Source organism: Schistocerca piceifrons, chromosome 4, assembly GCF_021461385.2.
Source record: "Schistocerca piceifrons isolate TAMUIC-IGC-003096 chromosome 4, iqSchPice1.1, whole genome shotgun sequence".
Taxonomy (NCBI): Eukaryota; Metazoa; Arthropoda; class Insecta; order Orthoptera; family Acrididae; genus Schistocerca; species Schistocerca piceifrons.
Window position 1 is genome coordinate 48776014 of NC_060141.1, and position 1153433 is coordinate 49929446.

A 1153433-nucleotide genomic window follows, 5' to 3' on the forward strand; every position below is an offset into this window, starting at 1 on the left:
TACAAAGTTCCAATTTTTAAACAGTCAAATTTATTTCACAGTCCAATCTAGCTACTGTCACAAATGATGATGATGAAGATGATGATGACGATGCAATGATGAGTACAACACAAACACCCAGTCCCCAGGCAGAGAAAAATCCCCACACCGGCCGGGAATCAAACCCGGAACCCTGTGATCCAGAGGCAGCAACGCTAGCCACTAGACTACGAGCTGAGGACAGTATGTGCTGTAGGAGAAAACGAGTTAGAGTTGGGTTTTGATGACGTCTATCAGGGAGTCAGTGATCACGACACCTGACTGAATATAGCTATGTTACCTGTGAACGAAGGGTTGAGTGAAGGATCCGAGTGTTACCATGTTAGGAATGTAAATATATCACCTTCTGATGATGATTTTGCAATAATAGAGGAGAATATGTCAGGAATTACTTCCGACCAAAAGGAGGAGGTGTATGATATCTGATTAATAACAAGAAGATATTTTCAGATAAACCTGGTTGTCTACGTTCAGAATGGTTCAAATGGCTCTGTGCACTATGCGACTTAACTTCTGAGGTCATCAGTCGCCTAGAACTTAGAACTAATTAAACCTAACTAACCTAAGGACATCACACACATCCATGCCTGAGGCAGGATTCGAACCTGCGACCGTAGCGGTCGCTCGGTTCCAGACTGTAGCGCCTAGAACCGCACGGCCACTCCGGGCGGCATCGTCTACGTGATTTTCAGTATAAAATTGAGAAGATTCCACATGAACCATTTTTTGGACCAGTGTATGAAGCACCAATAGCTAGGAGGGAAGCGGTACGAACAGAAATATGCCACATGGAGGTGTCAGGCATCATAGAATATTCTAAAAGCTAATATAACCACCTACTTGTTTTGGTGATTAAAAAAGATAACAGTGTTAGGATCGTGACAGATGTGCGCAACCTTAACAAGGTTGTGAAGTGTGAGACGGATTGTCCTGCGTGTTCAGACGATGTTTTGCAGAAGTTACACATCGTGCAATATGTGACTGGCCTCGATCTGACCGCTGGCTGTTGGCAAATAGCCCTCGAAGAAGAATCGCCTAAACTGACAGCATTCCTGTTTGCTGCGAAATGCTATCAGTATAAAGTTATCCCTTTCGTACTGAACACGACAGTATCAGTGTTCATCGGAGCACTTGATAGTGTATTGGGAAAAGAACATGGTGCCAGAATTAGGATCTATATTGACGATTTGTTAATAGCAATGTCACCATGGGAAGAGCAGTGAAACTATTAACAGAAGTTTTTCAAGCCCTGAAAGGTGGGGGAATGACACTGGAGTTAAAGAAATGTGAATTTCTCAAAAAACAAGGGGAATTTCTGGGCAATATCATAAAACATCAGAAATAACTAAAGACTCACGAAAATTAAAGGCGATAAGGAATTGTCCACCGCCAAGCACTAAAAACCAATTGCAGGCTTTTCTTGGCCTCTGTAATTTTTATCGTAAATATGCAGAAGGGCAAGCTTTTACTAACCCAGATTTGTGTGGTTTGTTAAAGAAAAACAGTGCCTTTTTCCGGGCAGGGAAATGTCAAATAGCTTTCGATAAACTAAAGGATGAACTTATAAAAGACGTAGCATTACATAACGCAGATTTGACATTGCCATTTCACCTGGGAAACGACTCTTGCGATTATGGTATTGCATGTAAACATTTCAAGAAATACAACAAGGGTTCAAATGGCTCTGAGCACTATGGGACTCAACTGCTGTGGTCATCAGTCCCCTAGAACTTAGAACTTCTTAAACCTAACTAACCTAAGGACATCACACACATCCATGCCCGAGGCAGGATTCGAACCTGCGACCGTAGCAGTCGCACGGTTCCGGAATGCGCGCCTAGAACCGCGAGACCACCGTGGCCGGCAAATACAGCAAGGGAAATCAAAGAGTGTCGGTCCATTACTTTTGACAGCAGAACTCTGACAAAATGCGAGAGAAATTATACAGTCTCGGAAAAAGAAGGTATAGCTATAGTATGGGGATTTAAACATTATGAAGGTGTCTTATGGGAGCACAAAGTCATGGTGCACACTGACCACAAGGCCTTGACTGTGTTGAGGAATTGTCGGTTATTGCGTGGTAGGTTGAAAAGATGAGCACTCTATGCACAATAATTTGATTTAGAGATCTGTCATGTGAAGGGTCCAGACTGCCTTATGATCCTGGTGGAGTAATTAACAAGAAGGGTGTACAGTGTATGTCTAAAACAACTTACTTCAAGGATGTCGGCGGGAAAAGGAAAAATAGAAGATGTGTGTAGAAAAGTGCGTCGTTACCAGAACGAGGACGAATGTTTGAGGTTGGTTAAAACCGAGTTTGATGCAAAAAATGATAGTTGCAGGCGGACAGTTACAGAGAATCCTCCGACCTGTCGGCTCGGTGACAATCTCTGGATGACTGACTAATGAAGTAAACAGCATGCTGGGTGAGCGGCGACAGAAGCGTATGTGTGTGTGTGTGTGTGTGTGAAGGTTCAATGTGACAATTGTTTGCGCTATACAATTATTCCCATATGAGTTGATCGATTGACTGCGTGGTGAAGTCTCTACCACCTCTGAGCATTCGACAGAGCCGGCGTGTCGGATACCATGGGATGGGCTTGGATCTCGCAGTGGGGCCGATGCGTGTGCATCCCTCTCCCAACCGGGGCCCGTGCGACAGTGTGATGTCCCAGCCATAGCAGCGGCACCCAGCAGTCGGCAGATGGTGCATTCTTCACAATCACGAGTGTGTGTTAGCAGAACTATTTTTTCAGCAGATACGTTTAGTGGAAACGTTGTGGTGGAGGAGGGTGCTTGTGTTGTCAAACATCAGTGCTTACAAGACTTCGTATATATATACAGGGTGTCCACAAATTCCCTTTACAACTTCAAAATTTTATTACAATGGCAGTTGTTGAAATATTTTAACAACATTTCTTGTATTGTAATCAGTGTTTATAAAAGTGTTTTTGACAGTGTTTAATAGACCTCTATATGGACGCCTTATGTTGCACGAAGCGCATCAAGACGTTACTCGATTTCTTGCCATGTTCTCTGTAGCATAGCGTTATCAATGGTGGCAATGGCGTTATGAATCCTTTGCTGGAAGTCAGCAATGTCCCGTACCTGTGTTTGGTACATGATATCTTTTTACATACTTCCATAAAAAAAAGTTCAAGGGAGTGATATCTGGCGAACGCGATGGCCAAGGAATTGGGCCATCCCTCCCAATCCATCTGCCTGGAAATGTTTGATTGAGGAACCGACGAACATGCAGTCCCCAATGTGGTGGTGCACCATCTTGCTGGAAAATGATAGTTGGTTATAAGTCAATCTGTTGTGGTGCTACTTATTCGGTCAGATGGTCGAAGTAAACATCTGCAGTGATTGTTGACTCGTTGAAGAAAAATGGACCAATTATTCGGTTGCACATAATTTCACACCACACATTGACTTTTGGAATATCCCGGTGAAGCTCCCTAGTCACATGGGGGTGTTCAGATCCCCAGAGTCTCACATTGTGTCTATTTAATGTCCCAGAAACATGAAAAGTTGCCTCGTCACTGAAACAAACTCGCTTGAGGAATGCTTCATCCTCCAAAAGGCGTTCCAGCATGTTGGGTGCAAACTCTATCCGTTTTGGCTTGTCATTTGGTTCAGGTGACTGAAACAGTTGCACTTTGTCAGCGTACAACTGTAAGTTCTTGTGGAGGACCTTATGGTTCAAATGGCTCTGAGCACTATGGGACTTAACATCCGTGGTCATCAGTCCCCTAGAACTTAGAACTACTTAAACCTAACTAACCTAAGGACATCACACACATCCATGCCCGAGGCAGGATTCGAACCTGCGACCGTATCAGTCGAGGACCTTATGCACAGTTGAACGTGGTAGTTGAAACCGTCTGGCAGCAGTGCGGATGAACTTTGTAGGTGAACGAGAGAAGACGTTTAAAACGCGATCGAGGTTTTCCTCGGATGTTGTTGTTCGCCCGCTCCTCCCTTTGTCCAACACTGTCCCCGCCCCCATAATTTTTTTGTGTCATCTACGGATTAAAGGGCGCAATGATGGATCTCTTCCACACTTGGTTGAGTCTGAACATCCGATTTTGTCTCAGTAAACCAGGACACACAATGTGCCTTCCCTTGAGGAGTTGCCATTTTATAGAGGTCAGTTCCTTCCCTCAACAGGTATCTGGAACATAAAATTTTAGTATATATAAAAATTTTCATAAACAGTGATTACAATAAAAGAAATTTTTTTTAATATTTCAACAACTGCGGTTGTAATAACATTTTGAAGTTGTAATATATAGCATTACGACTTATTCATGGCCGAAATGCAATTACCTGATTTGCAAAATGTTTGCATGTGATCCTCAGACGTACAAAGAAGAATCATCGTAAGGTGATGGTTAGTGTTTTAGCGATCTACTAGGGTACTAGAAATGGACTATTTACTGTCATTTTTGATATCGCTGTTGCGCGAGCTCTCCTTTTGTCCCCTGCATTATCCAATAGGAACATTGTATTCTGAGGACAGACAAAAACCTCCGTCTGCGTTTTGGAGAGGTTGGTTCACAAAGAATCAGGAAGTGGCCACTTGAGAGAAAGCGGAGGTGGTTTCCCACATATCAAATATCGAAGGGTTGCTGCCACCTGATGCTTTGTTCGGGGTCGCGAAATCAAAGGAGGCCAAAATCCAGTCCGTGGTCGATGGGATTTCGTAACGTGATCTGTAATCAGGACATTGGGTGGTTTTTGACTTCCGTAGTGGGGCCCAGACTACAGAAATACGCACGTGTGTCCCAAAACGGCAGCTGCTGTACCGCACTTCATTCAGTTCCTCAATGCTTACAATTATGTCATCTGAAGTGAGTGAAAGGGGGAGGGGATGTGGGTGGGTGCAGACGTGAGGTGTACCCAAGTCACCCGAAAACTGATCAAATAAGGAATATGCATCAACATATTATTCATTTTGATTTGAATTTCGTGTCGAGATCCTTCCCCTCCGGCATGGACTGTGCATTTTGCCCAGCAGTTTTTTTTCTGGAGAGGCGGGGCGGGAGCGGGTGAAGGGTAAGTAGTGGGACGCCCTCTAGTGGTGGCACTGTGCACTAGCTCAGTCGACCCCTGTGCATCAAGATGAGAAAACACAAGAACATTTTCAAACGAGGCAACACATCCCATCTGCAGCAATGTAGTTATGTAATTACGACATGTATTTGCTGGATGTGACGTTTTCCCGCCAAATAAAGATGTCTGACCACTGCAAACTGAATTTTATAAATAAGCAGTGTCTACCCTGCTATGTAACTGACACTGACTTTAATTTTGCTCCGTGAGATCCATTTTCTCCAGCAGAGACTGAGTCTTACCCTGACTAATTTCTTGATGATGAGGGGGTGGTGAATGGGGGGAGGGATGTGGGATTTTCCAGTGAGGGAGGGGTTAACTAATTGTCTTAATTAATTAGTCAATTAATTTGTTGCTGGCCAGAGTGGCCGATCAGTTCTAGGCGCTACAGTCTGGAGCCACGCGACTGCTACGGTTGCAGGTTCGAATTCTGCATCGGGCATGGATGTGTGTGACGTCCTTAGGTTAGTTAGGTTTAAGTTGTTCCAAGTTCTAGGGGACTGATGACCTCAGATGTTAAGTCCCATAGTGCTCAGAGCCAATTAATTTGTTATCAGAAGTATGCTTATATCACTGAGGGGAAGGGGAGAGGCGTTGGGGATTTCCCAGTGTGGTGAGGGATGAGGAGGGGGAGAGGATGGGATGAGGGTTTCTCAGAAAAATGCATTATCCCCATAGTATCGTAAATCACTTAGCAAACAACTACTATTATTAATATTATTGTTTTATTAAAATATTTTATATTTTATTATCCCCATTATTAAATCCCAGGCAACTGTGGTATGTTAGAAGTGGGAGTGACAGCAACTTATATTTGAGAAGGTCTAGGAGGGAAAGTAACAAACTGAGTGGTATTTGTGTACAAGTCAGAAATTGGCAAAAGACATAATAAGATGAACAACAGCGTTATACCAACGGGAAGACCGACGACTCAAGGGAAAAGTATTCCACTGTCTCATGGTGCTAAAAAGAGCACTCTGTATTTCTTTTGTTTCTTTCCTTTTTCTTCACCATATCTTTTCTAATGCACACACAAACACAGATAGACACACACACATCCTGATAGATACATGTTGGGTGGTGGTGAAAAGAAGATGCGATTAAGGGAGGACGTTCTACGTTAGTCGCTGTGAAGAGAAAGGTTGTAAGAGATTAGCTCTGCATAATACTGAATGTGCATTTTGTTACTGAAACGTCCCCATTGAACAATTCTACATGACTGTTCTTAAACTGACACACAATATTTCGTTAGCGCAACGCAATCTGACTTTCAAAATTCCCTACAAAAGAATGGCCCTGACTAACATTAAACTATACCTTTCACAAATCACTTACCTCACAAAAATCTTCGCTGCTCAAGCTACTGCAATACAGCGAGCGCCACTACTGCCAGCTAAAAACTATGGAAGGCACTAACTACTGATAGGGATAGTTAGCAAATGAAAGATATTAATAGAGAACAAACAATGTATTTACCTTGATATCATCATATATAAATATAGCAGTTCATGACAAATTTCAAAACTCCGCCATCTCTCTCCCCACATCCACCACTGCTGGCGGCTCACCTCCAACTGCGCAACGCTACGCGTTGTTCACAGCCAGCTGCCTAACACTACAATGGCGAGTATTACAACAATGCAAAGCAGCCACAGACTGCACACAGCACAGCCAGTGATTTTCATACAGAGGTGGCGTTACCAATAAAAAAACCGAAACAGCCTACTTACATAGCCCCTTGCTCCCCACAAAAAAATTTTACAAATTTTTTTGGGCATTGGCCAATACATTTTTGTTAAAATTTTTTTCACAATTACAATAACAAAGATATCAAATGCACACACTTATTGATACAATGTTGGTCAAAAGCTAAAATTTTCTCACAGTCTATAAAGATAGTCCTGATTCATCACAGTAAAATAGCAGTGTTTTTCTCAAAGTCTGAGCAGTAAAAGAAAATGCACATGGAAGTAGTGGATTTCCATGCAGTCTTGAAGAAGTAGTGTTGTCCTTCCAACGGAAAGACAGTGCTGACTCTTGACATGCTGACAGATAATGGGCCACAACAGAGCAAACCCACTGCAGAGTCAGTCGAAATTTTGAAGAGTATTGGTAGGTAGGTCATCACAGAGCAGACCCACCATAGTCCTGGTAGAGATTACGAATTGGTGGGCCACCAGAGGTGCAGACCCACTGCAGTCCTTGTAGAAATAATGGTATTGATGGATTATCAAAGATGTAGACCCACTGTAGTCCTTGTAGAGATAATGGTATTGGTGGGCCACCAGAGATGCAGATCCACTGTAGTCCTTGTAGAGATAGCCAGCAGCCATCTGTTGTGACTGTGCAGGTGCACAATCACCATTGAAGAGTCTTGCAGATAATATAGCAAGTCCATAAACCACCACTTGTGCACTCACAAAGTTTTTGAAATTGTCCTTAGAACCAGCAATGCTGTTATCCAGTCCCTTGCTGAGTTATTAACACACGTGCAAACACTAACAGTCCCTACTTCTCACATATTGTCCATATACTATGACCAACAGAAACGTGTGCAGTGAAATGTAACTTACAAGTTAATAATAAGATGAACTGGTGTCAATTACAATTTTATAAATTTACAACATGAAAATACAATTACAAAGGTACAAAATACATAATTAAAGAACATAATAATACAGATAACATTTGTAGTACAGGCTTTACAAAAGAATAGAAATAGATATATACATCAGTGTTACAGGAATTATGACATAAGTAAATACATAAAGATCACAAGAACCTTTGAAACATCACCTTCACATGTGAGCAACAAACCAGAATAAATAATGTCTAAGCATATTTACAAGGTAAATAACATATTGTTAATGCAAATTATATTTGAGGATAACAGTATTCCTCATCATAGTGAATGTAGCTTAATATTAAAAGAAGAAAAAATTCTATGAAACTACACAGAGACAGGAAGAATACAAATACACAAGGGTACACAAACATATAGTGAGATAACACCAATAGGAAAGGACAGGGTTCGTATTCAGTGTAACATGTGGTACTGCAGTCCAACCCAAAACTTCATATATCTTTCCTCTTATTTCACCCTTTGTTTCCACCAAAAAAATTCTATCTAAGCATGCTTTCTGTATTTATATGTTCACACATTTCTTACCTCAACATTTATTTCCAAGAAAATCCTACCTAAACCTGTTTTCTGTACTTTTTTTCGTATAACTTCTGAATGCATTTCTTCCAATTCATCGCAACTCATTCTCTTAGAGGCTACCCCCTCTTAAGCTAACTTAAATCTACTGAGCTCAGATGCTAAACTAAGGGACGAGGCAATGCAGCGGCACATAAAACAATTAATATAAACAGCAATAAAAAAAATGGAAAATCGCAAAGCAAGCTACAGTAAATCTAAATTACCAAGCAATTCAACATTACAACTAATATGAGGCAATGCGCAGCAAACAAAAATATAAATCTGGCTTAGCAGAGTAACACAAATTAAAGTTCAGTAGCACTATGCCTGGCAAACAGCAGCTTATATCTAAACATGACATAGCTCAAGCAGAAAAAATATTACAGTTAAGATAACAATGCAGATAAGGGAAATGTATAATCACATCTTAATGTCTAAGTAATTAAAGTGGTGCACCACAACAACTGATTGTAAAAAGAAATATTACCATGTACTTGAAAAGAAAATTATGTGTTACTGTTACTGTTACTAGTCCCTTCTTATTGTTCTTTCCTTTCCAAGTGCTCCTTTTTTTTTAAAGAATGTGGATCACATAATTATTATTTAATGGATCTGTTGACAGAAAGTGTTCACATTAGCAAATGCATTTAATTTTATTTTATGAAACCAATGCTGCAACACAGCTGGAAAACAGATGTCAAATGAAATAAGCAATTACGCAAACCAAAGCATAAAAATATCATTCAATAGTCATGTGGCATTTCGTAAGTCAGTAGCTCTCAACTCTCGTAGAAAGACACTTGTCATAATCAGGTTTGCAGATGTAAGAATATTTCCCATCAGTTTATAAGCATTTCAGTAAGTAGGCGCTCCACAATATAATCATATGTTTCCAAGTAATGAGCGTGTCTTATTTGCGATGCTTTCCACAAAGGAATGTCAATAGCGAGGTTAATGGTCTCTCCTTTTTTTTTTCTCCACCTGCGCCTCTGAAAGGCTAATGGCTTTTTTTTTTTTTCGGGCGGCTGTCGCCCAGGTGGGTGCCCGCGACGCATTACGCATTACGTGCAGGTGGTCACTTAACTTTCTTACGGAAATATTTACGACAGCAGTTTCCGCTACAGTGACAGTCTCACATAAAAATATTTCACAGGTCAAGAATTAGCGTTGCAAATCTGTAGAAAGAAAATCCTATAAATATAAGTGTCCAAATAAAATATTCGTCAGCATTGTGATACAGTCACGAATTTACGCACATTTCATAACTCTTAAAGTACGATTCTTGGTTTCCAACATCCTGTTTCACAAGTCAAGAGTCCCTACCCACTATTCATTACTCCTTACCTTATTACACATATACGTATCCATCGACACTCGTCAATATTTCGTCATTATAAATATGAAGCATAATCAAATAACTCATATAGCCTCAGCCTATTAATCATAAACATACCTCAGTAGCATAATACACATCGTCGTCGTAAAAATAACATCATAACACCTCAGTCAAATCTCAAAATCGTCGTAGCTTCCTCCAATAATTAAAAAAATTCTCTGCTCATGTCAAAAGTGTCATCTGCCTCAAACGTACTTTAAAATCATGCTCCCTTACCAAATACATCATTCAAAGCTCTCATAGTATCACAATGATTCAGAAAAAATATGAACAGTTTACAAAGTACAGACAAAATACAGTTTCATAAGTGTGAAGTTACCCAACTGTGTATTGCGTAAACATGTGTCACTGATGTAGTAAAAAAATGTTTATCTCTCAGTTAAATGATCAGATAGCTGTGTAATTTGTGTGTTAGAGAAATATGGTACCGATGTGTAAAGTTGTATAAGCAAATACCATATTAGCTAGTGTTCCTTGTGGTTGCCACACACATGGTACACAAAGTAAGCGTGTACCCCCCTGAGGATTAATGTAATTATACCCTCAGGTGTTACAGATTACAGCAATGAAATGAAATGTATCTCTGAAAACCTTTGTATCATTGTACTTCAAATATCTTTAAAAATAAATGATTTAAGTGCAAAATTAATCACTAAAATACGTGTCCTGTAGTGCTAATGTGCGTCTTGCTGTAAGATAATCTCTGTGGAAGTGTCGTAGTTATTGTCCTCTGAAAGCTAAAGTTCTGCAGAAGCCAATGTACTTACCACATGATAAACAAAAGTGAAATGCTTTGCGTATAGATATCGTAGTTATTATGCTTATTGGCGTGATGAAGAATGTACTGTACAGTAACGTATTGTTGTGCCACGAAAAAGGCTGTTTCATTGTTGCTATACCACAAAAGTTACTACTAAAACATGTTTTACTTTCCAGAATAAAACAGAAAAACTGTGCAGATATAAAACAGAAACACCGCAAAAGCAACATTGTATATTGTCACTCATTAGTAGTGTCGTGATAAAATCGTGTAGCTGTCACATAAACTAACCACTGTGTCATCTGGCATCTCACAGAAAGTACTTTAAATCCAGAATATATTTTCAAGTAAACCAAAATGTTGCATTAAAATCTCATTAGCAGTACTGGTAAATGTTCTAAGTATGTGAGCCTTATAGTCGTTACGTAATCGTGCAACTAACAAGCAAGAATGTACAAATACAACACTGTGTCGTCTGTTCACTATAACAATGCATTCGTAATTTCTGTTTAAAAATGTTCCCTAGGTTCTAGACTGGATATTTAACTTCAAACATTGTTGCATGTTAACAGTTTCTTAAGTCTGACAAAGCACACTAGAAATGTGAAGTGAAAAGTTTTATGGCAAAGACAAAGTTAAAAAGCAGATTATCTTTCAATAAATGGTTTTACATGTGAAATGTGGTGTAAACCTTTACTCTTCCTAGTACGCAGAGTTTCAACTTCAACGCAATTATCATGTGGTATACGTCGGATTCTGTATGGTCCATTGTAAACTAGAAAGAATTTGTGAATCAAGTGTTTCTTCTTATGTGACAATGAATGAGCTTTAATGAGAACTTTCTGACCAATACACCATTTCTTTGCATTTGCTTTACCGTGTAGTTTTCTCCTTTTGTCTGCTGCAGATTTTATATTTTTAAGAGCCAAATCAATTATGTCTTTGTGTCGAAGTTTACGTGTATTCGGGAAAGGTACAAGCTCTCTGATTCTGTTCGATGGTTCTTCATTCTTCAGTACAAGAGTAGGTGGTAAAGCAGTGGAATCATGAGGCATTTCATTCAGCACGTTTTGAAATAAGTGTAAATATCTGTCCCAATGCTGATGCTTTCTGTGACAATAAAGCCTGCAAAGCTTATTGATTTCTTTCATAATCCGTTCAGAGGGGTTACAATGTGGTGAGTACAATGAAATAAAAACAGGTTTGATTTTATGGTTGCGAAGCATGCGTGACCAGACAGCAGATCTAAATTGCGGTCCGTTATCTGAAATGACTTTAGCAACGTGGCCAACTTCACGTAAGAAATTTTTAACAAAGGCGTTGGATACAGACCGTCCAGTGGCTTTACGTAACGGAGTGAAAGAAACAAATTTTGAAGTAAGTTCAACAGCGACTAGAACGTACGAAAATCCATTAGATGTTCTGACAAGCGGTCCCAAGAGATCAACAGCAGCAAATTCTTTTAATTTAGAAGGAATGATAGGAAACAACGGAGCACGATGTGAGACAGTAGATGGTTTCGCCTTTTGACAAAGTTTACAAATAGACAAGACTCTTCGAATTCTCTTTTCCATATTGTTAAAATAACAAGTCGTTCGAAGAATATGATAACATTTTCGTGGACCAAAATGTGCGTAGCTGAAATGAATGTACCAAATGAGCTTATTAACAAAATCGTCAGGAATGCAAAGTACCCATAGCTTGTGATCAACAGTGCAGCGTTTGAACAGTATGTTGTTTCTAACCAGATAATAATGCCGAATCTGTGTGTGTGTCTTTTCATGCCATTTGCTCTTGATGTCTTTCCAAATCGGATCTTTATCTTGTTCATGAGCAATGTCCTTTAAAGATGTGGTGATGAAGTTTTCAAAGGCGACTTTCTGAATGTAAAGAATACTGAAATTTTTCTCGAGGTTGCCTTCTGTGGTACTTTTCTCAAGCCCAGCCGGTGCGCGTGACAGTGCGTCCGCAACAATGTTCTCCTTGCCGGGAATGTAGACTATTGTGAAGCGGAATTCTTGCAGAAACAATGCCCAACGTTTTAACCTGTCATGATTTAATTTTGAAGACATAAGAAATTGTAATGCACGATGATCACTGTATACTTTTACGTGCTTACCAGAAAGAAAGAAACAGAATTTGTTAAATGCCCAAACGATAGCTAAAGCTTCTAATTCAGTAACGGAATAATTTTTTTCAGATTTTGTTAGCACTCGGCTAGCAAAAGCAATGGTTTTCTGAATGGTAGTGCCATTTTCTATGGCTTCTTGAAATAAATGGGCACCAAGACCGACTTTAGAAGAATCCGTGCTAAGGCAGAAATCTTGTGACAGATCTGGATGAGCTAAGATTGGCGCGTGAAGTAACGCTTCTTTCAAAGAATTGAATTCCAGCTGTGCTTGTTCGTCCCAGTTCCAAATAGTATTTTTTCCAGTGAGAGAACAAAGTTTTGGTGTAACAAGAATTTGCATATTCAGAAAACGACGGTAAAAATTTACGAGACCTAGAAAACTGCGGACTTGTCTTTTTGTGGATGGAACTGGAATGGCTCTGATTGCTTCTAACTTTTCAGGATCCGGCTGAATCCCTTCAGAAGAAATAATATGTCCCAAAAACTTCACCTTTGTCCTACCGAATTCAGACTTTTCCAAGTTAACTGTAATTCCAGATTCTGCAAAAATACGTAACAAACTGTTGAGGATGCGATTATGTTGTTCCCATGAAGCTTCTGCTATCAGAATATCGTCCACATATAAGGTGATGTGACGTTTTAAGAACTCAGGTAATATGGAATTTAACCCACGAATGAATGCTGCCGAAGAAATGTTCAAACCAAAAGGAAGTTTCCGAAACTGATAACAAACGCCGAAACAAAGGAAAGCTGTGTATTTTCTACATTCTGGATGAAGTTCGATCTGATAAAAGCTGGATCTGAGATCAATGGAAGACAACACTTTTACACCATTAAAATTTTGAAGAAGCTCTTCTAACGTTTGCGGCCTGTCTGTTTCAGGAATAATGATCGTATTGATTTGTCTCGAATCTAAGACAAGCCTGATCGATCCATTTTTCTTCTCAACAACATGTAATGGATTGTTGTACGAGCTTACTGCAGGCTCAATAATGCCCTCATTAAGCACAGATTGTATTTCTGTTCTAACACGGTCCCTATAATGCGCCGGAATTACGTATGGTCTAACACAAAATTTAGTATGCTCACGAACACGAAATTGGTATTGAAATCCCTTGATTGTTCCTGTTTTATAAGTAAAAACTGTGGAATGTGCTTGTAAAATCTCAAAAAGGTCCTGCCTATCAGTGTCATTACAATTCTCAATTGTTTGAATTTTATTCTGAATTAACTTATTAGTGTCAAATGCGCCGTCGATATCATCCCTGTCAGTACTTACAGAGTGATTGTTAGTGTCTAGTTCCGTAGAAAAGTCCGAACTGTTGTCTAACAGAAGGTAAAGCCGATTAATTTCCTCGTCATGGTTTGAGAGCCAATCTTCAAATTTCAAAGCTATTGACTTACCTTCTTTCTCTAAACTTATTTCAGCATCGTGAAAGTTTAAGATTGCTTTGTATTCATTCAAAAAGTCTACTCCCAATATAATTTCCGTCGACAATAATGGAACAATGAGAAAGTTCATAGAGAAGCTGTGGCTTTGACAAAAGAATTCTAAATTGGTTTGTTGGCGTACATCTACGCCCGCTCCATTTCCCTATGCGCAATTACCAAATTACTACTTTGAACATTAGTTAATTCATTACTCTGCGGCGCTAACACACTGCTTTCGTCTTCACTGCCATTTCTCAGTTTACTTTGGAGCCTAGTATTACGTTTTTCACACGCCATTATTGTCACAGTATTTCACACGATAACACAGAAAAGCGCAATTTGAAGAGCAAAATAAAATAACATAGCAATGGAAATAATGTCCACTTAATTGCCAGCGCAGCTGCGAAATACTTGGTGCAAATCTACATGCATGCCACAACTGTTTTACTGTACAACAATGAAAAACTACAACTACAAAGGAAATTCTCTCTATAATTATGCGCTAGCAATAAACAATAGCTACACTAATTACACAAACTACAAGAAAAAAATCAGAAGATTCCAGTAAGGTATCCTGGCAGGGTCGCCATATGAAACGTCCCCATTGAACAATTCTACATGACTGTGCTTAAACTGACACACAATATTTTGTTAGCGCAACGCAATCTGACTTTCAAAATTCCCTACAAAAGAATGGCCCTGACTAACATTAAACTATACCTTTCACAAATCACTTACCTCACAAAAATCTTCGCTGCTCAAGCTACTGCAATACAGCGAGCGCCACTACTGCCAGCTAAATAAAAGATTCAAACTATGGAAGGCACTAACTACTGATAGGGATAGTTAGCAAATGAAAGATATTAATAGAGAACAAACAATGTATTTACCTTGATATCATCATATATAAATATAGCAGTTCATGACAAATTTCAAAACTCCGCCATCTCTCTCCCCACATCCACCACTGCTGGCGGCTCACCTCCAACTGCGCAACGCTACGCGTTGTTCACAGCCAGCTGCCTAACACTACAATGGCGAGTATTACAACAATGCAAAGCAGCCACAGACTGCACACAGCACAGCCAGTGATTTTCATACAGAGGTGGCGTTACCAATAAAAAAACCGAAACAGCCTACCTACATATCTGCATAATACTGAATGTGCATTTTGTTACCTCAAAAGAAGTTGTTTTACTTTCAATGTTACCGTAAGTGAGCATGTCAGAGTTTGGTAACGAACTCCGAAAGAATATGTAGTAAAATCAAGTACCGAAAATAACTTGGTAAATGATAATGAGACAGGCTGTAATTTTACTCAGTTATAAGTGGATAGCCAACCTCGCACTGGGTTATGAATATGCGGTAAAGTGACTTTCAAATGAATGTAAATACAGACCACGTAGTTGTGCAGCTATCATATCTCGTTCCCACCGACAGCTTGCCTTGCGCGAATAGCGAACGAGCAACTTCGCTATCATTCGCCGGCGCTCGGAATCTAATGGCAGACGCCACATATCACAACAAAATACGAAAATGCGTGTGATAAAAACCCTGCACACACATACAAAAGCACAACCTTCCAAAACACACGTTAGAATACATGCAACAATAGTTACAGTAATACAAAAGAGAAAAAGAAAGGTGGCAAATAGTACTGACTAGTGTTAATCGTGTCTCACAACAAGAAAGGAAACTGAAATTCTGTTTAAATTCTTTTAGTCTTTACTCAGTGAATGAAAGATAGAGAGTTTCATTTTGCAGCCTATCTTTTCGTAATCGGTGTGTAGTGACATCGATGGCCGATCGTTGATGCTGGTATCCTAATTATTGTGTCTCCGTCAGTTCTGTAATAGCAGCAAATGTCTCCTCTTGCTCAGTATATGGTTCTCCAGGAGATAATATTATTCTCTGTGGCATTCTTTTTGTCACAGACTGGTCGAAAATAGTAGAAACTGCACAGATCCAAGCTCTTACTTATGGACCGTCTGACAGCAACTGAATAAAACACAATTTTAAACACACTCAACAAACACACACAATGACAACACCACACAGAAAAGAACCAGATGGTACACCATGACCTACACACATAAACTAACACACAGAGTGTTGCAAGCATCCTAAAGAGACAGGGCTTCAAAATAGCATATAAGCCTGGGCAAACCCTTCAATCACACCTAAGCCAGCCAGCTACCAAGAGGGACAAATTCCAACAATCAGGAATATATAAACTTGAATGTCAAAGTTGTGATGCAGATACATAGGCATGACATGCAGGAATTTTGAAACAAGATACAAAGAACTATCAGATGTTGGAAGTATGAAACAAACCATTCCACATTTGCAGAGCATTTAAAACACTACAACCATCATCCTACAAACATGGAACAAGAAATGAAAATAATGAGAATAAGCAACCATGACAAACATCTTATACAAACACAAGAAAACTTCCACATCCAGAAACCCATAGCAGAAAACAAACATGTGACAAATGAACAAACACACATCAGCACAGGCTCCCTACTACACTTAATAAAGGAAATGATAACATAAAACAAGAAAACTCTTCCCCACACCATCTGGACACACACACACACACACACACACACACACACACACACACAAACACACACACACAAACAAACACACACACACACACACACACACACACACACACACAAAAAAATTGTACTACACCAAAATACAGACACACACACACAGCATAAAAATGTATATATATCACACCAAAACACATACACACACACAGCACATATATATATAAATTAATATCACACCAAAACACACACACACACAAACACATACACAAACGCACACACAAATGCATACACGAACAGACCATAGATACTTCAATAATTACACTCATAAGTTTCGATCTTTGGCAAAAACATTTGACAGTCGGCAACAGAAACCAAAACATTGGATTAAACAAGCGTTCAGTGCATAGTGTTGTGGTATGTGGAAAAAACCGCAAAATGGCGTTCATACGAAGAAGAACAACACCAAAAATGCAACAGGAGCGTAATATGTAAGAAATTGTCCACGCAACCTGTAAGTACAGTTCAAAACATTACTACTTAATAGGAAATAGCAACCACCAGAACTGTTTATAACCTATAGGCACAGTGACAAAAATGTAAATAAAATAGCTAACATATGTACATATTCCAGGCCACTGATGATGCCTTGCAGAAAATAAAGGCGAAACGCGTATGGCACTAAAACTGTGTTTTATTCAGTTGCTGTCAGACGGTCCATAAGTAAAAATTATCAATATACCGTAACATTACACGCAACTGAGGAAGACAGGACTACAAAAGTTGAAGATGTCAGATCCAAGTTCGTTTGTGTGTATTTACGATTTTCTTTACATATACAATTCTGTTATCGACGTCCCGTGTATAGTTTTAAGACAATGTCATTTTCACTTTAACACACTGACCGTGAAACTACAGTCTATTTGCTGTTAGCATGAGTATTGCGATCGCGAATTAACAGTTCCGACGAAGACAGCGCAACTCGTAACAAATAATTTATATCTTTCCATGGCAATGGCTAAAGTTTTAACGCGCGCAACATTTCATTAAGTCGCGAATTTTAAAGTACATTAGTTTACGCAACTCACTTAAATGCAAACAGTTCGATTCTCAACACGAAAATCACTGTCCATTCGCATGTACATTGTCAGTGCTGTGTGTGGTACTCCACGAGCTCGTCAATTCAGTCTACCATTTCCTTTCATAACGTTCACGTCGAAATTTTGTTCAAGCCGTGACCGAAACATAAAAACGCGGCCATAGGTTTTCTTGTATTCCTTTCTGGCATGATTACACAACACACACTTGTACACGCCACCACTGGTTTTTCGCTGACTGTCACTGTTCGATTGCAGCCATCGATGCTCCTCTCACACTTCATACAAGATCAAACGTAGGTTGAAATATTGCATACTAAATTAAGAAGAGATTTGCTTGAAAATATAAATAAAAGAAAACGCTGTAGAATAAACGGTATATATTCTAGCCATCAAATATAGCAGCCATCAAATATATGTGTACACAGTAAAAGGAAACAAAACGAAAGAAAGGAAGAAAAATTATCTGTCGCAATTAGCGGTATCTTCACAATGATACACATTGTCTGGCTAGCGCACGATAGCTGCATATGATGAATGGAATAAGACACACTGCTTACACACACACACACACACACACACACGCACTGCGACGTTTGGTGTGATTGTTAGTGTGTTGTGTTGTACAAGTTCAGCAAGATTACAATACAATTACTTATTATTAATGTAACATGAGGTTTTATTTAATCACTGCTTTTCCCGGCTATTGAACGTTATTTTGTTAAAGAAATCTGCATCCGGGAACGTGTAGGAATGCTGTCTGTCAAGCAGTGTGAATGTCACTAAGTTCATTGACAAAAGAAATCATTTATAACCAACAAAAAAGCTAGATGAATGATAAGTAATCTGAACTAAACCAGATTAATGATTTTTGGTAACTCGAGAGCTGTTATTTAAAAGACTCTTTGCTAGTTGCAGATCGTTTATCAAAATTAACGCTACTGTTATCTCGAGGTGACTACACTTTTCTTTAAGCAAAACGAACAGTTTCGTCACGCAATATCACACGTACACAAGACTAATGTATTTTCCTGTCAAAATATTTCATAAAAGTTGTTACCAAATTACAAGGCTTCATACAGCAGCAGATAAGAATTTATATCACCTAAGATGCTGTTTGCATTCATAAAGGTTCGATTTATTCACAGTCTCACTGGTATTTATTACCTCAGAGTGGGTCCTCGGCCACTAGTACACAATTATTATTACAATTGTAACCAACAACATTTAAGTCTGTATAGAAAATGAATTTAAAACTACCACTTGCAACATTTCACTAAGATGACGCCTAACATAAGACAATCACTTATCGAGTCTGCTTCAGGCTGTGTTTTACTGGTACATTAAATCTTTTCTCACCTGCACTACATGCATTAACATTGAAAAATATTTCTCAAACCTACAAGACACATTAGTATTCACGATTTACCAATAAACTGCGCTACAAACCAATAGCGCTAATGGTTCCGCTCTTTGGTAGCTGAGCAGTAAACTTAACATACATATAGGACGAGAATTACACTACTGGCCATTAAAATTGCAACACCAAGAAGAAATTCAGATGATAAACAGGTATTCATTGGACAAATATATTATACTATATTGACATATGATTACATTTTCACGCAATTTGGGTGCATAGATCGTGAGAAATCAGTACCCAGAACAACCATCTCATGCCGTAATAACGGCCTTGATACGCCTGCGCATTGAGTCAAACAGAGCTTGGATGGCGTGTACAGGTACAGCTGCCCATGCAGCTTCAACACGATACCACAGTTCATCAAGAGTAGTGACTGGCGTATTGTGACGAGCCAGTTGCTCGGCCACCATTGACCAGACGTTTTCAATTGGTGAGAGATGTGGAGAATGTGCTGGCCAGGGCAGCAGTCGAACATTTTCTGTATCCAGAAAGGCCCGTACAGGACCTGCAACATGCGGTCGTGCATTATCCTGCTGAAATGTAGGGTTTCGCAGGGATCGAATGAAGGGTAGAGCCACGGGTCGTAACACATCTGAAATGTAATGTTCACTGTTCAGAGTGCCGTCAATGCGAACAAGTGGTGAACGAGACGTGTAACCAATGGCACCCCAAACCAACACGCCGAGTGATACGCCAGTATGGCGATGACGAATAAACGCTTCCAATGTGCGTTCACCGCGATGTCGCAAAACACGGATGGGACCATCATGATGCTGTAAACAGAACCTGGATTCATACGAAAAAATGACGTTTTGCCATTCGTGCACCCAGGTTCGTCGTTGAGTACACCATCGCAGGCACTCCTGTCTGTGATACAGCGTCAAGGGTAACTGCAGCAATGGTCTCCGAGTTGATAGTCCATGCTGTTGCAAACGTCGTCGAACTGTTCGTGCAGATGGTTGTTGTCTGGCAACCGTCCCCATCTGTTGACACAGGGATCGAGACGCGGCTGAACGATCCATTACAGCCATGCGGATAAGAGGCCTGTCATCTCAACTGCTAGCGATACGAGGCCGTTGGGATCCAGCACGGCGTTCCGTATTACCCTCCTGAACCCACCGATTCCATATACTGCTAACAGTCATTGGATCTCGAGCAACGCGAGCAGCAATGTCGCGATACGATAAACCGCAATCGCAATTCGCTACAATCCGACCTTTATCAAAGTCGGAAACGTGATGGTACGCATTTCTCCTCCTTACACGAGGCATCACAACAACGTTTCAGCAGGCAACGCCGGTCAACTGCTGTTTGAGAAATCGTTTGGAAACTTTCCTGATGTCAGCACGTTGTAGGTGTCGGCACTGGCGCCAACCTTGTGTGAATGCTCTGAAAAGCTAATCATTCGCATATCACAGCATCTTCTTCCTGTTGGTTAAATTTCGCGTCTGTAGCACGTAATCTTCGCGCTGTAGCAATTTTAATGGCCAGTAGTGTACAATGTAATAATATTCCAGACAAAGAACATTCGTTTCAATAACACATAAACTCTATTTTCAAATATCGGTTAGGAACATAATATTTTAGCACAGTTTTTTTTACAGACCTTTATGTTACGAGACATCAATCACATCCTATGAGCTCGAACAAGAAAAAGGAGCATTTTTCTGCAAAATCATAAGTAGCAAAAGATTAAGATTTTCATTATACAGGGTGATTCAAAAAGAATACCACAACTTTAAAAATGTGTATTTAATTAAAGAAACATAATACAACCTTCTGTTACACATCATTACAAAGAGTATTTAAAAAGGTTTTTTTTTCACTCAAAAACAAGTTCAGAGATGTTCAATATGGCCCCCTCCAGACACTCGAGCAATATCAACCCGATACTCCAACTCGTTCCACACTCTCTGTAGCATATCAGGCGTAACAGTTTGGATAGCTGCTGTTATTTCTCGTTTCAAATCATCAATGGTGGCTGGGAGAGGTGGCCGAAACACCACATCCTTAACATACCCCCATAAGAAAAAATCGCAGGGGGTAAGATCAGGGCTTCTTGGAGGCCAGTGATGAAGTGCTCTGTCACGGGCTGCCTGGCGGCCGATCCATCGCCTCGGGTAGTTGACGTTCAGGTAGTTACGGACAGATAAGTGCCAATGTGGTGGCGCTCCATCCTGCTGAAATATGAATTGTTGTGCTTCTTGTTCGAGCTGAGGGAACAGCCAATTCTCTAACATCTCCAGATACTGTAGTCCAGTTACAGTAGCACCTTCGAAGAAAAAGGGACCAAAAACTTTATTGGCTGAAATGGCACAGAAAACGTTCACCTTAGGCGAGTCACGTTCATACTAAATGAAACTTCATAGCTCCCTTAATTCGCCGACACATAGTGCTTAGTTCTGCCTTTTGTCGTTGCAGAGTTTTAAATTCCTAAAGTTGTGGTATTCTTTTTGAATCACCCTGTATTTCTGCATGGGTATTGTCTGAGATACAAATTTTTACAAATATTAAAATATGTCGTTGACAATAAGTATTTATTATTTTATTAACTATGAAGTCCTTTTTATTAGTATTACGATAATAGGGTCAAAGTTCAGTCACATTCTTGGCACTTTTATGCCAAAAATAAAATGATTGCGGGCTCATTTACAGACTTCATGTCTTCAATTGATCAGTCACATTCCACATAAAGTGCTATCGCGAATACTATTTTGAATAAAATATAGTCGTAGATATTACTAAACACACACAAACACACACACACAAGTGAGTGAGCTGCACAGAGGTCTGGACTGCAGTTTTATTGCTGAGGAAGTAACTGCTCGATGCACTCTGCGCAGGTTGGGACTCTCGAACACTTTGCGCAATCGGGAGTGTGCTGTCTGTCTCTCTGACACGCCAGGCTCTCCAACCGTTGCCTGTGCTGGTAACTGGCAGCACTACGGTAAGCCACAATGGGACGTTGTTTCTACTTCTGACTCTTCCTACAACGATTTACAAGCTCGAGAATCCATTGCTGCCGCTCCTTAGTACAATGCTCGTGTTTGCTCCAGCACACACCGGCTTTCTGACGCGCTTACCGCTACAGCAGAGTGAGTGGTGGCGTCGGGTGTGCGGACATTTGCCACGCCGAACATTTCCCACGGCGGACATTTGCCGAAGGGTTGGGTCCCTTCTCCCCCCCTCCTCCTCCTCCTCCTGTATTATGTTTGCAGCTGCTCTCATTTCTAATTCTTGAATATTTACTTCGTCTTCTTTGGTGAAGGAATTTCGGAAAACTGCATTTAGTAACTCCACTTTAGTGGCACTGTCATCAGTAACATTACCGTCGCTGTCGCGCAGTAAACGTACTTACTGAGCCTTTCCGCTGGTTTACTTAACATAGGACGAGAATCTCTTTGGATTTTCCGCCACATTTCTAGAGAGAGTTTCGTTGTGGAAACTATTAAATGCGTCTCGCATTGAAATCCGCACCAAATTTCGAGCCTCAGTAAAACTTCTCCAATCTTGGAGATTTTGCGTTCGTCTAAATTATACGTGCCTTTTTCGGCGCTCCAGCAGCAGGTTTCTGTCGTGTTTTGTGTACCATGTGGGATCAGTTCCGTCTCTTATTAATTTATTTGGTATGAATCTCTCGAGTGCTGTTGATAATATTTCTTTGAACTTAAGCCACATATAGTCTTCACTTACATAGTTTGGAAGTACTGGAGACTGTCTCTTAGAAAGACGTCAAGAATTTTTAGCTGATTCCATAAACACATATATTTCGCTTTTAGTTTTGGTGAATTTCTTTGTTACGGAATTGAGCCTCGCTCGACTGTGTGTTCACTGATCCCTCAATCCGCCGTGATGCTTGGGATTATTTGTGGCTAAGAGGTGAAATGTGTTTTCTTAACCATTTACAATTTGAATGGCCTCTTGAACTAATTGCTCAAAATAATTTAAAAAAGAAGCATTTAGAACAATTAAGGAAGTTGTTTCCTATGTAGAATAGATTCTGAAAATGTATTTTTGTCAACATACGGAAGGTAGATTGAAGTCACTGCCAACTATAATTGTATGAGTAGGGTACCTATTTGTGATGAGACTCAAGTTTCCTTTGAACTGCTCAGCAACTGTTTTATCTGAGACCGGGGGACTGTAAAAGGAGCCAGTTATTAATTTATTCCGTTTGTCGAATATAACCTCTGCCCATAGTAAATAACAGGAACTATCTGCTTCAATGTCGCTTGTGAGCTGGATCACACATTACATTATTTTTCCTTAAGTTGTGCTTCTTGTTTCTGTTGTACTTCAGATCATTACAATCACGGCTTTTCCCTGCTAAACCTAGGATGCTTTCTATGTGACTCTGTAAATACCAGAGCTAAATAATGTAGAACAACAACGTACGCTACAAGCATAGGATTATGTATTACTTCATTTCCTTATTTCTAACATTTTAAAATTCTACGTCGACTTAAGATGACATGTCAATCATAGATGTTCTTATCTCTATTTAGTGAACATATTTTCAGTCATGTTTTAAACATTGTCCCGCTGCACTCTATTAACTAATGTTTCGCCGCAAGGGATATCGTATTTTAGAGAGTAAATTAATATGGAGTATGTCGTTCTTCTTTTCAAACATTGACATACCCATTTCTTCGTTCCTTATTGTCTTTTGGGCATGCAGTTCTAGTAATTAGGAACAAATGCAGTGATCAAAAAGAAATGATTAGCGTACATTCGCATTCTCTTTACATCGTTCTTTTCTTGTTGCTCCCATGGCGATGGACTGTTTCTATCGCTATCAGTAAGCGTGAAAGGAACCTACCGTACAGACAGAGGGATCTATCTTTATACTTGGCACACCTAATTACGTACTGACATAATCGTCGGTATTGCTTTCGTTTCCCAAAAGTTATAAATATTTCGATTTCGGAAAAGAAGTTCTGTATTTTGTCAGGATGTCGAAGAAGGTGTAACTAGGCTGTTTAGGTTTTCTTATTGGTAACGCCACGTAGCGCTCTGTATGAAAATCACTGGCTGTGGTGTGTGCAGTCTGTCGCTAGTTTGCATTGTTGTCTGACTTTTGAAGCTTTTGCTGTGTTTGTCTCTGATTTTGTTCCATTTGTTGCATTAGCTGTAATAACAATGCATTAGTGTCTGGAATCTGTTCCTCTACGCTTTTCGGCAGTGCATTTGCACCGGCAACATTTACATTTTGACAAGCAGAAAATGTGTCTTGACTTATTTGAGAAAACGGTGAGGACAAAAAACCTGAATCTACAGTATTTGCAAATTTGTGTCCTGTCATTTCGGATTCCTGAGGCGAGCTGTTGCCGAGCGATCGATCGATAATGCTTCCCTGTTCACTAATTGTTTCACTGCCTACGCCATTGTTTGCCGCCCGCTCCATTTCCCTATGCACAATTACCAAATTACTATGTTGAACATTAGTTAATTCATTACACGGTGGCGCTAACACACTGCATTCGTCTTCACTGTCATTTCTCAGTTTACTTTGGAGCCTAGTATTACGTTTTTCACACGCTATTATTGTCACAATATTTCACACGACAACACAGAAAAACACAATTTGAAGAGCAAAAATAAGAGAACACATTAACATAGCACTGAAAATAATATCTAGTTAATTGCAAGCGCAGCTGCGAAATACTTGCTGCAAATCTACATGCATGCCACAACTGTTTTACTGTACAACAATGAAAAACTACAACTACAAAGGAAATTCTCTCTACAATTACGCGCTAGCAATAAACAAAAGCTACACTAATTACACAAACTACAAGAAAAAATCAGTAGATTCGAGTGAGGTATCCTCGGCTAAGGGTCGACATATGAAACGTCCCCTTTTGAAAAATTATACACGTGACTGTGTTTAAACTGACACACAATATTTTTAGCGCAACGCAATCTGACTTTCAGAAATCGCTACAAAAGAATGGCCCTGACTAACATTAACCTATACCTTTCACAAATCACTTAGCTCACAAAAATCTTCGTTACTCGAACTACTGCAATATAGCGAGCGCCACTACTGCCAGCTAAATAAAAGATTCTAACTACTGAAGGCACTAACTACTGATAGGCATAGTTAGCAAATGAAAGATTTTGATAGAGAACAAATGATGTATTTACCTTAATAGTCATAATATATATATAGCAGTTCATGACATCCAGTCTTACAAATTTCAAAACTCCGCCATCTCTCTCCCCACATCCATCACTGCTGGCGGCTCACCTCCAACTGCGCAACGCTACGCGCTGTTCACATCCAGCTGCCCAACACTACAATGGCAGACAACAATGCAAACTAGCCACAGACTGCACACAGCACAGCCAGTGATTTTCATACAGAGCGCTACGTCGCGTTACCAATAAGAAAACCCAAACAGCCTACTTACAAAGATACTGGTTGTATCGAGTAAGATGTGGAGACGGCGGTTTGAAAGCGGACAGTAGAAGTTCGATGAAGGGCGTCCCTTACCTCAGGGATCGCTACTCAAGTTACCTGGCGAAGGGGCAAGTGCGGCAAATGTCCGGGGTGGCAAATGTGCGGCGTGGCAAATGTCCGGCATTGGTAGCGTCGTTCGCCCTCTGGCAACAAAAGCCGATCGCCAGGTAGACGCGAGTGTGAGCGCCGTTTGGAAGCGGAGCGCTCCTCGTTTGGCGCAGCCGTGGCGAGCCGGCCCGTCCTTCACCTTTGCCCTGGGGGCCACAAACACCGGGCGGCGGCGGCGGCGGCTGTCCTGGCCGGGGTGATTACACGCCGCGCCGCGATTAATTAGCGACGCCGCTCTCTTCCCCGTCTCCTCTCGTCTCCTCTCCTCTCATCTCGTGTCCCGCTGGCCTTGCCTGCCTGTTCCATGACACAGCGCTGCCTCTGCCGCTACCGCACAGTGTCTAAACTCCACTGCCGCTGTCCACGAGCCTTCACCTGCTGCTCCCCGCACGATGCGCCACCGACGTGCCCAGTCGCTTGACTGGTGAAGATACAAGCCCAATAGTAGCTGTGTGCTAGTTACTCAATAGAGGAGCATACATACAACTCGTCAGCGATTTGAACTTGAAGAAAGTAAATAACGAGACCATTTTCTTTTTTTTTTTTTCCCTAATGACTACTGCAAAACTGCTCAAGTCACACCTATACCCAAAAAGGGAAGTAGGAGTAATCCGCTGAATTATAGGCCTATATCTCTAACGTCGATTTGCAGTAAGGTTTTAGAATATATACTGTCTTCGAACATTATGAAGCACCTCGAAGAGAACGATGTATTTACTTATAGTCAGGACGGATTCAGAAAATATCGTTCTTGTGAAACATAACTAGCTCTTTATACTCATGAAGTAATAAGTGCTATCGACAGGGGATGTCAGATTGATTCTATATTTTTAGATTTCCAGAAGGCTTTCGACACCGTTCCTCGCAAGCGTCTTCTAATCAAACTGCGTGCCTACGGAGTATCGCCTCAGTTGTGCGACTGTATTCGTGATTTCCTGTCAGAAAGGTTCAAATGGCTCTGAGCACTATGGGACTCAACTGCTGTGGTCATCAGTCCCCTGGAACTTAGAACTACTTAAACCTAACTAACCTAAGGACATCACACACACCCATGCCCGAGGCAGGATTCGAACCTGCGACCGTAGCAGCAGCGCGGCTCCGGACTGGAGTGCCTAGAACCGCACGGCCAGCGCGGCCGGCCTGTCAGAAAGGTCACAGTTCGTAGTAATAGACGGAAAGTCATCTAGTGAAACAGAAGTCATATCCGGCGTTCCCCAAGGAAGTGTTATAGGCCCTCTATTGTTCCTGATCTATATTAACGACATAGGAGACAATCTGAGTAGCCGTGTTTGCAGACGATGCTCTCATTTACCGTCTTGTAAAGTCATTAGATGATCAAAACCACTTGCAAAATGATTTAGATAAGATATCTGTATGATGTGAAGAGTGACAATTGACCCTGAATAAGGAAAAGTGCGAAGTTATTCACATGAGTACTAAAAGAAATCAGCTAAATTTCGATTACGCCATAAGTCACTCAAATCTGAGGGCTGTAAATTCAACTAAATACTTAGGGATTACAATTACAAATAACCTAAATTTGAACGATCACATAGATAATATTCTGGTTAGAGCAAACCAAAAAATGCGATTCATTGGCATAACACTTAGAAGGTTCAACAGGTCCACCAAAGAGACTGCTTACACTACGCGTGTCCAACCTATTCTGGAGTATTGCTGTGCGGTGTGGGATCCGCATCAGGTGGGACTGACGGATGACGTCGAAAAAGAACAGAGAGGGGCATCTCTTTTTGTATTATCGTGAAGCAGGGGAGATAGTGTCACAGACATGATACGTGAATTGGAGTGGCAATCATTAAAACAAAGCCGGTTTTCGTTGCGACGGGCTCTTCTCTTGAAATTTCCATCACCAGTTTTCTCCTCCGATTGCGAAAACGTTCTGTTGGCACCCACCTACATAGGGAGAAATTATCAACACGATAAAATATGGTTGTGCAAAAGGACTATTTTTCATATCTCTGTTGCACGAGCTCTCTCTTTGCCCCTGAATTAGCCAACGGGAACACAGAATTCTTTGAACAGTGGAAACCTCTGTGTGCATTTTTGAAGATATTGGTTCACACACAAACAGGAAGTAGCCACTTGAAAGAGAGTGAATGTGGTTTGCCAGGTATCAAATGTCAAAGGACATCGATTTCTGCTCTGCGCTCTCTGGACTGTTCCTGTCTCTCTGTATCTCCTCCATGTCCGAACAACATCTCTTTTGTTCACTCCGAGACGCCTGGACACTTCCCTTGTTGAGAGCCCTTCCTGGCACAAAGTAACAATGCTGTCACATGATGTTCTGTTTGGGGATTAGTGCGTCTTCAAAAATTGTTCAAATGGCTCTAAGCAGTATGAGACTTAATATCTGAGGTCATCAGTCCCCTAGACTTACAACTACTTAAACCTAACTTACCTAAGGACATCACACACATCCATGCCCGAGGCAGGATTCGAACCTGCGACCGTATCAGCAGCGCGGTCTGGAACTGAAGCGCCTAGAACCGCTCGCCCACAACGGCCGGCAAACATCACAGTCGATAGTGCGACAAAGGACATGTGAGGCTTAGGGGAGCCGATGAGGGGACGTCCTGCGTATCCATGATGTTACAGCCATATTGCCTGCCCCGCTTGTACGCTACGTCAGATCCAGACCCTTGCATTGCTATGTCGTGCAGCTGTTTAAGAAACGAATCTATTACCCTTTAGATCCGGATATACTGGTCAATGCGTTGAAATCACAATTCCCCACTTCAAATCTGTACCCTACCCCCTCACAAACGTCAGATTACAGCAATAGTAGACCGATCACTTCCCACAAACGTCTGGCGATATTTCGAACATTAATATTAATTTTCAACAGCATGACATTCCTGACTAGTAGCCTGATTATCACTTATTTGTGTATAGTCTCCAAACATTTGTGGTACTTTGACAGCACACCAGCTGGGTAACATTTCTCACGGCCTACCATGGATTCCCAGTAGCAAAACCCTCCCGCCACATCGTCGTTATCACATAATCGTCGAGGTATAAAGGGCGTAATTACAACTAAAAAGCCTTCCCATCTTTAATTTATGTGACGTACGTTCTTGCACAATAATCGTCGTTTGCCAGACCAGGAAGAACTGGCACCTCCAGTTAAGTCACAGACCCCTGCTAATTCTTTCGAAATCCCGTCACATTTCTATAGCACTGTTCCAGGGTCATCCACGCGCCACTGACTACGTAGAGAACTATCCCATGGAGAAAAATAGCATACTAACCTACAGGGGGAAATACGCATACGTGGATTTCAGAAAGAAATTCAGAAGCGTAGCACCTACAACTCATCGATACCGAATAACAGTCTAAAAATATCCCGTTCTACATGTCCTAATATCCTTTATCGTATTAGTGCGATTCCCGCGCTAGAAATATGACAGTGTAATAGTGTCAGAGTCTTTGTTGACAGCACAGTATCTCTCTCTCTCTCTCTCTCTCTCTCTCTCTCTCTCTCTGTGTGTGTCTTTCTCTCCTTATTTTTGTAACATCCAACGTAATAAAACTGTGAACTATAAAAACTTCGCTAGCTCTAACTGTTAGAGAACCCAATAAGATTTTACCGCGTCTCTCTCATCAGGTGTATCAGAAACAAATATCGTCTGCATGTTGACATCGACCATATGTAGTGACCCCATTAAATATGCTCAAAGTTAGCCCATGGGTCTGACTATATCTAATATGATTCAGAATGAAGCAAAATTTAGTTTACTAACAACGTTTACTTTCCCAAAACAAAGACAGAAGTAAATTATGCTAAACAAGTTATGATTGAATACCGTAAAGAACAGGTGGTTTAAGACCACAATGGACAAGGATCCTAGGTGGCAGAACTGAGTCAAGTACTTTGGCTCTAAAAATGTGGATAACGCAATCTGAATTGATGAGACGCTGAGATTATATAGGTGCAGCTGAGGGCAAGTGGCGATTGAAATCTGTACGCCCTGACAAGGGCCAGAGTGGCAGTATGTTACCCTGTTTGCTTCGTGCGGCGGTGTAACTTGCAGCTGTCGTGATGTATGCGGCGGAAGTGAGACATGAGGCAGCACCTGTGAATCGATCATGGCCACGAAGGAAATGCAAAAATCTCACAGTCTAGCGATCAGGCAGACAGATCGCAATTTTCTCTCTACCAGAGCCCTGAAATCATTGTAGATTTCAGTGTGTGACACACCTTTCCACTGGTCGTACCCAGGACCAATTTGGCTCATTTATATGCAGATCGCACAAGGATATCAAACGTCAAGACTGGTAAACCAAAAACGAATAAGTGTGGCCTCGGTAAACGAGTAGTCCGCGATGTTTGGAGTCACACTGTCGGTGCAGTAAAGAACTTCACCACAGGCTCCCCAGTCTAAACTACTCGCAAGCGTAGTCAGTGTCAGGACAGGTCCCAAGCACCAACCGCACACACCAGAGCATCAACCAGAAGACTTCTCACCAGACCGAAGTCCAGCACCCGAGTACCTCGCACCTCTTCAGAAAAAAAAAATCCGTTTTCCTGCAAGTGCACGAACGACACCGCCTTCATGCCGTCTTGAGCCAATCATAGGGCTCTAGAGGCGCTAAGTCTCCCCTCCCGCACGGTAGCACAAACTCATCTCGAACCAGGGCAAGAGTTACGAAACCTGCATCTCTGGAAAAAAAAAAAAAAGGAAACCGCCAATTACTGGCTTTTTTAAGTTTTCGCGGAGGGGGAACATGTTTTTCCTCAAAGTTGCATCGCTTTCCACAGCAAGAAGAGAACAGATACAATCTTATAGATCTTTATCTAAATCGCCTGTGTCTTGGGGCTTGTTAGTCCTAGCTATGAGGTGTAATAAAGATTCTTCTGTCTCTAAACGTTTCTCAGACGCCGGAGTTTCTTGCACAACCAAGGCGGCCGATGGAAGTGGATCACAGGCCTATTTGCAGTATCGGCGAATGCGAAAACTTGTGAATTTCTATTATGTGTGGCTCTGCACACAATGCCCAGTTTACAACTCCACTGTGTAGAAGCGTCCCTTCAGTCCGTCACCCACAGCCCAGCCTTCAGCTGACGCCAATGCAGGTATTGCGGCATTGTTCTGCTGGAGACTTGATAACGGGCTGCTTTGTCTGCCCTGTACAGCTGTGGACCAGTCGCAAGATTTACTGAGGGACGGGCTCGCCGCCAATTGCTTTCAACTCCAAGCATGCTGTTTCTACGAGCTAAGAACCATAAAAATACCTCATACTTTTAGTGCTTTACGAGGCTCCATCAATGTCTGCTCAAGCTGTTAACTTTCTAGAGTCTCGCTCATGGTGTGTCAGGTCGTAATAAGATCTCTAATGATTTTCTGTGTACTGGTCAACTGGAGCACACCACCAGTTACTGAAGTCGCCTCCACAGTCCTGTGTACAGTTTTTTACAGCTGTTCTAGAGGAAAACTATATCCCACAGACTATCAATAACAATAAAGGATTCTTGTGTTGATATATCATAAGTAGTTTGATACATTATTTTCTGCTGTAACACATCGAAGCAGTATATTGCTACAGTTGTGTACAAAACCATAAATTTAGTTTTTCTACCATGGTTTTGAGGTCTGTTTCGGGTGCTAAATGGACATTATCATATTTTGATCCACTGGCTCTCATGGTAAATTGGACAGCACATGGTATAAGTTAAGCTGCTTCCACAACATAAAGGATGGTTGAAATAAAAGATGGAGGGGGTGTTTCTTACTGACAGAAGTGTGGAAGACATTGTAACACATGAAAACTTGTAGAGTTTGTGACATAATGGAACATTTCCAAACAGATGTCTGAAGGTGCTGACCTCTACTTTTAATTTCATCTTCGACAGTGTTCCATTTTCGTAGACACCAAGAGTATAGATCCCTCATATTGGTGTGCATAACACATCCAGGTTTATTATCGCTATTTCGGTGTTCTAGGTGGTGGTCAGGCTGACCGCCAAATCTTTGGACGCTGCGTCTTTCATTTTTATGACTTACAATGAGTACCTGCATGTGGAACAAGGGGATATTCAACAGGGCTTAGATCCATAGAGCACGTATAGTATGCACCATCAGTTGTCAGTTCCACTGGTGCAGAAATGGAATGATTTTCATACACCTAGGCGAGCTTGTAAGTACACTCATGTATCCACATTACTGTCATATTTTCATAAATTTTACGTATTTTCCATCAATTTTTGTAATTTTACCAGGTTTCTCATAATTGAGACACATTTTACCCAAGTACTTGAGGTCGAAACCGCCACTCTGGGCAAGTTGCCTCGTCAACAAAACGTCTCATCTCGTCGATCTCGTGATGATATCAGCCGTGCTTCTCAGTTTCTGTATCACTGCTATACCACGCCCTCCACTGCTTTGTGAGAGTCATATGCATGTGGACATATCGCAAACCCTGTTACACTGCCTACATCACATGACACGAATACTGTTTCTTAGTGTAGGAAATCGCTGCCAGCAGAGAAGAGGTGCAATAACTACGTTCCTTAGCCAAAACACCTTATAAACTCGATAAGATTTCTTTGCGATTTGCCGTCTCCCCCTTTTCTGGATGGCAGTCACAAAGTATTCTCGTATTCGTAAGGTAAAGTCGGAAATTGAAAGATCTCACCAACAGCTTTGATGATTATCACCTCAACAAACGAATCACATCCATAGCAGCACTCTGTCCTCTATTTGCAAAGGAGCTACCGCTTCGGACCCATACTTCGTCTTGAGTGCTGCGCCATACAGAATCTCTCTAGATGCATGTGTGCTAAAGGTGTTCGCACTCGTTGTTGGTGTATAGTAGATACGAGCCTCATACATTTGAGAATTTTGTGGTGATAGAACAGATGATTAAGAAGCAGAACAAACGTATGGTTTACGCATAATATAGCTCCAGGCGGAAGGAGGTTGAAACATTTTACATAAATCACTTGTGCTATCAATTCTACAGCACTGTCGTAGAGTTCAACTCCCAGCTGTGGCAAAAACTTTAATTGATTTCTTTGAATACTGAAGAAATCTACTCTTGTAGATACAGATGAGACACAAATACCTCGAAGAAAATTTAATTATAAGGTCCATTGTTGTGTTTGGATTCCATGCCAAGAAGGTACTGTTAAGAGAGAAATTATCGTAGAACATAAACACACACTCTTACGGCTACACAGTTCTGCACTTAAGCATGCAGTAATGTTAAAGCAGTGTTGTCTGCAATATAGTAAAGTGGAATGAAATGCTCTTAATACTTCAATGCAGGAAATATATTTTCAACACAAGGCATACATTCACCCTGTAAGTTTGCTATGATGAGAAACCTTAAGATGGTAAAACTACTGACTTCTACACCAGACGAAAAAAAGTCGTAGATTCTTTGTGATACAAGTATTATACAGCTTTCCAGAAGTGTATAACGCCCATTTTCACATCTGATTACGATTCGGAAATTATGCTATGACCTCGTCAGTCCCATAAAATGATCGTCACCAACGGAAAATGCATGTAACAAAGACATCTTATGAGGAAACAGACAAACGCATAGCACTGATGTTTGACATGTGAAATTAATTACACATCATGCAACACTAACTCAGTGAACAAAATATAGTCTTTTCCACACACAACACCTGTCGTGCAAATGTATACACAGGGTTTGCAGTTCATCACAAACCCACGTCACTAACTCAGAATCATTGCAGTTACGAAACTGAAGACTCCATTTATGTCCAAGATGAAGTCCTTTGTGTACCTCTTTGTTGGTCTAGAGTAGGGTGCCAAAATAGATTTTCCATCGTTTTGGTGGATAAGATTCATCACACATACAGCGTAATTCCTCTGCTCACTGTGTTACAATGTTAATGATTGCAGGTCGCTAGTGCTCCAAATCACACACAGAACACACAATGATATACGAGTCGAACACAGGTTATACCACACAACTAATGCACCTTGAAATAACAATGGAAAAAGAATGGTTAAATGTGTATTAAATGACCTGACACAACATCCCTCTCTCTAGAATGCATCATCAGTCTAATATTAAATCATACCTCTTTACAACCTCTCTCAACCGATTACTCCATCTGCTTTCTATCACCATTTAATGCAGATCCATGTCAATTTAGAGGCAGATGGTTCCCTTTTCTAGGAAAGCATTCAAGACAGCAGTTAACCTGTATTCATCCCTATTACCTGAGTAGACACACAGCATAATTTTATTAAAAACCATGCAGCAACTGTTCTGGAAGCTATTTGTTTGCTGACACCGCAAGGTTGTGATTGCTAGGGAGTACAAAACGGCTCTGAGCACTATGGGATTCAACGGCTGTGGTCATAAGTCCCCTAGAACTTAGAACTACTTAAACCTAACTAACCTAAGGACATCACACACATCCATGCCCGAGGCAGGATTCGAACCTGCTACCGTAGCGGTCGTGCGGTTCCAGACTGTAGCGCCTTTAACCGCTCGGCCACTCCGGCCGGCCTATGGAGTACAGAGAACGACATTGTAAATACTGTTTTTTGGAGGTGAAAACATGTAAACAGTCTTTCACAGGGCCAAACACATGATCACTTCTTTAGCTGTATATAGCAGTCCCCCAAGCTGGTAATACAATGCTCATTATCTCAAGTCACTTTATAAAAATCTATAAGATGGTTGCTGATAACTGTAGGTCAGCTTCTTCTGATATTCCTTTTGCTGTTACACACTCGTTTCCGCGTACAAGAATTTCAGACATGTAAGTACTCTCTCACACCCCCTCAATTTCCCCACATTTTGGCGTATTTTCCACAACTTACATATATTTTCCGTCAATTTTAGTAATTTTACCGATTTTATGTCTCTTCTGCTCATGTAATCATGACATCGCTTCTGGCCATGTTTTCTAAAATTGCCAACACGTAGAGCAACTGCACTATTTTCTGTATGTGTGTGTGCACGTAGCAGTTTTACACTTGCGGCCCCCCAGACCATACTGCAAATCTACTGCCAGTGAATCCAGCGTCAGACAAAGCCCCAGACATATCACGAGTGGATTCATCTTCAAACCCTGTCGTGGCCATAACACATTTTGGATCCACTCTTGAACGCTATCCTAGCTGTAGCGTGTGGTAGATCTACCTCCAAGCCCTGTCCTGGCAATTACACATGGTTGATCCACCTTCAAACCCTGTCCGACTGTAACACGTGGTAGCTCCACCTTCCAATCCTGTCCCTGACGTAAGGCTTGGTGGATACATCTATGAGCTCTGTCCCAATTCCATCTCGAACCTACCCTGAGCCATGTGGGCCCGTCACATGAAACCGACACACACACACACACACACACATACACACACACACACACACGCACACGCACACACACACACACACACACACACAAATAGCTTAGTGGCGCTGGGTGTTGAAAACTGTTGTACATTTACAAGAAATTTTAGAATATGTAGCCAGAAATGTCATGATCACATGAGCAGAAATGACATGAAATCGGCAAAATTACAAAAATTGACGAAAAATACTTATGAATTATATTTAATTATGTGATCAGTATAACGTTTGTGTGTGGCTCTCAGACACTGAAAACGTGTTATTCCAAAGAAGGACCATCATAAGGTGGTGGTGAGTGTTTTAAGCGGTATATTTGACTCCCATAAACTGTTAAGCAATTAATGTAATAAGGTAGTGCAAATGAATTATTTCCGGCCATTTTTATATCTCAGTTGCGTGAGCCAAATGGGAAGTGGCTACTTGAGAGAGAGTCTATGTGGTTTCTCAGGTATCAAATGTCAAAGGACGCCAACTCCTGCTCCGTGCTGTCTGGACTGTCCAGGTGTCAATGTTCGACGCGTTCTTGGGGTGGGTGAACAGTGAACACCTGCTCAGTATGCAGTCGGCTGCCTTTGTTATCGCTTGAGTTGTGGTAACGCATGGGGGAGGGTGTTTATGTTCTCAGACAGCTCCGCATACAAGCCCCCCGATATGTGGCAAGTGTTTTTGAAACTTTATTACTTGATTTGCTTTCATCTGTCTGTACACGTGGGGATGGACCACATCACTGTTTGTGATGTGATCACCAGTCAGTAGTAGCCACCGATGTTACTTGGGGTACTGTGATAATTTTGCTAGCTGTCCGGAGGCCTAGGTAAAAGGCTTCCGGACGCTGTGGGAGGCATGGATGTCTTCACAATGGTCCCAGCAAAGTGCAGTAAGGGAGTTATTTTTTTAGCACTGTGCATCTGCTCAGAGCTGTTAGCAAGTCCATGTTTTATGGCGTCTGTTTGTGATATATATGTCAGATGAGGTTTTTCCACGATCTTTGTGGAATGTTTAGATTTGTAGTGGTGATGTTTCTGCGTGATGTGTTATTCCCACTGTCAATCTGTAGCACTCTGATCAGAGTAGGACATCATGTCTGATGTTTGTGGTAATGGAAAGCTAGTGCTTAAGAGTGTAGTCACCTGAAACTTTGTTTGGCGATTAATGTGACTTCTGGGCGGAGATTCCAGCTACCCCTGGTAGCTCAGTAGTTTTTTGTGTATGTTTTGTGTGTGACTGGAATTTGCCTACGTTTTTGCTATATGTTATTGAAAGCGATTATAATTATTTAAATATACGAAAATTCCTCCAGAAAAATCAATACTTAGCGGCATGAAAGAAATAAATAAACTAAGTGAAATCCATCCCTGCAAATGGCGTAGGCAATATTCCACTGCCTTAAATTATTTAATGCAAAGTGATTGATGATATATTACCCTACTTTCACGAGATTCTCCCAGTCTGGTCAGCAATTTTTTCCACCATTTTTATCTGGTGGAAGGCGGAGAGAGAAGGGGAAGGGTGGGGTGTGGACCTCCCAGAGGAGTGGTGGGGGAAGGAGAGACATACTGGCTCGAGAAACCCCATTACTTCATCAGTGAAGGGGATAATTAACTGACCAATCAATTAATTTGCATAATTAATGTCATATCAATTTGATATCAAAAGTATGCCAGAAATGACTTTATCCCACTACTGTAGCATAAAAGTAATAGATTAAAATGTTATGCATAATGAGGCAGTTTTTCACACATCTCAGTATCTGACATCATATTTACTGAGTTATGTGTTGGCACATTGCTATACTTTTTCTAGTACATTCAGCAGTATATGTTAATACTGTCTGCACAGTTTGTCACAAATGCAGTCAGTAGTAAAGAAGTAATAAATTAAAATGTCTATTTATTGCATAAATAGTGAAAATCTAGTAATCTAGTAAGAGATAGACATTTTTTCTTTTCTTCATTTGGGGGAGGGGGTCGTCAGTGAGATAAAGGTTTGAAATTATGTGTAACATTTTTTGTAGGTCTTTAAGTGCTCTCATGCTCAGTTACTGATGACTACACTATTGGAAACTGCAGTATTGGAAACTGACTGCTTTTTCACTCACACCCGTTGGACTGGTATGAGTAGATGGTTCTTACCCTCACAGCGATTATCTGCAGACAATAAGGTATATGTATACCGAGTTTGGTCGAAATCGGTCCAGTGGTTTAGGAAGAGATGTGGTACATACATACAATTTTATAACATGTATGGATTGCACCTGGGTGAGCGTGAATGGTTGTTTCATAGACGACATCGTGCTAGTGCCATCAGGATGTCAGCTTCCATGACAGACCAGGGTCAGCTAAGGCGCGCAAAACTGCACACGTGCACATTGTGCTCCACGTGTGCAGCCTGCGGCCTGGCCTGTCTTGGTGCTTCTCGGGACGTTTCGGCTTTGCTCCGTTCTTCTCGGAACTGCTCACCACAGCGCCAACGCGTCATTAGCAGTCTGACGAGACGTTACTTCTGCCTGCATCTGGTATGCCATTTTTAGGTGGGCACGACAGTTTAGCAGAATCGTGATATCAGTGTTGTTTATCCGTCGCCATTTGTTCGTGATGTAAAATAAGCTCACAGATCAGTGGCTGTTTGCATAAAACGAGCGCCGGCCGCGGTGGTATCGCGGTTCTAGGCGCGCAGTCCGGAACCGCACGACTGCTACGGTCGCAGGTTCGAATCCTGCCTCGAGCATGGGTGTGTGTGATGTCCATAGGTTAGTTAGGTTTAAGTAGTTCTAAGTTCTAGCGGACTTATGACCTAAGATATTGAGTCCCATAGTGCTCAGAGCCATTTTAGCCATAAAACGAGCAGTCTATCGATCAGTTGTCAGAAGCTTTTAAAAGTTAATGGGCATCACAGGAGAGATGGACCAGAAACCAGAAAATCTATCATGCATTCGCATAATCGATGATTACCATAAATTTGGTATGTAATGGCATTAAAACACCATGCAGAAATAAATTAAAGACGCTGTTGATGAGGAAAAGACCGAAATTTACAATGATCGGAGGACGACCTGAACGGGATATATTGTTTTGTACATCAAGAAGCACTTAGTGCTAAATCGGCAGGCATAGAGCAAGTGATGAAAATTAATGGTACAGATAGTAAATTTTTTGAAGTCACGTGCATTATTATACCGTCAGTTGCAACAGTTTCTCAGGAAATTGAATGTAAAGTACGGAAGGTTATAAACTGCCATGTCATGTTAATGCGGCCACCTGTTAAACTCCCGAATAACCAACTTTTGCAGCACGGATCGCAGCGTAACGTGGAGGAAGAGAGTGGATGAGGTTCTGGAAAGTATTGACACAGGTATGGACCCACTGCTGAGTTCAGTCCCGTGGTCAGCTGCACTAGGTTTCTCGGTTCAGTATCCATGACGCGAACAGCCCAGTCGAGGTGGTCTCAACAGATTGTCGGGGAGTTTGGCGGCCAGGGGGTACAGTTCTCTGAACCACGCGCGGACACTGCAAACTATGTAGATACGCTATTTCATGAAACGTATCCGGACACCCCCTAAAATATACGTTTCTCATATTAGCTGCATTGTGCTGCCACCTGCTGCCAGGTACTCCAAATCAGCGACCTCAGTAGTCATTAGACATCATGATAGAGCAGAACGGGGCGCTCCGCGGAACTCACGGACATCGAACGTGGTCAGGTGATTGGGTGTCACACGTCTGTACGCGAGATTTCCACACTCCTAAACATCCCTAGGTCCACTGTTTCCGATGTGATAGTGAAGTGGAAACGTGAAGGGACACGTACAGCACAAAAGCGTACAGGCCGACCTCGTCTGTTTACTGACAGAGACCGCCGACAATTGAATAGGGTCGTAATGTGTAATAGGCAGACGTCTATCCAGACCATCACACAGGAATTCCAAACTGCATGAGGATCCACTGCAAGTACTACGACAATTAGACGGGAGGTGAGAAAACTTGCATTTCATGGTCGAGCGGCTAGTGATCAGCCGGTAAACGCCAAACGACGCCTCGCTTGGTGTAAGGAGCGTAAAAATGTTGTGTGGAGTGTCGAATGACGGTATACAATGTAGCGATCCGATGTCAGGGTTTGGGTATGGCGAATGCTCGGTGAACGTCATCTGCCAGCGTGTGTAGTGCCAAGAGTTAAATTGGGATGCGGTGGTGTTATGGTGTGGTCGTGTTTTTCATGGAGGGCGTTTGCACCCCTTGTTGCTTTGCGTGGAACTATCACAGCACAGGCCTACATTGACCTTTTAAGCACCTTCTTGTTTACCACTGTTGAAGAGCAATTCGGGGATGGCGATTGCATCTTTCAACACGATCGAGCACTTGTTCATAATGCACGACCTGTGGCTGAGTGGTTACACGACAATAACATCCCTGTAATGGACTGGTCTATACAGAGTCCTGGCCTGAATCCTATACAACACCTTGGGATGTTTTGGATCGCCGACTTCGTGCCAGGCCTCGCCGACCGACATCGATACCTCTCCTCAGTGCAGCACTCCGTGAAGAATGGACTGCCATTCCCCAAGAAGTCCTCGAGCACCTGATTGAACGTATGCCTGCGAGAGTGGAAGCTGTCATCAAGGTTAAGGGTGGACAAAAACCATATTGAATTCCACACAAACTTGTAAGTCATTTTCAGCCACGTGTCCGGATACTTTTGATCACATAGTTGCCGTAGTTCCGAGGAAAAACAAGCTGTAGGTAGGAGTGGGCATGGTCCCAAAGCACAGATGCGTACTTGTTTTGATCCATTGTGCCATACAGAATGACGTATGACGAGATCACCCTGTAAATCCCTCTCGCCTAGACCTTTCCGAGCATAGTTACTGGTTGTTCACTTCAGTAGTTTCACACCATACACGGCCTTCGGCCATCTGTGCGATGGAACATAAAACATGATTCACCTGAGAAGGCCACCTGCCGAAACTCAGTGGGCTTTCAGTTGCGATACTGGCGTGCAAATTCCAGCCTCCGTCGTCGAAAAACATCATTCTGAATGGCTGCATGAACAAGCCACCTGCTGCAGACGCCCATACGCAGCAGCGTTCACTGAACGGTCATTACGGTCATTGGTTCATCTGAGTGGTCAGTTTCTCAACAGCTGCACGCTCATTCACCCGTACACATCTATGGCCAACGGTGCGCCACAGTTGCCCTGGCACTGGTTCTAGCTAGTGCCACGTGAACAGTATACTTTACTCGGCGGCACGTGAACAGTTTACAGACTTAGCCGTTTCGGAAACGTTTGACCCGAAGGCCAATGATTATGCTCTTTTGGATGTCACATAAAGCACTGCTTTTCTGCATTATGACAACGGCTGCTGTGTTTTTCGTGTCTTCCCAACACGCTTTAAGATGCCCTACACTGTTACTGGTGATACCTGCCGTCTGCGAGTGTTTATTTCACGATGGCGTCGAACACAAGCAGTGATCGCATTAGTGTGACTGGACCGTGTATATTACTGCGAAGTAGGTTGGTTAAGTCAAGGGCCTAAGCCCGACAGGATTTTCCGAATTAAGATCCGTTATTGCTGAAATTATGAACGAAAAGAAATGTAGGAATAGAATTAAAACTTGTGAAATGGATTACAGACCTTCCATTTAAAGTGTACTTTACTTAACACTACCCATAGTAACACTTTGCAAGATGAGAAGCAACTTGTTACTTTACGAAGAAATTCGAGCTGTGAAACTGACTACTTGTTATAAAAAATTAAAAAAAGTTCGACGACTTACCTAAGGGCACTGCTGTTAAAGAAAACGTGAACTTCGGAGACTAATGGTGGCGCTGGAACATTTATATGAATTTTTTTTCTAAAAGATTCAACGACGCTGCCAGTCTTACACCCGCTTTTGAGCTGTTTTCCAGACCATTTCCGTTTCTGCTAAGAACGCCCCTGCGCAAGTGCAAATCAAACTAATCTATCCAGCCGACCGGTGTGGCGGACCGGTTCTACGCGCAACAGTCTGGAGCCGCGGGACGGCTACGGTCGCAGGTTCGAATCCTGCCTCGGGCATGGATGTGTGTGATGTCCTTAGGTTAGTTAGGTTTAAGTAGTTCTAGGCGACTGATGACCTCAGAAGTTAAGTCCCATAGCGCTCAGAGCCATTTGAACCATTTTTAACTACTCTGTCTGCATTGTATTTCCCGTTGAAAAAACAAACTCGTTTGTTTAAAACTGTCCAAGACAACTAAGTTAACGTCCTCAGAAAGAGTTTCCACTTTTTCGATCAGGAAACTAAGTGTTATGATTATGTGACAACACGAGTGACGACAACCTGGCTAACTGTTTGTGTCTGTTCCTTATGCTAAAAGTTTGTACCAGATATAAGTTTTTATTATGTCTTCAGCGCAGCAAAAATAATTAAATAATGATGAATGTACGCTTAGTTTGTGATATGCGTTGTTGAGGAATATTAAATATGAAACCAAGCCGCAATCAAGCCCGTCAAGTTCCTTCAAACAATAGAAAGTCCAGGGTGGAATAACGACAGTATTATGAAAGGAATAAGTATCTACTAACCATGTAGAGGAGACATTTGAGTGGCAAACAGGCACAATGCAAAAACTACTATAGATTTAAGCTTTCAGCCAAAACGCATTCTTCTGAATGAGAGAACACACACAGATTCAGACGAGCACAACTCACAGACACATGACCACTGTCCCTGGATGAAGAGGTAGGCTACACGCTTCACACCAATACATAGGTATAGGTACTAGTGTTAGTGCTGTTGAGAAACAGTTATATTTGCTAAAATTTAACAATGTTCTAGGGTCTACTGGAATCAGAATTATACTGTATGAGTATGTACAACTTGTAATTGAGCTATTTGATAGTAAATCATGATGTACTATCTTCTTTCTGTCTACAATTTTTATTATTTGCTTCTAGTCCAAAAGTATCGGTGAGCTATTCTTCTTTCTGTATCTAATTTTTATTATTAACATCTAGTTCGGAAGTATCAGAGAGTTTGCACCCGCTAACATTATTTATACCACGTTAAATACCTGAATCTGTGTTGGTTGCTAGTGGGATGTGAAGTCATGCCCTTTAGAATGTTAATCTGCCTGACTCCAGCCCTTGTCCATTAATTTATTCCTAGGGCCTCTGATAACCGTTTCAATGTCTGGTTGTTTAGATTGGTGCTGTTACAATGTGTTATGGTAGTTTACTCATTTCATCATTGTCTAAAAGCTTCGCATTGTTGTATAGTATATCTGGAGCCACGGTTTAGATTTCCCTTGAAATGGTGCGTGATGGCTCTTCATGTTTGTTGTTGTTGATGTTATTGACGTTGAAGAGTACCTCTTACACTTAACGGTGGGAATATACAAAGTTTCTGCTTAGTGAGTGGCTTTTCAGTACCCTTGCATCGTAGCCGGCCGCTGTGACCGAGCCTTCTAGGCGCTTCAGTCCGGAACCGCGCTGCTGCTACGGTCGCAGGTTCGAATCCTGCCTCAGGCCTGGATGTGTGTGATGTCCTTAGGTTAGTTAGGTTTAAGTAGTTCTAAGTCTATGTGACTGATGACCTCAGATGTTAAGTCCCATAGCGCTTAGAGCCATTTGAACCATTTGAACCTTCCATCGTATCAAGATGAAACATCGTATAGCCCTGATACAGAGACCATCAACGGCTGAAGCAGGTGTCACTTACAAGCTGCTGAAGTCTTCACTGATCTCGATTATGTTATACATATATTGTCGAATGACGAAGATGTATACAGGCAGTCAACGCAGTTTTCTCTTTATAACTGTTGGGTGTACCCATGAATTGAGTAGTTATTCATTCATTATCTCTACAATTGTGGGCAACATATTAAATGATGGAGTAGTTATTGATATGTCGACCAATGACAATTATAATAACTTTCAGTCACACACTGTGAGTATATATTTCTTTTTTGTAAGTGCTGTGTATCCATTTGATGTCTGCGATGTTAATGCTTATTTGCCTGTGAATTTGCAGATGACGTGATCTTGATTTTAAAGGAAACATAATACTTGGGAGGCTAAGTGTATCAAACAGACTAATTCTGACAGCCTAAATGCAAACTCACTTGCATCATTCGCAACACACTAGTTCAGTTAATGAGGGTGAATTTGAAGTCATAACAGATAATGTCTTACACAATATCCTCATATATTCAAAGGATTGTTCTAAAACAGTTCATTTTTACCACGGCCGATCTATATTCACTGAATAGACATTATTTTCAAGATACACATAGTTGGTAAATCAGTTAAGTTTAAAACGGGATTTGGTATGGGAACGTGAAAATAGTACGTGCAAATTGCATATGGGCTTTATTACGCAATAATAAAACGGACAACGCCAACTGCAAAGCACAGGTACTAGCGTAAGTTAAATTTATTCCCACGTGGAATAATCAATTGTTCATTAACTCCTGTTGCTTACATTTCTTAATCGTACATACTTGTTGAGAGTATCACGTTGTATCAGGGACTTCATGATAAGCACTTAGTAAAGTTTAACAGTGGCACACAGGAAGGAAAAAATTCATATGTGTGTTCTACAAACAAGACTAAAATGAGTTCCTCTTCAACATATCTGGAGAATGGTACATAATTCTTGGGAGAGAAGCTGGAATGCGTTTGCAGACAGGTGCGAAGATAAATTCGAAAATCATGACTGGAATAGAAATGACCATAGATAAGGTATCTGATATATTCAGAAAATGAGGTTCTATTCATTTACTGCTGCTATTGGACTCCTGATGCACTCTAACAGACCCGTGGATTGACATGGCCAAACTGAGAAAATCAATTTTAATTTTGTATGTCAGAACTAATTAAAAACAGACAATAGTTTCAGGTATTATATAGACTCAGAGAGTTGAGATCTATTCATTTATCAAAACTACTGGAGCATACACACACTTCGGTGGACATATCTGAGGACATAAGCGAAGTGAAGAACACAACATTAATTTTATATCTCAGCACTTAATTAAAACTTACCAGGGGTACAGGTATTAGGCTCATTTAACAACATCGGGGTCTAAATGCTCTTTGGTGGAGATGTGGGAGAACATCTGTGAACTGTCGAATGGAGACACTACTTACGTGACAACAAAATTACATTAAAAATGGACATGCACACACTCAACAGACAGACGCGAAAAATATGACAACTTGTCGCTGATTTCAGAAAGCCTAATATGAACTCTAACACTGTTTAAGTGAACATGAGATGGAAACATAGGTATACCAGGAGGCAAAAATATTATAAATTTCAATCCCCTATTTAACGCTTTAGCTTTCCTTAAAATTTTTCAGTATAATGGTAGGAAGTTGCCTTCACAATCACCCTGTACTTCAGAGAAACAAGGTTAAAACATGGCCTACACACAAAGCATCTGCCTCTGATATTCCGATGATTCGGATACAAGTGCAAGTATACTCAGATTGACTAGTGTTGTCGTTAAAGCCATCCTGACTTTGACAAAGAAGTAGTTAAGCAGAATATTAATTCACTTAACTACCATTCCTTTACCTTCACCACACTACTGCAAACTCAGCTGCATTACCTTGCACCAGAGGCAGCGCAGTGGTTACCACACTGGACTGGCATTCAACAGGACGACAACTCAAACCCTCGGTCGGCCATCCACATGTAGGTTTTCCGTGGTTTCCCTAAATCGCTCCAGACAAATGCCGGGATGTTTTCTTTAAAAGGGCATGGCCGATTTCCTTCCCAGTCCTTGATACAATCTAAGCTTGTGCTCTGTCTCTGATTACCTCGACGTTGACGGGACGTTAAACACAATCTTCCTTCCTACCTCGCACCAGGAACAACAGTGCAGTCCAACGGTCCACCACTAACCGCATACCAGAAGAAGTGGTGGGGGGGGGGGGAGGGAACAATCAGAAAGTATCTCTGTACCTTCGCCAAATTCAGGGGAAAGCTTCCATAAATCAACATCCTGCCTATTCGTTTCATCCCAAACGTTGGTGAACATTGTCTAGCAAACAACTAACACCCGTCTGCCGCGAGATATGCCGTCCACTCAAATCCTTTCACTTTCACTTAGCGTATAGGAATAATGATAGTTGTATAACAAGACTCCTTCCCTGAGGCTAGCTGTCATCTCAAACAGGCAGCGACAGGCAGTGAAACATACGATAGTGAGACAGGTTATATGAAAGATATCTAACAGTTCGTCTAATTATTTTGGCATGGTACTGAAAGGTGGCTACACTGTGCCACTGCGCCAGAGATTGCGCCAAAGAGTACTATTAAGCCGCCTCCAGAGTGCTTGTTGAAAGTTCGTAGTAGTCGGTGATTGTAGAGAGCTCGTGGAGGTCAGTGCTTGTTATGAGATCGTAGAGTCAGTGCTTGTTTAGAGCTCGTCGTAGTCAGTGCTAGTAGAGAGCTCGTAGAGGACAGTGCGTGTTAAGAGTCGTACCGAGATGTGCTAGTGGGCACTGCTTGTCGTGAAGTCGGAGTGAGATGTGGTAGTAAAGAGTGTTTGTTCCATGTTTTATGCAGTTATTTGGATGGGAGAGATAGCAGATGTTATTGTAATGATCAGAGTGCATTTCGTCAATACATATGAAGGTAAAAACCACAATGTTCTTTTATTATTTGTGTATCTGAAATAATGCTTCACTACAGGTTCAGTCAACAAAGCATCTGGCTTGTGTTCTTGTATTAGAGTGAATTCTGGTTTTCTTGCGTAATTATAGTTTTTCTAAATTTCTTTTGTCACGTCAGTATAGTTGGTATTTAAAAATTCTTGTCTTGTTGGAGAAGAATCGTGCCAGATGTGGACGTTGAGTCACACTCCCACATACAGAACAGTTACTTTTGAGCTTATTAGTTTCGTAGATTTTATAGTTGCTGGGGACTTAATTAATTAACTGTGTTTACGAAAATTTTCTTACATTGTTCTTTGCAGTCAGATTGCGTAATAATTCTAGTCAGGGCCAACCGTTTACGAGACACAGCGTAATCGGACATACAGCTACTAACAAAAAAAAAACATTTTCAATAAATGATTAATAAAGCCCCCATGCACGTGGCGACCGCTGCTTCGGATCGTCCCTTGGATTCTTCCGATTGTGAAAATTGTACACTGTAGTATTGTTGTAGTAATCTGTAGTTTAGTAATTGTAGGTTATATTGCATGTGTAGATTTGGTAATTGGCATTCTTCTAATGATATTTTTTTCTCAGAATTTAAATTGTTGTCTTGTCTACGGGTTTGACGATTTAGTGCAATTATTTCAATTGTTCGATTGATCGCGTTTGAGGAAAATTTTTCATGTAAATGGTATTGTTAGAGATAAAGAGTAACCGTGTGTAATTTTCGTACAGTGACGAATCTTTCGTATATTTTGTAAATGATTACGCGATCAATGAAAAAGGCAAAAATGATGAATAGTGAGGACGAAATTGTTGACATGGCGAACTCGCCAACAGAGGAAAACAGTATGATGGATAATGAAGTGGAAAACAATGTAATAAGTCGGGAAGACAGTCCGGAACCATTTCAAAATTTTTCTCAATCGGAAAATTCACAGAATCTGAGATTAACGACAGAAGATTCTGAAATAGTATCGAACACAGATAGCCTTACAGCTGTGACGAAGGAAGTTAGTTTTGCGGGAGATGTTAGGGGCGAAAAGAATTCTGAACAATTTAATATGGAGCAGTTGATGAGTGTAATATTAAATTTTCAATCTGAATTAAAAACTGAGATGGGAACAATTAAAACTGAGATGGGAACAATTAAAACTGAGATGGGAACAATTAAAACACAGATGGGAACTTTACGGGCTGAATTAAAAACTGATATGGGAACAATGGAAACTCGGTTAGGATCTGAATTTAAAACAGAGATGGGAACTTTGGAAACACGGATAGATTCACGAATAGGGACATGTTTCAAAAATATGAAAGATGAATTAAAGAAAGAAATCAGGGAAGAAGTACAACCGATTCTGAATTCTCACAATAATAGATTAATTGCAGTAGAAATCAGACAAAGGGAACAGGATAGAGAACAGGAAGAAAGAGATCGCGTGATAGTACAAAAATTTTCAGAGTTAAATTTACAACGTGCAAACGATAAGAAAGAAATATTTGAAAGAATCGAGGAATCCGTACCAAATGACAGAATAAATAATCTAACACGACAATATGAACAGTTAACTACCAAATGTGTCAATACTGAAACCCGAGTCGCGACACTTACGGAAGACGTAAACAAACAGAAAGAAAAAATAGGTGACTTATCGGAAAGAGTTGAGGAAATTTCAGATAAATTGACAAATCTTAGTTTACATGGGGACAGAGATTCAGATGATACAGCCCCATTGCCATTTGCAGAAACCGAAGAATACCAGAACATAAATAAGCATGTTGAAAATCAGGGAAAATTTAATGAATGCGTGAAAAAGGAATTTGAGGCATTACGGAAGCAAGTCAAACAAATTGAAGGCGAAATAGTAGGAAAGGACAGTAGAAGGAATTTAGAATCACAGGTAGCAGAGGGGTTTGAAGAAAATAATTTGTTTCATTTACGGGATGCAACAAGAGAGCGCCAGGCGCGCGAACTTTACAATAATCGACATTCGGACTGGGACAGACGCGGTAGGTCTTTGTCGCCACGAGGCGAAAACTTTGACTATAAACACTTTTTGACTGTCCGGAAATTTAAGATCTTCCGCAATTCTAAGAATGACATACATCCCTGTTCATGGTTAGATCAATTTACGTACGCACTTCCGCCAGATGTGCCACAAAGTCACGAACTGGAAATTATGTGCAGCTATTAATGTCCTCAGGGGATTCACTACTCTAAGTGAATATGTGCCGTAGCGAGCATAGGGCCCCGAGCTGTAGTGGTGCTATTTCTCTTTTAGTTTTCTGTACCGCTACCTACTCTTTTACTATTCTTTGCATCTGTCAAACGAACTCTTCGACTATCAATCTATCTAGTGAGTAAGTAAACAATAACCGGATTTGACTAATTACCTAAATGAGATTTCGAAAATTACTGTTCTAACCTATTAATGTCCTCAGGGGATTCACTACTCTAAGTGAATATGTGCCGTAGCGAGCATAGGGCCCCGAGCTGTAGTGGTGCTATTTCTCTTTTAGTTTTCTGGACCGCTACCTACTCTTTTACTATTCTTTGCATCTGTCAAACCAGCTCTTCGACTATCAATCTATCTAGAGAGTAAGTAAACAATAACCAGATTTGACTATTTACCTAAATGAGATTTCGGAAATTACCGTTTGGACTTACTATATTTTCTGCAGCATTCATTCGTAGCTTAAATGAAATTTTACCTGTTTATCTTCGTGACAATATTACTTCATATGTTGACGATATTCTTGTTGCTAAACATTCTTGGAGTGAGCACAACAAAATTTTGGATTCATTATTACGTATCTTTGCAAGAGTTGGCATTACAGTGAACTTAGAAAAATCTGAATTTGGTCGTTCTCAGGTGAAATTTCTCGGTCACATTATTTCTACAGAAGGTATTCTTCCTGATCCAGAGAAACTAGACGCTATTCGTAATTATGCTGTTCCTACCACAAAACGTGATGTTCGTAGTTTCCTTGGTGTCTGTAATTTTCCTAGACGCTTTGTTAGTTTGGACGATTTGGCCACACCTCGTTTTTGCGATCTATCTGGAAAGTTCTTTTTAAACGAAAATCGCTCGACAACTGTGTTTGGGTAGTTTGTATTCCTGATGAGTGGGTCAATAAATTGATTTGGTATACGCATTTCAGTTATGCACACTTTGGTCCCAGAAAATGCTTTCACAAATTACGAGAAAATTGTTACTTCAGTAATATGGAAAAACGTATTCGATCTGTTCTTGCCAAATGCAAATTATGTCAAATGGCTAAGCCTCCAACGATTTCTCACAGAGCACCGTTGTTTCCCATCATTCCAGCGAAATTAAAGGAGATGGCTGCAGTCGATTTGTTTGGTCCAGTGGTTCGTTCTACTAATGGTTTTGCGTACATTTTCGTAGCAGTGGAACTGACATCAAAATATGTGTGTTTTACACCTTTACGCAAAGCAACAGCTCGTTCAGTATCTAACGCTTTCATCAAACATTTTCTTAAAGAAGTTGGTCATGTTGACAAGGTTATATCAGATAATGGATCACAGTTTCGTTCTAAAATTTGGCTTCGTACACTACACCGTCGTAAAATTAAACCAATCTTCATTTCACTTTTTCACCCTCAATCCAACGCTTCAGAGAGATGGATGAAGGAAATCAATAAATTGTGTCGTCTTTATTGTCAACAGAATCACAGAACTTGGGATCAGTATCTTCACATTTTTCAAAATATTCTGAATGAACTCCCTAATGACTCAACTTCTTTACCGCCTCTATTGATATTAAAAAATAAAGTACCAACAAATCGCATTTCTGAAATCGTTCCTTTTCCGCCTTCACGGAAACTGCGACATTCTGAAGTTGTCAACCTGGCTCTACAAAATATTGCATCTGCGGCTGCTAGAAGAGAGAAATCAGCGAAACGTCCTGGTCGTTTAAAAACTTTTTCAGTTGGTCAAAAGGTATTAATTAAGTCCCACCGTTTGTCTCACAAAGGAAAAGGCTTGTGTCGCAAATTTTTTCTGCTTTATAACGGTCCATATAGAATTCGCAAAATTATACATGATAACACTGTTGAAGTAGAAACTCTTAAATCACGACGCTCTAAAGGAATACATCATATATCAAACGTTAAAATTTTTGTGGAATAACATACTTTGGAGAACTAACAGCTAGATGTAAACATGCGGAGAGTACAAGGATACCGCGCTGTGTTTTGGCGGCGGCACATACTCAAAGCAACAGTCAAGTCTGCGCGCCGCATAAGGCAGTCGTTGACCGCGAACAATAGCTTCCTACGTCACGCGCCCACAGCTGATCGAGCGCTCAGTGCGAATGCACTGACAGCCGTAAACAAACACACAGTCTAATTTCTCCGATTAAATTCAGTATAAAGCTATAAGGACTTGTTGAATTGTGTTATTAACATTCAGTATTTTGCAGGATACGGTGTATAAAGTATTTAAGACCTTCAGGTAAATTCTGTGCGTGTCCGACGTTAAGACGACCTGCTATCGAGAAATTTTCAGGAAGAATGTAATTTCGAAGAAGAAACTAATAAACTAAAAAAGGTAACTGTTAATTGAGTTCATTTTTCAGGTAACATATTTCCACTTAGGTACGTACTTTAGACGTAATTTGCTGCTCGCGATTACGTGATTCATACTTTGTGCTAAATTTCATGTTCTATGAATTTACGTGTGAAGCGACGTGCTTGCGTACGTTAACTGATTTTGACAATGATTATTAATGAACTGGGTTGTGACTTGTATATATTATGCATCGCTAGGCTGCACTGCTTTTTCACTGATGTCATATTTTTTTTTTAATTATGTGCCTGCTGTGCTTATTTATTTAAATTATAATTGTAACCTGATTAATTGTGCTGACTGTGATTATGTATGTAACTTATACTTCGTGATTTATCTGCTTGCGCCTCCATGTTTACTTGCTAAGATGACATATGAACATTTATTTGCTTAGGCTGATATGATGCTAATGACTTGTTTATTACGTAAGATATATGTTTGCTGCTTTTTGTATGGATTACATATTTACACATTTCTGTTTTGTTGCCATAACTGCTCTTTAATTTGGTATATAGAAATGCTGATATAAGGTGTACAAACATAGAGTTTAGGTCACACTATGGTATTAATTATAGATTGTTCGCTTGGCAGAGCCTCGTTGTAAGAATTGTGCTGCATCCACTTGTTGACATTCTGTTCTCTACTGGTATATTTACTCGCTATTGCTTGTTTTGCTTACGCTCAGTGCCTTATATTTTTAAGATAAGAAAATGAACTGCTATAATTCGACGAACGACATTAGTACAAGAAAGTCATAGAAGTCACATGAGCTGGAGGTTTTATGAAAGCTGTATAAATTTATGCTAATAAGAAGGAGGCTGTCGACATGACATACCAATACTAGGTTTAGACCATTAACAGTTATTACACTGCATTTTTCGTGAGCAATTGAAATAGGAAGTGACACTTGACACAAAAAATACTCCACATGTTTGCTTCTGCTATGATTCTTGAAGTGGTGTACACACTGTGAAATATTATGATCATTCACACTCCGTAATCGTACTTAATTACTGAGAGTTATTCGAACTAAGTCTGTTAGAGGTCAGGTATGCATTTCTTTTATTTAATGATGGACAAGGAACCAAAATGTATCTTATAATTTATAATGAGTAGAAAATTTGGGTCAGATGGATTACACAGAGGTTGTGTGTGGACACTGTGTCTTCGGATTGTATGGGATGCTGAATTGAAGTTGCATTAGGATTTTATCTGTACTTGTTCGAGGAGATTGACTAGAGGAAAGAGTTGTTATGGAAGTGAAATGATATTGGTGCTGAGGTTTATATGTATTGACGTATTATTGAGGTATAGAGATTATATGAAGTAGATGATTATTGGAGTTTTTGTGGACAAGAGGTAAGGTAAATGATATTGATGATAAGACGTATTGAAGAGGTATTATTGAGGAATTATTGAGATTGTGTGAAGCTGATGATTATTGGAGTTTTGGTGTATAAGAGGTAAAGTAAGTGAGGAGCATATTTTGTTTTTGTTGGTCTTATGGAACAAGGAGGATGAAGATAGCAGACTAGAACACTAAAATAGAAGGAAGATAGTCTATACACACACTTTGTTAAATCACTAAGCAGTATATACTTTTTTTTTTGAAGAGAGGAAGTAATTGCATATCTTGGCTCACTGACAGTTGTTCAACAACAGTACATTTTGATCTGGCTTGGCAAACATTGGTCTTGACATGATGACTATGACGTTGACTAACTATTATTGACTGTTATACATTGCTGCCAGTACTACTTGATACACATGATGAACATTAAATTTTGACAGAATTGCATTTACACAGTTAACACTATTCAATTACACAGTAGCACTAATGTGGATGAGAGATGAGTGAGTGTGTTCTGTGTGTTTTCCTTTACTAATCCTACCCACCTATCTCCTAAATATTATTTTATTTGTTTGGTAGTGGCTTGCACTGACACTTATAAATATTATAGGTTTTCTGATATTTGAGTATTTGTAATAGTTAATATGAAAATTATCTGATATCATTTGTGTGTTTGTTATGATTTGTATGTTACTGTAAAAGCATTTGTATGTGCATTCAAACTATTGTTCATGCCTGAACTGTCTGATTAGTGAAGATAAATATTCTGAACTGTTACCTGCACTTTTCAACATGATGTGTGACATTTAGTCATGTTTAATTTCTGCTGATGAACTGTGTGATCAGTGGACTGTTACTTGTACCTTTTCTACATGATTGGTGCCACTAGGACATGTTTAATTTCTGCTCATAAACTCTGATGAACAGTGTGATCAGTGCTAGTGAGTTTTATGGAACTGCTTCTGCTGAGAGATGTGACTTTTTGCTGTCTGCACCTACTCAATATTGCTGGGTGCCACTGATGGACTGCTTCTACTGAAAAGATGTCCCCTGTTGCTGTGTGCACCTGATCAACATTGCTGATGCCACAGATGGAACTGCTTCTACTGAAATGATGTCACTTGTTGGTGTTTGCACCTGCTCTCAACATTACTGGGTGCAACTGATGGACTGCTGCTACTGAAATGATGTCACTTGTTGGTGTCTGCACCTGCTCAACATTGCTGGGTGCAACTGATGAACTGTTTCTACTGAAATGAAGTCACTTGTTGCTGTCTGCACCTGCTCAACATTGCTGGGTGCAACTGATGAACTGTTTCTACTGAAATGAAGTCACTTGTTGCTGTCTGCACCTGCTAAACTTTACTGGGTGCCACTGATGAACTGCTTCTACTGAACTAATGTGACTTGTTGCTGGGTGTACCTGCTAAACTTGACTGGGTGCAACCGATGAACTGTTTCTACTGAAATGAAGTCACTTGTTGCTGTCTGCACCTACTCAACATTGCTGGGTACCTCTGATGGACTGGTTCTACTGAACTAATGTGACTTGTTGCTGGGTGTACCTGCTAAACTTTACTGGGTGCAACTGATGAACTGCTTCTACTGAAAAGATGTCACCTGTTAGTGTTTTTTTTTTGTATAAACTAATCATTGAAAGCATTTTATGTGAACATTTGTATAAACTGATTTTTTGTATTGTGTAAACTATTATGTAAAGTCACATGTATGAAAAGAAGTTGTATTGCTTACTGTATTTCATATATTAGGTTAGTGAAAGGTCAGTGCAAAGCCAAAATTTTTAACTAATTATGTGATATTTAGGTATTAATATTATCTTTTATTTTTGTCTGTATTTTTGTGGACGAATTTGGTGGTATTTTCACCACCAATGCTGGCAAAAATACCATCAAATTCTGGCCTGTGGAGGAGGGGCATATGAAAGGTGGCTACACTGTGCCACTGCGCCAGAGATTGCGCCAAAGAGTACTATTAAGCCGCCTCCAGAGTGCTTGTTGAAAGTTCGTAGTAGTCGGTGATTGTAGAGAGCTCGTGGAGGTCAGTGCTTGTTATGAGATCGTAGAGTCAGTGCTTGTTTAGAGCTCGTCGTAGTCAGTGCTAGTAGAGAGCTCGTAGAGGACAGTGCGTGTTAAGAGTCGTACCGAGATGTGCTAGTGGGCACTGCTTGTCGTGAAGTCGGAGTGAGATGTGGTAGTAAAGAGTGTTTGTTCCATGTTTTATGCAGTTATTTGGATGGGAGAGATAGCAGATGTTATTGTAATGATCAGAGTGCATTTCGTCAATACATATGAAGGTAAAAACCACAATGTTCTTTTATTATTTGTGTATCTGAAATAATGCTCACTACAGGTTCAGTCAACAAAGCATCTGGCTTGTGTTCTTGTATTAGAGTGAATTCTGGTTTTCTTGCGTAATTATAGTTTTTCTAAATTTCTTTTGTCACGTCAGTATAGTTGGTATTTAAAAATTCTTGTCTTGTTGGAGAAGAATCGTGCCAGATGTGGACGTTGAGTCACACTCCCACATACAGAACAGTTACTTTTGTGCTTATTAGTTTCGTAGATTTTATAGTTGCTGGGGACTTAATTAATTAACTGTGTTTACGAAAATTTTCTTACATTGTTCTTTGCAGTCAGATTGCGTAATAATTCTAGTCAGGGCCAACCGTTTACGAGACACAGCGTAATCGGACATACAGCTACTAACAAAAAAAAAACATTTTCAATAAATAATTAATAAAGCCCCCATGCAGTACATATTCTAATGATCATGACGAGGAAGATGACTGGTTTTGCTGGTAGACGATTTCAGACTTGAACAAACAGAACATGTCAGCATGACATGGAACGCTAGCCATAGGAATGTCATTGTTAAGCTCACAGCTGCTACACCTTGTATCAGATGATGATAATGATGTACTGTTATAAATAAATTGCAAATAATATTAAATATTTATATGGTACTTGTAATTATTTTCTATATTCACTCACAATATTGATCTTATATTTGCATCGTTTAGTATCCCAACGAGTGGAAATACATAAGGACCCAGATGAGTTGGTATCGATGTTGTGGCAGAGTAGTGTGGAAAGCTATCACAGGACGCATGTATGGAACATCATATGGTTCGACCCGCTCAGCGGGATGTTTAATTGCCAATGGTAATAGGCCAGGACAGTCCGTTCTTACATTGAGATCGACTAACATGGACCCAGCTTTCACATCACACCATGCTCTTGGTTTCGTATGATAATTCTTTTGGACATGCATGCTGGTCTCATTTGTGGTTTCTCCTTACCAGTCTCTACATGGTGTTCAGCGTTTGACCTGTAATCGAGTTTACCTTTTTCCAAGACACATCTGTCTGGTTTTCTGGTCGAGTGCACACCATCAGCTAGAGTAGTGACATTTACAGCTACAAGACATTTTCACGGCATTTCACGCCTGTGCAGAACATAAATTTTTTTCAGCTGTCTTTTAAGTTGTCATTGATTGTTATTACGCCATATGTGAGAGTTGTTAGTGGGCTGGTTGTGAGCACTATGGGACTTAACTTCTGACGTCATCAGTCGCCTAGAACTTAGAACTACTTAAACATAACTAACCTAAGGACATCACACACATCCATGCCCAAGGCAGGATTCGAACCGTCGACCGTAGCAGTCGCGCGGTTCCGGACTGAAGCGCCTAGAACCGCACGGTCACCGCAGCCGGAAATTGTTAGTGGGATTTTCATTGTACGTGTAATTTAATTGATAGTCTTTGATATATCAAAGCTCATAGCATCATGTGAACCTTTGCTAATGTATATAAATGTCACATTTCTCGACGACCTTTATTGTTGACTTTTGTGATACATTGCTGCTAATTTTAACATATGAACAATTAGACTTGTTGGGTATGTTAAGGTGAATTTTATCTTATAAGCTGCTGTGTAGTCTTGTTTCGACATTATACCATCCTTCTTCTCCATGAGCGTAAAAAAATCTAGATGTTTGAATGATGGTCCTACAACACTTAATTTAAACACATTGCTGTTTGCTTGTTCATTGTAGATTTTCAGTGTTATAGGGAGTCTATCATTCTTTATGTCTTCACTGGAGAGTTCACAAAAAATACATAGCTGACATGACACTATACTGATTTGTACTCATAGAGTAATTTCAGTTCTGACCTGTTAGTTTATAATGATAGGTTTTGGACTAGAGAGTAGCGTATTGTCACCAATGAAATACAAGGGGCTATATCTGCGGGAAGTTATGACTATATCGATATTCAACAAAAATATTCTTGACTCAGTTGACTCATACTCACTCTAGGAATGAGCTTGCTCGAAAATTACTGTATGCATTGGTGAACAATGTCACCTGGATTGCATTAAATCGATGCGGTGTCTATATTTTGAGTTATGATATGTGTTTAGGATTTGAATCCTTCATAATGCCGTGACTGTGAGCTGTGAGTGAGTGGATGGGTTGTGAAAGCTGTCAAGCTGCAGCTACGAGTTGCCATACACCTGCATGATCAGAATGCGAGTGACAAATAATTTATAGAGGCTGTCTACAGCTCTCATATAAGTTGACATCCTGCTGGCACTCGACATTCTGAAGTCTGTATACCAGCCATCCCTAGCCTACTACAAATGCACCTGGGTGTAGCTGTTTACATTAGAAACATAGTAGATCAGTTGTTAAAAACAATGGCTATGCCATTTTTTTAACGAGTGGTCGTCTTTGATTTCTGAACACACTGCTGTACCTGTAGGATGTCACAGAATTCACCATCTGTCAGCTGGGTACATAAAGCAGGTGTGGGATCAGTGAAGTCACGAGGGTGTGACACACAATATGCTGTCACTCGTCAACATAGTGCCTTGGTGCTAGGGTGTCAGGATATACACTGCCTTGGGCTGATGATCCTCTAAAGTGTGGCGTGGGAACTGTTGGCTGGTCGGCTAGTGGTGGAGTGAGTCATGGCTATTGGCACAGCTTGGCACTCAGCAGCAGCGAACTGAGCAATGTGTGGTCAGCGCACAGCTGGGCGCACAGACTCCTCATGGTCACAGTTCTTTAAATAAATTATATGCTGACACGTTTGTTGAAGTTATTAAATGGTTATATGTTATATTGTCCTACATGTGCTGTAAATGTTTAATGTGACACCATTTCTTAACTGGGAATCACCACCAATTTAAATTTTGCACATTTTGGCTCTAAGCATAGCAAAAGTGACATGACCTCGTATCAGCGAGGTCAGACCTGTTCAGACATGCCTCAATGTGAGTGGAGGCACTGGGACTACGCAGCGATGGTGCAAGCCTGTGCTTACTGGCTCAGTGCACCAGTACAGTTCGAAACATATGTGCAGGTTGTTCCAAATTTAGGGCAAGTAGCCTAGCTCCACTGTGATGTCATATGTATAGACTGTACCGGTACGGTAATTTTTGAATTTTACTCCACTTTAAACAGGGCAACCGGGCTTAAGGAAGCCCAGTGAGGTTTCTGAATTTCCCGCCATTTTAAATTTAGCACTAGTGAGTTCTTGGGTTCTAATCTTTGGACTTGGTGTCCGTGGTCTGCAAGAGAGGACTGGAGAACCCCAGTAGGACACGTGATCTAGTTCCAGTATCCTGGATTCTATGCTTCCTTCATCTTGGATTTTAGCCATGACCAAGTGGACTAGGTCTGCCATCTTGGATTCTGCATGTAGGACAAGTGCCCACTGTGTTTTGCGAAGTGAAAAAGTGTAACGTGCGAGTCGAGTTCCACAAATACATGTACTGTGTTGTGTGTACATTTTCACCACAGATGAGAGTGTAAATTAAAACGATATTCCGGAAGTAACTGTAAGTACTCACAGAATTCAGTCACGAAAATATTTTCACGCAGAACAATTACTTTTTAGAGAAAATGATGTGTCAGCTAGTCAACCAACTCACAGTAACATCATTTAGTTGTAGATGACATGTTACCATTAATAGTAATGTAATGAGTTCTACAGAACCCTACCAATGCAGAAAAAGTTGAGATAATAACAGTTACAAAGGAAAACCATTTCAGGCCTAATTTCGTTAGAAAAATTATTAATTAAAATATGTTTACATTATACAGAAATGAATTAAAGTATCCAGTCAGGATGCGACAAAGTTTCCGAAACATGTTTGGGTTTTTACACACACAAAAAAAACAGTTGTCTGCAAAGTGGGAGGACCTAAAATTCAATGATTTTTGTCTGTAAACACAGCTGCTACAGCTACGAAATCAAATGATTAACATTTTGGTTGGCCTGCACCATCTAGCGAGCCTGACATTCTTGAAACTTCGGTTAAGGTAAGCGTCTTTTTTTTTTTTTTTTCTTTTTTTTTTTTTGGCGACGGGAGCATTGTCGAGTAGCACCGTCATTGTGCCAGAATTGTTCGCCACACCGTAAAGATGGGGGGATCAGTTGCAGTAAAAGTTAAAAGACGGTACTGAGAGGAATAATTGTGTCCAGAAGTCTAATGGTTATTCATGAATAATTACATATAACGCAATTAAACAGAAGGAGCGAGTTGTAGACCTCTAGTGTGACTCGTACCGACTAGAATGGACCTGACTGAACGACCTGTAGAATACTGCAGTAAGAGTAGAAACTGGTGTCGATGAAATAATTAACATCAATTAAATAGTGGCTTCCGCAGAGTGACAATTTGTCAATGTGGATTGCAGAGCGATGGGTATGGGAAGCACAGTTAGGAAAAATATCGTAAAGGATTGAAATTAGTTGTGAAGTTTGGCGCCGTCGGTTACCTAGCTCAAGAGAAACAGTTCTCTTACTGAAATTTGAACGTAACATAATATGTCTTAATGATAACATCATGAGAGCATTTTAAATTCGGTAACTAATTAAGCAAAAATCAAATTTCTCTTGTTCCTGGAAGCCGTTAGAAAAAAATGGTTGAAATGGCTATGAACACTATGGGATTTAAGATCTGAGGTCATCAGTCCCCTAGAACTTAGAACGAATTAAACCTAACTAACCTAAGGACATCACACACATCCATACCAGAGGCAGGATTCGAACCTGCGACCGTAGTGGTCGCGCGGTTCCAGACTGAAGTCCCTAGAACCGCTCGGTCACACCGGCCGGCTGAAGCCGTTAGAAAGGTAACCTTCAACCATCTAGCGGTTTAATAATTTGGAGTGAAGTGTAGGATCTTTCATTAGATTGATACTTTTTAAATTGTTATTTCCAGTTTCTAATATATTTTTTGTATGGTCGGATCTGAGCAGGATTCCACTCCACACGACCAGAAGCCACCAAGAAGACAACGTAAAGTGAGGACAACGTTGCAGCTGTAGCGGTCAGTATTGAGGTAGAGCCGAATGCGTGTTTTAAAACGGTGTAAACAGTTGCGGCTATCTGAGACATCAACTTGGCGAATCTTGCGCAAATGATTTGGGCCAGCATCCATACAAAATTGATTGACTCAAGATCTGAAATCACTAACGTTGAGGGAGTGATTAACTATTGGAGCCATCGTGCACGTGAGTGCGTCCAAAGCCGTAGTCGAGATTTGAACGATATTTTGTTCAGAACATAACTGCAAAGCCTAAGTTTCAAAATTAAGCACAACTTACTTTGATGCGTTAAGTATCTTTTTTTTTTTTTATTTTAAAACGTAAAAGCAGTAATCACACCAATCTTTAAACATGGTAACACAAAAGATTGTAACAACTACAGAGGTATCTCTTTAATCAGCGTTGTGGGTAAAATCTTCTCAGGTATTGTTGAAAGGAAAGTGCGAGTATTAGTTGAGGACCAATTGGATGAAAATCAGTGTGGGTTTAGGCCTCTTAGAGGTTGTCAGGACCAGATCTTTAGCTTACGGCAAATAATGGAGAAGTGTTATGAGTGGAACAGGGAATTGTATCTATGCTTTATAGATCTAGAAAAGGCATATGACCGGGTTCCTAGGAGGAAGTTATTGTCTGTTCTACAAGATTATGGAATAGGAGGCAAACTTTTGCAAGCAATTAAAGGTCTTTACATGGATAGTCAGGCAGCAGTTAGAGTTGACGGTAAATTGAGTTCATGGTTCAGAGTAGTTTCAGGGGTAAGACAAGGCTGCAACCTGTCTCCACTGTTGTTCATATTATTTATGGATCATATGTTGAAAACAATAGACTGGCAGGGTGAAATTAAGATATGTGAACACAAAATAAGCAGTCTTGCATATGCGGATGACTTAGTTGTGATGGCAGATTCGATTGAAAGTTTGCAAAGTAATATTTCAGAGCTAGATTAGAAATGTAAGGACTATGGTATGAAGATTAGCATCTCCAAAACGAAAGTAATGTCAGTGGGAAAGAAATATAAACGGATTGAGTGCCAAATAGGAGGAACAAAGTTAGAGCAGGTGGACGGTTTCAAGTACTTAGGATGCATATTCTCACAGGATGGCAACATAGTGAAAGAACTGGAAGCGAGGTGTAGCAAAGCTAATGCAGTGAGCGCTCAGCTACGATCTACTCTCTTCTGCAAGAAGGAAGTCAGTACCAAGACTAAGTTATCTGTGCACCGTTCAATCTTTCGACCAACTTTGTTGTATGGGAGCGAAAGCCGGGTGGATTCAGGTTACCTTATCAATAAGGCTGAGGTTACGGATATGAAAGTAGCTAGGATGATTGCAGGTACTAGTAGATGGGAACAATGGCAGGAGGGTGTCCACAATGAGGAAATCAAAGAAAAACTGGGAATGAACTCTATAGATGCAGCAGTCAGGGCTTAGATGATGGGGTCATGTTACACGCATGGGAGAAGCAAGTTTACCCAAGAGACTCATGGGTTCAGCAGTAGAGGGTAGGAGGAGTCGAGGCAGACCAAGGAGAAGGTACCTGAATTCGGTTAAGAATGATTTTGAAGTAATCGGTTTAACATCAGAAGAGGCACCAATGTTAGCACTGAATAGGGGATCGTGGAGGAACTGTATAAGGGGGGCTATGCTCCAGACTGAACGCTGAAAGGCATAATCAGTCTTAAATGATGATGATGATGATGATGATGATAAAACGTTTCACTCTTAACCCCGAAAGTACACGCAGATGTCTGTGAGACCACGAAGAACATTTTCACATTAGTGCAATGTCAAACAATTACTTCCAAGAAGCTGTGTCCTCTGTACCATAATAGGAGTCATTTGGTATGGTGTACCTGGTGTTTCAACAACAACTAGTTCTAAGGTATCACGCACCAGCCTTGTGCACTGGTGTCAGTTTATTGTTGGCTCCACTGGGGTTATTCCCGCGCGCGCATGTATGCAGTATTAGATTTGTTTATTGTTACAACACGTGTTTTCTTGCTTGATACTTTATTTTAATATCCTGTAAGTACTGTAATACGTCATGGTATATTCTTACGAGACAGAAGAGGAGAAAATGAGATGTCACTATAATCTCAACATAAATAAGAAAAAAGAACTGAGGAGAAGAGAATTCTTGAGGCAGCCTTCTTTTGAGCTTCAGTATAGGGCAGCGTCCAAAACTTGGTCAAAAAAGCTAACTGAGAGAATTGAAGAGTATTGGGCTGCGAAAAGATCTGAAGTGAAATCAACTGCGAGCTCACGAGAACAGTGTGTGGACTACAAAAGCAAAGAGAGATAGGTTTATAAAAACTGCAATACATATATTTGTACTGAACATTCTGCTACTGTGTGACAAGGATTGTATCGACAAAATATCCCACAAAATATGTGTATTACTTTGATAGCAGCTCATTTCTACGTAAATGCTTTTGACCAAAATACAAAATTCGTCTTTTAAATAGCTAAATTAAAGTGAATGATAATGATACTGCTTCATTACCTACCACGTCCTCCTATAATATATATAATGATGCAAATTAGAAACGATGAAAACTGAAAGGGTCTGTGAGACCAGATGCGTGTACTGACGTCGAGAATCCAGGCACGTGCACCGCCAGCTAAATGAAAGATCATTTATAACACGATAGTCACCAATGACTACCTCAGTTACCTCACACTGCAGTGTATCTGTCTCGGTGAAATATTAGTTATATTACCGTGCACCTATTCTTTAGCGACAGGATTTTTAATGGAGACTACTTACTATTATCACGACCGACAAAGAAAATAAGCTGTGGACAAAGTTGTTCTTGACTTGTCTGTAATTAATGGTCACCGACTTGATAGTTACGCATGATCAAGATTTGTTACAGAAGACATATACAAACTAAATTTTTTGGTTCCCAACAATGTAGAGTGAAATCCCGCTCAGATCTGACCACATAAAAAATATATCAGAAACTGGAAATAACAATTTAAAAAGTATCAATCTTAATGAAAGATCCTATACTTCACTCCAAATTATTAAACCGCTAGATAGTTGCAGGCTACCTTTCCAACGGCTTCATGGAATAAGAAAAATTTGATTTTCGCTTAATTATTTACCGAATTTAAAACGGTGTCATAATAATAATGAGCGTATGGCATTGGTGGCCGGGAGAACCCTAGCGGGGCAGTTCCGCCACCGCTCCACAATTTCTTTAACGCCACTACGGCGACTTGCGAGTGAATGAGGACGAAAAGATGATGAATGACACACAACACGCCGTCATCTCAAGGCAGCGAAAGTCCCTGATCCCGCCGAGAATCGAATCCGGGACACCGTGCGCGGGAAGCGAGAACGCTACCGCAAGACCACGGGCGTCATCATCTGATCATTAAGACGTATAATGTTACGTTCCAAGTTTAATAAGAGAGCTGTTTCTGTTGAGATAGGTAACCCACGGCCCGCAAATACACGGGCTGTGTCCATCCAGTTTTGAGATTGAGAGCACTCTGCGACTTACAATAAACTTTGCACTAATTTCAATCCTTTCGAAACTTTCACTCCCTGTTACTTTCCACAAATTATGAAAGTGAAGAAGCTTAGCAGTAAATACATTTTCGCACTACTCTACATGCAGTCTAACTGTTGCATCCGGCATGAGTTTTACCTTTCTACTTCTTTACTAATAACCCTATTCTCAATAAACTTAGCAGACAATATCTGCATACATCACTGAACGTACCTACAAAATTATATCATTGTACGATACATAATTCAGGAGATATGACGTAAACATGGAGACGCGTGGAAAACGTTTGCTTGAAACAGAGCGCAAATTATCGAGTCTGTGTTTTCCGGACTTTCATAGTAAGAGCACTTTGCGACTTCCAATGAATGTTCCTAAACTTTTTCCTCGTTCACGTGCTTAAATTCAAATGTTTAACACATTACTTCAGATGTAATCAGACGTTTGAAGTTATTTTATAGATGGCAGTTCGATTCTTTAGAGAATCGCGGCTTTACTAGTTTCATACGGTTTCCTTTCTTGGTGATGAGTGTACGGAATTGTTGCAGTTAACACCTTTAGAAAACGTGTCAATAATTGATTTCACGTTTAATTACGAACAACATTTCACCTAACGCTACTTCCCTGCGTGCCTCCCGCTTTTGCGGCAGCGTGAACTACAGATTTACGTACCTACGCTGCCAGAGGCGGGCGTGGTCCGTTTGTCTCTCGTCACACCCCACACCATCTCACCCCAAACCTCCCCACACGCGCACACCCCGTGGGGCCAACTTCCTCCGCTCACCACAACCCCTCTAGAAATAAGCCATCTGCCACTTAACATACCGTACGCCATGCTTGGGTTTAAAACTACCTCTTTGGACATGGTAACATGGTTTTTCCTAAATTAATCTACGGAATCCATAAACTGCTACTTGCGTACTAGCCGTTCACATATTACTTACGTATGTCCCACTACTTAGTAAGTTTTAAATTGTTATTGTTAACTATTACCTTTCACATGAAGCTCTCGAAGTCCTTCGTACAGCAGTCTCACATCGGCCCTAGTAGTTATAATACAAAAAAATAAACGTTCAACGCCTATTAAATGATAATTCTTAATTCCTAGTTTCTAACTGGGAACTGGTTGCTGCTACACACACCTAAAAACTGACTTGTAACAATTTTATTATATCATTTGAAAAACGACAGTGCTAGTTATCGCCCTGTTAGAAATACTGCGAATTAGAGAGAACTCAGTCGTCAGCCTCCGTGGCGCAATCGGCTAGCGCGTTCGGCTGTTAACCGAAAGGTTGGTGGTTCGAGCCCACCCGGGGGCGGAAATTTTATTTCCCGTAAAACGGTCCCTGGGCTCGTTCCACACTCCGATAGCAACTATCCGTACGCCAAATGCATAACTGAATGTCAAATCAGTACGTTACGCAGCTTACAAGTAGCTAGCACAGCGCCTGCCGCTTCGCTCGCGTAGATTGTATGGTCTGCACACGTTTTTTCTGTTTTTCTTTAATCGAATTTTCATATTCTTGGCAAATTGCACGCTAATTATGGTCATACAAGAATGGTATTTTCCGAAAGTAGTTCTGATCACAAAGTAATTCTGGTTGTTAGAATCTTTATTGATCCTCTCTTTTGAGTTCTTGTGGTGATATTTCCACAGAAACTTTCATCCCCTAACCCATATTTCATTATAAGTCAAATATAAACTTTCACAGGTTTAGCTCTGAAAAGTTCTATAAAACGCAATATTATCATAAAGATTTTAGTCCCTTATTTCACCCCCTTAGGCTTTCAATTTCCAAAAAGAGCGTAATTTTTTTATTTATAACTGAGAAGCCACATACAAATTTTCATATATTTAGCTTTAAAACGCTTTCGTAATGAAATATTTCACAGAAATTTTCATCCCCCATTTCACCCACTTAGCGGCTGAATTTTCAAAAACATTAATTTCTTTTATTTCTAACCAACATGTGAAATACCAATTTTCACAGATGTAGCATTACTAATCATTTATTTTCGAAGAATCATTAATCCCCTACTTAACTCCCTTAGGGGTGGAATTTCGAACAGTCCCTTACTGTAGCCTGCAGTATAAGATCAACGCCCTCTCCAAATTTCAAGTTTCTATCCTTAAAGGTAGAATTTCCAAGAACACTGAAAGACTTAATTTTGTATTTCTAACTGAGAAGTCAAATTAAAATTTTCTTTGAGCAAACTTCAAAATTGCTTTCTGGAAGAAATATTTCCACGAAACCTTTCATCCCCTATTTCAGCCCCTTAGTGCTATAATTTTTCCAAAACAATGGAAGACGAATTTTTCCATTTCTAACCGAGAAGTCAAATACCAGTTTTCATTTATGTAGCTTTAAAAATGCCTTAGTGGTTCTTTAACAATGACTTGTTTTCAAAAAAACTTTCACCCACTGTTTCGCCCCCATATGGGTTAAATTAACAAAAATGCTGGAACACGTATTTCTTTATTTCTCTCTGAGAAACCAAGTACCAATTTTCTTAGCTTCAAAATTACATTAACAGCGACATATTTTCAAAAAACTTTAATCTACAATTTCACCCCCTTTTCGGAGTTAAATTGCGAGAAATCCCTTCTTAAACGATGCCTACGGTACAAAGATGAACACTCTCTCCAAATTTAAAGTTCTTGTCCTTAGCGGTTTTGGGCTGGGTTACATAAGGTGTCCTGAAGAAAAAAGAGAGAGAGAGAGAGAGAGAGATTAGCAGGTGGTGTCCGTCATTTCACAGAGTGAACTGGAAACAGTACACGGTCTGTTAACTTACAGAGTTGCTTCTGATGAAGCGAGGTATCTATTTTTGCCTTCTCCTGCTGTCTACCATTGTTCTGTGTATTCCCATTTGTGCCTGCTGGAGGGTGCTCACAAAAAACTTTAATCGTTCGCCAGTACAGTATCCCGTAGGTATTAAGATGAGCTTCCAGTTTCTACTTCCTTAATTTTAATTGGTTGATTTAATTTAAAGAGACGTTCAGGTAGTTTCTCTTATCTTCATTGCGTTTTCACATGAAAACGCTGCCACCACGCAGAAGACTCTTTTATTGTCTTCAGAAGATAACAAGTAATCGCTAAGTGGGAATCGGCATCTCAGAAGGAGATGACAATGCTGTAAGAGTATTTGCATTAAGCGATTTAAGAAACGGGTTTGCATTGGGGAGGGCGACGGCTCAGAAAGGCGTCTGGCCATCCTGATTTAGATTTTCCTTGATTTCCCTAAATCGCTCCAGCCAAATACTGGGATGCCTCCTTTGAAAGGACACGGCCGATATCCTTCCCCACCCTTAACAAAAAATTCGTGCTTGTGCTCTGTCTCTAATGACCTGACCTAATCTTTCATTCTTCCGTCCTTCCTTCCTTTCACTTACGAAAACCAAAATCAAGGTAGTCTACAGTGTGTTTCAACATTGATCCTCACGAAGGTGGATGTCTTCCGAACCGTATGAAGGTTACGCAAAAAGTTGCTAACTATCATAAAAGAGGTGGTGAGTTTCAAAATCTGCCACGTGACAGTTTCTGCCATACTGACTTGCGAATGCCAACCGGTTATCAGTATCCAACTCTGCCACGTGCTGAAAAGTAATGTTGTTAAGTCAACCACTTGCTGTAAAATATGGCTTTATATATTGGGGTCAGTGTCAAATCCTGCGAGGTGAATAAAATCATTCCATTTTTAGGGTTCCGTATCTTAATCGGTAAAAACGGAACCTTTAGGACCACCTTGTTGTTTGTCTGTTCTCCTGTCCTACTGTTAAAAACCCTTTCTCCCAAGAACGGGTAGATTTATCAAGGTGAAATTAACGTCACACGCTGTGGTCTAAGGTTTCTTGGTGGGGTAAATATTAAAGCTTCTATGTCAATGCTATCAAAAGATACGTTCTTTCATGTCACATATTTTAATACTCGCAAACTCACCCGCCGAAACCTACCAGGTGTAGAATTATGAAACTGGAATTTCCCTATAGACGGTGCTAGCCGTCAGAGTAGAGCCCGTGAGACCGCGTCTGCAGCGCCATCTGCTTCCTGTAATGGCTGACGACAAATGTCAACACACAGTAACCCAAGTTCCATACATCGGCATCCATTTCAAACCGTAAACGTGTCGAGTTTTGTGCCTACGATTTGCGGACAACATTGGTTTACTGTTGTCATTTGAAGAAAACTGCTGTAGAATCGTATCGAATGCTTGTCGAAGCTTTCAGCGAACATGTTCCTTGGAAAAAACAGTGTTTCGAGTGGATCAAAAATTTCAAAAATGGTGATTTTGACGCGAGAAACGACGAGGGCGGGAGACCACCGAAAAAGTTGAAGGCAACGAATTGCAGGCCTTATTGGCTGAAGACGATACTCAAACTCAACAGAAACTCGCGGAACAATTGAATGTGACGCAGAAAGCCGTTTCTCTTCGGTTAAAAGCTACGGGGAAGGTGCAGAATGTGGGAAAATGGGTTCCGCATGGACTAAATGAAAGACAGAAAGCAACTCGAAAGACCACTTGTGGAATGCTGTTGGCCAATAGAAAAGAAACTCGTTTCTCCATCGAATGGTGACAGGTGATGGGAAATGGATCCTAAGTGTCGTAAATCATGGGTGAGTCCAGGCAATCCACCGACGTCCAGATTGCTGTACACACCAGTACCTCTAATACCAGTAGCACATGCTCTTGCATTGATGCATTCGTCATGACATACTGCCAACAAGCCCATCAAGACACTGTTGGTCCAGATTGTCCCACTCCTCAACGGCCTTTCAGCGTAGATCCCTCAGAGTGGTTGGTGGGACACGTCGTCCATAAACAGCCCTTTTCAATCTATCCCAGGCATGATCGATAGGGTTCATGTCTAGAGAACATGCTGGCCACTCTAGTCGAGTGATGTCGTTGCCCTGAAGAAAGTCATTCACAAGATGTGCACGATGAGGGCTCGACCTGTTGTCCATGAAGACGAATGCATCGCTAATATTCTGCCGATATAGTTGCACTATCGATCGGAGGACGGCATTCACGTATTGTACAGCCGTTACGGGGCCTTCCGTGACCACCAGCGGCGTACGTCTGCCCCACATAATGCAAATCCAAAACAACAGGAACCTCTACCCTGATGCACTCGCTGGACAGTGTGTCTAAGGTGTTCAGGCTGACCTGGTTGCCTCCAAACACGTCTCTGACGATTGTCTGGTTGAAGGCATATGCGACACTCATCGGCGAAGAGAACGTGATGCCAATCCTGAGCGGTCCATTCAGCATGTTGTTGGGCCCATATGTACCGCACTGCATGGTGTCGTGGTTGCAAAAACGGACCTAGTAGTAGAAGTCGGGAGCGAAGTTACGCATCATGCAGCCTATTGCGCACAATCTGAGTCGTAGCACAACGTCCTGTGGCTGCACGAAACGCATTATTCAACAAGGTGGCTTTGCTGTCAGGGTTCTCCGAGCCATAATCCGTAGGTGGTGGTCGTCCACCGCGGTAGTAGCCCTTGGGCGGCCTGGGCGAGGCATATCACCGACAGTTCCTGTCTCTCTGTATCTCCCCCATATCCGAACAACATCGCTTTGGTTCACTCCAAGTCGCTTGGACACTTCCCTTGTTGAGAGCCCTTCCTGCACAAAGTAACAATGTGGACGCGATCGAACCGCGGTATTGACCGTCTAGGCCTGGTTGAACTGCAGACAACACGAGCCGTGTGCCTCCTCCTTGGTGGAATGACTGGAACTGATCGGCTGCCGGACCCCCTTCGTCTAATAGACTCTGCTCATGCGTGGTTGTTCAAATCTTTGGGCGGGTTTAGTGACATCTCTGAACAGTCAAAGGGACTGTGTCTGTGATACAATTTGCACAGTCAACGTCTTTCTTCAGGAGTTCTCGGAACCGGGGTGGTGCAAAACCTTTTTTGATGTGTATAGTATCAGAGGGCGCGCTGTCCGAGCGTAGAAAAGGGAAGGCGTGCCATGTACCAGAGTTTGACCGAGGGCAGATAGTGATGATCCGGATTTCGTAAACTGCAAAACTTTTCGGGTGTTCGAGGAGTGCTCTGGTGAGTGTCTTCAACATGTGGCGAAACCAGGATGAAAGCAATTCCAGTCGTTGTGGGGATGAGCGGCCATCCCTCATTACACATGTCGGACGTCGTAGGCTGCACAGATTGGTAAAACAGAACAGACGGCTAACCGTGACGGAACTAACATTACACGTTAATGCTGGGCAGAGTTCAAGTATGTCTGAACACACAGTGCACCGAATACTCCTAAGGATGGGCCTCCAAAGCCGACGACCCATGCATGCGCCAATGCTAACACAACAACATGGACAAGTAGAAATGAAATGAGCACGTGACCATCGGCGCCGGACGTTGACACCGTGGCAGAGCGTTGCATGGTCTGACGAATCACGATACCTTCTTCATCATGCCGATAGGAGGAGCGAATCCGCTGTCTTCCAGGGGAAGAGACAGGCTGGCGGCAGCTCCATTATGCTCTGGGCAACATTCCCGTGGGCATCCATGGGTCCACTGGGGCTCGTGAAAGGCACCAAGACGGCCAAGGAGTATCGTACACTCGTTTCAGACCACTTACATCCCTTCATGACAACTATATTATCCGACACCAGTGGCATTTTTCAGCAAGGTAATGCGCCATGTCACAATCCATGAATGTGATGCAGTGATTCGAGGAACACAGTGGCGAGTTCCTACTGACGCGCTGGTCCCCCAGTTCGCTAGATTTGAACACGATCTAACACATTTGGGATGTGACTGAACGTGGTGTCAAAGCTATTCTCCCTCTCCCCGTAATTTACGGGAATTAGGTGACTTGTGTGCGCAGATGTGGTGCTGACACCCTCCAACGACCTACCAAGGCCTCATTGCTTCCATGCCACGACGCATCGCCACTGTTATCCCTGCCAAAGATGAAAATACAGGCCATTACGTAGAAAAAAATGGTTCCAATGGTTCAAATGCCTCTAAGCTCTATGGCACTTAACATCTGAGGTCATCAGTCCCCTAGACGTAGAACTTCTTAAACCTAACTAACCCAAGGATATCACACACATCCATGCCCGAGGCAGGATTCGAACCTGCGGGCTGAAGCACCTAGAACCGCTCGTCCACAGCGGCCGACCCATTAATTAGATTGTCATTCTGTTCTGTATATAATTTTAAACGGAAATTATATGCACAACAACGTGGTGTTTCGTTTTCTTCCTCCCCGTCGATTTTACAGAAAACAGGAAAGCTCTATTTACAGCTTATCGATTTGCGATTAAAATATTCCTATCAATCTGAATCGTCCAAAACATTTTAATCCTACCCTTTCGCAGGTTAAAACTACATGAGTACTGTTATTGAAGCCACTATCCTCACAGATCTAGCAGCTGGAGAGCTCCCTGTCATACACTTTATAACAATGCTACGAACCGATTTACCCATTTATTTTAAGGCTTCGTTTGCAATAACAATAAACAAAGCTTAACGTCAGAGAGGGGGGAGAAGAGGAAATGGACAGAGAGGGGTAAGGAAATGAACACAGAAAAGGAGAAGCAGGAGATGGACAGAAAGAAGGCGGAAGAAGAGATGGACAAAGAGAGTGCGAGATGGACATTGACAGGGGAGAGGAGGTGATGTAAAAATGGAAAGGGGATGAGGAGGAGGAGCAAGAGATGAACAAAAAGAGGAGGAGGAGATGGATAAAGAGAGGGGGATGAGGTTAGGATGTAATCAAATTTCCATACATATTTAGCAGTTGCGAAGCGTTATCGGCTTCACTAGTAATGGTTATAGACGTATGGCCATACCTCAATCTGTGTCACCCCTCCTGCCAAGCGCTAACCACCACTCTTGAACCTCCCATATTCCATTCACCACATCTTTGCTGAAAATCCAACACATCTTCTCTAATTTACACATTCTCTCTCTCTCTCTCCCTCTCTCTCTCTCTCTCTCTCTCTCTCTCTCTCTCACACATACACACACACACACACAAAACACACACACGCAAGCACACAAGTGCGCGCTCGCGTCAGACACGCACACACACGGCAACAAAATAAAGGGATAAAAAGTGCGTTCACACCTTGGCGATACTCACAAACTACATATAAAACGGTTGTAGAAACATATACATTGTGACGAGTTTGCAGAACACGTGAAATTACAGTACTGTTTCTCTTGCAAACTCTACAAAAGTAAAATGAAAATACCGAAGGAGTACAAGAAAAACCAGTTTCAAACACTACAAAAATAGAACGTACAAATAAGTGTTCTCCACTTTCAAACTGTACTAACAACGAAGGAAAAGGCAGTGGCCATCAGAATATGTATACCTGTACAGGAGGTAAAAACATCGTAAATGAAATGTAGCCATAAAGAAATACTTTTTTATCTATGGATTCCAAAATGTGGAAACATATTATGTATATATTGTTTTCAGAATAGCCACAGGAGAAGCTTTATGAATAAAAGAGAAACATGTCTGATGAAAAATACTTTTTATCTTCAGAAAGTAATGGACTAACCAATAATAACTGAAATTACACTGACGTGCAAAATACTCGGTGAACTGAGAAAATTTTGGACGAGCAGAAAACTGCACTGATACAGCCACTGCATTAAAAGAGAGATGGAACTGTTGTTAATAATTATAGGTGTTCTTCTCTTCTTCGTCTCCCATTCGAAATTATGTGTCATTGTCTCCTGGGCCGAACAAACGGCAAACAGAATAAAAAAATTGGAGAATATCTTGCAGGTTTCAGACAAAATAAATCTTGACCAGACAAAAATTTTTGTTCTAAAACTAGTTCTTGGACATAAAAAAATTTCTAGTAAGAAAGTAATTAGTAGTTTTGTCGACTTTAAATAGGCTTATGACTCAGTGAACCGTAAGTCTCGCTCCCAGATTCCGAAGGAATAAGCTCTGGACCTCAAAATCACTGTAATTATTGGTGAAAAGCTAAATTATACAAAGAATAAGGTAAAACTCAAGAGAGAAATTTCGGAATATTTCGAAATTAAAACAAGAGTAAGATAAGACAATAAACTCTCTCTATTACTTTCCAACTGTGCTTAAAAAAAGTAATCGAAAAGTGCCGAAAGCAGAAAATAGGCGTTAAAATTGACGAACTATTCAAATTAGGAAGAAGCGATATTAAGATAAGCAGCTTACCTTTCGAAGACTATGTGATACCTCCGAATTTTTTATGCGAAAACTCTTAAACCTTTTTAAACGAAACAAACATTAACATTCTGCTTCTTTATTCTTCAGTTCTACATATTTATTTCCCAACATAGTCACCTTGGCTAGGAACACCGTTCCCCCAACGAGAGACCAGTTTGTTGATACCGTCACTAGAATGTTTGACTTCCACGATGGAGCCTCAACCTCACCTCTGCTTGCACCATTTTATTACTACCAAAGTGAAGTCCTCGAAGGTGTCCTTTAAGTTTTGGAAACAGCCTGAAATCGGGTGAGGCCAAGTCGGGGCTGACTGGAGAATGATCTGTGACAATGAATCCAAGGGGTCGGATTGTTGCAAATGTCGCATCCCTCGTTTGTGATCTAGCATTATCATCTTGAAGAAGAGTGTGCTCCTTGTGTGGACGAACTCTTCGATTTCGAAACCCGATCACAGCTCGCTGTTTATCACGCACCGACATAGTTACGTTAGACACTGCAAAGTTACATGGTGCAATCCGGAGCCCTCTAGCGACAGAAGGTTGCAAATATGTAGAGATGAAGAATACAGATGTAAAATGTTAATAATGTTTGCTTTATTTGAAAAGCTTTAAAAGTTTTCTAGTGAAAAATTCGTAGCCATAACTACTCAGAGCGCCCTCGCAAATACAGGGAAATCGAAAGAGTTTGTCATTTCAAACACTTAGGGGAAACCATTCAAGAGATTGGCCTGGAAAAGATCAGTTACGAAACTCGTTGTCACGGAATGTATACAGACTTCAGACTTACAAAAGATATCCCTAACAAAAAATGCATCTCTAAATACTCGAAACTGAGGCAGTCTTATACAGTTATCAAACCAGAGTGTCTTTACGGTACTGAAAAGCTGAATGTGGGAAGAAAGACACACAAAGAAGAAAACCAAAAGATAGAACGAAAAGTAATCAGAAAAGTTTTCGATCATACTTTTACTGTAGAAGGAAAGTCCAGATTAAAAGCAAATGAAGAAACTGAAAAGTATGCCAACATTTGTTTGGATGTGAAAAAACGCCGGCTAAAATTTTATTGGTGAATTTAAAAAATGGAACCAACCAGATTGACTAGGCATGTTGGGGAATGATGCGAAAATCTCAGTAAAGCTAAAATTGCAACAATAAAATGGTTTGGTGCTTTAGAAGAAAACGTGAGGAAGCTGCAATAACATCTTTTGAGGTACCAAACAGAAAGTTCATGACTGCATGAAAAATCCACGAAGAACAGAAAAGCTTGCTCTGACGACCGAAAATGGATTTAATATAAGCACAAAGAAGAACTAAAAACTCCGAAAATCCCATTTTTGTACATCAAGCGATCCAATACGGCCCAAACGTGAATAATATATTATTGTTGTTGTAGGGGTAAGACAGATACCCCCTACAGGAAAATTAAAGAGACCTTTGGAGAAAAGAGAACCACTTGCATGAATATCAAAGCAAAGAAGGGAAACCAAAAAGGTGGAAGAACACAAGGGCGATGAAAGCAGAAAGGTGGAAGAACACAAGTGCGATGTTTTTGAAGAAAATATTATGGAAATGGAAGAGGATGTAGATGAAGATGAAATGGGAGATACGATACTGCGTGAAGAGTTTGACAGAACACTGAGAGACCTAAGTCGATACAAGGCCCCGGGAATAGAGAACATTCCATTAGAACCACTGATAGCCTTGAGAGAGCCAGCCCAGACAAAACTCTACCATCTGGTGAGCAAGATGTATGAGACAGGCGAAATACCCTCAGACTTCAAGAGGAATATAATAATTCCAATCCCAAAGAAAGCAGGTGTTGACAGATGTGAAAACTACCGAGCTATTAGTTTAATAAGCCACGGCTGCAAAATACTAACACGAATTCTTTGCAGACGAATGGAAAAACTGGTAGAAGCTGATCTCGGGGAAGATCAGTTTGGATTCTGTAGAAATGTTGGAGCACGTGAGGCAATACTGTCCCTACGATTTATCTTAGAAAATAGACTAAGGAAAGGCAAACCTACGTTTCAAGCATTTGTAGACTGGGAGAAAGTTTTGACAATGTTGACTGGAATATTCTCTTTTAAATTCTGAAGGTGGGAGCAGTAAAACACAGGGAGCGAAAGGCTATTTACAATTTGTAAAGAAACCAGATGGCAGTTATAAGAGTTGAGGGGCATGAAAGGGAAGCAGTGGTTGGGAACTGAGTGAGGCAGGGTTGTAGTCTATCCCCGATGTTATTCAATCTGTATACTGAGCAAGCAGTAAAGGAAACTTTGAGGTTCGCCGATGACGTTGTAATTCTGTCAGAGACAGCAAAGGACCTGGAAGAACAGCTGAACGGAATGGACAGTGTCTAGAAAGGAGGATATAAGATGAACATCAACAAAAGCAAAACGAGAATAATCGAATGTAGTCGAATTAAATCGGGTGATGCTGAGGGTATTAGATTAGGAAATGAGACGCTTAAAGTAGTAAATGAGTATTGCTATTTGGGGAGCAAAATAACTGATGATGGTCGAAGTAGAGAATGGCAAGGAAAGCGTTCCCGAAGAAGAGAAATTTGTTAACATCGAGCATATATTTAAGTGTCAGGAAGTCGCTTTTGAAAGTATTTAAGTATTTGTATGGAGTGTAGCCATGTATGGAAGTGAAACGTGGACGATAAATGGTTTAGACAAGAAGAGAATAGAAGCTTTCGAAATGTGGTGCTACAGAAGAATGATGAAGATTAGATGGGTAGATCAGATGACTAATGAGGAGGTAATGAATAGAATTGGGGAGAAGAGAAATTTGTGGCACAACTTGACTAGAAGAAGGGATCGGTTGGTGGGACATATTCTAAGGCATCAAGGGATCACCAATTTAGTATTGGTGGACAGTGTGGAGGGTAAAAATCGCAGAGGGAGACCAAGAGATGAATACATTAAACAGATTCAGAAGGATGTAGGTTGCAGTAGGTACTGGGAGATGAAGACGCTTGCACAGGGAAGAGTAGCATGGAGAGCTGCATCAAACCAGTCTCTGGACAGAAGACCACAACAACAACATTGTTGTCATTATTCAGCTTATGAATATAAATATTGAAGCTAAACGCAAAAATTTGACTTCTTGGCCACTTAGCAACAACGTGTCTTATTACAACACCAGGCAGACTTTCAAAATTTTAATCGAAGAATATTTTAAAAAATGCACTAGCCACCCAAAAGAAGGAAACTTGGACCCTGTGTAGCATTGGAACTGGTGACCTCTGCAGTGGAATGTGTGTTCAAAAGTATCCAGACACCTCTACGTAATACGGTATTGATCATTAGTATAAAAGAAGAAGTGGAGTTTTGTGTTGTTAGTAGAGAAGCAGTAATAGTAGAATGGGACGGTAAGGAGAGCTCATTAATATCGAACGTGGACTAGTCGTCGGGTTTCACTTTAGTAAACAGTCCCTCAGGGACGCATCAAACCTTTTAAAGCCACACGAGTCGAATGTTTTTGATGAGACGGTGAGGTAGAAACTCAAAGGTACAACGCTACCTAAACCAAGAACAGGCAGACGTTACCAGACAGAAAGTAACCGTCGAACACCGCAGAGGATAACTTTAAAAATCGCATAAAATCAGTGGAAGGGGTCACTAGTGAGTTTCGAAGCGTTGTCAGCACCCCGGATAGTACAAAGACTATTTGTAAACAGTCAAAAAGAACAGGGTTCAATGTTGGAGCAGCTCCCTACAACCACACATTTCTGTAGTCAATGATAAAACGATGGTGAGGTGGTGTGAACAGTGGCGCCACTGGTCAGTGCATGACTGGAAACGAATTATTTGACCCCAAAGGCTGTCAGGCGCAGCTTGTAGCAGTCTAATTCGAGGTCGCCGTATGCCATACTAATATGGACGGTGTCCAAAATCTAACATCTAGCACAGCCAAAGTAGAAGGCTTGCACCCATGCCAGGTGGTGATCAGTGGCGACTGAACCCTCCACGAACCAGTGAACAGTGGCAGAGAGGTTGGGCTGCCCCCAGCCCAGGTTCAAACATTCATCCGACAAAAGAAGTAGCTGCAAGCAGGAGGTAGTGACCCAGAGCGGGATGCAGTGATGCTAAGGTGCCTCGTGATATGCATATGGCCCCTAGCTCAGTTGCCTGCTGCTACAGGAGACTAAGTCCCTGGTAGATGACTGGATACTTCATCAGGCACAGCAGTAATACCCACATCAAAGTCAGCAGTTGACGGAGACAGAGGTGGTTGGCACCATGTACACACCACAGTAGGATCGTGTACAGAGAATGTCAGCTCTGAGAACATCTGAGCATATCTGACAGTGAGGGGGGTGCCATTTATGAGAGCCTGCAGGCCAGTAGTTCTCCAACAGAAGCAGCTCCCACTTCATGTGTTCAGCTTTTCTTGTTTAGTCAGCTCCTGAAAGAGCCTAGCCACTGTATAATCGCCCTGCTTCACTCTCCAGAATCAGTGGCTATGTTCATGCACTTCGACAACTGCCTGAATAAGCGCTCTTACGTTCTGAATACGCCTTCTTGTGAAACGGTGTCAGGGCTTCAGGCTAACAATCTACATCTACATTTATACTCTGCAAGCCACCCAACAGTGTGTGGCGGGGGGCACTTTACGTGCCACTGTCATTACCTCCCTTTCCTGTTCCAGTCGCGTATGGTGCGCGGGATGAACGACTGACTGAAATCCTCCGTGCGCGCTCGAATCTCTCTACTTTTACATTCGTAATCTCCTCGGGAGGTATAAGTAGGGGGAAGCAATACATTCGATACTTCATCGAGACACGCACCCTGTCGAAACCTGGACAGCAAGCTACACCGCGATGCAGAGCACCTCTCTTGCAGAGTCTGCCACTTGAGTTTGCTAAACATCTCCGTAACACTATCACGCTTACCAAATAACCCTGTGAGGAAACGCGCCGCTCTTCTTTGGATCTTCTCTATCTCCTCCGTCAACCCGATCTGGTACGGATCCCACACTGATGAGGAATACTCAAGTATAGGTCGAACGAGTGTTTTGTAAGCCACCTCCTTTGTTGATGGACTACATTTTCTAAGGACTCTCCCAATGAATCTCAACCTGGCACCCACCTTACCAACAACTAATTTTATATGATCATTCCACTTCAAATCGTTCCGCACGCATACTCCCAGATATTTTACAGAAGTAACTGCTACCAGTGTTTGTTCCGCTATCATACAATCACACAATAAAAGATCCTTCTTTCTATGTACTCGCAATACATTACTTTTGTCTATGTTAAGGGTCAGTTGCCACTCCCTGCACCAAGTGCCTATCCGCTGCAGATCTTCCTGCATTTCGCTACAATTTTCTAATGCTGCAACTTCTCTGTATACTACAGCATCATCCGCGAAAAGCCGCATGGAACTTCCGACACTATCTACTAGGTCATTTATATATATTGTAGTGAGGACACGCTAAGGTATTCAGAGTAGTTTCACTTTACATTTTTGACATACACACAATAAAATCATTCCCCTCCGTATAACATCATTTTGCTGAGCATTGCAAGAGCAGTTCATTGGACACTGACGCAGTGATAGTGCAACAGTGCATAAACTTGGGATCACTACTGCCAGAAAATGATGATAATTGTAAATCTAATTGCGAATCATGTAAAAACGTGATGATGACTGATTTTATTGTGTGTATGTCAAAAATGTAAAATGAAACTACTCTGAATACCTTAGCGTGTCCTCACTACCACTTGAAAAAGTTGCAAATGCACTAAATATAATTTTATTGTATGTGTGAAAATTTAAAAACAATGTAGTCTTTAATCTCTGAATATTCTTTGTCATAGGTAGAGTGTATGTAATGCTCCATATGCTGAATAGTTTACGTAAATTTACTTGATCTGGGTTGGTTTAAAGGTGCACAACCTAGCAAGTGTACATCTAATTTTTCTTTGGAATGTAATGCTGTCTGTAATAAATTTTATATTTAAAATATTTTTATTTAATTTTTTTTCATTCCCCTTCTACAATACAAAGAGAGAAGAAAAGAGATAACATTTGCTAACAAGGCAATACAATAGTTGACATAAACAATATTGGAGTATATAGCAGAGAGACATGATGCTGTGGAATCAGTATGAAAACACATGAAATTTGCAGATGACGTGACATATGTGGAAATAAGTTTTTGCTGCTGTGTGCACATATGTGTGGTGAAATTTAATGGCGAGACAGTACTATATTTGACACATACCTTCTTTAGAGAAGAGAGAAAGGTGGGGAAGAAGGGAGAGATGAAGTATAGAGGTCGAATGTCACGAGTGTGTGCTTGTGTGCGTGTGTGTGTGTGTGTGTGTGTGTGTGTGTGTGTGTGTGTGTGTGTCTAGAGGTGGGAATTCTGTTATGTCATATATTTCTTAATGTGACATGATAAAAGTCAAATACTTTTGAACATGGCAGTACAATGTGACAGGCTGTTTCATTTAAGAGGCCTCTAAAATACTAGACTATTCTTCTGTATTGTTCCATATTTTTGTATATGGTGTAGAAAAATAAAGTGTTTTTGAGCATGGAAGCTACATTGTGGTTGGCTGTTTCATTTTAATAGGCGATTTTGAATTGTGTCATTTATAGGAAGCCAACGCACATTGATTTGTATCGTCAGACTGACAGCTGACACCATCCGGCTCAATAAGAAAGGGAATTTCCTATCTTTGTTCTTAGAGGCCAAGTCATATCGAACTCTGAAAGTTTGTCAGCCGATTAAGCCCACTTCGAAGTTACCATTCATCAATGGTTATAGTGAAAGACAGATCAGATGTGCACTGTGCTTCAACCAACTTTGAATCAGTTAAGTGCTGAAATTAATGGCAGGGCACCAATGCTTACATCTATTTTGCCTTACTCTGCGAGATTTTCCAACAGAACTCGTTGTTTCTTGCAGAAACGTGTTCAACAACCTTTCCAGATTGTGGAATGCGCCTTCCGTATTCTGTATAAATGTATGCATCAATACGCTTGTGGACAAGCATTCACGAATGCACACACACACACACACACACACACACACACACACACACACAAACACACAGTACACTCGCATGCAAAGCACAGAAAATTTAGCAATACTATAGCAGAAAATAAACGATTTTTTGGTTTTACCTACAAGAACGAATCAAGTCTCTTCTACTTCACATGTTCTAAAAATTCTGCTACTGAAAAGAAGCAGTGGTCTAATAAGCATACTAAAAAATGAGACTGATGAAATAATTTTTATTTTACATTGAAGAGTATTGTATATTTGTTTTGCACAATTTCTAATGGAAGTTTTAAATGTTGGTGTTGTTACAGACTGGCTATGGAACTTTTCTCTCTGTTTTGTATCATGTTCATGTATATAGAAATTTTTATTTATGTGCATTGGGAGGTGGCAGAAGCCCCCTCTCATATTTCTATCTTACTCTGAGTAATTCGATTTTCCTCTCTAATTGGATGCGGTGAAAAGTTGCTATTGCTTCCCACGCGGACTTCCCACGCAGCGTCTCTAGTCAACCGGGTGGTCCGGTGACAGGCAGGAACTGCTGATCTTGAAAGGGTTAAGCCGACGGGTCTGAGGGAGTCGAGTGAATGCTTTCCAGACGCCGACATTGTCATAATAGCGGCGGAGACACGCCCGCAGGGGCATGAAGGAGCGGCTGGGCTAGACATTCCGTTACTTCGCAGAAACTTAGCGAAAATACTTTCTGGCGGGCTTCTGGCGAGGCGTGGGAATGACCTGTGATCCCAGGCAGTCTGGGCGGGCAAATTCCCGCGTTTTCTGCAAAATCGTAACTGTGATTGGCTTGCTCAGGGCATAGCTCCGTGACGTAGCAAAATCGGCGCAGAAATTGGCGCCAAGAATCTCCATTGGTGGAATGATAGTGCTTCGGAAATAGAGTGGAATTCTCCGCCAGTTTTCGAGTTGCTGATTGGAACGTTTAACCATGGACACTGTCGTGGGGGCGGGAATGTTCTGTGTTCGGCTTGTACGGGTGCTCTAGAGAGAGTCGGCTCTCATCTTTCAGTCGGAATAGGTTACAAGGCTGAGCTCTCGCTGCTCTGGACAGCCTGCCTTCCGTTGGCTCTCTAATACACCTTTATCTAATTGTAACTGTTTGACCAAGTTGCTGAAGTTTCGACTTCAACGTAACTTTCTGAGTACAGTTGGCAATTGAGTGTTCTGCGTGCAAGCGGCCTATGTTGTTTGTCTTGAGCATTTTTGGCTAAAGTTGACTGTATCGGAGTAACTGTATGACTTCGCTTGTTAAAATCAATCACTGTACCGTCAGTGATTGTGTGGCGAGCCTTTTTGTCTCCCTCAAAGGCGCATTTGTATTGATAGGAAGTCTTTAGTCTGGAACAACCAGACCAGGATAATTTGTTTCGGGCTATACTAGCGACATTATCATCACCACGACGGGACGTTGAAGCAACCAGCCATCGCTTCTGGTATGCCAGATCGTGTTCTTGCAGTTAAGAAGACAGCTTGGTAATGTATGTCCGCAGCACCGACAGCTTAGGGAATTTTGCTAGGTGATAATCAGAGCTCAGCAGAGCGCGCCTGTTCGTCTTTTCTAACTTTATTCTGTCTTGGGTGTTCATTGTCTGAGTTCTCACTACTGTAGCAGCAATTAATGTTGGGTTGGCTGTGTGTTTCTCTTAAGATTTGAGTTGCAAGGAATTGGCTCCACATACCACTTCGTCATAAATGTCACAATCTAGTTTATGGACAACTTCACCTTCACAGCATTTATTTGAGTATCCAATTTGATGTATTGTAAATGTTTCATGTGTTTTGTTCATGATTTTGAGTTTAATCATAATAAATGAAATTGTTATTTTGGACAGAACTTTCATTCTGTTAATCGGTAGAGCAACCCTTCCATTTCTCACTATGTTACTGAAACTTTCCTTTATTTAATTAATGTCTATCAAATTAAATTATTGCAGGTGCCAAACTCTTTTCTACTCCACTTGCAGGGTCGATTACAGTCAGTTCGCGTTTCTTCTTAATCCATGTGCAACAGCAAAAGTAGGAATTAGAAATGGGGGTGGGGGCTTAGAGCATCATTTCCACATGAAGATTCGAGAAAAATTTAGTGTTACACTGATAGCCCCGGCACCTCGCATAAAATGGCGACCCTTAGCCTCGGATCTTTCCTGTGAATCACTGATAAGCTAACAGTATTCTCAGTAGGAACATTCAGTTTTTTTCTCTATTTTTTTAATGATTAATACCCAAGTTCTTTTTCTTGTAGTTCCATGATTAGTTTTAATTAGTGGCGCATTATTACAGTTTTTGTTTTCAGTGTATATATTTTTTGTTTGTTCATCGCTTTTTGTGTTTCTTTGATGTGGTGTCCGTACCACATCACACTTTGTCGGGTTTGTGTACAGTTTCTGTACCACAACAAATTGTGCATGTAATTACAGCGTTGGAACGGCGTTGTTGAAATTTATGTCTATGTGTAAAAATGTCGATATTAGATTATTTTATCGTGCATTTTATATAAATTTGTTTTTCATGAATGATCACGAGAAGTAAGGCACGACTATTAGCGAGGGAAGCTAAAACGAAAGAGGACATCATAATGGATAGGGGGCAGGTTACTGATGGGGATAGGTTCAGAGATGAGATGGGCACATTTTTAGCAGGACTGGACGACAGAATCATTGAAGAGGCAGGTGATTTGGACGTGATCTTAGAGCAACGTCGTGGCCGTGATTATGATAGTGAGTTTAAGGAACCATTTGCACTCCAGCACAGAGAATATTTAATTTAGTTAACTTAGATTATATGTATCGATTTTTTAAGACAAGAGAATGCAAAATAAAGGAATGAAGACCGCTCTTTTGTCACATCCAGTAGGCAGCTACACTCTTGTGTCATTCGTTGTCCTAGAAGGACGTAATATTTTGTGTGGCTCCACAGTTTGCCATATTGATATTTATTTGCAGAAAAGAGGCGCAGAATTAATAAGTCGCTCTCATTTGTGAATTATCTGCAATTATTTAGATAGAATTTTACGTAAGTGTCATTTATATCGTAATGTATATGTTAAAATGAATATATATTTTATTTAATCTTATGCTTTTCTTTGTTTTAGTAGTTTTAGTCACTCCATTTTCATGACTGAAGCTGAGGTCAGATATCAGACTTTGTGTACAAAAAATATATAGTGTGCCCAGGCTACGTTCCGTACATCTTCGGACGTGCGAAGCTCGATAAATTCACGGCGTAAAATTATAATCTCTCAATTACTCATCCAACCAAACAACAATTTTTATTATTATTATTACATATTATTAGTATAAATTATTATATATTATTATTATATTGCTATTATTTTATTTTTTATTTGTTAAACTGGCGACTATGTGCCAGGACTCATTATTTTATCTGTACTACAACTAATTGTTCTTTTTCATGTACATCCTGACCAGCAACAACCTATGTGGCGAGAATATTGAAGAAAACGAATAAAAGCTGGAGACAATTTGGACTGTAAATCCAATCTTCGCATCAAGTCGACATGTACGGTAAGATGCAGCACTCGCGCATCCACATTTGATTCCAAGCACATTTTTCATTCAAAATTATTTTGCTCAGCATTAAATTCAATATTCAGTTTCCATTCAGTATTTTTTTCCAAATTCCGTGAAATCTCATTATTCAGACGATTACATTCCGATCCAACAATACGCAAGTTACATTGCACAATATGGCCGATATTGTACAAGATTCAAGCAACATGGCTAGTCACCATTAACACGTATGCTACTTCCGATCTTTAAAGTCATCTCTCAATCATTCTCAGTCATTTAAGCACACACATAGGCAGTACATTTTCACACAGCGCGTTTAAAAAAATTTTTTCTTGCACACAATTTATTGACGATATGGTAAAAATTCGACACCAGTACACAATGGAACAACAATCAAGTAATGCAAACTTGTATATACAGACACATTCAGACACAGAAGTTAATAAAGACACGCAAACACATCAAAATAATCCGCTACAGACACACATAAACGCCGAAAGGAACAATTCAGAACCAAACCTGAGAGACCACGTCATGTCTTAATGAGGCGGCGGGGGAAAGCTCATTTTGCAGTCAAAATTTTGCCGCTATACTGAATTCAATTTTGGAAGGCATATCCAATATTAAGCAAGATAATGACGAAAAATTCACACAATTAATCACAGACAATGCAGCTTTCAGAAATGACATAAAATCAGACTTCGCTACACTGACTCAAAAGGTAGATGAAATTAATACACATCTTTCCAAACAGGTCGACGATCTTACGGAAAAATTTGAAAATTTATAGTTACGACAAAACGACAATGCCAATCACATGCATGAACTGACAAAAACCTGTGGAACTATTAATTGCAAATTAGAATCAAACACGCACGCATGTGACGAAATTAATTTAAAGGTGAATAAAATAGAAACAAACGTAGCTGACATTCACAAACAGATTCACACAACAATACAGAAAGAGGCTGAACCCCATTTTTCTCGCATTAATTCACAATTTAAAGAATGGACAGCACACAAAGACAAAATTTTTGAAGAAAGTATACAAAGCAAATTGCCACATATTGTGCACGATTCTGTAGTGGAATACATGAACAACAATAGACAAGTAATCGATGACGATATGCAAACGAACACAACTCAATGCCAAGCACAACAGAATAGTACACCCACTACACATTTTAACACACACAGAAGAAAAACTCGATTCGGAAATGAACACATGTACAAACACGAATTTCAACACTCAAATACACAATACACTGACACGCTTAGCAACAAATACCCATCGCCTGAAATACAATACAATTATCATTTTGACGAAGAACCATGTACGCACAGGGAAGAATTCAATGATTACACGGAAAGAAACAGACGAACACGTAACAAAGAAGAAGAAAGTCTATTCAAGCACCGTAAGTTCCAACCTTTTATACCAGGTAAAAACACTGTACACCCTGTCATCTTCTTAAAAGCTTTTAGGAACGCATTCCCACGTTCGTGGAGCGACCACAAACGCATTGCACACGTTGTGGATTACATTCAAGGAGACGCTGCTGTCTGGGCTTACCATGAAAGCGACAGATGTGTAACATACGAGCAGTTTGAACGCGCCTTCTTGAATAAGTTTTGGTCATCCACTGTGCAGGAACGTATCCGCCAACACTTCAATGCTAAACACGGCAATCTGCGCCGATATTTCGAGAAGTACCTAAACATGATACACTTCCTTAATGAACCAGTGAAACCAAAAGATGTAATCCGATCACTGAAAGCAAGACTTCCTTTTAATATTAAAGAGAAATTACTGTACTTACTGGACGACGATCCTGAATATTTTTTGGAAAATTTAGATGCTGTTGATTTACTGTATGAAGAACAAGAACCAACACACAACTCACGCAGTGCGAATCAACATGTCTACATTGCCACATTACCAAACACGCAGCAAAATTCACAACAAAACACAGTAAACATGCAAAAAAATCACCAAAACTCACAGCTAAACACAAACAACAACTGTAACTATACACAGGGAGGTAACCCGTACAAAAAACGAAGAAACGACAATTTTAATTCAAGAAGGAATAACGGAAACAGCAACGGACACAAAGCCAAACAGAAACACTGGCAAAGAAACAGTAACACAGATTACACAAGAAATGGAAAACCTACACCGCACTTTAACCAGAACAACAACCAGTATTATGTGTGACAGTGGCAAACACAGCAACCGCCACCACAAAATCATATTCAGATGCCACAAGGGAATTTTGCACAAACAAGCAATACAAGTCCACAAGTGGCTTCAGCCAACCGAAAACAGACAGGCGATTGGCAAAGACAATATCCTAATGTAAATATTATTGAGGTAGCTAATGAAACTACAACTACACTTGTCAATGACCAGACAAACCAGGTAAACTAGAACCAGTCATTACTGAGCCCCAGGTCGTGACTGAGGAACATTTGGGGGCAACGTCAATTTAGAAACTATGTTTGAATATACACTTGCTAGTGAAACTGTGAAACAAGAAAAATTAACATTTAAACAACAAGAGTTGCCTACACTATTCTTAAGATATAATGAAAGTGGAAACTTAGCTGAAGATCTGATACATGACAACACACAATGTCACAATATAAAGAAAAGATTTGCACTGTCTTCCACCTCAGGCATTGTAGGGGGTATAACTACTAACATAATTATTGATACAGGAGCTGCTGTCAGTGTGATTTCTCACAATTTTCATACTATGATGAAGAAAGCTTCTAAGATACCAGAGTTCCCAGTTCAAAATTGTTTAATATTAACTGCATTAGGTCATAAGTCAAGTAGGGTTAATAAGCAGGTATTTGTGACTGTTAATATGGGAAATGGAATCGTACAATAGCCTTTCCTAGTTGTCCAAAACCTTGCTGCCAATTGGGTATTGATTTTCTTTGCGAGAAGGACTGCACAATAGACTTCTCCAAACGCATAAATTATTTTAAGTATGAAGGCAGAGACATAGTTTTGAACTTGGACACTCGACTAGTAGACCATAACAAGCACTGTTCTGGCTACAAGATACAGATTATACTTGAGACTGACGTAGATTCCACACAACAACCTGTATCACACAGCGAGGTAGTGAATGGTGTACTTACACAAATTAATTCTAAGTTATCACAATGTGATGCTCTTAATGAAGAGGAGAAATCCCAGCTTAAACATATTTTACTTAAGAATAAGGATGTTTTCACTAGTAAGCCAGGTAGGATCAACACGTGTATGTATACGATTGAAGTCAAGCCTCACCAAATCTATTACCACAAGTCATACAATGTACCTCTAGCTCTGCGACCTGCGGTTTGGGAAGAACTGAAGAAAATGATTACATGGAATATTATAGAACCATCAACATCTCCGTATTGTAGCCCTTTGCCTGTAGTGAAAAGACACAATGCAAGTATCAGGTTAGCATTAGATGCAAGAGCTATCAACCAAATTATCTTACCTGTGAGGACACAACCAGAGAATCTTGATGAACAACTTCAGAAATTCCTGGATGCAAAATATTTCTCTACAATAGACCTTAACAACTCGTTTTGGCAAGTGCCAATAAGCAAAGAATCTAGAAAATATACAGCCTTTATGTTTCGTGGCAGAAATTATCAATTTTGTGTATTACCATTTGGCCTAAATGTAAGCTCAGGAGTATTCGTTACTGCACTAAAGTCTGTACTCGGTGATGATTTACTAGAAACTGTTACACACTATGTAGATGACATACTGATTGCCTCAAAAACCTGGAAGGAACACACTGATACCCTGAACACTTTACTATGCAGATTCACAAAAGCTGGTATCACTGCCAATCTTCGTTAATCTAGATTTGCTTGTTCTGAGATCAAATACCTAGGACACATCATCAACACACGAGGCATTAAACCTGACCCTTCAAAATTAGATGCTATCAGACATTTTCCCAGTCCCACTACAAAGAAACAGTTAAAATCATTTCTCAGTCTATGCTCATTTTTCAGACGGTTCATACCTAAACAGTTACTCAATAGCAGGAACTTTTTAAACTTATTACAGAAGAACCAGATATGGATTAGGAACCAAGACTGTGAAAATGACTTACTAAAATCAAAGAAGCCTTAGTAAATTCTAACATGCTGGAACATCCAGACTTCAATTTGAACTTTTGTATTGCTTGTGGTGCATCAAACATTGGTTTGGGATGTTGTTTATTTCAACTTGTTAAAACAGAAACTTCAGAACATATTAAGATCATTGATTTTGCCAGTAGGACTTTAACGGAATGTGAAAGATCTTACTCTGCCACAGAATTGGAAATATTATATATTATATGGGAATTTAAAAGGTTTAATTGTTATCTGTATGGAAGACACACCATTATATACACTGACCATCAAGAACTTACCTTCCTTTTGTCATGTAAACTCATTCTTCCTAGACTTACACGATGGGCACTTGCATTACAGAATTACTCTTGAAATCCAGCACATCAAGGGAAGTACTCATTCCAAAGGGAAGTACTCATTCCAATTACTGAACAAGCCGACATTAGAAATAAGAACTATGGTGCTAATCTTAAAAGAAGGCAAAACTTTACAATAGGCATGCAAGTTCTACTTAAGACCCACTACAAATCGTCATCACCTCTAAAACGTAATGTTAAGTGGCATCCATTATATGAAGGTCCTTACACAATCATTGATATACCACACCCTGGAGCATATCTTCTACAAAACCCCAAGAATAAGAGAATTTTAGGTTTGTACCCTCACAAAGATTTGAAAACTTTTAGCCCTTAGCAGAGTATGCTGATACAACAACAAGGTAAGTCACATCTGGTACTTCAAACTGGAAGAAGAAGAAGATATAAGCTATAATCTTGAGTATCTACATTTTACAGCACCAGCAATAACAGCAGCAGCAAGAAGATAAGACACAGGAAGAACTAACAATTTTCATGCAAACACAGCTACTGATTATATTTATTAGTACCCTGCAGAGAAGCTGACAGACTAAATGACCGGAGACAATTTCTGCCCTGAACCTGATATATTAATTGGCATGATAGACACTTGATTTGCTATTCACACTCACACCACAATCCACATAAACACAACATGCACAAAAAACACTCTACAGGAAATGACAAATGAGATTAAATGAGCAAGGCTATATACTTTATTTTACTTGTAAATGATACTTTGTGCATGTGCTAATTTGGAATTGATTGTGGATGTGACGTTTCGTGTCTTATTGTACTCATGACTTTTCAGGACAGATCATCTCCAAGATGTTTTCTAACCAACTATGAGAGTTTGTGTTGCAGGAAACATTTAATGAGGAAGAACACTTCTTGTGTAGTACTGATGTAAAGGAAAATATACTTAAAATGAAAACTTTATTAAAAAATAAAAAACAAACAAAAAACACTGAACCTATAAGATAATTTTTCTATATCTGACCCAAATGTATTTGTAAATATCTAGTTTAATGCAACTGAAAACGTAAAATATGTATAGCCTATGTATTACCAAACAATGCAATATAAATGTATAGGTACATGTTTCACAGAAAATTTTTTTATATCTATGTAAACATGTAACAGAAAACTGTACTCAAAGTGAAGTGATATTTGTTTTGTTTTGTGCTCTCTGTTGTGAACGAACATTTTGTTTTGCAACAAAAAATGTATGAACAAGTTGTGTGCAAATTTAAAAAAAAAAACGGTTCACTTCGCTCATGATGGGACACTATAGGTGACGTGAACCGCAAAACCACGGCACACTTTTCGACGAAACGGCGACACAATATCCAGGAGACGACATACGCCTTTTGGAAGACGAAATATGGAGGTTATTGAGTAGATGTAACACGGACTGGTCAGTATGGAACCACTGACACCATGTATTCCCACCAAGACGAAACCACATTTTAACTACGTCTTCCAAAGCACGCTTCACTGCGGTATTGGTGATCTCCAACTTATTTATTCAAGAACTTTCGCCTCAACGTAAACAAACCGTGTACACGTGACATTTATTTTAAAGTGCAAAGACTTTAGCACAGTAAAAACCATTTCTAACAAGTGACATTCTAAAGAGAATAAGTTCACATATCTCTGAATATGCACAAAAACATTAATTAATTTCATTTACTGAATGAACATGTGTAATAACATTTTGAAGCGAAAGAGAACAATGGACTATATACCCAACAATTTTTTACAAAGTGACTAAGCACAAGTGAATATGAACTGTGAAATGATTCTTACAGTCTACGTATACATGTTATGGAGAGACTTCGGTCAGTGAGCATCAATAGCCACGTGGTAATGCAGTAGGCTATCCAACCTAAGTGCGCGCATTTGAATCCGCATGGAATCGACAATTTAAATTTTTTCTTTTCAATTTCCTTTAACTTGTATGTAAATATTATTTATGTATTTGTTTAGATTTAAGACATTTTATATGTTTAATCTGTGAAATAAGATACGTAATAACTCATGACTCATGACATGACAAATAAAGAAAATACGTCAACAAATTGCTCAGCTGAAGGTGGTACACCTTTGGCTTCGCAATTTGGGGGGCATTTTAAGGACCCATTTGCAGTCGAGCACAGACAATATTTAATTTAGTTAACTTAGATTATATGTATCGATTTTTTAAGACAAGAGAATGCAAAATAAAGGAATGAAGACCGCTCTTTTGTCACATCCAGTAGGCAGCTACACTCTTGTGTCATTCGTTGTCCTAGAAGGACGTAATATTTTGTGTGGCTCCACAGTTTGCCATATTGATATTTATTTGCAGAAAAGAGGCGCAGAATTAATAAGTCGCTCTCATTTGTGAATTATCTGCAATTATTTAGATAGAATTTTACGTAAGTGTCATTTATATCGTAATGTATATGTTAAAATGAATATATATTTTATTTAATCTTATGCTTTTCTTTGTTTTAGTGGTTTTAGTCACTCCATTTTAATGATTGAAGCTGAGGTCAGATATCAGACTTTGTCTACAAAAAAAATATATTGAGCCCAGGCTACGTTCCGTACATCTTCGGACGTGCGAAGCTCGATAAATTCACGGCGTAAATTTTAATCTCTCAATTACTTATCCAACGAAACAATTATTATTATTATTATAAAATTATTAGTATTATTATTATTTTATATATATTTTTATTTGTTAAATGAGGTAGAGGATGAAACAGAGACAGGCACACAGGTCGAGAAGGTAGCAGAAGTTTACAGTAAAACGAACGAGAGCAGACAGAGGCCAGCTCGGTCACGTCAGAGCTCTAGCGCCCAGGTGTCCATAGTTACGTCGCCCATATGTGACGAGGATCAAAAAATGACATAAACCCAATACTGAGCTGCCTACGATCAATGAAAGAAGACGGTGACGAACGACGCAGGAAGGAGAAGGAAGAAGATGAGAAACAGCGTAAGAAGGAGAAGGAAGAAGATGAGAAACAGCGTAAGAAGGAGAAGGGAGAAGCTGAGAAACAACGTAAGAAGGAGAAGGAAGAAGCTGACGAACAGCGTAAGAAGGACACTGAGGCAATAATTTCGTATATAGGGGAAATTCGTGGGGAAATACTAAGAATAAAGAAAGAATGTGGAGAAGCACAACAAATGTCAATGGCAGCACAAAAAGTAGCAGGCCTAGCCAAAACGGCAGCAACAGGGGCAATGAAAATCGCAAAAGTAACTTCTCAACTCGCAGGGCGCTTGCGACGTGTGACACAAGCCCACTCAAAATCCGTAGCGGTCTTAAAGACTCAAGGTAATGTTGCGGTTATGAACATCACGATACGAATGAAAGAAGTAGAGAGTCGGATAGCAAAACTAGAGCGAAACGGGCACACGAGCACTGCGCGTTCGGATACCAATGATGGAGTACACAGAATTGTGTCTCCGAGGAAAAGCCCGCCGTGCCCTAGCCCAGTGACAGAGTGCGGAACTAACAATGCACACGCAGAAACAGCGGGTAATAGCTCCAATAATTGCAGCCCACTTAGAAGAGTGAATGCTGAATCCCACCTCCACTGTGATACAGAGGTAGCACATCACAGCAAGATAGATCAGCAAGATATATCAGGACACTCAGCAGACGTGGAAGTATCGGAAACGAGTGACAACACCAGTGCGCGGATCGGACAGGATTTTGATCAGAATCACTTCCTGTCGATACTAAAATTCCAGAAATTCAAAGATAATGGAGGGTCAATTGCATCCGAAGAGCTGGGTGATGCAGTTTACAAATTCATTACCGTCGTCATGGCCAACCCAGGCAAAATTAGAATTCATGTGTGGACACATCGAAGGCCAAGCCGCGGAAAAGATGCGGGGTGTGGCAGCGACGCGTCGGACGTATCAGGAATTTGTTGGTGCATTCCCGCGGACCTACTGGTCAAAGGAAACGCAAGACAGGATTAAAGAGGAAATAATATTTTGTCCTGAGTGGAAGTGTCCGGGCATATGAGCGCAACGAAATTTTTTGATGATTTACTCAAGAAGATAAGCGCGTGACTGTGTGTGAGATCGCTCTCTAAGTTTTCATCTATTTTTATGTTTCTGATATATATTTTAACTGTTTTGTGATAATATTTACTATATAAGTGACTTATTAGTGGTTTCTTCATTCACCTCTGCATTTCTTGTGTTGTGGCCTGATATTTGTGAGTGTTTCGTATCGAGCAACTTAACCTCTTACCCGTGTTTACATTCCGCGCTGACCAGTTGCAGCTGTAGCGGCGCATCGAAAGCTAAGTACTAATTAATTGTTTGTGTATAGTAGTTTATTTAGGAACTTTAGTAGTCTTCAACCGGTGTTCTTGGGTTTTCCGGTGAAATAACTTCAGAAGAAATTTTTGCGAACTGCTTTCAGTTTCGTTACTGTCATTAGACGTTTGATTTTCTTTCTGTGTTAGTATTTTGTTATATTCTCATTTGTTGTTGATTAATACTGTCAATAATAGTAGTTACTTCCCTTGTAGAGCAAGTTTGTGATAATTGTAGTCAGTTTTTAACATCTTCTTATTGTAGTAGCGGAACTTAGATAAAGTTGTTTTCTTGTTTCAATAATTGTAAAATTTTACCATGAGTGAGAAGTGTGGGCTTTGCCGTAGGTTCGTGAGTAGTGGATTTCGGTGTGAGACTTGTTCGAAGTATTTTCACTGGGGGGAATGCAGTGGGGAAGCCAGTGGGCATTCTGGTGAGATCTTCTCCTGGAACTGCAGGTTATGTAGCAAGAGTAAGTTGATAGAGGAGCAGGAGCGTAAGATCTGTGCCCTTCAGGGGCAGTTGAAAAACGCACAGGAGGAGCTAGATAGGATGAGGAGGGAGAAGGGGGTTGGGGAATGGGAGCTGGCTGTTGGCAAGAAATCTGCTAGGAGAAGGAGATTTTCAGATAGTTTTACTATTGGTGTTTGTAATAGATATGACCAACTGTCAGAGTCTAGTGGAGAGGAATCTCTAGTAGCTGTAGATGTAGAAAGTATGCAGCAGACCTCAGCAGTTACGGTGGCTAGGACAGTTGCAAAGTCTAAGAGAAAGAAGAAGGTTCTGCTGTTAGGTAGTTCTCATGGTAGAGGTGTAGGCCAGCAGTTGCAGGAAGTTTTGGGGAGTGAATACCAGGTCACCAGCATTGTGAAGCCTAATGCAGGATTGGCTCAGGTGACTTTTAACATAGGGGGGTTATGTAGGGATTTTACTGAAGAGGATCAGGTAGTGATTGTGGGTGGGGCTGGTAATAGTATTGATAGGAATGGGGAGTATGACATAGATGGTGACCTGGAAAAGATAGCCACTCAGACTGGCAACACGAATGTGCATTTCGTGGAACTGTTTCAGCGTCACGATCGGCCTCATCTTAATACAGCCGTCAGGCGTAATAACATGAGACTTGGGGGTGCGCTGATGACAGAAGGCATGAGTCACATTTCAGTGGTGTCGGTGGAGTCTATCAGTAGGACGGGTTTCACTAGACATGGCCTGCACCTCAACAGGTATGGGAAGGGGAGGTTGGCAAAACTTATAGGTGACAGCATAGGTGGGGGTGGTGGGATCACTCATGGGAAAATTCCGGTAGTTGTGGATGTTAGAGCTGTACCTTTTTTAGATTGAAGTCAGCTGATAGGTATTCCTGCTTAAGGGAAGTCTCTCTAACAAAGAAACCACTTTCTACAAAGCTTGGGTATCCGATTAATGAGGGAATTAGTATATTTCATCAAAATATACAAGGTATTAGAGATAAAGTTAGTGAACTGCTTAGAGATGTTGACTCTGAAATTATTGGTATATCTGAACACTTCTTAAATAAGGAGATAATTCAGAGGCTTCCTTTACCAGGATACAGGTTGGCTGCCAGCTTTTCTAGGAGCTCTTTGCGGTGTGGGGGAGTAGCCATGTATGTGAAAAACGGTATCCCATTTGAGTCAATTGATGTTTCAAAGTACTGCACTGAAAAGGTGTTTGAATGTTGTGCAGGTGTGGTTAAATTTAGTGGAGCTAAACTTCTTACTGTTGTTATTTATAGATCCCCAGACTCCGATTTCACAACATTTTTGCTAAAGCTAGAGGAGGTTCTTGGTTCACTTTATACGAAATACAAAAAGTTAGTTATATGCGGTGACTTCAATATTAATTGTATAAGTGATTGTGCAAGGAAAAGGATGCTGGTAGACCTCCTTAATTCATATAATCTTATGCAAATCGTATTCTTTCCAACGAGAGTGCAAGGGAACAGTAGAACAACCATAGACAATATTTTTGTTCATTCATCATTATTAGAAGGGCATCCTGTTAGCAAAAAGGTGAATGGCCTTTCAGATCATGATGCACAAATTTTAAGTCTAAAAGATTTTTGTGCTGCAACACATGTTAAATATAGTTACCAACTTTTTAGGAAAGCTGATCCAGTTGCTGTACAGACTTTTGTAAACCTTATCAAGGAACAAGAGTGGCAAGATGTTTATAGTGCTGATACAGTAGACGATAAATATAATGCTTTCCTCAAGACTTTTCTCGTGCTCTTTGAAAGTTGCTTTGCGTTAGAACGTTCAAAACAGGGTACTAGCAAAAACAGGCAGCCTGGGTGGCTGACTAAAGGGATAAGAATATCTTGTAGAACAAAGTGGCAATTATATCAAAACGTTAGAAACAGTCAAAATCTAAATGCAGCAGCCCATTACAAACAGTATTGTAAGGTGCTTAAAAAAGTTATTAGGAAGGCAAAAAGTATGTGGTATGCAGATAGAATAGCTAAGTCTCAGGATAAAATTAAAACCATATGGTCAGTCGTAAAGGAAGTGGCTGGTCTACAGAGACAGGTCGAGAATATAGAATCAGTGCGTAGTGGGGATGTCCGTGTTACTGATAAGTCGCATATATGTACAGTACTTAATAATCACTTTCTGAATATAGCAGGTGAACTAAATAGAAACCTAGTCCCAACAGGGAATCATATAGCGCTCTTAGAGAAAAGTGTTCCGAGACTGCTACCTGAAATGCTCCTCCATGATACTGACAAGAGGGAGATTGAGTTAATAATTAAATCACTAAAGACCAAGAACTCTCATGGATATGATGGGGTATCTAGCAGAATACTGAAGTATTGTTCCACGTATGTTAGCTCAGTACTTAGCCATATCTGTAACTTTTCCTTTAGGAGTGGTCGGTTTCCTGACCGATTAAAGTACTCGGGAGTGAAGCCACTTTATAAAAAGGGAGACAGGGATAATGTTGACAATTATAGACCTATTTCTATGCCATCGGTGTTTGCTAAAGTTATCGAGAGGGTTGTATATACAAGGTTACTGCAGCATTTAAATTCACATAATTTGCTGTCAAATGTACAGTTTGGTTTTAGAAATGGCTTAACAACTGAAAATGCTATAGTCTCTTTTCTCTGTGAGGTTTTGGATGGATTAAATAAAAGGTTGCGAACGTTAGGTGTTTTCTTTGATTTAACGAAGGCTTTTGACTGTGTTGACCACAAAATATTACTGCAGAAGTTGGAACATTATGGAGTAAGGGGAGTAGCTTACAATTGGTTCGCCTCCTACTTTAAGAACAGAAAGCAAAAGGTAATCCTCCGCAATATTGAGAGTGGTAATGATGTTCAGTCCCAATGGGGCACTGTTAAATGGGGGGTTCCCCAAGGGTCGGTGCTGGGGCCACTGCTGTTTCTTATTTATGTAAATGATATGCCTTCTAGTATTACAGGTGATTCAAAAATATTTCTGTTTGCTGATGACACCACCTTGGTAGTGAAGGATATTGTGTGTAATATTGAAACATTATCAAATAATGTAGTTCATGATATAAGTTCGTGGCTTGTGGAAAATAATTTGATGCTAAATCACAGTAAGACTCAGTTTTTACAGTTTCTAACCCACAATTCAACAAGAACTGGCATTTTAATCAGACAGAATGGGCATGTTATAGGCGAGACGGAACAGTTCAAGTTCCTAGGCGTACGGATAGATAGTAAACTGTTGTGGAAAGCCCATGTTCAGGATCTTGTTCAGAAACTAAATGCCGCTTTATTTACCATTAGAACAGTATCTGAAATAAGTGACATTTCAACATGAAAAGTAGTATACTTCGCATATTTTCATACGCTTATGTCATATGGTATTATTTTTTGGGGTAATTCTTCTGATTCAAAAAGGGTATTTTTGGCTCAAAAACGGGCTGTTCGAGCTAAGTGTAAGTTAGGTGTAAGCTAGTTAAGTTAGTTAAGTAAGCTAGTTAAGTAGTTAAGTAGTAAGCTAGTTAGTAGCTAGTTAAGTAGTAAGCTAGTTAAGTAGTAAGCTAGTAAGTAGTTAAGTAGTAAGCTAGTTAAGCTAGTTAAGTAAGTTAAGTGTAAGCTAAGGTGTAAGTTCGAAAACCTCTTGTCGACCCCTATTCAATAGTCTGGGAATTTTGACATTGCCCTCACAGTATGTATTTTCTTTAATGTCGTTTGTTGTTAGCAATATTAGCTTATTCCCAAGAGTTAGCAGCTTTCACTCAGTTAATACTAGGCAGAAATCAAATCTGCATGTGGAATGCACTTCCTTGACTCTTGTGCAGAAAGGAGTGCAGTATTCTGCTGCAACCATTTTCAATAAGCTACCACAAGAACTCAAAAATCTTAGCAGTAGCCCAAACACTTTTAAGTCTAAACTGAAGAGTTTCCTCATGGCTCACTCCTTCTATTCTGTCGAGGAGCTCCTGGAAGAGCTAAAAAATTAAGCAAATTCCAGTGTTACATTCTTGATTTTCTTTATTTAAACTAACGACTTGTCGCCTGAATATGTTTCTTATATTTTATTTTATCTGTTTCTACAATCGTGTTATAATTTCATGTATTGACTCGTTCCATGACCATGGAGACTTCTCCTAAATGTGGTCCCACGGAACAATAAATAAATAAATAATCAGTTTTTAGATAGTCCATATAGCAACGGAGAAATCATTAAATTTTGCTTTTCCAAATTGCCAGTTAGGTATCAAAAGACACTTGTCGGGAAGTGTGGATCTGACATAGAAGCATTGAAGAGTCTATTGCGCGAACTTGAACTAGTCTTCGATAAACAAGACGCAAAGGACAGGAAGAAGGCGCAAAATAACAAATACCACGGGCCAGCAAGGGAAGACGACAACAGATCGCATCATCGCACTGGTCAGTTAGGAAACCAGGGTTACAGAAATCAAGGTTACGCTATTCAAGGTTATGGAAACCAGAGACACGGAAACCAGAACGTCAGGGAACAGGCCCAATCTAGACAAGGAATCTAGGACAGGAGGAATAACGAACGGCAAAGCGACCGTAATTGCAGAGAGCGAAATCAAGGACAACAGGAGAACCAGGAGATTGAAATTAGACCTGCAAATCCTAATGCACGTCAGAGGAGGGGGAATCTAACAAGGGATTGGCGCTAGTCCATAGGACTCGACCACATCTCTCACACAAAGAAGTTCGTGGAATAATAGTAGTTTAAGTGGTGTACATAGTAGAATAGGCAAATATATGAACCTTTCTTCGGGGAACAATAATCGTTGCATTAATAGATCAAGATTGTTAAACTATTAACACGCTGCGTTGTCTCACATAAGAATTTACTGCTGCTTTCCATTTTGGTTTATGCTCGCGACTTACTATGTTGATGGAGCAGGAGGCACTACCATTCCATGAGCAATGTTTTTGTCCTTTCCTGTCTGGTGTCCATGTTGAGGGATAATGATGAGTGAGGAGATGTCGCACAAACGGGCGCATACAAGAACGTGCTCCGCGAAGCGTTCTGGGAAGTCGTGATACGCTCCATAGCGGCCACAACCAGTTCGCGAGACGTTCATAACAATGCTTGCAACCACGCGTCAGTGCACTGCAAGGTTGTGGCATATTGCGTGATTTCTAGGATGAATATGGGCAGTATTGTTTTTCAGTGGTGCGCCAGCATCGTTGTCTTGCAAGTCGGGGTGAACCAGTGAGCGTTTTACCCCAATGGTGCCCTAGACGGTAGAAATGCGGGCATAAAGCCTACCATGCCAATGTGCTGGTTGAGGATTTAGCGTACTGCTCGTGACTGTCACAGATGAATAACCAAGGAATTATACTTGGAGATTCGTGACACTGTGTAGCTGGCGTGCGGTGGGCGACTGAATCTTGAACAGGAACCAGTCCTGGCTTGGCCATATTACATTGCCTCTGGAAAGGTGTGCTTTGATCGCGAAAACCGCATCACATAGAAAAGGAAGTTGCCACTATAAATTTATTGTCTTGTATAGCCATGGCTAACCCAGCCTCTGGAGTTTCAGTGAGGCGTAGTGAGAACTCGGAGGCCATGTCGTACGGCGCGCACACCACTGTCGTCAATAGCGGCGAGCAGCGAGATATCTCAGCGCAACAGGAATTATGTAAGAGTATTGTATAAGTTAAAAAAAAAAAGAGAGAGACGGAGAGAGTACCATATACTAGGATAAGTTAAACTTTAGGATTTAATAATAACTAGATCCTTAATATTGTGCGGGTTTTCTACCACAAGTGTTTGGCGCGCGCCTGTCGGGATGCTATTTTTCAGGTCACCAAATCACAGACCGGAGATGGAGGGACGACGGGCGAGCGAAAGTAGAATAGTTGCATGTTCTTTATAGCACAGTAAAACTTCGACCTACGTAATAACATAATTTATTCAAAAGACAGAATGTAGATTGTTGGCAAATTGTAGTTAATTCTTGAGCACGTCTACTGTCGGTCTATATAATTAATAATAATATTAGTGCGGGCCTGCACATTTAGTTGTTCATCCAATATAGCATCACACACCATGTAAAGTAGTGAGATCGGTCTCTACACAAATATCAAGATAGATTATTTCCATGTCTAGATTAGATATACCAAGATTTTGTTATAATGATAGCCATAGATTGATAACTATAAAATTAAAATAAGAGAGTCTGAAATGACAGACGATCAACGTACCATTATGTACATTTATTACAACATAGAAGGTCATAGGAAAAAGTTAGGCATAAGATTTTTGTCAGAACTGTGCAGATGACGGGAATCGTGGCAATGCAGAGGCCGGCCGGAGCAAAAAACAAGAGGTCATCGGCTACCTGCAAGAAGGGGAGCGTCAGCGCGCCACCTGACGAGAAGGGTGCGGCAGCGTCCAGTCCTACAAGCTGACAGTCACCGGGCCGTATACCTGAGGGATTAGGCGGCAGACAGCCCTCGCTGGGCCACAAGCGAAAGTGTGGCTGGCCGTTGACACTGACACACGACCAGCACGCAACAGCCAGCTAGCTCTCCGGACGCGGCAGCCATTTGGAGGGATTCCCTGCGGCAGACCACGTTGTCGTGAGTACACTAAGATCACATAAGGTGTCAGAACCTGCGCCTCATGTGCCTCAGTACAGAAAGCGACGCTATCTAATTATTGGTTTGAGTTTTTACAACTCACTAGCATTGGCCGATCTGCATACACAAAGCAGTATCGTGCCACAAACTCTAACAAATGAATTGTCTCATTTCTAACTTCTCCTCTCACTTAGAGAGCAGTTGTAGCAATCGTCGCTCCTAGTTCGATCCTGTCTGGATGACCTCACACACTTGTGGAGTCACTCCACATGCCATCATCCCTCGTCGAACTGCAATATTGGGAAACGTAAAGCACTGTCCTGGGAGAGAAGAGACCTAGACTAGTGATGTATCCCAACTAGTAGACCTCAGAGACAATTAATCGACGTGAGGAGAGCCTATCACTATGTCTTCCTATCGTACTGCTGTGATCATATGCGTGGGTCTTGCTGCAATCTCAACAGAGTACTGCAGATGCTCCAGCACACCCTATTGCTGTTGCAACACCATAGCAACAACACCCGACGTTTAGCCCTATGTGATGTCAGTACTGTGGCCCCATCCCAAAAGCCCCCCTCCGATGCTCAAGACATGGAACCACGTGCATCGATGCGTATGACTCAACATACCAACCCCCTCAGAGAAACTAACGAATTTGTGAAGTGCTTCGAATATTTCTAACAATGTGATTTAGTACCGCATTCTCAGCACAGTCGTGAACATTGTGCAATGTGCAAGGACAACTTGACACCCCATGAACCTTGTTTTTTTTTTTAAATTTCTTTGTGCATTGTTCTTTTTGTAATGTATGTTATACCTTGTATGTGTTTGTGAATATGCACTGTAATTCTTATGTAAGTGATAGAGTAGGGTGCACAAATTACAAATTACTGTATTGTTCTCTACACCATGTTTTTTTTTTTTTGTAATCTGTATTTTTGTTCTGTGTATGCAAACAGTGGGCCTGAAGTCCCCATAAACTGAAGCAGACACCACAACTGTCATTGTGAATGGACCATCAGTTCAGGGAACATTTTGTAAAGGTTATTCTTGCTGCAGGGAGACAGAATGAATCGGAGGTTATAATTAGATTTTGAAAGCTCACAAAGAGATTGTTAACTTAAATATGATCATGTGTGATTGAGTTCAGGTTAGTTTAATGATTGAAATAGTTGTAACGTCTTGGGCATTTAATTGCAGAGCACTCCAACTCTGATTGTAAAGAATAAACTGCTCCATATTTGGCTCACGTGCCCAGGCCATATTTAGAGTGTGAACGTCTGTGTGAATCGGTGTTTGGAAGGCGCTCCCTGGGTATGGATGTGTGATGTGAGTGTTAGAGTTCCATATTAAGAAGGTGAAGTTGGCTACATCATAAATAATCCTCCCTCTATGAGCTGCATTTTTCAGTTGCAGTGATTTTTATTATAGAGTGCGGCATGTGGAATCAGTTTGCAAGATTGTTCTTGGGTGATTGACTCACTACCTTGCTCCTAAGTGAGCCAACTGCTCACCAATTACAATCTAAAATGGCGTCGGGGCTATGAGAGGTGGCAGAAGCCCCCTCTCATATTTCTGTCTTACTCTGAGTAATTCGATTTTCCTCTCTAATTGCATGCGGTGAAAAGTTGCTATTCCTTCACAAGCGGACTTCCCACACAGCGTCTCTCGTCACCCGGGTGGTCCGGTGACAGGTGGGAACTCCTGATCTTGAAAGGGTTAAGCTGAAGGGTGTGAGGGAGTCGAGTGAATGCTTTCCAGACGCCGACATTGTCATAATAGCGGCGGAGACACGCCCGCAGGGTCATGAACGAGCGGCTGGGCTAGACATTCCGTTACTTCGCAGAAACTTAGCGAAAACACTTTCTGGCCGGCTGCCAGCGAGGCGTGGGAATGACTTGTGTTCCTAGGCAGTCAGGGCGGGCAAATTCCCGCGTTTTCTGCAAAATCGTAACTGTGATTGGCTTGCTCAAGGCATAGCTCCGTGAGTAGCAAAATCGGCGCAGAAATTGGCGCCAAGAATCTCCATTGGTGGAATGGTAATGCTTCGACAATAGAGTGGAATACTCCGCCGGTTTTTGAGTTGCTGATTGGAACGTTTAACCACGGCGACTGTCGTGGGGGCGGGAATGTTCTGTGTTCGGCTTGTACGGGTGCTCTTGAGAGAGTCGGCTCTCGCCTTTCGGTCGGAGTAGGTTACAAGACTGAGCTCTCGCTTCTCTGGACAGCCTGCCTTCCATTGGCACTCTAATGCACCTTTATTTAATTGTAACTGTTTGACGAAGTTGCTGAAGTTTCGACTTCAATGTAACTTTCTGAGTACAGTTGGAAATTGAATGTTCTGTGTACAAGCGGCCTATGTTGTTTGTCTTGAGCAGTTTTGGCTAAAGTTGACTGTATCGGAGTAACTGTATGATTTCACTTGTTAAAATCAATCACTGTACCGTCAGTGATTGTGTGGCGAGCCTTTTCGTCTCCCTCAGAGGCGCATTTGAATTGATAGGAAGTCTTTAGTCTGGAACAACCAGACCAGGATAATTTGTTTCAGGCTATACTAGCGACATTATCATCACCACGACGGGACGTCGAAGCAACCAGCCATCGTTTCTGGTACGCCAGATCGTGTTCTTGGAGTTAAGAAGACAGCTTGGTAATGTATGTCCGCAGCACTGGCAGCTTAGGGAATTTTGCTAGGTGATAATCAGAGCTCAGCAGAGCGCGCCTGTTCGTCTTTTCTAACTTTGTTCTGTCTTGGGTGTTCATTGTCTGAGTTCTCACTACTGTAGCAGCAATTAATGTTGGGTTGGCTGTGTGTTTCTCTTAAGATATGAGTTGCAAGGAATTGGCTCCACATACCACTTCGTCATAAATGTCACAATCTAGTTTATGGACAACTTCACCTTCACAGCATTTATTTGAGTATCCAATTTGATGTATTGTAAATGTTTCATGTGTTTTGTTTATGATTTTGAGTTTAGTCATAATAAATCAAATTGTTATTTTCGACAGAACTTTCATTCTGTTAATCGGTAGAAGAACCCTTTCATGTCTCATTACGTTACTGAAACTTTTCTATATTTAATTAATGTCTATCAAATTAAATTATTGCAGGTGCCAAACTCTTTTCTACTCCACTTGCAGGGTCGATTACAGTCAGTTCACATTTCTTCTTAATCCATGTGCAACAGCAAAAGTAGGAGTTAGAAAGGGGGGGCCTAGAGCATCAGTTCCATATGAAGATTCGAGAAGAATTTAGTGTTAAATACACTGCTAGCCCCGGCACCTCGCAGCATTACAAATGGAACAACGAGGATAGCATACGGACAAGGGAGCAAATGAGCGTTTCAACAGCGCCAATATAGGATTTTTACGCACATTTATTTTCATAAACAAACTACGCAGAGTACACGCCACATACACTGAAGAGCCAAAGAAAGTACTACACCTGCCTAATACCATGCAGGAACTCCGCAAGCACCCAGAAGTGTCGCAAGGTGACGTGGCAATGGAGTCGATTGATGTCTGAAGTAGTACTGGGCTGACACCATGAATCCTGCAGTGCTGTCCATAAATCTGTAAGAGTACGAGGGGTAGAGATTTCTTCTAAACAACACGTTGCAAGGCATCCTAGATAGCTCAATAATGTTCATGCCTGGGAGTTTGGTGGCCAGAGGAAGTGTTTAAACTCAGAAGAGTGTTCCTGGAGCGACTCTGCAGTAATTCTGGACGTGTGGGGTGTCGCATTGTCCTGCTGGAATTATTGCCCAAGTCCGTCGGAATGCACGATGGACATGAATGGATGCAGGTGATCAGACAGGATGCTTACGTACGTATCACCTGTCAGGGTCGTATCTTGACGTGTCAGGGGTCCCATACCACTCCAATTACACACGCCCCACACCAGACAACATGTTTCCAGTCGTCAACAGTTCAATGTCGGTGTTGACGGGTCGAGGCAATGCGTAAAGCTTTGTGTTGTATAGTCATCAAAGGTGCATGAGTGGGCTTTCGGAGTTTTGTTGAGTGATTCACACGCTGACACTTGTTGATGGACCAGCATTGAAATGTTTGCGGAAGAATTGCACTTCTGTCAAGTTGAACTACTCTTTTTAGTCGTCGTTGGTCCCGTTCTTGCAGGAACTTTATCCGGCTGCAGCGATGTCGGAGATTTGATGTTTTACCGGATTCCTGATATTCACGGTACATTCGTGATTGGTCGTACGGGAAAATCACCACTTCATCGCTACCTCGGAGACACTGTGTCCCGTCGCTCGTACCCAGACTGTAAAACCACGTTCAAACTCACTTAAATCTTGGTAACCTGCCATTGTAGCAGCAGTAGCCGATCTAACAACTGCGCCAAACACTTGTTGTCTTACATAGGAATTGCCGACCGTAGCGCCGTATTCTGACTGTTTACATATCTCTGTATATGACTATGCATGCAGTTTCTTTGGCTCTTCAGTGTACATGTATAGCCGACAACTGCTGCTGGATAGCGCTATGGTAGCAAATCACGATGAGGAACACATTCCGTGTGATGTACCAGCCCTTATATGAGCGTACAGTAACCTCGGTGGAAACCACGTCCGTCGTGATTCGCGATGAGGAATACGTCCCATGTATTTTATTTTATATTCTACATGTCATGTTCCTTAGGACCAAACTGAGGAGCAGTTTCCATGGTTATGGAACTAGTCAACACATGAAATTATAAAAAAAGAGCAATAACAGATAAAATGAAACGTATCCTATGCAAATGACAAGCCGTAGGTTTAAATAAACGCAATCGCAGATTGCCCTACTTCTTTAATTTTTCCACGAGTTCCTCGGCAGAATACAAGGAATGAGCCAGGAGGAAACGCTTCAGTTTCGACTTGAAAGTGCGTGGATTACTGCCAAGATTTTTTAATTCTTGCAGCAGTTTGCTGAAAATGGATGCAGCAGAATATTGCACGCCTTTCTGCACAAGATTCAAGAAGGGGCGTTGTAAATGCGGACTGGATTTCTGCCTGGTATCGACTGAATGAAAGCTGCCAAGTCTTTGGAATACGCTGATATTGTTAACAACAAACGAAAACACGTATTGAGGGGCCAATGTCAGAATTCCCAGACTACTGAACAGGGGTCGAAAAGAGGTTCGCTAACTTACACCATATATTGCTCGATCTACCCATGTCTGAGCCAAAAATGCCCTTTCTGACTCCGAAGAGTTACCCCAAAAAATAATAAATGCGTCATAAGTGAATGAAAATAAGCAGACTCCTCGTGTCGAACCAGCATCTAGTTTTTGAACAAGATCCTGAACATGGGCTTTCCACGACAGCTTTCCAACTATCTGAATGCCTAGGAACTTGAGCTGTCCAGTCTCACTAATTGTATGCCCATTCTGTGTAATCAAAATATCAGTTTTTGCTGAATTGCGCCTTAGAAACTGTAGAAACTGAGTCTTTCGGTGATTTAGCATCAATTTCGTTTCTAGAAGCCATGAACTGATGTCTCGAACTGCATTAGTTGACCGTGTGTCAGTATTGCACAGAACATCATTCACTACCAAGCTGGTGTCATCAGCAGACAGTAATATTTTAGGATCATCTCTAATATTAGAACACATATTACTCATATAAATAAGAAATAGTAGCGGCCCCAGCACCGACCCTTGGGGCATTCCCCAGTTAACGGAGTCCCGCTGGCACTGCACGTCGTAGCTGTTCTCAGTACTGCGGAGTACCACCTTCTTTTGTCTCTTCATAAAGTAAGATGTGAATCAGCTGTGAGCTTCTCCCCTTAATCCACAATGGTCCAACTCCTGCCGTAATATTTAGTGTTTCCTCATCAACCAAATGGAAGTTCTCTCTTAATTCCCTTTACAGTATGCATGCAGACTGGAGTGGTACGAGAAGCTGACGAAAGCACGTGACAGCCGTCCATTCTCGGTGCCCCTCTGGTGGTAACTCTTGCCTCCCTCTTCCCCTTACCCCCTCCCTACCCCACCCACGCCAAACGCCGCCCACAGGTAGGCAGCAGACGACACAGGTGCTGGCGCCGCGCTCCAGCCTGCTAATGGAATTCTTTATGCTGCCTCTCCTCGGCCCGTCTTACGTATTCATCGAGGTGAGCCACCGTACCAGTCGCCCCATCCACTATTCACCGCGTAGCAATCACCGGAACGATCAGCCAAGTTCATTCACAGTGTCAGCTGTGAATTATTGCACAGGGAAGAATCACACCTGTCCTTAAATACTGCAGCAATTCAGTGAAGAAAGAACGTGTAAGAAAATTTATAACAGAAAAGGAATTCTCTCTTCTCCTTTACTTTGACGGCAACAAGTGAATGATAAGTATTTATTGTTACTATTAGCACAACTGTAGGATTTTCAAGCAAGTAAGCAGGTGCCAACCAAAAGTGGGGGAGTCATGAGCCAAAACACATACTTAGCTCTGCTATTAGACCGATCAGAATTTTCTACTCCTCCTCAAACCACGCCCCTTTGTTGGAAACAAGCTAATCAGAGAAATTGTAAACACACACATTTAGATCTCACAACAACAGCTCAGTATTTTAGTGTCATATCAGCACATCTAATCACAAAATTTTCAAAAACACAGCCCTCAGTCGCGAACACAATTAATTTGTGACCTAGGTTTCGGTGTCACAAGGGACACCTTCTTCGGACAAAATTAAAACTAAATGTTACAGCATAACGTACCAAAAAATACGACAGCTGCGGTCATACCTGACAGCGTCAGATAGTCAGAATTAAAATAAAATGTAACAGAGGTGCAAGCCACTAGGGGCTGCCATGTGTCCTCTGCTACAGTCAACACAAACATTCTAACATTCTGCATGGTGTCTGTTTGTTCTATAGCATGTCTCCCTACCACTTTCGCGCAACGACGCTCTGAGCGTGCTTTTTAGGGAATTGACTAGTTTCAACCTGGGACCTGTTGCTGGTAAGGAGACGCCAGACCACACATGACATGTAGAATTCAGAAGAGTTCAGTGAGACTAGCGATGATATAACCAAATACTTAATGATTTCAGCGTCAGCTCCACTGCACTCCCTGTAAAAGAATCTTAATACTAACTAAATTTAGTGGAAGGGGTTCAAGGCTTTCCTATTTTTAGTTAGCTGGTAAAATAACATCGAAAAGCAGTTAAGTTTACCATTGGAAATTTTATTCTACTCACAAAACATCGTTTATAAATTGCACTATTGATAAAAGGAAATGTTTTAATACAGGATGGTAAAAATCAACTGCGTTCAACAAAAATGTGAACGAATATTCCCTGAATGGGTTTCCAAGTTCTACAATGGATCAAAGGATGACCGATGCCATATCACATCTATAAACTAGGTTTAAAGTAAGTTTCACAAAAAAGCAAACTATCAAAATGGTCTACAGTGACCCTCAATTATCTTTAATTACTTATCTAACTTGTCGTAAATTACAGTGGCTGATGTGGCTTCTCAATAACCATATAACAGAAAAATCATCGCGTTTCAGATTTTTACTTCAAGTGGCAAATGTGAACACCATGAGCTTTAATTGACGATCGACACTAGTATTACGTAAAGGGGATGTAACAGATGAGACTTCTGCAGTTCTGAGCGAAGCCTGATGCGCTCAAAAATGCGGCATCGCGTGCGTTCATTACCTTGTCGGTGTTCGTCAGGGGGCGGCGACCGGCGCATCTCCGTCCAGCTCGTCCTCTCGGAAGCAACTCTCTGCCCTAACTTCTCCTTACTACAATTTACCGAAGTTGGTTTAAAAAAAACTATCTGGCTGTGTTTTCATCTGACCAATCAGGGTCACAATGTTAACCTTAAGCTCCACCTACAAATATTCTGTCTATCCAATGAGAAACGTTATACTTTTCGTGGTGGGGCAATGTTTTAAAGCTTGCAACGTAACAGAGAAGCGAAAAAGTCTCACGCTAAAACTTGCAGGTGGTGTAGCCCTTTTTGTGTTATCGTAAGATCTATACTGTTCTTCTGGAGGGCTCTAGCTTTTAACATGGGCTGGGGGGTGGTCCTATCCTAACAGAGACGCGACAAAGTGTCACGCTAAAAAAATGCGGGTGGTGTGGTCGTAGCGGTTAGCTGGCGACGTGGGTGTCCGTCCCTTATCGTAGGGCCTTCTCGCTTAACACGGTTCTGCTCTCGGCTTCTGTTCTCGTTTCTCCCCTCGGAACTGCGTCTGTCTCACGGTGGGAAGGTATGACATGCATTTAGGTATTCTTGTGTTAGTCTGTGGTATTCCATTTGCTCACTCATTACTTGTATTACTTTGGTTAATTTAATGTCACGATTTATTCGGAGCTATGTGATATACTACTGGATTTGCTTATTATGTCAGGGTTTTCATGGAAGGTGTTGGATTTTCCTGACACCTTACAACATGCAGAGTTTGTTGTAGTACGCCGTGGAATATTCTCTTTCAGCCTCTATAGCTTCATTAAGTTCTTGCAGGTGGCGGCGCTATAAGAAGTCTTCAAGATGGCGTCTGTAACGGAGATGAGTTCCAAGCAGACAAAGATACTTTTGGAGGAAAATGAGAGCATCGCAGTTACTGACGGGTTCATGTAGAATGTCTACGGAGAGCTGGCAGTGAACAAAAGCATGGTGAGTCGTTGGGAGAGAGACCTGTCGTCATCGCAACAAGGTCACGCAAAACCTGTCCGATCTCCCGTGTACCTTCCAGCCTCACACAGGTGTGACTCCTGCATTGTTGGAGCGTGTGGACACTCTAATTCGAGGTGGTCCACGGGTCACAAACACTTCGCTGCACAACAGGACGTCTCTGCTGGTAGTGCTGACACAGTCGTCCGCCAGGTGGTGTACTCAAACGTGTGTGCTCGCTGGTTTTCTTGCCGCCTAACAGAAGACGATAATGAGCAACGAAGGACCATATGTGCGGTATTGCTTGCGCGTTGCGAGGCAGATCGTGGAATATGGGTTCAGCATTTAGAACCGGAAACAAAATACACTGCTGGACATTAAAATTGCTACACCAAGAAGAAATACAGATGATAAACGGGACAGTGGACAAACATATTACACTAGAACTGACATGTGATTACATTTGCACGCAATTTGGGTGCGTAGATCCTGAAAAACCAGTACCCAGAACAACCACCTGTGGCCGTAATAACGGCCTTGATACGCCTGGGCATTGAGTCAAACAGAGCTTGGATGGCGTGTACAGGTACAGCTGTCCATGCAGCTTCAACACGATATCACAGTTCATCAAGAGTAGTGACTGGCGTATTGTGACGCGCCAGTTGCTTGGTCACCATTGACCAAACGTTTTCAATTGGTGAGAGATCTGGGGAATGCGCTGGCCAGGGCAGCAGTCGAACATTTTTTGTATCCAGAAAGGCACGTACAGGACCTGCAACATGCGGTCGTGCGTTATCCTGCTGAAATGTAGGGTTTCGCAGGGATCGAATGAAGGCTAGAGCCACGGGTCGTAACACATCTGAAACGCAACATCCACTGTTCAAAGTGCCGTCAATGCGAACAAGAGGTGACCGAGACGTGTAACCAATGGCACCCCACACCATCACGCCAGGTGATACGCCAGTATGGCGATGACGAATACACGCTTCCAATGTGCGTTCATCGCTATGTCACCAATCACGGATGCGACAATCATGATGCTGTAAACAGAACGTGGATTCATCCGAAAAAAAATGAGGTTTTACCATTCGTGCACCCAGGTTCGTCATTGAGTGCACCATTGCAGGCGCTCCTGTCTGTGATGCAGCGTCAAGGGTAACCGCAGCCATGGTCTCCGAGCTGATAGTACATGCTGCTGCAAAAGTCGTCGAACTGTTCGTACAGATGGCCGTTGTCTTGCAAACGTCCCCATCTGTTGACTCAGGGATCGAGACGTGGCTGCACGATCCGTTACAGCCGTGCCGATAAGATGCCTGGTATCTCGACTGCTAGTGATACGAGGCTGTTGGGATACAGCACGGCGTTCTGTATTACCCTCCTGAACCCACCGATTCCATATTCTGTTAACAGTCATTGGATCTCGACCAACGCGAGCAGCAGTGTCGCGATACGATAAACCGCAATCGCTATAGGCTACAATCCGACCCTTATCAAAGTCGGAAACGTGATGGTACGCGTTTCTCTTCCTTACACGAGGTATCACAACAACATTTCACCAGGCAACGCCTGGCAACTGCTGTTTGTGTATGAGAAATCGGCTGGAAACTTTCTTCATGTCAGCACTTTTCAGGTGTCGCCACCGGCGCCAACCTTGTGTGAATGTTCTGAAACGCTAATCATTTGCATATCACAACATCTTCTTCCTGTCGGTTAAATTTCGCGTCTGTAGCACGTCATCTTCGTGCTGTAGCAATTTTAATGGCCAGTAGTGTAGCAATCCATGGAGTGGCGCCATACTACCTCTCCTCGGGAGAAAAAGTTAAAAGCCGCAGTCTCAGTCAGTAAAGAAATGTAACAACAAAAAATCGCACTCTTGTAAATACAATTTAAAACTGAATGGTGTTCCAACTCCAGTATGTAGAAATGATTTCTTGCAAGTGTTTGTGCATTTCAGACAACAGAGTTAAGAGAACTAATAAAGTTTCTGTCCTTAATAGAAGGCCAGTGGACAGGAGGGGGAAGTCAAGAAGTGGGTACGTGTTATAGGTGAAATTTGGTACGCATTCATAAACAAATTGAGAAGTTTGATGTGAAAATAACCCATTATGGAGGCAAACCAAAAAAAATACCTTGATGCACGATGTGTTCATTCTAGATAACCCTGACCTACAAGACAGAGTTAAGTATAGTTTCTACTACAAATAAGTCAAAGAGAACTTCTCATATTCGTTTGGTCGGCCACAAGTTGACGTTTGTTCAACGTGTGAAAGTTTATCTGTAAAACTGAAAGACAAAGCTCTGCGTGAAAACGCTAAGCGGAATGTAGCAGCTGAAATGGTTTTGCATAACAGAAGATCCAAAAAAAAAAATATTCAGCTATGAAAGGAACGTCTCAGAACAAATACGATGACACTGTGGCATTGGCATTTGACTTCATGCAAAACCTGCCTTTGTCTCGTATACCCGTACAGGAGGTTTTTTATTTGAGTCAGCTCTGGTTAAATGATTTTTCAGTACATAACTTAACAACTAATGAAACTGTATGCGTACCATGAGGGAGAACCGCAGAAAGGTCCAGATGAAGTCTGTTCTATGCTGCTTCATTACTTTGACACTGAAATTCCATCTAATGTCAAGCACCTCATATTGTTTTGCGATGGGACAACGGGCCAAAATAAGAATCACACAGTTGTGCGATTCTTATTGAATCTCTGTGACAGAGGTAGGTTTGAGACAGAGGTCGGTTTGAGACGATTACGCATAACTTTCCAGTCCATGGACACACTTTTTCGCCATGCGGCAGCGATTTTGGAAGTTTTAAACGGCTCTTGAGGAAAGTGGACAGAATTTATATTCCCCATCAGTATTCTGAGCTCATGTTTAAGGCAAGTGCATCCGGACGTTTTTTCCGTTTATCATCTTACCTCGGACGATGATTAAGTTTCAAACGTTGGTGGCAAAAAAATGGTTCAAATGGCTCTGAGCACTATGGGACTTAACATCTGAGGTCATTAGTCCCCTAGACTTAGAACTACTTAAACCTAACTAACGTAAGGACATTACACACATCCATGCCTGAGGCAGGATTCGAACCTGCGACCGTAGCAGCAACCCGGTTCCGGACTGAAGCGCCTAGAACCGCTCGGCCACATCGGCCGGCAACGGTGGTGGCCTACGTCGTACAAGAAAACTACAAACTCTGATCAAACATCAGGCAGGGATGTACCAAGAGAACGTAAGGAGTCATTCAAGGTATCTAGATAGAAAGAGTTCCTGTACTCTAAAGATACTCATGGAAAAGTTGTGGCACAGGTGTTTATTGGAGGATTTTCATCTACTGTCACTCTATTGAAAAGTGACAGCGCACCTGAACTGCCTTCTGAGAACGGTTATCCTTTGGGAAAAGTACGTTGATTACAGTAATGTTATTAGTCGGATATCAAATAAGTGAGCAAGTAAAAACAATTTTTTTAGCATTACAAACACTTACTGGGTTTTGCACAACCTAATTTTTGGTTTTAGGTTCCAATCACCGAAAAGAAACTTGATGACCTATGTTCCTTTGTACCCTGGGTTTTGCACAACCAAATTTTTGCTTTTAGGTTCCAGTCACCAAAAAGAAACTTGATGACCTGATGAAATTAGTGGACTGTACTGTTGCTTATGGTGAACTTTATCACAGCATCATTCAATGGACAACGACCGAGAAAGAAACTGTCGAGGACATGCCAGAGGCTGAATAAAGCCAGAAAGGCGATTGCTGTACGAATTTGTATTTTTTGGTTCACTAATGTACGCCTCTTACATTTTTATAAGTAGAACTCTGATATTTACTTAATTTTCCATCTTAAAACATGCAAAGATTAATCAATTTACCTGTCTGTTTCTGTATTATTGCTACAGAAATTAATAGGAAAAGTTGTTTATTTCAGAAACAACCTAAGTGCAGTATTTTAAAAAATTGTTTATAGCACAGTAAATTCCTTTAAAATTATTTCGTGTTTCGTACGCATTTCTAGCACCTTAAAGTTTCGTTCAAAAATATTAGAAAGAGATCAGACTTCAGCTTACAATGCGACACAGTTTTTTTCAGTTTCCCAACATCCTAGAAAAGCGTACGGATGTGGTTTCTGCAATAAGCGATTCAATTGTTGCGCAGTTTTATTTGACTCATCACCAGCGTGCAACGGTTTCCGTGGTGCGTGGATATCAAGGTGTGCCAAGACTAAAAGCCTGTACTAACTTAATAAAGGTTTCATTACGTTACTTTATTTTTTTGATGTGATAATTAACAATTTTTCACTACCTGTCGTCTCTTAGCAGTTTCGCATGTCTACAGGGTGTCTCAAACCCTTTGGGTCAAATTGAAACGGGTGACAGTGGGTCCACAAAAGATTATATTGAGATGGCGAACGAATGGTGGGAAATTTATTGTGTTATAGACGTACACAGCGTACACCGCGGAAAAATAACAAAGCTCATAGTAACTGTACGAAGTGACGGCCACCAGTCTCAATGTAAGCACTTCTACCGCACTCTCGCGAAGATCCTAGGGTATCTTTTGTACGCTGGAACAGACAGTGGATGATGGAAAGAGCATTAACCTCACCACTAAAGAGCCATACTGTACACAACTTAGATCATAGCACGTGTGTCATGTGACGACCGCATGCTTCGCACCGGCGCATTAATGTGTGCCGAAGGAACACCACAGTCCCGGGTGTCAGTTGCCCTCAGCATCAGACAACTTGTGATGTGTCCATGGTGAGGTGTGTTACTGTGTACAGTGAGTGCACGACGCGTAATCAAAGATGGAACGTTACTCGTCAAGGGAGGCGGCAGACGTGCATTGAAATGTACGGTGCAGCAGGACGTCGAGCCCCGAAAGCAACACGAATGTACAGGGAAGGCTTCCGCAACAGATGTCATCTGAAACGGAAGAAGGTTACCTCCATGAATACCAACTTACGAGAGACGGGGTCGTTCATACCATGGAGAGCCGGTCAAGGATCCCACCAAAGACATTTCTGACAATCTAGCAATAAGCATCCACAACTTACCCGTGAAATGCACACTTTGAAGGCTACAGTGCGGAGAGTACTTTTGGAGCTGCGCTGTTATCACAATGTGCAAGCACTGGGAACAACCGATTTTGATTCCTGTGTTCACTTCTGACACTGGATTACCCACTGCAATGCTGTAGTTCCGAACATCGTACAGTTTTATTGTTCACAGATGAGGCCTTGTTCGTCCGTGATGGTGTTTTCGGCACCCGCAACAGCCATATCGGGAGTGAGTACATTTCCCACGCCATCTACATCGGTGGCAACCAGCAACGATTCTCTGGGTGGGTATTGGCTAAGGTCACCTAATGGGACCCTGTTTGCTGTCTCCCCGTTTGACTGATCCACATTACCTGGTGTTTTTGAAAAATACGCTGCCGCAGTTCCTGGAGAGTGTACCCATTGTTATCCGCCAAAGCATGTGGTTTCAACACGACGGTGCACCAGCCCACTTCAGTGTTAATGTCCTAATGTCCACGAGCACCGGAACAACACGCACCCCCATCGCTCGTTTGGAAGGAGTGATTCTGTCCCATGGCCAGGGCGGTCGCCAGATGCCACGTCTCTGGACTTTTTCCTCTAGGGTTACGTCAAGACGATGGTGTATGAAACCCCCGTAGAAACGGCTAGAGATCTGCTTCCTAGGACCCAAACTGCCTGTCTCCTGACAGAACAGATATCAGGAATCTTCACGTGCGAATGGCAGAACTTCATGCGCCCTTGCCACTGAGACTGAAGGTCATCACTTTCAATAATTATTATGAGTACGTTATTGTTGTGCGGTGTGCACCCTGTCTGTCCATAACACAACAAATACCCATTTGACCATTAGTTCCCTGTATATAGCCGGTTGCGGGCCCACATGACCTATTTCAGTTTCGCTTGAGACACCCTTTATAGTTATGCTTGATCCATTGTCTAGTCTAAGACGTCACTGAATGGTACTATAAACAAGACACGTGTTTAATACGCCACTGCGCCTGTCGTTAATGTTGTCTTTAGAAAATGGCTCCTCTACTTTTCCTCCACACAGACCCACCGCTGTTTTCATGAGGCTGAATAGACACTCTTCCCACCTTTTATACTAAAAAAATTTCTTGGAAGTACACGACAGCGGAACCAGATTCAGTGAGTGTCAGATGTGTAAAGTATCAACAGTGGAGTCAGGCACATAAGAAGGGAGCGTCCGTAAAACTGTCTGAAAGATTGTTCATAGTACTTGACATTGTTTGACATAGTTCGCCAAAACTGGTAATCTGAATAAAAGCGGTCGTGGTGTTTAAAAGTTTTTACTTCTGTTTTCAGTCAGAACGGTCTCTTTCTACAACGGAAGAGTATACAAATATTTTCTGAAAAAAAAAATTAGAACGACTGTTGATCCGATACTTGAGCTTTGTTTGTTTATTCTCCCACGATCTTTCAGTTTAAAGCTGTTTCGCTAAAACACGAAGGGAACGTTACGGGATACATCTACAACGATTCCCTCATCCTGTTTCTTACTGCATGAAGTTGCGAAATCACGTTTGTGTCGGAGGGACGGATGTTCGCTCCCCGTCTCCCGGGATAAAACTGTAATGAGATCTGATACAAACGAAAAAATTTTGGTTGTATTAAATACTTTTATTAACGAACAAGAGAACACGAAGGGCACGAATTAAATCATACATTAATAGAGATACAGATGCAATTCTTTTAAAAAAATTGGAGGCCCAGTCCTAACATCAAAATTAACTTAACCAATTAATCTTCTTAACGAAGGCAAAATATTTAATGTTAATAAACAAATAATGCATTTTAATAAAATCAAATCTAATTTTAAAACACCACGATTTTCGTTGTGTAAGCATTCCATTACTGGAAAAATTAATGACGTCCGAAACTAGAGTTAACGCCTTGGGTGAATTTAATTCCTAAGAACTGATAGTAAAAGCTTTCCTTTGTGTAAATGATTCAAATTGTTATAAACAAATTAAATTGTACCTCCGCAATAGCAAAGAAGTAGTTAAAAGAAAGGTTGTTTCGTATTATAAAATTTTAAGACATTCGTCTAAAAATTTGGAAAAATGAAATGTTGAGGTACTTTCTGTAACAAAGAACGCTAACGTTATGAACAAAAACTGTAACCTAAAACTTAATTTTACGATTTCCTTTCTGCAAAAATGTTAATAACATCTTAGACGCTAACAAATGTTCAGTGCTGATAATACTCTAAGTTTATGTGCTGTCCTGTCTCTTAAGTATGTTTTTATTAGTTTCAGCTTACTAAAACTCCCTTCATTTGATGAAAATGAAACAGGCATTGTTACAAAAATCCTAAGTGCCGTTGTCACATTCAGATGTGGATTGTGTAGTCCATTTTGGCAATTTCTGGTCAAAGTTTTTACAGGTGTTTTCATGGTTTGTATTAAATTAAAAGCATGATATTTGAAACTCTGCAGTTCTTTTCTTAATTCACCCCTACTAAGGTCATTTTTAGGCATATGAGTTAGCTGCATTGCCGAGTGTCATCCTCCTTTAACGCCTTCAGCTAAGCCCCGTGCAAAAACCCAAAAGAATTGTTTATACTTCGTCACGCATGAAACCTGTTCCCACGTTCATTAACGATATGGTCTACTATTTCTAAGATCGTATTGTGAAACCTTTTTTCAGCTGTCTCATTCCATCTGTCATCTCCACAATCTTCGTAGATCAGCCTCCTCATTTTCCGTTTCTGAACCTCTTTGAGCTCAGGATCCAGTCTGAAATTTCCAGTTATGGCCTTAGTTGCCGGGATTACGTCAGTTACAGTTGCAGTTTTCGTTAGAGTTTCCTGAAACTCGTCGATAAGTTGGTTGATATGGTTAATAAATCGGTCAGTGATGATATCTTCTTTTGGAAAATTTTGTTTGCATTGTCAGTTCATATTAGCTACTTGAACCAAAACCAAGTAGCTGTAATAAATTCAAAAATACTGACATTTTTCAAAAGCTCTGTAGCTTCTTTCTGTAGTCTCAGGGATGGATGTCGTTTTAAAGCGTTGATTATCTCTTCGAGATGTTTGTACAGAACTGTTACAGCTTCTGTCTTGTTGACCATCTGGTAAAGCTCTGTAGCTTCAGAGATAACGGCACATGCTTCAGCATAATCTACCATCTGTTAGTACAGGATCATCGAATAAACAGAGGCTGTTTACTATTCCAAAATAAGTTGCTGCCTTGCTCGACGCACTTCCAGCGTTTACTCCAACTAAATTTAATGAATGTGCAGCGCACGTCGCGAAGTAAGCTAACTTATATTCTTCTTGTAGATGAGTTTGAACCAACTTTGCATTTTCCATCCAAGTTATCAGCATTGTCGTAAGACTGGCTTCGGCAGTTTACAAGCTCCAACTCATCACTTCCGATTTTCTGCAATATTACTTCAGAAAGCGCCTACCGTGTCCTGTCACTAATCGTTAAAAAGTCAGTGAAACTTTCCCAAGTCTGTGAACCACTTTCATTGAAATTTACATATCTGATAACTTGCGGCACGACTTTACATTAGGTGTGAAATCAAACATGGTACTAATGTATTTTCCATCTTTAATGCAACCCTTACTTTAATCCAATTATTTCCAAAAATTCATCTTCGATACGTTGAGAAGCAGCTGACTAGACTTTTGGTGTGTCAACTTGTGTCCTCTCAGTGCGAGGTGGTGGCAAGGCATTAAGCCAATCGTGTTTAAGGACTTCCCACCCTTGGATCGGCAAAGTCAAGCCTTTCGTCTGTGCCTCTAAAAGGGCTGCTCTATTTTGCAAAATGCAGAATCATATCAACAATGTTAACTATAAACGACTGACAATGCTTCTTCTCCTCTGATGTTCGTTGTTGCAACTCTTTGTCAATGTAACCTTTATTTAAAGATGTCTCTAAAATTTTCCTACAGCAAAGCCGTTTTTTGTGGCTCAGTGAGTTTTCGTGCTCTGAAAGCTTATCATTTTACCTTTTCCAAAAAGAGTGAGACCATCCTTAGCCATGTGAGAAAGATTTTTCGCAGATAAGTTATCATGATGCAATTTTACATGGTATGCAAAACAAAGCATATAATTTGGGTGCACAATTCTAAGTAGTTAGCAACAAGTACTGTATGTCTGTCAACTTCCACTCCTGAAAGGTTTGCCGTTTCGGCAGAGCGTGCTAAACAAGAGTTGCAATTGATTGAAAAAAGAAAAACATATCAATGGAGTGAATGGAAAAGAAAGAATCACTATTTCATTGGAAACAGATAATTTTGGGACTTAAAATGCTAATAGGGGCAATATGTATAAGTACAGTAGTTTATGCACGCAGATGATTTTTAATGTCTACACTGACCCTTGATGGTTGCTGTGACTGTGTCGTGAACAAGTGTTGTCTTTAAGTTAAATTTACGAGAAAACTATTGTGCCTCTAGCTTTATGGTAAACTGATTTTTGCAAAGATACTTTAACTATAACATATTTCGATAAGCACTTCCATAACATAATACAACTGCTGCATTTAAAATACATTCGCGAAAAGAGTGACCACTTCACGTCAACGAAAAACGCTTAGAATATGAAGATTATCATCAGGGGTAAGCAAACAACGAGTCAAAATCATGATGATTTCAACTTATCTTCACCTACATCAGTTATCTAACTAGCAATTTACTCACCTTCTATATTTCTTCTGAACCAAGTTGATATTAACAAAGATATTTTCTCTGTTTCCTCTTCCTTTTCTATGGTAAACTTCTTGAATGCTGTTCCAGATAGTTTTATTTTCACATCTTCCCACACTCCATACGCAAAGAAATGCGCTAATATTTCATATTGATTAATTATGGTTACTAGAACAAACAATCATAGTTGACCCAATTAGAACTATTTTAGTTTACAATACCAGCAATTCATCCATCAGCAGCAATAAAAGGAACAAAAACAAAACACTGCCACATCGCTTACGATAACAAGAATCGAGAGTACACGCAAAATAAATTCACAGTTCCTGCTCCTGCCACTGCGGCGTGGGTGTCGCAATACTACTGTACAAACACATTTAATGTGCGTGGTCTGTGGATGACCGAACACTCAGCCAGTGAAACTTCCTGGCACATTAAAACTGTGTGCCCGACCGAGACTCGAACTCGGGACCTTTGCCTTTCGCGTGCAAGTGCTCTACCATCTGAGCTACAGAAGCACGACTCACGCCCGGTACTCACAGCTTTACTTCTGCCAGTACCTCGTCTCCTACCTTCCCAAGTTTTCAGAAGTAAAGCTGTGAGTACCGGGCGTGAGTCGTGCTTCGGTAGCTCAGATGGTAGAGCACTTGCCCACGAAAGGCAAAGGTCCCGAGTTCGAGTCTCGGTCGGGCACACAGTTTTAATCTGCCAGGAAGTTTCATATCAACGCACACTCCGCTGCAGAGTGAAAATCTCATTCTGGACTCAGCCAGTGCTTGTAATTTATGTAGCACGGGCACATCTGTGGCATTATGTATTTAAAAGTTGTGAAATTGCCAGGAATACGAGAAAAAGTATTTATAATTGGTTATTACTAATATAATGTAATTTATGCTGCAGCTTACGCTAAGGTTTGTTTAATCAATTTGTTTACCTCCCCAAAACCCATTATAACTGTTGTAACGGTTCTGCCCATTTTGGCGCCCCCCTTCTTAACTCGGCGCCCGAGGCAGCTTCCCCTCCCCCCCCCCCCCCCCAAAGATCCCACACTGCCGTGTCGTTGTGTCTACGAGCCCCATATCTGAACGACTTCGCTCCGTGATGCAATTACAGAGCTACTGGTGACAAAACCTTGATAAACTCTCTGCCCTGCCGTGTTTGTAAACATGACTATGATAACGGTCGCCAGCCTTGTGCTGACCTGCGAGAAGAGGTTAAAGAGCCACAAAACTCTGACACTATTAATTAGCTGCCCACGCAAGAGCGGATTTTGACAGCGGGCTACGGACGTTCCCGGCGAACTCTGGAACATCTGCAATCACCGACTGCGCGTTAGTGGAGACACCACCTTCAGACCGTCAGCTGATGTTCCCGGAACAGGCGGTCTGGCCTTTATAGCTGGGCGCACTCGTGCGGATTTCGGTGATGAACCACGTTCAGAAAGTCCGTGGGATTTCCTTATGTTTCCACGGGACTGCAAGTTCCAGTTGCTTCCAGTATGTCGATGGAGTGGACCACCGACCACATGGAAAAACTTACCCAACTGTTTCACAAAAGACTGTTTGTGCATAATGAGCCATGAAACATGACCACTACACGAACAATAATACTAAAAACGGGGCATACGAGATGGTTGAAACATTTCCAGACGATATTGCGACTCTAGATGAAATTATAATGAAAGCTAAGCTACAAAATTTGAGATAAACTTCAGAAAACTCAGAAGGGGGAAAAGGAAAGGGTGAACTGTTTAAACCAGTTCAAAGTTGCCTGTATTATGTTCATTATTATGGTACATATTACTTTGTTAAATCCACTAATTTCCAAGTTTACGACCTTTCTTTACAAAAGATCAAGAACGCTCTGTTCCTATCAAACTAAACCTTGACGATTCTGAAAGTAGTGCCGACGATTCAGAAACCAAATTTTGGTCCTGGAAAATGCCTTCACGCGTTACTGTCTCTTGTTTCTGTTGCACGATGCGGCCGGCCGGGACGTCCGAGCGGCTCTAGGCGCTACAGTCTGGAACCGCGCGACCGCTACGGTGGCAGGATCGAACCCTGCCTCGGGCATGGATGTGTGTGCTGTCTTTATGTCAAGTTTAAGTAGTTCTAAGTTCTAGGGGACTGATGACCTCACAAGTTAAGTCCCATAGTGCTCAGAGCCATTTTTTTTGTTGCACGATGCCAACCAGGCAGGGAGCACATATAGCATCAAAACCTAAGAAGACGACTGGGTCTGTCGACCATGTTGCGCAGAAAATGGAACAACTCGGTAGAATACACTGAAACTCAGCACTAATCATTAAAACACAATTTGCTGCTGCAGACGCTTTACGCCAATTACACACATCAAAAAACGTTTTGCATCACCCCGGTTCCCAGAACTCCTGAAGACAGGCGTTGACTGTGGATATTGTATCACAGACACAGTCCGGTTAACTGTTCAGAGATGTCACTAAACCCGCTAAGAGACGTAAACGACCCTGCACGAGCAGCGCCTATTAGACGGAGGGGGTCCGACAGCCGATCATTTCCAGTCGTTCCACCATGAAGGAGCTACACGGCTCGTGTTGTCTGTAGTTGAACCATGCCTAGGCGGTTGGTACCTTGGTTCGATCGCTTTCACATTTTTACTATCTGCTAGGAAGGGCTCTCAACGAAGGAAGTGTCCAGATTTCTCGGAATGAACCAAAGCGATGTTGTTCGGACGTCGAGGATACAGAGAGACAAGATCTATCGCTGACATGCCTCACTCAGGCCGCCCAAGGGCTACTACTGTAGTGGATGAGCGCTACTTACGGATTATGACTCGGAGGAACCCTGACAGCAACGCCACCATGTTGAATAACGCTTTTCGTGCAGCCACAGGACGTCGTGTTACGAGTCAAAATGTGCACAATAGGCTGTATGATGCAACTTCACTCCTGATGTCCATGGCGAGATCCATCTTTGCAACCACGAGACCGTGGAGAGTGGTACAGATGGACCCAACAACATGCCGAATGGACCGCTCAGCATTGGAATCACGTTCTCTTCACCGATGAATGTCACATATGCCTTCAACCAGAGAATAGTCGAAGACGTGTTTGGAGGCACCCGGTCAGGCTGATCGCCTTAGGCAAACTGTCCAGCGAGTGCAACAAGCCGACCGGTGTGGCCGAGCGGTTCTAGGCGCTTCAATGTGGAACTACGCGACCGCTACTGTCGCAGGTTCGAATCCTGCCTCGGGAATGGATGTGTGTGATGTCCTTAGGTTAAATTCAAATGGTTCTGAGCACTATGGGACTTAACATCTGAGGTCATCAGTCCCCTAGAACTACTTAAACCTAACTAACATAAGGACATCACACACATCCATGCTCGAGGCAGGATTCGAACCTGCGACCGTAGCGGTCACGCGGTTCCAGACTGAAGCCCCTAGAACCGCTGGACCAGAAACATAGAATGCTACAAGTATACACTTAACATCCAGCTTGTCCCTTGTAATGTCCTCGTCAATCCCAGTAAAGATAAAAAAGTGTCGCGGTACCAGTTACAATGTATTGAAGGTCAAAAAGTCGTATAAAATAAAACACTTCCGATTCCACGAACACAGCACAAATAAATAAACTTAGAAGATGTCTTTCATTTGTCCAGGATTTCTCCTTACTACATCAACGCACCAGGTAAAATATTAGCCAGCCCCGTAAAAGGACACAGTGATCGCTTTGGGCTCTGTAAGCGGTTTAGAACAGGTACCAAGAGAAAGTGACCCTCTTCCACCCATGTAAGAAATAGCACTGAACTGGGGTGTTCGTGGCAGTCCATTGTACGGAATCAGTGCATGAAGACAGACCGACGTGGAGACGAGAAAAAGTGGCAGACGAGAGCCATCTTATGTGGAAGGTCTCGTTATCACACGGTGAATGAAGATTCCCTGTATGTCAGAGTATCAACGAGCAGTGTCCAACGCGTGTCCAGTTAGCAACCATGTAACACGATGTAGGAACAATAGCCATAAAAGTGGCCTGGAGATCCATTTCAACCACCTATCAAGTCAATACTGCGAAGAAATGTGCATAAAATGGATATCTTGAGTTGGGTATTCCACTAAAGGTTATTATTCACAGCGTCACGTATTCCATTCGCCAAACACAGAAACTGGACACAAGTTGGGTGGAGATGTGTACTATGGTCCTACGTGTCGTGATTTTATCTGTTTTTCCTTTGATGTAAAGGTCGACTCCATGGACGTCCCAAGGATGCCTTTAACCTGCAATTTGTACTTCAGTCCGGAGTTTTTTGTGTGATGTTTCGGTGCTGTTTTTCATACCATGAGTGGGAACCGATCAGTCACGTCACTGCGAACATGAACCATGATGGCTACCGTAACATACTAGCTGACCAGGTCTTTCCCTTATGAAACGTCCCCTTTGAACAATTATACACGACTGTCCTTAAACTGACACACAATATTTTGTTAGCGCAACGCAATCTGTCTTTCAAAATTCCCTACAAAAGAATGGCCCTGACTAACATTAAACTATACCTTTCACAAATCACTTACCTCACAAAAATCTTCGCTGCTCAAGCTACTGCAATACAGCGAGCGCCACTACTGCCAGCTAAATAAAAGATTCAAACTATGGAAGGCACTAACTACTGATAGGGATAATTAGCAAATGAAAGAGATTAATAGAGAACAAACAATGTATTTACCTTGATATCATCATATATAAATATAGTAGTTCATGACAAATTTCAAAACTCCGCCATCTCTCTCCCCACATCCACCACTGCTGGCGGCTCACCTCCAACTGCGCAACGCTACGCGCTGTTCACATCCAGCTGCCTAACACTACAATGGCGAGAATTACAACAATGCAAAGCAGCCACAGACTGCACACAGCACAGCCAGTGATTTTCATATTGAGCGCTACATAACGTTGCCAATAAGAAAACATAAACAGCCTACTTACATAGAGAAAACATAAACAGCCTACTTACACCCTTTCTTCTACTTCTCCCTGATGAATATCTCGTGAACACTGTCAAGATGACAAGGCCGCAACAACTCGTTCATCAGTTTGTACACCAACGTTCCTCGTTTGACGATCACTCAGGCACCCGATTGCCATCTCGACTGTCCCACTAAATCAGCCGGTGTTAATCCGATAGAAAATGTCTAGGACTGCTTGGAACAGTAGCAATGAACGTCCCCTCAATTCGGTAGTTCTACGAGATCTAATGGCCAATGAGTGGCTTCATACGCATGCAGTGTACCTGAAGAAACCGTGGACTGTCTTCCTAGCTGAACCGAGGTCATTACCAAAGCTACAAGCGGTGTTACAGATTGTCAACGCGATGTCTCCCGAGATGAACGCTCTTTACTATTACCTCCGCAAACCAACTCATCCTGCCGCCGAATAACCCCCACTGGATCTAAGCGAGGACACACTCGACTTTCAGAGTCCCCAATTTCTTTAGCGTTTATAACACTGCAACAGCATTTACGTAGCTTGTGTAATCAAATACCAAATTTTGTTTATTACGTACTATGCCCCAACAGAACAACTAGTCTTGTCACGGAAAAGCCACGTATAACTCTCCCGTCTGCTACTGCTGTACCATAACCTTAAAGCTGGAAGCAGGTTGTGTAATAAAACTATTTTATTAAAGCAATTATGGTACAACGCAACAGAGCCGTGTTACCCTCTGAGAGGAATTTCGTTATGTTGACCGTGTTGCACCTAATGGAGGTGGCTTATCGGAAAATGAAAGTCAGAATTACGTAAAAATTTGAACAGTACAAACAATATTTAGCCTATCCACACTGTTTAAAGGAAAAGAAAAGCGGTCGCCAGCCTAATTAGGCAAGAGAATGATTAACATTCTTGTTGAAGAAAATAGTTATTAGTAACTTTAACGGATAAACACAGCCTATACTTTGTCACACGCGAATGCAATAAACTCTGACACATACATATGTTTACGGTAAGATTGAAGCTAACAGCTAGAGCAGCACAAACTTTTTGCAAAAAATATAACAGATACCGAAACACACTATTACTTTCAGGGCTTGTTCGAACTGAATGGTCTTTATAACATTACTATTAACATTAACTGCAGGATCATTTATTGGACATAGGTTCAGTATTATTGTTCAAGTATTTTCCTAGCTGACATAAAATTATAAATGTAGTTCACTGCATTTTTCTGAACTGGTCACAGGTTAAATATCTCTCAACTGAATACTATTCTATTTAGGATGAAAGTTAATTGGAATCCACTAACAGGCTGCTTCTCACTATCTTTTGAATAAAGAAATTATGGTTTTCATAATTAGTGGTCTTTCCGTTACTTGTTACTGAGCATTAACACAACAGACAATCTGTGGATCCTATTATACTATTAATATGCACTTCTAACACACAAGAGAGACAAACACTTAGCAAACATGAGTTTATAACGTATCACAACTGTAGTTTTCCACTTTTACTACAGTGAGACACTAAATTAATATATATGTAAAATACTGACTCACCTTCTGCGATTTACAACAGGCAGTCATGTGATCATTTACTAAGCAAAACTTTATATGCCTCAGTCTTAAGAACTTTTAACTTGAAGTTAGCAACAACACATTAATAAGCAGTTTTACTAGGAAAATTATTTTCAGCAAGCATCATTAACTTTAACTCACTCTCTTGCCACATTAACTTTAACTTTCTTTTCACTATGTTCAAGAGCCATCAATTAGCAAAAGACTGGGCTTGAACGTTCTTTCAGTAAGGACACTCGGAAATCACTTCAGTTCAAAAGGAGAGGAACCTGAGAGGTGTTATGATAAGGAGAAAAATCAAGGTAGGTACATAAATTCAGTTATAAATTACCTTATATTTGTGCACACTAAAACATCCAGTAAGCTGATCCTCCACTGTACATCATTATAGTATTCCGTTACAGTGATTGCGCAACGTGGTGGCAACTGCTTGTTGGTAGGCGGATTTGCAGACAGAATTGCTGGACTCTGGCCCTTCTTGGTGACGAGGATGAATACCAATTCCAGAATCGTTCCAGCTATTTATCCATCCATCCGAGGCATTGGAAAGTGGCAGAAAAAGCCTCTCTCGGGACCAAAACAACATGCTTCTTTTACATGACAGTGCACAGTTTGGGAGCTCGTCCCCGACTCGTAGCTCGTCCCCGACTGACTCTTGTTCCACCTTTTCTACCTAGGCCAACCACAATTTGCGCGCACTACACAGTTCCGTTCTCGAGGGGAACCACAACAACTTTTACATACAGAATAACTAAGAACCCTAAGCGAGGATCAGCAGTTTACATAACAGTAACCAAATACATTAAATAAAAGAGAACATTTGCACATATTGACACTTCTACAAAAAATAATTGACACAGAAATTGCAATTATATACAGTAAGTGTTGTTCCCTCCAAATGGGACAAAGAATTTAAATGACAGATACACTACATTGCATAGAATTAAATCATGACATCAAAGTTCTTACAAAGAAAGGAGTATACAATTTTATGTTATCGATTCATAAGTAAAATAAATCAGTAGAGTGTTAGGACTATGGTGTTACACGTTCTATGCAGAAAGCTGCAGACCACCCTCGCGTTATGACAAGACAACGCTCGTCGTCTAAGCTCGTTACTGCCAGTAACACCACACGTAGTTGCCCACGATGTTCCCGCGTCTTGGAAATTACTGCGCTACTAATTCACTCTACAATAACCTTGAAGACTATTACGGAGGTCGAAAAGTTGAATGGTTTGCTAGAGGGCTAAGGTAATCAAATGGTTCAAATTACTCTCAGCACTATGGGACTTAACATCTGAGGTCATCAGTCCCCTAGACTTAGAACTACTTAAACCTAACTAACCTAAGGACATCACACACATCCATGCCCGAGGCAGAATTAGAGCCTGCGACCGCAGCAGCAACGCGGTTCCGGACTCCAGCGCCTAGAACAGCTCGGCCACAGCAGCCGGTGCTAAGGTAATCGTGCAAATCGTCTGGGGCTCTCTTCAGACTATGTGGAATTGTGTTCTGGGATCTAACGATAGCATCCCTCTTGGGATTATCAGATATGTCAAATACAATGTTCCGAACAGTTGATTACCCTACTGTCATCTTCACTGTTATCTCAACTGACTCCAGAACGAAGTTAGAAGAGAGAGCGAATGAGACACTAGTACAGATGCAGCAAATATATGAGGACAACAAATTAAAAGTACGGGTGGTATCTGAAAACTACAAAAATTTGAGTTTTGTACTCAAATGGTTACGAGTACATTGAAACAAGGCTAGATGGCTTCCCCATACATCTTCCATGAATCAGTATGGTAAGTGGATTTGAGCTAAGTGACTTAGTTACTTGTCAGTGAACTAATTTCCGCGAGTTTGTGATGGGGGGCCTGAAATAACATTTCATTATTTATTTATCCTATCCCATTGTAGCCTGTTTTCTATTATTTAAATACAGGATGCACTGATTCTTACACTACCTCCTATTACTATAGCTATTTCACTATAATAACAATAATAATAATAATAAAGAACAGAGTGTGTGTGCGAAGTTTTTCTTTCAGTTTAGAAAAATCGCTGCAGAAACTCGCTCCACTTCGCACCAAACCTTTGCAGACAAAGCTATAGCACAGTCTAAGTGGTGTGGGTGCAAGCGGGCGAACATCGACTGACGATTACGACGGTCCTGGTCGGTGTCGGTTATCAACTGACATCCCACCAGAAAATGTTCAGAATGTGAGGGATCTGATTTCGCAAGTTCATAGACAGACCACCCTAGACCTCTGCAGCATATGGGAGTAAGCTATAGCAAGTGTTACATTTTCTGTCAGAAGAACTGATGAGAAGAACTGCGGCGAAGTTTATGACACGGCGGCCGCAACGCGATTGGAACCAAACGAAACCTTATGGAGTCTGCGAGAAACTATTGCAACTGCTTCAAGATGATCCAAAATTTCTTTTTCAGTGTCTCATTAGTGACTCTGAGATTTAGCAGCAACCGTTGCAATGGACAAGTCGTTCCTTATCTCGACTGCAGACGGGATTGTTGATAAAGAGTTCGTCCCTCCTGATTAGACAGTCAGTAAAGAGAGCTATTTTAAATTTCTAAGCTATTTGAGGAAGGAGATGAGGAGAAAACTTCCATAGAAGAGGCGTACGAGTGACACGGTATTGTAACAAAATATTGCGCGAACGCAGCCAACATTATTCAGATGGTTGTGACTGAAAACAAGATGGCAGGTCTGTCTAGCCGTCGTACTCACCACACTTAGTGAAACTTCTTAACTATATTTTTACTTAAACTGCTGAGTGAAACTGAATTCAAGTGAACCTGCTTAAACTGCTGAGTAACTCTGAACGTCCCGTCACTTTGCTTGTCTTTATCATTTCAAATCTGACCCACAGAATTTGCCCAGAAAACAACTCTCAAACTTCTCCCATTCATTAATTACCCACAATATACAACGATAACGCGATCTGACTGCTTTAAAATCGACTCAAAAGAAAGGCCCCGAATAAGAAGAAATCCTAACAATAACCTATACGTTTCATAAGTCACTTACCTCACAGAAAATATTCGTTACAGCAACTACAGCAATGCAGCAAACACCAGTAAAGCCTGCTAAATGAAAGATTCTAACTACTGAAGGCTCTAATTACTAACAGGCATATGGTTAGCAAAGGAAAGATTTTGTTACAGAGCAAACAAGGTATTTACCAGATTTTTCCTCAATCATGTAACAACCAGTTCAAAAAAATCGTATAATCATCAGCAATAAACCTCCATGACGCATACACATTCACACCGTACGCTCGTGCTAATACTGCAAACCTCCAACACTGCTAATTATTAACCTCTAACCTCTATCACTGCTGACTGCTCACATCCAACTTACATCAGTGCTGGCTGTTCACCTTCAACTGCGAGTCCGACCAGCCACAGAGTCTCCTACAAAGTGCGCACGGCGTTGTCAGAGTTACACTACTGGCCATTAAAATTGCTACAACAAGAAGATATGCAGATGATAAACGGGTATTCATTGGACAAATATATTATACTAGAACTGACTTGTGATTACATTTTCACGCAATTTGGGTGCATTGATCCTGAGAAATCAGTACTCAGAACAACCACCTCTGGCCGTAATAACGGCCTTGATACGCCTGGGCATTAAGTCAAACAGAGCTTGGATGGCGTGTACAGGTACAGCTGCCCATGCAGCTTCAACACGATACCACAGTTCATCAAGAGTAGTGACGAGCCAGTTGCTCGGCCACTATTGACCAGACGTTTTCAATTGGTGAGAGATCTGGAGAATGTGGTGGCCAGGGCAGCAGTCGAACATTTTCTGTATCCAAAAAGGCCCGTACAGGACCTGCAACATGCGGCCGTGCATTATCCTGCTGAAATGTAGGATTTCGCAGCCATCGAATGAAGACTAGAGCCACGGGTCGTAACACATCTGAAATGTAACGTCCACTGTTCGAAGCGCCGTCAATGCGAACAAGAGGTGACCGAGATGTGTAACCGATGGCACCCCATACCATCACGCTGGGTGATACGCCAGTATGGCGATGACGAATACACGCTTCCAATGTGCGTTCACCGCGATGTCGCCAAATACGGATGCGACCATCATGATGCTGTAAACAGAACCCGGAATCATGCGAAAAAAAGACGTTTTGCCATTCGTGCACCCAGGTTCGTCGTTGAGCACACCATCGCAGGCGCTCCTGTCTGTGATGCAGCATCAAGGGTAGCCGCAGCCATGGTCTCCGAGCTGTAGTCCATGCTGCTGCAAACGTCGTCGAACTGTTCGTGTAGATGGTTGTTGTCTGGCAAACGTCCCCATCTGTTGACTCAGGGATCGAGACGAGGCTGCACGATCCGTTACAGCCATGAGGATTAGATGCCTGTCATCTCGACTGCTAGTGATACGAGGCCGTTGGGATCCAGCACGGCGTTCCGTATTACCCTCCTGAACCCACCGATTCCATATTCTGCTAACAGTCATTGGATCTCGACCAACGGGAGCAGCAGTGTCGCGATACGATAAACCGCAATCGCGGTAGGCTACGCATTTCTGCTCCTTACACGAGGCATCACAACAACGTTTCACCAAACAACGCCGGTCAACTGCTGTTTGTGTATGGAAATCGGTTGGAAACGTTCCTCATGTCAGCACGTTGTAGGTGTCGCCACCGGCGCCAACCTTGTGTGAGTGCTCTGAAAAGCTTATCATTTGCATATCACAGCATCTTCTTCTTGTCGGTTAAATTTCGCGTCTGTAACACGTCATCTTCGTGGTGTAGCAATTTTAATGGCCAGTAGTGTACTAAGGCAGAGCGCTACATAGCGCTGCCAACAAACAAACACATAACAGCCTACTTACATTAGCACGAGATGACTTACTCCTCTTCCCCAGGATGAAAATCAGGTTGAACGGATGAGTATCTGATACAGTGGAGAAGTTTCAAGCGAAATCGCTGAGGGTACTAAACACCGTGACAAAGAACTGCGGGGCATTTCGAAAATGGGGGAGCGGTGGAACTGATTTATTTACCCCCAAGGTGACTCGTCCGAAAGTAACGATGCAGAATAACGTCTGCTCAGGATGTAATAATGTTAACTTATATATTTTAGGAACTTTTCGGATACCTCCTTGTAGCTGCTCTATGAACCACGCACCTGCTGCTTGAGTCTGATGCGGTGGAATTAGCCCCACCATAGGCTGCGGAGTGGTAGTGACTGGGGATTGGGAGAGCGCATAGTTTTCTTTTCAAAATACACAGTTTATTGATAACACAAATACCACAAGTCATACTAAAGAGGCTAATGTATAAAATAGACGTAGTAAATATAGAAACTTGCAGACAACTTACTAAATAATTTCACCATAAACAGAGCAACTGTAACAAAATTACGTGTATAACTGAAAGAACGACAAAAGCTTCCCTAATAGACAAGGTAGTGGTGGAGGACGCTGGAATTGAGAGCGAAGTCTACATTCTAACTCATCCCGAAGGTGTTCCAGTTGGTTCATGTCGGAATTCTGGGCAGGCCAGTCCACTTCAGTATTGTTAATGCCCACAAACCATTCCCTGCAGGTTTTGCGTAATAACAGGGTACTCTGTCATGCTAGTACAACAGTCATCGCCTGTGGACTGATCCTCTGCTACAAGCAGTATACAATGCCGTAAAGTGTGTTTCTAAAACGCTATAACGGGACCGGACCTTAACCACGAAAGCACCACCAAACCGCTACACCACCTACTCTGTACTTCAGTGTTAACTTTACGCTTGATGTCAGGCAACATTTCGCAGGCCTTCGCCAAATCCAAACCGTCCATTGGATTCCTGCAGTGTATGGCTTGATTCATCATTCTAAATCATTCTTTTTCCAGACATCCAGTGTCTCTCTTTACACCACCTCAAGAGTTGCTTAGCATTGACGCAGCAAATGTGTGCCTTACAAGGAGCCCATTCTCTTTAACTGCCTACTCACAGTCATTGCGACACCTGGATTGCTGGTGACACTTTGGAACTCACAGGTGATTCCTTCTGCTGATTTAATGCGATTTTTTACAACCACCTCCTGCAATACTCAACGGTCCCAGCCTGTCAGCATAGTGTGCGCAGAATACCGTGGTCAGTGGATGCGCAGGTGGCAGGGCACGCATGGGGAATGTGGTAGTGGTGGGGGTTATGGGCAGGAGCTGTAGGGGAAATGCTGAGTGCTAGAGGGGAAGTGACGTTCTAAACTGAAGTCTAAGCTCATATTGTCTGTAAATATTAAGTGGAACACCACAACGCCCACACTTGCGCAGTGCCTGTTCAAAAACATCTACTGTCACCTCTGCTTTGATTACTATCTAAAAAAAATTTCGCCGAAAATGCAGCGAATTATTTTCACCTGGCTTGTTAACCATTTGTAACTTTCAGAGAAGCGTCGTGAGTTGCGCATTTTCAGTAAAACCTGCACATTTTCCCGGTTGCCACGTTAAAATTTGCTTATTTTGCCGAAACACAGTGGAGTTTACACAGTCGCACCTCCCTAAGATGTGCAGACGCAGTTGCAAAAGAATTCTTAGAAGTGGTTATTAAGCGTTCCGGCGTAAAGGCAAGCGCCGGCACGCCAGTCGGCAACGATATAGCAGAGACAGAGCTGTGAAGAAGACGTCAGCCGCTGGCACGCTGATCGACCCCTCTCCAGGACGACAACGCGACGGCAGCGCCCTCTACGCGAAGAGAACACAAGTACTGCACCCGACTGGCCACCGCCGAGTTCCACTAGTTCTATGGAAGTATCAAGATCAGCGACCCGAATAGAAGCCACATCTGTATTATTGCACTTGTATTAGGAGTTGTATATACTGAAGAGAGTGTTCATTTTACATGTCGCCCTTTGCTTGCGACACAACTGTCTTTGACAAACTGCCTATTTGCTTCTGTCTCGGGTTCTTCGGCCGACGTTCGTCTGACGATTTTACTGACGTTTCGCTTAGCACTAGTGGCTGGCATTGAAGCTTCACCCTCCATTGCCGGTGGTGAAGCTTTGACAACGCCAGCCAATCGTGCTGGCGTAACGTCAGTAAAATCGTCAGACGAACGTCGGCCGAAGAACCCGAGACAGAAGCCAACAGGCAGTTTGTCAACAAGTGGCCACGAAAGCCGTAACAACTGTCTTTCTCAAAGTTTAGTATTGTCATTTATTTTCTGTAATAAAATTCATCAATACGATTTACTTGAATTGTTATCTAGCGATACGAGAAAGCAGGTTTCCTAGGCACCGCATATTTGACGTGTAGGCAGGATACAACATTAAGTTTATTAAGTGAGGAACTGAGGGAAAGTAAGGTCAGAATCTTATAAAAAAGCACATCCTCGGTATAAAATAAACGTGTAATGTCTTCACTTATATTGCTAAAGACCCTTAGCATTTCCCATTTCACCAGCTATCGATGACCCTAAAAAATTGCATTCTTTCATCAGAAAAGGCTGTAGTTAGTGTAATAACACGGTAGATAATGCAGTTTTGCGTAATAACCATACGACAAAATACTTTCCTATTTGCGTGCTGTCATTTGCCAAAATCTCATTTCGATATCTGAAACCGTTTATGAAATATGAGGAATGTTATGGATATTTCACTCTGACTTTATAGCTGGCGCGTCGCGATAGCAAATGAGTGAGGTACGTCAGATCAGTTTTCTCGAGATTGATGACAGATAGAGATCTCCGCCCAAGTCTAAAGAAAAAAATCAGTATGTCAGCTAAATTTCATACGCTGAAACGTACTACCTAATATGCACCGAACGCTAAATCAAAGCGACCTCTATATTTCATTGCAAACTTTTTCGAATTTCGAGCAGTGTCTTTCTTCCACGTAAATATCACAATAACTATGACCTTTAACCTAGTGATGGGGACGTCATCATGAACCTGACATATAAAGCTATAAGTAAAGCAAAAAGAATTATTTTTTTACCAAATTATTTCTATAACATCGTTTGAGATTGACTGCAGGGCGTGAGCCTCGATTCTGTCAACGCCGATGGGCTGGAAGGTGGCGAAGACCATCGGCCTCCCCTTCCAATCAAACGAACGAACTCACCCAGCGCTTTGGACGAAAACTGGTCAGTGCCCATCGGCCACTGTATCCTGCGCGGGCCATACATGAGGTCTGCTTTCTGTTTACCTGTGATAATTACTTCGCGTTTCGTCTTCACAATCACCTCACCAGCTGCCGACTTGGGCAGCCTTAGACGCGTTGAAATGTCCCTGGTGGTTTTGTTACGTGGGTGAAATTCAATTACTAAACCACGTACGAAGTCACTGGGTTTTTCTTATCGGCCGTTTTTGCTGTTACTGCTTCTCTACGGGAAACACAATACCCTCCGCTTCCTTTTACACTGGGGGATCCGACATCTAGCGGTCAGTTCCGTATTACATAGGAGTATCCGGATTCATTAAAAAAAAAGTTTCACAAGACACGTTAAACATGCTATCACCCTAAACTCAAATTATAACTTTTTTCTAATCTTACTCTGTTAGGAAAATACAACATGATTCACGAGCATAATAACCAAAGTAGCAATGCATGTTGCCACAAGCTGTTGGTAGCCTAACAGAACACAAAAGCACGAACTGTCAATATTTTAATACGCCGATGACACTGCCTTCCTTGCCGTGGCCCCGCCCTGCAACGCTCCCAGCACCTTCTTCAATGGAATGTTGACCGGTTCACCACTTGGTGTAACCAGTGGCTGCTCAAGGTCAATCATTCCAACGACCAGGAAATCATTGTAGGCAAAAACACCCCTTCCTTCCGCCTGCTTGATTTTTATATCACCATCTATGGCCATCCCATTCACCTCACCCCAACCCTCAAGTACCTTGGTGTCACCCTTGACCGTCACCTTTTCTGGAACCCCCATCCCCGGACGATCCAAGCCAAGGCATGTTCCCGACTCTGCCTCCTCAAACTCCTTTCTGGCCGCACATGGGTTCTGGACCCCTCCACCATCCTCCACACTTATGAATCCCTCATCTGCCCCGTCCTCTGCTATGCCCATCCCACCTGGATCTCTGCTCCTCCTACCTACTGTAAGTCCCTCTGAATCCTTGAACGCCACAAGCTCCGCCTTGCCTATCGCATCTGTCTCCCATCCCCCATGCAGATCCTATGCGACTTGATTCCCTTCCCGCACCTTCTCCTTTTCCTCGAACAGGTACAGATCCTTTACACCTCCGCAATCTCGATCCCCCGCACCCGCTTGTCTCTCCCATCCTCACCCATCCCCGCCTGCTGCTGCGCCTATATTCTTGAATTCCACCTGCTCTCCCCATCTTCACACCCTCCATACCCTTTCCCAAGGTAGCTTCCCCCTCCCTGATGGTGTCCTTGTCCTGTCCATCTACCCCTCCTGTCAGCTCTGACTCTTCCCTCCCATTCCCCTCTTTTTTCCCCCAGGGCTCCCTCTCTCCCTCCTCACCTTCCTTTCCCCCCTCCTCTCTCCCACATCTCCCACTTGCATCCCTCTCCCCGGGCTTCCAACCCCACCCCTCTCCCCCCCCCCCCCCGCTGTCCCTTCCTTCTCTCAATACTCAATGGCTCTCCCACCCTCATACCTCTCCCTTTGACCTGGAGGCAGCCCCCCCCCCCCACCACTTCGTCAGTGTGAGTGCTTCGCCGATGATCGTCGCCAGTGTTTCCTGTGAATCAGTGTCTTTCCTCTCTCCGTTTGTGTACAGTGTCTTCATCAGTGTTTGCTCCTACGTTTGTGTCTCCACCTGGACGTCTTCATCTGTTTTCAACTGGTGCCACCCTTCATTACAGTGTCTTCTGTCGAACGACTTCTGATCTCTTGTGGAGTGTACATCTTGTGTTTACCATGTTTTTTTATGTTTTCTATGCCTTCCGTGTATTTATGTTATGTGTTTTGGCCGAAGAGCGGTGTATGTAGGCCGCTGCCGGCCCGCCTCAGCTGAGGCATGAAATTACAATAAAGGAAAAATAAAATTTTTTTTTTGACAACATTGCTGAGGTACAAATCAATGAAACATGTCTGATAGTAAAAATAACCGATATGCGGTTTTCCTTAACCCCGTCATTGTCACAGGAAGCTTGTGCAACTTAGGAGGCAACATTATTAACTTTATTGGTTAGACTAAACAATAGCACTTTCGCTGCACATGTAATAATGATCAGTTGTGGTGACAAGTTGCAAAGAAGACGTACTTACGGCAAGGTCATCGTATTCTGAACAAGGCCAGTTCTTTCTAACTACGAGTAAATATAAAGATACGAAGAATTTCAGCGTAAACGCGGGGTTATACGGGTATAGAACCGCTTTGCTATACATTTAGTTGTTGACGTACGGCGTTTTCGTAGCTACAAAGTTTCCAGATGTTCTGAGAATGCAGTCAGAGTGATAACATGTCTAATCTATCTCTAACACGACTGATGAACGACTAAACAGCGAGTAACAGTTAATGCATAGATTCAAATGACTTCAGACTAAAAGTTCACTGGATTCCAAAGTTGTTTTTTTTCTGGAATTAACAAGCGCTCGCAAATTCGCCGCTGGGCTGGACCAAGAAACATCCGTGACAGACGGTTTGACACTTCCTTCATTATCAGCGTGTCCACACGTGACGTGCGACTGACTGCAGAGATTTAACCGTGACACGCACGCGAAGTTCCATGCACACGCGGCGGAACGTCACATCAAATTTTGAGAAGCAGTTTCAAATATTGGACGACGTACTGCTTCACTGGACTTCCGAGCCAGATCTCATAAAACCGCTGTAACACAAAAAGATAATGACGAACAACTGTGGTACATTTCATACACAGCGTTTATTATCGAACTGTTAATTCTGGTTCAACTGATGCTTGCTAAAAATAAAACACAAACAGTTCTCTCCTGCTTCCGGGCTCACTTCGAGAAGACTGCAATTTGAAGGGCGTATTTAGTGCCACACTAAAGGAGATGAAGATTTAAATGAAACTGTGTGGCCAGAGTTCAAGGACACGAAGCTAAGAAGGAAAAGAAGGTATAAAATTGCTATCCATGGGCGTCCGCGGGAATTTATCCAAGAGGGAGCAAAATTCTAAAATTGTCATTTTTTATTTATATGGTTTGATGGGCTCCAATCACTAAATTTGACAGAAAATATTCAAAAGTAATCTATCTCAGACGAGCATTTTACCCGCTTAATATTTTTAAGGTAGATTGTTTTAATACATGATTGATCTCGGGGTGTTATAAGACCTGGAAGCATTAACGATTCGTTGTTTTACTTCTAGCTGGACACTTTTCCTCCGGTTGAAATATGATCCCAAAGTTCGAAACTATATTCATCCTTATCTCTTCCATTTGTTAATCGCAATGGAAGTTGTGGTTCATCCCACTTAATTCCATCACTTCTGTCTTCTCTGCGTTGTTTTCCAAACTCACCTTCGCTACACTACTGCTCAGATCCTTCGCTGTTTTTATCATTATTTCTCTTGACTCTCATACTCATAGCAGTTGCATATGTTAGCATTTGCAGATTTCCATTCAGTCTGATGTCCGTTCCTACTTTCGTCTAAACGAAAGTTTAAAATGAAGGCATATAATAGACTCTTTGCTGTTAAATGGCGTAGACACATCGTGTATCTCCAATGGCGATACGAAAAACTGATAGTATTAGAGATAAAGACCAGGAGCAAGATTTTTGAGCCAGCGAAGGAAGAAAAAGTATGGGGGAGACTGTAAGATGAAGAAATATACAGTATTATGAATCTGCCCAATACTGTGGTAAAAGCAAAGATTAAGCGTCTACAATGGGCTGGAGCTGTTGCGAGGACGACAGAGGATGTATGCTATTACAAAACTGCTATTTGTAAGAAGGCTAGAGTGAGAGCGCACCAGGGAGGACCAAGCACAACCTTGAAAGCGCGGACTAAGGAAAGATCTGTAACAACTAGGATGCACAGAGAGTTTGAATGGAAACAGCCCAGGTCAGGATCTGGAAAAGGTAGTTTGTAAGGTTGGCGCAATATCTGCATGGCCCCTGATCGCTGGTTCAAACATGAAATTTCAGAACGTAAACGGTATGCATATTTCAATAATGTATGTAATCTTTTGATATCTGAAAATACATCATCATACGATTACATCCGTGGTAATCAATCAGTAATGAGATACAGATAGCAAATATTAAGAAAAAAACTGTTACATTCCAAAAATGTTCTAAAAATCTAAAATTCAAAAATTCAGAACGGCTGAAAACATCCTGTTGGGTATTACCGAAAGTAACCAACAAAAAATGCCACTGTAGTATTCCAGGAAGTGGAGAAACAGGGATTCAGTTTCGGTTTAACCCTGGATCAGCCGTCGATTAATGTGGGAAATTTCCCAAAATTACTCTCAGATTTGCCTGTGGAGCAACAAACTAGGACTGAACCAAGGCAGGCCTCATGCTGTATGACTGCATTTGGCGCTGTAATCCACACCACTGAGTTTGAGAAAGTCTTAGAGACAACCTATTTTTTCGAGTGTTGTGTTAAGCTCCAAAGATTACGTGTAAATGTACGCAGTTACAGTACAGCATCGGCATGTTGTTCAGAAAGCACTACAGTGGCTCTGCCGTGTCAAACTGAATGTATATTCAGCAAGCAATCACGGGCCTTCTCCGTCCACAGAAGGCGGTAAGCTACTATTGCGACTGCGTTATGCAGCTAAGGGAGAGGGCGTCCTTATGGGAATTGGGACGCGGGTGGCGGGCACTTATTGCTCCAAAGTTTGTGTTGTTGTGCGAATTGGCGTCGGAATCCGCGCTCCAGGTAGCCTGCAGTTCGTTAAGGGCTGCACGAGGGAGTGAAAAAAAAAAGATTGAGGACATTGTTTCGGCACGGTTCTGTAAAGTTACGCGTCCATCTTGACTACAGAACAGGACCGAAATCGTCGCCACATTTCTGAATGAGAAAATAACAGCGCGATTATAAAACAAGACCAAGACACCGCTATTTTGTCGAAAACCGACATGTTGAGAACCGTGGCTCTAATACTAAGTCGGCCAGTGTGTCCGAGCGGTTCTAGGCGCTTCATTCTGGAGCCGCGCGGCCGCCACGGTCGCAGGTTCGAATCCCGCCTCGGGCATGAATGTGTGTGATGTCCTTAGTTTAGGTTAGGTTTAAGTACATCTAAGTTCTAGGGGACTGATGACCTCAGATGTTAAGTCACATAGTGCTCAGAGCCATTTGAACCATTCTAATACTAAAAGGTTGATAACCAGCCACAGTTACAGTTTAACTAGTTCTATTTGGATCAAATCCTGACCCGTTTCGGATTTTTTACAAACCCATCTTCAGATATAATGATTATAAGGAATCCGCCTCGATTGCAAATACAGGGTTATTACAAATGATTGAAGCAATTTCACTGCTCTACAATAGCTTTATTATTTGAGATATTTTCACAATGCTTTGCACACACATACAAAAACTCAAAAAGTTTTTTTAGGCATTCACAAATGTTCGATATGTGCCCCTTTAGTGATTCGGCAGACATCAAGCCGATAATCAAGTTCCTCCCACACTCGGCGCAGCATGTCCCCATCAATGAGTTCGAAAGCATCGTTGATGCGAGCTCGCAGTTCTGGCACGTTTCTTGGTAGAGGAGGTTTAAACACTGAATCTTTCACATAACCCCACAGAAAGAAATCGCATGGGGTTAAGTCGGGAGAGCGTGGAGGCCATGACATGAATTGCTGATTATGATCTCCACCACGACCGATCCATCGGTTTTCCAATCTCCTGTTTAAGAAATGCCGAACATCATGATGGAAGTGTGGTGGAGCACCATCCTGTTGAAAGATGAAGTCGGCGCTGTCGGTCTCCAGTTGTGGCATGAGCCAATTTTCCAGCATGTCCAGATACACGTGTCCTGTAACGTTTTTTTTGCAGAAGAAAAAGGGGCCGTAAACTTTAAACCGTGAGATTGCACAAAACATGTTAACTTTTGGTGAATTGCCAATTTGCTGCACGAATGCGTGAGGATTCTCTACCGCCCAGATTCGCACATTGTGTCTGTTCACTTCACAATTAAGAAAAAATGTTGCTTCATCACTGAAAACAAGTTTCGCACTGAACGCATCTTCTTCCACGAGCTGTTGCAACCGCGTCGAAAATTCAAAGCGTTTGACTTTCTCATCAGGTGTCAGGGCTTGTAACAATTGTAAATGGTAAGGCTTCTGCTTTAGCCTTTTCTGTAAGATTTTCCAAACCGTCGGCTGTGATACGTTTAGCTCCCAGCTTGCTTTATTCGTCGACTTCCGCGGGCTACGCGTGAAACTTGCCAGCACGCGTTCAACCGTTTCTTCGCTCACTGCAGGCCGACCCGTTGATTTCCCCTTACAGAGGCATCCAGGAGCTTTAAACTGCGCGTACCGTCGCCGAATGGAGTTAGAAGTTGGTGGATCTTTGTTGAACTTCGTCCTGAAGTGTCGTTGCACTGTTATGCCTGACTGATGTGAGTGCATTTCAAGCACGACATACGCTTTCTCGGCTCCTGTCGCCATTTTGTCTCACTGCGCTCTCGAGCGCTCTGGCGGCAGAAACCTGAAGTGCGGCTTCAGCCGAACAAAACTTTATGAGTTTTTCTACGTATCTGTAGTGTGTCGTGACCATATGTCAATGAATGGAGCTACAGTGAATTTATGAAATCGCTTCAATCATTTGTAATAGCGCCATAGAAAGCGGATGTTGACCTAGGTTTTGGCGCAGAGAACCACGCCTTCTTCGGAACACACTAAAACTACGAACTGCCTAAAGAGGCATGGTCCGCCATTAATACAGAACGCCCAAAAGGGCAAAAGACTCGCATAAAATGTAAAATAAACGGTACGTGTACCATGTCAATAGCTGTACTTAGCTCAAACGTCAGAAGCGTGCTTTCTCACCCCAGCCAACGTTCGGTGGGCCGCGGGCTCTCAGATCGTTATTTAGCGTTTCGCCTTTTTTTCTTACTGTGACCTAGGTTTGTATCCGTTATTGGTTTGCTGCACTAGAATAAACAGAAATCATTTTGTTCACTGTCCGGTAAAGTTTACGGTAGAGTTATTTCTTATGACATTAATAGCGTTTATGAAAGGGTTTAAAGTTATCACAAATGTTTGACAGAGGTCATACGGAATATATCTGTTGTAAATTTTACCAAATAGTGAACAAAATTCGTTCCATCTGTCCTAGTGCAGCAAACGAATAAAGGATACAAAACGAGGCCCCAGCAAGAAAACGAAACTTGTAACAACAATCTAAAGATAGATTTGCAAAAAATCGGGAAACGGTCTTGGGTTTATCCAAATTATCCTTGTTAAACCATAACTGTGACTGGTTGCTGTTTCAGTTACAAATCTTAAGTGCAAGATACATACCGGGTGGTTATAATCAAACTTTCCCTGTTTAACACATTGTAACACAGATACTAATTATCGTGCGACTACTAGACTTGGTAGAATTGATGTCCAGAGTATGGGGTGCATGGTTTCCATGCGTCAGAACGCCGCTGTCCATTCCCAGCTACGGACACCAGCTGCCGTTATCACCCATCGTGATTCATGGTCTCAACACCTCACCAGTCGCAGTACACTTGTTGACATGTCAACACGAGCTTGGACAAAAGGAGCAAGGCATTAGTGGTGAAACTCTATTATCAAAACAACAGTAATGCTGCAGCTGCACTTCGAGAATATCACCCGCTGAAAGGATTACGAAAGGATCCTCTTTCTCCACCTGCTGTGTGGAGCATGATGAAGAAGTTCGAATCAACTGGAGAACTGGAAGTGGCCGACGACCCATTGCACCACAGGTGGTTGATTAAATCGCTGTTGCTATGGCAGACAACGCTGCGCGAAATTCCCGATTGTCAGGCAGTGCGCGTGCTGTGTCACGGCAGTTGAACATCCCGGAAGGTGCTTCAAACCATTCTCAAATGGTATCCGCACAAGATCCATATCGTACAGCAGCTTGCACCACAGGACGCACGACGACCTGTTGACTTCGCTCCCTACTTTCTCTCAAGGACTGAAGTTGACGAGGGCTAGTCCTGTGCCATCCTACGGACAGACGAAGCCCATTTTTCTCGGAAGGTTGAGGTGAAGACACAGAACTGCCGAGTGTGGGGATCATCACCTCCAGTCACTGTGCATTAAGTTCCTACGTACGGTGAACGTGTCACCGTATGGTGTGGCTTGACGGCTATGTTCATCATTGGGCCATTCTTTTTTGATCAGGTTGGAGCTCAAGGACCAAAGATGTGCGGTGTGACTGGCCAGCGTTACTGCGATATACAGGGCTATTACAAATGATTGAAGCGATTTCATAAATTCACTGTAGCTCCATTCATTGACATATGGTCACGAAGCCGCACTTCAGGTTTCTGCCGCCAGAGCGCTCGAGAGCGCAGTGAGACAAAATGGCGACAGGAGCCGAGAAAGTGTATGTCGTGCTTGAAATGCACTCACATCAGTCAGTCCTAACAGTGCAACGACACTTCAGGACGAAGTTCAACAAAGATCTACCAACTGCTAACTCCATTCGGCGATGGTATGTGCAGTTTAAAGCTTCTGGATGCCTCTGTAAGGGGAAATCAACGGGTCGGCCTGCAGTGAGCGAAGAAACGGTTGAACGCGTGCGGGCAAGTTTCACGCGTAGCCCGCGGAAGTCGACGAATAAAGCAAGCAGGGAGCTAAACGTACCACAGCCGACGGTTTGGAAAATCTTACGGAAAAGGCTAAAGCAGAAGCCTTACCGTTTACAATTGCTACAAGCCCCGACACTCGATGACAAAGTCAAACGCTTTGAATTTTCGGCGCGGTTGCAACAGCTCATGGAAGAGGATGCGTTCAGTGCGAAACTTGTTTTCAGTGATGAAGCAACATTTTTTTCTTAATGGTGAAGTGAACAGACACAATGTGCGAATCTGGGCGGTAGAGAATACTCATGCATTCGTGCAGGAAATTCGCAATTCACCAAAAGTTAACGTGTTTTGTGCAATCTCACGGTTTAAAGTTTACGGCCCCTTTTTCTTCTGCGAAAAAAACGTTACAGGACACGTGTATCTGGACATGCTGGAAAATTGTGAAACGTCCCCTTAGAACTATTTATACATATGAAACGTCCACTTAGAACAATTGTACAAGACTGTGCGTAACCTGACACACAATATTTTTAGCGCAACGCAATCTGACTTTCAATAATTCGTACAAAAGAATGGGCCCTGACTAACATTAACCTATACCTCTCGCAAATCACTTACCTCACAAAAATCTTCGCTGCTCAAGCTACTGCAATACAGCGAGCGCCACTACTGCCAGCTAAATAAAAGATTCAAACTACTGAAGGCACTAACTACTGATAGGGGTAGTTAGCAAATGAAAGATATTAATAGAGAGCAAACAATGTATTTACCTTAATATCATCACAAATCATAATATATATATATCAGTTCATGACAAACTGCAAACCTCCGCCATCTCTCTCCCCACATCCACCACTGCTGGCGGCTCACCTCCAACTGCGCAATGCTACGTGCTGTTCACAGCCAGCTGCCTAACACTACAATGGCAGACAACAATGCAAACTAGCCACAGACTGCACACAGCACAGCCAGTGATTTTCATATTGAGCGCTACGTAACGTTGCCAATAAGAAAACATAAACAGCCTACTTACATAGAGAAAACATAAACAGCCTACTTACATAGCCCCCATGCTCCCCACAAAAAATTTTACAAAATTTTTTTGGGCAGTGGCCAATAATGATTTGATAAAATTTTTCATAATTACAATAACAAAGAAATCAAATGCACACACTTATTGATACAATGTTGGTCAAAAGCTAAAATTGTCTCACAGTCCATAAAGACAGTCCTAATCGTACATAACAGGAGAATAGCAGTGTTTTTCTCAAAGTCTGAGCAGTAAAAGAAAATGCACACGGAAGTAGTGGATTTCCATGGAGTCTTGAAGAAGCAGTGTTGTCCTCCCAACGGAAAGACAGTGCTGACTCTTGACATGCATACAGGTAATGGGCCACAACAGAGCAAACCCACAGCAGAGTCAGTCGTAGTTTGGAAGAATATTGGTGGGTAGGTCATCACAGAGCAGACCCACTGTAGTCCTGGTAGAGATTACGGTATTGATGGGCCACCAGAGGTGCAGACCCACTGCAGTCCTTGTAGAAATAATGGCATTGGTGGGTCATCAAAGATGCAGACCCACTGTAGTCCTTGTAGAGATAATGGTATTGGTGGGCCACCAGAGGTGCAGACCCACTGTAGTCCTGGTAGAGACGGCCAGCAGCCATCCGTTGCGACTGTGCAGGTGCACAATCACCATCGAAGATTCTTGCAGAGAATATAGCAAGTCCATAAACCACCACTTGTGCACTCAGAAAGTTTTTCCTTTAATTGTCCTTAGAACCAGCAATGCTGTTATCCAGTCCCTTGCTGAATTATTAACACACGTGCAAACACTATCAGTCCCTACTTCTCACATATTGTCCATGTACTATGACCAACAGAAACGTGTGCAGTGAAATGTTACTTAATTTGAAGAACTGGTAACAATTACAATTTGGTAACATAAAAATACAATAACAAAGGTACAAAATAAATCATTAAAAACATAATAATACAGATAACATTTGTAGTACAGGCTTTACAAAAGAATAGAAATAAACATATACATGAGTGTTACAAAAATAGTGACATAAGTACATACATAAAATAATGAGAATAGTTTTCGAAACATTAATTTCACACATGAACATTGAAACAGAACAGAATTGTAAACAACTTTACAAAGAAAATAACATATTATTAATGCAACTTATATTTGAGGATAACAGTATTCCTCCTCATAGTGAATGTAGCTTAATATTAAAAGAAAAAAAATTCTATGAAACTACACAGAGACAGGAAGAAAACAAATACACAAGGGTACACAAACACATAGTGGGATAACACAAAAGGGAAAGGACAGGGTTCGTTTTCAGTGTAACATGTGGTACTGCAGTCCAACCCAAAACTTCATATATCTTTCCTCTTATTTCATCCTTTGTTTCCACCCAAAAAAATTCTATCTAAGCATGCTTTCTGTATTTATATGTTCACACATTTCTTACCTCAACATTTATCTCCAAGAAAATCCTACCTAAACCTGTTTTCTCAATGCATTTCTTCCAATTCATCGCAACTCATTCTCTTAGAGGCTACCCCCTCTTAAGCTAACTTAAATCTACTGAGCTCAGATGCTAAACTAAGGGACGAGGCAATGCAGCATCACATAACAAATCAACACAAACAGCAATGCAAAAAAAATGCAAATTGGCAAAGCTAGCAGCATAAATGAGCAAAAGTCAAATTCAATAACACTATGCCTGGCAAACAGCAGCAACTTATACCTAAACATGACATAGCGCAAGCAGAAAAAATATTACACTAAAATGGCCATGTCTAATACCTATGTCACATCTTAACATTAGAGTGATGCATCACAATTTATTCTACAAAAGAAATTACCAAGTACTTGAAAAGAAAATTATAGATGCAGTTACTGGTATTAGTCCCTTCTTATTGTTCTCTCCATTCCAAGTGCTCCTTTTTTAAAGAATGTGGATCATAAAATAATTATTTAATAGATCTGTTGACAGAAAGTGTTCACATTAGCAAATGCATTTCATTTTATAAAAGCAATGCTGCAACACAGCTGAAAAAAAGGTATCAAATGAAATAAGCAATTACGCAAACCAAAGCATAAAAATATCATTCAATAGTCATGTGACATTTCATAAGTTAGTAGAAATTCTCTCAACTCTCGTAGAAAGACGCTTGTCGTAATCAGGTGTGCAGATGTACGAATATTTCTCGTCATTTCATTAGGCATTTCAGTAAATATCATAAATTACGAGCTCCACATTATACTTTCAACAAGGAAATGTCAATACCGAGGATAATGGCCTTCCCTTTTTTTTTTCTACCTGTGCTTCCGGAAAGGCTAATGGCTTTTTTTTTTTTCGGGCGGCTGTCGCCCAGGTGGGTGCCCGCGACGCATTATGTGCAGGTGGTCACTTAACTTTCTTACGGAAATATTTACGACACCAGCTTCCGCTACGGTGGCAGTCTATTATAAAAATATTTCACAGGTCAAGAATTAGCGTTGCAAATCTTTAGAAACAAAATCCTATAAATATAAGTGTCCAAAAAAATGTTCAGTGGCATTGTGATACATTCACACATGATTCACACATGTCATAACTCTTAAAGTACGATTCTTGGTTTCCAACATCCTTTTTCACAAGTCAAGAGTCCCTACCCACTATTCATTACTCCTTACCTTATTACACATATACGTATCCATCGACACTCGTCAATATTTCGTCATTATAAATATGAAGCATATTCAAATAACTCATATAGCCTCAGCCTATTAATCATAAACATACCTCAGCAGCATAATACACATCGTCGTCGTAAAAATAACATCATAACACCTCAGTCAAATCTCAAAATCGTCGTAGCTTCCTCCAATAATTAAAAAAAATTCTCTGCTCATGTCAAAAGTGTCATCTGCCTCAAAAGTACTTTAAAAATCATGAATCCATACCAAATACATCATTCAAAGCTCTCATAGTATCACAATGGTTCCGAAAAAATATGAAGAGTTCACACAGTACAGACAAAATACAATTACGTAAGTGTGAAGTAATCCAACTCTGTAATTGCGTAAACATATGTCACTGATGTAATAAAATAAATGTTTGTCTCTCTCAGTTAAATAATCAGATAGCTGTGTAATTTGTGTGTTAGAGAAATATGGTACCGATGTGTAAAGTTGTATAAGCAAATACCATATTAGCTAGGGTTCCTTGTGGTTGCCACACACATGGTACACAAAGTAGGCGTGTACCCCCCTGAGGATTAATGTATTATGCCCTCAGGTGTTACAGATTACAGCAATGGAATGAAATGTATCACGGAAAACTTTCTTTGTAATTCAAAAACTTTAAAAATAAATGTTTTAAGTACAACATTAATCACTGAAATGCGTGTCCTGCAGCGCTAAATGTGCATATTGTTGTAAGATAATCTCTGTGAAAGTGTCGTAGTTATTTTCCTCCAAAAGCTAAGTTCTGCAGAAGCCAATGTACTTACCTCATGATAAACAAAAGTGAAATGCTTTGCGTAGAGATATCTTAGTTATTACGCTTATTGTTGTGATGATGAAAGTACTGTGCTGTAACGTATTGTTGTGCTATGGAAAAGGCTGTCTCCTTGTAGCTATACCACAAAAGTTACTACTAAAACATGTTTTTCTTCCTAGAAGAATTCAGAAAACTGTGCAGATATAAAACAGATACACCGCAAAAGCGACATTGTAAATTGTCACTCATTAGTAGCGTCGTGATAAAAATCGTGTAGCTGTCACATAAACTAACCTCTGTGTCATCTGGTATCTCTCAGAAAGCACTTTAAATTCAGAATGTATTTTCAAATAAACCAAAATGTTGCATTAAAATCTCATTAGCAGTACTGGTAAATGTTCTAAGTATGTGAGCCTTATAGTCGTTACGTAATCGTGCAACAAACAAGCAAGAATGTACACACACAATAACACTGTGACGTCTGTTCACTATAACAATGCATTCGTCATTTCTGTTTAAATAAGTTCTCTTGGTTCTTCATTGGATATTTAACTTCAAACATTGTTGCACGTTAACAGATTCTAAGTCTGACAAGCATACTAGTAATGTAAAGTGAAAAGTTTTATGGCAATGACAAAGATAAAAAGCTGATTATCTTTCAATAAACGGTTTTACATGTGAAATGTGGTGTAAATCTTTACTCTTCCTAGTACGCAGACGTTCAACTTCAACGCAATTATCATGTGGTATACGTCGGTAAAGAATACTGGAATTTTGCTCAAGGTTAGCGTCAATGTTATTTTTCTCTGAGCCACCTGGCGCACGCGGCTGCCTGCGGTGTGAGTCATTGTCTGTTTCTTTGTTGGCGCGCGTCGTTATTGGGATTAGGAGACTTAACTTCTACAAATTCGCCTTGCCGAGAGGGCCCTGCTCTGTTTGAATCCCGCCAGTTCTGATGCAATTGACGTCTGTCGTTATGATCATATCGTCTGTCGTCATTTCGGTAGAATCCGTAGTTTCTTCCTTGTCGGTCACGTGGTGGAGAATTTCTCCCTGAATCGTAACTCCGCGCTGAACTGTTGCGTCTGAAGTTATTCTGTCTCCCCTGGTAATAATAGTTCTGGTTACCATATTGTCTATTTCTATGGTTATCTCTGTCATATTCATTTCTACGGAAATGCGATCTTTCTCTGTAACTATTATTCTGCCAGCGGTTGTCATAAGGATGGTGTCTGTTTTGGTCACGATATGTGTTGTGAGAATAGCCTTGTCGTGTCCAGTTATTATTTCTTTCATCGTGGAATTGTGACTGATGTGATCTGTAATTGTTGTGTTCCTGCGTTCTACGATTGTCAGTGTCACTTTCCAGTTCTTGTAACAGTCCCTGAAAAGCTTCAATGTCGTCTTTGCAACGTCCTGCTAAAATAATGTGTCGTAAATGTTCAGGTAATTTGATTAAGCAAATGCGGATGAGTTCTGAGGGGCTGTATGGGTTTGACAGGTACTGATTCTTGTGCAACATGTCTTCAAAATATTTCACAAGACTGGAAAATTCAGATTGTTCGAAATGTTTCATCATTATGATGCCATGTTTTACGCGGTCTTGTGTGGCTTGAGACCAATATGCTGAGAGGAAGGCATGGTAAAATTCTCCTTCACTGTGGCAATCGTGAATGACCGATCGCATTCTTACAGCTGGTTCATTCTCTAAGTAGCCACACATAAATTCTAATCTGTGCTCCAATGACCAGTTGGGAGGAAAACAATGAGCGAATTGATGGAGCCATGCTTGTGGATGGATGTCGTTGCCAGAATTCTTAAATGTTTTGAATTTACGTGTAGTAATGAACAGCTTATAGTCAAAATCATCATGTCGGCGAGTCGCATATCGGTCATTGTTAGGTCGTGTCGGCCGTTCCATCTCGAAATTCGGTGCACATTGCCAGTTTCTTTCATAACTTCCGAAATGCCCTGTGTTATTATTTTGCGGATTTTCCGTGTTTCTAAGTCCCTCTTCCCGTGTTGGGGCACGAGTATCCTCTGAAATACGTAATTCTTGTATTACCTGTGTCAGCTGATCTTGTACTTCCCGGATTTCTCTTTGGTGTTGTGTATTAATTTGACTCTGATTTTGTTTGAATTTTCTTATTTGTTCATACTCTTCTGTGTCAGTGAAGGCTACGGGTCTTGTGTCATTCAGATCATCATCTACCTTTGTAGATAAGTTAGTGAATTGATCCGAAAGTTCGGCTACTTTCTCCGATAGTGTACTTATTTCCTCAGCGTGTTTTTCTGAACCAAGTTTCAGAGTATCTACTTTGTCCTTTAAGTTTTCCTGAGCTTTTGCAAGTTGCGTAACCGAATCGGTAGATGCAACTGAGTCAAATTTAGCCCACAAGGTCTCATGATTTTCATGAACAATGGTTTGCAGCTCTTTTATGGCTGCTTCGTGATTCTGTAATGCATTTTCATGCCGCGAAAAAATAGGTTGAAAATGCTCACAAATTTGTGTTTTTACGTCATTACAGACTTTTTGACATTTCGATTCAATGTTATGTAACTCAGTAGTTAAATCTTCACGCGTTTGTTCAAGAGTTTGTTCCAATGAGTCTAACTTTTGAAGCTGTTGCTGTGTTTGTCTCTGGTGTTGTTCCATTGTGTCTAACTTTTTAAGATTTTGTTCCATTGTGTCTAACTTCTGAAGATTTTGTCCCATCTGTCTCTGATTTTGTTCCATTTGTTGCATTAATTGCAATAGTAATGTATTAGTGTCTGGAATCTGTTTCTCTATGCTTTTTGGCAGTGCATTTTCACCGGCAACATTCACATTTTGACAAGCAGAAAATGTGTCTTGACTCATTTGAGAAAAAGGTGGGGACCCAAAACCTGAATCTACAGTATTTGCGAAATTGTGTCCTGTCATTTCGGATTCCTGAGGCGAGCTGTTGCCGACCGATCGATCGATAATGCTTCCCTCTTCACTAATTGTTTCACTGTCCACGCCATTGTTTGGCGCCCGCTCCATTTCCCTATGCACAATTACCAAATTACTACTTTGAACATCAGTTAATTCATTACTCGGTGGCGCTAACACACTGCTTTCATTTTCACTGCCATTTCTCAATTTACTTTGGAGCCTAGTATTACGTTTTTCACACGCCATTATTGTCACAATATTTCACACGATAACACAGAAAATCACAATTTGAATAGCAAAAATAAGAGAACACATTAATATAGCACTGAAAATAATATCTAGTTAATTGCAGCTGCGAAATACTTGGTGCAAATCTACATGCATGCCACAACTGTTTTACAGTACAACAATGAAAGACTGCAACTACAAAGGAGATTCTCTCTACAATTACGCGCTAGCAATAAACAAAAGCTACACTAAATACACAAACTACAAGAAAAAATCAGAAGATTCCAGTGAGGTATCCTAGGCTAAGGGTCGACATATGAAACGTCCCCTTAGAACTATTTATACATATGAAACGTCCACTTAGAACAATCGTACAAGACTGTGCGTAACCTGACACACAATATTTTTAGCGCAACGCAATCTGACTTTCAATAATTCGTACAAAAGAATGGGCCCTGACTAACATTAACCTATACCTCTCGCAAATCACTTACCTCACAAAAATCTTCGCTGCTCAAGCTACTGCAATACAGCGAGCGCCACTACTGCCAGCTAAATAAAAGATTCAAACTACTGAAGGCACTAACTACTGATAGGGGTAGTTAGCAAATGAAAGATATTAATAGAGAGCAAACAATGTATTTACCTTAATATCATCACAAATCATAATATATATATATCAGTTCATGACAAACTGCAAACCTCCGCCATCTCTCTCCCCACATCCACCACTGCTGGCGGCTCACCTCCAACTGCGCAACGCTACGTGCTGTTCACAGCCAGCTGCCTAACACTACAATGGCAGACAACAATGCAAACTAGCCACAGACTGCACACAGCACAGCCAGTGATTTTCATATTGAGCGCTACGTAACGTTGCCAATAAGAAAACATAAACAGCCTACTTACATAGAGAAAACATAAACAACCTACTTACAATTGGCTCACGCCACAACTGGAGACCGACAGCGCCGACTTCATCTTTCAACAGGATGGTGCTCCACCGCACTTCCATCATGATGTTCGGCATTTCTTAAACAGGAGATTGGAAAACCGATGGATCGGTCGTGGTGGAGATCATGATCAGCAATTCATGTCATGGCCTCCACGCTCTCCCGACTTAACCCCATGCGATTTCTTTCTGTGGGGTTATGTGAAAGATTCAGTGTTTAAACCTCCTCTACCAAGAAACGTGCCAGAGCTGCGAGCTCGCATGAATGATGCTTTCGAACTCATTGATGGGGACATGCTGCGCCGAGTGTGGGAGGAACTTGATTATCGGCTTGCTGTCTGCTGAATCACTAAAGGGGCACATATCGAATATTTGTGAATGCCTAAAAAAACTTTTTGTGTTTTTGTATGTGTGTGCAAAGCATTGTGAAAATATCTCAAATAATAAGGTTATTGTAGAGCTGTGAAATCGCTTCAATCATTTGTAATAACCCTGTACTTCGCCAGCATGTTCATACCTGCCCTACAGGGGAGAGACGCTGAAACGTCCCCTTGGAAAAATTTATGAATGACTGTGCTAGTTAACCCCTTACGTTATTTGATTTTCAAACAGCTGAGCAAAACTGAACGTACTCAGACGTTTCTCTCTTTACTTTTCTGATCATCACTAAACTGACACACAATATTTTTAGCCCAACGCAATCTGACTTTCAAAAATCCCTTCAAAAGAATGGCCCTGGCTAACAATAACCTATACCTTTCATGAATCACTTACAAAAATCTTTTTTACTCGAACTACTGCAATACAGCGAGCGCCAATACTGCCAGCTAAATAAAAGATTGTAACTACTGAAGGCACTAACTACTGATAGGCATAGTTAGCAAATGAAAGATTTTGATAGAGAACAAACAATGTATTTACCTTAATACTGTCCAAAAGCCACAAAAAAATGTATACATATACGAGTTCATGACATCCAGTCTCACATATTTACTGTCTCTGATGGACACACGTCCAGATCATCCGCTCTCAAAACTCCGCCATCTCTCTCCCCACATCCACCACTGCTGGCGCTTCACCTCCAACTGCGCAACACTATGCGCTGTTCACATCCAACTGCCCACTACAATAGAGAATATTCCAACAATGCCAACCAGCCACAGACTGCACACAGCACAGTCAGTGATTTTCACACAGAGCGCTACGTGGCGTTACCAATATAAAAACCTAAACAGCCTACTTACAACGCATTGAACTCAGTTTTCATGCAAGATGGGGGCCCACCGAACATCGCTCGTGAAGTTCACCTGCCTCTCCGAAACACATTTGGAAACGATCGAATTATCAGCCAATCATTTCCAAATTCTTGGCCGGCACGATCACCTGATCTTACTCCCTGTGATTCCTGATTGTGGGGATACCTAAAGGACAGGGTTTACCAGGGGAACGTTCACGCACGTGTGCTGATATAAAGCGCAGCATGTCAAGAGAGGTAGCCTGCATAGGACATGCTTCGTTCTGCTGTGCAGAATGCAATCCTGCGCTTTCAAACTCTTCTGGACACTGTAGCAGTAACGGTACCGGTACGTAGTGGTATGATGTATCGTTGCAGCATATTAAAAGTGTTTCAGTTGAATTGATTCTGCATTATTTCTCTTCCCCATCTCCTTGACATTAATGCTACTAAGTTTGGTCCTCGTTAGTTTCCGCCTTATAACGTGTTAAATAGGTAAAGTTTAATCATACCTACCCGGTATAATGCTTGCTAAAGTCATAATCTTTCCCGATGGATTCAGTAGTGTTAAATTTATAGTACAGTAGAGTCGCTGAAATGTGTGAGAGTTTTGTACGGAGTAAAAAGCCTGTAAGAGATTCCAGGAGGATGTAACGCCTTGCGGACACCTACGTTCCTATCTGCCCAACGACTCACTGGAAAATTAAAGGCTGGTACGGTTCTCGGTAGCGATTTCGAAGTGAGTGGGTGATGAATTCGCTTACAGTAAACGGATTCCACTTTTGATAGCGGCAGAGGCGAAAGCTGGCGAGCGGGGAGCAGGAAGTGGCGGCTTACTCGCTACCGCCTACCACGAAATACGCTGACGCCGCCAGCGCCGCTTCTGCGAATGAATGGTGCTTTGCTGCTGACTGGCAGCACAGTATGTGGTATGCTGTGTGGCGGGTCCAGACTTCCGTGAAGCTTCCACAAGCCCAACGGCTGCGCTTTGGGCCTGGCACTGCCTAGCTGTCTCATCTGGTAGCGATATCCCGGTCACCACGAGCGAAGGTTATCTTCAGATACATCGCGCGTGGCATACGGAAACAAGAAATAGTCTAGAAGTCAAGCCGAAACACAGATGCATTCAAGGGAAAACTTCAGTAATAAATTACAGTAAACGTTACCGGAGCTCTATTGCTGTATTGTTAACGTCTATTACAAAGTTTGGACCATTTCCCATTGATTAACTGATATCAAGACATGGCAATGAAGAGGGAATCTGAATTTACCTCGCCTCCCTAACGCTGGTTATGCAAGTAATCTGAGGACACGTTTGTAATACCATCATCGATAGGGAGTAGTTGTTCAGTGTGATTAAGGAAAAGCAAACCTACGTTTCTAGCATTTGTGGACTTACAGAAAGCTTTTGACAATGTTGACTGGAATTCTCTCTTTCAAATTCTGAAGGTGACAGGGGTAAAATACAGGGAGCGAAAGGCTATTTACAATTTGTATAGAAACCAGATGGCAGTTATAAGAGTCGAGGGACATGAAAGGGAAGCAGTGGTTGGGAAGGGAGTGAGACAGGGTTGTAGCCTCTCCCCGATGTTATTCTATCTGTATAATGAGCAAGCAGTAAAGCAAACAAAAGAAAAATTCGGAGTAGGTCTTAAAATCCATGGAGAAGAAATAAAAACTTTGAGGTTCGCCGATGACATTGTAATTCTTTCAGAGACAGCACAGGACTTGGAAGAGTAGTTGAACGGAATGGACAGTGTCTTGAAAGGAGGATATAAGATGAACATCAACAAAAGCAAAACGACGATAATGGAATGTAGTCGATTTAAGTCGGCTGATGCTGAGGGAATTAGATTAGTAAATGAGACACTTAAAGTAGTAAAGGAGTTTTGCTATTTGGGGAGCAAAATAACTCACCACGGACGAAATAGAGAGGATGTAAAATGTAGACTGGCAATGGCAAGGAAAGCGTTTCTGAAGAAGAGAAATTTGTTAACATCGAGTATAGATTTAAGTGTCAGGAAGTTGTTTCTGAAAGTATTTGTATGGAGTGTAGCCATGTATGGAAGTGAAACATGGACGATTAATAGTTTGGACAAGAAGAGAATAGAAGCTTTCGAAATGTGGTGCTACAAAAGAATGCTGAAGATTAGATGGGTAGAACACATAACTAATGAGGAGGTATTTAATAGAACTGGGGAGAAGAGGAGTTCGTGGCACAACTTGACAAGAAGAAGGGACCGGTTGATAGGACATGTTATGAGGCACCAAGGGATCACAAATTTAGCATTGGGGGGGGGGGGGGGGGCAGCGTGGAGGGTAAAAATCGTAGAGGGAGAGCAAGAGATGAATACACTAAGCAGATTCGGAAGGATATAGGTTGCAGTAAGTACTGGGAAATGAAGAAGCTTGCACAGGATAGAGTAGCATGGAGAGCTGCATCAAACCAGTCTCAGGACTGAAGACCACAACAACAACAATTAATAATGTGAATTGTAAAGTGTTTTCTCTTTAATGCTCAATGACATTGATTACTGTAAGGAAATAGGGTTTTGCGAAATATGTTTTGTAGAATTGTAACTATGTACTTAAACAATGAGACTTTCTAAACTAGGTTTGTTTATGTGAAGGAAATAATAATGTAAAAAACTGGCTCATACTTAGGAACTTCCATCGTATAACGAAAAAGACATAGTACTTCCCCTCCGCAATGGAAGTGAGATGGCGCGCGCCAAAAGGTGGAATTGGCGCTCAGTCTGAGGGCAAGCGAGAGAGCACAGTGAAGAGTCAGCAGCCAGCAGCCGATGATTGAACATCACAGGTCCAGAGAGAGGTATCCAGTACCAAATTTGATATGGTATGGCCTCGGGTGTAGCTGCGGTTGTAAAATGGTGCTCTCGCATTGGAAATGGCACTAAAAATGGTATTCACGTCGCCAAGAAGAATTTAATAGAGTGTATTACTGCCAAAGGAGAGACCAGGTAGTCGCCACGTGCTCGCCATCACTATTGCACCACCACTTCATGAGGTCCAAGAGGTTAGAACTGCATAACAGTACGAACCAGAGTATTTGTGTGAATTAATTTGCAGTAATAATGCAAATAATACCAAACTTTGTGTTAGAGCCATGAACTGTTTCCTTTCATGGTACCTATCAGGGTCCTCTCCTTATAATGACCAATATCCGAGTATCCTGTGTGTGAAAAAACTGATAATCATCTGTGTTATTTAACAATACGTAGTTCTCAATGCAAAAATATATAGGAGTGAGTAGTTAGATTATTAATTTCAGTGATATAAAGGGAGGCATTAATTACTGAATCTATGAAAATCTCTAATGTGTTCTGGTTTCTTTATATTTTACAAGTGTCAGTGTTTTAAAATTCAGCAACATAAAAAGTTGTCAGTGAAAATCACTATGTTCTGATGCTATTCAAAGTGTAATTTTTATTTGAAGTCATACTTGAAGTCTGCAGAGAATATTACCAGTGCGAATTGTTTCAATACTCTGCAAGGTAAATGATCTTAAGTGGGGAAGTAACTAAGCTGGTATCATAATGAAAACTATTTTCTGAAAAGTGTGTACAGTTTACTTTTATAAAGAGGGGATAGTTCGTGGGCCTCCATTCCAATCTTCTATATTAGAAAGAAAACGAAATGAATTGTTATTTTCTAGTTAAAGGAACCTGAAGTGGTTATCTAAAAGAGTAAATATAAAAGGTATGTGAATAGTGCTATCTTGTTGCTTTTGTGATGTGTTTTTACGTGTTCATCAAACTTGAACTTTTGTCAGGTGTTAGTCTTGCATTGTCTTTGAGGACAATTTATGTATTAGATTATTGAAAGCTAGGAGTGGAGATTGTGGTTAACAGGGATAAAGTTTCTGTTCATTTCTGTGATTGCTTATACACGCTACTCGTAAATACAGCTATTCACTGTGTAATTCGTCTGGTTACTGTAGAGGTTCACTGCACTTCATTGAGAAGGAAGTAATGAAAGTTTCTTTTGCACAGGTAAAGATAGATTCATTTAAAATAATGTTTCCACATTACTATGCCTAATTAGGCTGGTGACCGTTTTATTATTTTATTTACAAGAATTCTGTTACTGTAACTTTTAACAAAATTGGTTTTTTCTGTTGTCTACCAATTGCTAACAATACGATATTCATGTCCGATACCCTCATTCTGTTAGGTAACGCACGGTCAAATTCAAAATTCCTCCCAGAGGGTAACACTATACTATAGGTGTTATACGTGGCTCCTTTATAACAGGTTGGAAGGTACTCTTACAAAATCTAATTATAGCACGCTGCGTCTTTTCATCTACACCACCTAATAAAGGACATAGAGTATTGATCTTAAAATGGTGAAGATCGTTGTGTCATTGTGCCTATCAAAATATGTTGAATGGGCTAGGCTCGTTCCTTCGGGGTTTCTTAGGGTCAGTCGTTTGTGGCATTTCATGATATCTAGGTTCCATTGTTTGCCAGCTTCTCCGTTTGTTTTTTTTTTTTTTTTCAAGATGGACGTATCCTTTCACTCTGTGATGCACCAAAATGAAATGCGTTTTAGGGGTTCAATTTGAGATAATGCATAGTGCATTTTGGAGGCAGTTATGAAGTAATCGACCAACTCATTTTCTTCCTCCGGATTAAATACATGTTTGACTAGACAGTTTTTGTAAGGAGCATAATTATGTTTTTTTTTCTAAATATCGCTGTAGGGGGGGCTCTTGACAGAACGAAATCTTTCGTCGCTGCTCTTACTGATAGTCGAGCCTTAACAACTACTAAAAGCCTGGCAGAGCTCTGGAAGAATCTGATGGTCTTGTTTTACATCTCTTGCTCCTTGACAACTATCACAATTAACAGGGGAGTTACTGAAACAAACTTTGTTATGTACCTAATAATTAGTTTAATCTTTGGCCATGATCTTGGTACAAAACCAGCAGCTGGCTCAAGACACAATTTTGCTCCCACTTTAATAAATGGTTCATACAACCTAAAACAATAAAATAGTGGGAAAATTTACAGCATACTTGTTATAATGAATACCATCAATTTTATTTGTTCTTGCATAACTAGAATAGCACTGAATTATGGACAGAAAAACTTTACTTTTAAGTGAGAAAGACAATTATATGTGCAGGAAACCGAAATAGCCGCTCCTTGCTCCTATAACAACAGCTGGCTATCCTCATATCATGAAAGGTTATCTTCAGTGTGAGAAAGACTGAAGTTAAGAGAGTGAAGACCAGAGATATAAGACTGGCTCCAGGTACAGACCTCTACCATACATGTGCAGTGATTCCTCAAATATCCTGTAAATCCGCAAATATTGTAAAATAAATACTTTTACAAGCAATTATATTGAAACAATCGTACTGAACTGAAGGACACCTAATACACATGTTGTTTCCAACTCGAGCATGCTGTACGATATATGGTCATACTGTTGCTCATACATCCATGAAAGAACAATCGTCGTTAATGAAGTAAGAGAACCACGCAGTGGACACCAAGTGAAAGCGCTACTCTTTATGTTTCAGACCTAGACTGCCTTACTAAAATGGGAAGGAACTGTTAATTAGAACTCAGGGAGAAGTTGTAGTCTAATTGACAATCAATTTATTGATCTTAAACATGACAAGACAACAAAGTTATTAAAGAAACATCACACAAACATTTGTATTTAACAAACGCCTTACTAACATGGGATCTATGGTGGGCAAAGTGATCTGCTGCGGATTGACACACAACACCAACCAGCAGACTACTAGCTCTATCTGACTTCTTACAAGTGAATCCTGGTTATGGCATCAAACTACGCCACCACCAAGCATCTATAGTCTACCATACTAAAAAAGAAAAATATGGTTCGAAAGAACAGGGTGCTGAGAAATATATATTAGAGCCCTACGTCGCAGCGGCAAATACTTTGCCATCCTGCTGGTCAAGGCGGCGCACCACGATGCATTCAGTGACTGAAGTCATGGCCGGCGGCAATCTGTTATTAAATGTGCATTCCCGAAAAATGCAAGTAAGCGATCTCACGTTCGGTTAATTCAGAACACAGGTACTTCCCTATGAGCCTCTGAAAACCTGATGGATTCCAGTGTGCAGGTGGACCCGTTTGCTGGTCTGCTAAATCAATTTGACTATGCGTCACGACTGTGCATGTCAGAATACATCAAATGTTTAGAAAGTCGACTGAAGACAAATAAGTTCACGCATGCGTCACTTGTTGTGACCGTGATGATATAAGTAGTATCTCTGACGGTTCAGAAGGTGACTGGCACAGGCTCTAAGTCACACACAGCAAATGACACAAGTCTCACCTTTTAGGTAGAGACCTGCAGATCTTTACTAGCGAAGCGCCAGTACAAGAGACTTGTACTAGAGTGCTCCTTCTTCCTTTCTCACCACTTTCTCCTCAGCTCGGTTCCAAAAGCAGATTTCTCTTTTTTGACTCCCCCAGTTTCACACAAGTCAGTCATGAGCTGGAGCCCGGCCCGGCATTCTAAGTTAGGAGTATGGTCTTTGTACTGCAAACCGATTTGACCAATCAGAGACTTTAAAGTTAATTGGCAGAAAACGGAAAAAAGATTCAGCTTTGCAGCCTCTTTCCCACGCGTTTGCCATGTCTTTTGCTAACAAAACACAGGGTGGAAGAACAGCCCTCCATAAACAGCTTGTTATCTCCCCTATTGTGTCCATTTCAAAGTTTCCAAAGAACAGCCAAAAACTCGCCAAAAGCTTCATGCTATCAGAAACATCTTTTGAAACAGAATCTGGACGTCTGGACGCCAGTTTCCCTGTCCCACAGACATTTGCAGAACGTTTACATTTCTGTTGGCCGCTTGCTCCCTAACAAGGGTCCATCCTCAGCTTTATTCCCAGCCTATAAAACGCTGTCAGCGACTTTTCGGCGCTAGCCCCTTATACCTGGACGTCTGCTTCCTGTCCGGCGCCAGGCTAATGTGTTTTGCTCAATGCGACCGCTGCATGTGGCCGTCTGGAAATGTCTCCTCGTCAATCCCCAGAGAAACGCGCTTTGTCGGCCCACCAACGCCATGCTTTTAATGCAGTCGTTTAAGTCGGCACTCTGTTCCTTTGAACGCAGGGAAAGCTAACCGTATTTCCTTCCCTAGAGCACGCAAACAAGACCATAAACTACTGCCCACCATTTCATCATAATGTATGAAGTCAAATCGCAGTAGATCGTATTCCCTACACTGAATCAGGAGTGAGTGTGCCCTGCAATCTCCCAAACAAGCGCCTTCCCGATTTTCACGTACCATACACAAGACTTTCCCGGAGTTGAAAACCTCTCTGCATACTAGGAGTAGTCTAGAAATCAGTTAATGACTAAATCTCAAATTTTTATTCTTAAATATTCATTCAATTAGATTAGTTCACGTAAATTTATCTATGATAATGCTGGTTGTGTATTAAAATACTTGAAAAAACAAAGCAACCAGCGACTTTTTGTAAATAACTTTATTTAGGCCAAGACGTTTCCTTTTTCACGTTGTTCACTTGTCTTAATTGTAAATAAGTTGTATATTCATCATTATTATGCTTCCATAGACTGTATTTTCGAATACTGCAGTTGTCCTCTATTCAGTAGACCGTATGCTTTTATTCCGATATTATGTACAAATCACACATGCTTTTATATGCAGTGGTACGTTGTAAATCGGTGATATAGTAAATGCTGCTTTACAGTAAATGATTGGTGGTGTATTTTTTCAAGCAAATTCATTAGCGGATGTATTCAAAACTCTGTTACATATTGTAACCTCCCCACCGAAATTTTAAAAACAATATTTAATAGAAATGGAGCCAAGAAGCATAACCTCCCTAGCAATTAAATTTAATGACAATAAAAGTGAGAATCGCAATCTGACCCAAGTATAAGTTCCTCACAAAAAAATGAAAGTCGATTCAGTGATAAGAAAATCTCAGTGATAATGATAATTCAATTAAACCGAAATATCGGTCTTTGGCCCTGTGCAAAACAATCAGAATTAAATTCTTACCTCATTGAAACTGTTTGTCAAATTTCTGCTCTTATTGTTGCGCACGGCTTGGAGGAACTGCATTGCAAATAATTTTTTTTTTTATTTTTAAATTTAGCTGAAACTTTTCTTTAAGGGAAATGAAGGAAATCGTAATTAAATGATTTTTTTTTTGTAAAAATTGCTTTGAAATCAAAATTATTATTGGGGCACTTGTTGAAAATTAATTACAATAAATAAACTTTACATTATCTGATGATTACCTTAATTAACAATATACCTCATTCAACATCTTGACCGGAATGCCATGTCGACGCTCGCCGACTCCTCACACACAACTGCACTCGGCTGCTACTAGCGACATACTGCACTGCTCACAGACTGCCCACTGACAGACTGCTCGCAACTGTACTGCACGACTACTACTAGCGTACTGCTCGCAACACTCGCGCGGTCAAGTGCAGACTAACTACGATAAATGGCTCTCTGGTCAAAGATTTTAACGTGCCTCACCATCGCTGCTACGTTACATACGTTGCATAACCCTCCACTGGGGGGGCAAAAATTTGGCAGCGATGGTGAGTCATTTGGACTTGCCATCGCAAGAAATTTTTACAATTTACAGAATATTCAAATTTAGTACATAAATTAAATGTGGTGCACACGCACCGAGTACAAAATATATAAGACAAAGACAAAATGTGAGTACAAAACATAGTAGCAAATCAGAAAACTGTATATACAAATTATTTGACAGATAACAAAGTGCACATGCACTGAAAAAATTCTTTAGCATTTTCAGAACAAATAAACAGAATGGCAGAAAAGTATGTTGATAAGTGACATGAGTGTACTCGCACTGGAGTTGAGAACATATCAGCAAATGACGAAATGTATATACAATGAGTAACAAATGACATAAGTGCATACGCACTGAAGTATTGAATATACAGAATGAGTACAAATCATATTGAAAAATGAGAAAAGTGCACAGGCACTGAAGTTCAGTAGAAAACATATTAACACCTAACAGAAGTGCACATGCACTGTATTTCAGAACCTATCATTAAAATAAAAAATGTATATACAATATAAAAGACAAGAGTGCACATATACTGTACTTCAGAACAAATCGAAAAATGTCTTTAGCATTTTCACAACAAATAAACATCATTGCAAAAAAAAATCATATCGACAAGTGACATAAGTGTACTCGCACTGGAGTTCAGAAACTCTAAATGTATAACCCATGAACATAAATGATGTTAACCAAAAAATGATCTTCACTATGTGACAAGAATTAGGATAGGAAAGGGAAGGATTGCATCATGGTTGTAGCACTTTAGATTGCACACAGTTGTTCTGAAAGTCCATATCTTTCCACAGAAGTACAACACCAAGTGACACAATTTGAAGTTCTTTTCCCATCAGAATTTATCAGCGTAGCCAAGACACTGAACTGTCGTAGTAATGTTCCATGTTTTCATTTTGGCAGTACATTAGGTACACCAAACAGTGGGATCATAATAACGTCTTCATTGCTCACGGTGGTGGACAGCATGTCGTGTCAACACCACGCTCTTACAAGGCACACCAACGTAGAATTAGTGCAAAACCAAAGATAGTGCTCCATGATCACTAGGATAGACAGGACAAATGGGTCCTTGCAGTAATTCAGGGTAGTTAGCTCATAAGGTGAAGCACATTAAGTCACATACCATTCTTCATTAGTAGTTTGCGGCATTCATAGCCCAGTTGTTGAACATTTCTGTACCATGTATGTAGTATTACAGAAAAATGTTCATTAATTGTTTTACATAGAATCAGTAACCTTCTTTTCCTAGTTACAAAGCATTATGAAATAATCGCCTTCTTTTCCAGTTACAAAGTATAGCATAGTTAATTAATTATGTGTCATTCCAATATAGTAATAATCATTAGCCTTCTCCTAATTACAAAGCATTATGAAACAATTGCATTCTTTTCCAGTTACAAAGTATAGCATAGTTAATTAATTATGTGTCATTCCAATATAGTAATAATCATTAGCCTTCTCCTAATTACAAAGCATTATGAAACAATCGCATTCTTTTCCAGTTACATAGTATGGCATAGTTAATTAATTATTTGTCATTCCAATATAGTATCAATTATTAGCCTTTTCCTAATTACAAATCATTATGAAACAATTGCATTCTTTTCCAGTTACAAAGTATGGCATAGTTAATTAATCATTTGTCATTTCAATATAGTAAGAATCATTAGCTTTTTCCTAATTACAAAGCATTATTAAACAATCACATTCCTTTCCAGTTACAAAGTCTGGCATAGTTAATTAATCATTTGTCATTTCAATATAGTAAGAATCATTAGCTTTTTCCTAATTACAAAGCATTATTAAACAATCACATTCCTTTCCAGTTACAAAGTATCAACATTGAAAACAAGAGCTAATTAATGGCATAATTAATAACAATTCATTGAGTGACATTAATTATTGGCACTCAGTGGCCAGCAAGTATTGAATAGAATAAAACATAGTTCACCATTCAGTATTACTCAGATCATTCCGAAGTCAATATTAAAAATCAGTTAATTACAGTCATAGCATTAATAATCATGGCCATTATAAGTAGTCTCATTACAATAAACAGTGGCAGTCCTTGGCCAGTTACAAAGCATTATTTTATATATTTTTTTTATGTATCATTAAGAAGTCATTACTGAAGTGACATACTATTCAGAGTTGATCAGTATTATTCAGAATTATCATAAACTAGTGACATTATGTGGGACTGGTAGTACCTCTTTTAGCAATGCATTGCGTTGGGATCGACAATTAATTGCTGAGGCATAACACTATTTGCTTTTGACCTGTTGCTGCAAATGAGGATAGGTAATGTCATTCGTCATGAGTCAGCTGTAGCAAGGTTATGTAACAAGGCAGTATATGTGATCACATTTATAAATGATAAACACAAATGGGTAAAAAATAAAAATGCAAGTACTAGAACAGGTATAATAAGTAACAGGTTTAGTAAGTATCATGAAAAGCTTCTCCTGGAAAAAATACAAAATGGATTATTGACCTGAAAGAAGAAACGCACACTATGCTGAAAAGTAGTGAACTTCGAATTAACAGGTAGTGAAATGTGTGTAAAAATGTGTTCCATAGCTGTCCTTTCCAAAACTTTCCGTCATCGTACTATGCAATATAACACCTGCTGTCAAAACAAACTGCAACAAATACTTAAATAACTACATAGCCTAAATATAACTTCAACATTATCCTCATCTGTAAAGAAAAAAAAACTTCATTGTCCACCACTTCATTATCCATATTATCATAACTTCATTATTATCATCACCTGTAAAGAAAAACTTCATTATTCATAATAGCATATTCTTCATCATTATTCATCAGCATTCATTATCATCCGCAAAATATCACTTCATTACTCATTACATAAATATTCCTTATATCTAGCATATTTCATCACTAAAACTAAGATGTGTAGTTCTGTCTGACAGCCTGCATCAATCACCTTGTATTCTGAAAGAAAAAATTAGTTAAGACTGCTATTCTACGATGAGTATAGTATATTCTTGTTAATGCCTGCCAATCCTGATCCATTTACTCTTCCTCATAAAGTTATTGCATCTTCTATCGTTTATTCCATAGGTGAAATTCCCTTTTCTGTTGAATTTATTTCTTACACGCATCATTTTTTTCTGAAATTGATGAACAAAGATTAATGTCTTGCATTTAAATCATATACCCACTAAATAATGACTGGTTTATGGTGACATAATTAACCATACAGCATAACATGACAGAAAACGTAATATGTCAAAAACATAGACAGTGTTCAAAGGCAAAATGTACAGAGAATATCACAATGCAGCAGCAAAAAGAAAAATGTAAAACAGTCACGATGTTGAGATATCATAGGGCAAAAAAAAATGTCAAAGTCAACTGGTGTGTGTTATATCTTAACTATTTCACAGTGCATATAAACAAAACTGGAATACAATCATACACACGAAAAAAAAAATGGAAAATGTGCACGGTCTGATGTGTAACGACAAGAAAAGCGACCTGCTAACCTTACCTTGTCGGGCACTTGCCAATAAAAAATACGATAATCATCAGTAATTAGTCATGTGAATATAATTGCATTAGTAAATGGCATCATAGTGTGTTGAATCATAAAGTGGTTTCATTCAATAAACGGTTTAATGTTTGAGATATGGTGATTGCCTTTCGATTTTCTGGTTCTCAAAGTTTCGACGTGTACAACATTGGGGTGAGGGATGCTGCGAATCCGATATGGACCTGTGTATAGAAGTTCAAATTTACTGCACTTACCTTTTAATTTACTGGATAAATAGTGTGTATGTACTAATATTTTCTGTCCAACGTGAAAGTCGCGGCGTGTACAAACCTGTTTTTGCTGTCTTCTCCGGCGCTCTGCGGCACGTTTGATGTTGTTCAGCGCAATGTCAATTATTTCATGGTGTCGTAGTCGACGACATTTAGGGAAGTTTACTAATTCTTTAATTTTGTTTGGTGGTTCAACGTTTTTCAATATAACAGACGGAGATAGCATAGTGGATTCATTTGGAATGGAATTAATTACATCTTGGAATGAGAGTATGTGTGTATCCCAATCAATATGTCTTTTGTGGCAGTATATTCGGCACAGCTTACTAATTTCTTTCATTAATCTTTCACAGGGGTTCGAAGAAGCATGGTACTTGGATATATAAATCGGAGAAATGTTTCTAGCTCGTAACATACGTGTCCATATACCAGAACGAAATTGAGATCCATTGTCAGAAATTACTTTCATCACATGCCCTACATGAAATAGAAAATGTTTTACAAATGCTTTCGAAACAGTTTTAGCAGTAGCTTTGCGTAACGGAGTGTAAGTAACAAATTTTGAAGTGAGCTCAACAGCGACAAAGATGTAGCAAAAACCTTTGTTAGTTCTCGGAATCGGACCAAAAATGTCTACAGCGGCCATGTGTCTTAATTTAACGGGTACAATGGGATATAAAGGAGGAATATGTGAAGTGGTGTCTGATTTAGCTTTCTGGCAGATTTTACAAGACGCTAAAACTCGTCGTATACGTTTCTCCATGTTAGTAAAATAACAGTTCTGTCTCAGTATAAGAAAACATTTTCGTGCTCCGTAATGTGCGTAACTTAAATGAGTGTACCAGATTAATTTGTTAACCAGTTCGTCAGGAATGCATAATAACCAATTGTTGCTGTCAGGATGAGAGCGGCGAAACAGAATGTCATTGCGTACAGTGTAATGGTTTCTAATCGTAACATTATTCCTATCTTGCCAAAGGTGTTTAATTTCTTTCCACAGGTTGTCTTTATTTTGTTCTTGTGCTATGTCCTGTAATGACGATGAAATAAAGTTTTCAAATGCAACTTGCTGAATGTACATGACACTGAAATTTGTTTTGCAGAAGTTGGTTGCTACGTCTTGCTGATTGTTGCTCAGAGAACGGGATAGTGCGTCTGCTATAACATTTTGTGTGCCGGGAATGTGAACTATTGTAAAATTAAATTCCTGTAAATAAAGTTTCCATCTGCTTAATCTGTCGTGAGTGAATTTAGCCGAAAGTAAAAATTGTATCGCTCTGTGGTCTGTGTAAACGGTGGTATGTCTGCCATAAAGAAAGTGCCGAAATCTCGTAAAAGCCCATACAACACATAATGTTTCCAATTCTGTAACGGAGTAATTTCGTTCAGCAGGTGACAAAATGCGGCTTGCAAATGCGATGTTTTTAATTACTGTAGACCCATCTTCTTCAATTTCCTGGAAAATGTGTACGCCTAAAGCGGTGTTGGAACTGTCGGTGGCAATGGAGAAATTTCTGGTAAGATCTGGGTGCGATAAAAGTGGAGCATTCAACAAAGCATGTTTCAGGTTCACGAATTCAGAATGTGCTTGCTTATCCCATGACCAAATACTGTTTTTACCTGTTAATTGGCATAATCTTGGTGTGTCTAAAGCAGAGTGATGAATAAATTTACGAAAAAAATTAATTAAACCCAAAAAACTGCGTAATTGCTTTTTTGTTGTAGAAACAGTAATATCACGTAGAGCTTGAAGTTTTTCCGGATCAGGTGCAATGCCTTCTGCTGAAATTACGTGTCCAAGAAATTTTATGGAAGTTTTGCCAAAGTGCGATTTACTAAGATTAACTGTAAGTCCTTGTGCACGAAAATTTTGTTACAGTTGTTCAAGAATCAGATTGTGTTCCGACCAGTTAGCTTCTGCGATAAGAATGTCGTCTACATACGTCGTAATTCTGTCCTTAAGTTCTGTCGGAAGTATTGTGTTCAAACCGCGAATAAAAGCTGCAGAAGAAATAGTTAAGCCGAATGGTAATTTACAAAATTGATAACAGTCGCCAAAACAGAGAAAAGCTGTGTATTTTCTACAGTTCGGATGAAGCTGAATTTGCCAAAATCCCGATTTCAAATCTAATGTGGAATAAATAGCTGTACCGTGAAATTTCTGTAAAAGTTCCTCTAATGTCTGTGGTCGATCTGTTTCATTAATAATAATGTCATTAATGTGACGTGAATCAAGTACAAGGCGAAGTGAGCCATCTTTTTTCTTAACAATATGTAGCGGGTTTATGTACGGACTAACTGCTGGTTCTATAATTCCTTGATCAAGCATATCCTGCAATTCTTTTTTAACTTGTTCTCTGTGAATATATGGAATGGGATAATGCTTTGCTTTAAATGTATCGTGCTGTTTGACTTGAAATTCATACATAAATCCGGACATAGTACCAGGAATGTTGTCGAAAACTGGAGCTTGCTGTAAAAGAATTTTGTGTAACTGCGTGCGTTCGTCGTCTGTATTTGCACTGCTCTCTTTAACTTTATCAGAAATCAATTGCATTACGTCGTAGTCAGCTTCGTCTGGAGTATTATAGTTGTGTACGTACGTATCGGTGAACAATGTGGGATTACAGTCTATGTTACGTGTTGCGGAAATGACCTCTGTGAGGTTAATTGTTTGTTCTTCCGCAGATAAAGAGTGCTGAAATTCTAAAGCCAATTGTACATTTTCATCCTTTAACATTAAATAAGAATTCTGAAAATCAACTACTGCGTCGTGTTGTACCAGAAAATTAGTACCTAAAATTACGTCTGTTGTCAATAAAGGAACAATCCAAAAATTTGAGTGGAAAGTATGACCTCCAATACAAAATGATAAATGCGTCTGTAATTTAACGTCTACTCCTTTACTCGGTACTGCTCCTTTCACTTTTGTTTTGCCTAATGGTAATGTCGGATACGTATTCTCTTTGTTACACTCGTTAAAAGTTTCTTCATTTATTACTGATATAGGTGATCCGGAATCAATTACTGCTGAGAATTTCGATGAACCAATTTTAATTTCGATAACAGGATGTGAAATAGATTTCTGAACAAATGGTCTTTCCTGCAAGAGTGTGTCTCCGATATCGTCAAAAGTAATTACATTTTCGTGAACAACATTTTGCGTGTCTAAAGTAGTGATTGTATTATTGGAAGATGCGATCTGTACATTATCTAGTCAGATTCTATCTGATGTGTTACTATTTTCAGCTGGATGTTGTGGCATTTCTACTATTTGAACTGTTCTATTACTTCTTCCAGACGTGTTACACTCTGGATGATACCTACTGTCGGGTTCATTCATGAGAATATGTTCTTGTTGATTACTTTGATGCTGGTAAGACCGACTGTTATTGAACGTATGTTGGTAATTATGCTCATTGTTTTTACGTCTGTCGTGAAAGTCATTCCTATACGGTGCATTGCGATAGGAATTGAAATACTGTCTTCTCTGTACGTAGTTGTTTCCTTGCTGCCGTGCGTTACTACACTCCTGGAAATGGAAAAAAGAACACATTGACACCGGTGTGTCAGACCCACCATACTTGCTCCGGACACTGCGAGAGGGGTGATCGTCGAGGGGACACTGAATAGTGCACGGTACATCCAAACCGTCATCGAACCCATCGTTCTACCATTCCTAGACCGGCAAGGGAACTTGCTGTTCCAACAGGACAATGCACGTCCGGATGTATCCCGTGCCACCCAACGTGCTCTAGAAGGTGTAAGTCAACTACCCTGGCCAGCAAGATCTCCGGATCTGTCCCCCATTGAGCATGTTTGGGACTGGATGAAGCGTCGTCTCACGCGGTCTGCACGTCCAGCACGAACGCTGGTCCAACTGAGGCGCCAGGTGGAAATGGCATGGCAAGCCGTTCCACAGGACTACATCCAGCATCTCTACGATCGTCTCCATGGGAGAACAGCAGCCTGCATTGCTGCGAAAGGTGGATATACACTGTACTAGTGCCGACATTGTGCATGCTCTGTTGCCTGTGTCTATGTGCCTGTGGTTCTGTCAGTGTGATCATGTGATGTATCTGACCCCAGGAATGTGTCAATAAAGTTTCCCCTTCCTGGGACAATGAATTCACGGTGTTCTTATTTCAATTTCCAGGAGTGTATTTGTTGGATCTTGGACTATACGTGCACGCGGCGGAGCATTAAAGCCTGGTTGACCTGTGCATTACATTGTTGGTTACGTATTCCAACCGGCTGACTTTCATGCTGTTGCGGTGGAAAACTTCTATTATTACCAAAATGTGGTTCCTGTTGCTGATGATTTTGACTATATTGATAAACAGAATTCTGTCTGTGATTTAAGTCCTGATGGTTGTCGTTCCTAAAGCGTCTGTTACTTTTCCTATTGAAATTACGTCCCTGATCATAATTACTGTAAGTTTGTTGACCTTGGTTATTGTACGAAAAGTTTTTGTTTACAAAAGAATAATCAGATTGTTGTACTTCCAAGAGCTGTAACAAATCTCTGAATGCTGAAATATTTTCTTTTTGTTGACCTGTTAAAAGCGACACTCTTAATGACCGTGGTAATTTAGAGATACATAATTGTATAAGTGCGGATTCACTGTACGGTTCACTTAGGTACTGGTTCTGTTGCACCATGTGCTCAAAAAATTGCGTCACACTGGGAAAATTTGTGTTCTCATAATTTGGTAAGCTAATTAACTGGTCTTTAATTCCGCGCTGTGTCGTCTTCGACCAGTACGCTGATAGAAAAGCATTCTGAAATTCCTCTACTGAGTAGCATTGTCTCGCGATCGGTCTCATACGAGTTGCCGGTTCGCCCTCCAAAAAACTGCAAATAAATTCAAGTTTGTGTGTTACAGGCCAAGTCGGTGGAAGAGCAAGGCTAAATTGTTGAATCCAATCCAGTAGGTGAATCTGCGTTCTATCATTTTTAAAAACTTTAAACTTTCTCACTGACAGAAAATGTTTGTAATCGAAATTATCATCTCTGTGTGATGGAACAGGTTCAGGATCGTAAGAGAATCTATTGAACTGTGGTTGATCGGAATCTAAGTCCCGTACTCTCTGTAGATTACCCAAATTATACGTGCTGCGTGAGTCTGACAAATGTTCATAAAGTGGCGTCTGTTGTGGTATGTTATTATTAACTGAAATGTTTTTCATCTCTGTTACTTCTTGTTGTAAACTCGACAAGTTTCTACGCAACGTGTTATTAGACGAATCGATCTCATTAATTGTCTGCTGTAAATTTTGAAATTCAGGTGTTTGGTCAAATGAAACCGGTGCAGTATCGTCTGATTTATGATCATTATTACTTTCAATAGCATCAATACGACCGGCTAATTCATCATATTTTTCAGTTAGTATTTTTGCCTGATCATCGGTTTTAGAATCGGACGCATTAATCTGTTTTTGCAACTTACGTGTAGTTTCGCTCAGTTTTTTAACATCAGCTTTGATGACATCGCAATCCTGTGTTAGTTCTAATTGTTCGAATCTGTCTGTCACTGTTTGAATATTTACTGTGTGTGTATCTGTTTTTGATTTAAGATCAGAAATTTCATCACGTAATTCCGCGTTCAACTGTTCTATGGTATTAATTTTGTCTGACACTGTAGCAATATTATTGTCTACATACGTTTTTGCCTTCGCAAACATTTTACGTTTGTCTTCTTGTCTTTGTGCAGTGATTATTTCCATGACTTGACGTTTTACTTTATTTTGATCCTGAATAAATTTGCGGAAACGTGTATCACTGTTTTGTATGTGGAGATTAAAGCGTTCGTCAATCTGAGTGTTTTGTTGGTCGAATTTCGCGTCGATCTTTTCATCCATTGTGCGCGAAAGTTCTGTTGTCATTGCTTTAAACTCGTCGCGTAGTTGTGTAGCTTTTTCAGAGCATTGTTTAGCGACTGTACCAATTTCCACTCTAAGTGTTTCTGTTGCGACTGTTTTCATTTCCCTTAATTCTTGCGCAACAGACCTAATTTCTTCGCTACTTTTCTTTGAGCTAGCCTCAATTTCCTCGCGCAGCTGTTCCTTAGTGTCATGACACTGCGCGGCAACGGCTCTAATTTGTTCACTAAGTTGTCTGAAATTGTTGTCTGTTTTCTCACTCTGTTGTTTGATATCTACACCAAGTTCGTTCTTAAACTGTAGCATTATTGTCATAAATTGATCCAAACTTAAAGTAGCTGTTGCATTCTCAGTACTCTGTGATGGAGTACATGCAATTGTCACGTTTTGTGTGACCATTTGGTCATTCTTTGGTTCACAAAAAGCTGTCCCTGTCAAATGTACACTCTCATTCACTATTTCGGAATTAAATAACTCCGGCGTACTTTGTGTATCCTGTTCATTTTCATTAGACAAATTTGTCTGAACGTTATTTGAATTTTCCAAATCGGGTGTGTTAAGCTCGGCAGCGCTCATTACAATAGAGCGTCCCGCGTCATCAATTGTCGTCAAATTAACAGACGAGACAATTGAGTTCGTTTGTTCATCATTAAGATAAAAGTCATCATTAGTGGTTGTAATGCACTGATTGTTAGTGAACGCAGGATTGTCATCATTACACTGCGTGTCACATGTCCTATCGGTAAAGTCGTTTGAGCCGGTAATTTCGTTCGTAATACCTCGCGATACACTATTCACAGTCTTTCGCGGCATTTTTACAATAGTCACATATATTCACAAAACAAATAAGCACAATGCAAAAACAACACACAAATACAACAGAGCAAACGAATTGTCGTTGATCTGTGGAAAGAAAGTCACAAAATTAGTAAAAGCGTAGCGCCAAATCCTAATTATACTTAAGCAAATAAGAGCAGATATCTGACTGTTGTTCAAAAGATTCTCAACGAAATTCGATCCTGGACTGGGTGTCGCCAAGTGTAACCTCCCCACCGAAATTTTAAAAACAATATTTAATAGAAATGGAGCCAAGAAGCATAACCTCCCTAGCAATTAAATTTAATGACAACAAAAGTGAGAATCGCAATCTGACCCAAGTATAAGTTCCTCACAAAAAAATGAAAGTCAATTCAGTGATAAGAAAATCTCAGTGATAATGATAATTCAATTAAACCGAAATATCGGTCTTTGGCCCTGTGCAAAACAATCAGAATTAAATTCTTACCTCATTGAAACTGCTTGTCAAATTTCTGCTCTTATTGTTGCGCACGGCTTGGAGGAACTGCATTGCAAATAATATTTTTTTTTTATTTTTAAATTTAGCTGAAACTTTTCTTTAAGGGAAATGAAGGAAATCGTAATTAAATGATTTTTTTTTTTTGTAAAAATTGCTTTGAAATCAAAATTATTATTGGGGCACTTGTTGAAAATTAATTACAATAAATAAACTTTACATTATCTGATGATTACCTTAATTAACAATATACCTCATTCAACATCTTGACCGGAATGCCATGTCGACGCTCGCCGACTCCTCACACACAACTGCACTGGGCTGCTACTACCGACATACTGCACTGCTCACAGACTGCCCACTGACAGACTGCTCGCAACTGTACTGCACGACTACTACTAGCGTACTGCTCGCAACACTCGCGCGGTCAAGCGCAGACTAACTACGATAAATGGCTCTCTGGTCAAAGATTTTAACGTGCCTCACCATCGCTGCTACGTTACATACGTGTTTCAATATTTAAAAATAATTTCTCTCGCGTGATGTAGTAAAAAGATACGACAAACGTAAAAAATTCTATTGTAATTGCTTTGCAATTTTCAAGAGATAGTTGAAAGTCAAAATTTGACATTTCCAAATAATTGTTTTTGACTGTCAGCGTATCTGTACTTGATAGAAGGAACTATATGAATCACTGAAAAATTATATGCTTGAATATGGTAAATGCAACTTGCAAAACCCACAAAATTTAATATCAGATTGTAGCTGCAAGTGATTTTTCGTATCTTCCAAGGCAATAATTATAAGGGTGATCAAAAAGTTTCCCTTTTAGTGTAGCGTATGTGCAACCCAGCGCGATTCCGATACGGGTGTATAAGCACTGACATGTGGGCAAGGGGCTACTGCGGCCTTCGAACGGAAACTGTTCGATCGCCCCTTATACTAAACGATACTCGTATACATCAACATCTATATCTACGTGATTACTCTGCTACTCACAATTAAGTGCCTGGCAGAGGGGTTAATGAACCACCTTCAAGTTGTCTCTCTACCGTTCCACTCTCGAACGCCGTGAGGGAGAAACGACCACTTCAATTTTTCTGTGCGAGCCCTCATATATCTTATTTTATAGTGATGATCACTTCTCCCTATGTAGGAGGGTACCAACAGATGGTTTTCGCAATCGGAGGAGAAAACTGGTGATTGAAATTTCGTGAGAAGATTCCGTCGCAACGAAAAACGCCTTTGTTTTAATGATTGCCACTCCAATTCACGTATCATGTCTGTGGCACTATCTCCCCTGTTTCGTGACAATACAAAACGAACTGCCCTTCTTTGAACTTTTTCAGTATCATCCGTCAATCCCATCTGATACGGATCCCACACCGCACAGCAATATTCCAGAATAGAGCGGACAAGTGTTGTGTAAGCAGTCTCTTTAGTAGACCTGTTGCACGTTCTAAGCGTCCTGCCGATGAATAGCAGTCTTTGGTTTGCTCTACCCACAATATTATCTATGTCATCGTACCAATTTAGGTAATTTGTAATTGTAATCCCTAAGTATCACGTTCAATTTACAGCCTTCAGATCAGTGTGACTCATCGCGTAACCGAAATTTAACGGATTTTTTTTTTTAGTACTCATGTGAATAACTTCACACTTTTCTTTATTCAGGGTCAATTGCCACTTTTCGCACCACACAGATATCTTATCTAAATCATTTTGCAATTCGTTTTGGTCATCTGATGACATTACAAGACGGTAAATGACAGCATCATCTGCAAATATTCTAAGACGGCTACTCAAGTTGTCTCCTATGTCGTTAATATAGACCAGAAACAATAGAGGGCCTATAACACTTCCTTGGGGAACACCGGATATTACTTCTGTTTTACTCGATGACTTTCCATCTATTACTACGAACTGTGACCTCTCTCACAGGAAATCACAAATCCAGTCGCACGACTGAGGCGATACTTCATAGCCACACAGTTTGGTTAGAAGACGCTTGTGAAGAACGGTGTTGAAAGCATTCTGGAATTCTAAAAATATGTAGTCAATTTAACATCCGCTGTCGATTGCACTCATTACTTCAAGAGTATAAAGAGCTAGTTGTGTTCAGTAAGAACGATATTTTCTGAATCCGTACTATGTGTTAGTAAATCGTTTTCTTCGAGGTACTTCATAATGTTCGAATACAGTATATGTTCCAAAACGCTACTGCAAATCGACGTCAGTGATATATGCCTCTAATTCAATGGATTACTGCTACTTCCCTTTTTGGGTATTGGTGTGAGTTGAGCAATTTTCCAGTCTTTAGGTCCGGAACTTTCTGTGAGCGAGCGGTTGTATTTAATTCCTAAAAATGGAGCTATTGAATCTGCGTACTCTGAGAGGAACCTGACTGATATACCATATGGACCGGAAGCCTTGCCTTTTTTAAGAGATTTAAGCTACACCTAGGATATCTACTTCTATATTCCTCATCTTCGTGGTTGCTCTTGATAGGAATTCGGAAATATTTACTTCGTCTTATTTGGTGAAGGCAAAGAGCAGTAGCCAATAGAGCCAAGGTAATCATACAAATCCAGACAATGTTTTTGCAGTTATGTCGACTGCGACGTTTGAAACTGTTATCATGAACTTGTTTTCTAAACTTAAAAGTGTAGTATGGATACTGAACAATCACTACACCCCTTCGTAGGTAACTCGAAAAACTACTAATGCGAAGGCTGTATATGTCAACTATGCATATCTGGAACAAAATCTCCATGGAAATCACCACGGCTTCCGAAAATATCGATAATGCCAATCTCAACTTCCTGAGGGCAATGGACAGAGGAAACTAGTACTCAGTGTTTCAAGTCTTTCGAAAAGCTTTTCATTCAGTATACCATCGATTCGTTTTAAGGAAAATAAGTTCCTATCGTAGATCCATGACTTAGTGCGTGGCATCAGCTGCAGTGTGTGGCTTTTCGCCGATGTACTTATCTACGAGGAAATTCTAGCTGATAAAAAAATGCAGTAATGTCTAGTGCAAAGGTTAGCAACTAGCTCTTACACAGAGAAATAGGCATCACGACGTGTTTGAGTGTGATACTCTTGGCTACAGGAGTAATGAGTCACGACTACAATCAGTGTCTAGTGCAAAGGTTAGCAACTAGCTCTTACACAGAGAAATACGCGTCACGATGCGTTTGAGTGTGCTACTCTTGGCTACAGGAGTAATGAGTCACGACTACAGTCAGTCATGTCACGCAACAGTATGTAGTAACAACATATTAAGGTACAAAGTAGAACAATTATATTGGTCCAGTTGTCGGTAAAGCAGTTGATACACTGTCTGATAAAAAGTATCTGGACACCCCCAAAAACATCCGTTTTTCATATCAGGCGCATTGTGCTGCCACCTACTGCCAGGTACTCCATATCAGCGACCTCAATAGTCATTAGACATCGTGAGAGAGAAGCAGGGGGCGCTCCGCGAAACTCACGGACTTTGAACGTGGTCAGGTGATAGGGTGTCACATGTGTCATACATCTACACGCGAGACTTCCACACTGCTAAACATCCCTAGGCCCACTCTCTTTGATGTGATAGTGAAGTGGAAACGTGAAGGGGCACGTACAGCACAAAAGCGTACTGGGACACCTCGTCTTTTGACTGACAGAGATCGCCGACAGTTGAAGAGGGTCGTAATGTGTAACAGGCAGACATCTATCCAGACCATCACACAGGAATTCCAAATTGCATCAGGATCCACTGCAAGTACTATGACAGTTAGGCGGGACGGGAGAAAACTTGAATTTCATGCTCGGGCGGCTGCTCATAAGCCACTCATCACGCCAGTAAATGGTGAATGACGCTCACTTGTTGTAAGGAGCGCAAACACTGGACGATTGAGCAGTGTAAAAATGTTACGTGGAGTGGCGAATGACGGTATACAATGTGGCGATCCGATGGCAGGATTTGGGTATGGCGAATGCTCGGTGTACTACGTCATCTGCCAGCGCGTGTAGTGCCAACAGTAAAATTCAGAGGCGGTGGTGTTGTTGTGTGGTCGTGTTTTTCATGGAGGGGGCTTGCACCCCTTGCTGTTTCACGTGGCACTATCACAGCACAGGCCTATATTGATGTTTTAAGCACCTTCTTGTTTTCCACGGTTGAAGAACAATTCGGGGATGGTGACTACATCTTTCAACACGATCGACCACCTGTTCATAACGCATGGCCTGTGGCGGAGAGGTTACACGACAATAACATCCCTGTAATTGACTGACCTGCACAGAGTCTTGACGTGCATCCTATAGACCACCTTTGGGATGTTTTGGAACGCTGACTTCGTGCCAGGCCTCACCGACCGACATCCATACCTCTCCACAGTGCAGCACTCCCTGAAGAATGGGCTGCCATTCCCCAAGAAACCTTCCAGCGCCTGACTGAACGTAGCCTGCCAGAGTGGAAGCTGTCATCAAGGTTAAGGGTGGGCCAACAGCGTATTGAATTCCAGCATAACCGATGGATGGCGCCACGAACTTGTAAGTCATTTTCAGCAAAGTGTCCCGATACTTTTGACCACGTAGTGTAGTCTACGATTCATTGTTAGGATACTGGGAATACTGCAATATCGCAAGCTGTCTACGAAAGAGATTGTCTTCAAGTACTTGTACGGGTAAGAACTGAATACTTTGTAAGTGTAGGAGACCCAGTCACGACGGACTAACTGGGGAATCGATTGTAGACAAAGAGCTGAATGGTATGTGCTCGAATAAAAACGCCGTACGACTCGCAAGAAACTTCTTAGAATATATCGAGAACCGTATTTAAGGTAAGGAACGACGAATATTCTTCACCGTAGAACGTATCTGTACATATGGTGCGAATACAATTCGGCGAACAACACTCGCTCAGAGGTCTACAAGCATTCTTTGCGTTCTCCTTACGTGCGTGGAAAGGGATCCTTCGTATTTGGTACAATAAGTGACCTACAGGGTATCGTGTTGACGAACGAGGGCTCTTAGAAAAGTAAGTTACGCATTAATATGACCGGCCAAGTAACTTGTACTCGGTGCTGCAGTATACTTCAAAGTGACACAGACACATGACACTATATTTCCAACATTGTCTCCGAGTATTTATAAACAACTACCGGAGCTTTCTGCCAATCGTTCAGTTCCTCGACGACAGAAATTCGCTCCTTGGCCACGCAGCGATTCCAGAACAGCTGTGTGATCGTCCTCATCGTTGAGAAACGTCTTTGCATCCGTATGTTCTTCCAGCTTGCCGAAAGGAATGGTGCAAGATGGGACTTGCTGGTCGGCATCACGCACGTCTTTGCGACGTAGGTCAAATTCCTGGCACCATTTCACTATGGCTGCAAGCGACACTGAATTCCGTCCATACTCAGCCAGAATTTCACGGTGAATGTGTGTGGAACTTAGTTGTTTTCCCCACAAGTATCGTACTGCTCCACACACTTCAGCTTTGGAGTACGCTTCCAGTTGCCCTACGATTTCAGTTGCACACTGTGACTCACCTGGTATCCACACCGCAGCAGAACCGTGTGTAGGAAACCTGTACCGTACACTATTTTGTGACAATGTGTCAGTCTTCTCGCACAACGGTCTTAGCGTGGGACGGCGTGTGTAGCTTACTTTCTGAAGTCCCTGTGAACGATACATCCCCTCAAATCAGAAACATGATACTTCACACATGTTCATAACTAACATTACCTCGGTCTTTAATACACAGACTGAGAATTGTTTTAGAGGTGAAAAGAATATCCAAGAAATGCACGTTCAGCTGTAGGGGTTGCATGTCACGAAGTTTCTCCACGGGGTACTTTTAAAATGTTAGTGGTATGAGAACCTTAGCAACTCTTAAATCACATATCTCGAGAGATTTTAACTACCGATCCCGCAAATAACTTGGTAGAAACATTTATCGTACTGTCGTACAGATTTTGGAGGACTACTTGATGAAACTAAGAAGTTAAAAAAAATTTCTTTTCAAAATTCAGTCTTGATCGCACCAGACTGAATCTAGCATAGGTGTATACTTGCAGTCGAGTCACAACTGACATATCGATATGATGCCGCAATGCCAAAGACCTTCACAACATCGTTGACTTTGAAACAATTGTGGTAGTACCACCTTAGCCCATAGAGGGCACGCTGAGTATACATCGTCTGTACAGTTATTTTAAAGCTTTTAATTGATATTTTATACAATATTTAAGTAGTTCCATGGTTGTAAAGAGATATTTTATACATAACTACTGTTATGTTATTATTGTACTTTGTCTTTTTACGTTTTGACGATTATGTGAACCCGTTTTACACTGATTGGTTGACGTGAGGTAGACGAAGAAGAGGTAGGCGGAGCATCTTCGTATTTAAGCTTACGCCCGTCACTTGCTGGCACCAGTTAACATGACAGCAGCTGAGAATAGTGCTCCACCTGCCATCTTCGAAGGATGCCATGGGTATAACAAGTCTTATTGTATTTTATCCTTATAACCATTTTGTCATATTTTATTGTCAACCTAGTAAGGTTTCTATTACGTTCTAAATTAAATTACAGGTCTGATGATGGTCATGTGATATGACCGAAACCGGTCGCCTATGTTCTTGTAGCATACGTGGTGCCATCAAGACTGAATTTTAAAAAGAAAAATTTTTTCTAAGTTTTTGATCGCTGTTCCAAAAATGTTTATTAAAATTGTTCAAACTAAGAAGTATCTACCCATCAAACAATTAGACGTTTCCTGTAAAAAAAAAAAAAAAAAAAAAAAAAAAAAAAAAAAAAAAAAAAAAAAAAAACGTATGTCAATATAGTTGGGTGAATGTGCCTACTGCCGTTGTTAAAAATCTGCAAATGATACGATAAAAGAAACGAAATGAAACTTCGCAGACTGAGAGGACATGTGATGTTATTTCAGAGACTTAGAAACAATTTGACAGTACTGGCTCACGTATGGGTTTGACATTCCACCCTCTCTGGCCCGAATGAATCAACTAATGCGGTTTGTAAGGATGCGCTACGGCAGTTGTATCGCCTCCTGAGGCGAGTTGTCCCACACCTGTTGTGACTGGCCCTTGATATCCTGGATTCTGGCATTGGGAACGAGATTATGTCCGAGCTGTGCTCCCTCACACATTCTATCCGGGACAGATCTGGGTGTCTCGCTGGCCACGGAAGTATGTCAAAATCATGCAGATAATTCATAGAGACAGGCGCTGTTTGTGAACGAGTACTGTCCTGTTCAAAAATCGCACCACGATAGTATCGCATGGGAGGTAACACATGTCCGTTGTGCCGTAGGACTTCACTCAGTCACGACCAGCCGTGACCTGAAGTTATACACAATGGCTTCCCACATCACGACGCCAGGAGAAACACCGGCATGACTCTGCAAAACACTGGAAGACTGGAACCTCTCCCCATATCGCCACAGTACAGGGCTATTACAAATGATTGAAGCGATTTCATAAATTCACTGTAGCTCCATTCATTGACATATGGTCATGACACACTACAGATACGTAGAAAAACTCCTAAAGTTTTGTTCGGCTGAAGCCGCACTTCAGGTTTCTGCCGCCAGAGCGCTCGAGAGCGCAGTGAGACAAAATGGCGACAGGAGCCGAGAAAGCGTATGTCGTGCTTGAAATGCACTCACATCAGTCAATCATAACAGTGCAACGACACTTCAGGACGAAGTTCAACAAAGATCCACCAACTGCTACCTCCATTCGGCGATGGTATGCGCAGTTTAAAGCTTCTGGATGGCTCTGTAAGGGGAAATCAACGGGTCGGCCTGCAGTGAGCGAAGAAACGATTGAACGCGTGCGGGCAAGTTTCATGCGTAGCCCGCAGAAGTCGACGAATAAAGCAAGCAGGGAGCTAAACGTACCACAGCCGACGGTTTGGAAAATTTTACGGAAAAGGCTAAAGCAGAAGCCTTACCGTTTACAATTGCTACAAGCCCTGACACCCGATGACAAAGTCAAACGGTTTGAATTTTCGGCGCGGTTGCAACAGCTCATGGAAGAGGATGCGTTCAGTGCGAAACTTGTTTTCAGTGATGAAGCAACATTTTTTCTTAATGGCGAAGTGTTTAAACCTCCTCTACCAAGAATCGTGCCAGAACTGCGAGCTCGCATCAACGATGCTTTCGAACTCATTGATGGGGACATGCTGCGCCGAGTGTGGGAGGAACTTGATTATCGGCTTGATGTCTGCCGAATCACTAAAGGGACACATATCGAACATTTGTGACTGCCTAAAAAAACTTTTTGAGTTTTTGTGTGTGTGTGCAAAGCATTGTGAAAATATTTCAAATAATAAAGTTACTGTAGAGCTGTGAAATCGCTTCAGTCATTTGTAATAACCCTGTACTTGCCGACGGTGGTCATCCAGCGTAGTGTAGAGCTGTATGTCATCGCTGAACAGCAGTCCAGGCTTCTCAGTCACGCCGCAACTCCAAAAGCAGTCGTTTGTGCTGTGGTGTTAAGGCTGACTGGGCATGGAACAATAATTTCCTAACCTGGCTGCTCATGCTCTCTGACCAACGACGCATAATGTGTAATGACGCGGGATCTTGCCACTGGGTTCACCGCTTATACTCAGACAGCTGGCACAGATGTGAAGGTGCTACGATGTGCCTGTAGCACGGTACCTCAATCCTCCTTTTCGGTGATGAGACCTGATCGACCAGAACCTCAACGACGAATAAGCTTATGCCCAAGTTCCAGCAAAGACTAACACCGGGCCGCTGTCACGTCCGAATGCCGCTCAAATCTGAATATTGCGCGATTCAAGCAGCCGGCGAAATAGAGACCCACCATGAGTTACCTTTCAGACTTTGCGATGTACTGATAACGCGATCTCACACTAGTACGCACCATGTCCGTGTCCTTCTCAGAGATCATTCGACATCTCTGACGTTATACAAGCTCCTTTTTATACACTACCTGATCTGATAACAACACTAGACACGAACAACAACAATGGACTCTGGCAGCCATTCTACCTCTCACAGGCAGCTGCAGCTCTAACTATTTACATGCCTGCCTACAGATTCTACATGTACGAAGTTACATTGACAGTCAAATGCATTTTCTGGGTGCTTCACATTCTTTGTCAGGCAGTGGAGTGCCAGAAGTATTCTAAATATATTACATGAATATATGATGAACACCGACGACTACGAGAACTTGTTAAGGGACTAGAAGGAATCTTCCGCTCTGCAGACGAGTGTATTGTGTAGTTGTGCTGAGCAGCAGAAACTAAGTACGACTTCGGAGATCGAACCTTGAGCTTCAGCTTTCGGGACCCCACTCTTAGTGACGGAACTGGAATTGTAGCCACACGAGACGGCACAACAAAAATCTTTTGCACTGACAGTAGGCCTTGCCTACTCTTCAATGCGGACAGGCCCTCCCTTGCGTGTGAAGCTATACTAGCTTCCTGTGATGGAACCGGACGAGGTGGCGCAGTGGCTACCAAACTGGACTCGCATTCGGGAGGACGATGGTTCCATCCCGGCCATCCTGATTTGGTTTCCCGTGATTTCCCAAAATCGCTCCAGGCAAGTGCCAGGGTGGTTCCTTTGAAACGGCAAGTCTGACTTCCTTCGCTAATCCAGTGAGAGCGATGGCTTCACTGTTTCGTCTCCTCCCCCAAACAACCCAACCCAACCCTGTGATGGAAAAAGGCCAATCCGCAGACAGAGGGATGTTTCCAAAATGAAAAATTTATTCTGTTTGGAGTGAAACTTTAATTATTTTTTATTATTATTTTGAAGGCATTGTAGTAGAACCTGTTTTATTAAAGACAACATTTTGATGACTTTTGACTGTGACTGTACAAGAAATGAGAGAAACATTAAAAATTACTGATATTTAATTTGCGGCACTTCATACTTGAAAAGCAGAATCAACATATGGTCGCTACAGCTAGGAAACAATGTCATCGTCCCCCGTATCACCGATCTGCGTAAGTTTGTGAGATAACGGGCGAGTTGCGGCGCCCCCAAAATATTCTAAGTTCGTGGTTGGCGTGGCTGCACGGCCGCTTGGCGGGTGCGGGCCGCTTGGTAGGCCGACCACGTGGTGCCGGACGTTGGCCGAAGCAAGAGGGTCCAGCCCGAGCGCGTGCCTGGGAATTCCATGGTGACGCTGTGTTGATGAAAGAGACTTGTATGCCGAGAAGGCCAAAGATGGCGGTCTTTGTGAAACTATCATGGCAGACATTTCACAGTTCATATAGAAATTAATAGTAGCCAGATGAATCATGATACCTTAAAAATAAACATGTACATTACTATTATTTGCACTGCGATTCTGATGGTGTAATAAGATTTTCAGTATCTTTATTAGTTTAAAGTTTAGTGTCTAATGGTAAATTATACAAGTAACACCCAGCAACGATTTCCTATATCTAAACGGTCCATCCGATTTTGTCGATCGACGAGTCTTTACAAAGCTATTACCAAGCAATCGGTATTGTAATTGTAAACTGTCGAAGCTGCGTTGGTAAAGTACCGGAACTTCACGCGCTGATAGGAAGCACCGAAGCCGAAATCGTTATAGGTACAGAAAGCTGGTTGAAGCCAGAGATCAGTTCTGCCGAAATTTTTACAAAGGCACAGACGGTGTTTAGAAAGGACAGATTGCATGCAACCGGTGGTGGAGTGTTCGTCGCTGTTAGTAGTACTTTATCCTGTAGTGAAATAGAAGTGGATAGTTCCTGTGAATTATTATGGGTGGAGGTTATACTCAACAGCCGAACTAGGTTAATAATTGGCTCCTTTTACCGACCTGCCGACTCAGCAGCATTAGTGGCAGAACAACTGAGAGAAAATTTGGAATACATTTCACATAAATTTTCTCAGCATGTTATAGTCTTAGGTAGAGATTTCAATTTACCAGATATAGACTGGGACACTCAGATGTTTAGGACGGGTGGTAGGGACAGAGCATCGAGTGACATTATACTGAGTGCACTATCCGAAAATTACCTCGAGCAATTAAACAGACAACCGACTCGTGGAGATAACATATTGGACCTACTGATAACAAACAGACCCGAACTTTTCGACTCTGTATGTACAGAACAGGGAATCAGTGATCATAAGGCCGTTGCAGCATCCCTGAATATGGAAGTTAATAGGAATATAAAAAAAGGGAGGAAGGTTTATCTGTTTAGCAAGAGTAATAGAAGGCAGATTTCAGACTACCTAACAGATCAAAGCGAAAATTTCTGTTCCGACACTGACAATGTTGAGTGTTTATGGGAAAAGTTCAAGGCAATCGTAAAATGCGTTTTAGACAGGTACGTGCCGAGTAAAACTGTGAGGGACGGGAAAAACCCACCGTGGTACAACACCAAAGTTAGGAAACTACTGCGAAAGCAAAGAGAGCTTCACTCCAAGTTTAAACGCAGCCAAAACCTCTCAGACAAACAGAAGCTAAACGATGTCCAAGTTAGCGTAAGGAGGGCTATGCGTGAAGCGTTCAGTGAATTCGAAAGTAAAATTCTATGTACCGACTTGACAGAAAATCCTAGCAAGTTCTGGTCTTACGTTAAATCAGTAAGTGGCTCGAAACAGCATATCCAGACACTCCGGGATGATGATGGCATTGAAACAGAGGATGACACGCGTAAAGCTGAAATACTAAACACCTTTTTCCAAAGCTGTTTCACAGAGGAAGACCGCACTGCAGTTCCTTCTCTAAATCCTCGCACAAACGAAAAAATGGCTGACATCGAAATAAGTGTACAAGGAATAGAAAAGCAACTGGAATCACTCAACAGAGGAAAGTCCACTGGACCTGACGGGATACCAATTCGATTCTACACAGAGTACGCGAAAGAACTTGCCCCCCTGGGAACAGCCGTGTACCGCAAGTCTCTAGAGGAACGGAAGGTTCAAAATGAGTGGAAAAGAGCACAGGTAGTCCCAGTCTTCAAGAAGGGTCGTCGAGCAGATGCGCAAAACTATAGACCTATATCTCTGACGTCGATCTGTTATAGAATTTTAGAACATGTTTTTTGCTCGAGTATCATGTCGTTTTTGGAAACCCAGAATCTACTACGTAGGAATCAACATGGATTCCGGAAACAGCGATCGTGTGAGACCCAACTCACTTTATTTGTTCATGAGACCCAGAAAATATTAGATACAGTCTCCCAGATAGATGCTATTTTTCTTGACTTCCGGAAGGCGTTCGATACAATTCCGCACTGTCGCCTGATAAACAAAGTAAGAGCCTACGGAATATCAGACCAGCTGTGTGGCTGGATTGAAGAGTTTTTAGCAAACAGAACACAGCGTGTTGTTATCAATGGAGAGACGTCTACAGACGTTAAAGTAACCTCTGGCGTGCCACAGGGGAGTGTTATGGGACCATTGCTTTTCACAATATATATAAATGACCTAGTAGATAGTGTCGGAAGTCCCACGCGGCTTTTCGCGGATGATGCTGTAGTATACACAGAAGTTGCAGCATTAGAAAATTGTAGCGAAATGCAGGAAGATCTGCAGCGGATAGGCACTTGGTGCAGGGAGTGGCAACTGACCCTTAACATAGACAAATGTAATGTATTGCGAATACATAGAAAGAAGGATCCTTTATTGTATGATTATATGATAGCGGAACAAACACTGGTAGCAGTTACCTCTGTAAAATATCTGGGAGTATGCGTGCGGAACGATTTGAAGTGGAATGATCATATAAAATTAATTGTTTGTAAGGCGGGTGCCAGGTTGAGACTTAATTGGAGAGTCCTTCAACAAAGGAGGTGGCTTACAAAACACTCGTTCGACCTACACTTGAGTATTGCTCATCAGTGTGGGATCCGTACCAGATCGGGTTGACGGAGGAGATAGAGAAGATCCAAAGAAGAGCGGCGCGTTTCGTCACAGGGTTATTTGGTAACCGTGATAGCGTTACGGAGATGTTTAACAAACTCAAGTGGCAGACTCTGCAAGAGAGGCGCTCTGCATCGCGGTGTAGCTTGCTGTCCAGGTTTCGAGAGGGTGCGTTTCTGGATGAGGTATCGAATATATTGCTTCCCCCTACTTATACCTCCCGAGGAGATCACGAATGTAAAATTAGAGAGATTAGAGCGCGCACGGAGGCTTTCAGACAGTCGTTCTTCCCGCGAACCATACGCGACTGGAACAGGAAAGGGAGGTAATGACAGTGGCACGCAAAGTGCCCTCCGTCACACACCGTTGGGTGGCTTGCGGAGTATAAATGTAGCTGTAGATGTAGTGTAAATCTAAATTGGTTTGAATTACAGGCATGTAACTTGAATAGTACATGAGTTATTTGAGGCCAAAGTGGCTGATTACTATCGATCACATCAGGCCGTAAGTACTCCACAGTTACACGAAAAAACGGTAGCAGCATGCTTATAAATAAATTTATTCATCTATGTCTTTGTTTATATCCAGTATATGCTATTCATGAAGCAATTGGTCAATTATTTACTGTGTTTTAGAAAGCAAAATAAATGATTCAAATGGCTCTAAGCACTATGGGACTTAACATCTGAGTTCATCAGTCCCCTAGATTTAGAACTACTTAAACCTAACTAACCAAAGGACATCACACACATCCATGCCCGAGGCAGGATTCGAACCTGCGACCATAGCAGCAGCACTGTTCCAGACTGAAGCGCTTAGAACCGTTCAGCTACAGCGGCTGGCTTTAGAAAGCACAGAGACATTATGCTACTGGCCTACTTTTGCTTGCTATTCCTTTGATATATGTCTATTTAATTTGTTTATGTATTTAATAATCTATGTTATAGCGTGTTTATGGTCCAGCCATTGAAATATTTATTTAATTTCAAGTTATTTAAATGTAAATCCAGTATTTCGAATGTGTTTCATTATGTTCGTTAATGTGCGTTGTCTTGAAGACGTGGTGGAGCGCTCTAGCCAATCACAGTGCTCGTGAATGGGGAGACTGGATGGAATATGACGGCACAGGACGGGGGACGCTGGACGCGACGCACGCTCGATCGCGAGAGAGACTTGGAGTGTGGAGTGGTCTGCGCGTGGTCGCGACAGATACAAATATTTCGGAGTGCCGATTTGTGCACTTGTGAGATTTGTGTGGCTTCTACAGTGAAGACGTAGTGTACGTTTAGAAGCGAATATCTCGCGAGCTGTGTTGTTGTTCATAACTAGCTACGTGCTGTAGGGGAATCTATTGTTTCCCTGTTATTCAACATATATTTTATTTAGCTACTGGACCATCGACACCAATAAGTGTTTTGCAGAAATATACTACATCCTCAAAAATACTTCTACTATCGTACTCATCATTTAAAGTCGTTAAGATAGTACCCGCAGATTTTATTTAATTTCAATCTATCATTTATAAACTACTATGTTGTGTTAAAAATTCGCAATTGCCGAGTGATAGAAACCTTCGACCATTCGATTTACGTCTTTATTCATATTGTATACTGTAGACTCAGCAGCATTTGGCTTGTAATGCGGCAACTACGTAAGCCAGCCCCTAGGCAACGAAACCAGCTAAAACTTTCAATATTTCAATCGTGAGTCGGAGGGTACGTGGTTGAGGGCCACCACATACAATCCATTTTATTTTTGAAAGCCCGCAAGTTGCCTCAGTAGACCAATAATTTGTTCCCACCCACAATACCAAAGAGTTACTTCTTGTACGCTGGAGTCGGTCCCTTAACAGATTCCTTGCTACACTAACGTTTGTGAAAACATTACCTCTAAGAAAGATACATATGCGTGCGTAAAATGAACTTTATACCAGCGTAGGACGTGTGACGAATACTGTCATATACAGGGTGTCCAGCGAAGGAGTTCCGGAGTTCAAAATTAAATACCTCTAAAACTAACATCTACAGAGTAGTGCAGCAAAAGGAATGTTCATTGCGAAAGTTGTAAAAAACTTTTTACAGAAATTATATAGAAGTGTTGAAATATTTCGAAGAGCTGCAAATAGACGGCGCTGTACGCTGTACAGCTCGTGCAATAATCAGCGTGAGTAAATAAACCCGCCGTCTGCAAGCAGTCTTTTCAAGCACATCACAATCTTTTCAAAATATCGACCACTCGCATTACGGAAGTGGCGCAAACGCACAGTGAAATTTGCCACCACATCCTGTAGTGTCTCAACGGAAATTATTTCAGATGACACACAGATCGCCTATTCAAGCTCGTTTGGCATGGTGGGATGGTTCCAGTAGATAGTGTCTTCAATGGTCGCCACAAAAAAATAATCAGGGGTCAGACCGAGTGAATATGGAGACCAATCCATCCCTACAGAAATAAAATTCGAATAATACAACGGAATGATTCTGTTCCCGAAATATTCGTCAAGAAAGTGTGAAAGGTGGCTACGCTGAGCCACAGCGCCAGAGATTGCGCCAAAGAGTATTATTCAGCCGCCTCCACAGTGCTTGGGGAGAGCTCGTAGTAGTCAGTGCCTGCCGAGAACTCGTAGTAGTCAGTGCTTGTTAAGAACTCGTAGTAGTCAGTGCTTTGGGAGAACTCGTGGTAGTCTGTGCTCAGATGTCGTAGTGAAGAGTGTTTGTTGAGATGTGCTAGTAGGCAGTGCTTGCTGAGATGTGATATTGGAGAGTTCTTGTTGAGATTTGGTAGTAGCAAGTCGGTGTGGAGATGTTGTAATGATCAGAGTGCTTTTCATCAATATAAATTAAGGTAACAAACTAAAAAAAAAAAGTGCATGGGGGCTTAATTAAATAAAATGAAAATGCAAATATTTTTAGTTAGCTGTAAGTCCGATTACGCAAGTCTCATAAACGGTTGGCCCTGACTATTATTATTACGCTATCTGACTGCATAGAGTAACAACAAAGAATGAAATGAAAATTTTCGTTAACACAATTCATTAATTAAGTCCCCAGCAACTATGAAACCTACGAAACCAAAGCACAAGTGTAATTGTTCTGTGTGTGGAAGTGTGACTCAACGTACACATCTGGCACGGTTCTTCTTCAACAAGACAAGAAATTTTAAATATCATTTATACTGAAATAATTTAAAAAAATAGAAATACTATAATTGCGCAAGAAACCCAGAATTACACTCTAATACAAGAACACAAGCCAGATGCTTTGTTGACTGAACCTGTAATGACGCATTATTCAGGACATTGAAATAATGAGAAAAAAAAGAAAAGTAGTTTGTTACCTTAATTTATATTGATGAAAAGCACTCTAATCATTACAACATCTCCACACCGACTTGCTACTACCACATCTCAACAAGAACTCTCCAATATCACATCTCAGCAAGCACTGCCTACTAGCACATTTCAACAAACACTCTTCACTACGACATCTGAGCACAGACTACCACGAGTTCTCCCAAAGCACTGACTACTACGAGTTCTTAACAAGCACTGACTACTACGAGTTCTCGGCAGGCACTGACTACTACGAGCTCTCCCCAAGCACTGTGGAGGCGGCTGAATAATACTCTTTGGCGCAATCTCTGGCGCTGTGGCTCAGTGTAGCCACCTTTCATATGCCCCTCCTCCACGGGCCAGAATTTGATGGTATTTTTGCCAGCATTGGTGGTGAAAATACCATCAAATTCGTCCACAAAAATACAAGATAATATTAATACCTAAATATCACATAATTAGTTAAAATTTTGGCTTTGCACTGACCTTTCAATAACCTAATAAATGAAATACAGTAAGCAATACAAATTCTTTCATACATGTGACTTTACATAATAGTTTACACAATACACAAAAAATCAGTTTATACAAATGTTCACATAACATGCTTTCCATAGTTCAAGAAACAAGTAGTTGAGAGTTCCAGTAGTAGCACTCAGCAATGGTCAACAGGTGCAACCAGCAACAAGTGACATCATTCAGCAGAAGCAGTTCCATTAGTGGCACTCAGCAATGTTGAGCACGTACAGACACCAACAGGTGACATATTTTCAGTAGAAGCAGACCATCAGTGGCACCCAGCATTGTTGAACAGGTGCAGACACCAACAACTGACATTATCTCAGTAGAAGCAGTCCGTCAGTGGCACCCAGCAATGTTGAGCAGGTGCAAACAGCAACAAGTGATATTATTTCAGTAGAAGCAGTCCATCAGTGGCACCCAGTAATGTTGAGCAGGTGCAGACACCAACAAGTGACTTCATTTCAGTTGAAGCAGTCCATCAGTTGCACCTAGCAATGATGAGCAGGTCCAGAGCAGTCCATGATATTCACTATCACTGATCACACTGTTCATCAGAGTTTATAAGCAGAAATTAAACATGTCCTAGTGGCACCAATCATGTTGAAAAAGTGCAGGTAACAGTCCATAATATTCAACATCACTAATCACACAGTTCATCAGCAGAAATTAAACATTTCTAAGTGTCACACATCAAAGTTGAACAAGTGCAGGTAACAGTTCATAATATTCACCATCACTAATCAGACAGTTCAGGCATGAACAATAGTTTGAATACACATACAAATGCTTTTACACACTAAACATATAAATTCTAATAAACACACAAATGATATCAGATAATTGTCATATTAACTATTACAAATACTCAAATATCAGTAAACCTATAATACACTCCTGGAAATTGAAATAAGAACACCGTGAATTCATTGTCCCAGGAAGGGGAAACTTTATTGACACATTCCTGGGGTCAGATACATCACATGATCACACTGACAGAACCACAGGCACATAGACACAGGCAACAGAGCATGCACAATGTCGGCACTAGCACAGTATATATCCACCTTTCGCAGCAATGCAGGCTGCTATACTCCCATGGAGACGATCGTAGAGATGCTGGATGTAGTCCTGTGGAACGGCTTGCCATGCCATTTCCACCTGGCGCCTCAGTTGGACCAGCGTTCGTGCTGGACGTGCAGACCGCGTGAGACGACGCTTCATCCAGTCCCAAACATGCTCAATGGGGGACAGATCCGGAGATCTTGCTGGCCAGGGTAGTTGACTTACACCTTCTAGAGCACTTTGGGTGGCACGGGATACATGCGGACGTGCATTGTCCTGTTGGAACAGCAAGTTCCCTTGCCGGTCTAGGAATGGTAGAACGATGGGTTCGATGATGGTTTGGATGTACCGTGCACTATTCAGTGTCCCCTCGACGATCACCGGTGGTGTATGGCCAGTGTAGGAGATCGCTCCCCACACCATGATGCCGGGTGTTGGCCCTGTGTGCCTCGGTCGTATGCAGTCCTGATTGTGGCGCTCACCTGCACGGCGCCAAACACGCATACGACCATCATTGGCACCAAGGCAGAAGCGACTCTCATCGCTGAAGACGACACGTCTCCATTCGTCCCTCCATTCACGCCTGTCGCGACACCACTGGAGGCGGGCTGCACGATGTTTGGGCGTGAGCGGAAGACGGCCTAACGGTGTGCGGGACCGTAGCCCAGCTTCATGGAGACGGTTGTGAATGGTCCTCGCCGATACCCCAGGAGCAACAGTGTCCCTAATTTGCTGGGAAGTGGCGGTGCGGTCCCCTACGGCTCTGCGTAGGATCCTACGGTCTTGGCGTGCATCTGTGCGTCGCTGCGGTCCGGTCCCAGGTCGACGGGCACGTGCACCTTCCGCCGACCACTGGCGACAACATCGATGTACTGTGGAGACCTCACGCCCCACGTGTTGAGCAATTCGGCGGTACGTCCACCCAGCCTCCCGCATGCCCACTATACGCCTTCGCTCGAAGTCCGTCAACTGCACATACGGTTCACGTCCACGCTGTCGCGGCATGCTACCAGTGTTAAAGACTGCGATGAAGCTCCGTACGCCACGGCAAACTGGCTGACACTGACGGCGGCAGTGCACAAATGCTGCGCAGCTAGCGCCATTCGACGGCCAACACCGCGGGTCCTGGTGTGTCCGCTGTGCTGTGCGTGTGATCATTGCTTGTACAGCCCTCTCGCAGTGTCCGGAGCAAGTATGGTGGGTCTGACACACCGGTGTCAATGTGTTCTTTTTTCCATTTCCAGGAGTGTATTTATGGGTGTCAGTGCAAACCACTACAAACAAATAAAATAATATTTAGGAGATAGGTGGGTAGGATTAGGAAAGGAAAACACACAAAACACAATCACTCATTTTTCATCCACATTAAGTACTACTGTGTAATTGAATGTTGTTAACTGTGTAAATGCAATTCTGTCAAAATTTGATGTTCATCATGTGTATCAAGTAGTAGTGGCAGCAATGTATAACAGTCAATAATAGTTAAGTCAACGTCATAGTCATCATGTCAAGACCAATGTATGCCAAGCCAGATCAAAATGTACGGTTGCTGAGCAACTGTCAGTGAGCCAAGATATGCAATTACTTCCTCTCTCAAAAAAAAAAAAAAAAAAAAAAATATACTGCTTAGTGATTTAACAAAGTGTGTGTATAGACTATCTTCCTTCTACTTTAGTGTTCTAGTCTGCTATCTTCATCCTCCTTGTTCCATATAGACCAAAAAAAAAAAAAATGCTCCTCACACCAAAACTCCAATAATCATCAGCATCACATAATCTCAATACTTCAATAATACTTCTTACGTCGATACATATAAACCTTATGATTAATATCATTTACCTTCCTCTTGTCCACCAAAACTCCAATAATCATCAACTTCACATAATCTCAATACCTCAATAATACCTCTTCAATACGTCGACACATATAAACCTTATCGCCAATATCATTTCACTTCCATAACAACTCTTTCCTCTAGGCAGTCTCCTCGAACAAGTACAGATAAAATCCTAATGCAAACTTCAGTTCATCATCCCATACAATCCGAAGACACAATGTCCACACACAACCTCTGTGTAATCCATCTGAGCCAAATCTTCTACTCATTATGAATTATAAACAAAGAAATGCATACATGACCTCTAACAGACTTAGTTCGAATAACTCTCAGTAATTAAGTACGATTACGGAGTGTGAATGATCATAATATTTCACAGTGTGTACACCACTTCAAGAATTATGGCAAACAGAAGCAAACATGTGGAGTATTTCTTGTGTCAAGTGTCACTTCCTATTTCAATTGCTCACGAAAAATGCAGTGTAATAACTGTCAATGGTCTAAACCTAGTTTTGGTATGTCATGTCGTTAGCTTCCTTCCTATTAGCATAAATTTATACAGCTTCCATAAAACCTCAGCTCATGTGACTTCTATGAAGTTTCTTGTACTAATGTCGTTCGTCGGATTATAGCAGTTCATTTTCCTATCTTAAAAATATAAGGCACTGAGCGTAAGTAAAACATACAATAGCGAGTAAATATACCAGTAGAGAACAGAATGTCAACAAGTGGATGCAGCACAATTCTTACAACGAGGCTCTGCCAAGCGAATAATCTATAATTAATACAATAATGTGACCTAAACTCTATGTTCGTACACAGTACATCAGCATTTCTATATACCAAATTAAAGAGTAGTTGTGACGACAAACAGAAATGTATAAATATGCAATCCATACGCATAGCAGTAAATATGTTCTCTAACATAATAAACAGGTCATTAGCATCATATCAGCATAAGCAAATAAATGTTCATATGTAATCTTAATAAGTAAACATGAAGGCGCAAGCAGATAAATCACAAAGTATAACTTACATACATAACCACAGTCAGCACAATTAATCAGGTTACAATTATAATTTAAATAAATAAGCACAGCAGACACATAATAGAAAAATATGACATGAGTGAAAAAGCAGTGCAGCCAAGCGATGCATAATATATACAAATAACAACCCTATTCAATCATCAATCATTGTCAAAATTAGTTAACGTACGCAAGCACGTCGCTTCACAAGTAATTTCATAGAACATGAAATTAGCACAAAGTATGAATCACGTAATCGCGAGCAGCAAATTACGTCTAAAGTACGTACCCAAGTGGAAATAGGTTACCTGAAAAATAAACTCAATTAATAGTTACCTTTTTAGTTTATTAGTTTCTTCTTGGAAATTACATTCTTTCTGAAATTTTCTCAATAGCAAGTCGTCTTAACGTCGGACACGCACAGAATTTACCTGAAGTTCTTAAATATTTTATACAACCGTATCCTGAAAAATACTGAACGTTAATAACATAATTCATCAAGTCACTATAGCTTTATACTGAATTTAGTCGGAGAAATTAAACTGTGTATTTGTTTACGGCTGTCAGTGCATTCGCACTGAGCGCTCGATCAGCTGTAGGCACGTGACGTAGGAAGCAATTGTTTGCGGTCAACGACTGCCTTGTGCGGCGCGCAGACTTGACTGTTGCTTTGAGTATATGCCGCCGCCAAAACACAGCGCGGTATCCTTGTACTCTCTGCGTGTTTACATGTAGCTGTTAGTTTCTCTAAAGTATGTCATTCCACAAAAATTTTTCGAAAGTATATCATTCCACAAACATTTTGGAAACTACGAACCTCACGTTTTGTGGTAGGAACAGCATAGTTACGAATAGCGTCTAATTTCTCTGGATCAGGAAGAATACCTTCTGTAGAAATAATGTGACCGAGAAATTTCTCCTGAGAACGACCAAATTCAGATTTTTCTAAGTTCACTGTAATGCCAACTCTTGCAAAGATACGTAATAATGAATCCAAAATTTTGTTGTGCTCACTCCAAGAACGCTCAGCAACAAGAATATCGTCAACATATGAAGCAACATTGTCACGAAGATAAACAGGTAAAATTTCGTTTAAACTAGGAATGAATGCTGCTGAAGGTACAGTAAGTCCAAACGGTAATTTCCTAAGTCACTTTTGGGTAAAACAGTCAAATCCGGTTATTCTTTACCTACTGTCTAGATAGATTGATAGTCGAAGAGTTGTTTTGACAGATGCAAAGAATAGTAAAAGAGTAGGCAGCGGTGCAGAAAACTAAAAGGGAAATAGCACCACTACAGCTCGGGGCCCTATGCTCGCTACGGCACATATTCATTTAGAGTAGTGAATCCCCTGAGGACTTTAATAGCCGCACATAATTTCCAGTTTGTGACCTTGTGGCACATCTGGCGGAAGTGCGTACATAAATTCATCTAACCATGAACATGGATGTATGTCATTCTTAGAGTTGCGGAAGATCTTAAATTTCCGAACAGTCAAAAAATGTTTATAGTCAAAGTTTTCGCCTCGTGGCGACAAAGACCTACCGCGTCTGTCCCAGTCACAATGACGATTATTGTTAAATTCGCGCGCCTGGCGCTCTCTTGTTGCATCCCGTAAATGAAACAAATTACTTTCTTCACACCCTTCTGCTAAACTAACACTTGTCAATTTATCTGAGATCTCCTCAACTCTTTCCGATGAGTCACTTAATTGTTCTTTCTGTTTGTTTACGTCTTCTGTAAATGTCGCGACTCGGGTTTCGGTGTTGTCACATTTAGTAGTTAACTGTTCACGCTGTTGCGTTAAGTTATTTATTCTGTCATTTGGTACGGATTCCTCGGTTCTTTCAATTATTTCTTCCTTATCGTGTGCACGTTGTAAATTTAACTCCGAAAATTTCTGTACTATCACGCGATCTTTTTCTTCCTGTTCCCTGCCCTATTCCTCTTGTCTAATTTCTGTTGAAATTAAGCTATTATTGTGAGCCTTCAAAATCGGTTGTACTTCTTCTCTAATTTATTTATTTGATTCGTCTTTCATGTATTTGAAACATGTCCCTGTCCGTGAGCCTAACTGTGTTTCCATTGTTCCCGTATCAGTTTCTAATTCAGATCGTAACTGTGATCCCACTGCTTTCATCTCGGTTTTAATTGTTCCTATTTCTGTTTTAAATTCAGATCCTAGCCGAGTTTCCATTGTTCCTATTTTTGAGCATAACCGTGCTGTCATTGCTTCCATCCTGGTTTCTAACCGTGATCCCAAATTTAATATTGCACTCATCAACTGCTCCGTTTCTTCTGCCGTTAACCACGTAATCTGTGAATTTTCTGATTGAGAAAAATTTTGAACTGTTTCCGGACTATTTTCCTTACTTATTAAATTGTTTTCAACACCATTATTCATGATACTGTTGTCCTGTGTTGGCGAGTTCACCATGTCAACAATTTCGTCATTCTGACTATCCATCATTTTCGCCTTTTTCATTGACCGCGTAATCATTTACAAAACATACAAAACTCGTCACTGTACGAAAATTACACACAATGACTCCGTATCTCCAACAATACCATTCACACGAGATGTTTCCCTCAAACACGATTAACGAACAATTGAAATAATTGCACTAAATTGTCAAACCCGTATACAAGACAATAAATCAAATTCTGAGAAAAAATACCATTAGAAGAATGACAATTACCAAATCTACACATGCAAAATAGACTACAATTACTAAACTACAAATTACTACAACAATACTCATCATCATCATCTTGGACAGTTTCCAGCCACTGGCTGGGTCTGTCGGGAACACAAGCCTCTCCATCGTGTTCTGTCTTTCCACCATTCCCCCTCTTCCACCTTCGTCCAGTTCTCTCCTCTTCTCATCACACATTCCTTCACTCCCTTCACCCATCTATCTCTTGGTCTTCCTCCGGGCCTCTTCCCCTCCAGTTGCAGATCAAACATCCTCTTTGGAATTCTTCCCTCATCCATTCTCTTCATGTGTCCATACCACTGCAGTCTTGATATTTCTATCCTGTCCTGTACTGGTTCCTCCTTTAGTCTTTCCCTCACATACACATTTCGCAATCTGTCTCGTCTTGTTACACCAAACCTGCTCCTCTGGAACTTCATTTCACTAGCCTGTATTCTACTTTTGTCGCTTTTGTGCATTACCCATGTCTCACTTCCGTATGTCAATATGGGGACAAAGTAGGTTCGGTATATAATTCCCTTGGATTTCTGTGGCACCTCCTTGCTCCAAATAAGCCCCCTAATGCATTTGTAGAGCTGCCCTGCTTTTCTGCGCCTTTCATTTATTTCCATTGCGTTTCCCCCCTTACTTTCAATCACGCTTCCCAGGTACTTGAAGTTCTCTACCACTTGTAGTTTTTCCCCTCCACAAGTTATATCCACATTTGGCCTATTCTTCTTCCTTGTTGTGACGATTATTTCACTTTTCTTTGCAGAGAAATGCATTCCATATTGTGCTGCCGTTGCCTCCCATGCATCTAACTGCTCTTGCACCTCCATCACGCAATTTCCCCATAACATCAGGTCATCGGCAAAAAGCACTGCTTTCATTTTATGATCTCCAATTGCATCTGATACTTTCTGTAGGATTTCATCCATAACAATAATAAACAATAAAGGCGAAAGTGCACTTCCCTGTCGCAGCCCATTTTCCAGCTTGAACCATGCAGTACGTTCCCTCCCCACTTTCACACAACTCTCATTTCCCTCATACATTTTTCTGACTTTTCGTGTAATCTCTTCATCTATCCCTTTTGCGTTCAGCACATCCCAGAGCTTGTCCCTACAGATACTGTCATACGCCTTCTCAATATCCAAAAAGGCCATGATTAAGTCCTTCCCGTACTCATAGTGCCTTTCCTGCAGTTGCCTTACCGCAAATATGAGGTCCGTTGTTGATCTTCCCGGTCTGAAACCGTACTGCTCCTCTTGCAGTCTACTTTCAATACTGCTTCTTATTCTCTTCTTCAGGATCTTTTCATAGATTTTTCCACAGTGGCATAGCAGGGTGATTCCCCTGTAGTTCTCACATCTCCTTTTATCCCCTTTCTTGAAGATCGGGACTATAATTCCTTTCTTCCAATCCTCAGGAATTCTGTTCTCCTTCCACACCACCCTCAGCACTCTGTAGAGCCACTGGGTTCCTACTTCTCCTGCTGCTCGTATCATATCCACTGTTACTTCGTCCCAACCTGGTGCCTTGCCCCCTTTCATCCTCTTTATGGCTTCTTCCACTTGATTCCAAGTTAGATCATCAATTTCCCCACTATTATAACCATCTGCTGCCTTAGGCTCTCCATCGCTGTTAGTTACCCGCTTGGCGGCATTCAACAGATCTTCAAAGTACTCCTTCCAAATCTTTTTGAGCTCATGCATTTCCTCCACAACTCTTCCATTATTATCCATGATCCTCAGGCACTCGCTTCTGTCGTTCCTCTTATTTCTTACCATGGTGTAAAGTACTTTTTTGTTCCCTTCACTGTCCTCTTCTAACATTCTTGTCCATTTTTCCATCCACTTCTTCTTCTCCGCCCTTACTATGGTCTGTGCCGCTTTCTTGCTTTCCTTATATTTTACCCTAGCTTCCTCTGTTCGGGTCTGGAACCATTCTCTGAAGGATTTGTTCTTTCGAAGTACTGCCTCTTTACATATGTTGTTCCACCATGGGGTTTCCCTACTTCTCCTCTTTGTGCTAGTTCTTCCGCACACAGTCTCAGCTGCCTCAACTAGAGCCCTCTTAAAATCTCCCCATTCTTCTTCCACTGTTCTCTGATCTTCCTTTGGCAGCTTCTTCCTGATCAGTGTCTGGTACTGGGTCCTCTATTCATCCTCTTTCAGCATCCGTGTCTTCAACCTTTTCTCCTGTATATCTGTTGCCCTCCTATCTTTTTTCTCTCTCAGGGTGGCTACCAACAGCCGATGGTCACTGTCTAAGGCCTCAGATGGTATGACCTTAACATCTGTGAGGCTGCTCATCATCTGCCTATCCACTAGTACATAGTCTACTACTGAAGTTTGGGACCAGTCCCCACTGTACCAAGTTATTTTGTGACTACTCCTCTTCTTGTACCAGGAATTTGCGATCGCCAGCCCATTCCTCTTGCAGAATTCCAGCAACAATTTTCCTTCTCTATTTCGGTTCCCCCAGCCCTCTGGTCCCATTATCTCCTCGAATCCTTTCCTGTCTGTGCCAACATGTGCATTGAGGTCCCCTATTATAATCTGATTTCCTCCATTTAGCTGCTTTTGCATGTCATCTTCAAAATCCTTCTCATTTTTTGTACATCCCACCTGTGGGGCATATGCTTGGATGATTTCAATGCTTTTTCCTTTCACCCGTACTCTGGCTTTTATCATTCAATCATTGATACCTTCCACCTCCTCCTGCAGACCCTCTCTGACCACTATTGCCACTCCATTTCTTCCCCTCTCATTCCCTATCCAATACAGTTTACATCCTTTACTTAGTGGTTTTTCACCAACTCCTCTCCACCTAGTCTCAGCAAGTCCCAAGATGTCCAATTTCCTCCTTTCCATTATTTCTACAATTTCTTCTAACTTCCCAGTTAGAGTCCTTACGTTTGAGGTGCCCAGTCGTAAACCATCTCGTAATCCTTTTCCATTGCTTGGTCGGTTTCCTTTAAATCCGTTCCGTGATCCGAGGCATGTTCCCTTTTTAAATCAACTGCTTTTAAAAAGGGAACATGCCTCGGATCAACTACTACAACATTACTACTGTCTACTATTTTTACAGTCAGAAGATTCCAAGGGCCGATCCGAAGCAGCGGTCGCCACGTGCATGGGGGCTTAATTAAATAAAATGCAAATATTTTTTAAGTTTTTGGTAGCTGTATGTCCGATTACGCTGTGTCTCGTAAACGGTTGGCCCTGACTAGTATTATTACGCAATCTGACTGCGTAGAACAACAACAAAGAATGAAAGAAAATTTTCGTTAACACAATTAATTAATTAAGTCCCCAGCAACTATAAAACCTACAAAACCAAGGCACAAGTGTAGCTGTTCTGTGTGTGGGAGTGTGACTCAACGTACACATCTGGCACGGTTCTTCTTCAATAAGACAAGAAATTTTAAATATCATTTATACTGAAGTAATTAAAAAAAATAGAAATACTATAACTGCGCAAGAAACCCAGAATTACACTCTAATACAAGAACACAAGCCAGATGCTTTGTTGACTGAACCTGTAATGACGCATTATTCAGGACATTGAAATAATGAGAAAAAAAAGAAAAGTAGTTTGTTACCTTAATTTATATTGATGAAAATCACTCTAATCATTACAACATCTGCACACCGACTTGCTACTACCACATCTCAACAAGAACTCTCCAATATCACATCTCAGCAAGCACTGCCTACTAGCACATCTCAACAAACACTCTTCACTACGACATCTCAGCACAGACTACCACGAGTTCTCCCAAAGCACTGACTACTACGAGTTCTTAACAAGCACTGACTACTACGAGTTCTCGGCAGGCACTGACTACTACGAGCTCTCCCCAAGCACTGTGGAGGCGACTGAATAATACTCTTTGGCGCAATCTCTGGCGCTGTGGCTCAGTGTAGCCACCTTTCAAGTGGAACACTTGTTCGGTGCGATGTGTTTTGACCCCATCTTGCGTGAATCACTCAGTGCCTACTCGATACTCCAACGCTAGCTGTGTGGTGACAAACGGTTCCAAAACTGCAGCGTAACAGTTACTAGTGATCTTCTCTCGCATGAAAAAAGGGATAATAACTTATCTGCTGTATATTGCGGCCCAAAACTAAATTTGGGAGGATACAGTGATTTCGCTTCATACAAATTTGGATTTTCGAAACCCCAAGATTGCCAGTTTTGTTTATTCACGACTACATCCAGGTGGAAGCGTGCTTCACCTGTAAACCAGATGCAGCCAACATAAAATCCGTCATTATTAATCACTGCGAGGACCTGGTTCGCAAAATCAGCCCTCTGCCACACAGTTTGTACAGGCATAACCTGATGCCTTTCTGTTCTTTGTGGAAACATGTGTAGCCTCTTTCCCAGCATTTTTTGCGTACTGGAACGCTTTAAACCAATCTATGCTGCAATTCTTAGGACGGATTTTCTTGCGTCTTGCTAAATAATTCCAAAAAACGAGGCGACATTTTTAGGGGTAGCTACAGTTGACCTAGGGCCGATATTCCCCGCTAGATTATCAGCCATGCTACCTGTCCGTTAGAATACGGTGATGAGCTTGCGAATTGTCTTCGCATCGGGTGCTTTAGGAACATCACATTTTATTTGTAAACTGTGCTTATTGCCGTAGGATTGTGTGTTCCATCCTGCGGTATTCCAGTACCAGGAAAACACGTTGTCTAATGGAATACATTATTTCACTATCTTCTTTCGGTGTGCTAACCTCCTTTCACGTTTCAGCAGTGGCACTGACCGCTGTCGACGCGACTTCTTCGAGTAACGAACTCGGTGTCTTATAGGTTTAGCAGCTCGACTGCTTATCTTATTTCCTCTCGCTTTGCTTGCTGTTGCATCTCTTTACGGTTTTTCGTCTCTGTTCATCTATTGACTGATCCGTCTGAGCTGCGACACATCATTTATAGCCACTACGTATTCCGCTTCCATCGCCATCTGTTATCAGCTTTTCGAACTATTTCTAAACGATTGTTAAACTTCACTATTAAATTCCTACAGCTCTCACAATAAACATACCATTTGTTGCACACGTCTCTCGATTTTATTTTTGGACATATTTCATTTTGAAATCAGGACTGCTTCGCTGGACACCCTGTACATACGTGGCTTGGGTGAGAAAAGCCTAACTACATCTACTTAGATATATATTTCCCCCTGTAGGCAACGGTCGACTCACAACGATAGGAAGTTTACTTCAAATATGACAATTACAAAAACTTTTGTTATGACCGGAGTGTGAGCACTCGAAAAAACATATAATTGCGTAGTCTGATGCATGTAAATTAGTTACATAAAACTGCAACCAGTCGCTTTTTTGAATAATTACGTTTTATACTGTGAACCGGTTTTCGAACCTTTTCAGGTTCATCTTCAGATGGTTTCTGGAAGTTACATCATTATTTCTAGCATAATGATGGGTGCTGGCTCTATGACAAAAAGATGGAACACGCTTTATTGTATCGCCATGACTATTGCTTATCTGTCGCCATGGATGTAAATATAGTTTTTTACTTACTGTGACAGTATGGGCGGCTTTTTTCGTTAGTGTCCATCTTCCTGCCTCCATTTTGATGTCCAGTTGTTATATCACTACACACACGTTCACACAAACTATATTAATTTGCACTCTGACAGCGAGACTTTGCCAGCATCCAGCATGCGCTTTACAACTATTGCTTATAACAAAGATCTTGACAAAACGATATGGCATAGACCCAATTTGCACAGACACGTAATTTGTTCTTTTTTACATGTATTAAAGTCGATATAAGGGCTAATATTTTAATCAAACTGGCGATAACATGAGAGCACAAAAAAAAAAAATTAAAAAATAGTTACGAGCACAAAGTTCAGGCGATCTGATGTCTTATTTGTATTTGTATATTAACGTAAAATACAGGCAGTTTGTAGCAAATATTTTAATCATGATTGGCAGTAACATGAATGCCCAGGAATCAATAATACAGAGTTATTGTATTTGCAATGAGATACAGCTTTTTGTATGACTAGGATCTTCATATTTAAATTTAAATTTTTAAATTAATAACAGACCTTCAAATGAACTGTTGATTTATTTTTGTTTGCGTTAATATGATCCAGAATATTAGTAAGGGTAGACTCTGTTTAATTTAGCTGAAGGTATATTTATAAAAGTTATAGTGTTTGTATTTTCCCGCGCCCGGGTTCCCGGGTTAGATTCCCAGCGGGGTCAGGGATTTTCTCTGCCTCGTGATGGCTGGGTGTTGTGTGTTGTCCTTAGGTTAGTTAGGTTTAGGTAGTTCTAAGTTCTCGGGGACTGATGACGATAGATGTTAAGTCCCATAGTGCTCAGAGCCATTTTGAACCATAGTGTTTGTATTGGACTAAAGCTGTTTGTATGACCGTATACTTTATATTTAAAAACCAAGAACGAAAGTTAAAGTGAACTGTTGACTTATTTTTGCTCTTACATTAACGTGATCTGGAATATTGGTAAAGACAGCGTCTGTTTGTTCCAGCTAGAAGTAATATTTATAAAAGTACCGATTTATTTTAGAAGTAGAGGGCTTTACCATTTAGAAATTTAATACAGGTTTTATTCTGTGGTAGGATATTACATTGACACCAGTGTAGTTAGGATATAAGGAGAGGGATTGGGGGGGGGGGTCGTTAGGGAGTGGGGGGGGGTGGATGCGGAGGCAGTGTACGGTTGGTTCAGTGGTCACTTGTTTTGAACTAGAAGATCTTCAAAGTTCTGAAGGAAGAATTTGTTTCTCAGTTCAATTTGGTCATTGAGTAGGTAGTGAGGCGCTGAATTTGTGTACATAAATATTTGAATTTCTTCAAGAAGGTCAAGTATTGTGCCCTTGTCGGCAAAATGGAGTATTTGGAGATTTTGTTCTATGTTGTCTGTAGAATTATTGTGTTGGCCAAGATGTCAGGGAAAGCTGTATTTATTCACATTGTTAAAATAGAGTTTACCAGTTCGTCCAATGTAGAAGCTTGGACATGAGTTGCGAATGGGCTTGTATACACCTGAGTTTTGATTCTGATGTGTAGTAGTTTTGGTGCTGTGTGTGAGTTAATTTTGTATTTTGTTGTTGGTGAAGAAGCTTATTTTTATGTTGTATGTCTTGAAGAGGTTGGCAATTTGGTGAGAAACCTTCCCTAGGAAAGGCAGGGTTATAAATGTGGTCTTCTAGTTTGTGGGTGGTTATTCAGCAGTTGGCTGATTTAATTTGGCTGTATGGATTTCAAGATAAAATTAGAAACTTGCTTAAAAACTTCAACTTCTTGTTGACACCAACAGAATCAAAGCACTGTCTACTGATGAACCAATCAGCACCAAAATTGAGATCACAGCCTAAGATCCACAACCAGAATGTCCAAAACGTCCCACTGTGGACTCCATCAATAGTCCGAGCTATTAAATCACCAAGAAACTTAATTATATTATCCGCAAGGCATATGTTTTTGAAAATAACTTCTCCATCAAAACAATTATGAGCTCATCAATGTTGTTGTTATGGTCTTCAGTCCTGAGACTGATTTGATGCAGCTCTCCATGCTACTCTATCCTGTGCAAGATGCTTCATTTCCCAGTACGTACTGCAGCCTACATCCTTCTGAATCTGCATAGTGTATTCATCTCTTGGTCTCCCTCTACGATTTTTACCCTCCACGCTCCCCTCCAATACTAAATTGGTGATCCCTTGATGCCTCAGAACATGTCCTAACAATCGATCCCTTCTTCTAGTCAAGTTGTGCCACAAACGTTTCCTCTCCCCAATCCTATTCAATACCTCCTAATTAGTTACGTGATCTACCCATCTAATCTTCAGCATTCTTCTGTAGCACCACATTTCGAAAGCTTCTGTTCTCTTCTTGTCTAAATTATTTATCGTCCATGTTTCACTTCCATACATGGCTATACGCCATACAAATGCTTTCAGAAATGACTTCCTGATGCTTAAATCTCTGCTCGATGTTAACAAATTTCTCTTCTTCAGAAAGGCTTTCCTTGCCCTTGCCAGTCTACATTTTATATCCTCTCTACTTCACCATCATCAGTTTTTTGCTCCCCAAATAGCAAAACTCCTTTACTACTTTGTCTCATTTCCTAATCTAATTCCCTCAGCATCATCCGACTTAATTCGACTACATTCCATTATCCTCGTTTTGCTTTTGTTGATGTTCATCTTATATCCTCCTTTCAAGACACTGTGCATTCCGTTCAACTGCTCTTCCAAGTCCTTCGCTGTCTCTGACAGAATTACAATGTCATCGGCGAACCTTAAAGTTTCTGTTTCTTCTCCATGGATTTTAATACCTACTCCGAATTTTTCTTTTGTTTCCTTTAGTGCTTGCTCATTATACAGATAGAATAACATCGGGGAGAGGCTACAACCCTGTCTCACTCCCTTCCCAACCACTGCTTCCCTTTCATGTCCCTCGACTCTTATAACTGCCATCTGGTTTCTATACAAATTGTAAATAGCCTTTCGCTCCCTGTATTTTACCCCTGCCACCTTCAAAATTTGAAAGAGAGTATTCCAGTCAACATTGCCAAAAGCTTTCTCTAAGTCAACAAATGCTAGAAACGTAGGTTTGCCGTTCCTTAATCTAGCTTCTAAGATAAGCCGTAGGGTCAGTATTGCCTCACGGGTTCCAACATTTCTACAGAATCCAAACTGATCTTCCCCGCGGTCGGCTTCTACCAGTTTTTCCATTCGTCTGTAAAGAATTCGCGTTAGTATTGTGCAGCCGTGACTTATTAAACTGTTGTTGTTGTTGTTGTTGTTGTGGTCTTCAGTCCTGAGACTGGTTTGATGCAGCTCTCCATGCTACTCTATCCTGTGCAAGCTTTTTCATCTCCCAGCACCTACTGCAACCTACATCCTTCTGAATCTGCTTACTGTATTCATCTCTTGGTCTCCCTCTACGATTTTTACCCTCCACGCTGCCCTCCAATACTAAATTGGTGATCCCTTGATGCCTCAGAACATGTCCTACCAACCGATCCCTTCTTCTGGTCAAGTTGTGCCACAAACTTCTCTTCTCCCCAATCCTATTTAATACTTCCTCATTAGTTATGTGATCTACCCATCTAATCTTCAGCATCCTTCTGCAGCACCACATTTTGAAAGCTTCTATTCTCTTCTTGTCCAAACTATTTATCGTCCATGTTTCACTTCCATACATGGCTACACTCCATACGAATACTTTCAGAAATGACTTCCTGACACTCAAATCAATACTGGATGTTAACAGATTTCTCTTCTTCAGAAACGCTTTCCTTGCCATTGCCAGCCTACATTTTATATCCTCTCTACTTCGACCATCATCAGTTATTTTGCTTCCCAAATAGAAAAACTCCTTTACTACTTTAAGTCTCTCATTTCCTAATCTAATTCCCTCAGCATCACCCGACTTAATTAGACTACATTCCATTATCCTTGTTTTGCTTTTGTTGATGTTCATCTTATATCCTCCTTTTAAGACACTGTCCATTCCATTCAACTGCTCTTCCAAGTCCTTTGCTGTCTCTGACAGAATTACAATGTCATCGGCGAACCTCAAAGTTTTTATTTCTTCTCCATGAATTTTAATACCTACTCCGAATTTTTCTTTTGTTTCCTTTACTGCTTGCTCAATATACAGATTGAACAACATCGGGGAGAGGCTACAACCCTGTCTTACTCCCTTCCCAACCACTGCTTCCCTTTCATGTCCCTCGACTCTTATAACTGCCATCTGGTTTCTGTACAAATTGTAAATAGCCTTTCGCTCCCTGTATTTTACCCCTGCCACCTTTAGAATTTGAAAGGGAGTATTCCAGTCAACATTGTCAAAAGCTTTCTCTAAGTCTACAAATGCTAGAAACGTAGGTTTGCCTTTCCTTAATCTTTCTTCTAAGATAAGTCGTAAGGTCAGTATTGCCTCACGTCTTCCAGTGTTTCTACGGAATCCAAACTGATCTTCCCCGAGGTTGGCTTCTACTAGTTTTTCCATTCGTCTGTAAAGAATTCGTGTTAGTATTTTGCAGCTGTGACTTATTAAACTGATAGTTCGGTAATTTTCACATCTGTCAACACCTGCTTTCTTTGGGATTGGAATTATTATATTCTTCTTGAAGTCTGAGAGTATTTCGCCTGTTTCATACATCTTGCTCACCAGATGGTAGAGTTTTGTCAGGACTGGCTCTCCCAAGGCCGTCAGTAGTTCCAATGGAATGTTGTCTACTCCGGGGATCTTGTTTCGACTCAGGTCTTTCAGTGCTCTGTCAAACTCTTCACGCAGTATCATATCTCCCATTTCATCTTCATCTACATCCTCTTCCATTTCCATAATATTGTCCTCAAGTACATCGCCCTTGTATAGACCCTCTATATACTCCTTCCACCTTTCTGCTTTCCCTTCTTTGCTTAGAACTGGGTTTCCATCTGAGCTCTTGATATTCATACAAGTCGTTCTCTTATCTCCAAAGGTGTCTTTAATTTTCCTGTAGGCAGTATCTATCTTACCCCTAGTGAGATAGGCCTCTAAATCCTTACATTTGTCCTCTAGCCATCCCTTCTTAGCCATTTTGCACTTCCTGTCGATCTCATTTTTGAGACGTTTGTATTCCTTTTTGCCTGCTTCATTTACTGCATTTTTATATTTTCTCCTTTCATCAATTAAATTCAATATTTCTTCTGTTACCCAAGGATTTCTACTAGCCCTCGTCTTTTTACCTACTTGATCCTCTGCTGCCGTCGCTACTTCGTCCCTCAAAGCTACCCATTCTTATTCTACTGTATTTCTTTCCCCCATTCCTGTCAATTGTTCCCTTATGCTCTCCCCGGAACTCTGTACAACCTCTGGTTCTTTCAGTTTATCCAGGTCCCATCTCCTTAAATTCCCACCTTCTTGCAGTTTCTTCGGTTTTAATCTACAGGTCATAACCAATACATTGTGGTCAGAGTCCACATCTGCCCCTGGAAATGTCTTACAATTTAAAACCTGGTTCCTAAATCTCTGTCTTACCATTATATAATCTATCTGATACCTTCTAGTATCGCCAGGGTTCTTCCATGTATACAACCTTCTTTCATGATTCTTAAACCAAGTGTTAGTTATGATTATGTTGTGCTCTGTGCAAAATTCTACCAGGCGGCTTCCTCTTTCATTTCTATTACTACGAACTGCGACCTTCCTGACAGGAAATCACGAATCCAGTCTCACAACTGAGACGATACCCCATAGGCCCGCAGCTTGATTAGAAGTCGCTTGTGAGGAACGGTGTCAAAAGCTTTCCGGAAATTTAGAAATACGGAATCAACTTGAGATCCCCTGTCGATAGCGGCCATTACTTCTTGCGAATAAAGAGCTAGCTGCGTTGCACAAGAACGATGTTTTCTGAAACCATGCTGATTACGTATCAATAGATCGTTCCCTTCCAGATAATTCATAATGTTTGAATACAATATATGCTCCAAAACCCTACTGCAAACCGACGTCAATGATATTGGTCTGTAGTTCGATGGATTACTCTTACTACCCTTCTTAAACACTGGTGCGATCTGCGCAATTTTCCAGTCTGTAGGTACAAATCTATCGGTTAGTGAGCGGATGTATATGATTGCTAAGAAGGGAGCTATTGTATCAGCGTAATCTGAAAGGAACCTAATCGGTATACAATCTGGACCTGAAGACTTGCCCCTTACATCCCGGCTACACTGGTGTCAATGTAATATCCTGCCACAGAATAAAACCTGTACTATATTTCTAAATGTTGACATAAATCAGTACTTTTATACATATTACGTCTAGCTGTAACAAACAGAAGCTGTCTTCACCAATATTCCAGATCACTTTAATGTAAGAACGAAAATAAGTCAACAGTTCACTTGAACTTTTGTTCTTGGTTTTTAAATAAAAAGTATACCGTCAGTCCATTACAAATACTATAACTTTTATACATATACCTTCAGCTAAAATAAACAGAGTCTACTCTTACTAATATCCCAGATCATGTTAACGTAAACAGAAATTGAAGGTTTGATATTAATTTAAAAATTTAAATTTAAATATGAAGGTCCTAGTCATACAAAAAGCTGTATCTCATTGCAAATACAAGAACTCTGTATTATTGATTCCTGGGCACTCATGTTAATGCCAATCATGATTAAAATATTTGCTATAAACTGCCTGTATTATACGTTAATATACAACAGAAATAAGACATCCGATCACCTGAAGTTTGTACTTGTAGTAACTTATTTATTTATTTTACTTTGTCCTCTCATGTTATCGCCATTTTTTCATAGTTCTTCTTTAATCTGGTGAAACACATTCCGCTGGCCACGTCGATGAAGCCTTGAAAAGTTGGTACTGGTATTGTCTCCACAAAATGTGATTAATTCATCTAACGGAATCTGCACTTGTCTTAAAATATCTAGACAAAGTTTTGCAGTTGTCTTCGATGTTTCGTCATTCAGCGAATCAAACTTCAGCAGCTTCTGCTGGATTCTGTCAGTTACAGAAAAGTATTGAATAATTAAAGGAAACATCCTTTCAGCCTTGTGGTTCGAAGCGTCGGTGTCTGTGCAGTAAAATGAAACTTTTTGCAATTGTTTTACGCATTCGGACACGGAGTGTTGTGCGAGAATATTTTTAACAATTGCTATAGCTCTGGTCCTGGTTGGAGACTGGTTTGTGGCGACTTTGGAGTCAGACACATTGCGGCATTCAGTTTTACGCTACTGTCAAGAGAACTGAAGGATTTATGATGCTTGAAGACTTCATAAGCTGCTGTTAGTTTTGCAGCAGCAACGAGCAGTTCTTCCTGAGTATCTTCTTTCATCGTGAATGTAGAAAAATGCTTTGATTTCGATGCTACTGTGAATCTGTTTTCTATGACTCTCAGTAGGAATGTGATGCATCACATCTGCCTTCTCTCCGCGAGTTACTGAGATGAAACAGCTACAAATCTCACACAATGCTTCTTGATCCGTACGTCCTTTATTAACAAACGACAGCTCTTTTGTGTAACCATCCGAAAAGTGACACTTTCTCTTCCCCTCGTTAAGCATTTTCGTAAGCTATGATAAGTTTATTAGACGGTAAACAGTCGACAATGACACTTAAGTCATCGAAGTACACATCATTATACACTTCACGCCCTATATATGCGCAATATACACTTCAAACATTGCTAACTTCCGTTCGTTGTTCGCATTACGTTTAGAAACAGTTGTCTTATCAGATCGCTATTTCATATTGGAACTGCCCGATTCTTCCGCGTGGCGCTGCTTAAATACACTCCTGGAAATGGAAAAAAGAACACATTGACACCGGTGTGTCAGACCCACCATACTTGCTCCGGACACTGCGAGAGGGCTGTACAAGCAATGATCACACGCACGGCACAGCGGACACACCAGGACCCGCGGTGTTGGCCGTCGAATGGCGCTAGCTGCGCAGCATTTGTGCACCGCCGCCGTCAGTGTCAGCCAGTTTGCCGTGGCATACGGAGCTCCATCGCAGTCTTTAACACTGGTAGCATGCCGCGACAGCGTGGACGTGAACCGTATGTGCAGTTGACGGACTTTGAGCGAGGGCGTATAGTGGGCATGCGGGAGGCCGGGTGGACGTACCGCCGAATTGCTCAACACGTGGGGCGTGAGGTCTCCACAGTACATCGATGTTGTCGCCAGTGGTCGGCGGAAGGTGCACGTGCCCGTCGACCTGGGACCGGACCGCAGCGACGCACGGATGCACGCCAAGACCGTAGGATCCTACGCAGTGCCGTAGGGGACCGCACCGCCACTTCCCAGCAAATTAGGGACACTGTTGCTCCTGGGGTATCGGCGAGGACCATTCACAACCGTCTCCATGAAGCTGGGCTACGGTCCCGCACACCGTTAGGCCGTCTTCCGCTCACGCCCCAACATCGTGCAGCCCGCCTCCAGTGGTGTCGCGACAGGCGTGAATGGAGGGACGAATGGAGACGTGTCGTCTTCAGCGATGAGAGTCGCTTCTGCCTTGGCGCCAATGATGGTCGTATGCGTGTTTAGCGCCGTGCAGGTGAGCTCCACAATCAGGACTGCATACGACCGAGGCACACAGGGCCAACACCCGGCATCATGGTGTGGGGAGCGATCTCCTACACTGGCCGTACACCACTGGTGATCGTCGAGGGGACACTGAATAGTGCACGGTACATCCAAACCGTCATCGAACCCATCGTTCTACCATTCCTAGACTGGCAAGGGAACTTGCTGTTCCAACAGGACAATGCACGTCCGCATGTATCCCGTGCCACCCAACGTGCTCTAGAAGGTGTAAGTCAACCACCCTGGCCAGCAAGATCTCCGGATCTGTCCCCCATTGAGCATGTTTGGGACTGGATGAAGCGTCGTCTCACGCGGTCTGCACGTCCAGCACGAACGCTGGTCCAACTGAGGCGCCAGGTGGAAATGGCATGGCAAGCCGTTCCACAGGACTACATCCAGCATCTCTACGATCGTCTCCATGGGAGAATAGCAGCCTGCATTGCTGCGAAAGGTGGATATATACTGTGCTAGTGCCGACATTGTGCATGCTCTGTTGCCTGTGTCTATGTGCCTGTGGTTCTGTCAGTGTGATCATGTGATGTATCTGACCCCAGGAATGTGTCAATAAAGTTTCCCCTTCCTGGGACAATGAATTCACGGTGTTCTTATTTCAATTTCCAGGAGTGTAGTTCCAGCCCCGTACTACTGGAGTAGACTGTTTTTTTCTCGAATGATAACGCTGTATCCAGATGGTGCTTGCATCGTCGGCACAGGGTATGCAACATGCAACGCCATCTGTGAGACGACCTAGTCGACATAAACTTGTTGACATAAATAAAACTAACTGAGGCTGCATTCACATGTTGTCCTAACAAATGGCGTTACTTCAGCACTTGAGCCAACCTCGTGACAGTATTTTGCAAAATCGGGACAAAATTGGGTCTTGTCCGGATGTCGGGACAGCAAGGCTCCATAACTGCGACGGTCGCGATATATCGGGTCGGATATCAGTCCTACTATTACCATATCACTACGACGTTTTAATCGTTGATACTAGTCAATTACAAGAACATAGCGCAAATCTCACATTTTTTATTGTTGCTTTGTTTGTTCGTGGAACACCTCACAACAAAGATGGCGAATCTTAGGCAGCAATAACAGCTAGCGTGTTCTTATTGGCAATATCACGAGAAAATGGAGCCAGCCCATCAATGGAGCCAGCCGATCGATAGCAACCTTCCCCTACAACGATTCACTGACTTTCGGTTCGCATCTGAGGGAGACATTTTAGGATATAAACCGGTAGCCGCCTCAACAAACCAGTAACTTTAACAACACAGTTGACAAAAAATTGACAACATACCAGTAGGTACCTTTGTGACTAAAACATTGATCGAAAATGTCTGAAGAAACAGTCAGCAATCTGGAATTTAATAAGGTCCCTTACGAAGTAATAATCGTTTCATTTTGTCAGGCCTTTCCTATCAGAATCAGAAGTTAGCTTTCGTTGAGGATATCAAAAGCCACTGAAGCTTTCAGTTTACATATTATTCCAAATATGTGGGGGAATGCTTCGACCAATAAATCCAAGTTTTCCAAAACTATTACTGGAAGGCAATTCTAACAACAAAGGTTGTCACTATGAAGTGTTTCTACTTCGTCTATGAAATATTTTCGCTTTTACGCCTCTCAGAATTCGAAACGCAATACTCGAAACAGACGTTCAGACATTTACAGCAGTCGGCATTAATTACTAATTGCAACTCATAAATTAACTGTATGTTTTACATTAAGTAGAATTTCCTACCATAATCATCTGCGAGAGAATCGAGTTTGGCAAGAGAAGAATGCTCAGTTGTGAAATGGTCGCACCACCTCTGTCTGAGTGTAAAGAGAGAAATGTTGGTGGCTCTCTGACACGTACTGGCGATGCCAGAGCAACGGAAAACTTGCTCTGAATTTCAACAGACGCCGGTTACTCGCTCTTCAGAACATCAAAGCCCTTTCAGCTGCTTCCAGGAAACCCGTGTGGCAGCAGTCAAGACATGATAATTTGCAACTGTCTTACCGAACTGTGACATGACATTCTCCGTGCTATACTGGATATGGTTTCCAGGAAACAAATTGTAGGGAAATTGCATTCAGCAAACTTTTTCAGTTAAAATTATCTGCCACTGTACGGATACATATTTAATAATCCTTAAGCTTTTATTATTAAAGGGAAATTCAAAATAAACTATAGTGAATCCTTGCTTGCTACTGCAGTTTTTCTTGAGAGCAACATGAACATATAATCAGCCCACTATAGTGGGACAACATAATGCAGAAGACAAGGAAAAAATCACTGTAAAGCACGACGGTGGAACTACAGTATAAACAAAAAAATTCTGTAAGACCATTACTTGCCTGTGAAGTAATGGAAAATTTACAGTACTGCATTACTGAAGTCAGTTGGGAGTTTCTATTAAATATTATAGTACTAAGTACCAGTTCTCCTGTGTTCAGAGAGAATCATTTCACATGCTGGAAATTTTTCTATAAAAAGTGTTGGCATTTTGGAGCTAAGAACCACTGACAGTCTCATAGTTCACTATAACTGGTCTTTTCCTAGGCTTAATGTAATGGACATTACTCACTGAAACACATTTACCGTATGTGAGGTAATGTGGAAGATAAGTATATATGCATTTCTTGCCGTAAAAAGCACACCAATTTCAGCGGCAATAGAGCGAATACATTTGTGCTGCGGCCGCAACACTTCGCCCTTGAAGGAACACAGGGAGAGTAGCCAAGCGCAAGGTGATTTAATAAGTTAGGAGGAATGAGTGCCAAAAGATACCCAACTGAAAGACTCTGTTTTAAGAATCCTTAACATGACTTCGACATATTTCTTGTAACTACATTTAATCTTACAGCGCAGACTTCGGCCGTGTAGAGTACGGTGGCTATTCATTTTTATCAGTGAAGTAATATGGGTTCATTGGCATACACGCAGCAACGAATACGTTTCTAGGCATCGAAAAGATGTACTTGGCTCGACAACTTTAATTTATGTCTCTTATTTCAACTTTTTTAAGTATATCCAACAGAAATATTAGTAGGTAGCTTAGTAAAGAAAGAGGAGGAACACAAAGATATTTAATTTATAATTTCTGTTTTATCGTCATTATATATATATATATATATATATATATATATATATATATATATATATATATATATATGCGTACTAGGGATCATAAGAAGCAGAGATTAATTTCTTCATTTTAATTTTTTTTTTTTTTTAGGGCAGGCGATTTCTACCAGGAAAACACTGACATGGGAAAAGTATGTTCTTGGACATAAACTGCCTATCACAAGCCCAAAGCTGAACCAGATGGCTTGGAGGCGACATCGTGGAGGACTGCGATGAAATAGTTGACTGTAAACACAGAGACTTACAAGAAAAAAACATTTGACATGGCACTTGGCTGATAACGAAAAATGACTAAAATATTTCCTCGTATCGCTTTAATCAATACTGTGATTACAACTGCTTTGGTTCTTCATTTAAAGTAACACTACAATATGAGATTTTAAAAGGCCTGTCTTTTATGGGCCTTTTTATAAAATCGTCCAGGAAAGAAGGATTGATTTTTTTCTGGTCAAAACTGTTCTCACTTCCTGAGCACCATTCCATACTGTATAAACAAATAAAAGCGATGGTTTATAAATATGTATGTAGGCCTATATAGATGCAAGGCTTGCGACACATTTTGCGAGTCATGCTCTGTCATTCGGCGAAAATTTCTCCTCGCCAACTGTTTTATACGACACTGAATATTCTGCTGCTGGCTCGAATATAGACAAGACGAAAATGTAATTGATATGCTGCAATTGGAGATGCTACAAGGAGGCCGCTTTCCTCTCTAGTTCCCAAGAGGCTATGATCCATTACGAGTCTGCGATCCATTACGCCTCACGTAACATCCGTGAGAGCAAAATTAGTGAAATTCGGTCACATACAGAACGATATCAACACTCATTATTCATGTACAACATCGGCGAATGCATGATTAAGACGCCGATCGCTGTGGCCGAGCGGTTCTAGGCGCTTTAGTCCGGAACCGCGCTGCTGCTGCGATCGCAGGTTCGAACCCTGCCTCAGGCATGGATGTGTGTGATGTCCCTATGTTAGGTTTAAGTAGTTCTAAGTCCAGGGTACTGATCACCTCAGATGTTAAGTCCCATAGTGCTTAGTGCCATTTGAATTTGCATGATTAAGAAGGAAGAGGGGGTGGGGACGGTATTTATACTATCTGGCCAATAGTATCCAGACACATATTAATGGAAGTTAATATGGGGTATGTTCACCTTTCTCCTTTATGACCCCTTGAACTCTGCTGGGGATACTGTCAATGAGGTGTCCGAAGACTGGCAGACCATTCGTCCTCAAGAGCCGAAACCAGAGAAGGTTTGGACGCTTGGGTTTGGAGCGAAGTCGACGCTCTAACTCATCCCAAAGGTGTTCCACTGGACGCAGATTGGAACTTTGGGCAGGCATTTCAGGAACCTTGTTATGCTCAAACCATTGCATCGCAGATGTTGTTTTACGAGAGGGTGCACTGTCAGGCTAATATAGACAATCATCTCCCAACTGTTCCTCTATAATTCACTGTACACAATGCTGTTAAATGTGTTGATACCCTTCAGCATTTAGCCCGTCACTGTGGCCGAGCGGTTCTAGGTGCTTCAATCCGGAACCAAGTGACTGATATGGTCGCAGGTTCAAATTCAGCCTCGGGCATAGATGTGTGTGATGTCCTTAGGTTAGTTAGGTTTAAGTAGTTCTAGGTCTAGGGGCTGGTGACCTCAGATGTTAAGTGCCTTAGTGCTCAGAGCCATTTGAATCATCTGAACCTTCAACATTTAGAATTTTCTTAAGCACTACAGGGAGACCGCACCCAAACCACAAAAATCGCCCCATACCGTAACACCTCCTCCTCCATACTAGCTGTTGGAAGCTGTTAGCACTTTGGAACTGGTGAGTTATTCCTTCTGCCGATTTCATGCGATTTTTTACAACCACCTTCTGCAATGCTCGACGGTTCCTATCCATCAGCATCGGGTCTGCCTGGTCTTGGTTTTGCTGTAGTTGTGCCTTCGTGTCACACGAACAGTCTACTCGCGCACCTTTAGAACAATTGAAATGTCGTTGATCGATTTGTTAATCATGTGACATCCAATGACCAGTTGACGTCTGAAGTCAATGAGCTCTCATCACCGACCCACTCTGCTGCTACTGCCTTCACATTGACAACACAGTACAGTGGGCGCAAAATGCCATGGCCAATAGATGCACAGATGGATTTGGGAGCGTTGGGAGAGTAGTAGTGGTGGTGGGGAGGGGGGGGGGGGGGCGTCAGAGCCTTGTAGGGGAAATACCGAGCGCTGAAGGGAAGTGTCTTTCTAAACTGGAGCCTACACTCATATTTTTTGTAAATATTAAGTGGGGCCCCTCCACACCCACAATTGCATGGTGACCATACAAAAAGATCTTCTGTCACCTCTGCTTCAGTTAGTATCTAAAAAGAATTCCGCCAAAATTCAGCGATTTATTTTCGCCTGGCTTATTAACCACTTGTAACTTTCAGAGAAGTAGCATGAGTGGCGAATTTTCAGTGAAACCTACAATTTCTCTGGTTTACATGTCAAAATTTCCTTCTTTTGTCAATACACAGAGGAGCTTACTCTGTCTCACCTTCGTAACATTTTGTGCAGACACAATTTCAAGAGAATTCTGACACAGCGGTTTATTAAGTTTATTGAGGGAGGAACTGAGGAAAAGTAAAGTCAGCAGCTTATGAAAGGTCACATCATCGGTACAAAAAAAAGGGTTATGTCATCACATACATTGTTCCAAATCCGATAGTATTTCTCGTATTACCAGCTATCTATGTCCCTTAAAAAATACATTCTTTCGCTGAAAATTTCTGTAGTTGTTGGAAATACACTTCTGATAATGGCTGGCCGGAGTGGCCGAGCGGTTGTAGACGCTACATTTCGGAACCGCGTGATCGCCACGCAGGTTCGAATCCTGCCTCGGGCATGGATTTGTGTGATGTCCTTAGGTTAGTTAGGTTTAAGTAGTTCTAAGTTCTAGGGGACTGATGACCTCAGATGTTAAGTCCCTTAGTGCTCAGAGCCATATGAACCATTTTTGACAATGAAGTTTTACATAACACCGATGTGGTAAAATACTCTCCTCTTTGCGTGCTATCATTTGACAAAATCTCATTCCATATCTGAAACTGTTTAAGAAATATGAGGAATGTTGTGAATATTTCACTCTGGCTTTATCGCTGGCGCGGCGCGATCGCAAATGAGTGTGCTACAGCAGACCAATTTTTCTCGAGATTGGTGACAGATGTATACCTCTACCCAAGTCGAAGAAAACTTCAGTATGTTAGCTAAATTTCACATACAACATATTATTATGTAATGTCCCCCTAACGCAAAATCATACCGTCCTCTATTTTTCTTTGCACACTTTTCCGAACTTCGCGCAGTGTTTTACTTTCACGTAAATATCGCAATACCTATGACCATTAATGAAATGATGGGCAAATCATCATGAACCTGACATACAAAGTTATAAGTAAAGAAAAAATGATTTTTTTACTGAATAGTTTCTGTAAAAATCGTTTGAGAAAGACGGCAGGTTCCGCGCTTCGATTCTGTCATCAATGATTGGCCGAAATCTGGAAAATACTTGTTGGCCTCCACTTCCGAACAAATGAATGACTCGCCCAGCACTTTGGGCGAAAACTAGTCACTGCACATGCGCCACCATATCCTGCTCGAGCTGTGCTCCCCTACTTATTTCATATCGGTGGTTCCGCCTCTTGTTACATCTGTTGGTCAGCTCCGCATAACACAGCAGTGTCCGGAAACTTTTGATCAGTTGGTGTACTGGTAGAGGATCAGCAAACACTGCTCGTCGGACGCTGAGACTCACACGCATATCTGTACTCAGCTGTCATCCAGAACCAGTTACCTTCCTTAGTTCACTAACACCAACACTTGCACATAACAGAGACCTCACATTCAAGGTACTGAGAAATTATTCGGAAAGACCATGCAGCCTACTGCTGATCCACAGAATGAAATCTCTCACAATCGCCGGCCGTTGTGACCGAGCGGTTCTAGGCATTTCAGTCTGGAACCGCGCGACCGCTACGGTCGAAGGTTCGAATCCTGCCTCGGGCATGGATGTGTGTGATGTCCTTAGGTTAGTTAGGCTTAAGTAGTTCTAAGTCTAGGGGACTGATGACCTCAGATATTAAGTCCCATAGTGCTCAGAGCCATTTGAACCATCTCTCACAATCAATGCACATCATAGCGCGAGACGTATGTGGGAGGTAGTGATATATTGCCCCGCTCTTCTTACAACGTACGCTCTCAGAACTAAAACTTTCACAGAGATACAGAACGCCTCTCTTGTAGTGTATAGCACTGGGATTTGACGAGCGTCTTCCTGACGCTCTCGAACTTGCTAAACGTCGTTTGATCGACTGTATCTCTTCTATTAATACTGTCTGGTGAGAGACCCAGACTCTCGAACATACTCAACAATCGATCGAACAACTGTTTTGTAAACCACTTACTTAGCAGACAAATTACATTTCCTTACAATTTTCTCAACGAATCTCTACGTGGCCTCTGATTTTCCTACAGTTTGTTTTATGTGGTCATTCCACTTTGGGTCACTCTGGAATGTTACTGCTAGATATTTGATGGTTATTGCTGTTTCCAGTGATTATCATGGATAGGGTAATCAAGCAGTAATGAATATTTCAATCCATTTACTCACAATACGTTACATTTATTTACACTGAGGTTGGAACACGATATGTTTCATCAATACACATGACGCTACTCTGTCTTCTCCAAAGAGGTATGGAGTTCAGACACGCTGCTGTCAATGGTAAACTGTTCACATCTTTGTATGCCGCATGCATGATACAGGGTGTTTCAAAAATGACCGGTATATTTGAAACGGCAATACAAACTAAACGAGCAGCGATAGAAATACACCGTTTGTTGCAATATGCTTGGCACAACAGTACATTTTCAGGCAGACAAACTTTCGAAATTACAGTAGTTACAAATGTCAACAACAGATGGCGCTGCGGTCTGGGAAACTCTATAGTGCGATATTTTCCACATATCCACCATGCGTAGCAATAATATGGCGTAGTCTCTGAATGAAATTACCCGAAACCTTTGACAACGTGTCTGGAGGAATGGCTTCACATGCAGATGAGATGTACTGCTTCAGCTGTTCAATTGTTTCTGGATTCTGGCGGTACACCTGGTCTTTCAAGTGTCCCCACAGAAAGAAGTCACAGGGGTTCATGTCTGGCGAATAGGGAGGCCAATCCACGCCGCCTCCTGTATGTTTCGGATAGCCCAAAGCAATCAGACGATCATCGAAATATTCATTCAGGAAATTAAAGACGTCGGCCGTGCGATGTGGCCGGGCACCATCTTGCATAAACCACGAGGTGTTCGCAGTGTCGTCTAAGGCAGTTTGTACAGCCACAAATTCACGAAGAATGTCGAGATAGCGTGATGCAGTAATCGTTTCGGATCTGAAAAATGGGCCAATGATTCCTTTGGAAGAAATGGCGGCCCAGACCAGTACTTTTTGAGGATGCAGGGACGATGGGACTGCAACATGGGGCTTTTCGGTTCCCCATATGCGCCAGTTCTGTTTATTGACGAAGCCGTCCAGGTAAAAATAAGCTTCGTCAGTAAACCAAATGCTGCCCACATGCATATCGCCGTCATCAATCCTGTGCACTATATCGTTAGCGAATGTCTCTCGTGCAGCAATGGTAGCGGCACTGAGGGGTTGCCGCGTTTGAATTTTGTATGTATAGAGGTGTAAACTCCGGCGCATGAGACGATACGTGGACGTTGGCGTCATTTGGACCGCAGCTGCAACACGGCGAACGGAAACCCGAGGCCGCTGTCAGATCACCTGCTGCACTAGCTGCGCGTTGCCCTCTGTGGTTGCCCTATGCGGTCGCCCTACCTTTCCAGCACGTTCATCCGTCACGTTCCCAGTCCGTTGAAATTTTTCAAACAGATCCTTTATTGTATCGCTTTTCGGTCCTTTGGGTACATTAAACCTCCGTTGAAAACTTCGTCTTGTTGCAACAACACTGTGTTCTAGGCGGTGGAATTCCAACACCAGAAAAATCCTCTGTTCTAAGGAATAAACCATGTTGTCCACAGCACACTTGCACGTTGTGAACAGCACACGCTTACAGCAGAAAGACGACGTACAGAATGGCACACCCACAGACTGCGTTGTCTTCTATATCTTTCACATCACTTGCAGCGCCATCTGTTGTTGAAAATTGTAACTACTGTAATTTCGAAAGTTTGTCCGCCTGAAAATGTACTGTTGTCCCAAGCATATTGCAACAAACGGTGTATTTCTATCGCTGCTCGTTTAGTTTTTATTGCCGTTTCAAATATACCGGTCATTTTTGAAACACCCTGTATATCTTGCATGGATTAGGCTCTTTGACTACAACCAGCCAATCAGGCGAGTTGCAGTAAGTTTTCATTGGTATGTAGCACGTACAAGGTGCAAGAGGAAAGCTATAACACTGACAGCACTGGGAGCGATTTGGTAATGCTGTGTTGTTCTGCTTGTGTGGAGGCTGTGTTCGTAGTTCCAGATGCTCAGTCCGACTTTCAGCTCCATACAGTCCTCACGTGATTCTTGAGGCACTATCAGTGAAGTTGTGTTTTAGTCGTGTGTTGCGAAAATGGAATTTCGGATGCTAGAACAACGTTATGCCATCAAGTTTTGTGTTAAACTTGGCGAATCTGCGAGTGTGACCTCTGAAAAGTTGCAAGAAGCGTATGGTGAACATTTCTTACCTAGAGCACAAGTTTTCCACTTGCACAAATCATTTTAGGAAGGCCGAGAGCACGTTAAAGATGAACCTCGCTCAGGCAAACCTTCAACTACAAAAACCGACGAGAGCATCGAACATGTGCACGCTCTTTTGAGAACAGAACGACGCTTGACAGTAAGGATGATGGGTGACTTGTTAAACACTTTCAACGTTTATCAAATTTTGACAGACGTTTTGCGCATGTGAAAGGTTTGTGCCACAATTGTGTCGCAAAACTTCACAACTGAGCAGAAGGACAGTCGAAGAAACGTGTGCACTGATCTTCGTGAGAGGGTTACCAATGACCACGACTGGTTCAGTCGTGCGATCGCAGGTCGTGAAGACGGGATTTTGTAGTACGATCGTGAGACAAAGTGTCAAAGTGAGGAGTGACACATGGGGACATCTCCTCGTCACACTGACACGTCCATGACGCAATATTTGACCGCAAAAAGCATTCCTGTAGTTCCACTTATCTGATCTGAGTCACTGTGATTTTCTTTTCCCGAAACTGAAAAATGTCTTAAACGACGTCATTTTGGGACTCTGGACTACATTCAAAAGATTGTGACCAATATGTTGGAGGCCCTGCCAATTGAAGTCTCTGAGCGCTGCTACCAAGTCTGGGAGCAACGATTCCGCCGCTGTATAACTGCCGAAGGGAACTAGTTTCAAGGGGACGATATTGATTAATCCTTCTCGGGTTATCAGCCGACTGGTGTCGTATCTTCTCGCAACGTTTCAATGAGTTTCGTAGCCACCATCTTTTCGAAACTCATCGAAACGTTGCGACAAGACGACGCCACCACTCAGCTGATAACCCGAAAAGAATTCAACAGTGGAATACGCCGGGAAGGACTGCAATCGGGGACGATATTGATGTTTGAAAAAAAAAAAAACTTCGATAGATAAAGACTCAATCTCATTACTTTCCTTACACATCTCGTACTAAAACTGAAGAATACACTGTTTCTCTGTCCTCTTCTGTTCGGACCTAAGGTCGCTGGCGGCCGTTTCACAGCACGCTGCCTCAAATCTTCTAGGTGAGACAGATACATGCTCTTGTATTAAGCAACGCTTTAAAAGCCTTCTTTGCTACAGTTCCGTAGGGCGTTTTTATTGTTCACTCATTATTATGTCGGGTTAATACTTTGTGCTTAATGCGTGTTTCAGTTGAAATGGAACTTACAAGGGGAGGCCGCCAATTGTGAAATTCAGATTCGATTCATACTGCGCATAATAAAAGCTCATGGCCAGAGGTGTAATGTGGCAAACCACCAAGATGCACTTCTCAGCCGTTGTCGAGAAAATCGACAGTTAAAAGAAACCGTTGCCGTGAAATACTCTCGACGATTAGTACTTTTCTACAGTGTCGTGGCGCAGCGCTAAGCGCTCGGGTTAGTAATCCGAAGGTCGCCGGATCGAATCTGGCGCCATGCAATTTTTTTTTTATTATTAGTTTTTTGTAATTCAAATATATATATATATATATATATATATATATATATATATATATAAGTATTAATGAATTGCTTATGCACGTTGGTGAAGGCGGAAAGCTCTCCAATTGTACCGCCTCCATTGTTCCGTTTTTTTTTAACAGGGTGTACCAAAGCTCTCCCGTCCGCACTGATTTTCGACAATGTTATAAGTTACGCTAGGGACCGCATCTACCTTCTTTCGAAGTTAGCAGGCAACTACGCTGTTATGCGGCGGCTCGTTTCGGCCCATTCAACATCTGTCATTCAAGTGTAACGAGCGGGTAATGGAGTTTATATTTCATACCTGCCACAGTAAATTTGTGTTCGTGGGGTCTCTATTCTGATTCGAACGTTTGACTTACGCTATACGTATTCGTTTCGGAATATCGTTTCTACGTCTTCCGTTAACTATGCGTGCTTAACATTATGAAGACAAATAATAACATATGTGAAATACAACTTTGTTTGCGGAAAACATAATGATGTTCGAAGTCGCCAGTTTTTCCACGACAAACGACATTCAACAACTTATTATTTGCAAAATTGTTGCAACTGATTGCCGGGAATTTTATATATATATATATATATATATATATATATATATATATATATATTTTAATTATAAAAAACAAATACTAAAAAAAAGTTGCATAGCGCGAGATTCGATCCGGCGACCATCGGATTACCAACCAGAGCGCTTACCGCTGCACCATGACGCTGTACGGAATTATTGGTCGTTGAGAGTATTTCACTGGAATGGTTCCTTTTAACTGTCGATTTTCTCGACAACGGCTGAGAAGTGCATCTTGGTGCTTTGCCACATTACACCTCTGGCCATGAGCTTTTATTATGCGCAGTATGAATCGAATCTGAATTTCGCAATTGGCGGTCTCCCCTTGTTAGTTTTCCTTCTCATCGGCTTCGAATGGCGTGTCCACTACGACAGGAATATCCGTTTCTACTTAATTTATCAATACCAATACGTCGTTTTCAGTTTCGCTCTCATTCAGTAACAAGTGCGCACATTTTTTGATAATATACACTGAAGCGCCAAAGAAACTGGTATAGGCATGGGTATTCAAATACACAGATGTGTAAACAGGCAGAATACGGCGCTGCGGTCGACAACACCTATATAACGGAAAAAGTGTCTGGCGCTGTTGTTAGATCGCTTACTGCTGCTACAGTGACAGGTTATCGAGATTTAAGTGAGCCTGGATGTGGTGTTACAGTCGGCGCACGAGCGATGGGACACAGCATCTCCGAGGCAGCAATGAAGTGGGGATATCCCCGTACGACCATTTCACGAGTGTACCGTGGATATCTGGAATCTGGTAAAACATCAAATCTCCGACATCGCTGCGGCCTGAAAAAGATCCTGCAAGAACGGGACCTACGACGACTGAACAGAATCGTTCAACGTGACAGAACTGCAATCCTTCCGCAAATTACTGCAGATTTCAATGCTGGGCTATCAACCAGTGTTAGCGTACGAACCATTCAACGAAACATCATCGATCTGGTGTAATGTCTCTTGCAGCGGTCTCTCCGCGATATTTTCAGAAATTTTATAAATTATATAACTTAGTACATATCTCGAAATATCTCTTCTTATCTTACAGATTCCTAAACTTTAATATACGATGACTATCAATGCAAAGTAGTTTCAAGCCCTATTATTTCTTGGAGCGTCCATTTATTCCATAGAATAGCTTCTCTGCTATCTGTTTTCTCTTATGAAAAGAATGAAGGAGTGCTTGTCGATTAGCCGTGAAACAACGAAGATGTATATGTATGTATTGTTGAGCTAGTCGCCATCTTGATGAGATTCTGTATGAGAGGGAATTTAATACATGAACTAAAGTAAGTGTGTTCGCGTATTATTTAACTGATTATTGTCGACAGTGTCTACTTACTACGCTGTGTTGCACGGGATCAGTGGGGAACGTCTGATTTACACTGGACGAACCTGCCGTTTTGTATGCTCAAGATATCCAGTTTATTACTTCCAATAAATAGGCTAACACGGTCTTACCAGCAGATCTCCGGTCTTCCCCATGTGATCACCGAAAGTTAATAATTATTACAAATGTTTTTAGGAGATCGACTGACAATTTTCGTCGCACCGAGACTTCGAAATTGCTTCACTGCCTTATGGAATTTAAGTTAAGCTCAATTTAATCAGGATAGAACAGTATCGAACTGTGTGAATGTGATAAGCCTGCTTTGTGAATGAAAATTCCCTTAATATACGCATGTTTTTTACTATCCTGATCAGTGAAGCTAAATCAGGCCGGCGTGAGAGAGGTTTTTAAATTTTAGATCCCACAAAAATATTAAACTGGGATTTCGGAGCCGAAGGTCGACTCTTGTGCCCTTGACGACTGCACGACACGAAGCTTTAGCCTCGCCTGGTCCCGTCAACACCAAAATTGGCCCATTGATGACTGGAAACATGTTGTCTGGTCGGGCAAGTCTCGCTTCAAATTGTATCGAGCGGATGGACGTGTACGAGTATGGAGACAACCTCATGAATGCATGGATCCTGCATGTCAGCAAAGGGCTGTTCAAGCTGGTGGAGGCTATGTAATGGTGTGGGGCGTGTGCAGTTGGAGTGATGTGGGACCCCTGACACATGTAGATACGTGACAGGTGACACGTTCGTAAGCATCCTGCCTGATCACCTGCATCCATTCATGTCCATTGTGCATTCCGGCGGACATGGGCAATTCCAGAAGGTCAATGCGACACCCCACACGTCCAGAGTGGCTCCAGGAACACTCCTCTAACACTTCCGCTGACCACCAAACTCACCAGACATGAACATTATTTGAGCATATCTGGGATGCCTTGCAATGCGCTGTTCAGAAGAGATCTCCACCCCTTCGTACTCTTACGGAGTTATGGACAGCCCTGCAGGATTCGTGGTGTCAGTTCCCTCCACCACCGCTTCAGACATTAGTCGAGTGTATGCCACGTCGTGTTGCGGCACTCCTGCGTGTTCGCGGGGGCTCTACACGATATTATGTAGGTTTTCCAGTTTGTTTGGCTCTTCAGTGTAGTTTTCTGAATACTATAAAAATGTTTAATATCTCGGTTCTTTGTGTAAAGTGTAATATTGTTTATAATTTTCTATAAACGATTGCTAATTCTACATCTGAAGCAGTTTAGCCGTTTCAATTAGACGACAAACGCAACCAGAATCAGTACTCGTCTGCTTACTTTGTCGAATCTTCCTTTATTTGCTACTTGAACATTGTTGTTACCTATGTTCACGACCTGCAACTTGTCGCCCCACAATTCCTTTCCCTGTTTAATGGCTCTTCTAAACTAACAGTGCACACCACTCGTGCTATCACATGTTACTGTCATTGTTTATGTAATCTTGCAGGAGTTTCAGTAAGTACTTGCGCCGCTGTTTGGTGATGTAGCCAGTTCCACCAGCAGCTCCCCTCGTATTTTCAGATGAGTTCTCATAGAATGTCTCAGTGAAACCCTCTTTAGTATTCAGAGATTAGCTATTTCGGCATGCAAGTCAGATTCACAGCTTTTTCAGTTGCCACAGACAGCAGAAACAAACGTATTGCACAAATGTTTGTCTGCTAGGCGAAGCTCTCTACATTAAAACTCCTTAAGCTTTGAAAATCTCCTCTAGTAATGTTAACTATCGGATTCCTCACACAAACACTAATACTATTTACGTTGCGCATCCGAAAGTTAATCGTTGCCACCGAGTGGCTTTGCGTCACAGGTATTGTCATTAGGGCTTCCCTGTAAAACGGCTATAAACCAGTTACAAGGGGTTTCATAATTTTGGTGTCATTATTTAAGATTTAATTTGAAGACAACGGTTATCTTCCAAGGTTTGACTACCATTTGCTGCACGTATTGCCGATCCTCTGAAGGACTACCAGCGATTTGCTACTGTTTTTAGCCGTTGAGAACTCAAGGACGTTCCATCGTTATTCACGTGGTAATTTAGATTACCACTTCTCAGGGGTACTGAAGAGTATACTTTCACATTTGGTAATTTCGTCCCTACAAGAAAAACGCGCTGAGTTTTGTTTACTAGGATATCATGAATCCAGACACAAAATCTGTTCCAACTACACTCCTGGAAATGGAAAAAAGAACACATTGACACCGGTGTGTCAGACCCACCATACTTGCTCCGGACACTGCGAGAGGGCTGTACAAGCAATGATCACACGCACGGCACAGCGGACACACCAGGAACCGCGGTGTTGGCCGTCGAATGGCGCTAGCTGCGCAGCATTTGTGCACCGCCGCCGTCAGTGTCAGCCAGTTTGCCGTGCCATACGGAGCTCCATCGCAGTCTTTAACACTGGTAGCATGCCGCGACAGCGTGGACGTGAACCGTATGTGCAGTTGACGGACTTTGAGCGAGGGCGTATAGTGGGCATGCGGGAGGCCGGGTGGACGTACCGCCGAATTGCTCAACACGTGGGGCGTGAGGTCTCCACAGTACATCGATGTTGTCGCCAGTGGTCGGCGGAAGGTGCACGTGCCCGTCGACCTGGGACCGGACCGCAGCGACGCACTGATGCACGCCAAGACCGTAGGATCCTACGCAGTGCCGTAGGGGACCGCACCGCCACTTCCCAGCAAATTAGGGACACTGTTGCTCCTGGGGTATCGGCGAGGACCATTCGCAACCGTCTCCATGAAGCTGGGCTACGGTCCCGCACACCGTTAGGCCGTCTTCCGCTCACGCCCCAACATCGTGCAGCCCGCCTCCAGTGGTGTCGCGACAGGTGTGAATGGAGGGACGAATGGAGACCTGTCGTCTTCAGCGATGAGAGTCGCTTCTGCTTTGGTGCCAATGATGGTCGTATGCGTGTTTGGCGCCGTGCAGGTGAGCGCCACAATCAGGACTGCATACGACCGAGGCACACAGGGCCAACACCCGGCATCATGGTGTGGGGAGCGATCTCCTACACTGGCCGTACACCACTGGTGATCGTCGAGGGGACACTGAATAGTGCACGGTACATCCAAACTGTCATCGAACCCATCGTTCTACCATTCCTAGACCGGCAAGGGAGCTTGCTGTTCCAACAGGACAATGCACGTCCGCATGTATCCCGTGCCACCCAACGTGCTCTAGAAGGTGTAAGTCAACTACCCTGGCCAGCAAGATCTCCGGATCTGTCCCCCATTGAGCATGTTTGGGACTGGATGAAGCGTCGTCTCACGCGGTCTGCACGTCCAGCACGAACGCTGGTCCAACTGAGGCGCCAGGTGGAAATGGCATGGCAAGCCGTTCCACAGGACTACATCCAGCATCTCTACGATCGTCTCCATGGGAGAATAGCAGCCTGCATTGCTGCGAAAGGTGGATATACACTGCACTAGTGCCGACATTGTGCATGCTCTGTTGCCTGTGTCTATGTGCCTGTGGTTCTGTCAGTGTGATCATGTGATGTATCTGACCCCAGGAATGTGTCAATAAAGTTTCCCCTTCCTGGGACAATGAATTCACGGTGTTCTTATTTCAATTTCCAGGAGTGTAATTCGTGAACTTGTATTTTCTCCACTTTGCGACAGGAAGGAACCGTATCAGATGTCTATAGTCACATCTACATACATTTTCCGCAAACAGCCGTACCGGGCATGGCGGAGGGTATCTTATACCACTACTAGTGACTTCATTTCTTGTTTCACTAGCAAATGGAGCGAAAGAAATACGACTATCTACACGCCTCCGCATGGGCCCTAATTTATCTTGTCTTGTCTTCTTGGTCCCTATGCTAAATGTACGTTGGCGGCGTTAGGATCGTTCTGGAGTCAGCTGTAAATGCCGGTTCTATGAATTTTCCCAGTAGCTTCTCGCGAGAAGTACAGGGTTATTACAAATGATTGAAGCGATTTCACAGCTCTACAATAACTGTATTATTTGAGATATTTTCACAATGCTTTGCACACACATACAAAAACTCAAAGTTTTTTCAGGCATTCACAAATGTTCGATATGTGCTCCTTTAGTGATTCGGCAGACATCAAGCTGATAATCAAGTTCCTCCCACACTCGGCGCAGCATGTCCCCATCAATGAGTTCGAAAGCATCGTTGATTCGAGCTCGCAGTTCTGGCACGTTTCTTGGTAGAGGAGGTTTAAACACTGAATCTTTCACATAACCCCACAGAAAGAAATCGCATGGGGTTAAGTCGGGTGAGCGTGGAGGCCATGACATGAATTGTTGATCATGATCTCCACCACGACCGATCCATCGGTTTTCCAATCTCCTGTTTAAGAAATGCTTCTGCTTTAGCCTTTTCCGTAAGATTTTCCAAACCTTCGGCTGTGGTACGTTTAGCTCCCTGCTTGCTTTATTCGTCGACTTCTGCGGGCTACGCATGAAACTTGCCCGCACGCGTTCAATCGTTTCTTCGCTCACTGCAGGCCGACCCGTTGATTTCCCCTTACAGAGCCATCCAGAAGCTTTAAACTGCGCATACCATCGCCGAATGGAGGTAGCAGTTGGTGGATCTTTGTTGAACTTCGTCCTGAAGTGTCGTTGCACTGTTATGATTGACTGATGTGAGTGCATTTCAAGCACGACATACGCTTTCTCGGCTCCTGTCGCCATTTTGTCTCACTGCGCTCTCGAGCGCTCTGGCGGCAGAAACCTGAATTGCGGCTTCTACGTATCTGTAGTGTGTCGTGACCATATGTCAATGAATGGAGCTACAGTGAATTTATGAAATCGCTTCAATCATTTGTAATAGCCCTGTACGTCGTCTTCGCTCTAGATCCCCATTTGAGCTCACGAAGCACTTTCCGTGCTAGTGGCATTGATCGAACCTATCATTAACAAATCTAGCAGCACGCCTCGGAATTGCTTCCATGGGTTACAATGCCTTCCTTTAATCCCACCTGGCGGGTATCCCAAACCCTCGAGCAGTATTCAAGAATTGGTCGCATTAGTATTTTATACGTGGTCTCCTTTATAGAATTCTCCCAAAAAACCAAAGTCGACCATTCGCGTTTTCTACCTCCAACCTTACATGCTCGTTCCATTGCATACCGCCTAGATATTTAACTAGAGTCACTATGTTAAGCAGCATGCCACTAATCTCATATTCTAACAACAGAGGAATCTCTTTCCTACTCATCTGCATTAACTCATATTTTTCTACATCTAGACTATTATATTGTATTGCATTGTATTAAGCCAGGGAGCCAGGAACGACAGAGAGGCTTCGTCCCGCCGTAGCCCTCAGTGGTTCACAACTGCACAACAAGCCACAGCAGTCCACCCACCCCACCGCCGCCTCACACCGAACGCAGGGTTATTGTGCGATTCGGCCCCCAGTGGACCCGCCCGGGAACGTCTCATACCAGACGAGTGTAACACCAAATGTTTGTGTGGTGGAGTAATTATGATGTACACATACGTGGAGACAGTGCTTGCACAGCAAGCACACCGACATAGTGTAAATGAGGCGGAATAAGGGGAACCAGGCCGCCTTCGGCGAGATGGATGGAAAACCGCCTTAAAAACCATCCACAGGCTAGTCGGCATACAGGACCTCGATACTAATCCGCTGTGCAAATTCGTGCCAGCGACCGGCACGCCTTCCCGCTCGGGAAGCAGCGCGTTAGACCGGGCGGCTAGCCAGCCGTGCACATTTAGACCATGCTGTCATTCATTACAACAATTTTGTCTAAGTCATCCGGTATCCTCCTGTTGTCAGATAACGACGACACTATACGGCACTGTACAGCGTCATCAGGAAACTCTCGTAGATTGCTGTGAGATAGCTTATGTATATAGAGAAAAAGAACGGTCCTTCCACACTTCCCTGAGCCAACCCTGACAATTCCTTTGTCTCCAATGAGCACTCACCGTGGAGAATACTGGACTGTGTCATGTGGGAAGTCTCCGAGCAACTCACATTACTGGGAATCTATGCAGTATGCACAGACCTTACTTAACAGTCTGCAGTGGGACACTGTGTCGAACGCATTCTGGAAATCTCTGAATATGGAATCTGCCTGTTGTCCTTCATCCGCAGGATAACATGCGAGAGAATAGGGCACACATCTGCATATGCACTGGGGCGCTTTCAACTGAAATTGCAACCGCGCGACTGCTACGGTCGCAGGTTCGAATCCTGCCTCGGGCTTGGATGTTTGTGATGTCCTTAGGTTAGTTAGGTTTAAGTAGTTCTAGGGGACTGATGACCACAGATGTTAAGTCCCATAGTGCTCAGAGCCATTTGAACTGAAATGGCAAATGAGCTCGAAAACAGGTGTAAGATTGGCACTGTTCTCAAAACGTTTAGAAAACTATTCTTGCAGCTCTTTCAAGGCCAGACCTCGCATTTCCTTTAACGCCAGTACGTTTAGGAAGCTGGACTGTATTAGTCAGAATTTGTCGCTTCTACGTCGCGCTTTTCTATTGAAAGGCATCCCCCATCAAATCAGAAATAAGTTGTTTCTCACCTTGCAATGTCAGTCACATTGTGGGCAGTGCGGAGTCAAGTCCACCTAAAATGCAGTGCCTGCAAACTGCTCTGGACATTACAATTTTCGTTTCTGCACTCTTTTTTCCTTTATAAATTCAACAACAGAGAGTTTTAAATCGAAAAATCGGACCGGGCATGCCGCTGACTTCACCAACGTGTTCTGCAGTAATACCTAAAGTCTCCGTACTCTTTTTTTCAATTCCATCGAAAACTTTTGCAACTGACAGTGCAATTGTACGTGCGATATCATAAATTTTAGTATTCTTACCACTAATTTCTTTATGTGCTCCGTGCCAGGAAATTTAGCACTAAATTCTTCTTAGTGTTAGGAACAAGTATTTCCCTCTGTCGGTCTTTGTAATTTGTTGCTCTTTGACTGTCAGCTAAATCCTTGAATCGTTTCTGCGTGATTTGTAATGTCGTTTCATAGCTAATCTGCAGTACCCGCTGATTCTGTGACGCCATAATAAATACTGGGAATTATCATTCCTTTGTTCTGTCATTCCCATTCGTTTCTAAGTTTTGTGACGACAGATCGCTAGACTGCCTCTCTTTATGCAAGCTGCCACTGGACCTATGAATGTCCTGCACAGTGGAGAATAAACAGTGCTGAAACCATGATTCTGCCAAACTGAGCAGAGCTGCGCCGACCGAAAAACTGCCACACCGCCACACTGAATGAGATGTCGCGCTTTAGCGAGAACTTTCGAGACATTCCTAGCAAAGCCTATCATTAGTGTGTAACATGCAGTGTCTTTTAGTTACATATTATTCATATGTACAGTCAATTCTTAGCTATGGCATTCTTTTTTTGGGGAACAAAAGGCACGAAATATGAACACAATTTTCAATCTCCAGAACAGAGCCATAAGAATAATAACCAAAAATACTAGTCGAGCTCATTGTAAAGATCTGTTCAAAACACTGGAGATTTTAACTGCTCCATGTGAATACATTTACCAGTCAGTAGTACACATCAAAATAACATTGGTAATTACTGCACAAACACCTCTGTCCATGACCATGCAACAAGAGATAGACTCACATTTACCAAGAAAACATAAACATAAAACTCAAAACAGCATTTTCTACCGTGGAATAATCCTTTACTACTTTAAGTGTCTCATTTTCTAATCTAATTCCCTCAGCATCACCCGACTTAATTCGACTACATTACATTATCCTCGTTTTGCTTTTGTTGATGTTCAGCTTATATCCTCCTTTCAAGACACTGTCCATTCCGTTCAACTGCTCTTCCAAGTCCTTTGCTGTCTCTGACAGAATTACAATGTCATCGGCGAACGTCAAATTTTTTATTTCTTCTCCATGGATTTTAATACCTACTCCACAACGGCCGATCCGTTACTGGTTAATTTGCTGCCTCCTTATTTCCTGTCTATCCTGGTGCTAAGTTTCTCATTGCTCTCATTTCTGCTTCTTCTCATTACTTTCGCCTTTCTTCAATTTACTCTCAGTCCATATTTTGTATTCATTCGACTGTTCATTCCACTCAGCAGATCATGTAATTCTTCTTCACTTTCACTCAGGATAGCAATGTCATCAGCGAATCGTGTCATTGATATCCTTTCACCTTGAATTTTAATTCCACTCCTGAACCTTTCTATTATATCCATCATTGTATCTTCGATGAACAGTTTTACACCCTTTTTAATCCGAGCGCTTCGTTCTTGGTCGTCCACTCTTATTATTCCTTTTTGGCTCTTGTACACATTGTATATTACCCGCCTCTACCTATAGTTTACCCCAATTTTTCTCAGAATTTCGAACACTTTGCACCATTTTCCCAGGTCGACAGATCCTATGAACGTGTCTTGATTTTTCTTTAGTCTTGTTTACATTATCAACCGCAACATCAGAATTGCCTCTCTGGTGGCTTTACCTTTCCTAAATCCAAACTGATCGTCATCTAACACATCCTCAATTTTCTTTACCATTCCTCTGTATATTATTCCTGTCAGCAACGTGGATGCATGAGCTGTTAAGCTGATTGTGCGATAGTTATCGCACCTGTCAGCTCTTGCACTCTTCGGAATTGTGCGGATGATATTTTTTCCAAAAGTCAGATGGTATGTCACCAGACTCATACATTCTACACACCAACGTGAATAGTCGTTTTGTTGCCACTTCCCCCAATGATACCATTTATGCCCGGATCAGAATAACGAAATGATTGACGTCTACCTGTGCACAGGGCTGCTACCACAGCAACAGCCAATCTGAGAACGCGCTCGGCCGCGTCTTCTTTTCCGTTCACCGTTGTCAAACCTCTCTGCTACTGCACGTAGCTGCTACTGTATGCGGTTGTAGTCGACGCTCGCAGCCGGTAGGGTAAAGAGTTGTCTGTTTCGTTGTGTGCTTTCTTTCTGTATGTGGCGAGTTTATCTCAAGTTACAGAATGTCTGAAGCTTGTAGAAGTACGCAAAAAAGTGTGACCGCTATACGGAAAGTTCAGCGATCTACACATTTTTTGCTTGGTCATACGCTTGAGATTGTGTGCTCTGGGCGAGAACATTTCGAGAAAGAGAGAGAGAGACAATGGCGGAGCTCTATTGTCTCTAAGGAAGTAGTTGAAAGAACTGCAGATGCCTTTAAGATAAACAAAAATATTGTAGTCAAAATTTGTAAGGAGAAATACTGTGTAGAAGGCGAAGTGCCTGGTTCTTCAAAAACTGCGGACACCCGGAGAGAAAAGAACAGAACCACGCGTAACAAACTTGGACTCTTTTCAACAAAACGCTGTTCGTCGCCACATATATGCGTGTTACGAAAGAAAAAAACATCCAACTACTAAAAAACTGTGTGTTGCTCATCGCGAGGCAGAGTTATTCAGCGGCAGCAAAACTTCTTTGTTAACTATAGTCAGAGCCCTCTATTTTCAGTATAAAAAAATTAATGGAAGGAATCTTATAATGGAGAGAGGCGACGTCGTAGCGAGGCGTTGTCGCAAAAGGGGGGGGCGGGCGAGGAGGGGGGGAGGAACAAGAACTTTACAAGCTCAGTATCCAGACGAGGAGGATGGAGAGCAAGTTGATAGATTAATTGCAGTGCAGACAATTTGGAGAGAGAATCAGAATGAAAAGCTGGTCGTTAAAAGGCAGAAGCAGAGCGAGGACGAGATAAGGGAGAAAGTGAATGATGTGAACATGGTATCGGACATCCAGAAAGAAAGAATGAAGGAGACATTGCGAAGGACTAGTGTTCTGTTTTCCGATTCGCCTGGGGTGTTGAAAGAATTTCGATGTCACACTTACAGGTAAAGCCTCATAAAAAGTTTGTGGCCAAGGTACACCTGATGCACTGTGTGCAAAGAGAATCCATGAAGACTGAAATAAGTAAGACGTTATCATAGGGAGTTAATGAGTGAGCCAGTAGTGATTACATTTATCCCTTATCTGCGGTCCCAAAAAAAAGACGGGAGCATTCGTTCTTATTTTAAATGGTCAGTAATTAAATGATATCATGGAAAGAGGAACTGATAGGCAAGGATCAATTGATGAATTGCTACGGAGGCGAAACTATTGCCGTCTGTGGACGTGATGTGTGGGTACCGGATTCTTAGGTTAGTACAGGAGTCCAAAAAGTACCCTGTATTCATTCATGGGGGCTAATGTTACAGTTTTGTGTGGTGCCATCCGCTCAGAATATTTCGATTTGTGCGGGCAATTTATAAAGCTCTGAGGCCAGAGTCGCAGGAAAATTCGTAATCAGAGTGGTGGAGCGCAACGTATTGGCAATTGTATTGCAGATTAGATCAGATGAGTTAATAGGTTGATGATGTTCTGCTGGACCTCGAAGATGCATAACCGATAGGTAGGTCTGCTTTTCACTGGAGCCAAGCACACATGTTAAACTCCGATTCCTGATACAAGCAATGAGTTTATGGTACGTTCTTGGTTAGATTTCGGAAGTCAGATTTTTTTCTCGTTGTTAACCGATGTGCTCTGTTTATCGCTAGAAATTTCAAGTCAAAATAATATAAAATACAAGAGAAAGTAGTGGAGAATATTTCAACAGCTTAGACGAAATCTTTCCCTGAAGATAAACCGTTATAAATTAGCGAAACAAGATTCGACAGGCTATTAGTTATGCTCATGACATTTCTAGGACGTGTGTCTGAAGGTCTTTTGTCACTGCTGTAAGATACGTACCACTTATTTTTGGTCAGTTTTTGATCATGCCAACTTAGGTGTTTATTACAGTTGTACTGGAGAGACGGGGATCAGACGCCTGTTTTGAGGCTTGGCAATATTAACGCCCACGTGTACTAACAAGGAGACATCGTTACGACAGTGCCACGCGCACAACATACCGGTAATGCCAAAGCGAAAAGCGACGTCGAAGGCTTGCCTGAGACTAAAGGCTTCGGTGCAGGCCCCTGGACCTTTATCTCGTTAGCTTAAAGCCGCGCCGTTTGTGCGGCTAATGAGACGTGGTATATTCCGCTAACGACCAGCTATGATGTTCCGCTAATGCAGATTACGCGCCACTCTTTATAAAGCTTAAACGAATTCTTCTGAAATTACGAACAGGCATTTGTTAATATGTGTCAACACAAATATATGAGCCCTGAGAGGGGAAAGTAATTTGTTCGATGACGCAGGTGTTCTGACGGAAAACAAATAAGTGTAACCATTTAGAAAAAAAGCTATCTAAAATTTCTGATAATTATTATGAAGCAGTTTATTATCCTCCGTCCTGACAGCTTCGGATCGTAACTGAATTTGACGTTAATTAGATAATCCTGAGTGATTGTAGGTGACATCTTCTCGAAATAGTGACAAGTTACAAATAGCAGTAGCCGTGTGAAACTATCAATTGGTATTAATTTGTATCTGGTAGTAAGTATAGAGCCGGCCGCTGTGACCGAGCGGTTCTAGGCGCTTCAGCTCGGAACCACGCTCCTGCTACGGTCGCAGGTTCGAAACCTGCCTCCGGCATGGATGAGTGTAATATTCTTAGGTTAGTTAGGTTTAAGTAGTTCTACGTTCTAGGGGACTGACGACCTCAGATGTTAATCCCATAGTGCTTAGAGCCATTTGACCCATTTGAAGTAAGTATAGAAGAACAAAAATATAATGAAATTTGTTGCTCTAGGCGATAATTCCACGGAAATTAACGGCAGGAAAAGCTTTCTTTTAGTACATGTAATTTTTAAGTAAAAAGAGGTAATTAGTCCAGAATGTTGCTCAACGTCAACATTGATATCACGATAGGTGAAGCATCTAACATTCTGCGTGCTGTCTGTTTGTTCTAAGTCGTTTCTCCCTACCACTTTCGCGCAACGACGCTCTGAGCGTGTTTTTAGGGAATTGACTAGTTTGAACCTGGGACCTGTTGCTGGCAAGGAGACGCCAGACCACACATGACATGTAGAGTTCAGAAGAGTTCAGTGAGACTAGCGATGATATAATCAAATACTTAATGATTTCAGCGTCAGCTCCACTGCACTCCCTGTAAAAGAATCTTGATACTAACTAAATTTAGTGGAAGGGGTTCAAGGCTTTCCTATTTTTAGTTAGCTGGTAAAATAACGTCGAAAAATCAGTTAAGTTTACCATTGGAATTTTTATTCTACTCACAAAACATTGTTTATAAATTGCGCTATTGATGAAAGGAAATATTTTAATACAGGATGATAAAAACCAACTACCTTCAACAAAAATGAGAACGAATATTCCCTGAATGGGTTTACAAGTTCTACAATGACTCGAAGGATGACCTATGCCATATCACATCTATAATCTAGGTTTAAACTAAGTTTCATAAAAGATAAAGCTAATAAAAACGGTCTACAGTGACCTCCGATTATCTTTAATTACTTATTTAACTTGTCGTAAATTACAGTGGCTGATGTAGCTTCTCAATAATTATATAACAGAAAAATTATCGCGTTTCAGATTTTAACTTCAACTAGCAAATGTGAATACCACGAAGTTTAATTGACGATCGGCACTAGTATTATGCAAAAAGGGGATGTAACAGATGAGACTTCTGCAGTTCTGAGTGAAGCTTTATGCGTTCTTATGTGGCATCACGTGCGTTCATTACCTTGTCATTGGTTAGTCATTGTCAGAGGGTGGCGGGCGGTACAGCACCACACACTTTGCCGTCTTGGTAGCAACTCTCTAACTTCTCTTTACTACAATTTACTGAAGTGGGTTTAAGAGAAAGGTATCTGGCTGTGTTTTCAACTGACCAATCAGGGTCTGAATGTTAACCTTAAGATCCGCCTACAAAAATTCTGTCTATCCAATGAGAAACGTTATACTTTTCATGTTGGGGCAATGTTTTTAATGTTTGCTACATAACAGAGACGCGTATAGTCTCACGCTAAAACTTGCAGCTGGTGTGGCCCTTTTAGTGTTATCATAAGATCTTGTAAGTAGGCTGTTTAGGTTTTCTTATTGGTAACGCCACGTAGTGCTCTGTATGAAAATCACTGACTGTGCTGTGTGCAGTCTGCGGCTAGTTTGCATTGTTGTCTGCCATTGTAGTGTTGGACAGTTGGCTGTTAACAGCGCATAGCGTTGCGCAGTTGGAGGTGAGCCGCCAGCAGTGGTGGATGTGGGGAGAGAGATGGCGGAATTTTGAGAGCGAACGATCTGGACGTGTGTCCATCAGAAACAGTACATTTGTAAGACTGGATGTCATGAACTGATATATATAATATGACTTTTGAACAATATTAAGGTAAATACATTGTTTGTTCTCTATCAAAATCTTTCTTTTGCTAACTGTGCCTATCAGTAGTTAGTGCCTTCAGTAGTTTGAATGTTTTATTTAGCTGGCAGTATTGGCGCTCGCTGTATTGCAGTAGTTCGAGTACCGAAGATTTTTGAGAGGTAAGTGATTCGTGAAACGTATAGGTTAATGTTAGTCAGGGCCATTCTTTTGTAGGGATTTTTGAATGTCAGATTGCGTTGCGCTAAAAATATTGTGTGTCAGTTTAAGCACAGTCATGTATAATTGTTCAAACGGGACGTTTCAATCTATACTGTTCTTCTGGAGGGCTCTTATCTTTTAACATGGGCTGTGGGCTGCTCTTGGCGATCGGCCAGCGATGTGGGTGTCCGTCCCTTATCGTAGGGCCTTCTAGGCTACACAGCTCTGCTCTTGGCTTCTGTTCTCGTTTCTCCCCTCGGAAATGCGTCTGTTTCACGGTGGGAAGGTACGACATGCATTTAGGCATTCTTGTGTTGGTCTGTGGTATTCCATTTGCCCACTCGTTGATCGTATTACTTTGGTTAATTTAATGTCGGGATTTATTCGGAGCTATGTGACATATTGCCGGATTTGCTATCATGTCAGGGTTTTCATGGAAGGTGTTGGATTTGCCTGACACCTTACAAGCATACACACAGGAATGAGGCAGGAAATCAGCTGTGACCTCATCAGATGAGGAAGGAACCACTAGGGACCAGTCAAAGCCATTTGACGAGAATCGGAACGTGATCTGAAACAGTAAAAGGTATTTATGCTTTTCCAGCCCTCCTGTTTGGCGCCATCTTGTGCTATGACAATGGGAGCAGCCCCAGATCTGCGATATTATCGAACAGGGCAAAAATTTGATAGTGGCATTCCTCCCTTCCGCCACTCCCCCCCCCCCCCCCTCCCTCCACTCCAGTGTTGACATAGGACGTCGAAAATTTTTAAAAAATTGATTTTTCTAACATATATTCATTTTGCAACACACGTCTTTTGAAAAGTTTGATATATCGAAAAATATATATTCGAGGAAATGTAAGCATGTTATTCGGTCTTATGCATGCCAAGGTGCAGTGCCATATCTCTTCACACAGCATAATTCTATCGCGCGTTTTCGCTCTGTGGAATTCACACGTGTATATTTTGTAATGGAAGCTAGCAAACCTATATTCAGGACAGTGAAAATTAAAATGTCCATGGTGCCTCTCCTTTTCCCAGTCTCCTGGTTTGCGTCCTACCCTCCTTAAAAAAAATTCACAGTTAATACTGGGTGGGATTTTTTGTGACCTGGAGAATAAGCACTCTTACGGAAATTTGCACTCTTTATTGCCTGTTAGCTAATAACTTTCTTTTTTACGTGACTTAAAATTAAATATAGTAAACATAAAACAAGTAAAGACAAAAGACAAGCAAGACAGTGCACACGTCTTCAATCCTTGAGTCCAAACATTTTTTTCTCTCTAATCTTGCTACAGCTTTACACGGCATGCTTTCCTTTCTGCGAAAGAATCTATTACCTCATCAAAGTATGTAAAACGTTTTGCTACAGGAAAAATCAAAATGTCGTTGTCCAATACTAAAAAATGTGTTAGTTCGAATAGAACCCAAGACTGGTGTGGTTTCTCGATCTGATTACTTCAGTTTTGTCACTGTCTGCTAGATAAAACCAAACAGGCCTTTCTAATATTGCAGCATTGTAACACGCACCAAATAAGCGAGACTGTTTTGACATGAATTGTCATTTTTAACTACCTCATTTACATAAATAACACGACAGAACGTTATTCACGAAATACCAATATTAAATGCGTGTAGGCCTACTACAAGCAAAAAGTTATATATTAGAAAAAAGTTTCATATTTCATTTATACGCTTCAGTTTCTCAAGCATGAGATCGAAAAGTAGTAGTACGAATTTTTTGTATAAATTTGCACACTTCATATTCTTCCATATAATTTGTGTGATGTCCACATTTCTTCTCCTTCCTCGATCTAACAAACAATCTCGTCATCACTAATTCTATAACTCTTCCAGCCATTGTCAAAACTTAATCTTCGGTTAACTTCGCTAACCCCGCCAGGACCACTGGTACAGTTATCCCACATTTATTCTCCGGTTTGGCGTTATTACGCGTTCCTACAACTCGTTTTCGCGCCATTCCGAGAACAGAACTAAGGTGGCTGCTAACCGGGGACTATACAACTGCTCCTTAGTAGTGTAGTGTTCTGGCAAAAAATTTCTATCAGAATTTCATTTTCTTGGATACACCGAGAAGATAAGATGGAATCTTTCTTATATGTTATTCTTGGTAGTCTCAATCTATGAATTTCGCTAGTAATTACAACAACGCTGATCATTCGTACACCCAATCAACCACATAAACAAACAGTGATTGGCGTTCACCCCTTCTGGTTTATTCGGCTCACCTCGTACAACCAATTACAGCCCCGTCCGCTTTTGTCTGCGGGAAAGTTTTTTATTTCTAGATACGACGTGTATTCCCCTGGCAGAGACATCACGTGCACTATGCACGCATTCAACAATCATCTTATGATTCACTCAGAAATCAACTTTAGAATATGTTCAATAAGGTCGAAAAACTAACTGGGATGCGTTTCAACATGATGTGAGTAAACGATAGACCAACGTGGACTGGATGCTATGCGCTTTGTGAAACAAGGTTTTTCTTCAAGAATAGTAATTTGGCGCCCCATGAAATTGCCGCCCAGGGCAGACACCCCGACTTGACCTCCCCTAGATCCGGGCGTTAATGGGAGGGGGGGGAAGGGGGATATTGCAATATTGACACGTGCATGAATAGAATGGCAAAGTTCTTTCTAGAACCCTCCTCCCACCGACCCCCAGGGCACCACTAAAGATGCTGTTCTCCGCGAAACAACTGGTTTTCTGTTATCTCGGTCTTTCCGTGCCACTTTAACCAGACTGTCAAAACCGCTCAAAATAACCGGTTTCAGAAATAACCGATTTTGGGTTTTTTTTTATTCCCATTATTTCCCGTATTAAACGCAAAAATCGGACAAAGACTGAAAAAATTGGATCCCTCAAATTCAGGATACATAGAGTCAAAATATTAAATTAAATAGGCAAACAAAAGAAAACAGACGGCACACCGTCCGTTGCTTTCCTCGGTAAGTTACAAGTGGCTGACTACCACAAAAAGCCACCAATATTGTGTTATCGAATCTAATTTTTTGAAACAATGCTCCAAAATCATGTTGTAAACAGGGACCATACCACTGTCTGGACATTACGAGTAGTCGGTGCTGAACGGTGAAAATTGAGGTTGGAGAACCCTTACTTTTTCGTGTTAATTTGTCCGTTTTCAATCGCTACAAGAAAAAAAGGCTTGTTACGCAGACACACGCAGCATATTAGTTGCGTGCTACTTTTATAAGCTGTTAAGTTTTAAATTTTCTCTTTATATTATGCCACAAGTTTTGAAATGTTCCCGTAGAAAAATTTATGAATTACTGCGCTGATAAATCCCTTACGTTATTTGATTTTCAAACAGCTGAGCAGAACTGAACGTACTCAGACATTTCGCCCTTTACTTATTCTGATCAACACTAAACTGACACACAATATTTCTTTAGCGCAACGCAATCTGACTTTCAATAATCCCTATTAAATAATGGCCCTGACTAACAATAACCTATACCTTTCATGAATCACTTACCTCACAAAAATCTTCGTTTCTCGAACTACTGCAATACAGCGAGCGCCAATACTGCCAGCTAAATAAAAGATTCTAACTACTGAAGGCACTAACTACTGATAGGCATAGTTAGCAAATGAAAGATTTTGATAAAGAACAAACAATGTATATACCTTAATAGTGTTCAAAAGTCATAATATATATATCAGTTCATGATATCCAATATTACAAATTTACTCTTTCTGGCGGACCCACGTCCAGATCATCCGCTCTCAAAACTCCGCCATCTCACTCCCCACATCCACCACTGCTGGCGGCTCACCTCCAACTGCGCAGCGCTACGCGCTGTTCACATCCAACTGCCCAACACTACAATGGCAAATATTACAACAATGCAAACCAGCCATAGACTGTACACAGCACAGTCAGTGATTTTCATATAGAGCGCTACATGGCGTTACCAACATAAAAATCTGAACAGCCTACTTACAGTTTTTGTGGCTTCTCCCGTTTCTTAATCTTTGAAGGCAAAGGGAACATTTTACTTCATTGATACCGCACTTCGTAAAATACATCGAGGCTAGAGATGGTGCCGTTCTGTACTACAAATGATGTCCGACAACAACAGTGAGAAACCACCATACAGACCAGAATGGGCATGTCTTGCACTCTACATGTACCCGCGTGTGATTTAACAGGCCACGTCACTTGGTAACAGGTACATTACTCTCTCAGCAGTGCTGTGCCAATCGCTATGCCTTGTATTTGTCTCTCGTCTCTGCCGGCATTGTTCTTAATATAGTTCTCATCCCTTTCCCAATTTTCTACACTGAAGCGCCAAAGAAACGGGTATAGGCACGTGTATTCAAATACAAAGATATGTAAACAGGCAGAATACGGCACTGCGGTCGGCAGCGCCTATATAAGACAGCAAGTGTCTGACGCAGTTGTTAGATCGGTTACTGCTGCTGCGATGGTAGGTTTGTGGGGCGGGGGGTGGATTAGTTGTTTTATATAAAATGTAGAATGTTTTGTAGAAAAGATGCATTTCCCGGCCGATGCACCATATGTGGGGGGGGGGGGGGGGGGGGGGGGGGCGGGTGGAATTTATTGTTATATAAATGTAGAATGTAGAAATTATGCAATTCCCGGCCGATTAGCACTAATTGTGGGGCGGCTGGTGGAAATTATTTGTTTTTATAAATGTTCCTATTATTTATGCTGTTGTTTTGCCGTTCTCAACACTGGCTCTCTAACTACAATTTTGGCAACCCGAAACTGATTAGCAAAACATGAAGCCTGTAATTAGAATTCCTAGTGCCCACTTCATCTGAGAAATACACTTATAGCTACAGCTTAAAGCTCTGAGGAATTAGGAAATTGTCTGGGATTCATAATCAAAAACGATCGTGAAAAAACGTTCTCTATATTCTGAAAGTCACAGATGAAAAAAAAAAATCCACACAATCTGACTAACAGAGCAATTCAGAGACTAATGCGCTGATTCAACTATAACTGTCCAAATTAAATGTTTAAGTGAATGCTCGCCATAATTTGATGATTAGGTTCATCAAACGCCACGCTAAATAATGGTAGAATGTCTGTCCCGCGGCGGCACGTGAAAATACGACATACGCAAACTGAAAATAGATAATTAAAGTCATCCCAGAATTAACACTTCAGTCGAAAACGATTTCATCGTTACGCGTATCCCGAGTAGCTTAATACGGCATCCGAGGCTGTTTATAGCAATGATACCGACGCGACGCAACTCCCGACACAGATGGTGTGCTATTCAGCGTCTGGAGAGAACTGGGGGGCCTACTTCTCTCGCGCAGCGTTCTCATGTATAAAGCCGCGGTGCGGACGGCTAAGGGAACGCCTGATCAAATCGGCTCTCCCGACTAGCCGCTGGGCTAGTAATGAACCACTTCAAGTCATTGAATAAATCATCGCTTCCTTTGCTGATGGCCGATGAAGCTCTCAATTTAAATGCGCAATCAGCACACAGGTAAGTAATCATAATAAAAGTCTAATGTGGCTAAGTCAATTATTTTGGGCGAGAGAATTAATTTAATTACACTACACGCAGTAGACGAGCTCTGAACTTGCTCTTTGGAGATACGCTATCGCTATAGTTTTATAGTTATTCAATTGAAACTTCTCACATCTTTATGATTATAGCGAATCTCCCTTCTACTTAAATTTAAACATCCTAGCCTTATTTATTCGCCTACTTAATCTATCTTGCTTCCTTAATTTCTAAGACAAATACCAGAAAATCATGAATTTCAACTAAAATCTTAATTTGTGAGATCCAGAAGACTGTTTCTATTAAATTATTATGAAAAAGGAATCTAAATATAAATTTTTAAGTCTCTAGCTCTATTCTGTTGCGCCAATGATTTTTACAGAAAAACGTCCAAATTTCGAAAATGGTTAAAGTTATTGAACTGAAATTCAACACATATTGATTTAGTATTACTCCTGACATGCTAGAAACGTTTCAGGTTATTTACTTGATTTTTAAAGTATTGCGCAACATTTATGACGTCAGAGCTAGTTACAGCGGACTAGGCTGGCACACAATGGAAAGACATGAGAATTTTATAAGTCGTGAGTAGGCTGCTTCCCTACAGGTTATCAAAATTCAACTGAGTTTGAACTTGGTGTTCTCGTCAGCGCACGAGCAATGGGACACAGCATCTCCGAGGCAGCGATGAAGTAGCGATTTTCCCGTTATTACCATTTCAGTTCTACCGTGAGTATCAGGAATCCGGCAAAACATCAATTCTCTGACGCCGCTGCGGCCCGAAAAAGATTCTGCAGGAACAGGACCAACGATGACTGAAGAGAAACGTTCGACGTAACGGAAGTGCAACCGTTCCGCAAATTGCTGCAGATTTCAATGCTGGGCCATCAACAAGGGTCAGCGTGCCAGTGCTTCAACGATATAGGCTTTCGGAGCCGAAGGCCCCTCGTGTACCCTTGGTGACTGCATTGCACAAAGCTTTACGGTTCGCTGGGCCCGTCAACACCGACATTGGACTGTTGATGCCTGGGAACATGTTGCCTGGTCGGACGAGTCTCGTTTCAAATTGTATCGAGCGGATGGACGTGTGTAGGTATGGAGAAAACCTCATGAATCCATGGACTCTGCATGTCAGTAGGGGACTGTTCAAGCTGGTGGAGACTCTGTAATGATGTGGGGAGTGTGCAGCTGTACTGATATGGGACCCCTGATACGTCTAGATACTACTATGACGGGTGACACGTACGTAGGCATCCTGTCTGATCACCTGGATGGATTCATGTTCTTCGTGCATTCCGACGGACTTGGGTAATTCCAGCAGGACAATGCGACACCCCACACGTCCTGAATTGCTACAGAGTGGACCCAGGAACAGTCTTATGAGTTTAAACACTTCCGCTGGCCACCAAACACCTCAAACATGAAATTATTGAGCATATCTGGGATGCCTTGCAACGTGCTGTCCGGAAGAGATCTCCAGCCCTCGTACTCTTACTGATTTGTGGACAGCCCTGCAGGATTCGCGGTGTCAGTTCCCTCTAGCACTACTTGAGATATTAGTCGATTCCATGCCACGTCGTGATGCGGCAGTTATGCATGCCCGCGGGGGCCCTAGGCCTGGCTTACGCTATTCAAGGCAGGTGTACTAGTACCCTTGGCTCTTCAGTGTATAGTGCAGCAGTATTTCAAAGGAATGTAAACTTTACGAATAAGAATCACTCGTTCTTCAAAAAAGGTGTATTTAAAAACGAAAAATTTTAGTGCTGCTGCTATGGCTACTTAATATTTCGGTGTTTTTATCCAGTTATTAGTAAAAATTAAAAGCACCTCCTGTAACCGAGACAAAACAAATACCGAAAAATACCGATTATTCAGAACTAAAACGCCTGTATCTGTTTCAACCGCTCCGTTTTTCTCGTCCCTAGGCAACACCCTCGGTACCACCCGACCACCTTTGTTGAGCACTTAAAAAATGTACGTGTGCACGTAACGACTGCCACGGTGGCGATCGCTCGAAAATAAGCGAACGTAAAACTCATTGTTGACCCAACCACGCATTGTCGCATCTCACATAAGTTGTATTTGACCTCGTATTGGTCGAGAATGCGGCAACGCTGACCTCACAAGCTCGGCATTTTTCTCATTAACGAATATTTCCTAACAAAGTTATACAAGGTGTATAGGATCCTAAACCGAGTAAATTTCGGTAAGGAACAGATTGAGAATGGATTTTCCAGGCGGTGCGAGCTCTCAAATGAGCAATGCCACCTGAATGATGCGTTAGTTGACTGTCTGTATTTTATAACATACAGTTGACTATCTCATCGACGATTTGGCGCTACCGTAGATGACAGTGTGATCGGAGAAGTATACCACTGTTTACAGATCTCGCCTGATAATCGAAGACGGAAAAGTAATGGTTGCATCAACTTGCAGAGGTGCAGTTACTGTACGGTGCATTAGGATGTACGGCCTGCACAAACAGATCAAGGTACAGAGAAAAGTTTCGAAAGCGGTGTCAGTCTAAATGGAAGAGATTTATCGCCGTGGATAGAGCATTACGATAAACTAGGTCGTTAAGGCGCAGATTGTTGGTCAAGGTTCTCAACAAAGAATTGTACTCAGAGTAAAATGCAAAATTTTGGAAGGTTGTGTTGGGTCACGTGGGAGAATATTCGCCAATAAGCTCCCGTCAACTTGCTCTGGAGATGCACACTTCAAAGATGTTTGGGGAATGCTGGCGGTGCAGTTGTTACATGCCTGTCAAAGGCACTACAATCATTCAGACTGCCTGTCGACAGACACTCTGAACGGCTACCGTAACCTCAGATGGTGTTGGAAGTTGTAAGACGTTTGTCTCAATAAAAAAATAAATATTCATTTTCGCGATTTAGTTGTTTGTCTGGAAGTTCTCAGCTTAGCATCCTCTGGATAAGGATACAATAAAGATGACTAGAAAGTGTACAGATACGTATTTGTAGATATAATCATTTCATGGCCCCAGATTGTAGGGGCTATGCATCAGATTATCTTGGTGTAGTCTTCGTGTACTAGGGATGCAGCAGCAAGGCTCCCTTGGGTATTGCACTGAAGACCTGTTCCCCTACTTTCCCTCTAGTAAGAAAACCTCTTTTCTGTCGTAGCGATTGTAGTGGAGATTAGGATACGTGCAGAGACGTGTAATAGCAACGAAGCAAATCGAAAATATTGTTCTGACATACACTCCTGGAAATTGAAATAAGAACACCGTGAATTCATTGTCCCAGGAAGGGGAAACTTTATTGACACATTCCTGGGGTCAGATACATCACATGATCACACTGACAGAACCACAGGCACATAGACACAGGCAACAGAGCATGCACAATGTCGGCACTAGTACAGTGTATATCCACCTTTCGCAGCAATGCAGGCTGCTATTCTCCCATGGAGACGATCGTAGAGATGCTGGATGTAGTCCTGTGGAACGGCTTGCCTTGCCATTTCCACCTGCCGCCTCAGTTGGACCAGTGTTCGTGCTGGACGTGCAGACCGCGAGAGACGACGCTTCATCCAGTCCCAAACATGCTCAATGGGGGACAGATCCGGAGATCTTGCTGGCCAGGGTAGTTGACTTACACCTTCTAGAGCACGTTGGGTGGCACGGGATACATGCGAACGTGCATTGTCCTGTTGGAACAGCAAGTTCCCTTGCCGGTCTAGGAATGGTAGAACGATGGGTTCGATGACGGTTTGGATGTACCGTGCACTATTCAGTGTCCCCTCGACGATCACCAGTGGTGTACGGCCAGTGTAGGAGATCGCTCCCCACACCATGATGCCGGGTGTTGGCCCTGTGTGCCTCGGTCGTATGCAGTCCTGATTGTGGCGCTCACCTGCACGGCGCCAAACACGCATACGACCATCATTGGCACCAAGGCAGAAGCGACTCTCATCGCTGAAGACGACACGTCTCCATTCGTCCCTCCATTCACGCCTGTCGCAACACCACTGGAGGCGGGCTGCACGATGTTGGGGCGTGATCGGAAGACGGCCTAACGGTGTGCGGGACCGTAGCCCAGCTTCATGGAGACGGTTGCGAATGGTCCTCGCCGATACCCCAGGAGCAACAGTGTCCCTAATTTGCTGGGAAGTGGCGGTGCGGTCCCCTACGGCACTGCGTAGGATCCTACGGTCTTGGCGTGCATCCGTGCGTCGCTGCGGTCCGGTCCCAGGTCGACGGGCACGTGCACCTTCCGCCGACCACTGGCGACAACATCGATGTTCTGTGGAGACCTCACGCCCCACGTGTTGAGCAATTCGGCGGTACGTCCACCCGGCCTCCCGCATGCCCACTATACGCCCTCGCTCAAAGTCCGTCAGCTGCACATACGGTTCACGTCCACGCTGTCGCGGCATGCTACCAGTGTTAAAGACTGCGATGGAGCTCCGTATGCCACGGCAAACTGGCTGACACTGACGGCGGCGGTGCACAAATGCCGCGCAGCTAGCGCCATTCGACGGCCAACACCGCGGTTCCTGGTGTGTCCGCTGTGCCGTGCGTGTGATCATTGCTTGTACAGCCCTCTCGCAGTGTCCGGAGCAAGTATGGTGGATCTGACACACCGGTGTCAATGTGTTCTTTTTTACATTTCCACGAGTGTAGATCACACCATGCAATGGTTTGTGCAATATGTACACTACTGGCCATTAAAATTGGTACACCATAAAGACGACGTGCTACAGAAGCAAAATTTACCGACAGGAAGAAGATGCTGTGATGTGCAAATGATTGGCTTTTCAGAGCAATCACACAAGGTTGGCGCCGGTGGTGACACCTACAACGTGCTGACATGAGGAAAGTTTCCAACCGATTTCTCATACACGAACAGCAGTTGACCGGCGTTGCCTGGTGAAACGTTGTTGTGATGCCTCGTGTAAGGCGGAGATATGCGTACAATCACGTTACCGACTTTTATAAAGGTTGGATTGTAGCCTATCGCGATTGCGGTTTATCGTATCGCGACACTGCTGCTCGCGTTGGTCGCGATCCAATTACTGTTAGCAGAATATGGAATCGGTGGGTTCTGCATGGTATTACGGAACGCCGTGCTGGATCCCAACGGCCTCGTATCACCAGCAGTCGAGATGACAGGCATCTTATCCGCATGGCTGTAGCGGATCGTGCAGCCACGTCTCGATCCCTGAGTCAACTGATGGGGACGTTTGCAAGACAACAACGATCTGCACGAACAGTTCGACGACGTTTGCAGCACCATGGACTATCAGCTCAGAAACTATGGCTGCAGTTACACTTGACGCTGCCTCACAGACAGGAGCGCCTGCGATGGTGTACTCAACGACCAACCTGGGTGCACGAATGGCAAAACGTCATTTTTTCGGATGAATCCAGGTTCTGTTTATAGCATCATGATGGTCGCATCCGTGTTTAGCGACACCGCGGTGAACGCACATTGGAAACGTGTATTCGTCATCGCCATACTGGCGTATCACCCGGCATGATGGTATGGGGAGCCAATGGTTACACGTCTCGGTCACCTCTTGTTCGCATTGACGGCACTTTGAACAGTGGACGTTACATTTCAGATGTGTTACTATCCGTGGCTCTACCCTTCATTCGATCCCTGTGAAACCCTACATTTCAGCGGGATAATGCACGACCGCATGTTACAGGTCCTGTGCGAGCCTTTCTGGATACAGTAAATGTTCGACTGCTGCCCTGGCCAGCACAATCTCCAGATCTCTCACCAACTGGAAACGTCAATGGTGGCCGAGCAACTGGCTCGTCACAATGCGCCAGTCACTACTCTTGATGAACTGTGGTATCGTGTTGAAGCTGCATGGGCAGCTGTACCTGTACACGCCATCCAAGCTCTGTTTGACTGAATGCCCAGGCGTATCAAGGCCGTTATTACGGCCAGAGATGGTTGGTCTGGGTACTGATTTCTCAGGATCTATGCACCCAAATTGCGTGAAAAAGTAATCACATGTCAGTTCTAGTATAATATATTTGTCCAATGAATACCCGTTTATCATCTGGATTTCTTCTTGGTGTAGCAATTTTATTGGCCAGTAGTGTATTTAGATATGGGATACTATCTATAGGCACCTGTACGCTATAACAATTTGCCTGGCAACCTGATTTGTGTCTTGGCTGATAGTCCAGTAATAAAATTATTGAAGACTCATATGAGTTTGACGACAGGTGGGAGCTGATTGTACATAAATGTAACTACTGAATTTAAAATAGCCTAAGAGATGTTTTACTGTTGCACTATATGTCGGACAACAAATAACTAGAAGCAGAACCAATAATAAAAAAAAAAAATAACTGGGGGTTAGTGTCCGCATCGCGGCGAATTTATTCCTGAACGTTAGTGTGCTATTTTTTCTACTTTTTATACTCTCAACACAGCCAGTGACGGGTAGAAGCCTAAACAGCCATCTGACTAATGGAACAGGGCTGTCACAACGTGACGAGCTTCCAAGAGAGTTAGCAAAGCTCTGTGACTTGGCTGCGGATACCTAGAGCCGGGCTTACCAGTCAAAATCAGGTAGACGCAAGTACCACATATCGGAGACTGAATGCTGAGAATGTTTGGGGGTGAGTGATAACTCTGACAAAAGGGAGGCTGACAGGCGAATCTCTACTGCTTGTTCTAAGTGCTCTGAGGAAACATATTACTTCCTCCCACATACGAAATGATTGCAATGAGAAAATTAGGAGCTAATACGGAGCTTTTTATCAGAGGAAAAGCCGTGACATCCACAGAGGAGCAGCCCTCGTATAGTAAAGGTGGTTGGTAGCCACCTCCTATTAAACTGCACTCTGAATATATCGAATAAAAAAAATTATTTTCATATCATATGAGCGACTGATTTAGCACAACCGAATGTTGATGAGGGGGCCACTCCCTTTTTTCGATCTATTTTCAGGCACCATACTAGCTGTGCTAAACCAGAAACACATCTGCAAGCACTTTAAATTAAGTGCAAATCATGCAGGGAGAGACAACATTCTTCGGTGAGCGTTGTGTGCCTACTAAATCCACGTATCTTTTACGTCGTCACCAGAAACGTCAACTGTCGTAAAAAAAGTGCAGTGACTAGTAGCTGACACTGAATGTACTGTAACTTAATGCTTATAAAGATGGAGGTATCCACTACTCTTCAATTACGATATTGATGTACCGGCAAACCTTATTTGGACATTGCTCTGGGGGAGCTATTAATCTACCTCTCCATATGTTTCTACCATTAACGAAGGATTAATTAAAAACTACTGCCTTCGAGATATTCATTTCGAAACCAGGACGTTGTAAACTAAGAATGTACACGATGTAACCCATATTAATATCCACTAATAGGTGTTCGGGTACTTCTTATAGCATAGTGTGAAACATATTCGTATTTACTTAAACTCATGTTTTTAAGTGTCAGGTCGATATCTGAGAAATGTCTAAAGCTTATTTTGACATCGGGAAACATGTAAATCTCAGTGCAGAGCAACATAACTATGTGAAAATTTAATTTTGAGTGGAAATATGTGGAGCTCATGCTACACGTTGAGGAATCCAGACTGCCGGCCGGTGGCCGAGCGGTTCTATGCGCTTCAGTCCGGAACCGAGCGGCTGCTAGTTAGGTTTAAGTAGTTCTAAGTTCTAGGGGACTGATGACCTCAGATGTTTAAGTCCCATAGTGCCCAGAGCTATTTGAACCATTTTTTTTAAAATCCAAACTACAGTGCGTGTGGCGGGAGATGGGCTCTGACGTGACCTTGGCGCACGTGCTTCGCGCATCCTCAACTGCCAATCAAATCGCGAGCTTTTGTTTATGTTACCGTGGCGGCGCCCCAGTGTTGCCGTAGTGCTGGGCTGGCCCTGAACACAGCTAAACTTTATCTTGGTCTTGCAAACAATCACTGTATCAGAATTGATATTGTAATTACAGAACAAATGAACATACGAGGTGCATTCAGGTTCTAAGGCCTCCGATTTTTTTTATCCGGACTGGAAAGAGATAGAAACATTCACATTGTTTTAAAATGAGGCCACGTTCATTGTCAATACGGCCCAGAGATGGCAGCACCGTACAGCAGATGGAATTTTACCGCCAGTGGCGAGAATGAGAACTGTTTTAAATACTTAAAATGGCGACGTTTTCCTTACTTGAACAGCGTGCAATCATTCGTTTTATGAATTTGCGTGGTGTGAAACCAATTGAAATTCATCGACAGTTGAAGGAGACATGTGGTGATGAAGTTATGGATGTGTCCAAAGTGCATTTGTGGGTGCGATAGTTTAATGAAGGCAGAACGTCGTGTGACAACAAACCGAAACAACCTCGGGCTCGCACAAGCCGGTTTGACGACATGATCGAGAAAGTGGAGAGAACTGTTTTGGGGGATCACCGAATGACTGTTGAACAGATCGCCTCCAGAGTTGGCATTTCTGTGGGTTCTGTGCACACAATCCTGCATGACGACCTGAAAATGCGAAAAGTGTCATCCAGGTGGGTTCCACGAATGCTGACGGATGACCATATGGCTGCCCGTGTGGCATGTTGCTGAGCAATGTTGACGCGCAACGACAGCATGAATGGGACTTTCTTTTTGTCAGTTGTGACAATGGATGAGACGTGGATGCCATTTTTCAATCCAGAAACAAAGCGCCAGTCAGCTCAATGGAAGCACACAGAACAGATTCACCGCCACCAAAAAATTTTGGGTAATCGCCAGTGCTGCAAAAATGATGGTGTCCATGTTCTGGGACAGCGAGGACGTAATCCTTACCCATTGCGTTCCAAAGGGCACTACGGTAACAGGTGCATCCTGCGAAAATGTGTTGAAGAACGAATTCCTTCCTGCACTGCAACAAAAACGTCCGGCAAGGGCTGCGCATGTGCTGTTTCAGCAAGACAACGCACCCACACATCGAGCTAACGTTACGCAACAGTTTCTTCGTGATAACAACTTTGAGGTGATTCCTCATGCTCCCTACTCACCTGACCTGGCTCCTAGTGACTTTTGGCTTTTTCCAACAATGAAAGACACTCTCCGTGGCCGCACATTCACCAGCCGTGCTGCTATTGCCTCAGAGATTTTCCAGTGGTCAAAACAGACTTCTAAAGAAGCCTTCGCCGCTGCCATGGAATCATGGCGTCAGCGTTGTGAAAAATGTGTACGTCTGCAGGGCGATTACGTCGAGAAGTAACGCCAGTTTCATCGATTTCGGGTGAGTAGTTAATTAGAAAAAAAATCGGAGGCCTTAGAACTTGAATGCACCTTGTAAGAACTGATGCACCCGACTTTCTAATAAAAATGCTTGAAAATTCACAAAATAGCACTTTACTGAAATATTTTACTGGTATTAAGCCTCAGACCTGATACTAATATTTTCACAAAAACACTGACAGTCACTGTGCCTTTCAATGGACATGAGGTTCGGTGGTAATTAAATTAATTGGCGTACCTGGGCGTACGGAACGGTCGTCTCTTCTGCAACCTGTTATTATTAGCAATAATTGTGTAACTGTAAAAAATCAGATTTCATTTACGGTACTTTCAAGAAGGTATCTTACTAACTTTCATAAAAATCCTTTTCAACTCGCGATGTGCAATACGAGTGAGCAAACACGATCGTGAAAGTAAATGAAAATGAGAAACTAATCTTAAGCACTGAAAATGAGAGCAAGACTCCAAGTTTAACAATGATTCATTAAGTCATGACAGCAATACACCTTTTGATAAAGTTCTCACACCAAGACAAGTTAGCAAAATATTTCACAATAACTTGCCTGTTGACTTTCCTTGACACTTGTTTCAAGTATTAGACAGAACCCTGCGTTGCAGTAGAATACAGGGTGATTCAAAAAGAATACCACAACTTTAGGAATTTAAAACTCTGCAAGGACAAAAGGCAGAGCTAAGCACTATCTGTCGGCGAATTAAGGGAGCTATAAAGTTTCATTTAGTTGTACATTTGTGCGCTTGAGGCGCTGTTGACTAGGCGTCAGCGTCAGTTGATGCTAAGATGGCGACCGCTCAACAGAAAGCTTTTTGTGTTATTGAGTACGGCAGAAGTGAATCGACGACAGTTGTTCAGAGTGCATTTCGAACGAAGTATGGTGTTAAACCTCCTGATAGGTGGTGTATTAAACGTTGGTATAAACAGTTTACAGAGAATGGGTGTTTGTGCAAAGGGAAAAGTTCTGGATGGCCGAGAACGAGTGATGAAAATGTAGCACGCATCCAGCAAGCATTTGTTCGCAGCCCAGGAAAATCGACTCGCAGAGCTACCAGAGAGCTGCAAATTCCACAATCAACTGTATGGAGAGCTATGCAAACTGTTACGCCTGATATGCTACAGAGAGTGTGGAACGAGTTGGAGTATCGGGTTGATATTGCTCGAGTGTCTGGAGGGGGCCATATTGAACATCTCTGAACTTGTTTTTGAGTGATAAAAAACCTTTTTAAATACTCTTTGTAATGATGTATAACAGAAGGTTATATTATGTTTCTTTCATTAAATACACATTTTTGAATCACCCTGTATTTCTACAGCGAACTTCAACCATAGGCAGTGTTCTAACAATAACAAGCTACACAATCACAAAAATATAAAAGAAACTGGATTACCTTAAAAACTGTCCTTTGAACTTTCTTGCGTTAATATAATCTCATTTTCTTTTCTCAAAACATATTGGAACAAAACCCTTTTTAAATAATGCTGCCTCTACTACTCAGCAGGGCAGCATGCAACCTATTCAAACCAAGTACATTGCCAGACTGTCCAATACACACTTCAAAGGAAGTAACCTCTCCGACCAAAGAATATAATATTACAGAGGTTGAGTACATTTATCGAATTCGCAACGTCATTTACATTTATGGCCAAAACTATCTGAAAATCATCATGGCAAATAGGGCAGTCCCCTTTCAAGTGTTACGGGTGCCAGCGTCGATTTCGTCGGCATACTGGAGTACCCTCTGCTCGAAGGTTCCTGAACCCGTACACAAATATGTCCCGAAGCCCGTATTTTTTATTCGCTGAAACAAATCATTGCAGTCAAGCAAATTACTCGCTAAATGGTGTGGTGGCCTATATAGGGAAAGATTGTCATCCCTGGGACTCTGTCATTCATTTCGCGAAAATGCAAAAATGATTCAACCCTCTTAGCGAAATTGTTTTAGATGTCATCCATCAGTCCTATGTGGTAATGATTCTTTGCCGCGCAGACGTAGTCGAAAGAAGGGCTGAACAAGCATAGTGTATGGCAGCTCTTTGTATGTCTTTGCTGGATCTTCGAAACGTTGACACAATGAAAGAGTCTTCCCCGTACCCTGCCACGAGCTGTACTCACATTATTTCATTTAGAATCCGAAAGACGTTAAGCAGTGTCGAGAAGTTACTGTTGATTTATAGATGGTATTATGGTACGATATCTCGGAAACAAAAACGAAGCACTTACAGCGCATCGCAAATCCCGCCCACACGTCTCAGACTTGTCTGCCATGACTTTTTTTTCTCTTTTAAAATATGGCTGACGATTCTACCAGTAGACTGATCTCGTATTAACGTCCACTATTAAGAGTGTGGATTCTTTCGATCACATAGTCTGTAGAATACAGACTGCATATCGCAAATTCGCGCTATGCCTAAATTAGTTTCGTAACTCCCGCAGTTCGTTTAAAGAAATGTTCCCTCTGGACTTTGCAGCCGGCCTGTAGTGTCCCTTCCCTTCTGTGTGGCGGGGGTGGGGGTGGGGGATGGGGGGTGGTTGTGGAAGCTGCTTAATGAGGTACAGAGGCGCTGACCTTCACTTGTGTCCGGTAGTGGAGGGGAGGCTTTTTTTAGCTCCCTCTTATCACAGAGGTGAGCGTTGCCGGCGCCGAGATGTGTCGTTCAGACATACGGCAGAGGCTATGAGCACATCACCACAGTACCCTTTTGGTGCTCTTCGGAGACATTATATTGTGTGGTGTTTCTTTAAACATAGATGTGGCACTTATTCGGGTACCATCGCGACATTCTGCGTGGCTAAAATGCCAAGCAACGGTGTGAGCGGTAAGTGTCGTCTATCTGCTAGGTGCATGCGAACTTGCACAAGTGTGCTGTTCTGGCCTGGTGCAGGCTTAGTAAGAGCATATGCATTCCTATATAGGAGCATACCAGGCTTTTTCTTTAAGTCCAATATAATCGTATGTGTTAGGTGACCTGACAGTTATGTGATACACGAGAATTGCGGACCATAAGTTCGTTTACGTCAATACGTAGGCCTGGTGTGTATTTTGTTAAATAAAAATGATTTAACGCCGAATATAAGAGTAATTTGTTAGGTTACCTTGATGCTGTGACCAATATTTTTACGTGTCTGTTCCTCAAAAAAAGTAGCTGTTTGTGCACTACTAGGAAAACAAATCTTTAAAGCCATACCCAGCAGCAGGGTGCTTCGAGAAGGTACTTGCCAAAATTTTTTGTACATTCATGGTGAAGTCTTCTCGAAAAATCGGTAAAATTACCCCAAAACGATAAATAGCTTCGTACATTAAGGTGCCTGTTGGAAACGTATGGTGGTGGTATTTACAAACCCATATTTACATGTGTCTTTACCTGGCAGGTTAGCCGAGAGGGCAGTTCGGCGCTAGCGGCCGTGCGAAGCGGAGGTCCGATACTTCCGCCTGTGCGGCGAGTGCGAGTGTTTGTTTACTTGTGGACTTAGTCTGCGCGCGGGCTAATAACAACGATCATGGCGAACAAGTATAGGAAAACTACATTACGGTTCGATTTCTGCAAAGACTACAAACGACCAAAGGCTTTAGCAGTGGAACGATTCATTCGAGAGGACGTCAAGATACCGCCAAACGATATTGTTGGAATTCACCTATCCATCGTTAGTCCCACGGTGTATGTTAAGATGGTAAATGACGCGGCGTGTGAGAGAATTCTACAGGCGACAAAAGCAGGTCTCCGATTTTGCCATAGTGACGGGAATGTCGGCACGGTTACTGTAGAACATGCTGGTCTGGGTGTACGGACAATACGTGTGTTTGAGCTGCCATTTGAGCTCCAGGCTGACGAAGTTATCGAGGCTTTTAAGCCATACGGCACGGTACATGGTCACACAGCAGAACGCTGGACACAATTCGCCACGTACCCTGTTCTTAACGGAGTGCGACAGATCACTATTGATCTTCAGAAACATGTACCGTCCTATCTGACAATTGGTGGTTGTCGGGCGGTGGTGATTTACGATGGTCAACCACGTACATGTTCTGGCTGTGGCCAGGAGGGACACCTCAGGTCGAACTGTATGCAACGGCGGATTACGCAACTGCCTTCAGGTGTGCGGGAGCCGTCGCCAGCGATGACAGTACTACCGATCACCTATGCCAAGGCCCTCACTGCGTCCGCTGATGACCGAAAGGACACAGCCCCGGTGGAAGATCAAGATGGCACTCTCCGAAACCTTGTAGCAGACGTCGGGATGACAGAGGATGCTGCTCCATCGAGCTTACAATCTACGGCGACAACATCAGATGAGACCGAACTCCCACCAAGCACACTGATAGTAAACGAAGCAGTTCCAGCCACTACGGATGCTGTTCCGTCTGGAACGCACTCTGAGACGACAGCATCAGTTTCGACCGAACTCCCGCCGAGTACAACGATGGGACTCGAAACACTTCCTGTTCCTACGGATGCTTTTCTGTCGGGCAGCCGTGATTCCTTACAATCTGAGGACACGAAAGGAAGATCACGCAAACAACGTTCCCCCAAAAAGGAGGAAACGGCGGCGTCGCACGACATCTCCTCGGGATGACTCCCCTTGCCCCGACGACGATGTGCCTGTGGACCAAGACGACACAACAGCCTCTACGAAACAGGATGAGGCAATGGAAGCTGTTCGATCAGACCCGCAGCGGTCTGTCACATTGCCGGTACCGGGACGTGGTGATGCTGAAGAGGAAGCACAACCAGTTGGCGCTCCAGACGCAGATGATGTGGCAATGGACACGAATATATCACTGCCTGCAAAGATGTGGTATGACGAAATTGAGGAGGCGCCGGACGTCATACAGCAGTCGGCACTCACGAAGACGGCCTAATATTTGCTGAAGGTGAAGGGAGAGGTGCGAGAGAACGTCTTCTAACTCAGCCCCCAGCGCCGATGCAGGGAGATGTTTTTGCGCGTCGACGGAGTGGGATTCAACGCCATGCGAACCGTATTGCGACATTAAAAATAAATGACGTGCGTTCACCGGCCAAAATACACCTACTGAAGGAAACGATTTGGGCATCTGATGTGGATATTTCTTTGCTGCAGGAAGTCCACATAGCTGCACTCCCATACATCGCAGGCTACCAATCCTATTCGTCACATGGAGATCACAATGGGAGTGGGGTGGCAGTTTACGTGCGAGATGGCTTCCCAGTGGAAAACGTGTGTTACCTTCCGTCGGCCAGGGGAATGGCTTTCACGACATTTGGGACACGCATCATCAATCTTTATGCACCGTCGGGAAACAATCGGCGGCGGGAAAGGGCACGATTTTATGCAGAAGACATTGCCCCACTTTTCCATGGACGTTATGAGTGTGTAATAATTGGTGGAGATTTCAACTGTGTTCTCAGCCAGGAAGACCAACGGCCGCAAGCAAACATCAGCCAGGAGTTGCGAATCGTTGTCAACGACCTTGTACTTAGTGACACGTGGGAATTACGACATGGAGATGCACCGGGATACACCTATGTGACCAGTCATTCGGCGAGCAGGTTAGATCGCATTTATATCTCGCGGGCTCATGCAAATGATGTCCAGGACGCGGAACGCTGGCCATTGGCATTTTCAGATCACAGCCCTTACATCTGTACGGTGCTTCTTCCCCGTAGAGAGGTGTGGAACAGTAAGGCCCCGTGGAAATTAAACATTCAACATCTACATGATCCTGAATGTTGTCACCGGATCCTTGAGACATGGACGATGTGCGAGCGAAGGGTTGGAAGGTATGCGACGAAGCTTGATTGGTGGCTGACTTGTGCTAAACCGGCGCTTCGCCGTACGTTCATCTCATATAGCAGGGAGATGGCAGAATGGCGCCGCCGTACGACCGACTTTTATTTTGCAGCACTGCGCGACCTGGACGATGGTCCACCGGGACAGGACGTCTGGATCGAACGCAAAAGGATAAAAGCTAAACTAGTGGCTTTAGCTCGGAAACATCTTCAGGGAACCGTGGTGCGCGCCAGATGTCACGATACGATAATGCACGAGATTCCTTCCATGCACCACGTCGTGAATGAACGAAAGCACCGACGACGCGTTTTGGTACGGGAATTAATTAACCGCGAAGACCGGAGAGTGACGCTTCAAGCGGACATTGTCTCTGCATTCGTCGACCATTACCAACACATCTATCGGGAAGAAGCAGCCCCTGTCGATGACCTCGAACGTATAGCCACGTACGTCTCCCGTACACTGACGGTGGAAGCCGCGGGAACCTTACTGGAAGCCATTAGCTGTGAGGAAGTACATGATGCGAACGCAAAGGGTGCGTTGAATCGGTCCCCAGGCATTGATGGACTTCCTGCTGAATTTTATCGCGAATTTCGCAACGAAATGGCACCGCGATGGACGGAAATGTACAACGAGATGTTAAATTCCGATGCGCCTATTCCACCGGCTTTTATGGAAGGCCTCTTGGTGCCAGTACATAAACCGAAGCCAGGAATTACGGTCACACATTATCGCCCCATCACCCTGCTTAATGCCGACTATAAGATCTTTGCACGGTTGCTAGCGTCCCGATGTCGTATGTTAATTCGTAGCGTTCTCTCTCCAGAACAGACGACACCGGGTGGATCGGTGAATGTGCAAACAGCTACTGCCGAATGCCGTGATGTGATAGCGCTAGCGGAGGAGTGCCGGCTTAAAGCGGCGATGGTGGCGGTTGATTTTGACAGTGCTTTTGATAAGGTGCGCCACAACTATCTGTACGCTGTACTGGAACAAATGGGATTTCCAGACCGTTTTACTGGTCTCATTAGAAGGATTTATGGGGGCGCACAATCCTTGGTACAGGTTAATGGGCGTATAGCAGGGCCCATTCAAATTCGACGATCCATTCGCCAGGGCTGCCCTCTTTCGATGCTGCTGTTCGCGATAGCGTTGGAACCATTAATTGGGAGGCTAACAAATTCTCTTTCTGGGATGGAACTGCGGGGCTACACCTTCAAATGTCGTGCCTATGCGGACGACCTCCTGCTGCTCGTTCGTTCTGAGGAAGAGGTGAAGACGGTCCTTGAACTGTTGTTGGACCACAGTGTGACGGCGGGTAGTGCAGTGAACATGAACAAATCGGCAGCAATGCCGGTTGGAAGAGGCCTTACGCCGGAAGAAATCAGTCCGTTTCCTTATGTGCAACGATTCCACTATCTCGGCATAGACTTTACCTCATCTGTAAAACATACTGCGGCAGTTAACTACCGACGTATTTTACAGACAACACGTACCATGGTCCGACAACATCTCCTGCGGCGCCTTGATCCTTTGCAGCGAGTCGAATATCTGAAAACTTACGTGGTTTCTCGAATGGTGCATATTTCGCAGATCCTGCCCCTACCACTCACGCTCGGACGTCGACTTCAATCAGCACTAGGCTATTTTGTGATGATTGGATCGCCCCTCAAGGTGCGATACGCAACGCTCACGCTCCCTACGGACAAGGGGGGACTCGGACTTACGAATGTTCACTGCCGAGCGACGGCGCTCCTTCTAGCCACGATGTACAAGCAATGGCGTAGCGGGCGTGATTCCCTTACATCCCGCCTACTGGATCTCCTAGTTCCAGCGTCCCTCACACCTCCGGTGGCGGTGGGCAACATTACGTCACATTTTGCGCATGTATCAACATTTATCGTGGAACTTAGTTATATCAGAGACGAGCTTCCACGCACGAGACCACCATGCGCGAAGGATTTTTATGTTTGGCTGCTACGACGGATAAGTCGTAATGTCATTGAACTCAAACACCCCAAGTTGCATTGGCCGAAGATTTGGAGACATGTGCACCAAAAATTCCTTCCTACCTTCGTTCGGGCACTGTGGTTCTCTGTCACCTGTGGCAAGTTCAACACCAACCAACGACTCCATGCAATTGGGCTAGTGGAAACTCCACTATGCCCGAAATGTCGCCAAGTGGATGACGACCATCACCGCTTAACTTGTATCGCGGTGGAGGAGGTATGGCTCCTAGGAAGACAGATGGTGGCTTGCTACCTCCGTGTGACCCCGCAACATATTACACCTGCTTCCTTCTTACATCCGGAGAGTGACTACTTTCCGGCGACTAAATCACACTCGATCATCTGGGTCAAAGGTTGGACGATCGCGTACCTCTATGGGGATGCTGCCAATTCGCGACTCGACTTTTGGTATTTCTTGCAGCAAGCCCACAATGAGGTTCATAGATGGTCTCACTATCGGAAAACCTTTACCAATTATCTTCAGGCAGTCTTCCTCGACCCCCCACGCAGTTGGGATGTGCCGGGTGCAGTCGGTGTGCACATTTGACAGCTGATAATGAACCTCACGCTTCTCTCACCGCTCCATATATAATGCACAAATTATACCATGGAATGATCTACATGTTCCTTTTAACAGAGTGATCTTTCTGAAAAATAAATAAATAAATACATAAAAATAACATCCCTGTATCCCTGTTCCTTTACATTTGTGATTTGTTTTACAATGACTTTTTATTTTTTTTTTTTTTTGTTTTTGCAGAGGATGCATTTCATTTAGTGTTTGTAAAAAAAATTAATTTCTTATATATAAAAAAAAGTGGTCAGCGTGACATTAAATAAAAATAATAATAAAAAAAGTGGTTAGCGTTCAAGCCCCGTAATCGCTGGATCAAAAAAAAAACAAAAAACAAAAAAAAAAGAGGGCTAATGCACTGCTTCCTGGACTCTGCTAGGCGCTCCGGCCCCGGATCGAATCCGCCTGGGGGATTACCGACAAGGGTCGGTGCGCCAGCCAGCCTGGATGTGATTTTTAGACGGTTTTCCAAATACCACTAGGTGAATACTGGGCTGGTCCCCACGTTCCGACTCACTTACACGCCTTGCAGGCATCTGAAAAACGTTCGCACTATTTCATGGTTTACACTAGATGCAAACAGCTGGGGTACACAAATTCTGTCCCAGGGGGTATGGGGTACCGACGTGAATGGCATCCAGCCACCCCTTAAAATTAACCACGCCAAATCCGACCTTAACCATGCCGACCCTGAGCTAAATGCGGGACAAAGGCACTAGCCAAAGATTTACGTGTGTCTTCAAAAGAGATGAATGTGAAAAATTTCCTCAAGACCAATGTTTACATGTCTTTCTTCAAAATATCGGCGGAATTAATCTGGAAGTGCATGTATTTACTTGTACCCCCTTAAAAAATCGGTAAAAATAGTCACAAAACCATGTTTAGGTCTATCTTCTTAAAAAGTTGGGGACATCAGTCAAATAGAATCAAACAAATGTGTGTCTTCTTAAAAGAATCGGTAAAAATTAGCCAGGAAACAGTAAATAGCATTGTATGCAGAGAACAGCGCTGGTGTGTGAAATCTAGGCCAATACTGCCGGGTGCTATTCTATGCTGGAAATTTGCAATATCACCTGACTTGGCTGATGCTGATGCTACTCCAGTGAAATACTGGTTAAGAACGTCTGTCTCAGGATACTGGTTGGTTCAAATGGCTCTGAGCACTATGGGACTCAACTGCTGAGGTCATTAGTCCCCTAGACTTAGAACTAGTTAAACCTAACTAACCTAAGGACATCACAAACATCCATGCCCGAGGCAGGATTCGAACCTGCGACCGTAGCGGTCTTGCGGTTCCAGACTGCAGCGCCTTTAAACGCACGGCCACTTCGACCGGCTCAGGATACTGGGTTGACACTAAGGTTCAGTGGGTTGGTGGTGGTGGGGAAATGTCGAACAGCAACACGGGGAGGGCGGGGGGGTGGAGACGGGAAGATGTCATTCTTCTTGGGGTCATAAATTAGCATGATTAAAATAACATTTATCACTTTAAGCGTTTAACACCTGAGCAAACATGAACCAAGGCCGCCGTCTTGCCTGTAAATTATGGTAATTATCATAACAGTAATTGCTCATTAATTACATCCTAAATAAACAGCACGTGCTCCCAAGTGAGCAATTTGCTTACAGAAGAGTCATTAGGCTACCGTAAGTGGCTGGTTGTTTACATAAGGAGAACAATGAGGTCTTTGTTCCAGAACATACATACGCCCATTAATTGTGCAGGCAATTGTGCACACGACGAATTGAATCCTACAAACTGCGGACTAATGATTCATGGAACAATTAACTTGAATACCAAGTGATTATAATTAAAGAGCAGCGATTCACAGAGGTGCAGTGTGGAATGTAATTATTGTATTGCAGCGAAACTTGCTAGATATGTTAATGTGTCAATGCACAATCGATTTATGCTGGAAAAAAATTAATTTCAATTTTGGCCACCAACCTGGCGCTGTATAGCACGTCGTTGTCGTCTCTGGTGCTCATATTCAACAAGTTGTGTAAGTGGCACTTAATAATAGAAATCAACGTTATACCTTTCTCACTTGTTTGAAAATTTGTGCCCACGTCCCTTTTCTAATCCATTACATATGGAATTAAATTCTTTTTTTGAAAACATTATCAGCGATCTTATATTAATATAATAATTAAAAACAGTCTTGATCGCAAATTTCTTTTAATCGGAGTAACCGGTTTCAATCCTGACTGCCGTCAATTCAGCGTCGTGGGTCAGCGCAGCCTGCTCCGTGGAAGTCCACCTGCCGTTCTGGAGTCTGAAGATGATCCTTAAGGATTGAAACCGATTACTCCGATTAAAAGAAATTTGGCACTCTCTGCTGGAGAATGAAAATTCATTTTGGTTTATGTGACATATGTTCCCTTATCGTTATTTACCGGTGTTGCATTTTTCACCAAATCTCTATTATGCGTAAGTAATCCTACAATGTATAGAACGGATTGCTTAAAAGCTACTTTTCCACTACTTTTTTCTAAATAAGTACATTTTAGTAACTTTGATCAATTGCAAATTTCCTACAGAGTTTCATCTACTTTCTCTACAAAAGTTCTCTTGTTTTCTTAGGTACTGATGGGTAGCGAAATTACCATTTTCCACTTTTCCTTTGCCACCATCTGGTGAGAAAGATGTATGAAACAGGCGAAATACCCTCAGACTTCAAGAAGAATATAATAATTCCAATCCCAAAGAAAGCAGGTGTTGACAGATGTGAAAATTACCGAACTATCAGTTTAATAAGTCATAGCTGCAAAATACTGACACGAATTCTTTACAGACGAATGGAAAAACTAGTAGAAGCCAACCTCGGGGAAGATCAGTTTCGATTCCGTAGAAACACTGGAACACGTGAGGCAATACTGACCTTACGACTTATCTTAGAAGAAAGATTAAGGAAAGGCAAACCTACGTTTCTAGCATTTGTAGACTTAGAGAAAGCTTTTGACAATGTTGACTGGAATACTCTCTTTCAAATCCTAAAGGTGGCAGGGGTAAAATACAGGGAGCGAAAGGCTATTTACAATTTGTACAGAAACCAGATGGCAGTTATAAGAGTCGAGGGACATGAAAGGGAAGCAGTGGTTGGGAAGGGAGTAAGACAGGGCTGTAGCCTCTCCCCGATGTTGTTCAATCTGTTTATTGAGCAAGCAGTGAAGGAAACAAAAGAAAAATACGGAGTAGGTATTAAAATCCATGGAGAAGAAATAAAAACTTTGAGGTTTGCCGATGACATTGTAATTCTGTCAGACACAGCAAAGGACTTGGAAGAGTAGTTGAACGGAATGGACAGCGTCATGAAAGGAGGGTATAAAATGAACATCAACCAAAAGCAAAACGAGGATATTGGAATGTAGTCGAATAAAGTCGGGTGATGCTGAGGGAATTAGATTAGGAAATGAGACACTTAAAGTAGTAAAGGAGTTTTGCTATTTGGGGAGCAAAATAACTGATGATGGTCGAAGTAGAGAGGATATAAAATGTAGACTGGCAATGGCAAGAAAAGCGTTTCTGAAGAAGAGAAATTTGTTAAATCGAGTATAGATTTAAGTGTCAGGAAGTCGTTTCTGAAAGTATTTGTATGGAGTGTAGCCATGTATGGAAGTAAAACATGGACGATAAATAGTTTGGACAAGAAGAGAATAGAAGCTTCTGAAATGTGGTGCTACAGAAGAATGCTAAAGATTAGATGGGTAGATCACATAACTAATGAGGAAGTATTGAATAGGATTGGGGAGAAGAGAAGTTTGTGGCACAACTTGACCAGAAGAAGGGATCGGTTGGTAGGACATGTTCTGAGGCATCAAGGGATCACCAATTTTGGTATTGGAGGGCAGCGTGGAGGGTAAAAATCGTAGAGGGAGACCAAGAGGTGAATACACTAAGCAGATTCAGAAGGATGTAGGTTGCAGTAGGTACTGGGAGATGAAGAAGCTTGCACAGAATAGAGTAGCATGGAGAGCTGTATCAAACCAGTCTCAGGACTGAAGACCACAACAACAACAACTTTGCAAAGAAATATCTAGGAGTGTTGTTACAGTTATTCTCGTACCACTGCGAACATGAAGATGTCAGAGCCAGTGGCGTTGGGAAACAGCTGAAATCGTTAAAACTGGAGAAAGCTCAAGGGACTGATAGAATACCTACGGAATTTGCTGCTAACTTAGCCCCTCTTTTAACCACAATATACAGAAGATATCTCCAACAAAAAACTGTGCCCATTGGTTGGAAGAAAGCACAGGTCACACCCATCTACAAGAAGGGCAGGAGAAGTGTTCCACAAAACTACCGTCCAACATCCTTGACGTTCATTTGTTGCAGAACCTTTCAACGTGTTCTGAGCTCGGATGTAGTGAGGAATCTTGAACACAATGACCTCCTGCATGTCAACAAGTATGGATACCGAAAACAACGATCATGTCAAACCAAACTCGCCCTATTCTCACGTAACACACTGAAAGCTTTCGATCAAGACAGTCAGGTAGGTGCAGTATTTCTTGATTTCACTCAACACTACACTTTGTTTTGGTATCAAATGTACTATCATATGGTGACTCAAGCAAAATTTGTGACAAGACTGACGATTTCTTGGTAGCGTGGACGTAGCATGTTATCTTGGAGAGCCAATAGCAGATGTAGAAGTAACTTCGAGAGAGCGTCAGCATAGTGTGTTGAGACCATTTCCGTTCATGCTGTATATTTACAACCTTCCAGACAATATTAATAGGAAACTCAGAGTTTTCGCAGATGATATAGTTATCTATAATGATGTACTATCTGGAAAAAGCTGCGTGGGATTAGCCGAGCGGTCTTGGGCGCTGCAGTCATGGACTGTACGGCTGGTCCCGACGGAGGTTCGAGTCCTCCCTCGTGCATGGGTGTGTGTGCTTGTCCTTAGGATAATTTAGCTCAAGTAGTGTGTAAGCTTAGGGACTGATGACCTTAGCAGTTAAGTCCCATAAGATGTAACACACATTACAACCTTTTTTTTTTTTTTTTTTTTTTTTTTTTTTTTTTTTTTTTTTTGAGAAGCTGCGCAAATATTCGATCGGATAAGACTTCAAAGTTGTGCAAATATTCACATCTTCCTTTAAAACTCCAAAAATATAAAATTTTGCTGTTTACAAAAAGATAAAATGTCGTATCCTATGACGAGGAGTCGGAACTGGAATTGATCAACTCATAAAAATATTTGGTTGCCACAACTTGTAGGGATATGAAATGGAACGACCACCTAAGTTCAGTCATAGGTAAACCAGATGGAAGACTGCAGTTCATTGGACGAATACTAGGGAAACCCATTCAGTTTACAAACTAGATTCCGTACAAAATACCCATGCGCATCCTAGAATGTTGCTCAAGTGCGTGGAATCTATAGCAAATAGGACTAATAGGGGATATGAAACGTATACAAAAAGGAGCAAAATGGATGGTCATAGGTTTGTTTGAGCCATGGAAGAGTGCCAAAGAGATGCTGAAAGAATTGGACTGACAGGGCGCTTGAAGACCAATACAAACTATCACGTGAAAGTTGCAAAACCCCACGTGTGTTTCAAATGGTTACACTGACGCAGAAAATAAGTTAAGAACGAGGCTCACCTTTAAGACACAAGCTGAATTACGGTGCTGAAACGAATTAATTAACACGAAGAATTTGTTGTCCTAAGTGTGGGTCCTAAAGTAAATTGCGTAACATTGAACATGAGTTTAAGTGATGGTGTTAACAGAAACAAGTTTTCAATGAAGACATTAATTTATTCAGCTGAAACACAAACATGAGATGCATTTGACTATGTAACAACCTCGGCTAATGTTACAAAGCTACACTGCATGGATTACACCAAGTGAACCTGTTGGTTCTCAGAGTTACTTGAAAGTCTTGCGAACATGCCCTTTCGACGCAATTGACGCTGTAAATATGACCCGTGTGCTGTAAACTAAACGAACACAATGACTGCTCGCCTGACCGTTGGAGCCGGCAGCAGTGGCCGAGCGGTTCTAGGCGCAACAGTCTGGAACCGCGCGACCGCTACGGTCGCAGATTCGAATCCTGCCTCGGGCATGGATGTGTGTGCTGTCCTTAGGTTAGTTAGGTTTAAGTAGTTCTAAGTCTAGGTGACTAATGACCTGAGATGTTAAAGTCCCATAGTGTTCAGAGCCATTTGAACCATTTTTTGCTCGAGTAGAGACGGCAGCTCACAGTGATCTATTCTACAGCAAGACCCCCGTCCAACTCTTATATCCACAACCGCCTCCGTCACTGGACAAACCTCCAATTTTCTTGCTGAATCTTACAGCCTGCTCCTTCCCTCCAGCCAAACAATACATGACCACCAATCACTTTGTAAGAACACCCTCTCAGTGTCATCCATGTTCCTGACGTCACAAGTATAGGGGTGTTGTCGCAGACTCCTGTAGTCATAAGGAGAGAGCTGGGTGGCATGCGGTGTGAGCGAATAATTACACTCAATGATGATGATTTTTGGTTTGTGGGGCGCTGAACAGCCTGTTTATCAGCGCCCGTACAAATTCCCAATCATTACACAGTCCAGTCTCGCCATCTTAATGGATGATGATGAAATGACGAGGACAACACAAAACACCCAGTCCCCAGGGGAGAAAATTCTCGACCTGGCCAAGAATCGAACCCAGGACCCTGTGGTCCAGATGCAGCAGTGCTAGCCAATAGACCAAGAGCTACGGACTTACGCTCAAGAGCGCCAAGAAAAAAATCATTCACAGTAACACATTTATTAGGCAGTAATACAGGATTGTTTTCAAAGCTCCATGCGTCAGGTCGGCCAGCAGAACGGCGCCTCGTCAGTGCAGTATGTTCGCCTTGCAGTATGGCCTGCACAGCAAAGCATTGGTTGGTGACTGCTGCGTCTTGGGGCATTCGTTGACTTGCGGACTCCGGCAGCCTCCAGCTCTACATATCGAGTTCCAACGTGCACTCGCTGATGTTAAAGGTTTGCACTCAGGAGTTACGCCCCATGTCCACTTGAAGTGCTTGCTGGCCTGCAGGAGTTTGGCTATCAGCCCCCCGTTTAGGTGACAGGAGTCGGCAGCGTCGGTGTCAGCCACAGGATTGGGAGGAACAGCAGCAGTGCCCCCCCCCCCCCCCCCTCTCGAATGCAGATAGCATCCAGGACAAACAGGTCAAGCCTCCAGCATGGCTTCAGGGTGACGGCAGTCTCTGCACCCCATCAGTGTTTCAGTGTTGCCCCTTGGCAGGGTAGCTCGCAGTAGCAGCGTCCTTCCAGCCAGACTCGTGGTTAAAAAAAAAAATGGCTCTGAGCACTATGGGACTCAACATCTGAGGTCATAAGTCCCCTAGAACTTAGAACTACTGAAACCTAACTAACCTAAGGACATCACACACATCCATGTCCGAGGCAGGATTCGAACCTGCGATCGTAGCAGTCACGCGGTTCCGGACTGATGTGCCTAGAACCGCACGGTCACCGCGGCCGGCTAGACTCGTGGTTCCACAGGCAATCAAAGACAGCTAGGTGTGCCGAGGATCAACCTCCATAGCCCCCCCCCCCCCTCACCCTGGATAGCTGCAGCTGACAAATGGTCTGAGACTACGTATCGGGCAGTCGGCAATCGGAACTCAGCAATGAGACATCTGTTAAGAAAGGTGAGTTATTTATGTTGGCGCTTCCCACGTACTCTGCAGCGGTGGTGGTGGCTATGACATCATGTTTACCTTGCTGTCAGCTTTCCTGGTGAATGCAGACTTTTCAAACAGCACCTTTCAGAGGCTCTTTTCTGCTGGTCAGGCACCTGAATACTTATTGTTGCATTGTACCTAGAATTTCTTACAACACTCTATAACGGATGATGATAAACAGATGGCCGAAATTCTAAACCTAGCTTTCAAAAACTCGTTTACGGTACAGCGCTGCAGCGCCACTACCCATTTCAACTATCGAACAAACGCAAGGATGGCTGATAATGTTTAGTGTATCTGGGATTGTGAAACCCTTAAGATCCTTAGACGCCAGGAAGGCATCTGGCCCAGATGGTACCCACGTAAGATTATATGTTGACCATGCTACAAATATAGCACCATTCTTATCCATCATCTATCAGAGGTCACTGGAACGGCGGAAAGTTCCAGGGGACTGGAAGAAGGCCCAGGTCATAGCAATCTGTAAAAATGGTATAAAATCGGATGCACGTAATTACCGGCCAATTTCACTGACATCGATTTGTTGTAGAATCATGGAACATATTTTGTGTTCAGACATAATGACCTTACTAGACTCTGAGCAGCTCATCTGCAGAAACCAGCACGGTTTTAGGAAACAGCTGTCTTGCGAGACACAGCTGGCTCTCTTTGTGCATCATATACAACAGGCTCTAGACACCGGCTCCTAGGTTGATGCCATATTTCTCGACTTTCGAAAGGCGTTCGACTCAGTTCCGCACTGTCGCTTGCTACAAAAAGTGCGCGCTTATGGTCTATCCAATGACATATGCGGTTGGATAGAAAGTTTTCTAACAGACAGGGAGCAGTATTTCGTCCTGAACGGAGTACTTCAACAGAAACAAGAGTAACTTCAGATGTGCCCCAGGGCAGCGTAATAGGCCCTCTGCTTTTTACGATTTACATAAATGATCTGGTTGATCGTATTGACAGCGGCCGTAGACTGTTTAACGATGATGCTGTGGTCTACAGGAAAGTAGTATCACACGAAAGTTGTGAACAAGTCAACGAGGATTTGCAGAAAATAAATGCGTGGTGTAATGATTGGCAGTTATCTCTCAATATTAGTAAGTGTAACCTACTGCGTATAACAAGCCGAAAATCCCCATTAATGTGCGAGTACAAAATAAAAAATCAGTCTTTGGAAGCGGTAACATCAGTCAAGTATCTGAGTGTGACTATTCGAAATGATCTCAAATGGAATGATCAGATTACACAAGTAACGGGTGAGGCGAAATCTAGATTGTGATTTATTGGTAAAATCCTGATGCGATGCAGTGCTTCAACAAAGGAAATAGCTTACAATACTTTAGTTCGTCCAGTCTCTATTGTACTGTTCGTCTGTATGGGACCCTTACCAGTTGGGTTCTAGGCGCATCAGTCCGGAACCGCGCTGCTTCTACGGTCGCAGGTTCGAATCTTGCCTCGGGCATGGATGTGTGTGATGTGTTTAGGTTAGTTAGGTTTAAGTAGTTCTAAATCAAGGGGACTGATGACCACAGATGTTAAGTCCCATAATGCTCAGAGCCATTTGAACCATTTGAAACCCCAGCTGTGGATGTGTTGGAATTATTCTCTGACCCTATCAGATTGCTTGACTAACTAATCAAATCAATACCCTTTGTGTGTGGCCAGTCTTTTTGCATCCTATTGGCGGAAACTATGACTGGTATATTTGGCGTGATTCGATCCCCCATCTGCCCAATTTCCAAACCATTCTCTTCACCCTTCCAAGTTTTTCTCCCTTGCTTCCTATTGGTCGATACTGGCACAGTTAGGTCATTATATTGGGGGTAGCTGAAAATTTCAAATTTCAGCTCAGTTGCATGCTATGACCTGAAACAATCTGTGGGAGGGGCTGGACGGGTGCTCACAGTACTACTATTGGAAACAATAACTTGATCAATCGGAAATTTGACGTTGTGATTAATTTTTTAAAGCACTATATGATTCCTAAGTTGCTTCTCTTCTCTACATTCAGATGTTGGAGGAAGCGCCTAGTGCATGATAGGATAGACATATAGGACAGACAAATACTACTGGAAGTGCGATGTGTTGAGAAGCACTAAACAAGGGAGACTTTAACTGTCATCCAGTGCTTAGTAGTAGTAATTGTTGTTGTTGTCATGGGTAGATGTTGGAGATCGCTGAAACACATACACATCCCGCACGCTCATACTCCACTTGTCTCCACGGAGTAAGCCCGTCAGTCGTACATCGCCAGCGCCAACTCTCAGAGGTCGCAGAATACTGCCGCCGTAATTGCAGTCGCAGTCGTGGACGTGTGTGTCTGGCAGAGTCTAGCACACCAGCCATCGAGGGCAACCAGGGATGATTGGACTGGTAGGAATTCGGATGTTATCAATACGTCAACCACGAACTCTTCGTAGTGATCAATATTGAATCGCTTAATTTTCCATGGAGAACATATACACCACACGCGATTGCCGGTACACCCCAAAGCGTAATGAGTATTACTTCAGTATTCAGCTATCCAGAGAGCATCGCGAGGGCCGCCGCTGGGACTTGTTCCCGCTGCTGCGGGCAGCAACTGACTAGCATGTCAGTTGGAACTCTTCTTTGTATCTGCCACGAACAAACAGCTTTAAGCTGGAAATGTCAGTTCGTTCTGGTCGCCGGCTACCTCCGCCATGCACCCAAACTGCCGGCAGAGCCGTCCTAGGAAACCAGCCACATATTTATCACGGTAATTACAATTACATATTACGATTGCAGCCCCAACCTGGTGACATGTGACAATGAGCAAAGTACTGGAAGTACATACTCCTGACTGCTGTGGCTATGGCTCTGGGCCGAATCTCAGGTTGAAATATTAATATCTATATCCTCCTTATGACTGGACATAATTTACCACATAAAATCTTTTATCCTCTTTATGGATATCGATGCGTTCAAATCGCAACTTTCCACATCAAATCCAGACCTCCCTTACGATGGGACACAGTCATTTTCTTTGCACATGTCGGAACACAGACCGCAGTAAACTTAACATCCCAACGCACGCGTTATAAGACTCCTGATCACGTCGAATCTGTCACACATCCTCTAGTAAGTATAATACTTCGCCAATAATTAAGTGCCAAAAATACTGAGCAAAAATCCGCGATCGATGGACATGCTCCATTTGTTTTTCTCTCAAGTGGTACCAGCGTTTCTTAGAAAGAGAGGCTATTCGTTTTATAAGCCACCAGCAATTAGCACAGTGACTAACGACGATGATATCCATTGTACCTAGGAGCGTTAACACATTCGAAGGAAATTCTTGGTTCATGTGGACAGGATCCTTGATAGGCAGTCTGATTCCCAGTGTATTAGGGCGGCCAGAGTAGATGTGGTTGACATCCTGGTTCTCCCCATAGTCGCGGTATGGTGATGGTACGATAACTGAGGACGTAGGTTGCAAGTGCTACTCTGAGATGAAGAGGTTGGCACAGGAGAGGAATTCGTGGCGGGCCGCATCAAACAAGTCAAATGGTTCAAATGGCTCTGGGACTTAATATCTGAGGTCATCAGTCCCCTAGAACTTAGAACTACTTAAACCTAACTAACCTAACGACATCACACACCCCATGTCCGAGGCAGGATTCGAACCTGCGACCGTAGCAGTCGCGCGGTTCCGGACTGAAGCGCCTAGAACCGCTCGGCCACCGCCGCCGGCTCAAACTAGTCAGAAGACTGACGACTCAAAAAGTGTTGACAGTAGCCGTCGTAGTTTAATTTCAACTGGAGAGTGGTCATTAGGAATTGTTGCTTGTTCCCTGTACCAGTTGCGATACATTTCATATCCCACTTTTCCGTGTAGCAGTGGGCTTCATGTAAATATGGGTGGATTTGTTTGCACCTGATGCCCTTGTGCAGATCTTGGTTTGCCACACTTTCTTCTAGCTGCTTTTTCCCATGTCTCTGACTATAGCAACTGAATCATCCGCTGGAATGCATCGCTCTTGCATTCCGTTCTTTCTTCTGTCCTTTGACAATTGGTCAACTTTCTCGTTCCCCACAATCCCAGTGTGTCCCTCGATCGATATAAATGGCGACTCAGCACAGATTCTTTGTAGCTCTGATTCAGCAGCAGCTATTCGCTTTGGTAAAAAACAATGCCCTATCTCTTTACCAAATCCGTTCACCTGTAGCCATTGCCTGAAGTTGTGTATTCTTTCGTTCAAATTGTTTTTAACGGTCTCCAGATTGTTAACGAAGTTAATAGCATACGGAATACGTTTCCAGATACGTTAGTGACTAAAACACTTCTTAAGTAATAGGACCCAGTACGCTGTCATCGGCGGCGAATGTTCATCAGAGGCAAAGGTATCGTCATTAGTGCCCCAGAGAAGTGTGATAGGACCGATTTTGTTGTACACATACGTAACAGATTCGGAGGACAGGGTGGGCAGCAATCTGGCGCTGTTTCCTAATGATGTTGTGGCGCGCAGGAGGATACAAGAAAAATTTCTGGTTAGTGTGATGGATGGCGGCTTGCTCTAAGGTTAACGTAGATGAGTGGGACAAACAATCCCTAATGTTCGAATACAGCACTACTAGTGTGCTGCTTCACGTGGTCAAGTAGATTAAGCATCTAGGCGTAACGTTGCAAAGAGATTATTGGAACGAGCACGTGACGATTATGGTAGGGAAGGGGAATGTCTGACTTCGGTTTGTTGGGAGATTTTTAGGAGTATTTGGTTCATTTGCAAAGCAGATAGCACATAGGACTCTAATGTGACCTGCTGTTGGATACCGTTCCACTGTTTGGGATCCGCACCAGGTCAGATTAAGGGAAGACATCGAAGTGATTAAGAGGTGGGCTGTTAGATGTTCGAACAACATGTAAGTATTACAGAGATGGGTGGGGAACTCAAATGGGAACCCCTGGAGTAAGGTGGCGCTCTTTTCGAGAAATGCTATCCAGAAAATTTAGAGAACCGGCATTTGAAGTTGACTACAGGACGATCCTACTATCGCCAACGTACGTTTCTCGTAAGTACCACGAACATAAGATAAGAGGAATTAAGAACTGTACGGAGGCATATAGACATTTCTCTCTCGCTCTGTTTGCGAGTGGAGCAGGAAGGGAAATGACTAATAGTGGTTCAACTTACCCGCCGCCACGCACCGTACGGTGGTTTCGGAGTATGTATGTAGAGGTGGATGTAAATCAGTAACATAAACACGCAGATCATCGGCCTATTGAAGTATGCTAACGTCCATCTGACAGGATGGATCAGAGGTCACTTTTATAAATGCTAAATGACGTGGGGGACGGAATTAAGCCTTGTGCACTGGTCATCCTCGGACTGGTAGTTCTTTGATTCAAAAACATTATAAATCTTCTTACTGTGATAGGGACCTGAAGCTCGAGACGAAAATTTTGAGGTAGTTGCAAATTTCTCTGTTGTTTAACGAGGAGAGGTAAAAGTACTTTGTTACAAACAATACTAAAAATATTTATTAGTGGAACAGCTCAACTGGACGTCCGCTATCGAGGGCAACAATACGTCTGTCGTGCTCTATCCAAGTAGTCGCAAACTGGGTACTATAGCTGGAGTCACAAATGATAGAGGTCTAGTTTAGGCTCGTTCTGCACTCCCACACTGAAGAGCCGAAGAAACTGGTACACCTGCCTAATATCGTGTAGGGCCCCCGCGAGCACGCAGAAGTGCCGTAACACGACGTGTCATGGACTCGACTAATGTCTGAAGTGGTGCTGGAGGCAATTGACACCATGAATCCTGCACGACTATCCATAAGTCCATAAGAATACGAGGGGGCGGGGATCTCTTCTGAACAACACGTTGCAAGGTATCCCAGATATGCTCAATAATGTTCGTGTCTGGGGAGTTTGGTGGCCAGCGGAAGTGTTTAAACTCAGAAGAGTGTTACTGGGGCCACTCTCTAGCAGTTCTTGACGTGTGGAGTGTATTGCCCAAGTCCGTCGGAATGCACAATGGACATGAATGGATGCAAGTGATCAGACAGGATGCTTACGCACGTGTGACCTAGGCGTATCAGGGGTCCCACATCACTCCAGCTGCACACGCCCCACACCATTACAAAGCCTCCATCAGCTTGAACAGTCCCCTGCTGCTTTGCAGGCACCATGGATTGATGAGGTTGTTTCCATACCTACACATGTCCATCCGCTCATTACAATTGAAACGAGATTCGTCCGACCAGGCAACATGTTTCCGGTCAACAGTCGGTGTTGATGGGCCTAGTCGAGGCTTAAAACTTTGTGTTGTGTAGTCATGAAGGGCACACGAATGGCTCCGAAAGCCCATATCGATGATGTTTTGTTGAATGGTTCGCACACTGACACTTTTTCAGGGCCCAGCATGGAAATCTGCAGCAATTTGCGGAAGGGTTGCACTTTTGTCACGTTGAACGATTCTCTTCAGTCGCCGTTGGTCCCGTTCTTTTTCTGGCTGCAGCGATGTCGGAGATTTGATGTTTTACCGGATTCCTGATATTCACGGTACACTCGTGAAGTGATCGTACGGGAAAATCCTCACTTCATCGTTACCTCGGAGTTGCTGTGTCCCATCGCTCGTGCGCCGACTATAACACCAAGTTCAATCTCACTTAAATCTTGATAACCTGCCATTGTAGCAGCTGTAACCGGTCTAATAACCGCGGCAGATACTTGTTGTCTTATATAGGCGTTGCCAGTCGCAGCAAATTATTCTGCCTGTTTACATATCTCTGTATTTGAATAGGCACGCCTATACCAGTTTCTTTGGCGCTTCAGTCTACGTCACGCATTCATCGACAGCCAATGAAAGTTCCGCAGTGCTCTGAGCTAGGGATGGCGATTATCGCTGAAGCAGCCGGTTTTCGGTTATGTCGGTATTTCTGGCTGTCAAAAACCGCTAAAAATAACCGGTTTTTGAAAAACCGGTTTTCTGTTTTTATTCCTCTTATTTCCTGTAATTAGCGTAGAAATCGAACAAAGACTAAGAATTTGACTCTGTCAGCTTCACGATACATAGAATCAGAATATTAAAATGAAAGAGGCAAATAAAAGAAAAATTAGTCTGCCCACAATTCGCTGGTTGAAGAACGCAAATAATTACCAGTGTTCTCCTTTTAATTGTTTTTTTATACTCTGCTCAAAACCCATGTTGTAATCGAGGATCATACCATTATTTGGGCATTGCGAACAGTCACTGCCAAAGGATAAAAACTGAGGTTGGAGAAGTGTATTTTTTGTATTAATTTGTCCATTTTCAAGGGCCACAAGCAGATAAAGGCATATTATGTAGTCACAGGCAGCAGATCAGATAATTTCTACATGCAATGTATGAATGAATGAACTGTGAGGTTTTAAGTTTTTCCTTGTATGATGTCGAAAGTTTGTTGCGGCTTCTCCCGTTTTCAAAATTTTATAACAAGTGGAACATTATACTTCACCGACACCTGTAACGGGTCGACCGCCCCTTACGTATTAAGAACAATGTATCTTTGCCTCAAGCAGGTCACAGTAGGTAGTATCGATAGTCGAGCGCCAATTGCGCCAGGGTAGTGGTCAGTGTTGAGACTCCGGGAAAGTAAGCTGTTCAGCGAGCAGGGCGAATTTTGGCAGGACGGCCGACCGCGTTTACAGCTGCTAACGGCCGTGTGTCAGCCAGTGCCGTGGGCCTGATCCACAGCAAATATGTAAATAGCATTAACTGAGTGATTTGTTCGATGTGTTTAAGTGTTCACTGGTGCATCGTGAGTACGCATTACCTGCGCCGGACACTCACGATTTGGATTGTAGTGAGGATTGTGTATTCAGTGTGTAATGGTACTTGAATTACGTAACCATTACGGCACCTCATCTGAACCTCTCGATACCAGCAATATTCTACTGTGTTTCTGTAAAGTAGTTAATATATTTCTGAGAAACATTCAGATTTGATTTCATTAATGTAGAGGTACTTTGATACATCGATATGTTTGTATTGCAATGATATTATTCTTAAGTGTATTCTTTCTTTTGTCACTATGATCTTTGACGTACTTGTAACTCTGATTTTTGGGCGCGTAAGCGGTTATTAGAGAGTCGGACCTTGAGAAAGTCAAGTCTTGGACGTCATGTTGGAAAGACGCATATCGTAGTCAGCTTATAAAATGTGAACTTTAACAGTGACTGTGAGGAAGATGTTTTCAAGTATGTTTTGTATTGTGAAGTGATGTTTTGTGTGTTACATGATACTGCAACAAAAGCAATAAAAAGGAAGTGTAATTTAAATTCGGAGTGCAGATTTTTTTTTTACATCACCATTGTGCTAACCTTGAAAGGTTTAATCTTCAAGAATGGTTTGTGAAGCACATATACAAAACTTTTGAATACAGCAGAATAAAACCTAGGCCTCTTTGCATCCGAGCTTGGAATCATCACCACCTAGATTTTCGACGATTGAGCCATGATTTTACAACGAGACCAGCGTGGGAAACACGAAAAGATGAGTGCCTAGTTTATTCATTATTACATGAAATGACTTTATTAACTGTGCTCTAATGACACCTGCCACATAATAACTTTGTTGTTGCCCGAAAATGCAGTATTTAGCAGCGTGAGCAACACCACAATCATTATTAAATTTTGACCTTTGTTATGGTAGGGTTGTTAGAAGTGCCATAGGAATAATATTCGCGTGTGACGACATTAATAGGCGACCTGTTGATGACTTAACCGTTATTACTTTGTGAGACGAAGGGAGTAACTGCCTCACTCGTACTGTTTAGACAGTAGATGTGGAACATTATCAGCAAAGTATGTACCGACTATTGCTACCTGACATCCTGATTAGCTTTGTTGGATTTAGTACGAAACAACTCCCGTGCAAATATTAACCGATCAGCCTTTTCTGTGGCACACGCTCAAACTATTCTAAATTGTTAGGCTATAAACCACTAGTCAATAACGGTTAGTTTAACAGGGAGTGTTTTATACCTCACATAGTAAAATACAGGGTGTTTATCGATGAATAGCCGGCCGGTGTAGCCGAGCGGTTCTAGGCGCTTCAGTCTGGAACCGCGAGACCGCTACAGTCGCAGGTTCGAATCCTGCCTCGGGCATGGATGTGTGTGATGTCCTCAGGTTAGTTAGGTTTAAGTAGTTCTAAGTTCTAGGGGGCTGATGACCTCAGATGTTAAGTCCCATAGTGCTCAGAGCCATTTGAACCACTATAAATGAATATCGGGGTTTTAGCGCTTTATAATATTTATTACACTAAACATACAGTTATAAATGATATGTCAAGTGAAAGATCAACTCAAACAGTTATGTTTGGCACCAGTGTGGATGTGCAGAGCGCAATGGTTCCGCCGCAATCCGCTAGGCAGTGGTAGTAGCGAAGATGGCGACTAGTGAACAGAAAGCGTTTCGTGTTTTGCAGCTTGCAAAGACCGAATCTGTAGTTACTGTGCAACATGCGTTCCGGCTGAAGTTCGGTTGTGATCCTCCAAGTGACAATAACATTCGTAGGTGTATCATCAATTTCAAGATACCAGCTGCCTTTGTAAAGGGAAGAGCACAGGACGACGAAGAGCTAGTGAACAGACTGTTGAGCGAGTCAGAGAGTCGTTCACTCGTAGCCCGAAGAAATCAGTCCGGAAGGCTAGTCGTGAATTATAAGTTCCCGTGTCGACTGTTTGGAAAGTTTGAAGAAAACGCGTACAACTACATCCTTACCGTTTACAGGTATTGCAGGCTCTAAAGCCGGCAGACCATGGATTACGTGCCAACTTCTTGTTTCGTGACGATGAAGATTTTCTGGATTATGTTGTCTTCATTGATGAATCGACCTTTCACCTTAGTGGACATGTTAACACTCATACTGCGCGCATCTGGGGCTCAGAAAATCCTCACGAGGTGGTACAAATGCAACGAGAGTCCCCTACAGTGACTGTTTTCTGTGCCGTATACCGGCGGAGAGTTTATGGGCCTTTCTTTTTTGGTGAATTTACTGTAACTGGCACTTCTTACCTTGATACACTAGAGCAATGGCTCTTCCCTCCGTTGGAAGAAGATGAGCCAGAGAACTTCATTTTCCAGCAAGATGGTGCGCCACCTCAAATGGTTCAAATGGCTCTGAGCACTATGGGACTTAACATCTATGGTCATCAGTCCCCTAGAACTTAGAACTACTTAAACCTAACTAACCAAAGGACAGCGCACAATACCCAGTCATCACGAGGCAGAGAAAATCCCTGAACCCGACGGGGATCGATGCGCCACCTCACTGCCATAGCGAAGTATGCGATTGGTTGAACTTCACTGTACTCAAGCGCTGGATAGACCTCAAGGGGCCCAATGACAGGGCTTGCTTTGCATGGCCTCCACGTTCACCCGACCTAACGCCATGCGATTTTTTTCCTTTGGGGCTTCATCAAGTGTCGTGTGTATGTGCATCCGCTATCAGCAGACCTCCCTGAATTAGGAAACCGGATTGAAGCAGCTGTTGCTACAATCACTGAAGACACACTTATCAACGTTTGGGAAGAGCTCGGCTATAGACTTGATGTGTACCGTGTGACAAATGGTGCTCACATTGAACATTTATAAGGTTCTTGGTAAAACTGTTTGAGTTGCTCTTTCATTTGACATGTAATTTATAACTGTAAGTTTAATATAATAAATATTATAAAGCGTTAAAACCCCGATATTCATTTATAAACAACCTGTATTTTCACACTAGGGATGGTGCCATTCTGTAATACATTTGGTGTCCGACAGCGACGACGAGATGCTACCATATAGACCCTCTAATAATCCACGCCACATGGTAACAGGTACATTATTGTCTCTGCCATGCTGTACCAATTCTTCTGTCGCGCGTTTGTCGGTATTGTTATTAAACTTTCTCAGACCGCTTTTCTCATTTCGCATAAAAAAGTAAAATTTCGGCGAAATGAAAATTTTACAAATAAAAATTGCTGGTTTATTAAAAATGTTAATTAAAAAACCGAAAATTTTAGCACTGTCGCTATGGCTAACTGATATTCCGGTTTCTTTATCTGGTAATAAGAAAACACCTGCTACAACCGAGACGAAGTAAATACCGAAAAGTACCAGTTATTCAGAATTGAAATAAAGGTATAGATTTTAAGTTGTCGGTTATTCCCATCCCTACTCCGAGCGTTCTGCTGTTAATATCGTACCCAATACATTAAACGTGACAGTACATTTATATCTACATGGATACTCTGCACTTAAGTGCCTGGCACAGAGTTCATCGATTCACCATCACAATAATTTTCAATTATTCCACTCTCGAACAGCGTGTGGAAAAAACGAACACCTACCTCTTTCCGTGCGAGATCTGATTTCCATTACTTTTTTATTTTTATGATCATCGTTTCTTCCTGTGTACGTCGGCGTCAACAAAATATTTTCGTATTCTGAGGAGAAAGTTGGTGATTGAAATTGCGTGAGAAGATTCCGCCACAACGAAAAACGCTTTTGTTTTAATAATATCCATCCTAAATCCTGTATGTTGTTCGTGACGTCCTCTCCCCTATTTCTCGATAAAACTAAACGTTCTGCCCTTCTTTGAACTTTCTCGATGTGCTCCGTTAATGCTATCTGGTAAGGATCCCACACCCCGAAACAGTACTCTAAAAGAGGACGGACAAGCGTCGTGAGGGCAGTTTCTTTAAAGCATCAGTAGCATATGCTAAGTGTTCTGCCAACTTAGCGAGATATTTAGTGAATTTTTATTCTGATTGTTGCGAGTTGTCATGGCTGATGGTGGTAGTTAGCGAAACAATTCTAAACAAGCAAGTGAGAAAAAATATTTGTAGGTTACATACTCCGCTATCGCCGCGCGGGGTAGCCACGTAGGGCGTGGGTGTGTGTGCTGTCCTTAGCGTTAAGATAGTTTAAGTTAGATTAAGTAGTGTGTAAGCCTTGGGACCGATGACCTGAGCACTTCGGTCCGACAGGAACTTACCACAAAAATACTCTTCTATCAATTGGCTTCATTCAACAGATGTTGAACTCTTATGAAATGTATCCGGCTTAATTAACAGTCCCGATTTTATAGTCTAAATGTCCTCCTTTTAATATTCTTGAATTATTAACTATAAGAATTTGAACATATTAGCTCTGTGCCTAAATCCTTAAATGTATAATTGTAAACTGTATGTATTTCTCAATATTTGCTGTTCTACCCATACGATACATAAATAAGTAGGATCCATACTTAACACAGAGCACAAAGCATGTGTATCAGTGTACCGCACCTCTCACCTGGAACCGGCAACAAAAAAAAAAAAAAAAAAAAAACGTTCAAATGTGTGTGAAATCTTACGGGACTTAACTGCCAAGGTCATCAGTCCCTAAGCTTACACACTACTTAACCTAAATTATCCTAGCACAAACACACACACCCATGCCCGAGGGAGGACTCGAACCTCCGCCGACAACAAAAAGAATAATAATTTTATACTGAAACTCTTCCATTGATCCATGTTTGCATACAAAAACAACAATATGAGCAAAACGCTTTCGTTATTTATTTATTCCCCCAAACTAATTTCAGCGACAAATATTGATTCTTATTTACTATACGTCACAGCATAATTTTACAACTGTTGCCGCTGTTTCCGCCATATTTTCTGCGCTTTTTTTCTTTTTTTTTTTTTTGTTGCAGTTTTTCTCAGCATACGCCATGCCATCTGCAAGCCATCCAACGAACTTGCAGACGACATGATGTATGCCGAGAAAAACGGCAACAACAAAAAAGGAAAACGCAGAAAATGTGCCGGAAGCAGCGGCAACAATTGTAAAATCATGCTGTGGCGTGTGGTAAATAAGAGCCATAGAACCCATTGATGATGGCGATATTTGTCGCTGAAACTAATTTGGCGGAATAGATAAACAACAAAAGTGTTTTGCTAAAAGGTGGACCCACAATCCGTTGACCTGTGCTTACTGCTATCGTTGGTGGATCGGACTGTAGCTCACGACCTTCTACATACCATTCCAAACACGTTTTACCCACATTCTATGCACACGCTGACTCGTGATAGACGCAGAAGTCTGCATTCTTCCCTTCGGGCTACCACATTCTTTCCCATCTGCAGCAGAGTAGCGCCAGACGCTGATTCTGGGATGAAGTTGGAGCCGTCTTGGGGCCAGTTTGCGTTGGGAGACCGCGCTGCTACAGCAAGAGGTGCAAGACGGCAGCATCCCGTCCCGAACCACGGGCAATGTGTCACACGGAGGGGAATCTGCCGCCAGCAGCAGCGGCGGCAGGTCGACATGGCAACGGCGGCGGCGGCAGCAGCGCTGCCTCCCTGCTGCCGCCTCCCACCCCTCGCCCCCCTCCCACCATCGCGTCGACGCTGTGCCTCACGCGCGGCAGATCGCGCTATCTTCGTCGCTCCTTCTCGCTGCGGTGTCCCTCCTCTCTCTCTCTCTCTCTCTCTCTCTCTCTCCTTCTGCCTCTCTCCCTCGCACCCCTCCCCCCACCACACCGCCCTAGGCCTGTTCTGCCCGGAGCTGGCGGCGCGGCGGGATACTGGCGGCAGTCTTGTGTTTGCTGGCGTGCGGAGCGCAGGGCTGCCGTGATCAATAGAGCCAGGATCCCGGGTCGCATCTTCTCGCTGTCAGGTCAGTCCGCGCACTCTCCCTGCTGCACACAACCCAGCCTGCGCTGCTCTGCTACGCACCACTCCTCTCTTCTACCGACGCGCCAACAAAACACGAGGCCAGCCAACACTCTCCACAGCCTTCCGTAATTCGTTATTCAAAGTGCAACTAGACTTGTTTTAACATAATACTGCATTGGATTACACCGCAGCAGTTAGTTCGTCGTTGCTGTGCCTGAGGAATATGTGGAATAATTAAATACAATGCGTGTAGCCTCAGCTAATAACTCACCGACATCTGAAATTCAACAAATACGTTTGTGCATGTTTATTATACACATCTAGTAGACGTTACATTACTACGTTTCTGCTGCACTTTATGTTCACTGTAGTACGGTGATGAGGGATGAAAGTGTTCACACGCGTCAAGTGTCAAAACCTCTCGTTGTAGTCGCTTAACTACGGCATAAACCATGCAGTTTTTATTTTTATCTTCAGTTTGCAAGAAACTAGTTTGTACACATACACACGACAAATGTACTACAAGCAGCAAGTGTTTCGTTCTTGCATTTGTTTTTGTGACGCAGGCACGTAGCGTCCGGGCTCACATTTTAAATATTTCAGGCGCAGACTAGAAACAAACACCCAGTGAAAAGTGTAGCTGCATCGTACTTACAAATATGACAAACACGAAATAATTTCTTCCGTGTGACTTGGTCGCAAGGGATGTGCGTCAACTTTCAGGTCAACATTGCACGAGAGAATATTTCGTGCTAGTGCAGAAGAAAAAGTTGTCCTGCTGCAGTAGCGGAACGAATAATTCAGAGAAAACGTGGGTGCGGGGGGGAGATCAGTGAAGCCAAGACGCCAAGACATTTTTACTTCCGCGAAAGACTTCTGAGGGTAGTCAGGTGTTTTTGTTAGTAGTGAAATCCGAGGGACTCAAAAAGATGAGTAGCAAAGTATGTAAAGTTCTCAATATCTAACTTCCAGAGATATAACCGTCAGATGAAAAAAAGATAAGAGACGCAGAAGCATCATCTGTGAGTGCTCGCATAAATTACAAGCATTCTTGGTTCCATGTCGAATTTTATTTTAGCAACACGTATGTTGTTCGCCCTGTTGATCGTCATTCATAACGTCATTTATACGTAAATAATATGTAGTAACGCATAATCAGCAATATACTTAACACTTGGTTCTGTTTTTCTAACCGTTGGCCATATTTAAAAACTTACCTGAGCGTAACTTGCACACTTCCTTCTAGCATTCCTTCCCGGAAATGGAGTGCTGACTTCTCAACTGAGAACTCGTTCATGATCACGTTGTGAAGGCTACAGTTTTGCGTTGTTAATTATAGACGTAACTTTGATAAATGTTGCACAAATGCGTGACAAAAGCAGCAGCATATTTCATTGAACATTTTCAATTCAAAGGAGGGTCAGCATTTTTTTGTGGATAAAGGTTATTAATAGTGTTAATACATCGTTAGAACTAATCATTTACGCTTTAAGAATGGCATAATTAAGGTACATAAACCAGCGTTTATACTTAATTGATGACGCCATTCAGTGGCAAGTTCGCAGCCATGTGTTTCCGGTGTCGAAAAAAAAACTGCTGCTGATAATCATACATAAGCCGAATCCAAATGCCATTGAAACGCTTGTTATCTTTCATAATTCACATTTGCCGAATGAACTGAGTGTTGGATCGTTTCAGTCCCAAATGTTTATTGATAGACGCCGATGTCAGGTAGAACTTTTTTGCAGTAGCCTTCATGTGATTTGCCACCAGTTCTCTTCACATTTTAACGGTTCGGAAGTGCCACTAATCAGATAACTGATAACCGTAACTCATCAGCACTGTACCAAGTGGATGTGTCCTTCTAGTTCCTGTCATCCATCTAATGAAGATGACATACTCATTGACTATGTAAATACCCGTTATGTACTTGAAATGGAAAAGTGATACGAAGGTAATCTTAGCCCACTCTTTGACACTTGTCTGTCGGCAGCCTGAAAGAAACAATTCCTATTGCAGAATAAGTTACTTTGGCATCACAGATGCAATGAACAGTTATGTAACAGCCGGTGACGCGTTGCGTTGAGGAACAGTTAGCAGACAGTGTCTATTAAGAGCAGGTTCGGCAGTAAGTGACAGCAAAATATTAATTTTACGTGGTTCATCACATTCACCAAGAATCGTTCATGATGATGTCTGCTCTATTATCTGCTTTGCCCTGCAACCCCGGTACTTAAATTTGTCCATCGGCGAATACACCATTAATTACTCATTCCTTGACTCTTCATAGTGCTCAGGCAGTGACACCGTAACGTATATGGACACTGTGGTTTTGGCTCACCGTCAGAACACAATCATTTAAAATTTTAAGTCCTATTACAAATGCACCTCTGTTGGCAGTGGGGAAAAAATTCGAAAAACTATTTTGAAGTACCACATCGTTGCCATAAAATAATTCTGCAAGTGTGCACAGCAGCAGGTCACCTTTTAACCAAAGTATACTTAAAACTGACTTGAGCGCTGATATACGTGCGCCAGGTGGTTTAGTGGTAATCGTTGGTTTCGTATTGGGCTGGATAATGCCTTAAATCTCCGTCGGGTTTTTAGCTTTTTCATGCTTCTTCTTTTCAGGTGAATACCCTAACGATCACTTACAGAAGGGAACGGCGGATTTGGTCGCACAATCTCAATCCAAAAATAGTAATATTGCGTGGATGTTGAAACATTAGACTGTAGCCTCGCATCAAATGTGAGTTCATAAATGTAGTGTGCTCGGTTCTCCACAATGTCTTATTTCTTCGAATAAACTTTAGGAAAATTATATAACGAAGATGGTGAAATGTGTTGCGTGGAAAAAATATCTATCTGTAATGACGTGGACGCAGGAGAATTCGCACACAATTAACGCTTAAATGACAAAGGCACTCCATATTCCTTTCGTGTGTATTCGCTCGTCGGTGAAACCTCCTTGGGTGGCAAAATGATTTCAGATTTGAATCGTAATAACGAAGACTAATAACGCGTCAACAATGAGGCAACAACGGATGGACCGCATCTGTACATGTTTGTTGCGCGGTATTTGTTTTGCCTGTTACGTCTTCGTTACCAGTGTAGGCGCATACGCATGATCGTTAGAAATTAGCTCTGTGTTATAAAGCTAGAAACTGGTGGGTTGTAAATCACAAAATAATGAAATCAAACCAAATAAAAATGAACAATAAATAAACAAAATAAAAAACAGAAGATAATGGAAGGTGTTTCATATGACTCATATATAAGCTCCAAATTATAGACGACTTGAGTCAGAGGACAGCTCGCTCCGAAATGGATCCAAAAAGCCTAAAAAGTCCAGTAGCGAGTGAACAAGAAAGACAAGGGCGAAAATGTGAAATGAAAAGAAAAAGAACGCCCGTCTGGCATATCAATATTATATTGAGTCCACCGCAGCACATAGCGTGTGATCTGCTTTGGTCGGTTGCCTATTATATGAAAGATGACACTGCTGATCACGCTGACCTCACTCATAAGGATGCTACGTACACCGTTACGCAACCCTCAATACATTTGATAAACTTAATGAGCCCGAGATTTATAATTAAATCACATATTCTTCTTCTTCTTCTGCTTCGTTAGGACCCTCCAGGATCACGTGTGGCTTGTTTTGCACGTCTTCGTTCTTCCCAATACCTCTTCATTCTCTCGCTTCTTCTGTTTCTTTCTTCTTCTGTTAAGACAACTCTGATTTTGGTGTCCGACCACCTGTGACCATCCACCAACTCTTTATACTTCTCCCTGTCCTCCATTACTGCCTGCAGATTCCTTTCTTTTATTCCTACAGCCTTCCAGTCATCTCTGGCTTCCTTCACCCAGTTGTTTCCCCGTATCACATGTTGCATTCCATATCTTCTTAGCCAACCTCTCCTCCTCCATCCTCATGATGTGCCCAACAAATCGTAACCTCCTCTTCCGTATCTCGCTCGATATGGGTTCAATATTTTCCTGCCGTGTTCTGTGTATCCAGATATCCCCATGTTTTTTGGTGCCCCATATGCCTCTCAAAATTTTCCGTTCCTCCTCCTTCAACTGTATACAAGCTCTCTAGCCGAGTGTGATCATTTCTGATGCATACAGAGCAGCATTTCTTACAGTTGCTGTGTAACGTCGCAATTTGACATTCCATGGCAGTTTTTCTTGCCATATGTTGTTTTCACCGCATACCGAAGCGTCTGCAAAAGCTGTGCCCTGTCTACTGCGCTACTGTTGCCTGTATGTCACCAGTTATCTTCTCCCACAAATAAAGAAAACTGTTGACTCTCTCAACCACTCGGCCATCCATCTTCCAGTCAGACTCTGTGTTCAATGTCTTGGTCTTCTTATAGGCAACCTCATGTCCGACCTTTTCTACTGTCTCGGCTAGATTTTTTAGTGCTGTCTTTGCCTCTTCTTCTGTCTCATTTAAGAGTGCCATGTCATCTGCGAGTGCCAGGCAGACCACTGTTGCGTTATGTTTGACCTTGTACCCTATTTGCACATCTTTGATTACCATTTAGTTGTCTCCACTGTCTCACTACTTCGTCCAAAACCAGGTTAAAGAAATTTGGTGATAGTCCGTCCCCTTGCCGGATACCTGTTTTTATTTTGAAGCTGTCTGACAGCGTACTGCGATGCCTGATCCTGGCAATAGTGTCGCTTAACGTTTCCTTTATTATTGCATGTGGTGTAGCATCCAGTCCTCTATCTTCCAACACATCAAGCAGAGTACTTCTGTCAACTGAATCGCAGGCCTTTTGGAAGTCCACAAATGTCACTATTGTCTTTTTTCCTTTCCTGTGTCTGTGTTCTATTATCCTTTTTATTCCAAATATCTGCTCTGTACAGTTCCTCCCTTTTCTTATAACCACACGGGTACTCTCCTATTGTCGGCCCCAGTTGTTCTTCAACTCTGTTCAGCAAGTTTGTCGACAAAATCTTGTACCCTATTTTTAATAGAGAGATGCCCCTGTAATTATCCAGTACTTTCATGTCCCCTTTCTTGTGTAGTTGTATTATAATGGCTTCTTTCCAGTCTATGGGTATTTTCTTATTTCTCCAGATATCCCTTATTATATTGTCCATACTTTTTTCTATTTCAGGCCCGCCTCACTTGACCTCTTCAGCACAGATACCATCACTGCCTGATGCCTTGTTGTTTTTGAGGTTTTTAATTGCCTCTCTGCTACTTCTGCCGTGGTGGGGACATTGTCTAGATTATCCTAACTTTCGTCCCTAGAGCGTAAGTGTGTCCACTTTACTGTCTGCATTCATTAAACCCCTAAAATAAACTACGTGATCAAAAGTATCCGGACATCCCCCCCCCCCCCCCCGAAAAAAATGTTTTTCGTAATAGGTGCATTGTGCTGTCACCTACTGCCAGGTGCTCCATATCAGCGACCTCAGAAGTCATTAGACATCGTGAGAGACCAGAATGAGGAGCTCCGCGGAACTTGTGGTGTCACCGCCAGACACCACACTTGCTAGGTGGTAGCCTTTAAATCGGCCGCGGTCCATTGGTATACGCCGGACCCGCGTGTCGCCACTGTCAGTGATTGCAGACCGAGCACCACCACACGGCAGGTCTAAAGAGACTTCCTAGCACTCGCCCAGTTGTACAGCCGACTTTGCTAGCGACGCTACACTGACAAATACGCTCTCATTTGCCGAGACGATAGTTAGCATAGCCTTCAGCTACGTCATTTGCTACGACCTAGCAAGGCGCCATTACCAGTTTATATTGAGCATATTAATGTACCGTCAAGAGCGATGTACACCAATTATGGATTAAAGTTAAGTATTCCAGCAACAGCGTACCTTATTGGCTATATTAATTACAGTTAACTGTTCCAGACCTCACGCCAGTCTGCGTGTAATTAAACGCGTGCATTTCGGCCTCCTTTAGCAACACGGTATTGGCACTTCTGCCAACACTTCAGAACTCACGGACGTCGAACATTGTCAGGTGATTGGGTGTCACTTTTGTCATACGTCTGTGCGCGAGATTTCCACACTCCTAAACATCCCCAGGTCCACTGTTACCGATGTATTAGTGAAGTGGTAACGTGAAGCGACACGTACAGCACAAAAGCGTACAGGTCGACCTCGTCTGTTGACTGACAGAGACCGCCGACAGTTGAAGAGGGTCGCAATGTGTAATAGGAAGACATCTATCTATTCTATACCATCACACAGGAATTCCAAATTGCGTCAGGGTCCACTGCAAGTACTATGACAGATAGGTAGGAGTTGAGAAAACTTGGATTTCATGGTCGAGCGGCTGCTCATAAGCCACACATCACTCCGGCAAATGCCAAACGACGCCTCGCTTGGTGTAAGGAGCGTAAATATTGGACGATTGAACACTGGGAAAAATGTTGTATGGATTGACGAATCACGGTACACAATGTGGCGATCCGATGGCAGGGTGTTGGTATGGCGAATGCCTGGTGAACGTTATCTGCCAGGATGGAGGTTATGGAGTGTCGGTTTGGTAGTGTTTTCCATGGGGGGGGGGGGGGGGGGCTTGCACTCCTTGTTTCGCGTGGCACTATCACAGCACAGGCCTACTCTGATGTTTTAAGCACCTTCTTGCTTTCCACGGTTGAAGAGCAATTCGGTGGTGGCAATTGCGTCTTTCAACACGATCGAGCTCCTGTTCATAATGCACGGCCTGTGGCGGAGTGGTTTCACGACAATAGCATCCCTGTAATGGACTGAGCTGCACAGTCCTGACCTGAATCCTACGGAACACCTTTGGGATGTTTTGGAACGCCGACTTCGTGCCAGGCCTCACCGACCGACATCGATACCTCTCCTAAGCGTAGCACTCCGTGAAGAATGGCCTGCCATTCCCCACGAAACCGCCGGCCGATGTGGCCGAGCGGTTCTAGGCGCTTCAGTCTGAAACCGCGCGACCTATACGGTCGCAGGTTCTAATCCTGCGTCGGGCATGGGTGTGTGTGATGTCCTTAGGTTAGTTAGGTTTAAGTAGTTCTAAGTTCTAGGGGACTGATGACCTCAGATGCTAAGTCCCATAGTGCTTTGAGCCATTTGAACCCACGAAACCTTCCAGCACCTGTTTGAACGTATGCCTGCGAGAGTGGAAGGTGTCATCAAGGCTAAAGGTGGGCCAACACCATATTGAATTCCAGCATTACCGATGGAGGGCGCCACGAACGTGTACGCCATTTTCAGCCAGGTGTCCAGATTCTTTTGATCACTTAGTGTACCTAGCCACTTCCTCGCACACCTCTTTCTCGCCAATTTTTATTGTGCCATCTTGTCCTATTACGTAGGGTTCTTTTTCCTAGAAGCCTTTAATTCTACTCTTCATTTCTCTGAAAAAGACTCGTGATTTGTGTTTCTTGTGAAAGGGTTCTTCAAGTTTCTCATTCCATCTACTTCTCTTGGCACACATATTAATACGAAATACTTGTTAATATTTTGTCCCTATGTTTTCACAAAAAAGCTACATGCCAATTCTAACATCAGCTAATAAAAATGTCAAAAAATATCGTCGTGCTTTAATATGTAATTTCTTTTTGCTGTTCCGACCTGCATAGCGAACTTCAGTGGATAAAGAACACACGCTCAGAATGATTCTAGAATACCACGTACAAACAAAACTGACTATAAAAATTATAAATAGTGGAACAACCTAATGGCGTAACTAAAACGACTATTCTGCCATATTTTAACACACGAAATCTCATCATTCTAATCCGGAAATAGAAGCTGCCAATCGGATCTACGGAAGCATTGACAGGATGCCTTTAAAATACGATCCAGGTACGGAAGAAGAAATCAGCGTCTTAATGTTTAATGATGTGTGACTAATACGGAGACTCGTGTAGATATAACTCGCATTTTAATATACATTCACTTACCATTCTTTCGACCCTTAATTGTTTAAAAGTATTATAGAGATAATATGAAAAGTTCCAGTTACGTGTCATGCCGTTCCACATTGACTTAACAATAGAATATCGTGCAATTCGTGCCCTGCTGCCATTTGCTATTCTTTTCCGTTTCCGTAAAAGGCTATTACGGTAGCCAGCGCTTCTCTGCATTGTTAGAGACTTGGTATTCATCGTGGTTCTGCGATCAATGTAAATGAAAGGAACTTTTGCGTCAGTTGATTAAAAATTCTTTGCTGCATTTGTCACGCCTACCAACCGACAGACTAACTGTAAGATTGCCATCGATCGTTCCAGCTCACCCAGGGGAAAAAAAAAAACTGTCGCATCAGCATCTACGGAACTTACTGATGACATATTATTATGCGTCATGTGTTAGGCGCATCAGTGGTTGCATTTCGCTGATTTCGTATATAGAAGTGAATAACATAAACTCACTCTTATTCCTGTGCGTTATATTTTAATCAGAAAAGGACTATGTTAAACGAGGGTTGGAACTTAAATAGTGGCAACTATTTATTCACAACCGATACAAAAGAGTTACATGTTTGCACCTGTTACTGTCCTTCAAAGTAGTCACCAGCATTGCGTACAACCCGTTGCCAGCGATGTGGAAGGCGTAGTATACCGTTAGCAGAGCCTGTTCTGTTGATGGTGCGAATGGAGCGGTCTACTGGCTGACGAATCTCTGGAACAGTTCTCAAGCGAATGCCACGAAGTGGTTCCTTCATCTTCGAAATCAAATCAAAGTCACGAGGACTTAAGTCCGGGGAGTATGGTGGATGGTACAGTGCTTCCTAGTCCCATCGACAGAGAAGGGCAGCCACAGCTTGCGCTGTATGCGACCGCGCATTGTCGTGCAAAATGATGGGTGGGTTGCGCAGAAAGTATCGCCGCTTCTTTCGCAAAGCTGGTCGCAGGTGATATTCCATAAATGAACAGAAATACTGTGCATTGACGGTCTGCCATGGAGGAACGCAATGCGTTAGGATAACACCATCACATTCATACACGAGAATCACCATAACTTTAGACCGCTCCATTCACACCAATAACAGAACGGGCTCTGCTAACGGTATACTACACCTTCCACATCGCTGACAACGGGTTCTACATAACGCTGGTGACTACTTTGAAGGACAGTAACAGGTGCAAACCTGTAACTCTTTCGTATCGGTTGTGAATAAATAGTTGCCACAGTTCCAACCCTCGTAGAATGTACTATTCTTTTTGGAGCATAATTCAAGTTCTACGTAACTATCATCAGAAAAACTATGCAACTTTTTCCGTTTCGCACTCAGTTGCAACAACTTTGCGACTTACAGTCGGTGCAGGCAAATCAAGTCTTATCTTAACCAAAAATGGTTATTAAATTAGTTTTCCACGTCACCACGTACGGTGGCATGTGACATACCCAACTCAAACTTTTCTCACACGACATAATGAAAGCTTTGGATCAAGGAAGTTAGGCAGATGCAGTATTTCTTGATTTTCGAAAAGTATTGACTCAGTACCAGATCAACGGTTCTTGTCGTAAGTGTATCAAGCGAAACGTGTGTTGTAACTGGACTGAGTATTGTTGGTAGGGAGCAGCAGCCGGTTGTCTTGCATGAAGAGTCATCATTAGATGTAGAATTAACTTTGGACGTTCCATAGCTAAGAGCGTTGGGACCCTTCCTGTTCATGTTGTATATTAATGACCTTGCGGACAATATTAATAGTAACCTAGGAGTTTTGCAGATGTTGCAGTTATCTATAATGTAGTACTGAGTGAAAAAAGCTGTATAAATATTCACTCAGATCATGACAAGATTTCTAAGTGGTGCAGAGATTACAAACTTGCTTTAAATGTTCGAAAATATAAAGTTTTATAATTTATAAAACTAAAAAATGTAGTATCGTATCACTGTACAGTATCAAAAAAATGGTTCAAATGGCTCTGAGCACTATGGGACTCAACTGCTGAGGTCATTAGTCCCCTAGAACTTAGAACTAGTTAAACCTAACTAACCTAAGGACATCACAAACATCCATGCCCGAGGCAGGATTCGAACCTGCGACCGTAGCGGTCCTGCGGTTCCAGACTGCAGCGCCTTTAACGGCACGGCCACTTCGGCCGGCTGTACAGTATCAAAAAGTTTGTATAAAATACAGTTGGAATCGATCATCACATACAAATGCCTGAGTGTAATACTACGTGGGATATGAAATATAATGATCACGTAGGGTAGTAGTCGATAAAGCAGTGGTGGTGGTTAGTGTTTAACGTCCCGTCGACAACGAGGTCATTAAAGACGGAGCGCAAGCTCGGGTTAGGGAAGGATTGGGAAGGAAGTCGTCCGTGCCCTTTCAAAGGAACCATCCCGGCATTTGCCTGAAACGATTTAGGGAAATCACGGAAAACCTAAATCAGGATGGCCGGAGACGGGATTGAACCGTCGTCCTCCCGAATGCGAGTCCAGTGTGCTAACCACTGCGCCACCTCTCGATAAAGCAGGTGGTAGGCTTTGGGTAAAGTACTGGGTAAATAGAGCGACCCATTGTAGAGTATTGCTCAAATGTGTGGGACCGGTACCAAATAGGACTGACAGGGTATATTGAAGATATTGAGCGTATACGGAGAAGGTTCAGCACGAATGGTCAGATGTTTGTAGGACCCACGTGAGAGCGTCTCAGAGATAACAATATGGGATTGTGGGTCCGCCTTGATGCAAAACGCTTCTGCTATTTATTTACTTATTTCCCCAAAACTAGTTTTATCGACAGTATCGCCATCATCAGTGGCTTCTTTAATTCTAAACCATGCAGAAATAGCATACCTGTAAAACACTGTAAAACATTATTATATGTGTGCTATTTTGTTCCAGATATTGTTTCTGTGAATGTTTCCATAATACCTTATTTACTATACGTCACTGCATGATTTTACAATTGTTGCCACTGTTTCCGGAATACTTACTGGGTTTTTTATTGCCGTTTTTCTCATGTTGTCTGCAACTGTATGAGTTGCTGTTAGTAAACGTTTTTGTATTTGTTTAAAAACCACTCACACAGTTGCAGATGACATGAGAAAAACGGCAAAAACAAAAAAAAAAAAAACAGGAATCGGCAACAACTGTAAAATAATGCTGTATAGTAAAGAAGATATTATCAAACTATTCACGGAAACAATATTTCGAACAACATAGCACACATGTAGTAATGTTTTAGAGTGTTTTATAAGTATACTATTTCTACATGTTTTAGAATGAAGCCACTGATGATGGCGATATTTGTCGCTGAAAGTAGTTTGGGGGAATAAATAAATAACAACAGTTTTTTTGCATCAAGGCGGACCCACAACCCCATATTGTTGTTTTTGTGGCCAGTGGAAGAGTTCAGAGACAAAATTGCGTCTCAGAGGTGCTGAACAAAGTGCACTGGCAGATTCTTGACGATCGACGTAGAGAACCCGCTGTAACTGATGACTCTAGGAGTATACAACAACTCCCTATATGTCGCTCAGATAAGATTAGATTAATTACAATACGCGTAAGGGCATTTAAACATCCTTTTACTTTTACATCTACATCTACATATATACTCCGCTAGCCACCAAGCGGTGTGTGACGGAGGTCACAATTCGCACCAAAGTCATATTCCCCTCCCCCCTCTGATCCACTCGCGGAGCCGGCCGCGGTGGCCGTGCGGTTCTGGCGCTGCAGTCCGGAACCGCGGGACTGCTACGGTCGCAGGTTCGAATCCTGCCTCGGGCATGGATGTGTGTGATGTCCTTAGGTTAGTGAGGTTTAGGTAGTTCTAAGTTCTAGGGGACTTATGACCTAAGATGTTGAGTCCCATAGTGCTCAGAGCCATTTGAACCATTCCACTCGCGGATCGCGCGAGAGAAAAACGCCTGTCTGAAAGCCTCAGTATGAGCTCTAATTTCCCTTATCTTCGAATGGTGATCATTGCGCGATTTTAAAGTTGTTGGTAATAATATATGCTCTACATCCTCGGCGAAGATCGGATTTCGTAATTTAGTGAGCAGCCCCTTCCGTTTAGCGCGTCGTCTGTCTGCGAGTGTGTCCTACCTCAAACTTTCAATGAGATTTGCAACGTTCGCGATGGCTAAATGTACCAGTCACGAATCTTGCCACTCTTCTTTGGATCTTCTCAATCTCTTCAATCAGACCCAACTACTAAGGGTCCCATGCAGACGCCATACGTGAATGTAAAGGGAAGAAACACTAACAACTGGTGCTGTTGGACGTATCCTCTGCCATGCACTACAGTGGTTTGCAGGATATGTAGATAAGGCCATGAATAGTACGATATGGTACATATTTATTATTTTTATGAACACAAGTGGAGCGGAATTTGCACGGAACCTTAAGACTTCGTAAATGTCTGATGCACTCAATTCAGAAATTGCAGTGTCAGATGAAAATGAGTTCCTGAACAAGTTACAGGCAAATGATAAATTGAAAGGCGTAGACACTTTCCAAAAGTAAATTGATATTTATATCATACATGGTAGAAAAACTCTCAGGGGACGGAAGGTAATCCAGTACACGAATACATTAGCCCTGAGAAGGTGAACAATACGCCCTTTCAAAAGTGTGTCGTTCTGCACAAGCACCTCAGATTGGTACATCGGTAGCACACCTAGAAAACGACTACGAAGTCGCAACTGAATGACTGATGTAGTACAAGCGCTAACTGTTCTTTTAACGTTTCTCTGAAGGCCGGCATTATGTCTACACAAAGGCCACACTTCACCTCTATTGCTGGTCTTTAAGACGTTGTTCACGCTGTAATCGAGTCGCTTAGCTTCTACTAAAAGAGGGGGAAAAAGGTAACGTTCTTGGCTCACCGCTGCTAAACAATGGTCAGCGAATCTGTATAGTTTGATGCATGTTTCTTTTCAAGCTAAAGAGTTTCGTAACCTCGCTGAGTTCCATGCAGCCGTGGTCTCAATGTACCGAACTAAAGTTGCGCCTTTTATCGCTCCACTCTCTATAATTTTTACTGTTTGCTGTCTCGTCTTCTCTCAAATTTTGTGAGCCAAACCATTAACCAGTGACACCTGCGATACTAAATGCCGCCTTTTGGCGTAGCAGAGAGACAGTGTAAGCGGCGCAGACACGAATGGGGAATCATTCCTGCAACAACATGGTTCGCAAATGGACAATTCAGACGTAATCGACATTTTCAGAGGACAGATTGTTGTGCCCTGTAGCCTGAGAACGAGTATCGGAAACTGAGAAGTTTATAGCTACGTTGAGGGCGTCTGTGGAATGTGGTTGAACGATGGTGAAACAACGCGTTGGTGCCGAGGTGAACGACGTGCACGGATCACCGAACGTTCAGGCCGGAGGCTCGCCTGCAACTGTAATGCAGGCTGGACTGTGTGACCTGATGGCAGAGTACAACGCTGGTGGAGACACAAGTGTGAAGTTCTTCTGCAAAGACCTTTGCGTATTCCCGTATTGACCGACATTATCAATTGAGATTGCAGTGTGTGGACTGTGGATAAACGAGAACATGTCGCCAGGTTGCTGGAAACAAATTTCATTTTACGCCAGTTTAATGGTCGTGCCTGGATACTCCGTGTGGGCATTGGAACATTAGTGGGGTGGGGGGCACTGACTTGGACGCCTGAGACCTGTGGTAGTAATCCAAGGGAACCATGACAGATGTGGACTACGTGAACATTCTTACGACGTATTGCATCCCTCCATGCTTGCTGTGTTCCCAAATGGCGACTGCATCTTCCCAGTGGTTTAACAAGGCCATAATCGTGCTACAGTGGCTTCAGGAGCCTGTTAGTGAACTCAGGTTAATGTCCCGTGTCGTACCGCCATATCCCAGTTGAAACGCCCCCTTAGAAAAATTTTTGAATTACTGTGCTGATAAACCTCTTACATTATTTGATTTTCAAACAGCTGAGCAGAACTGAACGTACTCAGACATTTCGCTCTTTACCTATTCTGATCAACACTTAACTGACAGCCAGTATTTTGAGCGCAACGCAATCTGACTTTCAATAATCCCTACAAAAGAATGGCCCTGACTAACATTAACCTATACGTTTCACAAATCACTTACCTCACAAAAATCTTCGTTACTCAAACTACTGCAAAACAGCGAGCGCCACTACTGCCAGCTAAATAAAAGATTCAAACTACTGAAGGCACTAACTACTGATAGGCATAGTTAGCAAATGAAAGATTTTGATAGGGAACAAACAATGTATTTACCTGAATAGTGTTCAATCCAATATTACAAATTTCCTCTTTCTGATGGACACACGTCCAGATCGTCCGCTCTCAAAATTCCGCCATCTCTCTCCCCACATCCACCACTGCTGGCAGCTCACCTCCAACTGCCCAAGGCTACGCGCTGTGAACAAAATGGCTCTGAGCTCTATGGGACTCAACTGCTGTGGTCATTAGTCCCCTAGAACTTAGAACTAGTTAAACCTAACTAACCTAAAGACATCACAAACATCCATGCCCGAGGCAGGATTCGAACCTGCGACCGTAGCGGTCTTGCGGTTCTAGACTGCAGCGCCTTTAACCGCACGGCCACTCCGGCCGGCCGCTGTTAACAGCCAACTGCCCAACACTACAATAGCATATACTCCAACAATGCAAACCAACCACAGCCTTCACACAGCACAGTCAGTGATTTTCATATAGAGCGCCACGTGGCGTTACCAACATAAAAACCTAAACAGCCTAGTTACACAGTAAACTTTACTTTCTATGCAGCTAGGATATGACAAAATTAAGGAAACAGAAGGTATGACTTTCCTAAGAACCTTTCATTTTCTTCATGTTTTATGTAGCTATATTACTCAACAGAACCCTTCTAGAGATGTTATAACAATGACTTGAGAAAGTTAACTTGGCGTTCTGTGGACACTGAATACGATTACTCTCTGACTAGTAACTGAGCTCAAAGTACGATACGCATTAGAAATTTCTGTATTAAAGTGATCGATATTAATTCTGCATTGTGTTGTAGAAAGCCATTGTACAAGAAATTGTAACGTAATGAAATACGTGCAATGTGGCCGAGTATACTGGTTACTAAGAGCATTATTTGGAGTTGTGAACTGCTAAATAGAAGTAATTTACAATACGTCAGGTATGTCTAACAAATCTATATTATATTTGCTTGATTCCTCCATATTTTGTGTAAAACGAATCTTGCTAGCGTAAGTTGCAGGGATGTCCGGAGGATGGTGGGTTAGTCAAATACTGCTCCACAGTCTTTGCAGTTCTACGTGACTTTATAATTAACATAACTGCGTGGCACGGTGCAACATAATTAAAACCCGTTCACCCACCATCGCTTCACTAACAAGCAGTCTTACCGCATTTTCAGCCTTTAAGCAGTTACACAGTACTGGTGAATGCAAGGTTACAATATTCGATAAATCTGGAATTTACAGAAAGAGATCTGGTTAGTCTTCTTGATACATAACATTAAATTATTACAGTTTTACACGTTTGTTATTGCAATTGCTACCTTTCATGTAGCTATAACATACCTGGCCAGCCAACTCCCCAAATCTGACCTCGATGGAAGATATTTGGGAAGTTGTCAGACGCCAGCTCCGCGACACCAAACGATCGGCCCGTAATTTACAGAAACTGCGTGCCTTCACGTAAGCATCTGGTTACGTTCCTCTGAAAACCTACCTAGGACTTGTCCAATCCATGCCACACAGAATAGCTGTTGTATTGGAGTTCCAAATGTTGGAGCCACATACACGTGGCCAGGTAGTCATAGCGCTTTGGATCATCCGTGTAAGTTATCCAGCAGGGGTGAACAATGTCGACACAGTTTGCCCCCTCTGGTAAAGGGATTTTACAAGGAACCTGCTCTATAATACCTCTCGATTTCGTTTTTCATCTATCCATCTAATTTCTACGATAATAGTCGAACATCAGTGAAGACTAGAACACTAATGAGAGTATAAGTGAATGAAATGGACATTACAGGTTAAGTCCACGGAGTCAATCTTGGTTGCTAGAGGAGCGTGACGAATATGGCGCGTGACACGTCAGACGAACGAGCGGCTTAGGAAAGTGGCACCAGTCAGTCTCCGATTGTGGCTTGCCTTTCATCATCAACTGTGGTTTGGTCAAGCCAACACTGCTGACGATGTTCGGCTCACACAAACTCGACAATATTAACCTGCTGAAAACTCGAAGTCCGTAACTTGATGACTGCTCTTACCGCCGTTACGCGAACTCTGCATCTACTGGTAGATCTGTGATAACCTCTCGAGCACTATCCGCAACACACTGGTACGTCATATTGTAGAAGGATTGTGAAGCTAAAGAGCACTGTTGCATTGAGAGTTATCTTTAAATAATAAAAATATAAGTGACGTACACTGTCTTGGATATTGGTAGATGTGCAGAAGTAATTATGAGTAATAGAAAACTGAATTGTCACAATGAGAAGGCAAGCCTTTAATACTGGTAAAGTGAATAATCTGACTGCAAGAATTTTGAACGGTATAAACTGCCTGAATTATGAACGTTGACACAAAACCTACTACAATTAGTTTTGGAAAACTGAACGCAGATCCCAGAACTAAAACTAATATACAATACAGAAAAATCTAACTGTCTTTGAATGAAATAAGCTGGCCCTGATATAATAAAAAAAACATCAAAATATTTGGTCTGTACCTCTATTCTGCGCAAATTTGGATAAGGCGTTGCAGTACTGCTCTGTCTTGCGCGCCGCTGTGCTAAAGTTGCAAATTACTTATTCGATATCTCCACAGAGACAGTGTTATGAGGTGCAATGAGTTCTCTGTTAGTTGCAAATCAAAGTAGTTTCGGAACACACTTCGTTCTTTTCCTACTTTTGAAAAGACGATGATCAATTAAAAATTTTAAAAGAAAGGTAGGTGAAAAATGCCGGTGCAAAATAAAAGAGTGACTTCAAAAAAATTACCTTACAATTCCTGTTCACGTAAATAAAAGATTACATTACACTTCCTCCTTCTCAGATCAGTTACCATTACATAATCATCTTGATAAAACACATCGATAAATTGAGACTTTACATTTGAAATCTAGCAACTGCTTCCTCACTTACCACGGCTAACAATTATCCGCTACTGAGCCTTTGCGCGCACCAGAGATAATAACCTAATTTCTGCGATATAGCTTCACAACATCGCTGCTCGCTCACAATCGATTCAGATACCAAAGTTATACGTGACACCTAACAACATTTTATTAAAAAATTACGAAAAAGTAAATTATCTTAAATGACTTAACTGACAGAATATGACGAAAAAGAAAGTACACTGGCTGACAGAAGTGAAGCTCCCACAAGGGAAGGAGCAAACGAAATGAAAACTCACGGGTTGAGATGATACGAGGGTCACTCCAAAAGAAGTGCACACTATTTTTGTAGAAATACAGTTTTCATTCTGCATGTGTGAAAGTTTTACAGTGTGTAGATACATTCTTCCCTCTTGTTTTCAAACTTAGTTCAACATGTTCCCGTGAGTGGCGCCGTCACAGCATGTCTTCAAGATGGCTGCTACACTTCACGTTCGTCAGAAGCAACGCTCTGTCATAGAATTCCTGTTCTGTGAAAACGAGACAGTGGGGAACATCCACAAGAGGTTGTAAAAGGTGTATGGAGATGCTGCTGTCTACCGCAGTACAGTTAGTCGGTGGGCAAGCAGGTTACGTGATGAAAGCGGGCACGGCAATATTGAGGATTGTCCTCGCAGCACAGGCCTCGTACTGCACACACTCCAGACAACGTGCAGAGAGTTAACGAATTGGTGACTGATGACAGACCCATCACAGTGAACGAATTGTCACGCTACGTTGGGATAGGGGAAGGAAGTGTTTGCAGAATACTGAAAGTGTTGGCGTTAAAAAAGGTGTGTGTCTGGTGGCTCACAAAGAAACAAGAAAAACGGCATGCAGCGAACTTTTGGAACAGAATGAGAATGGTGGAAATGAATTTCTTAGAAGAATTGTGACAGGTGATGAAACATGGCTCCATCAGAGACGATGAGGCAATCAATGGAGTGGCATCATGCAAATTCACCCAAGAAAAAAAATTCAAAACCACACCTTCTGCTGGAAAAGTTGTGGCTATGGTGTTTTTCGATCCCATAGGACTCTTGCTTGTGGACATTATGCCAAGTGGAACCACCATAAATTCTAATGCATATGTGACGACACTGAAGAAACTTCAAGCTCGACTGAGTCGTATTCGACCACATCGGCAAAAGCAGGATGTTTTGCTGTCGCACGACAATGCACGGCCACATGCCAGTCAAAAAACCATGGCAGCGATCACAAAACTCGGATGGACAACACTGAAATACCAGCCTTACAGTCCTGACCTGGCTCCATGTGACTATCATCTCTTTGGGAAACTGAAAGACTCTCTTCATGGAAAAAGGTTTGATAATGATGACTCCCTTGTGCACGCTGCCAAACAGTGGCTCCAACAGGTTGGTCCAGAATTTTACCGTGCGGGTGTAAAGGCGCTGGTTGCAAGATGGCTTAAGAGGGGTGGAAATTATGTGGAGATATGAAAATATTGTTCCTAAAGGATGTATCTACACACTGAAAAAGTTTCAAACATGTAGAATAAAAGATGGATTTAAAAAAAAATAGTGTGCATTTCTTTTGGAGTGACCGTCGTATGTGATGTTACTTCAGTGATTAAAATACCGAGTGAAATTTACGAAGACCTTGGTAGTACGACCCCGCTTCTAGGTATGAAGTTGAGTCACCTCTGGCAAGGATGCACGCACAGATGCGACTGGGTACGGCGTTGTATCCTCTCCTGAGGCAAATCTTGCTGACCACCGGAGTATCTCAACATCAGGGGCAGGCGGTCCAGAGGGAGACGTGCTATGTGCAGGCGAACATTGTCCTGTTGAAAAATGGCACCAAGATAACTGGGAGTTAACACATGAGGACGCAGGGTGTCCGTGACGAACCACTGTGTCGTAAGAATTCCTTCAGTCCCAGTCGTGACCTGAAGTCGTACGCCGTGGATCTCCACACCATAACTCCATGGCCAACACCGGAGTGTCTCAACATCAGGGGCAGGCGGTTCAGAGGGAGACGTGCTATGTGCAGGCGAACATTGTCCTGTTGAAAAATGGCACCAAGATAACTGGGAGTTAACACATGAGGACGCAGGGTGTCCGTGACGAACCACTGTGTCGTAAGAATTCCTTCAGTCCCAGTCGTGACCTGAAGTCGTACGCCGTGGATCTCCACACCATAACTCCATGGCCAACACCGGCGTGTGTCTCCTAAACGTTGAAAGGATGAGACCACTCAACACCTTCACTCCCTAGGTCGCTGCAGATGGTCATCCGAGGCAGTGCAGAGCCTCGATTCATCGCTGAACACAGTGCGATGCCGTCTGTCAGTAGTCAGTGCTTTCCGGTCGCAGCACCACCCCAAACGCAGCCGTCTGTGCTGTATCGTAATACCGCCAGCCTACACAGGTGGACAGTAAATCACTCAAGTTCAGCTGCAGGTGCTGTAGTCTCCGACCAATGATTCGGAGAGTTATCACCTGTTCTGGAACGGCAGGTACGGATGGGAAGGGATTAAGATGTGCTTGGTGCACTGTACGGCAGTCCTCCCATGTAGAGGTCAGACGTTATAGACCGACGACGAGTGAGACGGCTGTCACGTGTCCTTGCAGTCCAGCATCGGGCCACTGTCATACCCGAATGCCCCACAAACGTTACGTTACATGATTCGACCAGACGGCCAAATCGAGACCCCCAATGAAGCCCTTTCAAACTTTCAGGTGCTGATAATGCTGGCTTGCTTATCAGTTTTTGGTAAGGAACCAGAGCCGACACTATTTGACTAGATGTAAAACTTGGTTTGTCTCGCATGTATGTGCCATTCTGCATAGTGTAGAGGACTCGTCTTCCCAAATAACAAGATGGAAAAGATGCATTTTCTTCACTAATGCAATTATGGATCTTCTGACATGATGCTCATTAGATTGCAAAACACGTTGTTTCCTTTTTTCATTGCATGTTATGCCAATTTACTGCGTATCTCTTGTACTGAAAGTGGATCATGAGCGTTATTTCCAACATGCCTAGAAAAACATGAACACTTTGTATTGTAAACATTTGGCGTTACAAAATGGTTCAAATGGCTCTGAGCACTATGGGACTAACTTCTGAGGTCATCAGTCCCCTAGAACTTAGAACTACTTAAAACTAACTCTAAGGACATCACACACACCCATGCCCGAGGCAGGATTCGAACCTGCGACCATAGGGGTCGCGCGGTTCCAAACTGTAGCGCCTAGAACCGCATGGCCACTCCGGCCGGCATTTGGCGTTACAATTTTTCTTGTTACACCGTCTCCGGTCCTGATTACGAGTAGTGTTGTAACCGCGACCGGAACGAACGAGCGAGCACAACCTTACGAACAACACGCAAGAAGCAACGGGGTCACAAGCGACAACCTAATGAATCCACATCGTCCACTCGTAGACGGAAACAAAGTAAAGTAAACACGCTTTTTTTTTTACTTTATTGTTATTCTAAAACCTGTACAACAGGCAGGCTGTCAGCAGCATTCTACGCTGCTCTTCACCCATAGAATACACATTGAGAAAAAAACAGGAAGAATACACATAAGTTCCAGAACGGTGGGCAATAAAACAGTAGACACATAAAGACAAACATGGAGCCGTTCACACTCGACGATAATCCACATGGCAAACTTTTGAAACGACACACAAACACTGAAGATGGCGATGGCACAGGTGAACGATGGAGTGCGACGGTGAACACTGAACACTAAACACGACGGCACACACGAGACACTGAGGGCGATGATATCTGACGCGCCAAAGTCCACGTAGCGTGTGCGAGTCCAGGGACCTGCCAAGAAAGGAGGAGGGGGGGTGGGAGAGGGAGAGGGGAGAGCAGAGATGCCATGGGGAGAGGAGATAGGAGGAAAGGAGGAAGGGGGAGGGGAAGCCCGGGGAAGAGGGATGGAGGAAGAGGGATGGGGGGGAAGGGAGAGAGAAGGGAGGGAGGGTGCCTAAAGGAAAGGACACCAGAAGTGGGGGGGGACAGGATCAAAGTTGATAGGAGGGGTAGATGGAGGGGAGGAGGACATCATCAGGTAGGGGGAGCTGGCGGGAGGGTGGAGAGATGGAGGCCGGGTGGGACGTGGGAATACAGGTGCGGCAGCGGGCGGGGGTGGGAGAGGATGGGCGAGACAAGCAGGTGAGGAGGATCGAGTTTGTGGGAGGTGTACAGGATCCGTATCCTTTCAAGGAAAAGGAGGATATGGGGGAACGGAATGAGATCGTACAGGATCCGCGTGGGGGAGTGGAGACGGATGCGATAGGCGAGGCGGAGAGCATGGCGTTCAAGGATTTGAAGGGATTTATAAAAGGTAGGGGGGGGGGGGCGGAGACCCAGGCCGGATGGGCGTAACAAAGGATAGGGCGGATGAGGGATTTATAGGTGTGGCGGATGGTGGAGGGGTCCAGACCCCACGTACGGTCGGAAAGGAGCTTGAGGAGACAGAGTCGGGAGCGTGCCTTGGCTTGGATTGTCCAGAGATGGGGAGTGCAGGAGAGGCGACGGTCGAGGGTGACGCCAAGGTACTGAAGGTTGGGAGTGAGGGCGATAGGACGGCCATAGATGGTGAGATAGAAATCAAGGAGATGGAAGGAAGGGGTGGTTTTGCCTACAATGATCGCCTGCCTCGCTGAGCGAGAGACAGGCGCTTAAATACAGGATAGGGTATGTCGCTATTGGCTGCTGGGACCACGTGCTCCACCGTGGCGACTTCACATTACACGTGGGCCAGAAACGCGCAGCCACGGCTTACGGTGCGACGGCTGCAGAGACCTCTAGTGGTCATCGAGGTCCATGCCTGCCGTCTGGCGTGGATTGGAAACCCGCGGCGCTCGTTACCAGAAGTAGAATTCACTTTTGTATAATGTTCAAATGTAAAGTTTTTTTTTATGAAGTATGAGTTTTCGACCCTCTTTCACTATCCATTACTTTCACACAGTTTTCCACAATCACTGTCACTGTCCTACAAGTCTAGCATAACTTCTCACTAACTTACTTTCTCAGCACCAGATTGACGATTATGATATTACCTACCGGATCCTGAAGCACATTTTCGTGAGCGACATTTTCTCTCAGGCAACTGCCATTGGTAAGTAAGTTTATAGCAGCGCTCCTGGCGTTTTATTCCTCTACTAAGTCTCATCTCCCTCGAGTGGCTTTTTCGTTTACACGGCAGCGCCAAAAATGCACGCATTGTCAGAGTTGTCTGCTGTGCGGTTTGAACATGATCTCTTTTTACAAAACAATCGAAATACAGCAACGATGCTGAAACAAGAATAAGAATTAACCAATAATAAAAGCAAAATTCATAGTGGTTGGTCTTGACATATGTTGTTGAGGAAATTCTCCACAATCCTGAGAACTGAAAGAATTGTAGATGTTTTGTCCATACACTTATGTAAAAACTTCTAAATGTATTTGCTCTGGAAAATACATACTGACAAACACAGCAAACAACATTTAGGATGCAGAAAATAGCGCCTTTGCCATTTTGTATCTTGTTAGGTGTCCACCCCTGGTAGCTGTGTGGTCAGCGCGACGGAATGTCATACGTAACGGCCCGGGTTCGATTCCCGGCTGGGTCGGAGATTTTCTCCGCTCAGGGATTGGGTGCTGTGTTGTCCTTATCATCACTTCCTCCCAATCGACACGCAAGTTGCCGAAGTGGCGTCAACTCGAAAGATTTGTACCACGCGAGCGGTCTACCCGAGGGGACGCCCTAGCCACAAGGCATTTAATGACCTTTTCACAATCAAAACAAAATTCATTAAAATGCTTATTCGATTAGATTACGCATAGTGTGGGTGTTTTCTTTGTCCAAGTATTGTAAAAACTAAATGCCATTTTGCTTTCTGGTATTTCGTCTCCCTTGTGAAACAACCGTAGTAGGAAAAATGCCAGGCCATCGATAAATCTTCGCTTTGTGTCACAAAAACAAAATAATCAACAAAATAAATATTAAGAAGCAACAAAATCCGTTAGTGTGACAAGAGGGAGTTCGGGAGAACAGGTAAACTTCGTGTATTACCAGACGAAGTCACCGTGCCCGTTATGCACGTTCGCGACCTGCTGCGTACTCAACATTTTCGAGCTCCACACTCACGCACGGCATCACTGACGTCACTGATCCACTCGTGACGTGATTGGCTGCTGATTTACACGTAACCACGCTACGCGCACAAACAGCGAGCGGTATTTTTTGGCCAGAAAGTCGCTCGTTAAAACGGGCCTTAAGGCGAAGTTGCCGGTTGCACCTGTTTGACTGAAGGACAAGTTTCTGAATCCGGATAGTGGGATTTGTGGACTCTTCATCGACCTTTTCCAAATTGGCTGGTTTAGTGTCCGCTCACGATGTTGTACGACCCTTTACGACCATGAGTAAAAGATGGCGATCGAATTGGACTCTCCATCGCCTTAGGACGGCTGTTAATTGCGTATCCGCTGCTGTTGTGCGTGGTCGTCCGGAACGCCTTTTGTTGTGAAAACTGCCTGTACATCTGAACCGGTCCAATAAACAAACAGTCATTCCGCGGTTAGGCTTACGTTGGTTTGTATGTCGCCTGTTGTATTCTGCTGCTGCTTCCCGTTGACTCACGCTTGCCGCAGGGATAAGAACGACTTCCGCCTTCTCCTGATGTGTGTACATTGCTGCGGTACGAGTGACTACACTGAAAAACAGCACCACACTACGCAGTCGTGATGTTATTGCATATAACTTACACCTTTTGTGCAAAACATTGTATTTCTTGTTACCCAAAGATGTTTCGGCATCTGCGTGCAATCGGCAGTGGGCCTTGTTTGTTGGAAAACTGTAAAAACTGAACACACTTTAGGATGTAACTGATCCAACAAAATTAGCCCTAAAGATACTTTTTGTTCGTTTTTGTTCTTACCTTGATTTTACATTACATGGTTTTGCAGGACCACCTGTATGGTGTCCTGCACTGATAGCTTGTCATTTGCAAACCAAACGATGAAAATGTGATTTTTTTCGGCGAGTTAGCACCTCTCTTGATTTTTAAAAATATTATTGTGGTGTGACAAAATGTTTTGCGTGTCTATTTGATACTACTCACGCTCTGTTGCAATCGATCTTTCTCCTTCCGCCTTCTGAGGGCACTGCACACACATATTAAATGTACTTTGCGTAATTTGGGCTTTAAAAGCGCCCTTTTACTTACCAAAACGCGCTGCACGCGATGTCATTGTGAGTCCTAACCCCTTCGGCGTTCATTTGTTCCCGAGTGAGTTTGGCGCCGAATTTGAATTTTGTTTACTCTCTCTCTCTGTCTCTCTCTCTCTCTCTCTCTCTCTCTCTCTCTCTCTCTGTGCATGTGTGTGTGTGTGTGTGTGTGTGTGTGTGTGTGTGTGTGTGTGTGTGAGAGAGAGAGAGAGAGAGAGAGAGAGAGAGAGAGAGCTCCTATAGTTGTTTGTTTACGAACTGTAGCGTATTCATTTAAAACTTGTTTGCCTTCTGTACGGGGAAATTCTCTTCTGTAGTTAGTTTGTGGCATAGGCCATGGCTGGGTTTCAGATTAGATTAGATTTACTCTCATTCTAATTGATCCGTAGTGAGGAGGTCCTCCAGGATGTGGAACAGGTCAGAAAAACAACAATACATGACAAATATTTACAACTAAAACAAATACGATAATATACCATTCCACAGGTCCCAAGTGGAATGATCGTCATTTTTTAATGAACACTAAGAGTCATTTTACAAATACTAACGCACTGAATTTAAAATAAAAAAGTTTTTTATTTATTTATAAGGTAATAAACATGTAATACAACTACTGTAATACTTATTTACAATGAACACATTACTGCACTGAAATTGTGCAAAAGTTAGATTATACTTACACACACACACACACACACACACACACACACACACAAATTTTCAATGAACACATTACTGCACTGAAATTGTGCAGAAGTTATGTTGTACTTATATGCAAATCAGTTGGTTTTACTAAGAAATTCATCAATGGAGTAGATGAAGTTGGCCACCAATAAATCATTTAGGCTTCTCTTAAACTGAATTTCATTGGTTGTTAAGCTTTTTATGGCTGCTGGCAAGTTATTGAAAATGTGTGTTCCTGAATAATGCACACCTTTTTGTACAAAACCAAGTGACTTTAAATCCTTGTGAAGATTATTCTTATTTCTAGTATTGATTCCATGAATTACGCTGTTGGTTTGAAAAAGTGATATATTTTTAATGACAAATTTCATTAAGGAATAAATATATTGGGAAGCAGTAGTTAGTATCCCTAGTTCCCTAAACAGGCTTCTGCGGGATGTTCTTGGGTTCACACCACATATAACTCTTACTACACGTTTTTGTGCCCGGAAAACTTTAGCTTGGCAGTGTTTTTAAATCTGATGCTGTTGTAGTTGGATGGTGATTATGGGCCATTAGGCGGTCAGAAAATGTGCTATCGGTGCTGATACTTTCTACGGCTTCGAGTATGATTGGCAAGTGTTGCATGTGAGTTCATACATTCCTGATCTGTTGAATTTATCTGTGGTTGTCTCCCGTGTTCTGAGTTTTTCCTATGTTGTCTTGTCTGTCCTGTCTCCTACTCGAAATCGATCCTTTAATAGCCTTCCGTTCGCACTACGTTAATAGATTGCATCACAGACAACCGGCCATGTAGTACTACGCACTGTACAGAGACTAATCATTTCGGCTCTGTGGTGGTGGTAGGTCCTTCGCCTCGTTGTAGTTTTCTCTGTCTCCACTATTTCAGAACTTGGTCTATGGGACATAACTTTATAATAACATTTAAAATAAATACCTGTTTGAGTGCATTAGTGCCAGTCACGAAGGAGGTAACAGCAGGTGGTTCCACCTGTTAGTTTGTAACTTGCATCGTCCCACGTTAGTGACAGCCCTCCTTTAAGGGGCAAGTTACGGAACTCTGTGTGTGGAATGGATGTATGTATGACCCCATCACTGGCCTTGATGCATCAAAATAACGGAAAATTTGAGATATTTTTACTGAAAAGTTTTATTCCAGTACTGGCACGTAAGTCCGTCGTCCAGTGTTGTAATTTCCCAGCACAAACTTTCGACAGCCAAGTAACTCAAATTTTCCGTTAACCAAAAGCAGGGGCGACTCAAGACACTGTGCCAGGGATCAGAGATTAAAGTAACCCGGAGAGACTGGGTACACCTACGCCTCGCAGCGGTCTCTCTCGTTTGGCTGGAACTGTCGGTGCCACGCCAAGGCCAGCCAGCAAACGGCCGTCAAGCCGGGTACCGGGGGGGCCCTGTCCACGAACACGACCGGGAGTGCTGCATCACCGTGCAGCAAGTTTTGAGCGGGGCCACATGTTACTTCTCCACTCAGATGATACTCATGTCGCCAGCCGCTGTGGCAGAGCGGTTCTAGGCGCTTCAGCCCGGAACCGCGCTGCTGCTACGGTTGCAGGTTCGAATCCTGCCTCGGGCATCGATGTGTGTGATGTCCTTAGGTTAGTTAGGTTTAAGTAGTTCCAAGTCTAGGGGACTGATGACGTCAGATGTTCAGTCACATAGTGCTCAGAGCCATTTGAACAAATTTGACAAAAAAATTTTTGCTACTTTTGTGGAAGAGAAAATCGTACTAACAGCATGAAAAGTGCTTCTTTATGTAACACTGTAAAAAACGTTACAGAGGTAGTCTTTAGTCAATAATCAAAACAGAAGACGATTGTAACCAAGAACTGGTGCGGTACAATATAAACACAAAACCGGTATAAATAAAAGGTTAAATATAAGTGGGAAGGAATAAGTTCACTACCATCACAAAATAAATGTACGAAAGTATCACAAAATGTAGTCAAATTACAATAGACGATGAGTATGTGATAATGACGTAACAGAATCATTTAGGTGACCCAAGATTGGTGGTAACAACTTGAAATTAAAAAATTATTATACGATAAAAGGGGCCTTTCTTTTAAAACTTTGTGTTAGATCGTGGGACCGCCCAGCTCTTATCAGATTATAACCTTCACACAAATAAATGATACATAAGTATCACTAGTTGTAATCATTACATTAGTCGAACAAACAAAGGATGACGCACAGTACAATAATTTAGGTAAGCATAGATGAAAAATAAATTTCTCCCGAACAGGCCATGAAGGCCCAACGGTACCTACCGGCCGCCAGGTCATCCTCAGCCCACAGGCGTCACTGGATACGGATATGGAGGGGCATGTGGTCAGCACACCGCTCTCCCGGCCGTATTTCAGTTTCCGAGACCGGAAGCATAGATGAGTGTCAACATTTTGAAATAAAATCTTACAGTTTTCCTTTATTTTATATTAAAATGTAAAGCTATAATATCGGATATGTTTTACAATTCTCTTTAAGTAGATGTGTGAGGGCATTCAAAACGTCTTAGCACATTGTGGTCAAATATGTAAAATTATGGCCGTTGCTTGACAAAAAACTGATGCCTAGGCAATCGTAATAGTGGCCACACTGATTTCGGAGTTAATTGATTTCGTTGGGACTTATACGGAATGTATTGCAAAGGTGCATACTTCATTCCACAGCTTCAGCCTGTCGATGAAATTTTTAAACGCGTAACGCTTGATAAAGAATTGTGCGATTAAGACCTTTCTATACTTCAAAGTTGCACCAACCTTCAAGCTGAGCACATACATGCTTTAAAAGTTTATCTGGTATACGTCGAGTACATTACATACCGAACAGTAACTTATTTGGAGAAAAATAGGACTGGCCCTGCTCGAGGACATCAGTTTTTGTGTTAAAAGTGATTACCTGGAAACACTGAGTGATTATGACATGAACCCTGGTTCTCAAGAAAACAAAGTGCAGTCACGTGAGAAGCAGTTAGACACAGGAAAGCTTAGGAGAAAAAAAAGTAGGAGTGGGCAATATAAATACTCCTTAGGATCTCAATAACTCTAAGGAAATGTCGTCTAATCGAGAGTTTTTGCTTCTACTTCGGTTTTTCAGTGTACTGTGAAATTCTTCCCGCAATATCATCTCCAATCTCATCGTCACCTACTTCCACCTTCATTTTTATAATACTGTGTTAAAATTCGTTTCCCTATACATTGCTTTCAGCTTTCCCATCTTTGTTTATAATTGGCTTGCCGTCTGAGCTCTTGATATTTATACAGCTGCTTTTCTTCCAAAGGTTTCTTTAATATTTTTATACACGGCGTCTATTTTTCCAGTCATGCCTCATTCGACAGCTTAGCACATCTTCGGAACCCATTCCTGCTTTGCCATTTTTGCACTTCTTGTCACTGAATTTTTTAGACGTGTGTTCCCCTCTGCTGCTACATTTATTACACACTACTGTTCCAAAGTATTTCGCGTCCCTATAGAATTATGAGAATTCTGGTATAGAATTTCTACAAGCCCATTCATCTTTCAAATTTTTATTGAAGAAGGATAGTTTACAAGTGAGAAGGAACCTTATAATGAAAGACAAGATTGTCTCTAATATTTTAGTTCTAGGAAATACGTCAACAGTACGTACATATCTGTACAACTACATGCCATGTCACTGATGATGTGTAAGTTAAATATTAAATATTTTGATGAAATTTTCATTTATTTTGGTAATGGTTTCAGATATTATCAGAAGTGCATTATTCAGTAGTTATACTTAAAATGACCTTAGTATTACATTCGACCCCCCCTCCCCTTGGCACTTACAACTGCCAACTTGTCAGGCATGGAGTCGATCAATTTTGTAACGGTTCTGATGTCAGTTTCGTAGTGCTACACTTTCACAATCACCTTCAACAGCTCCTGTTTGTTGCAGGCTTCTTCTTCTGAACTCCTTTCCCAAACAGTCGCCACACATTCTCAGTTGGATTAAGGTCTGGCGAATTTCCCAGCCACGGTAGATCTCTGTTAACATAACTCGGTCGTGACAGAACGAATGTGAAGTGATAGATTTGGACAACATGTTACTGTAGCAATCTCTGAAATTACATGGACAACATGGAACTGCAGTAATCTATGAAATTACATTACAAAGCTAGAATAATCAAACCTTTTTCATGTGTGGCATGGAGCCAGATCCTGCTGTCAAATCCACTGCACATCTGGGAAACACATATGGTGAACAACAGACGGCGCCGAATCACAACTTCGCGTTGATCACGTTTCATTGTTCCCTGGACAAAGTACAACCTTCAACACCTTGGTATGTTATTGCTCCCCACCACTGGAGCATGTTTCATGGTTCGAGCGAGGGACCCAGGATACAGTCTTTCATTAGGTTCACACCTGACGAGCTGTGATCTATCACTCATCACGGAAAAGCGGTTTTCATGTGAAAGTACTGCAATTCTCCACTGCTCTGGCACATTTTAAGTGTAGTCAGCCCCATGCCAGCATCTTTTTCTTCATTGCAGCAATTAAAATGGCTTCTTCTTGGCAACTCTAGCCTTCGTTCCCATAGCACTGAGTCTTTTCCTAACAACTGATGACCTAGAATCAACTCCTGCTGTCTCTTATCATGGTTTTGCCAGTTCGACTGAAGTAGCAGTCCCATTTTTCCGGCTTAGTCGACGAAGTAGCCTGCCCTCCCGGGGCGAAGAAAGGCGGGAGCGCCCGCTTCTTGGTAAATTTGCCATATTTCCTTTGGCCGTCATATTCTGCAGATTTCGATTCACAGATGACCTGATACAGTTTAATCTTTGGAGTTTCAGCGTTTTTAGGCCTTATTTCTTGGGGTTAATTTATGAGTTTGTACCATGACGGTAACTGCACGCACGGACAGTAGGAAGAATATTTTTAAAAAGTTCAACGGTCTTTTCAGAACAGAGCTGGCGAACGCTAAATCCCAGTTAACACAAGACACTTTCTGAGGGAACAATCGGCAGTATGAGGTCACATTGTTGCTGAACATTGTCGCAAGGTACCTCCCCGCGCTGCCCACCCTCTTCCAAAAAAAAATTAATACATTTACGAGGGCTATCCACAAGGTACATTACGTTTTGGAATTTAAAAAAAAGTATTGGAAATTTTTTTATTATATACAGATGAAAGCCACACTTAAATACTACTTTTCTACATAGTTGCCATTTAAATTAAGGCACTTATCGTAGCGATGGACGAGCTTGGAAATTCCTTCGTCGTAAAATTCGGCCGCCTGCGCCTTCAACCACGTGGTTACCTCTTCTTGAAGCTGTGCGTAGTCATCAAAACGCTGCATAGCCAACCACCTCTTCATTGCTGAGAATAAGTGGAAGTCGCTCGGTGCCAGGTCGGGACAGTACGGCGGATGAGGAAACAACTCCCACTTAAAAGATTCGAGAACTCCACGAGTGGCATTTGCCGTGTGGGCCCGGGCGTTGTCGTGAATCAGCAAGATCTTTGAGCCCAACTTTCCCCTGCGCTTGTTTTGTATTGCTCTTCTGAGGTTGTGCAGAGTTTGGCAATACCTTTGAGAGTTTATTGTAGTGCCTCTTTCCAGGAAATCCACAGAAAACACACCTTTTCTGTCCCAAAAGACAGTCACCATCACCTTCCTTGCCGACATTGGCTGCATGCTTTCTTGGGTTTTTGGGGGGAATTTGTGTGCCCCCACTGCATTGACTGCAATTTTGTCTCGCAGTTCACATGCTTAACCCATGTTTCGTCACCAGTAACGATGCGATTGAGTAATGAGTCGCCATCTTTCTCGTAAGCGTCCAAAAACGTTAACGCTGCAGCCATTCACTGATTTTTGTGAATCTCTGTCAAGATTTTTGGTATCCATCTTGCACAAAACTTGTGGTAACCAAGCTTTTCGGTAATGATTTGGTGCAACAAACTTCGTGAAATTTGTGGAAAACTCATAGAGAGTTCCGTTATTGTGGAATTACGATTTTCACGGACCGCGGCATCGACTTTTTCGACAAGTTCGGCAGTCACTATGCTGGGTCTTCCCCTTAGCTCTTCGTCCTGAACGTTAGTTCGGCCATTTTTAAATTTTATGATCCATTGTCGCACTCCACCTTCAGTGATTATGTTGCCCCCATACACTTCACAAAGCTGCCGATAGATTTCTATCGGTGTACAGTTTTTTGCAATCAGAAACCTTATTACAGCACGCACTTCACACTTCGCGGCATTTTCAATTAACGCTGACATTTCAAACTGTCACAGTAACTCAACGGAGTACAGCACGAACCTCTCACTAGCACGGCAGGATACCGACTGAGCGGCGCAATGACATGACACCAAGATGGCCGCGCTAGCCCCGCCCCTAACGGACATAAACGAAAACGTAATGTACTTTGTGGATAGCCCTCCTACCTTTCTGCTTGAAGATTTGTAGCAAACAAAAGAACATCCCTGCAGTCAAGCTCGTGCAGTACTTTAGAACAATAATGTATTGCATTTTTACAAGAGTATATTCTCCTTTCGTCGACAGTACTCAATATCTCGTTTGTGAACCTAGAATCTCTGCTACTTTCACTAGCTACAGCTCGTCGTCTGTTATTTCTTTCCCCAGTTTCAATCAGTTGTTGCTTAATGTTCTTACCGAATAAACCACCTGAGGCGTTTTCAGTTTATCTAGGTCCTACCTCCGTAATTTCTTACCTGTCAACATTTTTTCAGTTTTAATCTGCAGTTCACAAGCACTTTGGGTTTCAAGACGAGAAATTTAGCCGAAGATGGAGGAGATACGTCGTTGTTGTTGTTGTGGTCTTCAGTGCTGAGACTGGTTTGATGCAGCTCTCCATGCTAATCTATCCTGTGCAAGCTTCTTCATCTCCCAGTACCTACTGCAACCTACATCCTTCTGAATCTGCTTAGTGTATTCATCTCTTGGTCTCCCTCTACGATTTTTACCCTCCACGCTGGCCTCCAATACTAAATTGGTGATCCCTTGATGCCTCAGAACATGTCCTACCAACCGATCCCCTCTTCTAGTCAAGTTGTGCCACAAACTCCTCTTCTCCCCAGTTCTATTCATTACCTCCTGATTAGTTATGTGATCTACCCACCTAATCTTCAGCATTCTTCTGTACCACCACATTTCGAAAGCTTCTATTCTCTTTTTCTCCAAACTATTTATCGTCCATGTTTCACTTCCATACATTGCTACACTCCATACAAATACTTTCAGAAATGACTTCCTGACACTTAAATCTATACTCGATGTTAACAAATTTCTCTTCTTCAGAAACGCTTTCCTTGCCATTGCCAGTCTACATTTTATATCCTCTCTACTTCGACCATCATCAGTTATTTTGCTCCCCAAATAGCAAAACTCCTTTACTACATTAAGTGTCTCATTTCCTAATCCAGTTCCCTCAGCATCACCCGACTTAATTCGACTACATTCCATTATCCTCGTTTTGCTTTCGTTGTGTTCATCTTATACCCTCCTTTCAAGACACTGTCCATCCCGTTCAACTGCTCTTGCAAGTCCTTTGCTGTCTCTGACAGAATTACAATGTTATCGGCGAACCTCAAAGTTTTTATTTCTTCTCCATAGATTTTAATGCCTACTCCAAACTTTTCTTTTGTTTCCATTACCGCTTGCTCAATGTACAGATTGAATAGCATCAGGGAGAGGCTACAACCCTGTCTCACTCCCTTCCCAACCACTGCTTCCCTTTCATGTCCCTCGACTCTTATAACTGCCATCTGTTTTCTGTACAAATTGTAAATAGCCTTTCGCTCCCTGTATTTTACCCCTGCCACCTTCAGAATTTGAAAGAGGGTATTCCAGTCAACATTGTCAAAAGCTTTCTCCAAGTCTACAAATGCTAGAAACGTAGGTTTGCCTTTCCTTAATCTATTTTCTAAGATAAGTCGTAGTGTCAGTATTGCCTCACGTGTTTCAACATTTCTACGGAATCCAAACTGATCTTCCCCGAGGTCGGCTTCTACTAGTTTTTCCATTCGTCTGTAAAGAATTCGCGTTAGTATTTTGCAGCTGTGACTTATTATACTGATAGTTAGGAAATTTTCACATCTGTCAACACCTGCTTTCTTTGGGATTGGAAGATACGTCAAACCAATCAAAATGCTAACGGCGTGGAACGCTAGTTGATTCCGCTACAGTGGGGTATCGCATTCCATAAGATGTATGTTTTGCGTTTTTCTTGTCTTTAAGTGAGGAGTATTTACCTGTACTATTTACCGCTATCGAGATGCCATTGGTAGCCGCCTCTTCGTTCTAAAAGAACAATAGGAGAGGCTTTCCGATAGGAGAGGCTTTCCGAGAAGCGTGGATGCTCGGCTCTGCCACAGAGACCGGTCGGCCCGCTAAAGCCGGCTTTTACGGCGCCCGAAATCTCCCCTGGTGTGTCGGCGAACGGCATTCGCCTGATAGTGGCTCAGCCGGCGCTTTGGATCCGACGGCAGGGTATTTATTACTTACCGACTTGGATGTTTTTGCTTTGTTCAGTTTTTGGTAGCTAGTCGCACAGCACATTCGGATTGCGCTCAGGTGTGCGAGATTGCGTGTTCTCTGCAGTATTTGGGGGGGGGGGGGGATATATGACTAGAGGATATATGACTAGACTAGTCGACAGACGCACTTTAAATATAGGGGCGGAAAAGCAGTGCGTTCGTCAGCACGCAGACTGCGCCAGGAGAGTATTTTCTTGTCACCAGTCAAATCGGTACTGCGATCTATAATCCGTTCATCATAAGAATAAACCTGATGTAAACAAACACAAACGCGATGATTGGTCAGAAGCCGTACACTGGTGTTGTTACGCTCTTGGAAGTAGGTCTTACTTAAATGTATTAGATATCTTATTACTAAGTTACGTTGAATGAAACTTTAATATATTCAAATGTATTAACAGCCATCAACGTTTTTCTTAATCAAGCTTTAGCTACGTAGTTTTTGTTCCAAAAACCGCGCGCAGTCACAGCCTCCAGCGTTGTGCTCTGATTGTCGCGTTGTTAATGCGCAGTATGAAAATGGCGGGGGCTGCCTTCTGTTCCGTAGTGTGGAACACTGTTAAAAAAGTGCCGAGAAATAGGCTGTTTTTAATGTTTTTCATAAAATTATGGAGATAATCGGCTTTGACGTTTTCCCAGGGTTGTATATACTGCAGCTGATAACTCAGCAACCGTTAAATGGAAATGCCGTGTGGCTAGGGCCTCCTGTCGGGTATACCGTTCGCCTGGTGCAAGTCTTTCGAGATGACACCACTTCGGCGACTTGCGTGTCGATGGGGATGAAATGATGATGAAAGGCACATAACACCCAGTCATCACGAGGCAGAGAAAATCCCTGGCCCCGCCGGGAATCGAACCCGGAACCCCTTGCGCGAGAAGCGAGAACGCTACCGCAAGACCACGAGCTGCGGACAGCAACCGTTGAACGGCAGTCTGCTTTCGGCCGGTGAGCGGCGAGGACGTCTTGTTTACGTCCCGTCCGCAGAGTCGCGGTCCCGTCGGCAGAGTCGCGAGCGCGCGTAGTTTGTTTACTTCCTCGCCGCAGCTAATACTCGCGTCCGTTAACACTGAGTCGCCATGGCTCATTCGTACAGAAAAGCTACCATCAAGATCAGCTTCCAGCCCGACTACGCACGACCACGAGCCTTTGAAGTCGAACGATTTATCCGTGACGAAGTTCAAATACCAACACAGCACATCATCGGTATCCACCTATCCATCACAAGCAGCGTCGTTTACGTCAAGATGGTCGATGATGAGTTATGTCACGCAGTTGTGAACAGATGCGCGAACACTCTCAAGTTCAAACACTCCGATGGTCACATCGGAGAGGTTACTGTTGACCATGCTGGACTAGGATTACGCACACTAAGAGTCTTCGAACTCCCTTTCGAAGTACCACCGGACGTCGTTACCTCAGCTTTGCGCCCTTATGGGACGGTAATTAGCCACGTGGCCGAAAAATGGAACACCTTCGAGACGTACCAAGTCCTCAACGGCGTCCGACAAGTGAAAATTGAATTAAAGAAACATGTGCCGTCCTACTTAGTCATAGGTGGCTGTCGAGCAATAATAATGTACGACGGCCAACCTCGTACTTGTTCTGGTTGCGGCCAGGAGGGTCATGTCCGCTCGGCGTGTATTCAACGTCGGATTACACAACTTCCATTGCATGACACGACACCACCTCCTACGCTCACGGCCCTCCCCCTCAATTACGCAGAGGTGACACGATCGACCGTCATGACAGACGACAACCCCCCGGGAAGACAGGAAGCGTTAGAATGCGCACCTGTCGCCGGTCCTGGATTGACCAACACCATTACTGTGTCTGCAGGGGTTGAAGAACGCCGCCCATCGACTCCACAAGAAGATTCGGACGAGAGAATGGAACTCGACGCTAGGGTTGTACCGACCTCTGCCTTTCTCCCTGAGGGGGATGCTATGCGGGAACCACAAACTCTTTCGGACTCAGAAACCCACGTCCGCAAACAAAGGTCACCGAGAAAACATAAAAAGCGACGTCGCACACCCTCAGACGATTGCCTCCAGCGGACGTCTTCTCCAGTTGACGACCGGACGGCCGACGAAACGACGAGGAGAATGGATGACACGAGATCGCCCTCACCTGTCACTTTGTCTGATTTTGACAAATCCGTTTCCGCTCCCTCGGACAAACGGATGGCCAGCACAGCGCCCGCCGTTGGTACACAACCGGAAACAACTGCGGATTCACCCTTAGTCACTCAGCCCACAAGTGTTCTACCGCAGCCACCGTTAACTTGCGGACCTTGGGCGGATGACATTGAAGACGATTCTACGGCCGCTGTGGTGGATGAGGAGAGGGATCTCTCCTCCCACACCTCGGCCCCTCCCGAGTAGCAACAGATGACGGCGCGGACGCGGCCAGCAGATCACAGGCCCCACCTTTTACGGCGACACTGACGACAGCCCCCACCGCAGGAGACGATCTACAAACCTATCGCTTAACGACCATCAACATTAACACCATTCGGACACGTACGAAGTTGTCGCTGCTCCAAGACATGCTCAATGCAGCAGACGTTGACATTGTCTTTCTCCAAGAAGTCTTCGTCGAAGATTTCCCGGGTATGTATGGTTATACGGCTCATGTGTCCCACGCCTCGCCAACTAACAGTGGAGTCGCCATTCTCCTCAGAGAGGGCCTCGAGGCGGACGCAGTCCGATATCTCCCCGACGCTAGAGGAATGGCCGTAACGGTGCAAGGCGTCCGGTTTATCAATGTGTACGCCCCTTCCGGAACGAATCGCCGTCGTGACCGATCGCTCTTCTTCGCAGAAGGAATAGCACCGCTTTTTCAGGGCAGCCACGATGACTTGATATTAGGGGGCGATTTCAATTGCACCCAAGCACCTAAAGATCAGCTGCCACGCCATTCACCGTGCCCCGAACTTGGGACACTCATCGGCGATCTCCAGCTAGTAGATACATGGGAACATGTCCGAGGAAATAGACCGGGATACACCCATTTCACGAGTCACTCGTCTAGTCGCATCGATAGGATTTACGTCTCCCGTTCTCTCGCGGCAACGGTGAGTGACGCGGAGGTGTGGCCAGTAGCCTTCTCTGATCACGAGGCATATATATGTGCCGTCACCCTTCGTCGCCAACGGGTGTGGCGCAGCCGACATCCCTGGAAATTAAACCTTGCTCATCTCGCTTCTCCGGATTGTCGACGCGCCATCGAAGACACGTGGAGTTTGTGCGTCCGCCGCCTCCCAACGTATCCTACGTCGATTAGTTGGTGGTTAACGTGCGCCAAGCCGGCCCTACGGCGAACCTTTATTACGTATGGTCGTGAGACTGCTGCTTGGAGGCGGCAGACCCTTGATTTTTATTTCACCGTCCTTCGCGAATGCGCCTCCTTGCCACCCACACCGGAACGACAGCTGACAGTTCAGCGTGCGAAAGCACAGATCGTAGCCCATATGCGCCGACACCTCGAAGGGACGATCGTCCGAGCGCGGACACAAGACAGACTCGCAACGGAACGACCCACCATGTACCACGTCATCCGGGAACGTACACTGCGAAGACGGGCGCTGATACATGCCATCACCACTGAGGACGGCCTTCATCACACCACACAACGCGATATTGCTGCAGCCTTCTTCGACCATTACGCACGACTTTATTCTGCTCAATGTTCCGACCCGGTGACGGTGACAGCAGTCTCACAACTGGTTTACGGCATTGTCCCACAGGATTTACAAACTGAATTATTGAACGACATTACGGAAGACGAAGTTATCGACGCCATCGGTAAAGGAGCGGCGAATAAGTCTCCTGGCCCCGACGGGCTCCCTGTGGAGTTTTATAGAACTTTTCAGTATTTACTGGCTCCTAAGTTAACAGACATCTGTCGGGAGCTTATGTCCCCCGCGGTGCCGCTCCCTGCGACCTTCGTAGAAGGAATAATTATACCGGTTCACAAGCCTAAAGGTGGGGCTCGAATACAAGATTACCGCCCGCTAACACTCGTCAACTGCGACATGAAGATATTCACCAGACTATTAGCAAACCGTCTACGACCGACCCTACCTTACGTCATCTCGCCAGATCAGACTTCCCTAGGGGGTATCAACAACATCCACACAGCACTGTGTCGATACCGTGACTTAATAGCCCTAGCCAGGGCACGCGGCGTCCCGGGAGCGCTGGCATCACTAGATTTTAGCCAAGCGTTTGATCGAGTGGATCACGCATACCTAACGTCCGTTCTCCAGCACATGCAGTACCCACAGCAATTCACAGCCGTCGTGATGCGCCTACTCCGAGGAGCGACTTCCAAAGTGCTCGTTAACGGGCGTCTCTCGCAGTCCCTCCCGATTTTCCGCTCCGTCCGTCAAGGCTGCCCCTTGTCGACGTTACTATATGCTCTGGCACTGGAACCGCTCCTCTGTGGTCTCCGTCAACGCCTCACCGGTCTTACCCTACGTGACGTCACATTTCGCTGTACAGCATATGCAGACGACCTGGTTCTCGTGTTCCGCAATCGCGATGATGTCAACAGAGCACTAGAATGGATTACCACGTACGGTGTGGCTTCCGGCAGCTGTCTCAACGTCGCCAAATCGGTCGCCATGGCCATAGGAGACGGGTTGACCCCAGCGTGTGTCGAACCCCTACAGCTTCGTGGCACTATCAAATGTCTCGGAATAGAGTTTCACGACGACATACGGCGCACCGCGGCTCTTAACTACCGCCGCTTATTACAACAAATTCGGGTCCAGATCTTCAACCTTCGTCTGCGGACCCTCGACATTCTCCAAAGGACACACTTCGTTAATCTTTACCTCGCATCGCGCCTTCCACACACAGCGCGTGTTCTCCCAATACCGTTACTGATGGCTCGACGTCTATTAGCGGCATTCGGATCCTATGTCAGTACAGGCATGCTCTTCAAAGTCAGTTATGAGTCACTGACCCTTCCCCCAGACAGGGGAGGTCTTGGCCTAGTCCATGTCCACGACAGAGCTGTGTCCCTGTATGTCAGCTCACACATCAAGCTGTGGCGCCACCACCCGGAAACTTTGACAGGATTGTTGTTGGAGTCCTTAGCTCCGCCGTCCATTATGCCCCCACTGACGACGCAAGACATACCCCCACCCTTCTACTACTTCGGGAACTTTTACATTGAACACAGCTATGTCCGTATCGCAGTACCACCGACGAAACAGGCGTCGGCGCGGGATATATATCATGTCCTACAGCAGAGGCGCCCACCAAACATCGTGGAGACGAAAAGCCCTCAGGTTAATTGGAAGGTGGTGTGGAAGACGATTCGCGCGATTCCACTGGACACAGCCGTCCGATCCACATGGTACATCACAGTCAATGGTAAACAGATCACCCGATCACGCCTCCACAAGATAAACATGGCGGAATCGCCTCTCTGCGTAGACTGCGGGATACCAGACACGGACGAACACCGTCTCACATGTGGCGCGGCAGAAGACGTATGGCGCTTGGTGCGACAAATTTTGTCGTATTTTCTACGAGTGACTCCGGAACACATTACACCTCGGTTTCTACTATTTCCGGATCAACAGTATTTCCCGCGCGCCAAGACCAACGCTGTCACGTGGATCCGTGCGCATGCGGTACACTACTTATTTCACGATGGACCTAAAGATGTATTAGACTTTTGGAACTGCCTACAAGAACGTCATTGCAAGATCGTACGGAACCCAAAATACAGACAGTATTTTTCTAATTACTTAGAGAGTGCCCTACGCGACCCTCCGCGCAGCTGGATCATCAACAGGTAGGAGAAGATACCCATAGAGTGAGCAGACATGACTAAGTTCGATTCTCGGTGGAATAACATGATATACGTGAAGACGTACCTGGATGATGAAGCGTAAGGAGAGTAGCGACACACCCTTCTGTATCCTGTATGAAGCACTTTTTTTCGTTTTCCCCATATACATTACCTCGGTGTAGGAACGTGCCGAGATATTGTTTTCTTTTTCTCAGAGCACGATGCGGTGCTAGATACATTTATTTTTGTTGTGGTATAAAGGAAAACCACATTAAGAATGTATTAAAACAGTAAATACAAATAAATAAATAAAAAAAAAAAAAAAAAAAAACGTGTAGCACAGTGGGTAGCGTAATGGAGCGTAAACCGAATGCAGGTGTTCGTGCGTTGGTTCAAATTTCCTCCGTACCAATTTTTTTTCTCGTTCTGTTTCCAATATCTACATCTCGTAATTATAAAACTCATCACAATTTTTTATGAATAATGCATGTCTTCTTGTTTCTAATTACATATTGGACGCGAAATTCATGTTTCCATTTCAAATACAAATTCTTAATTATCGATGTTTTATGAAAGACTGTTCATAAAAGTTGTTTAAATTATGAAAAAATAACAGTTTAATCTTTAAGGCAAAAATGAAAAACCAAATACTCTTTTATTTGGACCATGTCCATCGCTTTGTACCACAGAGGTAGATAAGTATCGTAGAAACATGAAAAGCAATCATTCTCACAGCATCGAGCACATCATACAAATGCTGCATTTTTATGTTTGCTACTGTACCATTACACTATGAACCTAACAGAACTGATATGGAGCCAAGCTACGGGATTTTGCCCGAGAACTAGCAAGACTGTTAAGCTACCAGACGTAGTGGAACTAACGCACGCAGCTTTTTCACACATTACTACCGAACGCTGGCTGGATATAGAACGGCTCGTCATAAAAGAAGAGAAAATACTGCGCCTGGTTTGCTTCGTGGAGTCTGTTGTTGATAGTCTCGTTATCAACGTAGCAGGTGACACTTCAGAACAGAAATGCATTTCTCGAATTTGGACAAGGAAGGAGCTAAGAGATTGCCAGATTGTAGGTAGCACCTTCAGTGGCTTCAATATTTAACGATACGGTGAACCCCATCAATACTCTTTTACGTAACACACGGATTATGCAGAAAAATTAACCTGTGGTTAAGTCAGGAATTTTCATCATTCTTGTTTTTAATTACAATAGTACGTTAGCTAAAAATGATAACGTGTTGCAGTTTTCGTCTAGTCGTCTAAGCAGCGTACTCTGCTTAAAACTTAAATGACCTGTATTGCTCGTTGCTTTTTACGTATGAATTGCAGCTGGACACGTCACTGCAGGCTATCTGTGCCAGCAGACCGGCCAGTGCTGTTCAAGTTAAATCCTCGGGTAAAGCTGTTGTCCCGTATTATCGCTAAGACGATGTGCGCGTAACACATAGCACAAAATGTGCCCTTATTATCGTACTTGAGAGTGCTCGAAACAGCTTGACTGCAGTCCTACGTGAAATGGAAATCCATTGAGGTTCCAGCAAACGCGGAAGAGTACATAGTGTAATGTTTACATCAGGTTCATTCTTATGATGAACGGACTACAGTCATCTCCGAAACCAGTTTTCACACACTGTAACCTCACCGCCTTGACCGAGGTAGCTGAACTACCGTAGTGCACCGTTGAGCTGAATATCGCTGGCGAACCAGTAGCGATGGCAGCAACCAGATGAGGACAATCAGCTCAATCGATTGTAGTTTTACGTATCGCTTAAATTATTCATTGTTTTGAGTGAAACCAGCCAGTGGGTGCAAGCGAATGAAAACAGTCTACAAAGTGCAGCGCATTCAGTTCTGTGGGGAAACATTCGATCGTATTGTGATTAGAATGAAATTTTCACTCTACAGCGGAGTGTGCGCTGATATGAAACTTCCTGGCAGATTAAAACTGTGTGCCGGACCGAGACTCGAACTCGGGACCTTTGCCTTTCGCGGGCAAGCGCTCTGCCAACTGAGCTACCCAAGCACGACTCACGCCCCGTCCTCACAGCTCTACTTCTGCCAGTACCTCGTCTCCTACCTTCCAAACTTTACAGAAGCTCTCCTGCGCACCTGGCAGAAGTAAAGCTGTGAGGAAGGGGCGTGAGTCGTGCTTGGGTAGCTCGGGTGGTAGAGCACTTGCCCGCGAAAGGCAAAGGTCCCTAGTTCGAGTCTCGGTCCGGCACACAGTTTTAATCTGCGAGGAAATTTCGTATTGTCATTGTTAAATCATTATTGTTGATTGTAATCCTTTATTGCCTGTCGTAATTGTTACTGCCGTTCTCGTACTTACTTTTTATTCACTCCCTATAAATAGCCTTTAGTTCAGTGTGGATACACTTAGATTTCGTCGAGACTGAAATAGCCATTTATATTTTAAAAGTTTAAATACAGCAGTTACTCGTTGTAGACTAATTTGTTGTGTAGTGTTTCAGCCATTATCATAAAACATTTCAAAATATTTTTGATTTTTTTGGGAAGTGTTCGTATATGCACCCAATTTTTTTTTAGTTCTGATCTGTGTATCTTCTTAGTGTTTGAATAGACATAATTAATATTAATCATCGTTTTGCTAATCATACTTAGTAAGTTTTTTAGTTAATTAAGAAAAAATCTAGGTTTCCCAAACGAAAAATACCTTGAAGTAAAAAAGACGGGGGTGACCATATTTACACTTTTCCTTTAAGAGCGTCCTGGGGAAGTAACTTCACCACAAAAAAATTCGCCCCCTCAGAAGGGAACATAGGTCGCTATGAAGTTCTGTGGTTCCGGATAATTTTGATCAGACAAATGTTTTGTTAAATTTTGGATAACTTATTGGACTTGAGATAGGGAAACAGATGGCTAACAACACGATTTCTCCATTGTCACACAGAAATTAAATAAATTTAAAGTTCAATATCGTTACTAATACAGAGGAATGCGAGTATTGTGTACCAAATAAGTGCAAACTTTCGCTACGTTTATAACAATTGTTATTCAAATGTCAGTGAGTAGTCAAAGGCCTTATTTCACTGAGAAATCTGTGGTTAGCAATTTTGAATAATGAAACTTCTTGGCAGATTAAAACAATGTGCCAAACCGGAACTCGGACCTTGGATACACTTTGTATTCTGGCAGGAAGTTCCATATCAGCGCTCACTCCGTGGCATAGTGAAATTTCAGTCTGGAATTTTAAATAGTCATGTCAATACGTCCACATGAAAACATGTATTGTTTTGATGGATCAGTAGTTCAGTGATAGGACTTCGTACCATTACTCAAAATATGAAAGAACAGAAGCTCAGTAACAATAATGATGCAAAGCGTAACAAAATCATGCAGAAATAATACATAAAGTGGCACATACAGCTACGAAATACGGATACAGAATAAGTCATTAAAGGTTTTACCATAAATTTCAAAATTTTCCTACTGATTTAAAATGTGTTTTTAACTTGGAAGTATTATAAATGTCAGTTACCATAGTGTCGAACTTTGTTACGAGTTATTCTGAAAATTCTCACTTCCACTTCGCAAAATTTTGTTTAGAGCTCGGTCATTTTCAGCACTGTTTTTTTTTTTTTGTTTAATCCTCCGTATGGATATGGATAAAAAATTAGGTTATGGAGCCGGTCAGAGTGGCCGAGCGATTCTAGGCGCTACGGTCTGGAACAGCACGACCGCTACGGTCGCAGCTTCGAATCCTGCCTCGGGCATGGATGTGTGTGATGTCCTTAGGGTAGTTAGGTTTAAGTAGTTCTAAGTTCTAGGGGACTGATGACCACAGCAGTTAAGTCCCATAGTGCTCAGAGCCATTGTTTTTAGGTTATGGAGGAGAAACTCTCTCAGGCCATATGAAGCAGTTTATGAACATGTTCGAAAGAAGAGACACCACCCATTCACCTAACTGATTCGCCTTCATGGGCAATGAACTTTATGCACAACTACGTTCGACTGCCTGCGGGAATCTCAAAGTAGCGAGCATGTTGTTACCTCCGGGTCACACCTGATGTGATTGACCCTCAGACCCTACTCTGTCCAGATGAATCTTACTTTCCCGCCGCAAAATATCATGCGCTTACATTGTTCAAACGAATTCCCGTCGCCTATATCTCTAGCGATGGAGAGAAAGAGCAGCTTGATTACTGGTGGTTCCTGCAAAATGCTCACAATGCCCTCTAACGCACAACAAAATACCGTACCTCTTCGCAAATTATTTACTCAGCGTTTTTGTTAACCCCCCACTCAGTTGGGGAATGCCAAGCTGCGATTAATGTTCTGTGCCGCATCACACTAACGGCCGAACGTCCTGCCTTGTTAGCCATGAGAGAAGGAAGAGACAGGCAACTGCAAGGATGCTGTTTTCCTTGAGACACTAGCGAAGCAGAATGCCTCCGTTGCAGACACCCTTGAAAGGCGCTGTTGGAGATATCAGATAACGATGGCGAAGCACCAAGTGGAACCAGTTACATTTATTGAAGAACCTTTTAGCTGGAATTGCACCAGTGATTTACATTTTTATTTTTTGTTTACTCTTGGAATGCCACCTTTGTTGTTGTAACACTTAGTTACCAGAATTCTCATTTGTTCACGTTTCACACGTAATGAGGTAAAAAAAATACATAAAAAATAAAAATAAAAAAATAAAAAAGTGAGGGAATAGTTAGGGGCAACGCCTGAACAGAATTAGTTAATTTCTTTTTGCAAAAAAATTAAGAGGGTTTAGCTACCTTCTGTAATAAAAAACTGAGTGAACGGATGAGCGAACAACCTGAACGAGTGTCATCGGACGTTCGCCACGAACAAAACTCAACAAACAAATAGAACAGAAAAAAAAGAGATCAACAAAAATAAGTGCCGCGGTGGTTAACACAAGTGCCCAGTAAGCAGGAGATCCCGGGGGCGAATCCAGACCTGATTCACATTTTAACTCCTTGCCGCTGATTCTGCATGAAGTCTCGAAGCAGCTGGTACCATTAGTTCCTTCCCGTTCCTTTCTCCCCACTCCACCTTCAATTTACAAAATATGATGCAGGTTAATCACTGTCCACACACATATCTGAAGTAACAGATAATAGTGTATGCGGCCTCTTACCACACTCATTTACAGTGGTAATTCTCTGTGTAGAGATGTTGGGTCGGATATAATCTTTCAGGCTGTAAGGTATCTTCCTGCATAATGCGTAAACGACTATATCCGAAAGAAAGGAGGAGACTTACAAAAGCCGGCTGCGGTGGTCTCGCGGTTCTAGGCGCGCAGTCCGGAACCGGGCGACTGCTACGGTCGCAGGTTCGAATCCTGCCTCGGGCATGGATGTGTGTGATGTCCTTAGGTTAGTTAGGTTTAAGTAGTTCTAAGTTCTAGGGGACTGATGACCACAGCTGTTAAGTCCCATAGTGCTCAGAGCCATTTGAACCATTTTTAGACTTAGTGGTAGAGGAGCATCTGGAAGGGATGAGAAGCCTAGGTAGAAAGAGATTTCAGATCTTGGATGATATGCTGGGCGGTAGTTAGTACGGCAACGTTAAGAAGGTAGCGGTGGATACGCAGAGGACGGGCTGTAGTGGAAAGTATGACGATGATGATGATGATGAATGCGTCTTTCCGTTTATATGCGACACAGTGGTTTTCAAATTTGAGCCAATGTGGTGGCTGCACTGCGACATGTCCTGGCCAGTCGTGTACGTAACGAGTGTTGCGACCAACTTCTGGCCTGTTGTGAACAGTTCCGTCTTGTTATCTAGAGTGCACGCGCTTGCATAACTTGCAGCTCTTCTGTGTGCTTTCCCCTCAGTGTCAAGGTGCCTGCAGTCTGCAGTGTTACGGCACTGTGCTGCAATGGCCGTCAGGGCCTCCGTGTGGTTTGTTCCGCCACACGATGTACTCACAGGGTAGCGCCACATAATGTTGTCTGGAATGATATTCCACCCTCGCCAAGCCTTATATTTTCGCAAATGTTGTTGATGCTTATCTCAGAGCGCAAAAGCAGTATATGAGCGGCGTTCAGTAAGTAATGCAATACATTTTTTTCTAGGCCAATTTCGGCTGGAAAAAATGCGAAATTTGCTGTGGGACATCGCCTAATATTCCCGCTTCAGCCCTAGAGTTTCATGAAGTGGCGACCCTGTTTGTAGCCTTCTGAATGGCGTCAATAACGGAGCTGCGTTACAAGCAGAGACCTGGCAGTGAACAAAATCACGGTGAGTCGATGGGCAAGGTGTCATCGCAATAAGGTTGCTCAGACCTATTCGATTTCTTGCGTGCCGGCAGGCCGCACACACACTCAGGAAACAGAAGAAACGACTTCAACGAACTTCTCCTTGACAACGCAAGGTCTCATACAAGTCTGCACTCCTGCAAGGAGCTCACAAAACTTTATTAGACTGTTCTTCATCCACTCTACAGCCTGGATCTCGCACTTTCCGACTACCATCTGTTTGCCCCAATGAAGGATGCACTCCGCGGGAAGCAGTACGTGGCTGAGTGGGAGACTATTGGTACAGCAAGGCGTTGGCTCCGACGTCAACCAGTAGAATGGAACCTTGAGGGCAAACAAACCCTCCTAGAAAGGTGGTGTATTGTGGTGTATGGCGATCGCAGTGAATGGAGATTATATTGAATAATAGAGCTTTGTGACCGACAGAGTGGGTAATAGTATGGTGTGTTGGAATCCTGAATACATCTAACCGAGTGAGAATCCATCTAACCTCTTTCAGAAAAAAAATGTGTTGCGTTCCTTATTGAGCCCTCCTCGTAAAACGCTGTGGGGCGAAAGTTCACGTTCTTATGAAGGTAAGGTAAAGATCCGCGTTCTTCCCCTGACGACCAGTAGGGCTTGCCCGACCGCCGTGTCGTCCTCTGCCAGTGACGTCATTGGATGTGCTGTGGCCTGGCATGTGGTCAGCACATCCCCCTCCCGGTCGTTATCTGGTTCTTGACCTTACTAATCGGTCGAGTAGTTCCCCATTTGGCCTTACTAGGCTGAGTGAACCCTGCACCAGTCTCCTCACCTAGGAAAAATCCCTGGTAGTACATGGAATCGAACCTGGGTCCCCTGAATGGCACTCAACCGCGCTGATCACTCAGCTTCGGAAGCGGTTATGTCGTTCTAAATACACTGGACTCGCATTCGGGAGGCCGACGGTTCAATCCCGCGTCTGGCCATCCTGATTTAGGTTTTCCGTGATTTCCCTAAACCGCTCCAGGCAAATGCCGGGATGGTTCCTTTGAAAGGGCACGGCCGACTTCCTTCCCCGTTCTTCTCTAATCGGAAGAGATCGATGACCTCGCTGTTTGGTCTCTTCCCCCAAACAATCCAATCGTTCTAAATCAGGACCTTATTTATTGTCTTGAAACAGACTATGGGACATTAACAACGAAACATTCTTCAGATTCATTGTAGTTAACTTTAAATGCGTACATTTTAGGTTAGGCTTTACTGTGACATTAAATGAAACATCAATTTCACTGTTACTAGTCAATGTTTATTTATCTCCTCGACGCGTTTCAGAGGTTTACACCTCATAAGGTGGATTTACATTTGTTAATATGACATTTGTGTGTGTGTGTTGTGTAACGATTTTTTGGAGGAACTTGTGGCCCTGCCTCCAGTGGTCACAGGTTACTTTCATTGTCGTAAAACATCACACGTATACTGTCATATTTTGTAAACAAGTATTTGTTTACAAAATTGGGAATAACACAGGCATTGCAATATCGTATACACACATTTATTACATAATAAATATATGAAACGTATTGTTAAATCTAGTTGTAACTTTACAATTACTATAACGTCCTTGTATCGCCTAATTTGATAAGAAACAGTCGTGTAGGAATCCTCTACGGAAGTGGGTAGGCAACTGTAATAAAATACAACAGAAACTATAATTGGGTTTTACAGGGGGCGCGAAACCTTTAAGCCTCAATAGTACCTAACAGTGCGACAGCTTCAGTTCAATTTTCAGTCTTCTGAAACGTGTGTGAATTACGCCGGAAACTTTGACTGTCGTTTCCTCAGAAACGGTCGAGTATTTACGGACAAGCCGAAACACGTGTTCGCTTATTTCGACCCCCCTTCCGCTGAGCGAAGTTTCTGGGAAATTGATAGATGGCACTTGCTGTGTTCTCCTCGTGTACGAGAGCTTAGTTTCAGCGTCCGAAAAATCCCCGTTTGCCAGCTGACAGAGACAATGATTTGTGGTTCTCTCAACGTAACCTAATCTAAAAAGGGTTACAGTTCTGAATCGGTTACTTTGTACTGGCTTAGAGATATAGTGCATGAAGTTAGAGAACTAACTAATCATCTCGATATATGCTTAAGAGTTTAAAAAGACAACAGTTCGCAAGGCTTTTGATGCCTTAAGAAACATTGTCTGTAGTGTCGGAACGTAACGGGTACGTTTAGCTGACAAAAGTACGAAATATTCCTTATTTCTTAGTTTGAAATTCTTGACACTGATCGTTGATCCATACAACTCTATTGAAACATCCCCTTAGAAAAATTAAGAATGACAGTGTTGGTAAACCTCTTACATTATTTGATTTTCAAACAGCTGAGCCAAACTGAACATACTCAAGACATCTCTCTCTTTACTTATTCTGATCAACACTAAACTGACACACAATATTTTTTAGCGCAACGCAATCTAACTTTCAATAATCCCTACAAAAGAATGGCCCTGACTAACAATAACCTATACCTTTCATGAATCACTTACCTCACAAAAATCCTCGTTATGATCAAAAGTCATAAAGTATATATCAGTTCATGCCATCCAGTCTTACAAATTTCCTTTTTCCGACGGACACACTTCCAGAACGTCCGCTCTCAAAATTCTGCCATCTCTCTCCCCACATTCACCACTGCTGGCGGCTCACTTCAAACTGCGCAACGCTACGCTCTGTTCACATCCAACTGCCCAACACAACAATAGCGAATATTCCAACAATGCAAACCAGCCACAGACTGCACACAGCACAGTCAGTGATTTTCATACAGGGCGCTAAGTGGCGTTACCAACATAAAATCCTAAACAGCCTACTCACACTATTTGTATGTCGATTAGTCGGGTCTCATTGTACGAGGTGCATTCAAGTTCTAAGGCCTCCGATTTTTTTTTCTCCGGACTGGAAAGAGATAGAAACATGCGCATTGTTTTAAAATGAGGCCGCGTTCATTGTCAATACGTCCCAGTGATGGCAGCACCGTACGGCAGAAGGAATTTTACCGCCAGTGGCGAGAATGAGAACTGTTTTAAATACTTAAAATGGCGACGTTTTCCTGACACTTGGACAGCGTGCAATCATTCGTTTTCTGAATTTGTGTGGTGTGAAACCAATTGAAATTCATCGACAGTTGAAGGAGACATGTGGTGATGGAGTTATGCATGTGTCGAAAGTGCGTTCGTGGGTGCGACAGTTTAATGAAGGTAGAACATCGTGTGACAACAAACCGAAACAACCTCGGGCTCGCACAAGCCGGTCTGAAGACACGATCGAGAAAGTGGAGAGAATTGTTTTATTGTTTTGGGGGATCGCCAAATGACTGTTGAACAGATCGCCTCCAGAGTTAGCATTTCTGTGGGTTCTATGCATACAATCCTGCAAGACGACCTGAAAATGGGAAAAGTGTCATCCAGGTGGTTGCCACGAATGCTGACGGACGACCACATGGCTGCCCGTGTGGCATGTTGCCAAGCAATGTTGACGCGCAACGACAGCATGAATGGTAGGTTGTGACAATGGACGAGACGTGGATGCCATTTTTCAATCCAGAAACAAAGCGACAGTCAGCTCAATGGAAGCACACAGATTCACCGCCACCAAAAAAATTTCGGGTAACCGCCAGTGCTGAAAAAATGATGGTGTCCATGTTCTGGGACAGCGAGGGCGTAATCCTTACCCATTGCGTTCCAAAGGGCACTACGGTAACAGGTGCATCCTACGAAAATGTTTTGAAGAACAAATTCCTTTCTACACTGCAACAAAAACGTCCGGGAAGGGCTGCGCGTGTGCTGTTTCATCAAGACAACGCACATCGAGCTAACGTTACGCAACAGTTTCTTCGTGATAACAACTTTGAAGTGATTCCTCATGCTCCCTACTCACCTGACCTGGCTCCTAGTGACTTTTGGCTTTTTCCTACAATGAAAGACACTCTCCGTGGCCGCACATTCACCAGCCGTGCTGCTATTGCCTCAGCGATTTTCCAGTAGTCAAAACAGTCTCCTAAAGAAGCCTTCGCCGCTGCCATGGAATCATGGCTTCAGCGTTGTGAAAAATGTGTACGTCTGCAGGGCGATTACGTCGAGAAGTAACGCCAGTTTCATCGATTTCGGGTGAGTAGTTAATTAGAAAAAAAATCGGAGGCCTTAGAACTTGAATGCACCTCATACACTATTCTCTGTCCTTCAAGTTAGACACCACTCTGCAGCCGCAGATTTTCCCGGCTGTAGTACTCGTGTGTGGCGACGGTGCTCAACACATCTGTTGCGAGTGGTCCGAAACGACCAGTGAATATTCGTTTCCCCACGATGCTTAAGCCGTCCTCCCGCGGGACGGGGCAGCTAACGTTGACGTAGACGCGGACGGGAGGCATCCGACCTCACGAGAACCAGGGCGCCGTCGGTACGCAAGCCGAGTTTGGTTCACGTGATCTGGACCGTTCTCAGATTTATTTGGCTCGCAAACCACGCAGTTTCTTTAGGAAAATTAAGGCGAATAAAATAGCTGCGTCAACTCTATTGGCGATCTTCTACATCTACATCTACGTCATTACTCTGCTATTCACAATAAAGTGCCTGGCAGAGGGTTCAGTGAACCACCTTGAAGCTGTCTCTCTACCGTTCCACTCTCCAACGGTACGCGGGAAAAACGAGCACTTAAATTTCTCTATGCAAGCCCTGATTTTTCTTATTTTATCGTGATGATCATTTCTCCCTATGTAGGTGGGTGCCAACGAAATGTTTTTGCAATCGGAGGAGAAAACTGGTGATTGAAATTTCATGAGAAGATTCCGTCGCATCGAAAAACACCTTTGTTTTAATGATTGTCACTCCAATTCACGTATCAAGTCTGTAACATTATCTCCCCTATTTCGCGATAATACAAAACGATCAGCCCTTCTTTGTACTTTTTCGATGTCATCCGTCAGTCCCACCTGAGCCGGATCCCACACCGCACAGCAATACCCCAGAATAGGGTGGATAAGCGTGGTTGGTGTAAGCAGTCTCTTTTAGTAGACCTGTTACACCTTCTAAGTGTTCCGCCAATGAATCGCAGTCTCTGGTTTGCTCTACCCACAATATTATCTATGTGATCGTTCCAATTTAGATAATTTGTAATTGTAATCCCTAAGTATTTAGTTGAATTTACAGCTTGCTGATTTGTGTGACTTATCGCGTAATCGAAATTTAGCTGATCTCTTTTAGTACTCATGTGAATAACTTCACACTTTTCCTTATTCAGGGTCAACTGCCATTTTTCGCACCATACAGATATCTTACCTACATCATTTTGCAAGTCGTTTTGATCATCTGATGACTTTACAAGACGGTAAATGACAGCATCATCTGCAAACAATCTAAGACGGCTAATCAGATTGTCTCCTATGTTGTTAATATAGATCAGGAACAATAGAGGGCCTATAACACTTCCTTGGGGAACGCCGGAAATGACTTCTGTTTCACTAGATGACTTTCCATCTATTACTACGAACTGTGGCTTTCTGACAGGAAATCACGAATCCAGTCCAACAACTGAGGCGATACTCCGTAGGCACGCAGTTTGGTTAGAAGACGCTTGTCTGAAACGGTGTCGAAAGCCTTCTGAAAATCTAAAAATATGGAGTCAATTTGACATCCCCTGTCGATAGCACTTATTAATTCATCAGTATAAAGAGCTAGTTGTGTTTCACAAGAACGATATTTTCTGAATCCGTGCTATGTGTCAGTAAATCGTTATCTTCGAAGTACTTCATAATGTTCGAATACAGTATATGTTCCTAAACCCTACTGCAAATCGACGTTCGTGATATAGGCCTGTAATTCAGCGGATTACTCCTACTTCCCTTTTTGGGTATTGGTGTGACCTGAGCAATTTTCAAGTCTTTAGATACGGATCTTTCTGTGAGCGAGCGGTTGTATATAATTGCTAAATATGGATCTATTTTATCAGCATACTCTGAGAGGAACCTGACTGGTCTACAATCTGGACCGGAGTGATTTAAGCTGTTTAGTTACTCCGAGGATATCTACTATATTTCTCATCTTGGCAGTTATTCTTGATAGGAATTTAGGAATATTTACTTCGCCTTCTTTGGTGAAGGAGTTTCGGAAAACCGTGTTTAATAACTCTGCTTTAGTGGCACTGTCATCACTGACTTTACCTTTCTTATCGCGCAGTGAAGGTATTGACCGCGTCTTGCCGTTGGTGTGCTTCATGTATGACCAGAATCTCTTTGGGTTTTCTGCCAGCTTTCGAGAAAGAGTTCCGTTGTGTAAATTATTAAAAGCATCTCGCATTGAAGTACGCGCTATATTTCGAACTTGTGCAAAACTGTGCAAGCCTTGGGGCGTTTTGCGATCTTTTAAATTTGCCATGCTTTTATTGCCGCTTCTGCAACAACGATCTGACCCGTTTTGTATAGCATGGGAAATCAGCACCATCGTCGAAGAAGAGCGGAGAAAATCCCGAAGAAGGTTGGAGACTCGTCGGTGGCTTCAACGGTGCAGGTACTACGTAATGCTGTACAGCGATTTGAGATAATACCAGCAGAAGTTATTCGTTAACTCAGTTGAATTTTCATCCCGCTTTCGGTTTTAAGTATCAAATCAAATGGCTCTGAGTACTATGGGACTTAACATCTGTGGTCACCAGTCCCCTAGAACTTAGAACTACTTAAACCTAACTAACCTAAGGACATCACACACATCTATTCCCGAGGCAGGATTCGAACCTGCGACCGTAGCGGTCGCGCGGTTCGACTGTAGCGCCTAGAACCGCTCGGCCATCCAGGCCGGCTAAAAGTGTGTAATTTGTGCTTATTTGACATAAGACTGGCAGTCACGTTAAGATTAACGGCCAAGAAAACATTCCAGTTCTTGAATTTTGCAACAAGAATTTTAGCAAATACATTATCTATATGTAAAAGGCGGTGTCGCGACTGACACACATCGTCGCCTGGCCCAAACCACTGCGAGGTGGCGCAGTGGCTAGCACACTGGACTCGCATTGTAAAGGACGACGGTTCAATCCCGCGTCCGGCCATCCTGATTTAGGTTTTCCGTGATTTCCCTAAATCGGTTCAGGCAAATGCCGGGATGGTTCCTTTGAAAGGGCACGGCTGACTTCCTTCCCCATCCTTCCATAATCCAATGAGACCGATGGCCTCGCTGTTTGGTCTCTTCCACCAAATCATCCCATCCGCGTCCCAAACAACTAAATATAGAAACTGTTATGGTGTAAAGTCAAGCGCCAGTGGGAAACGAGAGAGCAGGGAGGTCTCTGAAGGAGACGTCAGCCAATTGGAGCCGGCCGCGGTGGTCTAGCGGTTCTAGGCGCGCAGTCCGGAACCGCGCAACTGCTACGGTCGCAGGTTCGAATCCTGCCTCGGGCATGGATGTGTGTGATCTCCTTAGGTTAGTTAGGTTTAAGTAGTTCTAAGTTCTAGGGGACTGATGACCATGGATGTTAAGTCCCATAGTGCTCAGAGCCAACCAGCCAATTGCACGCTGACCGACACCTCTCCAGGATGACAACGCGACGGCAGCTACCTTTATGCGAAGAGGACGTAAGCGCCACGCTGACTGGTTACGGCCCACTTCTACAGCAGCATCAAGATTAGGCAGTTCAAGACCAGCGACTTAGGAACTGTATATACTTAAGAGATTTCTTATTTGCATGTCGCCCTTTTCATGCGACACTTCTTTGTTATAGCCAAAGTTAAGTATTGTCATTGTTCATTTCGTAATAAAACTCATTAATACGATTTGTTTGAATGTTGTCCAGCAGTCCGAGAAGACAGACTTCCTAGACCCCACATATCTGATGTCAAGACAGGATTCAACAGAAAGTTGAAATTTTCAGAGGATGTTGGTCTTACACAGTACTCATTGCTTAAGAAGTTCTTGAAATTCCACTCTTAAGGGGATGAAATAAGGGATGAGAGTTTGTACGAAAATAATTCATTACGCCTGCATTTTTTAGGCTAAATCTATGAAAATTTGTATTTGATTTCTCCGCTAGAAATAAAAAAAGTACGAATGTCACTGTTTTTTGATAATTTAATCCCAAAGGGGCGAAATGTTTTTATGAAAATGTCCATTGTGAAAGCAATTTTTAGAGCTAAATCTTTGAAAAGTGGTACTTCGCTTCTCTCTTTGAAATGGAAAAAAATACGTATTTCACTATTCTTGCAAATTGAATTTCTAAAGGGGTTAAATATGATATGCTAATTTGTAAGAAAATGTTTCGTCGTACCAAAAAAAAAAAAAAAAAAAGAAAAGAAAAATCAAAATTTATAACATTGGGTATTCCACTTGTCGGTAAGATATAAAGAAATATGTCTTAGGAGATGAAAGTTTCTATGGAAGTGTCGCTACAAGACCGCAAGAGGCAAGATTAACAAAAACCTTGTACTCCAGCTACCAGAATCGCGTTTTGGTCAGAAGTACATTTGGAAAAAACGAAAAAAATATTTTAATGCCTTGGATGCGAACGTGCTACCTTTCTCTCCGCAACTTAGAAGCCTACGACGCTAGCGAACTGCGGTGCAGTTTCGACATTGCTACCGAGACTTGGTCTGTGCCGCACACACTGTCTGAAGACTGCACCTACAAATGTCATTATTTGATATTTAATGCACAAGTTGTGCCACAAACACGCGCTTTTGAGCGATCGTTGTGCCGTAGCACTGAAACGGTATACTTTCGTAGCACCCAAGTTATAACAGTAAGCCGCGCGGAGTGGCCGCGCGGTTAGAGGCGTCATGTCACGGATTGCGCGGCCGCTCCCGCAGGATGTTCGAGTCCTCCCTCGGACAGGGGTGTGCGTGTTGTTCTTAGCATAAGTTGTTTAACTAGTTTGTGAGCCTAGGGACCGATGACCTTAGCAGTTTGGTCCCTTAGGAATTCTCTCACACTTGAACATAACAGTTACGAACGTCAAATAAAAAAAAGCCTTTTTCTACCGATATCAAGTTTCCTGTCATTCTATTACAACAAATCGTAGCTAAAACGACGCGTTTTGGAGAGACCCTCAATTTGCTGATGCTCTGAAATAGCTTATATTCATACCACGTACGCTATGAAAAAGAAAGCGCACAAAATACGACGTTTAACGCGGTGCAATATGGCGGCTTCAAAATGGTGCTTGTGACGTAAAACGATGTTTCATCTCATTGGCCACGTTGATACTCAACGAGGCAAAAATCTGAGGTGCCATATTCTGTATTTCACGCTCCGCAGTGTAGTGGCTCGTGGAATTTGTGACGTCAACAACTCCTCGTCCACGTGCGTTTTCGCGTCGCATGAGAGAGCGGCTGGAAGAATTTCCTAAACTTATGCTCTAGACTCCTGTAGGATCAAGACCCGCAACTTGCTAGTCCCTTTCCTGGAATCGGGGTTGAGCATTTGAGTCACTGTTGCAAGCGTTTGAAGGCGGCAGCAGCGAATATTTATGGCGCACGTGCTGTTGGTTTTCCGCGGCGTATATAAGGAATCCCTGATAGAACTTTTGAATGACGTTTTCACGGATGCGCAGACACAACAGCCATTCGCAAGTGGAAAATTTTAATCAGATCGATTATGGAGTACGACTCTTCACCTCTAGTAGGGCTCTCAGAAACGACTATCACCAAACTATACACAACAGAACGACAGGTACTCTCAAGCATCCTTAAACTGGACTTTAGAACGTCATACGACTTCATTTGTGAAACAGCAGGGATGATTCTTAACCAGACCCGCGTTGAGTGACTCAGAGCCATAATCGAAAACACGGTAGACTTGTACGCAGACCTGATGACGGGTGAAACCCAAAGACTACTCCACTTTATCTACTACAAAATGGATAACCTAGGGATAATTACCCCCTGATGGGTAAAATGAAACTTTCTGAGGGGTAAAGCCGAAATGGTTTCAGTGATGGTTTCAAAAAAAATAAAATGTTCAAATGTGTGTGAAATCTTATGGGACTTAACTGCGAAGGTCATCAGTCCCTAAACTTACACACCACTTAACCTAAATTATCCTAAAGACAAACACAAACACACCCATGCCCGAGAGGGAGGACTCGAACCTCCGCCGGGACCAGCTGCACAGTCCATGACTGCAGCGCCGAAGACCGCTCGGTCGGCCGCGGTGGTCTAGCGGTTCTAGGCGCGCAGTCCGGAACCGCGCGACTGCTACGGTCGCAGGTTCGAATCCTGCCTCGGGCATGGATGTGTGTGATGTCCTTAGGTTAGTTAGGCTTAAGTAGTTCTCAGTTCTAGGGGACTGATGACCACAGATGTTAAGTCCCATAGTGCTCAGAGCCATTTGAACCATTTTTGAAGACCGCTCGGCTAATCCCGCGCGACTCAGTGATGGTTTAATGATCATCCAAAATGTAGTATTACGAACCTTGCTAACGAAAGTAAACTGCTAATCATCTACCAAAGATTTTAACGTATTTATCAGAGCCACCAAAGACACTACTTTCTAAATTAAGATATTTTAAAGTTAATGTGTTTTATTAGAGAGAATCTTTCAAAAAGTCTTACACCTAGGTTACACTGTTTGCATCTACGTGTATAGAACTGAGAGATCGTAATACTCGCATCTTCCCATATGCGCAACTCTTGGCAATGATCGAATGTTATGGTTATCATTGATCCACATTCCAGAAGGTGTTCACTACGTACGCTATAAATTACAAACAGGAAATGTTAAAAGTTGTTGACTTCTAAGTAGTTTAGCTTGGTGGCTGCTTTTCACAAAAACATGGGTACAGTGGCCCAGAAATACGCATTGGACACTTCTGTCATCCCATTCAACAAGTTCATGTTTGTTAGTCTGTGCGGTAATACGAAGCAATAATTTCTGTTTAACTTGATAATGGACTTACGTTGTCCCTAAACATGCTGTGTAAAGTAAGTCACCATTTTTGACAACTGGTGCCTAATAATCTCTGTACTAGAGTTGTACTGTGGCTTCACAGTGGGTAACAGATAATATCACGCTGCTGGCCGTCTTATGGCAGAAACGTGCTGCAAAATCGTGCTAGAAAAATTGGTGCTGAAATTTGTCCACGTGCAGTTTACAACTAAACAATCTTTGTAAATCTGAAGCTATAAAGTAAAAGATTAGGTGTATCACGTTCCTTTTAAGGGTTCCGTATCTCCATAGACAAAAACGGAACCCTTACAATATCACTTTGTTCTCCCTCTCCGTCTGATAGGATCTTTCTTTTTCTCTCTGGAAAGGGAACTGGTATACAATTGAAATTCCGGTGCCATTTATGTCACATGTTTTGGTATTCGCAGATTTCAAAAATGGCTCTGAGCGCTATGGGACTTAACATCTGTGGTCATCAGTCCCCTAGAACTTATAACTACTTAAACCTAACTAACCTAAGGGCATCACACATATCCATGCCCGAGGCAGGATTCGAACCTGCGGCCGTAGCGGTCACGCGGTTCCAAACTGAAGTGCCTAGAACCGCACGCCGGCTATTCGCAGATTTAATTGCCCATACTACTAAAACATCGTGAACCTTTCTTTTCACAATGACGAAATACTAAAGATAATCCATGGCCAACCAATAAAAATGCTATTTGTAAGGAGTGGTGTCGTTCTGACCCAAGTTTCCAGTGGACACTCTTGATTAAACATTACGGTGGCTCCACCAACAAGACGATTGCCGATACTGTGGGCGGAATGACGAGACACATGGCCGCTTGCTGACGCATGGAGACGTGTGTTACCTGTGTGTGACGGCTTATGTGCCCAGGAGAGGACGTGCAAACAGCTGCCGTGGAGCTGCAGCACGTAGCTTAATAGGTACTCGGAGAGAGCGCGTATTGACGTTCCATTGCAGTGATCAACATGCGCCCGTAACTGTGTAAACAGATCAGTTCACAGCGCCAATGCTGAGGAGAACACTGTAGTGTGGGGCAGGGAGTGTTACTAGCAGAGATATTGCCTTCTCCTGCAGACAATATACTGCTTACCTCGTTTCTCTATTTCTTCTTACTTTAACTAGTCTTAGTCCGATGTTGTCTTAAACTCTTTGTTCCTGCAGTAGGGATGTAACGACGGTAGTTTTATCGGAACCGACGTCGGAGGCTGCGACGTTGTTAACGTTAAAGGTCGTATACACGTAATTACTGCTTCTGGATAACAGTACTCTAAAAATTGCCAAGTGACTTATACAGGGTGTTACAAAAAGGTACGGCCAAACTTTCAGGAAACGTTCCTCACACACAAATAAAGAAAAGATGTTATGTGGACATGTGTCCGGAAACGCTTAATTCACATGTTAGAGGTGATTTTAGTTTCGTCAGTATGTACTGTACTTCCTCGATTCACCGCCAATTGGCCCAATTGAAAGAAGGTAATGTTGACTTCGGTGCTTGTGTTGACATGCGACTCATTGCTCTTCAGTACTAGCATCAAGCACATCCGTACGTAGCATCAACAGGTTAGTGTTCATCACGAACGTGGTTGCAGTCAGTACAATGTTTACAAATGCGGAGTTGGCAGATGCCCATTTCATGTATGGATTAGCACGGGGCAACAGCCGTGGCGCGGTACGTTTGTATCGAGGCAGATTTCCAGAACGAAGGTGTCCCGACAGGAAGACGTTCGAAGCAATTTATCGGCGTCTTAGGGAGCACGGAACATTCCAGCCTATGACTCGCGACTGGGGAAGACCTAGAACGAAGAGGACACCTGCAATGGACGAGGCAGTTCTTCGTGCATTTGACGATAACCCTAATGTCAGCGTCAGAGACGCAGATTTTCTGTGAGCGTTGGGGCAGGCATTGATGGTGATGTCTTGATTGGGCCCCATGTTCTTCCACCTACGCTCAATGGAGCACGTTATCATGATTTCATACGGGATACTCTACCTGTGCTGCTAGAACATGTGCCTTTACAAGTACGACACAACATGTGGTTCATGCACGATGGAGCTCCTGCACATTTCAGTCGAAGTGTTCGTACACTTCTCAACAACAGATTAGGTGACCGATGGATTGGTAGAGGCGGACCAATTCCATGGCCTCCACGCTCTGCTGACCTCAACCCTCTCGACTTTCATTTATGGGGGCATTTGAAAGCTCTTGTCTACGCAACCCCGGTACCAAATGTAGAGACTCTTCCTGCTCGTATTGTGGACGGCTGTGACACAATACGCCATTCTCCAGGGCTGCACCAGCGCATCAGGAATTCCATGCGACGGAGGGTGGATGCATGTATCCTCGCTAACGGAGGACATTTTGAACATTTCAGCTAACAAAGTGTTTGAAGTCACGCTGGTACATTCTGTTGCTGTGTGTTTCCATTCCATGATTAATGTGATTTGAAGAGAAGTAATAAAATGAGCTCTAACATGGAAAGTAAGCGTTTCCGGACACATGTCCACATGACATATTTTCTTTCTTTGTGTGTGAGGAATGTTTCCTGAAAGTTTGGCCGTACCTTTTTGTAACACCCTGTATGTGTAATAAAATTCATTTGTTACAATTTACCTCCCCTACGAAATTAATAATATAATGGCAATGAGATTACTGAAAATAAAAATAAATGGCATCCCTTTAACTGATGAGTTTGGCACAGAACCGATTGTTAAAAGTAATAAAAATCATTTTGCCTTAGCACTGACTGAAATTTGCGGGTGGTTTCATTGGAACAACAAGCCAGTTTCGTCAGACACTGTGCGGAAAGTGATTGATTTTTAAAATACTTATTTTTGGATGTAGGTTGATTAGCTACTGGGCTTTAAGACAGAAATAACCTGACAACTTTTTGCATTTGATCGATTTTGTTCCGTCTTCCTTGCACGATGTGAGGTTCTTCAGTGGATACAGCAGCGAGGAACAGTTGCTGTCAATGAACAGACAATTCAGATATTAATTTATTCCACGCCTAATATCAAATAGTAAAAATAATAGATTGTATTGTATTGTATGTTAACCGAGAACCTAGAAACGACGGAGAGGCTCCGTCCCCGCCGCAGCCGCAGTGGTCCGCAACCCCACGACGGCTACCGCAGTCCACTTCACCCCTCCACCGCCCCAAACCGAACCCAGAGTTATTGTGCGGTTCGGCCCGCGGTGGACCCCCCAGGGAACGTCTCACACCAGACGAGTGTAACCCCTATGTTTGTGTGGTAGAGTAATGGTGGTGTACACGTACGTGGAGAGCTTGTTTGAGCTGCAATCGTCGACATACTATAACTGAGGCGGAATAAGGGGAAACAGCCCGCGTTCGCCGAGGCAGATGGAAAACCGCCTAAAAACCATCCACAGATTGGCCGGCTCACCGGACCTCGACACAAGTCCGCCGGGCGGATTCGTGCCGGGGACCAGGCGCTCCTTCCCGCCCGGAAAGCCGTGCGTCAAGACCGCACGGCCAACCGGGCGGGCTAAAAATAATTCATAACTTTGTTGCGGTAATTTCCAGCGGCAGTTGCTAACACATCTGAATGTGGAAATATTTACAGACACAAAAGATTTATAAATCTGGCACTCTTCAATAAAATTTCTGTCCAGATGATGTCGACCCGTGGCTACTATGAAAGTCTGCAAATATTATTCAAGTGGCAAACTTACAAAATGGAGTCATCGCAAGAATATTCGAACATCCGTGCACTGGCCGTTGGAGCTCCGGAGAGGGGATGCTTGCATCTCATTGGCAGCGGCGTAGTCGTTCGTGGCAAGCAGCGCCGCCGTGTCGCGGTGGCGGCTGTAGGAAACGCGGCGGCATCGCTGGCGGCGCGCGCAATCGGAAATGCGGCGGATTACACATCTTTATTGTTTCCATATGCATCACTTACAAATACAGTTCTGAATAAACTTCATTTCTGCTCCCAAACGCATGGTAGAAATTGTCACACAGGATTCAATTTTGGGTCCACTCCCACTCCTTACATATTTGAATGACCTTGCACTTAACATTGCTTCATCAAACAAAATAGGTACCTTTTGCAGACGAGAATTGTGTTATAATAAATCCCATTACAGAGACAGCAACAGAAGAGGTAGTAAATGATATTTTTCAAAAAATTATTAAGTAAAGGAAAGAAGTAGAACTGACTTACAGTACTGTGGCGGATGCATCCGCCGATGTTTATATGATGTTGTAACAATGCTGTTTCACAGATCCATAACTTTTTAAATTAACAAACATACAATGAAAAGTTGCGAGTTTACATACACTCCTGGAAATTGAAATAAGAACACCGTGAATTCATTGTCCCAGGAAGGGGAAACTTTATTGACACATTTCTGGGGTCAGATACATCACATGATCACACTGACAGAACCACAGGCACATAGACACAGGCAACAGAGCATGCACAATGTCGGCACTAGTACAGTGTATATCCACCTTTCGCAGCAATGCAGGCTGCTATTCTCCCATGGAGACGATCGTAGAGATGCTGGATGTAGTCCTGTGGAACGGCTTGCCATGCCATTTCCACCTGGCGCCTCAGTTGGACCAGCGTTCGTGCTGGACGTGCAGACCGCGTGAGACGACGCTTCATCTAGTCCCAAACAAGCTCAATGGGGGACAGATCCGGAGATCTTGCTGGCCAGGGTAGTTGACTTACACCTTCTAGAGCACGTTGGGTGGCACAGAATACATGCGGACGTGCATTGTCCTATTGGAACAGCAAGTTCCCTTGCCGGTCTAGGAATGGTAGAACGATGGGTTCGATGACGTTTTGGATGTACCGTGCACTATTCAGCGTCCCCTCGACGATCACCAGTGGTGTACGGACAGTGTAGGAGATCGCTCCCCACACCACGATGCCGGGTGTTGGCCCTGTGTGCCTCGGTCGTATGCAGTCCTGATTGTGGCGCTCACCTGCACGGCGCCAAACACGCATACGACCATCATTGGCACCAAGGCAGAAGCGACTCTCATCGCTGAAGACGACACGTCTCCATTCGTCCCTCCATTCACGCCTGTCGCGATACCACTGGAGGCGGGCTGCACGATGTTGGGGCGTGAGCGGAAGACGGCCTAACGGTGTGCGGGACCGTAGCCCAGCTTCATGGAGACGGTTGCGAATGGTCCTCGCCCATACCCCAGGAGCAACAGTGTCCCTAATTTGCTGGGAAGTGGCGGTGCGGTCCCCTACGGCACTGCGTAGGATCCTACGGTCTTGGCGTGCATCCGTACGTCGCTGCGGTCCGGTCCCAGGTCGACGGGCACGTGCACCTTCCGCCGACCACTGGCGACAACATCGATGTACTGTGGAGACCTCACGCCCCACGTGTTGAGCAATTCGGCGGTACGTCCACCCGGCCTCCCGCATGCCCACTATACGCCCTCGCTCAAAGTCCGTCAACTGCACATACGGTTCACGTCCACGCTGTCGCGGCATGCTACCAGTGTTAAAGACTGCGATGGAGCTCGGTATGCCACGGCAAACTGGCTGACACTGACGGCGGCGGTGCACAAATGCTGCGCAGCTAGCGCCATTCGACGGCCAACACCGCGGTTTCTGGTGTGTCCGCTGTGCCGTGCGTGTGATCATTGCTTGTACAGCCCTCTCGCAGTGTCCGCAGCAAGTATGGTGGGTCTGACACACCGGTGTCAATGTGTTCTTTTTTCCATTTCCAGGAGTGTATATCCAAGTACAACATTAGGCTTTCGAACAAAAGAAAAGTTGACATAAATTGAATTTAGACAAAAGTTGATATTTCGGAAAATGCTATCTGTAAACAGTTACTTCGGAAAACTTTAAATTTATTACTAATTACATGATTATTTCAACTGCAAACTTGTTCAGAACATATCGTTTAGGAGCTGTATCTTTTACTTTACGTCATTTCTTATTAGTATAGGATATGTACTATTAAACTGAACTAACACTGTTGTTCTTTCCTATGGTTATTCAAACATTAATTTTAAATAAAATTGGGGCTTAGAAATAACACACTTTTAGTTTGACAGCATTTGTAGGCTCATATAACATTAGATGAGCCACGCGGTCTTAGGCTCCTTCCCACGGTTCGGGCGGCTGCCCCGTCTGAGGTTCGAGTCCTCCCCGTGCCATGGGTGTGAATGCTGTCCGTAGCGTAAGTTAGTTTAAGTTAGATTAAGTAGTGTGTAAGTCTAGGGACCGATGACGTCAGTAGTTTGGTCCCATAGGAACTTACCACCACCACCATTAGACGACAAAAGACAAAATATCAACAAAAGTCATATGTCATTACAATACTCACGACTTTGTATCGAGTACTACTCTAGCCTTTTATATTACAAACCCTCCACGAAATTAAAACTATAGGTTTTACAGACTAGACATACTGCCTCAGGAAGGCATAGGATTAGGTCCTACAAGGTCACTAAATCGCTTCATGTGAATACAGGGATGGTTCCTGTAAAATGGCACGGCTGACTTCTTCCCTAATCCGATGGGACAGATGACCTCGCTGGTCCCCTTCCCGAATCAACTAAGGAACTAACTTAGCAACTTGGTAATAAGTCTGAAATGGTAATAGCACCATTTGTGCCCCAAGCCTGAAAATTAAAGATAAAAGGTAGAAGAAAATTATATTGTAGGCCGTGAGGGTCAATCGTTCCTCAGACCAACTTGTCAAATCTTTTCATTTAGGGTTAGAGGTTTCTCATTGGTTTCTCGTCAAAGTTTCTTTCGAAGATGGCCAATTTTCAGTTTCTTGCTTGAGTAACCCTTTTTTCATGTTAGTTTCCTTAATAGTCCGGTAACGACAGAAAATAAAAAAAAGAAGGAATTCCAACCAGTGAGGTGTGAGCTTGGGGTTGTGGGAGGCAGTGTTTACATGTTACCGGTACTTTATTATGTTTTTCTTGAATAACTCGAAAACAGCGAGTTCTATGGAAACTGTTTCTCAGAAAAAAATCAAACTCTATTAAATTTCCAAAAAAAAAGGATATAGTACATTTTTATCGACGACTAATAGTTACCGCTAAGCCGGGGATGAAGAAATTGCAAATTACTAAAAATGTTTTAATGGTATAAAATTGTTTATTGTTAAATGAACTGGGCCAAGGGCAAATATTAAATGTGCATACTACGTCTAACAAGAAAACATCCGAAGTATGAATTAACGATCCTGGTGTAACTTGGCGAATGTGTAAGTGTGTGAGTGGCCAAAGTAATGCAAAAAGATGTGTACTATCGTTAGATTCTTGGGCTGGTCAATGTGAAAGAACTGTTTAGAGCATCGTACCCGACAACATCAGACTTGTTCATCTGGTGATCTCAAAAAGTTTGGTGGCATGGGTATAGCTAAGGGGCACATATCGCTCTCTATGTTGAAAGGACTTTGTGGGAAGGTTTTGAGAGCAGAGCGACAAACGAAAGTTTCGACAGGTAACTAATCTCGTAGTTCGTAGCACATACGAGAGTTGTTTGATAAGTCTAGTAAAAAAGTGAGTTGTTTCGTAAACAACTCACTTTACTTCTCAAATGTAGTCTTCTCTGAGGGTTACACACTTGATCCAGTGATCCTACCGCTTTTTCATCCCATCGGAAAAATATGTTCTGTCAAACTTTGCAAAATACTCGTTGACTGCAGATATCGCTACCTCATTTGAAGAAAATTTCTTCCTAACAAGCCAAAGATTCAAGTTAAGGTACAGAAAGAAATTATTTGGGGCTAAGTCTGGTGCATTATCCTAGTGGAAGAGCTCTTTTTTGCGTGCCAAACTCGATCGTTTCTCAGTCAACGCAAGTTTCAGACTATCCAACAATAAAGCATAATAGGGTCCAATTATGGTTCTGTCTTTTTCCAAATAATCTGAGGATTATTCCTTGGGAATCGCAAAAACCAGTGGCCACCACCTTACCAACTGACAAAAATGGTCTTTGCTTCTTCGGTGACCTTCCACCAGACTTCGTCCATTGTTTTGATTGCCGTCTCGACTAGGGTGTGCCGGCCGTGGTGACCGAGCGGTTCTAGGCGCTTCAGTCCGGAACCGCGCGACTGCAACGTTCGCAGGTTCGAATCCTGCCTCGGGCATGGATGTATGTGATGTGCTTGGGTTAGTTAAGTTTAAGTAGTTCCAAGTCCTAAGGGGCTTATGATCTCAGCTGTTCAGTCCCATAAGGCTCAGAGCCATTTGAACAATTTGACTAGAGTGTGTAATGATGGATCCTGCCGGCCGGGGTGGCCGAGCGGTTCTAGGCGCTACAGTCTGGAACCGCACGACCGCTACGGTCGCAGGTTCGAATCCTGCCTCGGGCATGGATGTATGTGATGTCCTTAGGTTAGTTAGGTTTAAGTACTTCTACGTTCTAGGGGACTGATGACCTCAGAAGTTAAGTCCCATAGTGCTCTGATCCATTTGAACCATTTTGATGGATTCAGGTTTCAACAGCAGTCACAAATCGACGGATTGCAGTTAAACAGCGCTAGACATTGCGTTGAAATGTGCCGGATGCACTTGTGGTCGGCTGTGAGCAATCGCTACACCCACGAGGCACACAGCTTCTTCAAGGCCAGTTCTTCGTGCAGGATATTATTCACCCGTGAAGCTGAGATGCCTACAGCCACATTTGAATTCGTTAATCTAAAAGTAAACGCTCTTCAGTGATGGAGCAGAGTGCACGTGAACTTCATCCAGTTCTGTTTTGAACTGTGCGGCAATCCAACAGTTCAAACGAAAATGTTTAATAACAGCACGAAACTCAGCTTTCTGTATTTTCCATCGAAGCCGCCGCACCGACCAATTCGAATGGCTGTCAGCAATGAAATGTACGCTGTACAATGTTCAAAGTGTATATACGAACCGTGAAATAATCAAGCGTACCATTATCCATCAAGGGCGCAACAAAAATGTTCGATTCTATCACGGAGATTTGCTACACTTACTATAACCACCATCGTAGATCACATCTTCAATAATATTCAATGATCGCAACAGCTCCACTGAAAGTGGAAAAGATCGAGTTAACTCAGACACAGCTATCGGTTCTGGTACTCATTCGAACAATACTATAATACCATCTGCGGTCTTCTAGAACCTTGCTAAAAGTCCGTAATACAATAATACTGAACAGCTTTTACACGCTGCTTCACGACCGCCTGATCATACCAAGCTTATCCATCTAGATCACACTGAGAAAATCCTAGCCGGCCGAAGTGGCCGAGCGGTTCTAGACGCCTCAGTCCGGAACCGCGCGACCGCTACGGTTGCAGGTTCGAATCCTGCCTCGGGCATGGACGTGTTTGATGTCCTTAGGTTAGTTAGGTTTAAGTAGTTCTAAGTTCTTTGTACTGAGGACCTCAGAAGTTAAGTCCCATAGTGCTCAGAGCCATTTTGAACGAAACCATATGATTCCTCGAGACCTTGATCACCACACAACCTCAAGATTGCTACTTTCTCTGGGCCATCTTACCGAAACAATACACTTTACACTGAGTTTGCATTATGCGTATTTAATAAACATATACATAAATCTACGTCTATTTACTTACATTCTGTTCCAGATTTAAATATATTACGTTTTATCCTTTTAATTTATTATTTTTGTATTTGTTTTGATACGAAGTTACAGAACGTTGGTATTCTATCCGGCGTTGCGCGTACGTCAGCCAAAGCACATGTCATAATTAATACAAATTTCATAAATTCTATTTTCGTGACTTATTACATCATAGACCCACTCCAATCTACTCAGTCTGAAACTAACTGATAATGTGCATGTGTTCTGAATTCTATGTTTTATCACAGCTGAATTAAAAATTATAAACAATATATCTATTTAGTTTCGTGCATGCTTAACAGGTGCACTTTAGTACACTACTTAGAACGGCTCCGCGCCCCGACTCCACCTCACCAGTCGAGACGTTACTGGCCTGAAGATGGTCTAGGTTATGACTGATGCCAGTTACCATTCCATAATAATAAACGCCATTTGCGATCTCTAGAGATTGTGTTCTATTGCATCACATTACAATATAAGATGGCTGACGTGCCAGCTGTGACTTCAAAACGTGTTAGAGATGAGATGGCGTAATGAATTTATAATGTGAAGAAGTTTTAGTGTAGCATATTGATGATGTCCCATACTCCGTGACAGAGCGTAGGGGAACGATGTGGGAGATCCGCACCGCCGTAATAGGCAAGGTCCTAGTGGAGGTGGTTTGCCGTTGCCTTCCTCCGTAATGGGGATGAATGATGATGATGAAGACAACACAACAACACCCAGTCATCTCGAGGCAAGGTAAACCCCTTACCCTGCCGGGAATCGAACCCGGGACCCCGTGCTCGGGAAGCGAGAACGCTACCGCGAGACCACGAACAGCGGATAGCATATTGAAATATGTGAAATGTAACTGAATACCCTTAAAGACTAAAAACGCAGTAAAAGTAGACTCGACTATCCATTAAATTATAGGGAAAATCAGTTTATATTCCTGAGCATGTGTGCATATTGCTTTTTATCGTCTTCCTCACGCACCCAATTTGAGTATGACCTTTGAGCGCTTCGGAAATTTTCTGTAAAACATACTTTTTTTCTCCTTTGGTATTTGCGCTGTGGGTCCTAGAAGCACCTATGATATCTATATTCTTCTATAAGCCACATTACAATCTCTCAAGACCAATCTATTCCCACATAAATTCATGTCAACAATAAAAGTAGACAACATAACAGACGAAAGCTTTCGGTATTGCTAGTAGCGTTGTAGCGGAGGGGGTATGTATTTCCTTCGACATTTCGCTTAAAGACCGAGAACCAGCGGAACACTAGAGAAAGTGATCGAGTGCCGTTCGGTAGCGCTCGCTTACCGTTTGCAGCAGCTTGCGTTGGCTGCGTTGTAAACCAGACGTTACGTGCACAACAAGCAAGGCGTCACATTACGGATTGATAACGGCGACACAGATATTCATAGCGGCGCTTGGAAAGCGCTGTTATGGCTGGTGAAATGAGAAATGTGGACCGTGTGTATTGAGTTTGTTCAGCGCGACGATCAATTAGCGCCTTAAACATCCAGTGCAGTGGTAGCTGGCATACAGCACAGAGCAATGACCTAACGACGCCGATAAGGCAGTGATACGCAGCAAGGTTCGTCAGTGTTCCGTAAGTGTGTGGGAATGTTTGGGCTGTCCCGTTAGTAACGCACGACTGCGGGCGGCAGCCAGTTGTTCGGGCGGCTAGGACTCAGCGGAAAGTCTAAAAGCGACGTCATTCGTCACTTCCAAGCACATGGCTACGAGGGAGTCAAATTCTGTCTTGCGATATTGAGCTAAGTAACGTATCAACACATTATCACACAAAAGGTGCTGCGTATTAGTAAGGAATGAGAAGTACTAGTAAGAGGAGAAATTCTTTCCATTGTGAACAGAGGTCGCGAAATTTGAGGTAACCTGCGCAGTGGTCAGAGTGAATTTAGAAAGAGCAGCCCTTTTCGAAATCGCGTCAGGTAAATCTATGTTTTCGTGCTTTCTGCAGTTCATTTAATACTTGTGTCGATATGATTCGCCTCCTGGCACTTGCCGGCCGTGGTGGCCGAGCGGTTCAAGGCGCATCAGTCCGGAACCGCGCGACTTCTACGGTCGCAGGTTCGAATCCTGCCTCGGGCATGGATGTGTGTGATGTCCTTAGGTTAGTTAGGTTTAAGTAGTTCTAAGTTCTAGGGGACTGATGACCTCAGATGTTAAGTCCCATAGCGCTCAGAGCCGTTTGAACCATTTTGAATCTTAGCGCTTATCGTTAGGGACTGCTCAGCCCGAAACTAAGCATTTCCCGGCTGTCGTACCTTGCTTGCTACTTTGGAGAGTCAGTATTGGATTTGCACCCTATTTTCTTGTTTCTCTCTGTTATAACTTCCGTGTTTGACACTATGCCGTTCCAGGGAAATGGCACGTGGAGGATTTATCGTAAACATCACAATCTGTTACGGTAATTGAAGGCACGCGCGGAAAAACTGGCTAAGCCACAAATGTAAAAGCTTCGAGATAAGTGTTGCCATCTATTGCTGGGTACGGAAACTACCAAAATTCACATTGGCCTCACCCATAAATATCACGTTAGGATATTGAGAGGTGAGACCACTGTTGGTTTTGATAGTTTCTGTACCTAGTAACAGATGGCAACACTTATCTCTAAGCTTTTACGTTTGAGGCTTACCCCGTTTTTCCGCGCATGTCTTCAATTAAATATCAGTTAACGACACATGAGCGGTAAAAAGCGCTTAGGAGAACTTAGGCGATACTGATGCAGAGAATTGTACACATGAACAGGCGTGCTCTTGTCATGGTGTCAGAGGAATTACGTTAAGGTCCTGCACGTGCTAACACTTGTTTTTTTCCATATTCGCTTTTGTAAGCGTTTCTGGTGTTTTCTTATTCATGTTACACAAGTATCTTGTGAAATAGTCGATGTTATTTACATATAAGAGCGTGCTGTTTTAGGAGCGAGTTTCTTTGATTTTATGACTTCAGTTTGACTACAAAACAAGAGAAACCCTTGCAAATGAAACGAGTAGCAATGATACTTTTGTTCCAACTTGTTAAGAAATTTTTGCTGTTTGTTTCGAATCACTTTCAGTGACATTTACACACTTGCTTGTAACAAAATTTTAGCGGCAAGTGAATCGTTAACAACACTTTCGTAAATTCGGCGGTCAAGACAAAGGTCGCACCACACTGAGTGATAGTGAACTTCGTGCAAAACAGAGAATGGACATTGAGATTATGGTATGCGACTATGATTAGTACGATAATTCCCATAATTCACGTCACGTTTTACGTCTCGCTAAGTGATAATTCAAGGAGAAAATATACACTTAATTGTAGCACGCAACACTATTCGTCAAGTCAACTAATGCAAACCAAATTACAAAATAAGCTTTCGGTGAATCTCTACAATGCGTGAATGTTCCAGAAGCAGAAACCAGCAACACGTATTGAAAATACGGACCAAGTTTTATTTCCCTCTCCTTTATCACAAAAATTACTGCAGTGACATAACACACTGCTCCAAGAATCACCTTCTGACAAACTGTTCCCGCAGTATTTCATTTATAAACGCTGTGCTTTCGTAATGTCTGCCATAGCGTCAACAGCACACGAAAGATAAAAATGCTGCGCCAGATCGCACACAGGCTCATCCGAAATGAAGCCACCCGATTGGCTCTCGCTTCCCTGAAATGCTATTGGTTATTCCCTTTCCGATCAGAGATGTCGCCAACGATTAGTCTCTTAGCAGCGTGAATGCACGCCAGTGCAAGAGCATCCGGTCTCAGCGCTCTGCAATGGTGCCACTGCACGAAGTAATTGCAACGCTTTGCGGTGTTCAGCGGCTCCGGATCAACGTTCTGCATTACTGTGGCCGAGCGGTTCTAGGCGCTTCAGTCCGAAACCACGCTGCTGCTACAGTCGCAGGTTCGAATCCTGCCTCGGGCATGGATGTGTGTGATGTCCTTAGGTTAGTTAGGTTTAAGAAGTTCGAAGTTCTAGGGAACTGATGACCTCAGACGTTAGGTCCCATAGTGCTCAGAGGCATTTGAACCATTTTTTGAACCCATGGATGCCCATGGGAATCTTTCCAAGAGCATAATGGAGCTTGTCTCCGTCCCTCAGTACAGGTGTCAAGGAACTGTTTCCCTGGAAGACAACAGATTCGCGCTCTCCCATCGGCGTGATGAAGAAGTTATCGGGATTGATCAGACCATGCAACGCTCTGCCACTGCCACTGGCGACGGTCACGTTACCATTTCGGTCGTAGTAGCCGATGTCGTGGTGTTAACATTGGCACTTTCGTGCGTCGTCAGCCGCGGAGGCCCATCATAGGAGTGTTCGGTGCACTGTGTGTTCAGACACACTTGTACTCCGCCCAGCATTGAAGTCTAACGTTAGTTCCGCCACAGTTCGCCGCATGTCCTGTTTCACCAATCTGCCCAGAGTGCGACTTCCGACATCTGTAATGAGGAGTGGGCGTTCCAATCCGGACGTGATTTCTCCTTGGTTTCGCCACGTGTTGAAGACGCTCACCACAGCACTTCTCGAGCACTCGACAAATTGTGGAGTTTCCTAAATACTCGTGCCGAGTCTCCTTCGGGGAGCACTCAGCCTCGTGATGCCAATCGAGGAGCTACTCGACCGAACAGTAGTGGCTCCGGTCAAAGAAAACCATCGTAACGACCGGGAGAGCGGTGTGGTGACCACACGCCCCTCCTATCCGCATCCTCAGTGAGGATGACACCGCGGTCGGATGGTCCCGATGGGCCACTTGTGGCCTGCAGACGGAGTGCCTTAGTGCGTGCCGATCCTCCAGACCATGAGGACCTGCCCTCGTTCAAATTCAGATAGATCGCGCGCCTTCTGCGTTCTGCGCGCGGATAACCCGCTCACTGATACTACGTGCACCATACATGCGTCTAACGAGCAGTCAATCCTCGCTAGGTGACCGTGCTGTTGCCTTGACGGATTTATATCGCTAGTGGTTCAGTGGTCGTAATGTTCTCGCTGACCAGTGTATATCTACGAGGGCAGTCCAATAAGTAATGCAACACTTTTTTTTTCTCGGCCAATTTTGGTTGAAAAACCCGCAAATTTCTTGTGGAATATTTTCAAACATTCCCGCTTCGTCTCGTATAGTTTTATTGACTTCCGACAGGTGGCAGCGCTGTACGGAGCTGTTAAAATGGCGTCTGTAACGTATGTGCGTTGCAAACAACGGGCAGTGATCGAGTTTCTTTTGGTGGAAAACCAGGGCATCTCAGATATCCATAGGCGCTTGCAGAATGTCTACGGTGATCTGGCAGTGGACAAAAGCACGGTGAGTCGTTGGGCAAAGCGTGAGTCATCATCGCCGCAAGGTCAAGCAAGACTGTCTGATCTCCCGCGTGCGGGCCGGCCGTGCACAGCTGTGACTCCTGCAATGGCGGAGCGTGCGAACACACTCGTTCGAGTTGATCGACGGATCACCATCAAACAACTCAGTGCTCAACTTGACATCTCTGTTGGTAGTGCTGTCACAATTTTTCACCAGTTGGGATACTCAAAGGTTTGTTCCCGCTGGGTCCCTTGTTGTCTAACCGAACACCATAAAGAGCAAAGGAGAACCATCTGTGCGGAATTGCTTGCTCGTCATGTGGCTGAGGGTGACAATTTCTTGTCAAAGATTGTTACAGGCGATGAAACATGGGTTCATCACTTCGAACCTGAAACAAAACGGCAATCAATGGAGTGGCGCCACACCCATTCCCCTACCAAGAAAAAGTTTAAAGCCATACCCTCAGCCGGTAAAGTCATGGTTACAGGCTTCTGGGACGCTGAAGGGGTTATTCTGTTCGATGTTCTTCCCCATGGTCAAACGATCAACTCTGAAGTGTATTGTGCTACTCTTCAGAAATTGAAGAAACGACTTCAGCGTGTTCGTAGGCACAAAAATCTGAACGAACTTCTCCTTCTTCATGACAACGCAAGACCTCACACAAGTCTTCGCACCCGAGAGGAGCTCACAAAACTTCAGTGGACTGTTCTTCCTCATGCACCCTACAGCCCCGATCTCGCACCGTCGGATTACCATATGTTTGGCCCAATGAAGGACCCAATCCGTGGGAGGCACTACGCGGATGATGAAGAAGTTATTGATGCAGTACGACGTTGACTCCAACATCGACCAGTGGAATGGTACCGTGCAGGCATACAGGCCCTCATTTCAAGGTGGCGTAAGGCCGTAGGATTGAATGGAGATTACGTTGAAAAATAGTGTTGTGTAGCTAAAAGATTGGGGAATAACCTGGTGTATTTCAATGCTGAATAAAACAACCCCTGTTTCAGAAAAAAAATGTCTTACATTACTTATTGAACTGCCCTCGTATATCAGTAAGCTGCAGCGACGAAAGATCTATTCGTACAGTGCGGATGCACACTAAGCCCGATCTCTTGCGCGAATCAGAAATGGGTTCGTGGATAGGTGTCGCCACGCATGTTAACAGGCTGGGTATTTGAGTCGGGTGGAAAGCGTGCTCAGTTGGTAATGCGACGGTCACGTTGTGAGATGAAAAGTCGCATATGTTCTGTGTGCTGGTGAACGAAAAGAAAATATGAATAAAAATTGTATTTTTATTTGAATCGTGCGTTAATGAAATCCTTTACTCCTTCTGCCAGAACATCTCATACTTCTGATAGCAGGAGGCATAGTAATGAATAAAGCACTCCGTCTTCAGGCCACAAATGGCCCATCGGGACCATCCGACCGCCGTGTCATCCTCAGGTGAGGATGCGGATCGGTGGGGCGTGTGGTCAGCACACCGCTCTCCCGGTCGTTATGATGGTTTTCTTTGACCGGAGCCGCTACTATTCGGTCGAGTAGCTCCTCAATTGGCATCACGAGGCTGAGTGCACCCCGAAAAATGGCAACAGCGCATTGCGGCTGGATAGTCACCCATCCAAGTGCCGGCCACGCCCAACAGCGCTTAACTTCGGTGATCTCACGGGAACCAGTATATCCACTGTGCCAAGGCCGTTGCCATAGTAATGAAAAGTACACTTTAAATTGGTATATCAAGCTTCTCTACGAATAACCAGTGGGTAAAACCCAATGGTTGATCGCCAATCGGCTTTAACTGGTATACGCTTTCTCATAGCGGTTTTAGCATTTCTCGGACCTGTTGCTTGTATGAAATATTCGAAATCCTGTTTCAGCATTCTAATAAAATCCTCGTGAAGGTGTGGATCCAACATCAGTTCAGAAGTTAATTTTTCTGAAGCATTCCGCTTACTAACAAAAGAACGCATCCACAAAGTCTGATTTCTTTTGTACCACGTATACATCATACACCTAAAGATACTTTTGATACCACAAACTCATTCCCCCTCCCCCTTCCCTTGTTCCATTCGCGAGTGGCGCTTGGGAAGAATGACTGTCGGTAAGCCTCTGTATTAGCTCTAATTTCTCCAATTTTCTCGTCGTGGTCATTTCGCGAGATGTATGTAGGAGGAAGTAATTGTTGTCCGACCCTTGCCAGAAAGTGTACTCTCGAAATGTCTGTAGTAAACCTCCCCGTGATGCACAACGCCTCTCTTGTAACGTCTGATCCTGGAGCGAGCTCGCCCCGACTAACAATCCCATGCCAAAACGCTCCGCTCTTCGTAGGATTTTCTCTCGCTCTTCTATCAGTCCTACAAGGTAAGCATCCCAGATTGATGTACAGTACTCAAGGATCGATCGAACAAGCGCCTTGTAACCACTTCTTCCTAAGAATCTGTCTGGCGTCTGATTTTTCTACTATTTGCTTTATGTGGTCATTCCACCGAACGTCGATCTGGATAGTTACTCCTCGATGTTTTACGGTAGATACTGTTTCCAGTATTTTACCAGTCGTGTTGTCGTGCATTGGTGGATTTCTTTCCCTACGTTTGTGCAATATGTTACATTCATTTACGTTCAGGGCCAACTGCGAGAGCCTGTGCCATTCATTTTGCAAATTCATAGTGTATACATTTATATACACTGTAAACAGTAACAGACCTATCACACTTCCGTGGGGTATCTCAGAAATTACTTTTACATCTGTCGGTTTTGTTCCGTTAAGAGCGACATGTTGAGTTCTACCTGCAGGGAAGTCTTGAATTCAGTCACAAATCTGGTCCAATAATCTGTAAGCTCGAATTTTTTCAGTAAACACCAAAGCGGGACGGTGCCAAATGCCTTCCTGAAATCAAGGAATACAGCATCAACCTGAGCGCCGTTGTCTACAGTGCTGTGGATCTCATGGAGGAAGAGAACGATCTGAGTTTCGCAATATCTCTGTTTGCGAAATCCATTTTGAGGAGATTTTCATGCTCCAAAAGGTCAAATTCTTGAGCATAAGACGTGTTCCATAATTCTAGAACAGATTGACGTCAACAATTTAGGCGTATAATTACATGCATCCCTTCTTAAAAACGGGAATGCCCTGCGCTTTATTCCAGCAGGTTTGTACTTTTCGTTGCTCAAGCGATCTATGATAAACTGCTACTAGAACGGGAGCAAGTTCTTTCGCATCATCTTTGTAGAATGTTACAGGTGTCTCATCTGCTTCTCATGTCTTTCCACTGCTAAGCGATTGTAGGTGTTTAACTGTCCTGCGATCGATTATCTCAATATCTGCCCCTTTGGCACTTATACGATGATTGAAAGGAGGGCGATATTGCGGCACTCCGCTGCTCGACTCGCTGCGGCTCGCACCGTCACACCGTCGCTTGCGCACGCCTTTGTTCCAACCACAAGTTATGGCAGGACGCAGAGGCAACAAGCTAGCAGCCGCGCTGGATCACCTCACCACTGCCTTGGGGAGCTCCCGCGGCCGCAGGCGACGACAACAGAAGCCGAAGCACAAGCAGCGATCACTGCAACACGTGCAGTGCTACAAGTGCCAGCAGTTGGGGCATGTGGCGGGTGTCTGCCGGAACGCAGTCGCGTGTTTAAAATGCGCGGCGGCACACGACACCCGTAACTGCCCCACTGCCACCCAGCAGATGCGCGAACTGTGGCGGACCTCACGCCGCCAACTCGCGCAGCTGCAGCTACCGTCGGCAGCGCACCACAGCAAGTTCTGAGGTGAGGTGCCTGCCGCCAAGTCGGCCGCACTGCCTCCGCGCTCCGGCAAGGGGAGTGCCGCGTCGAAGCGGCAACCGACCAAGCGCTGGCCGACCTACAAGCAGCCATCGCGGCCGAAAGGGCCGCAACGAGGGACGAACTAGTGGCTGTCCACCGACAGCTTCAACAGCTGCGGGAGGAGCTGCGGCTTCTCAAGAAGGCGCCGCCTGTGCCAGCTCCCCCCGCCCCTGTGAGGCGGCCATTGGGGGTAGATGCCGCCACGCAGACGTCCACCGACTCGCCTCCTGCAGCAGTGCAGCGTCGGGACGCCTGCACTGTCTTCTCACCTGGAGACAGATGCAGAAGAAGAATTAGCCGTGGAAGACCTGCCGACCGCTTCTTCGCACGATGAAGAAACGGACACCGACGAAGGGCTGCCCCTTCCGCTCCCAGACGACCGGAGTGTGCAGCCCTTCCTGAAGAAGATCGCGGCGTCGCTGAAGGACGGGACGTACCCTCACGGGGACAACCCGTACCCCTTCGCGCCGGCGCACGCGGAACCGCCACTCCCTCACGTACCGTGCGACCTCCGCCACACGCGTGGCATGTTGCGCGAGGCGGTGACGAGGAAGGAGCTCATACTGCTGAATAGCCGCCCCATCTTCACCCCTTCGGACTGGGACCACATCTATGAGGTCACAGAGAAGTGGGTGAAGGAAGAGTGGCGCTCCGGCAGGCGTCAGCCTGCCCCAGAAGACCAAGCAGCAATCGACTACTTCGCTAGACTAAACTCAGCGAGGTAGCCAGAGCCCCATTCCAACGAGAGGCCACACTGATGACAACAGAGCTGACAAAGGAGGAATAGCAGGACTGCTGCTTAAGCCGTCGGCGCACGGACCGTGCATCCGAACGTTGAGCGTTGAGCGTGCCGAGTTTCTGGCGTCACAGCGTGGAATAGCACGCTCGGGAGTCTTTCCGAACGTGCAGAGCAATATCTGGCATGTCAGATATTCTGAGCGTGCGTCTGACCGTTGACCAATGAGATGTCACAACGCCACCTACGTCACACGCACGCCGTCTCCCTTCAGTACGGAGTTGTGAGGCGCCATATTGGCATTCATTTCAAGCCTATATGTATATATGCCGTTTCTGAGCACTAGCAAATTGAGAATCACTGGAAAAACCGTTGTTAACTGTGTGATTCGCTCCAATAAAATAACGAGAAACATCATATTAGTGGCATAAGAATTACTATTACTTGTATATTATGAGAGTAGGCTATTTGAAGGCAGCGACACACGGAAGATCCAACCAAAACGCATTGTTCTTGGTACAATTTGTTATAATTAAATTTCAGTTAGTAACATATCTATGATTAACGTTTTCAGCAACGCGTAACATAATGTGTTTACGTGTCATACGTCTGCTGTTGGTTTAGTGTAATGAGTAGCGTCATTATTCTATAAAGAGTTGTTTAATGGGGCGGTGGTTCGTGTCTTGACATTCCCAAATTTTTTTTCGTAACATTAGCGTTTTTATTAGGTTCTGATAGTTTATTATTAATTTAATATAAGTATATACTATAACATCTGATGTTATGTAAATATAAGTTCACCTTTTTTTGAGGGGTGACTTTGTTCGATTGGCTTAATCTACAGGACAGCTTGCGCTACTTGTATAAAGATATTTTGCTCCTTTTTCTTTTTCGCTATGGTAATTCACATGTTGCAAAGATTCTGCTACTGGGTAGGAACAATGATCAAGTAAGACTGACCTTGCGGTTTTACTAAAATGTGGGAATGATGAAATAATGTTTATCTTATGCGCAGAAGTATTCCAAATTTGTAACGCACTGTGCGTTTTCAACTTCTCGCGGCGTAATGAATAATCGAATAAATTTCGGGCATGCAGCCGCGCAAATAAAATTTCCTCCACTGATATTTCGGCCGCGTATCGTCCGGCCATCCTCAGAGTGAGTCACAAGCTCACTCTGAGGATGGCCGGACGATACGCGGCCGAAATATCAGTGGAGGAAACTTTATTTGCGCGGCTACATGCCCGAAATTTAATCGATTGTAACGCACTGTTTGTAATGGAACTTTTATAAGCCTGTGTCCTTATTGATTGGACATGGTACTTTCCTTTTCGTGGACGATGGACGAAACGCGCGTTTTAATAGACATAGTGTGGGAATTTTACGCGCGCCTGTTGAGTAAACAGTGTGATTTAAGAACTAGAAACATCCCTCAACTGCCGCTGGAGAGCGTCGCGATCGCGTATACCACGTTGGCGCCCACGTACCGTATGCACAAGTCGCATCGTTCCTGAGCGTTCAGCAGTACGTTGAACTTGGCACGCTCAACGTTGACGTTCGACAACACGGTCCGTGTGCCGACGGCCTTAGCCTCCACCATCACCGGACAGATGACGTTCGTGATTTAGACGACTGCGACTGCGACGACTGCGGTGAAACAGTTTCGCAAGATCGAATTCGGTATTTCGGCCTTCTCTCTAGTATCTTCCGTTTCGGCGCCAGTATGATGACTGAGTGAATGAAAAGAGGATTTCGAACCTCATACTTATTTTACGTAAGACCAAAGCTTCTTAGTGTTTTTACTCAGATCAGGTGACAAAATTTTACTTTCAAACTGCACTTGCAATAGCTCGCTTCTGTACTTTTGTGGTAACAGTGTGGTCCCTTGTAAACGCTTCTGGCCCGGAAATGTTTTGCCGGGCTACAGTGGCCGGTAACGTTGTAGTACGTGTGGCTGTGTTATTGTCGGACATCAGTGTCGGCAACGTACGTCTTTTATAGCCCGTATAAACGTACCTTCACATACAGATCGTAGCTACTTTGCGCGGTTGCGCTGAAACGCTAATCATTTGCACATCCAAGTACGAAGTACACTTCACGCCAATACGCATGCCAGCTTCATGGTGTTGTAATTTTAATACGTAACTGTGTGTTACGTGTCCATTCATTTTCCCCGTCACTGTGAAAATCTTTAGATGGCTCACTCGTCGACCCAGTATCGGCCCCAAAATAATGATCTCGTTTACTTACTTTCTCTTAATACAAATGAGAATGGAAGAAAATTAATTGCACTTTTATTCATTCTACCCCCGTGCAGTGTGGTTAGTAGCAGATAGTCTGCCTGCTTCGCTGACTGGTTGCATGCTTGGCTCGCATGCAGAGGTCCCGCGTTCGATTCCCGGCCTAGTTGGAGATTTTCTCCGCTCGTGGATTGGGTGCTGAGTTGTCCTCATCATCATTTCATTCTCATCACCGGCACGCAAGTCACCCAATGTGGCGCCGACTGAAATAAGACTCGCACTCGGCAGCCGAACTTCCCGAAGGGGCCTCCCAGCCAGCAGTGCCATACGCTCACTTCATTTCAGCAGCAGATAGCGGTCGATATTTCGTTGTTGCAAGAGTTGCTTCCCATCTTCACTGCAATGTGTAACATACCGTACAGGTATAGTTCCGTGACTGTACGCTCTGCACGAGACTCAAGACGGAGACTAATCGAAGTGCTAACGGAGGTAATCAGCCAGCCATACACACAGACGTGGCCTAAATATTGCGTAATGCAGTATTTGCGCGTTGCGTCAGTAACTGCACCGAGATGTTGCGACGGACGATCGACTTTGGATGTGGTTGTGAACGTAGATTACAGGCCGAGCGGTTCTAGGCACTTCAGTCCGGAACCGTGCTGCTGCTACGGTCTCATGTTCGAATCCTGCTTCGGGCATGGATGTGTGTGATGTCCTTAGGTTGGTTAGGTTTAAGTAGTTCTACGTGTAGGAGATTGATGACCTCAGATGTTAAGTCCCATGGTGCTTAGAGCCATTTGAACTGTTTTGGTGGTTCGCATTCTTCATTAAATCATGAATACATGCGCAAGTGGCGTTCTGTGGACAGCGTTCAACTATGTGGTACGAGTAAAACTGCAGATAACCGGCCCTTATTTGTCGAGCCACTTGCCATACTCTCAGCTCACAGTTCAAAACGCTTTTCTTTTTGTTGTTGTCACACCGTATCGCCCCTCCCCCGCCTTTTCGCCATCCTCCCCGCCACAATTCCTTAAAGAATCAATCTCTCATGTTTAAAAGTTTCGGAAAGGTTTCAGATTATGAGCAGAATTTGTTGGAAGCCGCAAGGTGCTTTTAATCTCAAATACTGGATGAACGTTTTCTGGACAATTTGCGCTTCGGTACTTCCAGGCATGTACGCAGTTTCCAAGTTTCATACTTGATATACTGTGTTAAACCTGGTAGAGGTCGGAATATTTACAATGTATTATTAAATTGCACTTGAGTGCAGCATTTGCATATTAACTCAATGGAATCACAATATCTTGAACTGAAGACGTGCGCGGAAAAACGGGCTAAAATTCAAATGTAACAATTTGGAAATAAGTGTTGCCATCTGTTGCTGGGTACGGGAACTAACAAAATTGACATTGGTCTCACCCCTCAATTCCCTAATATGATATTTAGGGTTGAGACCAATGTCAGTTTTGATAGTTCCCGTACCGAGCAAAAGATGGCAATACTTATCTCGAAGCTTTTACATTTGAGTGTTAGACCCTTTTTCCGTGCGTGTCTTCAATTGCTCGTAAGCGCAGCATCTGCAAATTACAGGAACGTATTGGGAGCGGCGCCTATATGATCGTAAGAAAATTGGTCACAAACATTTATTTTTATGTACAAAGCGTCTTTGGGCCAAGGTTATTCAAATACAGTGTACAAATGACTTTTACTCAGGAAAAACGAATTAACAATTTGCTCATAATCAATTAAGAGAATCCACTGGTGTTTACAACGTGGTTGCTATGAGGCAAACGAAACTGGCACATTGTCGAGTCCCGTCCTATAGAGGCATCGAACTTTCCCCGACGTCCCTTGACATGATCACGTGACCCATCAACACAAAAGCACATAAAAACAATCTCGAGAACGATAGTGTGAAAGTCTCTGGGGGTGGCGGGATGGTCTTGATCAGTATAAATGTTTCACAGTAGTGAAGATGACCAACTGCTCACAGCTCTTGAGGTTTGCACTTTAGGTCCCATCTTTATTAGAGTTTTTTGCTTCGAATAATCGTTCCTGTCATATCCCTGAATACTGACCTTTCCTACTGGGGCACACTGTGTATATGGGATGGTCAGAAATAGTCCGAACTGCTTCTAAGGATGTGATGGGAAATAACTGTTCAGAAAAAAATTCGATACGCTCCGCCGTTTCTGAGTTAATTAGTATTGAAGTTAACTAACCAGACCATTGCGCGCGCAAACCCAAGCGGCCCACCAGAGACTGTGTTGCCTAATGTGTACTTCGTTTGATTTAATAAAAGAGAGCGATACAAAAATGGGACTGGGACAAGGTAGTAAAGATCGAACGCATTGAATTACAGACCCATATCATTGACCCCAATTTGCAGTAGGACTTTGGAACATATACTGTACTCGAATATTATGAATCACCTTGACGAAAATGACTTATTGGTACATAACCAACACGGATTCAGAAAATATCGTTCTTGTGCAACACAGCTAGCTCTTTATTCCCATGAAGTAATGAGTGCTGTCGACAAGGGATCTCAGATAGATTCCATATTCCTAGATTTCCAGAAAGCTTTTGATACCGTTGCTCACAAGCGACTATTAGGCCTAATCAAATTGCGTGCGTATGGAGTATCGTCTCAGTTGTGTGACTCGATTCGTGATTTCCTCTCAGAGAGGTCACAGTTCGTAGTGATGGACGGTAAATCATCGAGTAGAACAGAAGTGATATCTGGCGTTCCGCATGGTAGTGTCCTAGGCCCTCTGCTGTTCCTGATTTATATAAATGATCTAGGTGATGATCTGAGCAGCCCCCTTAGATTGTTTTTGCAGATGACGCTGTAATTTACCGTCTAGTAAAATCATCAGACGATCAATTCCAATTACAAAATGATCTAGAGAGAATTTCTGTATGGTGCGAAAAGTGGCAATTAGCACTAAACAAAGCAAAGTGCGAGGTCATCCACATGGGTGCTAAAAGAAATCCGATAAATTTTGGGCATACGACAAATTCCACAAATCTAAGGGCTGTCAGTTCGACTAAATACCTAGGAATTACAATTACGAGCAACTTAAATTGGAAAGACCACATAGATAATATTGTGGGGAAGGCGAAACAAGGACTGCGCTTTGTTGGCAGCTTAGAAGATGCGACAAACTCACTAAAGAGACAGCCTACATTACACTTGTCCGTTCTCTGCCGGAATATTGGTGTTTTGGGATCCTTACCAGGTAGGACTGACGGAGGACATCGATAAAGTGCAAAGAAGGGCAGCTCGTTTCTTGTTATCGCGCAATAAGGGTGAGAGTGTCACTGACATGATACGCGAGTTGGGGTGGCAGTCACGGAAACAAAGGCGGTTTTCTTTGCGGGGTGATCTATTTACGAAATTTAAATCACCAACTTTCTTTTCCGAATGCGTAAATATTTTGTTGACTCCCACCTACGTAGGGAGAAATGATCAACATAAGAAAATAAGAGAAATCAGAGCTCGAACGGAAAGATTTAGGTGTTCCTTTTTCCCATGCGCATTTCGAGAGTGGGATGGTAGAGAAATAGTATGAAAATGGTTCGATGAACCCTCTGCCAGGCAGTTAAGTGTGAATTGCAGAGTAACCATGTAGATGTAGATGTAGATGAAGATGTAGAAGCCGAGCCAGAGCAGTCTCTGGTGCCACTATGTGCGCTATGAGAACTGACACGAACTGTGCCTCGAAAGGTCCTTGAACTTGTGCGCACAACGATCTGATTGGCTAATTTCAATGATAACTGATAATCGGCGCGATGTATTCGTTTTTTTCTTAACAAGTACATCTCTGCACAGTCTACCCTGCAGCACCTTTACAAGGTGTTCACATTGTTTCCATCCACATTGTTCACAGGGATGGACAACAATATGGAAACAGCAAAGACACAATACATTACCGCGCGTAATATGACCTAGAAAACCGTTAGCATTCACAATATCTTCCAGTCGTCCCGGAATGTCGTGTACGGTTTTCAAGGGAATATTACACCATTCTGGCTGCAAAATAGTGGAAAGTTCAGGTAACAGTGCTGGAGGTGGGTAGGAATCGCGCACTCTTCTATCCAAAACAGGCCTCAAAGGCTCAATAATATTGAGATCTGGTGAGTGCGGTGGCTAGGGGAGATGCAGTAAGTCAACCTGGTGTTCACAAAATCATTCGTGGATGATGCGAACTGTGCGATCAGCGGTCCTGTCATCTTGGTAGACAGCATCACTAATAGGGAACGAACACTGAACCATGGGATGGGCCTGATCAGTACAAATGGTCACGCTAGACTTGGCCACTGTTTCTATGTTTCGATACAGTGTATCGATACGTGGGACTGTTTCAGTGTTTCGGAACGGCTGTGGTTCACTGTTTCGAAACAGTGGTGTTTCATTCCGCTCCTGTCTCGGATAACCGGACCAGATTCGATCTCGAGCCAGATACAGAAACTGTATCGTTGTTTCAAAATAAGGCTGTTTCAGTCCACCTGTGCTTGGAACGGACTAATTGTATCGAACCAGTGATGTTTCATTTCGCTCTGTGTCGGGCGAGATTCGGGCTCGGCACAGGTACTGAAACACAACATACCACTTCGTGAAACACTTTCAAGAGTGTCGAAATCTTTTTGACAAGCAATAGCATGAAGCTTAAGATATCCGAAAATAAAGCTTCGTTTCTAGCTAACTGTCCTATGCTGAAATGGCGTAACATCTGCTTTATAAATACTAACCAAACAATAAAACAACGCATACTATTCACATTCAAAATAATAAATAGGTGAAAATCATTCAGTTAAATTACACTTTTTTTTATAACATACGCTTCTCTGTTCATGTATAGTAATCATTAAGAAACGCAAGTAAGCCTACAACATTTCGAATAAAAAAAGGCGTAGAGTGACAGTTATTAGACATATACATAAATTTGATGTAGGTATAATTGCATGCAATCTGTTTGACATATCACTGATAGTGTAATGGTGAACGGGAAGGGCTGGCAAGAATGGTGAATTTATAGCAACCGTTCGAAACACCTTGAAAGACAAAATTTTTTCTGTTATATTTTGTTATTTATTCGAATTATTTGGCATTATTTGTGAGCCTATAGTCACTGTGCCTATTATCCACAATGATTCTCTTAGTGTGCATGGAAATTAGCAGGGTGGGTATATTACCCATACTAACGGAAAGTGGGAATCCCAGTAGCTTATCCGTTGTGTCTGCAGTTTGCTCTCACCTCCAGTTCCGTTCGTGGTGGTTCTTCTGGCTTAGGCTATGGCTGTCCTTAGCCAATTGAAAAGTATGAAAGTCACACGACACGAAAGCAGCGCATTTGCTGCAGGAAATACGAAACTGCCAAGACGCCTAAGTGATAGTTTCATACTTTCTGCGATACGATTAGCGCTCTCGCACCTCATTTGTGTTTATATGGACAAATGTATACAGTAGACACTCAAGATGATAAAATGTGTAGGTTTATTAGATAACAAAACACAAACTGTTTCACTGTTTCGAAACAGCATATCGAAACATTACATTGTACTGTTTCATTTGTTTCGAAACAGTTACGTGTCTCAGTTTGCCCATCTCTAGGTCACGCAATTCTTAGCCACATGGCGATCTTGCACAGTAACCACGAGGTCCATGGAATACCACGATATGGTTCCACAAATAATCACCGAACCCCGCCATATTTGTCTTGGGACTTAAATTCGAGCAGTTGCTGGAAAGAGGGTGAAACACGACTCATTCGACCAAATTAATTTTTGACATTGCTCCATGATTCACAGTTTCATGGCTTCGGCATATAGTCAAATGGCTCTGAGCACTATGGGACTTAACTGCTGAGGTCATCAGTCCCCTAGAACTTAGAACTACTTAAACCTAACTAACCTAAGGACATCACACACATCCATGCCCGAGGCAGGATTCGAACCTGCGATCGTAGCTGTAGCGCGGTTCCAGACTGTAGCGCCTAGAACCGCTCGGACACTCCGGCCGGTGGCATATAGTCCATCACTAATGATTGGCCTTCGAATTCCAGTTCCCCCTGCAGTTCCGTGCATACGGAACTCCCCTCGTGTTCTTTTGGTGCTGACAGGATTCGCCAGTGCGACATTCAATTGTGCAGCAAGTTCTGCAGCAGTCGTCTCCATATTTTTCGACACAATTGTCTTCAGTGACCGTCCGTTACGATCACACACTTTCATCCGCGTTGTCACGTAGCGGATGATGTCTTTTCGGATTCCCTGTACGGTGTGCAAAACTTTGATACGGTGCCTCTTCAAACACTAGACACTTCGGCTACCTTACTTACAGAAGCACCGACCATACACTCACAACTACAAAAAACACTGTTCTGACCACGGCTGACTCATGCAATGTATCGAGGGCATTCGACAGGTGCCGTCCGTGGTCAGATACAACTGTACAACCTTCGGGCTTGGCTAGTACTCTCATTTATGTTCAAGTACGCATTTCTATCGGTGTTTCTGTACTTTGTTGTGTGTGTGTGTGTGTGTGTGTGTGTGTGTGTGTGTGTGTGTGTCAATATAATAACCCGTCAGCCCAACAACAGACCTGGCGGACGCACAAGCTAGACCACAACCTCACTAATCCTACCTCGGGTGGTCCGGCTCCCCTCTTAGTTCGACCACTTCTAGTTCCTGTGTTTACGTACACGGGCCGCTGGTACAGGATTTGTCAGTGCCTCATTGTCTGCGATATGGATCTGTAGACACAGCTGCTAGCTACGATAGCTCGATTAGTTTTAGGATGAAATAACTTGTTTCTAACTCTCTCAGTAAGTGCAGCTGTGCAAGTATTTATTTATTAATACATTAGTGACAAGTGTTCTTCTTACATATTAAAGTATGTAAAACCAAATTAAGGTACCATGTAAACTTAAATATGTGACGCTGTCTTTACAACCGAACATTGAGCCCAGAGACGTAAGTGGATCAGTATAGCTGACGTTAAATGCACAACAGAAGCAGAATTAACTGACGGCCGAACCATTGACGCTGTAACTCGAACAGCAGATGAGAACGAGAAAGAAGACGACAATGATTATGAACCTACAGCTCAAGTATCACATACAGATGCTAAAAACGCATTTGAAGTAGCCGTTCAATACATCGAATATAAGTTCCGCGTCTATCCCAATAGTTAGATTAGCAAATTGCTGAACATCGCGGCAAAATCAAGGTTGTAGTCTGCTAAGGAAAAGGATTTAGAAGAGTTAAGTGCAAATCAGTTGTGTGTCAGTGCAGTACGTACAGATGTTAAACTTTCACTCACAGTAACAATGCCTTACTGTGCGATACACAAGTATTTTGTAATACAGACACTACAGAACATTACACTTCCGTTTGAGATTTTTTTTAGTGTGTAAAAGTTTCCGTTTTAGTTTAGCATGGAACAATATTTCATACACTACATACAATTGAAAATTAAAGTTGTACTCCACTGTACTATGATGTCATTTATCAATAAAAGTGTTTCTCTAACAGTTCGACGTTATCTGCGTTTCGACCATGCTCCCGGCGCCGTAGTGGACGGATTAACGAGGTTCTACTGCACAACATTCTTCTATGCACATCACTTCATCACAGGTGACCTTTCTACATTCTTGCCGTTTTCTGCCGCAATAGAGACTGTTGACAGAGGAATCTTGAATACTCTCGTTTAATAAGTGGTTCATGTTACTGTATTTACTGTAAATTTCGAGAAAGGAGAGTAGTTCTCGTTAATAATCGCCTGCATTTCAACCAACGCTGAGATTCGCCGTCGAATCTTCGTAGAAATAAAGTTACGAACGTAGAATAGACGGAAACGTTTTATTATATGTATATTACACACACTTCCGCAAACTTCACGCCGCTCTCATGAATATTCTATAAGACGTTGGATATTTCCACGTTAGATGAAACACACGGGCCATTTTCAGTGGTTCAATACCAAATGTGGTAAACATGGACAACAGATGTCCTATAACGCATTGCTCAGGTGTAGGTTTGGAAATCAATTAAGGCGAATGACAGGGTAGGTAAGGATAGGGTTTTCTTTCGTTGTCAGTGTCTGAGCTTGCGTGCCATCTCTAAATGACCTCGTCGTTGAAGAACCGGTAAATCATTTCCGCTTTCTGTAATCTACCCACGTTGCCAAACTGGGGTAGAGTCTAATAAGAGGCGACGATCAAAGAAACATTCCTTTCGCATGATCGTATAATGGCCTAGGTTGTTATCATACCTAATAGCGCACAGATGTGCAGACTGCGACTTCTCTGAAATAACTGTAGTGCTTACTTACAAAGCACTGCCTGAATTGTGTCGTTACACTAGGGAAAACTGATTGTTTCCAGCATAAAGTGTGGCGCATAGAATTCTCGCCACAGGCTGTATCTTTGTAAGAGGGTACACCTCATTTCCAGAAGCATTTTTTTTTCCTACCGACTGTACGGTAGAAACTAGGTACCCACTGGCACACACTCGTTTTTATCATATGCAGCCTAGCGAAAATATTCTATAGGGTGTCCGTAAGGCAAAAAATTAATGTAACTATGCTTATCATTAACTGTTCTGGATTTACGTTTACTAAAAGAAATGTTGTATCGGAAAGAGAGAGGAAGGGTTACGTCCCAGGAAAGCACTGCGTTTACATTATTCTCTAAATTTCAAATTTTTAGGCCATGGGGGGGGGGGGGGGCGGGAGGGGGGAAGTGGAGAGTGCGGGAGGGGTACAGGAGTGGGGGAGATGTAGTCTTAAAATTTGGTTGTTTGGTTGTTGTGAACATAACTCTCGTGGATGTCAGTTAATTTTAATTAATACGGCAAGACGTATATAGAGAGATGGGGCAACTCTTAGAATATTGTAACTGATCATTTCACTCAGTCTTGCAGTTTAATATACAGTGCTTGACATTTTCTTTCAACTTTTTTTCGGGAACAAGGAGACTGATGCGGTGCCAGAATGAGTTTGGAACGTCCCTAACAGTAGCAATTCGTTACTGTTTCTGTTGAAACAAATTTTTGCGCTTGCAGCCAGTCGTCGTTTAATTCATAGCACGATGTTTCGACTGGGCGCTTGGCGATCCCCTTCAGGCGAGCTATCGAAGACTGACGAAGACATTTTTTCTAGAATGAGATGGAGCCCCTCCACGCCCACACCGGCATGATGGCCAACACGAAGGTCTACTCTCCTGCCTGCATAAGGGTTAGTTTTAACTAAACTGAGGTCTCGCAGGATATGAGTACTGCGAAGTTTGCTTACATCTGGTTAAAGTTAACCATTAACACGCGCTCATTTGGAGACAGATTGGGTCGAAAGTTGAACGAAGGGTAGCGAGATAGATTGGGTCGAAAGTTGAACGAAGGGTAGCGGTTTGAAGGGCAGAGGGGAAAAATTGCCAAGGCAAGAACCAAGGGAAGAAAACCTCTGCAGTTGACCAAGATTCGCTCCATTCTGCCTTATAGAGCGAGCTGCAAGTATTCTTGACAGATGGACTACACTTATCCGCGGCAGCGCACTCGCTGATAGAATCGTGGCACTCTGCTGTCCTCCGTGGTGCCGCTCGCCGCGCCGTTTGCGCACTCTGCCGTCTTCGATTGGAACAAATCGTGGAGGTGATGGAGTTGCACGCACTTTACAACTGGCAGCCGCTATCACGATTCATCAGATTTTCCACCAGGCGTATTTCCACGGATTCCTTAATAATGGGGTCCCAAGAAGATGTAGTAGTGCTCAGAATCACAGATCTATCATGCTCCACTGAATGTCCAGTGGAAATAGTGTTCGGCAGTAGCGGACTTGCTTGGCTGCAAATGGGGAGTGCAACGTTGATGCTCAGTGCAGCGTTATTTCTCAGTTCGTGTGGTCTTCATATGTAAGCGATACTACACTGACAAGGTGTTTTGTGAGTCCCGGCCTTCCGCAATAACAAGTCGTTCTTCACCGATCCCAGAAGGTCTGCAGTCCTAGATGACGGGCGGAATACCACTTACACTTGAAAGTTACAGAGGATTCTTACTACGGTACTTTCAACGAAACGAATTTTACCTATGCGCGGAATACTCGCAGCGCGCTGTATAGGTCGGAACGGAGCACATCTTCGTCAGTCATCGATGGCCCACCTAAAGTTGGCTAGCAGGCGCCCAGTCGGAATGTCGTGCAATGAATGAATGAAACGACGACTGGCTGCAAACCCGAAATTTGTTTGAACATTCGACGGGAAAATTTCAAAATTAACGTGAGAAATTTCTACTCCAGAATTACTACTTCGCACTCAGAATGAGATTTTCACTCTGCAGCGGAGTGTGCGCTGATATGAAACTTCCTGGCAGATTAAAACTGTGTGCTGGACCGAGACTCGAATTCGGGACCTTTGCTTTTCGCGGGAAAGTGCTCTACCAGCTGAGCTACTCAAGCACGACTCAAGCCCCGTCCTCACAGCTTTACTTCTGCCAGTACCTCGTCTCCTACCTTCCAAACTTTACAGAAGCTCTCCTGCAAACCTGCAGAACCAACACTTGCCCGCGAAAGGCAAAGGTCCCGAGTTGGAGAGTCTAGGTCCGGCACACAGTTTTAATCTGCCAGGAAGTTTCGCTACTTCGCACTGATGGTGGGTCAACACTTGTAGCAGCTGTGCAATTGCTATGTATTCTGCGTTCTGTCTCCTTTGTTGTACATACACACGTTATGACGCGTCTTTCCGAGGTAACAGCGCCCTAACTGCAAAGCTGTGATTTTCATGGAAATGCAGCTATATAAATTGGGAAGTTGTGCTCATGTTTAAGCCATTCTGCTGTACCTGCGGAGTGGGTTCCTGGCGTAAAAATTCCCGCGTTTTTTTCCCACCAGTTGGCAGAACAGCCAACTGGAGCGTCGCGCTGAGGGCAACAGCCGCCAGCTGGTGTCAAGGTCGTGAGGCGCTTCAGCAGCCGCACCAGGTACCGGCACTCGCCGCCAGTGTTGCCAACCTCACACGTGCTCATTGATGTGAGTTTCGCAGCAGCTCAGTTTCAGTCCAGCGCCACTGGTGATTAACGCACCAGAATGGGGGCGGCAGTTAAGCTGTAGACCCGTATACTGCTTATAGACGAAATATTCTGAATTCCGGAGCGGAATTGTGCAGAGTGGTACCTCGCATCTCTAGCCTCGGATGAAAGATACCTGTCGCTGTAATATTAGCGAATCAACTGTTTTATGTACAAATTATACTTAATGAATTTAGCTACAAGCTGTGGTACAACTCAATACGGCAACAACAATAATAATGAATTCCTGGAAAATACAAAAATGCAGTGAAATACGAACAAACGCAAATATGTAGATTAAGGCGAGATGGTAAATACAAATTCTCTGGACCAGAAAAAATTTCAATAGATGTAAGGTTTAATGATATAGAAACAGAGCATGATTTGACAAAAAAATCTAAAACAAGAAGTGCTTATGTAGTAAAATACAACTAAAACACTATACCACAGTGGTCACACCAGAATATTTATATGCGTGTGAATGATTAACGTTGAACCATAAGCTTGACGTAATAGAAACAATTGAAAGACAGATTATTAAAAAAAATGGGTGAAATAGAATCTAAAGGTGGTTATAAAATGACAAGTAACGAAGAGATCTACGAAAATACAAACAAAATATCGGGCGTAATTGCAAAGTGAAGATAAATCTTCCTTGGGCACGCCTACCGAGTGAATGGGAACAGGTAAACAAATATTCTTTTATTTCTGTAAGAAGAAGTCGACAATGGCATGAATTTCACAAATAATAAAAAAACTAGTAGTAAACATAAAATAATCGGAAATAATAAATTTTTTTAAAAACATTCGACATGGTGACAGTGTTCCTCGGACGATGCCCTCACAAAACAGAATTACCTTCATCGTTACTGGGAATGGGATAAGTTCCGCCTTACGCGAGACACCTTTCTTCTGATTTGTTTCACCCATACATGTTTCAGCACTTTTATGCTATCATCAGTGGGTTTAATTTTTTATTTTTAACCGTAAAATTATTGTTAAATATTAACATTTGTGTTGTTTATAACATTGTGTCAAAGTTCCATTTATAGCTTAACTGGCGAAATGTGGATGCATGCATTAGTTAACATACCTTACATGATATTATTGTCCATTTATTTTGGTAGCTATTCTGCAGCACAATATACAACTTGTCATTTGCAAACAGCAAAACATAATTTATTTTTCTGTTTGTTATGTATTTACGAACTGAAATGAGTCTATATCACGTCTTTTGTGTGTAACTTACAGTTTTAAAGTTGTGGTGCGTTCACCTGTGTTGTTGTCGAAGTAAATATGCTTACTTTGTTACCTATGGTCGCTTGGCACTGCACTTTTTCAATTTCTCAAAACACAGGCGGAGTTTTCAGTGCTATTGCGTGTCGTTGTGGCTGTGTAGTGTTCATTTGTTTTGTGGCGTGTTTGGCTGGGTGAGGCGCGCGGGTTTGGATTGTACTTGGCGTCAATGATGTATAGTTTGCGTGTGTGTGTGTGTGTGTGTGTGTGTGTGTGTGTGTGTGTGTCGAGTACTGGGGCGGTAGGAGTGGTATATAGAGTGTGAGAGAGAGATAGATAGAGGGAGAGAGAGAGAGAGAGAGAGAGAGAGAGACAGAGAGAGAGACAGAGATAGATAGATAGGTAGAGAGAGAGATAGATAGAGATATGGCGGAACTTCTCATCCCATTTTCGTAGCAAGCCCGGACACAAGAAGAAGAACTGCATCACAAGATGATCATGTGATTATCCATCGTTACTGTTGGAATAACTTGAAAACACTGTCTCCTTACGATTCTATACAGGTCTAATGATGTCATTGTTACCATAATCGTCCTCAGAACCGCAAAACATTCATAGACACAGTTATCCGAAACTTCATTATCACTAGGAACATCTGAATACTGATCGTCAAAAATCTCTGGAAGTATTCCAAATTGGTTCATTTCCTCCATTTTTCAGAATAGGGCCGTCTCTAAAAGCAAAAGGAACTTTATGACTAAAGCAGGAACTATATGAAATATCAAAATACGATAATAATGGCAAATACGCAAATATTTCATGAAGGCAGTCAGATTTGGTGCATTGATTGGTCTTAACACCTAAATAGACAAAGTAGCTGAAATACGGATCTATCACAGCAGTTGGCTTCTACACACAACGTGTAGAAAACACGAGTTATCTCGAGTTACGTCCGTAACAGATGGCGCGCGAAATATGTAAACACGGGATCCGGCCGCAATGCGTTATTCTAAGAATAAAATGCAAAGAAATAAGAAATCGGAAAAGACAACATGGGAAGAAGATGTAGTATTGGAAGAATAGGAAACAACAAAGAAAGAAGAGATATTGGAGTTGTTACGTGGCCCTAGTTGGTTAGTACGAAGATAATAATAATACACTCCTGAAAATGGAAAAAAGAACACATTGACACCGGTGTGTCAGACCCACCATACTTGCTCCGGACACTGCGAGAGGGCTGTACAAGCAATGATCACACGCACGGCACAGCGGACACACCAGGAACCGCGGTGTTGGCCGTCGAATGGCGCTAGCTGCGCAGCATTTGTGCACCGCCGCCGTCAGTGTCAGCCAGTTTGCCGTGGCATACGGAGCTCCATCGCAGTCTTTAACACTGGTAGTATGCCGCGACCGCGTGGACGTGAACCGTATGTGCAGTTGACGGACTTTGAGCGAGGGCGTATAGTGGGCATGCGGGAGGCCGGGTGGACGTACCGCCGAATTGCTCAACACGTGGGGCGTGAGGTCTCCACAGTACATCGATGTTGTCGCCAGTGGTCGGCGGAAGGTGCACGTGCCCGTCGACCTGGGACCGGACCGCAGCGACGCACGGATGCACGCCAAGACCGTAGGATCCTACGCAGTGCCGTAGGGGACCGCACCGCCACTTCCCAGCAAATTAGGGACACTGTTGCTCCTGGGGTATCGGCGAGGACCATTCGCAACCGTCTCCATGAAGCTGGGTTACGGTCCCGCACACCGTTAGGCCGTCTTCCGCTCACGCCCCAACATCGTGCAGCCCGCCTCCAGTGGTGTCGCGACAGGCGTGTATGGAGGGACGAATGGAGACGTGTCGTCTTCAGCGATGAGAGTCGCTTCTGCCTTGGTGCCAATGATGGTCGTATGCGTGTTTGGCGCCGTGCAGGTGAGCGCCACAATCAGGACTGCATACGACCGAGGCACACAGGGCCAACACCCGGCATCATGGTGTGGGGAGCGATCTCCTACACTGGCCGTACACCACTGGTGATCGTCGAGGGGACACTGAATAGTGCACGGTACATCCAAACCGTCATCGAACCCATCGTTCTACCATTCCTAGACCGGCAAGGGAACTTGCTGTTCCAACAGGACAATGCACGTCCGCATGTATCCCGTGCCACTCAACGTGCTCTAGAAGGTGTAAGTCAACTACCCTGGCCAGCAAGATCTCCGGATCTGTCCCCCATTGAGCATGTTTGGGATTGGATGAAGCGTCGTCTCACGCGGTCTGCACGTCCAGCACGAACGCTGGTCCAACTGAGGCGCCAGGTGGAAATGGCATGGCAAGCCGTTCCACAGGACTACATCCAGCATCTCTACGATCGTCTCCATGGGAGAATAGCAGCCTGCATTGCTGCGAAAGGTGGATATACACTGTACTAGTGCCGACATTGTGCATGCTCTGTTGCCTGTGTCTATGTGCCTGTGGTTCTGTCAGTGTGATCATGTGATGTATCTGACCCCAGGAATGTGTCAATAAAGTTTCCCCTTCCTGGGACAATGAATTCACGGTGTTCTTATTTCAATTTCCAGGAGTGTATAATAAGAATATAATAATTAATGTTTTCATATATTAATGATTATTTGCCTACATGAGTGCTTTGAACATCGTTTTAACACAACTCCCGAGAAATTCATAAAACTGCAGCATTTGGAAAAATTGGCCCAAAGATTTGAAAAGTGCGTCAATTAATATTGCTACAAAGTCTCGCAACCTGACATCAAAATTTACTCAATATAAAACCAAAGTGTGAATTCATCATTATTGGCATTTGACTTCGGACTGAGATCGTGAAACAAAGTCTGCAGACTCGCTATGCCAAGGTGTAATTAAGTCATTGCCGTCAGTGCTCAGGAAGTCAATCTTTCTGCTATTTTTTTAGTATTTGTGGGGGGGGGGGGTGTTTCTCTAGGAACGTGTCGGATTTTTCGTCGACTGGGCGCCTTTTCCTTATGAAAACCGAGCGAAGTGGCGCAGTGGCTAGGTTTCCCCTGATTTCCCTAAATCGCTTCAGGCAAAAGTCGGGATGGATTCTTTGAAAGGGCACAGCCTACTTCCTTCCTTAATCTGATGGGACCGATGACCTCGCTGATTGGTCCCCCCCCCCCCCCCCCTCCAAATGAAGCCATCAACCAATCTTCATGAAATTTCACGCAGGCACGAAATTGCGAAGTTTGAACTGGAATACACATCGTACGTACACTTTTCGTGTGCAGTGTCGTTGGGCCACGAGTACGGTGTCGAGGGTTCTCGTCTCACGGAGTACTTTCGTGCTCCCCCCCCCCCCACCTCTCTCTCTCTCTCTCTCTCTCTCTGTGTGTGTGTGTGTGTGTGTGTGTGTGTGTGTGTCTGTCTCACTCCTCCTTTTTTTCATGAGTCGTGGTTGGTATGAACTTAGCGACCTCCACTCATCTGAAGACGTCTGAATGGCTGGTAGATGTCGAGGTCATCCGCCAAGAAACCTAAAAGCCATGGAATACTCTTTACGTTGCGAAAACTTCAAGAATTACAAATTCCTAAACGTTGAACTATCAACTTGGCAATTGGTAATTTATCGTTGTGATTCGACAAATGACGAACAGTTGGCATCCTGTAATTTCATTACAGAAAATGAAGTTGCGTCAGTGCACAGTGAGTGCCCCATTGTCGACTTGCTCCTCTTTGGAGCAGCGATATGGCATAGGCTTTTTGAGTAGTGAAGTTGTGAAAACGCATCGCAGGATAAAATCAGAGTGCGGTGAATTGTGTGTGCCAGTGCAGCAAGTGTACAAGTGGTGCAGAAGGCTTAAAAGAGGCGTAGTTTCCGTGGAAGACCCTCCGCGCGTGGACCAGGAACACCGCGCAGTCAAGAAAACAGGCGTACGACTGTGAAAGAAAAAGCGACTATTTTGTATTTTAGCATCGGTTCAATACACGATATTGCCCATGATATGGTGCGATTCAGTAATGTGTCTGGAACATGAGTGCTATGTCGGTTGACTGCTGAAATGAGAGATGTCGTGTCGACGTCTATGAGGAACATTTAAGTCGTTTCCAGGTCGGGGGTAATCAATTTTTGGCCGGAATTGTTACAAGAGATGAAACCTGGTTGCACTATCACTGACATCAAATGAAAAAAATGGTGCAAGCATTGGCGCCGCCGGCCGGAGTGGCCGTGCGGTTCTAGGCGCTGCAGTCTGGAACCGAGTGACCGCTACGGTCGCAGGTTCGAATCCTGCCTCGGGCATGGATTTGTGTGATGTCCTTAGGTTAGTTAGGTTTAATTAGTTCTAGGTTCTAGGCGACTGATGACCTCAGAAGTTAAGTCGCATAGTGCTCAGAGCCATTTTTGATTGGCGCCAAAGCTCTTCGTCAAATCAAAACTATTCCGTATTTAACCATCAGGAGGAAAAGTCGTTCTCACTCACTTGAAAATTACAACAGAGGTGATTTTGGAGAATAACATGTAAAGGGCACGTTCTCAAATCTGCTATGAAATACCTTCGGCCCGCGATCAGGAATATTGTAAACAACGAGGACTTCGTCTGGAGGTGTTTCGTTGCAGTACGACAATGCTCGTCTCCATCAGCGTTGCCAACTCTTCAAAACTAAATAATCGAAACGTGTCTAAAAAAAAAGAAAAGCCAGAAAAGAGCTGAAATAAATCATGGTGTATTATTTTGCTGTTTTAGTTTTGCAAAAATTATGCTGTGGAAGGTATTTAGGAGGGGAAGGGGTACAAGAAAATGCAGTAAGGTACATATCGTTGGATAACTCCAGCTGTATGAAGAACAGTTTGATCAAACTGACAAGCCAGAATGTAGTCAACGCTGATGTTATTACGATGGATTTTTTTTACATGGGAATCTAGTCCTTAAAAAATAATTTACTCAGATTTACTCAACGCAGGTATATAAATCAGTTAAAAAGAAAACTTCAGGAAGTAATTCTTCCACAGGATTTTGCATCATGTCTTAAACGAGTGACCGACTTTTCATTTCAATGGCTTAAATAAGCTAGTGACATAAAATGTGTAGATATTCAGAAATGTAAAGCTTCCTAAAAGCAAAAGAGAATAAAAATTTAGAGCCGGAGCCTGTGAATCTCATTAGAGAAATGGTTTCTGGACGCACTTCTACTTCAGACGCAGTTATAACAATTTGAGATTTTTGTTCTATGATATATATACAACATGTCGGCCCATTCTTAAAATCTTGATATTTTGACGCTAAAATGTGTTCAAATAAACATCTTCATGGCGTTTTCTTTCGCGTAGCTGTCTTTTTCTCACAATAAAAATATAAAAAATGCTTCTGCTATGTACTTACAGGACAAACTAGACAATATCTGCACTGTAATACTACACGGTTTCTTACATTTAGCGCGGGATTAGCCGAGCGGTTTAAGGCGCTGCAGTCATGGGCTGTGCGGCTGGTCCCGGCGGAGGTTCGAGTCCTCCCTCAAGCATGGGTGTGAGTGTTTGTCCTTAGGATGATTTAGGTTAAGTAGTGTGTTAGCAGTTAAGTCACATAAGATTTCACACACATTTGAATATTTTCTTACATTTAGCAAAGTACCGCACTGAATCGAACTTCGATATTCCTCTCCTCACTTAGCAGTTAAGTCACATAAGATTTCACACACATTTGAACATTTTCTTACATTTAGCAAAGTACCGCACTGAATCGAACTTCGATATTCGTCTCCTCACTTCAGTCGCTGGCCCATCGTGCATAACAACTGCGAAGCGTTTCTCTTCCTGCGTCGTCAATCAGTCTGCTGTGCTTAGAACAGCTCCCATCTCTATTGTGAAGTTGCGAGAGTTTGCCGATGTCAGCTATACGGCAAGAGCGTTTCTTCTAAGGCTCTCAACGGATAATATTTCGAAGTTATGTTTTTGATCTTGTGTGTGTATATGCTGACGTGCCCGGAACACACACAAACACCATACTGAGTGAGTTTCATGTGTTCAGACGGCTCGATAAAGCTCTGCTAGGCAAACATTTCAGAAGCTTGTAATATTTTCGTTTGATTCTGTGCTTTTGTGTAATGTTTTCATCTTTATTTTGTTCGTCGAATATTCCTTATTACTGAATAGGCATTCGACTGAGCAATTTTATCTCTGCCGTTGTCTCATTTTCATTTGTCTTGAAATAAGTGAAAAGAGTGAGTGACAGATGTCATTAGTCGTCTGCGAGTTGAGAAGCTGAACGGACGCAAGTAATGGCGCGTTCAGGTTTTTCGAACGAAGTTTCTAAAATAGACGAAGAGTCTCAAAATAAATGTTGGCATGGATGACAGTAGTCTTTAATATAGTTATCCATTTTATATTCGCGTTCACGAAAGACAATGAAACAGACCATATCCAGTACAGCAAAGATAAGATTTCTTCCGACAGGATGGGTCGCAGTGGAAAAAAACTGTACGTATAAGAAGATATGAAAGTGTGAATACAGCGGTGCACAATTGGCTCGAGTGGTTACATTCAAACAATTCTTCTCGCTTGGTATCCATGCAGTTCCGAATCGGTGGATACCGTGCACACAACTGAGTGTTACATTGCTTGGAATGATACCGTGATTCGTTTTTCAATGCTTCATTTCTGATCAATGCAAAAGCGTAATAAAAAGCAAAACATGCTGCTTATACATTCTTTGCGTTTACATCTAGTAGCCGTGAAACAAAACACAAGCGTATCTATACCAGAGAGATCCAGACGTAATGGAACTTTTTTTAAACACAGTTCATTACGAATTTTCTCATAATTTGTTGTAGGATCATGGAACGTAATTTGTGTTCAGACTTGATGATTCTGAGGAGCTCATCTGCAGAAACCAGCACGGTTTTAGGAAACAGCGGCCATGCGAGACACAGCCTGGCCCTCTTTGTGCATGATATACAACAGGCTCTAGATACCGGCTCCCAGGTTGATCACATATTTCTCGGCTTTCGAAAGGCTAAATGGCTCAAATGGCTCTGAGCACAATGGGACTTAACATCTGTGGTCATCAGTCCCCTAGAACTGAGAACTACTTAAACCTAACTAACCTAAGGACATCACACACATCCATGCCCGAGGCAGGATTCGAACCTGCGACCGGAGCGGTCACACGGTTCCAGACTGAAGCGCCCAGAACCGCACGGCCACGGCCGTTTTTCGAAAAGCGTTCTACTCAGTTCCGCACTGTCGCTTGCTCCAAAAAGTGCGCGCTTACGGTCTATCCGATGACATATGCGGTTGGAGAAACAGACTGGGAGCAGTATGTCGTCCTGAACGGGGTGACTTCAACAGAAACAAGCGTCACTTCAGGTATGCACCAGGGCACCGTAATAGCTCAGCTGCTTTTTACGATTTAGATAAACGATCTGGTTGATGGTATTGACAGCGGCATTAGACTGTTTGCTGATGATACTGTATAGTCTACAGGAAAGTAGTATCACATGAAAGTTGTGAACAAATCAATGAGGATGCGTGGTATAATGACTGGCAGTTATCTCTCAATATTAGTAAGTGTAGCCGACTGCATACAACAAGGCAAAAATCCCCGTTAATGTACGAGTGCAAAATAAATGCCCAGTCTTTGAAAGCGGCAACATTCTTCAAGTATCTGGGTATGACTATTCGAAATGGTCTCAAATGGAATGATCAGATTACACAAGTAACGGATAAGGCAAATTGTGGATTATTGGTAGAATCCTGAAGCGATACAGTCCTTCAACAAAGGAAATAGCTTACAATACGTTAGTTCGTCCAGTCTTCGAGTATTGTTCGTCTGTATGGGACCATTATCAGTTGGGTCTGATTCAAGAGACTGAGAAGGTCCAAAGAAGAGCGGCAAGATTCCTGACTGGTACATTTAGCCATCTCGAGAGCGTTACAAATCTCATAGAAAGTTTGAAGTGGGACACACTTGCAGATAGACGGCGCTCTAAACGGAAGGGGCTGCTCACTAAATTCCGAAATCCGATTTTCACTGAGGATGTAGAGCATATTTTATTACCACCAACTTTCAAATCGCGCAGTGATCACCATTCAAAGATTAGGGAAGTTAGAGCTCGTACTGAGGCGTTCAGACAGTCGTTTTTCCCTCGCGCGATCCGCGAGTGGAACAGATGGGAGGAAATATGACGTTGGGGAGAAATGTGCCCTCCGCCACACACCGCTTGGTGACTAGCGGAGTATATATGTAGATTTATGTAGATATAGATAATTTCTTTTCTTACAGCTTCGCTCTCCTCTCTCTTCATTCATCATTATCATCATCGTCATTATCACCGCCTTTTTCTTCTTCCTCCTCTGCCTTCTTGTGCTCCCTTCTTCGCTCTCCCTCTTTCTGCTTTCCTTTGCCCTTCCACAATTTTTCACTTCGTACAAAAACTTTCCCCAGTGATATGGGGACTCCTGGCTACCTTACTCTAATTACGCCACTGTCCGCGACCCAAATGGATTTTAGTGTCACGTGTGCACACCGTGTGTCCTGGCATTCGGCGGGGACGAGTTGCCGCCGGGTGCGCCTAAGTGGGCATTAGCGGTGCTCTAGCAGGAGGCAGATTCTGCCAACGCCCACGCATTAAGGGCGGCAGTGCTAACGGCGGCAGCTCTCCTCTCTCCACGCCAGCGTCGGCCTTCGTCCGTGCACGGTCCGTGGCTGACGCTCCCACTAAGACGCCGCGATAAATAATGTCGAAGTCGCTATCGGCAGCTGATGTAGCGACAGCAGCGCGTGTGCACGAAATAACAAAATTCGAACGAGATGTCTGCTTAGATACTCCGCAAGCCATCTCACTGTGTGTACCACTACCATTTCCCTCCTTCTTCCTTGTTCCATTCGCATAAGAACGCTGCAACTAAAGCCTAGTTTACACGACGACATTAGGTTGCGCCACTCGTTGCGTGGAATGAGTTGCATGCAAATGGTTTCATGTTTCACTGTCGACACGGCGAAACCAGTCTACACTTAAGTTTCGTCGCTTTGTGGGTTCCTGAGTCGTGTCTGAAATGATAGTTTTGGCAGCTGCACGTCGCACGAGTTGTGATGGAGTTGAAGCTTGTTGTGAGGAATCGCTGCGTAAGAAAAAAATAAGAAACGTGTTTCGATTTTTGACTGGGTGAAAAAATGACGTCAGCACGGTTGCTGACAAGTCTTGCAGAAATAATTTGTAATGGAAGACCCAAGAAGTTCTTTTAATTATCTTAGAATGTCACCAGAACTCTTCACGTTTCTTCTAAATAGAGTTAATTTTGCCATAAGGAATAACGATACTGTAATACATGAAGCACTTCGCCAGAACTGAAATTACATATCACATTGCGTGCATTACAGTCGAGAACACTCGGCATGCTATAATAAGATGCGGATTTAGTTGGTGATGACACTTTTTCGTTAACACCAATAATTATTAACATTAACAGTAATAATTATTAACATTAACAGCAGTAATTATTCGAACAGGCCGCATTAAGAAGAGAATGGTTTGCAAACTACTCTCTTGAAGATCTGTATAGTGGCAATAATTCAAAATTCAAACATGTGTGAATGGGGAGCATTGCTGCGACGTTTTAAATAGATGAATATTAAATAAAGAATACAGCTTCTTGATTTGTGTAGTCTTCCCTCTCTGTCAACAATATCTCTTAAAAAAAAGTCAGCCAACTAGAACAATGGGATTTTAGTCTTGTAGACGAGAGTATTTCCACAGCTAGAATTACATTTGCTTGTATTTATTAAATTCAGTTGTATATCTGCTTCTAATTCAATAAATTTTGCCCTGCCGCTCAGATATTGTCAAACTTTCTGTGTTCTGATCGCACGTGGAGGTCTCAGGAGCAGCAATATATTGCTTATTTTGGTAATCAGCCTCACGGAAACACGGAAATCCCACAAACACCTATGCAAAGCATAGATATCCAAAAAGGGAACATTATTCTCCGTTCCACACTCCATATTTCAGTTTGTTTTCACTCTAGGAACACACATAACATCAAAACTCATGTAACTAGTGTCGCCAAAGTTGGAACACGCCGAAAGTGTTTAGTTTCACCGACGAGTTGATCAAACGCACGGCGCTTATGTCCATTGGCCGGTAGCGCAGTTGCGTGAAGCTAGTGTCGTCGTGTAAACTACGCTTAAGGGCTAGTTTACACGAAGCCCCACTCGTAGCATTACTTTAGACATGGACACATGAGCGTTCGTTTCAGTTCCGTCGTTTTGTGAGTGACGTAACCGTGTCTAAAATATATACTTTGGCAGCTGCACGAGTTGTAACGCAGTTAATGCTTGTTTGCATGAAATCGCTGCTTAAGAAAAGGAATGAGAAACGTGTTTCGGTTCGTGGCTGAATAAAGAAAAAAACGTTAGTTTCGTTGCTCAGCGATCTTGCCGATAGAAGCTATTTTAATTATCCTAGAATGCCACTAGAACAGTCCACGTTTCTTCTAGACAGTTAATACTGCTAAAAACTAAACTGTCCGAACAGGCCATGAAGGCTCAACGGCACCGACCGGCCGCCGTGTCATCCTCAGACGTCACTGGATGCGGATATGAAGGGGCATGTGGTCAGCACACCGCTCTCCCGGCCGTATGTCAGTTGCCGAGACCGGAGCCGCTACTTCTCAATCAAGTAGCTCCTCAGTTTTCCTCACAAGGACTGAGTGCATCCCGCTTGCCAACAGCGCTCGGCAGACTGGATGGTCACCCATCCAAGTGCTAGCCCAGCCCAACAGCGCTTTACTTCGGTGATCTGACGGGAACCGGTGTTGCCACTGCGGCAAGGCCGTTGGCAGTTAATGCTGCAGGAAGAAAGAAAAATATTGTACTGTACGATGCATCGTTGCCAGAACTGAAATTGCAAATCACGTTGCATGCTATCTAGAGTCCAGAACTCTCGTTCTGTTAGAAGGTTCAGTTTTAGTTCTTGATAGCGAATTTACATTAACAACATATGTAATTAAGCCTTTCTCAACAGATGGTCCATTGAGTTTCAAAGAAAGACTGTAGCTCGCTATATTGTGGAAAATGCGTTTGGGGTTTCCAGGTTTCGCTTGTATGAAAAGCCAATACCACCACCCCTAGAAATAGTTGACCAAACTGGCAGGTTACACGTACGAGTACGCCAGAGAAAAACAGCTTCCCAAGAAAATGTAAAACCACAGCTAACAGACCAGGAGCATGTCGATAATGGAGTTTCCCAGTAGGAAACAGGAAGTATAAATGCAAAGCTACAATAATTTTTCGAAGTATGTAGGATTAAGGAGAGAATGGTTTCCTAATTATTTTCTTGAAGATGAATCTGTACCGTGGCAGCATTTCAAAGTTCAGTCGTATCAGTTTTGGAATGGGAAGGACTACTATGACTTTTAAATAAATGAATATTGGATGTAGAAGTAACCTTTTCGCATTTGTGTAACTTTTCCTTCTGTTAACAATTTTCCTCGAACCACGTGTTTTTAGTTTTGTAGAAGTGAGCTGTTCTACAGTCCGATGTTTTGCATGTCTGTATTTTTCTTAATTCATTTGTACGTATATGTACTCCTAATTGAATGAGTTTTGCTAACTGAATGAGTTTAGCTCAGACACTTTTAATCTGTCGGTGTTCAAATCGCGAATGACGGTCTCATGCTGCTTGTTTTTGTAGTCAACATCATTTAAATAAGAGAAACAACCTATGGCTAGCATACATATCCAATAAGCGAACAAGTTCCTCCGTTCCCCACTTCATACTTCAATTTGTTTCCACTCTACCGACAAACCTAATCTCAAGACTCGTGCAACTAGTGTCGGCAGAGTTGGAACAAGTCGAAAGTGTTTAGTTTCACCAACGAGTTGCGCAACCGTACGCCGCCCACGCGCAGTGGCCGGAAGCAAAGTTGCGTGCAACCCATTGTTGACGTCTAAACTAGGCTTAACCCACAAGCCAGAAGGCATCACTTTGTTAAGTTGGGCATGCTGGAAATGGTTTGCTGTCGACTGATAACACCACAAGTCGTCATTCAACTCTTTAATTTAAATTTGCTATATCCATTGTGATGAAAAAGTGGTACAATGAGACACCTTCTGCGATGCATCTCACGGTGGTTTGCGTAGTATAGATGTAGATTAATCATATAGATGTGTTTCTGGGGATAATACTCAAGAATTCCTTCGTCCATGTACCATACTTTCGCTGGGCCTCATGTCCCGCCCACTTCATTTAATTTTCACTACAGCTATAGCTGTGTCAGCTGTGTCTTCCTCAGAAGTCTCTTCCCTGACAGGTTTTTTTGTTTTCCTTTTGTTCTAATAATTCCCAACTTTTATCTTTAGACTGATCACCGAGCAACGCAAACTTTGTGAACTGTTTCTGCCTATACAGTAAATTTCTTACCACCATAGGTCAGATGGTTCAAATGGTTCAAATGGCTCTGAGCACTATGGGACTCAACTGCTGAGGTCATTAGTCCCCTAGAACTTAGAACTAGTTAAACCTAACTAACCTAAGGACATCACAAACATCCATGCCCGAGGCAGGATTCGAACCTGCGACCGTAGCGGTCCTGCGGTTCCAGACTGCAGCGCCTTTAACCGCACGGCCACTTCGGCCGGCACCATAGGTCAGAACTGACTGTATACAGTAATTATAAACTTTGAGCGCCAGACACATACGAATCTTCGCTCCGAAAACCTCACTTCTTTCGTCTAAAGCGCCCCGGGCGATTTTTTACTAATCAGTTTTTTTGCTAAAAATGCTGTTTTTTTTTCAGCTGGCAAACCAATTTAAGGATATTGAAACGGAACGAATTATGGTCCGCTTACAATCGGTAGAGGTACTTTAATTATAATTTTATTTTGGATCTTGCGAATATCGCCCACTTTGCTTCCGGACACTGTCTCTTGCCGACTTCTGCCGCGCCATCAACTGTAAACGTTTTTCTAGGCTTAGTGGAGGCGACTGCTTTGCTGGCACTCTGCCACGTGCAGTTGGGGGCATTTTAGATCCAGTCTCTCCGCCTTTAATTTCTTTTCAGCGCCAGTGGCTCTCCGCTTAATTGCATTCTACGTCGGTCAAGAGCGCTGAATTCCATTAAAGTGACATTTTCTCGGATATCGGTTTCCTCGATTGAAACAATCCGGTCTTTAGATAAGGGGGATAGAAGACGCTTACTTCTCACATCTCCTCTGGAAATGGCGACCTCTACAGGACAAAGGTGAAAACCTTTACTTTTTTTTTTGCAGTTAAAATTAGATGTTTCAACAGAACGCCTTTTAAAAGTTTCTTGAGAGTGCGTCAGCTCGTGGTATTTGGACGTGCCTGTTTCGATGTGGCACATCTAGATTGTCTTTTAAATTTGGAAAAGAGCGAGGTGTTCAGGTAATGACGCGCCACCTCGCTTAAGCAACAGTGAGGTGCGGGTGGAAAATGTGTGTTGCCGGAAATACTGTTACAACTATTTGACAGGGAGCGTTGATATATGGCAGGATGGTTATCTTTTTAAATGATGAATCAGGTGTCCCAACCATTGTTCTAGTGTTTGGACTAATTTTCAACTGACATTGAAGTAAACTTTTGATGCGCATGGTTGTTCACCTAATTCTCTCATAAAATTCAAGCATGTCAAAATGTTTTTACGTGAAAAAGTATATTTTCTCATCGGTGGAACTGACAAAAATTGTGACAGAGTACCACCAAATTTGAATCCCTAATAGCTGCTACGCTAATAATGCTTAAAGCGTAGTTGAGTTCACAGCGAATAGTTCTGTCTTAAGAGTTTGCCGCGCAGAATTTGTTTTGCCTGTGACGTCATATCTCCAGTGTCGGGGCATGCGCCTGATTCTTATGGATTAGCTTTGTGTAAAGTTATAAATTGTTGTACCTTGGAAACGTGTTTTGCTTGGACACTGAGTCTGGTATGAAATCAGAATCAGTGTCCAAGCCAAACGCGTTTGTGAAGAGCTTTCTGAGCATTCTAGGGCCCAGAGTGAGTGAATGAAAACATTCGACGAAATGCAAGTGAAAATAGCTATTCAACTGAAAATTACAAAATAATGAAAGATGCCTCACATTATTCGTAAATATGCGCGGAATTATGAAAACTGTAAGTCAGAGTAAAACTAATGTCAGAAGTAATTCAAAAAGTCTAAAGAGTTCAGTGGCAAGCGAATGCGAGAGCTACAAAAGATATGAAGGTAACGGTGCAAAGCGTTTACGTAGCTGACTCATTAGGCGTACAGCGGGCAGCGACAATCGAAGCTCGTGATTATCTATTCTGTAACCATTATATTACTATGTGCAACCGTCTTAAAGAGATTGATAATTAAATTACATATTAGTAAGAAACACTTTAAGTTCTCATCCCGACGTTTACACAAAAAATCTACAGCGCAAATCCGAATTGTGCAAACAGAAAATTTATTTTTCTTGCTATTGTTTTGTTTCTCTTTATCGGGGAGTATGAACGTAAATTTCACGAGGAGGTGAAATGAAAACCTTAAAAGTGTAGTCTAACTAAAAATCGACATTTGGTAAGTCGGTAGTACTGTCACTAATAACGTAAGGAATCCCGTAAGGAATGACCTACAACAGCATACAACAGACAAACGAAACGCGGCCACCAGTTCAAAATGGTTGCCCCGCTTGCGACATGTACGAAGGAAGAACCGCGTTCTGTAACCCGTGTTCTGAGCACTAAAGGTACGAAACGTACTGAAATCCATCGATGAATAAAGGTCCAGTATGATAATTCATGCCAATCACTGCAGAAAGTGTATGAGTGGATTAGGAAGTTCGGAAATGGCGCGACTTCTGTGACAGACGCTCAGCGCCCGAGCCAGGCACACAGTGCTCTGACACCGGAGTCTGTTGCAACAGTTCAAGCCATTGTGATGGAAAATCGTCGTATGACTGTGGATGAAATAGCGACAAACCTGTACATCAGTCATAGCTCAGCACATCACATCACTCATGACACGCTTAAGTTTCGCAAATTGTCTTTAAGCTCATTGCAGAGGTGGAAGAGAACGCGTTGGCGTCTCTGAAGAATATTTGCGGCGCTTTGAAGCAGAAGGTGGTGGCTTCTTCGTGAGAATCGTTATAAGAGGCAGAACCTGTGTTCCCGTCCACCAACCCGAAAGAAAGAGAGCAAGCAAGGAATGGCGCCATTCTTCATCACCAAAACCCAAGAAGTTCCGAACGCAGTTCTGGTTTTGCGGACTCTGTTTCGGGATGAACAAGGCGTTGTCTTGGAACACTACATCAATTCCAACATGTTAACACTCTGCCGTTTGGTGACACCACAGTGGTGTCGTGCGCGAAATAGCAATCAACGGCCGGCGACACAACAGTGGTTTTGCATTCTGTTGGTGTTTTATTGAGGTAACAATAAGCTACACACGTCAACAAGTTTTTTGTTTTTATACGTTCTTGTGCCCTCTCATCATGGCAAACGAAAGAGACGATACGATTATTTACGATGAATGCGCGGAGCAAAACTTGGAAGTTGCCACTACATCGCGTACGTCTCATCATGATCCGGTTGACAGACTTTCCGTCACGTAATGCAACACCAGCCAATACGCCTACATATTTCCGAAACCAATAAACGAAAACGAAGAAACTACCATGTATGTTACAAAAACAAAGAAAGAACAATAAACTTAATGTTGTGGAGTTGAGTTACATCTTGGAGACTGTTTTGCTGCATATCATATGAAAGAGAAATATTAAGTACCACAGACAAGGCAAATAAACAAATATAAGAAACAAACAAATTTTGTATTTATTTACGTATGCACATCTTCGAAATTTCATGAAACTAGAGGAACAGGGTTGAGAACTTATGAGGACTAACGATGAGATTAGTAAAACGTAACAATTTATAATCTCCCGATAATGTCTAGAACGGCCGGCGACAAGCCATGTTATCCGAATTAACGCTGCCGACGCCAAGCGAATAAATTTGTACGAGACGTGCGGACGGCAAAGTGTTAACAAATCAGCTTCGACTTCTATCAGTTTGCAACTTGACAATGCTCGGTCTCTTACTGCCCGTGCAACAATGGCAACTGTCTATGACCTGCATTTTGATACTCTGGCACATTCGGAATAATCACCATACCTCGCACTGACTGATTACAACATGTCTGACCTCTCAGAGAGGCGGCTGGAGGAAAGAAATTTCGTTCCGATGAAGAGGTGCAGCTGGCGGCGCACCAGTGGCTTCGCCCACGACCGAAAGATTTTTCTTTTTTTCCAGGGGAATGGATCTACTTCCTACGCGCAGGAGGAAGTGTGTTGAAAGACAGAGAGACTATGTCGGAAAATGGTGCATTCGTGTTTCACTTTTGGTTAATAAAAATTTTTTTAAAAATATTTAATGTTTTCATTTGACTTCCCCCCCCCCTCTCCCCCGTACCATTGTCGTATTAGAGATAGAGGTTAGCAGGATGAACGGCCTGTGGAAAATTTGGACAGTTTTTACTCACACGCAATTTTCTTTCTTGCAAAAACAGTGATCTATAAGAAGTCTCACGTCATCTGTCCTATCGTAACACCTATTCCCTTCAAATATGTGACGAAGATGGGTTACACAGGTAACGCAAAAAACTGGCCCCTGGCCGAAACGCGTTCTCGTCGCGGTTGCTGGTCGATTCCGTCCCACTGTTCCGAAACTGCGGCCGCGTCAGTTGCGTGTCGCCTGCCCATCTTCACGTTTTCGTTGCTATCTCTTCACAACAGCCTGGCACCGAAGTCTTCGTCCACCCTGCGTACAAAGGGGGAAATTTTTTCATGTGTGACACGTCTGATCGTCTACAAACAGCTTTAAATTTTTGTTAGAGGAGGCAAACGTCTAAGTAAAAATGTCATTAAAACTCTGCCTCAGAGGGTTGCAGGAACCACTGGCTGTTCCAGTCGCCCAGTAAAGAGGATAAAAAGACGAGTGGGGAAACGTATCTGCAAGTATTTCCCAAGGCTTCGGTACTTCAGAAAGATGCTGATGAAGGAAAGAAAAATTTAGGTAATATTGCCCAACAGATCGTCAGGGGACTGACATACCATTTCCACGTGAGATGTTCTTTATCTTACATGGCCACTATCGTAATATGTGACGTCCGCTATGCTACGAGGGTAAGTCAGTTATTATCCACAAAGTAGTTATAAAATTTTATTGTAATCAAATATAAAACTTACAAGAACATCATCTTTCGACATAGTCTCCGTGCGTTTCAACTCACTTGGTCCATCGTTGTACAAGCTTCCTGATCCCCTCATAAAAGAAGATTCTCGATTGAGCTGCGATCCAGGAATGCACCGCTTCTTTCACTGCTTCATCCGAGGCAAATCGACGGGCCCTTAATGCCTGTTTGTGTGGACCAAACAAGTGATACTCAGAAGGGGCAAGATCGGGACTAAATGGAGGATATTCAGTACTTCAAATTTGAGTTTCTGGAGCGTTTCTGCAGTGTGGGCAGCAGCATGCGGTCGGGCATTGTCGTGCAGCAACACAACACCATTGGACGGCAATCCTCATCGTTTGCTTTGAATTGCAGACTTTAGTCCGGCAGTAAGCATCTCACTGTAGCGTGCACTTTTTGTTGCTGTGCCCCTTTCCTCATAATGTTGCAGTACTGGACCTTGTGCGTCCCAAAATACAGTAAGCATCAATTTGCCTGCGAACGGTTAGGTGTTGAAGTTTTCCTTGCACGGCGAATTTGGATGTTTCCATGCTATACTCTGCCGTTTACTCTCCGGCTCGTAATGATGGATTCATGTTTCGTCACCAGTAATGATCCTGTGCAAGTAGTTGTCTCCGTCGTTAGCATAACGATCCAAATGTTTTTTGCACACGTCCCTGCGCGTTTGTTTATGCAACTGCGTGAGTTGTTTTGGGATCCATCTTACACAAACTTTATGAAACCCAAGTCTGTTGTGGATAATTTGGTAGGCAGTACCGTGACTAATTTGCAAACGATGTGCCACTTCGTCAATAGTTAATTGTCTGTCCAAGAGAATCATTTCACTTGAACGCTCAATGGTTTCGTCATTTGTGGCGGTAAACGGTCGTCCGGCTCATTCATCGTGCGTAACCCTTTTGCGACCATTTCGGAATTTTTCAATCCATTCGTAGACACTCCGTTGTGGCAAAACACTGTTGCCGCACTGTACCAAAAGTCTTCGATGAATTTCGGCCCCTGAATACGCCTTCCGACAACGAAAAACGGATGACTGAACGTTGCTCTTCTTTGGTGCAAACAGACAGAGGAGCAGCCATGATTGACAGTATGGCAACTATAATGAAACTAACCTAGCAGGTTGAAAACTGCAAATATATAACAAGTAAACAAAGCATGTGTCATCAACGTAAAACGACAGTACTACCAAAATAAACAAAAATATAACTAATAATTGACTTACTCTCGACATGTTCCCCCCTTTTTTGTTTTATGAGATTCCCTTCTGGCAGCACGTAGTCGATCATGTTCCGCTTTGATTAATCCTTTATCTATGGGAGTATTTCTTTTTCGTTACTCTGGTGAATAGCTACTGACACTGGGCATATAAATTTTCGAGTGATTGATCGTACTGATATAACCGGCCAATACGATCGTTCGCACACTCGCTAACTGCAGCTGACGAGTTAGGCGACATACACATTTGTTCAAAAGGCTCTGAGCAGTATGGGGCTTAACGTCTGAGGTCATCAGTCCCCTAGAACTTAGAACTACTTAAACCTACCTAACCTAAGGACATCACACACATCCATGCCCGAGGCAGGTTTCGAACCTGCGACCGTAGCGGTCGCGCGCTTCCAGACTGAAGCGCCTAGAACCGCTCGGCCACACCGGCCGGCTCAGATACACATTTGTGGACGCATAGGCTTCAGCGCATGACCTGTCTTTTGGCGGTCGTTCCTGTAATACACGCAGAGCACAGGGTCGTGTCCTCGGCAATGGAGTCGCCCGAGGCTGGCGCGATGCGACAGTTTCCGACTTGGCGCCAAGGGTGACGCTTTGAAGTTCGCCGGCAACCACAAGCGCCCAAGCAGCAGCCTCCGCGCCGCCGCCGATGAGAGGGACTTTCGCGTTGTGATAGCGGCGGCCAAAGGCAGGAACGAGCAGCTCATTTTCAGCGTTGGCGTACGACAGTCTTAGTATGGACTTACAGGGTTACTTAAGTTCGTAATGGAGACCAGCCTGCGAGACTTAGCGTACAAGTGGAGTCGCCTGTTCTCTTCGCGTAAGGACGGGTGTTTACTACAGTGATTGACAGTGTGGCACCCAGGACGGACATAGACTTATAATCAGTAACGCACGCTTTGACGGGCCACTGCTTAGTTGTATGTGTCCTCAAGCACATCCAACCAGTTGCTGTACAACTCAAGTATTGCAGCGCAATAAAGTGTGTATTGGTGTATCACTAATTTGTTAGAACTGTCACAATTTCTCTGTCCACCTCGGAGCACCTAAGTCTAATACGACGTGTGAGAGCCGCTACCCAGACGACCTGCACACATCACACAGTGCTGTAAAATACACTTTCGCACTTAGCGATTCCGGAATCACAATAAGGTAACCGCACACTATCTATGTAAATCAGACCCACACGGCAACACTATTCCGTACTTCGGTTGCCTCTACACATGATGGCAGGAAACGTTCTCAATGCATTCGCCAAGCCCAAACCCTTCCTGCGGATTGCCACCACAGGGTACAGTGTGACTCATCACTCCAAATCATTAGTTTGCAGTCATCCAGTGTCCACTGGCGTCGCTCTTTACGCCATTAAAAACTAACTACAGAGTGTGTGGCTGATGAGGACTTCCTCGACCACTGTATCCCACATATTCAACTCCCAACGCGTCATTGTGGATGGACTGCTGGTAGCTTTTTGGAACTCACGCATGATTCCTTCCACTTATTTCATGCGATTTTTTCCAACTACCCTCGTCAAAACTCGACGGTCCCTGTTCGTCAGTACATGAGATCTGGCTGGTCTTTATTTACCTGTGGTTGTTCCTTTGCGTGTCCGCTTCACAATCACATCACCAGCAGTCGACTTGGGGATTTTTAGAAGGGTTCAGGACACCTTCTCTCCGAGGACATGTGCGCATTTCTCCGTCAGTCCCCTATCCTGAACCTAGACGAATACCGTCTGTCCAGACAATCCTATCCGTGAGCTTACCATCATCTCTTTTCATTTAGGACCTGCACACACAGCACATCAGTGCTTATTCTGCACCCACACGTGCTCTAGGACGGCTCATTAGTAAGTGGCAGTGGCAGGGGCAGTGGCACTTTGAAATAGGGGGAGTGGGGTGATAGTTCGTAACTTGCGTGTGTTGGTTCGTTCGACACTTACAAGGGGAGGCCGCCAATTGTGAAATTTAGATTCGATTCATACTGCGCATAATAAAAGCTCATGGCCAGAGGTGTAATGTGGCAAACCACCAAGACGCACTTCTCAGCCGTTGTCGAGAAAATCGACAGTTAAAAGAAACCGTTGCGGTGAAATACTCTCTACGATTAATGGTTTACTACAGCGTCATAGCGCAGCGGTAAGCGCTGGGGTTCGTAATCCGAAGGTCGCCGGATCGAATCTCGCGCCATGCAATATTTTTTTATTATTAGTTTTTTGCAATTCAAATATATATATATATATATATATATATATAAACTATTAATGAATTGCTTATGCATGTTGGTGAAGGCGGATCGCTCTCCAATTGTACCGCCTCCATTTTTCCGTTTGTTTTATCAGGGTGTACCAAAGCTCTCACGTCCGCACTGATTTTCGACGATGTTATAAGTTGCGCTAGGGACCGCATCTACCTTCTTTCGAAGTTAGCAGGCAACTACGCTGTTATGGGGCGGCTCGTTTAGGCCCATTCAACATCTGTCCTGCAAGTGTAACGAGCGAGTAACGGAGTTTATATTTCATACCTGCCACAGCAAGTTTGTGTTCGTGAGGTCTCTGTTCTAATTCGAACGTTTGACTTACGCTATACGTATTCGTTTCTACGTCTTCCGTTAACTATACGTGGTTAACATTATGAAGACAATTAATAACATTTGTGAAATACAACTTTGTTTGCGGAAAACATAATGGTGTTCGAAGTCGCCAGTTTTTCCACGACGAATGACTTTCAACAACTTATTATATGCATAATTGTTGTAACTGATTGCCGGGAATTTATATATATATATATATATATATATAACAAAAAACAAATACCAAAAAAAAGTTGCATAGAGCGAGATTCGATCCGGCGACCTTCGGATTACGAACCCGAGCGCTTACCGCTGCGCCACCACGCTGTAGAAAATTACTAATCGTAGAGAGTATTTCACCGTAACGGTTTCTTTTAACTGTCGATTTTCTCGATAACGGCTGAGAAGTGCATCTTGGTGCTTTGCCACATTACACCTCTGGCCATGAGCTTTTATTATGCGCAGTATGAATCGAATCTGAATTTCACAATTGGCGGCCTCCCCTTGTTAATGTGGGAGCGGAAGAACATGAGTAATAGGAAGGTAACTACAAATATGAGAAAGGTCAATAGTTTCGTTAAACAGATTTGTAAAGTACCACAGTTGTTACAATGACCACTGAAGATGATTAAAATAATGCAAAACGCTTCTGGTCCGAATAAAACTTTATGCTGTCGAAAAAGATGGAATAATTCCCATACTATTTGTAAGACTGCGACCGTGGAAGGGAGACCTCAAAAACAAGAAGGCAGCATTCCGAGTTGGGAAGGTAACTACAAATATGAGAAAGGTCAATAGTCTCGTTAAACAGATTTGTAAAGTACCACAGTTATTACAATGACCACTGAAGATGATTAAAATAATGCAAAACGCTTCTGGTCCGAATAAAACTTTATGCTGTCGAAAAAGATGGAATAATTCCCATACTATTTGTAAGACTGCGACCGTGGAAGGGAGACCTCAAAAACAAGAAGACAGCATTCCGAGTTGCAGCCCATCATTTGTGTTTATATGTAGGTGCACACTGCTTGGATTCGGCAGCGAGATTTACGCTGCGCCAAACTTGATTAACACTGGGCTATACAGGCGCCAGTAGAGCCCGCTCGCTGCCCGCAACGAAGGCAGCTGCCCGCAACGAAGGCATTGCTCGTGGAGGGGGAAAGGGGCTTTTTCTCCGAATGCTTCCAGTCGGCAGGCCGTTCCGGATATTGCACTGGAACGTCTGCTTCCGGCTCCAGCGCAGTGGAACTCCGTGTCTTCTCAGGAACTGCAGGCGCGCGTCGTGCATTGTGAAATCAGAGAGAAAATACAGCGACATTCATCGTTCACTCTCCAGCGAAGTGCAGGGTGAAAGATTCTCCGCGGTATCTCTTCTTCCAGAAATGCTAGTCCAGGACTGTTTGTAGCTGAGCTTCTTTCAAAGTTGGAATGCTGGTGAAAGATAATGGCAACCTATAAAGAAAAAGAAAAAAAATGGTAATTCAGTACAATTATTATATAGATACGATAAATCACTTTAACGGAGGCCAAATGAACTATTAAAGTCAATATTAATTCCAGTAAACCTGAAAAAGTAAAAATTATTGTAGGGGCCTACATAGGCATCTCGCATATGCTAGATATACGTAATTTTGTTTTGAAGCTGACAGCCAATGAGAAAGTAGGTGCAGTTTTCAAGCAGTAATGGCGGACAGCATCAACTGGTAATATACAGGGTGATTCAAAAAGAATACCACAACTTTAAAAATGTGTATTTAATGAAAGAAACATAATATAACCTTCTGTTATACATCATTACAAAGAGTATTTAAAAAGATTTTTTTTCACTCAAAAACAAGTTCAGAGATGTTCAGTATGGCCCCCTCCAGACACACGAGCAATATCAACCCGATACTCCAACTCGTTCCACACTCTCTGTAGCATATCAGGCGTAACAGTTTGGATAGCTGCTGTTATTTCTCGTTTCAAATCATCAATGGTGGCTGGGAGAGGTGGCCGAAACACCATATCCTTAACATACCCCCATAAGAAAAAATCGCAGGGGGTAATGCCTGGCGGCCGATCCATCGCCTCGGGTAGTTGACGTTCAGGTTTCATAACTAACCTTTTTCGTAGGACTCTCCATACAGTTGATTGTGGAATTTGCAGCTCTCTGCTAGCTCTGCGAGTCGATTTTCCTGGGCTGCGAACAAATGCTTGCTGGATGCGTGCTACATTTTCATCACTCGTTCTCGGCCGTCCAGAACTTTTCCCTTTGCACAAACACCCATTCTCTGTAAACTGTTTATACCAACATTTAGTACACCACCTATCAGGAGGTTTAAGACCATACTTCGTTCGAAATGCACGCTGAACAACTGTCGTCGACTCACTTCTGCCGTACTCAATAACACAAAGAGCTTTCTGTTGAGCGGTCGCCATCTTAGCATCAACTGACGCTGACGCCTAGTCAACAGCGCCTCAAGCGAACAAATGTACAACTAAATGAAACTTTATAGCTCCCTTAATTCGCCGACAGATAGTGCTTAGCTCTGCCTTTTGTCGTTGCAGAGTTTTAAATTCCTAAAGTTGTGGTATTCTTTTTGAATCACCCTGTACGTAATTTTATGGTAGCTAATTTTACTGCACAAAAAAGTAAAATATGTACTCCCTCCAAAAGAAGTTACACACAAACATTAAAATAAAATTATAATGAGCAGCAAAATGTCTGAGAAAAATTTTGAAAGAAAATTATTAATTGAACTTTAATTTGGCGGGTTTTCAACACTGTCAACAGGACGAAATAATGGAAAGAATATTTATTGGAACTAAACAAAATTGAGATATTGTGACAGTATTTTTAAAATAGTTAATTTAACTGCAGTTGTCTTTAATTTTGAAACGAGAGGGAGCATAATAATTTTCTTTCAATGTCTTAACTGTTGCTGCAGGCAGTGCGATGACGTCAGCGGTGGTCCGCGCGGACGATGTGTGAAGTGAATCCTGGTTCGTGGCGTGAAGATAATGAAGGATCCTCCCGTTTCATTAATATTCCAGTTACGACGGTGGTCCACGTCTCCGTTGTAGTCGAATCAGCTGGCAGCACTGGCGCGATAATAATAGTTTCAGTATGTGCGTTGTCGTTACGCGCGCGACGTTTTATTATTAAAAGTTTATTAATTACGCGGTGCGGGTAGGTTGGAATTATGCAATGTCTTTAGTATTTACGATATATATCCGGTTAATGCCAATACTTCGCACAGTTCTTTCACTGTGTTGCCACAGGAAAACAGTCACATGTGTTTATCACTATAACAGTCCGTTAAACATCAGTTCAATTTACGTTGTCGTCTTTGAGACAATTTGGATAATATAATAAATGTTTCTTGATCAAATCACAGCACTGTTCTTTTATTTAACATTTTGGTTTGTTCCACTTTCACGCAATTCTAACAGTTAGTGTCTCCACACGACAATGGTGTCTGATTCATGGCTAATTGTCACAAGTTCACACAGTTTGTAAAACCGTCACCGCAAACACTCGATATACTTTTCAGGTTCTACTGTTCACTTAATAATGCACGATCTCCTATTAACACAGCGGACGCACTGTAATTAATTGTTCCTCCGCGTATCACCGTCTTTCTCGCCGAACTCTGCAACGTATTTACACCTGCGAACCGACCACGATACCACAACAACTCACTCTCTCTATCGATAGTCGTTCGCTCTCTCCCTGACACAATACTTCTCCGAGCCTAACCAAAGATTTACAAAGCATATAGAACCAGAACATTCATATTCGTACAATATAAAATATAAAACAGTAGCAAAATGAATGAAGAAATAATGTGACGTATTATAAAATAAAGAATAGTTGAAATAAATGATACATACTTACTATGAAAAGCTAATGCATAAAAGAAAAAAAATATAATCGACTTTCGGGGAAATCGATGTCTTTACAAACTGTGAGCGCCGATCGTGAATCGTTCAAGACTGTATCAGGGGTACTTCGTCCTGATGTAACGAGGTTCAGCGTAATAGTTTTTCTTTCTTTTTTTCCGTTTTTAGGGTTCCCTAACCCAGTCGTAAAATCTCTTTGTTGTCCGTCTGCCTGTATATCCGACTGTCAAAAGAGCTTTTTCTCAGGAATGGGCGGATCTATCAAGTTGAAATTTATGCCACATACTAAGGTCTACAGTCCCTTACGGAGGTAAAAAATTGAAGCTTCTAACTCAATGCAATCAGAAGATACGGCCATTTATGTCACGTATTTTCATACTCGAAAACTCGATCATTGAAATCTATAGGGTACCTTTCGTTGACCTAGAATCATGAAGTTTGGCAAGAAGCAATGTTCTAAAATAAAAGTGAAGGGAAAAATATTAGAAAATTGTGAATTTGTAATTCTATCTCGCCGGCCGCTGTGGTCTCGCGGTTCTAGGCGCTCAGTCCGGAACCGCGCGACTGCTACGGTCGCAGGTTCGAATCCTGCCTCGGGCATGGATGTGTGTGATGTCCTTAGGTTAGTTAGGTTTAAGTAGTTCTAAGTTCTAGGGGACTGATGACCACAGATGTTAAGTCCCATAGTGCTCAGAGCCATTTGAACCATTTTGAATTCTATCTCACAGACATATTTCTTACATCACTTGTTATCCTGCTTCAAACTTAAAATATTCTCTAAAGTCTTGGAATCCGTGCGAATGGTGTCGATGACAGTGACCTCGATTCCCGGAATGGATGGATCGTCTGTGTAGATAAGTAACTTTGTACGCGACCCTCAGTGTGCGAGTCCTACTGAACTTCTTATTTTCATCGTAATCGCTATAACTCCAAATACATGTATCGCACTGTGAGACCAGACGGTCAGTGCTTTCATTGAAAGATGCTTGCGGCTACCAACGAGACGATGATCGTATACGTGTGGGAAGCTCTTCGTCCGAATCAAGTCCACTGCGGGCCCACATGTTGCCAGTGTTGTTTCAGCTACACTGCCCAAGTTTCTCTGGGTAGGCCATACGAATCCTCCATACAATCCCAATCTCTCCCCATGCGATTTCCATATTGTTGGAGTCCTTAGGAAAGACAGTCGTGTCGTGGCCATCGATTCGCTTCAGACGAAGAGGTGCATACCTGGGTGCGATCATGGTTCTGCAGGCAACAGTAAACATTTTTCGCTGAGGGCGTTGACCGATTTGCCTCACATTGGGATAAAATGTATTTTCAGTTGTGGCGACTGCTTCTTAAATAATAAACAGTTTACTTACTTTTTTCACTACGTGTCGTTTTCTTCACTGTCCCTTGTATAACCATCCTATTTGAGTATGTATTAATTTCGCATGCACGGCAACATCTCCCGGAAAGACTATCCTCCCTCTCCCGCTCCCCAGCTACCCCCCCCCCCCCCCCCACTTACCGCCATATGTCAGTCCAATCAGAATTATTTAGAACTGAACGACCAGTAACACTACGACTGGGTGACCGACAAGATCAGCTTTCTCTCCGAATGCAATATTCTCAATCGCGAACGCGTCCATTATGTGTTTAACAACCAGTAATAAGAATGGATCTATGGTGTAACTCCCGATTTTTTAATCTCTTTTAGACAGACGGCTCCAAAGATAATGAAAGAGTCGGCTGTGCATATGCACACAACCCGAATCGGTTCTCTTTCAAAAGAATGCAGTGTTTGTGCAGCAGGGTTAATAGCGATATATAGATAACTACAAAACATGATGAATTTCCCTCGACAGAATTTAACAATATGCGGCGACTGCTCGAGAGCATGGCGAACAATAGTCAAATGTTACGAAAAACATCAGTTGGTATCTGCTATACATGATCAGCGGTATTCTCTCCGTGGTACAGGGACATCCCCCGTGTTTCTCTGGACGAGCAGGCTGACAGAATACCCAAAACAACAATGGAGATCGAAGCACTCGAACAAGATATTCCAAGTACTCTGACTTCAGGATACTTACTCCACGCCACATCTTACAGAAGTGGGAAGACACGAATAGTACAAAATCCAATAAACTACGGACCAAGGTGTGGATTTCGATTTTTGCTGAAAATTTTGCTTCGCTGTTTCGGATGTTAAAATTACTAACACTTCTCTGTGTGCAGCGTCCTCGAAGAAAATCTGTGTCAGGCGATATTCGCCATGGTTTTCAGTGTGTGACCCTCTTCCATTCTGAGGTTTCTGTCTGGGACTTCACGGCTACCCTATCGGTCAGAGCGTCCTGTAGCCTCCGCCGTCCCCTCCTCAAGACCACAGTCCCCTGGTTTCAAATCAGTCATAATCAGCAAGATCTGTGGATTTTATCCTTTTCCTGCACTGTTAAACACAGTGCTTAGCATGTCACCAAGTATTTCCTTTTGTTTACCGCAATTTATTTTTTAAGTACTCTGGATCCATATATAACTTACAGTGTGTAAAATTGTAATTTGTGGTGATTGTCTGTGGTGTTAAAGAAGTATCCATTTAACCATTTGACTGTATTATTTTTACTGTTTGAAGAAAATTTTGTATCTGGCTATAAAACATCTGATGTTAGAATCTGTGTATGAGATCGTCTAGTTAAAAGCGCAATATTTTTCCAAAACTCTTTCCAACTTGCCATATGGCCACTCCGTGAGTCGCTCTAATAAAGTTAAAAAAGCCACACTAATTAAAACACAAATAATCAACAAAAGAAAACTCGAAAACCAACATAAATAATTCATAAAGTATCAATACTATTTGTAGGCCGGCCAGGGTGGGGTTCTAGGCGCTACAGTCTGGAACCGCGCGACCGCTACGGTTGCAGGTTCGAATCCTGCTTCGAGCATGGATGTGTGTGATGTCCTTAGGTTAGTTAGGTTCAAGTAGTTCTAAGTTCTAGGGGAATGATGACCTCAGAAGTTAAGTTCCATAGTGCTCAGAGCCATTTGAACTATTTGTAGAAAAAATCTACATAAATGAATTCTGCTACACTTCCTACGAAAGAATGTGTATTCAACCAGATGTAAAGAAAACACTTATAAGTCTACTTAGGGTTTAGTACGATTTTCTACCTCATCATTATCCATCATGGTCGGCGAGAGGTTCAGTTCTAATACTCAACCATTCTTTCGTAGAGGAGATTGCGGAAGACAGCACTTTAATCCACACCGTTGTTTTCCCCTGCGAGAAAACGACAAGTATCAGCATTTGCAGTGAAACGGCGAACAGCGTCGATCGCCGATAACTGTTGAGCTTGAATCGAACGTGTGACCTTTCCGATAGCAAATTGCGAATTCAGTCGCGCGATGCCATCGAGGTCCCCAGAGCGTCATTGGCATTCCAGCAATTCCTGCACACACCCAGTCGTGACGAGGAAAGCTCGCAGGGCACATGAAACGCTTTGCTGCCCACGCCGCTCCGCGTCCCGCCCCCCCCCCCCCCACCTCACCCCTCCACTACTCCTTTCCCCCTACCTATCACTCTTTCCCTGTCCCGTTAACCGGTGACCTACACCAACGGCCGTTGCAGCCGGCTCGATGACGCCATCGACTTGCCGCAGCCCCACGAGGTAACTGCGGTCTCACTGGTGGGACTGGTATCATATTTTTCCGAATTTAGTTAATTAATGTGGTCACGCCGCGAGATGCCCTCTGGGGCATTGTAAAGGTTCCCTTCCCCACGATGGACGCAAAAGCTGATGTGGAGGCGGTACAGTTTCGTGACGTCATGTCCCGTTATAGTATTTTATCCATCTTCAGCAACTGTAGTCGTATATAATGAAATAATAAGCAGTCAGCTCATAAAAAAATTTAATTTCAGGCATTAAATGCCCTTCTTCAGAAGGTTTATGCCAATCACATTATTTCCGAGTGTCAATACTAAAGTGCATACGGCAAAATGCCATGGCCATAATTCAGTGTCTGCATATAACAACTTTTGCGCAGGCACAGTAGTTCACAGTTCATGCAGTTCACAGGGCCTGCATAAAACTCTATGACCATGGCATCTTGCCGTATGCACTTTATTATTGACACTCGCAGATAATGCGATAGGCATAATATTCTGAAGAAGGGAACTAAGTGCCCGAAAATTTCTTTTATGCAACTGGTTGCTTACTATTACGTTATGTAGTTTCTGTCACGTCACGTCGAGGAAGCACTCACACGCGTGAAACACGAAGCAAGTTATGTCATACTTCCTTCTGTAGAAATATCAAATATATTTCATGTCTCGCATTGTGTTCGCGAAATGGCTCTGAGCACTATGGGACAACATCTGAGGTCATCAGTCCCCTAGGACTTAGAACTACTTAAACCTAACTAACCTATGGACATGACACACATCCATGTCCGACGCAGGATTCGAACCTGCGACCGTAGCGGTCGCGCGGTTCCAGACTGAAGCGCCCAGAACCGCTCGGCCACACCGGCCGGCTCTCGCATTGTTCTCGGCGCTTTTGTATCTAGAGCATCACGCTTTTCTTCATAGTCAGTACTTGTAACTTCCGAACACACTGATGAAGACTTCTTGGTTGTAGGTATATCTGAGCATCAATCACTTTAGCAAGGAATGGGCTCCAAAAATAAGGAAATCCATTGGAGGATAGTTCATGGTGTAAACAAACAGCCTGAATCTCCTTTGGTTTCCGGGATTTCTTCTGATCCACCCCTCAATACTTCCATAACTTCTCTTATGCTACCGAGCGAGGTGGCGCAGTGGTTAGACACTGGACTCGCATTCGGGAGGACGACGGTTCAATCCCGCGTCCGGCCATCCTGATTTAGGTTTTCCGTGATTTCCCTAAATCACTCCAGGCAAATGCCGGGATGGTTCCTCTGAAAGGGCACGGCCGACTTCCTTTCACATCCTTCCCTAAACCGATGAGACCGATGACCACGCAGTCTGGTCTCCTTGCCCAAACAACCAACCAACCAATCTCTTATGCTTTCAATGTGCTCAGCAAGCACATGGACGATTCACGCTTTGTCACAGAATTGCTTAGCATTCATTGTACGTTATGTTTAATATCGCCCCGGCTGTGTGTAAAGCTCGAGAAAAATGTGTAAACAATTTGAGCAGTGCCAAAAAAGACACCGATTTTGTTTCAACATTAACTCCATGCGCTGTAACAAGACTGAGCGAATGTTACATGGCACATACTCTGCCTTTGAGTTTATATCCAGAATACGTCTCTGAACACCACTAATGTGTCCATCTATGGTCACAGTAGTATCATGATTCATGTCCTTGTCCACAGGAGTGCTCCAGTTTTACACAGTCTCCTTGCAACTTTTCAGAAATTTGTTCTGTAATTTCATTAGTTGATTTACCATGTAATAGAATGAAGTTACTGGATTCCTCAACTGCGACTTGTGAACGTTTAATATGTACATAAGGATTACTTGAGGCATTTGGTCGGTGTATGGTATATTTGATGGAGCCGGCCGAAGTGGCCGTGCGGTTAAAGGCACTGCAGTCTGGAACCGCAAGACCGCTACGGTCGCAGGTTCGAATCCTGCCTCGGGCATGGATGTTTGTGATGTCCTTAGGTTAGTTAGGTTTAACTAGTTCTAAGTTCTAGGGGACTAATGACCTCAGCAGTTGAGTCCCATAGTGCTCAGAGCCATTTGAGCCATATTTGATGGAGAAAAACTTAAGACTCAGAGAATTTCTTAAATGTCTCTGTTCTGACTTGATGGCCAAGTAGTCTGATAAAGTCATTTTGCTTTCGTCGAGAAAGATAAGACACAGCACAGGCGACTGTGTGCTGAATTTACTAAAGATGATGATTCGCAACCGGATAATATTTGGCAAGTAGTTCAGCATAGATCTGAATGACTATGCAAAGCTAAGGACTGTCTGGCTAATAACAATACACAATCAAGAATTCTTAATAATAGAGCCTTCCATTTCACAAATGACTTACATTGTTCTAATTGAACAGCATGATCAGTTGTTCCACATTTTTTTCTGTAGTCGCATTTCAGCCATTTCCTGTTTTCATATGCTTCACCACGATAACTTTTTTCGTGATCTAATACTCTGACATCAAAACGTTTTAAATGCTTTAAAACCATTTTACTGTACAAAATAACTTCTCCCTGTACTTAAAAAAAAGAATGTAAGGAATGCAATATATAGCACATTCCGCAAGAGAATACGATCACCGCCGAGCGGTTCTAGGCGCTACACTCTGGAACCGCGCAACTGCTACGGTCGCAAGTTCGAATCCTGCCTCGGGCATGGCTGTGTGTGATGTCCTTAAGTTTAAGTAGTTCTAAGTTCTAGGGGACTGATGACCTCAGAAGTTAAGTCCCATAGTACTCAGAGCCATTTGAACGAATACGACCACCATGTCTTCAAAACGCTATCGCCATTTTGTAACTTCCTATAAAACCAACCCTTAGACAAAGTCTGGCAATATTTTCTGTTGGAAAAAATGCATGTTTATTCTGCAGTTCACACGTCCCTCTCTTAACAAAGTCATTTTTCGAAGCCCCGCTTACATTTTCTGGCCAACAACTAGTATCAGCGAAAAATTTCAAATAAACCTGCTCGGAGAGAGTGATTTTCTGCGCAGGCGTTAAAGCATTTTCAGTCAAAGTTGATCAGCTGTAGACAGTGAACCGCTTACGTACTCTGAATTGTATGAACACGGAAACTCTTGTGTACCTACAATGCTGGTGATATCAGACGTTTTCGCAGTAAATCACTCAAGACTTCTAGCTATTTTTGCAAGCTGTTCCTCTTTCGTTTCTCGGCTTTCCATGCACTGGCATCTGATTCCTTTCTTAAAGATATTCTTTTGTAGCCTATCTTAATCCACTGCTGTATATAGGCCTCTTCCCTAGGTTTCCATTGTCTTCGATTTTCAGTCATCTGGTACCATCGTGTATCAGCCACCAGCTTCAAGTCATCAAGCCATCTCTTTTGGAGGCTTACGGCAAGTCGAAAGAGAGAGAGACAGGGAGAAAGAGAGTGGTATTTACGTATGTGATAAACGCCTTCTCTCGAAAACTTCTCCATACCTCCTCCGTGTTACCACAGATAACGTGTCACTGATCTCATTTGTACCAAGATTGTAGCACTCGGGAGGTGCCTATTTGCTTCCACCGCCCTGAGCGGAGTGCATAAGCTCTAATAAATGGTCACCAACCTGCAGTCTTCTACAGTTGTTGTCCCCTACGCAGAAAACAGCAAGTAGGTCGTGAATCCGTTATCTTGAAGCTGTAAGAAACTCTGAGCGACGAACAGATATTATGTGAATAATTTCTAGTTAGTTTGTTTATATGGGATGCCACTTGCTTTCTATTAGCAGAACTCGAAAAACTGCACAATTACATTTCACTCTATAGTCACAAATAATGTCTTCAACAAAATAATGAACTGTATATTTCGTAATTACTGTTCTCAACTACAAGTTTAAATGACCATACATTGCTCATAAAATCTTAACCTGATTTGTATGGATCCAGTACAAGTGTTTATCCTATCTCTGCCGTTGCTTTCATTGTACTGTTGAACGGTTGCTACTTCCATATGACGGGATATTGAAGGAAGAAGCTACGTGACTGCACAAAAAATGTTGCTTTAGTGGTGACTGTTATCAAGAGTGATGGGGTGTACGCCCTGTAAAGTATGTAGAACGCCCGTAAAAATTAAACTTACACACACACACGCACGCACGCACACACACACACACACACACACACACACACACACACACACACACACACACACACACGCGCGCGCACACACACGTCACATACACACACGCACGCGCGCGCGCGCGCACACACACACACACACACACACACACACATTTTTGACTAGTGTTTCTAAATGGTCCATGTAATCAGAATTGAAACTGCCTTATGAACTGACGTACCAAAAGTATTAAGCAGTTCTAAAATTAGTTGAAGACAGGTTTACCATCGTGCATTGTGGCTGGTACTACGCTAAAATATTATACGCCATCAGAGATTGGTGACAGTTTAACACATAAGATACGATATGCAGGAGACTTCCGTCATTTACCGAGTGAATCCAAAGAAAGCGAACGGGAAAAAAAAAAAAAAAAAAAAAAAAAAAACACACACAGATACTGTAAAAGTTGAGTTAAACGAGGGGGTCTTGTATCATTATGTTTGTAAGATTTTTCTTCTTTTTCCCCTTTTCCGGATGACTCATGTCTTCTTGCTTTTCATACTGTTTCATTTTGTTGCAGGTAAGAGACCGCAGACTGCACAAGATAATTTGTCAAGAAACAAGCTCGGGGAGCGGTTACGAATCACCCGGAAAACGTAAATACATTTTCATTAAAATGGTTAACAGAGGCACTAAGGTTTGTTACCAGCTACCACTTAGTACTGATTCCAAGACCAAACAGATTTGCAGCTGCTGCTGGCACTCACAATATGTTAACTTTTTAGTGAGTCTAAATTTTACTCTGTATGAATTATTCACAAGTTGAGCATAGTTTAGGTATTAAGTATCCAACTCACTAACCAGAAAAATAAATGTACTGATAGATTTGGAGCTGTGCCTATCTCACAGTCTCCTAGGAGTGTCTTTGTGGAGTGAAAGTGTGTGTTGTATCGACACCGTATCTTCTTAGCGCGGAACACAAGCCGGAGTTGTGAACGAAATGTGTGATGGGCGGAATTCCCACAGATTAATAATTTTAACACGGTTTCTTAATAATTTTAACACGGTTTTTTCGTGACGAAGCGTGGAAACTAATACGTTTCACAGAAGAAAAAAGAAGGAAGATTATGGTTAAACGCCGCCCTTTCTAGTGTGAGGGAACTCTGATAGGGGATATCGTGCCACCACTCTTTAGTTGAACGTAAGTTACTTGGTTAACATATCAGTGAGTTAACGTACATGGCTTGGTCCTTCAGATGAACAGGTCTTAACAAAATCGAGCATTTACGGGGGACAGCCTATACCTGCGAACGTTCGATGAATGCAGCACAGTCTGTCCCACAGGACAGGTGACAGATCTGGTATTCACGTAACTACTGCTGCCTCTGTGAACGCGTGCTGCGTAATGCCTCTGTGAACACATACTTGAATTACTAACGTGATATTTGACCACTTGCCGTTTTAAATTGAACACCGCCGGCGTCACAAACTGCTCGTTATAAGTGAAACTTTGTTAGAATGTTTTGAATTTGGAAAAGGAACAATGGGGCACCCAGCGAACGTTAAATTTTGTTTTAAATTGCGTAAAAGTGCCTTAGTTACTTTCGAAATGATGCAGACTGTTTACGGTTGTGAAGCAATGAGTCGTAAAAATGTTTCTAGATTGTATGCAAGTCCTGGTGCTAATCAAGAGAGCACTGAACATGATCGACGTCTGGGAACATCATCGACAGTTTGAGTCGAAGAAAATGATCAAAAAGTGGTTGAAACTTCTAACTGAAAAGCTGGGTAGAAAGATCATCTCTTGTCGGTTTGTGCTACACGTAACTCAGCGACAATAATTGTAGGGGGGATCACTGCAGAGATATGAAAAGATCGGCCACTAGGGACCCAGACTTCATGTCTTGCATCGTGACAGGTGGTAAAACATCGTGTTTTCATTCTGAGCCACTCACAGAGAGCAGAAGCCCTTAATGGAAGGGTCCAGAACCTTCGAAACCGAAAAAGGCGCACATGCAGAAAAGCCGTGTCAAGACGCTGCTCACAGTTTCAAAAGGAGTTATCCATAAAGAATTCACTCCAAAAGATTAAATGGTGAATCGATGTTACTGCTTGGGTGTTTCAAATAGTTTATGGGCGCAGATTGCCGGGGTACGATCGGAATCGAGGAGCATTAACAGACCTGAGTCGAAACAAGGCCCCGGGAGTAGACAACATTCCATTACAACTACTGATAGCCTTGGCAGAGCCAGCCCTGACAGAACTGTACCATCTGGTGAGCAAGATGAGTGAGACAGGCAAAATACCCTCAGGCTTCAAGAAGAATATAATAATTCCACTCCCAAAGAAAGCAGGTGTTAACAGGTGTGAAAACTACCGAACTATCAGTTTAATAAGTCACAGCTGCAAAATACTAACACGAATTCTTTACAGACGAACAGAAAAACTAGTACAAGCCGACCTTGGGGAAGATCAGTTTGGATTCCGTAGAAATGTTGGAACACGTGAGGCAATACTGACCTTGAGGCCTATCTTAGAAGATCGATTAAGGAAAGCCAAACCTATGTTTCTAGCATTTGTGGACTTAGAGAAGGCTTTTGACAATGTTGGCTGACTGGAATACTCTCTTTCAAATTCTCAAGGTGGTAGGGGTCAAATTCAGGGAGCGAAAGACTATTGACGATTTGTACAGAAACAGATGGCAGTTATAATAGTCGAGGGGCATGAAAGGGAAGCGGTAGTTGGGAAGGGAGTGAGACAGGGTTGTAGCCTATGGTTCAAATGGTTCAAATGGCTCTGAGCACTATGGGGCACAACTGCTGTGGTCATAAGTCCCCTAGAACGTAGAACTACTTAAACCTAACTAACCTAAGGACATCACACACATCTATGCCCGAGGCAGGATTCGAACCTGCGACCGTAGCGGTCGTCGGTTCCAGACTGTAGCGCCTTTAACCGCTGGGCCACTCCGGCCGGCGGTTGTAGCCTATCCCCGATGTTATTCAATCTGTATTTTGAGCAAGCAGTAAAGGAAACAAAAGAAAAATCTGGAGTAGGAATTAAAATCCATGGAGAAGAATGGTTCAAATGGCTCCGAGCACTATGGGACTCAACTGCTGAGGTCATTAGTCCCCTAGAACTTAGAACTAGTTAAACCTAACTAACCTAAGGACATCACACACATCCATGCCCGAGGCAGGATTCGAACCTGCGACCGTAGCGGTCTTGCGGTTCCAGACTGCAGCGCCTTTAACCGCACGGCCACTTCGGCCGGCCATGGAGAAGAAATAAAAACCTTAAGGTTTGCCGATGACATTGTAATTCTGTCAGAGAGAGCAAAGGACGTGGAAGAGCAGTTGAACGGAATGGACAGTGTGTTGAAACGAGGATATAAGATGAACATCAACAAAAGCAAAACAAGGATAATGGAATATAGAAAAATTAAATCAGGTGATGCTGAGGAAGTTAGATTAGGAAATGAGACACTTAAAGTAGCAGATGAGTTTTGCTATCTGGGTAGCAAAATAACTGTTGATGGTCGAAGTAGAGAGGATATGAAATGTAGACTGGCAATCGTAAGGAAAGAGTTTCTGAAGATGAGAAATTTGTTAACATCGAGCATAGATTTACGTGTCAGAAATTCATTTCTGAAAGTATTTATATGGAGTGTAGCCACGTATGGAAGTGAAATAGGGCGATAATTAGTTTAGACAAGAAGAGAATAGAATCTTTCGAAGTGTGGCGCTACTGAAGAATGCTGAAGATTAGATGGATAGCGGAGGTACTGAACAGAATTGGGGAGAAGAGGAATTTGTGGCCCAACTTGACTAGAAGAAGGCATCGGTTGGTTGGACATCTTCGGAGGCATCAAGTGATCACCAGTCTCTCCACTCTACTCTACCCTGTGCAAGCTGCTTCATCTCCCAGTACTTACTGCAACCTACATTCTTGTGAATCTGCTTAGTGTATTCATCTCTTGGTCTCCCTCTACGATTTTTACCTTCCACGCTGCCCTCCAATGCTAAATTTGTGGTCCCTTGATGCCTCAGAACATGTCCTACCAACCGGTCCCTTCTTCTTATCAAGTTGTGCCACAAACTCCTCTTCTCCGCAGTTCTATTCAATACCTCCTCATTAGTTATGTGATCTACCCATCTTATCTTCAGCATTCTTCTGTAGCACCACCTTTCGAAAGCTTCTATTCCCTTCCTGTCCAAACTATTTATGGTCCATGTTTCACTTCCATACAGGGCTACACTCCATACAAATACTTTCAGAAACGACTTCCTGACACTTAAATCTATACTCGATGTTAACAAATTTCTCTTCTTCAGAAACGCTTTCCTTGCCATCGCCAGTCTACATTTTATATCCTCTCTACTTCGACCATCATCAGTTATTTTGCTCCCCAAATAGCAAAACCCCTTTACTACTTTAAGTGTCTCATTTCCTAATCTAATTCCCTCAGCATCATCCGACTTAATTCGACTACATTCCATTATCCTCGTTTTGCTTTTGTTGATGTTCATTTTATATCCTGGTTTCAAGACACTGTCCATTCCGTTCAACTGCTCTTCCAAGTCCTTTGCTGTCTCTGACAGAATAACAATGTCATCGGCAAACCTCGAAGTTTTTGTTTCCTCTCCATGGATTTTAACACCTACTCCGAATTTTTCTTTTGTTTCCTTTGCTGCTTACTCTATATAAAGATTGAATAAGATCGGGGATAGGTTACAACCCTGTCTCACTCCCTTCCCAACCACTGCTTCCCTTTCATACCCCTCGACTCTTATAACTGCCATCTGGTTTCTGTATAAATTGTAAATGGCCTTTCGCTCCCTGTATTTTACCCCTGCCACCTTTAGAATGTGAAAGAGAATATTCCGGTCAGCATTGTCAAATGCTCTGAGTCTACAAATGCTAGAAACGTAGGTTTGCCTTTCCTTCATCTTTCTTCTAAGAAAGTCATGTAAACTAAAAATTGACGTCTTGTATATTACTCCGGATTAGTCAGCATTCCTGTGGTTCAAATGGTTCAAATGGCTCTGAGCACTATGGGACTTAACTTCTGTGGTCATCAGTCCCCTATAACTTAGAACTACTTAAACTTAAGGACATCACACACAGCCATGCCCGAGGCAGGATTCGAACCTGCAACCGTAGCAGTCGCGCGGTTCCAGACTGAGCGCCTATAACCGCTAGACCACCGCGGCCGGCCATTCCTGTGGGACGCACTGTGTGTACACTAGAAGAGTCGTGCATGGCACTGCAAGACGTATAAATTAATCCCTCTCCAGAATAATTCCAGCGTTTCGAACAGTCCATGCTCGCGGAGGAGTCTCCCACTATTAATATCACATCCAGTGCTCCTCCACAAGTTAGGGCCACACAGTGTTGTAATCGCTTCGTACGAGTAACAAACTCGCGACTCCACACTGGCTGCAGCGTGTCAAGTATTTCGCGACTGCCGCTGTCAGTGATTTGGCGCACCGTGTCGATATTAAATTTGTTCCGCGTAGCTGCCGCAGTGCCCGATGTACCTGTGGCACGCGCCGCTGTTATGGAGCCGAGAAATAAATGGCCGGCCCCCGGCGCTGTGAAAGCTGCAACGCCGGCCATATTTGCGAGCTATGTCGGCAATCACGAATGGAATCCGGGACCTGCGGGCACACATAATGTAGCCGCCGTGTATGAAGCACGATAGCAATGCGAAATATTTTAAACATTTCCTCCCAGCATTGTGAGCTTTATCTGCACGTATTCCCTGCAATCCGTTTTACGGTGCATGGTGACAGTTACGTTGTATAGCATCATCGATTCCCATTCCTATTCCATTTGCGTAGTGAGCGAGACGGAAATGTGTACAGTTTTGCGCCGGCCGAAGTGGCCGAGCGGTTCTAGGCGCTTCAGTCTGGAACCGCGCGACCGCTACGGTCGCAGGTTTGAATCCTGCCTCAGGCATGGATGTGTGTGATGTCCTTAGATTAGTTTGGTTTAAGTAGTTCTAAGTTCTGGGGAACTGATGACCTCAGAAGTTCAAGTCCCATAGCGCTCAGAGCCATTTGAACCAGTACCGTTGTGTTTTGGGACGTGCCCCGATCTCTCTCATCTTGTTCTCATCATACCTACGATAAGTGTGCAGGGTGTTTATTACAAGTACAAACTAAAGAGCCATCAGAGGATAATGAGATAAGCAAACAGTCGTAATAAACATACATCCGCAAATCCATGGTTTCCCCGATACTAAGTGTTACGACTGAGTCACCCACGTTCCAGACTACAGATAGGTACAATGAGATTTTGACTCTGCAGCGGAGTGTGTGCTGATATGAACCTTTCTGGCAGATTAAAACTGTGTGCCGGACCGAGACTCAAACTCGGGACCTTCGCCTTTCGCGGGCAAGTGCTCTACCATCTGAGTTTGGAAGGTAGGGGACGAGATACTGGCAGAAGTAAAGCTGTGAGGACGGGGTGTGAGTCGTGCTTGAGTAGCTCAGATGGTAGAGCACTTGGCCGCGAAAGGCAAAGGTCCCGAGTTTGAGTCTCGGTCCGGCACACAGTTTTAACCTGCCAGGAAGTTTTATAGACAGGTACTTCAGGTCAAACACATTACAACTGTTCTTCGTGGCCAGTGCTCATCTACAGTTACATTTATACTCTGCAAGCCACTTTGCGGTGTGGGGCGGCGGGTACTTCATGTAATCTACAGCTTTTATTCCCCCCTCCCCCATTCTTGTTCCAGTCATAAATATATTGCGGGGAGATGGGTTTCCGGTAAGCCTCCGTGCTGGCTCGAATCGCTCTAATTATATTTTCATTGCTTTTTGCGAGATATATATATATAAGCACTCCGTCATCAGGCCACACGTGGCCCATCGGGACCATCCGACCGCCGTGTCATCCTCAGAGGAGGATGCGGATAGGAGGGGCGTGTGGTCAGCACACCGCTCTCCCGGTCGTTACGATGGTTTTCTTTGACCGGAGCCGCTACTATTCGGTCGAGTAGCTCCTCAGTTGGCATCACGAGGCTGAGTGCACCCCGAAAAATGGCAACAGTACATGGCGGCCCGGATGGTCACCCATCCAAGTGCCGGCCACGCCCGACAGCGCTTAACTTCGGTGATCTGACGGGAACCGGTGTATCCACTGCGGCAAGGACGTTGCCAGATATATATAAGAGGAAGCATTTTATTTGTTGACTCTTCTAGGATCGTACGCTCTCAGAACTTCAACAATAACTGTACCGTGATGCAGAAAGCGTCTTTCAGCGACTGCGGTAGGAGTTCATGGATCATCTCTGTGCGCTTCCGTGCTTAATATGTAACACTGTAAAGAAACGCGCTGCTCTTCTTCGGACCTTCTCTAGTTCCTCTATCAGTCCTATGTGGATTGGATTGGATTGGATTGTTTGGGGGAGGAGACAAGACAGCGAGGTCATCGGTCTCATCGGATTAGGGAAGGATGGGGAAGGAAGTCGGTCGTTCCCTTTCAAAGAAAGCAGCCCGGCATTTGCCTGGAGTGATTTAGGGAAATCACAGAAAACTTAAATCAGGAAGACCGGACGCGGGATTGAAACGTCGTCCTCCTCCTTAATGAGAGTCCAGTGTGCTAACCACTGAGCAACCTCGCTCGGCCAGTCCTATCTGGTACAGATCCGATACTGACAGGCAGTATTCAAGTATTGGTCGAAAGAGAGTTTTGTAAGCTACTTTCTTCGTTCCTGCGGATTCTTCCAGTGAATCTAACTGGCACTTGCCTTACCTGCGAGTTGTGTTGTGTTTTGAATTAACTGCCACTTCCTGCACCATGGGTGGATCCTCTGAAGGTCTTCCTGCGTTTCGCTACAATTTTCTAGGGTCGCGACATCTCTGTGTACAACAGCATCATCCGCGAAAAGCCTCATGTAACGTCCAAAGTTATCTACTAGCTCATTTATATACAGGGTGATTCACGAAGATATGCAAATACTTTAATATGTTATTCTACAAGTAAAACTAAAGAATAAAGTTCGTATAAACGTAGGTCCGCAAATGTTTAGTTATGGAGTTACGGCTAAAAAAGATTTTGCATGAAATTTAGCAACTTCGCTGATATGAAGCCATCGCAAAACTGTACGAGGTTAAAGTAAAGCACGATTTTCATTCATTTTTTTGTAATTATTTTGTTGAATGTAATAAAACTTGTCCCAGACGCATATCTGGAGTAGTTTTCCATAATATCCTGAGAAACAAAGATTATTATACAAGCAAATTTGTTTATTTTCCATTAAGAGTGTAGAAACGTTTATGTCATTGTTGACAACCAGGCAACGGCCTTGCCGCTGTGGAAGCGCCGGTTCCCGTCAGATCACAGACGTTAAGCGCTGTCGGGCGTGGCCGGCACTTGGGTGGGTGACCGTCCGGGCCGCCATGGGCTGTTGCCATTTTTCGAGGTGCACTCAGCCTCGTGATGCCAATTGAGTAGCTACTCGACCGAACAGTAGCAGCTCCGGTCACAGAAAATCATCATAACGACCGGGAGAGCGGTGTGCTGATCACACGCCCCTCCTATCCGCATCCTCATCTGAGGATGACACGGCGGTCGGATGGTCCCGATCAGCCACTTGTGACCTGAAGACGGACTGCCATTGTTGGCAACCGTTAGAGAGTTGTTTCAATAGCTTCCTAACCTTGAAACGAGTTAGTTTTCGGAATTGTTTGGTGAAAGAACGTTTCCTTACTACTTCGTTTTGTTTTTTCCGGTTTAACATGAATTCAAGTGTGCTTTGGTATTAATAGAAGCAGATTATCTGACACATTCATACAATTTCAGTTAACGTCATTATCATCATTTTTCAAAAATTACATTCTCTGCAACTTCTGTTGAGAACTTTGCGCAATTGTCTGGAATTCAAAAAACAAATTGGGCCAAGAAGTTGATAAACTAAAAATTTTACAAAATTACGTCTTTGCTTCTCTGGACGTTCTGGAAAACTACTGCAGATAACGTCTGGAACATGTCTTAGTAGATTCACCAGATCAATAACAACAAGATAAATTGAAATCGTCCTTTACTTTAACCTCGTAAAGTTTTGCGATGGCTTCATACGGGCGAAGTTGCTAGATTTTAGGCAAAAATCTCTTATTAGCCGTAACTCCGTAACTAAACGTTTGCGGACCTATGTTTATATGAACTTTTTTCTTTAGTTTTACTCGTAGAATAACATATTGAAATATTTGCATATCTTCGTGAATCACCCTGTATATTGTGAAAAGTAATGATCCTATGACACTCGCCTGGGACCCGCCCGAAGTTACTTTTCTATGTGAACACGTCTCTCCGTCCAGAATGATACGCTGTGTTCTGTTTGCTAGAAACTCTTCAGTCCCGTCACATAGTTGGTCTTGTATTCCGTACGCTCGTATTTTGTTCACAACGTTTTGCGACACTGTGTCGGATGCCTCGTGGACGTCAAGTCAGCGAACGCGGCATCTACGTAGACACTTCTATTTACTGCTTTCTGAGTGTCATGGACGAACAAAGCTAGCTGGGTTTCATACGATCGTTGTTTTCGGAACTCATGTTGGTTCCTATGTAGCAGATTTTGTTCTTCAATCGGTAATTATACAATAATTGGTCTTTCTTGTCTATGTACTCGCAATACGTAACAGTTGTCTGTGTTGTGACTTAACTGCCACTTAATAGTGTCATAATTCCTGAGCGTAAAACATGTTCTAAAATTCTGCAACTGGCCGAAGTAAGATATATACACTCCTGGAAATGGAAAAAAGAACACCGTGAATTCATTGTCCCAGGAAGGGGAAACTTTATTGACACATTCCTGGGGTCAGATACATCACATGATCACACTGACAGAACCACAGGCACATAGACACAGGCAACAGAGCATGCACAATGTCGGCACTAGTACAGTGTATATCCACCTTTCGCAGCAATGCAGGCTGCTTTTCTCCCATGGAGACGATCGTAGAGATGCTGGATGTAGTCCTGTGGAACGGCTTGCAATGCCATTTCCACCTGGCGCCTCAGTTGGGCCAGCGTTCGTGCTGGACCGGCAGACCGCGTGAGACGACGCTTCATCCAGTCCCAAAAATGCTCTGTGAGGGACAGATCCGGAGATCTTGCTGGCCAGGGTAGTTGACTTACACCTTCTAGAGCACGTTGGGTGGCACGGGATACATGCGGACGTGCATTGTCCTGTTGGAACAGCAAGTTCCCTTGCCGGTCTAGGAATGGTAGAACGATGGGTTCTGTGGTGTCACCGCCAGACACCACACTTGCTAGGTGGTAGTTTAAATCGGCCGCGGTCCATGTAGTACATGTCGGACCCGCGTGTCGCCACTGTGATCGCAGACCTAGCGCCACCACCAAGGCAGGTCTCGTGATACGAGAGTGGACTCGACCCCAGTTGTACGAGAACCTAGCTACCGCCCAGTTGTACGAGAACCAAGCTACCGCCCAGTTGTACGAAGCCTTTCTCTCTCATTAGCCGAGAGACAGAATAGCCATCTAAGTTAATGGCTACGAACTAGCAAGGAGCCATTTGTATCAGTGCCTATAGCTTCGAGTATTCAAGAGAGATGTATTCCAAGGAATCAATAAAAGTTAAGTAAAAAGCATCTACATACTTTTCTTCTTATTCATTCATAAGTTCTCATGTTCCAGACTTCACGCCCGTCTGCATTAGTCTAGCGTGCCTTTCTTTTGGCTACTACCGTGTGGCGTAACAGTCTTGTTACGTCACTACAGGTTCGATGACGGTTTGGATGTACCGTGCACTATTCAGTGTCCCCTCGACGATCACCAGTGGTGTACGGCCAGTGTAGGAGATCGCTCCCCACACCATGATGCCGGGTGTTGGCCCTGTGTGCCTCGGTCGTATGCAGTCCTGATTGTGGCGCTCACCTGCACGGCGCCAAACACGCATACGACCATCATTGGCACCAAGGCAGAAGCGACTCTCATCGCTGAAGACGACACGTCTCCATCCGTCCCTCCATTCACGCCTGCCGCCACACCACTGGAGGCGGGCTGCACGATGTTGGGGCGTGAGCGGAAGACGGCCTAACGGTGTGCGGGACCGTAGCCCAGCTTCATGGAGACGGTTGCGAATGGTCCTCGCCGATACCCCAGGAGCAACAGTGTCCCTAATTTGCTGGGAAGTGGCGGTGCGGTCCCCTACGGCACTGCGTAGGATCCTACGGTCTTGGCGTGCATCCGTGCGTCGCTGCGGTCCGGTCCCAGGTCGACGGGCACGTGCACCTTCCGCCGACCACTGGCGACAACATCGATGTATTGTGGGGACCTCACGCCCCACGTGTTGAGCAATTCGGCGGTACGTCCACCCGGCCTCCCGCATGCCCACTATACGCCCTCGCACAAAGTCCGTCAACTGCACATACGGTTCACGTCCACGCTGTCGCGGCATGCTACCAGTGTTAAAGACTGCGATGGAGCTCCGTATGCCACGGCAAACTGGCTGACACTGACGGCGGCGGTGCACAAATGCTGTGCAGCTAGCGCCATTCGACGGCCAACACCGCGGTTCCTGGTGTGTCCGCTGTGCCGTGCGTGTGATCATTGCTTGTACAGCCCTCTCGCAGTGTCCGGAGCAAGTATGGTGGGTCTGACACACCGGTGTCAATGTGTTCTTTTTTCCATTTCCAGGAGTGTAGATAGCCCTATAGTTTTGTGCTTTTTTTGCAATCGTTGGGAACGCTTCGCTCCTCTTGGAGACCTACGGTATACTGCTGCTAAAAGAGGGAGGAGTTATTTCGCATACTCTATGTCGAATCGTACTGATATCGTGTTAGGTCCAGTGGATTTCCCTCTGGTGAGCGATTTCAATTGCTTTTCTGTTCAACGGCCACATATTTCAGTGTCATTGTGTCGTTCGTCCGACAAATTAAAGTAGGCACTAAAGTGCGATCTTCCACTGCGAAACAATTCTGGAAAAAAAAGTTTAGTATTTCAGTCCTTTCTGTGTCGTTTGCTAGAGTGTCTGGACAGATGACTTAGATCCGTTCACTGATGTAATACATGACCGAAAGTTCTTAGGGTTTCCTGCCAAGTCGGTAGGCAGAAGTTTACTTCCGAATTCGTTGAACGCTTCACGCATGGCTCTCCTTACACATTCATGTGGAGGCAGGCCTCACTAGGTATTCTCATCGATAGCCGGTACACGTTAAAAAATTCCACGCGTGTTCCGAATGCATTGACAACCATCCAAAATTCGTTCCCGAAGTTCATCGACGCTATAAACAGGGCTGGAATACACCACAGCTTTTTAACATCCCCACACAAAAAAATTCCGACGTGTTCAAGTCGGGGGACCTGGGAGGCCATAGTGTTGGCGAGCCACGAGCGGTACATCCGCTGTCCAACACTGCCGCTACGTATTCCCGAGAAGTCACATGAAAGTGTTCTGCACCATCGTGCATGTGCCACATACGGATCCTTTCGCCATAACGAAAGGAATTGAAACGGCGATTAGCTTGTGTTGCAGGAAATCAGGTACTCACAACCAGTAGGTCGGTGAGATAGGAAGTATCGTCTTATCAACCGCTCACCAACGCCACTTTCTCAGACATTAACGGAAAATCTCCGCTGACGTGCTGTCTGTCATGTGGGTTCTCATAAGCCCAAATGTGTGTACTTTGCAGATGTTCGTAATACCGTGTCATGTAACACACGCCTCATCTGCAAAAAGCTCGGTTTCGAGGAAATACAGGGTTATTACAAATGATTGAAGCGATTTCACAGCTCTACAATAACTTTATTATTTGAGGTATTTTCACAATGCTTTGCACACACATACAAAAACACAAAAAGTTTTTTCAGGCATTCACAAATGTTCGATATGTGCCCCTTTATTGATTCGGCAGACATCAAGCCGATAATCAAGTTCCTCCCACACTCGGCGCAGCATGTCCCCATCAATGAGTTCGAAAGCATCGTTGATGCGACCTCGCAGTTCTGGCACGTTTCTTGGTAGAGGAGGTTTAAACACTGAATCTTTCACATAACCCCACAGAAAGAAATCGCATGGGGTTAAGTCGGGAGAGCGTGGAGGCCATGACATGAATTGCTGATCATGATCTCCACCGCGCCGAAAATTCAAAGCGTTTGACTTTGCCATCGGGTGTCAGGCAGGGCTTGTAGCAATTGTAAACGGTATGGCTTCTGCTTTAGCCTTTTCCGTAAGATTTTCCAAACCGTCGGCTGTGGTACGTTTAGCTCCCTGCTTGCTTTATTCGTCGACTTCCGCGGGCTACGCGTGAAACTTGCCCACACGCGTTCAACCGTTTCTTCGCTCACTGCAGGCCGACCCGTTGATTTCCCCTTACAGAGGCATCCAGAAGCTATAAACTGCGCATACCATCGCCGAATGGAGTTAGTAGTTGGTGGATCTTTGTTGAACTTCGTCCTGAAGTGTCGTTGCACTGTTATGACTGACTGATGTGAGTGCATTTCAAGCACGACATACGCTTTCTCGGCTCCTGTCGCCATTTTGTCTCACTGCGCTCTCGAGCGCTCTGGCGGCAGAAACCTGAAGTGCGGCTTCAGCCGAACAAAACTTTATGAGTTTTTCTACGTATCTGTAGTGTGTCGTGACCATATGTCAATGAATGGAGCTACAGTGAATTTATGAAATCGCTTCAATCATTTGTAATAGCCCTGTATACATCATCCCCGCATTGTGTAAGCAGCCACTGGGAGACGGCCATCCGGGCAGGAAAGTAAGGTCTGGCCAGAGCGTGCGCACTTTGTACATGATATGGGTACAACTGTCCGCCACAAAGTACAGGGCGAAACGCGATTTGCTGTTGCAAACCTTCTCATATTTGTGCCCACGACTGCGTCCACTTGTTGTAATATATGCTGTTCCATTTGTGATGTCGACACTGTTCAAGTCCTACCTACACGCTGCGTGTTGGATTTAAATGAAGCGGTCTCGAGCAGGCAGTGATGCGACCAGGTGAACACTCTACTGTGTGGCTGCCTGACGCTTTGTGATACAATCGTGCTACCTCCCGTGCATTGTCATTGGTGCGCCCCGTACGTGAACTGAATGTCAGCCTTTCCTTCATTTGAAAATTCGTGTGGAGACGTGGCAACCGCCTCGAATGCTACACGTACACACAGCGTTTTCTGTTCAGTGTGGGAGATGGCACCCCACCAAGTTCTAACACTGGCATGACTGCATTTACTGCATATGTCATAACCTCTTTTTATTAGGAGTGTTGTCCTTACTTGTCGCTTTCGTTTGTACCAGTAAGACTACAATCCAACAGGCGGACGGTGTGTCCGAGCGGTTCTAGGCGCTACAGTCTGGAACTGAGGACCGCTACGGTTGTTGTTGTTGTGGTCTTCAGTCCTGAGACTGGTTTGGTGCAGCTCTCCATGCTAATCTATCCTGTGCAAGCTCCTTCATCTCCCAGTACCTACTGGAACCTACATCCTTCTGAATCTGCTTAGTGTATTCATCTCTTGCTCTCCCTCTACGAATTTTACCCTACGCTACGGTCGCAGGTTCGAATCCTGTCTCGGGCATGGATGTGTGTGATGTCCTTAGGTTAGTTAGGTTTAAGTAGTTCTAAGTTCTAGGGGACTGATGACCTGAGAAGTTAAGTCCCATAGTGCTCAGAGCCATTTTTGAACTACAATCCAACAGCCTGCATGTTGGCGGCACTGCTTCGGATTCAGGCTCTCTAAATACTCTATACCAGACAGGGTTTCGTGAGACATATGGCATCATGCTTCCAAGGATTCCTGTTGAAGTTGCCTGTTAATTTTCACGTTGGCTACATCGACCTCTTACTATCCTGGCAACGCGTTTCGGAATTCGTTCGATTTCTGCTGTCATGCCTACTTCATAAGGACTCCAAACGCTGGAATAATACTCTAGAATTGGTCGCACTGGTGTTGTAACCTCCCCCCTCTCTTATCGACCTTAATGACAGTGAAAAATTAAACCGCGTGTACCTAATGGAAATTTGGGAAAAGCAATCGTCACCGAAGTTAATCTGTCGGTAAAGAGGGAGGAAAGGGTTACATCTAAATGAAAGGAAAAATGCAAATGAAACTGGTGGAAATTAATTTTGAAAAGGGGTAAAGTTAATAAAGAAAGTAAATGTGCGGCCGTTACGTTAACAATTAACTAGCGGTAATTAGATATTTGAGATTTGGGGGAAATCACGGTCGCCAGTCCTAAGGACAATTACTATAGTAACTGAAAATGAAAGGTTGTTACACATATAATTAACACTAGAAGCGTGGCAACTGAAGGTTGACACGTGTAGTATGAAATCTGAAAGTTTGTCAGAAGTAATAAATTTCGCTACACTTAATTTAGCAAAAGAATTAATGAAACCGGAAAATCGAAAGTAAATTTAGTGACTGAAGTTAATAGTGAGCTTTCTTTCTGAAGCACATCGAAATACAGTTAGTCTTGGACTACCTCAACAATCATTTCTAAAGCTACTTGAATCTACGCAATTTAGAAAGAAGTGATTTAACTTTGAACTTGAATTAAACGATTCTGAACAATTAACAATAGTAAAATTTAGTACGTACCAAGCTGAGCTGCAGTCACAGGTAAGCTAAAATACGGTAACAAAGCTCGCACTCTTAATTCGTGCTTGTGTAATCTGAATATTGTAGCCAGCTCTGAGACTTTGACTGAACTTTGAAATTAAAGCAGCGAAATAGAATATTACTTTAATGCTGGCGTTTGAATTTCAATGACACTCGGGTTCATTTCGGAAAAGGAAGGGACTCTGCTTGGTAATGCAATTGGGACAATGAGCAACAAAGGTTCATGCTAAGTTACTGTAATTTTGCGAGGCAAATGGAACAATTTGAAAAGCTGAGGTCTGCCATACAGTTCTGAAACTTTACGTGCTTTTAGTCTTCCTTGTTGGTTGATTGAAGGTTTGAAGCCGTCGATCGAGGAGGTGGCGACAGTCACTCATTGTCGGCCGTCGCTGTTGCAGAAGCTGGATGTTGGCGCGCCTTCTTCTCGACACGGTCACCAGGCGAAACGGGCTCTTGATGTGCGCCACCTAATGCTTCCCGTCCGCGACACCATGTCAGAAACTATCATCGCGAGTCGAGCGCAATTACATGCTGCCAAACCCCGAAAGCGCGGCAACTCGCGGGAGCGTCACACAACACCTGCTCCACTCGCTACTCCAGCCAGACTCTTACTGCTCTGCCCGCGCTCCACGCGGCAGAGTTAACACTACCAAAGATCCTACACACTTTGATTCTTCACACGACCCATCGATGTAATCGTTCGATAGCAGTTTTCCCTAGGCAAGACCCAGCGTAAAAATACAAATAATATTTACGAAACAAACCAATTATACATCGACATGAGTGCATAAATATATATATACAAACAGTAAAACAATTACAATATATAAAGAGACAGTAATGTCATATCTTGAGGTAACAAAACAAGGAAAAAAAATAATAGTACAATAGATGGAAATAGGAGTATATGCATTTCCGGCGTTACACGTGCCCCACATTGTCTGAGGATGTTCGTGTAACGTAAACAGACTCAGAAAATGTCCCAAAAAAGAAACAGCGGAAATGCATATGCTCAAAACATCAACAAAATTTAGCATTCGTCTAATTAATCATAAATCAATTTTTAGACCATAATAATTGAGTGGGGACACTCCTAATCTTATTCCACTCTGTCATCTTGCACAAAATAAAACAGGTTGACAACATATTAAAATTCATAGAAGATATAGAAAATGGTTTAGCTATTCCAAAATCATTAAAATTCGTAACACTATGAGAAATGGAATACTATTTGCAAAATTAATCAGAGTACATGGTCATAAAAACAGGTAGACCAAAATACGCAAACTAATAATTAATTACATAGAATACACATTTTTATGTAACCTTTTCATAATTAATTTTCTCGTCATGTCCAATTAACGCTAAACAAGAAAATAATATACAGCAGATAAAATAAAACATAAATATTGACAGCAGAATCCTTTCACATCAGCTGTCCGGGAAGAAAAGCAACTCCACATTCCGTACTCGCGAGTACAAAGGATGCCGACAGCGGCACAAGAGCCAACAGCGGCACAAGAGCCGACAGCGGCTCGCCTCGCCAGTATTGTTGCGCCCGCGTGTGCGGCACGCTTGATCTCACTCGCCCTTATGACGGCGTTTCCAGAACGTCCGTTTCACTGAATTCTTTAGGAAAAACTCACTCCCGAGTAATCTCAAGGAGTCCCTTAATACTATCACAGTGGATAACTCAACACTGTCCATCATCACACGCATGTACTAGCCTGAAACTTAAAACAGCGTCTAAGTACATCGGCAATGACTAGTAAATCACATATTTATGGAATCTTACAGCTATTTACAAAATCATATTTACATTCCTTAATCTACTGTGACTCAGCTGAAAACTTAAACTAGCAGCTTGGATTTTTAAATTGATTAATATTCAGTAACTCTTAAATCATTTAATCAACATAAATTACTTATTAATTACAACTTCTTTAATGACCTCTAGGTCAGGCAAAAGTATCGCCACATGGCACATCCTTAAATCTTACACTCTATACCTACATACTGTACAAATTACCCTATCTGTGGTACTAATCAATCCTTGGTTGGTACAATTTCAGTTCTACTATGTTTCGTATACCTAATAGCTTTCCAGAGCTTGGATACTCTAAGCAATAAGCATTTGTGTGAGGTATACCAATGACTTTATATGGTCCATTATAAACAAACTTAAATTTAGAGACTTCATTGTCTATCTCGCTCGATTTCTCATGAGCTTTTACAAGTACTAAGTCTCCGATTGCAAACTTAGCAAAACGCACTTTAGCGTCATTACGACGTATGCGAGCATCGGCTTTTAGCTTCATTACTTCTCGCAAACGATCGTTTTTCACACCAATACTAATGTCAATCCGTGGAGGGAATTTGATTATCTCTTCCAATTCACTTTCTACACTTTTGTCAATGCCGAAATTCCTCATGTTACGGCAGTTCAAACTCATTCCTACGTCAATGTCAACCGGCCAGTTAACAATGTGTATAGGCAGGTATTGCCTATGCACACCGTCTCCTGCCTCGTCAAAACTAACTACTATTGTTTTATCTTGTGACGTACATGTCAAAGTTTTGCTTTCGCAATTAATCACTGCACGGTATTTTAATAGCCAATCTAACCCGATAATTACTTCCGTAGTTAAGTCTGGCACGACGACAAACTCTTGTTCAAATCGTGCCCCACATATCTCGAAGTTGACAAAAATCTGTTTTGTGACCGGTTTACTGGCCTTCCCAGTAGCACCGATAATTTTCACTCCTGTTACTGGCATAACTACGATGCCAGGTCTGTCTTTCAGTAACTCAAATATTTTCCCAGATACAGCACTCAATTCTGCACCGGTGTCAATCAACACGTTTAGTTGTAGGTCGTGCATATTAACAGACACTACTATCTGTCTACACTTGTCCTCGACTGTTTCTTTATTTTCCCACAGTAAATCCTCGTCTATATCCAGGTCATTCCAGAAAAAACCATCCGGCTTTGATCCTAAATCCGGTTTATCTGGCGGCTTTTTCAGCCTCTGTTCACATACAGTTTTAATTTCAACACGTTTGTCCTGAGGCTTAGTCTGTAGCTTCGCCTCCAATACCGAAACCTTTTCCTGTAACTCGTCAACTAGTGAGTGCTGCTTTGCTATCACTTCACTAATTGTCACCTTCGTTGATTCCTCTTTGGTCAGATTGATCTCATCTGCCAATCTACCTGGAAGAATGTGCCCAGTAGCATCTGAAATTACTTCCTCTGGATCTGCGCAACCCACACTGCTATCGTCTGACCGTATAACGTCAGCTCTAACCTCATACACGCTGTAATCTACGTGCTTTTCTACCAATCGTTTCCGGCTATCACTAAAATTTTCGTAATCTTTCTCCTTAATACTCTCGCAATGTTTAAACTGGATGTTCGCGTCGGATGGGTCGGCTACTTCTACCATTACAACTTTCGGTAAAGTCTGCCGGTTAGGGCCAGAACTTTCCGTTACTACTTCAACATTCAACTCCTGCGGGACGAAACACGACGAATCTTGCTCGTGCTCCCCATTAACATCAACTATTTCTGGTAAAGTCTGCCGGTTAGGGCCAGAACTTTCCAACACTTTACAAATACTATCTTCCTGTGGGACGAGACGCGGCAAATTCTGCCCGCGCTCTCCATAAATACTTCTCCCGTACAGGCCCCTATAATCTCTTAGTTCGTCGTATAAGCGACCGAACTGCCTTAACCAGACCTCATCCCTCTCTGCATCTCCTCGCTCAATGACGGACTTTTTATCCGACATCTGATCTTCTCTCAACACTTGCGAATTATTCTTAAACTCAATCTCCAGTTCCGCAGTGGGTATTACAGCTGCCACTATATAATCGATTTCCGGAACACTACTTAAATTGTTCTCACTGACAGTGAATGTTTTTTCTACTGCCGTGTATACAGCTGATCTACTACTTGTGGGTGCACTCCTTTCTCCTAACACTGGCACACTCTCCCGCCGTTGATTATTCCATACGGAATTTTCATAACGACGACACCTGGGTTTTCTCCTGTTATTGGGCCGCCAAAATTTCTCCACGCCCGGTGGGCCCCTCACCGGCGCGGCTAATGGTTTCCCTGTCTCGTCCCAGCAGATACGCTCCCCGGATACTGCTGAGGCGGCTGGTCACACCCTCTGGCGTTATTACTATTCTGCGCAGCCCGTATCATGCTAGTATGATACTGGTTTCCGTCATTCCGGTTATTATTTGCATTGTACCGATTGTCATTACGGCCCGAACCATTATTGTTATTGCTGCCATGGTTGCGGTATGCATTATTCCCATGGTTATTGTTGTTGTGGTTGCTGTGGTACCCGTTGTTGTTACCATGGCCTCTACCCCTGTCGCGATTATTGCGCCAATAGTCCTCGTCCTCAACTCTTCCCAGGAAATCATTGATTGTCCTGTGATTGCTTCCTACGTATCGTTTTGTATCATCTGGAAGCTTCTTGTAGAGTTCCCAGACTATTTCGGATTCCGAGCGGCGATCACGCAAATATTCCAACTTGCGGATCCAGCCCTCACAAAACTCCCTCATCGAACCGCGCGAATTCGCATCGAAAGGCCTCGATACGACAAATTCGCGCCAGACACTTTGCTGTTTTTGCTCTGACCAGTATTCAGCCAGAAACAGATTTTTAAACTCGTCAAAAGTCAGGTTCGTAATGTCGAGGTTTAAGCCCCAACGCTTGGCATCACCAGCCAGCACATCAATAACCGCATTAATTTTTCTCTCATTAGTCCATGATCTGGGTAAAACTCTTTCACAATTTTTAATGAAATCCGTCGCGTGTATACCGCCTTTTTTCAAGGGGTCGAACCGCTCCTCTTTCGTCAACAATTCCGAACTATGTGCACAGATTGGCACATAGCTCTGTTTTTCGTCAAGTTTCTTTTCTAATTCCGACACTCTCGTAATTACTTGGCAAGTGGTTGTCGCAAGCGTTTCCACTTCCCTCTTTTTCTCTTCGCAGGTATTAGCCTGCTCCCTCACTTTAGTGTCTACTTCGGACACTAAAGCCCTTAAAGTTTCCACCTTCTGTTGATCCTCTTTCCTCACTAATTGAATTTGTTCCGTCACCTTATTCTCGATGATCGGAGCAACTGATTCTCCTACACTTTTCTGGATTCTGCTAATTTCAGAATTAAAACGAGTATTTATGCTCGCAATTTCCGCCTGAACGCCTATCATTTCCTGTTTAAGATTACCGATTTCGGTATTAATTACAATAATATCTTCTTTGATTTTATCAACTTTTGTGTTAACAACTCCAACATTGTTGATAACAACGTTAATAGCTTTGTTCTGTTTGTCTAGCATTCGTTCAATTTTTTCAGACTGAGCTACTTGCTTGGCAGCCTGAACTTCTTGCTTGGCAGCCTGAGCTTCTAGCTTGACCGATTGACTCTTGATTTCGTTAATCAAAACATTCAATAAATCAGTTAAATTCCCGGAAACTACCGGTTTTACTTCCGTAGCGGCTTCCTCTTTAATTGTCCCCCCGTATTCGTCATCAAGGGATTCAGATTTGATTTTCACTTCTGATTCCGAAACATTTTCTAAAGTTTGGAATTCCATTTCTGCTCTTTGTTGCGTTTCGGCGGTCGCGTCTTTCACGCTAGCCGCCTGCCCCTGAACAATGGGTACCGCGGTGCGCGTTTCCCACTGTTCGACCGATTGTTCCGTATCCAAGTCTACCAAATTTTGGTAATTGTTGCCTTCACTCATTTTAATAATTTTCAATATAAATAACAAATCTCAAATCTAATTAGGATTCCTCCCACTACTTAATCTCGCTGACGTAACTATCTGTTCGTAACCAATACTTTGTTACGACATTTGCACCAAACAAAATTCGTGTCCAGAACAACCTCAAATCTGAAGATTGTCCTGTCACCAGGTCGCCACGTGTAACCTCCCCCCTCTCTTATCGACCTTAATGACAGTGAAAAATTAAACCGCGTGTACCTAATGGAAATTTGGGAAAAGCAATCGTCACCGAAGTTAATCTGTCGGTAAAGAGGGAGGAAAGGGTTACATCTAAATGAAAGGAAAAATGCAAATGAAACTGGTGGAAATTAATTTTGAAAAGGGGTAAAGTTAATAAAGAAAGTAAATGTGCGGCCGTTACGTTAACAATTAACTAGCGGTAATTAGATATTTGAGATTTGGGGGAAATCACGGTCGCCAGTCCTAAGGACAATTACTATAGTAACTGAAAATGAAAGGTTGTTACACATATAATTAACACTAGAAGCGTGGCAACTGAAGGTTGACACGTGTAGTATGAAATCTGAAAGTTTGTCAGAAGTAATAAATTTCGCTACACTTAATTTAGCAAAAGAATTAATGAAACCGGAAAATCGAAAGTAAATTTAGTGACTGAAGTTAATAGTGAGCTTTCTTTCTGAAGCACATCGAAATACAGTTAGTCTTGGACTACCTCAACAATCATTTCTAAAGCTACTTGAATCTACGCAATTTAGAAAGAAGTGATTTAACTTTGAACTTGAATTAAACGATTCTGAACAATTAACAATAGTAAAATTTAGTACGTACCAAGCTGAGCTGCAGTCACAGGTAAGCTAAAATACGGTAACAAAGCTCGCACTCTTAATTCGTGCTTGTGTAATCTGAATATTGTAGCCAGCTCTGAGACTTTGACTGAACTTTGAAATTAAAGCAGCGAAATAGAATATTACTTTAATGCTGGCGTTTGAATTTCAATGACACTCGGGTTCATTTCGGAAAAGGAAGGGACTCTGCTTGGTAATGCAATTGGGACAATGAGCAACAAAGGTTCATGCTAAGTTACTGTAATTTTGCGAGGCAAATGGAACAATTTGAAAAGCTGAGGTCTGCCATACAGTTCTGAAACTTTACGTGCTTTTAGTCTTCCTTGTTGGTTGATTGAAGGTTTGAAGCCGTCGATCGAGGAGGTGGCGACAGTCACTCATTGTCGGCCGTCGCTGTTGCAGAAGCTGGATGTTGGCGCGCCTTCTTCTCGACACGGTCACCAGGCGAAACGGGCTCTTGATGTGCGCCACCTAATGCTTCCCGTCCGCGACACCATGTCAGAAACTATCATCGCGAGTCGAGCGCAATTACATGCTGCCAAACCCCGAAAGCGCGGCAACTCGCGGGAGCGTCACACAACACCTGCTCCACTCGCTACTCCAGCCAGACTCTTACTGCTCTGCCCGCGCTCCACGCGGCAGAGTTAACACTACCAAAGATCCTACACACTTTGATTCTTCACACGACCCATCGATGTAATCGTTCGATAGCAGTTTTCCCTAGGCAAGACCCAGCGTAAAAATACAAATAATATTTACGAAACAAACCAATTATACATCGACATGAGTGCATAAATATATATATACAAACAGTAAAACAATTACAATATATAAAGAGACAGTAATGTCATATCTTGAGGTAACAAAACAAGGAAAAAAAATAATAGTACAATAGATGGAAATAGGAGTATATGCATTTCCGGCGTTACAGTGTCTTGTGTAAGATGTCATTTTCTTAGATCCATTCAATGAATCTGAGTTCTACATTCGTCTTCCCTAATACTGAGTGTACGCGATCGTTCCGTTTCGTATCGCATCTTAGTATTACCTCTTAACACTTAAACCGATGTTTCGTGGTCAGAATACCTCCGATTTTGTAATCGATTACTGTCGAGTTCTTTATTTTTGGTACAGGTATTATTTTAATTGTTTCCACAGGCGAGAGAGCTACCGTTCATGGTACTAAGTAAAACTTTTGTTCGTTTCTCTCCGAAGCTCCATACTATCGTCTAACGACTCTGTGCAGTGAGCAACAGTGTCTGTAGCGAACGGTCTTGAACTGCTGTTGATCTTGTCTGATAAACCGTTTATGTATATTGAGTATATTACAAGTGTGTGTGTATTGTATGTATTGAACCGGGGACCTAAAAACGACGGAGAGGCTTCGTCTCCGCCGTAGCCCTCAGTGGTTCACAACCCCACAACAGGCCACAGCAGTCCACCCACCCCACCGCCGCCAATCACTGAACCCAGGGTTATTGTGCGCTTCGGCCCGCAATGTTAAGACTCAAACTGTGCGCAGTCGGCTGCATTATGCGCAACTTCACTCCCGCCGTCCATGGCGAGGTCCATTTTCCCAACCACGACACTATGCAGCGCGGTACAAATGGGCCCAACAACATGCCGAATGGACTGCTCAGGATTGGCATCACGTTCTCTTCGCCGATGAGTGTTACATATGCCAGACAATCGTTGGAGGCAACCCGGTCAGGCTGAACGCCTTAGTCCAGTGAGTGCAGCAAGTTGGAGTTTCCCTGCTGTTTTGGGGTGGCATTATGTGGGGCCAACGCACGCTGCTGGTGGTCTGTACGACACGTGAATGCCATCCTCCGACCGACAGTGCAACCATATCGGCTACATATTGGCGAGGCATTCGTCCTCATGGACGACAATTCGCGCTCCTATCGTGCACATCTTGTGAATGACTTTCTTCAGCATAACGACATCGCTGGACGAGGGTGGCCAGCATGTTCTCCAGACATGAACCCTATCGCATATGACTGGGATAGATTGAAAAGCGCTGTTTACGGACGACATGACCCATCAACCACTCTGAGGGATCTACGCCGAATCGCCGTTGAGGAGTGAGACAATTTGGTCCAACAGTGCCTTGATGAACTTGTGAATAGTATGCCACGACGAATACAGGCATGTATCAGTGCAAGAGGACGTGCTACTGGGTATTAGAGGTACCGGTGTGTACAGCAATCTGGACCACCACTTCTGAAGGTCTCGCTGTATGGTGGTACAATACGCATTGTGTGGCTTTCATGAACAATAAAAAGGGCGGAAATGATGTTTATGTTGGTCTGTGTTCCAATTTTCTATACAGGTTTCGGAATTCTCTGAACCAAGGTGATGCATAACTTTTTTTGATGTGTGTATTATCTTACTTTATCTATACTGTTGTCAAGTTTTTAGAGCAGCGTATCAGTGAGAATACGGAGTAAGTAAGTACGCAGAGTCGTGTTCGAGAATAGTGGGGAGACGAAATGATATATGAGGGCGTGTTACGACAGATCTTAGTGGTATGGGAGAGTGATCTCTGCACATCGCAAACTGTTAAATGTGATGAGGTACGTATCTACGATACAGAGACTGGCGACGAAACAGTGAAGTGACGAAATGTGGGCACAACCGTGGAGAAGTGTCTGCTGCTTGTGGACGACTGGGTGCGAAGACTGCTGCGCGTCATCAGTTGAAGGGTCTGTTTTCGGTTTTCGTTTTAGGGAGTGAGGGGAGTTGTATGGGGAAGGAGACCAGACAGCGAGGTCATCGGATTAGGGAAGGAAAGGGAAGGATGTCGGCCGCGCCCTTTCAAAGGAACCATCCCGGCATTTGCCTGGAGCGATTTAGGGAAATCACGGAAAACCTAGATCAGGGTGGCCGGACACGGGATTGAACCGTCGTCCTCCCGAATGCGAGTCCAGTGTCTAGCTACTGCGCCACCCCGCTCGGTTTGAAGGGTCGTGGAGCAGCTGAAGATGCGCTGCAACAGGTTTCAACGGAATACGTAACTCTTGACGACCACAATGCGGGAGCAGATACTGGTTTGGCTTGTTGAAGAGAACGTGTCGCAGAGGCTTGATGCGGGTGCACTAGCGTGTATGACTCAGTTTCTGTGACGAGTGTTCGAGGTCGGCGCTTCAGAAAACTGATACCCTGACGAGTAGCGCTTTTTACTCCGGTGCGCATCCAGAGCAATGCACTGAAATTAGTCATCCATCTATCGTGATAGCTCCCGCTGCAGGCTGGTCGCCATGTTGTTGCAATGGGATTGGGCGGAAAGAGTATGGGAGGGACAGGTGTCCAGAGGGAAAACAAGAGTGGTTTCCGGTCTCCTTGTGCAATCGTAACTTTTTCTCAAATACTGGCGACATCTATCCAGACATGTAGCCGTCACCATACTCAGTACAATGTCTCTCTTCAAAGCAGATTTGACGTACAAAGTGCAACATTCTCCGCCTGTTGCTAAATTTGTTTATTCATCACGATCGACATGTTCTGTTTTTAGTGTCATTTTCAAGTGACAGCTCGTCGTGTTGTGCGTCAGTATGATGATGCATTGTCGTATTTCATAGTGAGCTATCACTTAAAAAGGGCCTTATAAGCCGAAATCACGATCGCAGCGAATAAATAAATTTAAAATAACTTGTAAATAACTGAACTTCTGAATGTTATCATTAGAAGATCTCTCCAAAATGAAGTAAGAACAGAAACTTAACTTAAATATCATGAAGTTGAGTCATTACCGAAGTCGCTGTATGGGAATGAACGTTGGGTGAAGAAAAAACATAAAATCAGTTTTCTGGAAATCAAATAAAATTCCTCCAGAACACGACAGGATACATAAAGTTATATTACAAAAGAAATATAGATATTAGGAAGGAAGTGCAAATATTTTATGTAAATGAAAAATGTGAAGAAAAGACGCAAAAATGCATATCCTGTCCGTTGCGAATGGACTAGCCAATATTACCACAACATCTTTGGCAGTTTAATTCGCAAGGTAAACGATGCCGTGAAGACCAGCAGAAATATGGAAGGACCAAATATAGTTGCCGTGTAAGGCCTAACGCATGACACAACTACTACTCTTGGCTCAAAAGAGAACGCGCCAACGACGATAGGTAAAAGATGGCGGAGATTCGTGATTCTGTAAAAATATCGATGCGCGGAGCAAACATCTACTACCACCATCGTATGTTGGCAATAAATCTTGCTAAGAACCCGAGAAATTTTTAGTCCTCCGTAAAATTGCTAAGTGGGTCGAAGGCCCCAATCCAGTCACTCGTTGGCCAGTCTGGGGTGGCAGTAGGACACAGCAAAACGAAAGGTGAAGATCTGAATTTCGCATTTAAGAAATCGTTCACACAGGAGAATTGTACAAGTACACCGCCGTTTGACCATCACACAGACTCCTGTTTGGAGGACTTAGTAATAACCGTGGTTGGCATAGAGAAGCAACTGAAAGAGTTCGAAACAAATAAGTCGCCAGGTCCGGATGGAATCCCGATTCGGTTTTGCAAAGAGTGCTCTACGGTAGCTTGGATTTCCCCTGCGGGAAGTACAAAGCGACTGGAAAAAAGCCCAGGTCACTCCTGCACATAAGAAGGGTGAAGGAACGGACTCGCAAAGTTTTTTTTTTTGGTCATCAGTCTACTGACTGGTTTGATGCGGCCCGCCACGAATTCCTTTCCTGTGCTAACCTCTTCATCTCAGAGTAGCACTTGCAACCTACGTCCTCAGTTATTTGCTTGACGTATTCCAATCTCTGTCTTCCTCTACAGTTTTTGCCCTCTACAGCTCCCTCTAGTACCATGGAAGTCATTCCCTCGTGTCTTAGCAGATGTCCTATCATCCTGTCCCTTCTCCTTATCAGTGTTTTCCACATATTCCTTTCCTCTCCGATTCTGCGTAGAACCTACTCATTCCTTACCTTATCAGTCCACCTAATTTTCAACATTCGTCTATAGCACCACATCTCAAATGCTTCGATTGTCTTCTGTTCCGGTTTTCCCACAGTCCATGTTTCACTACCATACAATGCTGTACTCCAGACGTACATCCTCAGAAATTTCTTCCTCAAAATAAGGCCGGTATTTGATATTAGTAGACTTCTCTTGGCCAGAAATGCTTTTTTTGCCATAGCGAGTCTGCTTTTGATGTCCTCCTTGCTCCGTCCGTCATTGGTTGTTTTACTGCCTAGGTAGCAGAATTCCTTAACTTCATTGACTTCGTGACCATCAATCCTGATGTTAAGTTTCTCGCTGTTCTCATTTCTACTACTTCTCATTACCTTCGTCTTTCTCATATTTACTCTCAAACCATACTGTGTACTCATTAGACTGTTCATTCCGTTCAGCAGGTCATTTAATTCTTCTTCACCTTCACTCAGAATAGCAATGTCATCAGCGAATCGTATCATTGATATCCTTTCACCTTGTAATTTAATTTCACTCCTGAACCTTTCTTTTATTTCCATCATTGCTTCCTCGATGTACAGATTGAAGAGTAGGGGCGAAAGGCTACAGCCTTGTCTTACACGCTTCTTAATACGAGCACTTCGTTCTTGATCTTCCACTCTCATTATTCCCTCTTGGTTGTTGTACATATTGTATATGACCCGTCTCTCCCTATAGCTTACCCCTACTTTTTTCAGAATCTCGAACAGCTTGCACCATTTTATATTGGCGAACGCTTTCTCCAGGTCGACAAATCCTATGAAAGTGTCTTGATTTTTCTTTAGCCTTGCTTCCATTATTAGCCGTAACGTCAGAATTGCCTCTCTCGTCCCTTTACTTTTCCTAAAGCCAAACTGATCGTCACCTAGCGCATTCTCAATTTTCTTTTCCATTCTTCTGTATATTATTCTTGTAAGCAGCTTCGATGCATGAGCTGTTAAGCTGATTGTGCGATAATTCTCGCACTTGTCAGTCCTTGCCGTCTTCGGAATTGTGTGGATGATGCTTTTCCGAAAGTCAGATGGTATACCGCCAGACTCATATATTCTACACACCAACGTAAATAGTCGTTTTGTTGCCACTTACCCTAATGATTTTAGAAATTCTGATGGAATGTTATCTATCCCTTCTGCCTTATTTGACCGTAAGTCCTCCAAAGCTCTTTTAAATTCCGATTCTAATACTGGATCCCCTATCTCTTCTAAATCGACTCCTGTTTCTTCTTCTATCACATCAGACAAATCTTCACCCTCACAGAGGCTTTCAATGTATTCTTTCCACCTATCTGCTCTCTCCTCTGCAATTAACAGTGGAATTCCCGTTGCACTCTTAATGTTACCACCGTTGCTTTTAATGTCACCAAAGGTTGTTTTGACTTTCCTGTATGCTGAGTCTGTCCTTCCGACAATCATATCTTTTTCGATGTCTTCACATTTTTCCTGCAGCCATTTCGTCTTAGCTTCCCTGCACTTCCTATTTATTTCATTCCTCAGCGACTTGTATTTCTGTATTCCTGATTTTCCCGGAACATGTGTGTACTTCCTCCTTTCATCAATCAACTGAAGTATTTCTTCTGTTACCCATGGTTTCTTCGTAGCTACCTTCTTTGTACCTATCTTTTCCTTCCCAACTTCTGTGATGGTTCTTTTTAGAGATGTCCATTCCTGTACTGCCTACTGCGCTATTCCTTATTGCTGTATCTATAGCGTTAGAGAACTTCGTCATTCCTTAGTACTTCCGTATCCCACTTCTTTGCGTATTGATTCTTCCTGACTAATGTCTTGAACTTCAGCCTACTCTTCATCACTACTATATTGTGATCTGAGTCTATATCTGCTCCTGGGTACGCCTTACAATCCAGTATCTGATTTCGGAATCTCCGTCTGACCATGATGTAATCTAATTGAAATCTTCCCGTATCTCCCGGCATTTTCCAAGTATACCTCCTCCTCTTGTGATTCTTGAACAGGGTATTCGCTATTGCTAGCTGAAACTTGTCACAGAACTCAATTAGTCTTTCTCCTCTTTCATCCCTTGTCCCAAGCCCATATTCTCCTGTAACCTTTTCTTCTACTCCTTCCCCTACAACTGCATTCCAGTCGCCCGTGACTATTAGATTTTCGTCCCCCTTTACATACTGCATTACCCTTTCAATATCCTCATACACTTTCTCTATCTGTTCATCTTCAGCTTGCGACGTCGGCATGTATACCTGAACTATCGTTGTCGGCGTTGGTCTGCTGTCGATTCTGATTAGAACAACCCGGTCACTGAACTGTTCACAGTAACACACCCTCTGCCCTACCTTCCTATTCATAACGAATCCTACACCTGTTATACCATTTTCTGCTGCTGTTGATATGTTTAGAAAGGATAGATTGCATGCAACCGGTGGTGGAGTGTTCGTCGCTGTTAGTAGTAGTTTATCCTGTAGTGAAGTAGAAGTGGATAGTTCCTGTGAATTATTATGGGTGGAGGTTACACTCAACAACCGAGCTAGGTTAATAATTGGCTCCTTTTACCGACCTCCCGACTCAGCAGCATTAGTGGCAGAACAACTGAGAGAAAATTTGGAATACATTTCACATAAATTTTCTCAGCATGTTATAGTCTTAGGTGGAGATTTCAATTTACCGGATATAGACTGGGACACTCAGATGTTTAGGACGGGTGGTAGGGACAGAGCATCGAGTGACATTATACTGAGTGCACTATCCGAAAATTGCCTCGAGCAATTAAATAGAGAACCGACTCGTGGAGATAACATCTTGGACCTACTGATAACAAACAGACCCGAACTTTTCGACTCTGTATGTGCAGAACATGGAATCAGTGATCATAAGGCCGTTGCAGCATCCCTGAATATGGAAGTTAATAGAAATATAAAAAAAGGGAGGAAGGTTTATCTGTTTAGCAAGAGTAATAGAAGGCAGATTTCAGACTACCTAACAGATCAAAACGAAAATTTCTGTTCCGACACTGACAATGTTGAGTGTTTATGGAAAAAGTTCAAGGCAATCGTAAAATGCGTTTTAGACAGGTACGTGCTGAGTAAAACTGTGAGGGACGGGAAAAACCCACCGTGGTACAACAACAAAGTTAGGAAACTGCTGCGAAAGCAAAGAGAGCTTCACTCCAAGTTTAAACGCAACCAAAACCTCTCAGACAAACAGAAGCTAAACGATGTCAAAGTTAGCGTAAGGAGGGCCATGCGTGAAGCGTTCAGTGAATTCGGAAGTAAAATTCTATGTACTGACTTGACAGAAAATCCTAGGAAGTTCTGGTCTTACGTTAAATCAGTAAGTGGCTCGAAACAGCATATCCAGACACCCCGGGATGATGATGGAATTGAAACAGAGGATGACACGCGTAAAGCTGAAATACTTAACACCTTTTTCCAAAGCTGTTTCACAGAGGAAGACCGCACTGCAGTTCCTTCTCTAAATCCTCGCACAAACGAAAAAATGGCTGACGTCGAAATAAGTGTCCAAGGAATAGAAAAGCAACTGGAATCACTCAACAGAGGAAAGTCCACTGGACCTGACGGGATACCAATTCGATTCTACACAGAGTACGCGAAAGAACTTGCCCCCCTTCTAACAGCCGTGTACCGCAAGTCTCTAGAGGAACGGAGGGTTCCAAATGATTAGAAAAGAGCACAGGTAGTCCCAGTCTTCAAGAAGGGTCGTCGAGCAGACGCGCAAAACTATAGACCTATATCTCTGACGTCGATCTGTTGTAGAATTTTAGAACATGTTTTTTGCTCGAGTATCATGTCGTTTTTGGAAACCCAGAATCTACTATGTAGGAATCAACATGGATGCCGGAAACAGCGAGCGTGTGAGACCCAACTCGCTTTATTTGTTCATGAGACCCAGAAAATATTAGATACAGGCTCCCAGGTAGATGCTATTTTTCTTGACTTCCGGAAGGCGTTCGATACAGTTCCGCACTGTCGCCTGATAAACAAAGTAAGAGCCTACGGAATATCAGACCAGCTGTGGGGCTGGATTAAAGAGTTTTTAGCAAACAGAACACAGCATGTTGTTATCAATGGAGAGACGTCTACAGACGTTAAACTAACCTCTGGCGTGCCACAGTGGAGTGTTATGGGACCATTGCTTTTGAAAAAATGGTTCAAATGGCTCTGAGCACTATGGGAACTAACCTAAGGACATCACACACATCCATGCCCGAGGCAGGATTCGAACCTGCGACCGTAGCAGTCGCGCGGCTCTGGACTGCGCGCCTAGAAACGCTAGACCACCGTGGATTGCTTTTCACAATATATATAAATGACCTAGTAGATAGTGTCGGAAGTTCCATGCGGCTTTTCGCGGATGATGCTGTAGGATACAGAGAAAGTTGCAGCATTAGAAAATTGTAGCGAAATGCAGGAAGATCTGCAGCGGATAGGCACTTGGCGCAGGGAGTGGCAACTGACCCTTAACATAGACAAATGTAATGTATTGCGAATACATAGAAAGAAGGGTCCTTTATTGTATGATTATATGATAGCGGAACAAACACTGGTAGCAGTTACTTCTGTAATATATTGCGGAACGATTTGAAGTGAAATGATCATATAAAATCAATTGTCGGTAAGGCGGGTACCAGGTTGAGATTCATTGGGAGAGTCCTTAGAAAATGTAGTCCATCAACAAAGGAGGTGGCTTACAAAACACTCGTTCGACCTATACTTGAGTATTGCTTATCAGTGTGGGATCCATACCAGATCGGGTTGACGGAGGAGATAGAGAAGATCCAAAGAAGAGCGGCGCGTTTCGTCACAGGGTTATTTGGTAACCGTGATAGCGTTACGGAGATGTTTAATAAACTCAAGTGGCAGACTCTGCAAGAGAGGCGCTCTGCATCGCGGTGTAGCTTGTTGCCAGGTTTCGAGAGGGTGCGTTTCTGGATGAGGTATCGAATATATTGCTTCCCCCTACTTATACCTCCCGAGGAGATCACGAATGTAAAATCATAGAGATTAGAGCGTGCACGGAGGCCTTTAGACAGTCGTTCTTCCCGCGAACCATACGCGACTGGAACAGGAAAGGGAGGTAATGACAGTGGCACGTAAAGTGCCCTCCGCCACACACCGTTGGGTGGCTTGCGGAGTATAAATGTAGATGTACCCGATACTCATCTGACCAGAAATCCTTGTCTTGCTTCCACTTCACTGACCCCTACTATATCTAGATTGAGCATTTGCATTTCCCTTTTCAGATTTTCTATTTTCCCTACCACGTTCAAGCTTCTGACATTCCACGCCCCGACTCGTAGAACGTTATCCTTTCGTAGATAAAGTTACTGACCAATATCTGAGACCTGGTGGTCAAGGGAAGGCAGGATTCGGTTACAATTGTGGACGGGGCCGTAATCAGTTACTATGGGTTGCCTTTTACAGCTATACACAATTTATTTTAAACCAGTAATTCCAGACTCAGCAATAAATAAAATACCACACGTTACTAACGAAGGAATCAACAACTGTACAAATAAGAGAGTTTTCAGTGAGCTACAATTTAGCAAATCACCATTAAATACAGATACAACAGATAATGTTTTAAAAACAAGCCCCTGTGACATGGGCAGAATGCCTTACTCGTCAGGAATGGCAATAAATTAAGTATTGTTTAAAACTCGCTGCTGCTTACAAATTACAGGTATTGAAATATTAAAGGCAAGTCGCCACAAACACAGCAGAAGACATCAGACGCCAGGAATGGCAGTAAATAAGATTTTAAAGGCTTACTGCGTAAATACAAATACCAAATTAGAATCTTAAGGCAAGTGACCACAATCACAGCTGAAGGCCTTACACGACAGGAACGGCTATAGTATAAAAAACTTAGAAACCTGCTGTAAAACAGCAAATACAATAGCAAAGGTTAATTAAAAAAACAAGCAGCTGATCACCAAACGGGTGAAATAAGATCATGGTAAACTCTGTAACACAAGGGGCCACAGACGGTGCTCCAGGAATCGACCTCCGAGAAGGTCCGGCAACAAACTTTTCCGCGAGCGATGAGATAGGCAGCCAAGGGTTGCATTCACTTCACGAGATGGTAACTCAGACTAGTGGCAGTCTAATCTTGCTTAAGCTACCTGACGTCTGATAAACCAAATGCAATGATGAAACAATACGCATAAAGCCGGAACCGGCGGTCTGCGCTACGTCCCCAGAATACTGTGTTTAGAGCGCCCGGAACGAGAAAGGAACCACTACCACCAGAGTAGAGAGCACTCCACTCGCTGCTGTTCGCCTCGGCGAAACTACGAGCAGCAACACGAACCCAAGTCACTGCAGAATCGCGAGATATCACAATGGTGGAGGTTTCTCTACCTGGGTTGAAATGCACCCGTCTTAAGGCTTGCTGGATCCGGTTTACGACGAGGTCGTGCTCCCTCGTGACCACAGCCCTTCCATCCGGCAGTCCATGAGTGCCGCCAGCGGCCCCGGCGTGTTCTAGCACTGCCAAGACCTGGCTTCTCCTCAGTCCTCAACCGAACTGGGCCCACTCCCGGAAAAACGACGACGTCGACCCAAAGATAGGGCAACAGTTACTACATATCGATAACCGCCGCTGCTGCCACTAGCGGACAGGCAACGCTTGCGAAACCGAGTGGCGCCAGTCAACACGAGAAGAAGACAAACAACCGCAACCATGCTAACTAAACGTCTGGCCTCCAACAGACGGCGGAAACCTACAAACAGCACCAACGCGAGCCGCAGCACGGCTCGATATCCTTAACAGAATTCTTGAACATATTCTCGGTTCGAATATAATTTACTTGAGACGGAAAAGCTTCTGTCGAGAATCGGCACGGCTTTAGAAACCATCGCTAGTGCGAAACTCACTTGGCGTTTGCTCACATAATATCTTGCGAACCTTGGATGAAGGGCAACAGCCACATTCCACATTCATAGATTTCCGGAAAGCGTTCGACACGGCGCCCCACGGCGGAATGTTAACGAAGGTACGGGCTTACGGATTACGTTCCCAGGTACGTGAGTTACTCGAAGATTTCTTAAGTAACATAACCCGGTATGTTGTCTCAGAAAGCGACTGTTCATCAGAGACAAGGGTATCGTCAGGAGTGCCCCAGGGAAGTGTGATATTCTCCATATACGTTGTAACCTCCCCACAAAAATTGTATTAAATAATAATAATAATGAAGATTACCTGGAAACAGGTTAACTAAACGTCTATTGGACTATATGACATCACTTAAGGCAACAATACCCTGGGTAACTGAAGTTAAGAAGGATTTGAAAAAGGCAAAAATTGACATAACAAACACAGCAGACCGGGATACATTCAGAAGAAAAATCGACAAGTGGAAGTTTACTCCAGAGACGGAATCTAAACCTTTCCGACCAAAGTGGACCGAAGAAAGGAAGAAGGCCTTTGGGGAGGCAATGAAGAAATACTGGGGAAATAAGAAGAACATTAAGAAATGTTAATCACCTGCTTATCGTTCTCCCATGGGGACATTCGCTAATAATAATAATAATAATAATAATGAATATGAATATGATTCTAATTTTATTTTTTGTGTAACCTCAGAACAAAATTGGTTCCCATTTATAACCTCCCTACAGAAATTCATTCACATTAAACCTCCACTCAAAATTTGTTTCCCATTTAATGTACCCACAAAATTCTTTTCTCATTTAATGTAAGCTCGAAACAGAAAAATTCCTAAACCTCGTAATAAAAAAAATAAATTCAGTAACCTGGTAAATTTTGGACGACAGCAGTGCTGCGTCATGGCCCTGTAAGATCATTCTGAATAAAAAGCAAAAATTCTTACTTCAATAAAGTCGCCAACTATCTGTTCTTACAATAGCTTTTTCCGGCACAGCTCTGTGCAATGCTGGCCTATAGATTTGTCATTTATGAAAGGAAGCAACTGATTTTTCTTTTGCAACAATCGGAATGATCGTATATTGGAGAAATTAGTAAATTCTTTAAATTGAAATGAATGCTTGTTAGAAATTACTTTATATGACAAAAATTATTATTAGAACATTTTTAAAAGATTTACATGGGAGTTCACATAACATTACTAGATATGCGCGACGCTGCTTTTACCTTATACTATAACGCTCAGGCTCCGCCATCGCTGCACCACGACCGGCCCAGCCAACTCGATACACCAGACTGTTCGCTAGCAACAACCTACTGCTACTGCTACACAGTTCCTACTGCATACAACACTGCTCTCTGGTCTGAGATTCTCTTATACCTTACATATCGCAGGCAGCGCATACCTCTTACAACGTATGTGATCTGACGGACTGTGTGGGCAGTAATCCGCGACTGTTCCCTGATGACTCTGTGATGTACGAGAAACTCGTCGTTGAGTCACTGTAGAATGATACCAGATCACTTAGACAAAATAGTTGGTGCGATAAATGACAGCTTGTTCTAAGTGTAGGAAAATGTCAGTTAATGGACGTGAGTGGGGAAAACAACCCCACAATGTTCGAATAAAGTATTTGTAATGTGCTGCTTGACATAGCCACGTCAGTTAAATGTCTAGAAGTAACGATGGAACGACATGAAAGGAAAGGAGTGAGCACGTAAGGACTGTAGTAGCGAAGGCCAATGGCACGCTTGGGGCTATTGGGAGAGTTTAGGGGAAGTGTGGCTCATCTGTAAAGGAGACTGCAAATAGAACACAGCTGCTCATATGTTTCAAATCTGCATCAGGTCGTATTAAAGGAAGAAGACATCGAAGCAGTTCAGAGGCAGGCTGGTACTTTTGTTACTGGTAGGTTCGATCGACACCAAACTATTACGAAGATGCTTCAGGAACTCAAATGGGAATTCGTCATCAGCTCGTGGTCTCGCGGTCGCGTTCTCGCTTCCCGAGTACGGGGTTCCGGGTTCGATTCCCGGCGGGGTCAGGGATTTTCACCTGCCTCGAGATGACTGGGTGTTTGTGTTGTCCTCATCATTTCATCATCATTCATGAAAGTGGCGAGACTGGGCTGAGAAAAGGTTGGGAATTTGTTCGGGCGCTGATTACCACGCAGTTGAGCGCCCCACAAACCAAACATCATCATCATCAAATGAGAATTCCTGGGGGCAGGGCGACGTTCTTGTCCAGGAACACTGTCGAGGTAGTGTAGAGAAGCTACATTTGAAGCTGACTGCAGAAAGATTCTACTACCGCCAGCGTACAATTCGCGCAAGAACCACAAATATAAGAGTAATTTCGGCTCTTACGGAGGCATATAAACAGTGGTTTTTCCTGAATGAGATTTTCGCTCTGCAGCGGAGTGGACGCTGATATGAAACATCCTGGCAGATTAAAACTGTGTGCCGGACCGAGACTCGAACTCGGTGTGCAGGAGAGCAGATTAAAACTGTGTGCCGGACCGAGACTCGAACTCGGTACGCAGGAGAGCTTCTGTGAAATTTGGGAGGAAGGAGACGAGGTATTGGTGGAATTCAAGCTGTGAGGACGAGTCGTGAGTCGTGCTTGAGTAGCTCAGTTGGTAGAGCACTTGCCCGCGAAAGGCAAAGGTCACGAGTATTAGTCTCGGTCCGGCACACAGTTTTAATCTGCCAGGAAGTTTCAGTCGTTTTTCCCTTGCTATATTTGCGAGTGGAACAATAAAGGAAATGCCTATTAATGGTACAAGGTACCATCCGCCACGCAACACACAGTGCCTTGCGGAGTATGTACGTAGATGTAGAAGAAGAACGACGAAGAAGAAGAAGAAAAAGGAAAGGTGCAGCGTAGGTGGTAAATGTCCTTTCGAAAATATTGCTGGACTGTGGACACAGGTAAACAGAAAGTAATCAAATCTGAATTGTTATACCATGAGCCATCTGCGCTCGGTTTTCAGTATTCAGAACAGTCTTGTGCATGTATATATTTCGATGTACCAACATGTGGACACGTCGCTGGTACATTCTATTCAATTTTTTCATTGTACAATTCATGTAGACTACACCAAAACTATTGGCTTCACGTAGACACTTCGTCTGATCTATACACTACATCCACAATGAACATGACATCTGGCACCCCCCCCCCCCCCACCTATTTTGTAGAAGGAGCTTGGCCGGATAGTTTGTATTGCAACCTGTTACAGTACTGGGTAGTGACATCTACCACAGCGGTGCCTAATTGAGAATCGTTCGACCTCCGTCGTCTCTGAGTACCGTAGCTTCTTCATAATCCGATTCCCCGTTTCGCGGGTAAGAATGCTTGCCACTACTGCATGGGAATCACAAAATACGTTCTTGCGGAGTCCAAAGAATATACTGAAATTGAAGTTGAGTTGTTTAAGGACGACTGAAAGGATCATGCCCGAGCCGGCCGCGGTGGTCTAGCGGTTCTAGGCGCTCAGTCCGGAACCGCGCGACTGCTACGGTCGCAGGTTCGAATCCTGCCTCGGGCATGGATGTGTGTGATGTCCTTAGGTTAGTTAGGTTTAAGTAGTTCTAAGTTCTAGGGGGACTGATGACCACAGATGTTAAGTCCCATAGTGCTCAGAGCCATTTGAACCATTTCATCATGCCCGACCGAAGAAATAGCTGTTTGACGCTCGCGCCAAACTAGCAATAAAAAAGTGAGATAGCGGCTTGAGCGTGGAAACGTACGATCTGCTTGTTACTATGGATTCAAAATTAGGCGACCATTGTTATTTCGTGTGAATGCAAAGTTTTTCTTTTTTCGGTTCCTTCTTAACATTTTCCGGTGCCTCTCTTGTTTTCGTTTTCTCTACTTGCATTCTGCGGTTGTTCCTGTGCTTCTCTACCTCATTCCTGCGCGAGCAGTGCGAAGTACAGATTGGACTTCAGTGTTGCGCCCAGCAATAACGCTGGGGGAATTAATGTCTGGGAAATTCCAGTGCGCAGATTGTGCGCGAAACGGCTGCACTCAAGTGCCTCATCGTAATAATATTGCCATTTGCAACGACTAGCATAGAAACTTCTTGCAGCCGTTATCTGCGAAAAGGCCGTTTCAATTTCGAAGAGGTACTACGTATCCAGTAACTATATGCACTGGAAATTAAACACCCGGCAAAGTTCCGCTCATGTCGCGCAACGAAAAGGCAAATAACTCCCTGAACTTTCTCCACATCTTCAGAGTTAATCAGGACGCTGCAGTTACACGTAACACGAAGGAATTTTGCAAGCTAATGCGTGATGCAAAAGAGAAGGTAATGGTCCTTCATTTCAGGCAATAAATACACAAAATCTGGCTATGCCTTATTCCACAGTAGTGGATATCAGGATAAAGTAACGGATATTTGTAGGAAATTGACACTGTCGCCTGGAGTAGTTGCACACAGTATAATGCAATAGTAGGAAATCCCAGCATACCGACAAATGCAAATGGTATTGTATTTGATGTCTGTGGTGCAGTGTATAGCAAGACATCACCGATTCGGGTGTAAATGGGCGTGCCCTTACTGCAGATAGGAGACAGATAACATTTGTGACGGCGAATGTTGTCAACATAAATCACGATATAAAGCCGCGGAAAACAGTTACTATGTGGTGAAGAAACGAAGATCGGGAAATACAAGGAAGTGGGGCACTCTAATGGTCAAAGTGCGAAAAAGCTGAACACTTAAAGTGCAGTGATTGATAATTTCATTAAATTGGGCGCACGATGTGGACAGAACGTAAAATATGGACAAAGTAGAAATTACATGAGGCTTAGAAAACAATATTTTTACGAGAAGCAAAGGCCACAAACCGTCCTTCTCAACTTGTTACTGATTTACAGTTGTCAGTAACTAACAGACGTGTACGAAAAATGTTGTCACGTGACAAGCATCTTGCAGTCAAGAAACGATTGCAGAAACCTGCTCCAACACCCAAACATAAACAGGCTAGATTGGAATTTGCTGGAAAAGTGATGATAAGCAGTTTAATACAAATGCGCCGGATGGATTTCAATACTACTGGCATGCTCTGAGAACAGAGCAGCTGGTAAAACTGAGCAGAATTTTTGGTGTTCAGTGCTACGATTTGGGCAGCCTTATGCACTAAAAGGTAAATCATGCATTGTTTGGCTGTGTACAACAATGAACTCCTAACATGTACAGTGAGATGCTAAAGACAGAACTGTTCAGAAGACCTAGTGAATAAAAGCAACGTTTCAACAAGATAATACATCTGCGCATGTTTCTGCCACAACCAAAAGTGGTTTGAAGATTAGATGTCAACGTTTTGCCCTGACATTCACATAGCCCGTTTTTGAACCCCGTGGTAGACCTTTGAGGCATACTAGCAATGCGTGTTTATCGCAATGGAAGGTAATTTGAGACTGTATGCGAGCTGAAAAGACCGATGTGAAAAGAGTAGATGACAGTTTTACTGCAAGAACTACAAGTGCTAACAAAATCAAAACCACAGAAATTTTTTGAGGTAATTAAGAAAAACGGAGTTTGCATGAAGTGCTAACAATACAACAGGACAGTGAGTGCATTTATACCAATATATATCCAGGAAATTCAAACCCCTTATTTTGTTCAAATGGCTCTCAGCACTATGGGATTTAACTTCTAAGGTCATCAGTCCCGTAGAACCTAGAACTACTTAAACCTAACTAACTTAAGGACATCACACACATCCATGCCCGAGGCAGGATTCGAACCTGCGACCGTAGCGGTCGCGTGGTTCCAGACTGCAGCGCCTAGAACCGCTCGGCCACCCCGGCCGGATTTATTTTGTTACTTATGATACGAAAGACGCTATGTAATTCCGTCACGAGTGTTTACGTCTTTATAGACATCTACTACTTTGATAATAAATTCGATACAGTGTGCTAGACATGGCTGGGACCTCGTCGGGACACTCTGAGATGAGGGCGTAGAAATTAAGTAAAAAATTTCCTTAATGCAATTACTTTTTATTTAGAACACAATTACATGGAACTTGTTGCGGCAGAAATAGTTGGTAGACCATATTTTTTGGACTTTTTCAGCAAGTGTCCTTTTTTTCCTTTTATGTATTTATAAAATTCGATGCGAATCAGCTTGCAGTTAAACTGGCACTGTAAGACTGATTCCACCGTCCCTGGCAGCACTTTCACCAGTCCATTGGGCCAACATCAGCGAAAATTCTCTTTCCACAGTGGCGTTGCGTGCGGGAACAAGAAACAGATACTCGCATAATTATTTTGCGTTTAGGATTTTCGCTTTCGTTAAGAAATAAATCCACCTTTCTTCCATAGAGTGTTTAGATTTCCATTCTTCCCAGTCACACTTAGTTTCTGTAAAGCTCTTCACATTCATGTATTCCTGAAAGCAATTTTCGCCTGAAATCTTCACACCATTTTTAGTCAGGTATATAATAGTGTTTTCAATCATCACCCAGTCTCTTCGCAGCAGAGCTTCTGTAAAGTTTGGAAGGTAGGAGACCAGGTACTGACAGAAGTAAAGTTGTGAGGACGGGGCGTGAGTCGTGCTTGGGTGGCTCAGATGATAGAGCACTTGCCCGCGAAAGGCAAAGGTCCCGCGTTCGAGTCTCGGTACGGCACACAGTTTTAATCTGCCAGGAAGTTTAATATTGTGTACCATTGGCCACACTCCTCTCCACCAAGTATAAAATCTTACTTGTCTGCCTTTCCCGATCGAAAAAGCTGCGAAAAGTGGAATCCCACCTCATGACGTCACGTAACGCTTGCTCGTCACCGGCGTTTGCTTTTGCGTACCGTGCGAGGACGGGATGACGATGCTCCACCGAAATTCACAATTTCCTAACCGTTGAGTTGGCTGCCTTTATTCTACACGTGGTGGTGTGTAGCGGCATTGTAAATGTGCCTCGAAGGTCTGGGAGCCTAATTAGCAGGCATTGTGTCGGCCGGAGCAGGCCCGCGGGAACGCGCGGCGTACGTAATTAAGAGGTGCGTCACCCTAGGTGGCAGGCGATAGTTATCTGGCCGCCGCTGTGAGGGCCCCGGCAGGCTCAGTTCGGCTTGGCTCACCTTGACTGGGAGTCGGGTGGCGCGCCGGCGCTGCTGTGTTCTCGGGGCCACCAGCTCCTCGGTCCGCTGTTGCCAACACAGCCGCGGACCGCCCACTGACCGCGTGCTCTCTCTCCCTCCCTCCTCCCCTCCCCTCCCCTCCCCCCTCCATCGCACTTTGGTGTCCCTGGCGCGCGGTCCACATTGTGCTCCCACGACGCCGTCAGCTGATGCCCCACGCGGCCGGAACGCTCGTAGCTTGCAGGAGGAGAGATGTGTCGGGGCCGAGTCGAAGTTTACGTGATACGAACACGTCTATTCAACGGTGTCCTGTGAGCTGTGCCCGGGTTTGCTTGAAGTTCCCCTAATTTCCGCGTCAGGATCTCATGCTCGACAGGTAGGCTGCGCGGGATTAGCCGAGCGGTCTTAGGGCGCTGCAGTCATGGACTTTGCGGCTGGTCCCGGCGGAGGTTCGAGTCCTCCCTCGGACATCGGTGTGTGTGTGTGTGTGTGTGTGTGTGTGTGTGTTTGTCCTTTTTTAGGTTAAGTAGTATGTAAGCTTAGGGACTGATGACCTTAGCAGTTAAGTCCCATAAGATTTCACACATATTTCTTGTTGTTCGACAGATAGAAGAGCCGAGGTTTCTTAACAGGTGCTGAGACGGAATCACTGTGACCGCAATAGTGTTCACGGCATCGCTACATCTATAGCTACATGGTTACTCTGCAATTCACACTTGTGCCTGGAAGAGGGTTCATCGAACCATTTTCATACTACTTCTGTGCCGTTCCACTCTCGAATGGCGCGTGGGAAAAAGGAACACCTAAATTTTTCCGTTCTAGCTCTGATTTATTTTATTATGACGATCATTTCTCCCTACGTAGATGGGTGTCAAAAATATATTTTCCCATTCGGAAGGGAAAGTTGGTTATTGTAATTCTCGCCGCAAAGAAAACCTCCTTTGTTTCAGTGACTGCCACCCCAACTCGCGTATTATATCAGTGACACTCTCACCGCTATTGCGCGATAACACGAAACGAGCTGCCCTTCTGTGCACTTTTTCTATGTCCTCCGCCAATCCTACCTGGTAAGGATCCCACACCGCGCAGCAATATTCCAGCAGAGGACGGGCAAGTGTAATGTAGGCTGTCTCTTTAGTGGGTTTGTCGCATCTTCTTAAGTGTTCTGCTAACAAAGCGCAGTCATTGTTTCGCCTTCCCCACAATATTATCTATGTGTTCTTTCCAATCTAAGTTGCTCACAGTCCGTAGATTTGTTCGATTTATAATATACCCAAAATTTATCGGATTTCTTTTAGTACCCATGTGGATGACCTCGCACTTTTCTTTGTTTAGTGCCAGTTTCCACTTTTCGCAACGTACAGAAATTCTCTCTAGATGATTTTGTAATTGGAATTGATCGTCTGATGATTTTACTAGACGGTAAATTACAGTGTCATCTGCAAACAATCTAAGGGGACTGCTCAGATTATCACCTAGGTCATTTATGTAAATCAGGAACAGGGCCTATGACACTACCTTGCGGAACGCCAGATATCACTTCTGTTCTACTCGATGATTTACCGTCTATCACTACGAACTGTGACATCTCTGAGAGGAAATCACGAATGCAGTGACTGTAACTGTAATAGACGCCAATGATGTTGAGTGGCTGACTTACGTAACTATCAGCTGTGTAGGTAGCATCCGACATACTGCCGTCGCGCCCACATACGTGGGGTCTATTTCGTTGGCCTGGTCATGTCTCTCTGTGTATGTTATCAAAGCTCGTTGGTTAAATCTTTGACAGTATACTAGCACAGTCTAATACTAGGACTTTCGACATTTTAAAAGTATCGGAAATCGTATAGCTCTCTAATTTTAAACAAAAATCACTATCGGCTCTCGATACATCAAAAACAGTACCTACATATCGACGGAAAAATTATGACGCCCCTGCCTATAAATATATCGGCTGCATATTGTAAATATACTGCCGGTGTTTCAGCTGTGTATTTACGTATTGATTTATTATGAGATGTACATCAACAAACTAGCAGCCTGCCTATCCTCCTAGAACAAGAACTGAAAAGATAACGATGCACCTTCACGCTTGGCGATAACAACTTTGCTAACAGTGGTAACTGCATGCAAGTGGCACAGTAAAAGGTGTCCGACGGGCCCGCTGTTCGGTTTTGTCACACATCGCGTTTGTAGGGAACACTTCATGTCGACTTTCCTGTTTTTTCATTCCTGCCAACGTCAGCCACCTAGCGTTTGCAGTGTCAAAATTGCGTGGTAAAGCTAAATTTTGCAGTTTCTGTTGGTAGCGCCGATTACGTAACCGTTTCCCCTCACGCGTCTCTGCTTACCGCAAAGACTAACTTGTCATTTACATCTACATCTACATCTACATTGATACTCCGCAAGCCACCCAACGGTGTGTGGCGGAGGGCACTTTACGTGCCACTGTCATTACCTCCCTTTCCTGTTCCAGTCGCGTACGGTTCGCGGGTAGAACGACTGTCTGAAAGCCTCCGTGCGCGCTCTAATCTCTCTAATTTTACATTCGTGATCTCCTCGGGAAGTATAAGTAGGGGGAAGCAATATATTCGATACCTCATCCAGAAACGCACCCTCTCGAAACCTGGCGAGCAAGCTACACCGCGATGCAGAGCGCCTCTCTTGCAGAGTCTGCCACTTGAGTTTATTAAACATCTCCGTAACGCTATCACGGTTACCAAATAACCCAGTGACGAAACGCGCCGCTCTTCTTTGGATCTTCTCTATCTCCTCCGTTAGATTTTTGTTCATCATTTTTAGCGGCTGTTTTTGAAGAAAGCCGACTTGAAGAAACAGCACATTAGTTACCTTAAAAATTGTTTTTTTAACGTAGTTGGTGTGCTATTTATTCATCGGATATCTTATTCCATTCACACCGCGAACACCCTCCCCCCCCCCCCTCCCTTCCTCACAGTGCAATCGGACCACTTCTTTTGTGTGCCACATATATTTGCTTCACACAGTCAAACAGAAAGATTGGACGTGATGAAAGCTCAAAAGGACACCTTCATACAGTGAAAGCAAAATTATGATCTACTACAATTTAAGAAGAATAACTTCAACTATTTACCGAAAATTGTGAAAAAAATAATACAAAATAAAAATATCGGCCGTCGATATTGCCATTTTGATGTCGATATATCGAGAGAAAAATCAACGATTTTTATCGACATTTTTGTAAAAAGTATTGATGAATAGGTATGTTAATATTTTATGAACAGTTAATCGTAATACATACAGTCGCAACTCTCTCTGGTGCGAAAATAGTTACCATTTGGCAGCTGGAGCGACACTAGCGCTCCATGCGGTGAGAAAGCAGACACTCGCATTACTTTCTAATTAACGAAAAGGTTGTTATATCTTTGCGTTCCATGCGTTAGTGAATTACCAAGAGACATGAATTATCGTGAAATAGGGTCAAAACAGCCGAATTACACTGATTCAATGAGTTAAGCTAAGACTTATTCATGAAGAAATACCTTCCATTATGCGTATATCTGCAGTTTATATTGTTGGAAAGCAAGAGAATATAAAGATATAGTTCATGCGTGATAAGCGTATATTTCTGTTGATGTCTGTTTTATTATCATAGGCACTTTCCTTGACACTATAAAAAAATGCTATGGAGTCTACTGATTCGCCCATTCTGATACTTCACTCTACTTTCTAATACACGAGTATTTTTCTAAATGTAATTACTTTTGCTTCGAATACGAATGTGTTGAAGGTTCTTGCCGTTTGTGGCTCAGATTTAGCAACAGGTGTGGAATTGTTTTGTTCTTTGTTGGGAAACAATTTTATTGCTTTTGACGGTCTATTATCACGTCTGTGTGGTCTTCCTTGAGCTGTAGTTGTGTTGACTTATTTGGTTCGTAACGTAATGTAGGTATTACATTCCACACAGGTTTACGGCGTCCCAAATTCACTGATGTGGCAGGAAGTGTAGCAAGCAAAACTCGGCTTCGTGGGGTAGATACACGACCCTTTTATAAAAAAAGGTCGCGTCTTCTATTGTTTACCAGCAATTTTTTCGTTATTAAAGGAAAACGACATTATTCAACAGATGTCTCTACTTTACTAGAGAATCGTTAATAAACTGTTCTATTGTGTACCGTTTCGTACCTCCCAGGATACTTAGGAAACTAAATAATGACAAATGTGTCGTTGTTTAGTTATTATCGATTGGTCCGGCACTACATAAACTCCCTATTGTAAAAACTATGTTACAAATCATTATATTGTGTTCACACTCGTCTGATGTCGCATCCGGAAGTGTCACTTGCTGACCGCTTGGCGTGCCGCAATCATTGTGAGCAATAAAAAAGAAACGGAACGTCGCTACTGTTAAGTCTGTGATACTAGGAAAGCTTTTGTAAGAGACATCATTTAGAACGTGGCCCTAGCTTTGATCAAAGTTAGCCATTGTATACTTGTCGCTTCACTTGCTTTAGAGCCATTAACTTGTAAAATGGCGTCTAAGTATATTTGCTGCGTGGCTAATACAACAGTGACCGTTGCAAAATATGAACAATTTTAAATTTTTCATAACACGAAGCACGCTGGTTACAAAATCCGCAATAGGCGGTTAGCATCTTGTAAACAAGTAGATGCAGCAATTAGCTGTAATCGAAATGGCTGCAGTGCGGGTGAAGCAAGAAAGAAATTAAATGCCCTGAAGAGTGTGTTGCGATGTGGAACATCTACATCCATACTCCGCAAGGCACCTACATCTACATCCACACTCCGCAAGCCACCTGACGGTGTGTGGCGGAAGGCACTTTGAGTACCTCTATCGGTTCTCCCTTCTATTCCAGTCTCGTATTGTTCGTGGAAAGAAAGATTGTCGGTATGCCTCTGTGTGGGCTCTGATCTCTCTGATTTTATCCTCATGGTCTCTTCGCGAGATATACATAGGAGGGAGCAATATACTGCTTGACTCCTCGGTGAAGGTATGTTTTCGAAACTTCAACAAAAGCCCCTACCGAGCTACTGAGCGTCTCTCCTGCACAGTCTTCCACTAGAGTTTATCTATCATCTCTGTAACGCTTTCGCGATTACTAAATGATCCTGAAACGAAGCGCGCTGCTCTCCGTTGGATCTTCTCTATCTCTTCTATCAACCCTATCTGGCACGGATCCCACACTGGTGAGCAATATTCAAGCAATGGGCGAACAAGTGTACTGTAATCTACTTCCTTTGTTTTCGGATTGCATTTCCTTAAGATTCTTCCAGTGAATCTCAGTCTGGCATCTGCTTTACAAACGATGAACTTTATATGATCATTCCATTTTAAATCACTCCTAATGCGTACTCCCAGATAATTTATGGAATTAACTGCTTCCAGTTGCTGACTTGCTATATTGTAACTAAATGATAAAGGATCTTTCTTTCTATGTATTCGTAGCACATTACACTTGTCTACATTGAGATTCAATTGCCACTCTCTACACCATGCGTCAATTCGTTGCAGATCCTCCTGCATTTCCGTACAATTTTCCATTGTTACAACCTCTCGATATACTACAGCATCATCCGCAAAAAGCCTCAGTGAACTTCCGATGTTATCCACAAGATCATTTATGTATGTTGTGAATAGCGACGGTCCTACGACACTCCCCTGCGGCACACCTGAAATCACTCTTACTTCGGAAGACTTTTCTCCATCAAGTGATGTCAGTAAAGTGTAGACTCCATTAGTGAAATAGATGTATTTATTTGTACTCCAAATAACCTAACCTAACCTTCACAAATTCGCCCTTGATTGGTATATATTTTGGTTCACAAGTTTCTAGAATAATACGTGAAATGGTACACCGTGGGATTCGAGTTCTATATTGAAAACTGAAATAGCTTTCGCCTGTTGCTAGAAATCAACCTAACCCAGAGACGATCTTCAGCAAAAATGGTATTCATGATTTAAATAGGGAAACACAGAGCCAGTTGCGTATTTTCTCATTTATAGCACGAATTGTTTCAAGAATTTGTTCTCATTATCAAGTGCAAATATATGCATAGGTATTTTATGCCGTGTTTCGGAAAATTGGTTAAAATAAATATGCACGATTGCAGTAAACCATAAAAAACAACTGGAAGGCTTGAGAGGGAGAAATTTCACCTATAAACCAGACGTAAAATACCTATGTAAATTTTGGTTTATGATAATGAGAATAAATTCTCGAAGTACGTCATGTTAGGCGTAGTGCAATGTTTCATTAATTAAATCATGAATGACATTGTTGCAGGCCTTCCAAAAACATCGATTATGATGAATAAATAAATTTATGACAGCTTTTAAACGAGTATTTCGTTTGCAAATATAAGGGGCTACTTTCACAGGGACAAACTGAAATGTTTGTTCGTCCATTCTCAGATGATTTTCGTAGTTTTATCTTCCCACTATAGCTCGCGGAGCTAATTCTGGGCCGGCCGCGGTGGTCTCGCGGTTCTAGGCGCGCAGTCCGGAACCGCGCGACTGCTACGGTCGCAGGTTCGAATCCTGCCTCGGGCATGGATGTGTGTGATGTCCTTAGGTTAGTTAGGTTTAAGTAGTTCTAAGTTCTAGGGGGCTGATGACCACAGCTGTTAAGTCCCATAGTGCTCAGAGCCATTTGAACCATTTTTGAACCAGCTAATTCTGGTGAACGCTTCGAACTTGTCTTCTCGCCATCCAGGGTTTCACCCATAACTGCTTCAATTTCTCTTTCTTTTAAAGCAATGCGCTCACCGTCAAAATTGAATTAAATACTGTTATACACAAGATTGCTGTTCAGCATCCATTCTCGAACAACTGGGACGAAAAATTTTACAGTGATGTTGTAGCCCCAATAAAGTTGTTTGGCCTATGTAGTTTGACAAAATCGTTGACAGATATCTTTTACAGTGTAATAAGGACCCAAGTCACGCGCTTATTGCTCATGTGTTTGTTCTCTGTAGGAATGTTGGAGCATGCACACGAGACAACCGCGAAGCCCATGAATGTGAAACGTACATCTACAGCCAGAGCTGTGGAACGCCGGCCGCTGTGACTTAGCGGTTCTAGGCGTTTCAGTCTGGAACCGCGCGACTGCTACGGTCGCTGGTTCGAATACTGCTTCGGGCATGGATGTGCGTGATGTCCTTAAGTTAGTTAGGTTTAAGTAGTTCTACGTTCTAGGGGACTGATGACCTCAGATGTTAAGTCCCATAGTGCTCAGAGCCATTTGAGCTGGAACACACAAAATACAGGGTGATTCAAAAAGAATACCACAACTTTAAAAATGTGTATTTAATGAAAGAAACATAATATAACCTTCTGTTATACATCATTACAAAGAGTATTTAAAAAGGTTTTTTTTCACTCAAAAACAAGTTCAGAGATGTTCAATATGGCCCCCTCCAGACACTCGAGCAATATCAACCCGATACTCCAACTCGTTCCACACTCTCTGTAGCATATCAGGCGTAACAGTTTGGATAGCTGCTGTTATTTCTCGTTTCAAATCATCAATGGTGGCTGGGAGAGGTGGCCGAAACACCATATCCTTAACATACCCCCATAAGAAAAAATCGCAGGGGGTAAGATCAGGGCTTCTTGGAGGCCAGTGATGAAGTGCTCTGTCACGGGCTGCCTGGCGGCTGTTCGGTCGCCTCGGGTAGTTGACGTTCAGGTAGTTACGGACAGATAAGTGCCAATATGGTCTCTCCATACAGTTGATTGTGGAATTTGCAGCTCTCTGCTAGCTCTGCGAGTCAATTTTCCTGGGCTGCGAACAAATGCTTGCTGGATGCGTGCTACATATTCATCACTCGTTCTCGGCCGTCCAGAACTTTTCCCTTTGCACAAACACCCATTCTCTGTAAACTGTTTATACCAACGTTTAATACACCACCTATCAGGAGGTTTAACACCATACTTCGTTCGAAATGCACGCTGAACAACTGTCGTCGATTCACTTCTGCCGTACTCAATAACACAGAAAGCTTTCTGTTGAGCGGTCGCCATCTTAGCATCAACTGACGCTGACGCCTAGTCAACAGCGCCTCAAGCGAACAAATGTACAACTAAATGAAACTTTATAGCTACCTTAATTCTCCGACAGATAGTGCTTAGCTCTGCCTTTTGTCGTTACAGAGTCTTAAATTCCTAAAGTTGTGGTATTCTTTTTGAATCACCCTGTATATATACAAATCCCGAAATCTGAAAAAACGACAGTAGCGCTTCTGCCGTCTTACGAGAGGAACGCGCCTCCTTGTCATCACATGTTTCCTTCAGATTTATGGTATATGCACGGCTTGGCTTGAAATGAAAGTAACGGAAGTTGGAGCGCTAAGTGGCCAAGCGTTTAGAGAAAATATTATTCTTGGCAAGGGCCGGGCAGGGAGTGATTCATTTATGTCGGCTTAGGTTCCAGGCACGCCGGCACGGTAGCTCAGCGTGTTCGGTCAGAGGGCTGCTTGCTATCTGTAATGAAAACTTAGTATGGGAACTAACGGTCAAGTTCGAACAGATGTCATCTGACGTCCGCCCAGACCAAACGCAACGAACAGCAACGAACAAAATGAAAAAAAAAAGAAGGCAGAGGCTCGACCCGCGGAACGAGTAAAGAACAGTAATCCGAGAGTCGTCGGGTCGAATCTCTATCCGAATTATTTTTTATTTTCAACTACTATGTTACTTAAAATACAAAGAAAACAAAATAATGTTCAAAATGTTGTATTTATTAATATTTTAATAAAAGGAACGAAAAGAAAGGGCAAAGGAAAATTTGATATCATAAATAAATTTCCAGGAAGCGATGCTATGGAATACTCGAGAACTTCATATACAAAATTAGATACTCTCTTATTTCGTCGTTTATGATTTACGCGTGCTGAGGCGATATTCATCGTAGAACATACAGGGTTATTACAAATGACTGAAGCGATTTCACAGCTCTACAATAACTTTATTATTTGAGATATTTTCACAATGCTTTGCACACACATACAAAAACTCAAAAAGTTTTTTTAGGCATTCACAAATGTTCGATATGTGCCCCTTTAGTGATTCGGCAGACATCAAGCCGATAATCAAGTTCCTCCCACACTCGGCGCAGCATGTCCCCATCAATGAGTTCGAAAGCATTGATGATGCGAGCTCGCGGTTCTGGCACGTTTCTTGGTAGAGGAGGTTTAAACACTGAATCTTTCACATCACTATGCGTGAAACTTGCCCGCACGCGTTCAACCGTTTCTTCGCTCACTGCAGGCCGACCCGTTGATTTCCCCTTACAGAGGCATCCAGAAGCTTTAAACTGCGCGTACCATCGCCGAATGGAGTTAGCAGTTGGTGGATCTTTGTTGAACTTCGTCCTGAAGTGTCGTTGCACTGTTATGACTGACTGATGTGAGTGCATTTCAAGCACGACATACGCTTTCTCGGCTCCTGTCGCCATTTTGTCTCACTGCGCTCTCGAGCGCTCTGGCGGCAGGAACCTGAAGTGCGGCTTCAGCCGAACAAAACTTTATGTTTTTCTACGTATCTGTAGTGTATCGTGTCCATATGTCAATGAATGGAGCTACAGTGAATTTATGAAATCGCTTCAATCATTTGTAATAGCCCTGTAATTACCTCGCCATCTTGCTCACGTTCTAAACGCCTCATTTTTACAGTTACATGGTTGTTGCAAATTTCTGTAGAAAAACTAATATCGTTTGCATTCATAAAGGACTCGACTTAACGCACAGTTAGGCAGCTGACTAAGTGTAACGCACCATTTCGCCAAATACTGGCGTGGATACTTAGTGATGTTCAGTGGAATGTATTTTGAGGCAGTCTTCTCACATATATATACTGTACTGTAAAACTGGTGCCTGAATATATGTAAAACAGCCCCCTACGTATCGCCCACATAGGGTTCGTGATGATACTATTGGAATAATTACTGCACGCACATTCATTCTTCCCGTGCTCCATACGTGAACAGACCACGTAGAAAGCCTCATAAGTGGGGCGTACCCTCTGCCATGCACCTCACGGTAGTTTGCAGAGTACTGATGTAGATGTAGAAATGTTTCCTGACTGCAAAGCCGCCGCAAAGCGGTCTACAGCCAGGACCAAAGCTTCAGCGATCGTTAAAAATATTCTCGCACCACACCACACTCTGTGCCCGAATGCACAAAACAATGGCAACAAGTTTCATTTTACTACTAGACACCGACGCATCGAACCACAAGGCTGAAAACATTTTTCCTTTATTTGATCAACACGTTACTGAAACTGATGGAATCCAACAGAAGCTGTTGAAGTTTGATTTGCTGAATAACGAAACATTGGAGACAGTTGCAATATTTTGTCTAGACAATTTAAGACTATATCAAATTCCATTACAGAAATTAATCGCTTATTGTGGACACAGTACCAATACCAACTTCGTAGGGCTTCGTCTACGCAGCCAGCGGAATGTGTTTCACCAAATTAAAAAAGGACCAGGAAAAAATGTAGAAGGAATTGGATGACCTGCCCATATTCTTCACAATGCTATATAAAGCGTTGCTGAAGTCTTAACTGTCGACATTGAAATAATCGTCATGAAAATATTTAATCATTTTTCAGTATACAAGGTAAGGACAGAGAGGCTGAAAGAGTCCTACTTACATGTTGTTGCCATTCATAATACTCTTCTACCTCACCCAAAAACAAGATGGCTATCGTAATGCCCGCAGTTAGGAGAATTATTAAGTTGTGGAGTCCATTAAAACATATTTCTGAAGCCGAAGAAAGGCTACCTAAAGTAATTTCAGGCCTCGATAAGTGAAATAAATGTATTAATCGACACTCAAATATATCTGAATGAAAGGAAGACTGCGAGTTTTATTGGCGTGCAAACGAAGATAAATTTGAACAAATTGGTTTCGAAATCTGAGTAGGAGACAATGGCTTTCATGCGTTTGGCTACTTAGAGAAATAGGCTACTTCTGTTAATAAATGTCAAGTATTTGATTGGATGACGTTGTCTGGAATCCCAGCTGGGGTGGTGATTGAAAACAATGGTGTGAAGATTTAAGGCCACAATTATTTTCAGGTATATATGTATCTGAAGAGCTTTTTAGAAACTAAGCGTGACTCGGAACAATGGAAGTCTAACGACACGTGGAAACCGAAAATCCTGAACGCAAATGTGTTCAAACGTGTGTGAAATCTTATGGGACTTAACTGCTAAGGTCATCAGTCCCTAAGCTTACACACTACTTAACCTAAATTATCCTAAGGACAAACACACACACCCATGCCCGAGGGAGGACTCGAACCTCCGCCGGGACCATTAACGCTATGCCAACAGCTAAAATTATGAGAGTATTTGTTTTTTGTTCTAGCACACAACGCCTCTGTGGAAAGAGTGTTTTTGCTGATGTCGGTCCAGTGGACTGATAAGAGAAATCGACTGTTGCCAGGGACTGTGGAATCAATCTTACAGTGTCAGTCTAACTACAAGTTGACCTGCATGGAGTTTTGTAAATACTTAAAACTGAAATAAGACTTGCCGTAAAAGGTGAAGGCTTCAAAAAAAATATGGTCTACCAACTACTTCTGTCGCAACTAGTTCCATGAAATTGTGTTCTAAATAAAAGGTAGTTATATTAGTAAACTTTTTACTTCATTACTACACCCCGATCTCAGTGTGTCCCGACGAGGTCCTAGCTAGACATGTCAGCCGTACCTGTGCACCAATGATCTCGACCGATTTAGCCATTCATATTAAGCGACTAGGTCTGAGTATTGCTGATGATTACTGCCACTTCAGTTGCAGTACTTTCGATCCACCTAAATATCCATTTTCTCGAACTTCCATAAAATGTGACTTGTATTCACACACCAGCTTTTGTATTAAGATTTAGGAATATTCCGTTTGAGAAATCCCATTATTACAAAATCCTATGTAATTTTTTCGCTACAGAAAAATAGTTTGACTTGTAAAATAGTAAATACGTTATGGATATTGAATTTCTTAGTTCATACATATTCTACGTATCAATGGGTTGAAGTAGTGCTATAACTTAAATTGTGCGTATCATCCATAAAACTTACATAAAATATCCAGAAATGAAAGGCACACCGCAGTTTACTGACATAACGAAAAAAATATATATGAGTAAGAATTATCCCGTACTGTAAACTTTTCTTGGCCTCTTCTTTCTGAATACACATACGATGATTGGTCCACTATTCGTCTCATGGCTTAAATCGTCACAACCCCGGAGGACGTTTCAAGGACGCGATCATTTGAGAGAATACGCATTTTGTTTCCATTGTTCCAGCCTCGTGTGAAATATTCTTCGACTGCGAAGAGTGTCCTAAAACACAAGGAATGTGTGTAGTACAAAAGATTTTGAATGAGTGATCCTCATTACGGAAAACGACCCAGAGTCGACAACGATAAAGTGTACGTATAGTTCTCGATCCGTGACTAACATGAGACTGCAGCGAGTTTATTTTGAGCCATTAACGTGGTAAATGTTGAATCACTCTCTACCGCTTCACAGCACAACAATTATATTTCCTTCGGTTAGTGACTTCTATCGCTGCTTTTACAAACTTCCTTCTGTTTCCAGACATCAGGCATTCATAATTAATTTAACACAGAATAGCAGCCAAAATTAGTACGTTGTTTGAGAAACGAAAAGAGCGATCATGGTCAGCAAGTGCTAGCGTACCTCAATATAACAGTACAATAGTTATCGAAGAGAATTCAGTTGCAGGGAAACTTTCAGAAAATTTGTGGTTAATAGCGTACACAAGTGAATAGAAACCATCGTCTCATTCTTTACTGACATATCACGTCTGTAGGATGGGACTGACTCACGAATGTTCTGTTATCGTCGGTGAATTGAGCGAATGTTGCAGATGTACTACGAAATGGCAACTACGCTCCGAAACGCGCAACAGAGAACGTAATACCGCCTATGTAATTGGCTGGTAGCTGAGGCGGGGTAAGAATTCGTCATAGAAACAACTTTTTGAATATTTATGAACATGTGATTAGTCTTGTAGACGTTTTTTCGTGCAGCTGTTGGCTGTGTTGGAACTCGTCCGATGCTATCCGCCAGGGAGTTCATTTGCATTTTTATCGCCTGTGGTACGTCGCCTGTTATGAACCCGTAACAACTGCATCTCTATGCAAATCCTAAATATGACGAGTGGGGTATTCGTTTACGCATAACATTCCAGCAAAAGTAAATTCCTTACGTGTTGCAGAAGTTCTCTCTGGTGCATGTGAATTAGTGAAGCAGTCCATGTAACAATTTTTTTCCGCCAAGTTGCGTGTTTCGTAGTAGCTACAGATTGGTTGCAAAGTAATTGCAAATGTGGTGACATTCGGTTTTGCTTTCTCGTGTACCTGTGTTTTATGTACTGCTTATCGGCTTGTGTCTTGCTGTCGGACGTGCTATACAGGGTGTATCATGATTAATGGCGTAAACGCGTACAGTTGAAAGTACTGGATACTAGGAACAAAAAAAGTCTCGGTAATCATAGGTCCTCAAACGAACCGTTTCCAAGATAATTGCCACTTCTGGGTTATCAGCCAGCACTGACTCTTTTTTGTGTAAACGTCGTCCCAGCCAGAAAAGGGCAACAATACTGTACAACGTTAAGCAAAGTTATCAGAGATACTTTGGTAGAAGTGCAGGTGTTTCAAGTGAACACAACAGTAACATGACTGTACTCGTAGTTAACGGAGGTGTTCAGTTACGTCCATGTTCCCGGTTACACTGCTCCTTTTCTTCAACCGTGGCGTATGCTACACCGATATGGTGACCCCAAACACAAATATCCATGGGATTCAGATCAGTTGATCTTGGAGGCCACGTTCAGAGTTACGTCCATGTTCCCGGATACACTGCTCCTTTTCTTCAACCGTGGCGCACACTAGACCTATAGGGTGACCGCAAACACAGAAATCCGTGGGGCTCAGATCAGGTGATCTGGGAGGCCACGTGACAGTTCCCCGTCGTCCATTCATCTTTGGCCATATCGGCGCGTTAGATATCGTCTCAACATAGCAGGAAAATGCGCCGGTGCTCCATCATGATGCACGTACCACAGCCTCTGGCGTTATTCTGAGGGGAACATAGGGGAACATCCTGAAGCAATCCTGCAAGATGATGCAGCAGAAACAAAAGGAATTACACCCACTGTGTTTTTTTTTGTTTTTGTTTTTTTTTTTGCTAACTTGTACGGCCCAATAAGATGATCTCATAGTACCCGTAACCACTTATTCAAATACAGATGTCGCTGATTTTTTAAAAACGCCATCAAGAGTGAACACTGCTTCATCTGTAAATAAAATGTTATTTTGAAGTGTTGGTTGTCTACAGTTTGTCTGTTGCATCCTCTGACAGAACGTTAATCTATGACCAAAATCCACCTCACTAACGCACCTAATCTCGTTCGAGGTGGTGCGGGTACATAGCGCTGCGATGCATTAGTCTCCACGCACTGCTGTGGCTCATTCCTGGAATTTGTGTGGCAAGTCTTCTTGTCGAGATTGCTGGGGAGTGTTAGGCTGTTTCCAGCACTACATCTTAAAGCACAGGCGTAATTCGTGCAGTCCTAACCGCTCTCGCAGCTCGTAGTTTCTCGCAGGCTTTGATGCACCGTAGTAAACGTTCGACTTGAGGGGTGCCTTCCGGAAGAGTATACTTCTTGTTACAAGCTTACAGCCTCCCATGTATTGCCGTTAGCCCTACCATACATAAAATGTTTTCCTGCACAGGTACGAGGGTAATCCCAAAAGTAAGGTCTCCAATTTTTTTATAAGTACATAGACCTGTTTATTTCTACAATGGTTTACAGCTTGAACGTTTAGCTATTTTTCGACATAATCACAATTTCTGTCGAAGCATTTTTGTAGACGCTGTGGCAATTTTTGTCTGCTCATGTCATACCAGCTCGCCCCATGCTGTTCAGAAAGTTATGAACTGGCGTGATTGTTGCTTGGTCTGAGGTGTAAAGTGGTATGCTCAGGTTTCGTCACCCGTTACAATTGAGTCGAGAAGGTTGTCCTGTTCTGCTGCAAGGAGACGAAGTATGGCGCGGGAAGCACTAACTCGTTGCCGCGTGTGGTCCTCAGTCAGCAAGCGTGGCACCCATCTTGCGCACACCTTCCGGCAGTTCAATGTTTCCGTTAAAACTCTGTGGGCGGTGCTTCGGGAAACCTCAGGAGCCAACGTGCAGAGATCATCCAGGGTGATCCGCCGGTCTTCACACGCATGCTATGCTCAACCTTCAACACTGTCTCCTCAGAAATTGACGGTCTCCCGCTCCTTTGTTCGTCGTGAATTTCTGTCCGACCAGCTCCAAACTCTCTACACCACTTACGAACATTTTTGACATCCATGCTCGACTCACCATACACTTCCGTCAATTGGCGATGGATTTCAATCGGCGCAGTGCCCTTTGCTTTCAAAAACTGCGAATAACTGCCCGCAATTCGCACTTGGGGGTAACATCCGACGGGATTTCCATTCTCATCGGCTGCCAAGCCAAGACTGAGCGCTTCAGGGCGGCGTGCGCATGTTTACACACAGCGCGTGAAGCACAGTGTGACCAACTGCCACACAAACAAAGTTCTGTACTTATAAAAAAATAGGAGACCTTACTTTTGGGATTAACCTCGTATTTACTGTAATATTCCATACCATCACCAACACTCGTCAACACAGCTGAAGATCTGCAAACATCTGACATAAGTGGCTCTCCTGACTGTACTGTACTGTCGTCTCCATTCTGTTTACAACTCCGTCTCGAAAATGTAAACAAAGACCACACCACGGACCGGCATGCGGTGTTTACACAGAACCACGTCAGTAGTGGCTGGTAACCACGAAGTCGCAGTTATCTCGCAGACCTATGTTTACTGTTCCTAGTATCGAGTACATTCAACTGGACGCGTTTATGCCATTAACTATGGTTCAAATGGCTCTGAGCACTATGGGACTTAACATCCGAGGTCATCAGTCCCCTAGAACATAGAACTACTTAAACCTAACTAACCTAAGGACATCACACACACCCATGCCCGAGGCAGGATTCGAACCTGCGACCGCAGCGGTCGCGCGGTTCCAGACTGAAGCGCCTAGAACCGCTCAGCCACACCGGCCGGCCATTAATTATGACACACCCTAAATATGACGGTCACACCAAAAGAAATATACCACATATTTTTCAAAAATACGACTTGGTTCTAACTCTTTGCTATTCACGAAGGTCATAGAAACGTTCTTCCCACTTGTAATCAAATTTAATTCAAACTGTTTCCGCAGGTCGCGCTACGAAGACTGTAAAGACTGTGCCGAACGTTTTTTCCAGCTCTTAAACCGTACGTCTGACAGTGGGATTATTTAAGTTGTTGTTGTTGTTGTTGTGGTCTTCAGTCCTGAGACTGGTTTGATGCAGCTCTCCATGCTACTCTATCCTGTGCAAGCTTCTTCATCTCCCAGTACCTACTGCAACCTACATCCTTCTGAATCTGCTTAGTGTATTGATCTCTTGGTCTCCCTCTACGATTTTTACCCTCCACGCTGCCCTCCAATGCTAAATTTGTGCTCCCTTGATGCCTCAAAACATGTCCTACCAACCGATCCCTTCTCCTAGTCAAGTTGTGCCACAAACTTCTCTTCTCCCCAATCCTATTCAATACCTCCTCATTAGTTACGTGATCTACCCACCTTATCTTCAGCATTCTTCTGTAGCACCACATTTCGAAAGCTTCTATTCTCTTCTTGTCCAAACTGGTTATGGTCCATGTTTCACTTCCATACATGGCTACACTCCATACAAATACTTTCAGAAACGACTTCCTGACACTTAAATCTATACTCGATGTTAACAAATTTCTCTTCTTCAGAAACGATTTCCTTGCCATTGCCAGTCTACATTTTATATCCTCTCTACTTCGACCATCATCAGTTATTTTACTCCCTAAATAGCAAAACTCCTTTACTACATTAAGTGTCTCATTTCCTAATCCAATTCCCTTAGCATCACCCGACTTAATTCGACTACATTACATTATCCTCGGTTTGCTTTCGTTGTGTTCATCTTATACCCTCCTTTCAAGACACTGTCCATCCCGTTCAACTGCTCTTGCAAGTCCTTTGCTGTCTCTGACAGAATTACAATGTCATCGGCGAACCTCAAAGTTTTTACTTCTTCTCCATGAATTTTAATACCTACTCCGAATTTTTCTTTTGTTTCCTTTACTGCTCAATATACAGATTGAATAACATCGGGGAGAGGCTGCAACCCTGTCTCACTCCTCTCCCAACCACTGCTTCCCTTTCATGTCTCTCGACTCTTATAACTGCCATCTAGTTTCTGTACAAATTGTAAATAGCCTTTCGCTCCCTGTATTTTACCCCTGCCACCTTCAGAATTTCAAATAGAGTATTCCAGTTAACGTTGTCAAAAGCTTTCTCTAAGTCTACAAATGCTAGAAACGTAGGTTTGCCTTATCTTAATCTTTCTTCTAAGATAAGTCGTAAGGTTAGTATTGCCTCACGTGTTCCAACATTTCTACGGAATCCAAACTGATCTTCCCCGAGGTCCGCTTCTACCAGTTTTTCCATTCGTCTGTAAAGAATTCGCGTTAGTATTTTGCAGCTGTGACTTATTAAACTGATAGTTCGGTAATTTTCACATCTGTCAACACCTGCTTTCTTTGGGATTGGAATTATTATATTCTTCTTGAAGTCTGTGGGTATTTCGCCTGTCTCATACATCTTGCTCACCAGATGGTAGAGTTTTGTCATGACTGGCTCTCCTAAGGCCATCAGTAGTTCTAATGGAATGTTGTCTACTCCCGGGGCCTTGTTTCGACTCAGGTCTTTCAGTGCTCTGTCAAACTCTTCACGCAGTATCTTATCTCCCATTTCTTCTTCATCTACATCCTCTTCCATTTCCATAATATTGTCCTCAAGTACATCGCCCTTGTATAAACCCTCTATATACTCCTTCCACCTTTCTGCCTTCCCTTCTTTGCTTAGAACTGGGTTGCCATCTGAGCTCTTGATATTCATACAAGTGGTTCTCTTCTCTCCAAAGGTCCCTTTAATTTTCCTGTAGGCAGTATCTATCTTACCCCTAGTGAGACATCCTTACATTTGTCCTCTAGCCATCCCTGCTTAGCCATTTTGCACTTCCTGTCGATCTCATTTTTGAGACGTTTGTATTCCTTTTTGCCTGCTTCATTTACTGCATTTTTATATTTTCTCCTTTCGTCAATTAAATTCGATATTTCTTCTGTTACCCAAGGATTTCTATTAGCCCTCGTCTTTTTACCTACTTGATCCTCTGCTGCCTTCATTACTTCATCCCTCAAAGCTACCCATTCTTCTTCTACTGTATTTCTTTCCCCCATTCCTGTCAATTGTTCCCTTATGCTCTCCCTGAAACTCTCTACAACCTCTGGTTCTTTCAGTTTATCCAGGTCCCATCTCCTCAAATTCCCGCCTTTTTGCAGTTTCTTCAGTTTCAATCTGCAGTTCATAACCAATAGATTGTGGTCAGAATCCACATCTGCCCCTGGAAATGTCTTACAATTTAAAACCTGGTTCCTAAATCTCTGTCTTACCATTATGTAATCTATCTGATACCTTTTAGTATCTCCATGATTCTTCCAGGTATACAGCCTTCTTTCATGATTCTTGAACCAAGTGTCAGCTATGATTAAGTTATGCTCTGTGCAAAATTCTACAAGGCGGCTTCCTCTTTCATTTCTTCCCCCCAATCCATATTCACCTACTATGTTTCCTTCTCTCCCTTTTCCTACTGAAGAATTCCAGTCACCCATGACTATTAAATTTTCGTCTCCCTTCACTACCTGAATAATTTCTTTTATCTCGTCATACATTTCATTAATTTCTTCATCATCTGTAGAGCTAGTTGGCATATAAACTTGTACTACTGTAGACTTGTACTACTGTAAGTTGTAACTCGACTTAATAGCGAGCGCACGGCTGTTCCCCCACCACTGGATTTCAACCCAGGCAGCAAAAGGCGAACGAAGCGTGGATGGACGTGTGTCCGTCAGAAAAACGAAATTTTTAAGACTGGATGTCACGAACCGATATGTATATTATGACTTTTTAACAGTATTAAGGTAAATACATTGTTTGTTCTCCATCAAACTCTTTCATTTGCTAGCTATGCGTATCAGTAGTTAGTGCCTTCGGTAGTTGGAATCTTTTATTTAGGTGGCAGTATTGGCGCTCGCTGTATTGCAGTAGTTCGAGTAACGAAGATTTTTGTGAGGTAAGTGATTCATGAAAGGTATAGGCTATTGTTAATCAGGGCCATTCTTTTGTAGGGATTATTGAAAGTCAGATGCGTTGCTCTAAAAATATTGTGTGTCAGTTTAGTTATGATCAAAATAAGTAAAGAAAGAAATGTCTGAGTACGTTCAGTTTTGCTCAGCTCTTTGAAAACCAAATAACGTAAGAGGTTTACCAGCAGAGTAATTCATAAATTTTTCTAAGGGGATGTTTCAGTGTTTTTGGCGAATCTGTCTCTTGTAGGGCCACCATTGGAAATTGGCTTCGTGAATTTTCAAGGGGGCTGGTGTCTTTTGAAGATCAACCTCGTCCCGGTCGCCCTGAAGCGACACTGATTTCAGGAAGCAATGATACTGTAAGGAATATCGTCAAAGATGGTTCTCTTCTCACATTTTGTGAGATTGAAAGTACCGAAAATACTGGATTAACTGCGGCGAAACGTAGGTGTACCATGATGCTTCATAAATGAAGAGGCACTTGTAACGCCGGAAATGCGTATCCTCCTATTTCCATCTATTGCACTGCAAATTTTTTTCCTTATTTTGTTACCTGAAGATATAACATTTCTGTGTCTTTGTATATTGTAATGGTTTTGCTATTTGTATATATATGCATTTATATCGATGTATAATTGGTTTGTTTTGTGAATATTATTTGTATTTATACGCTGGGTCTGGCCTAGGGAAAACTATGCTATCGAACGAATACATCGATAGGTCGTGTGGATATCCAAGATGTTTAGGATCTTTGGTAGTGTTAACTCTGTCGCGTGGAGCGCGGGCAGAGAGAGTCTGGCGGGAGTAGTGCGGTTGAGCAGGTGTGTTGTGTGACGCTCCCGCGAGTTGCCGCGCTTTCGGGGTTTGGCAGCATGTAATTGCGCTCGACTGGCTATAATAGTTTCTAGCACGGTGTCGCGAACGGGAAGCATTAGCTGGCACACATAAAGAGCCCGTTTCGCCTGGTGACCGTGTCGAGAAGAAGGCGCGCCAGCATCCAGCTTCTGCAACAGCGACGGCCGACAATGAGTGACTGTCGCCACCTCCTCGATCGACGACTTCAAACGTTCAATCAACCAACAAGGAAGACTGGAAGCACGTAAAGTTTTAGAACTGTATGGAAGACCTCAGCTTTTAAAATTGTTGCATCACAAAATTACAGCAACTTAGCATGAACCTTTGTTGCCCATTGTCCCAATTGCATTGCCAAGCAGGGTCCCTTCCTTTTCCGAAATGAACCCGAGTGTCGTTGAAATTCAAACGCCAGCATTAAAATAATATAATTCGATTTCACTGCTTTAATTTCAAAGTTCAGTTAAAGTATTCATAGCTGGCTACAATATTTAGATTACACGAGCACAAATTAAGAGTGCGAGTTTTGTTAGCATATTTTAGCTTACCTGTGACTGCAGCTCAGCTTGGTACGTACTAAATTTTACTATTGTTAATTGTTCAGAATCATTTAATTCAAGTTCAAAGTTATATCTCTTATTTCTAAATGGCGTAGATTCAAGTAGCTTTTGAAATGATTGTTGAGGTAGCCCAAGACTAACCGTATTTTACTGAATTTCGATATGCTTCAGAAACAAAGCTCACTATTAATTTCAATCACTAAATTAACTTTCAATTTTCCGGTTTTATTAATTCTTTTGCTTAATTAAGTCAGAGTGTAGCGAAATTTATTACTTCTGACAAACTTTCAGTTTTCACACTACACGTGTCAACCTTCAGTTGCCACGCTTCTAGTGCTAATTATATGTGTAATAACCTTTCTTTTTCAGTTACTATAGTAATTGTCCATAGGACTGGCGACCGGAATTTCCCCGAAATCTCAAACATCTAATTACCGCTAGTTAATTGTTAACGTAACGGCCGCACATTTACCTTCTTTATTAACTTTACCCCTTTTCAAAATTAATTTCCACCAGTTTCATTTGCATTTTTCCTTTCATTAAGATGTAACCCTTTCCTCCCTCTTTACCGACAAATTAACTTCGGTGACGATTGCTTTTCCCAAATTTCCATTAGGTACACGCGGTTTAATTTTTCACTGTCGTTAAGGTCGATAAGTGAGGGGGAGGTTACACACTCTTCAGTATGGTGCATCCCAGGTGAAGAACCACTGACAAAAGTTAGAAATGGGAGCTGAAGAAAGGAGGCGGCGCCGTCTTTCATCACTAAGATTGGTCATCTCACCTCTGTGACCTTGGACACACGTCGCGCAGTCAGTGCTGAGTGGTACACGGCTTAGTGTCTGCCGAAAGTCATCGCCGCTTGAAGGTCACGGTGCCCATAGTCGAAGAGTGAGCACCTTCTGCTTCACGACAAAATCAGTTTCGTGTAACTTCTTCCTGTTCCCAAAGAAGTAGGGAAAAAAGTTTGGGCAGCTTATTTCATACGATAAAGAGCATATCATAGCATACGACAGTGCTCTTACCTAAGGTTGTTTGGACTGAGACATTTTTGAAGCTGATCTTCGTCGATCCATTATGGATCGTGGGACGACGGCTGGCATGAACTTCTTGATGTAATAATTTACCAACAACCGTATGATATGTAGAAGTTTATTTTATTTTATGAACCTCTGTGTGCTACCAGTTTCGGCATTACATTGATGCCATCTTCAGGCCCCACTCGTTATAGTCGTAAAATCGCTATACACGGAAGGAGCCATAAAACTGGATCCGTGATTCAATCGTCCTGCAACAGCTCTTGGTGGCCAGGCGGCACAGACTCTGTGAAGAAGATGTATGGGATGCCACTGTTGATTACAGTACAGTTAGTTGTTTGGTAAGCAGCTTATTTGATGAAAGTGTGAAAGCCTCTTCTCCGAACGGCAGATCGAATACTACACAGGCCCCTGACATTGTGTAGCTTATTCACAATCTGATTTTGATTGACAAATGCATATCAGTGAACGAACTGTTAATCCGAGTGGGAGTAGCGCATGCGAGTGTGCACACAGTATTGAAAAAAAAAAAAAAAAAAAAGTGGTTCAAATGGCTCTGAGCACTATGGGACTTAACATCTGAGGTCATCAGTCCCACAGAATTTAGAACTACTTTAACATAAGGACATCATACACATCCATACCCGAGTCAGGATTCGAACCTGCGACCGTAGTGGTCGCGCGGTTCCAGACTGAAGCGCCTAGAACCGCTCAGAGTATTGAAACAATTGGTGTTAAAAAATGTTAGTAAGTGGGTGGGTTCCGCGAGTGTTGACGTGGTCGCAAAGTCTGGGCGTACAACACTGCAGCACCCACCCTGCACCCCTGCTCCGGCGCTGTTTGATTACACATCATCAGTAAACTGAAGGATTCCCTTTGCGGAAGAAGATTTGAAGATGGTGTCTCCCTTGTGAAGGCGGATAAGCAGTGGCTTAAACGTGCTGGCCCAGATTTCTAGCGTACAGTACACAAGTGTTAGTTTCACGGTGGCGTAAAGCAGATGAAATGGACGGAGGGTATGTGTGTGGTGATGTTGGTTTGTGCGGCGCTCAACATCGTGGTCATCTGCGCCCGTACAAGTTCCCAGTCTTTCCATTTCCAGTCTCGCCACGCCCCGAATGGTGATGAGATGACGTGTAACGACATTCCTCTCAACAGCGAGTGGTTCGCCTTCCGTAATGTTCCCACATGCATGGACAATGCGCTGACACATGTTGTCAGGCGTTGTCGGTGGATCACGGTGGCAAATATCCTTCAACTTTACCCACAGAAAGAAATCCGGGGACGTCAGATCCGGTGAACGTGCGGGTCATGGTATGGTGCTTCGACGACCAATCCACCTGTCGTGAAATACACTATTCAATAGCGCTTCAATCGCACGCGAGCTATGTGCCGGACATCCATCATGTTGGAAGTACATCGCCATTCTGTCATGCAGTGAAACATTTTGTAGTAACATCGGTAGAACATTACGTAGGAAATCAGCATACATTGCACCATTTAGATTGCCATCGATAAAATGGGGGCCAATTATCCTTCCTCACACAATGCCGCACCATACATTAACACGCGAAGGGCGCTGATGTTCCACTTGTCGCAGCCATTGTGGATTTTCCGTTGCCCAATAGTGCATATTATGCCGGTTTACGTTACCGCTGTTGGTGAATGACGCTTCGTCGCTAAATAAAACGCGTGCAAAAAATCTGTCATCGTCCCTTAACTTCTCTTGTGCCGAGTGGCAGAACTGTACACGACGTGCAAAGTCGTCGCCATGCAATTCATGGTGCATAGAAATATGGAACGGGTGCAATCGATATTGATGTAGCATTCTCAACATCGACGTTTTTGAGATTCCCGATTCTCGCGCAATTTGTCTACTACTGATGTGCGAATTAGCCGCGACAGCAACTAAAACACCTATTTGGGCATCATCATTTGTTGCAGGTCGTGGTTGACGTTTCACATGTGGCTGAACACTTCCTGTTTCCTTAAATAACCTAACTATCCGGCGAACGGTCCGGACACTTGGATGATGTCGTCCAGGATACCGAGCAGCATACACAGCACACGCCCTTTGGGCATTTTGATCACAATAGCCATACATCAACACGATATCGACCTTTTCCGCAATTGGTAAACGGTCCATTTTAATACGGGTAATGTATCACGAAGCAAATACCGGCTGCACTGGCGCAATGTTACGTGATACCACGTACTTATACGTTTCTATTACAGCGCCATCTATCACAAAACGAGAAAAGTGGTCCAACTATAACATTCATATTTCTTTACGTACTACATGAGTATGTAATAAAAATGGGGGTTCCTATTTTAAAAAAAATGCAGTTGATATCCGTTTGACCTATGGCAGCGCCATCTAGCGAGCCAACCTTAGCGCCATTTGGTTTCCCTCTTCAAGCTAGACGGATTTCGTTCTTTGTAGTTTTTTCGTTTGATGCTTATTTCATGAGATATTTGGACCGGTCACTATCAGTGGACCACCCTGTATACGTCATAGATGTTGAGACTTGAGAAGGTTTCTGGAACCATGTAGTTTCAATTGTCTAAAAAAAAATACTGTGCACTGCTGTTGACTGAACTACATCCGAATTTTGGCGGAATTGTTTGGGTATTGTTTCCGTTTACTATGAGTCTGATAAAAAATCGCCTGCGAGTAACCGCTGTATGTATGCGTTTCCTACCGCCAGACACTTCACGCTTTGTTGCCCACAAGCCCCAGCAGTCTTCCCTCCCTTTGAGCTCCTCTCTGAGAGATGCGGCGCAGTGGTTATTTTAGTCAGTCAGAATGCAATTTTTTTGTGTTCTACAGCTATACAAAAGAACAATGGACTGGTATTCCACCTCTGCTGTAGAAACACAGCACACAAAGCGGTAAAGCACGAAATTTCTCAACGAATTTCACGTGATTCGCAAACAGCGTACGCGATACTCCTTCCTTTGTATCACGGGTGGGTGGGTGAACGGCTGCCCGCTAGCGGAAGAAGTTCGCGGGACAGAAAGCGAGGCGCCACCATTGTGCTCCGCTCAGGACGCATTTTCGAATAATTCCGTCGACGCTCGGCTTTGCTGTTCATAGCGTAGATGAGTAAAAGCTTTTCCTTGCTCCATTTCGCCGCCGCTGGGTTTGAACAACAGAAGTACACGCTTCCACTTACTGCCTTCAAACGATCAATAATAATGTCAATACGTCAGTTGTCTTATTCTCAGTACTTGAAATATTAACGAACAGTATTGATGCCGACCAAAATATTCACATTGTTATCAGTACGTATTGAGTGTGTAAGGGAGAGTGTTAGCGGTTCGACAATTGGCCATTCTGTTGTTGGCATTTTTCCAGTTCGTATTCTGTATAAAACAGCCGATATACGAGGCGTGTTTTTTAAGTGAGCACAGTCATGAAATTAAAAAAAAAGACGTGCGAAGATATCTCAATAATTTTATTTTTACATGAAAGCCTGTACCTTAATCTACGCACTGACGCCGTTACAATCTGATTCTTCCCTGTTTACGTTGTGTACTGAGTGCTTAAGATGCCTCCGATAATCGTGAGTCCCGACCGACTGTGAAGTACGGGCTGTTATAAGATTTCTTAGTGCTAAACGCCTAAAAGCGATCGATATTCATCGTGAGATCTGTGCAGTTTACGCAGAAAACATTATGAGTGATGGAGTGGTAAGAAAGTGGGTGAGAGCATTTAAACATGGCCGCACAATGTGGATGATGAATAACGGAGTGGGCGTTCTTCGGTTGTTAATGAAAGTTTGGTTCAGCAAGTGAACAATAAGGTGAGAGAAAACAGATGCTTTACGATTTCCTCCTTGCGGGATGACTTTCCTAATGTTTCTCGTAGTGTTTTGTATGGCATTGTGACCGAGCACTTGAATTGCCGAAAATTGTGCGCACGTTGCGTACCGACAATGTTGACGGATGTGCACAAAACCAAACGTTTAGACAGTGCATTGACTTTCCTTGAGCGGTACCACAACGACGCTGATGATGTCTTAAGCCAGACTGTTACGGGCGATGAAACATGGACGGCCTACGTCACACCAGAATCTAAGCAACAGTCTATGGAAGTTGGGCAAGGGCATCGTTTTGCTGCAAGACAATGCCCGTCCGCATGTGGCCAATCAGACCAAAGATCTCATCTGCCGGCCGCGGTGGTCTCGCGGTTCTAGGCGCTCAGTCCGGAACCGCGCGACTGCTACGGTCGCAGGTTCGAATCCTGCCTCGGGCATGGATGTGTGTGATGTCCTTAGGTTAGTTAGGTTTAAGTAGTTCTAAGTTCTAGGGAACTGATGACCATAGATGTTAAGTCCCATAGAAAAAAAAAAATCATCACATCTTTTCGATGGGAAACTCTAGACCATCCTCTGCACAGCCCCGATCTTGCGTCCAGTGACTACCATCTGTTCCTGCACTTGAAGAAACACCTGGGCGGTCAGCGTCTTCAAGACGATGACGAAGTCAATACAGTGGTGATGCAATGGTTAACAAGTCAGGATGCAGACTTCTATGAGGAGGGTATTCAAAAACTGGTACAACATTGACAAGTGCCTCAATATTGACGGAAATTATGTAGAAAAGTATGTTAAGGTACAGGCTTTCATGTAAAAATAAAATCATTGAGATATCTTAGCACGTCTTTTTTTATTTCAAAACGGTACTTACTTAAAAAACACGCCTCGTATACTAAGTTCAAGCGATTTACACTTCCTAAAGTGACCAGAGAAATGATGGCCTAGCGTATTTGGTGTTACAGAAATAGTCCTTATGCACTCAGTCATCAAAAGCCCTTTTAAACGAGTATTTAAAAAAATTTTGCTTATAGTGAGAGTGGTCAGCTGCTATTTGTACAAGCTGGTACACGTAGCCGGACCGCATTTTCACTGCGCATTTCCGCTACGACCTGGGAACTCTGTACGGCAACGTGGAACAGCACTGTTCGCTGAGTGAGGGTGTTTTGGGCTTCCCTTGTTATATAAGTTTAGATAGCTGGAATGTGTAAGGATTTGATCGAGGGTGAGATGCTGATAAACGGTGTCCCAGTCGAAAGAGGGCCCATAAACGAACATTTGCTTAAATTACACTTAAAGGCTTTGCATAAAAATCAGGAAATGAAATGAACATGTCATACGTTGTTCATGAGGGAATAAAGGTGAATCATAAAAACTTGTAAACGCAGTTGAACACGAAGCTGCAGACTCTAGAAAGTTACTGCCGGAACCTCTGGTGTCATTGCCTGGATTTAACGGATGACGCTCTCTCGTAAATCTTCCAGGTTGCTTGGATTGTTCCTGTAGAACGTGTCTTTTAGGCCACCCAAGAGGAAAACTTTAGGTAGTGTTAAATCAGGTGACCTTGGGGGACACAGTCCTTTTGGAATCACTCTGCCAGGGAAAAAATTATTCGATCTCAGCCATGGTCACTTGAGACGTGTGGCGTTTAGGGCCATCCTTTTAGTACCAGCCGAGGGTAAGTTTTTCATCGTCCAACTGGTTCACAAATTTCCGAAACATTTCGATGTGAACTGCACTCGTCACAATAGACTCGAAAAAAATGATGATGCGACGCTGTATGATCGCACGGAACATGCCATTCTTTTGTGAATGCAGGGGTTGCTCCACCAGTGCGTGTGGATTTTCATTTCACCACAAACATGTTTCTGAGTTTTTACATAACCAGAGAGGTGGAAGCACGCAGTATTCCTAGCACTGCAGTACGTGGGACGTTTGAAAAGCCTGTGCAAAAATAAGAATTACTTACGTGTTTGGGGTAAACCTTTTATATTTTTCGACATAGTCTCCTTTTAGACTTATACACTGCGTCCAACGCTGTTCTAATTTGTTGATCCCTTCCGAATAATAGGGATTGTCCAAGTCCGCAAAATAGCTATTAGTTGCTGCAGTCACCTCCTCGTTTGAATAAAATCTTTGTCCTGCCAGCCATTTCTTCAAATTGGGGAACACATAGTAGTGCGAGGGAGCCAAGTCTGGAGAATAGGGGGGATGTGAAACGAGCGGGAATCCTATTTCCATTAAGTTTGCGACCACAACTGCTGAAGTATGGGCGCTGGTGCATTGTCATGATGGAAAAGGACTTCTTTGCGGTCCAATCGCCGGCGTTTTTCTTGCAGCTCGGTTTTCAAACGGTCCAATAACGATGAATAATAGTTTTACCCTTTTCCAGGTAGTCGATGAGGATTATCCCTTGCGAATCCCAAAACACAGTCGCCATAACCTTTCTGGCCGAAGGAAATCAAATCTAATCTAATCTTCGCCTTTTTTGGTGCAGATTCTCCATTGGTAACCCATTGTTTAGATTGTTGTTTGGTCTCAGGAGTATAGTAATGCATCGATATTTCATCCACAGTGACGAAACGACGCTTGAAGTCCTGCGGATTCTTCCTGAACAGCTGCAAACCATCCTTGCAACACTTGACTCGATTCCGTTTTTGGTCAAGCGTGAGCAATCGCTGAACCCATCTTGCGGGTAGCTTTCTCATGTCCAAATTTTTATGCAAAATATTATGCACCCGTTCATTCCATCACCATATCATATGGATTTTATCAATGATTTCTGGACTCATAACCTCCACAGGGCGTCCAGAACGTTCAGCATCACTTGTGCCCATATGGCCAATTCGAAAATTTTGAAACCACGTATAAACTGTTCTAATCGAAGGTGCAGAGTAACCGTAATGTTTATCAAGCATCTCTTTAGCCTCCTGAGGCGTTTTACCTTTCATAAAGTAATGTTTAATCACAACATGAAATTCTTTTTCGTCCATTTTTTGACAGTCACTCGACTTCCTTGATTCACACGAAAGCCAAACACAAATAAATAGACCAATGTGGCTGAAACTTGGTGTGCGTTCTTTCCAAAGATGCTACTAACTAAACATGACATCGATACGCGCCGGTGGTTCCACCTCTCGGACTTTGCAAGGACTTTTGAAACGCCCCTCGTATTCCTAGTTCTGAGCAATAAATTTCTGAAACCAACGGCAAAATGTAATGCGTTTGTCTTTGTCATTGACATTCAGTTCCTGAACAATTGTAAACGCGTATAGATACGTGCCGGCTTTCTTCGCAGCTTTGTGACATGTGTTCGGTGACATTCCACATTCCCGAGATAAATGTCGGACAGGATTTGCGGGAGAGGCCAACAGCTGTTGTTTCGCGTCAGTCACTTTTCTTCGGATAACGGCGGCCGTCCCCCTGCCGTGAAGATCCAACACCTTTCTACTGCTCTCCATCTTCTTTACTGAGTTTTGTATGCAGCATTCAGACGGTATATCCCGGTGACCAGGCCGTTCAACAAACATTCGCTCATTTGTCTAAATTCAACCTGTATTACAATATTTTTTTACAAGAAACACGCGCTCTTCGACAGGATAGCGATATGTTGTCACTAAACACCGAACACTGAGGTCCAGCTGCGGCGGCACGCGGAAACACGCAGTTGCGTCAACGTTGTTGGCAGAGTGCAGTGTTCCCACGTCAAACGTCACAAACTACACGGTGAAATTTCAGCGAAATTGCTGCACGTGTTTGTGGGGCCGCCCTTCGAGAGGGACACTAGCCATGGTAAATCGTACGGGAGTATCTACTTCAGTTTTGGAGTGCGACTACGCTTATCAGTATTTTAGTCACTAAATATGATTCTTTGTCTTGCCGCTACCGGGTCGATAAGTGAGTTCTTTGAGCAACTTAAGTCTCGCTTTACTTTGTGTGTGTCGTGTTAGAATATTTTTCCATATTTCAATTTTAAATTAATTTCAAGAGTTTTGCTTTTTTGTGCTGGTTAAACTAGACCACTTGACTGTCCACCACATACAGAGCCTTCAGAGTAACGTTTCAATCATTGAAGCGTGTTGTCCAACTCGAATTTCATATTTCCGTAGTTTCTCGTACCTCGGAGAAGGAGAATTTCGAGACGAGCTACCGACAATGCGATTGATAAGTAACGCTAACGTTTCTCTGGTCCATATTGTTTTAATCTGATGTATCCATTTTATCCTTATGTGGTTTTCTTTATGCCTGTGTATTATGGGATGAATACGCGTGTAAATGTAGATGAGCGGAATCCTTCCACATGCCAAACCGGGGCTTTTCCCACGTGTTGAAAAGTATTGATTGAAATGGTTACTGTATTATACGAGCAGTATCAAGCATTCCTTTAATGATCATTATTGTTAGTAACTGAAGTACTTGTGATTTTATTCGTAAATAGTTTTTAACTGTATTCTTAACATTACTTGTGCAACCCGTCGAATCTTTAGCGTGACTCCTTCAGAACCATCTGAAATGACTACTTGATTTCATAATATTTTATTTGGTGTCAGTACGAAAGCTTTAGTCTGGATCTGATCAAATGCAAGGCAGAGAGATGATAATGTCTCAGTGATTTAGTGGAATCTAAACTGATTGAATTACTAGTCACTCGTAAACTTCACTGATTGAGATTTGTTCCATTCAAACAAGTAGTAGGCTGGCTTTCAATCTGACCATTCGGACAGGATATGTAATTGGAGCACGAGTAGGTATCATTCAGGTTCAATGTCGATCTCTTTGAACTGTATGCATCACATACTGGTAGTAGCATTTTTAACGGTAATGCCGTCAGCTGCTTCTGCAAAGCTGAACCAGCTGATCACCCGCTTGTGGATATTCAGGAAAATTGTGATTAGTTTCCCGATTACAGTTTTCACATATAGCCACAGTCCAGTTCCGCATTGTTAATGTCTTTAACGAACAAACTTAACAGAACAGAAAAAACGAAGAGCAAGAACACAAAACCTACTTGCTTCAACACGTAAGAGTTCGCGTGGTCCCAGCAGCACTTCTCGACAGAAAGTGACAGAACGGAGAAAAGTATTGGTTCTGCGCACGCACATTGCCCATCTCCCCCTTCCCGGGTGTTACGGGCCCGTTGCACGCTCAGACATTGGCACCGACTTGTCTGTATAGGCAGTGTTTGCACAAACAAATAGATGCATGTGAGTGAATTGCCGACTGAAAAAAATTGTCTGGCGACACTTGATGCAGACCACATGAAGTGCTTTAGTACTTCATATATGACATGACATGGTTCCGCAATGATGTGGCTCAGCGATGAAGGATGTTATCAAAGCAGAAAATTTCACATCAACATAGATTACGCCAGTTGTCATGTACCTCAGTGTTATTAAAAGTCTGTCTCAAGCACTTATCGATTTTCTCATTACAGTATTATTTCTCCCTATTTACGATACAACATACTGCAACAACACGAAGAGCGACTCTACGGCCCAGATAGTTAAACCAGTCCTCTTTCTCAAGTTTTAGCGCCTTCAAAAAGATTAACATGCGGAAACGTTACATGTTTTAGAAGCCCCTTTCTCCAATTTTATTTATATTGACCTATTTTTTACAACTTCCGAAGTAATAGCACTACATAGAATAGTTACCATATAAGCAAATTTACTTAACTTGGCCACAGCGAGTATTAAGTCTGCACTCTCGGACCATTGATTCAGGACTGCGTGAAAGCTGCCTTGTGGGCTGGCAGTTATACAGGGTGTTTAAAAAATGACCGGTATATGTGAAACGGCAATAAAAACTAAACGAGCAGCGATAGAAATACACCGTTTGTTGCAATATGCTTGGGACAACAGTACATTTTCAGGCGGACAAACTTTCGAAATTACAGTAGTTACAATTTTCAACAACAGATGGCGCTGCAAGTGATGTGAAAGATATAGAAGACAACGCAGTCTGTGGGTGCGCCATTCTGTACGTCGTCTTTCTGCTGTAAGCGTGTGCGGTTCACAACGTGCAAGTGTGCTGTGGACAACATGGTTTATTCCTTAGAACAGAAGATTTTTCTGGTGTTGGAATTCCACCACCTAGAACACAGTGTTGTTGCAACAAGACGAAGTTTTCAACGGAGGTTTAATGTAACCAAAGGACCGAAAAGCGATATAATAAAGGATCTGTTTGAAAAATTTCAACGGACTGGGAACGTGACGGATGAACGTGCTGGAAAGGTAGGGCGACCGCGTACGGCAACCACAGAGGGCAACGCGCAGCTAGTGCAGCAGGTGATCCAACAGCGGCCTCGGGTTTCCGTTCGCCGTGTTGCAGCTGCGGTCCAAATGACGCCAACGTCCACGTATCGTCTCATGCGCCAGAGTTTACACCTCTATCCATACAAAATTCAAACGCGGCAACCCCTCAGCGCCGCTACCATTGCTGCACGAGAGACATTCGCTAACGATATAGTGCACAGGATTGATGACGGCGATATGCATGTGGGCAGCATTTGGTTTACTGACGAAGCTTATTTTTACCTGGACGGCTTCGTCAATAAACAGAACTGGCGCATATGGGGAACCGAAAAGCCCCATGTTGCAGTCCCATCGTCCCTGCATCCTCAAAAAGTACTGGTCTGGGCCGCCATTTCTTCCAAAGGAATCATTGGCCCATTTTTCAGATCCGAAACGATTACTGCATCACGCTATCTGGACATTCTTCGTGAATTTGTGGCGGTACAAACTGCCTTAGACGACACTGCGAACACCTCGTGGTTTATGCAAGATGGTGCCCGGCCACATCGCACGGCCGACGTCTTTAATTTCCTGAAAGAATATTTCGATGATCGTGTGATTGCTTTGGGCTATCCGAAACATACAGGAGGCGGCGTGGATTGGCCTCCCTATTCGCCAGACATGAACCCCTGTGACTTCTTTCTGTGGGGACACTTGAAAGACCAGGTGTACCGCCAGAATCCAGAAACAATTGAACAGCTGAAGCAGTACATCTCATCTGCATGTGAAGCCATTCCGCCAGACACGTTGTCAAAGGTTTCGGGTAATTTCATTCAGAGACTACGCCATATTATTGCTACGCATGGTGGATATGTGGAAAATATCGTACTATAGAGTTTCCCAGACCGCAGCGCCATCTGTTGTTGACAATTGTAACTACTGTAATTTCGAAAGTTTGTCTGCCTGAAAATGTACTGTTGTCTCAAGCATATTGCAACAAACGGTGTATTTCTATCGCTGCTCGTTTAGTTTTTATTACCGTTTCAAATATACCGGTCATTTTTGAAACACCCTGTATGAGTAAATGCGAATTCAATACTGCAGACCAGATGTGCAGACTCCGACAAAGCTGAGCTTGTAAAAGGCCCTTTGGTCTCTACTAGGTTGCGCTCGTCGTCTGACTCAAACGACTGGTGAGGTCTCGCGGTAAGCTGCAGAAATCGTGCCTTGTTTTGGGGACGTTTTCCGCTATGTCAAACAAAACGCCGGGCTCTGTTTCGTAGAGGAAACGCCGACCGTCGCCTGCCATGCACAGTAGATCTGTGCGCTGACGTAATCCCAGTACAAAGGTACGCGAGGTTGCAGACTGTTTCAAGGTACCGGCTAAAGAGACGCGAGAGCTTCTGCCTCAGCACAGCTAGCGGCTAACTGTAGCTGGAAATGATCTCTGTGTTAAGAGGACGTGCTGAAACGTAAAGCGTCCCCATTATTAACTCTCACATGAGAGGTACGTTATTAACATTCTACATCTTCATTCTTCAGGTCTACATATTTATTTCCCAACATAGTCACCCTGGCGACGAACTCATTTCTCCCAAAAAGAGAGACCAGCGTGTTGATAGCGTCACTGTAGAGAGTTCGACTTCGTTGATGGACTCACATCATCAGTTCGGTTTGCAGCACTTCATCACGATCAAAGTGACGTCCTCTTTTAAGTTTTGGAAATATATGAAAATCGAATGGTGCCAAGTTGGGACTGGATGGAGGATGGTCGATGACAGTGAACCCGAGGCGTCGGATTGTTGCTTATGTCTCATCGCTCATGTGTGGTCCGGCATTGTCATCCTGTAGAAGAAGATGCTCCATGTGTGGACGAACTCTACGAATTCGTGCTTTCAGTTTTCTGAGGGTCTGTCAGTACCTTGCAGAGTGTATGGTGATGCCTTTAGACATGAAACCCAAATGTACCACACCTTGAACATCCCAAAAGACCGTGAGAATGACTTTGCTGCCTGATGCTATGAGCTTGAACTTTTTTGGCGTGGGTGACCCTTTGTGGGGAACTGCACTGATACTCTCTTGTTTTCCGGGTCAGAATGGTGAACACAAATTTCATCACCTGTGATTGTTGTTAAGGAACCCATCACCCGCACGCTCAATACGTAAAAGAAATTGCTGACAAATGTCCAACCTCCTTGGCTTCATGTCAAGAGTGGGCATTCAACGCACCCACCGATCACACAGTTTTCTGTATCGCAATTTTGCAATGATGGCGTCCACTCCCTTTCGTGATGTGACACACTTACCTCAGAGCTGTCTCTGTGTTATCCGACGATTTTCATCAACCGGTTTCCGATGAGTCTTGTCGGTTGCCGTCCTAGATCGTCCACTCAGATTCGTGTTACACTCGTTGAGGTTACAACCGCCATTTCCCTCATTACGAGCAAGAGCAACCCAACGTACCACATTAGTGATGTCGACGCAGTCATTACCGTACACAGCTTTCATTCTTCTGTGTATTTCAATTGGAGTTACGTTTTCTGTGGTTAGAAATTCGGTTGCAGCACGCTGTTTCTCACACATCCACGTAGTTTCGTTACAGACCGCTTAGATTTTGCACTCTACCAAACTATATATCAGTAGTTTTGGTGCACAACAATAATGAAGTAGTAAATGGTAGGATTACTGGTAGTATTTGTAGTACTGGTAGGGAAAGAAACGTAAATGAATGTGCAATAGAGAAACTGGTTGGTTGTTTTACTCATAATTAGAACTGCACATGATTCAGTGCTAGTCTATTATATATAATTGTTCTCATTTTGTACTGAACAGAACGTTCTTCATAATGATCAGAGGCAAAAGTTTTTTTTTATTGATAAATGCAAAAGTTGTTCATGAATAACAGAAACATGTTGTATGTTAGTTCGACGAATTTTTGAAACAGTGTCTAATGTATTTTTGTTCGGAGTTCTTTTTATTTTACCTTTTCGGTGAAAAATTGTGTTTTCTAGCTCTTTATGATAAATCTGTATTGTTTTCTTTATTTTTACTACAACATCCCTCTGTTTCACATTACAAATCAACAATTTCGAATAGAACCTGAATTTCGATTTTGCTACAAAAAGCTGTTTAATTTTAAGTAGCACACAGAAGGATAACTATGTAGAACAAAAATGTCCCGTAGGTTACCCAGCCCTTTATATACCCTCACTCAGTTTGTAGACGGTTCACCGGTTGGGGTTCTTAGGGGTGTCTAGTAAGACACTGATCGCGTACGTGAAGAAAGCAATAGTTATGAAGTAACGCCCGATAGGTATGCAACACACCTAACATACAGGTAACGTGGGCACAATCTTACGTGACCAAAGCTATTAGGAGAACTAGAGCAGTCTACGCTTACTTGTGATAGTCTACAGTAGTTTTAAAACTCTATACACGCTACAATTCGAGCCCCATAGCGGCACACGGTTGCAACTTCAGTCAGCGAATATGAAAAGTCGGCCGAGTAATTTGCGTGACACGCACTGTAATACCTCAACCAATGTTGAGAACAGAGTAAAAAATTCAGAGGCAATGTCCCACAGAAACTGCCGTCAGTATGGCAGCGCGACAGCTTCTGTGGATGGTGGTGGTCAGTGTTTAACGTCCCGTCGACAACGAGGTCATTAGAGACGGAGCGCAAGCTCGGGTGAGGGAAGGATGGGGAAGGAAATCGGCCGTGCCCTTTCAAAGGAACCATCCCGGCATTTGCCTGAAGCGATTTAGGGAAATCACGGAAAACCTAAATCAGGATGGCTGGAGACGGGATTGAACCGTCGTCCTCCCGAATGCGAGTCCAGTGTGTTAACCACTGCGCCACCCCGCTCGGTGCTTCTGTGGACATTCCGACTGAGCTGAAAACTGTTTCCATTACCGTGATGCTTAACCGTAGCAACTAAGCTTTGCAAATGTCCTGACAACCTGAGTATATGGCGTTACAGAAGTAAGGTAAATGAAAAACAGGTTAATTTTTAGTGTAATGTTCACAGCTAAGTGTGTTAGATCTACGAATTATGATTGAAGAGGTTATAGTATAGTAGATGTATATACGTTTGTTTTCCTCTAAGAAACCTCTAACGTAGGAGTAATCTCTGCGCCAAGTCACGTTGTAAAATGTCAAGAGCAACATTTTCTTTTGTATGAACTGGTTTTATTGTTTCCAATATATTTGAAATTCTACAATTTATACCGTAACAGTGAATCACGGACGATGGGAAAACTGGAACAGAAGAGAATCGAAGCGTTTAAGATGTGGTGGTACATAAGGATGTTGAAAATCAGGTGGACTGGTGAGGAATGAGGCTTTTGTACGCAAGGACTAGGAGACTAGGGGACTAGAACTGTAGAGGGTAAAAACTGTAGGGGAAGACAGAGATTTGAATGTATCCAACAAGCAACTGAGAACGTACGCTGCAAGTGCAACACTGACACAAATAGGTTAGCGCGGGAGAAGAATTCGTGGCGGGCGGCAGCGTTCTAAATTATATACTCTTAAAAGTTAAAAAATGGCTCTGAGCACTATGGGACTTAACATCTATGGTCATCAGTCCCCTAGAACTTAGAACTACTTAAACCTAACTAACCTAAGGACAGCACATAACACCCAGCCATCACGAGGCAGAGAAAATCCCTGACCCCGCCGGGAATCTAACCCGGGAACCCAGGCGTGGGAAGCGAGAACGCTACCGCACGACCACGAGATGCGGGCTACTCTTAAAAGTACTTTACTGTTTATTTCTGATTTCAAGATGGTGCGCGGCAGCGTGCGGTGAGTGTTGCGTTTGGAGGTGGGACACACACACACACACACACACACACACACACACACAACCGCACACGCACACGCGCGCGCGCGCACACACACGGGAGATAGAGAGAGAGAGAGAGAGAGAGAGAGAGTCGGCGCGGGGGAGCAAGGAACACTAATCTGGCGGGTTTGTTGACTCGTAAGATGATTTGTATTAAATGTAGGACATGGCAGTATGTTAGCGGCAAGTGGCCTTTAAAGAAATTCATAACTGTCACTATGGATGTTTTGTGGAAAAGAGAGGAACTGTTGAACTGCGACCTTCACATACTTCATCTGAACTCGGGTGTAAGTTTGTCCGCTCGTTCCCCCGGCCCGCACGTTTTAAGGAAGATCGGAATATTATGCGGCCAATGGATAACAGAGGAGCAGCTTGAAATATCCAGTCGCTGCATCAGGAGATCACACTCCGTAACATGTCAAGCACTCTCTTCTGGTCTTATCGTTGTGGGGGCATGTCGAAAACCCGACCCAGAAACACAACTCAACCCGGACCCTCGTAGCAGCAGGTTATGTCTAAACGCCACGTGGTGTAGCCCGTAGTGTGTACTTTACTACGCCGACGTAATCTCTTCATTTACTGTGGTAGGTGCTAGTGTTGCGTACAGTAGTTAATAGAAGTATCAGAAAAATCGCTTTAAGTTTTTCTCCGTTTAGGCATGTAGAGCGTTGTACAGAAGTAAATAAAAATATCGAATAAGAAACTCTTTCCTGATCTTCAGCAAAATACTATTTATTTGATCACGAACCGCCTTTGACTTCTTAAGCCATCGGAAGTTCTCAACTGAAGAACCTGGAAACGTGTTCGAGATGGAATAAACAATATTTTGCAAAACATATGGAAAGACTTTCATGTTTAATGTTATTACTATGTTCTGTGAAGCACCGAAGGAAAATTCAGTTGAAGAAAACAAAAGGAAAACTATGCAGTTTAAGTGTGACAGGCAATAAAACAAAAGAAATAAGTAAATGAACGCAGAGTGTAGACAGAGTGTCTGGAAATTTCCGTTACAAACTTCTGTACATCTACATTTACATCATACTACGCATGCCACCTAATGGTGTGTAGCGGAGGGTACTTTCGGTACCACTATCTGATTCCTCCAACGCTGATCCACTGGCATATATTTTGAACAGGAAACCACGTCGGCAAACGCGCGGTTTTCGTGCTGCAGCGATTTGAAAACATGTTTCCTAGGTAGGTATGTAACAGAGTAGTTATGGTGAGAGGTAGTTACGTCTCTGAACCAGTTCGAGCCTCATTCGCGTGTATGTGGGTGTTGGAGCAACATGATTGAGTAAACTTTTGCAGAATACACCGATATGGTTCTTCTGAATGACGAAGCTCACGGTGATGGAAGGGTTGCTCGTCGTGTTTGTGAAGATCGGTCTCCACAACGTGCGACTGCGTCGCATATCCACGCCATGATTACGCAACGGCTACCTTCACAGTCAGCGTGGGTGAATGTGGTCCTCCAAGGAGACACCGCACACCGGAAATGGAAGAGGCCGTACTGCATCACGTCGAAGAGAACCCGTCAAAGAGTATCGAACAATTCCTTTGGCTTTTAATGTGTGGAATTGTAAAACAAACGATGTGTACTAAATCACGCCTAATCAGTTCGTTTAAAAGTGGTCGCGTTACCAATATGTTTTCAAATGGTTTCCGAACATCCCGTATAGCAGAATAGGGAGGCACTCAAAGGCATTGTCGCATTGCCGGCATTCTCTGGCACATTGGTTTCCATCTAGACTGCGTGTTCCTACCGTAACCTTTGCTTGAACCCAACTAACATCTACGTACTTACATCCCTCCACAACGCTTTGAATAGCATAAAGAGTTAGGCGTTACTATATTAACGGCTAATAAACTGATATAGAAATCAAACTTCCTTACTCAGAAGTAACCCAGCTGTGTAAACCCATTTTCTTGCCAAAATCGAAACACGACTGGACCACCTCTGTAGTTGCAGCATACATTCGTTCACTCAGCTCATCGAGATTGCCACAGTCAGATGTCCCCGCCTCCACTCCCCAATATAAATGGACAAAATGAGTGCTGCCAATGAAACCCCAGTTTCCTAAACACTAGTCATGTGATTCCCTTCATGGCTTCGCAAGGTGAAGCCGCGCCTTTATGTTTTGTGGACCCGAATTATCTTAGAGCTGCAGTCAGTCGTCGCTTGTTCAAACTGTTGAAATCTGATAACAGAATGGTGTGTGTGTGTGTGTGTGTGTGTGTGTGTGTGTGTGTGTTGGTGTGTGTGTGTTTGTACGTGTGTGTTTGTAAGCGTCCAGTATAAAAGACGGATATACCGTAAAAATCCAATATTTTTAGTTAACCCAATAAATTGTGCACGTCTTAAGATACTTTAGGTCTGTAGGTGAACATATTAGGTTAGACACATATGCTCCTTCGCACCCAAGTGTTTTCCGCGTTGGCGCTTTTTTTTTAAATAAAAGAGGTTTAAGTTTTTAAGCAGGCGTGAGCTCTCGACCCATTCGAATTTTTTGGGTACAAGCGATGAATATGCGAAACATTTCATTTCGGAGCTCGAGTTGGCTCCAATTATCCTGATTCGCTTTTGGCGATACACGCTCACTGTGAGTGGATTTGTCCAGGACATAATTCAATGTTTCAGCTAATGGTATGGAGTGCCTCTGATAAAAATAGAAGGCCTCGGTGTCCGTCCGCTACAAAATATGGCGTCAGCATGTTGTTGTTGTTGTGGTCTTCAGTCCTGAGACTGGTTTGATGCAGCTCTCCACGCTACTCTATCCTGTGCAAGCTTCTTCATCTCCCAGTACCTACTGCAACCTACATCCTTCTGAATCTGCTTAGTGTATTCATCTCTTGGTCTCCCTTGGTAAAATACAGGGAGCGAAAGGCTATTTACAATTTGTACAGAAACCAGATGGCAGTTATAAGAGTCGAGAGGCATCAAAGGGAAGCAGTGGTTGGGAAGGGAGTGAGACAGGGTTGTAGCCTCTCCCCAATGTTATTCAATCTGTATATTGAGCAAGCAGTAAAGGAAACAAAAGAAAAATTCGGAGTAGGTATTAAAATCCATGGAGAAGAAATAAAAACTTTGAGGTTCGCCGATGACATTGCAATTCTGTCAGAGACAGCGAAGGACTTGGAAGAGCAGTTGAACGGAATGGACAGTGTCTTGAAAGGAGGATATAAGATGAACATCAACAAAAGCAAAACGAGGATCATGGAATGTAGTCAAATTAAGTCTGGTGATGCTGAGGGAATTAGATTAGGAAATGAGACACTTAAAGTAGTAAAGGAGTTTTGCTATTTAGGGAGTAAAATAACTGATGATGGTCGAAGTAGAGAGGATATAAAATGTAGACTGGCAATGGCAAGGAAATCGTTTCTGAAGAAGAGGAAGTTGTTAACATCGAGTACAGATTTAAGTGTCAGGAAGTCGTTTCTGAAAGTATTTGTATGGAGTGTAGCCATGTATTGAAGTGAAACATGGACGATAACTAGTTTGGACAAGAAGAGAATAGAAGCTTTCGAAATGTGGTGCTACAGAAGAATGCTGAAGATAAGGTGGGTAGATCACGTAACTAATGAGGAGGTATTGAATAGGATTGGGGAGAAGAGAAGTTTGTGGCACAACTTGACTAGAAGAAGGGATCGGTTGGTAGGACATGTTTTGAGGCATCAAGGGATCACAAATTTAGCATTGGAGGGCAGCGTGGAGGGTAGAAATCGTAGAGGGGCGTCAGCATATTGGCAAACAAAAGAACAGCTTAGAAACCACCAGAAGCTTGACGATGTGGCGTCTGAGCACGGGCTTTCCCGCCGACACAGAACGAGACAAGAATGCCGACGAACGGCTGTTTTCTCTGTAAAGTCGTGCCAGTAACGACACTCCGTTAAGAAGTAAACGTTCGAAGTTAGGACTGTGAGATTACACGGTGTCCGCACTTTTCTATTATCGTAAGAATTCATAAGAGTATGGAAAAAAGTATCGATAGGTTAAGGTATCGATACTAATCTTTGATAAAAGGGTTAAAGAAGATACTCCAAAAGCTACACTCTCTTCATCTCTGTTTTAAATCTGTGTGTGTGAGCTGTGTGTTGTGTGTGTGTGTGTGTGAGAGAGAGAGAGAGAGAGAGATAGAGAGAGAGAGAGAGAGAGAGAGAGAGAGAATCAATTTTCACAAGTTTTAAATAGAATAATACAAGCGTTCAATCAAGCCGCGTTTTTTATTTTCATTACAGGTATTTCGAAGAACAGTCACTTCCTGTCAGTTTTTCCCTTTTTGCAAGCATTTGTAAAATATTAAATACTACTATTATTGGCTGACTATGGGCTTCTGTTGCTGAATATTCACGTATGTTATCTCTGTCTACAATCGTTAATGATGCGAAAACAAATGCCACCTTAAGGGTGATACCAAGAGCGTTTTCGCACTCCGTTGTATCTGCTTGAATTCCGTTGCTGGACACAGTAATCTTAACGTTAAATCTGTACAGATATTTATCAGACGAATGAAAGCATCTGAAGGAATCTCTTTAGTACGACTGTGTTTTCTCCTTTAGAGCTAATTATGCCTGCGACTGGCCGTGTGATGGATCGTGTGCACTGAATCACTCTTACACCCAGCTTTGCAGTCACGTGAACAGCGTCACCTACAAATCAGTCATCCATGGTCTCAGCTTTTCGTTTGGCATTAGCGAGTTGTGGAACCATGTAAGGTCTACATCAGGATCAATGGCGGCGGGATTGCAGTCTTGTTTTACTGGAATGTGAACCCACTGTCTCAGTCATTAAACACCTCGTCACCAGTTTAACTTAGTTTCGAAATCTATTCACTCTCATTCAATACATAAAATTGTTCACACTTAAGAGTGCAGTCTTTTTCAGAAGGGAAATTTGCGTTGAAAGAAAGATATTTCTCGTGTACTATACGGAATTTAGTAATAAATTTTCTGGTCTATGAGATCAGGTTACACGCATTTCGCCATCAGCTTATACTCAAACGTCTACTACTCCTAGAAACCTATACTGCTGAACTGATAATGGGGACAAAGATTTTTACAAGTCTTGTGGATTTTGAGCTGCGTTCTATCATTCAGTGCACTGTCACGAGCGATCCACGTTCGGTACATTGGTATGGTACTATCGTAAGGCGTAGATATACTTTTTAATTACACGATTGAATATTTTGGCTTCCGTAAGTTGTCTTTAGTTTCGACATCAAACACGATCACGAGCTTTGCAACAATTGTTCGAAAGTAACGTGCTCCTAAAATAGCGTAAAACATCTTGGATTTATTTTACGAACATAACGTGGAGTCATAGGGGCAACGACATACATGACATAATTTAATACTAAAACATCATCCATAAAATACTTGAAAATGACCTAAGGCCATTGTACAATGTACAAAAAATAAAGACAATGGCAGCTGAAGGGGCCATGAAATCGTTAAAAAAAAAAAATCACGAAAGAGTGCATGAACGTTTCGAATCCGTTTATTGAATTTAAATGAGAGCAGAATTTAACAACAATTACATGAAACATTTTCATAAGGATCTCTGACTGACAATTTAGAGGCTTTACGCAAAGAAATTTTCACGGGTGCCCATATCCGAAAGGTACTATTAAACAGTGCTGGATTTTTGCCATGCTTCATTATTTTCGATGTTTAGATAAAGTTCGAGTTAAGGGATGCTACAGCTGTAACCAAAGCTCCTCTGCTTTTCTCGGATTCTTTCTGAATGTTATAATTTCGTCTTTTAGGTAGGATGTTAGTCACGACGTATCAGTTTTAACAGACACCAGTAAAATCATAATTTTCTTGATTGAAGGCAAAACTTTGCAACAGCGTCGAAGTTGTTAACCCCTGTCTGACTGGTAGTGTTATTAAAAGGATCGAATTCGTTCCTAGAATGTCGATTTGATATAATTCTTTTACATGCTAGCTGTTGCACTAGTTTTTCGAAATAGTTGTTGATAATATGCTTGGTGTAAGTTCGCACAACCATTTGTCCTTACCACTTTTAACTTACGCATTTTTTTTCCAGTTGGTAGTGCAAGTTAATATTACTTCCCACTACTGCTACTGCTATTACTACCAACAGCACCACCGCCATTGTACGGCCAGGCATTTCTGTGCTATCAAGTTGGAGCCGTCTTCGCGTGACAAGCGATGTATCTGAATCTAATGACCGGTAGAAACATCCGTGTTAAGTTCACCGACGTCGATTACTGTAGTTTATTTTGTACGTCACCATACTTAATGTTCCTGGTAGTAACTGTAAACATACCACCTCCTGGGGAGTCTAATGTAGCTTCCCCTACTTTCTGCTTTGTATTTCAATCGACCAAGTTCCACATGTCGCACGGAGGCTACTGATTTCCAGGAGGGACGCGAGCTCTGCGATTTTACTGGAAACGCTTCGGCAAATAACAACAAACATTTTAACACACTCTCTCTTTGTCTCTTTCTGTCCATGTCTGCATTAGAACGGGTTATCGCCGAACTAAAACATGCGCTAAGTAACAGTCATTTAGAAAGCGTTAGCCCCTAAATAATGGCAAGAAAAGCGGTTCAGAAAATACTTCAGGGTAATAGTGAGGCAAAAATAAATTCCGACTCCCAGTTTGACACAGGGAAGGGTTTATATTATCACTACCTTTTCCCAAAGACGTGATACCCGCTTTCTGTAACTGGCAAAATTCTGAAAAGGAAATGAGTCGTAATTTTAATAAACATGACGCATGGCGCCATGAAGAATATCTCTGGAAGACACTAAAACATTCGCGTTATTCGGCTAAAAATACCAGGAGGGCTGCCAAGTTGCTGACGTGAAGGTTGAGTTTCCCACGGACTGTTACGGCACGGCCATTATAACTCGGAAGCTGCTGACGTCATTCACGTCCGTGGAACGGCACTCTGCGCAGGACGAACGAGCAACAAACTGAAATCGGACGCCGGTGAGTGATTGCTAGAGTTCCGGGTAAGCCGTCCCGCAGTTCAGTGTTAACGCCTGTCATCGTTTGTTAACCCTCTGTTCCACCCATGGCCCTCGCCATCCGCTCCGCCACCGCAGTATAACTCGCCCTCTTTCACACCCGCATCCCGTCATACGGTAAACAATCCTACCCTACACGACGTTTATGGCCAGTTTCTTTAGCATTAGAGAATACTGTCATACGCTGACGAGCCAAAATATTATGACCACCTGCGTAATAGATTGTCTGTCCGTCTTTGGAACGACATACATCACTGACATGCGTATCAGGGCTCCGACAGTTTGTTGTTAGGTTTGTGGTGGTATATGGCGTTAGATGTCTACGTACATATCACGTAATCGCATAAATAATGGACTGCTGATTTGCGTAGGGGGTTATGGCGCCCGATAGCGACTCAGATGGGTTCCGTAGGACTTATATTGAAACATCCCCTTAGAAAAATTTATAAATGACAGTGCTGGAAAACCTCTACGTTATTTGATTTTAAAACAGCTGAGCAAAACTGAACGTATTCAGACATTTCTCTTTTTACTTATTCAGATCAACACTAAACTGACACACAATATAGACACGGGCAGTTATACTGCTGAAAGATGAAATCGCCATCGGGGAAGACATCAGGCATGAAGGTGCGCAGGTGATTCTGTCAGCTTGCCTTGGATTACTGTCAAAGCTCGCTTGTAAGCGAAGGAGAACGTCTCCCATAGCATAGTACTGTTCCCACGATCCTGCTTCCGTGGCGTGCTGCACGTTTCGAGCCGCCGTTGTCCTCGATGACGGCGTTTCTGGAGACGACCATCGATCTATTATAGCGAAGACGTCTCTCGCCCGAAGAGCCGACACGTTTCCGTTGACAGACGGTCGAATCCTGGTGGTCCCGTGCCGACTGCAATCGCAACTGACAATGTCGTTTGTCGACATGTGAACACGTAGGAGTCGTCTGTTGTGCAACTCCATGTTCAACAATGTACGCTGAATGATGTGCACTGATACACTTGTCCAAGCACCAGCATTACGCTCTTTCGGCAGAGATGCGACAGATCACCTTCTGTCCTACTTTACAGAATAGAGAAGCCTCCGAACCCCACATTATGTGTAGTCTTGTGGACGTCCAACCATTTAGCGCCATTCACTGCCCTTGTACCTCTTTCCCAAGACCCTCACGACAACAGCACGTGAATGTTCGACCTGCTTCGCCGTTTTCGAGATACTCGTTCACAGGCTCTACGTAATACTAATCTGCCCTTTGTCAAAGTCGCCTTTATAAATATGTCAATAGATTTCACCTTTTACAACCCACATCTTCGCTTGGGTGGTCCCCCGTACGTGTCTGCTCCGCTTACACTTTCGTTACCGCGTCACGTGCCCGCAACCAGGCGGCATCCAACGCCGCGATGGATCACTGCACTTGCAGCCGTTATTCCTCATTTTTTTTGTCAGTTATGTTTATCATGTAAGTAAGAACTAATCCGTCTTCATTCAGTTACAAAATAAGGATTGGTTCTCACCTGGAAGATAAACATAATTACGAGGGGCATTCAGTTAGTAAGCAAAACATATTGTCTCGGCCATTTTTCTTTCAAAAGATGCGGCATTTGTTTTGGGACGTCGACTGAAATTCCCGCTTCAGCCCCTGTAGTTTCGTGAAGTTCCGATGGGTGGCGACGCTATATGTGGCCTTCAAAATGGCGTCTGTAACTTAGATGGGTTCAAAGCAAGGATTGTCATTGAGTTCCCTTTGGCAGAAAACCAGGATACCGCAATTATTCATACGCGCTTGCAGAAGGTCTGCGAAGACCTGTCATAACAGAGGTCGCGCAAATGTGTAGGTTCTGCCGAGTGCCGGCCAGGCGTACACAGGCGTGACTCTTACGTGTCAGGACGTGCGGACACTCTCATTCGAGGTGATCGACGGATCACAAACACCTCGCTGCTCAACTGGACGTCTCTGTTGGTATTGCTGATACAGTGGTCCACCAGTTGCGGTACTCAAAGGTGTGTGCGTGTGGGGTTCCCCTACGCGTAACAGAAGACCATAAAGAGCAACGAAGCACCATGTGTGCAATGAAGGAAGCAGTACGAGGATGGTGTAGAGGTTACTGGTGCAGCAAGAGGTTGCCTCCGACGTCGACCATTAGAATGGTACTATACAGGCCCACAGATTCTCCTGTAATGTGGCCTCAGTCTGTCGCATTGAGCGGAGATTATATTGAAAAATATGGTTTTGTAGCAAAAAGAGTGAGGAATAATGTGGAGTATTGGAATCATGAATAAAACCAACCCGCTTTCAGAGAAAAGTGTGTTGCATTACTTATTGAACGAGTTGCTTGTTAATTGAACTCAACAGACAGGCGTGAATGTAAGTCAATAATCGAGCAGCCCAGGGGTTGTCAAACTTTTTCCGTCGCCCCCCCCCCCTCTGAAACATAAATTATTTTCCTCCCACCCCTAGTTTTCTTTGCTTCTTCAGGACTTCCTATTCGTGACACGAAAACAACCCACGATATTCGCTCACACTTCAAAAAGACGTAAGATAATTTTTTTTTGTAACGGAGGAGTTTATTTTGTAGATATTCCAAGAAGGAAAAAGATGGCGGTCGGAAGGAAAGGATGCAGGGGACTCGAAAAAAGAAAAAAATAATTGATCAGTGGGTAACTGGCAGACTACAAAATCAAAGATTCAATCCTCGATCGGTAATGGAAAATATTTTACTTATCGTTATTTTAATCTCTGTCAATGATTCGTACTCGTATACGTCAAAAATGCCAAGTTGTATCGTGGTTAGATTTCCATGTTAAGCTGTATTAGGTCTTCCTGAAACTGGCTAAGTAAACCAGTTCGAAGGTCGGACAAAGGCAAGAGCGTTCCACATCGAACAGTATCAGTGTCATGAAACAAACCTTGGCCTTGAGAACACTTTTAACTTTTGCCATGACGGTTTTTTTTTAGGCAGCTTCCGACGCGATGTTGCTGTTCCCACTGTCTTTACTAGGCGCTTGCTATACTTGACAACTCTTTTCGTGCCACCGTCTGTTCGTTGAACAGTAGGTAACAGTTTGCTTTCATATCCTCCTGTTTGGCTTTCGCTTTTCTTCCACTAATGTGTTTAGCAGACCAAGTATTCCCAAGAATTCCGTATGCCGTCACGACGCCCGATAGCTATGCAGCAATACACAATTTTCCCGCTTTGAAAAGTCTGTTAATCTCCGACAAAACTTTAAATTAACACCACCACACTCATTGCACAAGTAGTGGTGCTTAAGAACACTTCCAGAGGTGTTAAAGAACAAGTAGAAAAGTAAAGAGGAAAAAAGAAGGCCCAACACATTCCAAATTACTTCGAAAACAAACACTATGGCAGAAAATAGGCAGATGTAACCTCTGTGTTCAGACAAAATGGTTATAGGGCACTTGAAATAAAGTGAGCTCTCCTTGAAAAAACACAGATTTAAGCCTAATCAAGCAACACAACAAGATCATCACACGATGTCCTTTCCTGTCGCATGACCTAACTGTTAATGATGCTGAGTTGCTCTCCGAAACAGCATCCCATACGAGCCAAACCCGTTGCGTCTTTACCTGTAGTTACTCTCCCTGAGGTATTTGGGCTGTGCGGAACTGTCTAAAAGGAATAGCTTGATGGAGTCACAGGTTCGAACCTTCTTTTTTTTTTGTAACCATATATATTTATTTAAATATATTAACAACGATACATTAAAAAAAGACATTTTATTCTATTAATCTATTATATTCCTAGTGTTGGTTAATATTACTGTCATTTTGTATGTTTTCGTTTTTATATTTTCCTTTTTCGTTTTTCTCTTATTGTTGTTCCTTAAACCCTTTTACATAGCCATTTGTCTTTTTTTTTTTTGAGGGGGTAGACACTGCAGGACAGGCATAACAGTTTATGTTTGCCATCGATGCATTGGTTTTGAGTTTATGTTTCTGTATGTGATGTACTTGTGATGCCACAGGCACATTGTGTACTCTGGTTTGATCTCTTCCTCTACTTTACACTGTTAAGTGGGACAGTATCAGGGAAACGTCACCATGATAGGTGGAGCAGAAGTGGAAGAAACCTTTTTTTTTTTACATATACTACAGAATATACCTAAATTGAAGAAGAGAGAAAATTTTGTCATATTACGTAAGAGAAGCAGAAAGGATAGTGTGAGTAATCAATAGAATTTTATAGACACAAAGATAAGGAAATCATTAAAAAAATATATCTAATAATAGTAATAATGAGAAGTTGGCACTTTCCACTAAGAACCGGGAACGTCTGCTTTCAGCACCGCAGCTGAAATGAAATGAAATGATCGTGTGGTATTGTTGACTGGCTGGCCCCATGCGGGGAAATGCGGCCGCCGTATTGCAAGTCCAGTTTAGTTGACGCCACTTCGGGGACTTGCGAATCAATGATGATGAAAGACACATAACACCCAGTCATCACGACGTAGAGAAAATCCATGGCCCCGCCGGGAATCGAACCCGGGACCCCGTGCGCGGTAAGCGAGAACGCTACCGCAAGACCACGAGCTGCGGACAGCACCGCAGCTAATTTGCTGCAAATAATAATCTGTACCTGTGATCCTGCTGTCAAATAGTCTATGCATTGGCTACAACTGCGAGTTAGTTAAATACACAGAAACATAAAATAAAATAAAAATGAATAACTTATTAAAAAGGGTTCTATTCTAACGTCTGTAATTGATGTAGACGACACAGAAATACGAGAGTTGGAACTTTAATAGTGGCAACTATTTATCTACAGCTCGTACAAAATAGATAAGTGTTTCAATGTTTTACTGACCTTCAAAGTAGTCACCAGCATTGTGTATATAACCCGTTGCCAGCGGTGTGGAAGTCGTAGGATACTCTTAGCAGTGCCAGTTGTGTTGACAGTTCGAGCGGTGCGGTCTACTGCGCGACGAATTTGTAGCAGTTCTGAAGCGAATGCCGTGAAGTGTTTCCTTCAGTTTAGAAATCGAGTTGAGCTCACGAGGGCTTAAGTCAGGCGAGTGCAGTCAAACAAATCAGTAACAGTTTTCACTGTACGTGCTTGATCATTTTCCTGCAAAATGATGGTCAGGTCCTATAGGAAGTGTCATCACTTCTAAGCTGGTCGTAGGTTGTGTTACAAAAATGAACAGCACAGATACAGAAGTGATGACGCTTTCTGTAGCACCTGACCATCATTTTGCAGGACAATGCTCAAGCACGTACAGTGCAAGCTGTTACTGGTTTGTTTGACTGATGGGGCTGTTAAGTGCTATACCACCTACTGCACTCCCCTGACTTAAGCCCTCGTGAGTTCAACTCGATTTCTAAACTGAAGGAAACACTTCACGACATTCGCTTCAGAACTGCTACAAATTCGTCGGGCAATAGACCGCGTCGCTACAACTGTCAACACAACTGGCACTGCTAAGAGTATCCTACGACTTCCACATCACTGGCAACGGGTTATACACAATGCTGGTGACTACTTTGAAGGTCAGCAAAACTTTGAAACACGTATCAATTTTGTACGAGCTGTAAATAAATAGTTGCCACTATTAAAGTTCCAACCCTTGTATATCGTCCTTAAGCTCTACAGAGATGATTTGATTTAAAGTGACCACTTCCTGAGCTAAACGAATATATTGCAACAATATTTAAACAAAGAAATGTCATAAACAAGCGGTTACACTCAGATCAATTACAGTAAACATGAGTAATAGTTGGTTCATAAATAAATAAGCCAGCATTATTGTGCAAATGTGCTCACGATAAATGACGACAGACGGTCCTTATGTGTCGTTTAAACAGTTATTTATGCGTTCTTGACAGAAGCGTCTTTTGATGCTATTTTAAATCATGTGTCCGCTAACACATGCGATTGACCTATTATAAATTAGCACAGTTTTTTAATACCACTTGCAACCAACTTACGAATAAAGTTACTGGCAAAATAGTAAACTGTTCATTAAATAACTACACAACTTTCTGTCGAAGTTCAGAGAGTCTTGACTTAGCCATCTTTAAGAATGTCTGACACTCCGTCGTTTCCTGCAACATCAACTGTTGGACAACGGCCATGCGCGACAGCTGTCCAAATTCCCAGCTTTGACGTATACCTGTTTCCGGTAATGCTGTTTGCCTCTTCACCTGTCTGGCCGAAAAGCAACTAGACAGGCAACCCATGGCGTAGCAACTTCGAGTGAAATTGGACCAATCATCAACAGCTACAGGATTAAAACCGTCTTTCGGCCACCCCATAAAATCAAAGAGATTTTGCGTTCTGTGAAAGAGTCATGACTTCACAGTTCCAGGCATTTGCAATATTCGATATGAATGTAGCTTCGTGGAGCAGTCTACTAGAAAGGATCCGTGATGCTATAAAAGACTTCAGCGACAGATCCAACATAATCTGCTGTTGCCGAGTACAGCCCTATGGAGACGCATGAGTTTTTGTTCGAGGAGAAACGGATTCAGGCACACGCTTCAGACCACTGGAAGTCAGTTAGAGAAGCTGTGTAATTAAAATGTGTGTCAACAACTTCAAAGTAAGCACTCAACACCAAGAAGAAGCTTAAGAATCTGTCCTGTATTATACGTCGTGATAGAAACTATGATGTTGGTAGTGACGCTTCGTCTCCGACGCCAATTTAATCTCTGTTCGCAGTGGTTATTATCTGTGTTATTCTGTTACTTTCCTGTCCAAGACAACGGCGGATATTATGCAAAGATCGGATTTTCGTAGAGATTTAATGCGACAAGCGCAGCAAGAATAACTAATAAAGCGAGATACATAAGGATGTATCCGCCAGCCGTTGTGGCCGAGAGGTTCTAGGCGCTTCAGTCTGGGACCGCACTGCTGCTACGATCGCAGGTTCCAATCCTGCCTCGGGGATGGATGTGTGTGCTGTCCTTAGGTTAGTTAGGCTTAAGTAGGGAAGTCTAGGGGACTGATGACCTCATTTGTTAAGTCCCCATAGTGCTCAGAGCCATTTGAACCATTTTTGAAGGATTTATCAGTACCAGGATATTCTATTGCTCGTGTATTTCCCTCACCTGTGACATTATGACTTTAACGCTGTTGAGAAGGTAGTATTTTTATGAAACTAAATGGACTTACTAACTTTGTCTCACCATCTTTGTCTGTAATTTGTTATTTGAGAGTAGCAAGAACAGTAAAAGAATTCCAGCATTTTTCAATATGGCACTTCGGTACCGGTCGATTTGTTACCACAACCAAATTTTCTCCTTTCACATTCACTCGCTTCGCCTACTCATAACCAGACTGTCATCTTACAGGCTAACGTAGACCTCGCGTTGCGCTACAGATCAATGTGTCACCACAACCAAGATTTCTGGGGGGCCGGGATAGTGGAGGGGGTTTCTAATACGTAACTTTAGACACACTTGCGATACGTCTGACAGATTCCTCACCATTTTCAGACTGCTCAGCTTTAAAAGGTATGTAGGGGTTTAACAGCTCGTCGACGGCGCTGTCATTAGCGACTGAACACAGCCTAGAATTCGACAAGATGGCGAAGAAGATCGGTAGTCATTTTCAAAGGAATCATCCACTTATTTGCCCTTCGTTAATTCAGAGAAACCACGGAAAACCTAAAATTCCATGGCTGGACGGACTCCCATATGCGAGTAGAGCGCTTTAACCGCCGCGTTACATCGTTCTGACAACTCCAACCGGAGGAAAGTAACATTGCCTGCGATCGAGTATTTCAGCCTACATCACATTACCTGTATATCGGTGGAACTTAATAAAATAATGATGCTGTGTGGATTGCTTATTGCTTAGGCAGTTTTCTGACCATGATTCATAACAGACGTTTGTCTTTGTTTCAGGTACGGCCACCTAGTGCTTACTGCAGCGGCTGGTGATCGGTGGGAGGTGAGCTACAGTCCGCGCTGCGCTTCGTCATTGGGTTGATTCACCGTTGCAAGGCGACCGTTGGCAGAGTCAGCGTGAGTGGACGACCAACTTATTCTTTCTAAGAACAATGTTTAACGACACGATGGTGAGAACACTTTGTAATATTGACTCTGTAAGCTTCCGGTCATCATTTTCTCAGTAAGACGGACATTTTAGGCATTATTGGAAGCTATACAAACTTTGTAAGCTTCCACTCTCACCCGATCAATGTATCGCGGACATTATCTGTCGCAGATATATTCAAGGTTATTGAAATTAATTTAGTTATGGGATGTATATCTGACATACATTAAACACGGCAAGATCTGTGAGCGTGTGCGTAGTACCTACCTCTTTCGATATAAATATAGTTTGAGTTATTAAAACCAGTCATTATATGGAAATTTTGTCTTAAGCGTATTTGTTTTATTCGTATCAAAAGCCGGCGAATGCTGGTTTACAAATCACTTGTCAATGTGGACGGCACTCTTGGTGCTTCGACATCTTCTGCGAAGGGTAAAAAGAATGAAGTAAGAGGAGTAGGTAAAACTACTCAATTTGTTCTTATTCATGGACCTACTTTATTTTGTGGTGCGAAGTTAAATTTTTCGTTAATGAAAGTTTCTTCTTCTTCCAGTTTGGGTAACGGATGGATAATTGTAGCTTTCGTTGCTTGTAACAATGCAGGAAGAGCAGGTTTGGAATCCTTTGAAACTAGGGAAATCCTAGCTTACCGTACTATACCTGTTTCTGGCTAATTTAAAATCATAGTTACCATCAGGCGTCTGCTACTGTAAAATTACCGGATGATCCTTTCAATACAAAACATCTTTTGGGATGTCCTGAAGTACAATGTAAATTAACAGTATGTAGCACCAGACGTATTACACGTTTTTTTCGTAAATCGTCATCTGCGTTTTTTTTGTGTTTGGCTACGTGATGTGTGGTATCAACGAAGACGCACGGGTGGTTTACGACGATAGAGGAGAGAGCCATGTGGTTAGATGTTGAACACCATAGGCGACACCATTTTAGAGCTTTTTATATTTTGACGACTATGTGGAGATGCATCTTGGAAGACACGGCTGCAACAAGGGAAGTAGCCACGATGTTTTAATTTTATTATCATTTTTATTGTGCCTGGTACATGTTCCATTTTAGCGAGTTTTAACTGGTTCTTTTACTTTTTATTATTCTGATGATGGAAGCTTGACTTCCGAAACGCGTAAATCTTAGTGTTTTACACTATAAACAAGCGGTTGAGCCGATATATTTTTTAACATTATCATCAGTTGTGGTTCTGTGATACGTAATACGTAATACTTACCGATTAAAAATATTTGTGCTTATGAATATCGCGTACAATATACCCTGTGACGGTTGTTATTTCTTTTCACAGACTTTTACGTTGTTCGTATCAGAGATTGTGGTATAAAATATTTGATGATGCTTTCACCCTAACCATTTTTCAGTTGTTAGGAACTTTCTTCGTCTTCTGCGGCTTTTGTGTTCTTAGCCCTTCAGTTTACTCCTGCAAAATTTCACAAAAGCTGTCTTCATAGAAATCTTACTGTGTTTTGCATTCAGCGCTGTTTTTCATGTTCCTTGTGAGTGGTCAAATAGCAATCGCAGTTTTTTTAAATTATATAGAGTCACTGACTGTTGCCACCAAGTGTAATTCCGAAAGTATGAAAGGAGCTGAAAAGTTTGTGGGACAAAAGTTGCATGGGACAACGGGGGCCATAATATGTCCTTGGTTTTTTGTTGCTAGGTGGCGTCGCTTCAGAAATATGAAGGTTGAAAGGTGGCTACACTGTGCCACTGCGCCAGAGATTGCGCCAAAGAGTACTATTAAGCCGCCTCCACAGTGCTAGTAGAGAGTTCATAGCAGTCAGTGCTAGTAGAGAGCTCGTAGAGGACAGTATGTGTTAAGAGTTCGTACCGAGATGTGCTAGTGGGCACTGTTTGTCGTGAAGTCGGAGTGAGATGTGGTAGTAAAGAGTGTTGTTCCATGTTTTATGCAGTTATTTGATGGGAGAGATAGCAGATGTTATTGTGTGCATTTCGTCAATATATATGAAGGTAAAAACTACAATGTTCTTTTATTAATTGTGTATCTGAAATAATGCATCACTACAGGTTCAGTCAACAAAGCATCTGGTTTGTGTTCTTGCATTAGAGTGTAATTCTGGTTTTCTTGCGTAATTATAGTTTTTCTAATTTTCGTTTGTCACCTCAGTATAGTTGGTATTTAAAAATTTTTGTCTTGTTGGAAAGAACCGTGCCAGATGTGGACGTTGAGTCACACTCCCACATACAGAACAGTTACATTTGTGCTTGGATTTTGGTAGGTTTTATAGTTGCTGGGGACTTAATTAATTAACTGTGTTCACGAAAATTTTCTTACATTGTTTGTTGCAGTCAGATAGCGTAATAATAGTCAGGGCCAACCGATTACGAGACACTGCGTAATCGGACGGACATACAGCTATCAAAATCATTTTCATTATATTAAATAAGCCCCCATGCACGTGGCGACCGCTGCTTCGGATCGTCCCTTGGATTTTTCTGATTGTGAAAAGTAGTAGACTGTAGTATTGTTGAGTAATTTTGAGTTTAGTGATTGTAGTCTATTTTGCATGTGTAGATTTGGTAATTGGCATTCTTCTAATGGTATTTTTCAAAATTTAATTTTTATTGCCTTGTATACGCGTTTGACAAATTAGTGCAATTATTTCAATTGTTCGATTGATCGTGTCTGAGGGAGACATTTCATGTGAATAGTATTGTTGGAGATAAGGAGGCATTGTGTGTAATTTTCGAACAGTGACGAATTTTTTTTTTATGTTTTGTAAATGATTACGCGGTCAATGAAACAGGCAAAAATGATGAATAGTCAGAATAACGAAATTGTTAACATGGCGAACTCGCCAACAGAGGAAAACAGTGTCATGAATAATGCAGTGGAAAACAATTTAATAAGCAAGGAAAATAGTCCGGTAACAGTTCAAAATGTTTCTCAATCAGAAAATTCACAGATTACGAGATTAACGACAGAAGAGATAGAGCAGTTGATGGGTGCTATACTGGATTTGGGATCTGAGTTAAAAGCATATAGGGGAACAATGGAGCAGTTTCGATCTGAATTTAAAACAGAGATAGGAACAATTAAAACTGAGATGGGATCAATTAAAACCGAGATGAAAGCAGTGGGATCACAGTTACGATCTGAATTAGAAACTGATAGGGGAACAATGGAAACTCAGTTAGGCTCACGAACGGGGACATATTTCAAAAACATGAAAGACGAATTAAAGAGGGAAGTTAGAGAAGAAGTACAACCGATTTTGAAGGCTCACAATAATAGCTTAATTTCAACAGAAATCAGACAAAGGGAACAGGATAGAGAACAGGAAGAAAGAGATCGCGTGATAGTACAGAAATTTTCAGAGTTAAATTTACAACGTGCAAAAGATAAGGAAGAAATAATTGAAAGAATCGAGGAATCCGTACCAAATGACAGAATAAATAACTTAACGAAAATGTGTGAACAGTTACCTACTAAATGTGACAACACCGAAACCCGAGTCGCGATATTTACAGAAGACGTAAATAAACAGAAAGAACAATTAAGTGACTCATCGGAAAGAGTTGAGATATCAGATAAATTGACAAGTGTTAGTTTAGCAGAAGGGTTTGAAGAAAATAGTTTGTTTCATTTACGGGATGCAACAAGAGAGCGCCAGGCGCGCGAACTTTACAATAATCGACATTCGGACTGGGACAGACGCGGTAGGTCTTTGTCGCCACGAGGCGAAAACTTTGATTATAAACACTTCTTAACTGTTCGGAAGATTAAGATATTCCGCAATTCTAAGAATGAGATACATCCATGTGCATGGTCAGGTCAATTTGCGTACACACTTCCGCCAGATGTGCCACAAAGTCACAAACTGGAAATTATGTGCGGCTATTAATGTCCTCAGGGGATTCACTACACTAAGTGAATATGTGCCGTAGCGAGCATAGGGCCCCGAGCTGTAGTGGTGCTATTTCCCTTTTAGTTTTCTGTACCGCTGCCTACTCTTTTACTATTCTTTGCATCTGTCAAAAACAACTCTTCGACTATCAATCTATCTAGTGAGTAAGTGAACAATAACCGGATATGACTGTTTTACCCAAAAGTGACTTTGGAATTTACCGTTTGGACTTACTGTATCTTCAGCAGCATTCATTCGTAGTTTAAATGAAATTTTACCTGTTTATCTTCGTGACAACATTACTTCTTATGTTGACGACATTCTTATTGCTAAATGTTCTTGGAGTGAGCATAACAAAATTTTGGACTCATTGTTACGTATCTTTGCAAGAGTTGGCATTACAGAGAACTTGGAAGAATCTGAATTGGGTCGTTCTCAGGTGAAATTTCTCGGTCACATTATTGCTACAGAAGGTATTCTTCCTGATCCAGAGAAACTAGATGCTATTCAGTCCGCAATGACATTCTTTTTAAACGGAAATCGGTCGACAGCTTCGTTTGGTTAGTTTGTATTCCTGATGAGTGGGTCAATAAATTGATTTGGTATACGCATTTCAGTTATGCACACTTTGGTCCCCGAAAATGCTTTCATAAATTACGAGAAAATTGTTACTTCAGTAATTTGGAAAAACGTATTCGATCTGTTCTTGCCAAATGCAAATTATGTCAAATGGCTAAGCCTCCAACGATTTCTCACAGAGCACCGTTGTTTCCCATCATTCCAGCGAAATTAAAGGAGATGGCTGCAGTCGATTTGTTTGGTCCAGTGGTTCGTTCTACTAATGGTTTTGCGTACATTTTCGTAGCCTTGGAATTGACATCAAAATATGTGTGTTTTACACCTTTACGCAAAGCAACAGCTCGTTCAGTATCTAATGCTTTCATCAAACATTTTCTTAAAGAAGTTGGTCATGTTGATAAGGTTATATCAGATAATGGATCACAGTTTCGTTCCAAAATTTGGCTTCGTACTCTACACCGTCGTAAAATTAAACCAATTTTCATTTCACTTTTTCACCCTCAATCTAACGCTTCAGAGAGATGGATGAAGGAAATCAATAAATTGTGTCGACTTTATTGTCATCAGAATCACAGAACTTGGGATCAGTATCTTCATATTTTTCAAAACATTCTGAATAAACTCTCGAATGACTCAACTTCTTTACCGCCTCTATTGATATTAAAAAATAAAGTACCAACAAATCGCATTTCTGAAATCGTTCCTTTTCCGCCTTCACGGAAACTGCGGCATTCTGAAGTGTCAACCTGGCTCTACAAAATATTGCATCTGCGGCTGCTAGAAGAGAGAAATCAGCTAGACGTCCTGGTCGTTCTAAAAATTTGTCGGTTGGTCAGAAGGTATTAATTAAGTCCCACCGTTTGTCTCATAAAGGAAAAGGCTTGTGTCGCAAATTTTTTCTGCTTTATAACGGTCCATATAGAATTCGCAAAATTATACATGATAACACTGTCGAAGTAGAAACTCTTAAATCACGACGCTCTAAAGGAATACATCATATATCAAATGTTAAAATTTTTGTGGAATGACATACTTTTGAGAAACCAACAGCTAGATGTAAACACGCAGAGAGTACAAGGATACCGCGCTGTGTTTTGGCGGCGGCACATACTCAAAGCAACAGTGAAGTCTGCGCGCCGCACAAGGCAGTCGTTGACCGCGAACAATTGCTTCCTACGTCACGCGCCTACAGCTGATCAAGCGCTCAGTGCGAATGCACTGACAGCCGTAAACAAATACACAGTCTAATTTCTCCGATTAAATTCAGTATAAAGCTATAAGGACTTGTTGAATTGTGTTATTAACATTCAGTATTTTGCAGGATACGGTGTATAAAGTATTTAAGACCTTCAGGTAAATTCTGTGCGTGTCCGACGTTAAGACGACTTGCTATCGAGAAATTTTCAGGAAGAATGTAATTTCGAAGAAGAAACTAATTAACTAAAAAAAAAAGGTAACTATTAATTGAGTTCATTTTTCAGGTAACATATTTCCACTTAGGTACGTACTTTAGACGTAATTTGCTGCTCGCGATTACGTGATTCATGTTTTGTGCTAATTTCATGTTCTATGAAATTACTTGTGAAGCGACGTGCTTGCGTACGTTAACTGATTTTGACAATGATTATTAATGAACTGGGTTGTAACTTGTGTATATTATGCATCGCTTGGCTGCACTGCTTTTTCACTGATGTCATATTTTTTTTATTATGTGCCTGCTGTGCTTATTTATTTAAATTATAATTGTAACCTGATTTATTGTGCTGATGTGTTTAGGTATGGAAGTTATACTTTGTGATTTATCTGCTTGCGCCTTCATGTTTACTTATTAAGATGACATATGAACATTTATTTGCTTATGCTGATATGATGCTAATGACCTGTTTATTACGTAAGATATATGTTTGCTGCTTTTTGTATGGATTACATATTTACACATTTCTGTTTTGTTGCCATAACTGCTCTTTAATTTGGTGTATAGAAATGCTGACATACTGTGTATAAACATAGAGTTTAGGTCACACTATTGGATTAATTATAGATTGTTCGCTTGGCAGAGCCTCGTTGTAGGGATTGTGCTGCATCCACTTGTTGACATTCTGTTCTCTACTGGTATATTTACTCGCTATTGCAAGTTTTGCTTACGCTCAGTGCCTTATATTTTAAGATAAGAAAATTAACTGCTATAATTCGACGAACGACATTAGTACAAGAAAGTCATAGAAGTCACATGAGCTGAGGTTTTATGAAAGCTGTATAAATGTATGCTAATAGGAAGGAAGCTAACGACATGACATACCAAAACTAGGTTTAGACCATTGACAGTTATTACACTGTATTTTTCGTGAGCAATTGAAATAGGAAGTGACACTTGATACAAGAAATACTCCACATGTTTGCTTCTGCCATAATTCTTGAACTGGTGTACACACTGTGAAATATTATGATCATTCACACTCCGTAATCGTACTTAATTACTGAGAGTTATTCGAACTAAGTCTGTTAGAGGTCAGGTATGCATTTCTTTTATTTAATGATGGACAAGGAACCAAAATGTATCTTATAATTTATAATGAGTAGAAAATTTGGGTTAGATGGATTACACAGAGGTTGTGTGTGGACACGGTGTCTTCAGATTGTATGGGATGATGAGGTGTGCATTAGGATTTTATCTGTACTTGTTCGAGGAGACTGACTAGAGGAAAGAGTTGTTATGGAACTGAAATGATATTGGTAATAGTTGTTAGAGGTCATGTATGCATTTCTTTGTTAATAATTCATAATGAGTAGAAGATTTGGGTCAGATGGATTACACAGAGGTTGTGTGTGGACACTGTGTCTTCGGATTGTATGGGAAGATGAGGTTTGCATTAGGATTTTATCTGTACTTGTTCGAGGAGACTGACTAGAGGAAAGAGTTGTTATGGAAGTGAAATGATATTGGTGCTGAGGTTTATATTTATCGACGTATTATTATAGGTATTGAGAGTATATGAAGTTGATGATTATTGGAGTTTTTGTGGACAAGAGGTAAGGTAAATGATATTGATGATAAGAGTTATATGTATCGACGTATTGAAGAAGTATTAGTGACGTATTGAGATTAAGTTGGTGATTATTGGAGTTTTGGTGTATAAGAGGTAAAGTAAGTGAGGAGCATATTTTTTTGTTGGTCTTATGGAACAAGGAGGATGAAGATAGCAGACTAGAACATTAAAATAGAAGGAAGATAGTCTATACACACACTTTGTTAAATAACTAAGCAGTATATACTTTTTTTTGAAGAGAGGAAGTAATTGCATATCTTGGCTCACTGACAGTTGTTCAACAACAGTACATTTTGATCTGGCTTGGCAAACATTGGTCTTGACATGATGACTATGACGTTGACTAACTATTATTGACTATTATACATTGCTGCCAGTACTACTTGATATACATGATGAACATCAGATTTAGACAGAATTTCATTTACACAATTAACACTATTCAATTACACAGTAGTATTTAATGTGAATGAAAGATGAGTGAGTGTGTTTTGTGTGTTTTCCTTTCCTAATCCTACCCACCTATCTCGTAAATATTATTTTATTGTTGGTAGTGGCTTGCACTGACACCCATGAATATTATAGGTTTACTGGTATTTGTGTATTGTAATAGTTAATAGGACAATTATCTGACATCATTTGTGTGTTTGTTATGATTTGTATGTTAGTGTAAAAGCACTGTATGTGTATTCAAACTATTGTTCATGCCTGGACTGTCTGATTAGTGAAGATAAATATTCTGAACTGTTACCTGCACTTTTTCAACATGATGTGTGACATTTAGTCATGTTCAATTTCTGCTGATGAACTGTGTGATCAGTGATTGTAAAAAAATTATGGACTGTTACTTGTACCTTTCCTTCATGATTGGTGCCACTAGGACATGTTTAATTTCTGCTCATAAACTCTGATGAACAGTGTGATCAGTGTTAGTGAATTTTGTGGAACTGCTTCTGCTGAGAGATGTGACTTTTTGGTGTCTGCACGTGCTCAACATTGCTGGGTGCAACTGATTGACTGCTTCTACTGCAAAAATGTCCCCTGTTGCTGTGTGTACCTCTTCAACTTTACTGGGTGCCACAGATGGAACTGCTTCTACTGAAATGATGTCACTTGTTGGTGTCTGCATCTACTCAACATTGCTGGGTGCAACTGATGAACTGTTTCTACTGAAATGATGTCACTTGTTGGTATCTGCACCTGCTCTCAACATTGCTGGGTGCAACTGATGAACTGTTTCTACTGAAATGAAGTCACTTGTTGGTGTCTGCATCTACTCAACATTGCTGGGTGCAACTGATGAACTGTTTCTACTGAAATGATATCACTTGTTGGTATCTGCACCTGCTCTCAACATTGCTGGGTGCAACTGATGGACTGTTTCTGCTGAAATGATGTCACTTGTTGGTGTCTGCACCTGCTCTCAACATTGCTGGGTGCAACTGGTGAACTGCTTTTACTGAAATGAAGTCACTTGTTGCTGTTTGCACCTGCTCAACATTGCTGGGTGCAACTGATGAACTGTTTTTACTGAAATGAAGTCACTTGTTGCTGTCTGCACCTACTCAACATTGCTGGGTGCCTCTGATGGACTGCTTCTACTGAACTAATGTGACTTGTTGCTGTGTGTACCTCTTGAACTTTACTGAGTGCCACTGTTAGAACTGTTTCTACTGAAATGATGTTACTTCTTGAGTCTGCACCTGCTCAACATTGCTGGGTGCCTCTGATGGACTGCTTCTACTGAAATAATGTCACTTGTTGGTGTCTGCACCTGCTCTCAACATTAATGGGTGCAACTGATTGACTGCTTCTACTGAAATGATGTCACTTGTTGGTGTCTGCACCTGCTCAACATTGCTGGGTGCCAGTGATGAACTGCTTCTACTGAACTAATGTGACTTGTTGCTGTGTGCACCTGCTCAACATTGCTGGGTGCAACTGATGGACTGCTTCTACTGAAATGATGTCACTTGTTGGTGTCTGCACCTGCTCAACATTGCTGGGTGCAACTGATGGATTGCTTCTACTGAAATGGTGTCACTTGTTGGTGTCTGCACCTGCTCTCAACATTGCTGGGTGCAACTGGTGAACTGCTTTTACTGAAATGAAGTCACTTGTTGGCGTCTGCACCTGCTTAACATTGCTGGGTGCATCTGATGGATTGCTTCTACTGAACTAATGTGACTTGTTGCTGGGTGTACCTGCTAAACTTTACTGGGTGCCACTGATGGACTGCTTTTACTGAAAAGATGTCACCTGTTAGTATCTTTTTTTTTTTTTGTATAAACTAATCATTGAAAGCATTTTATGTGAACATTTGCATAAACTGATTTTTTGTATATTGTGTAAACTATTATGTAAAGTCACATGTATGAAAAGAAGTTGTATTGCTTACTGTATTTCATATATTAGGTTAGTAAAAGGTCAGTGCAAAGCCAAAATTTTTAACTAATTATGTGATATTTAGGTATTAATATTATCTTTTATTTTTGTCTGTATTTTCTGGACGAATTTGGTGGTATTTTCACCACCAAAGCTGGCAAAAATACCATCAAATTCTGGCCTGTGGAGGAGGGGCATATGAAAGGTGGCTACACTGTGCCACTGCGCCAGAGATTGCGCCAAAGAGTACTATTAAGCCGCCTCCACAGTGCTAGTAGAGAGTTCATAGCAGTCAGTGCTAGTAGAGAGCTCGTAGAGGACAGTATGTGTTAAGAGTTCGTACCGAGATGTGCTAGTGGGCACTGTTTGTCGTGAAGTCGGAGTGAGATGTGGTAGTAAAGAGTGTTGTTCCATGTTTTATGCAGTTATTTGATGGGAGAGATAGCAGATGTTATTGTGTGCATTTCGTCAATATATATGAAGGTAAAAACTACAATGTTCTTTTATTAATTGTGTATCTGAAATAATGCATCACTACAGGTTCAGTCAACAAAGCATCTGGTTTGTGTTCTTGCATTAGAGTGTAATTCTGGTTTTCTTGCGTAATTATAGTTTTTCTAATTTTCGTTTGTCACCTCAGTATAGTTGGTATTTAAAAATTTTTGTCTTGTTGGAAAGAACCGTGCCAGATGTGGACGTTGAGTCACACTCCCACATACAGAACAGTTACATTTGTGCTTGGATTTTGGTAGGTTTTATAGTTGCTGGGGACTTAATTAATTAACTGTGTTTACGAAAATTTTCTTACATTGTTTGTTGCAGTCAGATAGCGTAAAAATACTAGTCAGGGCCAACCGTTTACGAGACACAGCGTAATCGGACATACAGCTATCAAAATATTTTCAATCATATATTTAACTAAGCCCCCATGCAAGGTCAACGTTTTTTTTTTTTAAATGGGATGGTACGGTTTGGTATTTATTTTCTGATAGCGGCTATCTAGACGAATCCAATGATGTGTAACAGTAAGGTCTTTGAAGGTCAACGAAGGTCACAAAGGTGGCATGAACGTCCATTTACAGAATGTGTTCGACGTGATGACCATTGGTATCAATGCAGTGCTGCAATCTTCTTATCACGGATTGAGTGGTATTGATTATCACATCGGCACTTATCGAAGCACATGCTATAGCAATTCTCCCTCGCATATCTCCAGGTGTTGTTGGAACGTCTTTATAAACAACATCTTTTACGTAGCCCCACAAGAAAAAATCCAGATGGCACGTCAGATGGATACGCCGTATTCGGCGAATATTTACTATTTGCACGATATACGAGAGAGAATTGTCAGAGCATGTGCTTCGATAACTGCCGAAGTGATAAGAAATACCACTCAGTCCATGATAAGAAGATTGCAGCACTGCATTGATACCAATGGCCATCGCTTCGAACACATTCTGTAAATAGACGTTCGTGCCATCTTTGTAACCTTTGTTGACCTTCAAAGACCTTACTGTTACACATGATTGGATTCGTCTAGATAACCGCTATCAGAAAATAAGTACCAAACTATAGCATCCCATTTAAAAAATCAAAGATGACCCTCATATCTCTGACGCGACCCCACCTAGCAACAAAATACCATCGTCATATTGTGGCCCACGGTGTCCCATGCAACATTTGTCCCACAAACGGTTCAGCTACTATCGTACTTTCGGATTTATTCTAGGTGGCAATACTTAGTGACTCACCCTATACATGGAGTGATTCAGCTGCTCCTACCGTTTTTCTTTTATGCAACCCGCAGTGTTAATCCTAGCTTCAAAAATCACGCCTGAAATTTTCACATTATCTCGGTTGCCACGCGTAAATTATTGGTCCTAGAAAAAACAATGAACAGGGCATTTATTTTAGGAATTTAATGCAGTGAGACTTTATACTGGGATACGTTTTCACTGAACGCCACGATTTTCGAGTCAAGAAATGCGTACGAAAGTGACCTGCAAACGCACCTCCAGGGCACAGTCGATGCCTCACCAATGAGGATTCCTAGCATGTTGTTCATGGCACTCCCTCCTACCACTGTACAAAAATTTCAGACGAACTATCCCCGATATTCAACCTCTTTTGGTCTCCACTGATTGGGCTGTTACGCCACCAGTATAGCCGGCTCTTTCGTTAACATTATTAATTGAAACGTGCCCGTGGTGGTAGTGAAAGAAAAACGACTTCTGTAAATGTTAAGCTAAAACTAATCACGTTGACAGTTAGCCCCAAACCTAACCCTTACAAGCACAGTAGTTACGTAGTCAGAACGCCTGAAGAATGCAACGTTTTAATTCTTATTTTACGCTGTTAAAATTCACAAAACTGGTACATAAAATTTACACGAGCAGCAACTTTACAATTTGTAAGTGCTCGACTAATATTTTGGCGTAACACTGCAAGTCAGTGGAGAGAGAGAGAGAGAGAGTGGGTTGGGTTGTTTGGGTGACGAGACCACACATCGCGGTCATCGGTCTCGTGGGAACAAGCAAGGATGGGGAAGGAAGTCGGCCGTGCCCTTTTCATAGGAACCATCCAGGCATTTCCCTGAAGCGATTTAGGGAAATCACGGAAAATCAGGATGGCTGGACGCGGGATTGAACAGTCTTCCAGTATGCTAACCACTGCGGGAGAGAGAGAATCAAGGGGATGTGGAGGGGAGGACATTTAACATGAGGTAGGATCATATGTCCATGGTTAATATGTGCTGTGTCTTTTATTTTTAAAAAGTGGCAGGTAGCTTAGTGTAATGAGTTGCGAGCTGGTTTTTCTTTTATTGTTTCACGTGTGTAGTAGCGTTTTTTGAAGGGTGAGGTGTCTCTTGTACTTGGTCCTTATGCTTTCCATATGTGTATCTCTTGCGGTAATTTTGTATTGGTGTAAGTGATTAGCAAAAGTTGATTGATTTTATCTGTATTTCCGTACTTGTACATGATTTTTATATGTCTTGTTATATGTTCTCCCAGATTGCTCTATAAATCTTCCATCATATGTATTACATTCTTAATTGATGGAATCCTGCTTTCTGATATAGATCTGGTTTTCCGCTCTTATTGTTTGGGAAATATGTATGATCGGAATTGTTGGTTCGGTTAGCTATCTTCATACTTTTTGCCTCATCCAGTTTTGGACTATTTTAGTAACTAATGCTTTCGTTTAGCTTGTATTCTGTATACAGACATATCTGAAAATCAGTAAGGCGTGCTGGAATATACTGTGACGCGTAGCTACATCAACACAAATATGTGTAATACCTCCACGGTGTTTCATCGTGGACGGTTCATTATTTAAAGTCGGGCAACCATAAAATCCGTTGCAGGGCTTTTTAAGGCCAGAATCAACTGAGACGGCAGGTTTTTATTTGCTCAGAGGACCACTTGTTTGCCAGCCCTGTTCTGTGGCTGGCAGTTTCCATCGGCTGCCGGGCTAACTGCTACACAGCGACGGTTAATTTAGCAACTCGTTCCGAGGCCCTGCAACAGGTAATGAGGAGTTAGTGTCCAGTAAGCCCCGCCAGGTGGCTTGAAAACTCTCTCTCTGCCTGCCTTGCGTGCATTCGTTCCGCCGGCACGTACGACTCTGAAACCGTGCCCGAGGAAGCCCTTTGTAAACCTCCCTTGCTGCTGAGTTGCGGCCCGCGAATACCATTGAAGTAACCCGACATTTTCGCGCTTCTATGTTTATCGTTACTACTTTTTTTACCCTCCATTCGTTTCTTTTTGTGTTGTCCATTGATCTTGATTTCTTAACCTGCCTTTACCACATACGACCCACAGGTTGGTTCAAATTGATTCGGTATACTGCCAGTGATGTATAACAGGTAGTAGGGTAAATGGAACATATCTCTACATTTCTATGGAAACGTTAACTGCTGATTATTGTGACGACCTTGTGGGCAAACGATGAAACAGTACTCGAGAAGAGGTCTGGATTTGAAGGAAGAATGTCATAATTCTTCGAGTCACGACACTTGACGGTAGAAACTGAAAGAATTGGAGAGAGAAACGTATAAAGATATTTTGTAAACGTCGAGGCGTCGTTCTTCAGGAATGGCATCTACGCATTAGGTAAACTAGTTACCGAAAAGAGGACTACGCCGAAAAACGACGGTCGGTGTGGCCGAGCGGTTCTAGGCGCTTCAGTCTGGAACAACGCGACCGACACGGTCGCAGGTTCGAATCCTGCCTCGGGCGTGGATGTGTGTGATGTCCTTAGGTTAGTTAGGTTTAAGTAGTTCTAAGTTCTAGGGAACTGATGACCTCAGATGTTAAGTCCCTGTTACGTTATATACATACATATATATATATATATATATATATATATATATATATATAATTTATGAGCATGATTCTTTCTCTTAAAGATATTATCTTTTCTCATCACATTTACTTACGTGCATAAGTAAATATGAAACGAGTTCTTGAAGGACCGCTGTTATTCATGTACCAACTTTGAACGTGAGGACTAAAATATAGTTGCCGTTAACTGAATTGAATGTAATTTTGTTAATTTCTATTTATTGATTGCAAAGCAAGGCTCGAGAGGATTGCGATTGTTGCCGTGGAGCGGCCAACATAAAATTTACTGAACTCATGGAATCTGTGTCATTTAAAAAATGAACTTTAACGTAAAATTAAATATTTGTTGCAATTAAGAAAGGTTCTTATAATGAAATCTCTCGCATATACAGTTACTGTTAACACTTTGAAAAATAAATTAATACTTCGGCGCGTAATGGCCGACTGGAGGCTGCATCGGAAGATGAGCTTCCCGCAGCTCCAATTACTGAAAAAATGCTTATTAAAAATAATTAGCCGCTGCCACCATTTGAGGTGACAACTATTACAAAGAAATTCATTTTGTGATAACAATAGTTAGTTTATTTTAGCAGAATACAGAATAACTTACATAAAATATGTATAGACGCTCAATGGCTGCCTTCCGTATCGCGAAACAAAACAGTGTGTATTCCTTAAAGTACGTCCCTCCTCCTCGGCCGTACAATCGCGTCTCTTAGCGATCCTTTTTTATTTTCATAGACATGTTTTAATTAAAGATGCTACTTTTAAATTATCGCTGCATATCAGTTTTTTTCAAGAAAATTAACTGTATCTTTTATACTAATTATGTTCATGAAATACGATAAGTGTTTACAAGTAATTTTTAGTTCACCCTTAACACTTCACAATATTGTTCTCTGCTTACAACCGATAAAAATGTCAATATTTATGTGACGTACCGTCACATCCCATAGTGCTCAGAGCCATTTGAGCCGAAAAAGAAAGAATCTATCACTACCATGCCTCGAAATTTCACATTTCTCCACACATCTTCTGTTTTCAGCAGAAGTTGCACGTACCGCCATCACGGCAGTCCGCTGTCAAGTCTTGCTCGTCCTTTACGGAGTTCGGACAGCAATTTTGTATCATCGTAATGCTCGCTCGATAATATGCATTTCGTTCGGCGTGACGCTGTTGTAACTGTGTGATATTATACTCAGATATGTTTAGTGCACTTGGCAGCGGCCTGTAAAGGAGACTTGTTTTGTAATGAATCGGTGTACGAAAGGGGTTGGATGTACGAGCTACAAAGACACTGAGTTTTGCTTGAAATCAGAACTAAAATTCTTTAGAGCGCTACATCTGTTTCACAAGCCATCTTAATCCTACAGCTGGCGAAGGTACTTCGGATATCGCTATCATCTCTCCCCTTCCTACCTCCCCACATTTTTCGCTGTTCCGTCTGAGAAGAGTGTCTGCGAATAAAAAGTGCCGCCAAACTTACGTAAAAAGTAAAATTTTTCTGATTTTTCTCATCGTGGTGACTCCGCGCGACATATGTGGGAGAAAGTACTACGTTTTATCCGATTTTTCTTGGAAACTCGCATCCTTGGAACTTCAACAGTAAACTTACCCGTGTAGGTCTATAACCTATACCTTTCATGAATCACTTACCTCACAAAAATCTTCGTTTCTCGAACTACTGCAATACAGCGAGCGCCAATACTGCAGCTAAATAAAAGATTCTAACTACTGAAGGCGCTAACTACTGACAGGCATAGTTAGCAATGAAAGATTTTGATAGAGAACAAACAATGTATTTACCATAATAATGTTCAAAAGTCATCACATATCTATCAATTCATGACATCCATCTTTACAAATTTCCTTTTTCTGGCGGACACACGTCCAGAACGTCCGTTTATAGTAACCTCTCAAAACTTTGGCATCTCTCTGATGCCCATGCAGCTGCAACACGATACCACAGTTTATCAAGAGTACTGACTGGCGTAATGTGACGAGCCAGTTGCTCGGTCACCATTGACCAGACGTTTTCAGTTGGTGAGAGATCTGGAAAATGTGCTGGCCAGGGCAGCAGTCGAACATTTTCTGTATCCAGAAAGGCCCGTACAGGACCTGCAACATGCGGTCGTGCATTATCCTGCTGAAATGTGTGGTTTCGCAGGCTGGTCCCGGCGGAGGTTCGAGTCCTCCCTCGGGCATGGGTGTATGTGTGTTTGTCCTTAGGATAATTTAGGTTAAGTAGTGTGTAAGCTTAGGGTGTGATGACCTTAGCAGTTAACTCCCATAAGATTTCACACACACAATAAACCTGATGTAAACATTACACCACGTATTCCTCCGCGTTTGCTTGAATCTGGTTGGACTTCGTTTCACGTGGAGCGGAAACTAAGCTGTGTCCAGTACAGTCAAGTACGACCATAAGGATAAGTTTTGCGCTGTGTTACACGCACACAGAGAGAGTGATAATGCAGAAACGACAGCTTTATCGGTGCGTTTAACTTGGGCAGCACTGGCCAGCCAGCTGGTTCAGCTAATGTGCAACCATGTGAGCAGTTGCAGTTCAGACGGCCGGCCGCTGTGGGAGAGCGGTTCTAGGCGCTTCAGTCTGGAACCGCGCGCCCGCTACGGTCGCAGGTTCGAATCCTGCCTCGGAAATGGATGTGTGTGATGTCCTTAGGTTAGTTAGGTTTAAGTAGTTCTAAGTTCTAGGGGACTCATGACCTCAGATGCTAAGTCCCATGGTGCTCAGAGCCATTTGAACAATTTTTTGCAGTTCAGACGTAAAAGGAGACGAACAGGGACACAATATAGCTTCCAATGTCGTTTAATTTTTAAAGAGAATGAAATAATATTCGACAAAACTACCAACTTAAAAACAAAGTAATTTTTCTTATAGAGCTATGTGTGATGAAAGGGCATGCTTCAGGGATTTCAACTTATTGTTGAATATTGAAGCCACTGAAGGAATTAATTACAGTCGGTTGTCTGGTAATCTCTTAGCTCCTTCCTTATCCGAATCCGAGAAATACATTTCAGTTCTGGAACTGCCATCTGCTACCTTGATACAGAGTCGATCAACAACAGAAACCACGAAGCCATCCAGGCACCGCATTTTCTCCTTTTATGCCGTTCTAAATACCGCCAGCGTTCGGCAGTTACATGTGAAAAAGCCGCGTGCGTTAGTTCCAGTTCGTCTAGTCTTGTTATTTCTCAAGACAGATTCCTTAACTTAGCTGCAGATTAGTTCTGTTGGGTTCCTTTTGTAATGGTATATTGCCAAATCTAAAAAGGCAGCGTTTGTATGGTGTGGTCGATTCGGTGAAAATGACTGTTTTTTTTATGTTTCTACGACTTTTATTACTCTGGTTTGTGTGAGAGTACAGCTGTGGTACAAAACAATGGACATAGTCCAAATGAATAACATTTGGTTTATCATTTTTGTCCTAAAAATTAAATTGTTGTGTTTTCTTAATTTAAGCAACCTTTGTTAACATAAGTTCATAAAATATCGATAATTAAGAATTCATATTTGAAATGAAAACAGGAATTTCACGTGCAGTATGCAATAAGAAAAATGAAGGCCAGAATTATTCATAAAAAATGATGATAAATTTTATAATTACGAGACGTAGGTATTTCAAATTGAACGAAAAAAAGGATGACCAAGGCGAGACTTTAAACAGCGACGCACGAATTGCACCAAATTATCAATCTACTACACTACCGAGTCCGCTATACAATCAGTGTGTATTTGTAACTCAACTTTATCAAATATAAAAATGGTTCAAATGGCTCTGACCACTATGGGACTTAACATCTGAGGTCATCAGTCCCCTAGACCTTAGAACTACTTAAACCTAACTAACCTAAGGACATCACACACATCCATGCCCGAGGCAGGATTCGAACCTGCGACCGTAGCAGCCGCTCGGTTCCGGACTGAGCGCCTAGAACCGCTCGGCCACCTCGGCCGGCTATCAAATACAGCTCCTCGAAAAACTTCAAAGCCGGGTTTTTCTGTATATTTATGAAAAACATTAAGGAAAGCCTATTGCTCGGCAGCGTTCAACCGTCTTCCATACGCATGTTTCACTACGGAGCAGGAGAGCGCGACAATCAGGGCACAACACTACAGGTCTGTGACTGTACACGATTTTCTGAATGGAAACTACGTAGCGAAAGAGTGATTAAAAAAACGTTGATGGGTGTTAATACATTACAATACCTTAAAATTTCATTTAACGTAACTTGCTAATAATATATCTAATACATAAGAATGACCTACTTTCAAGAGCGTAGCAACACCAGTGTACTCGTGCTACGGCTTCTGACCAATCATTGTTTACGTCAGGCTTATTCTTAAGATGAACAAAGTGTCGTATTACTTAGGTATTCTACTTCATGTCGGCCCATACGGAATGCTACAAGGTATTTTACGGTCGTCATTGTTTTCAGCTAGTTTTCGCCAGTTGCATAACCCAACACTAATGGGTGTCATCGGCTATTTACGCACAACACGCTACACTTACTTACCTTCAGTGTCAGCTGCCAGCCCGTGCACCAATGGTTTATCCTCCGAAGGTCTTATTGCGTTTTGCTACTGTCTGATGGCGTTACAACCTTTCTACAGACAAATTCAACGTTATTATAAATGACCTGAACTACTTTACAGATTTGATGTACTATATTATTTACATTATGTCACGGGGCTTTGCGCACACCTTGAAAAACTCAAAAAGGTCTTTTTTATTTATTAAAAGTGCCCCATGTCTGTTCCCATACTGATTCTGCAAATATCAAGACGGTAATCAAGTTCTTTCCACGTTCGGTGCAGCATGTCCGTATCAATCTGTTCAAAAGCACTGCTCATGTGAGCTCGCAGTTTTGGTAGAGAAGCCGGAAACACTGAATCTTTCGTGAATAACTCCACACAAAAGAAACTCGTGGGGTTAGGCAGGGAAGCGTGGAGGGCCTGACATGAATTATTGATCGTCAACCCCACTACGACCCATTCATCGGTTTCTCAGTTTCTGCTTAAGAATTCTCGACATTCATAATGGAAGTGGGGTGGAGTACCAACCATCCTGTTGGTAGACGTTATTCTCTAGTTGTGACATAAGTATGTCCGGTTAAACATTTCTTTTCACAGAAAAAAGGGACCGTAAACCTTAAACCGTGAGACTACACAAAACACACTAGCCTATAATGACTCTCGAATGTGCTGCACGATGGTGTGAGGATTCTCTGTCCTCCAGATTCCCACGTTGTGCCTGTTAAGTGTGCCATTCAACAAAATAGTGATTCATCACGGAAGATGACTTTCTCACAAAACCCAGGACTTCCATAAGCTGTTGCAACTGTGTCGAAAATTCAAAGCGTCTGACTTCGTCATCGTGATTCAGGACTTGTAGTAAATACAAGCGCTAAGACTACAGTAGTCTGCTGAAGATCTTCCAAACGGTCGGTTGTGGTATGTCCGACTCTCTGCTTGCTCTCTTCGTTGATTTCTATGGTTTACCTTCGAAAGTCACCTGAACACTTCTTGTACACAGCGAAATCCCTGCACCGCAGAAGTAAAACATGGCGGTAGAGGTGGAACGTTTCGTGAACAACCAAACTGGAGACTTCTACAGTACTGCACTGCAGGCCGACCAGTCGATTTCCCCTTGCCGAGGCATCCCGAAGCTCTAATCGATGCATAGCATCGCCGAATGGAGTTTGCTGTTGGTGGATCTTTACGTTGAACTTGGTTTTCTAAAGTGTCATTGCATTGTTACGGCAGAGTAATGTGGATGCATTTCAAGCACAACATATGCTTTCTCGGCGCCTGTCGCCATCTTGCCTAACTGCTCAGTTCTGCGCTCTCGTGGCATGAACCTGAAGTACGGCTGCAACAGTACAAAACTTCCCGAGTTTTCTATGTTTGTGTTGAGTTTTGTGACAGTGTGTGAGATAATATATCTGCTAGAGTGACGTCACTGCTTCGTGCCGTATCATCTGGTGCCCACTTCCCAGTTGCCCAAATTCCTGAAACGGGCAACGGATTTCCGCTGAAGTATTTCCCTCGCCTAGACGCGCTCAGCGGATTCTTCTGTTAAATTAAGCAACGTACACAGTCGTGTCCGATACTGTTGTGTATTCTGTGGCCGAAGAAGACTTCACGCCTTGTCCACTAAGGATACTGGCGTGGAATGCCCGTCACCCCGACTCCGTTGTGAAAGCAAATAACAATCTCCGCTTTAATGTACCTAACCGACATCGATGCTGCCTCTAACGAAAAGTAGTAATATCAGCTTTGGTGCGGACCTTTTTGGTGGAACGTATGTCTAATTCCACGCTATATTTAAGCCTGTGATTTCTAAAAATACCGTACTGACTAGAAATTACTGACTACTGGCTTTTAGCCCTACAGCCATTAACCCTCAAAGCCACAATTCCGTTGCCGCTTGTACTCATCTTGTTGCGACGGATTTTTTATATCACCATTTGATAAATCATATGTAGGAGACGCACATTATTCCACGTTTAAAAACTACGGCTATGCCCAAAGCGGACTTTCAACCCGCAATCTCAGCTCTGCTAGACTACGGCGCGGTTCCGACAACTTACGACAGCGTTAATTAAGTAACTTGAATTGTTTTTGCGTCCTACGTACATAAATTATAAGAAAAGCGTTTGTCTGGTGTTTTACACATAAATTCTTCTTCAGTAAGTTAAACGACTGTGTTTAATATGGTCCTTGTTTCCACCTCTAGCGAAGATTGCGCCAATAAACATTCTAAAATGAAGCATGATTGTAAATTTCATTCTGAGTGAATTGTTTAGCAGCAGTGTTTACTTACATGAGTGTCGTGCGGAGAAAAAGGGTTGTTTGACTCTGCCTTCTTGCTGCTTCATCTCCCGTTCACTTTGGAAATTTATTAAGATTCATATTTCATATTTTAAGTGACCTACAGTTCTGTGTGCGTTCCGCCAAATTTCACAAAAAAATCTACAACAAAAGATTATACCTTGACGCAGTATTCCTAATTTTCAAACCTATATCAGTGTTGGATCTCTAGTTAAGAGCTTCAGCACTCAGGGGTTGCACTAGAATACCATTTGTAAACTGACAGTTTTATTGTACGTCTGTAAACTTGTGCAGTGGAATGACATTCACCACATTACTTGCGTAAAAAGTCACATTGCTTATCAAAAGGTGCTACCCGCTGTCAGTTTCTATTTCGTTATGTTATACAGCCTTGTCCTGGCAAGGAGGCTCACATTTTTGCGAAGATTATCAGGAAAGGGAAGTTAAGAAACGCAGAAAAATATGTAAGGTGCATGTTTAGCATATTTTCAGTTGCTATTTCACGCCGTCATTCTCGACGAAACTCATTCATTTTGTGAGTCTGGATAAGTTTTTCCCCATGTATTCTCAATCTAAAACGCCATTGTGGAGTTCTGCCACTGGAGAAAAGATCTCTGTTAACAGATATTTCACTCGTAACGTTTCGGCGTGATGTAAGGTTTTAATGCGAAGGATGCAGATCACTAGTTCACTGCTCTGTCTTGTTTCTTTACTCAAATGACAGTCTTACTTCCGCACCTCACGCTGACGACTGGCAGAAACTCTCGGTGGCTAACCGTGGAATTTTGAGTTTTCCAGCTGACACTCATTGCCCACAAGGCACGTGGCCGGTGAGTCACCTGCGCAGTCGTGGCTGTTGGGGGGGGGGGGGGGGGATGGTGGGGGAAAGCAGGAAGTAAATGTTGGTCGCTAGCGTGTCAGCGGGAGCGGACGTTCACTGCTGGGCGTTGATGTACGCAAACCGCTTGTATAGGAAACACATTTGGTGGCTGCACCACCGAAACGTGATTCAGTGTAAAGGCACATGACGATGAAGAAGGCACACTCTTGAAACCCTCGGTCCAATTAACGCTAAAGAGAGAAGTAAAGGACGACCCAGCCACTTAGGAAGGACCCTAGGATCTCTAAAACGCGGTAGGGAAGATGAAAACTGGAGAAAGTTGGGTGAGATGACGAAGAGGCTACAATGGTGAATTTCAAAAGTCACGTTATTTTTGCCGCTAATGGGAGCTCCTGTACCTAAAGCATCAGGGACTTCTGCGGCTAGTTACATGTGTAAAACCCAAACGTTCCATCTTGGAATCCGTATAATTATCAGCAAAGCATAGCGTTTGTGGCGTAAATGTCTGTACTTTTATCGCTGATATTAGAGCAGTAATCCTCAAAATCGCCGACTGATAGATAATTCTTGTTTCCCAATAAGGTAATTTCCTGGAATATTGCTTGAATTAAAAATGTCAATATTTGTTTTGTAAATAACACCGCCTATTCTTGCTACAACTGTGATTTATATTTTACAGACGCGTTTCGGCGTTTTTTACTCTAAGGCATCTCCAGTGAGATAGTTTGTTGGCATCTGCGTTTCCTCTCATTTGGTCCTGGGGGTCGCACTGCCACTCCATTTCCGAAACATAAGCACATTTTTATATTCCTAACCTTTTCCTTCACACTGTTCACCATCTTTATCCTTATTTTCGTGGTGCACTATTACTCTTTTGCCACTAGTTGTAGATATTTGATCGTGCTTTTGAAGACGTAAATATTGTGAGGTTATTATCTTAAAAAAAGGCGAAACGCGTCTCGGAGAAATAAATTACAGTTGCAGTAAGAAAAGGCGGTTTTATTTACAAAACAAATATTTGTTTGCTTGCTGTAAAAAATGGTCATGCAGACAAGCTTGTCAAAAATGACTGTCTCTCCAAGATGACAAATTGGACTGAGTGTAACAGCACAATCATAGACTTATCCTTCAAATTTTTCTCATTTTTGTAATCTTTTCTGTATATTAAACAGACTCATCCTTAATGAAGAAAAAGCAGGAAGATGGAAAAGAAAGGAAATGCAGGCAGCCACAGTTGGAAGAACCTCCGCCCCCCCCCCCCCCTCTCCTTTTCCCCAATTGATTCCTACCGAAAAGAAGCAGTCATAAAAGCGTTAGCTTAATTTTGACTCGTTACATCTAGTCATCTATACCTTCTACATCCTTTCTCCGCGAGCTACCCTAGGTGTGTGACGGAGGGTACTTTATGTACCTCTGTCACTTATCCCCCCCACCTTCCCCCCTTTTTCCTGTTCATCGCGTGTGGTTTGTGGGAAGAATGACTGCTGGGTAAGCCTCTGCGTTGACTCTAAGCTATCTAATATAAGAATGAAATTTTATCGACAAACCGTACATCGGTACGGCTAAGGATCATGATCCGAAAAACCATAACGATGGAGAAAATTGTATTACTTGTAGTGAACATGTGAAAGTCAAATTACAGAGTTCCATTCTACACAGTGTTACTTGTAAATGTTACATGCCTTTACAAATTTCTGTAGTTTCCAAAGTTTTACATGCTGAAATATGATTGGTGCATGATGCCCAGCAGTGGCTTGGCAAAATGTCTACAAAGCAAGGACAGTTTTTGTATCTTGAAATATGTGGCATTTTTTCTGTTATAACAGTGCAATGAGCATTCAGGAGGAGTTTGTGGAAACAAACCGTCACGTAATAGAGCATTGTGCGTTGGTTTTCACAATTTAGGGACACAAGTTCTGTCTCTAAACAGAAAAGTCCTGGTCGACCAAGTGTACCACATGCAGCCGCGGAGACGCTGACGGGAAAGATTCGTATGTAGTCCAAAAAAATCAACAGTTTGCGCAAGCCACGTACAGACTAGTTATAATTAAACTTTCGCTAACTGAGAAGGCTTCCATGAAAAACGAATGATCCTGGACAACGAAACTTTGTGGAAACATTAATAAGGACGTGCGGAAGGGGAATAACGAATAAACCATTGGAAGAGACACGTTATGATTTCCACATGAGAAGGTAACATTTCTTAATTGGTTACCATGTTTACGCACCAGGTTAGAAAAGGTGTTCGGGTAGCATTTCACAGTAATTCGCAGGACTTTCCGAACGGAAGATCATGGAATGTTCAGCAGTCTTGGCACAGTTCGTGCACTGCTTGAAGACTGCGCATTGCATCCACCATTCTCAAGCATGGTAACAATTTCTGTCGCAGTTGGCCGCTGCCAGGAGCGATTCCCAAATCGCCAGTTAATTCTAACTTCCGAATCATGTTCTCCAACCTCGGAGAGGAAGGAGGGTCTCTCCGTATTAAAAAAATGGTTCAAATGGCTCTGAGCACTATGGGACTTAACTTCTAAGGTCATCAGTCCCCTAGAACTTAGAACTACTTAAACCTGACTAACCTAAGGACATCTCACACATCCATGCCCGAGGCAGGATTCGAACCTGCGACCGTAGGGGTCGCGCGATTCCAGACTGTAGCGCCTAGAACCTCTCAGCCACCTCGGCCGGCCTCTCCGTATTCCTTTTAATACGTCGGTACTCACGAAGAGTTTTAATAAAACGGCTTTAAGATTAAAGCCCTGTTCACCTTATCCAGACACATGGCCACTGTCTGTAAATTAAATGCACACTGACGCTAGTGTTTCAAGCCTACATTGCATGTCACGACACTCACACTGCTAACAGCGCAAGTCCTACAGTGGCACGATCGGAAGAGAGTGGAGTGTACCCATACGGTAAACAGTTTTCCATCTACACTGGTTCAAGTAGCGAATGTTTAATTATATCCACCCTTTACTTGGAATACCACCGGGAACCGTGTGGAAGGCCTTGCGACGGTTGTTACATTTCAAACCATAACGCCCGCAGCTCGTGCAACAGTTAAAAACCTGAAGACTGTGGCCGGCGCATCAGAGTACACGAAAGAAGCACGTGACGGTGAACATTTCGCCTGAAAGCTGATATTCAGCGACGAAGCAACCTTCCATTTGTCTGGAAAGATTAATAACCACAATGCGAAAGCGTGGGGCACGTTCTCCTCGTGACGTTGCGTGGCATGAACGAGATTCGCCGGTTTTCTCTGCTATGTCACAGACGAAGCTATATGCGCCGTGTTTCTTGTGTGGAATAACATTAACCGTAACCTCTTAGGCAGGTATTACACTATCACATTTCTTTGACAAAGAAATATGATCAACTATTCGTCAAATTTCTTTGACAAAGATCTTTGACGTGGCTCTTAAAAGGGGAATTGCACTGTCGTCATACTTTTCATAAAATTTCAAGATGGTGGACAACGACTTGTTATTATGCACTGTACCTATAACTATTTGAGCTTCAGTGCTTTCTATTAGGGCTTGGAGCTCAGCTACGACAATTTACAACCGATCGTTTCTACAACTACTTTACCGTGTTTTACCTGCCCACTTCTAGACGGACGCCCTTTCTGTGGTTTCCTGAGACACTATAACCTAAAAAAAACCGCCCAGTCCCTTCCACACACCCCCACTACCCTTGTTGCCGCTTCCTGTGCGCAATGGGCTCCTGACCTATTAAGCGGAATCCGGAAACTCACCACCCGATATCGCTAAGTCAAGGAATCTGCAGCCTACACGGTCACAGGACCGCCTGAGCGTGTGATTCAGACCCTCCTCTCGGTTCTACACCAATGGACCACAGTCGATTCTATCGATGATGCTGCAGATGGTGAGCTCCGCCTTAATCTCGCAATCAAGACTGGCAGTTTTTACCATTTACGCTAGCCGGTAAATAATTCCAGAAACGTCTGATGCGATTTATGAAGCACTAAAGGGGAAATATGTGAACGTAAATGAATTTACATCTACATCTACATCCATACTCCGCAAGCCACCTGACAATGTGTGGCGGAGGGTACTTTGACTACCTCGATGGGTTCTCCCTTCTACTCCAGTCTCGTATTGTTCGTGTAAAGAAAGATTGTCGGTATGCCTCTGTGTGGGCTGAATCTTCCCGATTTTATCCTCATGGTCTCTTCGCGAGATATACGTAAGAGGGAGCAATATACTGCTTGACTCCTCGGTGAATGTATGTTCACGAAACTTCAACAAAAGTCCGTACCGACCTACTGAGCGTCTCTCTTGCAGAGTCTTCCACTGGAGTTTATCTACCATCTCCGTAACGCTTTCACGATTACTATATCACCCTGTAACGAAGCGCTCTGCTCTCCGTTGGATCTTCTCTATCTCTTCTATCAACCCTATCGAGTATGGATCCCACACTGGTGAGCAATATTCAAGCAGTGGGCGAACAAGTGTACTGTAACCTGCTTCCTTTGTTTTCGGATTGCATTTCCTTAGGATTCTTCCAGTGAATCTCAGTCTGGCATCTGCTTTACCGATGACCAACTTTATATGATCATTCCATTTTAAATCACTCCTAATGCCTACTCCCAGATAATTTATGCAATTAACTGCTTCCAGTTGCTGACCTGTTATATTCTAGCTAAATGATAAAGGACTTCCTTTCTATGTATTCGCAGCACATTACACTTGTCTACATTGAGATTCAATTGCCATTCCCTGCACCATGCGTTAATTCGCTGCAGATCTAGATGTTTAGTATACTGTATGGGAATAAGAAATATTTTTATTTTTGAATAATTTAATTAATGGCATCAGTGTTCTAACGACTACAAAATTAATAGAGAGATGAAGTGCTTTTTAAATTGTGACATCCAGAGTCGAAAAGTAGACAAAGTAGAATAGAAAGCAAAGAAATAATTTTCATTTTAGAGTGTGACCACGTCCTCAATTCCGGCTTTCTGAAAAGCTGCCTCAATGCTTCCATATGTAGAGATGGATGTCTGTAGCTGTGATTGTGGACATAAAGTCGCCTGCAGCATATTCCATCTTCCCATCAACACACAATTAATAGCATGCACTGTGCCCCTTGCTCAACGTCCACTATAGTCGAACCAAATATAAAACTCTGAAGCCATATTTACAAACACGCTACAGAGAATTCAAGTAGATGTAGCGACGCCAGCTCTCCAAGCGGTTACATTTCATATTGCAGTGAACAGAAAACGAACCACTTTTAAGATCAAATGTACGGCGAGGCCCTACATTTGATCATATTTATTTGATGACAGGCGAGATTTGACAAAGTAGCCTTTTACACCATCAAATTTCTTTGACATAAATACTTGACATATCAACTTTGACAAAGAAATATGATAGTGAAATACCGGCCTTACGTTAATACTGTGTAATGCAGTTGAGGTTGTTACCACTACAGACTGCTGATTCGAAGAATTTTTTCAACAAGACAGCGCACACCATCATTGAAGCATCGATGTTCGTCGTTCGTAAACCTCCGTGTTTACGTACATCCATTGCCAAGAACACTGGAACAGTTCAGAGAAAGCGTCAATGCTGCTGCGATGGGCACTGACAGGATGTAGCTACGTATGGTATTGAACGAACTAGACTTCCGTTTGCCGGCCGGGGTGGCCGTGCGGTTCTAGGCGCTACAGTCTGGAACCGCGTGACTGCTACGGTCGCAGGTTCGAATTCTGCCTCGGGCATGGATGTGTGTGATGTCCTTAGGTTAGCTAGGTTTAAGTAGTTATAAGTTCTAGGGGACTGATGACCACAGCAGTTAAGTCCCATAGTGCTCAGAGCCATTTGAACCAGACTTCCGTTTGGACGTGTGTCGCTATGACACGAGGAACAGTCATGAACGTGCGAAGAGTGCAAAAGTTGTGAGTTTACGCTTCTAATCATGCATCAGTTATGTTTGTGCATGCAATTACTTGGTTAAATATAGAGCTTTGAAAGCGAATGAATCATTTGTAGTAGCTCTGTGTTTAAACAATGGGTGCATAACATGTGTACAAGAAAAGTAAGAAATTTAAGCTGAACACCATCCAAGGAAATATTATTGCGACTGAGTTTGCGATTGAATTTCAGCTGAAGTTTCAGTTGTTGGTATTTTATAACAGGAGAGTTTAAGTAAGGAACCTGCTCCTAGTGAGGCAGTAATGTTAGTACGATACCAAATATTGACTCGTAAGTAACACTATTTATTGTGTTTAGTTTTCTAACTCCCCGTGATTTCTTGCAAACTATTCCCAGCCACGCTTTGCTGTGACCCAGTTTGGCTAAATGGACAAGGAAGAAAAGAGAAAGCACACGTTTCTAATGACTTACTCCACCTCTGCCCCCCCCCCCTCCCCCCGGCCTTGTCTCTGCCCATACCTCGTCCATCTGTTTTTGTCCATCTCCTCTTCATTCTCTTCCCCTCCCCCCCCCCCTTCACCCTCACCCTCTCTGTCCATCTGCTGCTGCCCGCTTTCCCTGTCCACCTTCTCCTCCACTCTTTCCAATCGTCTTGCCTCCTCTCTCTGTCCGTCTCGTCTTCTCCGCTTTTCTATCTCCATTTTCTTCCACACCTCTGTCCATCTCCTTTTCCCTTCTCAGTCTGACCTTGAGCCCTGTTTATTGTTACTGCATATTCAAATTCTGCAATTGTGTTCTAATCATAACCTATAAACCAAGAATACAACTTTCCTATTTTCTATATTTTCTAACAAGGTTTCACTGTAGCCTATGCTCGTCCGAATGTTCATGCGAGTATTGCGTAAAAATTTAAAGTAAACTTGTCAAGAATTTTTCGAAATTTTTGGAAATGATGTTCCCCATATATAATTCTTTATTTATATAGATTTTCGTTTTCTAACTCGCTAAAACTTAGCGTAGCTGAAAATGAATATAATTCTTTGCTGTAAATAATTGTCGTCGTACCCTTATCCGCCATCTTCTCTGCTCCTGTGTGTTATCTTCCTCACAGGGTTGTAACAGTATGTCAACAGCCTAGACCACAGCACAAATTCGGACCTCAGAAAGCAAACACTCTAAGTTTTCGAAAATTTGGCTCCCAGAAGTACCGTCCGCTGCACGCCGTTAGATGGCTTGCGGAGTATTGTGTAGATGTAGGAACTGATTTTTTTAAAAATATTACTCTAAACTAGACAGTTGTAACAGTATGTCAGCAGCCTAGACCGCAGCACAAATACTGAGCTCAGAAAGCAAATACTCAAAGTTTTTTCCATCTTACCCTGGTTTCACCTGTTGGCATTGTACACAGTGTACTGCGCGTAACCTGTACGTTTTGAAAAGGACACCAAATGTAGCAAAAATGAGATACGCTTGTGCAGTTGTGTATTTGTCGTTTTGAGGCAAACCGTCGGAATACCTATCAGATCCCGCCGTGGTCCAGGTAGTTCGTAGGGGAAAGCGGGGACTGAAGCGATCGGATACGAAACTGGAGAGCGGGAGGGATTTGTGGGCGCTGCTATTGATCGGCGCACCCTCCACGGACAGCCCCTTACATCCACCAAGCCGAGACTGCGATATCGCCCAGCCCGTGCGGGCTCCGCTACTGCGCGAACTCACGTGTTAGTTGCCGCGGGCTTGTGCAGCGCTTTTCAAGGTTAGCAAGGGGAATACCGGAGCTGAGCTGTCAGTCACTCCCATCTGGTTGCCAGTTGCCTAAGAAGAGCGAAGTGCTTCCAACAACATCATAACGTACAAGGCATAAGACACGTAAAAAAGTAAATAAAGACCCGAACGCTATCATCTGTTCGTCAGATCGTTTTCCTTTTACTTCTCGCGTGTTTTTATCCTCTGCCAAGCAGTTTTGTTGAAAGTTCTAACAAGGGAACCTCCCCATCGCACCCCCCTCAGATTTAGTTATAAGTTGCCACAGTGCACAGACCTTGAAAAACTGAACACAGATCAATCGAGAAAACAGGAAGAAGTTGTCTGGAACTATGAAAAAATATGCAAAATATACAAACTGAGTAGTCCATGTGTAAGATAGGCAACATAAATGATCAACAGAACACAGGAGCGCCGTGGTCCAGTGGTTAGCGTGAGCAGCTGCGGAACTAGATGTCCTTGGTTCAAGTATTCCTTCGAGCAAAAAGATTAATTTTTTATTTTCAGACAATTACGAAAGTTCAGGCACTCACACATAATCAAATTCGCTCTCCAAAATTCCAGGACATGTTCAGATTTGCTTGGACATATCCAGAATTTGACGGTCTACACACGGAAAAATTTGAAAACGTAAAAAACATATGTTTTGACAGAGCACAGGGAAAAGTGTGCGAGTGTGAGACTTTTGGATTCATTTGTTGCAGTTTATGTGACAAACTCTTATGTTTTCATCACTTTTTTGGGAGTAATTATCACATCCACAAGAAAACCTAAATCGAGCAACGAAGAAGAATCTTTTTACCCATTCGCCAAGTGTGCAAGTTAGGTGGGTCGCCAACATATTCCTGTCATATGACGCACATGCCGTCACCAGTGTCGTATAGAATATATCAGACGTGTTTTCCTGTGGAGGATTCGGTTGACCTATGACCTTGCGATCAAAAGTTTTCGGTTCCCATTGGAGAGGCATGTCGTTTCGTCTACTAATCGCACGGTTTTGCGGTGCAGCCGCAAAACACAGACACTAAACTTATTACAGTGAACAGAGACGTCAATGAACGAATGGATAGATCATAACTTTGCTAAAATAAAGAAAATTTTTTCGCTTGACGTGAGACTTGAACCAAGGACCTCTCGTTCCTGTCGGAAGTGACGGAAACTTGATGCGCTCTCTCAGGAGACCTCAAATAATACATACGTAACGTTTCGCATTCGTAGCATTGTTTGCGGCTGAGGAAAAAAAATGCGTTCCTTTACTTTCTGGGCAACCCTAGTACATGCTTACGCAAGTTAGGATTTCATCCCGCCCCCTATTCCCAATGACGCTTCCACAACCATAAAAAAAAGACGATCGCACCTCGCTACGTCAAAACGAAGTACACGAGGTGTGAGTGGGTGCGTGTTTTGTCCTAGTGCCAGAGACCTTCACGAGGCGCTAGCACGCTACTGGTGCGTGTGTTGTCAGTGAACAGCTGACACTCGTGAAGGCCAGTGTTATCACAGACGTGTCGCAGTCACAGGCCCTGACTGCAGGACACGCAACGCTGAGGCCGGCCGTTGCGGACCGCCGAGAGACATCCGCTGGGACCAGAGGCGTACGCCTGGCCACAGGATGTCCGCCTGCCGCTGTTATAACGCGGTCTCCCAAAACTATGCTGGTCTGCCGGCAACCACCATCGACCGTCTGCCGCAGAAACGCTACGCTGCGTGCACGTGAATAGAGGGCGGCGACGGGCTGACAAGCGCTGGTTATTCTGAGTTCAAACCTCATCGCGGCTACGCCATTATCGTTGCTCATTAACAGCAGGGTCGTAGCATTGCTCACTGTCGAACTGTGATGACCTGTTCGCCTCCGTTTGCCACAGCACTAGAGCAGCTCAGGCACCACTGCGTCGTTCAAAGTCCGAAATTGCTTCGCATCTCGCTGGCCTACAATTAACTGTCGACAAATTGCAGATGAAATTTCTCACTCACGAAATACGGCGGTCTACACTGCTAGAGTATGCATGTCTCCTTTAACAGTTTTCATTGTGCATGTGTGAAAGTTCTACAGTGTGTAGATACATCCTTCCTGCTTGTTTTCAAACTTAGTTCAACCTGTTCCCGTGAGTGGCGCCGTCACAGCATGTATTCAACATGGTTGCTACACTTGACGTTCGTCAGAAGCAACGTGCTGTCCTAGAATTCGTGTGCTGTGAAAACGAGACTGTGGGAAACATCCACAAGAGGTTAAAAAATGTGTATGGAGATGCTGCTGTCGATCGCAGTACAGTTAGTCGGTGGGCAAGCAGGTTACGTGATGAAAGCGGGCACGGCAGTATTGAGGATTGTCCTCGCAGCGGCAGGCCTCGTACTGCACACACTCCGGACAATGTGCAGAGAGTTAACGAATTGGTGACTGCTGACAGACGCATCACAGTGAACGAGTTGTCACGCTACGTTTGGATAGGGGAAGGAAACGTTTGCAGAATACTGAAAGTGTTGGCGATAAGAAAGGTTTGTGCCAGGTGGGTTCCCAGGATGTTGACAGTGGCTCACAAAGAAACAAGAAAAACGGTATGCAGCGAACTTTTGGAACAGTACGAGAATGGTGGAGATAAATTTCTTAGAAGAATTGTGACAGGTGATGAAACATGGCTCCATCATTTTTCACCAGAGACAAAGAGGCAATCAATGGAGTGGCATCACGCAAATTCACCTAAGGAAAAAAAAAAAAAAAATTCATAACCACACCTACTGCTGGAAAAGTTATGGCTACGGCATTTTTCGATTCCGAAGGACTCTTGCTTGTGATCATGCCAAGTGGCACCACCACAAATTCTGATGCATATGTGACGACACTGCAGAAACTTCAAGCTCGACTCAGTCGTGTTCGAATACATCGGCAAAAGCAGGATGTTTTGCTGTTGCACGACAATGCACGGCCACATGTCAGTCAAAAAAACATGGAAGCGATCATAAAACTCGGATGGACAACACTGAAACACCCATCTTACAGTCCTGACCTGGCTCCATGTGACTATCATCTCTTTGGGAAACTGAAAGACTCTCTTCGTGGAACAAGGTTTGAAGATGATGACTCCCTTGTGCACGCTGCAAAACAGTGGCTCCAACAGGTTGGTCCAGAATGTTACCGTGTGTGTGTACAGGCGCTGGTTCCAAGATGGCGTAAGGCAGTTTAGAGGGATGGAAATCATGTGGAGAAATGAAAATATTGTTCCTAAAGGATGTATCTACACATTGTAAAACTTCCAAACATGTAGAATAAAAGATGGATTTAAAAAACAAATAGTGTGCATTTGTTTTGGAGTGACCCTCGTAGAATGGCTCTGCACCCTGAGGTAGACAAATCATAGCTGCTCCAGAGTAGTGAATAGCGAGTTCGTTTAAAACGGAATCGCAGTTAATTCAGTTTATTACTTTAAAGTAAAATGACAAACACTGACAGTATCAACCAATTACTATGACACATCTGGATAAACGTCCAGGGTCTCATTCTAATAACTGTGTCTCAGTATAAAACGGTGATACTTGCAAAGTGGTACCTGGATTGATGAAATGCTAACGTAGCAGTGTCAACGCATTTTCCATCAGGTGCACCAAGGCGGAGGGGAGGAGATGGTTTTCTTTTTTTTTCCATCTCCAAAAAACCTAAACGAACAAATTTCTTTAAATCTGTTGAACATTCATTCGCCAGACATACGATCTGTACACGAATAAGAACAGCGTTATTTCAATATACACCGGAAAACATTCGCGTAGTAATCTTCTACAAACATAATTGGAATGAGTATATAAATGAAAACATAATAATGATAACCGAATTTCGAACAAAGGGTGCAAAAGTGTGAAACTGCGACGCTAGCCACTGTCACCGCTTTAGGTGGGCTGTTTACTCTGCTAAAAGGCACATACATTACCTCGAAAACTTTGACCGTCACCTTCTCAGAAACGCTCGAATACCTAAGCATAAGCGGAGAAACGTGTTCGCATATTGTGACTGATCTTCCACTGAGCGAAGTTTCTGGGAAATCTGGTTATATCACTTGCCTTGTTCTCCTCATGAGTGCACTCCGATATAGTTCTCCCACAAATGGAAAATCCGTGGTAGTACCAGGGTCGAACCCGGGTCCTCCATATGGCACTCAGCCACACTGAGCACTCAGCTACGGACGCAGACAGCGATATGCAAAAAAGGGGCGGAAAACGGCCGTGGTATCATGGAAGAAACCATTCAAACATTCGCTTGAGAGATTTCGAACAAATGTCAGAAAACGTGGATTCGACAAGAGCTCAGCTCCTGTAGCTCCGGAGAGAAAATGATGGTACTGTAAATACGATTGCTGTCGAAATATCGAACTGGTTTTCCTTTAGGGTGTGCCAACGGCCTTGCCGCAGTGGTAACACTGGTTCCCGTCAGATCACCGAAGTTCAGCGCTGTCGGGCTGGGCTAGCATTTGGATGGGTGACCATCAGGTCTGCCGAGCGCTGTTGGCAAGCAGGGTGCACTCAGCCCTTGTGAGGCAAACTGAGAAGCTACTTGATTGAGAAGCAGCGGCTCCGGCCTCGGTAACTGACATACGGCCGGGAGAGCGGTGTGCTGACCACATGCCCCTCCATATCCGCATCCAGTGACGCCTATGGGCTGAGGATGACACGGCGGCCGGTCGGTAACCGCTGGGCCTTCATGGCCTGTTCGGGAGGTGTCTTTTCTTTAGTTTTTCTTTTAGGGTGCAGTTTTAAACCGCCAACGAACAACAAACCTTTATCTGTCGTACAATTTTGATAGGTGTACGTAGTCTTCAAAATGGCGTCTGTAACGGAGGTGTGTTCCAAGTAGAGAGCTGTCATTGACTTTATTTTGGCGGGAAACCAGGGTATCGCAAATATTCGTAGGCACTTTCAAAATGTGTACAGAGACATGGCAGTGAACAAAACCACGGTGAGTCGTTGGGCGACGCGTCTGCCATCATCGCAACAAAGTCACGTAAAATGTTCGATATCCCGGGTGACGGCCGGCCTCACGCAGCTGTGGTTCAAAAATTCTTCAAATGGCTCAAAGCACTGTGGGACTTAGCATCTGAGGTCATCAGTCCCGTAGACTTGGAACTACTTAAACCTAACTAACCTAAGGACATGACATACATCCATGCCCGAGGCAGGATTCGAGCCTGCGATGTAGCAAGAGCTCGGTCCCGGACTGAAGCGCCTAGAACCGCTTGGTCACAGCGGCCGTCCACACAGCTGTGACCCATGTAATCTCGGAACGTGCGGATACTCTCATTCGAGGTGATCGGTGGATAACAAGCAAACACCTCGTTGCACAACTGGTGTCTTTGTTGGTAGTGATGACACACTTGTCCACCAGTTGGGGTACTCGAAGGGTTCCTAGCAGTTAACAGAAGACCAAACACCTGTGTGGAGTTACTTGCGCGTTACGAGGCGGCTTAGTATGGCGAACATCGTCACAGGCGATGAAACGTTCATCGCTTCGAACTGGAAACAAAACAGCAATCCATGTAGTGGCGCCGTACTGCCCTCTTCGGAAAAAAAATTCAAAGCCGCATTCTCAGCTGGTAAGGTCATAGCGACGGTGTTCTGCGACTCTGAAGGAGTTATTTTTTTGTATGTCCTCCCTCATGGTGCGACGATTAGCTAGGAAGTGTACTGTGCTACCTTCAGGAAACTGAAGAAACGACTTCAGCGTATTTGTCGCCACAACAGTGGAAACGAACATCCTTCTCCATGACAACGCAAGACCTCAACCAAGTCTGCGCACCCGAGAGGAGTTCACAAAACTACACTGGACTGGTCCTCCTCATCCACCCTAGAACCCGCTTCCCGCACCATGCGACTTCCATCTGTTTGGCACAATAAGGGATGGACGCTGCGGGAAATCAGTCGTGGGTGATGGTGAGGGTACTGGTGCTGCAAGACGTTGGTTCCGACGGCTACCAGTAGAGTGGTCCCGTGCGGGCACACAGGCCACCCCAGCAAGGTGGCGTAAGGGCGTCGCCCTGAACGGAGATTGAGTTGAAAAATACAGATTAACAGCCAAAAGAGTGAGGTATAATATGGTGTATTGGAATCCAGAATAGAACCAAGCCGCGCGGGATTAGCCGAGCGGTCTAAAGGCGCTGCAGTCATGGACTGTGCGGCTGGTCCCGGCGTAGGTTCGACTCCTCCCTCGGGCATGGGTGTGTGTGTTTGTCCTTAGGATAATTTAGGTTAAGTAGTGCGTAAGCTTAGGGACTGATGACCTTAGCAGTTAAGTCCCATAAGATGGGTGTGTGTGTTTGTCCTTAGGATAATTTAGGTTAAGTAGTGTGTAAGCTTAGGGACTGATGACCTTAGCAGTTAAGTCCCATAAGATGGGTGTGTGTGTTTGTCCTTAGGATAATTTAGGTTAAGTAGTGTGTAAGCTTAGGGACTGATGACCTTAGCAGTTAAGTCCCATAAGATGGGTGTGTGTGTTTGTCCTTAGGATAATTTAGGTTAAGTAGTGTGTAAGCTTAGGGACTGATGACCTTAGCAGTTAAGTCCCATAAGATTTCACACACATTTGAACATTTGAATAAAACCAACTTGGTTTCAGAAAAACAAATGTGCTACATTGCTTATTGAACGTCTCTCGCACACGGTGCTAACTCCTATGTGTTCCGTTCCTAACGACACGTGTAAATTAACGATGCGAGGTGACGGCAGCGGTCAGCACGCTGGACTCGTATTTGGGAGGACGACGGTTCAAATCCCCATCCGGCCATTCAGATTTAGGTTTTCCGTGATTTTCCTAAATCGCCAAAGGCAAATGCCGGGATGGTGACTTTGTAATCTACACGGTCGATTTCCTTCCCAATCCATGCTAATCCGAGCTTCTCCTCCGCCTCTAATGACCTAGCTGTCGACTCGACCTTGAACACAAGGATTAGATGTTAATGTTAACCTTATTTCTTGCCTTCCTTCCATTCTTCCTTGTACATCTACGTCCGTACTCCGCAAGCCACCTGACGGTGTGTGGCGGAGGGTACTTTCAGTACCTCTATCGGTTCGCCCTTCTATTCCAGTCTCTTATTGTTCGTGGAAAGAAAGATTGTCGGTCTGCCTCTGTGTGGGCTCTAATCTCTCTGATTTAATCCTCATGATCTCTTCGCGAGATACATGTAGCAGGGACCAATATACTGCTTACTCCTCGGTGGAGGTATGTTCTCGAAACTTCAACAAAAGCCCGTACCGAGCTACTGAGCGTCTCTCCTGTAGGGTCTTCCACAGGAGTTTATCTGTCATCTCCGTAACACTTTCGCGATCACTAAATGATCCTGTAACGAAGCGCACTGCTCTCCGTTGGATCTTCTCTCTCTCTTCTATCAACACTATCTGGCACGGATCCCACACTAGTGAGCAGTATTCAAGCAGTGGACGAACAAGTGTACTGTAACCTACTTCCTTTGTTTTCGGACTGCATTTCCTTAGGATTCTTCCAATGAATCTCAGTCTGGCATCTGCTTTACCGACGATCAACTTTATATGATCATTCCATTTTAAGTCACTCCTAATGCCTGTTCCCAGATAATTTATGGAATTAACTGCTTCCAGTTGCTGATCTGCTATATTTTAGCTAAATGATAAAGGATCTTTCTTTCTATGTACTCGCAGCACATTACACTCGACTACATTCAGATTCAATTGCCATTCCCTGCACCATGCGTCACTTCGCTGCAGATCCTCGTGCATTTCAGTACAATTTTCCGTTGTTACAATCTCTCGTTCTGCTACAGCATCATCCGCAAAAAGGCTCAGTGAACTTCCGATGTTATCCACAAGGTCATTTATATATATTGTGAATAGCAACGGTCCTACGACACGCCCCTGCGGCACACCTGAAATCACTCTTACTTCGGAAGACTTCTCTCCATTGAGAATGACATGCTCCGTTCTGTTATCTAGGAACTCTTCAATCCAATCACATAATTGGTCTGGTAGTCCATATACTCTTACTTTGTTCATTAAACGACTGTGGGGAACTGTATCGAACGCCTTGCGGAAGTCAAGAAACACGGCATCTACCTGTGAACCCGTGTCTATGGCCCTCTGAGTCTAGTGGACGAAAAGCGCGAGCTGGGTTTCACACGATCGTCTTTTTCAAAACCCACGGTGGTTCCTACAGAGTAGATTTCTAGTAGTAAAGGAGACCACTTATAAAACACTGATACGACCTATTGTTGAGTACTGCTCGAGCCTTTGGGATCCCTATCAGGTCGGATTGAGGGAGGACATAGAAGCAATTCAGAGGTGGGCTGCTAAATTTGTTACTGGTAGGTTTGATCATCACGCGAGTGTTACGTAAATGCTTCAGGAACTCGGGTGGGAGTCTCTGGAGGAAAGGAGGCGTTCTTTTCGTGAATCGCTACTGAGGAAATGTGGAGAACCAGCATTTGCGGCTGACTGCAGTACAGTTTTACTGCCGCCAACTTATATTTCGCAAGAAATGGAATAAAAGTTTACCGAATAACTCGCTACAGTCGCGTTTAATGCTCACGATGGCAACCACTTTCACAGCAGAGATCTGAGAACAGTACTGAACGCAAATTGGTTGTCGGAGAATGCGTGACGTAGATGCGCAGAACTGGCTTGACCCCAACTATAGTGAAAAAATCTTGCAAGGAAAGGTTCCCTTCCTAGTTCCGCCACACAGTTGCGACCTAAATTCTGTAGAACTGGTCTGGAATCTTGGAAAGAATAAGATCTGTAGTTGTAATGCATAGAGCATCTCGCTCACTAACACGAAAAAACAAAGGCTGATGCTTCTGCTGTTAACAAATGTGTCACCTATTCTGAAGCAAGCATTTCGACGTAAACCGTTACGTTAGCGATTTGCGCGTCGGCTTTGCTCCTTTTATATTCAAGTAGTTTTTCTGTTGGTTTCCCAAGGCAGAAGGAACCTCCTTCCAGATCTTTCCACCAGATAAAAAACTTCAATGACTACTAACTGGGTACTGAACGCAGGACCTTTACATTACTAGCCAAAAAGTGTACTTTTTTTTTTTTTTTGCAAATCTCATCTTGTTCGCCTTTCTTCGTTGCATCTGCTCGGGACGGACGTCGTAAGACATCCGTTTTAGTTCGTTGTTGATCGATTAACTCAGTTTTTTTTATTACAGAGGGCAGCTGACCCTCTGACCGAACACGCTTTTTTATTTATTTTTTAATCTCATTTTGTTCTATATTGTTCGTTGTATTTGTTCGTGGCGGACGTCAGATGACACCCATGCAGGTTGTTCGTTGATCTGTTCACTCAGTTTCTTTTATTACAGAAGGTAGCTAAACCCTTCCTTTTTCGCCGGCACGGTAGCTCAGCGTGCCCTCTGTAATAAAAAAAAACTGAGTTAATCGATCAACAACGAACATAAACGGATGTCTTACGACGTCCGCCCCGAGCAGATGCAACGAACGAAAGCGAACAAAATGAGATTAAAAAAAAAAAAACAAAAAAAACCCTCTGACCGAACATGCTGAGCTACCGTGCCGAAATTTTTTTTTGCTCTACCAACTTTTTTTTTTTATTTTTTTTTATCTTTTTTTTTTTCTGGACCTCTTCCACTTCAGGCGTTGGCCCCTATCATCCATATCACCCCCAAACTCCTATCTAACCTAAAAAAAAAAAAAAAAAAAAAAAAAAGAAATTCTGTTGCCACCGCCACTTTCACCCTAACTTAACCTACTTTTTTATTTATTTTTTCATTATTTTTTTTAAATAATATATAAAGGAACTGAATACATCTTCTTGCCGTGACAATCTGTCCAATACCCGTGAAACAGAAGAACACGAAATCAATCAAGCACTTCGGATGTGTTTTATGTTACGGCTTCTGGCAAAATTAGTTTTCCTGAGGCACTTTCACCTGCTGTACTATAAAAATAAATAAATAAATGCCAACTTAATTATAATGAAGTACAAGTAGTATCAACTCGCTGTAGTGTTGTGCACCAACCCCAAAAAAAAAAAAAAAAAAAAAAAAATACCGCTTCATTATGGCAAAGTGTGAAGTAAGAAATTTTGAAACAAAGCTTTGTATTTCCGACTCGTTTTAAGGTTGTGGTGCTCTTCCATTATATACTGTATGTACTCGTCTATACTCGCATGTGTATTCGTAACTGCAAAATATGCAAACTGGCCGATAATCCAAACATAGCTATTGTGCTTTGTTGCAGGAAAGAAATGCCAGTCTGGTTGAAGTACATCTTTAAGTGTTATAGCAGAGTCTGTGGTTCTAGTAATTATTGCGAGTTTTTTTCTAGTCCAGTTCCATATGTGGTATTGGTTGCGGAAGATGAGAATGTGTGCCAAGGTATCTACAGTATGGCAATGATCGCAGTACGGACTCTGCTTCATTTTGATATTGTGCAACTTTTCACCTGTGGGGACCTTCTCGTTCACAATGTCATACCACGTGGACACTACTTTGGAGTGGAGGATGGGATTGTTAATGTTTTTCCAGACGTTACTCCAGTTGACCGCTGGATAATTCGCTTCAATTGGGTTTTGCCTATGGTGTCTCGTGACGTGGTAATAGGTCCTTCTGGTGTTAAGCAGCTGTGAAGTGTCTTGAATATAGCTCATTTCCAGGTAATAAGTCCGGACGTGATCGAGTTGAGCGCTGATGCGACCAACATCGACTGGGGCCTTTTTGCTCGTTGGGGCTAACCTGTTGAATAACGTTTTCGTAATTGTCGGGTGGGGTGACTGCAGTATTTTGCGGATTCGGTCCATATATACGGCAGTGCATTGGTTCTTGATGTCTTTGACGCCCAAACCACCAGCGGCGCGCCGATAGTCGTTACGCTACGATGCCATTAAGGATATTTGGGCATTGTAATTATAACTTAAGTATTACAATATGGGTCAAGACCGTCACATACACAAAAATGGTGTGTGATAACTATTGGAGAAGAAATACTTTGACAGCCAAGGGAACTAAAAATATAACAAAATCACTCGCAATAGATTCAAGCAAAGAATCGGCATTATCATTCGCGACGAATCAACATTCACAGCTATGAAAAATAACTACGTCACCAGAGGAGATAGGTTAACTGTGGTTTTGACGGATACAGCCAGTGAAGAGTCGTTAGGAGCTAAATTAAGGTATACTGATACGTACTGTTTCTGTTGTCTCAAATGGGCACTTATTTCTGTGGTGCATACAGACACAAGCGCCTAAAGTTAGCGGTAGCTTGACGCTGGAGCCATCTATCGGTAGGTCAGGTAGTTGAGCATCCCTCATTTCGCTAGCTTTAGACGCCTGTAAGCGTGGCGCCACTGGCTGGTTACGTCAGGGGCGGGGCACCATTACGCCGCGACTTGGGCCCTTTTCTGCGATGGCGGTCGCGCCATTTCCGATGACAACACTGGACAAGGGCGCTGATGGAGGGTCGGCACGCACCATTGTGCCTGCGGCGGGCCTTTAATCTCTGGCTGCCTCACGCAGTGAACAGGCAGACACGTGCCGTCTTCCAGGGTCTCCTTGGCAGCCTTCCCGGTCGCCCCTTTTCTTCTGTATGCGGGCGAAACAGCGGCGGCTCTGCGGACTCGTTCGTTTGTGCCTCGGCCGGCTGAGAGCCGCGAAGTTGTCACTCGCCAAACTGCCGACTTACTTCACGCAATTTCTCGTAGTCTTTCGGCAGTTTCCGTGCCGTCTCCGTTTCTTTGTATGTCGTGCCAGTGATTCCGCATCGTCGTCAGTGTTACAAGCCTGACAAAGAAACTGAAGCACCCAGAAAACATGGTCCGATGTCAATGTATCTTCGTACAGGTACACAACGTCGGCGGGTATTTAAATGATTATACGGTATGGCTGTGCCCGTGTAATTCCGATTTTCGATACAAGGTTCCTCTGGACATGCATACAAGTCTGACGGTACCTTGCACCGTAAATCGGAATAACACGAACATTTACCCGCCAACACCGGGCAAGTGATTTTCAAGTAAAATGTCTCATCTGTACGGGAATATGCATAATGGATGTGCAAGTACAGGTTGCAGACGCATGGTTGACGGCATATGGAAGTTTGAGTTGAGCCGTGTGCCGTGCACGGGTAGCCAAATGGTAGCTCAGCGTGTTCCGTCAGAGAGCCGGTAGGCCTCCGTAGTAAAAAACTAAGTGGGTTCAACAAACGTACTTGAACGGAAGTCATGTGACGTACGCAACGACCAAGAAAAAAAAAATTTTAAAAATGGGTAAAGGGACCGCTCGCGATATGCGGATAGGCGAAAAATCCGGGTTCGAGTCCCGGCCCGTCACAAATTTTTATCTTCGTATATCCATAATTGAAATGGACGATTTGGGACGTCAGCTAGTATAATATATGTTAAAAGAAATGACGAAATTCCCCCAGCTGTATTAAGGTGTTGGTTTTATTGGCGACTAGTTTCGATGTTGTTCCATGCATGGAACATGCCTATCTCACCACTGACTACTAGTGTTAGACACATACGATTGCTGTCAACTAGTATGGGGCTGAAGATGATGTTGTAACAACATCGAAACTAGTCTTCAATAAAACCAACACCTTAATACAGCTGGAGGATTTCATCATTTTTTAATAAATTTTTATTGTCGTCACTCCATTATACAGCTGATGGTTGTCCATACTTGCAACTGCGAATACATTTATGCCGGCCGATGTGGCCGAGCGGTTCTAGGCGCTACAGTCTGGAACCGCGCGGCCGCTACGGTCGCATGTTCGAATCCTGTCTCGGCCATGGATGTCTGTTTTGTCCTTAGGTTAGTTATGTCTAACTAGTTCTACGTTCTAGGCGACTGATGACCTCAGAAGTTAAGTCCCATTGTCCTCAGAGCCATTTGAACCATTTTGAATACATTTAATGCAAATGATTATGGTTGCAGATCTCCGTGACAGTTAGAACGTCCGCCATAGTGCTTTAGTCTTCTTCGTGTTTAGCTTTGTTAGCAGGCCTTTAGGGTATCTCAGAAGCGCGAACAGCGTAACATGTTGACTAATTTGAAGGACACTGAGTTTCCACATACTTGTCTGACACGGGCACATCACCAACTCCACTTCATATTTTAAGGAGAAAAAAGCGCACGTGCTCGATACCACCCCCATCAACCGATCCCCCGCGAAAATTTAGGCCGCAGTTCTCATAATAGGCAGTTACGACCTTTTGAAAATAAAGCTTCCTCGCCGCAGTTCATTTGTCACTCGCTCGGCCCCACTGCAGCCACATATTGAGCGAGTGCGAAGTACTGTACGGTGAGGTGAGACTTGGGAAATACCGTTTTGACATTGGTAACATGCTTCCTCAATGACATTGTCATTCTGTCAGGGACAGCGAACGACTTGGAACAGCAGTTGTTGTGGTCACGAGTTTCCGCTCACTGCTTCATTGACTTACTGATATTTTCATACTGATGTCCAACAGTTGGCTGCATTAGCGCACAGTAGAAATGTTGAACATTCAGAAATGTGTACCTCAAGTTTCCATTGGGGAAAAAAATACTTCTATAGCAGCTGCGACAGGGTAAAGGTTAATTTACACAGCTATACCCAGAGGTTCTGAAAGAGTTAAAAAAGGAAAGTCGGCGAGGCGATCTGGGACACCACTGCCCATTATGAGCCATCACATAACCGGAACTGTGTAAAACCGCAGATGTGGACGCTTCACCAGGAAGTCTGTGTAGCCGGAAGTCGCGACGTTCCTGCATGCGTCAGCAGAGCTGTACTGCACAAACACCGTAAATTATGAAAGCAACCCACCGGCCACGCACTCTGCAAATAGATGTACAGCACCTTTCCCGGCTTACCAGTCCAGTTTTTGCGTCTAGCGTTGTTGTGTTGGGGACTGCTCGTGATGCTCAGACAGTACCTAATACATTAAAATTTGTAGTTTGTGCAGACTGCCGTTTTATGAGAGACATAGAAAGTATTTTTGACTGGATACCGTGACGCGTGGGTGCTATTATCGCGCCGCGTGGCTGTTAATTTCATACACAGTTTTGAGCAACCAGAATTGTCGAGTTGGGGAAATTGTTTCCATATATCACCAGAAAGGTTCACTAGTGCTTTCAGATGATTCCTTCGTGGTAATAATGAGCCAGGGCATGGAAGATTAAGGTGAAAGACTCTGTCGACAACAAGGTTATTGGGAGAACGAACACAAGCTCGGGTGGGACAAGTGTAGTGGCAGAAATCGGGAGCGTCCTTTTAGAAAGAAATTATCCTGGAATTAGGCTTAAGCCATTTTGGGAAACGCCCGAATACCGAAATTCCAACTGCCCCTTATGTAGTTCTGGCGTCTACTCCCACCAACACCTACTCAGTGTATGTACGACAGTGTTTACGTGGTGGGGATTGTCCGAGTAATACAGCAGATTCTTGATCATTGTACTAGTGAATCATCTCGAAGGCAAAATGAAGATTTCGGGTACGATTATAGAAGAGAGGAAAACATCAACCCTCAGACACCAACCCTGACAAGTTAGGAAAATGGCTGAAATGGCTGTAAGCACCATGGGACGTAACATCTGAGGTCATCAGTCCCCTAGACTTAGAACTACTTAAACCTAACTAACCTAAGGACATCACACACATCCATGCCCGAGGCAGGATTCGAACCTGCGACCGTAGCAGCTTGGCTGTTCCGGACTGAAGCGCCTAGAACAGCTGGGCCACAGCGGCTGGCACAAGTTAGGAATAGACAACTTAGGGTGTAAGTTTTGACAAGTTGAAGTGCAGGTTCCCTCGATATTTTATATGCAGTCAGAGTAGTTAGTTAAGTGTCTTACAACGCAAAAGTTTTATGAATAGAGTTCTGGTAGAGCCTAGGATTTTTTCTGACGGATAACGTACATGGATTTAATGTTAATCTGTAGTTCGATTTATATCTGGCTAGGCGAACAGATTCTAACTTCAGAGGAACGCAAGTGCGTACCATCTTCACTACTGACCACACCCAGTGAAACGCTCTGGTGTTGATAGGAATCTGAGGGTGATGGTGACCCGTGATTTAGTTCTCTGAAATCAGGCGTGAAATGTCTATGTCTGCATATATACTCCTCAAGCGACCGTACGGTACATGGCGAAGGGTGCCTTGTGCCATTGCTAATCATTCAGGATGACGGCGCTGCTATCACTGTGACATCTGAACGTTATGTGTTAAATCGCGAAAGGCCAGGATCAGGGAAATGACATGGAAGGACTTCGACTAAAATCATTTATCATTTTGACAACATACGTGTATTTATTAACTTTTTATACCTGGGATTCACATCATATTTACGCCAGTGACTGTAGAACTTCCTTTATTTCACGATTGCAATTTCGACCTTAGGCCATTATCAAGTGAAGATGTTATGGCTATTAGGCTACGTCAACCTAAAATATGTCAGCTCATTTGAGGCTGACATCTTCACTTGATAATGGCCTAAGGCCGAAATTGCAATCGTGAAATAAAGAAAGGGTTACAGTCACTGGCGTAAATATGATGTCTTTTATAAACTTGTATTTATGTTTAGTAAGAACAGGTGACGTTTAAGAAAAACAGGTAGGAAAATTTCAAGTTTATTTGCTGTGTTCAATTTGCAGACTTGCAGGCGTTCAAAATGGTGAATAACACAGTCACTGAATCACAATAATAATGACCTTAAACAAGATACAAGAAAATAAGACTGACAATACTGGCCTTTAAAAAATGTAAATAAACCAACAAATAAAAATAATTAAAACTTAGTTCTAGATTAATTTGTTCAATCGAGCTCACATCCAGGGCAGTAGGGAAACCCTCAAAAGCCGGCCGCTGTGACCGAGCGGTTCTAGGCGCTTCAGTCCGGGACCGCGCTCGTGCTACGGTCGCCGGTTCGAATCCTGCCGCGGGCATGGATGTGTGTGATGTCCTTAGGTTAGTTAGGTTTAAGTAGTTCTAAGTCTAGGAGACTGATGACCTCAGATGTTAAGTCCCATAGTGCTTAGAGTCATTTGAACCATTTTTAGACCCCCAAAAGATAAAAATTAACTGGTTAACAAGACAAAATAATTTGCGTTTACGGCTTACCGAAAAGTCTTACACCAAATAATTTACAGCAGAATTTACAACAAGGTTACAATATGTACTGAACAGAAAAATAAAATTAAAGGGAAAATTTCCTGTGCGAAGCCCGTTAATCAGAGGCCTCGTCGCCGGCAGCAAAATTTCATTTACAGTGCAAGTCAGGTAACATAGGGTACTAAACTTGAGCACAGTCAGGACTTGCGGCTGCAAACAATAGCAAGCATCGCTAGGAAATGCTCGAGAGCCGTCCACACGGCCCCAAGCAAGTCCGACCCACGCGGCAAGAAGCCCGTGCTGTTAACAAACACCGAGCATCGTTTCACAGAATTACATTACAAGTGAAGGTCATTGTTTAATCAAGATTGCGCTTATGGAACATTTTCAATGTTACACGCTCTAGGAAATAAACTTCGATAAAATGTCAGGTGTAAAAGAGTACTCAAGGAGAGCTGTAAATTCTGCGAAGAAGGAACATAAATAACAACTCGGTAAGATCTTACCATTAAGGTCATAGCTCAAAAAAGTTAAAGGACGGATATTAGTAATACCAGAGAGCACACAAACTTCTTAAACATAGTGAAAATAAATATTAAAATTCAGAAATAGTTCGTTCTCTCGCGTAAAACAATTTAAAAACAGACACAAAATTTATAAAATTCGTAGGCCCATGATATACACTGAAGAGCCAAAGAAACTGATACACGTGCCTAATATCATTTAGGGTCCCCGCTAGCACGCCGAAGCGCCGCAACACGACGTTGCATGGACTCGACTAACGGCTCAACTAGTGAATTGACACCACGAATCCTGCAGGGCTGTCCATTAATCCGCAGGACAACGACGAGTTCGATATCTCTTCTGAACAGCACGTTGCAAGGAATACCAGATAAGCTCAATCTCTGGGGAGTTCGGGGGTAAGCGGAAGTGTTTAAACTCAGAAGAGTGTTCCTGGAGCCACTCTGCATCAGTTCTGGACGTGTCGGGTGTCGGATTGTCCTGCTCGAATTGCCCAAGTCCGTCTGAATGCGCTACGGACATGAATGGATGCAGATGATCAGACAAGATGTTTGCGTTCATGTCACCTGCCACAGTCGTATCTAGACATATCAGGGATCCCATATCACTCCAACTGCACACGCCCCACACCATTACACAGCCTCCACCAGCTTGAACAATTCCCTGCTGACATGCCGGCTCCATGGATTCATGGGGTTGTCTCCATACCATCCACTCGATACAATTTGAAATGAGACTCGTCCGACCACGCAACATGTTTCCAGTCATCAACAGTCCAATGTCGGTGATGATGGGCCTAGGCGAGGCGTAAAGTATTGTCGTGCAGTCGTCAAGGGTATACGACTGGACCTTCTGTTCCGAAAGCCCATAACCCCATACTGATAATGTTTCATTGAATGGGTCGCACGCTGACACTTGTTGATGGCCCAGCATTGAAATTTGCAGCAATTTGCGAAAGGGGTGCACTTCCGTTACGTTGAACGATTCTCTTCAGTCATCGTTGGTCCCGTTCTTGCAGTATCTTTTTCCGGCCACAGTGATGTCGGAGATTTGATGTTTTACCATATTCCTTGATATTCACGGTACACTCGTGAAATGGTCGTGCGGGAAAATCCGCACTTCGTTGCTACCTCGGGGAGCGGCCTTGCCGCAGTGGATACACCGGTTCCCATTAGATCACCGAAGTTAAGCGCTGTTGGGCGTGGCCGGCGCTTGGATGGGTGACCATACAGCCGCCATGCGCTGTTGCCATTTTTCGGGGTGCACCCAGCCTCGTGATGCCAATTGAGGAGCTACTCGACCGAATAGTAGCGGCTTCGGTCAAGAATACCATCTTACGACCGGGAGAACGGTGTGCAGACCCCACGCCCCTCCGGTCCGCATCCTCCACTGAGGATGACACGGCGGTCGGATGGTCCCGGTAGGCCACTCGTGGCCTGAAGACGGAGTGCTTATTGCTACCTCGGAGATGCTGTGTCCCATCGCTCGTGCGCCGACTATAACACCACGTTCACACTCACTTAAATCTGGGATCTAGCAACTGCGCCAGACACTTGTTGTCTTATATAGACGTTGCCGACCGCAGCACCGTATTCTGCCTGTTTACGTAGATCTGTATTGGAATACTCATGCCCATACCAGTTTCGCCGGCCGAAGTGGCCGTGCGGTTAAAGGCGCTGCAGTCTGGAACCCCAAGACCGCTACGGTCGCAGGTTCGAATCCTGCCTCGGGCATGGATGTTTGTGATGTCCTTAGGTTAGCTAGGTTTAACTAGTTCTAAGTTCTAGGGGACTAATGACCTCAGCAGTTGAGTTCCATAGTGCTCAGAGCCATTTGAACCATTTTTTGAACCATACCAGTTTCTCTGGCGCTTCAGTGTAATTATGTGTGAAAGGAGAGCATATTGTGTAGCCATAACAACATTAACCATGGCAAGGTTTTAGAGATAACGGTGGCCAGCAGATTAACAGAAGACAGAGAGCAGACTAGGCAATAAATAGTTCCAAGAATCGCACAGAGTCAAATAACAAAGGCGTGCGTGACGACGCAATGAATATAAAGACGAACGTCTGCTCAGACAGCTTGCGGAACGCGAAATCGGCCACAGAGTTGAGCAACCAGACACGGAAGGCATTGGCGAACCAAACGTTTGCCTTCTACCCATTCCTGGCGAAGAACAGTGAACGACGATCCGGAGAAGACGTTGTGCCGATCCGCACCGCGTGCCCGTTGCTGCAAGCACTGGCGCTGCCTCCAGCTCCAGCTCCAGCTCCAGCTCTGAAGGCTACACGTAAGCTGCCTGCACTGCGCCGTTGCAAGGCCTCTCTCTCTCTCTCTCTCTCTCTCTCTCTCTCTCTCGGCGCCGCTCGAGAGATCGCTTTTGAAGCCTAGCCGGGGCAGCGATAACCACACAAGGGTCAAACACACGCCGTCTGGTGAGAAAGCAACTAGAAACTATCGATAGTGGGACGGTGGAATTAGCCGCCATGGCTTAGTGTGAAGACGCTGAAGAAGTTTCTGGCAACTGTTTCCAAATCTTTTCAGTAGTGTTGGTTTCACCTCTCACTTAAGACGAATTCTTCAGTCAAGTTAAAATAGTCTTAGACTTCGAGAAGAACATAGTAATTCCAATTGCAAAGAAAGCAGGTGTTGACTAGTGTGAAAATTACCCAACTATCAGTTTAATAAGTCACGACTGCAAAATACTAACAAGAATTCTTTACAGACGAATGGAAAAGCTGGTAGGAGCCGACCTCGCGGGAGATCAGTCTGGATTCGGTAGATATGTTGGAAAACGCGAGGAAATACTGACCCTACAACTTATTTTAGAAGATAGGTTCAGGAAAGCCAAACCCACATTTCTAACATTTGTAGACCTAGAGAAAGCTTTCGACAAGATGGCACGAGTAAAATACTGGGAGCTAAAGGCTATTTACAATTTAGCAGATGGCAGTTATAAGTGTCGACGGGCACGAAAGCGGAGCAGTGGCTGAAAAGCGAATGAGACAGGGCTGCAGCGTATCCCCGTTGTTTTCAATGTGCATATTGAGCAAGCAGTAAAGGAAACAAAAGAAAAATTTGGAGTAGGAATTAACATCCATGGAGAAGAAATAAAAACTGTAGGGTTTGCTTACGACAATGTAATTCTGTCACAGGCAGCAAAGGACCTGGAACAGCAGCTGAACGGAATGGACAGTGCCTTGAAAGTAGGGTATAAAATGAACATCAACAAAAGCAAATCGAGGATAATGGAATGTGGTCGAATTAAATCAGGTGATGCTGAGGGAATTAGGTTAGGAAATGAGACACTTGAAGTAGTAGATGAGTTTTGGTATTTGGCAGTAAAATAACTGATGATGGCCGAAGTAGAGAGGATATAAAATGTAGACTGGCAATGGCAAGGAAAGCGTTCCTGAAGAAGAGAAATTTGTTAACGTCGAGTATAGATTTAACTGTCAGAAGTCTTTTCTGAAAGTATTTTTCTGGAGTGTAGCCATGTATGGAAATGAAACACGGACGATAACTAGTTTGGAGAAGAAGAGAATAGAAGCTTTCGAAATGTGGTGCTACAGAAGAATGCTGAAGATGAGGTGGGTAGATCATGTAACTAGTAAGTAGATGCTGAATGGAATTGGGGAGAAGAAGAATTTGTGGCACAGCGTGACTAGAAGAAGGGTCCGGTTGGTAGGACACATTCTGAAGCACCTAGGCATCACCAGTTTAGTATTGGGGTGGGGGGGGGGGGGAGGGGGAGTGTGGAGGGTAAAAATCGAAGAGGGAAAACAAAATGTTCAAATGGGTGTGAAATCTTATGGGACTTAATTGCTAAGGTCATCAGTCCCTAAGCTTACACACTATTTAACCTAAATTATCCTAAGGACAAAAACACACACCCCTACCCGAGGGAGGACTCGAACCTTCGCCGGGACCAGCCACACAGTCCAGACCAAGAGATGAGAACAGTAAGCAGATGCAGAAGGATGTAGGTTGCAGTAGTTACTCGGTGATGAAGAGGCTTGCACAGGATAGAGTAGCATGGAGAGCTGCATCAAACCAGTTTCGCTTTCGCCATAGTCCCGCAGCGATTGCAGGGTCGGCGTGGTTAGAACGGATGTTGCAAGGTTAGTTTAGGGGTGGTCAGATGCCCTTCCTGCAGCCACCCTGTGCCCCCTGGGAGGAAATCAGTGTACCCCAGCTGTCTGCATCTAGTGCAAATCGTTAAACAGTGCAAACGTGTTTCAAATCTCGGCGACTCGTATAACTGAGGCGGAACTTGGGGACCAGCCCTGTATTCACCTAACGCGATGTGAAAAACCGCCTAAAAACCACATCCAGGCGGGCCGGCACACCGGCCCTCGTCGTTAATCCGCCGGGCGGATTCCATCCGGAGCCAGTGGGCCTATCCGAGTCCAGAAAGCAGCGCGTTAGCGATCTCGGCTACCCTGGCGGGTCAGCTGCATCAAACCAGTCTCTGGACTGAAGACAACAACAACAACAGCAACAACAACAACAACGTCGTCGCAACTTTGGATCTGAAATGTCAGAAGCCAGCTACTTTAAATCGCGGTAAAATGGAAATGTCGTGTGGCTAGGGCCTCCCGTCGGGTGCAGATCTTTCGATTTGACGCCACTTCGGCGACCTGCGCGTCGATGGGGATGAAATGATGATGATTAGGACAACACAACACCTAGTCCCTGAGCGGAGAAAATCTCCGACCCAGCCGGGAATCGAACCCGGGCCCTTAGGATTGACAGTCTGTCACGCTGACCACTTTTTTTTTTTATGCATCCTCTGCCAAAAAGAAAGAAAACAAAAGACTTTAAAACAAATCACAAATTGAAAGGAACAGGGATGTTGTTTTTATTTATTTATTTATTTATTTTCAAGAAAGACCACTCTGTTAAAAGGAACATATAGACTATTTCATCGTATAGTATGTGCATTACATATTGAGTGGTGAGAGAAGCGTGAGGTTCATCATCAGCTGTCAAATGTGCACACCGACTGCACCCGGCACATCCCAACTGCGTGGGGGGTCGAGGAAGACTGCCTGAAGATAGTTGGCAAAGGTTTTCCGATAGTGTGACCATCTATGAACCTCATTGTGGGCTTGCTGCAAGAAATACCAAAAGTCAAGTCGCGACGTGGCAGTATCCCCATTGTGTATCGTCCAACCTTTGATCCAGATGGTCGACTGTGATTTAGTCGCCGGAAAGTAGTCACTCTCCGGATGGAAGAAGGAAGCAGGTGTAATATGTTGCGGGGTCACACGGAGGTAGCAAGCCACCATCTGTCTTCCTAGGAGCCAGACGTCCTCCACCGCGATACAAGTTAAGCGGTGATGGTCGTCATCCACTTGGTGACATTTCGGGCATAGTGGAGTGTCCACTAGTCCAATTGCATGGAGCCGTTGGTGGGTGTTGAACTTGCCACAGGCGACAGAGAACCACAGTGCCCGAACGAAGGTAGGAAAGAATTTTTGGTGCACATGTCTCCAAATCTTCGGCCAATGCAACCTGGAGTGTTTCAGTTCAATTACATTACAACTTATCCGTCGTAGCAGCCAAACATAAAAATCCTTCGCGCATGGCGGTCTCGTGGGCGGAAGCTCGTCCCTGATATAACTAAGTTCCACGATAAATGTTGAGACATGCGCAAAATGTGGCGTAATGTTGCCCACCGCCACCGGAGGTGTGAGGGACGCTGGAACCAGGAGATCCAGTAGGCGGGATGTACGGGAATCACGCCCGCTACGCCATTGGTTGTACATTGTGGCTAGAAGGAGCGCCGTCGCACGGCAGTGAACATTCGTAAGTCCGAGTCCCCCCTTGTCCGTAGGGAGCGTGAGCGTTGCGTATCGCACCTTGAGGGGCGATCCAATCATCACGAAATAGCCTAGTGCTGATTGAAGTCGACGTCCGAGCGTGAGTGGTAGGGGCAGGATCTGCGAAATATGCACCATTCGAGAAACCACATAAGTGTTCAGGTACTCGACTCGCTGCAAAGGATCAAGGCGCCGTAGGAGATGTTGTCGGACCACGGTACGTGTTGTCTGTAAAATACGTCGGTAGTTAACTGCTGCAGTATGTTTTACAGATGAGGTAAAGTCTATGCCGAGATAGCGGAATCGTTGCACATAAGGAAACGGACTGATTTCTTCCGGCGTAAGGCCCCTTCCCACCGGCATTGCCGCCGATTTGTTCATGTTCACTGCACCACCCGCCGTCACACTGTGGTCCAACAACAGTTCAAGGACCGTCTTCACCTCTTCCTCAGAACGAACGAGCCGCATAGGCACGACATTTGAAGGTGTAGCCCCGTAGTTCCATCCCAGAAAGAGAATTGGTGAGCCTCCCAATTAATGGTTCCAACGCTATCGCGAACAGCAGCATCGAAAGAGGGAGCCCTGGGGAATGGATCGTCGAATTTGAATGGGCCCTGCTATACGCCCATTAACCTGTACCAAGGATTGTGCGCCCCCGTAAATCCTTCTAATGAGACCAGTAAAACGGTCTGGAAAACCCATTTGTTCCAGTACAGCGTACAGATAGTTGTGGCGCACCTTATCAAAAGCACTGTCAAAATCAATCGCCACCATCGCCGCTTTAAGCCGGCACTCCTCCGCTAGCGCTATCACATCACGGCATTCGGCAGTAGCTGTTTGCACATTCACCGATCCACCCGGTGTCGTCTGTTCCGGAGAGAGAACGCTACGAATTAACATACGACATCGGGACGCTAGCAACCGTGCAAAGATCTTATAGTCGGCATTAAGCAGGGTGATGGGGCGATAATGTGTGACCGTAATTCCTGGCTTCGGTTTATGTACTGGCACCAGAAGGCCTTCCATAAAAGCCGGTGGAATAGGCGGATCGGAATTTAACATCTCGTTGTACATTTCCGTCCATCGCGGTGCCATTTCGTTGCGAAATTCGCGATAGAATTCAGCAGGTAGCCCATCAATGCCTGGGGACCGATTCAACGCACCTTGTGCGATCGCATCATGTACTTCCTCACAGCTAATGGCTTCCAGTAAGGTTCCCGCGGCTTCCACCGTCAGTGTACGGGAGACGGACGTGGCTATACGGTCGAGGTCATCGATAGAGGCTGCTTCTTCCCGATAGATGTGTTGGTAATGGTCGACGAATGCAGAGACAATGTCCGCTTGACGCGTCACTCTTCGGTCTTCCCGGGTGATTAACTCCCGTACCAAAACGCGTCGTCGGTGCTTTCGTTCATTCGCGACGTGGTGCATGGAAGGAATCTCGTGCCTTATCGTATCGTGACATCTGGCGCGCACCATGGTTCCCTGAAGATGTTTCCGAGCTAAAGCCACCAGTTTAGCTTTTATCCTTTTGCGTTCGATCCAGATGTCCTGTCCCGGCGGGCCATCATCCAGGTCGCGCAATGCTGCAAAATAAAAGTCGGTGGTACGGCGGCGCCATTCTGCCATTTCCCTGCTATATGAGATGAACGTACGGCGAAGCGCCGGTTTAGCACAAGTCAGCCACCAATCAAGCATCGTCGCATACCTTCCAACCCTTCGCTCGCACATTGTCCATGTCTCAAGGATCCGTTGACGGCATTCAGGATCATGTAGATGTTGAATGTTTAGTTTCCACGGGGCCTTCCTTACTGTTCCACACCTCTCTACGGGGAAGAAGCACCGTACAGATGTAAGCGCTGTGATCGGATAATGCCAATGGCCAGCGTTCCGCGTCCTGGACATCATTTGCATGAGCCCGTGAGATATAAATGCGATCTAATCTGCTCGCCGAATGACTTGTCACATAGGTGTATCCCGGTGCAGCTCCATGTCGTAATTCCCACGTGTCACTAAATACAAGGTCGTTGACAACGATTCGCAACTCCTGGCTGATGTTTGCTTGCGGCCATTGGTCTTTCTGGCTGAGAACACAGTTGAAATCTCCACCAATTATTACACATTCAGAACGTCCATGGAATAGTGGAGCAATGTCTTCTGCATAAAATCGCGCCCTTTCCCGCCGCCGATTGTTTCCCGACGGTGCATAAAGATTGATGATGCGTGTCCCAAACGTCGTGAAAGCCATTCCTTCCCCTGGCCGACGGAAGATAACACACGTTTTCCACTGGGAAGCCATATCGCACGTAAACTGCCACCCCACTGCCATTGTGATCTCCATGAGACGAATAGGATTGGTAGCCTGCGATGTATGGGAGTGCAGCTATGTGGACTTCCTGCAGCAAAGCAATATCCACATCAGATGCCCAAACCGTTTCCTTCAATAGGTGTATTTTGGCCGGTGAACGCACGTCATTGATATTTAATGTCGCAATACGGTTCGCATGGCGTTGAATCCCACTCTGTCGAGGCGCAACAACATCTCCCTGCACCGGCGCCGGGGGCTGAGTTAGAAGACGTTCTCTCGCCCCTCTCCCTTCACCTTCAGCAATTATTAGTCTGTCTTCGTGAGTGCCGGCTGCCTCTGTAGGACGTCCGGCGCCTCCTCAATATCCTCATACCACATCTTTTCAGGCTGTGATATATTCGTGTCCATAGCCACAGCATCTGCGTCTGGAGAGCCAACTGGCTGTGATTTCTCTTCAGCATCACCACGTCCCGGTACCGTCAATGTGACAGACCGCTGTGGGTCGGATCGTACAGTTCCCAGTGCCTCATCCTGTTTCGTAGAGGCTGTTGTGTCGTCTTGGTCCACAGGCACATCGTCGTCGGGGCAAGGGGAGTCATCCCGAGGAGATGTCGTGCGAAGCCGCCGTTTCCTCCTTTTCGGGGAACGCTGTTTACGTGATCTTCCGTCCGTGTCCTCAGATTGCAGGGAATCACGGCTGCCCGACAGAAAAGCATCCGTAGGAACTGGAAGTGTTTCGAGTCCCATCGTTGAACTTGGCGGGAGTTCGGTCGAAACTAATGATGTCGTCTCAGAGTGCGTTTCAGACGGAACAGCATCCGTAGTGGCTGGAACTGCTTCTTGTACTATCGGTGTGCTTGGTGGGAGTTCGGTCTCATCTGATGTTGTCGCCGTAGATTGTATGCTCGACGGAGCAGCATGCTCTGTCATCCCGACGTCTGCTACAAGGTTTCTGAGAGTGCCATCTTGATCTTCCACCGGGGCTGTGTCCTTTCGGTCATCAGCGGACGCAGTGAGGGCTTTGGCATAGGTGATCGGTAGTAATGTCATCGCCGGCGACGGCTCCCGCACATCTGAAGGCAGTTGCGTAATCCGCCGTTGCATACAGTTCGACCTGAGGTGTCCCTCCTGGCCACATCCAGAACATGTACGTGGTTGACCATCGTAAATCACCACCGCCCGACAACCACCAATTGTCAGATAGGACGGTACATGCTTCTGAAGATCAATAGTGATCTGCCGCACTCCGTTAAGAACGGGGTATGTGGCGAATTGTGTCCAGCGTTCTGCTGTGTGACCATGTACTGTGCCGTATGGCTTAAAAGCCTCGATAACTTCGTCAGCCGGGAGCTCAAATGGCAGCTCAAAAACACGTATTGTCCGTATACCCAGACCAGCATGTTCTACAGTTACCGTGCCGACATTCCCGTCACTATGGCAAAATCGGAGACCAGCTTTTGTCGCCTGTAGAATTCTCTCACACGCCGCGTCATTTACCATCTTAACATACACCGTGGGACTAACGATGGATAGGTGAATTCCGATAATATCGTTTGGCGGTATCTTGACGTCCTCTCGGATGAATCGTTCCACTGCTAAAGCCTTTGGTCGTTCGTAGTCTTTGCAGAAATTGAATCGTAATGTAGTTTTCCTGTACTTGTTCGCCATGATCGTTGTTACTAGCCCGCGTGCAGACTAAGTCCACAAGTAAACAAACACTCGCACACGCCGCACAGGCGGAAGTATCGGACCTCCGCTTCGCACGGCCGCTAGCGCCGAACTGTCCACTCAGCTACCGGGGCGGACTTAAATCGCGGTAAAGCGGCTGTGGAGCTGTGTATTGAGCCATGGCTCGATAGCTCGGGCCGCGAAAGGCAAGTTTCCGGACTTCGCATCCGGCACGCAGTTTTAAGCTGCCAGAAAGTGCCTCTACTAACATTGCCTATCGTGCCCTGCACTGTGGAGCGCTAGTACTTAGTTATTACCGTACTGAGGGATAGTCCCACTGCTGGGGCAGTTGTGGTACGGTGGTAGTTGCCGGGTAGGTAGGTCCGCACTCGTCGGAGCCGCGCCGTCCTCTGGCGGAAGCTGGCCACCCTGCGCCACGCCAGACCTTCCGCGTGTGTAGGCGCGGCCGGGTTGCGCCGCCGCAGCCGTGGTCCATCAGTGATAGCAGCCGCCTGCCAGGGGTGGCCAGCACGGCACGGCGGGGTATGGCAGTACACGGCCGCTGCCCACCGGCAACCGGGCTGAGTTATTGATTTGACGCGGGGTCGCGCCGCCGCCTGTCGTGTGGCCTGATGAAGCATCCCGACACCCACTGGGCGGCTGCAGCTGCCGCTCACTCCGAAATACAGGGCAGGCCTCTCCCTGTCCTGCAAACACTCCGTCCGTGCTTACCGTAAAAAAAAAGTTTGTCCTTCGGAGCTAATCTTCACGTAGGATGCGATAACGGAGTGAAGGCGACATTTTCCATACGTCCTGACACGTCACATTATTTTTATTATTATTATTTTTTTTACAGTCTTATTTACCAACTAGGGTCACGTTAACAACTTCAGTTCCTCTTCTTCCTTTGTTGTTGTTTTCTATTTTTCCAGTATTCCCTCATTTTCTCCCCATGAAGTCTCTTCCTTAATTCTGTCCATGTTGTTCCCGATTTTTTATTTCTTCTGCTTTGAAAGCCTTCCAAATGTAGTATTTTGTTTTTAAAACGGTTTCTTTCTGCTATTTCTGATTCTTTGATGTTGTTTCTTTCAAGATCTTTTCTTACTTCTGTAACCCATGCTATTGTCTATTTCTTCTTCCAGAAATATAGGAGTATTTGTTTTGTTAGTCTATTTCCATCCATTCGGTAGAGATGTCCAAAAAAGATTAATCTTCGTTTGGACATTACTTCAGATATTTTCTCTATATTTTTGTAGATCTCCTCATTACTTCTTATTTTCCAACCATCTGCAGTTTTTATTGCACCCATTATTTTTCTAATAATCCTTCTTTCCAGTACCTCTACTTTGTCCATCTTATAGTTCATCGCTAGGCTTTCAGATCCATATAAACATTCTGGTCGTACCACTGTGGTGTAGTGTTTTAATTTTGTTTTTCTAGATATACATTTCTGGTTGTAAATATTTTTGGTCAAACCGTATGCTCTTTCCATTTTGTTAATTCCTACTTCTATTGCAGATTTTTCTAGTCCATTCTGTTGTATAGTTTCTCCAATATATTTAAATTTATTTACTCGCTCTATTTTACCTATTTGTGTTTCTATGTATTTTGGTGCATTTTTTATATTTGTCATGAATTTTTTTTCAGCTGAAATTTTGAGACCAGTTCTGTTTGCTAAATTTTCCAGAATGTTTATTTGAGTAACTCCTTCTGTCAGGTTTTCTGAAAGTATCATCCGCAAAAGCCAAGCAGTTTACCTTAATTCCATTTGTTATCCTTCCCAGAGTTATTGGTTCAATTTTGTGATTTTTTGGCTCCGAATTCCAGATCTTTACAATTTTTTCTAGAACACAGTTAAACAGTAAAGGTAATAAACCGTCACCTTGTCAAACACCAGTTTTTATTTCAAAAGGCTGAGATACTTCTCCCACAAATTTGACTTTAGATACTGTACCTGTTATTGTTACAATGAAGCACTCGTATACCTTTGATGACTGCACGACACGAAGCTTTACCCTCGCCTGGGCCCATCAACACCGACATTGGATTGTTGATGAATGGAAACATGTCGCATTGTTTCATTTATTCATTTACCCGTCAAGTTCCGTAGGGCCAAATTGAGGAGCAGATCTCCAAGGTCATGTAACGTGTCAGTACGTGAAATTACAGATGTGATGTTGGTGAAGTCTTATGGGACTTAACTGCTAAGGTCATCAGTCCCTAAGCTTACACACTACTTAACCTGAACTATCCTAAGGACAAACACACACACCCATGCCTGAGGGAGGACTCGAACCTCCGCCGGGACCAGCCGCACAGCCCTTGACTGCAGCGCCTTACTCCGCTCGGCTAATCCCGCGCAGCATGAAATTACAACATAAACGTAATAACAGATAAAAATAAATGTTCATGAACCTTAAGAAAGTAATTCCATTAGTTTAAGTAAACGGTATCAGCAATACATTAAAAATCAGCTTAATTTTTCAAGGAACTCCTCGACAGAATAGACCCATGAGGAAACTCTTCAGTTTCGATTAGAAAGTGCGTGGATTACTGCTAAGATTTTTGAATTCGAGTGGCAGCTTATTGAAAATGGATGCAGCAGTATACTGCACACCTTTTAGCACAAGAGCTAAGGAAGTCCGATCCAAATACAGGTTTGATTTCTACCGAGGATTAACCGAGTGAAAGCTGCTTATTCTTGGGAATAGACTAATATTGGTAACAAGAAACGACAATAAGGAATATACGTATTGAGAGGCCAATCTCAGAATACCCAGACTCGTGAACAAAGGTCGACAAGAGGTTCGTGAACTAACACCACTTATTGCCCGAACCGTCCGTTTCTGAGCCAAAAATATCCTTTTAGCATGGGAAGAATTACCCCAAAATATAATACCGTACGACAATAGCGAATGAAAATGAGCAAGGTAGACTAATTTTCGTGTCGAACGATCACTCACTTCTGATACCGTTCGCATAGTAAAAATGGCAGTACTAAGTCTTTGAACAAGATCCTGAATCCCGAGTGTACGCTGATATGAAACTTTCTGGCACATTAAAACTGTGTGCCCGACCGAGACTCGAACTCGGGACCTTTGCCTTTCGCGGGCAAGTGCTCTACCATCTGAGCTACCGAAGCACGACTCACACCCGGTACTCACAGCTTTACTTCTGCCAGTATCTCGTCTCCTACCTTCCAAACTTTACAGAAGCTCTCCTGCGAAAATCTCTTTCTGGAAACATCCCCCAGGCTGTGGCTAAGCCATGTCTCCGCAGTATCCTTTCTTTCAGGAGTGCTAGTTCTGCAAGGTTCGCAGGAGAGCTTCTGTAAAGTTTGGAAGGTAGGAGACGAGATACTGGTAGAAGTAAAGCTGTGAGTACCGGGCGTGAGTCGTGCTTCGGTAGCTCAGATGGTAGAGCACTTGCCCGCGAAAGGCAAAGGTCCCGAGTTCGAGTCTCGGTCGGGCACACAGTTTTAATCTGCCAGGAAGTTTCATAAGATCCTGAATGTGGGCTTTCCACGACAGCTTACTATCTATCTGAACACCTAGAAATTTGAACTGTTCAGTTTCACTAATCATATGCCCATTCTGTGAAATTGAAAAGTCAGGTTTTGTTGAATTGTGTGTTACAAACTGTAAAAACTGAGTCTTCCTGTGATTTAGCATTAGTTTATTTTCCACAAGCCATGAACTGAGGATATGTACTGCACTATTTGAAACCGAGCCAATTTGTATCGAGTGGATGGATGTGTAAGGGTATGGAGACAATCTCATGAATCCATGGACCCTGCATGTCAGCAGGAGGCTATTCAAGCTGGTGGAGGCTCTGTAATGGTGTGGGGCGCGTGCAGTTGGAGTGATACGGGACCCCTGATATGTCTACATGCGACTGTGACAGGTAACACGTACATACGCATCCTGTCTGATAACCTCCATCCATTCGTGTCCATTGTGTAGTCTGACAGACTTGAGCAATTCCAGCAGGACAATGCGACACCCCATAAGTCCAGAATTGTTAAAGAGTGACTCTAGGAACACTCTCCAGAGTTTAAACACCAAAGTCCCCAGACATGAATATTATTGAGCATATCTCCATGGCCTGGAGGATTCATGGCGTCAGTTCACTCGAACAGTACTTCAGACATTAGCTGAGTCCATCCCACGTCGTGTTGCAGCACTTCTGCGTGCTTGCAACGGTCCTACACGTTATTAGGCAGGTGTATGTTTCTTTGCCCCTTCAGTGTATTACCGGTACACATGTGACAGTACGTGCTATCTAATAGATTCCAAAACGCCAGGCATAATAAAGAGGTTTTTTCAGGCCTCATACCTCTGGTTGTTTCGGCGACAGAAATGTATAGCGCGCGCAAAATGCTGTAGCCGCTAGATGCGCGGTCGGCTGGGGAAGTTTGGGGAGAGCGGCAGTGGTGGGGGGGGTAGCTCAGAGTCCTGTGGGGGAAATGCCGAGTGCTGGAGGGGAAGTACCGTTTTAAACTGAAGCCTACACTCATATTTTTGGTAAATAGTAAGCGGGACCGCTCCATGTCCAAACTTGCATGGTGACAATTCAAAAAGATCTGTTACCTCTTCTTTGGCTGGTATCGAAAAAGAATTCCGCCGAAGTGCAGCGATTTATTTTCGCCTGGCTTATCAGTCGTTTGTAACTTTCAGAGAAGCGTCACGAGTGGGGAATTTTGAGTAAAATCTACACATTTCTCCTGTTGCCATGCTAAAATTTGCCTCTTTTGCCAAAACTCAGCGGAGTTTACACAGTCTCATCTCTCTAACATGTTGTACAGACGCAATTGCAGTTTTCTTTACAAAACAAAAAACTTTACAGAATATTTCTCAGTGCTACGTCATTTTGTAAACTACGTCTTCGCCCCACACGGGATTACGTGTATAAGCAGCCTAAATTTGAACCTCTGTATCCCGGCAATGGATTGTTGTTGTTGCGGTCTTCAGTCCTGAGACTGGTTTGATGCAGCTCTCCATGCTACTCTATCCTGTGCAAGCTTCTTCATCTCCCAGTACCTACTGCAACCTACATCCTTCTGAATCTGCTTAGTGTATTCATCTCTTGGTCTCCCTCTACGATTTTTACCCTCCACGGTGCCCTCCAATGCTAAATTTGTGATCCCTTGATGCCTCAAAACATGTCCTACCAACCGATCCCTCATTCTAGTCAAGTTGTGCCACAAACTTCTCTTGTCCCCAATCCTACTCAATACCTCCTCGTTAGTTACGTGATCTACCCACCTTATCTTCAGCATTCTTCTGTAGCACCACATTTCGAAAGCTTCTATTCTCATCTTGTCCAAACTAGTTATCGTCCATGTTTCACTTCCATACATGGCTACACTCCATACAAATACTTTCAGAAACGACTTCCTGACACTTAAATCTATACTCGATGTTAACAAATTTCTCTTCTTGAGAAACTCTTTCCTTGCCATTGCCAGTCTACATTTTATATCCTCTCTACTTCGACCATCATCAGTTATTTTACTCCCTAAATAGCAAAACTCCTTTACTACTTTAAGTGTCTCATTTCCTAATCTAATTCCCTCAGCATCACCCGACTTAATTTGACTACATTCCATGGATAAAGAGATCAAAAAAATTTCAAGGCTGTTCGAGAAAGGGATCTTTGGAACACATCGTAAAAATTTCAGTCATTTTCTGTGCGTAGCTGTCTTGGAATTTTTCGGACGGCCCATACCATTGACCACACACAGCCGTGGGGAGGAAAGCAGCGAAGGGAAGGACTGTTTCCGCTCCCTGTCTCACGCCTCGCAAATTTTCTTCAGAGCTGCCTACTATAGTCAGAAGAGTTTATGAACAACGCTTTTCCCTACTTACAGTAGATCTGAAGATGACCATCTAACCAGTCGAAACTGGTCAACTTACAAGGAGACGTCCCCAGCGGTGGGTTGGGCTTCATGAAACCCTCTATACAGTAATGTGGGTTATGAGCCCAGGTATCACACCCTGCAGCTATTCACCCTGTTGGGCCCTCGTTTGTGAGTCACTGACGAAAAAAAAAGAAAAAGAAATTTTGTGTGACGTTCAGTGGCATTAAATAAGTAATATCATATTGACTGGTTGTGTGGTGTAGTGGATAGGGTAGGGCCATTGCGTGCAAAACATCGTGGGTTTCAGTCTAGTCAGATGCTTCAAGTTTTCTTTATTTTTAAATCTTTATCGAAATGACTTTGAACATTATTTTTGCTGAGTTAATTCGTTAAAATGTAGTTATTGATTTCTGTGGGTTTCAATGTAGTCAGATGCTTCAAGTTTTCTTTATTTTTAAACCTTTATCGAAATGACTTTGAACATTATTTTTGCTGAGTTAATTGGTTTAAATGTAGTTATTGATTTCTGTTCCTTTGTCACATGATTTTCTTCATCGTATCAGCTTCTTTATTTGTTCTCGTTTCTCTTCCTATCATTCTTTTTTCCACTTGAAATCGTTTTTCATTGATTTTAGTTAATCTTAGGTATTAATTTAGATTTAATTTCTTTGGTTTTCTCATTCTGTGTTTTCGTCCATGTTATTGCATGCATTATGTGTACTTCATTTTACTCGAATTTCGGTTTGGTTCTAATCCCTTGTTTCGTTTAAATTTTCATTTGTGTTATTTTGTCCATAATGCAGTAGGAATTTAGGCGATTACCATCCAAAAAAGCACACCTTGTAACGAAAAACGCATTTTTGACATCGTTGCACAGTCAGTAGAAATATATTATTCCGTCTTTCGTTTTTTGACCGATAAATCGGCATTTTTAAGTATTTAAATATTATAATACGTAAATATAGCTAAATTCACGTTAACAAAAATTCCGAGTGGGAAAAGAATGATGTAAAGAAAAAAATTAGAATGAATGAAAAATTCAGCAGTTAACAATATTATGTGACAAAGGAATAGAAATAAAAAAGTACGTTTAAATTAATTAACTGAATAAAAATAGTTGAAACTTCCGGGCTGGGAGGCCGTGGTCGATGCATAAAATTCCCACCTAACGTTTCGTCTCCATCCGCGGGAGACATCTTCTGAGGTCGTTCGGCTACTACCTCAGAAGATGTCTCCTGCAGATGGAGGCGAAACGTTAGGTGGGAATTTTATACATCGACTACGGCCTCTCAGCCCGGAAGTTTCAACTGAAGATAACACCGCCCGTGAAAGCCTACATTGTATGATTGAATAAAAATAATTATCAACGTCATTTTGATAAGAATTGAGAAATAAAAAATGTAAGACAGCCAACCAGACTAGAACTCCCGATCTTCTGCACGTTAAAGTCTTACCCCTATCCATTACACCACGCGACCGGTCTATAGAGCAATACTTTAAGGGGGGTAGGACGTCAAACGGGCCGACTTGGAACAGGAGATGCACCACAGGACATTTTAATTTCCACTGTCTATACTTTTACAAATAAATTCATAAAACTTTGTCAACACGACCAGGAAGGATTCAGGATTCAAACTCATAGCAATGTAAGTTCAAAAGTATAACGAAATAAATTTTTTTACGTGTGAAATTTCATTTTTTTCACTTACTATTGGCTGCATTTGTTGCTATAGGTACACTTTTCTTCACAAGTAACAGAGATTCTTCGATGAATTTTGCACAGCATACAAACCATACTTACAGGTGTATGAAACTCTAGAATTTATTTAATTAATGAAAAATGGAATGAGCTGTTACATTTTAAACTTCAAGTTTAGAAAAAACTCATATTTTATGGTTAATAATCTCAATTTTCAGCGCAGTTTTTAATAGATTTGGAAAATTCTAGAGTTTCGTACACCCGTAAGTATGGTTTGTATGCTGTGTAAAGGATGAGCCGGACAATAAGGGATTTTACTTTATTATATGAGCCTCCAAACGGTAACTTCATTTTTCCATTGCGGCCAAGCCACGGCCGGCAGTGTTAGCTGCCTGTAAATTCTTTCGTCGCACGGTTTAGCAACAGGAAATCAGCGCCGATGAAGGGCACCTTGTTCACGCGCCTCTCTCATGTGCTTACGAGGTAACCCCGCCCCAGGCGTCGCTTGGCAGGCAACGCTCTGGAAAGTTCCATGCCGCACGCACGGACTTCTCGGTCCCGACCAATCAGGGCGGAGGAAGCCGCGTGGTGCGTCGAATATACCCGGCCGCCCGTCGCCGGGCCCGCTCTCTTGTATTCCTGCTCACCCGCGAGTCGGAAGCGCGCCCTGTAGCAGTGAACATCTCCCGCTTCTCCCGGTGCTGCGGCACTGTGGACTTAGTTTCGGCAGACAACTACTTTCGGTAGCTTCGCGAACAATGTTTCGCCAAACTCTAAGCTCTGGCTCACCCTCACCTCCCTAGGCCTATGTAGCCCCTGTCAACATACTTTAGGCAATAAATGGCCTTTCTCTAAAAATAATCGTAATCATTCCATAACGCCCACGGCCTGCCCATACGCCCGTCCTGTACAGCTGTGCAAAATTCATCGAAGAATCTCCCTTACTTATAAGATAAGTGTACCTATAGCAACGAATGCAGCCAATAGTAAGTGAAAAAATGATATTTCACATGTAAAAAAAAATATATTTTGTTATATTTTTGAACTTCCACTGCTATGAGCTTGAATCCTGAACCCTTCCTGGTCATGCTGACAAAGTTTTATGAATTTATTTGTAAACGTATAGACAGTGGAAAGCCCGCATCTCGTGGTCGTGCGGTAGCGTTCTCGCTTCCTACGCCAGGGTTCCCGGGTTCGATTCCCGGCGGGGTCAGGGATTTTCTCTGCCTCGTGATGGCTGGGTGTTATGTGCTGTCCTTAGGTTAGTTAGGTTTAAGTAGTTCTAAGTTCTAGGGGACTGATGACCATAGATGTTGAGTCCCATAGTGCTCAGAGCCATTTGAACCTTTTGAAGACAGTGGAAATTAAAATGTCCTGTGGTGCCTCTCCTGCTCCAAGTTGGCCAGTTTGACGTCCTACCCCCCTTAACGCCATTAAACGTTACGTAAAATTCCGACTTTTTTCCGACAATTACTCGAAACGAGAGCCCACCACGGTGAACGGCTGTAGGGTGTGATTCCTCGGATATAAAGTACATCATCTATAGATGCTTTCAAAAAGTCGCCCCCAGTACTGGTCACCTCTCCTTCTTACAAGGGAACCTCCCCATCGCACCCTCCTCAGATTTAGTTATAAGTTGGCACAGAGGATAGGCCTTGAAAAACTGAACACAGATCAATCGAGAAAACAGGAAGAAGTTGTGTGGAACTATGAAAAAGTAAGCAAAATATACAAACTGAGTAGTCCATGTGCAAGATAGGCAACATCAAGGATAGTGTGAGCGCAGGAGCGCCGTGGTCCCGTGGTTAGCGTGAGCAGCTGCGGAACGAGAGGACCTTCATTCAACTCTTCCCTCGAGAGAAAAGTTTAATTTTTTATTTTCAGACAGTTATTATCTGACAAACTCTTTTGTTTTCATCACTTTTTTGGGAGTGATTATCACATCCACAAGAAAACCTAAATCGGGCAAAGTAGAAGAATCTTTTTATCCATTCGCCAAGTGTACAAGTTAAGTGGGTCGACAACATATTCCTGTCATGTGACGCACATGCCGTCACCAGTCTCGTAGAGAATATGTCAGACGTGTTTTCCTGTGGAGGAATCGGTTGACCTATGACCTTGCGATGTTTTCAGTTCTCATTGGAGAGGCACGTCCTTCCGTCTACTAATCGCAAGGTTTTGCGGTGCGGTCGCAAAACACATACACTAAACTTATTACAGTGAAGAGAGACGTCAATGAACGAAAGGACAGATCTACATCTACATCTACATCTACATTTATACTCCGCAAGTCACCCAACGGTGTGTGGCGGAGGGCACTTTACGTGCCACTGTCATTACCTCCCTTTTCTGTTCCAGTCGCGTATGGTTCGCGGGAAGAGCGACTGTCTGAAAGCCTCCGTGTGCGCTCGAATCTCTCTAATTTTACATTCGTGATCTCCTCGGGAGGTATATGTAGGGGGAAGCAATATATTCGATACCTCATCGAGAAACGCACCCTCTCGAAACTTGGACAGCAAGTTACACCGCGATGCAGAGCGCCTCTCTTGCAGAGTCTGCACTTGAGTTTGCTAAACATTTCCGTAACGCTATCACGCTTACCAAATAACCCTGTGACGAAACGCGCCGCTCTTCTTTGGATCTTCTCTATCTCCTCCGTCAACCCGATCTTGTACGGATCGCACACTGATGAGCAATACTCAAGTATAGGTCGAACGAGTGTTTTGTAAGCCACCTCCTTTGTTGATGGACTACATTTTCTAAGGACTCTCCCAATGAATCTCAACCTGGTACCCGCCTTACCAACAATTAATTTTATATGATCATTCCACTTCAAGTCGTTCCGCACGCATACTCCCAGATATTTTACAAAAATAACTGCTACCAGTGTTTGTTCCGCTATCATATAATCAAACAATAAAGGATCCTTCTTCCGAAAATAAAATAGTAAACTTTTCACTCGAGGGAAGACTTGAAGCCAGGACCTCTCGTTCAGCAGCTGCTCACGCTAACCACGGGACCACGGCGCTCCTGAACTCACACACTTCTTGATGTTGCATATCTTGCGCATGGACTACTCAGTTTGTATATTTTGCTTATTTTTTTTATAGTTCCACGCAACTTCTTCCTGTTTTCTCGATTGATCTGTGTTCAGTTTTTCAAGGCCTGTGCCAACTTGTAACTAAACCTGAGAGGGGTGCGATGGGGAGGTTCCCTTGTTAGTATAAATTTGCGGTCGAGACGGACAGTAGTGTATTTTAAAGTGTTAGGACCGCGCTGTGACGTCGCCTTCGTTTGCTACCCGCGTATAGGTGACAGCTGCTTGTGTCGCAACTCCTGTGGCACGCGGCAGGTAGCTAGCTCCGTGTGGAGCGTGGCCGGGCCGCGTGGAGAGGTGTGGGGTGTGTCTGCTGGCTGCTGGCTGCTGGCTCGCTTGCCGTTGCAGGAGACGGGGAGGGACGCGGCTGGCAGATGCGGGCGGGGGCCGCATCCGCCGGCTGTGCCCCAGTTCCGACGCCACGCGGGCGCCAGCCATCGACCCGGGCACGGCGCACAGTGCCTGCCTGCCTGGCTGGTTGGCGGCGGCTCCAGTCTGCAGTCTGGAAGGCGGCCGCGTCTGCTTTCCTGCGGCCTAACTCTCAGGGCCGCGGGCGGTAATACGGGCAGCCGGGCGAACCTAAAGTCCACTGACCACTCTGTAAGCACGTTAAACGTCGTATTATGCTCAAATGCTAGATGAGCACCGAGCGTTGCCCAGTCTGTCTGTAAACTCAAGAGCGAGCAGCGCTTTTGGTGGGGGAAGTGGCCTTTCCGGAAGAACCCTGTCACTAGCCTACAGGGCCACCCAAAAGCAATTGCCCCTTACCTGTCTAGCAGTGTAGTTCGCGGTGCAGTGATATACGTCGTTCCTGTTCGTGGGATCTTAGTTGCCAGTGTCAGTCAGTTGACTTTGTGTACTCACTGATATACAGGGCTATTACAAATGATTGAAGCGATTTCATAAATTCACTGTAGCTCCATTCATTGACATATGGTCACGACACACTACAGATACGTAGAAAAACTCACAAAATGGCGACAGGAGCCGAGAAAGCGTATGTCGTGCTTGAAATGCACTCACATAGTCAGTCATAACAGTGCAACGACACTTCAGGACGAAGTTCAACAAAGATCCACCAACTGCTAACTCCGTTGGGCGATGGTATGCGCAGTTTAAAGCTTCTGGATGCCTCTGTAAGGGGAAATCAACGGGTCGGCCTGCAGTGAGCGAAGAAACGGTTGAACGCGTGCGGGCAAGTTTCACGCGTAGCCCGCGGAAATCGACGAATAAAGCAAGCAGGGAGCTAAACGTACCACAGCCGACGGTTTGGAAAACCTTACGGAAAAGGCTAAGGTAGAAGCCTTACCGTTTACAATTGCTACAAGCCCTGACACCCGATGACAAAGTCAAACGCTTTGAATTTTCGGCGCGGTTGCAACAGCTCATGGAAGAGGATGCGTTCAGTGCGAAACTTGTTTTTAGTGATGAAGCAACATTTTTTCTTAATGGTGAAGTGAACAGACACAATGTGCGAATCTGGGCGGTAGAGAATCGTGACGCATTCGTGTAGCAAATTCGCAATTCACCAAAAGTTAACGTGTTTTGTGCAATCTCACGGTTTAAAGTTTACGGCTCCTTTTTTTTCTGCGAAAAAAACGTTACAGGACACGTGTATCTGGACATGCTGGAAAATTGGCTGATGCCACAACTGGAGACCGACAGCGCCGACTTCATCTTTCAACAGGATGGTGCTCCACCGCACTTCCATCATGATGTTCGGCATTTCTTAAACAGGAGATTGGAAAACTGATGGATCGGTCGTGGTGGAGATCATGATCAGCAATTCATGTCATGGCCTCCACGCTCTCCCGACTTGACCCCATGCGATTTCTTTCTGTGGGGCTATGTGAAAGATTCAGTGTTTAAACCTCCTCTACCAAGAAACGTGCCAGAACTGCGAGCTCGCATCAACGATGCTTTCGAACTCATTGATGGGGACATGCAGCGCCGAGTGTGGGAGGAACTTGGTTATCGGCTTGATGTCTACCGAATCACTAAAGGGGCACACTGGACTCGCATTCGGGAGGACGACGGTTCAATCCCGCGTCCGGCCATCCTGATTTAGGTTTTCCGTGATTTCCCTAAATCACTCCAGGCAAATGCCGGGATGGTTCCTCTGAAAGGGCACGGCCGACTTTCTTCCCCATCCTTCCCTAATTCGATGAGACCGATGACCACGCTGTCTGGTCTCCTTCCCCAAAAACAACCAACCATCCAACCAACTAAAGGGGCACACATATCGAACATTTGTGAATGCCTAAAAAAACTTTTTGAGTTTTTGTATGTGTGTGCAAAGCATTGTGAAAATATCTCAAATAATAAAGTTATTGTAGAGCTGTGAAATCGCTTCAATCATTTGTAATAACCCTGTACTTCAGTATCCGGAAGTGATGGATAATCGCCCTGCATTGCAAGAAAATGTACAGAATACGAAGGAGAGGAGGTATTTGCGGAGTAACGAGCTTTCGATCGTCTCTAATGGTATTACAGCGTGTGTTGAGGAGGAGACATAAAACGAACTGTTGTCTAATATTACCAGTCCCAATCAAAGGGCTGCAGTTTATGCAAACGTCAGCCTCGCCACAATAGGACGCATAAGGAAGGAACGCGAAAATGAGCCGCATGGTTTACTGGAATCGTCGCAAAGGAAAACTAATACTTTAGGGTGGAAACCCACCGTTATAGACAGTTTAACAAAATCGGTCATTCGACAAACGACGGAGGACTTTTACATATACAAAAAATAGTACCCCCATTACGGAAATTACTTACTGCCGTGAAACAAAAAATACGTTTTCCTTGGCAGAAAGATGTTTTACACAAGACATTGCGTGAAATGGGATTTACCTGGAATATGACATGTTTACGAAGACAGTGACAAAAAAAGCAGTGCGAATCGAACAACACACGAAATTATAAATTTCTGGTTAAATTTTAAACACTCTTCGTGACGCAATGCAGCCCTTCAAAAAACATTCAACCTTTTGGTAGAAACACAAAATAAGAACAAGCCTTAAATTCTACAGATTGATTGCATTGTATCTGGTTCGTCTTACGAATAGAGGAACATACATTCACATGAGAAGGCATTCGGTTCTATGTTTGTAGCAGAATCCTGACTTCCATTCTTATGTTAATATTAATTACTCTGTAACATTTTGTTTCGAAGAAGCTATCGTATTTTGTTTTCCTTATATTAAAGCATTTGTCTAAAACTAAAAGCAGCCGGGACGTATCTGTACACGGCGTCGCCACAGATTTAAACGCGCGCCGCGGCAGGGCCGGTACTACGTTGTGAAACAGCCTATGGAAGAGCCCTGTGACGTAGCAAGGTAGGCAGAGTGGAGACTCGCTCGCTCCCTCTTTAGTTTACCGACAGACTATATATACACTACTGGCCATTAAAATTGCTACACCACGAAGGTGACGTGCTACAGACGCGAAATTTAACCGACAGGAAGAAGATGCTGTGATATGCAAATCATTAGCTTTTCAGAGCATTCACACAAGGTTGGCGCCGGTGGCGACACCTACAACGTGCTGACAAGTGGAAAGTTTCCAACCGATTTCTCATATGCAAACAGCAGTTGACCGGCGTTGCCTGGTGAAACATTGTTGTGATGCCTCGTGTGCGTGCGATCACGTTTCCGACTTTCATAAAGGTCGGATTGTAGCCTATCGCGATTGCGCTTTATCGTATCGCGACATTGCCGCTCGCGCTGGTCGAGATCCAGTGACAGAATATGGAATCGGTGGGTTCAGGGTAATACGGAACGCCGTGCTGGATCCCAACGGCCTGGTATCACTAGCAGTCGAGATGACAGGCATCTTATCCGCATGGCTGTAACGGATCGTGCAGCCACGTCTCGATCCCTGAGTCAACAGATGGGGACGTTCGCAAGACAACAACCATCTGCACGAACAGTTCGACGACGTTTGCAGCAGCATGGACTATCAGCTCGGAGACCATGGCTGCGGTTACCCTTGACGCTGCATCACAGACAGGAGCGCCTGCGATGGTGTACTCGACGACGAACCTGGGTGCACGAAAGGAAAAATGTCATTTTTTCGGGTGAAGCCAGGTTCTGTTTAAGCATAATGATGGTCGCATCCGTGTTTGGTGACACTGCGGTGAATGCACACTGCAAGCGTGTATTCGACATCGCCATACTGGCGTATCACCCGGCGTGATTGTATGGGGTGCCATTGGTTACACGTCTCGGTCACCTCTTGTTCGCACTGACGGCACTTTGAAGAGTTGACGTTACATTTCAGATGTGTAGCGATCCGTGGCTCTACTCTTCATTCGATCCCTGTGAAACCCTACATTTGAGCAGGATAATGCACGACCGTATGTTGCAGTTCCTGTACGGGCCTTTCTGGATACAGGAAATGCTCGACTGCTGCCATGGCCAGCACATTCTCCAGATCTGTCACCAATTGAAAACGTCTGGTCAATGGTGGCCGAGCAACTGGCTCGTCACAATACGCCAGTCACTACTCTTGATGAACTGTCGTATCGTGTTGAAGCTGCATGGGCAGCTGTACCTGTACACGCCATCCAAGCTCTGTTTGAGACAATGCCCAGGCGTATCAAGGCCGTTATTACGGCCAGAGGTGGTTGTTCTGGGTACTGATTTCTCGGGATCTATGCACCCAAATTGCGTGAAAATGTAATCACATGTAGGTCTAGTATAATATATTTGTTCAATGAATACCCGTTTATCATCTGCATTTCTTCTTGGTGTAGGAATTTTAAAGCCAGTGGTGTATTTATCCGAGTATAATTGGCCCATCTCCACCTTCGTCCTCTCCTTATTCATCTCCTCCGCCCACCTCTCTGTCGTTCTCCTCTCACTGTTTATCTCTTCCTACCCCTTTTTGTGTCATCAGCTCTTATCATCCTCTGTTCATCTCATCCTCTCTGTCCACTTCTCTTTCTCTTTTTCTCCTGCTCCTTTACTGTCCTTGTTCCCTCCTCCCCACCTCTCTGCCCATCTCGTCTTCCGCCCTGTCGGGGTTCATCTGCCTCTCCTCTCTCGTCTCTCTATGCGTCTGCTCCTCTTTCCTTTATCCATCCATTTCCCCACTCCTTCACTGTCCATCTTTCCCTTCTTGCACAGCAGATTTCTTCTACGTAGGGTGGTGATGAGAGGAGGCATGTAGGCACCTGTCAGTACTGGTTGGCTCCCTATATACTCTATGGCCCAGTTTACCATCAGGCTTTCTGTAAACTTCCATTTCGAAGAAAGGCAGCACCCCATTCTTGGATTCTGCTGTGCTGTCCACTTTAACCAAGAGGGCTCACAGGATCAGCGATAAGGAACACCTAATGGGTGAACTACAAAGCCTTAAGTCCATTTTTGGTCCTAATGGTTATGGGATGAAACTAACACATAAAACTATGGTGAGAAAGACTGAAGGCAATAGAGGAGAGCAATTGGAAGCACAAAACATCGCTCTACTTCCATAACTTCAAGGTGTCACCGAACGGGTGGGCAAAATTCTCCGCCTATCAGGTATCAAACCGATTTTCCGAAGCAGCAACACAATAGAAGATGTTCTTTGGACAACGAAAGATACCGTTGACAAACTACGTGCTGCTTCAGTTTAGAAAATCAGGTGCGAATGTGGTTTAAAGTATGTAGGCGAGACGGGACGACGCGTCAGCACACGGATATCTGAACACGAAAGATATATCCGACTAAGACAACACACCAAGTCAGCTGTAGCAGAATAACAGGATGAGTGCGGCAGATTCATTTTGATGAAGCTCGCATGTTGGCGAAACAGTCTCTTACTTTCACGGGGAAGATTAGAGAGGCAATAGAAATAGCCGAGCGACTCGCCAAGATGAACAGAGAAGATGGGTACGGACTTGCGACGCCTTGGCAGCGTTACGCCCGACGACAGCTCACGTGAGGCAATACACTGAGGCGTGCGGGAGACCGCAGCGGCCGCAGGTATATGGAGTGCTGGCGCGCCTCAGCCGGCGCGCTAGAAAGCAGGAAAACAGCGCCACGTCACAACTGCCTCCTGGTTTTTCCATTCGCCGATTACCACCAACGACGAGCAGTAATGCAAACACCAATCAAAACGTCGGGTTTCCACGGATGAAAAGAAATAATGAAAACACCAATAAAGAACTTCTAACATCCGTCTCTTTCATCCTTAATAGCCTGTCAGAATTAGATAACAGCCATGTCTGCAGGTATATAAGAAACAAGGTTTTCTCATTCAGCAGAAAACAAAAAACGCTCTGGAGAAGGTCACTTGCAATAATGACCGGAACATCGGTAGTTTTGCATATTGACAATTGCATGGGGGCTTAATTATATAATGAATGCAAATACTTTTTAATTTTCAGTCGCTGTCTGTCCGATTACGAAGTCTCGTAAACGGTTGGCCCTGACTAGTAATAGTACGCAATCTGACTGCATAGAACAACAACAAAGAATGAAACGAAATTTCCGTTAACACAATTAATTAATTAAGTCCCCAGCAACTATGAAAGCTACGAAACAACAAGGCACAAGTGTCGCTGTTCTGTGTGTGGAAGTGTGATTCAACGTACACATCTGGCACGGTTCTTCCTCAATAACACCAGATATTTTAAACACCATTTATACTGAAGTAATTAAAAAAAATAAACAGAAATACTATAATTCTATAATTGCACATAGAAACCAGAAATACAGTCTAATACAAGAACACGAGCCAGATGCTTTGTTGACTTAACCTGTGACCAAGAGGCATTATTGTTTAAGACATTGAAATAATGAAAAAAAAAGGAATTTTTTACCTCCATATATATTGACGAAAAGCACATTCTGATCATTACAGCATCCCCAATCCAACAACATCTGGTGTCTAGCCCATCAAAACAATATGACAACATCTGAAGAAGCACTGTCCATGGGAACTTCTCAACAACGACTTACCACTGCTACATCTCAACAAGCACAGCCTACTGCTACTTCTCAATAAGCACTGCCTACTACGACTTCTCGACAAGAACTGCCAGTGGAGGCGGCTGAATAATACTCTTTGGCGCAATCTCTGGCGCTGTGGCTCAGTGTAGCCACCTTTCACAATACGGTCACAAACCCAGAAAAATTTTATCGGTTCTTGTCAGATGCTTTAAGAATAAGTCACATCCATACGAATAATAACAACACTGCGGTTTGAAATTAGAATCACAATTTTAAATTAATCTGGTGACTTTTTTCTATGGGGACACAGTAAAGATCTGGTGTATGTACCGCCTCTACCACGTGATGTAGCAGAGCTCTGGGAGGGAATAGGGAAAGCGACTGCCACAGTCGACGATGCCATGCATGGCACCAAATCGATTACCGTAGTGACGTCTGCCGGGTCACTCGTGGTACGCATATCGAATGTTTGTAAAAAAAATTCAGAGTTGCTCTTCAAAATCCAACAAGTATGACATCTTTACATTGTTTAGCTCATGTGCAATAAATAATTGAACGTGTTGCTGGACTACTGCTGGAGTACTGCAGTGCGGGCTGTATACATAGCAGACCCTGAAACAACGTAGGTACGTTCATTAATCGGTGCGCTCGTGGAGTATGCTGAAAAATAATAATTCTGCTTTCTACCAACAGATGAAAATAGAGCACTGTAAGCACTCAGAATGTAAAAGGTTTCCTGTTTTGGCGTCAGTATGCCGTTTGTCGCTTCGTGAAGCATATTGATTTCTTTTGTGTACCAATTGTTGGTATAAAGGGATTGACGTTTTGCATACAAAATGCAGTGGCTATTGAGTAGAGAGGCCGTACGCTGCTGGCAAAGTTGTCTTATCAGAACGGCAGCAATGGCAGCTCTGCGCTACGGGAATGTCGCCCACAGAAACAGCTGCGAAGAGGCACCATGTCACTAAATGGGCTAAAGAATATGATCGAGAAATTTGAAGAAAAGAGAGAGTAAGGTAGTGCAGCATGGACAGAGAGTCGGCCCATTCCGATAGGAGTTGTTGAAGAAGTTGCTTTAGCTACAGCCGACCGTGTAGGTCAAGCCTCGGATTCTTACAGTGCCCGGTCTGTGTCATGAGAATTCTCTCTTCCCTGATCAACAGTTCAAAAGATTTTGCGGCGCATTTTACACTGGTGTCGCCACAAGGTTCAGAATGGGCCTCAAATAAGCCTCAAGCTAGCCTACAACGCGGCGGCTTTGCACTTCGTTTCTTTAGACAGGTATCTAAATGGAGGGTGCCGTCAATGCACAGAGCAGTCGCACATGGGGTTTTAGTCCGCCACTTGCATTGCAGGAACATCCACTGCACTCAGTTTATGTGATTGCGTGGCGTGGTTTCACAACTCCTTCATTCTCGGTTCGTTTCTCTTCGAGGAGATAACACCTTGCGGCCCTGTTAGACGTACAGTGACATCGACACCTTGTCAGGACCTCCATGTGCAACAGTGGTTCTAGCTTTGCAAGAACATAACTGTATAGACACCACTATTTTCATGCAACATGGGGCTACACCACACGTCGCTTGCCAGGTGAAAGGTTTGGTTTAAGAAACCTTTGGTAACGACTATGTTATCCATAGTTCTCTAGACAATTTCAAGATAAGTGGCCTTCCAGATCCCTCGACCTAAACTCACGTGATATCTGACTGTGGAGATTTCTGCAAGATCTTGTCTGTGAGGGATGTATCCAGATTCTTCCTGATCTGAAGGATACCTGTGACCGTATTATTTATAAACGCACCAGAACCACCGTTATCATGTTTTTGATCTTTCCCTATATTTTCCTGCACTGTGACCACATACTGATTATTAACCTGGCAGCAGGAAGTGGAACTATATTTTTTTTCCAGGCTACTCCGTCAGCGCACCGATTAATGAACTTACCTACGATGTATACAACCCACACTGCAGCACTCGGAAAACCGTCAGTTTAATTATAAACATCCGGTAGATGCAGTTGCCTCTGTAGGCGTTGCTAGAGTAGCACAGACACAAAGGTAATTACACGAAGGTGACGAAATCTTGGGATAGCGATATGCATGTATACAGATGGCGGCATTAACACTTACATGAAGTGTAAAAGGGCATTGCATTGGCAGAGCTGTCGTTTGTACTCAGGCGATTCATGTGAAAAGCTTCCCGCCCTGACTAGGGCTGCATGACGTCACTGAACAGACTTCGAACGCGGGATGGTAGTTGGAGCTAGACGCATGGGACATTCGATTTCGGCAATCTTTAGCAAATTTTATCAGTCCCCTAGAACTTAGAAGTACTTAAACCTAACCAACCTAAGGACATCACAAACATCCATGCCTGAGGCAGGATTCGGTCGCGCGGTTCCAGACTGTAGCGCCTAGAACCGCTCGGCCACTCCGATCGGTGGTGTGGTGACATTTGGCGTCAGTAGGTTACGGTAGCAGACGACCTACGGTAGTGCTTCGGATAACAGCACAACACCTGCCGTGCCTCACCTGCACTCGTGAGCGTATAGACTGGACTGTAGACGACCGGAAAACTGCGGCCTGGTCAGATGAATCCCGATTCCAGTTGGTAAGAGCTGGTGATGGGGTTTCAGTGTGGCGCAAACCCTGCGGAGCCGTGGACCCAAGTTGTCAGCAAGACACTGTGCAAACTGGTGTGGGCTGTGTTTATATGGAATGGACTGGGTCCTTTGGTCCAACTGAACCGATCATTGAATGGCAATCGTTATGTTCGGCTACAGGGGCAGCCATTCATGGACTTCATATTGCCAAACACCGATATTATGTCACTGGGCCACAGTTGTTCTCTGTTGGTTTGAAAGAACATTCTGGGCCGGCCGCGGTGGTCTAGCGGTTCTAGGCGCTCAGTCCGGAACAGCACGACTGCTACGGTCGCAGGTTCGAATCCTGCCTCGGGCATGGATGTGTGTGATGTCCTTAGGTTAGTTAGGTTTAAGTAGTTCTAAGTTCTAGGGGACTGATGACCACAGATGTTAAGTCCCATAGTGCTCAGAGCCATTTGAACCATTTGAACATTATGGACAATTCGAGCGAATGATTTGGCAACCAAGATCTCTCAACATGAATCCCATCGATCGTTTATGAGACATAATCGAGAGATGAGTTCGTGCACTAAATTGTGCACTGGCAACACTCTCACAATTACGGACGGCTGCTGAGGCAGCATGGTTTAATATTTCAGTAGGGAAATCCCGATAACTTGTTCCGTCCATGGCAAGCAGAGTTGCTGCACTGTGTCGGGTGGGAAGTGGTCCTACACAATAGTAGGAGGTATGGTCGGGTTGTTTGGGGGAAGAGACCAAACAGCGAGGTCATCGGTCTCATCGGATTAGGGAAGGACAGAGAAGGAAGTCGGCCGTGCCCTTTCAAAGGAACCATCCCAGCATTTCCTGGAGCGATTTAGGGAAATCACGGAAAACCTAAATCAGGATGCCCGGACGCGGGATTACATCGTCGTCCTCCCGAATGCGAGTCCAGTGTGCTAACCACTGCGCCACCTCGCTCGGTGTAGTAGGAGGTATCACCTGACTTTTGGCATCGCATTGTTTGTTAGCAAACCGAACTCATTACTGTGCAACAGGCCACTGGTGACACGCTCTCTGCAGTAGGCACACCACACTGACCGCTGATCAATCTCTGGCAGTTGGTCGCCAGACTGGGGGACTCTGGATACAGCGACATCCGCCCCCTCCCACCACACTGCTGTCCGGGTGCGCCGCGGAGTTCCGCCGGCCGGCAGGGCAGCCACAATCGCCCGAGCACAATTGGCAGCGCAGTGCCACCGGCGTTAATTACCGCCTGTTAATGAAGCGCCGCCGACTGTACCGGGCTCCGTCCTCCGGGGGTGTGCGACGGGGAGGGGAGGCGAGGGGAGGGGAGACAGCCGCAGCGGTACCCCCTCCCCCCCTCCCTTACCTTCTCAACAATGGACGGCCAGCCATTGTCGCCACGCTCTGGAAGCCGCCATTAAAGAACCGCCTTCTTTTCCGAAAGGACGCACGCGGGAGGAATTATACAACCGACGGTTACGAGAACCTCGAGAGCAGGTAAAGAATCTACAATGGAAAATAGCTGCAGCTCAGTCACAAGTATGAGCCGTGCTCATAAAGTTTTAATCATCACTCGAAGAAATTACGTAATTAATTCTTTGTTTCACTGCAGCTACTCTGAAGAGCCAAAAAAATCTGGAACCCATACCTAATACCGTGTAGGGCCCCTGAGAGATGGCATGTACTCGACTAATGTCTGAAGTAGTGGTGGAGGGAACTGACATAATGAAACCAGCAGGGCTGTCCTTAAATCCGTAAGAGTACGAGGGTGTGGAGATGTCTTCTGAACAGCACATTACAAGGCATCCCAGATATGTTCGATAATGTACATATCACGGGAGTTTGGAGGCCAGCGGAAGTGTTTAAGTTCCCGGAGCCACTCTGTAGCAACTCTGGATGTGTCGGGTGTCGCATTGTCCCACTGGAATTGCCCAAGCCCGTCGTAATGCACATTGGACATGAATGGATGCAGGAGATCTGACAGGCTTCTTACGTACGTGTCACCTGTCAGTGTCGTATCAAGACGTATCAGGGGCCCCATAAAACTCCAACATCACGTGCCCCACACCATACAGGGTTTCTACCAGCTCGAACAGTCCCCTGTTGATATGCAGGGTCCATGGATTCATGAGGTTGTCTCCATCTGCTCGATACAATTTGAAAGGAGACTCGTCTGACCAGGAAACATGTTTCCAGTCGTCAACAGTCCAATGTCGGTGCTGACGGGCCCAGGCGAGGCGTAAAGCTTTGTGTCGTGCAGTCATCGAGGGTACACGAGTGGGCCTTTGGTTCCAAAAGCCCATATCAATGACGTTTCGTTGAATGTTCGCACGCTGACACTTGTTGGTGGCTCAGCATTGAAATCTGCAGCAATTTGCGGGATGGTTGCACTTCCGTCACGTTGAACGATGCTTTTCAGTCGTTGTTGGTCCCGTTCCTGCAGGATCTTTCTCCGGCCCCTGCGATGTCGGAGATTTGATGCTTTACCGGATTCCTGATATTGACGGTATACTCGTGAAATTGTCTTACGGGAAAATACCCACTTCACCGCTACCTCGGAGATGCTGTGTCCCATCGCTCGTGCGCTGACTGTAGCACCCCGTTCAAACTCACCTAAATCTTGGTAATCTGCGAATAACCTGCCAATGTAGCCGCAGTAAGCGACCCAACAACTGTGTCAGACACTTGTTCCCTTATATAGGCGTTGCTGACCGCTGCGACGTATTCTGCGGGTTTACATATTGTAACACCACGCTACTGCGCACTATACTTATTAAAGCCTGTACTATAGTAAGTTGACGGGCTTCACCTTATAAGAAAGAATTTTGGAATATATGTTGACCGCGTGTACCTGAATGGAGGCAAAATCAGACTTTCACCCACTCAGTAACAACAATGATACGTCAAGCAAGTCTGAAGTGCAACTACACGTTAGGACGGACAGGAAATAACACAGCAAATGCTACCAAATTGTTAATAATACGGTCGCCAGCCTAATTAGGCATTAACTGAGTTTCTTCCCAGTACAAGTTGGTGTACGTTCATACCAAACAACACGTAACAACACTGCATACTATGGCAAATTTTAGAACCAGGAAAACTACTGAACTAATAATTTCACTTTCTGTACTAATATGGACAAGCCATAAATACGCAACAATACACTATAATGTTTACTACAAACTTCGTACTGTCTATTGATCTGATTAAAATCGGGCATAGGTTACCCTAGAAATAGCACTTTCGAAACACACATACAATGTCAATTTTGAAAAAGGTAAAACACTAATAAATTTTGGTTTTATATTGACTTTAACTTTGCTGGTCAAATCAATTCAGTACACTTCTGAATTTAAATGAATAGAAAAGAAAAAAAATGAGGGGGTGGGACCCTGAAACTGTTATGATCACTGTACTGAACTCGTATATTTCCAATATATGAGTTACTACTCTTTTTGTCTTATTTCTTGCTCATTTAACTATCATTATTTTTGTCTCAAATTAATTAAACTTCATTACTAAACCAATTTCAACATTATATTCCAACTTTGTCGGAACTATATTATTTACCTATATATTCATTAACAACAAAGTTTTTTAAACATCATTCTAACATAGATAGGTCTGCAGGTAATTATTATTAACATAAACTTTAAATCTTCATCTCGGGACACTCGGATTGCACAACATGTGGAAAGGACCCTGTCTAGGTTAGTGATGAGGATAATTAAATGACAGGACAGTTCTGGTAAAAGTGAAGTTGTTACTGAACAGTAAGGAACAAAAGTAACACTGGCCCACACGAATACAGTACTAAAAGATTCAACTTGTTCGTATCGATGCGGCGGTTGTCGGGCGGCGAGATGACGAGGCGCAGAGCACACATACAATCACAGCTATGGCTCTTGATGTATCGGCACTTTACTTCTTCATAGCGTCGCAATATTTTTCCATTTAGTGCCTATGTAATTTTGCCATGCTGTATAGTCGTCGGAAACGGCACATCCGAGGCTCAATGAAACTACGTCTTCCAGGAGAGCCTTCTTGATCCAGAACGTGTTACTTACAAGGGAACCTCCCCATCGCACCCCCCTCAGATTTAGTTATAAGTTGGCACAGTGGATAGGTCTTCATAAACTGAACACAGATCAATTGAGAAAACAGGAAGAAGTTGTGTGGAACTGTGAAAAAATAAGCAAAATATACACTGAGGCGTCCACGGGTCGCATAGGCAACATCACGGACACTGTGAGCTCAGGAGCGTCGTGGTCCCGTGGTAGCGCTAGCAGCTGCTGAACGAGAGGTCCTTGGTTCAAGTCTTCCCTCGAATGAAAATTTTATTTTCTTTATTTTTGCATAGTTATTATATATGATGCTGGCAACAATCAGAGCAAGATGATATTCTATGTCCGTTCGTTCATTGAAGTCTTTGTTCACTGTAATAAGTTTAGTGTCTGTGTTTTGCGACCGCATCGCAAAACCGTGCGATTAGTAGACGAAAGGACGTGTCTCTCCAATGGCAACCGAAAACATTTGATCGCAAGGTCATAGGTCAACCGATTCCTCCACAGGAAAACAGTGTCGTATATTCTATACGACACTGGTGACGGCATGTGCGTCACATGACAGGAATATGTTGTCGACCCACCTAACTTGTACACTTGGCGAATGGGTAAAAAGATTCTTCTACCTTGCCCGATTTAGGTTTTCTTGTGGATGTGATAATCACTCCCAAAAAAGTGATGAAGACATAAGAGTTTGTCACATAAACTGAAAATAAAAAATTAAACTTTTCACTCGATGGAAGATTTGAACCAAGGACCTTTCGTTCCGCAGCTGCTCACGTTACCACGAGACCACGGCGCTCCTGCGTTCCCAGTGTCCTTGACATTGCCTATCTTCCCATTAACTACTCAGTTTGTATATTTTGCTTATTTTTTCACAGTTCCACACAGCTTATTCCTGTTTTCTCAATTGATCTGTTTTCAGTTTTTCAAGGCCTATCCACTGTGCCAACTTATAACTAAATCTGAGGGGGGTGCGATGGGGAGGTTCCCTTGTTAGACCGATGCCCAACTCCGACTATTACTGCTGAGCCCGTTATGCCGTGCCGCGCCCGTGTGCATTTTCCCGCGCTCGCCTGCCATCCACCTTTTACCGCTCCCCTACAGACAGGGTATTCACCCGAGGTTTTGCATTCTACATATCCTAATACATTGCCTACGTATGGACCAGACGCACAAGTACAACTTTAACATCTTACAACAGTTTCAATGTTTCTTACATTTCAATTTTATTATAATATTGCTTGCAATTTGACATAAACATTAATATTCACATCGAAAGTTGTTTATAGTTTCCTCAACACAATGACATGAAAAGAAAAGAAATGAAATCAGAATATCGATTACACTAATTTATCGAAAATCAGAAGAAAAAATTATTATATGTACAATAGTATAGCGTTGGTGTTGTTACCATATGTCTATGTTTGAATACGCATGCTTATACGTTTCTTTTGCGCTTCAGTGTAGTATATGACACATTGGCTAGGTGGCGCGGCTGCTCCCTGTGTTGACAAAAATGTCTGAATGACGAAGAAGGAAGTGGGAGATGCGATATTACAGTATTAAATTTGCAACTCAGTGTCGGAGCGAACACTGATGAACTTTAAATTGCCGTATGCTTGTCTCTGCGTTGTAGGTAGGTTTGCCATCCGCCCCGATGTATTGCGAGCGTCGCGTCGCCGTTATGGAGCTTCGTGTCCCGACATCCTAGCAAGACCCAGTTTTGTCCCGATGTTGCAAAGTACTAAAGTAACGCCATCTACTAGCGCAACATGTAAATACAGCGTCAGTTATTTTATTTATGCCAAGAAGTTTATGTTGACAAGGTCGTTTCACAAGTTTTTGACACCGAAGACAGGCCACATAAAATAATTTACCATTTTTTCAGCAGTGCGATCAATGAAATTTACTACATGTCTCGACAGTCAAACTATGCCCCCGTTTGAAGAAAGGAAGACAAAAACATGGGAAGAATAAAGTCTTTGTAACTGAAATAAGAAATATAGCAGTTGACATTCAAAGGTGTGCGAATGAAAGGAAGACTGCCAATTTTATTGGCAAGCAAACAAAGATGAACATGAACAAATTAAGATAAGAAAAACCAAACCAAGAAATGTTTGAGTTCCAACTTTGACGAACAGACAATGGCTTTCTATACCATAGCATATGACTGCTTGGAAAAATGGGTTATTTCTCTAAGTAAATATCAAGTATTTGATTGGATGACGCTCTCTGAAACCCCAGATAGGGTGATGATTGAAAACACTATTATAGCTGACTAAAACGATGTGAATATTTCAAGCGACAATTGTATTCAGTAATATATGTATCTGTAGAGCTGGTTAGAAATTAAGCTTGATTCGGAAGAGTGGAAGTCTAAACACTCTGAGGAAGGAAGGTGGATATACAAAACCGAAAATCCTGAACACAATGGCAACTGCTAAAATTATGCGACTATTTGTTTTCTATTCCCGCACACAACTCCACCGTGGAAAGAGTATTTTCGCTGATGTCGGCCCAGTGGACTGATGACAGAGATCGACTGCTGCCACGGACTGTGGAAGCAATGTTACAGTGCCAGCTTAATTACAAGCTGACTTTCATGGAGTTTTATAAATATTTAAAAGGGAAAAAAAGACTTGCCGAAAAGGGTGAAAGCCTTCTAAAAATGTGGTGTACCAACTACTTCTGCCGCAACAGGTTCCACGTAATTGAGTTGTAAATAAAAAGTAACTACGTTAAATAAACGTTTTACTTCACTTCTACATCCCTATCTCAGAGTGTACCGACGACAGCTATACATGGCAACCCTGGTTGTAGGATTTGTGGTCGCACTTGTCGCTTTTTCAATAAAGTTCAAATTTTAACTATCACTGATTAACATAACCGTGATAAAATGTGTATTAGGTTGGAGCAACTGCTGTGGGATGTAAAGGAGGTGCGCACGAAGAGATTATATTTCAGAATAAATTACTATTTGTTCAATAATCCCACGTATTAAATAGTGGACTGGTGGACACTTAATTGCTGTCAGTAATTAGGTCTGAATGTTACTGGAGCCCCATACAGTGGTTTGAAAATTGCTATAAATTTAAATTAATCTGAAAAACAAAAAAAAATTATTCGAAGGGTAAATCTCCACAGTGGCGAAAACTCAAAGTCGGCACTGTGCTGTCTGAGTGAAGTCCAGTCTGGCTCTACTCGCGAAAACCCAAGTCCAACAGACGCACGGCGAAATAATTCTGATTGTCTTCAGACGCGAAAGATTCAGAGTCCACAAAGTACTGCCAGGGTTCAAATCCCAAGTCGCAACGAAATTATTCAAAGTCCGCACTGGCTCAACACGTGACAAAACAAAAGTCCAGCCCACCCACAATGAAATTATTCGAACGACTAAATCATCTACCAAAGAGACATTTATCCTGCCACATCAAGCACTTCCGGTTAACTGACCAAAAGCAAAGATGGCGTCCTCCTTTTCTAATGGCTGTTGTCTCTCTGTGACATTCGTGAAACAGATAATAGGAAATTTCATCAGGCCGAAATACAGCGTTTGGTTCTTAGTTGCCGTTTTAAAACTGAAAGTGTCAGAAAATGTGCACTGAAACGCCGATTAAAATGACACATTATAAATTTTTTGATAAACAGTGTGCCCACAATCATAAAGTGCTAGCAAATGAAACGTAGTAGAGACCAGGGCGGAGTGAACTACCGGATCAGAACGGTCTCGGTCGTCTAATTTCGTCTAGGAGCGCTAGGATGCACTCAGACCGACAATTGTTCAGCAAACCAATGTGCTCTATGATTCAGTAAGACTGCTACTGTTGTCGCGCGCGATTTGCGCAGTCTGCTAAAAAAGTGAGCGAATTCGCTGTTCTATTACAATTTTCCGGACCAATTCCAACTAAGGTAAGTCTGTCGTATTTTTTCTTCACAATCAACGTTTAGTCTATGTAAATAAGCATGTTCATAGCTATCTTTGTTTAAAAAGCAGTTGAAAAAAAATTGTTCACAGTAGTTACTGAATATTTTCTCACTAGATACGCGTTCAGGGCGGAACGGTGTACTGATATAGCCCGTTCCTGCCCGGTCGTCTTTCATTCTTCGTTGACGAGTTCTGCCGCATGGATTGCCTTTCTCGTTTTCAGGTAGTATGTCATTATGTACGGAAAACGGACTGACAAACTGGTCCACGAAAAACATTGAACAAGAAGTTGAATCGGTAATTACTAAAACGATGACCCCGAGAAACCATCGAAACAGTTTGTCGTGCCTTTGACTACTTTAAAAAGCTACGTAAAAATGAAAGAAAGGACAATCCCCTTTCAACAACTGACAAAATCCGAGGAAAATGTGTTTATTTTCACCAAGGAGCAAGAGTTAGAGCTTGGCGATTATCTTAAGGATCTGCAAATGCGACATTTTGGTTTGACCATGAAAGAACTGCGCAGATTACCGTATCAAATTGCAGAACGAAACGGGATGACCTTACCCATTCGACAACGAAACGAAAACGTACAGTTTAGTTCGTTTATTGATGTAACAAACGAAATATGTTATTTGATGTTATCTTCATTTGCGAATTTTATTACAAAAATGTTTGAATAAAGGGTTCCTAATTTTTGTAATTTTCTTTTTCATCGTTGAGACCTCCAAAATTTGCTCCAAACGTTAGGCGGGCCGTTCCGTCCCGGTCTCCCCTAATGAGAACGATATCTAGTTTTTGTTAACTGCACCTTGAACATTTAGAATAAACACACAACTGGAACCTCATTCTTGCGGGAAATGAGCTGCCCTTTTCACTGGTGGAATCCAAATTTTCCTAATAGAATTTGAGCAATGGGTGAAACTATGAAAAAATGTAATTTTTTTGTCGAAATCGATAGTTAAACATAGACAACTTTTCCAACACATGTTTGCAATGATATTCGTGTATCTAACTTGTGTAAGTAGATGTGCTGACCTTCATTAGTGATGATGTAGGAACCTCTCATTGGCAAATTAAGTCTGCAAGTAAACATGTGAAAAGCTCATTCGATTCGCCTCGGTGGGCGCTTCATGTGGTTGATCGATTTTTTCTTTGGCTTAATTAGTGCAGATGTTACTGAAAATTGAGGAAAAAGTCATTACTGATACCTTCTTCACTCAATAACTAATTAAAAAGATGACTGCCAGAGTCAATGTTTGTATCAAAAGAATCGACTCACTGAGTTCTCTAACTGTAGTATCGTGCTCTGCTCCACGTGCGCAATTGTGGGCTTGTCTTTGCACGAACTGTAATGACTGTCGTGACGTCACGTGCGGACGCTGGCAGGTTTGGCAGAAGCCGCGCTCGGGCGCCACGCCTACAAAATCGCCCGTCAAACGTGAGCGCGGCGCGCAGTCGAGCAGACGCGCTCAAGCCTATAACAAGCCATGTCACACAGGCTGTCTCTATGCCAAGAAACCACGGTCCACAAGGGGACTGGAGTGCCTGGCGCTCAAAGACCAGCGTATCACTATCGGGAGGTAGTGGGCTAGTGTTAAATTTCTTGCACGATATTTTCAGCGTGATAGGGATCGCCAGCCGCTAGGTTTTACGGCTGCGCAGGCCCGAACTGAGCCAGCGCCGGAGATCACGCAGCTTGTGTCAGGCACAGACAGATGACTTCTTCAGCCAAACAGTCACCGTGGTCGAGTGATGTGTGTGTCGCTATGGAACCTAGACATAGGGACGAACAAACCAGCGGAAAAGTGTGGATCAGCAACACCGAAAAAGACGAAAACCTACCCATCATCTGCTGAGTATTTTTTGGGACGGCGGTCGTTTGTTCCCATCGGATTAAGCTTGTGCGGCGCAAACCGTCATAGGAGCGTACTACAGATACCTCCTGATGAGGTAGCGGGAGGCTGCCAAAACGAAACGTCTGGAAGCTCCCCATGGTGGGCTTCTGTTCGATGACAACGCCCCCGTCTCATTCTGCGCTGGACACACTTGCTGATTCTTTTTGCTTTCAAATTTCGTACCCCCTTCCCTTGCATTCTTCCCGACATGGAACCGAGTGGCTCCTTGTTCTTACCTCAACTTACCCCGATTCAAGAAATTATTAAGTATCAGGAATTGCCAGAATGACGACGGCGAGATTTTCGAGGTGGAGCGATTCCTGAAAATCCTAAATGTAGAGTTCTCCGCGAAGTTACACATCATTGGGGAAAACGTTTTGCACCGAAGGGTGAATATATAAAGAAATAAAACAATTATAAATTTTAAGGTGTGTCCGCCTCTGTAGCTGAGTGAAAGCCAGCATGGTAACTGGGTGTGTTCGTTCAGAAGGCGGGCTATCCCCTGTAACAAATAAAAGAAAAAAAAGAAAGGAAAAAAGTGTGTGAATGTGTAAGGGGTCCGTAGGCCCTTACTATAAGTTTGCACTCGGCACAGGTCGACAGGGCAAACAATCGATAGTGTCGGGTTGCGAGAGCGAGTGGGAGTTGGAGTCAGTTCTCAGGTTGAGGGCCGAGCCGTGTGGAGGCCTGTTGCGGTAATACAAGGCTGACCGACAAAGGGAGTGGCCATCGCCGTGGTTTAACCCCTTTGTGTTAGAATAATACGGGAAGGTGAAGAAGTATAATTACTAGAGTGATCAGTGATATTTCTGTGCCGATACTTTTTGGTTTCGCGTCTACCGCGCCGGCATCATTTGGATTGCAGTGTTGGATTGCAGTGTTGGATTGCAGTGATTGAATTTGCGTGTGACAATAATGAGTAACGAAGAGGCCTGTGCTGAGATTAGCCGTAATTAATTGTGTATGACGAAGGCAGTGGCTGTCTGCTTTTTCTTGTGTTTTTGAGAGCTTGATTAGTGAAGCTGTGTTGGCGTTCTTCTTGTCACCAGACATTTCATTATTACAGCATTTGAGAAGGACAAAATGGAATGTAACAACTCCGTAGCAGTCAAATCCGATTGCCAGCCCCATTAGGTACACGGTCACATTAATTAATTATTATTTGGGCTGCTATCAGATCCGATCGGGTCGGGATAAGTAAAATATCGGAGGTGTTACAAATGGAACAACGATGAACTTGAACGAGCGTCATTCAACGTCCGCCCCGGCCAAATGCAACGAACAGTAACGAACAAAAGGAGGAAGAAGAAGAAGGGGAAAAAGTACTCAGCGTGGCTGTCCCAGGGTCGATCCCGGTGCTGGCAGGGATTTTTTTTTTTTTCTTGGTAGCAAGACTGGAACGGGGAGCACTCGGCTAGTGATGCCAATTCAGCAACTACTGACAAACTACTGGCGGCTCCAGGTCTCGAAATCCGCTCATACCGCATCTTATGACACCATTTGAGGCGGATGACACGACGGTCGGTGGGTACCGACGGTTACCCTCAAGGCCTGTGGAGACTGAGGAGAATTTTCACTGTCGCAGTGTGAGTTTTTCGAGGTGATGATTAAAACTTTAGCACTGCCCCTCGCAATGCCCCCATTGGCAACACGCCTGTGTTGGTGGGAATCAGTTAGTAAATGACATCTTGAGATTTGAATTAAATTCTTCTGGATAAGTCATGTAAAATTAATCAGTGCCCGACGTACAGTGTAAGGGGATTACCACGTCTACCTTGCGATAGGCGCACAGATTTATATATGGAATTAAGTAGTATTAACTGTTTGAATTGCGTATTGTGACCTACCTTGTTTACAGACCCAGGTCATTGACCTCACAAAGATGTCATGAGCCACCCCCCCCCCCTTATCTACGACGGAATCAGAACCTACATCCCCCACCTTCCTCTCCCCTCCTCTTCTGCAGGGAGTCACATTGTATGTGAGGTAGCCCCTAATCATGTAATTTCAACAAACAAACAAAATAAATTTTTAAAAAAATCTTAAAAGGTCCAATTGTCCTTTGTACCTCCCACCCATCCCTTCCCTTCCTCATCGGCTAATCACAGCATATTAAAATGACCTGCATGAATGTTGTCAAGTTCAAAGATACGCAGAAAAAAACATATAGCCTTCACAGACGCTAAGGTCAAAGATCTTTGCCTCTGTATTGTGCTAGCGCAATTCCATACATCAAATTCTGGTCTCCTAGGACATGGAATCCTCCTTCAGTAATAGTGTATGGAAAGCTTTAATTTCCTTTGTTTTCCTCCTTAAATAATTAAAAACCGACGCTTGATTACATAGTGTAATGAACGAATTAGTAATACTTAATACTAAAACATCGCACATTCATCACAACTTACGACTCTTGATCCAGAAAGAGCATTTGGAAGTGGTGCCAATAAAACAGGGCAGGATGCAACCAGACGCACCCGCTCATTCTCAGAAGCTTCGTTCACAAATATCGATCTAAATTCTTTTTTTTAATGTGGTCATCCATTGACCACGGTACTTAGAATTCAGCTTGTATTAAACTTTCTATTTCCACCGCTGGCTTCACTTTGTATTCTTTGGTTAGCTTTCGCATTCGCGCAGCTGTGCTTTTGCTGTAGTCAGTCTCATCAGGGTTGCCTCGTGTTGACCTAAGATCATAGACAGAAGTTCCAGATGCCGAAAGTGATCCTCATTAACCTTACCCGTCTTCTAACTTCTTACAGAATGGACGATGGTTGAGCAACAGCGGCCCGGCGGTTTCCTTTCGCGTTTTCTCACGTCCCACTTCGTGACCTTTCTTTGACACTCACGTCAAAGCGCGGATCTTTTACGAGGCTAGGCCACAACCAAGCGATCTCTAAACTTACCAATTATCTCATGTCATTGTTTGCCTTTTTGTGAACGTTCGTACATTCACACGCACGTCAGTAATTGCTCCTCAAGAGTTTAATCGTGTCCGCTCACATCAGCCATGGCTTCACAACTGGATCATTGTTTTACGTCAACTACAAAGCAGAGATGCCAAAAATACAAATATTCATTTACTCAGGTCTACGAAGTCAACAGGGATACGTAGACTTCTCGCATACCCATTATAGTTCTCTGAACATATTCTGCTTCCCTTAGAACAACCTATCCTTCTTCCAATGACTTGGGCCTTTCCGTCCTTCAGTCGATCTTCGACATGCTGCTGCCCTACGGGCCAGTTCTTCCTCTTTTTCCTGTAATACTACTATCACAATACTACTATATATCGACAAGTCGGTGTGTAAAGTTGTTCCCAAAAATCTCGAAAAATATTTGACCGAATTACTTCAAATTTTTGCGCCATTCTTTAATAAATGTATGGACGGAAATAGGCTACATATTTTAAATATATCTGGTATAATAGGGAAACGTTACTAGTAACAAAAGGTAGTAAAAAAAGTGCGTCACCGATTTATTTCAAATTTTTACACGATATTCTAACAAGCATACAGACGCACTTAGGCTACAGATTTTCCATTAAAACCATCTGCCAGAAAGAAAATGCCGTCCTGTGAAAATGTGTGGTTCAGGTTTTCTTGCACGTAGTCTGCAGGGCATTAGGCAAATTCTTTCTCCCGTATGCATTTTTTCTCCTTAATTTTAAACAAAATTTGTATGCACAATAATCTGCTATTTAGTTGTCCTCGTCGACGTGAGTTTTACAGAAAGCAGAAAAATTGTATTTATGGCTTAACGGCTTGTGATTACAATACTACTACAGAATCTGAATCACCAAAACTCTGTAATTGTACCCGTTTGTAGATTGAGACCATACGGAATACTGTCATTGAAGCTACCATCCTGATGGATCCTGTAGCTGGATAGGTCTCTCTCACACCCCATATGCCAATGATCCGGACCTATGCACCCATTTATTTTAGGCGACTTCAATTCCAAATCACACTTTCGTTTCCAACAACAATGAACAAGGCTCAAGGTCAAAGAGAGGGGAGAAGAGGACAGAGACCAGGCGAAGGAAATCGACATAGAATGAGGGAAGGAGGAGATAGATATTGAGAGGTGCACAGAGAGAGGGGGAGTTGGAGAGTATGGACAGAGAGATAGAAAGCGAGAGAAGGAAATTGTCAGGGAGGGAGGGGAAGGGGAGGAGGGACTCCAGGATGTTTATTCAGTTCCCATACATAAGTAGCAACTGCAAAGCATTACCGGATTCGCTAGGTAGATACAAAATCTGACGGGTACTAACATCAAGTACGCGTCCTTTCCCTTACCAAGCGTCTTCACTGTCGGGTATGGCAGAGGTCCTGTGGATGATTTGAGAAACACGTTTATTAGAGCAGTGGTTCTGAAACTTTTTGAACTTCGAGCGAATTTAAAAAGGTTGCAAATAACTGCGGGTGCACTATATACACATTTCTGAGGAATATTTTTTGCCGGCCGGAGTGGCCGAGCGGTTCTAGGCGCTACAGTCTGGAACCTCGCGATCGCTACGGTCACAGGTTCGAATCCTGCCTCGGGCATGAATGTGTGTGATGTCCTTAGGTTAGTTAGGTTTAAGTAGTTCTAAGTTCTAGGGGACTGATGACCTCAGATGTTAAGTCCCATAGTGCTCAGAGCCATTTGAACCATTTTTTGAGGAATATTTAACAACAGTCAATACAGGAAATAAATACTGTGATAAAATAACAAATAAGTCATTTTCGTCTGAATTTCGCATCCAGACTACAGAAAACACAAGTTACGTTAGTAAAAAACATACATTATCACAATATGAATAAATAATTTTTGTATAAAAAATGTGAGAGATCCGTGAAACACGATCGTCACCCAAATGTGACGGCCCAGCGCCGGGTTGTCTCCTACCCTGCGCCAAGATGAAAGGCAAGAGAAACTATTAAGTGAAACGTATTGAAATGAAATAATACAATAAAACTAACGATCAATTCAAATTACAGAGAAAAGTAATAATGCAATACAAATGAAATGTACCTTACGTCTACTCTTTCTACTGTCTATGAGAAACATGAGCCTGATGTGTTCCCACGATTTCTTCAATGTTTGGAGATACGTTTGAAACACAACCTCTTATTTCCTCGTCAATATATTGAACAGTTCCTCTCTTTTTACTTTTAACTGTGGTGAGGGCAGAAAATCATAATTCACATAAATATGACGTCGAAAACTGAAGTAAAATGTTCAAAGCCTTTTAGATATAAGTCCAAAAGGCTTCAAGAGACAATTCCTTACGCTTAATCATCAGTCCACGATCAGTAGATGTAGCTGCCAGTTCTTCATCTTCTGTTAATGTTAAGCCGAAATCACCTGAAGTTTCCACGAATGAATTTTGAATCCAGTCGTACTCTTCAGTATTGAGGGACGGAAAATATGAACCCTGTTTCTCTTCTAAACTTATATATCTACTACTATTGGAAGTATTTCATTTACGCACGTGCTCCTTACCAACGGGAACATTTACAAGTTACGTTGAACAGCTTTTCTTTTCCATATTTTTAGTTTTCTGTGAAACTCTTTAATTTTGTCAGTGGATATGAGGATATTTTCTTCTTTCCCTTGCGTGCTAGTGTTTAAAATATTGAACTGCTGAAATATATCGGCCAAATACTACAATCTGGTAATTCAAAATTCACTCCGAAGAAGGTAGCAAAAAAAAAAAAAAAAAAGAATGGGACATAACATCGAAGGTCATCAGTCCCCGAGAACTTAGAACTACTTAAACCTAACTAACCTAAGGACATCACACACATCCATGCCCGAGGCAGGATTCGAACCTGCGACAGTAGCAGTCCCGCGGTTCCAGACTGAAGCGCCTAGAACCGCTCAGCCACACCGGCCGGCGAAGAAGGTAGCAAAAATGTAAATATTTCATTTCTTCGAAAAACACGAAAAGTTCTTGTCGTAGCTCATGAACACGGGTAAGTACTTTCCCCCTCGACAACCACCTGACTTCTGTGTGTAAAATCAGCCGTCTGTGTTCTGACTCCATATCGATACAATGTTTTTCGAATAAACGGGTTTTGGCAGGTCTTCTTTTAGTAACATTTGCCATCTGAACAACTTGCTCTAAGACTTCTCTCAGTTTTTCTCCCATTATTAAGTGGATTAACCGTTCTCACCACTGCGTATTATTATGGTTGTAGCAATGTGATAATTATCTGACCATTCTGTTTCCCCAGACTGCAGCATTTTTCCATCCGAATAATTATTTTTCTCTCCCCACTACGAATTACACTTTGTCTAGAATTCCTTACACTTCTCGGTGATGCAAAGGATGACCTAGGTGGGCCAGCAATGGCTTTATCACCACTAATTATTTTGAAATACCTTTGTCCAGTTTCCGAACAGCCGCTACTGTTAGATAGCTAAGACTGGTAGCAGTGGAAGAGAGAAGGCAGTCAACATGAAACGTTAAGAGCACTGTCGACACTGTAAGCAGAATAAGCCACCTTATTTCCTTAACCAAACTGAATTACTCGACAGAACCTAAGGACTCGTTTCCTATTACACCTGTCGTGAAATAGATAAAATTGAGTAGCTGTATGTTCATTTATATCTGGCCTTATGCTTTTCTAAAATATTACAAGGCGCACCGGTAAATGTTTTAGGGCGCACCAGTGCGCCCTGACGCACACTTCGAGAACCACTGCTTTACAGCATTAGGCCTATGCTTAAAATCCCGTAAAGGTTTCATAGAACCTGACAGCTGTAATTTTTAGCTACTGTTTTTCGGGAATGATCGGTTTCATTGCAGTGTGTTTAGTAAGTCTGTTAAATTGTCATAGTAAAAATTGACTAGAAAGATCTGGAAGTGCCATCACCGTAAGTAATTCTGCCTGGAACAGAGGCTTTTTCTTTTTTTTTTTTTGATCTGATTGGGAGTTCTCAGAGGTTGTGCCTTATACGACGGGCAGTCCGCTGAAGGAACGCAGAGACTTATTGGGCAAATTTACTTGCGAGATTTGTTTAAAAATATGTTGAGCAGCAGCATGTATGTTTTCGCAAATTTCTAGCAACTCACTTCGCAGAATTACCACAAGAGCCACTGCAAAAGCAGATTGCAATACGACGAGCTTGGACAAACCATGCACCTGCAGAGGCCGGAGATTAACTGGAGGATTGCAGGCCGCAGCCGCGCGTTGTCTAGAAATACACCAACAACAGTACACCACCCACACAACATAGAGTGCTGCGGCTACTACGCCGTGAATGTGGATATTGCGATTATGTCGTCAGCCGGGCCTATTCAGGTGCAAATTTCATACAACACCCGGAGCACTGAGCAGTTTGTTGGTCAGTCGGTTAAACTCGCTTTCGGCGAGTTTACAGCGGACGCTGGACTACATTCTGCATTCAGAGGCGAGTGACGCATACCGCCGACATCATCTCGTCCGGCATTCATACAGGGAGCTCGGCTGCCGACAGTGGCCAAACGAGGAACTGATAACGAAGGGGAACTGCTCTGTCGCAAGCTGCACTGCCCCTTTGAAAGAGATCCGAGAGCGTTTCCCGAATAATGCATGGCGCAACAGGGGCGAAACGAGAACAATGGTGCGTTACTCGGAGGTATGTAACAATCTTTATCACTAAATGCAACTCACCCAGAGAGAAAAACACTGTACAAGGCCACTTAGCCTTATTCCTGATGAGCGTGCTGTAGAATATACAAACACCGTCCGAACAGACCTTGAACGCTTAACGGCACCGACCGGCCGCCGTGTCATCCTCACCCTTAGGCGTCACCGGATGCGGATACGGAGCGACAAGTGGTCAGCACACCGCTCTCCCGGTCGTTATCAGTTTTCGTGACCGGTGTCGCTACCTCCCAATCAACCAGCTCCTCGGTTGGCCTCATAAAGCTGAGTCCACCCGCTCGCCATCAGCACTCTGGAGAATGGGACTGTGACCCATCCAAGTGCTAGCCAAGCCCGACAGCATTTCTGACACGAACTGGTGTTACCACGGCGGCCAGGCCGTTGCCACCTTACGTATAGAGGCGGGAAACAAGTGTGGTGAGCTATGGATCACGTTCCGAACAATTTCTACGAGTTACACATGTTTATCGAGCAGCAGTAGATACAAGGGTTGGAACTTAAATAGTGGCAACTATTTATTCACAACCAATACAAAAGAGTTACATGTCTGCACCTGTTACTCTTCTTCAAAAATAGTCACCAGCGTTGTGAAGAACCCGTTGCCAGCGACGTGGAAGGCGTAGTATACCGTTAGCACAGCCTGTTCTGTTGATGGTGCGAATGGAGCGGTCTACTGGCTGTCGAATCTCTGGAACAGTTCTGAAGTGAATGCCACGAAGTGGCTCCTTCACCTTCGAAATCAAATCAAAGTCACAGGGACTTAAGTCCGGGGAGTATGGTGGATGGTACAGTACTTCCCAGTCGCATTGACCGAACAGAGCAGCCACAGCTTGCGCTGTATGCGCCCGCGTATTGCGGTGCAAAATGATGGGTGGGTTACACAGAAAGTGTCGCCGCTTCTTTCGCAAAGCTGGTCGCAGGTGACGCTCCAAAAACGAACAGTAATACTGTGCACTGACTGTCTGCCGTGGAGGAACCTAATGCGTTAGGATTGGCCAGCCGATGTGGCCGAACGGTTCTAGGCCCTTCAGTCCGGGACCACACGGATGCTGCGGTCGCAGGTTCGAATCCTGCCTCGGGCATTGATGTGTGTGATGTCCTTAGGTTAGTTAGGTTTACGTAGGTCTAGGGGACTGATGACCTCAGATGTAAGGTCATCCGAAGACCAGTATCAGTTGCAAAGCGATTTAGAAAAGATTGCTGTATGGTGTGGCAGGTGGCAGTTGACGCTAAATAATGAAAAGTGTGAGGTAATCCACATGAGTTCCAAAATAAATCCGTTGGAATTCGATTACTCGATAAATAGTACAATTCTCAAGGCTGTCAATTCAACTAAGTACTTGGGTGTTAAAATGACGAACAACTTCAGTTGGAAAGACCACATAGATAATATTGTGGGGAAGGCGAGCCAAAGGTTGCGCTTGATTGGCAGGGCACTTAGAAGATGCAACAAGTCCACTAAAGAGACAGCTTACACTACACTCGTTCGTCCTCTGTTAGAATACTGCTGCGCGGTGTGGGATCCTTACCAGGTGGGATTGACGGAGGACATCGAAAGGGTGCAAAAAAGGGCAGCTCGTTTAGTATTATCACGTAATAGGGGAGAGAATGTGGCAGATATGACACGCGAGTTGGGGGTGGAAGTCATTAAAGCAGAGACGTTTTTCGTCGCGGCGAGATCTATTTACGAAATTTCAGTCACCAACTTTCTCTTCCGAATGCGAAAATATGTTGTTGAGCCCAACCTACATGGGTAGGAATGATCATCAAAATAAAATAAGAGAAATCAGAGCTCGAACAGAAAGGTTTAGGTGTTCGCTTTTCCCGCGCGCTGTTCGGGAGTGGAATGGTAGCGAGACAGTATGATTGTGGTTCGATGAACCCTCTGCCAAGCACCTAAATGTGAATTGCAGAATAATCATGTAGATGTAGATGTAGATGAAGTCCCATAGCGCTTAGAGCCATTTGTACAATTTGAACGTTAGGATAACACCATCACAATCGTACACAAGAACCATCATAACTTCCATCATACTGGGGCTCTGACGCACTATCGACTTCCGCGGCGACCCATAATGAAGCCATTCGTTGGATTGGCGCTTCAATTTTGGCTCGTACGGTGTGACCCATGTCTCATCCAGCGCTACGACACGGCGTAAGAAAGCCTCTCCTTCGCGCTTGTAGCGCTCCAAGTGCGTCTGAGCAGCGTCGTAACGCATCCATTTCTGCATTTTCGTCAAGTCATGTGGAACCCATCGTGATGCAATTTTTCGCATACCCAGGCGTTCCTTCAGGATGCGAAGCACAGTCGTATGCACTAGTCTGGTTTCGTGGGCGAGCCCACGAATCGTATGGCGTCGATCACTGTCCACTAACGCGGCAACAGCAAGCACTTCTTCAGAGACGCTAGGACGACCTGCCCGGTGCATGTCTGCCGCAGTTTGCCGACCTTCGTTGAATGTTTTTACCCAACGTGCCACTGTTCTGTACGGGAATGCCGATTCCCTGCACGATTCTTGAAGACCTTGATGACACTGTCGTGCTGTACGACCTGTGGCACATTCAATCTTGATTCAACTCCGTTATTCCTGTTTCGAAAACGTAGTGACACCGTTACATTAGACCGCTCGCTCACAAGTGACTGTGTTTCCCTCCAGTGTGCGCACGCCTGAGACTTGGGACGGGCGAGTCCATTGGGTCAGAGGTAAGGTATGTGGGTCAACAACGTGTGCTATCAGTGACAATAGTAAATTTCATTGCATAGTGTCTCCACAGCAGTGTTGCCACTGTTTAAGTTCCAACCTACGTATTAGTTCAAGGTCTCGTGCATCTTGTTGCATCCAACGATTCACCCCACCCTCAGACGTCTACGTATGCGTCCGTAGTTTTCATCCGTCTTTGTTGTGGGTACGACGCATTGTTCTTCCTGACGCATTCTTCGCGTCTTCCGAACTTGTAGTCGTTTTGCAGTGCTGCTCTCATGCAGTGCCACTTAGCTGTCTCACACGCAACTACTATGTTTCAGTATAACTGTCATGTGAACTATAGAGTTTAATTGTCGTGAATCAGAAGCACCGTGTTGGACAGATTATCGCGTGGTCCTTCGTCTTGACAGCTTCTTGTAACCTTGTCAGGATATTTCGGTTGTATAATACTGCTGTGACGGTTTGCCTCTTAGCAAGGGCTCATATACGATAATTTTTATTGAAGAAGGGGGCTGGGGGCGGCTAGACGTAGAGGTATGGAGTACTTTCAATATTTTGGAAGACGAAGGGCGACTTTAAGTAGCCATAAAAAAGTTCCAGTTCCGACCGTGTTACAGACTTGCATAACACCGACATTTAAATCATTTTCTTGAATGAAAAACGCATGATAACAATATATTTTTCCATTTTTCTAAGAGCTGGGGCCATGGATCCCTCGCCCCAGCTGTAGGCATCCCCGATCATTAAGAATGTAATCCCTTAGCACCACACGATGGCAGTTCCAAAAAAACTGGCAACATCTCCTTCCCGCGATGGTTCTTCAAGTTTGTCCACAAAGGAGATGAGCGAGGGCTCCATAATTCTGGATCGATAGAAGTCGGTTAACCTTCGGCAGCTCATGTTTTGTGTCCGGCCGCTGCCAACCTTGTATGTAGACAATACGAAGTGGCTGTTGTGCCTTGTCGCAAATTAATTCGTCTCGTGATGAGCCGATGAGACGGACAATGACGTACGCAGGTGCAAGATTCAGCTCTGTTGGAAGAACACGGAATGTCTGCAAAAATAACCCTGGGAAATCACTATATTCTCCCGGCAAAAATGATTTAAATTTCGATTGAAATTTTTCAGTTCCACAGTGATTGGGAGCTGCCTTTCCCTATGTCTGATTTACTTTAAAACTATAATTATGTTTGTGTGTGTGTGTAGAGTTTTGGTTGGTTGGTTGTTTTTGGGGAAGGAGACCAGACAGCGTGGTCATCGGTCTCATCGGATTAGGGAAGGATGGGAGAGGAAGTCGGCCGTGCCCTTTCAGAGGAACCATCCCGGCATTTGCCTGGAGTGATTTAGGGAAATCACGGAAAATCTAAATCAGGATGGCCGGACGCGGGATTGAACCGTCGTCCTCCCGAATGCGAGTCCAGTGTCTAACCACTGCGCCACCTCGCTTGCTGTGTAGAGTTTTATTTGATTGTGTTAAAAGCACGGTTATTTATTGTAGAAACTCTTCGTACTGTTTCCCATAGAAGGAAAGAGCTTTACGGTGGAGTCGACATTTTGAAACCATTTATTTGTGTGCAGCTGTTATTACGTTCCCTGGTAGGCCCTCGTTTGCGAGTAATTAAGAATTAACAAAAATGAATTTCCTGCCATCCACAAATGACAAAAGCTGTAATAACATCGTCGATTTTTGAACCCCCATTCCCTCGTAACGTAGTGGGTAAGCTATGTGGCTGGTATGCTGAAGGCAGTGAATGCGAACCCTCCTGTCGCATGTCAGTGTCTTTACATCTTCATAGAAATGACTGTGATCACCATTTTATTCAGTTGATTATTCCTGCATTTCGAATGTGGTTCTCGCAAATCTTCTTGCAAAGACAGTCATTGTGACGGACAATGCTCCATACCATGATAGTCAGGTGGACAAACAGGGTATGGTACCAAAGAGGGGATGTTGTAGTGGCTGTAAAAGAGGTGTCTTCCCTGCAATGAGAGCATGAGGAAGCAGGCTCTTTTCTCCATAACTCTAGAACATTGACCAGCTAGAAAGCCGCATGTGTTCGACGAAATGGTTAAAGAGAAAGGCCATATGCTTGTGTAGGGAAAGGTTGCTACCAGTGGGCCACCTAAAGAAAGTGTGTAATAAAATCCTCGGATAGCGTAATAAATATTTTATTTTCAGTGTAACTTGAACATTATCTTTTACTTTTCATTAAAGTATACACAGAAGTCATAAATATTCGCTCTTAATGAAATATTTGTAAAATAAAAACATGTGCCAGTTTCCGTGAATGGGCAATAGTGTAATAGCTCTTAAATACTACACACGTCTAAATAGGTGGCAGTACATTTCATATTTTAGGAGTCTTTTGGCGTCTGGAACCGAATAACATGTGTTCCAAACGAAAGTGGGTGGCTAAAAGTACAAACTGTCGCCTTCCAAGGTAAAAAAGAAAAACACAATTGACTGATTATCAAACCACTAACAAACTATCAGAAAAAGTGTATGAAAACCATTACTTAAATTTTGCTCATAGTGGCCTACTTAAGCCTACGATTGGACATTATTAGAAGTGGCACATTCAAGGAAAATCGCACTGCGTCGCTTAACAGTACATTGTGTATCTGACATAACGATATAAATTGCTCGTACTTCACAGAAACGGGTGCAGAAATTAAATCACTCTTGCCGGATCACTATGACGTTTCAATCATTGATACTAGTCAGTTACAAGGACATAGTGTGATTCGTACCGTTTTTTCACTGCTGCTTTGCATTTTCGTGGAACAACTCGCTACTGAGATGGCGCATCTTTAGCAACACGGGATACACTATAATTTAAATAACTGCTAGAATGCGCTTATTGCGAATATTCACAGAGAAATCGAGCCCACCCGTCGATAGCAACCTTACGCTACTTGCCGCTGTATAATCATGGTTCGCTTGCTCTGCAACTGGCTTGGATGAAAGTGAAAATTTTGTTTGGGGAGCGCAACATTTCACTGGAAATGTTGAATAACAGTGTATAAGACCGCCAGTGAATCGTTTGTGTTAGTAGCTACTGGGAAGGTTACTGCAGGAGGGTCCAACAAATGGAAGAAAATAACTGCCGTTGATCACGGAATAACCGAATTCATTGTTGATTCTATTGAAACAGACAGTATAATTACCATAATGATATTTAATAATAATGAATTAGGCACAGATGAGGCATATATTAAAACTTATTGTAGGTAATTTATGTGTGCTTACCGTTCAGCATTACATTTTTTAATAAATGTTCAAAATTTCAATCATTCTTTTTAGTGCCAGAGTGTAAGTTTTACTATGGCTCTTTTTCATTTCCAGTTGCCTATGAGAACTTATACGAACTAAGTGGCAACAAACACCATATTTTAACCTGACAGTATTAGTTTTGATTCCACGAACCCTGAAGGCATTTGTTACTACTCTGTCCTAGTTTCCGCTTGCGTAGAAGCGCAATACGTAAATAGTTGGCAGTTGGTACGACTGCCTGCAGAAGGGATTGTCAAGGCTCGTGGAGCATGAATTCGGTAGCGTTAGTGCAAGCGTAGTGTAAGCACTGCGTGGCCCATTTACATACATATCCATACTCAGTAAACCACTTTGAAGCGCGTAGCAGAGAATACATCCCCATTGTACCAATTATTAGGGCTTTCTCTCATTCCATTCACGTTTGTAGCGCGGGAGAACTGATCGCTTGAGTGATTCTGCGCGTACTGTGATTCGTCTAATCTTGTTTTGTCTTCCTCCCATTTTTGGCGGTGGTAAACCCCCATGTTTTCACTGTTAGCGTTTCTCCTTCATCTCTGGACATCAGCCTCGTTTCGGTGCACTCTTTGGGTGTGTGGAGGCTCTCGGTACCCGGAGTGCGACAAATTTTCTAACGTCCCGAATGTCGTGACGGATAACCCATCGCCTCGAGTGTCATTCGCTGGTCTTCCAGTACCGGGAGACCACCTTTCGCGATTACTGGGTTCTTCACAGGATGATGGTCTCTTACTTCATCGTTTCTCATTTGGCTGTATTTCATCACTACGGGAGCGTCTCGCCCCACCGAACAAGTGTGTTACATGACGTTGCGTTATTGCCGTATAAGTCTGCCAACTCAGCATGCATTGTTGCAGTGTTGTTCTCCTCCAAATGCGGAAAATGAATTATCTCACAATATTCTACTTTGTCAACGTTCTTCACTATTTAGTTTTGTCTGACCTATCGGTGTACTGCCCGCATCTCGTGGTCGTGCGGTAGCGTTCTCGCTTCCCACGCCCGGGTTCCCGGGTTCGATTCCCGGCGGGGTCAGGGATTTTCTCTGCATCGTGATGGTTGGGTGTTGTGTGCTGTCCTTAGGTTAGTTAGGTTTAAGTAGTTCTAAGTTCTGGGGGACTGATGACCATAGATGTTAAGTCCCATAGTGCTCAGAGCCATTTGAACCATTTTTTTAGCGGTGTATTACGGTATAGTGGCACGGGGATTCCGATATGTACGAGGACTGCAGTCATGTAACTGTAAACAAACAAAACATTAAATACGAGAGTCATTCGGAAAGTAGAAAACTTCTTTTGTACAGAAATTGTTATTTGCTGTAATTAAACGAAACTATGTTTTACATACAGTTTCATAAGCAAGCTACTTTACTACTTAGCAAGGAACTTGTACCGTTTTAACAGCTTCTCTATGCCTTGTGCATAGTCAGTTATCACCAAGGTGTTTAACCACTGATAACGGCTTTTTTAAGTTCATAATCACTTCCGTAGCGTTGTGCACTCACAAAATCTTTCGCTGTGGAGAATTAGTGATAATCACTTTGCACTAGAGTGCATAGTCCGCCCACGGTAGCTGAATGGTCAGCGTGACGGATTGTCAGTCCTCTGGGCCCGGGTTCGATTCGCGGCTGGGTCGGGGAGTTTTTTCCGCCAAGGGACTGGGTGTAATGCTGTTCTCGTCATCATCCTATCATCCTCATCGACTGCAGGTCGCCGAAGTGGCGTCAAATTGAAAGACCAGCACCCGGCGAACGGTCAGCCCGACGGCGGCGCTAGCCATACGATTAAGTAAACTAGGTTGCATCATCGTGAAAGAGAATGACTCCACGGCGCTCATTTTTAATGGCGCGGCGAAATCGCTGAGAAGCGTCTGACAATAGTCTGCTGCGTTTATGGCTTCACCCATAGGTATTTACAGGGCACCCTCATTATCGTAAAACACCGTAGCCATAATGTTTCTGGTACTCAAAATTTGTTTGCTTTTTTAGGTTGCGTGGAGGATTGCGAATGGTGCCATTCCATTGATTGGCGCTTTGTTTCTGGTGTGAAATTTGACATCCAAGTCTCATCACCAGTGATAACGTAATTCAATCATTAATCACCATCCTTTTCATAGCGACTGATAAATGTCAATACAACTGCCATTCGTTTTGTTTTGTGTTCGTCTGACTTTTTTTTATAACTAATATCTACACTAACAATCTCGTACAACAAAGTTCTTGAAATTTCTGGGAAGAATGAGTCCATTCCATTAATCGTGAAATGCCTCTCTTCTTGGGTTTTTGTTTCAATCGTAGCTTTGAGTGTGTCAGTCATCACTGTGGTCCAGCCCGAGCGATCTTTGTCGTGAACATTCTTCCGTCCGCCTTGAAACATGACACACCAATTCCGAACTGACACCTCGTTCATGACATTACCATAAACCTCAGTTAGGCCGATACCACACTATCATATTTCGTTGACAAAGGAATATCATCAAATACTCGTCAAATTTCTTTGACAAAGATCTTTGACGTGGCAAATAAAAGGGGTATTATGCAGTTTTAATCTGCCAGGAAGTTTAATATCAGCGCACACTCCGCTGCAGAGTGAAAATCTCATTCTGGAAACAACCCCCATGCTGTGGCTAAGCTATGTCTCCGCAATATCCTTTCTTCCAGGAGTGCTAGTTCTGCAAGGTTCGCAGGAGAGCTTCTGTGAAGTTTGGAAGGTAGGAGACGAGATACTGGCAGACGTAAAGCTGTGAGGACGGAGGATGAGTCGTGGTTGGGTAGCTCAGATGGTAGAGCCCTTGACCGCGAAAGGCAAAGGTCCGGCACACAGTTTTAATCTGCCAGGAAGTTTCACTGTCGTATTTTTCGCCAAATGTCTAGGTAGTGGACAACAACTTTTATTACGTTCTGCAGTTGCTACTACCACAATTGCATTGTGTGTGTATTTGGAAAAAAAGGAGACATACTTGGATGAATCGTGATAGTAAAAGTATTCAGCAAAATTTGTTACGAGAGCTGCAAGTGGAGGACTGATACAGGAGTTAGCTACTCTAGTTTAAAACACAGCTCTAGAATATCACATTGCACATTAACCGAAATAATTCCAGAAACATGTGAAGCGATTTATGAACCTCTGAGGAGGGAGTATGTGAAGGTAAACAAATCTTTCGTACACTATATGGGCAATAAGAAGGATTTTCATTTTTGAATAATTTAACTAATGGGTTTAGTGTTCTGACAACTACAAAATTAATAAGAATTACGAAACAGATTCAGCCCTTTTTAACTTGTGGCATCCAGAGTTCAAAAATAGACAAAGTAGAATGGAAAACTAAGGAAGATTTTTTTTATTTTGGAGTGTGACCACGTCGTTTATTCCGGCTTGCAGGAAAGCTGCCTGGATGTTAACAGATGTAGAAGTGGATGACTGTAGCGGTAATCATGGACATGAAGTCGCCTGCAGCATATTCCATGTGCCCATCAACACACAATTAATGGCATGCACTCACCCTCCCACCATAGGCGAAGCAACTTTATTAAAAAAAAAAGTCGAAGGAACACACGAACTTTGAAGCCATGTTTACAAACACAGCACAGAGACGTCAAATAGCTGTAGCGACGCCAGCGCTCCAGGCGGTTACATTTCACATTGCAGTGAACAGGAGACGAACGACTTTTATGATCAGATCTACGGCGAGGCTCTAGATTTGATCATATTTATTTGACGACAGGCGAGATTTGACAAAGTTCCTTGTTACACCATCAAATTTCTTTGACATAAATATTTGACATATAAACTTTTACAAAGAAATACGATAGTGCAATACCGGCCTTATGTGTGTATGCATGTCGATGGGCCGGATTTTTTGCGCATTTAAAACGCAGAAAAACTGGACACCTCACACTTGGTAGGATCGTCAATTTTGTAGTACATTTTAAAGCCGCACAGATAAGCAGTAAGCAACTGAAGCGGATGAGTAACCATGTCAGTGGTCTGCCGATAGTAATGGCGGAGGGACGCGGCCACTTGTTACAACAAAATGTTCTATACTTTCCGAATGACGCTCGTATGTAACTCTATTTATTGTAGGTGAAAATTATGAGGACCCCTTGTACTGTTGTTTTCGTCCCTCGAAATTAACTGTTAACGCTTCTCCGCTTGCGCTGTGCATATTCGTGGACGTTGAAGCCCGTTGCTGAATTGTCATACAGCGCCCCCTGGGGGCGGCGCCCGTGTCGGGCATGGCGTGACATGGATGCGTTCTCGCCGACCCCTGGAGGGATGTTCTGACGTCACACCCGCATGTCTGCTGCCGGTCAGCCAAGTTCACACGCCTCCCTCAGGGTTCGGTCCGTTGTATTTCGTACCTGCAGTGAGTCAGCTTTCTCTCCTAGGACTGGAAGCAGAATGAATCCAATTAGCGAGATCCGTGTTCAGAGAGGAATCAAAATTACAGACAGTTGCCATATTAGTGTGACCTAAAATACTAAAGAAGTGCAAACGTTTGTATGGGGAAATAAGTGAAAACGTCTGTACGGAGTAATTAAACTGCCAGTAAACACATATTTTATATACACAAATTTGTACACCTTAAGTTAACGCGTTGTATAAAGTACATCTACATCTACATCTAACATGATTACTCTGCAATTCACATTTAAGTGCTTGGCAGAGGGTTCATCGAACCACAATCATACTATCTATCTACCAATCGAATCCCGAACAGCGCGCGGAAAAAACGAACACCTAAACCTTTCTGTTCGAGCTCTGATTTCTCTTATTTTATTTTGATGATCCTTCCTACCCATGTAGGTTGGGCTCAACAAAATATTTTCGCATTCGGAAGAGAAAGTTGGTGACTGAAATTTCGTAATTAGATCTCGCTGCGACGAAAAACGTCTCTGCTTTAATGACTTCCATCCCAACTCGCGTATCATATCTGCCACACTCTCTCCCCTATTACGTGATAATACAAAACGAGCTGCCCTTTTTTGCACCCTTTCGATGTCCTGCGTCAATCCCACCTGGTAAGGACCGCGCAGCAGTATTCTAACAGAGGACGAACGAGTGTAGTATAAGCTGTCTCTTTCGTGGACTTGTTGCATCTTCTAAGTGTCCTGCCAATGAAACGCAACCTTTGGCTCGCCTTCCCCACAATATTATCTATGTGGTCTTTCCAACTGAAGTTGTTCGTCATTTTAACACCCAGGTACTTAGCTGAATTGACAGCCTTGAGAATTGTACTATTTATCGAGTAATCGAATTCTAACGGACTTCTTTTGGAACTTATGTGGATCACCTCACACTTTTCGTTATTTAGCGTCAATTGCCACCTGCCACATCATACAGCAATCTTTTCTAAATCGCTTTGCAACTGATACTAGTCTTCGGATGACCTTACTAGACGGTAAATTACAGCATCATCTGCGAACAACCTAAGAGAACTACTCAGATTGTCACCCAGTTCATTTATGTAGATCAGGAACATCAGAGGTCCCAGGACGCTTCCCTGGGGAACACCAGATATCACTTAAAGTATCAGATGTGAATTTATTTGTCTGTTGGTCCTGTTACTTCCACATAGCACTCACGTTGAGCGAGGAAAACGATGAACACTTCCATGTTCTTCTTCATTTTGCCGGTCGCTGTGGCTGAGCTGTTGTAGGCGCTTCAGTCCGCAACCGCGCTGCTGCTGCGGTCGCAGGTTCGAATCCTGCCTCGGGCATGGATGTGTGTGATGTCCTTAGGTTAGTTGGGTTTAAGTAGTTCTAAGTTCTAGGGGACTAATGACCACAGATGTTAAGTCCCATTGTGCTTAGAGCCATTTGAACCATTTTTCTTCTTCATTTTATTGAAGCCCAGCTTCGGTTCGCCGCAATGATGGCAGGAGTTATGGGACTAAATTCGACTCCACTGAGGGGAGTAAGTAAAGCTGTCCTCACCGAGCGGTTGGTTTTAGCACTGCAGTCCGTTACTATGCCTGGAGGTGGTATGCTTCTGCCTTCCTCTTGTATTTTGAACAAGCTTAACCAGCCAGGTACAAGGGAATGGGTGGAGGGTAAGGAAGAGGGAGGTGTAGCTCCAAACCATTGTTGAGCTTGTTACTTTTGACATTAACAGTCATAATTACCAGACGTGAAAGGAGCGAGAAGTGACAGAAGAAATCTTAGGAATGTAATAGTCGATCACTTAACTACCGAGCCGACATTTTTCACGTAATCATACTATTCTCTTGTTTCCATTTTCTCCAACTACGTAGTTGCTCAGCTTAGTGGTTATCATGCTCTCTTTCTTTAATCCTTAATACAGTATTGGCCTGAATGTAAGACACATTTTGTGGAAGAAGTTTTGCCACCAAAAATTAGGGTGCGGCTTGTCTGTGCAATTTTACGACCTCCAGTACACGAGGGTGGAACTTTAATAGTGGCAGCTGTTTATTTACAGCTCGTGCAAAATAGATACGTGTCTCAAAGTTTTACTGACCTTCAAAGTAGTCACCAGCATTGTGTATAACCCGTTGCCAGCGATGTGGAAGTCATTGGATTCTCTTAGCAGTACCAGTTGTGTTGACAGTTCGAGCGACGCGGTCTATTGCCTTACGAATTTGTAGCAGTTCTGAAGCGAATGCCGTGAAGTGTTTCCTTCAGTTTAGAAATCGAGTTGAGCTCACGAGGGCTTAAGTCAGGCGAGTGCAGTCAAACAAATCAGTAACAGTTTTCACTGTACGTGCTTGATCATTTTCCTGCAAAATGATGGTCAGGTCCCGCAGCAAGTGTCATCACTTCTGTCTCGAAGCTGGTCGTAGGTTGTGTTCCAAAAATGAACAGCATATAGACAGAAGTGATGACACTTTCTGCAGGACCTGACTATCATTTTGCAGGACAATGCTGAAGCACATACAGTGCAAGCTGTTTTTTGTTTCACTGATGGGGCTGCTAAGTGCTATGACACCTTCTGCACTCCCATGACTTAATCCCTCGTAAGATCAACTCTGTTTCTAAACTGAAGGAAACACTTCACGGCATTCGCTTCAGAATTACTACAAATTAGTTGGGCAATAGACCGCGCCGCTCGAACTGCCAACACAACTGGCACTGCTAAGAGTATGCCACGACTTCCACATTGCTGGCAACGGGTTATACACAATGCTTGTGAAACACGTATCTATTTTGTACGATCTGTAAATATATAGTTGCCACTATTAAAGTTCCAACCCTCGTATTTTCACTTCATAGAAACTTCAAAAAATGGTTCAAATGGCTCTGAGCACTATGGGACTTAACATCTGAGGTCATCAGTCCCCTAGAACTTAGAACTACTTAAACCTAACTAACCTAAGGACATCACACACATCCATGCCCGAGGCACGATTCGAACCTACGACCGTAGCGGTCACGCGGTTCCAGACTGTAGCGCCTAGAACCGCTCGGCCACCCCGACCGGCCGGAAACTTCAACTATAGTGCTCATTCCTCTCGTTGCCGCCTTGAAAGAGACCTAATCGTTAAGCCTGGAGTTGTAACTTCAAAACTGCACGTGTTTGATGCCGTAAATAAGCCATTTCAAGGCCGTCTCCGAAAACACTAACCCAATTGGGTATCATGCACTCACTGCATTTGGCAGGATTAAAAGGCCATCAGGCAGTCTTACGTGGCAGCACAATACCACCAAATATAATCAAAAGATTCAGGAAGTGCTGCATGCCAAACGCCCTGAATGGCAGTGGAGGACAGTGAACTAATTGAAAAACAGCCGGCACTGAAGTTAAGTGACATCAGTGAAGACTCTGATTAGAAGGCGGGTTTTTCTGTGTAATTTATCTACATTACAACATAAAAAATAATATTAACAGATCCGAGATGGCACCCGAGTCTCACTCGGGCAGTGGCCGTGCGACTGTAACAGTAAGACTCGGACGCCGTCTCGAATGTGTAAAGGGAGGCAGTATTATGAACAGTTTCTGTAATTGGGTCGAATGTCGTAAACTTGCCTCCGGAGCAGAGGTCGCTAATGCACGCTTGTGCGGTGTCTCTCGACCCATGAGTACGTCGTTCCGAATCCCGGTGGTGGAAAATTTTCAAGCCGGCCGGTGTGACCGAGCGGTTCTAGGCGCTACAGTCTGGTACCGCGCGACCGCTACGGTCGCAGGTTCGAATCCTGCCTCAGGCATGGATGTGTGTGATGTCTTTAGGTTAGTTAGGTTTAAGTAGTTCTAAGTTCTAGGGGACTGATGCCCTCAGATTTTAAGTCCCATAGTGCTCAGAGCCATTTGAACCATTTTTCTGAAAAGTTTCACTATAAGTATTTGGTCGGCAAGGGGAGGAGAGATGTTTGCGTGAACGTCCTGATAACCAATCTTAGCGCCAGATGTTCTGGATTTAATTCCAAACACCTCCACACTCTCTCATGGTGCGAGGGCATTTGACACTGTTGATGGTGACCTTTTCTTCAAAATGTTTAACAATGCCTAACAGAGGCGAATAGTAAACGGCAGCGCACGTGTAGGTACGTATCGTCGTTCGCGTCTTGAAAACCGTTTACTGGAATCTTGTGTCAGTCAAAAAATTAAAATCGTTGTTGCACTTTTTCAGATACGGACCGCATTTCCTGTGGATAGACATCGTGTTCGATTAATGGCTTCTGCGTCCTCGTGTCCATCGTTCGTGGTACTTTTATATTTTAAGAGCTGTTTCGCATCCAAGTGCTGTAGGGTGCCCCAAACCAATATCTGCTCCTCCTCCTTTTTTGACAAGGTAATTAGTAGAATGAGGATTACTCCTTGTACTGGCAATGTCTGAATGCCGTTGCTGTAGTCCGACTGAAATTACTTGATAGTTGACGTCTGTCACTTAACCGTTACAGTGTTTGCCACATCGGCTGCCAGCTAGATGACACACAAACACGGCGGGTCGCTTCAGAAATGCCGTTAATGTGTAACGCGGAGCAATGTCGGAAGCTGCCGCCGCGAGGTATGGCAGAAATGCGATATGCTCTGTCAGCAGCTGATTTTAAGTGACCAATGACTGAATTACGGCAGACGATGTGTTTTGTAGCCCTGAATTTAAACTCATGTTCTATGCTAACCACAACCTCGTGATGTGCAATGTATCCTATGAAACGGGGGTCTAAATCTGCGGCAGAAGTAAAATCACGATCGCTTTGTTCACCTCTAAGAGCAACTTGAGGCAGAAAAATTTCAGTTTCTCGCTATCGTTGGTTACCTGTAACTGTCCTCACACTGGCTATACGGGATGCCGCGCACTCGGTTGCAGATTATAGTCGACACAGGCAGATTCTAAAAGAAAAAATAATAATTGGAAGAAAAATACGAGCAAAGAAAGTCAATGCGATGATGAAAATGACTCGGCAAAAAATAAAAAACAAAGAAATTACATTTAAACCAATTAATTGAATAAAAATAATAATCAAACTTTTTTGATTGGATTTAGAAATAAAAAGAAACTTCGCCTACATTTAACCAGATTTGAACGTACGGGCATCTACTCGTTAGATTTGTACTGTCGCCATTGCACTACACCATAACGTAGGGTTAAGTACGTATTGTTATGACTGTAGAACTCCAGTCGCAACGATGAATTGCAGCCTTCAAAAATTTGTCGTTACGCAACGTCCTGAAAAGCTTACCTAATATAAGCCAATCTCTGTGATTATGACAACTGCATATGTGACGCTGAATCGTGTCTTGTGCGGAAGTAGTGTTTGGTTAATGCTGCGCATAAAAGGGTGCATTTTATTAGCATCGTTATGTGCGTGCGTGTGTGTGTGTGTGTGTGTGTGTGTGTGTGTGTGTGTGTGTCGTTATTGGTGTGGTTATCATGTGTGATGCAATACGAAATAAAAGTGCCAGACCACCCGTGATTCGCGATCCAAACAGTAACGAAGTATGCCGGGCAATGATTTGGACGTGAACTGACAAATTGTAGTGGCCATTTGGCAACGGCGAAAGATCCTGCCGTGGCGTTGAGCGCTCTGCTTGGAAGAAACCAGCTCCAGCGCGTGAACTGTCAACTGTTAAGCAATTTCAATCGGACTATAGTGTTTTTCAGTTCCAAATGTCAGCAGTAGTTGGCATGAAACCCGGAATCCAGAACGTTTCGATTAGTATTCAGAGGCACTACCCCTAAACTCCAGTAACCTGGACTCTGATTTATTAATTAAAAAAGGCTACTGTCTTCACTGGAAGAGAAGGCAGCCAGTGTCCTCCTTGTAGTCCCCTTCTGTTTTACGTGACGGCGGCAAAGCTAATTCCAGTTAGTGAAAAACTTGGTCGTTCAATTAAATTGCCTTCGTGGATCCTCTAGACAGCATTAAAAACGACTAACCATACACATATCTAATTAGCTGTGGTGAAGTCTTTCTGTGTAGACGCCAATTTTAAAAGAAGATTATATGTGCAATTTCACTAAATATAATAATTTTTTTGTTTTCTAGGTATGGAAAATGACTGCATTGGATCTGTAGGAACTTAATTAACTTCACCACTTTATACTGGTAAGTACTGCTTAAATACACATGAAATTTTCACAAATTGGGATGCAAGCTGAGTGTGGGAGAAACTACTATCCTTGCAGCCAAGGACTATTTTGTTTATAACTGATAGTTATATGCCATTTCATATCGAATAGCAGAAGGCGAATACCAAAGTGAGTCAATGCGCAATCATGTCCCATCGGGACCATCAGACCGCCGTGTCATCCTCAGTGAGGATGCGGATAGGAGGGGCGTGTGGTCAGCACACTGCTCTCCCAGTAGTTCCTCAATTGGCATCACGAGGCTGAGTGGACCCCGAAAAATGGCAGCAGCGCATGGCGGCGTGGATGGTCACCCATCCAAGTGGCGGCCACGCCCGACAGCGCTTAACTTCGGTGATTTCCCGGGAACCGATGTATCCCCTGCGTCGAGGCCGTTGCCAATCGGGTGGAAAGTGTAAGATAATAGTGTGTCGACATAGATCGTACAGTGCTCTCCTGTATTTTGTTTTTTTTTTCGTCGACTGTAACTCGGTATTTTTTTTTTATTTTGTGACAGCTATAAATTTTCATGAAGCTCTAAATAAAAAATTCTTTTTCTCTTGGTTGCCTTGTGTTCGTTGCAGTAATTGCACGGAAGGAAGATTAGAGTTTAAACTTACGTCGACGACGAGGTTGTTTGAATGGAAGCACAAGCTCGTATTGGGAAAGAATGCGAAGGGAAGTGTGCTGTGTCCTTTCAAAGGAACCAAACCCCAAATGCGAGTCCAATATAATAACGAAAATACACCGATGAAAAAAAAAAAAAAACACCAGGAAGGAGTTGTTTGACATAAACGGAAGTTGATAGGCATTTTTCTACATTTGAAAGATGATGTCTGTTCCAATTTCATGCCAATCGCATAAGAATGGTGATAGTAGCACCACTCCCGGCCGAAGTGGCCGTGCGGTTAAAGGCGCTGCAGTCTGGAACCGCAAGACCGCTACGGTCGCACGTTCGAGTCCTGCCTCGGGAATGGATGTGTGTCATGTCCTTAGGTTAGTTAGGTTTAAGTAGTTCTAAGTTCTAGGGGACTGATGACCTCAGAAGTTAAGTCCCATAGTGCTCAGAGCCATTTGAACCTCAAATACACTCTGTAACGTTCGTGAGAGTTAGTTACCTATGAGGTTGGGCGGGCGTACTGAGTCGATGTTACTCAAGTGTGCTTTTAAGGGCACAAAGGCGCCATTATAAACACCTCACTGAGTTTGAACGAGGTCGTGTAATAGTGCTACGAGAAACTGGATGTTCCTTCTGCGGTGGGGAGAAAGACTTGGCAGGAATGTAGCTACTGTACATGACTGCTGGCAGCGGTGGTCACAGGTATGTACAGGGCCATTACAAATGATTGAAGCGATTTCATAAATTCACTGTAGCTCCATTCATTGACATATGGTCACGACACATTACAGATACGTAGAAAAACTCATAAAGTTTTGTTCGGCTGAAGCCGCACTTCAGGTTTCTGCTGCCAGAGCGCTCGAGAGCGCAGTGAGACAAAATGGCGACCGGAGCCGAGAAAGCGTATGTCGTGCTTCAAATGCACTCACATCAGTCAGTCATAACAGTGCAACGACACTTCAGGAGGAAGTTCAACAAAGATCCACCAACTGCTAACTCCATTCGGCGATGGTATGCGCAGTTTAAAGCTTCTGGATGCCTCTGTAAGGGGAAATCAACGGGTCGGCCTGCAGTGAGCGAAGAAACGGTTGAACGCGTGCGGGCAAGTTTCACGCGTAGCCCGCGGAAGTCGACGAAGCTAAACGTACCACAGCCGACGGTTTGGAAAATCTTACGGAAAAGGCTAAAGCAGAAGCCTTACCGTTTACAATTGCTACAAGCCCTGACACCCGATGACAAAGTCAAACGCTTTGAATTTTCGGCGCGGTTGCAACAGCTCATGGAAGAGGATGCGTTCAGTGCGAAAGTTGTTTTCAGTGATGAAGCAACATTTTTTTCTTAATGGTGAAGTGAACAGACACAATGTGCGAATCTGGGCGGTAGAGAATCCTCACGCATTCGTGCAGCAATTTCGCAATTCACCAAAAGTTAACGTGTTTTGTGCAATCTCACGGTTTAAAGTTTACAGCCCCTTTTTCTTCTGCGAAAAAAACGTTACAGGACACGTGTATCTGGACATGTTGGAAAATTGACTCATGCCACAACTGGAGACCGACAGCGCCGACTTCATCTTTCAGCAGGATGGTGGTCCACCGCACTTCCATCATGATGTTCGGCATTTCTTAAACAGGAGATTGGAAAACCGATGGATCGGTCGTGGTGGAGATCATGACCAGCAATTCATGTCATGGCCTCCACGCTCTCCCGACTTAACCCCATGCGATTTCTTTCTGTGGGGTTATGTGAAAGATTCATTGTTTAAACCTCCTCTCCCAAGAAACGTGCCAGAACTGCGAGCTCGCATCAATGATGCTTTCGAACTCATTGATGGGGACATGCTGCGCCGAGTGTGGGAGGAACTTGATTATCGGCTTGATGTCTGCCGAATGACTAAAGGGGCACATATCGAACATTTGTGAATGCCTAAAAAAACTTTTTGGGTTTTTGTATGTGTGTGTATTGTGAAAATATCTCAAATAATAAAGTTATTGTAGAGCTGTGAAATCGCGTCAATCATTTGTAATAACCCCGTACAATCACAAGAAGACAGGGCTCCGGACGGCCATGTGCAGCAGTTGGCAGCACTGTGACACAAAGAACTGTTAGAAATCGGTTGCTTCAAGGAAAGCTCCGAGCCAGACACCCTGTAGCGTGCATTCCACTGACACCAAACCAGCGTCATTTGCGACTGAAATGGCGTGAAGCGAGAGCTCATTGGAGCTCAGGGTCGTGGTCTGTTGTGTGTTGTGGTGAAGCCTGGTTCTGCCTCGGTGCCAGGGATGGCCGGGTGTCGGGTAGGAGGGGGCCAGTTGATGGGCTGAGACCTTCCTGTCCGTGTGCTGCCAGACTGTTGGTACACCTGGAGCTATTTCGTATCACAGCAGGAGCACTCTCCTGGTTATCCCCTGACTGCAAAATTGTAAGTCAAGCTGGTGGTTCGACCTGTTATGCTGCCGTTCATCAAGAGCATTACAGAGGGGGTTTTCCAGCAGGATAACGCTCGCCCACATAACCGCTGTTGTAACCCAACATGCCGTACACAGTGCCGGCATGTTGCCTTGGCCTTCTTGATCATCAGATCTGTCTCAAGCCGAGCACATATGGGACATCCTCTGACGATAACTTATGCGTCGTCCACAAACAGCAATAGCCGCAATCCCTGTAGTGACCGATCACGTGCAACAGGGACGGAACTCCATCCAAAAAAAAGACACCCGGCACCTGTACAGCACAATGAGTGCATGCTTGCATTCAACATTCTGACTATTACACCAGTTACTAATGTAACAGGGTTTCACGTTTGCTGTGGCTTTTCTCGGGCTTTCTTGAACCTGCTATCTTGCAAATATGTTACCTACACAACTGGCTTCCCGAAATTTCATTTGTCTACAGTAATATCTTTTTGGTGTTGATATTTTTTCCCGTCGTTGTCTATTTGTTTATGAAAAGCTACTTTTTTCTATATAAAATCTGCCGTAGAGTATATAATTTTGTAGGTGTCTTTAGTGGTATGTGTGGATACTGCCTGCAACATGTGTTGGGACTAGAGTTATCAATAAACAAGTAATAAATTAAAACGTGATACACTATGCTGAAACTTGCTGCCATGAAAATAATTGCGTGGTATAACGACTGGCAGTTATCTCTCAATATTAGTAAGTGTAAGCTACTGCGTACAACAAGGCGAAAATCCCCATTAATGTACGAGTACAAAATAAATGCCCAGTCTTTGAAAGCGGTAACATGCGTCAAGTATCTGGGTGAGACTATTCGAAATGATCTCAAATGGAATGATCAGATTACGCAAGTAACGGGCAAGGCGAACTCTAGATTGCGGTTTATTAGTAGAATTCTGAAGCGATGCAGTCCTTCAACAAAGGAAATTGCTTACAATACGTTAGTTCGTCCAGTCTTAGAGTATTGTTCGTCTGTATGGGACCCTTACCAGTTGGGTCTTATTCAAGAGATTGAGAAGGTCCAAAGAAGAGCGGCAAGATTCGTGGCTGGTACATTTAGCCATCGCGAAAGCGTTACAAATCTCATAGAAAGTTTGAAGTGGGACACACTTGCAGATAGACGACGCGCTAAACGGAAGGGGCTGCTCACTAATCCGATCTTCGCCGAGGATGTAGAGCATATATTATTACCACCAACTTTCGAATCGCGCAATGATCACCATTCAAATATAAGGGATATTAGAGCTCGTACTGAGGCGTTCGGACAGTCGTTTTTCCCTCGCGCGGTCCGCGAGTCGAACAGAGGGATGGGGGGGGGGGGGGGGGGAATATGACTTTGGCGCGAATTGTGACCTGCGCTTCACACCGCTTGGTGGCTAGCGGAGTATATATGTAGATGTAAATGTAGAACACGGAAATTGCGGTTACCGATAAACTTACTCCCCTTCGTTATTTTTTGGGAGCTGTCAGCGACAAAGTTTTGAAAAGATTTGAAATTACGGGTACAATTTGTTGGATGTCGCTAAGTACTCATATTCTCAAGTACTGCATGAATTTATATTCGGAAATTTGCTCGCCGATGAGTTACACTGTCTCAGTTTATGACTTTAATACTTAGTGGTTAAACCTGTGATGTAATAATATCCTACGTCTTTATGAGCGTTGTATGATAGCATTTTCAATTTGTGAAGAGAGGGTATAATTATATGAACTATTGGAAATTAAATGTTTGTTGCCTCTGGAAGCCACTAGACAATCTGTAGTTGAATCGAAGGCAATGGAAAGAACCATAAGAGCAGAGATAGATGTGAGATACATAATGCAGACAATCGGTGATGTGAAATTCACTGTATTTCCCATTGTACGAAGCGCACGGTTTGTAAGCAACAGGAATGGAGAGATGCACGAAACAGACGTCGGGTTTGACCAACAAAACAAATCTGCCAAGGATGAAAACACAACAGAATGCTTTTACCTCGTCTGTTTCTCACTATTAAAAGCTCGGACGCTGCTCCCTTGAGACAGAAAGCAGTTTGTCTGCGTCAGATAAGGACGCCGTACGAAATGGGTCGTAACTCTTGATGAGGCACGAAATGTGTGTAGTAATAGCTTCGCTTGCCTTGGCAACGTCGGAAAAAACCTCTCAGACTTCAGCGTAGACCGGCTGCGTGCTGAATAAGATAATAATGCCTCGCTTCCACAGAAATAAATCAGATAACGGATTTTTTTCCGTCTTTCATTAATAGCTCCGCTGCTTGGAATTAACAGGACATGTAAATTAATTAGAATGCGCTACAGTTGACTGTAATTATACTATATCAGTTATTGTTCTCCAGTGCCTAGTCTTCCAACGCCCCTGCCTCTCGGCGTATAGTTTAGAGAAGTATTCCATTGCGTTGATGTATTTAAAACCACGAGTCTCGTCGGTGTCGCGAATGTCGATGCATATATCATGTTTGAAATGGTCAGACCCTAATCGTTGCAGCAATTAACTGTCCCAGTTCATTGTAGACTCTATTTTAGAAGCGAATTAGAGCTGCACACATACATGAGTACTGACGGGTAACGTTGAATACGGACGATATGATCGTTTCGCTTATCCCACAGTTCCTTTATAAATATTAATTTACCAATAGTGTTAACTCATTAGCGCCCAGCGTCCTAGCTATAGGAAAGTTCCTTACATTGCTGAATCATGCAAAAATGAATTCCGCGTAATTTTTGTCTGCTTTCATTGTTTCCTCCACACTTTCAGCTGAAACTTTCGTCAGTTTGGAGAGCAAGTTTCTCAGTCTGTTTTTATATGTTTTTATGTCAGCCTTACTGAATTTTTTCCTGTGCACATGATTGGCTTTCTGTTTCACTATAAGTCGTACAAGAAGAGTCAGTAAATTAAATTACTTAGTATTTGAATGTTAAAAGTCTGTATGCCAGCTATGCAGGGTAGTCCATTAATAGTGACCGGGCCAAATATTTCACAAAAAAGCATCAAACGAAAGAAACTACAAAAAACGAAAATCTTCTAGCTTGAAGGGGGAAACTACATGGCGCTATGGTTGGCCCGCTAGATGGCGCTGACGTAGGTCAAACGGATATCAACTGCGTTTTTTTAAAAATAGTAACCACAATTTTTTATTACACATTCGTGTAGTACGTAAAGAAATATGAATGTTTTAGTTGGACCACTGGCGCTGTAATAGCCACAAACGTGTAAGTACGTGGTATCACGTAACATTCCGCCAGTGGGAATGGTATTTGCTTCGTGATACATTACCCGTGTTAAAATGGACCGTTTACCAATTGCGGAAAAGGTCGATATCGTGTTGAGGTATGGCTATTGTGATCAAAATGCCCAACGGGCGTGTGCTATGTATGCTGCTCGGTATCCTGGACGACATCATCCAAGTGTCCGGACCGTTCGCCGGATAGGTACGTAATTTAAGGAAACAGGAAGTGTTCAGCCACATGTGAAACGTCAACCACGACCTGCAACAAATGATGATGCCCAAGTAGGTGTTTTAGCTGCTGTCGCGGCTAATCCGCACATCAGTAGCAAACTGCGTGAGAATCGGGAATCTCAAAAACGTCGGTGATGAGAATGCTACATCAACATCGATTGCACCCTTACCATATTACTATGCACCAGGAATTGCATGGCGACGACTTTGAACGCCGTGTACAGTTCTGCCAGTGGGCACAAGAGAAATTACGGTACGATGACAGATTTTTTGCACGCGTTCTATTTAGCGATGAAGCGTCATTCACCAACAGCGGTAACGTAAACCGCCATAATATGCAGTATTGGGCAACGGAAAATCCACGATGGCTGCGACAAGTGGAACATCAGCGACCTTGGCGGGTTAATGTATGGTGCGGCGTTATGGGAGGAAGGATAATCGGCCCCCATTTTATCGATGGCAATCTAAATGGTGCAATGTATGCTGATTTCCTACGTAATGTTCTACCGATGTTACTACAAGATGTTTCACTGCATGACAGAATGGCGATGTACTTCCAACATGATGGATGTCCGGCACATAGCTCGCGTGCGGTTGAAGCGGTATTGAATAGCATATTTCATGACAGGTGGATTGGTCGTCGAAGCACCATACCATGCCTCGCACGTTCACCGGATCTGACGTCCCCGGATTTCTTTCTGTGAGGAAAATTGAAGGATGTTTGCCATCATGATCCACCGACAACGCCTGACAACATGCGTCAGCGCATTGTCAATGCATGTGCGAACATTACGGAAGGCGAACTACTCGCTGTTGAGAGGAATGTCGTTACACGTATTGCCAAATTCATTGAGGTTGACAGACATCATTTTGACCATTTATTGCATTAATGTGGTATTTACAGGTAATCACGCTGTTACAGCATGCGTTCTCAGAAATGATAAGTGCACAAAGTTACATGTAGCACATTGGAACAACCGAAATAAAATGTTCAAACGTACCTACGTTCTGTATTTTAATTTAAAAAACCTATCTGTTACCAACTGTTCGTCTAAAATTGTGAGCCATATGTTTGTGACTATTACAGCGCCATCTATCACAAAGCGAAAAAAGTGGTGCAACTAAAACATGTATATTTCTGTATGTACTAGACGAATATGTAATAACAATTGGGGTTCCTGTTAAAGAAACGCAGTTGATATCCGTTTGACCTATGGCAGCGCCATCTAGCGGGCCAACCATAGCACCATCTGGTTTCCCCCTTGAAGCTAGACCAGTTTCGTTCTTTGTAGTTTTTCCGTTTGACGCTGATTTCGTGAGATATTTAGCCCAGTCACAGTCAATGGACCACCCTGTATAAAATATCGGATGAAAACTTGCATTTGACAGTGTCTAGTCTTGTACCATGGGAATCAAGGAGAAGATGTTGTTTGGTGACCGGTATTCTCTTCATACAACGCAACTGCACTGTTCTATTAACAGGGTTCTTTATTTACCAGAACAGAAGGCTACTTATCTTTAAATTATTCCATGTGTTGTGGTACAAGCTCTCTCGTAATAGTCCAGTTAGCCTCACTACAGGTGAAGTACAATACCTGCCATAAACACTACACCAGGCTGTTCCAACCGAGCTCCAGGGAGCCGGAGCGCTCCGGAGCGCTCACTGCGGCAGCTCGGAGCCCGCGTGCAGGGGGAAAGCGAACTCACTGCCCCCTGGCCGCATGCAGCCGTAATAATCCGTGCTCAATGACAGCTATGACTAGCCGCGGGAGCTCTGTACCTCTATTGGAGGATACCTTTTTATTCAATGAGAGGGATGGTCGACCGCAGTGTTTAGTATGTCATAAAGTATTTAATTCGGCGAAGAGGTACAATATACAGAATTAAATACAGTCAGGTAGAAGGCGTTGCACGCAGAGAACTGGTAGCCAGGCTTAAGAACGGCATACCAGTAGACGTATGTTTAAAAACGGATTCGTAATACGGAGGGTATCAAAACATGCAACATAGTTCGTGATGCACCAAGAGGCACTGTGTGCCGAAACAGTAGAGCTAGGTGGCGTAATGAAAGATGTCGTGAAGTGTGTGAATTTTGTGCGTCGTCAAAGGATTCCTGAAAGATGTGGAAGCGGAGTATGGGGATATATCTTACCACAGTACAGTTCGTTGGCTGAGTCGGGGAAAAATTCTTGATGTTTTCTTTGCCATTATTGAGGAAATACCCCTTTTCTCGAAATGAAAGGGGAAGAAATGCGTTGTCTGAAAGATATAAAATGAATATCAGACCTGGCGTTCCTAGCTGACATAACTATGCATCTGAATAATTTAAATCTGTCATTGGAGGGCAAAGGGCAGCTAATCGATGACATGCACGACCAGATCAAAGTGTTCATGGAAAAGTTACGTTTATTTGAGAGGCAGATGAGTAATGGACATCTAACGTTCTTCAATCATCTTGCTTCTTTAAAACTACCTGAAGGTACTACTTTCGGCGATTACCAAGAAAACTTAAAGCAGCTCATCACGTGTTGAGGTATGGCTATTGTGATCAAAATGCCCAGCGGGCGTGTGCTATGTATGCTGCTCGGTATCCTGGACGACATCCTCCAAGTGTCTGGACCGTTCGCCGTTTGAAACACGATTCCGAAACGTCACTAGTTTGGAAATGGAACTTAAGGTGTTCAGCACTCCTTTTTCAGTTTCCACCGATGACTTGTCATCGTCACTTCAATTGGAGAATATTGATTTGCAAAATTCAACTTTGTTGAAAGAGAGGTACTACAACACGTTGTATTTGTCACGATGTAGTGTTCATTACAGAAAAAACATTTCCCAAACTTCACAATAATGCCGCTCAGATCATGTGCATGTTTGGGATCTACGTTTTGATATGAGCAGCTTTTCTGAGCAATGAAAACAGTTATAAAGTAAGGAACGATCGCTTCTTCAGGATGCAACAATGAAGGCCATCCTCCGCATTAACGCTGCGAACACTTTAACGCCTGACATTTCCGATCTTGCAATGAAAAGAAAATTTCAAACTACAGAGGCCCAATAAATTTAGAATGCAATTTCTTGTAAAACATCTGTTTCGTATATATTTCCTGAAGATCGTATTTCCTGGTGTTGCACGTCACCACGTCTTAGCAGCTAAGAGTGTGAGGTTGTCGATCTTGTAAGACGCAGCTGGCACATCAAAACGCTTGCCTTGCCGCCTGCCTCAGCCAGCCGTGCCACGTGCCGGCGTGCCGGCCCACTTGACTGGTCGTAGCGAGCGACACTGCTCCCTGGAGCAGGGAGCGCTCCACAGCTCACAACGGAGCCCACGAGCTGGAACAGCCTGCACTACACTCTCGTAGCCGGTGACGTGCGCTGACAGACGTCTACTAGAATAGTGACTGAGACAACGACTGTAACTGCGACTGGGCTGATTGTCTGTGACTGACTCTGACCTAGAGACTGTGACTCTGACTGGGCCCTCCAGTCCACAGCGGCGATCTAAATACTGATTGTCGTGGGGGTTTGCCGGCTCATTGCTTGCGAGTTTGTCTTTGGCCTCTCTCTTGATGGACGTGCTTGATTCAGCGCCTGTTATCGATCTTCTTACAAACTCTTTGCCTCCTGGTGTGCTGGCGACAGCATACCCGAGCACAAAAACTAATAATCTCGTACTAAAAAATTTGATTGGAAAATTGTGTCGTATAAATAGGACGCTGAGAGTAGTGGGAAAAGTTCTGATTGACAGGTACTTAACCTGTCAATCAAAGGGGAACAGTAGGTTTGCCCCTGAGTGCATACCTCCCCCTGATGTAGGCAACCTGCACTAACAAACTGGACTGAAACGATCTTTGCTCCACTACTGCTCGGGTGTTATAATACCCCACTCAGTCACCATTTCTTTGAGAAATTTTAATATGTATCGGTAGGAAACATTCAGATTGGCCAAGGAGGCTGTAGTATGCTAGTTTGCTTTACCACATGATGTCGATGAACTGACAGATGAGGAGAGTTTCGATAATGATGAAACAGGCCGTCCTATGGATAGTTCAGGAACAGTGGAAATCAATATGCTGGAGGACGACGTTCCGAGCTGTTCTACAGCATCTTCATCTAGTGCCAAGGCTCAGTCACAATTGCAGAATCGTTCTTCCAAAATGACAAAAAAGTGAACCAGCAGTAGTATGGTCTGAGACAGATTCTTATTACAGTTCTGGCAACCTAAGTAGTCTGGCACAAATTAACCCTAAAAATGTTGTGAACCCTCTGTAAGGTTATAAGGCACTGGACCTTTTTGAGAAGTTGCTTACTTCTGAGCTGCTAAATAGCAATATGGAAGAAACTGAATAGTATGCAAAACAGTGGGAAAACAGGCCTCAGTCTTGTACCTCAGTAGACGAACTGAAAGTTTAGACAAACTGAAAGTTTTTATCGGTTTCTTCGTTTTATCTGGATAACACACTTTGCCCAAACAGAGAGGTTATTGGTCTGAACATAATCTGATGGTAAAACCTTATAAAAGTGCCATATCACATAAATACCTTGGACTAAAACCAATCTTTCATTTTGTAGATAATAATGAAGCGAGTGCTAACGAAAGTGATAGAGTGTTCAATGTCAGAAATTTGATTGTCACTGTGAATAAAAACTTACAGGAGTGGGGAATTTCGATGAAAATTTCTCGATCGATGAAATGATGCTCAGGTACTATGATATTCATTCTCTGAAGCATTTTCTAAAAGGGAAACCCATTAGATTTGGGTATAAATTTTGGCTATGGAAGTGATAGCTTTTGTTACAAGTTTTATCAGTATTGTTGGAAGGCTGTCTCTGAAGATTCTCAAACTTAGCGAAATCTAGTCTTGAAGGAAATACTAGTGTGTGTCGCTGACCCAAACAGCTGTATATATTCTGATAATTTTTTTAGTTCATATTATCTATTTGTAGAACTAAATTAAACAGGTGGGATTTGGTGCCACAGGTACAATAAGGCAAAACACGACTGTTCATTGCTGTGTCGAAGCAGACAAATGAAAGATTAAGGTAGTTGTGATTCCCATTTCGACACAGCCAACCAAATCACCACAGTAAAAGGGAATGACAACACCTATGTTTCATTGGCAACAAATTATGATCGAGTTGAGTCTCTGGTTTCAGTTTCTAGACGACAATTTATTGATTATTAACAGTAATTTTACTTATCTTTAAATGTATTGTGCAAAATGAGACATGATCAGAAATGTTTTCTAAATGTTTTGAATGTCATTTTTCTTCTACCAATTGCCTTAATTTCATATTCCTTGCTACAAATATGTACTGTATTTGAAGAAGGCCGTTTCTGTAACGCGCATTCACGAATAAAATGTTGCTTCTGTGTCAAAATTTGTTCTGTGGTAGCTGATCGGCACGAGTCACATGCCCCCATAAGATGTCAGTGCTGGTAGACAAACAAAATAACATTTCGCCTCTCACATCCCTATGACTCCGCATTGGCTGCGCTAAATTACCCCTCTGACCCCAAAGGTAAGTGGCCAACTTCACCTAGCACATGGCCGAAATGACCAACATTAGTTGCAATTAATCACGATTTGAAATATTACTGTGTCTGTATCTATGTTTGTTTGCTACTGAGCAAGAAAACTACACTCTTTCGAACCTCTTAACGTCAGTGTGTTTGTATGTGTAAGAACTCATGCCAGGTCCCTGAACCAAACTGGGCCAAATCTGACACACAAACTTTTTGCTGAAGAGGACCAATGTAGTGGGGCTTATAATGCTTTAGCCGTAATATTTACAGAGATACAGCCGTGTGGTTTTTAAGCCCCTGCCATATAAGCTGCTCTGCAAGATGTGTTGTATGGGAATAATATTGACCTCCTTCATAGGACAACCTACATCTAAGGGGCAAGAAACTGTTTTCCAGCCCCTGGCATGTTGGCTGCCCAGCACAACAGGAATGTTGTTTGGAGTAGTATCAGTCTGTTATATTGTCTGCTTTTCATGGTAGCTTACAGATTATGGAAAAAAAGGGTTTCCATACCCCTTGCATATAAGCTGTGCTACGTAAGAGGCATGTTGTGGGCTGCTTCATTAACATCTTTTTGCAGGGGCTACATGTGCAAATGGGTATGACCCAGGGGAAATACGGGATTGATAGAGGACAGGATGGACACAGGGATAGGGTGGGACAGGAAGGATAAGGGAACAGGGGAATGAGGGAAGGACAGATAGATGGAGAGGGCAGGAGGGAATGGACAGTGAGGGGGGGGGGGGGGCGCCGAAGGATGGACATATAGTGGGAAGAAGGAGGGGTGGGATGGAGAGAGAGGGGTTGCAGGAGGATGAACAGAGAGAGGAGGAAGAGGAAATGGATAGGGAGAGGGAGCATTTGATCGATGAAGTGAGCGGGAAGGAGGTGTTGAATATAGTGAATTGAGGAGTGTGCACAGGAGGAGATGGTCAGAGAGAGAGGGAGGGATTCGGGGGGGGAGGAGGAATGGATTGAGAGAGATATGGGAGAGGAGGAGAGGGTAAAGAGAGGAAGGCAGGAGGGAATCGGCAGGGTGGGGGAGGAGCAGAGGGTGATGAACAGAGATGGGGAGGCGAACATGGACAGAGGTGGGGAGGAAGAGAGATAGAGGGAGAGGGGAAGAGTAGATGAGCAGAGTGAGGGAGGAGGAGATGTGTGTAATACTTACGTCGAACACGTACACGAGCGAAACTGCGGGGAAAAGCCTTGTTGTTATAAAATAAGGCCGCACGCATAGTAAAAAATGGTTCAAATGGCTCTGAGCACTATGGGACTTACCTTCTGAGGTCATCAGTCTCCTAGAACCATTTAAACCTAACTAACCTAAGGACATCACTCACATCCATGCCCGAGGCAGGATTCGAACCTGCGACCGCAGCGGTCGCGCGGCTCCAGACTGCAGCGCCTAGAACCGCTCGGCCACTCGGGCCGGCCACGTATAGTCGATTCCGCACACATGTGCTTCGCGGGCCGCTGTTTGACGACCACTGGATCTGTAGTATTAATTTATTTAGTTTGTTTTCGGTCTACCAGGCTGTCACCAAACCGTAACCGACAATAACAATCACAGTGGACACAGTACTAGCCAAGAACACTGAAAGATATGTTCCTCATAGAGAATGCAAACACGTAGAAAATGTCGTCTTTGACAGTGAAATAGTAATGCAATTGAATCTAAACAGGTAGTAAATGTAAAACGTACAAGCCAGAATACATTCAGACTAAACATCGAGAAAACGGCGTTTACGTGAGCAGGGATTAGCGTAAGGTGAGTGAGTGCACCTCGGGGGAAGCCGTGCCGAGTTACCTGTTGAGGCGGAGCCAGCAGGGGAGCTGCCGTGACGGCCGGCATTACAGCCCGACAGCGCGGACACCGCACAGCCGCCAGCCGCCAGCAGCTTGTTGCATCCGCGGGGAATTCCATCCGGTCTGTCGGCTGCGGGCGGCGTCCCACCCACCACTGTGACTGCGCCGTGCTGGGCTGCCTAACGATAGGCGCCAGCGTAGCTCCGATCCCATGTAACCATTGTGTCAACGAGAGACCTGCAGCATTGCTCCAAGAGTGAGACCTGGTTACACAATTTCGGCCCAACTTTTGAAGTTAGTTTATGTTGACTACATTTGTTAGTTAATAAATAATTGAACTTCATCGCAGCTTCTGACGGAGTAGCACGCGATTTCATGTGGTGTGTCCTCTCACACTCTGAAGTACCTGAAGAACATAAATGTGAACTGACGTTAAGAGGTTCAAAAGAGTGCAGTTTTCTTGATCAGTAACAAACAAACATAAATACAGACACAGTAATGTTTCAAAAAGTGAGTAATTGTAACTGATGTAGGTCATTTTGGCCATGAGCTAGGTGAAGTGGGTTCGACTGTTCTACCATAATCCTATCTTCTGCTGCTGGGTGCTGTATTCACCTTTCCAGATACAGTGTCCCGTCCTTCCCCACTAGCGACGAATTTGCCTAATGTAACGATTCCTTAATTTGATAATGATAAGACCGTGTTATCGTCAGCCACAAGTGGTCCTATAACACCGGAATTTGTGCTTTCAGTGCAAAGAGCTAATCCTCCTCCGCTTCACCGAGCGAGGTGACGCAGGGGTTAGCACACTGGACTCGCATTCGGAAGTAGGACGGTTCAAACCCGTGTCCGACCATCTTGATTTAGGTTTTCCGTGATTTCCCTAAATCGCTTCAGGCAAATGTCGGGATGGTTCCTTTGAGAGGGCTCGGCCGATTTCCTTCCCAATCCTTCCCTAAGCCGACCTTGTGCTCCGTCTCTAATGACCTCGTTGTCGACGGTACGTTAAACACTAAACTCTTCCTCTTCCGCTTCGTAATCGTATTTCCTCTCAGATTAGTGGGCTGTAGTTCGTGTTTGCGAACCAAAAGCAGTAAGAGAAAGTACTGGACGTAAAAAGCGCTTTAGAAATCGTAGATTGTAATTGTGTGGGCTTTTTGAAGAACAAAGACCCCTCCTTTATCCGATAATAATATGTTCCAGAGGAATCTTAAAAATCACTTAACTCTCCAAGTAATATTTTCCCTCCATTTCCGAATCATTTTCCTGTAACTGTGAATTTTTTTGAAGAACAAAGTCCCTCCTTTGTCTGATAATATGTTCCAGAGCAATCTTAAAAATCACTTAACTCTTTAAATAATATTTTCCTTAGCATTTCCGAATCCTTTTCCTCAAAAATCCTTACAACATATTCGAAGAATCAAAGTTGGCATCGGGACATTCAGACTTCATCAATATCTTATTTTGTTAAGAATTGGCGAAGAAATTTCCTCAGGGAAGTACGCGGGGACTACCTGGATTTCAATTCTGTAAACCATATGAAATGTCAATTAGGATAGCCAAGTTCTAATTTCATCCGTGCCTTTCCTGTATGGGAAAGTGATAAGATGGTCTTGTACAACGGTGCAAGAGCCTTCAGAGATGAAATTGTGTGTTTCTTTATGTTGGTACCTGCTGCGCTATAACATAGATCTAACTGAACGTGCAGAATAGTTTCGTGTTTGACTTTTTAAAAATTAACGTTCTGACTGAGTTCTATACAAACTGATAAAATGAAATGCTGTGTGTGAAAATGGCACCAGCGTACTTCGAAGGAGTGTATACAGTTTCTTGAGAAACAAATGGAGAATAAGGATCGTGTCAGGAAACTCACTCCTTGAAGCTACAGAGGGTCAAAGTTAAGTCTGACCAACGCCTGCCACAAGCAGTAGTACTGTGGCAGCCACGGACGCTTTCAACGCTCTTAAACACCCTGAACGGTGTCAGAATAACTGCGAGAAGTTCCACTTACGAGCTCATCAACATAAAATCTCACACTTGGCTGCCGAATAGGTATTCTAGCTGCAAGAGGTGGTCCCTATAAATCTACCGATCAATACCGTCGTTGAGTGACGTTCCCAGATGCGACTTCCGACCCTCATTTTAATCCCCGAGACGTCCTTTCGAACACTTCCAACTTGTTCGGTGTAGATCTGTTATGCCCTGCACACATGACCCACGTTATGACACCTGCATCGCTGTGAGCCTGTTTCCAGATGACACAGTTAAGAAACGCGGAGATGATCGTTGCCAATGCAGAGTTTGGCTTCAGGCTCTGCGTATAAAGAAACCTAACGTAAAAATCCTGTATCTCTTGGCTGCAATATTGGCGATCAGTGACTGGCGTCAGTGAGGACCTTCATAAACCAGGCTTCTCCGTCCAGAGTGAGTTCTCAACGTAGAACGACCACACAAATATAGTTGTGAAGGAGATAAGTGCCAGATACAGATCTATTGGAAGAATCTAAAGGCAGAGTAATTCACGGACTAAAACGGTTGCTTACGATGTCTTCGTTTAACTAGCTCTTGCATATGAGTAACGATTCCCCCCGTCTCCCTGATTCTGTAAAGAATCGGACTCCCATGTATAAAACAGCTTCAGACGTCTGATTACTGTACACATGAGTTTATGTGCTAGATATTTGACGTTAAGCATGTAAAATCTCAATGATTGAGAGGAATCTCAAGTAGTTTCTTCATTGGCGGGTGCACAGACTCGACGCAATTTCCGAATTATTAAATCATTTAAAATATCCACCGTAGGCGGTCAGATTCTTTATACAAATGATCTTTACTTCGTAGTGTATTACATTCCAATCAGTTTGTAACCTCCCCCTCACTTATCGTCCTTAATGACAGTGAAAAATTAAACCGCGTGTACCTAATGGAAATTTGGGAAAAGCAATCGTCACCGAAGTTAATCTGTCGGTAAAGAGGGAGGAAAGGGTTACATCTAAATGAAAGGAAAAATGCAAATGAAACTGGTGGAAATTAATTTTGAAATGGGGTAAAGTTAATGAAGAAAGTAAATGTGCGGCCGTTACGTTAACAATTAACTAGTGGTAATTAGATATTTGAGATTTGGGGGAAATTACGGTCGCCAGTCCTAAGGACAGTTACTATAGTAACTGAAAAAGAAAGGTAATTACACATATAATTAGCACTAGAAGCGTGGCAACTGAAGGTTGACACGTGTAGTGTGAAAACTGAAAGTTTGTCAGAAGTAATAACTTTCGCAGCAATCTGACTTAATTTAGCAAAAGAATTAATAAAACCGGAAAACTGAAAGTTAATTTAGTGACTGAAATTAATAAGAAGCTTTCTTTCTTAAGCACATCGAAATTCAGTAAAATACGGTTAGTCTTGGACTACCTCAACAATCATTTCAAAAGCTACTTGAATCTACGCAATTTGGAAATAAGAGATTTAGCTTTGAACTTGAATTAAATGATTCTGAACAATTAACGATAGTAAGATTTAGTACGTACCAAGCTGAGCTGCAGTCACAGGTAAGCTAAACTACGGTAACAAAACTCGCACTCTTAATTTGTGCTTGCGTAATCTAAATATTGTAGCCAGCTATGAATACTTAAACAGAACTTCGAAATTAAAGCACTGAAATGGAATTACGCTGGCGTTTGAATTTCAACGACACTCGGGTTGATTTCAGAAAAGGAAGGGACCCTGCTTGGTAATGCAATTGGGACAATGAGCAACAAAGGTTCATGCTAAGTTGCTGTAATTTTGCGAGGCAAATGGAACAATTTGAAAAGCTGAGGTCTGCCGTACAGTTCTGAAACTTTACGTGCTTCCAGTCTTCCTTGTTGGTTGATTGAAGGTTTGAAGCCGTCGATCGAGGAGGTGGCGACAGTCACTCATTGTCGGCCGTCGCTGTTGCAGAAGCTGGATGTTGGCGCGCCTTCTTCTCAACACGGTCACCAGACGAAACGGGCTCTTGATGTGCGCCAGCTAATGCTTCCCGTCCGCGACACCATGTCAGAAACTATTATCGCGAGTCGAGCGCAATCACATGCTGCCCAACCCCTAACGCGCGGCAACTCGCGGGAGCGTCACACAACACACCTGCTCCACTCGCTACCCCAGCCAGACTCTCTCTTGCTCTGCCCGCGCTCCACGCGGCAGAGTTAACACTACCAAAGATCCTACACACTCTGATTCTTCACACGACCTATCGATGTAATCGTTCGATAGCAGTTTTCCCTAGGCAAGACCCAGCGTAAAAATACAAATAATATTTACGAAACAAACCAATTATACATCGACATAAATGCATAAATATATATATACAAATAGTAAAACAATTACAATATGTAAAGACACAGAAATATCATATATTCAGGTAGCAAAAATAAGGAAAACAAATTATAGTACAATAGATGGAAATAGGAGGATATGCATTTCCGGCGTTACAAGTTTAGGCCTGCGGAAATTTTCAAACGTCTCTAATAACGTAGTCGACCGACAAAGTAAGAAACTAAACCACTCATTTAACATGGCTACATTTTGCATATGATGGCCGAAGTAGAGAGCATATTAAATGTATGCTGGTATTTCTAATGAAGAGAAATTTGTTGACGTCGAATATAGATGTAAGTGTTACGAAGTCCTTTCTGAAGGCATGTGTCTGGAGTGTAGCCATGTATGGAAGTGAAACATCGACGATAAAAAGGTTTGACAAAAAGAGAACAGAAGCTTTCGAAATGTGGTGTTGGAGTAGAATGTTGAGAGTAGATGGGTAGTCACTTAACTAATGAGGAGGTACTGAATAGAACTGGGGAGCGCAAGAAATTTGTGGCACAGCTTCACCAAGAGAAGAGAGCGGTTGACAGGACAAATTCTCTGACAGCAAAGGTTACCAATTTAGTATTGCAGGGAAGTGTAGGGAGGGGCGTAAAAATCGTAGAGGGAGACCAACAGATGAATACAGTTAGCAGATTTAGAAGGATGTAAGTTGCGATAGTTATTCAGAGATGAAGATGCTTGCACAAGTTAGAGTAGCATGGAGAATGGCATCAAACCAGACTTCGAACCGAAACCAGCAACAACACTGCATTTACAACTGCTCTTTACATTATTGGGCCACACGGGGTAGTCGAGCGGTCTAGGCACCATGTCACGGTTCGTGCGGCTCCCCTCGTCGGAGGTTCGATTCCTCCCTCGGGCATGGTGTGTGTGCTGTCCTTAGCGTAAGTTAGTTTAAGTTAGATTAAGTAGTGTGTACGCTTAGGGACCGATGACCTCAGCAGTTTGGTCCCGTAAGACCTTACCACAAATTTCCAAAAAAATTGTACATTATTAACAGTCTTGCGTAATAGGTGGGAGCAGGTAAAGTCGTGCGGCATCGTTGCTTGGGAGGTACCGAAGGGCAGGTTCAGCCTCGTACCCTCCGCGCCCGCAGAACGCTTTCTTCGCGAAGTTTGAGAGCTGTGTTGTGGTGTGTCTGTTAAGTGTAGTTGACTGTAAATGTGTAGTGTCGTATCGTTTTCGTGTTCGAAAAGGTGAGAGAAGCGAGATGGTAAAATCCAGTGGTGGCATGGAGCCTACTCCTCGCGAATAGCACCAAGCGGGTCGCTAAGTTCAACGCCCCCCATCCATCGGACGGATAACCACCAACAATGTCACATGCCGTCGCTTCATGAGACACAGCGGAGAGCTTTGGAATTCAGTCCAGGACATTGGGGTAAAGACTGGCGATCGGGGACTTTACATCACCACAACCACTCCTAGCCAGCCAAATACCGGTAGTGAAAATTTCATCCATCACCAGGATTGGAACCGGCGTACCTCCGAGTCGAGCGCCACAGCACAGACCTCGGCTAAGGAGGCGGGTGGTCGGTGACAGTTGCTTCACATTCATAAACTATTTATTCCTACGTGGATCACATACTTGTCCTCACATACTTTGAAACTCTGCATATATAGTCTTCCATATCACATACTGCACACGAAAACACATTTTGTAGCTTTCGCTGTGTAATGTTTTAAGCATAGTTATACACACGCAGTGCATGCAATACTGCGAAGAGACAACTCTAGCTGTCTTTGTTGAAACACATTCGCTCTCTGGAAAATGTCACTCTTGAAGCATATTCTTTGAGCGTCACCATTTTTGCATTTTTAGAACGACTGCCTTTACAGTTGTTGAAGCGAAAGGACACGTTTTCGAAATACATCAGGCAAGGACTTAGAAGCCGTTTCTTTACAGCAGTTTACTAACATGAGATGTTACGAAATGTGTTATTCTCCACAGTACGTGATGTGCAAGACTACACCGAGTGTCTGTCTTAAGATATCAGCCGCATTTTCTCCGGAGTTTTAGCAGATATTTGTAAATCCGTTTTAACGGCGTGCAGCCGTTTTCAGCGCAAAGAAATCCTCCTCACCCACGTCTTTCATAGGACGCTCGGCGTCGACGGAATGTGTCGGTTTGTTTCCCATGTCAAACAAAATGATTTTCAAAGCGGAATTTTAGGTGCCCATCCGATACTGTGCTACCTGATTAGTCTAGTGCGGTATTCCTCTTATCGATATGTATTAACAGGAACAGTAAAACACGAAGAATAACTTAGTACTCCAGCAGCGACTCACAAGGGAACCTCCCCATCGCACCCCCCTCAGATTTAGTTATAAGTTGGCACAGTGGATAGGCCTTGATAAACTGAACACAGATCAATTGAGAAAACAGGAAGAAGTTGTGTGGAAATGTGAAAAAATAAGCAAAATATGCAAACTGAGTAGTCCATGGGCCTGATAGGTAACATCATGGAGACCGTCGGCTCAGGAGCGCCATGGTCCCGTGGTAGCGTGAGCAGCTGCAGAAGAAGAGGTCCTTGGTTCAAGTCTTCCCTCGAGTGAAAATTTCACTTTCTTTAATTTTGCATAGTTATTATCTGTCTGTTCGTTCATTGATGTCTCTGTTCACTGTAATAAGTTTAGTGTCTGTGTTTTGCGACCGCATCGCAAAACCGTGCGATTAGTAGACGAAAGGACGTGCCTCTCCAATGGGAACTGAAAACATTTGATCGCAAGGTCATAGGTCAACCGATTCCTTCACAGGAAAACACATCTGATATATTCTATACGACACTGGTGACAGCATGTGCGTCACATGACAGGAATATGTTGTCGACCCACCTAACTTGTACACTTGGCGAATGGGTAAAAAGATTCTTTTACCTTGCCCGATTTAGGTTTTCTTGTGAATGTGATAATCACTCCCAAGAAAGTGATGAAAAGTAAGAGTTTGTCACATAAACTGAAAATAAAAAATTAAATTTTTCACCCGATGGATGGTTTGAATTAAGGACCTTTCGTTCCGCAGCTACTCACGTTACCACGATACCACGGCGCTCCTGCTCTTCCAGTGTCCTTGATGTTGCCTATCTTCGCATGAACTACTCAGTTTGTATATTTTGCTTATTTTTTCATAGCTCCACACAAATTCTTCCTGTTTTCTCAATTGATCTGTGTTCAGTTTTTCAAGGCCTATCCACTGTGCCAACTTATAACTAAATCTGAGGGGGGTGCGATGGGGAGGTTCCCTTGTCAGTAGCGCTGCTGCATGGCGCCAACAGTCGGCCCGGACTGTTAATACGTGTCGATAAAAGGGATACTAAACTCATAGCACAGTATCGAACGGGCACGTACAATCCGCTTTGAAAATAATTTCGAAATGAGAAACAGACCGACGCATTCGGTCCACTCTGCGCGTCGTGTGAAAGACGCGACGAGCAGGATTTTTTGTGGGTTTACTCCAACTACACATTGCAAAAATGAAATTGCTGATACCTGCCGAAACACCAGAGAAAATGCGCTTGACTACTCTCTTAGGAGAGACACCCTGTAGATAAAGATTTTCGACGTATCTGTGTGAGGGAACAAGTGTCCGTTACCACGTAGCACTGGATAGCTCGTAAATATGATGCACATAAGCAAGCGGACCATTACAGTGGAATATTATTGTCATTACAGGCTCTGCCAAGGTTCTCAATACTTCTGTGGGAAAGTCGTCCACTCCAGGGCCGTTTTTCCACTTAGGTCTTTCAGTGTTCTGTCAAATTCTTCCCGCAGTATTCGAGCGCCATGCCGCTCCGGAAGTGCTCTACAGCGAGCAGCGTTGCTATTGACTTAAAGGGAGCTCACAGAAGAAAGCGGATTATCTGTGTAACGTACGCCACCGCGAGGTGGCTCGAATACACGTGAAAATATCCACGTCGAGGCCCATCTTACTTGCAGATGTACACTCATGTTCAGCAAGAAAACAGGGCACCTTGAACGAATAGTGATATTCATATTCACAGGAGATGTACATTAGTATGTTCTGCAAAAATGACTAGCATTTAAGTCGCCTTGGTTTAGCACTTGCCTAGTAGGCACAGGGCCTGCTATGGGTCCTGCGAAATTGTTCCAGGCGTGATAGCATTGACGTGTACTAGTCGCGAATGGCGTCCTGTGGTATACCCATACATGCTGTGTTCACCTGGTTCTGAAGTTCATCTGTGGTGATCGGAATTTGGTCACAGCGCCGCACCTGCCGTTTCACCATGTCCATTACATTTTCGACTGGCGACGAGTCCGGTGACCTTGGGCCAGGGAAAAAGACGGACATCCTGTGACACCAAGAAGGCGCGTGTTCGTGCAGCATGTGGTCGTGCATTGTCTTGCTGAAAAATGGCGTCTGGGGTGTCGTGCAGAAAGGGTATGGCTACGGGTCGCAGGATGCCATTCACGTAGCTCACACTGGCCACAGTGTCCTGGACACACACCAAGTGTGATTTGTAGTTGTACCCAATAGCACCCACTCCATAAGGTTCGAATTGCCCTGTATATTTTGAACGAATTCATTCACTGTGATGGCGCTCCCCCCGTCTGCGGCGAACCAAAATGCGGTCATCATTTCCAAACATACAGAGCCTGGATTCGTCCTAAAATACGAGAGCTATCCACAAAGTACAGGGTTATTACAAATGATTGAAGCGATTTCACAGCTCTACAATAACTTTATTATTTGAGATATTTTCACAATGCCTTGCACACACATACAAAAACTCAAAAAGTTTTTTTAGGCATTCACAAATGTTCAATATGTGCCCCTTTAGTCATTCGGCAGACATCAAGCCGATAATCAAGTTCCTCCCACACTCGGCGCAGCATGTCCCCATCAATGAGTTCGAAAGCATCGTTGATGCGAGCTCGCAGTTCTGGCACGTTTCTTGGTAGAGGAGGTTTAAACACTGAATCTTTCACATAGCCCCACAGAAAGAAATCGCATGGGGTTAAATGGGGAGAGCGTGGAGGCCATGACATGAATTGCTGATCATGATCTCCACCACGACCGATCCATCGGTTTTCCAATCTCCTGTTTAAGAAATGCCGAACATCATGATGGAAGTGCGGTGGAGCACCATCCTGTAGTAAGTTTAGCTCCCTGCTTGCTTTATTCGTCGACTTCCGCGGGCTACGCGTGAAACTTGCCCGCACGCGTTCAACCGTTTCTTCGCTCACTGCAGGCCGACCCGTTGATTTCCCTTACAGAGGCATCCAGAAGCTTTAAACTGCGCATACCATCGCCGAATGGAGTTAGCAGTTGGTGGATCTTTGTTGAACTTCGTCCTGAAGTGTCGTTGCACTGTTATGACTGACTGATGTGAGTGCATTTCAAGCACGACGTACGCTTTCTCGGCTCCTGTCGCCATTTTGTCTCACTGCGCTCTCGAGCGCTCTGGCGGCAGAAACCTGAAGTGCGGCTTCAGCCGAACAAAACTTTATGAGTTTTTCTACGTATCTGTAGTGTGTCGTGACCATATGTCAATGAATGGAGCTACAGTGAATTTATGAAATCGCTTCAATAATTTGTAATAGCCCTGGACATTACGTTTTGGAATTAAAAATAAATAAAGTATTGGAATTTTTTTTTATTATATACAGATGAAAGCCACACTTAAACACGACTTTTCCACATAGTTGCCATTTAAATTAAGGCACTTATCGTAGCGATGGACGAGATTGGAAATTCCTTCGTCGTAAAATTCGGCCGCCTGCGCCTTCAACCACGTGGTTACCTCTTCTTGAAGCTGTGCGTCGTCATCAAAACGCTGCATAGCCAACCACTTCTTCATTGCTGGAAATAAGTGGACGTCGCTCGGTGCCAGGTGGGGACAGTACGGCGGATGAGGAAACAACTCCCACTTAAAAGATTCGAGAACTGCACGAGTGGCATTTGCCGTGTGGGCCCGGGCGTTGTTGTGAATCAGCAAGATCTTTGAGCCCAACTTTCCCCTGCGCTTGTTTTGTATTGCTCTTCTGTGGTTGTGCAGAGTTTGGCAATACCTTTGAGAGTTTATTGTAGTGCCTCTTTCCAGGAAATCCACAAAAATCACACCTTTTCTGTCCCAAAAGAAGAGGTAACCACGTGGTTGAAGGCGCAGGCGGCCGAATTTTACGACGAAGGGATTTCCAATCTCGTCCATCGCTACGATAAGTGCCTTAATTTAAATGGCAACTATGTAGAAAAGTAGTATTTAAGTGTGGCTTTCATCTGTATATAATAAAAAAATTACCAATATTTTATTTATTTTTAATTCCAAAACGTAATGTACTTTGTGGATAGCCCTCGTGGTATCTGATACAATTCCTCTCCCCGGTAACGTCGTTCCATAGACCATTGCCATCTACGTAGCATGTTTCTCCACATTTGTCAAAGGTAGGCGGAGAAGTAGATGGGGCACACGTAACCCATGCTGTAATAAAGCGCAACGGACCGTCACCCCTGATAGTGTACGGTGTGTTGCACTGTTCCACTATAGCGCCAGAGCAGAGGAGGCTGCACTTCTGCAGTGCCATTCGGATGAGGTGTCGGGGAGTGGTCTGACTGGTGCGACCTGTCCAATCTAGTCGTGTTCTAAGACCTTCCTTGAACTCTTCTGCACACACCTGTTGCACTGCCGAAACACTTCGTGCCACACGGGCAGCATTTTCCCGCATCAATGGATCACATTGTCGCATAGCAATAATGCGCCTTCTTTCAAACTCACCGCCTTGACAGTACGGTTCGCGCGTACGTCTACGAGCCATCCTGCACGTCTGGTCGTCACACTGATCCATTACATTCGCTTTATAGCGACAACGAGAGCCGCAGTCACATTTTACAGGTAGGTGGTGTCGCGCCGCGATGTTGATGTTGACCTTGAACTCGCTGGCCGACAGGGTTCAAATGCTAATCATTTCTGCAGAAGATACTAATGTATATATCCTGTGAATATGAACTTTCTATCCCTTCTCGTTCAAGATGTTCTGCTTCTTTCTGGAGCTGACTGTGCATGGCCTAACGTTCACCAAACGCAAATTCATAGTGATCCCTAATTTTCATTGCAAACCTTCCAAATTCTTTCGTTTACTTAATCTCAAAGTATCAAAATAACTATGACCATTAACGAAATTATAGTCACTTATTTTCTGTCACCGAGCGAGGTGGCGCAGTGGCTAGCACCCTGGACTCGCATTCGGGAGGACGACGGTTCAATCCCGCGTCCGGCCATCCTGATTTAGGTTTTCCGTGATTTCCCTAAATCGCTCCTGGCAAATGCTGGGATGGTTCCTCTGAAAGGGCACGGCTGACTTCCTTCCCTAATCCGATGAGACCGATGACCTCGCTGTTTGGTCTCTTCCCCCAAAAAACCAACCAACCAACCAACCAACTATTTTCTGTCAGAGACAGCAAAGGACTTGGAAGAGCAGCTGAACAGAATGGACAGTGTCTTGAAAGGAGGGTATAAGATGAACATCAACAAAAGCAAAACGAGGATAATGTAATGTAGTCGAATTAAATCGGGTGATGCTGAGGGAATTAGATTAGAAAATGAGACAAAGTACTCGTAGTAAATGAGTTTTGCTATTTGGGGAGCAAAATAACTGATAATGGTGGAAGTAGAGAGGATAAAAAATGTAGACTGGCAATGGCAAGGAGAGCGTTTCTGAAGAGGAGAAATTTGTTAAAATCGAGCATAGATTTAAGTGTCAGGAAGTCGTTTCTGAAAGTATTTGTATGGAGTGTAGCAATGTATGGAAGTGAAACATGGACGATAAATAGTTTGGACAAAAAGAGAATAGAAGGTGGTGCTACAGAAGAATGCTGAAGGTTAGAAGGGTAGATCACATAACTAATGAGGAGGTATTGAATAGAATTGGGGAAAAGAGGATTCGTGGCACAAATTGACTAGAAGAAGGGATCGGATGGTAGGGCAATTTCTGAGGCATTAAGGGATCACCAATTAAGTGTTTGAGGGCAGCGTAGAGGGTAAAAATCGTAGAGGGAGACCTAGAGATGAATAGACTAAGCAGATTCAGAAGGATGTAGGCTGAAGTAGGTACTGGGAGATGAAGAAGCTTGCGCAGGATAGAGTAGCATGGAGAGCTGCATCAAACCGGTCTCAGGACTGAAGACCACAACATCATCAACAACAACAACAGGCAGTTAGTCATGAAGCTGACGTATGAAGACGTAAGTTATGTGAGGATAATTTTTTTTTTTCTAAATAGTTTCAGCAAAATCATTTGAGAAAGATTTCAGTTCAGCAGGCGAGCACGTGGCATTGTGTTTTGTGTCCACGTTTAACCAGCACTGTCTCAGATTTCCCGTCGTGTATGGTGTGACGTCAGATGTCAAACAGGACTCGTGGTCGGCCAGCGCAGATAGTATTCTGGGTACCTTACAAGGGAAATTGCTGTGGAGCTATCACGGAAAACATTTTTCTTGTTCCCATGTTAGTATCTGCCTCTTTTGCCAAAACACTTGTCTACATTGTGTTACCATCCCAACATGATTCACCGGATGCAGTTGCGACAGAATCCTGAAACAGTGGTTTATTAAGTATGGAATTGAGAACAAGTCAGCTGTGTTGTAACACGCAGTAATTCTCGTTTCACCAGATATTGATGGCCCTTAAGAATTCGTTTGCTTCACTGAAAAAAAGGATGTATACATCTACTTCTATATCTACATGATTTCTCTGCAATTCACAATTAAGTGCCTGGCAGAGCGTTCATAGAACCACGGTCAAGCAATTTCTCTACCGTTCCACACCGAACAGCACACGGGAAAAACCAACATTTAAATCTTTCCGTGCGAGCTCTGATTTCTCTTACTTTATTGCGATGATCGTTTTTCCCTATGTAGATGGACGCCAACAAAATATTTTCACACTCTGAGGAAAAAGTTACATCTATTATTCTGTACATAATGACCTTTCACATCTGGACCGTGTGGCGAAATATTCTCCTCTTGGCGTGCCGTCGTCGATCAAAATTTCGTTTCCATATCTTAGTCCGTTTATGAGAGGTGAACGATGTTAAGAGTATTTCATTATGGCTTGATCGCTAGTGCCCAGGATCAGAAATGAGTGCGTTACGTAAAATAAATTCTCGAATTTGGTGACAGATAGGTGTCATCCCAAGTTTAATGAGAAATTCAACATCTTAGCTAAATTTCGTACGTAGCAACATATGATGCGATGTGCGGCAAATGTGAATTCGTAGTGACCCGTATTTTTCATTGCAAACTTTTCGAATTTCGTGCAGTGTCATGCTTAAAATCCGAATCAGTAAAATAGCTATGACCATTAACGAAATTATACTAAATGCGTGGTCTCTGTTCCTTCGACAGAATAGACACCACGCATTCAAATAATTAATAAGCCTGGATGGACAATGGACCACTTTTTCTACATCTACATTCCGCAAGCCACTCAACGGTGTGTGGCGGAGGGCACTTTACGTGCCACTGTCATTACCTCCCTTTCCGGTTCCAGTCGCGTATGGTTCGCGGGAAGAACGACTGCGGGAAAGCCTCCGCGCGCGCTCGAATCTCTCTAATTTTACATTCGTAATCTCCTCGGGAGGTATAAGTTGGGGGAAGCAGTACATTCGATACCTCATCCAGAAATGCACCCTCTCGAAACCTGGACAGCAAGCTACACCGCGATGCAGAGCACCTCTCTTGCAGAGTCTGCCACTTGAGTTTGCTAAACATCTCCGTAACACTATCACGCTCACCAAATAACCCTGTGAGGAAACGCGCCGCTCTTCTTTGGATCTTCTCTATCTCCTCCGTCAACCCGACCTGGTACGGATCCCACCCTGATGAGCTATACTCAAGTATAGGTGGAACGAGTGTTTTGTAAGCCACTTCCTTTGTTGATGGACTACATTTTCTAAGGACTCTTCCAATGAATCTCAATCTGGTACCCGCCTTACCAACAATTAATTTTATATGATCATTCCACTTCAAATCGTTCCGCACGCATACTCCCAGATATTTTACAGAAGTAAGTGCTACCAGTGTTTGTTTCGCTATCATATAATTATACAATAAACGATCCTTCTTTCTATGTATTCGCAATACATTACATTTGTCTACGTTAAGGGTCAGTTGCCACTCCCTGCACGAAGTGCCTATCCGCTGCAGATCTTCATGCATTTCGCTGCAATCTTCTAATGCTGCAACTTCTCTGTATACTACAGCATCATCCGCGAAAAGCCGCATGGAACTTCCGACACTATCTACTAGGTCATTTATATATATTGTGAAAAGCAATGGTCCCATAACAGTCCCGTGTGGCACGCCAGAGGTTACTTTAACGTCTGTAGACGTCTCTCCATTGCGAACAACATGCTGTGTTCTGTTTGCTAAAAACTCTTCAATCCAGCCACACAGCGGGTCTGATATTCCGTAGGCTCTTCCTTTGTTTATCAGGCGAAAGTGCGGAACTGTATCGAACGCCTTCCGGAAGTCAAGGAATGCGAACGCACAAATATGTCCGACTTTCTGTGGGAATCTCTAATTAGCGAATGGGAATATAATGGACAGGAACTGCGAATGGGTGGCGCTCGGTGGGAATGTGGATCGTCCGCGAGGCTTAACGAGATAGTCCGTGCAGTTGCGACAACGCCGTGTCCCGGATGGCGCCGTGGTTATTGCACCTGCCTAGTAAGCGGGAGGTCCCTGGTGTGATTCCTGGTGCGGTACACATCTTCGCTCCCCGCCGCCAATTCCAGTTAATGTCCCAATGCAGCTGACAGGCGTCGCCATGGGTAGTCCTCTCAGTCCAGTGGTGGCCAACTTCTTCATGGAACAATTCGAAGCACAGGCACTGGACTCGGCGACTTGCAAACCTAAGGTGTGGTACAGGTACGTCGATGATACTTTCGTGGTGTGGAGCCATGGTGAAGAACAGCTCGGTGACTTTCTAAGGCACTTGAACAGCCTCCATGCCAACACAACATTTACCATGGAAGTAGAAAAAGACAAGAAACTGCCATTTCTAGATGTGCTGGTCACAAGGGACGGCGAAAACCTGGGACACAGCGTGTATCGAAAACCGACACACACGGACCGATACCTGCACAAACTGTCAAACCACCACCCGAGCCAGAAAAGAGGCATGATTAGTACGCTCGTAACGAGAGCAGGACGAATATGCGAGCCGCAACACCTCAAACGAGAAATGCAACACCTGGAAACTGTTCTGAGGAGCAATGGGTACTCCACAAATTACGTTAGAAGTGTAACAGAGCCAAACACTCGGCGAAGTAAGGAACCAGAAGAAGAAATGTCGGGTACGGCCTTTCTGCCATACATTCCCAGAGTGACGGACAGAATCGGCCGTATATTGCGCAAACTTGTCGTAAAGACGATTTTCAAATCGACAAGGAAGATCAAAGAGTGTCTTAGATCGGCGAAGGAGAAAAGAGACCCACTTGCAATGTCGGGAATATACCGTATACCATGCACATGCGGAAAAGTTTATGTCGGAATGACTGGACGATCCATCAACACCAGGATCAAAGAGCATAAGCGACATTGCAGGTTGGGGCAGGTGGAGAAATCGGCCGTGGCAGAGCACGCACTGAATGAGACCGACCACGTAATAAAATTCGCCGACACGGAAGTTCTGGCTGTAGAGAAGCACTATCACACGCGCTTGTTTAGAGAAGCTATAGAAATACAAAAACACGCGAACAGTTTCAACAAGAAAGAGGAAAGCCTTAAGGTAAACGGATCCTCGCTTCCCGTACTGCAGCGAACGACCGTCGCAGGTAGCAAGAGGAGTACCGCACCGGAAATGACCGCGGAGAAGCCCTCGGACGTTGGCGCGCCAGGTACATATAGTCTGCGGCCGCGAGCTCGGGTCCAGTTTACTACCGGCAATGGAGGGTGAAGCTTTGACAAAATGCCAGCCACTCGTGCTGGCGAAACGTCAGAAAAATCATTAGATGAACGTCGGCCGAAGAACCCGAGGCAGAAGCCAATAGGCAGTTTGTCATTAAGTGATTGCCACTTATCCATGAAGCTGTCACATAAAATAATAAGTAAGGCAAAAATCTATTTCTTTTACCGAATAGTTTCTGTAAAATCGTGTGAGAGAGAGACTGCTGTTCTCACACTAGGCGGTTGAGCGGTCTGCTTCAGCAACTGCGACCTGCGGACACGCGTACGCACAGATTGAAGAGCGTGCGAGGCCGCTCGGCCCATTGTCCACTTAAGCCCGAGCACGCGATGCTCCGGCCACGCTAGGGGAGAGGGGGGGGGGGTGGGGGGGTCGCCACGCCGTCTGCTTTGTCGGGCACGCGTCCGCACCTACGTGCTGCGGGTCCTCCTCATCCTCCACAACTTCTCCACTTCCAGCAGTGACGTAATCACTGCTTCCATCCGCTTACCATATTTCCAGCACAGTGCGTCCCATCTTAGAAGAAAGATTAAGGAAAGGCAAACCTACGTTTCTAGCATTTGTAGACTCAGAGAAAGCTTTTGACAATGTTGAGTGGAATACTCTCTTTCAAATTCTAAAGGTGGCAGGGGTAAAATGCAGGGAGCGAAAGGCTATTTACAATTTGTACAGAAACCAGATGGCAGTTACAAGAGTCCAGGGGCATGAGAGGGAAGCATTGGTTGGGATGGGAGTGAGACAGGGTTGTAGCCTTTCCCCGATGTTATTCAATCTGTATATTGAGCAAGCAGTAAAGGAAACAAAAGAAAAATTCGGAGTAGGTATTAAAATCCATGGAGAAGAAATAAAAACTTTGAGGTTCGCCGATGACATTGTAATTCTGTCAGAGACAGCAAAGGACTTGGAAGAGCAGTTGAACGGAATGGACAGTGTCTTGAAAGGAGGGTATAAGATGAATATCAACAAAAGCAAAACGAGGATAATGGAATGTAGTCGAATTAAGTCGGGTGATGCTGAGAGAATTAGATTAGGAAATAAGACACTTAAAGTAGTAAAGGAGTTTTGCTATTTGGGGAGCAAAATAACTGATGATGGTCGAAGTAGAGAGGATATAAAATGTAGACTGGCAATGGCAAGGACAGCGTTTCTGAAGAAGAAAAATTTGTTAACATCGAGTATAGATTTAAATGTCAGGAAGTCGTTGCTCAAAGTATTTGTATGGAGTGTAGCCATGTACGGAAGTGAAACGTGGACGATAAATAGCTTAGACAAGAAGAGAAGAGAAACTTTCGAAATGTGGTGCTACAGAAGAATGCTGAAGATTAGATGGGTACATCACATAACTAATGAGGAGGTATTGAATAGAATTGGGGAGAAGAGGAGCTTGTGGCACAACTTGACTAGAAGAAGGGATCGGTTGGTAGGACATGCTCTGAGACATCGACGGATCACCAATTTAGTATTGGAGAGCAGCGTGGAGGGTAAAAATCGTAGAGGGAGACCAAGAGATGAATACACCAAGCAGATTCAGAAGGATGTAGGCTGCAGTAGGTACTGGGAGATGAAGAAGCTTGCACAGGATAGAGTAGCATGGACAGCTGCATCAAACCAGTTTCAGGACTGAAGACCACAAAACAACAACAGGTTCCCACTTAACCCATTAGTGCTCAGGGGTACATTAATGGTACACATGACAGGACTTTAGTTCATCAGGTATCTTCTTTTTTTACAACAGTGGACTTCTATACTGTTGTAATCCTTATTTAAGAATTGCTGAACAATCGTTCTTTCAGGTTTCTGTTAGTAACAGTGAGAAGCAGTCCGCTATCGGGAAAAACTGACAATTGATTTTTTTTATAAAAATTCAACAACCACGGTTCAATCACACCATGGATTTAGAGTAAGTATAGCAACTAAATATTTTATCATTCAATAATTCCTTATCAAACCGACAACCACATCTACATCTACATACATACTCCGCAATCCACCATACGGTGCGTGGCGGAGGGTATCTCATACCACAACTAGCATCTTCTCTCCCTGTTCCACTCCCAAACAGAACGATGAAAAAATAACTGCCTATATGCCTCTGTTCAAGCCCTAATCTCTCTTATCTTATCTTTGTGGTCTTTCCGCGAAATGTAAGTTGGGAGCAGTAAAATTGTACTGCAGTCAGCCTCAAATGCTGGTTCTCTAAATTTCCTCAGTAGCGATTCACGGAAAGAACGCTTCCTTTCCTCTAGAGACTCCCACCCAAGTTCCTGAAGCATTTCCGTAACACTCGCGTGATGATCAAACCTACCAGTAACAAATCTAGCAGCCCGTCTCTGAATTGCTTCTATGTCCTCCCTCAATCCGACCTGGTAGGGATCCCAAACGCTCGAGCAGTACTCAAGAATAGGTCGTATTAGTATTTTATATGCGATCTCACACATGTCATTTATTGAAGTGCTGTTTGTATACAGGGACACGTGCTACATTTTCAGCGTTATTCAGGGAGTAAATTTTAAGTTGACAAACCAGAATAACTCGAAAAATAAGGTTCACACGAAAAAAATGTGTAGAATCCAATTATTTTCGAGGGCGACATCTTCTGGTGCTAAAATTAGCCCGGCACCCTTGGTGGGGAGGGAGGGGAGGAGGGAACTTTAAACTTTCAAACGGGAATCCCCATTTTTTATTCCAAAATCAGATTCTACATAAGAAACTACGTCCATTCTGTCTTAAACATTTGTTTTGATTCTTGGTAGTTGGCGCTGTAATTCAAGAAAATCCAGTTTCTCATTTTTGCGTGGAAAATGGTTACGGATAAATAAAAAGTACTTATTTACTTCGTTAATTTTGATCCGCTAAAACTAAAACTCTCCTCCTCTCCCGATAGGGTGGGGTTCGAGAAATTAGAGTTTTACAAATGTTGACCCAAATATTAATTCTTACCGCAGATTCGGATAAGTTTTGTTGGTTTCGTGGTCATGGGGCCACACAACTTTTGATTACACTGGGCAACAAAAAAAGATTTTTTTAAAAAAAGTCTAGGGTTTTCCCGCTGAATTAGACTAATTTTAATGCCCTGAGTCCGAAAATGACCTTGGTTTTGTTCTATCAGGTCAGGATTTTTTGCTACAGAAATTTTTAAAAATCGATTTTTCGTAAAAAAACAAATTTCTTTGTATCATCTGCTGAGAAACCCCGGAAGATTTTTTCCGTTTTCCTCAAGAAATAAACGTCAACGTATGCAAATTCATTAAGTTTTTATTTACTCCATCAAATTAAATAAGCATATTTATCATAATATTAGTATAACAATGAGCGTTACGTGACACAAAAGTTCAGAGTTCACGGCATGAATCGGCGTTTCTTCGATTCCCGTTTGTGAGCAGCTGCTGGGTTGTCTCTCTTCAGCATCCAGCAGTAGTCCGCCATCATGACTGCGTCCCACCTCCCCTGGTACCTATCCTCCATTTGGCGCATGTCCTGATGGAACCTTTCTCCCTGCTCGTCGCTCATCGCCCCAAGGTTTTCAGGAAACTTCTCCATGTGTGAGTACAGGAAGTGCATCTTTATACTCATCAAACACCCGAGCTTTTGAAAGGCCTCTATCATGCTGCTGATGAGTCTGGCGTGGTTTGCTGCCTTCGTGTTCCCCAGGAAGTTGTTCACCACCTGCACAAACGATTTCCACGCGGCGCACTCTAACGTGTTCATGGAGTTTTCGAACTCCGTGTCCTTTATGAGCTGCCGTATCTGTGGCCCATCGAAAATGCCGGCCTTCAGCTTCTCAATGGTCAGTCGCGGAAAGGCTCGGCACAGGTAGTGGAAGCACCTCCCATCTTTGTCCAGAGCACGCGTGAACTGTTTCATTAACCCAAGCTTCATGTGTAGCGGTGGGATCAATATCTTCTCCCGGTCAACAAGAGGTTCGTTTATGATGTTTCTCGCACCAGGTACTAACTGCTCTCGTGGCGGCCACACTTTCTTTACATAGTGCTGGGCTCTGTCTCGACTGTCCCACATACATACAAAGCATGGGTATTTCGTGAACCCGGACTGCTGACCAAGTAGAAAGTTCACCATCTTGAAGTCGACGCAGATGATCCATTGGTGCTGCTCATATTGGATTTTGTCGAGCACGTACTTCACTGCTTCATACACTCCTGGAAATTGAAATAAGAACACCGTGAATTCATTGTCCCAGGAAGGGGAAACTTTATTGACACATTCCTGGGGTCAGATACATCACATGATCACACTGACAGAACAACAGGCACATAAACACAGGCAACAGAGCATGCACAATGTCGGCACTAGTACAGTGTATATCCACCTTTCGCAGCAATGCAGGCTGCTATTCTCCCATGGAGACGATCGTAGAGATGCTGGATGTAGTCCTGTGGAACGGCTTGCCATGCCATTTCCACCTGGCGCCTCAGTTGGACCAGCGTTCGTGCTGGACGTGCAGACCGCGTGAGACGACGCTACATCCAGTCCCAAACATGCTCAATGGGGGACAGATCCGGAGATCTTGCTGGCCAGGGTAGTTGACTTACACCTTCTAGAGCACGTTGGGTGGCACGGGATACATGCGGACGTGTATTGTCCTGTTGGAACAGCAAGTTCCCTTGCCAGTCTAGGAATGGTAGAACGATGGGTTCGATGACGGTTTGGATGTACCGTGCACTATTCAGTGTCCCCTCGACGATCACCAGTGGTGTACGGCCAGTGTAGGAGATCGCTCCCCACACCATGATGCCGGGTGTTGGTCCTGTGTGCCTCGGTCGTATGCAGTCCTGATTGTGGCGCTCACCTGCACGGCGCCAAACACGCATACGACCATCATTGGCACCAAGGCAGAAGCGACTCTCATCGCTGAAGACGACACGTCTCCATTCGTCCCTCCATTCACGCCTGTCGCGACACCACTGGAGGTGGGCTGCACGATGTTGGGGCGTGAGCGAAAGACGGCCTAACGGTGTGCGAGACCGTAGCCCAGCTTCATGGAGACGGTTGCGAATGGTCCTCGCCGATACCCCAGGAGCAACAGTGTCCCTAATTTGCTGGGAAGTGGCGGTGCGGTCCCCTACGGCACTGCGTAGGATCCTACGGTCTTGGCGTGCATCCGTGCGTCGCTGCGGTCCGGTCCCAGGTCGACGGGCACGTGCACCTTCCGCCGACCACTGGCGACAACATCGATGTACTGTGGAGACCTCACGCCCCACGTGTTGAGTAATTCGGCGGTACGTCCACCCGGCCTCCCGCATGCCCACTATACGCCCTCGCTCAAAGTCCGTCAACTGCACATACGGTTCACGTCCACGCTGTCGCGGCATGCTACCAGTGTTAAAGACTGCGATGGAGCTCCGTATGCCACGGCAAACTGGCTGACACTGACGGCGACGGTGCACAAATGATGCGCAGCTAGCGCCATTCGACGGCCAACACCGCGGTTCCTGGTGTGTCCGCTGTGCCGTGCGTGTGATCATTGCTTGTACAGCCCTCTCGCAGTGTCCGGAGCAAGTATGGTGGGTCTGACACACCGGTGTCAGTGTGTTCTTTTTTCCATTTCCAGGAGTGTATTTCTCTACGAGAGTTGTGGAGTGAGCAAGAGGGATTGAGGCGAACTCGTTCCCGTTGTGGAGGAGCACACACTTCAAAGAGCGCTTGCAGCTGTCAATAAAGAGTCGCCAATCTCTCGGGTCGTATGTAGGAGCCCCGAGTTTAACAAGAAGACCGGCGACGTCTCGGCAGTACACTAGGTCTTCCTCCTGGCAGAAGTAGCCCATGTAGTCCTCATGCCTTCTACGAAAGAAAGTGATACGCGCGTCCTCGCCAAGTAGATTTTTCTCTTTGAGTCTGGAGGCCAACAGCTCGGATGAAGTCTTCGACAAGCTGAGATCCCGAACAAGATCATTTAGCTCACATTGTGAAAAGAGCTGCCGACCATCTTGTGCTTCATACTCCTCGTCTGCTATATATCCTCCCTCGTCTGCAGTGGTGGCCTCGTCGTCGATGTTAGGAAGCTCTGTGAACGCTGGTACAGGAATTTCTTCGCAGTGAGCAACTGGACGGCGGGCAGATGGAAGGCCGGGGTACTGGAGGCTGTGCCGATTCTTCCGGTTGATGCCAGTAGTATTGATGGCGCAGAAGTAACAATCCGATGCATGGTCAAAGGGCTCCCTCCAAACCATCGGAATCCCAAACTTCAGTGAAGTTTTCGTGCCCTTCGTCCACCGCCGGAGGTATTCCACGCACTTCTTGCAGACCGTGTGCGGTGCCCAGGGCTTATCTTGGTCACCCAGCTTGACTTGAAAGCAAGCCTGGTAGGCGTTCTTCACAATTCCCGTGATGTTCTTCCTGTCCACTGAAAGCGTGTATTCTCCGCAGATGTAGCAGAAAACGTCTGGATTATTCTTGCATGAACGTCGCGCAGAAGCCATATCAATCTGAAATAGTAATAGAAATATGCAGTTGACTGTCAGACAATAAAAATCAGAATAAATTTTATACTATAGTAAGAAAAAAAAGGCATCTATTGGAATGATTAACTGTTACAATCTTAAAGGCTTCTTTTGTTTTCATATGTCCTGAATAATCCCCTTAAAACCCCTAATATTAGCATATTGAAGCCTATAAAAAGGCTTACATTTCAGGGAAAAATGGTCATGTAGGCCTATGGCTGTATCTCAAAAAGTTGACCTGATAGAGCAAAATCAATGTGATATTCGGACTCAGAACACCAAAATTAGTCTAAATCAGCTGAGAAACCCATGACGTTTTTTTGGTTGTTGCCCAGTGTTATCAAGCAAATCATCTGGCTAGCTAACTAACTAGTTACTTTTAGTGAATCAAATATTGCGAAGTAAATAAGTATTTTTTATTTATCCATAACCATTTTCCACGCAAAAATGAGAACATGGATTTTCTTGAATTACAGGGCCAACTACCATGAATCAAACAAATATTTAAGAGAGAATGTACGTAGTTTTTTTACGTAGAGTCTGTTTCTGCAATAAAAAATGGTGCCAACGTAGTTGCCGCTGCCAACCGAACGCGTGGTGAAGTGATGCTGGGGCTTGACTTCAGTTAAGTAGTTTTATTCGACATGGTACCATGGTACTGTAGGTTTTAATTTTTAATGTTGACTGTGCCTTACTCTGGCATGTTACAGTAATTTTATGCTTCTGAAGAAGGCTACATTATTCTAGCCGAAACCTGGGTAAAGACCAGAAAATTTTCGGAACTGAGGCGGATTTTTCAATGTATTACACAAATAACGGTAATACTGTACAGAAATAATTTCTGCTAGAGGCCAATGAAGATAACCAAATCAATGTGACGAATCGCTTTCGGTTGTCAGATAAAACAAAATTTCAGAAGACCTTGTAATGGTTATTTATTTAAGTGACCATTACGGCACTCCAGCCCCAGTTCTCGATACCAGTAATATCGTACTACTTTCCTGCGAAGTAACAGACATATTTTTGTGACAATATTCACATTTGGTTTTATTAATGTATAAATACTCCGATGTATTACAGTGATATGGTTCTTGTATGTATTCATTTCTGTGAGACTGTCATAATCTTTAACTTACTTGTAATCGTTTTGGCGCGAATGCGCACAGAGCGGTCTTTGTTTCACTTTGCAGAAGTTAAGTTGTTATTTCGCTTTGTAAAAGAGCAGTCATGTCTTGTGTTTGGTTCAAGTGGAAATTGAATATATGAAGATTAATACAAAACTGTTTTCTTGATGATGTGACAATTAAGAAGAAGTATATGTGAATTTACAAGAAGTTTAATAAAAATGCGGATCGTGAACACCAAGTCAAAAATTATTTCTACCATACCATTGTTCTGATCTGGGATTGTTTGATCATTAAGAATTTCCTGAAAAACGCATTTGTTATGTCTTCAATTATTGCTAAAATATAGATCTGGACCTCCTAGCAGTCAAAGTGGAATGACCCTACAATCAACAAGATGAGCCATAACAACTTCGACGAAATCTATGTAGGAATCCATTCAAGATAAGTGCCAAAATTAATGACTTTTTTTTACAGTGACTTCATTATTTTAGTTCTGTCGACACCATCCACAGTCAATAACTTTGTTGTTGCCCGATAAAGTGAACATATGCTGTGTGGTGTCACCGCCAGACACCAAACTTGCTAGGTGGTAGCCTTTAAATCGGCCGCGGTCCGTTAGTATACGTCGGACCCGCGTGTCGCCACTATCAGTGATTGCAGACCGAGCGCCGCCACACGGCAGGTCTAGTCTAGAGACTCCCTAGCACTAGACCCAGTTGTACAGCCGACTTTGCTAGCGATAGTTCACTGTCTACATACGCTCTCATTTGCCGAGACGACAGTTTAGCATAGCCTTCAGCTACGTCATTTGCTACGACCTAGCAAGGCGCCATATTCAGTTACTATGTCTTCTGAACAGATAACACTGTGACGTATGTGCCGTCAAGAGCGACGTTCATCATTAATGGATTAAAGTTAAGTATCAAACTACTTACGTCCGCTTTCCGAATTCTAATTCCTTGTCATGTTCCAGACCTCACGTCAGTATAGTTCTTCCCTCCTCACGCCAGCTTGCGTGAGCTAAAACGCGTGCATTTCGGCCTCCTCTAGTAACACGGTGTTGGCTCTTCTGCCAACACAACATGCTGCGTGAGCAACATTATTAAACTGATTTCTAACCTACAGGGTGGTCCAAAAGTCCGGAAACACCCTCATAAAATTCAAATGGAGCAGCAAACAAGGAAAAAGAGTCCGTACACATGAGGAACGGGAAGGGAGAAACTTTATAGATTATGTCACCAGCATGGCGGCCATCTTGAAAGCCGCCATCTTGGATTCAACTCCAAAATTTCAAATGGGAATGTGGTCATGTGACATATCAAACAGATAGAGAATTTCACCATAAAAACAATGCCTTTGTTATTTTAAACATAGCTTTGTTCATTCTCGGGTTATAGCTAGTTACATGTGGCAGCGGTGGGACGCTCGGCAGCGTCGATGTTACACAGTCCCGAGAGACCACCAACAGTCATAGGAATGGCTCGATATGTTGTCCATTACCTTGGATTGTTAATGCTATCATCCAAACCCAGTCCTGGTGAACTTTGACCAACACATCTGGCTGAATTTGACCACACCCATCAGCAATGCGCTGCTTTAGATGATTGAAATCCCGTATTTTCACAAAATAAACCAGTGCTCTGACATGATCCCAAAGATAAAAATCCAAAGGAGTCAAATCTGGTGAACGTGGTGGCCACTCCACAGCACCCCTACGACCAATCCACTTTTGAGGGAACTGCACATCCAGGTATGCTCGCACATTGTGCGCATAATGTGGTGGGGCACTATCATGCTGGAAGAATTCCGTAAATGTTCCGTCCTCCGATAACAACGAGGGAAACACTTCTTCATGCAATAACCTCAGATAACCGTTGGCTGTTAACGTACCATCAATAAAAAAAGGTCCAACGACTTTGGTACCCCACACACCACATTGGAGCAGACCATCACTTTTTGTGAGTCGACCATTTTGGAAGAATGAATCCAGTGCGGATATGTGTCGGACCAGTATCTGTGATTCTGCTTGTTCACTTCACCATTGATGACGAAATTGGCTTCATCACTGAACAGCACCTGACAGGGGAAACGTGGGTTTATCTGCAGCTGCTGTGTCACCCATTCTGCGAACTGTATCCGACGGTCTGGGTCATCCTCGTTCAGGTGTTGGAGCAGCTGAATTTTGTACGGGTGCCATTTGTGCTGCGGTAAAATTCGCAGTATGGAGGTACGGCTAACCCCACATTCTTGTGACAGGCGACGGGTACTCGTACTCTTGCTAAATAATGCCAACACGCTTCATCGGTGGCGGATTTTGGTCTTCCAGACTTAGGTCTATCTGCGACAGAATCTGTTGCTCGGAATGTGGCCAAAAGCTTGGCAAATGCGCTGCGAGTGATGGGCTGTCTGGTTGGGTGACGACTGTGCTTCTTTCTCCTGATATCAAGATGATTTCAATGCGTTCTTTATACGTTAAAGATATTTTGTAACCTGTAAATAAGGAAACAATGATTAAAACGTTAGCATGAGTAAATGATACCTAACAGTTAAACACATGTAACATATCAGGCATGGGATAGTCACTTTGCACCGTTTCAGACTCCATTTTATGACTTCTCAGTGCGTAATACTCACGCTGCCGAGCGTCCTTCTGCTGACGCAAGTAATTGGCTATAACCCGAGAATGAACAAAGCTACGTTTAAACTAACAACGACATTGTTTTTCTGGTGAAATTCTCTATCTGTTTGATATGTCACATGACCACATTCCCATTTGAAATTTTGGAGTTGAATCCAAGATGGCGGCTTTCAAGATGGCCGCCATGTTGTTGTCATAGCCTATAAAGTTTCCCCCTTCCCGTTCCTCGTGTGTAGGGACTCTGTTTCCTTGTTTGCTACTCCATTTGGAATTTATGAGGGTGTTTCCGGACTTTTGAACCACCCTGTACTTTGCAAGTGGTGGTATTGTTAGAACCTGTAATCGTTATTATTATATACAAGGTAGGATTTTGGAAGACATAAATCAGGCTTTACTGATGCGATATTCATGAAAAACAGAGGCATCTGGAAATGATTATCCGGAAATTGGTAAAAAAAGAAAGAAAAAGAAAAAAGAAACTATAGATGGTGAGTGAAAAGCACGGAGAAGCCCTCTTGGATCAGCGCCTAGAGAGAGACAGAGAGAGAGAGAGAGAGAAAGGGTTGGTTGAGGAGAGAGAAATCGGGAGGGTGCTTGGGGAGACTGGGCGCCAGATGGAGAAGTTACTTTCATCGCAGCAGACACGCTTTGTTATCGCGTGCTGCTGCTCGGTTCCAGCTATTACGAACAGCGGCGAAGGGAAAGAAAGAAGCTATTGTGGTGCAGGAGGAGGTGGATATAACGAGTGAAGAACGACGCGACGCGATAGGCGCTGAGCAGCGGCCAGGTCGACAGCCGACAGTCGATAGCCGCCAGCGACCGGCGAGGATCGACGGCGCGCTCGCTCAGCGCCCGGCGGGCGGGCGCTCGGAGCCGCTGCTGTCACTCCTGCTGATTAAACGGCAAATATTTGGCGCCGGTCCTGCCACCGCGTCTGCTGCCTCTGCGAATCGATATGAGCTGGGCTGGCGCGCCATACCGGCGAGCGGCGTCCGCGCCTCCGTGCCGCGGCGGGCACACCGTGAATGACAATTAGGTGCGCCAGCGGAGCGTGCGATGCGTGCGGATGCGCCCCTATATCCGGTCTGTCAGCGAGGGAGCGAGGGAGCGAGCGAGCGTTCACCTCGACGCACCTCCTCTGGCCGCGGCGCGGCTGACACCCAAAGCTCCAGACGTCAGGCACTCAGGTCTGCACCGAACGCTGTATATTGTTGAGTGCTACTTAAGATAGGTAACTAAATTAGTGAAATCAATGTGAAGTCAAGTAGAAATTAGAAAATAAATGAAAAACTTAGTTTAGTTTAGAAGAGCTACACACTGGCAAACAGAGGCAGAGCGGCAGTGGCAACGACCGGCGCTTGCAAGTCAGCACATTCAGGAGAATCCATCGCCCTCCCCACATAAGCGGACGCTGTCGATTCAGCCGTCAGGGCATCGCCCGACCGGCTCACGTGTTGAGCAATTGTCACATGTGATGAAAGGGCCTCGCCTACATTCCAAGAGCCAATGACTGACGTTAAGAAGATTCTTCGAGAAGCTTTTCAACGTGACAGAAGAGGCAATGACCGTGAAGTCGTTCAACTCCAGTGAACTGAAGTAAATAAATAAATGTGCGAGACGCAGTGCGCCCGACAGTAGTTTTCAGTTCAGTTTCGGTTCGAGTTCAGTACCAGTACAGTTCAGTCGATGCTGAAGACTGTCATGCAGGAAGAGACTACATCGTACACAGAAGCACCAAGTCTGTTGCTGTAATGGAATAGCAAGCAGCAGCCTCGCCGCCAGAAGACAGAAGTTAGAAGGTATTTGAAGACTGATTTTTACGTACCCGGGTGACTCGTGAGGACGGGAAGGAGACAGCCTCACATCAGCAGTCACCTGTGAGCTGGGATGAAGATCTGACAGCCGAAGACTGGCAAGCTGGAGTCCGTTGTTCGAGTCCGGGACACTCGCCTTCCCCCGCCGCGCCGCTCCGCTGGCCGACGCACAATACTGACACACGTGGCCCGATAGAGAAGAGAAACACTGGGACACCACATCCAAGGTCTCACCATCTGATTCACGACTTCGTTCTCAATGATTAAACGGGCCACCTCACGATGCGCGTCTCCAGTCTACTGGGCGAGACAGCGACACGAGATACACACCGCCGGGTGTAATCAGACGCCGCCGCCCACGCAGCAGAAGGCTTCACAAACGACACAGCTACCGCTCTCCCAGCCAGAACAATCCAGTAAGGAAACCATTGTACAGATCTTTCAATAAAAGTTATTCTATGCAAAAATGCTGTTTCATTCTACCTCATACCCGAGCCAAGGAAGAACCCACCCTGCCCACATGTTGTTAAGAGAGAAAAAGTAATTTATTTAGTGTTCTTCACCCTGATATAATGCTTTAGAATCAAATGCCCTTTGAGTAAAGCTCATCCTGACAATTGACTAGCATCAAAAGAGGTTACTCAGTTACAATATCGGTAGAGTATCAACCAGAACTCCGATTTAGTTAGAGCTCATGGCATGGCTCTGAGCACTATGGGACTCAACATCTTAGGTCATAAGTCCCCTAGAACTTAGAACTACTTAAACCTAACTAACCTAAGGACATCACACACACCCATGCCCGAGGCAGGATTCGAACCTGCGACCGTAGCAGTCCCGCGGTTCCGGACTGCAGCGCCAGAACCGCTAGACCACCGCGGCCGGCTTAGTTAGAGCTGTCGTCCAGCAGAACGGAACGGGCGAAAACGTTAATCAAAAGCAACACCAGAACAACCAAAGCACCGAAAAAAGTACCTGTGAGCAATATACAGGGTGGTCCATTGATAGCGACCGCGCCAAATATCTCACGAAATAAGCATCAAACGAAAAAACTACAAAGAACGAAACTCGTCTACCTTGAAGGGGGAAACCAGATGGTGCTATGGTTGGCCCGCTAGATGGGGTTGCCATAGGTCAAACGAATATCAACTGCGTTTTTTAAAATAGGAACCTCCATTTTTATTACATATTCGTGTAGTATATACAGAAATAGGAATGTTTTAGTTGGACCACTTTTTTCACTTTCTGATAGATAGCGCTGTAATAGTCACAAACGTATAAGTACGTGGTATCACGTAACATTCCGCCAGTGCGGACGGTATTTGCTTCGTGATACATTACACGTGTTAAAATTGACCGTTTACCAATTGTGGAAAAGGTCGATATCGTGTTGACGTATGGCTATTGTGATCAAAATGCCCAACGGGCGTGTGCTATGTATGCTGCTCGGTATCCTGGACGACATCATCCAAGTGTCCGGACTGTTCGCCGGATAGTTACGTTATTTAAGGAAACAGGAAGTGTTCAACCACATGTGAAACGTCCACCACGACCTACAACAAATGTAGACGCCCAAGCAGGTGTTATAGCTGCTGTCGCGGCTAATCCGAACATCAGTAGCAGACGAGTTGCGCGAGAATCGGGAATCTCAAAAACGTCGGTGTTAAGAATACTACATCAACATCGATTGCACCCGTACCATATTTCTATGCACCAGGAATTGCATGGCGACGACTTTGAACGTCGTGCACAGTTCTGCCACTGGGCGCAAGAGAAATGACGGGATGATGACAGATTTTTTGCTCGCGTTCTATTTAGCGACGAGGCGTCATTCACCAACAGCGGTAACGTAAACTGGCATAATATGCACTTTTGGGCAACATAAAATCCACGATGGCTGCGATAAGTGGAAATCAGCGACCTTGGCGGGTTAATGTATGGTGCGGCATTATGGGAGGAAGGATAATTGGTCCCGATTTTATCGATGACAATTTAAATGCTGCAATGTATGCTGATTTTCTACGTGATGTACTACCGATGTTATTACAAAATATTTCACTGCATGACAGAATGGCGATGTACTTCCAACACAATGGCTGTCCGGCACATAGCTCGTGTGCGGTTGAATAGCATATTTCATGACAGGTGGATTGGTCGTTGAAGGACCATACCATGGCCCGCACTTTCACCAGATCTGACGTCCCCGGATTTCTTTCTGTGGGGAAAGTTGAAGGATATTTCGTATCGTGATCCACCGACAACGCCTGACAACATGCGTCAGCGCACTGTCAATGCATGTGCGAACATTACAGAAGGCGAACTACTCGCTGTTGAGAGGAATGTCGTTACACGTATTGCCAAATACATTGAGGTTGACGGACATGTTTTTGAGCGTTTATTGCATTAATGTGATGTTTACAGGTAATCACGCTGTAACAGCATGCGTTCTCAGAAATGATAAGTTCAGAAAAGTACATGTATCACATTGGATCAACCGAAATAAAATGTTCATACGTACCTACGTTCTGTATTTTAATTTAAGAACGTACCTGTTACGAACTGTTCGTCTAAAAATGTGAGCCATATGTTTGTGACTATTACTGCGACATCTATCACAAAGCGAAAAAAGTGGTCCAATTAAAACATTCATATTTCTTTACGTAGTACACGAATATGTAATAAAAAAATGGGTGTTCATATTTTTAAAAAACGCATTTGATATCCGTTTGACCTATGGCAGCGCCATATAGCGGGCCAACCATAGCGTCATCTGGTTTCCCCCTTCAAGTTAAACGAGTTTCGTTCTCTGTAGTTTTTTCGTTTGACGCTTACTTCGTGAGATATTTGGCCCGGTCACGATCGATGGACCACCCTGTGTACACGAGGAGTCCGTGGGCGAGTTGGTAGAGCATTAGATCGTTGTACGGAAGCTTTCAGGCTCAAACCCCTAACAACGACGGTGCTATTTTAACTGATTCTGCGTGAAACTGTCATATGGGAGAGCATTTACCTGACCTGTAAAAAGACTTTTCGGAGTTTGTAGAAATGTGACAAGCAAATAAGAACACCTATAGCCGTCCTTACGATTTTTCAAAACAGGCATAATGTCTGATGGGACAATCGCAATCAGTGGTCTTACAATGTTACTTACACTACTGGCCATTGAAATTGCTGCACCACGAAGATGACGTGCGACAGACGCGAAATTTAACCGACAGGAAGAAGATGCTGTGATATGCAAATGATTTGCTTTTCAGACCAATCACACAAGGTTGGCGCCGGTGGCGACACCTACAACGTGCTGACATGAGGTAAGTTTCCAACCGATTTCTCATACACAAACAGCAGCTGACCGGCGTTGCCTGGTGAAACATTGTTGTGATGCCTCGTGTAAGGAGGAGAAATGCGAACCATCACGTTTCCGTCTTCGATAAAGGTCAGATTGTAACCTATCACGATTGCGGTTTATTGTATCGCGACATTTCTGCTCGCGTTGGTCGAGATCCGATGACTCTTAGCAGAGTATGGAATAGGTGGGTTCAGGAGGGTAATATGGAACGCCGTGCTGGATCCCAACGGCCTCGTATTACTAGCAGTCGAGATGACAGCCATCTTATCCGCATGGTTGTAAAGGATCGTGCAGCCCCGTCTCGAGCCCTGAGTCAAGAGATGGGGACATATGAAAGACAACAACATCTGCACGAACAGTTCGACGACGTTTGCAGCAGCATGGACTATCAGCTCGGAGACCATGGCTGCGGTTACCCTTGACGCTGCATCACAGACAGGAGCGCCTGCGATGGTGTACTCAACGACGAACCTGGGTGCACGAATGGCAAAACGTCATTTTATCGGATGAATCCAGGTTCTGTTTACAGCACCATGACGGTCGCATCCGTGTTTGGCGACATCGCGGTGAACGCACATTGGAAGCGTGTATTCGGCAGCGCCATACTGGCGTATCACCCGGCGTGATGGTATGCGATGCCATTTGTTACACGTCTCTGTCACCTCTTGTTCGCATTGACGGCACTTTGAACAGTGGACGTTACATTTCAGATGTGTTACGACCCGTGGCTTTACCCTTCATTCGAACCCTGCGAAAGCCTACATTTCAGCAGGATAATGCACGACCGCATGTTGCAGGTCCGTACGGGCCTTTCTGGATACAGAAAATGTTCGACTGCTGCCCTGGCCAGCACATTCTCCAGATATCTCACCAACTGAAAACGTATGGTCAATGGTGGCCGAACAACTGCCTCGTCACAATACACCAGTCACTACTCTTGATGAACTGTGGTATCGTGCTGAAGTTGCATGGGCAGCCTTACCTGTACCCGCCATCCAAGCTCTGTTTGACTCAATGCCCAGGCGTATCAAGGCCGTTATTACGGTCAGAGGTGGTTGTTCTGGGTACTGATTTTTCAGGATCTATGCAGTCAAATTGCATGAAAATGTAATCACATGTCAGTTCTAGTATAATATATTTGTCCAATGAGTACCCGTCATCTGCATTTCTTCTTGGTGTAGTAATTTTAATGGCCAGTGGTGTATGAACGTGCGTGATGTCCGTCTTGATTGCAAAATGTTTATTCATCTGACCGGTTTCGGTTCCTCTAGTACCGTCTTCAGATCTATAATGACAATGATACTAATTTACTATTTCACGAATGCAAACCTTTTTCATCCTATCCAGTCAACATCGAATGTACCATAACGTATGGAAATAACTAACGAGTCAGAATCGGTGTAATGAATGGGACGCCGCACACAGTGCTACTGGTTACTAACTAGTCAGTAACCCGTTTATAATGAGTATCAAGCTACTCTACGTGCCGGGTTGGCAATGACTGGTCTCATTTAGTTTCGGCGTCTGACCCTTTGCAACAGTGATTCGTTCACTACAATGAAATGGACGATCAGGTGCCAAAGATGAAGTAATGCTTGGACTGCTATCTTATACATTTCTCCAAGGGCAAAGGTTTTCTTCCGTTCATTGGTAAGATCACAGATCGCATTGGGAATGTTTTAGGCAAGTATGGGGTAGAAACTATTTTCAGACCCACTAGGAAAATAAAAGAATTTTTAAGGTCGGCAAAAGATGCACGACACCCTTTGGCTACACCGGGGATATATAAAATTCTTTGTAGTTGTGGACAGGTTTACATCGGTACCACAAAGAGAAGTGTGAACACCCGTATTGTCGAACATAAGAGGAATTGCCGCCTGGGTCACACGGATAAATCGGCCGTAGCGGAACATGTTTACCAGGAAGGTGATCATGGAATAAAATTCAGCGAGACAAGCGTCATATCAAAAACCCCGCATTATTATGCACGCTTGTATAGAAAGGCTATCGAGATTCATAAACATCGCAATAATTTTAACAGGAAAGACGAAGGTGTTGTTAAACTGGATAACATTTGGATGTCAGCGTTGCACCGCAAGCGTGACGATCGATTACTTTCAATCGAGAATGTTGGCAATACCAGAGACAATCTCATAGCCGACGCCACGTGATCGACAGTGGCGCCCTCTGTACTGCCTATATAATCAGCGCTTCCTCGAGTTCTCTTCGCAGTTCGCCGCTTTACCTCCGAGGATGTCTCCCGCAGTCGGAGACGAAACGCCAGGAGAGTTTTATACTTCGACCACGGCCTATCAGCCCGGAAGTTTTAAGTGAAGACTTTTGTTTTCGTGTGCACAATATTTCTATCGCACTGTGGTTGGGTGCAACATGCAATTTTTGTGTGTTTATTGGCATCTGATTATTATCATTATCGAATTTGTGGTCTCGATTGGTGTAGAGTAGGGTTCTGCCAGCGCGGCACAGCTGTGAAAACGATAGATCTGGGAGTCGTTCAGCAGTCAGCGAGATTCAGTTGATGCAGGAACTGTGCGACAGCGGTGTTATTAAACGCGTGGCGACTTACTTGGGACGCCACGCAGATGGTGGCGTCTGCAGTCGTCGCTTGCCGACTGTTGCATAAACACGCCGAATTATTCGACACGGCGCACATCGGCGAGCGGCGCTACTGCTGAATTTAATCACTCGCATTAATTAAGCCATAAACAACAAACAAGTGTCGTTCAGTGCTCGCTGCTGCAGTATTTCGGCATATACGGCGAACAAATAACGTTATTAGCATTGTAAAACGTGCGGCAAGGTCAACGCGTCAGTTATTTGGCCCCAACACGACGAATCTTTTTGTTTCACTCTTTCTGATCTGTTTAATATTTCAATAAGCGTATATTTGCCTGCGTATTATTTCATCGCCATAATAATTAACGTACACTGGAAGGTAAATATGTCGTGACGAAAGACTAAATTGAAAACTTGTGCATGCGACTGGCAGGTACACACAAAAATTTGTTCCTCTCTTTCACTGGTCGAGGCGGCCGGTGTGGCCGAGCGGTTCTAGGCGCTTCAGTCTGGAACCGCGCGACCGCTACGGTCGCAGGTTCGAATCCTGCCTCGGGCATGAATGTGCGTGATGTCCTTAGGTTAGTCAGGTTTAATTAGTTCTAAGGTCTAGGCGACTGATGACCTCAGAAGTTAAGTCGCATAGTGCTCAGAGCCATTTTTCACTGGTCGAACGTAATATTGCTTGTTACAGTTTGGGAACTAACTGATGGTAGAAGCTCTCGAAATGTGGTGCTACAGAAGAATGCTGAAGATTAGATAGGTAGATCACATAACTAATCGGGATGTATTAAATAGAATTAGGGAGAAAAGAAAGTTGTGGCACAACTTGACTAGAAGAAGGGATCGGTTTGTAGGACATATTCTGAGGCATCAAGGGATAACCAATTTAGTATTGGAAGGCAGTGTGGAGGGTGCAAATCGTATAGGAAGACCAAGAGATGATTACACTAAAGAGATTCAGAAGGATGTAGGTTGCAGTAGATACTGGGAGATAAAGAAGCTTGCGCAGGATAGAGTGGCATGGAGAGCTGCATCAAACCAGTCTCTGGACTGAAGACCACAACAAGAACAACAACAACAACAACCTTTTTTTCTGTAAACGATTGCTAGCGGTCTGACTGCAAATATTGTGATCATTAGTATCTTAATATGTACACACTTCAGTGTGTTAGTTGTTCTTCCCGCAAACATTTCCTACCTGACGGTCGTAATTGCACCAAGTGGACTTCGCCTGCCGGTATAGGTTAACCGTTTTGCGTCCGCGCGTCAAGACTTGAGCTGCTGCCCAGGTGAAAATAAACATTAATTGCGTGCTCCTGCCACGTGTTCTTGGTGGTACTAACCTAGTTAAAAACATACTACTACTAATAGCTATAATTATTAGTCTGCAAATGAAGTAAGTACTGATGATCATGATCAGTACACTGTCCTCAGTCACCAATAAAAATATCTCCACTTACACCCTTAACACTATATATGAGTAGTATGTTTTTAGCTAGGTTAGTACCACCGAGTACACGTGGCAAGAGCAGGTCATTAACGCTTATTTTCACCTGGGCAACATGCTAGGTGTTGATGCGTGGATGCAAAACGGTTATCTATACTGACAGGAGTGGTCCGCTTAGTGCAGTTGCGCCTTGAGCCTTGTTGAACAGAAGTATTTTAAATTATGCACATAACTTTCTTGGGCCTGTGAATCTGTCTTCATATTCTCTGGTTTCTGCAACATCTGCATGCGTACATTTATGCGACGTTTTCTACGTGGTGTTAACAGAACAGTGTCTAACTGAATATACTTACAGGTGACGATAAAAGCGCTTGCTTATCATTGGTAAATGAAATATTCGTTGCCAGTTTGGTACTGCAACATAACATTGGCTGTAACTGTAAATTTATAGTTCATCAGATACAACACTAGTGGTTACAAATCCCTAACGGGAGGAACAGCGAAAGAGAGATGTTCGCATGTGGAGATGGATTACAGTGGTTAGAGATAGGAGATGAACGAAAGAAATCAGGACATATACATTCCTGTTAATTTGAGACAATGGTATTCTTGCATTTAATTAAAGAGGAGTATTAGAATTTAGCAAAATTTTATCAGGAAACTGACTTCAGAATTGCATTTACCCTCCCAGCATCTTTACTTATTAAGTCTGTGCAAATTAATTTTTCTAGTTTTTCAAGTAGCGAGGAGGATGTTGAGGGCTTCGTTTCTTTCCTGCCTTATTAGATTCTTGTCCCGCTAGTGTGTGGCTGCGGATGATTTGTTGATGTTATTCACTTTACATGCATCATTGCGTCCTTCAGAGCAACTTCTAAAACTTTCACCAATCTGTCCAATGTAATGTACAGAATAATTTCCAATATATCTCTATATCCTCTTGGTTTGCGTATCATCTATTGGCCCGTTTCATTATCTGGGCGCGTGTCGTCCTTGATGGTACGAAGTAATCATTGTGGGCTCATATGTAACGTCTGCGTCTGCAGACGACCTTTTTGCTTTTGCAGCTGTTAGCAAACTGTGTAAATTAAAGTGCTATTGTCGGGTGAGTGTGCCTATCACTTGCTAGGAAGCAGTTAATAATAAGAGCCCAACAGCTCCGCTAATGCCCTCAACAGCAAGATAAACACGCCTCCATTCAGCCCGTAATCTCCTAATGGCGAGGCGCCCTCTTCCGCTTCGGTGGACGCCGTTAAACCGCGGCGCAACCTGCTCCTTCACTCAGTAACCATTACACGAGGAGACCATAATGCCTGCCGAGACTGAACGCCAGAAGCGGCGAATCAGCAAGCGAACAGTGGGCAATTCACTAATTAAATCGTTCTTGTAAGAGCACTCCTGAGAAGAGTAGCAAGTTTATTACTGGCGAGTGAGGGATTAAACACTTAGCATTCTGAGGTGCTCAAATAAAAATTAAAGCTTCTTGTCGATACAACACTAATGGTAATATGGCGTCACCTCGTCTCTCTTCATACAAACAACATTAACAGTAACTCTGTTCTCGTCGTTTAGTGTACTCTGTCAAAAATATTGAAATTAAAAATCAGTTTTCCAGTATATTAAACAGCAAAATGCAAACGTTATTAGCAGTTATTTTCCGCGATAAATTAAGTACTAGTTTGTCAACGCTTCATTATATTGAAGCGACTCTCACACAATCAATAATATTGTGAATATAGTCAGCTGACAGTGCTATGACATATCCAAAAGAAATTGAATGCCACAATTAAATTAGCTATAACTGAAAAGAAAACAACGAAAAGAGGAAATGTGACTGAGAAAGTTACTGACTAAACCAGGACGACGGACCCGAAATATTTCGTAAACTATTTCCCGATTACCCCCTGCATCGTACGACAAATTGTTAATATAGGTAAGACATGAAACAAACCGACAGGGTAGCCGAGAGCGCTAACGCTCTGGTTCCTGGACTCGGGTAGGCCCGCTGGCCACAAATCGAATCCGCCCGGTGTGCCGGCCAGCCCGGATGTGGTTTTTAGGAGGTTTTCCACATCCTACTAGGTGAATACCGGGCTGGTCTCCGAGTTCCGCCTCAGCTACACGACTCGCAGACATTTGAAACACATTCACACAATTTCACGATTGACACTAGACGCAGACAGCTGGAGTACACTACTTCCATCCCGGGGAGTATGGGGTGGCAGCAGGAAGGGCATCCGGCCACCCCTTAAAGTTAACCATGCCTATTCCATACTTAACCCTGCCGACCCTGCGCACAATGCGGGATAAAGGCGGTAGCAAAAGAAAAGAAAGATAGGTAAGACACGAAATAGAGAAGAGGCTGTCGCAATAGACGAGAGTAATTTAGAAATTTCTGACGACGGGTAGGTCATTAAAATACTTGAAGTTTAGTGTTGTAATATCAACAGCTACAGTTAACAAACGTGTCATGGAAACCTGTGAAGCAGTTATATCTGACCTACAAGAATATATTTGGCCAATTAATGTAGAACGTTTTTCCATGTTTTGTAATAATTTAGTGAGACTGACATGCATTTCGCAGACCTCTTACCAGCCGCTGCATATATATGATGTACTTTTCGATGTAGAAGCAGTTTTTCAGATTAATAAAAAGGCAGTGCGTAACCAGTCACAGTGCACTTGTTGACATGTCAACACGAGCTTGGACAAAAGGAGCAGGGCATTATTGGTGAAGCTCTATTATGAAAACGACAGTAGTGCTGCATCTGCACTTCGAGAATATCGCCGGCTGAAAGCATTACGGAATAGTCCTCTTTCTCCACCTGCTGTGTGGAGCATGATGAAGAAGTTCGAATCAATTGGAGAACTGGGCGTCACTCAAAGAAAGAGGCCGACGACCGGCTGCACCACGGGTGGCTGATGAAATTGCTGTTGCTAAGGCCGACATCGCTGCGCGCAATTCCCGATCGTCAGGCGGTGCGCGTGCTGTGTCACGACAGTTGAACATCCCGTGGTCCACTGTACGGAAGGTACGTCGAACCATTCTCAAATGGTTTCTGTACAAGATCCATATGGTACAGCCGATTGCACTGCAAGTCGCACAACGACGTGTTGACTTCGCTCCCTAATTTCTCGGAAGGACTGAAGTTGACGAGGACTGGCCCTGGACCATCCTATGCACAGACGAAGGTCATTTCTCTCTGACGGATGAGGTGAACACACAGAATTGCCGAGTGTGAGGATCTTCACCTCCTGTCACTGTGCTGCATGAAGTTCCTCTGTATGGTGAACGTGTCACGGTATGGTGTGGCTACGTTCATCATTGGCCCATTCTTTCTTGAACAGGTTGGCGCTCAGGGACCAAAGACGTGCAGTGTGGCTGGCCAGCGTTACTGTGATATGCTTCTCCAGCATGTCATACCCACCCTAGAGGAGAGAGACGCACTGAACTCAACAGTTTTCATGCAAGGTGAGGACCCACCCCACGTCGCTCGTGAAATTAACCTGCTTCTCCGAAAGACATTTGGAAACGATCGAATTATCAGCCGATAGTTTCCAAATGGTTGGCCAGCACAACCACCTGATCTCGCGCCCTGGGATTTCTGGTTGTGGGGCTACCTGTGGACAGGGTTCACCAGGGGAACATTCACACATGTGCTGATCTGAAGCGCAGCATAGCAAGAGATGCCATTGTTAAACCACTGCATAAAAAAGGGGATACGTCTAATGTCAACAACTACCACCCAATCTCTCTTCTGACTGCCTTATCCAAAATTTTTGAAAGAGTAATGTATTGTAGAGTAGCTTCACACCTTTGTAAAAAAAATGTCAGTTTGGTTTCCAAAAGGGTTTTTCAACGGAAGATGCTATATATACTTTCACTAATGAAATATTAAATGCTCTGAGTAACTGGAAGTCACCCGTTGGGATTTTTTGTGATCTGTCAAAGGCTTTTGTTTGTGTAAATCACGGAATGCTTCTAGATAAGCTCAAGTACTGTGGTGTGAATGGGACAGTGCTCCAATGGTTTAAATCATACCTAACTGGAAGAGTGCAGAAAGTTGAAATAAACAGTTCACATAATATGCAAAAAACTCGTGATTTCTCAAACTGGGGAACAATCAAGAATGGGGTGCCGCTAGGTTCGGTCTTGGGTCCTCTGCTGTTCTTAATATATATTAATAACTTGCCATTCTATATTCACGAAGATGCAAAGCTGGTACTTTTTGCCGATGATACAAGTATAGCTATCACACCCAACAGACAAGAATTAACTGGCGAATTTGTAAACGATGTTTTTCAGAAAATCATTAAGTGATTCTCTGCAAATGGGCTCTCATTAAACTTTGACAAAACACAGTATATACAGTTCCACACAGTAAATGGAATGACACCATCGATAAATATAGACTTCGATCAGAAATCGGTAGCTAAGGTTGAATATTCAAAATTTCTAGGTGTATGCATTGATGAGAGGTTGAACTGGAAAAAACACACTGAAGATCTGCTGAAACGTTTGAATTCAGCTACTTATGCTATTAGGGCCATTGCAAATTTTGGCGGTATACATCTGAGTAAATTAGCTTACCACGCCTATTTTCATTCTCTGCTTTCGTATGGCATCATATTCTGGGGTAACTCATCAGTGAGTAAAAGAGTGTTCGTTGCACAAAAGCGTGTAATCAGAATAATTGCTGGAGCTCACCCAAGATCATCCTGCAGACACTTATTTAAAGAGCTAGAGATCTTCACTGCAGCCTCACAATATATATATTCACTTATGAAATGTGTTATTAACAATCCGAACGAATTCAAAAGTAATAGCAGTGTACATGGCTACAACACTAGGAGAAAGGATGATCTTCACTACTCAAGGTTAAATCTAACTTTGGCTCAGAAAGGGGTAAATTATGCTGCCACGAAAGTCTTTGGTCACTTACCTAATAGCATCAAAAGTCTGACAGATAGCCATTGTAATTTTTCCTGCTATCTACGTGATTATATAGCTCTCAATTCGTCCGAGCAATCAATCATTCATAATATGAAACACAGTCATACCTCAGTCACTCAAAATGATTCAGAAATTTTACTTGTTAGAATGAAATCAGGCGATGATTCTTCTTCTGTGGAGGCTCGTGCTTTGCGGCAGTCTGCTAATCTGTACAAATAAAATGCCTCGTAATTTTTGGGAGCGTTGTATAATCAGTCGGGAAACCTCAGATCAAGCGGATATTTGGCTTTGTTGAAGTTTAACCCTCCGAAGAAGTAATGGAGCTCTTGTATTATTAAATGCAGGTTCGTATCCAGTCTTTCGGAAGTTCCCTTCTGATTAACAACTACGCAATATATCGATGAATATCATTAATTCTCAAATGTCAAATACACACCTTTTGTATGAAGGAGCAATATATCTATATATTTCCCTTTTAATCGTACAATTTCGTATCAGTTATCTTCTGTCATAAACCTCAATAATCAGATTACAGTTCTTCAAACAAAGCTCAGGCTAATCGGCACGAAGACAATCTCGGAAGCTTTTTTCTTCTAACAACAACCAGAGAGAGTACTACAAAGAATAATTATGAGCTCATGGCATAGCTATTGTATGAAACTATTTTGCGCATGGATTCTGCGAGTATGAAGATAGAAAACTTGTAAACGTCATTCAAGGGTAGAATTGTATCAGAATAATTCATCGAATATAAAGAGATATTACACCATGTAGCATTTAAAAGGAAATTAAAAGAATTTCTTAATGGCAACTCCTTCTATTCATTAGATAATTTTTTGGATATAAGAAGTGGGTAATTTCCCCAACCCCCACAAAAAAATTGAAAATATTAACTGTCATGTAATATTTTGTGTAAAGTAATATCTTGTATGGACACCTTTTATTAACCTGACACGTTCCACATCATTACGAAGTGTCGTATTCATGATCTATGGAACAAATACTAATCTAATCTAATCTAAAAGGGAGCCAGGATACCTACGGACATGGTCCTTTCTGCTGTGCAGAATGGCAGTCCTGCGCTTTCAGACTCTCCTAGAACCTGATGGACGCCATATTGAGCTCGTTTTGTGGCAGTAACGGTACTGGTATGTAATGGTATGATGTACCGTAGCAGCACATTAAAAGTGTTTCATTTGAATTAATGCAGCATTATTTTTTTCCCAATGTCCTTGACATTATGCTACCAAGTTTGGTCCTCGTACGGTAATGACTTTCCGCATCATAAGTGTTAAATAGCGAAAGTTTAATTATAACCACTTTGTATACACAGGGTGAACATTAAAAAACGGACAAACTGCAAGGACGGATTCCTGAGTGGAAATGGAGGAAGAAAAGCTCCTATGAACATGTGCCTGGAAATGCATCATTGCCACGATAGATGGAGCTGACGAATGAAAGTTTCTCTGACCACTTGCCGTGTGTTCCCTGTGTGTTGTAGGCTGTGTGATTGGCCGAGCGTACTGTAAACAGCAGAAGGATCTGGTATGAATGTTGGGAACATGCGGAGATGGTGTTTGTATACGACCAAGCAGATGGAAACGATCGAAAGGCAGTGAGGCTATACCAAAACGGGTACCCTCATAGACACCAACTACATCGCACAACATGCAAAGCCCTTTTTGGGGGTTTGTGTGATCATGGGTCCTTTGAGACAGACGAACGTACAAGGAGGTGGCGGACTGTGCATACAACAGATTTGGAGGATCGGATAACACAGGATACTGAGAAGAACCCTAGTACATGCTCCAGGCAAGTGGCCGGCCAAGATGGTGTAAGCCAAAGTACGTTTATGTGTATCCTACATGACAACTGCTACTGTCCGGGTCACCTGTAACACATAAGGAACACACGACACGTGGTCAGAGGAACTGTCATTCGTCGGCGCCATCTACCGTGGAAACAACGCGTTTCCCGGTACATGTTCATAGGATCTTTTTTCGTCCAGCCGGCCGCGGTGGCCGTGCGGTTCTAGGCGCTCCAGTCCGGAGCCGCGCTGCTGCTACGGTCGCAGGTTCGAATCCTGCCTCGGGCATGGGTGTGTGTGATGTCCTTAGGTTAGTTAGGTTTAAGTAGTTCTAAGTTCTAGGGGACTGATGACCACAGCAGTTGAGTCCCATAGTGCTCAGAGCCATTTGAACCATTTCTTTTTTTCGTCCATTTGCAGTAAGGAATCTGTCCCTGCAGATTGGTGGTTTTATTAATGCTCATCCTGTATACAGCACCTTCGAAGATTGATGTTGCGCCTCGCGGGGTAGCCGCGTGGTCTAAGGGCGCATTGCCACGGTTTTGCGCAGCTTCCCCCGTCGGAGGTTCGAGTCCTCCCTCGGCCATGGGTGTATGTCTTGTCCTTAGCGTAAGTTAGTTTAAGATACATTAAGTAGTGCGCAAGCCTAGGGACCGATGACTTCAGAAGTTTGGTCCCATAAGAACTTACCACCAAAAATTGGTGCTGCAGGGATTTTTTTCTATAGCACATGATAAATACAATCAACATTTTTTCGTTCATTTAATAAAGTAGACCAGTGAACGGTGAATGTCTACTGATATGAACAGAGACGAGTTCAATACATAGACAGTGCATCTCTAACGCCGTGTGGCTACTTCTGAATCTCTGTCAACAACTGAATGGTAAATATTGTCAAACAGTCAATACCCGACCTTAACGCTCAGCTCGTTTTGACAATAGTTAGAATACTTTTAGGGCCATGAACAATACTCGCCAATATTTCTGATATTGACAGTACTTAAGGCTATCAATATGTTGACAAAGCTAAAAACATAGGACTTGGTTCAAATGGCTCTGAGCACTATGGGACTTAACTGCTGAGGTCATCAGTCCCCTAGAACTTGGAACTACTTAAACTTAACTAACCTAAGGACATCACACATATCCATGGCCGGCCGGAGTGGCCGAGCGGTTCTAGGCGCTACAGTCTGGAACCGCGAGACCGCTACGGTCGCAGGTTCGAATGCTGCCTCGGGCATGGATGTGTGTGATGTCCCTAGGTTAGTTAGGTTTAAGTAGTTCTAAGTTCTAGGGGACTGATGACCTCAGATGTTAAGTCCCATAGTGCTCGGAGCCATTTGAACACATCCATGCCCGCGCCAGGATTCGAACCTGCGACCGTAGCGGTCTCGCGGTTCCAGACTGTAGCGCTTAGAACCGATCGGCCACCCCGGCCGGCATAGGACTTGTTATGCCCGTAGTTACTAGCCTGCAGATGACGCAAATACTGACGTAATGTTGTTTGGTAGACCGCTCCCTGTCACCAATATAAGTGTCTGCACTTACACCCGTTACACCTTGTGTGTAGCACCACTGAATAAGGGGAAAGTTCCAGTGTCAGGATTTTATTTTCAAGTTCTTGCCTACAAAGAGGATGCTATTTTTACATTAAACGTGTACTGTCCCGCATACTTCATCCTTAATACATTTCCACCTGCCGCACCACTTCACTCGCACGCAGTGATGCACCTGTTGCTCGTACCGAAAAAAGAAAGAGTTCGGCACTATTTTCAACTTAGCCTGATTTTAGAAAGCAGCGAACAAGGCGTATTGCTGTGGATGATCATCATTTCCCTTGTTAACTGAGGATCACTAGCAGATGATGAAAACAGTCTAAAAAAGAAACTGAAATTATTTTTGCATAACACCTCCTTCTGGATAGATCAGTTTCTGAGTCGAACCAGTTATTATTTTGAATTTCAGTTAAAATTAACCTAAAACTCTGGTATGTAAACGATAAAAGTGTACCAATTCGCACTGAAAAAGTGCTTTAAAGTGATAACCAGTTGGCTCTGTGCAGCTTACAAGGAAATATTACAAATATGATTCACGAAACACGCCGGTTGTTGTTAATCAATTTTGGAACAGGCTCAGGAATGCTGCGTTAACCGAGATTAGCTGTGACCGCTAATTAATATCCCACGAGCATTGGAAAATTGTACCTTGGATATGACAAGGAAGGACAGGAAGAGGAATAAACGGAATGTGGAAAAGACCCACACTGAGGATGTTTTATACGTGGTTTTGTGATAACAATTGCCCAGAAACTGAGTTGGCGGCGGCTGGGTCACTTAGCTAGACAAACCACAACGACTGAGGAAAATAGGTAATAAATTCGGATTTGCAAGAAGCGAATTAGAAGACGAGCTAGTGCAAGTTGAGGAGACAGCAGGTAAAAGGCAAGATATAAATGGAAAGCTGGTCGAGGGTAATGTGTAGAGCGGATGAGAAGTGCTTGATGGTTTGAAAACATATATTTGATAAGGAGAAAATACATATTATATCAAATATATCTCACCTTTTCGATCCGACGTAAGATGCAGAAACATTCGAAGTCTGTAGTGTTATTCAAAGAACTCCAGATTTGTTTCATATCCATGCATGATGAATGCAGTGAGACTGTCTGATCGGTATTTCTAGCACCCAAATTATTCTGCTGGCTATCCGCAAATCGTCTTGTTTTTGCATCACGTTCTTGCATCGCTCAGATGACTGCAGCCTCAATCTTAAGTCCAATTTTCTTATGCTCGATGGTTCCTCCTTTCCGATTTTACAAAGGGCGTTCAAAAAGTTTTGCACAGTCGTCTCTAATTTTTTTATGTTTGGCAGGAGGAAAATGAAATTTTTTGTAAACATACTTGGAACATTTAGCTATACATTGAGCCTACTCAATGTAGCCTCCATCAGCTGTGACGCATATGGCCTAACGTTCTTTCCATGATGTAAATGAACTTTCTTAAAATTCTGGCCTTGACTTTTACACCATCGCTTGACACAGGAAATAAGGTTTTCCTCACTGTCAAATGTTTGACAACTACGATGTGTAATAGTTCACTGTTTTTATCCAAAATATAAATAAGCTGTAGACATACTAACTATCTGTTAATCAGATATTTAAATGAATCAATTTTATGTTATTAGTGTATTTCCTACTTTTATACTTTGACGATGGCGTTATATTATGAACGCTGATTGGCAGTTGTGAAGTAGTGAGAGGAAGTAGGCGGAGCCTCTGCATATTTAAGCTCGTGCTCAGCACTCATAACCATCAGTTGACTGCGTAGCAGCGAGGAGAGCTCCGCCTACCATCCTAAGGGAGCCATGGGTATAATTAATTTTATTTTATCTTGTTAAATTTTGACATCATTAGACACTTTCATTTTATTTAAAGATTGGTATCTAGTATTTCTTAAAATTTATCCACAGGTCTGATGATGGTTTTGTAGAAAGAACCGAAACCGGTTACCTATATCATTAAAACATACATGATGTGATCAAGACTGAACTTTAGTCAAAATATAACAATTAATTGATCACTGCTTTCCAAAAATGTTTACCAAAATTGTGATTGGGATTTTCTCTCAGGTTCGGACAAAAACAACCATGTTTCGTCCTCGGTAATGACGCCGTCAAAACACTGTTTCCACTCTTCAGTAAAGGTCTTCGTGAGACCCTCGCACACATTCTTCCTCATCGTTTCCATTTCTCTCGTCAATAATGTAGGCACCCAATGTGCACAAATTTTTCTGTGCCCTAGTGACTGTACCAGTGCTACCACACTACCCAATGACAAACGAGTCATTTCAACAAGTAGTCATGTCGTCACACACCTGTCATTTTGGACGATTTGATCAATGGTCTCCTTATTCACATCACTCACTGCCGTCGATGGTCTACCGCATCTTGGATTGTCCAGTAGAGAGAAAGCATCTCCTTTCAGCCTCTGCAACCACCGCTGGATACTGCTGCGATCCACTGTGTCCTCCCCATAAACAGGGAGCAACTTCCTGTGAATCGATGTTTGGTCCGATGAACCCTCTGCCAGGCACTTAAATGTGATTTGCAGAGTATCGATGTAGATTTCGCAGAGTCATCGCCGGTCCTGAAGAGGAACTCAATTACCGACCGTTGTCGCAACCTGACATCTACTTCACGGTCCATTATGGCTCACCTGTAAATAAAAGAAAATACCTTTATATACCAACTTACAGCTAAATGGTCCAAGTATGTTCACAAAAAATTTCATTCTCCTCCTGCAAAAAATTTAAAAGAAATTAGAGACGACTGTGTAAAACTTTTTGAACGCCCCTTTGTAATATTTAGGTGAAGAAAGAACCTCAATTGGCAAGCAACCCTCGTAATTGACGTGGAAAAAACAAAAACTTGCAACTAATCGAATGTTTGTGCCAAACTGTAGCCTCTTTCCTACGACCAGGAAAGAGATCAGAAATAGACCTTCCGCTCTCCATTTGAGCCAGCTCAATTTCCTGGCAGCCTATCGTACTGATGGTAGCTTCCACGGCGGCTACCCCTTGCCCTTTCTTCCCGCTTGTCCGTCGCTGCGCAGCCCCTGAAGGATTAATGGTGGTCGCAGGCCGACAGCTGCAGCGGAGAAGCGGAGATTTATCGGCTCTGCAGAATTAATTCTAGTGAAGCCGACTGGACTGGTTATGGTCAGCGTAGAGGCTCGTCGACTTTTAGCTCCTAGTATTTCTCGACAACAGTCCATACCTCTTGGCACGCGTAAACAGAATTTAGAAGCGCTACGATCGTATCCCGTTATTGCCAGTTTTCACACATTCCACAATTAGCGGATTGTGACGTGGGGCAATTCTTTAAGCTCACCGCTGGTCATTTCCTCAGCAACGGGGTACCCAAAAGAATCTGAGCATGTTTTAAGCACAAACCTTCAATCTCCTTCTACTTCTACTAATACACTTGTCTAATCTTTTATTACATTTTTCAAAACATCATTTAAATTCATCTCTTGTGATGCTTGACACCGCCTCCGTCGGTTTTTTCTTCACCACAGCAACATCGATAAATTCTTTTCTTACATGTCTCATTTCATTCTTGGAAACATGTCGCGTGGGACAAGGTCTGCTGAATGTGGGGTGTGGCTAACAGGGTCGTAACATATTTGGCCAGGAGATGTACAGGCAGCGCTGCCGCTCGGGGTAGCCGTGCGGTCTAGGGCATCTTGTCACGGTTCGCGTGGCTCCCCTCGTTGGAGGTTCGAGTCCTCCCTCGGGCATGGGTGTGTGCGTGTTGTCCTTAGCGCAAATTAGTTTAAGTTAGATTAAGTAGTGCGTAAACCTAGGGAGCGATGACCTCAGCAGTTTGGCCTCATAGTCCTTACCACAAATTTCCGAAACAGGCAGCGCTGTGTGAGCAGGGGAATTAACAGGATGGAAAATCGAGTCACCCGACTGCCACAAATCAGCCGCTTCCGCCGGACACAGTTGCGCAATCTTTTCAAAACTTCGAAGTAGAAAGCTTGGAATTGCCTGATCCTGCAGAACGAACTGAATGGACGACTCCTCTCACATAGGAAAAACAGATCAGCATTGTTTTAATGCTTGGGTTCACCTGACAAGCTTTCCTGGGGCGAGGCGAACTTGAATTCTTCCACTGCTTTGATTGTTGCTTTGATTCAGGATCCTAGGCACAGCACCAAGTTTCGTCACCTATGATAATTTTTCGACAAATTTGGGTCATTTCCGGACTTTTGAAGTAAGAACAGCATGCTTCCACGCGATCGTTGTTTTCCTTCAACAGTCAGCATTATGGCACGAATTTGGCAGCCACCCTTTTTATTCTCAAATATTTTGTCACAGTTTGCTGCAATGAACTGCAAGTCACTCTCGACAGCTCCACATTTCTCTCAATGGTCCGTCGTCTATCTTCGTTGATGATTGCACGAATATTTTCAACATTTTCATTTGTTCGGACCGTGGAAAGACGACCAGAAAGAGATTTGACATCAATTAACAATTCGCTATTCTTTAAACTGGAAAAACAGCTCACACTTGACTTTCCCACGTAGTATCGGCCTTGTATGCTGTTTGTAACACTTCAAGAGTTTCTATATTCCACTTTTTCCGAGCAAAAAGCAGAATTTCACACCCGCACACTCCCGCAGCGTTTCCAATGGGAAGTGTTTGATCACCCAACATACCGTCATCTCTTCGCTCACTTGAACCACTGACTATGAGAACAGAATTTTCCCACAACGCGCTGCAGACCAGCAGATAGAATCTGGAGAATGCACAAGCGGATGCCTTTTACACTCAAGAGCCAAAGAAACTGGTACACCTGCCTAATATCGTGTAGGGCCCCCGCGAGCACGCAGAAGTGATGCACCACGACGTGGCATGGACTCTACTAATGTCTGAAGTAGTGCTGGAGGGACTTGACACCTTGAATCCAGCAGGACTGTCCATAAATCCGTAAGATTACGAGGGGGTCGAGCTCTCTTCTGATCAGTACGTTGCAAGGCATCCCAGATATGCTCAATGACGTTCATCTCTGGGGAGTTTGGTGGCCAGCGGAAGTGTTTAAGTCCAGAAGAGTATTTCAGTGTTCCTTGAGCCACTCTAGCAATTCTGGACGCGTGGATTGTCACACTGTCCTGCTGGAATTGCACAAGTCAGTCGGAATGGACATGAATGGATGCAGGTGATCAGACAGGATGCTTACGTACGTGTAACTTGTCAGAGTCGTATCTGGACGTATCAGGGGTCCCACATCACTCCAAATGCACACGCCCCACACCATTAGAAAGCCTCCACCAACTTGAACAGTCCCTTGATGGCAAGCAGGGCCCATTGACTCATGAGGTTGTCTCTATACCAGCACACGTCCATCCGCTCGATACAGTTTGAAAAGAGACTCGTCCGACCAGGCAACACGTTTCCAGTCATCAGCAGTCCAATGTCGGTGTTGACGGGCCCACGCCAGGCGTGAAGCTTTGTGTCGTGCAGCCATCAAGGGTACACCAGTGGGCCTTCGGCTCCGAAAGCCCGTATCGATGATGTTTCGCTGAGTGGTTCGCACGCTGACACATGTTGCATGCTGAGCATTGAAATCTGCAGCAGGTTGCGAAAGGGTTGCACTTCTGACACGCTGAACAATTCTCTTCAGTCGTCGTTGGCCCCGTTCTTGCACGATCTTTTTCCGGCCGCAGGGATGTTGGAGGTTTGACGTTTTATCAGATCCCTGATAATCATGGTACACTCGCGAAATGGTCCTACAGGAAATTCCCCCTTTCAGTGCTACCTCGAGGATGCAGTGTACCATCGCTCGTGCGCCGACTATAACACCATGTTCAGAGTTACTTAAATGTTGGTAACCTGCCATTGTAGCAGCAGTACTGATCTAACAACTACTCCAGACACTTGATGTCGTATATAGGTGTTGCTGACAGCAGCGCCGTATTCTACCTGTTTACATATCTCTCTATTTGAATGCGCATGCCTATACCAGTTTCTTTGGCGCATCAGTGTATGACGAAGGTATTGCAACATTCCTAACACGCTGCGACAGATGTCTATGTCAGAGCGGAAGCTATGTAGACAAGTAGCTAAACGTTTCGAAATAAAACAGTTTTGATTTTCACAATGGTTTTCATTTCGCGACCGATCGGAGGTTGAGAAAAACGTAGCCGTCGTATATGATATTAATGATGCTGTTGTTGTTAACTATTTACACTTCTGTCCATTAAAATTGCTACACCACGAAGATGACGTGCTACAGACGTGAAATTTAACCACCAGGAAGAAGATGCTGTGATATGCAAATGATTAGCTAATCAGAGCATTCACACAAGGTTGGCGCCGGTGGAGACAACTATAGCGTGCTGACATGAGGAAAGTTTCCAACCGATATCTCATACACAAACAGCAGTTGACAGGCGTTGCCTGGTGGAACTATGTTGTGATGCCTCGTGTAAGGAGGAGAAATACGTACCATCACGTTTCCGACTTTGATAAAGGTCGGATTGTAGCCTATCGCGATTGTGGTTTATCTTATCGCGACATTGCTGCTCGCGTTGCTCGAGATCCAATGACTGTTAGCAGAATATGGAGTCGGTGGGTTCAGGAGGGTAATACGGAACGCCGTGCTGGGTCTCAACGGCCTCGTATCACAAGCAATCGTGATGACAGGCATCTTATCCGCTTGGCTGTAACGGATCGTGCAGCCACGTCTCGGTCCCTGAGTCAACAAATGGGGACATTCGCAAGACAACAACCATCTGCACGAACAGTTCGACGACGATTGCAGCAGCATGGACTATCAGCTCGGAGGCCATGGCTGCGGTTACCCTTGACGCTGCATCATAAACAGAAGCGTCTGCGATGGTGTACTCAACGACGAACCTGGGTGCACTCATGGCAAAACGTCATTTTTTCGGATTAATCCAGGTTCTGTATACAACAGTATGATGGTCGCATCCGTGTTTGGCGACATCGAGGTGAACGCACATTGGAAGCGTGTATTCGTCATCGCCATACTGGCGTATCACCCGTCGTGATGGTATGAGCTGCCATTGGTTACACGTCTCGGTCACCTCTTGTTCGCATTGACGGCACTTTGAACAGTGGACGTTACATTTCAGACGTGTTACGACCCGTGGCTCTACCCTTCATTCTATCCCTGCGAAACCCTACATTTCAGATGGATAATGCAGGTCCTGTACGGGCCTTTCTGGATACAGAAAATGTTCGACTGCTGCCCTGGCCAGCACATTCTCCAGATCTCTCACCAATTAAAAACGTCTGGTCAATGGTGGCAGAGCAACTGGCTCGTCACAATACGCCAGTCACTACTCTCGATGAACTGTGGTATCGTGTTGAAGCTGCATGGGCAGCTGTACCTGTACACGCCAAGTCTGTTTGAATCAATACCCAGGCGTATCAAGGCCGTTATTGCGGCCAGAGGTGGTTGTTGTAGGTACTGATTTCTCAGGATCTATGCACCCAAATTGCGTGAAAATGTAATCACATGTCAGTTCTAGTATAACAGATTTATCCAATGAATACCCGTTTATCATCTGCATTGATTGTTGTTGTAGCAATTTTAATGGCCAGTAGTGTGATTATTACTCATCCTTCGAAGCGTATTATCTCCCACTTGAGAATACTTGAAAAGATTAGCATGTAATATTCCGTTCAGTGTCTTCTCAGATTCGAGACTGCGGTGGACGGCGGCAGTTATAGTCCTAGCATGTACACCAAAAAATTCAGCTTTCTTTTCTCTTTTGGTCTTTCTCTCCATGCGTAAAAGAGTGTAATCTTACTTTGTACGATCCAAGAACCTCCGGAAATTAAGTACGCGCGAAACTTAAGTCTGACTGTTGACTTGTTTAATTTTTTCACAAATCGTGTATTTCTCGGTGTTAAGTTAGACCATTCTGTAATTTACAGCTGTATCGAAAGACATAGACTTGTAGCAAATAAAGCGTGGGTATGAATCTAGACTTAATTTGTTATTCCTTCTGAATCTTCTTGGTGTTATTTATAGAAACAGGTCTAAGTTCAACAGACAGCGTTATAACAGTTTAAAATAAGTTCTGGCGTTTCATTTCTTCGGTGCTACATTTTTATGTTATCCGTCAATGCGGACAGCAAAATTCTATCACATTCTAACATTTTTACTCTCTGTCACGGATTAGCGTCCATCACGCATATTCGAGTTCCTTTGTGTCTTATTCGTGACACATTATATCTAAATACGAATGAATTTTCGAAATTTACGTGCTGGTATCGGCAGCACATTACGGGAGTGGCGGTGCATTCAATTTACGTGCTGCACATCATTGGTGACAGTCTCGTTTACTAATTTTGATATGCTGGCTTTATACTGTCACTAAAACTTGACACTCGAGGAATAGTATGTGAAGGCCCCCGTGCGTCCCCATTTCATGCATCGCTGAGCTGTCTGATTAGTTCTGGATGCAACTTGATGATGAAATTAAAGTTTTCGCGGTACCTTTCGCAGCGTTCATTGGCGGCGTTCTGGCGCGGAATGAATTATTCAGAACTTCGTCAGCCAACGTCGTTCCAGAGTTACCGACAGTCGGTAAATTTTTAACAAGGTTACTGTTCAGTGCTGCGGGCAAGTTTGGGCTGGCAGACGACAACACCAGCGGGAAGCTGAACTCCCTGTTGTTCACTGCTTGCGAACGCTTGGTATCCTTCACTTTGAACTCGTTCGCATGACAAGAAAACGCTTCGATGGCTGATCATTGGTGTTTAGAGTGTCGATAATGTGATCAAATGAACGAAATTTTAGTTATTACATCTTGTTTTAAAGACCAGCAAATAGAAAAATCTGGACACACACACACACACACACACACATATATATATATATATATATATATACAGGGTGTCCATAAAGTCCCTTAAGAACCTCAAAATTTTGTTACAACGGCAGTTGTTGAAATATTTTAACAACATTTCTTTTATTGTAATCAGTGTTTATAAAAGTTGTTTTGACAGTGTTCAATAGACCTCTATATGGGCGCCTTTAGTTGCATGAAGCACATCAAGACGGTACTCGATTTCTTGCCATGCTCGCTGTAGCATAGCGTCATCAATGGTGGGAATGGCATGACGAATCCTTTGCTTCAAGTCAGCAATGCTCTGTATCTGTGTTTGATACGCGATATCCTTTACATACCCCCATAAAAAAAGTCCAAGGGAGTGATAAACGCCGCGCGGGATTAGCCGAGCGGTCTAGGCGCTGCAGTCATGGACTATGCGGCTGGTCCCAGCGGAGGTTCGAGTCCTCCCTCGGGCATGGCTGTGTGTGTTTGTCCTTAGGATGATTTAGGTTAAGTAGTGTGTAAGCTTAGGGATTGATGACCTTAGCAGTTAAGTCCCATAAGATTTAACACACACACACACACACACACACACATATATATATATATATATATATATATATATATACGAGTGCGGTTCAGAAAGTAACCTCCGATTGGTCACAGTGCGGGTTGTGGGGGGAGTAGCGACGCCATCTGTGCGTTCACGCACTCAACAGGTCAGTCGGCATCAAGCCGTGGTCGAGTGAACGTCGTACCTGCGCTAGTTTAGTTTTTGTGGCAGTTTGAAATGTGTGCTGCAATAGAAAACCCCGCCAAATGTGAAGTGCGTGCTGTCATAAGGTTTTTTACAGCCAAAGGATATTCTGCAGCAGCTATTCATCGTGAGCTTTGTGCCGTGTACGGACCAAGAGTTATGAGTGAAGGAGTTGTCCGTGAATGGGTACGTTTATTTAAAAGTGGACGAGAAAACGTTCATGATGAAGAGAGGAGTGGTAGACCATCATTGGTGACTGACGAACTCGTTCAGACAGTTGATGCAAAAGTTCGTGAAAATCGACGTTTCTCAATGTCGGAGTTGTCTACTGGTTTTCCACAGATTTCTAAGACTCTCTTGTACGAGATAGTGACAGCAAGATTGGGTTACCGTAAGTTCTGTGCACGATGGGTGCCCAAAATTCTTACCGACCACCACAGAACTAAAAGAATGGCCTCTGCATTAGACTTTCTGTCACGTTATGAGGACGAAGGAGAACCATTGTTAAACAGAATCGTGACCGGTGACGAAACCTGGATTAAGTACGTGAACCCTGAGACAAAAGAACAATGAAAGATGTGGGCACATTCAAATTCGCCTACCAAACCAAGAAAAGCCTCGCAAGATTTTTCTGCCAGAAAACTGATGGCAACGGTGTTTTGGGATGCCAAAGGGGTGTTGTTGGTTGAATTCATGGAACGTGGTACGACCATTAATCAAGACGTGTACTGTGAAACAATAAAAAAGTTACGACGGGCTATACAGAACAAACGCCGTGGTATGCTGACTTCCGGTATCGTTTTTTTGCACGATAACGCCCGTCCTCACTCTGCTCGCAGAACAACGGCCCTTCTTGAGTCCTTCAAGTGGGACGTTATCAACCATCCACCTTACAGCCCAGACCTGGCGCCAAGTGATTATCACCTCTTCATGCATTTGAAGAAATGGCTCGGGTCACAGCGGTTTGATGACGACGAAGAGCTCAAAGATGCGGTCACAGGCTGGCTCCAGGCACAAGCGGGTGATTTTTATGCAGAAGGAATTTCAAAGCTTGTGAAGAGATACGATAAGTGCCTCAATCGCTATGGAGACTATGTAGAAAAATAGTGCAAAGATGTAGTTGTAAGATGTATATATTAAAATGTTTTTATTTAACTTGGTGTATTTTTTTAAATCAACCGGAGGTTACTTTCTGAACGGCCCTCGTATATATATATATATATATATATATATATATATGAGTGATAATCGCGGTGGTCATGGAATTGGCCCATCCATCTGCCTGCAAATGTTTCATTGAGGAACCGACGAACATGCAGTCCCCAATGTGGTGGTGCACAATCTTGCTGGAAAATGATGGTTGTAAGTCAATCAATTGTGGTGCTACATATTCGGTAAGAAGTCGAGGTAAACATCTGCAGTAACTGTTGACTCGTTGAAGAAAAATGGACCAATTATTTGGTTGCATATGATTCCCCACCACACATTCACTTTTGGACTATCCCGGTGAAGCTCTCTAGCCACATGGGGTTGTTCAGATCCCCAGATTCTCACATTATGTCTATTGAATGTCCCAGAAACATGGAAAGTTGCCTCGTCACTGAAACAAACTCGCTTGAGGAAAGCTTCATGTTCCGAAAGGCGTTCCAGCATGTTGATTGCAAACTCTGTCCGTATTGGCTTGTCATTTGGCTCAAGTGTCTGTAACAGTTGCACTTTGTCAGCGTACAACCGTGAGTTCTTGTGGAGCACCTTACGCACAGTTGAACGTGGTGGTTGCAACTGTCTGGCAGCAGAGCGGATGAACTTCGTAGGTGAACGAGTGAAGACGTTTAAAACCTTGATCGAGGTTTTCCTCGGATGTTCTTGGTCGCCCGCTCCTCCCTTTATCCAACACTGTCCCTGTCTCCATAAATTTTTTGTGCCATGCACGGATTGAAGGGCGCGCTGGCGGATCCCTTTCATACTTCTTTCTGAAGTTCCGATGAGTCTGAACGTCCGATTTTGTCTCAGTAAACCAGGACACACATTGTGCCGTCTCTTGAGCAGTTGCCATTTTATACAGGTTCAGTTCCTTCCATCAACAGAGTATCTGCAATGCCAAAATTTTAGTATACATAAAATCTTTAGTAAACACTGATTACAATAAAAGAAATTTTGTTAAAATATTTCAACAACTGCCGTTGTAATAAAATTTTGAAGTTAAAAGTTTCCTTGCTTATAGACGAGTACAGTGACATATTTTGACAGCATTGTAGCACGCAATCGTAATTAAAAACGTATAATCTTATTCTTTTCCTCTTCAGTACGAGTTCAAGAGGAGCAAAACAGTGGTCGCCACATAGAAATAAAGACAGCAATCACCACAGCACTTACCTGAACTGGTTTGGTAGGAGTTCTGGATGTGTAAGACAGCTGAATCAGAGTTTGTTCGTAGATGATATTCTGTATCTGACCAGGCTGTTACTGGTGGCAAGATTTCGGTAACCGCTGAACCAAGTTCATTTCGGCCTGTCCTTCTTGTTGGTGTCTTCGTAGTAGGTGGCTGCCTTAACGAGCGTATCGTTGTTATTCAACATATTTCAAATAAATGGCTCTGAGCACTATGGGACGTAACTGCTGTGGTCATCAGTCCCCTAGAACTTAGAACTACTTAAACCTAACTAAGGACATCACACACATCCATGCCCGAGGCAGGATTCGAACCTGGGACCGTAGCGGTCACGCGGTTCCAGATTGTAGCGCCTAGAACCGCACGGCCACTCCGGCCGGCATTCAACATAGTTAGCTCGTGGTACTCGATTAGTGTCGAATATTCCATGATGTCGATAAAAAACTTATTTGCACGCCAGTTTGCATAACCTTGGCTTTGTAGTTGGTGGGTGGTACCATGGGGAGCGCATGTTCGTGTCCATCGAATATCTAGTAGCTATCTCTCTAATTAAAGCCAGATACACTCATCAATTCGAGTATGTCATGACCTTGTGCAGAATTTGTGTGAGAATATAGTGAAATATTTCTGTGATATCCATTTCATCACGTAGCTGATTAAATTATAGTCTGCTTAACTTGTTTAGCGGTCGGCCGGTGTGGCGGAGCGGTTCTAAGCGCTTCAGTCTGGAACAGAGCGACCGCCACGGTCGCAGGTTCGATCTTGCCTCGGGCATGGATGTGTTTGCTGTCCTTACGTTAGTTAGGTTTAAGTAGTTCTAAGTTCTACGGGACTGATGACCTCAGATGTTAAGTCCCATAGTGCTCACAGCCACTTAAACTATTTTTTTAACTTGTTTAGCTTGTGGTTGATCCGTTATTCCGTTATTTTTCGCTCAAGTGTTTACCTCAGTACATAAACACACTGACGGAAAAAAATCGCAACAAGAAGAAGGAGTTGTGCTACATAAACGAAAAGTTCGTAAATGTATTTCTACAGCTGAAAATTTCACAGCATGTGAAAGTTGCTGAATTGGACGGGTTACTCCTGTAACTTAAATATCAGATCTGAAGATGGTTCTGAATGAACCGAAACCGGTCATATGAATAATAAAAAAAATTTGCAATCAAGACGGATTTAAAGTAACGCTATGTTATACGTTACAGAATGCCGCAGAGTAACAATTGACGTGGCTAGGTGTAGTTTTCAACCCGCCTCAGTCGATAAAAAAACCATCGTCAATTGATAAAAAGGCCATTGTCAATGACGAATATCGTGTGTGCGTTAAGTCGCGGAAAGTATACAGCCCGCGACTTAACGCAGTCACTAAAATTTTCTGTCTTTCCGACATTGTCTGAATTATTGAGCTCAATATTTTGCGTTCTGTTTCTCAAGTTGCATGCGCATGTGCATAAAGCCATCGGTTCCGTAGCACTTGAGTTTTTCTAAGAGAATATCGTGAGCTACACAATCGAATACCTTGAAGAGCTCACAAAAAAAAAAAAAATAAAAAAAAATAAAAAAAAAAATACCAACAGACGTGAACTGGGGAGAGGGGATGTTAGTGCCTTGTTGGAGGTTCAGTATGCGAACAAATCGAATAGGCCCCTGTACCGTTCAACGGCGAGAGGTGATTCATGGTCCCAATGCGTTGCCTCAGATACGCATGTGTCACTGGAGAATAGTCCCGCCCCCCACCACCCCCCGATCTGTCATGGCGCCTTGTTGACAAACGCGAAGCATCGCGCCGTGTTGTTTTGTGTGTGCTCTTATCCCGCTATAGGCGTGTTATCAACCTGTGCTGCCACTTATCGGCGCAAGCAATCTTTCACCATGCTCTGAGGGACCAGGGTCGGTCTCTTATCGGTCGACTGAATACAGTCCATCACTGAAGCCCTCCACTGCAGCGGAGTAACCGTCGGCATACCGTCAGCCGCCAGTCATTCAAGTTAGCGTGCTGCTTTGCTGGAACATGCACACTGACTTGTAATTTTTACACGCCTTGTCATCAAAACTGCAACACCGTACGGCGGGCAAGCAATAGACATCAAACAGGTATGACGTGTACCGCATGTATCGATATACATTCATACTAAGTACAGCACTGTGCAAATTAATTGGGACAATTAAACTTTAGCTGTGCACATTTATTACTACACGTATAATACGCTTAGTAGCTTAGTGAATATTAACAACTAATGTGTCCTGCTTTTGCTTCAGTGAGCCGGCCGCGGTGGCCGAGCGGTTCTAGGCGCTCAGTCCGTAACCGCGCGACTGCGGGTTCAAATCCTGCCTCGGGCATGGATGTGTGTGATGTCCTTAGGTTAGTTAGGTTTAAGTACACTCCTGGAAATGGAAAAAAGAACACATTGACACCGGTGTGTCAGACCCACCATACTTGCTCCGGACACTGCGAGAGGGCTGTACAAGCAATGATCACACGCACGGCACAGCGGACACACCAGGAACCGCGGTGTTGGCCGTCGAATGGCGCTAGCTGCGCAGCATTTGTGCACCGCCGCCGTCAGTGTCAGCCAGTTTGCCGTGGCATACGGAGCTCCATCGCAGTCTTTAACACTGGTAGCATGCCGCGACAGCGTGGACGTGAACCGTATGTGCAGTTGACGGACTTTGAGCGAGGGCGAATAGTGGGCATGCTGGAGGCCGGGTGGACGTACCGCCGAATTGCTCAACACGTGGGGCGTGAGGTCTCCACAGTACATCGATGTTGTCGCCAGTGGTCGGCGGAAGGTGCTCGTCCCCGTCGACCTGGGACCGGACCACAGCGACGCACGGATGCACGCCAAGACCGTAGGATCCTACGCAGTGCCGTAGGGGACCGCACCGCCACTTCCCAGCAAATTAGGGACACTGTTGCTCCTGGGGTATCGGCGAGGACCATTCGCAACCGTCTCCATGAAGCTGGGCTACGGTCCCGCACACCGTTAGGCCGTCTTCCGCTCACGCCCCAACATCGTGCAGCCCGCCTCCAGTGGTGTCGCGACAGGCGTGAATGGAGGGACGAATGGAGACGTGTCGTCTTCAGCGATGAGAGTCGCTTCTGCCTTGGTGCCAATGATGGTCGTATGCGTGTTTGGCGCCGTGCAGGTGAGCGCCATAATCAGGACTGCATACGACCGAGGCACACAGGGCCAACACCCGGCATCATGGTGTGGGGAACGATCTCCTACACTGGCCGTACACCACTGGTGATCGTCGAGGGGACGCTGAATAGTGCACGGTACATCCAAACCGTCATCGAACCCATCGTTCTACCATTCCTAGACCTGCAAGGGAACTTGCTGTTCCAACAGGACAATGCACGTCCGCATGTATCCCGTGCCACCCAACGTGCTCTAGAAGGTGTAAGTCAACTACCCTGGCCAGCAAGATCTCCGGATCTGTCCCCCATTGAGCATGTTTGGGACTGGATGAAGCGTCGTCTCACGCGGTCTGCACGTCCAGCACGAACGCTGGTCCAACTGAGGCGCCAGGTGGAAATGACATGGCAAGCCGTTCCACAGGACTACATCCAGCATCTCTACGATCGTCTCCATGGGAGAATAGCAGCCTGTATTGCTGCGAAAGGTGGATATACACTGTACTAGTGCCGACATTGTGCATGCGCCGTTGCCTGTGTCTATGTGCCTGTGGTTCTGTCAGTGTGATCATGTGATGTATCTGACCCTAGGAATGTGTCAATAAAGTTTCCCCTTCCTGGGACAATGAATTCACGGTGTTCTTATTTCAATTTCCAGGAGTGTAGTTCTAAGTTCTAGGGGACCGATGACCTCAGAAGTTAAGTCCCATAGTGCTCAGAACCATTTGAACCATTTGAACAGTTGGTTTTCTACGCCTTTAGCGCCTTCCACCCACAATCAAGAAGACTAAGCCTAGCCGTTGAAGAGCCAGTTTTTACACCAGCAGCGAATAAATGTCTCTGTAAGTGCTGTCTTCAGGATGAATTCTGCTCCTTCTAAGTAGAGTTTTGTCAGTTCTAGGGGTGGTTTTTCATTTTCGTGCACGTTTCCTTTTCTCTTTGGAGATAATGAGGCAGTATCACTATGTGCCATAAACACTAGATTTTTCCCAACAACAGGAGCACTGTCTCTTACAGCCATACATGTGTGTTCATGCAGAGCAACTACACTCCTGGAAATTGAAATAAGAACACCGTGAATTCATTGTCCCAGGAAGGGGAAACTTTATTGACACATTCCTGGGGTCAGATACATCACATGATCACACTGACAGAACCACAGGCACATAAACACAGGCAACAGAGCATGCACAATGTCGGCACTAGTACAGTGTATATCCACCTTTCGCAGCAATGCAGGCTGCTATTCTCCCATGGAGACGATCGTAGAGATGCTGGATGTAGTCCTGTGGAACGGCTTGCCATGCCATTTCCACCTGGCGCCTCAGTTGGACCAGCGTTCGTGCTGGACGTGCAGACCGCGTGAGACGACGCTTCATCCAGTCCCAAACATGCTCAATGGGGGACAGATCCGGAGATCTTGCTGGCCAGGGTAGTTGACTTACACCTTCTAGAGCACGTTGGGTGGCATGGGATACATGCGGACGTGCATTGTCCTGTTGGAACAGCAAGTTCCCTTGCCGGTCTAGGAATGGTAGAACGATGGGTTCGATGACGGTTTGGATGTACCGTGCACTATTCAGTGTCCCCTCGACGATCACCAGTGGTGTACGGCCAGTGTAGGAGATCGCTCCCCACACCATGATGCCGGGTGTTGGCCCTGTGTGCCTCGGTCGTATGCAGTCCTGATTGTGGCGCTCACCTGCACGGCGCCAAACACGCATACGACCATCATTGGCACCAAGGCAGAAGCGACTCTCATCGCTGAAGACGACACGTCTCCATTCGTCCCTCCATTCACGCCTGTCGCGACACCACTGGAGGCGGGCTGCACGATGTTGGGGCGTGAGCGGAAGACGGCCTAACGGTGTGCGGGACCGTAGCCCAGCTTCATGGAGACGGTTGCGAATGGTCCTCGCCGATACCCCAGGAGCAACAGTGTCCCTAATTTGCTGGGAAGTGGCGGTGCGGTCCCCTACGGCACTGCGTAGGATCCTACGGTCTTGGCGTGCATCCGTGCGTCGCTGCGGTCCGGTCCCAGGTCGACGGGCACGTGCACCTTCCGCCGACCACTGGCGACAACATCGATGTACTGTGGAGACCTCACGCCCCACGTGTTGAGCAATTCGGCGGTACGTCCACCCGGCCTCCCGCATGCCCACTATACGCCCTCGCTCAAAGTCCGTCAACTGCACATACGGTTCACGTCCACGCTGTCGCGGCATGCTACCAGTGTTAAAGACTGCGATGGAGCTCCGTATGCCACGGCAAACTGGCTGACACTGACGGCGGCGGTGCTCAAATGCTGCGCAGCTAGCGCCATTCGACGGCCATCACCGCGGTTCCTGGTGTGTCCGCTGTGCCGTGCGTGTGATCATTGCTTGTACAGCCCTCTCGCAGTGTCCGGAGCAAGTATGGTGGGTCTGACACACCGGTGTCAATGTGTTCTTTTTTCCATTTCCAGGAGTGTATTTTGGCCGCTTCTTAGGTACAATATCCACTTAAACACAAAACAAACTTCATTATTACCATCATGGCAGCGACAACAGCAGCCGTTACGAAATTGTCTCGAATGATAAACAGCCCACCATGGTCAATGTTTAAAATAAACGTATTTTAGTGCAATTGTGGGCTGTTTTTCATTCCAGACAAAACAAACTTTTCCTGCCAAGAACGCAGATGTAACACACGCTGTTGCTACACATAAAAGCGCTCAAATGAACTGGAGGGGACCTACAATTGTTGTTCATACTCGAGGCAATTAATAATCCGCCAAGAGTTCAACAATTTGGGGGATAAAACTGGTTACAGCGAACACACTTCATTTCAAATTAAAAGGAAGGTCAGCGTTGGCCGTAATATTGATGTTTTATTGATTGCAGAATCGATTTTCGATCACATGGTGATCATCTTCAGTGCTGTACAAATTAAACTCAGACACTGGTATCATTAACCAAAACTGAGAAGCGATCACAATAATTGAGTTATTGTGATCGCTTATCAGTTTTGGTTATTGATAACTTGATACCAGTGTCTGAGTTTAATTTGTACAGCACTGAAGATGATCACCATGTGATCGAAAATCGATTCTGCAATCAATAAAACATCAATATCACGGCCAACGCTGACCTTCCTTTTAATGTAACATATATGGTCGTTGTGCACAAAGCACTCCATGGAGTCGCCAATCAATAAAAAAACCATTTCCTTGTAAAATCTGACCTCGTTCCAATTATTTTGCACACTAGTGTAGGTAAGACTAAGATAATCTCCGGAATTTCAAGTCAAACACCTTTCAGCCGTCTAAATTTCCATATTGTTGTTTTATTGAGCAACCAATTTCGGCGATACATTACGCCATCTTCAGGCCCTCTGACCGACGTGTAGGAAGATTCCCATCTCTGGACCAGTCAAAATAGGGATCAGCATTCAATTACTGGTGTCCGTACATTTCTGAAACAGCGGTCACTTCAAACATCACTTACCGACTGTTAGACAAGCATCTTCGTTTAACAAATGGAAGGCGGTTTACAGTTTCGTGATGAATTGCTGTTCGCACGCGTCGGGACACTACGGCTGTAGCGCTGATACGGAGTAGATGCGTTTAGGAGGTCCATAAAAAAAATCAAGAAAAAACTACATTCAAATAGTCATAGCAACGCTTGATGTAGCATGTGAGCAGGGGTCAGCACATAGAGCAGAACACTCCAAATTTTTGGGTTAGATATTGATGAAAACTTGAAATTTTATGGTGTAGCTCATCACTTAGAAAGAAAATGTTCCAATAAGAATATGTGTTCACCCAAGGACGTTATGTAGTACGTCTTCAAGGAGCTGGGCATTTTAACTGCGCCGTCAATATTTTCGCTACTGGTCATCGTCATAAATAATGCATCAGAATCTGAGAAGAACAGTAATATACATCCTTACAATACTAGAGGGCAAAATGACCTTTGTTACCCATTGTTAAGGCTGTCAGGTGCTCAGAAAGGAGTTCGGTGCATCAACAAAAATTTTTGATCATTCGCCCAGTAACATAAAATGTGTTGACTGGCAGCGAAGGAAGTTTTAAATCTAAATTAAAAATGGCTCAAATGGCTCTGAGCACTATGGGACTCAACATCTATGGTCATCAGTCCCCTAGAACTTAGAACTACTTAAACCTAACTAACCTAAGGACAGCACACAACACCCAGCCATCACGAAGCAGGGAAAATCCCTGACCCCGCCGGGAATCGAACCCGGGAACCCGGGCGTGGGAAGCGAGAACGCTACCGCACGACCACGAGATGCGGGCTCTAAATTAAAAACTTGTTTTTGGGTATAGGTGCATGAGTAGGAGTAAAATGATAATGTGTTCACTAATGTTAACACTAACCATGTATACATGTCCTGTAAACTGGGTCATTCCACATAATTTCGATAAAGGAATGGCTCAAATGATCAATCGAACATTAAATAACTAACTCGTCGTTAATGTTGCCGAATATACGGGGACGCATTAAGGCTAGACATGCGTTCTGAATCGTTTGTACCAATATTCCTGTGTACTGTGTGGATTCCGTGACCCCCAAATGCGAATGTTATGCTTATTGACAAGTCCCGAGACATGGTATGTGGCCTCTTCAGAAAACATTACAATAGAAAAGAAACGACTCCAGTCGATTCAGTTAAGCTTCCACATGCAAATTCATAAAGCCGTTCCTTCTCATCGGGCATTATGGCCTGCAGAAGCTACACCTTATATGAATGCAAGAAGCTACACCTTATACGAATGCAAGAAGCTACACCTTATATAAGTGCAAGAAGCTACACCTTATATAAATGCAAGAAGCTACACCTTATATGAATGCAAGAAGCTACACCTTATATGAATGCAAGAAGCTACACCTTATATGAATGCAAGAAGCTACACCTTATATGAATGCAGACGCAACTGCTTTTTGAGTACCTTACGAATAGTCGCACGTGGCATCTGAAATTCGACTGAAGCCTGACCAATTTCTTTTCGTGGATTTCGCGGGAACGGTGGTGGTTAGTGTTTAACGTCCCGTCGACAACAGAGACGGAGCGCAAGCTCGGGTTAGGGAAGGATTGGGAAGGAAATCGGCCGTGCCCTTTCAAAGGAACCATCTCGGCATTCGCCTGAAACGATTTAGGGAAATCACGGAAAACCTAAATCAGGATGGCCAGAGACGGGATTGAACCGTCGTCCTCCCGAATGCGAGTCCAGTGTGTCGCGGGAACGGTTGGCGGACATTCTCAACTTATTCTTGAGGGACACCCTGACCCCTACATGCGTTTGAGAATGATGCCAATGTCCAGAAACTGCCTATGCCATGTTTTTATCCTCTTGGCGACCTGCGCTACTTTCTTGTAAACAAAACGAAACCGCCTTTGCATCATAACAATGGATTTAAACTCTTCTTACGAAAGCACTCAACTCTTCTTACCAAAGCACTGTTTGTGCCTTCTCCAGAACAGACAACCTTTTCGCTCGGACGGACGACAGTTCTCTCCGTGGTCCGCGGCCGCGCGTCAGCGGTCGGTGAGACGCTGGCGTCGGTGTCTGTGGTGGCGTCGGTGTAATTGCCTCGTCCGCCCTAGTCGCCCGTTCGTTTCCTTTGCTGAGCGTCTTTTTAATTAGGCTCAATGCTGGTTCCCATGCTCTGCTGAGGTTGTGGCAGCAATCTCGGTTGATGAGTCCGTCCCTGGTACGAATTTCGATAGCCTATCTAACGTCGCTGTCCCAATGTTTAGGTGTCTGTGCCAGGACCCTGGTATGTTGGTACTCCGTTTCGCGATTTTCGGACAAACAGTGCTCTGCGACCGCCGACTTGTTGGCCGCCGACGGCCGTCCACCCTCAGGAGTTCAGCTGGTCAGCGCACCTGACGATGGCAACATGTCTGATCGCCGAAATATTGTGCCCATTGGGCACTATGGACCGGCAGTACACCCGTGGACTGTTCGAGCAAGAACTACGCCGTGAGAAACTAAAGAATCACATCATCGATATGGGCTTTCGGAGCCGAAGGTACTCGTGTACCCTAGATGACTTCACGACACAAAGCTTTACGCCTCGCCTGGACCCGTCAACACCAACAGAGGACTGTTGATGACTGGAAAAATGTTGCCTGGTCGGACGAGTCTCGTTTCAAATTGTATAGAGCGATGGGCATGTACGAGTACGGAGACAACCTCATGGATCCATGGACCCTGCATGTCAGCAGGGTAGTGTTCAAGCTGGTGGAGACTCTGTAATGGCGTGGGGCGTGTGCAGTTGGAGTGATATGGGGCCCGTGATACGTCTAGATACGACTCTGACAGGTGACACGTACGTAAGCATCGTGTCTGATCACCTGCATCCATTCATGTCCATCGTGCATTCCCACGGACCTGGGCAATACCAGCAGGACAATGCGACACCCCACACATCGAGAATTGCCACAGAGTCGCTGCAGGAACAGCCTTCTGAATTGAAACACTTTTGATGACCACCGAACTCCCCAGATATGAACATGTGAGTGTGAGGTCATCCACATGAGTGCTAAAAGGAACTCGTTAAACTTCGGTTACACGATAAATCAGTCTAATCTAAAAGCCGTAAATTCAACTATGTACCTAGGTATTACAATTATGAACAACTTAAATTGGAAAGAACACATAGAAAATGTTGTGGGGAAGGCTAATCAAAGGCTGCGTTTTATTGTCAGGACGCATAGAAAATGTAACAGACCTACTAAGGAAACTGCCTACACGACGCTTGTCCGTCCTCTTTTAGAATACTGCTGCGCGGTGTGGGATCCTTACCAGGTATGACTAAGGGAGTACATCGAAAAGTTCAAAGAAAGGCAGAACGTTTTGTATTATCGCGAGATATGGGAGAGAGTGTCACAGAAGTGATACAGGATTTGGGCTGGAAATCATTAAAAGAAAGGCGTTTTTCGTTGCGACGGAATCTTCTGACGAAATTCCAATCACCAACTTTCTCCTCCGAATGCGAAAATATTTTGTTGACACCGACCTACTTAGGGCGAAACGATCAGCACTATAAAATAGGGGAAATCAGAGCTCGTACGCAAAGATATAGATGTTCATTCTTTCCACGCGCTATAGGAGATTGTAATAACAGAGGATTGTGAAGGTGGTTCGATGAACCCTCTGCCAGGCACTTAAATGTGATTTGCAGAGTATCCATGAAAATGTAGAAGTAGATTATTGAGCATGTCTGGGATGCCTTGCAAAGTGGTTTTCAGAAGAGATCACCACCACCTCGTACTCTTCAAGTTAAATGAAGCTCCTGTTTGCTGTGTTAATCTGTTCGCTAATCGTATCTGCTCCTGTACGGCTTTCCTACGACGACCGTTGCTGCACTAGTCTCTATCCCATCTCTCCTTACGGTCGTTTACTAAGTCGTACAAAACAATCTACAATTTTTGAACTGCCTCATCGACAGTGTAGACATCATGTAGATAACACTACTACGAAGAACCCTCCGCCCTGTATTGTACAGTTCTTTTGCGTCGTGTATGTGTGGGAGTGCACAAACAGAAAATTAAGAGGAAGGTCGCAGAAAAGGTAACTAAACGTCGAAGTCGAAGGGGAATTAGAATATTTTTACCCTCACGTTACTTGTGTGCCGAAATGGTTGGTCTCACCACCCCTGGGAGTAGTTCCGCGTAACACGGGTGGCCACGGACGGAAGGGCAGTGGGCATCCCGTGGATACGAAATGCTGCCCTTCCATTACGCGGGCAAATGCGATGAACAGCCGGAAACGGACAGAACAGTGCAGATGCGGTGCACTGCACTGCGGGGCCGAGCTACGGGCCATTACACGGCTGCAGCCGCCACGCGCATCCAATTAGGCGGTCCGCAGCCTGTCGGGAAATTCATTAACAGCACAGACCGCTGACAGAGCCCGCCGCGGGCGATGCTATTTCCAGTAGCGGCGCAGCGGCGCGCCGACCGCTAGGCTGCCCCGGGGCTGCGGCGCCGAGCCGCCTGCTTAACCGCACGGCGGCCTCTCGCCGCTGCAGCTACAGCTCGACTCCTGTGTCACCGCTGCGCTGACTGACGCACACAACGTATGGCCTTTCCCGCTGTACAGCGGCGATTAAGCCTGGGGCCACACGAGCAAATTGCTTCCGCGACCGTGGAGGTACTACTGCGAGGGGCAGTCTATGTCGTACCCGTGAAAATGGAATGCGAACACCGAGTCACCTGCTGTGCTCTAAAAGAATCGTTTGATGTAAACGGAGGAAAGCTGCAGCGTCCTCCGTTATCAGTTTCCCAGTAAAACCTTCAAATATCACGTAAAAAATTAAAAATCCTGTTTTGGGATCCGTATGTGTTGGTCACTGTACCGTCTTTGTCATTCGATTTGGAGGAAACTATCTGGTACAAAAAAAAGAAAGAATTCTTCTTAGTGTTACATCGCAGTACAATAATAAACTGGCTCTCTTTTCGTCATTGGTCATAATTATTGTGGTACTTCAGAATTAAGTGGCAACGGCCTTGCCATAGTGGATACACCGGTTGCCGTCGGATTACTGAAGTTAAGCGCTGTCGGGCGTGGCCGGCACTTGGATGGGTGATCACCCGGGCAGACATCCGCTGTTGCAATTTTTCGGGGTGCACAGCCTCGTCACATCAACTGAGGAGCTACTCGACCCAATAGTAGCGGCTCCGGTCAAAGAAAACCATCATAACGACCAGGAGTTCAACCTTCCCTCGATATGTTGGCAAAAATACTTGTTCAAAACCGGTGGTAGGCAGAAAACATCTTCCGAGATTGTCCTAAATGCTTTCTCCGAAAATTATTTCGAGCAGTTAGTCCACGAAACCACGCGAATTGTAAATGGTTGCGAAAACACACTTGACCTCTTAACCACAAACAATCCAGAGCTGATAGAGAGCATCATGACTGATACAGGGATTAGTGATCACAAGGTCGTTGTAGCTAGGCTCAATACCGTTTCTTCCAGATCCACCGGAAACAAACGCAAAATAATTTTATTTAAAAAAGCGGATAAAGTGTCATTAGAAGCCTTCCTAAGAGACAATCTCCATTCCTTCCGAACTGACTATGCAAATGTAGACGAGATGTGGCACAAATTCAAAGATATAGTAGCAACAGCAATTGAGAGATTCATGCCTCATAAATTGGTAAGGTAAGAGATGGAACGGATCCCCCGTGGTACACAAAACAGGTCCGAACGCTGTTGCAGAGGCAACGGAGAAAGCATGCGAAGTTCAGAAGAACGCGAAATCCCGAAGATTGGCTAAAATTTACAGACGCGCGAAATTTGGCACGGACTTCAATGCGAGATGCCTTTAATAGGTTCCACAACGAAACATTGTCTCGAAATTTGGTAGAAAATCCGAAGAAATTCTAGTCGTACGTAAAGTACACAAGCGGCAAGACGCAGTCAATACCTTCGCTGCGCAGTGCCGATGGTACTGTTACCGACGACTGTGCCGCTAAAGCGGAGTTATTGAACGCAGTTTTCCGAAATTCCTTCACCAGGGAAGACGAATGGAATATTCCAGAATTTGAAACACGAACCGCTGCCACCATGAGTTTCTTAGAAGTAGATACCTTAGGGGTTGCGAAGCAACTCAAATCGCTTGATACGGGCAAGTCTTCAGGTCCAGATTGTATACCGATTAGGTTCCTTTCAGATTACGCTGATACAATAGCTCCCTACTTAGCAATCATATACAACCGCTCGCTCACCGATAGATCCGTACCTACAGACTGGAAAATTGCACAGGTCGCACCAGTGTTTAAGAAGGATAGTAGGAGTAATCCATCGAACTACAGACCTATATCATTGACGTCGGTTTGCAGTAGGGTTTTGGAGCATATACTGTATTCAAACATTATGAATCACCTCGAAGGGAACGATCTATTGATACGTAATCAGCATGGTTTCAGAAAACATCGTTCTTGTGCAACACAGCTAGCTCTTTATTCGCACGAAGTAATGGCCGCTATTGACAGGGGATCTCAAGTTGATTCCGTATTTCTAGATTTCCGGAAAGCTTTTGACACCGTTCCTCACAAGCGACTTCTAATCAAGCTGCGGGCCTATGGGGTGTCGTCTCAGTTGTGCGACTGGATTCGTGATTTCCTGTCAGGAAGGTCGCAGTTTGTAGTAATAGACGGCAAACCATCGAGTAAAACTGAAGTGATATCAGGTATTCCCCAGGGAAGCGTCCTGGGATCTCTGCTGTTCCTGATCTATATAAATGACGTGGGTGACAATCTGAGCAGTTCTCTTAGGTTGTTCGCAGATGATGCTGTAATTTACCGTCTAGTAAGGTCATCCGAAGACCAGTATCAGTTGCAAAGCGATTTAGAAAAGATTGCTGTATGGTGTGGCAGGTGGCAGTTGACGCTAAATAACGAAAAGTGTGAGGTGATCCACGTGAGTTCCAAAAGAAATCCGTTGGAATTCGATTACTCGATAAATAGTACAATTCTCAAGGCTGTCAATTCAACTGAGTACCTGGGTGTAAAAATTACGAACAACTTCAGTTGGAAAGACCACATAGATAATATTGTGGGGAACGCGAGCCAAAGGTTGCGTTTCATTGGCAGGACACTTAGAAGAACCAACAAGTCCACTAAAGAGACAGCTTACACTACACTCTTTCGTCCTCTGTTAGAATATTGCTGCGCGGTGTGGGATCCTTACCAGGTGGGATTGACGGAGGACATCGAAAGGGTGCAAAAAAGGGCAGCTCGTTTTGTATTATCACGTAATAGGGGAGAGAGTGTGGCAGATATGATACGCGAATCGGGATGGAAGTCATTAAAGCAAAGACTTTTTCGTCGCGGCGAGATCTATTTACGAAATTTCAGTCACCAACTTTCTCTTCCGAATGCAAAAATATTTGGTTGAGCCCAACCTACATAGGTAGGAATGATCATCAAAATAAAATAAGAGAAATCAGAGCTCGATCAGAAAGGTTTAGGTGTTCGTTTGTCCTGCGCGCTGTTAGGGAGTGGAATGGTAGAGATATAGTATGATTGTGGTTCGATGAACCCTTTGCCAAGCATTTAAATGTGAATTGCAGAGTAGTCATGTAGATGTAGACGCTGACCACACGCCCCTCCTATCCGCGTCCTCAGCTGAGGATGATGGTCCCGATGGGCCACTTGTGGCCTGAAGATGGAGTGCTCTTTTTTTTTTGTTTTTTTTTTGTTTTAGTACTTCAGTATTAAGTAGCCCACCAGACATATTTCGAAACCTTATCGGTAAAAAATATAGTCTCTGACCAGTTTACGTATGGTGCATGCTGGGTCATACTTCCCTGCATACAAAATGTAGCTAACGCGCCAAAATCATTTTTATGTCTCGAAGATGAGCTAGGTGATTTGCACTGAGGCGACAAAAGTCATGGGATACCCCCATATTTGTGGCGGACCTCGTATTGTCCAGCGTAATGCAGCAACTAGATGTGGTGTTGAATGAAAAAGTCGTTGGAGGCCCGTTGCAGATATATTGAGCCACGCTGTCTCTATAGCCACTCACAGTTGCTAAAGTGTTGCCAGAGCAGGATTTAGTACATGAACTGACCTCTCGTTTATGTCCCATAAACGTTCGATGGGATTCATGGCAGACGATCTGTGTGGCTAAACCACTCGCTCAAACTGTCCAGGATATTGTTCAGACCACTTGTCAACAGTTGTGGCCCGATGACCCGCTGCATTATCATCCATAAAAATTCCGATGTTGTTTGGCAACACGAAGCCCACCAATGGCTGCAAATGGTCTCCAACCGGCCGAACATAAGTTGATGGTTGCAGAGACGACATCACAGTTACAGGTAGTCAGCGTAAACCTGTTGTTGTTGGCCACTGATGCATGGTGTATATGGATCGGACAACCCCTTCAGTATCAACTAAAAGTCGTGTGACTAGGGCCTCCCGTGGGGTAGACCGTTCGCCGGGTGCAAGTCTTTCGATTTGACGCCACTTCGGCGACTTGCGCGTCGTTGGGAATGAAATGATGATGATTAGGACAACACAACACCCAGTCCCTAAGCAGCGAAAAACTCCGACCCAGCCGGGAATCGAACCCGGGCCCTTAGGATTGACATTCTGTCGCGCTGACGGCTCAGCTACCGAGGGCGGACAACTAGGTCCTGAAGATGGAGCACTGAAGCGCCGAAACTGGTAGCTACACAACAAACGACCATATAAGGACGGCTGTCTGTGTTTCACATTCTTACAATAAACATTTCCAGCCAGTGATCAGTCCAGTTGGGCTAGAGGACCCAGTCAATTCCATGTAAATTGCATGTAAATATAGCCTACACCATTATGGAACCACCACCACATTGCAGAGCGCCTCGTTGACAACTTCGGTTGGTGTGCACCACGCACCGAGCGAGGTGGCGCAATGGTTGGCGCACTGGCCTCGCATTCGGGAGGACGACTGTTCAAACGAGCGTCCGACGATCCTGATTTAGGTTTTCGGAGATTTCCATAAATCGCTTGTGGCAAATGCCGGGATGGTTTCACTGAAAGGGCACGGCCGACTTCCTTCTCATCCTTCTTTACTCCGATGGGCCCGATGACCACCTGTGGCACACTCGAACCATACCATCAGCTGTTACCAACTGAAATCGGGACTCAACTGACCAGGCCACAGTTGTCCAATCGTCTAGGGTCCAACAGACATGGTTACGAGCCCAGGAGATGTCGTACTGTTAGCAAAGGCACTCGCATCTGTCGTCTGCTGCCATAGCCCATGAACGCCAGATTTTGCCGCCCTGTTCTAACGGATACATTCATCGTATGACCCCACAGTGATTTCTGCTGTTATTTCGCGCAGTGTTTCTGGTCTGTTAGCACTGACAACTTCACAAAAAGCCGCTGCTCCCAGTCGTTCAGGGCGTCGGCCGCTGTGTTGTCCGTGGTCAGAGGTAATCCCTGAAATTTGGTATTCTCGGCACACTCTTAACACTGTGAATTTCGGAACACTAAATTCTCTAACGTTCTTCGGAATGGTATGTCCCATGCATCTAGCTCTAACTACCATTCCGCGTTTAGAGTCTATTAGTTCCATTCGTGAAGCCACAATCACGTTGGAATGATTTACCCATGAATCGCCTGAGCACAAATGACACCTCTGCTAGTGCACTGTCATTCTATACCTAGTGTACGCGAAACTACCGCCATCTGTATTTTTGCATATCGTTATCCCATAACTTCGTCACCTGAGTGAATACTGTCGAGTCACATTAACGGAACACCTATGAAAAGCGTGAATACCCACTTTTTGCAGTAAGAGAGTCGGCGAGGTTCTAGAGGGTACAAGCAGGGATGTGGACTCATGCTGACGGCAATGTCGTGTTCAGCTGAGCTTGACTTCTCGGTTGAGGATCCATGGCGCGAATACCCCGATAGAGGTGGTCCTACAGGTTCAAATCCGGGGAGTTTGGTGGCTAGGGGAACACGGTAAACTGACCCTAGCACTCTTCGAACCACTGACGTGCACTGCAATCTATGTGGCCTGTTGCATTGTTGCCGGCCGCATTGGCCGAGCGGTTCTAGGCGCTTCAGTCTGGAACCGCGCTGCTGCTACGGTCGCAGGTTCGAATCCTGCCTCGGGCATGGACGTGTGTGGTGTCCTTAGGTTAGTTAGGTTTAAGTAGTTCTAAGTCTAGGGGAGTGACGACCTCAGATGTTAAGTCCCATAGTGCTCAGAGCCATTTGAACCGTTTTGTTGCATTGTCCTGCTGGTAAATGCCATCGTGCCGTGGAGAAACAAACTGCATGTTGGGGTGGACGTGGTCCCTAAAGATATATCCATACTTGCTTTGATCGATTCTGCCTTCCAGAATGTCGGAATCCCATGGAAGTATTCCTCCTACCATAACGCTCACTGCTGCAATCTGGTCTCTTCTGACGATGATTGTAGCGTGTTCGCTTTCAGACGTTTCCCTCCACTGGAGGATAAAACGTGATTCATGTGCTAAGGCCACCTGTCACCAGTCAGTGGATGTCCAGTTGCGGTATTGGTGTGCAAATTTCAGCCTACGTCGCCGACCCATCAGTGAACTGCAAGATTTCTTTTTACGTCAGTGCCGCTTGGCCGCAGATCAGTATTTATTTATACATCCGAAGATTTAGCATGTTCGTGTTTCAGGTCCTGTATTTTACATTGTGTAATTTGCACGCTAGATACTGCAAAACAAAACTGCCGCTAGGCAGCGCTGAAGTTAGAGACAACGATCAGGAGGACGCTCCCTGAGACGTAGCAGGTCCTTCAGAGCGGCCGCCAGCCACGATGGAGACCGCGTTAAGGCAGGCCGTTTGCGGTTCTTCACAAGGCATGCTCTTTTGGAATGGGGCATAAGGCGCTCACAAATGTTGTTCAGCACTCTGCTCGTCTTTAAAGTTTTCGCCTTTGCTTCTTTTTATAAGACCTGCGTTGCCTTTCTAGTGACGCCTACGTAGCACTTGCAACTAGGGTATTTAATACACACATCAAAAAAAGTTTTGCATCACCCCCGATTGCCGGAACTCCTGAAGACAGACGTTGACTGTCGATATTGTATCACAGACACAGTCCCTTTGACTGCTCAGAGATGTCACTAAACCTGCCCGAAGATGTAAACAACCATGCATGAGCAGCGCCTATTAGACGGAGGGTGACCAAAAGCCGATCAGTTCCAGTCATTCCACCAGGAAGGAGGTACACGGCTCGTGTTGCCTGTAGTTCAACCATGCCTAGATAGTCAATACCGCGGTTCGATCGCGTCCGCGTGGTTACTTTGTGCCAGGAAGGGCTCTCAAGGCGTCTCGGAGTGAACCAAAGCGACATTATTCGGTCATGGAGGAGATACAGAGAGAGAGGAACTGTCAATGACGTGCCTCGCTCAGGCCGCCCAAAGCCTACTACTGCAGTGGATGACCGCTACCTACGGATTATGGCTCGGCGGAACCCTGACAGCAAAGCCACCTTGTTGAATAATGCTTTTCCTGCAGCCACAGGACGCCGTGTTACGATTCAAACTGTGTGCAACTTCACTCCCGACGTCCACGGCGAGGTTCATCTTTGCAACCAGGACACCATGCAGCGCGGTACACATGGGCGCAACTACATGCGGAATGGACCACTCAGGATTGGCATCACGTTCTCTTCACCGGCGAGTGTCGCATATGCCTTTAACTAGACAGTTGTCGGAGACGTGTTTGGAGTCAGCCCGGTCTGGCTGAACACTTTCCAGCGAGTGCAGCAAGGTGGAGGTTCCCTGCTGTTTTGGTGTGGCATTATGCGGGGCAGACGTACGCCGCTGGTGGTCATGAGAGGCGCCGTAACGGCTGTACAATACGTGAATGCCATCCGCCGATCGATAGTGCAACCATACCGGTAGCATATTGGCGAGGCATTCGTCTTCATGGACGACATTTTGCGCTCCCATCGTGCACATCTTGTAAATTTCCTTCAGGAAAAATTTGGAAATTTGTGGTAAGGTCCTATGGGACCAAACTGCTGAGGTCATCGGTCCCTAAGCTTACACACTACTTAATCTAACTTAAACTAACTTACGCTAACGACAACACACACACACCCATGCCCGAGGGAGGACTCCAACCTTCGACGGGGGAAGCCGCATGGACCGTGACAAGGCGCCTGAGACCGCGCGGCTACCCCCCGCGGCACTTCCTTCAGGACAACGACATCGCTCGTTGAGAGTGGCCAGCATGTTCTCCAGATATGAACCATATCGAACATGCCTGGTATGGATTGAAAAGGGCTGTTTATGGACGACGTGAACAAACAATCACTCTGAGGGACCTATGCCGAACCGCCGTTGAGGAGGACAATCTGGACCGACAGTGCCTTGATGAACTTGTGGATAGTATGCCACGACGAATACAGGCATGCATCAATGGGAAAGGACGTGCTACTGGGTATTAGAGGTACCAGTGTGTACAGCAATCTGGACCACCACCTCCGAAGGTCTCACTGTATGGTGGTACAACATGCAATGTGTGGTTTTCATGAGCAATAAAAAGGGCAGAAATGATGTTTATATTGATCTCTATTCCAATTTTCTGTAAAGGTTCCGGAACTCTCAGAACTGAGGTGATACAAAACTTTTTTTGATGTGTGTATGGCTCTGCTCTTTATTTACGAAGTGACAGTATCTGATCATCCAGAACAAGTCTGGAAACCAAAATGAAACCACAAGTTAATGAAATCGCTACTGGATTCTCTACATGATCTGTTTGCCGCCTTGGTGCATTTAGATCATATTGCCGGACACTCAACAGAATAACCACCTGTGTTAGAATGAGTAACCTGTCTCCACCACTGGAGTGGAGTGCCTCTGTACAGGGCAGAGAAAGGAAAAACCTGATAGCTTCACGGTAGGATAGGGAACAAACAGGAAGCAAGACTAGTATATCATGGAGAAATTGTGATTTGTGAAAGAACATCATTAAAAATTCAATTTCGATTTTCTTGTTCACACTCATCTGCTGTACTTGTTAGGATAAAAGTTCATGCATGCTCTCAGTATATTAGGAAAAATTAAAATATGCGACCCTTAGATTTACTTATTAATATTACTACACGTTACACGGTTTCCAACAGCACAGCGTATTATCTTGACAAATTGATGGCGACACATTACTTCTAACGTAGATGATTTCTTGCTTACCAAAGCAACATTGCAGAAAATTGACGTCTAGTACAACCATTCATCACAATCACTGATTTGGAGCGTTTAGTATTATTATTGTGTTAGTCAAATGGTGCCATTGTATTACTACTGTTCATATGGAGAATTCATTAGTTTCAGTGGAGTTACTTTTCCAGTGTTTTAACGTGAGCTGATCATCAGAGTTTAAAAACATTTTGTGCCTTTTTTTTGTCATGTTAGATGTGATAATGTTTCCACAAGATGATGTATTATTCGTATTGCATGACAGGATCTTACTCGCTTTTTCTTTTCAGGTACGGCTGCATTCTATAGGTGTTAGAGCAGCTCTGGAAATATCACCACAAGTACGTATTCCATGGCAAAGGAAATTGCTAACATTGCTAAATTTTAGTCTGTAGATAAATGCATCATCTCCCCCCCTTCCCTCCTCTCTCTCCCTCCCTCCCTCCCTCCCCCCCTCCCCCCCCCCCCACCCGCTCTCTCTCTCTCTCTCTCTCTCTCTCTCTCTCTCTCTCTCTCTCTCTCTTTGTAATCAGAACCTGAGAGTGTCATATTACTTTCTCTCCTAAACATCGTTAAACTCGATCGTCGTCAGTACTGAACCAAGCAAATGTACGGCACATGGAGATCGAACGTAACTTCAAAATTGCCTATGTAGTTCGAAACTAATTATGGAAAGTAATACATTGTTCTGAATGTAGTAATTGAATGCTCCACAGTTGCAGAAAACTGCTACATAGTTGTTCACAGCGATTAAAAGAGACGAAAATGTGAATTTTAAAATTTTTCGGGGAACTTAGTATTCCAAGAAGTTTTGAGGATGCAACCTGTCGTCGCTAACTTTAGTGGACGATACTGCGATTGATCGACTGCCATTCATCCTCGGGTGAGACATCGAAGACTTGAACTGAAATGAACGATGGCCGACTGCAAGCCCGGTACGTGTTTGAATAGAAGGAAAATGCTTCTTTCCGTTAGAAGGCTCGGGTACGGAGGCGAAAGTTGTTAGCGGTGATTTTATCATGTAGCTGTGTCCTTAAATTGTATTTACCGAATGCGCGGATAACTTTTAAAAGCAAGCATTTCGAAATACATATATCACTTAAAACACGATTTTGAAGTAGTGTAATTTTCATATCGTTACCGGCTTTCCCAACGGATGAGTTCATGTCAGCGTTTCAGAGTACTGTTTATCTGATAACATCCTACGTCATTATAATTTGTGCGCATGGGGGAAGAGATTAAAGTTTCTTATTCGTCTCAAATTACTTACAGATGTACTTATTCTGAGTTTTACGATGTGTCATTGCAGATTCATGGAGTGCTGATTAAAGCCGTCCTTGTCATTACGCAGTTCGTAAATACAGGGTGTTTCAAAAATGACCGGTATATTTGAAACGGCAATAAAAACTAAACGAGCAGCGATAGAAATACACCGTTTGTTGCAATATTCTTGGGACAACAGTACATTTTCAGGCGGACAAACTTTAGAAATTACAGTAGTTACAATTTTCAACAACAGATGGCGCTGCAAGTGATGTGAAAGATATAGAAGACAACGCAGTCTGTGGGTGCGCCATTCTGTACGTCGTCTTTCTGCTGTAGGCGTGTGCTGTTCACAACGTGCAAGTGTGCTGTAGACAACATGGTTTATTCCTTAGAACAGAGGATTTTTCTGGTGTTGGAATTCCACCGCCTAGAACACAGTGTTGTTGCAACAAGACGAAGTTTTCAACGGAGGTTTAATGTAACCAAAGGACCGAAAAGCGATACAATAAACGATCTGTTTGTGAAAAATGTCAACGGACTGGGAACGTGACGGATGAACGTGCTGGAAAGGTAGGGCGACCGCGTACGGCAACCACAGAGGGGAACGCGCAGCTAGTGCAGCAGGTGATCCAACAGCGGCCTCGGGTTTCCGTTCGCCGTGTTGCAGCTGCGGTCCAAATGACGCCAACGTCCACGTATCGTCTCATGCGCCATAGTTTACACCTCTATCCATACAAAATTCAAACGCGGCAACCCCTCAGCGCCGCTACCATTGCTGCACGAGGGACATTCACTAACGATATAGTGCACAGGATTGATGACGGCGATATGCATGTGGGCAGCATTTGGTTTACTGGCGAAGCTTATTTTTACCTGGACGGCTTCGTCAATAAACAGAACTGGCGCATATGGGGAACCGAAAAGCCCCATGTTGCAGTCCCATCGTCCCTGCATCCTCAAAAAGTACTGGTCTGGGCCGCCATTTCTTCCAAAGGAATCATTGGCTCATTTTTCAGATCCGAAACGATTACTGCATCACGCTATGTGGACATTCTTCGTGAATTTGTGGCGGTACAAACTGCCTTAGACGACACTGCGAACACCTCGTGGTTTATGCAAGATGGTGCCCGGCCACATCGCACGGCCGACGTCTTTAATTTCCTGAATGAATATTTCGATGGTCGTGTGATTGCTTTGGGCTATCCGAAACATACAGGAGGCGGCGTGGATTGGCCTCCCTATTCGCCAGACATGAACCCCTGTGACTTCTTTCTGTGGGGACACTTGAAAGACCAGGTGTACCGCCAGAATCCAGAAACAATTGAACAGCTGAAGCTGTACATCTCATCTGCATGTGAAGCCATTCCGCCAGACACGTTGTCAAAGGTTTCGGGTAATTTCATTCAGAGACTACGCCATATTATTGCTACGCATGGTGGATATGTGGAAATATCGTACTATAGAGTTTCCCAGACCGCAGCGCCATCTGTTGTTGAAAATTGTAACTACTGTAATTTCGAAAGTTTGTCTGCCTGAAAATGTACTGTTGTCCGAAGCATATTGCAACAAACGGTGTATTTCTATCGCTACTCGTTTAGTTTTTATTGCCGTTTCAAATATACCGGTCATTTTTGAAACACCCTGTATCTGCTTCCGATTCGCCGACTTACGCCAAGGAGATTTTGTTTGTCTATTGTCTCTAAGAAGAAAGTTCTTTTTAACGGAGTATATAGAGCACTTAGTGGTTTTAAATGGGTACAGTGCTTAGATACATAAAACAATTCTTAGTTTGCAAGATTAGCCGAGCGGTCTAAGGCGCTGCAGTCATAGACTGCGCGGCTGGTCCCGGCGGAGGTTCGAGTCCTCCCTCGGGCATGGGTGTGAGTGTTTGTCCTTAGGATAATTTAGGTTAAGTAGTGCGTAAGTTTAAGGACTGATGACCTTAGCAGTTAAGTCCCATAAGATTTCACACACATTTGAACATTTTTTGAGTTTGCAAGACGGCATTATACTACCGATTAGACTGTGCAATCAGTTTATTAACAGTGGAAAATGACACTCTGTTGGATGAAGAAAAATTGTGGACTGAAAAGAGGTGAAAAAATGTACAGAGGTAACATGTATTTTATTTAACTTGTCTCTAAAAATGATATGCCATGTGCAATGTCACTACGGAACAGTCCATGCACACACTGCGAAATCTTCAGACTAAAACTGTTGGTGTTTCCCACACTCTCGTGCAACCCAAGATGGAAGAGTTCAAAGTGGATCGCACTGCTGATAAAAGTGGTCCACTTCGAGTTATAACAAGTGTAGCTGGGCGCTAACTGTGCATAAAAACGGCAATTAAAATTATCTATTCGGCTCTGAGTGACAAGCCTTATGAAGTTCCATGAAATATTAACTGATTATTAGCCCTACTCACTATTCTAAAGAGAGAACTGTGCAAAGGAATTTTAATTATTGAGCTCCAGAACGACCGATCAGGGATCACACTTTGCTAACATATTAGGAAATTCTCTCTCGCAGGGCAGAGAACGCTAAAGATTTCAGGACATGGGGCATGAGATGGTGTGCATGAAGTTTAACGAACTACGTAACTGACCGGCCGAAGTGGCCGTGCGGTTAAAGGCGCTGCAGTCTGGAACCGCAAGACCGCTACGCTTGTCCGTCCTCTTTTAGAATACTGCTGCGCGGTGTGGGATCCTTACCAGATATGACTGACGGAGTACATCGAAAAGTTCAAAGAAAGGCAGAACGTTTTGGATTATCGCGAGATATGGGAGAGAGTGTCACAGAAGTGATACAGGATTTGGGCTGGAAATCATTAAAAGAAAGGCGTTTTTCGTTGCGACGGAATCTTCTGACGAAATTCCAATCACCAACTTTCTCCTCCGAATGCGAAAATATTTTGTTGACACAGACCTACATAGGGCGGAACGATCACCACTATAAAATAAGGGAAATCAGAGCTCGTACGGAAAGATACAGGTGTTCATTCTTTCCGCGAGCTATAAGAGATTGGAATAATAGAGAATTGTCAAGGTGGTTCGATGAACCCTCTGCCAGGCACTTAAATGTGATTTGCAGAGTATCCATGTAGATCTAGATGTAGATGATCCCTTGACGTCTCAGAATGTGTCCTATCAACTGATCCTTTCTTTTGGTCAAGTTACGCAACAAATTTCTTTTTTCCCCAATTTTATTCAATACTTCCCCATTAGTTACGTGGTCGATCCATCTAAATCTTTCGTAGTAAGACATTTCTAAGGCTTCTATTCTCTTCTTGTCTAAACTATTTATCGCACTATTTTTCATTTCCATACATTGCTACACCTTCAGAAATGGCTTCCCAACACTTAAATCTGCATTCGATGTTAACAAATTTCTCTTCTTCAGAAATGCTTTCATGACATTGCCAATCTACATTTTATATTTTCTGCACCTCGGCCATCATCAGCTAATTTGCTGTCCAAATAGCAAAAATCATCTACTATTTTAAGTGTCTCGTTTCCTAATCTAATTCCGTAGCATCGCCTCATTTAAATCGACTACATTCCATTGTCCCTGTTTTGCTTTTGTTGACTTTCGTCTTATATTTTCCTTTCAAGACAATGTCCATCCCGTTCAGATGCTCTTCCAAGTTCTTTCCTGTCTCTGACAGAATCACAGTGTCATCGGCGAACCTCAAAGTTTTTGTCTCCTTTCCCTGAACGTTAATTCCTACTCCAAATTCGTCGTTGGTTTTCTTCACTACTTGTTAAATGTACAGATTGAATAACATCGGGGATACGCTACAACTCTCTCTCATCCCCTTCTCAATCTGTTTCTATTTCATGCACCTCGATTGTTACAACTGCCTTCTGGTTTCCGTACAAGTTGTAAACAGCCTTTCGCTTCCGCTTGTTAACTCCTTATACCTTCAGAATTTCAAAGAGAGTGTTCGTCAAAATTGTCAAAAGATCTACGAATGCTAGAAACGTAGGTTTGCCTTTCCTTAACCCATCTTCTAAGATAAGTCGTGTTCTAAATTTCTTCGAAACCAATATGGTATGCGGTATTTTCCGACATTGCAGGTGGCAAAGGAAAAAGGGGACCCACTTGCAACGTCGGGAACATACGGCATACCATGCACATGCGGAAAGGCTTATGTCGGAACGACTGGACGATCAATCAATACCGGACCAAAGTTTCACCAACTGCGACATGGTCGCGTATACAAAGTGATCCAATACTGTCAAATGTTTTTTATTCCAGTCTTTGATCACAATATGATCTTTTTTGTCCTAAAGTGATAAGGCCATAATGGCATCCTCAAAACATATAAATATAATCAGCATAGCATCGTCAGGGTGTAGAAAAGGCCGCATCGTCCACACAGTCATTATTGTAACTGGCTACTCAAAGATCTGAGGATGATCATTACGGACTAAAACCGGTCTAAAGAAATCATATTGTGATCAAAGACTGGAATAAAAAACATTTGGCCGGATCAAAGAACATAAGCGGCATTGCAGATCGGGGCAGGCGGAGAAACCGGTCGCGGCAAAGCACGCTCTGTGTGAGAATGACCACGTAGTTAAATTCGCTGACATGGAAGTTCTGGCTGTAGAGAAGAGCTGTGACACCCGCTTGTTCAGGGAAGATATAGGAACACAGAAACAAGGGAATAAGTTCAACACGAATCAAGAAAGCCTAAAGATGAACGGATCCTGGCTTCCCGTGCTACAGCGAACGACCATCGCAGGTAGCAAGAGGAGAACTGCACCTGAAATGACCGCGGAGAAGCCCTCGGCCGTTGGTGCGCCAGGTATACATGGTCTGCGGCCGCGAGCTCGGCTCCAGTTCACCACCAACAATGGAGGGTGAAGCTTTGACAATGCCAGCCACTCGTGCTGGCGAAATGTCACAATAATAATTAGACGAACACACTCACATTTCATCAGGAACACGTTCTTTCTTTCTTTCTCAGGACCTTTATCCCGCACCAACGCGGGGTCGGCTTTGTTATTACGGATTTGGCAGTGTTAGTGGCAGAGGGAGGCCGGATTCCCTTCCTGCCGCCACCCCGAACCCCCTGGGACGGAAGGAGTGTACCGCAAGTGTCTGCGTGCAGTGTAAGTCATGAAATAGTGCGAACGTTTTCAAACGTCTGTGAGTCGTGTAACTGAGGCGGAACTTGGGGACCAGCCCGGTATTCACCTAGTGGGATGTGGAAAACCGCCTAAAAACCACATCCAGGCTGGACGGCATAGCGGGTTCGATCTGGGGCCAGCGCGTCTACTCGAGTCCAGGAAGCAGCGCATTAGTGCTCTCGGCTACCCTAGCGGGTTTCATCAGGAATACGTATTATGAAGTTTACATTGTCCAGTAATAAACTCCATCATTGCTAATTCCTTTACTTTGTTGCTACATTCTGTCTTCGAGCAACAGGACTTGTGATTGGTGTAAATAATGACAGCTAACTCTAAATATAGATACATGTAAACTAATGCAGATGAATAGGAAAAAGAATCCCGTAATGTTTGAATACTCCATTAGTAGTCACGTCGATTAAATATTTGGGCGTAACATTGCAGAGCGATATGAAGTGGAAGAAGCATGTAATGGCGGTTGTGAGAAAGGCGGATAGTCGTCTTCGGTTCATTGCTAGAATTTTGGGAAGATGTGGTTCATCAGTAAAGGAGACCGCTGATAAAACACTAATACGACCTATTCTTGAGTACTGCTCGAGCGTTTGGGATCCCTATCAGGTCGGATTGAGGGAGGACATAGAAGCAATTCAGAGGCGGGCTGCTAGATTTGGTACTGGTAGGTTTGATCATCACGCGAGTTACGGAAATGCTTCAGGAACTCGGGTGGGAGTCTCTGGAGGAAAGGAGGCGTTCTCTTCGTGAATCGCTACTGAGGAAATGTAGAGAACCAGCATTTGAGGCTGAATGCAGTACAGTTTTACTGCCGCCAACTTATATGTCGCGGAAAGACAACAAGAATAAGATAAGAGAGATTAGGGCTCGTTTTCCCTCATTCTGTTTGGGAGCGGAACAGGGAGAGAAGGTGCTAGTTGTGGTACGAGGTGCCCTCCGCCACGCACCGTATGGTGGATTGCGGAGTATGTATGTAGATGTAGAACGCGGAAGGTACCTATCCATAACCTTATTTTCAGACTTCAGTAAAAGGCTAAGCGAAGTGAGGTAGCGTTGGCGTCCCGTCTGGTGTTAACACCTCCACTTGGCGGTGTTGTTGTCTGCCGTTCAGTTTCGTCGACGCTCATTGGGAGTCGCCCTGCTGTGAGAAGGCCGTGTGTAGCCACCCACGCGAGGCACGTAGCTCCCCGGGAACCGCTAATGGAATGCCAGTTCGCGCAGGCGCGGAAGCAGTGCCCCACCCTTCTGACTGAGTCCCCACCGCGGCCGGACCGAGTTTCCAATTACTTAGCGCCCTGGAGGTAATTCCTCAGACTCGGGGCGGCGCTGTTTCGGCCCTTGTCTGCGATGGGATTAGGCGAGTTTTCGGCGCGCCCGCCCGTGGCGGATTGGCGGGCGCAGGTGGAGGGGGAGGAGTACACAGGTGCCGGCAGCCGCGGCTCCGCTGAGCCCACTCGGCCGTAGTCTGCCGACGCCTAACAGTGTTCGCAAACTCGATCTCGGCTGGTAATAGATTACACAAGGGGGAGCCGCGTCTTGGGAGCAGCTCACAGGACTGGAGGAGCAGTCTCTCACTGTGCTGGAGTGGGCCCTCTGGAACACCCGCCTCCTTTGTACTGAACCCATTTTCACCCCATTATGTCCCGTTATGCATATCAATAGTTACCTGCTAGTTCCACAAGGATACTTCCCAAAGGACTCTTTCTGTCAGTATGTTACACTACTGGCCATTAAAATTGCTACACCACGAATAAGACGTGCTACAGATGCGAAATTTAAGCTATAGGAAGAAGATACAGTGACATGCAAATGATTAGCTTTTCACAGAATTCACACAAGGTTGGCGCCGGTGGCGACACCTACAACGTGCTGACATGAGGAAAGTTTCCAACCGATTTCTCATACACAAACAACAGTTGACCGAGGTTGTCTGGTGAAACGTTGTTGTGATGCCTCGTGTAAGGAGGAGAAATGCGCGCCATCACGTTTCCGACTTTGATAAAGGTCGGATTGTAACCTATCGCGATTGCGGTTTATCGTATCGCGACATTGCTGCTCGCGTTGGTCGAGATCCAATGACTGTTAGCAGGAGGGTAATACGGAACGCCGTGCTGGATCCCAACGGCCTCGTATCACTAGCAGTCGAGATGACAGGCATCTTATCCGCATGGCTGTAGCGGATCGTGCAGCCACGTCTCGATCCCTGAGCCAACACATGGGGACGTTTGCATGACAACAACCATCTGCACGAACAGTTCGACGACGTATGCAGCAGCACGGACTATCAGCTCAGAGACCGTGGCTGGGTTACCCTTGACGCTGCATCACAGACAGGAGCGCCTGCGATGGTGTACTGAACGACGAACCTGGGTGCACGAATGGCAAAACGTGATTTTTTCGGATGAATCCAGGTTCTGTTTACAGCATCATGATGGTCGCATCCGTGTTTAGCGACATCTCGGTGAACGCACATTGGAAGCGTGTATTCGTCATCGCCATACTGGCGTGTCACCCGGCGTGATGGTATGGGGTGCCATTGGTTACACGTATCGGTCAGCCCTTGTTCGCACTGATGGCACTTTGAACAGTGGACGTTACATTTCAGATGTGTTACGACCCGTGGCTCTACCCTTCATTCGATCCCTGCGAAACCATGCATTTCAGCAGGATAATGCACGACCGCATGTTGCAGGTCCTGTACGGGCCTTTCTGTATACATAAAATGTTCGACTGCTGCCCTGGCCAGCACATTCGCCAGATCCCTCAGCAATTCCAAATGTCTGGTGAACGGTGGCCGAGCAACTGGATCGCCACAATACGTCAGTCACTACTCTTGATGAACTGTGGTATCGTGTTGTGGCTGCATGGGTAGCTGTACCTGTACACGCCATCGGAGCTCTGTTTGACTCAATGCCCAGGCGTATCAAGGCCGTTATTGCGGCCAGAGGTGGTTGTTCTGGGTACTGATTTCTCAGACCCCATGCACCCAAATAGCGTGAAAATTTAATCGCATGTCAGTTCTAGTATAATATATTTGCCCAATGAAACCCGTTTATCATCTGCATTTCTTCTTGGTGTAGCAATTTAAATGGCCAGTAGTGTACTCATCAGAATGATATTCGTCGAAGAACTGTAAAATTCCCGAGCCGTGTGAGCGTCAGTCAGAAAATAAGGCCTCCAATTTTTTTGATTACTATTTTACGAAACTATGATAGTCCTCAGCGTTCAATGAAGTCAGTTCAGAGCTTGTATGCTGATAACGTTGTTAAGATACAGGGAATAAGAACAAGTGACCTGTTCCTGCCCGACTATTTAACATAGACGGGGTGTTACAGGAGTAATGGTGAGAATTCAGGGATATGGCAGGATTGGAAGCAAAGAAGTCTTGTAAACGTGAGCTGTACAATATGTATCTTCACCATCGCAATACCGGGGGGAAGGGCGTTAGTTTGTGCCCACGTTGTGAAAAAATCGTAATCCAGTCTGATGCGGTATACTGCAAAATTTTGAAAAAAAAAGCATTTGTTTTTGATGATTTCGTACATCAGAGTCTGTAAGTGTTTTAAATTATCTAGTAAAACTTAAACCAAAATCTTAAATCTTAGTAGCGAATGTGGCTTTTCGCAACTAATATCAAGACCCTTCTTACACATCGACATAACTCTAAAAAGTGTGTTGTGACTGAAAATCAACGACAATTAACTAAATCTGAATTTTTAAAAAAAATTTTGTGGTGATCCTAAAGTACCCCTCCACTTGGTGTAAACATCACGGGAAATGTGTTGGTGTTGCTAAGTTTGCACTGAAAGATATTTTCAGATCCTCTACCCTACTTATACACCAGTACAAAGTATATTGTTTGTGAAAGATAACCACATTTAACGAAACTTGCTTTTTTTAAAAAGTTTTTTTGGGTGGTGTGCACGAAGTACCACCACATCCCACCCCACCCCTCCTCGTATTACGCGTTACAGAGAACGTGTTGGTATTGCTGGGATTAACTAGAGTACGATTAACTAGAGATGGCAGTTGATGGTATGGAGTGCTGACAGATGTGGTATGCATGGGGATCATATCAACTCGTATCGCATCAAAAACAGCCTGAAGATGACGCAATGAAACGTTGAAACTGGTAGCGACAAAATAAAATAAAATCATAAGGATGGCTGTAAGTGTTTTTATTTACTTGTCACGATAGTAAACGGCCGTCGTCCCAGAGACCTCCTGCTAAAAGGGTGGACATACAAAAGCAAAGAATAAAGTTGTAGAATATTAATAAACTTTGTTATATTTGAAACACTTTTTTAAGAGCTTCCACATAAAAATTTCGGATGCACTACTTTTCAGTACGCCCCCGTAATACAATGAAAATACTTCAAATTTTTGAATCATTCATAGATTTAAGGGCTAATAGTAAATAGACACGATGATTCAATTGATGCCGATGTAATTATGTAAATAAATTTTGTACAGGGACTGTTTTCGCTGGAGGCCACAGTTTTCGTGTTATTAAATAAAAGTGACCTACACATGCACCAACAACCCTCAGCAGTCATGATTTCCAGTACATTGTTCGTGGCGCTCTGTCCTACCACTGGACAAAAAATTCCGACTGCGCGAACTGTTCCCGATATTCGACATTACCGTTCTCTATTTATTGGGCTGTTGCGCCCCCAGCGTAGACGGCTATTCCGTTAAAATTATTAATTTAAACCTGCCCCTAAAAGGAAAAAGACTCCGTAAACGTTACGCTAAAACTAACTACGTTGACAGTTCAGTCCAAAGTTAACTCTTTAACGCACAGTAGCTTCGTAGTCAGAAGGCCTGACGAATATAGCGTTGTAATTCCTTATTTTATGCTGTTAAAATTCACAAAACTGTTTTGCATAATTTATACAAACGTCTATTTCACAATTTCTAAGCGCTCCACAAAGCCTGTGGCGTAATAATGGCAGTCATTGGAGACCAAAAAAGGTCCATTATGGGAAATAATTCGTACAGCCGCAAATTTTTGTACGGTGGTAAGAGGAAATGTCACGAACAACACAACAAAAATCTTTACGGGAGGGGGGGGGGGGTAATTGATTGTGTTTCTCTTGAATAATTCACAGACTACGGACACCAGCGAAAACCTATAGAAGTACAAAATTTAACTACATTAAATGTCCAACAAAAGGGTCCTGTTCATTAAAACAAGAGCTTATCTCACTTTTAAATTCTCAGCATTCAACCACAAGATCCTAATATAGGCACTATGGGACTTAACATCTGAGGTCATCAGTCCCCTAGAACTCAGAACTACTTAAACCTAACTAGCCTATGGACATCACACACATCCATGCCCGAGGCAGGATTCGAACCTGCGACCGTAGCGGACGCGCGGTTCTAGACTGAAGCGCCTATAGAGTCACAGTTGGAAGTGTCACTATATGACGCAGTCATCTATAGGGTGTTTGGAAATTACCGTTACAAACTTCTAGAACCTGCAGAGGTGAGTGAGTACATAATATTTTGATTATGGTTTCAATTGAGATGTTTAACTCATCCGTTTCTACTCCAGGAATTGGAGAAGGCGTGACGCAGTACAATCATTAGGTAACAGTTCGAAAGGAAACGTAACGAAACATCCGTTTGTGACTTAAGTATATTTGTTTGTATTAGCAGTTAAACGTTACATGTTTAAATTGTTGCAGCCGGCCGAAGTGGCCGTGCGGTTAAAGGCGCTGCAGTCTGGAACCGCGAGACCGCTACGGTCGCAGGTTCGAATCCTGCCTCGGGCATGGATGTTTGTGATGTCCTTAGGTTAGTTAGGATTAACTAGTTCTAAGTTCTAGGGGACTAATGACCTCAGCAGTTGAGTCCCATAGTGCTCAGAGCCATTTGAACCATTTAAATTGTTGCAAAACTAAAAAGAATTCACTATGATGTGCGTACGGAACAGTACTGATCTATTACAACACTGGCTCGATGTGGCGACGACCAACTTAGTTACAGATAATGTTCCTACGGAGGATGTGGAGGACGGGAGAAAATTAGTGTTTAACATCCCGTTGACAGCGATGTTGAAGGTTGCGAGCTGTTTCTTCCTATCTTGTGTTTTCTACTGAAAATCTCGTGCTTGTACCCTTTTTAACTTTACTATTACAGAGATCGCCCGAACTTTATTTTTTTTATTGGTCCTGTGCGCAACAAATAACTTACTTGGTCTTTCTGCTGCCACTGCTTGATCTGCTGCATTCCATTATTTAACAAAAACGTAAACATCAACATTCATGCTGAGTGAAATGCATGTTCTGTATGGCGGCTCCTGCTGTTGCTGCAGCTGCTGCTGCTTACTTCACTACATCTAATTCAAGAGAAAGGGTTTTGTCAAATCTAAACTCGATAGATGATAACCCAAACAAAAAACTAAATTCTGAAAGCGATTCTTTCTCATTCAGTTAATAAAACGCTAGAAGCTCTTTGAACAATCGCTTCGTTTGTAAATCTGCCTCCAGTGACATTAAAGCAATATTACAAATTAATCAAACTCTTGAGACAGACTGAAATATTTCTCAATTGAATACGTAGTGAAACAATTCCCTGACAATTACAAAAGAAATCAATGACAAAAATCAATACTTAATCTAACAATGTTTTCCCCTTAAGAATTCATCTCCTATCATTATCAAAATTACCGTCTGCTGCTACGCACATACACAAACCCTTTTCTTTAAATCAATAGGCGTGTTGCAAATTATAAAAAAATATCAACTAAATACCAAATCTTGTGTCGCTGCTGGCGGACACGGCAGTACGGGGGCCTCCAAACTGCTACCGTACTAGTTAATCCGTGCGCTGCGAGGCGCGACAAAAATATCTTAGATTCCAGAGCTTGTGTATGCGCGTTGTAGCCAACCTTTACATCCTAATAGAGTATTGCCAACTCTCAATGTCGTTAGAGACGGAGCACGGGCTCGGATTTGAGAGGGATGGGGAAGGAAGCCGGCCGCGCCCTTTCAAAGGAACCATCCCAGCATTTGTCTGAAGCGTTCTAGGCAAATCACGGAAAACCTAAATGAGGATGGCCGTACGTGGGTCTGAACCGTCGTTCTCCCGAATGCAAGTACAGTGTGCTAACCAGTGCGCCACCTCGCTCGGCATAACTACGCGCGTCTAGACGTCTACCCTATTAAGTATCAGGAATAACAAGTCTGAGACTTTTCTCTTACCCACAGGAGCCGTGGACGCGTTACACATCTGAATTGAAGCCTACTTACAGCCGTTGTGGAACGGAAACGGTACGTTTCGGGACGTGGGCTCCTATTCAGTACATTATGTATTCACTCCCCTCGACAAGTCCTAGAAGTTTGTAACGGGAATTTCAGAACACCCCGTAACAGTTGTCAACGGAGAATTTTCGTATGGAAGTTTTTGACTAGCGAGACAGGGATAATTATTTAGCACTGATAACATGTCCCATAGGTTTCAGCTGTACCGTTGTCACATGTCCCTCCCCATGGCACTGTCGCTTGTTTGCCGGACGTCCTCAATGAACGAGCGACAACGCAGAAGTGTCCGGCAGTCTTTTCAGAGTGACGTCATCAGGGACGATAACAAGCTGGGAAAAACAGTTCTCCAGTGAAATGACGCGTAATTACTCGAAGACTCCCGTCGACGTACCTTGACCTCCGTTGGCGGTTCGTGATGCGGCGTCCTCAGTGTGGTGTAATTAAATTTTCATTCCGTTGCTTAATTGACCGACTGGGATCGAACCTCATCAATATCGGACGAAGGCCGTCAAGTAGCTCGCAAGTCATCTAGAAAGAGTGAAGGTTCTCGGCGCCGTAGAAGCCATCTGAGGCCTCCTCGGTGCCTGTAATTTTCTTTTCCAGACACGACACTGGTGGCTTATCACGGAGCAGCGAGATTTTCGCTATACCTGTCGATCGTGCAGTAACAAATTTCGGCATTCCTCCGGTGCTTAAAGACCGTCCCTGATCGCTGCTGATTTAATGTTTGATCGCAGCTTCGTCACTGCCGGCATTTCATTCTCTGCTGATAATGCGACTGCGATACAAGTTTCTGCAGTATTCATAAATTATTCCTTTGTGTGTATCTTCATCCCCCACGTAGAATTCTTCTGATAGCAGAATCTTACCAACCAACCAGAAGGGCACCCAGGATTTACGGTAACGACAGATATTTCGGTTGTATTTACTCTACTCCGCAAACCACCTTACGGCGTGAGGGGAAGGGCATTTCCTGTACCAATATAGCTTCGTGCCTTTCCCTGTTCGAGTCGCGAATGGTTCTCGGGAAGATCGATACCTGGTAAGCTTCCGTGTGATCTCAAATCTCTCTATTTCACCTTTCATGATCATATCACATGATGTAAGTTGGACGAAGCAATATTTTGGTTGACTCTTCTAAGATCGTAAGCTCTCCGAATTTTCCTCTCTTGGAGCGTCTGCCACTGGAATTAGGTGAGCATGTCTTTGACGCTCCGCTCTTACTAAGTGAACCTGTAGCGAAACGTGCTGCTCTTCTTTGGATCTTCTCCATTTCCTCTATTAGTCTTATGTTTCACGGCTCCCATACTGACAAACAATATTCAAATATTGGTCGAATGAGCTTTTGTAACCTACTACGTGTGCTGGTGCCAACGGCCTTGCCGCAGTGCTAACACCGGTTCCCGTCGCATCATCGAAGTTAAGCACTGTCGGTCTGGGCTAGCACTTGGATGGGCGACCATTCGGTCTGCCAAGAGCTGTTGACAAGCGGGGTGCACTGAGCCCTTGTGAGGCAAACTGATGAGCTACGTACTTGATGGAGAAGTAGTGGCTCCGGTCTCGTAAATTGACTTACGGCATGGAGAGATGTGTGCGACCACGTGCCCCTCCATATCCGCATCCTGTGACGCCTGTCGGCTGAGTGAGTATGCCGCTGCGGCCGGTCGGTACCATTGAGCCTTCGTGACCTGTCCGGGCGGGGCTATTTTTCGTTTGCTGGTGGTCGAAGTTTCCTGAATCTGGCATACATTTGTCCTAGTTACCCTGTGGTGTGAAGATGGCAATGGCATTAGATATTGTTTTAGTTTGTAGGTTTGATAGGTTTTTGGGGGTAGTATGGCCAACGCCTGAGGTGGAAGAAGTAAAGGAAAAAAAAAAACAAAAAGAAGTGGCCAAGCACACTGACTGGCTGTTCGGCGCCTCGGGTTCTATTCCCGCTGCTACCAACATGCTTTTCATTTTATTTTGTTCCTCGCACTGTTAAACTATCGATTACAAAATTTAAATGTATTTAAAGAGTTCACGTTACATATGCACTCCGTTTTCAGGCCACGAGTGGCCTACCGGGACCATCCGACCGCCGTGTCATCCTCAGTGGAGGATGCGGATAGGAGGGGCGTGGGGTCAGCACACCGCTCTCCCGGTCGTTATGATGGTATTCTTGACCGAAGCCGCTACTATTCGGTCGGGTAGCTCCTCAATTGGCATCACGAGGCTGAGTGCACCCCGAAAAATGGCAACAGCGCATGGCGGCTGGATGGTCACCCATCCAAGTGCCGGCCACGCCCAACAGCGCTTAACTTCGGTGATCTCATGGGAACCGGTGTATCCACTGCGGCAAGGCCGTTGATCTCACGTTACATATGCAAAATTAATACAGGGTGACAATTATTGGACCACATGGAGAAAAGGTAAATTAGTTACAAACTACGGTGTGCACACACTTTACTCATCTAAACATTACTACACATATTCGAATCTAGGTTACGAAATGTTCAATATGCCTGCCAACATTGGCGATGGTGTGGCGCAGACGAATAGCGAAATTCTGCATGACCCGCTGAAGTGTCGGAACATTGATGCTGCCGGCGACCTCCTGAATGGCTGTTTTCAGCCCAGCAATGGTTTTGGGATTATTGCCGTACACCTTATCATTAATGTAGCCTCACGAAAAGGGGTCGCATGTGTTCACGTCCTGAGAATATGGCTGCCAATCGAGGGCCATTGACAGTGGTCTCTGGGTACGCCAGAGTCAGAATGCGGTCCTCCAGGGCATCAAATACTCTCCTGCTTCGATGGACGCGAGATCCGTCTTGCATGAATCACTGCGTGTCGAAATTAGGTTCACTTCGGGTAATGGGGATGAAATCATCTCCCAAAACCTTCACGTACCGTTCGGTAGGCACTGTGCCACTAAGGAATATCACACCGATTATTCCGTAACTGGACACAGCACACCACACAGTCACAAGTTGAGGGTGAGCAGACTTCTCGACAGCGAAATGCGATTTCCCAGTCCCCCAAATTCTCCAATTTTGCTTACCGTGATATTTTTTCGTGCAAATGGCCGACAACAATAAGTCGCGTGCGCATGCGCATACGAAGTCCCATCGTGCTCCGCGGCCAACCATGCAGTTTGAGCGTCGTAACGGAAACCGTTCAGAAGTTATGACGATTTTATTTCGTATAGTTCAATAATTGTCACCCTGCATATTCGATTCAGGTACGATACTTTCTCTGTAAGTCAAAAGGCTACAGGCCGCCATATGGTAGCACATTGGTAAACTTTTCCACGAGCTGCCACTGTTAAACATACGGGGTGTTTCACGTACGACGCCTGGGGGATGCCCATAGCCCGCAGCTCGCACGGCAGATTTAGCTGCTGTAGCCTGCTTCTTCCGCAAGACGGCCGTGCGCGATTCCCAGCGAGTTGAGCGTAAACAGTGATGCAATCTGACTAAATTAAGCCTACGTTTAATTACAGCTGGTGCTCAGAACAATGTCCCTCCGTGGCAAGAGCAGCCCTGTCACCTTCTGAACGCACTACTGAACGCTCGATGTCTTTAGGATGCTGAAATTTGGGAAATGACTCGCGCAACCCTGTCTTCTAACACTTCGAATGTATAGTGGTTGTTTGCATATATCTTTTAACAAACCCAAAGATAAACATCACATGGATTTAGATTTGGAGAACGAGGAGCTGCGTGAATTATCGTATTTTTTTAAAAATATATGCAGTATATTGTTCACATACCTGTCAGAATTTTTTGATTCGTGGAAAATGATCGGTCCAATAATTCGTCTTGAACTAACTGCTCATCACCCTTCTGTTTTCACATCGTACACAGGCTGTTCATGTAACTGATGAGGTTTTTCGGAACTCCAGTTGTTCTCCGAATTTATGCACCATGACAAATGCAGCCATGATTCATAAAAACTAGAAGAGCATTCCAGGAGCGAGTGCACAGAGTGGGACAGACAGTTGCAATAGTTAGACGGTGCATTTCCGTCATTGTGTGGTACGGTCTCAAAAAAAAAAAAAAAAAAAATAAATAAAAGTGTGAATTTCCGTGCGACCAAACTGCTGAGGTCATCGGGCCCTAGACTTACACACTACTTAAAGTAACATGCTAAGAACAACACACGCAACCGTACCCGAGGGAGGACTCGAACTCACTCTGCGTTTGTGCACACCTCTGTGAGCGATGCGATGGAAGTGTTAAACGGCGCAGATTTTCTCGGTCATCTTTACGATGCCTCTCCTACCCTGTGTAATTTATGTTAAGTTAAAACAACTTGGTTCTGTAGATCTTCGTTTGTCTAATACGGATGCAGTCTCTTGAAATTTTCTCCACTAATCTGCGTATCGTGTAATCTTTGAGAGCGCTCGCAACCGGAAATTTTCGTATGAATGCAGCCCAACATTCCACGCAAGATTCTGTTTTTGCATCGTTCAGCAGAGGAAACGCTCGTCGATCCTCTGTGTATACCATAGCGAATGGAAAGTTGAGAAAAAACTCAAAAGAAGTCACCCATACACTCAGTCGCACAGTGTGGCAGACACGCGGTCAGAGTCACTGTCGAAGGCCGGGCCCAGCGAGATAGGGCAGAGGAAGTCCCAGAGAGCGCAGGCGTCGCGCGTGAAAAACCCTGTACTTGCTACTGCTGGAATAACCTATCCAAAGAGCCCACCTCATACACCTTCAAAAGTAAGTATCAGGATTATCCTTCGTCACTTTGAGTATATGTGTCATTCTGTATACAGGAATTGTCCCCTAGTTTTCGTGGATTAACAGGCGCTGTGGCATTCCGGATTTCCCTTCAAGTATTCAAGGAACATAAAGTATAACTATTCACTGTAACTACACACTGTATTACTGCAATAAGAATCTGTCGGGCGTTAAATTACACGAGTCCACTCCGAATCTTGTTTACACGAAATTGTTCAAATGGTTCAAATGGCTCTGAGCACTATGGGACTCAACTGCTGAGGTCATCAGTCCCCTAGAACTTAGAACTACTTAAACCTAACTAACCTAGGGACATCACACACATCCATGCCCGAGACAGGATTCGAACCTGCGACCGTAGCGGTCTCGCGGTTCCAGACTGTTGTTGTTGTTGTTGTGGTCTTCAGTCCTGAGACTGGTTTGATGCAGCTCTCCATGCTACTCCATCCTGTGCAAGCTCCTTCATCTCCCAGTACCTACTGCAACCTACATCCTTCTGAATCTGCTTAGTGTATTCATCTCTTGGTCTCCCCCTACGATTTTTACCCTCCACACTGCCCTCCAATACTAAATTGATGATCCCTTGATGCCTCAGAACATGTCCTACCAACCGATCCCTTCTACTGGTCAAGTTGTGCCACAAGCTTTTCTTCTCCCCAATCCTATTCAATACTTCCTCATTAGTTATGTGATCTACCCATCTAATCTTTTCTTCTGTAGCACCACATTTCGATAGCTTCTATTCTCTTCTTGTCCAAACTATTTACCGTCCATGTTTCACTTCCATACGTGGCTACACTCCATACAAATACTTTCAGAAATGACTTCCTGACACTTAAATCTGTACTCGAAGTTAACAAATTTCTCTTCTTCAGAAACGCTTTCCTTGCCATTGCCAGTCTACATTTTATATCCTCTCTACTTCGACCATCATCAGTTATTTTGCTCCCCAAATAGCAAAACTCCTTTACTACTTTAAGTGTCTCATTTCCTAATCTAATTCCCTCAGCATCGCCCGACTTAATTCGACTATATTCCATTATCCTCGTTTTGCTTTTGTTGATGTTCATCTTATATCCTCCCTTCAAGACACTGTCCATTCCATTCAACTGCTCTTCCAAGTCCTTTGCTGTCTCTGACAGAATTACAATGTCATCGGCGAACCTCAAAGTTTTTATTTCTTCTCCATGGATTTTAATACTTAATCCGAATTTTTCTTTTGTTTCCTTTACTGCTTGCTCAATATACAGATTGAATAACACCGAGGAGAGGCTACAACCCTGTCTTACTCCCTTCCCAACCACTGCTTCCCTTTCATGTCCCTCGACTCTTATAACTGCCATCTGGTTTCTGTACAAATTGTAAATAGCCTTTCGCTCCCTGTATTTTACCCCTGCCACCTTTAGAATTTGAAAGAGAGTATTCCAATCAACATTGTCAAAAGCTTTCTCTAAGTGTACAAATGCTAGAAACGTAGGTTTGCCTTTCCTTAATCTTTCTTCTAATATAAGTCGTAAGGTCAGTATTGCCTCACGTGTTCCAGTATTTCTACGGAATCCAAACTGATCTTCCCCGAGATCGGCTGATCCAGACTGTAGCGCCCACGACATTGTATCCAGGTGAACTGACGCCCATTGCGTTTTTAGCCTCCTCACATTTACTTCTATGAATCTCCGACTAAAAGATATTCCTTACGCTTAATTGGGATATGAGCGGGGTTTCTCTTGCCACATGTGAGCCCTCGTAGACATCTCGTCTCTTCTGACCTATGTACCGGCACACTCTACGAAGTGTGTTAAAAATTTTACTAGAAACTAGAAATAAGCTTACATGGAATTTGATTTAATCTCCTTCAAAGTACTGTCCTTGGATAGAAATGCATTTATTCCAACTTTGAATCCGTAGTTGGTTGGTTGATTCTGGGGGGAGGGGACCAAACAGTGAGGTCATCGGTCTCATCGGATTCGGCAAGGACGGGGAAGGAAGTCGGTCGTGCCCTGTCAAAGGAACCATCCCGGCATCTGCCTAAAGCGATTTAGGGAAATCACGGAAAATCTAGACCAGGGTGGCCGGACGCGGGTTTGGAACGCCGGCCTCAGGAATGCGAGTCCAGTGTGCTAACCACTGCGCCACCTCGCTCGATTTGAAGCCATGACAGGAAGCGTTTCTGGAATTCTTTTGGAAGGGCATTCGGCTGCTCTGTTGCAACGCTCTCAAAATCGGGAATTGTGTCAAAACGTTTTCCTTTTTCTACGGTTTTAATTTTTGAGAAGAGCCAGAAGTCACATGGTGCTAAATCTGATGAGTGAGCTGGATGTGGACACTGTTTCCCTAAAGCGCGTTCTCTTGGTGACGAAGGAAGCCATTGGCCAATTTTTCATCGTACATCGTTTCGCAGACGTTGCAGCATGCCCTCGTAAAATTCGGCGCTTACAGTTTTTACCCCTAAGTCTTCAATACCGAAAAAATAAAAAAAAAGTGAGCATAACTTTTATACACGATTTTGGCTGACGCGCCGTTGTAAGACGAGAAGATGCACTGGGAACACCGAATTTTCGTCCCAGAATGATACCCATAGACCCAAGTTTGATCTCCAGTTACAATTTTGGACATGAAGTCAGAATCTGAATGATGACGATCCTTCAGCTCTGTGCAAACCGACACACGATTTTCTTCCTCCATCGCTCAAAAGTCCGGGAACAAATTTTGCACTCATCTGTCTGATTTGCAAATTATCCGTTAAAATGTTTTGCACGGTCGCGTACCAGATGCTAAGACTCAGTGAGCTCTCGAATCGTTATTCGCCCGTTTTATTGAACAATTTTTGTCACCTGTTGTACGTTTCCTTCCGTTCCTGAGGTTAATGGACATGCAGAAAGTTCCTCGTCTTCTGCTGACTCATCTCCGCTTTTAAATCGCTCATACCAGACGTGCACAGTCTTCAGAGTTGCAGCAATATCGCCATACACCAATATCAACAATTCATGAGTTCGAAACTTTCTGGCAGATTAAAACTGTGTAGTGGACCGAGACTCTAACACGGGACCTTTGTCTTTCGTGGACAAGCGCTATACCGACCATTTTTTTACGCTACCCCCTTTTTTAAAATGAGGAAAGCATCTTTAAAATTTTTCTCTTTTTATTAATTAATTTATTTGTGTATTTTTGTATTTACGATTTGTTGGGGCCACAGTCAGCTACAGGTTGGAGGAGACAAGATGGCCTGGGATCGAATCCCGAGACCTGGCCACGATGCCTTATTCTTCCCGCCGCCATGCTGCGCCCTCACATTGCTCATATTAATTTTGATTATTTATTTATTTCATTTTTTGTACACATATATATATAGAGGAAAAAGAAATTAAAACGAGTCCACCCATCCGGAACCCTGGGGATCCCGCAAGGTGATAATGGATGGCAGGCGGTCCGATTCCAAGGAGTAGGCGCGTCATGTTTCATTCCTCATCGGGCGGACATCTGCCTCGTTGCCAACTTCAGTGGAGGAGCGTTAAAAACACTGTTTAGATAATTGTCAAAATACCCGCCATAACGGGAACTGCACGCAACCTCCGCGTGTGCAGTCTGCAAGTATCGCCAAAAATCAAGGCACGAGTGATGATCATCTTCATATAGATATGCCGAAGTCCAGACCTTTATCCAGAGAACTGCCCGAGACTTCGTTGCAGGGAAATATCCCTCCTCTGGGTAAAGAAAGGACTCGGGTCAATAACATGTTGTGGCACTCGTAGAAAACACGCGACCACTTGTCTCTCCAACAAGCAGACATCAGCAACGCCTACACAGTTGAATCGGTGATGATCTTCGTCGACACTACGAAAGACGGCGAGCAGGGGAGGGTCCGCCAGTCTTGTGGCCTGGAGCCGTTGATCATTTGGATACTTCTTCCCACAGGTCGCATAACATCAATCTGATATGCGTCGGAATGAAACTGTCATGATTGTGACGCCAAATCGCAGTTCATGGCAACAATGTGAACTTGTGTTCCACGGCGTTGCAGGCGGCATCACTCAGGAAAAGGACGTATAAATCCTTCGCCCCCGGCAGGAGCGCTCGTCGAAGGCCGACGAGAGCATAACTGCCTTTCACAATGAAGGCCGCGATGTGTGCGAAACCGACTGAACTACCCACCCCTTCCTCACAGCCAGTACATCGTCTGCAACGTTCCAAACTTCACGAAACTTGCAACACTAGGTGTCCTGGAAGAAAGGATGTTGGGGAGACACGGCTTAGCCACAGCCGGGGAAATGTTTCCGGAATGAGTCTCGGTCCGGCACGCAGTTTTTATCTACCAGAAAGTCTCATATCATCGCTCACTACGCTGCAGGCTGAAAATTTCACTGTGGAAACATCTCTCAGGGTGTGGCTAACAACCAAACCTCAAGATGTCAGACACTCCGAACGCTACCAAACGTTGTATGCATCAACAAAAACATTGATTTCGTTCGTCCTGTGTGCTCTCGTGCAGCAGAACATACATAAACGGTAATTAAAACACCAGAACTACGGAGTGCAGAAAAATCGTATCTGTGAGTGATTTTTCCGTAGATGCCCTGTAGGTGAGGTGGTCGTAGTACCAGAAGTCTCGCGTACAAACCCCATATTTTTAACTGTTTACGCGTGTATGTAGCTCTTATATGGAAGAAAATTTTCGCGGCATATAAAAGGACTTTTCGGGGTTTGTAGCAATGTTCTTTTGGCACGCTGCTTTCATTTCGTTGTCTGCAGCTCGTGGTCTTGCGGTAGCGTTCTCGCTTCCCGCGCACGGGGCCCCGGGTTCGATTCCCGGCGAGGTCAGGGACTGAGATGACTGGGTGTTGTTGTGTCGTCTTCATCATCATCATTCATCCCATTACGGTCGGAGGAAGGCAACGGCAAACCACCTCCGCTATGACCTTGCCTACTACAGCGGTGCGCGTCTCCCGCATCGTAACAAGCCTTTGCGACAGAACACCACACCTTTCTATACAGATGTATTCTATACATTTGCTACTTTCAACTAACAAACCGAAAGCAGAATGCCAAAATAATATAGCTACAAACTCCGAAAAGGCCTTTTACATGTCAGGAAAATGTTCTCCCTTATAACAGTTTCACGCGTGAACAGAAAAAAAATATTATTAGTGGGGCTAGAACGCGGGACCTTTCCAATGAGAGATCTATACGAAACAGTCACTCACACATACGCTTTTTCTCTGCTCCGTAGTTCTGGCGTTACTTTTAATTACAGTTTACGCACCTTCTACTGGACGGCAATACACATCACGAACTAAATCTGTCTTTTCGTTGATACTCCAGCGACATACAACGTTTGGTAGAGATCTGAGAGTCTGACGTCTGCAGGTTTGGGTGTAAGTCATGTCTCCGCAGTATAATGTTTTCCTGGAGTGCTAGTCTTGAAAGTTTCGCAGGAGAGCTTCCGTGGAGTTTTGAAGGGAGGAGGCGAGGCACTGGCGGAGTAAAGCCATGAGGAGGCGCCGTGAGTCTTGCTTGGGTATTTCGATCGATAGAGCACTTGCCCGCGAAAGGCGAAGGTCCCGAGTTCGAGTCTCTGCCCGGTACACAGTTTTAAACAATCAGAAAGTTTGATGTCAGCGCACATTCCTCTGCAGAGTGAAAATTTCATTCTGGATTTCATGAGTTTGCTTGGCACTTTTTTGCAACTTCAAGGACAGGACTTAATGTTTGCCCGTTGTTCGGCGTTATGATGCGCGACAGACATGGTGCCGTGCGGTTCGAGTCCTTCCGCGGGCATGTGTGTGTGTGTGTGTGTTGTTCTTAGCATAAGTTAGTTTAAGCAGTGTGTAAGTCTAGGGAACGATGAGCTAGGCAGTCTGGTCCCTTAAGAATTTACATACATTTGAACATTTGATGCGATGGGATCATTTGGGCAGGAGTGGACGAGCGGTTCTAGGCGCTTCAGTCGGGAACCGCGCGACCACTACAGTCGCAGGTTCGAATCCTGCCTTGGGAATGGATGTGTGTGATGTCTTTAGCTTAGTTAGGTTTAAGTAGTTCTAAGAGAGGACTGATGACCACAGGTGTGCTCAGAGCCATTTTTTGGGATGATTTGGGGGAGGAGACCAAACTGCGAGGTCATCGGTCTCAACAGATTAGGGAAGGATGTCGGCCATGCCCTTTAAAAGCAACCATACAGGCATTTGCCTGAAGCGATTTAGGGAATCACGGAAAACCTAAATCAGGATGGCCGTGAACATTTGACAGACATGGTAAATACAACCTGACTCAGGCATCTCTGGCTGCTGCCTGACAGGTCAGAACGTGTACCATCTTGACGCTGCCTGTCTCAACCGATGAGGCTATCGGACAAATTAGTCCAATAATTGTGGAGTTATCAGATGCTGCTAAAAATAACCATTCACCATGTTTTTTTGGTCACACCTCTTATTTACTTTTATTTCTCCGTAAATTATTTCGCAATTCTTTCTTCATTATTACCTTCAGTACCTCACTTCCAGCATTCTTGCCTACTTTTATCATCCGATCGCATTTCTGGCGGACGTCATAGCTCTATATGAGATACACTGCCAGGGACTGATGACCTCACAGCGTAGTCGCTTGATCCCCAGCCGATGAGCCTTTTGCCGGTGTCGCAACGGTGTACCACTGCTATCAGCTGCAGCGGGACGTTACGCGGAAACAGCGGCGACGAGCGAAATGTGTACCGGACGGGGATTCGAACCCGGGATCTCCTGCTTACTAGGCATCCGGGACACAGAGTTATCGTAACTGCGCGGACTACCTCGGTACGCCTCAAGGCCGATCCACACCTCAACCGAGTGCCACCTATCCGCTGACCCCCTGACCCCCTGATTCCACGCAATGCCCCGATGCAGCTGACAGCAGTCATCCCCCTTCATTTTACATACAGTGTTTCACAGCTGTTCTGTCGAAGGAACAGAGGAGCCGAAGGCCCACTGGTGTACCCTTGATGACTGCATGCCACAAAGCTTTATGCCTCGCCTGGGCCCATCAACACCGACATTGCACTGTTGATGACTGGAAACATGTTGCCTGGTCGGACGAGTCTCGTTTCAAACTGTATCGAGCGGCTGGACGTGTAGCAGTGTGGAGACAACCTCATAAATCCATGAACCATGTCAGCAGGCGACTGTTCAATCTGGTGGAGTCTCTGTTATGGTGTCGGGCGCATACAGTTGGAGTGATATTGGATCCCTGATACGTCTAGAAATGGCTCTCACAGGTGACACGTACGCAAGTGTAGTGACTTGGCAAGACAGCCAAGCCACTCGGAGGTAGCCGAAAGGCACGCGCTTAAGCTCACGCAGGCTGGCGCGAGGTCTGGAACAGTTAAAGGATTTGAGTCTAGCAAATAAAGTACGTAGCTGTTGGAATACTTAACTTTAATCCATAATTGGAGAACATCGCTCTTGATGATACATAATTAAAATCTCAATATAAACTGGTAATGGCGCCTTGCTAGGTCGTAGCAAATGACGTAGCTGAAGGCTATGCTAACTATCGTCTCGGCAAATGAGAGCGTATTTGTCAGTGTAGCATCGCTAGCAAAGTCTACTGTACAACTGGGGCTAGGACGTCTCTCTAGACCTGCCGTGTGGCGGCGCTCGGTCTGCAATCACTGACAGTGGCGACACGCGGGTCCGACGTATACTACCGGACCGCGGCCGATTTAAAGGCTACCACCTAGCAAGTGTGGTGTCTGGCGGTGACACCACAGCAAGCATCCTAAAAATGGTTCAAATGGTTCTGAGCACTATGGGACTTAACTTTTGAGGTCATCAGTCCCCTAGAACTTAGTACTACTTAAACCTAACTGACCTAAGGACATCACACACAGCCATGCCCGAGGCAGGATTCGAACCTGCGACCGTAGCGGTCGCACGGCTCCAGACTGTAGCGTCTAGAACCGCTCGGCCACTTCGGCCGGCGCAAGCATCCTGTCTGATCATCTGCATACATTCATGCCCCTTGTGCATTCCGTCGCACGCGGGCAATTCAAGCAGGACAATGTGACAGCCCACACGTCCAGACTGGCTCCATGAACACTCTTCTGAGTTTAAAGGCTTCGCTGGCCACCAAACTCACAAGACATGAACATTGTTCAAAATATTGGGATGCCTTGCAACATGCTGTTCAGGAGGGATCTCCACCTCCCTCGTACTCTTACGGATTTATGGGTAACCCTGCAGGAGTCATGCTGTCAGTTCCCTCGAGCACTACTTCAGACACTAGTCGAGTCCATGCCACGTAATGTTGCGGCACTTCTGCGTGCTCGCGGAGGCCCTACACGATATTAGGCAGGTGTACCATTTTCTTTGGCTCTTCGGTGTATTTTGACTGCTACTGTTATCGCTTTTTTCCTCTATTTCTTTTTTTTTGTATTTAGATATTCACCTGGTTTCACCCTAATATGCCACCGTTGTCATACTCTAAAGACTGATTAGATGCAGCTCTCGATGCTAGTTTATCCTGTCCAAGCTTCTTCATCTGTGCAAAAATACTGCCATACCCATCCAAAAACTTGTACGCTCTATTCCTTGCTCTCCCTCTACACTTCCCACCTCCCCCCCACACACACTCTCTTCATTACCAAATTAATACGAATAGTTGTCTAGTGTTTCAGGATGTATCCTGTCAATCGATCGTCTCCTTTAATCAAGTTGTGTCATACATTTCTTTTTCCCAGTTCAGTCCAGTATGTCCACAGTAGGCGTTCAATCCACCCATTCAGTTTTAGGTGTTCTTCTGTTCACCACGTTTAAAAAAAAATTCGGTTCTGCTCTTGTCCGTATTTAAAAAAGAAAACGTGGTCCGTAGGTGGCTGTAATGTAGATAATTTTTATTTAAATCGTGCGATTAACTGCTTTCGACGACTTGTCATTTTGAGTGCAAGTGTAATATTACGTATTACATGCCGTAGTTATGAAATTAGAAGTCAAAAGTAGACGTTATATTACATATTTACGTTTTGAGTGGATCCACATTAACATGACAACTTTAAACATCATATTTCGAACGTATGGGAATGATTCTGGCATCTACATGTAATACGCAATATTACACATGTGCTTGAAAATGACAAATCGTCGAAATTACCTAATCTCAAGATTTAAATAAAGATTGTCTCGTCTATATCATAGCCTACTATGGACCATGTTTTCTTTTATTAAGCATTTGGAGGCTGTATTTCCACAGAGAAACAAAATTTCTTATTTTTGGTATTAGTTAAAAAAAATTACAGATGTTAGTATGTAGCCGTATTTACAAATTAATTTATGAAGTGAATATAAAACGACTCGTCCCACGTCCTTATGATTTATGGTTCAAAATGATCCGTGGAACATGAAACTAACTGAACATTCCAGACAAACGCCTTCAGAAAAGGCTTCGTAACACTTCATGTTCGATGTTAACAATCATCTATTTTTGTCATAAATGCTTTTTTTACTATTCGCAGTTTACATTTTGTATTCTCTTTTCCTCCACCACCATCAGTTATTTAACTGCCCAAATACCAAAATTCATTTACTGCTTTTCATTTCTCATTTGATGAACTAATTCCTTCAGTATCAGCTGATTTAATTCGGATACATCCCGTTACCTTTTTTTTTTTTTATTTTGTTGATTTTCATGTTATCGCTTTTCAACATACTCTCCATGCCGTTCAACTGCTCTTCCAAGTTCTTAGTGGGGGGAATTGTAGAGGGAGAGCAAGGAATACAGCATGCAAGTTGTTGGCAGTATTTTTGCACAGATGAAGAAGCTTGCACAGGATAAACTAGCATCGAGAGCTGCATCTAACCAGTCTTGAGAGTATGACAACGGTGGCATATCAGACTGAAACCAGGTAAACATCTAAATACAAAAGAACTAGAGCAAAAAAGTGATGGCAGTAGCAGTCAAAACCTAAGGACATAACACACATCCATGCCCGAGGCAGGATTCGAACCTGCGACCGTAGTGGTCGCGCGGTTCCAGACTGAAGCGCCTAGAACCGCTCGGCCACCTAGGCCGGCTATTAATTTTAGTATGCACAAAATGTAGTGACACTACTTTGATTTTTACCGTGTAGATTCACCTGATGATGCGGCTTGAAGGCGCGAAAACGGTCGTCTTTTAAACAACTGTTTTATCAGGTGTAAGCGGAGTTCTCCCTAATATCATGCCTTTCAATAGCTGCCAGGAGTATAAAATATTTAGTGTAAAATCTACGTTTCGACCGTATTGCAACGGCCTTCCTCAGGGCAGGACCAGTTTTGTTGGAGGAGAGGAGATTTTATTTATTGCAGACAGTCGTTGTCAATACGTAATATTTCTGCAACTTTGTTGGCCCTGGAATATGACAGGCTAGTCGTGAAGAAAGGGAGACGGTAGCAAAGAAGCTGTTTGTGGACTGCCGTGCTTGTCAGTGATTGGCGACAGCCCGCAAATCAGTGTTTATTTCTTGGTAGACGAGTTTTTCCTCCTGGTGTGCGCGGCAACGCGCCGACAGTTCCTATACAGCTGCTTGTTTAGGTAGTCGCGTCCGTGAGCAGGTGATGCTTTTGCGCCGTGACCGATTGCGGCGAGTTGGACTACGAGAGCCGGCAGCCAGTTAGCCGGAAGTTCGTAGTCAACCCCTCTATTGATGTTGTCAGGCTGCTTAATAATTTCACTCGCCTCCCGGATTTTGCGGTGTCACGTCCACGACTCTACCGCCAGCACGCGAGCTCCCTACAACGAGATAGCCAATCCTCAGCCACGGTGCTGTTCCAAAATCGCAGGTTCTTTTTTTTTATCCAGTTGCGTGCTGACTTTCCTCTCTGTCTCACCTATGTAGACAGCTCCGCACTTATAATGTAGCTCATACACCGCGACAGCATTTAGTTTGTTCACTGCAGTCTTCGTGGGAACCTGTCACGTTGTGGACGCTGTGGCCTCTGCGGAAAATCGGTTTGAAACCTCGTCGGCGGAGGATGTTGCCCGGCCGTTCACGGACGCCCTTCGCAATAAGTAAGTGCACTAGCGGAAGATTCTCTTCCTTGCTTTCTTATAGTGTTTCATTTCTTTTGGCCTCGGTCGCTTTATAATGTTGTTGTCATAGCCGTTGGCGCGGAACGTGTGGTGCAGCTCTGTTGATCTTTGGTGTTAGTGTCACTTAACCCGGTAGGCGCGGGCGGGCACCGTGTGCAGAACCATGGTGCACTGGGACACACAGTGTACATCTACATCTAAGAAGCAATATATTCGATACCTCATTCAGAAACGCACCCTCTCGAAACCTGGACAGCAAGCTACACCGCGATGCAGAGCGCCTCTCTTGCAGAGTCTGCCACTTGAGTTTATTAAACATCTCCGTAACGCTATCACGGTTACCAAATAACCCTGTGACGAAACGCCCCGCTCTTCTTTGGATCTTCTCTATCTCCTCCGTCAAACCGATCTGGTACGGATCCCACACTGATGAGCAACACTCAAGTATAGGTCGAACGAGTGTTTTGTAAGCCACCTCCTTTGTTGACGGACTACATTTTCTAAGGACTCTCCCAATGAATCTCAACCTGGTACCCGCCTTACCAACAATTAATATTATATGATCATTCCACTTCAAATCGTTCCGCACGCATACTCCCAGATATTTTACAGAAGTAACTACTACCAGTGTTTGTTCCGCTATCATATAATCATACAATAAAGGATCCTTCTTTCTATGTATTCGCAATACATTACATTTGTCTATGTTAAGGGTCAGTTGCCACTCCCTGCACCAAGTGCCTATCCGCTGCAGATCTTCCTGCATTTCGCTACAATTTTCTAATGCTGCAAGTTCTCTGTATACTACAGCATCATCCGCGAAAAGCCGCATGGGACTTCAGACACTATCTACTAGGTCATTTATATATATTGTGAAAAGCAATGGTCCCTTAACACTCCCCTGTGGCACGCCAGAGGTTACTTTAACATCTGTAGACGTCTCTCCATTGATTGTACCGGAGGCGTATCCTCATTAATCGGCACCTGCAGGCGGAGAGCCACCATCACCCAGCTCTAAGGTATTCGCTACGGTCGCCGGTTCGAATCCTGCCTCGGACATGGATATGTGTGGTGTCCTAAGGTTAGTTAGGTTTCAGTAGTTTTAAGTTCTAGGGGACTGATAACCTCAGATGTTAAGTCCCATAGTGCTCAGAGCCATTTGAACCATCTAAAGTATTCAGTTCTGCACGTGCTGACTGCCAGTTCTCCTTGATCTCATTTACTTCTTGCACAGTATACAGAGTGAAAAAACATCATGAATAGCTTACAACTGTGTCGCACTCCATTCTTAGCTACCTCTTCCGTCTCATGTCCATCGACTCTTGTAAAATGGTTCAAATGGCTCTAAACACTATGGGACTTAACATCTGAGGTCATCAGTCCCTTAGACTTAGAAGTACTTAAACCTAACTAAGCTAAGGACATCACACACATCCATGTCCGAGGCAGGATTCGAACCTGCGACCGTAGCAGCCACGTGGTTCTGGGCTGAAGCGCCTAGAACCGCTCGGTCACAGCGGCCGACTCGACTCTTGTAGCTGCAGTGCGGCTTCTGTAAAAGTTGTGAACAGCCTTCCGCTCCGTGTTTTCTCCCGTGTTGCCTTCAGAATTTCAAAGAATATACTGAAGATAGCATTGTAAAAAGCGTTCTACGTATTTACATGTGCTATAAACCTAAGTTTTCCTTTCTTGGGCCAATGCTCTAAGATAAATAGTAGGAATTATTTTGCCTCTCTTGTTCCTACATATCTCCGGAAACCTAACTGTCATTTCCTGAAGTTGTCTTCTGCAAGGTATTCCATTCTTCTGTAAATAATTCTGGTCAGTATTTTGCAGCAACCACTTATCAAACTGATATTTCGGTAATACAAAATTTTAAACGTGGCTGAAGCAGCCACTGTTGAAAATCTTCAGCCAAACAGTTGCAGAATAAAGATTTATTAAAATCCTTGACCACAGTTTCGGTATATCTAAATATACCTTCATTAGAAGCAAAAATACATTGTAATCACATCCTACAGTGGAGATGCATAAAACAATCGTGCCAAAGGCGTCGCCAGTAGTCAAAATTAAAATATAACCTCCATCTGTACAGCATAATTATAAAGAGATGGTCGATGGGAACACGGGATACTATCAGTACTTAGCTGTACAGATGGAGGTGATATTTTAATTTTAACTACTGGCGACGCCTTTGGCACGATTGTTTTATGCATCTCCAGTGCAGCATGTGATTTTAGTGTATTTTTGCTTCTGATGGAGGTATGTTTAGATATACCGAAACCGTGGTCAAGGATTTCAATAAATCTTTACCTGCAACTGTTTGGCTGTTATTTACAGTGGAGATTTCGGTAATAGTCACAACTGCCAGCACTTCCTTCATTGGAACTGGAACTGTTGCGTTCTTCCTCAGGCTGTAGTTGTTATGCGCTGAAGTATCAACTAGATGCCACTTTCCTTCATTGTACACTATGCCACGTACCCTATCGGATCTTATGTCCATTCGCTGTCTCAATTCAGTATATTGGACACATTTAAGCAAAAGTTTTTCACATGTCTATCTGCCAAACCGTAGTTGCACATACGTGTCCTAGTCGGAATGAAAACGGCCCACAGTGGAATTTGCGACCATGTGAGCTTACGTCAAATTTGCATCCGGTGTTTCTGGAAACGGCAGGCTCTCAAAGTCATGGCCTAGCTGCACCCAGAGAATCCTTGCCCACTGCAGTGGATGGTCACTTACAGAATCAGCATAGTACGACTCTAATATCGGCAGTGTTCAGTTAGCGCACCGTGTGTGTCAGTGTGCTTTAAGATTCGATATGGAAGAGTCGAAGACAATTCATGGTGAGCTTTTGACGATCGTGAAGATTACTCGCATATCATGAAGAGAACCGTAGTAGAGACTACTGTGATTCGGCGCTGTTTAAGAACAGATATCAGTGTGTTTCTCAGGAATGTCCTAGACCAAAAATAGTAAGGTGCTTTAGTCAAAACGAGCATCACTGCTCAGCTCCGGATCACGCTCACTTACACCCAAACCTCCAGATGTCAGACACTCAGATCGGTACCAAACGTTGTATGTCGATAGTTTCAACCAAAATTCCGACTTAGTTCCAGTAGAACGGGCGTAAACGTTAATTAAAAGTAACATCAGAACTGTGAAGCACATCGAAAGGAAAGCAGTAACTAATGTATGTTGGTTCCGTGGGAAAGTTGGTAGAGCATTAAATCCTCGCACCATTGGCTCCAGGTTCAAACCCCACTGATGAAACTTTTCTTCTTTTACACAGCGTTATGACATGTAAGAGGGCTGTTTGGAGTTTACAGCAATGCTCACTTGGCAGTCTACTTTCATTTCGTTTCTTTGAAAGTAATAAACCTGTAGAGTACATTTGTAGTTTCACAGCATATACAATCAGAACAGAACAATAAACAATTGCGTCACAAGTGCGAACGTAATAGTAATACTAATAATTAATAATAAGCACTATAATAAGATCAATAATAAGTACATAACGTTCAACTAACGAAGCGAAAGCAGACTACTGAAAGAACATTGCTACAAACTCCTAAAAGTCATTTTAATTGTGAGGAAAAGTTCTCTCAGATTCACGCGTAAACAGTTAAAAAAGCTTGCCATCAGTGGGATTTGAACGCGGCACCTTCGTTTCAAGACCGAACGATCGACTTTCTCACTCAAGCGAGATCTACAATATAATCACTCACAGATACGCTTATCCTGTGTGCCATAGCTCTGGTGATGCTTTTAATTAACGTTTATGCATGTTCTGCAGGACGACAGCACATAGTACTAAATCGGAGTTTGTGTTGATACCCTATCGACATACAACGTTTGGTACCGATCCGAGTGTCTGACATCTAGAGGTTTGGGCATTGGAAGTACGCCAGTAAACCCACGATTTTTTGAGGAATCGAATTCCCGCGTATAAAAATAGCTTCAGAGTTCCGTATAATTCACAGTCGAGTTAATGTGTTAAGTATTTGACGATAAGCATGTCCGCCGCGAGTAGTAGTTTAGAAAAGGTTTGAAATTATATTTAAAGTTTGGTGGAAGTAGATAACTACTTATATTACCTAACACTGGATGAGTATATTTTGAGCAATTTGCGCCCCGTTTTAAGCAGGAGTTTGGTTGAAACTTCCTGACAGATTAAAACTATTTACAGCACAGAGACTCGAACGCGGCACCTTTTACCTTTCTAACGGTACACCACTTGCCCATGAAAGGCAAAACTCCCAAGTTCGAGTCTCGATCCGGCACACAGTTTTAATCTGGTTCAAATGGCTCTGAGCACTATGGGACTTAACATCTATGGTCATCAGTCCCCGAGAACTTAGAACTACTTAAACCTAACTAACCTAAGGACATCACACAACACCCAGTCATCACGAGGCAGAGAAAATCGCTGACCCAGCCGGGAATCGAACCCCGGGAACCCGGGCGCGGGAAGCGAGAACGCTTCCGCACGACCACGAGCCGAGTTTTAATCTGCCAGTAAGTTTCATATCAGCGCACACTGGCTGCACAGTGAAAACATCATTCAGAAAAGCTAGGTTTTCAGGCACATCAGTGTTTGACGTCATATCTCCTAAACTATGTGTCGTAGTACATTCGTTGGATGCTATCAACAAAATCCGTTGTGAATACAGGTAGTAGTAAAGAAGGTGAAATCATTAAAGTTAAACAAAACTGTAGGGCCCTATGGAATCCCTATCAGATTCTGTACTGAATTTGCTGCTGAGTCAGCCTCTCTCCTAACTATAATCTATCGTAGATCCCTAAAAGAAAACCGCGCCCAATTCGTGGAAAAAGCGCAGGTCACACCCATCTGTAAGAAGGGTAATAGAAGTGATCCATATAACTACAGTGCTGAAAGTCTGATTTTATTTACCTTGGCATCGATGTGCTGCAGAATATTAGAAGATATTCCAAGCTCAAACATAATGTGTCTTGAACAGAATGCTCTCCTCAGTGCCAAGCAGCATAGATTCCCAGAACATCGGTCGTGTGAAACCCAACCCGCATTTTTCCCCACGTGAAGTACTGAAAGCTTTGGATCAAGACAGTCACGTAGATGCAGTGTTTCTTGACATCCGAGAAGTATTTCACACAGCACCATACTTACTCTTATTGTCAAAAGTACGATCATATGGGGTATCATATAAAATTTGTGACTCGACTGAGGACGTTTTTGTAGGGAGGACGTAGCACGATATGTAGGATGGAGAGGCGTCGTCAGATGTAGAAGTAACTTCAGGTGTACCCTAGGGAAGTGTGTTGGGACTCTTGCTGTTCATGTTGCATATTAATGACCTTGCAGACAATATTAATAGTAAAATCAGACTTTCAGCATATGATGCAATTATCTATGCTGAAACACTGTCTGAAAGAATCAGCATAAATATTCACCCAGATCTTGACAAGTTTTCGTAGTGGAACAAAGACTGGAAACTGCGTTTAAATGTTCAGAAATGTGAAATTGTGCACTTCACAAGACGAAAAAACGTTGTATCCTGTGACTACAATATCAGAGTCACTGCTGGAATCGGCCAACTCATACGAGGACCTGGGTGTAAGACTTTGTAGGGATATGAAATGGAATGATGACATAGACTCAGTCGTGGGTAAAGCAGGTGGTAGACTTGGAGTACTGGGGAAGTGCAGTCAATCAGTCTACAAAGGAGGTTGCTCACAATTCACTCGTGGGACCGGTTCTAGAATAATGCTCAATTGTGTGGGACCCGTACCAAATAGGACTAATTGGAGATACTAAATGTGTACAGAAAAGAGCACCACGGTTTTCGTCTTCTTTGCTGCCCTTTTCCAATTCCGGACTCCCATACTGGTGAGAACCGCTATTACTTCTTCAAACCATGTTCCTCTAGGTCTCCCTTTTCGCCTAGCTCAATGGATCACTATTTTCATCTTGTTCTTTGGAATCCTATCCTATGCCATTCTCTCCACGTGTCCTATCCATCATATTCGCTGTGATTTCACAAATTTTACAATGTCCTTGTATTAACACTTGTAATTTGGTGTTGTAGCGTATTCTCCAGCCTTCTTCCTCCCTTAATGGACCATAGATTTTGTATAGTATTTTCCGCTCAAAGGTTTATAAATTCCTAAAATTCCCACGTAGTTAGTCTGCACATCCTTTCATTTATGGATTCTAATTCTACTAGACTTTTCCTAACTTCCGTTGTTATTATAAACCCTGTTCCAGGTTGGCCTGTTCTTTGTTCTGGTCCATTGTATACAAATAAGTACTCGGGTTTATCTGTCTGCCCATTTCCTTGCCATCTAATTTCCTGTAGCCCTACAACAATATATTTAAATTCTAAAATTTCACTGCATATTTTTTTCATTTTTCCAGGCTGAAGCACTGTCCTCACATTCCATGATGCTGCTGTCAGATCCTTTATCCGTTTCCTTTGCCGGGGTCGTGATACATGTTTTCCTTCCAGTTTCCGAGGCTTCTGCTGGATTTCCGTAATTTTTTAATTTAATTTTTATTTTTTTACAGTATGAGGTTATTATCCGACCATCCAGGTTGTATGAAATACTGAAAATCAAATTTTTAATGCCCTTGGGAGCCCTTAGACATGCAAATGGCAGCTGTGCCGAAGTTCCGTGCCCGGGGATACTCAGTTAACAATGTCGACATAACTCATAATCACGCGAAGAAGAGGCCAAGACAGGGTGAGGCTCCGATTTCTAAAATATATTACTGAAAGTTGGATGACCTGTACAATCGAGAACGTAATTTTGTTGCTGAAATGCTGGAACGCAAACAACGAAGACGATGCTATTTAACAATCGGGCCAAATCCCATGAAAATGTCAAAAACATGTTGGTTGCATCGGACAGAAAATAAAATCAATTGTAACCACTTCAGAATATGAAAATTTTAGTTCGAACAGGGGGTTAGCGGTTCCTGCCTCTACCCTGTGTAGGCGCAGATGTCAGAGGGCGCAGTTCAGAGGGCACCGACCTAATCTACATATACATAGGTACGCCGCAAGCTACCGTAAGGTGCGTAGCGGAGGGTACCATGTACCACTGCCAGTCATTTCCTTCCCTGTTCCATTCGAAAATGGAGCGGGCGAAGAACGACTCTCTATGCCTCCGTATGAGCCCTAATTTCTCGTGTCTTATCTTCTTGATCCTTACGCGAAATAACGGCCGTATCCTTCTGCAATCAGCTTCAAATGCCGATTCTGTAAATTTTCTCAATAATGCTTCTCGAAAAGAACATCGTCAACCCTTCAGGGATTCCCATTTCAGTTCCCGAAGCATCTCCGTAGCACTTCGGTGTTATTCGAACCTACGGCTAACAGTTCTAGCAGCTCGCCTTCGAATTGCTTCGATGTTGTCCCTTCAATACAACCTGGTGCGGATCCCAAACACTCCAGCAGTATTAAAGAATTGGTTGCACTAGTGTCCTATATGCGATCTCCTTCGCAGATAAACCACACTTACCCAAAATTCTCCCAATAAACCGAAGCTGACTATTAGCCTTCCGTAATGCAATCCTCACATGGCAACGTTACGCCCCGATATTAACGACGTGACTCTGTCAAGCGCAACTAATGCTGTATCGGAACATTACATTTTACTACATTTAGAGCTAGCTGTCATTCATTAGCTAGAAATTTTGTCTAAGCTATCCTGTATGTCAGTCCACTCAACTTCGACACCTTACCGTGCACCACAACATCAGCAGCTAACTACTGCAGATTGCCTCCCACTCTGCCAGATCATCTATGTATCTAGAAAATAGTAGCTGTCCAATCACATTTCCTTGGGGCAGTCTTGACGATACCCTTGTCTTTGATCACTCGCCGTCGAGAAAAAGATACTGGGTTCTACGACTTGAGGAGTACTAAAAGTTTGCGAAGTTCGCTAGCAATTCTTTTTACTGCTGATAATGTTCCAAGATGTGATGATGGTGACAATGTCAATCTGTCGAAACCATAGAAATAAGAATCGTTGCTAGAGATCTTGGCAAACTTGATTCTTGAAGAATAGTGTACTGTGTCTCTCGGATCGCCCCCAAAGTGAAGCAAAATCAAACATACGACGTAATAAGTCTTGGAGCCACTCAGCTATCTGGGAAGCTTTTCCGTCCGCTGTGGGGCACCGCGTCAAATGCTTTCTGGAAACCTAGAAAGACGGAATCTGGGTATTGCCTTACATCCATAGCTCGCAGTATATCACGCGAGAAAAGTGCAAACGGAGTTTTCCACGAGCGATTCTTTCTAAAGCCGTGCTGATTTGTGGGCATAAGATTTTCGGTGTCACAGGAATTTATTATGTTCGAACTCCCCATCGCACTACCCTCAGATTTAGTGGTAACAGGGCCCAGTGGACAGAGTTTCAAAAACTGAACAAGGATCAAGCATGAAAACAGGAAGAAGATGTACTGGACTATGAAAAAAAAAAAAAAAACAGCAGAATAGAAACAGTAAACGATCCAAGAACTAGAAGTGCAATATAGAGTAGTTGAGAAAATAAACGTGCGTCGTGGTTTAAGTGTTTACGATGTTGGACTGCCAAGGGGTCGAGCCGTGTTGAAACCTCCCTCGGGCCAATTCTTTTTCTTTTTTTCCCCTCCGATGTTCGCTGTATTCAAATTTGTGTCTGAGTCGCGGCTTAACGTCCACTTGCAACAGTGACGTGTGGGGTAGGGACCTGTATTGACAGTTGATTCTGCACAGCTACTGTATTAGCAACCGAAAGGAAATGGCTTTCGAATGGCAATCGCAAACGTTTAATAACAAGGTGACAAGTCAACCGAATCCTCGACCGGAAAACACGTCTGGTGTGTCACACACGGCATTAGTGACAGTACGTATATCATACGATAAGCATCTCGTGTCGACGCACCTAATTTGAACACCTGGTGAGTGAGATATGCCTCCTTGCCCGATTTAGGTATTGCTACGAATGTGAATGTGATCACTCCCAGCGAAATGATTGAAAAATAATAGTTTGTCACATAAGCTGCAACAAATGAACTCAATAGTTTCACAACCACAAAGTTTCTCTGTGCTCTTTCAAAACACGCGTTTTCAACGTTTTTTAGTTGCGTTCTATTTTGGAAGTTTTGCCTCTCGAATTCCTTTGTTGTAACATAGTTCACACCAGTTTATTTGTTGTTTTCATTTCTGTGAGACGTCTGTGTGTTATCTCGCCTGCTCTCTCTATTCATGACATTTACTTGCGGCGGCAACCTATTCTTACCAAGTGACTCATATTCTATAGTCAATTTAGATTGTGACAACTGTCAAGAAAACAATTATTTCAATGGCCGGACAGACAGTTCATAACGTTGTGGAAAGAAAAATGGCACAATGGTGTTCTGAACTCGGCACGTCTAGTCCGTAGTCCAACACCGTGACCACTTAACCACGACGCCTCAGCCATTCACCTTCCCTCGATGTTATACTTATTAAACTTAGACCGTTCACTTTTTCTATTTTGCTTCTTTTCTCACAGTTCAGTACACCTTCTTCCTGGTTTCATGCTTGATCTGCGTTCAGTTTTGACGGGCTATCCATTGGGTCATTTTACCACTAAATCTGACGCGGGTGCAATGGAGAGTTTCCCTTGTCAGAATATGTTGAAGAATTCTGCTGCAAACCGATGTTAGGGATATTTGTCTCTAATTTGCGGGTCCGTTCTTGCACCATTCTTATGCGCACGAGTCAGCTGTGTCTTTTCCCAGATTAGATTACATTAGATTAGATTATTTCTTGTTCCATATATCATGGATACGACACTACATAATGATGTGGAACGTGTCAGCTTAATAAAAGGTGTCTATATAAGATATTACATTACATAAAATATTATGACACTTAATATTTTTAATTTTTTGTGGGGGTTGGGGAAATTCCCCACTTACTACAGGGTGTTTCAAAAATGACCGGTATATTTGAAACGGCAATAAAAACTAAACGAGCAGCGATAGAAATTCACCGTTTGTTGCAATATGCTTGGGACAACAGTACATTTTCAGGCAGACAAACTTTCGAAATTACAGTAGTTACAATTTTCAACAACAGATGGCGCTGCGGTCTGGGAAACTCTATAGTACGATATTTTCCACATATCCACCATGCGTAGCAATAATATGGCGTAGTCTCTGAATGAAATTACCCGAAACCTTTGACAACGTGTCTGGCGGAATGGCTTCACATGCAGATGAGATGTACTGCTTCAGCTGTTCAATTGTTTCTGGATTCTGGCGGTACACCTGGTCTTTCAAGTGTCCCCACAGAAAGAAGTCACAGGGGTTCATGTCTGGCGAATAGGGAGGCCAATCCACGCCGCCTCCTGTATGTTTCGGATAGCCCAGAGCAATCACACGATCATCGAAATATTCATTCAGGAAATTAAAGACGTCGGCCGTGCGATGTGGCCGGGCACCATCTTGCATAAACCACGAGGTGTTCGCAGTGTCGTCTAAGGCAGTTTGTACCGCCACAAATTCACGAAGAATGTCCAGATAGCGTGATGCAGTAATCGTTTCGGATCTGAAAAATGGGCCAATCATTCCTTTGGAAGAAATGGCGGCCCAGACCAGTACTTCTTGAGCATGCAGGAACGATGGGACTGCAACATGGGGCTTTTTGGTTCCCCATATGCGCCAGTTCTGTTTATTGACGAAGCCGTCCAGGTAAAAATAAGCTTCGTCAGTAAAGCAAATGCTGCCCATATGCATATCGCCGTCATCAATCGTGTGCACTATATCGTTAGCGAATGTCTTTCGTGCAGCAATGGTAGCGGCGCTGAGGGGTTGCCGCGTTTGAATTTTGTATGGATAGAGGTGTAAACTCTGGCGCATGAGACGATACGTGGACGTTGGCGTCATTTGGACCGCAGCTGCAACACGGCGAACGGAAACCCGAGGCCGCTGTTGGATCACCTGCTGCACTAGCTGCGCGTTGCCCTCTGTGGTTGCCGTACGCGGTCGCCCCACCTTTCCAGCACGTTCATCCGTCACGTTCCCAGTCCGTTGAAATTTTTCAAACAGATCCTTTATTGCATCGCTTTTCGGCCCTTTGGTTACATTAAACCTCCGTTGAAAACTTCGTCTTGTTGCAACAACACTGTGTTCTAGGCGGTGGAATTCCAACACCAGAAAAATCCTCTGTTCTAAGGAATAAACCATGTTGTCTACAGCACACTTGCACGTTGTGAACAGCACACGCTTACAGCAGAAAGACGACGTACAGAATGGCGCACCCACAGACTGCGTTGTCGTCTATATCTTTCACATCACTTGCAGCGCCATCTGTTGTTGAAAATTGTAACTACTGTAATTTCGAAAGTTTGTCCGCCTGAAAATGTACTGTTGTCCCAAGCATATTGCAACAAACGGTGTATTTCTATCGCTGCTCGTTTAGTTTTTATTGCCGTTTCAAATATACCGGTCATTTTTGAAACACCCTGTAAGATATTACATTACATAAAATATTATGACACTTTATATTTTTAATTTTTTGTGGGGGTTGGGCAAATTCCCCACTTACTATATCCAAAAATTCATCTAATGAGTAAAAGGAGATTCCATTAACAAATTCTTTTAAGTTCCTTTTAAATACTATATGGGACTTTACGCTGGACGAGAGACATGAAAAAATGTAAGCCGATCTTGGTAATTTTACGTAAGGAAACGGGATATGGACTATGTCATGTCAAATGTCACCTATTTATAAGGCTTCTATAATTCAGTTGAAGTCTTTGACGGGTGCTTGGGAAAACGCCTTGCACCCAGCGTTACGGCGCTGTGAAACAGTGGTACGTCCCGCAGAGGGGGACAGGGGTTTCCCGTGCACCGATTCGCGTCGCGATATTTCCGTCGCGTCGGCGTTGCAGACAGCCAGACACTAGGCACGCGTGACGCTCCACGGCTCGTCACGCCACGTCACGGCTATATTTGTCACCTGGCTGCTACCTGCTGCCTGCAGCTGGCCCACGCACGGCCGCTTCGCGACCCTGACCGTGCTGTGCCACTGCGGCCTTCAGAGCTCTCAGCTGTTCCTGGTGCCGCGTCATCACACACGTAAGCGTGTGCCAGTGTTGGCCTCAAATTCGTTCTTCCGAAACTGTTTCACCACAGAAGATCGTAATACGATTTTTCCTTTGCCGTCGCACAAACGCCTAAATAGGAAGTATCGAATTACGTGATATTGGGCGGAGGGGGGGGGGGGGGGTGGAGGACAATACAGCTTTACTGGGTGTTTCAAAAAGGACCATACAACTTAGAAAATTCATATAAATTAATTCATAGTAACTACAGAAGTGACTGTAGTGTCAATTTTGTAGGGAAAAACACCAAGTTCTGTCTCGCGTATTTCGCTAGTGCCGAACCGCACCGTAAGGAGCGCTAGCGGCAGTTGAGTTAAAGATGGCTGCCTTCAGCGGACCCGAGCGTGCTAGCTGTGTGTTTCGCTTTGAAGAATCGAAGTCGGCGACATCAGTCCAGTGTAATACTCGTACCAAGTACGCTAAAGATCCTCCCAGAAGGCCTACACAATTTATGAGTGGCATAAATGTTGTGTAGAAACAGGGTGCTCGGTAAGACACGGGAAATCATCAGGTCGTCCAAGCACATCTGACGACGTCGTTGAGCGAGTGAGCCAACGTTTTCTTAGCAGTCCTACGAAATCGACGCGGCGTGCTTCTCACGAACTGCAAATCCCGCATACTACTGCTTGGCGTGTGTTGGGAAACAGTTTGCGTTTGGAACCGTACAGACTGATAATCGTACAAGCAATAAAAGACACTGATAAAACTGATCGCAAGAACTTTGGTGCCGATATGTTAAATAAATTACTTGAGGATGAACATTTCTTTTCTGACGAGTCGATTGTTCACTTAGGTGGCAAGATTAACAGACACAACTGTAGGATTTCGGGCAGTGAAAATCCACATCAGGCATCGCAACATGTTCGTGATCCCTTAAACTGAACGTTTTTTGTGCACTGAACAAGAACAACGTGGACGGCCCCACTTCTTTCCGTGAGAGAACTATTAACGGGACAGTGTACTTGGATACGTTACAATAATTTCGGACACCAGAGATCGATGAGGATGACCCGGAACGAAGTGTTTACTTCATGCAAGATGGTGCACCACCCCACTACCTGTCTGACGTCCGGGGGTTTTTCTTAATGGCCGCTTTCCAGCACAAAATATGTGTACACAACAATGAACTTTTTCGTTTTATTCTTCACACTCTGTTTTAACAGAAAACAGTTGTACTTATGGCTTATCGACTTATGATTAGAATACTACTGCGGAAACCTTGTAATCTTACCCGTTCGCAGATTAAAACCACACGAAATACTGTCATCTTACCCGTTCGCAGATTAAAACCACACGAAACACTGTCAGTGGAGTTACTACCGCCGGCCGAAGTGGCCGTGCGGTTAAAGGCGCTGCAGTCTGGAACCGCAAGACCGCTACGGTCGCAGGTTCGAATCCTGCCTCGGGCATAGATGTTTGTGATGTCCTTAGGTTAGTTAGGTTTAACTAGTTCTAAGTTCTAGGGGACTAATGACCTCAGCAGTTGAGTCCCATAGTGCCCAGAGCCATTTGAACCAGTTACTACCCTGATAGATGCAGGACCGGGAGAGGCCTCTTTCACACCTAGTGTACCAATGGTTCCAACCGATTTACGCATACGTTTTGAGCCGCTTCAACTCCCAATCAAGCACTCCAGTGCAACACCAATAAAAAGGCTCCAAGTAGTGGAAAAGCGGAGGTGGACAGAGAGGGAGGAGGAAATGAACATAGAGTGGGGGGGTGGGGGGGGGGGAGGAATTGGACGAGATGGACAGAGAGAGGGAGGAGACGGTGATTAGATCATACATCCAATTCCCATATAAATATTGAGCAATTGATAAACATTGTCGGTTCTATAGCAAATAAAGAAAAGCAAAATATCACAACATTTCGAAATTGAAACAGACGTGAGGCGGGGGGATGGACTGCCTCCATAATTATTCATTTGCTTGTTGGAGAACGGAGAACAAGGACAGAAAAAGTCGGAATAATTAAAGTGAAACTTGGAGCAAACAGAAAGAGAATTTTGAAATTGATTGATTAGCTTTTGCTGCTGTCTTAGCAGACAAGCTACAGCATACAACAATCACCAGGAGGTAGCAGAAGAAACTGTATAACAAATTTAGTTTCGAAAAACCAGTATAAATGACGAACGTGAAATAAGAGGACAAAAATATGGAAAATAAAGTGTTTCAGAATTTAAGTAGCAGGGAAAAATAATCCAACCAAATGCTCTGGACAGAGCAGCTAATATAAAGAGGGCCAGGAAAATGGAAAACAAAGAACACGTGCAATACAAAACCCTTACCTTTTACTACAAAACTGAAGCGTTACAATGTGGAGATTAAAACCTGGTTTCTTTATGCCTCACTACAAACACGGCGAGAAAGATAATTTGGAGAAGAAAGAAAGAAGAATAATTCGAAAAGTGTTGGGTCCAAAGTATAAAAATAGGATTTTGAAACTGAGGAGCAACAGGGAGGTGTATGATAAACCTGAGAAAATAAGAGATAAAATGAGGAGTATATATATTATGGCCACTTACAGGGAATGGATAAGAAGAGGCTCACAAGTTTGATAAAAATTAAAGAAACACGAATTTCATGGTTTGTAGACGGTAAAAGTTAAGAAAGATGTACAGGTGTTGATAGTAGCACACAAAAGTGTGGAAAACAGCCCTGAATTCAGGGAAAAAATTATAAAAACTCAAAAGTTTCAACAAAAAAAAATGCAAAAGAGGAGGTGGGACAGGGGTAGCAGGTGGCGAGAATGAATAAGTATTGGAAAGGAAGTGTTTCAGTTTCACGTGGAATGAAGATCAGCATATGCGTCCCGCCAAAAGCATTGTTGTTACAGGCTAAACAAAAGACCAAGAAGACGATAGAGGGGCGATGCGATAACAACACTCTTACTGAATGTTCAGAGACTTCGGAGAAAACTTCAGAAAATCTTCATCACAATGGCTCTCTCTTATACGTCTATTTACTTCTACATGGGTAGCTGCAGATCACACGTGCCTGGCAGAGTGTTCTCGAACCACCTTCACGGTAATTCTCAATTATTCCACTCCCGAACAGCGCGCGGAATAAACGAGCACCTATATCTTTCCATGCGAGCTCGGATTTCCCTTATTTTATTATGATGATCGTTTCTCCCTATGTAGGTGGGCATCAACAAACTATTCTCGCATTCGGAGGAGAAAGTTGGTGACTGAAATTTTGTGAGAAGATTCCGCCGCAACGAAACACGCCTTTGTTTTAATGGTGTCCATCGCAAATCTTGTATCAGGTTCGTGACACTCCCTACCCTATTTCGCGATAACACAAAACGTGCTGCTCTTCTTTGAATTTTCTCGATGTACTCCGTTAATCCTATATGGTAAGGACCCCACGCCGCGCAGCTATTTTCCAAAAGAGGACGGACAAACGTAGTGTAGGCAGTCTCTTTAGTAGATATGTTACGTTTCCTAAGTGTTCCGCCAATAAAATGCAGTCTCTGACTTGCCTTCCGCACAATATTTGCCGGCCGCTGTGGCCGAGCGGTTCTAGGCGCTTCAATCCGGATCCGCGCTGTTGCTGCTGCTGCTGCTGCAACGGTCGCAGATTCGAATCCTACCTCGGGCACGGATGTGTGTGATGTCCTTAGGATAGTTATGTTTAAGTAGTTCTAAGATCTAGGGGACTGATGACCTCAGATGTTAAGTCGCATAGTGCTCAGAGCCATTTGAGCATCAATATTTTCTCCGTGTTCTTTCAAAAGTAATTGTTCATAATTGTAATTCCTAGGTATTTAGTTGAATCTACGGCATCTATATTTGACTGATTTATCGTTTAACCGAATTTTAACGGATCCCTTTTAGCACCTCACACTCTTCGTTATTTAGGGTAAAGATCCAATTTTCGCATCATTCAGGTATATTTTATAAATCGTTTTGCAATTTGTTTTGATTTTATGATGGGCTTACTAGACGATAAACGACGGGATCATCTGCAAACAACCTAAGATGGGTGCTCAAATTGCCTCCTAAATCGTTTATATAAATAATGAACAGAACCTACAACACTACCTTGGGGAACGCCAGAAATCACTTTTGTTTTACTCGACGACTTTCCGCCAATTACTACGAAGTATGAGCTCTCTGACAGGAAATCACGAATCCAGTTACATAACTGAGCACTTTCACCACAAGTCGCTTTTGTGGTGCAGTGTCAACAGCCTTCTTTGGATCAAGGAATGCGTAATCAGTTAACAGATGGTTTCCTGACGTGACGTGCAGGTAGGCGTGGCCGCGTTGACTGCCCAGCGACCGGACGGTTGAATAATTGCCGCTCGGTCAAGCCACAGGTGGGACCACAGCCGCGCTGTCTCCCATTCACTTTCCTCAGTTACACTCTCCTCCAGCAGAGCCGCCCCCAAGTACCGAACGAGTTACGTGGAGAAAACCGGCAGCCAGTCGGTGGCTTGACTGACTCAACCCCCGCCCCGGTGCTTACAATTACAGTGTAGCTATTCAGAGGTCCAGTGCGGGCTGAACTGCCGTATGGCAGCGAAACTTGGTATCTATTATAATGCGTTAATGCGGAACCGACTTACACTGAAAAAAAAAATTAGTTTCAGTTTTTGGCACTAGGTGTAAATCTGGCGCTGTGAATGTGAGAAAGACGCATAGAAATGTTTTCATATGTAATGTATTAGCAACGACACGCGGGCAGGAAACTTTTCTATGTCCATCCTTCTAACAGGAAGTTTCTGGCAGTTGATGGTTGGAGTGCTGACACATTATCTGCGTATTCAGTAATGCTGGCAACTTATAGGTTATGAATGGGGATCATATCAACCTGTACCGTATCAAAACAGCCTAAAGATGACGCAATGAAGCGTTGAAACTGGTAGCGACAAAATAAAATAAAATCATAAGGACGGCTGTAGGTGTTTCTATTTCTTGTCGGGGGAAGGAAAGGTCAGGCAAGTGAGAAAGGTATTACTAACCGCCGTTTACACCATTTTTTCAATATGAACGTCCAAGGCTTCGACGAGATGCTGCAGCCGTAAAACGACGTCATCAAGAGTCGCTGACAGCAGTTCCGGTGGAATCGGAGCAAAGTGTTTCTGTATACTGGCCTTCAGATCAGTAGAGACCGAACGTGTCCCGGTAAGCACGATCTTTTAGATATCCCCAGAGCCAAACGTGACATGGGTTCAGATTAGGTGATCTTGCAGACCATATTTCTGGAAAACCTCTAGAGGTAACTCATTCGTGGAAGTTTGCATTAAGCAGGTCTTTCACTGGGCGAGCGATATGAGGTGTTGCCCCATTTTGCGTGAAAAGAGTAGTTTCCACACGTTTGCGTTCCAAAACAGTAATCACACGTTGTACAAGAAGGTCTACATAACATGCAGGCCAAACGGTACATCTACATACACTACTGGCCACTAAAATTGCTACACCACGAAGATGACGTGCTACAGGCGCGAAATTTAACCGACAGTAAGAAGATGCTGTGATATGAAAATGATTAGCTTTTCAGAGCATTCACACAAGATTGGTGCCGGTGGCGACACCTACAACGTGCTGACATGAGGAAAGCTTACAACCGATTGCTCAGACACAAACAGCAGTTGCCCGGCGTTGCCTGGTAAAACGTTGTTGTGATGCCTCGTGTAAGGAGGAGAAATGCGTACCATCACGTTTCCGACTTTGATAAAGGTCAGATTGTAGCCTATCGCGATTGCGGTCTATCGTATCGCGACATTGCTGCTCGCGTTGGTCGAGATCCAATGACTGTTAGCAGAATATGGAATCGGTGGGTTCAGGAGGGTAATACGGAACGCCGTGCTGAATCCCAACGGCCTCGTATCACTAGCAGTCGAGATGACAGGCATCTTATCCGCATGGCTGTAACGGATCGTGCAGCCGCGACTCGATCCCTGAGTCAACAGATGGGGACGTTTGCAAGACAACAAACATCTGCAAAACTAACAGTTCGACGACGTTTGCAGCAGCATGGACTATCAGCTCGGAGACCATGGCTGCAGTTACCCTTGACGATGCATCACAGACAGGAGCGCCTGGGATGGTGTACTCAATGACGAACCTGGGTGCACGAATGGCAAAACGTCATTTTTTTGGATGAATCCAGGTTCTGTTTAGAGCATCATGATGGTCGCATCCGTGTTTGGTGACATCGCGGTGAACGCACATTGGAAGCTTGTATTCTTCATCGCCATACTGGCGTGTCACTCGGCGTCATGGTATGGGGTGCCATTGGTTACACGTCTCGGTCACCTCTTGTTCGCATTGACGGAACTTTGAACAGTGGACGTTACATTTCAGACGTGTTACGACCCGTGGCCCTACCCTTCATTCGATCCCTGCGAAAACCTACATTTTAGCAGGATAATGCACGACCGCATGTTGCAGGTCCTGTACGGGCCTTTCTGAACACAGAAAATGTTCGACTGCTGCCCTGGCCAGCACATTCTCCAGATCTCTCACCAATTGTAAACGTCTGGTGAATGGTGGCCGAGCAACTGGCTCGTCACAATATGCCAGTCACTACTCTTGATGAACTGTGGTATCGTGTTGAAGCTGCACGGGCATCTGTACACGCCATCCAAGCTCTGTTTGACTCAATGCCCAGGCGTATCAGGACCGTTATTACGGCCAGAGGTGGTTGTTCTGGTTACTGATTTCTCAGAATCTATGCACCCACATTGCATGAAAATGTAATCACATGTCAGTTCTAGTATAATATAATTGTCCAATGAATACCCGTTTATCATCTGCATTTCTTCTTGGTGCAGCAACTTTACTGGCCAGAAGTGTAGGTACTCCGTAAGCCACCGTGCGGTGCATGACGGAGGATATCCTGTACCACTGGTGGTTATTTCCCTCCTAGTTCCCCATTCGCAGATATAACGAGGAAAAAAGAATATCAGCATGCCTCCTTACGAACCGTAATCTCTCGGATCGTATCTTTGTGGCACGTACGCGAAATGTATGTTGACAAAAATAGAAACTTCTTGCTGTCAGGTTCAAATGCCTGTTCTATAAATTTTCTAGATAGTGTTCCTCGAAAAGAACGTCACCCCCCTTCCAGGGATTCCCTTTGGGGGTCCCGAAGCTTCTTCTTTAATACTCATGTGTTTTTCTAACCTAGTGGTACCAAATCTAGCAGCTCGCCTTTTAATTGCTTCGGCGTCTTCCTTTAATCTGATCAGTTACGGATCAGAATAGGCAAGAATAGGTCGCACTACCGACCGATATACGGTTCCTTTACAGATGAACCACAGTTTCGCAAAAACATCGGACAGACTCTTTGGGTGTATTATCCTCAAAGAAGAATGGACCGAGGATAAAGGTGCTTGAAATTCCACATCAGACAGTCGCATACGGCGAGTGCAAATGGCTCTTCGTGCACAACACATAAATTCCGCAGTTCTGTGTATTCACTGCATCCTGGAATGTAAAATGTGCCTTGTCACTCCATAGAGTATTATTCGGCCACATGTCGTCAACTTCGATCTGTGCCAGAAATCGAAGAGCAAATTCAGAATGCTGCAGCTGATTATGAGGTTTCAGATGCTGCACTTTTTGGATCTTGTATTGGTAGCAGTGTCAAATAGATGGCAAAACTTTCGTGTATAACCTCCCCCTTCCTAATCGGCCTACTGGATTCCATTGTAACTGACCGTGATGGCGTATCCCTAATGAAATTTTACAGTGAGTAAGGCTATGGTAAGAAAATAACACCGCTTTTTTGGAGGAAAGAGTACAACAGACCCTTCCAAGGGGAGAACCTGTTCTAAACCTAATCTAAATACAGGTGATAATTTTGAAATGGGTGGAATATAGCACAATCGCTCACGAACCACACGGGGGGAAGGGGGGGGGGGGGTGGTACCACGTAATATTTTCTACAAAGAATACTAAATAATACAAAAAATTACTGATTAGCTAAAAATGGGATAATTAAACGGTCGCCAGCCCACTAGGGCAATTAATCTCCCGAATCTTAAGAAAGTTGATGGCAAAGAAATAATTACTGTTGTGGCAACAGAAGGTTAACACGGTTTTCCACACAAGAGTTCACGAGAAAATAAATGAATCAGAAAGCACTGAGTTTGCAGTTACTTATTTTGAAATACTTTCAAAGTAAAGTAATTTTTAAAGCAAAGTTTAATGAAGTTACTGGCTAAATAAACGACTTTCAGTAACCTCGGTGTAACGTAATGCAAAACTTAGAAAAAGACAAGCAATCTGACTTTTGACTATTGAAAGATTGAATTGAATGTACTTGAAGCAAATGAGCAACTGATATACTTTTAACATACCGTAATAACAAAGAGGTACGTAACAAGCCAGCAGAAGTCACTCGCTAAGCTAAATACAGAATAAATGAAAGTGAACACTGTTAATTTGGGCTATATCTTTTGTTATTAATTTTACGAGGAAAATTTTACTTTACTTTATGCGAATGAAGTTAATACTCAAAACTGCGCACGCCGGAGAATATAGTCGACGACAATGCTGATCTTCTACTGTTGCTGCTGCTGGATGAAATTCGAATCCAGTATAATTATGGGACAGGCAATAGTCTGAACTGCAGCTTCAAAAAAATGGTTCAGATGGCTCTGAGCACTATGGGACTTAACCTCTGAGGTCATCAGTCCCCTAGAACATGGAACTACTTAAACCTAAATAACCTAAGGACATCGCACACATCCATGCCCGAGGCAGGATTCGAACCTGCGACCGTAGCGGTCGCGCGGTTCCAGACTCTAGCGCCTAGAACCGCTCGGCCACTCCGGCCAGCGCAACTGCAGTTTCCTCCGCCTGTCCACTCCTACCGCGCTCTTAATACTCGCGTGTTAACGAATCTGGCGTGCTTACCCTGCCGCTATGATAGCTGCATCCCGCGTCTGCGAAAGCGCCCAACAAACACTCCCGCACTCTTTCAAGACCCAAGCTGGTCTGCCTCCTCTCTGCTAACAGCGCGATGGAGGCTCTCCATACGCATAGGCAAACAACGGCACAGCTACTGTCATTTCGTCGTTGCAGTCGATACATTAAAATAAAGTTCCCTTGGCTATTACCCAGCAATTTAGAATATTTTCATTATGATATTAATCAGTTATATACGGTCAGAAATAACTACACTGTTACATCGATTATATAGACTATGTATTAAATATAGTATCTGTAATAAAGCTTAACATATTCAGAATGAGAAGTGCAGTACAAATTATGAACTGATATTAAACGCCGAAAAAATTTGGAAGGTGCAGAAGGTATTTTATCTGCATTTTCGGTGTTGCACATGGGATGGAAAATTCTGCACGTGCTGCATGGTCAGTTACAGCATTCACAGTCTCGTCGATAACTTCCACAGCGATAGGACGCCTCACTCCCTCATCCAGGTGCCACACGGAGCTCATTGGTGTAGTCGAATTTCATTATCATCTTCCGTAAACCATTTAACTACATCGAGTCTCTCCTCAGACCTTTCAATCGGGGATAGACTCTCAATTCAGCACTGGAATTGCTGCCGTTCACATAATAGAGTTTCGCTAACAATGCGCGGTCTTTCCTCTCTATAGCCATACTGTTCGTACACGTTATGGCTTGTCACACAGCATCGTAGATGTCGTACCGTCATGCAAACGGTGTACAGTACCAGATTTCCATCTGATAACCAAAATTGGAATTAATTTTCTTTTTCCATCTTAAATAGGTTCCCCATTAATGCATGATCATAGATCATAGCTACCAAGTTGCCCTACGAAGTCGAGCGTTATCGTCCATCAGTACGAAGTCTGGGCCCACAGCACCCTGCAACAACCGCACATGAGGTACCAAGATCTGGTCACGATACCTGACAGCAGTGAAGCCTTCAGAACATTGGTCAACATAATCCACGCCCACACCATCTACGTCTACATCCATACTCCGTAAGCCACCTGACGGTATGTGGCGGAGGGTACCTTGAGTACCTCTATCGGTTCTCCCTTCTATTCCAGTCTCGTATTGTTCGTGGGAAGAAGGATTGTCGGTATGGCTCTGTGTGGGCTCTAATCTCTCTGATTTTATCCTCATGATCTTTTCGCGAAATACACTTAGGTTGGAGCAATATACTGCTTGACTTATCGGTGAAGGTATGTTCTCGAAACTTCAACAAAAGCCCGTACCGAGCTACTGAGCGTCTCTCCTGCAGAGTCTTCCACTGGAGTTTAGGGATTATCCTCGATACTGGCCTCTTTCCACAATGTTTGGATCCCGAAATCGTTTACCACGTCCCCTCCCGATGAGAATCCGTCAAGAATCGCTCTCCAAACCGAATTGGTACTCATCTGTGAAAACAACATGGCCCACTGTTCAGCCATCCAGGTGCGGCATGTTCATGGCTTGTCTCTAGACGTTCCCTCCTGTGAAAACGTGTTAGAGGTAAACATAGAGCAGGTCTCCGACAATAAAGGCCACTTTGCCGAAGTCTTCTGTACACCGTTTGGTTCGATACAACACGTCCAGTGGATGCTGCGAGATCAGATGGCAGTTATCGTCCAGTACTAAGGGGATACCGTCATACCCTTACAGCAAATAACGGTCCTCTGTTTCTGACGTCACATGTGGTCGGCCCTGGCCTGGTCTTCAGCAGCCGGCCGATGTGGCTGAGCGGTTCCAGGCGCTACAGTCTGGAACCGCGTGACCGCTACGGTCGCAGGTTCAAATCCTGCCTCGGGCATGGATGTGTGTGATATCCTTAGGTTAGTTAGGTTTAAGTAGTTCTAAGTCTAGGGGAATGATGACCTCAGATGTTAAGTCCCATAGTGCTCAGAGCCATTTGAACCATCTCCTGCTCAGAGCCATTTGAACCATTTCCTGCTTCCATTCTTCCTATGGCCCTCCACCACAGAGTGTCTCGTAGCCGCCTTCTGTGTGCCATACTGTACCATCTGTTACTGTGTACACAGCGACTGTGGATGTAGGACTACCTGGCAAACATTACCCCGTTTGATAAATGCCCTGACATCATCGCTGGCGTGGTTGTCCGTTGACCGGAATGCCATCTGCCGTGCAGAACACGATGTACAGGATGGGGAAATAGCGGTTTGTTGCTTTAATTTTCGACACCAGTGTAGATTTTGTACTGGAATACGTTTTGACTGGAGATCACGGTTTTCGCTTCAAGAAAAACTTACTAGAGAGATTCTTCAAACGCACCTCTAACCCCACACTCATCCCTCACAAGTTAGTATTTATATTACTTGTTTTTTGGCACTCTGTACTATCACTGTACAAACATTTCCGACTACACGATTTATTCCCTATATTCAATATTTTTCGGTCTCTATTTGCTGAGCTATTAAGCCACAAGCACAGCCAGCTGTTTTGTTAACATTAGCAACTTAAACTTGCCCATAAGGGTAATGAAAGGAAAACGACTTTTGTAAATGTTACGCTAGAACTAATTACGTTGACAGTTCGATCTAAATTTAACTCTTGCAAAACAGTAGTTTCGTAGTCATAAGGCCTGACGAATACAATGTTTATTTTATGCTGTTAAAATTCACGAAAGTGTTAGGTAGAACTAAACACAAACATCAACTTTGCAATCGGAAGTGCTTCACAAAGCCGGTGGCGTAATAATGGAGGTCGAATGTGAGAAATAATTTGTACAGCCGCAAATTTCTGTACGTTGGTAGGAGGGAATGCCATGAACAACATAATAGAAGTTCTGACTGGTGAGGGTTGAGTGAGTGAGGGGTGCATTTAAAGGTCACTTTCGTACGTTTTTCTTGAATAATTCGAAAACCACTGTCTCTAGCGGAAAAATATCCCAGTACAAAATTTAACTACATTCAATATCCGACAAAAAGGTGCTGTTCATATTTTCTGTAGGTCGCATAGTTTGCGCGAGAGTATGAAAATCTTGCATATGTTTTTGACGCCCAGAAATAACATTGCAGGTTGCATAAAACGACATTGGTAGGGTCAGCTGATCACACTGTATGCAGGTTGTACTACAATTAGTAACGTTCAGTTACAATTAGTAACGTTCAGTTGGCGCGTCTAGCTAAGAGGGGTGCCTATGTGCAAGAACAGCATATAGTGCGTATCACAATTAGGAGCGGAAACTGAGATGGGCGAAGGAGTACGGAAGGGGGGGGGGGGGGCGCTAAATTACAAGTCGCTCGTGTGGGAAAATGTTCTCAAATCGGCCTTACTCGGGAGAGAGATCTCGTGAAGTTTTCAGAGTTGTACGTCTACATGTACATGATACTCTGCAATTCACAATAAAGTTAGTGGCAAGAGGGCTAATGGAACCATCTTTAAGCTATTTCTCTACCATTCCATTCTCGAACAGTTAAGTCCTTCCGTGTGAGCTTGTAACGCCGGAAATGCATATCCTACTATTTCCATCTGTTGTACTATAATTACAAGCTCTGATTTGTTTTATTTTATTATGATGATCGTTTCTGCCTATGTAGGTGGCGCCAACAAAATATTTTCACACTGTGAGGAAAAAGTTCGTGACTGAAATATCATGAGGAGGTTCTGCCTCAGCGATAAGCGCCTTTATTTTGATGACTGCCATCCCAGTTCTCGCATCATATGTTTGGCACTTTCTCCCCTATTTCGGGATAGTACTAAACGGCTCTTGAACTTTTTCGATGTCCTCCGTCAATGCTCTCCGGTGCTGATCGCACACCGCACAGCAGTATTCCAGAAGAGAGCGGACAAGCGTAGCATACGCAGTTGCTTTAGTACATCTGTTACTTTTTCTAAGCGTACTTGCAATAAATTGCAGTCTTCGGTTTACTTTCTCCAGAACTTTACCTATGTAATCGTTGCAACTGAAGTTATTCGTAATGGTAACCGACTAAGTGTTTACAGCCTTTACATTTGTGTGATTTGTCGTGTAACCGAAATGTAGTGGATTCTTTTTAATATTCATGTGTAGATGACTTCACTGTTTTAATTCTTAGCAGTTAACTGCCACTTTTAGCATCATATAGATATATTGTCTAAATCATTTTGCAATTCGTTTTGATCATCTGATGACTTTAAATTACTATAAATGACAGCACCATCTGCAAAGAAAGTAAGGGCTGTTTTGATTGTTTTCTAAATCGTCTATGTAGATCAAGAAAAGCAGAGGAGCTATATAACACCACCTCGGGGAACGCGAGATATAACTTCTGTTTTACTTGATGACTATTACGAACTGTGACCTAACCAACACGGATTCAGAAAATATCGTTCTTGTGCAACACAGCTCTTTATCCCCATGAAGTAGTGAGTGCTGTCGACAAGGGATCTCAGATCGATTCCAATTTCCTATATTTCCAGAAGGCTTTTGATACCGTTCCTCACTAGCTACTATTAATCAAATTGCGTGCATATGGAGTATCGTCTCAGTTGTGTGACTGGTTTCTCAGAGACGTCACAGTTCGTAGTGATAGACGGTAAATCATCGAGTAGAACAGATCTGGCGTTCCGCAAGGTAGTGTCATAGGCCCTCTGCTGTTCCTGATTTGCATAAATGATCCAAGTGATAATCTGAGCAGCCCCCTTAGATCGTTTTTGCAGATGACGCTGTAATTTACCGTGTAGTAAAATCATCAGACGATCAATTCCAATTACGAAATGATCTAGAGAGAATTTCTGTATGATGCAAAAAGTGGCAATTGGCACTAAACAGAGAAAAGTGCGAGGTCATCCACATGGGTACTAAAAGAAATCCGATAAATTTTGGGTATACGATAAATCGCACAAATCTAAGGGCTGTCAACTCGTCTAAATACCTAGCAATTACAATTACGAGCAACTTAAATTGGAAAGACCACACAGATAATATTCTGTGGAAGGCGAAAGAAAGACTGCGCTTTGTTGGCAGAACACTTGGGAGATGGGACAAACTCACTAAAGAGACAGCCTACATTACACTTGTCCGTCCTCTGCTGGAATATTGTTGCACGGTATGGGATCCTTACCAGGTAGGATTGACGGAGGACATCGAAAAAGTGCAAAGAATGGCAGCTCGTTTCGTGTTATCGCGCAATAGGGGTGAGTGTGTCACTGATATGATACGCGAGTTGGGTGGCAGTCACTGAAACAAAGGCGGTTTTCTTTGCTGTGAGATCTATTTACGAAATTTCAATCACCAGCTTTCTCTTCCGAATGCGAAAATATTTTGTTGATACCCACCTACGCAGGGAGAAATAATCATCATAATAAAATAAGAGAAATCAGAGCTCGAACGGAAGGATTTAGGTGTTCCTTTTTCCCACGCGCCATTCGACAGTGGAATGGTAGAGAAGTAGTATGAAAATGGTTCGATGAACCCTCTGCCAGGCACTTAAGTGTGAATTGCAGAGTAACCATGTAGATGTAGATGACCTTGCTGAAAGGAAATCACGAATCCAGTCGCACAACTGAGACGGTGCTCCATGGGCACGCAGTTAAATTGGAAGTCGCTTGTGAGGAACGGTGTCAAAAGCCTAAAAACATGGAATCAATTTCACGTCCGCTGTCGATAGCACTCATTACTTCGCGAGAATAAAGAGCTAGTTGTGTGTCGCAAGAATGATATTATTTTGAATCCCTGTTGGCCGATTGTCAATAAATCGTTCGAATTCATTCATAACGTTCAAGCACAGCATACGTCTAAAAATCCTACTGCAATTCGACGTTAGTGGTACGGTTCTGTAATTCGCCGGAGTACTCCATTTCCTTTCTTGAGTATTGTTGTCACTAGTGCAGAGTTTACAGTCGTTGGGATATCTCTGTGAACGACAATTGTACTAAAGCTTTAAGGTGAGTTGCAAGCAGTTGCTGCTACACTACTGGCCATTAAAACTGCTATACCACGAAGATGACGTGCTACAGACGCGAAATTTAACCGACAGGAAGAAGATGCTGTGATATGCAAATGATTTGCTTTTCAGAGCATTCACACAAGATTGGGCCTGTGGCGACACCTACAACGTGCTGACATGAGGAAAGTATCCAACCGATTTCTCATACACAAACAGCGGTTGACCGGCGTTGCCTGGTGAAACGTTGTTGTGATGCCTCGTGTAACGAGGAGAAATGCGTACCATCACGTATCCGAATTTGTTTAAGGTCGGACTGTAGCCTATCACGATTGCGGTTTATCGTATCGCGACATTGCTGCTCGCGTTGGTCGAGATCCAATGACTGTTATCAGAATATGGAACCGGTGGGTTCAGGAGGGTAACACGGAACGCCGTGCTGGATCCCAACGGCCTCGCATCACTAGCAGTCGAGATGACAGGCATCTTATCCGCATGGCTGTAACGGATCGTGCAACCACGTATCGATCCCTGAGTCAACAGATGGGGACGTTTGCAAGACAACAACCATCTGCACGAACAGTTCGACCACGTTTGCAGCAGCATGGACTATCAGCTCGGAGACTATGACTGCGGTTACCCTTGACGCTGCGTCACAGACAGGAGCGCCTGCGATGGTGTACTCAAGGTTCAAATGGATCTGAGCACTATGGGACCTAACTTCTGAGGTCATCAGTCCCCTAGAACTTAGAACTACTTAAACCTACCTAACCTAAGGACATCACACACATCCATGCCCGAGGCAGGATTCGAACCTGCGACCGTAGCGGGGGCGCGGTTCCAAACTGAAGCGCCTAGAACCGCTCGGCCGCTCTGGCCGACTTGTACTCAAGGACGAACCTGGGTGCACGAATAGCTAAACGTCATTTTTTGGGATGAATCCAGGTTCTGTTTAGAGCATCATGATGGTCGCATCCGTGTTTGGCGACATCGCGGTGAACGCACATTGGAAGCGTGTATTCTTCATCGCCATACTGTCGTCTCACACAGCGTGATGGTATGGGGTGCCATAGGTTACATGTCCCGGTCACCTCTTGTTCGCATTGACGGAGCTTTGAACAGTGGACGTTACATTTTAGATGTTACGACCCGTGGCTCTACCCTTCATTCGATCCCTGCGAAACCCTACATTTCAGCAGGATAATGCACGACCGCATGTTGCAGGTCCTGTACGGGCCTTTCTGGATACAGAAAGTGTTCGACTGCTGCCGTGGCCAGCACATTCTCCAGATCTCTCACCAATTGTAAACGTCTGGTCAATGGTGGCAGAGCAACTGGTTCGTCACAATACGCCAGTCACTACTCTTGATGAACTGTCGTATCGTTTTGAAGCTGCATGGGCAGCTGTACCTGTACACGCCATCCAAGCTCTGTTTGACTCAATGCCCAGGCGTATCAAGGCCGTTATTACGGCCAGAGGTGGTTGTTCTGGGTACTGATTTCTCAGGATCTATGCACCCAAATTGCGTGAAAATGTAATGATATGTCAGTTCTAGTATAATATATTTGTTCCGTGAATACCCGTTTATCATCTGCATTTCTTCTTGGTGTAGCAATTTTAATGGCCAGCAGTGTAATACACGCTTCACGCTGTCTTGGTTCAACTGCCGCAGAGCGGCCCTAAGGGCTGGCCCGCTGTCCGACTGCACAGTGGTCGGCTGGGGCGGCGCGCCGCGGAGGCAGAGCCCGCCGGCGGCTTTGCGGCGGGACAAAGACCGCCCCCGGCGTCCCTGAGGCGCGCCAGAGCCCTGGCTGGCGCAGTGGCGGCGGCGTCGGCGTCCCTCCTCAGGTCGATACCGCCACCCTAGCCCACCCTCCCCCACCCCCACCTCAACTCTCGCCTAGCTGGCAGCTGCTCCGCTACAGCGCGTTTACAGACTCGTGGTCGCCGACACCATCCCCTAAACACGGTGCTGACTCCGGTGACGTCAGCCATTTGAAGTCGGTTGACACTGGTCGCAGTTTGAACGTAACATCCTGCTATATTCGTCTTTCTAATTTAAACCGCGGCCGAGCAGTGTAACGAGGCGTGAAATCGTTTAGGACTTTTTTTCGGCAAGAATGTTTCAGCATTTGCTAACGAACTCTGTATCTTCAAAGGTATACAGACACCGCTGTGTAATGCGCAGTTGGACAGTGTACCTTGCGGACACCAAACCCGCCAGTACAAAAGAAGGTGGGGAGTATTGTTTATCCAGTAGAAAAAGAGTAAGAGCAAAGTACACTCGTATCCAAAATGAAATTAACAAACGGAAATTTTGCAAGGTTGCGCGTATTCTGCCAAAAAATAGTATAAACAGGTCTGTATCTACATCAACACCTACATGGATACTCTGCAAATCACATTCAAGTTCCTGGCAGAGGGTTCATCGAATCACCTTCACAATTTTCCCTTATTCCAATCGCGTATAGCGCGCGGAAAGAATGAACACCTACATCTTTCCGTACGAGCTCTGATTTCCCTTATTTTATCGTGGTGATCGTTCTGCCCTATGTAGGTCGGTGTCAGCAAAATATTTTCGCATTCGGAGGAGAAATTTGGTGATCGTAATTTCGTGAGAAGATTCCGTCGCAACTAAAAACGTCTTTCTTTTAATGATGTCCAGCCCAAAACCTGTATCATTTCTGTCACTCTCTCTCCCATATTTCGCGATAATACAAAACGTGCTGCCCTTCTTTGAACTTTTTCAATGTACTCCATCAGTCCTATCAGGTAAGGATCCCACACCGCCCAGCAGTATTCTACGAGAGGACGGACAAGCGTAGCGTAGGCAGTCTCCTTAGTAGGTCTGTTACATTTTCTAAGTGTCCTGCGAATAAAACGCAGTCTTTGGTTAGCCTTCCTCACAACGTTTTCTACCTTTTCATTCCAATTAAAGTTGTTCATAATTGTAATACCTAGGTATTTAGTTGAATTTAGGTCTTTTAGGTTTGACTGACTTATCGTGTAACCGAAGTTTGAGTTCCTTTTAGCACTCATGTGGATGACCTCACACTTTACGTTGTTTAGGGTCAGCTGCCACTTTTCGCACCATTCAGATATCTTTTCTAAATAGTTTTGGAGTTTTGTTTAGACCTTCTGATGACTTTATTAGTCGATAAACGACTGCGTCATCTGCAAACAACCGAAGCCGGCTGCTCCGATTGACTCGAAAATCGTTTATATACATAAGGAGTAGCAAAGGGCCTATAACACTACCTTAGGGAACGTCAGAAATCAATTCTGTTTTACTAGATGACTTTCTGTCAATTACTACGGACTGTGACCTCTCTCACAGGAAATCCCAAATGCAGTCACATAACTGAGACGATATTCCATAAGCATGCAATTTTACTACGAGCTGCTTGTGTAGTACAGTGTCAAAAGCCTTCTGCAAATCCAGAAATACGTAATCGAATTGAATTCCCTTGTCAATATCACTCAACACTTCATATGAATATAGAGCTAGTTGTGTTTCACAGGAACGATGTTTTCTAAACCCATGTTGACTGTGTTTCAATAGACCGTTTTCTTCGAGGTAATTCATAATGTTCGAACACAATATATTTTGTAAAATGCTGCTGCATATCGACGTTAACGATATGGGCCTGTAATTTAGTGGATTACTCCTACTACCTTTCTTGAATATTGGTGCGACCGGTGCAACTTTCCAGCAATAGTAAAGTAGAAACAATGTAAGGATACAGAACGTAATCAACCGCAACGGTAGACAAAAATGTTCTTCGTTGTTTCCGATCTTAACGGATTTGCACACACGTTCTGACAACTGGTTAATGTGGTCAGTTTGAGGTGTGACCACCTCTGGCACCAGTACAAGCCTGACAACGACACAGCATGCTGTGAATGATGTCATCAAACTCATGTTGAGGCAGTAACGCCCATTCTACCTGCAGAGCGCTCAGAAGTCTTGGAAACTGGTTGGTGGACGCTGACGTGATGCAACCTGTCTCCCTAATGCATCCCAGACCTCCATTTTGAAAAAAAACACCAATCACTCGTGCTCTATAAGGTCGAGCTTGATCTTCCACCACTACGAAGTCTGGGCACACAGCACCTCGCAACCAAGGTGCACGATATCCCAATATCTCCTCACGGTTCCTGACAGCAGTTAAATCTTGCTGATTCACTCGTACAATATCATGAATAGGTGTGCGAGTGATCAACATAACCCCTGCCCACGTCATTAGGGATCCTCTTCGATATCGATCTCTTTCCACAATGTTTGGGTCTCTAAAATCGCGTTCCACGTGGCCTTCAGATGGGAATTTGTCGAATCATTCTCCAGATCATATCGCGACTCATCTGTGAGTAGAACACTGGCTCACTGTTCGACCGTCCAGGTGGTATGTTGACGGCTCCAATCTGGACGCCAGAGGTAAACAGACAGTAAGTCTCCAACAACAAAGACCACTCTGCTGAACCCATCTGTACACAGTCTGCCTCGATACAACACGTCCAGGAGATGCTGCGAGGTCAGATGCCAGTTGCTGTGCAGAACTAAGGCGGTACCGTCGTGCCATTACAGCCAAATAACGGTCCACTCTTTCTGATGTCACACGTGGTCGGCCCTGTCGTTGTCTCTGGGATAGAATTTCGGTCTCTATGAACTTCGCATCATCCGAGAAACAGATTGATTCACGTCGGACCACATCAGTTTGCAACTCTCCTGCTTCCGTTCTCCTGTGGCCGTCCACAGCAAAGAGTCGGGTAGACATCTTCTCTGTGTCGTGCGCCACGGTCTGTGACTGTGTACACAGCGATTGACGATTTGGGACTGACCTGCAACCACCACCCCACTTGATGATAGGTGCCCTGACGTCATTGTTGGTGTGTTTGTCCTTTGATCGGAATGCCATGTTGTGTGCAGAACACGATCGTACGGACATCTGGTTGACAGTACGTATTATTCTATAGTGAATTAGACACAGGGCTGGGAAATATCTGTTTGTTGTTTTTTGTTGCTTTAATTTTTGACACTAGTGTAGATGGGTTGGGAGACCTGAGTGTCTTCCGAACGTGGCGTAGTCATTGGATGTCACCTGAGTAACAAATCCGTCAGTGGAACTTCTACACCTCAGCAGCTACTGAGGTCGATTCTGATGTGATTGTGAAGTGCAAACGTGAAGGGACGCCACAATTAGATCATGACCAGGCAGACGTCTTGCACTGATGGACAGAGATCGTCGAGCATTGCGGCGGGTGACTGAAAAAAAAAAAAAAAAATCACATGAAGTTAGCGGAATGACTCATTCATGTGTTCCAAGGCGCCTACGAGCAGTCGAGGAAGCACAATGTGTGTTGGGTGCTGAGGATTCGGTACAGTGGGCGAGCAGCTGCTCATAAGGCACACATTTCTATAGCCACAGCTGAGCGCCGGCCGGAGTGGCCGAGCGGTTCTAGCCGCTACAGTCTGGAACCGCGAGGCCGCTACAGTCGCAGGTTCGAATCCTGCCTCGGGCATGGATGTGTGTGATGTCCTTAGGTTAGTTAGGTTTAAGTAGTTCTAAGTTCTAGGGGACTGATGACCTCAGTAGTTAGGTCCCATAGCCATTTGAACCACTGCTGAGCGACGATTGAAGTGGTCTGGAGACCGAAGTCACTGGACAGCGAATGACTGGAAACGAGTGATTTGCAGTGATGAATAATGCCATACACTGTGAAAATCCGACAGAAGAGTGCGTGTAGGGCGAATGCCTGCATAACGTTACCTGCCACCTTGTGTATTGTCCACAGTGAAATACACAAGAGGCGGTGTTAAGGTCTGCGGGTGTTTTTCGCGATCAAGGTGTTTCCTTCTGTAACTGCGTTTGTGAAAATGCTAAATGCGGAAGGATACGATCACGTTTTACAACTTCGTATTCTGCGTAAAGTAGAGGAACAGTTCGGAGACGATGAGTATTTGTGTCAGCATGGCATTGTATTCTTCTGTAAAGCAGCATCTGTGAGCAAATGGTTTGTGGACAGTTATATTTCCGAAAAGGATTGGCCTGCCCAGAGTCTCGAAATAAACCCAGTGGAAGTTATTTTGGATGAGTTACAACGTCGAATTCGATCGAGACCCGGCCCCCGACGCACTACCTCCTCTGGTTTCGGGCGTTGAGGACGAATGGGCTGCCATTCTATTGCAGTCAGTCAGATACCTCATTGAAAGTGTCCCCACCAGTGTTAATGCTGTCATTAAGGCAAACGATGGATGGAGGCCATATTAATGTCCACTAATTGTGTCCGGATATTGTGTAATTTCATGGACGGGCTGCCTGCTCGTCCTCTTCGCCATTTGTGGACGCGCGGGCAAGTTCCCCCTAGCCAAGGAGAACGGGGTTTGTTCAGCCTGGGGTTGGTTGTCTGGTCTTTACTTACCCTCATAAGTAGGTAGTCTTCTCAGCATACTACGCTGATTTCAAGGACACGTAATTTCCCCATGGCAGATGGTGTTTTACAGGGCATGGTGAAAATAAGCAGGAAGCAGTACCTTCTAGAGATGTTATATTATCGAGAGCAAGAATTGGTGTGTGCATCTGTCTGCTTTGTCCTCTGGTGTCTGTCTGAAAGGCCTGGCTCTCACAACAGTTTCCTAGAGTGCATTTGGAAGGTAGAGAAGTCGAGGAATCTTACGCCAGACGTCGCAGGATTGAGGTAGCATGTTGCGGGTCTGCATTTTAAAGTGTTTAGCTGTAGTCCAAAGTTCGTTCTCCTACGTGAGCAAGAAATTTAGTTTTTATTTACGCTTCGTGTGAAACATGAATAGGTTACAGAAAGAGAAACCTTTCCCACCGATAGTACCGGGTGATAATAATCAAATTGCAGCTACTCACAGAGGTTCATTATCGGGTCTAATGATCGTACAAAAGCGATACTTGGTAGATACTGTAAAGCGTTAACGCGGAACCGATTTACTTTGGAAAAAAAATTAGTTCCAATTTTGGCCACTAGGTGCTGCGGATGCAACAAAGAGATATAGAAATATGTCCGTATGTAGTGGATTAGGAACGAGACATGAGCAGGGAAGGGAAAACAAGTGAGAAAGGCAGAACTTTGATTTCATTAGTAACCGCACCTGTCACAGTTCGTTCAATGTGAGCATCATATGTCAACGAGATGCTGTATAGCGCCAGATTTGGATCTGGTGGTAAAATATGGAACTAATTATTTTTCCAGCGTAAATCGGCTCCGCACTAACTCATTAGCATATCTACCAAGTTTCGCTGTCGTACGATAATTACAGCCCACACAGCACCTCCGTAAATAGCAAAACTTTAATTATAGTATTTGCTTTTATGAGGTGGCTTTCTTGCACACGGCAACTGTACAGCCTCATCACATGGCCAAATACGATTAGGCAACTTCCACGGCAATAAGACGGCATAAAAGTTACGCAACAGCTTACAATAACTGGTTGATAGGAACTTTATGCTAGTTAAGTTTAGCATGAGGATAGTGCAGACAATAATTTTACGTTCACATGGACTCATCTATGTTCAATTCCGGTCTAAAATTGAATCCAGTGAACGATAACTACGATCGGCTGTCGAATGTACAACTTGGCCGTTCTTGGCGCCAACGATGGATCACTGCTGATACTGCCTTAAGGTACTCCCGATATTATTGATATTGACTTGAGCGAAGCCGTGTGTCGGGTTTTATCCGTGTTTGGTGCAGATGGATGTCCACTTAGGAACTATTTGTGACACGTAAGCCGAGAGCATAAAATAATCTCACAAGCTGAGACATAGTCGCGAACATAAAGAGTGATTCAGGTACTGTTAAATGTTTTTTATTCCAGTTTTTGATCACATATAACGTCCTTGGAGGATGACTGGTTTCAGACAGTAATGACCATCTTCAGATCTGTTCTTCACCATCACATTAGGACGTGGTGTAGAACAGATCTGAAAATCTGGCTGAGACCGGTCATCGTCGAAGGACATTATATTGTGATCAAAGACTGGAATAAAAGAAATGTGACATAATATAGTCGCTATCTATTGGAGGCTAGCCTTAATTCAGTTGCACCCGAGTAATAGGCAGCCCGTCACTCAGTGTGACTACGTTCCGTATTTTCTGGCGGATACGGCACTTCACAAACACGGAAAGATAACAAGAGTCGAAAGAGCATTCCCCTGTACAGGCGTGGATTTCTGTTTAGTCCTTTTGCGGTTTTCTTGGCAGCCGTTGTCTTCGAGTGAGCGTGCTGTTGCACGATAGGAAGTGGAATTTCGCAACAGAAGGCGGAGTCATTGGTTAGCTGTTGGAAATGAACGAGCGGTGGACTTTGCCGCTGAAATTACAATAAAGAAAAAAAAAGAAGAGAATTGCTGGAGGAAGTGTGTAGTGAACGAAGCGTATTCCGCGAGATAAAACTGAGCAAATAAATTCCATGTGTCTCTGTGGAAATTTGAGTGTAGCGTTCTAGCTTGTCTTTTAACTGCTGGCGTTGAAGTGTGTTCCTGTTTCGTCGTGTGGAAATTGAAGGCGGAACTTGTTACGAGGCAACTGGAGGCAGGGTATTAACCGCAAGCGGTGTACATACGTATTCCTGTCCAACGATCAGCTCACGGAATCTTTCCGAAATTAGTCGGATTGCTACAGGTCATTAATAACTGAGTGCGTAGTAGTGTGAAGTTAATCCCTGTTTTCCGCAGGTTAAACCGAGGCTGGCACATATATATTTTTTAAATTTTTTTATTTAGACTGATGGGATAATGTGGCAGTGCAATGAATTAACTCAGTTCCACAGATAAACGCTTCCGATTAGATCTGCGGAGCAGTAAGTTGCTTTGTTTATTTCGTGCACCTCACATCGTCGAGAGTTCGTGCATTGTTGACTCCGGCCGCGAGTGCGGTTTCACGCGACACCACGTCAGCTCCGAGGCTCGGACGAAAGGTGACGCTTCATGTCGAAGGAAAGCTGGTGAGGTAAAGTGAGGTGGTTATGGGAGTGCCACGTGGCGAATAACTCGTCCTTCTCCACGGATCCGTTATCGAAAGATGTAGCGCAAGTGACTGTTATTGTCGGTTGTGGCGGCTGTGGCAGGAGGATGCTAATGCTCCGTAAAAGTTGTTGCGCGCACGTGTGTGTGTGTGTGTGTGTGTGTGTGTGTGTGTGTGTGAGAGAGAGAGAGAGAGAGAGAGAGAGAGAGAGAGAGAGAGAGAGAGATAACTAGCCGTCCTAGAGGTATTGCAAAGGCGTTTAGGCCGCTTATTAGCGAATCGCAAGTATGGGAACTGCCTGTGTCGTTCCACTGGATGTAACGGATAGAGTTTTGTTAGAATACTGCGGAATGACGTCTAAGTGCTAGGGAAAAATTTTTGCTGTTAAAATTGTTAAATCGAGCAGGAAAACTTTTGAACAAAAACTATTGGATTTTTTTTTCTCATAGGAGACAAGGTACTGGCAGAAGTAAAGCAGTGAGGACGGAGCTTCAGTCGTGCTTGGGTAGCTCAGATGGTAGAGCACTTGCCCATGAAAAGCCAAGATCCCGAGTTCGAGTCTCGGTCCAGCAGACAGTTTTAATCTGCCAGAAAGTATCATCAAACCTACTTACAGAGAGCTGGCATGTCCTGAATTACTGATGAAGTGTCCACAAGGTCAGACTCAAAATCCCAATGAGTCGTTCAATAATCTTATATGGACTCGCTCACCAAAAAATGTTTTTCCTGGAATGTAGACACTAAAATGGGGGTCAGTGATGCGGTTATTGCTTTTATTGATGGCCACATTGGTAGGGTGAAAGTGCTGCAGCGTATGGGAAATAATCCTGGAGAAAAGTGCATCAGAGAACTTGAACGGATGGACAAGTTTCTCATTGATAAAGCAGAGTATGCAGCATAGTTGACCACTAAGGAGTCCAGAAAGCAGAAAAGAAGAAAAAAATAGGAGAAAGATCAAGAGGATGATGTACAGTATCGTGAAGGGTGCTTCTAAGTGACTAAAAACAAAAAAAATTAAGCGTAGATTAAGTCATTACAGTCTTTCGAAACTTTAGAAGCCGTTCCTGAAACTTCACATTTTTTTGACGCATTTTTCTCTAAATCTCAGAAACCACTTGGAGTAGAGTATTCAAATTTTCAGGAAGTAATACACACATAGTCTGATGGTTCAAATGGCTCTTTGCACTATGGGACTTTACATCTGAGGTCATCAGTCCCCTAGACTTAGAACTACTTAAACATAACTAACCTAAGGACATCACACACATCCATGCCCGAGGCAGGATTCGAACCTGCGACTGTAGCAGCAGCGCGGTTCCGGACTGAAGCGCCTAGAACCGCTCGGTCGCAGCAGCCGGAACATAGTCTGACTCTACTGAACTAAAAGAAGAACATAATGTTATGTATAATTAAAATTATTTAGGATAACGTACAAAAAAGTACACAGAATTTTAACTGTGTATTAAAAAATTGTATTTCCGAAAGCAGTGGCTGAAATGCAATTATTGTAGTTCAGTAGACTCGGAACGTACAGTTTAACGTCTTGTAAAAGTTTCATCTAAATGGCTACTGTGATTGCTGAAATACAGGGAAGCCAAGTCACTAAATTTAACATTAGGGAATAGGGCGTTCCAACTCCCCCTAAAAGAAAGAGAAGCTACTGAACCATAACATTGTAATACACTCATGTTCAGAAGAAAATAGAACACCTTGAGCGACTAGAGATAGGACGTTCACATTCACAGGACATGTACATTAGTATGCTCTGCAGAAATGATTAGCATCTGGACCATGTAGGACTGCGGGTTCAACCTCAATATAGGTACCGGCGCAACACCACCTACCGGTAAAATGTGGCTGCGCCTCTCGTTGTCGCCATACGGAAGGTAATGGATCAGCGTGACTTGGGTGGAGGTGCAGGAAGCCTCGCAGACGTATGTGCGAACCGTACCGTTAAATCAGTAAGTTTGAAACAGGCCGCATTATTGGCTTCAGGGAATGTGATGCATCTTTACGTGCGCGCCGTCCACATCTCCGCCCACCTTTCACGGAAGTGCAGAAACATGATAGGCGGCAGCGGTGTATGGAACAACGTCACTGGGGCAGGAGTGACATCAGATAGTGTTTTAGGAAGAATACAGGTTCTGCTTGTTTGAAAATGATGGCCGCATTTTGGTTCGCCGCGGACAGGAGGAGCGGCATCACAGTGACTGCTTTCTCACAAGACGTACAGCGCCAAATCGAGGCCTTATGGTGCCGTTGAGTACAGCCACAAATCACAGCTGGTGCGTGTCCAGGGCACTGTGTGCCCACTGTGAAGTACGTGAATGGCGTAGCCATACCCTTTCTCCACAACGCCCCAGACGCCATTTTTCAGCAAGACAATGCACGACCACGTGTTGCTGCACGAACAGGTGCCTTCTTGGTGTCGCAGGATGTCAGCCTTTTGCCCTTGCCCGCCAGATCACCAGACTTGTCGCCCATTGAAAATGTGTGGGATACGGCGAAACGACGGGTGCAGCGCTGTGAGCCAATCCCAGCCACACAGGTGAACCTTGGAACCAGGCGAATTCAGCACAGCTATACCACCGGACGCCATTCGCGCCAAATAGGCGTCGGGGCTACACGCATGGAACAAGATATCACGGCCCATGGTGGGCCCTGTGCCTACTAGGCAACAGGACACGTTTTAAACCCAGGTGGCTTAAATGCTAATACATATATTTTGATATACAGGATGATTCAAAAAGAATACCACAACTTTAGGAATTTAAAACTCTGCAAAGACAAAAGGCAGAGCTAAGCACTATCTGTCGGCGAATTAAGGGAGCTATAAAGTTTCATTTAGTTGTACATTTGTTCGCTTGAGGCGCTGTTGACTAGGCGTCAGCGTCAGTTGATGCTAAGATGGCGACCGCTCAACAGAAAGCTTTTTGTGTTACTGAGTACGGCAGAAGTGAATCGACGACAGTTGTTCAGCGTGTTTATACCAACGTTTAATACACCACTTATCAGGAGGTTTAACACCATACTTCGTTCGAAATGCACGCATCCAGCAAGCATTTGTTCGCAGCCCATGACAGAGCACTTCATCACTGGCCTCCAAGAAGCCCTGATCTTACCCCCTGCGATTTTTTCTTATGGGGGTATGTTAAGGATATGGTGTTTCGGCCACCTCTCCCAGCCACCATTGATGATTTGAAACGAGAAATAACAGCAGCTACCCAAACTGTTAAGCCTGATATGCTACAGAGAGTGTGGAACGAGTTGGAGTATCGGGTTGATATTGCTCGTGTGTCTGGAGGGGGCCATATTGAATGATCTCTGAACTTGTTTTTGAGTGAAAAAAAACCTTTTTAAATACTCTTTGTAATGATGTATAACAGAAGGTTATATTATGTTTCTTTCATTAAATACACATTTTTAAAGTTGTGGTATTCTTTTTGAATCACCCTGTATTTAGCGTATGGCGCAACACACATGGTTTACACTTATTGTATTATGAAATTATATGATAAAATACACTATAAAATACACAAGTGAAGGATACATATTCAGATAAAACATAATACATAAACACAATAAAAAGTAACATCACAGCAGATATTTTGCGTTACACAAGTCTTCAAATTCTGACGTCCAAATTAGCGATCCATTCGAGGCAGGGCGGTGTGGCGTTGAAGAAGTCAGCCCGACCACCCTGGTAGTCTCTTAATTCACAGTCCTGGGCGATGTGCTGTACTGTTTGATTAGGTGCCCCACAGTCACAGCTACGGCTGGGAAGCTTTCCCCACTTGTGTAGATTGTGTGCACATAATCCATGTCCTGTTCCATTGCTGTCGTGGAAGTTCAAAGCTCTTAGGTTTCTCTGCTGGACAGGGGAGTTCACGGTTGTCAGGGGAGGCACTATCACTCCAGCTCTCGTGCCATTTAGTATCCATGCTGAAGTTGGCAAATTGTTCAAATGGCTCTGAGCACTATACGACTTAACTTCTGAGGTCATCGGTCGCCTAGAACTTAGAACTAATTAAACCTAACTAACCTAAGAACATCACACACATCCATGCCCGAGGCAGGACTCGAACCTGCGACCGTAGCGGTCGCTCGGCTCCAGACTGTAGCGCCTAGAACCGCACGGCCACTCCGTCCGGCTGAAGTTGGCAGCTGACATTTGTTGGGCCAGTCTTAAAGGGGGATTTCTGGAGCGGAGTCGTGTTCTTTCCAAAGTTGGGACATCTTTATGGATAGGAAGTAGAGGGTTATTCATTATTTTTGTGTATTCCTGTCTTCGCAGGGAGGGTGATATGACTAAGTGTTGGAAGCCAATATAGCGGGGTAGTCTTTATGCATCCAGTTATGGTTCTGATAGCAGCGTTGTGCTGGGTGTCCACCTTGTTTACATGCTTGCTGGTTAACCACGCTGGTTGGTGCACATTACTCGGCTGCAGAGTACACTAAGGTGAGTGCAGAGGTTCGTAGTGTGTCTGCTGCTGCTCCCCAGTTAGTGCTGCAGAGCCTCTGAATGAGGCTGTTCCGTGAGCTTATTTTATTGGATACATTTTCCAGGTGTCTTTTCTGCAGAACATACTAATGTACAGGTCCCGCGAAGATGAACGTCCTATCTCTATTCAGTCATGAATGTGAGTGTATTTATATCAAAATAAGGGAAAGAAGATATTCAGAGTTGACCTACAGAAATTTCTCGTTTTACTAGGATACCAATTAGTAGTACTGATACTGTACACAGTTTGAAATATCAGCTGATCTTCATATACTGTGTTCTCCAAATTGCGACGTTACAGCTTATCTCCTTTCGAGTTTTGGGGAGAAATATTTAATTTGCAGAAGTTTCCACGGACTTCTAGAGCCGTAAGTAATCTCTGGAATTTATTTTTCTCTGGGATGAGGTGGGATTTAGAGAGGATTAGACATGCAAAAGAGAAAGTTTGGTGAAACAGTAATTTCGTAAGGGTATAAAGTTTTCGAGTTGTTAGTTTTTCAAAAACAAACCAGCCATCGTTTAAGTAATATCTGAACACTGGCGCCTGCATGTCTTTGCGTAGTACAACGTTTTTTACATGCACTCCCACACTTTAGCGTGTCTGCGCTCAGATGAATAGCGCTTTCTAATCTGTAAAAATAAGTTTGTTTGCATCGGATTTGTACGTCGGTGCCCTCACGTTTACGGTATATTGCAAGATGCAGACTTCATTAGGAGTACAAGACCAACATTTGCTCGTGTGATCGATGTCTGAAATTGCCGACGAATGTTAACGTTTCGTGGAACGTTGTCTTACGTTGTGATTCTTGTCTCTATCGTCAGTCTTACACGGGCGCTGTTCCCACGTGTCAGATTGTTTGAACTGATGGAGCCTTTATCCCTTCCGTGTGTATTCCTGTGTACTGCCGTTCATTAATAATGAGAACACGGCGGTGTTCTCAGCGTCTTCCCACGACGAAGAGCCAATAGCAGAAAAGGCCACATAACCGCAAAACCGTCAGTCGATGGCGACCCTCGGGGCTGCCTAAATTCTTGATGCGTGTCAGACCGCCCATTGATCCAAGTGTTGTCCTGGGGCGTTTCAGGTAAAAATAATTTATTCGGCCACAGCAGTAAGTACTGCACTCCTTTGTCTTTCGGTGTTCCGCGCAACGACGAAAGACAGCAGCAAGTGGAGGTAGATTCGATAGGGACGTCTGCTGTGGCGTATGAGAAAACGGGACAGGTAAAGGCTAGCTGTGAAGGAGTAAAATTGTACATAAAATCTCTCGAATGTTGTGCAGTAGTATTTCGTGAATGATTTACTTGGAAGGGAAAGTTATGATCCTTAAAAAAGGGATGAAGAATTCTATTGTTGATTATTAGTGACAATATACTATAGTCCTACATTTATTTCTGTTCAGTTTCATAGTTTATAAAACGTTCGTTGACCTTCGGTATTCTTTATTTTTACCAAACGAATGCTGCGGTGGTTCCACCAACCAAGCTGCAGACTGTTTCCTCCCATATTCTTGTTCATTTGTGCTACCTTAAAATGAATAATTCGTTATTTCGCTATGTTGGTCACTAAATTATGTTCTGTGTTCGGGGGATTTGAGTGTACTCGTAAGTTTACAGGGTCTACTTGTAGCAGAATGGACATTTACTTGTTTTATTAATTTCTTTCGGGTTTCATAAATCTGAGTATTCAACCACTTACATCGGACATACAACCTTTTCTTTCTACAAGAGGAGAAGAAATACTTGGAAACAAGAAGACGCGTCACGTGTAGTAACCGTCGCAAATAAACATCAGGCGTCCCATGTACAGAGACCTCTGCAACGTACAATGTTTTTTTATTTTGTGAAACAACTGGATAGTAATTGTCGTGAAAGGTAATGTTTTCAAGTGCTTGAAAAAATGGTACGAAATAATATAAACAATAAGTTTTTAGATAAATATGTTGCTTTCTAGGAAGATTTATGTACACCCCATATCTGAACTCTGTTAGAATACAGTATATAAATCTCACATCGAAATGTGAAAGTCACGTGAACTGAATTCCTTTACTTTCAGATAATTAAGATGAGCCAGAGAAATGGCATGAATGAATCACATCCTGTAATGCTACTACTGCATGTTAAGTTATTGAATTATGGAATACTCGTAATATAAGGCTGAATGCCACAAAAATGGTTCAAATGGCTCTGAGCACTATGGGACTTAACATCTATGCCCATCAGTCCCCTAGAACTTAGAACTACTTAAACCTAACTAACCTAAGGACATCACACACACATCCATGCCCGAGGCAGGATTCGAACCTGCGACCGTTGCGGTCGCGTGGTTCCAGACTGAAGCGCCTAGAACCGCTCAGCCACACCGGCCGGCTGAATGCCCGACCTTCATCGTGGCTCCTTTTTTTATTACTGCAACGAAATCGATGCACGAGAGTGTAATTTGAGGAAATACCTATACATAATGACGAGACAATATACACACATCAAAAAAAAGTTTTGCATCACCCGTGTTCCCAGAACTCCTGAAGACAGACGTTGACTGTGGATATTGTATCACAGACACAGTCCTTTTGTTCAGAATGTCACTAAACCCGCCCAAAAATGTAAACAACCATGTATGAGCAGCACCTGTTAGACGAAGGGGGTCCGACTGCCGATCGGTTCCAGTCATTCCACCGGGAAGGAGGTACACGACTCGTGTTGTCTGTTGTTCTACCATACCGAGATGGTCAACACCGCGGCACGATCGCGTCCGCATTGTTACTTTGTCCCAGGAAGGACTCTCAACAAGCGAAGTGACCAGGTGTCTCGAAGTGGACCAAAGCGACGTTGTTCTGACACGGAGGAGATACAGAGAGACAGGAACTGCCCGATGGTATGCCTCGCTCAGGCCGCCCAAGGGCTACTACTGCAGTGGATAACCGCTGGCTGCGGATTATGGCTCGGAGGAGCCCTCACAGCAACGCCACCATGTTGAATAATGCTTTTCGTGAAGCCACTGGACGTCGTGTTACGATCCAAACTGTGGGCAATAGGCTGCATGATGCGCAACATCACTCCCGACGTCCACGGCGAGGTCCATCTTTGCAACCTCGACACCATGGAGTGCGGTGCAGATGGGCCCAACAACATGCCGAAATGCCCGCTCATTATTGGCATCAAGTTCTCTTCACCGATGAGTGTCGCATATGCCTCCAACCAGACAATCGTCAGAGACGAGTTTGGAGGCAACCCGGTCAGGCTGAGCGCCTTAGACACACTGTTCAGTGAGTACAGCAAGGTAGAGTTTTGAGGTGGCATTTTGTGGGACCGACGTTCGTCACTGGTGGGCATGGAAAGTGCCGTAGCGGCTGTGCGATACGTGAATGCCATCCTCCGACTGATAGTGCGACCATATCGGCAGCATTCGTCTTCATGGACGACAATTCGCGCCCCCATCGTGCACGTCTGGTGAATGACTTCCTTCAGGATAACGACATCGCTCGACTAGAGTGGCCAGCATGTTCTCTAGACATGAAACCTATCGAACATGCCTGGGATAGTTTGAAGAAGGCTGTTTATGGAGGACGTAACCCACCAATCACTCTGAGGGATCTACGCCGAATCGCCGTTGAAGAGTGGGACAATCTGTACCAACAGTGCCTTGATGAACTTGTGGATAAAATGCCAAGACAATTTCAGGCATGCATCAATCCAAGAGGACGTGTTACTGGGTATTAGAGGTACCGGTGTGTACAGCAGTCTGGACCACCAGCTCTGAAGGTCTCGGTGTATGGTGGAACAACATGCAGTATGTGGTTTTGATGAGCAATAAAAAGGTCAGAAATGAGTTTTATGTTGATCTCTCCTCCAATTGTCTGTACAGGTTCCGGAACTCTCGAAAACGAGGTGATGAAAAACTTTTTTTGATGTGTGTCTATCAAATACTCATTTTGATAGAATTTGTTTATCCAATTCGAATTTCGATTTGGTGAGTAGGAAACCAAAAGCGTTCAAATAATCGTGTGAAGTAGTTGGTTTTCTTTCCGGGTGCGTCATGTTCAGAGAATATTTTTCATCTCCTTCTTTTCCTGTGAAGAGGAACAAAGAACAGTGAAAAAACACATCGTGCAAGTACGACCTAATCAAACGAATACCGCTGAATGTATCAATTAGAAAGTAACAGTAGTCTTTACGCATGCAGCAGTAGATTAATAACGTATGTGATTTAACTAGGTTAAAATCGAAAACTTCAAATTAAAAAAAAATTAATAATGAATTTCAAATAAAGTATACGTTATGGACTATGGATTTGTTATGGAGAGTATTATTCTAGAAATAAAATCGAAAGATACCAAAATATTACATTGGCAATTTAGTGTAAAGAACTATAGTAATCACAGAAGTCATCAGAAACTTCCTGTAGTTGTACTGTGGTACCTGCTTTTTCGTATAGTGGTGTAACATATTGTATTTCCATAGTTCTGACGATGCTCGCGTAGGTCAAGTGAAATAATGTCAAAATAAAGGAAAAGTTACATGCGACTTGCAGCTGCTCTGTAATTTTAACTTCACTTTACATTTTCTGTTGTCCACATTACACATGTAACGCCACCAAGGCGAAGGATATGACACGTGTACACCCTTGTGCATTGTGGAAGATTTAATATGCTTGTGGTATCGAGTAAAGTGGCGCTGTGGTCGAGATACTCGACTTCTGTTTTTTTGTGAGGCGTTTAAATCTCCTTCCGGACATTCTTCGATTTCCCTGAATCACGGAAGCCGAACCCAGTATTGTTCGTTAAAAATGAAAACTGTCGATTTTCTTCCTGATCCTTGCCCATTGCAGTTGGTGGTCGGTTTGTAAAGGCCTCTTAGTCGAGTGCATCCTAACTTTTTTCTCCGGGCGAAGACTGTTTCACCATATACAATTATTGCACATGCTGATAAAGATATGACATTGGTGTGATTTCATTACAAAACATGAACATATTTAGACGAGACAAGGAATCAACAAAGTACGAGGGGAAGTCAGAAAATGAAGAGACTTTCGAGAAAACGAATATTTATTCTAATGATAGAACTCTGAAATGTCCATTATTTTACTACATAACCTCCTTGCACTTCATAGCATTTCGTCCAGCGTTTCACAAGTTTGTTGATTCTGTCGGAAAAGAGGATTTTTTGTTGCCACTGTAATCAGCTTTGCACAGCATCACTGACTTCTGACTCGGTTCTTCGCTTGAGCGCTTCCTTAAATGGTCCCAACATACAGAAATCGCTTGGAGCCAAGTCTGGGCTGTATGTCGAATGTTCCAGCAGTTCGAATCCTAAATCCTTTAGTGTTTCAGCAGTCCGTTGTCATAATGTGGGCGAGCGTTATCTTGCTGCAGGATGGCGTCTCTTCGCAGATTTCCGCGACTTCTGGATCTGATTGCAGGTCTCACTATAGTTCGCAACAGATCACAATAGTTGTCACAGTTCACGGTTTCGCCTGTTAGGGTGAAATGAAGGGCTACCACGCCTTCCGTATCCGAGAATAGTGCATTATCTTAACAGCCGATGACGTTTAAATGTGTGAACTTCTGGTGATGACGGGAGCTTCCAAACTACGCTCACAGACTTACTTTCCGGTTCGTGATGATGCAGCCACGTTTCATCTACAGTAAAGATTTGCTGTAAAAATCCTTCTCCCTCGCGATGAGCCGGCCACTGTGGCTGAGCGGTTCTAGGCGCTTCAGTCCTGAACGGCGCTGCTGCTACGGTCGCAGGTTCGAATCCTGCCTCGGACATGGATGTGTGTGATGTCCTTAGGTTAGTTAGGTTTAAGTTGTTATAAGCTCTAGGGGACTGATGACCTCAGATGTCAAGTCCCATAATGCTCAGAGCCATTTTGAACCTCGCGATGATAACGGGTCAGATGTTTACGTGCGATGTCCATTCTTTGTGCCGTATGCTGCGCTGACAATTGTTTCGGTACTGACCGTGCACACACGTACCGTAAACTTGGCCTTTCGTGTAAGATGGAATACACTAAACCATGACTGATTTGTTAAGTATTGGCGATTTCGCCCACCGTGACTTGTCTATTTTCCATCACTGTATCCTCAGCGACTTCCAAATTGTCCTCAATTGTTGGCGTCGATGGCGTGCCCGATCTTCTCGCACAGGGAAGTTCTTCCCTGTTTCGAGTGCTCAATCCATTTGTTGATACGTTACCGTACTGCGCTTGCATTCCACGATTAATTTCCGCAGGTTTAACGCCTTCCACAACCAAAATGAGAGTCACTCATTGTCCTCATTTCTTCCTTGGTGCAAATCGACAATAGAGCGGCCATGTTTACGGTCTGCTACAATATGACTAACGTGGGAATAAGACTGGCATGTGCAGAATTGTTGCAGACGACAATACTTCAGCCCCGGAAACAATACTCCGTTCATCATAGGAATAAACCTGATGTAAACATTACGCCATGTATTCTTCCACGTTTGGTTGAATCTCAGTGGATTTCATTTCACGTAGAGCGAAAGCCAAGTTGTGACCAGTATAGTCAAGTACGATCATAAGGATAGCCACGCGGCGTGGCCACGAGGTTAGAGGGGTCATGTCACGGACTGTACGGCCATTCCCGCCGTAGGTTCGAGTCCTCTCTCGGGCGTGTGTGTGTGTGTGTGTGTGTGTGTGTGTGTGTGTGTGTGTGTGTGTGTGTGTGTGTGCTGTTCTTAGAATAAGTTAGTGTGTTAGTTTAATTAGTGTGTAAGTCTAATATCAGTAGTTAGGTCCCTTAGAGATTCACACACATTTGAACATAAGGATACGTTTTATGCTGTGTTAAACGCACATAGACTGAGCGATAATGTGCGGGAAAACAGATTTACTGGCGCATTAAAATTGGACAGCACTGGCCAACCAGCGGTCCAACTAGCCTGCAGTGATGCGAGCAGCTGCAGTTCAGACGTAAAAAGAGACGGGCAAAGAAACAGTGTAGCTTCGAATGTCACTTAAATGTCTTCTATATCCCGCGAACGTTCAGCAGTGACATGTGAAAAAACTGCGTACGTTAGTTCCAGTGCGTCTAGGCAGCTTAACAGTCTTGTTAATTCTCGAGGCAAATCCCTTAACTTGGCTCCACATCATTTCTTTTGAGTTCATATTGTAATGGTACAGTGGCAAATGTAAAAATGCAGCATTTGTATGATGTGCATGATGCTGTGAAAATGATTGTTTTTCATGTTTCTACGATACACATCTATATCTGTGGTCTAAAACTGTGGACATAGTCCAGATAAACAGTATTTAGTTTTTTGTGTTTGTCTTAAAAAATGAAATTCTTAGTCGATGTTTTCTTAATTGAGAACTTACATTTGAAATGAAAACAGGAATTTCACGTCCAATATGTAATTAAAAACAATAAGACGTGCATTTTTTATAAAATATGATGAAGAATTTTACAATCACGAGATGTAGATAATTCGAATTGAACGGGAAAAAATTGACTAGGGTGAGATTTGAACTAACGAACCATTTAGTGCATTCAGCTGTTAGTTTATTACGCTACCAATTTCGCTATACACCTATATGCAAACGTGTTGCAACTGTATCTGATACAGTTGCTGGGGAAACGTTAAACCCGATTACCTTTGTAAATTCACGACAAACATTAAGAACAACCTATTTCTCGCCACTTTTTAACCGTGTTCCACACGCATGTTTCACTACGGAACAGGAAGCAGCCTCAGCGATTTTCATACTGCATATGAACAGCGCAACAATCAAAGCACAACAGTGCAGAGGCTGTGACTATACACGATTTTTGAAGTAAAAACTATACAACTAAAACGTGATTAAGAAATACGTTGATGGCTGCTAATACATTTGAATATCATAAAGTTTCAATTAACGTAACTTAGTGATATCTAATACATAAGTAGGACCTTCTTCCAAGAGCGCGAAGACACGAATGTATGTGTGCTACGGCTTCTGACCAATCATTGCGTTTGTGTTTGCTTACATCAGGTTTATTCGTATAATGAACGAAGTATAGCAGTGTTACCAAGCCCTATGGCGACAAATTGCAAAAGTCCCTATACTTTCTGACTTCCCCTCGTACATTAGTCTGACTGCGACATAACAGTAAGAAATTTTAACACTATGCCGTCCGGCGACACCACAGTGGTGTCATGAGCATTGTATCGCTCTGTGGCCGGCGACAGCACTTCAGTATCTTTTGCATTCTGCTGGTGTTTTGTTTAGGTAACAATAAGTTATACACAACAAGTTTTTTGTTTCTATAAGTACTTGTGCCCTTTCATCACGGTGGACGAAAGAGACAATAGGATTATTTACGATGAATGCGCGGACGTATTGTCTGGCGTTCCGGACGACTCGGCCGATTGGGAAGAAGAGATTGGATATCAACAAAATGAAAGTGAAGCAGAATCGTAGGAAGATAGTGAAATACGTCGAAGGAGAATTCGGCGAACGCTACGATTGCCAAAGGATTCGGCTGAATCAGACGGAGAAGACGGTCCACTGTGGTCCGTCTTTGATTTACTGAGCATCAGTAATAAATTTGAAGGATCCCCGGGTCCAAACATATTTCCCAAAGATACACAGAGCGTCGAGGATATCGTAAAATTATGTATTGGGAACGGTGTAACTGAACGTATTAGCAACGAAACCAAAGAGTACTACAGTCAAAATTGCAACAGAAGGAAACTGGATTTAAAAAATACCAAATTTGTCAACTTACGGGACCCGAACTTAGAAAAATGTTTGGCCTTGGTAGCCTTATGAGAATTGTAAAAAAAGCATGGATCGATGATTTTGGTCAACGAATCCGTTGACACACACACACACACACACCGATATTTCGCAAAACGATGTCCCGCAACCGATTCAGACAAATATTATCATTTTTACATTTTTCCGACAGCAACAATAAACCCGATAATGCCGACCGGCTTGTCAAAGTGCAATTCGTAACTGATTATTTTTCCAAAAAGTTTAAATAAACGTTTAATCTTAAGTCAAGACATTTCAAATTGAATAATGATACCGTGGCGAGGGCGGCTAAATTTTAAAGTTTACAATCCGTCGAAAATTACGAAATACGGACTACTCATTGGGATGCTGTGTGATTCGAGTACGGGATACATTACCTCTTTCAAGATATACTCCGGCGCTGGACAGCCTTTAGCAAAGACAGTGATGGAACTATTGACACCTTGTGACGGGAAGTGGCATCACTTCTGCAAGGATCATTATTATAACAGTGTAGAACTTGCAGAGAAGTTACTTGAAAAGAAAATTCGAGTTTGTGGAACGATACGGTAAAATAGAGGATTTCAGGAAAACTAAAGTGCGCCAAAGTCAACGTGTTTGAAGCTTGTCATCAACGGAAAGGTTACAAGCGGCCGGCGACAAGCAAAGTAATCCGAACTAATGCTGCCGGGCCCGAGCGAATAAATTTGTAGGAGACGTGCGGACAGCAAAGTGTTAACACAAGATTTAGTCACACACACAAACAGTAAAACTTAAAGATGCTTTTAGTTTTCCAGAGTTCCTGTTACAAAGGCGAATGAAATGGCAAATACACGGAGTACGCGAAGGAACTTGCTCCCCTCCTTTCAGCGGTGTACCGTAGGTCTCTAGAAGAGCGTAGCGTTCCAAAGGATTGGAAAAGGGCACAGATCATCCCCGTTTTCAAGAAGCGACGTCGAACAGATGTGCAGAACTATAGACCTATATCTCTAACGTCGATCAGTTGTAGAAATTTGGAACACGTATTATGTTAGAGTATAATGACTTTTCTGGAGACTAGAAATCTGCTCTGTAGGAATCAGCATGGGTTTCGTAAAAGACGGTCGTATGAAACCCAGCTCGCGCTATTCGTCCACGAGACTCAGAGGGCCATAGACACGGATTCCCAGGTAGATGCCGTGTTTCTTGACTTCCGCAAGGCTTTTGATACAGTTCGCCACAGTCGTTTAATGAACAAAGTAAGAGCATATGGACTATAAGACCAATTGTGTGATTGGATTGAAGAGTTCCTAGATAACAGAACGCAGCATGTCATTTTCAATGGAGAGAAGTCTTCCGAAGTAAGAGTGATTTCAGGCGTGCCGCAGGGGAGTGTCATAGGACCGTTGGTATTCACAATATACATAAATGACCTTGTGGATGACATCGGAAGTTCACTGAGGCTTCTTGCAAATGATGCTGTGATGTATCGAGAGGTTGTAACAATGGAAAATTGTACTGAAATGCAGGAGGATCTGCAGCGAATTGACGCATGGTGCAGGGAATGGCAATTGAATCTCGATGTAGACAAGTGTCATGTGCTGCGAATACATAGAAAGATAGATCCCTCATCATGTAGCTACTATATAGCAGGTCAGCAACTTGAAGCAGTTAATTCCATAAGTTATCTGGGAGTGCGCATTAGGAGTGATTTAAAATGAAATGATCAAATAGAGTTGATCGTCGGTAAAGCTGATGCCAGACTGAGATTCATTGGAAGAATCCTAAGGAAATGCAATTCGAAAACAAGGGAAGTAGGTTACAGTACGCTTGTTTGCCCACCGCTTGAATACTGCTCAGCAGTGTGGGATCCGTACCAGATAGGGTCGATAGAAGAGATAGAGAAGATCCAACGGAGAGCAGCGCGCTTCGTTACAGGATCATTTAGTAATCGCGAAAGCGTTACGGAGATGATAGATAAACTCCAGTGGAAGACTCTGCAGGAGAGATGCTCAGTAGCTCGGTATGGGCTTTTGTTGAAGTTTCGAGAACATACCTCCAGCGAGGAGTCAGGCAGTATATTGCTCCCTCCTACGTATATCTCGCGAAGAGACCATGAGGATAAAATCAGAGAGGTTAGAGCCCGCACAGAAGCATACCGACAATCCTTCTTTCCACGAACAATAAAAGACTGGAATAGAAGGGAGAACCGATAGAGGTACTCAAGGTACCCTCCGCCACAAACCGTCAGGTGGCTTGCGGAGTATGGATGTAGATGTAGATACATTTGGTAACGGACAACCGTAACCCACCTTTTCCAATGTTTATTGATTCAGAGTGGAGTGTCTCGGTAAGTTCTAGGCGTCACCCAGAGGGGTGCGTTCCAGACTTGGCGCCACAATCTTGAGCTCCGTCCTCCTCGCTCTCCGATCGATGGAAGCCCTCGCCGCGGCCAGCCTAGGCGCCGAGCTGTCGACCTCGGCGGTGAATGGCCGGCGCGTATAAACGTGCCTGGCGTGCAGCGGCGCGTACTTTTAGAATGGCGGGGCGTTCGTTGCCGCCTGTGGTACCAACCGCCGCGCAGTGAATTCCGACGACCTGCCCGGACGCTAGTCGCTCGCCCGTGGCGCCAATAGTTAAGTTACCTGCAGACTCGATTACTCGCTTAGCTTCGAAAAATCTTGCCGCAGATACCCTAGCAGTATCTATACGACCGTCCATACGTACCACTAAATTTAAGTCCTCCGCTGCGTTTTTCTGTCTGTACGCGAGGATTCATCCCAGTCACCGCTGTAGGGATTTCTATGTTGTTTTAGGTTGTACACAGACAGATCCACTCGGAAGGTTTGTTTATATAAGTTACTATCGCTGTGCCAGATACGTTGTCCGGCTTAGTTACTCAGTGCTCCCCATGGAAAACTGGAGGACCTTATCACCAATCTAGATACCCTGCTGCGTCACGATATCTACTTTCCATGCACTTTCATGCGTTGTCCATCCCCTCCTGCCTTAATTTCTGTCAACTCCCACCATACAGCATCCTTCCATATTACTCTGTCCCAGTTCCTCCGTCTTGCTAACGCTTAGTCGCTACCTGTTGTGCACTAAGTTGAAAAGAGGACACGTTCTTCTAATTTTTTGAAAGACATCATGTTTACGCCGGTGACTGTTAAACTTTTTATTTCCACTATTGCAATTTCGGCCTTAGGCCATTATCAAGTGCAGATGTTTAGGCTTTAAGCCATATCAACTTTATACACGCTCACCCATTTATATGTCATTTGCTGTTATAGACATTCGTACCGCTGCTAAGTAGTGCGGGCGTTACGAGGTATATAACAGCGAATGACATATAAATGGGTGAGCGTGTATAAAGTTGACATGGCTTAAAGCCTAAACATCTGCACTTGATAATGGCCTAAGGCCGAAATTGCAATAGTGGAAATAAAAAGTTTGTCACTGGCGCAAACATGTCTTTCAAAAAATTTTACATGACTGTGAATCCCAGATATGAAAAGTTAATTCGTTCTTCTAATGTTTTGGACAGGTACAGCAGTCCTGGTGTGTGTGTGTGTGTGTGTGTGTGTGTGTGTGTGTGTGTGTGTGTGTGTTGGGTGGGGGCACCGGGTATACCGTGACATCAAGGCTGCAAATGACAGCGGAAACTCTGAGGGTACATCGCCACGTCACGGACATCCTACGTCCTCATGTGTTGCCTCTCACGCGACAGGATAGGGGTGCCATTTTCCAACAGGACAATGCTCGTCTGCACATTGCACCTTTCCCCGACAGAGCATACATGGGACCAGTTCGGACGTTAATTCTGTCCCCGTGCCAATATCCACGATATGAATGACCAGCTACTGCCAATATCCAGGATATCAAGGACCAGCTATTACAGTTGTGGGCCAGCTAGCCTCTGGAGATAGTGGAATTTTTTTTTTTTTTACACCAGTCCCAGCCAAATCAATGCATGAATCCTGGCCTGAGAGGGTACAATCTAATACCAATCAGTGGTTTTATACTTCTTTGTCAGTTTGAGTCGATTTTGCAATCACTGAAACAGTATCACATACCCCCTCAACCCATGACGTTTCATTTCGTCTCCTCCTCCTTTTCTGGATGCTTCATATTTATTGGAGGGCGTTACACTTTACTGTACAATTAGTATAAAAATGCTTTCAATATAACGCTATGATGCTTTCAAAGATAATCATTTGTACACTGCATACTGACATTTTACTACTATGACAGCAGTAAGCATAGCAAATGGTATCTCTATTCTGGATTTCGTATTTTATCGCTATTCACACACTTCACAAGTATCAGGGACTGTGTGATATATCAAAGTGACAATGCAGTTCCCGGTAAAGTGGGTTTTGTAACTGTGAGGTGGCTCTTTTATCAGTGCCAGTGTTTGTCAGGTGCCCACTCAGGTCTTTCGGCACTGCTACTAGTGTCCTGGGACCCAATGGAATCACTTCCACTGTTTTAACCCAGAGCAGCTATAGTTAGATCCTCAAGTCCCCCTTTGTGGCTAGTATTTTTCTGCTCGATTCTGCTGTCACCTGGGATGGCAGTGTCAATGGCCCACATTTTCTCTTTTATGAACAGTTGCAATACCTGAAGTTTTTGTATGTCCATCTTTCTGACTGGCGGTTTGAGGGACTTTGGCCGTTCACTTAGGTAATAAAATAGCAAAAGTCTGAAGTCCCACAGTAATTCGAAATGTTCGTTTTCGCCAACTCTTCTAGCTTCTGATCCTAAAAGTTCCTTGATACTGGCGGATGGTAATTCTGGCACAAGTTGCGGTGGATCATTCCTGCTGTAGAGTTATGCCTCTGCTTCAATCAGTCTGAGCGATCTTTTTGCAGTAGTTCGAGATATGGTCAGTTGTTTGGTCAGTTTCTTTGCAAAGTCTGCACTTTCGTGTACGATCTTCTAGTGATTTCTCGATTTTGGGTTTGACAAGGATAATTCTTATGGCTCGTTCCTGTGCAGCAAAAATCAGTTCTTCAGTAACCTTGTTTAGGGTCTAGTTGGTCAGCCAAGACCTGGTACCGAGCGAAGTGGCGCAGTGGTTAGCACACTGGACTCGCATTCGGGAGGACGACGGTTCAATCCCGCGTCCGGCCATCCTGATTTAGGTTTCCCGTGATTTCCCTAAATCCCCCCAGGCAAATGCCGACATGGTTCCTTTGAAAGGGCTCGACCAACTTCCTTCCCCGTCCTTACCTAATCCTATGAGACCGATGACCTCGCTGTTTGGTCTCTTCCCCCAAACAATCCAAGACCTGGCCTTTCCTTTATCTACTTAGCTTTCGATCTTGTCCAAAAATTGCCTATGTGTTGTTTTATTGCGCAAATTGGAGTGCAGCTTTCCGGTGTTCATTCTTGGCTGACACTTGCCTACCTTCCACGTAGTCTGCTTCCTGTGTATCTTCTGAGTGCCGACTAAACGGCAACAGAGCAGACATATCCGTGCATTAACACTATGTGCGCTGATGGCTGCATCGGGCATTATCACAGAATATTGTGCATTATTGCACAATAATAGTCTACAGTGTGGCACGGCCACACAGAAGAAAAAATGCCATCCACTGCGAAACAAGCAAATATGCGAACGTAAATGCATTTGAACTCGTTGACTGTACTCCAGTGGGGCCACACAGAGGAAATTGTGTAGCGAACGATTCTGGATAATATCGGTAGTAGTTTAGTCGACATACGTCATTACACCAGTTCAAAATTTCGTAAACTTAACTTCGGAAATGCTTCCCATCCTACTTTATCCTGACAAATGAGCAGGATGGCTGTCATATACTAAACAGGCGACGCGAACAACGTCGGAAAAACGTGTCATAGTCCTATTCACTGTTTACCGCAACTGTCACGGCATCTGTCATATCGATCGACTTTTGACAGGAATGCTACCGCAGCATTGGACAAGTACGCACTACTGCAATGTACACAAAATTTCGCGGGACCAAAGTCGGAATGCGCACCTTTCTCTACTTCTGTTCTGTCCAGGTTTTGAAGCGAATTGGTCCATTCTCTCTGTGCAACGTTATGCCTTTTGTGTATGATTATATGATAGCGGAACAAACACTGGTAGCAGTTACTTCTGTAAAATATCTGGGAGTATGCGTGCAGAACGATTTGAAGTGGAATGATCATATAAAAGTAATTGTTGGTAAGGCGGGTACCAGGTTGAGATTCATTGGGAGAGTCCTTAGAAAATGTAGTCCATCAACAAAGGAGGTGGCTTACAAAACACTCGTGCGACCTATACTTGACTATTGCTCATCAGTGTGGGATCCGTACCAGATCGGGTTGACGCAGGAGATAGAAAACATCCAAAGAAGATCGGCGCGTTTCGTCACAGGGTTATTTGGTAACCGTGATAGCGTTACGGAGATGTTTAACAAACTCAAGTGGCAGACTCTGCAAGAGAGGCGCTCTGCATCGCGGTGTAGCTTGCTGTCCAGGTTTCGAGAGGGTGCATTTCTGGATGAGGTATCGAATATATTGCTTCCCCCTACTTATACCTCCCGAGGAGATCGCGAATGTAAAATTAGAGAGATTCGAGCGCGCAGGGAGGCTTTCAGACAGTCGTTCTTCCCGCGAACCATACGCGGCTGGAACAGAAAAGGGAGGTAATGACAGTGGCACGTAAAGTGCCCTCCGCCACACACCGTTGGGTGGCTTGCGGAGTATAAATGCAGATGTGGATGCCACCGCACAGCTGGACGACGAAGACAATCGTTTTCGACAATGTTCCTGAGTGCATTACGGTTCCCGCCTCTCGCCGTATGAGGGTGCGTCCAGCATTGTCGAACGTGATCGTTCCATCCGTCCCTAAGTTTTACACAACAGTGTATATCCCAACTTTTTGTACCACGGATGGTATCTCGAAGGTTTACTTCCACCGTACGGCACTGGGTAAGGCGTAGTGACCTTGTGTTGACGTTCCATCTGGCGTGAAAGGACTATCATTTTACGGCGACGTCGCCTTCCGCTCCGCCGGCCATTGTGAATCGATCTTCGGCGCGCCGCTCTGCGTTGAAGACGGGCGACCGCGGCGGCCCGGCGGTGCGTGCGTTCGCTCGCTCTCTGGCGCCCAGCCGCCGCCCCCCTCGCTCGACCCTCGACCTTGACAGATCGATACGAATTGCTCCCAATTGTGAAGGCTGACGTCACAGCACGGCGCGGCGCCGTCGGCTGCCGGCTGGTCTGGCGACGCGGTCTGCCGGCACGTGCGGCGTCGACGCCCGTTGTGACGTCACAGTGCCGGTGGCGGAAGCACGGCGACGCCGGCCGAGCGTTCACCGCGAAACGGGAAGGCCGGCGCCGTTCAGCGAGGTCGAACACCTGCAGCGCGATCTGACGCGTTACGCGTGCGACACACCTGTTGCTCTTTTCCCTTCTGCTGTGTCGTTGCAGAAAACAGGCGTCATCTTACCTACAGACGCCCGTGAGTTATCGGAACACGGCGAGGTGTGACACAAGACGTAGGACAAGCTCGTTTTGGGGCAGGATTGGAGGGAAATTGGCGGTGCATTTTTCAAAGAAATCACGTGACTTCTCCTTTAAGGAATCACTCCGTCTTCAGGCCACGAGTGGCCTACCGGGACCATCCGACCGACGTGTCATCCTCAGCGGAGGATGCGGATAGGAGGGGCGTGGGGTCAGCACACCGCTCTTCCGGTCGTTATGATGGTATTCTTGACCGAAGCCGCTATTATTCGGTCGAGTAGGTCCTCAAATGGCAACAGCGCATGGCGGCCTGGATGGTCACCCATCCAAGTGGCGACCACTCCCGACAGCGCTTAACTTCGGTGATTTCACGGGAACGTACCCCTGTTAAAATTACAGTTCGTTGCTTTGTACACCGTCACCAAGTTGCGGTCCTGGCAAAACGCAGAAAAAAATCGACGTTACCGTTTACACTGAGGTAGCAAGCGTCGCGGGATATCGGTATGCCCATATACAGATGGCTGTAGTACCGCGTACAAGAGGTACAAAAGGACAGTGTGTTGGCGTACCCAGGTGACATGCGAGAAGATTTCCGACGCGACTGTGTCCGCAAGGCGGAAGTTGACAGCCTTTGAACGAGGAAGCTATACGCATGCGACATCGCATTTCGAAAATTGTTGGGGAATTCAGTATTCCGAGATTCACAGTGTGAAGAGTGTGCCGATAATACCAAATTTCACCACCACCGTAGGGGCCGTCAGCTTTCACTTAACGACCGAGAACAGCGGCGTTTGCTTAGAGAAGACAGTGTTAAAGACAAGCAAGACTGCATAAAACAACTGCAGAAATCAATGTGGGACGTACGACGAACGTATCTTTTAGGACATTGCGGCGAAACGTGGCGTTAGTGGTCTACGGTAGCAGACGACCGACCCAACTGCCTTTCCTATTGTATTGGATTGTATTGTACTGGACTGGGGACCTAGAAACGACGGAGAGGCTTTGTACCCGCCATAGCCCTCAGTGGTACACAACCCCACGACTGGCTACAGCAGTCCACTCACCCCACCGCCGCCCCATACCGAACCCAAGGTTATTGTGTGGTTGAGCCCCCAGTGGACCCCCCCGGGAACGTCTGACGCCAGACGAGTGTAACCCCAAATCTTTGCGTGGTAATTATGGTGTACGCGTACGTGGCGAAAGTGTCTGCGTAGCAATCTCCGACATAGTGTAACTGAGGCGGAATATGGGGAACCAGCCACCATTCGCCGAGGCCGAGGGAAAATCGCGTTAAAAAGCATCCACAGGCTGGCGGACACACCGGGCCTCGACCCTAAGCCGCCGGGCGGATTCGTGCCGGGGACCGGCACGCCTTCCCGTCCGAAAAGCAGTGCGTTATAACGCACAGCTAATCGGTTGGGTGCCCAACTACCCTGCTAACAACACGTCATCGCCTGCAGCGCGTCTCCTGGGCCCGTGACCATATCGGTAGGACCCTAGACAACTGGAAAACCGTAGCCTGGTCAGATGAGTCCCGATTTCAGCCGGCAGGAGCTGATTACAGGGTTCGAGTACGACGCAGACCTCGTGAAGCCACGGACCCAAGTTATCAACAAGGCACTGTGCAAGCTGGTGGTGGGTCCATAATGAAGTGGGCTGTGCTTACATGCAATGGACGGGGTCCTCTGGTCCAACTGAACCGGCCATTGACTGGAAATGGTTATCTTAGGCTACTCCCAGAACATTTGCTGTCATTCATGGACTTCGTTTTTGTGGATGACAATGCGCCATGTCAGCGGGCCACAATTATTCGCGACTGGTTTGAAGAACATTCTGGACATTTCGACCGAATGATTTGATCACCCAGATCGCCCGCCATGAATCCCGTCTAACATTTGTAGGACATAATTGAGATGTCAGTTCGTGCACGAAATCCTGGGCCGGCTACACTTTCGCAATTCTGGACGGCTGTAGAGGCAACATGGTCCAGTATGTTTGCAAGGGACTTCCAACGACTTGTTGGGCACATGACACGAGCAGTAGCTGCGTGTCGCCGGATAGGAGGCAGTTCGACAGGATATTAGGAGGTATTCTGTGACTTTTCACCTTGGTGAGTGACGCGCAGTCTGAGAGGCGGATCCCCCGTTTCTCTGCAAACTACTGTTTGTCCACGATAAGTTGACCACTGGCGCGGTGGCTGTCGGGAACGGCCGTACCTCCGCATTACGGCTGCCGAGAGGAGGGGTGAGGGGCGGTGAGGGGAAGGCAGTGCTGGCTGCTTCTAGCCATTGATGGCACCACTAGCTGCGTTTTGTGTTAACACAAAATGGGAGGCAGCACTCGTGGAAATATTATCCCATTAACTGACACTTCCGTCAGATCGCAAATCAGCTAATTTGTTGACCGATTCATGCTCGAGGGTTTTATTACAGCTTACGTATTGTTTATTTATCGACAGTAATGAAAAATGAAAGTAGATGAATATACAACTTGCGACACTATGAATGGAAAGTCTAAAACTGATTTTTGGAATGTTTGCACATGTTGTTGATGTGGTCTTCAGTCCAGAGACTGGTTTGATGCAGCTCTCCATGCTACTCTATCCTGTGCAAGCTTATTCATCTCACAGTACCTACTACAACCTACATCCTTCTGAATCTGCTTGGTGTATTAATCTCTTGGTCTCCCTCTATGATTTTTACCCTCCACGCTGCCCTCCAATACTAAATTGGTAATCCCTTGATGCCTCAGAACATGTCCTACCAATCGATCCCTTATTCTTGTCAAGTTGTGCCACAAACTTCTCCTCTCCCCAATCCTATTCAGTACCTCCTCATTAGTTACGTGATCTACCCATCTAATCTAAAGCATTCTTCTGTAGCACCACATTTCGAAAGCTTCTATTCTCTTCCTTTCCAAACTATGTTTCTCTTCCATACATGGCTATACTTCATACAAATACTTTCAGAAACTATGTTTCTCTTCCATACATGGCTATACTTCATACAAATACTTTCAGAAACGACTTCCTGACACTTAAATCAATACTTGATGTTAACAAATTTCTCTTCTTCAGAAACGCTTTCCTTGCCATTGCCAGTCTGCATTTTATATCCTATCTACTTCGACCATCATCAGTTATTTTGCTCCCCAAATAGCAAAACTCATTTACTACTTTAAGCCTCATTTCCTAATCTAATTCCCGCAGCATCACCCGATTTAATTCGACTACATTCCATTATCCTCGTTTTGCTTTTGTTGATGTTCATCTTATATCGTCCTTTCAAGACACTGTCACACTGTCCATTTCGTTCAACCGCTCTTCCAGATCCTTTGCTGTCTCTGACAGAATTACAATGTCATCGGCGAACCTCAAAGATTTTATTTCTTCTCCATGGATTTTAATTCCTACTCCGCATTTGCACATTGCATATAGTAAAAGCAGGACACCATTAATGTTTGCAAAATGTACTTGTATGTGTTAGATTTAGATCGCAGTTGTGGGGAGATAAACGGACTATTTTTGTGCCCTCCGCTCTCAACGATTTTATCCACGACGTATGCTTTCACGGCTGGTTGGTTTTTCTTTATTTTCGATAGCAGTTCAGCCTTTCTCACTTTGAGTCGAAGTTTATTTGTCTGTCGTGCAATCATTCTTAATATCGTAATCTTGAAATCATGTTTATTAAGCATTCTGTCGAAATTCCTGCTGTAGGATGGCGTATTATTCACACAGTCACAGAATTGGGTGGAATATTAGGAACCACCCCATATCTGTAACTCCCCCCCCCCCCTCCCTCCCTCCTCCCTTCCCGTCGATGTCCGCTACTTTCGTACACATCTAGAAGTTAGCAAGTTAATGAAAACAGTTTCTTGCATGAAACTTCTTGTCAAACTGAAACCATGTGCCAGACCGGGTTTCAAGGTTCGAGTCCCGTTTCGGCACACGATTTTGTCAGGAAGTTTCAAATCAGCGCACACTCCACTGTGGGGTGAAAATTAGTCCTAGTTTCTTCCATCTTCCTGTATGTTTCTGCCGAATTCGTCATTTCGTGGAAGTTATTCTCCAACTCGCAGAAATTGTGTTCACTCAGTACCGGAGCGAAAATATCAGTGTCGGAAAGGAGAATGGCACAAAGACAGATGGGCCAAAACAAACCCCTAAACACACATAATTGGCATCAACAGTAAAGGAAGTGCGAAATGCGTCCACCAATCAATTTGTATCACCAGACCTGAAAATAGAACGGCAGTACAATTTTAAATTTTAGGTGGTTGTTTTAAATATTACCGTAAACGTAAATTAATTACATTATTGATAAAAGTAATAAAAACTGCTTGCAAAACCGAAGGGTAATTAAAAAGCCGGCTCGTAGTGACATATCGCGATGCACATATGTTTCCTGCTGTCGAATATTTGATTATACACTCCTGGAAATTGAAATAAGAACACCGTGAATTCATTGTCCCAGGAAGGGGAAACTTTATTGACACATTCCTGGGGTCAGATACATCACATGATCACACTGACAGAACCACAGGCACATAGACACAGGCAACAGAGCATGCACAATGTCGGCACTAGTACAGTGTATATCCACCTTTCGCAGCAATGCAGGCTGCTATTCTCCCATGGAGACGATCGTAGAGATGCTGGATGTAGTCCTGTGGAGCGGCTTGCCATGCCATTTCCACCTGGCGCCTCAGTTGGACCAGCGTTCGTGCTGGACGTGCAGACCGCGTGAGACGACGCTTCATCCAGTCCCAAACATGCTCAATGGGGGACAGCTCCGGAGATCTTGCTGGCCAGGGTAGTTGACTTACACCTTCTAGAGCACGTTGGGTGGCACGGGATACATGGGGACGTGCATTGACCTGTTGGAACAGCAAGTTCCCTTACCGGTCTAGGAATGGTAGAACGATGGGTTCGATGACGGTTTGGATGTACCGTGCACTATTCAGTGTCCCCTCGACGATCACCAGTGGTGTACGGCCAGTGTAGGAGATCGCTCCCCACACCATGATGCCGGGTGTTGGCCCTGTGTGCCTCGGTCGTATGCAGTCCTGATTGTGGCGCTCACCTGCACGGCGCCAAACACGCATACGACCATCATTGGCACCAAGGCAGAAGCGACTCTTATCGCTGAAGACGACACGTCTCCATTCGTCCTTCCATTCACGCCTGTCGCGACACCACTGGAGGCGGGCTGCACGATGTTGGGGCGTGGGCGGAAGACGGCCTAACGGTGTGCGGGACCGTAGCCCAGCTTCATGGAGACGGTTGCGAATGGTCCTCGCCGATACCCGAGGAGCAACAGTGTCCCTAATTTGCTGGGAAGTGGCGGTGCGGTCCCCTACGGCACTGCGTAGGATCCTACGGTCTTGGCGTGCATCCGTGCGTCGCTGTGGTCCGGTCCCAGGTCGACGGGCACGTGCACCTTCCGCCGACCACTGGCGACAACATCGATGTACTGTGGAGACCTCACGCCCCACGTGTTGAGCAATTCGGCGGTACGTCCACCCGGCCTCCCGCATGCCCACTATACGCCCTCGCTCAAAGTCCGTCAACTGCACATACGGTTCACGTCCACGCTGTCGCGGCATGCTACCAGTGTTAAAGACTGCGATGGAGCTCCGTATGCCACGGCAAACTGGCTGACACTGACGGCGGCGGTGCACAAATGCTGCGCAGCTAGCGCCATTCGACGGCCAACACCGCGGTTCCTGGTGTGTCCGCTGTGCCGTGCGTGTGATCATTGCTTGTACAGCCCTCTCGCAGTATCCGGAGCAAGTATGGTGGGTCTGACACACGGGTGTCAATGTGTTCTTTTTTCCATTTCCAGGAGTGTATATTTAACAAGAGATCTTCAAAATTTGCACACGACATCCTGAAAGTATTCAATCTAAGTGAAATTCTTTGTTTTTAACTTAATGAATAGTGTTTCCTGGTAACATAAAAATGATAAAAATGTACACTCTAAAATTTTTCTATTCTTTTATTTTTGTGTTTCGTCACAATTCTTATTCACTAATAATAAAGCAACAACACTTGCGGCTGCTCTCGTTTTTTAAGAAAACTGCACTTCTGCAACAAGAACTTGCAGAAAGTTCCTGAAATAAACTTGCACTATGACTTGAAGAAGTCAACGTAAGGAAACACCTCGCTCACAGAAGTTAGTTGCTAGTGGTCTCAAGACTTTCGCAATACTTTGCGTCTAGGGGCAGTTTGACGCTGGCAGCGCTCGGAGACAAAGGAATATCTTTGAAGTAGTGCCGATTTTCTTCGCTTCTGGGAGCACTAGCGAAATCGTGAAGTTACCTCGGCCAAACAGTAAAATATAGTGATTACTGTTGGGTAACGAAGGTTGATGAGTAGAATATTTATGTGGTCTGCAGACACACACACACACACACACACACACACACACACACACACACACACAAAATGGTTCAAATGGCTCTAGGCACTATGGGGCTTAACATCGGAGGTCATCAGTACCCTAGACTTAAAACTACTTAAACTTAACTAACCTAATGACATCAGACACATCCATGCCCGAGGCAGGATTCGAACCTGCGACCGTAGCTGTCGCGCGGATCCAGACTGTAGCGCCTAGAACCGCATCAGATTTTTACGTGTATAAATAGGCGATCAAAATCACTACACCATTTTCGAAGAATCACTGAAAGCCGGCGCCATGTTTGAAACTGCCGCTCCCTCCTGGCTACAACCGTCAAGTCTCCGCCTTTCCTTTCACTAAATGTTCAAAGTCCACACCCAAGCCCTACTAAGTGTGTACCTCGTATCTCTGTTAAAATTATCGCCGTTTATTCAAATTTTGGGTGCTTCTTTTATAACAGAATCATCAGTATAATGACGTTTGAACCAAACTCTCGTATTTTCAAATTGTTCAAATGGCTCTGAGCACTATGGGACTCAACTGCTGTGGTCATCAGTCCCCTAGAACTTAGAACTACTTAAACCTAACTAACCTAAGGACATCACACACATCCGTGCCCGAGGCAGGATTCGAACCTGCGACCGTAGCGGTCACGCGGTTCCAGACTGAAGCGCTTAGAACTGCACGGCCACACCGGCCGGCCTTTCAAATTGTATTTTATGCCCGTTTTCTAAGCAGTGTTCAGTCAAAGCCAAGTTATCAAGTTCCTTTTGTTTGACCTACGTAAATGATTTTAATTCCTGATGATTGCGGAGTCAGCTATCGAAAGCTCGGGTGCTTTATTGGAAGTGAGACGGTTGTTGCTGAATCATCCGTCTCATTGTTAATGTGCTAAGTGGGCAAATGTTTGTAGTTCCGGCTGTATTGTTGGCGCCACATGTCATGGATAGAAGAGGATGTCGCTTCTCTCGTGTGGGGGATAGCATCCTCACGAGATGTTGAAGGATAAAATTATCGAGATTCCAGCGCACACTGAGGTTTACGAGCAGTCGATCTTGTCGCGTACAATTCGAGACGGAAACCAGAAAAAGTGACAGCAGTGTATGAAAGCAACCTCCGGCCCTCTTTGCAGGCGTCTTGTGGCTCGTAAATTTGCTCCTCGTGCGTCACGCTGAGCACTACGTCACAGTTCTGAGCGCTCACTGCGCCCGCCAGCGCCGCAGCTTCCGGCGTGACGTCATCGGTGCCGGCGACACTACCCGACTAACGAGCGGCGTCCTGACCGACTAATTTAGTCGCGTCCGGAAACACGATTAGCGTGGCTGGGGCTTTAACACGTGGCGTGTGCGGCGGTGGAACCGCCGCCTCTGCAGTCGGCTGCCACAGCTGTGTAAACACGGCCGTAGACTTCTTGCCGCACACTTGTGCATCGTATACACTGACGGAAAATAAATTCCAGGACTGGAATACTCTCTTTCAAATTCAGAAGGTGACAGGGATAAAATTCAGGGAGCGAAAGGCTATTTACAATTTGTACAGAAACCAGATGTCAGTTATAAGAGTCGAGGGGCATGAAAGAGAAGCAGTGGTTGGCAAGGGAGTGAGACAGGGTTGTACCCTAGCCCCGATGTTATTCAATCTGTATATTGAGCAAGCAGTAGAGGACACAAAAGAAAAATTCGGAGTAGGAATTAAAATCCATGGAGAATAAATTAAAACACTGAGGTTCGCCGATGACATTGTAATTCTGTGCGGTTCTAGGCGCTACAGTCTGGAACCGCGACCCCGCTACGGTTGCAGGTTCGAATCCTGCCTCGGGTATGGCTGTGTGTGATGTCCTTAGGTTAGTTAGGTTTAAGTAGTTCTAAGTTCTAGGGGACTGATGACCTCAGAAGTTAAGTCCCATGATGCTCAGAGCCATTTGAACCATTTTTTTGTAATTCTGTCAGAGACAGCAAAGGACCTGCAAGAGCAGCTGAGCGGGATGGACAGTGTCTTGAAAGGAGGATATAAGACGAACATCAACAAAAGCAAAACGAGGATAATGGAATGTAGTCGAATTAAATCGGGTGGTGCTGAGGGTATTGGACTAGGAAATGAGAGTATTATAGTAGTAAACGAGTTTTGCCATTTGGGGAGCAAAATAACTGATGATGGTCGAAGTAGAGAGGATATAAAATGTAGACTGGCAATGGGAAGGAAAGCGTTTCTCAAAAAGAGAAATTTGTTAACATTGAGTATACATTTAAGTGTCAGGAAGACTTTTTTGAAAGTATTTGTATGGAGCGTAGCCATGTATGGAAGTGAAACGTGGACGATACTTGAGACAAGAAGAGAATAGAAGCTTTGGAAATGTGGTGCTACAGAAGGATGCTGAAGATTAGATGGGTAGATCACATAACTAATGAGGACGCATTGAATAGAATTGGGGAGAAGAGAAATTTGTGGCACAATTTGACTAGAAGAAGGGCTCGATTGCTAGGATATATTCTGAGGCATCAAGGGATCACCAATTTAGTATTGGAGGGCAGTGCGGAGGGTAAAAATCGGAGACCAAGAGATGAATACACTAAACAGATTCAGAAGGATGTAGGCTGCCGTACGTACTGGGAAATGAAGCAGGTTGCACAGGATAGAGTAGCATGGAGAGCTGCATCAAACCAGTCTCTGGACTGAAGACCACAACAACAAGAGTGATGAAATTTCGTGAATACATTTGTCCATGTAACACATGTAATTCATTACCGTTGCTAATTCACAGGTTAACTGAAGCGCGAGAAAAGATATTGCAAATGTAAAATGCTGGTACATTAATAACCGGTGTAGCTGCGAATATGTCGAATGCAAGCGCCGGATGTCAGTTTGTGGGATGGAGTTCCATGCCTGTTGCACTTGGTCGATCAATACATGAAAGGTTGATGCTGGTTTTGGGTGACTCTGGAGTTGTCATTAGACGAAGTGCCATATGTACTCGACTGGACACACATCTGATGATCGAGCAGGCTAAGGCGACATGTCGACGGTCTGGAGAACATGTCGTGTTACAACAGCGGTATACGGACCAGCGTTATCCCGTTGGAAAACACCCCCAGCAACTCTGTTCGTGGATGGCAGCGAGACAGGTAGAATCACCAGATTGATGTACAAATTTGCAGCCAGGGTTCGTGGGATAACCACGATAATGGTCCTGTTGTCATACGAAATCGGATCCCAGTCCAAACTCGAGGTGTAGGTGTAGTCAGTATAAGCCGCAGACAGGCTGGTTGCAGGCGTTCACCTGGCCTCATCCCAACAGACACACGGCCATCATTGGCACCGATGCAGGACCGGCTTTCACCAGAAGACACGACAGCCGTCTACTCCGCCCTCCATTGAGCTCTCGTTTGACACCACTTACGTTGAAAACGGCATTGGTTTGGGGTCAATGGATGATGATGATGATGATGTTTGGTTTGTGGGGCGCTCAACTGCACTGTTATCAGCGCCCGTACAAATTCTCAACCTTTTCTCAGCCCAATCTCGCCACTTTCATGAATGACGATGAAATGATGAGGAAAACACAAATACAGGTGTGGCAGCTGCGGGTCAGTGGAAAGAACGCTACAGGGCGTCTGTCTCGAAACTGTCATTGAATTAACAGATTTGTAACATTTATACTACTGGCCATTAAAATTGCTACACCAAGAAGAAATGCAGATGATAAACGGGTATTCATTGTACAAATATATTATACTAGAACTGACATGTGATTACATTTTCACGCAATTTGGGTGTATAGATCCTGAGACATCATTATCCAGAACAACCACCTCTGGCCGTAATAACGGCCTTCATACGCCTGGGCCCGGAACCGCGGGACTGCTACGGTCGCAGGTTCGAATCCTGCCTCGGGCATCGGTGTGTGTGATGTCCTTAGGTTAGTTAGGTTTAAGTAGTTCTAAGTTCTAGGGGACGTATGACCTAAGATGTTAAGTCCCATAGTGCTCAGAGCCATTTGAACCATACGCCTGGGCATTGAGTCAAACAGAGTTTCGATGGCGTGTACATGTACAGCTGCCCATGCAGCTTCAACACAATACCACAGTTCGTCAAGAGTAGTGATTGGCGCATTGTGACGAGCCAGTTGCTCGGCCACCATTGGCCAGACGTTTTCAGTTGGTGAGAGATCTGGAGAATGTGTTGGCCAGGGCAGCAGTCGAACATTGTCTGTAATCAGATAGGCCCGCACAGGACCTACAACATGCGGTCGTGCATTATCTTGCTGAAATGTAGTGTTTCGCAGGGATCGAATGAAGGGTAGAGCCACGGGTCGTAACACATCTAAAATGTAACGTCCACTGTTCAAAGTGCCATCAATGCGAACAAGAGGTGACAGAGACGTGCAACCAATGGCACCCCATACCATCACGCCGGGTGATACGCCAGTATGGCGATGACGAATACACGCTTCCAACGTGCGTTCACCGCGATGTCGCCAAACACGGATGCGACCATCATGATGCTGTAAACAGAACCTGGATTCATCCAAAAAAACGACGTCTTGCCATTCGTGCACCCAGGTTCGTCGTTGAGTACACCATCGCAGGCGCTCTTGTCTGTGATGCAGCGTCAAGGGTAACCGCAGCCATGGTCTCCGAGCCGATAGTCCATGCTGCTGCAAACGTCGTCGAACTGTTTGTGCTGATGGTTGTTGTCTTGTAAATGTCCCAATCTGTTGACTCAGGGATCGAGACGTGGCTGCACGATCCGTTACAGCCATGCGGATAAGATGCCTGTCATCTCGACTGCTAGTGATACGAGGCCGATGGGATCCAGCACGGCGTTCCGTATTATCCTCCTGAACCCACCGATTCCATGTTCTGCTAACAGTCACTGGATCTCGATCAACGCGAGCAGCGATGTCGCGATACGGTATTCGCAATCGCGATAGGTCACAATCCGACCTTTATTAAAGTTGGAAACGGGATGGTACGTATTTCTCCTTCCTACATGAGGCATCACAACAACGTTTCACCCGTCAACGCCGGTCAACTGCTGTTTGTGTATGAGAAATCGGTTGGAAACTGTCCTCGTGTCAGCACGTTGTAGGTGTCGCCACCGGCGCCAACCTTGTGTGAATGCTCTGAAAAGCTAATCATTTGCATATCACAGCATCTTCTTCTTGCCGGTCAAATTTCGCGTCTGCAGCACGTCATCTTCGTGGTGTAGCAATTTTATGGGCCAGTAGTGTAGTTGTGTCGCTGTGGTGGCAACTGCTGCTCAAATTGGTGATGCGTGTGTAGTCCGATGCGCCGGAGCCTTACGCCATAAGTAATGGTCTTCCTTCTCGGAAGCACCGCATGGCCGCCCGGAGGCCGGTCTTCTTGCGACCCTACCTTCCCGTGACCGCCACTGCCAGCCGTCACGTACAGTGGCAACATTCCTGCCAAGTCTTTCTGTAATATTGCAGAAGGAACATCCAGCTTCTCGTAGCACTAATTACATGACCTCATCCAGTCTCAGTGGCCGGCCAGAGTGGCCGTGCGGTTCTAGGCGCTGCAGTCTGGAGCCGAGCGACCGCTACGGTCGCAGGTTTGAATCCTGCTTCGGGCATGGATGTGTGTGATGTCCTTAGGTTAGTTAGGTTTAATTGGTTCTAAGTGCTCAGAGCCATTTGAACCATTTTCAGTCTCAGTGAGGCATTGATAATGGCGTCTGCGTCGTCTTAAAGGCATTGTTCACTAACATACAGGGTGTTTCCAAAATGACCGGTATATTTGAAACGGCAATAAAAACTAAACGAGCAGCGATAGAAATACACCGTTTGTTGCAATATGCTTGGGACAACAGTACATTTTCAGGCGGACAAACTTTCGACATTACAGTAGTTACAATTTTCAACAACAGATGGCGCTGCGGTCTGGGAAACTCTATAGTACGATATTTTCCACATATCCACCATGCGTAGCAATAATATGGCGCAGTCTCTGAATGAAATTACCCGAAACCTTTGACAACGTGTCTGGCGGAATGGCTTCACATGCAGATGAGATGTACTGCATAGCTGTTCAATTGTTTCTGGATTCTGGCGGTACACCTGGTCTTTCACGTGTCCCCACAGAAAGAAGTCACAGGGGTTCATGTCTGGCGAATAGGTTGGCCAATCCACGCCGCCTCCTGTACGTTTCGGATAGCCCAAAGCAATCACACGATCATCGAAATATTCATTCGGGAAATTAAAGACGTCGGCCGTGCGATGTGGCCGGGCACCATCTTGCATAAACCACGAGGTGTTCGCAGTGTCGTCTAAGGCAGTTTGTACCGCCACAAATTCACGAAGAATGTCCAGATAGCGTGATGCAGTAATCGTTTCGGATCTGAAAAATGGGCCAATGATTCCTTTGGAAGAAATGGCGGCCCAGACCAGTACTTTTTGGGGATGCAGGGACGATGGGACTGCAACATGGGGCTTTTCGGTTCCCCATATGCGCCAGTTCTGTTTATTGACGAAGCCGTCCAGGTAAAAATAAGCTTCGTCAGTAAACCAAATGCTGCCCACATGCATATCGCCGTCATCAATCTTGTGCACTATATCGTTAGCGAATGTGTCTCGTGCAGCAATGGTAGCGGCGCTGAGGGGTTGCCGCGTTTGAATTTTGTATGGATAGAGGTTTAAACTCTGGCGCATGAGACGCTACGTGGACGTTGGCGTCATTTGGACCGCAGCTGCAACACGGCGAACGGAAACCCTAGGCCGCTGTTGGATCACCTGCTGCACTAGCTGCGCGCTGCCCTCTGTGGTTGCCGTACGCGGTCGCACTACCTTTCCAGCACGTCCATCCGTCACGTTCCCAGTCCGTTGAAATTTTTCAAACAGATCCTTTATTGTATCGCTTTTCGGTCCTTTGGTTACATTAAACCTCCGTTGAAAACTTCGTCTTGTTGCAACAACACTGTGTTCTAGGCGGTGGAATTCCAACACCAGAAAAATCCTCTGTTCTAAGGAATAAACCATGTTGTCTACAGCACACTTGCACGTTGTGAACAGCACACGCTTACAGCAGAAAGACGACGTACAGAATGGCGCACCCACAGACTGCGTTGTCTTCTATATCTTTCACATCACTTGCAGCGCCATCTGTTGTTGAAAATTGTAACTACTGTAATTTCGAAAGTTTGTCCGCTTGAAAATGTACTGTTGTCCCAACCATATTGCAACAAACGGTGTATTTCTATCGCTGCTCGTTTAGTTTTTATTGCCGTTTCAAATATACCGGTCATTTTTGAAACACCCTGTATGCTTACTATGTCAAATCTCAAAGGTAAGTAACCCTCACGACCGTTACTAGCGCAATGTTTATGCGGCTGGAGCGAAATTTGAAACACACCTACCAATATTCGTTTATCTCGCACAACTCCTCCTTAGGGTTGGGAGTTTTATTCTGTCTGTGTACATGTGCCCCTTCTTTCTATGCAAAATGACATGACAAGAAATTTCTTTCTACTGTAGTGAGACCTCGAAGATGAGTTAGTCATTGTATGTTGAGCCGATAGGGGAGATTGGAACAACGCATCAGCCATAATTCACCAATCATGCTCGCCCACACAGCTGTAACACGAGTCTGGGATTGTGGCATGGGTGGTCGGCGTTTTGAAAGAGTACTGGAGCACGATGTGTGTTATCAGCATCTCAGCATGTGAGTGATTGCAGCTATAAGGTGCCCACTGCAGCGACTATAACAAAGAGCAACATTCGAGTTAATCTTGCTGAAGGCAGGATCGTTATGTTATCATCCTGCGAATGCCTTTTCTATTGAAGCTCGTGACGCTTTCGAAGGCCAAGACAATACTCATTAGTGAATAAACATATGAAAATGTCCTGGAGAGACCGCATAATTGAAATGCAGTTGCTGACGGAGAGACATAGAAAACATTCGTACCACTCTTCATGCAGAGACTCAGTAAATCGGCTGATTTAAACTAGTTGCTGGTGGTCTGTTAATGGCCTGGTATCAGAAAAATAATGAGGCTCATCTGACGGTAAAACCTACAGTGCAGGTTAATGAGCTAGACCTCTATACCTCATCTAAGAAAGCAGAGGTATATAGGATGCGTTTTTGGCGAAGCGAGATAGGCACTAATCTTTGGCGCGACTGACATCGGAATGTAACCACAAAACAGACATTTGTCATGCGACGGAGTTGTGGCATGCTCGCAAGCTCCCTTGCTAAAGCGTAGGGCAAGGAGCAATAATTTTAATTCTATGAAATAGGTGGTAACTGTTCACCGTGGAAGCAAATTTCGAAGCCAGATCCACATCACCACTTTAAAGTATTTGTAGAAATAAATGTTCGAAATAGCAAAGCACATACGGCACATTTTCTTTGAGCTGAGTTTTTAGAACAGAACGATGTTTCAGTTCATAGGCTATCAGGAGGAAGGTAGTGTGAATTTGTACAGTCAGATGGTAGCCGTTTAACATATGGCCTATTGTAGTACGAATCATTGTAATAAAGATTCATAGGTGGAATGTAATGAACACTGGTTACATTTGCATTAATGTAGTGCACAAAGCAGTTGGAATAATCATTCTGAAATGATTTTTGTGTAATAAATTTTCCGATTACTGTATCATACAGTATATGAAGTAGACAATTCAGTGCCATCGCATCACACCTATACAGAAACTATAGTGGAACGCGTATCGTGAATGCGCGAATGGCAGAAGTAATTTGTGGATGACATCATACACTGAAGTAGTGCTGGAGGGAACTGACACCATGAATCCTGCAGGACTGTCCATAAATCAGTAAGAGTACGAGGGGGTGGAAATTTCTTCTGAACAGCACGTTGCAAGGCAACCCAGCTGTGCTAAATAATGTTCTTGTCTGTGGAGTTCGGTGGCCAGCGGAAGTGTTGGTACCACTCTACAAATTCTGGACCTGTAGGGTGTCGCATTGTCCCGCTGGAATTGCCCCAGGCCGTCGGAATGCACAGTGGACATGAATGGATGCAGGTGATCAAACAGGATGCTTACGTACGTGTCACCTGTCGCAGTCATATGTAGACGCATCAGGGGTGACATATCACTCCAACGGCACACGCCCCGCTCCATTACACAGCCTCCACCAGTTTGAGCAGTCCCTTGCTGACATGCATGGTCCACGGATTCATGAGGTTATCTCCATACCCGTACACATCCATCCGCTCGATACAATCTGAAACGAGAGTCGTCCGACCACGCAACATGTTTCCAGTCATCAGCAATCCAATGTCGGTAATGACGAGCCCGGGCGAGGCGTAAAGCTTTGTGTCGTGCAGTCATCAAAGATACACGAGCGCGCCTTCGGCTCCGAAAACCCATATCGTTAAACGTTTCGCACGCTGACACTATTTGATGGGCCAGCGATCAAATCTGCAGCAATTTGCGGAAGGGTTGGACTTCTGTCACGATGAACGATTCTCTTCGGTCGTCGTTGGTCCCGTTCTTACAGGATCTTTTTGCAGCCGCAGAGATGTCGGAAATTTGATGTTTTACAGAATTCCTGATATTCACGGTACACTCGTGACTCGGTCGTTCGGCAAAACCCCCGCTTCATCGCTACCTCGGAGATGGTAACACCACGTTCAAACTCAATTAAATCTTGATAACCTGCCACTGGGGACTGGCCAGCAAGTGAAACATGGAGCAGATAGAACCGCCACGGATATGCATATTCATCCTTTTCTGGAACACTCCTACCTATTGTGATCATTCTCCGTGATGTTCCCTCCTGTTACCTCCAGACTTGACAACGAAACCTTCTCCAATGGGGTATGTGGGAAGAGCAAATCGCTTGAGTACCGCACGTTTGCCTATCACAGTACACTTCTCTGCGTTCTTTGTTTGTTGTCCGTCGAACGTTCAGGCGATTCTAAATTTCTCTCACGTCTCTGCCAGCAGCTCTTCCGTCACCAACTCTGCAGCATCTCGTTTTTGTGCCGTAAGAATTTCCTCACGAGGAACTGGCGAACTAAATAATTTTTCGTAATCTTGACCCTAGAAAAAGGTCGAGAGGGATTATTTCTGGTGAACGTGGCGACGCATGATGTACGTCCGTCTCTCCTGAGCCATTTGTCCGGCAAGGTCACATCAAAGAACTGGCGAACCAATAACCCACAGTGTGAGGGTGCGCCGTCCTGTTAAAACACTACCCATGGTTGGAGTTCCTACAATTGAGGTGCAATGTGAAGTTCGAAGACGTCCAAATAAACTGTTACCTTAAAGTTAAGCTCGGGGAAAAAGAATGGGCCAATAATTGTGTCGTGCTTTAAGGCTCTTCTCGTTCGGGCGGCCCCCTATCTACTTCCTCCTACTCAAATCCGGGCATTACGACTGTTTACTTTCCCAGAGATGTGAAAAGTCGCTTCATCGGAAAAAGAAACTTTATTAAGGTGGTTACTGTCTGCATCGACTCGTCGTAGCGCGTTTTAGCAAACTGAGCACGTCTGGACCTAGGTAGTAGCTGGAAAAATTCTAGAGTTGCTCTTTTTATGCACAGAAATGCAGCCGTTTGTGTAAAATCTTCACCACAACGTTCTGGTGCTTCCGTCTGTCCGGAAACACGGCACGCGTAGGTTTCACCGGTTTGCGCTGAAATGCTGTTCAGTTGGTATTAGCAGTAACGCCATTCACTCCAGGTCTGCCGCTTCTTGCCCTGTCACGAGCAGTGCTAGTCTCTCTAAACCTTACGTACCATTATTTGATGCTCTTTACATCTGGCGGACCTTGGCAATCGTTATTTCCGAACTATCGCTGAACTGTAGTAATAGGCGACAGTGTTCCATGAGGCCACAAATCGCACTAAGCTTTCGTAGAAGTGTATTCATAAATTCTTTGAGTTAAGCTGTCATTTGCAAAAACCGCATAGCTATTATCTATCGCAGTCCGTTAGAAATAAATTTTTATTTATGCTTAACATCTGCACTATTTGTTTTAAATTACCAGAAAAGGAATAAATTAAATGAATGGGGGCTGAAAAATCAGTGAAAGGCGATGAGAAGAAATGTGAGTCAAATGCGGTCAGAAATGGTGTACCTGTCATGTCACAGATAAGATAAGCTGTCATCAAACCGAAGGTTTTTGAACGCCACAGTGCTGTCCTAGGTACGCTCTTCCTGGTGCTTTTGACTGACTCAACCACCAAATGACAGGGGGACCTACAGTGTCACGAAAGGCGCCGTGTTTTACCATTTGTCACATTAACAAAGCATTTCCAGAGCTGAGAAAAGCTATAATTGGCAGGTACAGATAAAAGGACTGAGCGGGGGTGGAACACGAGAACTTTGGCTCCTTTGGTACCTCAGGGTGTGTCTTCCCAAATGACCCCTCCTTTTAGTAAGTTCAGGCATAAATTTCTTTTCCTCTCAAGACGATTCACTTTACAGAGTCAATTACAACCTTTCATGCTTACACTATGTGATCAAAAGTATCCGGACACCCCCAAAAACAAACTTTTTTCATGTTAGGTGCACTGTACTGTCACCTGCTGCCAGATACTCCATATCAGCGACCTCAGTTGTCATTTACATTGTGAAGCGCTCCGCGGAACTCACGGACATCGACCGTCGTCGGGTGATTGGGTGTCACTTGTGTCATATGTCGTTACGAGAGATTTCCACACTCCTGAGCATCCACTGTTTCTTATGTGCTAGCGAAGTGGAAACGTGATGGGAGACGTACAGAACAACAGGAATTCCAAACTGCATCAGGATCCACTGCAAATACTACGACAGTTAGGCGGGAGGTGAGAAACATGGATTTCATGGTCGAGCGGCTGCTCATAAGCCACACCTCACGCCAGTAAATGCCAAACGACGCCTCGCTTGGTGTAAGGAGTGTAAACATTGGACGATTGAACAGTGGACAAATGTTATGTGGAGTGACAAATCACGTACACAATGTGGCTATCCGCTGGTAGGGTGTGGGTATTGCGAATACCCGGTGAACGTCATCTGCCAGCGTGTATAGTGGCGACAGTAAAATTCGGAGTGGGTGGCGATGTGGTGTGGTCGTGTTTTTCATGGAGGGGACTTGCACCCTTTGTTGTTTTACGCGGCACTATCACAGCACAAGCCTACACTGATGTTTTGAGCACCTTCTTGCTTCCCACTGTTGAACAACAATTTGGGGAAGGCGATTGCATCTTTCAACACGATCGAGCACCTGTTCAAAATCCACAGCCTGTGGCGGACAATAACATCCCTGTAACGGACTGGTCTTCACAGAGTCCTGACCGGAATCCCATAGAACACCTTTGGGATGTTTTGGATCGCTGACTTCGTGCGAGGCCTCACCGACCCACATCGATACCTCTCCTCAGTGCAGCACTCCGTGAAGAATGGGCTGCCATTCCCCAAGAAACCTTCCAGCACCTAATTGAACGTATGCTTACGAGAGTGGAAGCTGTCATCAAGGCTAAGAGTGGGCCAACACCATACCGAATTTCAGCATTACCGATGGAGGGTACCACGAACTTGTAAGTCATTTTCAGCCAGGTGTCCGGATACTTTTGATCACATAGTGCATGTCGATCCCAGTTTAACGATGCACGCAAAATTAATCCCGGAATACTCCTGATCGTCGAGACAGACCAGTATCTGGGTAGTATGCTTGTAACAATTTACGACGAAACTAACGGGTGGAAAGAATTAGAATCAACATTTAGATGGGGCCGCCGACTGGCATTAAGACGTGGCAGTACCGTCTTATCTGGAAATCCGGGAGACTGTTCAAGAGCAGCATTACACGGAGTGAAAACGACCGGATGGCGTGCTGTGCCGTTTACCGAGGAATTTTTTTGGAATCGATTAGCATATTGCGTCACGGAAACAACGGCTGCATCCCTGATGAGATAGCTGTAAACAGAATATACTCTCCAGGATTTAATCTCTATTTTGCGAATCGGCTCTAAAGTTTTTTTTTTTTTAAATACTCCCGTATCTGGTCTTATGAAATCGCAGTGTGTTGCTTACTGTTTGTCTCAGCGAGGAATTTCTTGTCATGTCATTTAAATCACAGCAGCATTTTAGTTCCAATGTTAACTGTAACATGCATAGGATATCCGTATAACTAATAATAGTGGATAGCCCATTCCTCTTCTTCATCTGAAATTACATACACGTAGACCCTCTTCTAGTCGGATTCGCTATCCACGGTTTCGCATATACATGATTTTACGTAAAGTGCTGTCATCTGCTCGCGGATGCGTGGTCGAGATATGAATCGTCAGTTCAGGTCAGTAGAAGTGTGATTTGCACCTGACGTGGTCTGTGTGTAAAATGTTGGGTAAAAAAGAAGAAAGAGTGCCTCTAGAAGGAAAGAAGCATGTATTTACTAGAACAAAAGTTATAAGTTTTGGTTCAATATGAAAAAAGTCAGCGCTTTGTTGCGATTGTGTATGCTTTCGGATTTAATTCGTGAAGCCGCTGTCAGAAGTATTTGTGATAACCCAGAATCAGTTCGTAAAACTGCTTGATCTTCAGGTGACTTAAGTGTGACTAGAAGTGGCCAAATCTCGCTCGGAGGCGATCCAAAGAGTGGAAAAAATGCAAAGTCATTTGACTGAAGCTGCTATTCAAGCTAAAGCCATGAGCATGTGTACAGATTTAACGACAGAACAGGACAATCGAGCAACTTTCTCGGCCATCTGAGGTTGGTAATCATCGTTTCAAGCGTCAGTTTGGCTTTCACAACATTAAAATGGCAGGAGAGGCAGTTGCGGGGGGTGAAGTTGGAGCCTAGGAATTTAAGAAGCAATTGTGACAGTAAGTGTCTATATTGCGAAGCAGTTATTCAGCCTTGGTGAAACAGGCTTGTTTTGGAATCAAAAGCCTAGCCGGACGATCATTTTTATTGATGAAAAAGCTGCACCTCAATTAAGGTTTGCGAAGGCCCGATGCACCCTTCTTTTCGGAGGAAATGCTGCAGGGGATTGCAAATTAAAACCGCCATCGCAAAGTCTTAGGGCACTAAAGAGCTGTGACAAGAGCGAGCTTGGGAGTTCATTGGAGATCGAACAGAAAATGTTGGATGACTTTTGCCATTTTCAGTGAATATTTTGTTAATGAACTGAATAGAGAATTGAAGGCCTATTCTGAGAAAGAAAAAAATTCCTTTCAAAGTTCTTCTCAATTAAAAATTTCTGTGCAGAACATTGTGGCACTTGACATGTGTTAGAAGCACCTAGCGACAACACTTCAGCTACAAAGGATTTGCGTGTAAGGAAATCTGCCACGGAAACTGATTTAGCTATGACACCATCAGAGTCTTCCGATGTAGACGATCCAGAGGCTACTGAAATTAACATTTTAGTGTATTATGGTGTGTTTCAGTGTTAAATTTTTTAGTGTATAAAATTTGCATTAAAATGGGTTTCAGAAAGATGGTAAATATGCTAAGAGGCGCTTCTGTTTTGAAGTTAATATGTGAATGAACCAAAACCTAATTCTACGTTTTACATATAAAATGACTCGATACACGCGAATTCGGTAGGCGCGGCGATTTCGCGGAACGTAATTATCGCGTATAACCAGATTTGGCTGTACTTGACGTGATCTGCGGTACGCGCTTCTGAACCTCAGTTGAAATAAACCACGTTGACAGTGTGTTTCACAGTCTGTTTGTAATAGCACTGTTTTCCAAACTGGGTCAATAGATCAAAGGTGTGCTCCATAGCTTTTATAAAAGACATTATGATGTACCACAAAGCTTCTATTTCGTTTCAACTAGTTACGACAGTATGTCGTCGTGTAACAGATTTCAAAAAGTTTGAAATTGTTATGTACTACATTTCTAGAAATCTAAAGTCTGCTGGACGATGACACACAGTGGAAACGAGCTGCAGAACAATTAAAAACAAATACCACGAAAAGGGCTCGAAACGCCTGAACCAATAACATTTCGCTTACAGCTAGCTCGACCCATTTTTAATTCCCTGTGGCTCTGTAGCATACTTCTGCGCCAGTCAAATCTATGGTATTAACACTAATAGCAGGTTGTCGAATCTCACAGACATTTTGCAGGGCACCCCTTGCGCGATGTGTCGCAGCCATCAGATTAGTGGAATCGCTTCCTGCAAATGCGATGTTCAAATTCTTTTTCAGCGATCTTAATTAGGTTTTCCGCAATTTCTGTAAATCACTTGATGCGAAAGCCTTAGCAGGGTCTCGTCGTAACCCTTTCCACATCCTCAATCAGCCCTTTTTCTATAACGAGAGAAAATCCGCCTAGATAATGACGTGCCTTCTATTGTAGGGAAGGGCGATGCGAATGTGGAAAATCTATTAAAATTTTGTGTGTTATGTGGACTTCTGTATGTTTTAATGTCTCTCAGTGGCTGGATCATTCTCTGAATACTGACAAAGACTGAGATTATTAAAGCTTTTCTGGCATCTGCATATGAAACAGTGCTTCTGTATATCATTTTATGTCTTTCACCAATTTGTCAAACATTAAAACCTGTACGACGCTAATGATAAAAACTGCTGCTTGTTGAACACAAAAGATAATAATAGCAATAATAATAATAATACTAAAAACTTCATTAAGCAGCCATATTTTCTCATCTTTAAATACCCCGCCTTCTCTTCCTTCCTTTTCATTGTATCTGCCTCTCCTGTACGTCCCATTTCTTAGACGTACCATACAGTGAAATGACGTGGTAGTTAAGATAGTGGACAGGTATTCTGGATGAACGGCTTCAAATCCCCATTTGATTGAATTGATGAATGTTTGATATGTGCACGTCATCTCTTCGTGCAGATGTATTGGAATGGCAGCCTCAACAAGGACACGACCTATTCCTTCGCCTACCTTTGTGTAAACAGATTCTCTGGTTTCTACACTGTGTATTCCATTATAATGTGCAAGATCCTTCCTTTCGTATTGCATCATTTACTAATATACAGTCCTGGAAATTGAAATAAGAACACCGTGAATTCATTGTCCCAGGAAGGGGAAACTTTATTGACACATTCCTGGGGTCAGATACATCACATGATCACACTGACAGAACCACACGCACATAGACACAGGCAACAGAGCATGCACAATGTCGGCACTAGTACAGTGTATATCCACCTTTCGCAGCAATGCCGGCTGCTATTCTCCCATGGAGACGATCGTAGAGATGCTGGATGTAGTCCTGTGGAACGGCTTGCCATGCCATTTCCACCTGGCGCCTCAGTTGGACCAGCGGTCGTGCTGGACGTGCAGACCGCGTGAGACGACGCTTCATCCAGTCCCAAACAAGCTCAATGGGGGACAGATCCGGAGATCTTGCTGGCCAGGGTGGTTGACTTACACCTTCTAGAGCACGTTGGGTGGCACGGCATACATGCGGACGTGCATTGTCCTGTTGGAACAGCAAGTTCCCTTGCCGGTCTAGGAATGGTAGAACGATGGGTTCGATGACGGTTTGGATGTACCGTGCACTATTCAGTGTCCCCTCGACGATCACCAGTGGCGTACGGCCAGTGTAGGAGATCGCTCCCCACACCATGATGCCGGGTGTTGGCCCTGTGTGCCTCGGTCGTATGCAGTCCTGATTGTGGCGCTCACCTGCACGGCGCCAAACACGCATACGACCATCATTGGCACCAAGGCAGAAGCGACTCTCATCGCTGAAGACGACACGTCTCCATTCGTCCCTCCATTCACGCCTGTCGCGACACCACTGGAGGCGGGCTGCACGATGTTGGGGCGTGAGCGGAAGACGGCCTAACGGTGTGCGGAACCGTAGCCCAGCTTCATGGAGACGGTTGCGAATGGTCCTCGCCGATACCCCAGGAGCAACAGTGTCCCTAATTTGTTGGGAAGTGGCGGTGCGGTCCCCTACGGCACTGCGTAGGATCCTACGGTCTTGGCGTGCATCCGTGCGTCGCTGCGGTCCGGTCCCAGGTCGACGGGCACGTGCACCTTCCGCCGACCACTGGCGACAAGATCGATGTACTGTGGAGACCTCACGCCCCACGTGTTGAGCAATTCGGCGGTACGTCCACCCGGCCTCCCGCATGCCCACTATACGCCCTCGCTCAAAGTCCGTCAACTGCACATACGGTTCACGTCCACGCTGTCGCGGCATGCTACCAGTGTTAAAGACTGCGATGGAGCTCCGTATGCCACGGCAAACTGGCTGACACTGACGGCGGCGGTGCACAAATGCTGCGCAGCTAGCGCCATTCGACGGCCAACACCGCGGTTCCTGGTGTGTCCGCTGTGCCGTGGGTGTGATCATTGCTTGTACAGCCCTCTCGCAGTGTCCGGAGCAAGTATGGTGGGTCTGACACACCGGTGTCAATGTGTTCTTTTTTCCATTTCCAGGAGTGTATCTATTTATTCAATCCTCACTCACTTCCTCGGTTTCCTCTTCTTATCCCAATATTCCTGTTCATGTGATTTAAGGCTTCCCAACACCCAGTACCTTACTATCTTCTATCCCATACCCTTTTCTTTTCTCCTTTCTATTCTGTCAAACACTCTTCTTTCACCGTCTTCAGAATACTCCTGTGCAGCTGTCACACTCATACGTTGTAACACTTCGGGGTCAACTGTTTCGAAACGTGGAGAGGGAAAACGTTTTCAGCGCCATTATTTCACTAGTTGGCAAACTCGTTCGACAGACTTTTCTGTAGTGTTACTGATAAAAATCCAAACGTCACTTCTGTGCCACATGGACTCATACTTGGTGACATTCTCGATGGAGATCTGTCTGCTAATGAGAAGAGTAAACTGAACGGACACTTGTAGTGCTTAGGGAGGGTTGGGACATATTAAGACGCCGAGTTTCATCCACTCGCTTCTTTTCTTTTATTTAACAATACCAGCAGAATAGAAGACAACGCAACACAACTCTGCGCTGCACTGCATCTCATCACTTGCCCAAAAAATACAGGCATACTCTTCATACGTCATAACTTACTCAAGTTAGTACCAATCTGTGCATACACTAGCACACTGAATGGGGTGGCAATTCTCTGGGATGCTGGTCGGATTTCGACATTTAAAGCCACTTCTTACTTTTATTTTGTTATTCGTACATGCTTCATTCATTTCATTACTACTGATTTACTAAGCTCGTCTTCCTCCTTACTTGCCCTCCTCCTTGTTTCGCTGTATGCAGCTCTTGGACTTCGCGACTCTACCTTCCGCTTCCAGGTCGCCATATCTCTCTCCCTCTCTCTCTCTCTCTCTCTCTCTCTCTCTCTCTCTCTCTCTCTGTGTGTGTGTGTGTCTTTCCGACTTTCCCTTACACAACCATCTTATTTCTTTCACCACCCCTACATCCTTCCTTGTTTGCACTACTACTGACCTTAAGTCTTCTTCTTCCCTCCTTATACCCCTTCACATTCCTCTACATGCACTTTCTGAACCTTGCGCTTCTACTCCCAACTGCTACTGACCTCAGCATTTTTATCTTTTGCAACCCCGTTCTTTGCGCTCATACTACAAACTTTCACTTTTCGTCTACATCTACATGACTACTCTGCAATTCACTCTTAACTGTCTAGTAGCGGATTTATCGAACTACAGTTTCACAAAATTCCCTACCATTCCACTGTCTTAATGGCTCACGGGAAAAAAAACACGTAAATCCTACCATATTACAGAGGAGACAAAAAAAATGTAACCACTATTTAAAAGTCCATAACTTGCAAACTAATTGACGGAGTTGTCTCATTTTTGGTGAAAGTGTAGCTTAAAGTCCAACTTCACGATATCACTGTAGGTGTTCGAAATGGTCACCATTAACATCCACACACAATCGATGCCGCCGAACTGCAGCACGAACTACTGACTGCAACGTCTTCAGTTGGATATTTGCACATGAATGTACGATGGATTCTCGAAGTTCATCCAATGTGCGTGGATTTTGTCGATAAACGACGTTCTTTAGTGTTCGCCACAGGTAAAAGTCCAGGAGTTAGGTCTGAGCAACGTGGTGGATAATCCACTAGGCGCTTCAGTCCGGAACCGTGTAACCGCTACGGTCGCAGGTTCGAATCCTGCCTCGGGCATCGATGTGTGTGATGTTCCTATGTTAGTTAGGTTTAAGTAGCTCTAAGTTTTAGGGGACTGATGAGCTCAGATGTTAAGTCCCATAGTGCTCAGAGCCATTTTGAACCGTTGTTTGTGTACATCTTTAACACAGCCTTCGGCTTCAAATTTGTCTCGAATGCGACGAATCGTTAAACCTGTCGGTAGCTCTGTTTGATACTCATTGTCCATCGTCGTTGAACCCCATTAACGTTTTAGTACTTAAAATACCACTTCAAAACTGACTTCCTTTCATCGAATGTAAGCCTTGCGCCAGCCACGTTTACACGAGTAACAGGTGCAACTAAGATCAAAACAAACTATCTGGCGACTGTCATCTGACAAAACAAAATAACGCAATGCAACGCTTGTGTGGCGATTGCTGGAACTACAAACTATTACACTACCAAAGATGAGACAACTCCGTCACTTAGTTTGCCAGTTATGGACTTTTAAACAGTGGATACATTATTTGGGACCCCTCTGTAGTTCTGTTTTCTCTTTGTTACAGTGAGTCTTTCGCTATGTGGGTGGGTGTAAACAAATATTTTCGCTTCTGGAAGAGTTCGTTGGAGATCGAAATTTCGTGAAAGGATCTTACCACAATGAAAAACGCCTTTAATTTTAAATTAACGACAGCCTCTGTTGGAATGTTTACCTAGATTTCAGTTGGGATAACCCAACCTCCTTCAGAATAAAAGAACTTATTCTGAAGAAGGTTGGGTTATCCCAACTGAAACCAAGGTAAATCTAGGTAAACATTGCAACTCAGGCTGTTGTTAGTTTAAAATTAATATTTATACAGTTGCTGACAGGTCTGCGAAATGATGAAAATATTAAAAACGCCTTTGTCTTAATGATCGTTACGCCAAATCGCATATCATATCTGCAACTCTCTCTCTCTCTCTCTCTCTCTCTCTCTCTCCTATTTTGCGACACAACCCATGCTCACCTCATTCTTCTACATGCACTTGTCTCGCCTTATGCCTCTACTTCTCGAATCCAACCCATCTAATTTCTTTCTCCTACACGCACAGCTGTGTTGTTTACTTTCTTCCTTCACTGCTCTACCACTGGGCATCACTTCGTCCTTTCCCCTTGTCCCTCTCGTTCCTGTTGCACTTTCCACCTCTACTTGCCCCTCCAGCCTCACTCTTTTGTTACTCCCACTCTGTTGCCTTTTTCTTTTACCACTCTTACATCCTTCCTCCACTGTACTAATTGTGAGCTTCACACTTCGCCACCAGCTGGTGTGGCCGTGCGGTTCTAGACGCTTCAGTCTTGAACCGCGCGACCGCTACGGTCGCAGGTTCGAATCCTGCCTCGGGCATGGATGTGTGTGATGTCCTTAGGTTGCACCTCTACTACGCCACTCTAGCTCACCAAATTTCTCTCTTTCTCCCGCTTGCCCAGCTTTTACCAATCACATTCTTCCTTCACTGCACTACTACTGGTCATCACTCTTCTTCCTCTCCCCTTGTCTCATTTCTCTTGCAGTTTGCACCTCTACATTCCATTCCAGCCTTGCTCTTTTGTTACTCCCACTCTCCTGGCCTTTTCTTTCACCACTCTTATATCCTTCCTCCACTATACTACTTGTGACCTTCACACTTCGCCTTTTTTCTTTGTCCCCATTATCCCTCTTGCATTTTGCACCTCTACTACCCCACTCTAGCACACCAAATATCTCTCTTTCTCCTGCTTGCCCAGCTTTCACCAAATACATTCTTCCTTCACTGCATTGCTACTGGTCATCACTCATCTTCCTCTCCCCTTGTCTCATTCCTCTTGCACTTTGCACCTCTACTTTCCACTCCAGCCTCTCTCTCTTGTTACTCCTACTCTCCTGCCCTTTTCTTTCACCACTCTTATATCCTTCCTCCACTGTACTACTTGTGACCTTCACTCTTCGCCTTTTTCCCTTGTCCCTGTTATCCCTCTTGCGTTTTGCACCTCTAATACCCCACTCCAACCCACCAAATTTCTATCTTTCTCCTGCTTGCCTATCTTTTTCCATTTACATTCTTTGTTCACTGGACTGCTACTGGTCTTCCATCTTCGTCCTTTCCCTTGTCCCTCTCATTCCTCTTGCACTTCGCACATCTACTTTATACTCCAGCCTCTCTCTTTTGTTACCCCCACTCTGGTGCCTATTTCTTTTACTACTCCTATATCCTTCCTTCACTGTACTACTTGTGGCCATCACACTTCGTCCTTTCCCCTTGTCCCTCCCATCCATCTGACGCTTCACACCTCCACTTCCCTGCTCCTTCACTGTACTACTTGTGGCCTTCACACTTCGTCCTTTCCCCTTGTCCCTCCCATCTCTCTGACGCTTCACACCTCCACTTCCCTGCTCCTTCACTGTACTACTTGTGGCCTTCACACTTCGTCCTTTCCCCTTGTCCCTCCCATCTCTCTGACGCTTCACACCTCCACTTCCCTGCTCCTTCACTGTACTACTTGTGGCCTTCACACTTCGTCCTTTCCCCTTGTTCTTCCCATCCCACTGTCACTTCACACCTCTACTTCCCTGCTCCAACACACAGAACTTTTCTTTCTCCCACCCACCCAGCTTTTTCGCTTACGCCCTTTCTTCATTGCACCACTGCTGACTGCTCTCCCGGTCCGTCTAGGAGGCCATGGCTGGAGGCGGGGGCGGCGCGCGCGCCTAGCGATGCTGGAGAAGCGGCTGCCGGCGCTGGTGTGGGGCGCGGCGGCGGCGGCGCTGTGCCTGTCGCTGTACCGCCTGCTGGGCTGGCCGGCGGGAGGCCTGGGCGACGCGCCGCCCACGCGGCCGCCGCAGCCCGCCTACCTGCTGCTGCTGCCCGGCAACGCCACCGCCTCGGCGCCGCCCTACCCGCTGGCGCGCCTGCCCGCCGGCGACGCCGCCTCCCTCATCGACCTGCGCGGCTTCCGCTTCCTCATCAACAACTACCCCTGCGGCGAGCCAGCGGCCGCCGCCCTCGGCCCAGGTGAGCCGCGCTTCTTTCTTCGCTGTCTCAGCGCAGCGCTCCAGGACAAGTAAAACTGATGGCAGAAATCGAAGGCACAGGGGTAACCTTTAAGGGGGGTAGGACGTCCAACGGGCCGACTTGGAGCAGGAGACTCACCACAGGACATTTTAATTTCTACTGTCTATACTTTTACAAATAAATTCATAAAGCTTTGTCACCATGACCAGGAAGGATTGAGGGCACTCACACTCATAGCAGTGGAAGTTTAAAAACGTAGCAAAATGCCCTTTTTTACATGTGAAATTTCATTATTTTTTCACTTATTACTGGCTGCATTTGTTGCTGTAGGTACACTTCTCTTCCTAAGTAAGAGAGATTCTTCGATGAATTTTTCATAGCATACAAACAGTAGTTACAGGTGTATGAAACTCTAGAATTTTCCAAGTCGATTGAAAAACTGTGGAAAAAATTGAGATAATTAACTACAAAACTTGAGTTTTTTTCCAAACATTAAGTTTAAAATGTAACAGTTCATTCATTTTTTTCATAAATTAGATAACTTCTAGAGTTTCATACACCTGTAACTATGGTTTGTATGCTGTACAAAAGTCATCGAAGAATCTCTCTTACTTGCGAAGAAGTGTACGTATAGCATCAAATGCAGGCAGTAGTAAGTGAAAAAATGATGAAATTTCACACGTAAAAAAATGTGTTTTGTTACGTTTTTGAGCTTCCACTGCTATGAGTATGCATCCTGAATCCTTCCTGGTCATGCTGTTAGAGTTTTATGAATTTATTTGTAAAAGTATACACAGTGTAAATTAAAATGTCCTGTGGTGCCTCTCCTGCTCCAAGTCGGCCCGATTGGCGTCCTACCCCCCTTAAGAGACCCACCTACATGGATCATGCTTAACCGCATCACTGATGAAATATCAAGAGCGCTGTACCAGATTCGTAAGCAGGTAACGACCGTATACAAGATGATAACATGATACATGGGGCAACACAAATTCAAGCGTTGATACGGAAATAGATGATGATATGAACACGCCAGTATCACCAGATACAGATATACAGGGTGAACGTTCATGCAGAGACGGATTTCTGACTGGAAATGGAGGAAGAAAGGTCCTGTGAACATGCGTTTAGAAATTGACGGTCTCCGTGCAACAACAGACCTGAAGTTAAAATTTTCTGGTTTATTAGGCCGCGCCATGTTTCTACTAGAGTGTTCGACGTTTCGAGCCCTCTGCTGGGATCCTCTTCAGGATCTTTTTGGTGTCCACTACTGCTAGAACACTATCAGAGACCAGTGTCGCGTCCACTTATAAAGGGGGAGTTTTCTGGCGTTTGTGCTGGAGAACTCCCCCTTTATAAGTGGACGCGACACTCGTCTCTGATAGTGTTCTAGCAGTAGTGGACACGAAAAGATCCTGAAGAGGATCCCAGCAGAGCGGTCGAAACGTCGAACACTTTAGAAGAAACATGACGCGGCATAATAACCCAGAAGATTTTAACTTCAGTGACAACGGCCACGAAAGCCTGCAGACTTACATAACAGATATTCCCGGAACATAGTATAGAACTGCATCGCATCCACGTCACAACAGATGTCCAGCTCGTTGCAGGTGATAAGGGTAGCAGCGGTTGTCATGCAGGGTACATATAACCGTACTTTGGGTTACACCATGATGGCGGGCCACTTCCCTGGAGCTCGTACTACGATTCGTCTGAATATTGTGTAGACCCCGGTCCTCCAAATCTGGTGCACGCACAGTCCGCACGTTAGTTTGTCTTAAAGGACCCGTGATCACATATACGCCGGAAACGGGTTTGAAATGTGAGATCGCCGCGCGGAGTGGCCGCGCGATTGGAGGCGCCATATCACGGATTGCGGAGCCCCTCCCGCAGGAGGTTCGAGTCCTCCCTCGGCCATGAGTATGTCTGTTGTTCTTAGCACAAGTTAGTTTCAGTAATTTGAAGTCTAGCGACCGATAACCCAGAAGTTTGGTCCCTTAGGAATCCACACACATTTGAACAATTCTGTTGCTTGATGTGATTGTTATCTGTGAGGTTACTTGTTTTGGTACAGCCATGCTGCCTCTAAAACCGTTTCCGTCTGCTTGGCCGTAGACATACACCATCTCGGCTTGTTCCCGACATGAATACCGGGCGATTCTGCTGTTTACAGTACGCTGCGTCAATCAAAAATGTTCAAATGTGTGTGAAATCTTATGGGACTTAACTGCTAAGGTCATCAGTCCCGAAGCTTACACACTACTTAACCTAAATTATCCTAAGGACAAACACACACACACCCACGCCCGAGGGAGGACTCGAACCTCCGCCGGGACCGCTTCAATCAAACAGCCTGCAAAATAAAAGGAACACACGGCACAATGGTCAGACGAATTTTCATTCATCAGCGCCATCTACTGTGTCAACGATGCATTTCCGGACACATGTTCATAGGACCTTCTTTCCTCCATTTCCAGTTCAAAATGGTTCAAATGGCTCTGAGCACTATGGGACAACATCTGAGGTCATCAAATGGTTCAAATGGCTCTGAGCACTATGGGACTCAACTGCTGAGGTCATTAGTCCTCTAGAACTTAGAACTAATTAAACCTAACTAACCTAAGGACATCACAAACATCCATGCCCGAGGCAGGATTCGAACCTGCGACCGTAGAGGTCTCGCGGTTCCAGACTGCAGCGCCTTTAACCGCACGGCCACTTCGGTCGGCTGAGGTCATCAGTTCCCTAGACTTAGAACTACTTAAACCTAACGAACCTAGGGACAGCACACACATCCAAGGCCGAGGCAGGAGTCGAACCTGCGACTGTTGCAGTAGCGCGGTTCCGGACTGACTACAACCGCTCAGCCACAACGGCCGTCTCCATTTCCAGTCAGGAATTCGTCCCTGTTGACCCTGTATATACGGCATAGTATCATATCAGTTGACTGCGACAGTACTACAAGTAATATATACATGGAATTTAGAAATAATTTATTAATAACAAATTATACAATGAATTTTCGTATTTGCACAAAGTAAAATAAGTAATTAGTTAGTTTCTTTGGATCATTATTTTCAAACATGTAACCGTGTGCCGGCCGAAGTAGCCGTTCTGTTTTAGGCGCTGCAGTTTGGTACCGCGAGACCGCTACGATCGCTGGTTAGAATCCTGCCTCGGGCTTGGATGTGTGTGATGTCCTTAGATTAGTTAGGTTTAACGAGTTCTAAGTTGTAGGGGACTAATGACCTCAGAAGTTAAGTCCCATAGTGCGCAGAGCCATTTGAACCGTGTATTATTTAAACTGTTTGTATCTTAAACTGTTAAACGTGAATTTTATAATATTGTACACAAACATACATATGGAGTATCATAAGAGATAACTACACGAACACCAACGCACGGCATAGATAAGTGCCTTTCGGATAGACAAGGCTCGAGGTTACCCGTCCGAGGCTCCTCTCCCGCTTAGGACGCGGACAACTGGAGGGAGTAATTGTAGTAACAAATCATACTGTTGACGTCGAATGAAACAACAAGTTTACTGTTACCAGTCACTGTTTACTTATTTCCAGGACGCATTTCGAAGGTTTAAGCCTCCATCATCAGGTGTATTTACGTTCGCTAGTATGACGTTTAGTTTTTAGCCAATAAACCCCAAAACAATGTTCTGAAATAGCCTTCTGGTTCTCGTCTAGACAGTGGCACAAGTTCTTTCAAAATTCGTAAGACAACATACACATGTATATTATACTAACAAATGTAAATCAACCTACTGATGGAGGTTTAAACCTTCGAAAAGCATCGTGGACATACATAAACAACGTCTGGTATCGGTGAACTTGCTGTTTCAATCGATATCAATAACAATCATGGTAAACCCTAATCTAAAATGTTCCCATATAATAGGAGTGTTAAACCTCATAGACAGTCCACGTAAGTTAATCTCATGACGTTCATATATACATACGGTATTGGCTCTGAGCACTATGTGACTTAACATCTGAGGTCATCAGTCCCCTAGAACTTCGAACTATTGAAGCCTAACTAACCTAAGGACATCACACACACCCATGCCCGAGGCAGGACTCGAACCTGCGACCGTAGTAGTCGTGCGGTTCTGGACTGAAGCGCCTAGAACCGCTCGGCCACCGCTGCCGGCTACACAGTTTGTTCTGTGAGTAACACTATAAAGTGCGCACATGAAATGCGGGAACACTTTCAATTATTTATTGCACAAGAACTAAACATTGTACAAATGTCATACATTTTGCATTTTGAAGAGAAACGCTGAAAGATTTTTCTACAAACATTCGATGTGTGAATCATGAGTGAACCGGCAGAGGGTAATACGATAACTGAATTCTTGCCATACCCGTCCCAGCACGGCATCGTCGACTGTGGCAGTCGCTTCCCGCATTCTCTCCTTGAGCTCTGCTACATCACGTGGTAGAGGCGGTACATACACTAGATCTGTGTGTCCCCACAGAAAAAAGTCACACGGAATGAGATATGGTGATCAGGTAGGCAATTTCATGAAACCGCTGTCCCCTTCTGTAACACGGGCGATCCATCGATGAGACAGCTCCGTGTTCAGGTACCTTCGAACTTGAAACTTGGCAGAGCACTTGCCTGCGAAAGGCAAAGGTCCCGAGTTCGAGTCTCGGTCCGGCACACAGTTTTAATCTTCCAGGAAGTTTAATATCAGCGCACACTTCGCTGCAGAGTGAAAATCTCATTCTGGAAACCTACGAACTACACGATGAAAATGGGGTGGAGCCTCATCCTGCTGAAAGATGAACGGACAGTCCGATTGCACTTGAGGCATCAGCCATTGCTTCAACATGCCCAAGTAGGAATATCCAGTGACAGTGCTCCCAGCGAAGAAGAATGCCCCGTACAGTTTTCAATGTAACAAGCCACAAAAAAACATTTACCTTTGCGGAATCACGCTCAAATTCAATGCATTCGTGTGGATGCTTTGTACCCCAGATTCGACAATTATGCCTGTTCACTTTCCCATTAGTGTGAAAAGTGGCTTCGTTGCAAAAAATTAAGCGATCAACAATGACATCCCCATCGACATTCGATTGTTGCAACTGCGAACAAAACTCAAAACGCTTGTCTTTGTCGTCGTCATTCAGCTTCTTCACTAGCTCCAATTTGAATGGTTTGATAGACAACTTCTGTCGCAGGTCTTTCCACACTGTCATTGGAGCGATTTCGAGTTCACGAGACGCACGATTCACCGGTTTCTTTGGACTCCTTATGAATGTCTCTCGTACGCGCTCCACATTCACTTCACTCACACTGGGACGTCCGCTTCTCTTTGCCGGGAACAAGCAACCCGTCGTAACGAATTTGTTGTGCCAGTGGTAAATGGCCTTCCTTGTTGATGGCTTCTTGCCGTACTTGGTTCTAACCATACGTTGAACAGCTATAGCACACTTGTTTTGTCGAACTCGAACACACAGAAAGCTCGCAATGATTGCGACTATCGCTGACTGTCAGCAAAATACCAAAGTACGCTGTGGCGGTATACATGAAAAAAAAAAAAAACACTTCGGGGTTTCTCTTCAAAATGATATTAATATCTGTACAATGTTTGGTTCCTGTGCAATAAGTAATTGAAAGTGTTCCCGGACTTTAGGTACACCCCGTACGCTATGTGAACAAAAGTATCCGGACACGTGGCTGAAAATGACTTACACGTTCGTGGCGACCTCCATCAGTAACGCTGGAATTCAATATGGTGCTAGCCCACCCTTAGCTTTGATGACAGCTTCCACTCTCGCAGGCATACGTTCAATCAGGTGCTGAAAGGTTTCTCGGGGAATGGCAGCCCATCTTCACGGAGTGCTGTACTGAGGAGAGCTATCGATGTCGGTCGGTGAAGCCTGGCATGAAGTCGGCTTTCCAAAACATCCCAAAGGTGTTCTATAGGATTCAGGTAAGGACTCTGTGCAGGCCATTTTGTTTTCAGGGATGTTACTGTCGTGTAACCACTCCGCCACAGGCCGTACATTATGAACAGGCGCTCGATCGTGTTGAAAGATACAGTCGCCATCCCCGAATTGTTGTTCAACAGTGGGAGGCAAGAAGGTGCTTAAAACATCAATGTAGGCCTCTGCACTGATAGTGCCACGCAAAACAACAAAGGGTGCAAATCACCTCTATCAAAAACGCGACCACACCATTGCACCACCACCTCCGAATTTTACTGTCGGCACTATACTCGCTGGCAGATGACGTTCACTGGGCATTCGCCATACCCACATCCTGCCATCGCCACATTGTGTACCGTGATTCGTGACTCCACTCAACGTTTTCCGATTGTTCAACTCCAATGTTTACGCTCCTTACACCAAGCGAGGCGTCGTTTGGCATTTACCGGCGTGATGTGTGACTTGGGTAGCCACTAGACCATGAAATCAAAGTTTTCTCACCTCCCGCCTAGTGTCACAGTACTTGCAGTGGATCTTGATGCACTTTGGAAATCCTGTGTGATGTTCTGGATAGATGTCTGCCTATTACACATTAGATCCTCTTCAAATGTCGGCGGTCTGTGTCAGTGAACAGAAGCTGAGGTCGGCCTGTACGCTTTTGTGCTGTACGTGTCCCTTCACGTTTGCACTTCACTATCACATCACACAGTGGACCCAGGGATGCGTAGGAGTGTGGAAATCTCGCATACATACGTATGACACAAGTGACACCGTATCACCTGACCACGTTCGAAGTCCGTGAGTTCCGCGGAGCGGCCCATTCTGCTCTCTCGCGATGTCTAATGGCTACTGAGGTCGCTGATATGGAGTACCTGGCTGTAGGTGGCGGCACAGTGCACCTAATATGAAAAACGTATGTTTTTGGGCGTGTCTGGAAACTTTTGATCTCGCAGTGTACCTTGATTACCTGACAGGAACCTGGTCCATCCGCTTGCTGTAATTGAGCAGTGCCCAACCCGTTGCTGATGAGTGCTCTCTTCTGGTGTATGTGAACAACAACAAAATTTTTCTGTGAGCAGCGACGTCGTTGGTTCAGATGAAATTTTATGTTCCTTATGTTACGTCGTGCATTGTAACATACTCAAGTGTCACTAGATTAACGAAATATTTCTTTAAAACAGTCGTGTTATGTGTGTTACATTCAATTGAATCAAATTGGAATACCTTATCGCCTTGTAATTCTTTCTTTTCGTCATCTTTTCACATACAGAAATTATTCGGACGTTGGTTAAGATTTATAAAGAGCCTGCTTTTTCATTTTCTAGTTGTAAATAAGAACTGAAACGTTGTTATCTCGCAACTCATCCGTGTTCTGGACTTCCAAGAACTGCGACCAAAGCGGAAACACCGGGAAAGTGGAAAATACAATTCTGGACAATTTTACTGAAGGCATGTGGAATAGTTGAAGTGAGAGATGCACCAGAAGAAAGATACAGAACATTTACTTGAAAATGAGGCTCGAGAGAGCCTTGTGGAAGATTGGCGTCGAATTTGCTGAATACTGAACAAAACAAAATGCGAAGAAATGCTGGATGAAGCAAAATGCGAAAAAGGATTTCACAACTGTATATAAACCGTTTAACTGTGTACAAATGGTTCCTAGACATTTTTGTTCACTTTCTCCTGCCAGGATGGAAGGAAGAACCTACTAGGGTGTGCTAGAAAGTAATGCCTCCCAATTTGTTACGTGAAAACTCTTAATCTTTATAAACAAAAGAAACATGGTTAACATTCTACATTTTATTCATGTCTACCTATTTATTTCTCAACATAGTCACCCTGGCGGCGAACATCTTTCTGCCAACGAGAGACCAGATTGTTGATACCGTCACTGTAGAATGTTTGACTTTATTGACGGAGCCGCAACCTCACTTCTGCTCGCAAGGCTTCGTCACTGTCAGAGTGAGAAGTGTTCGAAGATATTACATGAGTTTTGGAAGCAGATGAAAGTCAGTTGGGTCCAACTCAGGACTGCGTGGAGGGTGATCACTGACAGTGAATCTAAGGCGTCGGATTGTTGCAAATGTCGCAGCTTTCGTGTGTGGTTCAGCGTTGTCACTGTGAAGGAAAGGGTATTCCATGCGTGAAGGAACTCTTCTGCTGCTAGAAACTCGATTACAGCACGATGTTTCTCACGCACCGACATACAGGGTGTTTCAAAAATGACCGGTATATTTGAAACGGCAATAAAAATTAAACGAGCAGCGATAGAAATACACCGTTTGCTGCAATATGCTTGGGACAACAGTACATTTTCAGGCGGACAAACTTTCGAAATTACAGTAGTTACAATTCTCAACAACAGATGGCGCTGCGGTCTGGGAAACTCTATAGTACGATACTTTCCACATATCTACCATGCGTAGCAATAATATGGCGTAGTCTCTGAATGAAATTACCCGAAACCTTTGACAACGTGTCTGGCGGAATGGCTTCACATGCAGATGAGATGTACTGCTTCAGCTGTTCAATTGTTTCTGGATTCTGGCGGTACACCTGGTCTTTCAAGTGTCCCCACAGAAAGAAGTCACAGGGGTTCATGTCTGGCGAATAGGGAGGCCAATCCACGCCGCCTCCTGTATGTTTCGGATAGCCCAAAGCAATCACACGATCATCGAAATATTCATTCAGGAAATTAAAGACGTCGGCCGTACGATGTGGCCGGGCACCATCTTGCATAAACCACGAGGTGTTCGCAGTGTCGTCTAAGGCAGTTTGTACCGCCACAAATTCACGAAGAATGTCCAGATAGCGTGATGTAGTAATCGTTTCGGATCTGAAAAATGGGCCAATGATTCCTTTGGAAGAAATGGCGGCCCAGACCAGTACTTTTTGAGGATGCAGGGACAATGGGACTGCAACATGGGGCTTTTCGGTTCCCCATATGCGCCAGTTCTGTTTATTGACGAAGCCGTCCAGGTAAAAGTAAACTTCGTCAGTAAACCAAATGCTGCCCACATGCATATCGCCGTCATCAATCCTGTACACTATATCGTTAGCGAATGTCTCTCGTGCAGCAATGGTAGCGGCACTGAGGGGTTGCCACGTTTGAATTTTGTATGGATAGAGGTGTAAACTCTGGCGCATGAGACGATACGTGGACGTTGGCGTCATTTGGACTGCAGCTGCAACACGGCGAACGGAAACCCGAGGCCGCTGTCGGATCACCTGCTGCACTAGCTGCGCGTTGCCCTCTGTGGTTGCCGTACGCGGTCGCCCTACCTTTCCAGCACGTTCATCCGTCACGTTCCCAGTCCGTTGAAATTTTTCAAACAGATCCTTTATTGTATCGCTTTTCGGTCCTTTGGTTACATTAAACCTCCGTTGAAAACTTCGTCTTGTTGCAACAACACTGTGTTCTAGGCGGTGGAATTCCAACACCAGAAAAATCCTCTGTTCTAAGGAATAAACAATGTTGTCTACAGCACACTTGCACGTTGTGAACAGCACACGCTTACAGCAGAAAGACGACGTACAGAATGGCGCATCCACAGACTGCGTTGTCTTCTATATCTTTCACATCACTTGCAGCGCCATCTGTTGTTGAAAATTGTAACTACTGTAATTTCGAAAGTTTGTCCGCCTGAAAATGTACTGTTGTCCCAAGCATATTGCAACAAACGGTGTATTTCTATCGCTGCTCGTTTAGTTTTTATTGCCGTTTCAAATATACCGGTCATTGTTGAAACACCCTGTAGTTACGTTACACACCGCCGTGTTACACGCTACAATTCGGAGCCCTCTATCGGCAGAGTGCTGCAAGTTTGTAGACGTAAAGAATTAACATGAATGTTTTATTTTAAAAAGCCTTAAGAATTTTCACATAAAAAATTTGGAGACGTTAGTTTACAGCAAGTCCACGAAGACTAGCGCTTAGCGTCCCATCGACGACCAGTTCGTTACAGACAGAGAAAGCACGAAATGGGTGAGGATGTAGCGCCGTGCCCTAAACCGATTTAGGTCAATCAGAGAAAACCCAAAAAGGATCGCTGGATGAGGACTTGAACCCCCCATCCTCCCGAATACGCGCCCAGTGTCTCAGCATTGGGAGACATAGCCCAGTTTTACGCCGTAAGTAAAATCCATTAAAGTAGTGTGTGGAAACCGATGGCCTTGCGCACAGTAAGGCGAAGTCGATTCAGTATATCGGAACGTTAATGACAGTGTTTTCTGAGATGCAGACCGGATTCCTCATAGCTATTATATAAGTAAGCAAAAACTGATTGCGCTAGGAGTAAAGCAATAACGAATGAATTCTGCACAAACTTCCTGAGGCAACTTATAACACTCCTCCCCTCTTGCTGTTCAATAAGTAATGCAACACATTTTTTTTCTGAAACAGGGGTTGTTTTATTCAGCATTGAAATACACCAGGTTATTCCCCAATCTTTTAGCTACACAACACTATTTTTCAACGTAATCTCCATTCAATGCTACGGCCTTACGCCACCTCGAAATGAGGGCCTGTATGCCTGCACGGTACCATTCCACTGGTCGATGTCGGAGCCAACGTCGTACTGCATCAATAACTTCTTCAACATTCGCGTAGTGCCTCCCACGGATTGCGTCCTTCATTGGGCCAAACATATGGAAATCCGACGACGGTGCGAGATCGGGGCTGTAGGGTGCATGAGGAAGAACAGTCCACTGAAGTTTTGTGAGCTCCTCTCGGGTGCGAAGACTTGTGTGAGGTCTTGCGTTGTCATGAAGAAGGAGAAGTTCGTTCAGATTTTTGTGCCTACGAACACGCTGAAGTCGTTTCTTCAATTTCTGAAGAGTAGCACAATACACTTCAGAGTTGATCGTTTGATCGTGGGGAAGGACATCGAACAGAATAACCCCTTCAGTGTCCCAGAAGACTGTAACCATGACTTTACCGGCTGAGGGTATGGCTTTAAACTTTTTCTTGGTAGGGGAGTCGGTGTGACGCCACTCCATTGATTGCCGTTTTCGTTTCAGGTTCGAAGTGATGAACCCATGTTTCATCGCCTGTAACAATCTTTGACGAGAAATTGTCACCCTCAGCCACATGACGAGCAAGCAATTCCGCACAGATGGTTATCCTTTGCTCTTTATGGTGTTCGGTTAGACAACGAGGGACCCAGCGGGAACAAACCTTTGAATATCCCAACTGGTGAACAATTGTGACAGCACTACCAACAGAGATGTCAAGTTGAGCGCTGAGTTGTTTGATGGTGATCCGTCGATCATCTCGAACGAGTGTGTTCGCACGCTCCGCCATTGCAGGAGTCACAGGTGTGCACGGCCGGCCCGCACGCGGGAGATCAGACAGTCTTGCTTGACCTTGCGGCGATGATGACGCACGCTTTGCCCAACGACTCACCGTGCTTTTGTCCACTGCCAGATCACCGTAGACATTCTGCAAGCGTCTATGAATATCTGAGATGCCCTGGTTTTCCGCCAAAAGAAACTCGATCACTGCCCATTGTTTGCAACGCACATCCGTTACAGACGCCATTTTAACAGCTCCGTACAGCGCTGCCACCTGTCGGAAGTCAATGAAACTATACGAGACGAAGCGGGAATGTTTGAAAATATTCCACAAGAAATTTCCGGTTTTTTCAACCAAAATTGGCCGAGAAAAAAAAAATGTGTTGCTTTACTTATTGAACTGCCCTCGTAGAATGTTTATGTCACCGTCGCAGATTTAACCATGGGCATGGGAAATTATTTAATTGCGTTGATGAACTCGGGTACAGGTGAAAAATGGAAGATTAAAGGAGTTGACCGTGTGACTTAGTATGAATCCCATCCCCCTCTTTCGGTTTTTTGATATACACTCATGCTCATAAATTAAGGATAATTGCAGAATGTGGTGGCACTACACGAAACTGGCACTAATAGCATAGGCACATAGGGAACACACATGACACAGGTCTGTAAGTCCACGGTATTGGCGATAAGTTGAGAAAACTGTCCCGAAACACACGTGCTACAAATTGCTACTGTTACCTGTGCATGTACCGCGACATCAATATGGGGTATGATCACCATAAACACGTACAAAGGCCGCACAATGGGTTGGCATACTCTGGAACAGGTGATCGAGCAGCTGCTGGGGTATAGCCTTCCATACTTGCACCAGTGCCTGTCGGAGCTCCTGAAGTGCCGTAAGGGTTTGAAGACGAGCAGCAATACGTCGACAGAGAGCATTCCAGACGTGCTCGATGGGGTTTGGGTCTGGAGAACAGGGACGCCACTCCACTCCATTCGCCTGATATCTTCTGTTTCAAAGTACTCCTCCACGATGGCAGCTCGGTGGGGCCGTGCATTATCATCCGTCAGGAGGAAGGTGGGACCCACTGCACCCCCGAAAAGGCGGACATACTGGTGCAAAATGACATCCTGATACCCCTGACCTGTTAGTTCCTCTGTCAAAGACATGCAGGGGTGTACGTGCACCAATCATAATCCCACCCCACACCGTTAAACCACGACCTCCAAACAGGTCCCCTTCAAGAACCTTAAGGGGTTGGTATCAGGTTCCTGGTTCACGTCAGATGAAAACCTGGCAAGACTCACTGTTCAAACTATACCTGGACTCGTCCGTGAACATAACCTGGGACCACTGTTCCAATGCCCATGTACTGTGTTCTTGACATCAGGCTTTACGGGCTCTCCTGTGACCAGGGGTCAGTAGAATGCACCTTGCAGGTCTCCGGGCAAAACAACCATGTCTGTTCAGTCATCTGTAAACTGTGTGTCTGGAGACAACTGTTCCAGTGGCTGCGGTAAGGTCTCGAGCAAGGCTACCTGCAGCACTCCGTGGCCGCCTGCGGGCACTGATGGTGAGATAATCGGTCTTCTTATGGTGTTGTACACTGTGGACGTCCCGTACTGTAGCGCCTGGACACGTTTCCTGTCTGTAGGAATCGTTGCCATAATCGTGAGATCACACTTTGTGGCACACGGAGGATCCGTGCTACGACCTGCTGTGTTTGGTTCAAATGGCTCTGAGCACTATGGGACTCAACATCTTACGTCATCAGTCCCCTATAACTTAGAACTACTTAAACCTAACCTAAGGACATCACACACATCCATGCCCGAGGCAGGATTCGAACCTGCGACCCTAGCGGTCGCGCGGTTCCGAAGCGCCTAGAACCGCTCGGCCACACCGGCCAGCTGCTGTCTTTGACCAGCCTCCAGTCGCCCTAGTATTCTACCCCTCATAACGTCATCAATATGTGTTCTTTGAGCCATTTTCAACACACAGTCACCATTAGCACGTCTGAAAACGTCTGCACACTTACTCGCTTCACCGTACTCTGACATGCACTAACACACCTCTGCGTATGTGGACTGCTGCCAGCGCCACCATGCGACGTCCGCAGGTCAAATGCACCGCATGGTCATACACCGAGGTGATTTAAACCCGCAAACCGCCCACCAGAGCGTTGTTTCGCCGTGTATCAGCATTATCCTTAATTTATGAGCACGAGTGTAGATACACCGTTGTTTATTGTATCTTAACAGATGATACAATGTCCTGATTACATACAGACCAGCCAAAACATTAAGACCACTGCCCACAGCGTCGATGGATGCCGCCTGGTGGCGTTGCGGGTATGTGACGCTGCAACAAAAGTATGTAAGCGGACCAGGCGCGTATGGGGACACCCTAGCGAAGATATTGGCATCAAACGGAGAAATCCGCCGAGATAGGCGAGTTTGACCAAGGGAAGTTTATAAACTGTTCGGAAAAAACTTGTTTTTTGCTTTCTATATATGTTGTGGCGTGTGAAAATTATCTCCCGTCTTTTGCCATTTCCAGTACGACACCTGAGGATGGGCCTATAACAGTTCGAGACCGGTCTTGTGAAAATAAAGTAATTTACAACTGAAGCGGTATTTTCAACCTCTGCCAAGGGCAGATTATTACACCAAGAAGAAATGCAGATGATAAACGGGTATTCATTGGACAAATACAGGGTGATTCAAAAAGAATACCACAACTTTAGGAATTTAAAACTCTGCAACGACAAAAGGCAGAGCTAAGCACTATCTGTCGGCGAATTAAGGGAGCTATAAAGTTTCATTTAGTCGTACATTTGTTCGCTTGAGGCGCTGTTGACTAGGCTGAAAACCAAACTACCCGAGGCAGCACGTGACAGAGCACTTCATCACTGGCCTCCAAGAAGCCCTGATCTTACCCCCTGCGATTTTTTCTTATGGGGGTATGTTAAGGATATGGTGTTTCGGCCACCTCTCCCAGCCACCATTGATGATTTGAAACGAGAAATAACAGCAGCTATCCAAACTGTTACGCCTGATATGTTACAGAGAGTGTGGAACGAGTTGGAGTATCGGGTTGATATTGCTCGTATGTCTGGAGGGGGCCATATTGAACATCTCTGAACTTGTTTTTGAGTGAAAAAAAAAACCATTTTAAATACTCTTTGTAATGATGTATAACAGAAGGTTATATTATGTTTCTTTCATTAAATACACATTTTTAAAGTTGTGGTATTCTTTTTGAATCACCCTGTATATTACACTAGACTGGCATGTGATTATATTTTCACGCAATTTGGGTGCATAGATCCTGAGAAATCAGTACCCAGAACCACCACCTCTGGCCGTAATAACGGCCTTGATACACCTAGGCATTGAGTCAAACAGAGCTTGGATGGCGTGTACAGGTACAACTGCCCGTGCAGCTTCAACACGATACCACAGTTCATCAAGAGTAGTGACTGGCGTATTGTGACGAGCCAGTTGCTCGTCCACCATTGACCAGACTTTTTCAATTGGTGAGAGATCTGGGGAATGTGCTGGCCAGGGCAACAGTCGAACATTTTCTGTATCCAGAAAGGTGCGTACAGGACTTGCAACACGCGGTCGTGCATTATCCTGCTGAAATGTAGCGTTTCGCAGGGATCGAATGAAGGGTAGAGCCACGGGTCGTAACACATCTGAAATGTAAGGTCCACTGTTCAAAGTGCCGTCAATGCGAAAAAGATGTGACAGAGACGTGTAACCAATGACACCACATACCATCACGCCGGGTGATAGGCCAGTATGGCGATGACGAATTAACGCTTCCAATGTGCGTTCACCGCGATGTCGCCAAACACGCATGCGACCATCATGATGCTGTAAACAGAAGTTGGATTCATCCGAAAAAATGACGTTTTGCCATTCGTGCACCCAGGTTCGTCGTTGAGTACCCCATCGCAGGCGCTCCTGTCTGTGATGCAGCGTCGAGGGTAACCGCAGCCATGGTCTCCTAGCTGATAGTCCATGCTGCTGCAAATGTCGTCGAACTGTTCGTGCAGATGGTTGTTGTCTTGGAAACGTCACCATCTGTTGACTCAGGGATCGAGACGTGGCTGTACGATCCGTTACAGCGATGCGGATAAGATGCCTGTCGTCTCGACTTCTAGTGATACGAGGTTGTTGGGATCCAGCACGGCGTTCCGTATTACCCTCCTCAATCCAACGATTCCATATTCTGCTAACAGTCATTGAATCTCGACCAGCACGAGCAGCAATGTCGCGATGCGGTAAACCGCAATCTCGATAGGCTGTAATCCGACCTTCATCAACGTCGGAATCGTGATGGTACGCATTTCTCCTCCTTACACGAGGCATCACAACAATGTTTCACCAGGCAACCCCGGTCAGCTACTGTTTGTGTATGAGTAATCGGTTAGAAACTTTCCTCATGTCAGCACCTGCAGGTTTCGCCAACGGCGCCAATCTTGTGTGAATGTTCTGAAAAGATAATCATTTGCATATCACAGTATCTTCTTCCTGTCGGTTAAATTTCTGGCCTGTAGCACATCTTCGTGGTGTCGCAATTTTAATGGCCAGTAGTGTAATTTAGAACTGAAGCGGTATTTTCAACCTCTGCCAAGTCAAGATCATTATCACGCGGAGTCAATGAAGAGCATCTCGAAAGCGGCGAAGCTGGTCGAATGTTCACGTGCTACTGTCGTGAGCTTCTACGGAAAGAGGTAGGACAGTGAAACTACCACTAGGCGCTAAATGGATGGACCTTCACGACTCTTCACAGAACGTGGAGATTGGAGGCTTGTCTGCTCTCTACAGTAGCATAGATGGTGATCTGTGGCATCTTTGCGGAAGAACCACAGTGCTGGTGCACGCACAAATGTTCCGAAGCACACCGTTCACCGTACTTTGTTGAACGTGGAGCTCCGCAGTAGATCACCCCTACCTGTTCACATGTTCATCGAACTACACCGTCAATGTTTACAGTCGGCGCGGGACCTTCGGGATTCGATAGTCGACCGTTGGAAATGCATCGGCTCTTCGGGCAAATCACATTTTCGCTAGACTATGTTCCCTCCCCAAACGCCTTCATCGGGTTGGACGGCGGCTCGAAGCATGAAGCGTTCCACGGACACAGCCTGGTGAGACCAGTAATATGCTATAGGAGACATTCTCCTGCACTTGCACGGCAGCTGTGGTAGTAATGGAAGACACGCTGGGAGCTGCGAATCACCTGCGTCCCTTCTACATCTAGGTCTGCATGGATTGCAAATCACACTTAAGCCCATGGCATAGGGTTCATTGCACCACCTTCACAGTAGTTCTCGATTATTCCAATCTCGAACAGCGCGCGGAAAAAACGAACACCTATATCTTTCCGTGCGAGCTCTGATTTCCCTTATTTTATTATGATGTTTCTCAGTATGTAAGTAGGCGCCAACAAAATACTTTCGTATTCGGAGGAGGAAGTTGGTGATCGAAATTTCCGGAGTTGATTCCGCCGTGACAAAAAACGCCTCCGTTTCAATGATGTCCACCCCAAATCATGTATCATGTCGTTGACACACTCTCCCCTATTTCACGATAGTACAAAACGTGCTGCTCTTCTTCGAACTTTCTCGGTGTACTTTGTTAATGCTTACTGCTAAGGATCCCAGACCGCGCAGCAGTACTCCAAAAGAGGACGGACTTTCTTACTGTAGTCAGTCTCTTTAGTTATCTGTTACATTCTCTAAGTGGTCTACCAGTCATGCTTGATGCCTTCCCCGACGGCGACGTCACTTTTCAGCAGTATAGTTGTCCGTGTCTTGCGGCCAGAACCGCGTTACAGTGGTTTGAGGAGCACTGTGGTGATCTCACGTTGATGTCTCCGCGACTAAATTCGCCAGATGTAAATCCTATGGAGCGCTTCTGGGTCGCTGTCGGGCGCCATCTTCGCATACGCAAGTCATCGGCCCGTTATTTACGCGAATTACGTGACCTGTGCTTAGACGTCTAATGCCACATACCTCCTAACCTACCACCAAACTGCCGGATCCCTGATAATAGTAATAATCGGTGATGTATAACATTGCAAAGATGGACAAACAAGGTTCAAATGGCTCTGAGCACTGTGGGACTTAACATCTGTGGTCATCAGTCCCCTAGAACTTAGAACTACTTAAACCTAACTAACCTAACGACATCACACACATCCATGCCCGAGGCAGGATTCGAACCTGCGACCGTAGCAGTCGCGCGGTTCCGGACTGCGCGCCTAGAACCGCTAGACCACCGCGGCCGGCAACAAACAAGGTATTAAGCACATGGTAATAACGTTTTGGCTCATCAGTCTACATGCTGTTTGACTCTTATACAGGGTGTTCGGAAATTCCCGCAACAGACTTACAGGTCTTGCAGAGGGGAGTGAGTAGATAATGTCTTGAACTGGAGCCCATGTCCGTAAACGTACAGTTCTCGCGCTACAACCATTTGAAAACATGTTGCTCACGCGACGACTTTAACAAGCAATTGATCAGGAGTGACCCAATACATCAGTTGTTTTACAGTTCATAAATAGTCAAAGAAATTGCCCGTGTGTTCGTTGACGGGGTTTTCCCATCGTGACGCAGTACGGCCTCTTCCAATTCGGGTGTGCGCCGTCTCCTTGGAGCACCACAGCCACGTCTGCTGACCCTTTTCGAAGTCGTTGCCTAGCTGTGGCGAAAAGTGTATGCGATGGATTCGGACGTTGTGGAAAATCCCGACAAAGGCGACGAGCAGCTCTTCCATTACCGCGAACTTCGCCATTCACAAGGATCATGTCGGAGTATTCTGAAAACGTGTACTCAACTATATTTCTCTGGTGCTCGCAGACACGTGAGTGAGGCTCGAACCAGGTCAGAGAGGTAGGATAGACGTCAAATGACATCAGCCTGTTGCACAGCTACCAAGCAGACGTGTTATCAAGCGGCTGTAACACGGAAAAGGTACCTTTCTGGCTCTGAGCACTATGGGACTTAACAACTATGGTCATCAGTCCCTTAGAACTTAGAACTACTTATACCTAACTAACCTAAGGACATCACACAACACCCAGTCATCACGAGGCAGAGAAAATCCCTGACCCCGCCGGGAATCGAACCGGGGAACCTGGACGCGGGAAGCGAGAACGCTACCGCACGACCACGAGCTGCTGACGGTACCTTTCTGGACATAGGTTCCTGTTCAAGATTTTATGTACTCACTACCCTCTCCAAGTACTAGAAGTTCGTCACGGGAAGTTCCGAACACCCTCTAGACCAGGCTGTTCCAGCTCGTGGGCTCCGTTGTGAGCCGCGGAGCGCTCCCTGCTCCAGGGGGCCGCGTCGCTCGCTGTGACCAGTCAAGCGGGCCGGCACGCCGGCACGTGGCACGGCTGGCTGAGGCAGGCGGCAAGGCAAGGGTTTTGATGTGCCAGCTGCGTCTTACAAGATCGAAAACCTCACACTCTTAGCTGCTAAGACGTGGTGACGTGCTACACCAGGAAATGCGATCTTCAGGAAATAAATAAGAAACAAATGTTTTACAAGAAATTGCATACTAAATTTATTGGGCCTCTGTAGTTTGAAATTTTCTTTTCATTGCAAGATCGGAAATATCAGGCGCCAAAGTGTTCGCAGCGTTAATGCGGAGGATGGCCTTCATTGTTGCATCCTGAAGAAGCGATCGTTCCTTACTTTATAACTGTTTTCATTGCTCAGAAAAGCTGCTCACATCAAAACGTAGACCCGAACATGCACATGATCTGAGCGTCATTGTTGTGATGTTTGGGAAATGTTTTTTCTGTAATGAACACTACTATCGTGACAAATACAACGTGTTGTAGTACCTCTCTTTCAACAAAGTTGAATTTTGCAAATCAATAATCTCCAATTGAAGTGACGATGACAAGTCATCGGTGGAAACTGAAAAAGGAGTGCTGAACACCTTAAGTTCCATTTCCAAACTAGTGAGGTCTCGGAATCGTGTTTCCAACGACGTGATGAGCTGCTTTAAGTTTGCTTGGTAATCGCCGAAAGTAGTACCTTCAGGTAGTTTTAAAGAAGCAAGATGATTGAAGAACGTTAGATGTCCATTACTCATCTGCCTCTCAAATAAACGTAACTTTTCCATGAACACTTTGATCTGGTCGTGCATGTCAACGATTAGCTGCCCTTTGCCCTGCAATGACAGATTTAAATTATTCAGATGCATAGTTATGTCAGCTAGGAACGCCAGGTCTAATATCTATTTTATATCTTTCAGATAACGCATTTCTTCCCCTTTCATTTCTAGAAAAGGGGTATTTCCTCACTAATGGCAAAGAAAACATCAAGAACTTTTGCACGACTCAGCCAACGAACTGCACTGTGGTAAGATATATCCCCATACTCCGCTTCCACATCTTTCAGGAATCCTTTGACGACGCACAAAATTCACACACTTCACGACATCTTTCATTACGCCACCTAGCTCTACTGTTTCAGCACACAGTGCCTCTTGGTGCATTACAGAACACGAACTATGTTGCATGTTTTGATACCCTCCGTATTACGAATCCGTTTTTAAACATACGTCTACTGGTATGTCGTTCTTAAGCCTGGCTACCAGTTCTCTGCGTGTAACGCCTTCTACCTGACTGTATTTAATTCTGTATATTGTACCTCTTCTCAGAATTAAATACTTTATGACATACAAAACACTGCGGTCGACCATGCCTCTCAATGAATAGAAAGGTATGCTCCAATAGAGGTACAGAGCTCCCGCGGCTAGTCATAGCTGTCATTGAGCACGGATTATTACGGCTGCATGCGGCCAGGGGGCAGTGAGTTCGCTTTCCCCCTCCACGCGGGCTCCGAGCTGCCGCAGTGAGCGCTCCGGAGCGCTCCGGCTCCCTGGAGCTCGGTTGGAACAGCCTGCTCTAGACAGAAGGGCAGAGATACGGGTCCGGAAACCAACGGTTTCCTCATTGCATGTTACACACAAGTGCAGTCATGCCAGTGTTACAACAATGTCGATGCCTAAGGTTCAAATGGTTCAAATGGCTCTGAGCACTATGAGACTTAACATCTGAGGTCATCAGTCCCATAGAACGTACAACTACTTAAACCTAACTAACCTAAGGACATCGCACACATCCATCCCCGAGGCAGGATTCGAACCTGCGACCGTAGCAGTCGCGCGACTCCGAACTGAAGCGCCTAGACCCCTCGGTCACCACAGCCGGCGATGTCTTAGGCGACGTGTATTTCGAAACACCGCAAGTGAGATTTAAATTTCGAAGTGATAGCCTGCACTTCTTTGATTTTATCTCCCTTTCGGATAGCTAAATACTGGTAAATAGCGTTACCACAAGAACTGTACTGGTCGAGGCACGCCGATACCATGGCCTCCCACGTCTCCTGGAAGCATCTACATCTACATACGTACTCCGCAATCCACCATACTGTGCGTGGCGGAGGGTACCTCGTACCATAACTAGCATCTTCTCTCCCTGTTCCACTCCCAAAGAGAACGAGGGGAAAAGGACTGCTTATATGCCTCTGAACAAGTCCTATCTTCTCTTATCTTATCTTTGTGGTCTTTCCGCGAAATGTAAGTTGGCGGCAGTAAAATTGTACTGCAGTCAGCCTCAAATGCTGGTTCTCTAAATTTCCTCAGTGGCGCCTCCTTTCCTCTAGAGACTTCCACTCCAGTTCCTGAAGCACTTCCGTAACACTCGTGTGATGATCAAACCTACCAGTAACAAATCTAGCAGCCCGCCTTTGAATTGCTTCTATGTCCTACCTCAATCCGACCTGATAGGGATCCCAAACGCTCGAGCAGTACTCAAGAATAGGTCGTATTAGTGTTTTATAAGCGCTCTCGTATACAGATGAACCACATCTTCCCAAAATTCTACCAATGAACCGAAGACGACTATCCGCCTTCCCCACAACTGCCATTACATGCTTGTCCCACTTCATATCGCTCTGCAATGTTACGCCTAAATATTTAATCGACGTGACTGTGTCAAGCACTACACTACTAATGGAGTATTCAAACATTACAGTATTCTTTTTCCTATTCATCTGCATTAATTTACATTTATCCATATTTAGGGTTAGCTGCCATTCTTTTTTTGTGTTTAGGATATTTAAGAGTTCAATGTATTCAAGTCTTGTTGATAGTGTCGATGAACTCCGGCAACCCAGTGTGGATGGTTATCAAACCATTCGGAACGCACCCGGGATGTTTGATCGTACACGGACTTTGATGATGAGATGTGCTGAAGCCTGCCTTCACATGAACTGTGGCCATATGACATGCTGTACTGTGTCTGTCCTTAAGTGCTTATCTGTAGTTTGGATCCTCGGGGACTGTTACAACGTGTTCATGTACTCACGAGGAGAATGCCTCAGACGCGTCCAACATTCACAGAAGGGCCAAAGAAACTGGTATAGGTAGGCGTATTCAAATACAGAGGTAAGTAAATAGGTAGAATACGGTGCTTGGTCGGCGATTTCTATATACACTACTGGCCATTAAAATTTCTACACCAAGAAGAAATGCAGATGATAAACGGGTATTCATTGGACAAATATATTACACTAGAACTGACATGTGATTGCATTTGCACGCAATTTGGGTGCACAGATCCTGAGAAATTAGTACCCAGAACAACCACCTCTGGCCGCAATAACGGCCTCGATACGCCTGGGCATTGAGTCAAACAGAGCTTGGATGACGTGTACAGGTACAGCTGCCCATGCAGCTTCAACACGATACCACAGTTCATCAAGAGTAGTGACTGGCGTATTGTGACGAGCTAGTTGCTCGGCCACCATTGACCAGACGTTTTCAGCTGGTGAGAGATCTGAAGAATGTGCTGGCCAAGGCAGCAGTCGAACATTTTCTGTATCCAGGAAGGCCCACACAGGACCTGCAACATGCGGTCGTGCATTATCCTGCTGAAATGTAGAGTTTCGCAGGGATCGAATGAAGGCTAGAGCCACGGGTCGTAACACATCTAAAAATGTAATGTCCACTGTTCAAAGTGTCGACAATGCGAACAAGAGGTGACCGACACGTGTAACTAATGGCACCCCAGACCATCACGCCGGGTGATACGCCAGTATGGCGATGGCGAATACACGCTTCCACTGTGCGTTCAACGCCATGTCGCCAAACACGGATGCGACCATCATGATGCTGTAAACAGAACCTGGATTCATCCGAAAAAATGACGTTTTCCACCCAGGTTCGTCGTTGAGTACACCATCGCAGGCGCTCCTGTCTGTGATGAAGCGTCAAGGGTAACAGCAGCCATGGTCTCCTAGCTGATAGTCCATGCTGTTGCAAACGTCGTAGAACTGTTTGTGCAGATGGTTGTTGTCTTGCAAACATCCCCATCTGTTGACTTAGGGATCGACACGTGGCTGCACGATCCGTTACAGCGATGCGGATAAGATGCCTGTCATCTCGACTGTTAGTGATACGAGGCCATTGAGATCCAGCACGGCGTCCCGTATTACCCTCCTGAACCCACCGATTCCGTATTCTGCTAACAGTCATTGGATCTCGACTAACGCGAGTAGCAATGTCGCGATACGATAAACCGCAATCGCGATAGGCTACAATCCGACCTTTATCAAGGTCGGAAACGTGATGGTACGCATTTCTCCACCTTAGTCGAAGCATCACAACAACGTTTCACCAGGCAACGCCGGTCAACTGCTGTTTGTGTATGAGAAATCGGTTGGAAAGTTTCCTCATGTCAGTACGTTGTAGGTGTCGCCACCGGCGCCAACCTTGTGTGAATGCTCTGAAAAACTAATCATTTGCATATGACATTATCTTCTTCCTGTGGGTTAAATTTCGTGTCTGTAGCACGTCATCTTCGTGGTGTAGCAATTTCAATGGCCAGTAGTGTAAGACAGAAAGTGTCTGAAGGAGTTTTTAGATCGGTTACTGCTGCTACAGTGGTAGGTTATCAAGATTTAAGCGAGTTTGAACGTGGTGTTGGAGTCGTTGCACCAGCGATGGGACACAACGTCTCCGAGCCGGCGACGAAGTGCGGGCTTTCCCGTACCACCATTTAACGAATGTACCGTGAATATCAGGAATCCAGTAAAATATCAAATATCCGACCTCGCTGCGTCCAGAAAAAGATCCTGCAAGAACTGGACCAACCAATCGTTCAACGTGACAGAAGTGCAACCCTTACGCAAATTGCTACAGCTTTAAATGCTGGGCCATCTTCAAGTGTCAGCGTGCGAACCGTTCACCGAAACATCAACGATATTGGCTTTCGGAGCCGAAGGCCCACTCGTGGACCCTTTACTGCACGACACAAAGCTTTACGCCTCGCCTGGGCCTGTCAACGCCGACATTGGATTGCTGATGACTGGAAACAGTCTTGTCGGACGGGTCTCGTTTCAAATTGTACCGAGTGGATGGACATGTACGGGTATGGAGACAACCTCATGAATGCATGGACCCTGCATGTTAGCAGGGGACTGTTCAAGCTAGTGGAGGCTCTGTAATGGTGGGGGGCGTGTGCAGCTGGAGTGATATGGGACTCCTGATACGTCTGCATAGTATTCTGATAGGTGATACACACGTCAGCATTCTGTCTGAGCACCTGCACCCATTCATGGCCATTGTGCATTCCGACGGCCTACGGCAATTCCAGCTGGGAAACGCGACACCCCACGTTCAGGATTGTTACATAGTGTCTCCAGGAACTCTCTTCCGATTTTAAACCTTTCCTCTGGACACCAAATTTCACAGGTATGAACATTGTTGAGCATATCTGGGATCCCTTGCAATGTGCTGTTCAAAAAAGCTGTCCACCGTCTCGTATTCTTACGGTTTTATGTACAGCCGTCCAGGATTCATGGTGTCAGTTCCCTCCAGCACTACTTCAGACATTATTCGAGACCATGCCACGTCGTGCTGCGGCACTTCTGCGTGCTCGATGGAGCCCTACACGATATTAGGCAGATGCCATTTTCTTTGGCTCTTCGGTGTACTAGGCTCATATTTGGCATGTCGCTTGTGCTCAACCTGAAATGAAAGTCTCTAAGTTATTTTGACTCAGAACCCGGCCCACCTCCCCTCCCCCCTACTTTTTTTTAATTTTTTAATTTTTTATTTTTTTTAAGGAAACCACCCTGAAAGTTCTTCAGTGGCAATCAGCTCAAAATTGGCGGAATCGATATGTAATTGTAAAATGAGCAGTTTTCGTCATAAGGGGGCCGCAAAGGCATATATTCCTAGAAATCGAAGAAGAAAATTCTTAAGATCCGCTAATGTGCAAGTGTAAGATATGTACGAGGGTTGGAACTCAAATAGGGGCAACTATTTATTCACAACCGATACATGAGAGTTACATGTTTGCACCTGTTACTGTCCTTCAAAGTAGTCACCAGCGTTGTGCAGAACCCGTTGCCAGCGATGCGGAAGGCGTAGTATACCGTTAGCCAGGCTGTTCCAACCGAGCTCCAGGGAGCCGGAGCGCTCACTGCGGCAGCTCGGAGCCCGCCGTGGGGGTGGGGTGGGGGGGAAGCGAACTCACTGCCCCCTAGCCGCATGCAGCCGCAACTGACGCAATAATCCGTGTTCAATGACAGCTATGACTAAGTAGAGTAATGAAAGATGTCGTGAAGTGTGTGGATTTTGTGCGGTATGGATCATCGCCAGTTCAAAGGATTCCTGAAAGATATGGAAGCGGAGTATGGGGATATACCTCACCACAGTACAGTTCGTCGGCTGAGTCGGGGAAAAGTTCTTGATGTTTTCTTTGTCATTCGTGAGGAAATATCCATTTTTCTCGAAATGAAATGGGGAGAAATGCGTTCTCTGAAAGATATAAAATGGATATCAGACCTGGCGTTCCTAGCTGACATAACTATGTATCTGAATAATTTAAATCTGTCATTGCAGGGCAAAGGGCAGCTAATCGTTGACATGCACGACCAGATCAAAGCGTTCATGGAAAAGTTACGTTTATTTGAGTGGCAGATGTTCAATCGTCCTGCTTCTTTAAAACTACCTGAAGGTACTACTTTGGGCGATTACCAAGCAAACTTAAAGCAGCTCATCACGTAGTTTGAAACACGATTCCGAGACCTCACTAATTTGGAAATGGAACTTAAGGTGTTCAGCACTCCTTTTTCAGTTTCCCCCAATGACTTGTCATCGTCACTTCAATTGGAGATTACTGATTTGTAAAATTTAAATTTGTTGAAAGATAGGTACTACAACAAGTTGGATTTGTCACGATGGTATCGTTAATTACAGCAAAAAACATTTCCCAAGCTTCACAACAATGCCACTCAGTATCATGTGCATGTTTGGATCCACGTATGGTTGTGAGCAGCTTTTCTCAGCAATGAAAAGAGGAAAAGTAAGGAACGATCGTTTCTTCAGAATGCAACAATGAAGGCCATTCTCCGCATTAAGGCTGCAAACAGTTTGACGCCTGATATTTCCGATCTTGTAATGAAAAGAAAATGTCAAGCTACAGAGGACCAATAAATTTAGTATGCAATTTCTTGTGAAACAGTTGTTTCTTATTTCCTGAACATCGTATTTCCTGGCGTAGCATGTCACCACGTCTTAGCAGCTAAGAGTATGAGGTTGTCTATCCTGTAAGACGCAGCTGGCACATCAAAACGCTTGCCTTGCCGCCTGCCTCAGCCAGCCGTGCCACGTGCCGGCGTGCCGGCCCACTTGAATGGTCACAGCGAGCAACACGGCTCCCTGGAGCAGGGAGCGCTCCGCGGCTCACAGCGGAGCCGACGAGCTGGAACAGCCTGCCGTTAGCAGAGCCGGTTCTGTTGAGGGTGCGAATGAAGCGGTCTACTGCCTGTCGAATCTCTGGAACAGTTCTGGAGCGAATGCCACGAAGTGGTTCCTTCATCTTCGGAATCAAATCAAAGTCACAAGGACTTAAGTCCGGGGAGTATGGTGGATGGTACAGTAATTCCCAGTCCCATCGACCGAACAGAGCAGCCACAGCTTGCGCTGTATGCGCCCGCCCATTGTCGTGCAAAATGATGATTCGGTTGCGGAGAAAGTGTCGCCGCTTCTTCAGCAAAGATGGTCGCAGGTGATGCTCCAAAAACGAACAGTGATACTGTGCACTGACGGTCTGCCGTGGAAGAACGTAATGCGTTAGAATAACACCATCACAGTGGTACACGAGAACCTCCATAACTTTCACCATACCGAGGCTCGGACGCACTTTCGACTTTCGCGGCGACCCATATTGAAGAAATTGAATTTTTTTCTTTACACTTCCATCTTAATAAATGAAGCAATGACAAAAACTCTTCACCAACATTTAAATTACTTCTGTAACAGATGAACAGATTAAAGTTGGAATATCACTATTGTGCCTCGAGTAAAATACGTGTCACATAAGTGCTGCTACAGTGGCAAATTCGTGAAGTACAGAAACGGTGCACAAGTAACCTAGCTAGTGCTGTTATCTACCGCTTAAGACAAGATACATGTATATTCAATGACGTATTTAAGAGCTGTGTGGTACCGAATCTTTATTTTTCCTGTGCAACACTCGGAAGGTTAATGTTATCCCAGCTGACAGTGGCCGTGGGGTTCTAAGCGCTTCAGTCCGGAACCGCGAGACTGCTACGGTCGCAGGTTCGAATCCTGCGTCGGGCATGGATGTGTGTGATGTCCTTAGGTTAGTTAGGTTTAAGTAGTTCTAAGTTCTAGGCGACTGATGACCTAAGATGTTAAGTCCCATAGTGCTCAGAGCCATTTGAACCATTTTTGAACCAGTTGACAGTATTTGTCATGTAAACATCCAAATGAAATATGCTCCTGGCACCAAGAAACGTCCATTGAATGCAGTCTTGGCGCAGCTGCATCGTTCCTTCCGAAGATTCGACGGGGAACAAACTTGGCGTACGTTTTAAAATATTTTTTTTTCGGAAATTAATTTTGATGCATATCCTGAATAGGATAACATTGCCTGAAAAATCGGTCGTGAAAGGAGATCATGAATTGTGCTGTGATTCGTTATTGCATCCGCGTGATTGTGCGATTCTCGCAGGGTTTCCAGTTGCAGATTGCAATTTTGAAGCCTGTGAGTTAAAAACTTTAACTTCGCGATAAAAATAAACGTCACAGGTTGGGCGCACAGGTGTGCAGTTTGACGGTGTTACTTTCACCGTGGAAGTTGCCCCACCCTTGTCCTCTATAGATGTGCTGCCATACATGACGGTATTCGTCCACACCAAGAATCCAATATCAGACAAAAACTAGTTCCCGGCAACGTATGGTTTTAATATCTTAAGATAGTTTTTTGTGAATTGAATTTGTCAGTTTCCCAGATTTGCAGCAACTGAAATGAATATGATTAACATGTCAGTTAAATGATTGCTCTCTTCTAAACCGCGAAGATCAAATTAATGACTAATTTCTTATAAGCACAGGAAAACTTCAGGCAACAATTTTCCAGACTCTGTGACGGAATACAATTCTGCGTGTACGAATGCATTATTTTGTGTGTACCACCAACCGCGACAAGGGTTCGTTTTTCGAGAGATTTGCTTGCATATCGGGTTTTAATTTCTAATCGATGTACTTACCTGATTAACCAACTTGGGTGCAGAGAAAATACAAATGGAAAAAACACACAGAATTCATCTAGGAATCGAACGCCGGTTCTCTATTTCGCAGCAGATGCCTTGACCGCTGCGCTACCAGCGGTTTCGTTACGTATGGTTACATTAGCGGCAGTCGAGAAAGTTTTTCCTAGATTCATGGTAAATATGCGCTTGCGGACACCGTACATGATGACGAAATTGCTCAGTTTTTCACTTATCTACCGATTCTGCGATTCTATCAAATTTGAGTCATGAACTTTATGGGTGATTTTTCTCAAAAATGTGTGGAGGTGGGGGGGGGGGGAGTATTGTTTTGAGCACAAATGTCTTAGTAGTTCTGCAGTATCCCTCGCTCAGAATACTGCCACAATATCACAAGTAGATGCCAGTAAACTTTCTTTATTTTAACAAGTAAACTTCGAACACACAGTCTGCTGTTTTTCATGCGCTACAACAAAAGAAAATAAACGTTCTCCAGAAATTCTTCCTAGTAATGTGAAGGAAAAGTCGTCACAAAAGAAACAAAAATAGATCCTTGACAGCGTAGATTACGTTCCCTTGTCCAATGAAAAGTCTTATCTCCAAAACAAAGTACGTATTCAAAGCTCCGTGCTACGAGGAGCACGCTACTTTTCCACGACGCAGAACACAAAGCCTCGGATCCACAGGTCGCGAGAGCGCAGCCGTCCGGGTGTCGAAGTTGACGTCCGATCCGAGGCTGTGTTCAAACTGTAATGGTACACCAGTCGCTGACTAGCGGAGACGGAACTGCCCGTAAACGGGCTCCGCACAGGCAGAAATACCCGCGCGGCTGAAGGTTACAATTTTCGTATTCGCTGTCGAAGTTGCAGCGGATGCAGCAGGTGTACGACTGGAGTGAGTCCTCTTGTTATCTTCTGCGCCCTCTGGCTGGATACCGGGAGGCCCTCTGGGGGCTGAGCCAGATAACGCGGAAACCAGCCTGAACGCAGGGGTCGAGCTGACGATAACCCGCTACGTGTGGGTGCGTTGCGGGTTGGCGGCGTTGAAGGCGAAGCCGAGAGCCACGCCACTTCCATGTTAGTGAACCGAATCGGTTGACAGTGTCTCATGCCTTCCCCTTGTCAGTCGTAATACCTCATATCGGGGAAACCACTGGTTTCCGAACCTACGTGTACTGAAATTAAAATTGTCAAACATTCCGTATTTAGTAATTACTTAGAAGTACTCAAATTATAATCAGTAATTATTAGGCAGCAATATTACACTCCCCCTAGTCATTCGTCTTTACAGTTCCCTCCGCTCGGGAATATTCCACATTAAAATTATCGTTTAGGAAAATTAACATTTCACATCGTGCATGCACGACTGTTATTGTTAAACACTTCAGTTATTTGAAGCCGTTACAACTTCCTTCGTGATTTCAAAAAATGGCTCTGAGCACTATGGGACTTAACTTCTGAGGTCATCAGTCCCCTATAACTTAGAACTACTTAAACCTATCTAACCTAAGGACATCACATACATCCATGCCCGAGGCAGGATTCGAACCTGCGACCGCAGCGGTCGCGCGGTTCTAGATTGTAGCACCTAGAACCTCACGGCCACCCCGGCCGGCCTTCTTGATTTCTTCGTACGTTACCTGTGCTAGAATTCTTAATATTAAAATGTAGACTTTCACGGCCGGAAATATCATGTCCATTATAATTATCCGGGCTGTTATGCCGTGGTCGGTTGATGAATTCTGTGTCGATTCCCAAAGTCTTCCATTGCAGAGAGTGTACAGAAAGGTCTCTGCAATTCGGTTGCGCTACCACCGAGGCTTTATGGATTGCCCAAAATTCATAAAAAAAATGTGCCGTTAAGACCGATACTAAGTGCCATTGGTTCGCCCACCTACTCGTTAGCCAAGTTTTTGACTACGCTGTTAAAACCACATGTGGGCCATTCGGGATCTTATATAAAGAATTCGACACATTTCATCAGCAGATTGAATGGCATATTGGTCAGCTTCGATGTGGTATCGCTGTTTACCATGGTTCCACTTAATGATGAATTGGAACAGCTGGATCGAATTTTTCCTGCCGATATTTCAGAACTGTTTAAGTGTTGGGTTTGACGACCACATACTTCAAGTGGAATGAACAGTTTTATGAGCAAACGGATGGCGTGGCTATGGGAAGCCCCCTAAGTCCCGTAATTGCAAACTTCTTTATGGAGAAATTCGAAGAACAGGCCTTAGGTACTGCCAGCAAAAAACCAAATGTATGGTTTCGATACGTGGATGACACGATTGTGCTGTGGAGACATGGTAGGGAGGAACTAAGCCGGTTCCACGACCATCTGAACGGTATAAACTCGAGAATTCAGTTTACAATGGAGGAAGAGGTAGACGGCAAACTACATTTCCTCGATGTGCTTGTGTTTAGAAACGAAAATGGTAGTTTGGGCCACTCAGTGTACCGCAAACCCACGCACACGGACCGTTATTTGCACTGGGATTCGAACCACCACCCACAACAGAAGCGGGGTGTTATCAAGACGTTAGCGGACAGAGCTAGAAATATTTGTGAACCTGAGTTGCTCGACGCTGAGATGGAACATCTCCACAATGCACTAATGAAGAACGGATATTCGTCCGCCGAAATAAAACGTGCGTTGAGGCACCCACGCAGAAATCATACTGACGTACAGGCTACTGCAAAATCTAAGGTTTTCCTGCCGTTTGTTAAAAATGTAACGGAAAGAATAGGGAGAATCTTGACGAAGCGGAATATTACCGTAATTTACAAGCCCACCAGGAAGATACAGGAATACCTTAAGCGTGCCAAGGACGCTCGCGAACCACTGGAAAAAGCTGGAGTGTATAGGATCCCATGCAGCTGTGGTGATGTTTATGTGGGTACCACTAAAAGAACGGTTTCTAAACGTTTGGAAGAGCATAAGGGAAATTGCAGAAGAGGAGAAACGGAACGATCAGCTGTTGCGGAGCATGCTTTCCAGCCAGGGAACCACAATATTCGTTTCGAGGAGACGCAAGTACTAGCGGCCACAAGCGGATATTACGAAAGGCTCTACAGGGAGGCAATCGAAATCGCTAAACACCCTAATAATTTCAACCGTAAGGAGGAGGGTGTGAAATTAAACGGCATATGGATGCCGGTGTTAAAGAAGATGTGTACCACCCGCCCACTACTGGGTGATGACAGCGGCCAATTGCACTGACGTTTTCAAAACACGTGACGTCACACTGCGGCGTGGGAGCGCGCGGACACGGAATTTAGCGGCAGTCAGCAGCGAGCCAGTGGGTGTGTTGGACCTTCCATTGAGCTACGGACCCCCTTGAAGATGTCTCCCGCAGTCGGAGACGAAACGTTGGGAATCGACACAGAATTCATCAACCGACCACGGCATAACAACCCGGATTATTATAATGGACATGAATTCTTAATATGTTAAGTGTAGCGCATTTCCACTCCTTACTTTCTGTTGGTGTGTATCTCGCTTTTAGTTATAACACTATTTAATATTCGTTTATTTCACTCCTGTTCTGTGACTTTGAAAACGCACGTGCGCTGACCTCGAAAAGCCCTTTGGCACCACGATCGGCATGGTAAGCTTACGAACTGCACGAGAAAAATATCTCCACCAGATTTAGCACCCTCGAACTTCCATCTGTTCGAACGTATAACTTAATGCTAATAATATTTCTGACTGCGACACGCTTAGAGTAAAATCTGCATCTACACCCACACTCCGCCAACCGCTGTGAAGTGCGTGGCATGGTGTATTTAGCATGGCAGCACAAGCTATCGCTCCTTTCCGTTCCTATAGGGAGAGTGACCCAGTGAATACCCCCGTCTGCGCTCTAATAATTCTAATTTAGTGTTCACGGCATCGCGGGAGCAATACGTGGTGTGCTCGAGAACATCTGTAGATTATTCACGTAATACTCGTTCTTGAAATTTTGTAAGTCGGCCTCGCGGGATGATTTGCATCTATCTTCAGCAGTACGTCATATCAAATCTTCAGCATTTGCATGAGTCAAAAAAAACCTGTGAACACTTGTGCGGCCGGTCTTTGTATACGTCCAATGTACCCCGTTTGTCCTATATCGTACGGGGCACACGCAGTTGAACGATAGTCAAAGATGAGGGGCCCAAGTGGTTAGTCAACAGTCCCCTCTGTAGGCTGACAGAGTTTTTCCAGTAATATGCCACGGAAGCGAAGTCTGCCTTACCTGCAATTCAGCCTGTGTGGTGATTCCATTTCATATCCTAGCAAATTATTCCACGCGGTTGTATCAGTTGACTGTAATTGTAGATCAATGATATTGTGGTGGTAGGACACTAATTTGTCTCAAGTGAGTGATTAAAATTTCTGTAGATTCAAAAGGAAGAGAGGCTCGTTTCGTCGTGGGACCGTTAAGTCGTCGCTGGCATGTCACAGAGACGCTAAAAAAATAATCTCCAGTGGCAGACGCTACAAGAGAGGCGCTGTGCACACATAGGTTTACAATGGAAATTTCCAGAAAGTACGTTCCAGGAAGAGTCGGAGAACGTATTGCTTCCTCTCACGCACGTGTCGCGAAATGGCCACAGTGATAAAATTTGAGAAATTAGAGATAATGCAATCATTCGCCCCCGCTCCCACCTGCCACCCCCCCCCCCACCCCCCCATCCCCCCCGGCATTCGCGACTGGAACAGGTACCTACCACCGCACGCTGCCGGGTGGCTTGCAGAGTATTGATGTAATAGATTTGTCGTTGACAGTCCATCGATCGAGCACGTGTTCATAATGCACGGCCTGTGGCGGAGTAGTTACACGACAGTAACACCCCTGTAAAGGACTGGACTGCGCAGAGTCGTGACCTGAATCCTATAGAACGCCATTGAGATGTTTTGGAACGCCGACTTCACGCCAAACCTCAGCGACCGACATCGATACCTCTCCTCAATGCAGCACTCCGTGAAGAATGGGCTGCCATTTCGCAAGAAACGTTGCAGCACCTGATTGAACGTATGCCTGCGAGAGTGGAAGCTGTCATCAAGGCTAAGGGTGGGTCAACACCATATTGAATTCGAGCGTTACCGATGGAGAGCGCCACGATCATGTACGTCATTTTCAGCCAGGTGTCAGGATACTTTTGATCACATAGTGTAGAGGGTGTACATAAAGTCCGGGAGCACTTTCAATTATTTATTGCTCAAGAACCAAACATTGTACAGATATCATACATATGTCATTTTGTGGAGAAACCCTGAAGTTTTTTTTTTTTTCATGTATACCCCCACAGCGTACTTTGATATATACAGGGTGAAAAGTGTTTAAACTGACAAACTCTGGGAGGTTGTAGGGGACATCAAAACAAATATTTTTCCCTAATGTCGTTTTTTCCTATGAGGAGTATTTAAACCGGTAGAGGAAGAATTCTCTGGCGGCAAACTTATTAAACCAACAAACACTTTTCCATTTTTTTATGACCAAGAGACAACACATTAACACAACCCAATTTGAATCACAGTAGATTTTCAAAAATGCCTCCATTGACATGTAAACAAAGTTTACACCGTCGGATCATGTTCTGTCTGATACAGGCAAAAACCCCAGGAGTATCTTGAATTGTTCCTGCTGCTGCTGCTACTATCTGGGCTACCAGATCCTCTTCTGATGCAACAGGAGTTGTGTAAACAAGGTCGCGCATGTCTCCCCACACAATAAAAGTCCAGAGGGGACATATCTGGGGATCGAGTAGGTCACGGTACAGGACCACTTCTGCCAATCCACGTTTCTGGGAACCCTCGGTCCAGGAATCGACAAACACGACGATTGAAATGTGCTGGCGCCCCGTCATGTTGGAGCCACATGCTTCGTCTTGTAGGGAGCGGGACGTCTTCCAGCAAGTCTGGAAATGCTCTGGCGAGAAAATTGTAGTATTGCCTGCCATTTAATGGCCTACGTATCAGATACTGCCCAATTAAACAGTCCCCAACAACACCGACTCACACATTAACGAAGAACCGCATTTGTAGATCAATCCGCTGTGCGGCTCGTCCGTTGCTGTGCGCTACGCAGTACCCACCAACCCCATCAGTGTACTCACTCCAGGTGTGTCGCTCCATTAGTAAACAGAAACAATGCACTACTACACTGGTGGACAGCAGTTGCCTACAACTGAAGAGCGTAACCTGTACCAACTAAAGATCGTAATACGGCCTCTAACAACTGAAGAGCGTAATACAGACTCCACCGGTTTAAATAATCCTCATAGGAAAAAAAAGACATTAGGGAAAAATATTTGTTTTGATGTCGCCTACAACGTCCCAGAGTTTGTCGGTTCAAATACTTTTCACCCCGTGCATTAAATACTGAGCATCGATTCTGATACATTTGATGATCGTTGTTCTATCCCTAATGAACAGCTGTCAGGTTTGCTTCTGCGCCCGCATCTCGTGGTCATGCGGTAGCGTTCTCGCTTCCCACGCCCGGGTTCGATTCCCGGCGGGGTCAGGGATTTTCTCTGCCTCGTGATGGCTGGGTGTTGTGTGATGTCCTTAGGTTAGTTAGGTTTAAGTAGTTCTAAGTTCTAGGGGACTGATGACCATAGATGTTAAGTCCCGTAGTGCTCAGAGCCGTTTGCTTCTGCGGTTACACGAGCTTTCGGCCAAACACTCGCCTAGTTTTAATCACTTGGCGCAGCTGAAAAAGAGTTTTTTATTCAATGTTACCACCACGAGACTCTGCATTCTTACATTATTCTATGCTTCCAGTCCGGTGCTGTGTTGAATGTGTGCTGTAAGTCTCTGAATTAGGCTGGTGACTATAACAGTGTTGTCAAATGTCCTCAGGAGCGGCGAATGCGTCGACACCGCAGCAGCAGCAGCAGTCGTCGTCTTCGGCGTCGTGGGGCAGCGGCTGGGGCGGCGGGGGCGGCGGCGGCGGGGCGGCGGCGGCGGAGCGGGCGCCGCTGCTGCTGGTGCTGGTGCACTCTGCGCCGGACAACGCGGAGAAGCGCGCGACGATCCGGGCGACGTGGGGCGGCGCGGCGGCGCGCGCGGGCGCCGACTTCCGCGTGCTCTTCCTGCTGGGCGACGTGGGCGGCGGCGAGCGGCAGGCGCGCCTCGACGCCGAGAACCGCCGCCACGGCGACCTGGTGCAGGGCAACTTCCGCGACTCGTACCGCAACATGACGTACAAGCACGTGATGGCGCTCAAGTGGGCCGCCTACCACTGCCCGGGCGCGCGCTACCTGCTCAAGGCGGACGACGACGTGTTCGTGAACGCGCCGGCGCTGCTGTCCTTCCTGGCGCGCGCCCTCTCGCCGTGGGGGGCGCGCCGGCTCATCCTGTGCGCGCCCTTCCCCTACGCCTACGTGAAGCGCTCGTGGCGCAGCAAGTGGCGCGTGTCGCCGCTCGAGTACCCGGGCCGCGTGTACCCCGCGTACTGCGCCGGCTGGGCCGTGCTCTACTCGCCCGACGTCGTCTTCCTGCTGTACGAGCAGGCGCAGGCCGGCCCCTACTTCTGGATCGACGACGTGCACGTGACGGGCACGCTGGCGGCGCGCGCCAACCTCACGCACACGCCGCTCGGCTCGCTGGTGCTGTCCGAGGCGCAGGTGGCCGCCGTGCTGGCCGGCGAGCCGCCGCCGCAGTTCCTCTTCGGCGCGCCCAACATGTCGCTGGACGCCATCCGCCGCCTCTGGCGCGTCGTGTCGCGCGCCCACGCCGGCGCCGCCCCCGCCACCGACGCCGCCGACGGGGGAGACCACTCCTGACGACCGTGCCGCCGCCGCCGCCGCCCCGCTGCCCGACAAGTGCCTTCGCAGTCGACTGTCGCCTTCGCCTCTCTCTCGGGGGTGCTCCTACTGGAACGTTCGCCTCGCCTCTCCGTACTGACTCTTCTGGCCACCGGCCGGAAATAGCGGGCGACCGAATTGTAGTACAGTAATTGCCGAGTTCACTGACGGAATATCCTTTTCTCAGTCGTCGTTTGAGTGTTTCCGACTGCGAATCCGGCCGTACCTAGCCTGACGTACCGTATCCGATCTCTGGTTTGGTAGCCACAGCCGACAGTATTTTAGCCAAGTATCTTGTGGAAATTGTGATACACCGAGCTTTCACTAAATGCGACTTGAAACCGACAGTTTCTTTCCAGGTATTGCTTTCTGTACTTCGATAAATCGACAGTTTCATTTCGTAAAATGTTAAAAAACGAACACTTTTTGTATTTCTCAGAACAATAATGACTATACTACTCATTAATTTGCTTCCAAACTTAGTTACATAAAAAAATCACTAAACATTCTCTTTAAATTATTGCTCTGATTCCCCCACTACCTATTCAAACCAAAATTTTGCTCCTATTGAATTAACTTAGTTCATTTTAAATTCACTACAAAATTTGGGTGTATTAATTATACGTATTCTTTTTCATTTTCCCCCTTGCTTTGCTTTCTTGCTTCATTATCTCTTTTAAGCCACTTTGGTGAATAGTCACTTAATCTCCTTTTTTCTTTACGTTTCTTGATATTCAGTTGCACTAGTATAAGCTCCAAACAAACTTGTATCTGTTGACAGTAGTACCACACGACACCGTACTCGTGTAACAACTTCAGGAACAAATTTGCTTCTACTGCAAAAGTAAAATTCCGAACGTAGTTACTTAAAAAAATCACTAAACACTCTCTTTACATTACTGCTCTGATTGATTTCCCCACTACCTATTCAAACCAAATTTGGATCCTATTAAATTAACTTAGCTCATTTTAAATTCACTACAAAATTTGGATGTGTCAATTATACCTATTCTTTTTCATTTACTCCTTGTTTTGCTTTCTTGGTTCATTATCTCTTTTAAGCCACTTTGGTGAGTGGTCACTTAATATACCTTTTTCTTTACATTTCTTGAGATTCACTTGCACGACTATGAGCTCCAAACAAACTTGCACCTGTTGACAATAGTACCACCCGACACCCCACTTGTGTAATCACTTCAGCAACAAATTTGACAAGGTAGTCCAGATCAGCTCAACACCAATAACTCGACAGTAAAATTATTTACACAGTTGCTCCTTTAGTGCCTTTCATACCACATACGTCATTTTTCTTTTATTGTGGTAAATCTATACCAGCCAAGTTTATTACTTACTGCCCTCTCCTACCAGATACTGACATTACTCGTATTGCTTTGTCACCACAAAAACACATAGTACCACTTCACGTGTAATATATTTAACGTGAATAGGCAAAAGTGATGCAGGAGAGATTTACTATGATAAACAGGGTATTGATTGTTATCCTGTGATAAGGTACTGTGTAACATATTCACAAAAAAAAAATTGATTTACATCTGCACCTGTTGGCCGGCTAGTCTTGGAATATTGTGATGATGACGCAAAATTAAATGAGGAAGGAGCAGCTTCAATTGCAGAAGTCGCAGTGTGAGAGACAGGTCGTGCTCTGTCGACTGGTAATGTTGTGCCAAAGTTTTCAAGGATTTCCGTATTCACCATTAAAAACCACGTACTTCACATTACTGCACCTAGTATACCGTGCAACGTTCAGAACCGTGTAGGTTGGTTGTTACAAGGAAATTATTTTAGAAGTTCTACTCGTCAAAATTTAACCTGAAATGAACTCAACTGCAGAACTATGCAAGTGTATCTTTTACTGCACTTGTCAGTTGGAATTCTGCTGACATGACAGGGAGCACCCATTATGGATGCAGCAGTTGGTTTACATTTGTTTCAATGCAAATGAGGAAGGCTAGTGATATGTTCTTAATTGTGGCTATATGGGAGCCTATTAAAATTGACTTACGCTTAATGATAAATGACAGTATGTACTTAAATTTTTAAAAGAGGAGTTGAATACTCTTTAGAATTTAGGATATAGCCATTTGTGTATTCTCACTGAGGAAATGGTACCACTTCATTTAGATACATTTTTTGAAGAAACTGGAACGGCAACTATGCTTAGGTATGTAGCCTAATATTCAGGCCTTTAAATGTTGTTCAAATCTGTCTGTAATAACTTCCTAAGAATTCATTTCCCTCCTCTGAATGAATGTTGAAAACTGAATAGGCTTTAGTACTTAGTGTGTTGATGTTGTATTGTTGCATCTGTTACCTGACCTGAACTATGATAATGCTAACGTATTGTACTTTACCATATATAAATACAGTCCCTCTAAATATTTTTGTGTCTCTCACTGTCAGGAAGTCCAATATAAAATACTAAATATACATTGGTTAAGTTTATTCACATTTGATGTAAGTAGCCTCAGTTGTGACATGAGGATGGTCACAGTGCTGGGAAGACGTACCTTTTGGGAAGCCTTCCAGTGTTACTAGTTTACATGTTTCATACTGTGTGGAATGGGTCCAAATCAGAATTCAGTAATTATTGTGTACGTTCAGACAATTGTGAAGATATGTCTACATGTGGGAGTACTACCAAGCCAGTATCTTGCCAGTAGGGAGAAAAACAATGGTAGACTCACTGGGAGATATGATTGGATAACTATATTGTGCATTACCTGCATTTAATGAGATTAAGATATCTTTTATGAACAAATTTAATTTTGATAAGTGTTTTAGGTAGATTAAATAGTAAGATGTGGTTAATTAGTTTTATTAGCTTATTTATTGCAGATACAAGTGATATAGTATTTTATTACTCAAAGTTGTCATATTTATACCACAAGTCGAACACAGGTTATGAACGATAGTAATATGAATTTACTTGAAGATAGATTGTTTTAAAATTCTATGAAATGCCTATGGCATTCCTGAGTATCACTGCAATATAGCAGTGGCCTATTTTCTTCAAGTCTATAAACATTTGTAGAGAGTAGCTCTAATTTATACAAGGAATCTTCTGTGTAGCTAGTCTGCACAGAAAGTGATGGTATGGTATTGTTATACCATTGTGTAGTACTGCTTATAATCTTTTTGTTAACAACAAACTTTCTTTTTGGTACTGATGGAATATTTAATCTTATTAATGCACATGGAAACTTTGATACATTGTTAGACTAGGAGAGATTGTGAAACGAAATTTTTTCTTAGTCGGTGAGTTAAAAAATAAAAATCATCTTATGTGGTAGAAATAGTTATTTATTTGAACTTTGTTTCTAATTTGTTAATGGGAGATAGTGAGAATGCAAATGTAAATCATGAATATGTACATTTTTACAAAGTCATTTCTTTTCAATGCCATATTTTGAGAATGATTCCATTCCATTTAAAAATTACACACACATCTTCCCCAAAAACAATTATAATCTAACATTTACTTTCCAGAATAATTTCTTTGTACGCTAAAATAGTGAATGTCACTTTGCTGCAAAATTGTTCACAACATTACTACCTTCCTCTTAAGTATCAGTTTGAAAAAATAAATTAATTAAAATTGGAAAAAAATTGTTCCTTAAAAATTCTCTTTCGATCATGCATTTTCTTCCAACATTACAAAATTTAAATAACATTTGTGTGTTTTGGGAAAGCAAATATTCTTTATGCAGTCATAATATGAAGCAAGCTACTGTACCATATGCGGTCCTGAAAGAGAGAAACTGAAATTTTTACCCTGTGATCTGTAGTCACTGTGTGTAACATAAAAAAACGTGTTAACAGACACATTACTATTTTTAAAATTTCTGTTTGTCTACTCCAAAACTAGTTTCTTTTAATTTTTATAATTGTCTTGGTCAGATATTGCTCTTTCTTTGTAGTATGGTTGTGTTCAGGGAGTTAATTTTTGGAACAGTTTCTTATCCTTCTTTAAATTCTTATGTATTCTGAGTAGTTGATATTTTTAGCTAAGTTACATATAAAGTCTGTTCCACTTCCATTGTCCAATATTAGTACTACTGATAAACTAATGCATGAGACTAATATTAGCAACGCCACATTTTTACTTTAATATTGTCAGTGAATTTGATGTTTTTATTGAAATAACTTTTTTATGACGACACTTGTCACTTGTCATATGTTCTAACACTGAAGAAAGAAAAATGAAAAACACATTTTGCCAAGAAGAATGACTGTTTAATGTGACTAAGGCTGTATGCCCGTATCCAATATTAGTGAGTTTGTTTCTTAAGTATGCAGAGAGACCAACTTTCAACATACATCTGACTAATAAAATAATTAATGAGTGTCTGGTAAAGCAGTGAGGTTACAACAAACAGTGAAAGTAGGAGTGATGTAACTTCAGTACTGGGAATATGATGTAAAAGTACCTGAATGTTTGAAGCTCACTACTCTTTTTCTCTGTTCATTGGACAGAAAAGAAAATTGAGCCCCACATCCTCCTTCCTTGAAACTCCTATGTATTGTGAGTAGCTGATATTTTTAGCTAAGTTATTTGTAAGAATATGCTGCCCATCCAGTATCCAGCTTTTTATATTTTTATTTATTCATTGTGTTGTGTGTCCCTTTGGTTTGTCAGTGTTGGGAACTGAAGTATGCCCATGTCTGTTTAATCCAGGAGATAGTGATTACAAGATCTTAGCATTTCTTGGAAAATGTGTTTGAAGAAATCAGTTAGAAGCGTCCTTGTCACATTTCAAAGTTGATTCTCCTGCTTTATTGCTCAGAGATGGGGTGGGTGCTGCTACTTTAATAACACTGATCTATTTAAAAATACACACATAGTGTCAGGTATTAATTATTCTTTTGAAACTGAAGTTTGCTTCTTGCATAATTTTGTTGTAAGCCATGCTCTACAGTTATCAATTGTCTGAACGTAATTGTGGTGTGTGTACAGTGTTGTGGGAAATTCACATTTAAATTATAAAATTCAGGAATAAAGATGCCAAACATTGTCATGTATTTGTGTAGTTGTATACCAGGTGAATTCAATGTAACTTGAAAGTATGGAAAAGTACTTTAAGATATTTTCCTTACTAAAAATAAAGCTCCTTATCTATCTTCACAATAATCTTGTATTTGTGGACAGCTTCATGATGACATGTTGTGAGTTTCAATTTCTGTGTTCTACTTATCATTTCTTTGATGTGACTGAATTGTCAGCACCTTGCCATAAACTGATTTATACATTAGACTGATGGAAGGAGCTGATTGGCTGTTACTGATATTGCTTCAATAATAAAAAACTTATGAATCTCAAATGACATGCTACATTATTGACTCCTCAAAATCTGGGCCACATGGGGGACAATAAGTTATTGTTAATGAACTATCTGTTAGTTGGTGTACATGTACTTAATGAAACATTGCTGAACAAAAGACAATATATTGCTTTTCAAAAGTCCAGTTGTTTACTATTCATAGTACTTGTTTAACTACATTGTCAATGCTTCACTTTCCTCTGGTGATTGTTGGGAGTACAAGTAATGTTTTGGTATCATAATGCTCTCAGATTGAAAAATATTTAATTCTTCCTAATGACACAAAAGAGAATTCACTAGAAGATACATACAATGTCTGCATGATGTAGAGGAAGTCAAATACTACGTCTTCATATCCTTCGTTATGATGACTTTGTATCATTAATGACAAGCAATAGAAGTAGTAACAGAGAAAGAAGTAATAAAGTAAGCATCACAACTGTTTATGTGCACTAATAGTGATCAGTAGTTTTCACTTGATATGATAAGTGTGATAAAGCAAATACACTGCTCAGCAGACACATTTTCACTGCCATTTCCTGAATGAAAGCTACCTGATGGTGTTTTGGTCAAGTAACATAGTAAGGAAAGTATGTACGCAAAGCAGAAACATATGGGGAATCATCCTAGCAGCAATGAGGGCCACAAATGAAGACATCCAGTAGCATAAGCAATTTTGACAGAGGACAGGTTGCTAAGGTCCAGTGACTGGGAATGAACAATTTGTAAATGGCAAAGGTGGTTGATTGTTCATGTGCTGCTGTTATGAACAACTTTCTCTTTGAAAGGTGGTTGAAGGATGGTGAAACTATGAGTAGGTAATCAGTGTATGTTTAATTCGAAGAAAGTCAACTTCAAACTTGTTAATATACTTAAACAGTTAAAACATCTGTGGTGATTTATAAAATACAAATGAAACTACAGGTTGTTTACTGACATACAAGAGGGCTACATTACCTAAAGGTTGATAACACTATTATTTAGAGATTACAATGTTTTGGTGTAATCCGACAGTGGGAATTTTGCTCTCTGGTTTCAGGTCTTACTATGGTGTGCATACAAGCAGGATTCCTACACAAGTATTCATGAATGGCTAACTTTAGTTGATATGTTAATGTCATCATGAGTTACTTCAGTTTGACTCACATTGATGCAGTTGTTTGTGATATTACATTGATTGTATTCCTGAATGCCAGGGAGAAGAGTAATTTGTAGGTTCTGGAAAAAAAAATCAATAAATTAACATCATCAGACTTGATATAGATATTTGCTAGACTCAAGGTCTGCAGGAGTTCACTCTATCTGCAGAAGTTCACTGCACCTTTTCAAAGTAGCCTAAATTTTATTTGTATGAAGTACTGCTTTCTTGTAGGTAACTAAAAGCTATTTGGCATGTGATGGGCATATCTGGTGGAACACTTTGGCTGCCCGCTGTTTCTGCTAATAAATAGAACCAAATGAAGGTGATACCATACCATGTAACATTGCAAACATCTGACTCAAGCCCACCAGGTAGAAACTTCTAACTCTGATTAAATGAACTTCATAGTAGCCATGTAGGTGAGCAGGAAAATTCCAAATTTGACTCTTTAATTGACATGTACGTTACATTCGAGACTTACAAAGCACCAGAACATGGGTATTATAAGCAATAAAATTGGGAGGAAAGAATGCAGAAATGTACAGTATCATATTATCTTGTTATTAAGCATCAATAAAGATAAAAGTAACAAAAATTAATCAATGGAGCCCATGTCAGGTAGAGCCGAGTGACAGAGAAATGATGAGCAACAGAATTGCATGATGGCTCATTATCTAGCTGGTAGTTCACAACATCTTGCCATGCACTGATGGTGGCTAGCATTAGTCATTTGCAAGGCCTTATGTGATGAATACAGAGACTGTGTTAACTGCTCTAGGACACTGGCAGAAGTGACAGTGTCTGCTGGGTCCCATTTAAAAACTCAGTCCCAATAAAAACCACCAGACTGTCAGGATAAGCACTATATTCTATTGCCACACTAAATTGGCATTGCTAAAAAAAGAAATGTCCATCTTACCAATGAGGTCTGTTAGGTTACCATTACCTGGCTGGTCCTTATTGCCAGCTATCTCCCAGGAACGCATCCCTGAACCGCTTGCATAACTCTTTGAACCGAGAAGCTTTCCCAATAATCCCATCACCTTGGTGACCAGTAATAATTATGTTTCTGTAATAACATTTTGTATAAATAGAATGGTATAGCAGCTGGTCAAAGACTTGAAGAAAGTAGATACCAACAGCCATAATTTTATTTAGCTGCAAGTTTCGGTGACTCATTGGCACAATTTTCAGGCCTCTCTACACAAAACTGGGTAAGTCATCTAGTTGTTCATGTTATTATAGTGACCACTGTATCCAACTGGTTTCTGCAGTCTTCCAAAAACTTCTTGTTCGACGTGGACCCTTCACAACTCTAACAACTGTTAGCCCAAGCTTTCCAGTTATGAGTCCCTCCAATTCCTCGAACACCATGCTTTCCATCTTGATTTCCACATCTGCTTACATTCCCCCACTAGGATCCTTTACCAACTTGTCAGATTCCCTCCTCTCCTCATTCACATTGAACACCTACAAATAACCTACACTACCTGCAAGCCCAACACTACCAATCCTATTGTGTTTGTTCTGTTTTCCAATCCTTGTGTGCTGCCATCTCTCTACCTATGTATCGCACCAACTGCCCAACAGCAAACCCTACAAGTCCTCTCTCAAAGAAATTTCAACTGTCTTCCTCTCCCAGACCAAAAACTCTGTCCCAGGATACACCCATCTTACAACCTCTGAATCAATCCCCTGCACTGGCTCCCTCCTCATACTCTCCCACACCACACCACCTTCTTTTTTCCTTCCCTGTTGCCCCCCCCCCCCCCCCCAACTTCATTTCCCTTCATATTTATAGATCCCAATACCAGCTAGCCCTCTCTGTCACCTTTGTCTCATCACCACCTCTCACCAGTCCTCAGTCCTCATCACCACTACTCTCGTATCTCCTTCAATATCAATGTTTCTTTTCATCAACAAACTACCATTCCAGATCAAGTCCTCTTCCGGTTTTAGAGAAAGAGCATGGTGCTCCATTTTTAATTGTCAATGTCTCTTCAGTCATGTTCAGTGTTTTCCAAGTGTGTAGTGTTCTTAAAGTGTTTCTCAAGAGTTCATTCTCCCATTAACATCACCTTTTAAAATATTTTTAAATTCGTCATAAGTATGTCACCTTCTTTTTTGTTTTAAAGTTTAAGTTAATGACTGCTTTATACTGGCTTAAAGTAAGGTTGATTGGATTCTTGCCAGCACATCACATGCCTCCTTCCAACTTACATATGGGGGGAGGGGGATGAAATAACAATAAAGAAAAATATTGGAATTTGTATTGATGGCAACTATACTATTATACACTCCTGGAAATTGAAATAAGAACACCGTGAATTCATTGTCCCAGAAAGGGGAAACTTTATTGACACATTCCTGGGGTCAGATACATCACATGATCACACTGACAGAACCACAGGCACATAGACACAGGCAACAGAGCATGCACAATGTCGGCACTAGTACAGTGTATATCCACCTTTCGCAGCAATGCAGGCTGCTATTCTCCCATGGAGACGATCGTAGAGATGCTGGATGTAGTCCTGTGGAACGGCTTGCCATGCCATTTCCACCTGGCACCTCAGTTGGACCAGCGTTCGTGCTGGACGTGCAGACCGCGTGAGACGCCGCTTCATCCAGTCCCAAACATGCTCAATGGGGGACAGATCCGGAGATCTTGCTGGCCAGGGTAGTTGACTTATACCTTCTAGAGCACGTTGGGTGGCACGGGATACATGCGGACGTGCATTGTCCTGTTGGAACATCAAGTTCCCTTGCCGGTCTAGGAATGGTAGAACGATGGGTTTGATGACGGTTTGGATGTACCGTGCACTATTCAGTGTCCCCTCGACGATCACCAGTGGTGTACGGCCAGCGTAGGAGATCGCTCCCCACACCATGATGCCGGGTGTTGGCCCTGTGTGCCTCGGTCGTATGCAGTCCTGATTGTGGCGCTCACCTGCACGGGGCCAATCACGCATACGACCATCATTGGCACCAAGGCAGAAGCGACTCTCATCGCTGAAGACGACACGTGTCCATTCGTCCCTCCATTCACGCCTGTCGCGACACCACTGGAGGTGGGCTGCATGATGTTGGGGCGTGAGCGGAAGACGGCCTAACGGTGTGCGGGACCGTAGCCCAGCTTCATGGAGACGGTTGCGAATGGTCCTCGCCGATACCCCAGGAGCAACAGTGTCCCTAATTTGCTGGGAAGTGGCGGTGCGGTCCCCTACAGCACTGCGTAGGATCCTACGGTCTTGGCGTGCATCGGAGTGTCGCTGCGGTCCGGTCCCAGGTCGACGGGCACTTGCACCTTCCGCCGACCACTGGCGACAACATCGATGTACTGTGGAGACCTCACGCCCCACGTGTTGAGCAATTCGGCGGTACGTCCACCCGGCCTCCCGCATGCCCACTATACGCCCTCGCTCAAAGTCCGTCAACTGCACATATGGTTCACGTCCACGCTGTCGCGGCATGCTACCAGTGTTAAAGACTGCGATGGAGCTCCGTATGCCACGGCAAACTGGTTGACACTGACGGCGGCGGTGCACAAATGCTGCGCAGCTAGCGCCATTCGACGGCCAACACTGCGGTTCCTGGTGTGTCCGCTGTGCCGTGCGTGTGATCATTGCTTGTACAGCCCTCTCGCAGTGTCCGGAGCAAGTATGGTGGGTTTGACACACCGGTGTCAATGTGTTCTTTTTTCCATTTCCAGGAGTGTATCTTGGAAGAGTGAGCCATTGTGACTTATTAGGGTTTCCTAAGAAGTATGCAGCAGAGTGTTGATTAGACTGAGATCAATATATAGCACTTTGCTTGTGTCTGCATCCCATGGTCAGAAGCTAGTAAGTCATTATCTCATTCATCAAAGACATTGGCAATATTTCTGTTTCTCTCTTTTAATATTACTGATTCAGGAATCAAGAAAAATGTGACTGTATTAAGTACTGCAGATGGTTTGTGTTGTATTAAACTGTGTGAGGGCTTCTCATTGTAATTATTCTAATAAATCAGAAGTTTATTTGAAATTTTCAATTTCATTAACTTAGACTAAAGTTCCCATCACATGCCTTTCTGAGGTAATAACAAATGTTTTGTGGTTAATGTTAGTCCAGATTTTTAACTTATCCCTGCCTAAGTGAGATGTCTATTAGGAGTTGCTGTTGTATAATAGGGACACTTATGTAAATGTATGGTAAGTCAAGTTGTAGAGTGACAGACCTGTGTGTGCTGAACTCTCATGTTTTTCTTGTCTGGTTGTGTGGCATTGTCAGACCCTTTGAAGTAAATGAATCTATGATGCAGTTTCCTTATCCCATGTATTAGGACAGGAAATGACAATGTGTGGTATACAGAACTTATTTATTGGTTGAGCTACATCAGGCTATCTACAGGTGTATTAATACATGCATGCAGTAGCGAATATTGATTTTTGCAGGTATACCCAAAATAATTTGTTGACTGGTAAATTGTTTTGTAAGCTGGAATTTGTGAAATAATTTCTGGTTTATCTCTTGTTGGAATTTTTTATCAGTTGAAAGTGAAAATCAATAGTTGGTCATAATGAGATGAAGGGAACATTTTGAAGAAGATAGAGGGAGGAGGAGACTGAGGGTTACACAGATTACTGATTCAGTGAATTTTTCAGTTGATTTAATTAGTGGAATTAGCAATCAGCTAGAAGGTGTTATAACTAGCAGTCATGCTAGTGACAGACTACCAGTAGCTCAGAAAAAGGTGATATTCTAGGTAGTTCTGATGTAGTTCAACCATTGGAAATTAGCAGTTAATGTGATTCAAAGCCTTGATGGTTCGTTGTCCACATGCTGAACAATAGACTGTTAGTGTAACTACAGAAAAATGTTACAATCAGTCTAAATGTGAATCAGTATTAGGCTTGAATAGGATCATAAAACAACTAACAGAAGAATGAAGTGTCAGGACAATCAGTTAGGAAAAAAGAAATAATGTCATTGGGAATTAAAAGTAATAAAAGCTATTAGGAATTGTAGTGGTAGAGACTTGATGAAAAATTTCAAGATGGACTTAAAGCAGAGGTGTATCACAAAAAATGGAAACTAGTGTGAAGAGCTATAATGAAAATTTGGTAGTGACAATTAAGGCCATGGAAAGAGATGACTGAGAAATAAAGGGTTAATATTGGTGCTTCCTGAGGACAGCTAAATAGTCGCAGACGAAAGTACACCTGAGCTGATAAACCACGAGGTGCCTCATAATTTTGTGTCACACCTCTTTTTGCCAAGTGCAATGGAGCAACTTGACATGATATGAACTCAACAAGTTGTTGGAAGTCCCCTGCAGAAATATTAAGCCATCCTGTCTCTGTAGCCATTCATAATTTCGAAAGTGTTGCTGGTGCAGGATTTTGTGCATGAACTTACCTCTCAATTAAGTCCCATAAAAATTCACTGGGTGGCCAAATCATTGGTTTCAACTGTCCAGAATGTTCTTCAGACCTGTTGCAAACAATTGTGGCACTGTGACGTGGCACATTGTCATCCATAAAAATCGTACCATTATTCAGGAACATGAATGGCTGCAGATAGTCACTAAGTAGCCAAACATAAACATTTCCAGTCAGCGATCAGTTCAGTTGGTCTGAAGACCCAGTACATACCATGTAAATGCAATCCACACCATTATGGAGTCACCAGTAACTTTCACAGTGCTTTGTTGACATCTTGGGTCCATGGCTTTGTAGTGTCTGCTCCAATCTTGAACCCTACCATCAGCTCTCATCAACTGAAATTGGGACACATCTGACTAGACCACAGTTTTCCAGTCAACTGAGGTCAACCGAAATGGTCACTAGCCCAAGAGAGACACTGGAGGCAATAAAATACTGTTAGAAGAGGCACTCAAATTGGTCATCTGTGGTCGTAGACCATTAACACCAAATTTGCCGCACTATGATAACTGATACATTCATCAAACATTCCACTTTGATCTCTGCAGTTTCTTCACGCATTGTCACTAGTCTGTTAGCAGTGACAATTCTACATGAATTCTGCTGCTCTCTGCTGTTAAATGGAGGCCACTGCCCACTGTGTTGTCCATGTTGAGAGGTAATGCATGATATTGGGTATACTCAGCACTCTCTTGACACTGTGGAACTTGGGATGATGAATTCCCTAACAATTTCTGAAATTGAATGTCCCATGTGTCTAGCTCCAACTACCATTCCACTTTCAAAGTATGTTAATTTCTGTCATGGAGCCATAATCTTGTTTGAAACCTTTTTGCATGAATCTTCTCAAAACAAATGACAACTCTGCCAATGCACTGACCTTTTATACCTGTGTATATGATATTACTTCCACGTGTATATGCACATATCGCTATCCCATGACTTTTGTCTCCTCTGTGCATTAGTCCTTGAGGGAAGACATCAAGCAACTATACTATTGGAAGAGTTCCAAAGGTAATTTTATGGTAGAATTTCTAGTGTTGAGAAGAACCTTGGCATTATTGAAAAATTGCAAAAACAATAGGCAGGCTAAGCACGTACAAAAAAATTTTTCAGGGTGTAAGAAAGGCGAGTGAGTAAAAAATTATAGTTGTACAAAGAACAGAGCTGATACAAGGCCAACAGGATGTTCCTCAAATGAGAGAACAAGCTTTATGTCTTACCAGATTGATGCTAGGATTCGAAGAACTTTAAGGAACTAAAGCTTAGTGCTGGAAAGGAGAGTGGACAAATAGGGGAAACGTAGGTAAACTAGGCCATTCAGGTACTCAATTATTGAATAATTCAAACCAGAGTCCTAGTAGTATGATCACAGTCAGGAAGGGTGACTTGGAGGAAATAAAATCATTATTCAGAATCAAAGGTGGGTAAATGAAAATCAACAGAAGTAAGGAACTGATAGAAGAATTAAGTGAGAAACTCTGAAAAATTGAAAGGTTATGGGTAAAGGTGTTAGAGAAGAGCTAAAAAATAGTAGAGGTCAAATACCTGATGAAGGTATGAATATATTCAATGTAGGTGGACCTAGTTCTAGGTGTCATTGTGAAAGGAACAAACTACAGCAGAGGTACATACTGAAAAAATATCTAGTTTCAACTAGACTCAATTTTTAACTGTAACAAAGTTTTGAGAAATTCTCACAACAGTATTCAGCTGAGTGCTTGATTGGAACAATTTAATTAATCGCTTCCACCTATTTGGCTATATAGTCACAAAGTTGAATTTATGTGTTTTTATTTAGAAAGTAAACCTGCACTACGAATCCAAAAATTAGGCAGAAGTTAGGAATCATGTGAAGAGCTTAGACAAGTAATTTTATCTGCACATGGGTCTGAGGGAGTGTAGAATGGAGTCAAATATAGTGTCCTGATGATGGATTTTTGCAATTCTTTGGTTTGGCAGTCGTGCACAGTTCTTTGGACATATATAATCAGTTTTTATACAATCCTTTTAATCCTACTGAGTTGATTCATGCCTGTCTTATGAAATTATTTCGACATTCATGCTGGATTTGTCTTGCTGCTCATGTAAAGGATGATTTGCAAAGTTTGTAGAGTTTGTTGCATCAACCTGACTATGACATCAAGAAGCAAAATTTTCAGAGTAGTCGTGTCAATCAAGACAAATGGACAAATTCAATGTTTCATGAAAAAAGTAATTATGGTAGTACAGAAAATAATTTGCAGTATGCAAGATATGGGAATAACAAATTGAGATTTGGGAATAATGTATGTATGAGACTAAGAATAATGATTAGAGGAAAAGTAGGAACAATTGATACGGTAGACATCTCAGTGATGAAGGAATGGAGGTAGTAATACAGGCAGCCACTGGAGTGATAACAATTGGTATCCAGTGACTGTGAAGTTCAGATTACCTGAGCTGAGAAATAACATTTGGACGGAGACTATGCCACCACTTCATTGACAGTTGAATTCTGTAGCTGCACTGGTTGCTGCCAACCAAATGAGCCAGGCTATGAACTGTTGAAAATGATGAATTATGGGTATATGAGGGAGATTTTATTTGATCGTGAGCAGAGGAATACAATAGCAAGTCTGATACTTCTGTTAAGTTAGGCCAAAAGGTTTTTTGCAAACTTTTTTGGTTCTGTGATACCTAGTAGTTGATCAGTATTGTGTGTGGACTTCTTGTCCACACATCAAGCAGTACTGGACTTAAGTCATGTTGAAGTGTTGTTTGAGTATAATGGGTTGACACAAATTGTGCTTTAATAAACATGATATTAGAGAAAGGAATGCAAGTAATAGCCTTAAATTTTTAATGAAGCCAAGAGTATATTTTAAGTTGAGGTCTCTTGTGAAAGAGAATACATCTAGTGCCATTCTATTAGTAGGCTGTGACAAAGGCTTTAGTGTGAACAAGGTTGAATAAACAGAGGAGGCCAATGAAGTAGTGAATAGAAGTTTATATGAAGTTTTATGCCATCACTCTTCTGTATTCTGTAAGGATGCAGAAACTATAAGGGATTTTCATTTCAATTTCAAGTTAGAGAACATAAGAGACTCTTTGTTAAACTATATTTGATATCAGTAATTTACAAAGAGAAAGCATTAAGAGTTACAGGTGACTGAGTCACTGGTTAACTCTTGTATACTACTGATTGTAGAAAGTGAAGCATTGAGAAGCAAAGGTCTGCAACATGCCATGATAAAAGGATGTGTAGAACAGAAAAACCATAATAAGTGATTTAAATGGCAGAGAGGTAGTATGAATTCGGGCCCTACAGTGCCCTCTTTTGTATGACCAGAGAGATCAGTGCTATGCAACATTCAGTTGGTGTGAAGCCGTCATACAAAGTGGAAACTTGTAATCAAGTGTCACTATGCCTCACTGACATCACAGGGCTGAATAATTGATTTCTGGGTGGTGGGTCTGTTCTGCTACATTGCAGCTTGTACAGAGCATGCTGCTTCAATAGTAAGGTTTATGTGGAACTAGTGGAGCAAAGAGGCTCATACACAGTCCTGACAGGTACTGGATGACACAATGTGACCACAGCACAAGACGACCGCCATCTTGTCTGTTTGGCCATAATGGATAGAACAGCTTAATCCAATATGTTGACGCAATGTTGGAGCAGGAGCACTGCAACGGGTGTAAACACATCTGCATCAATGGTTTGATGCCATCTTCTGTGAGCTGGACTGGCATCATGCATACCATAAGCCATAAAGCAGCAGACTGCAATGGGCACATGAAAGCTGACAGTGGCGTGCTGAGTGGCCAAATGTAATGTTTTTGGATGAGACCCGCTTCAACGTGTTCTACAGTAACGGCTGCATATGTGTTTGACACTGCCTTGGTCATCGCAATTGAGGTGACTGTACTGTTAAGCAGTATAGAGCACAAATGCCAAGTGTGATGGTTTGGGGAGGCACTGCTTACAAGATGTGATCTCACCTCCTGTGCCTCGAGGGCACTCCAAAAAGCTACCACAAAATCAGGGAGGTTTTACAGCCTGAGGCCCTGCCCCTCCTCAGGCCATTACTCATACCATATTTCAGCAGGACAACACCGGGGTGTGTGTGGTGAGGAATGTGCAAACCTTCTTTAAAGAACGACAGGCATTGCTTCCTGGGCCTGCATGTTCACCTGACGTGTTGCCTGTCCAACATGTCTAGGATATGGTATGTTGGCAACTTGTTCATTTAGGTCCTCCTGTGACCACAGTTGGTACTTTGTGAACATGCCTGCATATTGCGTGGCAAAGTATTCCTCAGTAGCATAATCAGGTGCTCTTTGATTCCATGGCACAATGTGTAGAGACTCTGAAAGCAGCATGTGGTAGCACTACTCCATACTGAATTTCCACAGTCACAGTGCATGTACAGGTCCGTAATGCTAATATTTTTTGTGGTGTCATGTCCCTAATAGGTGGAATAAATTTCATTGTGATCACATCTCTTGGTCTTGCTGTTCCACTTTTTCAAAACAGTAGTGTAATAATGCACTTTTAATTGTGCCAAAATGAGGAGATGACATTAGACTAGGGTTAAATTTTAGACAAACCAATACAATGCTCATGCCAGAAACTAATAGATCACTAACTCTAGACGAGTTAATGCAGGAATTTCATGGTGTTAACGTTTTACCTACAACTGATCTACAAGCCAGTTACTAACAGATAAAGTTGCATCCATGCTGCTACCATTTCCACAAGATATTCTTTGCTTGAATATTAGTTCGACTGCATTTATTAGAGGCTTTAATGGCATTCTTCTTGGGTCTTAAGAAGAGGTTGATAATATCTGTTGATGATGTTTTAATGGCAAAAGAGAGTTCATAGAATCACAATGAAGTGTTGGATTTGCTGCTAGGTGCTTCTAAAGAATATGGGGTGACAGTTAAGTTAAGAAAGTGATAGGTTTGATTGAAGCACATATTCTTGGCCATATCTGGTGTAAGGGGTTTTACCAAATACTGAAAAAGTAGAAGACATTAGTCTTCCCAGTACCTAAAACAAGGAAACAGCTTTGTTTTTTTCTGATATTAACCAGTTCCTATAAATTATTCATACATCTGAATTTCTTGGCCGCACTACATTTGTGTGCACTGACAGGTAAGAATAGCTCTGGGTTTGGGATGCCCAGGCACAAACAGAATTTGAAAGTATAACACAGGTTCTTGTCATGGAGCATCTTCTGTCTCATCCAGACTAGGAAGTTCCAGGGCAGGTCAGAGTGCTGAATCGTTTCATGAAGCTGAAGTAGTAAAGTGGTGAGGACCGAACAATTGAATTTGTAAGCTGGGTGCTTGTGAAATGAGAGTGCAGCTACTCAGTAACAGAACTGCAGGGCCTTAGCCTTTGTAGGGGGCTCCATGAAAATGAGATGTTCACTATTTCATTGAACAACTAAAATCTATAATGATCATAGAGCAGTGGAATTTTGAATTAGAGCAAAATTAACTCAGTCATTTGGCCAGGTTGGCATAATATCTCCAAGAATTCAGTTTCAAGATAGTAAGCATTCCTGGTACTTTGAAGGATCTCTGGACAAACAATTTTTTATTGTGTACTTACAGATTGTTGATTTTGGTAATTTTATTACACCTTCTCTGGAAAACATTGCTAAGAAGCAAGGCAAAGATCTAATATGGAAGGAAGTAAAAGTAAAAAATGGAGAGATCAGAACAGTTTTATTATGGGACATTACTATTTCGTTAAAGTGATATTTTATTCATGAAAAGAAGAGGAGAGGATCCTCATTGGGTTGTATAGATCCTGAATGAAATAGTTAATCAGGTACTTTCATTTAAGTTATGGTCACTCTCAATCAATAAATTGTTTCCATAAACTCTCTGAAACATCCTATTTTTTGAATATTGAGAACCACAACCACCAGGTCTTGGCTACCTGCAAACTTTGTCAAAAGTCAAAACCGTCAACACTGTCTCATTGTGCACCTCTTTAAAAGTATTCTCTTATGGCACTGAGAAGATCTACCAGCAGGTAGATCATGTGCACCTTTTCTAATCATTTTCTACATAAGGCTGGTCATAAGGAAAAGGAATTATTGAACAATGGACTCCAATTCTGGTCAATAATATCAAAGCATGCTCTTCATCATCACAAAATTAAAATGATTTATGTTTTGCATTACCATTCAGTGTTGAACACTTCTGAACGAGTCATGAAGGAACTAAGAAGGTTGTTCTTTCATTCAGCCATTGGAAATTATCTTAAATGAGCTATGTGATGACTCAATCTCTCTACCACTGATCATGGTTTTAAAAAATCATCCTCCAAAGGATAAGATCAAATGCATAGTATCACTTCTACCCATCACTAAATTAAGACAAAGAGAGGTGGTGCAATTAGTATTAACAAATATTCAGAAAGCATCCAAATGGCGCAAAAAATTTTGATAAATGTGAGAGAGCCATAGAAAAGCAAGAGGTGTCAGTAAGATATTATAAACTATGGAGTAAGTAACGTTCTCTGATACACAAGTTTTTCACTGTATACCTGAGACCATATGTGGGAGCATATTCTGCATCAAAATGCAATAGAAGTGGAAACACATTAATGTAGCAAAATCCATGGAATCCATCATGTCAGTAATGTAAAAATATTTAAGTCCTAGAGGGTGGAGAGAAGTGTAATTATTAATTGCATTAGCTGTTTGTGTAGTAATATGCATCTTGCACCTTTTAGATAGTTAACTTTTCATAAATATTTATGTAACTAGAACCCACAGCAATTACAATTCGATAAGGAGTGAAAGTGTTGACAGTAGTGGAGAGAAATATGTTACCCAGGAGGAGTGAAGACATATTGAACTTATTCTGAACACACAGAGAGGAAGTGATGAAAACTGGAGTGCGCCCATCTTTGGCTTGATTTGAGACATATTGAGATATCTGGTAGTGTGTATTGTAGTTTGGACATGAATCAAGATGTGTGATTTTTTTCTGCCACACAGTATTAAGTCATTTTGGCATGTGTAAAGTAGCAAACCAATATGCAGTCTCTACGTATTTATTTACTTTTCAATGGATTCGATAATGCTTATTTAGCTATGCTTGAGTTTATGATATTTAGATAAGGTTTTGTGTTGCAAATGCTGAACTATCTTGTTATTTTAAAATTCAATATTTCTCATTTTTGCAGTAATGTTGAACATTATAATAGCGAAAATGTTGATGATACATAGTAATGATCTAGAGGAAACTGGGGTTGAATGGGGTACAAAGTTGAAAACATTGATTAAAAGTACAAACGTGTTAAATAAGAGAGTTACCAATTTTTATATGAACACATTATAATGTATTAATCACAAAAATACAAGAACATTGCCATAAAATAAAAGAAAAATATTTTTTTCACTCGAAAACAGACAGGTATGTCATTTACCCCATTCTGCCCAGTGTACAGGGCAGATTGAGGTGGTAAGTACAAGTGATTATAAAAACGTACAAAATTATCGGAAATGCCGAAAATATTGGCTTGCTCGGTATTGTGATGTTACAAAATAGAAGTGATGTTGCTATTCAATGGAAAGTTGGAAATTGAGATTTAACTAACTGTTTTATCAATCACAATTGGCGTAAGAATCATGGATTGACCATTGTCATAAAATATTGCATTATGAGATGTGAATAGTTTTTACTTGCGGTTTCGCGTGGCTTGAGGCAGTCACAACTAGCGTGCTATTGATTAAGAAGTTGCGTTATCGTCTTTCTAATTACTTCATGATCGTAGATACGATCATACCCGGTTGTGAAGTTATTGTTATGACAAAAAAATTTCCTAAGGGACCAGAAAGTTCTTAAGGGCGCAAAAACAACTGTAACATCACACAAAAGAGAAATTCAATATTAAAGCTGATGCAAGAAGACGATAAAACAGTTTTCTTTTTATCAATGTAACACGCACATTGGACTGCTGATCTTGGAGTCTGTAATATTAGCAAAATGCATAATTAAAATGAAAATAATACTGAGGAGATAATAGAAATGAGCACTGCTAAATGATTCAGTATTCCCAGAACAAATATTTATTATAACTAAAACATATATCGTACCTTAAGCTTAATACTACAATGACGGTAGATTTTTATGTCCGTATCATGTCCATTTAGCGCTCTTTTATATAGCCATTGTCTTCTTTGAGTCGCTCGTGCGTCGTCACGGTAAGTTATAACAGTTCTTTACACTTCACTCAACTCAGACATACACGTTTTTATACATTTAGTAAAAATTAGATCAGACTGCCACAAATCTGCGTCCGTCTTACTTCAGAAAAACAGTACAAGTCTTTTTAGCGCTCAAGGCTTCATTTGTTCTCCAGCGAACAAAATAGTGAAGGATCGCATATCCATCCGTACTTTTCTGTTTATATTGCCGCCCAAAGACGACGAATTACATTATCTAGAAAATTCCACCGTCGCCATGCGACGCCTTATTATATATTAATCATTCTTTATAAACAAGTATTTGCCTTCTGGCTGAATTTGCTGTTTTAATTAAGCCAAAAATAGCGAATATCACATTGCCTCCCATGAGGAGAGAGGGAATGCCGAAGGATTGCCTCGATCCTCATGAGATATTCGTGATTTTTGGTGTGACATTTACATAACGTTACTGGCGTACAAAGTACATAAATTGAAATCACATTTATAAACATATATCAGATATTTATCATTTTTCAAAATAAAGTTTTTCATTCTTTGTTCATCAGTCACTTCATTCCATAATACCAAGATTAACATTTATGTGCATATTTAAGTTTGGTCCATATTTGCTTATAACAATAAGTGAACGTTCATTTCGCACTTCAGGGGATAGAATTCAGGAATTACTTTCTCTTGAGCTTAACAACTAATACATGAGTACAGTGAGTGCTTATTTTCACTAAACTAGAGTGGACAATGTTCGAGCATCTGTTGACTCCTTGTGGTTCAATTACAGTTTAATAACGTAGCACTACACTTCGTGATGCTTTCACTTTCTGTGTTAGCTGTCTACGGCGTTCATTATGCAGTACATCTGTCCTTTCCACTGTGGTGCCAGGAATTCAAGTGGCTTCCCGGGTTTTTATTTACAATATGAAACAGAAGAAGTGGAAAATTATTAGTATGACTTACAAGCTACTGGATACATTTGTTAAGGATCGGGACTGGTCTGGAGTTTAGGGTCTTCCTATAGTGCACATTCATTTTCTTTGTCCATCAAGAGACAGGATTATAATTCATTTTAGCAGTGTTCAGGAGTGCCGGTATTAATGGCTTTAAGGCCTGAGTAATCTAACAATCTACTTCTCACTCATCTTAACTTCAACTCAAGAAAATTGCTTAATTTACATATGAAAATGTAGTCACACAAGTGTACAAATGTCTTTCCTCCAGTATGTACGATTGAAGTCATGGCGGTTAGCAGTTTAAAGTTTGGATTGTTTCGTCACCCACACGTCAGCCACTCACAGCGGCTGCACAGTGTTGCGTGAGCTCCAATACTTAGTATCCGTTCGCGTTCAGGCTGTAACAGAGCTGCTGGTCGTCGATTGCTCCCTTTTTTTTTTTTTTTTTTTTTGAACTTCGTATCACACGAGTGCATCGATACAAACACCTCGCGCGCGTTTCCCATCGGAGGAGCCGGACACTGAAGTTGCCTCCATACTTCTCTGTCAACTGCCTCCCATGAGGCTCACAGGTAAGTGACGACGAATGTTTTAGCTGTCGCTGCACTTAGAACAACACTGAACTTTGCGTTGCACCTGTTGTCGTAGCCTTGACTTCCTTTTTTACACTTGCAGTACAACACTACCACTAGTATACAGTGAACAGTTATTTTTATTATGCACGTCGCACTTTAGTGTGCATCTTCACACAGCATTCGTGCTTAGTTCCTTCGCCGATGGAGTTCATTTACAAAACAATCAATTTTGCACGTTTCCTCCACTGGTATAGAAAGACTTATATTCTACTATTTACAAAATATCACTTACGAGCTAATATTTACAATTAATGGTCACTCCTTTTGTTAAGTCCAGTGAACAACTGCTTTATGAATGGACTCTTTATATCTCAAGATTTGCTTTCACTAGTGAACCTAAAAATATTCTTTCAAACTTTCTTTTAAGTGCTCATCTCCTCATTACGAAAACTACAGGTTTCGCAACACTCGTTGCATTTATTCTTTAGTGCACCCAAGATCATTTTCTACTGCCACGCAGCATATCTACTACTTAACGAGTACACATTTAACGCTGAATCTTTTTTTTTTCTTTTAGTGCTTTCCTTTGTGCTTGCCAAATTTTTTTTTTTATATTTGAGGGCAGACTGGATAACAATAGTTCTCCCTCTTCGCTTCATGTACTCAGCAATCGTTCTCTGTTAAAAAAAATAGGGTAACGCGTGTCTACTATTTTTTTTTGCATGAATGGAATTACCGACAGTTCACTGGGTTTACGCAACCGGTCCATAACAAACATTACCAAAGCTAGCGAAGTTCATCACGCTACGTGTCTCATTTCTCATAAGCACTGCTTTGCTTCGAAGCACACGTGCCTTTTACAAGTCGACCCTTGGTCTGGGTTAATGAACCAGGATCAAAAGGAACGGGCACAAGGAAAATGGATTTCATAAGAGGAGTGTCTTAGGAGACATTTTTACAATAAAATCTGCATGTAAATAAAATTATCATAATAAACATAGGCACATATATAAATTTCAACGTCTTTCATTACAGCATGCTTTGCTACTTCTACGTCTTACTCTGGTTATAGTCAGTATTAAGTTTAAATATCAGTGAATTGCTTGTTCTTTGGATTAGCCTTCAATTAGGGTATTGAATGGTCGCTAGATTACACTACAAATCTTCTGAAGATCTTTACTTGGACTTATTTATGATACAGGGGGCTTGCTGTGTGGTTATTTAGTACCTTGATTTTACTGAAATCAATTCGTCAGCTAACATTCCTCATATTCTCTTTACATTGGGCTCCGATCACAGGGTAATAGTTTACTTTCATAGCAATTAATGGCCTCGTGGAGTACTTACACTACATTATTGATACTTCATGGTTTGCCTCTATTTGTACTGTATTTCACCTAACTTAGTTTACTACAGCTTATTGTCTCCTTGCGTGAACACATGTGGGTTACCACTTGTTTTTCCATTTAACAGCACGCTTTAACTGAACTTTAAGCTATTTCTTCTACTCCTGTCCACTGTCTGGAGTGTTTGAACATGTACCTTTTTTTTTTTAAGCAGGTAATTTGGGCTTTTACAACAGAACTTCAAGTACTTACATTACTAAAAATAAATCTATAAATCTTCTTGTACCTTGAGAGAAGTGCTTATTTACGCATCCTTCTCCATTTCTCACCTTTACATATTTATATAGCTCCGGGCAATCGCCTCGCAAGCACTTTTTTTTTTCTTAATACTAACTTAAAATTATATTGAAATTCTTGGTGCAACCCCTGTTTCCTGCTTCAGCTTGTTGAAGAAATATCAGTTCAATGTCCATCACTATAAACAATTTTTCCATACATAGCATTTAATACTTAAAGTTTACATGTAGTAGTCGTTACCATGTAGTCAGTGCGCTGTTCAACACAATACTTATCATTAACAGTTCACACAAGGAAATTTCCAGTAAGCAAGAGGCAGGAAACCGAAACAGATTCTATCTGCAGTTGAGGCTGTGTCTGTAAACTAACTCTCTGTTTCAATGGACCAGTCGCTCCCGATATGGAGCAGCCCTGAATCGGCAATGATAAAACTTTTGAAACAGAAGACACCTGTCTGAAGAGACATGATGACATCACATTGATGTTTGCTCCTGCATCAACAATGGCTGTGAAAGGAATGTTGGCAATAGAAATCTTAATCGCAGCCTGGACCTGTTCATCATAAATGTTGTTAATGTCTTGAGCTTCTTTGTCACGTGCAAGGTCATCTCGTAAGTCGGTCTCATGGTCGTACCGTATCGCATTAACATACTCAAAATCACAGTATTCGTTAGTGCCCCCACTCAAAATCCGCAGCGACCTCTTGGAGGCTGAAATTCGCTGCCTCTAATTTTCCGCAGGATGTTTAACCTGTTTGTCATTCATGGCCTTAAGTGTTTGTTCCGTTTCATATTGGTGCTGGTTATGTGGTACAAATGCCGGTGTAGAGGGGTAAAATCCACTGGGTGCATTCACTTGTGAATAGAATACTTGAGAAGGCTGATGTCGCCCGATCTTTTGGTTGCCGGCAAAACCATTTCCTTGTGAAGGAAAGTTCGCATTTGGTGCCATTTGAAAATTGTTCCGCGGTCCTCTATTCTGTGAAAAGTTGTTCTGATGTGCCGGGTGGCCTCCGCCTTGCCCATGCCACTTGCTATTTTTCGACCTATAACTTTGATTGTACACTGGCCCATTTGAAAAATTACCAATCGTTTGTGGAGAATTTCCATACTGCTCAGGCGCAGAATTAAAGGGTGGGTTTCCGTACTGATGTTGTACCTGGTGGTTGTAAATTGGGTGGTATCTCTGCTGATTACTGTAATTGGTTTTCTGCTTCCGTTTAAAGTTATTGCCGTTTGCGTTTTGATAACCGCTGGCAGGTTGGTAACAGCGGTCGCAGTAGCTCGCTCTCTCCTTGGGCGCATTGTTGTCCGCGTGCGATGCATTCTGCTGGCTGCCAGGGAAGAATTTGCCGCTGCCAACCTTGGAGCGCACATCCTCGCTAATTAAATCTAAGGAATCCAGCACAGAAAGGAATACATCCGTGTCTTCTTCGGACACATTTACTAATTTCTCTCTAATAGACACAGGGAGTTTGCTTTTGAGAATCATAATTACGTCCTTGGAAGAAATCGGAGAATCCCAGAATTTAATTTTTGCTAGATACTTCTCAAAGTATCGCCGGAGACTTCCATGCTTCTCATTGAAAATTTCCGCACCATACACCTCCTTCCTTAATCTTTGCTGTACCCCATTACTCCAAAATTTTGCCAAGAACATTTTCTCAAACTCTTCATAATTCCTACACGTGTCTACCATTTCCGTTCCCCATAATGCTGCATCACCAGAAATAAAGCCAGTGACGAACTGAATACGCTGTCTGTCTGTCCAGCTCCTGGGAAATATGCCGGAAAAATTCTTTAGGAACACGATGGGGTGTATTTCTCGCTTCTGTGGATGAAAAACAGGAAAAGTGCGATGCTTAATCACACTTTCCTCTTGCATTAAACTCACGATTGTGGGCGGATCATTTAGTTTCCCTACTCGGGACTCTACAGGACTGTTGTTTTGCATGTAATCAGGCGGTGAACGATAAGGAGTTGACTGACATTCGTCACCGTCTAAAGAGTTGTTCCCTATAGTTTGCGTATGTGTGTGCGGATTTTCTACCCAGTTTCTCAGCATTCTGACTTCGTCCACTACTTGCTGCTTCCACTCGGGAAGATCCCGTGTAAGTGTCCTCCGAATCTGTCCCAATTCAGAAACTACTGTGTCTCCCGACTTACCAGGAGCAGCTAAGATTTCATAAGTTACATCCTTGACAGTCTCCCTAAGCTCCTCCCTGACCTTCTTTTCGATAAAAATATCTTTACCCTTTATCCATTCACTGTAGTGTTCCGACAATGCCTCCGCGTGTGCTTTCACGGTGCTCTTAACCTGTTCTTCGATATTGATTGAGTCTATCTGCCTCGACAGATCCTCTACTACACCTTCAATGTCAGATACTGCATTTCTAACTGAGTTTATTTCTTTGGTAGCTGCCTGAATTTTTGTGTTTAATGTTCCAGATACTTCAGCTATTTCACTTTTCACCTGTTTCTGCATTTTCTGAATTTGATCACTGATCTTAGTTTGCACCTCACCCAAATGGGTATTTAATTCAGCCGTAATTTCTTTATGCAGATCTGTTTTGATTGTGCCTAGCTCTGTTTTTAATGATTCACTTACAGCATCTAGTCGGGCGTTAACAGTCTCATTTTGTGTTTTTATAGTCTCATTTTGTGTTTTTATATTCTCATTTACTGCGTCAAACTGTTGTTTCAGCATTTCCATTAACGCACCGAGGTCATTTGTAGCTGCAGCGGGACGAGTTTGGACTTCAGGGTCACTTTCCCCTGTTACAGACATGGTTAGTTCAGTTTCCACACGGGAACCTACCGTTCGCGATCGTAAAGGGTATGGAATACTATTAACGTCTTCACTCCCGTCTCCTGTTGTCACCTGTCTCTGTTTACTATCTGCCATTTTCATCAGTAAATCAGGTGCTACGCAAGGCTTTCGTCGTTTGTCAGTGACGTGGTGAGTCCGCTAAGAGCACCGCCCTCGCGTGAGCAACAAATGAAATTCTATCTGGCAAGAAGACAAGATGGAACCTAACCGTTTCAGACAAATGAATGAAGATGCTCTTCACTGCAAATTGCGCACACTATCCACCATGTTGAAAATGCAATACAGGTATACTAACAATGGGGAGAAATAATTTCTATTATCAGACTACGAAGAATTTTACTTTGAAAGATAAAATAAAGCAGATTTTCTATAGCGGGAAGGAGATAGAAAGAATGTGGATCGACTTGGAAAAGCAACGTTGCTACTGAAGCACTACACTGCGTATGCAAAATTCTGACTTACTTTTTGATGGCTTGGTTTGCACTAGGTTGTCTCAGCAAATTCGCGTCTCTTTTCTTTTCCTTTCTCTCGATAATTAAACTGCGTTATCGACCAGCGTATTTTCTGTCTTACTCACAGAGAGATGATGTGTACATGAAACGACAGAACATTTATTAACACAAGCACATAGAAAATTTTCCAAGAATTTGAACTAATTTTTGGTCAAGTCCCTGTTCGGGCGCCAAGTGTGATGTTACAAAATAGAAGTGATGTTGCTATTCAATGGAAAGTTGGAAATTGAGATTTAACTAACTGTTTTATCAATCACAATTGGCGTAAGAATCATGGATTGACCATTGTCATAAAATATTGCATTATGAGATGTGAATAGTTTTTACTTGCGGTTTCGCGTGGCTTGAGGCAGTCACAACTAGCGTGCTATTGATTAAGAAGTTGCGTTATCGTCTTTCTAATTACTTCATGATCGTAGATACGATCATACCCGGTTGTGAAGTTATTGTTATGACAAAAAAATTTCCTAAGGGACCAGAAAGTTCTTAAGGGCGCAAAAACAACTGTAACATCACACAAAAGAGAAATTCAATATTAAAGCTGATGCAAGAAGACGATAAAACAGTTTTCTTTTTATCAATGTAACACGCACATTGGACTGCTGATCTTGGAGTCTGTAATATTAGCAAAATGCATAATTAAAATGAAAATAATACTGAGGAGATAATAGAAATGAGCACTGCTAAATGATTCAGTATTCCCAGAACAAATATTTATTATAACTAAAACATATATCGTACCTTAAGCTTAATACTACAATGACGGTAGATTTTTATGTCCGTATCATGTCCATTTAGCGCTCTTTTATATAGCCATTGTCTTCTTTGAGTCGCTCGTGCGTCGTCACGGTAAGTTATAACAGTTCTTTACACTTCACTCAACTCAGACATACACGTTTTTATACATTTAGTAAAAATTAGATCAGACTGCCACAAATCTGCGTCCGTCTTACTTCAGAAAAACAGTACAAATCTTTTTAGCGCTCAAGGCTTCATTTGTTCTCCAGCGAACAAAATAGTGAAGGATCGCATATCCATCTGTACTTTTCTGTTTATATTGCCGCCCAAAGACGACGAATTACATTATCTAGAAAATTCCACCGTCGCCATGCGACGCCTTATTATATATTAATCATTCTTTATAAACAAGTATTTGCCTTCTGGCTGAATTTGCTGTTTTAATTAAGCCAAAAATAGCGAATATCACAGTATTTATTTAGTTTAAAGTGAATGTTAATGTCAAACTACAGCTTTAGTTCGTGTTTCTCAGTTAAATTTAGTAGTAACGAAAAAAAAACCTATCAACAGCTACTTTATTAAAACCCATGGCTCTTGCACCAAATGTTGCTTCGGGTTTGTGAACAGATAAAGTAGGATGTCTTTTAAGGAACCCGTTGGCCCAATCTTCGCCTGCAATTTCATTTTTAAATCTATGAACAATGCCATTTCTTATTGACAACTGATAAGCTAGGTTACACAGTTCTTTGATTGTTAAGCCGAATAACCAAGCCTCCGTACTTTTTAAGTACTTAACAAACTCAAGTTCCTGTTCTTCTGTAAATATGTTTTTAAACTTTTCAGGCATTTTACCAGTTTTGTAGTCAGTGTTTTCCCTTCTTTTTTTAACGTATCCTTCCAGAGTAGTCTGGGGAACGTCAGATTGGTTTGAAGCCTTCAAATACCCACAATGGCCAGATTTAACTGCCTCTGCAGCATCGTTCATGTCCTCAGTAGACCACGACTGCCTATTTTTTTTGTCTTATACACTCGAACCATCTGAAATCGAAAGCAAAACAGATTAGGAGCCTAATAAAAGCGATCTATTTGTTAAAATAAAAATGTAGGGGAGCAGAATGTGGTACTTCCCTGTTCCGCCCCACTTACATGGTTTAGGTTATGGAGGTAAGGCCACTAAACATAGATACGAAAACAAGCATTTAACCTCATGAAACTAAAAATTATTAAACATATTTTAAGCATCTACTAACAATAGTCGTATTGTAAATAAGTAGGTACACTTCTTCTTGCTTCCAATTCGCCAGAAGTTACAAAGCAGGAGCAAAAATTAACACAACGAAACCTTCACGATCCAACACTTACGAGAACCAAACAAACATGGCTCCCATGGTTGAGCAGGAACTGTCTGAACTAGTCCTACTTACTGCCGATCGTTGGCAGCACCTCCTTGACACGAAAATACGTACATCTTCATTGTGCCCCGGTACCCCATTCTACCCCGGGTTCCCCTACATGGCCATATATTTTGTTACTACTGTTATAGTCTACCTGGGGATCCTTTGCATTAGCGTCTTGTTTAAGGAATTATTCATCTCTGGATGTAGTTATGATTATCCTTCTCATGCACGAATGAATTGTGGTTATTAAATTTCTTTGTGTCTTATCAGTTTTAGCCTACAGGAAGATATGTTCTACCTCATAACTAATTTAGACATACTGATGAATCCGATTAGACGTTACACTTGACTGCTGACATTTGTCGAGAAAATAACTGAATCTTCTTACATATGACTACAATGATGAATGGTGTGTTTAGTATAATAAAGGAGCTAAGGTGGTACAAGCGGTTAGTAGTAAGGAATGGTTGCAGATATTGCTGTTGGGGTAAACTCCGGAAATAAAGTACTGGAAATAAAATAATGACCAGAAAAAATTGAAATAAACGTAAGTTGTACGAAAGGAGTACACTCAATAAAATGAATAGATTTTCACTGTTTCATTTAAGCTGAGGACGATGTACCCATTTGTGTTACATCATGGCCATAATATGACCACATTTCAGTTTTTAAGTGAAGTGTTTTATACTACTTACTATTTGTGTAGCATCTAAGCTACAGTGTGAACAGATATTAAATTTCATCTACCAGATTAATTCTATGGGAACTTACAGGTACACTATGTGATCAAAAGTATCCGAACACCCCCAGAAACACACGTTTTTCATATTAGGTCCATTGTGCTGCCACCTACAGCCAGGTACGGCACATTAGCGACTTCAGTAGTCTTTAGACATCGTGAGAGAGCACAATGGGGCGCGGAACTCACGGACTTCGAACGTGGTCAGGTGATTGGTTCAGGATTCTACCAATAAACCGCAATCTACAGCTCGCCTTTCCCGTTGCTTGTGTAATCTGGTCATTCCATTTAAGATCATTTCCGATAGTCGCTCCTAGATACTTGACGGATATTACAGCTTCCAAAGACTGGGCATTTCTTTTGTACTCCTACATTAATGGGGATTTTCGCCTTGTTATACGCATTAGGTTACACTTACTAATATTGAGAGATAACTGCCAGTCATTACACCACGCATTTATTTTCTGCAAATCCTCATTGATTTGTTCCCAACTTCCGTGTGACACTACTAACCTGTAGACTACAGCGTCATCGGCAAACAGTCTAATGCCGCTTTCAATACCATCAACCAGATCGTTTATGTAAATCACCCCATTCAGGACAACATACTGCTCTCTGTTGGAAAACTTTCTATCCAACCGCATGTGTCATCGGATAGACCTAAGCGTGCACTTTTTGGAGCAAGCGACAGTGCGGAACTGAGTAGAACGCCTTTCGAAAGTCGAGAAATATGGCATCAACCTGGGAGCCGGTATCTAGAGCCTGTTGTATACCATGCACAGAGAGGGCCAGCTGTTTTTCGCATGACCGCTATTTCCTAAAACCGTGCTGGTTTCTGCAGATGAGCTTCTCAGAGTCATAAAGGTCATTATGTGTGAACACAAAACATGACAGAGATGCCACCCATCAGGTTCCGCATCTGCTCATACCCATTGAAAAAGCCCACAGAACTGAGGCAGCAGTGAGAATGTGATTGCTCTGTTAGTCCTCACGACCTCTTTACCGCCTAACTGCCGTGGAACAGTGCTGTCTCACCTCCGTGGCCCCGAGGAAAAGGATCAAAATAAGCAATGAAAATGCGTGGGTGGTTATTGCACTCTGACGTTGAACACTGGCGGAGGTCATATTAATTTGACTGGACCAGATAAAATGTGTCAGGCCTGGTAGAAACACTAAACACGGAGAACACTAATGCAGTCTAGTGGCAATTCACAAAGAATTTCAACTCTAATCATTTTCATACCCGCTGATGATGTATAAATGTACACTGCTGGCCACCGTAAATGCAACACCCTGAAGGAAGCATCCGAATCAAGTGAAATTTACACCATGAGTTTGCAGCGATGAGATATGCAACTGATTAGAATTTCAGCGCAGACGCACATCACGCGCGCCTGTGGCGCCACCTCATAGCGCCATTTAAGGCTTGGCGATTTCGACGAGTGTACGTTCGACACGTGTGTTTACCTTGTGGTTGTTTCACAAGACGATCAGTTATGCCTCGTAGACAACAGCGAACATCTTTTGATCAAGTATCCGAGTTCGACAGAGGAAGGATGGTGGCTTACCGTGTAACCTCCCCACAAAAATTTTAGATAAATGACAATATTATTTAAGAATGCTAATGGACATTGCGCTAAGTGTAACCTCTCCACTGAAATTTTAAAGACAGAAATAATAAATGAATGGGAGCCAAACGTAACCTCCCTAGCAATTAAATTTAATGACAATAAAAGTGAGAATCGCAATCTGACTCAAATATAAGTTCTTCACAAAAAAATTGAAGTCCATTCAGTGATAAGAAAATCTCAGTGATAATGATAATTCAATTAAACCGAAATATCGGTCTTTGGCCCTTGTGCAAAAAAACAGAATCAATTTCTTACCTCATTGAAACAGCTTGTCAAATTTCTGCTCTTATTGTTGCGCACGGCTTGGAGGAACTGCATTGCAAATAATATATTTTTTTTTTGAAATTTAACTGAAACTTTTCTTTTAGGGAAATAAAGGAAATCGTAATTAAATGATTTTTTTGTGTTAAAAATTGCTTTGAAATCAAAATTATTATTGGGCATTTGTTGGAAATTAATTACAATAAATAAACTTTACATTATCTGATGATTACCTTAATTAACAATATACCTCATTCAGCATCTTGACCAGAATGCCATGTCGACGCTCGCCGACTGCGTCCCGCTCGCGACCGTGACAGGACTAGACCACTACTGCCGACAGACTACATCACACAACCGCACTGGGCTGCTACTACTGACCGACTGCTCTGCATGACGACTACTAGCGTACTGCTGGACGCAACTGAACTGAGCTACTGCTATCGACAGACTGCACTGCACGACGACTACTAGCGTACTGCTCTACATAACGACTACTCGCGTACTGCTACCGACAGAGTGCACTGGCCTTCTGCTACCAGCGTACTGCTCTGCATGACGACTACTAGCGAACTACTGTTATCGACAGACTGTACTGCACGACGACTACTAGCGTACTGCTCTACATGACGACTACTAGCGAACTGCCCGCAACACTCGCGCGGTCAAGCGCAGACTAACCACGATAAAAGGCTCTCTGGTCAAAGATTTTAACGTGCCTCACCATCGCTGCTACGTTACATACGTGTTTAATAACCCTCCACTGGGGGGGCAAAAATTTGGCAGCGATGGTGAGTCATTTGGACTTGCCATCGCAAGAAATTTTTACAATTTACAGAATATTCAAATTTAGTACATAAATTAAATGTTGTGCACATGCACCGAGTACAAAATAAATCACACAAAGACAAAATATGAGTACAAAACATATTAGCAAATCAGAAAACTGTATATACAAATTATTTGACAGAAAAAAAAGTGCACATGCACTGAAAAAATTCTTTAGCATAAACAGAATGAATAAACAGAATGGCAAAAAAAATCATGTTAACAAGTGACATGAGTGCACATGCACTGCAGTTCAGAACATATCATTAAAATAAAAATGTATATACAATGAGTAACAAATGACATAAGTGCATACACACTGAAGTATTGAATATACAGAATGAGTACAAATCATATTGAAAAATGAGAAAAGTGCACAGGCACTGAAGTTCAGTAGAAAACATATTAACACCTAACAGAAGTGCACATGCACTGTATTTCAGAACATATCATTAAAAATAAAAAATGTATATACAATATAAAAGACAAGAGTGCACATATACTGTACTTCAGAACAAATCGAAAAAATGTCTTTAGCATTTTCGCAATAAATAAACATAATGGCAAAAAAATCATATGGACAAGTGACATAAGTGTACTCGCACTGGAGTTCAGCAAATCTAAAAAAATGTATAGCCCATGAACATAAATGATGTTAACCAAAAAATGATCTTCACTATGTGACAAGAATTAGGATAGGAAAGGGAAGGATTGCATCATGGTTGTAGCACTTTAGATTGCACACAGCTGTTCTGAAAGTCCATATCTTTCCACAGAAGTACAACACCAAGTGACACAATTTGAAGTTCTTTTCCCATCAGAATTTATCAGTGTAGCCAAGACACTAAACTGTCGTAGTAATGTTCCATGTTCTCATTTTGGCAGTACACTAGGTACACCAAACAGTGGGACCATAATAACGTCTTCATCGCTCACGGTGGTGGACAGCATGTCGTGTCAACACCACGCTCTTACAAGGCACACCAACGTAGAATTAGTGCAAAACCAAAGATAGTGCTCCATGATCACTAGGATAGACAGGACAAATGGACATTGCAGTAATTCAGGGTAGTTAGCTCATAAGGTGAAGGACATTAAGTCACATACCATTCTTCATTAGTAGTTTGCGGCATTCATAGCCCAGTTATTGAACATTTCTGTACCATGTATGTAGTATTACAGAAAAATGTTCATTAATTGTTTTACATAGAATCAGTAACCTTCTTTTCCTAGTTACAAAGCATTATTAAACAATCGCATTCTTTTCCAGTTACAAAGTATAGCATAGTTAATTAATCATTTGTCATTCCAATATAGTATTAATCATTAGCCTTCTCCTAATTACAAGCATTATTAAACACTCACATTCCTTTCCAGTTACAAAGCGTAATTAATCATGTGTCATTTGAATATAGTAAGAATTATTAGCCTTCTCCTAATTACAAAGCATTATGAAACAATCACATTCTTTTCCAGTTACAAAGTATGGCATAGTTAATTAATCATTTGTCATTCCAATACAGTAAGCATCATTAGCCTTCTCCTAATTACAAAGCATTATGAAACAATCGCATTCTTTTCCAGTTACAAAGTATAGCATAGTTAATTAATTATTTGTCATTCCAATATAGTATTAATTGTTAGCCTTTTACTAATTACAAAGCATTATGAAACAATCGCATTCTTTTCCTGTTACAAAGTATGGCATAGTTAATTAATTATTTGTCATTCCAATATAGTATTAATCATTAGCTTTTTCCTAATTACAAAGCATTATGAAACAATCGCATTCATTTCCAATTACAAAGCATAGCATAATTAATTAATCATTTTCCAAGTGACATATTATTCATTGCTGTTCAGCATTACTCAGAACTTTCTCAAACTGGTATCACTATTTGGGACTGGTAATACATTTTTTTGTTAACAATGCATTGCGTTGGGATCGATAATTAATTGCTGAGGCATAACACTATTCGCTTTTGACCTATTGCTGCAAATGAGGATAGGTAACGTCATTCGCCATGAGTCAGCTGTAGCAAGGTTATGTAACAAGGCAGTATATGTGATCACATTTATAAATGATAAACACAAATGGGGAAAAAAATAATAATGCAAGTGTTAGAACAGGTATAATAAGTAACAGGTTTAGTAAGTATCATGAAAAACTTCTCCTGAAAAAAATACAAAATGGATTATTGACCTGAAAGAAGAAACGCACACTATGCTGAAAAGTAGTGAACTTCGAATTAACAGATAGTGAAATGTGTATAAAAATGTGTTCCATAGCTGTCCTTTCCAAAACTTTCCGTCATCCTACTATGCAATATAACACCTGCTGTCAAAACAAAACTGCAACAAATACTTAAATAACTACATAGCATAAATACATAACTTCAACATTATCCTCATCTGTAAAGAAAAAACTTCATTATTCATTATCCATATTATCATAACTTCATTATTATCATCACCTGTAAAGAAAAACTTCATTATTCATAATACCATATCCTTCATCATTATTCGTCAGCATTCATTATCATCTGCAAAAAATCACTTCATTACTCATTATACAACTATTCCTTATCTCTAGCATATTTCATCACTAAAACTAAGATGTGTAGTTCTGTCTGACAGCCTGCATCAATCACCTTGTATTCTGAAAGAAAAAATTAGTTAAGACTGCTATTCTACGATGAGTATAGTATATTCTTGTTAATGCTTGTTAATCCTGATCCATTTACTCTTCCTCATAAAGTTATTGCATCTTCTTTCGTTTATTCCGTAGGTGAAAATCCCATTTCTGTTGAATTTATTTCTTACATGCATCATTTCTTTCTGAAATTGATGAATAAAGATTAATGTCTTGCATTTAAATCATATACCCACTAAATAATGACTGGTTTATAATAACGTAATTAACCATACAGCATAACATGACAGAAAACGTAATGTGTCAAAGACATTGACAGTGTTCAGATGCAAAAATGTACACAGAATAATACAATGCAGCAGCAAAAAAAAAAAAAAAAAAAAAATGTAAAACAGTCACGAATATCACCAAAAATGCGCCAGACTTAACTCTAAACCTCCTATAAACTTCTACAATCTTTCCACCAGCTCACTGGCAACAACGCTGCACCTTACAACCCTTTCCTCCACAATAAATATTCCCTAACGACAACTTCAGTAAAAATAACCACTTCGTATTCTATCTCTCCGACATCGTTGCCATTCCTGACGACTACTGTTTCAACTACTTCCTATTCCCTACAACCCATGAACGTACAGATACCACCGTCCCGACCTTTGTCCAATTTTTACAGCATTTGGATAGCATAACACTGACAGAACTAAACATACGAGTCATAGCTCACCACAGAAACCAAGTCCTTCTCAAGAAACGCAATGGTACTCCCAGTCACGACAATGTTACATAGACATATTGTAACATCCCACCCGCCACTTATCTGGTTTTGGCGTGTGTTCACCCCAGGCAATTGACTAACAGATCAACAGAGAGTGCAAAACTGCCGCAATATCGTATAACGGAAAGAAAGTAATGAGGCCCTGTGACTCCTGATTGAACTGCGGTGGCAGTGTTGACATTAATTGATTCAGAATTGATCACTTTTAATTAAAAAGGGGTGCACATTGATGTTATATTCAGCTAATGAACACCAGATGCAAATGTTGAACATAAAATTAATTAAGAAAGAGACTTGGGATTTCAACTACTTGATTGAAAACAGATGCAGTCGATTAGCACAAACTTATTTTAACTTCCAACCTTCAATCATCACATTACATGACTCTCCTATCAGGCAGTGGTAATAAATTGCGTTTACGTGGAGTAAAGCGCGATAAATCAAAATTAATTCCTATCGACTGACCCAGGCGTAATGCGAAGTGCGCGAAGAATTCCCCAGTACACGGCCGATGAAGCCCTCGTGGAAACTTTGCCGACGTGATCCAACAAATTAATCAGTGGCCTAATTCAAGCCGGAGTGGGTGCAATATAATCGAATTCAGCATTAGGGGCGGCGTCATTGTGCGGACGTCGGCCAGCCTCGTCGTGCTGCAAGGCTGCGCTCGTCTATTCACTCCTAGCTATCTTGCTCAGTACATAGTTTAACCAAAACTCTCTATCTCCAAGCTCAATCGTTCCATTTGTTAAGTCCTGAACTGCAGGGGTGCTCACTCTTTCTCAGGCAAGCTGAGTCAAGAACGCCACGTCCGCGCTCTAGGCAAGCTGGAAACGGAAGACCACTATGGATACTTCTCCCAGTCCGCTCTTCGCCTCGGTTTCCCCTCCAGCAAAATCACTTACGCCAATTGCAGCGCAAGTCGCGTTAATTATGCGTCGCTTCCCAGCGCCAACCAATGCCTGCTCTGGGAAGTGAACAAATTCCCACAAAATTGCCCTTCCTCTCAACTTCTGCTATTTAGCTCCTCCCAGGCCACCCATCAAGGTTAGCGTCTGCACTTAACACCAGTTTTTTCCGGAATTCTGACTCCCAGGTGAGTACTTCAAATTCCTCAGGCCTACGTTCCCATTGGAGGCCGGCGTATTTCATTCTGTCGCTCTTCACCTGATTTACTTCAGACTCTGAGGACCGTGAATTCGGTGTGAAGTTGCTATAGTCACAAACGCGCATATTTTGGCCTCTGTTGACCGCTCCACCATAGCTTTGCGCGGATTTCTCGCATGTTTCGCTGAAAACAGGATGACGGACATTTATCAACAGGTGCAGAAGTTCTCCGTCTGCTTCCCGGTACACCAGCATGGGGTCAACCACCCACTCTCTGTCACTCATCTTAAGGCAGCTGGATGCCGCACACCGTTACCACTTTCTCAGAGCTTGAGCCGCCCTAAGCTGCCTATTGTCGCTTCCCTTCGCTGCTCCCCAGCTGGCCACGGTCAATTGTGAATACTTCCCTGGGATAAACTAGCCTCCAGTAAATCGACGCGTTTCCACAAAGTTTTCATGTCATATGAATTACTTTAAAACCATCACCCGACATTGGTTCAAATGGCTCTGAGCACTATGCGACTCAACTTTGGAGGTCATCAGTCGCCTAGAACTTAGAACTAATTAAACCTAACTAACCTAAGGACATCACACACATCCATGCCCGAGGCAGGATTCGAACCTGCGACCATAGCGGTCACGCGGTTCCAGACTGAAGCGCCCTTAACCGCACGGCCACACCGGCCGGCTTCACCCGACATTAATTATTCCAATATGCCCATACTATACCCTCTACAAGATGCATTGTGCCTTGTCAGTCATCTTTGTTCAGCCCTACTGTTCGCTCAACGTGAGTTAGGTGATCTTTAATAACTTCATGTAAGGGGCATAGTGTGGTGTCACCGCCAGACACCACACTTGCTAGGTGGTAGCCTTTAAATCGGCCGCGGTCCGCTAGTATACGTCGGACCCACGTGTCGCCACTGTCAGTGATTGCAGACCGAGCGCCGCCACACGGCAGGTCTAGTCTAGAGAGACTTCCTAGCACTCGCCCCAGTTGTACAGCCGACTTTGCTAGTGATGGTTCACTGTCTACATACGCTCTCATTTGCAGAGACGACACTTTAGCATAGCCTTCAGCTACGTCATTTGCTACAACCTAGCAAGGCGCCATATTCAGTTACTGTACTTACTTCAAGAATGTATTCTGAACAGATAATATTGTGAATCATGTACCGTCAAGAGCGACGTTCATCATTAATGGATTAAAGTTAAGTGTCAAACTAATTATGTCCGCTTTCTGAATTCTCATTCCTTGTCATGTTCCAGACCTCACGTCAGTATAGTTCTTCCCTCCTCACGCCAGCCTGCGTGAGCTAAAACGCGTGCATTTCGGCCTCCACTAGTAACACGGTGTTGGCTCTTCTGCCAACACAAAACATAGTTCTTGCCATCTTACAATATAAAAGAATCATCCCCTTCCTTCCTAGCAACCCTTTACAACAATATCTTCTACGCAGGCTATTATTCTGAACTGTAGAAAACCTCCCAGGATCCTGCTTTTCCTAAATCCCCATAAGATCCCTGCTGAAACCTTCTCCTTCTGCTCCATCAGCCTACCCTCAGTGTTGAATCCATCCCCAATCAATGCATCGATACGACCATAACCACCTAAACCAATGTGACTTCTGTCCCAATTCCTCTTCCGATGACTAACTCTTCTACCTGATCACATCAGCTTAATAACAGTCAATTCGCAGTTTTTGCATGCGTTGACCTAGAGAAAATGTATTATCATGTATGGCATTCCGGCGTTCTCTTCAAACTCTGGAGATACGAATTTCCAGTTAAATATGTCAGGCTAATTAGTCCTTTCTGTAGAACCATCAGTCTTCCATAGCTATTAAAAATACCAATATCTGTGTCTTCTGCCGTGCTATAGGTATGCCCTAAAGCCATGTTCCCTCTCCACTCCTGCATACCTTTAAATTGCTGTCATGCCTAAACCACCATCTTCTGTCCATCTCCTGCAGTAGGCTGATATTACTGCCTACCCTCTACCCTGCCCGCCAGAAATCGCAACGCTCTCTTCAAATCCATCTCACCCAGTTCACATCGTGGTGCAACCAGTAGCTTTTCAAGATCAGTCCCTCCATAATCCAGGCAATAATTTTTGCAGGAAGAACCAACCGCAGTTTCCGCCTCCATGGTGTTTATCTTACAGATTCTGACCGCCCTATTTAATTTACAAACACACTGAATATTCACGTTAATTCTTGAGTGTAGACTAACATGGAAACCACACCATTCATCAGAAAGCCCACAACAGACTAAAACTACTGACTGGCCGAACATGGGTACTACATCACCACATCATCCTCCACACTCGCGAAGTCTTAAGACAACCTGTCCTCTCCTGCACAAATGTCGTCTGGAATCTGCTGCACCAACAACCTTTCACTCCCTCCAAATCCCTGAACGCCTCACACTTCGAGTAGCTTTCTGAATCCGTTTACCCTCCTGTACAAGAATCCTTTACCAGTTCATCACTTCTCGCCACCGCCTGAGCCACATTGAACACCTCCTTATATCCCATACATCCGGTAAAATCGACCCCAAAAACTCCATCGTTTTCCCCATAATCACAAATCCTGACACACTGCTGGACATATATCAACGCACCCTACTCACCCTACACACACACACACACACACACACACACACACTGTTCCTACCATCTCCCAGCACAATTTTAACGGATTCCCAGCCGCTGACAACAAAATCTGCCCTGACATGTGTCTCTCCAATTATTTTTAACCCAGTGCTCCCTATTCCTGTCCCTTCTCAAGCCTCCCCTCTTGTTTGTTCTTCTTGACCTTGGCTCGGCCGCCACCCTAGGTGGTTGTATCCAAATTCCCATCATTTCCCACCAATCGCCCTCCCACATTATACATCACTGTTGACGTTGATACAACGTCGTACTCTAAGGATCAAATTGTGAAACAGGCCGCTCTCAGCAACTGTGCCTGGTAAATAAATAAATGTCGTGTGACTAGGGTCCCCCGTCGGGTAGACCGTTCGCCGGGTGCTAGCCTTTCGATTTGACGCCACTTCGGCGACTTGCGCGTCGATGGGGATGAAATGATGATGATTAGGACAACAAAACACCCAGTCCCTGATTGGAGAAAACCTCCGACCCAGCCGGGAATCGAACGCAGGCCCTTAGGATTAACATTCTGTGCGCTGACCACTCAGCTACTGGGGGTGGACACTGTTCCTGGTGGATAGCATCTAAAGCATTTTCAGTGTTCTGCTGTAGCTCTTCCAGTGTGTGACGATTATTTCAGTTATCTGACCCTTCAATTTGCCCCAAAGATAAAAATCATAGGAAGACAGATCAGGCGGTTGAGGTGGCCAGGAGAATGCCTTGCCTCTGCGAATTGTCCTTTGCCTCCCTGAACACTCGTGCACTCATTGGAAGGTTGTTAAGGTGCTGTGTGCTGTTGCTCCGTTTTGTTAAAAATATCCATTGAAACGTCCCCTTTTGACAAATTATACATGACTGTGCTTAAACTGACACACAATATTTTTAGCGCAACGCAATCTGACTTTCAAAAATCCCTACAAAAGAATGGCCCTGACTAACATTAACCTATACGTTTCACAAATGACTTACCTCACCAAAAATCTTGGTTACTCGAACTACTGCAATACAGCGAGCGCCACTACTGCCAGCTAAATAAAAGATTCAAACTACGGAAGGCACTAACTACTGATAGGAATAGTTAGCAAATGAAAGATTTTAATAGAGAACAAACAATATATTTACCTTAATAGTCATAATATATATAGCTGTTCATGACAAATTACAAAACTCCGCCATCTCTCTCCCCACATCCACCACTGCTGGCGGCTCACCTCAAACTGCGCAACGCTACGCGCTGTTCACAGCCAGCTGCCTAACACTACAATGGCAGACAACAATGCAAACTAGCCACAGACTGCACACAGTACAGCCAGTGATTTTCATACAGAGAGCGCTACGTGGCGGCGGCGTTACCAATATAAGAACCTAAACAGCCTACTTACATAGCCCCCATGCTCCCCACAAAAAATTTTACAAATTGTTTTGGGCAGTGGCCACTAATGATTTGAAAAATTTTTTTATAATTACAATAACAAAGAAATCAAATGCACACACTTATTGATACAATGTTGGTCAAAAGCTAAAATTTTGTCACAGTCCATAAAGACAGTCCTGATCATTCATCATAATAGTAATTACAGTTTTTTTCACAAAGTCTCATTAGTAAAAGAAATTGCGCACGGAAGTAGTGGATTTCCATGCAGTCTTGAAGAAGTAGTGTTGTCCTTCCAACGGAAAGACAGCAGAGCAAACCCACAGCAGAGTCAGTCGAAGTTTTGAAGAATATTGGTAGGTAGGTCATCACAGAGCAGACCACTGTAGTCCTGGTAGAGATTACAGTATTGGTGGGCCACCAGAGGTGCAGACCCACTGCAGTCGTTGTAGAAATAATGGTACTGGTGAGTCAGCAAAGGTGTAGACCCACTGTAGTCCTTGTAGAAATGGCCAGCAGCCATCTGTTGTGACAGTGCAGGTGCACAATCACCATTGAAGAGTCTTGCGGATAATATAGCAAGTCCATAAACCACCACTTGTGCACTCACAAAGTTTTTCTTTAATTGTCCTTAGAACCAACAATGCTGTTATCCAGTCCCTTGCTGAATTATTAACACACGTGCAAACACTAACAGTCTCTACTTCTCACATATTGTCCACATACTATGACCAACAGAAACGTGTGCAGTGAAATGTAACTTAATTTGAAGAACTGGTGTCTATACAATTATAAATTTACAACATGAAAATAAAATTACAAAGGTACAAAATACATCATTAAAGAACATAATAGTACAGATAACATTTGTAGTAATATGGGCTTTACAAAAGAATCGAAATAACATATAAATCAGTGTTACAGGAATTATGACGTAAGTAAATACATAAAATAATGAAAATAGTTTTCGAAACATTAATTTCACACATGAGCATTAAAACAAAACAGAATAAATAATGTCTAAACATCTTTACAAAGTAAATAACATATTATTAATGCCAATTATATTTGAGGATAACAGTATTCCTCATCATAGTGAATGTAGCTTAGTATTAGGAGAGAAAAAAGTTCTATGAAACAGTACACAGAGACAGGAAGAAAACAAATACACAAGGGTACACAAACACATAGGGGGATAACACAATGGAAAGGACAGGGTTTGTTTTCAGTGTAACATTTGGTACTGCAGTATTTTGCGAACAAAAGCTTTTTTGTTCTTGGAGATCTCCCTTCGTTCATCATTATTCCCAAAAAGTCCTATCTATACCTGCTTTCTGTATTCTATTCATATTTCTTTCAAAATAATTATTTCTCAGTGTACAATACTCATTTTGGCCCAAATCTTTTTCATATAACTTCTCAATGCATTCTTTCCTTATTGTCCATAGTCAGTTTCTTATATAGTCTACCCCCTATTAAGCTAACTTAAATCTACTGAGCTCAGATGCATAACTAAGGGACGAGGCAATGCAGCAGCACAAAACAAGTAACACAAACATCAATGACAAAAAATTCAAACTGTCAAAGCAATTGCAATATAACAACTAATATAAGGCACTGTGCAGCGAACAAGAAAAATAAATGAGTAGTAAACTGGCTTAACAGCGTAATACAAAGTCAAATTCAGTAACATTATGCCTGGCAAACAGCAGCAGCAAATGCTATAAACCTAAACATGACAAAGCTCAAGCAGAAAAAATAGTACACTAAAGACAACAATGCAGACAAGGGAAATGTATAATCACATCTTAATGTCTATGTAATTAAAGTGGTGCACCACAACTTATTCTACATAATAAATTACCAAGTACTTGAAAAGAAAATTTTGAATGCAGTTCCTGTGAAGGTAAATGTCTTTTTGTGCTCCCTCATTTTTTTGAAAAAAAATTATTATTTACTCGATCTGTAGACAGAAAATATTTATATTAGTACATCTATAAAATTTTATTTTAACCAATGCTGCAGTGCAGCTAGAAACTAGATATTAAACAAAATGAGTAAATAAATACATAAAGCAAGCCATATGGCATTTCTCTCAATTAGCAAGACAATTGCCGTGAAATGTTTCTCATCGTTTCATTAGGCATTTTAGTAAATATCATAAATTAAGAGCTCCACAGTATAATCATATGTTTTCAAGTTCGACCGTGTCGTTTTTTGCGATGCTTTCTACAAAGGAATGTCAATAGCGAGGATAATGGCCTCCCTTTTTTTTCTACCACCTAATGGCTTTTTCTCAATGCGGCTGGCACACCTGGCCGCTCACAACGAATTACGTCACGGTCACTTACCTTTCTTACCGAAATATTTACGACAGCAGTTTCCGCTACAGTGGCAGTCTCATATAAAAAATTTCAGAGGTCGAGAATTTGCGTTGCAAATGTGTAGGTACAAAATCTTATGAATATAACAGCGTCCAAAAAATTTTCGCCAGCATTGTGACACATTCACGCATATACACACATTTCATAACTCTTAAAGTGCGATTCGTGGTTTCCAACAACCTTTTTCTCAAACCAGAGTCCCTAACCACTAATCATTATTCCTTGCCTTATTCGTCGACACTTCTTTAATATTTCATCATAACAGATACATAGCATAATCAAATAACTCATATAGCATCAGCTTACTGATCATAAACATACCTCAACAGCATAATACACATCATCATCGTAATAATAACATCATAAAACCTCAGCCACATCTCAAAACCGTCGTAGCTTCCTCCAATAATTTCAAAACCTAAAAAAAAGCTCTGCTCATTTCAATAGTGTCATCTACCTCAAACGTACTTTAAAAATCATGATCTCATACCAAATACATCATTCAAAGCTCTCATAATATCACAACGGTTCCGAAAAAATATGAACAGTTTACAAAGTACAGACAAAATACAGTTTCATAATGTGAAGTTATGCAACTGTGTAATTACGTAAGCACCTGTCATTGATGTAGTAAAAAAAGTTTCTTTCTCTGTTAAATGATCAGATAGCTGTGTAATTCTGTGTTAGAGAAATATGGTACCGATGTGTAAAGTTGTATAAGCAAATACCGTATTAGCTAGGGCTCCTTGTGCTTGCCAAACACATGGTACACAAAGTGAGCGTGTACCCCCCTGAGGATTAATGTAATTATACCATCAGGTGTTACAGATTACAACAATGAAATGAAATGTATCACGGAAAACCTTTGTATCATTGTACTTCAAATATCTTTAAAAACAAATGATTTAAGTACAAAATTAATCACTCAAATACGTGTACTGTAGCGCTAAATCTGCGTCTTGCTGCAAGATAATCTCTGTGGAAGTGTAGTAGTTATTGTCCTCCGAAAGCTAAGCTCTGCAAAAGCCAATGTACTTACCTCATGATAAACAAAAGTGAAATGCTTTGCGTATAGATATCGTAGTTATTATGTACAGTACCGTGATCAAGAAAGTACTACACTGTAACTTATTGTTGTGCTAATAAAAAAAGGCTCTCTTATTGTAGCTATACCACAAAGTCACTATTAAACATGTTTTACTTTCCAGAAGAATTCAGAAAAACTGTGCAAATATGAAGCAGATACAGCACAAAAGCAACAATGTAAATTGTGTCACACATTAGTAGCGTCGTGATATAATTGTGTAGCTGTCAAAGAAACCAAGTGCTAAGTCATCTTGAATCCCACAGAAAGTACTTCAAATAAAGAATGTCTTTTCAAGTAAACCAAAATGTTGCATGAAAATCTAATTAGCAGTACTGGTAAATGTTCTAAGTATGTGAGCCTTATAGTCGTTACGTAATCGTGCAACTAACAAGCAAGAATGCACACACACAATAACACTGTGTCGTCTCTTCACAATAACAATGCATTCGTAATTTCTGTTTAAATAAGTTCTCTTGGTTCTTGACTGGATATTTAACTTCAAACATTGTTGCATGTTAACAGATTCTAAGTCTGACAAAGCGTACTAGAAATGTGAAGCGAAAAATTTTATGGCAAAGACTAAGTTAAAAAGCAGATTATCTTTCAATAAACGGTTTTACATGTGAAATGTGGTGTAAACCTTTACTCTTCTTAGCACGCAGAGTTTCAACTTTAACGCAATTGTCATGTTTTGTACGTCGGTAAGGAATGCTAAATCTTTTCTCAAGGTTAGCGTCTGTGTTATTTTTCTCTGAGCCAGCCAGCGCAGGTGGCTGCCAGCGGTATGAGTCATTGCCTATTGTCTCTTTGTTCTCGCGCATCGTTATTGGGATTTGGAGACCTAACTTCTACAAATTCACTTCCTCGAGAGGGCCCTGCTCTGTTTGAATCCCGCCAGTTCTGATGCAATTCAGGTCTGTCGTTACGATCACATCGTCTGTCGTCATGTCGGTAGATGCCATAGTTTCTATCTTGTCGGTCACGTGGTGGAGAATTTCTCCCTGAATCGTAACTGCGCACTGGACCGTTGCGTCTAAAGTTATTCTGTCTCCCTTGATAATAATTATTTTGGTTCCCAAATTGTCTGTTTCTCTGATCGTCTCTGTGATAGTCACTACCGCGGAGAGGTGATGTTTCCCTGTAATTATTACTACTCTGCCAATGGTTGTCATACGGGTGGTGTCTGTTTTGGTCACGATATGTGTTGTGAGAATAGCCTTGTCGTGTCCAGTTATTATTTCTTTCATCGCGGAATTGTGACAGATGTGACCTGTAATTGTTGTGCTCCTGTTTCCGCGTTCCCCGATTGTCAGTGTCAATTTCCAGTTCTTGTAACAGTCCCTGAAAAGCTTCAATGTCGTCTTTGCAACGTCCTGCCAAAATAATATGTCATAAATGTTCAGGTAATTTGATTAAGCAAATGCGGATGAGTTCTGAGGGGCTGTATGGGTTTGACAGGTACTGATTCTTGTGCAACATGTCTTCAAAATATTTCACAAGACTGGAGAATTCAGATTGTTCGAAATGTTTCATCATTATGATGCCATGTTTTACTCGGTCTTGTGTGGCTTGAGACCGATATGCTGAGAGGAAGGCATGGTAAAATTCTCCTTCACTGTGACAATCATGAATGACCGATCGCATTCTTACAGCTGGTTCATTCTCTAAGTAGCCACACATAAATTCTAATCTAACGACCAGTTGGGAGGAAAACAATGAGAGAATTGATGGAGCCATGCTTGTGGATGAATGTCGTTGGCAGAATTCTTAAACGTTTTGAATTTACGTGTAGTAATGAACAGCTTATAGTCAAAATCATGATGTCGACGAGTCGCATATCGGTCATTGTTACGTCGTTTCGGCAGTTCCATTTCAAAATTCGGTGCACATTGCCAATTTCTTTCATAACTTCCGAAATGCCCTGTGTTATTATTTTGCGGCTTTTCCGTATTTCTAAGTCCCTCTTCCCGTGTTGGAGCGCGAGTGTCCTCTAAAATTTGTAATTTTTGTATTACTTGTGCCAACTGATCTTGTACTTCCCGGATTTCTCTTTGGTGTTGCGTATTAATTTGATTCAGATTTTGTTTCAGTTTCCTAATTTGTTCGCACTCTTCTGTCTCATTAAAGACTACCGGTTTTGTGTCATTCAGATTATCATCTACCTTTGTAGATAAATTATTTAGCTGATCCGAAAGTTCAACTACTTTCTCTGATAATGTACTAATTTCCTCCATGTGTCTTTCTACTGTGTCCTTTAAGTTGTCCTGTGTTTTTGCAAGTTGCGTAACCGAATCGGTAGATGCAACTGAGTCAATTTTAGCTTGCAAGGTCTCATGATTTTCATGAACAATAATTTGCCGTTCTTTTATGGCTGCTTCGTGATTCTGTAATGCATTTTCATGCCGCGAAAAAATAGGTTGAAAATGCTCACAAATTTGAGTTTTTACGTCATTACAGACTTTTTGACATTTCCATTCAATGTTATGTAACTCAGTAGTTAAATCTTCACGTGTTTGTTCAAGAGTTTGTTCCAATGAGTCTAACTTTTTAAGATTTTGTTCCACTGTGTCTAACTTTTTGAGATTTAGTTCTACTGTGTCTAACTGTTGCTGTGTTTGTCTCTGATTTTATTTCATTTGTTGCATTAATTGCAATAATAATGTATTAGTGTCTGGAATCTGTTCCTCTATGCTTTTCGGCAGTGCATTTGCACCGGCAACATTCACATTTTGACAAGCAGAAAATGTGTCTTGACTTATTTGAGAAAACGGTGAGGACCCAAAACCTGAATCTACAGTATTTGCGAGATTGTTTCCTGTCATTTCGGATTCCTGAGGCGAGCTGTTGCCGACCGATCGATCGATAATGCTTCCCTGTTCAGTAATTGTTTCACTGTGCACACCATTATTTGCAACCCGCTCTATTTCCCTATGCACCATTACCAAATTACCACTTTGAATGTCTGTTAATTCATTACACAGTGGTGCTGATAAGCTACGCTCGTCGTCACTATTATTTCTCAGTTTACTTTGTAGCCTAGTGTTACGTTTTTCACACGCCTTTATTGTCACAATATTTCACACGATAACACAGAAAAGCACAATTTGAAGAGCAAAAATAAGAGAACACATTAACATAGCACTGAAAATAATATCTAGTTAATTGCAGCTGCGAAATACTTGCTGCAAATCTACATGCATGCCACAACTGTTTTACTGTACAACAATGAAAAACTACCACTACAAAGGAAATTCTCTCTATGATTACGCGCTACCAATAACCAATAGCTACACTAATTACACAAACTACAAGAAAAAATCAGAAGATTCCAGTGAGGTATCCTCGGCTAAGGGTCGACATATGAAACGTCCCCTTTTTGGAGAATTATACATGACTGTGCTTAAACTGACACACAATATTTTTAGCGCAACGCAATCTGACTTTCAAAAATCCCTACAAAAGAATGGCCCTGACTAACATTAACCTATACGTTTCACAAATGACTTACCTCACAAAAATCTTGGTTAGTCGAACTACTGCAATACTGATAACTGAAATAATCGTCACACGCTGGAAGAGCTACAGCAGAACACTGAAAATGCTTTAGATGCTATCCACCAGGCACAGTGTCCACCCCCAGTAGCTGAGTGGTCAGCGCACAGAATGTTAATCCTAAGGGCCTGCGTTCGATTCCCGGCTGGGTCGGAGGTTTTCTCCAATCAGGGACTGGGTGTTTTGTTGTCCTAATCATCATCATTTCATCCCCATCGACGCGCAAGTCGCCGAAGTGGCGTCAAATCGAAAGGCTAGCACCCGGCGAACGGTCTACCCGACGGGGGACCCTAGTCACACGACATTTATTTATTTACCAGGCACAGTTGCTGAGAGCGGCCTGTTTCACAATTTGATCCTTAGAGTACGACGTTGTATCAACGTCAACAGTACCCAATTACGGAATCTTTTGTGACGTTCATTTACAGGGGTGAGTCCTGCAGCAGTCTTAATGCAAATATTTTCCAGGAGACTTTAACTTTGCCGATCCTGCGTTTATGGAGCTGCTAGGTTCACGTGGGCGGCGTCCTGGAGGTGATGTATAATGTGGGAGGGCGATTGGTGGGAAATGATGGGAATTTGGATACAACCACCTAGGGTGGCGGCTGAGCCAAGGTCAAGAAGAACAAACAAGAGGGGAGGCTTGAGAAGGGACAGGAATAGGGAGCACTGGGTTAAAAATAATTGGAGAGACACATGTCAGGGCAGATTTTGTTGTCAGCGGCTGGGAATCCGTTAAAATTGTGCTGGGAGATGGTAGGAACAGTGTGTGTGTGTGTGTGTGTGTGTGTGTGTGTGTGTGTGTGTGTGTAGGGTGCGTTGATATATGTCCAGCAGTGTGTCAGGATTTGTGATTATGGGGAAAACGATGGAGTTTTTGGGGTCGATTTTACCGGATGTATGGGATATAAGGAGGTGTTCAATGTGGCTCAGGCGGTGGCGAGAAGTGATGAACTGGTAAAGGATTCTTGTACAGGAGGGTAAATGGATTCAGAAAGCTACTCGAAGTGTGAGGCGTTCAGGGATTTGGAGGGAGTGAAAGGTTGTTGGTGCAGCAGATTCCAGACGACATTTGTGAAGGAGACGACAGGTTGTCTTAAGACTTCGCGAGTGTGGAGGATGATGTGGTGATGTAGTACCCATGTTCGGCCAGTCAGTAGTTTCAGTCTGTTGTGGGCTTTCTGATGAATGGTGTGGTTTCCATGTTAGTCTACACTCAAGAATTAACGTGAATATTCAGTGTGTTTGTAAATTAAATAGGGCGGTCAGAATCTGTAAGATAAACACCATGGAGGCGGAAACTGCGGTTGGTTCTTCCTGCAAAAATTATTGCCTAGATTTTGGAGGGACTGATCTTGAAAAGCTACTGCTTGCACCACGATGTGAACTGGGTGAGATGGATTTGAAGAGAGCGTTGCGATTTCTGGCGGGCAGGGTAGAGGGTAGGCAGTAATATCAGCCTACTGCAGGAGATGGATAGAAGATGGTGGTTTAGGCGACGCGGGATACCAGGCACTGTGTACCAAACAACGATCTTGAGATGAAGCAATGGCTCTTCATTGTACTGAAGGGGATTTTCTGGTGCGTAATGAAGCAAATTCTGTGAGTTCACTTATCCTCGCAGGCAGAACCAGGTATCACCTGAAGAAATGAAAAACTAGTCCAAAAATTCTGATTCCACTTTAGCCAGAGATCACCACAGAACTCAACTCGCGGAAGTTCGTCTGGACGCTTAAACGTGTGCGCAACAGTAAACCAGCAAGGCTCAAATGGCTCTAAGCACTATGGGACTTAACATCTCAGGTCATCAGTCCCCTAGACTTAGAACTACTTAAACCTAAGTTACCTAAGGACGTCACACACATCCATGCCCGAGGCAGGATTCGAACCTGCGACCACAGCAGCAGCGCGGTTCCAGACTGAAGTGTCCAGAATGGTTCGGCCGAGCGACCGGCCTAAAGCAGCAAGGATAGAGATGCAGGTACAATGTAAAACGTAAACGGATACTCCGTCCACACTCCCTGACGAGCACATGGGTACCGACTGACCACCGTGCCGTCCTCTTATAACGGCGCCGTTGGATGTGGAATGGTGAAGGGTCGTGGGGTTAACACACTGGTCTGTCAGCCATTGTCAGTTTTCGTGATCTGGAGCCTGTACTACTCGGTGAAGTAGCTCCTCCATTGGCATCACGAAGCTGAGGTCTTTAATGATATCGTTTCGACACGACCATATCTCAGTTCACCTCTAGCGGAGATAAATAGTGCTGAGATTTCGTCGATTTCGTTCCAGGCTTTCGTTCACTCGAGCAATGTTTTGTGATGTCGGAACTCTTTGCGGATAGTTACGGTTTTTATTTGCTTCACAGCCAGTTCCGCGCCATTTTGCAACTAATCTTTGCATTGCAGACTTTAGTGGAGTTCTTCAAAAACACTTCCAGTCCTCAAATCTTGCACAAACATTTGTGTACGCGTTTATCGCGAATTGTGCTTCACATAACACCCGACAGAGAAATGCACTGTTCTGTTGTGAGCACTTAAAACAGTCGTAACTACTCTACCTTCAGACCAGTTAACCACCGCGGCTGTTTGCAGATGGGTTAAGCTTGCAACTGTTTGACGTGCTCTGCGGTGGCTCCAACTCTATTTAAGAAATGCGAGAAAAATTAATATCCTCAACCAGCCGTACATTTCAACCCTGATATACAGAACGCTCTTTACTGTATCGAACACTAGAAATCCTAGTACACACCAAAGTGTGTTGCTGGATGAATAAAACGCGAGGTGCCACGCCCTTTTTGTCAAATTCAGCGTTACGCGAAAAACTTCCAACCTGAACGAATGTATTTATTAGGGTTGCAACTCTCCCGTATTACACGGGAACTCCCGTATTCTTCTGAATTTTTAAACCTACTCCCGTCTCCCGTTTTTATTTTATACGGGAAATTTTTCAGATCTCGTTGCTGGACGATCGTTACAACATCGATTAATCGATACGGCAGAGTATTATTGACACCGTTACTACATCGATATATAGGGAACACAAAGCATAGCACGATGTCGCGGGTCACGTTACGATTATTTTGTTTCTTTGTCGTTCCGCCTAATCCGAGTTACGCGAAATGGAAAAATCCAAAACTCCGCGTAAAAAGAGAGGAAAGTACTTCCACTCGTATCGGAAGAAATGGGAAGAAACTCGTTTATGGGCTAATCCTGTAAAAGCAAACAATTCTAAAGCGTATTGCACCCAAGCAAGCGTGAATTTAGCGTAGCACATGGTGTTAATACAGACTATCAGCAGCACGCCAACACCGAAGGACACAAAAGTTAGAATTAGGAGAAGTAACACATCTTAAGATACCCAGCTATTTTCAGTGCCTAAGCGATAGTCCCAGTAGTGGTGAATCCGACGAAGTTGCAGTGGGTGAGTTATCGTTTGTGTATCATACAGTTAAGCACAATCTAAGTTACATTAGCATGGACTGCAAATAAACCTTCAAAGAACGTATTTATGGCTTCAGATGTGGCCAAAAAAAATACGTTGTGGTAGGATGAAAGCAGAGTCTATTGCAAAAAACGTATTAGCGTCTTTAGGTGTAAGTGATTTCCTAGATGTGCTTGACGTTCCAGAGAAGTGTAGCACCATTTTTTTCTGTGGTTTCAGACGCGTCGAATCTCAACAGCAGGAAAATGTTTCCTGTAGTAATCAGGTACATTGAACATTGTGTTGGCATTAGAAATAAAGTATTAGATTTAGTGGAACAAGCAGATGAGTGTACTAGTGGCATTCATGCTTTGATAGAATCTCACTCATTAAATGTAAATAACACTTCGTCTTATAGTGCCGATAATGCTGGTGCCAATTATGGCAAAAATTAATACGTGATTAAATTGCTGAGTGAGAAAAATAACAAAATATTTAAAGCAAACTGCACAAATCACATAATCCGTATGCTTCTGATGTATTAGATGTAGACATAGAAATGATAGTTGTTAAGATTTATGAACACTTTTCAGTGTCAGCAAAACGCGGAGAAGAGTTAAGATCTTTTTTAAAATTTTGTTGGTACTGATTGGTGTGAAATTTTAAGGCATGTGTCTACTAGGTCGCTGCCCTTCACACCAGCTGTTGATAGACTCATAAAGAACTGGGAGTCAATAATAAGTTATTTTCGAGGCACAAATGAAACACCTAAAGCTTTGAAACTATTTTAGTGACGAGGGTCCAAGCGAAATGTTAATTCTCGAAGCATATCTTCGATTTCTTTCTTACATTGAATATATTATTTAGGAAACCTCAAAATATCTAGAGATTTAAGATTCAACTGTAACGAAGTCCTGTAGTGCCATTGAAGCTTTGTCAAAGAAAATTTGGCAAAGAAAAGATGACTCGTTTTTTGGAACCAATACACACAAGATTTTAAATAGATCAGATCCTGTCAATCAGAAGAGAATACAAAATAATCTTGTTGAATTGTATGATACCTTTCATACTTATAATTGTAAAAAATGTAAACATTTCTGACAATGCTACAATTCAGTCCTTTTTCACACTGTACCTAAATAATTCAGTTAATTTTAATGATTTTCAGAACATAGTTACTCATATTCAGGTAGACACGAGGATAACCTGTACAATGAATTTTGTTCTTTGAAAAATATAATAAATACAAAAACTGCCACCGACGGTAGCAGAGTTGACAAGTGAGTATCTGTGGAATTTTTTCTTTGATGAACAGCAACTGGTCTGATGATAGGAACCGTTACAATCTAGATTTAACGAAAGCTGAATTACAAATAAGTGTTAATTTTTGCTACACATGTCATGAATTTGCCCAATTTCCAAAGAACGACCGCAAACTTCAGACTGCTGCAAAAGTGCTAACAAATATAGTTTCAATTAAAAAATTCTGGAGACCTTCAGCTTATAATTGTTATGAAGAAGTTTTTTGGTTGGTCAATGCAATAAACCTCTTTTAAGAGGTAAGTAAATTGTGTTAGGCCTACTAATTTTGTCGGGTCGAAGTCTCCCGTATTTTGACAAAAGAAAAAGTGCGCAACCCTAGTATTTATGCAAATGTCTGACAGCTAGGTATTTGAATGAAATAACCAGTGCAGCACACACACACACACACACACACACACACACACACACAGACACACACACACAATGAATACTGTGAAGCACACAAACAGATATGAATAACAAATACTACGGATGATGCTGTAGTTATAATTCTGTCAGTTAACTGTTATGTCGAAAGGGTAGCTGGATGAGCAAGTTTCTTACGTAACTTTTCCGGAGTGTTTATGCACAGAGTAAGTGAACAGAACAGGTATGCTGACGTGCGTTAACAGATCCGTGCACCAAAAGTTCAGATCGATCGTAATGAACAGAAGTTAATTACTCTATGGCCTCTTGGCATAACGATGTGAACCATAGCTGGAGTTAAGTGATTTGTAAAACTGCCTGGTACTTGAGTGCAGTGCTCAATAATAGTCCTACTGTATAACGCCTTAATTGAATATACAGTGTGTTAACTGTAAGACGGTAGAGTTGTGAGGGGTGTGCGGGGAGAAGAGGAAGCAAGCATTAGCCGGCGAGGGGAAAGGGGGGGGGGGGACAAGGCACGCCTATCAGTTGCAGTGCAGGCACTACAAATTGCGCGTCATGCTTACACAAAAGCAGACGAAAGGCTTGGAAGTAAAACTCGCTTTAAATGTTGTTCGTAAACGAAACTGAAATATATATATATGTGCCTGTATTTTGCGAGCATCGCTACGTAATGCTGGTTTCCTTCTAACCGTAGGCCTACCGGTAGGGGATGTTGGCGACTCCCGAGATGGGCCAGCAACTGCCTCTTTACTCATTTTGATAATGTTTAGCGCAACTGCACAATAAAAACTCGCAGAACAGTACAGCGCAAAACAACGAAGCAGACGACAATGGCTACCTTGTGCAACACAGTCAGCTACGTAATGTTGGCAGCAGTCTAAACTGCGTGCCTACCGAAGCCTCCCGACGTTTACCGATTCAGAACTAGGGAGAGGTCTGCCATCTAAAAGTTTATACACTGTAGTCGACAGCTCAAAGAAATCTACTGTAATGTTTCATAACAGACTGTTTCAGACTCGTAAGATCCAGTAAATTAATATAGTCTTTAATCTTGTTAACAAATTAAGTCGCAAGGATTTCCGTAAGGGGTTGGGAGGAGTTGTAATGAAAAGTTACGGTACATCTTTCATAAAATGTACCGTTAACACTGCCACTTCAATTGTTTGTGAAGTTCTAGGAGCGAGAGAAATCTAAATGCTGCGAAAGTAATTAAAACACCGTCGACCTGTCTGCTTCTTAAGGAAAACTGATACTGTTGTTTACATGTGGTGCACTTGCATATGACGTAACATTCAGTTAGGGGTTTCTTTTGTACGATATGCAGGGTGTATACGACCCGGGACAACCGGGAGATCCGTGAAAAACCCGGGAATTTTTTCATCCGGGAGAAAACCGGGAAAAACCCGGGAATTGTTTACAATTCCGGGAATTTTTCTTTGTTTTACTTTTCAGTTAAATTTTTGATATTTTGAGTGGTAAGAACCAATATTCTAACAAAGGATATTACTGTACCCCGCTACTGCAGAATAACACTGCAGCAACGAAACATGAACGAAAAAAAAAACTTAAGTTGCAAAGGAAATGCGCCGTATGCAACAACAAAACACAGTGCTCATACAAGCGTCTGCCAACAGCAAAATGTGTCAAAGGCTTTTGGAAGACTATGCAATGCCTCATAACAACAAATTGCCTCCGATGAGCGTGACGTGACAACTGTTTAAATTAGATTCCTTTGAGCAGTTGCGGGCTGGCTCTTGTGCATGCGTAGTAGAGTCGCGTATGAGTAGTACCTTATCCCGTTTCTTGTTACAGAAGTGTGGCTGGGCGCCACTACCTAATATTGCCCCGGTTCGGAAATATAGTAAATCCGGGCCTGATGCATAGAGCAGTCTGAATTGTGGTGGGGAGGTGGGTCGTCTCCACGTGACCTGTGTTTACGTTTAGTGATTTTGTAGTTTTCTCTTCGTTTATTGCTCTCACGTTAAATGATAAAACGGATTTTCGCGACCGGGAGGTATCAAATGAATTAAAATACGTTCGCATAATTACGGATGGCTAAAATATGTCATTAGTTTCAAATTTTATTTCCACCTTTCTGACAGTCAAGCATTAATCGCCTTGCAGAACAATGAAGTTATCTTTGTCGGGCTTGCTAAAGAGATTTGGCTTTTATTAATCTTTTCTGCTGAGGTAGTCAGTTTATTTGAAACGAACTGTTTAATTTCACACTGTTGGTTGGTTTCAACTGTTCGCTGATTTAAAGTGCACGTATGACATTATGCCATAATAAAGAACCAAACATGAGATTATACAGTACTGGTACTCCAAGAAAATATACATCCGAATGTGGACATACGAATGTGCACTTTAAGCCGAATTATGCATTTTAGTATGTTTCACGAAATTCCGATGCTCTTGAAGTATCCTTTGACGTCTTGTTTCTTTTGTGACATGAGACTATTGTTATCTGGCGCTCTCTTGCAACTGCTGAAACGAACCTATTTCTAACAGGTAGCGGGAATGGTGGTTTGAAAAGCGTTACATACATTAAAAGCAAATTTCCTTTTACGCGAGATGAACTATGTGCGAGAATGTACGGTGAATTTCTTAAATAACAAAGCGTTTGACTCTCATTTAAAAATTAATTCTTTGAGGACGGCCACTTAGAAGAATTTCGAGCTCAGATCACACATTTACGTCGTTAATAAAAGTTTTACTGGTACATTTGTGTGATGTATTTTAAAGTGTATCGCGCAGGAAAGATCAACGTTATATGTGGAAGCTTAGCTTCTCTTCCAGCTTATTAATCTTGGAGACCAATATTATATGTGAATGCTATGTATATTAATTTGAACCATTAGCTTTTCTTATTTGTGTTTTCGCGCTACTTAAGAGTGATCTTGTTATTGGCTGACTACATCACGTGTCCTATGCTGTCATCAGCTGGCGGGATCACGTGACATGAGTTATGAGTGGCTTACAAAAGCGCCTCGCAGTCTCGATTTCAATGCTTCTAAAAGTAACATGCGGTATTTAGTGGAATTCGAATTTATACCTTCTTAATACGAAAATATGCAGCCTACATATTGCTGCGCATCAAAGGTGTTTCAAAACGTCTTTTTTTCCCCCCTGAGCTTCGTTTTCTAACGTGGCCGGAAATTCTACGTCGGTGTATAAAACCATAAACATTCAAAGGATTGATGAGTTTTACAGTGCCAAGGAATAGTATACGGTCACTTAACACGGAAAAAGTGTATGTTCGCCCGGGAGAAAGTGTATTTTTAATCGGGATATCCGGGAAAAGCCGGGAATTTTTTTTCCTTGTCCACGCAGACACCCTGGATATGGCAACAAAAGTGGCGGCGGCTTGCTGTTGATAGTGGAGTCTCAGATGTAATCTAACTCGTGAAGACTGCAGCGTGCTTCTCTGGAGACGACGCTCTGCTGTTCGTGAATATCGCTGAGCTGGAACAAGATGGCGTTGGTGGTTTCGTTGATTTAGAAAGTAATTACCAAAACTGAAATAAAATTTGACGACTACTCGCGCTTCGTTTGCAAGAAGGAGACAATGTAAATAAAAGCTTTGAACTGCTTTCTAAAGGTGGGATTGGGATAATTCGGGTTAAAGTTACGAACACAAGTTTTCACTTCGAACAATGACGACTGTCTACCTGAACAGCAAGTCGCTGATTTTCGTAATTTTGGCTTAGAGCATACACACAAGTTTTTAAACTTCCTCATTGCTTGCAAAGATCACACGCTGATGTAATAATGATCACAGTTCATCACATTTGCCAGTTCTCGAGTATTCTTACATAGATCGTTGTGGATTAATGCGTTTAAACGATCATCATAAAACCTTGAAGGTCTTCCTGAACGTGGACAGTTATTAATGTCAAAACGATCCTCCTTGAAACGAGGAAATATTTTCTTGTAGTGTTTTGTCCAGTAGCATTAGCCCCATACACCGTGTAAATGTTTCTGGCTGCCTCCGCTGCTGTAACCTCTCTGCTGAACTCAAACACAAGAATATGTCTGAAATGTTGCGATTTCTCCACTTAGCCCTCCATTTTCCAGCGTCCACAACTCCACTTACTACCTGCAAATCACAAAATGACACATTAAATCAAACGGCAACAGTGAACTACAAATAAAAAAATGACAATCGATAAGTAAACCCATAGCAACAGGAATACCAACATGCAAAACAAAAACTGTACGAACTTATCCACGTACCTAATACTCTGATGACGCCTTGAGCAAATCATTTTTATTGCTACTCGCGTTTACAAAATATGCTTCACTATCAATGCTTTCGCTTGATTTACTGTAAAAGGTGAAATACATTGAGAAACAAATATATATGCAATTATCTGCAAAATTTTACAGAGCGTCTATCTTTCCTTCACTTTTGGTTGCCACTCTGGCTGTCTACTTGGTGTGAAACATGTGTATTTTCTGTGCAGAATGCTATTTGTGAGTAGTTTTACTTGTAGTTTAAATTATTTTCTGCAATGAAAAATTGTGGCGAAAAATTAAATTATACGATTGAAGTCATTTGATCTTAAATAAGGAGAGGAGCTGAAGTAATCAGCTAAAATTCGTGTCAAGGTCGGTATTTGCACTCGGATCTCTTGCCTACTGGACGGATGCGTTATCCTTTACGACACTTTTTTTTTGCGTAACCACAACACCATCTTTTCTTTTTGTGCGAGTGAGGGCCAGACAGTTGGCGGCAAAGAGGGCGGGAGTCAAGAATTCTGAGGCCTCGCCACGATGCCGCCCCCATACCTGTCACCCACTCACAATTTGTGTAATTTTTTTTATATTGTTTTTGAGAAGACTTTCAGCAACTGGCAGGTGGAGGCAAGGAGGGCAGGGGTCGAAGATCCGAGTCCTGGCCACAATGCCTCCCCCATACCCGTCACTGACTTGCTTCATTGTTCCCATGTATTCTCCTGTTTATTCCCATATACGCCTTAAATTGTAGAACAAAACTGAAGTATTAATTAAGGTAAAATAAATAAGAGACTGCCTCTTCCAACGGCGTGAGTTTCTCGTAACAGGCAAAAAGGTGACGGAAAATTCGTAACAAACGGTCATTCAAAAACATTTACACAATTTAAGTTATTATGCACTGGATGCATATGATGTCTCTCAGGAAGCCATATATTTTTCAACAAATGGAACGAAATTCGCAGCCGGAGGCGTTTTGTCAAATTAGAACAGTTCTCATTTTAGAACCAACGTAAAAAAAGATTCCAGGAATAATAGAAATAAAGAATAAGTACTCTGCTTGTAATCATTAAAACCGCCCTCCTCTTTGTAGTCCAAATAAAGCAATAGATAAAAAAATCTGAAACCATTCCTTATATTTGTTATTCTTCTTCAACTTAAAATGTTCTTCTGCAATATAAAAAATGCACTCTTCTAAGTTCGAAGTTTTGTTTGTTAGCACGCAAAACACAAACTGTCCCAGAAGCCACGAATAACTGTTATTCTTTGTAGACGGGTAACATTTCCAGTCAGATTGTAAAGCTTCAGTTATCGGGATATGACTTTCTGTGGTTCTGTTGATAAGTGCTAATTTCTTCCTAGTCCAGTTCCAAATTCTAATTTTTTTTTCACATAAGAGCATGTGAGCAACAGCTTCCACAAGCTGACATTTGTCGCAGTATGGAGATGGTCTAATTTTGATTTTCCATAACCGTTCCGCTGAGGGTACGGTTTCACTTACAAAGTCATACCATGCGGCATTGACTCTAGTTGGTAGAATTCTGTTGTTGATATTTTTCCAAATGTTCGTCCAGTTTTTAGCAGGATGTTTTACATGAATTGGGCTGTAAAGACGATTTCTGATAGTATAATCATTGATGGTTCAAGTGTTGGTTTGTACTGGTGGAAGTCTTATATAGCTCCAGTCGACACAGTAGTTTCAGACGTAATCTAGGCTGGCATCTATATGTGCTACATTAACAGGAGCGTTCCTGTCCCCAGGATCTAACGAGAGGAGTAGAAGTCTCGTAATGCCTTTCTTAGTGGAACGTATTAGTGTAAAAGCACGAGTTAGAAACAGTGCGCCACATCTAGATTTAACGTCTTTAATTCCAAGTCCTCAGTTGTGCCCCTGCGAAGTCGCCGAGTGGAAGGATACTTTGAAGATATTTTGTATCCACACATCCCAACACTCTGCAGCTAGCATTTTTCGTGCGGTGATGTGCAGTATCGGTAAGACTGCTGCGACATGATATATTTTGCTAAGTATGTATGAATTTATAAACTGAACTTTTTACAATCGGTCTAAGGATCGCTTGTTACGGTCCTTCAGCAAGGCTCTGATGACATTAAGTTTCTGCTCCCAGTTGTTCGCAGCCATGAGCTCGGGATTCGCCCATAACCACAAACCGAGTTGGAGTCTCTCTTCGGTTACATCCAACCATTGCGCACCTATTGCACCACTGTAAGAACCAAGATACATTAATTTGTATTTTTGAAGATTCAGTTTTGCGCCAGAGGATCGTGAGTACTGGTGTACCAAGCATCGCACTTCATCAACATCACTATTCGAATTTACAAAAAAATGGTTCAAATGGCTCTGAGCACCATGGGACTTAACATCTGACGTCATCAGTCCCCTAGAACTTAGAACTACTTAAACCTAACTAACCTAAGGACGTCACACCCATCCATGCCCGAGGCAGAATTCGAACCTGCGACCGTAGCGGTCGCGCGGTTTCAGACTGTAGCGCCTAGAACCTCTCAGCCACACCGGCCGGCTCGAATTTTCAATAACGTTTATGTCGTCAGCATAACCGTGACAAACTGTCTTAATATTGAAAATCTTTTGTCCTCTCAATATCTGGTGTATTGTCGAAAGCGATCGCATATAATCTCATTGACAGTGAACGTCCTTGACGCAATGATTGTTGAACTGGAAATGTTTCGGATAGTTGTCCATTGATTTTAACCCTTGAAAAACCCCACTGATACATTTACATACGACAGTTATAAAGTGATCGTTGAAGCCCATTTTCTGCATGGTGCTGAATAAGAAGCCATGATTGATCCTATCAAAGGCTTTATCAAAACCTAAAAAGGTTAAGGAAAGAGTATTGTCTCTTATCTAGGTGAGGTTTATGACGTCCCTATACTCACATAAGGTATTTAGCATAGATCTTTCCCTTACTGCAATCGTTTGGTATGGACCTATGACATTTTGCGGCTGTGGCTTCCTCCTTCTATTCAAGACGCGAGTGAGAATTTTAAAGTCAGCATTGAGTAAGGTAAGTGGTCGTAAATCGTTAATCCACTTGGTGTCTGGTTTTTTCGAAACTCCGTGAATGTAGGAGGGAACGCTTGGTTAGTTAACAACTCATTGTACTTATCTGTGAGCTCATTCACCATTATGTCCGACATGCGTTCATAAAATGCGACCGGGAGCCCATAGGGACCAGGTAACTTGTTCCTCGGAGCCTCGTTAATTATGGTTTTTATTACGTCCTGATTTATATGTTCGATTAGACTGGCGTTATCCACCTCATGTATTCCCGTCGTAACGTTTGCTAAAAGTTCTTCACCGTCCAGACTATCTATTTCCGTTCCAGCGTAGAGACCCTATAATACTTCGCCACATATTATTTTATTGCGGTCTGAGCAGTGTATTCTCCTCCGTCATCTTCCGCCAGCGCGGTTATTGGCTCTAAGCACTATGGGACTTAACATCTGAGGTCATTAGAACTACTTTAACCTATCTAACCTAAGGACATCACACACATCCATGACCGAGACAGGATTCGAACCTGCGACCGTAGCAGCAGCACGGTTCCGGACTGAAGCGGCTAGAACCGCTCGGCCACACTGGCCGGCAGCGAGGTTATTATTCTCTGTTTCCGTCTACTTGTCTCCCTTACTACATGGTATAACGACCTACGTTCCTGCATAAGATCGTCCTTGCCTCGAGATCGCGTGCGCACCCGGTCCAGACGCTGCCGGACTGGGGAAGTTATTTTCGACTTAAAGCGTTTCAGTTTGATTACGTTAGCCGAAAATCTGCCTGGTTGTTGATAAAGGTCTCGTAAACAGGAGAAGTTATATTGTGCCGTTTGTTTACGCCAGTATACTAGGTGTTATTGCGTAGTGTATAATGCATTGTACCAAGGACGGATTTTGCATATTCTGTTCACCAAACGATCCGCCCCAGATACCTCGTTTGGGAACGTAAGCGTTTGTGGCAACTCTGTGTAGTCTGTTGCCTAAGTTCAGCGTCCTACAGTAGCGAACCATTAAGCCGCCATACCCTACGACCCACGAAAAGTTTTTTGTCGGATATACCTCAATATTGTGCATGAATTCTTTAGTAACATGGATTCAGTCGGCCGCTGTGGCCCAGCGGTTCTAGGCTCTTCAGTCCGGAACCACGCGACCGCTACGGTCGCAGGTTCGAATCCTGCCTCGGGCATGGATGTGTGTGATGTCCTAAGGTTAGTTAGGTTTAAGTAGTTCTAAGTGTAGGGGACTGATGACCTCAGATGTTAGGTCCCATAGTGCTCAGAGCCATTTGAATCAATCATTTAGAAAAGCTAGCCGTGTTTGTATTCCAGATGAAGCTGCAAATGAAGTGCGAAAACTTTTTGTCAGCACAGAGAAGCGGGCAAAGGAAACAGGGGCTGCAGATTCATCAGTTTATATTGAAGAAGTAGAGCAGCTCTGTAGTCGAGACTAAGACTTAGTAACATCGTTCCATCACACAGAAGTGTGAAACAATCGTTACAGTGCATGGGAACTTGACAAGATCCCACCGAGTCAGGAGGAACATTCTTCCAAGAAAATAATTTACTGAGGAATGATGGAAGCAATATTTTACTTGTAGATGATAACAGGGGAACAAATGACAGAATACTGGTGTGCCAGCGAAAAGGGAAAAACGTGTTTATCAAACTGCGAGTCATTCTTTGTGGGTGGAACGTTCAAGAGTTCGAGCAAGCAATATGGACACTTGTTTATACTTCACGCCGACCTTAATACACACATCAAAAAACGTTTTGCATCATCTCGGTTCCGAGAGTTCAGAACCTGTACAGAAAATTGGAATAGAGATCAACATACACATCATTTCCGCCAATTTTACTGCTCATGAAAACAACACATTGCATGTTGTACCACAATACAGCGAGACCTTCAGAGCTGGTGGTCCAGATTGTTGTACACACTGGTACCTCTAATACCCAGTAGCACGTCCTCTTGCTTTGATGCATGCCTGTATTCGTCGTGGCATACTATCCACAAGTTCACCAAGGCACTGTTGGTCCAGATTGTCCCACTCCTGAACGGCGATTCTGCCTAGATCCCTCAGAGTGGTTGGTGGGTCACGTCATCCATCAACAACCCTTTTCGATCCATCCCAGGCATGCCCGATAGGGTTGCTCCTCCAATATGCTGCCGATATGGTTGCACTATCGGTCAGAGGATGTTATTCACGTATTGTACAGCCGCTACGACGCCTTCCACGACCCCAACCGGCTTACGTCGGCCCCACATGATGCCACCCCAAAACAGGAGGGAACCTCCACCTTGCAGCACTCGCTGGACAGTGTGTCTAAGGCATTGAGCCTGACCGGGTTGCGTCCAAGTATTTCTCCGACGATTGCCTGGTTGAGGGCATATGTGACACTCATCGGTGATGCCAATCCTGAACGGTTCATTCGGCATGTTGTTGGGCCCATCTGTATCGCGCTGCATGGTATCGTTGTTGCATAGATGGATCTCGCCATGGACGTCAGGAGTGAAGTTGCGCATCATGCAGCCTATTGCGCACGGTTGAGTCGTAACACGACGTCCTGTGGGTGCACGAAAAGCATTATTCAACATGGTGGCGTTGCTGTCAGGGTTCCTCCGAGCCATAATCTAATGGTTCTAATGGCTCTGAGGCTATAGTCCGCAGCTCGTGGTCGTGCGGTAGCGTTCTCGCTTCCCACGCCCGAGTTCCTTGGTTCGATTCCCTGCGGGGTCAGGGATTTTCTCTGCCTCGTGATGACTGGGTGTTGTGTGATATCCTTAGGTTAGTTAGATTTAAGTAGTTCTAAGGTCTAGGGGACTGATGACCATAGATGTTAAGTCCCATAGTGCTCAGAGCCATTTTCTGAGCACTATGGGACTTAACTTCTGAGGTCATCAGTCCCCTAGAACTTGGTACTACTTAAATCTAACTAACCTATGGACAGCACACATATCCATGCCCGAGGCAGCGGTCGCGCGGTTCCAGACTGTAGCGCCAAGAACCGCTCGGCCAACCTGGCCGGCGAGACATAATCCATGGGTAGCGGTCATCCACTGTAGTACCAGCCCTTAGGAGGCCTGAGCAAGGCATGTCACCGACAGTTCCTGTCTCTCTGTATCTCCTCCATATCCGAACAGCATCACTTTGGTTCACTCCGAGACGCCTGGACACTTCCCTTGTTAAGAGACCTTCCTGGTACAAAGTAACAATGCAGACGCGATCGAACGGCGGTATTGGCCGTCTACACGTGGTTGAACTACAGAGAACACGAGCCGTATACCTCCTTCCTGGCGGAGTGACTGGAACTGATCGGCTGTCGGACCCCCTTCGTCTAATGTTTACATCTTTGGGCGGGATTAGTGACATCTCTGAACAGTCAAAGAGTCTGCGTCTGTGATACAATATCCACAGTCATCGTCTGTCTTCAGGAGTTCTGGGAACCGGGGGTGATGCAAAACATTTTTTTGATTTGTGTACTTCGTGGGAGGAAACAAACACCGTTCTAGTTGTGTACGCTTAGCTGCCAAATGAAAAGTGAGAAACATATGGACTATTTTTTAAGCTTCTGGATAGAACACTGCATCTCTGACGATGGGCTTAGAAATTGCCTTCGTTCAAGCAGCTTGTCTTCGAATCAGTATTGCACGAAAAGTTGTACTAGACGTTGATCCTTTATTGAAAAACAAAAAAAGTAATACTCATTGACAGTCTGTATTTTTACGTTTAACGTTTAAGTAAAATGATAACTAAATATAATTTTGTCAATTTAAATTTCGTCCTAAAACGGCAGTCGTCATACGACTGCAACAGTCATAAGAAATACCATGTTCCTTACTTAGATTTTCCCCATTCTTTGCATCATCAAAATATTAGAAGAGGTGTTGTATTTCATTGACAGTTCTCATTATGTGTAATTTCGTTGTTAGTTAACAATACAACAGTCCTAAAAATAAATTTGCCAGAAAACACGTTAATGAGCCACCCTGAAGCGATAAATGGCTGCTCACTGCTGTGTTGTGAGCGCGAGCCAGGTCGCATGAGCAGCTGTGCAGAACTGCTGGACTTCTCACGAAGGAAACTCACCATCGCATCCCCCTCATATGTAGGGGTAAGAGCGTCCAGTACATAGCCAGTCAAAAAGTGAGCATACATCAAGTGCGAAAACAGGAAAAAGGTGTACTGAACTGCGGAAAAAAAAGCAAAATAGAATCAGTGAACGGTCCTAGCACAAGATGTGCAACATAGAGCAGTATCGTGGGGTCGTGGCGTCGTGGGTAAGTGGTCGTGGTTTGAACTACAAAATGGATGTGCCGGCTTCAAAACTCCTTCGTCCCAATTTTTTTTTCTGTATTCAAATTTGTGTCTACGTGGTTGTAACGTCCGTTTGCAATAGTGAGGTGTAAGGAAGGGGCCTATAATGAAAGCCGATTCTGCACAATTACTATAATAGTAGCCGAAAGGGAGTGGCTTTCGAATGGGAACCGTAAACATTTGATGACAAGGCGACAACTCAACCGAATCCTCCATCCGAAAACACTTCTGGTGTGTCATACAAGGCATTAGTGATGGAAAATACAGGGTGATTCAAAAAGAATACCACAACTTTAAAAATGTGTATTTAATGAAAGAAACGTAATATAACCTTCTGTCATACATCATTACAAAGAGTATTTAAAAAGGTTTTTTTGCATTCAAAAACAAGTTCAGAGATGTTCAATATGGCCCCCTCCAGACACACGAGCAATATCAACCCCATACTCCAACTCGTTCCACACTCTCTGTAGCATATCAGGCGTAACAGTTTGGATAGCTGCTGTTATTTCTCGTTTCAAATCATCAATGGTGGCTGGGAGAGGCGGCCGAAACACCATATCCTTAACATACCCCCATAAGAAAAAATCGCAGGGGGTAAGATCAGGGCTTCTTGGAGGCCAGTGATGAAGTGCTCTGTCACGGGCTGCCTCGGGTAGTTTGGTTTTCAGCCTAGTCAACAGCGCCTCAAGCGAACAAATGTACAACTAAATGAAACTTTATAGCTCCCTTAATTCGCCGACAGATAGTGCTTAGCTCTGCCTTTTGTCGTTGCAGAGTTTTGAATTCCTAAAGTTGTGGTATTCTTTTTGAATCACCCTGTATATGCCATATTCTGGGGATCTCTTATCGACGCATCTAATTAGTACGCCTGGTGAGTGAATGAGATACGCCTGCTTGCCCGATTTAGGTGTTCATATGAATGTGAATGTGATCACTCCCAAGGAAATGATGAAAACATAATAGTTCGTCACACAAGCTGAAAGATATGAACGCAACGGTTTCTCGATCACACAGTTTCTCCGTGCTCTGTCAACACATATGTTTGTTACGTTTTTGAAGTTGCGTTTCGTTTTGGAAGTTTTGATTCTTCAGTTCCTTCGTTGTAACATGGTTCAAATGGCTCTGAGTACTATGGGACTTAACTTCTGAGGTCATCAGTCCCCTAGAACTTAGAAATACTTAAACCTAACTAACTTACGGACATCACACACACCCATGCCCGAGGCAGGATTCGAACCTGCGACCGTGGTGGTCGCGCGGTTCCAGGCTGTAGCGCCTAGAACCGCTCGGCCACCCCGGTCGGCCGTTGTAACATGAGTAGGAAGAACAAACCCGTGATGTTCGTATACAGTATTAGTAGTGTCGTGCTTGACACAGTCCAGTCATTTAAATATGTGGGCGAAACGTTGCAACGCGATATCAGATGAAACGACCATGTGAGAACTGTGGTAGGGAAGGCGAACAGTCGACATCGGGCTGTTGGGAGAATTTAAGAAAGAGTGGTTCACCTGTAGGTGAGACTGCCTATAGGACGCTGGTGCGACCTCTTTTTCAGTACTGCTCGAGTGGTTGGGATCCGTACCAGGTCGGATTGAAGGAAAACATCGAAGTACTTCAGAGGCGGACTACTGGATTTGTTACCGGTAGGTTCGAAAAACAAGTATTATGGGGATGCTTCGAGAACTCAATTGTAATGAAGGCTACATTCTTTTCGAGAAACACTATTGAGAAAATTTAGAGAACCGGCACTTAAAGCTGGCTACCGAACGATTCTATTGTCGCCCGCATAAATCACGCGCAAGGACCACGAAGATAAGATACGAGAAATTAGGGCTCATGAACCATGGACCTTGCCGTTGGTGGGGAGGCTTGCGTGCCTCAGCGATACAGATAGCCGTACCGTAGGTGCAACCACAACGGAGGGGTATCTGTTGAGACGCCAGACAAACGTGTGGTTCCTGAAAAGGGGCAGTAGCCTTTTCAGTAGTTGCAGGGGCAACAGTCTGGATGATTGACTGATCTGGCCTTGTAACACTAACCAAAACGGCCTTGCTGTGCTGGTACTGCGATCGGCTGAAAGCAAGGGGAAACTGCAGCCACAATTTTTCGCGAGAGCATGCAGCTTTACTGTATGATTAAATGATGATGGCGTCCTCTTGGGTAAAGTATTCCGGAGGTAAAATAGTCCCCCATTCGAATCTCCGGGCGGGGACTACTCAAGAGGACGTCGTTATCAGGAGAAAGAAAACTGGCGTTCTACGTATCGGAGCGTGGAATGTCAGATCCCTTAATCGGGCAGGTAGGTTAGAAAATTTAAAAAGGGAAATGGATAGGTTAAAGTTAGATATAGTGGCAATTAGTGAAGTTCGGTGGCAGGAGGAACAAGACTTTTGGTCATATGAATACAAGGTTATAAATACAAAATCAAATAGGGTTAATGCAGGGGTACGTTTAATAATGAATAAAAAAATAGGAGTGCGGGTAAACTACTACAAACAGCATAGTGAACGCATTATTGTGTCCAAGATAGACAGGAAACCCACGCCTATTACAGTAGTACAAGTTTAGTTTATATGCCAACTAGCTCTGAAGATGACGAAGAAATTGATGAAATGTATGATGAGATAAAAGGAATTATTCAGATAGTGAAGGGAGACGAAAATTTAATAGCCATGGGTGACTGGAATTCGATAGTAGGAAAAGAGAGAGAAGGAAACTTAGTAGGTGAATATGGATTGGCGGGAAGAAATGAAACAGGAAGCCGCCTGGTAGAATTTTGCACAGAGCATAACTTAATCATAGCTAACACTTGGTTCAAGAATCACGAAAGAAGGTTGTATACGTGGAAGAAGCCAGGAGAAACAAGAAGGTATCAGATAGATTATATAATGGTAAGACAGAGATTTAGGAACCAGGTTTTAAATTGTAAGACATTTACAGGGGCAGATGTGGACTCTGACCACAATCTATTGGTTATGAACTGCAGATTAAAACTGAAGCAACCGCAAAAAGGTGGGAATTTAAGGAGATGGGACCTCAATAAACTGACTAACCCAAAGGTTGTACAGAGTTTCAGGGAGAGCGTAAGGGACAATTGACAGGAATGGGGGAAAGAAATACAGTAGAAGAAGAATGGGTAGATTTGAGGAATGAAGTAGTGAAGGCAGCAGAGGATCAAGTAGGTAAAAAGACGAGGGCTAGTAGGAATCCTTGGGTAACAGAAGAAACACTGAACTTAATTGATGAAAGGAGAAAATATAAAAATGCACTAAATGAAGCAGACAAAAAGGAATACAAACGTCTCAAAAACGAGATCGACAGGAAGTGCAAAATGGCTAAGCAGGGATAGCTAGAGGACAAATGTAGGGATATAGAGGCTTATCTCACTAGGTGTAAGATAGATACTGTCTACAGAAAAATTTTGCAGACCTTTGGAGAAAAGAGAACCACTTGTATGAATATCAAGAGCTCAGATGGAAACCCAGTTCTAAGCAAAGAAGGGAAAGCAGAAAGGTGGGAGGATTATATAGAGGGTCTATACAAGGACGATGTACTTGAGGACAATATTATGGAAATGGAAGAGGATGTAGATGAAGATGAAATGGGAGATATGATACTGCGTGAAGAGTTTGACGGAACACTGAAAGACCTGAGTAGAAGCAAGGCCCCAGGATTAGACAACATTCCATAAGAACTACTGACAGCCTTGGGAGAGCCAGTCCTGACAAAACTCCACCATCAGGTGAGCAAGATGCATGAGACAGGCGAAATACACTCAGACTTCAAGAAGAATATAGTAATTCCTATCCCAAAGAAAGCAGGTGTTGACAGATGTGAAAATTAACGAACTATCAGTTTAGTAAGTCACAGGTGCAAAATACTAACACGAATTCTTTACAGACGAATGGAAAAACTCGTAGAAACCGACCTCGGGGAACATGAGTTTGGATTCCGTAGAAATGTTGGAACACGTGAGGCAATACTGACCCTACAACGTATCTTAGAAAATAGATTAAGGAAAGGCAAACCTACGTTTCTAGCATTTGTAGACTTAGAGAAAGGTTTTGACAATGTTGACTGGAGTACTCTCAAATTCTGAAGGTGGCAGGGGTCAAATACGGGGAGCGAAAGGCTATTTACAATTTGTACAGAAACCAGATTGCAGTTATAAGAGTAGGGGGACATGAAAGGGAAGCAGTGGTTGAGAAGGGAGTGAGACAGTGTTGTAGACTCTCCCCGATGTTATTCAATCTGTATATTGAGAAAGCAGTAAAGGAAACAAGAGAAAACTTCGGTGCAGGTATTAAAATCCATGGAGAAGAAACAAAAATTTTGAGGTTCGCCGATTACATTATAATTCTGTCAGAGGCAGCAAAGGACGTGGAAGAGCAGTTGAACGGAATGTACAGTGTCTTGAAAGGAGGATATAAGATGAACATCAACAAAAGCAAAACGAGGATAATGGAAGAGGATAATGGAATGTAGTCGAATTAAGTCGGGTGATGCTGAGGGAATTAGATTAGGAAATGAGACACTTAAAGTTGTAAAGGAGTTTTTCTATTTGGGATGCAAAATAACTGATGATGGTCGAAGTAGGGAGTATATAAAATGTAGACTGGCAGTGGAAAGGAAAGCGTTTCTGAAGAAGAGAACTTTGTTAACATCGAGTATAGATTTAAGCGTCAGGAAGTCGTTTCTGAAAGTATTTGCATGGAGTGTAGCCATGTATGGAAGAAAAGAATAGAAGGTATCGAAATGTGGTGCTACAGACGAATGCTGAAGATTAGATGGGTAGATCACATAACTAATGAGGAGGTATTGAATGGAATTGGGGAGAAGAGAAGTTTGTGGCACAATTTGACTAGAAGAAGAGATCGGTTGGTAGGGGATGTTCTGAGGTAGCAACGGGTCAACAATTTAGTATTGGAGGGCAGCTTGGAGGGTAAAAATCGTAGAGGGAGACCAAGAGATGAATACACTAAGCAGATTCAGAAGGATGTAGGTTGCAGTAGGTACTGGGAGATGAAGAAGCTTGCACGGGCCAGAGTAGCATGGAGAGCTGCATCAAACCAGTCTCAGGACTGAAGACGACAACAACAGCAACACGTAGGTGTATAGACAGTCGTTTTCCCATCGCCATATTTGGAAGTGGGACAGGAGCGGAAGTGACTAGTAGTGGTGCAGGGTATCCTCCGCCACGGACCGTACTCTGGCGTGCAAAATATTGATATAGATGTAGATGTAACATACTTCACACCCGTTTATTGGTTGCTTTCGATTCTGTGAGACGTCTATGTGAATCTCCCCTGCTGTCCCTATTCATCACATTTACTTGCAACGGTAACGTATTCTTGCCACAGACTCATTTCTATAACCACTATATAGTATCAACACTACCAAGACGACAGGAAACTTTACAGTGACTGGACGGACGATTCATAACGTTGTGAAAAAAAAAATAATAAATGGCAAGACGGAGTTTTCAACCAGAATCGATCGTCTCGCAGTCCAACACTGTGACCACTTACCCACATTTCGCTCAATGTTGCACTTGTTAATCTTGGACCCTTCACTGTTTCTGTTTTGCTTCCTTTTTTCACAGTTCAGCAAACCTTCTTGCTGTTTTCATGGTTAATTTGTGTTCAGTTTTTCACGAGCTATCCACTGGGTCATCTTACCACTAAATCTGTGCGGGTTGCGATGGGGAGTCTCCCTTCTTAGTGTGCCTGTACTAGTAAGTGCGAACAGCCATTCAGCGCGGCAAGAGCGACAGGCGTGTTCCAACGCCTACAAAGATGCACGGACTACCCCAGTCTAATGCCCTCCCTTAAATAAACTTCACCTCACACCTTAGCCAATTTTCCGCTTCTTTTAACTCATTACTTCAGCTTCTATCCTTACCGAAGATATAATTGAGACTCACTATGTCTCCATGAAAATATAATTACATCGGATGAGTAGTCATTTCAGTTCTGTTTCATATTGAAAACGTACGTTATTAACTAAACAAACGGTGTTATTTGCCTTGTTTCACAAATTTTATTGTGGTTACTGCACAACGTAGGTTTCGGCTTATAAGCCCATTTTCAAGTGGTTCAACTGCCTCTAAGCACTATGGGAGTTAACATCTGAGGTCATCAGTCCCCTACACTTAGAACTACTTAAACCCGACAGCACACACATCCATGCCCGAGGCAGGATTCGAATCTGCGACCGTAGCAGCAGCGCGGTTCCGGACTGAAGTGCCTAGAACCGCTCGGTCACAAGGCCGGCGCCCATCTTCACGTTCATTACGGATTCCAATGATAACGCAAATCTAAATATGATGATGAGGCAAAGATAAACACCTCAACTTCTTAATGTGTCGATCCATGGCTTAATGTAAACTTACTTCAAGGACCATTTTTTGACGAATCATATATGGAATTACAAAATTCAGCAGTTACGCTAATATGACTAAACATACCATTGAATAATGTTATGCTTCAGCCTAGAACTTTTTATCAGCTCACGGATTGAGGTCCAAAGTTTTTCTGCTATCTATGACTTCTGATATCAGCCGGCCGGGGTGGCCGAGCGATTCTAGGCGCTACAGTCTGGAACCGCAGGTTCGAATCCTGCCTCGGGCATGGATGTTTGTGATGTCCTTAGGTTAGTTAAGTTTAAGTAGTTCCAAGTTCTAGCGGACTGATGACCTCAGCAGTTAAGTCCCATAGTGCTCAGAGCCAATTAATTAAGTTCTAATATAATCTAAAAGTGGTGAATAATTAAATTGGGTGTGTTCCTTTAATTAGGTATAGGGAGGGTATACACCTCTGGTTTTTAATTTTTAGAGTTGCTAACTGGGCGAGTTTTGTCCCCTTCTTCTCCACGCATAAGACTTGTACATCTATATGTATTTGTGTGTTTTTTTTTTCGTTTGTTAAGGTAGTCTTTACCAAAGGCTGAATCAGGCTTCTTCAGTCACCAACTTCTGTGATGTTCTTTAAGCTGGTCCAATTTAGCGAGATTAACACTCCAGTCGTATCATCTTAAAAAAAATATATACTTTTTGTGATGGCTGGTTGTTTGTCTTTTGCAGTGAACAAGCAACTACTTATTGTCTGAGGGATATAGAAAAGCACAGAGAACTCTTCTGCTTTCAAAATCTACTTACTCTGTTCGACATTTTCCCTACTAAAGGTAACCTGCACCATTTACTTTCCAGTAAGTTTGTGTTGTTCATTGGAGACAGTAATGACTTGGCTTGCTTCTTCATCTTTTTACTTAGAATTTTGTCATTGACGTTGGGGTCGAATTCATTATTTCTGGCTATTGTTTTTATTGTATTAAGTTCTTCGTCAAAGTCTTCTTGGAACTTGGGAATAGAAACGAGATGGTGGATCATGTGGTACATGTTTATAGGCTGTAGGATGTTGGCAGGAAGCTCTAATGAATGTGTCAGTGAATGAGTCTTTTCGATAAATTGTCAATTTATGGTCGCTGTCTTCTATCTTCAAGCAAATGTCCAGGAAATTTATGATGGGTTCCCCTGACTCCTTGCTGACCTTTATGTTAGTGTGCCACTGGTTCATATTTTCTACAAATTTGTGGAGTTGTCCATTCGAAACTTTCTACATTCAAAGAGTATCATCAGCATCTCTGCATCAATACACAACATGTTTTTCCAATGGTCCCCTCTAAAGAAAATCGGCTTCCACTTGTCCTTGAACATTTCTGCTAGTAAGGATGATAAAGGTGAGTCCAATGCTAGACCATCTGGTTGCTTATAATTGCAAGCTTGAAAGCAGAAGTAACTTTGGTTTAAACAACATTCCACTGTACTAAGAATTCTAAGTTCTTCTTTTGAATGAATGTTGTGTGAATACAATGATTGTGACACTATATCTGCACAGTCTTTCAATATAATGCTCGTGAACAAGCTATGTACATCCAAATAGACTAATTTTGCATTTTCGGGAACCGTAACATCTGTTACCTTGTTAACTAAATCTAAACTTTGGGCCCCAGTCCATTAGCAGACAAAAAGTTGTAGGCTGATGCGTAACTTTATTTCTAGACATGTAGAGTCATGTCAGTTAATTGGTCAATTGTGTAATTCCATATGGCTTTTGTCAAAAAATGGTAATACAAGCCAAGGATCGACACGTTAGTTAGTTTAGGTGTTTATTTTTGCCTTATCATGATGTCTACCTCTGCTTTATTATATTTGGTTCAAATGGCTCTCAGCACTATGGGACTTAACTTCTGAGGTCATCAGTCCCCTAGAACTTAGAACTACTTAAACCTAACTAACCTAAGGACATCACACACATGCATGCCCGAGGCAGGATTCGAACCTGCGACCGTAGCGGTCGCGCGGTTCCAGACTGTAGCGCCTAGAACCGCTTGATCATATTTGGAATTAGTAATTTACTTAAAAATGGACTTATAACCAGAAATCTAGGTTGTACAGTAACCATAACAAAATTTGTGAACCACGGCAAAAAAGATGTTTGTTTAGTTAATTTGCGATCTTTCACCAAGAACCCACAGTTGATTCAATTAAAATGATTTCGGAAACATGCGTTATTGTTTGTGGAAAGCTGCACGACTCCTTTCGTGAGTGAAGAAACTCAAGAAACTTCCTACATAATTGTAGGGCATACAGCTAAAACTGTGAGAAATGTTAACCGAAGACGCATACAAAACTCACGTACCCATGTTTGTACTGACAAACCGTCTCGGTGTCGTAACGCCTGTCCTAAAGTAGATACTTCGTGCTTTAAAGTGGCTTAACGTTTGTTGTCAAGCGACAGTTTCCATCCGATGCGGTAACGGCCATCACTTCATTTCCCGAGACTGCGGAGAAAGCGAAGAGTCGTAAGACTGAGTGGGAAGAAGAAATGTTCTGGGAACTCCCCCGCTAAGAGGCAATCACTCGGCCACAGCGCCGCCGTCAACGTTTATTCCCCCCTCTAATCCAGAAGGATCCCCCGCAAGCTCTCCGCGGAGGCGACAGATATTTAATTAGCCGAGCGCACCCTGAGCCAATAGTGTGCTCTTTTAATTTGAGCCCGCCGGTCGATACGGCTCTTCCAGCGCTCCAGGGCCGTGTCACCACCACCGCCACCTTCGCTCACTTCTGAGGTTCCTGTTGACGTTCCCTTCAGCTGTGAACTTATTTTACCACTGAGTAAACGGTCTACGATAGCAACAATGTTCCAAGACACAGGTGTTGGTGGCGACACAGGTGAAGTATGATAGACTGCGGCATATGCAAACACACACACACACATATACACCATAACGACATATTTTCTAAAAACCTTTCATCCCCTATTTCATCCCCTCAGAAGTCGGAATTTCGAGACAGCTCTCGTTCAACGACCCCTGTACTGTAAATTTCAAGGTTATACCTGTGTGTGGTGATTTGGGGTGGGCCCGACTGACTGACTCACATACGCATCATCACCCACCCCAAATAACCACAGGTATAATCTTGAAATTTACAGTACAGGGGTCGTTGAACAAGAGCTATCTCGAAATTCCACTTCTGAGGGGGTGAAATAGGGGATGAAGGGCTTTTTGAAAATATGTCTTTATTAAGGCAATTTTGAAACTTATTTATTTATTTATCGTATCCAAGACATCACCATTTTACAAAAAAAAAAAAAAAATATATATTACAATGCAAGAGAAGCAGTTATAATACAATAATACATGGTTATAAGGTAAATTAACTACAATAATATAGAAAAGTATGTAACATATAATGATAAGCGCTAAGGATGCGAAACAGAGCGATTTTCATATCCCACGTGAAGCCCAATACACTGCAGCTTGAATAGCCTTGTCATTTGCTTCAATAGTCTCCTATTGAAGCTGTTTTCAGCTCACGGGCGGGGTCTTTGCAACAGAAGTGTGAACAGTTACTTCATCGGCTCCATTTGTGCAAGCTCTATGACGAGACTGCCGTTGTCTTAGGTTGAAACTTCCCGTTTCTTGGAGCGTCGCAACAAGACGAGAAAATATCCGTCGGGAAAGAGAGATGTTCCCAGGATGTCGCTCTGTGTTGAGTTCCTTTGCCTGATAAACTATTACGCCCACTTTTAACCACAATGAGAGAAAAGCAGTGATGACGTAGTATTTATTATACGCTGAGGAGACAGAAGTCATGTGAAAGCGATATTCACATATAAAGATGACGGTAGTATCACGTACACAAGGTATCAACGGGCAGTGAATTGCCGGAGCTGTCCTTTGTATCCAGGTGATTCATGTGAAAAGCTTTCCGACGATATTATGGCCGCACGACGTGAATTAATCGACTTTGAATGCGGTATGTTAGTTGGAGCTAGACACATGGGACATTCCATTTCGAAAATCATTAGGGAATTCTGCGATCCACAGTGGCAAGTGTGCCGAGAATACCACATTTCATTCATTACCTCTCCCAACGGACAGCGCAATGGACGATAGCCTTCACTTAACGACCGAGAGCAGCAGTCAGTGCTAACGTTCAATACGTTAAATAACAGCAGAAAACAGTGTGGGACTTACGACGAACCTACCCGTTATGACAGTGCTGCGACATTTGTCGTTAATGGGCTATGGCAGCAGACGACCGATGCGAGTGCTTTTGCTAACAGTATGGCACTCGTGACCAAATCGGTTGGACCCTAGACGACCGGAAAACCGTAGCCTGGTCAGATGAGTCACGGTTTCAGTTGGTAAGAGCTGACGGTACGGTTCGAATGTGGCGCAGACCCCACGGATCCAGGGATCCTAGTTGTGAACAAGGCAGTGTGCAAGCTAATGGTGGGTCCACAATGGTGTGGGCTATGTTTACATGGAATGGAATGAGTCCTCTGGATCTTCAGCTATATGGTGACCTTTTGCAGCCTTTCACGGAAGGCATGTTCCTAAAGAACGATGAAATTTTTGTGGATGACAGTGTCCATGTTACTGGGCCACAACTGTTCGCGATTGGTTTGAAGTGTAAGTAGGCTGTTTAGGTATTTATGTTGGTAACGCCACGTAGCGCTCTGTATGAAAACCACTGACGGTGCTGCGTGCAGTCTGTGGCTGGTTTGACTCTTTGTTGGAATATTCTCTTGTGTAGTGTTGGGCAGTTGGATTTGAACAGCACGTAGCTTTGGGCAGTTGGAGGTGAAAATTCCTGGCGGATTAAAACTGTGTGCCCGACCGAGACTCGAACTCGGGACCTTTGCCTTTCGCGGGCAAGTGCTCTACCAACTGAGCTACCGAAGCACGACTCACGCCCGGTACCCGGGACACAGTTTTAATCTGCCAGGAAGTTTCATATCAGCGCACACTCCGCTGCAGAGTGAAAATCTCATTCTGGAAACATCCACCAGGCTGTGGCTAAGCCATGTCTCCGCTATATCCTTTCTTTCAGGAGTGCTAGTTCTGCAAGGTTCGCAGGAGAGCTTCTGTAAAGTTTGGAAGGTAGGAGACGAGATATTGGCAGAAGTAAAGCTGTGGGTACGGGTCGTGAGTCGTGCTTCGGTAGCTCAGTTGGTAGAGCACTTGCCCGCGAAAGGCAAAGGTCCCGAGTTCGAGTCTCGGTCGGGCACACAGTTTTAATCTGGCAGGAAGTTTCATATCAGCGCACACTCCGCTGCAGAGTGAAAATCTCGTTCTGGAGTTGGAGGTGAGCCGCCAGCAGTGGTGGATGTGGGGAGAGAGGTGGCAGAGTTTTGAGGACAGACGATCTGGACGGGTGTCCGTCAGAAAGAGGAAATTTGTAAGACTGGATGCCATGAACTGATGTATACATTATGACTTTTGAACATTATTAAGGTAAATACATTGTTTGTTCTCTGTCAAAATCTTTCGTTTGCTAACTATGCCTATCAGTAGTTAGTACCTTCAGTAGTTAGAATCTTTTATTTAGCTTGTAGTATTGGTGCTCGCTGTATTGCAGTAGTTCGAGTAACGAAGATTTTTGTGAAGTGATTCATGAAAGGTATAGGTTATTGTTAGCCAGGGCCATTCTTTTGTGGGGATTATTGAAAGTAAGATTGCGTTGCGCTAAAAATATTGTGTGTCAGTTTAGTGATGATCAGAATAAGTAAAGAGAAAACTATTTGAGTACGTTGAGTTTTACTTAGCTGTCCTTGTATCAAATAACGTAGAAGTTTACCAGCACAGTTATTCACAATTTTTCTAAGGGACGTTTCAGAAGAACATTCTGAACAGTTCGAGCGAATGGTTTGGCCACTCGGATCGCTCGACATGTTCCCCATCGAACATTTATGGCACATAATCGAAAGGTCATTTCGTATACAAAATCCTTCACTGGCAACACAGTAGGAAAATTATTGGATAAAAGGATTTGGGAATGATAAGGAAAAAATTATTTGAAGGTTTAGATGATTTTAAGATTATCTTGTACTATATTGATTAATGGAAAATCTCATATAAAGATGTGAAACAAATACTAACAAAGAGATAGAGGGGCTGGCCAGTACTTACCTCAGCTCAGTACAGCCGATAGATACACAAAAAACAGAACCAAAAATTTACGTTCCTAGCTTTCGGAACAAATGTTCCTTCATCAGGGAGGAGAGAGGGGAAAGAAAGGGAAGAAGGGAAAGTGGATTCAGTTACTCACAACCCAGGTTATGAAGCAACAGGGAAAGGAAAACAGGGAGGGTAGCAAGGATGGAGGCATGGTTGTCATAGGGAAGCCAAAGATATTCTACTGTAAGTGCTGTGCCAGCTTCAAACCAAAGAGGATGCATACAGAAGTAAAGAGGTATATAGTATAAAGATAAACACAACTATGTAGGATGAAAAGATGCCCACCTACTCCAGCCCCGCTACTGGTAAAACATACACAATTCAAGGCAGGGCCACATGTGAAACTACACATGTCATTTATCAACTGACATGCCTGCACTGCACAGCCTTTTACATCGGTATGACAACAACTAAACTGGCTGAGCGCATGAACGGACACAGACGAACTGTCCGCCTAGGAGATGTCCAATACCCAGTAGCGGAGCATGCCCTCCAGCATAATTCTAGGGACCTAGGAACCTGCTACACTGTATGTGCCATTTGGCTTCTCCCACCCAACACCAGTCCCTCTGAACTGCGGAGATGGGAACTTGCACTCCAACACATCCTTTCATCCCGCCATCTCCCTGGACTGAACCTACGTTAAACCACCTCAGTCCCATTTACTCTTCAGTCTTCTCCTCTTTCCCTTTCCTCTTTAGCCATTCACGCATCTTTTCATCCTACATAGTTGTGTTTATCTTTATACTACATACCTCTTTACTTCTGTATGCATCCTCTTTGGTTTGAAGCTGGCACAGTACTTACAGTAGAATATCTTTGGCTTCCCTATGACAACCATGCCTCCATCCTTGCTACCCTCCCTGTTTTCCTTTCCCTGTTGCTTCATAACCTGGGTTGTGCGTAACTGAATCTACTTTCCCTTCTTCCCTTTCTTTCCCCTCTCTCCTCCCTGATGAAGGAACATTTGTTCCGAAAGCTAGGAACGTAAATTTTTGGTTCTGTTTTTTGTGTATCTATCGGCTGTACTGAGCTGAGGTAAGTACTGGCCAGCCGCTCTATCTCTTTGTTAGTTCTTGTACTATATTATCGGATAAAGGAGGGGTTTCGGCTATCCGAACAGTCAGCGTAGCTAATGAAGGAAAAAACTGAACAATAAGATTTCGTTGTGAATGAATAGATATAAAAATTAAAAAATAGTCTTATGTTTCGTCTTGAAATAATTTTTTTATGCCTCTTCCACACTGTGGTGACACATTGGTGTTTCCCTCCATTATTACTGGTGTCCTTGCAGATCTCAAAAAATGGCTCTGAGCAGTATGGGACTTAACTTCTGAGGTCATCAGTCGCCTAGAACTTAGAACTACTTAAACCTAGCTAACCTAAGGATATCACACACATCTATGCCGAGGTAGGATTCGAACCTGCGACTACAGCGGTCGCGCGGCTCCAGACTGTAGCGCCTAGAACCGCTCGGCCAATCCGGCCAGCAGCATATCTCACGATCGTCCAAACATCACGATGTACGTTTAATGACTAATAAATAAATGTTGAAACAATTTTTTTAAAACTGTCTTGAATATATTTTCACACACAACCTGTCCGCAGCTCGTGGTCTAGTTGCTGCCTCTGGATCACGGGGCCCGGGTTCGTTTCCCGGCCGGGTTGGGGATTTTCTCTACCCGGGGACTGAGTATTTGTGTTGTCCTCATCATTTCATCATCATCATCATTCATGACAGTGGCTAGATTGTAGTGCGTAAAAAAATTGGCCTGCGTAAGTAGTGGGACTTTGTACGGGCGCTGTTGATCGCGTAGTAAGCGCCTCACAAAACAAACATCAACACACAGCCTTTACGTAATACATCCACAAGGTTAATAATACCTGGCGTGAATACGTTTTTTACACATGCGTTTAGTGTCTTTCAGGTCTCAACACAGACAGGCAGCTACTAATTCATTAGTTCGCGCTGGATTGCTGATTAATAATCATCTCTGGCCTGGCTATCTTTTATCGTTGTCACGGATGTTAACGCTGCCTAGTGGCCAGAGAGCGAGTCTTAATCGACTTAAAAATTACCGCCGTATTTGCCCCCTACTGAGTGATGTTCACGAAGATATACAGCACAACGCTTTCGCAATCATGGAAGGATATAGATGCAGCATGACTAAATATTCCTTCAGGGGCCTGAAACGCCGGAAATGCATGTCCTCCTATTTCCATCTATTGTACTATAATTTTTTTTTTGTTTTGTTACCTCAAGATATGACATTTCTGTGTCTTTATATATTGTAATTGTTTTACTATATATATATATATATATATATATATATATATATGCATTTATGTCGATGTATAATTGGTTTGTTTTGTAAATATTATTTGTATTTTACGCTGGGTCTTGCCTAGGGAAAACTATGCTATCGACCGAATACATCGATAGGTCGTGTGAAGAACGAAAGTGTTTAGGATCTTTGGTAGTGTTAACTCTGACGCGTGGAGCGCGGGCAGAGGGGAGTCTGGCTGGAGTAGTGCAGTGGAGCAGGTGTGTTGGGTGACGCTCCCGCGAGTTGCCGCGCTTTCGGGGTTGGGCAGCATGTAATTGCGCTCGACTGGCTATAATAGTTTCTAGCACGGTGTCGCGGACGAGAAGCATTAGCTGGCACACATCAAGAGCCCGTTTCGCCTGGTGACCGTGTCGAGAAGAAGGCGCGCCAGCATCCAGCTTCTGCAACAGCGACGGCCGACAATGAGTGACTGTCGCCACTTCCTCGATCGACGACTTCAAACCTTCAATCAACCAACAAGGAAGACTAAAAGCACGTAAAGTTTCAGAACTGTATGGCAGACCTCAGCTTTTAAAATTGTTGCATCACAAAATTACAGCAACTTAGCATGAACCTTTGTTGCTCATTGTCCCAATTGCATTGCCAAGCAGGGTCCCTTCCTTTTCCCAAATGAACCCGAGTGTCGCTGAAATTGAAACGCCAGCATTATAATTATATAATTCAATTTCACTGCCTTAATTTCAAAGTTCAGTTAAAGTATTAATAGCTGGCTACAATATTTAGATTACACGAGCACAAATTAAGAGTGCGAGTTTTGTTAGCATATTTTAGCTTACCTGTGACTGCAGCTCAGCTTGGTACGTACTAAATTTTACAATTGTTAATTGTTCAGAATCGTTTAATTCAAGTTCAAAGTTAAATCTCTTATTTCTAAATTGCGTAGATTCAAGTAGCTTTTGAAATGATTGTTAAGGTAGCCCAAGACTAACTGTATTTTACTGAATTTCGATATGCTTCAGAAACAAAGTTCACTATTAACTTCAGTCACTAAATTAACTTTCGATTTTCCTGTTTTATTAATTCTTTTGCTAAATTAAGTCAGAGTGTAGCGAAATCTATTACTTCTGACAAACTTTCAGTTTTCACACTACACGTGTCAACCTTCAGTTGCCACGCTTCTAGTGCTAATTATATGTGTAATAACCTTTCTTTTTCAGTTACTATAGTAATTGTCCTTAGGACTGGCGACCGTAATTTCCCCCAAATCTCAAATATCTGATTACCGCTAGTTAATTGTTAACGTAACGGCCGCACATTTACTTTCTTTATTAACTTTACCCCTTTTCAGAATTAATTTCCATCAGTTTCATTTTCATGTTTCCTTTCATTTAGATGTAACCCTTTCCTCCCTCTTTACCGACAGATTAACTTCGGTGACGATTGCTTTCCCCAAATTTCTATTAGGTACACGCCGTTTAAATTTTCACTGTCATTAAGGTCGATAAGTGAGGGGGAGGTTACAGGCCTTCCAACGACTTGTTGAGTCCATTACACGTCGAGCTGCTGCACTAAGCCGGGCAAAAGAGTATCCGTCACGATATTAGGAGGTATCCCATAACTTTTGTCATCTCAGTTTATACAACATAGCGTTAAGAACTACTGCAGTACTTTACTGATATACTCGTATTGTAAAAAAGAATATATTACTGTAATTTATGTTCTGCTACCATAAATTTTTCGTAAATGGCTAGCGTTTCTAAATTCTCTTCGTTAATGACAGAGTGGTTACAATTAGACTTCCGCCACATGAGGCAGCGTAGACGGAAAACTGTTTACCGTATAGATACACAATATTACCCAGTCCGGAACCGCGCTGCTGCTACGGTCGCAGGTTCGAATCCTGCATCGGGCATGGATGTGTGTGCTGTCCTTAGGTTAGTTAGATTTAAGTAGTTTCAAGTCTCGGGGACTGATGACCTGATCACCTAGCTCTCATAGACCTGAGAGCCATTTTTTTTTTACTCAGTATTATGGGAATGATGTTCAGACTGCTCTGCAGGATTTGTGTTGCTGTTACTTCTACCGCGACATAGGGTTCAGACACAAACATGAGTGTGCGTTACAGATGCAGACAGTTAATAAACATAGGTCTGGATAACGTGAGCGGGGCTTTACTCGTTAAGCTGTTATTCAAATCAACAAGGCGATTAGGAAATTGCTCATGGGAGGGGCCGTCCGTCAAATTGTTGAATAAGTTACTGTTGCCATACCTGAGAATGCAGGACGTAATGTGCGACGTTCAGGCAGTGCACGAATGTGTCACGACACCTGAACAAGTCGTGATCCATCATTCGAAAAGTTCTATACGCTATCACTAATGCGGTTCCAGGCCGTCGTGGATGCAGATGTTATACTCTCACGTGGAAATTAAAATGTGCGTGTTTCAATGGTTCATCTATATTTCTCTTCCGTACATCTTTACAAATGTTCCCACAAAGTTTCGTTGTTCTACGACCGCTCGTATTTCATTGGGGCGCTCTCAAGTAGTGAACGTTTAATTATAACCACCCTGTAAACTGCACTCACGCAAGTCTTGATTGACTGCCCCTTGCCTTTCCATTTATTTACTGTCAGCTCCTGCAAGTGGGCGAGTTGTGTTGCCTGGTAGCTGTGCTGTGTGCCAGCGGAGAAGAATCCAAGTCAGCCTTGCGTTACGTTCTTAATAACGTCACGTTTACGCGTATGTGTATCGTTTATTTTTCCGTCTGAGTTTCACGTTCTTTTCGGTTACAGTATGGGAAAACAGCCTTGCTACAGTGGTAACACCGATTCCCGTCAGATCACCGAAGTTAAGCGCTGTCGGGCTGGGCTAGCACTTGGATGGGTGACCATCCGCTCTGCCGAGCGCTGTTGGCGAGCGGGGAGCACTCAGCCCTTGTGAGGCAAACTGAGGGGCTATGAGGGGCTACTTGATTGAGAAGTAGCGGCTCCGGTCCCGGAAACTGACATACGGCCGGTACAGCGGTGTGATGACCACATAGCCCTCCATATCCGCATCCAGTGACGCCTGTGGGCTGAGGATGGCATGATGGCGACCGGTCGGTACCGTTGGGTCTTCATGACCTGTTCGGGAGGAGGTTTTTTTTTTTTTTTTTTTTTTTTTTAAGAGAGAGTAGTTTTGGTTACAGTATGACTGGTTTAGACCACATTTCGAGCATCATCAGATGTATGTAAACGTGTAAGCAACCCATCGTGTCTGTGCAGGAACACATCAGAGCGCTGACTTTTTTTCCGCCGTTTACAAACACTAGGGATTGATCGATGAGGAGATACAGAACAAAAAAGGTCTAATGAACTTAAGTCCGTAAATGCACGGTTTCCACGCTAGGGACCATTTATTCAATCATATTTTGTTGCAGAGTCTGCGGTCTAATTCGCGCTGTACCATGCAGCCACAGTTGCAGTATGCACGGTTTCCTCCTAGAGGGTGATACTGTTCCTCATATGTCATGCCCTATCGCCCTCTCCTGCCATACTAATTGGTAATATTGTGTACATTTCGTTTCTCTTGCTGACTCACCTTGTAGTGGATGTGATACAGTGTTGTACACAATGGCTCCCTATGCCAGCCGAGAGCTTGCTGACATGGTGTTTCCCTACGGAAAGGCAAATGGCAACCGGGCGGCGAGGAGCAAGGTTGTATCAGGAGACCTATCACCGCCGACAACAACTACAGCATTCTATATTTGCAACGGTGTTTCGCCGTTTGTCTCAGACAGGGGCCTTTCTGGAAGTAGGAAATCATGAAGGACGCACACGAAATGTTCGGACACCAGACATGGAGGAAAATGCGCTTAGTACTGTGGAAGGGGACCGCCGTGTCAGTACCAAGCGGTTGGACCGCCAGTACAGGGTAAGCCAGACAACCGTGTGGAACAATGACAATCACTTCCAGTTTGCGCACGTCTTGCTAGCGACAGACTTTCCATATGGGGAGCAGTTCTGTCAGTGGTTTTGTGGTGTCACCGCCAGACACCACACTTGCTAGGTGGTAGCCTTTAAATCGGCCGCGGTCCGCTAGTATACGTCGGACCCGCGTGTCGCCACTGTCAGTGATTGCAGACCGAGCGCCACCACACGGCAGGTCTAGAGAGATGTCCTGGCACTCGCCCCAGTTGTACAGCCGACTTTGCTAGGAAAGGATCACTGACAAATACGCTCTCATTTGCCGAGACGATAGTTAGCATAGCCTTCAGCTACGTCATTTGCTACGACCTAGCAAGGCGCCATAGCATTTGATATTGAGATTATAACATGTACCGTCAAGAGCGATGTACACCAATTGTGGATTAAAGTTAAGTATTCCAAGAACTACGTTCTTTTCTATATAGGATAATTACTTTACCTTGTTCCAGACCTCGCGCCAGTCAGCGTGTAATGAAACGCGTGCATTTCGGCCTCCTCTAGCAACACAGTGTTGGCTCTTCTGCAAACACTTCAGGTTTCTTCACCAGGCAACCATGACTCTGGGATTTGTGTCATCCATCCTATTCACAGATGCGGCCACCTTTAGGCTGAGTGGTATCTTCACCGTTCATAACAGTCATCGGCAGGATAGAATACCATGGTATGGTGACGGCGAATCATCAGCATCGGTGCAGCCGGAATGTGTGGGCCGGGATAATTGGCGACCGTATTTCGGGGTCTTCCTTCCACGTCGCTTGACAAGCAGAACTGTCGGCGTTTCTGACGGGTGACTTTGCCTCCCCTGCTGGAAGAAGTGCCACTGAAGATTAGAATGGCTATGTGGCTGCTACATGATGGTGCCCACTTCGCCGTTAACGTCCGGACAGATCTCAATCGTGTCTTCTCTGATCGACGGATCGGACGAGGGGGGTCCTGTTGAATGGCCTGCTCGTTCACCGGATCTCAACCCGCGCAATTTCTCGTTATGTGACCATCTCAGAAGTATCGTACATGCACAGCCCATTCCAGATGTGGAGACACTAGAACAGCGTATTCACGCTGCCTTTGCCACTGTTCGGATGCAGCCTGGCCGATGGGAACGTGTGAGAGACAACATGTTTCGGCGCGTACACGCATGCGTTGAGGCACATGGAAACCATTTTCAACACATACTGTAACTGTGGTTGCATGGTACAGCGCGTATTAGACCGCAGACACTGTAACAATGTACGTTTGAATAAATGGTCTCTAGCATGGAAACCATGCATTTCCGGACTTAAGTTCATTAGATCTTTTTTGTTCCGTATCCTCTCGTCGATCAGTCCCTAGGGTTTGTACACGGTGGAAAAGAATCACCCTATATATTTTACGGTGCACAATATCACTCAGATAACAAGTTTGCTAGTGTGGCCATCCTCCGCAGCAAGCATATAAAGTTTTGTAAATAAAACTGCCTTTTCCTGCTGCTAGTTACTTTATTTATCCCATACTCGTTTCGCCTTCTCCTGTAGTAAGGCATCATCAGTGGGATATATAAAGATACAGTTTTGTTAGTTTTAGATTATTAAAGAGTTCACTTCGCGATTTTTTTTTTTGTAAAAAAGGTAATTACTTACGATTTGCTGATCTGCGTTTCCTCACATCTGGTCTGGAGGTCGTCCTAACCATACAAGAAAATTACCACATACTGAAAACCAAAGCAAAGGGGAAAATCCTGTTGACTGACCAAGTACACATGCCAAGCAATTCATTATTTACACTAATAGATAAAAATAATAGAATAACGTTTGCAAAAAATATTAATATAATAATACTGTCCAATATAATAATAATAGAACCCAACATCTTTACACTCACTCATCCATGAACCCCTCCACCGAATATTGAAACGAAAAGTCAAATCAGCTGTCACCAAAGTTCTCAACCACTCGCTAACAGCTAGTACACCGCCCCCTCCCTCCAAAAAAAACCTCGTCGGCTCTATGCCCTCCTCTCTCACTTATACACACACACGGTATAAACATTATAAACATAAGTGAGTCTCGAACATGTACTTCGTTACGTTGGCAACGAATAGGTAGATATACCAAAGAAGATGAAACATGTAATGGAGTCGCAATATTTACGTTTTGAAAAACAGTGTACGACGAAATAGTTGCATCGAATGACAAAAGAACAATAGTCCACCACAAAAAAGAGTGAGAAACATGGTGAACAGTGTGTGGAAGCCGAGAACACAAAGATGTGATTACATGGCAGTGATAAAAGTGGTAGTGCGGTCTCCGGACCAGCAAATCGTAAGTAATTACTTTTTTTACAAAAAAATCGCGAAATGAATTGTTTAATTATCTATAATTAACAAAACTGTATCTTTATATATCCCACTGATAATGCCTTATAACAAGAGAAGGCGAAACGCGTATGGGATAAGTAAAGTAACTAGCAGCAGGAAAAGGCAGTTTTATTTACAAATCAAGTATTTATCACTCAGATGTTTGTAGTAACGGTATATTATGCCGCAAAATTCTTGTCCATGAATTTTTATTCTTATTTTAAACGTCACGGCAGTTGCACCCGAACTGTTTAGGTAAGCCGCATGGTAGATTTCGCATTTACAGCGTCTGGTGTCTTACAATCAATGTTGCGAGATGCCACTTATAGCAGAGGAAGAACTCGTTATGGTTGCGTTCAGGTGTGGTTGACTTTCATGACAACAGCCTATTAGAGCTCAGGCTTGCGTGTGAAAGGACAAACGCGTGAGCAAACGTTGTCAGCTGAGACCGCTATAATGTACCTGTTGTACGGACACTGTTGAAGAGTTGTTAAATTATTCTGATAAGCTGCGAGGGACATCTGACGCTGACAGTAACGAGTTTCGAGCATGTGCGCCGTGCTTCTCTATTTTTGTTCTTTTTTTAGTTTATCGCACTACAAAGTTTTTCTGGCTTTTGTAGCTTTCAACACTTCACGCTAAATTACCATAATCTTTGTTTCGTGACGAATTGTTTTGATCTGTAGTCAGATATTACTTACAAGATATATATCCAATGTTATTTTGTCTTTTTTCAATAACGTAGCTGAAATTTTAAAGTCACAGACTATTTTCAGAGTCGCAAGGTACTTTTCGATATAATTTTTCATTAAGGACATTGAATTTAAGACTCCGCATGATTTATATAATTTTTAAGTGTTTTTGCCTTTAATAGAAATGAGGTTCTGAAATGCTAATGGCGCTCCACAGTTAGTGGCGTACACAAAATCTATTTTGCGCAGGTTGCTTCTTTTTCTATTTACCCTAAAATAATGGTAAAAATTTGAACATCGAGAACTCCATTATAGTGTGATTTCGAGGCCTTATTGCAGTGACATTTCACGGATACTATTATTATTAACACTAGAAGTACCACGTGGGTCATTTTTGACCCACGAACGGTTTTCGAGCTCCATACCCCCTTCCACAATCATCGCAGCACCAAACGTTCCTGTGACCTTTCATCATTGATGGTGTTGTATAACTCACTAAAATTTCATTCCCCTAGACCACATAGAAGTACGAAAAATTTACCTGTTATTCCAGTAATACCATGTGTGTCATTTTTGACCCATACGTATTTTCACGCAATTTGATCTCAGAAACACCGATTCTCAGATACTAAATAGTTTCTGGGCGTTCCTAGACGTTATTTACTAGATGCTGCAGTATGTTACGACACTTCGGGCCAAAAAGAATGCGAAATATGAAGAATTCGGATGTCCAGCGATACTTTACATCAGCACGGCTTTCTGTTTTATATGGACTGTGGGAGAACTGCCTCTTCCCCTCCCCTCCCACGCCTACACTGTTGCTATCTGGGGCACGGCTAATAGTTCCCTTACACAACAGCAAATGTCAGGCGCTTCGCCCTTACGGAACATCACGACTAACTTCACCTCCGTGAAACTGGCGGATGAGGTGAAACAAAAAGGAACGAGTTTAGGTGCCACTCTTTGAAGATCATTCAAAGAGGTCCCTACTGCGGCGCGAAGCGGAGACGACATATTGTACGCAACACACAAATCAGGCGACAATCTTCTCACAGTATACCAACGGAAAAAGAAAAAAAATATATCGTTATTCTGAGTAGCATGCATGCTATATGTGAGCTGACTGAGGATAAGGAGAAGAAACTCCTAGAAACTGTGGAATTTTATAAGGAGACTAAAGGTGGAGTCCATATAGTTGACCAAATGGCTAGACACTACAGAGTCCGAGCTGGCACCCACCAATGACCTGTGCATGTCTTCTACAATATTCTTGACGTTGCCATGATGAACGCTAACTCAGTTTTTGAGTTATTTACCGCTAAGATTTCTCGCCCAGACTTTATCCTTAGGGTCGCAGGTTAGCTTGCTGCCCTGCACAAACTGCAGAGAGGAGAAAATCTCCCCTTGCAGGAATTCGATACCGGTGTTGGCCAATATGGAAACAGAAGGTGTTGTCAAATTCAGGTTTCCTGCAAACAACAAAACAGCAAAAGAGGAACAAAACATCAGACGTAAGCTTCAACTGCAACAAATGTGTGTGAAAAAGCTGCCAAGCAAAAACTCTTGTCAAGTGTCTGAACTGTGAACCCATCCCAGCTTAGGCGATTCTGCCAAGTCTTTGTTCCGAAAGATTTCCAAATATTTATAATTATAGATCGAAGTTGTTCGTTCGTATGTTTTAGTTCCTCGATTACAATAAGCAAGAAAACACACGGCGCTTTTCAGCCACCTGCTGAGTTTTGGAGTCTTTCACTAAACTCGGTACTTAATTTGTTTTTAAAATTAAGAATACAATTAGTACTCACATAAATAAAATGTTTTGATTCTGTTTCAAACTTTTTATAAAGAAAAACATTGGCACATTGTTTTGCTTACTTGTTTTAATGATGATTGATGAAAGACTGTGTAATTTCTTCTGTAAAATTTAAAATAAAAAAAGTGTTTCTGAAAATTTATGTTCGACAGTGTGCTATTCATTTTAGAGACCAAATTATCCTTTGGTTACACTTTATAGTCTTCCTGAACACACTGTCAACAAAGCGGCACTTATAATACCACCCAAATACGAATTAAAACAGTGGTTCCAGAATGAGATTTTCACTATGCAGCGGAGTGTGCGCTGATATGAAACTTCCTGGCAGATTAAAACTGTGTGCTGGACCGAGACTCGAACTCGGGACCTTTGCCTTCCGCGGGCAAGTGCTCTACCATCTTTTTTGTTTCTTTTTTTTTTCTTCATTATTGATCGTTGTGTTTGGTCGTTGCGGACGTCGCACGACATCCTGTTCAAGTTCAGTGGTTGATCCTTCCACTCAGTTTTTTATTACAGAGGCCAACCGTCTCTCTGACCGAACACGCTGAGCTACCGTGCCGGCTTTTGAGCTACCCAAGACCGACTGACGCACAGCTGTGAGAACGGGGCGTGAGTCGTGCTTGGGTAGCTCAGATGGTAGAGCACTTGCCCGCGAAAGGCAAAGGCCCGGAGTTCGAATCTCGGTCCAGCACACAGTTTTAATCTGCCAGGAAGTTTCAAAACAGTGGTTACCTACTATGGGTCAGAAATGACCCACATGGTACTATTAGGGATGTGGCGAAGTCTTCTATTGTTAAGTGTGGGAGAAATATAATGTTATTTAAATACTTGGCATTTGACACGGAATTGAATGGACTGTTCCTGTCAGTAGGCCTAATGCCCACTGGGTGCGTAAACTTGTGACAAATAGCGTGATTTTGCACGACAACGTGCAGGTGAAACAAAAAGGTGTCCGCTGTCGTGCAATACCATGCAACCGACATACACAAGCGTCAAACCAGTTTGAATTTTCCAGGTCAGTTGCGCGACATACTGATGGACGGTAAGAAGCTAATCAGCTTTGTGCAGGCACAAAGATGCATGTAGGACCAAAAGATCCTTTAATATCACTTGAAGAAAGTTTATTTCAAGTTGTGGGAGGATGTAGCTGTCGTGTCTCAGTGACCACGCAGACACGGTTGTAAAAGTGATGTTCCCTAGTTTTGCCCCAAAATTCTTAAAAGCATTTTACTCTATACTCTCCTGAGAAAAAACGTAAAGCACCCAGAAAGGGAACAGGAAACGGAATGGAATTTCACGGGTTGAGAGGACTAGTTATTACGAAATCGAATAAAATTCTTAGCAGTGTGAGCCTATTTATTAGTTTGAGGTTTCACCCTCTCTGGCGTAGATGCAAGCACAAACCGTGTTGGGAAAGGTGTCATGAAGTCGTTGTACCCACTCTTGAGAGAATCTGGTCCACATCTGTTGCAGTTTGTCTTCGATGCTGGATACCGGCACTGGGATGGAATGCACGTCTTAGCTAGTCCCACAAGTGTTCTATCTGGTTATATCAGAGGATCTTGTTGGCTATGGGAGTACTTACCACATGGGTAGTTCTTAAAAACACGGACTGTGTGTGTACCAGGATTGTCCTGTTGAAAAATGGCACCAGAATACCGTCGCGTGAGACGTAACACATGAGGTCGTAGTATGTCCATGACATACTATTATGCCGACATACGAGGTGCGACAATAAAGTAATAAGACTGATGTGAAAAAAATGTTGCTTACCGTTTTAGGCAAGTTTAGTGTTGCCTCCTTCAAAGTAGTTCCCTTCTGATTGCACATACTTTTTTCAGCGCTTCTGCCACTGATGGTAAAATTTCTGGAACTCATCTTCTGTAATATCCTCCAAGACCATCGTCACAGCCTTTTGGACATCTTGTGTTGTTTGAAAACGGTGTCCCTTGCCGTCGTTTTGTCTCTTGGAAATAGAAAAACGTCGCACGGAGCGATATCTGGTAAATAAGGTGGCTGTGGTAGTACTGAAATTCGTTTTGAGTTTAAAAATTGCTGTACTGACGGAGCAGTATGGGATGGAGCATTATCGTGATGCAGAATCCAATTATCAGCAGTGTTGGCACGGACACGAAGAACTCTTTTACGAAGTCTTTTTAAAATTTCTTTGTAGTAATACTGATTTAACTGTTTTTCCAGGAGGCACCAACTCTTTTTGAACCATTCCCTTGGAATCAAAGAAGCACACAAGCTTGCATTTCACTTTTGACTTTGACGTGCGAGCTTTTTTTGTTCTGCGTAATCCCTTTGAGCACCATTGCGAACTTTGGCGTTTTGTCTCTGGATCGTACTGAAAAAACCAACTTTCATCACCAGTGATAGCACGGCTCTACAATTCTGGATTGATTTACGTTTGCTCTAATAGATCGGCTGCCACACTTTTCCGTGTTTCTCGCGGTTGTGGTGTGAGATTTTTGGGGACCATTTTTGCACAAATCTTTGTGATACCTAGATCTTCAGTTATTATTAGACGAACCGTTTCTTGATTGATGCTCAGTTCTTCTGCAATCATTTTTACAGAGTTGACATCCATCCGTCAGGTTGATGGTCATCCACTACGGTCTTCTACATCTACATCTACACTCCGCAAGCCACCTAACGGTTTGTGGCGAAGGGCACTTTGAGCACCTCTATCGGTTCTCCCTTCTATTCCAGTCTCGTATTGTTCGTGGAAAGAAAGACTGTCGGTATCCCTCTGTGGGCTCTAATCTCTGATTTTATCCTCACGGTCTCTTCGCGAGATATACGTAGGAGGGAGCAATATACTGCTTGACTCCTCTCGGTGAAGGTATGTTGTCGAAACTTCAACAAAAGCCCGTACCGAGTTACTGAGCGTCTCTCCTGCAGAGTCTTCCACTGGAGTTTATCTATCATCTTCGTAACGCTTTCGCGATTACTAAATGATCCTGTAAGGAGAGCGCTGCTCTCCGTTGGATCTTCTCTATCCCTTCTATCAACCCTATATGATACGGATCCCACACTGCTGAGCAATATTCAAGCAGTGGGCGAACAAGTGTACTGTAACCTACTTCCTTTGTTTTCGGATTGCATTTCCTTAGGATTCTTCCAATAAATCTCAGTCTGGCATCTGCTTTACCGATGATAACTTTATATGATTATTCCATTTTAAATCCCTCCTAATGCCTACTCCCAGTTAATTTATGGAATTAACTGCTTCCAGTTGCTGACCTACTATATTGTAGCTAAATGATAAGGGATCTTTCTTTCTATGTATTCGCAGCACATTACACTTATCTACACTGAGATTCAGTTGCCATTCCGTGCACCATGCAATTCGCTGCAGATCCTCCTGCATTTCAGTACAATTTTCCATTGTTACAACCTCTCGATGTACTACAGCATCATCCGCAACATCTTCGACATTCGATCTGTCTTCACTAAACATTTTATGCCAACGAAAAACTTCTGCTCTTGACATAACCTTCTCTGAAGCTGAGCCTTCTGAAGCTTACAGTAGGTTGTTGTCGCGTTATCACCCAATTTAACGCAAAAAGAAATGGCATACCGTTGCGCAGTATTATGCGGTTCCATTTCCGTGACGAGAGACACAATCACGTGTTAACTTATTGCAGCACAACTCACGACCAACAGTTGCATCGATGTGCTACTTGAAGCAGTTTATAGACCAAGGTCAAAGATATTGTGCCTACGCAAGCCTGCAGGGTTACCATATCTTGCAAAGAAAATCAGTCTCATTACTTTATTGTCGCACCTCGTAGTTCCTTCAGTCACCATCATCTGTGTACTGTAATCACACGCAACGGCTTCCCATACCATGAAGCTAGCAGTAACACCGTTACACCTCTCCAAAATTGGAAGAATGGGGCCTCTGTCGAGGTCATTGCCATACGTGTCGACTATAGTCTTCTAGGGTAGCAGTACTGAACCGCGGTTCTTTCACTTAACACAATGCGACACCACTCATGAGCAGTCCATGCTTCCTGGTCATGGGACCGCTTTAAACACAGCCATTTGTGTTCTAGTGTTAGTGGCAGAATACGTGTAGGACAGTGATTCCCTGGTCTGGCTGCTGCTGATCTCCGACCACTGATATGGGGTGACACAGAACGTTGCAGTCAGTCCACTGCTTGTTCTCGGGTGGCGGGCGCGAACGTGGAGGGGTTACAATGTGCTCGGTGCCCAATTCGGGGATCGTCCCCTGTGTTCGGGAGATGTCGTCGACATACCACGAGTAAGCCTGCCCTCAAGTTTCCACGCAGTACAGCACTGGAGCAACGTCACATCTAATGCCCTACAAACCTGGATATTGCAGGATTCGACTAGGTGGACAAATGGAGGCCCACGATAAGGTCGCTTTCTAACTCAGTCAGGGGCTGATAACGCTTTCTCACATGAGCGTGTGGCAGCTCCGTATCATCCACAGCGATCACTCGAAATCTGATGCTGTTTGCACCCCTTAGGAGCCCTACCAGGCCCAGCAACAAAACTAAGCACGAACAGCACTAGTGCACTTCGATGGTCGTTCTACCTGGCACAGACAATTGCAACTTTAAGTCATTTAGAAACTCGCGAATGGTGTGTAAGAGCATGGTGATACATAGACATCCGACCATGTCTTCTGATTAACTCATTTTTCTTGTCAGGCAGCGTATTTAGAGAATTATTGTACTAGAAATTCTCGCTGACTTCAAAAGAAGCAGGTGTAGTCTGCGAAGTTCACTCCGCCTTCCCAAGAAACTATCCTAAGTAAAAATTAATTAAAGCATGATGTGGGGCTTGGTGGTGTAACATGTTAAATCTGAAGACGAGTGTGCAAACGGAGCTTCGTTGCCAAGCAGTTTCTTAGACAATTTCAAGAAATTTGACAAGCTTATGTTAAATACCATTTGTTTCTAGACCATTAAAATACCAGAGGAATTTTGCAACGATAAAAATAGTGTAGTAAACTAAGGATTTATGTTTAAGTAGATGATACGTTTACATAAGAAATCTACTTATGTAATTTCAGCAAATGGGAGAATTAACTGTCTTGTAAAACCATTGCTGATGTCCTCTGCAGTGTCCCGTTATTTTGTCATGTAAGTGTTTGACTACATAATATATCATTCTCGTCCATTCTGCTCCCATCTATTGCTTCATCAACCTGCAGGCCCTGGTGCGTCCAATGCATATATGTAGGAAAAAAAATCAGCAAAATAGACGACGGACACACTAGATAAAGTGTAGACTGCGTTCATTTGGTCAGGTGACACCACGAGAAAAGGACCTGGTGTTGTCATGCGGTAGTATGATGCATACCATTATACGACAATCTGTCACATATTTACACATCCAGTGGATACCTAGCCTAATACAACAATGGCAGCGGTGGCTCGTGCAAGATTTTATCAAGGTGCTGCAAGGTGATGGCCAGTATCGTTTTGACTGATGAGGGTATTAATCATAACTAAACGGAATATATTAATTTTACATATATAAATTAAATTGTTTAAATATATGTAAATTTTATAATTAATAGTTTAACATTACGAGGAATAAAATTAAATGAAAAATAATGTTGCTAGCAGCAGGAATCGAACTTGACTCAACCAACAGCCAATCAGTGCACTTGCACACTTTTCTTTTCTTTTTGTTTTTGTTTTTTAGGCATGGAAGGAAGGGTGGGGAGGGCAGAGTGGGCAGGGGTCGTAACCCGAGGCCTGGCCACAGTGCCCCCTTCGCCTGTCAAGGTATCAGGGATGGTAAGGGGAAATCTTTTGTGGGTATTTTTATTTATTTATTTTTATTTACTTATTTTAATATATTCGTAATTTGTGTTTATTTTATACCACAACAAAAATAAATGTACCTAGCACCGCATTGTGCTCTGCGTAAACAAAACAATATCTCGATACTTTCCCACACCGAGGTACTATATATGGCGAAAACGAAAAAAAAGTCCTTCGTACACAATGCAGATGAGTGTGTCGCTACTCTCCTTACGCGTCATCACCCGTGTACGTCTTCACGCATGTCGAATGTTATTCCACCGAGAATAGGACATAGTCTTGTCAGCTCAGACAATGGCTGTCTTCTCCAACCTGTTGATGATCCGGTTGCGTGGAGGATCGCGTAGGGCACTTCCTAAATAATTAGAAAAATATTGCCCGTACTTTGGGTTCCGTACGATCTTGTAGGTAGTTCCAAAAGTCTAATACATCTTTAGGTCCATCGTGAAGTAAGTATTGTACCGCATCTACATCTACATTTATACTCCGGTAGCCACCCAACGGTGTGTGGCGGAGGGCACTTTACGTGCCACTGTCATTACCTCCCTTTCCTGTTCCTGTCGCGTATGATTCGCGGGAAGAACGACTGCGGGAAAGCCTCCGTGCGCGCTCGAATCTCTCTAATTTTACATTCATGATCTCCCCGGGAGGTATAAGTAGGGGGAAGCAATATATTCGATACCTCATCCAGAAACGCACCCTCTCGAAACCTGGACAGAAAGCTACACCGCGATACAGAGCGCCTCTCTTGCAGAGTCTGCCACTTGAGTTTGCTAAACATCTCCGTAACGCTATGGCGCTTTCCAAATAACCCTGTGGCGAAAGGCGTCGCTCTTCTTTGGATCTTCTGTATCTCCTCCGTCAACCCGATCTGGTACGGATCTCACACTGATGAGCAATACCCAAGTATAGGTCGAACGAGTGTTTTGTAAGCCACCTCCTTTGTTGATGAACTACATTTTCTAAGGACTCTCCCAATGAATCTCAACCTGGCACCCGCCTTACCAACAATTAATTTTATATGATCATTCCACGTCAAATCGTTCCGTACGCATACTCCCAGATATTTTACAGAAGTAAATGCTACCAGTGTTTGTTCCGCTGTCATATAATCATACAATAAAGGATCCTTCTTTCTATGTATGTACGTGGAATGCCCACGGATCCACGTGACTGCGTTGGTTTTGGTGCACGGCAAATACTTTTCATCCGAAAATAGTAGAAGCCGAGGTGTGATATGTTCCGGACTCAGTCGTAGAACTTTGTCGCACCAAACGCCATACGTCTTCTGCCGCGCCACATGTACGGCGGTGCTCGTCCGTGTCCGGTATTTCGCAGTCTGCACATGGAGGCGATTCTGCCATATTTATCTTGTGGAAGCGTGATCGAATGATCTGTTTACCGTTGACTGTGATGTACCATGTGGATCGGACGGCTGTGTCCAGTGTAACCGCGTGAATCGTCTTCCACACCACCTTCCAATTAACCTGTTTGGCCTCCACGATGTTCGGTGGGCGCCTCTGCTGTAGGACATGATACATCTCCCGCGCCGCCCCCTGTTTCGTCGGTGGTTCTGCGATACGGACATAACTGTGTTCAGTGTAAAAGTGCCGAAGTAGTAGAAGGATGGGGGTATGTCTTGCGTCGTCAGTGGGGGCATAAGGGAGGACTGAGCTAAGGACTCCAGCAACACACCTGTGAAACTTCGAGTGGTGGCGCCACAGCTTGATGTGCGAGCTGACGAACAGGGCCACAGCTCTGTCGTGGACATGGACTAGGCCAAGACCTCCACTTTCTGGAGGAAGGGTCAGCGACTCATAACTTACATTGAAGAGCATGCCTGAACTGATGTAGGCTCCGAATGCCGCTAATAGTAACGGTATTGGAAGGACGCACGCTATGCGTGGAAGGCGCGATGCGAGGTAAACATTGACGAAATGTGTCCTTTGAAGAATGTCGAGGGTCCGCAGACGAAGACTAAAGATTGGGACCCTAATCTGTTGTAATAAGCGGCGGTAGTTAAGGGCCGCAGTGCGCCGTATGTCGTCGTGAAACTCTATCCCGAGAAATCTGACAGTGCCACGAAGCTGTAGGGGCTCGACACACGCTGGGGTCAACACGTCTCCTATGGCCATGGCGACCGATTTGGTGACGTTGAGACAGCTGTCGGAAGCCACACCGTATGTGGTAATCCATTCTATTGCACAGGGTACATCGTCGCGATTGCAGAGCACGAGAACCAGGTCGTCTGTGTATGCTGTACAGGGAAATGTGACGTTACGTAAGGTAAGACCGGTGAGGCGTTGACGGAGGCCACAGAGGAGCGGTTCCAGTGCCAGAGCATGGAGTAACGTCGACAAGGGGCAGCCTTGACGCACCGATCGGAAAATCGGGAGAGACTGCGTGAGACGCCGTTACCGAGCACCTTGGACGTCGCCCGTCGTAGGACGCGCATCACGACATTTGTGAATTGTATGTGTTGGAGAACGGACGTTAGGTGCGCGTGATCCACTCGCTTGGCGAAAATCTAGTGATGCCAGCGCTCCCGGGATGCGGCGTGCCCTCGCTAGGGCTAGTATGTCACGGTATCGACACAGTGCAGTGTGGATGTTATTGATACCCCCTAGGGAAGTCTGGTCTGGTGAGATGACGTAAGACAGGGTCGGTCGTATACGGTTTGCTAATAGTCTGGTGAATATCTTCATGTCGCAATTGACGAGTGTTAGCGGGCGGTAATCATATGTTCGAGCCCCACCTTTAGGTTTGTGAACCGGTATAATTATTCCTCTAGGAGACTTATTCGCAGCTCCTTTACCTATGGCGTCGATAAATTCGTCTTCCGTAATGTCTTTTAATAATTCAGTTTGTAAATCCTGTGGGACAATGCCATAAACCAGTTGTGAGACTCTTGTCATCATAGTCGGGTCGGAACATTGAGCAGAATAAAGTCGTGCGTAATGGTCGAAGAAGGCTGCACCAATATCGCGTTGTGTGGTGTGGTGACGGCCGTCCTCAGTGGTGATGGTCTGTATCAGCGCCCGTCTTCGCAGTTTACGTTCTCGAATGACGTGGTACATTGTGGTTCGTTCCGTAGAGAGTCTGTCTTGTGTTCGCGCTCGTACGATCGTCCCTTCGAGGTGTCGGCGCATATGGTCTACGATCTGTGCCTTCGCACGCTGTACTGCCAACTGTCGTTCCGGAGTGGGTGGCAAGGAGGCACATTCGCGGAGGACGGTGAAATAAAAATCGAGGATCTGCAGCCTCACGACCGTAAGTAATAAAGGTTTTCCATAGGGTCGGCTGGACGCAGTTTAACCACCAACTGATAGATGCAGGATACGCCGGGAGGCGGCGGACGCACGAACTCCACGTGTCTTCGACGGCGTGTCGACAATCCGGAGAAGCGAGATGAGCGAGGTTTAGTTTCCAAGGATTTCGGCTGAGCCACACCCGTTTGCGACGAAGTGTGACGGTACATATATAGGCTTCGTGATCAGAAAAGGCTACTGGCCACACTTCCGCGTCGCTCACTGGTGCCGCGAGATAACGGGAGACGTAAATCCTATCGATGCGACTAGGCGAGTGACTCGTGAAATGGGTGTATCCCGGTCGATTTCTTCGGACATGTTCCCATGAATCTACTACCTGGGGATAGCTGATGAGTGTCCCAAGTTCGGGGCACGGTGACTGGCGTGGCAGCTGATCTATAGGTGCTTGGGTGCTATTGAAATCGCCCCCTAATACCAAATCATCGTGCCTGTCCTGAAAAAGCCGTGCTATACCTTCTGCGAAGAAGAGCGATCGGTCGCGACGGCGATTCGTTCCCGAAGGGGCGTACACATTGATAAACTGAACACCTAGCACCGTTATGGCCATTGCTCTAGTGTCGGGGAGATATCAGACTTCGTTCGCCTCGAGACCCTCTTCTCTCTGAGGAGAATTGCGACTCCACTGTCAGTTGGCGAGGCGTGGGACACATGAGCCGTATAACCATACATACCCGGGAAATCGGCGACGAAGACTTCTTGGAGAAAGGCACTGTCAACGTCTGCTGCAGTCAGCATGTCTTGCGCAGCGACAACACCGTACGTGTCCGAATGATGCTATTGTTGATGGTTGCTAAGCGATAGGTCTGTACATCGTCTCCTGCAGTGGGGGCCGCCGCCAGCGTCGCCGTAAAAGTTGGGGCCTGTAATCTGCTGGCCGCGTCCGCGCCGTCATCCGTTGCTACTAGGGAAGGGCCGAGGTGTGGGAGGAGAAACCCCTCTCTTCATCTAACACAGCGGGGCGTAGAATCGTTTTCAATGTCGTCCGCCCAGGGTCCGTAACTTAACAGTGGCTGATGAAGAACATTTGTCAGCTGAGTGGCTTAGGGTCAATCCGCAGTTGTTTCTGGTTGTGTACCAATGGCTGTTTGTCCGAGAGAGCGGAAGCGGGTTTGTCAAAATCAGACAAAGTGACAGGTGGGGGCGATCCTGCATCATCCATTTTCCTCGTCTCGTTGGCCGTCCTGTCGTAAACTGGAGTAGACGTCCTCTGGAGGCAATCATTTAAGGGTGTGCGACGTCGATTTTTATGTTTTCTCGGCGACTTTTCTTTGCGGACGTGGGTTTCTGTGTCCGAAAGAGTTTGTCGTTCCCGCATCGCATCCCCCTCAGGGAGAAAAGCAGAGGTCGGTACAACCCTAGGGTAGAGTTCCATTCTCTCGTCCGATTCTTCTTGTGGAGTCTATGGGCGGCTTTCTTCAGTCTCTGTGGACACCGTAATGTTGTTGGTCAATCCAGGACTAGCGACAGGTGTGCACTGTATCGCTTCCTGTCTGCCGGTGGCATTTCGAACGGGAGTTCGAAGACTCTTAGTGTGCGTAATCCTAGTCCTGCATGGTCAACGGTAACCTCCCCGATGTGACCATCGGAGTGTTTGAACTTGAGCGTTTTCGCACATCTGTTCACAAATGCGTGACATAACTCGTCATCGACCATCTTGACGTAAACGACGCAACTTGTTATGGATAAGTGGATAGTGATGATGTGCTGTGGTCGTATTTGAACTTCGTTCCATTTGAAAGGCTCTTGGTCTTGCGTAGTAGAGTTGGAAGCTGATCTTGATGGTAGCTTTTCTGTACGAATGAGCTATAACGACTCAATGTGAACGGACTCGAGTGCTAGCTGCGACGAGGAAGTAAACAAACTACGCGCGCTCGCGACTCTGCGGACGGGACGTAAACAAGACGTCATCGCCGCTCACCGTCCGAGAGCAGACTGAATACCAGACCATGGTACTGTTAACGACAACTGTTCCTCTAAAATTCCTCACACTCTACACTTGCGCAGTGCGTTGCACGCAATTTCAAAGAAAAAAATACCGACCTGATGCCTTGAGTGAGGTAGCACTCAGTGCAAGAAGGGATGACGTCACACGAAAACACTCAGGTGCGTCCCTTCTCCGAGTTAAAACATAGCGTGGCTTACCATTTCAGCACTCGGTGTCTAGTTATCGTGTAGAGAGTGCTGCAAAACATGTTTTCGTCAATTTTATCTGCGTACCAGAAGGTATTCGAAGAGAAATAGCGTAATTTTAGCACAGTATTTACAGTGTGCTGTAGCACATTAGCAGATTATAACCAGCCGTCATTGAATAACACTGGACCTGTTGGCTTCGGCTTTGCTGCGCAAAACATCGTACCTTGTCAGTTTTAGCGTAGCCTTCGGCCCTTTGAACGACAAAGTGATGACTTCCTTGCAAGAATCGTTACTGGGGACGAAACCGGGGTTCACTACCACCAACCGGAAACGAAGAGAGCGAGGAAAGAATGGTGCCATTCCTCATCACCAAAACCAAAGAAGTTTCGAACAGAACCATCAGCAGGGAAGGTTATGCTGACTCTCTTTTGGGACGAAAAGGGCGTCATTTTGAAGCGTTACATGCCTGTCACCAGTGCATCATACACAGATCTTCTAAAAAATCATCTGCGGCCTGCAATCAAATCAAAGCGACGTGGATTGCTGTCAGCAGGTGTCCTTTTGCAACATGACAGTGCAAGGCCCCACGCTGCCTGTACAACATTTGCAACAATCACAGACCTGCATTTTGAGTGTCTTCCTCATCCACCATACTCACCAGACCTTGCCCCAAATGATTTCCATATGTTTGGACCACTCAAAGACGCAATGGGAGGAAAGAAGTTCCGTTCTGATAAAGAGGTACGCCACACAGTGCATGGGTGGTTGCGCAGACTACTAAAAGAACTTTTTTCTAAAGGAATTTATGCACTTTGTAAGCGCTGGAGGACTTGCATTGAGCGTGGGGGAGATTATGTTGAAAAGTGAGACAGCTTTGTACCACTTATGGTCAATAAATAATATTTAAAAAAATATTTAAGGTTTTCATTTGACTCGCCGTAGTACGTCTTTCGTGAACTGTCGTATAATTCTCACTATTTTAATAAAATGGTGAATGATGTAAATATGTTGAAAATAAAATGTTAATTGCGTTGTGACAATAATTTAACGTTTCCACTCTTACAGCAATATGTATTTGTAAACATAAAGCATCGTAAGGGTGCAACTGTCAAATTACTGTCACACAGTAATTAACATTTTATTTTATTTATTGTAACCGGCCGCTTCAGCTGAGCGATAACTCGGCAAGACGTCCGAGAATGTTTTATATAACGGTGACGTCGCAGAAGGCTTAGTTCTCATGTATTAATTTTAGATCTCAAACATACAAAAGTTACTTAAAGCTGTCCTCTCACTGGACGTGAAAACGCACGTGGAAAAGCAGCTGGTGACATCACAGTTCGGAGCGTGTAATGAAGAATCTGGAACGACAGGTTTTTGTCTCGTGGGGAGCAACATCCCAGTGAGATACGACATCGTTTTTACCTCACAGGAAGAACTGAAGTGCCTTCATCTTGCATTGAGTTAAAATAGGTATGTGGTATTTTTTTGTCATAGAGTATGTGGTATGAATACAAATGGTGTCAAAGCATAACCAAATTGAGGGTCTCTCGAAAATGCATCATTTTAGCTACAATTTAATATAGTAAAGTGACATACTACAGTTCAGTAGATAAAGGCTTCCTGTATGTGATGTTTTTAGTGTTATAGATTGTGTGCTATGAAAGTGTACATTTTCACTGTATAAGACGTCGTGGTCTCCTGACCTTCATTGCTTATATATTCCGCCCTCACAATCATATTCCGCACATCAAGACACTTCATTCGAACCCAAACTCGATAAGATAAAGTCAATGTTGTATGAATTCATGTAAACGATATAAAAAAAACAAGTAAGCGCACCGTGGTTGAAATACTCGAGGCTGGCGTACACACACACTCAAGACACGACGGTCGCAGGGGCTTGCTTTTACTTCGGGAGACGCAAACCGCACAACGGGACGCCGGTCCCTTCAGAGGACGACTCAGCCTATCTATGCCAGCCGGTGACCGCCCATAGAGCAGACAGCGTTTGCCCCAGTGAAAGGACGACCCCGTGTTCGGCTTAAAAGCAAATTCCACTACATTGTGTGGGAGCGCTCAGCCTACGCATTCTCTACAATATAGCACACAGTTTCAGAGATTTTCACAGGGAGACAGCAAACGCCAAACACCGATACTACAGATTTCCAGATTGGTCGCCTTAAACGAAACGTCATTCTCCCGTTTTAGAAGAGCAATGCTGATTGGCAGACGATATTTCTGACGCCTTGAGCTGAAGGAGTAATGGAAGAGACCGAAAGATATACCCCTTCATGTCTGGTGTGGAGAGGGGCTGCTCCGTTGTCGCTCTTGGAGCGAGAACACGTATCGAGAGCGTGTGCACTTGCACGTGTACTTAAAGAGCGAGCAACAAGTCTCTCCTCAGTACTTCACTGGGAGAGCACCTCTGTCGAGAGCGAATCGGAGTGCGACTGTATATTGGGTCCTTGCGATTAAGTGTTGTTCACTGTGTTGGCCACCACACGTATTGTGTGGTGTGAATGGACAGAGTAATAGCTAAACGCCTGCGAGCGAATTTTTGAGTGGCATCGCGGCGGACTGGTTATCTGATCAGTGTACCACGCCAATAGTTAGACTAGGGGCGAATAGGAATCCTTGACTTCATCAAGGCGTAGGGAGAGTTTGATTGGCGAAGGTCAATCCAGATAGAACGAGAGTTATCTGTCAGCAGCGAGCGGCGCAGACAGCAGTCATCGCAGCTTACGGTATTGTGCGCTACAGCTATTGCGAGCCCCATATTTCCTCCACAACAGTACACTTCACTGCATTTCACACGCGACAGCCTCGACCGTACCTAGCAACATTCTAAAGGATAATTATTCAAGTTGAGTAGACTCGGCTCTCAGCCATTCTGCCAAGTCAATAACAATCTTAAACTTTGTGTAGAAATTTCATTAGCGAATCCTATCCTTAAGAGGTAACTTCACATTCCGAAAAAAACCAGGAGATAACGTGTTCAGAACTAAAAGTGCCACTGTGATTTCTCAGAATTTCAGCAAAATAAATAATCATTTTCGTTAGTTTCGTGTTTTTCTTACACGAACTAGCACTACTCCAGTACCCAAGTATTCCACTAGTTACGTAAGAAATTTTGTGAATTTTTGTGTCAGTTCCTTACAGTGGACGACTCCAGAAGATATTTATTGCTGAAAGTTTTTCAGGCATTTCTCTTTAGAACGTTAGGAGCGTCTGTCTGACTTCTGTAGTAGTGTAGTGTGGGGGTGGAAATTGCATCTTGCAGGAGCCACAGGGTAAAGGGTACATCTCAGATTAATCCGTTGCGCAGAATAACAGAATAGCAACCCCACGCTCACAACTGCTACAGAACAATGATAATTTATTAAAAGCGCGTCGTTTCGATACAATTGGTCACAGTTAAATATTAACTAATGGCAGTTGTAGATACACTCTTTACACGGTGTCGTTGTCATGTTGAAGCCGTAGCTCATTTGGTTGTGTCATGTGCTGTGAAGCGAAAGGTAGCAAATTCGCGTTCACATCTGTTCTCTTTTTTCGCCTTCTGCTTTCTAAAAGATTCTGGTACTTCTTATTAATTTAATAGAGGTATTGCTTGCAGTAATCGATGCTATTTATTGTAAATAATGTATTTGCTGCAATTATTGTTGCAAAGGGCAACAATTGTGGCCAGTGGCCAGAAATCTCAGCGTAACTGTCACTGTCAGAAGTTCTCAAATTACTCACTGGAAGTTTTTGATATTATGACACTCTCATATATTCCTATCTCTTCCATTTATGGACTGCATGTTTGTATCTTACTTATAAATATCTTTTTCAGTGACGATCTCCTATTCCTTTCCAATGAAATTACGAAACGAATCTCGATCTTGATCTGATGTAGTACGTTACTTTAGAGCGATAGTAGTTAATGCAGCAACGACAATATGATATCAAGCATGCGTAATTTGACATTAACACTGGACTTTAACTTCATTCAGCTTAAAACAGAAAATGGGATGAAAATTCAGTTGACTTACTGATAACGAATAACTTCAACCAGTATGTATATCAGATAGTTGTAAAGCATTATTCGCTCTTCATTCCGTCGACGCATCCAGAATTTTCTTTGCGATTCCCCCCGCTTGTCTGCAACAATTGCTGACAGGCTTAACGCGGATATTTTACGCGCGTTCAATTTTCGCAAAGAAACTAAGGTAAAACGGCGTTTTTATATCCTCGCATTTTATATTTTCCCGCTTTCTACGTTCATTTTTGTTGGTCCCAACAGAAGTCATATTAAAAATATGGCATTTCAGACTTTGACTGCTATTTTTTTATTTTCAATGACCGGTTTAAGGCTAGCTGCCCACCTTCAGATCTGTTAGATAAAGTTAAAAATGTAATTAAGAGAGATATAGTTACTGATAGAACTCTCTTAGTTTACACAAAGAAACTCTGGAATGTATTAAAAGTTACAGGGTAACCTGTCAGTACAGAACTATTGGTTCGCTGTCATAAATAAAGTAATTTTTAATTTGTTAAAACCTTATATCACAGTTTGGAGAAACCTGATTCGTAAAAGTAAAATGTGCCCTGTATCTGTAAGAATTGTGCATATGTTCTAAGATGTTATTTTTTACCACACATATTAAAGGCAAATATACTTTTTAATAGTAGGACAATTTTAAAGAAATGACATACGAATAAACTTTTTTGAGTGGACCATGAACTGAAATAATTTACACTACTTTAAAAATTTTTAAAGAAAAATTAAGAATATAATGAAAACATATATATATATATATATATATATATATATTCTTTGTATTGATTGGTGGTGGAGAGGATTTCCCTACGTCAGAACGTATACAGCGCCACGCCAAGTCTTCTTCCGCCGCGCCCAATTCATCTCGCCGCCCGTATGCTAAGGGCCGTTCCGCTGCAGCTCGTTCTTACTGGAGCGTGCTGTTGCATTCAAGAGTAAGCCTAAAACAGGTCTTTAAAAATCTCATAACTCCTCTGCATAAAATCACTTTGCTCATTAAGTAGTAGGTATGGGATTTTCATTTGATGTGCGTATATTTCAATCTCTTCGAGCACGTTGAAATGAGACTTTTTGGAGCTTCATGTAGCACCTCCATTTGTTCCTTTATGCTGCTCACTTCATGTTTACTATCCTTTACATGCGCTCCAAATGCTGTCCGATTGCTATGACTGCAATGTTCCCTGTATCGAATTTCACAATTCCGCTCTGTCTGCCGTATATAATAACTGTCACATTCAGCACATTTGATGTTGTATACTCCGGAATTGTTGTATTTCATTTGTTTTGTCGTTGCTGGTTTATGTCTTAGTCTATGTGCCATTTGCCCTTCATTGTGGAATGCCACAACGGTGTTTTTTGGAAAGAATTTAGCAATTCTTTCCGACACACGCCTTTTGTATGTCAGGGTGACAAACTTCTTCTTAACTTTAATTTTCCTAGAATCATTACTGATACCGGCGGATTTGTTTTTAATCTTGTTAAACATACGTGTAACATCTTGTGTCCTGTACGCATTAGCTGCTGCTACTTGCTTAGTAATGCCTAGTTCTTTCTGCATTTCATCTTCCTTTAGTGCCAATCTCAGGGCTCTATTGCACATTGCATGAAAGTCCGCTCTCTTACGCTGTGCCGGGTGGTGCGACGTCGCTGCTATGATGTTGTCGGAACAAGTGTCTTCTCTATAGACGCCGAACACGTGCCTACCTCCCTCCTTTCTGACGGTCAAATCTAAATAGTTAATCGCCCCATTGTTCTCCATGTCTAGCGTGAATTGAAGTTTAGGATGCTGCTCGTTTAAAACTTTAGTCATTTCCTCTACTTCTTCTTTTTCCCCTTTGAATAATAAATTAGTGCCGTCATCTTACCGTCTGTAATAAATTACCTTCGCCTTAATTTCTGGAAAAGAACTTTGTTCGCAAAGTCATTCATGAAAAATTTCAGCTAAAATGCCTGATAGACTGTTTCCCATAGCTAAAGCTTCATCTTAAATAAAAACCTTGTCGTTAAAGACGAAACTATTAAAAGTCAGTGTGAACTCTAGCATATCCACGAGTTCGACGATTTCACCCATGCTCATTGACCTATTTTTTATCAGGTTTTTCCTTATAATTTGCAAAGTTTCTGCAATTGGTGTGTTAGTGTAGAGGTTCACGACGTCTAACGAGGCTAGGACGGCGTCCTCTGCAATTGCAATGTCCTTCACTTCGTTCGCGAAACACACACTATTTTTTACGTTGTAAACTTCCTGGTATTTATATGCAGATCTTAACTTACTGTACAAAGCGTTATTCAAGAGCAGTCCATCAGGCGTTTTAGCTAAAATTTTTATGAATGACTTTGAGAACAAAGTTTTCAGCACTTTTCCAGAAATTAAGGAGAAGTTAATTTATTACAGACGGTATGATGACGACACTATTTTACTACTCAAATTCTACTTAGCGACGAAGCGTCATTCACCAACAGTGGTAACGTAAACCGGCATAATATGCACTATTGGGCAACGGAAAATCTACGATGGCTGCGACAAGTGGAACATCAGCGACCTTGGCGGGTTAATGTATGGTGCGGCATTATGGGAAGAAGGATAATTGGCCCCCATTTTATCGATGGCAATCTAAATGGTGCAGTGTATGCTGATTTCCTACGTAATGTTCTACCGATGTTACTACAAGATGTTCCACTGCATGACAGAATGGCGATGTACTTCCAACATGATGGATGTCCGGCACATAGCTCGCGTGCGGTTGAAGCGGTATTGAATAGCATATTTCATGACGGGTGGATTAGTCGTCGAAGCACCATTCTATGGCCCGCTCGTTCAACGGATCTGACGTCCCCAGATTTCTTTCTGTGGGGAAAGTTGAAGGATATTTGCTACCGTGATCCACCGACAACGCCTGACAACATGCGTCAGCGCATTGTCAATCCATGTGCGAACATTACGGAAGGCGAACTCCTCGCTGTTGAGACGAATGTCGTTACTCGTATTGCCAAATGCATTAAGGTTGACGGACATCATTTTGAGCATTTATTGCATTAATTATGGTATTTACAGGTAATCACGCTGTAACAGCATGCGTTCTCAGAAATGATTTCACAAAGGTACATGTATCACACTGGAACAACCGAAATAAAATGTTCAAACGGTCCTACGTTCTGTGTTCTAATTTAAAAACCCAACCTGTTACCAAATGTTCGTCTAAAATTGTGAACCATATGTTTGTGACTATTACAGCGCCATCTATCACAAAGCGAAAAAAGTGGTCCAACTAAAAGATTCATACTTTTTACGTACTACACGAATATGTAAAAAAATGGGGGTTCCTATTTAAAAAAACGCAGTTGATATCCGTTCGACCTATGGCAGCGCCATCTAGAGGGCCAACAATAGCGCCATCTGGTTTCCCCCTTCAAGCTAGAAAAGTTCCGTTCACTGTAATTTTTTCGTTTGATGCTTATTTCGTGCGATATTCGGCCCGGTCACGATCATTGGACCACTCTGTACATATGTTTTAATTATATTTTTAAGTTTCTTTAAAAAATTTTAAATTAGTGTAGATTATTTCAGTTCATGGTCCATTGAAAAAGATTATTCATATGTTATTTCTTTAAAATTGTCCTATTATTAAAAAGTATATTCGACATTAATATGGATGGTAAAAAATAAAATCTTAGTACATATGCACAATTCTTACAGATAGAGGGCACTTTTTGCTTTTACCAAAAAAGTTTCTCCAAACTGTGATATAAGGTTTTAACAGATTATAAATTACTTTAGTTATGACAGCGTACCAGTAGTTCTGTACTGAGAGGTTACTTTGTAACTGCAATGTATAGTATGTTGGCATTTAATACATTCCAAATTTTTTTTGTAAACTAAGATAGTTCTATCAGTAACTATATCTCTCTTGTTAATTATATTTTTAACTTTATCTAACAGATCTGAAGATGGGCAGCTAGCCTGGAACCGGTCATTGAAAATAAGAAATAGCGATCAAAGACTGAAATGCCTTATTTTTATTCGAGAACGATCGCGGTAATCCCAGTAAGACAATCATGTCTAGTTTTGATAAAGAAGTCATATTCTCGCAATACAACGTTTTCCCGACATTAACGAATCCATGTTACATCATTTCCCGTATTTTAAGTTTTCTTTGACGTTATCGCGACCCTCAGCGTTGATTTTCATACAGATTTCTGCAAAGAGTACATCGTATTCCTGCTCGAAGTCAGTCTTGGAACAAAGCAGAAAATATAGACCACAAGCAGAGTTATTGATCATGTAACAGAGCGTTAGCACGCTAAGCAACATTTTCATTGTCGACGTGTTGTGCCACAGCCACATGTACTGTAGGTTCGCAGTGGTTGGTAGGCTGGGAAAGTGTGCTGAGTCGCTGCCTTAATGATGATCTCGATCTAATGGTATTGACTTTAGTAGCAACCTTCCTTCTTCTCATTACGTTGAATTACAACAGCTTTCATTTAATTTCACAGTCATTAAACAAATAAGCACCGCTTTTGAAGCGGGCTCTCTCTGTAACGAACTTTCACCAATCGTTGTTTCCGTATGAAATACGCTAATCCGTAGTAGACGTCTTTGGTTGGTATGACCTGATGTCATACCTAAACCATCCTCCTCAATATATCCCGCGTCGACGATTTCCACCCGCTTCTTCACCCAGGATGTCCCTGAACCGAGTGACGTCCTTATAGGCGAGAAGCTGTTGATTTCGTGCCTATTATTCTCTTTTTACGAAGACAACCAACTTTAATGTTTTAACCAGTATTGTGTTACAAGTTTTCTTTAAAGTAATTTTATAGTGTTTATCTGTAACAAGTCTGAGAATACGAATATATTTTTAATACTGTTTCAGGAAAGACTTTTGCTTCCATGTATTATTTACACCAGTGGATATGACCGGAATGAGGAGGGAAACATGTGCACGTGTTTGTGTGATTTCAGCACTTGGCCACTGACTTCATGACCGATGCTTTGTGTACTACAAAGAGAGAAGCAGAGATAACTGCTGTTGGGAAGAAATAAAAACAACTAATTACTTTACGTTTTTTAAATAAGCAACATTTAAATTTTTGAATTTAAAATTTTGAGCAACATAAAGAGAATGGCAGTAAGAGTAATTTAATCATACATGAAGGTGGTATCTGTTTCCGAAAGAACATACCATTGATGACCGTGCAGCTTCTCTAGAATGAAATGATAATTAGAGGAACTGCACGGCAATCAATGGTACCTATTCTTTCGGGAACAGATACTACCTTCATATATAGTTAAAAGATGGCTAACCGGCCACTGACCATCTTGTGACAACGCACACTCTATGCCCAACTCGAACGGGACTTTGTAGATTAATCTGCCACTAGTAATGAGTGTGATGGGCAAACATCTATTAGGCGCACTCCGAATGTAGTGATGTGGACATGAATGTGGGTCTCACGAGGAGCGTGCAAGGGATAAGTCCCATCAGGTGCAATATCCTCTGTGCCCTCGGTGGCTCAAATGGATAGAGCGTCTGCCATGTAAGTAGGAGATCCCGGGTTCGAGTCCCGGTTGGGGCACACGTTTTCAACATGTTCCCAATGATGTATATCAACACATGTTTGCATGTAGGGTGGCGATTTAATTATCGTTTCAGTAATTTAATCGTTTTCAGTTTTTGTGTTTCTCGCACTTTCCTGTAGTTTCGTTTTCCTACATTTTACGTTTTTTTGGGTCAGTCCGCTGAAGAGTGCGAAAAGGGGGTTTTGCTGTATGTGATTTAAACGCCAGATGAGGCAGACTTCCACTGGAAAGCGCTGATGTCTCTGATCACGAAGAGAACTACATCACGTTCCGTGAGACGTGGCAGCAAACACGACGGACACCACGTCTGGCGATGAGAAACACGTCCCATGTGAGAAAGGCGTTACTGCGTTTTCACCAGCTACAAGCGTCCGACTGCCACGAGGGTCCAGAACAGAGCTGAAAAATTGGTGATGTATGTGCTGCCTGGTGGGAGAGTAATGAACTCCTGCTGTGGAGACGTGAAAGCTTGATGAGTACTTTTGCACCACGCACTGTTACACCTCCACAGACCTCACTATCCAGATTTTTCGAACACAGAGATCACGTCACCTAATCAGTCAAGTTCTCTTTCGAAGAGTGGGGGCACCTGAAAATCACAGAGGGGCTTCAGCTCGATATGCCGTACTTGAAGAAATTAGTGGACTGTCTTCCATGCCGAACTGAATCCATTATCCAAAATGGAACGCCATGTTTCCAGCGGGTCTGCTTGCTTTATTCTGGGCAGGTACATACTGGCCGTGTGGTCATCGGTCAGCCATCAAGCTCGGTGCCAACAAGTGTCTGGTGACGTCACCAGCACCCTTTAGGTGGCGGTGGTGGTGGGGGTGGGACGTGGCGTGAGAGCGTCGTCTGCGTGCACAGTACGGCGGCCGTGTTTCCTGACGATAACATCTCGCCACCGACGCTGTCGCACGTATCACTTTCATTCTTTAATCTCGCTAAAACAGCCGCTAGGGAGGTAGGGACAAATTCATTGCAGCAGCTGCTACTAACACATTCGTGTTTATAAACTGCACACGAGAAGCCTCTATTACACAGCCACGAGTAACATTAATCTGTAAGCGTTCGTGCAGACGTACGATGGCGTGCTGAAATTTAATGCCTCCGCATTTTTTATGTGAAAACTGTTACGGATTTTTAAATAAAACAAACTTTAAAAATTCTACTTCTTTACTCTTCATGTCTACATTTTTGAAGCCATTGCCCTAGATGTATCCGAAATGTAGTGTGTAACATGGCGGTGTATAACCGAACTACGTCGGTGGGTGAGACACATCGTAGTGTAATCGAGTTTCGAGTTCGAAGAGTTCGTCGTCACATGGAGCACTCTCTTCTTCATCATGACAGTACCAGACAACACACTAGCGCTGCAACATCTGCGGCAGTCCGACGCCTTGGGTATACCGTCAGCGATCACCCTGCATACAGTCGCGACTTGGCCCCACTCAATTTTCGCTTGTTTCCAAAACTTAAAGAACACTCTCGAGGGCTTCAGTGTGGTAGCGATAAAACGGTGCAAGCAGAGCTGAGATTGTGACTCCATCAACGAATTCAAATATCCTATAGTTATGGTGTCAACAAACTGGTCTGGTTAGGGGAAAAGTGTTCGCCGCTAGGGTGACTATGATGAGAAATAAATAAAGATAAAGATGTAGAATGTTAATAACATTTGTTTTATTTAAGTCTTTAAGATTTTTCACACAAAAAATTCCGAAACATTACTTTTTGGCACTATTCTCCTAAAATCGTTGGGTGTAAATTTTATGATTTTCATTGAAGAGTGAACCACATGTCCGACAATATTCAGCTAAACGAAGTGTACTTCAGATGTCTGTACCGAGGTTAGGATACTATAATGAGGAAAAAAAAGTTATCGATAAAGCACCTCACCTGCATTACTACATATGAGTATTCCAACAAACGAGGAGAGTAAATTACTTATTACAATCAAATTACATTTGAAGGCATAGAAAATTAATTTTGGAAACAGGATAGTTATAGAAAAACTAATTGTAATTTTGACTGAGAGAGTCGTCTGTTCACTTTGATACAAGCAATACCTATTTCCGGAAACAGAGAAGTACCAACATGTTTGTACAGCCTATGTGTATGTATGTATGTATGTGTGTGTGTGTGTGTGTGTGTGTGTGTGTGTGTGTGTGTGTACTAAGAAGGCTAGTGAAGCGCAATCCACATGTAACAAAAATGGTTCAAATGGCTCTCAGCACTATGCGACTTAACTGCTCAGGTCATCAGACGCCTAGAACTTAGAACTAATTAAAACTAACTAACCTAAGGACATCACACACATCCATGCCCGAGGCAGGATTCGAACCTACGACCGTAGCGGTCGCTCGGCTCCAGGCTGTAGGGCCTAGAACCGCACGGCCACTCGAGCCGGCCACATGTAACAGCTAAGGAAAAGTTTACTTTCACTAGATAAATTTTATCAGTGGCAGATATCTCAACACAATATAACACTCAATGGCACAGCTGATAAACAGAAATAAATGTGGGATAAGCGTAAAAATAATGTTTTTTTCTTTATTTACTTACAGCAAAAGAATTCAGTACGTGTGTATGAACCTGTTCACTTCCGCAAAACGGTTTACGGTTTTGTGTTTGTTATGTGTCATTGTAATCAGAAGCTTATTCCTTCTTTCTTCTTGCATATGTAACACTGTAATATGCCTATTGTGCTTCATTATTATGTTCTATGTACATTCTTGTAATTAAAAGTACAAACACAGGAATCCGGAGCTACTAAAGGTACCTTGATCCCAGCCACAACTTTGATGTCACTATACTCTTTTTATAAAATGCTCTTCAGCATTTTGGTTAAATGTTTGTCTGCGTCTAATCCATACTGTTTGTTTCACCTCTACCGATGCTCATTTCTTATTTCACTCTGTATGATATAATCTATAACGTTTTTAACTTCTGAGGCCTGAAACTGGACCTTTTGTGCGTTTGCATGACTTAATATAACTGTTCAAAGTAAACAAAATTATTGCCATTTTATAATTATTGCTTCTCGGTTCATTGCTGGTTGTATTGTATCAAACTTATTTTTGTTTGACACTTAATGCGTTGTGACGTCTGTCACGTCCTAGCTTTATTGCCTTTGCCAACTATCGTCATTAGCTTAATGACGACACATTTGTTGACAAATACTGCCATTTAGAGTAAACGGACAAGTACGCAATTCAGCGATACCACTCAATTCCTGAACATAAAATTCTAGTACCAAGAAGTGACAGAAAAATACTAACAGCTTCCTCTGCTTATACAACACTGACGCTGCTCACTTTCGTTACAAATATGCTTATTTGACGCAAGTAATGTTGAGGCTTCAGAATGTCTCTGACACTATTCTGCTCATTCTGAAACCCGTATTCTCCTGCACATGCTTGTCGTGGACAAGCCACTACGTGGTGCCGGCACACTACCGACTATTTCTACGCCGTTCTCCGCGACCTGGACGCCCAGCCGCCCACCCCGGACACCCAGAGGGAACGCAACAGGATTGAGGCGCAAATTGTAACGCTGACACGCCGTAGACTGCAGGTAGTTATGGTGCGAACCCGATGTCAAGATTGGGCGTAACAAGAACATCCCACCATGCATCATATCGCCTCCGATAGGAAACATCGACGACGCCGACTCATCACCGAGATCAACACTTGTCACCCCCAACGCGTCACTTGCCAGACCGAAATCATCAGTGCCTTTGTAGACCACTACCGCACAATGTACCAGGAGGAGACTACCAACAACCACGCTGAGGAGTCTGTGCTACCAAACTTAACTCGCACCCTCGCCAGCGACGAAACGGACGAGCTGATGGAGCCAATTACGCGTGACGAAGTCCATAATGCAATCAACAAAGGTGCTCTGAATAAGTCACCTTGTGTCAACGGATTGCCAATAGAATTTTATCGCGCTTTCCTCACACTAATGGCGTCACGGTGGACGACGATGCTTCATGAACTGCTGACGTTGGGGAACGCCGTACCGCAGTTTTTTGTCACGGGAATTATTATACCCATCCACAAACCGACACTGGGTGTGACGAAAGCACATTACCGTCCCCTGACTCTGCTTAACGCAGACTATAAAATTTTTACACGCCTCCTGGCGACGCGATGCCGCAAAGTCCTGCCTAGCATTCTGTCCCCGTAACAAACTCCGGGTGGCTCAGTTAATATACAAACGGCCACAGGAGAATGTCGCGATTTAATTGCACTGGCAGCGGCGTGCAGACTCCGCACCGCGGTGGTTGCCATTGATTTTGACAGCGCATTCGACAAGGTGCGGCATCGTTTTCTGTTTTCAGTGATGAACCGCATGGGTTTTCCACCAGCCTTTATCGATGTCATCCGGCGCCTGTACGGCACCGCCTAATCGCTGATTCAGGTCAGTGGCCGTGAGGCGGGACCAGTGGCGATCCGGCGTTCCGTACGGCAAGGCTGCCCACTTTCGACCCTGATTTATGCCATAAGTCTAGAGCCACTCATCGGGAATCTGACGAGCCACCTTTCTGGTCTCACTTTGCGACAGCACAGTTTTCGATGTCGTGCGTATACGGACGACCTCCTCCTCTCGGTCCGCTCTCGGAGTGAAACACAAACGGTACTTGATTTGATATCAACGTAAGGAACTGCAGCGGGCAGCAACTTGAATGTGGCTAAATCCGCGGCGATGTCCATTGGACGCGGTCTCTCACTCGACGATTTAGCACCTCTCCCGTGTGTACAGAAACTACGATACTTTGGTATGATTTTCACCTCCACCGTGCGCCGCTCCGCTGCCATCAATTTTCGGCGTGCACTCCAAACTATCAGCACGACGGTGCGACAAAATCTTCTACAACGTGTCCAATACCTCAACTTGTGGCGTCCAGAATGGTCCACATCGCACAGGTCCTCCCACTGCCATCAACTATTGGACGCAACCTCCAGGCTGCTTTCCGATACTTTATTACGACCGGTACGCTCTTTAAGGTCCGCTACGAAACGCTCACCCTTCCCACGCGAGCGGGAGGCCTCGACCTTGTCAATGTGCAGCTCCGAGCGGCGTCCTTGTACATGTCCACCATGCACAAGCAGTGGCACAGGGGCACCTCCCTTACGCGCAGCTTGATGGAAATTCTTGTGCCCGCGACCATAACACCAACAGTACCAGTCGGACACATCAAGCACCATCTGACGCACATTTCTGTTCTCATCGTCGACTTCAGTTATGCCCACACACACTTACCAACCACGCGTTCTCTTCGACCTAAAGATTTTTACACCCCACTGCTTCGTTCCATATCCAGCAACAATATCGAACTCAGACATCCGTCCAAGCGGTGGCCCACGGTCTGGCGTCATATCCACCAGCCTTTTCTTCCATCCAACGTCCGGGCAACATGGTACCACGTCGCAAGTGGAAAATTCGCCGCAAATCGACGTCTTCACGCCATCGGACTACTGGACTCTCCACTTTGTTCCATTTGCCACCTCATGGATGACGATGTCCACCAACTGTCTTGTGCTGCCACCAGTGACGTCGGGAAACCCAGCCGACAGTTCGTTGCCTGTTACCTCCGCGTTCAGCCGGATTCGATTGACCCATGGATTTCTATCCATTCTGAGGAAACTTATTTCCCCACCACCAAAAATCATGCGATTGTATGGGTCAAGGGATGGACGATCACCTACATGTATAATGATGGCGACAAATCACTCCTTGATTTCTGGCAGTGCTTACAAACTGTCCACAGTGAAGTTGAGCACCGACCACGCTACGGTGCCTTCTTCGCCCATTACCTACACGCGATCTTTACGTCATCCCCGCTCAGCTGGATGATGCCACACGCCGACAGCGCTCTCCCCCCCCCCCCCCCCCTTTCCCTCCTCTGCTGACATCGGAGACTCTCCGCGATACTTTCTATATTGTATTCCACAGTGGAGTAGGCGCATGGATACGCGCCTCCTTTCTTTTATGCACTATACCAAAACACGATGGTTTTATCCCCCACTCCACTGTCTATTGCTTCGCAGCTATTAGCTTACATCAGTATTATTATTCTTTCTTTTCCTACACCTTGTTAACATAAAAATTGCTCGCCATATCCGAGTGTAATGTCTCGTGTTAGTTCCGCCGGAAGGATGGCATTTCTGTTGTATTTAAGCTCGTACCAATAAAGATATTTTGTTCATTTACCCTGTTCCCGGCAAAAATAAAATAAAATAAAAATATAAAAATAAAAAAAGTAATCAGGAGATCCTGGGTTCGAATCTCGGTACGGCAGACATTTTTACTCATCGCCGCTGATTCTGCATAATGTCCCGATGCAGCTGACATTAATAATTCCTTCCCTTTCCTTTCTCTCTGCCCCATCTATCTTCAATTTATATACAACTAACTGACTAGCAAGTCGAAATGCCCTCGAGGAACACCTAAGTTCACTGTAAGCAAACATAACAACATCGTACCTAGCAACTTCGCAGGTTGACTGGCATGTATAAGGGTCGCTGTGGAAACTTCATACAGTTCGATATCTGATAAAATAGTTGCACTAGAATCCTGCAACAAACAACATGGACATTCTAGTTTACCCTAGTCTTAGCTTGTTAATGTCAGTAGCCATTGTTCCATTTGAAAAGGGTATGCACAAAAAATACACATTCCAAGTGTTTATTGGCTAGCAGTACGAACGCCTGATTACCAACCGATTCTGTGAAAACCTCACATCAACAGCGTTTTCCATTTCCCCAATGTTTGTGGTGCAGGTTTGGATTTACATTGAAATTTATTGAGATAACTTACAGAATCGGTACATGTGTAGTTTTATAGGAAACAGTCTTAACTTTGATTCACTGCACCTCATTATCACACGGAAGTTCGAGGTTTCCTCGATAGTCACATCCCAGGTCGGTGGATTGGCCGTGAAGGGCCAATCGCATTGCCACCTGCCTCCCCAGACTGACATCACTGGATTTCTTTATATGGAGTTTCATTAAAGACCGTGTGTACATTCCTCCCCTGCCAAACAATTTAGCCGGCCTGAAAAATCGAATCTACGCTGCCGTTGCACGAGTTACTCCCCATTTGCAGCTACGAGTGTGGGAAGAATTTGATTACCGAAGGGATACTTGCCGCATCACAAATGGTAGTTACATCGAACGAAAATGACGACGGAAACACTCCCTATGTAAACCCTCCGTTAGTGACAAGTGGATTACAGCCTAACAGCTTAAAATACACTCCTGGAAATGGAAAAAAGAACACATTGACACCGGTGTGTCAGACCCACCATACTTGCTCCGGACACTGCGAGAGGGCTGTACAAGCAATGATCACACGCACGGCACAGCGGACACACCAGGAACCGCGGTGTTGGCCGTCGAATGGCGCTAGCTGCGCAGCATTTGTGCACCGCCGCCGTCAGTGTCAGCCAGTTTGCCGTGGCATACGGAGCTCCATCGCAGTCTTTAACACTGGTGGCATGCCGCGACAGCGTGGACGTGAACCGTATGTGCAGTTGATGGACTTTGAGCGAGGGCGTATAGTGGGCATGCGGGAGGCCGGGTGGACGTACCGCCGAATTGCTCAACACGTGGGGCGTGAGGTCTCCACAGTACATCGATGTTGTCGCCAGTGGTCGGCGGAAGGTGCACGTGCCCCCGTCGACCTGGGACCGGACCGCAGCGACGCACGGATGCACGCCAAGACCGTAGGATCCTACGCAGTGCCGTAGGGGACCGCACCGCCACTTCCCAGCAAATTAGGGACACTGTTGCTCCTGGGGTATCGGCGAGGACCATTCGCAACCGTCTCCATGAAGCTGGGCTACGGTCCCGCACACCGTTAGGCCGTCTTCCGCTCACGCCCCAACATCGTGCAGCCCGCCTCCAGTGGTGTCGCGACAGGCGTGAATGGAGGGACGAATGGAGACGTGTCGTCTTCAGCGATGAGAGTCGCTTCTGCCTTGGTGCCAATGATGGTCGTATGCGTGTTTGGCGCCGTGCAGGTGAGCGCCACAATCAGGACTGCATACGACCGGGGCACACAGGGCCAACACCCGGCATCATGGTGTGGGGAGCGATCTCCTACACTGGCCGTACACCACTGGTGATCGTCGAGGGGACACTGAATAGTGCACGGTACATCCAAACCGTCATCGAACCCATCGTTCTACCATTCCTAGACCGGCAAGGGAACTTGCTGTTCCAACAGGACAATGCACGTCCGCATGTATCCCGTGCCACCCAACGTGCTCTAGAAGGTGTAAGTCAACTACCCTGGCCAGCAAGATCTCCGGATCTGTGCCCCATTGAGCATGTTTGGGACTGGATGAAGCGTCGTCTCACACGGTCTGCACGTCCAGCACGAACGCTGGTCCAACTGAGGCGCCAGGTGGAAATGGCATGGCAAGCCGTTCCACAGGACTACATCCAGCATCTCTACGATCGTCTCCATGGGAGAATAGCAGCCTGCATTGCTGCGAAAGGCGGATATACACTGTACTAGTGCCGACATTGTGCATGCTCTGTTGCCTGTGTCTATGTGCCTGTGGTTCTGTCAGTGTGATCATGTGATGTATCTGACCCCAGGAATGTGTCAATAAAGTTTTCCCTTCCTGGGACAATGAATTCACGGTGTTCTTATTTCAATTTCCAGGAGTGTAGTTCGACGTGTGCAGCTGATAAAGCTGATAAAGGCTGATAAAGGCTGATCGGTTAATATTAGCACAGGAGTTGTTTCGTATCAAGTCCAACAAAGCTAATTACGATGCCAGGTAGCAATAACCGGTATATACTTTGTTGTTAATGTGTCATCCTCTACTTTTTGAGAGCTTTACCAATCTATTCATCGCTTTTCTTCGGAAAAACGTTAGCACTTCGACATACAACGCATGTTTGTACCATGAAACGATACGATACTGTTTTTGACATTGTTACTAGTACAAATACGTAATTTAACCTTTGTAACGCAGCAACCCACAGCCTTCTATGTAAAAAAGTTATCGATTTTATTAGATCTTGAAGTAATCCACGCAAAAATTTTAACACTTTCAACCGGTGTAGATTATATTAAAAAAAATTAAAATAAAATACTTCCCATGTGAGATTCTAAGTGATATACACGGAAAGTATTTTATTTTATTTTTTTATACAATCTACACCGGTTGAAAATATTAAAATTTTTACGTGCGTTATTTCAAGATCTACAAGATCTAATAAAATAGATAATTTTTTGTATAGAAGGCTGTGGGTTGCTTCGTTACAAAGGTTAAATTACGTGTTTGTACTGGTAACACTGTCAAAAACAGTATAGCATAGTTTATAGTATAACCATGCGTTGTATGTCGAAATGCTAACGTTTTTCCGAGGAAAAGTGATGAATAGATTGGTAAATCTCTCAAAAAGTAAAGGATGACGCCAAAACGAAGTGTTTTTAAGAAACGTGGGTTTCATGGTAATAGATTTTCGAATAATGGGAAACACTGTGTTCAACACGTGGCGTTTGAAGTTACAGACAATGAAATACAGGCAAACTCGTCAGTATATATATATACATATATTGATTCTACTCGTAAAATTGAAAATTTTATAATGAGATAAAAATCCAAAATGTAAAATTAAATTTTCCGTTCTAACTCCTCTTAAGCCGAGCAATTAACTATTGGTGATGAGAAGTCAGAGCGATAGAGCATTTTACTTGGAACTTCCCGTAGAGTTCGCCTCTGAACTGTTGATAATGCTGTTTCCGATAGGGACATTATTATTGTTATTATTAAATTTTGTGCGTGTGAACTTTAGCGGGATGTATCGATCAGTTAAAACCCAACACTTTTATTTATAGTCGTAGTTCCTGACCCGTAGAGTAAATAGCAAGTAGGAACACTTTCTTTCAGTGAGCACAAAGAGTAATGTGGATTTGCAGACTGGGAATTACGGTCAGTATGTTCTCCATTGCTTTCTGGCCGACGGCAGAAATAGTTTTGAGACTCTCGTAAACGTAAAAGGTAGGTGTAAAGCACGCAAAGACAGTTTAAGTGTCTTTCCACAGGCTTAATAAAGAAGTAACGACGGTTTGGATAATTACTCGTCGCCCGGCAGTATGAACTCAGGTCACGACTGCTAATGACTGACAGCACAACGGTACGTCACGGACATCCTGCGTCCTCATGAGTTACTTCTCATGCGACTGTGCCTGAGTTACCATTTTTCAATAGGTAAGTGCCCCTCCACACATGACACGCCTATGAAGCGTCTGCGTGATGTTAAAATACTCCCGTGGCCACTACGCCCATCACAGAACGTGACTGGGACCAGCTGGGACGTTAGCAGCACCCCATTGTCAGCATCCTGGATGTCAAGGACCAGTTACAATAGGTGTGGGGCAGCTTTCCTGAAGAGAGGAAACAACAGCCTTATGACACCCTTCCCAACTGAATCAGAGCATCCATCCAGGCCAGAATGAGTGGAATGTAACACACACCCAGTTTACATGGGGCTTCCAAAACCGGATTTCGTAAACTGATTGCGCAATACCGCTTCTTCGTGGTCATGTAAACACTTTAAAATCGATCCTGGAAATACGTTTCTAGTTGCCGGTTTTCTTGTTCCGCAATCGACTTTCGCTCCCATATAAACGCAACCGGTTCTGCAACGTCCTTTTAAGCACATGCATTGATGAGCCAAGAAACTGGTACGCCTGCCTACTATCGTGTAGGGCCCCCGCGAGCACACAGAAGTGCCGCAACAATTCGTGGCGTGGACTCGACTAATGTCTGAAGTAGTGCTGGAGGGAACTGACAACATGAATCCTGCAGGGCTGTCCATAAATCCGTAAGAGTACGAGGAGGTGGAAATCTCTTCTGAACAGCACGTTGCAAGTTTGGTGGCCAGCGGAAGTGTTTAAATCCAGAAGAGTATTTCAATGTTCCTTGAGCCACTCTAGCAATTCTGGACGCGTGGATTGTCACACTGTCCTGCTGGAATTGCACAAGTCAGTCGGAATGGACATGAATGGATGCAGGTGATCAGACAGGATGCTTACGTACGTGTAACTTGTCAGAGTCGTACCTGGTCGTATCAGGGGTCCCACATCACTCCAACCGTACACGCCCCATACCATTACAGAGCCTCCACCAACTTGAACAGTCCCCTGTTGACATGCAGGGTCCATGGGTTCTTGAGGTTGTCTCCATACTCGTATACGTCCATCCGCTCGATGCAATTTGAAACGAGACTCGTCCGACCAGGCAACATGTTTCTAGTCATCAACAGTCCAATGTTGGTGTTGACGGGCCCAGGCGAGGCGTAAAACTTTGTTCCGTGCAGTCATCAAGGATACACGAGTGGGCCTTCGAAAGCCCATACCGATGATGTTTCGTGAATGATTGTCTCGCTGACACTTCTTGATGGCCCAGCATTGAAACTTGCAGCAGTTTGAGAAAGGGTTACACCTCTGTCATTCTGAACGATTTTCTTCAGTCATCGTTGGTCCCGTACTTGCAGGATCTTTCTCCGGCCGCAGCGATGTCGGAGATTTGATGTTTTACCTTACTCCTGATATTCAGGGTACACTCGTGAAATGGTCGTAAGGGAAAATCCGCACTTCATTGCTACCTAGGAGATGCTGTTTGCCTCTGAGCACTATGGAACTTAACATCTGAGGTCATCAGTCCCCTAGAACTTAGAACAACTTAAACCTGACTAACCTAAGGACATCACACACATCCATGCCCGAGGCAGGATTAGAACCTGCGCCCTTAGCAGTCGCGCGGTTCCGGACTGAAGCGCCTAGAACCGCTCGGCCACCGCGGCCGGTGGAGATGCTGTTTCCCAAAGCTCGTGCGCGGACTTTAACACCACGTTCAAACTCACTTAAATCTTGATAACCTGCCACTCTAGCAGCAGTAACCCATCTAACAACTGCGCCAGACACTTGTCTTATATAGGTGTTGCCTACCGTAGCGCCGTATTCTGCCTGTTTACATATCTCTTCAATTGAATACGCATGCCTATATCAGTTTCTTTGGCGCTTCAGTGTAATATCTATGCGGTATAGATCAGCTGAATTCCAACACAGGATCATGTAAGATTGTTTCCTAAATGAAACTCAGACTTCGTCTTGTTTTCAAAAATTTTCGGCTAGTATGGACGGAGTGGCCTTTTGTACAGTGAAGGATAAGTAGAAATATTAGACTGAAGCTGTTTTCACTTCTTCGAATTCAAGAGTAGTAGTGATTGTGTTGAATAGGTCAGAAACTCTAACAGCTGCTTTGCTGGCGTCATGTTTGACTGGGCTAGTAAATCCACTTCAGACCTTAAAGTGTAGACACGACAGCGAAAAACGGTTTTCGCAATTCGGTTTTCGTCTTTCGGGAGATGCATCGCATGTAAATGTAGTGACTGATAAGTGGGGCGCTGCTGCCAAGTTCCTCGTCCATTTGGGTCGATTTTGTAGCACTGGAATAATATCACATACCCTGTCAACTCGTTAAGATTTAGTTAGTTTCCTCCTCCTCTTTCGAGTGCTTCAATTATTTTCTTAGGCAGTGTAGTGTTGTGTGATAGGCGTTTTGAAGAAATGAATACTAAGATGAAAATCAAATTACACAACTTTCGACTTCGGAAGAGCTCGTTGTCTGCGACATAATAGGAATTAAAAATCGACTCAATAATCCATGTGTTTAGGGATGAAACCTGAAAAAAAGAAGGTAAAATTTGTAATATTGATCAAAATTGTACATCAACTATTAGATAACTGTAATTCACACTTGTTAGACGAGGCACTGATTCTTTGTAAGGCTGTGTGGACGGTCGAAAAAATTACACATTCCCTTTAGAAATAAGTAATGTAAGTAGACAGTACCTATGAAGTATTGCTGAACTGAATTTAACGCATTATGTAAGGGTATGTCCAGAATGAAATTTTCACTTTGCAGTGGAGTGCGCGCTAATATGAAACTTCTTTGAAGGGTAAACCCGTGCGTCGAACCGAGATTATGTAAGGATGATTTAGTGAGTACTTTGTTAGTCCCATTCTGGCATACAGTGGTGGTGGTGATTCCTTTTTCATTTCGTACTGGTAAGCTGCCTCATAAGAGTCACATTTATTAATTACAAATAATTATGCAACTGAAGGTCAGATTTACCGTGGATAACAGATACCAGCTGCGGAAATATTAACAGAGTACATTAAAATTGTTTTATTTCCACGAAATATACAATGGTGGGCAAAACTTAGGGGTGAAAGAGACTTTCGCACAATGTTTCACTGCCAGGATCCATATCTCGATTACAGTTGTACCATATACAGACCAAGCGATGAGGCGCAGCTGTGATGTACATCTACATCTACATTTATACTCCGCAAGCCACCCAACGGTGTATGGCGGAGGGCACTTTACGTGCCACTGTCATTACCTCCCTTTTCTGTTCCTGTCGCGTATGATTCGCGGGAAGAACGACTGCCGGAAAGCCTCCGTGCGCCCTCGAATCTCTCAAATTTTACATTCGTGATCTCCTCGGGAGGTATAAGTAGGGGGAAGCAATATATTCGATACCTCATCCAGAAACGCACCCTCTCGAAACCTGGACAGCAAGTTACACCGCGATACAGAGCGCCTCTCTTGCAGAGTCTGCCACTTGAATTTGCTAAACATCTCCGTAACGCTATCAAGCTTACCAGATAACCCTGTGACGAAACGCGCCGCTCTTCTTTGGATCATCTCTATCTCCTCCGTCAAACCTACCTGGTACGGATCTCACACTGATGAGCAATACTCAAGTATAGGTCGAACGAGTGTTTTGTAAGCCACCTCCTTTGTTGATGGACTACATTTTCTAAGGACTCTCCCAGTGAATACCAACCTGGCACCTGCCTTACCAACAATTGATTTTATATGATCATCCCACTTCAAATCGTTCCGTACGCATACTCCCAGATATTTTACAGAAGTAACTGCTACCAGTGTTTGTTCCGCTATCATATACAATAAAGTATCCTTCTTTCTATGTATTCGCAATACATTACATTTGTCTATGTTAAGGGTCAGTTGCCACTCCCTGCACCAAGTGCCTATCCGCTGCAGATATTCCTGCATTTCGCATGGAAAGCCCAGCACTGTGATAACATTGGACTCACATTCGGGAGGACGACTGTTGAGACTTGGATCCGACCATCCACATTTAGGTTTTCCGTGATTTTCCGAAATTGCTCCAGGCAAAAGGCCGTTAATGCCGGGATGGTTCCTTTCAAAGGGCACTTCGATTTTCTTCCCCATCCTTGGCGCAATCCGATCTGGTACTCCGTTTGTAATGACATCTGTGTCGACAGGATGTTAAACCCAATCTTGCTTCCTTCCTTTAGTAGCACTTATCGACTGAAGTGCTGAGGTATAGTACACAAAGTAACAGAAAGAAATACACAACGACACGAACAGCAATGATCTTTTTATTCAAAGACAACAATTACGGTGAAGTCACAGAGGTTCATGATCGTCCTCTGGACATTAGAAACGGTTGAGTCGTGTTTTCGTAAGAGGCTACGTGATCACCACGGACGCCCGGATATTTGTCAACGTGCTCCCACGCTGACTTAAGGTTAATAAAGAGTTTTTGTGGTAGGGCATTCCATTTCTCGATTAGCGTGGTTGATACCTGCTGAATGGTCGTCGGTACATGTGGGCGTTCTGCAGTAAGTCTCTCTAACGCACCCCACACGTGCTCGATGGGATTTAAGTCGGGTGAAAGGGCTGGACAGTCCATTCGCCGAATATCCTCTAGTTTCACGTTGACCAGAGAGTGTGATGTGATCAAAGATTTTGTGGTCATTGAGGCCATGCAACATTACGCCTGCGCATACCACAACACTTGTTCCACCAAAGAGATCATGTTTGAGGATGTTCTTGGCGTTTCTGCTTCTCGCCATATGAGGGCACGTCCAACACTGTCGAACATGGTCGTCTTGGTGGCGCAGGTGTTGAGATGTGAGCAGACATAATGTTGAATGAGTGTACAGATCCCAAATATTTGAACACGGTACACCCGTCGGTGAACATTATTTTGACGCTTTACTCCTTCCCATTGTGCATGTTTCCAAGGTTGCACCCAGCCCTGATTACAATTTTGTGGATGATCACGAGCGACCGCATCGATCAACGCAGGTAGGGGGAGTTCTTAAAACGAAGGGATATTCGGCGAATGTCCTGGCCAGCCTGCTTCTGCCAATTAAATCCCATCGTGCACGTGTGGGATACATTACAGAGACGTGCAGCAGCACGTCCACATTCGCCAACGACCATCCAGCAACTGTTAATCGGGCTGATGGAGGAATGGAAAGCCCTAGCAGAACAACTCATTGCCAACGTTGTGGCCAGTATGGCGGAACGTTACAGAGCGTGCTTTGCCATCCGCGAGGGCACACATCCTGCTGAGAACCATGGCCAATCGCTTGTAATGTTCAGGGGAGCATCACGAAACGCGGTCACTTTAGTGTATTTACTATCTTTGAATAATAGGGTTATTTCTGTTCGTTTCATTGCATATTTCTTTCAGTTACCTTCCGTCCTATACTCTAGCAGTTCCTTCTGTGTGTGGACCATGTTTAATCGAGGTATATTACTTGACAATGACAAATTATGTGAAAGTTATTTCCGTCCTTAAGTTTCGCACACCAGTATTTAGCATATGCGTGTTTGGCGACAACTGGATCAATTTCAGATACCATGAAGTAAAGTAAGTCTCTCCACGACTCATGGATGAAAAGAAAACAATAACGCATCCTTTATCTCAACGAAAATCTCAGGGTCACTTTCCTGGGTTTAAACTATTACCCTCGTAAAATAGGATTGCTCTTTTGGAAATAAAAACTTTGTACTGATATCCAAAAAGAAAATCCATCCGAGGATTCTACACTACTGGCCATTAAAATTGGTACACCACGAAGGTGACGTGCTACAGACGCGAAATTTAATCGATAAGAAGAAGATGCTGTGATATGCAAATGATTCGTTTTTCAGAGCACTCACACAAGGTTCTCGCCGGTGGCGACACATACAACGTGCAGACATGAGGAAAGTTTCCAACCGATTTCTCATACACAAGCAGCAGTTGACCGGCGTTGCCTGGTGAAACGTTGTTGTGACGCCTTGTGTAAGGAGGAGAAATGCGTACCATCACGTTTCCGACTTTGATAAAGGTCGGATTGTAGCCTATCCTGATTGCGGTTTATCGTATCGCGACACTGCTGCTCGCGTTGGTCGAGATCCAATGACTGTTAGCACAATATGGAATCGGTGGGTTCAGGAGGGTAATTCGGAACGCCGCATGGCTGTAACGGGTCGTGCAGCCACGTCTCAATCCATGAGTCAACAGATGGGGACGTTTGCAAGACAACAACTATCTGAACGAACAGTTCCACTACGTTTGCAGCAGCATGGACTATCATCTCGGAGACCATGGCTGCGGTTACCCTTGACGCTGCATCACAGAAAGGAGCGCCTGCGATGGTGTACTCAACGACGAACCTGGGTGCACGAATGGCAAAACGTCGTTTTTTCGGATGAACCCGGGTTCTGTTTACAGCATCATGATGGTCGCATCCGTGTTTGGCGACATCGCGGTGAACGCACATTGGAAGCGTGTATTCGTCATCGCCATACTGGCGTATCACTCCGCGTGATGGTATGGGGTGCCACTGGTTACACGTCTCGGTCATCTCTTGTTCGCATTGACGGCAATTTGAACAGTCGACGTTACATTTCAGATGTGTTACGACCCGTGGCTCTACCCTTCATTCGGTCCCTGCGAAGCCCTACATTTTAGCAGGATAATGCACGACCGCATGTTGCAGGTCCTTCACGGGCCTTTCTGGATACAGAAAATGTTCAATTGCTGCCCTGGCCAGCACATTCTCCAGATCTCTCACCAACTGAAATCGTCCGGTGAATGGTGGCCCAGCGACTGGCTCGTCACAATACGCCAGTCACTACTTTTGATGACCTGTGTTATCGTGTTGAAGCTGCATGGGCAGCTGTACCTGTACACGCCATCCAGGCTCTGTTTGACTCAATGCCCAGGCGTATCAAGGCCGTTATTACGGCCAGAGGTGATTGTTCTGGGTACTGATTTCTCAGGATCTATGCACCGAAATTGCGCGAAAATGTAATCACATGTCAGTTCTAATATAATATATTTGTCCAGTGAATACCCGTTTATCATCTGCATTTCTTCTTGGTGTAGCAATTTTAATGGCCAGTTCTTCGGGTAGAGGATATGGTTCTGTGAAATCGTATGAATCGTCTTACATTTTGCAGTATTGTTACACCCGTATTTCGCAAAGCACTGTGCTTTGCCTTGCATTCCATTGTTTCAGTCACTCATTAGCATTACATTAGGTTCGAGGGGGAGATAATATCCCAGCGGTAGCAAGTAACGGGTCGTCTCCGAGACGAGCTGGATCTCGTGACGTCCGCGTTAAGCCGTGCGCCGCTGATCGTCGTCAAGAGCGGCAGTCCCCAGGGGAAACAGGGGGAGGCACGTCGCCGCCAGTCGCCGCCGCCCCGCCCCTTCCCTGTAGGATCAACAGGTGCGGCCGCCTGCACATCGAGTGGGCGGCGCTGCGCTGCGATGGACGGCTGTCGTTCTCGGTCGCTTTTCTGTGTGAGGCACAGTAGTGATCAATCGGGAGCAGCAGCGCCAGACATTCTTCAGGCGCGATTGCAGTAATCGTAGTGAGCTCTCTAGCTCCCTGAGACTGATCGTAAGCGGCGCTGTTCACGTTTGAATAGTTACACAGGAATACAGACCTCTGAGAATCCTGTTGATAAAATCTTCTCGACTTTTCAGTCGACTCGTGGAGCCGCGTTGCCGCAGCGTTTCGACAAGTTTCCTATTCATCTTCAGGCGAAGTCTGAAGATGGCTAGTAGGAAACTCGTCGAGACGTTGCGATTACACGACGCCACGAGTCGGTTGATAACCCGAGAACATTTTGTCAGGCGGGTCACTTTTTCGAAAATTTTTGTGGAAGTCGGAAGAATTGAAATGATTAACGCTTGGTGTGAAGAATTTCCCATTTCCCCCCTTTTAAAATAAATGTAATGTAGGTGAGAGTGTTTAAGGATTAATACTGCTCAGTCAGCCTACAATACAAGCGATTTTTACGATTTTCTTGGAAAAACTAGTGAGGCAATCAAAGTAAATCTTCCTGCACATTTTTCTTCACTTTTGGACAAGATTTTTTTATTTTTTAAAGAAATCCAATCTGCATAAAGCTCCACATCCGGAGAGTTAAAGTTTTTCTGTTAAAAATCAAATGTGTCAATGACTGGAGCCCTGCACGCTGAAAATCTTATCTGAAATAAAGAAAAAATAAACAATTTTCTTATTCTATGGGGAGGAGGAGGAGGAGATTAGTGTTTAACGTCCCGTCGACAACGAGGTCATTAGAGACGGAGCGCAAGCTCGGGTGAGGAAAGGATGGGGAAGGAAATCGGCCGTGCCTTTTCAAAGGAACCATCCCGGCATTTGCCTGTAGCGATTTAGGGAAATCACGGAAAACCTAAATCAGGATGGCCGGAGACGGGATTGAACCGTCGTGCTCCCGAATGCGAGTCCAGTGTGCTAACCACTGCGCCACCTCACTCGGTAATCTATGGGGTACTGCATACAGAGTGATAGGACAGTTCCTTTAAATTTTACAAAATAATAAAACAGCCGGTATTTGAAACAAGGGTGAAGTTCTGTAGTGTATTTTTGATCACGTTTTGTGCAATAACGAGTGAATATTTTAAAATGAAAAAAATAGTCTTTCACTGCTTGCAGACATGCTCGAGGAGTAATACAGATAAATTTCGGAAAGATATCATTATTAGTGTACCCAAAATCCATTACGTCAGCTTGAATTACCCTGTATCTAGAGTAAAGGCATTTCAACTGTCAAAATTTTATCAATAAATTATCGAAGTATTCGTAACAAAGTTGTCGAATTTACTGCCCTCCAGGAAAGTTCTCGCGCTCAATTTATTTTTGACACCGAGAGCTGACTGAAACTCAAAGTAATGTAGAAAGAGATACTTAGACAGTCATGGGGCGCATACCGGAATGACAGATCAGACGCCATAGGATGGGGAGTGTCCGTCGCAATTGACAAAAATATTCTCTCTGTTGACGTCGGAGTTGAGTGTGGCATTGGAGTTGTCTGGTCACGTATAATAAGTCTAGGTGAAACTGACTTGATTGTTGGATGTTTTTACGGGCCACCTGATTCTACTGTGACAGTATTAGAATCGTTGAAAGCATGTGTACGATCAACATCGTGCAAACAACGAGATCATGCAATACTAAAAAATATGTCAAATGTGTGTGAAATCTTATGGGACTTAACTGCTAAGGTCATCAGTCCCTAAGCTTACACACTATTTAACCTAAATTATCCTAAGGACAAACACACACACCCCATTCGAACTTACGCCGGGATCAGCCGCACAGTCCATGACTGCAGCGCCCTAGACCGCTCGACAATACTAGTTGGAGGCGACTTTAACCAACAGAGCATACTCCGGACGTCTATGCATTGATTGCAAGTGGTAGAGACAGACAGTCTTGCGAAGTACTCCTGAACACTTTTACCGAAAACTGTCTGGAGCAGCTAGTTTGGCGGCCCACACGCGATGGAAATATCTCAGGCACTGTAGCTACAAACAAGTCGGACCTTATCGACGGTGTCAGTGTAGAGATGGGAATAAGTGATCATGATGTCATCATAGCGTTTGTGGTTACTAAAGTTAATAAATCAGTCAAGGAAGCTAGGAGAGTATTTATGATAAAGAGAGCAGATGAGCAGTTGTTGGAATGTCACTTAGACAATGAACCGACATCATTTAGATCCAGTGTGAGGGATGTAGAGAAATTATGGGCAAAGTTTAAACGGATTGTAAATGGTGCGCTGGGTAAATATGTGCCTAGTAAGTGGATTAAGGAAGAAGAAGACCTACCGTGGTTTAACAACGAAATTCAGAAAAAAATAAGGAAGTGAAGGTTGTTGCACAGTCGGTTCGAAAGAGAACGCGAAAATGACGACTGGCAAACGTTAACAGAGATTCGTTCGTCTGTAAAAACATCTATGCATGAAGAATACAACTACCACCGCCGTACCTTAGCAAAACATCTTGCCCAGAGCCCTAGGTAATTCTGGTCCTATGTAAACTCGCTAAGAGGGTCTAAGGCTTGTAATCAGTCACTCCTTGACCTGTCTGGTGCGGCAGTAGAAGACAGCAAAATGACAGCCGATGTTTTAAATTTCACGTTCAAGAAATCGTTCACGCAGCAGAATCGTGCAAACATACCATCCTTTGACCAACCAACAGACTCCCGTATGGAGACAGTAACAGGCATCCGCGGCATAGAGAAGCATCTGAAAGAGTTGGAAACAGATAAGTCGCCAGGTGCGGACGGAATCCCCGTTCAGTTTTACAAAGACTACTTTACGGCACTGGCCCCTTACTTAGCTTCCATTTATCGCGGATCTCTCGTCCAGTGCAAAGTCCCAAGCGATTGGAGAAAAATGCAGCTGATTCCTTTGTATAAGAACGATAAAAGAGTAGACCCGTAAAATTACAGACCAATATCGTTAACATCGACGCGTCCGGCCATCCTGCTTTAGGTTTTCCGTGATTTCCCTAAATCGCTTCAGGCAAATGCCGGGATGGTTCCTCTGAAAGGGCACGGCCGACTTCCTTCCCCATCCTTCCCTAATCCGATGAGAGCGGTGACCCCGCTGTCTGGTCCCGTCCCTCAAATCAACCCAACCTTAACATCGGCTTGTTGCAGAGTCCTTGAACGTATTGTAAGTTCGAATATAATAAATTTCCTTCTGACGGAAAAACTTACGTCCACGAAGCAGCACGGTTTTGGAAAGAACCGCTCCTGCGAAACTCAACTTGCCCTTTTCTTACACTGCAAACGATGGATGAGGGGAAACAGACGGTTTCCGTATTTCTGGATGTCTGAAGAGCATTTGGGACGGTGCCGCACTGCAAACTGTTAACAAAGGTACGTATTGTGGACTGGAACCGTCCACTTTGACGAAAATCTCGCTGCCGCTGAAGAAGATTAATAGAGGTGTCCTGGTAGGATGGATGCGTGGGTTCTAGGGCAGTACACACGCAATGGAAGTAACACAGAATAGTACATAAAAATGTGTGACTAGGGCCTCTCGTCGGGTAGACCGTTCACCGGGTGCAAGTCTTTCGATTTGACGCCAATTCGGCGACTTGCGCGTCGATGGGGATGAAATGATAATGGTTAGGAAAACACAACACCCAGTCCGTGAGCGGAGAAAATCTCCGATCCAGCGGGGAATCGAACCCGGGTGCTTAGGACTGATAGGTTCTCATGCTGACTACTCAGCTACCGGGGGCTGACTAGCGAATTGTTAAGTATATTACTTAACTTTGTTGACACTGGTTACAGCAATTGTAAAATGCAAGTGCAGCCTGTCTGTCTTGCGTTGACTACAATTCCATGAAAACAGACTGAAGTCTGAAGAAAACTTATCTTCTGTCTTGATGTACTATTCGAAGAACCGTTACAGACTAACAGTACTCAGTTAAATCTCTAGGCAGGCGGTTTCAGTCCATACGCCATAATTCCACTCACTCTCCTGTTTCTACTGAGGACTAAGCACTGTGAATCTATTGTTCGCGCAAAGTTGACACCCGGCGCGGTGGCTGATGGGAGCGACTGTAAATGGGAAATGCCTTTAGGTAGCTGCCATCAGCCACCGCTCCGAGTGTCAGCTTCGTTTGCGCGTATAATATCGCCCACTGCTTCCATCTCACTCGAAGACACGACGAACGTTCTGCAAGACTCGGACTGACTTATAACTTGCAACTGACAACTTCCGCTCAAGCACGGTTACTTAAGCGCGCATCTCTCTCTCTGGTGGCGGTGCCACTCCAGAGGGCGAGATTCTCGCGGTCAGCGTGACTGGTTTGCGCGCAGCGATGTTCCTGCTGCGGACGGACGTCCACAGTACATCTGGTACCAACTGTCGCAGACGTCTCTTGTGTGGTATCTCAGTACGCCACAACAGTACGAACATGGGCAACAGGTTCACAGATATACGAGTGACTGGAAGACTTCTTAAAAGGGAACGACATGCTGACGGACGAGAATATTGGTCAAATTCAAGATTTTGTCTCCTCCGTCCTGGAATGTAGTAGACAAATGGGGTTTGCTAGAATGAATAAAGCATATATTGAAGTTTTTATTGGCCGTTGTTTATGAAAAATATTAGTTTCTTCACTGTGTAATTGGCATATTCCCGAGGCATCTCTGAAAGGTTGTCACTGTATCTCCGGTTGTCGTTACCTGAAACATGAAATTAACATGTCACCCTGATCAGTAGAGATGTAATTTTAGTTCATCGTAGAGATTTGCAAAATAATTTTTCGCGAAATTATAGATTTTTTAAAAAATGGCAATTTTTGGAACCCTCTTTTTTGGCCGAAAAAATGCTAAATATCAACATAAAAAAATCGGCTACGACGAACTGAAGAGAACTCAGTTTGCTTCAAGGGAGATCAAAAGTTATTAAAATCGAGTGAAAACTGTAGCGTGGACGATGACAACTATGCCGAAGAACATGGTTTTGAGAGAGACGCGCCGGCCGCGGTGGTCTGGCGGTTCTAGGCGCTCAGTCCGGAGCCGCGCGACTGCTACGGTCGCAGGTTCGAATCCTGCCTCGGGCATGGATGTGTGTGATGTCCTTAGGTTAGTTAGGTTTAAGTAGTTCTAAGTTCTAGGGGACTGATGACCACAGCTGTCAAGTCCCATAGTGCTCAGAGCCATTTGAACCATTTGAACCCTTGTTTTTGTCCTCAAAGCCCTTCTCGTCGCTGAGCGCATAGCCACTGGCTTCTCTATCTTCGCGGAATCGGCGCATTTCATCGCCGATTTTGATTTGAGGGACATTTGCCAACTGCATTAATGCAGTATGGCCTATACTGAATAGACATACGGCCAAATCTGAAGCAATGTTGTCAATACCGCTTGGGCTGGATTTTGGCGTATCTCCAAATGAGACTATAGAAACTTTCGTTCACATTTTGAGTGAAACTACCCAAACAGCGCTCCAGGAAATCAGGTTTACTCAGTTCGGTATGAATAGGTGTGATAGCATCCGTAATGCCTTGTGGCAACGGGTCCTCTGACGCCAAGACGTGCCGTGCACGCTCGGCTTCAAACGCTCACAGAATCATTATTTTTTGGAGCTGGTGCATAATACAGGGTGATTCAAAAAGAATACCACAACTTTAAAAATGTGTATTTCATGAAAGAAACATAATATAACCTTCTGTTATACATCATTACAAAGAGTATTTAAAAAGGTTTTTTTTCACTCAAAAACAAGTTCAGAGATGTTCAATATGGCCCCCTCCAGACACTCGAGCAATATCAACCCGATACTCCAACTCGTTCCACACTCTCTGCAGCATATCAGGCGTAACAGTTTGGATAGCTGCTGTTATTTCTCGTTTCAAATCATCAATGGTGGCTGGGAGAGGTGGTCGAAACACCATATCCTTAACATACCCCCCATAAGAAAAAATCGCAGGGGGTAAGATCAGGGCTTCTTGGAGGCCAGTGATGAAGTGCTCTGTCACGGGCTGCCTGGCGGCAGCTGCAGACAGTGCTTGAACCAATTTCACACGATAAGGTTTCCTAACTAACCTTTTTCGTAGGACTCTCCATACAGTTGATTGTGGAATTTGCAGCTCTCTGCTAGCTCTGCGAGTCGATTTTCCTGGGCTGCGAACAAATGCTTGCTGGATGCGTGCTACATTTTCATCACTCGTTCTCGGCCGTCCAGAACTTTTCCCTTTGCACAAACACCCATTCTCTGTAAACTGTTTATACCAACGTTTAATACACCACCTACCAGGAGGTTTAACACCATACTTCGTTCGAAATGCACGCTGAACAACTGTCGTCGATTCACTTTTGCCATACTCAATAAGACAAAAAGCTTTCTGTTGAGCGGTCGCCATCTTAGCATCAACTGACGCTGACGCCTAGTCAACAGCGCCTCAAGCGAACAAATGTACAACTAAATGAAACTTTATAGCTCCCTTAATCCGCCGACAGATAGTGCTTAGCTCTGCCTTTTGTCGTTGCAGAGTTTTAAATTCCTAAAGTTGTGGTATTCTTTTTGAATCACCCTGTATTTTGGGAAGTAATTCTTCAGTGAATATACATTCAAATTCCGTGATAAAAAAGTTTCTAGTTGGTTTTTCGAGTGTCGCCCCATCGTTCCCCATTAAATAATAGAACCTAGTACGTTGTCCTCGACGGTGAGTGTTCATCAGGGATGTTGTAACCACAACCAACAGCGGGAACGCCTTGGGCTGCGGATCGGAGCCGCCAGGCGGGGAAGCCGCCGCCGGCGGTGGAGCACGCACCACCGGGTAAACACAGGACGAGTCGGACGACAGACCAACGACAACTGACAACAAGCGACCACGACCGACTGTGAGCGACACAACAAGGAAGAGATAAACAACGGAGGCTTGCGGAAACCACAACACCAAACGTAAATCCACTCGGAACCAGAGCCAGGCAAATGTCAACAACGAGCAACGACCAGAACGCAGTACCGCCGAGATAGAAACGAAATCCAGAGCGAGTACCAGACTGGCTGGACTAGATTTTTTTTTCTTTTTCTTTATTGTATTTCAATTCCCCATCGCGGCGGGCTGGCAGCAGCATATACGCTGCTCTTCAGCCGAAAGACATAGAACAAACAATAGAAGACAGTTAAAAATAACAAAGGAGAGAATAAGGTGAACATAGATATAAAAAAAGGGAGGAACATCATGGAAGGCAATAGACAAAATACGGGGTGACTATAAAATGGAGATAAATAACTGTTTAAAAGTAGCACACACAAAAAGCCTCACACTGCGACAATTAAAAGAACACAAGGCACAGTATGACTGGAGCAGAAAAGGTATCGACGGATGGCGTAGCACACAACGTAACACTGACGGCGAACCTCAAGGCAGTACACAATTAAAATTACACCTCTTGACACACAGGAGAAACAACACTAAACACAACACTGACGTGGCACAATGACGATGATCAAAACAGAGGATCTGCCAGGCGGAAGGAGATGAGGGAGACCGGAAGAAGGGAGGGAGGGAGGGAGGGGAAGGGCGGGGGGCGCGCTGAAGAGGGCCAGGTAGAGAGGGATGTGGGAAGGAAAGCGGCAAGTATGGTGTGCAGGGTCTCAGGGGAGGGGGGGGGGGGGGGGGAAGGAGGAAAATCCGCTATGGGAGAAGGAGGGAAGAGGAAAAAGGGGGCCCTGGGGAGGGGGGGGGGGGAACAAGGCCAGGTTATAGTTGGAAGGAAGGATAGATGTCACAGCGAAGTTCGTCATCTGGGAGGGGGAGGCGTTGGAAATTGCCCTGATGAAGGAGATGGAAGGTGTGGAGGTGGAGAGAGGGAGGGATACAGTGATAGAGGCACACGGCAACGGGTGGGGGGTGGAGAGGAAGGAGGAAACCAGAGGGGGGGGGGATCAAGCCTGCAAAAAATGTAAAGGATACGGAGATGTTGGAGGAACAGGAGGAGGTGCGGGAAGGGGATCAGGTCACACAGGAGCCATGTGGGGGAAGGAAGGCGGATACGGAAGGCAAGGCGGAGCGCATGGCGTTCAAGGATTTGGAGGGCCTTGTAAAAGCGGATGGGGGCAGAGATCCAGGCAACGTAGACATAGCAGAGGATAGGACGGATGAGGGATTTGTCAGTGTGGAGGATGGTAGAAGGATGCAATCCCCATGTCCGGCCAGACAGGAGTTTCAGAAGGCGGAGGCGGGAATGGGCTTTCTGCTGGACTGTCTGGAGATGAGGGGTCCAGGTGAGGCGTTGGTCGAGGATGAGGCCAAGGTATTTCAGGGTGGGGGTGAGCTGGATGGGACGACCATAAAGGGTGAGGTAGAAATCATGGAGGCGAAAGGAGCGAGTGGTGCGGCCTATGATGATTGCCTGGGTTTTGAAGGGGTTGAGACAGAGAAACCACTGGTTACACCAAGTGGTGAACTGGTTAAGGTGGGTTTGGAGGGTACGTTGAGACCGTTGAAGGGTAGGATAGAGAGCCAGGAAGGCGGTGTCATCAGCATATTGGAGAAGGTGGATTGGTGGGGTTGGCTTGGGCATATCAGCCGTATACAAGAGATAAAAGAGAGGAGAGAGCACAGAACCGTGGGGGACACCAGCTGTGGGATAAAAGATACGGGAGTTGGTGTTGTGGAGGGTGACATAGGAAGGATGGTGCGAGAGGAAGGAAGCGACCAGACAGACAAAATTGATAGGCAGGGCGTAGGTTTGGAGTTTAAAGAGGAGACCGGGGCTGGACTAGGGCCTTTTTTTTTTTTCTTTATTGATTTTCAATTCCCCCCGAAGGGGGTGGGCTGGCAGCAGCTTACTATGCTGCTCTACAGCCTACAGACTTTTTTTAAATAAAGGAAGAAGAATGAAACAAGGAAAAAACAGGCGATAAAATGGTGATGTAAAGTGTAAAATGGCGTAAAATTGCGGAAAGTTAAAACAGAAAGCAAAAGGGGTTGGCAATGGAGATAAAATACACAGGAATCAGACAAGTAACATAGTTGACACACAATTAAAAAACATGGCGACAGTCTGGTTTCTGTTCACAAGAGATAAAAGGCACACCCAGCGATGGCCGTTCGCAACAAGTCCCAAAAAACACAACACGGAACACTCACGGTGAAACACGCACTGTAGAACACTCACTGTAGAAAACAGCACAGACAAAGACGTCACTCCCGGGCCAAAGGCAGATGGGGGGGGGGAACTGCAGGAGGGGGAAAAACAAGGAGGGAGGAGAGGAATAAACGAAAAAGGGGGGAGAGGACTAATAAAGGGGGAGAAGGGCAGACGCGAGAGGGAACGAGAGGAGGCAGAGGAGGGAAATGTAAAAGGACGCGGGGGAGAGAAGGGGGCAAAGAGAGGGGAGGTGGGGAAGAAAGAGGATGGAAGGGGGGGAGGGAGCCCGGGAATAGGACAGAGGAAAGGAGGGGGAGTGAGGATCTGAGTTGATAGGAGGGATAAATGGAGGGAGAGAGGGCATCATCCGGGAGGGGGAGTTGATGGAAGCCACCTTGGGAAAGGAGAAGTAGGGTGTAGAGATGGAGGTTAGGGGGGACACAATGGTGAAGACAGGGCAGGGGGCGGGGATCGGAGAGGAGAGGAGCAACCAGGGGGTGAGAGGGTTCAAGACGGCGGGAGGTGCAGAGGATGTGGATATGTTCAAGGAATAGGAGCAGATGGGGGAAAGGAATGAGATCATAGAGGATCCGCATGGGGGACGGGAGGCTATACGGAAGGCGAGGCGGAGTGCATGACGCTCAAGGATCTGGAGGGACTTATAGAATTTGGGGGGGGGGGGGTGGCAGATATCCAGGCAGGACTGGCGTAACAGAGGATGGGACGGATTAAGGATTTGTAGGTGTGGAGGATGGGAGAGGGGTGCAACCCCCATGTCCGGCCGGAGAGGAGTTTGAGGAGTCGGAGGTGGTTGTGGGCTTTGGATTGGATGGAGCGGAGATGAGGGATCCAGGTGAGGTGACGGTCAATGGTGAGGCCTAGGTAGGTGAGGGTGGGGGTGAGGTGGACAGGACGGGCGCAGACAGTAAGGGAGAAATCCAGGAGCTGGAAGGAGTGAGTGGTCGACCTACGATGATTGCCTGGGTCTTGGAAGGGTTGAGTTTCAGGAGCCACTGGTTACACCATGCAGCAAAAAGGTCAAGGTGATTCTGGAGAAGGCGTTGGGACCGTTGGAGGGTAGGAGTGAGGGCGAGGAATGCGGTGTCTTCAGCATATTGCAAGAGGTGTACTGGAGGGGGGGGGGGTTGGGGCATATCTGCCATGTACAGGAGGTAGAGGAGAGGGGAGAGGACAGAGCCCTGGGGCACACCTGCAGAGGGGTGGAAGGTGTAGGAAGTGGCATTATGGATGGTAACATAGGAGGGGCGGTGGGAGAGGAAGGAGGCCACCAGACGGATGTAGTTGATAGGAAGGGCGTAGGTTTGGAGTTTAAACAGGAGACCGGGATGCCAGACACGGTCGTAGGCCTTTTCGAGGTCAAGGGAGACAAAAATGGCAGAGCAACGGGAGTTAAGCTGGAGGGAGAGGAGATGAGTGAGGCGGAGGAGTTGATCATCAGCAGAGAAGGAAGGTCGAAAGCCACATTGGGTGTTTGGGAGGAGGTGGTGTTGGCTGAGGTGGTGATGGATGCGCCGGGAAAGGATGGATTCCAAGAACTTGCTGAACACCGATGTGAGACAGATAGGACGATAGGAAGAGGCATCAGATGGAGGCTTGTTGGGCTTTGGAGAACATCAGGATACGGGAGGTTTTCCACAGGTCGGGATAGAAGCCAGTGGCAAGGATGACATTGTAGAGGGTGGCAAGGATTGAAAGGAACGAGGGAGGGCAGTGTTTGAGGTGGCGGTAGGTAATGCAGTTGTGGACGGGAGCAGTGTTGCGTTTGGTGCAGAGTGTGAGGCTGATGTCCTGGGTAGTGATGGGAGTGTTAAGTTCAGATGGTGGTGTGTGGCCCAAGTACTGGAAGCTAGGAGCAAGGGGAGGAACAGAGGTATTCGTACGGTCCATGACATCAGGGAAAAGGGAGTAATCAAAGTGGGGATCATCTGGTATGGAAAAAACATCAGAGAGGTGGGAGGCAAAGTGGTTGGCCTTACTGAGGTTGTCAGGAAAGGGACAGTCATTAAGGAGGAGAGGGTATTGGGGGGTGGGGCGGTTCCCAGTAAGGCGGTGGAAAGCAGACCAATACTTGGAAGAGTTTATGGGAAGCGTGGTGTTGAGTTGTGTACATGTCTGGCGCCAGGCACGGCGTTTCTTCGCAGTAAGCAGGTTGCGGATGTGTCGTTGTAATTGCCGGTGGTGGGTAAGTGTATCCCGGTCACGAGTGCGGAGAAAAGAGCGGCAGAGGCGGCGGGACTCTCGAAGGAGAAGGACGGCCTGTGGAGGCAGGGCGGGGCGGTGAGGTTGGATAGCTTTGGTGGGGATATGGGTGGCGACGGCGTCAGACAAGGTCTGGTGCAAGAAGGCAGCAGCACGAGAGATGTCATCAGGAGATTGGAGGGTTAGGTCGTGGCCGTCAACCTGGGTGTGAATGGAGTCCCGGTAGGCATCCCAGTTGGCACGGGAGTAATCATGGACAAGTTTAGGAGGGACGTCAGGGCGAGGAGCGTTGCAGGGATGGCGACCATTAGAGATAGTGAGGAGAACAGGAGCATGGTCACTGCCAATGAGGTCAAGGGCATCTGTTGTGATGCGCCCAAGGTGGGGAGAGGCAAAGACCACATCGAGAGTGGTGTTGGATTCGGGTCGGGTGTGCTGAGGCAGGGGAACCAGGTCTCCCTGGAGGGTGGTGAGAAACTGATGCCACCGCTGGAGGTCAGCAGGATCACGGCTGTGGATATTGAGGTCGGCGGCAATCACGTAGGTGGAGAAGGTGCGGTCAATGTGGGCCAGGAAATCGTACTGGATGGGGGTGCGAGGGCGGACGTAAATGGTGCCACAGGTGATGGTAAGGGTGGGGAAGAAGAGGCTGAGGGTGAGATGCTCGGCAGGATAGTTAAGGAGAGGTTGGGGCCGGACAGGGAGGTGCTTGAGGTAGCCCATAGCAACTCCGCCACGCGCCAGAGGGTACGGGTTATCGGTGCGGTGTAGGGAGCCGTGGAGACGGAGATACGGGGTTGAAGGAAGGTTTCATTTAGGACGAAGGCATCCACGCGGTGCTGACGGAGGGTGTGGAGGAAGAGGAGTTTGTGGGTGGGCAGGGAGCGAATGTTGTGGTACAGGAGACGGTAGGGTTCATGTACCATGGGAGGGGATGGACTAGGGCAGAGCGGGTCGCTATATAGGAAACCGGAGGGAGCGGCTATTGGCCGCTGTCTGCACGTGGCGTAGCGGTGGCGCCCTCGCTGCGCGAGAGCCGCTGCGCGGAATAGCCGCCACAGAGGTGGAGCCCTCTATGGCCTGACCACGTCTATTTGTTCTGCCGCGTGTACGACTTCCGCGGCGGAAGGTACTAGAAGAGACAAGGGTATCCTCAGGAGTACCCAGGGAAGTGTGAGTGGACCCGTATAATTTTGTACATGCAAGGCGTACAACTTTGTTTTCGCCGTTGCCGATAGGTGGCGGCAATGGTAAGTGAAGGTCAAAAGAAACAGATCGCAGACGTCAGGCAGTCAGTTTGGACCTCGGTCAGCATAATCTCATTCAAACATTAGTCGATTTGTGTCTGCATCATAACGTTGTTCTTGATTGAAAATGTCAGTTTACGAGCCTAATTCTCGTCATTTGCTGGTGGTGTTACTGCTTTGTTTCAGTATGAAGAAAACAGCGGCTGACTCTTATCAGTGCTCTCAAGTACGTGTGGTAAGGACACTATTAGTGAAAGAACGTGTCGTGAGTGGTATTAACGCTTCTAGAATGGTGATTTTAACGTCATAGACCGGCATAGTGGTGGAAGAGAGAATGTTTTCGAAGATGCAGAACTGGAGACATTGCTGAGTGAAGACTCGCGTCAAACTCAAGAAGAATTGGCACGATTAGTGGGAGTGACACAGAAAGCCATTTCAAAACGTCTCAAGGCTATGGGCATGGTTCAGAAAGAAGGAACTTGACTCCTGTGTGAGCTGAAACCAATAGACGTTGAACGGCCTTTGTTTATTTGTGAACAGTTGCTTCAGGGGCAAAAACGGGAAGGATTTCTGCATCGCATTGTGACGAAAAATGGGTTCTTTATGGTAAACGCAAAGAATCTTGGGGATATCTCGGCCATGCTTCCACGTCGACGGCCAAACCGAATATTCACGGCTCCAAGATCATGCTCTGCATTTGGTGGAACCAGCTCGTCGTCGTGTGCTATGAGGTGTTAAAACCAAGTGAAACAGTCACAGGTGCTCGTTATCGAACGCAATTAATGCGTTTCAGCAGAGCATTAAAAGACATCTCTACTCGCAGGAGAGCTTCTGTAAAGTTTGGAAGGTAGGAGACGAGGTACTGGCAGAAGTAAAGCTGTGAGTACCGGGCGTGAGTCGTGCTTCGGTAGCTCAGATGGACAGTCGGCTCTGAGCCGTGCTAGCGTGCGGAGCTGCTCCGCGCGCCGTGTGACGCTCCGCTCTTGGCGGTGTTTACTTCCGCGTCGCGGTGTTTGTGTCTATCGAGTCCAGTACTAACGTACACCATGGCGCACTCGTACCGCCGTACAACGATCAAAGTATCGTTTCAGGCCGAACATCCACGACCCAGAGCTTTCGAAGTCGAACAGTTCCTACGTGAGGATCTACGTTTGAACCCTCAGGACGTAATCGGCATACATTTTTCCATCACTGGAAGTGTTGTCTACATCAAGATGTCGACGGAGGAAATTTGCAATGACATAATTCACCGTCATGCCACCGGACTGAAATTTAAACACTCTGATGGACATATGGGTGCTGTGACGGTCGCCCATGCTGGATTCGGTCTCCGGACATTGCGGGTGTTTGAGCTCCCGTTCGAGGTGCCTCAGGATGTGGTCATTGCCGCTTTCCAACCATATGGCACCGTCTTGGGTCACGTCGCGGAGAAGTGGCAAACATTTACGACCTACCCCGTATTAAATGGCGTCCGGCAAATAAAAATTGAGCTGACGAAACATGTCCCATCGTACCTGCTGATTGGCGGTGTGAGGGCCATCGTCATGTATGATGGACAGCCACGAACGTGCGCAGGATGTGGCCAGGAGGGACATGTACGTTCCGAATGCTTACGCCGCCGTTTAATACAGATGCCGTTACGTGAAGAGACCCAGGCTTCGACGGTCACGTCCTTACCCATCACCTACGCCAAGGTTGCACAGGACCCCGTCGTACCATTCTCGATTGCGCCAGCAGCATCGTCAACGCCACCCGCCGCAGCACAACGCGCCGAGGACACAAGCACGGCGTCGCCTCCAGTGCTCGCTTCAGGACCGTCCGGTTTGCAGACCGAAACCGATGTTCCTGTTGGAACCATGGACGTCGACCTCGGTGTCGTGCCGATGTCTGCCTTTGTCCAGATGGGTTCGGCGTCAGACAACGGGCGACCACATTCTGATTCAGAAGGCCACATCAGAAAACAGCGGTCGCCTCGCAAACACAGGAAACGACGACGAACGCCTTCCGATGACGCCCTTTCTCAGACGGCCCCACGAGATGTCGACCTGATGTCTGGCGGTGATCTCCCACATTGCGTCCAGTCACGCGAGGTGGCAGCAACAGGCGCCCCTCCTGTGACGCCCACTCTCCCAGCCAGGGACGTGTCCTCGCCGTTGTCAACGAATGATGAAGGCGGTCCCCCTGCCACTCATGTTCGGAATCCACAACACCCGTTCCGGAAGTACGTGACCGTCACATGTTCACGTCGTCAGCTTCCTGGGCCGATGACGTTGAAGAAGAAGTGGAACAGACTGCCAGCGTGTCTGCACAGGAGTCCACCTCGGCGACACTGGGGCTGGCGCCCCGCCAGTAATTATCACCACGGCGGGACCACCGGCGCGTCTCCACTTGCCGGCTACATCTAACGCACGTTCTGCAAATACTGAGGGTGGCCGTAAACAGCAATATCGTATCGCCACGATGAATCTGGCCACCATTCGTGCCCCCCATAAACTGGCCATGTTCAGAGACACTATTTACTCTGCGGATGTGGATATAGCACTCTTACAAGAGGTGTTTGTGGCTGACTTCCTAGTTCCCACCGGATACAACGCCCATGTTTCCCCCGCATCCGATACCGGTAGCGGCGTCGCCATCCTGCTACGCGACGGACTCCCTGCAGAGGACGTCATCTACCTCCCCACTGCGCGAGGTATGGCCCTCACACTGTTCGGCGTGCGTATTATTAATATCTACGCTCCGTCCGGCACTGGCCGCCGTCATGACCGACAAACTTTTTTTTGCCGAAAGCGTCACATCCCTCTTCACCGGTCCGCAGGACGATATGGTACTCGGTGGGGATTTTAACTCGACACAAGAGCCCGCGGCCCAACTCCCGCGACATTCCCCTTGTGCATCTCTCTCAGTGGTCATCGACCGTCTCCGACTTGTTGACACATGGAAGAAGCTCCACGGAATTCAAGCGGGCTATACATTCTACACCTCTCATTCGTCCAGCCGCATAGATCACATCTACGTTACCCGCTCCCTTGCTGATGGCACACGTCATGCGGAAGTCTGGCCCTTGGCCTTTTCAGACCATGATGCGTACCTCTGTGACGTCACTCTCGCCCGACAGCAAGTGTGGCATAGTCGTGGTCTGTGGAAACTCAATGTCGCTCACCTGACCTCCTCAGACTGTCGCCGTATGGTCGAAGAAGCGTGGGCACGCTGCCACCATCGTCGAGAAGCCTATGACTCCACCTTATCATGGTGGCTCTCCTGTGCAAAGCCGACCCTCAGGAAGACTCTGATGAGTTATGGGAAGGAATTAAAGGCGTGGCAAACTAATACCCTGCACTTATACTACACCATTCTACGTGATTGTACGACGATGCCTTTCTCGCCAGCCCGGCAGTCGATGGTCCATCGCACGAAGGCGCAGATCTCCTTGATCATGCGGCGTAACTTGGAAGGCACTGTAGTCCGTTCTCGAGCTTCTAATCTAATCCCTCACGAACGTCCGTCGATGTACCACCTCCTTCAGGAAAGACAACGACGACGACGAGCTCTGATTCAAGTCCTCACTGATGTGGAAGGGCGCCGGCACGACACCCAACAAAGCATCGGTCGTGCTCTCCATGCTCATTTTGCCGGGCTCTACGCAGCCGTACCGCATTCTGCAGCACTGGTCACAGAAGTCGCTCAGCTTACTACGAACACTCTTCCGGAGGATGCAGTGCATGACCTCCAAGACGACGTAACCACAGATGAAGTGGTAGACGCTATCAAGGCGGGTTCCGATAACAGATCTCCTGGACCTGACGGTATACCCATCGAATTTTACAAAAGTTTTCACTATTTGTTGGCTTCCACGTGGACGGCAATCGCACAAGAGCTGATGTCACCGATGACAGTGGTCCCGAGCGCCTTTCTAGAAGGAATTATTATCCCCGTACATAAACCGCGCGGGTTATCGAGGGTCCAGGACTATCGACCAATTACTTTGCTCAACAGCGACATGAAAATATTCACACGGCTACTGCCATCGCGACTCAAGAAGGTCGCACGTTACGTCACATTCTGCGACCAGACTTCCCTAGGAGGCGACAACAACATCCGTACGGCCCTTTGCCGTTACAGAGACATGACAGCATTAGCGCATCATCAGCGTCTCCCTGGCGCCTTGGCTTCACTGGACTTTAGTCAGGCTTTCGACCGTGTTGACCACTTATGTTTACGGACAGTTCTTCAGCATATGGGTTTTCCTGGCGGTATTGTCACAGTGGTTATGCGCCTGTTGAGTAATGCAACCTCTAAAATCATGTACAATGGTCGTCTTACACCGTCCCTGGTCATCGCACGATCTGTACGACAAGGATGCCCTCTTTCCACGATTTTGTATGCTTTCGCCTTGGAACCCCTGCTCCAGGGCATGCGCCAACGTTTGGAAGGCATGGCTGTGCACGGCCACCGTTTTTGTTGTACGGCCTACGCAGACGACATAGTACTATATCTGCGCAGTGAAGATGAAGTACGAGCAGCACTGGCATGGGTGGCGACTTACGGAGAAGCGTCGGGGAGCTGCCTCAACGTGTCAAAATCCAAGGTCCTGCTCATTGGTGAGGGCTTGCCGGAGAGATGCGCTGCCCCCCTTAGTGTCGCCACCACCATACGGTGTCTTGGACTTGATTTCACAGCAGACCTGCGCCGCTCAGCGACTATCAATGGTAGACGCTTGCTACAGACAATCAGAGCAAATCTCGCAGATCACCGGCTACGAGCTCTCGACGTTATCCAACGCGCGCAATACGTGAACATGTATCATGCTTCCCGTATACCACACGTGGCTCAAGTACTACCAGTTCCAAATCTCCTGGCGCGACGACTGTTGATGGCTTTCGGCTCCTCGGCAGCTCGGGGATGTTATTCAAGGTGCAGTATGAATCCCTTGCACTGCCACGAGATCGTGGCGGGGTGGGACTCATCCACGTGCCGACTCGTGTCAAGGCACTATACGTCAGCTCCCAACTAAAACTTTGGCATCGTTGCCCGCAGAGCCTTACTAGCCTCCTGCTTCACAACTTTGCACCGGCCTCCTTGTCCGCCCCAGTACTGGTATCGACCATTCCAACCCCCTTTTATTACATCCAACGATTTTTCCTGGAGTTCAGTTATATCTACCGGTCCTTACCACTTACACGTTTGTACCTTACGAAAACATTCTCCGAATTGTTACAACAGTGCCGCCCGTCCAATCCCATCGAACGTAAGTATCCACAGTGCGTGTGGCGACACATATGGAAGGCGATCCATGCGCGTTTTCTCGAATTAGACGTTCAATCAGCGTGGTACATCACCGTGAATGGCAAACAAGTTAACCGAGATCGTCTGCACCGCATCCATCTCGCCGATTCATCCCTCTGCACCTACTGTGGAGAGGATGACACGGATGTCCACCGGTTCCACTGTGGCACAGCGCTAGACGTCTGGACACTTGCGCGGCGAATTTTGGCGTTTCTTACTCGCCAGACACCGGCTCAGATCGACGTCCACATGCTTTTGTACCCCGATAAGACTTTCTACCCCTCCGCCAAAACTAACTCTGTGAATTGGATCTGTGGCCACACGATCCGCTATCTTTTTACTTCTGGCGACAAGTCTACGCTAGGATATTGGACTTATCTCAACGAACGACACTGCGTCCTGATACGCAACCCACGCTACAAACAATATTTTTCCAATTTCTTACGGAGCACTTTCGATGACCCACCTAGTAGCTGGAACGTCCAAGCCCTGAGAAGCTGAAAACTGTATAAAACGAACCGAACTGAATAGATCTGCTACCCAGAACTCACGCCTACGCCATGAGAAGACACGTTTGGACGAGCTGGCATGCTGTAGGCGGATACACTTCAGGAGCTCCTGTAAGAACTGGAATTTAACTACAAGTCGCACGACGACTTAAAAAGCTTTTCCTTATTTATTCCTCATAATTTGTTCTTAAAGGAAAAAGAAATTTGATTTGGCTTTGAGAAACTTTTTTTGTTCCAAAAGATTGCTTCTTCGCCAACAAGACGAAGGAGACTCATTTTTGTTTACTGGACGGAGAAACCAGTAGAATTGGAGTGTTTGTTTTCTTTTGAAAAAAAAAAAGCGGTAAAAAAAATTTCGCCAGAAGATCTCATCATAACGAATAACATCTTTGTTTTAATGTTTGCCACCCGAACTCGCCATGTTCTCCGTCCAAACTGTCTGGTAAGGTTCACATACCGCACAGCAGTACCCTAACAGAGGACAGAGAGCAAGGAGTTTCTTTAATGGACTTATTGCAATACTAATTGTTCTGCTAACAAAAGGCAGTCTTTGATTCGCCTTTCCCACAACATTTTCTGTGTGTTCGTTCGGTAGAGCACTTGCCCGCGAAAGGCAAAGGTCCCGAGTTCGAGTCTCGGTCGGGCACACAGTTTTAATCTGCCAGGAAGTTTCATGCTGAATCTTGTTTTCCGTCTGCAAGGTGTTGGTTAATTTAATTCTTCTGATAAGTGTTTTTCTTTGTTATGTATGTTCCACTCTGATTTGCTTCGGCCTGCCCTCTCCTGGTTTCCGTGTTCGTTAAGTTTTGTGTATTGACTCAATACCGCTCCAGTTCTATTGTAAAATGTGTAGAGATGGAGTATGGATACACATGACCGTCTACAATCCTTGCCCGTCTCTAATGACCTCGTTGTCGACGGGACGTTCAACAACAGTAACCTAACCTAACCTACAATCCTTGCAATCAAATTGGGATATTTCTTAGTTTGCTATATCGAATGTAATCTGGTTTCGTTTTCCTTCTTCTTTTAGATTCTATTGCGAACTATAAAAATAAATAAAAAAACACAAAATAAAAAAATTATAAAATTACTAAAAAACCTATCTTAAGATAATTGTTGGTACCTATCATGTGAGCTTGGTGGTGATTTGTTGCCTACGTTTTCCGGTTTAATTATTATTCTGGTATAATTAATTTTTTCTCCCATTTGCAGCTTATGTTACATGATGATTTGACTGTGGTCTACTGAAGTGTCATGATAGTATCAAGTCATTAAAAAAATGGTTCGTTTGGATTGAGCGTCTGCCATGTAAGTAGGAGATCCAGGTTTCGAGTCCCTGTCGGGTTCACACATTTTACGATTTTTTTTTAAAAATTGTTAGCGTTGGAGTTTTGTGAAACGGACGTGCATGAGGCGACGGTTCGACTCCAGCTGAAACCTATATTTTTGCAGTACAAGTGTAAAATCTGTGACATTCAAAAAATCTTGACCTACATTATTCGCTCCTGCTGCATTTGCTACGTCTCAGCGCTACGAAGGTTAACTGGCAAATGGGACCTGCCTCTGTGTCTGCCGCTCGAAGCGTTGAGGTGCGAAGTAGTCCCGGGTTCTATACCAGACTGCATGTTTAAGGGATATCGAAAATCACAACAGGCACTAATTTTCAGCAGAAGTCTATGCGTTTCTTAATTTACTTGTAGATAGTTATAAATACACTCCTGGAAATTGAAATAAGGACACCGTGAATTCATTGTCCCAGGAAGGCGAAACTTTATTGACACATTCCTGGGGTCAGATACATCACATGATCACACTGACAGAACCACAGGCACATAGACACAGGCAACAGAGCATGCACAATGTCGGCACTAGTACAGTGTATATCCACCTTTCGCAGCAATGCAGGCTGCTATTCTCCCATGGAGACGATCGTAGAGATGCTGGATGTAGTCCTGTGGAACGGCTTGCCATGCCATTTCCACCTGGCGCCTCAGTTGGACCAGCGTTCGTGCTGGACGTGCAGACCGCGTGAGACGACGCTTCATCCAGTCCCAAACATGCTCAATGGGGGACAGATCCGGAGATCTTGCTGGCCAGGGTAGTTGACTTACACCTTCTAGAGCACGTTGGGTGGCACGGGATACATGCGGACGTGCATTGTCCTGTTGGAACAGCAAGTTCCCTTGCCGGTCTAGGAATGGTAGAACGATGGGTTCGATGACGGTTTGGATGTACCGTGCACTATTCAGTGTCCCCTCGACGATCACCAGTGGTGTACGGCCAGTGTAGGAGATCGCTCCCCACACCATGATGCCGGGTGTTGGCCCTGTGTGCCTCGGTCGTATGCAGTCCTGATTGTGGCGCTCACCTGCACGGCGCCAAACACGCATACGACCATCATTGGCACCAAGGCAGAAGCGACTCTCATCGCTGAAGACGACACGTCTCCATTCGTCCCTCCATTCACGCCTGTCGCGACACCACTGGAGGCGGGCTGCACGATGTTGGGGCGTGAGCGGAAGACGGCCTAACGGTGTGCGGGACCGTAGCCCAGCTTCATGGAGACGGTTGCGAATGGTCCTCGCCGATACCCCAGGAGCAACAGTGTCCCTAATTTGCTGGGAAGTGGCGGTGCGGTCCCCTACGGCACTGCGTAGGATCCTACGGTCTAGGCGTGCATCCGTGCGTCGCTGCGGTCCGGTCCCAGGTCGACGGGCACGTGCACCTTCCGCCGACCACTGGCGACAACATCGATGTACTGTGGAGACCTCACGCCCCACGTGTTGAGCAATTCGGCGGTACGTCCACCCGGCCTCCCGCATGCCCACTATACGCCCTCGCTCAAAGTCTGTCAACTGCACATACGGTTCACGTCCACGCTGTCGCGGCATGCTACCAGTGTTAAAGACTGCGATGGAGCTCCGTATGCCACGGCAAACTGGCTGACACTGATGGCGGCGGTGCACAAATGCTGCGCAGCTAGCGCCATTCGACGGCCAACACCGCGGTTCCTGGTGTGTCCGCTGTTTCCGTGCGTGTGATCATTGCTTGTACAGCCCTCTCGCAGTGTCCGGAGCAAGTATGGTGGGTCTGACACACCGGTGTCAATGTGTTCTTTTTTCCATTTCCAGGAGTGTATGTTTGTTCTAATAATTAAATTTATTTAAAGTAGTAAGTAGTCATGTAACATGGATTTCACTAAAATTTCGTACAAATACAAGTGATTGTTTTAATTATATTAGCTTCCAAATGTCATGTAAATTAAATATGATGACTGTTGATGAAAAAAATATAGATTTAAAGTTAAATTAGAATCGAACCGATGTCTCATATATGTTCATCTTACGCAAATCGAACGCTAACCACTTGACCACCTACGCAAAGATGCATCAGTTACGTAATATACGCGTTATATAACAGACGCGTAAAACTTCTCTTGCGGTTTTTTCGGAAATGCTAGAGTATTGCACCTTACTACTTGCATATGATGTTGTCCAATATTTGAAGTAAATCTGTGTCCCAACGGCGTGGCCTGCAGATGACGAAATATATCACCACAACTGGCAGCCCAATAAAACAGCAGTTAGGAAATTAGACAGCTGAAAGTTGTTTGATTTGACATTCTGTACTGAGCGGCCGAGACCCGCAACCATCTCTGAAAAGATGGACATAGAGAGACTTTCTGAAAGGTACGAAATCAGTTGCAGTGCAAAAAGTAGCGGTCGAAACAGCTGATAGGAATAATTTTTTTCCCTTTAAATCACATGCTTCCACAGCAGCTATGTGACGCTATTGTCATACAGGCCACTGCTCTACCGAAGGTCTGCAGTTTCATACGCTGCCTAAGGAGTACTCAAACAACGGTCACACTAGTCGACGTTAGGTTTTTTCACACGTGACTGTCTATTCAGCAGCCTTTCATTCACCAAATGCTCAATATTTACTCACGTTTGCCATAAATGGGAGTATTATTCACTGGTCAGCTGCTCATGTACTAATATACACTTCTGGAAATGGAAAAAAGAACACATTGACACCGGTGTGTCAGACCCACCATACTTGCTCCGGACACTGCGAGAGGGCTGTACAAGCAATGATCACACGCACGGCACAGCGGACACACCAGGAACCGCGGTGTTGGCCGTCGAATGGCGCTAGCTGCGCAGCATTTGTGCACCGCCGCCGTCAGTGCCAGCCAGTTTGCCGTGGCATACGGAGCTCCATCGCAGTCTTTAACACTGGTAGCATGTCGCGACAGCGTGGACGTGAACCGTATGTGCAGTTGACGGACTTTGAGCGAGGGCGTATAGTGGGCATGCGGGAGGCCGGGTGGACATACCGCCGAATTGCTCAACACGTGGGGCGTGAGGTCTCCACAGTACATCGATGTTGTCGCCAGTGGTCGGCGGAAGGTGCACGTGCCCGTCGACCTGGGACCGGACCGCAGCGACGCACGGATGCACGCCAAGACCGTAGGATCCTACGTAGTGCCGTAGGGGACCGCACCGCCACTTCCCAGCAAATTAGGGACACTGTTGCTCCTGGGGTATCGGCGAGGACCATTCGCAACCGTCTCCATGAAGCTGGGCTACGGTCCCGCACACCGTTAGGCCGTCTTCCGCTCACGCCCCAACATCGTGCAGCCCGCCTCCAGTGGTGTCGCGACAGGCGTGAATGGAGGGACGAATGGAGACGTGTCGTCTTCAGCGATGAGAGTCGCTTCTGCCTTGGTGCCAATGATGGTCGTATGCGTGTTTGGCGCCGTGCAGGTGAGCGCCACAATCAGGACTGCATACGACCGAGGCACACAGGGCCAACACCCGGCATCATGGTGTGGGGAGCGATCTCCTACACTGGCCGTACACCACTGGTGATCGTCGAGGGGACACTGAATAGTGCACGGTACATCCAAACCGTCATCGAACCCATCGTTCTACCATTCCTAGACCGGCAAGGGAACTTGCTGTTCCAACAGGACAATGCACGTCCGCATGTATCCCGTGCCATCCAACGTGCTCTAGAAGGTGTAAGTCAACTACCCTTGCCAGCAAGATCTCCGGATCTGTCCCCCATTGAGCATGTTTGGGACTGGATGAAGCGTCGTCTCACGCGGTCGGCACGTCCAGCACGAACGCTGGTCCAACTGAGGCGCCAGGTGGAAATGGCATGGCAAGCCGTTCCACAGGACTACATCCAGCATCTCTACGATCGTCTCCATGGGAGAATAGCAGCCTGCATTGCTGCGAAAGGTGGATATACACTGTACTAGTGCCGACATTGTGCATGCTCTGTTGCCTATGTCTATGTGCCTGTGGTTCTGTCAGTGTGATCATGTGATGTATCTGACCCCAGGAATGTGTCAATAAAGTTTCCCCTTCCTGGGACAATGAATTCACGGTGTTCTTATTTCAATTTCCAGGAGTGTAGTTGTCACTCTGCCGCAGTGAAATCGACTGTAGAAGGATTCATGTATATGTTTGTGAAGCTCATGGCATCCTTCAAGGGAAGGTTGGTAACACTAAATTCTGGATTTGATCCGCTTTTATCTGTGGATCATATGACGAGAAGTCACTAATTTCCGCTCCGACCAGAATATAGAAAAGAATGCATTAAAAGTTTTACTTAGAGGCAACTTTTGAGCAGTCTTGCAAGCTCCGTTTTAGAAATCGATATTAATCAACTCAAACTATGTAATCGTTGTTAAAGTGGTGTACTGATTTTGTACTTGAGTCGTAGGAAAGTCAAGAGCTGTAATTTGATTGTGGTATACTTATTTCAAATGGACGCCACTTCATGGCGCGTATACTGTGACATTACTGTCACATATTGCTACTCGAAATTGATTAATTTTTGTCACCATTTTGTGATTGATTTTTATTTAGAGTGCAGTGGACACATTTTCTAGGAGGAAAGCTTTGCGACCTTGTCACTGGGAAGTTGTTCTCTCAGTGTGGTTTCTGGTTCCTCTTTGTCGACAGAAGGCAGTCAGAGAATCTCATTAGGGAGGGCGAACAGATTTTTCGGATATAAGACTGCAGTCTGCTTTGTGCTTTTGTCAGGAGAACTGGTGTCTGGCGCCTCTCAGCCCTAAACTGTAGGCGCCGTGCCGTCACTTCCCTCCCCTTACAGAGTAACTGAACACAACTTGTTTGCCTATTCTGTTCGGACATCAGAGGAAGAGACACCGACAACCCGCGTCATCAGCTCTAAAAGTTCGTGTACGCAATCGAATTTAGTCTCCCCTCTGCCGTGTTTAGCGCGAAAATGCCGAAAGATCGATACTTCTCCATCCCTGTACCAACCTCTTATTCACTGAGATTCGTTTTGTACACCAAGAGTGGGAAGATCCCCAACTTTTTCATGACATAAGCGATAATTTCATCTGTCACATTGACAACGGCAACAGTCGTTCCCTCCCTGTAGAATTTTTTTGAAAGTAGAATGTTGTGGAGGAAGATACATGTTTCGTGATCATTCGATCCCCTATTGCTGTGATCGTCACATGTCTCTAAGCCGGCATTTTGTCCTGATGGGCACACGGTTTGTTGACTTTGGAGAAATGTAAGTGTTGCAATTGCGACAGTGCCAGTCATATTGTGAGCAGCTCGATGCTTGATTACTTTGCCACGCCACTTGTGTGCTTAATCTGGGTATAATTTGTGGCAACATGTCGTATCGTTATCTTTGATTTCTCGAGTTGCCCAGAAGAGCAGGTGTGGATGTATTTTTCTATAGCCTTCCACACCTTTGGTACCTCCCCACAGTGTTAGCGACATTATTTATTTTGACACGTTTATTTATTTTGGCACGTTATTTATTTTTGCACGTTACTGTAATTGTGGCATGTTATTTTAATCGTGGCACGTTATTTCAATTGTGGCACGTTATTTCAATTGTGGCACGTTATTTCAATTGTGGCACGTCATTTCAATTGTGGCACGTTATTTTAATTGTGGCATGTTATTTTAATTGTGGCACGTTATTTTAATTGTGGCACGTTATTTTAATTGTGGCACGTTTTTTTAATTGTGGCACATTTTTTTAATTGTGGCACGTTTTTTTAATTGTGGCACGTTTTTTTAATTGTGGCACGTTTTTTTAATTGTGGCACGTTTTTTTTATTGTGGCACGTTATTTTAATTGTGGCACGTTATTTTAATTGTGGCACGTTATTTTAATTGTGGCACGTTTTTTTTATTGTGGCACGGTTTTTTTTATTGTGGCACGTTTTTTTATTGTGGCACGGTTTTTTTATTGCGGCACGTTTTTTTATTGCGGCACGTTTTTTTATTGCGGCACGTTTTTTTATTGCAGCACGTTTTTTTTATTGCGGCACGTTTTTTTTATTGTGGCACGTTTTTTTTTTTAGAGAACTCTCATCTCTGTTAATTCTTATTATGAGTAGTTATAATATATGAATATCTATTAATCTCAGTCTTGACTTAGATTTTAAGGTCCTTTACACTGTCCTACAACTTCATCGTTAGGCGACCCACTGACAATAACCCGATGGACACCTAAGTTTGTTATTCTCACTGTGATGGCGTTATCGTTGTGCACCAAACTCGACGATCAGTTATATTGAGAATTCATAGAAAAGAACAAGCATTGTTCTCGCTCGTCTCTTGTGATCAAAAATTTGTTGCAGGCAGAATTGTACTTATCGCTCTTCGACTCTGATTCTAGAGCGTGGATGCTGCTTTCAATGCTTTTTTAGTGTTCGTTCATTTAACGTGTTGTTCCAAGTGATACATTACGCCAAGGCAGCACATTGTAATCAAAGGTTTTTTGATTGGTACAATGGATTATATCTGTTGCTGTTATGCTGTTGTTAACTTGGGTAAGATGACATTGTCGGCTTATTTCGCCTGTAACGACCTACCTCACAAATTCGTGTGATGTTAAGTGAGGGTAATCTGATAATCTGTTCAGTTATATAGTCCACGTATAATATTTATTTTATGTAACAGAACGAACAGTTGCATGACACTGCAGACAGGACGCCAAACAGGTGTGTACTTGATTAATGTATTTCCTCAGCTATTGAACATATGCTTTTGTAATTTCTGTCATAACCATTTTCGTCAAGAGGCTGTAAGCAAAGGAAATTCTATTTTTTCTACTTGTTCGTAGCGACAGGCAACCACCTTTCTAAATGTCCATTGTTGTGTAACTTTTCTTTCTTTATTGCCACATTTTGAATCCTTTGGTGCTTGCATTTCAGATAATGGGTAAGTGTATTATAATGTGGAGAGTTAGTTATTGCACAGGGTTTAAAATAAAAAATCTGGGTGCTAGTTTTATTATAATTCCGTATGCTGCTCTTTGTCCAAACTAGCATGTGCCTCAAAATATGTCATGACGGTGTTCTTGGTGTAATTCGAGGAATCTATGTAAAACAGTTGGTTCTGGAGAATCTATCTTCATGGTTAAGTGAAACACAGCACCTGCACACAAGACAAAGACAGCTTCATTGGGCGATTCCTGTCTTGGTTTCGTGTAAGACAGAAAACAGAGAGCTTTCAAGTTGTCTTCCCTATGCAGCGGACGCGATTTCGGTCCTCTCTCGAGACAAAAACTGACGGTTCTGAATGGCTCTGAGCACTATGGGACTTACCTTCTGAGGTCATCAGTCCCCTAGAACTTAGAACTACTTAAACCTAACTAACCTAAGGACATCACACACATTCATGCCCGAGGCAGGATTCGAACCTGCGATCGTAGCGGTCGCGCAGTTCCAGACCGTAGCGCCTAGAAGCGCTCGGCCACTCCGGCCGGCCTGACGGTTCTGTCTGACTTCGAGCCCGAATCTTTAAGTTCAAATGGTTCAAATGGCTCTGAGCACTATGGGACTCAACTGCTGAGGTCATTAGTCCCCTAGAACTTAGAACTAGTTAAACCTAACTAACCTAAGGACATCACAAACATCCATGCCCGAGGCAGGATTCGAACCTGCGACCGTAGCGGTCTTGCGGTTCCAGACTGCAGCGCCTTTAACCGCACGGCCACTTCGGCCGGCTAATCCTTAAGTGAAGAGACAACTGTGTAAGTGAACATGTGAAACAACAGTGTTGTTACCTTCAACACAATGTTCAATAAAATTTGCGCTATGACAATTCCTTTAGTGAATAGAGCTGCCAGTTTTCTGAAAAATTTTATAGTTGAAAACTAAAATTCTCTTTCACATAAATGTTTGCGAGAATTTCAACTCCAAGAAGGTTCACAAGCTTGAGATTTGTATCCGCGGCTACGTTGACACAGTTCATAAATAACTGAGATTGTAAGGTTGTATATGGCATGTGATTTACAGGACTGTGCTTGCTGTGGAAGCTCATCGTCGTGCGTCTGGGCCTGTTAACATCGTGACATGGAACCAGAAAGGGCCTGGACATTATTTCTGAAGGGCCTCCATCAACGTGGTTTGCTCCAGACATGTTCGATGGGCATGTGAGGTGAACGTTTTAACATCCCCACCTCATCAAACATATGCACCGAAAAATAATAATAACAGTGCAATTAGCAGGTGATTATTACTTTGTAATAACCATATCTCAGCATCAGATGTCAGTGACAGAGTCACAAGTGTTAATGAATCTTAAAGAATCAGAGGAAAGTTTTACATTATCATAAAATCAGTCTCAAGTAGCTTCATTTCTGCGGAGTACTGTTACAAAATTTATTGCACAATACGTTGCTCCGTATTTATTTTTATAACCAGTGGTATTGAAATCTTTTATGAATTTTATATTCTTTTGGCGCATAATGTGACTTTTCTTACGTGTCATGTTTTACGTTTCTTCAACATACATTTCAATTTATATGAAACTGTAACAATTGCCCCTATGTTTTCAATACTTTTGTATCTTGTTATATACATAAACCAGCCCTAGACATTTGTTGTACACTTTCGTGAAAGTATACCAAATATGAACATTCAACAACCGATTAACGCTCTTATTGTAAAATACTTGCCGACTACCTGGCGTTGCCTGAGTATGTATTTATTTCAATCTTCTATTAGTCCATCTCTTCCTTTCCTCTCTCTCTGTCCGTTTCCTACTCTCCCTCTGTCTTTTTATCTATTCCTCGCCCTCTCTCTGGCTATCTCTATCTCCCCTGTCTCTATCTATCTCCTCCTCCTTCCTTTCTCTGTCCACCTTCGCCTCTCCTTTCTCTGTCCATTTCCCCTCCCAATGTCTTTATCCATCTCGTCCTTCCCCCTGTCTGTATCCATCTCCTCCTTCCGCCTCGCAATCTATTCATCTCCTCCTCCAACTCCTATATCAACATTATCAAGCTCACCCAAATAAGAGGCTCGTGGTACTCATCCCCACAGTATTTCTTTCCAGATTGTAACTAACATAGGTATCAAATTTGCTTGAAATCGTTCCAGAGGTTTAGGATGTGCTTTTCACCCATGGCTTTGATCGAGTGCGCACGTGTCAAACATATTTCACATACATTTAACACATATAACACGTATTTATACAGACATTTCACCTGTATCTCTAGCGACTTTCGCTTTGCAATTTCATTTTCTCGCAGCTCAATGTTTATGACGTCATAGATCCTGAACTATGTGCTGAAGACTGATATAATGTTGCAAGTTCATCCAGCGGTATATGTATGAACTGTCTGCAGATTTGTGTTGTGAACAGAGTTAATAGTAAAGAAGTAATAATTTAAAACATCGTGCATGATGCTGCAGTGTTTAACGTATAGCATTGTTTATATCATATCTCCTAAACCATGTGTCGTACAATGACACAATTTTTCTGGTACATTCAGTGGCATATCTGAATACTGTCTGCAAAATATACCCCGAATACAGTTGGAAGTAAAAATGTAATAAATTAAAACTTCGTGCTTCATGCAGTGCATGAACAACAAAAATGTACTAAGCGATAATCTTTATTCCTTTCATCATTTTGTGCGGGTCGTTATGGAGAAAAAATTTCGTAATGGTTTGAAATTTTGCGTAAAGTCTGCTGTACATCTTAAGTGATCTCATTCTTCACTACTGGAGGACTGAAGTGTGGGTATTAGCGCGTCGTGTGCCGCACTAGATTCTACGTTGCTACACCCAACCCCTTTTGATAAATAGTTGGTTGTTAACCTCACAGCGATGACTTTCCGACAATAAGGGATATGTGTACCAAGTTTGTCTGAAATTCGTCCAGTTGTTTGGAAGGGGATGTGGAACATACGGGCATACATTACACGAGGTGTGTGAGAAAAGTAATGAGACTGGCAGTATTGCGAGTGATCTGGTAACACTGTGTTGTTCTACCCGTGAAGACCGGTGTGTTCATCGCTTCTGTCCGAGATTCAGCTCCGTACAGCGGTCACATGATGTTTGAGAACGTCATCAGTGAAGCTGTGTTTTTGTTGTGTGTTACGAAAATGGAACAGCGGAATTTAGCGCAACGTCATGTCATCAAGTTTTGTGCTAGACTTGAAGAAACCGCGATAGTGAACTTTGAAAAGTTTCAACCGTCCTTTGGGGAATATTCCTTATCAAGAGCATAATTTTTTCGCTGGCACGAATCATTTTTGGAAGGCAGAGAACAGGGCTGGGGATGAACCTCGTCCAGGGAGACCTTTAATTTCAAAAACCGATGGAAACGTCGAACGCATGTGCGCTCTTGTGAGATCAGGCCGACGGTTAACGGTAATAATGATGGGTAACCTGTTTCACCGTAGATCAAATTTTGGCCGCGAAGGGTTTGTGCTACAGCAGGGCCCTAAAACATCACAGATGAGCAGTAGAACAATTGAAGAAACGCATGGTTTTCTTGAAAGAATTGCCAGTGACCGCGAATGGTTTAATCGTGCGATCACAGATGATGAATCCTGGCTCTTTGACTGCGATCCTGAGACAAAGCGGGAAAGTGAGAAGTGGCACGGTGAGATCTCATAGATCGAAAAAAGCTCGAATGAGCAAATCAAAGATCAAAACAGTACTGATTTTCTTTTTTGACAATAGGGGCATGGTGCATAAAGAATTTATTACTCGAGGACAAATTGTCAACCAAGTGTTTTGTAAAGATGTGCTTGAAAGGAAGGCTCAGGGAAAAGGTTAAACGAGAAAGACAGGACATTGCAGACACAAGTGAACGCTTCATCAAGACAACACCCCATGTCACACGGCCACTTTCATCACCCAGTTTTTGAGCTCAAAAGATATTCCTGTTATTCCACAGCCCTCTATTCACCTCATATGACTCATTGTGCCCTTTTTCTTTTCCCGAAATTGAAAAATGCGTGAAAAGGATGTCGTTTTGGGGCCCTGGGGAACAAAAGGCTCTAAAAGTTGAAGCCTCCACTGGCGTATGGCTCTCGAAGGGAACTATTTTGAATGGGACAATATTGCTGTTTGAAGTAATAAAAACTTTGGTAGATGAATAATTAGTCACTTTACTTTTCCCACACACCTCGTAAATGTATGTCCATTTTCATAATTTGTGTGGATTGAGCTACATTGTAAATAAATTTATTAAAATGGAATGGAATCACCATAGATTGGGCACAAAAATGCTGTTAAATTCGAATGGATGAAGTGGGGGTACTAAAATTACATTTATTATTATGCATAAATTATAAATAAAAATTAGTAAAGGTCACGTTTATGGGCGTAGAGACGACTCAGTGATGAGGCATGCAGGAGTAGTATTCATTTTATCTCCCCACATGTTTGATCTGGCAGTGTATTCAGCCGTGTTGAGGCTCATGTTATGCGTTGGTTTAAACTTTGGTTCCTATTCTGTGTTTGGTTTCCCATAGTTATTGCGATTATGCTGTTGTTCGCTCTCTCCGTGAGAGGCAGCAGCGGTGTGTACCGATATTCGCACCTCGTACTATCTTTGGTCTGGTGCTTATAGTTTCCGGCTGTGCTGTGTGCGAGCAGTCAGTCGATGGCGTGCAGCAGCGAGTAGATCTCCGCGGGGCGTAGTTGGGCCGGGGCCGCTGGCGGTCTCTACGCGGTGTCGGAGTGTGTGCGGCTGTTCCCATTGCTACGAGGTCCGTGGCTCACCGACCTTGGACACGAAAGTTGAGTTTGAATTTAATCTGTCAGCAAGTTCAGACTGTTCACATTGTGCCCTCTGGTTCTCGTTGTTGGCTGTTGGGACATTCCCGCGATCATCAAAGTTGGCGAAGGTTTAGCCTCCATCCGGCGGAGTCTAACTGTATTTGGGTATTTGCAATTGAAGTGCACGAGTGGAATTTTGAGGATTGTGGCCGTTAACGTTCCAGTTACCTGCCCTGGCAGTTGACGTAAATTCAGGCAGTGTCGTTTCCTCACCGTGTTGTCACTGTCCTGCATGGTGTGTATGCTTGGTTGTGGGCGTCCATTCCTTCTACGTTTTGCATTGAACTCCCGGTTGTCTGTTGGTCGAGTGGAGCGCAAATTACCTCGTCGGTGGGTCCGTTGACTGTCTGTTGGTTGGGCTGTCGTCGGATCGAGAATGGCTGGGCCGACTGCCTGTCTCACCTAAGTGGTCGTTAGTATTTCACGTGCTGGCCGACCCCGAAACTTCAGAGCGCCTTTAGCTGCACCGCCTTTTCTTATTTTCTGTTGTGTGTATTTGTATGGCTCATAGTCGATGGTTTTGAATTAAAGTTGAATTGTTTTTAGTGGTGTTTTAAGTCTACATCTACATCTACATCTACATTTATACTCCGCAAGCCACCCAACGGTGTGTGGCGGAGGGCACTTTACGTGCCACTGTCATTACCTCCCTTTCCTGTTCCAGTCGCGTATGGTTCGCGGGAAGAACGACTATCTGAAAGGCTCCGTGCGCGCTCTAATCTCTCTAATTTTACATTTGTGACCTCCTCGGGAGGTATAAGTAGGGGGAAGCAATATATTCGATACCTCATCCAGAAACGCACCCTCTCGAAACCTGGCAAGCAATTACACCGCGATGCAGAGCGCCTCTCTTGCAGAGTCTGCCACTTGAGTTTGTTAAACATCTCCGTAACGCTATCACGATTACCAAATAACCCTGTGACGAAACGCGCCGCTCTTCTTTGAATCTTCTCTATCTCCTCCGTCAACCCGATGTGGTACAGATCCCACACTGATGAGCAATACTCAAGTATAGGTCGAACGAGTGTTTTGTAAGCCACCTCCTTTGTTGATGGACTACATTTTCTAAAGACTCTCCCAATGAATCTCAACCTGGTACCCGCCTTACCAACAATTAATTTTATATGATCATTCCACTTCAAATCGTTCCGCACGCATACTCCCAGATATTTTACAGAAGTAACTGCTACCAGTGTTTGTTCCGCTATCATATAATCATACAATAAAGGATCCTTCTTTCTATGTATTCGCAATACATTACATTTGTCTATGTTAAGGGTCAGTTGCCACTCCCTGCAACAAGTGCCTATCCGCTGCACATCTTCCTGCATTTCGCTACAAATTTCTAATGCTGCAACTTCTATGTATACTACAGCATCATCCGCGAAAAGCCGCATTGAACTTCCGACACTGTCTACTAGGTCATTTATATATATTGTGAAAAGCAATGGTCCCATAACACTCCCCTGTGGCACGCCACAGGTTACTTTAACGTCTGTAGACGTCTCTCCATTGATAACAACATGCTGTGTTCTGTTTGCTAAAAACTCTTCAATCCAGCCACACAGCTGGTCTGATATTCCGTAGGCTCTTACTTTGTTTATCAGGCGACAGTGCGGAACTGTATCGAACGCCTTCCGGAAGTCAAGAAAAATAGTATCTACCTGGGAGCCTGTATCTAATAAATTCTGGGTCTCATGAACAAATAAAGCGAGTTGGGTCTCACGCGATCGCTGTTTCCGGAATCCATGTTGATTCCTACATAGTAGATTCTGGGTTTCCAAAAACGACATGATACTCGAGCAAAAAACATGTTCTAAAATTCTACAACAGATCGACGTCAGACATATAGGTCTATAGTTTTGCGCATCTGCTCGACGACCCTTCTTGAAGACTGGGACTACCTGTGCTCTTTTCCAATCATTTGGAACCTTCCGTTCCTCTAGAGACTTGGGGTACACGGCTGTTAGAAGGGGGGCAAGTTCGTTCGCGTACTCTGTGTAGAATCGATTGGTATCCCGTCAGGTCCAGTGGACTTTCCTCTGTTGAATGATTCTAGTTGCTTTTCTATTCCTTGGACACTTATTTCGATGTCAGCCATTTTTTCGTTTGTGCGAGGATTTAGAGAAGGAACTGCAGTGCGGTCTTCCTCTGTGAAACAGCTTTGGAAAAGGTGTTTAGTATTTCAGCTTTACGCGTGGCATCCTCTGTTTCAATGCCATCATCATCCCGGAGTGTCTGGCTATGCTGTTTCGAGCCACTGACTGATTTAACGTAAGACAAGAACTTCCGAGGATTTTCTGTCAAGTCGGTACATAGAATTTTACTTTCGAATTCACTGAACGCTTCACGCATAGCCCTCCTTACGCTAACTTTGACATCGTTTAGCCTCTGTTTGTCTGAGAGGTTTTGGCTGCGTTTAAACTTGGAGTGGGCCTTCAGCCGCTTTAAAATTAAAATTCCTTGCTTGTCAAGTGTTAGATTGTTTGCGCCTTCAGCCTGATTAAAATATTGTTTATAGATAAAGCATTGGGCCTTCTGCCTACTAAAAATTATTTTAGTTGTGTTTTGAGTCATGGGGCTTTAGCCGTTTTAAAATTAAAATTCGTTGCTTGTCAAGTATTAGATTGCTTGGGGCCTTCAGCCTAATTTAAGATAAAGCTTTGTTGTTTAAACTTATTTTACCTTGAGTTTTAAGTCATGGGGCCTTCAGCCGTTTTTAAATTAAGGATCTTTTTCTTTCGAGCATCAGACTGTTTGGGGCCTTCAGCCTAATTGAAGATAAGGCCTTCGGCCTTGTGTTTTGTTTATTTAATTTTACCTTGAGTCTTAAATCATGGACCTTCAGCAGTCTTTAAATTAAGGATGTTGCTTTTCAAGTGTTATATTTTGGGCCTTCAGTCAAATTGTAGAACTTACTTAACGTGAGGCCTTCTGCTGTCTACATATTCTCTTTCGCGTCTGAATTTTGAGTTAATGGCTTTCAGCCGCTTTTTTGAAAAATTAAAGTGGTCTGCCCTTAAGGCATAAGATAGTGTGGCGTATTTAGCCGATAACTAAGTTCAAGAATTTGAGCTGCAATATTTGGTCAAATAAATAAAGTTATATGTGTTCGAGTGTAGCTGACAGCCGCTCATTTTGGCCCCTTTCCACAATTCCAACTACCTGTCCTGCCCTGCGGGCGTAGCAGGGCGTTTCATGCATGAGGCCATAGGCGGCTGGCGTAATATCCGTGTGAGATGCGAATCTCCAGATGAGCCGACATAACGTCGTTGTCAGCTGTCTGACAGCCTGTGGCTCCTATTTTCCCATCGACCCATACCCACAGCTTCATGGGTGACGCTCACATCAGATTTACGCACACCAAGTTGATTGCTTCTTTCTTTAACGCTCTCCAGATAAAACCGCCACGTGGCGGATGACACAGTGTTATTGTACGGGCCGCCGCTGCCATCCGCTGCTCCTGAGATTACATGCAACATCTTTTGTCTGCAGTGATTCGACTGAAGAAGCGAGTTCCAAGTTATATTTGGAGGTGGAGATCAGGTAACAAGAACAGAGTAGATTCGAACATCGGACCGAAAGAACGACCATCCAACAAGGACTAGAAACTGAGAACGACGCAAGATGACAATAGACATAGGGATAAATGCGGAAACCAGTTAAAAAGTATAAAAAGAGGGTGGAAAACAGACTGGCATATCTACAGAATGCAGTCACACTGCTCTATGTGAAATTGCATGTGAATCACAGCATGATATTTGGTGTGAATCTTTGGAAGTAATCTCCAGAATGACCTTTGAAATGAATCTCAGGAGAGCCGCTGCTTGGGAATTTGTTTCTTCCCCCATTATTGTCCTTTAAGCTGCTGAATTTCCAGTCGTATCTTTCTTTCGTTAGTGGGCTGTTTTCGATTTCAACGATAGACGCTGGGTAACACCAACCTGCCAGTCCTGGCTACAGGGTGCCAACCATTTCAGTCTCTCCTCGAAAAGTCCCTAAATGCTGGCCAGTGTGGAATATACGAAGGCTATTCGGAAAGTAAGTTTCGATCGGGCGCGAAATGGAAACCATTGTGAACATCCGATGAAGCTTTGCACAGATATGTAGGGCAGTGCTTCTAGTATGCCCATCGATTGCATCACGTCCCTCTTTTCAGTTCTGTGCGCACAGTGAGCACGTACAGATGCCTAGGAAATAGTCTGCCGCCAAGTATGAGGGCCTGGTGAGAGATTTCGCCTGATGTCGCGCAGTTGCCGTAACACAGTTGTCATGCGGCTCCTTCTTCATGAGAATTCAAGTGGGTCAAATAGCTCTGAGCACTATGGGACTTAACATGTGAGGTCATTAGTCCCATAGAACTTAGAACTACTTAAACCTAACTAACCTAAGGACACCACACACATCCTTGCCCGAGACAGGATTCGAACTTGCGACCGTAGCAGCAGCGCGATTCCGGACAGAAGCGCCTAGAACCACTCGGCCACCCCGGCCGGCTCATAACAATTCTCGGCCCCACTATGCAGTGGCAATGAAGATGCTCCTCCAGCGTTTTCGATGGGAAGTGTTTGATCACCCACAATGCAGCCTGGACCGTGGTATTACACAGTTCTTTAGAAAATCAAAAATTACAATCTCACCACAGTTATTTAAAGGAAATAGGAAGCCCGGGATCACTAGTGATGGACAAGCTTGTGATTGTTTCACAATTTTAATTTCACTCAAAACATACTTTATAACAAAATTCAATTCGGACATTTTCCCTCTTACTGATGCAATACACAAATATTGACTTTAACTGAATTACATAAACACGAATAAGAACCATATTTTGCCTCCGCAACCAAAATCATAGATGGCAGACACGGTGAGAAAATCATTCATAAACAATCGTTCTATTTTTACCATATCTCGAAAGACTATTAACACTATACACTTCCAACCCAAAGTTACACAGCCACATAATACCACAGCTTCATTAAAAAAACAAGATCTTAAAGCTTAATAAAGCTGAACTGCCCACATAAAGGTCCACAGTGAAACATGCTTATACTAAAAATACAAAGTGGGCCAACCAAGGTTGCAAAACTGGCACACGGGAAAAATAACAAGTTGCACATTCATTAAAGATACACAGATGAATAACATAAGTGTTAAATAAGAAAGGCTAGTAACAGTAAAAAGACTTACAGAAACGCTATTATTAACAAAGTGGCCTAACGGACATAATGACTCAGAATGATTACCAAACTGCACTTAACTCTAGAGAACAGTGTTAAGACCCACAGCAGTATTTGGAAGCTATAACGCTACGGCCGGCAGGCAATACGAGCGTTCACTCCCCACGGCTTGTGCACAAGCTCACTAGCAGGCGGTATATATATATATATATATATATATATATATATATATATATATATATATATATATATATATACAGGGTGTCACCTAACGTTACCGCTGGATATATTTCGTAAATCATATCAAATACTGACGAACCGATTCCACAGACCGAACGTGAGGAGAGGGGCTAGTGTAATTGTTTAATACAAACCATACAAAAATGCACGGAAGTATGTTTTTTAACACAAACCTACGTTTTTTAAATGGAACCCCGTTAGTTTTGTTAGCACATCTGAACATATAAACAAATACGTAATCAGTGCCGTTCGTTGCATTGTAAAATGTTAATTACATCCGGAGATATTGTAACCTAAAGTTGACGCTTGAGTACCACTCCTCCGCTGTTCGATCGTGTGTATCGGAGAGCACTGCAACATACATCGCGTTTCTACAGAATGATCTGCCAACGTTGCTCGAAAATGTCCCACTGGAAACGCGTCGACGTACGTGGTATCAGCATGATGGTGCACCTGCACATTCCGCAATTAACACTAGGCTGACCCTTGACAGGATGTTCGACGGGCGTTTCATAGGACGTGGAGGACGCATAAATTGGCCAGCCCGTTCTCCTGATCTTACACCTCCGGACTTCTTTCTGTGGGGTACGTTAAAGGAGAATGTGTACCGTGATGTGCCTACTACCCCAGAGGATATGAAACAACGTATTGTGCCAGCCTGCGGCGACATTACACCAGATGTACTGCGGCGTGTACGACATTCATTACGCCAGAGATTGCAATTGTGTGCAGCAAATGATGGCCACCACATTGAACATCTATTGGACTGACATGTCGGGACACACTCTATTCCACTCCGTAATTGAAAACGGAAACCACGTGTGTACGTGTACCTCACCCCTCATGGTAATGTACATGTGCGTCAGTGAAAAAGACCAATAAAGAGGTGTTAGCATGTGGACGTAATGTGCTGTTCCAGTCTCTTCTGTACCTAAGGTCCATCACCGTTCCCTTTGGATCCTTACGTAATTCGGTGCTCTCCGATACACACGATCGAACAGCGGAGGAGTGGTGCTCAAGCGTCAACTTTAGGTTACAATATCTCCGGATGTAATTAACATTTTACAATGCAACAAACAGCACTGATTACATATTTGTTTGTATGTGCTAACAAAACTAACGGGGTTCCATTTAAAAAAACGTAGGTTTGTGTTAAAAAACATACTTCCGTGCATTTTTTTATGGTTTGTATTAAACAATTACACTAGCCCCTCTCCTCACGTTCGGTCTGTGGAATCGGTTGGTCAGTATTTGATGTGGTTTACGAAATATATCCAGCGGTAACGTTAGGTGACTCACCCTGTATAGTCCGATTGGCCACACACTGTCCTGAGAAGAATCCGTAACTGCACCGACGCCAGGAAAAGAGCAGACTTAACAAATGGGCCTGCAGCACAAATAGATTGCAATAAAAACAAGGTCAAATCACAGCCACACTGGAATATATAATAAGCATGGACCAGAATTCTTATGGAGCAATACTCTAACATTACCCGTCTCCTAGTAAATTAGCAGGAAACTTACACTTCCAGTTGCCTTAAGGCACATACGAAATCCTGCCGTGACAAATGATTAAACCATTAATTCTACGGCTGCCGGGCGCGTACATAACCGCAACCAGTCCCAAAGCGGTCAATATGTCCTAAAACAAGTTAAAATGTGCATGAAAACCACTTGAAACAGACACTCCACAGATGATGAGAAACGAAATAGCCGCTGTGGAAACAAGTTCAGAACCATCTCCGGCAGCCACAGTAAGTATCAACAATCTTCTTCTTTAAACACAGAATAGAAGTCATACGTAACTTGGAGCTTGCAAAGTACGAGCAGGGAAGCTGTTCAGCGTGGGACGACGAACCCACCACAATGCACGTCAAGGAGCCCAATTATCGGCACCGTACATCCGGTGCGACAAAAGACAAGGGGCGCGCGAGCACGGCGAGGCCCATGCACCACGGTTAGGGACGCCGGCTTGTTTTCAACACAAGTTGACTCGTTGAACGCCGACCCGAGACTTCTCGTCACACGTTCACCCTGAAAACCGCCGAGGGGAGCAGTTAAAGACAGCCGAATATCGATATCAGCGATGCGACTAGAACACCCTACCGCCAGTCGCCACGGCTCATAGTCCATAAGTAGCTGTCCCTAGTTTCATCTCTGCTCACATGAACCATTGAGTTGAACACAACATTTTGGTTCAGTCAACTATGGACCGGTGGAGTATTGTCGGAGAGAACAGGTTGCTGCCTCCTATGACGAGAGTATTGGAAAGTTCGCACAACTCTACGACAATTTTTTAAGTCGGAGAGGCGACTATGTAGGGAAGTAGCTGGGAGATGTAGCCAACTGTTGCAAATAAAACATTTTTGATTCTCACAGTGGTTTCCGCTTCACCACCGATCGGAACATGCTTTCCGAATGGCTCTCGTATGAACTCGGCCCATGATCACATGGCAGCCCCACACTGTCTCTAGTCACGGCATCAGCTCCTGTCCACGGCGAGTTCCCTGGTAGCTTTACAAGCCAAATTTTCTTGAGAAATGGGCGTGACTGCATCCACATATTGTCACTGCATTCTTGATTTGCAAAGATGGCTGCAGATATTCACTTCTCACTTCAAATCATACCTCAAGAAAGAAGTCGATTTCGATTTCGCACCTGTCGTTGTCGTGTACTTCACTATAATACTGTATCTTACAGTTCATTATTTCCGTCCTGAGTCAGTTACAGCTCAGTATCCTGGCCACGAAAACAGTGGAAACAACTGGCTTCCAAAAAGGCTTTTACTTCGAACATCACTGTGACTGGGAATTGTCCTGCTGAAATATGTAATGTGGAGTCTCTAGCAGGAAAAGAATACCTCGGGTTCTGCCTCCTTATGTACGAGATCATATTATGTTTCATTCCAAACTAACATTGTCGCTATCTGTGTACTAGGCAGCTCATGACTGTACCTGCCAGGCTGAACTTATCTGGTGCCGGCCGGTGTGGCCGAGCGGTTCTAGGTGCTACAGTCTGGAACAGCGCGACCGCTACGGTCGCAGGTTCGAATCCTGCCTTGGGCATGGATGTGTGTGATGTCCTTAGGTTAGTTAGGTTTAAGTAGTTCTAAGTTCTAGGGGACTGATGACCTCAGATGTTAAGTCCCATAGTGCTCAGAGCCATTTGAACCATTTGAACTTATCTGGTAATACAGTCGTCGACTCGAACTGGTGGCACGCAGACCACTACTTCACAGGAGAGGAGGGATGGGGGATCATGGGATACACACAAAGAACAGTTTACTACAACAGTTTGTGTGTTTGCGCGTATCAAATTCCACATATTTCAGCTAACTTGTGATACAGAAAATAGTATGAACACTAAGAGACTCGAAAATGGCAAGAGATTCTAGGAAATTTCATGCTGTCATTTGCACAGTATAGGCTATTTTAAACAGATTCATTCGGTTTCGCAACATTTTTTCCTATACGTGAATGAAGTAAGGACGTGAATTAAAATCTGAAACAGAAAGTTTATCTGGGCACCACGAGTAACTAGGTAGTTCATGTGTTTGCCGATAGAGGTCTTCTTGGTGCGTCAAACCGAGATGATGATACCACAACAACAACAGGTATTCTGCATTCTCAGTTTCAACAGTACAGTTCATCTCCAAATCAGCAAAAATATAAGTGCGATTGCTGCTCGTTTCACTTGCAGCAATTTAATCATCTCTTTTTACACCAGACTACAAAAAAATAGAAAAGCTGTTAAAACATTTCTACGTACTACGGAGGAGCTATATGCGCAGGTCGAGACTGCTACAGTGCAACTTGGCACCACTACTTTCAAGACACTGCTTGTGTGTATAATGATAATACAGAGGAACTCCTGTGTGCTTATTAAGGACCTAGAGAATACTGCACAGCGTTTTTCACTTAGTCCACGGAAGTCTACTCATCACACCATCCGAGAGTTAGCCAGTCTCATGTGTCTGTCTAGCGCGTTTTGCGGCGACGTTTCTGTTTAAAACCGTACAGGATAGAGTGCATTCAAGCCCTTCATAATGGTGATAATCAACGAGTAGTTTTATGAATTAATTCTGGGTGTGCAGGTGGAAGAGAAAAGTTTACTTTCGCGTCCAGAGTTCAGTAATGAGACTATTGTTACGCGACAAATTAGTAAGGAAACGGGAGAGTAAAATTTTCTGAGTTTGAACAGCCGGTGTTACTCAGTCACGCGGAAGCATCAACAGCCGCCAGCCACAAAGAATGAACTTGTCAACGCTGTTACCCGGTAAGGGAGACAACAGCCTCCACACTCTTGAGCAAGACTGCGAGCGAGCTCAGAACAAAATCGTAAGAAGAGTGCAGACCGAATCGCCTTTGTAACATTTATGGATAAACATCGCCTAGCCCCCGCTAAGGAATAAAGACACTGTAACAAATTCGCTAAGTACATATAGCGGAATTGAAGGTCTATGACAACTCGAGAAGATCATAACCGATTTGTTCACTATGAATGAGACGTCGTAGAGTGGAACCGCTCCTCGTCGACCTAAGTACCCTACCCCCCACTGGCTAAGAGCACTCGATCAGTAGGATCGAAGGCGTTCATGTCGTTGGCACCCCACTCTCTGGTTATGGTGCGTAACACTTTCTGTGTGAAATTATTCTAGTGTTTTTCTTACAGCGATCCATAGTCTTGGATAATGAAGTTCAGCATCCAGCATCCAGCTCAACAGCCAGCACTGGTGGCTTGGAAGGGGTCTACCAACACAGTTCCGCTCCAGGGCACAAGTTGCCCTAACACTCCAGCGTCGCATGAGTCTGGTGGCCTAGCGTACTGGCGGGCTAGGGTCAGCATTCAGCACGACATCACAGCATCCGAAATTGCGGTCCTTCTGGTGGGACAATAAGGGTAGCGATCTGTGAGGGATTCAGTACTCCCCGAAGCAGCGTGTGAATCACATACGCCGGCCGAAGTGGCCGTGCGGTTAAAGGCGCTGCAGTCTGGAACCGCAAGTCCGCTACGGTCGCAGGTTCGAATCCTGCCTCGGGCATGGATGTTTGTGATGTCCTTAGGTTAGTTAGGTTTAACTAGTTCTAAGTTCTAGGGGACTAATGACCTCAGCAGTTGAGTCCCATAGTGCTCAGAGCCATTTTTGAATCACATACATACGTCGCGGTCGCCGCCAACTCGAAGCAGGGCTATCGATAGGGCGTGTGTACCTTGCCAGCGGACGGCAGACCGCCCCACCTCGGTGTCATCGACTGCTTCTCCGAGCTGATGCAGCGTCGTCGGCAGCCGTGAGTCCGCTGGTAGATTCAGCAGATTCCTGTCCGGATACATAGCTAAGAGCTGTCGCAGAAGACACGGAACCAACTTTTATTCTGAAAAGTAAATGGAATAACCTTGAATACAGGTCCTCGGTCTGCATCCTGACAAAAGAGTAGGGATTTCCAGCCCGGTAGTGGGCGACCCCTGCAGTAAGTTCATTTTAAATGCAAAAGTCAATCGCCGCAACCTAAAAACTTCAGGACAACTGCAATAGTGTTATCGAGCATTAGAGACACTTTCCACAGCCTTATCTTTTTTCCTGAGGAAAGAATTGTGAAAAGGCGGTTAGTGATATCACGTACCTGAATATGTTCGAGCTCTGGCATTTCCATAATTGCGACAACATCCCAAAAATCTCTTTTTTCAACAGGACGCAGTACCACAGAACTGGCATTTGCATGTAAGAACATTTCTCAACACTTATCCACTCTAGCGATGGATCGGCCATGGAGGGTGGGCTCCGTGGGCCTACTCCGGCTTATTCCGACGCTATTATAAGTGCGACAGGTACAGCAATTCTTCCGACCAACCAGTTTTGCACGATGGTACTTCTGATCAGAGCTTCCCCACTGCTGCGGCCTCCTTACGCGCAACTACAAAGAGGTGCGTCACCATTACTGCTCGTTCAGCTCGCAGCAGTTTAACCTGTGCTCTTACGTTCTTCCCTAACCGTACCTTAGTAAATCGTTGCATATTCGGAAACGAACAGCCAAATATGTTTGTCGAGCAAAAATATAAGTGTCATTGCTGCTCGTTTCACTTACAGCAATTCAATCATCCGTTTTTACACCAGACTAAAAAAAAATAGTAAAGCTATTGAAACATTTCCATGTACTATGGAGGAGCTATACGCCCAGGTCACAATTTATCAGTGAAGAGTAAGCTCAAGTTTCCGAGACAGGAAGAATCCGTGCCCAAAGAATTGGGATATGGAACTATTAAGCAACGAAGAGGTACGCTTGAAGTTCTCTGAGGCTATACATAAGCAGTAATGAATAGTTCCGTAGGCAGTTCATTTGAGGAGGAATTGACATACCTAAAAAATGCAATCACAGAAGTTGGGAAGAGGTACAAGGTAGGTAACAGGGAAGAAACCAAGCGTAACACAAGAAATACTTCAGCTGATTGACGAAAGAAGGAAGTACAAAAATGTTCATGGAAATTCAGGTGTACTGAAATACAAGCCCCTTAGGAATTAAATAAATCAGAAGTGCAGGGAAGCTACTCGAAATGACTGCATGAAAAATGTGAAGGAATCGAAAAAGAAATGATAACCGGAAGGACTGACTTAGCATAAAGAAAAGCCAAAACAACCTTCCGTGAAATTAAAAGTAAGAATGCTGATATTAATAGCAATTCCACTGTTAAACACAGAAGATAGAGAGAATAGCTGGAAAGAGAACACTGAAGGCCCTTGTGATGAGGAAGACTTGTCTGATGATATGCTACAAGAAGAAACAAGAGTCGATATAGAAGAGAAAGAGTTTTAGAATCGGAATTTGAAGGAGATTTGGAAGACTTAAGATCAAGTAAGGCTGAACGCATATATAATATTCCATCCGAATTTCTAAAATCAATGTAGGAATTGGCAACAAAACGACTATTCACACTGGTTTGTAGAATGTATGAGACTGGCGATATACCATCAGACTTTCGGAAAAACCTTCATCCACGTAATTCCGAAGATAGCAGCAAGAGCTGACAAGTGGGAGAATAATCGCCCTATCAGCCGGACAGCTTAAGCATCCAAATTGAGGTCAAGAGTAGTACGCAGAAGGATGGATTAGAAAAGTGAGGATCTGTTAGATGACAATCATTTTGACTTGAGTAAAGGCAAAGCCACCAGAGAGGCAGTTCTGATGTTTCGCGTGGTAATGGAAACAAGACTGAAGAGAAATCAAGTCATGTTCATGGGATTTGTCGTTCTGGAAAAAGCATTCGACAGTGTAAAATGGTGCAAGGTGTTTGAAATTCTGAGAGAAACAGGGCTAAGCTACAGAGAAAGACGTGTGATACACGATATGTATAGGAACCAAGAGGATCAATAAGACTGTAAGACCGAGACGAAGTGCAAGGATTGAAAGGGGTGTGCGGCAGGAACGTAGTATTCTCCCCCTACTGCTCAATTCCTAGCCAAGAGAAGACTACTGGAATCAAAGGCAGATCTTGATTTCAGGAAGAAATGTCTGAGCATGTACGTTTGGAGCACGGTAGTGAAACAGAAATGTGGGAAAACCGGAACAGAAGAGAATCGAAGAACTTGAGATGCGTTGTTACAGAAGAATGTCGAAAACTAGGTGGACTGATAAGATTAGAAATGGGGAAATTCTCCGCAAAAAAGGAAGCAGTGAGAAGAAGAAGTGCCAGGGTCATAGGACATCTATTAAGACGTCAGGGAATAACGTCCAAGGTACTAGAGGTAGCTTTAGAGGGTAAGAACAGTAGGAAGACTGGAATACGTCAAGCAAACAGTTGAGGACGTAGGTTGCAAGTGCTACTTTGAGATGAAGAGTCTGAAAAAAAATAAAGATAGATAGAGAGAGAGAGAGAGAGAGAGAGAAAGAGAGAGAGAGAGAAAAGGAATGAAAATGTACTATGTTCATAGTCAATCCAAAGTCTAAAAAAAATGTGTTGTTCTTACAGAAAAATCACAGCAACAACCAACAACTTTTACACCATGCTATTTCCGATCAGAGCCTCTCTCACTGCTGCGGCTTCCTTCAGCTAGGGAAAAAGCCAAGGATAAAATATTAGTGGTCGGAAACACCAGGTTGATGTCACAGGTCGGGAAGTCCACGATCGGAAAGTCTGTGACGGCAGGGGTGTAGAGGTCTTGCAGTTGGACTGTTAGCATCCAGCTCGAGTAACCATTGTATGTGACCATTTTTTGTAAAGGTTTGTGAAAGACATGATCTATTAGCGTATCCTTCCAACAACTTACGATGAAGTACGATGCCGCCTAACGACAGCGGTGACTCCATTAATTCTGGCGTGTCGAAAAAGCTGCCAGGCGCTGACGCCACACTGCAAAACACCGCCGTGGTGTTGGTTGCCAGCTCAGCCCCTGGGAGTATACAACGTTCCAGCCCCGCGATTTGCAGCGCGACCATAGAGAGGCTTCGCGTTCACCAGACCAAAGCAACAGATGGAATGTGATACAGCACGAGAGGTCGCTCCTGCCACAAACCTTTTACTGCATCGGCCAATGCCACTGCAGTGAATCAGGAGGGAGTGTACCTCTGCTTTGCGGGTATTTAGTACCGCACCGACGACGATTCCCGCCACCGTCGACCGCCGCCTCTCCTGGATCACCCATCTCCTCACAGTCCAAGCCAAAGCACGTAACCATCTCCGTCTCCTCAAACTCCTTTCCGGTCGAACATGGGGATTAGACCCACTATCCTACATACCTATAAGTCCCTCACCCGCCCCGTTCTGTGTTATGCCCACCCCACTTGGATCTCCGCCCCCCCCCCCCCACCTACTGCAGATCCCTCCAAATCCTTGAGCGCCATGCACTCCGCCTTGGTTATCGCATCTGTCTCCCATCCCCCACGCGGAGCCTCTATGATTTGATCCCCTTCCCCCATCTCCTCCTGTTCTTTGAACAAATATGAATCCTATTCGTCTCTCACAAACTGGATCCTCCCCATTCTTTGGTTTCCCGCATCCTCTCCCACCCCAGCTCACTGTTGCGCCTGTACCACAGTGTCCCGCCTGGTCTTAACACACTCCATACCCTCACCCAAGGTGGCTTCCGCCAACTCCTCACGCCTTCCATCTACCCCTCCTACCAGATCTAATCCCACCCTTCTTCCCCCCCCCCCATCCTCGGGGCTCCCTCTCTCCCTCCTTCTTCCCCTTCCCTTCTCTCTCCTTTTCCCTTGGCACCCACCTTCTTTCTCCTTTCCACCCCCCAGGCTTCCGGCTCCTTTCTTTCTCCCCTCCACCACCCCCTCCTCCCCCCTCCTGGTTTCCCCCTACTGTCTCTCCCCCTCCGTTTTCTTCCCCCCAGCCCTTTGAGCAGTGATTTTTAACGTTTTTGTTGTGGTGTCAGTGATTCTCCAGTGCCGTGTGCAGTGCTACGATCCATCGCCACCAACAGTGTCGCGCGTGTTACTCATTTGTGTTCCCGCTATGGTGATGCTTTGTTTGTGCTTCGGTCTACAGTGATCATTCTCCACATGTGTGTGTGGCTCTCATCTATGCTTTTTAATCTACCTTTTATACTCATCTGTTTTTGTTATCGTTTATTCACCCATTTTTACCCTTTTCGTTTATGTGTTTTTCTCTCGTGCTTATGTTTTTTGTAACTCTCTTGGATGAAGAGCGGCGTATTGTGCCGCTGCCAGCCCGCCCCATTATTGGGAGTGAAATGACAATAAAGAAAAAAAAAAAAGATTATGGTAGTTATGACGAAGCTAGGCAAGAGCAGAAGCCTTCTCCAGGTCCAGCGCTGCCTCGACCGCAAGCCGGCATTGTTGCTAAGGGACCTCAAGACGTGCTCGTGAAACTGTTGGTATTCTGTCAGACTCATTTGGCAAGAATGTAGAAACTGTAAACTCGTACAGACCATCTTAAGTGTTAGTCTATTCCAATGTGCTCCGCTCAAGGAGAGAGAGAAATTAATCATTTGGTAGTCGAACTAGTGGAGAATGAACTCTGAGTCCAGCAGCTTTCATTGTGTTGTTTCTCAACCATGACTTATTTTCCAAGTACTTGCTTTTAGTTGTGAACTTATTGTCCTGTTAGGAACTAATTACAAAGTTCGTTACTTGTGATGACCTGTTGTGTTGAATACATTGTGTTCTTAAATATGGAGCATGAACCACGTGCTCATGTGTTTCTTGCGGAAGCATTCCACGTCCAGGATACATCAAATTTCGTACACTGTTGCAGAAGTATGATATCTAAATGTCTGTCACGCGTTCACTGGAGGGACAATGTATGTCTCTGGAAGGCAGAGGTCTAAATGAAAATTGTGATCCTGAATGTCATTGTAAAATGTCCTGCATGGCTGTATGTGCATGCATATCCTTCTAAAATTAGATGGCCCTTTGAAAATAAAATGTTTTTAGTCCTGCGAGTAAGCTAAAATTGATCCCAAGTTTCTACACTACTGGCCATTAAAACTGCTACTCCAAGAACAAATGGAGATGATAAACAGGTATTCATTGGACAAATATATTATACTAGAACTGACATGTAATTACATTTTCGCGCAATTTGGATGCATAGATCTTGAGAAATCAGTACACAGAACAACCACCTCTTGCCGTAATAACGGCCTTGATACGCCTGGGCATTGAGTCAAACAGAGCTTGGATGGCGTGTACAGGTACAGCTGCCCATGCAGCTTCAACACGATACCACAGTTCATCAAGAGTAGTGACTGGCGTATTGTGACGAGCCACTTGCTCGGCTAACCAAACGTTTTCATTTGGTGAGACATCTGGAGAATGTGCTGGCCAGGGCAGTAGTCGAACATTTTCTGTATCCAGAAAGGCCCGTACAGGACTTGCAACATGCGGTCGTGCGTTATCCTGATGAAATGTAGGGTTTCGCAGGGATCGAATGAAGGGTAGAGCAACGGGTCGTAACACATCTGAAATGTAACGTCCACTGTTCAAAGTGCCGTCAATGCGAACAAGAGGGGACCGAGACGTGTAACCAATGGCACCCCATACCATCACGCTGGGTGATACGGCAGTTTCGCAATGACGAATACACGCTTCCAATGTGCGTTCACCCCGATGTCGCCAAACACGGATGCGACCATCATGATGCTGTAAACAGAACCTGGATTCATCCGAAAAAATGAAGTTTTGCCATTCGTGCACCCAGGTTCGTCGTTGAGCACACCATCGCAAGCGCTCCTGTCTGTGATGCAGCGTCAAGGGTAACCGCAGCCATAGTCTCCGAGCTGATAGTCCATGCTGGTGCAAACGTAGTCGAACTGTTCGTGCGCATGGTTGTTGTCTTGCAAACGTCCCCATCTGTTGACTCATGGATTGAGACGTGGCTGTACGATCCGTTACAGTCTTACGGATAAGATGCTTGTCATATTGACTGCTAGTGATACGAGGCCGTTAGGATCCAGCACGGCGTTCCGTATTACCCTCCTGAACCCACCGATTCCATATTCTGCTAACAGTCATTGGATCTCGACCAATGCGAGCAGCAATGTCGCGATAAGATAAACCGCAATCGCGATAGGCTACAATCAGACCTTTATCAAGGTCGGAAACGAGATGGTACGCATTTCTCCTCCTTACACGAGGCATCACAACAACGTTTGACCAGGCGACGCCGGTCAACTGCTGTTTGTGTATGAGTAATCGGTTGGAAACTTTCCTCATGTCAGCACGTTGTAGGTGTCACCACCGGCGCCAGCCTTGTGTGAATGCTCTGAAAATTTAATCTTTTGCATATCACAGCATCTTCTTCCTGTCGGTTAAATTTCGCGTCTGTAGCACGTAATCTTCGTGGTGTAGCAATTTTAATGGCCAGTAGTGTATTTTCATTCATGTAGAAGATATGTGGTTTTGGAATAACACTCGGGGATAGATTTTCAGCCAAACTGGTTGATTTAACCACCCTACCCCATTCATCTGCTGAACGACTGTCAACGATGGGGCTTGGCAGGGGAGACCGTGACTGTGGATGTGCAGAATCCACAATGCAAGTAGCCTACATGCTTAATAACAACAAAAACATCTGGTTTAAGCGTCACTCTGATTCCTCCCTCCACCCAAAACAACACCCTTCCGTTAAACTCTTCAGAACCCAATCAGGAATCGGCACCTGTTGCATCGCATTTCATTTCCAGAAACCGAAACGCATCGTAAATGCCGTCGGACTGGTGGACTGTGTGGAATAAAGAAGAGCCCCACTTCAGCAGTGTCCTACAGTGACGGCTTGACACTGCTCTGGTGACACATCCTACCCTACAATTCACAACAAGTGTAGTAAAAGGATCAGTCTACAGGGATGAATTTGATCGTTGATGGTAAGTGCATGGTTGCACCGACAGCCGATGAGAGAGGGACTTCCCGTTTCTTCTACCCTCATCACTCCTGCTGGGACAAGCATGCGAACTGCCTGACCGTGCTTGCAGCATAACACTGCGCAAAAGCATGTTAAAGATCATGATAACTCACGAGAGGACCTTCTGGGAGGTACATCGAGTTACAAGCTCCCACTTCACCTGCTTATAGTCTTTGTAGGTACCTATCACACCCTAAAATAGTAGGTGCCAATGCTGCCACGTTTTTGAAATATTGCCGGTTAAAGTTTGGGCAGCTCTTTATATACAGAGAAGTTTCACTATTCTAGCCAGTGAGTGAGTAGCCGAGTCGGACACCTTTCATGGGCGGATGACACGGATTTCCCGCCTCCATCTGATGCGGAAATGAGATCTGTTTCTCCGTTAGACCAAAACTAAAATGGGGGAAGTTTCTACGGCGAATCCTGCGACTTCTATGGACTTCCAGCATCCACCACAACAATCTTCACCAGCTACGAACCTATCAACAGCACGGATCTCCCATCAGGCGTACCGAATAGCTACTATCAATACTAACAATATCGGCTCCCACGCTAAACTTCAACTGCTCCGTGACACGCTCAGAGCAGTGGACATCGACATCGCCCTGTTGCAAGAACTGAGAACAGCGACTTGGACTGGGTGTTATGGATATGAGGCGTACGCCGCCCCTGCAGCTATGGAACACACAGGCGCAGCCATCCTCCTCCGAGAAGGAATTGCAGTTTCCGATGTCGCATACCTCCCATCAGCGCGAGGGGTGGCCATAACAGTTGAAGGACTCAAAATCATAAATCTCTACGCCCCATCGGGCACTGACAAACGGAGGGATCGCTCCCAGTTTTACGCAGAAGATATCACGCCTTTATTCCTCGGTCGATACGATCATCTCATCGTAGGTGGAGATTTCAACTGTGTTCTCGAGCGCACAGACCAATACCCCCATTTCAACACATGTCCCGAACTTCGCTTCCTCGTTCGCCGCTTTCGTCTCCTCGACACTTGGCGAGTGGTACACGGCGACCGCCAGGGGTATACACACATCACGAGCCACTCCGCCAGCCGACTTGATAGAATATACATCTCTAACGCTCTAAAATCAGTTCTCCTCGACGCGGAACGTTGGCCATCTGCCTTTTCGGATCATGACATCTATATCTGTACCATGAACCTACGTCGACAATCTATATGGCGCAGTGCAGGACCTTGGAAACTCAATGTCGCGCTACTGCGGGACCCTGAATGTCGACAACAGGTCACCGACACGTGGCACACCTGTGTTCAGCGCATTATGCGTTACGAGACCACACTGCAGTGGTGGTTGCTGTGCGCCAAACCGGCCATCCGACGCACATTGACACACTATGGCAGAGCCAAAGCCAGGTGGAATCACCATACAACTGATTTCTACCATAGCGCTCTACGTGAACTCATGGATCATCCTCCATCCCCGGATCGCCTCAAAGAAGCTCAACGCATCAAGGCAAAGATTTTATCCTTGACCAGATGCCGTCTAGAGGGAGCCATTGTACGAGCCCGCAGCCAAGACAGGATTAATGATGAAGAACCTTCTATGCATCATATTGTTCAAAATGTTCGTCGACGCCGACAGGCTTTAATGACAACTTTAGACTTACCTGATGGACGACGGCTGACTTCGCAAGCTACCATTGCGGATGCATTCACAACGCACTATCGACTTTTCTATCAAGAAGTACCTGCCGGTGCAGAGGCCATTGCTGAGGTTGCCCATGAGACACTTGGTACTCTAAACGCAGCAGCTGCGACCCTCCTGACTGCTGAAGTGACCACCGACGACGTCCAAGGCGCTGTGGCCAAGGGGTCTCTGAATCGATCTCCCGGCCCGGATGGTTTACCTCTCGAATTTTACAGAACCTTCCAAGATTTGATGATGCCACGATTGAGGGACATGTACTGGGAACTTTTGTCCGGCGCGGCGAACCCGCCACCAATGTTCATGGAAGGCTTACTTGTACCAGTCCCGAAACCCGCAGGAGGAACACGACTCGACAGTTATCGGCCGATCACGTTACTCAATTCCGACTTCAAGATTTTCACACGCCTTCTAGCAGTGCGACTCAAACATGTCTTACGGGACATTGTTTCCCACGAACAAACATCCTTAGGCGGCGATCGTAATATACAGACGGCTCTCAGTGAATATCGAGATGTGATCGCTGTGGCAACACACTCGCGACTGCCAGGCGCTTTAATCTCCATCGACTTCAAACAAGCGTTTGACCGCGTCAATCATGCATTCCTCGACGCTGTGATGGACCGAATGGCAATTCCCCCGACGTTCACGCAAGTGATTATGCGGCTCCTTCGTGGAGCAACGTCCAGACTTCTCGTCAACGGCAGACTTACAGAACCTATACGGATTGAACGCTCAGTACGGCAGGGTTGCCTTTGTCGACGGTACTTTATGCCATTGCGATGGAACCACTCATTTGCGGATTACGGCGACGTTTGACAGGTATTCCACTCCGGGATCATATGTTCCGCTGCCGAGCTTACGCGGACGACTTGGCCCTCGTCGTACGTTCAGCGGCTGACGTACAAGCTGCGATGCAGCTGCGTTACAGTGCAGGGGCAGGGAGCGCTATGAACGTGGCAAAATCATGCGCCATGAAGATCGGCCGCAGCCTTCCCGCAGACAGCGTAGTTCCATTTCAACTGGTGGACACCATTCGTTGTCTCGGATTGGTGTACACGCGAGACATTCGCCGCACCTCGGCGATCAATTTTCGGGCGCTGCTGCAACGCATCCGGGCCAACATCCAAAATCACATACTACGCCCGCTGAATATGTGCCAGAGAGTCACCTTCGTCAATACCCATCTGGCAGCTCGGATACCCCATATAGCGCAGATTCTGCCCATCACTGCGACAATGGCGGCCAGGTTACAGGCGGCATTCGGATATTTCATTTGTTCTGGACACATCTTCAAAGTCCAGTATGAAGCTCTCACCTTACCGAAGCGGGATGGTGGCCCCGATCTGGTTAATGTGAGAGCCAGGACAACGGCACTTTACACCAATACTATGCTCCGGTTATGGAAAAACTAAAATGCTAGTTTTACTGGAATGTTGACCACCGAGCTCGCGCCTGTTTCGAGACGCCCACCGACGTCTTTGGCACACATCCCACCTCCGATGTCACATATCGGCCGTTTCTTTTTGGAGTACAGCTACATATGCACCGAGCTCCCCAGGATCAGGAAGACGACCACCCGCGACATCTACCGCCTTCTCCGAAAGTCTCCACCCCGCAACCCCGTCGAAACACGTCACCCCCAGGTTTCATGGCCTACAGTTTGGAAAACGATCCACCAACCATATCACACCACTGACACCACCTCTATGTGGTACCTTCTCGTCAACGGCAAGTATACTACAAGACAGAAACTGCATCGCATCGCACTGGTGGACTCACCCCTGTGCCTCAAGTGCAATGTCGAAGATACAGATTTACATCGTTTTGAGTGTGGGCCAGCAGCAGCTGTCTGGACACTCGTACAGAAGATTGTGGCTTTCTACCTCCGAGTACCACCACATCACGTTTCTCCCACTATGATGATATATCCCGACACGACCTACTTTCCATCGGCTAAGTGGCACGCCATCACATGGATCAGTGGCATGGCTGTCAACTACCTCTTCCGGGACGACATCGTCGATCCGGCGGACTTTTGGACACGCCTCCAAGTACATCACCACACCCTTCGCCGGCATCGACACTATCGGGCCACTTTCGCGAACTATTTACAGAGCATTTTCACCAACCCGCCTCAAAGCTGGAATCTCAACGAACCGTGCCAGCCAAGGCTGGACAATCCCACGTTCCCCTTCAATGGTCACTGATAGAATGCATTTTGTTCTGCTGGCGCGCCAAAGTGGAGCATGGCGCGGAAAGTATTCCTATTTTATTTCAGTTCTCTTTTCTCCTCCTCTTCTAAGTTTTTTTTTCTCCTTACACATGTTTATCTTTTTCACACATAGCTCTCTATCTGCACCCTATTTGTTTTCTTCCTCTTGTGCTCCCAAAAAAAAAAAAAAAAATGCTGCTGATGGTGAGAAGTCTGTATACTCATTTATGTTAACAAAAAACATACAAATACAAAAGAAGGCCGTTGCGGAAATATAGCTACCTTTTATGTTTTACGTTTTCACAGGATATTGTGTTATTTATGAAGAACGTCGTCTTTTATTTTCATACCCAACAAGAGGTTTTTATTTGTTTTCTTAAAAAAACACTTAGTAGAGCACTTACATATTAAAAAAAAAGTTGGTAGAGCACTTGCCCGCGAAAGGCAAAGGTCCGAAAAAAAAAAAGGTGACAAGCGAACTAGACTCCTGTCCAGTCAATCCTTGTTCGAGACCCGTCCATGCTACTTTTGTTTCCTTTTTTTCCCAAATGCCTGTTTTAATTTATAATTAAACATGAACATTCGTCAAGGAATTGATTAAAAAGAATTACAAGCCTCTATAAATCAAAATTACAAATTGAATGTCACATTTTGTTTCAATCTTTTGAGTTTTTTTTTATTTTAACAGGAAATTAACGGTAATTTAATTTCTTGAAATGTTTTATTATTGTTAAATTTGTTTTCGTTGTATTTTTAATTTTGTTCCATTGAAGTAGGGAATTAAAAAAAACCAACGAATGAGGGATTAAAAATATGTTTCATTTAATGGAAAGTTAATCGATATTTCCTATATTTTGACGAGTGCATTCCGACGGATGATACTTTTTATAAAAACAATCAGAACATTTGTACTTTCGACACCACGAACACTGCACAAATGCAAATTCATTTTCGTCGCAATCGCATCTGTATTTTCTCAAGTCCGCAGGAAACGCCATTGCATTGACGTTGTGGAATACTTCTTTTTGCGATGGATCTAGCGCCGCGAAAACAAAAGTAGCATAGACGGGTCTCGAAACAGGGTCACCTGAGCGGGAATCTCTTTCGCTTGCCACTCGGCTACTCACTCTCTTGCCATAATAGTGTAACTTTTCTGCGTATGAAGATCTGCCCAAACTTTAACAGGCAATTTTTCAAAATTGAGGCCGCATTGGCACCTCGAATTTTAGAGTGTGATAGTTGCCTACCCACACCATAAGCAGGCGAAGTGGGAGCTCATAACTCGATGCACCTTCCAGAAAGTCCCCTCGTCAGATAACGCAAATTGTAACTTAAGGTCTTCAGAGCTATGTCGAAGTATTTAATCCTGAATTTGATGTACAGTCTTAGACATAAAAACTGGCCGCCGGCCGGCGGCCACAGAGACTAAGTCCGAGTCCTTCACTTAAGGTGGCCAATAAAACTGACCGCCCCTGACAACTCTAAGTCCGGCTGTCTGCACAATGTAGCAACATTGTAAGATACGGAAGTGTTAGGAGGAAGTGTTGTCTACTTCCGAGTGATTCTCGGACTGGGTGAGCCCGTGGTATAGTGGTAATCGCCGTGCATTCTAAACGTGTAGTATCATGTTCGCGTCCAGTGTACTTTTTTTTTTTTTTTTTTTCTTTTTTTTTTTTTTTTTTTTTTTCCACATGTCGGTCTAAAGTTAGGAGTCTGATTGAACATGGAAGATAATTCGCTTAATATTCTACCCACCAGCAATAACAAGTATTGCAGAAACAATTCCGCAGGACAGCTCGTGGCTACGTCGCGATCATAACAGCGTACGCTCGAGCGTTTCCTCGCGCGGCAGCGGCTACCGGCCACCGGCCAGACGCCACCCGCCGCCTGAAATCCGGCGCCACCCAGGTGAATGCGGCGCGACGCTGTCAATGTATGTATCAACTGTCATTTTCGAGTTTGAAGTTCTAATTATCATCTTGTAGTTAAGCATTGGATTTTGCATATTTGAAAATCATGAACTACAGTTAACCATTGTAAAATTGAGTGGCAAGTGGAAAGAGGTGTAACATCCGCAACACAACGTTTACTTTTGGTATAACAGAGAGGTGAACGCAGAGGAGGCAGCTAGAAAGATTTGAACTGTGTTTGGAGCGAGTGCTTTTGGGAAAAATAAGCCAAAGACCGTTCTGGCATGAATGATTTTCCACGCCTTTATCGTTAATTTTCTAAGAAGAAATGAAATGCTGATCCCCACCAAAAGACGTAAACTCGAGCAAAGAGTAGTGTGAACATAATATTTTACATCTGATAGCTCCAAACGTGTGTTTTGGGCTACGAATTCTGCCCCATGGGGTGTGTGCAACACAGCTGGAATTTGTTGCCAACAACATCCAGGGGATTGATAGGAAAGTCGTCTCTCAGGCACCTGAGTAGATAGAGAAGTCTTCTCTCAAGCACTTGTCCCTCTCGTCATATATTCGTAAAATTTTACCTTTACCGCTCTTGATCGATCAACCGTCGAGGCCATTCATTTCTAGACGGAAATACTCTTAAAACTAGACTGGTTTAATATCATTGTTAGAACCAGTGGATTTCTACAGGCGTAGAACTTGTAAACAACTTTAGCATTGTCACATTGGTTTAGATATCGTGAAAGAAAATTATGCTACTGACTTATTTCTCTTTGATGATTACTGTTGCGTTTACTAAACTAATGGAAAATGCAATAAAAATATTCACTGTACCAATACAAATTAAAATGAGCTTACTACAGGAACATCACGACAGCAGTCTATCTTAATAAAGCGTTAAGTGCCTGTAAGATGATTGAGCGTATTTTAACAGGAATTAGTAGGATATTACCGACTTTTGACTTCGTAAAGATTTGTATTTACCTAATTTCCTGTATCATTCGCAAGTATTATGAAAATGTGGCATTTCATAGATAAATTACGTATTCACAACAACAACAAATATGTCGGCAGAAAACAAAAGTGACATCATGAGCCGGCCGAAGTGGCCGAGCGGTTATAGGCGCTACAGTCTGGAACCGCGTGACCACTACAGTCGCAGGTTCGAATCCTGCCTCGGGCATGGATGTGTGTGATGTCCTTAGGTTAGTTAGGATTAAGTAGTTCTAAGTTCTAGGGGACTGATGACCTCATCAGTTAAGTCCCATAGTGCTCAGAGCCATTTGAACCATTTTTTTGACATTATGAATTTGGCAGTAGCGTACGGTTTTCGCTCTGACACTAAGGATTACTGAAAGTAGCAAGACGAATTTTGCTCGAGCGTTTTCTTATGATTCCCTTACTGAGTTTGTATCTGCCTGCTTGTAGCTCTGCTACAACAGAATTAAAAATCTGGCCTTCAGCGAGTCTCGAAAGGCGAACGAAAGCAGCTTGCACCTGGCAGCCAAGCATGTTAGCTGGGAACTGGTTTTTTCCTAAAGTGGGAAGATATTCTTTTGTGGTTGAATTGTTTGCAGATGTCAGTCAGACGTGTGCCGATGGTCTAAGCGCTTCGGCGTGTTGAATTTGTACCAATGATTTTTCTATAGGCTTTTTCTGTCCCAAATAGAGAGTTGAAGTCTCCCATTAGTATTATCACGTCATCTTGGTGAATTTTGCTCATAGTATTTTCGAGTGTGTTCCAGAATTTTTCAACATTTTCGGTGTTTTTCTTATTTTCGATGTTGGTGGGGGCATGTGTATTGATGAGTGTACATATTTTACTCTGGCTCTGAATGAGCATAGTCATAAGTCGATTGTTGATGGGTGTGATTTCTTTGACAGAGTTGATGATAGATCTGTTTTCGAGAAATGCAATGCCGAAGATTGGTCCGCTTTTCGCTAGCTTTTGTTGTATTTTGCTCTTGAAGATACAATGATTTCCGTAATGCAAGGCTTCATTGTCAGTTAGTCGTGGTTCTTGAAGAGCAAGGATGAGAATTTTTTGTCGGTCGATTTCTTTTGTGAGATTATTTAGTTTTCGTGTTTGGGTCAATATATCGATGTTTAGTTTTCAAATGCATGTTTTCCGCTTGTGTGGAAATTTACCAGAGATCTTCGATATTCTCTGCCGTGCGGACTTGGACTCCCCAGAATCCGAAAATCCAACTGACGCCTGTCGACAGCCGGGTTGTGTACCACATACGGTAAAGCTGACTTTGCTTGCATAGTTGATGTTTGCTTGTGTTTCATTGGTTTGGCTTCGGTGATAGCAGGACCGCACAGGACCAGAGGGTGTTAAAACCTTTGGAAGCAAATTTTTTTAGCCGAGATGATTGAGCTAACAGACAGTGACCAGAGTACAGGTGATTTTCACTCTGACATGTCTGGATATTGAGTAGCCGTTCAGGATTGTGTTAGTATTTGGTTCACCCCAAGTATTTGATTTCAAAATGGTTCAGATCAGTCTGAGCCGTATGGGACTTTACTTCTGAGGTCACCAGTCCCCTAGAACTTAGACCTACTTAAACCTAACTAAACTAAGGACATCACACACATCCATGCATGAGGCAGGATTCGAACCTGCGACCGAATTGGTTGCGCGGTACCAGACTGTAGTGCCTAGAACCGCTCGGCCACCCCGGCCGGCAGTACTTGATTTTCTCGGTACCACCCATATGGGGTAGGGTTTCCCCTATCCGCCACACGGGATTATTATTATTGTTGTTGTCATTATGTCATCAGCAAATCCGATATGGTGTATCTTCCCACTACTGAAATAGATGTGTATTGTTCGATTCAATATTTCCATTACGTACATATGGGTTATAATTACGTTCATTGCCGCTAGTAGACATATTTCTCACTTTTTCTTAGACAGTTGCTACCTGTTACTCCATCATAGGAATTTATGTGCGCAGCATTGTTGCAATACAGCCGTTTAAATTATCCGATTTCTGTAATTTCACTTTGATACCAGATCGTTCTAATCGGATTCAGCCAGTCAGTCTTAATGTGGATATCCGGCTACGACTCTCATCATATCATAGGCTGGGTAATTCACATTCTTAATCGGACTGTTGAATCTAGATCACTTATCTATGACAGGGCTTCAACTCTTAAACACTGTGGAAAATAATAATCCAATATGCTTATTACAAAAACGTTATTTAAATATAAATATATGAACTAACGAGATAACAGTTTATTTACAGGAGCAGAGCCCCACCCATCATAGAAGAGCAGTGCGAGATTGGTTTCAGGGCCAAGAGAGGATAAAGCTGTTGCCGTTTGTTCCACGATCACCGAACATCAACCAGATAGAGATCATTTGGGCAGAGGTAGCAAGGTCATTGCCATGTGGACCTACAAATGCAAGCGACCTTTGGACGAATATAGAAAATGTACTGTGGGAAGTAAACCATCACGCTACACTGTCGACGATTTAATGAAATCAATGGCCCTACGCCTTCGAGAAATCTTACGTAATGATCGTGGGTGGGTTCGTTACTAAAAGTATACTTGTCGACAAAACCCCTGTGGACAATTATCTGATAATCGGTCAAGCTTTGCTTTGTCGCAGCTCTTTAGCATTCAAGTCCATTTACTTTCAGTCTCCTCCTTACAATTCTTGCAATGCAAGATAATTGAAAAATCTCATCCACTCAACGCCCACTGAGGAATTGACTGGTGCATGTGTTGTTCAACACACAGTAGTTGTCACCCTCACTGGATTCAATGACTGTTGGCGTGTGTGTGTGTGTGTGTGTGTATGTGTGTGTGTGTGTGTGTGTGTGTGTTTGTGTGTGCGTGCGTGCGTGCGTGTGAGAGTGCGTGTGTGTGTGTGTGTGTGTGTGTGTGTGTGTGTGTGTGTGTGTGTGTGAGTCTGTTTTCGTGTTCACGCACAGTCTGAATTAATACTATTAACATTAGAGTGACAACCAACAATAAATATTGTATCAAACATGACTGTAAAGTATTTTAATGCGATGGGTAGTTACAAACTGAATTTTTACCCAACCCACATCCTGCATATTACGTTAAGTAAGATGTATTAACTCCACAGTATCGTTAGCAGAGACAGTGCGCTCTTATTGTCGAGGCTCGCGACAAGTGCAGCGATTAGCAGTGCCCAATGCCGCCGCGATTTGTTTATGTTGGCTGAGCGTGGACACTGCAGCAGACGCTTCGCCATAAACAGAAAGAAATCACCTTGGCTCTGACTGCAGTGAGCGGATATCACTGCCTGCGTGTTCTTATAGTAACCAACGTGAGACTCTACTCACAGGTGCCATGGAGCAATTGCAACGGGTGTCATGACATTAGTCATCAGAATATTAACAGGGGTGAAATGTCCTCTTTATTTAAATCCCAAGAAAATAGGAACCTTCTCACAAATTAATGGGTTGTGAAGCATAATATGACACTAGATTCTTATTGTACGCGCTATCGGAAACGCATAAGCAGGGAGCTGTCCATTCTTTTGTCCAACAGTCTGTTTCCTTTCATGCATTACCCCCGCTACGAGATTCTTATTTAAGGACTTGTGGGCATCAAGTTCTTCAGCAGAATAAGCCTTGTGTTACTGTGCTAATTACAGTATGGAAAAAATGCAATAAAGACTAGATCGCCTAGAGCATCGAGGATATTTGCACACGTCTGTATTCAGCAATGACTGTCAGTTGCCACAACACTTCACAGAATCCATGCGGCAGGAAAAACAACCGTGCGTGCACTTCAGACTTCATTCAGTAAGACGCTACGTGATTGATGGAAACGTCAAATTAACGTCGTTTTCCGAGTCGTATTCAATTCCGAATGATGCGTTAGTAAAGAAGTTGAGCGTTCTAGCAATTACACTCTTATAATTCCCATATGAGTATTTCGGTAGCCAAAAGAACCCGTTATTGTGAAGCCATCGGGAACTGCATTAGTATCAAACTGCAAGAACTTGAGACAATATGTGGACTCTTCTCTTCGCTGGGTGATCTGTTATTGTTATTTAGGATTCTCTCCGTCCTAGTCGTAATGCAAATGGAACTTCAGAGGCGCTTCCCGCTATTCTTGACAAAAACATCAGCAACCTGTAATCACTGCGAGTCACAACTGCGTGATGATAATGGTTCAGGTTGTCAGTAGTTGTGTTATGCTGTCAAACTGCTTACAGTAACGTTAATGGCGGCGCACATTATATAGCACTGGGTGCCTACTTAAGTAAAGATAGTGCTGTGGCGTCGTCGCCTCTCTTTATTAGGCCTCTGCTTGAGTAATCGGATTTAACGAAGATAGTACTCCATTCGTGGTCTGCTAGTGATACAGTATGATGACAGAGACCATCGTGCGGGTAATACATTTATTCTGCAATGAATGCTTAACAAGTATTACCCTTAGCTATACAGCTAAAATGATTCATTACACAGGTACTCTATGTTGCACTTGGTTAAGTGATCAGTTCGCTGCAATGCTGCTTCTACTGTTCGTAAATACATGTGTACTTCAAAAATGGTTTAAATGGTTCTGAGCACTACGGGACTTAACTTCTGAAGTCATCAGTCCGCTAGATCTTAGAACTACTTGAACATAACTAACCTAAGGACATCAGGCACATCCATGCCCAAGACAGGATTCGAACCTGCGACCGTAGCGGTCGCTCGTTCCCAGACTGTAGCGCCTAGAAGCGCTCGGCCACCACGGCCGGCAGTATTTGATTTCCGCGGTACCACCCATATGGGAGAGGGTTTCCCCTTTTCAGCACCAGTAAGGCGGAGGCAAAGAGGGGAGGAGTCGAAAATCGAGACCTGGACACAATGCCTCCCCCATACCTATCACTGAGCAGCTGCATTATTCGCATGCCTTCCATGTTTGCACCCATTTACTATTTTAAATTGTAGAACAAAATTGATGTAGTTATTAAGGTAAAATAAATTACAGATTGCAGCCTCCAATGGCGTGCGTTCCTTGTAGAACATAACTTATAACAGTGAAAACGGTGACGGAAAAATACATAATAAACATTCATTCACAAATATATTCACAGTTTAAGTTATTATGCACTGGATGCATATGAGGTCTGTAACGAAGCCGTTTATTTTTCAACAAACGAAAGAAATTTCGGAGCCGGAGGGGTTTTGCCAAATTAGAACAGTTCTGATTTTAGAACCAACGTAAAAGAATATTCCAGGAATAAAAAAAAAGTGACAGAATAGTACCCTGCTTCTGATTAATAAAACTGTTCACCTCTTTGTAGCCCACATAAGGCAATTTGTTATTCTTCAGCTCACAATGTTCTTCTGTAATATAAAGCCGGCCGAAGTGGCCGTGCGGTTTAAGGCGCTGCAGTCTGGAACCGCGCGACCGCTACGGTCGCAGCTTCGAATCCTGCCTTGGGCATGAATGTTTGTGATGTCCTTAGGTTAGTTACGTTTAACTAGTTCTAAGTTCTAGGGGATTAATGACCTCAGCAGTTGAGTCCCATAGTGCTCAGAGCCATTTGAACCATTTGTAATATAAAACATGTACTCTTCTAAGTTCTAAGTTTTGTTTGTTACGACGTAAAACAGAAACTGTCCCAGAATCCACGAATAACTGTTATTCTTAGCGGACGGGTAAATTTTGAGTCTGGTTGTAAAGCTTCAGTTATCGATATATGACTTTCTGCGGTTCTGTTGATAGTGCTAATTTCTTCCTAGCCCAGTTCCAAATTCTGATTCTATTTTCACATAAGAAGATGTGCGCTACAGTTTCTACAAGCCGACATTTGTCGCAGTATGGAGATGGTCTCAATTTGATGTTCCATAATCGTTCCGCTGTGGGTATGATTTCGTTTACAACGTCGCACCATACGGCACTGACTCTAGTTGGTAGAATTTTATTGTTGATATTTATCCAGACGTTCCTCCAATTATTTTTAGGTTAATTTACCGGAATTGGTTTGTGAAGACGATTTCTGGTAATATAATTATAGTCGTTTCTAGTGTTGGTTTGTGCTGGTGGAAGTCTTATACAGCTCCAATCGCCATAGTAATTTCGGACTTAATCTAGGCTGGCATGCTACATTAACAGGAGCGCTCCTATCCCCAGGATTTAACGAGTGAAACAGAAGTTTCGTAATGCGTGTCTTAGTGGCATGTATTAGTTTAAAAGTACGTCTTTAATTCCAGGTCCTCCGTTTTGCCTCCGCAAAGTCGCCGTGTGGGAGGATAATTTGAAGATATTTTGTTTCCACACATACCAAGAGGCTACAACTAATATTTTATGTGGAGTGGCCTGCGGATGCAGGTTCATTTGGCTACAAGAATGCGTATGCTCCTCCAGCATGACAGTGCTCCTTCGCATTCTAGTCATCAGGTGACACATTATCCAAACCTAACATTTCCTGGAAGATGGATCATTAGATGTGGGCACTTTTCTTGGCCTTCAAGGTCCCCGGACCTTATCTCTTTGGATTTTTGCCTGCGGGGATGATTAAAAGCGGACTCTACAAAGAAAAAGTAAACCCAAGAGCCGATTTGATCGTTCGGATTATGAATAGTGCAGTCCTCATAAAAGAAGGCAAAGACGACCTCAGAAGAGCTACACGTGTTGTTATCAAGAGAAGTCAAATGTGGATTAAAGTTGACTTTGAATGTCCTCATTTGCCTTTCTTTGAGTTTGTTAGGGTTACGTACTAACAGCTGTATCTCTGTACTCAACAAAAAGTAGACGCATTTATATGGAATTTTTTTATGCAATTCGACTGTACTACCACCTGCTAAAATATATACTATTCCTCCTGAAACACCCTGTATATGGATATATGTGTGGTGTCTGTTTTTTCGGATATGTCGGAAAGAAAATGCTTCATGGCAGTCTGCAACAACATTCGATCTAGTTGCAGGGCCTGATAGAGATTTCAGAGCTGCTTGGCTGTCTGAATAAAAGTAGATGCTACGATTTTTGTAGGGTCTACTCTAATTCTCCTCCGTGCACATGCTGATAGAAGATACCGTGTAATACTGTAGCCATCTTCCCTAAAGAGATTCTAGGCAGTACACCAGACCCAGTACTTTCATTTGTTTTCGACCTGTCAGTAAACCACTATATTATGTCTCCTACACGGTTTAGTGGTTCATTCTTCCATTGCTCCCTGCTTCCAACTGTTACATGGCAAGGTTTATTGAAACAGCTAGAAGTTATTGTATAGTTAGTCGGCATTTCCCCAGCCATCGCCTCACTGATTTGGGATTCCGTATAGTCTAACTATATCCAGTTGTTTCCAATTTTTAGCCTTTATGTCCCTGCCGCTGCCTCCATTTTAAGCCACAGGTGTAAGTCGGGCATGTCTAGCATAATATCCATTCCGAGAGTGGATGTCCTGCTAATTCCCTCTGTTTGTGAAAGCAGACCAGTCTCTGCACTTTGCCAGACTCCCCAGCAGCCACCTTCTGTTCGACTTTGTCCATATTATAGCCCAATAAATTATCATTGGCCTTTTTGCAGATGTGTATATCCAGTATGTACTAGGTTTAGACCCCAATTTACCGTACAGCAGCTTCTAGTGCTTATAAGATTATGTTTCGCAGTGGAACATATTCTTTATTTGAGGTGTTCATAATAGTTTTGCATTCAGGGCTACCTCTAGATACACTACAGCCCTCTCTAAAGTTTCATCGAGAAACGTAATTTTTCAGTATGTTTGCTGGATATGCTCCCCCGTAAATAATACTACACCAATTTTCGTGGGGCTCGTCTTTAAATACTTTTTCACAATGTTCAGTGCGCATAGGTTTAACAGTACTAGCAAATTTTCTAAGTTTTACTGTGAATAAATCGTCTCCTTATTATTTTCAAGAGTAGTCTCTCGCATTCAGCTCATCTATGAGTTCATTCACCACTAGGTTCTTCACCTCTAATCATTTACTCGAAGGTCGTATTACTAGAACCCCCTTGACATCCAAAAAGATACAGAGAGCGTCCAGAAAGGGTAGTGCTTGTTCCACAGAGTTACTTCACATGATTTGCTTCGCAGGTATTATGAAAATGTGGCAGTTCATAGATAAAATTACGCATTCACAACAATAAAAATATGTCGACAGAAAACAAAAGTGGCATTATGAATTTGGCAGTACCGTAAGGTTTTCGCTTTGATAGTATGGGGTTACTAAAAGGAGCATGACGAATTTTGCTAGAGCGTTGTCTTACGATTCGCTCGTTGAATTTGTATCTGCCTGGTTGTAGTTCTGCTACAAAAGAATTAAAAATCTGGCTTTCAGCGAATCTCGAAAGCCGAACGAAGGCATCGTGCATCTGACAGGCAAGCACGTTACCTTTTTTCTTTCTCTCTCTTTTTTTTTTTTAAATCTCATCTCATTTTGTTCTATATTGTTCGTTGCGGACGTCCGATGACACTCGTTCTGGTTGTTCGTTGATCCGTTCACTCCGTTTTCTTATTACAGAAGATAGCTAAACTCTCTGACCGAACACGCTGAGCTACTGTGCCGGCATTTACCTAGGTGCTAGCGAACAGGTGCGGGTCTTTGACATACTTATTGGCTCAGTAGCCGCTATGGCAGATAAATCGCAACATAAGAGACGAGAGTAGTTGTATTTTCCGTGTGGAACCTCTTTCGTTGACTCAAAAGCATTAACTGATATCCTTATGTCATATCTCAAGAGAAAATCACTCACAGTATTCAATTGAAATGACACGATAATATCAAGTGAATTTGGCAGGATACTTCGGTGCCATCAAGGAAGTAACTCGTCGGTCACAGAGTTTCCAAACATATTCTGCGCTGTTGCCAAGTTTCAGTTATACTACCAGGAAGCGTACCAGCTGATGTGTTCTGTGAGTGACCTCGGAAGTGACTATAGTTTCGTCTCAAAGTTGCGGGTGGAAAGGGCCGCAAGATCCTCATTATATGTGAATGAACCTCATTCGCATTTCTGTAACTAGATTTAGGGGTTAGAGTGCAATTACTTGTAAAACATCGATGCACTGAATGCAAACTAAATGTCATAAATTAATAACTGCGACAATTATTTGTGTTTTACTGTCTTAATCGGACCGAAACCTTGAAAGCGTGTTCACCAGGCGCGATTCACAATTTTAGAGCTTCTCCAGTGGTTGAGTTGGCAGTGCATCTCTGCTGTACAATATTGTTATTGAGATCACTGTCATTGGCACATACGCCAGAAGACAGGCATGGCCTGGCTTATTGTTATCAGCTTTCCTGACGGATATTCTGCCTTTGCTCGAAGACTTAAGGTGAATTCGAACATTCAATTCGGCGAAAATTTGATGTTTCTATTTTTCCATCTCTAACATTCAAATAACAGTTACAATAAGCGGCAGAAAAGCGCCTGTGAACCAGCACTTAATAATGCAATCATAATTAGTGGAATCTGACGAATTCCATCTGTCATCTGATAATTGCGAAAAACTACTTTTTTCATCTTCACAGCACCGCAGTATGAACTCAAGGGTTTCATAGGATACTTATACTTAATTTCGTTGTGATCGTTTTCAATGACAGTAGGGGAGGACCAAAACTATCTGACTTGAAACATACTTTTCCAGCGGGATTTGAATCTTTGGCTACAGTTGCAGTAGCACGCCCAGTGAGGTATCAAGAATGTGAGCAATCACCCATTGCTATAGTATAGGCTAGGGCAGAAAGAAGCAGGTTTCCGACAAAGTAAACGATGAGATACACTGTCGCTGTCACTTATTAAACAGGAATTGTTCAGAAAATTACAACTATATCTGGTGAAATGAGTAGGTTGATGCAGCTCCAGTCCGGCACTATCACTGAGTTGCCAAACATTTTCCGAATAGCACTTAAGATAAAAATGTGCGTGTGTGTGTGTGTTCTTTCGGAAATGTCCGAAAGAAAAGACATTACGAATCCGGGTTAGAACTTGTTCAGGCACAAATTGTTATCTGACGCCGTTGTTCGATTTTAATTCCCATGACAGCCTGGACATCTGAACCAGGTGTAACTGATGAGAGACTCCAACACGGATTGTGGTTAAGGGCGAATCCCATGCGCACTGCCTCGGACAACTGGGAGCGGAAACTTAATGTCATCGGAACATTGTTGAAGGAGCGTGGCATGCGATCGTTAGATCGACTGCAGAAAGTTCAGTTTATAAATACATACATACTCAGCAAAATACATCATGTCGTAGCAGTCTTACCGATACCACAGGCGACTTTGCAAAGGCAAAACGGAGGACCTGGAATTAAAGACGTACTTTTAAACTAATACATGCCGCTAAGACAGGCATCACGAAACTTCTGTTCCTCTCGGTAGATCCTGGGGATAGGAACGCTCCAGTTAATGTAGCATGCCAGCCTAGATTACGTCCGAAATTACTATGGTAATTGGAGCTGTATAAGACTTCCACCAGCACAAACCAACACTAGAAACGACTATAATTATATTACCAGAAATCGTCTTCACAAACCAATTCCGGCAAAATAACCTAAAAAAAAATCGAGGAACGTCTGGATAAATATCAACAATAAAATTCTACCAACTAGATTCAGTGCCGTATGGTGCGACGTTGTAAACGAAATCATACCCACAGCGGAACGATTATGGAACATCAAATTGAGACCATCTCCATACTGCGTCAATTGTCGGCTTGTAGAAACTGTAGCGCACATCTTCTTTTGTGAAAATAGAATCAGAATTTGGAACTGGAGTAGGAAGAAAGTAGCACTATAAAAAAAAATGGTTCAGATGGCTCTGAGCACTATGGGACTCAACTGCTGTGGTCATAAGTCCCCTAGAACTTATAACTACGTAAACCTAACTAACCTAAGGACATCACACACATCCATGCCAGAGGCAGGATTCGAACCTGCGACCGTAGCGGTCGTGCGGTTCCAGACTGTAGCGCCTTTAACCGCTCGTCCACTCTGGCCGGCGTAGCACTATCAACAGAACCGCAGAGAGTCATATATCGATAACTGAAGCTTTATAACCAGACTGGAAATGTTACCCGTCCGCTAAGAATAACAGTTATTCGTGGCTTCTGGGACAGTTTCTGTTTTACGTCGTAACAAACAAAACTTAGAACTTAGAAGAGTACATGTTTTATATTACAGAAGAACATTTTAAGCTGAAGAATAATAACAAATACAAGGAATGGTTTCAAATTCTTTTTATCTATATGTGGGCTACAAAGAGGTGGATAGTTTCTTTTATTAGAAGCAGAATACTATTCTTTCACTTTTTTTATTCCTGTAATATTCTTAAGCAGAATACTATTCTTTCATTTTTTTTATCCCTGGAATACTCTTTTACGTTGATTCTAAAATCAGAACTGTTCTAATTTAGCAAAACACCTCTGGCTCCGAAATTTCTTTCATTTGGTGAAAAATAAACGGCTTCGTTACAGAACTCATATGCATCCAGTGCATAATAAAACTGTGAATATATTTCTGAATGAATATTTGTTATGTATTTTTCCGTCACCGTTTTCACTGTTATAAGTTATGTTGTACAAGGAACACACGCCGTTGGAGGCCTCAATCTGTAATTTATTTTACCTTAATAACTACATCAATTTTGTTATACAATTTAAAGTAATATATGGGTGCAAACATCGAATGCATGCGAATAATGCAGCTGCTCAGTGATAGGTATGGGGGAGGCATTGTGGCTAGGCCTCGGATCTTCTACCCCTCCTCTCTTTGCCTCCGCCTACCTGGTGATGAAAGTCTTCTCAAATTTAAAAAAAAAAAAAAAAATAACAGTGCAGTGATCAGCACTTGTGTCTAGTAAGCAGGAGGTCCAAGTTCGAAGCCCAGTCGGTCAAAAATTTTCATCTGCCGTCGTTGCTGTATTTCAATGCGCTGTGTCAGTGTGGACGTCGGTCCTTCGATGTTTAAGATGCAATTGTTTTTTGAGGCATTAGAGGTGATTTGCGAACATTTGTCTTGCCATCAATGTAACAGGACATCAACGGCATCCAACCCTTAGTCACTGCTTTGTGCCAACGCTAGCCCGTGTCATATATATTCGAATCAGATTGTAGTTCACATTTAGTCAAAAAACGAATGGTCAGTATGCAAGTATGCTGGCCGGAGTGGCCGAGCGGTTGTAGGATCTACGGTCTGGAACCGCGCGACCGCTACGGTCGCAAGTTCGAATCCTGTCTCTGGCATGAATGTGTCTGATGTCCTAAGGTTTAAGTAAAAAAAAAAAATGTGTGTGAAACGCAATTTGACAGCATAACAACACCACAAATACTGACAACCTGAACCATTATCATCACGCAGTTGTGACTCGCAGTGATTACAAGTTGCTGACGTTTGTCAAGAATAGCGGGAAGCGCCTCTGAAGTTCCATTTGCATTACGACTAGGACGGAGAGAATCCTAAATAACAGTAACAGGTCACCCAGCGAAGAGAAGAGACCACGTATTGTCTCAAGTTCTTGCAGTTTGATATTAATGCAGTTCCCAATGGTTTCACACTAATGGGTTCTTTTGGCTATCGAAATACTCATATGGGAATTATAAGAGTGTAATTGCTAGAACGCTCAACTACTTTAATAACGCGTCATTCGGGATTGAATACGACTCGGAAAACGACGTTAATTTGACGTTTCCATCAATCACCTGGCGTCTTACTGAATGAAGTCTGAAGTGCACGCACGGTTGTTTTTCCTGCCGCATGGATTCTGTGAAGTGTTTTAGCTGACAGTCATTGCTGAATACAGACATGTGCAAATATCCTCGATGCTCTAGGGAAACTAGTCTTCGTTGCATTTTTTCCATACCGTAAGTAGCACAGTAACACAAGGCTTATTCTGCTAAAGAACTTGATGCCCACAAGTCCTTAAATAAGAATCTCGTAGCGGGAGTAATGCATGAAAGGAAACAGACTGTTGGACAAAGAATAGACAGCTCCCTGCTTTATGCGTTTCCGATAGCGCTTACGATAAGAATCTGGTGTCGTATTATGCTTCACAACCCTAAACTGTCTATTTTTTTACTTCATACTAAAATAAAAGTGGTGATATGAGAAGAGGAAATGACTTATATGATTCTCAGGAACTTTAGTTTTTTGTGTTTATTTTCTCACTTCATACGAATACAAGGGCGTTAATATGAGAAGAGTAAATGAAATAAACGCTTCCCAGACATAATATTTCCTTGTGTGCTACTACTGCATATATGAAAGCCTTGCAGGTAACTTTTGTATGTTGGGTAAATATTGATATCACCTCACATTCCTTTGTGAGAAGGTTCCTATTTTCTTGGGATTCAAATAGAGTGGACATTTCATCACTGGTTAATATTCTGATGACTAATGTCATGATACCCGTTGCAATTGCTCCATGGCACCTGTGAGTAGACTCTCACGTTGGTTACTATAAGAACACGCAGGCAGTGCTATCCGCTCACTGCAGTCAGAGCCAAGGTGATTTCTTTCTGTTTATGGCCAAGCGTCTGCTGCAGTGTCCACGCTCAGCCAACATAAACAAATCGCGGCGGCATTGGGCACTGCTAATCGCTGCACTTGTCGCGAGCCTCGACAATAAGAGCGCACTGCCTCTGCTAACGATACTGTGGAGTTAATATATCTTACTTAACATAATATGCAGGACGTGGGTTGGGTAAAAATTCAGTTTGTAACTTCCCATCGCATTAAAATACTTTACAGTCATATTTGATGCAATATTTATTGTTGGTTGTCGCTCTAATGTTATTAGTATTGATTCAGACTGTACGTGAACACGAAAACACACACACACACACACACACGCGCGCATGCAAGCACGCACACACCTTCACACACACACACACACGCACACACGCACGCCAACAGTCATTGATTCCAGTGAGGGTGACAACTACTGTGTGTTGAACAACACATGCACCAGTCAATTCCTCAGCTGGCGTTGAGTGGATGAGATTTTTCAATTATCTTGCATTGCAAGAATTCTAAGGAGGAGACTGAAATTAAATGGACTTGTATGCTAAAGAGCTGCGACAAAGCAAAGCTTGACCGATTATCAGATTATTGTCCACAGGGGTTTTGTCGACGAGTATAGTTTTAGTAACGAACCCACCCACGATCAATACGTAAGATTTCTCGAAGGCGTAGGGCCATTTATTTCATTAAATCGTCGACAGTGTAGCGTGATGGTTTACTTCCCACAGTACATTTTCTATATTCGTCCAAAGGTCACTTGCACTTGTAGGTCCGCATGGCAGTGACCTTGTTACCTCTGCCCAAATGATCTCTATATGGTTGATGTTCGGTGATCGTGGAACAAACGGCAACAGCTTTATCCTCTCTTGGCCCTGAAACCAATCTCGCACTGCCCTTCTATGATGGATGGGGCTCTGCTCCTGTAAATAAACTGTTATCTCGTTAGTTCATACATTTATATTTAAATAACGTTTTTGTAATAAGCATATTGGATTATTATTTTACACAGTGTTTAAGAATTCAGGCCCTGTCATAGATAAGTGATCTAGATTCAACAGTCCGATTAAGAATGTGAATTACCCACCCTATGATATGATGAGAGTCGTAGCCGGATATCCACATTAAGACTGACTGGCTGAATCCGATTAGAACGATCTGGTATCAAAGTGAAATTACAGAAATCGGATAATTTAAACGGCTGTATGCAACAATGCTGCGCACATAATTTCCTGTGATGGAGTAACAGATAGCAACTGTCTAAGAAAAAGTGAGAAATTTGTCTACTAGCGGCAATGAACGTAATTATAACCCATATGTATGTGATGGAAATATTGAATCGAACAATACACATCTGTTTCAGTGGTGGGAAGATACACCATATCGGATTTGCTGATGACATAATGACAACAACAACAATAATAATAATAATATTAATAATAATCCCGTGTGGCGGATAGGGGAAACCCTACCCCATATGGGTGGTACCGAGGAAATCAAGTACTGCCGTCCGAGGTAGCCGAGCGGTTCTAGGCGCTATAGTCTGGAACCGCGAAACCAATTCGGTCGCAGGTTCGAATCCTGCCTCATGCATGGATGTGTGTGATGTCCTTAGTTTAGTTAGGTTTAAGTAGTTCTAAGTCCTAGGGGACTGATGACCTCAGAAGAAAATTCCCATACGGCTCAGAGCCATTTGAATCAATTTGAAATCAAATACTTGGGGTGAACCAAATACTAACACAATCCTGAACGGCTACTCAATCCGTTGAACCCAAAATCCAGACACGTCAGAGTGAAAATCACCGGTACTCTGGTCACCGTCTGTTAGCTCAATCATCTCGGCTGAAAATATTTGCTTCCAAAGGCTTTAACACCCTCTGGTCCTGTGCGGTTCTGGTATCACCGAAGCCATACCAATGGAACACAAGCAAACATCAACTATGCAAGCAAGGTCAGCTTTACCCTGGGTGGTACACAACCCGCCTGTCGACAGGCGACAGTTACATTTTCGGAATCCGGGGAGTCCAGGTCAGCACGGCAGAGAATATCGAAGATCTCTGGTAAATTTCCCTACTAGCAGAAAACATGCATTTGAAAACTAATCATCGATACATTGACCCAAACACGAAAACTAAATAATCTCACAAAAGAAATCGAACGACAAAAAATTCTCATCCTTGCTCTTCAAGAACCACGACTAACTGACAATGAAACCTTGCATTACGGAAATCATTGTATCTTCAAGAGCAAAATACAACAAAAGCTAGCGAAAAGCGGTCCAATCTTCGGCATTGGATTTCTCGAAAACAGATCTATCATCAACTTTGTCAAAGAAATCACACCCATCAACAATCGACTTATGACTATGCTCATTCAGAGCCAGAGTAAAATATATACACTCATCAATACACATGCCCCCACCAACATCGACAATAAGAAAAACACCGAAAATGTTGAAAAATTCTGGAACACACGCGAAAATACTATGAGCAAAATTCACCAAGATGACGTGATAATACTAATGGGAGACTTCAACTCCCTATTTGGGACAGAAAAAGCCTATAGAAAAATCATTGGTACAAATTAAACACGCCGAAACGCTTAGACCAACGGCACACGTCTGACTGACATCTGCCAATAATTCAACAACAAAAGGATATCTTCCAGTTTTGGAAAAAAACCAGTTGCCAGCTAACATGCTTGGCTGCCAGGTGCAAGCTGCTTTCGTTCGCCTTTCGAGACTCGCTGAATGCCAGATTTTTAATTCTGTTGTAGCAGAGCTACAAGCAGGCAGATATAAACTCAGTAAGGGAATCATAAGAAAACGCTCGAGCAAAATTCGTCTTGCTACTTTCAGTAATCCTTAGTGTCAGAGCGAAAACCGTACGCTACTGCCGAATTCATAATGTCAAAAAAATTGTTCAAATGGCTCTGAGCACTATGGGACTTAACTGATGAGGTCATCAGTCCCCTAGAACTTAGAACTACTTAAACCTAACTAACCTAAGGACGTCACACACATCCAAGCCTGAGGCAGGATTCGAACCTGCGACTGTAGTGGTCACGCGGTTCCAGACTGTAGCGCCTATAACCGCTCGGCCACTTCGGCCGGCTCATAATGTCACTTTTGTTGTCTGCCGATATATTTGTTGTTGTTGTGAATACGTAATTTATCTATGAAATGCCACATTTTCATAATACTTGCGAATGATACAGCAAATTAAGTAAATACAAATCTTTAAGAAGTCAAAAGTCGGTAATATCCTACTAATTCCAGTTAAAATACGCTCAATCATCTTACAGACACTTAATGCTTTATTAAGATAGACTGCTGTCGTGATGTTTCTGTAGTAAGCTGATATTAATTTGTATTGGTACAGTGAATATTTTAATTGCATTTTCCATTAGTTTACTAAACGCAACAGTAATCATCAAAGAGAAATAAGTCAGTATCAGAATTTTCTTTCACGATATCTAAACCAATGTGACAATGCTAAAGTTGTTTACAAATTCTACGCCTGTAGAAATCCACTGGTTCTAACAATGTCATTAAACCAGTCTAGTTTTAAGAGTATTTTCGTCTAGAAATGAATGGCCTCGGCGGTTGATCGATCAAGAGCGGTAAAGGTAAAATTTTACGAATATATGACGAGAGGGACAAGTGCTTGAGAGAGGACCTCCCTATCTACTCAGGTGCCTGCGAGACGACTTTCCTATCAATCCCCTGGATGTTGTTGGCAACAAATTCCAGCTGTGTTGCACACACCCCTTGGGGCAGAATTCGTAGCCCAAAACACACGTTTGGAGCTATCAGATGTAAAATATTATGTTCGCACTACTCTTTGCTCGAGTTTACGTCTTTTGGTGGGGCTCAGCCTTTCATTTCTTCTTAGGAAATTAACGATAAAGGCATCATAACACGCCACCAGTAACAGTACTGCATAGGGATGCTCAATGAGCGATCTGATGAGGTTCAATAATACCCACTCCGTTGTTTTTGTTGTTTCGAATTAGAGCATGCAGTACTCCTACACCAGACGTCTGAACTTTGCCTGTTGAATGCAAATGTCGCATGATGGTAAAATGGTAATCTATCACATATGTCAGTAGTCGAGACTTCCTTCATGTGGAAAATCATTCATGCCAGAACGGTCTTTGGCTTATTTTTCCCAAAAGCACTCGCTCCAAACACAGTTGAAATCTTTCTAGCTGCCTCCTCTGCGTTCACCTCTCTGTTATACCAAAAGTAAACGTTGTGTTGCGGATGTTACACCTCTTTCCACTTGCCACTCAATTTTACAATGGTTAACTGTAGTTCATGATTTTCAAATATGCAAAATCCAATGCTTAACTTCAAGATGATAATTAGAACTTCAAATTCGAAAATGACAGTTGATACATACATTGACAGCGTCGCGCCGCATTCATCTGGGTGGCGCCGGATTTCAGGCTGCGGGTGGCGTCTGGCCGGTGGCCGGTAGCCGCTGCAGCGCGAGGAAACGCTCTAGCGTACGCTGTTATGATCGCGACGCAGCCACGAGCTGTCCTGCGGAATTGTTTCTGCAATACTTGTTATTGCTGGTGGGTAGAATGTTAAGCGAATTATCTTCCATGTTCAATCAGACTCCTAACTTTAGGCCGACATGTGGTTAAAAAAAAAAAAAAATCCGCTGGACGCGAACATGCGACTACAAGTTTAGAATGCACGACGATTACCACTAGACCACGGGCTCACCCAGTGCGAGAACCACTCGGAAGTAGACACCACTTCCTCCTAACACTTCCGCATGTTACAGTGTTGCCAAATTGTGCAGATAGCCGGACTTAGAGTTGTCAGGGGCGGTCAGTTTTATTGGCCACCTTAAGTGAATGACTCGGACTTAGTCTCTGTGGCTGCCGGCCGGCGGCCAGTTTTTATGTCTGTACATCAGTATAACAATTTCTACAAAAATCTATGTTTTCGAAAATATTATAAGCGCTGAACCTTGAAGACACAAGACTAAAAATTGAATTTTAAATTTACAACTCCATAAAAACATCACACTGAAGTTCCGGTTGTCGAACATTTACAAATTTTTGAGTTTTTCTGGTAAATGTGAATATTGGCCTAAAATGAACAATACTGTCAAGATTTTGTACCCCCTTAGACATAAGGCAGATCATAAAAATCTCAGCACCAAGTTCTTGTACATCAACATCTATGTACAGATTTTTAGGAAAATCAGAGTAATTTTTAGTGGTGCAGAGATGAGAAGAAGATCGGCTCAGAGTTCCATTTTAAAATTTGTACAAACCCTACTTATATGAATAGAGAATCCAAATGTAATCAAGATATTCTATAAATCATAACCTATGAGAGAATGTCACAAAATATCCGAAAATATCGAAGAGGATCACTACATCTCTGTAGCTAATTTCAGGATTAAGCCCGAACTGCGCAGACAAGAGACAAACTAAGAGCCCAAAATACGACCATGATAAATTGCAGCCGGGAAAGTTAAAGGCAGAACTTCAAAACCAGGCCCTTAGAAAGGGCATCATCGAAGAACGGCACCACATGCCAAGCGTAAAAAACAGACATGGTGAAATGATCAATGTGACAAGTGTCCACAAGAAAGACAGAAATTATGGGAAAAGTGGAATACAAACAAAAGTCAGAGAAAACTTCCTAAAAAAGAGAAGACACTACAATTTTTAAGAGAGAGAGGAAGCTGTTCATCATGAACGTGCTACATCAAATCAATAAAGGTTTCAAAAGGCACAAGACAAGAAACTATTATCAACTGCTTAAGAAACAACTAACCAAATTTATAGCGCCAATCTTACAACTAGTGAGCCCAAAAACCAAATTCACTTTTAGTGAAAATTATGCTCAAAATAACAATTCAACAGCCCCAGATTTAAAAGAACTTAAAGAAATTATGTGGACGTTAAAAAGAATAAGGCACCTGGTGAGGATGGGATTAAGGTGGAGCTATGCAATCCTCTAGTTAATGACATCATTCATAATCTTAAAAATATAATAGATAAAATCTGGGAGAAAGAAGAAATTCCGAAACACTGGAAAACTGCTATCATATACACTCCACACAAGAAAGGCCACAATAATTATACGAGGTTGTCACTTCTGCCCGTAATATAAAGCACTGCTCAGTTGGGTGAAACATCAACTAGATCCACAAATAGGGGAATACTAAGGTGGATTTAGGAAAAAGAAATCATGTATTGAACAGATCTGGAATCTGAAAACCATCCTTGAAATAAGAAAATTGTTAAACAGAACCTTTGTAGATTCCATGAAAGCATGTGATTCCATTTACAGAGAATACCTTATTAGTATTACAAAAGAATTCGGCTTGGACATATAAACTAGGTCTAGGGATACCGTCTTTGATTGGTAATCAAAATTTCTTCATTCCCGGGTTCGAAACCCACCAAAGCTTAAATTTTGATTAATAATCAGCATAACAAGTCACCCTCATTCTGCCAACGGCCTTGTCAAAGAGGGCGGAGGAGCGGATAGAGGTTCAGGGCACTCTCTTGTCCTAGGGGTGGGAAACTGCCCCTAAAGGCGGAAGAATCAGCAATGATCAACGGCATGAGGATGCAGAAGGCAATGAAACCACTGCATTAAAGACACATAACGTGTATCCACCGCACATGTGGCCTGTAATGGAAAAAGTGTCATGATGATATCTCCATTGGAAAAAGATTCTGGAGTAGTCCCTCATTCGGATCTCCGGGAGGCGACTGCCAAGGGGTAGGTGACTATGAGAAAAAGATTCAGTAACCAACAAAAGGAGAACTTTCTACTAGTCGGGGCGCGGAAAGTCAGAAACTTGAAAGTGGTAAGGAAGCTTGGAAATCTGAAAAAAGAAATGCTGAGGCTCAATCTAGATACACTCTTGGAAATTGAAATAAGAACACCGTGAATTCATTGTCCCAGGAAGGGGAAACTTTATTGACACATTCCTGAGGTCAGATACATCACATGATCACACTGACAGAACCACAGGCACATAGACACAGGCAACAGAGCAAGCGCAATGTCGGCACTAGTACAGTGTATATCCACCTTTCGCAGCAATGCAGGCTGCTATTCTCCCATGGAGACGATCGTAGAGATGCTGGATGTAGTCCTGTGGAACGGCTTGCCATGCCATTTCCACCTGGCGCCTCAGTTGGACCAGCGTTCGTGCTGGACGTGCAGACCGCGTGAGACGACGCTTCATCCAGTCCCAAACATGCTCAATGGGGGACAGATCCGGACATCTTGCTGGCCAGGGTAGTTGACTTACACCTTCTAGAGCACGTTGGGTGGCACGGGATACATGCGGACGTGCATTGTCCTGTTGGAACAGCAAGTTCCCTTGCCGGTCTAGGAATGGTAGAACGATGGGTTCGATGACGGTTTGGATGTACCGTGCACTATTCAGTGTCCCCTCGATGATCACCAGTGGTGTACGGCCAGTGTAAGAGATCGCTCCCCACACCATGATGCCGGGTGTTGGCCCTGTGTGCCTCGGTCGTATGCAGTCCTGATTGTGGCGCTCACCTGCACGGCGCCAAACACGCATACGACCATCATTGGCACCAAGGCAGAAGCGACTCTCATCGCTGAAGACGACACGTCTCCATTCGTCCCTCCATTCACGCCTGTCGCGACACCACTGGAGGCGGGCTGCACGATGTTGGGGCGTGAGCGGAAGACGGCCTAACGGTGTGCGGGACCGTAGCCCAGCTTCATGGAGACGGTTGCGAATGGTCCTCGCCGATACCCCAGGAGCAACAGTGTCCCTAATTTGCTGGGAAGTGGCGGTGCGGTCCCCTACGGCACTGCGTAGGATCCTACGGTCTTGGCGTGCATCCGTGCGTCGCTGCGGTCCGGTCCCAGGTCGACGGGCACGTGCACCTTCCGCCGACCACTGGCGACAACATCGATGTACTGTGGAGACCTCACGCCCCACGTGTTGAACAATTCGGCGGTACGTCCACCCGGCCACCCGCATGCCCACTATACGCCCTCGCTCAAAGTCCGTCAGCTGCACATACGGTTCACGTCCACGCTGTCGCGGCATGCTACCAGTGTTAAAGACTGCGATGGAGCTCTGTATGCCATGGCAAACTGGCTGACACTGACGGCGGCGGTGCACAAATGCTGCGCAGCTAGCGCCATTCGACGGCCAACACCGCGGTTCCTGGTGCGTCCGCTGTGCCGTGCGTGTGATCATTGCTTGTACAGCCCTCTCGCAGTGTCCGGAGCAAGTATGGTGGGTCTGACACACCGGTGTCAATGTGTTCTTTTTTCCATTTCCAGGAGTGTATATTAAGAGTCAGTGAAGTACAGTGGAAAGAAGATAAGACTTTCTGGTCAGGTGAGTACAGGTTAATATCACCAGCAGCAGAAAATGGTATAATGGGAGGTTGGGCAGAGAGTGTGTTACTGTGAACAGTTTAGTGATAGGGTTGATATTATCACAATCGGCAGCAGACAAACACCGGAATTGACAGTTCAAATGTATATGCCGACATCGCAAGCTGAAAATGAAGAGATAGAGGAAGTATATAAAGATACTGAAGGGATAATACAGTACCTAAAGAGAGATGAAAATTTAATAGTCATGGAGAGCTGGAATGCAGTGTAGGGAAAGGAGAAGAAGAAAATGTTACAGGAGAATATGGGCTTGGGACAAGAATGAGAGAGAAGAAAGACTAATTGAGTTCTGTAATAAATTTCATCTAGTAATAGGAATACTCCGTTCAAGAACCATAAGAGAAAGAGGTATACTGGGAAAAGGCCGTGTGATACGAGAATATTTCAGTTAGATTGCATCATGGTCAGACAGAGATTCCGAAATCAGATAGTGGATTCTAAGGCGTACCCAGGAGCAGATATAGACTCAAATCACAGTTTAGTAGTGGTCAAGAGTAGGATGAAGTTTCAGGATGAATCAATAGGCAAAGAAGTGGGATACGGAAGTACTATGGAATGGCGAAATGCACTTGAAGTTCTCTATGGCTGCAGGTACAGCAATAAGGAATAGCTCAATAGGCAGTACAATTGAAGAGGAATGGACGTCTCTAAAAAGGGCTGTCACAGAAGTTAGAAAGAAAACATCGGTAAAAAGAAGGGAACTGCGAAGAAACCATGGGTAACAGAAGAAATGCTTCAGTTGATCGATGAATGAAATTCAGGAATACAGAAACATAAGTCGCTGAGAAATGAAATAAATTGGAAGTGCCGGTAAACTAAGACGAAATGACTACATAAAAAATGTAAAGAACTCGAAAAAGAAATGATTGTCCGATGGACTGACTCAGTGTAAAGGAAAGTCAGAATAACCTTCGGCGAAATTAAAAGCAAGGGTGGTAACATCAAGAGTGCAACAGGAATTCCACTGTTAAATGCAGAGGAGAGATCGTGTAGGTGGATAGAGTACATTGAAGGCCTCTATGAGGGGGAATATTTGTCTGATGTAACAGAAGGAGAAACAGGAGTCGATTTAGAAGAGATAGAGGGGCTGCAGTATTAGAATCAGAATTTAAGATAGCCTTGGAGGACTAAAGATCGAATAAATCAGAAGGGATAGATAATGTTCCATCAGAATTTCTAAAATCATTGGAGGAAGTGCCAACAAAACAACTATTCAGGCTGGTGTGTAGAACGTATGAGTCTGGCGACATACCATCTGACTTTCTGAAATATATCATCCACACAGATCCGAAGACTGCAAGAGCTGACAAGTGCGAGAATTATCGCACAGTTAGCTTAACAGCCCATTCATCCACCGGGTTGACGAGAATAATGTACAGAAGAATGGAAAAGAAAACTGAGGATGTGTTGGATGATGATCAGTTTGGCTTTAGGAAAGGTAAAGGCACTAGAGAGGCCATTGTGACGTTGCGGTTGATAATGGGAGCAAGACAAAAGAAAAATCAAGACACGTTCACAGGTTTTTTCGATCTGGAAAAAGCATTCGACATTGTAAAATGGTGCAAGGCGTTTTAAATTCTGAGAAAAATGGGGGTAAGCTGTAGAGAGAGACGGGTAATATACAATAGGAACAAGAGCCAAGGGTGAATAATAAGATTGGACGACCAAGAACGAAGTGCTCGTATTAAAAAGGGTGTAAGACAAGGATGTAGCCTTTCGCCCCTACTGTTCAATCTGTGCATCGAGGAAGCAATGATGGAAATAAAAGAAACGTTCAGGAGTGGAATTAAAATACAAGGTGAAAGGATATCAATGATACGATTCACTGATGACGTAGCTATCCTGAGAGAAAGTGAAGAAGACTTACATGATCTGCTGAACGGAATGAACAGTCTAATGAGTACACAGTATGGACTGAGAGTAAATCGAAGAAAGACGAAGGTAATGAGAACAGCGAGAAACTTAACATCAGGATTGATGGTCACTAAGTAGATGTAGCTAAGGAATCAAAAACAGACTAGCACTGTCAAAAAGGGCATTCCTGGCCAAGAGAAGTTTACTAATATCATACATACGTCTCAATTTGAGAAAGAAATTTCTGATAACGTACGATGGGAGCATAGCATTGTATGGTAGTGAAACACTGACTGTGGGACAACCGGAACAGAAAAGAATCGAAGCACTTGAGATGTGGTACTACAGACGAACGTTGAAAATTAGATGGACTGATACGGTAAGGAATGAGGGGGTTCGGCACAGAATGGGGTGCGGAAAGTAATATGTGAAAGACACGGAGAAGGGACAGGATGATAGGACATCTGTTAAGACACGAGGGAATGACCTCCATGGTACTAGAGAGAGCTCTAGAGAGCAAAAACTGTGACGGAAGACAGAGACTGGAACACGTTCAGCAAATATCAGGACGTATGTTGCAAGTGCTACTCTGAGATGAAAACGTTAGCACAGGACAGGAATTCGTGGCGGGCCGCATCAAACTAGTCAGAAGACTGATGTCTGAAAAAAAAAAAAAAGAAAAACTACAAACGTTTTCAAAGACAAGTAGACAAACACCTCATCTAAACCCAGGATCTGTGGAGAATTCTCCAAAAGCTTTGAAATAAAATTACAAAAAGTACGAAATTAGGAAACCGAAAGGATGATGTAGATTGCTTGGAATTCGCGGATGACATTGCCCTGATCACAGACGTACTGGAGAATGCGAAAATCCGAATAGAAAACCTAACTGAGCAACCAAGAAAAGTCGGTTTACAAATTTCTTTCACAAAGACAGCAAGAGAAACTACTCATAAATGATAACAGCATCAAGAAAGACAATTCATTCCAATATTCATATATTTATTTGAGTGGTTAACCATAAACAGTAATGAGGAAAAAAGTCCAGAAATAGGAGCAAAAAAGGGAAAATCGCATTCCTGACCATCAGAAACATATACAAGAAGAAGGCATCACCATGGCATACCAGAATTAATCACTACAGTACCTTGGTGAGAACAGAGACTCTGTATGGTGCCGATACACTGAAGCTAGAACAAAAAGGTGAGATAAATCAAGTAATTCAAATAGAAAGGAACATGATTAAAAGCACATACGGCCCATGGCCAACAGGAACAGAATACAACAGGCCACAAAATGGTTCAAATGGCTCTGAGCATTATGGGGCTCAACTGCTGAGGTCATAAGTCCCCTAGAACTTAGAACTACTTAAACCTAACTAACCTAAGGACATCACACACATACATGCCCTAGGCAGGATTCGAACCTGCGACCGTAGCGTCGGCCACTCCGGCCGGAACAGGCCACAACACAACAAAGAAATCTACGAACATGTAGTGAAGGTAATACATACTATGCGCAAGATAAGAACGTCATGCTTTAGACATTTGAGAGAATGGAAAATGACAGGCTCACAAAACAAATCTTTAATAAAATAATGAACCTTAAAGGACAGCCAGCGTGGTTTATAAAGACTTTAAATGACCTCAAAGAAGGAAATATTGAGATAATGGACACACACAACAGAAAAGTGTGCAGGAACAAAGTTCAGAAGGTGATCTCCAGCGAAGAACAAGAGAGAAAAAGAGAGCAGCCTTATAATATCGAGGAGCTCTGAAAAGGGAGATCGGAACGCAAGAAATTAATGTGGGGAAAAAAGGGAGAAGAAGGAAGAAAGCAAGAACTGATGTACTGATTTAAATTGCTCTGTAAAAGTGTCATTAGGGTAAATAAATAAATCAACTGCAGAAAAAAATCGGCATAGAAATAAAATTTCAGTTGGGAGAGAGATTTAAGATTGGGTGTGGGGAGAGGATGCTTTTTAAGCACAGAGTTGGGTGAACTAGCCCTCACAGATCGAGAATTCCGTTTGCCGTTCGCACTGACAGAATAAAAGCAACACCGTTATATCAGGCAAAATCAGCGTTCTGAAGTCGCTATGTGTGTTCACGGCATGACGGAAGAAGCAGCTGATAGCCGTGAGTGCGTGCTTCGGATGGTTGTACGCGGAGAAATTGCATTCGCGAGTGGAACCAGGGTCGTGTTCCATAAGAGTGAATTTTCGTGTGAATATTAGGAGAACTGAAGGAACAAACGTTGTCACTGCATCATCCTTTTCGGTTTTGCGACAGTATCTGCTCCGCCTGTATCCAAAATCTGAGTGGCGGGTACGACACTAAACATTCCATTTTTTAGTCGTACAAAGCTCTCAATTACCAGAGTAGCCGATCAGTGATATACACAGAAACTGCTAATAATGGGATTTTGACAGAATTTCGAATCTTAACTGTGCCAGGCGCTGAGGAAAAATCAACAGTAGTTTGCATCGGATTTTTCTGTTTTGTGCATGCTAACAAAAGTAACTACGAATATAAGAACTTTTTGTTGGAACTGTGCTTCTACGCCGTGCAGTCACATTAATATGACCACCTGCAAAAATGAAACGTCCCCTTTGAACAATTATACATGACTGTGTTTAAACTGACACACAATATTTTTAGCGCAACGCAATCTGAGTTTCAAAAATCCCTACAAAAGAATGGCCCTGACTAACATTAACCTATACGTTTCTCAAATCACTTACCTCACAAAAATCTTCGTTACTCGAACTACTGCAATACAGCGAGCGCCACTACTGCCAGCTAAATAAAAGATTCAAACTACTGAAGGCACTAACTACTGAAGGGCACAGTTAGCAACAGAAAGATTTTGATAGAGAACAAACAATGTATTTACCTTAATATTGTTCAAAAGTCATATTATATATATCGGTTCATAACATCCAGTCCTACAAATTTACTCTTTCTTAATGAGAAACGTCCAGATCGTCCGCTCTCAAAATTCCGCCAACTCTCTCCCCACATCCACCACTGCTGGCGGCTCACCTCCAACTGCACAACGCTACACGCTGTTAACATCCAGCTACCCAACACTACAATGGCAGACAACAATGCAAACTAGCCACAGCCTGCACACAGCACAGCCAGTGATTTTCATACAGAGCGCTACGTGGTATTACCAATTAGAAAACCTAAACAGCCTACTTACATAGCCCCCATGCTCCCCACAAAAAATTTTACAAATAGTTTTGGGCACTGGCCAATACATATTTGCTAAAAATTTTTTCACAATTACAATAACAAAGAAATCGTATGTACACACTTATTGATACAATGTTGGTGAAAAGCCAAAATTTTCTAACAGTCCATAAAGACAGTCCTGATCGTTCATCACAGTAAAATATCAGTGTTTTTGTCAAAGTCTGAGCAGTAAAAGAAAATGCACACGGAAGTAGTGGATTTCCATGCAGTCTTGAAGAAGTAGTGTTGTCCTTCCAACGGAAAGACAGTGCTGACTCTTGACATGCAGACAGGTAATGGGCCCCAGCAGAGCAAACCCACAGCGGACTCAGTCGAAGTTGAAGAATATTGGTAGGTAGATCATCACAGAGCAGACCACTGTAGTCTTGTTAGAGATCACGGTATTGGTGGGCCACCAGAGGTGCAGACCATGAAATAATGGTATTGGTGGGCTATCAAAGATGCAGACCCACTGTAGTCCTTGTAGAGACGGCCAGCAGTCATCTGTTGCGACTGTGCAGGTGCACAATCACCATCGAAGAGTCTTGGAGAGAATATAGCAAGTCCATAAATCACCACTTGTGCACTCACAAAGTTTTTGGAATTGTCCTTAGAACCAGCAATGCTGTTAACCAGTCCCTTGCTGAATTATTAACACATGCCCAGACACTAACAGTCCTCTTTTTTTCATATTGTCCATATACTATGACCAACAGAAATGTGTGCAGTGAAATGAATGCTTACAAGTTACTTAATTTGATAAAATTGTGTCGATTACAATTTTATAACATGAGAATACAATTACAGAGATGCAGAAAACATAATTAAAAACATAATAATACAGATAACATTTGTAGTAATACAGGCTTTACAAAAGAATAGAAATAGACATATACATCAGTGTTACAGGAATTATGACATAAGTACATACATAAAAGATCAGAATAACTTTTGAAAAATCAACTTCAAGCATGAGAACAAAACAGAACAGATAAATAACGTCTAAACATCTTTACAAAGTAAATAACATAGTATTAAAAAAATTCTACAACATAACTCTCATCAGCTAAACACATAAAGACAGGAAAAACACAAATAAACAAGGGTACACAAACACATAGCAGAATAACACAAGAGGAAAGTGCAGGGTTTGTTTTCAGTGTAACATTTGGTGCTGCAGTCCAACCCTAAACTTCATTCCATAGATCTTTCGTCTTATTTCCTCTTTTGTTTCCACCAAAAAAATCCTATCCAAGCATGCTTTCTGTATTTATATGTTCACATATTTCTTACCTCATTATTTATTTTCCATTATCTTACCTCATCTTTATTTCCAAGAAAATCCTACCTATACCTGCTTTCTGTACTTTTTTCATATAACTTCTCAATGCATTTCTTCGAATTCATCACAACTCATTCTCTTATATAGTCTACCCCCTCTTAAGCTAACTTAAATCTACTGAGCTCAGATGCTAAACTAAGGGACGAGGCAATGCAGCAGCACAAAACAATTAATACAAACAGCAATGAAAAAAATGGAAATTGTCAAAGCAAGCAGCAGCAAATCTAAATTAGCAGAGCAAATGCAACATTACAACTAATATGAGCCAATGTGCAGCAACAAGAAAAATAAATCAGTAGTAAAACAGAGTAACAGTAGTAAAACGGAGTAATACAAAGTGACATTCAGTAGCACTATGCATGGCAAACAACTGCAGCAAATGCTATAACTTATACCTAAACATGGCAAAGCTCAAGCAGAAAAAATATTACACTAAAGACAACAATGCAGATAAGGGAAGCGTCTATTCACATCTTAATATGTATGTCACTAAAGTGGTGCACCACAAGAAGTTATTCTACCAAAAAAATTACCAAATAGTTGAAAAGAAAATTATGTATGCAGTAACTGTTATTAATCCCTTCTTATTGTTCTTTCCTTTCCAAGTGCTCCTTTTTCGAAGAACGTGGATCATAAAATTATTATTTAATAGACCTGTTGACAGAAAGTTTTCACATTAGCAAATGCATTTAATTTTATAAAACCAATGCTGTAACTCAGCTGGAAACCAGATATCAAATGAAATAAGCAACTATCTAAAGCAAAGCATAAAAATATCATTCAATAGTCATGTGGCATTTCATAAGTTAGTAGAAATTCTCTCAATTCTCGTAGAAAGGCACTTGTCATAATCAGGTGTGCAGATATAAGAATTTTTCCAGGTAATGAGCGTGTCGTATTTGCGATGCTTTCTAGAAATGAATGTCAATAGCGAGGTTAATGGCCTCTCCTTTTTTTTTTGTTGTGTCTCTGAAAGGCACGGCCTTTTTTTTTTTTTTTTTTTTTTTTTTCGAGGCGACTGTCACATAGCTTTGTGCCCACAGCGCATTACGTCAAGGTCACTTGGCTTTCTTACCGAAATATTTACGACAGCAGTTTGCACTACAATTACAGTCTCATATAAAAAATTTCACAGGTCAAGAATTTGCGTTATAAATGTGTATAAACAAAATCCTATTAATAACAGTGTCCAAAAAAGTTTCGTTGGCATTGTAATACATTCACGCATTTACATGCATTTCAAAACTCTTAACGTATGATTCTTGGTTTCCGACAACCTTTTTCACAAACCAGAGTCCCTAAGCACTACTCATTATTCCTTACCTTATTACACATATATATATTCGTCGACATTTCAATATTTCATCATAACAGATACGTATTATGATCAAATTCCTCATATAGCATCAGCTTATTGATCATAAATATACCTCAGCAGCATAATACACATCATCGTCGTAATAATATCATAACACCTCAGTCAAATCTCAAAAACGTCGTCGCTTCCTGCAATAATTTCAAAACCTAAAAAATTCTCTGCTCATTTCAATAGTACCATCTACCTCAAACGTACTTTAAAAATCATGATCCCATACCAAATACATCATTCAAAGCTCTCATAGTATCACATGGTTCCGAAAAAGTATGAACAGTTCACACAGTGCAGACAAAATACAATTTCATAAGCATGAAGTTATCCAACTGTGTAATTGTGTAAACATGTGTCACTGACGTAGTAAAAAGATGTTTGTATCTCTGTCAAATAATCAGATAGCTGTGTAATTCCGTGTTAGAGAAATATGGTACCGATGTGTAAAATTGTATAAGCAAATACCACATTAGCTATGGCTCCTTGTGCTTGCCAAACACATGGTACACAAAGTAAGCGTGTACCCTCCTGAGGATTAATGTAATTATACCCTCAGGTGTTACAGATTACAGCAATGGAATGAAATGTATCACAGAAAACCTTTGTATCATTGTAATTCACAAATCTTTAAAAATAAATGTTTTAAGTACAAAATTAATCACTCAAATACGTGTAATGTAGCGCTAAGCTGTGCGTCTTGTTTCAAGATAATCTCTGTGGAAGTGTCGTAGTTACCATCCTCCAAAGGCGAAGTTCTCCAGAAGTCAATGTTCTTACCTCGTGATAAACAAAAGTGAAATGCTTTGTGTATAGATATCTTAGTTATTACGCTTATTGCCGTGATGAAGAAAGTACTGTGCTGTAACGTATTGTTGTGGTACTGAAAAGGCTGTCTCATTGTAGCTATACCACAAAAGTTACTACTAAAACATGTTTTCCTTTCCAGAAGAATTCAGAAAACTGTGCAGATATAAAACAGAAACACCACAAAAGCAACATTGTAAATTGTCACTCATTAGTAGCGTCGTGATAAAATCGTGTAGCTGCCACATAAACTAACCACTGTGTCATCTGGTATCTCACAGAAAGTTCTTGAAATCCAGAATGTATTTTCAAGGAAACCAAAATGTTGCATAAAAATCTCATTAGCAGTACCAGTATATATCCTAAGTATGCAAGCCTTATAGTCGTTACGTAATCGTGCAACTAACGAGCAAGAATGTACAAATAACAATACTGTGTCGTCAATTCACTATAACAATGCATTTGTAATACTTGTGTAAATAAGTTGCACAGTTTCTTGACTGGATAGTTAACTTTAAATCATTGTTGCATGTTAACAGTTTCTATGTGTGACAAAGCGTACTAGTAACGTGAAGTGAAAAATTTTATAGCAAAGACTAAGTTAAAAAACAGATTATCTCTCAATAAGCGGTTTTACATGTGAAATGTGGTGTAATCCTTTACCTTTCCTCAGTATGCAGCAAATCAACTTGAACGCAATTATCATGCGGTATACGTCGGTAAAGAATACTGGAATTTTTCTCAGGGTTAGCGTCTATGTTATTTTTCTCTGAGCCAGCCGGTGCACGTGGCTGCCTGTGGTGCGAGTCATTGTCTGTCTCTTTGTTGGCGTGCATCGTTAGGATCTGGAGACCTAACTTCTACAAATTCACCTAGTCGAGAGGGCCCTGCCCTGTTTGAATCCCACCAGTTCTGATGCAATTCAGGTCTGTCGTTACGATCATATCGTCTGTCGTCATGTCGGTAGATTCCATAGTTTCTTTCTTGTCGGTCACGTGGTGGAGAATTTCTCCCTGAATCGTAACTGCGCGCTGGACCATTGCGTCTGAAGTTATTCTGTCTCCCTTGATAATAATTATTTTGGTTCCCATATTGTCTGTTTCTCTGATTGTCTCTGTGATAGTTACCGCGGAGAGGTGATTTTTCCCTGTAATTATTACTACTCTGCCAACGGTTGTCACACGCGTGGTGTCTGTTTTGGTCACGATTTACGTTGTAAGAATAGCCTTGTCGTGTCCATTTATTATTTGTGTCATCGCGGAATTGTGACAGTTGTGACCTGTAATTGTTGTATTCCTGCTTTCGCATCCCGCGATTGTCAGTGTCAATTTCCAATTCTTGTAAGAGTCCCTGAAAAGCTTCAATGTTGTCTTTGCAACGTCCTGCCAAAATAATATGTCGTAAATGTTCAGGTAATTTGATTAAGCAAATGCGGATGAGTTCTGAGGGGCTGTATGGGTTTGACAGGTACTGATTCTTGTGCAACATGTCTTCAAAATACTTCACAAGACTGGAAAATTCAGATTGTTCGAAATGTTTCATTATGATGCTATGTTTTACTCGGTCGTGTGTGGCTTGAGACCAATATGCTGAGAGGAAGGCATGGTAAAATTCTCCTTCACTGTGGCAATCGTGAATGACCGATCGCATTCTTACAGCTGGTTCATTCTCTAAGTAGCCACACTTAAATTCTAATCTGTGCTCTAATGACCAGTTGGGAGGAAGACAATGAGAGAATTGATGGAGCCACGCTTGTGGATGAATGTCGTTGCCAGAATTCTTAAATGTTTTGAATTTACGTGTAGTAATGAACAGCTTATAGCCAAAATCATCATGTCCGCGAGTAGAATATCGGTCATTGTTACGTCGTGTCGGCGGTTCCATCTCAAAATTCGGTGCACCTTGCCAATTTCTTTCATAATTTCCGAAATGCCCTGTGTTATTATTTTGCGGCTTTTCCGTATTTCTAAGTCCCTCTTCCTGTGTTGGAGCGCGAGTGTCCTCTGAAATATGTAATTTTTGTATTACTTGTGCCAACTGATCTTGTACTTCCCGGATTTCTGTTTTGTGTTGCGTATTAATTTGATTCTGACTTTGTTTGAATTTTGTAATTTGTTCATACTCTTCTGTGTCAGTGATGGCTACAGGTCTTGTGTCATTCAGATCATCATCTACCTTTGCAGATAAGTTAGTGAACTGATAAGAAAGTTCGGCTACTTTCTCCGATAGCGTACTTATTTCCTCAGTGTGTTTTTCTGAACCAAGTTTCAGAGTGTCCATTTGTGTTGAAACCGTATCTTCTGTGTCCTTTAAGTTTTCCTGAGTTTTTGCAAGTAGCGTAAACGAATCGGTAGATGCAACTGAGTCAATTTTAGCCCACAAGGTCTCATGATTTTCATGAACAATGGTTTGTAGGTCTTTTATGGCTGCTTCGTGATTCTGTAATGCATTTTCATGCCGGGAAAAAATAGGTTTAAAATGCTCACAAATTTGTGTTTTTACGTCATTACAGACTTTTTGACATTTCGATTCAATGTTATGTAACTCAGTAGTTAAATCTTCACGTGTTTGTTCAAGTGTGGTGTCTAACTTTTTAAGCTTTTGCTGTGTTTGCCTCTGATTTTGTTCCATTGTGTCTAACTTTTGAAGATTTTGTTCCATTTTGTCTAACTTTTGTAGCCTTTGTCCCATTTGTGGCATTAACAGTAATAACAGTGCACTGGTGTATGAAACATGTTCCTCAGTGCATTTCGGCAGTGAAGTTGCACTGGTAACATTCACATTTTGAAAAGCAGAAAATGTGTCTTGACTTATTTGAGAAAACGGTGAGGACCCAAAATCTGAATCTGCAGTATTTGCAAGATTGTGTCCTGTCATTCTCGATTCCTGAGGAGGGCTGTTGCCAACCGATCGATCGATAATGCTTCCCTGTTCACTACTTGTTTCACTGTCTACAGCATTATTTGCCGCCCGCTCCATTTCCCTATGCACAATTACCAGATTACTACTTCGAATGTTTGTTAATTCACTACACAGTGGTGCTGATAAGCTACGCACGTCGTCACTATTATTTCTCAGTTTACTTTGGAGCCTAGTGTTACGTTTTTCACACGCCATTATTGTCACAATATTTCACACGATAACACAGAAAAGCATAATTTCAAGAGCAAAAATAAGAGAACACATTAACATAGCACTGAAAATAATACCTAGTTAATTGCAAGCGCAGCTGCGAAATACTTGGTGCAAATCTACATGCATGCCACAACTGTTTTATTGTACAACAACGAAAGACTGCAACTACAAGGAGATTCTCTCTACAATTACGCGCTAGCAATAAACAAAAGCTACACTAATTACACGAACTACAAGAAAAAATCAGAAGATTCCAGTGAGGTATCCTCGGCTAAGGGTCGACATACGAAACGTCCCCTTTGAACTATTATACATGACTGTGTTTAAGCTGACACACAATATTTTTAGCGCAACGCAATCTAACTTTCAAAAATCCCTGCAAAAGAATGGCCCTGACTAACATTAACCTATACGTTTCACAAATAACTTTCCTCACAAAAATCTTCGTTACTCGAACTACTGCAATACAGCGAGCGCCACTACTGCCAGCTAAATAAAGGATTCAAACTACTGAAGGCACTAACTACTGAAGGGCACAGATAGCAAAAGAAAGATTTTGATAGAGAACAAACAATGTATTTACGTTAATATTGTTCAAAAGTGGTATTATATATATCAGTTCATGACATCCAGTCTTACAAATTTACTCTTTCTTAATGAGACACGTCCAGATCGTCCGCTCTCAAAATTCCGCCATCTCTCTCCCCACATGCACCACTGCTGGCGGCTCACCTCCAACTGCGCAACGCTACGCGCTGTTAACATCCAGCTGCCCAACACTACAATGGCAGACAACAATGCAAACTAGCCACAGCCTGCACACAGCACAGCCAGTGATTTTCATACAGAGCGCTACGTGGCGTTACCAATAAGAAAACCTAAACAGCCTACTTACAAAAACCCTGAATAATCATCTTTTGCAGTGACCATGTTTGCTGTGTTGCAGTGCCGGTCAGAAGGATAAGCCAGTGAACCACTGTTGCCAAGGAGACGCCCGAATTTGATAATGATGTTTATCACATTCTTCGGGAAAGCTCCTTTCTTGCCCCCCACGCAAAAGAACGATACCCAGAGCACGCAGGAAACAATACACCCCAGGATGGTCCTATGAGTGTGGTGAGCTATAGGAGAAATATTATCTTACACATTCAAATACAATAGCAGACGAACTTCTTCAAGCTCTGTATGGCCACAGAAGAAGAAAATAGCAAAAACCTACAGAGAATCTCGACTTCACCCATTCTAGTCGTAAAGCGTGGCAGCTAATGAAGAAACTGGGTGCAGATTCTAAGCCTGAGAGATGCCAACACAACATCACACCAAACGAAATCACGACACGCATATTATAGAACTGTAGAGCAGCCGTGATCAAGAACCGCACTAGACTTGTGAAGACAGTCACGGTCCAAACGCTCTAGCTAGTCCCCCATCCAGAGCTCTCAAGCGAGTTAACAGCCGACGGGCTGGAGTGTGCGTGCAAACGAAGCGCTTGGTCACGACGAAATGTTCCCAGAGTTCTTGAATAACGCGAGCGCTAAAACTAAGCAGTGGCTGTTACACCTATGTGATATGATACTGATCACTGGAAAATATCCAACTAAATTTAGGGCTGCAAAGGCAATAGCTGACAAAAAAAACCTGGTAAAGATGGCAGTGAAACATCACCATACCACTACTTAATTTTGTTTGTGAACTACAAGAAAGAGTGTTGCTAAACTGAGTTCAACCATTAATTGACAAAATAACTCCACTTTATCAAGCCGATTTTCGAAAGAATCGCAGTTACTGCGAACGGGTTTTGGCACTAGCATCTTTCATAGAAGCAGGGCACCAAAGCACATTAAAGACTGTAGTAGCGTTTGTTGAGCTTACGGCCGCATCTACATCTACATCTACATGGTTACTCTGCAATTCACACTTAAGTGCCTGGCAGAGGGTTCATCGAACCATTTCCATACCACTTCTCTACCATTTCACTTTCGCATGATGCGTGGGAAAAAGAAACACCTAAATCTTTCCGCTCGAGCTATGATTTCTCTTATTTTATTATGATGATCATTTCTCCCTCCGTAGGTGGGTATTTGACAATATACGGCGCCATGGCTCGTTACTTAAATTTTCAGAAATCACTCCACGTAAAACGTTGGTTAATTTAATGGATAGCATGCTCAGCAACATACTCCTACAACTTTAAGTATTCCTTGGAGACAACGGGAGCAGATGGTGAAGGCTGAATGATGGGCTACCGCAGGGCTCTGTGTTTGCACCAACACTCTTTAACCTTTATACTGGCGATATGCCCAACACTAGCGCTAAAAAGATACAGTTTGCTGACGGCCTATTCTAGCTCATCAAACAAGAAAGGTGGAAGTGAGTGAAGGATCTTTGACCACAGATTTACACATAATGGGCGACTGTTTCAAGAATTGGAGATTGAAGACAAATCCACGTAAAACGGAGGTAAATGCTTACTATCTTAATAACCGTGTGGTAAATCGGAAATTAAATATACTCTTAGAAAACGTTCCCCTGAAACATAAGCCATACCAAAATACTTGGGGGCCGTTTCAGACTGGGTTCTAACCTTTAAGAACCATTTAGAAAATGTAGGAAAAAAGTGAACACCTGGACTCACATTGTCAGGAAAACGGCTGGATCAGGATGGAGTGCAAATGCAGATACCCTTCGTACTGATACATTGGCATCAGTATGGAAAAATAGTGGACAGTTCGCATAGTTGACGTCAGATTGCATCAAGCAGTGAGAATGAGTGGCACTACCAAATCCACACCACTTTCATTGCTGTCTGTATTACGTAATATTGCACCTCCACTAAGGAGAAGCAGCAGCGATAAGAGACCTCCAAAAATTTTTCATTCACCAGTACTCATTTCTATGTCATCAACTACAGAAAACACCTGTCAGCAGACTCAAATCTAGAAAATCACTCTGGCCAACGCAAGGTGATGTTTATCAAGAATGTAAAGCAGTTTGGCAGAAGTTTTCTCCGACTACATCTCATCTTATAACTGGCACTAACAGCGTGTGAAAGGATTTGGGCTCCCCAGAAACTATGGATACCCGTGAATCGATTCCGTACATGGCCTGGAAGATGTGCTACCTGTTTGTATGAATGGGGGTTCTAAGGTATCATGGTGCGTGAATGTGGTGGTCCTGTAGAAACTGTACAGCACCTGATTGAAGAGTGTATACTGCGAACGTTTCCTGGTGGATCCAGCGAACTGCTTTTGGTGAAACGAACAGCTTCAAAAAAAGGTTCAAATGGCTCTGAGCACTATGGGACTTAACATCTATGGTCATCAGTCCCCTAGAACTTAGAACTACTTAAACCTAACTAACCTAAGGACAGCACACAACACCCATCCATCACGAGGCAGAGAAAATCCCGGACCCCGCCGGGAATCGAACCCGGAAACCTGGGCGTGGGAAAACGAAGAGCTGTAGAGAGGTTAAGTGACCTAGGTATTGAATTATAACATTTTCTCTGGATTGTTTGTTGCTTTTTTATATTATGCACATTTTTTGGTTATACTTAACCCTTTACGTACGAAATCCTTAAATAAGACTGTAAAATGACCTTGTAAGCCATACAAATAAAGAAATAAGATCCAACTTCTGCAGTGGGGACGTACAGGAAGTGAGTCAATGAAGTTCTGAAGTCGTTTAATGAACAAAGTATGAGCATATGGACTATCAGACCAGTTGTGTGATTTGATTGAAGAGTTCCTAGATAACAGAATGCAGCATGTCATTCTCAATGGAGAGTAGTCTTCCAAGGTAAGAGTGATTTCAGGAGTGCGCAGGGGAGTGTCGTAGGACCGTTGCTATTCACAATATACATAAATGACCTTGTGGATAACATCGAAAGTTCAGAGGCTTTTTGCGGATGATGCTGTGGTATATCGAGAGGTTGTAACAATGGAAAATTGTACCGAAATGCAGGAGGATCTGCAACGGATTGACGCGTGGTGCAGGGAATGGCAACTGAATCTCAATGTAGACAAGTGTAATGTGCTGTGAATACATAGAAAGTAAGATCCCTTATCATTTAGCTACAATATAGCAGGTCAGCAACTGGAAGCATTTAATTCCATAAATTATCTGGGAGTAGGCATTAGGAGCGATTTAAAATGGAATGATCATATAATGTTGATCGTCGGTAAAGCAGATGCCAGACTGAGATTCATTGGAAGAATCCTAAGGAAATGCAATCCTAAAACAAAGGAAGTAGGTTACAGTACACTTGTTCGCCCACTGCTTGAATACTGCTCACCAGTGTGGGATCCGTACCAGATGGGGTTGATAGAAGAGATAGAGAAAATCCAACGGAAAGCAGCGCGCTTCGTTATAGGATCGTTTAGTAATCGCGAAAGCGTTACGGAGATGATAGATAAACTCCAGTGGAAGACTCTGCAGGAGAGACGCTCAGTAGCTCGGTACGGGCTTTTGTTGAAGTTTCGAGAACATACCTTCATCGAGGAGTCAAGCAGTATATTGCTCCCTCCTACGGATATCGCGCGAAGAGACCATGAGGATAAGATCAGAGAGATTAGAGCCCACACAGAAGCATACCGACAATCTTTCTTTCCACGAACAATAAGAGCCTGGAATAGAAGGGAGAACCGATAGAGGTACTCAAAGTATCCTCCGCCACACACCGTCAGGTGGCTTGCGGAGTATGGATGTATATGTGGATGTAGATGTACCAACAGGTGTGAGGAACCATAGCGGCTCCAATGCTGCGGCCAGGTGCGCCAATTCCGGAGGTTGAAGATCCATGGCCGACACAGCCCAGTCACGTCGTCGTACAAACTTTCGATTAAGTTTAATCTGGGGAGATCGGTGGCCGGTGGAGTATGGTAGTCTCATCCAGATGCTCTTAGAACCACGCACGTTCACTGCGAGCTGTGTGACATACTGCATCGACCTGCTGGTAGATGACATCGTGCCGAGGAAAACACAAACTCTACGTAGGGAACGCCATGGTCCCGAGAGATATATGCATGCTTGTGTTGATCCACTGTGCCTTCTACAATGACGAGATCATCCAGGAAATGCCACGAAAACCTTTTCGAGCCCATAAAACTTCCTCCTAGGGCCGAGATGTTTCAGGGCCATACATGCCAGTAGCCATCTATGCGATGTAGCATAAAGCGTGATTCATTTGAAAAGGCAACCTGTCGCAACTCAGTGGACGTTCAGTTGGGGTTGTGGCGTGCAAATTCCAGCCTTCGTCGGCGATGAACAGCAGAGAAAATGGGTACAAGAACCAGGCACCTGCTGCTGAGGTCCATAAGCAACGACGTTTGCTGAACTGTCATTGGGAAGACACTGGACTGTTGGACCAGTAGACCCAGAAGAAGGCCTCTGCAACCGTGGCCGAAACGTTGGTTTTCTCCAGCAATAGTTTCATACAATATGATCCGTACCATATCGAGAAAACTTTTATGTCGACTGACTCTGGCCGCGGAAGCCTACCGAATTATGTAAGACACTGCTGGTTGATCTGGGCAGTCAATTGCCCAATAGTTGCAGTCTATTCGCCTGTACTCACTGTAATATATTGACTATTCCTTGCAAACTGCAGTGTTATCTTGAAGCAGTGAGAAGGGAGGACAGGCGTTCCAAGGCGCGGAAGCAGAGACGATGCTGAGGGCAGACGGAACTGGGAGAGATATTGTTACATGAAGTAAACAGTAAGGGGAGAGCCTTGCGAAAATGCAGACACCCCCAGACGCGGTGCCAGGGCGTTAGTTACTCTTCAAGGAATTAACATGCAACTTCATATGTCATCTGGATGCTGTAGTAGGTTGTCACCGTAGAACTTTGTAACCAACAGGCGCGTACTAGTGTATAAGGCCAGCTTGATACCAACCCTGAGAACAGCAACGTCAGTAGACTCACAAGGGTTACAAAGAGAGAAAAACTGTTGACCCAGCAGTCCCTACTCCAGGGGCGGGGCTAAATGACGTATAACAATAATGTTGCAAGCCTTATTTGGCAGAGCAGTTACGTTTAGCTTTCAGCTGAACAATGTTGATACCAAATACGGACTTAGTGCAACTGCAGTAGAGGGGACCTACCTAAACCATGGTTGGCAGGGACCTGCAAGAGACCTACGGGATTGGCTGGATGGCTTTAAGTGGGAAAAACAGTGCCTCACGCGACTCTTTAAAACCCTTAGATTCCGCATTTTGGCGGAGTTCTCAGTCAGACGATCTGGGCGCCGAATCCGCGTCCGTCGACTCCAGCCTCGGTGAACAGTGTCACATTCATTATGTTTTGTTTTGCAACTAAATTGTTGCCTTAAGATGCTGCTAGTGTTTGCTACTGCGGTTAGCATCCACTCCTGGGACTTCTGCACTGGCTTCTATTGTAACAGTGTTATTCATGGTTTTTCTAACCCTAGAACTAGCCTCCAGGGTATTAGTTAGTCCCGTCTGGAATAAACAACTATTTCAGAACCCTGTTTGTCCTAGAGTCTCCACAATGAGCTCCCTATCGAGTCTCACCACCTGCAATTCTAGTAAATGCCTTCACTGTGAATTGTCCTTCTGCCTTCTGCTCTGTACCACTCCGGAGCGCAGACTGATCAGCAACCGCTTTTTCCCTCTCCCACCTATGTCAGGACACGACATCATCTCCGCAACCGTCGTTCATCCGTGCTGTCTATGGTCGCTAGTGCAACCCAGTTGCCTTGGCTCCGGTTTTGGACTACGTTGTTTCGCCATGCACGATATACAGTACTTTAACCAGGGAGAGACGCGAGCAGCTTACAAACTTAGCCGTTTCGAAAATGTTTTCACCCTTGGCCTGAAAGCCCATGTATTGCCCTTTTCTACATCAGATAAACAGCTCCGTTTCCGCATTACACCAACGACTGCCCTGGTTTCCGCTTCCCCCCTGATAAGCTTTGTAGCTTTATACCCTCCACTGCTAGTACTACCAGCTAGACTGTCAGTGGTACTGCACATTGACATCGAAAAATACACGGTGATCACATTAATGTGACAGGACTGTGTATGATTTCAGTAACAATTACCCTAGATTATGAATTAAATTTTTTTCTAGCTAAGGAGAGATGGAATGTCAGCAGAATGCAGACTGCATGTAACTCGTTACGACTAATTTTGGGTTGCCTACCTCCGTAGTTTTCAGTCCATTGCTGCGTGGGTGGACTAAACTAAACTAAACAAACTTTTTAATTAACCCATCGCCCCACACGCCCTATGCAGATGGACTCTGAAAGATAATGAGATCTGCATCACCCGTAACAATCTCACAATCTCATTACTTCAGCAGCAGGCTGCGCGCCCACCAATGGCGAATGGACAGGCAGAAAGCTTTGCGCACCTGACAACGACCGCCACCAAAGTGAGCGAATTTGAGACCAAACAGATGACGTTTCGAACAGCAGACTGGACTTCCCGGAAATGTGTCTTTTTTTTTTTAAGAAAAAAAAAGCGGCGCTTTCAGTTTCGACGGCGCTGTAATTCGATGCAGGAACGTTCCCTGTAAAGACCAGTAGGATTCTATCTGCAGCTATAAAATTAAAGCTTTTTGTGTACTCTGCCTTGTAGCGTGCGCTGCGGAGTCATAAAAGTAGGTTTGCCCATTCTGAAACTTTGATAACGTTCTTTGGGAGTAAGACTATACCGCAGAATGAGCTGCGCCGGGAACGATGCAACTTTGAAGCGTTCTCTGAAACAAGCGCTTTCTGTAAAAATCGAGCCTGCAGACAACGCATGCTGTATCAGACAGCTTTTTACTACTTGAACAAAGAAGTAACTTATTATCAGAAGAGAAAACATGCCCCAGCAACAAAGGCCTCTTGAGAGATACATCGGTAACCGCAGCTTTGTGTTTATCGCCATAGATTTTGTTTTGGTTTATTCGAATGATTCCGAAATGTGACCAGAAGAACCATGAGTAACAGGAAGAGCAATTTTTTTTTTTGCAGATAATAAAGTGTGGTAACTCGCAAATTGATATATAAGAGAGTATACTGATTACTTATTTTGCGTCTGCATTAATCACTATTCGAAAGCAGCTACGTGAAAAAAAAAATAAAAAAAAAAAGTACAATTCAGTGAAATGACCACCTGCGACTTAACGTGAACTAGGATATTAATCACAACTATATAACAATAAGAAGTCCTTTTGACGCTTGAGGCCAAGAGTAAAAGCGCCGTATAATAAACTGATATTATTTATTTGTTCTTTGGTACGTAAGCAATACAGAATACAATCAGATGAATGTTGAACTACAGCTAAGATACGATTTAAGAAGCCGCTCTGTCTCCATTACAGTTCGTAGTCCACATTACCTAATTATTCGCTCGCTCAGCATTAGGTATGGCATGGATGAAGTCTTCTTTCTCGCGTAAGTAACCTCTGATGGGGCACTTCGTGTTCTACGATCTAGTCTGAACTGCACAGTCACAGGCTGTTGATTATTGGATAACCAATTCACTGTGGAGGTAGAACTCCACTCGTGGTGTGTACGCACTGTGCAGCGTCTATTGCGTAGTGGATAGCGTAGTTCAAATTACAGGCTCCAGCGCTAGGTTTCTGAATTTATGCCACTACAGACGTGTTGTGGTGGTCCACTGGTCTCTACATTTACTTTCCTTCCTGAAGGTAGACTCAAAGCATTCTTTAGATACGCAGGAGCTTCGGAAACTTAAGTTATACATCCCGCCCTAAAACCATTGCGCAACAATAGTGGCGCATTAATAGAAGAGAGAACATGTTCAGAGTTTTCTGCAGAGACGGTTCTGCTGTGGTACGGATAACAGATGGATCACAGTGTGCGACTCAGCAGCAACTGCAGTTGGATTCCCACGTTGAAGTAATGCCACACTTTTATTTAGTGTGAGTGACTTTATAGTATTAAAACATTTACTTATTGGTTGTTCTAAATGAAAAGGAGGCGAAGACATCAAAAAAGGAAGTAAATCAGGACTGAGTCCAGAACCTGACGACGCTGATGGCCAGGATACAGCTTCAGGCCCAGTTTGCCTTTCTGGCGGGTTACCTTCACCCACGGTGGAAATAGACGGCGGTGAGGACGGCTCACCACAAATGATTTCTCAATTTTCTTCATCGATTGACGGTGAACTTGATAGGCCTCCTGACCCACATCGTTCCAGAGGAACTGTTGGATGCTTCGATTTTAGATGTCCCTTCAGGTTTGATGATGAGCCAAAAGCCAAGGAAATTATCTGCTGACAGTAGCGGCATTTTCATTTTTTCCAATTTTGATAAAATGGTACCGTACATCGCTCGTAATTCTTTTAGTCGAAGGGAATGTGGTTTATATATTGTTGTATAGTGCTGAAAAGTACCCTGGAAAAATTAAAATATTTACTGTTAACGTAGACATTGTAAATTGTAGAAGCTTAAACTGAAAACGAATACACATGCAGCACTTTCTGTAATCAGAAGTTACAGAGGAGGTTGTAGGACATTGTGACGTTTGTATCATACAGGGAAAGGTCTGAAACAGCCGTAGTGATTAAGGGGAGTTAGAACGGAAAAAAATTTCACGTTTTCGGATTTTTATCTCATTATGAAATTTGCAATTTTACAAATAAAAAAAATATATATATATAATAATAAATAATAATATATATAATAATATAATATAAATAATAATATATATAATAATAAATTATATATATATATATATATATATATATATATATATATATATATATATATATATATATATATCACTCAAATTCACATGGGGAGTATATTATTTTTTTAAATATAATGTAAACCGGTCGAAAATGTCAAAATTGTTACGTGCATTACTTCACGATCTAATAAAGTCTGCAATTTTTTATATAGCCGGCTGTGAATTGCTGTGTTATAAAGGTCATGTCCAGAACAGGATGGTCACCAGGTTGAGGAAGTTGAAACAAAGTCTGACAGACAAGAAACTTTCTGATGATAAAACCATAAGAGGCAGAAGGACAGACAAAATGACTGATGAACTGCAGAGGTATTATGGGATGGCCATTAGAAATAATGCTGCCTGGCGGAGTGGCCGTACGGTTCAAGGCGCTACAGTCTGGAGCCGAGCGACCGCTACGGTCGCAGGTTCGAATCCTGCCTTGGGCATGGATGTGTGTGATGTCCTTAGGTTAGTTAGGTTCAATTAGTTCTAAGTTCTAGGCGACTGATGACCTTAGGAGTTAAGTCGCATAGTGCTCAGAGCCTTCTGAACCATTTAGAAATAATGCTGAGGATTTGCTGAAAATGAAGCAGGCGGTATGAGCTACCTTCTTCCACAGGCTGTCCACTGATGAAAAACCAGTACACCACCTTTGCGCTCCTGGACCTGATTCATGGTGCAATTACTGCAATGCCCAGTACTCAAACGGGTCATACAACCATAAGCATTCCATCCCAGCAGCAGTCATGGATATCATAAAACCTGTTTACAGAGACCTGGCAAGTCCTGAATTAATGAAGAGTTGTCTGCGTGGTCAGACTCAAAATCCCAATGACTCATTCAGTAATCTTATATGGATTCACTTAAAAAATATGTTTTTGTTGGGATGAAGACACTAAAGTGGGGGTCAGTGATGCTGTTATTGCTTTTAATGATGGTAACATTGCTATGGTGAAAGTGATACAGCATATGGGAATTAATCCTGGATCAGAGAACTTGGACGGATGGACAAAGTTCGCATTGATAAAGCAGAGTATGCAGCACAGTTGGCCAATAACGAGTCCTGAAAGAAGAAAGGAAGAAAGAAACTTGGAAAAAGATCAAGAGGATGATGCACAGTAGGGTTCAGGGTGCTTCTGAGTGACTAAAAACAAAAAATTAAGATTGTATTAAGTGAGCTATAGTCTTTTGAAACTTTAGAAACCGTTCCTGAAAATGTACATTTTCTGCTGCTATTTTCCCTAAAACCCAAAAATTACTTCGACTAGAGTATTCAGATTTTCAGAGAGTAATAACATACATATACTGAGCCTACAGAGCTAAGAGAAGAACATAATGTTATGTATAAATAAAATTATTGAGGATGAGGCACAAGAAAAGTACACACAGTTTTAACTGTGTAATTAAAAAACTTGTATTTCCTAACGCAGTGGCTGAAATGTAATAATTGTAGTTCAGTAGACTGAGAACATACAGCTTAATGTCCTGTAAAAGTTTCATGTCAACAGCTACAGTGGTTCCCTAGATTTAACATTGTCAGGACAGGGCGTTCCAAATTCCCTTAAGGAAGTCACGAAGACAAGTCTGACAAATACACGAGGGTTCACTGCTTAAAGATAAAAATTGTGAATAGTGTGATATCCGAACTTGGGTCACATAGCGTGTGAACAGGAGAATGCAGGGTAATGGTGCGGATAAAAGACTAGAAAAACGCAGTGTAAAAGAACTGTAAAGCCTGTGATTCAGGAGCTACGAACTTGTCTAGTAATGGAGCCACATGTTCTACCAGTCAGTCTGTATTGTCACTGTAGAACATAGCTGGCCATCACTTTCAACTCGTTTCGAAGAACTCAGCCATATATTTCAGAATATCGACATACATATCTTTCTTCTATGCTCTCCAGTTCCGTAAACATAAGACTGCATTGACCTAAGCTGCAACAGAAGTAGCAGATGAGGAGGTGAAGTAGCGGCATACAAACACTTTCACTTATTTCCGCCCGTCCTACTCACATAAAATAGTAATGAAGACAAACAAGTCGAATATTCGTTCGTAAATATCAGATCCATTAACAAAATTTGCCTATCTGCGTCTTCTACAAACCTCCAGAAGTAGGCGGGATAGCCTGTTTCAAAACTGGCCATTCAAAAATCGATTCGACTTCCGAGCATACAAATAATGATAGTAACACGTAAATATTCTGCCCCTTCGCTTTGAAATTCACGTGTGTAGTTTCTTCTTCCAACGTGACAGCATTTGATCTAGCACCTAGACTTAATGCAGCCTATAGTCACACCCTCATACATATGTTTGCCGCAAAATCCACAAGCAGGGAAATTCGTATTCATGACTTGCTCTCTAAAATATCCAAGGAATAAACTGTAAATGACAACGTATAGAGAATTTAAGTGTATTAGTTAACTTGAACTTGCGTTGGAGGTGCATGAGTTAATTCGGGGGACGACTTCTGTTCCGTTCTTGGACTTGAAAGACAAGATTTATGGACTTACTACCAAACTAACTCGATTACAGAATAAATATACTCCCCCAGAGACCGGAAACCTGAAGGAAAAACCTGTTCCTTGTTGAACGGAGGAGCTAAAACAGTTCATGAATCTCGGAGACACTGCGCATCGGACTTACAAACGACATCCTACCATTGAAAATAAAATCAGTTACAAGCAAAAAGCAAACAGAGTCAATCAATCTGTGAGCAGCGGTAAGCAAGGCATGCCAATATATTAAGCTAAAACATAAAAACCAGATGCTATATGGAAAAGCATGTCTGATATAGAGATGTATAGGCAAAGTGGAAGCTGCGGCTGATCCCTTTGTCCTACCCAGGAACTAGACTATTACTTCAGTTTAGCGATAACCATGATTGAACCGCAAACAAAACATAGTGGTGCCGATTATTTTACAGAGGTAAATGACGTCAGTCGCGAAAAATTCTGTCTTGAGGCGAAAAAGCTGTCGAAAAATCCTTCAGATCAGCATTTACTGTACAGGACGGCGTCACAGTCCAAATGGTCAAATGGTTCAAATGGCTCTGAGCACTATGGGACTTAACATCTGTGGTCATCAGTCTCGTAGAACTGAGAACTACTTAAACATAACTAAAATAAGAACATCAGACACAGCCATGCCCGAGGCAGGATTCGAACCTGCGACCGTAGCAGTCGCGCGGTTCCGGACTGAGCGCCTAGAACCGCTAGACCACCGCGGCCGGCTCCAAATGGTCAAGTTAATTTATTGCTGAACCACTATTGCTCACAATAAGAGTAATCACTGCTCCTTAGACCCTGAAGCTCTTGCCTGGACAAGTCAGCAGAGACACTCGTTCCCATCAGAATTCAAGCGCTAGAGATCCGACTGCTAAGAAGAGTAGCTGGATAGATTGTTGATGTTATTATTACCCAGCGGGCAGAAAATTATTAGGAAGACCGAGAAAAATTAAAAATTTCTACCAGGTGGTCATAACAGCCAAATGCCTAACACATGCAGGGAGAAGAAGAGAGACTATATTAAAAATTTTATGGTTTCTTCAAGTAACTGTGATTTTAATATTGTAATTACTAATAAAACTCTGGTCTGACGTAAGAGGGGCCCTGAAGACATTAATCTGTCCAGCTTAAATGACTAATTAAAAAATTAAACATAACATATAGATTGTTTCAGGACGTATGGTCAATACTCGGGGATGACAGAAACGGTCATTTAAAGCATAAAACTTCATGTGGAAATGTGCTATGTTCTCAGTGGTTTCCGAGACAGAACGTATTTAATTACATTATTATTTATTTTCTTTATTATTAAGTACATTGCAATTGTTTACAATGCTCCACAGTAGTGTAGACGAAGTCGAAACGAATAATTTGATAAAGGACATGTGAGCTATCAAGTCGGGAAACACTTCAAACTGACTTACAAAATATCTACATCTCAGCGCATGCGTGTCGCACAAGATATTTATTATTTTCGCGCTCTCTTCATGCAAACTTTAAGTCCTAGAGAAAGAATGAGTAGGATCTTTTTAGAGAAAATTTAATTTAGTTTAAATTTGCAGTGCAACACGTTTTCGCTACAGGCTGCGGATTTCGAGTAATTCAAACCAAAAGTACAAACGTAACTTTACATGTGTTCCATCTCAGAAACACTTTAGAATAGGGCATATGTCCAAATCTAGTTTTTTGCTTCAAATGATCGTTCCTGTCGAACCCCTGAATACTGACCATTCTTCCTGAGACAGTCTGTGTGAATGTACTCATACAGTTAAAACAATCATGTGTTATAAATACCGTTATGTTTATAAAAAGCTGAACGCAGATGGAGAGGTGTTCAATCAGGAAAGCGAGTTGCAAGCTGTATCGCTGCGCCTAGAGAGCAGAGAACAAAGTGAACCTCAAGACACCGCGTGATCTGCTCCCTGTGATCTCATCCATGAGAAGGGTCTGGAGCAGCGGTCAACCTTGCAGCCCAATCCGTAAGAGTGGGGGGGGGGGGGGGGGGGGAGAAGTGAGCTTGTGATGCGATCCCTGAGAGTGGTGGGGAGCAGTGAGCTAGTGGACCGCTTACAGTCTGATTGATGAGAGGGGTGGGAATGCTGAGCTATTGGGAGGTGGGTACTGCGTGGATCGCCTTGGCCTTGGGACACACTCCAACTGCGCGGTCACTGAAGACCACAGCTTATATGACAACACATTCCGAGTGCAATGCTAAGTCAAAAGCTAAGAGGTAACAACTCACTCAGAAGTATGTAAACACTTATTGAGCTTCTAAAACCGGAGGTTTTCTTTTCAAATGAAGCGCAGATACATGATGCTGGAAGTTTCTTCTGCGTTAATGTACTGTTCTAAAGAGCCTGTCGTTAGCCGCGGCAGTCCTGCACTTAGGGTGGCAGACTACAAAGTGAGTGGGCTTGGGTTCAATTCTCGGCAGGGTTGAGACTCTTTTTTCCACTCCAGGATCGGGTGTTGTGCTTACTTTCATACTGTCGTAACTGGAAATATTTATTGAGATAGGTGAATGGGTACAGCCTGACAGCTAACAAATTGTAAAAAAAGGAAGTTTCTTTATTTTCCATTGTTTTCACGGATGAGAAAAACTTCATACACTAACAAGGTACGCGTGTCCACATGTGCACATGGTTTATACCACGTTCTTTGTAGCTTGGGAAACGTTTCCTTAAGAATGTGGCGCAGGGCGGCGTTGCAGCGGTCTACAGGAGAATTTTCATTCTGCTCATTAGAGCCACCAGTGACGCATTTAGAAATCAGGTGAGCTCCCATTAATTTTTTCTGAACCACCCACCCACTGCTTAGAAGGATCTGGTTCCTTCAATGAATTCAGGAGCAGATTGCCTATCTCTAGCCTGTAGAGATCGTTCTGTGATGAAACCTGGCTGCAGAGTAATTTTCTTCCATCTCCTTCCTAAAAAGGAGACTCTGATCTTGGCATTACTCTGGCATCACATAACCCTGATTGGCTGGAAAATAAACATTCTGAGCACCGACCAGTGCAGGTTGTCTTAAAAGACACTGGCCTACCCCTTCTCTCATTTCAGGTGGTTAACCAGTTACAATCTTCGTAACAATTGGCACTGAAAAATATTGTCCTACTGAGTTTCCTTCTCTGTCTGTGGCCAATGAAGAAGGAACTCTGTAAGCACACCAATGCCTCTCTCTGTCATTCCTAAACTATTTATGTTATCCAGTCGTAGCCATTTTCACATTGAGTTAAACATTTTGTCTTGTAGCGCTTGAGCTTAGTGGTGGTGTCACATAGTCTTCTAAGGCGTCCTAAACTTTGCTGTCCCTCATTCCATTCTCAAAAGTTATCTTCAGCGGTCTGTGCAGTTCGATGAAACCTGTCTTTCTACCGTTTCGTCCACAATGGCGTTCTTCCAGGTCTGCCAGCCGGTGTGGCCGAGCGGTTCTAGACGCTTAAGTCTGGAACCGCACCACCGCTACGGTCGCAGGTTCGAATCGTGCCTCGGGCATGGATGTGTGTGATGTCCTTAGGTTAGTTAGGTTTAAGTAGTTTTAAGTTCTAGGGGACTGATGACCTCAGATGTTAAGTCCCATACGGCTCAGAGTCATTTAACCATTTTGAACTTCCAGGTCTCTGCCAAAAGTGGCATACATCCCCCTACTGCACACAGTTAGTTAAAACAGACTCTGTTGTCCCAGTGCAACTGTTTTTGGCGTCCAGCGCGCAGCAGGGAGCACGCTGACCACATGGTCTTGCAGGTGTCCAAGGGCCTTTTGTGAATTCTCCTGGAGGGGGGGGGGTGTTCTATTGGTTGGATTTTATGACCTACAATGCATTCACTCACTTACAGTTCCGTGCTATATGCTTATTTAACAGAACACACAGTTCAATATAGGAAGTTGTCCTATGGTAAGTACTGGCGATCACAGGTACTGATCCTCACATTGGTGGGGATTAATTGCACCGTTTAGATCTGTCTTGTTATTCTAGGCTTTACATCAGTCACCAGAGAGTTTGTGAAAAACTGTCACACAACAGTTGCACAAAAATACACTGTGAAATTCTGGAGGTATGTGGAGCAAATGCAGTGCCACATCCAGCTGCTGTGAAATGGTGCTGACAGTTTGATCAAGGCTTCACAGACGTATGTGATGCTGACGTGAAGGAAGGCAGTAGACATCAGCCACAGGCAATCGAGGAACTGATTCACAGCAGCTGCAGAGTGACTACAGCTGACATTGCTCAGCAGATGCCCATCTCAACTGGCAGTGCTCATTCCATCGTCCGAGACCTGTAACATCAGAAATAGGGCACACACTGGGTTCTGTGAACACTGCCATCTGCACACAAAGGCGCAAGGTTTAAGGTGTCTCTGAAAATCCCTAAGTGTAACTTCATGGAAGGCAATGATTCCCTAAGCATCATAGGTGCGATGAGACATACCTGCATTATTGCACACTTGGAAGGAAGAGAGCATCTATGGAACAGAGAAACACATCCTCGCCTGTGCAAAAGGAACACAAAGTTGCGGTATCAGCAGGGAAGGTCATAACAGCAGTTTTCTTCGACTGTGAAGGAATTGTGTATGCAGTCTTTATGCCAAAAAGCACAACCGTTAATGCCGATTTGTACTGTAACACTGACATTGCTGTGCCGCACCATCCAGAACAACAGGGGGAAAACTGAAGTGAAGGTGTTGTTATCCTGCATGACAATGTAACCCCTAACACAGCACGTGCAACGTAAACTTTGCTTCAACATTTCTGACGGGAGGTTTGGAAGCATGCGCCATATGGTTCAGGTCTTGCACCATGCTTAAATGTTACGGAAGGCAGTACATGCTCTTGCAGTTGGCCACAAGGCTGGCATGGGGTTCTTGTCATAGAGTCTAGTATTCCTCCACCAGGGCTGTTGAAAACTGTTGGATAGTCATTGGTGCACGTGGACATGCTGCAATATGTTTCCCCAATGCAACTCACAAGTGCTCAAAGTGATTCAAGTGGACAGGCCACTCCATTCACCGAATGCACCCCTAAAGAGACGGATATGGGAAAAAGAGTACAGTCTTACAATAATGTAGTAGCAACTTCTGACACCAAATGTAACAGCTACACCAAATGTGGCGGGAAGAAGTAAAGGCCACTGTATTAAGACTCGTCCATGCTTTCCAAGTGATTTATTGTTTCCAACTCCAGTGCCGCGTTCCCCTCGGCCTGTGTCACTGGGTCCCACAATGCTGAGGACACCACTTAGCTGTCTGTGAAACAGCTTGGCACGGAATGGCTTCAACCCATGCAACGCCGGGTGTCGGCCTTGTACTGCCGCGACGTCAGGATGTGCTGACATTCGGCTCAGTGGTCTTCACCCCTGCCACCTTAGTGCTGCTCGCCAGGAGCCGCAGGCAGCCCACTGCACGCTTCTTCTCCATCGTGGTTCAGATTGTGGGAGACAACAAGCGCCTGCTATCCGACATCTGAATCTGCGGCCCTCGCCTCGGTATGCCTCTGGCGTGTATTGGAAGCCAACACGGTAACGAGCCTTGGCGTGGCCCGCCGCTGGGTGGCTGCGGAGCCGATGTTGGTCTCAGAGGGTCGAACCAGTGACCCGCTGTGGACTGGAATGCTGGAGCCCCATCTGATGCTGCGTGTAGCCGATGGTGTGAATGCTCCGCCGTCCAGGAGAGCTGCCACACTTGAATGCTTTGTTAGTGAACCGGCACCTATTTACATGCAGCTGTGCACCTCTGTTTTACAAAACGCGCCGCTCCGCGTCACGTACTTATAACACTTGGGTTGGCCAGTGGGCCCCTTCTGCTTGTGACTTGCACCATGCAAACCGTTGCATGTACTTTTTCCTGCGGTTCTACAGCCCTGTGGCCTGTATTTTTACTTGACAACTGCTGGTGATCGTAACTCACGGTAAACAGGCCTGTGCCAGGCTGTAGCTTGCGCGCTCAGAAATATTGCACCAAAACTGACTTTTCCTATCCAAAATACAGTAACGTTGAGCTGTAGGTGTACCATTTTCAAAGATACACAGGTCAGCATGCTCATTTAGCGTTACACCTACCCACACCAAAATACTTGACCGCTGAAATGATCATGTTCCAAAATGTTCCTGGGTGCATTAAGTGATTCCACCTATCCAGCATTGTCAAACATGATCGGTGGGTGGTCCACATGTTATGGCATGGGGAGGTATAACGTTGCATGGGCCTATTGACCTGTAAAACTTTAAACACGACACACTAACTACTCAATATTACTATGACACAATACTCCTTCCCCATGCTTGTCTTTTCAGGCATGCATTTGGATCTGACAGTAATTTTATGAATGACAATGAGTGACAGCATTGAACAGTGCAGGTGCTGTTGGAACGAGACAATATTCAGCTAAGGACGGCTCTGTCCATTCCCTGACTGCAAACCCCGTCCAGCACGTTTGGGATGTATCGGCGAATGGTACTGCAGCACACCCACATGCTCCATAGATCATCCAGCACCTGTCAACCGCACTGGTGCATGAATGGAACGCCTTGCCGCAAGAACTTCATACCAACATTGTGGCCAGAATGGGAGCACATTGCAGAGCATGCAGTGCCGTCCGTGATCATCACACACCCTATTAACAATTGTGTCTGGCCATTTTTAATGTCCAGGGGACCGATAAAATTGTGGTGAATTCAGTGTAATTATGGTCTTTGAACATACAAAGTGTGACTCTCTGCAATTTGTTTCATTTATCTTCTCTACCATACTGTAGCAGTTCTTTCTGTGTATAGTCCAAGTTTCATCGAGCTATGTTACTAAGCAGTAACAAATAGTGCGAAAGTTACTTTCGTCCTTAAATTTTGCGCACCAGTATGCAGAGTGTACGATGAGGAATGATCATTATTCAGGGGTATGAGAGGAATTATCATTCGTAACAAAAACGTTTGATAAAAAAGGGCTCGAAGTAGCATACCTTAAGAGCTAGGAGCACTTACTTGGTTTATGAGATATGTTCCACAATAGCGATGATGAACAAGTGCTCGTAGCGCTCAAGGTATGCACTTTAGAGCTCATGTTGACTGGGCACTTTTCACTTGTTTTGGTCCATACTACCACCTCTCAAAATACGGAAAGCAAAGAACTCGCGGTAGAAGAGATTTGTTTCACAGCATTAAAGAGGATGAGGCGCTCTTAAGATATGCATGTTAGAGCTCATGTTTACTAGACCTTTTTGGTTCGGAAGATCGATCCTGTCATGTCTCTGAACACTGGCCATTCCTCCTGAGACTTCCTGTACACTGCCACGCAAAATCTTCATACACGTCTTAAATACTGCAAAAAAAAAAAAAAAAATAATAAAAAAATGGCTCTGAGCGCTATGGGACTTAATAGCTGAGTTCATCAGTCCCCTATAACTTAGAACTACTTAAACCTAACTAACCTAAGGACATCACACACATCCATGCCCGAGGCAGGATTCGAACCTGCGACCGTAGCGGTCTCGCGGTTCCAGACTGACGCGCCTAGAACCGCACGGCCACATCGGCCGGCTAAATACTGCAAAAACATCTTTTAATAAATCACTATCAACTGTTGCTAATCTGTGTTGTTATCTGTTTATCCCGTAACTATTGCCTCGTCGTATTTGTCACTGTGGAGGGCTGTATAGTTGTTGCGTGCAGGTAACAATGCGTAACAGCAACTACTTCCGTTAGTAGGGAGTTATTAGACATTTAAATTTACTTCGTAATTACAAGAATAGCTGTACTTGAAGAGTCTCCCAGTGATCGTTTCAAAACTTGGTACATTAAGGAGGGATATCTTGCACTAACAGAGTTGTAATTAAGAATCATATTCATGCATATTATACAAATTTATACCATACCTCTAGTCCGCCGGATACCAAGCTAGAGCCGTGGCTAATGAACACTCCAGACGATCTTTGTCTACCTCTATATTTAGCATACCACCTTATGACGTGTGGCGAAACGTACATTTGGGGCTGCTGTCTTTCTCCACCTTTCCTTTTGCAATTACGAATGTCGCGCTGGAAGAATGATTGAAATCTTCAATGTATGGGCCAATTTATTACTATTTTGCTGTCAAATAACGATGTATGAAGGGCAAAGTGTCATGAAGTCTCCACTGTGTGATATCGTAGGTCAGCATTGTTGGCAAACGTTTTGTACTGCAAGACAAGGTTTTTTACCCTAGCGCAATGTCACTGTAATGTCTGCATGACTTTGAATAGTAGTTGAAAGGGCGTAGTTGAAAGCATAGCAAACATCGTTTCTTATCTATGCGAATATGTTTTACTACTGTTCAGTACGATATTTCCTGAAAGTGCCATGTAGGCAGCGTTATTTAACACCGTAGGGCAATCCTCTCCAAGTGCACCTTGGCTTCTAGTTGTGCACGTTGTAGATACAGGAAAGAGCGAAAATGAGAATGTAAGCTATAAGTTGTGCTGATATACTCTAAGACAAAAACAAACGGCGCTCCACGAAAGAATTATCCTAATGGAACTGAAACCGGTAGACGTGAGGGACAGAAAAACAAATCATTAAAATTTCAGAAATACTGCGTGATTTATTGAAGAGAAAGAGCTTCATAGATTTAGTTAGTAAGTTGGTTGCATGTTCCATTGATCAGTCGTAAGGTACAGTAGCCGTTATGATATGGAATGTGTGAAGTGCACAGGAAATGCACATATGAAACAAGATTTTTAATATATATACATATACATATATATATATATATATATATATATATATATATATTACAGGACAGTGTTAAAAATTGTTATTTCTATTATTTACTCCATTTCCTTAGATGGCATAACATGCATATGCTATATTTATAGATATATTTATTCCTATTCAAGAATTTATCTATGGTATGGAAGGAGTTGTCAAGGAGATATTATTTCAATTTATTTTTGAAGCTATTACTGCTTTCTGTCAGACACCTTATTTCATCTGGTAATTTGTCGAAAATTTTTATAGCAGCATATTTGACCCCTTTCTGTGTCAAATATAGGTTGAGCAAAGGATAGTGTAAGTCTTTCTTTTTTCAAGTATTGTAATCATGAATGTCACTGTTGTTTTTAAACTGGTTCATGTTTTTGAGAAAAAATTTCGTTAGTGAGTAGATGTATTGTGAGGCTGTTGTAAGAATTCCCAATCTTTTAAAAAGATGTCTACAAGATGTGCGAGTTGAGCCCCACACATTATCCTAACCACTTTCTTTTGAGCAGTGAATACTTTTTGTCTAAGTGTTGAGTTACCCCAAAATATTATTCCGTGTGACATCAGAGAGTGAAAGTATGCAAAGTACGTTAGCTTACTAATTTCTATATCCTCAAAGTGGGCAGTTATTCTTATTGCAAAAGTTGTTGAATCTAGCCACTTTAGAAAATCCAAAATATGAATTTTCCAATTAAGATTCTCATCTATATGTACACCAAAAGCTTAGTATGCTCTACCCCGTCTACTGACTTCTGTTGATGTGTTATATTTATCGAAGGAACTGTACTTTTTTGCAGGAGAAAACTGGATGTACTGTGTTTTTTTCAAAGTTTAAAGCAAGCCCAATTGCAGAAAAGCAATTAATGACTTTTTCAAAGACCTTATTTGTATAATTTTCAATTGGAATTTCTTTTACTGGATTAATAATTATGCTTGTATCACTGGCAAACAGTGTCAGTTCAGCTTCTTGTTTCAGATAAGAAGGGAGGTCGTTCCCGTATTTCAAGAACAGAATGAGTCGGGGCAGACCAAGGAGAAGATACCTGGATTCGGTTAAGAATGATTTTGAAGTAATAGGCTTAACATCAGAAGAGGCACCAATGTTAGCAGTGAATAGGGGGTCATGGAGGAATTTCATAAGGGGGGCTATGCTCCAGACTGAACGCTGAAAGGCATAATCAGTCTTAAATGATGATGATGATGATGAAGGGGACCAATGATTGAACCCTGTGGAACACCTAATCTAATTTCACCTCAGTTAGATGAAGTGGCAAACTTACTTTAAATCACTTTACCCATATAAGGAAACTTTTTGTTTCCTGTTCTGTAGGTATGACTTAAACCACTCATATCCTATTCCATTTATGCCAAAGAATTGTAATTTCTGTGACATCATGTCATGGTTCACACGATCAAATGCTTTCGACAAGTCACAGAAAATTCCTATTCGTGAGAATTTACTATTTAAAGACTCTATTAGGTGGACAGTGAAATTGGATATCGCTGTCTCACACAACACTGAGTAAGTCAATGATGTGGTGGTCCACATCTGGCCCTTGTACAAGATGTTATTCAGCTTAGCACTGATTGACAGAGTTGTTCGATGTCCTCCTGAGGGATATCGTACCAAACCCTGTCCGATTGACGCCTTAGATCGTCGGAATTCCGAGACGGTTGGAAGGCCCTGCCTGTAATACTGCAAACGTTCTCAAATTGGGGGGGAGATCAGGCGATGTTGCTGGCCAAGTTGGGTTTGACAAGCACGTAGACAAGCAGTAGACACTCTCGTCATGTACAGAAGGGCTTCAACTTCTTGAAATGTAAGCCCAGGACGGCTTGCCATGAAGGGCGACAAAATGGGGTTAGAATGTCGTCAACATACCACTGTGCTGTAAGGGTGCCGCGAAAGGCGAACAGAGGAGTCCTGCCATGGAAAGAAATGACACCCGAACCATCAGTCCAGGTTGTCTCACGGCGGTTGACAGTCGGGTTGGTATCCAGACACGTCTTCGCTGTTCATCGGACCGCAGTTGGAAGCGAGACTTATCACTCAACATGGTTCTACTCTTGTCAATGAAAATCCAGGCCGAAGACGTAGTAAGCGTACTGTCATATCGCTGGCTTAGTTGTGGGGTATCTTTGCGGGCAATCTCGTCTGTAGCGAGTCGAGCGCGGGACACCGAACAGTTATGTTGTGCAGTGTGTAGCTCTGAATGTGAGAGGCATTGTTAGCATGGAAGCTGAAGTGTTGCTACAAGTGCTATTACAGTAAAGTGATGAAATAAGCAAATGATTCAGAGGAAAGTGCGTCAAGAAGTAATTTAAAAATGAGCAGTGCTGCTGATAACGTATTCGTGTCTCCTCTCGTTGCGTGTCGCACAGTATCAGTCATCCGCGTCGTGTTCGGTCTCCCAGAATGAACTGATGTGAATCAGCAAAAATTAGTTACCACAAGAGTGCAAACAAGTGCCAGCGTCTTGTAGCGAGCGTGAGGACCTGCTTTCGATCATCGCGTTTCCGTATTATCAACAATCAGCCGCGCCGCGACGGTTACGCGCACGTTCGTACAACTAAGAACTGAAAACTGAAAAATTAACTTCACGAACAGTGTTAAAATATCATTACTAGTGTCAAGGAGGACTTGTACCAAATATCTGTGTGTGCGTGACAAGCGTAAGAACTTTCGTGCGATCATTCGGCTGCCGCTTCATCAACAATCGTCCGCGTATTGTCGGTTACGCGTACGCTCGTCCGAATGATATTGTGGACTGTTAATCATCCATTAATTGGGATAACACTTCTGAATTAGAATGTAAACAGTGCAACCTGCGATTTTCCTTTAATCGTCTCAGAATATATTTGTTCATAACAGACGTCTAACAGTGTTGGGTTTTAACATTGAGTGGCTTCCCTAAACCCGCTTGCATATTTCGATAAATAGTTTCAGGCAAGCCAGCAGCAGTGTGGAGCAGAACAGTACGACCGCCGCGGGATTACCAGGTACGTGCAGTGGACAAGGCGCAAGGTCACGAAACGACAAAAAGTATAAATGTACCCCCGGGCATGTTACAATGTGTCTGCAGACGCCCCAGACAGCGGTGTGACACCAGCCTGGCTGTCGTCTGCCATACGCCCGACAACCAGGAACGATGGCCTGGGGTTCCATTTCATTTTACAGCGTGGCCTTTCTGGCCTTAACAGCACAGCGGTATGTCGACGATATTATATGCATCATATTGTTGCCCGTCCTGGGCTTACGTTTTAGCAAGATAATGCCTGCCCGCCCACAGTGAGAGTTTCTGCTGCTTGTCTTCACGCTTGCCAAACCATGTCTTGGCTAGCAAGATTACCGAATCACTCTCCATTTGAGAAAGTCTGGAGCACTAAAGGTAAGGGTCTGCAACCAGCTCTGGGTTTTGACGATCTAACGCTCCATTTGGACAGCATTTGGTACGATATCCCTCAGGAGAACTCTGACTATCAATGGGAAGCCTATAACTGTTTGCATAAGGGGCAGAGGTGGATCAACGCGTTACTGACTTGCTCCGTTTCTGAAGCTCTTTCTCTTTTCTGTAAATGTAATCATGTGTCTGTCTGTACTCTCACATCACGTCTACCGATTTCTGTCCCATTCGGATGATTCCTTCGTGGTGCGTAGTTTCTTTGTCTCACAGTATATCTTGAAAGTGTATATTGTAACCCATTGGTTGTACATGTATTATGACAATGTGATGTTTTGTAATATATTGAGTTTCATATGTCAGCGTTTTTCTTGTGATCTATACTTGTCTGCACTTTCTGAACTTTGTAACAGACGGAGTATTCCACCTTCTTCGAAGCATTCTCTGCATTACATGTAATAGCTCTGAGAATAAGGAGTGGACTGCATGCGAACAACAACGTGCAGACATCATGCAATGTTTGCCAGGTTTTTGAGAAGACACACGTTTCGAGACCCGACGAAGTTCATGAATAAACACTCAGCTGCTCTCCTCACCTCGAAGTGGCACAGTTAACTTTCGCCCCTCGCGTGCAAAAATTCCTGCCTGACTTTGAATATAACACCAATGAACGCAACATTCCAAGTGTTGAAATGCTTTTGACCGCGGCACCAATGTACTCAAAGTTCAGATCGTTTGTATACTGTTGAACAGGGCGCCAATTTACGCAAAATTCAAATCGTTCGGATACTTTTCAGCACGTTGCAATGTTCACACTCTTCGTACAGTTTTGTAGGTGACGCAGATTTTGCAAATTAGGTGAGACTTAGACATTTGTTTGTGTGTGTGTGTGTGTATGTGAGTGTGCGGGCACCATAAATAACACATCCTGTTCGGATATTTTGAACATGGTGCAACGTTTATATTGTTGGCTACTTTTGAACATGATGTGAAATCCAAATCATGGAAATACTGTTACACTCTTTACATATTTTTGATAAATAATTTAGATCTTTCAGATATTGTGAATGCTGTGCAATACACGTCGGCGTTTTCGCTTCAGTGACCGCTAAAACACTGGTATGTGATTGGCTGTTTCATTTTAAGGGCTGGTAAAATCACTGATTTCGCCATCTGTACCATTTTGCAGTTTTTGAATTCCCCACCAGTGCCCTCTTTCATTTCTGAATTTCTTTCCAACACCATCTTGCATTCACTCATCTTCGTTTTTTACCCCACCGCCCTGCCCCTGCATCTTGGCAATGCACGGATGTTTTAATACACTCCTGGAAATGGAAAAAAGAACACATTGACACCGGTGTGTCAGACCCACCATACTTGCTCCGGACACTGCGAGAGGGCTGTACAAGCAATGATCACACGCAGGGCACAGCGGACACACCAGGAACCGCGGTGTTGGCCGTCGAATGGCGCTAGCTGCGCAGCATTTGTGCACCGCCGCCGTCAGTGTCAGCCAGTTTGCCGTGGCATACGGAGCTCCATCGCAGTCTTTAACACTGGTAGCATGCCGCGACAGCGTGGACGTGAACCGTATGTGCAGTTGACGGACTTCGAGCGAGGGCGTATAGTGGGCATGCGGGAGGCCGGGTGGACGTACCGCCGAATTGCTCAACACGTGGCGCGTGAGGTCTCCAGAGTACATCGATGTTGTCGCCAGTGGTCGGCGGAAGGTGCACGTGCCCGTCGACCTGGGTCCGGACCGCAGCGATGCACGGATGCACGCCAAGACCGTAGGATCCTACGCAGTGCCGCAGGGGACCGCACCGCCACTTCCCAGCAAATTAGGGACACTGTTGCTCCTGGGGTATCGGCGAGGACCATTCGCAACCGTTTCCATGAAGCTGGGCTACGGTCCCGCACACCGTTAGGCCGTCTTCCGCTCACGCCCCAACATCGTGCAGCCCGCCTCCAGTGGTGTCGCGACTGGCGTGAATGGAGGGACGAATGGAGACGTGTCGTCTTCAGCGATGAGAGTCGCTTCTGCCTTGGTGCCAATGATGGTCGTATGCGTGTTTGGCGCCGTGCAGGTGAGCGCCACAATCAGGACTGCATACGACCGAGGCACACAGGGCCAACACCCGGCATCATGGTGTGGGGAGCGATCTCCTACACTGGCCGTACACCACTGGTGATCGTCGAGGGGACACTGAATAGTGCACGGTACATCCAAACCGTCATCGAACCCATCGTTCTACCATTCCTAGACCGGCAAGGGAACTTGCTGTTCCAACAGGACAATGCACGTCCGCATGTATCCCGTGCCACCCAACGTGCTCTAGAAGGTGTAAGTCAACTACCCTGGCCAGCAAGATCTCCGGATCTGTCCCCCATTGAGCATGTTTGGGACTGGATGAAGCGTCGTCTCACGCGGTCTGCACGTCCAGCACGAACGCTGGTCCAACTGAGGCGCCAGGTGGAAATGGCATGGCAAGCCGTTCCACAGGACTGCATCCAGCATCTCTACGATCGTCTCCATGGGAGAATAGCAGCCTGCATTGCTGCGAAAGGTGGATATACACTGTACTAGTGCCGACATTGTGCATGCTCTGTTGCCTGTGTCTATGTGCCTGTGGTTCTGTCAGTGTGATCATGTGATGTATCTGACCCCAGGAATGTGTCAGTAAAGTTTCCCCTTCCTGGGACAATGAATTCACGGTGTTCTTATTTCAATTTCCAGGAGTGTATAACTGTCCTCATCGGGATCTGAGGCCTAGACCTCTATCTCTAAACCAAGGGCTGAGGAGTGGGCTGGAAGACCTGCAGCTGTGCTACTGACAACGAAAGTTAACTTTATGACGACAATATTTCGACCCTGTGAAAAACAGGGGGATGAATAGCGTTGTCGCAAATGAGTCGCGAGGGATATTAAAGAGTGAATTGTGTGAGTTGTAACACTGCACAATGTGAGTGCCTGGAAGAATAACTTAATGGCAGCATGGATACTAGGAAGCCACAGAGACTGTGTTTTTTGTGGTCAGGGCAATCTGGCTACGTGACTGGTAGCAGAGAAGCTTCTAGAAAGAGCCGAGAATAGGAGGACAGTCGTGATCGCGTGGGAGGTGCGGCATGCGAGCCTTTATAAGTTGCTCCATTAGCGCTGCTGCGGATTCCCTGGACAGTTTGCCTCAGGCGCTGGACCCGCGTTGCTCTGCCGCAAGGACGGGACTTGGATGGTCATGGCACTTAGTTGCACGTGGTACGTGCAGGATTGCACAACATACGTAGTCACTTAGCACCTCGTAGTCTTCGATAGCAGTTTCCTACCCTACGTAACTGTTCTTTCTTAGTTACTTGTTACAGTCCCTACCCACCGAGTTTCGTCGTTCGTAAATAATCCAACATTTTTTTTTTTTTTTAAATCTTTATTGATACAACAACATTATACCACGATTGAAAAAGAAGTATTGTGATACAGATGATTCGTAACAACAAAACATTGTATTATACACACTAACCCACCACCTTATATAATTAGTGAGTCCAATTATTATACTTAACAAGCAGCTTATACTAATTGATTGCCGGCCGGAGTGGCCGAGCGGTTCTAGGCGCTACAGTCTGGAACCGCGCGACCGCTACGGTCGCAGGTTCGAATCCTGCCTCGGGCATGGATGTGTGTGATGTCCTTAGGTTAGATAGGTTTTTCTAAGTTCTAGGCGACTGATGACCTCAGAAGTTAAGTCGCATAGTGCTCAGAGCCATTTGAACCATTTGAACTAATTGATTAATGGCACTTGCTATAGACAGGGTTAATCTAACTACTTGACTACTCTGGTTATTCTGAGACTAACTACCCTGCAGCGTTACAGGTGTGCAAGATGACATACAAACCTACTGATAAGGCCTGCTCGCTGAGCTAATCCCAGTGAGCGTGCCCCTGGCACTGGGCTGGCCAACTACTTTGGAAATCGCTGCAGTCCCTATCTATGTTAGTGTTCTAATTCTACATTATTCTAGCGTAACTACTTTCTAAGGAATCTAGTGCATGAGTCAAGTCCGGGAATGGTACACCTGCTCTCCTGGCCCAGCAGCGCGGCGGATTCCGGTCGTGAAACAACCGGCCAGCACCGCGCTCGGCGGCAATTGCAGGTGTACCTGTGTCTTCATCGGGTTAATTTTTGGTCTCTAACCGTGTTGGTTTCTAATAAAATCCCTCAAGATCTTTTTGGATATTTCGTTTGCCAAATTGTTGAGGACATTGAAGGTCTCGGCACGTCGTAGTAGTGTGTAAGTGTCTCTGTTTGGGAATTGGTTTCTGAGTTCGGGCGCCACATCGTCATATAACGTGCAGTCATAGACGACATGTTCGGGTGTTCCATCCGGAGCACCACAGTCGCACGCTGGTGTTGCACGTTTTCCAAATCGACATAAATATGTCGGATATGGCCCATGACCTGTAAGAAAGTGCAGCAGACCTCTGCTCGGCTCAAAGTGGCTCATTTAAAGCCTTTCTCTGATATTTGGTAGCAGGTGGAAAACCCTTCTTCCCGTTTCCTCGATTTCCCATTGCTCTTCGCCCCTTCTCTTCATTGCATATTTATCCCCAACTTGTACCCCCATGATTTCCCTGGTCTTATCTATTTTTCCTTTGGAGATCCAGTACCACGCTCCCTGTTCTCTAATTTTTATGCCTAGTGGACATAATCCTATTATTATCAGTAAGGCCCCCCCCCCCCAGGTGTTGTTCGGTATGCCCCGACAGAACGCAACAGCATGTTGCGCTGCACCCTTCTTACAGTCATTGCGGGCACCACCCTCGTAAGCCTGTGTGCCCAAACCCTGCTCGCATATCCTACTAAGGACGTTAGGATACTATTGTGGTATAGTTTGATCAAGTTGGGAGGTAGCTGGAATCTTCTATGGCCTATACTGATGAGATTATTTAGAACTTCTAGTGCTCGCTGCGTTATGTTTTCTATGTGTGTATTATAGTTCCATTTTTCGTCTATTGTGACTCCTAGGTATCTGGCCTCACGACGCCGAAGAACTGGAGTTCCTTCAATTCTGGCAGTTGGATTTCTGACTAGACTGCCTTTCATTAACAGATTTCAACTTGTCTTCTCAGGCCGCAGGACTAAGAGTTGGACGAGTCACTCCACAAGTGAAAAATCAGCAGTCGCTCCCACCCTGACACGCTCGCGGGACACTGCAGACGCGACAGCTGGTGCAGGTCACATTGTGAAAATTTGTTTTTCTAAACGTTGAATGGAGGTAGTTGTTTTCACCAGATTACGAGAAACATTACTTAGTTAGAGAGGTGCTGCATACTTCTCGCCCATGAACGAGATACGATAGTTGGTTCTTTCACTGAAATTTCTCATTTCGCCATGGGGCAGAAATATTTATGCTGGATGTTTGCCACGTAGCTCAAATTTTTTGGGCGCTGTCATGGTAATCCCGATCTTGATTGTGATTTTCTACGAGTGCACGGATTCCCCATGTGATCAACTAAAAGTCGAAGTTCCTTCAGTTTCCCGGACCGAGCGGCGTACGCAATATGCCTGCACATGAGGCAGATTAATTTCCGTAAAAGATGTTATTTAGTCTGCAAAGGCTGTCATTTCCTGAAAATTACTCAAAACTTAGTCTTCTAAATTTCACTACTATTTAACCAAATCTTACTACGGAATATGGAAAACAAAGAGAAATTATTTCGAAGTACGCATCATATGTACCCATAGTACACTTTTTGCATTAGTGTAATAATGGCTCTGAGCACTATGGGACTTTATATCTACGGTCATCAGTCCCCTAGAACTTAGAACTACTTAAACCTAACTAACCTAAGGACATCACACAACACCCAGTCATCACGAGGCAGAGAAAATCCCTGACCCCGCCGGGAATCGAACCCGGGAACCCGGGCGTGGGAAGCGAGGACTTACTGTAACAACGTGTAAGTAATAATATTTTCATTTCCTTCTAGTCAGTTGGTTGGTTGGTCGTTCTGGGGGGAAGGGGACCAAACAGTGAGGTCCCAACGGATTAGGGAAGGATGGGGAAGGACGGCGGAGTGCCCTTTCAAAGGAACCATCCCGACATTTAGCTGATGCGATTTAGGGAAATCACGGAAAACTTAAACCAGGATGGCAGCACGCGGGTTTGAACCGTCGTCCCCCCTCCCCCCCCCACCCCCCCCTCCCTGAGTGCGAGTCCAGTGTGCTAACCATTGCTCCACCTCGCTTGGTATTAAATTAGCTGGCCACATAGTTTTGTTTGTGTGGTATTTCGATTTTTAATCGTATTTTGCGAAATGTTTCCATTTTTGATTCATTTAAGCATATATTCCGTACCTGGAAGTACTTAGCCCTAAACTGCAGAAGTCACAATGATCGTAATGATCCACTTTACCTGTCACGTGTATTGGCGCCGTTCTTACGCGGTAACTACCTTTAGCCATTATATCGCTTCTATGTTTCTGTCAAGCGACAAATTTTTCGCACCGGGTTCTAGTCTCACTTCAGGAAGTGCAGAAAAAAAAAAAAAAAAAAAAAAAAGAGCAGCTGATTCTATTTGCAGTCGTGGAAGCAATCTCTCTATTTCAATACAAATCGAGGCGTATGGAAAGGATATTGTTAAATACTCTCCTAGTCAGCCATGGATATCAACAAGAAACTCCATTGTTTGTTCTTTACCACATAGCACAAAGTTTTGCGGCAATGTGATTAATCTGTCGACAAGGTACAGTTGGTTGTTTGCAGTTTTCAAGCAATATTATACTACAGTGCAATGAAAAACCTTTTACGGAATAGAAACGTGTCATTCTTCAAATTTTTTCCCATCTGTCAAGCTTGGTCACACTGTGGGGATCTTCCTCGTAAACAGTTTTCCAAAACTTTTGAGTACTGTAAGAATGACGGTGTTCTTCTTACGTTTCCTCATATTTCTCTACGTAACATGACGTCACAGACAATGTGTTTTTCTAGCACCTTAAAAGGAGAAGGCAAAAATTGCATATGATATTATAATTCGACCTAAATTTAATCATTTCATATTCATTAACTACTTTACTCTTCATGCTTCATGAACATTTTCAACGCCCTCAAGGAATCCGGATTTAAAAATTTTCAGGGGAAACTTGCATATAACAGGACATCGCCCAGCGTCGAACAGAACGTGTTTCTCAAAAACCCGATGGATGTTGGATGGTTGCACTCCTGTATGTGAAGCTATTTGTCGCTGAAGATCACAATAGACTAGGTGAGTAGAGCGTGTTCATCTATTTTTTTTTTTTTTTTTGTGGTAACGCCCCTTTCATTGTGAATAGATAGCGGTGACAACTTCGGCTTTAAACGTTAGTTCATGATGATAAACTTATATTTTCCTCTCGCATCATTTGCCTGTTACCGGACAGGCATCACTTGTTCAGTACCAGACGCCTAAACTACATTGTCAGTGCGACTGTAAAGTGCGCTAATACCATTTTTCCCTTTCCAACCACATTTCACGCCAGGGGTAAAAAGAAAGGAAGGGGACCTTGGTCGGAGAATTACATGAAGATTGCTATGGAGCAAGTCCTATCTGACAAAATGGGAATAGGTTTGGTCTAGATTCAACTTTCTGCCCAAAAAGTGCTTTGGCAGATAAAGCTTTTAAGACATGGTGATGTTGAAATGAAGCCCCAGACTAGTTGTTTCAAGCAGACCTTTTCAGAAGAATGGGAATCAAGCTTAGTTGAGGACTTGGCAGGTGTGGATAATAGAATCATGCCAATGAACAAAAAAAAAAAAAAAATGTGATTTGTATTTGAAGTGGCTTCGCACCTTACAGTTATGCACCAACTCAATAAAGAAAAAAGACAGTAGGTGATAAATTTTACTATGAATTTATAGGTCTCCATCCTGAACTCTCTCTGTGAAAAACTCGATCAACGAGTATTTAAGGGGCTGTCGGTTTTAGCAGAGAATAAGTTGACTTGTTTTATAGCAAGTATGAGACAATGGTAACAAAATAGACGTTTGATCCCTCAGTCATCCTCAGCTGTGATGAAACTGATGTGTTAGTGGTTCATGAAAATGCCACAACGGTTTGGTCCCAAAAAGGCAAAAAACAAGCAAGAAAAATCACGTCAGTGGAAAGAGGAAGATACCTAACTGTGTTGCTAACAGTCAGCGCTACAGGTGATGTCTTCCTGTCCCCTTTATTTGTATTTGCAAGAACGAAAATGGCTGAGGAGCTAAAAAAAGGTGCACCAAAGGGAAGTATCTTCACTTGTGAACAAAGTCGGTGGATCACAGCAAATTCATTTTGCTTCGGCTACAGGTATTTGTTGCTTGTGTGAACCCAACAAAGGAAAGTCCTGCTCTTGTAATCTTAGATGGCCACAGTTCACACGAGGAACTTCAAGTGATTTTGTATACAAGAAACAACAATGAGCATATGATAAGCATTCCTCCTCGCACAAACTTCAGAAGCTAGACCGTACAATGAAGGTCCTTCAAAGCAGCTTAAAATGAAGTCTGTGCTAGATGAATGAACCAATATCGCTCACTTAAAATAACTCAGAGGGACATTGCTGGTTTGGTTGGGACTGCCTTCAAGTCTATGTACCTTGTAACTTTTGGGTTTTCCTGCACTGAGCTCCATCCATTAAAGAAAGACATCTTCACAGATAGAGACTTCCTAGATGCAACTCACTTCTCTGATGAACATCAGTTCTTTCAAGACCGGCTGTTTTTGGTGCTGTAAGCCTAACTGCTTCTTCAGAAGAACCAGGGGCTATAATTGGAACTCCTTCTGCGTCAACAATTGAACTAATGCCGTCATGCACTGCAGATGCCACCTTATCCGTCACTGCATCAACAAGTCTTTCCAAGGACTTCTGAGTACTTCTGGTGGGAAAGGAAGCTGCATTTCTTCCTTATTCCTAAAAGTCGTGGACAAAATTTCGCCAGTGTCAGAGAAAGAGATAAAGAAAGTAGTCAGTAGGAAGAGAATAAGTGAAAGAAGTAAAATATTAACTGGCATCCCCTATAAAGACATGCTGGAGAAGAAATTAAAAGAATCTGAAGTGAAGCTTACCAAAGTAGCCTTAAAAAGAGTAGAAGATGCAAAAACAGGCAGAAGAGTGATCAGAAAAAGAAACAAGTAAAGTGAAAACAAATCTAAAACTTCACTTCCGGACAAATATTCCACAGAACAAAAGTTCTAAAATTCACACTAACGAAGAAGAGAGTACTACAGAGTGTATTATTTGCAGGAAACCAACAAATGAAGATTGGGTTCAGTGCATATCACGCAAGGGGTGAGTTCAGGTGGCTTTCAAGGACCAAGAAAATCTCCTTTACTACAAGTGAGAAAACTGCTATGTATAAACATTACCCAATTATCTCTTTTTACATTCCATTTGATTAGACTGACTTATAGAGTAATAAAAGGTATCATTTGTTAGCCCACAATAAACAATTACAGTTGTTGTTGTTGTTGTTGTTGTGGTCTCCAGTCCTGAGACTGGTTTGATGCAGCTCTCCATGCTACTCTAATCTGTGCAAGCTTCTTCATCTCCCAGTACCTACTGCAACCTACATCCTTCTGAATCTGCTTAGTGTATTCATCTCTTGGTCTCCCTCTACGATTTTTACCCTCCACACCGCCCTCCAATACTAAATTGGTGATCCCTTGATGCCTCAGAACATGTCCTACCAACCGATCCCTTCTTCTGGTCAAGTTGTGCCACAAACTTCTCTTCTCCACAATCCTATTCAATACTTCCTGATTAGTTACGTGATCTACCCACCTTATCTTCAGCATTCTTCTGTAGCACCACATTTCGAAAGCTTCTATTCTCTTCTTGTCCAAACTGGTTATCGTCCATGTTTCACTTCCATACATGGCTACACTACATACAAATACTTTCAGAAACGGCTCCCTGACACTTAAATCTATACTCGACGTTAACAAATTTCTCTTCTTCAGAAACGATTTCCTTGCCATTGCCAGTCTACATTTTATATCCTCTCTACTTCGACCATCATCAGTTATTTTACTCCCTAAATAGAAAAACACCTTTACTACTTTAAGTGTCTCATTTCCTAATCTAATCCCCACAGCATCACCCGATTTAATTTGACTGCATTCCATTATCCTCGTTTGGCTTTTGTTGATGTTCATCTTATATTCTCCTTTCAAGACGCTGTCCATTCCATTCAACTGCTCTTCCAAGTCCTTTGCTGTCTCTGACAGAATTACAATGTCATCGGCGAACCTCAAAGTTTTTACTTCTTCTCCATGAATTTTAATACCTACCCCGAATTTTTCTTTTGTTTCTTTTACTGCTTGCTCAATATACAGATTGAATAACATCGGGGAGAGGCTACAACCCTGTCTCACTCCTTTCCCAACCACTGCTTCCCTTTCATGCCCCTCGACTCTTATAACTGCCATCTGGTTTCTGTACAAATTGTAAGTAGCCTTTCGCTCCCTGTATTTTACCCCTGCCACCTTCAGAATTTGAAAGAGAGTATTCCAGTTAACGTTGTCAAAAGCTTTCTCTAAGTCTACAAATGCTTGAAACGTAGGTTTGCCTTTTCTTAATCTTTCTTCTAAGATAAGTCGTAAGGTTAGTATTGCCTCACGTGTTCCAACATTTCTACGGAATCCAAACTGATCTTCCCCGAGGTCCGCTTCTACCAGTTTTTCCATTCGTCTGTAAAGAATTCGCGTTAGTATTTTGCAGCTGTGTCTTATTAAACTGATAGTTGGGTAATTTTCACATCTGTCAACACCTGCTTTCTTTGGGATTGGAATTATTATATTCTTCTTGAAGTCTGTGGGTATTTCGCCTGTCTCATACATCTTGCTCACCAGATGGTAGAGTTTTGTCATGACTGGCTCTCCCAAGGCCATCAGTAGTTCTAATGGAAGGTTGTCTACTCCCGGGGCCTTGTTTCGACTCAGGTCTTTCAGTGCTCTGTCAGACTCTTCACGCAGTATCTTATCTCCCATTTCATCTTCATCTACATCCTCTTCCAATTCCATAATATTGTCCTCAAGTACATCGCCCTTGTATAAACCTTCTATATACTCCTTCCATCTTTCTGCCTTCCCTTCTTTGCTTATAACTGGGTTGCCAGCTGAGCTCTTGATATTCATACAAGTGGTTCTCTTCTCTCCAAAGGTCTCTTTAATTTTCCTGTAGGCAGTATCTATCTTACCCCTAGTGAGACAAGCCTCTACATCCTTACATTTGTCCTCTAGCCATCCCTGCTTAGCCATTTTGCACTTCCTGTCGATCTCATTTTTGAGACGTTTGTATTCCTTTTTGCCTGCTTCATTTACTGCATTTTTATATTTTCTCCTTTCATCAATTAAATTCAATATTTCTTCTGTTACCCAAGGATTTCTATTAGCCCTCGTCTTTTTACTTACTTGATCCTCTGCTGCCTTCACTACTTCATCCCTCAGAGCTACCCATTCTTCTTCTACTGTATTTCTTTCCCCCATTGCTGTCAATTGTTCCCTTATGCTCTCCCTGAAACTCTCTACAACCTCTGGTTCTTTCAGTTTATCCAGGTCCCATCTCCTTAATTCCCACCCTTTTGCAGTTTCTTCAGTTTCAGTCTGCAGTTCATAACCAATAGATTGTGGCTAGAATCCACATCTGCCCCTGGAAATGTCTTACAATTTAAAACCTGGTTCCTAAATCTCTGTCTTCCCTTTATGTAATCTATCTGATACCTTTTAGTATCTCCATGATTCTTCCAGGTATACAACCTTCTTTCATGATTCTTGAACCAAGTGTTAGCTATGATTAAGTTATGCTCTGTGCAAAATTCTACAAGGCGGCTTCCTCTTTCATTTCTTCCCCCCAATCCGTATTCACCTACTGTGTTTCCTTCTGTCCCTTTTCCTACTGACGAATTCCAGTCACCCATGACTATTAAATTTTCGTCTCCCTTCACTACCTGAATAATTTCTTTTATCTCGTCATACATTTCATCAATTTATTCATCATCTGCAGAGCTAGTTGGCATATAAACTTGTACTACTGTAGTAGCCATGGGCTTTGTGTCTATTTTGGCCACAATAATGCGTTCACTATGCTGTTTGTAGTAGCTAACCCGCACTCCTATTTTTTTATTCATTATTAAACCTACTCCTGCATTACTCCTATTTGATTTTGTATTTATAACCCTGTAATCACCTGACCAAAAGTCTTGTTCCTCCTGCCACCGAACTTCACTAATTCCCACTATATCAAACTTTAACCTATCCATTTCCCTTTTTAATTACAGTTATAATTAATGAATTTGTAAAGCGTCCAATACTGGGCAATGGTCTTTCACCACAGTCATTTTTGACTATTTGTTTATTTGATGCGGTTATGTATGAAAAATTACTACTTTTTGTGATAAACGAACATTTGAATTTTAGGATTGTTGTACTTTTATTTCCTACATGTGTTTAAAAGACATTTTGTGCGAAGAAACCTAAAGCGTCTGGTGCTGTGTAAGTCTCCCCTGCAGCAGTGCCACACGAGTTAAAGCTGAGAAAGACCTCAGCTGCGATTCCGAAATATTGAGACCCAAAAATTTGGAGAATGTGCCGGCTTAATGAAATCTGTAATTTTGTATTTCATGTCTACGGTAGCCAAAGTCTAAGTGATATGCAATTTTATATTACTTTCACATCAGCAAAACAAAAGCAGTACCAGTAATTTCAAGGAAGACAAAAAATTTATGATAACAGTTCAGGGCCCGAATTATTTCACTGAATTAAAGATAACAGAAACTGCAACATTGATCGTAGGATACTGGAGCCAAGACCTCCAATTTTTCGCTCCAGGTGCTGCAGATTTTTCAGAAGACGAAACTTCTGAACATCGAACTGCATGCTCAGTCGTACTCCCCACTATGAGAGTGTTAAGTTCCCGCATTTATGTGGCTTCTTTAACTGAAACCGAATCTTGCTTCTGGTGAAGCAGAAATGCTAATGACAGAAAGTTGAGCTCACTAATTGGCTGCTTTCAGACTTTCTCTGAAATCGAGCTTTCGCAGTTGCAGGCAGCTGAGGAATTACCCACAGTAGTGCGACCTCCACAAAAGATCTCGCTTTCCCCCCTCATCCCCTCTCACCACCATTCTCCCCAAAGCCCTCTTCCCTCGTCATTAACTTCTCACCAACCACTCGAGTTGTTATATTTGCATCAAAATTTTCGCACGCAATAAATCCCAGTTTCACCTCATTGACGAGCATCTAAAAAAAGGGGAGTAATTTTTATTTATTGCGCCCTCATCGTCAAATAACGTAATGCAGTAGGAAATGCTTGTCAGCTTTTCATTACTTTGAAAGCATCAGTGTTGTGTTTCCAGGCATTCGGTACCTTCCACTTTATTAAAAAGTACGTACCACTAGCAAGCAGCAGTAATTACAAATGGAAGCTGTTAGGGAAATTTTGAGAGACGCGGACGCAGAAGAGAAATGGCAGCAAGCACAGAGGGTAAAATATGTGCGTCTGGAATTACTGCGGTCGAGACACAAACGGAATGAGGTGCCATTAAAATTGATTACGAATCACAAGGTATTAGGTCCTACAGCAAGTAGGACGCTCGTAAACTGACACTACTAGAATGATTAATCGAAAATAATTACGCCATTTTGTTTCATGCCCCCCCCCCCCCCCCCCCATCTGCTTAAAAGGAACACACATGCTGCCTCATTCCTTAGCTGAGGAACATTATAATACAGATCAGGGAAAAAGAAAACTTTTTTATCGGATTCCTTGCCGATGAATTAGCTACTGCTTTGACTGAAACTTTTCCCATAAAGAACATACCTCAAGCAAAAGAATTCACTTTTCATTAGTTGCAACGTTACTCTTCTTAACCCTTAAGGGGCTCCGGAAAGGCTCAAAATCATGAAAAGTTCAATTTTTACTTTTTTGCGTTTTCTGAATCTGCAGACTATTACCTTTTAATAGATATATAATTTATTCAATTCCGAAGACTACAAATATTTTTAAATTTTTTTTGAAATGTGTTCTACATGGGCGTGACCCACTGTGGCGCTGTTAAACTGCTGTCAAATGGTGTTATTATTTACGTCCGTGTTCATCAGGTACATTTTAGTGATGTGAGATAAAGTATGTGTTGTGGCTAACCTGTGATGGTTCAATATATATCGCTGGTGTGATTGTCGATTGTTTCATGTTTATTTACTCTGTCGTTATCTCGAAAATATTCGTAATTAATTCTGTTTCTTGAGTCTCTGTTTTGTTGAAGTATAATAATGAGTAAAAGTAAAGTTATTAGAAATTCTCTGAAGGCTTTTAAGAAAAGGAGAAATGTTGGAAAGCCAAAGGTATGTGTTATTACTGTAAACAATAAAGACGATAACCAAGTGAGTGAACCTAACCTCTCAAGTACACCTGCCCATAGCAGTCAAAGTGGGAAATAAAATACTTCACAGAAGAAGCTTGGTTCAATGAGTGAAAACTATGAATGTTTTATGGGCGAATCGGATGTGAATGAAATATTTGATATGTCGGTTCTCAAAGGAATTTTTTCAAACTGTGTAAGATGTATTCATTGTAGTGAAGTTGGTCTGGAACTCTCCATAATAAAGCACGTAGGACTTGTTAGTGAAATACAACTGAAATGTGATAAGTGTTCATACATGATCACCTTTTGGAACAGTGTTGCAGTAACTGCAACTGAAGAAAATGGTAGCAAAATCTACGAACACAACAACGAGCGATGCTTGCTTTAGACAAGGAACGCCTTCGGGCTGCAGACAGGGCTGTAAAGAGTCTAGAAATACAAGCAAGAGTAAACAGGAGGAGGAACAAGAGGAAGCTGGAGGAGGAGTTTGCAGAGGATGAAGATAATCCATCCTATGGACCTGGAATGCACTAAAAAGTTAATCCAATCTTTGTCGCTCGATTCCCAAAACTTTTATTTTCTCATACTAATTACATGTTTTCTAAGGATCTTCCAAACATATTTGTTTCAAACTTTCAGTAAATGTTACACAGTACCTTCTGCATAATTTAACACAGTCTTTTTCCAAAAAACTGTATATTTTTGAATATATAAATAAAAAATTGCAAAAAAATGTTGTAAATTTTCATTACAATTGAAAAAAAAATCATCTTTAATAACTGAACTAAAATTTTGTAAAATCCCTGTGTTAAGTTGTAGCCCATATTCCAATAAATAATCTGTAAAAAGTTCAACTTCCTACCTCAAATACTTTGTGAGGAAAGATGTAATTTATAAGCGTTATTTTAACATTGCAAGTATAGGGCGTTCCGGAGCCCTTTAAGTACTTTCCTCTGCCCTATCCAACTTTCTGTACCATGCGGTAAGGAGCAGTAAATTAAAATCCCGTAAGTGGATACAACACAGAGAGAATTTTTAGAATGCATGAGAATTTAGAATTATATTGCACACATACAGTTGGTGTGCGTATAGGGTGTCATAAGCGCTGAACTTCGATTTCTCGTTAATTTCCTTCTTTCAAATGTGTAGTAACTTGTGTGGAACTATGGAGTGTGATCTGTACGTGCCGCCTTATTTAAAAGTAGCTGTTCCAAAGCACTGTCAACCTCTAATGCTAGATCTCGTATGTCTCGTGCATCGACACCTGTGCCTTTTCCTATCACGTCGTAAGATATTTACTGCCACTCGTAGAGGCCTACAATGTACTCTCTGCACCTACTCGCTCTCCTCTTGAGAAAAGCAGGGGAATTCTTGTCGCACTCTTAATGTTGATATAACAGAGGTAAGATTAAATTTCCCTTCATCTCCGTAGCTAAGTAATCAGAGCGTCTGATTGCCTTGCAGAAGACTCGGGCTCAATTCCCAGTAGCGCAAAGGATTATTTCTTGGTGGGAGGACTGGAACGGCTCCATTAGCCACCTTAATGCCAACTGAGGAACAACTTGAATAAAAAGTGGCGGCTCCAAGGTCTGCAGGGCCGGCGATCGTCAGAAGAACCGTGTGATGGCCGGTACCACGCCCCCACATAAAGAACCCGAATTACGACATATGACAGACAATAATACGGAGGCCTGTCGGCACACAGCGGTATTTTTAGCCTGATTGCGAAGTTTAATTTACTTTTAAGAATAACTCGGTATGGTGTAATAAATAACAGTACTGCATTTCGTTTCGAATTAAAATTGAATGGATGGAAAAGGCCCATCAAGGATTAATAGCGAAATTCTTAAGATGCTGAGGAAGCAGAAGCTGTTGCACTCTAGGTTCAAAAGGGGACGCACAAATGACGAAAAGCGAACGTTAGTAGAGATTCGCGCGTATGTGGAAAAATCTATGCGCGAGGCATACAACAACTACCACTGTCACACCTTAGCAAAAGATATGGCAGAGAAATCATTAAGAGATTGTAAGACTTCCATTCGGTCCCTTGTTGACCAGTCTGGTGTGGCAGCTGAAGAGAGCAAAACGAAAGCCGAAGTTTTAAATTTCACGTTCAAGAAGTCGTTCACGCAGGAGAACCGTACAAACATGCTGTCATTTGACCATCGTACAGACTCCCGTATGGACGACATAGTAACAAGCACACCTGGCGTAGAGAAACAACTTAAAGATTTGAAAACAAATAAATCACCAGGTCCGGATGGGATCCTAGTTAGATTTTACAAAGGGTCTCGACGCCATTGACCCGTTACCTAGCTTGCATTTATCGTGAATTTTTCGCCCAGCACAAAATCCCAAGCGACTGAAAAAAAAAGCGGAGGTGACTCCAGTATATAAGAAAGGTAAAAGAACGTACGCGCAGAATTAGAGACCAATATATCTAATTTCTTATCGCTGCACGATCCTTGAACACATTCTCAGTTCGAAAATAATAAACTTTCTCGAGTGTGAGAAGCTTATGTCCACGAATCAGCATGATTTTACAAAACATCGCTATTGCTAAACTCTGCTTGCCCTTTTCTCACAAGATATACCCAGAACTATGGATGAAGGGCAACAGGCAGTTTCCGTATTTCTAGATTTCTGGCAAGCATTTGACACGGTGCCCCATTGCAAGCTGTTAACGAAGGTACGAACATATGGAATAAGTTCACAGATATATGAGTGGCTCGAAGACTTCTTAAATAATAGCACCCAGTGTGTTGTCCTTGACGGCGAGTGTTTATCAGAGACAAGGGTATCGTCAGGAGTGCCGCAGGAAAGTGTGATAGGACCGCTGTTGTTCTTTATACACATAAATAATTTAGCGGAAAGAGTGAGCAGTAGTCTGCGGTTGTTTGCTGATGATGCAGCGGTGTACGACATAGTGTCGGCGTTGAGTGAGTGTAGGAAGATACAAGACGCCTTAGAGAAAATTTGGAGTTGGTTTGATGAATGGCAGCTAGTCCTAAATGTGGAAAAATTTAAGTTAATGCGCATGAGTAGGAAGAACATGCCTGTAATGTTTGGATACAGTACTACTAGTGTCCAGCTTGATACAGTCAAGTCGTCCAAATATCTGGGCGTAACGTTGCAAAGCGATATGAGATGGGACGAGGATGTGAGAACTGTGGTAGGGAAGGTAAATGATCGACTTCGGTTTATTGGGACGATTTTAGGAAAGAGCGTTTCACTTGTTAAGGAGATTGCAAATAGGTCGCTGGAGTGACCTACTCTTGAGTACGGCTCGAGTGTTTGGGATCAGTATCACATCGAAGCAATTCTGAGGCGGGCTGCCAGCTTTGTTACTGTTAGGTACGAACAACACGTTAAAGTGTTACGGAGATGCTTCGGGAACTCAAGTGAGAAACCCTGGAGGGAAGGCGTAGTTATTTTCGGGAAACACTATGGAGAAAATTTAGAGACCCGGCATTTGAAGCTGACTGCCGAAAGATTCTGCTCCAGCCAACTTACACCCCGCGTACAACTGCGAAAATAAAATACGAGAAATTAGGGGTCATACGGAGGCGTACAGACAGTGCAAGTGGAACACGAGAGGAAAGGACAAGTAGTGGTAGCTTGCGGAGTATGTATGTCGTTGTAGATATAGAAGGTTCAGTTAGTCTCCTTTTGAACTTCGCCTTGAGCACACGTCGAGTGTTAAGTGGCTCAAAGAAATTCGAAATATGAAAAATTTGTGCACCATGCACACTGAATAAAAGGTGCTTCATTGTCAACGTGTTCCTTTTCTTTGTGATCTCCAGGAAAGAAACTAATTTTAGATCAACGAAAACGCGTCTGTGAGTTATTGATTACAACATCTCTTGAAGTGTTGGAGCTGATAACTGATTATGAAGAAGGCTACGCACAGTTGCTGCCTGCTTACGATTGCGCCACCCCTTTAAGGTTCATGAAGCGAAAGATGATATTTCTTCATCTTGCGCAAAAAACATAACATCACACGACCGGCGAAATTACTTTTAAAGTGTCATTCGAGTCTGTTTCTTAGTAGGTAAATATTGATTTATTTAGTGATTTATTTATTCTGGCAAGATTAGGACTAATAGGCCCTCTCTTGCATGTAACGTGGCATTCTTTATATTTTACGTTCATAACGTGTTATATGAGGTCTTACACATATTGCGGTATCAAAAAATTTAAAATAGTAATAACATAAATGGTAATAACAGTGATAGCTATAGGAGAAGAAATGAAACGTCATATACGCCCTCGTCGGTTTATCTGCTCCACCAATGAAATATTATGCAAAATTTGCTCTACTAAGCATACGTCCTTAAACTGTGTGTCATGGAAAAAACACTTTGGAGCAAGTGACATGTACGGGTTGTGAGGTGACAGGAGAATTGTGGCGCCCTGAAAATATTCTAAGTTCGGAGTTGGCATGGCCGCATGGGCTGCTCACAAGAGAACCTCCCCATCGCACCCCTCTCAGATTTAGTTATAAGTTGGCTCAGTGGATAGGCCTTGAAAAACTGAACACAGATCAATCGAGAAAACAGGAAGAAGTTGTGTGGAACTATGAAAAAATAAGCAAAATATACAAACTGAGTAGTCTATGCAAAAGATATGTAACATCAAGGACAATGTGAGCTAAGGGTCGCAGTGCTCCCGTGGTTAGCGTGAGCAGTTAAGGAATGAGAGGTACTTGGTTCAAGTCTTCCTTCGTGTGGAAAGTTTAATTTTTTATTTTCAGTTTATGTGACAAACTCTTACGTTTTCATCACTTTTTTGGGAGTGATTATCATATCCACAAGAAAACCTAAATCGGGCAAGGTAGAAGAATCTTTTTACCAATCCGCCAAGTGTATAAGTTAGGTGGGTCGACAACATATTCCTGTCATGTGACGCACATGCCGTCACCAGTGTCGTATAGAATATACCAGACGTGTTTTCCTGTGGAGGAATCGGTTCACCTATGACCTTGCGATCAAGTGTTTTCGGTTCCCCCTGGAGAGGCACGTCCTTTCGTCTACTAATCGCACGGTTTTGCCGTGCGGCCGCAAAACAGAGACATTAAACTTATTACAGTGAAAAGTAAACTAATTACAATGAACAGAGACGTCAATGAACGAACGGACAGATCATAACTATGCGAAAATAAAAAAAGTAAAATTCTCACTTCAGGAGGGACTTGAACCAAGGACCTCCCCTTTCGCAGCTACTGACGCTAACCACGAGACCACGGCGCTCCTGCAGTACCATTCTCCTGGATGTTGGATATCTTTTGCATGGACTACTCGGTTTGTATATTTTGCTTATTTTTTTCATAGTTCCACACAACTTCTTCCTGTTTTCTCGATTGATCTGTGTTCAGTTTTTCAAGGCCTATCCACTGTGCCAACTTATAACTAAATCTGAGAGGGGTGCGATAGGGAGGTTCCCTTGTCAGAGGCGCGGGCAGCTTGGCAAGCTGACCACGTGGTGCCGGATGTTGGCCGATGCAAGAGGGGTCCAGCCCGAGCGCTTGACTGGGAATTTCATGGTGACGCTGTGTCGATGAAAGAGACTTGTATGCCGAGAAGGCCAAAGATGGCAGCCTTTCTGATACTATCATGGCACTCATTTCACAGTTCTTATGGAAATCAATAGTAGCCAGATGAATCATGATACCTCAAAAAGAAACATATACATTACTATTATTTGCACAACGATTCTGATGGTGTAATCAGATTTTCACTATCTTCATTAGTTTAAAGTTAAGTATCTGACGGTAAATCATGCAAGTAACACCCATCTACGAACTTCCAAAATCTAACCACTTCATTCGATTTCGTCGATCGATGTGTCTTTAGAAAGCTATTAGTGCAAACCTAAATTGGTATGAATTACTGGCATGTAACTTCAGTAGTACATGAGTTATTGGAGGCCAAAGTGGCCGATTACTATCGATCGTGTCAGGCCACAAGTACTCCACAGTTAGACGAGAAAACGGTAGCAGCATGCTTATAAATGTATTTATTCATTTATGTCGTTGTTTATATCCGATATATACTATTCATGAAGAAATTTGGTTAAATATTTACTGTGTTTTAGAAAGCACAGAGACATTAGGGGACTGGCCTACCTTTTGTTCTATTCCTTTGAACATGTTTATTTAATTTGTTTATGTATCTAATACTGTGTGTTAGAGCTTGTTTATGGTGCAGCCATAGGAATATTTATTTAATTAAATGTAAATCCAGTATTTTGACTGTGTTTCATTGTGTTTGTGTGGGTGCATTGGCTTGAAGACACGGTGCGAGCGCTCTAGCCAATCACAACGCTGGTGAATGGGGAGACTGGATGGAAGTGGGAGAAGAGGGCGGGAGAGGACACTGGGGAGTCTGGGACAGTGGAGAGTGGAGCGGTTTGCGCGTGGCCGCGAGGGATAGAAATGCTTCGGAGTGCGGACCTGTGAACTTGTGAGATTTCCGAGGTTTCTGCGGTGAAGACGTAGTATGCGTTTAGAAGTGAATATCTCACGAGCTATGTTGTCGTTCATAACTAATTACGTGCAGTAGGAATCTATTGTTTCCCTGTTACTCAACTTATATTTTATTTAGTCGCTGGACCATCGAGACCAATAAGTGTTTTGTAGAAATATACCACATTCTCAAAAGTACTTATACAATCTTACTCATCATTTAAAGTCATTTAGGTAGTACGTGCAGATTTTATTTATTGCAATCTTTTATTAATAAATTTCTATGTTATATTCGCAATTGACGAGTGATAGGAACCTTTGACCATTCGATTCATGTGTATATTCATACTGTATACTGTAGACTGAGCAGTATTTGGCTTGTAATGCGGCAACTACGTATCCCAGCACCTAGACAACGAAACCAGCCAAAACTTTTAATATTTAAGCACTGAGTCAGTGAGTACGTAGTTGAGGGCCACCACCACTCACCATTTTATTTTATTTGAAAGCCCATAGGGTTTATACGTACCTGCCAGTCTTCTCACGTCTTTTTGTCGAGTGCAGAACTGAAGGTTGTGAGACATTGTCAAGTAGATTGTCTTCGAGAATAATATGGATGAGTCTAAATTTAGATGCGTATTTTTTAGGTATTGAATGAGCAGACTGTTTGTGAATCATCACACTATCATTTTATAAATGCCCATTGAAGATAAACCACGTACTATATAAAGTGTTTATGGCAGCACAGTATTCCATTTTATCCATCTGAGCAAATGAAGTACATACAATTATTTTAACCCATGAAACTGGAACTGTTCCTCAAGTGAAGTGGACACGGCACTTATGTTATCCAAGTATGTAAACAAAACATACATCTGTTTCTGAGACATGGTATTGACACCGTATCAGTCTACAAGTCGACGATGCACTTCGTCTGTTGAATAGACCTTTAACACAGAAACATGGTAACATTATGAAGTTTCCTGCTTGCTCCTATACTTGTGGTCCAAAGTGTCTGGGTGCCGCTAAGTTATGGGGAACCAACCACTCGATAACATGAGAGGCCGAACTCCCAGTATAAAAGGGAGGCAGGGGCTCTTGCGTTGTCAGAAGAGAAGCAATAACAGTTGAATGGGTAGGCCAGGAGATTTCAGTGACTTCGAAATGGAAAAAGTCATTCGATGCTAGCTGAATAAAAAAATCTATCACCACCGTTCAGCCTGTCAAAAGCTGCCAGTGTCGGCTGTTGGTGATGTGACTGTGAAGTGGAAACGCGGAGGAACAACCATAGCTAAGCCATGTTCAAGAAGAACTCCTGTATTGATGGGCAGCGACAGTTGATCATGGCAGAGGGTGGTTGTAACAAATCACACGAAACCAGCGAAGGGAGTCATTGGCGAGCCCCAGAGTGCTACTAGCTGTCCAGCTATCGCAACGACTGTAAGGAGGCAGCATAGGATAGAACGGTCGAGTAGCTCCCCATATCTCACACTTTTCTGCAGCCAATTCTAAGCGATGCTAGAGGTCGTGTACAGAGGGGCCGCACTGGACTCTGGATGGCTGGAAACGAGTGACCTGGAGTGATGAATCACGCTGCACCCCGCGTCAGCCCGATGGGAGGGTCTGGGTTTGGCCAATGCCTGGAAAACGTTACCTGCCATCGCGTGTAGTGCCAAAAGGGAAATACGGAGGAGGCTATGTTACGGTATGGTGGTGTGTTTCTTGGTAGGGATGTAGTCCCCTTATTGCGCTTAAGACAACGAATAAATACACAAGGATATGAACACATTTTGCGCATTGTATGCTGCGTACAACAGAGGAACTGTTTGGAGACGAAAATAGATTGTATCAGCATGGCAGTGCTCGCCGTAAGGCAATGGTTAGTTAGCTAGTCACAAGTTCCATAGGTCATTTGAACGACTGTTTTGTTGAAGTGATGTGTAACAAGTCAGTTTACAAGATGTGTATAACAGTGCTAACAGGATATGTGATCAGTGCTAACATTAATGAACGCTTTGAATATTTTACTCCTATTCATGCAGCTGTACTTGAAAATAATTTTTAATCATTTTTTTCTGGCTAGCAGTGCAAGTTCTTCAATGGAATATAAGAATTTGTCCAGGAGAAATGTTGTTTAGTTAAATTTAAAACTGGCTTTGCTCCCTGTTAGAGATTTCATGCTACTGTGCAAATGGCAAAAGATTTTTGTTGCTGCATATTGAACTGAGCCTCTGGCAGTGTTGTAGTCATGGACACCACTGTTCCTCTCAGACAGTGATGGGTTAAATATGACGAATTCAATTAGCGAATATGTGTACTGTGACGGCGCAAGCTCCTTGAAGAAGTACCTATATGACGTCCGTGGGTCAACTCCACATATTGTTCTTACTCCTCGCTTTTGTGCAATTAATACTTTCTTCGAAGCGATCAGTTAAACCCAGAAAATTATTGCATAAGATATTATTGAGGGGAAACATGGAAAGTATGTCAGGAGACTGATTCGTTGGTGTTCAAGGTGAGCTTTCTAGGAAGAGCAAAAGTAGCCGAACATCATTGTTTGAGAAACTCGGTAATATGCTTCTTCTAGTTCAACATCTTGTTAATATGTACACCCAAAAATTTCGAGCGCTCTACTCGATTTACTGACTCTTGCTCGTGTACAACATTGATTGAATACAGTGTGTTTTTTAAAATTCATGGAGGGTTCATTTCCTGAGATCCATTTTATAATGCTTTCGAAAATATCATTTACTATCTCTTCTGTTGCTCTGCCTCTAATGAGATTTACTACAACACTAGTATCGTCTGCAAAAATTTTGCTTGTAGAATGTAAAGTGGAAGGTCACTGACATGTATGAGGAATAGGAGTGGACCCAAAATTAATCCGTGTGGACTCCCTTCGTGATTTCTGCCCAGTCACCAAGATTTTCTACCCTTCCGACATTGCCCGAATTATTCTGCACAGCCTTTTGCATTCTGTTTAATATCACACATATGAGGTGTGGTGTGGCGAAATAAATAAAAAACATTTTACATTTTAAATTCCACGTCATTGTTGATTTAATCAGAGTTCTCACCTTAGACGTAGAATTAGTCCTTCTGCCACAATATTAATTCATTAGTCGCCATCGATGTTGTTCTCTTTGTTGACCGTGTGTACCATCATGAGTCGGCATCGGTTCACTTCACGAAGACGGTGGAAACCAAGGAATACAATGCTACGTTGCGTTAAATAATCTTCGTAACACTTCGATACTTTTCACTATTTTTTTATTCACAACACAATAAGACTTGCTGTGCTCGTCGCACAAACCATAATTACCAACCATATGGCTGCCTTTCCGCACAGTCCAAAAATCACGTCCATCCTCCACAAGGCAACAATCGAAAGTGTCCCTTAGCTCCTTGGAGTATCAAACAAAAGAGAATCCAATGTGAACTTTACAAAGATTATAATATACATGCCTCTCAATTTATCTTTGGCGCAGCTTTTAAGATATTGTATGTCTCTGCATAGGAATGTGTCATTACAACTGCCCCCCTACTGTATACTGTCACTAGAAAATTTTATTTGATTGACAGGATACAGTAGTCGACCTTGCAATTGATAGGTTTGGGGGTCTTTTGTTTACACACTTCATTTTTATTGTCTCATTTTCATGGCACTGTGAATTCTTTGGTATTTCTGAGTGTGTGTCAGTTTTTTGGTATACTTATGCTAATATTTACAAACCTTAATCCTAATATACAAAGTTCTGGTTAACACTGAGAAAATAATATCATGTAGTAAAGTTTGTACAATAAAATATACACTGAATACAACGTTACATACAAATGTTTCCTTCCTCATCAGAGGTGAAAATTAAGTCCTTGTATTGCTTTCTGTATTTATTCTGGGGCGACGAGCTTTGTTCGCTAGCCCGTGTTGAATATGGGCGGGTGATACGCGCGCCTGATTGTTTGGTCGTCCGTTAGCGGGCGACGTTGGTTGAATGCGCGCGCCAGTGCACTGAATATACACCGACGTGCGGGTACCGTCGAGACTTCCGAACCTCAGTATGCGTGTGCTTTTTGTAGTTCCTTCCAGTACTTAGACTGGATACGACGAGGTACATTGGAATATGTGCCCCGAAGAACACACCACACTATGTGCGAGGCGGAGGACGATCCCGTCGATTCAGCTCCTGGTAAGAAGCGTACCATGTCAAACTTGTTTGGCATTGTCAAAAAAATGGCTCTGAGCACTATGCGACTTAACTTCTGAGGTCATCAGTCGCCTAGAACTTAGAACTAATGAAACCTAACTAACCTAAGGACATCACACACATCCATGCCCGAGGCAGGATTCGAACCTGCGACCGTAGCGATCACGCGGTTCCAGACTGAAGCGCCTTTAACCGCACGGCCACACCGGCCGGCTATTGGCATTGTCCTTTCCTACTGTGACGCCATGTGTCGTTTGACGATACAAGCTTCAATTTTCGATGTCACTTGTTTAAGCTCTCTGACACTTGCAAAGTAGCACTACTTTGCACAATTTTAATTTCTACACACACACCACTTTAACCGCGAGTATTGCGATCGAAACTTCCTTTTCACTACACTTTTTTTTTTCTTCGCATTAACCCCTTTTACCTATTGCACTGAGATTCATTCCCCTCAATACTTCTGGTCAATGCACATAATTTGTAAGTCACGGGACTTGACATGAAATACAAAATACATCACATACAATGGAATAACATATAATACATACAATACATTGTTTACATTAACTACAGGAAAAAACTATCGACTAAAATTGAAAAAATTTTTGACCACTAATAGTGGCTTCTTCGTCTTGGATTTTACTGACACACACACTCGCCTTTTCCCATTAATCTGTTAGAAGGAACAAGTCCTTTGTTTTCCTTCTTGAACTCGAGTATAAGTTAAGGTTTACCTCCGTTACGTATTCTTCATACGCAACGACATGCATCAGCATGCAGAGAATACAGCTGTAGCCGCTCCACTGAAGCTTGGGAAGAGAATTTTCTACCTTCTACTTAGGGTAGTGGCAACGACTACGTGTATGCTACGGTTTTTTGCGTATAAAATCTGAAAATGCACGAAATAATCATTTATATGCAGCATAACCCTAATATATACAGTGTTTTTGGGCGTAAGCACATTCTGGTGTGCTTGTAAATCATTACCTCTAATAAAATTTCCTACATTAACATAGACATATAAACATACAATCTTGAAGTTCAGGGTCTAGCTACTATTAATATGTACAGTGTTTCATAATAGCGGCACGCCCTTGTGTGCGTGTATCATTTTCAATTAAAGTGCGCTTATAGGCGTCTTGTGTTATCATGGGAGAAAAAATAGACATTTTAATGCATTGGTTGTCATAAAAATCTATGTACACGAACAATCAGACTTTCATAGCTTCAGTGCAGCATGAAATTCTTTATGACGTTTTGTTCATAATTCATTTTGTAGGTGATTCCTTTGCTTACAGGTCGTCGATCACACTACTTACCTGTTTCTCGTATAGCGGTGATATCATTTTCATTCCTTGTGACTGTAAATTGTTATATGTGTGAAAGATATAATTTTTACATGATTTTTCCTTTCATGTTTCAAGTGGGTAAAGTAATTCATACCTTCCTTTAGCATACAGGAGTGAAGCATCGCTAATGTTGCACTTTGTATCAGGTTTTTCGCATTTTCTCGTAAACTCGTAGAGTCTTACGGTTTTAATTAAGTTGTTTCTTGACGTTAGGTATACCTGTTTATACGAGGTTGTCTTACAGTTTAATTTTCCTTATACACTTCTACGTTGTTTAAGCTCAGTACATGTACAGGGCTTCTTTCGCCTTTCACACATTCATACATACGTTTATACACAAAAAAATATCTACCACTATAATATACAATTGCTGGTGGGGCCCTTTTTCGGTACCCTGCACCATTTCTTCAATATTCCAAAATAATTCAGGGTGTGCTGAGCATCGTCCCTTATACTAATAATACTTACAACTAAATATTTCTTCTTACATACATAACTGCCTTACAGTCCATTAATGTGCAACATTCCCTATTTTCCTCCTTTACACTTTAGCTTTCGTACATGTATCCTCGTGTATAGCTTATATATTCTACAAAGCTGTTTGCTGAGTGCTTCAGGTGTTTCCTAACGTTAATGTGTTTCTCCCTCTATAAACCCTAGGTATTTGTTTTGAGAGCGATTCAGTTCATTACTCACGCTGCATAGGTCTGTTTATTATTACCCTATTTTAAAGCTTGTGTCACTCTTTTCCTTAGTCACAAAAATTCCCGCGTTTACCTTGTTGTTCATTCTGAAAATCGCTAGCTACTGTGTAATGTAAATGTATGCGTTATCTCTTTGATTTTCTCTTTGCTGCTTTTTCCCTCTATGTAATTGTGTGCTGTTCTCGTGTACATAGCCTTTCTTCCGGTTATATATCTGCATTACTTATTTATTTATTTATTTTTCTATTTTCTTTCTCCTTCCGTACAAGCTAAGATTTTACTCAGTATCATATAATATTACAATACCGTCCATGACCAGTATGTACTTGTATGTTCACTTTTATTACGTAATACCAGCTTATAATTAAATTTTCTAAGTTACTATTTACAAGACTTGTGTACCCTTTCCTTTCTTGTTTTTGAATGACTTTCGTCTCTGTGTCTCATAGTAAGAGTGGTCTCAAAACTTTTAAACTTTCCGCGCATGCGCGCTTACGTACCACGACTGGACTGTAGGTGCGGGGAAAACTCTGCATTGTTGGTGAACATTATTCGTGATAGCCACCATCGTGTAATAGTCACGTGACACCTAGACTCGACCGCGCATGCGCCTTTGCGCTTTGTATACGCTCAGCTGATCGGACATGGAAGGGGGGAAGATTTCTCCCCGGCTCGCTGCCTACAGCGCGGCCAATGACCTCGTCTTGACATGCAGCTATCGCGTGCTCATGAGCTGAGCGTTGGATTGCAACTTCGACGTGTGGTTTGTTGCTCGTCTCAAGCGAACAAACTCTGACCTTCGCGCTAATTTGTCTTTGTTCCCCTCTCTTAAGTAACTGAGTTAGACTACAAAAGTACCGTATGGTTTATTTTATAGTCTTAAAACTCACAGTAACACATGTTTCATTAGGTGTGGTTAACTATGCGTTTTTAAGCTGGCATATGCCCCCAGTTGTTCGCAAGTTTCTTAGGTTAATGACAGCAATTTTACTATGTGATCCAGGGTTGTACAATTTCAATTTTGCTAAAATAACATATAACCTTTAATGAAAAAATTCCTTGATGTCCTTGTGGGGTATAACCCTTTCACCTTGCCCGTTCGTGTGTTACCTAACAGATAACATCCTGGGTGAGGTTTGTGTATTATAATGAAAGGGCCATCATACAACAACTGCCACTTTTTGTTTAATGCCTTAATTTTAGAGGATTTTGGGTGGGTACGTAATAGTACTTCCTGTCCAGTGTTAAATTCTGTAACCTTTCTTATCTTTTTGTTGTTATTACAGCCTGCACGAGGTCACTTACCTTGTCCGGTGCTTTCATCTCTTCTTCACATAGATCATCTTCTACGGTCGCATCCTGATCATATCTTAAAAATAATTGTCTGAGATGTAATGTGTGCTTGTTTGTGCCCCCTGTTGTCAAATCGGTCGGCCGGTGGGGGCTCATTACGACCGATTGTTGTTTACCGGGGGAGACAAAGGCGTTGCTTCAGTACTGTCCGTTACATCTACAAAGTGTACTGAGTGGTTATTCTGTCGCCAATTAGTTTCCGGACCGCTGCGTGCAACATTTTCTTGCGACCGGCCGTCGCTATTCCTCCTTGGTCTGTCATTCCTATTACTGTAACTATTGTAATTTTCATTTGTGTGCCGCCTTTCATCACGCGGGCCTGACCAATCATTCACGTGATTTCTATCATTTCCATACCGGCGTGGACCGTAATCTGTACTATACCTTCGGTCTTCACGTCTCCGTGGCGCCGAATTCCTCCGATTCCCGTAATTCCAGGTTCCATTATTTGGCCTTGTCGCATACGGATGCCAACTGTGTGGGTTTTGTCCACTGCCATTAAAATGATATCCGTTACCGTTGTTTTGATTGGTTCCGGAATATTCATTCCGATTACTTGTGCTCGGCTCTTCGTATATTAGATCAATTGACTCAAGCACGGAAAGAAAGTAGTCAAGGTCGTTTTCCGGTATGGTTACCAATTTTTCGCGTAAATTCGCGGGTCGTCTGTTTTTCAGAATTTTGAGAACGTCTACGTGCGGTATTGGATTGTTCCAATAGCGCGTCTTATTCAAGTACTTTTCGAAATACTTTCTCAACCCGCCGTTTTTTAGGTTGAACGGTTGTGGGTTGAATACCTCACGTCGCAGTCTTTCTTGGACCCCAGCAGACCAATATTTCTCCAAGAAAGCCCGTTCAAATTGTTCGTAGGTGACGCACTGTTCAGCCATGTCTGTGGCCCACAAAAGTGCGTCGCCTTGTGTGAAGCCTACTACATATCTAATCTTCTGTGCCTCAGTCCAGTTTCTTGGTAAGACATTTTTAAATGCTCTTACAAATACGACTGGATGAGTTTTTCTGGATTCTGTGGAGAAAACTGGAAACTGTCTATGTTTCAACAGGCTCTCATCGACTAGAATCGTCGAGATGCAAGGCGACACGCCTACTGCCTGTTGCAGCACCGCGTTTGGCGAATAGCCATTGTTTGCCTGTGCCGGTGCGTGCACATACGCCGGACTGGGCGCCTGATGTTCTGCGTTATTGACATCGTAATCTGGCACGGGCGAATAAGTGTCGCGCTGCCTGCTGCTTGACGTAGGCAAGTCATTTGAAACATTCAGTCTACCAGCAATTTCCTTACTTATTCTGTCCTCGGCTACTTTGATTTCATTACCTAATTTTTCAAAAAGTTTTGTTTCCCGGTCAGTTATTGATTCATTTACATTACCGTTTTCTAAAGTTTCATTTATTTTGATAATGTCAGCGTTGATACGTCGAGTCTCCTGTTTCAGAAAACCGACTTCTTCGTTAACTTTATTAACTTGGTCAGGTATTTCTTCACATGCGGACTGTACTCTTGTTAAATTTAATTGAATAGCCTGTACGTTTTCATGTATTTCTTTTTGTACGGTTTGTGTTTGATTGTGTGTTTCTACTATTTCTGACAGTTCCTGTTCCTGTTTGTTTGTAAGATCTGACAATTTCTTTTCTAAATCATTTGCCAATACATTGTATACACTATTGACGGTTTTGATGACTTTGTCTTCGATCTTTTGATCGATTTCATTGGTGAGTTTATTTAAGCGTTGATCGAAATGTCTGTGCATGTTCGCCAGTTTTGTGTTCGTTGTGTTGTGGCTGACTTCTAGATTCGCCAGTTTTGTGTTCGTTGTGTTGTGACTCATCTTTAAATCAGATAATTGCTCGCTCACGTTTGACATCAGACTATATAATGCCTCAAGCGTAACTGACGAAGCTTGTGTGTTTGTATTTATGCCATTATTTGTTGCCATTGTTTCTCTGCCACGGTCTGATTGAATCGAAACCGGGCTAGGTTCACTGATTTCACGCGAAATATTTTCATCTGATCTGGTAATCGATGCTTCATGGACTGTGCACAAGGTTTCATTTGCAAGTGGTTCATTATTGTTAATCCCTGTGGAGTGCAATTGAATCGTATTTACTTCTACATTATGTTGTGCTGAAAAACTAATTGCGTCATCATTTACGTCACATTGCAGGTTCGAGTCCTGTCACGGTCGCCAGTGTGGCGAAATAAATAAAAAACATTTTACATTTTAAATTCCACGTCATTGTTGATTTAATCAGAGTTCTCACCTTAGACGTAGAATTAGTCCTTCTGCCACAATATTAATTCATTAGTCGCCATCGATGTTGTTCTCTTTGTTGACCGTGTGTACCATCATGAGTCGGCATCGGTTCACTTCACGAAGACGGTGGAAACCAAGGAATACAATGCTACGTTGCTTTAAATAATCTTCATAACACTTCGATACTTTTCACTATTTTTTTATTCACAACACAATAAGACTTGCTGTGCTCGTCGCACAAACCATAATTACCAACCATATGGCTGCCTTTCCGCACAGTCCAAAAATCACGTCCATCCTCCACAAGGCAACAATCGAAAGTGTCCCTTAGCTCCTTGGAGTATCAAACAAAAGAGAATCCAATGTGAAATTTACAAAGATTATAATATACATGCCTCTCAATTTATCTTTGGCGCAGCTTTTAAGATATTGTATGTCTCTGCATAGGAATGTGTCATTACAGTGGGTATAGGTAGCAATTACATAAAACTCGAGTTTTTTGAAGAAATCTGCAGGATCTACACGAACAAAGACCTTGAGAAGAACACAAAAAATGCCAACTGGCGATATTTTATTATTTAAGGCTTGTTCTTCTTGCTGAATGAATGTATAAACAGCATTCTCAGACGAGCAACCCTTCTGGGACCCAAACTATGACATGCTAAGTAAACTGTTTCCCTCTTGTTGACATGAACTGGCCTCCTAGTCTGAACCAAATGGGATACCTTTGGGGCGAGCTAGAACGTCGAATTCGTTTCAGACCCCAGCGTCCAATATTACTACCTTCTTAGGTTTTGCCTTTCAAGGAAGACTGGGCCGCCACTCCTCCACGTCATTGAAAGAGTCCCCAGCAGACTTCAAGACAAGGCCAAGCGTGGCCACACCGCATATTAATGTCAACAAACAAGATCAGGTAATGTATTTCCGTGAGCGCAATCGTGTTGCACTTGAGGGCATGGAGCGCCGTAGACACCATCTTCCGGCTGTGTGGTATAACACTGTTGACGTCTAAGGCTGTTTGGATGGGAAATTAGAATATAAGAAAGTCGTGTGAGCTATTTTTATCTTACTATTTCAATCATCTTCGAATACTGCCGACCTTGTTAGCTTAGTGATGAATTCTGGCCTGCAACCAAGGGGAAGGCTACTGTTAGTTTTCATCTGATATCAAATTAAGTATCCTGTTTACGTTTATTACATTCAAACAATGGAACACAACACAAGAAATTCTGTAGGTATGTCACACCATTTCGACGTGCAGTAAGCCTTAGTGACACACCAACGGAGACCATAGCACTATGACCAGAGATTAAAGGTACACTACTGGCCATTAAAATTGCTACACCAAGAAGAAAATGCAGATGATAAACGGGTATTCATTGGACAAATATATTATACTAGAACTGACATGTGATTACATTTTCACGCAATTTGGGTGCATAGATCCTGAGAAATCAGTACTCAGGACAACCACGTCTGGCCGTAATAACGGCCTTGATGCGCCTGGGCATTGAGTCAAACAGAGCTTGGATGGCATGTACAGGTACAGCTGCCCATGCAGCTTCCACACGATACCACAGTTCATCAAGAGTAATGACTGTCGTATTGTGACGAGCCAGTTTCTCGGCCACCATTGACCAGACGTTTTCAATTGGTGAGAGATCTGGAGAATGTGCTGGCCAGGGCAGCAGTCGAACATTCTCCGTATCCAGAAAGGCCCGTACAGGACCTGCACCATGCGGTCGTGCATTATCCTGCTGAAATGTACCGTTTCACAGGGATCGAATGAAGGGTAGAGCCACGGCTCGTAACACATCTGAAATGTAACGTCCACTGTTCAAAGTGTCGTCGATGCGAACAAGAGGTGACCGAGACGTGTAACCAATGGCACCCCACACCATCACGCCAGGTGATACGCCAGTATGGCTAAGACGAATACACGCTTTCAATGTGTGTTCACCTCGATGTCGACAAACACGGATGCGACCATCACGGTGCTGTAAAAAGAACTTGGATTTACCCGAAAAAATGACGTTTTGCCATTCGTGCACCCAGGTTCGTCGCTGAGTACACCATTGCAGGCGCTCCTGTCTGTGATGCAGCGTGAAGGGTAACCGCAGCCGTGGTCTGATAGTCGATGCTGCTGCAAACGTCGTCGAACTATTCGTGCAGATGGTTGTTGTCTTGCAAACGTCCCCATCTATAGACTCAGGGATCGAGACGTGGCTGCACGATCCGTTACAGCCATGCGGATGAGATGTCTGTCATCTCGACTGCTAGTGATACGAGGCCGTTGGGACCTAGAACGGTGTTCCGTATTACCCTCCTGATCCCACCGATTCCATATTCTGCTAACAGTCTTTGGATCTCGACCAAAGCGAGCAGCAATGTCGCGATACGATAAACCGCAATCGCGATAGGCTACAATCCGACCTTTATCAAAGTCGGAAACCGTGATGGTACGCATTTCTCCTCCTTACACGATGCAACACAACAACGTTTCACCCAGCAACGCCGGTCAACTGCTGTTTGTGTGTGAGAAAACGGTTGGAAACTTCCCTCATGTCAGCACGTTGTAGGTGTCGCCACCGGTGCCAACCTTGTGTGAATGCTCTGAAAAGCTAATCATTTGCATTCACAGCATCTTCTTCCTGTCGGTTAAATTTCGCGTCTGTAGCACGCCATCTTCGTGGTGTAGCGATTTTAATGGCCAGTAGTGCAAATTACCGCGACTGAAATTTTTCAAGCCATCTCTTTGTCCACGATGTAGTACAGTGGGGAGCATTTATCGCCGCCTATGTTGCACCGAGTGGACTCGGGGCTCCACGGTGTTGTGTCAGTCGCACTGTTCGCTCGCCTTCCTCTCGGTCTGCCACGGCCAGCAGGTGTCTGCGCGCTACGCCCTTTCATTAGCAGACTCGCTCGCTGCGCCACCATTGTTTTCGTGATTTGACACGCAGGTGGATTCGGAGCCATTGTTTAGGTTTTAATGCGCCCCGCCTTCGCAAGTCCACCTCCGTTGTCATACACTCATTCATGACGTCAGCCTTTGTCAGCAAAACACACGACTTCTCAGAACCGTGCATTCACGAGTGAGGAGAAAAATAATTACCCATTGAGGGGGACAGAAATTAAAAAGCACTCTACCTCAAAGACACCACACTCTGCAGCCGGGGCACCACGTCACCGTGACACGTGGCGGGACTCGGCTGGGTTGTTCATGGAAAAAATACGTTTCACCCGAATTTGTCGCGCATGGGATGCAGACAATAAGCTACTTCATACTGTAACATCAGTACCATGGGTCTGTTACTTGTGTTTTTTGTGAAGAAAGATGGCATTCTAAAGTAACGTTACTCTTAACCCCTCTTCGATGTCTACAGAGTGAAAAGTATTTAAACCGAGTAACTCTGAGAGGTTGTAGGGCACATCAAAACAAATATTTTTCCCTAATGTCATTTTTTTCCAATGAGAATTATTTAAACCGGTGGAGTCCGTCTTACGTACTACGTAGCGCACCACAACGGACGAGCTACACAGCAGGTTTATCAACAACAATGTCCTAATCACCGTATCCCGCATCATACGACCTTTGCTGCTGTGTACCAACGTCTGCGTGAGACCGGGTCATTTAGCAGATTACCTGGACAGGGACGCCGTCGCACGGTAAGAACGCTGCAATTTGAGGAAGCTGTCTTGCAGCATGTGGAGCGGGATCTTTCAGTCAGCACTTGTGCAATTGCACGTAACATGAGGACGAATCAGACGAATGTAAGAACAGTCCTTCGAGAGCAATTGTTACGTTCAGTCGACCGGAGTGACCGTGCGGTTCTAGGCGCTACAGTCTGGAGCCGAGCGACCGCTACGGTCGCAAGTTCGAATCCTGCCTCGGGCATGGATGTGTGTGATGTCCTTAGGTTAGTTAGGTTTAATTAGTTCTAGTCGACTGATGACCTCAGAAGTTACGTCGTATAGTGGTCAGAGCCATTTGAACCATTTGTTACGTCGATTTCACTTACAACGTGCTCACAACCAGTTGATTATCCACCCAGAGCACAGTTTTCGCAGTAGTATCTGGAACAGTGTGAAATGCATCCGCATTTCCATCCTCTGTGTTCTTTACCGATGAAGTAACATTCGGGCGTGATGGAGTCTTCAACATGCACAATTCGCATGTTCGGATAATCCACATGCCAAGTTACTAGCGCTCGTCAAGTGCGGTTCTTCGTTAATGTGTGGGTCGGTGTTGTTGGGGACTGTTTAATTGGGCCGTATCTGCTACCTAGACCATTAAATGGCAGGCACTATTACAATTTCCTCGCCAGAGCATTGCCAGAATTACTGGAAGACGTCCCGCTCCCTACAAGACAACGCATGTGGTTCCAACATGACGGGGCGCCGGCACATTTCAGTCGTCGTGTGCGTCGTTTTCTGGACCGACGGTTCCCAGAAACGTGGATTGGCAGATGTGGTCCTGTACCGTGGCCTGCTCGATCCCCAGATATGTCCCCTCCGGACTTTTTTGTGTGGGGACAGATGCGCAATCTTGTTTACGCAACTCCTGTTGCATCAGAAGAGGATCTGGTTGCCCGGATAGTAGCAGCGGCAGGAACAATTCTGGATACTCCTGGGGTTTTTGCCCGTGTCAGACAGAACATGATCCGACGGTGTAACCTTTGCTTACGTGTCAATGGAGGCATTTCTGAAAATCTACTGTAATAGAAATTGGGTTGTGTTAATGTGTTGTCTCTTGGGCATAAAAAAAATGGAAAAGTGTTTGTTGGTTTAAATAATTTGCCGCCAGAGAAATCTTCCTCTACCGGTTTAAATACTCCTCATAAGAAAAAATGACATTAGAGGAAAATATTTGTTTTCATGTCCCCTACAACCTCCCAGAGTTTGTCGGTTTAAATACTTTTCACCCTGTAGTTCACGAAACACGTTCCAAGAAAAAAAAAAGTCATAGCAGGAAGAAATTATCCGAGTGGGACGAAAGTCGGTAGGTGTGATGTACATGTTCAGGGAAATAAATGATTACAATTTTGGAAAAATTGGATGATTTATTCAAAGTAGGGTGTGGGTCATAAGGACACAACGCTATCAAAATAGTAATCCGTTGCAGTTGCCACACACTTCTTTATTCAATCATAAAGCATTATCAAATCACAATAAAAAAGGCGATTGCCTTATAAAGCCAGATCACTTGCATAAATGACGAACAAATTTCTTTAACTAGAAGAAGATCCATAAAATATGAAAATTGAATATAACCAGTCAAACTAACTCAGATGGACTTTATTACTTAGATGGAACTAATATCCACAAGATTTCTATCTGAACTCTGATTACTTCCAATCAGCTAAAGTGACAGAACACAAATCTTGTAAGATTTGGCTAGCCAACCTTCCTAAATAAAACACTATTCCTAAAGGCTTTATTACAATAAAAATCACTTCCACGACTAAGGAGGTGCTTTAATTTGACAAAACAAATTTTCAGGTTTACTTAACTCAGTCGTTGAAATCATTACTACTAGAACATGAGCATATGACAACAGCCCCTAAAATGAGGCCGCTCCAATACTGCGTGTGAATTAGTGATAGATGCGAGCACACCAAAGGATTTTAATCAATACAAGAGATCCACGAGACTGCAAATGAAATAGAAACGTACACAACTTTGCACTGCAATTGAACTTCAGACACCATAACTCTTCACGGGAAGGATGAAATCACAAGACAGTAATAACATAACCCGAGATGTAAAAGGAGGGACAGGGCCTTAAATATCACTCTGCCACCGTGGTACCCTGCTCCCAGTTTGCTCGCGTCGACCACTGCCAATTATCTGCAACACAAAACACATCAGCGGCGGACAGTATTCGGAGACATGAGATACACAATCTTCTCTAGAGAATTTTCAACGAAATCAACCTCCGTGAGTTACTTGGCCCGTCACGGCCCTTGCAGTTTCATTAACCAATTCGCAATAATATAATGTCCTAAAGTAAAAATGACAAGAATTATCTCGGCACACATCTAAACGCCAAACTACAATAGTGAACTACAAGGAAGCGTGGAAGAAATGTCTTGGTATGGCTTGGAACGCCAGACACCGACTTACGCAGTACTCGTTGCACTTCTAGCTGCGTATTTAGCCATGCTTCATGTCGGTTTGTTGGACGTAACCTCACTTCCTTAACTGTCGTCAAGTATCAAGTCACGACACCGATTGCGTGATAAACAACTAGAAGAATTCCAAATAGTTTTTAGTACACTGGCATGTTCAGTTAAGATGCACGCAACACCGAAGCAACTCGACGACTCCAATTCATTCGGCTTGTGTAGCTTCTAACAGACTCGAAGGAACTTGTCCTTCCAGCCTCTAGGAAAACCAAATCACCATGGGCAATGGATCGGTGACGTGCACGATTCAACACGCCGTAGCGGCTGGCCCCGCTCCTTCGTCATGCCGACTCGGACTCTCCGCGTGCTGCCTGCGTACACAGTTCCACGTCACTGCCCCTCACACCGCGGATAGCCACACAACAGTCCCAGCAGAACGCACGCGCTGCAGTTAAATGCCCGCCTCCAAAGATATGAAGAAGAGCAATCAGCATCGAAGTCGACTCAGTGCTGAAAATGAGAATCGATGGCAACTGGCGCCAGAAACGCACCAGCTCACAAAGTAAATACCTTCACAAACTGGACCTTTGTCCACCTCTGGCCATTGTGCATGCAGTTATTCGGCTTGGTATTGATTGATAGAACTGTTGGATGTATTCCTGAAAGATACCGTGCCAAATTCTCTCCGGCTGGCGTAGTAGATCGTCAGAAGTCCCAGCTGGCTGCAGGACACTGCTCGTAATGCTCCAAACATCCTCAGTTGGGCAGAGATCCGGCGACCTTGGCTGCCAAGGTAGGTTCAAATGGTTCAAATGGCTCTGAGCACTATGGGACTCAACTTCTGAGGTCATTAGTCCCCTAGAACTTAGAACGAGTTTAACCTAACTAACCTAAGGACATCACAAACATCCATGCCCGAGGCAGGATTCGAACCTGCGACCGTAGCGGTCTTGCGGTTCCAGACGGCAGCGCCTTTAACCGCACGGCCACTTCGGCCGGCCGCCAAGGTAGGATTTGGTAATGACAAGCAGTAGAAACCTTCGCCGTATGCGGGCAGGCATTATCTTGCTGGAACGTATGTATTTCCTGGATGGCTTGCCGCCAAGGGCAACAGCCGGCCGGTGCGGCCGTGCGGTTCTAAGCGCGTCAGTTTGGAACCGCGTGACCGCTACGGTCGCAGGTTCGAATCCTGCCTCGCGCATGGATGTGTGTGATGTCCTTTAGGTTAGTTAGGTTTAAGTAGTTCTAAGTTCTAGGGGACTGATGACCTCAGTGGTTAAGTCCAATAGTGCTCAGAGCCATTTGAACCAAGGGCAACAAAACAGGACGGAGAACATTGTCGACGTGCCGCTGTGGTGTAAAGGAGGCGCGGATGACGACCAAAGGGCCCCTGTTACGAAAATAAATGGCACCTCAGACCTCATTCCTCGCTGTGGAGCCTTATGGAGAGCTACAGTCAGACTGGTATCCCACTGCTGTTCAAGCTGTCTCCAGATACCTCTTCGGCCCGAAATCTCATTGACTGGAGTAGAATTGTCCCCAGTGATGAGCCCCGCTACGTGCCGAGCCCTGATGAACATAAATGTTCGCGTCACACCTTTCACTCTGTGGTGTCACATGAGCGTGATGCAGCACACGGGTTGCAGAATGTGATGCCATTTCTCAAAGCTTCTCTCTTTCTTGTGAACATAATGGTCTACTGCCAATGTGAGAAGACAACTCCTAATCTATAACCTGAGTCCTTAAATCCGAACTGAAAGGTTCCCTTTGTTTTCTTTCCCCGCTACCCCTTACGTCATTATAACCATATCTGAACCAAGCTTCTGATTGGTTGAACCATTTCTAGGTTCTGGAACTACCTGTCGTTGTCAAAGTCCACTCGATATTTAAAACTCTTTTCCTTTTATTGATTTGGTCATCAGCCTTCTGACTGGTTTGATGCAGCACGCCGCGAATTCCTCCCCTGTACTAATCTCTTCATCTCAGAGTAGCACTTGCAACATACGTCCTCAATTATTTTCTGGATGTATTCCAATCCCTGTCTTCCTCTACAGTTTTTGCACTCTACAGCTCCCTCTAGTACCATGGAAATCATTCCCTCATGTCTTAACCGATGTCCTATGATCCTGTTCCTTCTCCTTATCAGTATTTTTCACATCCTTTCCTCTGTGTTTCTGCGCAGAGCCTCCTCATTCCTTACCTTATCAGTTTACCTGGTTTTCATCATTCGTCTGTAGCACCACATCTCAAATGCTTCTATTCTCTTCTGTTCCGGTTTTCTCACAGTCCATGTTTCACTACCGTACAATGCTGTGCTCCAATCGTACGTTATCAGGAATTTCTTCCTCCAATTAAGGTCTGATACTAGTAGACTTCTCTTGGCCAGGAATGCCCTTTTTGCCAGTGCTAGTCTGCTTTTTATCTCCTCCTTGCTCCTTCCATCACTGGTTATTTTACAGCCAAGGTAGCAGAAATGCTTAACTTCATCTACTTCGTAACCATCAATCCTGATGTTAAGTTTCTCGCAGTTCTCATTTCTACTACCTCTCATTACCCTCGTCTTTCTTCGATTTACTCTCAATCCATACTCTGCACCCATTAGACTGTTCATTCCTCTTCAGCAGATCATGTAATTCTTCTTCACTTTCAGTCAGGGTAACAATGTCATCAGTGAAACGTATCATTGATTCTTTGAATTTTAATTCCACTCCTGAACCTTTCTTCTATTTCCATCATTGCCTCCTCGATGTACAGACTGAACAGTAGGGGCGAAGGCTACATCCTTGTCTTACACCGTCTTTAATACGAGCACTTCGTACTTGGTCGTCCACTCTTATTACTCCCTCTTGACAGTTGTACATATTGTATATGACCCGTCTGTCCCTATAGCTTACCTCTACGCTTCTCAGCATTTCGAACATCTTGCTCCATTTTACAATGTCGAATGCTTTTTCCAGGTCGATAAATCCTATGAACGTGTCTTGATTTTTCTTTAGTCTTGCTTCCATTATTAACCCTAACGTCAGAATTGCCTCTCTCGTGCCTTTACCTTTCCTAAAGCCAAACTGATGGTCAAACAGGGCATCCTCAATTTTCTTTTCCATTCCTCTGTGTATTATTCTTGTCAGCAAGTTGGATGCATGAACTGTTAAGCAGATTGTGCAGTAATTCTCGCACTTGTCGGCTCTTGCAGTCTTCGGAATTGTGTGGAAGATGCTTTTCAGAAAGTCGGATGGTATGTCGCCAAAGTCATACATTCTACACACCAACGTGAATAGTCGTTTTGTTGCCGCTTCCCCCAATGATTTTAGAGATTCTGATGGAATGTTATCTATCACTACTGCTCTGTTAAATTCTGATTCTAATACTGGATCCTCTATCTCTTCTAAACCGAATCCTGTTACTTCTTCTATCACATCAGACAAATCTTTCCCCTCGTAGAGGCTTTCACTCATCCGCTCTCTCTTCTGCATGTAACAGTGGAATTCCCGTTGCCCTCTTAATGTTATCGCCCTTGCTTTTAATGTCACCAAAGGTTATTTTGACTTTCCTGTATGCCGAATCTGTCCTTCCGACAATCGTTTCTTTTTTGATGTCTTCACATTTTTGCTGCACCCATTTCGTCTTAGATTCCCTGCACTTACTGTATATTTAGTTCATCAGCGACTTGTATTTCGCTATTACTGAGTTTGCGCAACATTTTTGTACTTCCTCCTTTCATCGATCAATTGATTCTGTTCCCCACGGTTTCTTCGCTATTACCTTCTTTCTTTCCATGTTTTCCTTCCCAACTTCTGTGATGGCCCTTTTTAGAGATGTCCATTCCTCTTCAACTGTACTGCCTACTGAGTTATTCCTTATTCGTGTATCTATAGCCTTAGATAACCTCAAGCGTATCTCGTCATTTCTTAGTGCTTCCGTATCCCACTTCTTTGCGTATTCATTCTTCCTGACTAATGTCTTAAGCTTCAGCCTACTCTTCATCACTACTATATAGCGATCTGAGTCTATATCTGCTCATGGGTACGCCTTACAATCCAGTATCTAATTTTGGAGTCTCTGTCTGACCATGATGTGATCTTATTGAAATCTTCCCTTATCACCCGCCATTTTCTAAGTATACCTCCTCCTCTTGTGATTCTTTAACCGTGTATTCGGTATTACTAGCTGAAACTTGTTACAGAACTCTATTAGACTTTCTCCTCTTTCATTCCTCGTCCCAAGCCCATATTCTCCTGTAACCTTTTCTTCTACTCCTTCCCGTACAACTGCCTTCCAGTCCCCCATGACTGTTAGATTTTCGTTCCCCTTTACATACTGCATTACCCTTTCAATATCCTCATACACTTTCTCTATCTGTTCATCTTCAGTCGTCGACATGTATACCCGAACAACCTTTGTTGGTGTTCGTTTGCTGTCGATTCTGATAAGAACAACCCTATCGCTGAACTGTTCACAGTAACACACTCCCTGCCCTACCTTCCTATTCATAACAAATCCTACTCCAATTATACCATTTTCTGCTGCTATTGATATTACCCTATACTCATCTGACCAGAAATTCTCGTCTTCTTTCCACTTCATTGACCCCTACTACATGTAGATTGAGCCTTTGCATTTCCCTTTTTAGATTTTCTACTTTCCCTACCACGTTCAAGATTCTGAAATTCCACGCCCCGACTAATAGAACGGTATCCTTCCATTGATTATTCAGTTTTTTTCTCATGGTAACCTCGTCTTTGGCAGTCCCCTCCTGGAGATATAAATGGGGGACTGTTCCGGAATGTTTTGCCAATGGAGAGATCATCATGACATTTTTCAATTACAGGCCACATGTCCTGTGGGTGGACGTTACGTTTCTTTAATTCAGTAGTTTCCATTGCCTTCTGCATCCTCATGCCGTTGATCATTGCTGATTATTTTGCCTTTAGGAGCAGTTTCCCACCTCAAGGACAAGAGAGGGGCCTAAACGTCTGTCTGCTCCTCCGCCCTCTTTGACAACGCCGTTTCCAGAATGAGGGGTGACTTCTTATGGCGGAAGTCTTCGGCTGCCATTGCTGATTATTATAAGCAGCGGCGGGATTCTAACCCGGTACAGAAGTCATTTTGATTATGAATTTCATTTTCATTTTGTTCTTTATAGTTCATTGCGTTTGGTCTGGGCTTACGTCACAAGACATCCGTTCAAGTTGATCGTTGATTCCTTTACCCAGTTTTTTTCAATCACAGAGGTGCCTATTGTCGGCACCATGTCTGACATTCTGGGGTCGCTTTACTTTGTGGGGCGGCTGGTGGATTTTATGCTGTTATATAAATGTAGAATTGTAATTTAGAAAAGAATGCATTTCCCGGCCGATTAACCATATGTGGGGCGGCGGGTGGAGTTAATTGTTATATAAATGTTCCTGTTATTTATGCTGTCTTTTGCCGTTCTCAACACTGGCTCTCTAACTACAATATTGACAACCATAAAGTGATTAGCAAAACGTAAAGCCTGTAATTAGAATTCCTAGTGCCCACTTCATCTGAGAAATACACTTATAGCTACAGCTTATAACTCTGAGGAATTAGGAGACTGTCTGGGATTCATAATCAAAAACGATCCTGTAAAAACGTTCGCTATATTCTGAAAGTCACAGATCAAAAAAAAGAATCCACACAATCCAACTACCAGAGCAGTTCAGAGTCTACTGCGCTGATACAACTATAACTGTTCAAATTAAATGATTAAATGAATGCTCGCCATAATTTGATGAATATGCTCATCAAACGCCACGCTGAATAATGGTAGAATGTCTGTCCCGCGGCGGCACGTGAAAATACGACATACGCAAACTGAAGATAGATCATTAAAGTCATCCCAGAATTAACACTTCACTCGAAAATGATTTCATGGTTACGCGTGTCCCGAGTAACTTAATACGGCACCCGAGACTGTTTGTAGCAATGATACCGACACGACGCGACTCCCGACACATGGTGTGCTATTCAGCGTCTGAAGAGAACTGGGGCCTTTTTTCCTCGCGCAGCGTTCTTATATATAAAGCCGCGGTGCGGACGGCTAAGTGAACCCCTGATCAAATCGGCTCTCCCAACTAGCCGCTGGGCTAGTAATGCACCACTTTAAGTTATTGAATAAATCATCGCTTCCTTTGCTGATGGCCGATGAAGCTCTCAATTTAAATGTGCATTCAGCACACAGGTAAGTAATCATAATAAAAGTCTGCCGTAGCTAAGTCAAATATTTTGGGCGAGAGAATTAATTTAATTACACTACGCGCAGTAGACGAGCTCTGAACTTGCCCTTTGGAGATACGCTATCGCTGTAGTTATATAGTTATTCAGTTGCAACTTCTCACATCTTTATGATTATAGCGGATCTCCATTCTACTTAAATTTAAACATCCTAGCCCTATTTATTAGCGTACTTAATATATCTTGCTTCCTTAATTTTTAAGACAAAAAACCAGAAAATATTGAATTTCAACTAAAATTTTAATATGTGAGATCCAAAGTACTGTTTCCATTAAATTATTATGAAAAAGGAATCTAAATATAAATTTTTAAGTCTCTAGCTCTTTCATGTTGCGCCAATGATTTTTACAGAAAAACGATTGCATGAGTGGTGGAAGAGAATTTTTCTACGAAGTATAAAGCATGGTGCACATTTTCGAAGCTTTTTCTAGTTACCCTGATGGGAATTACGCATTTAACTTGAAAAATAAAGACCAGCCTTAAATTGATTATTGATTAAAAGCCGTGCAATACATCAGCGTTTGTTTCTTGATGTCTGCAGAAATTTTTGCTTGTCCCCTGAGAAAATGGGGTTCTAGATATTCCCTAGCTCTATGAGGCTGATGTTTAGCTATTGGTGTTGCAATGTATAGCTTAGTGAACATGGGAAACTGTGAGAACATTCTGTAGGTTGTGGCAAACTGCAGTACTGAACGAAACATGAATATTATCTCAGAATTACAGGAGATTCAAAACGTAAATGACGTAAGAGAGATCTTGGCAATAGGGTTCTCCCTTGAGTAAACACAATTTTCTGCTTTTTACCCACGCATGTTTCAGTGAAGCTTCATCGTCGTCATTGGGTTCATTCTGTTTTATCGAAACAGGTAAAAAAATTGATTGATGGTATACACAGCTGTAGCATTAATGGTGTTTATATTCATAATGTTATTAACAAAATTTATGCCTTAATATCAAGGCCTAGTAGAAATCCTTGGATAACACAGGAGATATTCAATTTAATTGAAGAATATGGATAATTTAAAAATACCACAAATGAAACAGGTGAAACGGAATATATGTAGTAGTAGTAGGCCTCTAAGGGACTCGTAGCTCCCATGCCGATCTCACATGATTCGTCCAGATACTCCTGTCTTGTGCTGCCTCTTCCCAGATATTTACTCCCAATAATTCGCATATGCCATCAGTTTCATTGCACCAAGTACTCCTGGGTTTCCCCCTTGGTTTTTTGTCATATGGCTTCTCCCTGAACATTCTTAACACAATTTGGTCTTCTTTCATTCTCATCAGATGTCCAGCCCTTTGCAGTCTTCTAGCATTTATTATGTTTACTATAGTTGGTTGTTGCGGTAGCTCGTGGATTTCTATGTTGTGTCTTCTCTTCCAGCATTGTGATTCATTGTCATAATACGGACCAAAGATTTTTCTATAAACCTTATTTTCAAACACTTGTAATATATATATATACACACTCCTGGAAATTGAAATAAGAACACCGTGAATTCATTGTCCCAGGAAGGGGAAACTTTATTGACACATTCCTGGGGTCAGATACATCACATGATCACACTGACAGAACCACAGGCACATAGACACAGGCAACAGAGCATGCACAATGTCGGCACTAGTACAGTGTATATCCACCTTTCGCAGCAATGCAGGCTGCTATTCTCCCATGGAGACGATCTTAGAGATGCTGGATGTAGTCCTGTGGAACGGCTTGCCATGCCATTTCCACCTGGCGCCTCAGTTGGACCAGCGTTCGTGCTGGACGTGCAGACCGCGTTAGACGACGCTTCATCCAGTCCCAAACATGCTCAATGGGGGACAGATCCGGAGATCTTGCTGGCCAGGGTAGTTGACTTACACCTTCTAGAGTACGTTGGGTGGCACGGGATACATGCGGACGTACATTGTCCTGTTGGAACATCAAGTTCCCTTGCCGGTCTAGGAATGGTAGAACGATGGGTTCGATGACGGTTTGGATGTACCGTGCACTATTCAGTGTCCCCTCGACGATCACCAGTGGTGTACGGCCAGTGTAGGAGATCGCTCCCCACACCATGATGCCGGGTGTTGACCCTGTGTGCCTCGGTCGTATGCAGTCCTGATTGTGGCGCTCACCTGCACGGCGCCAAACACGCATACGACCATCATTGGCACCAAGGCAGAAGCGACTCTCATCGCTGAAGACGACACGTCTCCATTCGTCCCTCCATTCACGCCTGTCGCGACACCACTGGAGGCGGGCTGCACGATGTTGGGGCGTGAGCGGAAGACGGCCTAACGGTGTGCAGGACCGTAGCCCAGCTTCATGGAGACGGTTGCGAATGGTCCTCGCCGATACCCCAGGAGCAACAGTGTCCCTAATTTGCTGGGAAGTGGCGGTGCGGTCCCCTACGGCACTGCGTAGGATCCTACGGTCTTGGCGTGCATCCGTGCGTCGCTGCGGTCCGGTCCCAGGTCGACGGGCACGTGCACCTTCCGCCGACCACTGGCGACAACATCGATGTACTGTGGAGACCTCACGCCCCACGTGTTGAGCAATTCGGCGGTACGTCCACCCGGCCTCCCGCATGCCCACTATACGCCCTCGCTCAAAGTCCGTCAACTGCACATACGGTTCACGTCCACGCTGTCGCGGCATGCTACCAGTGTTAAAGACTGCGATGGAGCTCCGTATGCCACGGCAAACTGGCTGACACTGACGGCGGCGGTGCACAAATGCTGCGCAGCTAGCGCCATTCGACGGCCAACACCGCGGTTCCTGGTGTGTCTGCTGTGCCGTGCGTGTGATCATTGCTTGTACAGCCCTCTCGCAGTGTCCGGAGCAAGTATGGTGGGTCTGACACACCGGTGTCAATGTGTTCTTTTTTCCATATATATTGATGATGTGACAGTGATCGAGTCGAGAATACGCATGAGTCGTCGAAGAGAATTTTTCTATGGAGTATAAAGCATGTCGAACATTTTCGAAGCTTTTTCTGGTTACCCTGATGGGAATTCCGCAGTTAACTTGAAAAATAACCAACGATAGTAACCATAAAAATATATAGCCCTAAAAAAGAGATTGAAAGGAAGAGCAAAATGGTTTAGCACGAACAGCAAGAGGACAAATGTAAGGATTTAGAAACATATTTCAATAGTGAAAATATAGATAACGTCTATAGGAGTATTAAAAAGGCCTTTGGCGGAAAGAGAAGCATCTGTATGAATATCAAGAGCTCACACGGGAAACCAGCCCTAAGCAAAGAAGGAGAAGCTAAAAGGTGGAAGAAGTATGTAGAGGGTCTATACAAGGGGAGATCAACTTACAGGCAACACTAAAGGAATGGAAGACGACGTAGATGAAGATGAGATGGCTGATACGATACTGCGAGAAGAATTTGACAGAACATTGAAAGATCTAAGCCGGAAGATGGCCCCGGACGTAGACGACATTCCATCAGAGCGGCTAATAGCATTGGGAGAGCCAGCCGTGACAAAACTCTTCCATCAGGTGTGCAAGATGTACGAGACAGGCAAATTACCCTCAAACTTCAAGAAGAATGTAGCAATTCCAATTTCAAAGAAAGCGGGTGCTGACTGATGTGAATATTACCGAACTATCAGTTCAATAAGTCAACGTTGCAAAATACTAACACGAATTCTTTGCAGAGTATGGTAAAACTGATAGAGGCAGACCTGGGAAAGATCAGTTTGAATTCCGTAGAAGTGTAGAAACATGCGAGGCAATATTGGCCCTGTGACTTATCTTAGAAGATAGGTTAAGGAAACTGACATGAATGCGAGAGAGATGAGTACTGAGATGAATACGTGTTGATTTCGCAAGGAAAAAACTTTTTATTGCCTTTCGTTTCCTAAGTTTGTATAGAATTAGATGTTCGTATTAGAAATAAAACTGTTAGAAAATGGGGTTTTTATTGAAAATTGATTTCTTATGTTTTATTTAGTATGAAAAATGAAGAAGAATTTTGGAAAACAAAGTCCTATATCACTAATGACGAAGCGCATGCCATGAACTCACACGTTCTAAATTATGCTGATGATACTTCGGTCTTGTTCTATGGCAAAGACAACCAGGTTGTGGAATTTTGGCCACCTCAGGAATGGAATTAGTGCATATTTCCATGATCAGGGACTAGAGGTCAATGTAAGTAAATCCCAGATACTAATAATTACAACTACCAGCTCAGATCATTCATGTGTAAGCTGTGAATGTGATGTAATAGCAGATGAAGCAAACCGTTCAACATTACCTGGTGTCCATGTGGTCTTCAACGTCTGATGGATAAGCCATATTAACATTTTGTGTAATGAGGTAAGTAACAACTATCTGCCTTCCATTCCTCCCCCCCCCCCCCCCCCCCCACATCCCCGCTAACCTCCCATGTCTGGAAAACTGTATATTGTAGAACAATCTTCTCCAACATTAGCTGTGCGCTGCAGATCATCACCGTAAGAGAGTACTGCTGCTACAGAAAGGTTGTTTAGGATTATAAATGGATCAACCTCTAGGGAATCTGTCCGTGAAGATTTCATACATAGCAGATGCTTCACACTCTAATCTCAGTGGCTGTATAAGTTAATTACATATTTCGTCTGCCAAAGAGAAGTCAATGTAGTTATATATACGATCGTAATACCACTACTTCAGACAAAGAACATAATTAAAAAGGATGGACCGATACCCATACTTTAATAAGATTATATAGTACAGACCAAATAATGACAGTCCCTAAAAACTTGTAACCGTAGACTACTCAGATCGAAGCCAGTTTTTTTTTTAAATAAAAAACTACTTTTTATTCAATGAATTTTAAAGCAGTAAACAGTAAGAGCCGTTTGATGTATTGCAACGTGAAGTATATAAAGCTAGACATACAATATTTCAAATACTTACGTAAAAAAAGATGATTTTACAAAATTGGGATTTATGGTTTTGATAACGTAATGATACCTGTAATTCTAATGCGTATAAAAACAGTAATGCATTTTGCTAAGTATTGTAATTACTCCTTGCAACGTTTGTAGAATTTATCATATCGACGACTCCATGGAAAATAGTATAGAGGTATGATGCGTTTGTTGAAACTGAAGAAGTAAACACTTTATTAGCATAAAAAAATTTTGGATGAAGTTTCGTTGGCAATCAACTTTTAAAAAAAAAGTTGTTGCTCGATGTGTACCAGTGTCATGGAAACAAAATGCGATTCATAGCAACACCAGCTCTGTATCAGGTTGAAAAATATTCTTGCCCTCTTACACTGCTTCTTTAACTGCAATGTCAAATCTTGAAGGGTCAGTGCAATTGTGTTCCATCCAGTCTTACAGCTGCGTATTTCTTAGTCAATAAAGGAAATAATACTGCATACGAGTCGTCGATCATGCTTGCGTACTTTATTCCAATTTCTGTGTGAATCAGAACTTTAACTTACGGAATTACAATTACATAACATGATTCGGCGTACAGGTACCATCGTCTGCTGCAAGTAAAATAAAAACGCCAATAATGGGAAGGAAAAAAATTATCCATAAGAGGAACATGTAAATGAAGCGACTCATACCAAATTGAGTGCTGTCATCGTTTTAGTGTGAGACGGTAACATGTAAATGAAGCGACACATACCAAACTGAATACTGTCATTGTTTTAGTGTGACACGTTCCACGAATACCGTGGTGTTGATGCTTTTATCCCTTTTCCTCATTTTGTCACTTTATTTAAAGTGTATGATTGCTGTATTAGGAAATATGCTATGTGACTGGTATGAAATATGCGATGAAGAAGGGAACAGCGATAAAGAATGTGATGTTCTTGAGCCCGTTCCACTTTCGCTTTCTTCCCAGCTCCCTTCACTCAGCCGAGCTCAGGGGGCAGACACGCTCCCTTCAAGGCAGCGGGTGGGCGACAAAAAGCCGCCAGATTGACAGAACTCCTCCGCAGGAGGAACTTCTCAGAAGTTGTGTGACGAAGTCGGTCAGGGCCGTGAGAGGAATGCAAGTTGGTTGGCGAGAGACATTTGTAGCAGTTGTGAGGCCACAAAAGTGGAGTGAATCAAGAAAAAAATTTGTTGCGGAGGCAGGCACCTTATCTCAGAGGCTGAAACAGTCATGACGGTGAGATGTATCTTCTTCTGTTTCATAGCTTACTCAGTGTTTGTGTACTGCTGCTACATTAAAATCTGTAGAGAAGCTAACAGTAACTGTTACACGATTCGATACGTACACAAGCTTTCTGGGGACGACGCACAATCGTTCAAACATGTTACAGTACACTTATTTCAACTAAATTTCAAAACATTTATCGAAGACCGACAGAGACCATAAAATACATGAACATCTCCCCTCCGGAGATGAGCAAGCAATGCCATTGTCTACCCCCCTTTGCTCTAGAATTTCGGGCAGGTTTAGTGAACTACTCACAGTTGTTGCACTCACACTTCTTCAGCTTTTCCTGCTCACCGAAAAAACAAAGACGGACCTTAAACAAGGAGTAAAATTTAGCGTCCTGTATGTGTCGAGGTCAAGTTATTACAGCTTCGTAGTTATGCAGAAGGTGTCAACCGTAGCTTTGATAAGCGAATCATCGTCAAACTTACCTTATGCGAAAATTTAAAACAGCACAGTCGATGGGGAAGGAAACCTGGCCCTCCAGATTAAGGCACAAGTACTGTCTTAGTAACGATCTATTGACGCGTAGTCAGTACAGATACAGTCCGCCCCTGGTAGCTGAGTGGTCAGCGCGACGGAATGTCATACCTAACGGCCCTGGTTCGATTCTCGGCTGGGTCGGAGATTTTCTCCGTTCAGGGACTGGGTGTTGTGTTGTCCCTATCATCATCATTTCATCCCTATCGTCACGCAAGTCGCCGAAGTGGCATCAAATCGAAAGACCTGCACCAGGCGAACGGTCTACCCGACGGGAGGCCCTAGCCACACGGCATTTACAGTACAGATACAGAAAGTATCGCTCTTGTGAAATGCAACTATGTCTTTATTCACACATAGTACTGAATGATATCGATAGTGGATCGGAAATTGGTTCCACATTTCTAGACTTCCAGAATGCTTTTGACACGGTCCCTCAGAATAGACTTCTAACCAGATTTCGCATCTATGGAGTATCGCTTAAGTTGTGCCACTAGATTCGTGATTTCCTGTCAGAAAGGTCACAGTACTTAGTAACTGACGGAAAATCATCGAGTAAAACAAAAATGATATGTGGCGTTCCCTAAGGAAATGTTACAGTGAATCCATATAAACAGTTTAGAAGACTATCTCAGCAGATATCTTAGATTACTTGGGGTTGATGCTGTCATTTACTGTCTAGTAAGGCATCAGATGATCAAAGCCAATTGCAAAATGACGTAGACATGAGAAGTGCCACTCATCTTAAATTAAGGAAAAGTGTGAGGTTATTCACATGAGTTCTAAGAGAAACCCGTTAGTTTCATGTTCCATGTATCATGTTGCACCATAAACCGTAATGAGGTGGAACGACTCATTTTAATTTACATCGCAAATTAATTTATGCATATGGTTATACGGAACATTTCTAAGGTATTTTTTGTTTAAAAAAAAGTTACACGCATGTGAGTTGGTAGTTCCCATCCACCACCTTTTACACGCTATAATGAGAGAAATTATTCTTCGGAATACAAGGAGTTGTTAAAGAGAAACTTTCTCAGTTTGTTTTCGGATTCAGCTTTGCTGTCTGTCAGACGTTTCGTATCACTGAGTAAGTGATAAAAATTTTTCCTTCAACATTGTGCATCCATTTTCATGCCAAAGACAAATTTAATATGAAATTATAAATAGAATTTTTCCTTCTGGCATTATAATTACGTACGTCACTGCTCCATTTGAATTGTGGTGAATTATTTACAACAAAATGGCTCTGAGCACTATGGGACTTAACATCTTAGGTCATCAGTCCCCTAGAACTTAGAACTTAGAACTACTTAAACCTAACTAACCTAAGGACATCACACAACACCCAGCCATCACGAAGCAGAGAAAATCCCTGACCCCGCCGGGAATCGAACCCGGGAACCCGGGCGTGGGAAGCGAGAACGCTACCGCACGACCACGAGATGCGGGCATTTACAACACACTTCATGACGGAATAAAATTATTGTGAAGAAATAGTCACACCACCCAACTCCTTAAACAGGTGTCTAAAAGGTGATCTTGGTAGAGCACCACATGTTATTTTTACTGCACGTTACTGAACAACGAAGACTTTCTTTCTTAAACATCAGTTACCCCAGAACATTCTTCCGTATGATGTTATTGAGTGGAAATATGCAAAATGTGTCAACTTACTGATTTGCCTCTCCCCAGGATTTGCAATGATTCTACGTGTAAACGTGGCTGAACTATGTTGTGTACGAGTCTCAGATAGCGCTTTTTACAATTTAAATTCTCATCGATATGTTTCCACACTATTTATTATTTCCTCACAGTGCGCTAGACTCATAATTGGTGTAGTATCCCTAGCTGTGCAGAACTGAATACATTGGGTCTTTTCAAAATTGTGGGTGGCACTATTCGCAGAAAACCTTGCAATGATGCTTTTAAGAACTTTGTTTACCATTTCTTCTGTTTCTCTCTGTGCGCTTTTCTTTTGTTTCTCTCTGTGCGCTTGGTCTGATCTCAATACTAGTGTCATCTATATAGTGTCACGTATATAAAGAACAAAGTCTGTTTGTTGTTTATTGGCATACATGAGGAACAATAGCGGACCTAAGACTGAGCCTTGGTTACACCGTTCTGCGTTCTTTTGGTTAGGTATGACATTTTGCATTGGTTGGCTATAAAATGAATTCCACAAGACGTCAAATTACCTTGGAGAATAATGTGAGTCAGAAAAATGTCGTAGATAGGTCGCAGAAAATATCAACAGGCGCTATTTTATTATTTAATTTAAATTTCGCTTAACCATAAATCACACAAATCCAATGGCTATCAATTCAACTAAATATCTATGAATTACAATTACATACAACTTAAATTGGAACGATAGCAAAGATAATGTTGTAGGGAAGGCAGACCAAAGACTGCATTTTATTGTCGAAACCTCTAGAAGATGCAACATGTCTGCTAAAGAAACTGTCTACACTACGCTTGTCCGTTCTATGCTAGAATATTGCTGTCCTTTATAGGAAACGTACCAGAAAGGATTGACGGAGCGGATAGGAAAAGTCCAAAGAAGGGCATCTCGTTTTGTATTATCGCGAAACAGGTGAGAGAATGCAATGGATATGATAAGCGAGTTGGAAAGGCAATCATTCAAAAAAGGCGTCTTTCATTGCTGCCAGATCTTTTTTTTGAAATTTCAATCACCAACTTTCTTCTCTGAATGCGAAAATATTTTATTGCGGCCAATACGCATAGGGGAAATGATCATCATAATAAAGTAAGAGAAATCAGAGCACGTGCGGAAAGAAATAAGTGTTCATTTTTCGCACGCGCTGTTCGAGAGTGGAACAGTGGAGTAGTAGCTCGAAGGTGGTTCGAAGAACCCTTTGCCAGGCACCTAAGTGTGCAGTACAGAGTAATGATGTAAATATAGATGCAGCTGTAGTTTACAGTGTGCTTCTTTAGACTCACTTGAGAATTTACACATTGCAGCTACCGTCCACGAACTTTGTCAGTTAGGAGCAGCTCAATAAGTTAACTGAAGAAGTAGTATTTCAATGTTTCTCAGTCATTTTGCTTGGAAAAGTGGAGCAGATGTTCATTATTATATTTGTTGATTAAAGTGAGATTAGTTCTCACTTAAATAATTTATCACTAACAAGTAACAAAGTCGTTCATTTACTGCGAGGCTCTACACTGAATCAGATGTAACACCGAAAAAACGTCAATGTAGTCCGTGAAAATGGGGTTAAGTTCGAAACGTGCTGGACTAAAACAGCATCGGTATTGCCACTCCCAGTGCAGGTTACGTACCTAATGGCTTCCAGGGGCAGCGGAATTTTTATTTCCAGTATTATGTATAATTTTCATGGGATTTAAGTTTTAAAATGCTGTGATAATCTACTCATTGAGATGTGTAATCTTAAGATGAAGGTTTAACAGTTAAAAATTGTTTATATGTTGTGAGGCAACGTAAATCACGGGGCGCAAATTAGCCAGACTATATTATTCTAGTACTACCTGAGTACCTGGCACTGCCTGGGTATGCATTTGTTCCAGTCTTGTATTAGCCTGTCTCCTCCTTCACCCCTCTCTCTATCCAGTCCTTCTCCTCCTCTCCTACACTCTGGCCATCTGCTCCTTCCTCTCTGTCCATCTGCTCTTCTTCCCTCTGCTCCCCCCCTCCCACTGTCCATCTCCTTCTCTCTCACCTCTCTGTCCATCTCCTCCTCTTCTCTATCTCTGTCCATATTTGCTCCAACCCCTCTGTATTTCATCTCCTCCTTCCCCCATTCTCTGCTTACCTCTACCACCCCCTGTATTTGTCCTCTTCCTCTTTCCTTTCTGTGTACATCTCCTCCTCAACCTCCTCTCTGTCAATTTCACCCTCCGCCTCTCTCTGTGCATCTCCTCCTCCCCCCAAACGCTGCCTTTCTCCTCTTTCCCCTTGCTGTCTGTCTGCTCTTACCCTCTTCTTTCTCCATGTTATCACTCTCATCCCAGCGGGAGGATGGTGGTTCTTACCCTTGCAGTATTTCATTCCAGTCTGTAACTAATATATGTACCAAACATCGTTGAAATCGTTTCACCGGTTTAGGAGAGCTTTTTAGTCATGACGTTCGTCGTGCACGCACATTTAAAATATATTTTATACATATTTAACATATTTCACACCTGTTTACACACATTCCACTGGCACCTCTAGTGAATGTCGCTCTGTAGTTTCATTTTCGCACAGCTCAATGTGTACGACGCCATATTTCCTGAACTATGAGTTGTATAACATACAAGTTTGCAAGTGCATCCAGTGGCTTGTGTGGTCACTATCTGCGAAATATGTTGTGAATACAGTTAGTACTAAAGAATCAACAAATTAAAATGACATGCAAGTTGTGGCAGTTTTTCACGCATCTCAGTATTTGATGTCATACCTTCTGTACCATGTGTTGTACAATGATACATTTTTCTAGGCACATTCAGAAGCAGATTTTGATACTATCCGCAAAAAGTGTCACAAATAGACTTACCAGCATCGAAGTAATAATTTCAAACATGTTGAATAGTGTGGCGGCTTTTGCACCCAACTCGGTCTTTATGATGTTATTTCTTCCGAACTATGTATCGTACAGTGATACAAATTTTCTGTACATTGAGTTTTATGTGTGAATACTGTCTACAAAATGAGTCACGAGAAGAGTAGTAGTAATGAAATAATAAAATGTCATGTTTCATGGGGCAGTCTTACTGCATGAACAGGGAAAATGTAGTAAGCCAAAACCTTTTTTCCGTTCAGTACTTCGTGGGGATCGTCAACGAGAAAAAGTTTCGTAAAGGTTTGAAATTACGTGTAAAGTGTGCTGGAAGTCTCAAAATGCTGTCATTCTCAAATACTGTATGGCTAAAGAAAGGGTATTCGTGAGCAGTGGACTACACACTGCTTTTTCACACGCATCCCCAACCCTTTGATATCTAGGTGGTTCTTACCACAGCAGCGATGTTTTCCCGACAGTAAGTGATATGCCTATCAGCTTTGGTTGAAATTGGCTCTGTGACTAAGGAGAAAATGTGAAACATACTTAGATACAAGTATAGATACATACACATATAGATACATACATTTTTATAATATGTATAAATTTGGGGATGAGAGCACTTAGCGATTTCCAACAACCTTTACATACAATTTCCAAACTTTTTCTCACCGACATTTCCTATAAAATAATTAGAGGTCCAAAATTTATGCTTTACTACTTTTTCGCTCTTCATGCCGTAAAACTTCAGCATCAGTCGTGAGGTTTTAATTTATTACGAGGGTTGCTCAGAAAGTAATGCGCCGCATTTTTTTCTCAGCCGAAAACAATGTTGGTATCGAAACGTTACGTATGTATTATTTCAAATCTCCTGAGTGAGCGCACCAAGTTTTCGTTACTTCCGACAGATAGCGTAGCTGCAGGACAGTTTCAAAATGGCGTCTGTAGGTGATGTACGTTACAAGCAATGTGCCTTCATTTAATTTCTCACTGCAGAGAAAGAAACTGTTGGGAATATTCACAAACGCTTGTGTAAAGTATATGTAGCATCTGCTGTCGACAGAAGTACAGTCAGGCGCTGGACACGGAGGGTGAGGTCATCAGAAGACGGTTCGGCGGAGCTCCACTATTTGCAGCGCTCGGGGAGACCATCCACGGCTGTCACACGTGACATGTTGCAGCAAGCCGATGTTGTCATTCGCGGGGACAGACGTACTACGACTCGGCACTTGGCGCTGTATCTGTCAACCACCAACGTAAGTGTGGATGCAATTAACCGCACTCTTGGATATTCAAAAGTGTGTGTGAAATCTGGTTTCGCAGGACACAGCGGATTAGGTTATAGTTGTGGAAAGGGGCCAAAATGAGTTACTGTCAGTTGGACAAAACATACAAACTCTATTTTGCTAAAACACTTAATCACAAATACCCTTAGAAGCATTGAAAACGATATGGCTGAAGGCCGGAACACAAGTTTTTAAAATTGCCTTAAGGAATACACACGGCTGAAGGCCTTAGTTAAATATTTTACATAAAAACTCGACTGAAGGCCACACACAGAACAACTCACGGCTTAAGGCCTGGATAACAAGGATTTGCAATAGGGCAGAATTATCCCTTTTTTTATTTAAAAAAATTTAGTTCAAACAAGAATCCTCAAAGTTTTAACTCAAGACGGCTGAAGGCCTTATTTTAAAATTCAAACAAACTAAATTAACAGGCAGCTGAAGGGCACCGTACTTGAGACAAAATCTCAATCTAAAAACAACAGAACAATGGTGCTCAGAAGCGTTCCAAGGGTCGGCCTGAGGAGGTAACTCTAATGTAAGGTTAGGTGAGATAGGCAGCCAAGAATAAGATTAAGTAATCAGTTGGCAACCCGAAAGGGACGGCTGAAGGACCAACGAACAACCTAATCAATTCCACAGTTCCGACCAATGGCACGACACCGGAAAATATCAGCCGAGGAGGAAGATACCAGCAACACTACCTCTTCAAAATTGGCGTCTATATACAGCCAAGGCACAATAACCACTCATCCCACCCCCGCCCGCTGCCGCGCCTGTATTCGCACGTCCCACCCGGTCTCCATCTCTGCACCCTCCTTACCCTCTCCCAAGGTGGCTTCAGCCAGCTCCCCCTCCCTGATGATGTCCTCCTCCGCTCCATCTACCCCTCCGATCAATTTTGACCCTGCCCCACCCCCCACTTCCGGTGTCCTTTCCTTTGGGCACCCTCCCTCCCTTCTCTTCCCTTCCCTTCTCTTCACTTTTCCCACGTCCCCTCCCTCCACCCCTCTTCCCCCTTCCTCCCTCCCCCCTTTCTCCCCTGCCCGTGGCATCTCTACTCTCCCCTCTCGCTCTCCCACTCGCCTTCCTCCTCCTCCTCTCTTGGCAGGTCCCCGGACTCGCACACGCATAGTGAACATTCGCGCGCCGGAGATCATCGACATCAGTATCTCGTGTGTGTGCTTCGTTTTGTGTTTCGTGCAGTTATGACTCCACTGTTCACATGTGTGCCATCGCCGTTCTCCGTGTTTTGTGCGCCGTGTCCACAAGTGTTAGTGTTTTTATCGTCCTACGTGAACGGCTTCATGTTTATTGTTTTTTGTATCTCCATTTTTTGTATTGTCTGTATCACCTCTATGTCACGTTATTGTTCCACTTAAGGCTGAAGAGCAGCGTAATGTGCTGCTGCCAGCCCGCCTGTATAGGTGATTAAAATTACAATAAAGGAAAAAAAAATAACCACTCAAAAATCTGAACAACACCAAAGCCTGTCAAACTACACGCGGTACGGACAGCATCAACAAAGCAAGGAAAAACACACTGCGGAACACTACGCTAATGCCCTAGCCAAGGAGACTTCCTCGCTGCACTGTCCCAACCGACCGACTGTCAACTCCAGTACGCAAACAGCATTAACATAACTGCTCAGTCTAAATTACACAAGCCGGACACAGTCGAAAATGCTTCCACAAGAACTCGATCAATCATAAAAGCAATCATTGTGGAAGAACCAGGACGAATGACAAGTCGACACAGAGAACCTGAAGCGGTCGGCGACCACATATACCTCGTCCCTTGAGATGACCGACCGAACGACCAACCGAGGTCGTCCCACTCTTGTCATGTGAGTCAGCAACAGTCGGGCGAGTCTTGGCTGTCCAGACCTCACTGCAGCTCCATCCGGACTCAGCTCCATGTCCGTTCGGACACACTGGCTCGGACCCAACCATGCAGAGGTTAACACTTGCCCACTGGACACCCGACATCTCTGCACAAGGAAGGAACCGACCCATGTCCAGCAAGATGACGTACTGACGAGGCCCAGACACGGTCAAAAGACCAAATGCACGTCGCCCGATGAGAAGACCTACCGAACGACCAACCAACGATCGTTCCCGCTCCAGTCTCCACCAGTCGGACAGTGCATGTGTGTCACAAGCAGTCGGCGAGTTCTGGCTGCCCGGACCTCACTGGCGCTGCGTCGCGACTGAACTCCGACAGACCACGACCCGGAAATACTAGCGGTCGCTCCAGAGGTAGTACGACCGCACGTATCGATAAGCGCTTCTGCTGACACTCACGGGCAAGCAAACCAGCAACTTAGTGACGCCAGTAAATCGAATAAGAAAAAGGAGACGGCGGCACCGCAAAGACAAGATGTCAAGCAATAAACGGCACGAACGCGAGCCGCGTCAGTGTACAAGATGTGTCCCGCGGTATCTAACGCTGGATCACAATTCGCACAGAAAAATACGTTTGTCTCGATTTGTTGCAACGGTTTGAAGCTGATGGGGAGGCCTTCTTTTCCCGGATAGAGACAGGTGATGAAACCTCGGTTCACCATTTTGAGCCCAAAACAAATCGACAGTCGATCGGATGGCGCCATTCCCACTTCCCATTCCCCAATTCAGAGCAACTACTTCCGCCGTTAAGGTGATGATCACCGTGTTCTGGGACTGTGAAGGTGTGATTCTCATAGATGTGATGCCAAGAGGCGGTACCATTAATTCAAAAGGATACGAGTATGTCAACACAATAACAAAACTCGAGACGCGCTTCCGGCGACTTCGGTGCCACAGAAACCCAGGAGATGTTTTGCCGGGCCCCACTCAACTCAGAGGATTGCTGAACACATGGAAAAACAGAGATGGACAGTGTTACGCCATCCACCGCACAGCCATGACGTAGCCTCTTCGGACTTCCACTTGTTTGGGGTATTAAAGGATGTCATTCGTGGAAGACATTTTGACGACGATGAGGATGTGATTCACACAGTGAAGCATTGGCTCAGCCACCAGAACAAGGATTGGTACCGACAGGGCATGGACGCTCTTGTTACGCGCTGGGGGAAGGCCATAGAGCCGGCCGCCGTGGCCGAGCGGTTCTAGGCGCTTCAGTCTGGAACCGCGCGACTGCTACGGTCGCAGGTTCGAATCCTGCCTCGGGCATGGATGTGTGTGATGTTCTTAGGTTAGTTAGGTTTAAGTAGTTCTAAGTTCTAGGGACTGATGACCTCAGATGTTAAGTCCCATAGTGCTCAGAGCCATTTGAACCATTTGAAGGCCATAGAACTGGATGGACATTACGTAGAAAAATAGGGTGTGTAGATAAAACACCATTAATTCGTGTGTGTAGTTCTCATTATGTTCAATAAAGAATTGTGGAAAAAAATGCGGTGCATTACTTTCTGGGCAAGCCTTGTACTTCTTTACTACTAGCTCTGATTGCTACCCAGTTTGTTTAGTTTACCAGTTTTTGTTCTGACTTTTTCACTAGTGTCTGGGTGAATGATCCGAAAGTAATAAAATCAACACAATTAGGACTTAGCGACTTCAACCGTAAAGGTTTACATGCTTAACGTACCACTTCTGCAGACGAGTGATTGGCGCCGCTTCATTTGTTGCGGAAGTACCTGCATTCGGTTTCCGGTACTTGCTGACATTTCCTCTGAGGCTGGAAGGCCTGGTATGGGCTTTGCTCAGACCTTCTAAGGCCAAATGAGTAGCTGCTTGAATAAATAAGCAGCGGCATCATCAGGATTCAGCTACTGGCTATAATGGCTGCAGTGATTGGGAACATGGTGATCCCATGTCCCACGATCATAGATGGCTCCTTTTACTGTCCTGTAGCCCGCAGTTGGCCAATCAGAACAAGCCTAGACCTAATCCGTGAGTGGTGTTCACGTTTACGATTTACATGCTTAACGTCATATGTTTAACACACTAACTAATGTGTAAAGTAATCAGATCTTTAAAGGTATTGTATACGTGTAAGTTTGATTAAAGATTCGGGTGCTTGGGTGGGATGTGGGGAATCCATATATATTACAAAAATGTATGTATGTATCTACGTATCTGCGTGTATGTGGTATGTGTGTGTGTGTGTATGTGTTCCACATTTCCTCCTAAAGCACTGGACTGATTTCAACCAAACTTGACACACATATACAGTACTACAGTACTGTCAGGCGACAATTATTGTCGGCGTAAGAACCACCTGATTATGAAAGGAGTGGGGCAGAAGGAGCGTAGCGCGCGACACGTGAATTCCCAGACGTTATTCATCCAGTATTTGAGAATAAGAGCACTTAGCAACTTGCAACAAACTTTCCTTTACGAAACCTGTGCTCGCTGACGATCCCCGCTAAATAATGAAATTACCGCCCACTATATTTTCGCTGTTTATGCAGTAAAACTACAGCATGAAGGAATACGTTTTAATTTATTGCTTCTTTGCTACTGACTGTATTCATGACGCGTTTTACAGACCGCAGTCACATAAATTATGTCTTTTTACGAGTCGTAATTCCAGAGATATGACGTCATAAACAATGAGATGCGTGTAAAACTGCAGTATCATGCATGACGTTTAAAGTTATTACTTATTTGCTACTAAGTGTGTTCCCAAAACAGTACGCTGACAGTATCCAAATATGCCGCTCATTGCACTTTCAATGTTATATCATTTTAAGACACGTAGTTCGGGAAATATGACGTCATAAACAAGTAAGCACAAGGACAGACGCTGCGTGGTACAGGTGTGGTTCAAATGGTTCAAATGGCTCTGAGCACTATGGGACTTAACATCTGAAGTCATCAGTCCCCTATAACTTAGAAGCCCCCAGGGGCTCAGCATTCGTTTGCTGGGTACGGGCTTGGCGACCCCGGGGTTCCTGAGCTGGGGACTGGTAAGCGCCGCCAGTCCCCTGTCACCGTAACCTCTAAGCATACTTCAACGACCACCGTGCGGCGCGGCGGTGGAATGTTGTGTGTCTCAGGGAATGGGGATCTTGGCTTGACCGCCCGGATCGCGAGGATGGAATCAACCTCTATAAAAAAACCCTCAATCTCAAGGTGTGCTGCGCGCTGATGAGATGCATGGCTGTTGAGGTGGAACAGTCGGTAGCGGGCAACCTCTGGGGAACCTGCCGCACCTCAGTTGTATAAGGCTTACCTAGGCACGCGGGGCTCTGTCTAGGTGGACTTCTAGTTCCCTAGCTGCTCGTGGGACCGAGATGGATCCTTCGAAATTCTCTTTTCCTCCTCCCAGCGGAAAGGGTGGGCCGCTGGAAGGTTCTAACACCCAGTCTCTTAAGAGGGCCCGTGCAGTCAGTCCCCCTGACTCCGGCGCTTCTTTAAAAAGTCCAGTCTTAGGTAACAGAATGCATTCTGGTAATCCGAATGTGTTTCTCATTGTGAAACGGAAGGAGGGTAGTTTCGAGAAGGTTTCGCCCTTCTATATACAAAAGGGATTGGAGGGAATCTGTGGCTCCTTAAAATCGGTGAAGCGCTTACGTAATGGGACCTTGCTAGTGGAAACTTCCACTTCCCAGCAAGCAACTAACCTCCAATCTGCTAAATGCCTTGGAGAGTATGCCATAGACACCGAACTGCACAGCACCTTGAACTATAGCAAAGCTGTTGTGACATGCCGGGATCTAGCTGATATTCCCAAGGAAGAACTGCAACGTGAGTGGGCTCCGGAAGGTATCGTTGATGTCCAACACATCATGAAGAGGGTTGATGGCACTCTTGTCAAATCCGACTCCTTTATTCTGACCTTCAGTAGCACAACACTTCCTGAACATGTTAAAGCTGGCTTCCTTCGCCTTAGTGTGAGGCCTTATTTCCCGGCCCCAATGCGCTGTTTCAAATGCCAGCGTTTTGGGCATACCACCTTAGGCTGTAAAGGCGAAGCGACTTGTGGAAACTGTGGTCAGGCTGCTCATGAAGGAGTTGGTTGCTCGTCTCCGGCTAAATGTATTAATTGCTCTGGGAACCACCCTGTTTGGAGTAGGGACTGCCGCATATTTTTAGAGGAACGCAAGGTCCAGGAAATCAAAACAACCAAGCGTATCCCCTATGGTGAGGCCAAGAAGATTTATAAGTCGATGCAACCTCCCACATTTGCTACATCTTTTGCATCCCTGGTACAGAAGCCTACTCCAAAGGTCGATGCCTCAACGCAGACTGAGGTGGTGAGTGTTGGCACTAACGCCTGTAGCTGCCAGTGCACTTGCAACGCAGCCAGTGTTCCAGAGCCCGTAGCCCCTACTCGAACGGCAGACAAAGGAACAGTGGCGGACTTGGTCCAGCCCCTCGCGCCTCCAACAGCTGAGGTTGTCCCCAAGCCCAGTGCGCCACTTACCACTCCCACATCCGCTCCCCCAAAGTCCACCAAGCCACAGAAAGCTACTGTGCAGCAGCAACAGCGGGTCAAATCCCGTGGTAAACCATCTGACCATGCGGATGTTGTTTTACGCGAGGCTTCATCTGACTCTTCCCCAGAGTTGATGGAGTACGATGTATGTGTGGGGCAATCATCTCGTCCCACGCCTGCCCCTCCACCTGCTGCGGTCTCCCCGCCCCGTCGGAGAGACAGGATGAAGGTGCTACCCCCAACATAGATGGCTCCCATACTCCAGTGGAACTTGCAAGGGTTCAGGACGCATGTGGAGGAACTTCGTCTACTTTCTCAGGGTCGACCATTGTGTCTCTGTCTCCAGGAGACGTATTTCCATCCATCATACTCCCCTGAGATACGAGGCTATACACTCCACAAAAAGGACGACCTGCGTGGTGAGAGAGCTAGAGGAGGCGTAGGTATTTTCGTCAGGACGGACTACCATTCCTCGCCTCTCTCACTTACGACGACTCTACAGGCCGTCGCTGTGTCCGTGCACGTGCGTCATCCGTTGACTGTATGTTCACTTTACTTGCCCCCACATGATGCTCTTGATGAAGCGGCCCTCACCGACCTTCTTACACAGCTCCCCCAGCCATTCATTATTTGTGGTGATTTTAATGCCCACAATGTGCTTTGGGGCTCTGCACTTACCTGCCCCAGGGGTAGAGCAATTGAGAGGCTTCTCCTGTCATCCTGTGCCTACTTGCTCAATGGAGGACAGAGTACTCATTTCTGCACGGCGACTGGGTCGTTCTCTGCCATTGATCTCTCGCTTTGCTCTCCAGCTCTTGCCGCTAGTGCTCACTGGGAAGTGGTCGCTGACTTGCACGGCAGTGATCATTTCCCAATCTGGATTCACCTGCCAGATGGCGTGGGCCCCGACAGGAGACCACCACGATGGGTGCTCAGTGGAGCTGACTGGACACTTTATAGCCAGTTGGCCCAATTCGAACACTGTGCGAATGTTGAGGTGTGGGTGGATCATATTACCAAAACGGTCCTCCATGCCGCTGCGGCATCCATTCCACAGTCCACAGGTCACCGGAAAAGGCCACCTGTGCCTTGGTGGAGTGACGAATGCCGCTCTGCAATCAGGACCAGGCGTGCGGCTCTGCGGCGGTTCAAGTGTCGGCCGACTGCTGAGAATCTTGCTGCCTTTCGGGTGGCGAGGGCGAGATGTCGCCGCATTATTCGTGAGAGCAAGAAGAGGTCGTGGCAAAAGTTCCTGAACACCGTTAATCGTTCCACCAAGAGTTCCATTGTGTGGGAGACCATTAGGAGAATTTCTGGCAGAGGAGGGAGATGCCCCATAGCTGCTGTACTGAATAACGGCACTCTCCACACAGATCCGCGGGACATTGCCCAGACTATGGCAGCATATTTTGCGACAGTTACTGCCACAACCAGTCAGGATCCCGGTTTCCAGCGCCATAGAGCGGTTGCTGAGAGGTGTAGTCTGAACTTCCAGCCCACCTCTCATGAAGTTTACAACTGCCCTTTTTCTATGTGGGAGCTGGATTCTGCATTGTCTGGAGCTCGTGACACTTCCCCTGGTCACGACAGGATCCATTACAGTATGCTATGGCACCTCACAATGCGCAACAAAGAAATCCTCCTCGCACTTTTTAATGCCATTTGGGCGTCGGGTCACTTTCCTGACGCGTGGCGTGAGGCAGTTTTAATCCCTTTTTTAAAACCTGGGAAAGACCGCTCGAGCCCAAGTAGCTACCGTAGTATTGCCCTCACTAGTTGCATAGGGAAGACCTTGGAGCGGATGGTCAACCGCCGCCTTGTCTGGATGTTAGAATCCCGGCAACTACTTAGTCGCTTTCAGTGTGGGTTCAGGAGGTTTCGTTCCACCTTCGATAACCTTGCCCTCCTGGAGGCGGCTATCCAACAAGCTTTCCTACGCCGTCATCACCTTATAGGTGTATTTTTCGACATCGAGAAGGCCTACGATACCACTTGGCGGCGTCTCATCCTGGAGCAGCTTCACGAATGGGGTTTTCGTGGTTGTCTTCCTCTTTTTATTCAGTCTTTCCTCTCGCCACGATATTTTAGATACCGAGTTGGTGACGTCCTGTCCGATCGCTTTGAGCAGGAGAACGGTGTCCCTCAGGGTAGCGTTTTAAGTGTGACTCTGTTTGCCATCGCTATTAATAGCATTACGTCCATGGTGAAAAGTCCTGTCCAGTGTTCTTTGTTTGTGGATGATTTCTCTTTGTTCTGCTCTTCTTCAAGCCTTGCAACGACAACTCGTCAGTTGCAACTTACGATTAGGCGTTTGGATGACTGGGCGCTGAAGAGTGGATTTAAGTTTTCCACCGAGAAGTCTGTATGTGTTCTTTTTAACCGTTCTCGTTCGATTTTACCCTTTCCTGAGTTGCGCTTGAGGGACACTATTCTTTCTTTTAAAGACACGGTGAGATTTCTGGGTCTCATTTTTGACTCGAGGCTCACGTGGTTACCTCATCTTAAAGACCTGAAACGACGGTCGCTTCAGGCTTTAAGCATTTTAAAATGTCTTAGCCACAGTACATGGGGAGCTGACAGGACTTGTCTGCTCCAGTTTTACAGGGCGTTTGTGCGATCTCGGCTCGATTATGGGTGCACGGTGTATGGGTCTGCGAGGCCTTCGTACTTAAAGATTTTGGACGTTGTCCACCATGAAGGGCTGCGGTTGGCCACTGGGGCATTCCGAACTAGCCCCATACCAAGCCTCTGTGCAGAGGCTGGTGAACCGCCACTTCATATGCGACGACGGCTACTTACGGTACGCCAGGCGTATAAAACTTTGTCCACACCGTACACACCTGCATACCATACCGTTGCTAAGCCTCCTCTGGCACGGTTATTTCATAACCGGCAACGTGCGACGCAGCCCTATGGGATTCGCGCACAGGATTGCCTCGCTGCGATGTCTGTGGCTGGTCTTCGTGTTTTACGTCGCGGTTGGAGCAGATCTCCACCTTGGCTCCTCCGGCGTCCCAAATTTATTTTAGATTTGACTCGTTTTAAGAAAGATGGCACACCAGATTTTACGTTCCAATCTCTGTTTTTTAACATTTTAGACGTGGATCACGGTTTCACTGTCGTTTATACTGATGGCTCGAAACAGGAGACTTCCCTAGGCTGTTCTGTGGTGTTCCCTGATCGTGTCACCCGGATTCGCCTCCCTGCTGAATATACCGTTTTCGCAGCGGAGCTCCACGCGATCCTGAAGGCACTGGAGCAGATGCATCGTGTTCGGGGCGATCGATTTCTTCTCTGCTCCGATTCTCTTAGTGCCTTACAATCGCTGCAGAGCCTATACCCGACTGAGGAGATGGTCCAGTTGATACATGACCAACTGTACTTGCTCCAACAGCGGGGTAAAGAGGTATCCTTCTGCTGGGTGCCTGGTCATGTCGGCATATGGGGCAATGAACAGGCTGATCGGGCTGCCAAGGAGGCCTGCAGAGAGCAGGATGTGGTCCAGTGTCCTATCCCCTTGCAGTCAGTCATCGCTGCACTCCATAGGAAGTGCATGGAGTTGTGGGAGGCCGAATGGCTGGCGGTGTCGGCCAATAAACTGCGGTCGGTAAAGTCAACCACTCGGCCGTGGCGTTCCTCCTGTCGGTTGCTCAGGCGGGAAGAGGTGGCCCTCACACGTCTGCGGATTGGGCACTGTCCTGTGACGCATAGCTATTTATTACGGCGGGAGGATCCTCCGTTTTGTGCCACTTGTGGTGTGCACATCTCTGTCCGGCACATTTTAATCGACTGTATTTTATACCGTGATGCAAGGGCAGAAGCACAGGTTGTTGGGGATCTCCCTTGTATTTTAGCTGACGATGAGACGTGTGTGGCAAGGGTTTTTAAGTTTTGTGATGTGTCTGGACTCTGGCCTAAACTTTTAGGCTGGAGGTTTTAGTGTGTTGCAGTGTGGCTGACTCCTCCCCTTTTTTCCTTGCGGTCAGCCAGCCACTTCCATCTGCTACATTGTTTTAGCTCCCTCTACCATTTTCTTCCTGTGTTGTCCATGTTTTACTGCTGACGCCCTGCTTCATCCCACGCTTCGGTGTGTGTGAGCACATTTTTTCAATGATTGTTCCCCGTGTTTTATGTTCCATTTTATGTCAATGTTCTGAGGGTTTTTTTTTTTTTCTTCTTGACACCCGTCTCACTATGATACTGCACGGGCGCTGAAGACCTTGCTGTCGTGCGCCCCCCACACCCCTCTACTACTACTACTACTACTATAACTTAGAACTACTTGAACATAACTAACCTAAGTACATCACACACACCCATGCCCGAGGCAGAATTTGAACCTGTGACCGTAGCAGCAGCGCGGTTCTGGACTGAAGCGCCTAGAACCGCTCGGTCACAGCGGCCGGCTATGGGCGTGGACGCAGAGTTATAAAGAAGTACCCGGCAACTTCGGATTTCTCTGCTAGTACTTGTAATAAAATCTTGGAACGAAAGGTGGCGTATAACCAACAAAACCATTCCTATAGAATTTTATGAGTGTAAGCTGTGGACATTGACTATGCTGCGTAAATAAAAATTTCTTGGTATAGACGACTTCTTTGAGCCATTGTGACACCGAAAATGCAGATAAAATACCTTCTGCACCATCCCAAATTTTCGCCGTTTAATATCCGTTAGTCACTTGCTCTTTACTTCTGATTCTGAAACTGTAAGCTGTATTGCAAACGCTATATTTAATAAGTAATCGATGTACAACTGTATTTATTTTTGATTGTAAATAATTGATTGTAATTATAATGAAAATGTCGTAAATTGCTGGGTAATGGCCAAGGGAACTTTGTTGAGGTGTATCGATAGCAACGACGAAATGTGAGTAGCTGTGTCGTTGTTTATCTTTGCGTATCTAGAGTCTCTGTTGCGTTGGGATCAGAGAGGAGACAGAGAAGTTTGGGTTACGAAAGTGTGCGGAAGTGTTTGTTTGGCGCTCCCGCCTCCGCTGTGTGCAGCTGCGCTAGCGCCAGTATGGGCGCGCCTGATTTGTTAACCCGCGAGTATTGAGAGAACGGTAGGAGTGGACAGGCGGAGGAAGCTGCGATTCCAACAATTGCCTGTCCCATAACTATCCGTGGCTCTGGAGACGACTCGCGGTTCTTCTCATCGAGCAGCAGCAGCAACAATGACAACGGCATCTCAGCACTGTCGTCGACTACATTCTTCGTCGTCTGCAGAGCTACAACATTGTAAAACTCTTAACTGACAAACATAGTAATGTAGACGCTTTGCCCAGCAACATTTCTTTCATAAAGTATGAATAACTTGAATGATAATCTGCAATAGTTAAAACTTACAGGGCGCCTGTGTTTTCATTGTCCTCAGACATTATTACGAAGCAGGGTCCCTTTCATTTCCATACAATCACCGAGTGTCGTAATAATATGAAAAGTGATTAACTGTTTACTGTCAGTTTGTGTGTTTACTAAAGAACAGTTTCATTTTAAGCGTTCTGCCACAGTAACAGTACATTATTGTATTGCACAACAGAGGCTACTTAAAGTAAAATGTCACTGGCAAAACTAATAACTAAACATACAGCACAAATTAAGAGCGCGCAAATTCATTTATCCTGTGTTTAGCGTAGCGAGTGACTTCTGCTGGCTCTGAGCACTATGGGACTTAACATCTGTGGTCATCAGTCCCGTAGAACTTAGAACTACTTAAACTTAACTAACCTAAGGACATCACACACATCCATGCCCGAGGCAGGATTCGAACCTGCGACTGTAGCAGTCTCGCGGTTCCGGACTGAGCGCCTAGAACCGCTTGACCACCGTGGCCGGCTGACTTCTGCTGGCTTGGTATGAATTTCATTGTTGTTATTTTAAAAGTAAAAGCATTTGCTCGTTTGCTTAAAGTAAATTCAGTTCATTCTTTCAATAATCAAAAGTAAATTGCTTGCCTCTTTCTAAATTTTGCACTACGTTACACTGAGGTTACTAAAAGTAATTTTTTCACACAACAGAGTTTAAGTTAAGCCAGACGTTCATCTAACCAGTAACTTCATTTAACTCAATTTTTAAAATTTAGTATTTCAGAATAAATAACTGCAAACTCAGTGCTTTCTGATTCATTTATTTTCTCGTGTACTTTTGTACTGTGGAAAAGCGTGACAACCATCTGTTGCCACGTCAGTGATTATTTGATTAAATTTCTTTGACATTACCTTTCTCAAGATTCTGGAGATTCATTGCGCTAGCGGGCTGGCGACCGTTTAATTATCCCTTCTTTTTAGCTAACCAGTGTTTTCTTTGTGTTATCAGTGATTTTTGTAGTAAATATTACGTGGTATCGTTCCCCCCCCCCCCCTCCCCCCCTCCTGTGTGGTTCGTGAGCGTGCGCACTATAGCCTCCCATTTCAAAATTATCAACAGTATTTAGCTTCCTTCAGAAGAGTCTGTTGTATCCTTTCCTCCAACAAACCGGCCTTATTTTCGTTCGGTCACGATGGCCTTACTCACTGTAAAAATTCATTAGACATATGCGATCACGGTCAGTTATATCGCAATTCAGCAGGGCGATTAGGAAGGGGCAGGTGACACTACGTCGAGAAACTTTCTCGTTTCCTAATACAATACTCCTCAGATGATATTTAACGTGGGAAGGCTCAGAAATAGGTTTGCAAAAACGGCTGCGTCATACTAACCGTCTAAATTTCGCTTACCATTTAGTGCTTGTATAAATGAGATGTTTACTACGGTGTCACCAGGTCTCGTTTTGTAAGCAATGACTCCTCAGTATATACAGAGCTACATTAAATCATCGGCGACCGTCCACTGACCTAAACGCGTCACTATGCAACTGTCTCGCGCTGTGGTTTCGCGTCCTCCTACCTTAGTAGGGAGCCCGATAAAGACCCCTGTCACGGGACAGTTCTAAGTCTTGTTCATGTCCTGGCCGCAGTTCTACGCGA

At 43.6% G+C, this 1153433-nt stretch overlaps 1 protein-coding gene, 3 non-coding genes and 3 pseudogenes across 4 annotated transcripts; 4 read left to right on the forward strand and 3 right to left on the reverse strand.

Moving 5' to 3' along the window:
• The first annotated feature begins 63793 nt into the window (after positions 1-63793).
• Trnan-guu lies at positions 63794-63867 on the forward strand. Its single transcript has one exon. It is a non-coding gene; the product is annotated as a tRNA-Asn (tRNA).
• Positions 63868-277506: 213639 nt separating this feature from the next.
• LOC124795584 lies at positions 277507-849122 on the forward strand. The gene is made up of 5 exons (XM_047259656.1): positions 277507-277909; positions 363559-363660; positions 807790-807917; positions 807966-808106; positions 842947-849122. The coding sequence occupies exons 1-5, from the start codon at positions 277507-277509 to the stop codon at positions 843760-843762; spliced, it is 1590 nt and encodes a 529-aa protein (XP_047115612.1). The 3' UTR covers positions 843763-849122.
• LOC124796663 lies at positions 379002-379119 on the reverse strand (annotated as a pseudogene).
• LOC124796727 lies at positions 407960-408077 on the reverse strand (annotated as a pseudogene).
• Positions 527729-527846, forward strand: LOC124796777 (annotated as a pseudogene).
• On the reverse strand, positions 617379-617462 carry Trnas-gga. Its single transcript is given in 2 exon segments — positions 617379-617413; positions 617423-617462. It is a non-coding gene; the product is annotated as a tRNA-Ser (tRNA).
• Positions 849123-952721: 103599 nt separating the features above from the next.
• Trnat-ugu lies at positions 952722-952796 on the forward strand. The gene has a single exon. It is a non-coding gene; the product is annotated as a tRNA-Thr (tRNA).
• The last annotated feature ends 200637 nt before the right edge of the window (positions 952797-1153433 follow it).

Excerpts from the sequence above, each read along its gene's own strand:
- LOC124795584 (XM_047259656.1), top strand. The coding sequence starts at position 277,507 with ATGTGTCACACGGAGGGGAATCTGCCGCCAGCAGCAGCGGCGGCAGGT. Across the intron at positions 277,910-363,558 it reads TCGCATCTTCTCGCTGTCAG|TTCGACGTTATCTGCGTTTC; the intron begins GTCAGTCCGCGC and ends TTTCTCTAACAG. Across the intron at positions 808,107-842,946 it reads ACTACCCCTGCGGCGAGCCA|CGGGCGCCGCTGCTGCTGGT; the intron begins GCGGCCGCCGCC and ends GCGGCGGCGGAG.